This window comes from Struthio camelus, chromosome 1 (assembly GCF_040807025.1).
Source record: "Struthio camelus isolate bStrCam1 chromosome 1, bStrCam1.hap1, whole genome shotgun sequence".
NCBI classification, from domain to species: Eukaryota; Metazoa; Chordata; class Aves; order Struthioniformes; family Struthionidae; genus Struthio; species Struthio camelus.
In genome coordinates this window covers 43,674,995-44,710,568 of record NC_090942.1, presented here as the reverse complement: position 1 = coordinate 44,710,568, position 1,035,574 = coordinate 43,674,995, and the positions used below count along the sequence as shown (strand labels likewise).

At 40.1% G+C, this 1,035,574-nt stretch overlaps 4 protein-coding genes and 2 long non-coding RNA genes across 26 annotated transcripts; 4 read left to right on the top strand and 2 right to left on the bottom strand.

Annotated features, from left to right (window-relative positions):
- Positions 1-153,254: 153,254 nt before the first annotated feature.
- Positions 153,255-705,713, bottom strand: NAV3 (neuron navigator 3). Of its 18 annotated transcripts, XM_068936179.1 has the most exons (40): positions 432,441-433,082; positions 351,917-352,034; positions 351,208-351,260; positions 327,490-327,552; positions 321,441-321,513; positions 316,569-316,746; positions 302,481-302,549; positions 299,633-299,772; positions 291,759-292,797; positions 281,971-282,086; positions 267,727-267,835; positions 266,913-267,296; positions 263,083-263,202; positions 224,779-224,917; positions 220,155-220,431; positions 217,230-217,935; positions 215,244-215,732; positions 208,741-208,782; positions 206,184-206,344; positions 204,195-204,383; positions 201,722-201,774; positions 196,931-196,954; positions 194,600-194,677; positions 184,541-184,624; positions 182,933-183,044; positions 181,482-181,603; positions 179,503-179,675; positions 175,391-175,544; positions 171,357-171,531; positions 167,765-167,862; positions 167,034-167,129; positions 166,569-166,737; positions 165,641-165,876; positions 163,585-163,739; positions 162,565-162,636; positions 161,930-162,126; positions 161,144-161,262; positions 158,208-158,411; positions 155,808-155,955; positions 153,255-155,442 (listed from the first exon to the last, which is right to left on the bottom strand). In XM_068936179.1, the coding sequence occupies exons 1-39, from the start codon at positions 432,681-432,683 to the stop codon at positions 155,836-155,838; spliced, it is 7,149 nt and encodes a 2,382-aa protein (XP_068792280.1). In that variant the 5' UTR covers positions 432,684-433,082; the 3' UTR covers positions 153,255-155,442; positions 155,808-155,835. The 18 variants fall into 18 exon arrangements, with proteins under 18 accessions (XP_068792280.1, XP_009667850.2, XP_068792272.1 ...); XM_009669555.2 differs by lacking the exons at positions 327,490-327,552; positions 432,441-433,082 and adding exons at positions 577,674-578,078; positions 705,623-705,713 and having other exon boundaries at positions 153,255-155,955; XM_068936171.1 differs by having other exon boundaries at positions 153,255-155,955.
- A 16,131-nt stretch (positions 705,714-721,844) lies between these two features.
- On the top strand, positions 721,845-752,438 carry LOC104140662 (uncharacterized). 3 transcript variants are annotated; one of them, XR_011139827.1, is made up of 4 exons: positions 721,999-722,156; positions 723,711-723,875; positions 727,535-727,620; positions 751,882-752,438. It is a non-coding gene; the product is annotated as an uncharacterized lncRNA (long non-coding RNA). The 3 variants fall into 3 exon arrangements; XR_011139825.1 differs by lacking the exons at positions 721,999-722,156; positions 723,711-723,875 and adding an exon at positions 721,845-721,991; XR_011139826.1 differs by lacking the exon at positions 723,711-723,875.
- A 75,795-nt stretch (positions 752,439-828,233) lies between these two features.
- On the top strand, positions 828,234-849,616 carry E2F7 (E2F transcription factor 7). The gene is made up of 12 exons (XM_068936160.1): positions 828,234-828,329; positions 831,788-832,063; positions 834,117-834,285; positions 836,743-837,027; positions 837,643-837,801; positions 838,826-838,963; positions 839,792-839,986; positions 840,631-840,715; positions 841,510-842,050; positions 842,933-843,203; positions 844,704-845,122; positions 846,465-849,616. Exons 1-12 carry the CDS (start codon positions 828,234-828,236, stop codon positions 846,639-846,641), a joined length of 2,811 nt encoding a protein of 936 aa, XP_068792261.1. The 3' UTR covers positions 846,642-849,616.
- Positions 849,617-905,831: 56,215 nt separating this feature from the next.
- CSRP2 (cysteine and glycine rich protein 2) lies at positions 905,832-914,616 on the top strand. 2 transcript variants are annotated; one of them, XM_068936134.1, is made up of 6 exons: positions 905,832-905,891; positions 909,562-909,698; positions 911,686-911,854; positions 912,810-912,942; positions 913,584-913,677; positions 914,303-914,616. In XM_068936134.1, exons 2-6 carry the CDS (start codon positions 909,587-909,589, stop codon positions 914,377-914,379), a joined length of 585 nt encoding a protein of 194 aa, XP_068792235.1. In that variant the 5' UTR covers positions 905,832-905,891; positions 909,562-909,586; the 3' UTR covers positions 914,380-914,616. The 2 variants fall into 2 exon arrangements, with proteins under 2 accessions (XP_068792235.1, XP_068792245.1); XM_068936144.1 differs by having other exon boundaries at positions 905,852-905,867.
- Positions 914,617-919,123: 4,507 nt separating this feature from the next.
- On the bottom strand, positions 919,124-1,001,643 carry ZDHHC17 (zinc finger DHHC-type palmitoyltransferase 17). Its single transcript, XM_068936116.1, has 17 exons — positions 1,001,560-1,001,643; positions 980,359-980,462; positions 970,730-970,852; positions 965,117-965,194; positions 963,533-963,677; positions 957,067-957,131; positions 956,134-956,296; positions 951,207-951,332; positions 949,493-949,635; positions 943,405-943,505; positions 935,264-935,388; positions 932,596-932,658; positions 931,136-931,229; positions 927,153-927,236; positions 926,579-926,736; positions 924,244-924,338; positions 919,124-922,294 (listed from the first exon to the last, which is right to left on the bottom strand). Exons 1-17 carry the CDS (start codon positions 1,001,620-1,001,622, stop codon positions 922,156-922,158), a joined length of 1,869 nt encoding a protein of 622 aa, XP_068792217.1. The 5' UTR covers positions 1,001,623-1,001,643; the 3' UTR covers positions 919,124-922,155.
- Positions 1,001,471-1,011,755, top strand: LOC138066377 (uncharacterized). The gene is made up of 3 exons (XR_011139801.1): positions 1,001,471-1,001,655; positions 1,008,553-1,008,666; positions 1,011,282-1,011,755. It is a non-coding gene; the product is annotated as an uncharacterized lncRNA (long non-coding RNA).
- The last annotated feature ends 23,819 nt before the right edge of the window (positions 1,011,756-1,035,574 follow it).

Sequence of the window (1,035,574 nt, the reverse complement as noted above, 5' to 3'; positions counted from 1 at the left end):
AGCACTTCTGCCTTTTCAGTGTCCTTCTGTCACCAGGGCCCCTTCCCCATTTAGCAGTGGGCCCACGTTTTCCCTAGCCTTCCTTTTGCTGCTTATGCACTTGTTGAAGCCTTTCTTGTTGTCCTTCACGTCCCTTGCCTGTTTCAACTCCAAATGGGCTTTAGCTGTCCAGACTCCCTCCCTGCATGCTCCTTCAGTGTCTCTATATTCTTCCTGGGACATCTGTTCCTGCTTCCACCTCTTGTACACATCCTTTTTATACTCGAGTTTAGTTAAGAGCTCCTTGTTTATCCATGCAGGCCTTATGCCATCTTTGCCTGATTCCCTGCTCCTTTTGGGATGGACCATTCTTGAGCCTGGAGGAGGTGATCCCTGAATATCAGTCAGCTCTCTTGGACCTCTCGTTCTTCCAGGGCAGTATCCCATGGGATTCTTCCAAGCAGGTCCCGGCTTGTGACCCTGCTTTTTGCCCTGCTTCCTCCTCACAGAATCCTGAACTCCGTTATCTTATAGCTGCTCCAGCCAAGGCTGCCCTGGACTTTCACATCTCCAACCAGTTCTTCCTTGTTCATAACTATGGGGTTCAGCAGAGCATCTGTCTTCATTGGCTTCTCAATCACCTGTGTTAGAAAGCTGTCATTAATGCATTCCAGAAACCTCCTGGATTGCTTGTGCCCTGCTGCATTGTCCCTTCAGCAGATTTCAGGGTGGTTAAAGGTCCGTGAGGACCAGGCTCTGCAAACATAAGCCTTCTTCCAATTGTCTGAAAAAGGCCTCCTCTATTTCTCCCTGATCAGGCGGTCTATTACAAACACACACTGCAACATGACCCATGCTGCTCTGCACACTAATCCATAAGCTCTTAGCTAACCCCTCACCCATCCCCAGACAGAGCTTCATGCTTTCCTGCCGCTCTCTCACACACAGGGCAACTCCCCCTCCTCACCATCATGGCCTATCCTTCCTAAAGAGCCTGTATCCACTCACCGCAGCTCTCCAGTTGTGTGAGCTATCCTACCACATCTCCATGATCCCAATAAGATCATAGGCCTATAATAGCACACAGGCTTATAACTCCTCCTGTTTGTTCCCCATGCTGCATGTATTAGACTACAGGCACTTCAGAGAGGCACCTCAGCGTACTGATTTCCTAGAAGGAGCATGAGAGCTTTCCCCATAAAGTGGCCTGTAGGAATTTCCTTATTTATATTCACACACTTGGGGCAATTCCACTTCAGCCCTGTTTTGTTGATTAAGAGGTCCCTTCGGTTTACATCACCACAGACCTTTCATTAAAATGTGGATGGTCTTATTCTTTCATTAAAATATCTCTTGATTAAATAGAAATATATTTCTTTTTGGAGGAGGAGGAGCAGCAAACTGCAGAAATATTCTGTAATAACTTTTGGGGTTTGCTAGGACAAGGTCCTGGGCAACCTGCTGCAACTGAACCTGCTTGAGCAGGGGGTTTGGGCTAGATGATCTCCAAAGGTCCCTTCCAACCTCAACCAGCCTGTGTGATTCTGTGGGACAAAGAATGGAGAAATATTTTCATTTTGATAGCAGTATTTCTTCCTAGGACAACTGATTTCTTCATTTCATCAGCCAAATATGAAAAATACAAGTCAGTCAGTCAAGATTACTTACGGATAATTCTCAAAATTTCAATAGCTCAAGCTGGAAGAGCGCATAATAACCTGATTAATTACACACTTCATGTACATATTTATGAAACTACTGACATTTCCTTCCTTCGGTAAGGTCCGGCTTGTTTTATTACTATTTATATCTCAGCACCAGGAAGAGCTGATGAGAGCTGAGCACATTAAGTAACTCCCTGAGCTCTACTGAGGTGATACCTGAGGTTGTCCTTCTAGGCCTGGTGGATTTAAAATGAGGCTGGTCCTTATTTAACTATGCCTTCCTCAAAATGGTCTTACCAAGCTGTAGTATGAAGAACATGCTAAGATGCTAACAACTGGAAAAGCCTAAAAGATATACCATAGCACATAAATGGAGTGATATGCTATAGCAGACAGAAACATTATGATGCATTTATGTTCTCAATAGACATAAAAAGATAGAGGCAAAATATAAGACTATAAAAGGATAATGTACTAGTTATCACTGACAAATGAAAGTGTCAGCTTGGAAAAAATGCTGGGAAAATTAAAAAAATATTTAAATGGGGAAAGAAAATAGTAATTAAGAGCATGAAGATTTTACATTATCTTTATTAAATGAGTTTATATTGAAAAAATACTGAGAAATATATAAATGAGCGAAGTAAGAGACAGACACCGAAGACAAAAATGCTCTGAGAGCAGGCCCAAGTAATAGCTTTTGGTCCAGGGCCCACCAAAAGGAAAAATCAGTATCGTCCAAGGTTAAAAGTAACGTAAAATTCCTAAGAGGCCATAACTGTCCAAACAGGAAGGAATGATAGAGTAGTTCAATTATACTGAAGCATAAATTAAATATATTTGTCAGTGAGTTCTAATGGCAAGATACAGTGGCTGTTTTGCAGGTGAAGTCTCCAGAAGAAGAAACTTCTCTTAATATTGACCAGAGCTTTGAATAATATCCTTTTTGCTAAAGATTATTTTAAAAGGTAATGTCATTTTGCATTTTTCCTTAAATAGGCAATATAATAATGAGACATATTAGTTCCTCTAGAAATAACATTTACAATTAGCAACCAAAAATACTACTGACAAAGTGGTTCTTTAAAAATTTTACATAAACTGTTTCCATCCTTTAGTCCTTTGCATACAAATATATATATATTTTATGTAGCTGAATATGATTTTGTAAACCATTAAAGATTTACACATCCAGCACGCACTCCTGAAACCTACATTTTAGTCACATTAAAAATGGTCATGTTAGTTTGTTAAAAATGGTCATGCTGATGTATCTAACATTACTGAAGTTGTACTGTTGTTTTGTGATATCAGCTAGTTTAGGCTGGTTTCTTAACAAGCCAAAAGAAAACTTCCTTCTGTTATCATCCCATTACTTTTTAAAAGAAATCACACAGGCTTAAACATTCTGCTTATCTAACTCCTGACTGAAAACCAAACTCCTGCACTGCCAGATAACCACTTATCTTCGAGCGATATAGTATTCTAGAAATTTAGCAGGTTGCAGTTATTAATAATTACATCTGCTGAAGTCTCAGCCCACAGAACGTACCGTATTTTATTAAAAGGCTATCTTTCAGAAAGACTTTTTCTAGTCTGGGGACTGCTGTGCCATTACTCAGCTATGAGAACATGCAGATACTACATACATGCATAACCATATCCAAGACCTCCTACCTAACTTCATTGCTTCTGTAGCTGCTGGTTACTCAAGAAAAGACAGGAAGAGATACCAAGCTAGGAAAGTATTGCTCTTGAATTACTAAATACCATAGAAGTTTGCTAGAGTTACTGCTTCAAAACCCAGTTATTGTAAGCTCTGTAGTCCAAAGTATGGCTATTTCCTAGTCATTATTATTTTTAAAATATCTAATTCTCAATTTCAAAGCATCAGATGGGATGCATTCGCTTTGGCCGTTAATGATGACTACATCTAAAGCAAAGAGAAAAAGATTCTAAATCATAAGACCTGAAACGATATTTAGGAACAGTAAAAAGTTCAGGATTCACCCGTTTGAAAGGTCAAACGGGAATAAATAAGATAAGACAAGGCTGTGAACTTTTATTAAAGCAGAAAGACCTTGCCTTTGTATGCTGGCTACTGTCTGAACACTATACAAACATTAATAACACATTATAACTCCTGCAAGTCTTATAGTCTCCATTTTACAGATTCAAGAAAGTGAGGAACAGGAAAAATTATGGTCAGTCTAAACTCTCAGAAGTGCCACTTAGCTGAACCTAAGAGAGCTTTTGCTTAATTTATGGTATTGTAGAATACCCCAAAGTCTCAACATATTTAACAGAATAACCCATACTAATGGGGCCAGATCCACAGTTCCTGAAGATGCACACTTAAAAATTAACTGTCTTGTTCATAGTCATACACAGGCAGAAGAGTTTGTTCAGGGCAAAAATCAAGCTTACCCTGGCATATTCTGAACGGTCAGCCCCTTTGAAGCCAACCCAGTTAAGACTAACCTAGATTACCCAATTGAGACTAATCAGGCAGTAAATCTACAAGCCATATTTTGGCTTGCTCTTTGTGAAACGTTAGTACTTTAATTCTGCTCTTTAACCAATACACAAACGTCCCTTACAAGCACCTTTTAAATCTAGATAACTGTTGTATTTTCTGTTGCTAGAGAAAACCTGTGAGTCTGTACTATGCAGCAGAGCACAGTGCAGGTACACCTCAGCTAATACTGACCAGAGCATATATATCTACCAGTAAAGAACATAAGAAACACCCAATGCACCAGGCTAATGGTCAGTCTACCCCACTGCTCTATCTGGAATTGTGAAAAGTTATTTAGGAAGAGCATGCAACCCTGCATATCATCTGTGGTTCTTTCCTCTGGTTTTCTCCCAGCATTCACAGTCCATGGCTGAGTGACGCTAGAAAGTGTGTCTGTGAATATCTCCCTTTAGTATCTGCTTATGGATTGTTGTCCATGAACTTCTCAAATCCCTTTATGAACCTGTTGTTGCTATCTGTCCCTGCAACCTGTTGAGGAATTAATTACAGAAGTTTGCTATCCACTATGTAAAGAAGTAATTCCCTTTACTAATTTTCTACTAATTTCATTGAATGCCTTCTAGTTCCTGTACTGCAGGATTCATTGAATAACAGTCCACACTCTCCTTACTCAGCAGCAACGGTTTGATCATAACTCTCCTCAGTCTTCTGCTCTCCAAACTGAGAAGTCTCAGCTTTTTTTGTCTCTCATCATAAGCACCTGCTCCATCCCTTTAATCATCTTAGTAGCCCTTCTCTATATCTTTTGTAACTTCCCTCACAGGTCAACAAACATGTGTTGCAAAGCTAAACTGATTAGCTCAGCCTATGTTGGGCTGGGTGTCCCTGCAGCAGTTCTTTCATGCATCGTTGTAGTACTTCTACAGAAGTGTAATATTACATCTACTTCCTACAATGGACAAGCTGCCCCACATTCCCATTCAGTGAGATCAAAATAGGTGCAGTAGCTGTCCTTGTATGCAAAAAAAGTTTTTTGTTTTTTGTTTAATTAAAGGAAATAGAATTGAAAGAATAGGAATAGAACAGGAAGCTATTTTATTATGCTTTATGCTTCGTTTTAGTTCTTGTGTCAAACCTCACAAACGTACTGCTTGACCATGCACTGACCCAGCTAACATAAAACCCAAATTCTCAGGCTGTCTTTCATATATAAATGTAACAAAGTCCTTTTAATTTTTCAATGTTCTTGACTTAAGCTTCTGAAAATATAAGCAATTCTCATATATTACAAGTAAGCAGAGACATAGTAGTTTTATTGCACAAAATTATAAAGGGTTCAGAAGAAGGAAAAAAAGTGAGCTATTTGGTCGAAATAGGTGGCACAACTCCATTTCTGGGTCAACTGAATTAGTGATCTGATTCTGTTACAGTTTGTACAGTTAGCGAAGCAGCACAGAATATTATCTGGGAATTCAAAAGTCACAAATTTTCTTTCGCTAGTCAGCACAGACTCTGTGTGACTATGAGCATGCTACCCAGGTCATAGATTTTTCTAGTAAAATTCCATAGGAGTAAAACCCTAAATACCTTTTTAAAACTTTATTTTCCCTCATTCTACAATCTCTTCCTATAGTGGGAGCATAATATTACTGCTATAAAATTACTGGAAGACCTAGGGTGGCTTCTCTTCACTGCATTTCAGAGGTCAAAAATTTAGGCATCTAAGTGATCCAAACACTTTTCAATCAAAAGAGTAAGGCACCAGCAAGCGAGATGTCTGACTTATTTTGGAATATATTTACACTTGCACATAATATAGGTTCCCAGTTTGTCCCTGGACCCTGATCATCCACACAGCTAGTGCAGGGGTCCTCTGGACTTCCAGGTTTTCCTTGGAGTAAGTTTCCAGAAGACCCCAAGAGACAAACCTAAGTGTGGCTCTGACAGAGGATTACCAGCCTTACTTCCAAAAAGCAATGGGGATGACTTCCTGCCGGATGCCCCTTCTTCACTCCAGAGGTCCACAAATCACCCCAAGCCTTGCCCTGTTAAGTACTGTTCTTCCCATAACCTCATGGCAGGCCTCAGAGCATACAGCATGTACTCCCATCATCAGTCTAAAAGTACGCTGCTCTGGTGGGTCATTTCATTTCAGATAGTTTGAAGTGAAAGCTAAATATGAAGTGAAGCAAAATATGTAGCTATAGATATGCGTGCCTTGGGATTGCATTCAGGTTACCAGAAGAGACGTGGGCCACGTTCTCTGTGGCATGGGACCAACAAGTTTGTGCTAAAGGAGGCTGCTCAGAGACAGCTGGACACGAATCACTCTTACCATTGCCAGTCACTCAATTTAAGGCAGATGATTCCCTCTGTACCTCCATATCCTCCCTTGGCATACTCACACACTTCATATGGGAGATTTAGGAGTACTTTAAGAGGTAGGTAGGCCAAATTGCCACTGGTATATCTTTTGTTAAGGCATTAGCTTTTAAGTCATGCCTATACTTACCTAATTACTCTTCCCAATAGCTACTGTTCACTAGTGTTGTAATTTTGATCTCTTCATACTGTCATCGCTTCTTCGTGAAGCTTTAAAATATCATAAGGCTAAATGAGATTTTAGTTTACCTAAAAATAGACTCAAGCAGTTCTAAGAGAAATGTAGTGTAAGTAAGAAGCACAAAGAGGTCTCTCCGGAAAAAAAAATGTTGCTTGTTTGCCAAAGCCATTGCAAAGTTCTCCATCTCTCCACTAGTTTAATGAATTCAAGTGCTAGACTGAAAATGGTTCTTGCTGTCCCTCACAAAGACTACTTAAACACAGAAATGACTCTAAATTACCAGGCAGTAGTTTCTTTCAGGAGGTTTGCAAGTTTTTGCCCCTACTTACTTCTCTCCTTTCTCCTATTTTTACAGTCATTCAGTGGCTTTGAGATACTCTGTTTGCTGAAGGCTATTTGTCCTCCGTAATGAACTTTCTGTGGTCTACCTGCCAGACAAAAAAATATTCAAAAGTAGAATGGGGAAATTAAGAGAGAGATATGCCTAATCTGACACACCTGGCGGCTACAGAGATTATACCTTTTCAAGTACATCAGCCTTACTCAGGAGTCCTACTACAGAATAAGTACAATGTAGATTTTTCTTAATTATGAGACATAGTTGATTATTCCTCAGCTCACAAGCAGTATTTTAGCCTGTTCCAAATGAAATAGGATCTTAGTGAAATAGTGAACTTTTAACAACTGCTTGACACATGGAGAAAAAAAGCCTAACTGTCCAGCGTTGACACAGGTTGGTGACTGAAAGAGAGGTAGTGAAAGCCTATGGAACAGGAAGTTCTGAGACCCAATTGTCTATATACATACATGCACCACACAAATGAGCCAAATCCTACTGACATTTGCTGTATGTCTTCAGTACTTGGTATGACAGTGCAAAATGCTACTACTTCCTTAAACCCTTCTCATGGCAAATACAAAAAGTTCTCTAAGAGTTATATACCATAATACTGAAATCCTTGAGAAGAGAAAGGGCAATTTCTCAGTTTTCTAACTACTAGAAAACTTCAAGAGGGATGATGCTATTTTCCATGAAGGGAGAAGGAACAAATCATCCTTTCTACCACTCCACAGGGGAAAGGGCAAAGTACCACCTCAGCAAACCATTCACTCTGCATTGAACCACAATTTGTTTTTCCAAATATTCTGCAAAACTTGAAACCCGTGAGTTGGAAAGAGTGGAGACCAACAGATGTGTGCCCTTCTTAATATTGCTTCCCTCTTCACCCTTTAAGAATTTTCTGCTAAATGTTATGTGGAGATGCCGTTCTCAGTCAGTACTTTTTTAAGCAGAAAGGTTCCAAGGGAAACAAATGCAATAAGCTCTGAATTAGAAATCTTAATGTCAGGAGGCTGCACAGAGCTTTCATCTTGATCCACAGAAGTCTACAAAGTATCTGTGAATTAATGCTGAGGGGCATGAGCTGAGGAGAGGAAAAGAGCACCAAATTTACGTGGAGCTATAAGACATAAACCCAGACTATGTTTATGCTTTTCAGAGACATTAGTCTGTAAGAGGGATGCTATAGCCAAGAGTGCCTTAGTTTTCAGTAGCCTACAAAAAAAAAAAAAAAAAAAAGGCAGAGTTGAGTTTTGATTTAGGCTTTTTGGTTGTTTACTTTAGGTCACCACAAGGAGTAATTTCTCAGGGAGATAAATAAGGTGTAAAATCATATGAAGGGTCATGCTGGGGTGGTCTGGTGTGTATTCTTTTCAGGGACAGATCTATACTTATTTCCTTCCCCTTCTGCTTCATAAATATATGATGATTTAATAAAGCTGTAACATGAAAATATTAATAAGGATTATGTATAGGACAGAAAGGAATGACAAGAAGTAAAGCTCTTGTGTGTAGAAAGTGCTGAGTCTTAGGAATATTTAGGTCTATATTTCTTTTCCGCTGTCACAGGTAACTACTTGAAACTAGTCTCCCCCGAGGGTGCGTGTTCAGTAGGACTGGCCTTTTTCTTTACTTAGAAAGTATGATTAGATAAATAGCTGGTGAAGAAAGCATATCAATTTACAATTAACGAAATTAAAACAAGGCTGCTCCAGACACAAAAGTTGTGTTTAGCCTTGAATTTTTGTTAAATTGATTCAGATAGCCTGACCTACGCATTGCTATTAGCACAGCTGAATTCATGGAGCACGCATTCAAAGCAGGCTTTGATACAGTAACTAAATTAAAATTGATTTGTAATGGGAATGATCTTGCATTCCTTCCTTAGTTAAAGATCTCACTTCAAGCTAAGTGGCCTGGATTTGACAGGCCAAGGAAATCAAATCATTCATATGTGGTAGCAGACAAGTTCATAATGAAGGAGAACTGTATGGACACAAGATTATCGATAACAATTAAAAAATGTATTACACACCACATACTGTTCCTTCCTTTGCAGTTGTGCTATTGCTAGGCAACTGCAAATGAATGAATAATATATTTCAAATGTATATCTATACTCCTAAATTAGCCTTCATTTGGAGGATCATGAAAGGGATTTGTAAAAAACAATCTTTATGTTTCTGATCAGAGTCCTGTATGACTTTGCTACCGATAATGACAAGCAAAGAGCTTATTTCTAACATGAGCAACTTTTGTTGACAAACATTACAGTGTACATGAGCATTTTAAAAAATGTACGCTTCTATTTAGTAACAGAGCATTTTCTCAAATTTTCATACTCTAATATTTTTATTTGCCATATCCTGACATTGTACAAGCTGAGAACCACATAGGCAATGACATCATCATTGACAGGACATCAGGATTTTCAGTCAGCGCTCTAATTTAAAAAAAAATCCATAAAATTGACCTCAATAGAGACTGTAGGTAGCATATAACAGGTGCTAGCTTTTTACTTGAGCAAGTAACCTAATGACTTCTCTGTCATTTAGAATACACTGTTATTCAACTCCCACTGCATTTTGTACATGCTTCAGCAAACATTTAAACTTATATTTCTAACTATGTTGCAACAGTAAGGGAAGAGAAACCCTGCTACAAGAACATTGGAGGTAGCTGATAATTCCCACTTTCTCTATATCCTGCTGCTCCTTAAAAAAAAAAAATCCAGTCCCTTGATAATTAACTCCCTTTGTCAAAGCTTCAGTTACAGTTTGATGAAAAAATATTCCTAAATGTCAAGAACCATGCAGTCTGATAAATATGGATGACATTTAAAAAGCAGAGGAGGTAGTCTCTACAAAAGCAGAAGAGGCAAAAAGAAACATAATATGAATTTACAGAAAGAAACAGTTTTCCACCATGTATTCTCCTCATATACTGACTGTTTTGTACTCTTAGTTCTGTTTTTCAGGATGACTGTGACCCTTTGTCTCACATCAAACGCCTCATCTGCATGCTGTAGCGTTTCTTCCGTGGAAAACAACACATTTGAATGGCGCAGGCCTTTCCACTTGAAATCATTCAGTATAATTGATTGAGAAGACAGAGTCAGAGAACCCCCCCAAGTATTTTAATTCTTCAAAGTTGTTTAAATTTAGCAAAAAATGACACCTTGGGAAAATGAAATGGCACATACTCATAATTTGCTAACTGTGTGATATAGATCAATCACAGCCCTCAGTGATGAGTCTTTAAACACGTCTGTGTCACAAACAGATTCAATGGCTTTCTGAATGTTAACAAACAGAAGGGGAAGATCTCTCATTTCTAACAACTTTTAAAACTCTCTTTTCGGAAAAACTAAAAGACGAGTGTTTTTTAGCAGGTTGAAGCAGAAGTCTAGGTTCTTCATATTAGCCATACTGAGTCTGCCAATACCTTCTACTGCAAGTGTCTGTCAGAACAACAGTCATTAAGAATGCTATAGCAGAATGAAATGTTATCATTTAATAAACAGCTAATTGAAAAGTAACATGCAATTAAAAAGAAGTGAATGGACTTTTCAATGACAGGATTAGAAACATGCGCCAGTGTGACTACAGTGACAATACATGTGAAATAGGATGCCATGAACTCGCTATCTCCACCTCCAGGAGCTTTATTGTCCTGCCAGAGCTAAGAGCTGAGAATGTAAATGTGGTCATACAATAAGCAACCATCTTACGCTACCAGCAGTGACAGGTCCCAGGTCCCACCCCCACCATGCTAACTATACCTGCTCAGATTTCCTTTTTAAGACACGGCAGCAGAAATAGGCAGATCCTGTCCATACTGTTAACTTAATAGTAGTATAACTGGTCTACAGTGTATTGTGTTGCTAGTGCTTGCTGTTGTAGTAGTTATTCACTGGGGTACCCTGCTGTCTGCAAGCTGCTTGACCGCTGCTAAACCAAGGCTGCTTTTGTCAAATGTTAGTAGCTACGAACAAAAAGTAGCCTAACACATTACAAATATATCAAGGGAAATTTTATGCCTGGACCTGGATTTTATAATATCCAAAAACTATACTTGACCTACTTAAAAGTGCAAAACATATGCCTCTTATATTTAATTTAAGAATATAAGAATGTAAAATAAATACCTCTCCAATTACAGTATTAACAGATCTTGACCCTTATTATAAAGTGCTTTTGAGATAGCTTTCAGCTGAAAACAGTAACATATAGCAAATTTATCTCCGATATCAAAACACACCTCTCTTTTCACAGAGGATGCTACTACCATGGGTTTCCCTAATAATAAGAAAGCTGTTGGATGGCTCATAAAAATGTTGTCCTTTAACCATTTATATGGCTTCTGTCAGCTTGATGCATTAACTTAAGTACCTCTCCAATACTGATTAATTGGGCTTCACATTACTTCTTTGCAGTGGTGAAGTATTACGGTATATATTCTACAGATGACAACCTAGTACTGAGTGACAACAAGTGACCTGCAAATCATTGTACAAAAACTGTGTGGGAGATCTGTTAAGTGAACTCATGTATCCCATCCCTTAAGCGATGGATAGCTCAATATACCAAGGTGCAGCTTTCAGGGATTCCCCTTTCCTGAGCTTTTTGAGGCAGACAGATGATTTTTGGATTATTGCAAGATGGGATTGGTCCCCAGACTTCTGCACTTATGCATGCCAAAGGGAAAGAAGTGCTGCTGTCATGGCACGATAGTACTTCCCTGGGGAACATGAGGGGTATAGTCCAGTCTCGAACAGAAATATGATGGAATTGACAAACATCTTTTTAAAGAGGAATTAATGTATCAGTGCTGGAAAAGCGCACAAAACCCTACAAAATAAAATATACATATAGATATATATTTGTCTAAATAAATGATAAATGAGGGAGAGGATCAGGAAGAGAAGAAATATTTGCAGTATTGGTTTTGCAAAAAGAAACAAATCTTAACAAATCTTCTAGTCTGCTCACAAGGCATTTATCCAATCTTGTCACTCCATTTCTGAGAAAATGTAGCTGTTCTGCCAGTGAGCAGTTAGCCTACAGAAATGTGACATTTTGTTACAGTATGTGCCAGTTCATCACTGCACTATGAGAAGGTCCTGAAATTAGAACACAAGCCACCAGTTTCAGTACCAGCCCTAATTACTGTTTCACCCCAATCCTAGTAAAGTCAGTGTGAGCTTAGCCACAGTTTTGGGGGTTACCAGAATTAGATTCTTTGGGATCGAGAGCCTCTGTACTGCGCTTAAATAACACAACTGCATATTCAGGTCACTATTTTCAGGCTCATGCACAGTATGGCTATATTACATGCCCTATAGCACAAGAAATACATTTAGGCTATCTATTAAAAGAATCAGTTACACGTATGCACTCACATACAGCTGCAGCAATTGTCCAGAAGCCATATGATCTGCTATATATTGTATTTGAAGCCATAACCTTGCTTATAAAAATCTGATCTGCCCTTGTATAGTCTGCTGTGTTAGCCTGCTTTTGTTTTTTGTTGTTGATTTCTCAAGGGAGCTTTCCTTCTTGCACTGAACTGTTTGATATGCACAGTACAGCAGTACCTTTAACTGGAACGGTACTTATACGAAGGGAAACATGCTCTTGTCATTTCCCCTCCTTCTTGGGAGCGCTTTGCAAAAATTACTTTTCATGCAAATATTCATTATGTCTTCTTAAAGGTGATGGAATTCAAGTAGCAAAAGACTAGTCAGAAGGTGATTTAAAACATAATCCCTTTGTTTAAGTATTCACATCCGTTAAAGAAAAAATATTAAAGTGATACATGTTTAAAAATTAATGAAATACAACTTCTTCGGATGCACTGGGTACTTTTTCATAAAACCATGTATCTAAGAATGAGAACCATCTGCTATTTTTAAAGCATTGTCATCTTTTTCTAAGGCAAATGTAAGAATATCTTAGTCTTCAAGAATAGCACTTCTGCATGAACTTTGAATCCCAACCCCCAACCATCAGCTTCTTCCTAGATTAGCTGAGTGCATTGGGTCTATTTAACCATTAGCTTTTATTGAAGGATAGATGAATATCAGTCCCTGAAGAATAGTGGATTAGCTACTGCCTTGTAGCAAAGCATTTTCCCTTTTCACTCTACAAGAGGTCTGCTATAAGCACAGCTTTTCATAATACAACCAGCAAGTAAAGTGACAGGTCTGGAGAAGAAAATGGAAATCTTTTGGAAAAAAAAGAGTCTAATGTGCAAGGCTCTTGCTTTCATTTTAGTAACCTTAGAATAAGGTGAACTCTTGAGAATAGTCTTTTACGATAAAAGGATTTGACTGATACTTAGGTGGTCCAAAAATATTCTAGTGAGTATTAAACAACATATGTTTAATAGCATATAGAAAAGGGATAACATCCGTAAGGAAAAACAAAGACTGCAAAATATTTGAAATGAAGGATGTGAAATACGAAATACAGCCACACAGACCCCCAGACAAGCAACAAGAAAAACTTGATAAAGAATATTTAAAGTAAATGAAGTTATTTCTTTTGCTGTATCTGTGTTTATCCCACTTATTTTCCTTTGCTCACAGGGAATGAATTTCCCCTCTTTCTTTACCTCCATATGCAAAACTGAAATTATATCAGTTTAAGAAATAAGATGAGTCAGAATTACTGGCTTTTTTCCTTTATTTGAAAATATTTGTGTTTACTTTAAAGGAAAAATTGGATTTCTTTCCTTTCAATTTTTAAAGGATATTCTTGCTAAGCCAGCATGAATAAATTTTCATGTTTTCTTCAACAGAGAACCAACAGAAAAAGAGAGAATGGAGCTACAGATCCCTTAGAGATAGAGGACAGATGCTGTAGAGGTAGAAAAAACAGGCACCTAGGTACTACAAATTCTTCCTCCCCAAGCATCAGGGCCCTTGAAATTTAATCGCTTTGTATTTTAGTGACAGTGGACAGCCAGTGAGACAAAATCCAGGAAAAGTAGCTTGGGTCTGAAGCAGATAGATAAACATGAAACAGCCTCACGAAAATATAGGAGCACATTCTCTGGAGCACATTCTCAGTTGTCAAGACAATTGATCACATCCCAGTGGATGAAAAAAGGGGATTTAGAAGAAAGATGAAGGAAGGGAAGAAGACAACTGCTGTACTGGGTTTCTTTCTCCAGCAACTCGTCTTCACAAGTGACAAAATACAAATGTTGATAACAAAAGTTATAAATGAACTGACTTTTTAAAAAGGTTGATCGTTTTAATGATTTTAAAAATCACTGCACAGTTCTGAAAGACAGGGGACAGCGATGGTTCAGGTGACCTGTTGTATGCTCTGGGAACAGTTCAGGGATTGGAGGGGACCTCAAATACTGTGAGAGCATCCTGTGGGCCTGTAGGAACTGAATTTCCCTCTCTCTTTTTTTTTTATCCCTTTGCACGTCCATGCCGCTCTGGCCAGCGCCTTTGCTGGTCATTCCATCCTTTCCTTCCTGATGAAAATATTAGAAGTAGAAACCCCTCAAAGAAAGGAATGAGACAAATTTACGGGTCCATGCTGGGAAGGACATATTCTCTCTGTCAAGGTGAAGAGAGAGCTCCTGTGGCAAATCAGGGGCTTGTTCATCGTCTATAGCCAACCCAAGTCAAAGACCTCGACTTAATCCACTTGGCCTTTAAGGGCTGGGAATCTAAGGGCCCAATTGCCTTTTGGAAATACCTCACCTGCTGTGTCTAGATTGAGCCTCAGGAAGCCAGAGGTAATCTGGTGTCTAGGTCAGTGCCAAGTAACAGGCCATCTTTTATTGGACTGGGCTATAAGGCAGACCCTGCCCTATTCAAATAGTCAGGATCTGCCAAGAGATTAGAAATGAAGCCTTAGGCTCACAAATATTCTATTTGCCCCATCTTCTCTGCAAGTATCACTTCTGTGCTGTAGATTTAAAAACAAAACGAAACCCCCAAACACACTTCTCATTTACTGCACCAAAATGAAGGCAATAATAAGAAAAAGGTTACATCTGTTCTGTTTTGCTGTTTAGGATAGAACAGCTAATTTAGTGTTTGCAGTTTCTTGGTTAACCGAGAATAACCATTGAAAATATAGGGATAAACAGAGTTTTACTGCCCAGGATATGGGAGTGCGTGGTAATGAGGCATCTTTGATCAAAAATAAATCAGCAGTTATTTATGCGGTAGTTATTTAGTCATTATTGGTCTGTGTTACCTGGTGACTGATTAAAGCCCAGACAGTGAACGAGGCATACCTTCTTTGGACACCAACACGGTGATTTCAGTGATTACTGAATGCCAGCCTGACATGGGTCAAAGAGTTGTGACAGAGCCTTAAATTTCGTAAAAGCTCTGAAGTCTACTTACTTCATCTTCAAGGATGAAAAAGAGTTACCAAATGGTGAGGTCTGAACACATCTAAAATAGAAAGCTTCATTTCAAACTAAGGCTAAGAATATACAGCAGTAGTGGTTAATAATAAACAACAATTATTTACATTTTTTAAACTCTAAAAGTTTTGTTCCCTTATACGTATTTTAGCTTGGAAAAAAATGCAAAGATACATAAATATTTGCTTCGAATAGCAAATGAAATGCAGTACACTGATTCAGAAAACGCTAGCCTATGAAAAGTAAGACAACACATTATTCCATTCCTTCCTCATTTGGTGGCAGCCACAGGACCCAGAAGCTAAGTAGTGACAGAAACAGTCCTAGTGACATCTGGCTTCTTGGCAGCCTCCTCTGGCAGCTCTGGAGTGGCCTCTAGGCTCTACACATGGTTAGTTTGTTGATGGGCTATCTGCAGCCCCAGACTGCTTGATAAAAATCATTATGAAAAATCAGAGGCATGTGGAGTGTTTGGAGTTGTATCATATGCTTTTGTCCAATATAACTAACAATTCTAAAATTGACTACATGTTATAAAAGCATGTTTGTGCACAGTATGTCTCAAATTTGTGCTGAAAATTGGGGAATTTTTTTTGTAAGCACATTTTGGCTGTTTGTACTGCTTTCCTCACCCATGAACTGCTCCAAGCCAGTAATTTTGTCTGAGAGCTCTTCTGCATGCAGTGCAGTCCATGCAGTATAAGAGTAAGTGACTAGATTGCAGTCAATCAAGTGGCTGTAAAAGAACTAGGTTCTGTATTTATCTTCTAACTTCAAAAAGCTTAATCAAAGGGTTAATCAAACAGATAGGCATTACGGCTACTAGCATAAGTGATACTTACCTTTATCTCTCTGTTGTACTCTTTAGTTGACATATTCAGTGACTTTCCTATCTATGTAGATAAAACCACATAGTTATTTGTTGGTGTGGGAGCCACAGGCCCATTTTATCATTCTTAGCCTGAAATCTTATCCTTCTTTGCAAGGTTTGTTGATTTGTACTCATCCCAGAAACTTGAGGATTAGGAGAGCAGCCTCCTTGCAGCAGTTCGTGGCTGCTTCCGTGTCCAAGGTTCCCTTCCAGCAACTGCAAACAACTTCAGCTTCCTTAGCATTTTCTAGGTCAATGGTTCAGAATCCTTTTTGATTCTTACAACTATAGGACTGCAAATTAAGCTTTGTTAGCTTTCAAGGCACAGGGTAAGGATATTTCCCAATTAGCAGTGCCTTCAATGCCTTTCTCGCTAAAGAGCTTTCTCTCTCTCTCTTTCTTTTTTTTTTTTCTCTTTTTCATTTTCTCCTTTCTACCTACCCTAAAAATACTCATTTGATTATTCTTGCACCATCAGGTGACGTGCTATCTCACTGATAAACTTAATGTTCGGCATAATATTTAGAACTCCCTGAAGCCAATGATTTGGAATAGGAACTCTAGTATGGTCTATGCTGTGGGCAGATGCTCTTTTAATATATATTCTTAGAGATAATATTTCTTTTAAATGCACATTATCTTTCCTAGAAACTGATATAGTTTCCATTTTGTGACTACGCAAACTACAAAGCCTATACGCTTTTGAAATATTCAAGGAATTTTGTAATCTTCCATCCAACATAATTAGCTTAATCCTCTAGCCCAACGTATAACAAGTGAACAAATTAAAAAACAAACAGAGCAAATCAGCTAAACATAATACCATATCTGCTAAGGTAAGGGTATTTACGTGCTTATGAATTACTTCTAAGCAACAACAACCTGAATCAATAAATATGATTCTCCTCACGATAGTGCTATTTACCCCTACAAATCCTTTAATTGACCTTTTTTTCTTCCCACCTGTGCTGAGTGAAAACGAAAAAGGACCATCTGTAGTGTTAGCTGAAGATTGGGGTTGATTAATAGGAAAGAATATCATTATAGAGATCAATCGAGTGGTACATCAGCCCTCCAAGAGATAGTATTGCTGTAATAATTTGAGTTATATTGGAAAAGGACTTACAAAACTGTCTGAAGAATAGACTGGCTTTGTCGTGGGGATGGCCTAGAGCATTGCAGCTCACTGTCATATGGAAGCTGACGGATGAAGCTTAGTACCTGATGCTTATGCTAATTGTACCGACCACTGATGAGGCCCCAGTCTGCAGTGGCACCGAGCAAAAAACAGTTCGGGACACCCCAGCTAGTGAGTTCATTCCCATTCTGCCCTGTGAAAGTGCTGCTTGCCACTTTCTACACAGCGCATACATCCAAAACCAGCAACTAACACAGAGCTGTATCTGGGATTGTGCTCCGAAAGTCAAGCTGGTACAAGATAAGTCCATAAATATTTATTAGCTTTGATTAAACACACATATCAACCAACTTTTTTTCAAGCAATAGTTCAAAACTGAGACTTTAAAAATAGCTTAATTATGCTATATCCATTTCCTACTCATCCCCCAAAACTAAGCAAGCCAGTGTCATTAATTAGTCTGCCCACTGAGATTGCTAACAAGGTCACTAATTGATAACAGAGCCTTTTCAATGCAACCTATGAAGGCTGGAACATCATTTCAAACAAGATCAGAAAGACTTTGTCCCTCACTGCTTTCAGGTCACAGTGTCAGTCACATTTCTTTGCTGCTGTATTTATTTTCCTTCTCATCACAAAAGTGAATCATCAGAGGAAATGTTTCAGAAAAGTAAGAGACTCAAATCACCTAGAACTGGAAAACAGCTTCATGAGCTTTCTTTTTGAAACATAGATACTTTTTCCCTTTGCACAGTTAATACTGATATTTTCTGGTCTTTATAATTTAAGCAGGATTTTAATTTTCAAAACATACATTAAATTTTCATTCAGTAAAAATACTTACTGGACACTAAAAAAGTAATGTAGAAATTAAATTTTAAATGCTAGTATATAAGAATATACTTTACCCATAGAAAACATTGCAGCCATCTCAAAAGTTGAGAAAATTGACAAGGTGCTCAAATTAGGGGCAGATGGAAGAGCAGGAGAAAGAAAAGACTAACTGTGAAACAACTTTCACTATGTCTACTTATGTGCAACTATTAATAACACAAAGCTAAGTATTTTACAAGTGTCGTGAATGTAACCTATAGTTTCCAGTGGGGCTAAATTAGGCACCTATTTTAGCCATGGCTGTGGCTTAAGGATGTAGTACTGAAGGAAAATAGGTAGCCATCTAGTTAATTGCTAGCGAGCGTGTTCAGGGGTGAGTTGTGGCGTGATACCTAGCATGGTGGGACTGCCGTGCTGAGGCCTTGGTGGCAGGCAGCTGCCTCACTTCCCAGAATGAGGTATTACTAAGCATGAAAAGCAGCACAGAGATAAAAGCCCAAGTTAGGCCCTTTCAGAAATTTTCAAGCTAAAGGAATTACCTGCAAGGTAAGAAAGTATTGAAAAGTAGGCGATATGAAATGATATGTGGACTTGAAGTATGAAACCTACATAGCTAGTATTTTGGATTAGATTTGACCTTAACGTTTTCTGTTTTGCTGGTTGCTACATACCTGCTCTTAAATTTCATAATTAAAGTATATTCAATATGCAAATACCTCATCTCACATCCTAGGAGAAGCAACAGCACAAAGGCTACTGTAACTTATCTTCAGCTAACAATAGTAATATAACTCTCATCAAAAATTGGTGAGGTATTTGTAGGCAGCATCAATCAATCATTTGCAATTGGTCTTATTCTTAGCTAATTGTCATATAGCTCTTAATCTAAAAAACAGACATAGCATAAAAACATGAATGCTGCTCAGTGTCAACTAATAAACATTTGGGGGACTGGTGAAAAGATTCTTTGGAGCATTTCTGCAAACGTTTATGCACATAAGAACATGCAGGAACAACTCATTTGAAATCAATGGGACAACACGTGAGCATTATCTGCATTGAAACCTAGGTCGGTAGTTAGCATCCTGGAGCACTTTGGCCAAGGCTCAAGAGTGAGGTCTAACAGCAGACTAGCTCAGTGCTATGTTTCTGGTAGATCTTCTGACAGTCTTTTGAAGGTATCTTTTGGCAGGATAGGTAGATATGTTAAAGTTCCAAAGCACCCATTTTTCATTATTTCTGTTTAATTCTTTTCTTCGTTGATTGCAGTCTCACTGACTCATGCTAAAGAGGTGGAGTGGCTTGGCAATCAAAGTATAGAACCTGAAAAAGGTTAGTACGTTAGTCTGGTACATTACAATAATTTCCAAGATTGCATTAAACCTCCAAATCCTGATGCCCAGTTCAGTGAAAAAAATTATAATGCTAGATGTAAAAAGCACAACAGGATTCCACTCTCTTGATAAGAGGTCACAGAAGATTGGCAAATGATCCCATAATTAGAGGGTAAAGCATAATAAATAGTTTTTTTTTTTTAATGTAAGAGAACATTAAATTGTGAGAGTCATGCATTTAAAACTCAAGAAATGAAGTTAGAACATTGCCCTGAGAAAACAGGGCCTGCTGTGAGCAGGCGGGCTGGATCTCCAGAGGTCTCTTCCAACCTCAGCTGTTCCGTGGTTCCTTCAGATATGCCCCCTCATGCACAGGCATTGTATTTTCAGACATAATTGCACAGTCTCATGCTATTATTTTCCACAAGAACCCTACCCCATTCAGAGACACCTCACTGAAGGCCACAAGATTTTTTCCAGTGGACTTCGGTGTGCTTTAGATAAAATCCATAATTCATATTGTGGATGGTATCTAGAGAATGAAGCGAAAAGACTCGCTTTTGCTTTGAAATAATAATTACAACAGCAGCACAGAGCAAGATAGCAAGGGGTACATCTGCTGTTAATCTAAACTATATTTAATTTATCAATGGATAGAACATTAAAAGAATCTAAACTAATTGACAGTTAGTTAACATGTTAGATACAATATTTTTGTTCACTGTTCAGTGAGTGAAGCCCTGCATAGATGTCTATATGGTACACATGCCATTCTGAGCCTGTGTTTGCTCTGAATTACTTCAGTACCAATTTAAAATAACTCCATTACCTACCACTGAACTATTCCAAATTTATTCTGATCTGACTGTAAGAGAACGAGACCCATGGTCCAGGAGAAATTGGCTGGGCTCATCTCTGTCATAATGGTTGATTAGGTAATGAACATGGTATTTAATCCTGCATGGGGGCTTATTTGCAGTTTACAGTGCTTCTAAGCTGTCAAAATAGCATTCAATACTGAAAAACTTTATGCTAATTGACTGTGAAAAAAATGAATGATAAGGTTTCTCTTCTTTGATGTCTACTTAATTTTCACTTTGCCTTTTGATTATTTTGCATGATAGATTTTTGAATGATATTTCATTCTCTCCTCCCTCATCTAATGCAACATCTGTTAAATCTTTTGGGATCCAGCTGTCCACCCAGTGAGTGGTGCTCCATGGAATTACATTCTTCTGTCAGATTGTGTTTATATAAAACAACTAGATTTAATAATAGCTAGCAAAAAGAAAGGCAAGCAAGGAACTGTTGCTGCTTGACTCCAGGAAAGTAGGGAGCCATTACTCAGTCTTGAAAAAAAATTCCTCATTGTGGAAAGTGTAGAATGTATTCTGCATTTGAGCCCAGTTAATTTGCTTTAATCTTTTGACTATAATGCCATTTGGAAGAAAGTCTGAGAGAAGTCATTGTAGACGGTGACAGAAGAAAGCATCTCTTTTCCTCTTGTCCATCTCCTGTTTCCTATCATTTCTTACACTTGCTAATTCAGTTTATCTCAGCTGAGGGATTGAGCTGTTGGCAGAAAGACTGCAGTTCTGCCTCGTAACTGTACAGTCCTAGAGCAACAGATCCTCCACCTCTATTGTGGTCTCTGGCTGCTATGCAGAATAGATCCATAGTAATGGAAGAAGATATGACTGAGTACCATTTCCACAAAAAGCCAGTATTTTAAAAGTTCATCAACCAAAGTAGCTGACTACTACAAAGCTTTCAGAAATATACATAGATACACCAAAAGCATATTAAGTGCTTGAAATCTTTTAAGTCTCAATACTGTGAGGAAGTGGTGCATCTTTTGGTAGACAGTCAAAGCTTCTTTTCTTGGAAAAGAGTACAAGTTTGTATCCTCACAGTATCATGAAGCCAGAAGTAATAAAATATTTAAAGCTAATGGTCTTTTTGTCTACAGGGAGGAAAATTTGCTTTTGTCTTGTATAAACAGCACATATATGCCAGTGCATTATATAACTGAAAATTTCTGACCAAAAATAGAAATACTCACTAGTTTATCTTACTTTTGGGCACAGAGGGAAAGATACTGCAATAGAATTCCCTCAGTAACAATAAGCTAAAAGTATACCACATTTTATTTTGATGACACGTTGTATTATTTCAGTTGCCTTATCACCTTATCTTCCTAGTGGAACAATTGCCTTTGGAAGGCTGAGTCACATAATGAAAAGCAAGAAACATAGGCGCCCAGCCAGAAGATAATTCAGAGCCAAAGGAAATAAACAAGGAATTGCATCTTTTATAAATTATATACAGTAAAGTAATGCTAGTATTAAATGGTGTAAAGTGAACTTAACCTTGAATCTGCATAAGATTTTCAAAAATGAAGAGGTAACAGAACATGAAAAATAATTTATATTTTCCTTTGAGTAATAAGGTTCATAGATCCATTGGAAAAAACACTTCAGCCTGCTTTCAGAACCGAGGACAGAACCAGAGCTTTCAGCCTACTAACTGCAGGGTGCTGCTAGCTCATCTCTTGAATTTGTCTGTAGATGAAACAGCTTCTATTGCCAAGATAATGTGTCTACTTTCTTAAATTACAAATTGTGTTAAGTCTACAGCAGTCTAGATGAGTAAAAGGTGATGTACTGGTATTATTGTGATATCGAGGATACTTTTTCTGTACCCTATTTTGCATCATCATGTCATAATGATATTTTTTACACTCTTTCTTTTATTTTTTATTTTTTGCTAAGAAGAAAGAGGAGTGGAAATGGCTAGGTACTGATCTCCAGCATCCTCCAACCTTTCCAATAGCTTACAGATAGATTTAAAAAAGATCAGAAGATGGTCAGAGAAGACTTGGAGAAAAGAAATTCCTTGATACATAGGGGTAAATCATCTTCATGTTGCACGTGCTTTCAATGGGATTGCAGCACAGTCATCTGGTGAGAGTTCTTGAGTATAGCTACACAAGACAAATTATAACACATACATCTTTATTTTAGATCTTTTCATTAGTGTGGCTGCCCCCAACCACCGTGACAGATCTCCCTGATAAAGCACAAGCCAGATAAGAGGTTCAAGTCTGAGCTAACAAGCAAATCCTGATTGGTGCTTTGTCATGGCAGATAGCTGAGAAGCAGCAGTCTTGGAGTAGAAAAGAAAGGAGAGAGGTGGACAGAATTCGATTTATGCAATCAGTAGTGTAAAAAACCTTATTCCTTAACATGATTAACTGTGCATCTAAAGATAAGTCTTCAAAGTTTAATAGAAGGTGAAATTTCTTGAATTTTTATAAGAACTTAAATCCACCTCCAGAAACCTCATTGGCATCCACCTCATAAACCTAAATTTGATACTTAAGTTCCCTGTACAATGAATTGAGTGAATTAGGTACCAAGAGATGTTTATCAACAGTCCAGTTACTGAGGAAGGGTGCAGCTAAAGCCAGCTGATAGAAACTGCGAGAGACAGGGTTTCTGAAGAATTCAATTTTCAATAGTGAGAGATCAATTTCTCTCTCACTACCAGGAAAATTTGGATGCAGAGATGACTCACAGATTATTGGCTTCCCTCTAGGGAAGGCTTGGTCTTCCAATGATCCAAGCGGCTGGAAATCCCCCTTCTTCTTTGACGTTTTGTGATAACTAAGGTCAGAATAACTATTTTTCCTAAAACGGGCTCCTCTCTCTCATCCCTGAACGCAAAACATCTCAGCAAGCGTATCTTGGAGACCAGGATCACAGCCTTCCACTGCACAGGACTGCATGTCCCTTCCTTTCCACTCCTCCACTTTTACCTGTGGGAAATATGATAGTCCTAGCAAGCTGGATATCTTCTTCGTGTGAAGGATTTTCATATGCTAGATCTGATTCTCTTGATTCTTCTCTGATAATGCCAGATCTTGAGATAGACTGATAGCAATCACAAGTTATGTGTATTTAATTGTCTTGTCACGCTCTCTAGGCATACCTGGACCTGGTTAAACTAGCGGCTGCCCAGAACCTGAATTTTTTTTCCTTTCCTCCTCAGCAGCTCCAATAACCCCATATGGTCTTTTCAAAAACGTGTGAGAAGGTAAGAAGTTCTTATCTTTAGTTCCATTATCCCACAGGTCAAAAATTGTCCAGCAAATGTTTTATCTGTAGCTTTTTGCGTAATACAAAATGTGATGAGAGAGCAACAGAATATAGCAAAAACTGTTTGCTAATACAGTCAGATATAGTATATGTTTTTTCTTCATTCTCCCTGTTCTACAGGGAACCTGGTGACCAAGTAAAACTGGAGGCCAACTAAATGTTTGTTGGTATGCTTTTCATTCTGCCGTCCCATGTCATTCTTACTGGTTTCTTTATATAAGGAATGTAAATACAAACTGAATCTTTCCAATATGCTCAACTCAAAGACATTAAATAGAGCAGAGAAGGAAAAAAAATAAAAAGGAAGAAAGCTATGTTTCAATGAAGATGTTTAGCCATGCTGGCTTGTTCAACTGCTGAATCATTTTCACTATTACCTGCAGCAGGCATCAACTACCAGTTACATAATATGGTAGGCACATCTGAACCACTCTGTCCCTTCCTCCTGACAGTTAGTTGACAGTAACTAACAGGAATTTAGCTCTAAGGTACTACAGCTTAAATATAAAATACATATCTGATTAAGCATTTGGAAGTAACTTAAGGGAGAATATTCGATTTGTCTGTTCTAGTTGCAGGCACAATATAATCCTGGTATTCTATCAAGACAAAACTCACAAATTCAGTCATTTAAAATGAGGTAGTAGAAAGCACAACTCTTAAAATTATGCAGGATTGTTCTTGAAGTTTTACGAATGTGATAGATGAAGAACAGCTCTCCGAGGAACAAATGGTTGTAGGCCTGTGACAGGTAGGTAGTGACATAAATATTCAGAAAGAGTTTGCTGTAGGATTCAGTGCAATCCATATGTCAGCAAAGATAACCATAGCTTGAATCTAAAATCTGAGGACTGACAATGATTACAGACCTCTAGAGGTCATCTAGTTCAACCCTCTCTGCTGCTCCCAAAGCAGAGAAAATTTAGATCAGGCTGCTCAGGGCTGTGCCCTGCCAAGTTTTGAGTACTTCCAGGATGGAAATTACGTAACTTATCTGGACAACCTGTGTTGGTTGCCCTCACTGTGAAATCTTTTTCATAATATCTAGTTATACTTTCCCATGTTGCAAGTAGTCTTTGTTGTCTCTTTGTTTCAGCAGCAGAGATACCATCTGAAATGAAAGTCACTTTTCTCATGTGAGTTTCTCCAAACACTGGTAGAGGGGGAACTACTGTAGACATCTGGAATACTCACAGCTACCAAGGAAAAGAAAAGTTTCCAGGAAAATGGGAAACAGGACTGTCATTAGATCCAGCTCTGTGAATTCAGAAAGGATATTTTTATTGCCAATGAAGAAACAGACTGCAACAATTATTTAATGTCTGGACAGAAAGACTAAAATATTCAAAATTCTCAAGCTTTTAATGACAACAAATTTACATGTACCACAAATGACAGTTCAATAATAGACTGCACTGGGTATATGGCTTTAGTTTTCACCACAGTCAGCTGATTACTCAGCTTCATCTGCTGCTGTCCGTCAGCTAAGAGGAAGATCACTGAAGACAGTTAACAATCCTTTTGGTTTGTCCAGGCAAATGAAGGGTCAGGCTTTTTTCACAGCAGTGAAACTGATTATATTGTTTTTGTGGTTCCAGTAGAGAAAGCTGACAGCAAATATACTTCTATGTCTTATTAAAATGTGTCTTTGGTCCAGGTGACTCAACTGGCATAGCAGTTTGCAAGTACATAAGGGCAAATGGACAATCTATTCTTACAAATGTTGCAAAAAAAAAGTTATTTATTCATGGCTGGGCAAAAATAATTACAGCCTTTTTAGATTAGCAATTTATTCATATTCATTCAAAGGCTTTAATAATGCAAATGTTTTGATACCATGACTGTGTTTGTTCATGCTTTAACAAAAGAGAAAGAAATTAGTTATCCTATTCCAAACTCAGTGCTTATAGTTGTAGAATTAAAAATTGCAGTACATGACTTTCAGTCACCTATATCTGGCAGAAATCAAGATTTGAACTGACTTTTCTAATGACTTTGTAAAGCCTTAACTTTCCATTAGGTTTCTCTGTTGTAATCCAGAGATGGCTAAGGACTGACTGAGCAACTGATTCCAAGAACCAAAGCTCTGTGTAAAACAGAGAATCTATGTGAAGAAATCTGCTTTGTTATTAATTTCTTTTGAGAAGCAAATTGCTTTGGCAGAGTGCTGTGCAAACTGAGAAGGACGACGCTTACAATTCTGACCGCTGTAGGATCCAAAGTTGAAAGAATGACAATCTGCACACCATCTGTATGACAACACGCTGCTTGATGAGGATGAAAGAAGAGTTCCTTAAAAATAAGGAAAACTACCCTCAATTATTTTTGAGAGGGATACAAGCTTAAACTCTTACTGATACATGCTGAAAAGCCGCCTTCTCTTGCAAAATTGGAAGCCGAGTTGGAAATGAATAGAACACAAGCCAAGAGGTCCTATACTGCCTTCTGGGGTTTTCAGCAAGTTGCCAACTGTTTTGAGGATCATAGTGGACATAGGTGGATGTAAGTAACATTCACCGTAAGAGAAGCCATGAACGCTAGGCTGGGCAGTCAGATGTGATAGCCCACAAAGGGAGCTGGAATGACCATCCAAAGCATTTCAATCTTTTAAGCATGTTTGGAAATCCCTGGCCCAAAAAACTCCCTCCTGGTGCTCTAGCAGGCTCTGTAGTCCAGCTGCGGACCTCCTAAACATAACCTCACAATGTTTTCTGGAATATTTCCTATTTATCTACATGCTACAGACTAGTCTGTGTCTTTACCCAGGATATTTGTCTTGGTCTGTGGGAGTCCCCCAGGTTTAAAAGGAAAGCCAAAGTCGAAGAAGGTGTCCAAGCACTACTCAGAGGTGCAGTCACTGGTGCAAGGTGTAAGTGAGTTCTTGTCTAGACTTCATCTTGTACATTGCCTTGCTGGCCAACTTTGCCTACAAAAGTGGAGGAGGAACTGGAATTTCTCCAAAACTAGATTCTTTTTCTTTCTTGTCTCCTTTCTATTCTTGTGTGGGAGCAACTCAGCTAGGACTAGGCTTTCAAGAAAAATTCTTTTGGCTTGGATAGTTGCTTGAATTCCTCAATACACCTTTCAGAAAATGGTACAGAGCAAAAGACACTGATTTTCCTTTGTTTAGTCTACAGTGCAAATATGCAATGAAACAAACAGAAAAACAAGAATACAGCAGTGAAAATTTATCTCTGAGAAATCCAAGACCATCCCTGGAATACATCTGGGAATTACACAGATTATTGAACTGAGTTGTTAGTCTAAAAGTTTGAAGTTGAAAATTCGAAATTCTCAAAAAAACTCCTGCGGATCAGGGAACTGCAGAGCCTAGTTCTCCCTGCCTGCTGGGAAGAAAAAAGCTGGCAGCACGATTACAGTGTACGGAATTCCCTACCTGCAAGTGATGAATATGTCTCATACTGCTTTCCGCCGACTAGTAGGCTGAAGTACCACAATAATAAACCCGTGGGCCTTAACACAAGAAAAAAATTAGATGGATTCTGCAGCTGAGAGACTTGCATATAAGAACAACCAAGCATATGCTAGCCAAGCACGTATAAGTATAGTCCTGTAATGATTTGAGAAATCTGTTTCAACTCTTATGAATTCTATTTAACACTGCAAACTCTCATGTGAGTCAGACTCCAAACAGTAAACTGACTGAAGGTTTTGTCTATCTCAGTATCTTCATCTGTATAGAAGCAGAAGCAGACACAGGGCTAACAGGGGAAGGCTGCCTGTCCCTGGTGCCAGGCCTATTCACATGGAGGAGCCACTGGCTGCTCCACAGAAGGAAGCGTGGTCACGGGTATGAGTAACTAATCAGTGAGTCACCCAGCAAAGCAGAACAGGGGATCATTTGTCAAGAGGAGTTGGAATTTATTTTTTCAAAGGTCTCTGGCTGGTTGTTTTAGACAGGGGAAGCAGCAGAAAAGGAGTAAGATGTGGAAGAAAAGACTGAGGTAAATCCTGGAGGATTTTGAACAGTCCTTCAAAAACACAACAAACAAACAACGTCCCTAACTGAAGGAAAAATGAAGCAGGGAAAGGCATATAGGCATTTTGTAGTTCTGTTTCATGTACCGTGAGTTCTTTTAGATTCACTGTTTAGATTTGATAGGATTCATAGGAAGAAATAGGATGAGGTCTCTTGTTTCGCATGTCCCTCTAGATAAGTGATCACTAGAAAACTTACATTAAGATCATCAGATAAGTGACTATTTAATATTCACAGTGCCATCAGTAGTAATTGCCAGCTGCTGCAGAGGCTCTAGTGCATGCGCCCCTCCTTGCAGCTTATGAGACTATTTGCCCCATTTGTCTTCTATGCCTTTTCTCAATGTCCAGCTGCTGCACTGGCAGCACTGTGCTTCCACTCACAGTTTCTCTACCAGCAAAAGATTTATATTGGCTTCTCATGGCATCCAAAAGGCAGTAGTGGAAAACACTACAGAAATTAATAGTCTAATTCAGAAACAGCTGCCCCTGTAACAAGGATGGTGAAGCTCAGCCCCATCTCTGTGTCACATGAGAAGGACCAGGCACATCATGTGCCGCATGCAGGCCCATCACTGTGGTCCTGGCCAAGCTAGCGTCCACCACAAATCCAGTGGCAGCAGCTGCAGAGACTGCACAGTTGGGCAGCTCAACCCGGCTCCTGGGGAACGTATCCTGTCCCTCTCTGCCTTCACCCCCAAACCGTGTACATCGCTATTTCGGGGTGGAGGGTGGTGTTAGGGCCATTGAGGTGGAACAGCAGGTAGGAACTAAATGCCTCTTTGCTCCCACTCTGGCATATCTATGCTAATATATTAAAGCGTCAGAACTGGCTGTCTTGTGGGAAAATGAGAACCTGGAGGTTTTGGACTTCTCCCATAACTCATCCAGCTGGAACATGCTCATTATTATTGTCTCTACCTCACTCCTTCTGTTACTGTGGAATCGATCTATTTTCATTTATTATGTCCTCTTTAGAAATATGAAACAGGGGAAAAAAAGTAAGCATATCAGTAACTAACTCCTTCTTAGCTGCCAACACTGTGAAAAAGGATTTAGCTGAGCAAACCTCAACTTCTTTCGGGATTCACAGCACAGATGCAGAGTTAATGTAAGCTGTTCCAAAACTCGACACTGTTTAGATAAATGTGCACCAGGTATAATATACATGTGCTGCATTTATAATATGAGCTACTTTCCTTACCTATTAAGTATAAACCACATATTTAGTGCAGTATTAACAAGCTGAATTCAGATAACCCACTTTTAGTTTGTTTGTTAATGGATATATCCTTAAAATATCCCCTTCTGTTAAGATATTTCTTAGAGCCTCACAGAAATCCTAAAGCATATCTGAACTGCTAATGAGAGAGAGTAATTTTCTTCCAGAGCATCAGTTCAAATCCAGTCCAGACCAGTAGTAACCCAAAGCTGTTATTGTGCAGTTATCTGATAGCTTTATTCCCCATAGACAAGTGTGCCCATTAAAATTATGCAACAGCTGGCATAAATCGGCTTCTTGCTGGCATTCTCAGCAGAGAGGCAAAGGAAACTGTGTGACTGGAATCTAAATGATTCCTCCCATGAGGTGGTCTGGCCAGCATGGGCAGAGGTGCTTTAATTGGAAAGGGAAATCTGAACTTTGTACTTAACGAGTGAATAAATGGAAAACTTTGGTCTGCAGCACTGTCAGATTGGTAGCTTTCACAAACACTCAAATCAAATACCACATCTGAATGGAAGAAATTAAATGTAAAAATGCAGAAGGCAGTGCCAAGCCCAGTGAAGTCAGAAAACAGATTACACTATTTTGGTTTGAAGTCTCAAAAATATCAATATTCCAACCTATTAAGATGGTTTATCATGTTTTGAAAAAGGTACAAAAGACCTCAATTTTTTATCCTATGAACTGCCACCAAAATTGATGAAAAAAAAATTTTTAAAATGGCTTCTCATATAAAAATCAGATATTTATGTAAGGAAGGGTTAGCGGGACACCACCACTGATATCAACAGAAAGTTATGTCTGCTAAACATGAGCTCTTTGTGAATTACAAGTAAAGTATTCCTGTATTTACTGTGCTCACTTACTGACGAAGCATGTCAGAGAGATAATCTATAGGGTTTTCAGAGTAATCACTGGACAAGCCATCGAAAACAAATATTAAATATTTCATAAGTTTATCCTGAACTATTTTTAAGTGTGACTGATAGTCAAGACACATTGATACCACCATAATTTAAGCATTAAGGTGGTAAGCCTACTGAACTTGCAAGAAAATGAGTCTATCACTTTCCAGGCTAGCCGTCCACTTCAGAATCTATGACTCCAGCAAGGTCAGTCACTAGTGCCAGCTTTCACTGTGATCCAGCTCACCTTTCGGCTCAGGAAGGCAAGTTACTAGTCACAGACAGCTGGTGTAGACTAATGCACGTAGTCTATACTCCTGACTGTCAATATGTGAAGTACCAGCTGTAAGGAAGCATAAATTGTACAGTTGATTTGGTTTCGCATATCAAATATGTGCACCATATTATTCACAGATTCTGTTAATTAATCCTGATGAAATCATAATGAAAAGAACATTAACACTAATAGGTTTGGATGAGTTGAAATTTCAGACCTTCCTGACGTTCTCATTTGTGGCATATACCACACTAAAAAACAATCAACCAGCTTCTCCCCCTATTAGCTTTCCCAAAGGTAAAACAGAAGGTCAGCTTAAAAGTCCAATTTTTCTACAATGAATGACAATGCTTTAGATGGCATAGAACAGAATACAAGCGTTAGTGCTATTGCTTGTGTAAAGCTATTCTGCTAGAGACAGTATATAGCCACCCTTTGGCATGTGATTCCTTTCCCAAACAGCTTTCCAATTTAGCTTTCCACAGGCTATGGTTTGACTGAGTAGCTAGAAGTAATCCTGTATGTATGTTATGATGTTTCATCCATTTTGTTTTTTTATTAATAGCATTCCTTACAAGATATGTTCTGTGGCTAGACTACACCTAGAGAGCTTTAGTTGCACTCTTGGACAAGTGCAGGTTCACCCCTGAGAGAGCCTATGGTTGTTCAGAGTTATATCTTCTCCCTAAGGATCGGGTGAAGGCAACTTTTAATGGCAAGCGGTTGGACCTTCATGGAAATCCTGCTGGCAGCAACAGTGGCAGCTGATGATGGTGGGCTGAATTAATGCCTCTCTAGAGCAGGTCATGGACTGCCGCTGGAGGCCACTGAGAGCTCACCAAGAGCCCCTTCTCACAGAGCAGCTGATGCCAGAAGCCAGGATGAAACAAACAGAAATCATAATCTGGGGCAGAATCTAGCCCACGAGATACACATTTCAGCCGAGATGAAAACTGTTGCATAATTTCTCACTTAGACTGTAATACCATTTGCTTATCAATCCTTTCCATCAGAGTGGTTGATACTTCTAAAGTTACCATTTTATCTTTTCTCTCTCAAACAAAAACACATATTTCTATTTAAAATGCAACTGGCAAAAATCAAAAAGTACCTCAAGCTTTTCATATCTGCAGTCCTGATGCTATAACACCTCCAGCTGACTAGGTAAACTGATGATCACATCAGAACAAATTTTCAGCAGAAAATATAAAAGATGCAGTTTCATTATGCAGAGGTAACACACTACTTATTCCAGGAAAGTCTGCAGTCTGATGGAAAAGAGGAAAGCAATGAAGAAACCCTGGAATAAAATACCTGTCTTTGACTACCATAGAAGACAATTCCCTGTGGTCATTTTAAATGACTTTAAAAAGGTCTCCACATAGCACTTTGCCAAAGTATGCATAAACAGAGGACTGGTATCGTAGTTTGTCTTTCATTTTCCTATATATTTGTACTCATGGCTCGTGAAGGCCTAAAAATGAATACGTAAAAAACCCCAGTTATATCCGTCACTGACACTAAAGGCTGCTGCATTTTAAATCACTTCAGCAAACTGCTTTCACAGTGACTCACCTGACAGGGGTGTTCACCCGGAGGATGAGAAAATGATTCAGTATTCATTAGTCTACCTTAATGCAATCTCTCCTCAGCAGGAGGATAGCCAATCGTATGCCTTACTTGTGGTTGTTTTTATAATTTATCCACTGAGGACTGACCTGCAATCAAGGACTTTACTTTAAAACTCTTAATAGACACTTAACAGCCGTTCTGAGATAACGGTGAGCTAAAAACACCCATGCTAATTTCAAACTTTGCCTTTCTTTCATTCTGAGAGCTTTATATCAAGTATTTCAACAAAAAAAATTCGACCATGCTGCTCAGAAGTGCAACATTTTTCTTCAATCAGAGAGCTTCTGCTTTCTAAAGCTGTCTTGTATGGTTTTTTTTTTTTTGAAAAAATAAATTGTTGAGAGAATGATGCTACTCTTAGTTCACCACTATACAGACATGCGCCCTAAACCTGTGCAGAACTTGGGATAGTGCTGTGACGTGAAATTAGAGCAATTAAAACCAGTAAGCCTTCTGTGTCAAAAAGAGGCTCTGTCATTCATGCAGGTAGCAGAATGGGCTTCACTCCCCTACAGAACAGAAAGAACGGTGGGTGAAACTCCAACACATTCTCCTCAAATAAACCTGAAGCTGAAACATCTTAAGGCTCCCCACATCAATAGACAGTTCAAAATGGTTTCAGCCAGGGTGGCTAATTCAATAAAAAGACCTGAAGAGGCGCAATAGAGTGACAGACCTGTCAGTCTACCTATATAAAGAATTTTTGTTTTTTCTACTCTGTATGCTGATATTTCCTTGTCAAACTTTTCATTAGGTTTGGGGAGGAGAGAAGGCAATGTGTTTTATTTCATTTTGTTTTGTTTTAAGGACACTCACAACCATGATCTTTTCTTCCAGCTGTAGCTTCTGAAAGAAAATTCACAACAAGCACGCTAAAGCTCAGTAGATTGTCCTCAGTATCTTTGCAGAGCCTTTAACTCAGTTAATATAAGATACTGAGTTTCAGTTTAGAGACAGCTGGACCCCAGGGACACTGCACCCCAGAGTGAGGGGCCAATGAAAAGAAGTATCATTTTTGGAATCTTTGTTTGGCCTAATGTAAATTTACATTCAGAGGGAGGAAAAAAAATCACATTTTTCCTTGCCTAAGGGTGAAATTATCAGTTTCCCAAAGATAAATAGATTTAGAAGATTCAAGTGTTTTCAAATATTTAATCGATTTATAGATAGAGGTTTTCCATATAATCCTATGATTGAAGAATGAATGAGGCTGGCTGTCAGCATTTCTGTTAGGTAAGAACTCAGACTGAATTTATTTTTCTTCCATGTCAAATTAGTGTCATTTATTTGGGGAAAAATATCCCTATGTGAACTCAGTTTTTTTGAGGTACTCCTGACTCCAAGAGAAAAAGGAGAGGGATTTGTCTATACTTCATATAAACATAAACATGTTTTAATTTTTTTCAACTCTCTCTTCCCTCCCATCAGCTCCGAAAACTACCAGATGGAGTTAGCATTAGAGATCAGATAATTCTCAAAAATTTTTGGATGTCTATGAAACTATGTAAGTTGTGACATATTCTTCAATAGCCCTTTTTTAAATTCAGCAAAGATTTCCCCTAACTCAAGAAGGACATGTTTTTTCTTTTGTCGCTGAGTTTTTTTTTTAGTGCATAAGAGGATTCCATGAAACAAAAATCACAACACCGAAGGCTGACGGAATTCAGCTTAGATAGGTTTTATAATTCATCGTTTGAATCAGTTTTTCTACTTGTTGCTAGATGCTATATATTTTAAGTCATCTAATCTGTTTCATATCAACCAATAAAACACATATTTTAAGTGGCTTTTTTAGTTCATGTGTGTGGAAAGTTGTTTTCTGTGTCATACCTGATTGTGAACTGGGACTTGACAATGTCCAGCACCCATAACAAATGGCCTAATTAAACTTCTTGTGACCTTGATTCTGCAAAGTGCGTGTAAAATCCTGTTTAGTAAGGGTTAACTTCTCTGCACAAGCAATAGATGATTTGTATACACCTTCAAGTTACTATTTTTAAGATTGCCAGACAAATACCAGTAACAATGATTTGTGTGTCTGGTACATATTGGTATTTTTGACCTGTTTGCTTTTCAGATAAACAGATGGGAAATGGAAGAATGCTATGAAGTTATACGGAAGCATGTGAAGCTATGAAGATACATACGAAGCAGAGTAAAACAATGTATTTAGCTAACTTCCAATTTCAACTCTTGCAAGCATTCTAGCAAGAAAATTGGTAACATTTACTACTTAGGACTATAAAGAGAAGAGCCAGTCAATAAACTAAGACGAACTATGTTGGACTAGGACTGCAGGGTTTTATTTTACATTAACAAATATCTAATGGTTAGTAACTAAAGCCCTAATAGCATTTGAGTCAATACCTCGAAGATGAGAAATACCAAAGTTGTTTTATGCATGGCTATATGGGTTGCCTTTGTTTGGAATTAGGTGTTAACGTTCCCTTTGATTTCTAAGGCTGGCCAAGAACTGAAACTATTAGTGTTTCTTGTGTTTGTTGCACCTTAGGATGACAGAAGGTTCTGCATGTTTGATTTCATACAATAGCAAACACTTAATTATGCAGTACCTTTTTACCACTAATTTCATATGAAAGTTGCTCACACAACACTACAAAAGTATTTTTAAGCTGTTAGTATTGCAAGGTCAATCTGGAGTGAGAAAAGAGAAATAAGTTTCTGCTGCTTGTCTTTCACCAGTATGGGGATTTTTTGGTTTGTTTGTTTACCTGGGATTTTTGTTCGTATACCTATCAAAAGAAAACCAGACTATGCTCATTCTACCCAGACATGAGTACTGGGATAGAAGAGAGAATTTCATGAAGAGTTTTAAAGTGCCCTCAAACTGACCTTTATTTTTGCATATGGCAATTACATAAACACATAGGCTTTTTCCAAAGTTACCATTTTTTGCCCATAGTCAGAAGTTTTTCTATTATTTGCATTTTTATGAATGCTATCTACTTTCTGGACTTCATCTAATGTCCAGTCAATTAGCAGAAAGACATTCATCCATATCAATAGGCTTAGAATTGAACCCTCCCCCTCAAACAAGTGGAGATGTTTGCAGTTCTTATGTGGAGAAATTACTACTATGGCATTTTAAAGAGTCTGATAGTTTTTGCCGCCTTTACAGGAAAGAAGAGCTCATTCCAAATTGTATGAAGAAGCAAAGAACTGCCTTATGGGACAATACTCCTCTCTTCTTTCAAACAGACACATTCAAAACTAAATTTCACTTTCATATTTTACCATATATTTCAGCTCATTACCTCACTTTCTACTCATTCTGTCAGCTATAAAATAGTGAAAGTGGCACACTGACTTAAAAGATCATGCAATTTTGCAATGCATTGTATATAATCAGTTCTCATGAGTATTAGTTTAGCAAGATTCAACTATTTTTGCTTTGAACACTTCCATTGTTATTGCTTAGGAGGATGAGACTTAATTCTATCACCGCAAGAAAACATAAAGTGCCTTTGTCAGCTAAAAAAAAACCTGTAAAGGTCAGAAGACTTGTCTGTATTCAAGTCAATGTGAAAAGAAGGCAATGCTAAAAATAAAGTTAGAGATGTAGAAATATTGTTACCGTAGCCAATACTTTTCCTCACAGGAGAAAGAAAAAGTGAAAAATTGCTTGTTCTGAACTCTTCTGTTAAAATAGCAGAATGGTAAACTAAAAAGAAAAACAGAAACATAATTAAAAAAGACTATGAAAAGCCAAAACAACAGATTGTAAAATATCCTCTGAGTTCATGGGGCTGATCTCTCTTCACAGGTACTAGTAGTATCCATTGCCATCTTGCCGTTCATGTGAAATCCTTTCCCATCAAGACCGTGTGAATAAAATCAACCCTACCTGACAGCTTTCTAAAGGGTTTTCCTATCGAAAAGGGGAAGGGAGGGGGAAACCACCACTGCACCAGGATAGCAACTTTAGTTTGTGAAGGATATTCTGTTCTCCCTATGAACAAACTTGTCTCTTGGGGTAGAAAGCTCTGGAATATGCATGAGGTTATAGATCGAAAAGGAACAGTTTAGAGTATATTCACCACTATTACATTTCCCACAGTTCTACATACAAACATAAATAGTTATTAGCAGCTGTCTTGCTTGCAACTTATTCATGACTGTTCATAAGAAAATGTCTAATATCCAGAATTTGACAGATACTTCATAAGCTTTTCCATTTCCTCTTTGCTGGAGTTTCATTTCCTTTACTCATTTAATTGCTTATATTTCCAAACTTTCAAAGTAAATCCTCTTAAAAATGGATTTGTAAAAGTAGAAGACAATCACTTGAGCAAATTTCAAAATACTCTGCAGAATATAAATGTACATTTCTTCAAAACTTAAAGAAAAAAAGTCTGTTCTGTCTAGTATAAAATGCCCGAATGTTAAGAGTTTGCCTGCAGCTAGAGCTCCGATTATTGCAAGTGCCCAACAGCAGCTATTTGGTCTTTACAGGACAGGGGAAATTCAGGGTTAAGTCACCTTGTGCAACTTGACAGATACTACCCCAAAATTCCACGAGATAACCCAAATGAAGGAGTTCCTTTCTTTTCCATTAATAGAGGTTTATGAACACTATGGAGGCTGAACAGATTGGATCCACTTGTCTGTGAAGAAGATGAAGATTTCAATGCAACCTCTTTACAGAGCAAAGCTGCAGTACAAGTAAGGTATAAAAATATTTTAACATAGTGGATGAGAGTGTTTTGAATACACATAAATGTTTTCTACAGATTTGGATTATTAATTCTCTATGATAGTGACAGAATAACCTACTTAATGCTAGGAAAGGATATGACTGCTATACCATACGGTGGTAGGTAGCACATAATGACGATATAAACATATTTGTTTCCTTCACCTTCATTTTCTATGGTTACTTTTGGCAAAATGGTTGAAATGTAACTAAATTGATAATTCAATATTTAGAAATAGATTTAGGTTACACTTTGTACTTTAGTTCGCCATAGTAACCATGGTTAGGGTATATATATACATTTAATTTTTTTCTTGAGCTTTAAATGAAACTAATTGGGTTAATGATTAAGAAGAATTGATAGTTTATTGACATATTTGTATCTTCTTTGTCGTAAAAATAAATCATTGCTTCTGTGATTAAGTGAAGGAGAGATAGGATATGTTCAAGGACATTTTATCAAATCTAATTTTATATGTAACGCCTACATATCAAAAAGTCTGATTGACGTTTGAGGGGGCTTTCTATTTCTAAGAACTTAGATCTTATTTAAACCAGACTTTGGCCAGTAGATATCCAGAACACTGGCAGTTATATGAACACTTAAAATGAGTTTGAAGTCAGGCCCTGACCCCCTGAACTTTGTGATTCTTACTCACTCTTTAGTGCACAATACATTTTTTTTTCAATTTTGCTAAAGCACAACTACATTGAGGCTTTCGACTTTCTCACAACTCAAGTGCAGAACAAAAGTCCTAACATCATATTCATTATTTCTTTTTAATTAAAAACATTTCCAAAATATGTACAGATTAGTGAGCAAAAAAATAATTACAGAGTAAGATGCCTCCAGTGCTCTCTTTTCTTTTGGTTTGTACTTCCCTCTACACTTGTCTTTCCACCTCTGACTCTCTTTCTTCATGATTTGCATACTGTCCTTTTGCTATTAGCACTGGCTGTGAAGAAAGTAGACTACCATGTTGCCTTCAGAAAGATCAGATGTCTTGCTGATTCTTAGCTTTTTCTTCCTATAGAGATGTTTGAACTTAATGTTACTGATCTTGCACATAAAGTAAAACACTTCAGAGGTGGCAGCTGGCATTGGAGCCACATCCACCACACCAGAGAGCACAGGGGATAAGTCATCTGCAGATTTAACTAGGCTAGCTACCATCTATTTTCAGTGCGTTTCGAGCGCCAGTAGTCATCATCGAACCTTCCTATCGCAGTTAATGGTGGTGTCTTCACCATTTCTGCATTTCCCTGGGGCTTATGCTGGCTCACAGAGACCTGCCCCACAAAGCCTGCAGGCCCCAGCGGATGCAAATGGCCACGCAGTACGTGTCCCTGTGTTAATTACAGGAAATCTCATCACACATACTGTTGATACAGAAGCTGCCTCTTACACAGACTATTAGCACCCACGCAACCAAGACACAACCACACAACCACAGTCAGGGTGTGCTCTTTCCATCAAGCCAAGCTACCCAAGCACATCCAATATCTTTTGTCGTGGAGAAGCAAGATGAGCAGACCTCCAGCCTGATTCTCAGAAAGTAGTTCTGGCTTTTCCACGTGCCGGGGAATGCATCTACCCCATGGCATGTAGCTCTACTGAAAATACAGAGCTGCACTAACATGACCTGGAGAGTAGGTGACAGCACACCCAGATGTCCTTGCATAATGCATAAGAGTGTGCCAGCTGTAGGTCCTGGCTGTGACCTCCAACAGAAGGGATTTTGTGAGAGGACATAAACAGTACCAGTTTTCTTGTACTGTGCAAAAATAGTAAGCAGCAGTGGTGTCAGCTATCTAATTCTTCAACATTATTTATGAACTGTCTTCTCTCCCCTTCTCACTTTTCCCTGAGAGCAAGTGGTTGTGCCAATGCAAAGTTTGAATATATGGTCTCTCTAATATTAAAGCTAAGAAAGAGAGTTTCTTACCTCACTGTCACCGTCCTACTACACGTACAATGATGTTGCTGCTTCTAGAAAGGGTAAAAGCAATTCTGTGCTTAAACAGTCTCTGAAAAAAATTAATACCTATAGTTTGGCTGATTTGACACTAAGGAAGAAGATTTACCCAGCAGTTTTTTTGTTGTTGTTTCTTTTTTTCCCTTCCTCCAAATTCAGCTTTAGCATGATTCGAGCTCTTTCATTTACTTTTACTAGGGATCTGAAGATTGTTACATCCAGAGCAGGAAAGGCCTAGATGTAACACGCATTAGACAGAAAAGTAATGATTATGGAGAACATTTAAGAATATGTTGCATCTTCTGCACTGAGAGTCATGTTTCTCCAAAAGCACATCTCTCCCTTTGTTCTTAAAACGACTGATCATTTTCCTGAGGTTTTAAATTTTGGTTCTTTTACTTCCAGCATTCCACCTCATTTTGCTCAAAGAAAGAAGGGCTGCATTATTATTTAGAAGGGTTTTCATAGCTATTTTCATATAACAGCAAAATTTTTATTCTTTTTCTTTGCTTCAGAAAAAAATAGGCATCCAGCCCTCCTGTGTTCTGTCACGTCTATGTTTACAAACAGTCCCTTTCATAATCTATGAAAATATTTCTGTGCTTTACTTCTCTATATACTATAAGGTATTTTTAAATAGGAGCCAGTAGGTATAACTTGTTGTGTCAGCTGAACATGAAGTTGTTGATGGTCTCAATTTTGGATTAGCTAAGAAAGCAATGATGGACTCCTAGTCCCAAGGAAGACCTTAGCAGCTTTAAAACTGCCTTTGAGGCATCAAACTGTATTCCAAAACTGGGATTCATAACTAGGGAAAATCAATCTGATATTCTGGAACATGGCATTGTATTGCTATCACTATCATCTACTTGTTTCATCCGAGAGCCTAGGAGCCATCCTAGATTAGTCAGTCAGTATTAAAAAAAAACAAAAAAAAAGAAGGAAAAAAAAAGAAAAATATTCCCTGCCTCTGCCTCAAAGACATAAAGATAGATGCAGACAGGATACACTCAGGAAACAAGAAACTATTGCTCATATTACTCAGGAGGAGTCATGATGGTATCAGCACCACACCACCAAATGGATATCGTGCCAATATAGGAATATGGAGAAGGACATTAAGTTAGAAAGGGCTATGCAAAGCATCTCCAAAATGGTAGGGGAAATATGTGGACAAAACCCACAGCATAGAAAGTGTTATATGTGTAGAACTGGTGTCAAATGACGAGGAAAAGCAAAGCCTCAGAAAGAGGTCAGAGTGAAGATGCTCTCTAAAGCTTGTGAAGCCCAGTAAAGATCCAGGACAAATGTAGAATGGAGTTCCGTTCTTCTTACTTCATGCGAATGTTACCACTTTGAATTATATTGGGATACTAAATTACAGAATAACGGCTGCAATACAGAAAAAACAATTTAGTGTTTAAGAATTTTATTTTTAAATTTGATTTTATTTTTTTTTTAGATTTAAGTAGGTAAGGAGGAGTGTGGAGGAAATCAGTACGAGATCCAAGAGGAATCCAAGGTCATTAGCTGTGGGATTATAAACCAGTCCTTTAAAGGGCCATTTGACAGCAAATTGCCCCTCCATAATAGGTTTTAATCAATAACTAAAGGCTAGCAAAGCCAGTCATCTCCAGGAGAAAAGCAAAATCCACCTTCTGTGACTACCTATGCTATTTTAATTCACAACTATGCTAGACATTTATCATTACATTCACCGACTGTAAAAGCAACCATGCTGTCTATACACATAAGTTCTAAAGGGTGAAGGGAATTCTTGCAGATACTGCAAAAAGTGATACCTACTCTGCTTTTTGCAAATATTTTCACTGAAATCATAACCACCTTTGATATCTCTGTGACCTTATATTTTCCAAGTAAAACCAGTAGCTGTTAGGTTATATGTACTAATATAGAGTAGTAACTTTTACAAGTTTTTTTTGTACTTTGCCATATTTGTCTCCAAGAAGTTTTTCAAAAGTTAACACATTCAGTTGCAAATGTTGGTCCTCTGTTCAGTCAGAATGATTAAGTCAGGGTCACTGCATCATGTCTTATTGCTTCAGGATAGGAAAATTTACACAATGTTATGTTTGTAATGAAGTGCAGTTATAATTCACGTCAGTCCCAGCCAGGATAGTTATGATTACATTCGAAATACTTCAATCAACTTGGTGGTTTTACTGGAGCTCAGTACTTAGGCTGACGTTACTTTCTAAAGGAGAGGAAAAAATGCTGACTGCATCCCTTAAAGACTGGGGCTGACGAAACCACATATTCTCATTAGAAGAATGGATCCTTCTTAGATGAAAAACTGGGAAACATCCTCCGCTAGAACCTTCCCACACCCAGCAGGGAGCTGTTGACTCATTTGGTCTTGTCCAAGGTGCTGACAGAAAGAGAGGGTAAAGTTTTAGGCAGCACTGCACTCTTTAGTGAAGCTTTGGTTTTACTTATAGCACTGGCTTTGCAGGAAGATCGCAATAAAAGAGGGCAAATTGGAATTCAGTTTTTATAAAAAGTGCCCCCATTAAACTGAACTATTTGAACTGGTGTTTGAAATAGAACAACTGAGCCCAGTTTGTATGCTGTGTGATATCTGGGTTGTGTCCTTACATTTGTGCATAATCTAACCTAGCCTCTTGCTATGCTAACCTTGCACACCCCATTCAGAGTTTAAAAAGTAACTCAATAACTGATTGAATATAGCAATTTCTATCCCATAAAAATAATATTCTAATAGTAAAAAGAAACAAAAAGCATCTAATGCCTTTTTTTTTAAGTTACAGAGATAACAACACTAATGAAATTATACAATTTTGACAAAACTACATAGTTTTCTCTTGACTGGGCTTTTAAGGTAAGAGATAAATTCAAATACACTCTCTATTTCAGAGCATACAGAGTTACCTTTTTATTTTATATGTTAAGGCAAGAATATGAATCTTAAAACAATCAAAACTTTCCAGGTAAGCTTGAAAAGAAAAGGTTTTGACCTTACAAAAAATGAGCATTTCATCTTTTTCTTCTGCAAAACAAACAGACACATTGACAGACATCAAGGGAACTGCTGAATTTTAAAGATGCTATAGTCTCTGAGAGAAAAACAGCATTTGAGACTGCAATTTTAGACACTATTCCTTCACATCTCTTGGTCTGCACCTATCACCTATAAAAGTGACAGAGATGCCTATTTGCCTTAGGTAGGTCATGCCTAATATACAAATTACCAATGCACTAGTTTTGCCTTCTTCTACACAGTAACCAAATCGAAAATGAGTTGTATTAGTCATTTATGTAAGTCTCAGAACGTACGAGTATGGACAGATTCAGATTTGCCTTCAGCTGAAGAATTGAAAAAAAAATTATTCCCCTACCCTCAAAACCATGGAGAGAGACCTAGTAATAGTAGTGAAGCAATCAAGAAATGCTTTTGAAATGTGGTTTGGCAGCACAAAGTCCATAGCTTTTTAAACAGCATTCAATCTACAGAGGGTATTTCATCTGTGTAGGACAATAAACACAACTACACCTGCAGTAGTTCTGGACATTACACGTCTCATTACAGAGAGACAATGACAGGAAGAAACTGGAAGGAATCCAGGGTATCATAACAGAAGTGATAACTCTCTGGCAAGAACGCCTTATGGAAATATTAGATGGGCTGAACACATACCAGTTAAGCCAAGGAGTAACTAAATGGAGGTAGAATTCTACAGCCATTTGAATACTACAGACAAAGGAGATATGAATACATGGCTTTTGTTTGGCTGGCTTTAACCTTGGCATAATGAGATTTCATTGAGTTCATAGCAACAAAGGGAAGATTTAGGATGATACCAGGAAAAAGTCCTCAGCTATATCACTTGTAGTACTGGTCTATACTAATCTGGATGTACCACATCTGTGTGTGGATACAGCTGCGGACTGCCCCTTCTAAACCAAACAACCAACCCTCTACCTGCAAAAAAACTCAATCACAGTACACCTTCTCCACTGCACAATGGGGGCAATAATTCATCCTCATCTGCCAACCCACTCACACAAGTGAATTTTTAACACCTAAGCTTCTATTCTAGCTATTGTCTTGACACATTACTGTAAGTATTTTAAGCATGCTCAAGATATAGAAGTGAACCTGGCTTCCTGGATGGAGATGCATGGATGCTGACCTTGGAAAGGATCTTTCTGACCCTAATTGATTGAATAAAGTTTCCATCTCAGGAGTGACTGACTATGAAATAACAAGAGTTCTTATTTAGTGGAGGCCCCTCAAACTCTCATATATAACAGACTGGACGGTGTAGATTGGAATGGTGGACTATGGAGGAAAAAAACACGTCCTTGGCACCTACAGAGGAGATAAAAAGCAAATGTCACTGCAACTCTGCTGCAGCTTTATTCCTTTGTGATCAAAAATCCAATTTTCCTTGCCAAATTAGGGCAAAAACAAATAAGTTACTGGGGCAAGTGAAAAATAGGATCACAGATATGTGAACAAGTAGCAGCTCTAGTCCAGCTATTAATCCCAGTGAGAAATTTCCACTTAGTGCAGAAATACCAAGAAAATAATAAAAGGGAAATAGTGTAGCTATATATTATTTCATATACATGATTTATCTAGAACTCTCTCCAGATCCAAAAAGATTTTTCTCTGGATTCTTATCCAGATTTCTAGACAGTTAGAGTTTTTAAAATTTTATCACATACAAAGTGTTCACTCAAACATCTTCAGTTCAAGAGCAACAAAAGAACCACCTTCTAAAAGAATGTTTATCATGTTTCCTAGTAATAGCTATTGCTTAAAAAGAATTTTTTTGAGGATGGAATAATTCCTTCCGTGTTATCACTCTAGGAAGAACTCATGGTAATTTCATATTTCTACCCAGAGAGTGTATAAGAAGATGAGCTAAATTCTGCTGATCTTTATCAGTCAGAGGACAATCATAGGGCCAGTTGCATCAGGATGATAACCACAATCTGGTTAGTAACGGTAAAGATTTCTTTTTCTGTTAAGTGCTGTGTGTTTGGAGGGATCTACCAAAGATAATCAGTTACAGAGATCCTAGGTTATTTTTGTTTACTTAGCTTTCCATATGAAATAACATTATTCCACTTATCAATTCTAACAATCCTCAAATGCAAACAACAGTTGACAGTGACAACAGAATTTATTCTAAGTATATAGGAATGTGACTAACTCAGTTCTCCTTGCAGAGAAACTTGCCATCATTTTCAATGCTTGCTATAATACAAGAGTTAGTTTAGCTTAAATTAAATGTATAAATTAAAACCCAGATATTTAAGGAACATAAGAAGTCCTCTCTCCTTGTTTAGGAATATAAAGCGATAAACTTTAAGATTATAACATGCTAAAGTGTATGATAATACTGTTTTATCCAAAGTCTCCGAAGAGAATTGTTACTGGGTTACATATAAGGAATTATAGAAAAGGGAGTATTCATTTCGGAGATCTGTATAACCAAAAGGGGGAAAATAGTAAATTTCACCCCTCTATGAGAGAAAGGATTAAACAGAACTTAAAGTATTTGCCAAGTAGTATCCCCACAAGGTTTAAAGGGTGATGATAATGATGATAACGGTAAGAACTGCACAAAAAGCAGGGCAGATAGGAGAGGCCCAGAAGGAGGGCTGCTCAGCAGGGCAACACAGAGGCCAACCCTGCCTGCACAGACTGATCATCCGTGACTGGATCTTGTCTTTCTAGAAAGGAGACCCTAAACCAATGAAAACTGCTGCCAACAACAGCCTGTGCAAACCTCATTTGGCTGCCAGACTCCAACAACATCAGGCTGTGAAGTTGTTTTTCCCCCTTTGTTGCCAGACTTATGAAGGCACTGTTACTTTGATGCCTTTTTTTGAATCCTGTATTTTTTTTTAATGACACATTGGCAACTATAAGTATTTTTTATTCTCTACAATAAGACTGAAAGGGGCACCAGAGCCAACTGCATACAGAGCTCTACACCTGCATTTTCATTTTGCAGAGAGAATAAAAATACAAGCAAAAATAATAATCAGTGAATACGTATTTTCCTTTTAGTGGTTAGGTTGGCAGTGGTTTTATTTTCTGCAACAAGCTTTCATGACAAGGCAAGAGAGACAGCTGTGCTCAGAATTGTGCACCTGTAGCATAAATCCTGCCCCCCTCATCAGCTGACTAGGGGGTAAAAAGATTTAAATAAGAAAAAAAACTTGGCAAACGTTTTTAATTCTGTAGACAAATAATAGAAACATTAAACATGCTGAGCACTGTCTCACAGCTTATTAAAAAGAGTTATCAGCTTGAAAGCAATTTAGAGGCAGACACCTTATACAGTACATTCATTGACAACAAGCAATCATACTGTCTCAGAATGAGAAATCATAGAAGTGAAAAAAACTGGTGGAGAAGCGAAGCCAGCTAGAGTCTGGGTGGGGAAGGAAGAGAGTCCAAGCTGATTTATAACCTTTTAAGCAAAACTTCAACATCTGTGTCCAAATGCAAGATGCTCTAACACAAATACCATAGGTTGCTAGCCTACTTTCTTGTAGCGTATATAGATATGTAACTGGCTGTATGAGCCCTGTTAGAGAGGAACCCTAAGGTTTACGCTGCCTAAGGAGGCACAACTCTGCCTCCATGGACCTAACTTTATACCAGCGTCTAGGACTGTGAGGGGACTGATGCAAGAGGAACATTTTGTTTTCTCCCAAAATCCTATTTTCATGTTGCAAGAGGTGCATATAGAAAAAAATAGCTTAACCTATATAGGACCCCAGTAAAAATATTTGCAGTCTTGGCTTTCTTTGAGAATAGATAGTTTATCAGAAAAAAAAAGAACCTACTTTAATGATAAGAGTCACTGTCCTACAGAGCTTCCTGTATGTCTCCCAAGAACTCTGAAAATACGTTAAGATTCCAGACTATGTCACTTTGTTTCTTCTTAAAACCGTATAAAATCTGAGCTTCCTGCATATAAATATAAGGCAAGATGCCTCCATTTCTTCCATGTAATACTCATGCATGTTCCCTGCCCAGTCAGATGTGAGCCAGATGTGAGCAGTGCAAAAGCCAGGTATCTATGTTAGCGGGACGTTGTTACCAAGCTCGCACCCCCCCACCAAGTAGCAGGGCACTTGGCCTTTCTTTTGTGTAATTGCTTCACACGAAAGGTTGGCAACGTCTCACTATTTCAGATAAAAAGCATGCACTACCCTTACTACCGTTTCTTGCCTCAACTCTGCAGCATCTCAGACACGTGAAGTTCCTGCATGAGTGACTACTAATGATCTCCAACAAACAAACCAGTCAAACTTATGAAAAAATCACATGCGTTTCTCATACTGACTTGGCAGGTCAGGATACAAGAGTTCTAGTTTTGGATGCCACGGAGCTTCATGGTACTCAGGTAACACAAATTGCTGCTCACAGGCACAGCGGTACCTTCCAGTCTTATGTGCAATGGGGGGTGAATACATACTTTTATGTACATCATTAGAATTTTAAACTGTTACTTCTCGTCAGTATAGTTTTTCTGAAAACGCTGAAAGCGCTGGAAAAGCTTTACAGTGGAATCACACCTCCACAACTCACTTTCAGCTGTGCCCGCTGCATAACTGAACACCATCTGCCACGAAGGCAGCACAGCGGAGCGTTGCAATAGCAGCCCAGGCTCATTTTTGAAACATTGGCAATGGCTACGTGGCAGAACGACTGGGAGCTGCACGAGGGAGGCAACAGCTTCCTATTGCAGCGCTCTGGGAAGTGACAGGCAGCTCCATGCCACAAAACAGATCTGAGCTCTCAGGAGTCTAAAACAACAGGCAGCACTGTCAGGGAGAAGTTACTGCAGGCGGTTTTTTTGTACTTGCTACATGAGACCTCTAATCTGCTATGGCTAGCAGAGGCAGAGCCTATGCCTTGCAGTGCCTTTTATCGCACCCTCTCTTATGTGCTCCCATAAACAAATATGCCAATATTTGGGTAAAAAGTGTTTTGGCACAGAAAGCATATTCATGAGCAACTGTAGCGCGCTCAACTGCTTTTATTGTTAATGGAATATGGGAGAAACCAAGCATGCATCAAAAAGATAAACAGTAAGGATTTGTGAGAGCTTTAAGCTCTATCTGCACTGCAATCAAAGGAAAGAAACTGCAAATTTACAGCAAACTTCTGCTCATTTGATATGCTTCAGAAAGTTGAATTCAAATCTCACGTGCTGGGGGATACATGTACCAGGCTTCATTATGTAAGGAATTTGAAATTAGCAGCAGTTACTTAGTGCCCAGCATAGCACTTGACAGCTGTTTGATCCAAAAGCTGATTGTAAAATTTAGAGGGGGGAGTGCTGGCTATAAAAGAGGGAAGCCTGGGAACATCCTGTGGGGTCACAGTGCAAGCAGAAGGCTTTCTTCAGAGCCCTGTGAAATCAAAGAGAAACTTTCCATTAATTCGGCGGTGATTTGTGTAAGACCTTCACTAAGACTCCTATGAACAGAGGAGGGATTGACAAGGAGAGAGAAGGGGACTTGAGCATGACAGGACCGGGCAAAGGTCGACTTTCAAGAAAGCAACAAACCAGCTGGTGTGGCTCTGGAGTTTTATAGGGATTGGAAGAACAGCTGGAGCCCTCTCGAGATTCACCATAGGGTGATAACTTTATATATAGGCTTGATCTTACAAAATTTCTTCTATCAAAAGGAAAAAAACCATAGTGGCCAGTCAGAGTGTTGTCTAGGGTTTATCTATAGTCAGTGGAGAGCGAGGAACAGCCTCAAAGCAATTCATTCCACCTATTCCTTTCTCCTGACAATAAAGCAAGAAGAGATGACTCTTTTGGACTGCACCAAAGCAACTCTTAAAGGGCTAAATTTACATAATGAGAATGTAGCACAGTTGCTGTTAAGCAGTGTCATATGAAGATCCCAAAAGGTACTGTAGTCTCTAGTTCTTGGAGCCTGTTAAGCATTGTTTTTTTTAAAACCGAGTTGTGATTTTGCAATTATATCTGTTTTAGAGAAGAGTTTACTTAAAAGAACAGCATTACATTAACCGCCATCTTTATTAAATAAAAAAAAATATTTTCTGCAAAACTGCCTACTTGGTTCTAACACTGACGCTGTAATCTTCACTGTTTATTCCAGCTGCGCAGAATAATGGGACTTGAGCAGGTGGAGGCTTCCTAACACTAACAGTTGTGATTAGAATTGCTGAACACTAATGCAGGAACTCTTCATGCCTCCTTTCGCACTGCTCTGAGAAGTAGCACCAAAAAAAAAAAAAAGAAATCTCAGAAGTATCAAGGAAGGTTTAGGCTGGGCATTTAGGGTGGGGGGTGGTGGAAACTAACTGTAAGAACAGGTAAGCAGTGAAAAAGATTACTTAGGGAGGTTATGGAGTTGTCTACATTGGAGACTTTTAAGGATTACATATGTTATATGTGCCTGATCCTAACCTTGGACAGATGGATAGAAAAGATGATCTTTAAGATCTTTGACCTTACAGTACTGACATGGCTAAAGATGCATGGCCTTGATTAATTTTCCAAATATCAATTAAATAAATATTAGGCAAGTTAGTATACAGATAAAGCATTTTGTTGTATTATATGTAGTATTTGTATAATATCTAGAATCAAGCCACAATCAGTCCTAGGTAGACTAAGATCTACCTGGCTATGCAATTTCGGAATTTTCTATCATATTAACCTTACTTCACTTACAACTTCTCCACCAGTTGACCCTCTCATATATCTCGACAGGTGCTTAAGAATCAGGACTTCTTTTTAATGTGACAAGCACACACATACATGTAGGTTTGGTAGTCTTCTAAGTAAAACCAATAAAACAACCAAAAAAAATCATTCATCCTGTCCAAAAATTCTGTCAGTAAAAGTGTTATGCACATCAATAAATATTTGATGATTATTTCTTTCAGATGATCCTTCAAGCTCGTTTTGGAGCTTCTGATCTTGAGTATACTGGACATTTTGCAACATCTTATCATTAAAAAGAATCCTAACAGTGCAATAAGCAGAAAATGACGGGATGACATTAAAAGTACTTTATTAGTTGGCATGGATGGGAAAGAAAAGGAAAACCACTCAGAAAATTTTTCTTAAATGTGTAAAAAAAGTTGTGAAGATGTGAAAAGCTACATTAAGTATTAACAATTAAATAAAGTTGAAGTGGCTAGTAAAGCTAAAATCAGAGCAGTTAAGCTTTCTCACTAACTTCAAACCAAACGTGTATAGAAATGAGGAAGGGAAAAGGTAAGGAATTAAAAATCCCCATAAAGCAGAAGCTATTTCCATACCATATAGTGATAATAGGCTCTGTAACAAGGACTCTTTTTAATCCTACTTCAAGTCACATTATTATGCACTTTCTTGCTTCATCTGCTTGTTCCAAACATTAGTACTACTTTAAAAAAAATATTTTCATGATGTTGTGAAACATGATCAGAAAAAATAACTGCAAACGAAGTTCCTGAATAGAAATGGCTTCTAGCAGTTAATGTACTTTTTCCATTTTTCTGCATGAACTGCAGCATAGACTATACTTCTAAAACTTAAGGTTGTCGATGCTATATGGCATCTTCTTTATGCCTCTTGCTAACCATTGTTTAAGAAGAATCCAGGTCCCCCAGGGAAGAAAGTGCATCTAATGAGTGGATCTCCCACAGCTACGTGAGCTCTTGTTAAAGATCTAATTCAAGTTCATCCTCACTTGTTGCACTGTTCATGCAGTTTTTCCTCACTCTTCTTATTATAAGAAGAGTGACGGTTACAGTAACTTGCACAAAATTAGTGTTCAATTTCTAGCTCTATTTAAACTTCCTGAAACAAAAAATAAAGCTTTGATGTTTGGGAATGGTTGCTATGAGGAATTTGCAGTTAGCTCTTTACACATAGGTAGCATCCAGGTGTGTGCCTGTGTGTGTATGTACACACACACAAATTCTTCCTAACTGAATGATACAATCATAAGCAAAATGAACAAAGTTATGCATGCAAAGGGTAGTTACTTGAATGATAAGGCAAAATTAAAGATAAAATCTTCCAAGGGAGGTAAAGTGTTGCATAAAAAGTAACTTCAGAATTCCAAGGGTAAAATTTGACACAAAAAAAGAAAATGATGAAATCTGTTTCCATTTCACCACTGCAAAATACTGGATCTATTTTAGAAAAGTCATGTTTTTTTCCACTACCATAATAAATCTTCATGCATGTAGTTCAGAGTGACCATCAGAAAATTGAGAGTAAATTTAATTGCTGTATCGAAAAACAGAGAGCTAATTGGACTGTTATTGGAAAAGTGAACAACTGCCAGTTTCTGAACTCAGTGCGTGCAGGTCCCAGCTACTCTCTGTGCCTGCAGTGTCCATTCCGTTTATTTCAGAGACCTGAGGACAAAACTCAAATTTGACTCTTGCAAAGTATTTCAGACAGCTGAATGTGCCTTGCAGATATTACAAGGGAACTGGAAAAACTACACTCATCACAAAAACAGTGCTGTGTCTGGCGATTCCCCTTCTAACAGAGATTAGGCGATGCACAAACAATTGCCTTTTTTGAAACATGTAATGTATTTTTCCGCTTTATTCTGAAGTTCAATCACTGAGTCAAGAACGAAACTATACTAATGCTAATATCTTTACAAATTGAAAAATTAGAATTAAAGACAGGTAGATTCCCTTGGAAGCATAATGAAAAATATAAGCTACTATACAAATATTCAAAACAATTCAAAATTCTTTCAGAATATGATTTTACTGTATAGATTGTGTATTATAATTTAATCATTAAATAAGGCAATCTACAGTTTTTTGGAAAACATCACTATAAAATTTTGTAAGTTTATATCTCTTGCTAAAATACAAATTTGATGGAAATTGCACTTCCTAAAGAAATTTGGCAGTGATATTTCTAGCCACTGATTTTGGATAAAAATATCTGTTGATTCTATAAATCCTAAGTAAAGCATTTGATGTATCTGCATAGATAAAGAAGACAGTGATACAAGCAGGTTGAGCATGCATGTGCTCAGGCAGGATTTATAACTCCAAGGGAGGTGATGACCTCGTCCTGAACTACGCGGAGGCATAAGTGAGATAAGAGACGGCACCTTATACTCCAGATAGTACTTTTTTTTTAGTCATAGCGCAGCAGCAAGGCTGAAGTCTGCCAAAACCCCAGGAATTAAATTGGTCCATTTTCTTCTTTGACATCTTTAAGATGAAAGGCCTGGAACATAACATGTTTACTTCAGACCTCTCCCTCAAAAGGAGACCTTTGGATACAGCCAAATGAGTGTGTTACTGCAGAATACACTAAGGAGTTAACTTGCAATATGGTAACAATGTTCATGACTTACTCCATGCTAATTTATCATTAATCCTTCATTAACAATTAAAATCTTAGGCCAGCCAGGAGAATCAGGGTGTAAACTGGCAATTACTGGCACGTAGGTCTCATGATGTGTGTTTAAATTGGCTTATGCCACAGAGAGTTGTTTCTCTGTGGGTGTGCCAGGCATTTTATAGCATGCCGTCCAAGCACTGAAGAGTCACAAACATGATATTTGGGACAGTGACCTGCTTGCTATTTATATTTCAAGTTGAGTCAGGCTAAATGGATTTTTGAAAGCTTCTTAAGGAAGATTTAAAGGAAGAAGCATAATCCAAGAATGGAATAAACAGTGGAAGAGGTTTTTTTTTCCTGAATATTTACATGCCTCAATTTACCTACTTGCTACTGCATTGTATGCCAGAACTAAATTTAAAGACAACAAATAGGAAAAAATACTAAAGATCAATACATCTGGGTGTTATCTCAAAGCATCTTCAGCTGAGTGGCAAGAAAACTATCTTTACTTGGGAAATGCTCACTTGCCTGATTCCAGGTAGGCTAGCACAATTATTTTTCCCCAGATCTACACCTGAGGACTGAAAGAAAGATGCTAACTAGCAACAGAAAACGTAGGTGAATTTCTAACAAAAAGCTAGCAACTGAACACTATAGGAATAGTCTTACTGTCCCAAATCAGAAGCGAGGGGATCTGAATTGCACTAAACGTACCTGAAACATGCAAAGGAAGCTGAATTGTTATAAGAATGAATGCACGGAGAACCTGCAGAAGGCCCAGGACATAGCAGGCTATCTTCCCTTAAAAAGGGAACACTAACCCTAGGAATTTAAGTCTTAAATATCGCAGCTCTCTAACAAAACATCTGAGGCTTGTTGAAAATATGCACAAGTTGACCACTTGAAGCATAAGTTACACACATACATATGTGCTTTCAGGAACTGAAGCTTCATTTTCAAACTACTTAAGTAAGCATCAAAACAGGATCTCTGGAGAAGTGTTTTAGAAGGCAAAGAAGAAAAGTAACTTCATTTACAACTCTGAACGCTCAGAGAATTACAACTCAAGAATTCTGCATCCTGTATCATTGAGAATTGTCCTATAGCTTACACCAAAGTCATTAAATACACCCCCAGTAAAATCCAACTCTGTGATCTTAGTAGATCTTAAACATACTTCCCTTTTTACCTTTGCTATATCTTTAAATAAATATATTTAAGTATCATTGCACAGCAACTTTTGTGAGAGGTATAATAGAAAGTTACATGGAAGTAGTACATTGATATGAAAGTGCCTGAGTGCTCAGGCAGGAATTCCCCCAAAATACACACATATTACAAGGTCACTGTACCTTATCAATAAGATATAAGATCACAATAGCAATTGCTCTTCCTTTCTTGTCTTTGAGACTGCCTATAGCGTTCAATTGTCAAGCTGGAAATGATATTTATTCCTTACACATTCCAGCAGAGTATCTATCACCGATTTCTCTGTGTGAATTCCCTTTCTTAAAGGGTTTCAAGTTGCCTCAGAACACTTAGCTTATTTATATGACGCTTAAATCTCATCCACCCACAAGTCACTCTTTTTCCCAAACCTTTAGGCAAGCATGATTCTGAAGGTTTTTTCGACTGCACTTTTTACAGAAGTGGGCAATATGCATTTAACATTATCGTCACTTAGTCTCAGGTTTGCTGAAGCACAGCCTGTGCTTACTGAAGCGTTCACAACCTTTAAAGTTCATCTACCAGCTTCTGGAGGCTGCTAAAGAGCCACTGTACTTAGAAATGACTTCGGTAAACATCTCACATTATCCTTCATTTCTCTCCCTATCACTCCTGATGCTGAATTTAATGAAAATAACTCTGCATATAAATATTTGAGACAGAATTGGAACCAGTATTATGACTCCAGATAGAAAATATATAGGTAGCAACTTACTTCCTTTCATTATAAAGCGAGGAAAGAATTGTTGGGCATGCATATTGTTCAACCAGACGCAATTATGAATAGAATATCACTTCAAAATAAAGCCAGCAGTCAGCCATTTTCCTGATATACCATTATACCAATATACCATTTCATTTCATGGCTCAGGATTAAATTTGAGTGAGTCTGTGAACCAAACAAAAAAAAGAAAAAGAAAAAAGGATTGATCAGTGTCTTGGGCTGACTGTCTTTGGTGTCTCAGAAGGTACAAGATACACTAAAGTATCTGGAGGACCTTTTTAAGACATTTCTCCAGTGTGAATTCTCTGGGGTTTAGTGAGCTAATACTAATCTGGAGCCACTGAAAAAATGCCACAGCTGTACAACACTTGACAAAGTTAATTATCTCCAAGACCTTTACTCTTCTGCCAAACATGGCTGAAATTGGCCAATAGAATGAAAGTGGCTGAGATTTCTGTTTAGTATGAGAGTAGGCATGAAAGTCAGAGCACAGGATAACATACAGAGTTTTTCATAGAAAATGTGACAGTGTCCCCCACCCGCCTCCCTCACCAATTCCTTAAACGCTGTCCTGGCCAAACACATACTACAATTAATGTCAATGATTTTAGGGCTGTTAATGTGCATGAAAATTACAGCTACTTTCTTCTCATATTATTTGATTTCCCTTAGCACACTTTATAATCAGGCTGTACCTGACAGAATGTGCTGAAATCTCTGACAGTAGCTCCTCGTAATTTTGGCTAAAATGAAAATAAGCATGCATCTCCCAGGTGAAGCAGTACACCAGATTCCCATGCATCCTGCTAAACACAGTACCGCTTTTCAGTTAGTCTAAATACTGTACTGCTTCAACTGAAATGCAACGTTCACAAGTACGCTTGGCAAGCAAGTGCAGCAGACTTTTCTATTTATTTCACTACAGAGAATGTACTTCATCCTCGCCTGCCATGTTAAAATATAATCTAACAATATGTTTCCAGCTTTCAAACTAAATTTTATTAATTTTCATAAACAGCTGAGCATATATTAGATGCTAACTTTGTGCATAGTGAACAGTATTTTCAACTTCTCGGTAATTTTTGTATTTGTATCTTTCCTCTATTACAGCATATAATGTCATGGGGAACTGCTCTGCCGAAGCATCTCTAATTGTGAAGCACTAATCCCCTATTCATCTCCTGTGATCCCTACTGGTAGTACACAACATACAAAATATGCTTCCCCTCCCCCCTGCCACTGAATTAAACTTACACGTCTGCCAACAAGTATAGACCATATTTTTAGATAAGTCAATAATGAAATGACATGGCCATGGATTAGAGTCCCAGTACTCTAAAATGGAGGCAGAAGGACTCCTAGGAAGGTCCCAGCCCAAACCTCAAGTAGAAACACACACACTTGTGCGCACACCTCCTCCTTTGGGAGCTGCAGACGGAAAAAGGATGGAGGGACAGGCAAATGAGAGCCAAAAAGCAGGACGATGCTGGAGGCCAGATGGCCCAGGGGGAACAACTGGGTTGAAATCTCTGTCCTGGAGTGACTTTTAGTTGCTTCATTGAGTGCTACTGCTAGTGCTGGCTTGAGCAGGCCTTATAAAAAATAAAAATAAAAAGTATCTGCAGAAACGCATAGTCATTAGTGTCGAGGTGGGGTCTGGTTAGGACCCCCCCCACACCACAGCTGGACTTTATCTGGCCATCAGCAAAACTCCAAAACTGTATTGTACATGGCAGCAATAGCTGATGGCAGTAGGTATAAGAAGAGATTAAGCTTCCTCTGCACCAAGTGAAGCAAATGTCTCTGTATTGTCATCCCTGTTTCAAGAGCGGAGATGAGAGATTATTCATAGATGTTTTTCTCATTTTTTGGAGGTGACAGGCACGTTCTGAGGGCCTAAAAATAGTGGACTTTGTTGCTGGCCTCCTGAGTGGCAGGTAAACCCGAGTTACCCAGTAAATATCATCTCCAGTTACTGAGGAGGGAAAGGTATGACTTGGCGGTAGGATGCTGCTGTGGAGGCAAAAAGACTGAGAAGAAAAGACCGAGCTAAAGCCTTTGGCAAAAAATGACATATTTGCGGAAAGTCTTGGAAGGAAGTATTTTGAGAGTCGGATCAGACAGGAGCAATCTTGTATGAGCTGCCAAATAAGAGGTCAGAGGAAGCAGTTAGATACAGATCAGAGCAAGGAGGTTCCCCTGCCTCCTTGTCTCCGTATCGCTCCATTAGGAGTTACAGAATCCAGCCAGCACCATGGGTTTTAGCTTATAATTTGACTCAGCAGAAAAGTGGTACTGAAGAATCTGGCAATAATCTATAATTCTCTGCTGCAAGATGTCTTCTGTAGAAACATCATCAACAAAAAAACCCCAAGCATTTCTCTGAGATATTTCTGTTATTCTCCACCTAAAACTCTAAATTAGTGTTTTTTAAAATTCAATAGCAATGTCCTTGGCAGAGATGCAGAGTGAGAATGACAGTTTTCCAAAGCTGATCTTATGCTGTATGCCTATTAAATTGAAGTGCTGTGCTCTGTGATGGATCCCCTTAGTATTATACCCTTTCAGTTAAGAAAGAAAAATTTAAGCTCATAGTTCAATCTTAATATTTCATTCAAATGTAGGCCATTTTTATGTGTTTATTAGCAGTCTTTAACTAGCTCATTCAAAGCTCATTTCTGTAACAAACGAAGAATGAAAATACTTTTAATTATATCATGCATCAGAAATTCATTGACTAAGTAATTATAAGTTTGTCATGAAACAGTCCGTGTGGGACCTTTTCAGGGATTTCCTAGGAGTAGGCAGCCTCAGAAAGTTAATGAAAAATAAAATTTGTATCCTAAGCTCCCCAAACTAAGACAAATACAAACAAAACAGTCAGAATATTCTGAAACACTCACAGAATAGTAGAGGAATCTCTACCTCATTTTAGGAAAGCAAACAAACAAGAAAGCTATAAACTGATTAAAGCAGGTCAGATTCCCACTTCACTATTTTTTCCCAGTCATCTCAAAAAAGCATTTAGGATTAGTTGTATAAACAGATCTCTTTAAGAGATCATAAGTATTGTTAAGAGCTCCAACGCCTGCCTAACTCTTTTTTTCCTGGTGCCTTTTATGAGACATTTTGCAAAGAAACTTTGAACACATATATTTTCAAGGACTGGAAAAATACACATGTGATGTAAAGATCCATAAACATACAGACAGCATTGTCTACCAAAAAACACACAGATTTCCACTTGATACAACCAAAACTTGATTCACTCAAGTTTGCAGTACATTTTTCTCTCTATTGAGATTAACCAGGGATGTGCAAACTAGCACATTAATGGCTACAAATTCTGGGTGAAATATATTGAAATAGTCATTTTTTGTCCCTTTCACGACGATTTAATTGTGGAAGTAGTAATAAACTATCTAACTTTAAACAAGTCCAGATTAAAGAATTATCACATTTTATTCTTACTTGCTCCTTTCCTAATCTGTACCTCTGGTCTAACATACAGATCTTCAGAAGTAAGTCAGTCAGCTGATCTGGACGGTTTCCTTTTCACACTGTGCATGTAACGAGTGCTGCTCACCTCATAGACCACAGGGTTTTGCAGTCACTTACAGTGGAGCAAATAATTCCCAAAAAAGAAGATGCAAGAGTGTGCTCTTACATCCTTACACAGTAGATTTCGCAGGGACAGTTTGGTTCTGGGTTCAAATATTTTTAAAACCTTCCACATGTTTCAGGAACTATGAACCCGTGCATGCATGCAATCCTGCCTCTACCACCCTTCATCAAGGCCCTGCCCATGCCTTCCTAGTCTGCTACAATAGGAAGTAAAATGGGTTAAGACAATACATGATGGGCAACAGCTATGATGAACTAGGTGTATATAGACCCAGGGGATCAACACATTCCTACTTGGAAAAGGCACAGTCCTCCAATGGAGATGGGTGCAAGTCTTTAAATCACTCCAGCAGAAACACTCCTCTGATCCTGGCCTACCTAAATATTGTGTGTATACATACATACATACATACATATGTTGGGGGGGGAGGAAGAAAAAGGAAAAGAAGAAAAAGAACAGTGGGCACATGCATGAAAGTTCCTACTCTCATTTTTGTTGATAGGAAGAGAAAGTGTTAATTAAAAATATTATTTTCTTTGCAAATCGTGAATAGAACAAGGGCTTAGAAAAGAAATGAAAACTGGTTCCCTAGGAAAGCAAAATACAGTTGCAGAACCGCTCTCCCCACCCACACAATGATAAGACCAGGACAACACTGCTAATCTATTCCCAAAGCAAAGTAGATTCTAAGTGAGAGGGGGAGGGAATAAACATACAAACAAAAATCTTAATAGGAAACTTTAAAGATATTTATGATTTAAACTATAGCTTTTGATGAAGACACAGGCAGTACACAAGATTTTAATAGCACTGCATTGTCTGAAATCCTTGCAACATTCTGTACTGAATTTAAGTCTCAGAAAATACATTAAGGATGACTGTGTACTAGCCAGAAAAAGCAAACTGTTCCTTCCCGGCTCTTGATGAATCATACGAGTGATGGAGTAGAACAGATAGTGCACTAATGGTCAATACTTTATGGAAGGCTGCCTTGAGATGACAACTGTACTCCACAATGTGTATCTTACTGTTCAGAAGATTTTGGGGAAATGTGAGGGGGCTTAAAAAACCGAACTCAAAACATTACAGCTGTTTGGCAATCGGGTTAGAAATACAGGGTTGTGCTCACGGTAATCCTCGGTCAGATTCACAAATAAACAAATCAAAACTGAGAAAATAAAAGTAAGAAATAATTACATATAGGAGAAGAAAATGCAATTTAAAATCTAGGGAGCTGAGCATCCAAATAAAATCACATAATAAAATCACATGGTGTTTTGCAAGTGGACTTCATGAACAATAATGAAGTCAGAGGAGTTATGCAAAGTATAGCTGATGTATAAAATAATATAATACAGCTGATATAATACATAACTGCTACACATCAAGGAAATATATAAAATTATTTATACTATACATCACTAATAATATTACTTTATGATAGAGTGGACACATATATAATATATAGCTGCCAATATATTGCTGAGAATTGGCTCTGTACAGTCTGGCTACTTTTATTTATCTGAGTAATTTTTTTTTTTAAACACAGTCTGAAATTTTACATTGTCACTTTCAAGACTATATTAGGGGGTTATCTGGTCAGCAGCTAGGGTTAGCTGCTGCCTAGCATGATGAAAATAATTCAAATTGCATTCATTGCTTCTGCAATTATTTTAAGTGACTTCTAATCAGGATTTAACGACCATGCCTATACTCTCATTTTTAATTACAAACTGAGCCTTGAGGGACTTTAGTTTGACTCAAGAGGCCCTGATATATGCTGCTCACACCTCATTCATGCTAGCCCACCAATTATTCCATTGCAATGTGGAAAGAGAAATCAACTGTTCTCTTTAAAGCATAAATCAATGTCTGTAATACATCCCTCAAATGTATATATAGATATTTGAAAATCTCCATTACATAACCTGATGTTTCTAGAAGAAACTTAAAAAAAAAATTTCCAACTAGATCTGGAAATCAACATCTCTGATAGAGGTAAGTTTTCTCTCATGAGAAATGTTCCACTGATGAAGAAACTTCTCTTTAAAACAATTTTCAAGAAGGGCTGGTTGGCAGAATTAGTTGCATGCTAATGCTCTCCAGGAGCTATATGTTACCAGCACTGAATTTGGAAGACATGAGACTACAGAAGTTAAATAATCAATCCAAAAAAAATCTCGGATCGTGGGTAGGTATTAACGGAAGACAACCGCTTTTCAAATAAGACACAGTTCCCTGTAATCTGGGTGAAGGCAACCTCTTGGGTGCAGGCAACCTCTTGGGTGTCTAGAGCAGGAGAGGTTTGGCATACAGAGGCACAGCCAGCAGGAAGGAGCAGCGAGGGCAGCCTTGCCCAAGGTGTCACTGCACAGCTGCCACCCCTGGTGCCTTCTCCAAGTGCCGACAGAGGTGCTCGTCTCATCCAGGCCTGGTGCCGCAGGAGGACGTTTGCCCATCCATCGGAAAGTTGGAGTACTCACAACATTCACAGCTTACCACAGCTTCTTCCTAAGTTACACTTTATATGGAAATTAGCTAATAAAATGTCAAAAGGAATCCTGTTTTTACGTTCACCATTCCACACGCGCTCCAAATATGCTTTTAAAGTTATGCCTTTTCTCAGGCAATGATTAATCCAGTAAGAAATTCCTGAGTTTGGGGAAAAATACGATAAAAAACTGTTGAGCTGACTCAAAATCATTACAAAAACCGTAACGATCTTGATTTCCCTCTCACTCCATTAGGAAAACAAACTGAATTAGAAAGTCCAGAGCTGTTTCAGGGCTTGTCTCCTGCTTGTGAGTGATTAATATGTAAAGTCAGCTGAAAAACATTTGCATTTTCTCCTGGCAGGTGAAAACAGAGATACCAGGACCGAATTCATCTCCAGCGACAATTCATTAAGCTCAATAGAATTACACTAGGACAGCTTTTAACATTGTTGCGAAAACAAAACAAAACAAAACAGAAACCTCAGTTCTTCGGTGAATAACTATTGAACAAGTATTTCTGTCTTCATTTACCCAGATTGCTTTAAAGAAAATAATTTGCAAAGCTATGAGACAACTTCTGTTTAACAATCAAGGCTTTTATCTTTACTCATCTGTGTCTTCTAACCTAAAAAATTAATCAGCTATGTCCTCATAATGCTAAAGTAGCATATTTTTAACTAACTATGCAGAATCTTCTAGCAGAGTGCTTCTGAATATGAGAGTAAAATGCTATCCAGTTTAACAGGACAACCAACAGGTGCATCACGTAATATCACATTTCCTCCTCTGCAGAACAAGGGACTGGGATTCAGGGCATGGCATTTATTTCTTTAGCACTGTGAAGACACCCCTCTCATATCCTAATCAGATAAAACTGCTCGAACTGTTATGAAGCTTAACTGGCAATAACCTTATTTTGCACTCTTTGACAGCCCAATGGCCTCTGTGAATACACACAGAATGTTAAAAGTACGACTCAGGTAGGGAATGGCATACTTACTGCCATCATAACATTAAAAATTCTTGATACATTAGCATGTATGTGTGCTCTGTAGGTTTCCCATTGGTTCAGCTTAGCACTCATTTGAGACGTAGGGAAGACAGAAGTTCTAATAATAGAGTGGGTGAAAATCCCAGGCTCATATCTCAGATGAAGGCGCGCGCCATTGTCAGCAGCCAAAATGCCATTATTCCCGACAGTCCTCAGGGCAGGAGCTCTTTTCAACTCTAACTGAAAGAAGTCCTCACTAGCTCTCCGCTCTCGGGGTGGGGATAACATGGGATTTTCTCTTCTTTCTTGAAAGCAAAGCAAAGAAAGACGTGCTCGGAATTGAGCTCTGTAGCAGAGAAACTTATAACACTTACAAGAGTCTCACTTTATATCTGCCACCCTTCCCCATTTAGACACTTTTAATGCACCAAGAATTCTGCAGTTTATATGAATCTACAGTGGGGAACTAGTAAGGAAAAACTACAGTATTTTGCAATCATACCTTCACTAATTCACCATAACTTTCTGAGGAATTTCCCACATAGGCAGACAAAGCTTTGGGGGGAAGGAATTCACAAAAGACAGTTTTGATTCTCAGCCATTCTTACCTACTATAAAGAACAAAATGTTAACTGTAAAGTCCTCCTATTCTTACAGATGGGAAAATGCTCAAGGGATTATTAGAGCCTTTATTTTAAATGTATAGGAATCTATTTAAAATACCCATTTAAAACGGCCTTGTCCATTTAAAGAATATTTTGCCTGTTTTTAATACTCTAGAGGAGATGAAAAGTCAGAATTCCCCTAAGGAAGATACAGTTATACAAATATTCATGCAAATATAATACCATGTGCGAAGCACAGCAAAGACGGTATAAAGAACTCAATACACATCACACTTTTACACAATGGCTTTGAATGACAGGATTATGTACACACACACCTTGCCAGTACAGTTGCTTGATAAAACTTTCCAAGCTTGCAATCTATACTCAATCTCAAAACCGAAGCATTACTATTTCCCATGTTTGCAGTGTTGCCACGCTGGACACGAGAAGAGTCCTAAGGACAAAATAGCGGGTGGAAATTTAACAGATGATTTGGCCTCAACTGCACAGATCTCTTTGACATACTCATTTTTATTGCCATTCCACTAGATTTAAATTTTTATTTGCTAAGTCAAGGATACTTTTTCCTCATTTTTCCTCAGCAAAATATTGCTGATCAGAACTATATTCTTAATTACATGCAGTAGCCCCATTCAGCTCCTAGGAAAGAGGAAAGGCTCTAAGCAGGCATATTTTCCTCCTTAACTTACAAAAATATTGAAAATTTTGAACATTCATGTCATTAGCAAGCACTATAAAGAGACCTCTTAAAAATAAAAAAGAGAAATAAAATCTGAACCTGCTCCCAGTCATATTGGTTGCAGAATATATGATTTTATTAGCATCTGCATCTGGCTCAGAGAGTGAATTTTGGTCCTTTCCAGTTCAGTCTCGGATCAGAAGCAGCACTTTTTTCCCTTTTTGTTTGTTTGTTTTTTTTCTGGCTGCTCTCAGTCAGATGAACAATTCCCTTCAGCAGTGTGATGAACCTCTCTGAGGTCATACCATCCACTAACTTCCTGGAGCTGAGATACAGTAAGATGAATTTAAGCTGCATGATGTTATTCTGTTCTGTTTCTTCTATCTTTCAGGGACAGACCCCAGCTCAGAAGGGCACTTTAATTCAATTTGGATTCTATACTGGGAACTTGTATATAGCCCTTCCAGCAGTGTTCCTTTATGAAGGAAGCCTGTACCTCAAAGATAACTGGTCACCATGCAGAAATAAAGTTATTAAGACCACTGCATATTTTTTTCTAATTTTGTGTGTGTCTGACCTAGGTGCCAATGTCACAATGGGGAGGAAGGAGAGAAAGAAACAAATGATTCCATTACTTTATCCAGTACACTCCCATTGTTATCACACATTTCAGTCTTTGGAAAGAGGAAAAAATACCCCAAAAGCTTTTATTATCAGTTAATTTTTACACAAGCTCTGTAAACTCGGTATTTTGAACAAAATACTTTCTTCCCCTCACAACACTAGACCACAGAGCACAATTCTGAGCGCGTCCTCCTTTGACGCACAAAATATTAAGACCCATTTATATCACTTACTAATTTTCTCTGTCACTACTTGACCACCATACTCCTTGCTGTCGCAGTCAGGACTGCTTCTAACAGTGCCAATTTCCCTCTCCCCACCCCAACATATTTGCACTATTAGTTGAACCTACACATCTCTTAAGCCATGGCTAATTGCAGTCTGAAGAATCCTGCAATCCATAAGTTCCTTTTGTTCATTTATAAATTTGCACTTCTGGAGAAGTCCAGAAGATGAGCTGCTCCAGAGGAAGTCTACCAACCATACGGGTGGTTCCATTACATGCAGTTATAAGGAACTGCAACATCTGAGTAATCCATTTAGGAAGAATGCAGTCTCAAAGTGTATTAACTGCCCCATGGTGTTTTGAAGTTGTACATTTTTAAGTACAAGCCTTAATCATGCAATTAAACATAATAAGGTCATGGGGCTGGTTTATATTTTGAATGAGTAACATAGGCAACGCAAAGGCAAAAATGGCATGAGATAACTGAAGGCTAGAGCTGAAAACTAGGTGAGAAATACAGAACAGATAAATTACAGAAAAATAATACAGCTCCAGCTTTCCTGTAAAGTCCTAGAACATGTTGTTTCCCCATAGTACAAAATCCTACTGAATGATCATCAGCTGCGACATGGTGAAACTCATCTCTAAAGGCTCTTTATTCTCTGCATTGTTTCATTTCCCTTCCTCCCTGCCCTAGGAGCGTACAGGTCCACGTCAATATTCATCTGTATTTATTGATACAAGCTCTGCTAAGTGTTTCCATTTAATTAATTGGTTCAGTTTGTTTCAACACTGATTGACTCAAGGCTTAGCTTCCATTAATCTTCCCTGCTGACCATGACAAAGCTTTTGTAATTTTGTCCCACTCACACAAGTGGCAGACCATTTTTCAACTGCATTTCATGTTACTTTTTGCGGAAGAAGCTTCTCTCTCCTATGGCCAAGGGTAGTGCATGTTAAAATGCTAAGCAGCATTTTAAGAACCAAGTGACAGCTTCTGGTTTTGTCAGCCAAGGTATCCTCCAGCATAGCTTGATATAAAGCAAAGCTTGACCTTTGCAGCAGGTTGCAAAATGGAATACAACTTTGGAACAACTGCAGAGGCATGTTTCTCCCTTGCACAAAATCCTTGATTAATGAAGAGAGGAGAGAGACCTGTTTCCTATATTTTAGCACTTTTCATTGAAGTTCTAACCAAATACATAGACTTTATAGACATTTTTAATGTAGATTAAAACCAAAAAGAAGCGAGTCGTTCAAGGTCACACCAAATTTCAAAAGGAGTTCTAAGAGAGCTGAATCTCCATGATTTTACAAAACCATTGCAAAACTCCTTTTTGAAGCCTGTAGAACTGAGTGGTATGACCCATTTCAGACATATTTTCTGCTGGTCCATTTGGGGGAACTGTTTCCTCTCTCTGCCCTTCTAGCGTCAGGAAGCCAAGGAGAAAAACCAGAGAGGATGTACGTGTTTTATGTGCCGAGGTAATGGATAGACAGCAGCGTGCCTTGGGATGAATGAACAGGGAAATCCCATAAATCAGCTTTTGGGGAAGATTCTAGAGCCGTCTAGAACAGCAAGAGATACTCTTGCACATTAGTTTTGTCTTCTTAAAACCATACTCACGAGAGAGGAGTTTTAAACTGTCGTAACTGGACAAGACACAGTAGTAGAGACATGGCTGAAAGACAATTAGAGCCCTCATCCATCACTAGCTGTAAATATCTAGTCTTAATGCATCTAGGATAGCTCTTCTCTAATAGGGAATAGAACAAGAATTATGCTATGCTAATTAAATTAAATATAAGCTATGGAATTTCACTTTCTTCTTGGAAGCCCCCACTCCCCTTACTTCTTCTACAGCTCTAAAGAAAGCCCTGGAGTAAGAGTACTTTTGGGAAACTGTCTTAGTCAGCTCATAGAGAGGCTGAAGCAATAGTCTGTTCAGGCTGATATTTAACTGCATTCCTATTTTATTATTCAAAATAAACCTTTCCCTGACATAATTTAGAAAGGAAAAATAAATCCTATTCTGTGGTACGGGAGGAGTTTATCACTTACCCAGAATGTTTAACTGAGGGGACAATGAAAGTCAATCCAGTAGGTGAAGCAGGATGCAGTTAAAATTTACATAATTTGATTTTGTTCAATTTTTACCTTTGAAAAAAGTGGTGGGTAGGGCAGCTTTCAGGCAGAGTTGAAGGATGAAATTTGAATGCTTCAATAAAGCTACAAGCACCCGAAAACAGCACTAGAATGATAAGTGTTTTGCAAACTTAATGAGTAGCCATTACACACATCGCTGCAATTTGGGAATACATTATTTCTAGAACAGGTAATCGAAGAAATCATGTCAAATTTCACAATGCTAGTAGCAATTATATTTGCCAAGGTTATTATCCCTTGGTACTTTACCCTGTTCAGACAGCAACACTTTCTTCCTTCAGGCAACTTCAGACACATCAGGAGGACTGAGACTTGCTCATATGCCAGCAGTGCTGCCAGTTGGACTGAAACCTGAATGTTTGACTGCTGCGTTTATGGAGGGAAAAAAGTCCAGACAGCTGCTAGAGGGGAACTACAACTTAAGGGCAGTGTTTTGCCTGAAGAGGGAGAGAGAGGGAGCAGGAGCAAGTTCAGAGCAAGAGGAGAGAGAAGGACAGGGAAGGGATGGGATGGGATGCAATAGGATGGGACGGGATGGAATAGGAAGGGAAGGGAGAGAAAGGAAAAAATCCAATCACACACCAGGTGCTCTCAGTTTCTTTCTTTAGCTGCAGTGAAACTGAATAGGCAGGAAAAAAATCTTTCTGGCTAAACAACTTTCAGGCAATATTTCAGGAGTAAGGCAATGTATGTAAGTTAAAAAAAGATTTTGCCGTACCATGATGTTTAGTGCTCTGGGAAGAAAATGCATTTGATTTGAGAAGATGAACATTTTCCTTTTCCCTTTCTCCACATCAGCTAGAGTTTAAAAGTTAATCCTTAAGCTTTTTACTAAGTGTTACCTTGTCTACACTGATCAAATGTTTCTCCAGCCCCCATTGATACAACCAATTTATTAAAGATTGGATGCTTTTCTTCTCTTTACCAGTCAGATAGTATCTCCATAATCCCTAGTGCCGTCTGTGTTGTGCACAGTCCTGCTGATGGTAGCAGACCCGGCTGACTCCATGCGTCACATGCCTTTGATCATACAACACAGGAACTTCGAATGTGATGCCAGGTGAAAGGGAGGGAGAAACAGCTAAAATAAATAGAAAATAATTTATCCTGCCGATATCCAGTCTTTCCCTGAGGCAGAGCAGCAGGATAATACAGAGACAAGCTAACTCCCTTTCCCAGAACCAAATAAGCACAAACAGAAAAAGCCCTATTAAGTCATGCAGTCCTCTGGTTTATCACTGTAGGGTTGTTCCCTACAGTATATTGTAGGCTATAGTTTCAAATGACATAACCACTGAAGCAACCATCATTTCCCTTAGGAGTTTATTCTACAATCTAATAGATCTCGTTCTGAGGAAATAAAAGGATAATAATTGCAAAAGCCTGACATCTGTCAAATTTTTGAAAGACACACATAAAAATTACTTACAAAACTACATTAAAAGGTTGCAAAGTCTAACACTCGAAAGTTTAGAAATGCTGAAATTAATGCAAGAGTATTCAACTTTATGTACAGCTAATTTATTACATATTTTCCACTTAAACTATTAGAGACTATTAGTTTTTCCTGCCTGACCTGGTCTCATTCAGAATGGGCAGTGCTCACTTAATGAGCTGATAGGGACAGTTTTGCCTTCTCATTTTTCAGGGTTTGGTTTCAGACACTATACACAAACTCTTCTGAAGATTCATTTCCTTAAAGGCTTTTCTGTGTTGCTCTTCACAACTCTATCTGGATGTTTCACAAACGCTATGCTCAGGGCACCCTTGGGAGCTGACAGGAGCCGATGAACAAGGTGTGGAGCCCTCACAACGTTTAGGGGCTCAGTCTGAACCCGCTGGGGCCTAAAGGTTCATAATACTGCATCCAGCCAAAGTGTGGTTGCTACTGCATCAACTACAATGAAATCCAGGTAGTACTCCTGCAGATCAGACCACGTGTCCCAGGTTGTCCAGAAACAGCCCAGGAGATGTGGTCTGATCTGCAGAATGCTGGTTTAGCACTGGATAGACTAACATCACAGACTCCGAAACTAGACCCCAGTCCATTTACAGGATTACATAGCCTCCAGTTCCCTATACAGTATCTAAGAGCAAGATTCACAGACACTCTGATTCACAAACTCTTTAGTGAAACCTATTCCGCATTACATGAAATAATACATATTCAGTGGACTACAGGAAGAGACCAAGCCTCGGAGTTGACATATAGCCATTCATGGACATGCACTTATGGATAATAGGTGCAAAGCAGAAGGATGAGGAAGCTGAGTTCTGATCTTACTTCAAGCAAGTGTTTTAACTATTTCAGTTAAATGGGAGTAACTTCAGCAGAAGCCAGTGGATGATTTCAGCCAAAGAATGCTGCTCACTGGAGTCGTCAGAGTCCTTTGGCCAGTTGAATAATTTTAAGCCAAGTATCCCACATCCTAAATGAATATTCTAGCTACTGGGACGCTGGAAAAATACTAGTGGCATTGCCTTTGGCAGTGGCACCTTGCATTGCACTAGACTTAATCTAATAGGTAGGCTCTGAAACAGATGCCTAATCAAAAAAGACAGCCAAAAGAATAGCAATTTGTGAATCTTGACAAGATTAGCTGTAAGATAGCTAGGTAGTTATTCAGCACTGCCAAGACTTATGAGAAGTAGCATAGGAAAATTACTGGCACAAATGCAGGCATCTGCGGACAGAGGGTGCCTGTGAGGGAGAGGTAAATTCTAACGTGACTCTCACTTTTGACATTAGCCTGTGCCACCACACCTAGACTTTCTGCACAGCGCTCTATTAATGGACTATTTTGAGCAGTAAGTTTTTGTATGTGCATTTATTTTATTGCTCTCTGTTTCCTTGGAATGAAATTCTCTGATAATCTCTATTATATATGTAAGAGGTCCCATTCCAGTCAGAACTGGATGAAACCAAATATCTCCCTCCTGCCAGCTTCTGGCTTCTAATGTAGATATGAATATTTTTAGCCTGAGAGCTGGGGCCATCCATCACAGATGAAAAAAAAAAAACAACAGTGTGCGTAAGTCATGTATCAGTGTGGAACACCACCATAGCATATTTTTGTACTATAGTAGGTTGTGAGATATCTGCATTTAATTTAATCCTAACGCATATCTGGTATCAGAGGTCACAGCATGAACTAGGCCCCTCCCAGGGCACTGGTTAGCTGCAGTCACCTAACAGACACCATACCACCATGTCTTTGTTGCTATCTAGTCTAAATAGAATAAAATAACCTGGGTAGCATATGCTACAAACACATGCACACTGTGCCAGAGAGTGCACTCTCTCTGGAAGTGGTAGGGCAGCAAAAGACCCTGGGATCACAGGTCCTGCTCCAGGCTCTGCAGAAGAGTGTGCTCTCGTGGAAAGAGACTTTGATGCTTTGATTACCCTGAAACTCCAAGGCTGATTAGGTCTGCTCGTCCTCCTCAGACTGCCTCCGCCCTAAGCCTTGCTGCTCCTAACAGACACATCTCCTCGCTTAGCGAGTCCCAGAATTGCTCTAATTCCTCATCCCTCTCCCAGACTTATGTCCTTCAGCTTCACTCCCTGGTCTCTCTGTCTGAGCAGTTCCTGCTCTCCTGCTGGTACTAGAGCTTCTTTTCAGATCTATTTCTCCTTTTGCCCACTTCACCAGTTCATAGACCTCTCTCCAAGCCACTTGGCAGATTGTGAGCATTAACAACAGTTAATTTGCCAGCCTTGCCCCGAGACATTTCAGTCTCTCCAACAAGGGCTTGTTGCAAAACTCTCCCGATCTTGCTCCCCACTTCGACTCACAGTCCTAGTTTCTCACTCCATTGCTAGCCACCTTTCCAGGCTCTCTATCCAAGCACTGCCTTGTCCCCTGTGCCTTCGAACTAGGTAACTTAGTCCTGCAAATTGCCAAATCGAGGGGCAGGCAAGAACTATAGAAACACAAACCGGCGTCTAGTCCGGATGACTAGATCGTGCATAATTGCAGCAGACCAGAGCTGCAACGGTCGGAAGAAATTCTGCTCAGCTCCACATTCAGGGAAAATGACATTTTCAGGGCATTTATATGCTGGAATTTCAAAGCATGTGTGAACTGTCTACATTCACTTATCCAGCTTGTGCAGATTTTCCGGTATACAAAAGTTACTCCCACTAAATGCCAAATCAGCCTCTAAGCAAGGAGTTTGCAAGGAAAAAGACAGTTCTGATAATTTATACTCTTTCCCATGAACTTCCTCTACATCAATCTGTCCCTTGAAAGAAAGCAAGGTTATTGGTTTATAAAATAACTCCACAGAGCCTTAAACATTCTTCTCAGCATTCTGCCAAACTCATCTGCAACAGAATAAATGAATTAAAAAAGAAAAACAAGAACGTGTAATGTCTTCCACAGAGATCCAATAGCTGAAGACTGACACTTTAAGATCAAATCACAGAACTGGATACAAGTATAAGCCTCCCCTAACTTCCTGCAAGAACTTCCTGCATTAACCGGTAGCACAGAGGTATGATGAACTCAATCTATATTACATATGCACAACAAGAAACCAATCCAAAGCTTAAACATTGGAAAAGTAAAAGTCAAGTCATTATTTTCTTTGACTTGCATTGTCCCATTTAGGTAAATTTAACACACAAATGACTGCAGATCAGAATGTTCTACTTGAATAGAATGAAATACATGCTGAAGTTAGTGTATATAATATCTTACATCCACATACATGTTTATCTAATATTTTATACCTTTTTAGGGGTAAAAATTACTATTTAAAAATAGTAATTTATGTTCTTTCCCTTGTAAATGTTTTTTTCACAAGTTTTAATTAAATATAGCAAGAAAAATAGCAATTGCATTAAATAACATGCTGTGAAGTAAAACCGCCCAGTAGTCAAAGAGAAATAATAATGTGAGACCTAAAATGCTAATGACATACTATGAATGTAATGATCAGCTGATTAGCCTTTTAATTTCTCATTTGAAATCAAATTTACATACCTAACTTATCAATTCAAATGTGACAGTAACATTAAAATTAAATATATGGTTTGGTATTTCAGTAAATGACAGACATTGGTTAAATAGAAATAATACTAGCCTTTGGGACAAACATCTAGAGCATATTGCCTAATTCATTTCATTTTCAAATGAACAACGCCTGGCTCTGAATGCCCTGCTTTTTACAAATATGCCTGGAAGGACTTGTTGTTAACTCTGGAGACCGAAAGATGGTGGCTATAAAAATGAGCCCCATTTATTATGTCAAAAAAGCAAGCTGTCAAGCAGAAGAGTACAGTTGAAACAGCACAGCAGCTCACCAGAGAGGATGGATGCCCAGCATACAACCTAAACAGAAGAGTTGCTCACCAGGAAGGTTACATCACTAGTCCCCAGTCTTTCTAGCAACTAATAACTTGTAGGATTACACTCTCAAGAAAAAAAATCAAAATTTTAAAGCCATTTTTTAAATGAGAAATAAACCCTCTCCCCTGAAAATTAATGACTTATGTAATATTTAGCTCATTTTTTTCAGAAAAAAAAACCATCCGCTTTGGCTCACATATCCACAAAACTTGAGTTAATGTCTGCTTTGCTGCTGATCCTGTGGAGTGACTTCAGGGACATCAAGAGTAAAACGTTGATAGAAGATATATCTCCTGATGCAATTTTCCTCTGTGCTGCTAATTAATGCGTTGTTGATTAGGACCATGTGTCTGAGATAACTATACATTATAACAACTTTTGCATTCTAAATTCCTATTTATAAATCTAGGAACATAGACACACAGACACATTGCAATCCATTGTGGAAGGATTATCACTCTGCTTTTTAAATTGGGTTGAGAAATGGTAAGGAAAAGTAAAAATATATTTTTTATCCAGAGGAAAAGAACTGAATCTCCCTACAGCAGGTTACCTTCTCCTTTTTTCTCTTTGACAAAGACACCGGCCCTGAACGTAAATTCGCACAGGAGAGAGAAAAGGAAAAAGAAAAAAAAACTGGCAGATCAGGACTATTTCTGCTATTACACATTTGAAAAGATGGCAACACAGCCTAAGGAGATGTAGAAACAGTCAAAGTGCAACTGTGTGCTGAAACTTGTATGTAGCAATTATGCAGCTGTACAGATTGTCATGTAGGGCTGTAGTTTATCACATGATAATCATTGCTAACAGCATGTGTATATACGCATTGTGTCCAGGTACATGCAAGGGTGGGGAAAACATTATTTGCCCTGTGACATTTAAGACTTTTAATCACTTCTGTTGCTGCTAACCGTGGTTATTTGTCCCATCTGCACAGCAATATGCTGTGCATCAACTTGTGAAGGATATAGGAGATCAACCACCTACCTAAATGAGAACATAAATGGACTGGAAGTTAGGTGTCAATGTAGCCTAAAATACTGCACTACTTTTACCTTTACTCCTTATTGAATTTCTGCAGCTCATACCTGGTTTCCCAGAATTTACAGTTGTTCGTTATAGCACCATTTCTGTGTTGTCAGTCTACCAAGCAGCGCGCAGTTCCAGAGGCAAGCGTTGTTGTAAGCTTATATCCTCTCACTTCTCAGTTCTTAACTAAAACCCAGCTTTTCTCACTATGAAGCACTTCTATCTGTCAAGCATTGCCATGCCATAGGAATTAATCTGGTAGATGTGGGCGTTAGAGTGCTTCGATTTTTCTAGCACATATTTATCTCAAAATAATGCATATATGTCCCCTTTGCAGTAGAAGAGCAAACCATGCTTTGCACAGGCATGGAGGATTTATAAGAAGCCATTGAAAAATAGAAAGTGTGGCTGCCCAAGGTGCACAGAGTATCCCTCATTCTGGGATCTGCACAACTCTTCTGTGAACAGCACCCCCCCCGCCCCAACTCTTTCGGCTGCACTTAGGAGAGCTTCGTTAAGAAAAGTGCTACTGGAAAACAGTAAGATCAGTATATTTCAAACTACACATTCTTCCTGAAAAACATTACACAGGACACAGGTTCATCTCCTTGACTCTTCCTCCGAGCTCGGTAGTGCGGAAACAATTCAGGTGCTGATTATAAGCTGCAACCCAATCTACCTGAGAGGCATGTCATTAGCAGATCTGAAGACTATGGTGGCAGAGTGAATGCTGGTGACATATTTCTTCACAAAACAGAGCTGAAATTTGCAGCTATGCTATCATTTCATTGAATGCTAAGGAAAAAGCATCCATTTTGTTCTTTGGGAATACCCTTCTTATGAGAGTTACAGGATGCTAACCCCTTTACTAAATTAAAACCCGGCAAGTGCATTAGAAGCTTGACAGCCAGATAACGAGCCTCTATTTCCAGTTTTTGCTATTTTGGCTTAATAGGCAAGTAAGATGTCATCACAGCATAAAAGAGCCATGGTAATTCCTTGCCGTGCCTCCATTCCAATGCCAGGTCACCCGAAACGGCTGAAGAGTCGCCCCATTCATCTTCTCCCCAGCAGCCCTAATGGTACTTCTGGAGCAGACAACCGGCATGAGCGACAGCAGCCCTGAAGCTGCTTTAATGCGTTTCACAGACACAAGCTGGTGTTTGTTACCTGAGGTTCAGGGAGATGCACCAGTGTCTTAATGCCTCCTTCCTTCTACTTCAAATGTGCTTTAAGCACTGTTCCACTATTGCAGAAACTCAAGGCTAAACTGCAAGCTATTAGTTACTGCCGAGAGAAGAAGCTGGCTGCAAGCAGAGCAGAGGAAGAGCTTAGCCTTGTGATTTTTTGTTACAGCTCTGTATTCAAATGATTTTTGCACCATCAGGCTTTTTTTCTCAATCTGTTAACTGAACAGTCACTGCATCCATCTGCAAATACAGCTTTTGTAATAAATAGAAAGCTCACAGTGAGTTAAAAGAAAAAAACTGATATAATTCTATTCAAGGGAACTTGCATTTCTTGCAATGAAAAAAAGACACTTTTATAATTATTAATAATAACAGGTAGCATAGCCATTCTCACTTAATGCTATCAGATGATTTGCAGAGAGAAAAACACAACTGTTACTGAATCCTCATAACAAACAGAGATAGAAACCAGAACCCAGAACGTGACTGATTTCTTTAAGGCACTGTAATGAATCACTGTCATTGCTTCTGTTAGTTTTCTAGATCCATAGCACTCAGACGTGGAACTAAACACCCGGCCACACTGTAATAATTACCTTTTACTCTACGGCAAGCTCAGAAATATTGCAGCAAAGTCAGGTCCAAGGCCAGAACAGTTCTTTAGCGTATTAACTGGGAAACAGAGCACCGACACAGCTGCATCCCTTTATAATGCCTAGGATCTTCAGATTTCCTAGAATATCTATATTTGTATCAGCTAAATTCCTCATCAAAGCTGTAGAATTATCCAACCTCTTATCTTTTTATTCATTCTACATATTCACTCGATAGCAAGGCCAGTAATAATTACTTGCTTGGCCATTGATTTTTCCCCACACATCCCTATGACTGAAAGATTCATGTCTTCCTATTTCCCATATTAACCCTATTGCCTTTTACTTTGATGAGATTCAGGCTGCTGCTCATTTTTTAATTTGTCCTGAGCTTTTGGCAGCTTTTGTCTATCTTTTGTTGACACCTGCCACTGCCGATACCTCACTGACCATGAGTTTAGGACAGAGGGGGAAGCTGGCTCAGACTTAGTGAAAGTGGTCAGGGCTGCATTTCTTAAGTGAGCTGATGTTGCTGATAGAAATGACTTGCAAAGTGAGTTCTGTGCTTTTTTGCAACGTAACTACATATGCTGCAGGCTCACAGGAGGAAGAAGCAGCTCAGGAGATAACGCTGATGGATTACTGGAATGAGAAACTTGTTCCAAAGACAGCTTTGCTGCTGATCCTGTTTGTCACACTTGAATAAAAAGGGAGTGAGAAAACATTATCCTTCATCACAGCTGCTACTAGCGGACAAACCAGAGAATAGGTTTGGGGGTTATTATAACCTGGTCCCTAATAAAATATAACTGTATTTCTCTTATCACTATCAGCATGCTCCTCAGTTTCTGTTTCTTCATTTTATCTAACAGCATCCTATTTCTGTACTTTCTTGTCATTCAGTTCCAATCGTTCTTTCTAATTTACAGCCATTTTGTTCACCCTTTACACTACGCGTCAAAAGAAAGACTGCAGGAAGAGCGAGGAGCCAAAATGTCAGAGAACCACCTCTCTCCCCCACACCTCCAGCCTGCTGGCTCTACCCAGTTTTGTGACAGTGCCTGCAATAACTGCCTTCTTATGCTTTCACATGACTCGTGATCGCTTTTGCATAACCACAATAAGGAACACCCACACAGAGACACCAGTGAGTTCAAGAATGGCAGCAGCCTGCAATTTCTTTATTTCTTATGAAATGCCACATTTTTGGAAAAAAGCATTACCTGACACAGGCATAATTGTTCAGTTTTTATGTTTTCAAGGACTATTTAAATTCATTTTGGAGAGAAATTCTCTTGCATAGCTTCTTGAGCAGATAGGAGACGTTCTGAGAATCTGCAAAATAATTTGATTTTAAGGAATTACTGAGTCGTAACAGATTTTAGGGCACCAAATTCATTATAACCTGCTGATGGCAGAGTTATATAAAGTAAAGAAGACTGTTACAACAGCAGCTAGACAACCAGGAGCTCCCCTATGCCAAACATTTTACCGCCTTCCCTAGCACACATCACCCTACCTACCTCAGATGAAGTCCAAATAAATTCATAAAAATATCATTACTGCAGAACTCCGAGTAGCATAGATATAAATTACCCAGACAACAGCCTGACTCCCAGCCAGGCTGCAAAAAAAGGAGCTGCTGGTTTGAAATCTTTTGTCTTTTTTGGTTTTCTAACTGTAGGACATGTATGAAACTCCATTGCATAGAGGCCATGAACTCTTAACGACCAAACTATCTTCTTTTAGAATTGGAGGCACTTTTTTTTAAGCTTTACTAAGTCTGACATGCCAAAGCTAAAGGTTTAAGATCAGTTTTGTAAACTATATAGCATATTGTTATGCTCCTTGGAAATGAGCTTAGAAGTAAAACAGAACTTGGTTTTCAGACAGTAACTCAGGGACAAAAGGGAAAAGTTAATGTTAATTCCTCCTGCATCCACTGCTTCACTTTTTTTAAAGAGCTAGTTGATGTACAATGAACCTGACAAGCTTTTAAGAAAATGGAATTTTTTATTATCTTTTTTGCTAATTTGCTTTAACTTTCAAGTAACCTCATGTAGAGATGTGAAACTGCACGACAGAGCACCTAAAATACAACACAGACAGCATGCATCACTCCACCTGACTATTAATTTTAAAATGAAGTCAAGGTTTTTTCTGTTTTCAAAAAAATTATAATGAAACACATTTGTTCCCTGAACTGGCTGATATACCAAATGCTGCAAGTTCCAGTTTAATTTACTTGATAATAAACTTCAGCAAGGACACGATATGTAATACTCAACAAAGAGGAAATTAGCATGTCACTTACTGAAGAAGATAGTGTTCACTAGATGTGTGGGTATCTTCTGTATTCTTCTCATTCCTTGGCTTTTTCACCTCTATTCTCAGCCCTTTATACTGAGAGAGAAACACGAATGCTTATCCGCAAACACACCTTCGTAGTTCTCATTTCCCATACAAATCAGCAACTTGTTACAAGTGACAGAGCTGGCAATATTTTTTCACTATCCATGCCCTCAATTAACACCATTCCAGTGGCACCCCTACTAGCATAGGATTTTTCCAGTATTTCTCTTAACAGGATCCAGAGTCACAAACCTAGTAAGTATAAATCCACACAGTACTTTTTCACTAATTTCATTTGGCCTTTCAGTGACATTCTCCAAAAATCTCTATTAGCATTTTGCATTTTGTATCCCTTGTGGTGAGATGGTCGAGGTGGAAGAAGGAAGCTCTTAAGGTTGCTGTTTAGAAACAATTAATTCTGCAGAGGATTTCAGAGGTTGTTCTCTGAATATTAGCAGGCTTGAAACATAGCCCTTTTACAACCTAGCTACCTATTGATTGTTTTGTGCCCTTTGTGGATATTCCCTGCACTATTACGGAAGTCAAAGGATCAACGCTGCGAAGCAGTTCAGTGGCTGCATTACGTCAAGCCTCTGGTGGGCCCCAAAATTTTCACAGTGTACCAGCTGCAAAGCTACTGATCACACTGCTCAGATGCTTCCAAATACAACTACTACTAAATAAAATTAGCTTTAAATATTTTCCTAAAAAAAATCTTCTAAAATGCTTTTAGTTTCAGAATTTTATGACTGTATGACTTTTCAAGTAGAGAGTTGATTACTGTGGCTGAAATTTGAATTATCTTCATTGAACCAATGCGTTGAGCAATAGTGACCAAAAACATCTTTGGCATGTGATTTCATATATGAAACGGTTTTCCTGACTTGATGATGACCATTCTAACTAGACATAGCTTTTTTTTGTGAATACATGTTTTACAGTAGAGGTCATGTGCTGCTTTACACAAGTGAGAAAATTGTATTCTTTCTTATTTCCAAGTAGCTCTGAAACCTTTTCATACTAAACTGCAATTAATTTGTTGAACTGAACTTCATTAAGAGCTCAAATTGCAAACGTTCAGCTGACTACTAAGAGTATATGAATCATATTTTGCTGCTCTATGCAATAAAATAAATTTCCAGTTAAACTCAATATGACTAGTCACACCGCCTAAGGGAGTGATTCCTTAACTGAGGGGACTGAATTAGATTCCTTTACCTTTATAATCTGTGTTCTCCCAAGAAGGTAAAACACTGAGAATGAAGTTGAGCTAAAATACTGCGTACATTGCATGTTCTAGATTACCTACTGGAGAAATTATTATCTATGTGGTGACCTGTCCTGTTAATTTAGGTATGTAAATCTGAGGCCTAAAGCTAACACAACTGCACACAAAGGACACAATCAGCTGGGATAAATAGCTGATGCAGATATGGGTATGGCCTGGCATGAGATTTACACTATCATCTCCTCCGAATTTTCAAGGGTCAGCAAGAGCTCACTGGATGCTGCCAGGACCGTGATTCTTTCCAAGGCTCAGACCCTTCTGTTAGGACTAACCAGCTCCAGTATACCTTACCCTTCACAGTAAAAACAGCAATTTCCCTGGGGCTCCCGCCTGCTTCCCCAAAGTGTTTGCAGAACTGCACTAGGTGCCATCTCTAAGAAAGGCAAGAAGGAGGAACCAGGGAGTAACAAGGTAGCCAGGCTCACCCCAGTCCCTAGAAAGATCACGTGTCTTTTTGGGATGCATTTCCAAACACAGGAAGGACAAAAAGTTAAAAGTAGTAGTCAATATGGATTTACCAGGGGCAAGTGATGTTTAAGCTCGTTGATTGTCTCCTACAACAAAATGTCTGGCTCTGTGAACAGGGAGAGGCCTGCAGATGTGCTCTACCTTGACTTTAGGAAAACTTTTGAAGTCATCTCCCACAACATTCCCATTTAGCAGCTGACGAAGCATGGCCTGGAAGAATGGACAGTTAGGTGGACTGAAAATTGCCTGGACCTCTGGGCTCAAGAGGTGGTGATGGATAACTCAATATCTGGCTGATGACTGGTTACAAGCAGAATAACCGGGACAGCTGAACTGCTGCTCGTATTTTTCAAAGTCTTCATCAATGACCTGAGTGATGACACAGAAAGTACCACCTGCAAATTTATCAAGGATACTAAATCAAGGGGAGTGGCTTACATGATGAACAGCAGACCTTGAATCCAGAGGGACCATAATAAACTTGAGAATGGGGCCAACAGAAATCTCACAAAGTTCAACATGGAGAAATGCAAAGTTCTGCTCCCAGAGAGTGTAAGTTCACATAAAAGTAAAGGCTGAAAATCAACTGTTTGAGTAGCAGCTCTGCTGAAAAGAAGGGCAATGATGGACTCCAGGGTGAATATGCTCTCTATAAATAAAGCCTGCATATCAGGCTGTGTTAACAGAAGCTGGCCAACAGATCAGGGGAAGCTGTTATTCCCCTGCGCTTGGAGCTGGTGAGGCTGCATGTGGAAGAGTGAGTCTAGTTTCGGACCACCTACTGCAAAGGGTCATGTGAGGTCTATTAGGATGTAGGCCTGGAGCCACATGGAAAGGTTGAGAGAGCTGGTATCCCTTATCTGCTGAAGAGGAGGCTAAAGTTTGGTTTAAGCGCAGCCAGCAACTACTTGAAGGCTAGTTAAAAAATAGAAGATAATGGAATCAAACTCTTTGCGGTAGAGGTAGATAAAAACCTATGGCAACAGCTGTAAATTGTGCTTAGGGAGGTTAAGGCTGGTCATTAGGAAAAACTTTTCACTAAGAGGGAAAGTTTTGCAGTGCAGTCTGGGAGGAGTTGCTCAGGGAAGCTGTTGAATCACTATTCTTGGAGGTTTTCAGGATTCAGTTATACAAAGCCATAGCTGATCTGATCTGTTGCTGGCAACAGTCCTGCTTTTTAGGAGACACATTGGACTAAATGAGCTCCAGAGGTTTATTCAAAAACCTTCTGTGACAAACACTCTTATGTTTGTAATCCATCACTTTTTACACCAAATAGCAATTTCTGAATCTATACCATGAACTCTGACTGCTCCAAAGGGTTTTAAGATCCACAGTTTGGAAAATACTTTCTTCATGGTTGTCTGGGAATCCTCAGTTTTGTCCCCTTTGTATGCAAAGTACATATACTACTAAGACCTGGCCCCGGGGGTGAAAACAGTATGAACTGTAGTTGTCCATGCCACCGTGTATGCAAATTAAGATAAAACAGCTTCATTACTGGAACATCCTAGCTTTCAACATCTTGGCCTTTCAACTTTAGTAATTATAGTTTAAAATTCTACTTTCCTATAACAAACCCGGAATACATCATCAGGAGTGTTTGAACTACCTACCTCCAGAATAGACACCTCTCAGAAAATTTCTCATAAAGAACTAATAAAGGAGAACATTATTACTTCAGGAGATGGTGTTGAAGAATGAAGTCCAACAAATAGTCATTCTGGGCTTCTCCCATCACCTCCTCCCTTGATACTCACACGTGGAGAGGAAGTGAGGGATGTGAAAACCTCCCCAGGATGACTTTCACCTTCCTCTGCCCATAGGACTAAGGCTATTCCCAATTGCAGTTCCACAGCGCTCAGTTCAGTTCAGCATCTTTAGAGTATTTGTACACACTCATTAATTTTAACATACTCCTGACTCTTCCCAACCCACACACATTACTGGAGGCAATTAGTTATTTCAAATAATTCTCATCTCAGCCAAACCTGAATGCAATTTTGTGAGACAAGAATAAAATGTATCCCTACCTAAGGATTTCCTGTTTCCAAGTTTCAGATACTACAGGGAGAAAACAAAATAAAACAAAAAAGGGAAAAAGGAAGAAAATATCTGAAAGCTAAACATGGAATTTACAATCCTTTCCTAATTCAGGTTGTAAACTGGTAAAGGGAACCAACAGATTTGAGAGCACAGTGTCTTATACTCAGAATGTTTTATTTTTAAGATAGGAATTTACATTTTTTTTGAATTAGAAGCAGATGCTCCCCTTTTGTCCTAATGCCAGCAAAATTGCAGGATTTGGCACAAAAATAACTGAAATATAGTTGAAGAGAAAATATACTTCAATTGTTGTACCACCTTAAAAGCTGTATTTTGGGGCCACCAGCAAGCTCTACTTATGGATTTATTTCATTCTCTTTGCTTGGTAAGACCTCACTCACCCATCTTGCTTTATCATTCTCACTCTTTAAACTTACATCTAAGAAAACTAGGAAATTAACTGCCTGCATTCCTGTGGGTGCTCACCTAGGGCCTCCACAACTTGTCTCATACCATTTCTGTTTGTATTGCAGAGGCTATTGTAAAAGAACATATTAAAGTTTCAAAGTAAAGCATGGAAAAGTAAGAGGAAAATAGCGCCGATCATTTAACTAAAGATTTGGTCACGCTGTGGGTGCACAGTAAAGGTCAGAGGGAGGGGTGTTGGGCTCGAATGGCCACAGACATTAACCCGTTCTGCCTCTCTCTTTCCCTCCCTCATCTCCCCTGCCGTGTCCTGACTCCCTATCCCTGTATCCCCCTCTCCATCTTTCGACTTAGTCTTTCTGTCTCCATTTCTCCCCCCAAAACCACCTTTGTTAGCTTATTTGCCTGTGCATGTAGCAGAGAAAATTTGTCTGAACTGTTGACATTTCTTGAAGCTATAAGTAACTGGCTGTTACCAAGGGGGAGTTTCAGATTATTGCTCAAACAAAGCTGCTTTCCAAGTGTAACTGATTTGGGCTTTGGGTGAGCTATGGATGTACAGCTGTGGATGAAGGTAGTCACACTCCTCATCACTGCAGGCTCTGGGTCAGCCAAGATACAAGCACAGGAGCAGGCATATGTCCATCCATTTCTCCTCCTCTTCTACCATATGCCCTTCACATACTTCCTGTAATCCTGTCTTACTCCATTGCCCACCTATTCCTGCCCCTCTTTACCTGATGAACAGAGGAGCCCATTGCCCCAAGGCTCAGGTCAGCAGGTGAACACCTACCATATGCTACATGCTGATGAGACACATGCTGTTTCTGTGATTCCCATTTTGAAGACTGTCAAAGGAAACTTGTCACTGGCATTTGCAAGATGCTATCGCTGATGAAACACTAAGGTGGTATCTAGCAGCATGTCCTCAACTTGCAAAAAGAAAGGGTAATCTTATTAGGGTTTCTCAGCTTTTTCAGGGAGGCTTTAGGCCACCCTTCCAATCCCACAGAGCTGGAGAAAGGTACCAGCATCTTTTCATACCCCCCATGGTTGGAATTCCCTACCTGAGTCTTCAAAGATACTGAAGTATGATAAGCAAAAGCACTTCTGGGATAGCAGTCTCATGGGGGTTAATATCGCAATGTAACTCATCCCAGTTATTTATACATATTGCAATCCATCTTGTTAGAGAACTAACATGAACGTTAACATTCACACCCCTCAAAGCATTCCACTTAAATGGATACTTCATTTCCACAAGTAAAAGGCAAGTCGAGACTTGATTGTTAAGTCTCGGTCTCTCCAGTGAATTCTACAGCAGAAGTTATGAATCTTCACCCTCTTTTCTCCTGAACAAAGCTGTTGCTATATTATTTATAGAGTGAGCCTCTGAATAGAACTATGGCTAATAGCTAATATGTTCTCCACACCTTGCACAATTGTGTCAGACTCCTCAGGGATAAAATTTCCACTTTTTGATGCTTTTTCGAAGAGCTGGGTTTTCTTTTGCCATAGAAACTACAAGCCTAGAACTATAGTTACTGTAAGTGAATTTTCTTTAGCCTGCCCTATTTTTCTGACAATTACACCAATTTCCTCCCCATCTCATCTTCTAAAATGTGGTAATTGTGGTCAGAATGGTTGAAATCTTGATTTGGCCCTCTCTGTGGAAAATATCTAACGTGACATAATGAAGGTATTGTCTTCTCCAAGCATGCATATTATTTCCTTATTTGCAGCACTCTGGCCTGTGTAAAGCCCAGATAGTTCTATTAAGTAAAGTTCTAGCTCTCCTCTGCTATTTCCATTAATGGCTGGATTCTCTGTTGTTCCCTACCTTATAGCTAAAAGAGCTTATGAAAATCTGTCAGGTTTCTTGACATGCAGCTAGAGTTTTTAATTCTTCATTATAGTTTAAAAATCCCTACTGGGTAAGGAATTTTCTGATCATTCAAAGTCAAATAAGTCAAGGAGTCTATTATATTAATGGCATCTTTCACTGCTCAAAAATTCAAAAGGAGCAAGGTATGACAGCATTTAAAAATAAGGGGCGGGGGTGATAAGCCCAGCAGCCAAGCTAATGCACAACACAAAGCCCTGCACAGAATCCAGTTTCAAACCCGAGCACTGTAAGTACCTACAACTACTGTGAAGCTACTGTGGCAGCTGAAAATTCAGCATCCTAAATGGAGAAGACTTTTTCTTAGAATGTGGTAAGACTTTTTCCTCAGCTGACAGTATTTGCGCAATACACAAAAGGACACCTACTGGTGGTACCTACTTTAGTCCTGCATCCTTTTTGTAGAGAAGTCCCACTATCACTAATTTTATTACAGAAGAGGTAGAGGTAGAGGCCAAGGTCAAGGTTGAGGTTGAGGTCAAGGTCGAGGTAGTGGTATCCTCTGGACACCCAAGAATGATCTGGAAGACTTCCTAAGGAAAAAAAGGTTGGAGGATGTTCTTAGCAGACTGCCCCTCCTTCTAAACATACACTCTCATGAACAGTAATTTTGTCTTTCAGTAAGGTAAGTTACGTCAGTCAGAGAGTAAACAATAATTACAACAATGATAATAAAGTAGTGAATACCATCTGAATGATTCATAGCAACTGCAATAATTTGAATTTTATCTAAATTTTGTAAGCACACAGTAGTAGCCAAAAAACCCTTACCCTCAGCTCAAAACCATACACAGAAAAATCCCTAAACTATCTGTGATTTTCCACTGGAGTAGACACTGTGAGGAATCTGTCTATGCAATCTTAATTAATTTTATTTGATTTTATGAACTCTATTTATTACTGTGACCTTTGGTTTGCTTTAAAACTTTCTTTTTATGGTAGAAGAAGGCAGTATCTTTGAATCTGAAACAGGAACATCAAAGACTGTCATCAAAGAGGCAGGCTCTTCAGGAGGAACAGAAAGAGACGTGTTACCAGGCACATCAGAAAACTGAACCAAGCAAGTGAAGGCCTGGAAAGACACATTGTCCCTAAGGATGCTGCAAAGCGCCCCAGCAATGGTGATGGTACAAGAGGGAGGCGTCTGCTGTCAGATATTGCTGTGTTTTGTTTGCATTTGTAAATCTCCTCAGCTGTCTGGGAGTAAAGCTGCTGAAAGGTTCAGAAGGGCTTTCGTAAAGCAGAACAGTTTCTTCTTTTCACTTGACATGCAAAGAGTTAGACCAGAGACCCAGCATCAGAAGGGTCCTGAGCAGCACCTGCGAGGAGTTTAGGGTTACTCAGCTGTACTAGCAAGTCTGGCACTAGTATCGGGAGCCAGCTATGGGCTACAGCCTTCCAGAAAAGGGGTCACAGGAAGTCAACATCTTTTTTTCCCCTCAAAGGTGTGCTTCGTATGCCAAAACTAGACACAGTGTCCATGCTTCTGACCTGATCATACAGAATTCACAATGTCCTAGTCATTACTTGGTAGAGCAAGATTATCCTCCACGCCCACACCATCATTTCAGAGTGCAGCTTACTGTCAGTAAGAAAAACATGCTTTCAGACAAAACTTTAAGCTTTTCGGAGGCCAGCACATGACTATGACTTTCAATTTTTGCTGGCCTGGGCTCAATTATAACTTACAGTGTAGTTCAGAAAGGCTCCAAAACCTTACATCCATGCCAATTGCTCTCTCTCCTTTGCTGTTTCTGTTTCAGCACCTGCTTTTCTCCGAATAGCTACCAATTTCCTTCTCTCCTTCTAGATAGCTGCCCAGATTTAATATGAGTTATTCATTGCAACACCAAAAAACCATAAATAAAATCTAACAGAAATAGCCAGTGTTTATTCTGTTATTTCCTAAAATCTGAGTGCATAACTTAGCTATCTTATCAAGGTTTTAGCAGAGCTTTAGTGGACATACTCATGCAAGTTTGAGGGGGAAATAAAAAAAAAAATCCACGGGATTAATTCCTACAGAACCTTATCAAGATTTGCCATTTAAGGAGGGTGGGGAAGCAGAGTTCCCCAGGAGGGTCCACAGCTAATTGCTTATTCCTAGATGATAGAGGAATGCTTAGATCCATGGTTCTCGGGTCCAGAAATTCGCTCTCTCTTCCTTTATCTGTCCTTTTATATTTATGTTAATCTCCCCAGTTCTTGAATCTTGCACATCTCTATTTCTCCTTTCTCTGCCATCATTCCTAAATATATCTTCCATTCTCTATTGCCACTGAGCAGAAGCTCTTTTTTCTCCTTACTCCCTCTCACTTCAAATAACTTCCCACTCTGTTTTTTAAATTCCCATCCAAATCTTCTGCTTCTTACTAATTGTTACCAGTTCCAGCTCTCACCACTGTCCTCTGCTGTGGCTCCTTCTCTGCGCATCTTCTACCCCATCCCCAGTTCCTCACCCTTCTGTATTTCGTTCCAACCTTTTCCTGTTGATAAGAGAAAAGATGCTTTCCAGAATAGCTTAGACCTTTTCAGGGGCCAGCAGATGAGACATGTTCCTTGCACAAGGAGACAGGGTGTAGAGGCCAGGCCATTGACAAGAACAGTTCAGTAATATATGAGAATTTTGCTACCAAATTCAGAAGTCACTGTTCAACATAAATACATGGAGATACACCCAAATGCGGGTTTTTTTTTTTTTTGACAAAAATAGCAAAAGAGCCTATCCTTCAAATCAATATAATACCCTGTTAAGTTACAATTTTCTACTTCAACGCTTGGGAACAACAGAATTTATCAGTCAAACAGCTGTTACAGGTTTACTTTTTTAACGTGGGAAAAGTCTTCTTTTGTTTTGTAATATCAGTTCTGAAAACAGCTAAAACTTTCACAAACAAAAAAGGATCCATCTGAGCAGGAAAAATATCTTTCTGAGCAGTTCAAGTAGTCAAATCTTACAGTTAGTTAATAATAGGATCTCGCAGTACAGAGTGTAGGACCTTCTTAGTCATACAGAGGTACTTCTTCTCCGGATAATGATGGCCTGGTATGGTAGGGAGTTGAATGCAGTCCTTGTAAATTTAATATAACTTTTTAAATGCATTTTCTGAAAGCACAAGTCCTCAGTGGTTGTAGGCTGTACATCTCACCACTTTGTGTTCTCATCATGTCAGATCCTTCAAGTTAAGTGACATTACACTGAGTCTGCACTAAACAGCGCTGGTGATTCACCAGACTGCAGTCTTCCTTTTAAGCCTGCACTGAGCCAATACTCCAATAGAGGTTTATTAAAGAGCACCCTGATGATGATCAAGTTTAATCCTTTGATGGGACCTACCATTGTGATGTGACCTCTTTTTGATCATTGAACACTCATAGCAATTTTTATAAAAGCCACGGTATGCCCTGGACAAATTCCAGCTCAGGAAAAACATGCTGGAAACTCAAATCCCTAGACAGTTTCAGCGATAGAAATCAAGTTACTGTTTAAATTGTTTATTATTGATAAAAACTTTAAACAGCAGTTGTCCTCAGCACCAGAGGTGACTATATTTTGTCCTTTACCGAGTGCTCATTACAAATCTGTTCCCTGCATCTTAGGGGTGTTACGAAGAATAATTATTTCGGTCACTGTAAAGGCACTGCAGATTTTTATGTAAGAGGTGCCACGTAAGCGTTAATTATTATTACATTGCTTTCAACTTAAAGCATTCTTTCTTTTTGGTAGAACTTCCAGCTAGATCCACACTAGCTTGAAAATACAGTTCACAGGCACCTAGAAAGGAATTTTTTTCCATGGGCTAGGAAAACACCATGCTAAAATCTTTTCATTTGTGAACCCAGCATATAAATTCATAATAACTTGACTAGCTAGAATGCAGCATTGAAAGAAGCCTGTTACACTTCCTATTTTGAATGCAATAAGCAATAACTATAAATCATATTTAGAAAATGGAGTTGTAAAATGCCTTTCTGAAAAAAATAAAAGAAGAGCAGAGCTTGCCAGACTCTTTAAAGGCGACCAGGCTTCCAGAATGAGAATGAGTCATCTATAATCACACATCACATTTTCTAAGCAGTTCTTTGTCAGGTGTATATGTTTAATTTCCTGCTGGGTTTTTAATTCTGCCAGATAACATAGGGGGAAAAAGGAAAGATGTTTGAGTCATAAGAGTTTTTTGTTGTCCTCCCCTCCCTCCCTCCTGTCTAAAACTGGCGTTTGGACAGCTCGAATTCTGCTCTGTTACAGTGCCAAATAGAAAAAGGCAGCTAACATTTGCAGCAATAGATTCAGATTCCTTACAATATTTTTACTTTTCCTCTTTGGGAATTTGAATTGGCTGCCTTTTATTGTCCTCCTAAAAAGCAAGAGAACAAGCCTCCTGCAGCAGGGCTCCAGTGCAAGACCTACAGCTACTGGGGCCAATGGCCATTTTTGAACTCCAAACCGCAGAGCAGGAGACAGCTGCACACAAGTACGTGGCTGCAGCAAGCTGGACACTTGTCTTTAGAGAGGTGTAGTGGAGGTGTAAAGTTAGGGAAGCTCTGATAAAAGCCTCTCTGCAGCAGTCAAGTAGAGGCAAAAGTAAGGAAAGCAGAGCTCTCTCCTTTCCTTATGCTGCAGTAAAACATGTTTGCTAATAAGCGTTATGCATTTCTTGGACCTTTTGCATCTGTAACATATAGTAATAATAACCCCTCCAAAGGAAGAAACTAATTTAGGCGTGTGGGCTGCTAATAAAACTTCCTTTGATCCTGCAAAGGTGTAGAATTTGCTTAAGCCTCAGAAATGAGTTTGTGAGGTAAGAGCTAATCTTTCCACCAGTCAGGCCTCCACCATGACTAGAGTTTTCCAGATTCCCAGTCTGAATGTCAGAGAGTCAGACTGTGGCTTTTGGGGCAGCTCTGAAGAAAGGGTATATTACCCATAACAACCTCTTCAATAACTTCAATTTTGACCCAAAATAAAGGTATTCCTGAATTGCTTTATCTTCTTTGCTCTTAATTTAAGTTTTATAGCTGCAAAAGGGACGTCTGGAAGCTTGATCACTCTCACAATGCACAAATGTGAAAATGCACAGCAGCCTGCATGTATTTAAAACACTCTCCTAAATACTCCTAAGGCATCCTGCTCCCATAAACGTGCCTATACAGGAGCATCTCAGAACATTAAGGTGTATAATGCCCTAGTAAGTGCTAAGTAGGCTGCTATTTTTCCAAGCAGAAAGAGCTATTCTTTTCCCTCCCCCACATCTCCCTCCAAGAAACGTGGTTTTCATAAGAGCAAAATGGAGACTCTATTTCAGGTCTCCATAAAAGCACACACGGAGAATGAAAAAAAAAAAAATCAATATGAGCCCCTTTGGCAGCCGAAATTAGATGCTTCATAATGCTGTGCCAATCTCACTGAGCATCATGTACTTTACCTTCTGTGCCTTTTCACTTCTTTCTGTCTCTTTACCTGCAGGAATAAAATATAGTGCTGTTTTTTTGTGAGTTTTTGGGGTATTTTTTGTCAACTTTTCATATGCCTTAGGATTTTTTTTTTATTAATAGTGAAAAAAGGCCACCTCTCAAATTAGTGGTAGGTATCCCTTTTAATTAACTGCTCTTATGTCAGGTGTTTCTAGTTCAATTAGATTGTTTGGGAGCATATTTTGATTGTATTCTAACAATACTTAATCAGTGATTTTAATCAAAGCTCGCTGGTAAGGAAGATAGTTGGAACAGGCAGAAACAGTATGTAAGACGGGGGCTCTGAGACTGGTTGGAGGAACACAATTCTGAGATTTCCTGAAGTTATAATGTGTACTGGTCAAAGCCCTCTAAGTGGACCATTTCATATGGAGCGGCTGTGTAAAAATACTTGTGGATAGTCAATTGGAAAGAGCAACATCAGGTACAAGTTTTGAATATACTATTTAAAATATCCTATGTAACAATTCTAGGGGAGAGGGGTGAGAGCCTCATGTATACTGCAACTTTTTCTAGTAACCAGTGAAAGACAATACTGTTGACTGTTCCTGGGAGAGAAGCATATTTCAGTTGTTATCTGTTTGTGCCCTTTACTGACCTTTGCAATCCTGATGAAATCAAGAGGCCAAATGCTCCGTCCTGTTCAATATGCTATCTAGCTAAGGCAGCATAAAGCAGCAGGAGAAACACCCTGAGGAGCACCCGAGGCTGCTTCTGTCAGAGAAGTAGAGGATGGTGCAAAGTTTGAAGAGAAGGGCAAAGAAACGAGCTCGGCTGTGACGAAGAAGCTTCTACAGGACAGTCCAGGGTGGAGTGCTTAAAGCTGTTATAACCCACAATGACTGAGAGAGAAGTCTGCTTTGAGTGGAGGAAAATTTAGCCATCTTGTGTACAGCACAGAAGCCCCTGATAGTGATCACTATCACTCACTTTCTGGTTTTTCTTGTGCTGCAGAGACAAAACAACTATTGACAGAGACTGAGAATAGAAGGACATATTGCTTCTTATTCCTAGGGGCTACCAAAATAAAACCTACACAGAAGTCAATTCTAGTATTTTAATATTTTTATTTTTTTAATATCAGTGCATTGTGTTGTTTAATAATATTTAAGTTTATTAACAGATGTTACCAACAGTAATACAATCTAAAATAAAATCTATGTATTTTGGTTAAATATTTGGTGCTGGTATTCTGAAATGTGATCAAGGCAACAGGTGTACTTCTGTATAGCTTGTGCCCCTGCCAAGGGTTACAAAATGTTGAATTCTGGATCTGCGACCTCTGTGTATTGCAGAAGGTCATTCTAATGCTAGGACATCTGCACTGAGCCATATGGTGAACTTGAAATGGTGTGATCACCTCTCAAAATATGTTACAGAGATATTATTCTGGTGCCACATGCCCTTTGGTATCTTCAGGCAGAGTCTTATTTATCACAGAGTAAAAAGCATAATCATTCTAAGAAAAACGACCTGGAGCATTTACACACACACACACACACACACACACAAAATTAAATACTTAAATGGAAATATTCCCTGCTGAATCTGAAGATGATCTCATGGACTTTGCTCTCTTACATGCCCTCACCTTTGGCTTGGGATACACACTGCACTGGCTGCAATCCATCATAGGATTAGTGAAGATAGGAACTCTCACAAGCAATGAATTAATGAGCGTAATTATAGGGAATGGCAGGTTATTCCTGCTCCTGTTAGTATGGCATCACAGCGTAAGCCTACAGCATGGTGCAGCTCCCAAACAGTGTGATGAAAAGACCCCCAAAGGTGGGCACCTAAAAGAGGAAAGTTCTTTCAAATGATTGGTTTCCAGTGCACTGAACACCATATCAACATGGAAGGAATGGGCATAATGTTTAAATTTGTCCATGTGTATGTTGCTATCTTCACCCAGCAGGAATCGTTCAGCCCAGTGATGCAGTATAAGAAGTTATCCGACGCAGATGGAGTCGGCATTAAAATGAAAGGAGTGCTAGAGCAGGAATTCAGATCCCAAGTAAGTAGCCCTTGTATAAGAACACTTTCCAAAATAACCAGGAAAGCCAGCTCGCCTGTTCCCCAGAAACTGCCTTACTATTGTTAAGCATATTAAGAGGATTAGAATCAGGATATGCTGAGTACACGTGGAACACCTGTGATAAATGCTCCTAAAAATAACTCAACGCAGAGCCCTTACTGGGGCACAAATTACTTGATAAAAGCTGGAAAAGCCAAGGTTGTTTTTGTTTGTCTTTATCAAAGCCATGAACATTCTTTCTTCCAGGAAACAGAGCTTTGGTGTTGGGTTTTAATGGGATTCTTATCATTCAGATGCAGAATGTAACATTTTAGTGATTGTCCTGTTTTCTCTAACCATGTTATTACACTGTTATATTTGAAATGCTTGATGAATGGATAAATGGAAGAAAATGGAAATACATCACAGGAAGGAAGAAAGCCCATTTCCAAGAGGATTCTTTGATTTCGGGAAAAGTTTCTGTTCCCTACGTAAAAAATAGCTTTCAACTGATCTGTAAAGTTTGTTCAGGATAAGGAATTGATGAGATTTGTCTCAGTTAAATAATTTAAACTCAGCTCTAAATGAGTCAGCAAGGCCACCATGCTTTTTTACAAAAGGCAGAGATAATGAAGGCGTTTACCAACAAGGACGCATAGTTATGGTGGGTAGCTTTTCATTTCCCAAAGAGCTCACCTCCTGGAAGACAGCCAGTAATTAAGAGAAAATCAGTCCTGATGCACAAAAACATGGCTTTCACTACTACAATGAAAGATTATGAATTGAATAGTTTTAGAGGAATACTTTAGAAATATGAATAATCAATCAGTAAATCTTCTAATCTATTAATGAGATTCCCAGTGAGCTCTCCAAAGCTTTACCTCTTAACGAACAGAGTTAGTTCTGTGAGCTTGCTAGTCTGAGCATAATAAATGTATCTGTAGCCTTACGTTCTGCTCGTGACGTCTGCTATTATGTTGGAGGTACATGGAAGCCAGCCTGAGCATTACTGATACAGTCAATGCCAAATTCAATAACTGCTCTTAACAGTTCTGCCTGATCTGACAAAAAAAAAAATTTCCCATGGCTATTTTTCAGTGGAAAAATCCATCTAGAATATTCTGTAGTCAGTGTGAGCCAGGCAGTGGTAGAAGGGAATCAGGAAGGCTGTTACTTTTACCAGCTCCTACCTTCTTGGAGTGCTTTTTCTTAGTAAACACTAATAATCTCCTGGCAGTGCATGCAGACTCTTGGACAATAAGAACATACTGCAGGGAATCTGTACTTAGATGGCTGAGCTGAATCCTAAGACAAGGCTTAGAGCACACGGGCTGAATGACCGAACTGTATTTTCAGCATTTGTGCAGCTAGTCTCTGACGAAATACTGCATTTGAGAGATCCACTCATTTATTTCTGCTCTTACCAACTGACTTGCCCTGCATATTAATATTAACAATTGTGTTTGTACAAATGGGTCCATTAATTCACATTTCATTTCCTTTTCAATTGGTAATATATGTAAAGAACAAAAACCAAGGCAGTGTAATTTTACCCGTGGTCATTATACATGGGCACACAATACCATATTTATTTCCTTCTAAAAGCATTGCTTTTAAATGAGCAAAGGATATTAACATAGTGTTAGCTTTCCTCCTTTCTCAAAGCATTTTAAGGATGTGGGAGTGGTAGGGAAGGAGAAGACATTTGAATTCAAACTAGAATTTGACATTATCTGGGGCCTTGATTCAGAGTCAAATGCCTCCGGTGAGATTATTTCCTTTTATTTTCTTAGGGTTTTGTACAGGCCCATAATGAACATCAGCAAAAGGGTCCCAGCAGACACAGAAAATGTTCTAGAAACTGTGCTTTCACTTTATCACAACAAATTGAGTTGATATTTAATTGAGTCATGATGTTTGGGGTAAGAAAGAAATATATGACAAACCCCAAAGCATTACTGAAAAATATTTTAAATTGCACTGACAAGAGAAAAAAAAAAAAACAAACTCCAATTCTCAGCTTAAATCAAATCTCATGTGTTATGGAAAATTAGCAAAACATTTATTTGTAGGTTAAATTAGGATTGTTTTTCAGATTAGCAGCACAGGAGTGGGTCGACTGATAGTTGCAATCATACTTGAGTGTTAGATTGTACAGCAGGGAAGACAATCAAGTAAGTTAAAACTACCTTTGGGAGATTCAGGGCATAACACTCAAGGAAACAGAACAGGGTTGTACCAGCTTTTGAGTTTTTAATAGATGAGACCCTGGATAATGAGGGTCACAATTAGATCCTTCGGCACAGGCAAAATACTAAGTGGATCACTTGATCTTGTTTCCGTAAGGAATAAGGGCAGTTATTGAGGAGTTCCTAGTGGCATTACTGGAGTTCCAAACCCAGGGTCGTACATATTCCCCCAGAGGCAATGCTGAGCAAAGGCACTTCAGTCCAGCATCAATACTGCCAGCTCGCATGATCAATACCTGCAAACCAGACTCAGCACTTACATCTCATTGCAGCTGCTCCCATGAATCTGAACTATGAATTGTTTTTCAATTGGATTTTTTGAAGAAAAGTCTACCTATATTTTAAAAACCTTCCCAAGGTGAGCAAAAACTGTGGGTTTCTAAAGAGAAGTTTTGCCCACTCTCTTTGGGAAGCATTTTTATTATTTTCTACCAAGTCTGTCTTAAGATCTTCTTACCAGAATGGGGCAAAGGATCACACAGTGCACGTCAAAGAAATTTCCCAGTGGAGTCTGCAGGCAATTCAGCTGGCCTCAGTGAGTGGAATTTTCCAGTGTCGCCAAGACATCGCACCGGCACCTATTCTCCAGAAAGAAGCGTTCCAAAGACAATAGGCATGAGTTGGTTGATTACTTTCCAGTGCAATCTACATGTTTTACTTTTCCGTGTTGTTTAGTGGAGGTTTATTAAGTCATTTCTGAGGAACAGACACTAGTTGTTCTTCCAGCCGAGAATTTGATAGTCACTGCCAAAATGTCAACATCTTTCAAGTTGTCGTGGGTTTCTGTCCTTTCAGACTAGAACACTGAGAAATGACAGGCAAATATTAACCCTTAATGAAGTACCCACTGCCTGGGAGCTGGTTCAGCTTATTTTTTTTCATCTAGAACTTAAAAAATGTAGACAAACACTTGCCATTATTGCATGAAGCCCTGGGGACATAGTATCAGTTTGCAGGCGCTTCTAGAGCTCTGCACTAGACAGGCTACGTTCTGGTATGTGATTTCATGGCAGAACTTTTCTGAGTATGACAGTAGTAAGTGCCATTAAGTGGTTCTTTCCTCCAAAATGATTATCTCCCTCACCATCACACGCAAACATACAATGAAAATTTAGTTCAGAAAGGTCTATAGGACATCTAATCCATAAACTTCTATATAAAATACCTCTCAGTACCCTCTGAGTACCTCTCAGGCTTAAAGGCTTATTGTCAAACAGTAAAAGCAGTAACTACAAAGTGTCACTAAAGCAGAGCAGGAGAGATCAAGAGTCTCTGCAATAGCAGGAAATTTGCTAAGTTAAATTGTTGGATGATCTTTGGAAACGGCCTATGCAACGGCACAAGAAAAATAGAAATAAAATAGAGCCTGAATATCTGCCCTGAGGTAATAGTCTTTCTTTCCCACAAACAAGTCAGTCTGTTAAAAGCCGAGCAAGCTACACTAATCAAGCCCCTGAGAAATTTTAGAAGCAGTAGGAGGACCTCTGAAACACTGCCTGGAACCTGCGTCTGGTCTCCAATCTTTGAAAATAAGAGGATAATTCCTCCTCTTCTCTGTTTCCCATCTTCTGTTTCCCTCCAACCAAATTACACATCCAGGGAAAAATTCCCCATGTAGCTTTTTCCCTTCTCATTCTCCTTGCCTCACCTTCCTGTTCAAATGTCCCTACTACCCAGAATGTTATAATAATTCCTTCCAGAGACACCCTCTGCATTTTGATGTAACTTCTAGAATCAAAAGAACCACTCTGAGTAAAACTCTCCTTAGCATAAAGTTGGCAGACTTTCTCCCTTGCTGATAAAATGCATTTGGGTATGTTGCCAGCAGTTACTTTGATAATAGTCACACTCTTTTACTGACAGTTAATGTAAGCTTCCCTGTTGGACTAGTAATTAGGCCTTCAAAATGTCAGGATCTGTCCAGGTTGAATATTCTGGATAGTAATTGTTAATAAATAAATTTTAAAAGACAGTTAATGTGAATTGACAGTATCCGGCTGAAACGCAGTTTGGATACAAGTACATTCGTGCTCACTGGTGGCGATCGCAGGAAGCCAGCCTGCATCGTCCTTACAGTTGTTGGGGAACGTCTCCCTCAAGCTCACCCGCCGAAACCAATACTGTTGCTCACTGACCGAATCAGATATTATTCACATGAGGAAAGAAAACGAAATCTGTCACTAGGCAAGACAGAGCAAGGTCTTTCTGCAACTCAGAGTGCAATTGCAGGGGCTCATGTTTATAAGCAGTCTTGATGAACATTGCAATTCAAATGGCTGGAATAAGCTTTATTCTCCAGCTGCATAATACTCAATGGCTGCAAGGCAAAACCCAGGGCGGGAGGCCTCCCAGTTATTTCTAATTAGGAAGAAGAGCTAAAACAAAGTCCTGCTTACTCAAACCAGGAAAAGCGGATAAGGAACGCCTGCTCTTTGCCTGTTGTCCTAATATTATGCAAGTTTACAATGTACGACACTGGATCAAAATAAATGTTGAACCTTGTAGCTTTACCTTCTGTAAGAGGATCTGAAGAGTAAATCAACTGACAGTTGTTGCGGTGCGCAGCCTTACTGCCTCATGTGTCTCTGAGTCACCTCTGTTTTTAAAAATACTGATTTGTCGGCAGGCAGACACTTAACCAAGTTCTGCAGGCTAAGCTGTAAAATACATCTGCCCTTTTTGACCGAAGCAATTAGATAAAGGATTTTGGTTCAAAAGGAAAACTAAGATTAGACAGCATTTCTCCTATGCAACCTGTGTCTTTATGACTGAGGTTCCCCAGCCGAAGAAAGAACAGAATTCAGGCATTAGGCTCTCTGCAGAAAATTCAGAGCCTCTTTTTATGTAGTCCCCTCTCCTAAAATACTTGATCTTTAGTTTTCTTCCAACTATATATATTTTTAACCTCTCTAATGTTACTCCTGCCTTTTCACATGGAGGCAGAAAAGTAAACATATTTCCCTACCAAAAGAGAGAGTAATCTTTAACCATATCCCTTTATCCACATATGCCTTGCAAGTATCCTAGAGATGACTGTTGACATACACCACATCTCTCTCGAGTAGAAGATACTACAGGTTTAAAAGCCAAAGATCTTCTAAAATTGTCTGTTAAAAACAAGGGATGTGTAATATTAATGTCAAGAGATTTAATCCAACCAAGTCTTGCCACAAAAGATGATATATATGTCCTTAACACGCTTGAAATAGCACGCATATTTTAGTTCTGAGTAGTGTTGGATATAATTATTCAGTGCACATAAAGGATATCATAAAAAGCAATTACAAACTTGCTTTAGATTATATTCGAAGATATAAATTTAACCTTCTGTTTAGAGGGGAAAGGGCTGTTCTAGGTTTTTAAATTTAAGATAAAATATCTCTGCTTTCAGTAAGCTTTACATATTTTCATTTTTAAATGTAAAATATGTTTTAGCTGTGGCAATATCATCAATTTGGCAGCAAACTTATTTTAAAAGATGGAAGAAGCTTTATCTGAAGCAATAGAAATATTGTTTTTATTTTGTATTCGTTTTCTTTAGAACTGAGCAATCTGGCTATTTAAAAAATAAACCAAGATTATGTTTCAGTCTGCCATATTCTGCAGGCAAAAAATATCAGAACCAGAAAACACTTTAATCACTGCAAATGGGAAACGGGAATTGATAAGCCTGATTTCCCATATAATCATTTCAGGTGAGTTGGTGACAGCTGAAATCAAATTCTGAGGATGAGCAGATGTGTCTTTAAATGGCTGAGTTCCTTCTACCTCTTCCCTGGGGATGTAGATTTAAGTTAAAAAAGGAAAAAAAAAAAAAGATAATTCAAGGGTCTGATAATACCACTCTTAAATCCAAATGTCTTTTTCATCTTTGCAAGTATATTTAGAAGGAAAGGGCTTTTGATTGAGAAAACAGTGTAAAATCCAAGCCTCCTTTTGAAGGACAGCTTCTTCCTCTCTGTTTCAAGTGCTTTCTCTGTTGCCTTTTATTAACAATATGTTTATTTGTTGGATTATGTGTGTGTTGGAGTGATAAGGAGGTCCTGGACTTGTCAGTCGGCTAGAGGGCTGAGTGCTCCTCGTGGAAAAGTTTTTAAAAAAAGATTATTGCTTGTGGGTTTGATTTTAATGTTTTCATTTTCTTTTGTTTTGGTTTGGTATTTTTTCCACAAGCTTCTCTACAGCTAGAAGAGCAGGGAAGAGAAAGTCCAGCTTTGGCAGAGCCGAAAATACATAGCTGATGTATAATAGCTCTTCATTTTCGGTAGGGTGGACTCAGGGAATTTCTGAGGTCTGCTGGCTGGGGCATAATTCCCAAAGAGGTGATCACAAAGGTGAGGGATAGGAAACCACTACTTTGGATATAACAGGAACGCAGAGAGGGGGATGGGAATTGGAGAAACATGAAAGGGGAGGAGAAACCTCTCCCCCACTGGAAAAGGGGATTTTTTTTTTTTTTTTGCAGGTAGAAATGCAAGAATGACTCTGTACAGGATGAGGGATAGGTTTGAAGGATGGGATCTGTGATCGAAGCACTGTTAGCAACGCAGTCGCTGCTCTGAACTAAATCTGCATTTCTCTCATCCTATTAACCCAGAAGGCTGGTTTATATTTACCGCTCGCTCCAGTTAAAGACCAGCACTGAGTAGCACCACCCGCACAGCCTGGGGATGAAGCCAGGATCTCCAATGCTCGTTGCTGCTGTGCTTCCCCTCCTCCTGCCACAGGGATGCAACCTGCTCTCACTGGCTTCCCAGGGCAGCTCGCTTGCTCCCCTACGATGGGGCCGCCACCTCCGCTGGCCTTGGGGCACGACAAGGCGAGCCCACCTCTGCTCCCATGTGACTGCTCAACGCCAGCCCTGTGGCCGTTTCAGCAGGAAAGGCAGAAGAAAAGCCTTGAGAGATTCCGCTCCTCGCTGTACTGTAAACTGTGAAATGGGTTCCCAGGGAAAGGGAGTGAGGGAATTACTGTTAGAGTATTGTTTTGTTATCTGTGATTTAGGAACTTTAAGAACTAGCAGAAATTTCTGGAGAGAGCTGGATGCACACAAATATCTCCACTGAAGGGAAGGAGCAAGATGCAACCACCACCACAAAGTCAAACTTTCTCTGCTTCGTCTGTGCCAGCCTCAAACAGCTGTAATGAGAGTAGAGAACCCCGAAAAAGCTCACACGCTCCCAGCCTGGATGGACCTTTCTCATCAAGTCCAAAGCAGATATCACTGTAGACCTTTTAATTTGGTTTTTGCTCCCTGAGGGGCTTCACTTTCCATGGCCACTGGTCCTACTCTCCCAAGTCCTCCTCAAGGGCTGAATGCTCATTGCTCCCTCCAGCATGTGCTGCTGGAACTGAACAATGATTCTCGTTCACCAGGCCTCTTTTATTCCAGTACATCCATTATTTTACACCTTTTAGAAGAAATATATTCAAGTATTTTACTAATGCTTCTGGCTTTGGTAGAAACCAGAAATGTCCAGTTATCACTTCTCAGAGGTTTCCAAGAGAGCTGCCAGTCACAGTGTATGGGATTCATTAATTGCCCCTCTGCATAATATTAAAAGTTGCCCACTGAAGGTGCAGCGTTATTCTCCATTGGGGGTAGCACTGAGGAGGATAACGGAGCTCAGCTCTTACTCAGGGCACCCCGCAAATGCATAAAGTAAGGCACAGAAAGATAAAGCAAGTAACTTTCCCCGTAAGCCAGTGCAAGATTTAAGAGCCTAATGAAATACCTACCAAGCCAGTGCTCAGAGTCCACTCCACTGAGGACGGCCAGAGCTGTGTCAGTAAAGTGGAGGCAGGATTAGACCCAATGCCAGAGGCTCTTGGACCAAAATTAGCACAGGCAGTCTTCATCTGCAGATCCTTTAAGAGCCAAACTGGCCGTCTCACTTCATCTTCTCTAGTCCACCTAGAGGATTTCAGACACTGCACGTTCAAAATAAAGTTTAGCAGAAATTCCAGTTCACATTCACGCACCTCTTTCATTATGAAGAGGCTGTGACTGGGTGGGTGCCTCTAACTGGAGATGACTGCTGCATCAGTCTTGGGCAGAGCTAGCTGGTTCTGGTTACCCTAGTCTTGTTACACGAGAATTTGTAGCATATTTCCTCAGAAACAAAGAAACATGGCACATAAGCCAGTCAGAGACCCATACACATATCTCTTCCAGAGCTACTGAGTGTTATTATCTTGGAAGGCAGCACTGCCATCTGGGGGATGGAAAAGCAATATTTCAGTCCTAGCTGAGCTAGGGTTAGGGTTGGGGGGGGGGCAGGGCATGGAAAAATAGATAGAAGCTTGCAGTAGCTCACAGTGTTGATATGCTTTTCTTACAGTGTGCGTAAATCAACAATACCCTCTTGGATTATTGCTTTCAAAGAGGGTAGCATTATTTTTCACTTTAATACAAAGGTTCTACCCTTCCAAGAGCATAAGTGGGGTCTTGCCTTTTTAATGTTTATATCATTTAGCAACTGGCTACGCGGTGCAAACACTCTGTAATGAATTCGCTGTAATTCCTTGAATTACCATATTATTCCCTTTTTGCTCACTTACACCAGCAAACAAGGGCAGAGGTGATTTGCTGAACCCAGCTAATAAACAGTTCCAGAGTCCAGTCTGCAGTCTTTGAAATTCATAACAAATAATAATGCAGACATTACCATACCCATATCTTTTGACATCCTACTGAGCCTGCTGTCATATTCTTTACACGGAGCATTTATGCTGAAACATGTGTCTTATTCCTGGGAAAACTGCTATCCTTTCTTCCCTCTCATCTAGGTCTGGCAGGATTTCCTTCTGTCTCACTAATGAAGAAAGTGACGGCGTGTACTTACATAGCTAATTATTTCTCTGATTTAGCCTAAAGTCCTTGTAGAATACAGAGCTGGCAGTTTTTTAAAAAAGCAACAGCAACATGATTTTATTAAAAATATGATATTCCTGTTGGTAGTCAGCTGCTTCTGATGTCCTGAACCACCTATATGGTTTTCTGCATCGGCGTGTCGATGCCAACGCAGGGTGCACGGGTACTATGAACATCAGCTAACCGGAGCCCATGCTCTGGCCACCGTGGGTGACTCCAGCTTTCGCTCTGCCCTTTGTTACGTGCTTCCACTCTTTATCTTGTGTCAGCACGATTACTTGTGTGGCACAGCCAGCTGATAAGGGAATGGACTTCGCTGTAATCTTTGGCTCCCCCCTGCAAATGAAGGTTAGTCTTCAGCTCCCTGCTAACTGGCACAAGGAAAAGGCTGAGGTCTGGCAGCTGCAAATGCTGCTTGGAGAGGCAGTGCAAGACGCATAGCTGTTTGCACTGAGTATAAAACCACATCCTCCCATATGCAGTTTACAAACCTAATAATTGTATTGTGTTTGAGGTGGCATATTTAAGACCTCCAGAAGATTACTGCACAAGAATTCTGATAGTCTATGAATTTTCTAAAAGAACAAACCCATTATTTTATGTCCATAAAGCATACACAAGGGACCCTTGTTGTAATAAGTCCAAAATAACATAAAGCAACTGAACAGGACTCTTACGACTGAATGCACAGAGCTTTTTATGTGAATTTTTATATGAATGTCACCTGAATAGATTACCCCAGACAATATCATTTGAACTGACTTGTTATTTACTTTTTATTTACCATTTAACTGCAAATGACTGTCCTCTGCATGGAGCCACTATTTTTATATCATTAATTATTTTATGGAGACTTTCTACCCTACCTCTGCTGATGGATTCTCCTGCAAAATAGGATATTTTTTAATCCTGTCTTACATACCCCCAAACATTTTTCCACAATTTCTATGAAACAATGCTTCACAACAAATTCTGAAGATCCCCTTACACAGATATTCATGGTATACAAGAATTTCTCCCCAAAGAGTGGCGCCGATCTCTCAAATTACATCCCCAGCAGAAATAGTTCAGCCACTCAATTACTATCAACCGCATCATCATTTTTTTGTTATCCCAGTGTATGTTTGAGGCAAACTTTACTTATACAGCAGGATAGAAATCCCATAGAGCAACATCTATTTGGCATTCTGGAGCTATTTGGCAGTTTACTCCAGGACACAGTGGAGAGGATGGCTCTTGAGTCATCTGCAGTCCAGGTGGGACACCCCAGCCCGGCCCTGGGCCCTCCAAGCCCTCAGCAGCGGGGAGAAGTGCACGGGGAGAGACAGCTGCACCCTTGGCAGCAACCCAGCCTGCAAGACCTACAGGACCGAATGCCTTCCCTCTTTCCTCATTTCTCCCATATATATGGAAACTGTAGCTGTAGGAAGGTTTTGGAACCCAGCTTGCTAAGGTTGGCCATGCTCGGCCCATATAATCCTAAAGCAAATTATTGCATATTTGTCGTACCGTAGAGGCCTGCTTCTGGAACAGCTGGAGGAAATTAGGCTTTAGTTTCCTTATACAAGAGTAGAAGTTACTATATTGCTGATGGCTACCAGAATTTTATGTACTTCTGTGGGTATTAAATTTAGCTATAATGTAAGATGTTAAAAATGTTACCTTCATTATTGAGCAACAGCAACAAAAAAAAACCATTCTGGCTTTCTAGTCAACTGCTTTAGGAATAAAAATCAAATGCAATGCATAAGGTTCAAAATATATTTGCTTATTCTTAACTGAGCCAACAAAACTCTCCTTCAGATATAATAAAGCATGCTTTTACCACTGTCTTTACACAGAAACTAGTGTCCCTAGCATTAAGACTACGTAACACCCTAGCATCTCAGGTAAGCTTAATGGGTTTTTTTGTTTTGAAAGTCTCAAAGCACTTATGAACTCCAAAAGATGCAGATGATATATTCAAAGCTGCCCAGGGGGTTTGGGCACCCAAATCTCATTAATTATAATGCAAAAATGGGCTTTCAACTCCCAGAGGCAAGTTTGAAAACCTCAGCCAGATGGTATTGTTATTAAAGCACAGAACTGGGAGCTAAGAGCTGACGTGAAGAGCTTCACAAAGAAAACAGTGCAGCACACAAGAACAAGTAGTATTAGCTTTATAAAAAAAAAAAAAACACAGGTACTTGGCTACCCATTTCAGACTCCTTTCTGTTCTACATTTAGCAAAAAACTAAGGACGTGGGCACATACATCCTCGAGTTGTTTAGCTTTCTTGTGTCCTGTTACAGCTCTCCAAGCCAATTCTTCCCTGTCTGCCAAGGCTACTTTGAACTTTATGGTTTTAAAGTCAGTTCCAGCGGCCAGTGAAGACCTGTCTATGCCTAAAGGAGATCTCAGCTGGTGTTAAGTTTAAGTAAGAAAATTTCTTCCCTCAGGGCCCAGCTGTGTGAGAAACTAGGAAAAACTGATGTGACCCAATCTTTTCTCCGGCAGAGACAATACAAGAGCATAAGTTAGAGAGCACTGAGTGGCTGGTTATTCATCTCCATGACCTCCATCTGTAGTTTGGCCATAGAGGAAACCTAGCTTCCTTTCACAGGTTTTAGAGCCATTCCTCATTCCTTCAAGGCCATAGAAAATTGTCATTTTCAGAGGTTAATAAGCACAGGCAAATATTATGTACTTAACTAATGGGCTTTGGTGAAACTTCCCTCAGTGCGAGAGCTCCTCCAAAGGTAGGTGCTGCCGTAGTGGTAGAAGTGACTGATATGTGTCTGCATGTTATAATGCTGCCTTAAAACAGGTCTAACTATCATTTTCTACTGAGAGGAATCTGAGCAGAGAGAGATTATATAACCTGTTCCCTCTCATGCTTCTGAATTTCTGTTTCAACCCAGTGAGCACAACTTATATTATAAAAGATCCACACTGGAATCAGTCAGGAGGGACTGCATGCCAAAACGTATGAAGGCTTTTTGCAGCTGAGGAGGGGAAATAAAAAAAATACCTTAATCCATTTAAAAGCAGAGGATTCAACTACCTATTCGGTCTTGTCTTCTCTGCTATATGAGAATCAGGGAATCAAAAGGAGTGGAAATATTGTGTGTACACACAGAGAAAAAGCTGGGGAAAGAGGAAATTAGAGCTTGCTTTCAGTGCTAAGTTCTCCCTTAAATTACACAGGCCTCTCCACAAAATTTGGTGGAGCGACCAGCCAGAGACAGATGGAGCCATGTTCTAATCAGCACTGGAAGAACTGCTTGTTGTAAACACAGATATTAAATTTGCTTGTGACAGTATTCGTTTTTATTTGACAACATTCTGGCCCCTTTAACCAGAATTAAAGCCTGCAGACAGTCCACGACCGCACAGCTCTTGAGACACTGGGATTTTGCAGAGTGGAAGGGCATTTCCTGCTGCAGAACCGAAGCAAATTCTGGTATCTTCAGTAGCTGCGATATTCACAGATCATACAATGGTTGCTCCCTTATAACCACTGTAAAAGAATTACCTGAGTTATAGCTCAGGGATTTATTAGATGTCTACTCCCTTATCATTTTATAGCAGAGAATTTGTTCCCTTCTTTCTTATGTTCTGTATTACAGGATATTGGTGGACTCTCAAAAGTCAAAACAGGAGCAAACTATTTGAAAGAAAAGTTAGGCTTTGCAATTCAGAAAGATTATGTTTAGGCTTGGGGTCAAAGCATTCATAGTCCACTAGTGCAGTCCATCCTCCACCCCCTCTAGTCCTTTGCTTTTGCATCGGACTCCCAGTCTCGGCAGGCAGCATCCACTCAGCAGTGGTTCCCTGGGAATGTGAAGTGATAACGTCTTGCTGGGAGTTGCATTTGCTCTGAAAATGAGGGACCAGTGAAGGTGGAAAATCACTGGTGGCATGCAGTGTTTCACCTGTGTTACATGCAACATTGAATCCGCTGTTGGGAAATGATAATCAGGGTATGTGCAAGCTGATTCTGCTGAGTTAAATGGAGCGGCCAGCTCATAGTGTGCCCTTCCTGGGGAAACTGAATGGCTGTTGGATATACTCAAAACTCTCAGTGGGAGTGGTGAAACCAAGTCACAGCTATAAACTGCTGCAGTTATAACTCTCGCAGGAGACAGGTTAAAAGTACTGCCAGATTTACACAACTGCAGTAGACAGGAGTTGTTAAAGGGCTTTTAGAAACAGAAGCAGAAAGTACCATGCAGCAGTAGAGAAGCCTCCAGAGAAATAGTCTTATGAAGGAAAAGTGGGAGAGGAAGGAACCTGGATTTTTGACTTTGTCCCAAGAGTGGCAAGGAAGGGAAATGAATGTAGATTGAAAACTGGTAGAGTACATATGGGACTATTAGCATCTGATGAGCTATTAACAACTACTACGGTCAGAATATGTGACTGGACTAGCTTTTGGCCTGACCTTATACAGCTGCTCTTTTGTCATTTAGTGTTGTGCTGGTTAGTGACAGCAAAGAGGAGGCATCTATACATCTATTTACTTTTGCCATGGTGATTCTTTAAAGAACTCAGAGACACTAGTGCTCTGAGTAATATCAGACAATCTAAATACGAAAAGTAGGAGTAGTTCCCGAGGAATAAGGCAACTCAGTCATAAGATTTTTCTTAGAAGTGAATTTTTGATGGTTACCCCCAGGTCTGCCCCAGGAAGTATGTTAGGAAGGCCCTGAAAGAAGCCACGCCTGCAGATTATTCAGACCGAGCAAGATTCAAGAGTGGATAAGGCCAGCGTCGTGGTATCCTTGCCCAGTAGTCTGATCAATTAGGGGATCTGCAACTGATATCAGTGTGAGACCATGTGGAAGGAAATGTTACAGCTTTGCTGGGGCTTTTTTTGCAAATTGAAAATTAGCTTGTCCCCATATTTATAAATTACATGTCGTTTTATCTTAAGATACCATACGAAATAAATAGAATGTTAGAAAAAGGTTCATAATGGACACACTGATGTTACCTGAACTGTAACTGGGGATAGAATCACAGAATCACAGAATGGTTGAGGTTGGAAGGGACCTCTGGAGATCATCTAGTCCAACCCCCCTGCTCAAGCAGGGTCCACTAGAGCATGTTTCCCAGGATCGCATCCAGGTGGGTTTTGAATATCTCCAGAAAAGGAGACTCCACTACCTCTCTGGGCAACCTCTTCCAGTGCTCAGGCACCCTCACAGTGAAGAAGTTTTTCCCCAGGTTCAGATGGAACTTCCCGTGGTTCAGTTTGTGCCCGTTGCCTCTTGTCCTGTCACTACTGGGCACCACAGAGAAGAGTCTGGCCCCATCCTCTTAACACCCTCCCTTCAGAAACTTGTAGACACTGATCAGATCACCTCTCAGTCTTCTCTTCTCTGGACTGAACAGGCCCAGCTCCCTCAGCCTTCCTTCATAGGAGAGATGCTCCAGTCCACTCATCATCTTTGTAGCCCTCCACTGGACTCTCTCCAGGAGTGCCATGTCTCTCTTGTACTGGGGAGCCCACAACTGGACACAGTACTCCAGGTGAGGCCTCACCAGGGCTGAGGAGAGGGGCAGGATCACCTCCCTCCACCTGCTAGCAACACTCTTGCTAATGCACCCCAGGATCCCATTGGCCTTCTTGGCCACAAGGGCACACTGCTGGCTCATGGTTAACTTGTCGTCCCCCAGGACTCCCAGGTCCTTCTCTGCAGAGCTGCTTTCCAGCAGGTCAACCCCCAGCCTGTCCTGGTGCATGGGGTTATTTCTCCCTAGGTGTAGGACCTTGCACTTGCCTTTGTTGAACTTCAGGAGGTTCCTCTCTGCCCATCTCTCCAGCCTGTCCAGGTCCCTCTGAATGGCAGCACAGCCTTCTGGTGTGTCAGCCACTCCTCCCAGTTTAGTATCATCAGCAAACTTGCTGAGAGTGCACTCTGTCCCTTCCTCCAGGTCATCGATGAAGACATTGAACAAGACTGGACCCAGTATTGACCCCTGGGGGACACCACTAGCTACAGGCCTCCAGCTAGACTCTGTGCCACTGACCACAACCCTCTGAGCTCTGCTGTCCAGCCTGTTCTCAATCCACCTCACCGTCCTCTCATCCAATCCATACTTCCTGAGTTTACCTACAAGGATGTGATGGGAGACAGTGTCAGAAGCCTTGCTGAAGTCCAGGTAGACAACATCCACTGCTCTGCCCTCATCTACCCAGCCAGTCATCCCGTCATAGAAGGCTCTCAGGTTGGTCAGGCATGATTTCCCTTTGGTGAATCCATGCGGACTACTCCTGATCACCTTCTTGTCCTCCACATGCTTAGTGAGGACCTCCAGGAGGAGCTGCTCCATCACCTTTCCAGGGATGGAGGTGAGGCTGAGAGGCCTGTAGTTTCCTGGCTCCTCCTTCTTGCCCTGTCTGAAGACTGGGGTGACATTGGCTTTCTTCCAGTCCTCAGGCACCTCTCCTGTTCTCCATGACCTCCCAAAGATGATGGAGAGTGGCCTAGCAATAACATCCGCCAGCTCCCTCAGCACTCTTGGGTGCATCCCATCAGGGCCCAAGGATTTGTGGATATCAGGTCTGGACAAATAATCTCCAATCCGATCCTCCTCGACCAAGGGAGAGTCTTCCTTTCTCCAGCCTTCCTCTCTTGTCCCCAGGGTCTGGAATTCCTGAGGACTGGCCTTAGCAGTGAAGACTGAAGCAAAGGCAGCATTCAATAACTCTGCCGTCTCTGTATCCTTCGTCACCAGGGCACCCGCCCCATTCAGCAGCGGGCCCACGTTTTCCCTAGTCTTCCTTTTGCTACTGATGTATTTGAAGAAGCCCTTCTTGTTGTCCTTGACATCCCTTGCCAGATTTAATTCCAACTGGGCCTTAGCCTTCCTGGTCGCATCCCTGCACACTCTGACAACGTCCCTGTATTCCTCCCCAGTGGCCTGTCCCCTTTTCCACATTCTGCAGACTTCCTTCTTCTGTTGAAGTTTTGCCAGGAGTTCCTTGCTCATCCATGCAGGTCTCCTGCCCACTTTGCTGGACTTCTTCCTCAGAGGGATGCACTGATCTTGAGCCTGGAGGAAGTGATGCTTGGATATTAACCAGCTCTCCTGGACCCCCCTTCCTTCTAGGGCCCTACCCCATGGGATTCCTCCAAGGAGGTCCCTGAAGAGGCCAAAGTTAGCTCTCCTGAAGTCCAGGGTTGCGATCCCACTTATTGCCCTGCTCCCTCCTCGCAGGATCCTGAACTCCACCATCTCATGGTCACTGAAGCCAAGGCTGCCCCCAACCTTCACATCTCCAACCAGACCTTCTTTGTTTGTTAGTACAAGGTCTAGCAGCACACCTCTCCTTGCTGGCTTCTGCACCACCTATGTCAAGAAGTTATCATCAGTGCTCTGCAGGAACCTCTTTGATTGTTTGTGCCTAGCGGTGCTCTCTTCCCAGCAGATGTCAGGGTGGTTGAAGTCCCCCATGAGAACCAGGGCCTGTGATCATGAGGCTACTTCCAGCTGTCTGTAGAAGGCCTCATCAACTTCCTCTTCCTGATCAGGAGGCCTATAGTAAACCCCCACCATTGTGTCGCCCATTTTAGCCTGCCCTTTAATCCTTACCCATAGGCTCTCCACTTGCTCTTCACCCACCCCGAGGCAGAGCTCCATACATTCTAGCTGCTCCCTCACATAAAGAGCAACTCCACCACCTCGCCTTCCTGGCCTGTCTTTCCTAAAAAGCACGTAGCCATCTATGACGTAGCATTCCAGTCATGTGAGCTATCCCACCATGTCTCTGTAACTGCAGTGAGATCATGGCCCTGCGGCCGCACACAGATCTCTAATTCTTCCTGCTTGTTCCCCATGCTGCATGCATTAGTGTATAGGCATTTCAGAGAGCCAATCGAGCATGTAAGCTTCCCAGGAGAGGTGCAAGAGGATCTCCATGCTATCTCCCCTGGCTGCACGCACCTGCTGGAGGCATCCTGACTTGAGCGGTGTTTTACTGACTACCGTGTCACTATACCATTCCCCTTCACCCATCTTTCCTAGTTTAAAGCCCTCCTTACCAGGCTGACCAACCTATTGGCAAAGACGCGCGTGCCCCGCTTGGTAAGGTGGATCCCATCTCTTTCCATCAGCTGTCGATCTTCAAAAAGGGTTCCAAGGTCATAGAAACCAAAACCCTGCTGCTAGCACCAGCTATATCAAGAAAAAAAAAAACATTTACAGGGAAAAAAAATCCTTCACCTTTGCCTTATCTTGAAAGGTAGCAAAAGAAACTTTCTTCCCCGCCTCTCCTAAGCAGCCTTGCCTGAGGCTTTTCTTCTAGTTACCCTGCAAGGGAAGACAGCCTCAAGGAGCTGTCACATGTCCCAGCCTGCCCTTTCTAATACATATCCCTGTTTTGTTAAGGAGGGAACTTTAATTGAAAATGTGTCCACTTGAAAAAGAACAAGGGTCATGAACTTGCTGTATGATGGGAACCTTCAGGAAAGAACCAGTCTAGCTTTGTTAAAGTGTCTTTCTCCACAAGCTGGATGCCGTCTCTGCAGAATTTAGCTCTGCTCATATGCACATTGGCCCTCCTCCCCCTATTCCCAATGACTCCACTTTTGTGGCTGGTCCAGCAGTGTCAGCAGATATAAGTCCAAGCAGGGCATCTCTTAAAGATAGCTTTCTGGTGAAGGTTAGACAAGGTATGAAGCAGGGCACAGGCCCTGACTGCAGGGATGCCTGTCATCCCTAATGGACAGCCAGGGCAGTTCCACTCATCTGCTTCGAACAGCATGGTGTGTGCAGATGCTCAAGCTACACTTATTATTTGCAAAACTATCCTAGCTCATGCTGTTCTAGTAATTTTCAGTCGCATAGTGGCATTTTGCCAAAAAAAAAAAAATCCAACACAAAAGGCTGCAAATCATAACCTAAGGATTAAGTCTTCCTTAGACTGTGAAGTTTACAAAAGCAGTGGAAGAAAAGCGGAATAAAACTCATGGTCCGGTTATCAAACCTAGCGCTAATTGTAATGGTCACAGCAAAGCTGAAAGTGTTTTTCAGAAACCTGAAGCAGTATCAGAAAATGCATTTAGTCTTTCACTGGATAAGCTTCCTCCTTTTTGCTGATCAAGCGAGCTCACCCATTCCATTTAAAATAATGTAATCCCCACTCAAACAAAACATGGCATGTATAGTTTTATCCTCAGATTGAAAGGATGCTTTCTTTCCAACACAAAACCTTTTCAAGAACCTACGGAGGATGGCTCCATCTCATTACCCAGGTCCCACTCTCCAGCCCTACCATTACCGCAGATGGTCTCACCTGAGAAAGATCTGCCTGGAGGAAGCCTTCAAAAACAGATCTGTACTCTTCAAAAGTCCAACAAAAATAGCAAGAGGATTAGCAACACCTCATTTCTCCTATCCACTGCAATCAGCTAGGAACTTCGAAAGGACAGCTTTATACTTTTGAAGCCTAAGTTATGGGGGGTAGATTGATTCTTTTAACCCAAAGTCTTTCTCAGTTGGTAGGAGTTGAACTGATTTCCCTCAGGTTCCTGGGAGTTTCATATCAAGTTGTCCATTGTTCTACTTTGCTGCTCCCATCACCTCTCACTGATGGCAGAGATAGCCCCATTTACATTTTTCTTCCTGACAGAGAAGCCTCAATGAATTTAAGTCAATCTCTCTCCTTTAGATGTTAGCAGAAGGAAGATAGGAATATTGCTGTTGAATTACAGCTACTCTAAAGAAATTTACTGTCCCCCCCAAGCAATACTCCAGTAATGGAGGGCCAGATTGTTAAATGGGGTAAACCAATAGAGTTGCATTCTTAGCTAAGCTTCTAAGGAAAGAGTTTCACTCCCCACTTTAAATAGATGCCTGACCTTTATCATGTGACTGTTTCCATGTATCACTCTTGTAAACCATTCTCAAGGGATAGCACAGTATAAATTTTGATGATGAAAAGATTCACGTAAACAGAATGACTGGCAACATGACATCCACTTTGCTCAATCAAAAACGAACGTGATGTATCCAGTATAACCCAAAGTTATTGTGAAAAGCAAACACATTTGTAATTCATCTGTGAGAAAGCAACAGAAGCAAATTAACTGACCGCTACCATCTGAGAAACAGGATAGAAACATTTTAGTTGGAAGCAAAGTTCACGCAAGATTTACTTTCTATTCTGGTTATTCAGTTTTATTGTCTGAACTCAAAAGGTCCCAGCTGAACAATACGCTCAAGTGCATGCTTAAGCGTTGCTAAAGTGAGCAGAACCTGCTTAAAGCCTTTGGGCTGCCAATCCATAATCCAGTAAGGCAATCTTTCCATTAAAAGGCAGTGGTTACATCTACCCTGTCCTTTGAGAGCTGCCTAAGTGTGACTCTCAAGACCAGGTTCAGTCTGTCCTGACTGAATTTGCCCCTTTTCAGGTATCTGATGCTCCAGGTGCCTGAGCGTACCTTAGGCTTAGGCGGCTTAGGGTGCCACAAGCTAACTTCCGATGAAAAGAGCCAGCAACTCCAAAGAGCCCGTGTCCTCACGGCCACTGAGATAAGCGGAGCAGGCAGTGGGAGTAGTCACGGCTGCCCCTACCAGTGCCCAAAGAGGGCTGTGCAGGCAAAACTAAGCAGCCTTAGATCAGTCCCCTGTTGAAAAGGGCTGGAGTGCAATAATTTAAGCATAAGTTAGGAAAGTAGCTACCAAAGGAAATGAAGATTCTAGTTAACCTGGATTGTACTTTGTTAAAAATTCAAGGCAGGCATTTTCTCCTTGTAGTTTTGCAATCTAATTTGAAAGACATTTATTCCCTCTCTGCCCCCTCCCCCCACCCCACTCCACCCAACCATGACACTCATCGAGAAGAAGCCGTTCAGCCTCATTTTGTGAGATGAGCTGTCTGGCTCACGAGCAAGCAAACCCTCTCCTCCTCTCCAAACTCTTTTGAACTGATCTATATTGATCACCCCTTTCGTTACATTAGTTCAAAGTCACAAAACAGTCAAAAACGGTGGTGTGGAGCTGTAGCAAATTGCTGGTGACTCCTTGTCACAGGGGCGAAGTTTGAAATGCAGATTAATCACAGTCATTATTCTAACAGAAAATTTCCATCTGGGCTGGTACCTAGATCTCATTTTATGTCACTGTGGTTATCACTCCCTTCAGCTAGAAAAGGAGGAGCCCTGGGTTTTGATTCAGGCTTCTAATGAGAGAAGAACAGAAACCTGCTGAAAAGAGCAGAAGGTATCCATATGGGTGAGAGCAGAAGCCAGATAGACAGTGGTGTAAATTAAATTGCTACAGCTAATCCTTCAAGGAAACAAGGTCTGGGACAGCTTCTAGAATACTATTGCAAGGATTAGCTCTAACCGCTGATTTAGAGTATAAAAATGGGTATCATTAGAGATAACTGAAACATGGTGGAAGAGAAAGACACATGCCAAAGGATACACTCTCTTCAAGAAATAAAGAAATCAAGTGGACGATGCTAATATAACCTGCATTAACAATGTAATGAGACATGAAGTAGAAGAAAGAATAACAGACAAAGCAGAATCTCATTTCAGTCGTAACCACTTCCAGGAAGGACAGTACCAAGCCTCTTCCAAGGCAGTTTTTTCCCTGTGAGAAACGCTTGTGGACTTCTGCAGTGAGGTCTGGAAGACATCACATCTGAAGTAGAAGCAAGATACCAGAATTAATCACCCTACAACTCTGAGCTGCAAACAAGACAAAAAAGACAAATGGGATCCAGTCTCACGTTAACATGATGGTCTCCTGTTCCTCAGGGAGTGCTCCAGTGTCTCGAGAACCCAAGAACAAGAGTTTTGTCCTTGATATCGCTCTCTGATTGTTGATTCTCTGTTTAGGAAGTGAAGAATCAATACTAATAAAATTATGATGAAATGAATAGATAATAGCTGGCAGAGAAAAATCTCCCATTGCAATAAAGCTGTCACAGTGAGGTAAGAAAATTATATTCGATAATTACACTGCCACTGTAACCCAAAGCAGAAGATATCCTGGAATAAAAGCAGCAGGACAGAGATACATGACCTATTTTTATTTTTCTGTATACTTCACATAGATTTTCCTAGCGGTAGCACTAGCAGGGTCTCATCTGCAAGATAGATATTTTTATTTCCATATGTTCAAGATACCTGACTCGCAATGGAAATGCTGCAGATTGAGCAGATGCAGTATACTTTTCCTAGCCTGGCAAAGGCATTGAAAACTTGAGCTACTGGAAGAGACTTGGAAAACCTGGCTTGTTAAGCTAAACAAAATGAAGAATGAGGGTGGATAAGACTTCTATCTATTAACACACTGGGTGGGGGAAGAGAGAATAAATGCAGAGACATAGGAACTTTTTAAACTCAGAGGCAGTACTGACACAAGAAAAAATGAGTATAAAGCAGTCACGAATACATTTAGGCTGGAAGTCAAAAAAGGTTTCTAACCATCACAGGAGTGAAGCACTCACAGAAGAGGTCAGAAATTTAACTAGTGTTTAAGAAAGAGTTTAAGAGCTATTGTTTAATGAGTGCAATTGTACGTGTCAGGAGAAAAAATTCAATGTGAAAGATTCCTTCTAGTTCAGCTTTTGCCATAGAAACCCTTCGATTTTTTTTTTTTTTTGAGTCCTAGATAGAGAATGGATAAATACTTTTTCTTTAATTATTGCCGTAAGTTATTTTGTCAATTACAATAATAGGAACAAAACTTTAAAAGGGACACCAATTAAAATGCAAATGTCATAATAATAGTCACCTTTCTCTCTTATCTTTTTATTTGCCACAGCTCACAATTGATATATGTGACACCAAAGACAGAGATCTAATGAGCATCTATGAAAGACCCAGTGATCAGCTTTATTTACTTAGAATTTGCTGAACATTAACACAGTGTTTCGAGGGGAGACAAGTTATATTGTTTGATGAAGATGGGGGTAGAACGTACTTTCAAGGCACATAAGATCATTGCCTTATCATAGGGATCATTGTCCCTGGACACGTGATAAATAAGAAGCAAGGCGCTCTTTTTTTTTTTTTTTTAAACTTTTCCCTTTACAAATCACAACATAGGGTACCAGAGGGAATATTACAGTAACAAAAAAATTCTTATTTGCTCTTTCTACTCTGCTGGACTCAAGTCCTATATTACCAGGACGAAACCAGGCAGAGGTTTAGCAAAACACTTTTCACCAACTTCACTGACATAGCTTAATGTGAGTTTGCTTATGCACAAAAAGGTTATGTCGCTAGCCCAGTTCTAGGTACCCTGCTCATCCCTTGCCATGTTAGTGGATTTCAAATATGAAATACCCATTGTGGGAAACGTTTGTAGGAGAAAAATCCTCTTGATATGCTCAGGTTGTCTCATTCAACCTCCTCTTCAGATTAGAGAGGTGCTGGGATAATAAAGAGATTTTTGTTAAAGAGGTAGTACACACACCTGAGCATAACAAGGAAACTTCTGAGAGCCAGTGCAAACTGATATGTCCTCCACATTCCAAATAACTTCTAAAATAAATAATTTGTAAGCTCTTTTTTAAGTGTAGAGTTAAGCATCAAAAACTAACGGAGTATAGTTGATTTCAAACAGAAATTAGATGGTTAAATACCTCCAGGCTTCTTTAGAAGGCCAATTGTCCTACCTTGCTCTGTACCTTCAAGTAATTGTGCTATTTAGCACATTGCACAATTATATGGATAAAACTGCAGTACTGTTTTAAACCATATTAAATTACACTAAGAATCTATTCATGGTGCTTGACTCAAACAAGCTACATCAAATCCTAGGAGGCATATTAGAGAGTAGCGCCTAACAAATATCAGAGCAAGAAGAACAGTCACTTATCTGTAACGTCTATATTATTTTCATAGCACTTAGTTTAAGTGCTTCAACAACTTACATCATTTCAGTAGTAAAACAATCTCAATATTCACTAGACCATTTTTGCCAGCGTATCAGTGGAACTCTCAATTCAACTACCATCAATAAACAAAACCATGATTCACGTGAAAATGGGAAATCCTGGATTAGGAATATCAGGAAGTATTAATGAAGCCTTTAGCCCTCTCCTGGAAGAAGTACAACTGACATCCACGTCCTTCAGAGCCTAAAGGGCTCCGACAACAAAACAACATTAAAAACAGCCAAATTTTAAACCTGAAGCTACTTAACATGTGAAAGATATACAAAAAAATAGAAAGAGTCTACAACAGAAGCATTGAAGGACCCAGAGCAGAATGACAGATGGGACGACAAGGTTTTAAACAAAACACTGCCCAGCCTTCACGTTTTGGTCCTTTCTTAATGCAGCAGAAAGGGGCTGGAGCACTGCTAAGAATTTCTAAAAGATCTGTAGAGGAAAATGTCACAGGACTTCCTGTAATAGACAATGTTATTATGTGGCTGATGAATGACGGAATTTCCTCCTCTTCTTTGGTTAATGTCTTCTCAAGTAATAGCATTGAGTGTCCTCTCACTGCTTGAAGTCTTCATTTCTCTTGTTTACTCCAGCACTTTTGGTTGAGTTTTACCTTCCTGTGCTGCTCCAACTTCTTTAAAATGAAGTGAATGATCTACATCCACTCCCCAAGAGAAACATTTGGAATAAGCTACCCATTTGTTGTCTGACTCCCTCATCACATAGAGTTCATGCACTCTCCCACTTCAATTTATACACAACAGATTTGCAGATTTCCTGCTGGAATAGACAAAAATCAAGCAACTGCTTTGAAATAGGTTCTACAAGCTATGGGATAGTTTGCTGCAGTAAAGTAGTCAGAGAAGTCATTCAAATGACTAATGACTTGGTTTAGAGCCAAAATAGTTTTCCAGGATATCCACATTAGCACTTTTGTATGATGCTCATAGAAATCGCTTTCTTTCACTCCTTTTATGCTATTACAAGATCATTAATAGAGCTCCCTTTAGTACTGAAGAGGCAATATGATTCAAGTTAAACTCGAACCACAGCTGTGTTAGACATTTATTACTATCCTGAAGTAACACTTCCCAGAAATGTAACAGAAAATTGTATACAGCAAAGGGACAAAGAAACAGAAATGAACAGCTTTTTTTTTTTTTTGGTAAGCTATTTTGCACAAAAAAAAAAAAAAAAAGATTTCACCCAAATGAAACCGCAGCAGTTCCACTTGGGTCAATAAATTTACTGATGAGATAAGATATAAATGAAGAGCTGCATCAGAATTTCCCGAAACAAACAGATATGATGTTTTCATTTGGCCTTCCTTCTAAATGAAATCTATTCATAATATCATAGCGATGCTTTAAACATAAGCCTTGCCTTGAGGGAAGTATCACAACCTACAAATTGCTTCACAGCAGTTGAAGCGTTTAAAACATACAGGCTTCCTAATGGGAGGCTTCCTGGGAAATGAATCCCATCCAACACCCTTTCTGTGCTAACTCAAAAGTTTTTTTCTGCCTACCACAGCATTCGTTTATGCTTTCTCTACTTTTGTTCTTGTTTTTCAGTTCTCTAAAGTATCACTCTCAAAGCACCCAGACTTGACAATAAGTTTATCGTTGTACAAGAATACTAGCTTGGAAACCAGAAAGTGTTTTACAAAGCAAGAAGTATTTCTTAACAAGTTGTAGATCCACTCAAAAATAAAATAAACAAAAAACAACAACAGAAATCACCCCAGAATAGCCCCAGTATAAATCAGCCTCCCTGAAGGATGAATAAACAAGGCATTAGATACAGTTTGTAATAATATTTATTTAATGCCTTTTTGTTTAAGCTACGCACTGTTATGGGGGCATCCCTTCTATGACCCTTCTGCACCTTTTTCCTCAGGACAGGGACTGTCTTTAATATATATTTAGAAAGCATCCATCTATTCTGGGAAAACAGATTCTCAGTCTAAATGATAACAACAAACTACCATACACACAAAGCCACATTAGATGCAATGACTATTTTGGAAAAACATCGACCCTTTGAAACTCCGTGTCTCAAGCTGATGGGTAGCAAACTTTTTGTAAAATCCTGGGTTTATCACTATCACTTTACCTTAGTTTTCTCAGTTATAGAAAGTTCAGAAGTATAATTCTTATCAAAGGACACAAAGGTAATGAGTTAGTCATGGTCAACTACTTCTGTCTTCCATGCAACAGATACGTACATTTAGTACTAGATGCAGTCCAGAGAGGAAAGAGCATAATCCAAGCCTGTTCCCAACATGAATATCCTAATCATTACATTGCAGATTAGACTGACTTTTATGTGTTTAACCTCTGGACTTGTAACAGCTTTAAGTTTCATCAAAGAGCAGCACAATCTCAATATGGGTCTCAACATGGTAAGAACCCAGTCCGGCCCCCTCACCCCCAAATCTTCTGTGGTCTCTGTCCCTTGAAGAAGGCACACAGAGGTAAGTATAAATTCCCTAGATATGCACTGCTTGCTGCCTAGGACAATGAGCTCCAATGAGGATCAGGCTGGGCAGGGTATAGGTGTTTCCAATTCCTCGGAAAGAGAAATCCCTTCTAGATCCATGCCATATAACACTACTCACTCAGTAGGCACCTTTGACTACAACCTTTCAGGAATTATTCTGATGGGGCTGAAATATCTACTTTGAAAAAAGCATCTCTTTGGGGGATGGGGGTACACTATGGACATACGGAAGTGTGTGTTTGGTGGTACTAGGGTTCTCACCCAGTCCTCTCTGCAAGTCTAGCATGACGTGTGAGAGATGGAGAAATAAGCAAATGGGCACAGGAGGGGAAAAGGAGGAAGGAAGGAGAACAGGAGATGATTGGGAAGACCACCTTGAGGGATATTAAAATAAAATCCCTCCTACACAGAGGAGGGGGAAATTTTACTCTAGTGGAAACCATCACAGAGCAAAGAGAATCATCTCTGCAGACCATGTCCAGTCAGCTGAAGAAATCAGATCAGCAGAAAGCCTCATTAATAGAAACTCACAGGAGGGAGTACTCTAGAAAATATTCCACCCCTCACCCCCACGCAGCAGAGCTTACTAATATTTTCAGTGGAAACCAGTGCTCTCAACCAACAAAATACTGCAGATAGAGCTTTAGCTAGCTGGGAATCATTTTGATGTTGCCAACAGGATCCTTGTGGGGAAGCCAGGGAGCAGTGCTAACATTTGTCATGCTCTCCCACCTTGACACAGCGACAGGAGAGCCGTGTGCTTGTTGGCTATCATTCCCCACCCTGCCAGGGTGGAATTACAGACCTGCAGCCTTTTGTCATCCAGCAAAGGCTTCATATTGAGCCTTTCACTAAAAATAATGCAATGAAATGTTGACAAGCAAGAGGATCCAAACTCAGCCCCCTCCTCATGGTAATTTCAGGTTAACCTTTTTTGGTTACAGCAGTGTGATTTCTGTCACACAGTTTCCCATCTTTACCTGCCTTTCATTTGATCCTGTTTCTACCTTTTTATTATATGATTTTATGTATCTTGGAAAATTAAATGGTGGAACAAAATACAGTATTTGTATTGTTCTTCCCCTCGCTCCTGTTTCTTTACATGCTACATTTTCCCTTTAAAAGTGCTATATGACACAGAGCTCTGTAAGTATTTCCACATCCTGATTTATGTTACAAATAAGATGTTAATTATAATATTTATTTAAATTAAACCATTTGTATGCACATAGGGTACTTTCAAAACCATTTTGTACACAAAATTACTGCTACCATTTATTACTACATGAATATTAATTGTTTTAATTAAATTGTGATAATACGAATGCTACAAACCATAAGCAATAATATACAATACATCCATCATTAGCCTGGGTGGGGAGGAGGGCATCCAAATCATGCTAAAGCCAGTGGAAAGACAGTCACTGATTCAGTGCATTAAGCTCTATATGTACCCATCGGATATGTAAACACCTCATGCCTTCAACTGACCACATAAGTTTGTGCGCAACTTGACAAATATACACCCAGGAGTATATACTTTGTATTAATGGGTCTCATGATTTAAATGAAATAAATCAGACTTTGCAAAGGAACGGTGTTAGGCAGCATGCAAATCCAAACTGAGAGGAAAAAAAAAATGTCCCGATTTTAAACAGACCATAGTGCTCTGAAGACAAAATGCCTGAAGTGGGACAAGCAGACAGCTCCTGGCTGGGCTCAAAGCTCCCTGAAATTCCTGGGGAGCAGTATTTTAAGCTTTGACATTTTAAACAGATGAGCACTTCCCTCAGCCCGCCCTCTCCTCCTTTTCCCCAGTGCACACGTACCTTCTTTTTAAATACTCATTACTTGGATGCCGTGGTCACACAGCATCGATTTCAAAGCTTTGCTTCCCTGCACAGAATCGAGCAGCCACAGGAGCAGAGCTTTGAAGAAACAGAACAGAAGGGCAGCTGAGCGCGCAGAGCCTCGAAACACTGAGCAGCCAGAAAGGACAAGCAAAGGGGAAACTCAAGCTTGAAGTCAGCACCTGCGTTTCAAATACCCATTTTACAGTCCCCAGTTTTTCCTCACGGAGTGAGAAATAGGGCTAGGTTCTTAGTCCGCTCTGAAGATCCCCGGGCTCCCTGAACTTAGAGCTTGCCCAAGACTTGCCCCGAGAGGAAGGGCTAGGCATACCCCATGACAGGTAGCATGCTGAGGCAGATACAGGTATCTTCAGCTTTGCAGTGGTGCACATGTGCGTTTACTCCTAAATAGGATTCAGCAGTGAGTTATCCATGGATCACACTATTTTTTCTAGTTTGCCAACACTGTTCATGCCACTGATCTCATTATGGTCTCCAAAGTAATATCACCCCCGTCCTCTTCATTCCAGCATCAGTTTGGCATCCTGGAGGATGTTTATTCAGGACATATTAGTATTTTAAAATACTAATCAATATCAAGTTCCTCAGCAATCAAGATCACACGAGCATTGAAGTTTATTTTCATCCAGCCACATCAGCATAGTCATCCATTCCCCTGTATTACATAAAGAGGAACAAACCTAAAGTTTAACTTAAGCTCCATACAATGCCGTACTGGAATTTCAAGGGCACTGCACATTTCACACTATTAACACTATGATGCACTGCAGAGACTACATAAGGCTCTGCTCATTAGTATCTGTTGACTAACATGGGGCGGCGACATCTGTTTGCACGTGTCATGAGTTTTGTTCTTGGTAATATTGATTTTTTTTGTTTTATTTCTACATACAGTGAAACTAGAACAACTGATACAAAATGTAACAGGGAAGCTTCTAAGATTGCAATAAAGGTGTAGCCATAGGAGAAGTGTGTGTTTACGTAAACAAGGGCTGCAGCTCTTAACACAGGAGGAACGTTCAGCAACTCAGTGGAGCTGGAGCTGTGGCTCTCACGCAAGTTCTGCCAGGTGGCACCAGGGACCCTGTGAACGGCCCTGGTACTCCTGCCCCAGGTTCGAGAGTGCTGAGCTGAAATGGAAAGAGATGGGGAAATGGGAAAGAGCCACTAGATCAATCAAGAGAAGGCCGGCTCTAGAGACTAAAAGCTCAGCTCTCAGCCTGAAGGTTGAGAGGGGATATGATTGCTCTCTGTAAATACATTAGAGGGTGAAAGCAGGAAAAGAGAAAACCTGTTGAAGTTGAAGGACAACACTAGCATAAGAACAAATGGGTATGTGGTATGACTCATTTTAGGCTGGAAGGTGGAGGAATATTTACAGGAATGACCTTTCGCTCAGTATGAGTTATAAAGAGGCAAACAACTTATGTAGTTTTTAGATAAAGCTTTATTAACTTTATGACACAGTTTCTTGCCATGGCAAGTATCCAGGAGTTCCCTTCAGTCTTATGAAATGTGTTAACAAGACACAGCTACTCAGACAATGTTCCTCCTCCATGATTGCTATCTAAGGATAAATTTAGGATGAGGAGACGTTCTCTTCCCTGTGACTAGCAGAGCAATCTTGCATCTTAGATCAAGCAAGAACATTACATAATTTGTTCATGCCTCCTTTGCACAGAACAGAACATCTTTCTACTTCGAAATCTTGGCTCCACAGAAGACAGAGGGAATTTTGTCACTGAGCATAGCAAAAGCTAAATACATTTTTGTATATTACAATCCACATATTGTATAGCTAATGCAATGGCAATGCAGCGTTAACATCAAGGCAAACACTAGAAAAATCCACCTCCTGACATCACGGGGTTAACTATTATTAGAGAAAAAAATAAAAAGCCTCTTCACTCCTCTTTTTTTGAATTTGCTTACCAAGCTTTTTTGGGGGGTGGGGGGGGAACAGCATAGTTATATAGTTATTAGCAGTGCTTGAGGTGAAAGATATTTCACCAGAGAGCACGCAGTGTCTAGATATCAGTATTTCTGAGACAATATATAGTGATAACATTAAAAACAAAAAATAGTCTAGATATAAAAGAACATAATTTTTTAAAAGAGCTGAATTTGCTATTACAAAATAAATAGATGACCAAACCTCCAGATTTCTCATATAAGCATATTATAAAATAGCATGAAATTAGATTAATGAAAACATCATGGTGAAATGAAAGGCAAACAAATCCTTGAAAGAGAAAAAAGAACATCGCATACACGAATGAGGTTTAAAAACCATGAAAAGCAGGACAAGCTAAAAGAAGATATATACAGGTTGTGAAGTAACCAGCAGTTGTACACTGTGTATGCTGTGATTGCAGCTGCTGTAAAAACACCCTTTGCACTCTCAAGATAATCTTTTTAAATTATGGATTTGCAACCCTAGGATTTCCTGTTGCCATGACAGCATGAAACAGTTGTTGCCCATCATTAAGGATCATGTGTTTTAGAAATTTGATTATATCACTGTAGTATTTAGGTTACTTGGAAAACACCCTGCTGTTTTTCAATGTATTTCATTTTTGGGGGTGAGGGGAGCTTCTTAATTCTTTCAAAAGGCACTCTTATGAAGGGTGAAATATCTGAAATATAATAGGTTGGAAATAAACTTCTGCTCTCAACAAAATGGACCTTTCTATGAGTACAAATACTGTACAGGATATTTAATTAACATGTACCACAGCTCTATAAAATTCTGGAAATGCTACACCAGAGGTCAGACTCTGTTGATGTAGAATGATGGCTTTGTGACCAGTGGAAACATGACACATTTTCAGCATGTATACCCTTTTTCATTCCTGAATGCTATAGTACTGTTTGCTAAGTGTACCCCATTTGGTATACAACACTTAGTGGCTAAAGAGTTAAGGTGGCAAAATATATATATATATATACACACATGTATAAAATACACACACACACACACATACACATATACAAACTCTCTCTGTATTTTTTTAAGTTCCATGGAATAGCAGAGGGGAAGGAGGTGGGGAGATCTGGGTCCTATTGGGCTCCTTGCTGGCTGTAGAGAATGAATTTTCTAAAACCCAGCTATGGTAAATCAGAGGTAACTATACAGGCAATCAGATGGACAGAGAAAAATCTCATCTACTCACAATTTTAGGGCAACATTTCTTCACACTTCCGCTTGAGCTCTGTTTTTTTATATATATATGTGATAAAATCATAGGTGCTTTATTTTTGAAAAATACAACCAAATGCACCCTCAGATTTGCAGTGGATTACAATAGGCAGTGCTTATGCCCAGGCTGGCATACCACACACGCACCCATGCACATCTCCGGAGGGCAGACTGCAGCCCAAGGACTGCCAACAATAAAGCAGCATCGCCAGTTCGATCTGGCACAAGCAGATCTGGTCTGCTATTGTCTCCCATACCAAAAAAAAGTTCTTCTGTGCCTTTTTTCCCCTCTGTAGAGCATGTACAGTCAGGCCACTGTTTTGAGAGGCACCATAACAATACAGTCTGTACCCTATAAAACAAATTTTCATGATCAGTCCTTTGCCAAATAGGAAAATAATGTGAAATTCTTTTTTAGGGTACCATCAGAGGAATCATGAACTAGGGCAAATACATCGCAATCTGGTGTCACAGCATCAGCTAACAGGATTAAATGTTTGACTTTATCTCCTTTGGTCTTACTTCAAACTCCTACACGTGATTATTGTAAACAGCTTAGAGTTTTTCTACACAGGGCCTACCAGGTAGATTTATTTACACATAGACCTCAGTCTCTCTTCCAGATATGGGACAGGAAAATTCTTCTGTTTCAGGTAACCCAGATTTTCTCTGTACTGAAGAGAAGTGGTGGAGAAGGAAACATTAACAACATTTGGTTCTTATCTTTTCTATCATTAAACATGGCATATAACTGGAAAGGCTATAAATATTAAAAAGAGTTTGACAAATTTCAAGAAGTTACCTCTAAATTCCAGGGTGAGCTGCTGAGTTAAACCAAAGGAGTTAGCAGCGTATTCATATAGTATATGGCATCCAAGTGTCTTTCCTAAACTTTATTAAATAGATACACTATATGTAGAAGTAAAGTTGAGCCTCATAGTAAAATACAGCTGAAAGTATAGTACAGAATTAAAAAATATTCAGGAATTCAATCACTATATTAGTAAACTGTCATAATGTTCCCTGGCACTATTTTGGCCTGTACCAATCAGTGCTATCCCAAGCAATTCCCAAGCATAACTTGGATGCCCGGCACCCACGAGCCTTCCCGAGAGGCAGCAGGATCACAGCCACTTGGATTTAGAGGCCTGGACGCCGGCCGTGCCTCGCCAGTGCCTCAGGGCTCCAAAATATTCCTGGTCCCATTTAACTGATGGGTATAGATGGAGTTTACAGCATGTGGGAAGGATCACAGGGAATACATGGGTGATAAATAATAAGACTTCCATGAAGCTTGCCTGGAAATCAAAGCCTCTGGCATATGCCAGCTGCTAAGCTCTAGTGCTGGTCTATAGAATTTGAACGATTTAACTAGGACTGTACACCTAAGTATCTCCATATATGTGGAGGTACATACAGTTTATTATATGTGCACTATGTAGAGGCTTTCAATTCACCAGCATCAGCTATATGATTGCATCCCTCATTCATGTGAACCCACCCAGCAAGACTATAACAATCCAATGGCACAAAAAGAATGACAATAGTAAAAGTCAGGCCTTTTTATGATTTTAAGCAGTATTAACAACACTGAAGCCTTCTGCTGCCTCATTTTTACCTTAAAACATTTCAGAAGCTGTATTTACTCTAGTGCACAGGCAAAGCACCGCTTCTGCAGGCCTGCTTTGTTCGCATACTGCAGTTCGAGAGGCAGAGATTCATATGCGTAGGCAGTCAGGAGAAGCCAGATCTCAAAGCCATATGCAATGTAAACCCCACCTCTGCAGCTATTCTGACTTTCCTACCCCATCTCCTTGGGAATCAGTATGTATGTGCAAAGTTAAAACCTCACAAATATATTTAAGGCCTGGGAGGGCTTTTTCAGGGGTGGAGGTTGCCAAGGTTCATTATGCCTTATTAAGCCAGATTCTCATTTCAGCATATTCCTCCCCTTCTCTTAAGAGAGGACTGCTTTTGTGAATAATCTTGGAAAGCCTGGATGAAGCAGAATTGCAAGAAACACTGTAAGGAGGTAGCACTCTGCAGCTACATGAAGAACTAAAGGCTCAGTCACATATGATTTTGACAAACTATAAAAGCTGCTGACAGCAAAATCAACTAGCAGGGTTGTTGAGATTAGGGAAAACTGAGTCAAGGCTACTCAGGATACTTTTCTAGGCCTCCCAGTGGACTAGCAACAGCAACCCAGCTACTGCAGCAACCTCCCTTCGCCCCAGGTCATCAGCTGGAAAGGATCCCAGAAAACTCTTTGCTATAGTGTTTTTTTATCTGACAAGTCACTGCTTTCCTAATCTGGGCCTAAACTGAGCAGCTAGGTCTGGGTAGCATGGCTTTGACATGGATAAGTACAAATTGCCTGAAAAGAGTAGCCTCCTTCCTAACAGCCTCAAACTCTGAATGCTCCACACCCCTCCATCCAAACTTGCCAATTTATTATAGCTCCAGAAGCTGCATTCTCTTCCCCAGTCAAGTATTTTATTTCAAGATGCTAACCCAGTCGAAATCTTGTAGTCCAGTTTTGCATACTGTAGTAGCATGGGAATTGCTTTGCTATAACAAGTTCCTCTGTGTTATGCTTAAAGCAAATAAATTTCTTAGCTTTCCCAGAACTCTTAATAGAGCTTCCTGTAAACATGATGAGACTTGCTGACAAAAAAAAAAAGCAATTCAGAGGGCATGCTCAGAGCAAATGCATGCAGCAAAACATCGAACACATCCAAATGGAATTATAGCACAGAGGGCACCTCAGCATGTTTATTCTTCCGTGGACTGCTAGTAATTCTTTTTTTTTTTTCCATGCTTCAGTAGTCTAATAGTTTGTGCAAGTCTGTGAGGACAAACCACATTTCTACTGTGCAACATATATAATTCATGCTAAGGTAATAAAATATTACACATAGCCTTTTTTAAAATCCTTCATTTGATCATTTGTCAGAGCCTATATATAGATCCACCAGAAAAGGGGAGTTAACTTATGGCCGTATATGGTGGAATTTACACTTTACTTGTGGTATGAAATGCAGGCCAGTTATCCTCATCCCACCATAACTACATTTTTACATCCATGACTGAGGCAAGCCACGCAAGGAAGTTTTACCTACATTATTAGCGCTTGCCCTGGACTTAGGACATTAGCGTGCTTCAGAACAATAGATCTTCAAAGAAATGGTGATACACAGCCACACCTGAAATGAAATATGAGGGCACAGACCTAACTCTCCCAAGAGATGGAGCTAGCAGAAAAATATGTCTACTAGCCACTTTTGGGCTATGATGACCAAGAAGATCTATGAGAAGGAATGCAAGGGTGGGGGGAAACCTTAGGTACTACCCCAGAATATATGTATATATCTGTTCAATCACAATATTACAAGAAAGACACAAGAGAGAGTAGGATTTGGCCTGTAATTTGATATAATTATCCTCATAGCAGTAAAAGGCAGCTCAACAGCCTTCACAGTGCAAGACCAAACTAAAAAGCCCCATCTATGCAAATAGAGAATTCTCTACCTTTTCCAGTGAAATTCAAACTAATAAAATTATCCCTTCTAATTCTGCAATCGCTGTATAAAATGCAGGAATGAAGTTGCAAGGCAGCCATATGATTCTGCTTTTTTTCCTCTCTAAAGGGTCTATGAATGTATCCACTTAATTTGCTCCCCAAACCCATTCTATTTATCACAGTAGTTAAAAATCAGAAAACCACCTTACTATGCTTTCTTTCAATAGGTACTAACCAAGTCAGTTGTGTCTGCCTGCTAGCAGACAAGGATGCAAAACATACTATTTGTGGTGGATCCTGATTTTTTTCAGAAGAATTTTAAAGGCATGTTTTGCCATCCCATCCCAGAATGGCTGCCAGTGCTACACTTAAAGAAATAGGTCAGCAAAAGCTACATTGCCTGGGGTCCTTATTATCCTTCTGCTGCAGTGAAACAGAAGCTGTCTTCAAAAGAAGAAAAAGAAGACAGCAAATTCTGTTCAAAAAGGTCTATATTTAAAAGCTGACAGCACAGACCTTGGCAGCGTACAGACAAGACGCTCAGTCGCCGCTGACCGATCTCAGCCCAAGGCTCCCCAGTGCTCCCGGGCCTTTGAAATAAGGGTCGGTTCAGACCATTTTAGATCAACCCTGCATAGGCAGAGAGATTTGAAGAAGTTGTCGAGAAATTCAGACAACTGGTCTATTTTCTAGCAAATAGCACCTGCCCTGTGCATATAGATATTATTTTGCATGCCTGCACTCTGTGCTTTTCCATTCATCTGTATGTTTTTACGCACAATGGGGTTTTTTGGTATAGATAAGGCTGGTGGAATGGTAGGGGCCAAGAGGTCAGTGGCCAAGGAGAGAGAATGCTGGTTTCACAAATATATGACATTAAAACACAAGATAAAGGGCTCTTAGAAATGCCTCAGGCGGGTGGACGTGAGTACGGGGTAACTCTGCTAGGTTAGTGTCCTAAGCATGAGGAAGAAGAAGGAAGAGGAGCTGTTGCCAATAATAGAAGCAGAGAAGTGGCCACATGGCTTAGGCAAGAGCAACCCAAATGGTCTAGCAGTGCACAGCAACAACCTGGCAGAGTGTTAATCCAGGGACACAGGGCAGCCATGGAGAGAGGCTCACTCCAAGGGCTGATGAAGTCAGGGAAAGCATCTGAACTGCACACCTGGACATGCATTGACCATTCAGAGACCACACTGAATTACAAAGGTGTAAAGCTAAGGTCGAGAATGCAAACCTAGCCATGCAAATTGCTCAAGTCTCAAGGTCCAGAATAAATGTAATATACTTCTGTTTAGACTTTAGCATATTTTTGCCTGTTTTGGGCATTAAGGTGATGAGTTCTTGTCACTGATTGTTGCGTTGATCTAGGTGACAGTCTGCTTCTCTCATTTATTTCGCCAGCAGGGCCAGTGCCAGACTGCGAGTTTATGAACCCAGACATCTGTATGCTTGGCTGTGAAATTTATAGACTCTTACTCCTAACCGTACCACAGAAGAGCATGACAGATCGACCTATAAAGAAAAGAAAAAGTTGTAGCTGCCTTTGTAAAGATTAGGGCAAGAAGAGAAAGGAAACAAAAAGAAAGAACCGAAAAGGCAAAGAGACTTTCCCTTTGAGATAAGCTTCAGCTGTCTCTGCAGGAAAACCCCATGACACTGCCACATGGTTTGGCAGTGACAGACCTCAGCTAAATGTGGAAGAGGAGCCAGTTTATTTCTCACCTCTTATGTGATCTAGTCTCTCAGCTGGACTGCAAAACTCGTAATACAGAGCTTTAAACAAAATGTACCATGCACCCTTCAAGCACTCCTCTGCTCTTGTTAAGTCTCTAGTGCTCTACACCCATTTTCCCACATTTATCTTGGTCAGTCTATCTTTATTTTGGTGGAGTCTATCTGAAAGCAGAATAGCAAGGCTCTAAGCAATACTCCCCAGAATCCATCTTTAAACGGGGTATGGAAATAATGATTTCTTGGAAAGAAGGCATTTCTGTCTCTTGTGTCTATCACATTTAGTAGAACAATGCTTCTCATTGATTTATAGCAACAAGGCCACTTGCTTTTTCGAAGCATGACATTTACCATTATCTCTTGGTAAAGCACGACAATCTCAGGGCAATGGAAAGATGACCTGGATATCGATTAAAACAAACTTGATTCATTAAAAATACTGCTGACATTTCCACTGATCTGTGGTACTCTTTTCCTTCACATTAAACAATGTAGTCATTTAAAACTCTTAAGGTCACTGTTTCTATAAACGCTCTGTGTTTAAGGTGCATACCATTTACCCATTCCTTTGATTAAAACATAAAATAAAATAAAATCAAGGAAGCACATAGGAGTTGGGTGCCACAACTTTTTAATGCATTGCTTCCCCTGCTCCAGCGCTGAGCTTCCTTCTGATGAGGAGGGAAAAGGATTTACCAGCTAGACACACGCAGGTACTTCGCATGCAGTCTTACTCATTAAGTAAAATAACGGCGAGAGTTCACACTGTTAGGACTATTTGTTTATTCATCCCTGATGCCACTTTAAGGTTTCCATTGCAGGAACAGGGCCAGAAAAGAGCAGCCGGTGTCGGAGGACTTCACAATGAAACCTCAATGCAGACTTCCAGCAAGCCCAGCTCCTAACATCTCTTTGCACTCTCACCTGCCAGAAGTTCAGCTCTCTAGCAGAATAAGACAACTATACTGTGTTCCCCACTGAAGGTGAGATTTAACATATTTATGACCTAACAGTGCAGCTTCTACAATTTCAGTGTACAGCATGGAACTGTTTAGTTCACTATTTGTTTTATAATTACAGGAAGAGAACACGCTCGTAGAGAATTTCCAGTATCGAGTAGTATTATCGCCTAAGGAAATGTCAATACTGCCCAAATATGACAACCTTTGTTGTAAGCATTGCTCGCACTCTAAAATGCCAAGTCCGTATCAATTGTTTGACTTAACTTCTAGTAGAATAATTGTGGCCTCTTCCCGAAGCAAATATTTCCATTAGGGAGAGATCCTGCAGCATGCAAGAAGCCAGTCTCTCGATAGGAAAATTCACAAGCCTTTTTTCACAAAGAGCTGAAATGCAGACACACACTTGTAACTCTATCCGAAAGAAACATGTTCTCCAGAAATTTTGGCTCTGGGAAAATCTGTAATTAGGTATTGCACTGTCTATAGAAGAATTTTATTTTTTTATCAGTCCAAAAGAGAATTTTTCTCTACTTTTTTATTCATTTGTTTTGTTTTTACAGCTTTTCTCTCAGACCAACTTTGTTTTAATATTGGAATAATTGAGACAATAGTGGCTTAGTCTGAACATATATATTCCTGCAATTGCATTGGAGTCTGTCCCTGAAGTCTTCATCTAACTTCTTGGGAAAAAATGTATATTCTAAAGCCTTGCAGAAGAACCCATCTGTCTTTTGAAGGTCAGAGAAAAGTTGTTGAAATCCCCTCCTCTTTCATTTCACTGTATATTAACTAATGTAATCTCCTGAACACTGAGACAAAATGTTCTCGAAGAGACCCTAATGAGGTAAGTCTGGTCTTGATCATTCTCCAAACAAGAGGCCAAATTCTAATTCCCTCATAAGCTGTCCCTGAATAACAAAGCTTGAAAGACCAGCAGCATTATTTTTATGCTGTGATGGGCTGATTAAAGGCTAGAATTCAGAAAAAGAGAAAATCTTACCGAGAGGGAATTTGCTCTGGTTTTGCCAAATGATGTTTATCTTTTGATAAGAACAAATGATTTTCATTAGCTCATTGATCAAACCCTCATGTGCCTGACTGTATATTTTGGGAGCAGAACCAGTACAGCTTACCAGTCACTAGACCTTAATATGCAGCCTGGGATATTCCTGAGCATATGCATGGCCTAACTCGCAAAGAGGAATGGGCACTTTGTAAACTCTTGTGAGCAATTTCAGAATTTCCTCTCTGTAGTATCGAAACGGAGAGGGAGTTGCTTCACAGGAAGTTTCACAGACAGATCAGTCTACCTTTCCATATGGAAAGGAATAACATAACTTCAAACAGCCACCCACGAGTTTGTGTCTGAGAAGTATATTGATGCTGAAGGAACTAGCACAGAACTTTTCAGGGGCTGATCTATAATTATTAAAGGCTTCCATTAACCATTCCATTCCCCATTCTTCCAGTAATGAAGTCTGCTGAAGTCACTTATGAGCAATTAATTCTTCTCAGAATCCCACTGTTGCACCCAAATGATACAGCACACTAATGACCACAGTTACCATCAAAGCATGAATTTATAGCGTTTATGTCTACACAGCTTTGACAACAGAGACCCTGCACATTTGAATGATCTGAGAGGAAAAAAAAAAAATCCGTCTTGGCAGATTACTTCTCAAGTAGGGATCTGATCCTCCTAGGGGGTATTTTAGCCTGCCTGCAAGAATATACAAAATAGAAAACACTTTTCCACCTCTTTTGTAGTTGAAAGTGAGCATAGGATTGGAGTTACTTTGGAAATCTCAGCATACATGTAAATTCTGTGTTCAGAGGAACTGCAAGATTTTCCCTAGCATACTTCACCATGTTAGCAGCTAAACTTCTTCCTCTTCCTTTTTTCTTATGGATTAGCACCTACTCCTGGAAGGTACCTGGAAGGTACTACTACTCCTGCAACTCCCAAAAGTAAGGTAGAAATTTTTTCTTCCTTCCTTTGAGAGGAAAAATTTATCCAACATAAAGGAACTCAAGATCTGGCCATTGGATTTTACATTGTGCGGGGTTTTGCTAGTAGTTTTATATTTAGTTCTGGTCTAGGTTATGAAATCCCCAAACATATTCATTATATAGGAATTTGGAGATATTTCTAGAGGTATGTTCTGGAACATATCCAAGAAACCTCAGACAAAAGAAGAGTTACTGAAAGCAACTGAAGTGAATGGTCTATTGCTAGAGAGAAAAGACAAATTACACTTTTAAATGTTTTAACATATACTGTACAGTCACACTAAATTTGTAGAAATGAAAATATCTTGTCTTCACCTACCTTGAAAAAGTATAATTAATTTCAGTCAAGATGTATGTTTGGCCTTACATTCCTAAGAAATAGTTGAAAAGAAAATGAACCTTGCTCTACAGCAGCTCAGGAAAGGAATCGGTTTAGTTGCTAGAGCTTTTTCAAGCTGGAAACTCATGCAAACTGAGTTCTGCAGCATCTGATAAAGTAAATATTAGTTAATAGCATACAGAGCTTCTGCAAAGCCATATTTTTGAGCTAAAAAAAGCTAATTTATTGCCAATATGTCGTCCCTTGAAACACAGTCCAGTTTTGGATGGGCTGATATTAAAAACTGATCTTTCTGCAAACTGGAGTGAGGCAACATTATAAGGAAGAAAGCCAGTATGGAGTTTTGAAAATATTGCAGAATACCGCACAAGCTTGAGCAGCCCACACTGTTTGCAACGGCTGGCTGAGATGCATAATCGTCATCATAAAAAGTCAGTTCACTCCTGTTTCTTTGTCATCCTAAAGCAACTTGGACCTTAGTGCTCTTACATACTGGTATCATACTTTTTTTTTTTTTTTTTTTAATAACGCTGCTTCTCCAAGTACACAACTACAAGTAGGGTTTGTGATGCTCGTTCTTACACTTGCTTGGTATCTTATTCCTCTCTATTCTGGCTGGAATAGATAGCAATCTCTTAAGCCAAGGACCTCAATAATTTTACTATTAGAAATACACAGAGTAGAAGTCTGTGAGGTTAATGATGAGGAAAATGGGCAGCAGGAAGGATGACTATGAGAAATACATTTCCAATTGTAATATATAAGGGAAATAGCAGGTGGCCTAAGTGAAAATGAGAAGAGATTCTAGAGAAATGTTCCTGAATCTTAAGCTCAGGTTAATTATGTCCACTCTAACTCTGCCCTGGTAACCTTCTTAAAGAAATTAAGTAATGTGGTAAATGTGATTTCCTACTCATCTCTTAATTATCACAGTTTCTTAAAGGTATGTTATTTGTACTCAGTAAAAACATGGAGCACTGGGTAGCTCACAGCACAAGAAGCAACTATAGTCTAGTGAGACGCTAGTCGTACGAAGCGTCTTTGCTATTATCAGGGTTATAAACGGGCTGTTGGTCAACCCACTGGTGCATTCCAGAAGAGAAAAGTGAAAAACCCACTAGTCCCCAATAACGGAGGAGTACTTTTCCCTGTAGGTTGTTATCCAAGCAATTGTCCTTGGCTTCCCAGGTGCTGTGACAGAGGTTGATCTTTTCAGTCCTGTTTGCCCAGGCCAACCAATCCTACTCAGGGATAAAAGCCTTTAATTAATACAAAGCCAGTGATGAAGCACTCAAAAGCTAGGAGAAAAAGGCAAGTGGGTAATAAACACAATTCGCGTGCAGTGCTCTGAAATTTAAATTCTGTACAACCTAGCCTTACCGGAAGAATAAATAACAGAGGTGCTATCATTGCTACTGATCAGTTTAATACACTTAGGAATTGTGCACATAGAAATTAGAGTCTGGTTTTTACGCCTAACTAGACCTTTTCCTGTCCTCTCTGTTCTTTTGTTTCTCTCAGCTGCTGCTTCTTATCGCTACAGTTTTAGGTACCGTGCTTCAGGCACTCTCTTTTATGATGTACCTCCACAGGACAGTGGGGCCCTGACCTAGTTAAGGTTGTAAGAGCTAACACAGTACAAATAAGCAATAAGAGACTATTTTTCATTTGTAGCAAATAATGAAACTATGCTATGCATAAGACACTTCCCCCTAACTTAATATCTTCTGATGCAACTCTTATTAATAAGTAAAATTAATGCCACTGAACACAGTCAGAGACAAAAAAAAACAACTAATGGACTAGGGAATAAAAGAATGCAAAAGCTAAAAATGATAAAAAGCTTGCTCTTCCTACAGCAAATGATTTATGGCTCCATAACACCAGTCTTAAATACAGCAGGGTCCATTTACAGTGAGACTTCATGGATGTAATCCTCAGGTTGTGTAAGCCTGTGGAGCTAGTTGCTGAGCTGAGTGGTAGTCAATGAAATTACAGCAACTTACACAACAGAAGGACCTGGCTCTCTGATGACTCTATTATCTCTTAGGAGGAAGCATCAATTAAAATTTAATACAACTATCATCCATTTAATCTCTCCAAGGACTTACACAGAACACTTCTACAAATGTATTACAGGGAACATAATAAGACCTTTTCACTCTCACACACTTTGCTTCCACTGTTCTGTGGGGAGAATGCTGTGTCCTGGTTTGTCCAAAGTGCAGGATTCTGGTAGGGATGATGGATGGGTTAAGTCAAAGAATATCAATTATAATATCATTACTCACTCAGGATATTAAAAGGATCTGCTTTAAAAACAGGAGGGCTGACCTTGAGAAAGGTGCTCCGAGGGTCCACACTGCAAATGTGCAGAAACTGCAGTCTGTATGGAAGGGCCATTCCTGCAGGTACAGTGGTTCCTGAATCCACTTGCAGCTGAAACTTCAAATAGGTTTCACTACTTTAAACTCTTCCAAAGAAGCAGTTAAAATAAAAGTGAAACACCTGCCTCTGAGTAGTGCCTTAATAAATGAGCCACTGGCCTGAGAGAAGTGTCTGCACCAGTTCCTATCGCTTCCCTGGTGAATAACCTTGGCTTCTCCTTGGTTCAGAGAGACTCTGATTTGTCTTTGCTGGATTCCCAGGCAGCCAGTCCTAGCTACAGATGTGGGAAGCTGTTCTAGTTACTTTTGACAGGAAAGGAGAACACAAAAACAAGAGACAAGGACTGAAACAGGCCAGCCTCACACAGAAGAGCACTGCCAGCACTGCCCACAGCAGACCACAGTGCTGAAACTCCCAGGCCTTCCTCCATGCAGTTATGACTCCTTAAAGCTCCTCAGGGTGGGATGAACTGTGAGCGCATAGAGTCCTGCATTACAGACACCTGCAGGCTTCCTGCTTCTTGTCGCAGAGAGACTTTGAAAGAACAAGAAGGGCAGGAGAAACCTCAAAAAGGAGGAGCTAGAGAGGGGAAAAAAGGAATTGTTAGATGGGAAATGAAAAGATCGGCAGAGAACGCAGAGAAGAAAGCCAAGCCAGAGAGATGGGAATCTCGAATTAAGGAGTGACTAACATGCCAAAAAATAATGTAAAATAAATATTAGTTGTATTTACTCTGGCTGAGGTTTATCTGCAGGTAAAGTTTGTCAAGCTTCCCTGCCACAGAGCTTCTTCTGCCTCCTTGTTCTCAATGAGATTCATCATCCCAGCTTAGATGTTTAACTTCCCGTTACTTCCGAGTTATTCATCCCAAGATCCCTTTATAGTCAGAGAAGAAAAATGGATGCCTCCAAAGAGCAATTCACTTGACCTGCCTTAGATGACTTTCTTCAGAGGAGATGAATTGCTCTCTAGAGAAACCTGTTTCTATAAAAGGAGCCAAGGGTGACTAGATATCAAAACTTTTAATACCCATCACTGCAAGAAAGTTACTTTGGCTGTTTTTCCACATTAGGATGAAGCAAATGCCTTCTATTTTCAGAAAAATATACTCGGAGATGAAGTTCAGATCCCTTTGCCCTACTAAATCCTTAGCTCTTTAGTCTACAAACCACGTTAAGAAGCCATTGACTGTGACCTACTGTATGTCATTTCATAAAAAGGGTTCTCAGATGACCTTATATAACCAGATAAGGGACAATCACACTGGTATGCACTGTATGAGGACCCAGGATCTGACCTCAAGCCAAGAGCACAAAAAGCTAAATTGCATCATGACCAGCTAAATCCAGAGTCTGGTGCCAGTGGTTTGCTGGAGTGAAGGAAACTCTGCCCTAACCTGTTTTCAGGGATTGATCGGGTGCACCTGGCACCCTCAGCATCTTGTCAGGGTATTGACCTACTGTATCCATCTTTGTCATACTTGCAAAGGGTGAGAAGTCTTTCTCATCCTGTGATTTTTTTAAATTGTTCTGATGAGCAAACTAAGCACCATCTGTATTTAAAGAAGCCTGTTGGCAACTAGGCAGAGATTCACTTTAGTATTTGGGAGAGTTGATTAAAATACTCTTATAGTGGAAACTAGAATGGTCCTCTCCACTGTGTCATGGAGTTATTAGGAGGCTGTGCAAAGAGCTACATCTTGTTTTGTCCTCTAATTTCACATCATAACTTGGCAAATACCCCATATGGCATGTTTTCCTCCACACTACATGCCTCACATAAAACCATTTGTTGTGCCTGGGGAAATAAGGTAGACTGTGCACCTCCACCACAGTTAGTAGCATCGGACCAGTGAGAAGAAAAAACATTTTAGGTCTTTACTCATATAGCCCCCTAATCCAGAAGAAAACTACATTACTGCTTCTTCCTTTCCCTGCATTCTTAATAGAGAAATCTCATCTTTACAACTGTAACAAAGAAGAGTTAATATACCCTTCTCTTCCAGAAGAAAATAAATCTCTAGTATGTCCACTTGTGCTAGACGCAAGAAAACAGACACTACACCAGCCAAATTGATTTCAAAGTCCCAGTGCTATGCACAGCAGTAAAGAGAGCATGCTCAAAGTTTCCTGTAATTTTGTCCATATCCATCATAAAACGGGCAAACCCCCTGTCCTAATAAGCACCAGCTTAATCTTCAAAAGCTATGGAGCGGTATCATTTGGCTGGAACATGGCAATTATCTAACAAAGCGGCTGCCAATGCAGGAAAAAAAAAAGCCCTCTTGAAAACCTGCTATTTACTGTGGGAGTTGGGAGCTTCTATCTTAAAACAGATCTTTCTTTAAACATTTCCAGATATTTTTTTCCTCTGTGTGCATTAAAGACTTTCTGCGCTATCTTCTGCACATGTATTTATATCTACTGGAGATGGATGGTAGTCTTACTGTGCTGACAATGGCAATTACAGCGTTAGCTGCAGAGCGGAAGATCTCATTTAGCCCATAACGCACCCCAGAGCCTGGCACTGAAACTCCGCACCTCTAGGTCTGTGAAGGCTGCCGAGCTCCAATACCCACAGACTACACACGTCGTGGGGGACGCAGATATGAACAGTAGCTTTAGGCAGGTCTCCGAGACAAGCAGCAGCAGCAGGAGGAGCATCCTTGGCTTAGGTGAGCCCAGCCCTGCTTGGAAGTCCCGCACCGCTGCCTTCCCAGCATGGGGGTGGCACAGGCACCTGGACCTCTGCGGCTGCATGTGGATCAGACACCGCAGAGTAGGCTTAGATTCAGCAAATTCCCAATGCTTTCCTGTCTGTTCTGGTATCTGGAGCACCCTTTGGCCATTTTTTGTTTCTTTGTAGGCTCATCCGGAACTAAAGGGATATTTGCTTTTTAAAAATAATAAATAAATTTATCCGAACTGTGTGTTCCACAAGCTCTTTAGGCTGAGTTTAAAACTAGAATAGTTCTGCTTCATCCCAACTCATTTTGCATCCCTGGTAAGATGTTTATTTTACAGAAATAAAAGATCTCATGTCATTTTGGAAGCACTTCACTATTTCACCTTTTTTGATAAAATCCTTCTGGTTCACATCACATAAGAACCTTCCCTTCTAACTAAACATCAGAAGACTGCAACATTGGGCAAACTGAAAGCTAGAACTGACACTATGTCAGAAACATTACAGTCTGCCTGTGGAAAACTGACCTTTTGCAACAGTCTTTAACAGGGAGCAGCCTTGTGCACAGACTACAGTTCCCAACATTCAACACCACACTTTACAAGCTCTCCTCTGCCCAGCGGCACTATGGAGCATGGCAGAGTGGGACTTGTAGTCTACAAAAGCCATAAAGTAAGAGTAATGACAACTGAATCAGCCTCTTAAGATGAGTATTAGCTCTGCATGTCTCACAGGCTAACAACTTCTACCCCAGCCTTTATGGCAGGCTCTAGCTGTCAGCTAGAAACTCGTCTAAATTTTTTCCTGCTCACTTCAGCTGCTCAGCAGCATCTAATATTTATTTTTGTAATTGGAGCCAGGTCTAGTGGAAAAGACTTAAGTCTTTCCTGCAACACGTTGTTTGCCGATAAGCCTTTCCTTTAATGGAGCAAGATGCTCTCTGTGCAGAAAAGATTGTCAAAAGAGAAAGCTATTTGATTTGCAGCTCATACTTAAAAGTATCCCAAAATCCCAGTAACTTAGTTTTTATTGGAATACGAATCCACATTCCGTAATTCAAGCTAAAATTCATTTCCATGTTGCATATGACTCCTTTTCCTCAAATAAGAGCCGGAACCGTCAGCAGGTACAGGAATGCTTGAAGGGACTCTTTCATAAACCTTGATTTCAGCAAAACTAACTGGTGTTAGTCAAGGCACGAAAAAGAGCCAAGGTGCTTAGCAGTTCTGGCCTTATAAAGACAGGAGAAGAGGAAGCTCAGTACCAGCCCACTCCAGCAAACAGCAAATATCTTGGGGTTTTTTGCTATAGAAATGTGCAGCTGTCACTAGCAGCCACTCCCCACCTAAGACTAACCTCCCTTTTTGGATGTTTCAGGGCTTTTTTTCAGAATTAAGATCTTTCTGAAAAGATGCTGTATGCACTATATATACACTCTCTCTCTCTCTCTCTCTCTCTCTCTCTCTCTATATATATATATATACTATAATCTACTGATATTGCTGGAAATTGGCTTTTTATAACAAGGCAGATGCACCCTGAAACACGTGATTTCCAACAGCCATTTCCAGCTGGATATCTTTCCACATGTGAGCTTCTTCATCCTCCCCCCACCAGATCCACCTGCCTCTGTTCACACACAAGGGGAGGTGGCCACCAGCAGCAGTAACTGCTTCCTATCATGGGGGTGCTGTCAATTTACCTAGGTTTTTCCTTTCTGGACAGTTGATGAATAAACTGATTTAATAACTAGCGAAGCTAGAATTAGGGATCATAAAACATAATGAGCTGCTACCCTATCCAGAGTCAGACCTCCTTTCTGCTGCAGCTTTCTCTTTTAGAGCTGTCCCAAATATTATTTCCCAGCTATTTCCAAAGACAGTTAGACTTTGAGTCAGGAGTCCAGCTTATCAAAATGTGGTCATCATGATAGTGTCTAAAAACAAGTAAATTCCCTCCTTGCTCCAGAAGCATCCGTGAGTCTTTGCTGGCTCAATACTCCTCTCCAAACTGTGCACAGCTCCAAGTGGCATCACCTCATCATTGCAAGGAGCCTTCAAAGATGCCTCCTTATCTGTCTATTGACTCCATCTCCTGCTTTCCTCCCTGAAAGTGTTTCTTTCTGTTAGCTGAGCTTATGCGAGGACTGTGGCCTTAGAGAAGAGGTGATCCTTACCATCCTCTGCTGCCTTTTCTAAAGACGCCTTTCTGAGACGCTGGCCTCAGTCATCACAAGGAGGAGGCCCAGTCTCACAGAGAAGCAGCCCCTGATAACAAAGCAAAGCAGCCATCACTGAGGGAATGCAAGTCCTTCAGCTCCCTGTTGCAGCTTACCTATACCCAGCCCAGGAGTCAAGCCAGGAGCATGAACAGTAGCTGCCGTGGGAGGAGGGCAGCCCACCTCTCCCAGCTCCGCGGGAGAGCAAAGCTCTCACCATCTCCCATCTTCCTATTGCAGCTTTGCCTCCTCTTCTCCTGAGTCAGAAGAAGCCCGGCCTGTCATCCTCGAGGTAACAAAATTCAATTTTACTCACACAGAGGAGCCTAGAGCCAGCTTTGCCTGGTCACTAGCTGCAAACCTTGACCTGCGGCTAAAGCCAGATGCTTAGAGGGCCAGACCTACCTAATGATGAAATGTGCCACCAAAAGCAGTTCAGCTGGGAAGATCTTCCCAGGGTGATGGTGGCTCCCTGACATTTGCTGTTGCTTTGTGGACTCAGGCTTGAGTTCTGCAATTCACCCTACAGGCAAAGACTCACAGAAGCATCAGCCTACAGTTTTGCTTCACTAACTTCTTCAAGACTGACCTGGAAGTCCATAAATGCAGAGTTACTGGCACCACAGCTGAATGCTGACTTGGCAATAGATCCTTCTTGATAAAATGAGCCCCTTCCACAAAATGCTAGGAAAAAAATATATCTTTAAATAAATAAAAATCTTCAAAATTTCCTAATATCCTCTCATTTAATTGGGAAGAGCATGACAGTTATTTCATGGGACTCTCACAGTACCTATTCCTCTCTTGAGGCATTTTTTCCCTATTTGAAAAGCAGGAATGTTTTCAGTTTTTGTAACAGGGATTGAACAGATGGGTGGGCAGACGGTGGGTATAAAATAGTGCTGCAGGAAACAGCCAGGGAAGCAGCTTGCTCCCATCTATCCCTGCTTGTTTGTTAGGAGAGAGATGCTATTTGAGGTGTGGACTATAACAGGGCAGTGCCTCATAAGAAAAAGGCCTGATCTCATCATAGTACCTTTGCTGAATAGCACCCACTGACTTCAGTGAGAACAGGGTCACGCTCAACAAAAGAAGCAATTTTAATGCTGCCTGATATAAAAAGGGCATTTTATACAACTGTTCTGTGTTCCAAGCCACCTGTTTAGTGTCCATAAGAGATTAAATGGGGAAAAAATGGATTTTATGCAATGCCTTTATATGGCGAGCAGTAGATATAATTTCAGGATGCTGAAAGCTGCAGGACAGGAAAAGGTCAGGGCCTCTTAGAGAGGCATTGAATTAATACCAGGTCCAAGAGTTTACATCTTGGCTGTCCTTTTCAGGAACCAAAGAAGACTTGCTGTTTGCCAACAGGATTCTCATTTGATCTTGAGCCTCCAGCAAATACCATATCCTCAGCCCAACAGCTTTATTCCTCCTTTCTCCTCCTGCTTCTCCACTGGCAGACATGCCTGTGGTGGGACCAGCTTCTTCCCCAAGTGCTTGAATACTCTCACCTGCATCTTGAACGAAGATCTCTCATCTTCTTTACCATCTGCTTTGCCTTTCCCAGTTTCCTCGCTTCTATTCCTGCTGCTTTCTAGCTTCCGTTCTTCTGGTTCCTTTTTTTACATCTCTTGTTTTAACATTGCTTCCTTTATTACCTCCACATTGCTGAAGGGTTGCTTGCTTTTCTCTTCAAAAAAAAAGTCACCTGTCTTCCGATCATTATCCTCGTCACTGTGACTGATTTTCTAACTTCTTATTTCTGAATTAGAGCTATGAATTAAAGCTATTAATATACAAATATCATGAAGAAAAGGGCTAAGAAATTATCCTAAAATTATCCTTATGTTTTCAAGAGCACAAGTACTTTGCGTACAATTTTAATAGAAGAGATATGAATACTGGAAGCAAAGCGAGGTCTAGAGTACTAAAACAGGACTACAGGTTTAACAGCAACACCTCTGTACTTCAAAGGGGGACCCTTGCAGGGATCAGATTTTGTGAAGGTGAGTGATATAAACCGAAACCTGACAACCTTCCCTAATTAATATATAATGAAAGCCAAGATTTTCACAGGGTCTTCTGATTAATTCTGCAGTGAGCGTGTGTATTTTCTTCCAGCTCATTTTAGTCCAGATGCTCCTCTACGTTTTTAGCTTTCACTCCACAAGATTCTGTTTGTAATTTTACAGCCTGGCTCTTTATCTCTGCAAAGCGGCGTGTTATAAGGGTTATTAAAATTTTTATGAGTGGTGGATCCTCAGAGCTGGTAAGCCTGGACAGTCCTGTTCCACATCATTGCTATCATGCTTTTGCAATACAAAGGTGCAACTGGGAGTTTAAATCATGGCTGCTATTTATTTACATCTCCTTGTTTTCCTGTAGTTCTCTTATATTATTAACTGATAATTCAACTGATTTGAATCCTTAGCTATGTTACATTCTTTCATAAATATCTTTATGAATGTTTTTCCTCTCTTAAAAGATTTATTCTTATCCCATCAAATATCTGCTTATTAAACACCTCTTTTTGGTTTAATCTGATTATTAATTCTAAGTTGTAATAGAATAATAAACTTGTGTAAATTGGAAATCACATAAAAGCATTTACAACAACATGAAATTAGCTGATGACTTCTATCCAGCTATCTATGTCATAAAAACATCTTTCATAGCTGCCATTACTTGTTACTACCGTAGACAGGGAGATTAAAGAAATATCAACTATAATACATGCTAACTATTCACCTCCTTTGGAAAACCCTTCAAAATATTTTGGGGTATAATAACATGTCACGGTTATTGAATTTTGCACAGAGCTTAGAAATTTCCTTATATGTTAGTTCAGAGATATTATCTGACCCAATATATTTTTTCCTTCTGAAAGCAGCCACTGGCCAGTTTTAGTTATTGCCTCTGATGAAGATGAAGAGAGCTCCTGCTGTCCAAACAAGTCAGACATGAGACTTTTATCAAGGAGTCATAAGAGTGCAATTTTTAATCCAGTTGATTTTTGACTAAACTGTGACTGAAGGGCTTTTTAGTGTTATTATTACTGCTATTATTTGTTTGTTCTAAAGTTCCAGGTCAACTTCAACAGACTTTCTGAAAAATAATTTGGGTTCAAGAAAGAATAGTGCATTTGGCAGCGTTTGGTTAAAACAAAGATTTCAAATAATGGTTCTGATTCACCTCTGGTTCAAGAATGCAACGGTTCAAACAAGTCTGCAGATCAGAAGAGCATTTGATATCCTGGCTTCTCCCCTAAGAAGGCTAGAGAGAACATCCTGCAAAGGATGAGCAGACAACAGATGGTGTGCTATCTCCCGCGGCAGAAACACAAGGTGCGGCTTGCTAAGCGCAGCCGTGAGCAGGTCTGCAGTGAAGTGTGGCAGCATCAGCGCTAGTTTTTAGAACTAATAGAAGCAAAAACTTTTTAAGAAATCAAAAAAAAAAAAAAAGAAGAAGGGAAAGAGAATTAAGCAAGCTTGAGACCTGGGAGTAGAAAAGCAGGCAGCACAGAAGTTTCAGTGGGCTGATTGTCTCCTTCACCTGCAAATTGCACTTCTAGGGCTATGACCACTACAGATTGCAATACCAAGTGAGTTCATTTAAGGCTATATGAGTACCTCCACATTACAGCATAGCTGGCACTGTGTTCTGAGATTCAACAGGCTCATGAAATCAGCAAGAAAGTGCACTGGAGACAGTGGCCTAATAATGCTGTGCTATAACATCTTTGCAGTTTACAGACTTTCAGAGAAACTCAGAAGTGAACTGAAGGGAAAGCGCAGGCAAGTGATCTTCTTGGTATTCGTTTGTCTCCCACTAGCACTTGAAGGAGGAGACTGTTTTTTGTTGGGTTTTTTTGTGTGTGTATTTGTTTTTGCCTATGTAGAAGTTATAAGACTTGGGTGGTCTTTCCTGCTGGAGCATTCGGTTACTTCACGAGGTAACGGGTTATATGGTTTGGCCAGGAACTACGTCAATGTAATGCGAGGGGACAGGCCAGCTTTGAGGGGACAGGCCAGCTAAACATGCCATCAGAAGGCATTGAACAAAAAAGGGAAAAGATGAAAAGAGGAACCCTGTGCCAAAAGTAAGGTCTGAGAACAAAATTAGTCAAACATCAAAGCACATGAGGAGGGGAAAATATCCTTAATTGGCTATAGAGCAATATCAGGGAGCTACCTGATTAATAAACAAAAGGAATTAGAATTGCTCATTAAAGAGCGCACATTTCACCTAGCTTATATTGCCAAAACCTCATGGGAGCATTTGCATGCCTGGCGTGCGGGAACTGCTGCGTAGGTGCAGCCGCAGCTGAGTTCAGCATGCTGGAGGGCAGGAGTTTGAAAGGCTCAAAAATTCCCGGTCTGATATCCCGGAAATGCGCGCTCTTGGATTCTCAGGTACCAAGTATTCTAAGACTTCAGGTAGCAATTGGTGTTTGCTCCTAATCATGAAAAACAGACTAGAGAATAGAATACAGATTGTCTTAAACATCTACTACTAACATATGGTCATGGGGGACTGCATTAGGGTCTTTATTCTGGATGATACGACCAGTACTAACCTATTGATTTCTTAAGTGTCAGTTGCATTCATCCAACACAAAGGAATTCTATATTACACCTTATCTTGGCAGATAATTAGGATTTGCATTACAGAGACAGAAACTAGAAATAGCATATGATGTGTTGGCATCACAGAAATGGCATGGATGTGATCTATGTGATCACAGGGACATGATCACACAGATAGCATGAAGGTGACCATAACTTTGTTGTATATGCATTGTGCAAAAAGGATGAGAAATAAAAGTATTATTTGCAATGAACGATGTTCAAAAAACTGAAAACAAATTAGAGGAAATAAATCATTCAGAAAGAGTCATTTAAAGGAACTATGTGAACAGTGAAAACGAAAATCAACACCAGCAAATTGTAATCCCTCTACTTACATGAAAACTGCAATAACAGAAAAAAATGGCCAAGTGAAAAAATTTACAAATAATATATCTAAAACATTATTTATGTGTATATGCACACATTAGAAAAGTACCAGATGTATGTGTGTGTGTGTGTGTGTGTGTGTGTGTGTATATGAAATGTACAAATATGTATGTCTGTGTTTACACACACACACACACACACACACACACACACACACTAGGGATAATAAGAACTTTCTGATATTTGAACTGATATGAATTGGAAGGAAGAAATGATGAAACAGAGAAGGAAAACCAAAGGGAAGCAGCCTATGTCAGGGAAGGCTAAGTTAATTATAAGTCCCTAAAGCAGAGTCTGAACAGAGACAATTCTAAACACTGACAGAAATGATAGAATTGTCAATAATCACAGACATGGGGCAGATACAGATATTGCTCTGTTCTGCCTTAAGAAAAAAATGAAAAATAATATAATTATGTTATATGATGATTAAATACTTTCCCTTCCTGAGGAACTTAGGATTTTGCTGAACAGCAGGGATTCAATAGGACTACTTTACAAATCACAAAATCCTTATGTGAAAAAGCTGTGAGAGCTGTGTGAAGCCTGATCACACCAACTTTTAGTAAGCTCAAAATACCTGGGAAATTCTTCCGGTGTTAAAAGGAATAAAGGCAAACTGAATGACTGCAGACCTTCCTGTGTGTCCTCAGTCTCAGATAAACAGCGACATGGGTGATACTGGACTTGTTTAAATATAGAAGAACAAGCGTTGTATACACGAGGTAGCATTGACCAGGGTAAAATTATATAGCCTCAGAAAGTGGCGCTGGTGCCACTGTGCCTGGAATAGGTTATTCAGTTCCCATGCTCAGACTTCAGGAAGTGGGTCAGAGAAAACCATGAGACTGTCTATAAGGACTGCAAAAATAATTTCTTGAAAATGGTTTGGGAATTTAATCAATGAGAAAGATGAGGGAAGGCATAATCACAGCTTATGAATACGTGATTGAGGAATAGACTTTTGAGAAGTGAAATGTTTTCTCTACAGTGGGCAGAACGCCTAAATAGATCCGGTAACTGATAGTTGTTCTTTGCAGGCATGAGTTTGAGTCAAGCAAGAATAAGCGTCCCTCACAGTTCTGTCATTGTTACTGATTTGTAAAACTTTCATAGAATCGTAGAAATATTTAGGTTGGAAGGAACCTGCTGCAGTCACCTAGTCCAACCCCCTGCTCAAAACAGGTCTAGTTAGATTAGGTTACTCAGGGTTGCATCCAGTTAGACAAACTAAAGTCAGCACAGTCCATTCTACATGCACCGACCTCATGCTCACACTGAATGAACTAGGAGAATAAAATCTCAAACCCTCAGCATGGACATAAGACTATTATGCTGATCTTGATAGCTGGGAGGACAACAAGGAGGTGAAAAGCTAGTTTCTGTGGCTAACTATGGTGAACTGCTGCAGTGTTACATGGACAAAGTCATAGTGAACCTGAATTTGTGTGGCCCCAGCTAAACGAAGCTGGAGAGCATGGCTGAAACCACCTGCTGTGTCAAGGAATGTGCACTGAAGCTGCCAAAGTCTACTCGGTCCAGCACTACGCAAAAGGCACCAGAGGAAAACAGGTGGTGTCAGTACTAACTGTCTCCATTACAAATGCTGGACAGTTCCTCCTCCTTCTCTCCCCCCCCCCCCCTTTTTTTTTTTTTATTAAATCAACTATGCCACAAAAGCAAAAGCCATGCCAAATCAAGATGAGATTTGATCATCTTTAGCTATCTATCTTCTGGGGAGCTGTTGGAGGGGAACAAGTGGGGAGAAGACAAGCTCCATCTCCTTCATAGTGCCACTAGTCCTCCCCTGAGCACATGGTCAAGGAGCTGGGGGGCTGAGAGGGCAGGTGGGCTTTGCTCTCCTTAATGTGCCAGGCAGCGCCCCATGGCCCATATACAAGAGCTGTGCTTTGGTATGCTTCCAGTGCTTTCTAGCATAAGAGTGAAAAAAATACTGCTTGCCCTTATCTGAAGGGAGTAGGCCAGTAATCTTTGGTCAGAACCAATAAAAGGACATTGAGACCAGCACACTACCAAATGTTTAATGCTGATGTTCATCTGGTAGGGACTGTGGCTTTCATGTTTCAGCAGCTCATTTCATAATAATTGTACGTGGGCCTACTGCGACTGGGAACCCCTTTTTTCAAACCTCTTTTTTTGGGTTGTTTCTTTTTCTAACCCCTTGTATGCTCATGGGCAAGTTCCTTTGCTCAGCTGTGTCTGTATAATACATGCTTCCTCTCAAAACTGTCAGGTTGCTAACTCGTAATTTGACTCACTGGTTGTTGTCCTCTCCCCTTTGTGTTATGGAAACAGGAATTTAGAAACATTAAAGCATTAGATTTTATTTCTCTATAGCATTCATGGCTAATGATATGCCTATCTCCTCTTATTGATCTTTTCTTCCCCAAGGATTCCCTGGCTATCTTGTCTCCCCTCCATGCTGTTAATCAGCTGCTTTTTCTACTGCCTGTTTTGAGTTGGGATCATCATCATGCCAGCTGAATGCAAAGCACTTATTCATATAATATCGCAAGTGTTATTTTCAATTTTGTTCTTCAGATCTCCCAGCAATCCATATGCCTTTTGAATCACCAGTGTGAAGTAAGCAGAGGTTTTTCACAGATGGACAAGTGTGCACAATTAATTGAGAACCTAGCAAACGGTATGAATAATTGCAGGTATTTATTAAAAGCTGAATTACTTACATTTGCTAATGCATTTTTCATTTGCCATTACATGTCCTTGTTTTTTTAAAAAACCTTCCAAAGATTTTATCCCCTCCCTAGTCTGGAACAACGAAAGTAATGCTATCCTCTGCGCTTGTTGCCTTCTCAGTGTTCAACCTGTTTCCAGGTCATCCATAATCACAGCAAACAGTGATAATCCTAGATGCTGCCTCTCCTAGATGCAGAGCATTACTAGAGCACCTGAATCTATAAAGCTGTCAGTCTCTCATCTCTCACAGTCACTAAATTTGCCTGTAAACGCTTTATGTTCAACAGTTCTCTTAGAGGGTCACTGCTCCATCTCACACACCTTCAAATAATCGAGGAGCATCAACAGCTCTGACCTTGGGGAGCAATTAGCATGTGCCTTGCAATATAGCTGAAAATTGTAAGAAAAAAGGGAACTCCAGGACTGCAGATGCTGCATTACAGAAAAAGCAGACTCTTTGTTCAGAAGATGAGAAGATGATCTAGAGATTCTTCTTAGTGGACTATATTGAAGAGATGTTGAAGAGCAGTATACACAGCAGCTGCTGCTGCTGCTGCTCCCACTTTTCTCTTTACAATTGAGTTTCTTCTAAGAGAAACTGCTACCTGCAGTTGGCTGCAGCTGGCTGCAATGCTTCATTTTACTAAATTAAAGGCACTTTTTATAGAGTCAGTCTTGGCTTCTTTTCTGATCCTTCTCTCTTAAGGATAATTTAGGCCAGAAGGGACCTCTGGAAGTTATATGGTCCAATCTCTGGCTGGAAACAGGTCTAACTCAGTAGTTAGGGCAGGCTGCTCAGGGTGATTTGCCCTCAAGTTTTGAACATTTCCAGGGATGGAAATGCCACAGCATCTCTGGGCAACCTCTTCCACTGTTTGACCATGCTCATTTTGATCTGTACTAAGCATCCTCATCCTGTAATGAGGGTGTTGTGCGTGGGTGGGGGACACACGAAAACAGCATTTTGCTACTTGTCCAATTTTCATTTCTAAAGACAGGAAAGAGTATAAAATCTTTTGGCAGCTGAGAATAGCTCTGTAATAGCATGTGCTTCAGATTTCTCTAAAATAGTCTCTCAAAACCCCCACCCTGCTGCTAGTAACCTCTGCTTCTCAGCAGGAGCAAAGGAGCTAAATCAGGGCAGGCTCCAGTTGGGCCACCTGGAGGCGATAAAGCAGAGACCACTGACCTCTCCACATGGTTAGCCATTTGGAAACAGAAGAGTGTGATGAGAAAGGTGGTGCAGAAACGCTTCCCTAGTTTTTGTTGCACATGCTTCTGTGGACTCTCCTGTTCCGCCTGCCCTACAGGCAATTGCTATCACAGTCCAGGTTACAGCCTTTTTTAATGCTAGATCTTCAGTTAACACAAACATATCACTGCCAAGTCTAGCCCCTGACATGGCTGCTCTAGATAGGGAGGGGGAAAATATATCACTCTAGAAAAACATACATTTTGCCACCTCAGAAGTCACCAACCTTGACCTTCCAAGGAACCATCTCTTTTAGCAGTATAGGGGATGGAGGGACTGGCCATGGAGCTGAGAAAAACTTATCGTCTGTGTGCAGCAAAGCTTATTTCCCCTTGGCTGGGATTCCTCCAAGGGGAAATCACGAAGTGAGTGGGGAAAAAAACACATCATTGTCTTTTTCTATTCATGATTTTTTTTTTTTTTAAACAGACATTACATTAACAATCAGAGACCTTTCTTTCCTAACCAGGAAGAATTAGTTGATAGTCTGCATTCATGCGCAACACTATATAAACAACACATATTACTTGTCTTTTACCACAGGTAACTTTACCATTGCCTCCAGTATTTGGATGTGAGCAAAGCACAGATGAACAGTGGCAGGTTGAAGCAGAACCCAAATTCCAGCTGGCAAGGAGAGTGGAGGGTAAGAGCGCAGGCTTGGTTACTCTTGCTGTTGTCACCTGGACTAAGATCCTATGATTATCTGAGCATGAAGTCCACAGGCCTTAGAAAACTCCATTTGACACAACCCACCTTTTCAGCGGGTCAGGATATTGCAAACATAGTAAACCTTTCTCTGAGCTACGTACAGGCTTTCCATAGCATTTAGAAGAAAGCTAAATGTATTGATATCTTCAAAACGCTCTCCAAGCTGGATCCAAGCTATATAAAAGACTCTGTACATCTGAGAGAAAGACTGTCCTTTGGTGCAGAGGAGTTGGGTGAGGAAGGGCAAATCCTGCCCATGCAGGCTGTGGAGGGAGCCCCGCGCTGTGATGTGAGCTTCCCGGGGAGGCAGGCTATCACATAGCTTGTCACCTACTACTGCCTAAGAACGACCCGTGTCTGACCTTTCAGTCTCACAGCAACACATGCATTTAAAGAAAGACAAATGAAGATGCCTTAAGAAAACAAAACACTCTTCTGCCCCTGCTTCTCCCTGTGGGATAAGGATTAGAGCACAAATAAGAGATGATAGATGTTGGTCATTATACATAAATGCTCAGGTGCTCTGAACATAGGATCAGAACATGTATAAAATAAAACAGCAACAACAACAAAGACTTGTGTATTCCCTGCCTGCTCCTTCTTCTTTATTGCCTCTCTCCTCTTGGCTTCCTTACCTGCCCAGCATCTCCCAGGGAAAACTGGAGGTGTGTTCCCTGCCCAAGATGAAGCGCAGCTCGCCTGCTCCAGCCTTTTCACCTCCAGTCCCGTGCTTTGTCTGCAGAATGGATTTCTGCAGGCACGTTAGCAGCAGTGATGTGCAGCAGCCCTGCCCTGCTATGGCACCCTTTAAAAATGCCTTTGTTCAATTGACTCAAAAGGAAACACTTGTTTCAGGTTACCTAGAAAATGTTCAGGTAATGCCTAGCTAACTCCAACTTTAATGGATATTTCATAAGCTATAGACCTTTACCATCGCTCACATTCCCAGCATTGCTTGTGGAACATTTATAGGTCTGTATTTCTGAGTGTTACACTCCACATGGTTGCAGGGAGGATTTTTCCGAGGAAGGGGGAGTTGTTTCCCACCCAATATATTGCTTTGCCCCTCATGTCACCTAAAGTAAATGGAAGTGATTGCAGCCACCTCAGGAATGCTGCTGCTGCCATCTCCTGAGAAAAGCTGGGCTGAGCATGTTAAGTGGAGTTACAGAAGCTGCTGCTGCTAGAACTTTTGTTTTAGCCATTTCCTGATAGAATGGAGTCTTTTGACTTGTAGCTCGGCTAGACTAGTCAGCAAACCAGTTATATCTAAGATTACTGTTATCAGACTAGAAATACAGGATCCAGAAATGTATGTCTAGCAATTGCCTGGAAACCTCATTTTCAGACAAAACATTATATCACAGTATATGGGATGATTAATCTTTTTTTGTTTCTCAAAGGCAAAGAGGAAATCCCTGCTCTACCAAGGCATGTAGGCATCCAGTCCCACTAATTGGACCAGTTGAAATTTGGAAGTCAGAGACCTAAACGCTTTTGGGAATCTAAGCTGAAATAGCTAACCTTGTCACCTTGAACCTTAAGCACAAAGACTTTGAGCAAAACTGTCACAAACAACTATAGATTCAAAGACCATCTAGGGATAAGACAAAGACTACTTAAGAAGTCTTAAGTCACTATTGAGAATAGAATTCAGGCTCCTTAGTCACTCAGGTAACATCAACAGCCCCGGGAAATCCACTTTTCTAAAGCCTCCAAATACAATTACTTTCTCTCTCTGGGTGTATATTCACATACACAGAAAACAAAAAGTTGCATAGTTTCTAGAAGCTATTTTGCAGGTCTAAAAGGCTTTTCTAACATCTTCTTTTTTTGTTATTGAAAACAATAGCTTCTGTGATGACAGTTCATAAAATGTTCCGAAGCTGCACATTATATATACCCCCTTCCTGAGAAAAGAATGATAGCTAATAGGAATATCAATCAGTTCCACGGCTTTATTCGTTAGCAGCATCTTGAGACACAGGTTTATGCATGAAACCTTGCTATATTGCCACCTGCACCCCACCGCTGTTAACAAGATTTCTTTCCCATTCATTCCTTGTAATAATGCTCATCCTGACCTTTGTAAAAGTACTCTGAGATGATGCTTCAAAAGCACTAGGCAAGTACTAAATAATATTATCTGATTATTGTAACTGCAATGACAGCTATGGAAAACACAGTTTTCTGCGTTTGCCCGGAGCTAATGACTACTTATCAAATATCACTATAGCAACACGACTGTTTCTAATTTTCTTTCAAAATGCCAAAGAGACTTTGGTTCACTTTCAAGATGAGATGTTTGTGTGTGTTCTCTCAGAAACTGCATCAGAATTCCACCAATTTTTTTACTGTGAAAATTCACCTTTCTTGGGCTGTGAAGTATCACTGCAGTGACAGTGCAGATATCCCACTTTTCCTCCAGCAAACAATAAAACAAGAGAGTCCAAATCTTTTCAAAAGAATCAAACACAGTTGGAGAGTTGCGGAAGAGGTTCAAAGCCTCTACTCCCCCTTTCCTCCATCCCAGCTAGCTCCATATCTCCTGTCTAACATCCCACATGCTTCCTCTAGGCTACTAAATGTAAGCTACTTATTTTAAACAGCGTACTAAACCGCAGGAAAAGGCTATTTGAACTTTGTATCCCTCTGCCAGCAGAGAGGGTGGGATATGGAAATGGACAGGAGCAGTGAGGATCCACGACCTCAAAAGTCATTCAGCTTTTTCGTGGCAAACATATGGCCATGAGGGAAATACAGGGCCTTCTTCCCCGAGCCTCCTGCTGCTACAAGGGCGCTTGCCACCGCGCTCGCAGAACGGCTAGCGCTCAGCCAGCCACTGGAGAGGATGCTGCTGGTTGGGCTGCTATCGCGGCACGCTGCTCAGCTCCAGGAATGTATGTCCAGCACACAGAGCCAGAAATGGACACTGCACCGCCCTCATGCACCCTGAGCAGCAAGCTGCCTGCCCGTGAGCGAGGAGATGGACAGCAAAACGCACAAAGGAGAGGAGGAGAGCTGACTGGAGCGTAGACACAGACATGACTGAGAAGGGGAAAACATACAAGAAAGGCTGAAATGGAAGAGGGGATGCGATCAATGAGAGAGCGACGGAGAGGGAGAGAAGACACCTGTGACAGTGCCAGGAGCTGTTTTCTCATCTAAAATAGGCTCCAAGAGAAAAAAAAATGGGGGGGGGGGAGGTAAAAACCTAAGTGCTTTGAGTCACTTGAGCATGTGCCTTCCTTGCTTTGGGAATGCCAGTTCCCAGAATAAGCTGGAATATCTGCCTCAAAAATGAAATCAGTCACCACTTAGCAGCTTATTTTGCAGCTGCAGCCTAAATGAACTGTTAAGGAACCTGTATTAAAACCAAAGAAGCTGATTTCATGTAAAGATGACCTTTATAGGAAATTCTTCTCTGTATGTGTGTGTATATGTGTGTGTGTGTGTAATAGTTCAGAATAAAAGCAAAAAAAAAAAAAAAGTGGAAAGACATGCCCCGTATTTGCATTTTCATTTCAGAAAAAGCAGTGGTTTTGTTCATAACGTCTGGAGCTCATCACAGCAACCATCTACTCTGTTGCCTGCCCCTTTCTCAAGTCCTAAGGGACCATCTCCGACTCCAGGTGACACCCTGTATATCTCCATGGGGGTTGAAGGTAGCTGGGGTAGTTCCCTAGCCTTGAAGGAGCGGCTTGGGAAGCTGAGACACATCACCCACTCTGGTGGCAGCCGGAGCCTCAGGGCTGCCAGTCGTCTGCTGCGGGGCTGGGAGCCAAAGCCCTCTCCGGCAGGGGCTCCTCTGCTCTGCAGCACAACACCCCACACCAGGGAGGCCCAGGAGGACCGTGCTAGAGCTGTGGACCTCGCAAGTCCTGCTGCGGATGCAAGCCACCTGCTGAGCTGGCAGGAAACAAGACCAAAAATAAACCTCTGCTTGGGGTTCATTTAAACTTTGTTTACACTAATATTCTTTGGTGCATCGTTTTGGCTTCAAGCGACAGCTTATTTAGTTGGAAACTTCCTGACCCGCTGTAGTGTGGTATTTGGCAGGTCTTCTAACCAAACTAATGAGAGAGGCTTTTAATGAGCAGCAAAGGCTTTGGGTTTTTTTAGTTTTTTGGGGAGCGTGAATAGGCAAAGGAACCAGAGATCATTTTTTCTTTTTATCCTCCTCCCCCAAGTCCCCCCAGAGGAAGGACAAAACCAGGACTCGGTACTCAGGAGCAAGCACAGACACTTTTGTGGTTATGGGTGTAATTTCCACTCACCAAAGCACATCCCTGATCATTAGGTGGAGAGTTTCAGTATAACATGGCCTTTAAAGCATGCATGTAAAAGGTTCGTGTTTAGTTTCAGCCCTTATTTGACGTTTCAATTACTGCATAGTTCAGAAAATCCACAGAAAATCTGATACCTGGTAAAATAACATTATGATTAACTATAAAAGTTGCCTGGCTGACTCCAATATACAGCAAAGCATAGTAACAGCTGAACGATATTGATGTGCTTCCAACATGAAAGATTTCTTTCAGTGTGCCTTGCAACGTATGTTATAGCTTATCCACCTTCCTCCAGGTGAAGTAACCTTTCTGTTGTCCTGCAACTACAAAAAGGCACTTAGGCTTTATTGCTACCAGCTGCAGCGCTCCAGCAGAGGAGGCTTCTCTCCATTCTGATTAGCGGTGTAGTCTGAAGGCTTTATTCAATTTTAGAGAATGTTTGAATTAACAATATGGTATCCTGCTAAATGCTGTGCCTGAGCATGCAGCTATAACTCTTGAATTATAACTCTTGAGTGTAATACTCTGCACATTCTCTACACACAATCTTGGGCTGAATGTCGTGGCATTTAGTTGACCGTTTTATCCCCTAAAGAGAGTGGCTTACGAAAGAATGAATTGCAGGCACTGAACTCTGAATTAGGAAAGCACTTCAGCACTTGCTTAACTCTATGTTCAAGACAGAAATTAAGGAGAGGTTTTAAGAGTTTTTAAAACTTTAAGCTCATCTTACTTTACTTACTCCCAAGCATGCACCTCAGTAACTCCATAATAAGAGTGGAAGGGTTCTGGCTTTTAACAAGATTTTAGCTCTCAAGGTTATTTGTTTGACATTCCTGTGAATACCACTCCCCTCGCTCCCCTCCCGCCCCATTCCCCAGCAATTGCTCTGCCTCAAGTTGCTGACGGGCCCTGCCAGCCACAACACAGTTAGCCCTTTTGGATTAATTTCTGTTAACCTTCCATTTTAGGGCCTGAATTAGCAAAGCACCTATGTATGTGAATAAATGCAGCCCATCCATGCACACCACTTACAAGAACATCACTTACTGCACATAATGATGCTAAATGTTTTCCGCAAAGTCAGAGACTCTTAAGCAGGAGACTAAATCTACCTTGTGTGGATATGGTTTGTTAAATAGGCCGGTGGTCTGAAACAAGGTATTAGCCAACTCTCAAACAAGCAGTATTATTTTAAACTTAGAAAGATCATTTGTTAATGGCAGAAATTTTTACACAGCTATAAGATTTTAGAAACATTATAAAGTATTTGAGCCACACTGGTGCTATGAAAGCAGTAATAAAAAGACATTAAGTGATACTGAGACTAATCACAGCAATTACTAATAAGACAATAAAGTTTCCCCACATAGCTTTTAGATATTTTTTTCTTTTCCACTAGCTGAAAAATATATTTTCCCTGTAATGTAAGTCAAGATGTTAGATTTTGCCTCCAGCATGGTTTTCCCCAGCCACAATGAAAAGTCTGTACGACTAATCCAAGCACTGTGCCATTAGCTTGACCTGGACAGGCTGGGGCAGGCTAGACTAAAGAACGCAACAGTTGTATGAAGAGTGCAGTAATGATGGAGCTAAATTACTTATTCTGCCACCCAATTACTTCTGGTAGCTCAGGGACCGCTGTACAGAAATTGCAGCTCCTTATTGTACATCATAGCTTACAGGAGTGGAAGAACTAACTGGAATTAACAGTTGCGCTGAAGAGCAACTTCCGTCTGCATGTCCTTGCCATTGGACTCGTTGCAGAGAGCAGACCATAGGACTAGCTACACATATTTTAGATGCATTGAATTATCAGTGCTAGAATAGAGTTTGCTAAGTCTAAATGACTTAGAGTTCACAAAGTCCTTTGGGTCTGGTTATATAGCTAATAAGTATTTTGTCTGCTTCTTGGTTCTTTCAGAGCCATCCATTTATGGCATGATAAAATCATTAGTGCTGATTATGTGTCATCATGTAAATGCTTTATTTTGTCACACAGCAGTTACCACGTGCCTTTTCTTTCAGCTTTGGTATTTAATTGCCAGAACATATTTTAGTTACCTAAATTGTATCATACGATCTAATAAAAACTGCTTACAAAACAAGTAGATGCACTGACAAAGACAAACCTTATTTAATTTATGAAATTTGTTACTAAAAACAGGACTTGACTTCACTCAGTGTGCTCACTCATTGCTATTTATCAATGTTTGTTTAGGGTTGTAGTTGAACAAAGAACAGTAAATGCAATTTACTGTAGAAAGGCAAGGTCGCATGGCCTGGGTCTTAGTTAATTTATCTTTCATGACAGATTCTATTTTCTGCTATTGGTATTATTACCCAGCAATACATTTCTCCCATGCTAGCACATCTGTAGGTCTCGCATTGCCAAACTTACTGGTAGCATTTAATTTGTGTGACATTATTTAGTTATGAAGAAAAAGTATAGTGTGCTGAGAAACACAGTGGGTATTTAATGGTGCAATAAAAAAAGAGTTTCCATAAGCAAGAGCAACGTCTCAAGTACTTTGCTAAAAACGCTCCTCTCAGGCTGTGCTATCCTATTCGTGTGCTGGGAAACTGGGTATTCACTAGGCAGGGCTCCAGATAAAGGCTAATAGGTGCATATGCTCACACAGTAGACACAGAAAGAATTTGACAATTCAATATTTTAAATACTTTTTCCCTTAAGCAATGGCAGCTGGATAACATGCAAAGACTGCAACACTGAATTACAGGAAAGTAGCACTGAAGGGGATCTCTGAAGTCATCTAGTTCCTTCCCCTTTCTGTGTAAGACCAGCTCTGAATACGGCATTTTCAACAGAAGTTAAGCTAATCCGTCCTTAGAGACCTACAGTGATGGAGAAATCATGTAATTCTTCATGTATTTCCTATAATATTATACACATATGGTTCTGTAAGACATCCTGACATTCAGACCCACATTAACTGGGATACAAGTGTAATAACTGACTTAACAACGTAGTTGTAAAAGAGGAATCTTCACAGAGATTCCTAGCAGGATTCAGTGGGGATCTGTTCTTGACACAATGTTATTTACTACCTTTATCTATAAAGTGAAAGGCAAAGTGAAAGAACGGCTAGCAGAGTTTCTCAGAGACAGGGAAGTTGGCGGAGTGGTAAATTATACAGCTGCCAATTGTACAGAATGATCTGAACCACTTGGTAGGATGGGCTCACTTGAATAGTCTATTTTAATACAGATAGATAAATTTGCAATTATACATCTGAAGAACAAAAATCATCGTTTACACAGACAGGATTGGACAAAGTATTCTAAAATGATGCAACATCAAAAGAACTCAGGGTTTTGGTAGATAATTAACTGAACATGAGTTTCCAGTAAGATGATGCAATTAAGTGAGTGAATGTCACCTCTGAAGCCTAAGCAGAGAACATATGAAGTGGGAGTAGGGAGGTGATATTAATTCTGTTTATAGCATAAGTAAAACCATCACAGGAATACTGTGTGCAGCTTTAGTCCTCGCACTTCAGAAGGGATCCTGGTAAATGTAGAAGTGTTCAGAAAGTCCTACAGGAATGCTTTGAGGTCTGGGAGGCATGCCCTATCATGAAAAGCTAAGAATGAGCAACCTACTTAACCGTAGCCAAAGGAAAAGCAAAGACGAGTTTCACTTACATGTAAAAGATGTTTTTGATAGTGGTTGGCTTCTTAGCACAGGAAGAAAAGGCATACGAAAAGACAGTTTGGGTTATTTTTCTTGTGAATAAAAAAGCTATGTGTAAGATCTAATTACAAATGAAGTCTTTAAAAAACAAACCAAACCAGTGAATAATTAGCCACGGTGACAGTGATGTGGCAGATCTTCTGCTCCACACTGTTATGTCTAAATGTCTTTCAAGGGATACGACAATTTCAGGAGAAATTATAGACCTGCTGCTAAGATTTAAAGCTGAGGTGCTACAGCTTGCAGGATCATAATGATCTCTTCCAGACTCAAAATCTATGATTAGCTCAACCAACATAACTCTACTTGCTTTCTTTGAATTCTGTTAAATTGTACTGATCTATACCCGGTGAGGAGGTAGCTCTAAATCTTTCAAGTCTGAAAATAACCCATAATACTGCACTCATTTTGTACAGGTTTACCACCATTGAAATCAATATCCTTGCACTTTAAGATAATCTTGAGGAGGAGGAGACTGTTAGATTGCTTCTGAACTGCACAACCTGTTCCCACCACAGGAAAAGTCATTCAAGAATAACAGAGAATCCCTGGAACTATAACGTGTACCTAACTTTCTTTTTACATAGATTAGTTCTGCTGAATATAAAAAATTACATCCTTCAGTTTGTCATTTTGTTTATACATTTTTATGTTTGAAGTAATATCTAACCCTTAAGTGGCCCTGACTGCAAAAACACCAGACTGTGTTTTCAATAAATAATTCCACTTTAATGGCAAAGTAATAATTTAGACAGATACAGTGCGCACACCTGCAAAAAAATATACGCAAGCTGGTTTACAAGCTAGAGGAACAATAAACCAATAGAAAATACATCATCCAGTTAAGTCCGATGACACCAAATACTTATTATTAGGGCTTTACAAAGACTACAAAACTTTTCAGATGATTTATTTCACTGTTTCTGTCTATTTACATGATATGTTACATCAAAAATGTACAAAATATAAAATGTATACAGACAAACGTTTCACAAACAATTCTGAGTTGTAAACTAGGTGGACTCACTGAGATGTATTGCAGGAAGTTCTGTATATGCAATATGGTGTGTTTGTGTGTTAAATATGGCAGGAAAAGATTTGCAGGTTTGCTCAGACCACAGGTATAGGAAAGAGCAGCTTTCCTTTAGTTCTTTGAGTCAGTCAGGATGTATGTGCCGACATTTTACAACAGAAATGGATCCAGATTTGGGGGCGGGGGGGTATAATGTTGGTCTGACTGAATCCTACTTGCATAAAATCAGTTAGAGTTTTATTAGGGCAATAGCACCGTGTAGGAACCTCTAGATTCAGTGATGCAGCTCAGTGCCATTTGAAAACTGCATTGTTTTATCTTTGTTTTACAGCAAGTGACCACAGGGTGGCCACAAAGAGTTAATAGCACCAATTGCACATCCTGAAGGTAACATCCACGTTGGTGTACAGTACATGTCTACACAATGCCAAAGCCCTTAGATACCATCTTGTTTATATGCAATTATTTTAACCGGATGCCTCTTGTGGTAAAAGAGCATTTCCGATTATTCTGAGCAGTTTTAATGCAATCTGTTTGTAGCCTGCCATGACATATGCACTTAAAACATTTTCAGATTTCCCCCCCCCCCCCCCCCCCCAAAATGTATTGGTTTCATATAGAAACTGAAACATGCTCACTCTAGCATTGATAGCTCCTGCATAGTCATAACAACTGTAAATACAGGACAAACACACCAGGTAATAACAGCTTTTAAGGTTTGCATTCTGTGTTTGTTTGTAACATACAGGAAATCTCAGCAAGTGAAACATCTCTTAACACCAACAGAATAAAATACAAGTTTTTTTGTTTGCTTGTTTTTGATTTGATTTGTGCAAGGCTTTTTATTTTTTTTTAATATTTACAATACCCACCCAGAAGACTGTGCAAAACCAACCCACTTTTACAGTATAAACTCTTCCTCTTCCACAGTGGACATCACTGCTTCAGTGTTCTTTTATGCTGATTTTTTCATGTACAACAATAGCAATCAAAACAACATGCTAAAACTAGAAAAAGGAAAAAAAAAAACATACATTTGTGCTCATGCTGCATCAAGTGCATCCAGCTCTGCTGGATAAGAATTCAAAACATGTATCCTCCAAAAACTCCATTCCATGGGACCAAATGGATTTGAGCTGATTTTCTCAGCAGTTAGGTGGCAGTGGAAGTGGGTTTGGGTTCCTTGTATGTTTCTGAGGGTAGGCAGAGCAATCTATTCACAAGATAAAAATATTATATAGCAACTGTTCTTTCTCCTATCCATTTCTTTAAAAAATCATGATATACAGATATGAGGCTACTGTGTTAACTGACATTTTCTCATTAGTAAATGAAGAAAAAAACAGTGTAAATTACCAATGGTTTAGGAATTAAACCAACTGTAAAACTGTTCTAGAAATCTGTTTTAAGGCAGTGAGACAGCACCATAGGAAATGTTCCTTCTTTCACTGAAAAGGCTCAAACAAATGAAGCCCTAAAAAGCCTTTATTCAGTGTTGGTTAATAATTGGTATAAAACTGCTGTTAAGGAGTGGGCAGGTGGTTAAAAAAGACCTTTGTGGTAAAAACAACTTTATAAAATCTGTGACTCGTACACTAAAAACTTGATGGAGCGCATCACCGTGACCATGGCAGTTAGAATTAAATTGGCACTTATCCAGCATATCACAGTCATGTTTTCTGGTGATTGCACAATACTGTTTGTGCTTTCTGAGTTACTATCATCATCTTTGACTTGTTTTGGAATGGGCAGTAGCGTACCACGCAAACACCACTGCAGTCCTGTGACCAGCACCATGTGGCACAACAGAGGTTAGAAGAGAACTAGGAGACCGCATTGTTCATGCAGCGCGTCAGGGTAAACTAAAAGAAATAAAAACAAACAAGTTTTCACTGTAAACTCGTACAGAGAGACAGAGAGAGAGACAGAGAGAGACAGAGAGAGAGAAAGAAGAAAAGGGAAAAAAAAATTCCAGTTTGGCTAACACATGTGCAATCTGCTTAGATGCCCTTGATCTAGGGCCCTTTCCAGTTGACGAATGGAGTCTCACTTGGCTCCAAAGATACTGAAATGCCTTGAAATTAAACTAATTCAAGCTTTCCACTTCAATTTTTCTTCCTGACTTTGCAGAGTTGGTCTCCTGCCTACCTACAACACACCATTCTCATTCAGGGACCTCGGCGCGCTGCTTTAATACTGGCAGTGGTCTAGTGGAAACAGATTTTACCATGCTCCTCCACCACGATTTGTCTCTTTCAGAGAGTTGATTCAAGGGATGAATCCAAAATGTCGTCATGGTGGCTGGTGCTATCACTGTCACAGCTTTGTGCGCTCGAATAGCTGGCTGCCTCTTGAAGCCTCATTAGCATATTCATCTGAAAGAAGAAGGAAATGTTTTCATAATCTTGTCACATTTACTGCCACAGCGGCCATGCTAAAATTGAATAAAGCTCCTCTGCTGTATGAAGTGTGTTGGTATCTAGCTGAGGAGACCATGAAAAGGATTTTGGAAAAGGCGAGGTGTCAGTGGCCCCTCCTGGCACCCTTTACACTGTCTTCTGGTCTTTAAATAGAAGTGTCAGTTTAAAGGTCCAAAGAGCCAGGGGGATATAATGGAGCTGCCTGATAACTCTCTTTAATTCGGAGGTGGGAATGGCTGCAGCTGCAGCACGGGCAGGGGAAGGAAGCCATATCGCAGCTGGACATCTGGGCCTGTATTTGGAGACAGTCAAGCTTCCAAATAATTTTTGGAACAGAGTAGACAGAATACATTGGAAAAGCAACTAAAAACATAATCACACAAACATGCCCCCTCTGCAAGAGAGAGACAAGGAGGCAGTGAGCAAGGGGTGGACTGAGGCCAGCTGCTTCATAAAAGAGTACCATCTGCTGCTGAGGAGCTGACCTCAGCGAGGGGACCAGCAACAGACCCTCCTTCCCAGGAGAGGGAGAGCCCCCACCTAATTCATTTGGGCATTGCTGGAACCTGAAGCCCATCCGAAAAATCATAAAAATCCAGCAGTAAGCTCCAGAAAATTATTTGGATGCTTGACACCTAACTCTGTGTAACGATGAGGATTTTATTTATGAAACAACTACTCCTGCCAGCGTACTCAGGGCTGCAAAGGGTTTTTAACATCGTTTTAATGTATTTCAAGGAACAAATAAGCTGTCATTACAAAAAACAGGAATGAAAACCAGAAGAAGGAGAGGTACTTTGTGTGTGAGAGTTAAGTCCTTTTTCAAGTTTGCTCAGGAATCCTCCCATCTCTATGGTCTCAAGCCTGCAGTTTGTAAAGCTTTCTCCAGACTTGAAACAGTGTTTAACATTGTTTAATGCTGTTAGGTAGCTTCACCTGCAAGTTTAATAGCTATGCCTATTTGACGGTGCAGGATACGTGCAGTAGGTGTGTAAAATAGCCTACATATGAAATGTCCTGTCTCCACAGGCACAATCACTGGGTGTGATTCTGTCCCCCCAGCACCAGTGTCTGTCTTCCCATTAGCTCTCCTGGAGGCAGTGACAAGCCCTACATGCAGAAGTTTCAAGCTTCTCCTAATTAGTCAAATACAGGAAGCTGTAAACAGCAAACGACCGCAGTGTGTAGGGAGCAAGGGTGATGGACCACTGAATTCTTTAGCCTCCCAAGCAGTTTCATATATCGCTTAGTAGAAGGTGATGCACACATGCCAGAAACCCAGCCAATATGCTTGCTGGTAGCCTGAATCACAGGGTCAATCACCCCAGAGCCTTTGGACTGCGAGATGGGGGTCAGACGAGCCGACTCCCTACACTTTTTCAGGATGCAAGGTCTGGTTTTGCGGACTGAACACTTTGGTGGCTCTGAGGATTCATTTCCTTAGCACTGGTAAGATTTCAAAGCATTTTGCTCTGAGAAGTTCCCTTTCCAGAGGCTTCCTGTATTCCAAAGGTAGTTCTCTAAAATGGTATTTTGAATTATGATAAAGACAGTCTATAGAGAAAGCACTATACAAGAATAGCAGTTCAATATACGCAATTTAATATTCCATTACCAGAGGAGGCATTGGTACACCCAAACGTCTGGGATAATATTTAAATAAAACAATACACGGCATTTAGGGAAATCAACCTCTTATCTCTTAGTGTCACCACACTTGCATCCCATATACATTAAGACTGTTATACAGTCATCACTTATCTGAAAATGTTCTGAGGAATGGCAGGACGGCTGTCTAATTTGCATTTCCACTAAATTGTCTACAATAGACAAGTTAGATAATATGAGTTCCTCAGCTGTAGAACGTACATGACAAATTGCCCAACCTGGAGAGGTGTTTTTAGAATAAATCAATTAATAAATTGCTTAAGAGCAGTACCCAGACATTATCATGATGAAGACCACAAACATTTCTGGGCAGATGGGAAATGCATAAAATTTAAGGACACATTAAGTTGCACATATCTTCCCCGTCGGCAGATTTTTCTTTCATTCCTATCACTTTTTTTATAAATTATAGTGAGATTCATTTTAAAGGACCATGTTGGAACAGATATACAGTACATTGTTTACTGTACACTGTACAATTTAATGTGTGACAGTAAAGTACATACTGAAAAGCATTTTTCCCAAAGTTTAAATCTTACCAAAGGATCCCCTTCTGTTTCACTCTGTGGAACGTGCTTTGAGGTTGTTCCTTCTTTTGCTGATGCATAACCTTCGTACCCAACATCTTCTGGTCTTAACTGAAGTAATGATGGCCACTCATGCTGTAGAGATGCAGAGCTCCACGGATAGGTATCAGCTACCCATTTGGAGGGATCCTCCCAAGGCGCCCTCTTACCATACATCTGTATTATGGATATAATACAAGTAGTTATTCTATGGAGTTTTTGGCACCAGTTGTAACAGCAGACAAAAAGGCAAACACATCTAAACCATTTTAGTACATTACTTGTTTTGAAAGTGCTCAGCACTCAGATATGATCACATATTCAAACAACCTCAGCTCTGTTAGTGCTCCTTCAACACACAGAGGGGCTGCAAGTTGAAAAGTGCTTCATAGCTAGTGATACTCATAGGCAAGAGCAAGAATTACAAGCTTTTGATACAACATGAAATAAAACCTTTCAGTAATTTGCTTAAGGCCTATCAGCGAAAATTAACTCAGCTCTGTCTAAAATATTCAAGTTAATTTGATTTTGTCTGAAGAGAATTAGGAAGTGCCAGTACAGATTGTTCTCTTTTCCTAGCAGAATTGGATCCAAAAGCAGACGTCTGTCCACAGCTTAAGTTTGAGATCTTTCACAAGGTTAAGAGAAGGAATTCAAGAAAGCCAGGATTTCCCTACTGTGGAGCACAGCAGTACTTACAAATCTGGAAGGAGGGCAGAAAGAAGGACGAATGAGAACTCTCCAAGTTTAGGAGGTCTGGCAGCTTCTTCACTAAAATGCCCCACCCATGCCTCACTGCAGTTCACGAGCAACCCATTAACTGGGAGACCCTCGGCTGCTGCTTTACAAATTCCCTTTAGCTATGCTATCTGCAGTAAAAATGACACACTGGACTTGGGAACCATTCACCAGCGCTTTCTGTGATCTGTCCCAGCTCAACCAGCTACGGTCCAAGTAGCAGCGTAATATTGGCAGGGAGCACTCACGGAGCATTCAGATGCTCCATAACGAGGAGTACTCCTAACGAGGAATAAAATAGTTAAGGATTTTAGTGCTAAAGCCACAGAGATAAGTTGTGCTTATCATTGCAACACCTGCTCTGAGGCACTTGCTGAATCCAGAGCTCCAGGTTAGGCAGCCAAGTTCCCTATATCGTGCACAGGCTCCTTATGCACTTCACAGAGGCGAGGCTGCTTAGCAGGGATCTGCCTAAATGCGCCAAGAGGAAATGTTTTGCAGGGCGGTATAAAGCTAACTCCAGGCAGCATTTGCTTCATATTGAGATTAACAGAGATCAAATCTTTTCTGAAGTCTGGGGCAAGGATTGTACATTCTGGGTCTGACAAATGAGTTTTCTAAGTACCAGGCTAAAAAGTCACTTTCCACCCTCCTCTGGATCTAGGAAAATCTAATCATATCATGCAAAACATTTCTGTGTGCTATTAATAATGCTGTTCTATGGAAGTCATCCAAATCATCTAAAAATTGGAAAGGTTCATGAAACACTGTATTTTCTTCTGTATGCTGCCATCTTCTGCTCCAGAACTGAAGTTTTCCTATATATCTGAGAAAATTTGAGCATGAAGAATATCACTGCTTTTTTATAGCTGGTCTGAATAAGTTAATCTCAATGTGGCTGTTCTATCAGACATTTGGCAGTTTTTTGCACAAGGTCTAAACACTCTCCAATTCCCAGAGAGATAAGCAGTTTTAGGAAAGCGTGAAATATTCAACAGGCAAGATTCTAAACCTCCAGCTCATCAGTATGTCACCATATCAATACAAGGTGATAAAGAAATCGCAGCTGCTTACACAGTTCTTTGACTGGTCCAGAACTATCCCCTCTGCACTGTGCAGCAATTTCTTTCAGTGTCAGTAGAGTCATGTGTGGCAAAAAAACTGCCTTTCCACATAGTATCTTTTCATAGGATTGCAGTGCATAAAAAGAAAGCAAAGGGAGAAACCCAAATAGAAATCGGAAATAAAGTCTGGATTAATTTCAAGATTTAGGTTTGCTCCAGAGATGTGCAATGGGTCCTAAATCTTTACCTACGTGGGACAGGATACAGTGCTATATACAGTAAAACTATTTGCAGCCCTCCTTCTATTAAAGTATAAGAAATCTTACTAGTGTGGTAATGGAGAACGTTAAAAGAATGGAAGTGCTGCTAACACCTAGCTCTGGAGAGGACAGGACGGAGGAACAACGAAGCACTCTGAACTGACAGCAGCTATCCATGATGAGAACACAGCAGGGAAGAAATCTTAGCCCCACAGGAAAAGGAAAGTGGAGAGAGCAAAACCAAGGGAAATACAAGCAGTAGTGCAAGATGTAAGGGTGAAAAAGGGACAGACTTGCATTTTCAGCAGGGCCAAAGAGCAAGTTATCTCAGTCTGGTTAGATAAGGCCAGTAAGCAAATTCTTTCCGCATGGTGAAAATATCCTTGTTCACAAGCTTTTCTCCACATGCCTGTATGCCTACATAGATACCGAGGTGGGAGACGATTAGGCAGACCAAAGCTCTTTCGTTACTCAGTGTAGGGGGGCTGTTAGCTCTTCCATGCAACGATAGACTGAGGCTGCCTTCCCTCAGGGAGGCAATACGAGCTGTATTCAGCATTGCTGTGAACTCTGTTCAAACGGTGGAAAAAGAAGAACCTTCCAGCAGCCACAGAAGAGAAACTCTCTTCATAAAAATCTAAGATATGTTAGTATTGGATAAAATAAAGCCAAGTTATATAATTGGGTAAGAGCAAGTCAAAAGGAGCCCAAGGCTGATTTCTATAATCCTACCACAACTTTATTCTTGTAAATGCAAAGGCACAACACTTGGATGCTTTGCGTAAAAGTAGCTTGGAGAAAGTCTATGAAACTAATACAAACATTTGCTTTGAAGCAAGTGACTTACCTGAAGTCCCTCTCTCACAGCTTCCAGAAGATATGGCACCAGGGAATAGTTCCAGAGGTCTGTGAACCACACTCGGGAGCCATCAACATCCATAGGGCAAGGGAGGAAAAGGCGGGGACCTGAGAAGTCAAGTTATGTATTAAAAATGTTGACCTAGTTGAGCACACTAAAAATAATCTTTACAGAATTAAAGAAAAATTATTACTGGAGAAGACTGCAATGAAGAAAACGGTAACATGAGACTACAACTATTGAGCTATCAGTCTCCTGTTATTCAAAATGAACTAGTGTCACCTTTTGCAATCCTAAGGCCCGATGAACACTTGCAAGTTTTACTGCGATGTGTGATTTTTTGCTAACATAACTATTTCACTAGAAGACCTCAGGTATATGTACATCTCCCATTTGCTAATTTGTTGAACTGACAGACCGACTGTTTTTACTGCTGTAACTGTGCTGCGATGTGAAAGTAGGAAAAAGATTAAACTTTGAAAATTTGCTATTGAGGTCATTATTGGTAATGTTGAATTTTTAAAACGATGATCATTTACTTAAAAGTCTTTAGCAACCAAGTCAGAAATATCAGGGAATACATACTTTCTCATTAAACTTTGTATTTTCTTTTTAATCTTGCTGATAACACTAGGCAGGCAAGTTCCCCACAGTGATTCTGCATCTCCCATTGTAGATTGGGACAGAATAACTTTTCAAAAGCAAATTTAGCCTTCACTAATCTCTAACATGCTCAGCCTGCATCCTATTTCAAACCACTGTGCCAGGACTCACCAATGGTTACATCTGAAGAGCTGTGCGTTTCTAGGAAGCTGTTGAGATGATGCCATGTTTTTGGGATCCAGTCAATGATTTTGATGAGCTCATTATTGCGTATGTTCTTTTCTATTTCAGTCTCAATCAGCTTCCTCCTCAGATATCTGCCCAAGAAACCTTTGACAGGCTCTGTGTGGTTAGCACACAGCACCCACCTGGGAAGAAAGGATAAATGTCAGGTAGCAATGAATTGCAAATATACCATATCCTCTTGAACACACAGATGAAAACGATGTCATGAGCTCCCAAGGCTGGTGAACCAGCAAATATAGAATAGCTCTAATAAACACAAGGCTATGCTCTTTCCTTATTGCCCGCTGCTGCAATGCAATCATGATCACAGGTTTCAGCTAGAATTCAAGATAGTGCTGAAGATAAATGGAAGGCAACAACTGTAGCATTACGCTAGAGATATAGGAAAGGTGTCTTGTTTCTTTCACCAGAAGGAAAAACACCATGCTGAGAGCTATCAGTATAGCAGAGTCACAGGAGCTAAACCGCCTTGCTGTGATGGATGTTTGCAGAACTGGGCTGAGAAGGGAGTTTGAGAGTTCTGTGCAAACATGGAAAAAGTAAATATAGAGGGAATGTACCTGAAATTGTGATGCAGCTCCAGATTTGGTGAAGAAGAAACTCCCTGGTTCATAGTTCCAATAATATAGGGACTGAAAAGAGAAAAGTATTAGATTCAATTGGAAATTTCGCTGAGGGAGAACCCATTCACATGTTCAGAGAATATTTTTTATTCTTATCTGCACCAGGTTAACTTTGAAGAGAGACCATAGATGCATTTAAGATTTAAAATATTTCTCATCTAATCTCTTTGTTGTTTGTTTATTCTTAAATGTTCTCCCCTTCTGCACATTTACAATTTACTAGTACCCATGTGTAATAAAGAAATGAGGTAAACCTGTGCTCGTGTACCTCATTATTTTGTAGCAGGCTTAGAGTTTTAATTTCAGAAGCCAGTGAATCTCATGAGTAAGAGACCGTATACAGCGATTTTATGAAGGGTAGGCCCTAGGATGAAGCCTTTGCAGTAGAAATACCCTATATCCAGTGGAAGTTTCCAGAAACCATTATTTTTATTCTTGCTTGGCAATAAAGGACAGTCAGCCAGCTTCACACTTCTGCACTACTGTGGCCCATAGGAAAACTGTAGGAAACGCAAGAGCATCAGCTATACAGCCTCTTCTACATTGCACGCTTCATGGGTTCACATATATCCCAAATTCCACTATTATAAAGTGCGTTTATTCTTAGTCTCCCATAACCTCTCCTCACAGTACTAATGAGCTTGTGTGACCTGACCGGGCAAAAGGAATAAGACTCTAATCCGGTCAAGCATTTAAATACATTCTTAAATTCAGTGGTACATTTATATCTCACTGAGATGCATAGGAGTCATATAAATAAACTGAAGCAGATACATTACGTATTTGGCTGAAGAAGGGGAAAATTATTTAAGCACTTTAAGGACCTGCAAAAGGGCTTCCCTGATCTAGCTTAAGGCAGTCTAAGGTTCCACCCACCGGGACATTTTGTTTTGCAAACTAACAAAGAGCTTTTAGCTGTTAAGGTGTGTGAAGGCGGAGACAAGAGCTACTACCTACCATTTGTTGTATTTACAATTGAGGAAACCATTGAAGATGTCGCTTAGTGAACTGATGTGGTGGAGGTTATCAAGAATTATGACCACAGGGAGGTCAGCACCATTGTTGTCAGCACTGCATTGCTCAGCAAGATTAGCTAGGTACTGTCGCAGATCCTTTAGCAGAATTAACAAAAAAACAGAAAAGCTTAGACCAATTAGACCATGTATGCAATTACAGCAGAAAAGACTTCCAGAAAGATAAAGAAGCTGTTACAGAGTTTCCCAACTGCGGATAATTTAGCTGGATCAGCACAGGCAGGAATACCTGCTTCTTAGCTGGGGCAATACTGAAGTCATATGCGGAGAAAAACAAAAGCACTAAACATAAGGCAAGAGACTGAAGCATACATACTCCTCTTTGGTGGAAACACTCCTTAGGAACCTGCTGATAAAATATCTTATCTCCAATGGGAAATAGGCTACAATTAAATGTCCTGTTCCCAGGGGCCTGAGATACTCACAATAACTGTTGGGCCTCCAATTTTATGAATGCCACATTTATATATTAAAAACAACACATTGTTACCCAATCTAGGCATACTGAACTCCTTCCTCAGATATCTCCTTTCACCTCTCTCACTGAAAATCTGTTCAATCATCTTTTGAGGATATTGTATCACACTTCTTAATAAAATTCCTTGTGTACACACTTTTTTTTTTTCTGTCAGCTATCTGCCTGGCTGCTTTTTAGTGCTTTCTATCACCAAAACTTTTCATATTTTTATTGAAACTTCATTGCCCTTGAGGGTCTGGGCTAGTCAAGTTTTACAGCTGTATCCCGTGAGGTATCTAATTTTGTCATTGTTGGGAATGCTTGGTGTTACGGACAATGTTTCTATTGTCATTTTACTTTCCAGATCAGTGATAGCAAAATCTTTTATTTTTACTGGGAACATGTACCTTTTTTATTTCAAGAAAGCTTTTGCTTGGCTTTTTAATGATCAGGTGTCTCTATGGGTTTCTTCCAAAGAATAGCAGCACCGTCTGTATTATTCAAGTACACTTGGCATTTGACAACGATATGTTTTTTTCTTTTTTACTATAAACCTAGACATTCTACATAATCTTCATAGAAACAAAGAATAAGAAAAAAAACCCACACATACAACAAGCAATTTAGTAGCAACCCAAAGCTCGTTCTTCTGTGGGAAGATTTCCCTTACAAATGCATATATGGTATAACAATCAAATAGGAGCACTTCCCCTGCCAAAGTAAATGGCATCACAAATCATCCATATAAAGACCCTGAAAAGAGGTGTTTTTACTGGAATGGCTCTCCCACCCCTTTGGGATCCACATGTTCATCCTTCTTATATTATGTTAACATTTACTATGTTCCGTGAAAAGCCGAAAGCCCTGGGCAAAACCTTTCATTTTCTGACCACTTCCCTGGGTACCAAGTTAGGAGTATACCCAATTCAGGATAACAGGTGAATACTATTATCTGTGGGTAGCACGGTGGTCATGTTAGAAGCTTGATAATCTGAGCTATGTAAATCACTCTGAATATGATACGATGCACTAGGTTGTTTTAGCATGCTCAGCTTCCTGACTGATGCACTCCAGAAACCATGGCAGCAGGACTATTTATACAGTGTCAACCAAGAAACTGAACCCCCGATACTAGTTCAAAATCCTCATTCTCAAATCTCTGCTAACAATAGGCTCTATTTTTACTGTTGAAAAAGCCAGATGGACCAGCATTACTATATACTCAGCCTTTCTGACAAAGGAGTTAGACACTCTAAGAACGGAAGTTACATCGGTATTTCATTCTGCATCTATCCTTAAGGTGGATTCCCTCGAGTGAGCAAAAATTCAGGTTTCCTTCACAGTGTTTCAATGCTCTGTTTAGAACAGAGAGACCTGCTCTTCATTCCTCAGGGGACTGGAGATTGAATCCTTGTAGGAGAGGATGAAAAATGAGCAGCAAAACAGTATGCCAATTAGTAGGATCTATGCTACGTGCTCACTACAAATCAGGTGATAGGTTACCATTTCAATTGTAACTTACCTTGCTTGACTTGTGATCTACGTTAAAAGTTGCAATTGCATCCTCAGTTTTTTTCCTGCCAGATTTAGTTATTATATATTCAGCCAGCCTGTTAGCTAAATAGGTCTTTCCTGTGCCACTGGGTCCCGACAGAATAATTCTGCGATGCTCCATCAGTAAATTAAAGTACCGCTGGGTAATTGGTTTAGGAATTAATGTGTCAAACACAAAACTGTCCAAACTGTTTTCTTCCACTCCTGGAAACAAAAGAAAAGGAAAACGACTTGTCTCCTTCCTTGCTAAGGTAAGTTTAGGTTTGACCCAGCGCCTGAAGAGGTCTGTGCCATGCTGAAAGCAGGTAAGATGCCTCTGCCTAAATCAGACTCCTATGTAGGTTTTCATTACTGTTGGAAATACATTCTTCTACTGGGCCAAAAAATTAAACAGTGGCAGCGGCAGTGTGACTAGACGGGTGGGAGAAATGAAATCAAACTAAATGTGAAGAGAAGGCTCAGTGAGGCAAAGATGTGTGTTTCAGACACTACAGGCAATCACGATAGAAAAAGGTCAAAGTGACAGCCACAAGGATTACCAGTTGTCACATCAATATATGCATAGTTCTTTGGAAGGCCCCTCTCCCTTCCTATAGCAAATCCCTACAGCTTTTGAAATGTTTCAGTTTTCTCCTGTGGAACTGGGTTATGCATTAATTTTTTTGATCATAAGCTCTTTTTTTTTTTTTTTGGTCCCTATTCAGAATTTTGTACTTTGCTGTGATTTGACAGTCAGGCAGGCAGAGAAGGACAGGGATATCCTTGGGTTCACCTCAAAATGCCCTACTGTGCTACGAGTCAGGCTACAGAAAGGTCAGGTCTAAAAGAAAATGAAGGGATGGGGGAATGCAGTGAAAAACTATACAATATCTGCAAAAATATCCTTATGGTTTTACCTTTCAGGTTCACAGTGATGATGTTATTATCTCCAACTAGATATCCACAAGGCAGCAGTTCAGGCACTTCTAGGCTATGGGCTCTTATTACATCCCCTATACAATAGCTAGCAATGCAGTCAGAGCTTAAGCCTAGGCTAGTAGCTGGATCCACTCGGAAAATATATTCCTGAAATTATATGAAAACACAAGACAAAAAAATAGATATCGTCATTGAATGAAAGTAATATGGGCACATACTACGGTATAGATGAAGTCATATTCAAAGAAGATTCTTGGAATTACATGCAATAGAGAACTGGCTATAACCATTAAAAAAGAACAACATTAAGGATAGAATTTAATAGTGCTGTCAGCTATAAGTCAAAAAAAAAGACTTGGCAAGACAAAAGAAAATATATAACATTTTTCAAAAGTGAAAAAAGACACTCAATTAATGCTTGAGCTAATTTTTCCATGTCTTACCTTAAAGAGGCGTCTGATTACACCATCTAAAACATCCCATTTTGTTTTTCCACTAACTCCAATAGATCCTATCAGATATGCATGTGTTTTTTGATCCTACAAAGACAGAGATTTCACAAACTGGGCTAAAACTAATGTTACCAATAAAGACAAATGATATTATTTAGCATGTGATGCTACAACTTTACTAATAATCTCTGTGCCAGAAATAGGTAAAAATAATATTACTGTGGTACATCTACATACGGAAGGAAACACAGCATCTTACTCTGCTCTTATGTTGCATCTATATTTAGAGAAAGCTGAATACAAATAAAATTTGCATTGCATTTATAATACTTTTGCAATATAAAACAGGAAAACATGACAATGTGATTCCAAATGGATTACTTCAGCAGCACATTCATACATGTACCCTTAGGGTCCAAGGCATATATCTAATTTATAGCCACTTTTGAATGGAGATAGCAGGTCCCAGAACATCTCACTACTAATTAAACTGAGAATTGGTAGTGTCTGAGCCGTCACAAAGGCAGGAGGAGGCTATGTGACATTACTATATATTAAACTGACTATATTAAACATATACAGATGACAGAGAAAAGAAGTGCTATTTTTAGCATATTTCCATTTAGTTCACAGCTGAAAGTAGCGCAAGGAGATCCGCCACTATACTGCAGGATTTGCCAGAGCTGTAATTCTGTGACTAGACCTCTGGATAATGAACTTACCTTGGCTCGACTGTAGCCCTTGTTTATAGTGACTAAAATTTTCACGCTATGGCCTTCTTTGTGGAGTGCTCCATCTGTGACATCATCTAGCAAAATATCTACGATACAAGAAGAGGCGTGACTAACATGACAGATCAGTTATGTTCACCTCACCAGTTCAACACTTGTTCAAAGGGATTTTTTGTTAATAAGAAAGGCTGCCATCACAACAACTGGCAGCACCATCATTTGAACCTGTTCTTATTCCCACTTCACTTTTTCTGTTGGATATGAAAAAAAGTAACAATTTCTTAACTGTTTGAGGCAGTATTAATTAGAAGCTTTAGCCATGTAAAAATGAATAGAGGAACCAGAAAGAAATAAATTCTTGCATTACAATTTTGCTGTTGCTTTCCCTCTTGGAACACGGTCAAAATTACCATATGTCCACACGGTTGCTTAAAACCTAAATTAACTTTACACCTTTGGGCACTCATCATGCCCTTTAGAATGCTATCAGGAGAAACGCAACAAATCCTTGTGCTGATATATTTTCTGCTCCGTAAAACAGAACTTTAATTTCTCTTTCCAGCTAATCTCTTTACCTTCTGTACACAACATGGATACAGAGTCTTTTTTCCCCATAAAACAGGCTTAGAAGGAGAATCCACTAGAAAACCACTATGCATTCCTCCTGAAAATGGGACTCTGCATTCAGCCATTTCTCCAATAAAAGGTTTTAAGTTTCCTGGATGTAAAGAGTGACTCTGATCTGCTCTGTGCTTCTGCTTCTAGACCTACCTCCTCCCTCCCTCCTAAAACAAGAATGCAGAAGGATATATTTCTTACTAAAGGCTAAGCCTGAGGCATTACTGCAAAGGGTAAAATTGCTGTCTTCCTACAGAGGTTTCCTCAAAGATTATTCTGTTAGGCTTTTTAACTAAATATCAAGTTAGAAGAGACTTTGGATTTGCATTTTCTTCAAAGGCCAGCACAGTAAGTACCCACTACCCTAAATCCTGCTCTTTCTTATTGTGATGATTGAAGTAGTGCGTTGACTTCATGTCATAATCTGCACAAGGTTGGATTTCACCCAAATTAAACTGAGGTGCCAGTAAGATTCAGTCACAGAAGTACTTGCTTAAAGCAAAAACTAAAAAGTCTCATGAATATGGCTTGAATGAATGTATTTAAGAAATAAGTGAGTCCTCATGTACAAAGTTTGACAGCTTGCACCTGACCTAGAAAGCAGATTCTGCTAGTTTTTTTAAATAGATCTAATCAAAAAATCATTTTTGTTGCCAGCTTAAACAAACTTATGCCTATTTTGTTCCAGGCAGTTGGTTTTTCCTGTGCCATCAAAATGGGCTTTTTCACTTGACTTGTCTTGTATTTTGGCAAGACAAAATTTTGGTTTGTATGTGACAAACCTTAAGAGTTTTGATAATGCCCATCCAAGGTCAATTTAAAATATCTCTGGTCCGCCTCTGAAATTTTTCAATCCCTAAATGACCTTCACACAGCCTTTTAGATACCTTTTTCTTTAAGCGTTTAGGAATGAGGCACCATTCTGCATCTATTGAAAAAATGCATCTACTACTGAGAGCTCTCCCTTTCACTGATATCAGGACTGAGAAGATGCCCAATGGAGCGAGCATTTCACCAGAGTGTTAATTGCTTTAATTACCTTCTGCTAGGCCTCATCCTTAGCTGCACTACGGCAATCCCAGCTCACTTTTGTCTGAGCCCTGGCACATCGCTTTCATCGGATTAGTACATACACAGCCTTGTACTGGCGCCTGTTTGCTGCGCTTTAATCCAGGGACTGGTTGCAAAATGGGTGCCTGTGATCGCCGAACCCCTCCCAAGCTTGCTACTCACACCTCTTGGGAGGCGCAGAAGATGGCCCTACCCTTAGGAAGCAGCAATGAATAGCTTTAGTCTTTTCCAGTTAATACTGGTCTGCTAGAAATGGCCATAGAATTCTTAACACGATGGGCCAAGGCCCTCATTATCTTTCTCAGCTTAGTCCCCAGTATGATTAACTTCTCCAGATCTAAGGAACTTTGCCGTAATAGCGCTTCAGCTGCCACAGAAATCCCACAGGACTTGGCAGCAAGCTGTCAGCCTTCCAAGTTCTCTGGCACTGCAATAAAACGATACCCACAATGATCAAAAATGTTGGATTCATATTTAAATGGAGTACAAATCCTGCACTCCTCATTAGGCACCCTTATTTCTTTTATTTCTTGTAACCAGAAGTAATTACTTTGCATACTAGAAAACATTTAGAATCAATAACACAGAAAATTATATAAAGCTTATATTATGTTTATTCCTGTATCTAGACAGAGTTAGAGCCAAGAGACATGGTGCTAATAGCTGCTACGCATGAAAGAGTTTCCACAATTACCATTTTGAAAATAACTCTGTTCTATTTTTATTTTTTTAAAACGTGTTGATTGTGTGAGCAGGAACCAGAGTTAAAACTTTTTCTCCTCGTATTTGCAACACTTCAGTGTATACCAAGGCCTGACACAGGCTCACCGATTCTAAAAGTTAAACCTGGCAAAAATGTTGGCTGGAATGTAAAGAAAAAACATACCAATTTTGTATAAAATCTGATATTAACCAAAGAAACGTTCAAACACCCATGTAATCAATGACTGGCAAGATACTACGACTAACTGCCAACCTAAATAATAGTCAGGCAGTTTGGCACATTCCCAGCTGTAGTCTTGCCTAGACTCTTTCAATAATTATTAACCACATTTTTATTGCTTCCAGAGATTGCATTATCCTTTCTATGGGGTCCACATTAATGAGCACTGCTTTGCTTTCACTATGCTCATGGTTCTAATGTTAGAGATAGTACTTCTGTTCCTTGGCCACATTATCAAAACAAGTGTCAAAGGCTTATTATCATAAACTCTATGGCATGGAAAATAACCAAATGTTAATGTTCAGGATGTGGACCAAAGTTCTGCGTGCTTTCTCTCATTCACAGAAGACAACAGGAGTGCTTAATAAGCCAGGCGGTCTTTGGCTCCTGTGATAAATGGTGATCTGATCCAACATAGACTACCTAGCTATATCGTACAAAAGATAACTAGGAGATAATACTAACTGAGACCATCTTCCTTCCCAGCTTAAAATATGGAAAGATATTAAGGGACCTAACCTAACGATAAAAGGTCTGTGAATTAAAAAGGGAAGCGTAATGTACTGTGCTCATATTTGTCCCATATGGACAAGACAACCTACTGGTACAGGTCTCATGTATACTATAACATATATTGTTCTTATCAGATAACCTGCAAACTAGATACTCAAAGAATACTGTAAACTAGGGAGTCAACGAGTATCATTACTAGGCACTAAGGAAATAAAATGAACAAGCTGTTACTATTACTCAGACCCTTCTAAAAGTTACGTTTTCAGAAATGACTGCCAACACTGTTTCTCATTGTCATTAGTGTATCTGATGTTCACATGAGCAACATGAGGAATACTAAGTTTCAGACATGCCTTTTATATATAGCCTATTAAGAGGATGAAAAATAATAAATTATTACTAATTACTGAGGTATGCAAGTACACAAAATATATTTACCTGATGTAACAGATTCTGTGATGTTTAAATTGTTCAGAGAAAGTCCCAGTGACTGCCGTGATGAAGAAGATGATGTGCTGCTTGAAGACTCTGATGATGGTCTGGTAGGCTTTCCAGTATTACCAGTCTCTGCCTTTAAACGATCATTTTCAGCTTTCAGTATCTCAATTTCATTCTGCACTCAAAAGAAACCAAAACAAAAACAAAGGAGGTTATTGTTTCAGAAAACCATTGGGGGTGGCTATTCAGGTGCTTGCTGTTCAGGAGCAGCAGCCAACTGGTTTAGCAGCTCCACAGCAGTATGCGGCACTAGAGCAAAAGCATAAACCCAGTCAGTGAACAGTGGATTGCTTTCACTTCCGAAATGAAGGAAAAAACCCTACAACCTTGCGTTAGCTTTTGCCTCAAAACAGGTACTAACCAACAGTCTTCAAGGCTCTGTGTTTATTGTATGGTTGGCTATACTACAGGTATGGTGAGAATTATCCCAACTACCCCCAGTTTTAGAGTGCTATTTTTTATTGTCAAAAATCCTAGGTAACAGTCAGTTAAGAAAGTTATTCCTAACATTTTGGATATGCATTGACATATCCTCTAAAGTCACAGAAAATGACTACTGCCACTGAATGTACAATTTAAGCAATAACTTCACAGGGGAGCACTGAAATTAAAAATTTACAATTAGAAATTGACATTTTAACAGTTTCATAATCCTTCTTGATATCAGATAAGAGTTTCTGATCATCCAAACGTGGGATTGTTCACATAACGGCCAACAAAACCTCTCTGATGAAAACATACAGTGACAGATGAATCAGCACAGCTAGGAATTTTTTTAGCTAAATCCTCTGTGGGGCCAAGTGATCACTGAAGGTACAATAATAAAATGAAAACTTAGCCTGAGCACGGCCTGGTACCAGCTAAATCTAGCTTTCAGTCGCTTCATGAAGCATAGTACAAAGCAACTGCTTATTCTTGCGGATGGTTTTGCACATAAAATTTAATTCCACATTCACTAACACTCTGCTAGAAGTCCTATCGTTTTCTGAAGGCTGTTTGGCCACATCATACAAGTTAAAACATAAGGGATAACACCACAAAAAAAATGCAACTGCTACAAAATGATTAGGTCAAACAGGCAAAGGTGAGGAGAAAGTGAAAGGAAAGGGACAAACTAGCAAAATATTGACAGAACATAGTAATGAATGCCACCAGTTCAGTCTTAGTTTGAAATCAGGAAAAGAGCGATGGTGAAATGAGTCATGTGATATCAGTCTAGTCCACGACATAAGCTGATCAATTACACAATTTTCAGCAGTTTTCCATTCAGTTGAGCTTTAGATTTTTAAGGTGCTTTGAATATGCATGGTGCTCACATACCTTTCCCATCAATCCCACTTTTTCCTCTTCCCAATCCCCATCAGTTCTGCAAAATGCCACAGAGTTTGGAGGCTCCAAGGACTGACTGTTCCTTTGGGAAAACTTCAGAAGAGGCAGTGATCACCAGCACTGGCAGAGGTCTGCATATGAACTAGTCACCACCACTCAGCTTTGGTGAAGTTCAAACCTTGCTTGTAACTACAGGAAGCTCCTCCTCTGGGGAACTCACTTTGTTTAGTCCTTCAAATCCCAGTGTAAGACTATAGGAACCTATAAGCCTTCACATCCTGTTCCTCACTACTGCAAGTAACTACATGCTACCCTTATGTCCAGATAGGTGAGCAGTTCTCTGCGTACTGCTTGTCTGGAAGATCTGCTAACCAAAGGTAAACTAAACCCATTAATTAGGCATTACCTGCCCTTGGTAAACCTCTCTACATTTTATCCTATTTTTCACTGACCACTTATTCTTTAATTATTCTTATCTCCAAAATTTGCTAAGAAGCCCTTACAATTACTGTGATCAGAAAAATATAGATAGGTAACATCCAGATAATAGTATTTTCCTTTTTGCAGAAGTACTACATTAGCTGTTCTCCCTTCATACAGTAACATTTATAACTTGATAGATTAAAATTATTTGCCAGTGTTTTTGTAATTGTCCTGCAACTACTTCTTCCTTAATTCTGAGACGCACAGCATTCAGTTCTCTCAAGGGGAGAATTAATCTTTCAAATTTTGTTTTCTTGCCACTGTGGTAACTCCCATTTTTCACACTCTCATTTTCATTAGTCAGTCTTCCCTTCTCTGACCAACATCATCATCCTTTTAGAACCTGGACAATGTACTCATTTAGTTTTTGTGCCACAATAAAAGTGTACTGAATATGCTATCTTTAACTCAGAGTAGTGTCATTTTTTTCTTCTTTTAAAAGCCATATAATTTCTACTGTTCCTTTCAACATCTTTCACAAGGCCTCGCTCAGCCTTGCTGCTCACTGTTCTCCCCGTGTCCACACTTTTTGACTCAACGATCTGTCTTCTGGTTTGTATTCTGAGAAATCTCTCTGCTTATTCCTAATTCCTTTTTAGCGTCTTGATACAGCTAATCAGTTCTGGAGCAGTCCTCTTGCTGAAGATATGTTTCTATAATGGTTTTGGACCTTTGGTCTGAGGGTATTCCACGCTTTTACTCATCTCATTCACATTCAGGAGGTTTTTAGGCCACAAGGCTTTCTAACTTCAGTTTCCCCAAATTTATCTTTCTAAAATTGAAATCCTCACTTACAGATCAGTTCTTGATCATTCTTCCCTTTAACTGAAGTTCAGCCAAATATCTCATATCTGTGTTGAGACAGCTAGGGGGTTGAGCATTTGGGAGGCTGGCAGGTACTGTACACGTTGAAAGGTGTGGCTGAGACTGCTACAGGCACGAGGTAAATAAGAAAGCTAGAAATTGGAGCAAGCTGACCAGGTCCTGTAGTTATGAAATCAGCCACTGTGAGCATCTATACTTAAGTGTCTACATGCCCACCTGGTCTAAGTACTGAACACAGCGCAATTCAGTTGACAAGCCCCACGGGCTGGATTCAGATGTGTAAACGTGGCTTTCTACTGCCACTGTACGCAAAATCTTCCAGTAGTCAAATGTTAAAACTTCAAGTCCTGCGCAGATACCTCAGGCTGGTTCAGACAGCACTAGATGCTTATACTTAGGCAACTGACTTTCACCCTATGCACCTATATTAGGATGGTTCTCTAGATCCCATTACTGCATGTCTACAGCTCCAGTGACTACAACAGTAGTTAATCACCTAGCTCATACATAGACATTTAAAAACTGCTGTCCTAATCTCAAGCTGAATGCTATCCCATTGGCCTTGGTTCAGTTTCCCAAATACATGCTTCTAGTGCCCTCAGGGACATCCTAGATATCTCATCTGTCATTCCAGGACCTATGTCATACTCATCCGATCTGCGTGGATACTGTGGATTTGGACACCACATGTGACACTTGACACTTACGTGTCAGCAACAGAACTGACTCACATGAAGCTCTCTGCTGAACACTGTGCAGAACACTGTCCTTTTTTCTGCATCCTTTCATCCAGGTGAAAGGGAAAGTCATTTGATAAAAATGTGTTCAGGAAGGATGTGGAAAAGTGTCATAAGTAATAAAGTAGTGAAATTTTAGCAATGCTGGATACAATAATTTATTCTAATTTTACATACTTTGTTTCTGCAGGCTATGGCTGGGTTAGAAACTAGAAGTGAAGATACGAGTATGCACATATTTCCCCGCACATACCCTGCCCAAGTAATGAAAGCTCTGTAGAAATCCCTTTGTGACCTGCTTGTCAGTCACATTGCTTTCCCCGGCTAGAGGGTTTTCATTACAAATATCCTATGGACAAGGATTATGTCTTTTTCCATATCTCTTAAACACATTTTGGTTGCTAACATAAATGCTAAGAATATCATCTTATTATTGTAAGGTGAACATTCACCATACCAATCTTTTGGAAGCACTGTCAACCTGTCACTTTACTTTATACCAACATTTTTTGCATACCTGAAACGAAATACCGAGAAAGGAAATACACCAAGCACACTTTAGGGGTGCACTCCTGTCATCACTTATGTTACTGCACTGACCTGCATGCGGTTCATGGCTTCCCGAATCTGATCCAGATGGTGTGCAGAGCTGAGTGCTTCAAGACGAATGTCCGTTAATTTCAGCTCTTTCTCCCTCAGCTCACTCTTTAGCTGAAGAATAATTTCAGCCTCTGCCTCTGTGCATTCACAGATCCTAAAGAGGAACAGGAAACAGGCAGGAGATTAAAGGAAGGTTCTCTCCCCAAAGCAGTGACATTACTAAATATCAAAGTACAGAAAATGCTTGCTGCTGGAGAAACCTATGAACAAAGAGAGAATCTTATCAAAGAAACACGAAAAGGCTCAAACTGCAAATTAAAAATGGAAAAAAAACTTCTCCAGATGAAATGATCAGCTTGCTTTATAACTTTCCAGTTTACTATGACGGTTTCCCATGGTGAAAAAAAGTTATTAAAAAAAAACTTCTTAGATACTTTCTTTCAAGTGTGTATCATCCATTGTTTTTAATTTGCTTTTATTTCTACATCATTTCTTTGGTGCAAAGGTTACAAGTTTCCTAAGTATCCATAGCCAGAACTGAAGTATGCTGATTAAACTACACTGCAGACATTTATTGTCTGTTTGGCATGAACAGTTTTCTTTGTTTTGCACAGTACAGAAAGTCCCTGACATTATGATCCAAAAAGTTTTAATCTGTAAAGCTGTTGATGGGTAATGGTTGACATTTTTGCCTATAGCTTGTCCTTTGATAACGTACGGTGCCTGAAATAAGTTTTTTTTCCTTAAATAAGGGATTAAATGTAATCACCATGTGATTATTTTTCATAAGCATTAATTCTAAGGAAATAATCCATAATATTGTGAGAAAAGATGGAAACGTCACCAGCCTAGGGATCCAGCAACTGTCCAGTTTCCATGTCAGACTCTGTCTTGCCTCTAAATATAATCAGGCTCAGATCTGTTGCACAGCATAGAACCAGCAGGAAAAAAAAAATTGAATTTTGGATACAATGTTACACTAATCGATATTTTCAGCCAATTCACCAAATGCTATTTGTTCTTTATTACTGTCACTATAAATAGTTAATGCTTGCAGAACAATTTAAATATGAAAAACATTTTGTAATAATAAGTATTATGATTGTTACTACTAATGTACAAACAAGAAACAAAGTCAGCTTTTAATTGCCAGAATGCATGCAAATGCATTTTGGGAAAGAAAAATGCAGCACTTTTCAGGTCAGCAGTTGGAGATACAATTCCATGCCCCGCACTCAATTTTACCGGGATCTATGCTTGTAGATCACGTGACCGTTTTGTCTTTTCTTTGGTGCCCAGACTAGAGATGACCTGCATACACACGTATTGGACAGATGCAAGTGGAAGAAAGTAAAAGGCAATGGTTTAGAACATAAGACTCAGATCAAGGAAAATATAAAGAAACCATAAGCAAAGGGAAGATGATGAAGTTCACAGCAAATAAAAAATATGGCAAATTGGAGAAGGAAAATAATGAATATAATTTACAACATGCACAAATATTTTAAATGTGAGCAAAAAATGAACAAAGGCATATATACTAGGATTTTTTCCAAATATTAAGATACAATTCTTGGTTTGAAGTGCCCATGCCTACACTAACAAAATAAGAAATGACGTATTAGGAAGAGGTACAATATGAAATTGTATTTACTTGCATATTTTATCTTGCACAACAACTTGGACAGCTGGGAAACCATGTATGTATTTGTAGGCTATTTTCTTTTTGGCACTTTTGCGAAAGTTACTTTTTGAGGAGGGATGGAAAAAGAGACCCTGACAAGCCACCTTTAAAGATAACAGTGAAGCAGAAAACAAAGCTATGGTTCTGGAAGAAGCAGGCAGAAGCTGTCTAGACTGGTAACACAAGCAGAATGGAAACAGAATGTATGAATCAAATTCTCATTTGAATATTCCAGGGCTCTTCAGCACTCAGCTCCTACAATTGTAAAATAACATAAGAAGTTCAGACTGTATCAAAAGCAAGAAAAACAAAAAGGTAAGTCAGCATTTCCGAGCAGTCACAGAAAGAAGTTCAGAAACCTGATCATACTCTAGACAAAGGTTCCAAGTGAGTAGCTGGAAAAACAGAATTTACTTTTTGTTATAATCTCAGAATTTTTAAATCAGTAGGTTGCTTTGGGTAAAGGGAGCTGAGTCCTCATTTTGAACAGAGGCTGCTGACAGTTATGAGAACTCTTGAAGGTAAAGGAAGGTTAAACGATGCAATGGAAAACAGAATCTTCCAAAGAAAGTAATGTTATCAGTATAAGAAACAAAGAAACTAATCTAAATAAATATACTTTATGTGATCTCCCTGCAGAAAGGAAGGCGCCTATGTCATTCTGTGTAGAAAGATCTCAGTAATAAAAAATGAGACGAGAAAGATCAGTGTTTATAAATATTACGGAGGAAAAACTAGAAGGCTGTGAACTGGACAGAATTAGGAAGTTAAGATTCAGGGACCAAAACAGGCATGCAAAGAGATTGGGATGAAAGACTAGACATGTAGTTTGCCCTTGATAAATTCAAGATAATACATCTCGAGAGCACATCAAAGAGGAAAAGAAGAAGGGTTGGATGGAAGGAAAGAGTTTAAGGTTATGAAAGTAGATCTATGAATCAACAGTGGTAACAGATTAGCTGAAACTACTTGAGTAGATAAAGTTTTTGAAGAAGAGTGCTCTGTTTAGGATCAGCATGACTAAAAGCAGTAACAAGATGGTGATTTCTATTAAAGCCTTTACTACTGATCTTGAAGTTGATGATGAATCAGACTCAAGGCTCCTAAAAATGTAGAAATTCTCCCCGCAGCACACACATACACCAGAAATCATAAAAAGTGTGAGCTTTCTATAAAACACCCAATAAAACTAGAGACTTGGATGAATTACTTCTTACTAGTCTGTACAGAATGTGTGGAAAGAAAAACACTTACTACGGAGGGCTTTCTCTGGGGGGAATATTTGCCAGTAAACTCATGTAGCTGGCAATAAAAATCATTAGAGTCTATAAAAAATTAAACATAAAAGGCCCCTACCTAACATAGAAAAAATCTATTCTAAACCTCAGCAATCAGTCACTAGACTAGAATTTGCTGGACACTTAAGGAAAAGCAGTTGTGACCTGATTATTCTTAAATAAGACAAGGAAAGCAAGTCAGGCTCCAGTAGCTAATTTCCATGAACTGGAAAAACTTACGAGTTTACCAGAATGAAAAAAATACATAGAAGAATACGAATGGGAACGGGGAATTCTATAAGAAGGCTGTATTAGATATCAAAAAGCAATCACAGAATCACAGAATCACAGAACTGTTGAGGTTGGAAGGGACCTCTGGAGATCATCTAGTCCAAGCTCCCTGCTCAAGCAGGGTCCTCTAGAGCATATTGCCCAAGATCACATCCCGACGGGTTTTGAACATCTCCAGGGAAGGAGACTCCACTACCTCTCCGGTCAACCTGTTCCAATGCTCTGTCACCCTCACAGTGAAGAAGTTTTTTCTCAATGATTTCATAATGAAGAAATGGGACAGTTTTTGGCTAATGATTGATTCTTGGCCCTGACACAATGAAGTGTTAATTTGATAACATTAAAAAGTAAAATCCTGCAATAAATTCCAAACTTAAAAAAGAGGAGAAATGTATAAAAAATTATATAAATTAATAGAAAGCATAGAAAGTAATAACAGAAGGGATGAACATCTGAGAAAATTCATAGCTAGCAGGAAAATAAAAGGACATCTTACAGAATGTCATGAAGAAAAGAAACTATACTACTAGGCCTTTACTAAATGGAAATCATAAAGCAGTTAATAGCGCAGGAAAAGTAGAACATAAGTATTTTCAACACGCATTTGGAAAGAAGTTTGTACTACTAGATATTTGGAGTAAAGGCTGTGAAAAGAAGACAGAACGGTCCTAAGAAACAGCTGCTGGAAAAGTAGTGTCCGAATGGGAATGAAGGTCTTGAGAGAAATGGCACAGGGGTGGAGTAAAGGATTAAAAGCTCCTGTTGACAACGGTTTCTGAAATGGAACTGGCCACGCTTGAGGAGCTCTATTTCACAGTCCTGCCATTTGGTAAGAAAGGTGTGTCAGGACAGAGACTTACGCAGATGTCGACTGTGATGGTTTCATTGATGGTGTCCCACACTCAGCTGAGCTGTGGGGCAATTTGGGTGATGAAGGGAGAGAGGAGTCCGTCAGCTCTTCTATGTCGGAGTGTGAGGAAGGAGGCTTGGTGGACTTCTTCTTTCCAAAGGCCTGTTTGAAAGAGCTTCTTAGCTGGAAAACAAACATAGAGCAGTATTATTTTCCTCCTCTTAGCAATTTTTGTGCAGCTCATGTTTTGAAGAGTTAGTTTGCAGATGCCATCCTAGCCACTGCCTGAGGTCAGTATACAGAAGCAGGGTATTAACATATGCAACACAGTATCTCTAAAAACATGATACAGTGTTTTGTTCTGATTTTTATTAATCCAGCGCAGCGCAAACTTAATGCTACGGAAGAAGTGCAGGACCGAGCGGTATGGCGATGGGAGAGGGTGCTCATTTAAAACCATTAATCCTCTGTGGAATCCCATTCCCATGGCATTCCCTTCAAGGTGGCAGGCTTTAAATAACCACTTTGCATCTAGGTACAGGCAGACACTGCTGTCATTAAATGCTAAAAGACAAGTCCAATTTACTGGGTTTGCCAATTTTCTTTTCTGTTAAAAATTTGAACGGCCAAACTATTCAAATGCTATAGTTTGGATCAGAAGCAAGAGGATTTAAGCTGGGACACGAGGTTTGCTTTATTGTACTGCTGAGAAGAATGTTAGCTGAAAGGTATATACTTTTTGCTGCAGTTTCCCTTAGAGTAGTAAGTTCTTCGAAGGTACAAGCGTTGCCTTTTCCCTCTAGAAGCTCTTACCCAGTATTGAAAAGGGACAGAATAGCCAAAGAGCCATTTATTTCAGGAGCCAACAGTTTTGTTTGCAGTGAGTTTTAACTAACCCATTCTTCGATACCTTTGTCTAAATATAGAAGTTGTTCGTATTAGGAAAATGTGTTTGTTTTTTGTTTTTGTTTTCAGAAAGTTGTTCTGATTAAAATTGTATGGAACTTAACGACAAACCGATTCCCCTATAAAAAATGAGGCACTCAAACATTTTATTTCCATGGTATAATTGCAGAGTGGGGAGTGTGACCACTGATCAGAAAAAGATTATTTAAGTCCTTTCCAGCTCATGATATCTAACGAGAAAGAAATGGATTTTGGCTACACTCCCCCTTTCTATAGTCTAAATTTGAGATTAAAATGAATAGAGACAAACTGAGAAGACATACAGGATAATCTGTTTTTAGAAGGTATAAAAGCCTACTGCCAAAATAAATAGCAATCATGCCAAGATAGGGTTCTTTATAGATGCATGCCAAATTTTCCATGGTTTATATTCACCTCACTTCCTCTAGAGTTCACCTTGCAGAAACATGAAAGAGTGTGGAATTACAAATCAAGGGAATGAAGGCTGATCAGTATTTTAAAACAAATGTTTATGCAGGTAATATTTGTAAAACAACAAAAACATTTTCTAATTATTTATTGAAAGTATTTGATTAAACTCTTAGCACTATCTGGAATTTGTGTGTTCCAATTGAGAATCATCTTAATTTATTTAAACATCACATTATTTTTACATGAATATTCTTAGCTCTCTTACTCTTAACTCCCTTCTTTACATGAATACTCTCAACTCCCTTCATTGCTGGGTGACATATTTGAGTCAAGCCTTTGAATCAATCTCCCACTAAAGAAAAACAGAGCAGGGCTTTATTGTGGACCAGACATGTTTTTGGTCATAGCAGCTATTGTTAAGGTCATTTTTAAGGGCTTTTTTAAAATGATCTTGACTTATGCAAATAATTCCCCATTGGTATTCAACAAATTTTAGTTTGCTGGTAGTGTCACAGTATGGTTACAAGTGAATTGCTTCATATCCATCTGGCCTCACAAGAATATTGTAGATGAAATGGGCCATTATGCTACCGAGGCACTAGGAAACGACATAATAGCTGAAACATAGGTTTAAACCTGCTGAGCACTTACCCAGTTTTTCTTTTTCTTTTTCTTGGAGTCAGCATCATTACCGCTGCCAATGCTTGAATGGCTTGTAGCACTGTTGATGCTGGAAACGCTTTCTGAAGAATGTTGCCGCCTTATACGTAAATCTAAAGAAAAGAAAATAATGTGAAAGCCATCTGTCCATGTGATACAGCCTCTGCTTCAATATAACAATCATTCTTGTATTTATGCAGCGTCCTCCTCTTCAAAGGGAGCCTAAACACACATAAATGGCATTGATCCCTAGAGTGGCTTGGATTCAAGCTATTTCATCCTGTGAGGCACCACATGGGAGGTAACAGGGATGTATACAATTAGGCTCACACTTCTGTGCTTCTCTGAACTGGGGTCTTATTGACACGAAAGCAATGACTCCGCACAGCAGTCCATGTGGGTATAACCTCACAGCTAAGCAGTTTCTGTTACAGACGGATTACTTGAATTATTACCATTCCATGTACTACTTAAACAGTTCTTTCCTGAAGAATAGAGGCACTACTTGACTTGTAGCCGGCTTAATCAGAGTTCAGAGGCTACCTTCTAATATGCTATGATGGAAATAGGCAGGCATAAGTTCATTAAAAAGCAATGAAATAAAATAACCAAAAAGTGGAGAATATTAGAAATGGTTGGTGAGGCTTTTGAGTTTCGATTACTTAAAAGTCTCCAACAACTATATCATAATCACTGGAAAATATTCTTGCAGAATATAACCACTACTACCAAGGGAAATTACTTTTTAGATTATTTTTTACTTCCTAGAAGTTAGCTTTGCTATACTCAGCCATGCAACAAAATGACCTGAGGGTAAACATCTTATTTAAATAATGACCTCTTTAAAGAAAGATCAACGACACTCTCAAAAATGAGCACTGCTATCATTTTTTTCCTCAAGTAATTCCTTTGCTGTTGCTTATCAACAGGCACTTCTGAAGTATGTATTTATCATGTGATGTTTGCCTAACTGCAATGACAAATTAATTCAGCATCTGGAATTTAAAATGCCTGCTTTCCTCCACTGCTTTGGCACCTCCTGAATAAACAGAGCTCTTGTCAGTCCAGCTCTTACTGAGTACAACAATTTTCAGAGCTATGTCTCGCCCTGGATTTCTAGTTTATATCCATGTTTCACCACAGCACTTCACTACTGCCTTGGACGTGCTTCACTACACAACTGTGGCAACAGGGTTAACTCTTGACACCCAGCGACTGACTCTGGGCCACACAGTTCTGAGAAGATGAGGCTCCAGGAACTCTGTGGCAAAGAGGAAGGGCAAGCAAGGTTGCCAGCTGTGCAAATACCACAAGTATGCCTAACATTGACTCCAGAATGCACTTGCCCTTGCTACAGAGTCCCCAAAACAACAGGAAAGGAGTGATTTAGCTTTTCTCTAGGGAGAAGCTCTGTATGTATTTTAATAATGACAAAAACATACCTTTGTGGGTATGATCAGGACCATTCAAGGCTCCTTGAATAGCAGCCTGTGCAGCAGAGTTCTGGGCTTTCAGCATTTCAATGGTTTCCCGTAGCTCTATAAGCTCAGATTCCTGTGGGAAAAGCAAAGAAAGCTTCAAAATACATGGCACAACAACAATGTTTATCTAAGCTAAAAAAATGACAAGAGAAGAGTGGTCAAAGTTCACAGAATTGTTTGGGTGAAAGTAAAGCAACACTAATTTCTAGTAGAATGGATGTCTTCTCTGCAAAATTATAAACTCAACTAATTTTTGCATTTATTCTATATAAAATGATTGTGGTATTTTAAGGAGAAGAAAACATTCTACTGACAAGGACTAACCTAATAGGGGGCTTGAACTAAATATTCATTATAAAGCTAAGAATCCCCCTGGCCCCAGATTTTATTGCCAAAAGATAATGAAATAATTTAAATTATATCTGTTAGTATGTCTTGCTACTGCTTATTGGAGAAATCCTAACCTGAATTTCTGTATTTTTCAAAAAATTTAAAATGCTAAGCAATACGTCAATTACTAAAAAATGTTTAATAGTAGCTGTCCTGTAACTTAAAGGGAATACTCTGCTTCAGTGCAGCAAATTCTATATTGGAGTGCATAGCCAATTTTAATAAAAAAATAGCTTTTATTACAGCTGCATTAAACCATTTCTTCCAGCCCTTATTTATATAATGAGGATTAAGGGAATTCAATCTCAACAGCAGAGAAAAGAAGAGAAGGAAAAAGACATGTTCCAAATCTTCTGGGAGACAAGCTTGCTTATGAGATGATTTGTTTCAATGTCACTGCTTAATCTCTTCTGGAAGGAGAACATTCTGAGGGAAATTATACTTTGTAAAATAGTCAAATGTTTTGGTTTTAATAACATTCCATTGTGGTGTTTTGCCTAAGATGAAAAAAGAAAAGCAATACAATTATTTCCTATCCAGTTCACAACGAATCTCACCATATTTCATTCGACAGTGTTTGACCAGACCGTGGAATGTTATTTTGATAGACAGGTGCACTGACTTGCACCCTCTTACTTCTGAGCTTGGTACAAAGCCCCGTATTAAATTCACTAGCTATCAGGGTAGATTTTTTTCAAAACAGTCAAAACAGCATAGTGAAAAACAAAGCTGTTTTTTAGTGAATACGACAGTCAACCTGCATTAACACTCTGAATGGAGTCATTTTTCTCTTCTTGAAGTTCTTCCCTTCCCACAATTTTACTATTCTGACAATGTTGTCAGGCTCAAATGAAGTATTCCAGCAGGTTATGATGAGTCTTTGTTATAAGATCTTTCAATACGGATTAAACCTAGAGCCACATATGTTTTAATTAAAAACTGGAAATGAAAGATTTTTATCTTTAAACTATTCTGTGATGTTGTCTGGGTAAACCTGATGCTGCACACTTTTATTCTCCTGAAGCCTTATGAAGATTTGATCAGAATGGCTATTAAAGAAAGACCTGTCTGCCTTATTGTCACAGCTGTCTCTGTTCCCTTTCAGTGTTTTTTAAACAAAACTCTAATAAAATCTGATGACTGTTTTCCACATTAGAGCATCTGCTTTGGTAAACGTACCTTTTGTTCAGCTGTCATTGTTAGACTTTGCAATCGGCCGGTCATATTTCCTAAGCTTTTTTCGAAAGCTGCCACTAGATGAGCCTATGAAAGAAACAGAAGAAAACATTTGTTAGGACTATGGGCCTTAAATGTACTTTAAAACTTTCAAGAATAGGAGGAATGTTTCAAACATTTTGTCTAGACAAACCATATCGGGACTTTGTTAAACCCAGCACTCCCACTCCGGGCTTTCTCCCAGATCTATTTCAATATTTTTTTTCCTCCAAGCTCATCATCTCCAACTCTTTTGTATTAGCTTTCAACTCAGAACGAACTAACTTGGGTATGTGAAGCAGCCAAGTTAGCACAGCGTTCCTCAGGGTTCTTTAGCCCGCAAGAAGATTAGTTCAGGTATCTCTGCCTGGAAACGAATTATAGATTTAATGCCCTGCTTTGATTTTAGTGATTCATTGGCCAAAAACAGTCAGCTCCTAAATAGAAGTCCAGGAATAATTATTTTCAATTACTGAACACTTCAGAAGAGGAATTCAAGTACTTTATCTTAAAGGGAAAGTTTCAGGCTCCCAAATATAACACTGTAGAGGAATCCATGGAATCAAAGAAAAGAAGCACGATTATTTTTATAAAATGTCATTGCTCAGTCTATTTCTTTAATATTGTTTTTAATGTATGTACTAAGATATTGATTTTATTATATATTTTCATATATATACAATGTTTTTATATATGCTTCTATACATACATATAAAAGACAATGTTGAAAATTTTAACTCCTACTTTTCAGTGAGAAAAGCAATAAAACTGAAACTGATTCAGAAATGCCTTCTTATAAAAAGCTTCACTCTATTTTCTAAACTCTATGCAAGCAAAATATATAAAAAGGTTATGTCATGTCCAACTCTATTCATTCTAATTTACATTGAGATTTGCAGTAGGGCAAAGTAGGGCAAGGGTTCAGAAAGAAACCAACAAGCTAAGCTGGGTGGTACAGCCACCAGAAAATGAGCATTTAACTTTTATGAAAAGTTGCAAAAGTCCAAATCTCCTGTCACAAAACCAAATAGTAAAAGAAGAAGGAAACATTTATTTTCACTCTTCAATTTCAAGAGTGATAATAGGCAAAGTTTTCAAACACAGGTACTACAATACACTTGGAAATGTAATTCTCAGAGACCATATTTATATGCACAAATGGATTAACTAAGCTTTCTCACTGGGAAAATTTCTTATTATTTATTTCTTTTTAGGACACCAATACACATTGTGCCTCCCAAATTTTTCAGGTACAAATTTGCATGCTTGTGCAAGCACAGCTAAAACTGTTCAGATGTATCTGATTTTACCAGTCAGAAGAATAATCAGAAAAAAATATAGCCCAAGAAGTTTTCTGCTATGCAGTTAGGAGAAAGAAAAGTGCTTTTTGCCACCTTGCTCTGCATTTTATTCCTCAAAGGAAAAAAGAATATCGTATATATATAACAGCGACCCACTTTGGCGCCTCCACTTCAAAACTGTTATGTTGACAGGTGGCTTTTATGTTGTGTACGCCATTATCCATTGCTATAAAGATTTCAGTATCTTGTAACCCCTTCTTATGAGAGGTGAATGATATTATTAGCAAATAATTTATTTAATTATGTATGGATGTAGTGGTCAAACCATCTGCTTTATGCGTATGCTTGAGGATCTAGATTATTCTTCATGCCTTACTGATAATTCTTTCAGTTAAGGATATGCAACCTAAGGATTACCTTTTGATAAACATGAGCATAGATACCTACGCAATTTCTTCAGGATTAATTAGTAATTGTATATATTCCTGGCTTAATAGATATAGCTTTGGCTATATTCTTGAAGCTATCATTTTAAACGAAATGAACTCGGCATATGTCTTGAATACAAATCTAACACATATCAATAGATATAGAGTTATTCTTGTCAGTTTGGAAACTGCAGACTTTGGTTGTTCCCGCTGCTCTGTCACTCCGAGAAGAAAAAAGTAACTGCCTTTTAGCAACAACAGTTTTTAAACTGACTTTTTACTTAAATAATTAGCAGTATATTTATTATAAGCATCCAGACTCTCTATCGTGTTTTAATTCTGATGATGATGCCAACACAATCAGAGCGACAGTAGATGCGCTATCACAGGACTGTAGCCAAATGTCTCTTCATCACGTGTTTAACAGGAAGCCAATGGAGCTCTCTTTTCACTGCTTCATAAAAAAATATACGGCTAGCCTGATGGCCCATGCGTCTGCTTTGCCATGAGAATAAAAATGGGTACTGAGGACTTGAAGAGAGGAATCATTTGCTTAATTATGCAATGTTTTTATCATTTTTTTCACAATTATACCGTGGTAACTACAGTTCTTTGGTACATAACTGTGTATATGTACAAAGTATGTTCCCATTCCTTAGCTACTACTTCAGTATATATTATAAACAAAAAAAGTAAAAGAAAATTATATGAAAAATAGTCAAAAAGCATTGTTACAAACCACATCAGAGGTCACTGAAACTATCATGTAATTATGTGAAAGTCTACAGAGAAAGAGAGCTATGTCACAATTATGGATTCTTACTAAAATTAAGCCACTGATATTATCTCAGTCGTAAACGTAATGGGATGAAGACAGTGACGGATTTCTCCTAACTCATTTGAGATAAAGACTGTAAAGTTTTCATTTGCTCTTTTTATTAAAGAGTCATAATCCAAAGGCCACCAGCTGACTACTGTTCAAGGAATAACTTTCAATTGCATTGTTCACTACCTTAAATGTTTATTATAACAGAATACTGTTCTATGAAATACAGAGTATTAACTTCACCCTTAAAGTGATCAACTGTGCTACCTTTTCCCAAGGTAACAAACACTTATTTATTCATCAGTCAAGGGAACTATTAATTGTTGAATTCCCAGATAGATTTGTCCCAACAGAAATACTATGTATCGAAATAATAAAAGTTAGTCTGAAAAGGCTAAACTTGCTTAAAATTATATGTGTGCATGCATGTATGTGTAACACAGTCCCACATAAAATCAGACTTTGTATTTAAACAGGTGAATTCAAAGTAATTAGAAAATGTCAAACAATTGAAATAGATGAAAGAAGCAACAGTGACTTTAAAAAAAGGTCATTAGAATTTTAAAATTCTATCTGGACACTTCTTTTACATTTATGAATTTCCTAATTGACTTTGATTGAATTGGTAAAGATTTTTTCATATTGGTGACTGAGGATTTTTTACTTTATCCAAAAAGAGCCATCCTTTCATCCTAGAGATAATAATAAGGAATGTACTTTTTTTTCGTAAGTTACAGCCAATCCCTCACCCCTCAGAAAGCTCTGTGTTAGATAAGGCAGTTGGATTTATGGCATACGTCACTGGAATACCCTACAAAGCAGCCTGAATATTGAAGGTGCTTCAGATGACACCTATTCTAACACAAAAATACATTTTCATAATTGAATGCAGCATTTGCACTTGGAGATACACTGGAGACAGAGTTAAGTAGCAGGGCATTATAAAAGTGCACCTCCAGCAAAATAAATGCATTTTTAACATAATTTACATGTTAGATATATAGATGATATACAGCTGTTTATTTGCAGATCCATAACGTGTGGGTTACTTTTGCATTCTATTGAGACCTGAAATTCCCACCGTAAAAAGCCCAGGAGATAAACGCTCAGGGAGTGACTTCAGTGCTGAGTCAGATGACCAGATTTGATTTAAAACACTTCCTTCTTAATACAAAATCCCAACCAGCAAACCCCCAAAAAAGTCAACTGTTAGATTTACAGCGCATCTTGAACGTGATGTTTGCGCATCCAAAGACTGTTTGTGGACACGCTTCGCAAGCTGAACTGCTGCTTTACGAAATAAAGGTAAATAAATAAATTTTGTCCCACCTGAGGTGGCTGAAGGAAAGGAGGTGTGAGAGGCCACAAGGGAGCTGGCTGATTGCAAGCAGTAACTGCACATCTGTGGACCTTCTCCGTTCGCCGCCTGCTATTATCTTGGCGTTTGGCTGCAGGATAGTGGTTCAGAGCTGGCCAAACCAGAGTCTTAGACAAAGAGGCCCCTCCGCTTTCTAGTGGCATCCCGGGGCTCCTACGGTTTGCAAGGCTGCACCCTTCAGCTTTGTACGGTGCAAAGCACTGATCAAAGTAGCTCTGAACAAGCAGGGTTCAGGCTGCTGAAAGGAATTTGAGCCCTTGTCAATCACACAGGAAGTCTGCTGGTTGGACACTTGCTGAACTGAAAACGGCCCTTTCTTAATTAGGATGGAGATCTGCCCTTCAGCAACACCCAAACAGGAAGCAGGGGAAAAGCCAGAATCTCAGGAAAACCCTAAATGAGGCACCCAGACAGCAGCTGGACCCCTCATGGATTTAATCATACGCAGGCAAACCACTGTGGGGTTAATCACATGAAATAAACTGCTGAAATCAAGTGTAGTACTCGAGTCCAGTTAGCCAAACCTGCGCAATAAATGACAGCAAGTAAGAGAAGTCTCGAGAGGGGGTTCCAAAACCCCTGCCAAATGCTCCAACTTGCAACTGACAGGTTTTGAAGTAAAATAATATATCAAGCAAAGGCCCGACAAAATGGGTCATGTTTCAGCCCGACAGACTTGTAATGACGTACGTACGTAATTGTCACCAGCAATCTTTTATGGCTTAGCAGGTAAAGAAAAGATGCAAACAGAGTGGAAACGAGATGGATTATGCTCTCTTTTTTTCACTCCCATACAGCATTTTTACTCAGTTCTATCGAGGAAATGGTAACAACATATTTGAGCCTAACTGTGAAGGACTAAGACTTCTTGCCCTTAAAGGTAAGTTTCCTTCTCGAGACCACAGTGAGGAAAAAAGGGCTGCCTATTTTCTGACGCTGAAAGCATGGAAATTCAAGGGAGTTTAGGACTAAGGCTAAGAAGATAACTGTATTTATAGCAAAGGCATCAGAAGGGCCTGACAAATTTTCTAGTCAATGAAAGGTACCACAGAAGACATACTGAGTCTGCCAGAGATGGATATATCTACAGAAAATTAAGCAAAGCGATTAAACAGTTTTCTGCAGAAGAGTTACTGTTCGTTCCGATTCTAGCCTACTGCAGTGCAAAAATGAGGGTCCTGGTAGTATTATTCATTTAGAGACTAAAATGCGCTTTTTGATTTCTTCATTAAGGATGAATTCCAGCTTTTGAGATTAGGACTGCTTCTCCTTTACACGCCAGGGACTGGTAAAGTATGCCCCTCAGATCAGGAGCTCAATGATATGCACATAAAACAGGTATTTACTTTATAGATAAGACTGCTAAGACAGCACAAGTTAATGAAAATTAAAAGCCCACCTGAGTTTGTCATAAATTTGTCATATTAAATCAGATACTTGTTAATTACTCTCCTAATCTTTATGAAAAGTACGTAACTGCTTGCTTTTAAGTATCTGTTCTGTAATTAGGCTAAGTTTCATAGATCATATCACAAAAGGTTATATAAACACTCTGTTTTCAAGGTGAATTTTACTCTTGATGTTTAACTGACACTTCATAGAATTTATTCATATAAAGTGCTCAAAGGACTGATAGAATTAGTGCTAATACATTATCACTAAAGAGTCTCTTTGGACCCTTTGGACTTATGTGGACTTATGTTCTCTTTTATGCTTTGCATCTTCTGTACCAGAAATAGCAGAAAAAGAACTTAGAACCAGACTAACGGTGCTCAGTGATTTTCAATTTTCAGTTTTGTAAAGTATCTCATGACAGCATCCTGAAAATATTAACTTAAAAAGTAATATCTAGGTTTCACCATGAAGGTATTTACATCCCTTGTTCATGCCTAGAGAATTTGAAACCTCTAAGTTTCATGCTCCTGATAAGTTTAACGGAACTTCCACATGTTGGGAATTCAGAAAAAGAAGAGATTTTTCTGGAATCGTTTAAAAACCCAAGCACTAACAGGATCAGCTTTAGGGTTTCTTAGAGGTTTAGTTTTTAAGAACTGTCTCCATGGAGATGCATTAGAAGGTAGCTGACACAGTCAAAAGAATATGATTAAATGAACGTTTATGTAACACATGACAGGTATGCACATATATATGCATATGAGCACATAGAGGTTTACAAATATGGTACTTATGATTAATTAAACACAAGTGTATATACGCTTTTTTTTTTTTTTTTAACTGTCACGTTGATAACGTTACCCTTAGAAGTAGACAACTGTCATTCTTCAGTTCACCCCAGTATGCTGCATACTGGGGATCTGGTTCCAACAGTGAAAGGGCCCAGATCTCCAACCAATACAAGATGAGTTAAACACATCAAACCCAACTTATGTCTCACCCATACAGCAGAATTAGTTTGAGTGAAAATCAAACCGAAATGAAACTATCAATTTTTAGCTTTAGCTTTTAGCTTCTTTGAAATACGGACCAAATTCAGGGTCAGACTCAATTTAAGGGTAATTTGGACTAGACTTTGAAAACTTCGCCACAATAGCTAATTTTACTAGAAACCAGTCTCTGCAGAGTTCACCACACACAAAGGAATACTGGCCAGAGATACAGACAATGACTTCTAACTTAAACTGGGGAGAAATCAGACACAACTGGCCAAAATGCACCAAACAGCAGCCTCACTGGTTCAGTTGTGTAAGAGAATGACCTACCATTCTTTTTATCCTATTGCGCTTGCTACTAGATTAAAGGTTACAGCACTGTTGGGGTTCCTGGAAGAGCATGGAGAGTAAACAGACATGTTTCAAGTCTCCCTTTCAACACATCAGCGGGAACAAATATGCTGGTGTTTCCTCTTCAGAACAAGGGGAAGGAGAGAATTGCAAACTGTCTTTCTGCCTTCTCGGTAAAATGAGGCATGGTACCGAGAGTCCCTAGTTATCACCGAGAGCAGCTCCCAAACCAGCTCTACTATGGGCATCTGAGCACAGGCCAACTGCAGGCAAGCATCTTAGTTTTACTGATGGGGCACCACTGCTTCCAGGAATCAAGCTCACACCTCTGCACAATACTACTCTGTGTTGTGTTGGCATTAACAGGGCACTCAGAGTTAATGCAGGAATCTGCAACTGTGCTATGTTAAAGGCTCAGATCCCAGCCTGCTTCCACATGTTCTCCATGGCAAGACAGAGCTGCTGCACCGCCAGCCTTTCTAGAAAGAAAAGTTCCACAGAAGGAACAACAGACTTGTTAGACAATATGACTACCTGAGACATGCTGGCTTAGCTTTCCTGATGTTCATTTTAGTTTGTTGCTCTCAGGTTAGGAAAGTAAAGAATTGCCCAAGTAAAGAATCTGCCCATCAAAGATGAAGATGGCAATGTTTTTACTTCTAAAATATGCAAGGGAAGGAACCCCATACTTAGGATACAGACACTGGCTATAATTTCCCAAACAAATAACCCAACTCAGAATTTAGTTGTTGAATTTATGGAAATGGCAGGATTCCAATACTGCCTGCTTCAGTAGTTTATTTTCAGAAGTCAGAACAGACCGGAAGGTGAATCTATGCCAGTGTAGAAGGACAGACTCGCGTGGGTGTTCTGTATCCCTCTGAACGGAGCAGGAAGAGCTAAGAGTAGCTCTTCCACATTTTCACATGTGGCAGTCTTAAGAGAATAAGCAGCTTTCACACAGCTAGGGATTATTTTCCAAGCAGGAACACAGTACTACCTCATCAAATGACATTTCCTTAATGGATTAATAATTTATTTAATGAATTTCTTTAAAATAATGGCAGTATCTATAGATCTAAGTACTCAGTATGTCTATGTTTGAAGAAAGGCACTCTAAAAGTTGTCCAAGACATCAGCAAACTGCTTTCTCAAAACAAAATACAAAATGATACTCTCTTGCAACTACATATCAGCTTTGAATTGCATTAAAAAACCTCACTACAGATTGTTCAGTAACTATCTGGTAACTCCATCTGAAACCATAGTAACCAGACAGGATTTTAGCTCATATTCTCTATACTGCATTATTTTCTGACAACGTATTCAATAACTCTTATCACTACTGTATGACAACTGGAAGGAACAGCAGGGAGCTCTCTGTGAAATAGCTGAGTTTTCATTTGTTCTGTATCAGCACAGTTACTGCAGCATATGAATTTTATATACACTTGTATACTGTTCTTCCCATCTATCTGTATTTTGAAGGACTTATCTTTGTGAAACGGAACCATAATGAATCCTATCAAAAACTTCAATTCATGCCCTTTCTTTGACTGCGTTTCCCTATTTTTAGTTTTGGAGGGTTTGTTTTTTTTTTTTAATTGATCCTGACGAAAGAGTGGACGTGAACAGGACAGAGCTGTTGTGACATCCAAAGTATCTTATTATTCCTTGCTCTCTCACTGGTAGGACCGATGCGGTTGTGGTTTACCCTCTGCCACTATTCTTAAGCTTCTTGCTTTGCTTTGAAGTGTTCACCATGCAGTGGAGGACAACAGCTCCAAAGGTATGCTTATATAATGCATTGACAGCTCTGAAGAATAAACACACAATATTAAACTGAGGCTCACTGGAAAGCCAGTAATTTAAAGTTCAAACATAAACTGACATTCAAGCGAGGTTCTGATTTTCCTGCTGCCCTAACTGTTCAACAACCAAGTTGTCAGGTATGACACAAACTGCAGTTTATCTTGGTGTAACCATAGCCAAGTACAGTTTATCAAAGCTACAAGTCAGAGATTCATGTAGCACCATAACCCCCAAAATACTATTAGCACCTCCTTAATATTTTAATCTGGTTTAATTAGCAGGTTGTAATGCGCTTTACAAAGGAGGTAAGAATTATTATTCTCTTTTACTTTAGAGTAGCAACTAAGTTTCTAGACAATCAGTGACACTCTTTCAGTCTGTTCTGCCAAGATGGAGTTTGACAAATTCATGAAAACAATTATACCATATAGTTGCCTGCAACAGCAGGCAATTACCTCCTTTTTTCTAGTCCACCATTCCTACTGCACTGGAAATGGAGGCACAGACAAATGTACTGCTATCCAGAGGAAGTCTATGCATAAATTATGTATAGGTTTCCACATCCAGCTCTGTTTACACTGTCACACCTGCCAGTAGTTATAGCACCTCAGTGAAAGTCAAATCAATTCATTTCGCAGACATTGAAGGAAAGGCAAATTCATATTGAAAAATATTTTTTCAATTGCTTAGCTAAAATTGATACATTGTTTATTAGAATTTTCTAAATTCTATCATTTTTGCTCAGTATCCTGCAGAAAACCTATAAAAAACTGCTTCACCTTTATGAAGCTGACATGACTGCCTTTTTGGTGCTTGTATCAATACATCAGCAAAAATCTGCTCTTCAGTCTCAAAAAATGCAGTAGCAGGTGGGCAGTGGCAGTTTGACATCCACTGCAGTGACAGAATTTTCATGATGACTCAAGATCAGATCGTTTGGATGATGTGTGATGGAAAAGACTTTCACCGTTACTGTGAGTCACAGTCTGTTACGTATCTCTGATCTGTAGAGAGTACATCCTTACACAAGTTTTATATGCCTATATACAGTCATATGTATATATACATATCATAAGCGTACACACACGCATATACATATATATATATACATACACCTAATAGCTAAATAAAATAGTTTAGTGGCTTCAAGCTACTGAGCTTGAGTCTGCAACTCTTACTTGTGATAAATCTAATAAAAATTGTAAGACACTAAATATTACATTTAAAATTCCCCTTCGGAAACAGGTGTAAAATCACAAAAAATCATCTTAACCACTGCCCTCCTCAGAACTCTCAAGTCATTTCCACTGAAGACATTTTCACTGTGTTTGATTACAAAATTTCTGCTGCTTGAAGCTGAGGCAAAGTAGATCTTTAATGAAACGACTCGTTTCAAAAACATCAAAATAAATAAATAATGAAAGTCTCCCAAAGCAGGTGTTGGTACCTGGATTGAATAAGAGCTATTAGCAGATCCGGAAATACATTCTGTGCTTGTTTTAAGTATTATTTGTCATCACATGGTAAAAATACTTACATTTGCTGAAAGCTGGGATGTAAGGGTAGCAACTTTTTCCTGGGATGCAACCAGCTCTCTCCGTAGTTTCTGAATTTGCTAGATATAAAAACAAAGAGATTCCTGTCAGTATTTCAGCTATTTCCTTTTATTGTTTTTTTTTTTGTTTTCTTAAAGGATCCCTAATGTGTTTATAAAATCCCAATTTCACATGTTTTAATCTCAAAACTATTCAAAAATACAAATTACTATAAGATGGCACTTACACTGCACCAGCTGCTTTCCGGCACTTAAGTAGTGTATAAAGTAGCACCCCAGTTAAGGAAGCACATACAGGCAAATGTTTAATCATTTTGTACGTACAGTGCCCTGTTTGCGCATGCAAATGTCATATTCTTTTATCAAATTCTGCAAGCTCCAAACAGATCCTTAGCCTAATCAATGACAGGAGCCCTTGCTCGTGAAAGAATCTGGGTGACGTTCATTTTGCCTAGCTATAGACAAGCCATGCAGCTGACATATGTTAAATGTCTAGACTAGAATGAGACAAAGTGCCGAGAAGAACTCCCCCACTGCCTGGCATGAAGGAGATCTCAGTGACTAGCTCAGACGCAGATGTCTACTTTGTGGCTGTCTAAAGTTACACGAGGTACAGGAATGTTGCTACTTCCCACACACCAGGCAGTTCAACCATGCAGCCTCTTTAAACCATATATATCTTTCAAAAACTTGCTGGCCCACTTAAAAAAAAAATGTAGCTTAGATGTGCTTGTTGATACAAAAATAAACTTACTTCAGGAGTCTACTCCTGTATCCTTTAACGAAAAATCGGCTTCTTAAGAAAAGTTCAGCGAGAATAGATATCCAGCATGAAACTCATGAATCATTTTAAGCCCACTTAACCCTATTTTAAATCTGACATGGACCCCCATTCTTGCACTGAACTTTAGTACAGCATAGAGTTTCACTTTGAACCCCTTTCATGTTCAGACATAAAAGGAATTATTCCACACCAGAGAAGTAAAATGGCTAAAATCAGCCAAGGAAAAGGCGTACATAACATTTACACGCTAACATGAAAATCAACTGAGAAAACTGCACATGCTTTAAAAATGAGGGGTGCTTGTACATCTATGATACAGAGATACCTGCATCATTTACACTAGCTTAAAGCAAAGGACACAGATTACTGAGCTGTTCTCCATCCCAGACTGTCACTTTTCTTTTTCCAAGATTTCTCTTTGGTTTTCAATAACAATTATTTGACCTTCCTACTTAAAGTACACTTTCATCACACTTCTGCAGCTATACAAAGGCAGTTCTTGTGAAGTGCTGTTCAACATCTCCTGCAAGAGCATTCACAGAGCTCACCTAGATATCCAGAAAACATCATGGAGAAATACACAAAAAAGAAAGCTTGTTTCACCTGTACACATACGAAAATAAAAAGAGGAATTGCCACTTACATTACTGAGCTACTTTGCTCAGTACATTATTTAGTGCACATTATTTAGCTCCTTTGCTTTTAACTTTCAGAGAAAAGAACTTAGAAAAGTTTAGGTAAAAGTTATAATGAAATATACTGTGGTAAGGAAGGAAGGAAGAATATGTTTATTTGTCTGTTCATCTTCCTCAAAATACTAAAAAATCATTATCCTTTTTTGGTCAACTTATTGTTTGATCACAACAGTAAAAAGCAGGAACACAATAAACACGGGAGTCTACAGGCACGCAGCTCTCTTAAGTGGAAGCGCACCCTTTGGTGCTACATTTTATTGCTGCTGCTCCTCAGTGCCCTTTTAATACAACTAATACTTCATTTTGAGAAAGGCGGTAATTGTATCCAGCTGCTGACCCAGTCTTGTCACCCATTCTTATATACCGTGGGGAGAAAGAAACTGTTTTCTATGTCAGAATTGATTCATATCTGAAATCAATCTGCATTTCTCTGATATTCATCTAAGTAGTGGGTTTCAGAAATTTAATACAATGCAAAATACACGTTGATAGAAGTACAAAGTGAACATTTAAAGTATTCCTTCTCCTGAAAAGCAGCACAGTACCTGACTTGCACAGACCCTTGGACCCAATCAACAGAATGGTATTAAATCTGAAGTCAGACATATGACAACTCCTTCACTCAGAAGTCTGAATCTCACTGATTCTTCTCACCTTTTCAGAACCTCAGCCAGAGAGCATTCTTCAGCATGAAAGCAAAGAAAATACCTTCTAGGGCAGTCTACAACAGTCTTTTCCCTAGCAACGCAGAATTTCAGCCACGCCAGATAACCAATTAACTTTCAAATAATATCATACAAATATACCAATACAAAAACACAGAAAAGTTTTTACCTCTGAATGTGCCTTTTCTTCTGCCTGCAAGAAAAGAAAAAACAAAAAAGATTTAGACACAATGTGCAACATAATTACATTAAGAGAAAATAAAAGCCAGCTATATTTAAGTGAAATGAATAGCTTCACAGATTCATTACATTTAAGGAAGGTAGGCTGTAGAAACAATAAATGGAATTCTTTTCAACTTACTTGGAAAAGCTCCAACCAAAAACACAAAGTTTGCCAGCACACTGACCACATGAAATAGTGGATAAGAAAGAACAGTAACAGAACTGCAGAAACTGTAACTACATTCTAAGTCATGAAAGAAAATTTGCTATGCTGTTACTTCATGTACCTTAATCTGTATGAATAAACTTCTACACCATAGTGCTTATTATGGCTTCTGGAACTGTATTTGCTGTACTGTATGCATTTAGAGCAATCATTCCTAATAGATTGAATCCCTGCTAAGAGAAGCCGGTAGCATACTTGTGAAACATACACTGGGGAGGGGTTGGGGGGCTATGCACATATACAGAGTACTGACCAAAACATGAAGACGGTTTATCAAGGAATGTTAAAATTTTAGTTTGTTTGTTAATAATATTTAATAACTCCAGGTATTTTCCGTACTGTTAGATATTGTGTCATATAGTGATGTTAAGCTTCTCATTTACTCCGTAGACTTTTTCAACAAGCCGAGAAACTTAACTATTACAGAGCAAACTTTCGCAAGTCTGCTAAGATAACAGTTAAATTTGTTAAATTTGTAAGCAAGTAAGTAGTCTAACTCAGGAGGCATTTGTCAGATTGAAAAATCTTGTTTCAGTGGGACTCCAAAGGAAAGGAAAGACATGGCACGAAAGGAGGAGTCCCTTCAGATCAAATAGGAATCGGCTGGTATACTGGAAATCAATCTACCCAGTGATCTGAAATGGCCCATGAGGCACTTCAGAAAATGCCTCTTTCAATAAATGTTAATATGCTAATAGTTACTAAAAACACTGAGATGCTGCGATATTTCTCTGTGCAACACTTAAGAGCTGCTTTTAGCTGAAATTACGGTAACAACGTAACTGATGCATCACCACATGGGAACGATTTTGAATGATGATTATTTTACTGGTCACCACTGATGTGACACCCACAAATCCTAACTTTCTGATCAGTGTTCACAAATGGCATCTGCTTACAGCAGGAAACTGAAAAATCTACTCTCACGATTGCTACTTCAAATGTAGCGCAGCAACAGCCATGCAGGATCAAGAAAGACTGTGTCCTCCTATGAATTCTGCCGGGCCAAGAAAAGCCAAAAACGCAAAAATTCAGGGTTGGTGACCTGTTACTGAAACTGCCATGTGGGGGCCTGGCCCTGCATCCTTAGACTGTTGGCCCCCACTGATGAAGGAAGCGCAGCATGTGACTCCCTCCCTGCAGGGAAGCGCTGTCTCTCCCGACAGCTCAGAGGCAGCTTCCACAAGCCATCTTCTGTGGACAGGGGAGGGGGTAAACGAAAGAGAAAGAAGAGGATTCTGGGTGTATTATCCACTTAAAAAATACAATCTGCAAACCAAATACTACTCAACGGTTTTCCGTTAAGAGGTCCTGCTGACCCCACAATAATGGAGCACTCTTTTGTCTCACAGCATCAAAATATTTCCCCTAAAAGGAAACATGTATTTTTTTCTGTCTCTCTACTTCTCCATCATACCCAGGCATTCCATCCTTTCAATGTTTTTTTTTCTTTTTTTGAAGATTCAAAATATTAACATACAAATTATGTCTCCTTTGAGCGTGGCCTACCACAGCTAATGAAGTCTAGGGAGTCTAAATGTAACTAATGCTGAAGAGCCAGTGAGAGAAACGCAGCAATTAGCTAGGAGCGTGCAAATTGCAGTATGTCTCACCTACTGAGTAGGAGGAGATTAAAACTGGGGACAGCCTATTGTAACTCACTCCATCAGAGATCTTTTTCAACTCCTTGGAGAGCTAAATGTATTTATTTTCAGAATTGTGTCAACGCAATATTACATTGATACAGTTTTGACAGGAAACACATTTTAACCTACCCTACAGCCTACTAACATCCACTTACATGGCATACTTTTCTGTGAAACAAAATGTTTGGCTCTGTGCATGCATGTCTCTACAAGCTAGTTTTCTAATCTATGCAAATAAAATCTGAAAACCCAAACGCAAACCAAAAAGAAAGCCGATACATGCAGAAAACACTGGTGAATGCCGAAGTTCTGTCTCACTGGAGTTACTCATTGCAATAGCAGCAAATCCTAAAATATCTCTTCTGCATCTCATATGCTAATTCTCAAAGAAACAATCTTCAGAGAATAACTTCAAATCTTTTAGCTGTCCTCTGGTAATAATACGTAAAGATCATGACCTTTATTTAGCATGGTCTCTGAGTGTCTCCAGCAAGCACTGATTAGGCTGCAGAAAAACACTAACACTTAAGGCTTAAGGCAGTACTTGAGAAGTCTGGTAAGTATCTTTGGTTGAGATGCGTATGGAAAGGCAGCTGCTTTGGAGCTGTTGCTTAGTGATTTTGGCCTGCACAAGTAAGGCGAAACACCCAGCTCTTGTATTTCTCCTTGAATCTAAGAGCCGAAAGTGAGTTATGTGTACTGTAACCATAACCCTGTGAAGCTACCCCTCTCTGGAGGGAAGGGGGCACTGCATCCCATGGTTGAACAATGAAACATTGTTCTTTACTTTTAGCTGATTTGATACTGACCGCCAACCTTGCATGTTTCCACTCCACTTGTGCCTCATCTCCTGATTAATTGCTGAAAAGTTGCTTAAACTTTTTTCCACAGGATCAGAGGGACCAAGCAGGAGAAATTCTAATAAAGAATTATCCCTCAAGGTCAATCCTACTAATTTTATCCTGCTAATTCTTTTCTTGCCCTGTACAAATCTTCCTATAACTTCATCACCCTGTCTACATAATCCATAATTTAAGGTCTGTGGCTTAGCTGCCATATGAACTCCTAGTCGGAAGTTTCAGAAGCTATTCCACTGCCTTGCAGTATGACCTTGGGTAAATAGTCTAAAGTTTATTTCCAGGAAAAATACTGTTCTCTAATACTGTTCAGTATTAGAGGGTTCAGCTAATATTTCTGTATATATACATATATACAGGGGATAATCTGTAATCTTGAATGATAGCAGGTTATATAAATAAAAGTATTAGTAAATCCTTGCTGCAATAAACAACTTCAGGACAAAGATATTCCAGAAATATTGACTGATCGAGTTCTGAAAGCATCTGGTGACAGTCTATAATTTGATTTTTACCATCTATCTGTTTCATAACATTCTTCTAAAATTTGACATCAGAGCTTGAATTATAATTTTGGAAACTTCTCATGTGAACTGAACATACTGTCTCATAGAAGGTGAAACAGTAGCAAGGATTTTTCCGCAAGCAAAGCATAAGTGAGAAGCTTTGCTCTCAGTGTTAGTCATACCTCACACTGAAGCCAGTCCGCATTTACATTCTGCCCCCCAAAATGATTCAGGGCTGGTCTGTAAGAGGAGATTTCTGGACTGGAATTGCTCACAACTTGCTGCTAGCGGCCAGACAAACCCGATGCGTGAGTACCTGATGTTTTAGACATGCCATTGTGTAGATGTTTTTAATGACAAAACAGAGCTAGGAGAGGCACCACTGGGGCAGACGTTATAATCGCTCTGTCCATGGATGCAACCTACTTTCCAAGCTAACACGAGTTTAGTACTGAGCTAGGGCTCCCAGCTATACGAGTGGTACAACTGCACCAGGCTGCACGGGCTGGCCGTTCCTGGGCAACAGGCTGCCACGGCAGAGCGCACACTGGTGTTGACCCCGGGTAGAAGACTCCCTGCCATTCCCGGGATGTCAATGGACACTATGCAGGACCTGAAAATACGGAGAGAAGATAGACTGTTCATGACTGTATAGTGTGAAAACAGATAGGTGGGTTGCTCCTCCATGCAAACGGGCCCCTTGGTATCGCCTGTAACTGTAGCTAGCTAATAGGTTGCAAAGGAACTGTTGTGTTTTAGCAAGGGAATGTCCAAACATGTTTAACTCCTTCCATGTGGACCTTTTCTTGTTAGTAGAATAACCGAAGCCACAAAGCATGCAGCAGTTAGCAAAATGATAGCCAAACTATAAAATAGAGAGAAAAAAGGTAACTACTGCTTGGGATAGGAGAATACAATTAGTAATTAGCTAATTCTATGCTACACTAATTAAGATTAATTAATTTTAGACACTCTTCTCTTAGAAGAAGAGTATCTAAATTCATGTCACTTCTTAACGCCGTCATTTTCAACAAAGATCAATAGAGGGTTAAACTGAAAATTGTATCTCCCTTTCCCTAAAGAACCTTGTGTTTTTAAAGAAGAGCATCTCAAAAGGTGCCAAGACAAAAACACTTTATAAATGATGCAGTTACAGAACTAGTTCAAAACGAGCAAAAGCACTCAAAATTCTCAGCCACAATAGCATGAAGCCATGTACAGCATGAGGATCCCCTTGAAATTAGACTCCAGGACTATTACTTTCTTTTTAGCTTTCAAAATATACATGATGTGATTTTAGCAGTTCTAAATTAATCAGCTAAAAAGATGCAAATGATGTATTTTAAAACAGCATAACAGTTATTTCAAAGTTGAAAATAAATGTTCCTGTTTTACTGCAATGCAATTTTAATCCTTCTAAACCTCAAAACTTCTTAACAGTTTTATGTAAAATAAACAAGAACAGAGGCAAGCAGGACTTTTTTCTAAAATGTCAATACTCACCGTAGAGTAGAGAGAGGATGTGCTGGAGACAAGTGATAATGAGGACCCATGTACTTTAAAAGGAAGAGAAATAATATGAAACATTGATGAAAGAGCACAAAACCTCCTCCACATAGCTCAGTAACAGAACATTGCTTTTTAAAATGAGAACTGATCTTCCACAAAGAGCAGTTATTACGAGTTATCAGTAGAGAAAAGGAACTGTTGTTTTTTCTTGCACTTGGAAAAATTGCTATATAGAGAAAAAAATGCTTTCCTGTGTACCAGGTATGAGAGTAAGTCGGTGAGATTTGGTATTATTACCCAGCAAACCAAGCATCCCTGTTGTTATTTTGGCAACAAATCACCTAATAAACACACTCTTTAGAGAAACTAGAAATTGAGTTGTTTATATACCTGTCCAAAGCTGAGCAAACTGATTTTAATAAGAGATTATGCTTTGCAGAACAGTTTCCATTCCCTGGGGCAAGCTCCCAAGCTCTGCTCAGCTGGTTTCCCTCTGCAGCACAACTCAGAAGAGTGCTGTGCTGTAGTCTGTGTGAAGGTGTTACTGGGAGATAGTACTGACTATTTCCACTAATCACCACTAGAGTCAGCCTCAAGAGTACTGGGCACGGACTGCAGGACTTCGTCTCAGAAGGTAGTTCCTGGCCTCTGTGGAAATGGCCAGTGAAGACCAAATTGAGACAAAATTGCCCCTTCTGCATGTGAACTGCTCCTGAACTTAAAAGAAGATGGTTTATCTCACTGCTTCATTTAATTTTTGCTTCAAAAAAAAAAAAAATTGCTACCATTTATAATCTCCTAGTGCTTGCTAAATATATTATTTTGCTTTAATAACTATCTATCTGGTGAGTATCAGTATGTCAGGCTGACAAGACAAGAATACATGGACTAGACAAATAGACTTTAAATCTGATTTTGTAACTGAGTAACTATTAGCAAGATTTAGTTTATTGACAATTGAAATCCTGTTGCTTTCAGCATACCCCTTTTTTGCAGTCTCTGCTTGGAAACTGTCAGCTAAAGTCCTCATTCTGCTGTTGCACTCAGTGTCTCTACCCATTACCTGACTTCCCCTTCTTTTGTCCTTCTTTCCCTTCAAGTTTCCTCCGAGCTCCCATCTTAAAAAAAATACATTTGGCCTTCCAACAGCATCTTTTCATGCTAATCTCTGATTGCATGGCTTGCTCAGGTTGCTCATGGATCCACTCCAGCTGGATATGGAACATGACTAATGAAAAAGCTTTCATTAAAGCCTCTGATGACCCATTACTGAAATATCAGATTTAACACCTCTTTTTCTATGCATAAATTATTTGCCATGTTTTCTAGTCATTCTTCCAGATTTTCCTTTGATGGCTCTCCCATTCTTCAGTGAAGGGTCTGTAGTAATTTCTGTCCTTGAATTATGTCATATGCTTCTGCGCAATCAGCCATCGTCTCTGCGCTGTCAACTCACAACTCAATCTGCTCTGCACCCTGCTGCTACTATTATATACCCAGATGGCTGCCTGACATCTCATCTAAAATATAGAAAAAGGAACTGAAAACTAAAAGTATTACTTGTCAGCTATTTCACCCAGGAAGTTTTGTTCCCTCTTCTATCTCATAACCACGAGCTTTTAGGAGAAAAAGACTTCTTTTCTGGCTTGTTATAAAGACCATTTGTACTGTCATCACTTAGCAGTAAGCAAGATGGAAGATATGATGTTATAGTATCAATCTCTTTAAATTTTAGCTTTTTTAAATTAAAGGGTGTGAGAACTTTATACTCATGGGAATTCTGCAAACGATCAAATTTACCAAAAATGTTAAGCAGCAGAAATTGATATGGTGCATTTCATTAGGGGTGATCAGATGCTCTGTGGTTAAAATAAATGAAGAAAAACCCCGGCCCTGAATTCCAGTACATAGCATTAAAGAAACCAGAAAGACTGCAATAACCTGCATAAAGAAAGCAGCGTGGTCACACTCAAAGACAAAGTTCAGATGAAGAAATTCATGGTCTGTTTGCTGTAGGAGGCTGCAGGGAAGTGTTGAAATGAAATGACTCCAAAGAAAGGGGATGGTAAGTGGCAATGACATTTAAAAAAATAAGGAATATAGAAGTAGGACTAAGAAAGCAAAGAATAACAGTAGTCAAGGTATGCTCAGACACTCCAAATTTACAGGCAAAAAGAATAAAATCATTTTCCAAGAACAGTTTCCTTCAGCCTTTCCTCCAGCATTCCTGGGACACACTTATAAAGGATACACAGGAATGATACACTCTGTATTGCAAACTATTTTGTGAAGTACCTTCCACACTCTGGGGTAAGAAAGTCCTGCGAGTCCAGCTCAACAGAAACCAAAAATTCTTCACAAAATTTTTTAAACAACTTTTATGGTGCTGAAGAAATATTTTAAAATTTTACTACATTTTGGAGGTTCTCCGGTTTTTTGCTTATCCAAACAGCAACTCCGTACTTACCTTCTTCCATGCTGTCCCTGAATGAACCTGAGTGACTAATTGCTCGAGGTCTCTCTTCTAAGGATGTAGCGCTGCCACACAGTTGGGAGTCATCATACAGATCAAAAGAAGTGTCTTGTGCAGGGATGCTGTTTGAACGCATCATACTCGGTCCAGGAAGGTTAAACTGAGATAGGCTGGTTGGACTCACTGGAATGCAAAGCTTTATTAATGAAGTACATTTCCACTGAATGGATTTTGATTCTGCACAAAATAAATAGAAATGGAGTACTAGCATGGGTAGGTGGACTTTAAGCTGTTGAGAGAATGAAAGGCTTTTATTCCCGCATCCAAAGCCACGATAGAAGGGTGAAACAGATGATCTCCGAGGAGCTGGAGTTAGATGCAACTAATCCTGTAAAATATACGTAACACTAACGCTGGTATCTGAATGAAAACTTGTTCACTTTGACAGCCCAAGGCAGAAAATCAATGGGAGAGATGAACCCCATAGATTCAGAAGTTGAAAAGGAATAAGAAATTGTCATTTTTTAATAAACAGCTCCTCTAATAAATCAATACCTGCTTTTTTATTGTTTTATACACATATATTACCGACTGCAGTTAATACCAAAGCTTACCATTAATTTTCTACAGCACCTACCACTGTAGGAAGTCAAAATTCCTGTGCAGGCCAGTTAAATCTCATCATAAATAGGAGTAGCCCCATTGTTCAAATCCAGAACAGCTTTGAGGAATCTACTTTAAGCGTTTGGAAAGTTTGCCAGTGAAAAGGAAAGCCTGATCATGTACTCAGCACCTAGAAGAAAAAGCTAATCGCCTATCCAAACTCAGTCAGTGTTTCGAACCTCTGTTTTAGATTAAGCAAGATGCGCCTTAAGTCATAAATGACCAGAGCAGTTGTGTTGTGAGAGTCAGTTAACATCACAAAACTATGATAATGAAAAGAAGAAAAGGACAACAATAACAAATTAAGAAATAGATCCTATTGGTCTCTGTTGTGAGTAACAGCACTATAAGAAAAAGAAGATAATAACAAACAGAGAATGACAGAAAGAGAATCGGTGCTTGCAGAAAGCTGTTCTCGGTCTAAAACTACTGCAAGCAGTGGTTTGTAGCCAGTATCCAGTTTCATTTTTAGAAGCGGCTTTGTCCAACAATTTTTTCCCATTTTTAATAAAGCCCAAGATCTGTATGTCTGATCAAACTGCTTTCAAGTGATTGTAACCTACAGAGGGCACAGGCTGTGACAGAATGGCAGAAGTGTGAATTGCTGCTAATTCTACAGTAAGGCTCTAAAACAAAAAAACTCATTGTGAACTTAGGTGTGTGTCCAGCACCAGGCAAATAAATGATTTTCTATTAAGTATTTAAAAAAAAAAGTAAAATATCAACAAAACTGAATTTAGGTTGGATTAACTTGAAATAAGATCCAGAAGAGCCAAATCTAAATCATGACCTGTAATCAAATAAACCTAAAATGTGACTCACATCCTAAAATATGACATTCTTTTCAAGGATAGGATTTTGACTGGGCACAGCATAGTTACAACCAGGTCCATCCACTGACGCACATCGGAAAGGCCTATCTCAAAGCAGACCTGCATATAGGAAAAAAGCAACGTCTAGGGTCTGGGTTGATGTCCGCTAAAATCACTCAAAAGAATCCCACTGGCTCTTTTAATCCTAAGCTGGGCTAAGAGATGAGCGCTTTTAACTAGAAGCTAATTCCCAGCTCCGCCTCAGATTTTCTTCTCCTTGGGCAAGTCATAGAGAATCTGTGCTTCTTTTCAGTATTTAAAATAGGATGAACTCTTGCCTACTCCATGAAAAGGTGCTTTGAGTTTCACTTCATTAGTGAGGTACCATAACACGGTCATGGAAATGTTAAAATAAACTATCTAGTTTGGCAAGCTGAGAAATATTAATAGTTGAATTTTATGATTCTATTCTAAAATGGGAGAAACAGACAAGGGAAATGGCATTTACCCAGATTGGAAAAGTGATATTTCCCAGTTGCAGATGAAGACATAGCTGAAGGAGAAACAAGCGGGGACTGACTGCCAGTGTCTTGCAGGCCTCCAGTTGAATGGGAGCGTAGCCACTCCTTGCCTTCCTCCTGACTCGTCTGCCGTGATGATGGAGTATATCTGAAAAACCACAGCTGATATGCTCAAAACAGTGACAACATGGTGGTTTGGAAAGAAGCGGGTGCTGCTTAAATACCCTTCACCGGTTAGATAGAATAAAATCCTTGGAATGCATCAAGTCAAGTGATTGTTACCACAGATTTCACCAAGGTAAAGTTTACCACCTTATTGGAAAACAAAAAATACCAGACTTGACGCCCACCAGCCCACCATTACTTCAGCTTCATCACCCTCCCAAAACCAGTATTCCCTTCCTTTGGAGAAAGATGATGACAAGCCATACAAGACAGACAACTGAGCTGACAGGAAAGGATTTAAAAGCTATAGCAAGTGTACAGGTTGATGCAAAAGCTCAGATACTGTATGGCCAGGACGGATAATGGACAGACTAGAAGCCAGGAAAGGTGAGTAGCCGCTTACAAAATGACATCTGCCATGGATCACATGTGGGCAATTCATTAGATGAAAGGAGTGAAACATCAACAAGTCTGAAAAAGGAGTTTCTGCTGGTATGGACAGCTATTCACGGTCAAATGCACCGTCCATTGCTCTGAATGCTACTTGGCATTGCGTCCTGCCCCAAACTGGGCGAGGGGAGGGAAAGGGACAGGGAAAAATACTCAAAATTAGCAAAAGCAAGTTCTCTGGAAGGAAGAAGTTTGGAAATCAAATCATTTATCAACTGCTTGCTAAGGCAAACCAACAAAACAAGTGCAACAGGGAGAGCTGATAACTCGCTGTCTAGGCTTTTTTGACTGGGCTAGAAGAGAGGAAATTCTAGTAGTGGTTAGAGTCATCAAAATGTGCAGGCATTCCTTACAGTGTGGGTCTTAATCAAAAAGGTTGGTTTCAGCCATGTCTGCAAAAGCCCACTTCCTTCAGCACAATCTCATGTTAACATGTGAGCATGTACTTCACCACTCTCATCAGTGTTCCCCAAACAGCAGAGCAGAAAGGGTTTTTGGTATTCTGGCTTCAGGCTTAAAGAGGCACAAGGATTTCTCCTTCGAACGCAAATTAAATGAACATGTAAGTTCTCATGTTGAGCACGGGGTTTTGTACAATATTTTACAGAATTAAAGCATCTTGTCCTGGCTAAATATTTACTTCCCTTCTTCTAAAAGGATACATATGATCTATGCTTATAAATGTCATACAGAAGAGTCATCCAGTGGTTATTAGATCAGAAAGATGGTAAAACGTGCATTCAGAATGTCGGTCTGGAACCAGGACCTCTGCAGATTAAACTAAACGGATAGTCCCTCCAGGATAACTGATCAGGCCTACAAGCTGTTTTCCCACTCCATTCCTCCCTCAGCTCTCAGACACCATTACAATCTTACAGCCTGCAAACCTCAGTCACCCCACTGTAGCCTTGCCGGGTCCCCTTTATGCCTCTTCCATACCCTCTGTCTTTCTCAGTCTCTCTCTGAATACAAAGGAATTCTTTTGGGATAATGGGAAATTAGGTTGAATTTTTCTCTAAGGAAAGGATAGTGCAGAAGAGTGGAAGCTGCTACCTAGTGACAGCACTTTAGCAGTATCTTAAAATTTCATAAAGCATGGCTATTTATCAGTAACTCAAAAAATCTGAGCTACATAATTTCAGTGACTGGAGGGTTGCAGAGTGTGCATGTGAGTGCATAGATGCCTCAGTGTGCGTGGGTGGGTGTGGGTGTACAGGAAAGCGTCACTGCCCTGCTTGCCGAATCTACTCTCTGGATTAGGGAGATAGGCTGCCACGCCTGATGAGACAATATAAATAACCACAAGATTCTCTCTTTTATCCATGGAGTGCAGAAGAGGGTAGAAGACTTTTGCTTTCCATATTGAAGACAGCTCTAATGAGTGCGGAAGTTGTAGCAGCGGTGGAGTCTGAGTACTGCTGGGTAGGGCCCAAGAGAACTAGCTGCAGCAGGGCTCATTTTACACTTATAAACCTTGGATATCAAAATGTATATTTTCTGGCTTTACCCTTTAGCTACACCTTCAATTCAAATTCCATGAGTGTTCGCATTTAGATTTCAAGTTCAGATACTTCTCTAAAACCCTGTTTTTCTCCATATTTTCAACAATTAGCCCCATTGTACTGCCAAGGTACTTTGCCTGTCTTTTCTAGATCCCCAGGATTGAATGCCTCTTAAGATTCATCACATACGGAAACTATTCTTAACAGTATTCACTTTCCAAGATATATCTTGAAACGAAATTTATTCACTGGGCAGACTTGGAAAGAAAAAGTCCATTGTTGAAGTTTACAGTTTTTTGGACTGAAACTAAGTACCAAGAGCTCTGTTGTAAACAGGATCAGCAGAAGGAGAAAGTAGAGGAAAGACAGTGTAGAAAAGGTTACAGAAAAACAGAGAAGCAGCAGTCATGCTCAATAAAATATATACCTTAATCCCTTTTTGGGTAGTGTATTTCTGTCAAGCTGCATGCTGTTAAAACAAAAAAAACCCTAAGGACATACAGTAAACAGGACTGTCCAGAATTACAAATTTTAAAGGTCTAGATATGGTTGCATTACAGAAGGTCATTTAATGCTTTTTAATACATCTTTCATGAAAAATCCATGACTCACTGAAGGGGACTATAGGACATGGACTGCTGCACGTTCATTTTTCATACAGACATTCTCTAGGCCGGGTCAATAGTAATTTGGACACTGTCCAAGTCACAAGAAAGTCCTTCCCTACCATTTCTAACCTTCCTACAGCTTCACCCTGCAAGCTCTGTGAGAGTCACATGGTCACAGCATGAAACTTTATTTTTCACAGTTTCCTATGATCCTCCAGTAGACTTCCAAAAGACATGAAGGTTGCGGTACCTGCGAGGAGACAGCAAGACCTTGCCAGAAACCAAGTGACACCCCTTCTTGTGGAAATATGTGCTAACTACACGGAGCTCAGGCTTTCTGTTGCCATGGGGCTCATGTAGCGAGGGGATGGTGCGGGCAATGAAAATTGGCACCAGAGCAACATTATTTTATATTCACATACAAAGAGTGGCAGCATCGCTGATTACCAGAGATCTAAGGTTGGGGTTTTCCTAATTCAAAGCCCCTCACCACTAGAGAGCAGACTAGAGGGACACCCACCGGCCTTCCTTCACACCGACTGTCATTTGAGCACTTCCTCATAAAGCCTTACGAGACCAGACCCTGGCTACTCTGGGTTACATTTGAACACTGTATCATTCATTGATGCATTTGAATCAACAAACAGGCAGTGTAATTTTTTTCCCTTAAGAAGATAATTTAGTGCTGCCATTACGGGTTCAACTGTGAAATGGCTTTAGGAGGTTTCCATATTACATATCAAAATCACATTTCTGAGATCAAAATCACATTTCTGAGAGCGACAGCTACTTAGGCCTCTACTTCCTACCCAAGGAAACTCTCATGCTATCATTAACGCTGAGTTTCAGCTGGTGCTGCTGGCAGCCCCACTCTCATGTAACCTCGCTCAAAGTAGGCAAAGGTGTTGAAAATACTGTTGGACTTAGCAAGCTATTTCCATGGGGGCTCTCAGTCTAATGGAATAAAACCACTGTAATGGAATAAAACCAGCAGGAAGTTTTACAGGCAATTTTCCTAATCAGGGCCTTGTTCTGAAAGGGGAGAAAGCAAACAGAAGAAGGAATTAAGCAGGATTTCAGCACCGGCCCAGCTGTAGTGGTCTGTATGAGGATAGTCCTCTACCAGACAGAGGACTTAATTTCCAGCATTGTGCTCCCCACACAACCAACAGAAAAGAAGAACGGTTGGTAAAAAGAGAACATGGATTTGAATGCATGATTTATGTATTTATTAGTCCCTTACAGAAAAGAATGGGGCCTTGATGTTCCTTTATGTAGCTTTATGCACCACTAAATTTCAAAACAAATAAACATGATCATAATAGAAACAGTTTCTTCTGTAAGTAATTCAAAATCCCTAATGAATGATACTTTTTCTAATGTTACTTTAGCTTGCAGCTTTATGTATCTCAAAATAATCTGTATCACATTATCTAGAAATGAAGGAGCCATCTAGTGCTCCTCTAAACCAATCAGCAACCAGAAGGTTGTAATGAAGCCAGATAAATAAGCTAACCATCACCAAAGGAGCCTGCTGAAGAACTCCTGAATTCAGATGCCCAAATGAAATGGGGGTGAACGTTCCTCAACATGAGCATGGAATTATTGTAGCTGCCTAAAAGTGAGTTCAGCAAACATTCATGTTGCATTTTAAAAATACTAAATCTCGTGAAGATGCTCTTAGATTTCAGATAATTACATGAAACTTTTAATCATTAACCATGGGTCTATGTAACAATTAATTCAGGCCCCTAACCGGCCATATCCTTCTAGCACCTGAAAGCATTCCTGCATCAAGAAGCTGAGTTTGTTACTTGTACAGAAAATGGACCTTCACTAAATAGAATTGAACAGTAATGTGTAGTGACCCCAGTAGGACACTGTCATCCTATCCGCAGTGCTCATAAGATCTGTGGAAGTAATAGGAAAAAAAAATCCCAATTTAACATGTTCTTCAGTCCCTTCCTGAAAGAAGCAACGCACTGGTGGAAATCTGTCTCCTTGGCTCTAAATACATAGGAATCACATACCAGTATAAAGTGAGGCTGAAAATATCATGCTATTCCTGACAAGGTTTCCCTTTGCCATGCCAGCTGCCAAAAGCAGCCTTGTAGGAGGAAGACATATGCAGACATAGACTGAACTTGTCAAGCCCACTGTCTCTCCATGCCCATTTTTTGTTTTTCACTGTTGAAGCCATCTGCAAGTTCCCTGGAGGGAATCACAGGAAGTCTTACAGTTCTCTGCGTCCTCCCTACCCTTACTGTTGAGGTTAACTTTGGAAAGGGAGAGAATGGCCATAATGCGCTTTGGGCACTAACTGGTGCACAGTTGTTAGGGAATAAAACAAATTATTCCAAGTTAAGAAACATTTAAGGTGGTTTAGGACAGGCTGGACCAACATGATATGGGACTTGTAGATGAGTTTCTAGAAATGGCTGAGCACACCAGAAAATCTGATACATAATGCACTGTTTCACACCTTAAAACCAGAACCATCAACTCTCCTGATCATTTAAAACAACTGAAAGTCTTGAAGAGCTTAACTGGATTTCAGTGAACTTTCATGTTCCTCAAAATTAAACAGCATTCTTTTAAACTGCACCGGAGCAAACTGGTCATGTAATGAGAAACTATTTCTACTCTGCTAATCCTCCTAAAATGCAGCCATTTACTACTGATGAGACCACTGGTAATCCCTATATAAATGCATTTTTATGCATCTCTTGCTGTCACTCAGATCAAGCAAAAGGATACAAATCTAAAATGCCCAGCAGGATTTTAGGGTTCAGAAGAACTACTGACGATGTGCTTACATGGAACGTTTTATCAATTAAACCAGTGACATTTCACCAATTAACCCCAGTAGACAATTTTATTCTAGAGTATGAGTAACTTTCTGGTTTATTTTAAATCCCACTAAACCGAGGTAAGCTAAAATACAAGTGTCCTCTCACATAGGGAGCTACACTACTGGAGCAACAGAAGTAGACTTGACTAAATAAATACTGCTATTGCAAAAACGGCTTAAGTCCTGAGGGCGATGCAAATTTGCCGATAAAGGAAGTATTTTCCCAGTACTTACTGCAGCCATTTTCTGTTGATGAATCACACAAAATCTGGCTGGAATAAACTTTGATGTTATGTCAATATTGCAGTTGATGGGGAGACCCATGTTTCTACCACGCCATTCCTTGGTGGGTAGCCTGAAGACTGGCTGCGGGCAGCAGGTCTGAGCATCCCTGGGAGGATGCTGAACTGCTGGGCACTCAACCAGCTTACAACCCCTTACACACTGCCTCTGTTCTGCAAAGCAGCCACATGACTGATCATTTTCCATTTAGCATTTGCATAGATACATCCTGCCCTGTTATATTCCTTCAACTTAATACACTATTGATAGCTACTCTTTGGTAACTCTCTTCCAACCTGGGCAGGCACCTTACTTTACCTTCCTTCATTTGCTTACACAAATGTTATTTGAAACAGCACCTAAAACTTGACTAAGCTTAAGATTTACCACATCTAATTCCTCTTCTCTACTCAAAAAAATCTACTTTCCTGCAAATGAATTAAATTATTCTCATTTCAAATGACGTTATTAACAAACTCCATGTTATCTGTCACTAGTTTTGTTAAACATCCTCTGTATCTTCCCAGGACTGAGGCAAGGATGGCTTGCCCGCAATCCCCTTGTCCTCCCCCCGACCCACCTCCTCACTCCCATTTCTACGCACAGGCCCTACGAAACCGCTTCTTCAGCTCTTGGGAATCTACTCACGAGTCCTAATGACTGCAGGGCTATTTCAGAGAGTTTCTGAAGCAAGGAAGTGAAAATTTCATCTAGACCAGTAAAATCAGAGACCTAACTAAGTAAACTTTAAGCTGCCTATTCCCTTCTGGCACGCTTGCTGTTAGTACTGTTCAGCTATCAAATTGCAATTAATGTTCGAATGAAGCAAAATAAGTGCTTCTTAGTATCATTGGTTATTAGCTCTCTCTTCTAACATCGCTAGACTTTCTCCTAGTATCCTCATCTGCACAGAATTTATGCAGCTTGCTAGCTTTATCTCATTTTGTGCTTTGGTCTTTCTGATTTTGTCCCTACATTACATTAGTATATCTCACTATAGAGACAGATCGTTCAGTCTTGCGCAAGCCCTAGAGTAAGTGAAGAAAAACAGTGAGCCTCTTTGCAGACTGCAACTAGTATTGCCAGAGGCATCTAAAATATAATCTGAATCCCTCCACTATGGTTTACAAATGAAAAAAGGACAAAATCTTTTGCCAAACCTATCTGTCTCTTAACATAGCAAAACAATACTTTTATTGTGAAAAAATACTTCACTACTTGGAGGTTTTGCTGCATAAAACAGTTTAGAAATAACACAGCACTTGTAGCGGACCTTTTGGAAAAATCAAACTGCAAAAACCCTATTGGGGCTATAATTCAAGGAGTGACACCGTTTTCTCTAGATACATATATTTGTTTTGAGGCCAGATCGACATGATAAATGGCTCTCCCTAGACTCAGTCATAATATCCCCATATGGACAAATCTGAAAGTTAAAAATGTTGCCAAAGGCAAAGTATTTGGAACCACTGAAATTAAGTCACTGAACAAATACATGAAGTATTAGTAGTGGGGGCTGCTCAGGAGCTTATGCCAAGCTATTAACATTTTAAATGTGATGTTTAACATCCTCTGCATAAATATGATCCTTGGCATAAATTCAACACCCTTCCACATCATCTTATTAACCTCACCATTCCTACATATAATAGTAAAAATTATTGGAAGTTCCTATACATTAAATATCAATAATCAGCTTTTCAAGAAATATTGTTCTATTCAGTTGATGGCACACGATGCAAATTACTATATGGATACTAAAGAGACAGTGCAAATTAAAAATCAGTCACGTATCAGTATATTTTTAACTACTGTTGTTATCATACATTAGACTGGTACACACATACATTTTATAGTGGTGTAAGTATGTTATTTAGAGGTGTGAGTTTTAACTGATATAGCAATACCCATGAATGCAGCATAACAAACATAATGAAACGTGCGGAGAGTTCCCATCTAGATTTGACCAAGAATTGTTTAGGTCTTGTTTTTCTAAACGCTGATTCACTGAAAGTGAAATCACTCAATGGAAAGGATTGGTAGTGAATAATCTCTGGTTTTACGTGAAGGGGAAAAAGTTGTTAACACTGTAAATCTTTTACTGGTACACAAAAAAGATCTTTTCTGCTTTAAATATTGTGTTTTTTTCTAAATAATTAAGTTTAGTCCTAAAATGTTTAAAGTATTTCTGACTGACTCGGTATAATTTTCGGGGAACAGGATCAATGGCTAATGAAAATGTTCAATATTCACTTTTCGGTCCCTATGTGAGATAAGAATTCCTTCTCGCATCTTGAAGGTTTTCACAGGAAGTGAAAATTACTTACTGCCTAGCAAAGTTTATTATTTGTCCTTTATAAATATTTCACAAACTAATATTTCACACAGAAAAATTTCTTGGTACAGCAATGCCTTCTCTCAGGGTGGCTGTCCCACTTTAAAATATAACTTAAGTAGTAAAACATCTGCAGGTAAACTTTAACAGAACAAACAGAGGAAAAGCCTTTCTTGCTTTTGTCTGTCTGTTCTGGACACTTGCCAGGACTGCGCACATAGTGAGGTTCTCGTCTTGTACACTGCCTCCCTTGAAGTGAAGTTGCATTTCAGTAAGGATCTGTGTAATGGCTACTGTATAAGAAACAATTTGACAGGACTGGGTATTTCAGGGCAAGACTACAGGGTCAGCTGAAGGCAGGGGCCCACTAGCTCTGCCTGCGCTTTGGGTAGTGGGAAGAAAACTGGTGTGGTCCCACTTCTTGAGTGAATTCATTAACAAGAAGGTAATGATACAACTTAAGAGTCGCCAATTGCTGGGAAAGCAGGTAGAGCAAGCATGCAGGAGTCATTATGTGGCCATTTAGACGTGCCCTCAGCTAGACAATTTTCCCTTTCCTGCGGTTCCTCTTCAGAACAAAGGAAGAAAAAAAAACCTCTCAAAGATAGAAAAACGTGATTGTAAAACTTTAAAAGGCAGCTGATTCCATGTTCAATGCCCGAGTTTACTTTCAGCTCTATTTTCTTCCTTCCTTCATTTTTAAATAAAGGACGAAGCTGCTTATTAAACAGTGTCCCTTTAGGAAAATAAATAGGTGAATGTTTTTTCTTTTCTTTTTTTTTTTTTTTTTGGTTTGTTCCTGTCCTTTTGCCTCTCACTGGTTTCGTGGTCACTGTATCTATAGGCAAGCTCACCTTTCCGACAGAGTCGATCTGACGCTTCCAGTCCTCATGAGCAGGCTCTGAACCTCCTGAGTGCTTGTTGTCAGTCCAGAGAGAGAGCCATGATGGCTCAGAGGAAGGTCAATGGACTCGGAACTGGTGTGAAGGCTAGTCATGGACTGGTAACTTGGTGTGTCCTTACTGCCAGCTGAAGAGCTGCTCAGGTTTGCAGCCCACACAAGACCACCTGATGTGAAAGAGTGCACTGAGGCGGGACTGGAAGCCAAGGAGTGACTTAAGCTTACAACATCTGCATTTAAGTCCGAAGGTTTACTGAAGAGGGGGCTGCTGCTACCACTTTGCCCACCTGCACTGCCCATGCTGCCTGTACCCGAGGATGGAGATTCCAGGCTGCCTTGCCGTGCCAATGTGGTACTAGGGCTGGGCATTGCCGATGTGGGTTTCACACCTTCAGTACTGGGTGCAGAGGCAGCTTTACCACTTGCCTTGGCACCAAACAACCTAAATGTAAAACAAATAGCTTTAGAGAAACTGATAGCCACATTAAACATTCATGGCGTAACATCCTAAGAGCCAAACTACACATTTAATTACTGCTACTAAAATAATGCCTACCTAGTTCATCAATTGCATCTCAAAATTAAATTCACTTAACCATATCACAACAATCCAGGTTTGTTTCATTAGCAACAGCTCTCATTCAATCCTATTCAGATATGCTCTTTTCCACACACAGACCTTCCCAGAGAGAGTTAAAATAAGCACATTTTTGTCTTATTATTGCATAAACAGATTACACTTTCACCCAAATTCAAGAGTTAAGCATTCCTACCATTAAGCCATTAGCTTTTAAACCGCTCACTTCCAAAATGAGCTAAAATGATTGCAATAAACACTTTCAGAGGGCATCTTTCATAGTTTATCAAATGTCTGAGTATTTGTGTAAAATTTTCCTCTCATTGCTCTTTTGCACGGATGGTCATGTGGTCATCATTCATGTAGCAACTAGTCAGACAGAATAAACTGCAGCAGAGCTAAATGTGCTCAGTTTGTTTCCAAGGGCAGCCAAAACAGATGTGCATTTCATATACTTGCTTCCAGTAATTCTAAAGAAGAAAATTTCTACAGTAATAATAAAAAAAAGAACCTAAATCACTTAACCTCTTACTGGAAATATTTTAAGCTACACTTAAGTGTAGCTCATAAATTAATATGAAAATAAATGCAAAACTTATCGTGATGTGCGGTAAGCATGGACAATAATGAATTCATTTTACTTATTATCAAGCTCTACAAAAATCAACAGCGGCTCCCTTAACAGCCAGTAACTGGAGACGCTGTTTCGGTAACTCGACACAAGAGGGCACTATTGGCCTTTTCTCCAACAATGGAAGTGCTTCATCTAACCGTGCATGGTAATTCATACTTTCAGAAAAGTTAGAATAGCTAATTTCCAATTGAAATTTGTTTTTGCTAATGTTTCTGATGAAAGATGTGACGAAACTACTGTGGCAATGAAGCTCTGGTAGCTGAAGATTGCTGATAATGTAAAAGCAAATACTTCTTAACCTATGGAGCTGAAAGCTCATCAATTCTCGGAACAGGCAACAGCACTGCCTGCTCAAGGAACAGAACGTGCCCAAATGAGGAGTCCTTCTTAGATTTGGGGAATTATCAGACTATTGACAGAGAACTTTTCATTTGCCTGAATATTCAATAAGAGCTTATTCTAGCCTTCAAATTGTTGCTATGGGAGTGTACTTAAAATGGTCAATGCTCAAGGAACAGCCGTTTCAGGTCTGGAGGAGTCAGTCTTTACTCCTGAGAGATATAATTATGTTCTGTGAAGAAATATTGCCCTTTTTCGCATACTTGGTTCTCTGTTTGTGATAAAATATGCCCAGGCAAGGCTTTTTTCCCAGTGCATACAATTTCAATAGACTGAAAACCCCTGCTTTCTATATACTGCAACTTCAGGAGCTCATAGCAAGCGCTTACCTTCGAAATGTGGGTGAGGCAATATCTGGGTATTTGGATCCCGGCTGCCTAAGTCCTGGTGTGCCAGAGGCGCTCGCTGAAGTTGGGCTGGATTTGGGGGAACTTGACAACGAGACACTCTCGGAATCGGACACAGCCACTTTCTCCTTTTCCTTGTCTGTCTGATTGATGGTGACAGGACTGGATCTCCCAGAGCCGATCTTGCTCGGCTCTCGCAGTTTGGTGGCCGCAGCACCCGCAGACTTGCTGCTGACGTTGGAGTCGATGCTGCTGGTGCTGGACCGGTGGCCGCCTCTGCCAGGGATCCCGCTGCCGCTGGATTTTGACGGGCGAGGCAAACTTCGATACTGCAGAGTGGTCTTCGAATTCACATGCAGGACACCATCATCCTGATTCTGGGAACCGTCCAAGCTCGTTTTCCGCCCCGCATTGGACTTCCCACTGATGGCTGAAGATTTTGGCATTTTTCCTAGAGTTGCTGAACCACTCGTGATAGTCGCTCCACTTGTGGTGATTATGGTAGAAGATCCCATCCCGGACTTCTTGAATCCAAAGGAGCCAGTAGCAGTTGATCGTCCAATACCAGAGGGAGGCTTTTTTCCTTCATCACCGCTACTTTTTCCTGCATCTGATGGAGAGCGCTGAATAGATGCTCCTTTCAGGGGAGTTTTCACTTTTTCTGAAGCTTTTGCATCATCTGTTTTTCCTAAATGAAAGTATATTTTAAAAGGTTATTTGGACGTATAGCTGTGATGTCTCAGTGTCTAATTATACCACTATACAGTTCTGATTTCAAAATGAAAAACTACACAAACTGAAAAATTGCCCTAAGAAAGCAGACCAATTTACGAGTCTTTAGTCCCCTGTCAGCAGTCAGTAGCAGGTACAATGCATCACAAATAACCATTAAGTATTAAAAGCCTGAAATTCTCCTGAGAATTTCTTGTTCCCTATTTAGCAGGAGAGCACAGAGGCAGAAAATGCTTCAAGCTTAAATATAAAGAATTTTATAAGGCTTTTTTTTTGTTAATAGTACTTCTATATTTAAGGAATAATATCTGAAAATAAAACACAACATGTAATTAAGATTTTCAGAAGTATAGCATTAACCGTGCACTGACTAAATTTTCTTTAACATAATTAACTTTGTTCTGTTGTTAGCTACAAAAATTATCAAGAGAGATTATGATGTCACAGTATGAATGAATCTAACCCTCTTGGTCTATAGTGATATCAATCATATGAGTTAATAGTCTTTGTCGTGTCTTTGGTATCTTTTCAAGATTTTTGATTTTTTTGACAGACTGTCTTCAGTACTATAGAGACACATACCTAGATTATGTTTTTACACAATATTATCCTGACATTCTTAAAGGTCTACATAAGATAGCCTCATCTATCTTAAAATAAGATATCTTTTTCTTATTTTTACAAATAACTTTTCAGAGACAAAAAATGCCATTTCTGTCTGTGTTTTTCGATTTTAATTTCTCTTGTACCTAATGTATGCTCCTAATAAGGCACAAATATTTAGCATATCAAAGTATTTACTTCTCACTTCTAGTGATTACAGAAGGTTTGTAGGTGGGTGGACTAATTTGCATTACAGAACTAAACTGTCATAAAGAATAACAGCTACAAGACAGCAATAAATAAACTCATGTACTTACGCACGCAGCGCATGTGTTATCCTACACAAACACGTGCACACACCAGCATACAGATCACTCTCATATAGTGTGAATACACAGACTATTATGCTATTCTAGAAAAAAGTAAGGCCTCAGTTCTGTGTTGCCCGGTAGCTGCCTGCTCATCTTCAGCAAAACGGAAGATCCAGGAAACAGACTGGTTGTGCAGTAACCCTTGCACTATCTTCCTTCTAATTACCATTACAGGGGTGAAACTTCTGAGTCTGTATGACCACTGACTGCTGCAACGATCCTCAAGCTAGGGTCTTGCACACCAAAGTTGGACCAGTATTCAGCAGTCCAGATTGGAAAGACAGGGAAGTGGTTTACGAAGTATTCTAATGTATTCTAAGAAGTTCTGTGTTAGCTACCTTTCAAATTGAGGGCTTATACATGCTGGTGAAGTATTCCGCCAGGAGAGGACAAAAGTGCGAGGAAGTGTCCTTTAAAGGAGCAATCTTTTCCCTGGAAAAGCGATGGATTAGATTGTCTTAATAGGGATGTTTCCCACCAATTTTGGAATTTTGTTTTCAAAATTGGGCTGTAAAAGTGTCTCCTCCTTCTGAGAGGCCTTTCAGAAGAAGGTAAGAAATCATCTAGCACTGACTAAAGAGTGTCAAAAAGAAGGTATATTTTACAATTTTTATCTCTTAATAATAAACTGTAAAGTACCTATACTATCTAGAATGTGATAATTCAACTTTAGTTCAAAAATACTCATTTTGGGTCTTCTGATTTGAGTGTTACAGCTTTTTATCTAAGCTTCTAATCTTTGCCATTTCTATACATATGTTCAATAATCAAAGGCACAGGGTTTTTGAGAACAAAGGTAAGGAAAAGATGGGTCCAAAAATTGTTTTAAGAATTCCCTAATGCAGGTTGACTTACTGTAAGGCTGACTTACTCAAATCATAATAAATCAAAATACCATCCAAGTTTATGTTATGGATACGTTCCTGTATGATTAATAAATTATTAGTATGCAGTGTAGCAAATTAACAGCTATTGAAATGAACAAGTTAGGATATTATGATAATCTTGGCTTAGAATCATTTATGATAATAACTATCAATGTGCTTACAATTCTGCTACCATATTCCACATGTCTATCACACACTTATAATACCCATTAATTATATTTAACCCAGTAGAGATTCCTTACTCCTTATAAATGATGTCTAAACATAAAGCCTTTATTTTTAATGCTGTAATGCGAACTACAGAAATTTCCTACCCGGGGTCTTGAGAGCACTTGTTCCAGCTTTGTGCCTGGATTGAGTTGTTCCTACTTGTGCAGTCATGCCTCTCCTCCAGGATCCAGTCTGGGAAACAGAGAGAGATGCTTTCTGCCCCCCCTTCTCCGACTCTTCAGACAGCCCCGAGGGGAGGCCTTTCCACTTGCCACCGCTGTCTATGCTGCTGTCAAAATCCTCCTCTGGCTTCTTCAGCTCTTCAGTGCTGCCCCAAGTTTCACTGTCCGTAACTGAGCGCTTCTCAGAATCGGTCTTCAGCTATAAGACATTTGCATCATGAGAAATGGTCAGTCTCATCATCCTCAATATTTGCTGATTTCTTAAATCCCAAGAGAGGAGAATAAAGCATATTGATTTATTTGTACCAAGGGCCATGAAGACTTACTTTTCTTCTAAAACTTTAGTATCCTGGTGCCAAAATTTTAAAAACGTTCCCAACTGGGGAAGACATTTTTCTCTTTTTTTTTCCTTGCTTTTTTGTAGCAGATTTAAACTCTTTCCTTCATAGATAAAACATAATGAGGTGAAACATAATTTACTTTAATCATCAGCAGTAATACCCTTATTGTCTCTCAACTCCCTACAGATTTTACAAACGAATCACTGCCCCGGGAGGTTTAACTTAAAACCTTGAATGGTAGAATTCCTAAATATACTCCTAAAATCCCCACGGTCTCATTTCTCTCTTTATCCACCCAAACTTTCGATTTATTAAATTAGGAATATCACCCCAGGAACACTGAGTACATTGTACCACCAGTGAGAAAGGATAACATCCTAGGCCAAATTATCAGTGCTGCAGCTGGTGACTTTTCTACTGGTTTGTCTCCACCGGAACCAATGATTTGGAACAAGAAAGGAAACTGTGCCTCTAGCTAAATCAGCTAGCAGAGCAGCTGGAAGAGAGGCTTACTAAGCACTAGCACACTGGAGAGGTGAAGGAGAGAGGGTAACTAGATGGGCTCACACTTCCTCAGAAACTCAGACCACTGCGGAAGACACCCTGGGAAGAACTAACACCCTTGTAGCATCTGCTTTCCTCCGCAGCATGCTGATACAGGGTGCACGGGAGTGCTGCAAGGAGCAGGCCAATGAGACAGACCATACACCAGCTGTGGAAGTAGCTTAAACAGGAATGTCAGAGTTATCATATCTTCTGTGTTTTGACAAGACTTCTATCCCTTGTGCTGACAGGCTGTTTGTTGTAACCTTGCCTCCTCTCTTTTCCTGCAACCTCTTTACCTCAGCCTCCAGCCTCATTTGCCCATCATCTTCTCATCAGTCCTCTTCCACTCTTTCTTCCTTTGCCTTCTCATTTAGTTAACTTACCGCTGCCCTTCTTTAACAACAGAAAGTGGTGATGCTGTCAGATATCACTGTTCACTACATTTGCGATTGCCATAGCCCTGTCCCCATAGAGTCAACCTAAGCAGGCCTGCATACTGAGTCGCATTCAGGAGCGGACTCTATTATTCTGTGTTTCTACAGCTCCTACTCTGGAGAGACCCCTTTAAGGTTGTTTCCTAGGCACTGCTGTCATAAGAAGGATTAATGCCGATTAGATGTCCGGCAGAATAATCAGTTGCTGTTTACATATTTGTCATTTGAGGCGTACAAAATGCAAAAGCTCTCGACATTTCCATAATTTCGTATGTGCTTTGGAAAGGGTTGTACAGATTTTGTATAAGGATCAATGGGAAAAGAGCCCAAGCAAACATCTAAACAAATATTGCAAGATCCTGCAGAAGAGAATTTCCACTGATGTTATTGTTACAACATGTGTAATGTTCCCAGAACTTTTCTCATAAATGAATGCCTATAAACACGTAGCTATACATTTTGAAAACAAAAGGTAGCATTTCCAAGAAATGACAAGTACAGCACTTTCTAAAAGCCTCTCTTCACCTTTATGGGACCTGTGAAGGGATGTCGATCCTCTTTTAATGAGAAAACAACAACAAAATAGCCAATTTCTGCCTCAGGATACAGCCTGCCTGCGCTGCTCCAATCACTTAGAAAGACTGCAAAAGGGATCTCGGTGTTGCAAGAGTATGTTCCCCACCTGGAGAACAGCTGGCAAAATGCTTACATGTTGTGCTCATTGCACTTGCTAGCTGGGATTGCAGGCTAGCCTGGAATACACTGCCTTCTGATTAATTTACTTTGGTGTGAAAACTAATGAAGGTCTGTTCCTAGCTTCCACAACATAAAGCAACCCTGGCAAAAAAGCAACATCTGAACATGCTCTGCACCTCTCTTCATCGCAGAACAAACTGCAAATAGTATCTGGCTGATTATGCAGGATAAGAGACCACTGAAAAGGAAAACCCAGAAAGAGTTAAACAGTCAACTTGAGATTTCCCAGTTATGATAATGACGATGTAGTGGAACAAGTAAGCCAGGACCCGCCAGTCATCAACTGCCGACATGAAAGAGAAGAGGCTGAACCCCACTTAGAAACCCTAAGAGATGCTGATAGGGTGGGAAAAGCAACGGTAAAAGCTGAAGAATGCTGGCATCCGCTTGAGTACCTTTTCAGGAGTATGGCACAGGTCTGAAATTTGTCCTGGAGCTCCTGCTGCAGATTAAAATAATCTTCATTCCCAAGATGACTTTATTTCCCCATCTTCTGGGGCAAATGACAAACGTGTTTTTCTCACATTGACCTAGTTTGCAGTAATGTACATCTACAAAACAGATATCTGAACTCTACATACTGGCTGCCTGCAAGAGTCTGAAGGGAATTCAGGGTGTCAGTCTTGAGTCCTCAATATCTGACATCAAATCACTGGAGACACCAGTGCTCAGTATTCAAACTTGAAATTCATTGCTCATAAACTGTAGAAAGAAACATGGCAAAGAATACTTCTCAGCTGGGACTAACTTTCCTCTTTTTTTTTTTTTTTCCTTTTTCAGGAACCAAGGCCTGTTAATATTCTGTACAGTTTTTTTCATCACTTGCAAATATGAGGGGAGCTGGAAAGAAATACTGGGGTGCCTGATGCAAGGGCTTGTTATTTACAGTTTGTGGCTCTACCCTGCTGCGAACTCTATTTTGACATTGTGCTTGGTCAGCTTATGTGATGGTGTGCAGACCTTGGAGGAAGAGGGTCAGTGTTTTCAGTTTGGAAGAAAGAAAAATATTAAGTATGAATCAAAAATGACACGGACAAGAGATGGTGGGCACAGTTTCTTTTGGACCGATTGTAACAGGGAACCATACCAAATTGTTAACACTCAAGCGGTAGTAGAGTTAGTAATGCTTCATTTGTGGGATTATGGAAAACAGGGTTAGACATCTGTTGGTCTATCTCCCTGTCTAAAAGACAGGTTAACGGCCAGAGGTAGGGACTACAGGCAGCAAGCCAGTAAGGAGATATGATTCTGTCTGAGAACGAATAACTTCAATTGGAGTCCATAGCCTGGAATTCTGATTTGCTGCTAAACTAAGGAAACCCAGCAGAAAAGAGAGAGTTGTTCTTTTTTCCATTGTAGGTGCTCTCAAAGGGAGTAGGGGAGCAAATTACCCATGACTCCTAATTTATGACATTCCTATTGGCCTCTTTCACTTCTTCATAGAAATGCGAGAACAGATGCTCTGCCACCTATGGGCTCACCTCTTCAGGCTCCTTTCTCCCAAAGGAGAGAATAGGGAAAGGACATAATACACACTGTGCATAATTTATTCCCGGCTATGTTTCAACTCATGCCAGAGGAAAACTTGAAATTGCACCACACGTTGAAAGAGATACCCACTCCAAATGTGATCAAGTGAGTGGAAATGCACTCACCACAGAATCAGTCACATTGCGTTTTCGGTGTCGCAGTGAGGGCTGTTGGCTCTCCGCAGGCTGGGGAGCCAGGAGCCGTGGGGGCTGCCGGTGGTGGCAGGGCACAGCCTAGCAGCCAGAGCCTGTGTCACCGCCCCGCGAGGGAGCAGGGCAGCTGTTGGCAGCTCCGGCTTTGGGCATTGGGCACTGCTGCAGGGAGGCGGGCAGGCTGAGGCTGGGCTGGGTAGTCGGCCTGCGGGTCAGCATCTGGATCAGGCCAAGTGAGGGTTACCAGGGTCAGATATGGTCCTGTGACGGCTGGGCAGGCCACAGGGATGGGTATGGGCCAAGGTCAGACCAGGAGGTCAATCTGTGGGTCAAGGTTTAGGCCCGGATCACTGGGTCAATGGCAGGCACAGGAACGGGGGGGTGATGAAGCTCAGGTGGGGAACAAACACAAGAGCCTCAGTGGAAAACAGTTGCCACAGGACAGGAGGTCGGCCCTGGCTGCAGCCTCCCTGCAGCGCCTGGAGGCTGGGAGGCTGTCCCCACACTCACCAGTGGGACAGAGGCCGCCCGTGGCTATGCTATTGCTAAGCAGGCCCTCAGCCCTGGCAGCCAAACCTCCAGGAGGGGGGATGCTCTAAGGGACCTTACATGTTGTTAACTGAAACACAGTGCTTCTTGCATAGAAATGTAACAGAGGAGAGCTCGCAAAATACACTATCATCTCATTTGTTTTGGAGACATTACTACTAAGGGCTTTTTTTTTTGTTGTTGTTAGCCTGCAGACTTGTGGAGACATTGCAAGAGACGGCAATGAAAAGCTACTTACCTGAGCATGAGTGTTCTTTCTTGAAGAGGCCGTTATATTGGAATAAGAGCTGACAGATGATGTGGTGTTCAAATCATCCGTGCTGAGGTTATCAAGAGTGTCGCTGAGGCCACTACTAACTGAGCTGCTGTCATCCCAGCTGCAGAGAAAGGAGCACATTTACTTTACATACTGCATGTCAACAGGCAGAAAGTGTCTCGAAATCAACAGATGCTACTACTTCTTCTTCGAGAGGTTTATCAGAAAACTTTCCGTAATATTTGCTAATGTACAACAAACATTAGCTTTCAGACTTTTTAATTAACTATTCACTCATTGTCAAGTGGTTGCTTGTTCAATTAATGAAAGTCCCAGACGACTTTTAAAAATTTAACATCAGATCTAAGCAAGCAGTAGTATAAGCCATTAAAAGTACACATCATTAAAACAGGTTGTCTCATGCTTCATTGTTATCACATTCACTACATTGGCAGGGAAATCCATTAAACCTACCTAGTATTGTGAACCAAAGCATTTTTAATAGCTTGGAGAACACCTAATGCATTTCCAGGCTGCAGAAAAATAAAAGGAATCTCTTCTGCAGCCTAACCAACTGTCAGTCAGGAAGCCAGTATTTCCAACAGTTTTATTTGCTTGTCTTTAGCTTTCGTCTAGTGGGTGCAATGTCATCAAAACAGGATTCTTTGACACTACAGTCACCAGAGTTGATAACACAGAGAGCACGTTATACGTCCCTTAAGAAACAGGCCACCAAGTCTTCTGCTTTGGGAGATTTAGATTGAGGATGTAAAATTAGAGAAAGGCTACTTTTATAGAAATGTCATTCATCTGTTCTCAAAAAAGTCTTTTTTCTTCCATGGAAGGAAGGTTGAGGGGTGCTTCTCAGACCATTCTCTACACAAATGTTTCTCCATAGCATTACATTGTGACTCTTAGGTTATTGCCATTTGGGAGAAAGTCTAAGAAGCAACTTACATGCAACACTATAGCATTATACTCTCCATTTTGCTGGACCTCCATCTGTTAATCTTGGTCTGGATTATTCCCAGGACAGAGAGTTTGAAAAATATTCAATTTATCACTTGCAGTGGGATTCATCTCCTATAGCTTTACCTATATAAAAGTTAGGTTATCTCATTTAAGCTATCTGTCTAGGTGTTGTCTATAAACAATAGAACAAAGTAGGCTCCTCTAGGAGCCTGTCCTAAAATACGTTCCAGATTAGCATCACAAACTGCTCACTGGAGGTGTATCTTTTCCTCTCTGAGAGAGGAGAGGGTTGATTAAGCCTATTCTAGGCACATAACTTCTGGAGAATCAAAGCCAGGTGACACGGATTTGGACACAAGTCAAGTTCAAAATACAACAGGTACTAAGGAATATCCTTGTTTTGTTGCAGCTTATGTCATGAGCTGCCTTCTAGGTCAAATTCTACAATTTCAAAAATAAAAATTGAAAACTCGGTACAATAATCTAATTAAAGCTGAGTACTGCTACTACTAGCCATTCAGGGCAAATAAGGAAAATACTTGTGAATCCCTATTTTATATGTGGTGTTCTGAGGGGGTTAAACTCACTTGTCCACTTGCTTAAGGAAGGCTTTAGAAAGTCATGATGGCAGTGACTGTGAACTGCACGCTACAAAATGCATGCTGTAATGCACTGGAAAGTTCAGTGCTCTAGTCTTGTATCATAGCAACTAGAGCAGACAGCAGTTTGGTTTTGTTAAAGGTAGAAAATCACATTAGCAAGTGACCTCAGTGACCAGACAAACATATTGCAGGGGCAAGAGCTTATTATATTACTGTGCTATCCACTGTTTAGTACATGACTACAAATAAATACATCTTTTAAAAAATGACCAGGTAACATACGTATGAGTGATTCCAGAATACAACTTCACATTTGAGCAATTACAGTATCACACCCTATAGGTTGCCCACACTCATCCAAGACACATCTCCAAAGCACTTGTTATTTATACTCTTTGCATTTTTCACTGCCTAATGTGAAAAGGAATTTCATAGATGCTAAAAGACATTATTCAAATGTTATGTACTACGTAGGAAGGTACTTTGGACAACACTGTTAAGATTGATTAAAACATAAATATTTTTAAATGTTGTTAGGTTTTAGAAAAGACAAAATGCTCTCATTGAAAGATATTTCAAAAAAAGAAAAAAATCATAAGCCAGATCCAACATATATTGGGTACTTTCACAAGCAACGCTGAACATCTAATGCATGGGACTCATGTCCTTAATACTCGACTGTCAGTTTCCTGAGTCTACTCTAAGAACTTGTGGATGAAGCTCAATATCTAATTCTGCTTCTCCATGTCTTGTTCTTTACTTTATTCCCTTGTAATTCTGCTACCTCATTTTACTCTCAGGTATCTCAGTAAGGAGATTCAAATTTTCTGAATTTTGAAATAATTTTTATGATTCACAAAATATAAACACAGAATTCGTTTTCTACAGCACAAGTTTTCAGGCAAAAAATGACTACATGGGTTATGTTTCCATTCTATTCTGGCTTCTTCGTGATGTTACACAGTCATCACACCTCACTCACCAGTGGATTATTAGTAGGTTCTGGAAACACTCATGGCCATCTTGTAAGATATACAGAAGATTAATTTGACAGCTCCACTACTGACTTTCCAGAGTCATCACTGTATTTGTCTGGAATTTTTTTCTCTGATGACAGGTGCTCAAGAAGTTTTCTAAATTTGGGGGGTTTCATACCCCAAAATTTCTGCTTATATGCCAGCTGTCTGTAAAAACAGAGGCATTCAAAACTGCCTTGTGCATGACATTCTTCTAAGGATTACTGGAGAAGCTGATTCTCACTTGATACAATGTTTTGCATCAGCATTTTTGAAAAATACATAGCAAAAATGACATACTCCTACAAAATCGACCACATCAGCCATCCTTTCAGCAATGAAGATTGCTGTCTTCTGCTTACTTTAGTGCATTGTCCACAGTTGTTCTGATTTTTTCATGCAACTAAATCTCTTCTCTTCTGGTACTTACTATCATCACCTTTTCAGGTCTGTCCCCTTATGTCTAGACAATACTTGCTACCAGCTGTATTAATCTAATTTCTCGATAAGGAAGAGGCCTTATTTATAATTTGGGAAACTTCCTGATGATTCACATTCAGTTGTTCTTGTAATTATCAGATGTATGACAAAGGACCCTGGTAACATGAGATGTGCATTGCCTTGAGATTGAAAACAGATTCTTGTTAGTCGGCAGCAAATTTTCCCTGTAACTTTTGTTCTTGTGCCAATATTCATTGTCAAACTGATCCTAAGGGACTTTATACAGGCTTTGGATATACTAAGATTTATCTTTCGTTTTCATTTTATCTTTCACTTACTTTTTTCTTTTTCATGCATCCTACACAGATTATGACAGGTCAGGTTATCACTATCTATTTATCAATGCCTCACATCATTTCCTATTATAAAGCCACGTTTCCGCTACTAATAACTTTGGAAAAAACTGTTGATTTGTTTCTTGTTGGGTGTTAGCCTCAGGTTGATTTCTTTAAAGGAAAATTTCAGCAAATACAGTTCCGCTTGTTGAGAAAATGAGGCTAAGATACAAAATGCCTTGTTTTGACAAGTTGCGGCAGCCTTTTCTTTGAGAAACCCTAGGATCCCATGAGGAACTGGAGACGAATCTTGACATTTAGCAGGCTGTAATCTTCACATTAAGGATGTAAGGATGTGCGTTTTGCTGTTTCTGGAAAAAAATATCCTCAAATTTGGCTAATTTACACATCTCTTCAAAATCTGTTTACATATGCCTGGTAGAGACTTTCTAGGCTTTTTGCAGCTACCTGCTCAAAGTTTCTAACCTAACCAGGCACACATCAGCTCAGCTCAGGGTGAAGTGGGCTCCCAAGTTCTGGATTCAAGTCAGCAAACTGAGAGCAAGCAACAACCCAGCAGTCACTCAGCTCATTATGAATATATGTAACAACACAGTTTTTGGTAACATAGTCACATACCATTTTTTTTCTCTCGGAATGCTTCATTAATTTAATGCCCCTCAGTGGTATGCTCCAGGAATGAATCTGAATTTTGTATTAAAGCAAGCTACCTTCATTCGTTTGTTACAGAAGTTGAAAGACCTCTCTAACAAGAGGGACTATATGAAGCATGATTGAGGCCCCGGTGTACCAGACTCTTTGCATCCTACAAGATGTTAGGTGACTGCTTTAACCAACATTTTTAACAAACTGGATACCAATAAAGTGCTTCCCATTTCTTCAGAGCTTAGTAACTGAGTTACAAAGATGCTATGCATGCAGATGTGTGCATTGACCACACAGTATGCTGTATAGGGGCATATATGCTTAAAAACTAGTTCACTAGCATCTCCAACTGTGCGTCAAAAATTGGTAGCTCTTTTGTAGCCACTATGTCATAATCTTGAGTTTGCACTAATATTACCAATATTCTTTCCATTCAGAATATTTGTGTTTTATGCTTTCTTTGATATACACTAGCATGACTACCAGATCATTTGCGCTAGCTAAAACTCATCCCCTTCTTCCAACCTGCCTTGTTCAAATCCTAACAATCCTTGCCCATTCTGAATCCAGAAGTTACACTTTTACGGAAGAAGACAATCACTTCCAAATTGTTGCTAATTGCAGAAGGTGGCTATGAGTACCTTACAAATCCTCATGCTCCAGATACTGCTCCAAACACTTCACGCAAAATTTCAACCACTTGATCATATAAAATATTCCATAAAGTCCAGGAATCCACACCTTGCTTGCTGTCCACACAACTGCTTAGTCTCCAGTATCACTCTTTGTCTCATTTCATTTGCGTCTGACACTGGAAAGATCTCTCTGTAATAATTCCCCCATTGAACTTTCTACCTCCTAGTCATTCTAGAAATAGTAAGGTGTCTCAAGTTGAAATATCCAGTGCATAACATCAGTGTGTGGAGCTGAACAAAGATTATAAACATATTCCCACAAGTATTCCCTCCAATGGAAAGATAAATTGCACTCAGCTGTGCTCATGACACTTTTGTGTTTGCTTTCCACAAGTATTGAAAGTTTTCTTTGCTTGAAAAAAAATTCAATTTTAAGTTCACACACGCAAGTATTTGAACCAAATGTGGAATACTTTATAAGGGATAAGATATTATTTAACACAGCAGGCCAGCAAGCAACAGAGCTCTGGGGCAAAGAGGCAATGAAACAAGCCAGATAACATTCGACCGTACCCTGCATAATGAAGACCTGTAAAAATGTGCAACGATTTTTTCTGAATGTTTCGGGTAATGGCTGAAAATACAAACCGGTAGCTATGCACTGCATTGGGAGAGCAACGAATACTAAAGCTGCATGACAAGGGGAAGTGGTACTAACTGTTTGTGTTAGCTCCATGGATACCTAAAAATATTCTCCTTCCACAGTACTTGCTTCAGAAAATCAAAGCAGTCTCTAATTGGAGACAAGACATGGTAGAGTGCACTGCCACAGTGATTGTTCCTTCCAGCCTTCCTGTTTCTATTTTCGGCACTTTCCTACAAGTCCTTAGACCTGCCAGCTCAGTGAGGTCCACCATACTGATAAACTGGGTCCTTGCCTGGAATTTGCTTCAACATTAGAGTATTTTTGAGAGTCGCTCCAGCCAAAGTGGCCTAAGTATGCAAACGACAAAGCTTTTCACAAGCAGATCATCAGACATGCGAAGGCAGCAAGACTCCAATCAATAGGCTATGAAGTCTGCTGGAAAGCTGTGGTTGCTCCAATGCACGTAGCACGAAGCCCTTGGCACAGCTTCACAAGTTTCTGGCATTTTTTTTCTCCTGGTTATTACTGAATTCTGCAAGCAGAAGTAGGAACTTCAGCTTGCAAAAGACGAGCATACAGCTCTAGAAAACAAAAACCAGAACAGAAAAACCTTCCTCTAAAAGCATTTGTTTAATCAGAATAACTGTCCTATTTAGGAAGGTTTGTAACTCGGAATGAAAAATAGCACTGTATTAGTCACAGGCTTTGTACGACACATGAAGGGCTTTAGGCCTCAGCAATAGCCCTAAGATCCATGGATGTCATGCTCAGGAGTGAGATCCTTAGTCACATTCCTGGTAGCGCAAGTGGAACTCAGATATCCAACAGGGACTTGTGTAGGGGCCATAATATATGGATTTGGGATTCAGGGAATCTGAACAAACACATTTAGCATAGCAACCTTTCCTTGTTTTTTCTTGCAGCAACTCCAAACTTTTGAAACATGGCAGAAGGTCTTTAAACATTTCTAAATCTTTCATGACCATAGTAGGTACACACAGGGCAGCGCCCATGTGTATTTTTGCAGCTGGGGAGAACAATCTTAGAGGATAAATCAGATAACTGAGACCATGACAGAAAGGTAACACTCAGGGCTAAACGGAAACTCCTGAGTTTCACGTAAGATTATCTGTGTGTTTGGGGATCTACAAACCATAGCGAGAGCAGATCACAAAGATGAACAGTGAGCTGTTAACCCCTTCCTGTGACAGCAGGCTGACTTGCGTGACTACATCCTCAGATGATCCATGTCTCCGTGCCCCTCTCTTATAGCCACCGGATGGCTCTACACAGTCATTCATAGAAACAGTAGATGTACATGAGAAATGACACACAAGCAATTGCTTTGATTAGTATAGCCTGCTTTCCTGTTTGGCAAATGAATTGCTAGTACATTATTCTATCGCAGTGGATAGGAGTTATTATACTAGAGAGTTATTTAAACTAGCCAATAGTACCATAAAAAAGCAAAACCCCCAAATCTAGCTACCTGAAGTGCAGTGAGTTGCTACCTGCAGTGTAAGAAGATCTGAGTCACCGATGTAGTCGTGCTCAGGGTATTTAAATTAAACGTGACTTAGGGAATCAAAGTTTGGCATGTAATTCCCTATGTAGTCAGCAAAGGCAGATATATCTGGTGGGTAGGGGGGAAAGACTGGAGAGATACGAGCGATGAGGTAGAGTACTTAAACTAGGCGCCTCCAGTAGAAAGCTTGAACCTGACAGATCTTTCCCTATCCCATTTGCACAAGTAAGTCCTGGAAAAAGAAGGCAGAACCCCTTTCCCACCAGTCTGTGCCTAAGGTAGTGCCACAACGTCTGTAAACCAGGGAGTACAAGGCACACATCAGCTTCCACCAGGTACACTCCCTGGCGCTGGATGTTGCTTCTCTAGAGAGCACCAGTAAAGTGAATATTAACATGCAGTCCTGGCTGCTGTCGTGAACTATCCTTTCCGACGCTTGTATTGCATCCTTTCTGTATGCTGGCCATATTCCAGGAGAGCAAGGAAAGATTTAGTCTAAAATAAAGACTTTATAGCAACTCCCTTAATTGACTTTTGAGAACTGAAATGATCTCTTAGCTCATTAAGAAGAAAAGATAAGAAAATAATTGGACAGTTTTACTCAAAGCAACTCCTCACTAGCGTGCCAATATATCAGCTGGCAAACTTTCTCCTTCAAAGTTCAATTCATTATGAATTAATCCTTTTTAAATCTTTTACTGTGGCCTCAGCTGCTCATTATTCATAAAACAGCTACACTGACCCCTCGCAGGCAGATTCAAGATGGCACAGAGTTCATAAAATCAATACTTTGTTTCAATCCACAGACTGTAAGAGCAAAAGACCAGGCCCTGAATCAAACCAGAAACTTGCCGAAGCTGAAAATTTCATTATCGCTATTCTAACCTCACAGCAAAATAAAAACATAGTCAGTTGGACTTATACTTCACTGCCTGTTCCTCAGCAAGTACAATGCATTACCTGTCATTCCCAAACAAGGCAACCACTGAAGCGTTAATTCTGAATTACTTTGGGGTCATCGATAGAAAATCATGTCATGTATATTTCAAAATGGATTTATTCTGCACATTCTCAGGGAAATTGTTTACAATATATGCATATATGCAGCATCTTTGCTTTGTGAGGATTTTTTGTTCATGTTTGAAAAATTTTTTTCAGAAGATCCAATTAGAAAATTATATCCTATCACAGAAATTACTTCTAGCCCAAGAACACAATTAGAGCAAAATGCACCTTTTACAAGGTCAATGTATTTCCATATTTCTTCTTCCAAGCATTTAATAGATTCTTTAAGAAATAATTTGGTTTCACAGCCAGGAGGGAAAAAAATGAATTGATGGAAGATTTGCACTTTTTATGATAATTATATATACCTTCTAAAACCTAGATATCCACAGCTCACAACCTGAGCAAGTTTTTGCCAGAACCCTTTTTGGTTTCCACTTATTTCTGTATACAAAGCTTAATATGACAAGATAGGGACAGCAGAGAGTCACTAGCTAGCTTTAAATTCATAACTGAATATATCAACATTTAAAAGAAGAAACTTTGCGAAATGGAATTTTGGGGAAGTGTTACTCAGATAAACTAATAAATATCCAACCGAAAAAGGCATTTCATTCCTGGAACGTACGGTTCTTTTTTTGCATGAGGCAGATAAACAGCATCCATTTTTAATTACATTTCAAACATTCTATGGAAAATAATAATATATGGGCTGGAGCAAGATGTAAGGAAGTAATTCCATCAAGAACTGTTGACAATATCATAACAAACCAAGGGAGAAAAGCTTTTGATGGAATTATCTTCCTGCTGCTGTTTTTTATGTTTTTAATACACTGTTTGGATCCAAGAGCATGTTTAAATTTTTCAAATGCAGATTCAGAGAAGTTAATTAACATCAGTTGAACGGACATAAATAAAGAAATTATAGTGCCTATAATGCTCTTCAAAAAATACAAAAGCAATATGGAACTTTATTCCTTGTTACCTTATTACTGTAAGAAGTAAAAATGTCATTCTTTACTTTGTATATGGTCAATTTGCATCCCGTAAACAAAGACAGATAGAAAGAAATGAGATCCCACAAGCATAAAGAAGCATCTCACGGGATCCACATTTGTATTTAAAGGGACGAGTTTAAGAAAAGTTGTATTAAAACCACCACCCTGAGCATCCTGTGATAAGCACAATTTGTCGTTTGCCTTTGTAAATTGCCAGTTGCAGCTTGGGTTGGGAGCGAGGGACTGAGAAAAATCAAAGCTCTTTACTCAAACCTAGCTTTACAGTACGCAAACAAACCAAACTGCTCCCTCTGATAAGTGTTCACAGGAGAACTCTTCCCAGTGATTACTCGCCTGATGTCAAAGTTTTGGTTTACTGGTAACCTCCTCTGTTGTGCAAAGTCTCTCCTGTACAGGAACGACTGAAGAATTTTTGTTGCTGGCACTATTTATCCCAGAGTTTGTGTTGCTAGCACTATTTATCCCAGTTTTGCTTACATGCAAGGATTTATTTTTCTTGCTTACAACTGATTAAACTCTATCTGAAGAAAAAACATGCATACGTATGTTAATAGAATGATAAGAAGCAAATCTCTGTTCATTCCGGTCACAATATTCATCCTATAAATCTCTATGAAGTATCAGCATTTAAAACCAGCAGTTTTACACAGCTTTGTTATTGGCGTAAAGCAAGCTTTGAAACTGGTTTTGGCTTGTGACAGGCAGTTGTTACCCCGCACTATCCTTTGCTGAGCGTGGCAGGAGGTGGCAGACAGATACTAAAACAGACTTTTGTAAGCAGTTTGTAATATAAATCTAAAAAAAAAAAAAAAAAAAAAACCAGGTTATAATTGTAAGCAGTAAGTAACAAGTCAGTGCCAGCCACCTTCCCTCCTTATCTCCTCCGTCCAGGCACTGCCCGACAAATCTACTTCCCCGTTGGCCTAACGGGGTCGCTGAGCTCACGGCTCTGCACGGCCGTGCGAGAAGCCTGGAAACCGGGCACACGAACACACCCGGGGAGAGGCGAGAGCCTTCCCCCACCACGTGCGTGGACAGCCAGGAAAGCCGCAGTTTGGGAAGCACGGGATGAATTTTATCTCAGGACGCAACCGGAAGCGATGGGCTTCCAACCACGCGCCCTCGCGCGCGGTCACTTCTCGCTGCAGGTCTCCAGACAGCCATGCTTGGAAAGGGGGCTGGTTTGCTGAGTTAAGCACAAGCTGGGGCTGTGGGAAAGGCAGCCAGCTTGATGGCCAGAGGAGTTCTTAATCTTCCCCTTCTGAAACTCTCCGAGGCCTTGATCCGCGCAAATATTTTCAGATAGCAGGGTAAGCCTATTATCTGAAGCCTAATAGGCTTACTTACGGTAAGCATCCTGACAACAATCTGTCAAACAAATGACAAGTTTAACAGGACACAAAGCTCTTTCTTTTTCTGTTTTTGCTTGTCAAGACTGCCGCCCTCACTTGTTCCTCATTTCCTAGGCGCTGCTGAGTACAGACCCAGATTACTGCAGTAGTAGAAAGTATAAAGGGACCTTTTATTGCTTCTGCCTGACCTGATTTTGAGCATCACTTGGTAAAGCATGAAGGCTTAAATGATGATCCTCTCTGTGCATCTGGCCTTCAGGCCCTTCCTCATCACTGTCGAAACTGCTGGCTGCTTTTAATCAAACTTTGCAAAAATGTAAGGGCTAAAAGACATTATTATAGTTTGCAAGTAAGTCTCGTGAAAATTAGGAGCCATAAAAGACAAGAGACAAAGCAGAAGTGTCTCGGAGAGGAAACGTGCCCTATGAATTAATTATATTAGACATGCATGATCCTGTACACAAAACCAGACCGCTTAAGTTTCATTGCTCCAAGGGAATACACTGCCATCACACGAGTGAACGCACATCCAGCGCGTGATTAGGGATGCTGCATTTTTGGTCCAGACGATGGACAGCTGAAAGACGTATACACACATGTCAGAAAAGGGTCTTGCCAATGAGCATACAAAGAGCTCATTTACAAAACAATTAATGCAGGCTGCAGCCTAATCTTTACCCATTTTTTAGAAGTCTGCGCGAGAAAGGGTTGTGGGAAGTGAGTTGCAGACCAGATAAATTGTTCAGGCTTCTGCGCTGTGACAAGGTAAAATATCATTGATAGCTGTGGATATAGAGCGATCTGGAAATTTTCACTCAAAACATATTTGACAAAATATTGGGTTTTGACGGAAATTGAAGCATTTCACAGTATTTTTAAAAATCATATTTTGCTCAAAAATGGAGTAATTTAGGAATTCATTTCAAAATTCTGTCCATCTATATTTATATTATCACGTTTGAATCAGAAGTAGTTAATTTTATGCACCAAGAAACTAGACACCTCATATAACAGGAACTGCAAACATTCTTTTCATTTCTTAGTTTTCAAATGTTTTAATTTACTTTGATATTACAAACCGTTATGGAGTCTCTAACTAATAATGAAAGGGCACCTTTTTCTCAATCGAATCACCTTCAATGATACAATATGGCTAGTCAAACAAAAATTATGTGCAGATAATAAAATAATAATGGATAACTTAAAAGTGATGCCTGAAACAAAACTTTAAAAAGATAAAAGTTCTCATTTCTTAAATCAAATATATTTCAATTTTTCTTGTGATAAATTAAAAATACTTTTCGTTCACACTTGACTGTAAAACAAAAATCAAAATATCAATATTTCCATTAAAAAGAAACTGCAGTTTTTGATGGAATGGATATGGCTATGCAACCAATAACCATAACTAACTGTGATATTTTATGCATCCTAAACTTTTCTGCAGTCTTCTTTGTTACAATATCACGTAGTACCATGAAAGCATTGCTGTATTTTGTATTGCAAACAATTCCTTTTGAAAAATAAGAACACAAAGCTTTCAGAAAGTTGTAGTCCTTCTTCTGGATAACACTTGGCTGGGTTTTCTCTCCCCCAAAGTTCAGAGAAAAAGCACATTAAAAGTGCCCCTTGCAGCTGAAAAGGTGGCAACACTAATGTATCCCACTATGAGTTCTCTCTTTCAAATGGATGAAAGTACCCAAATTACTATTATTGCCAGACTGACTGAAAGAGAAAAATGGTGCTCAGGAATTCAAGACATTCTTGACACAGCTTGTCAGCACAGTGTGTAGTAGAGGTTTTAAAAAAGGGGGCCCATTTTAGTCTCTGACTTGCAAGCATCTTCAGCAGGAAAAAATAAACGACATCCCTGTAAGTATATAAATAACTGCCTCAGTGGATTTACTACCTTAACATGGCAAGATCTATCAAATGCTTGACAAATTTGCTTCTGGACATTTCCCAGGGATTCTGGGGTGACCGGGGGGAGTGCCAGGGTTGGACCCTAGGGGCAGAAAGAGGATTTGTAGACAGCCATGGACAAAACAAAAGAGGTGAATGACGGTAGTAAGAAATCTGGCCACAGATGTACACAGGTACTTGAGGAACCATAGCAACGCATCTAAATGGTAAGTGGAGGAGCCCTGTCCCATCTACTAGACCGTTCGTCCTAGGCACATGGCATCTTCTGGCCGGAGACAGGATTACCTGCAGAGCAGCGGTGACAGGGCTCCTCCAGAGGGTGTCCGCAGCTCACGAAGGTGCATAAGACAGACTTTGAAGCCATTTCAAAGCTCCCTCCTGACTGACGATTATACTGATATAGGGGTTGCAATCAACTCACGTTTTCAGGCTCATCCTTGCTACTGTATGCATTACTAAATAACTTGAAAAATAAGAAGTAAGTTTACTAATCTTTGTTACCATCCAATAAAACAACTGCAGGCAAGCTATAAGAGTGGGAAACTGAATTTAAAATTATCAGGAAAAACACAAACAATGCATGCACACAGAGTTTTTTCAATGCAGTTTTTCCACGTGAAAAGGGAAAAGAAATAGTGCCGTGAGTGGGCTTGAAGCCTGCAGCTCATCTGGAAAAGGAATAACAGAAAGGACTACAGTCCTGTTTACCTCCTGTAAGAAGAGCTGAACACTAATATACTCATCCTGAATGTTGCAGAAAGCATTAGGATGCAGGAAAGACATCAGAAGACCAGATAGCAAAAGACTGCGGACGTATGATGGATTGCAGGGGAAAGGGACAGCAACATTCGCATCCTGCATGAAAACAGGACGGATTTTACCTATAAAGGTCAGAGCTCTAGACATTAGCAGGGAGCAGAGAGTCTGGAAAATCAAATTGCTGCATTTTCTCTACCCTTGACATATTCAGCTGAGATAAAGGGCACTACACAGAGCGCTCCAGTGCCTGCAGCAATGACTAAGCCCCATGCAATGCTAGAAGAGAAAGAACATTGCCTTTAAGTCAACGTTCAAGTACCTCGCATATTTATGTTTCACCTGAAATTGCCCCGTTCCCTCCCACTTAAACCAAAATTCAGATAACCTTTGCTCTCTGACAGATCTGACAAAATTATCAGAGGCAGGAGAAATTAAAGGGCAGAGGGTATTGCAAGCGAGAGAACAGATTATGGCAGGTGGGGTAAACTTACCTAGGGTAAGTTTTTTAGAGTTTTTAACTCTAGGGTAAACTTACCTCTTAAAATCCCCAACACATACAACAGGTACTGCTACTAATCACAGCTCTTCTACAAATAACCAACCTGTATAAAATCAACAGCTTCATTCCTCCCAGAAAGTCTTTATTTCCCTTTCTAAGGGAAAGCCCCAACGTTTCAATTCCCAGGACAGGTGCAGTATTACTGGGATAAATAAACATCACAAAATGTCACAAAACCAATGTGCCCTTCCAGTGGTTTCCATGGAGTACGCAAAGGGATATCTAAACTTATACTGAGGAACAACTGAGGCTATCGTCCTAAGATATTGTACAAATATAACAACTAGAACCAACTGTGAGAGGAGTACCTTTTACATAAATTTTTGTCTGCTAAGAAATAAACCAAGACTACCAGTGTCATCGTGCAGCACCGCAGAAGAGACACCTGAGTAAAACACTGCTCCTTCTTCTCGATTATATGGCTTCAGTCACGACAAAGACAAACGAGCAGCAGTGTCACGCAGGCAATTCTTAAATCATCTTTCTGGTTTTGAGGTTTTGCAAAGGAGCAGAAAAACAGAGCAAACGCAGTCACAGGACCTCTGACCTTCCTCCACTTTTTGCTAACTCACTGGCTTAATAGAGAAGCCTGCTCTCTCATCCTTCATTCAAAGCCCTGCTTTTCAACAGGCGCCTCTCAAGGTTTCCGTTGCACCTAACAGAGCAGTTTGAACAACTCACCATGAGCAACATATAGTACTCAAGTAATCCCATCCTGATTTTCTGACTGTGAGATGCCCAAGTGCAGATCGTTTTTACAAACAAGCCAGTTAAATGAGTTAACGATCGACTTCTAATAACTGTATTAAAACTGCAGATTGGAGAGAATAGAGACACACACTTCCAAAGAGAAACGCTCAAAGGCCGCTCTGCATTCAACAGCAAAGCACGGTGTGTGGCCTTCCCGTGACTTGATAATGGCTCTCTTTCCCTGCTAACGGACCTAAACTCCTTTCATTTACTGGATTCAGCACATGCTAGCTTTCAGCTTCAAATACGTTCTTCAGAAACAAAGGCGACAACCAAAACGTCACTGGAACTAATGCTCGTGAAGAGTAAAATAAGGCGGCCCCAAACCAAAGTCTGAACCCAAAGCCAGTTGCAGCAAATTGTCTGCAAATAGATTTTTACATGGACTGACCAGATGCAGCTATTGGCAGCTGCTCCCACACACAGAAAAGAGAGTGTGAAATGTTACAGATAACTGTATAAAACATCACAGAATGCCTATTTCTTATGACAAAAAAAGCAGGCTCTAACGCCCCAGTAGCTGTTTATTTACTTACTCAAGCTTTTTCTTTGAAAAAATGGGGGTTGGTTTCTCCCTGCTCAGATTAAGATATGTCTACTGGGCAACCACAGATTGTCTGTAATAGAGCAAAGCCTAAGAGTCTCCTGGGACGTCCTGCTCCATCTAGAGCCTTTCACGGTAGCGCCGCTATGAAAAGCATTTGGAATAGTGGGACGTGACAGGCTGGCGGGTCAGGCCTCTGGTCATACTCAAAACTGTCAAATGCTGGATGGCTTATGCTCTGGGATTTTGGCGCGTACGACCCTGTAAAATAAACAAGCCATTAAAGGCGCTCTCTCCCCTGGATTGAACAGTGTGTGACTCCATCTCATTGCATCTTCCTTCTTTTCCAATGCCTAAATAGTCTGTTAGTAGATTCTGTTTGGGGAAAAAAGGAATAATTATGGCATCTTCTGATAATATTATCTGTTTGGCATGCTTTTATCTTAATATGCTTTGAAGTTTAGAGTTTTTTAATAAATAGCTTTTGGCTGGCGTTTTGTTTTTGTTTTTTTGTGATTCACAAACCTCTACCAGAGTTTGCCTGAAGCAAATCTTCACTATTATATTTACAGTTCTATTACTGAAACTCATGTCTTTTAAAATTCCTTATTTGGGAGGGCTTACAAAAGCAAAGGCCTCTTTGGGAAGAAATGAAAGAAACTGAGTTATAAAGTGACTTGACAAAAAAAATTTGAAATTAAAAAGCAATAACAACATATAAAAAAGAAATACATTTCAAAACGTGATGCACAATTAAATGCCACAGCCTAACTAGTGTTTGCTAAGCGAATTAGAAGAATTTTGTAAGGATAATGAGAATACCCACATTTCTATTAGAATAAGCATAAAAAATTTATGCTTTAAGACATAAATCATCCCTAAATATCCTTGTCCTAGGGAGAAATTTCCCTCATAAAAGAGATTTTCCTCCTTACTAAACCATAATTTAGTTTTTGCACTTACTTCTGAATGATTTGGTGCTGACCCCATCAGATTCAAAATTTCAAATTAGATGATATTATCTAGTATCATTTTGTCTTTATGATGTGTGGGATTTGGGTTGAGACCAAAATTCTCAAGCGTGGGTGCTTAAAAAGGTGACACCTAAACAGTTAAGGACATCATTAAATTTTCTCAGATACTGAACTCCCTTCACTCTGTTGAGAGACAGATCTGCCTAAAATTATAGCACAGAATATAGCTGAACAAGGAAAACAGGAAGGTCTCCTATTGCCTTTGCTTCAATCTAGCACTCCCACATATGAGACAGAATAATTTACCCCTTTACGTTAGTTGAATGCATTTTTTTTCTTCTTCTATTTTTAAAGTTTGAGGGAGGAGGAGTTGCTTTACTCCAAAGTACTAAGTCTCCATCTTTTACACACTGCTGCCTTTTATTTCTCTGAAATCAATGAACTTCACAAATACTGAAGAAAATTTAATGGGAAACTGCTAAAATGTCCTGTTTAATGCTGCTTGAAAAGATTCTTCCATCTAAAAGTTCATCATTTTTAAGTCAGGTTATGAATGCACGGTCTGTCAAACTTGACAGTTTTCCCCAAGAAAGGCTATGCTTGATGATTATTTCAGGTGAGTCAGACCTCATGAATATTCATGTTTCAAACCTAAATTCACTGCCTCCCTGCTCTTCAAACTAGTCATTTGATTTCCTCTGCCTTTTGTAATATGTACTAAATGCTCCTTGCAGAAAGGCTGAGTGATTGACAGCAGACAGAAACACTGAACTGCCTTTTTAAGACCAGGTCTCCTGTCCTGAAGCGAGCTGTAGAGGTTTATAGCAATACGTATATATGGATCCACCAAAAAGGGGTTTGGTGTAACTAGACTAGTTCCTAAATTGATTATATAATTAAATTGATTCAAAAGCTGTGTACTAGCCTTGAGGACTCCTGCTACCCTTTGCTGTTTCCTATATATGCATAGTATGTATGTTGCAAAGTCATTAAAATCAGCGGAAGTTCAGGCTTTTACAGGTATGGGACCAATCTTTACAGTACAGATTAGTGTTTGGCACTAGGAAGGAACATCTGTAACAGTCTGCAATCGCTTTCCTAGTAGTTAAGAAAGCTTCTGTTTTAAGTTACAATGCACTATAGTATAGCAGGAGTGTACATATCTAGTAAAAACCCCAAATTCTGAACCTGCTGAATTACTAAAGATAGAACAGAATATACTGGCATGAAGCCAGTATAAGAGTAAACATAAGCCAGACTGTGTAATCTAGTCCAATGTTAAACAAAGTTAGTCTTACTAAGAGAGGCCAGACTTTCAGCTCATCACATTCAGGTAGCACCCTTATGCGGCTGCGGACAAAGCTCAGCAGACCAGGTATCTATGTATGCAAACAGAATGCAGCGATCGCTTTTTATTTCTGATAATACAAGTGCCATTTGCAAACGGTTAGACGGTCATGCACTCCCAATTACATATAATATTCTTATCGTGTACGCAAGCTGCGATATACAACCAGTAAGTGTGTAACATTCAGCGCTGTGAAAGAGAAGTCTTTGAAACGGCATGACATTTCAGGGTGAACTGCTGAGCCATCATTTTTCTGGCAGGCAGTTTTTCATAGCCAGCACTGCCTCATGCAATGGAGGGAGATTGTCTTCTAAGGCCACTGTATGCTACACTGTGCTAGGAACCTTTACAGCACCTCCACCCCACGACAGATAATTCAGAGTCCTGAGTAATGAGGGCTTCAGTTACTCCCGTATGGCGTGGGAGGCAAAGTTACTAGGATTGAGCAGGGTTTCTCAGTGAGACTCAGGTAAGCTCAGAATACCGCATGCAACTTTAAAAACAGAATAAAAACCTAGAGGAGTTTTCAATAGCTCAAAAACCCGTGTGAGTAGATAAAGGTCTCTCAGTTTTCCCTTCTCGCCCAACAGCGCTGCGCTTGGTCAAGATTTTCTGTTTGGAAACATCAGAAACAAATAACGCAGGGAAGAGGGAGGAACGAGAGCAGTTGACGGTCCTGCGGACGTGACAGCTCCCTGGCAGTCGTGATTAGAAGCTGGAAGCAGTGTTGGGAGGCAAAGATAAGCAGGACGCAATAAACAGATCCTACTTACACCTGCCAGTGACCAGTTTAGCCAAGCCCAAGCCTCTCTCTGTAGGCTAGACTTGACTTCACCCCCCTCAGTGACAAACCTCCCTCGGGTGCTGTAGCAATGACCTTTTCCTACAGGGCTAAGCAGCACTAACCCACCCTGTCAGACATCCCAGTAACCATTTCTGTCTTTAACCTTCATACGAAAACCTCAGGTTTCGTAGTAAGCGGAATTAGTAGCTGCTGCCAGAATCAGATCATTAAGGCCAAATGAGTTCATCGACATTGTTGTCAGTACAATGAATAACCTAATCTCAACGGCGGTAAAAAAATATCGATTAACAGGAAAGATTTTAAATAAGTGGCTGCAGTTATTTTCGAGAAAGCGCCTGCAGAAAAAATGGAAGCTGAAATCAGCATTCTGAAAAATTATCTTATTTTGATTTAGGTTCAGTTATTTTACCTAACTTGGATCTCATTACTTTCTAAATCGGTTTGCTGTGAACAGTTCTAATGTAATTCAATATTCAGATGTTTGATGGATGAACACATTCTTAAACCTTATCTGTGAATGTTTTGTCATTATTCCATGAATATTTCCACGATATACTAACAGTGCAATGGCTATTAAAAACAATATCAGGAACAACAATCAGTGTGAAATACTGCCATTCTCCTGTTTCCTCTTGCTTTATTTGACAAAGGAATTTTGAAAATGGTGAACCTTATTTCAGTGTAATTTTTTTCTAGCAAAACTTTTTAATAGCATGATCGTCTGGGGTTGTGTCTAATACGTAGACCACCTACACGGCACATACAATTGTATAATATGTTAAAGTGAGTCAGCAAACCCCTCTCCTGGAAGAGGAGCTATTTTCTTAGTTTTCATATAGCAGACCCTACTGTGATGAGGAGCATAATTTGGGAGGGCTCTCTGCTATTTTTTGGAAGAAATTAACTATCAGGGGAGGGGCTATTAAAAGCTTTTTTAGGTAGCTTTTTCCAGAAGTCTTTTGCAAACGCAAGGCAGCAGCTAAAAAGCACTTTTGCTACTGAAAAGTAGCAATATGCTTGGCATATCCTATGTCATCACACCTTGGCTCTTTGCTAAATAGAAGGTGTTCTTCTCCACAACTGAAGAGTAGGTAAATAATATACACTTCAATATTTTAAATAAAGCATCACAATTACTAAGCAAAGACTTCCTGATTCACTGTGCATCACAGTCTCACAGCCTGGGTCTGCTTTTAACTTCTCTAGTGAACTGATACTACCTTCCTGCCTTCAAGAATTCACTGAACATCATTTTAGAGCTTTCCCCTGCCCTTTTTTTTTTTTTTTTTTTTTTAATGCTTGGACACTTTCTGTTCACATACGTCAGGTTATAAGGCCACCAGGGGACCTTTCTCCCCATCGTTATTACTAAGTGCTAATTGCATCACGAAAATTAAGTATGTCTTACAGAAATTCAGTGGGGTGCTTTATCAAAATGCACATAAATATTACTATCTGAAAAAAAACTTTGATAATTTAGTCTTAGAGGAAAATCTATCATTAGTCTTGTTCCATGGTGATCTTATTATTATTATTTTTATTGAACTCTGATTATATTCTCGTTTCCTTAGGCTCCCAGCTCTAATATTATTTTGCTTTGCTTTTTGTCTTGTGTGTCTGGCTGCTTTCCTGATAGCTCTCATATATATATTCCTTTAAAAATTCTGTCCTCCACCATTTACTGCTATTTTTTATTTTGGTATTTTTGTTACCGCATTTGGGAAAATCTATATAAAAACACAAGCCTGTGAGAAAGGCAATTTAACAAGCTGCTATGGCAGATCATAAAATTGTTACTAAGGGAAATAAAATACTCAAGGTGACCACAGACAACTAAATATCACTATTCAGCCCCAGTGCAGAATTAGACTAGATGGGGTGACACGGGTGCTTTCCAATACAAACCTCATTTTACAATCCCACTTTGTCAGTACCAAATACCTTCAATTAACTTTTTCATAAATTGTTTCTTTCCATCTTCTTTAAGCAGCATATTTCAAGAGGAATTCTGCTGAAAAATAACACTTACAACTCTGTAAGAAGAGCATGACTGAATCTTTAAAGAACAAGGCTAGGTGATGGCTTTGACTGGATTCAAACCGTGGCTGTGAGGTTGATTTCCTAGGTTGTTTGGAGTGATTATCACTAATAGTTACCAAAACATTTATTATGGTATCTTCTAGAAATAGTAACCAAACATTTTGGTCTGATATGCTGGCTGTGCACTGGAGCAACATGCAAAAAAGAGTCTTTGCCCCAGAAAATTTACAATTTCCATAGCATTCAGGATGCGACAGGATTAGAAAAGAGGGTGAGCACAGAAGGGTGTCGGTGGTGACCAGATGCGGGACTGAGCAAAGAAGCAGATGTAAAAGTCAGGCAGAAGTCGTTTGCCTAATCAGTAACATCAGAAGTAGGTGTAAAGGTCAGATTTATCACAGTTAATGCTACGAATACATTTTCCCAGTGCAGAGATAAAGCATGGGAAATACATGGTTGCTTCTTATGCAAAAACAAGCACTGGGCTTTTGAAAATTTAATATTGAGGGACTAAGAGGCTGGATGAGCAGTCCACAAACAAGCAGACTCAATAATCTGACGGTTTAGACAAAAATAACTCTTATTTTCATTTCTGCAAAATAAGAAAAACACTCATAGCACTGGCATGCTTCGAGTATAAATTAATGTTTGTAAGTGAAGATAAAAATATGAAAGGATAAATACTGGATACTTCTTAACAACTGTTATGACACAGACTGTAATTACAGTGATGTACTTATTTCTTTTGTCATTGTAACAAAAGGAAAATAAAGCATATGGGGATTTTTTCCATTTCTACATTAGATATAAACAGTAAAGTATAACATAGGATAAATCTACTATACAGTACCATGTTGCTGAGCAAAATTTGGTAAATCATTAGCAGCTCTGAACGACACTGTCAGAGTAAATTTTTAATTATCTAGTTCATCAGACTGTAAGAACCAAAACAGCTTCTTGAGCCTGATGCATCTCTGCAAAATGCTTCGATGAATAATTTTATCTATAATAACTATGAAAACATTTTCACTGCATTTCTGTCCCCTTGGCTCATAGCCTCATTACTTATCTGCTAGCTTCTTAAGATGCTTCCTATGCTTTATCCTGCAAGTGCTGTAAACTTAGCACATTGTGTCATTGCTACCCATTTGTTAAGGTTATATCCTCTTAGCTTTTAACTCCCATTAGTTTGATGGGTGATATTCAGAGTCAACAGATTTTGAGCACAGAGTCCACATAGATGGTGAGAGTGGTAAGGGGCAGCATGGCTTGTGCATCGTCACTGCTTCCTCCGCTTATAACATGCTCATACACTCCACAGATATGTACAAAGATCCGCTTTGTACATATCCACTTGTGTATATACACTCATACAACGGATAAACACATGCAGGCAGGATACACACAAGCGTATATGAGTAAGTTTCTCTAGCAGTTGACTGGGGAAGATACGTCCATCCCAACAGTCACCCTGTAATATATTGACATATATAATATCCCAACGGGTGATTTAACCATGACAGGCTGTCTGCAGAACAGAAAAGCAACATTTGAGTTTGCCCAAGCTTTGTATGGCTTAGGGGTGGGAAACGGTACAAGCCAAGATTTTGCCTGCTGCAAATAGAGTTTGTATATGTTCTTAAACACAAGCAACTCCATACCCAGTTCTTAGGTCCTCCTCAGAAAAAAATCAGTCCATGCAAATTCACTGCACTGAGCCAATCTAAAAACAGTAACTGATACAGTATTAACCCAGGAACTTCCGACTTCTGCTCTGCTCCTCTATTCAATTAGAGGTTAGTGGGTTTTATTTTCCCCTTTTTTTCTTTTATATGGTAAAACAATGAAATTCAGGTAGCACGAAATATACCGTATTTACTCAGTAATGATTCCATCAGCTCTGTACTGGACTTCTTACATGCACAGAAAGACATCTGTAAGTTTACTGCTTTGCATTAACTAAACAAAAGAAAGACAATTTTTTTCTAGAGGCAAAGGCAACCCACATCACTGTAATTTCCCTGCCTTGCCTTTTGATTAGTAGGCCTCCTAATTATTAAAGCCCCAAAGCACCTGCGCATAATACAAAGGGTCTGGCTGTAACCCAGAGTGTTCATCCTTTTCCAAAAATACTGCAGAAAGTATGTTATTTTCTCTGAGAAAGCAAAGCTGACACTGCATTTAAATTATACAGGGACAATATGTATCCAAAATGGCTGGTTGCTGGAAGCAAGATCTACAGTTTAGTTGGAAACTACTGAGGCTTGATATTTAAAATGAATTCATTCTCAGACTTTGAACTTGAACGTCAGGGTCTACGATACAGGCTAGCTGGGTTTACAGCAGTAAATGTGCCAAAATCTCAAAGTCAGGGAGATAAGGGGAGCTGCTTTAATAAATCATTGCCAGAACAGCAGCCAATCACCCTGGATCTCTCCCCAGCATCCTGACACTCTCTCATCCCCCATAAATGTCACCTTGACTTAAAGCCAGAACAGACCAAAATGCAGGACTACTGCTTGGCTTAAGCTGCACAAAAAAAGAACAAAACAAAACAAAACAAAATCAAAAATCCCCTATCAGACAGAAAGCTTCAGGAAAAGACATAACAGCAATATGGCACATCTAGTCTAGCCAATAAATTACTCCAGTTAGACTCCAAAGACTTCAGAGGCAGGTCACTAACATAAAGCAGGAGATGACCCGAAATAGCTAAAATATAGGAGGGGAAAAATCCTGTTGCAAAGAAATTCTTCCTCTCCTTCTACACTAATAGATGATGGCAGAACTTGAGTTGAACAGCAAACTAGCAAGTCAGAGATGAAATATAAATATAATTGCAGACAGCAAAAACATTCAAAGCCTGTTGCAATTAGTTAAGTCCCTGCCAGCTTAGGAAACTTGGTGCCCCTCTCACGTTCCAGCCTTCTTGGCTATCACACTTGCTACCACCCACTTTGCAAAGCTGAAGTAATTTCTCTGGATGTTCCATTTCAGCAGCATGTCAAAGGCTTCTTTCCAAACTGAATCCTGACAGCAGCGTTTTGCTATTTTTTCTCATTTTTGACTACTGTTGCGCTCTCCGAAATTCCAACCAGTAGGCAGCACAGAGTGCAGTAGTACACAAATATACCAGTATGAATGTAAGTTTGGCAAGATCAGTACAAGAGGTCGAAAGATAAGCTGGAAAAAGAGAGAGCTGTTGAAACTGGTATATTGGACAAAAATGAGAGACAACAAATGCAAATCTGAAAGGGAAGGGCAAACATCTCCAAATATAACTGGGCAGCAAAAATATGTTCTTATACTTATGAGAGAGACAGAATGGGAGGGATGGGTAGGTGAACTTGGATTTTAACACAATACACTTATGAGCTACAGTCCCACCATCAAAAATGCAGCGGTGAAAAAGACATTTTTAACAGAGGTGATCACTATGGGAAAATGGAAAGGAAGGTCTCCTAGTTAACTACTGAGAGACTAATACGATCAAATGTCTGTCAAGAAAGAGAATCAGAGCTTATTTTGAAGTACAGTCACCTTCAGAAACATGGGACTACAAGTATAAGAGCTTGGTGCTCTCCTCTTTGATAAAAAAAGATGGTGAATATAAGAATAAACATTCAAACGAAAGGAGCTAGCAAAAGTTAAAAAAACTACTAGAGTACAAGAAAGCTGGTCAAACCTAAAAGACACCCCAGGAGGTATAACGGAATTCAATACTGCTTCAAAAGAAAAATGCAAAGAGCAAGAAATGACCAATGTGATTTCAAAGTTCGGGGGTTAAAAAGCCCGTTCTTGTAAAAAGAAAAGGGGAGGAAAGCAATTAATAATACGGATTCAGCCAAGTCTTGCAGGCACGAGATAACGCCTGAGAAGAAGCATTGTGAAGTGATGCCATCCAAATGGGAATAGAAAAGGGAAGGCTTTTATAAAAATAGCAGAGGAAAAAAACTAGCACTAGGAAGAAAAATCCATCAATGAAGGGGGTCTGACTTTAAATTAGTAGTGATTCAGAAATAACTGAGGTAGTACATTCCTTTTAAGAATCTCTCTTTAACTAGAAAAATTAAAACTCTGGCAAAAGTTTGGCTATAAAAACTCCTTGCTTTACCAATGATTATTGCTTAAGATTTCTAAGATTGCTCTCAGAGTTATGGAGAAATGGAAGAAAGAGGAGCTTCATAGAGAAACACCAACATAACACTGAATTTCATTAAATTCATGAATGATTCTAGACGTTCTAATCCAACAAATTATATTGTCTCTGCCAAAAATAAATGATTAAACAATACAAAAATGAAAATATAAGGAGAAACCGAAACTCCTGTGTTTATTTAACTAATGGAAAATTAAAGGAACCTGAGCATTAAAATGAAATGGTGTATAAAGACTACAACTTGCTACACACCATGCATTCAATTATTTCATTTTTATAAAAAAAAAGACTGCCATACATTTTTTGTAAAGCCTCTGATATTAGTTTCAGGAGATTTCACTGAGATTAGAATATGAAACTGGTTGACTCTCAGGGCTCACACAAAGTCCTGATGGCACTGACGCACAGACTTTATTACAAAACGGCAGCCAAATAGCCATCAGAGAACTTTGAAAACGTAGCATAAGGGAAAACAAACAGTAGCTTTTCACCACTTCTGCATATTATTCTATTCTGCTGATAAATGTCTTTTTATTCCTGACATAATAGAGCATCAGTTTATCTAGCATTTAATCCAGTGTTCCTCCTTGATTTCATTTATCTGGCTAAAATTTTACACACTCAATACTGCAAGTTAAATTCCCTGGTCCATCCATCCAAGTTGCACCCAGAACATGTCGCTGCCTCCGGGACTCATCTTGATTTCCAGAACCTGAGGATGAATGGGAATTAGTGAAATGCTTCTTACAAGTGAGAGCATCCCAAAGGGTTCCTGAAGGCCATTTGGCTACACTCAGTAGCTGGCAATAGCTGGAGCATGAAGATAAGGGGGGCACATGACCTCTGCTCGGCTCCTGGGTCAATTTGCGCAGCCTGCAGCATTTTAGGGACACTCGTGGCTCTCTCTGTGCCAGGCCTTCATTCTCTGCAACAAAAGGCTCAGCATATTCCACTAAAAAGAGCCATTGCATCCATGCCAAAACCAGACATAGCAGAAATACATGCATTTTTTCAGTCAACAGTCTATAAAATGGTTTCAGAGTATTCCAGTTGAGCTGGATGAGGATGCAGCGTGGTCTAATTTTCCTGGCATACTAACTGGAGCCAAAGGGCAACCACATCGGCGTGCACACTGGACTTGTCACAGTACATACACTCTTCGCGACAGTGTTCTCCTCAGTGCTTTTGATATCTTTTATACAAATCTTCAGTAGCCATCGGCTGAAGAACATCAGGTGTTGAGGAGACATAATAATTCTTCTTTGGACTTGTAATTAGCAACACAGTTTGCCATTTCTTCAGGATGAAGTCATTTCTCTACTGTCTCTCTGGAAGCTTCCTGTTCAGGGTCAGCCAGGCCCACAGTTCACTTTCTGGCTACCCTTTTAACATGTGCTCCCTTTGAAGGGTTGCTTAGGAAAGTACTAAATCATTCTGAATACTCTCTGGCTAACTGTAAAGAAAATTTAGAGTGTGCTAACATGATCCTGTTCTGGAAGTTTTTAATGGCGAATGCAGTACTGTATGTAGAGGTCCACTGGAGACCCAAAATAAAGTACACAGAGATCATGGCGGGCAGGGTAAGAACTGTTCTTTTCTCTTTTTCAATGGGGCCAAGTTTTAAAATGCATATATAAACACTAGCCTGATGAAATATATTACAGACCCAAAATATTCTCATGAGATTGTTCCAGGAAAAATACACACAAATCTTCTAAAATCTTACTGGTTCCACATATTGGCACTTATTCTCCTATTCTCCTATCAAGAACAGAAGAAGACAGGGAAGAAGAATAAGATTCATATCCAGCTGCGTTTCCTTAAAGAGCGAAGGCTTTCTGTGACATGTACGTTAATCTACAAATTTTTCCTGACGGAATTCTCCAGGGACAAACGAAAAGAGAAAGCAATTTGGTAAATCTACAACCTAAGCATCCAGCTCTTGAATGTAACCACGTATCATTCAGGAATGATACTGACCACGTGTATTGCACAATCTTTACATTATGGCACACTTTTGCAAATTATATTTTGGAAATACATGCAAAGACGTGGAAGATTCAGTTGTTTTAAGATCATTCATATGTTTTTCTGCTTTCCTAAAAGATGAACAGGAAACACACATAAAAGTCTAACACTGTCCTCTCAACATTCAGTTTTATCAATAGTTTTGTTACTTCAGTCTCCATAGTGCAAATGATCATAAAATTACCAGGTTGTTTATAGTCCCCAGTTTTTAATCAAAAGATCCTGATCTGTTTTTCCTAGGTTTTTCAAGTTTTCTTTTTTCTACCATATTTATTTCCTGAGAGCTGGGCTCAGGTTTTCAAATAAAAATCCTACAAATCCAGGTGTGAAAAATTTAAGTTGGGTTGATTCTTCCTAGGGTTTATGTTGGACTTTTATCCCAGCTGCTCCTAGCAACACACCACTGAAATACCAGAAACTATTATTTTTTACAAAATGTAGAACTGCCACTCAAATAAGACATGCTGGTTTCTCAGCAACTAGTAGCATGAGCAGAAAAATCTTATGAGAAATGAACTTGGAATCTTGGTTGGTCCCCTCCCAAGTATATTCATTACTGTATATAAAAACGAAGACAATGTCCTTTGTCCTGTACTATGTTATATGAATGAATGAATCTTAACATGGTACTGACAATTAATCTTAATTTTTAAGGTACTAGACTAAAACACTGCAGCTACCAGAGATGACAAAAAGGTGATTTCAGATTTCAGGTGATTTTTTTTCCTTGAGCATGGGCCTGATGAGAGGTAACTTTGGTTATCAGTGTAGTATAGAGCGGATACTAAATTGTTTTATGCCATAACTAAGTAAATTATACACAAGCACTTTTAAATGCTTCTGTAAATATGTGCATGTGTATCATTGTACTTCTTCCTCAAAGGGAATCTCGTTGTATGGTAGAAGGAGGGGGTGAAAAGGGTTGGGGGTTGGATAAGCAAGGAAAAAGTCAGCTTTATAAGGAGCATGCAGTTTATAAAAGTGAGTATCATCAGCAAAAAATCTGAGATCCTTTTAATTTGAGAAGTGTATCAATAGGAGGCAGAAGCCAGTGATCAATTCTTAATATATTTAGGATCTACTATCCAGGTGTACATTTTTTTCAAAATCTGTCATCTGCAGAAAATAAAGAAAAATCTATTTTTTGATGTTTTTCCCCTTTAATTTTTGAAAAACTGAAGTGCTGGTATCAATTTGACGTTGTAGTTACCTATGAGAAGGCCACAACTGTGAACCTAGAAATGCACTGCTATCTTCTCCAAAGAGAAAGTTGAAGACTATATTCCTTAGACAGTTTAATATTTAGTGAAATGAACTCAGTACTTGGCTTTCACTACTGTTTTTACGGAGGACAGAGAACAGCTGATGTTTTTATAGTGGACCATGGTGGAGAAGACGCTTGCCGCGTTCCTGCAACTACAAGAGAACAAATAACACTTACAAAACACTACACTGCTCAATTCTTGCTTGTATAGGAACCATGTCTAGTGTGAGAAATGGAGCTTCTGTCAAGGAAATAGTTATGGCTCCCTGACTAAGTGCTAGTCAAACCCACTTCTGACTGAGGACCAATACTGCACGCAGCATTGCTGACCAGCTCCCTTCAGTATTCAACCCCTTTTTGCTGAGTTGTACAAAATAGCTGCAGCAGATCCAAGAATCTGACAAAACATCTTCAAAGCAGCAACTCAAAATTATTAAACTATCCATCATAAATTTCTTATGTTGTAGGCAGCTGTTACTGTCTGCACTGTAAATCTGCAGAAACTGAGTTCAAGTTCTTGGGGCTTACTTAACACTACTCAGCAATTCAGTGGCACCTTAGAACGACACTCTTATACACAAACTCAGTCTTCTTAAAATTCCTCACCATTGCCAATCCAATGAATCATTCCAAAAGAAACTATGATGGGTAATTTTATGGTAAAAACAGTTTAGGGAAAGCTAATGAAAATCAAGTTAGAAAGTTAGTTTTCACAATTTATCTGGAAGGCTTTAAATTAACATCGTCAATATACTTTATTTTTTAATACACAAAAATTTGTTACTCCTTCATGATTTGCCATGGAGTTTTTCCACTTTATATTCATCCATTTCTCAAGAGTATTACTGTATCATTAATTTAAATGATTAAAGAGAGAGAGAGAGAGAGAGACATACAAAATAGGAGATCATAAATTTCTTTCCTTCCCAAACAAAGGGAAAATACTTGTAAAATACAGCCAATTCAGTTATTTTTTACACATCAAAAGATATGGGTCATATGTGGCACACTGAGGCAATTCTTTTCATGGAGGGGAAGAATTTTAACCCAATGGAGGAAAAGAAAAAAAGAATAATTCCTTAACCTTGAAACATACGGAATTCTCTTTCAATAGTTTTGCTGCATGGAAATTAGTTTTCCTAAAATGGAGCCTTTCTAAAATCTTGGGAAGGCAATTCCTTCCACTAAGGGATTACCCTGTTGTAGCTGATGTAACATATTGTCTGTATACCCCAGACACAGACCGCTCATGAAATTTTGTCTACGTTGGTATTTGAATCTGGCAATGAGTATCCTTCTTACAAAAAGACCTAGACTTGTTTTCAGAAATCAAGATACGGACAGTCCACCTTTCTTCCTTATGGCTTGTTCCTAGAGTTCATGACCTTGTCACTAAAATTGTGTGCACATTTCTCATTTGAATCAATAAATTTTCAGGTTTCAGGCACTGGCTTTCAATATCAATCTGTTCATCAATGAACAATCTGGAGATATGTACTACATTGCTAAATGTTTTTCCTCTCTGCAGTCTCTATTCCAAGAACTGGTTCAAACCCTAGCCATTTTAAATACTTTATTTCACTTATAAGTCAGTATACTGACTATCTGATTAAAAGCTGTAGGATACTATACTGAAAATACTCTAGCTTATACCAGTAAGATTTATTTGTAAATAAAATATTTGAGGAATGACAAATACCTGTTCTGTCAATTATTGTACTTCCTGGGGCAATGCAATTATTTTCAAAGCGACACATACTTTTAAAATTCAGTAAAACAATTTTTTGTTTCATGGATTTATCCACTTAGGAGTTCATGGGGCTAGTAGCCATTTTCTATTCTCTTCCTCAGTATGCAACAGATCTGGAGTACAATGCATCCAAAATGAATGGAAGAGAAAGTTTAACTATATTGCAATTAAAGCTGGTACATACAGGTAACAGATTAAAGGCTTATTCATTTAAGTGAATTTTAATTATGCAAAGTTATTTTTTAATTTTATTCAAATAATATATTTTAGATCATTCAATCCGCTAAGCAGGTTTGAATTATAACTATACTCTATCCGTTTGTACAAAACTTCTTTTGTAAAATCTACTGAGGGTTCCACTCTTAAGTTTACACATCTGATTCTGCTTAAATTGTTATGACAATCTTTTGTTTACAAAGGAAATCTTTGAAGACTTAATATTTTAACAATTAGATACAGATGAGATTAGTGCTGTAACTTCAAAAGAAAACAAACTCCAAGCACATTGCTGCACCAAACGTTTCCCTGCGAGGAGATGAATTTGTCGGAAGGGACCCTCACGAGGCGCACGAAGCCTCCAGGACGGCCCTCTATGAACAGACTGAAGAGGGACGATTGCCTTGTCCTCTCAATCAGAACAGGACTCAGAGGTGACACAGTTAAGACTTACAAAGTAAAATGTTGACACAAGCAAACAGAGGGTATTTTTGTCAAAGAGAAAGGTTAACGCATGGCGCTCCACAGTTAAGTGTTGCACAGCGAGCAGTATTCTCCCCACTGGCTAGTGGCTCTTCTGCCGTGTCATATCTGTCCTGACTTTCCCTTCACGTTCGCTCACTTTGAACCCTGCCTACGGAGAGCTTACCGGGTTCAAAGTCCATTTCGTTTTCTGGAAATTAAAAGGCTCGCATGTGTTTTAATCTGCACAGCCTTAGAGACATCTTTCTTCTTTTCATTTTGTTTAGGCCTAAGTAGTCTATGACCAGCTTCTGGCTGGATATTGGCTCTCTGCTGTAACCATTAACGATGAAGCTACCTAACACCAGTCCAAATTGCCAATGCAAAATGTATCGACCATCCTTGTTCTCCTGCAGCCCCAGGAAAGACAGGGTTACTGCTTTGCTCTAAGAGCAGCCCACTGCCAGGGAAAAGGTCAAAACCTTTCCGTTTCCTGCAGCTTCGTGGTAAGCAGCCTTATAGCTGAAGTAGCAAACATGTACTTGCTCCCTTAAGATACTAAGCTTAATTTAACTCTGTCCTTCCTTTCATCTACCTGTTTTGTCCACCTGCCAGCCAAGGAGAGCTGCTGTACATAACAGCAGGAAATACCTGGCGGAAGGGATTATTGTTCCCTTTTTTCATTGCCTCCAAGGGGTGCAAAATGTGCGCCATACACGGTGTGGCGCTCTGTTTTTCTTGGTGCTTCTCAGCATTTTAGAGGCCTGCTGCAGCTGCCAAATCTAAACGTTCTTTAACGTGAACTTATGTCTAAAAAATCCAAGGCAAAGGGGTTTTATAGCATTTCAAATGAAGTATTCACCATGAAAGCGTTAATCGGAATGCTCTTCTAAATTCTTATGTTTTGTTTGCCAGGCATGCATGTCTAACGCATATCAAGAAGTATCTGAATCTGGTACTTACTTATTATATAAAAGCAGTTCTTCAATAAATGACTTAAATAATAAACAAGAATATTTTATTCTGCAAGGAAGTGGGTCTCTCTGAGGATTACATAAATCAAGGCAATTTAGAATAAAAGATAACTTAGTGATCACTTGCTGCTGCATCTCAGACACTGCATTTTCAAAATCATAATTTTTATGTACAGACTCAGGAAGCATGTGTCTAAAACAGGCCACATTTGTTACTGTTAGAACTGTAATCTCAATTGTGCCTATTTTGTTGTACATATCACTATGATTTTTTTAATAGCCATGCAAGAGCATAAAATTGCAGCATTGTTTCCTCCAGCCATCAACCAAATCAAGGCTTTTTAAAGAACCTGGAATGTTTCTTGGCCTCAGGACTCCTATATGTATCACACATAAAAGATTCAAATTCTTTCATTTCATATTTAGGCCTGGGGTACTTTAGGTAACAACCTAAATCTTGCCATCAACGTTATGTTCCAGCACAAGCGAGGCAGCCCATTAGTCTTTGCCGATAGCAGTGAAGTGCAGTAGCGGACCAAGAAGGTGTTGCTACTGAAACTGTAAACTGCCTTAGGTAGTTGTTATTAAATATACTGATACCTTCTTCCAAAGTAGAGTACAATCAAAATAAAAGACTTGGATCTTTCCTGAAGGGAAGTATTAGCAATCTGTTAAAATATGCTAAATTCTGCTTCACTTCAAATAATTTGTAAATGTCTAAACCAAACTTTGAGATAAACAGAAATAAAGAATGCAAATAGACGGTATCACACTAATGCACAGCTCCACACCACCCGCTTTGAAAAAGTGTGTTTGCGAGAATGTTAAATGCATCAGCCATAAACAGATACCCTTCAGTTTAATGACCGACAGCAAATTATATGCTCAGCTCATTTCGCATCACGAGTGTAATTCACTTCATTCCTCACAAAGACTGAAAACTTATTTCCATGAATTTCCTTTTCATAAAACTGAAATTAGTTGATATTGTCCCTTTTTCTGTCACTTGAGAAAAAATGAAAAAGAAAAAAACTTCATTTGTCATTCATTTCACATAATCACTTGCAGCTCATTCTTGTTTTAAAGTAAACATCTGCCATGCACTATTCTTGCCTTTTTGGAGTGTCATTTCCTTATGTAAGTTGGGTGCAAATAAATATTTCTGCAGACATGATGCTGTAGGATCATGACAGTTTAACATACTAACAACAGCATGCTAACAATGCAGTTTGTCTGTCACTGATATTAATAAAATATCTGAATGTTAAAACTTACACAGCTGTCAAATGTCTCCATGTTTTGGTTTGTGGTTCTGTGGGCAAATTCTATAGATAGTTAAATCAACTAAAGGAAGGGAAGAACCTCACAGGGTTAGATTACAGTCCAGTTGCTCTGCTTACCTTATATTGTCCAAATTCTTACTTTTTAAAACATGACCAAAAATACTTAATTCGAATACATTTTTTTTCTAAATTAATAACGCTGCACAATATCACGCTCCAGACATTTTTATTTTTCACTACAATCTTTAAAATAAGGCATTTATCCTCATAGGGTCCTGAATACTTAACAACATAACGTGCCAAAAAACCCAAGAGTGTTCCTTTGGACATAATTATTACACTTTGCATGCATGAGTACACACATATCTGTGCTTTAGGTACTCAAATTTAGCATCCCTAGTTTGGAGAAACACAATAAAAACTAAGGAATTGAAACAGAAAATGAAACTGAGCTATTACTTCTAACTAGTAACTTTTTTGATAGCCTAACAGATGCCAAAATGAGGGAAGATTTACACCAAAGATTATGGAAATGTAGGATCATTTGAGAATAATAAAAGCAAATGGTGGGAAATGTTAACAGTAACAGCTGTGAAAGGAAATTATGGAAGATTAAAAGTAGAGAAGGTAACAACAATAATAAAAGCAGAGTTTTAAATTTAAATTGCTCCACAGGAGAGATTCTTTAATTATGCTTTCTGGAGATACTTGAGTAATAACTGCAAAAACAGTGAGGTGTAGATATTTACAATTCTTTCAGTGTCTTAAGAACATACTAAATACTATAAAATCACAGCCACGAAAATTATAGCACATCACACGATTGGATAAACCAAGCTGACTCTAAGAGCTATAATGACTTTTTAAATTTGCGCTGCACACCAGCAACCCCAGGCATACACTTAGCAATGAAGGCAGGTGCAGCAAAAACACAGGAAGCCACACTACAAAGCGCAGTATAGCAAAACTCTGTTTGGCCCGAGAAAGTCTAGGAAGGTAAGAAATAAATGTATCTACTTAATGACTTATTATTTACATATTATCTCATATCTATGGGACAAATACTTATATTATTGCCATAGACTCTGTTACCTTAGTTTGATACGGCTGCTGTTGTGAGCGATGGAAGAAAGGGCAGAAGGGCTGAATGTGCGCACGCAAGGAATAGCACATACGTTTCTTTTAACTATCCTTAGTAAATCCTACTCTGCTACCAGAAGCAGCAAAGTGGACAAGTAATGGCAGTAACATGATCAAGCAGTGATCCAGTGATCACATCAACACCAAACTCATGGCAGAAAGTACAGTATTATTGTAGTGCTGAAATACATGACACAAAGCGAAAGTATCTGGTTAGCTAGGTAATAAATAAAGTATGCCTGCCCACTGAATAGCATCCCAAAAGGTTAAATTGCAAATGGCATTAGCAATTTCAATGTACTGCCAAAACTTTTAAGAATGAGAACAGCCACTGCATTCTATAAGGATTTTAAGTTATTGTTCGTGATCTCTTTCGGCCTTTTCTGATACTACCAAGACTGTGAAACAAAGCTCCCAGTTCAATGCCCTAAACTTCCAAAAATACCATATTCCAACTCAAGATTCATCTGCTCAAACAAACACTAGAAAAGGTTATAGTCATTCAGGCAGGAAGTTAGTTAATAAACTACAGGCAAAATCTGGAATTGTTTTATTATAATTATAATTAATAATGTACTATGGTGATTATGGTTTGGCTGAGAACAAACAGGCCAGCCTGAGCTAGTCTAAGATAACTGCCAAATCTTCTGCACATGTGACAGATGGTACAAGCATTTTGAAGACTCCCTGCACACACGAACTCTGAAACAATGCAAAAGGGGCTTGGATTCAGTGCAACGAGGCAGCTGAAGCAGCTCTTGGAAAAGGCACACTAAGCAGCACAAGCTACCATTACAGCTTTGGACTTCATCTGTAGAAAAGGTGAAAAAGCTGCAGTCAAGGGATGTGAGGGGAAAGTGGCTGTATGTTTACTGTTATGAAAATGAAGGAAACTGACTTTTGATACAGTGTGCTCAATCCACCTGGTATATGGGGTGGAAGGACAACGTGGTTAAACTCAGTGGCGTTATATCCCCTTCTAAAAGGGACTGATTAAACTACCTTACAAGTTTTTATTGACAACACAGGGTTGTTTGGAACTATTGCAACTTACTCTTCAATAAATCTTGTTCTTCCCAAGAACATAATTCATTCTGTTTGCTTACTTCTAATCTCTTTTGGCTCATCTTACTTTGAAAAAGGTTTTGAACTCCAAGAACGTTCCTCAAATACTCCTTCTAAGAGTCCCAGGGGCCAAATGCTAGACAGTAGAGGAGGAAGAGTGAACAATAAATGAAAAGTAATATCATACCACAGAGAACTCTCCCAACCACATCCCATGTTACACTCACTGCAAACCGTCCATCTTTCTACTCTAAATGATTATCTTATGGTATCTGAAGCAAGGTAACTTGCAAGGAAGATGCACTTAGAGACCCAAAAAAGTCAAAATTAGAAAAAAAGCAAAAGGAGAAAGATACAGCCATCACCATCTAGTGCCCTTCACTGTCCCTTCACCTTTTCACTGAATCGTTATAATTCTTTCAGTAGAACAAGCGATGATGCTGTGTTCCTTTCTAAAGCAATATGCTTTCCAGAGCAACATGCAAGCAACACCTAAGCCTGTGCTAATGTTGCATTCAAGTGTTTTACTTTTTATTACTAAACTGCCCCATGAACAAATTCATATTACCTGGATGAGCTCTCACAGGCTAGGTTACCAGAAGGAGATCCTTCAACAGTTTGTGCTTTGGCATCCACCAAAGTGGTGGTGCAAAGCAGCAGGTTTGAACCTGAAACTGACTGGAGTGGAATCACTCAACCTGTGGACCTGATCCTTTTTTTACACCAGTTTCATGCCTTTAAATTTAATGAATTAATGCTGATTTATCCATGAAATAAGAATCAGATTGAGAGTATATATTTTCCAGAAATGGCATTACCCTTGGATATATCATTAGCCCACCTACCTGAAGGATATTTTACTGTTAGGTCACAAACAAGAAAAGTTGTTAAATGTACACAGAAGCTGTTACTGAGCTTGTCAGAGAAAACCCAAGCTCAATTATCACCAGGAACATGAAGCCGCTGTCAGCAAAACTTGCTGGCTGTAGTGATGGACTGAAATTTCTCTCCCTAGGTTCCTGCTAATGTAAATTAGATATTTGCAGCATATCATTTATTTTCTCTCTGCACAGAGATGCCAGCAGAGTCCTTTACAACAGAAAGGCCAGGGCAAATCATGCCAATTATGAAAAATGCTTATATTAATGATGCTACAGACAGCAGGCACATGTCCTTCCTAGACTTCAGGGCTGATAGAAAGGAGAACGGTCCTCCTACATGGAAGTGCAGCACACAGGTGGCAAGGCATACCCTGAAGCCTTGACGCAAGCCCTATTACTTTTTCCTCAGAGTACAAAGTAATATCTAAAATGCCACATGGGATAAGACAAAATTGCAGCTACCTGGGCTGTTGTGAAGGACCAAAACCTACCCTGCCAAACAAAGAATCTCATCAATCTCTGTATTGCTTTTGCCACCTGATCTCATATCATAAATGTAATGTACCTTGTTGAAGAATAGGAAAAACAATTTTTTTTTTTTAGTGACCTGCTACAGCTTTTTATGACCCATTTTGGCAAACGTGAGTTTTGTTATCCTCAGAACTCATAAAAATAAGCAATTTTTTCACACTTCATAAACACCTTGCTGCCTCAAGGCATAGCATACACTTATAACATATACAAACAAAAAGCTGTGACAAAAGAGCATGCATGATTAAGGTTGTAAAATAAAGCATTGAAAAGTCAGAAAATGCTAGAATTGCCAAAACATCCATAGTTTAAATCCCTCATACCTGTACATTATGATAAATTTTTTTAATTACATGATAGCATACAGTATTTTCCATGACACCCCTTTTTGGGGGTCCAGAAGAACACAGGAGTCCTGCTTTCATTCTTGGTGTAAGGAGAAACAGTCATTACAGCGTAAATCCTACTTTACATCTGTAACCTTAAGCTCAAAAATTTGGGGCTTGATTAGACACTTCGCTAACACCAAGAGCAGTTTGAGAATATACGGTGAAGATGGAATATATGGAGATTTTAGCTGAGATCAAATAAAACTTCCCTGAATATGCATGAATCCCAATTTTTTAAAAGCCTTGTATCTTGTGTAAAGTTGGTCAACTTTTCTCTCAAGACTAGATCCTTGACTCAAAATAAATCTCCTGACAAATCTGAAGTCCCTACTCCAAAGCCTACCAGATGCTAGACTTGGGAGATGAAAGACTCAGAAACGGCACAGTAGTTTTTAGCAATACATACTCTAGCCAGTCTTACAAAGCTATATAAACAAACCAAAATAGATTTGGGTACTAGGACGTTCTGGACAATCTTATTAACAGAGAACTGAAGACAGCCTCCCTGTAGTAACATGCAAAACATTTAAGTACCTGCACATTATACAGAACAAATTAACACACACAGTACTAAATAACACTCGAATACAAAACAAAAGAACAGATTCTTCCAGTAGTATCTAGAGTTTGAAGAATATGAGTACAATTTAAAAATCCTAAATTTGGACCTCCTTTTCCCAGGGAAAACGTGGGTGGTTTGAAACCTGGGTGTGAATATTGCACCGTGGGAAGACTTACAATAACTTTGAATCCCAGGTGAACGAAAGACACAGAGAAGCACAAACACGTGGGTGTTAGCAACACTCTCCGACTCTAATTGTATGATTCCCATCCTCCAGTTTTTCCACCCTCTCTCCCACTTTAAGCTTACGGTTCTTGTTCTCACATACAGTGCTCCACAAAAGTCTCTCCTGCCCACATCTCATTTCTCATTTTCTCCTTCTGTCGCTGCCTGAGTTCTATCCAAATTATTTTCTTAAACGCCCACTGTACACTTTCTCTGGTCTTTGCATCACGTCAATGCTTGCGTTCCAAAGACCCAACCAGTGTTCATTTGAATTGCTATCTAAAATAGGCCTTTTCTGCAAGGTCCACAAATGGTAACGTATTAGCTAAAGAAACTCGTTTTTTTAAGTAACTGGATCTATAGATGAAAATTGTCTCCTTTATCCTGGTGCACTGCACGCACTGTTTGACTAATGCAGATTGTATCTGATTGTTTCATGGATGTACTGTCATCACACACCTATGAAAAGTAAAAATAATACCATGGATAGGTTGATATCCTAGAACTTCAACTAATTTGCTGGATTTGTAAAACCAAAGCCACTCTGTGAACCTTTCCTCTCTTCCTGATTAAACACATTTTATTCCTCAAGGAAAAACTGATTTGAAAAAGATGGGACTGAAATCAAACCCCTAAATCTGAAGACTGCCAAACTTTGCAGCTGCTCTTTATCTATATGATGGTCTGACCAAAACCTCAGAGCTGACAGCACTAAGTTCTGCCAAAATTGGGTTATGCATTGATATTTCTCAGAGATGGACACAAGCCACCAAATCTGAATCTACTTTCAGCTCAACGAAAAGAAAGGGAAAGCCCTTGCCTAATCTGTAGACCTACTAGTGGGAGCGCATTTTTATGTCCTCGCCAGAGTGTATAGTTTAAGTGTAAGTAAGTGTATAAGGGCAGGATAGTGTTGCCTCCCTTTTCACACTGCGTAGAGAATGAGATATAACCCCACTTCTCGCTTCCCACTGCTCACAGGCATTGCTTTCTTCTAACACCTCCAGAGGTCAAAATGGGAGGAAAAGAACCGAACGTCATGGTCCCAGCCAACCCCAAATGTTCTGACCAGCGGCATCAGGCACGCACAAGCTCTGCTACATTTGGACCTCGTGTATCCTCTATACCCTACATTCACCTGTTGACAAGGCAACCTGTAAAAATCCTGCCCTATTTCAGAGATTCTAGATTGTAGATAAAGTCTGCGCTCCTCAATATTTTTTTCTTATATTTTCAAGAATAAATCCTTCCTCTAAGTTCCCTTCGCTTGTGAGGAATTAGCTTTTTCCCCCACTCGACGCGGTATTTGGCATGCTTTGCCCTGTGGCCAGAAACCTAGCAGTCTCAGAAACTTGCTTTCTTTTGCTACTTATGAGCAAGTATGAAGGATGAAAAATACCTGAAAAACCTCAGATAGCTTTATACTAAGCAAAGCAGTTACCTGTCTGCATCCACAGTCACGTCATGAACCCCTCTCTGAATGACGTCTCGAGAGGCAGCTAGGTCTGGTATTCGGTTCAGACTTCTTGTATATAGGTTGAGTCCTCCATCTGTCATGTACCTGAAAATAAATGTGTGGTCAATCAGTGGGAAATGCGGCCATCTGGCAACTATGTTTCATTCTAAAGTTAATGGACTGTAGAATTCAAATGTTTAAAGTAAGGGCTGCCCTATTAGATGGTAGACTTGATCAAATGTTCTCGGTTTGTGTGCCCAGGTACGTGCTTATTTTCTAGGATATTTTGCCTTTTTTTGACAGCTTACAGGGAAACCTGTTTTGTCAAAACCTATTAAGAAAGAGGCTGTCAAGTATCTTCATAAATTCACTTTAAGTACTGCAGTCTTGTCAAAGAACAGCACCAGATGCAAGAAACTTAACTCCAGGAAAAAAAGAAAAAAGTGCCATTCATCTAAATGGAAGAATAGGTAACAGAAACTGAGAACCCAAATCTGCAGTCCCTACTTGCATGCAGTCACTCAGATATGAAGACAGACATCCACTGACTGAAGCCCTTACAATAGCAATTTAAGAATCTGTTTGTTTATATCCATGTTCCCCTCCTTGATTCCTACCACTTCACATTCTAATGAATGACTAGTGAACAGAACAGAAAGTGTAGCACTGCTTACTCACTAGACAGCCATTAAAAGTTCCTGAATTTCAAGAAGCAGCAATAATTTCTAAAACGCCTACCTACAATTTACCCTTTATCTAAGGGTAAGGGATTTAACCCTTGGTGCTTATAACTAAGCCATACCACAAACCTGTCTCGCTCTGAAGACCTGTCCATTATTTCTCAAATACCTTATGTTAAACCATCTTCCTCCTTAGGCTCTTCCTTTCTAAATCTCCCTCTTGCTGTTTTTATAACTTCAATATAGTCACCTGCTACGCGATTTGCAGACGTTTCTTTGTAAAGGCCCACGCACTCCTATGGCACTACATTAGTTATAATGTTAACACAGGCATACGCATCCAGAAAGGAAATCCAGGCATACCCCAGTGAAACTATTCCAGGTAAATTTACAGGCTTACTGAAAAGGGTGCTGACCCAATGCTGGGAGAATGGTTAAAACAACCTACTGGAGTTCACTCCTCGTTCAAATAATCTTTAACACCCGCTCTCTTAGAGCCATAAAACAGTGCCACTCAAAATGCATCTTTCAGTCGAAGCGCATGTTTGGCTACACAAACATTTTGCTTTAATAACTCCGCGCAGCCTCTGAAGCGCAAGCCAAGGCACACACACAGCACTGGTGCTCCAGATGCTCCAGATGTGTGCTGGCCCCCTCCCTGCAGTTCCTTCAGGGAGCTGATTTAATTGAAATCAAGTGTGGCAGGGAGCAGGGGGCTAAGCCCAGGAGCACTGGCCTCCCCGCCGCGGTGCGAGGTGAGTCCAAGGGCCCTGCGCGGTGGTGAGCGCCAAGCTGCGGCAGCGCGCCTGCAGTGTGAGACGGCGCCGGGTCCTGGGTGCCACGCTGGATGGAGGCAGCCTCAACAGTGCTAAACAAACACAGCAGGTTTGCCTGTTTGTTTTTAACTAAACTCTAAGGCGTTACACCTACCGGTAAGATTTGGCCTGCCGTGCGGAAAGGGATTTCTGAAACCCTGGTTCCTGGAGTCTGCAGAAGATGGCATCACGTTTGTTTTCAAAGGCAAAAAGAGTTCTCCATCTTACACACTAGATGTTCCCTTTTATTAAAGCCAAAGCTTAGACTCTTTGAGAGATTATGTAGCTAGGGGTAAATTATATAGTAGATTCCAAGGCTCTGGAATTGCATATTAAATTGAGCTGCGGTTTGAATGCAATCCAGTCTATAGGGATTTTTCCTGTATAAGTAAGGCCTGAGCAGAGAGACTTAACAAGTGCAACAGCCCTTTCTCACACTAATTTCTAATTACTGCTGCATTCCTATCCCCAAGTGTTTAAAGTAATTAAACTGAAAATAGGAGAGGAATAAAGGAGATAAGGCTTAACATGCCTCAATGAATCCTGAATTTTCAGAGCATATTAACTTATTTTTAACATTTAGCATACCTAAAAAAGTGAATTGAGCACACCACAACTTACTGTCTATTGAGTCATCCTTATTACAGATGCAAAGAAAAGTCACACAATAAGACGACTATATTCATTCTCTAATGTGATAAGCTAATTAATACAACTCATCAGGCTCTGCAAAGGGTTCCCCTCTCTCTCTCTCTTTTTTTTTTTTTTAAATAAGCCTATATATCCATCAAAGACATAATTTATATTTCCTTTATGGAAAAAGGTCTTAAGACATTCAAGTATCATATTTTCAAGACTGTTTTTCTGTATTCGGATACTGCAGTTGAGCGACTTTGAGCTCTTAATACTTATTCTCTTTATGTCACTGTCTGCTCTAGCACACATGAATATGGCATCCTATTTCACAGCCACTAATGCTATGCCGTGGACAAGCTTGCCAGCAGTGCTCCATTCACAGATCACTGAGATACTGTAGCAGGAACTATAGAAATATGCTTTCTTTCTTGTTATACTCTGTCCAGATATCCACCACTGGATGTTACTTAAGGTGAGATACTACGGTAGACAGAGCTCTGATCACAGACCTACATTTTCTCTTAGGAGCGCATCATATCTTATTTCATTAGCCGCTGTTCTCTAATTATAGCTGTATGCCAGCCTTACAGATTAGACGGACAGCAAGAGTCTCAAATTTGCACAGCACCAGTAGTATAATGTGATGTGGCTACGGTACTTCTATTCAAACCAATGTTACCTCAGCCACCAAGCAGCCACGAGATGCCAACAAGTCCACTAAAGTAACATTTTAGGCAGCATTGATGGCTAAGTCAAGGATAGATAAATCAGTAACACGGTCTTTTTTCTTAAATGATGGTTTAAGAGTTCTGACATACAAAGAAATGAAGTGTTTTATGTTCCTATGATTGATATAAAAATTCTTAAACAGTAATTTGAAGCGAAGGTGGAGGTGCTTTTTAGTTGTCTCAAGAGAAAGGGCCCATAGTGGAGATATCCACAAATCAGTCAGAAGTGTAATCATTAACACATATGGAGACTTTATAAAACAACAAAAAGTTCCTCCTATGGAGAAAGTCAACTTCCACATGAAAAAAGTACAGCTGCCCCCTCTCAATATCAGAGGGGAGTCAGTTCCCCAAAGTCAATCAACTGAACAGACAAACAAAAATAGGCAGGAAAAATATAAATAATTGTCATTCTCTCTTCTGAGTAAGCTAGGAGAGTGACTGATCTATTCCTATCTCAAAAGAAATTCCTACAGCTCAGATGATATACATAGTTGCAAAATTGTGGTAAGGGCCTATCACACAGACTAGGCTAGACAACATCTGAAGCGGAAACAGAGAAAGTCAGGCCTGTCAGCAACTGCTTTTCATTAGCTGCATCCAATACCATATCTATCACCTCAAATAAAAAATAAAGATACTGAAAGAGGACCCATCCTAGGACAAGCAGTGCAAAATGATGGTCCACCAGATAACTAAGAAATTCCAGTAAGAAGTAATAAGAAGTACCTCTGCTCTTATAGCAGTTAATAGCAAAATCATGTTGATGTTAACGGAGAAGAACTGAATTCAAAGGCAGGTAAGAACAACACTGTCAGCTTAGGGGCTTGTTTTTGTTTTTTGATATTATGTAGCATCCATAATGAAACTTGTTCTTGTGTGCCAGAATTCGTTATGGAAAACCCTATTAAACTTGCTAATCACTCTTAGTTTAAGTGGGTAAAAATGCTGCTTACCCACTATTGATGTCATCAGTTCTGAGACTTTTCCCGAGAATGTCCCCATCACTCATGTAGCCACCAACATCAACTTCAGCAGACATATCCAAGTCATTACTCCCTTTCTCACTCATGTCGATCTGTGAGATATTTCCAAGGCGAGAAACAGCTGCTCGGCGAAGAGGCGTGGTGTACATGAATCGAGAAGGGTCTGTGTGTATGAAGCGACTCGTGCCACTGCGAGGATAACCAGCGCCCAAGGACGGGGCATCTCCTGCCTGCAGCCGAGGACTGGCCTGCCCCAGCCTCCAAGTCACTGCAGTTGACCGGCTTGTCAAGCTTGGTATACTTCTCCCGTTCACCTCAGTTGTCACAGTGCTATCGAAAGTTGTCTCCAACGTACTGCCAAACAAAATGGAGAAGTCAGTGAACTGTGCTTTCTTTGTTCCTGAGAAACAAGGGGAAGTGAAGGCTGAAAGAACAGATCGAGTTTAGAAACAACGTTCGATGTGTGCGCGTGCGTGCGTGTGTGCGCGTGCACATGTGCGTGCTCGTGTATACAGTAACCTCTTCTTATCAAATAACCTGAAATCAATGTTATAGTCATTTAAGTAAAAATATAAAATAATAACCATCTTTGTGAACGATTTTATAAGACACACTTTGACAGAAGAGCGTATTCAAGTTACATTTAAGTTGTTGAGGCAATTCAACGAACAGTATGGATAATGTCACACTTAATTTTCCCTTGCAAGTCTCTTAACTCATACAGCAGGTAATAAATACCCCTCCGCAGTCCAAAGTTCTAGCAGTCTACACAAAAGTCAGGTACCTGTGGCTTATCTGGGTCCCTCTAAGGCTGGACATAGTTTCTTCTAAATTCTGTCGCAGGTCTGCTATATTCTTTACAGTTCGCATTCTTCTTGTTTCAGGGTCTTCCCCTGGAAGAAAACAACAACATGAGCATATATTTTAGTGTACATAAGTATAGAAGGTTGAATAAAGTGCATACGTGCATACATAGCTGAGAATACATACATATGTTATATTTCTAGACTGTATATAGGTCTGTTCCTTTAACCTTTTAAAAAATAAAACCTCATCCTTTCAGTAATAAAACACACATATGCTTGTAAATAAAATGTGGTATGTAAAAACTCCACTGAAAAGAGTCCTAGTGAAGTATCCCTGGTACAGCCCAAATCTGTTAACGAAACTCAGATTTACAGTGTTTGGATTTTTATCCTCTGTAATCAAGGCAGGATGCAGTCCCAGACCACTTGCTATATACTATACAGCCTCTTTTTCCTCCTTGACATTTTACATGACTTGGTAGGAACTAAAGCCACAGTAAATCTGTGTCTGGAAGGAATTGGGATGACTGTTATAACAGCTCTTCAGTATGCACTTAACATCCAGGCTATTTCAGAGTACTCTTTAAGTCAGGCACTTAATAAAGCATCTCTCCTGAAATGAAATAGTTTCCTGAAGTGGGGGATTATTTTTCACATGTTTTACACGGGATAAAAATCAGAACACTCTAAGCACATGCATCATTTATAGAATTAGGGATTCTGACAGCCTTCATGGACGCATTGGGACAAGCTAGTCTGGTTTCCTGAAAAACACAGCCCACAGAACTTCACCCGGAACATCCTGAATCACAATTACTTCATACAATAAAAACAAAAACAAAAAGAAGAAAACATAAAATGTACATATTCTGTGCACAAAAGGAAAACGCAATAAAACTCAAAGCAATCTACAAAACAAAGATTTTGAAGTCACAAATAAAGATACAGAAATGCATGTTTTCTAGCATATTCCTATACTGAGGAATTTTAGTTCAGTAATGTTGTTTGCATATCAGTGACATTGAATTAACATCAGTTTTTGGTTTGATTTCTTTTGTGGAATTAAGGAATATTGAAACAAAATCTGTGACAAAATCACTGGTTTGTTCAAGGCTAGTATTCTGCTTCTGGCTCTGTCCCATATCTGTTGCTTGAAAGAAGGTTGGCAAGAAGCATTATTATTCTAGTTATGTGTACAATACTGGACATGAAGTGTAAATAATTTCCTTTTGATTCCATCCATGTTAAATTTCATGTCATACCTCATTTTGTTAACTTAATTTTACTCTTCATTCTGGAACTATTATACTCTATAATGAAATTGTACAACCACTAAAAATATCTCTAATATTTAATTCTAAATTTCAGCATTCTCATCCAATACAGAGCACAAGCTTCTAATTTCATTTTGGAATTCCTGTGACATCAAGAAACTGCTTCACTTTTGAATTCATGTAACAGGAGACAGTCTTGCAAATTTAAATTCAGCATCATTCAAAAATGAAATCCAAGTAGAGACAAAATGCCATGCAGCACTAAGGCATTTCACATTTGTAAAATGTAAAATGCACTTGCACATACACATCTTCAGGTTGCTGTATCTCTCATTCTCTTGCTACCTTTCCCCTTCCCAGGACTGTATGCGAGTTTATACAGGATAAAAATTCAACAAGTGTGTTGTCTCTGAAGAAAAGCATGGTGCATCATCCAAAGGGGAGAGACAGGTGAAAAACAGGTAAGAGGTGTCTGGGAAGGAGGCAAAAAAGGAAATGTATACCTACAGAGTAGAAAAACTGAGAAAAAAGGAAGGAGGAGATCTTAATGTAGAGCTTTCAAGGAAAGCTGCACAGGATAGTAAGCTGAGAAATATTCAGCACTGCAAGGGAAGCAATAGGAAGTTAATATTTAGCAAGGAATTCTGGAAAGGTAAAAGGTCCTACAGGAAAAATTTCTGAAAAGGCATAGGAATCTACACACAACATCTGCTTGAAGGCATGCATAAAATATAGTGAGGGTGGCTTGCCCCGGGCCGTGAGCATGCGCTTGGGCATAGATGGACGCAGTAGCTAAAGCAGCAATTGTATCCTATTGTAAGTACAATGTTAATTTCTCCTTAAACTGGTTTAACTTCTATGGTGACAGATTTATTTCAAATATAAGGGAGAACCTGCAGAAGCAAACTATATTTGAACAACGGTTCACTTAAATAATCTTCCTAATTTTGAGTTTTGACTAAGGATGGAGTCTTTGAGCTCATTTACAAGCTGAATTGCTACTGTACCCAAGTTCTCCAGTGGTTTCATGGGCCAGCGGTTCATACACTGCTGGGCTGGCACTCTGGAACTGACAGCAGCACAGGGAAAGAGTGGAAAGAAGTGGTGAGGATATGGACCCAGCATCTTGGCAAACTGCACCCAGAGACTGGTCCATTCACAAAATTTTGCTCCATAAAAAAAGCTATCTGGGAGCCTTTTCACATGTAACACCTTGAAGGAGGCAAATGTTCGCACTGATACAGAAGTTATCACAACTCTCCCGTGTTTCAAGGCAGGTATGTGTTCAAGTGCCCTGCTGATCCATGTACGCACGGATCCCATCTATCATTTACAGAGGTTTCTATGCCATCCTGGAAACTCCTGTGAGGCAGGAGGGCTCATGCCAAGGCTATGCTGGAGACCATTAAGTCCTGTTAAAGAGTGAAGCTGCCGTTTAAAGCGCAGACAGCTCACAGGCAGACTAGCAAAGCCTGCCTCCAAGCAACTGCCTACAGGGCGCTCAGCCGCTCACTGCCACTGCTCTTTGCATCCCCACTCCACTCAGGGCGCTCAGGCTCATTTCCAGAAGGACGTTACCTTCCTGCCACAACACCTGCAGCAGGGAGACCCAAGACCTGTTTCCTACCCTGCCCCAAACAGCAGCTGAAAGAACAGCTTGTCGCTGCTGGTACGAAAGAATTTTCTGCTCCATACAGAAAGGCAAACTCCAGGGTATAAATGGGCAGAAATAAGGCAGTACAATACAATCCCTATACAGTGATTTGAGGAACTGAAGATAATTCATATTTGCAGTGACTTTGTCCTTTCCTTCCTTATTTATCCTTGTCAGCTGTCCTTTGCTTTAGGTTAACACTGCAAGTTGTTGCAGCAAAAATGACAGCAACTGTCTTTTTAATATATATTGTACAATATCTATCACAACAAAGCCGTAAGGTATATAATTGCAATACAAAAACAAAAGTACATATACATGGCAAACTGCCAAAATACATCTTCACGGAGAAAAGGATTTCACCTTCAAACAAATTACCCTGTTCAAAGTGGCATTATTCTGTCCTTGAAAGGTGATAAGTTTGAGGTCTAATCTCCTTTGATCTCTCAGTGACACAAAGGGTAATTTCAAAACCTCTCTATCATTTTTTTTTGTAAAAGAGAGAAATCAGGAGTTTTATGGTCTTAAAGTATTGCACAGTACTACTTACAAAACCTTCATTACTATAACTATGAAGTGTTTTTAAAATGGTTGTTCTTTTTCCTTTCCCTCCTTATCTTAGGGGTCTATTGACAGGCTTATGCTATACCATGGATGAAGAAGTCACAAAGCAGAAAAAAAAAAACAAACATGAGACTTGACAAATTTTATGCACTTAGTGCAAAACCCTCACACCTAATTCGCACCTGACATTTACCCACATTCTCCAGGACAGCACCATGGCCTCCACCCATCTCCACCAAGCCTCCTTGTACACAGAGGACCAAAGAGATGGTGAATATACTCTTTATTCTGAAAACTAGCTCCACCTTGTCCATTAGAAGAGTCAGTCTGCTGGATACAGTAGGATGGCGACCCACCATACAGGTTCAGAAGGATGCCACTCCTCCAGGCTCCCTGTTGCTTACTACCATGGCCCACTGCGATCATACAGTCCACCCATATTTGCACAGCTTAACATATTAGAAATGCTCTCCGGCTTGTTATCTCAAGCAGTTCTATTTTTTACATCAAAGAAAAGGAATTCTGTTTTACATATTGACAGACTGGGATATGCAAGACTAAAATCAAGGTTCCTTAAAACTTTCTTACAAAATTCTGTTCATCTTACATGAAAGTCCAATGCAAATATTTTACTGGCCCCGTGAAATATAATCTGCTCAAATCACTTGTAGCTTCATGATTTATATAAAATATTTATATTTCAAAAAATTGTTCCCAATTTTTGCCTATAAGCAGTGAACAGGTTCTCTCCATGAATACCTAGAGAACACATTCTTTTCTTCCCCGGTATGGGATACGCACACAGGAAATCAAAATAAACATTTTACTGAAATCATCTAAATTAAACTTTTATATTCACAATTCTGAAGCTTATCCATAACTGCACACACAATAATAAAGTGCATGATCATTTCAGTTCTTGTGTGCGTGTAATTACAGCCCAAAATAGATAACAGGAAAATAATAATTCCATTAATAGCCTGATTTTCATAAAAGGATTTACAAATAATAAGCAGCTCCCCTAAAAATTGTTCGTTCTTAGATATTAGCTCCATTCACAAAGGCAAGTACCAATATTACTCTGTCGGTGGGGAAACTGAGGCTCACAAGAGAACAGGAATTTGCTCAGTGACACATGGCTGAATAGGAGCAAGGGCAGGTGAAGCACTCAGATTCCTTTGGTACCAAGCCTCTAATTTCTAGGAAAAACAATGTTTGCCTCTTCCAGAATACTGGTATAGTCTGATAATAGAATGTATTTATAAGAAGTAGTTACTTGTTTCTTCATTATTTTGTGACAGTAACTTTTTACTCTACATATACAGCAAAAACTATATCCTGAATCTTAAACATAGTCAGGGCCTAACATATTGACCAGCGAAATACCTCTAGACACATGCCACATAACCTTGGAAAAGTAAGCAGACACTTCAACCGTCTGACCAGTTGAAGCGCAAAGCTGCAGAAATGAACGCTTTGAGCATTCTTTCAAAGGAGGGAAGAGATGAAAAGTAAAATCAGTAACACAGAAGTCTTTTGAAGCACCTACAGCTGTGGATTTCAAATGCTCCCTAGCATGCACCGATATAACTCAGCTGTGAAATCCTGGCACTCATAATTCCACGTTTATGGATGAAATTATCAGCAAGGGAGTGTGGGGGGGGAGGGGAGCAATAACGGATGGGTAGTTTGTAAGTAGGCCAAGACATTTTCTATCTATCTAAACCAAACCTTGGATGTAAGATTCCAATTTTAGATTCACGAGAACAAATGTCATTAAAATTAAATTATTTATGAGTAAACTAATAGCACTTAAATGTTTCACCTTATTTTTTAAACAGCTAAGAAAACCGTGCTCAATTATTCACATGCTGCTGCTGCCCGTGCACCTATCAAAAGTGATTTAGACATTTGTCTTCACCTCCCAGTCTTTAGAGTAAGCAAACAAGGAGGGAATGGCTAAATCCTATTTTTGCATACTACTTCAAATAAACCCAGTTCTGTCTCATGACATGACTGTCAAGAACAGAAATCTGCTCCATGCAGATATGTCCTATCACTTGGGTCTCCTCCTGCTCTTTCGCATGTCAAGCCAAAGTTAACTTACCTAAAATATCAGTATAAAGGACCTGTTCTAGGTCACCCAGCATCGTTATTATGACATCTTCATCCAGATGTGCAGTCCCTTCACGCAAGCAGCCTTCCTCCTCCTCCTCTGCCCAGTTCCTGCTGGGGAAATGGGATGTGCAGGATGCATTTTCATCGTCTGATTTTCCCCCATCCTCATTATCAATCTCAAAGCCTTCATCTGCATGCTGGCCTGCCGATCTCCTGGATGTCTTGCTCCCAGGAGGTGGGTGCACGTGAAATGTCAGGGGTGTGGTGAGGCTGGCGTGGCAGAGGGAGTGCACGGACTGTGAGAGGGACTTGGAAAGTGAGCTTCTACTCCCGGCTTCTGCCTCCCGCTGATGGTAACTCTGACTGGACTTGGAGGCGTTTCCAAACCAGTTCTCCCTGTACGAGTATCGCCTCTTTTCCCCTTCACTGATGAGCGTGAGATTGGTTAGAGACTTCTGCTTCTGGAGACGAACACACCCTCTTTTAACCTCCTTGCCTTTAAACACGGACAGTTCAGCAGACCGCTGCATCTTCTTGGCCGTGGCTTCACCTCAGTTAGATTTCATATTTTTGAGATGGACAGCAGTTCAATTCTTTAGAAAGGTTTAAGAGGTGATCCTTCCAGCACTGCACGCTGCACATCCCAGGTAGCAGATATTTGCACTTGTAATGAAAAGCACAGCTCAAACATGCAGTGTACAAACTGGAAATGACTAGACAGGCACAGTCATTTTCTTTAAAATTACGCTGCTGTCTCTGCTAAGCCACTTCTCTCCCGTCACATTAATCTGCGGTACTTACAGTCATTTTCACTTGGATTTCTCTCAAGCAGAAGAGAGTTGATCAAACACTCTGCTCCAGCACAGAAGTAATCCCAAAAGCCAACTGTGTTTTCCTCTCTTCATCCAATCACCAGTCTCATCAGAGCGATGGGCCTGCATCTCTGTCTACAGCTGCTGCGTTCTGAAATCCAAAGTATGCACAAGTGCTGTCTTGGGCTTTTTTCCTCCCTCTCACCAGATCATGACTGATCCCAGTGCTCGGCTCTTCACTTTAGATGGGCTGACACAGAACTGCAAGTACAGCCTCCACGTCAGAGCTCAATAAAGAGCCAAAATTAACCACTGAAGCAAAGCTCTGCACAAGCCTCCTTACATTTTAGTATTCAACCTGCATTCCCAGATATATGACTCTTCTCTGCTACTGCAGTGAATGCTGCTGGCTGCCATGGCAGCAAACATCCTGGTGAATTAAACCGGAGACACAGAAGCCTCTGCCCAGTTTACAGTGCCACAGGTTTCAAGACACAGCTCCACCTGAACGGGATGCTACAGTAACAGACCTAGCTCACAGTCAAATGCTATTTTTCTCCCTGAAAGGTAAGGATGACAAACTATTTCTTCCCTATCACTGCTACTCCCTGTGCTGGCAGCTAAAAGCAGATTTGCAAATGGTCCTTGAGTCTTGCAATTTCTGCTATAAATAACAAAAATATAATTTAAGATGATAAAGAAGCTAAAAAATGAAACACAACAGTACCTACCCAGCAAGGTGACTTATAAAAGGAAGCATTTCGTTTCTTTCTCTTTAAAACACACCTTGCATGCCTCTCTCTGAGATTCAGAGGCTACTACGGAATTAAAGAGCTGTGATAAACGCATTGTTTCACAACCTTCTGAAGAAATCCTATTAAGTAAAATACTAATTTTCTTACAAAGCAACTGAGTATCATGTCTGAACTAAGTTCACCAGTTCTAAATGTTGTTTTTAAATAAAATGTCAACAGGGAAAGACTTACGCCTAAATATGTTTCTTTTCCCACTAGTAAAAAGGTATTAGTACTAGGAATGAAGACAGCTGAACAAAGAACGAGCAGAATTTCATTCTGTTCCTTAGATACAAACTTTTTATCTAGGCACAATTAATTTCAGTAAAAAGTATGCAGAAATCTACAAATATGAAAACTGCTCTATAACAGTATACTACTTTTTTCACCACCAAAACACCATTATCATAAATCCCTACTTGGGAAAGCTTGACAGGGAATCAACCTTTAAAAATGCCACCCTAAGAATTACAGACTATTTGCAGATTTCCTGCATGAATAAATAGCTGCTAACAGAAGCCTCAGGGTACTTCTTGCTTTTCACTGGCTCAGTGTAGAGTTTTTATAAATACATAGGAAAAAACCCCACTGGTAGAAACTTACTGGAAATTTTAAAGGAAGGATGCATTTTTTCCTAAGTAACCTTCATAAACACTAACACTTCACTAAGCCAGAAGGAAAAAAAAAATCAGTTGTTTCAAGTAATGATGGTTTTCCATATTAAATAGTCAATACATTCCTGGAAAGACAGGGTCCACAGCAAGGCAGACGAGATATCACACCCCCTCCTCACCTAGCCCACAAAGTCAAAGCAACAGAAGACAAGACGAACGCTCTAGCAGCCTGAGTAAACAGTAGTCCCAAATACTACATGTCTGTCTCTTAATCAGCATCGAAACAAAAAGTGACACCAAGATGGTTACAGCGCTGTATTTTCTCCCAGGGTCTTGTCAGTCACAGCGGCATATGGGCCCTGCAAAGGTTTTTGTTAATATGCTTGTGCCTTGCCTGTGGCAGAGCCCGGCGCGCTGGTGAGGCCGCTCCACCAGCCCAGGCTCAGGAAGCAGGACTCCAGCCCTCTCCATATGTTCCTGTGCTGGTGGTACACGCTGCCTGCGCGCGCCCCAGCCACGCGTCAGGAAGCCATGTGGCTGCAACAGCCTGTTCAGGATGTCAGAGGAAGCTGTTGAGGTTATTAGAAGGGCTTCACTGGGCTGTATATCAAGTAGGGAATTTGCAAAATGAAGGGCAATCTCTTTTTTTTTTTTTTTTCCACTTGCTGTTCTAAAAAATTCACCTTATATTCAAATGGGTACACTGTTCTCAGCAAGTAGGTTTCAGATGAACAGGACGGACAATGGTTCAGTGCTGTGTAGCACTGCTGGACAGTGGGACCAAAGAGTCAGTGCTGTTACGCTGTCCCTAGCCTAAACAGCAAGGCTGAATGTCTGCCTAGTACTCCAAACAAATGAATGGTATCTTCTTCACCCACCAAACAGCTACAGTCTGTGGCTTATCTCCATGGTCAGCTGCAGGCAGGCACGGACCCGCTCTGTGTCTGCCCCAAGCTCCCCGTGTGCGTGCCTGGCCACACGTAGCCGTCACTGCTGGGGCTGCGTCTAACCCCAGCGAGTCCATACTCTCTCGAGCTTGCATTGCTCTCCCACGGCGGCAATGCTCCGTGCAGCTGCTCGGGCCTGAGCCTCAGTGGGTCAGGGACTACCAGACCTGGCCAGACATGTTTAGTCTTCTTTCTAATTGGGAGCAGAAAAACATAGGGTGGGGGAATCAAACATTTTCACCCAATGAGCCAGATCAAAGCATATGCACCATGGTGGCAATGGGGCCACTCTAGGCTGCACGGGTCTCTGCTAGGGGGTCCAGGTAGGTCCTGAGCAACCCAGTGGAGTCTCAGCAACTCTGCCGACCTGCTTCCTTCCCGAGATATTTGCTGCAGCCACCGTATCAGCCCAGCTCCAGCAGGACACTGGTCATGGACCGCGGTCCTGGGATGGGAACAATATGAACTGTGGGGGGACACATGAGGGTTAAGAGCCACAAGCCAGCTGCCCCAACATCCACCTGCTCTATTTTCTTTTGCACATACGTTACAAACCTGATGAATCAAATACTAGGATATGCAGGCACTACAGCTACCCATGCAACCTTCTTTTGACCCTCACGTGTAAAGGTTATGCTAGAGCCTTCAATTAAAAGATTATATGAACTTTTTTTCCCATTAATCCCACTGCCTCACTTGGTACCCAGGTTATTATCCTTAAATACAATAGATGCATACATATCTGGGACCAAGTGCTCATCACAAATTTATTCTTCTGCTTTACCACACCTCTCTGTAGGGCGTCATTTGACAAAACATACATTTGCAATGTGGAAAATTCTCAGGCTTATGTATTGAAAAATACTTTTGTAAAGCTCATCCTTCCATTGTAAATTTATGAAAAATAGCAGCAAACAAACAAACTTGTCTAAATTAAACAGACTGTAGAGGAGATCACAGGACAGCAAATATCATGACACAGCATTATTCCTCAGCTACCTTGCAATTCAATGTATTCCCCACCCAGCAGATAGGAATCCGTTTAAGTAAAGAACAGCACAGGGAATTTCCCCAAGCCATCATAGTCAATGCAACTTATTTTTACTGCATCTTTCATAAAAGGAATTATAAAAATGATTTTAAGAACTAATAATCTAGGGACAAATTTTTCTCTCAGATAAAATTTTCTTTGAAGTCTCAGTGCATAGTTTGGAGCCTTATAAATGAATTATGTAATAGATCTGCAAATGCATAGGATTATGAGTCTTCAGCTAAGCTTACCTAAAAAAAAGTTGCAAGCTATTTCCACACCCATTAATTAGCTAGTTCTTTCAGAAAGAAAAGAAGCAGAGTTAGCATAAAAGCTTGAAAATTGAACGTTACTATGCTAATCCTGCCATTGATATCGGCATGTAACTCTTAAAATTTCTCTTTCATTTGTGCCTCATTCCTCAGATTTTTTGTAATTAGTCAATATTTGTAAATTCATGCATAATTGTTTAATCAAACACTTTGCATTAAGCTCTTTGAACATGTAAGCACTTGTTAGAGCCAAACATTATCACTGATTTCATAAAATAATATTTTGTAGCTACAGACATGTACGGTTTTCAAAGGCTTGTAAATTAATTAATTTACTGCTATCCTTCTCAAATAAACTTGCAGTAGACTGGTAAATATCACAGCTACTACAAACAGAAAAATTAGGTAAGAAAGTCTAATCAACTTGTTCCTAGTCACACTATTAATCAAAGGCCACACTGGCTTTTTAGATATCACTTTATTAGCCTCTTCTTGCTCTCATTTTTAAATCCTATTTGTAAAATTTTACTCCATTTTTGCAGAGAAACATATATTATGAGCAGTCTCAATGAGGTAATTGGTACAAAAAGTACACGCAAGAAAGCATTTTCATATATGATTACAGAGTAGGTCTTAGGACTCCCAAATTTGTCTGGGATTTCCTGGTCAGAAGTATACACATCTGTATGCCACATGTGTAATGAGTCTAATGCATGCTGAATGCACCACAACTACCCCACAGATGACCCCTGCCAATAAATCTGACTCATCCCAAGCACACCAGATTGAGCGTGTGTGCAGATATCACTGGTGCAGCCCATGCAGGGGGGATCCAAGGCGCTCGGGAAGCGCGAAACCGTCTGCACATGTGCTGCATCACCGATCTGCACAGGCACAGTGGAAACACCTGCAATGGCTCTGGCAGAGCGGTGGCATATTCAGAAAAATTGTAGGAAAATACATCTGAGGCACTTCGAATCACATCTGGAAAAATCCCCAGCAGAGAAGAAGGAATTGTGAAGAAATCCAGATTTACAGTAGCTCTACCAAGAGGCAGAACTGGCTTTAGGCATAAGCCGCGTGGGAGATTACCTAGGGGAGTAGATTGGCTGGAGCAGCTAAACGCTGCCAAGCAAAGCAGAACGAGGCCATGCAGGTTTCCAGGGCAGGCGCTCTGGGTCCATGCCTATACCAGGCTCGCCACCTCCCTCACCGGCCATCACAGCCTCCTCTCACAGCTGTACCACTCACAGCCTAGCGATCGCTTGCCCAGTAGCGGGCAGGTCAAAAGCCAGCTGCACTCTGACTTTGCTTCTGAGCTCTGAGATGGAAGAGAGGAGAGGTTATAAAAGCAACAGGCTCCTTTAGAAACTAGGGGGAAGGGTAGAGACAGGAGAGATGGAAATTACCCCCACAGCTTCTCACTTTCCATCTCTACTTCCACATCACTGGTGCTGAGACACCAGCAGCAAGGGGAAGTGAACTGCCTTGCTTGGACACAGAAAACAGAGGCATGGCTGTCCATCACCAGAGCAATAAAATTACCTTGGTTTTGGTATCCTGGAACACTCAGGGAGAATGATGCCTAGAAAACTTTTCCTAAAACTTTAAAAAATTAGTTTATTTTGTCCTCATCTCGGTTTTGCTTATATTGTGGAAAGTTTTGGGCCAGACATGCCTAGTTTAAGGTTTAAGATTGATTAGTTTAAGACTGATTGGTTGATTTGGCCCTGCAGTGGAGTAGGAGCTCTGATCTGATCTGCTTGGCTAATTATGGGGACAGTAAACTTCAGCCAAGAGACAGTAACAAACAACTGTACGGAAATAATCTGAAAGTTGTAAAACAGTTTATGCAATGATTATCTGAACATGGACTAGAGATTTCTTAGTCCTGAAAATTTTAGTCTTAGTTGCCTTGTTAGAAATCTAGCCAATATTTGACACTGTAAAAATTATAATAAAGACTAATGAGGTAGAAACCTAATAGAGGTGGGACAGCACACTACGAACTCCTCCTATAAGCTGTTCACTGTTTTCAACAGGTGATCAGTACCCCGGCAGGATCTTTACTGATCCTTTTTGATTCGCAATATATTGTGCTAGTGTGTTTGGGTCACATAAGAAGCCTGAGATACTGTAAAGATGATGCCCATCCATAGCAGAAATGGAAAATTTCAGGAAAAGATAACAGCAATGTGAAAGAAACTCCTAATTCATCTCTTATCTTAATACCTTGAGCATAAATGACCGTATCAAGGAAACAACCCTTGCACACTTCCTTGTTACTGCTGGTATAATCCCTTTATCATACCAGAATAAAGATCCTCCTGAATCACAGAATTTAATTGTCCCTTCTCACGGCTAATACATCATGGAACACTCTCCGGAATAGCCATCATATCATTTCTTCCCATAATGCTCACCAATGATAAAATCACCAATGCCTAAATGATAGCTCACCAATTCAGACAATAATCTATCTATTCAGCAAATGCAATGTTTGATCCCTTCATTCTTTATGCTGCTAACAGCCAATTATGAGTGACACACATCTGTTTTCCTCTGTATACAATGAGACATTCACCACATTTTCCCAGCGATTCTGCTTTGCTGCCTATTATGTCAGTCAACTGCTAATGCCAGAGTCTGAATAATCAGATTAGAAATATCTCTGATGCCTAGTGCCCTTTATGCCATGTTCTTCTTTTTGATGTTGTTCCACTCCTGTTCAGAACAGTAAAAGGCCAGGATACATTATATCCTGTTTGATCATTTCAGCAGGTACTGAACTGATTTCTTTTTTCATCATCTCTGTGGATAATTCCAGGGAGTATCTTTTGAACTGCTTAAGTGTTTCAGTTTATACTCTTCATATATACTATGCCAATGAGCCTGATTTCTGGATTAATTCAAAACGATTTTTTACTTTAAGAAGTATCATAAAATAATTTTAACAGGCATCACCAGAGAATCCTTCACTAGGTTTTAGGTGAGGTATTTATAATAAAGCTGCCTGTGCAAATAAGGGTTGTTAGACAATTTTTGAAGAGACTAACACAAAGCGGAACAAAACCTCAATTTCAGTATGAATCAGCTGAAATGCCAAGGCAATCTCACAAAGCTTGGGCATCTGATCTTCCTTCTGGTGGAGATATAATTTTAGACTGATGTGTCAAATGAGTGCTTTACAGTGAGTTATATCCTGTGTAAGAAGAACTAGATAACTTGTTATAAATTGTTTGAATGTTAAAAACTTGTAGTAAAATGGCAAAACTACAGTTGAATCCAGCAGAACAGGATTTCACCTTTTATTCTTGTAAAAGTGGTATTAAGAATAAACATGCTGACTTTAAAAAAAAAAAAAAGGAAAGAAAAAAGAAAAAGAGCAGCTCTGGCAGAGTTCCTTTGAAAGTACTCCCACACAACCCTGCAGTGCAATCTAATCCTGATGAGAAAGTCAGCTGTGACACATTTTGCTTTGCATCCATGGATGAAGTTATGGCCAGATCCTGGGCTGATGTAAATCAGCATGGCTCTGCTGAGTTCAAAGAAACGATTCCAATATCATTTAAAAAATCCTCTCACGTTTGTAACCTAATAGGAATTTTACCCCAGGTTTACAAAGAATTCCCGAATAGAACCTTTAGCAACTTAGCTCTAGCAGTAGCTATGGTATGACAGTAAGGACTTGTTCATTTTCCCATTTTGTGAATCTAGATTCATTTACAAAAGCAAAATATATTTTATGCCACTTATGTCTCGATATTGATGTTATGATTTAATTTGATGATCTTAAATGCCACGCAACGTCAAACAGTACAAAATAGACTTTCCATCGTTCTTCTTGGAGCATTCAGTGTGACTCTAATAACAACGATGTGAAATCCTATCTTCTGAAAGCCCAGTTGCTGCAAAATGATGAAAAGCATATTTGAACTGAAGAAGCCAGTTTAGATAAAGGAACTGTGCATTGGACACTCTAACTGCGCATGACCCAAATTTTCTGCATATTTAATACCACTCACAAATAGAGGTCAGAAGTATGATTTCAACCCGTTGCAAAGCTCCTGGTAAGAGAGAGATGCAAATAAAGTAGTACACAGTTGCAAAACGGAGGCTTTTCTTGTTCTTACTGTTACTTACCAGATATCTCCTCTAGGCACTGTTTGGCAGTCTTACTGAACGACAAATCCATTTTAGTAGGACTGGTGCAGGAGTCAGCAGGTGGTAAAGAGGTACTGTCATTTTCTGAGAGAGTTCTGAAATCAGGCAAGAAGACTGATTATTATCATACATGTATTAAGGTAAATAAATGTTAACTGAGGCTCAAAGTAGAATCTTATTCCTATTCTCATCTCAGAAAAAGCCATATGGTGAAAATACCATGAAGGGCACATTCTTACTGTGTTAGTTTGACTCCAGTTACATACATTTGCAAGGAATTCACTCTCTTCAGGAACAACTCAGAAGTTAAGTTGGGAAATTTGGAGCCATGTTTCTTTACTTTTTCCCTGCAAGAGGTGTCAACAAGATAGAGGCAGAATCTATTTCAATTGGTTAAGTTACATTCCTGCACATATATACGGGAAATGAAAACTAGTAATTGATTGCTGAAATATTAAGCAAGAAAGGCCATGTGGGAAGAACGTTATGCAAGGCTGCAATGAAAATCTTACCCAGATACTTACATCTATGTGCAGCTTCTTTTGATAATACCTCTATATAAGGCATATATATAACTGTGAGGAAATGTGATAATAAAAGCGTTCCCATTCACTTGCTAACAAATAGTCCATATTTTATGTGATGGTATATTTGTATGGATATCATTGATAAATTACAATGTGCACACATTTTTGACTACAGTTATTTGCTATTTTATAATGGTAAGTAGCAAAAAATACTTTAAAATAATGTTTACAATACAAACACGGAACACAATTAATGGCTCTTCCTAAGGAATAGTTGTAGCATCTTACTTATATGGGAACTGTTGAACCATGATGACATTAAATAACAACTTGTACCGCATTTGTTTACAATAAAAGAATATATAGATTAGTGTAAAAAATTAGCAACACTAGCCACCTTTCAAAACAAAATAGAAAAAAGTCTTCACTTAGAGCTTAAGTTCTTCTAGGCTTTACTGATATGAGTAACACATTCGGACATTCTTTTGAATTCTTACAAAAACTAGTAAAATATTTTATGTCCGATTTTAAAACATTACAGTCTTAGCTCAACCAATTCACCATAACGTTTCCAGTGACCAACTAAACGCAAGCCTTTAACTTTGTGCCGAGTGCATATTTTATAAGAACAACAGATAAAAACAGTGTCTTCACTCTGAAATGAATTTTGCAGAAACTTCTTTCATGAAATAACTTTCCTATTGTTATGTTTACTGAAGAGTTACTTATAGAATAGATTTGCTCAGTAAGCCGTGGAAGCAACTGAGGGAACAGATATAAGTGTATACAAAGGAGCAAGTACTGTTGCGGAATCTGTTGATTAGAACTGTTTAACTCTGACTGTACTTAAACAGAATTAGAACACAAGTGATATCTGGTCAGGTGCATTGTCTTTTGTATCTTTTTGTATCAGGAGAGGTCCTGGTCTGCTATTACTCTCTGCCACACGCTATTGGACTGAAAATATAAGCACAGCTTGTGCTGCAAGCATAACTGTGTCCTACTACCTTGAATGTAATTTTAAATTTGGCATTTCAGGACAGCTTCCTAAGTAACAAGGGCTTGCTCAAGTCCTCCTTGACGAATGCATGCATGGATATTCCAAATCTGCTTTCCTATATTGCTTCAAATCATCAAAACGTATGAGGGATATACCTACTTCCACTGAAAGTAACTTCAAGGGGCCATGAACGCTCATGAGTATTCCTCCCTGGGCTTTGCGCTGAAGCTTAGTGCTCCATCAGCCCAGGACAAACTCTGTCAGCCCAAAACCACATCCCAGAAGCAGGCACTAATTATTGGCCAATAAGTAAACGAAGTGGTCTCCACTCTTCTAATTGAACCCAAGCCACCAAGCCGCCAGGGCTGAAGCCAGAGCTAGACTGGAAAAGCTAAGAGGAGACCTGGAAAGGGGTAGGCTGATTTCAGTCCTGTAGTAAGAGCACTCAGCTAGGTGGGTACAACTCAAGTATTCCTGGCTCGCTCCATGAAACGTATATGGAGTTTACATTAGATCACCCTGGGTAGAAATGGAAAGGGATTCTTTTCGCCTGCTCTCCTTCTGAGCCTACTGTATTCCTGACTGTGAAATTGTTCAGCCAGAAGGGTGGATGCAAACTCTTCCTTGAATGATTAAAAGCCTTGTAAGTAAGCTGTCTTCCAAAAAAGGATCAATTCCTGTTTATCTGGACATCTACCACCAAAAAAGGATTAAGTGGTCTGGGTCGCAGCTGGCTGCCAACACCCAACATCTGTACTGATTCATTATATAGCAAATGGGAAAGGTAAACACAGTACTCGGATGATCTGAATTGCCCTCTGCCATTGGCTATTGTCTATACAATCGATAAAGAGTGGCAAATACCTAATTCTCCACTGATTGTGAGGAAATGTAGATGCTTACTTTAAAAGGACTAGATTTCCCCACAAGAATAAGAGTACAAGAGTACAAAGGAGTGCTTTTACAACAGTTAAGTAAAATTACAAATGACGGGTCAATCTGTTTTACTTAAGAGTAACGATGAGCACAAGCTTTCACTTGTTCACATCTCTGCTTGCCCAAGATCAAATAGAACCTTTTAGAGATACGGCAAATACCAGTTAGAACCCTCTTCCTTTCTTCACTCTTTTCATTTGTTTCATTTTCAAAAACCTGGTGCAGCTATAGCCAGGAATGGAAGTTGATAAAATACTGTGAGAAGAGGTACTTGTAAAGGTTTCCATTCAAATTTGTAAATCTGACGTGTGGGGTTAATTGCAGCACAAAATCCAGCTTCTGGGACCTAAGATGGCATTAGAATCTAAGCCTTAAAGGATAAATATAGAATAATAATAATCATATAATGCTAACAATTTTAAAATGTTTGATTTAAATACTGGAAAGAAAACCTTGGAAACACAAACCAAATGTAAATGCGATATGGTTTTCTTAAATTTACAGGCAGCCTGAAATAACAGATCTAAGAACGTGAAATGTCTCTTTCATCTTACTTCAAACTTAAAAGTGTAAAGACAATGTGAAATAAATTTGATTTGCTATCAAAACAAATAACAAAGAAACTGCTGTACTGACTTCATTCAGTGTTTTTATGTTTAATTCGGGGAAAACATCAATGATTCTAATTATTGGAGGCGACAACAGAAATTCCACAGAAGATTACGGATGTTGCAGCAGCGTGAGCTCTGCTTACAGTGGAGTATGTGAGAAAATGGCTATTTACTCCGGAAGAGATGGGCCAAAAGGCACTTGCTCTAGAGGGGGGAGGAACAATAACAGCTGAGTGAGGCCTGACAGAGCAGATAGGGCCCTGCTGGAGGTACCCCCACAAGGACGCTGACAACGGGCCCCTCTCCTACCAGGTCTCCAGGGGGCTGCCGGCAGCCAGCACTTCCACAGGAGCTCTGCCCTTTAGTGCCTGGAGGTCAAGGTCCTGCTCTTTTTTTCTGGAGTCCATCTTAGCTTGGATGGGCTGGGAATGGTCTAGGGGTGAAAGGCCTCCAAGCAAAACTAGAGGTTCCCCAGCTCTAGGGGAGCAAGGGGGAGCTGGTATAGATTGAGGGCCTAAAACACAGGGCTGCCTTGCGCTAAGCCTCTCACAGGATGAGATCCACGGGATCAAGCATGTAGATGTCTTGCTGCTTAGCTAAACCATTTAGAAAAAGGGGAAAGTGATATGGTGAGATTTGCCTTCCCCTATTCTGCTGCTTTTGCTTTTTCCTGTGGGCCATATTAATCCTATGAACGCGTCAAGCGATCTCTCCAGGACTTCAGCACAGATTAAGCTCCAGGCAAGGACGCAGAAAATTAAAGGATTTTCTCATTAACCTTACATATTGGCCCTAATGAATGACCCTCTGTCCATTCATAACCCGCTGCCTGTAAAGATAATTAAAATCTTTGCATCCCTCTCTTGACATGAAGGAAAGTGAAGAGAACTTCAGCATAGTCAGAGCTCCCCTGTTGACATTTCTAACAGCGCTGCGCATCTGCAGCGCAGGTTAATTTAAGCAACTGCCATGAAAACAGGACAATCTGCTTTCGATTTTAATCATGGTAATCAGAGAATATATTTATTCCCAACCCACGGAGTTATATACTACCTATTTGTAAGAGCATAAAACATGCTTAATAGCACAAATCCTGCTCTCAGTCACACCTGCGCAAGCTCATTCAATTTGATTAAAATAAGCCTGCACAAGAATAATTAAGAATAGAATTTGGAAGACTACTTAAAAATGTCTTTAACACAGTCAGTAATTTCCTGTCTCTAACGAAATAGCCAACCTTTGATAAACACAGATAACATCAAAGATTTGTTGGTTATTACTCGACATTCCAAAAGATATCAGATGAATATGCTGCTTTTTTCCCCCAACAGCTCTCCGAGGTGCAGCTGTCTTGAATGCGTATCACTGTCATTGTAGGAGACTGGCAGGACCACATCTGGAATGTGAGCAGTTTGATCACCCATGTTCAAGACGTGACTTAAATTGGGAACAGCTGCAGAGAAGGGCTACTAGGATGATCACGGGGAGGAAGAGACTCTTAGGACTAAAAGGAAACAAAAGAGATGATTTGGCTTAGCCCCGCAAAAGAGAAGAAAGGGGATATGATTATTCCCTCGCATCTTTAAAGAGAGCAGTTGCAAAGAGAGGAAACAGCTTTTTAGGTTACAGAACCATATTAGCAAAATAATAAATGGATGCAATCTCAGTGCGCGGGTTGTAAACGGTTTCTAACAATGAAGTGAGTGAGATTCTGGAGGAACCTTCCCACTGGCATACTGAGGAATAACTAGTTTAAAATGAAGCTAGGTTGTTTATGAATGGATTATATGGTTGCCTGCAACAGCAGAAGACTGAACAAGACTGAGAATATCCTTTTTAGTCTTGTATCCTATATTTGATTGATTATTTAATCAAAGGGACAAGGCCACACTTGACTGTGTGACAATTTGAAAGAATAACTTCAGATAATAAACAGCAAACAATTGAATTATCAGGCTAAGGTTTTAACTCAGCATGAATCAAGTATGCATTTCTAATGATCTCTTCTCTTACTGTCCCTCTTCCTACCTCTCAAGCCCAAAACTCTAGATTGGAAACTCTGCTTTCACAATTGCTTGTAAATCAAGGATAAGAACATGTGAGGATTTTTCTAAATGCTGTTTTTGCTGCAAGCAGAACTGGTGGGTGGCAATGTTTATTGCTAGCTACCATTGCAAAATTTTGGTGGTGACTGTTGTTTTAACTTCACAATAGCAATGTAAATAGTGGAAACCAAGGAAGCACTGCAGCAGAACTGAATCATCACATTTTTAGAGTTGCAATATGTTTAGCAGAACAATCTATTATTAACAAACACAACTAACTGACAGAATATATTTTACTGAAAACTTAACATTAACTCCACAATCAATCAGAATTAGCTTCTAATTAACAACACTGGACACAACTATGGCTTCCGCAATCACTGCAGATGCTGCGTTTTTAAGATCCTTGAAAAGTAGTTTAATTTTTTTCCCTAAGCCAGCATATAAACATCCTGAACAGGCAGCTGGAATTGAATCTCACTGTGCCTCCAGAGGTAGAACCATACAATATCCTCCTTCCCATCTGTCACAGCTGTGCAGTTCCCATACACCCATGAACCTACGGCCCAGTAAGAAATGTGTTTCAATCACCAAATGGGAAAAGCAACAGGAAAAAGTCTTTAATACCTGGCAATATGCTTATTATACTGGCATTTCCTTTCTCTGCCTCTGTTGAGCAAATACTTGAGTCATCATAAAATTCTCAAACAATTTAGATTGGAAAGAAGTTCTAGAGGCCATCGAGTCCAGTCTCTTGCTCAAAGCAGATCCAGTTAGATCAGCTTGCTCTAGGACTTGTCCAGTCCAGTCTTGCACACCTCCAAGGACATATTCCACAACCTCTCTGGGCAACCTGCTCCAGTGTTTGACCACCCTCATGGTGAAAACATTTTTCCTTACATTTAATCAGTATTTCCCATGCTGTAACCTACGTCCTTTACCTCTCATCCTATCACCATGCATTGCTAAGAAGAAACTGGCTCCAATCTCTCCCTACCACCTATTAGGTAGCTGAAGTCACCGGTTTCTTATTCTGTTGGGACAAAAGCATTGCCAACCTGGCTTTTCTAGTCTGGCATTGACACTGAAAGAGCATTCCCTCTAAAAGGTCTAAATTCAGACAGTGCTGAAACCTCTTCCAGATGTCTCCCTCATTACTCTACAAATTTAGCTGAAGGAATGAAATTTAACTGATGTACAGTGCAGATCTACAGCTCAAGGTGATGAGTGGTCACCTCATTCTGGGCAGCAGCTTCTGTGCTTTTCAGCATTTTAGGCAATAGCACTTCTTGAGCACTGCACGCCGTGGGATTTAAACACTGCAGGTTCTCCAGTCTAACAATGGAAAAGAGACCCACTCTCCTCCCACAGCAGTTACTTGGGGAGTGCATAAAATAAAACTGAACTGCAATATAAGCTTCCAGTTATTTTAAAATTGACTATAACTCAATGTTCTCCTTCTGAAATAGTCCTTTAGTATACGAGCAAATCCACAACAAATGTTAATTGCCCCCACTGTTCTTCTGCTAAGATTCTAGGAGAAAGATTCAGACATGTTTTTTCATTAATGCCTCTTCTTTCCCTGTCTCCCCTGTAACCTAGTAAGCACTAAGTCTCTGTGTTACTCTTTTCCATCTGAAATTTAAGCAGCGCTAGGAAGGCAACTAAATTCTATGGCCAATTTGCCCAAGGGACCTGGCAAATGGTGCAATTTGCATCTTTCTCTAATTCTGCCTGTGTAAAAGAATGTATAATTTAAAGTAGTGGCTAGTCTACTTTAAATAATTAGACCTTCTCTTAGACCTTCCTTGTAGATAGTTTTCCTGCTCTCTCTCTCTCTCATCAAGTTCTCTGGCAACTAAATTACACTTACTTTAGTCTCCCTTAAATCAGTTAGACCCTGCAGTTAAGTTCAGAGGTGACACGTACGGGACTGTAGATTATTGTAAATGTAAATTTCAATTACTATGTAATTGAAAATAAATAAATATACATTTGAAAATAAGTAATCACTCACTGAGGAGGATGGAAGAATTCAAATTATACCGATTAAGATAGGTAACTTCAAATGCAACTCTGACTGTGGCCACTAATCTTTGAAGAGAAGTGGTAATCCCATATGAATTTCCATGCCGTGGTGTTTAAGAGGCATAAATATAATGTGATATCAGATAGGGATCATGCGCCAAGAGTGCAAAGCTGCACAGTCCAATATATCATTTCAGCCCCTTGCAGTGAAATATTCTTTTCTACCTAGCACCCATTATTAAAAATCTACAACTCCTTGCAAACATGAGTGCTGAGAACTGCTACAGCATTAAACTCTGTGTTCAAGCAACATACGTGCCTCAGAGAAACTCTTTGGAATGATTGCTTCTACTCACAAAACTACTTTATTATCCTCTTGGCTAATAATCACCCATTGCAAAATATATATCTGCAGGTAATAGTGACAAACCAGAAAAAATATCAGCTTACTTTTCCTCATGTTAACAGCTTAAAACGATCACAGTGGTGTATAGCATTTGGCAGAACTATGCAGGATTCTGGATAAAATGTATTGTGTTTTTACTGAATTATACTGAAACTTTTCTGAGGAATGCAACGCAAATTTGCTGGACCTAGGCAATCCTTCTAGCTGTACAAAGACAGACTGAACGGCCACTTTAATTTATTAACTCATCAATCTATAAAGCTGTTTTAGCAGCTAACAAGCATACCTGAAAATTCTCTGTATAAGTTGTGGTGACTTCTGAGAAAATAGTTATGTTTCAGAGTGAGAAAATGTAAATATAGTACCTCAGCTTCATGAAAGCTTTTACTTGCCGCATACCCACAAAAATAAATCTGCTGACTCTGGAAATATGGATATTTTATCCTTGGTTAGGCTATATTTATATTCTTTTATGAAAGCATTGTCTACTATTATAAAGCCCTGGAGAGCTGTAAGGCATGTGTGGGTCAGATTCTGCTCTCAGTTACACAAATACACATTGAAGTAACCTCATCAAAGTCAGTCTATTACTCTGGGTTTAGAGTGTTCTGAGATCAGACTTTGGCTCTGAGACTTTTATTTTCATGCAAGATTTAACTTCAAATGCAGTCGCCCTTCGCTGTTTGTTTGAAGCAAAAGCATGATTATTAATACCAAATTTTAGAGGAAGATGCATGCTTCTATCTCCTTTTGAAATTCCAAATACATTCTGCTTCATGATGAAGCTTAGAAGAACGATAAGATATCTCCACCATGCAATGAAATGGCATCAATGAGTGGCAAAATTGCCATTAAATAGCACAGGCATCTGAGAGCAAAGCATAGCCTCTCTTTCTCTCCATGTGTATGCACACTAACACATACATAGGCCATCCTATGTACCACAGTGCAAATCATCTGTATCACTTAAATTATTCCAGATCATGAACTAATTTTTAAGAAATACATATATTAAGTACATTCAGTGATACGTTTATTTGAAATCCAAAAAGCTATCCACTGCATATTGGAACAAATATATACTATATTGTGCCATTTTCCTCTCCCATACAATTTTCAGAACTGCTTTTGTTCAGAATTAACTTAAACAGTTTATCACTCATCCACATTGGTTTAGAAGTTATGTTTAGTTGTGTGTAATGACAGATACACTTCCTCTGAGCCTACTTCAGCGCCTCTTTAATCTCCAGCCAAGATTATCTACAGTACTACTTACTCACTTACAAAAACTGCCAGCATATTTCACTTAATAATATATTTGTCATTTTATCGGATGTTAAATTTGCCCACAACTGTAGCTAAAGCCCTCCAATAGCTGACATTTGAAATCATTAGTCAAATCAGTCTGCCAGTCTTTCTACACTTACTGTATCTTCTCCACTGTGTAACAATGAAATCTCTCAGTTTCTCCTCGGCTGCTCTATCATACAGCAAAACAAATTCAGACAAAGGTTGATGCATTTAACCTTTCATTCTTCTCTCTCAGAGCCTTGGCCATCAGAAGAGTTTGCATCACCTGTAAAAATTAACTGCCTCTGTGGAGCTAATATATACCTAGTTCATGTATAAGGAAGAAAAAAAAAAAAGGGAACTTGGAGCCACAACCTTTTCCCTCTGCCCAAAATGCTGAAATACTTGTGAATATTTGCAAAAGTTTGTACAAGATTTTTCCTATAATAGCCTGCTAGTACTGTCACATGCTCTGAAAACTCCTGCAAAGTTTGTCTTAGGATTCTTTAAGAAAATAGTGTATTTTAAGCAAATATTATTGAATATTGGCAAATAAATGTTGAGGGTTTTATATTGCAAACAAGAGTATTCTCACTGGAAACCTGACTCAGCTGTGACCTTTCAACAACAGCACAGGGAATGTATCATGTGATTCATATTTCCAATCAAAATATCCTGAATTTTAAATGGCAGATATTTACAATGGATTGCTTTTGGGTAAGGTACAGATTCAGTGCTCTTAGAAGAAATTATTCACAAAGTAATGTTGATTAAAACACAGTACTAAAAAACTGTGTGCGATGCTGCAATAGAATCTATAAACTGGCAGATAAGAACATCACAGTGTGATCCACCACTACTCCATCAGTTGTAGCTCTGTCTTTTCTAAATGATAACAAAACCAATTTGCTTTAGCGACCTTACCTATAAATGAAGGGAGCTACTGTGGCAGTGTTTGGGTGACTGTATTGCTGTTGCTGAGGAAGTTGGACAATGCCATTTCCCGTTACTTGTCCGCTGTTTGCAGCCACTGAGACCGAAAGAGCTGCTGAGGAGCCAGGGGTAAGAGCCGGGCTAGACTCTTTTCCTTCAGAGGAAGTAAGACCATAGGAAGGTGAAGCCTTCTCAGTAAGTTGAGATTTTGTTGCTGGTTGGGACTGGTTTCCTTTTGTAGTCCTCAGTTTTTCAGCCTCCTTACTTCCTGTGCATGCAGACGAAGCACTCTGCTTCGCTGTTGGTACCTTAGATCCAGGTTTTGGGATCCCACTAGAAGACGGTATTAAACTTTCTTTCTTGGCTGCTGTCGCCTTGCTCCCTTTTGGGATTAAGCTTGCAATTTTTGAGCTCTTCTTTGTAGATGTTTCAGTGACCTGGTCCTTCTCTTCCTTGACTGTTTTCTCAGTGCAAACTTTAGTTTTGTCCCTGTTCTTTTCCTCTTTGTCCTTTGGCTGTAGCAAAGACTTTTTATTGCTGAGATTTTTGCTTCCAGCTTTCGGAGGGGTTAATTTCGGTGATACTTTAGGACTGCTACTTGTGGAGCCACCACTGTTCACCCCACTGCTTAAAACATCCATCTCACCACACTCTGAAAAGGTATCATCCTCTCTCCCACTGTCACTGGGTCCTGAGCTTAGTGTCAAAGGAGGTCTTAAAGCAGTCCTAGCGTTAACCAACTTGAATTTTTCCAGCATAGATTTTTGTCCAGACGAAGGGGGTTTCACGCCTTCAGAAGGGGGTGGCTTGAGCCTGTCTGAAGATGGAGTAGGGGAGGTTGCAGGACTAGGCTGCTTCACAGACAGCATGGTAGAGGTTGCGCTGTGTTTGACATTCATGGATTTGCTGCGCCAAGGCTTGCTGGCACTTGGAGAGGGTATGGCAGAGACCTGCTGCTGCCCACTGCTGGTGGGATGCTGCACATTTCCATTCATGCCTGCAGATGGGTGAGGGCCTTTTGGTGAATCTGCTTAAAAAAAGAGAAAGAATCATACTATGGCAACAGTACCGTTCATCTCCTTTCTCCTGCTTGAAGGTGACACCATGTTCATCTTGCACTAAAAACACCATTATAGCTGAACTTTCACAAATCAGTGGAAATGTGATTTATAACAAACAAAATTCACATGTGCATGGTTACAATAAACATACAGGATGCCAATCAAAAATGCTTTTTTCTTTCCCATCATTGTGGTATTTTTGCATTCTCTCTCAGAATTCAGGAAAGCCTCGAGACGTTTTTGTTGTAACCATTTCATTACTCAAATTAAACCTTCCAATTTAAAGATTTTGTCTCTATTGCGTGATGAAAAAGTCTTCCCATCAGTTGTTAATAATAAACCACGGAGATATGGATACTGGAAGAAAAAAATGCAATATTGGAAGAAAAAAGAAATCTCAGACAAAGCTCTTTTTGATATTTAGCAAAAGCAAAATATGTGCTACACAGTTGTTTTTTGGGGGCAAAGGGAGGACTGAGTAATGCTAAAATTAAATGGATACACCTGTACTAAAGGCAAAATACCACCAATGTTCATAAAAGCAAAAAATGGCTAGTGTATGTAAGCACCTGTTTGGGCTCCAAAATACCTAATTTCATTTTGCCTTCTGCTCACTATGTTTTCTTGTTATTAACTAAGGCTAACAAACATTAGTAGATGACTTCAGGAACTTATCACAGTGCACAGTTCCTCGGCAACGATACGGCAATGGTAGGTATTTTGGACCTGAATATCAGGTAGGTACAGAAGGCTCATTGACATTGCTCTAGTACCTTTAGTACTTTTGCAGCATGTAGGAATTACTGTGAATCTTGAGCCTGTATGAGAGTAAGACTCTTTCTACAATAATGAATACAGTTGACACTATGCTGATTGACAAGTCATGTTTTCCAAATAAGTTCTCTAGTTTTATCAAGCAAAATGGATTAATGCATGAAAGGGTTAAGCTCTTCTGTTGGGAAGCTCACATTTCCAAGACGTATCTGAATATCTAAATGCTATTAATCTGGAGCACCAGAGAAATGAAGTGGCAACGGCAATTAAATATGTGGTACATAACTGTTTCTGCAGATGACATTTTCTCTCAGTATATCTGTTTTGTCTTGCCATTCAGAGTCTCAGGACTGCCAACAAATTAGGCTTAAGCCTTCTAAACTACATCAATTCCAGTGCTACAGGAAAGCCTATGAAACATGCAATGGAAATACAGTAATGCCAAAAAAGAGTGCTTGATCTGTTATGTGCATGCATGAGGCCAAAGTCATACCTTGAGACCCCCTGTCTAAATAATACAGTGGATAAGGACACTAAAGGACATTTCTTCCTTCAGCATAGAGTTTGCAGTTACTTATAATTTTTATTTTTGCAGTCCCAGTCTTAAGATCATAACAAGAATTGCTCTACCAACCTGAAAGCCTGAGGGCCACTAGTGTGCATAGGAAAGGAAGGATTTTGAGCATTCTGGAAGGGGAACTAGTTTTTCTTTAACAAAACAGAACAGAAGGACAGCATAATCTACTCTTCTAAATGAGAAGTCCTAGCTGAAAAATAAAAGACCCAAGCAAGAGTAACACAATGGAGAAAGCAAGAGTAACACAATGGAGAAATGTAGCAGTGTTTACTTGCTTAACATTATTAACACCTGTACTCTAGCAGACTGATCATTTCTATCTGCGACGGATGCTGTATAATTCCATCCACCCTAAATTTTTTGTGAGGTCCTCAGCCTGATCTGCAAACCCATAGAGGTAAATCAGCTCAGTTCACCTTCACAGGAGGTTTCAAGAAGCTCTGCTGGGTCCAGTTATTACTATGCAAGGAAGCGTTAATGAATAAGGCTGGCCTCTGAGCGTTCTTTGGGCAGGTGAGGTTATGGCTTATTCCCAGCGCTGCAGGTAGCACCGGGTGCACCACACAAATAGAGCTGCTTTGAGACTGCTAAATAGCAGAGTGGATGAGGACAGCCCCTTGGCCAGGCTGCTGCCAAGCTGTTGCCTCCTTGCAACCAAGGCAGGAGCTGTGGCTGGGCCCCTATCATTTTCTGGTGAGCCTCAGATCTTGGCACAGAGCCTGGGGCCAGCAACAGCTGTTGTAAATTACCCTGCAGCCTTTAGACTTCTTTAATTTATCCCTGGGATCAGCCCTGTGGCTGATAGCCCAGGACTGGGTGTGTGCGAGGACCTTCTTGTACACGTCTTGTCTTGCACCAAGCATGCCTCAGTGACACAAGAGGACTGGGGTCTAGCTATCACAATAGTTTTGCAGAAGAAAACTCACCGCAAGAATATGCAAAATCTAATGCTAAATATACGAAACAATCTGTGAACAGCAGGATGCCACTACACTCTGTCGTATTAACTCTGGTACATCAGTATGTATTCAGGCTATTAATTTTACTTCAAAGAAAAGAGTTCTGCTGAAAAAGAAGAATGTAAGCCTGGCCATATTTCCTGCTATATAATATTAAGCTCACGGAGAAAAAAAAAAGTACAAAGAAGAGGTTTTACTGTTTCATCAACAGCTTGTTCTACTACATATATAGCAAAAACCACAGGTGCCTGGAACTACCAGCGCTTACTTGATGCTTGTGTCACAAACCCCAAACAGCATCAGAACAGTTACAACTAGATTGAGAACGTTAACTTGTCTTTAATTTTCAATTCAAAGGGGATCCTTAATGTACCTGCAAGGAAGACGGGCTGGATGTTCCCAAGTAACACGCAGAGTCTCTGTCTGTATGTTTAAAGAAGAGGAACAAAAAGATTTACTTCCTCCTCCCAGCCCAAATGTGTTACTTGAAACAGTATGTCTTTCATTGCTTTCTGCACCTGTTCATTACACAAAATCTGTCCCCACCTTGTGGTAATTTTGAAGCATAGTGAATCTTCTGATGAGGATTTCATATTTCTGTAAGTTAAATGTTATGAGGAGATGGGCTTGTCTTTAGGGCCTATTCTGGAAATGCACAATCAGCTTTCGGTGAAAACAATTTGGGATTATACCTGAGGGCTCTCTGCCTCAGGGCTCAGACCAATCTACTCTGGGAAGGTCGAACAGCAACACCATCAGGTGTTCAACACAGAGACAAATTTATACCAGAAGCTAACAAGAACATGGTAACAGAAGGGACATTTTCAAGTCTCTTTTTCACAGGCAGTTGCACAAACAAAGGCCGTGCAAGAGGTTAAACTTGGGCTGGATCTTTTATCAGCTTCCTCTGTCTTCTTATCTGTGACCTGCTGTGCACACTGTGTTGTTGGAGAAGGCAGGTGCTCTAGGATAACAGCGCCCAAGTTGGAGCATAATTAGGTATTGACATTCTTCTAGATATTCTGTAGCAGGCAAGGTATTTCTAGGAGAAACATATTAATACCGCTATACCAGGTACCCTGATTAGAATAGGTAATTTTCAGTCACTCACGTTAAAAAGGTTAATATAAAATGGAAGAGAGTTATAAGGAAGGGCTAAGAGGATGTTTAGAAGAATGTGAAGTCTATCTAATGAGACTGAAAGAGCTCAGCTTGTTCGATCGGGTAAAATCCCGTTCATGAGACTGTAGCTGCCCCTTTTTAGCACAGCAGGGGAACAACTCCAGGAACAACCGGCAAAATACTGGTACCAGAACAACTGTGAACAAAGGAGCAATAGATATGTATACTGGCTGCAGATTAATAATAACTTGCAACCATCAGAAAAGGGGGTTCTAGAACAGGGTTTCTTAGGGTTAACATGGGCAAAATAGCGGAGTTTGGATGGCACATGAACAGCATTTTCTATTATAAGACTATATCAAATAGCAGGCAATTAAACTCCATGACACAGAGGTCCTTATCCGTGTTCAGATACAGTGTTTCTAAGCTCTAAAATGTAAATATTTGTTTTTCATCTCAGTTTGAATTAGAATATTATTTCTTTGCTAGTTTCAACATGCCATAGGTATCCATCTCACTACCAATGTGAGTAACTACTTTATTCAAATAGTTTCAGAATAAAAGTACTATTATTTTCCTCTTCATTTTATTAAGTCAGAAGCAGATGAATGCTACGTGACCTGGGAAACAGATGTGTTCTTTGAAATCCATCCATAAGCTGTAACGTCCAGCAAAAAAAAAAGGATCAGCTCACTAAAGATGCACAGATGAGTTTCAACTCATGACGTGCTTATTGTTTTGGTGTATTCTTTATTTCTGTTTTAATCACAGCTACATTAAGTCACCTGTATCACAGCTACGGAGGGGGTCCATAAGTGAAATCCTGGCTGTCCTGCATCAATAGCAATGCTCCTTTGGCTTCAGGAGAGCTAGGATTTCTTACTGAGCGAACTATTCCCTAAGAAACTCTCCTAAGAGTTAACATTAGCGGAATACTAAATAAAAGACCCAGATCAGATCTTATTTTTGATCACTTTCAGGTCTCTTCTAAGTCTGTGACTGCATATCCATTCCTTACTGTTACTGAGTTGGAAACTATGTTATACAGCAACTGAATTTCAAATATTACATATAACTGGATAAAACACCCTTATGCTATATATCTTTTCTGAGGTCTCTTTACAGCACAAAGAGGAAGTTGTACAGCAGAGAAAAATATATCAAAAGTGGTCTGACCTTGAAGAGGTCTGAAGGTCCCAAGTTCTAATAGCTATTTACATACTGCAGAATGATTCTTCTTCTGCTTCAGCTTATGCAGCACTAAATGCAGAATTATAAACTACGCATTATATGATGCAAGTCTCAGAAATCAGTGTGCTTGGACTGCATATCCATTCAACACGAGCTGTTAACATTAAGTTAACTTGCTGCAAGTATTTATGGCAGAAGGAAAATTTTAAATACAACTTTCATGTGTGTTGCACTGTGACCTGTGAACAAGTCAGTTGTTCAAGGTATACTGCTACACTTCTAAAGAGGTAGGTGTTTATTATTATTGCTACTATTATTGTGAGGTTTGGGGGTTGTTTCAAAACAGTTTCTTCAAAAAAATTCAGGTCAGAGAACGTCCTCAGTTTAAAAAAAAATTATTTGAAAATGTCATTGTAATATTCAAAATTAGTCAGTGTAATAATTACATCTGAAAAATAGCATAGTGCAATTGTTTTTCTCTTTAGGCAAAGAAATAATATGGTAGATTCAAACATATTTTTTCATGTGTTCTTTTAGCATATTATAAAAAAAGTCACTTCACTATCCTTACATTCACAGTAGTCAGCTTCTCATTAACTTCTGCTTTATATACATACTGTTCTCACGTAAAAATCAAAGTTTTTCCATCCAGTCTGCTGTTTTGAAAGAATGAAAAAAAGCAGACAGAAATATCTAAAATACAGTACTAAATATATTTATGCAACATTACATCTTCTATATCCTGTAAAATGAATTGCATGATTATACACAAACAAAGCCACCCTGTCCTCTTGCAAGTGATGACTTCACTAAAAATCTCATCAAGGTTCTCATTCTCTGCTGTGAAGAAATGGGAAAGTAAAGAAATTCATCATGCAAAAAGCCATGTAAATGTGCAATGCAACACAAACCTTAGCAGATCAAAGACACCTTCCAAGTAACGAGCCAAGGATATTAATATCTGCAAGCACGTCTCACCTTGAATCATTTCACTCTTTCGCATATTTCAGTAGCAAACTTATGATGACATTACAATGCAATTCTAAAACCTAAACTACTGTACATACCTTCACTCGAGCAGCCACATCTCCTACTTCTTAACTTCACTATCGTATTTGTGAACTCTATAGTGTCTGCTCAGTTTATACTCTGATCTCTTTTTAGTTTTAGTCTGTATATCTTGCCATAAACAAGTCCTTGATAAAATAAATTCCACTACAGAACTATCTAAAACATTCAGCCCTGATAGTAAAAATAAAGAAATAACTATTGAAAGGATAGTTTTATAGCTTCAGATACAGCTAGGGGCAAAGTGTGTTCATCAGAATTTTGTAAAAAAAATCTGGATAGCTGCCTGTTGCTTGGATGAAGAACATTCACTGCATATTTGTTCCTCCCACAGACCCCAAGGATGCAAACGGGTACTATGTATATTGTATCATTTTCAACTGTATTCTAACCCAGAGATATGAATAAAATGCTGTTCATTACACAAAGGGAGAAAGAAAGGGGAAAGGGGGCTGGATTAGTTACACAACTCAGAAAGTTGAATTTTTACATTATTCTTTTTCTGAGATAAAGCCTGAAGAGGGACATTTTCCAAGAAAATGGTGTCAGATATGAGAGAAATAGAAGGACCCAGGGAGCTCAGTTTGTTTGCAAAATAGCAGTTCATATTTAAAGGAGAAAATAAAATACGAATACTGAATTCAAATCCCTGCAAAATTTCATTAAATCTGGCTTAATTTCCAATGCCCTATTCAGACTTGCATCTACCAGGTAAGGTCCTGAAGGAACAGACAAATGTAATATTCTGATGGAAAATTCTAAAAACCTTCTTCCTCTTTAGAGGTTCAGATACAAAGTCCCCTGAAGATTAATGCAGTCATCTTACGGATATGAATGGACTTGAATATGGCTCAGGATTTTAGGCATGCAATATGGATTCATTTTTACTTCAGAGACATCATCCAATGACATCTCCATCACTGTAACATCTTGAAAGTTTTGAGTTCTGAAATTTTAGCCCAATTCAACAAGTCTAGTTTAGAGCCATATCTCCTTAGTCCTTCATCATCAAGTCTAATTACTCTATTCACTCCCATGTTAGTCACGGCTGGGTTTTTTCCCCTGCTGCATGTTACCTATGAACAGTAAAGTTAGTGACATTTAATCACTTACCTTTTTCATTTCCATTTGCATATTGTGGAGGCTTGTTTTTGTCAATGCTGTTAAAGCTCTGACTTCTCCGATTTAAGTTAGAAGCCCCCTGGACTTTGGTACTGCTGCCTGCAGCTGGCACCCTTGAGGGTCCGGGAAGCCTAGAATGGCGTAATCAGAAATCAGTTTGTTTGCAACAGAAAACAGTTTGTTTGTATGCAACATACAGAAAAAGCAGTATGCAAACATCCGGCCATAATTTAAAGCCAACAACTGAATAACAATGATTTCACGTAAGCAACAATGAACAAGAGGATTCAAATTAGTTAGATTCAACAAACGAAAATAAAAGTTTATCCTTATGCACACAAATGGGGAAAAGATGCTTTCTAGATTCACAAGACATGTGAAAAGATACTTTGCATTTGCCATTAACATTGCTAAAACAGATTCACCCTAACAAGCCATTAAAGTGCAAAACCAACTTTTATATAAGTGTATCAGTTTTGAGGAGGAAATGTTACAGAAATTGTCTGGGAACCACAGAAATGAAGAGTTCGGAAAGATTCCATATCTCTTACTCTAGTAAATACTTTACAGCTAACTGTGTTTAACATAAAAGCTGGATTTTTATTTATCTCTTTGGTCATTTTTCAGGGCTATTGGCTAGCACACTTTCACCTCCAGAGGTTCGTGAGCTTATTATTTTAGATGAAAACGTTGAAAACAAGTATTTTAGCTAGATGCTACTCATGCTTGTGTACCTTTTTGATATTAGAATATAATATGGACTATGCAGTTCATTTGCTAGTATTTGCTGCCACCATCTGAACCTTACTGTGTGGTTATGTTAAGGAAAAAAATGTAGAATCTATTGTTCCTGGTGTGTGTAAGCTGCGCCTTTTTCTCTCTGAATCAGTTTTCTGATGCAAGATTCTTTAACACATGCCTACTTCAAACTTTCTGCAGCATCTTTGTGGGTACCCCCACTCCTTTCCATTTTTGCTATCTGATAAGACAAAATGAAATGCTCAAATCAGCAAGAGACTTCTATCATAGGAGAGTATCTACCTTCTGTTCCTCACCGGTTATTGGAATGGGTTGATGAATCTTACTAGTGGCAATATAAATTATGTCAGAGTTATCAAATTCCGTTAGCGTCACTATATTCCGACAGAGTAGTAACAGAAGGGAGAAAAAAAATCACATTATGAAGAATTACAAAATGTTAAATTTCTTCCAAACATTTTAACACAGTTATATCAGAAATGTTCAAAACATTTTGCTTTCATTAGTGAACATATGTAAACAGCTCCGTGTTCTCTTACTTTACCAATTTAAGCCTCAGAGAGCTAATCCATTAGTTATTTTTATGGCTCATTCTGGCCGCCAGCCTGCCCCTGTAGTCTCTGTGCAGAGACCAGAGCAGACTGTCTCTCCTCTGCAGCTGTATGCTTTCTAACCTTTACCATGACCCACAAATTCTAGTGATCTTCTGTTCCCTGAAGAATGCACTAAAACAAACTTAAAAATCCATTTGCTCCTTCTCATTACCCTAATTTGACAGGCAGTAAGAGCCCTGAAATCATTTGTCAAAGGTAATGAAAAAAGCAACGAGAAGACATGTGCAACACTGGAAACTCATCTGTTCTGTTAAAATATAAAATACTTATGCATATATTCTGCATGCCAGAATTCAAGAACTTGCCACAGTTAAGCACATTACACATGAGGTCATTTGCTCTACGCACTTTCCAGTTTACCTCATTTACTGTCTTTTTTAATTGAACTCAGGTTTTAAATTGCTCTTGCAGAATCCTGTTAAGCAGCTAAGGAAATGCAAAGAGGAAAATAACAAATAAGGGACAAGTCACATACCTCTGAACAGGCCTCGGAAACACTGCCACAGATTTAAAGTATTAGACAGTAAGACTGTTAACCCCAGACATGTTGAATGTGGACAAGACAGGAGCATCAGCAATAAGGAAAACTGAAGACCTGTAAGTGCAGGTGCAAAGCAACCATACCGAGGTATAGCTCATCCCCAGCTATCACCAGCAACTCAAATCGTGTTAGTGCGCTGTACTGCAAAATGCAATCTTTATTGTGGATTACACGATTTACAGTTCATTGTTCTGACCAATGAACTGTACAGCAAAACAGTGTGATTAATAAACACATTAATTACCCCCCACAAAAAAGCTAGAAACAAGAGTAAGCTTTAGACCTCAGTCTCTTTCTTCTGCAAACCGGTTTGTAGATTTTAGTGCTCGTGGAAGTGATAAACTAAAAGTACTGATGAAATCTGAAACAGGGCAGCTCCTACACACAGCTCTGTCAAATACTCTGCCAAACCAAAGCATCTCATTAGCGGGGACTTGTGTGCCGGCTGATCTTGAAGGAGCAGAAGCTTTGCTAATGGTTCTTTTTTGTGCTCTATTTTGTTTCTGTGTCAACTTGGCTCTGTGAACTCAACCTATCAGGTGGGTTTTGAGATGGTCAAAGCATCTCATGGGAATTGGGACGGACTCCCAAACTCCTTTTCACTCATGACAAAAGTAGGGACTTGAGCCAGAAATCACAGAGCACTAAAATCACCGACTAATTCTTCACATCTGATGCTTTACATGCAGGAAACAAAGATGCAGGATACATAACAACTAGAAATATTACTAAAATACTGTACAAATCAACTCCTCCCAGTCCGTACAAGGCTTTCCCGTGACAAAGCTCATTGCTGCAAAGCTTGCACGCATAACATTAATACACATTGTTTAATGTCTGCTTATGTCCAAAGGATAAAATACCAGTGGGCATTGACTCACTTGAATATCACTAACAAGCAATAAATTAGAGATATTTAACTGACCTAGAAGCCTTTTTTTGACTGGTTGCAATTCCACTGTGATTAGACTGAGTTGCATATCTGGCTGTGAGACTGTATGAGAAGAAACAGAGAAATTGAATTAAAGAATTTCTTTGAACACGCATAGAAAGAACACACTTACCAGCAAACTATGAGTTAATGAATGCAAATTGAATATGGATAGAAAACACAAATTAACAGGCAAAAATATGAATTAATGCAACATGCAGATTTTTATGAGAGATGCAGTGCACAGATTATGAAATAATGGCTATTGTTATAACTTGTCCCATTTGCTAGAAATTATCTTAGGAATAGCCAGTTTTGGCAAACGTCCACAGTGACTATATTCTAGCTTCAGTAGCACACGGCGCACCTCAAAACTTTGTGCTTGTGTTTTTGCACCCACAAAAAGTACTAAAAGCAAGTATATAGCTATTAGCATCTCCAACAAATCGACTGAGTTTACAGTCTGGTATTAGGCTCCAATTTGACTCAGAAGAATTCCTGCTAAAGAAAGGCCACCCTCCTGACAGTATATCTATATAGAAGAAGAATTCCATCATAATTTCCCTTACTGTTACTCTTGGCAGAGCAGTACACGCTTATGATGCATTACCTGGGCAGATGAGCAGAGGCTTCATTACGAAAGCCCTGATAGTGCTTAGACTCACATAGGAAAATGCACCTTAGTCTATTAAGACATCTGACACTATTTCTGCAACACCAGATATGCTCTGCTACAGGGCTAAATGCCACATATCCCTTTTGATACCCAAGAGTGTGTCCCACTGCTAAAACAGCAAATCTATGTCTCTCTTCTCCCAGTCATTTGCAGAGGGGACGTGCCAAAGGTATGGCCAAGGAAATGCCTCCTGCCAAATCACTTCAGTTACTATAAATAGGTACGTCCTTTGGGATCCACTCAGCCTGAGGGCATAGGGAGAATTCAGTCTGATTACATCTCTTACAGTTCTGCCACTTTCAATCATGTTTTTGAATAGTGGCAGAAGCCACAGGTCCCAAATTTACAGGCTGACAATACTTATAAGAAACACCTGGAGGTAGTGATTCCACCAGAAAGGTGTCGAGTGACTTCTGGTAGCCCACTGAAGCAGACAGCCCGAGTACGCAGCAGACGCGAGAGGCCCTCGAGGGAGAACGGTCTTACGCTACAGGCACAGCAGTTCTGGAGAGGGCCAGCGAGGGCAGGCAGAAGGCACAAACCAAGGGGCAAAGCGAGACTTGAGTGGGATATGGGATTGCTGTTATTCTACCAGTTCAAACCCCAATGAAGGGTTCAACATTGCCTCTGTGTCTGCTGATTACAAATGGCACAAGTGTGCACAATTAATTAAAAAATATGGAACTACTTCAGTCCTAACAGGGCAAAAAGGAATCAGCCAACATATAAAAGCAGCATTTCAATTCTCTGACATACAGCTTCACAGTAATGGTGACAAACTGCTATTTTAAATGACCACAGCTTCTCTGGGAATTCTAATAAATTATAATAGTACTGTAATGATTACAGTTTATGTATATTTTTTATCTATATAGCCATTAGAATATTGCATTACCATTTCTCTTACGGCTATATTTCTTAATAATGGCTGGACATATGAAGCAAATGTGACATAGGATGTTTTACAGAAGTTGCTAAATTTGTGACTGGCTTAATAGCTGATCTTTTGATAAGATCCTCCATTCATGCTTTTTTCCAGCATGTTTGAAATGAAGGAATCTAGAAATGTTTAGCTGGTTCTTTATTTGACTAAGCTAAGAAGTTTGCGGAAAAAATGGCATGTTAAACAAAGCCTATGTGCATATATGTCATTAAAAGGTAAAATGATACACAGTGCAATCAACACAGACAGTGAGAAGAAAAACAGAGTGAATAAGATGCATCTTAACTGCTGGCTGAAAGTCCTGGAGGCTCTGCAATTGCAATACTGTATGGTAGCTTTTTCTACCCAAAACAAGATGACTCTAAAGTAGCTGGAAAGATCAAATCAATCTCAGTGATGTTGCCAAGTTGTTGATAAATCAGCCCACAGACAGACGGCACTGGTTTTTTTTTTTTTTTCTATTTAGTAAGAACAAATACAAGAAGCAACAACCTAAAAATACCTTCTAGAAAAACCTCTTTCACTCCACACCTGCTATTGGGGGCTCCCTCCACTGGCAAATTCACGGACCACTGTCAAACTTTCCAGGCTCCCCTGAAAGGCATCGCCGGATGTGTCAACACCAGTACAGCGTCAGCTCCGCTGTGTCTGAGAAGATTTGTTTTCCAAAGTAATGTGACAAGTGAAAGGGCCAAAAAGAAAGTTAGCAGCTCGTAAACCAGGTGCCTCAATGACTTTGGGTCTTCCTTCGCTGTGAGCGCTAGACGTGCTGGACCCATGACAGGCTGGCGCAGATGGCTGTTTCCCAGCTGCCGGCCCCACACTTAACACGCGTCAACTGCAACACATCGAAACCCTGGCTGCTCTTGGCACTACTATAAACATACAAATAAATATTTACCTTCTGCCCTCCATCCTACCAGACACTTTTCTGTGGGCAGCGTTTGGCAGCCCGGGAAAATAAACTTGTTTTGCTTAAAACCATCATTTTTTATGCTTCCAGATTCACACAAAGGTATAATAAACATGTGTCTGTGCTACAGCAGCACAGATGCAGGTTAACAAACCAGATAGCAGAAGTTTAACATTACAGCGTTTAGGACAAGGAAGGGTTTATTTACCAGGATCCTGAAAGCCTCAGGTTCTCCGTTTTCTGGCTCCCAAGACCCTTTCCATTGCCATAATACTCCCACTGGTGGTCTTCCCGGGACACTGTCACGGTGTCCCTTCAACTCCTGAGAAAAGCCACAGCCCTGGCCTGCAAAGCCCAGCCTCACAGCGCATCGGCAGGACAGGCACAGAAGGAGGAGAAGGAGGAGGAGGAGGGAGACGAACCCCCCTTGCAGAGGCCGCAGGAAACCCTGCAGAGCTCGGGCTCTGCCTCGCGCCCCGGCAGGCAAACACAGCCCTGGACCTGGGCTACGAACGGGCCGGAGTGCCGCGGCTGGCACGGCCCCCCTGGCTTTCAAGTCTGGGCTCTGGGATCAGGCTTGGCTCTCCCCTCCCACCTACCTCACGCAGGAACATAAGGGAGTGAGGCACGAACTGCAGCTTCTCCTGATTAAGCTGGTCCTGTTCAAAAGAGGCAAGTTGGTGTACACGCACCTGATCCAAAACCCTTAGAAACCACCTGGACTCTTCAGCCTGCCTTCCACCATGGTAATGAGGCCCTCATGCCTTCTCTCACAACCCAGGGAAACACTAGTCACCCCGGTGGATATGAAAAGATAACAGCGCGTCATTTCTGTTGCTGGTGAAACGTCATGGCAAAATGGAAGAAGCCCGCTGAGCCTGCCCAGCGCCGCAGCTCAGCACAGAGGCAGCTGGGGTGGTGCGAAACAGGAAGCACTAGGAGGCAGATGTAAGAGACAGCGAGGACGCTGAGGCGATAAAGGGAAGCACTGCAGCCAGATACCAGAGCTATACCGGTCTCAGGAGCCAGGTCTCTCTGCGCCGTGCCACGTGGACGTACAGCACAGCCAGTGATTTTGGGGAGCTGAGCACCACATTTCACTGAGACAGGGGATTGACTAAGGGCACGCAGCTGCAGGCTGGACAAAAGGGCGTAAAAAATGATCCTGAAAGATGTAGGGGAACCTAGGTAGTCAACATACGCGACATGTTCTTAAATGACTTCCCACTGACAGTGAAGCGAAACGTTCAACTGAAATGGGCCTATAAGAACAAAAAAGACGAAGAAGGAAGCCAAGGGACTACTAGACACGGGACTAAACTGCCAGGAAGTCTATCTGCTTATTGTCTTTTTTTATAACAACTTAGTAGCATGGTACAGAGGAAGCTCCTTGAAAGCGTATATGGCACATAAAGCTGAAGGATGAAGCTCACGAACCTGGATACACAGCAAGCATCCAGCTGAAAATAACCTCTTTTTTCAAAAAGTAGCCCATGCAGTGTCACCCTGAACATCCTCTACTTTTTATTAACAGTTTTCAAAAGATCAAAAGCATCACGTTATATCACACTGTCACAGTCGTGTTGTCATTCCCTGATGATGTTAAGAATTGCATGGGGTATCTAAAATGACACCTATGTGATTTGTTACAATTATGCAAAAGGCCACAGGCTTTCTAATATGGAATCAAAGTCTTTCTACCTTGCTAGCACACCTGAATTTTAATATGCGGCTGCTCCGATAAAGTGCATTTATATCACTAGGGTGACTGCACTTTTAAACTGTTCAAGATTTTTCTGTTACAACAATTTCCTGATTAAAAGTGGTTTTAACAAAACTGAATTAAATGGAAAAATTTTCCCAGAAGGTCTTGATTGCTCTGCAGACATAATTTTCAAAAAACAACCTCCTTGGCTGCATATTTCTCACTAGCCTGCTTGGCAGAAAGCACAAGAGAGATTTGCCACAGCGATACGGTACGAAAGTGTCAAGGCTCCTCACCATACCAAAGTCTCTGGGCAGCAAAAAGATCCCTGAGTACTCACATGGAGAGCCCAGGAAGACTGAGGAGGAAACCAAAAAACCTGAATTTTTGCAAGAACAATATATTTCAGACATTTCTTTTGCCTTTTTTAACCCTCTCCTTGTGAATTAATATATCTGCATCTATCTGTCTACCTAAATATATATATATGTGCACGCACACAAACACATACACATTTATTTTTTTTTTTCCTCACAGGAAGAAACGTCTACAGTTCGGCCAGCCCTACCTCATACCATGTCATCTGTTCTATATTAGGTGGACGTTTCTCCTTTCCGCTCTTTAAACTTCTGGCATTTTATACAGGAAAGCTATATCCAACCCGTTCAGACTTAGAGTTAGAAGAAAAATTGTATTTTCAATATAATTGTTCACCATTCATAAAACATATCTGAGATACTCCAGCCTTGCATCAACATTTAGGCTCGTCTTGCAGAGCACAGCAACTTGTAATAAAAACTAATCATCCACCATCCATCATCCAGTGACTGTACCTTTCCCACCCTGATCCCAGTATTTGCACTACAGATATTTTATGGAATTTAATGAAAGAATATGTGAAATCACAAAGTTAAAGAAACAAAAAAGGATGACAACAAAGTAATAAATGCACCCAAACTATAACTTAGCTACTGTACTTACACTGAACTGCAAGTCATTTTAAGTAACTCAGACATCCTTTTAAAAATCATTAATTTTACTGAATAAAGCAGCCAAGTGTATAACAGTATGCTGCCAGAACTAGGACTATGCCCTTAGGGACCAATCTTATTCTTCTATGACCTTATCTCCATACCATTTACGACCTCCTACCAGAACACGATTATATCAGGTCATCTCCACAGTAATACATGCCACTATTTTGTTTCCCAGTTTGTTAAAAGAACGCTGTAGCAAAGCTTTTCTTCTAGAGTGAATGAGAAAGCAGATGTTACAAAACCTGAGGCTGTTCTCTTTCAAGTCTACACTTACTGTCTTGTGGACCTTTTCACAGATTTCCAGAAAATCCACATTCATCAACACATCCTAAAATATGGTTGGGATTGCTATGGACCTGAATCAGTGAAGCATTTAACACATAGTTAAGGTTAGCATTATTTAGCAAATTAAAGTACATTTATGAGTACTTTATTGAGCGTTCCTATTGATTCTAAAATAGTAAAGATCCACGTACTATAAAAGAATTAGAAAAACTTCTGCCAACTTTTAGGTATATACGCACAAGCATTTTTTTTAAAGCAGACCAAACCCAAACCTACATATAAGTGTAAGTTCCTAAGCTGCCAATTTATAAGTGTGGTGAATCATACACTTAAATATATCAAAAATCCATGTTTTCATTTCTATTTTCCATGAGCACTAATTTATATAAACAGCATAGGCTGTGCCTCTTTAGGCGTTTATGGATTTTTCTCTTTTTTTGGTCAATAAAGAGAGAGCGTTATCTTCCCCACAGCAGTTGCAAAGCAGAAGAATATTATTTCATTAACTGATATTTGCAAAACAACAATGTACAGAATACCATATTTGTTGCACAAAGTCTGTGAAAACATTAAGAGATAAAACTGGCAAAAAGGACAAACAGTAGCAGAGAAAGTACCAGCATAAACATAAAACTAAGACTTTAATACATGCATGAATGCAAGAAAAAGACTGAGTCATACATTTCTGGTTTTGTTCAAAGGTCATCTATCAAGGAATACTTGTGAACAAAAAGAGACCATTTTGCTTCAGAACAGGTAAGAACCTGAATTATAGGACACAAGAAAAAATGAAGAACATAATAATTCACTATAACTTCCATTGGACGTTGCATTCATTTAATTTGTATTTGTCATGTGCATGAATGTATATGTGTACTCAAACGTTTGCAAGAAATCAGAATTAAATAGATGCTAAGCTTGGGAAAGGAAAAAGACACACAGACATAATTTCAGCAGAACACGTTTGGAGAGAATGAGAAGAATTAATGAAGCTGTATAGAGAAAAAGAGAAGACAAACTAGTAATGCCTAAAGGGAATATAACTATATTCTCAGTCAAATAAACAAAAAGTTGGATTCAAATGCTGCAAACATGAATGGAAAACTTCTCATTAAATTCTACATCATCTGGATTAGCACAAGTTATGGCCAAAGTGCATCAAAACTGAAATATAAAAGTCATGAGTGGCAAGGGAGACAAACGCCAGACAGAACAAAAACATCCAAAGTGCACAGAATGAAAATCACCACTAAATTGAATTAAAACACTCTTCTGAAAGCTGTAAGAACAGACAACGAGAAAGGACGACAGTTACATTTTGAAATGCAAATGGAAAAAAAGGCAGCCAAAGAAATATTATCATTCTGAGCAGATGGCAGAGGTAATTTACTAACAGAAGAAATCAGTGTAACTGTGTGTCATAGGCTCCTAAAGAAAATACTCAGACAAACATCAGATATTTTGAAGGAAAAAAAACCTGAAGAATAGAAATACCACACAAGGACAGGTAGCAACCAACAAATGACAAAATTTTCAGGATCCATCCCACAGAATTATGAAAAGAAGTGAGCAATTCTTGGAAGGTTGACAGTTGAACGTCTAAACAAGACTTGAAAAATTTTAAAAGCTATAAGAGGCTATGAAGTACTTTATAATCCACATTTTTCTATTTCCTGTCTGTTATGTGTCGTATTTTCCTATAGCTTTAGAAAAGTCCATTTCCAAAAGAAATTCCCCTTGGAAAGACCTTTTCTTTCATTTTGTTAAACTTAGACAACATTGATACTTATCTTCTCCTCCTGGAGAACATCCAAATAACATGGCTGTGCTACAGGTAAGAGGTATGTGAAAAATACGTTGTTGCTCTAGCATTGCTCTGACTTTTCCATATGAAGGCCATTAGAAAGGTTATCATCATAAGGTAACCCTTTTGTGTACAGTGATTTACAAAAGTTTCTCAAACACAACATATTATGAAACTTTCAAAAGTGCTGGTTCATTTTCGCATGCTGTTTCAAAATATAATGCAGTTAAGGCGAATTTTAGAATAACTTTTAAAGAATTGTTAATTAAACTGGGACAGAAATATTAATATGTAGGAGGCACTGAAGCTGTATTCTTTATATATTGTTCTGTCAACATATCATAGCTGTGGCCTAGAAGAAAAAAACTGCAATAACCTCTAGTATATAATGGCAGTTATGTAAGACGTGCAAATGCATCGCTTGTTACTTGTGAGGTAAACAAGTGGAACGTGGAGGAAGACTCACGCTTTTGGATGACCTATATAGTGTTTAGCACAGGAACAAATCTCTGATTTATGAATCTCATCATTATTAATATTAATGTATTTGCTTAGGTACACAGTTAACGGATTTAATAGGTACTCAGAGTACCAATGCTATACTGCTAACTGCTACACTTCAGTTATTTGGACTTCAGGTCAATAAAGATGAAAGAACTTCATACCCTAGTCTCTAAATGTGTCTGAAGTTCATTTCACTGGAACCCACAAGGACTGCAGTGTCTCTGTCTTTGAGGAGCAGAACGGACTGGGGCCAAAGCTGTTTCTCAGCATAGAAAGATAGCCCAGTCAGAGGCAAACCAAATCCTTAAGATCCGTGTGAAGGTCAGCCACTGCAGATCCTGGAGCAATCACATTATGCAAAGTAGTTCATGCTGCATTATCTCCCAGACTCTCATACATACAGCAAGTTAGGCCAATACAGTCGGTTGGTTTAGATCCTTACTAGAAAACAGCAACAGAAAGAAGAAATAAACCCTTTCCTATTTTTTCACCTTGGCCATCTTTAAATAATGATTTTATAGTGGGAAAAGCAGGAACTACATACCTGCATTAAAACCATGTAATTAGCAGAGGACAGAGCTAAGGACAGAGAAGCATTTTGGTTCATTGCTTTCCTTTCCATTAACCGAGAGACACATATGAAGATTTGCACATTTCATTTTTTAGCCAATTGCACTTGGTGCAGAGTGTTAAGTTATATTTTAACCCTCAAGGAGACTGAAACAAAGGCCTGTTTTTCTAAACTGATAGTGGTGTAACCAAGATTGGAATATGGGTTTCCAGTATTCTGCCACGAATCTCGTTAAATCCATAATCATAACCACTACATTTGCATTACTGTAATAATTCACACAGCACAAGCTGTGTGTCCAATCTGCTTCATTTTTTTCCCAAGTACTTCTGAGAAGGAAGCAACATGAAACCCAGTTCACTGCACCAGTTATATATGCAACTGCCTGTAAAAATCAGCTACCTAACTTTGTTTATGCGCCTCGGAAAACCAGGGTGCTCTTTTAATATAACAAATTTAACAAAACCCATCTGGACCTCAAGCTGTGCTCATCATTCCTGTACGTGATAAAATAGTTTGTCCGTCTCGTGGAATTTTGCTGACAGCTTACTGAAACCAGTTACTGCCTAATCCATAAATGAGACAGAACTCCTTTCATCCACATGTGTTTTCTCTTAGTATCTGGGTGGTTGAAAGATCATCACTGTAGAAAGTTTAGATGTATTGCTGTGATAATGGAATCCACTAGCAAAGTGAAGCATAAAAATATAATGTAGCCATTGTTGTCATGTATCTATACTGACAGATATAAATAAGGCCACCAGCACTGTATTTTTTTAACTAAATCTCAAAGCAGCAACAAAAGTATAACTGAAGAGTGATGTGCCTACCTCAGATTTTGAAGGATTCAATTCCCACAGTTAGTCATACAAGCATGTAGGAAATTTTAGGATAAAAAGAAATCAGAAATCACATCTAAAACCTCTCTCTCCCTCAAGTTATCACTCATTATTTGTCACAGGTTTTTTCCACTAATGGTCTAAATCATTTTAAGGGGGTTTGTATTTAGGGTACTAAATTGTAACCTTCCATAAATAAGGCATACTCTTTACAATGTAAATTCACTTAGCATTTGTTAATGCCCTTATTCTTTTTCCATTTGCTTTGAAATTTAGCTGTTGTCCCTAGACTTGCACAGGCCAATGCTACTCTTCCACGTGAAGAATCTTGTTCCCCTTCTATAAGCACAAGTTTCACAATTCACAATTGGGGGCTTGGTTATGCACAGATTACATGGGATTAGGAATATCAAGGCGCTATCAACCTGACTAGCTTTAGATACCTTGTTATGTGTCTGCTTGAAAAAGCATGTTATCCTCCTATGCAAACTTAGCACTGCACTGGATTAAATGCACATTGGATTAAATGAATGATTTTCTGTATATCAGGATGGGCTATGGAGAAAATTATTCAAATCTAACACTGTAAGGTTAAGCAAAAAGATACCTTCTTCACTGGAAAAGTCTAACCTAAACTAATTACAATTATAAAAACATACTTTCCAAGTTTCAAAGTACAAAATGAAATGTGACTGCTTACTAAACGTTTTCCAAAAGGAAGAAGTCTATAGAAAGCATCCACCTTTTCCAGTATCTTATGTTTTGGTTTCGCTTACGCATGTGCACCGATACAAACACATTCAAAACGTACATAGTGCCTCAGAAGAGCAGATTTACTTCTCAGTGGTCTAGCACAGGGGAAGTACATGATTCTTGCATCAAATAAAGAGAAGCTGCATCCAAAGTGCATTGCACTGCCCTCTACATACATGTAAGAAAAGATACCTTTTCACAATACATTTGAAAATTTACTCAAATCAAGATTGAAGAGTTTGTAATTATTGAATAAAGATGAATGTGCCATTCAGGTACCTGCTTCTATAACTGTTTTCCTCCTTCTGCCATTCTAATGGGATCATTCTAATTGTTCCTTCTCGAACACCCTAAAAACTTCTCCTAGGTATTAAAGGACTGCAGACCCAATTAATGGAAAGTAATCTCTGTTATGTGGATTTGCCAAATAATTTTTTCAACTTATACACCATGAGTAATTTGCTGACTTAAGTTTTCTACATGCCAAAACTTTTCACAGTATAAAACGTTTGAAAACAAAGTACTAAGATTTTTTTAAAGCACATTCAAAACTGCAACAAGTTACTCAAGAAAGAGGCATATAAGCATGATAAACTTATAGTAATAAAGATCAATATTCCCTATGAAAGGATAGAATTACTATTTTCATCACCACTACTGTAGACAAATTATTAAATTAACCTATTACTGATAGTAGATAGATCATATTTATTGAGTTCATAATTACTTGTGGTAACATAGGAAAAAGTGAAGAAAGTGTCATGACACTGTTATACACCTTCGCTTTTATCAAGACATTACACTTCATGCAGTGAAAGACGAAGGTTTAGGTACCTATATTAAACTAAATTTTGTCAAATATATCCAAAAGCCTCAAGTGTCCAGTGGAGCAGCCATATGTGTTCATCAGGACCTTCTAGACCATAAACTCTGAGGGATGAGTATAATCCTCTATTTCACATAGACTTAAAACTTCCAGCACCCTGAGTCTGATTCTGCCTAAATCAATAAAGGTGGACTTCACATCATACATCATATATCTTGTAAAATATAAATGTTTATTAAATTGGTCAGTCACATTGGCTCCTTCAGTAATCAATCCTGACGGACAAGTTGCCATGAAAGCAATCATATCATAGAAGTCATTCTTGGAAGGCTACCTGCCCACATTGTAGATGGCAAGAGGTAGGCAAGATGAATCCCAATGTCTTTTTTTTTTTTTTTTTTATTAGTTTATGCTTTGGTTTCTTTCTTTCTTTCTAATCAAAGTTTTATTTACTCATTATCAGCTTAAAACTAAAAACGCTCTTCAGGAACTCATTTTGAATAATTTTCTGAAATATTTGCTTTTTAAGGGAAAAAAATAGAACTGAATTACTCCTACAAAAAAAAGTGTTGCCAAGACTACTACAGACAGTTTGTATCAATGAATAATTGCACATGCACATGTATTTATTTTTCAAGTGTAGTAATTTTTTATTAGAAAGGCACATGTTATTGTATGCCAATTTCCTAATATTACTTCAAAACAACGACAAATGAAAGAGCTAATTAATATAAATAAAGAAACCAACATTTCTGTGTGATACCAGCATTTCTAAGTCCTGGAGTTCATTGTACTGCTGGCAGCTCAGAATGCTAGAAGGATTTGTAGCAGAAGATACGAGTCTTTCATATATAAAGCTTCCAGGACTAGGGACCTTGAGTTTACTTAAAAAACCTTTACTGAAAAATATATGGAAAGAGAAATTCAGATTCTTCACAGACAGTACAGAAGTTTATGGTGGCAGATTCAACTTCTGTTTATATGAAAGCAAACAGCTGAATTCTTGCTTTAATTTTACCAATAGGAAGTAAGAAGGATACTATCAACCTCAGTATAAAAATCTTTTACAGCTGAAAAATTTTGTAGCTGAAACATAGCCATGAATATCAATTTAATCAAGGAATGAAATAATCTTAAGACTCCTGACTTTAAAGTAGACGGTTGAAAGCATGCTAATGAAAGACGAAATTTTGTTAAACTAGCCTTAGCTTTCGCATTTCTGTGTTCTTATGAAGGCACGAAAGCTGGGGTTCTGCACACAGAATGATCACCTCTCCTCATAATGAAGTATATTTAAAGTTAGCAAAAGAAAGGAGAAAAGAAAGGGTTTGAAGAACCATGAGATTTCGAGGAATTGCAGTGAAAGAAAAGCTTCATAACAAATTCATCCTCTCCTTGCCTACCATCCCTTAGCAGACAAAGGACTAGTATGTAGTTGCTGTCTTCCAAATCATAAACAACTGCTTTGCTCCAAGCTTTTTTGGCCAGACTTCCTTTCAGTAGTGGTAATGTATAAGGAAATATGGTACCTATCCTTATAAAAAAATGCACTTTTACTAAATTATAAACAAAAAAAACCCTACAACCAACAGTATTCACATGCAGCTGGCTAGTCCCTTATTCCACTGATTAAAGCAGTAAACACTGTCTATTTGTAGACCTACATTCAAAACACCCTCATTATGATGGAGATAATACTGAAAAAGAATCTATTTTCTCAAGAGCAAGATGCTATTTCCTATCATACAGTATTAAGTATCCTTCAGAATGCAAAATTCAGCTTCAGAAAATGTTGAGCTCTCAAATTCTTCCAGGATCAGCCCATAAATCCCCAGATTAAATATTCATAGTAAACTTTACAGGAAGAGCATGCAAAGACATTAATATTCAGTAGCAGAGGAAAAAAATGCATTCACGTTGTGATGCCCAAAGCAAATGGAAGTATATCTTAATTATCTTATCAAACGAGGTAATTGCTAACAGCAACATTTTCCTGTAAATTTATTTTTACACCATTCCTAGTTTCAAGGCAAAGATTTCTATTGGGTTGAAGTCTGAATGAGTTTTCGCAACTGAAGAAGGAAAAAATTTATTGCAAACATGACAGTGTATTTTTGATGTGAATGGACTCAAAATGTAAAATATTATCATTGTATTCTGACACTTGTATTCCATCCTATATCATTAACCTATCACATCTTAGAGGCTCTATTATTCATTAAGTATGCAAATATCTTTTAAGCAAGCAAATAGTATATCAAACAAACATTAAACCAAACAGAGCAGTACATAAAGCTTTTCATTAAGAAATTCACTATCCAGAGTCTTACACATGAATAGCCTTTTTTTCCCCCCAATAAAGTATATGTTGCTAACACTTTTTTTCACTGAAAGAGATATTTGTGTTTAAAACTGATTCTTTTGTCATGGCCAATAAGCAACCACCTTAAGCAAAATATTTGTCCAGCTTCACTCTGAAAGCAGTCTAATTCAGCAGTTAAGAATTCTGCTGAGTTTTGTACTTTCTTAAACCTAAACCCTAAACTGATCACTTAAAAGAAATAACTAGATTGGGGCCATTGCTTCTCCCTTTAAAAAAAAAACCCATTCAAACGGAGCTAGGCACTCAAAAACAGAATGTGTTGTGATGAAAAGACTTTATAATGCATAAAGCTAGTGATTGTGCCTTTCTCCAACCATTTTGTTAATTATTTTAAATTATTCATTTGTATATGGAATTGGGTATTTTAGGAAAACATAAAAATAATCGGTACACTAATCTGAGGTGTGTAATTGGTTCTGATTACACAAAAGACTGTTTTGTCCTTCAGGTGAGCTTACTGCAGAGTTGCATTTCTAGTCAGATACTCCTGTATAAAAGCTCACGTTTTCTATTATCTGCCTTGCAAGCAAGGTCATTTTCTAGAACATTTGGAGAATCCAAATATAAAGTCCAAGAACACCTTAAAACTAATTAAAACTTGAACTAAATTTAATTGAGAATGTTTCCTGCTCACTTGAGTTTTACTCCCAAGAAATGCAAGTTTAAAAAAAGGCAGATACTTAAGATAGGTACCATTTTACTAAATATATTATAAAATAATATTTTTAAATGCCAGTCTTTTATGTCTTTTGTAGGTGACGGAATTCTTCCACTTAAAGTTGTCTTTCTTGGACAGCCAAGTAAAAGGCTTTTGCACCAGAGAAAAGCAACTTTTTAACCTACCTCGACTGCATATCTTGGTGCGTTTTGGACTGGCTGATTTCCGTTGGAGGTGAAGGGACTTGCTGTTGTAGCTCCACCAAAGACTGGTAATATTGTTGCTGATGATGTTGCTGCTGTTTGTAGCGAGACAAACTGAAAAACAGGCCTAAAATGGCTTTCAAATTTCCGTTCCTTATTTCTGTAAAATAAAAAAAAAAAAGAAAAAAAGAAGTGACATCGCTGTGGTTTAGGCTTTCAGTTTTGCATTAGTTTTAGACTCAAACATATATGTACATACATATAACTATACAAATATATGCACTTGTATCACTGTATCTGTCTCCAGCATCAGGCATATCTTAGATACTGCTGATACTTTATTACCTACTATAATCTTTGGTTATTTATCTGCCTTTTTTGCAATAAACACCTACCTCCATAACTTCATCATGATCAGTCACACGTGCATGGACATAAAGATGAGCGAACCAAACCCTAAATAATATACATAATCTGATATGAATACTCCTGCCTCAATTCTTGGGAAGCTGAGAGGCAAGAACAAGTGGTAAAGTTTGAATTCTTTTCAGCTTTAGGCACAGATCCCTTTTACCTAGCTGCTTCGTATCCTTCTTGTTGTTTGGGCACCTTCTATGCACACTAGCGGTAAACAGTGATTGCCAGGAAAATCTGGAAGAGGAGATGATAATGGTCTTGGGATGAGCGCATATTCATTCAAAAAAAGTAGTAAATGGAAAATAGCAAGAACAAATGGTGACCTGAGGTTTGTGATTATATCTTGGAGCTTTCCAGTTACATGATTATCTATTTCATGCTATTAGTATGGATTAACGAAAGCTTCAAAGGTATTGCTTTCATGCAAGGCTAAAACAGCTACCAGTATGAAACCGCATTGATCCACAGGAGCTTCCTCATGTCTCTCATTCCTTTCCCTCTTAGTCCTTTTTTTTTCCCCTCAGCCTGAGATTAAGGTTTTAAAAGTCTAGTGTTATTCTCTCCACCTAAAGGATTGGTGTCAAAAAGATGCCTTGGGGGGCTTCAATGAAATTATCTATAGCACTTGGGTCTGTTCAGAACTTTATTATCAATTTTCTTTGGCATTGAACTTCTTGTGAAAGGGTCTCATTAGGCCTAAAACTTTGTAACAATGTATACACTAGCATGCAACCGTGCAATCTTTCTTGAGCTGTAGGTGCTACTCACCTCTTCTTATGCAATATTCAAAACAGGATTTATTAATTAGCACTGTCATATTCATGTGCTTGAACAATACGCATTTTCTTTCCAAAGGAGTAAGAAATTACTAGTAGAAACATGATCAGACCAGCAAACATAGGAGCCTTTATGCTCTCATTCTGTTGTACAAAAGCAAACACAACCCAGGACGCTGGAATGTACTGCAAAATGGAAATTTGCTCTGACAACCCATCCTTCTTCCTGTTCTCTTTGAAGGTCCTGCAGGATCTTTGATTCCACATGAAACCACCACAGATATGCAGAAAAACTTTCTCAAAATTAGAAAGCTTTTTAAGAAAGGATTACATTTGCAGTCACATTAGTTTGCAGGAAGATCATCATCAAGGAACGCAGAAAATTCCTATTTAAAATTATCTTAGAAAAATCCCCACACATAAATACCCTTCTTTAAGCTGCTCCAGTTTTAAGCTTACATATCAGCTGTACCTGATACCAGCTTATTCTTATCATTTTTACCATTTAATAGTCAATAAAAAATAACGCCTTGTTTTATAAAATCACATTAATTAGTTTTTAACTTAAAACCTCTCTTTTTTTTGTCTTCAACTATATTTTGATCTATTTTTAAAGGAGAATGTGATAACTTTTGAAATTACTTCTGAACGTTTCCTTTTCTGCTTTTAAACCATTTAAGGTTGGAAGATTTCTCTTATACAGGAAAAGCTTCTAATATGTACTACCCTGTTTTGGGAGAGGGCGGCAGGAGTGTTTTTCTGTTCAGCACCTGGTTTATTATTTATCTTTTGGGGATCTCCTGTAGAGATTCTGCAGTCAAGATTTGAAAATGATTTTTGCTCTGGAGCTCCTTGCTCAAGTGTCACAATGAGCTGGGAAACTTCTTGTAAGATCTTTAATCTTTGTTACGATTACGTTTTACTGTTCCAGAGACTGAAGCATGCATTCATAAAGGACCTCACAGACTTTGGTAGATGTATCTTTTTACTATTACAAGAAACAGACTCTTACCAATTTCTGAACTTAATTGATTTTAAACATAAATGTACTGACAAAACACTATGAACGTAACTTGACAATTTAATGATTAAAAACATTTCTCTTTTTCTCAATTCCTTCTTCTCAGGACAAATTGTAATGTTCAGGACCGTGCATACCAAAAAAAGAAAAAAAGGTATATTTAAGGGAGTCAGCATTCTGTGTCAATTTGCACTAAGATTACTCACAAAGATTTTAAAGCATTTTCAGCAGATTTATGATGAACTGCAAAATAGAAAAACTAGTTTTAATCTTTTTTCAGAACTCAAAGTCTGCCACCACTGTGTTTTTGGTAACTTTTTGAGGCTGAAGAATTAGTATGACTGACAAGAAACTACAAAAGCCCTAACAAACGAAGATTATTTCCATACTGTAACATTATAAACTGAAGTGACAGCTTTTAAGATAATACACTCATGACTTAAAAAAAAAAAACAGCAGAAATAGAGAAAAAATAATACATTAGCTGTGTCATATATAAACTATCTTTTGGAAGGTCTTCATTTTACTTCAAACAGATTTGCAGAGCATAAAATCAAGGAGGATGGTGAAGCCTTGGCTTTGTCTTTCCAGAATTCCTATATTTAGGTAGCATTGTTTCTTTCATTAAAAAGACAAACTTAGCAATACCAGTGAATGACTTATTTTCTTAAGAGACTTCCCTTAGCATCACTCTATTAGAACGCACTTCATGAATTACTGGATTTTTAGCAATATAAAAAATGTCCTGTGTGCCATAGCCAAAAGGTTGAAGTGATGAGGATACCAGAAATACAGTTAATACTCTTCAACTGTAAATGTGTAGGCTCCACAAAAAATATAGAGGTCCATATTTGACTCAGAATTCAATACAAATTTTGCCGCTTTTATCAGTGGGGCGAGGATTTCAGTTGCAACTTCCATCTACTCCTTTCATCTTAAATTCCCACTCACTTCAATTTGAGTCTTGGAAATGAAAGTTTGAGATCTTCTCAAGAAAAGCTAGAAACACTATATGAGTGCTCCAAAGTGAAGAATACTTTGTCAGGCAAAAACAATTTATTTTGTTAATAGTTTTCAAAAGTTACAGGAACACTAATTCAAAATACTATGAAATAAATCATTTAGAATTATGTTTTCTGGATTTGTAAAACTTTTACAAACTAGTTTTTGCCTTTTATGCTATGTAGCATTATGGCATTTAGTAGTATCTGCATTTAATGCTACACAGCTGAAGTTTATAACCTGTTGAAAATTATTTTCTAAAGTGAAAATAAGTTATGAATAAAGTAATGTATTTCAAAAGGCACCCAGCTTTTAATTTAATAAAGTATAGAAATAAAGAGTGTTATACGTTGTGTCATGGTATCGAACAATGAAGAAATAGTCTAATGAAATAAATTCAGGCTATTCACACATTTGGTTGTTGTTTCATATCCAAGTAATAATAGGTTTCACCCCCTCAAAAAATCAAATTCTAAATAGCTTGGAGATGAATGCCAACATGTAATTTTTGACTATTCTCACATATCAACATATCCACAGTATACACAGGCATTACTTTGAATTAATTAAGGAGTTTTTCCACAAGTAGACAAGCAATGCAACAAAGATGTCACATATCATGGCCATGTTACGCTTCTGCTAAGGGTTTCTGCTAAAGTTAGAGACGGTGAAAGATAACAGCTGTGTTAATTTTAAAACCAAACAGTTGTTAGTGTTCCACCTTTTTTCTCTATGTACTTTCTAACATTCAGCCAAAGTTACCATTTCTGAAAACAGAGTGTTTTACCTTCTAGCTTTTAGTTGTACTACAAGCAAAGTAAAAATTTAGGGTTGCATTTTGTAAATACTTATTAGCGTCAGCTGCCACGGAGGTCAAATGGCTTTTGAAAGTGCACAGCACCTTGCAGAAGTGCTCAATCCATTACAGGATAAATGCTTGAATACATTTTATTAATTTACATGATATAGTATCCACCTATTTCAATTAATTTTACATTAATTTGGCAAACATTACATACTAATAAACACAAAAGATATTTTAATTGGTTTTATTTGATATATTTACTAAATCAGTCATAACTGCACCAGGCAGTAACTTGAGGGGAACAACATAGTAAAAAGGGCTATAATATAAGCAGCACATTCATTCATTCTTTCATTTAAAACATGACATGAAAAATACACAATACATTTTGGCCTCAGCCTGATAACATTACTACTACTAATAAATTAGCTTAAGCAAACAGTCTTCCCTGAGATAACTTATCTGAGCAAGATTTTCGCATCTATGTTCGTAGGTTCAAATCCTATAAATGAACAAGTTTATTAGTACATTTGGGAAACCCTGTACCTACCTAATACTGTGGAGGTAACGAAAAAAGATTAATACAATTGAATACATTATTATTCTAAAACACCGTCTCAGGTTTCATACACATACTGAATTTCTCAGTTCAATCTTAAGAGAAAATTAAAAGGAAGACTAAACCTCTCTCTCACTCCCTATCAGTAATCTCTGTTTTAATGCTGTTCAAAACAGCTGCAGTCCGGTACTTAGTTGCAAATAATTTAAATTAAGAAAATGACTTTTAAGAAAAGAATACTACTATTTTTTTCTGATAATCTGTTTCTTCTTACCTTCTGCAGAAAGACCTTGGACATTTACGCCTCTGGCTGCCAGAAAGCTAAGGCAGACATCAACATTCTCAATCTGCAATACGAACAGAAATAACAAGCAGTATAAGACTATTTTACAAAATGTACCAAAGTGGAAATGCAGAGGAAAAAAAAAAAAAAAACAGGAATGAATACTTTACATTCATCACATACTACAGCTCTTTACCAAAGTTTAACAAGAATGATTACTGCTAATTGGGGAATTGATATAAAGCTTTCATTGTCCACTTTGGTGCTTAAAAACAATTCATAAAGGCCCGATCCAGAATGGCATGCTGGCAAATCAGCAACCCACCTACTTAACATAAAACTGGATTTTGTACACTACAAATAAGCAGCAATGAAAGCATCCACAGAGGATTAGCCACTGAGCGTATGTCTGGAGATGTGGGAGACTGCCTTAACAGAAGACTGCAAGCAAAAACTTCCAACATACGTGCCGGCCACAGTATTTCCCTGGGATGAGGTAGAATTCTGTGAAAATGATGTCACAACTGTGTTTTCTTCCCTATTTTTTTTTCCATCAAATATTACGCTAAATAATTTTTATTTATTTTACGTTTATGTTTCCCTGAAAAGCGCTTGCTTAGTAAAGGTCACACGGTGCTGACTTCTAGCAATGGTTTAGAAGAATTTTACTGTTACCACAGGCAGCTCTGGATATGAGAAAAAGAAAACGTAGCCTAGCTCAAGACCAATAACAGGATAAAACTTCTTCCTCTAAAATGAGTAATCACAGAATTAATTTAACTCCTTTCATGTTTTTATTTTTAACAGATCAGGGAGCCAGCATGTGCCAATATGTCTTTGTGAGTCACCATCCGTGGCTGGTTCCCTCTCCCTCTCTAGGATTTATGAAGCAAATAATTATACATGTGAAGTCTCTTCAGTGACAACTTTGTATGTCCAAACACACTCCTATCAAAACAGAATAACAATGTATAGGGAGGTGTCCTATGTCAGGTGCCTTCACCAAACTTTGTATGAAACTTGATTTTTTTAGGTCGTAGGATTTTCTAAGGCAATTAGGAGCACACAAATAAAACAGAATGTTTAACATTATGTATAAAATACCTACTTTCATTGAAGAGTGTTAAAAAATACCAACAAGGCATACTCAATGCCGAAAACATAAACCTGCAGTAGATCAAGTGCACGCGGTTAATTTTCTTTGAATGCTTACACATTCTATAATACCTTGTTTCAGTAGTTTTCAATCCCTAAAATGTACCGGGGTAAATTCATTCCCTGATTAAAAGCTGCTTCATCCTTGGCAATATCTTTTCTAGCCTAGTACATCACTTTCCAAGTGAGGAAAATTATTTAAAAAAGGGAGATGAGGAGGAGGGCCTTTCATTTCATATTGTCGCCTTTCTATAGTCGCAGTTCTGCCCTTACTCTCAGAAAATAATGTTGGCTAAAAGGAAGAGAAACAGTCTCTTTGCCTTACAAGCTTACACAGACTCTCTTGACCTGCAGGTAGTATTTATAAATTTATGAGCATCTGCAAAATTCTTAGATATCTGCTCTTTAAGCAAAATAAACACTCCAATGCCTTAGTAAACATACCTGAGAAAAAGTTCTCTCATACACTAATTGAACTGTTTTCAAGGGCATGCCAGCATTTGTGGGGCATAATAAATAATCTCTCTCCTAAATCAATTAAAAAAAAGAAAACAAACAAATGCAACTCTACAGCTAGTAAAGTTGCTCCTAATTTGGGTTTTACCTTAAAGCTTTCATAGCCCACTTTGGCAGTTGTCACGGAGTCGCCATCCTAAAATCCATGGGATGACTCCAGTGCTGGCCAAGCACATTCATTCCAGACACCAGGACATTCACTCTTGTCGTTTTTTCATGTTAATGTAATTTTGCATTGTGAAAAGAACAACGCAAAGCAAAATTAAACTAGGTCATTCAGTAAGGTGTAGTGACGTGACACAGCCGACTAGCTGGCTGCAGCTGCCATGGGAAGACGCGGTTGTTCCTCACACCCCGGCAGCCGGTGGAGCCCTGCCCCTCCTCTGCTGGCCTTCACCGTCTCGTCAAGCCACCGGGGCTGCCAAAGACGGCAAGCGTGTTTGAGTCACTTCAGCTTCCCAGGTGCTCAGAGGAGGACAGGAGTCAGCCAGAGAGAGGCGGTGGGAAAGCCTGAGCGAGGCTGAGTTTGGGGGAGGAAAGGGAGACGGGGAGGAGGGACTGGGAGACAGTGCTGCTCCGTACGGCCACGGCCGGCCTCAGCAGCCTCCGACCCCAACCGCCAGCCGCGCTCCTGCCTCAGGCTTGGGAAATAACACACCTGGCGAGAGTATCGCGGTCCACGTGCATAAAAACCCTCAAACCACGTCACCAATGTAAGAAACCAACCTGAATGGAAACGGTTCTGTCCCGAGGAATTCAGCAGAAATGAAGATTTTTTTTGGATATAAGCTGTATACCTGAGTGTCTCTTTCAACTTTCACATCAACCTTAATGCAGAGTGTTTATCTGAAAGATGGGAAATTTCACTCTACTACTAAATATTGGAAGCCAAAAAAAAGAAAATCAGACTGAAGTCAGTAAATGCCCACCGCCAAAACTGAATCAAGATTTCCTAGCAGGCCTCCTAGTGTTAACACGACATTTTCCATAAAGGGCATGCGTCCTCTGCAACCTTTTAGGAGATCGTAACTATAAATATCTAAAATAATTTACTGGTGAACATTTAAACCCTATTATTTCTTGTTTGTTTGTTTTTTAACATGCCTTGAAGACATTTAAACGTCTGCCTCTTTAGATCTGCAACACTGAATATTTAATAAATAATGAACTAAATACATAAACCTTAATACACACTTATGGTGAAAAAAGCCTACAGAAACGGCACCTGGTTACTTTCTGCGTCCATTTTTGCAGTATGTGTCTCTGAAGTCACATCTCTTAAAACTGCAGGTGAAGCCGGTCGTTACCAATGACGCTGAAGACTCCATGTAACAGCAGAAGTACAAAGCAAATTCTGTTTTGCTTCTTAACTCATCCAAAGAACAGACGCTCTAATTCCCAAGTCACTCCAGTTGCTCGTGGCGCATGAAGCAACAGCAGACGCTAACTCTCACACAAGAGGCTGCGGCTGCAGTATTAGCCTTTTCATAAAGCCTCGTTTGACTTGTGAATTGAGCAAACTGGTACGGCAACTCATGGCCGCATAATACATAGAAAATCACAGAATATAACTCTTACAGTAAGTTTTCTGATAAAGACTATAATTATTATACAACTCTCCAGAGCTGTTAGAAGATTCAATGAGACTTGCACTAATACATTTTGAGGGCTATTTTCCTTTTCAGTCTAGAAAAAGTAAACTTTAAAGTTGTGAAACTCTCAAGTGCGTGTATAAACATTGCTTTAATTATCTACTTCTTGCCTTGGCAAACCACAGTTATTCTTTGAACTCAAACCCTACCAGCCCCAAACACTTTTTATTCAAACTCGCACACAGATGAGAGTAATTTTGCAACTGCAAAAGTTCTAAGAGATTTCAAGCAGCTTCCACCCCTCAGCACTATTTCAATCAAGAGTGGTATGAATCTGTGAACTCCATGTTTATTTAAGTAGTTAGTGATGGGGTTATTATAGCCTGGGATAAACTCTTCCTAGTGCCAACACTGCATGTGTAAAACTCTACCTGCTCATATACCAATGAATGAAGATTTTGCACTGCACAGAAACTCAAGACAAATTTCGTAACTCCCTTTACTTACAACCGTAAAAGGAATTTTCCTTTCAAAAAGCACCAGTTCCGAACAGAGGTGATGTTCCTCACTAGCATGAATAGTATCATCAAAATTACACAGTGCTGTAGCAGAAAACATAGTTTCTTTCCAGCACGGAATTCAAGATACACAGAGCTGATTCCAAATCTTACATATCAAGACACAGAAAGTGATTCAAAGTTGCCAATTTGCTTACAAATGTTTCAGGGATCCGACTGCTGCTTAACAGTTCTCCATCACTGTCAATCACAAACAAATTTTGCTCCAAATCACATATTTTATACTAAAGGTTCAAAAGAGTGGAATAACATTACAGTGTTTTGAATGATGGATTAGCCACATTAAAAACGCTAAAACCTAACAATGGCATAAATAACTAATGATATAATAAACATTCACTGCCATGTAGAAATTTGTTCACTTACTTATTTGTATTAACCATGCTGCTACTGAATCATATACTACATGAGATTGCTTTTCAGAGGTAACAAAAAGTACCTCTGAATAGAGACAGTCAAGAATAATTTGTGCAGTTCTGAAACGTGGCTCCGACGTCACGGGTGCAGATAAACTCAGCTAAGAGGATGATAATATAAGAATGCAGATTTCTGGGCATCATCTGGTAGATAACATCTAAATGGCACTTATTTAATTAAGCCTACGGAGTTATACCTACAAAATGTTAAGCTGTTCTGTAAATCAAATCCTTTTAATATCATTAGAAACACAGCATTACATAAAATGCATCTGAAATATTTGCACTATAAATACTATTGGCCCCAAGATATTGCTACATCCATATTTTAGGGGCTTATTGTTCAAATAATGATGCACACATAAGCAGGAATATCACAACTCTGTTACTATTAATACATTACATGACACATAAAAAAGACACATATTGCAACTCTGCTGTAACATATTACATACTATAGTTGTGGGTAGTCTGCTTTTCACTGGAAGCTGTTTGAAATTTTACTGTCAAATAAATCACTAAACCAGACTGTGAGACTTGCATGTAGATAAACAGTAGGACTTAATACCCAGCAGTTAGCAGACTTACAGGAACAGCTCATTTGTGGGATTGTACTCAGCAGTGACTCACCATATAGAATATGTCTACTTATTGCAATTATTTTTGCCATTACTAAGACTAACTTTTGTCTCTTTAGTCTGGCAGACTACACTGTCTTTACTTCCAAACATAAATTCAATTGCAACAGTCTCAGAAGACAAGTAATGATGACTAATGCAGCATTATGTTTTTCTGTATTTATACGAAGCTCTGAAAAATATCTGTTTAACTAATATTCTCTCTTGTGAAGTTTATGGTTCTACAGTTTACAAGAACATATAGATACATATGTGAGTTGGCTGTGATTTAATTGCCTAACTTGAGCTGGATTCTTCATGCTGAAGAAGGAAACACCTTTTTAAATACGACATCTTATTATTATAGAGTCTTTCAACCTACTTGCTCCTAAACTATTCTTGATTATTTTGGTGGCAGAAGTAAAACAGTAACTTGTGTTCAAGTTCAGTGTCAAGGCACTTCATTCACTTCTATCTTCCATAGCTCTGCGTGTGTTTTGACGTTCTGATTCACAACACAAAGCCCCACATACAACCTGGCAAAGGATTTGCTCTGTAGAAGTGTTACATAATTGTGCTGACGGCTCATTAGCAGCACTCACAGAAATACACAATCACGGAAACCCAGAAAGCCACCTATATAGTCACCTTCCAGAGCAGAGAAATTCCATAAAACTGCTCAAAATATTTGCTGCTTTTTTTCCATACCAGTATCAAATAGTAGTCCTTTGAGATTAGTATTATGGCATGAGATATGCTCTGTCACAGCAACTGTATTTCAAATACACTTTACTAGTAGAATTTCTTTTTAAACCTCCCCAGGGTATTAATCTGAGTTCAGAAAGTCATGTCTGACTCTTTCCTTGCTATGGATCATCATCAGTAATAAACATTCTGGAGGTCAATGTATTTAATGAATGCAAAATTAGGAAATAATTTATTCTTACTCAAGTTCTGTAGCACTCTGAAACCAAAATCAAAGAAAAATGCAATTCAGTCCTTATAGATAGCATACGAGATTCTAAATATCCACACTACATACACCATATAGAAATCAGATAGTACTTATTACAAGCAGTTTAACCTACAGCCTGTGAAAAAATGGAAGAGCAGAGAGTATTTGCCTGTCTGACTTTCCCACGACCAGAGCAGAGAAGGAGACATACCAGCTTTTGAGTGCTGGCTGCTTTCTTGGTAGCAGGTGAAATGCCAGTGCTCTTAACTGCAGGCTGCAAAAAGAAGAGAGATTCAAGCAACCAAGAGCCCTTTACGTGTGGATGAAAGCATCTTTGCAGTACGTTTTGGAGCCTGGATGAAGATGAAACTATCCATGTAGGCTCAGTTATATAACATGTTATGGAAGAAACTAGAAAATATTTCAAGGTGGAGATGGCCTAAACTTTGATCCTCCCTCACAGAATAAAGAGCAGTATAAGACTTGGTCATACACATTGTCATATATACATTCATTCCCACAAACAGACTATCTAAAATAACTATTTTTTTGGCCAAATTTATAAATTTGCACAGCCTGCTACAGCTAAAGCTGTTCTCACAGACTGCAAAGGACTATGCTACTTCACTTTCTGTTCTCAATTGACTCATACATTGCACACATCTGTGACTTCTTGACAACTCACTTGTGGTGTGGGAAACACCCAGATTTTTTGTTTGCCTTTTAACTTTGTTCCTTCTGGTTTTTTTTTTCCCCCAGCTGGTTTCACTAGTTCATATTCGTGTTCTGCCTCTCCTTTAAGCACAGGGCTAGAAAACTACAATATAGAGATAAAAAGAGAAAATACTGGCAATTCTATACTGACATATGTTTTTATCTCCAGTTTTATCACTAAGCTTGTTTAACAAAGCCAGACTTGATAAACCAGGCAGGTGGAAATTCAGCTTATGTACTGCCTATGACATAGGCAAAGGTCAATACTTCCTTCACCAAAAAATAAAAATTAAACAACTCAAGGACTGTCTCAAATTCAAATGCTTTCAGAAAATACTGCCTGCTATTCTACATACCATCGTGCTTTCATTGTAATTATTTGTGTGTATTATGATTTTGTCCCACTGAGTACTGGGCCCAAATGCCCCTCTTTATGATAGCTGGTTTATACCACAGTGCTTCTACTAAGCCAATAGCATCATTCTAGATTAAAACTGGTATACCACAATGGATTACCCAATTCAATGTCTATATCCGTTGGCCCATACTTTCTTCAAATGTCACATTTCCAGCACTGTTTGGGATCTAGGTGATTCTTAATTGATCACTAAAATAATATGCAGTATTGAGAACCCCTTGATGTTCTTAGCATGAACACAGATGTTCAGCACAGTTGAAGTTCTGCTCATGTCTTTATAAAAACTTGCAAAGAGTAATAGAACTAAAATAACAATGCCTCTAATGCCTTTACATCACATATTTTGTGGCACAAAATGTACTTAATCCATAAAAAGCAAGAAAGAATGACTTATGTATTATAACATAAAATAAGATTTATTGTAATTATTTATAAAAGTACTTATCTGTAACCTAGATAATTATAAGAAACACTAGAAACACTTTTGTAGGCCATTTGAGTCAGCATTATTCATGATTTACCTGTTTTCTCATGAAATATTATATACAAAATACAGGAAATATGCCAATTTTTGCAGGATTTTCACTATCACTGTATTGCTATATGTCATCCCCAATAGGTGTTACCTAGGTATTCCAAAAGGGAGGATTCCTGCTGCAGGAAACATTTTTTCCCAAATTTGCCTCTACTACAGATAGAAAACAAGAGCAAGGTTGAAGAGTTTCAAAGGGAAAAATGTGAAATGAACTCCTATGAGCTTTATTTGAGAAGTATTTAGCTGAGCTGTAACAAGCAGTCTGGTTTCTTTTGATATTGCACAGATTAAACCACTTAAACACACATGAAAGATCTGAAAGCAAGCCATCTGCTTTCTTTTCTCTTGCATATTTAAAGTGGGTTATGCTTATTAACATATATGTGTGCTAATACCTTCAGACTAAAAGCTGTTGATTCTTGAGCAAGAGTGTTTGAAAGTCTCACATTTCCAATAAGATTCCCTGTAAAGAAATTGTATATAGTTTTACTATGTAATAAAAACATTATTATTTTTACTACTACTACTATAGCTACTACAACTACTCCTAGTACTATTTAATAAGGGGTGCTATGAAGAGCAGAAGAAGAAACCTAAATATTTCCAGATCCTCAAAGGCAAAGCGATAGGACAAAATGTGTCCCAGAGTAATGCAAAACTTAAACCGATCCTCTGTAGTCCCAACTTTGTTATCTCTATGCAAGATGCCTGCATGGCAGGCAAAACATTGCACTGTTCCCTTTACCTAAGACTACTGGGAGTAAATGAAATTTGCCATCAATTCTCAGTTTCTCTTGTAGAAAAGGGGGAAACTTGAAGAAATGGGAAATCGGGAGATAAACAAGCTCTCCAGTAAAATTTGGAAAAACACAAAGAAGAGCTGAGTTAAAATCACCCTATGGCTTGTTCTAATCATTATTTCCCAAGAACTGCTTATTGCAATGCATTTTTGTAAGTGTACTGGAAGACAATATGATGTTTCAGTGGGTGGTGAAAATTTGAAAACCCACCCTGATAAAACAGGTGCTATTAGTCCTGCTGGGAGATATTAAGTGAGTTCTGCTGACTTGCTGTTACACGTGGCCTGTTACCTCACCCAGATACAAGGGACATTCCATTATTCTATGGAAATTATAATACATTTCAGGGTGTTCAAGTAGAATCTACTGACACACACGCACGTTCAACTTGACTGTTTTCGAATAAACTCCTCATTATGTACAACAGAATAGTTTCAGAAGTATTTAATGAAAACAAGTATCAGTGAACTATATAACTTCAGTCCAAAAAAACTGTTCCAAATTCTGCAACAAGAGACCATATATGCAAATTAAAAGTTGATTTACTGGAGGCATTTGGGGAGAATTTTACCTTAGAGAATAATAACTACTGGTATGTAGAAGGCCTCCCAGGCAAAAATTTTTAGGAAATGATGCTGGAGTTATTTAATTATTGGTTATTTTTTGAGGAAAGGACGATGGTGTTATTCAAAACTAAAATGCCTTCCACTTCCTTTTCCAACAGATACTAAGGAACGTGCACAACAAATTCTTCCAACATGCACTCCAAACATGAAATATGAACAGTAAACCCAGAAATGTTAAAGCAAATCAACTTCTCAAATGCTTGGAGAATTCAACAGACATATGTACTGACCTGCTGATACAAGAATGTATGAGGTCACTGTTAAGGTCAGAGTATGAGCTGGGGTGTGTATTGTTTTTAAGAAAGTGCTACAGAGGGAAATGGATCCCTTTTGGCACATACTATTGTCAGTCCTGTCAGGAACATGGCAGTGATGATTGGTGTTGCAGATTTTTCATCTAGCCCCAAATCTGGTCCTTGGCAAGTCTGGGGTGGATGGGAGGTAATCTCTGCAACTTCAAACACAATTTGTTTAGTGTTTTTCGTGTTTGCCTACAAGATTAATGAAAAACTCAGTTATTCTAAATAAAAGAATTAATTCCAATCATAATTTTTAGATAAACAAACAGATCATTATAAACATCTGCTGGCCATTTTCACATAAAACAAAAACAAAAAATATCACAGAAGAATACAGACTTTTACTTTGCTCATCTCTGCAGCGCTGTGTTGCTGCTTCTCTTGTCTTCCTCACTTAACCATTCCCCCTTCCTGTGTCTGTCTTCTCCTGCATTTGCTGTACCATTTTCTTTAGGGATGTCTCTACAGCAGACAGTATCATTGTAAAGCACAAAATACAATGACAATAATTTCTGAAGTGCTTTTGTGCCTTAATATAAATCATAAGAAGAAAGTATTGGATTTTCAATTGGAATACAGTACTGGATTTTATCCTGAATAGGCTCATGGATTTAGATACAGAAAATCATGAAAGTACTTCAGCGTCCTGTGTAAGACAGCTAAATTATGATTGCACAGCAGCATGGTTCAAAAGCAAAGGTGAGGGGAAAAATTCTCTTTCAACCTGCCAAAGTAGCTCTCAGCTTCAGTACTCATCTCCGCAGGCATGTGGTCACTGACCCTGTGAAAGAACCCTACACACGCACTACAAACACAAAATTGAAGCTAAATACTAAATGTCCCCATGAGGACATTTTTCAAGGTAATGATAAAAGGCACTCTGTTTAAACACAGTGTTTTTTAAAACAATGCATCACTTTAGTGAGCCTGTCTACAACACTTTTTTAGTTATGCACCACTTCTGAGTCAGCAAGGTACCAATGGCTAAATATTTACAGAACTTGGCAACTTCAGAAAATTGGAGGGCAACATGAAAATACACACTTTTTGAAACAGAGTAGTTTCTCTCCATTAGGTCAAAAGAGCCTACAACAGAGTGTTCATTTACTAGATTTAATTAAACCTTTGAGAGTATTCCAGTTCTCTCTTTCACCATTATTTACTTCATTTAGCAACTTCATTTAGCTCATCAGAAAAAGTAGCTGCTAGAAGTAAAGGCAATTACAGCCGGAGACAGGATGAATCCTTTAAAAGATAAGTAAATAAATAAACTACGGGGCATTTCACTGCATCTCTTGAACTTTGGAAATAAACGCCATCCAGATGTCCTTTACGCTTGCTGAATCCTGTAATGCTACAGCATGTAAAGGGGAGACACTGACAATTTCCTGTCCTCCTGGCCTTTTGATTTTATAAATGCTCTGACGGTTAAATCTATCATTATATTAGGCATAATTTGCATGTTACCCTGAAAAATATCTATAAAATACTGAGCTCATCAGAAGAAAAATGATAAGAATATTTGCTACCAACAACCTCTAAAAGTACAGCTCAGAGATTTCTGTAGAGCTGAAGTTGCGTGGCTGGTCCTCCAGCTAGAAGTTAAAGTCTTTGGGAAACTATACGCAGGAGAGACTGTAACGTAAGTCACTAACTGACACCAGTTGAGGAGGTTCCTGCAAAGCATTGATGATAACTTCTTGACATAGGTGGTGGAGAAGCCAGCAAGGAGAGGTGCGCTGCTAGACCTTGTACTAACAAACAAAGAAGGTCTGGTTGGAGATGTGAAGGTTGGGGGCAGCCTTGGCTGCAGTGACCATGAGATGGCGGAGTTCAGGATCCTGTGAGGAAGAAGCAGGGCAATAAGTGGGATCACAACCCTGGACTTCAGGAGAGCTAACTTTGGCCTCTTCAGGGACCTCCTTGGAGGAATCCCATGGGGTAGGGCCCTAGAAGGAAAGGGGGTCCAGGAGAGCTGGTTAAATATCTAAGCATCACTTCCTCCAGGCTCAAGATCAGTGCATCCCTCTGAGGAAGAAGTCCAGCAAAGCAGGCAGGAGACCTGCATGGACGAGCAAGGAACCCCTGGCAAAACTCCAGCAGAAGAAGGAAGTCTACAGAATGTGGAAAAGGGGACAGGCCACTGGGGAGGAATACAGGGACGTTGTCAGAGTGTGCAGGGATGCGACCAGGAAGGCTAAGGCCCATTTGGAATTAAATCTGGCAAGGCATGTCAAGGACAACAAGAAGGGCTTCTTCCAATACATCAATAGCAAAAGGAAGACTAGGGAAAATGTGGGCCCACTGCTGAATGGGGCGGGTGCCCTGGCAACCAAGGATATAGAGAAGGCAGAGTTATTGAATGCTGCCTTTGCTTCAGTCTTTACTGCTAAGGCCAGCCCTCAGGAATTCCAGACCTTGGAGACAAGAGAGGAAGTCTGGAGAAAGGAAGACTCTCCCTTGGTCGAGGAGGATCGGGTTAGAGATCATTTGTCCAAACTTGACATCCACAAATCCACGGGCCCTGACGGGATACACCCACGAGTGCTGAAGGAGGTGGCAGATGTTATTGCTAGGCCACTCTGCATCATCTTTGAAAGGTCCTGGAGATCAGAGAGGTGCCTGAGGACTGGAAGAAAGCCAATGTCACCCCAGTCTTCAGACAGGGCAAGAAGGAGGAGCCAGGAAACTACAGGCCTCTCAGCCTCACCTCCATCCCTGGAAAGGTGATGGAACAGCTCCTCCTGGAGGTCCTCACTAAGCATGTGGAGGACAAGAAGGTGATCAGGAGTAGTCCGCATGGATTCACCAAAGGGAAATCATGCCTGACCAACCTGAGAGCCTTCTATGATGGAATGACTGGCTGGGGAGATGAAGGCAGAGCAGTGGATGTTGTCTACCTGGACTTCAGCAAGGCTCTTGACACTCTCTCCCATCACATCCTCATAGGGAAACTCAGGAAGTGTAGGTTAGATGAGTGGATGGTAAGGTGGATTGAGAACTGGCTGGACGGCAGAGCTCAGAGGGTTGTGGTGAATGGCGCAGAGTCTAGCTGGAGGCCTGTAGCTAGTGGTGTCCCCCAGGGGTCAGTCCTGGGTCCAGTCTTGTTCAATATATTCCTCAATGACCTGGAGGAAGGGACAGAGTGCACCCTCAGCAAGTTTGCTGATGATACTAAACTGGGAGGAGTGGCTGACACACCAGAAGACTGTGCTGCCATTCAGAGGGAGCTGGACAGGCTGGAGAGTTGGGCGGAGAGGAACCTCCTGAAGTTCAGCAAAGGCAAGTGCAAGGTCCTGCACCTAGGCAGGAATAACCCCAGGCACCAGGACAGGCTGGGGGTTGACCTGCTGGAAAGCAGCTCTGCAGAGAAGGGCCTGGGAGTGCTGGTGGACAAGTTAACCATGAGCCAGCAGTGTGCCCTTGTGGCCAAGAAGGCCAATGGGATCCTGGGGGGCATTAGGCAGAGTGTTGCCAGCAGGTCGAGGGAGGTGATCCTGCCCCTCTCCTCAGCCCTGGGGAGGCCTCACCTGGAGTACTGTGTCCACTTCTGGGCTCCCCAGTACAAGAGAGACATGGCACTCCTGGAGAGAGTCCAGTGGAGGGCTACCAAGATGATTAGAGGGCTGGAGCACCTCTCCTAGGAAGAAAGACTGCAAGAGCTGGGCCTGTTCAGCCTGGAGAAGAGAAGACTGAGAGGGGATCTCATCAACGTGTACAAGTATCTGAAGGGGGAGTATCAAGAGGATGAGGCCAATCTCTTCTCTGTGGTGCCCAGCAACAGGACAAGAGGCAATGGGCACAAACTGAACCACAGGAAGTTCCACCTGAACCTGGGGAAAAACTTCTTCACTGTGAGGGTGACAGAGCATTGGAACAGGTTGCCCAGAGCGGTAGTGGAGCCTCCTTCCCTGGAGATATTCAAAAGCCGTCGGGATGTGATCCTGGGCAATATGCTCTAGGTGACCCTGCTTGAGCAGGGAGGTTGGACTAGATGATCTCCAGAGGTCCCTTCCAACCTAAACGATTCTGTGATTCTGTGAACTGTGAAAGCGCCCCTGCACATATGTTTACTCTGGACTGTTGCTGCTGATCGGTCTATAAACCAAGTGAGAGCTTCTACCAAAATCTAGGCTAAAGTCAGTATCGGGAGGAATTGCTGAGAAAATCTGTGAGTGACAGGCAAAACAGCCCACAAGACTGGGATATTGGGTAGCTCACTATGCATGCAGTTAGAATACACAAAACTGTAGCTGTTTAGCTTCGTGAACTATTATTTATTTCACATACAGATAGACCTCAACTCTCAAGTGTGGAAAGCCTGGGACAAAGAAAATTTTTGTGGTACTTTTTTCCCCAGAGGCAAATGTCATCAGTAAACTCCCACTGTGATTCCAAATAAACACTGAAAAATCAGGAGGTATGAATAATTCAAATAAGGTTCCAATTAGCCAACAACACACGCCTAAACGAAGCATATTCTAATTACTGTAGAATTAAAGAAGGCCAAAAACTAGAACCTAAAATGCAAACACATTTTATTTCATGAAGACCGTTCAGATTCAACTTCTGGGACTTTACAGATTTTGTTCTGGTCAGGATGACACCAGAAAAGAATTGCTACAAACAGCATAGGTAAACAAATGATCTAACTGAATATCAACTTTTCAGAAAGCAGACATGATTTGTTATCAGTTTGTGAGATTGAACACAATCAAGTCCTAACAAAAAACTTATTTCGAACTGACTCTGAAACTGAATCCTGTCTGCATTAATTCACATCCAGACACTGGGCCAACTTAAAATGAGCTCAACTTAAAATAAGTACAGCTCTGATCTATGTCATATGATTATCTGTTGATTATATGGTCAGCAGAGCAGGAGTGTTTAAAATAATTCCTGCACATGACAAAGCTGCCAAATAGGTTATTCTATTTAGACTATTTATTTCTACTGAAACAAAGATGGTTGTAGTGTTTTCTAACTGAGATCTTAAGTATTAAGTTTCAGGTCAACCTGGATTTATATGGACAAGTTAGCTACACAAAAAAATAGTAAGACAACTGTGTTAATATTTTAATTAGCCTGATTAAAAGCCTTTGCATGAAAAGGGATTGATTAATACTGTTGAAATAAGCAGCTTTTGTGATAACTTTTTTATCCTACTGCTAGCTTAAGCCAATCTACCTTTGCAAACCTTAAACAGCATTGCCCATAATAGGGTCATTGGTTGTAAAGAATTTATATTTAGAGTTATCATCAGTATTTAAATTCAGTTCAGTGTCACAAAATCTTCACTAACACAGTTTCAGTTCTCATGCTATTCCAGATTGGTCATATCCCCAGGCTTGTGACAACCAGGGATTAGGTGCAGCAGTCTGGCAAAGCAGTAACTGCCATCGGTGAAAAAACATGCGTCATCTGTGCAAGGTCTCGTGGCTGTCTATGTGATTTTAGGAGACCATCAGAAAATTTTTTGAGAAATCCAGCATGCTTCATCTTCAGATTTCATGGAGTGAATGCTGACTGCAACAGTGGTCCGTAAATGCATACTACAGGATTAAGCGAAAAAGCACCCTCTAATCCCCCTAATACAACAACTGTAGATACTGGGGAAAGAGAAGGGGAATGGACCACAGAAATCGGCCAGCCCCATATGTTCTCCCTACACAGTGTCTCACATTGCCACTCACAGAGGGGGAATACTGACCTGCTGGACCACTGCTCTGATGCAGCACTGCACGTTCCTTCATATGTGCAAGCCACAGGGCATGGGGGGAGGTTGTAGGTGGAAATGATTTGCAATAGGATTCAAAGAGGAGTTTACTCTGTGGGCATAATTACTGCCAGTCAAAAGAGGAAGGCTGGATGGGTTAGTGTGCATGAAAGTCAAGGAGCTTCAAAAAGGTGAGACCATAAAAGATACTCTAAAATCAAGCAGATTTGGCATTCTTTCAATGAAACAGGCTAGCACTTAGCTACAGCAGATGTAGGCAGCTCCTGTTCAAGTAGGGAGGGATCAAGGGTAGACTGAGAAAATACATCTGTTCTGATGATAGGAGTTTTGGTATGCACCTACTTTCTGCTTTATTTCCCCTCATTTTCTAACATTTTAATTGTGTTATATTCTAGAGGTAATGTAATATTGCTGGAAAAGTGTTCTGGCATCACATTTTTGATATTTTAATTTCCAGCAGGAGAGCAGGGGGAGGTTGTCAGGTCTTCTTGTACAAGTTTGACAATTACAAATGCAGAAGGACAGGATTTTTTGTTTGCAATTAACATCCTATAATGTTAGGATGTTCTATACTGCTTTATTTATCCTTCTGTCTACTAGCCTCTTTTTTATAGTGGAAAAGATGTTGGGGTCAATCTTTCAAATATTAGGTGCGTGCTGCTGCTACGAGATGATTCAGCAAAAAGCCCTGCTAACTAGGCATAATGTCTCACAGAAGACCTCCAAAAGACTGAAAATTTACTCGATAGTGTTTGCAGTGATTTTAAGCACATGTGAGAAGACTAGTGAGTCTGCTTCCTCTCCTCCTGCAGCAGAATTCACAATATGAACCCTCTTCCACCCCAACGTTTCGAGTTACCATCCCTTTCCTTTTCCATCAGTTACAATGGAAGCCACAGCAAGGTGCTTTCAGGATCCCTCTGCTGCTTTGTGCACGCACCACACTCAGCAATTTATGGATGGTTACGCACTTCCTGTATCTCCATTATACATCTTCCCAGTGGTTGGATTTCCCAGGCCTACCCGATAAAAGACTATGATGTTCATACTTGATGTGTACCCTCATTTATTGTTTTCCATTTTTGATGGCTAAACCTCAAGATTATTTTCAGCACCCCATTTCTCAGCTCAATCTGGACTCACCCTGGGAGCAGAAGCAGTAGCTCTGACAGCTCTAGAGAAGACAGGCCATCTTGGACTTCCACAAATGTCCAGAAAACGCAAAGATGGTTTCAGATCTCCCAGAGTGACAAAGCTCCCATAAATCCTCATTCACAAATGAGAGACAAAGAGTGGCTTAAATGCCATTCAATAAACTTCAAGTGAATAAAATTAGTGGGGCTTCATCAGAATACACAAGGTACTCCACACGGATGTGTGCCCATGCATGTGTGCCTAAACACAGAAACAAACACCCACACTATTTCTTGAGGGTCTTGCCTGTCACTGAAGTTGCAGAATGTACCATCTTCAAGACAGGCAGTAGACTGCTGTCTTTGGAAGAAGGATGAATGAGAGACCTTGGGACAACTATTCCCTATGCTTTAGCAGGTTTCAAAGTCTCTTTGCAAGCTTGGCTTTCAGAATGCTTAGAAAAGCCAACCCTTACACTGAAACAATTTAAATTTTATGAAAAAGTGTGATGTTTTCTCATTCATCTCAGGATGCTGTTACCTTCCAAATAAGAAACAGAAAAGTAGAAGTGAACAGCAGTTTGAAACAACAGCTCACAGAGAGACAAACTACTTCTTAATAGCCCTATCTCCAGAAAGAGTTCTGGGAGACTGTTACCTTTCAGATAGGTTCCTTTATTTAACTCCCTAGTCCCACACTTCATGTTTTATTCTTACCTATTCTCCGCTTCTCGCACATAAGAGGAACGGTTTCCAAAGAAACCAGCTGCTACTGGGCGAGGAGGGAAGAAGGAGCTCACTTTTAAGAGTGTGCTGCTCAGGTTCTATAGATGACAGGTCTTAAACACACATGAGCCAGAGTATCCCATGTGATTTCAGGTCTATTGGGAAGACAGAGAGAAGAGGCATATACAACAAGATTTCAGAGAGACCAGATGGGGGGAGCCTGCAGAGCCCTACAGTCAACCAGGAGAGGAGAAGAGAACGCTAACTGGTCCTCTCACCCTCCATGCTGTCCACTCACCTTGCCATAATCTACATGCCATCACTTCTAAGGCTCTAGTTCTCCCCTCCCCTCCCAACCATTCCCAACCCCCTCCTTCTCTTCTCTTGTCTTTGTCAGTCCACAACCCTCCTTGCCTTCACCAGTCCATATCCCTACTCTAAATCTCTTCTCCCTGACAAGCTTTTATCTTGCTGTTAAACAAAACACTTTATTTTCCTCTCTGCATTTTCTGCTTTCCTTGTCTGTTTTTTTTTTTCCTTTGGATTCTTTTGAAATGGAAATAGTAGAAGGGAAATAATAAAACCACAATTATGCTCCAGTCTCTACAGTTATACCACTTCAGTAGAATCTATCAAAATTAAGAAATGCTCTTTTCTGAAAAGTCTACCTCTCTGACGAAATTCAAGGCTTCACAGGCATGGAATAGCCTTTCCTAACTAGCATAAAGCACATAAAATTATATGATAATCTAAGTAGAAGCATTGTAATGGGGAGTGGTTAAAAATCTTTAAATAGAAGTAAGTTCTCATCTGTAACCATAACAGAACTGGCACTTAGCCATAACTCCAAAATAATCAGACATTTGATAAAAAATCTAGAAAGCTGACAAAATCTCAAAATCACCACAAATGCATGGTTGGATATACTGTAAAAGAAAACCACTTCAGAGACATTGTTTATTTACTTTTAAAGCTTGGATATGCATTTTTGCAGTTCTGCTAAATATCATGCATTTTCTTCTCTATTTTTAAATTGAGCAAGCATTCTAGACATTCCTAGTATTTATAATGTACTCTCCCTATAGAAGATGGTAAAAATACACTATCATGAAGTATATCTATTTACTGTAATCCTGCTGCTGCTATCCTGGGAAAAATGTGTTCATGACTATAACAGGTGCTTTCTGAAATGTTTACCATAGCCAATTTGTGCATATGTATTTTAAAAATATGTATGTGCTAAAACTTTTCAGCACATTCGTATTGACTGAGATTTCAAGGCCACATACTTAAATAGATAACTTTCATCTCTTTGTCTAAGCATCTGTAACACAAATATATAATTGATCAATTCCACAACCTCAGGAAATGTTCACATGATAGAACTTCTTGATTTGAGGGAAAAAAAGCCTGGAATATTAAAGAGGGGAGAAGCCTAACTATTAGTGGGGAAATTGGGAGATTGTCAACTGCATCTCTTCAAAAGAAAATACTTCAAAGTGTACTTCACCCACTAGTCTTCAAGCATAAAGTACTCTAGTATTTCATCTTTGCATATCCTCCTAGTACAGCTTAACACAATGATTTCCTTATTCAGTGATGTTCCTAATAAATACAGTTGAGGGATGAGGAGAAGAGGAGGGTGAAAATGGGCACTCCACAGTAGCATGGAGCATCTGATACATCCCAAGTACAAATTAAAGGCAGAGGGGTTTCAAGGAGCTGCTAGAACAAAAGTGGAAGGGGAAATTGTTGAGTTTATGGAATTAAAAGATCCTTTTATGTTCAGCAGTCTTGGCCTACAGAAGCAGCAAAGTACATGACCCTAACCCCAACCCCAACCCTAACCAAGTATTGTCCCTTACTCCTCAGTAGTTTTCATGGAGACTGATATGATCACAATAAAAGTATTTTTCAGGACATGATTATTGCATTAACATCTAGATGAGTTATACTCATGTGACTCTACGCATTAATAAGACAAGGAATTCACAAACCTAAACAAAAGGGCTAATAACTCCATATGATTTATTTTTAATGAATAGTGTACTTCTTCCAGCACAGTAAAATAACACCCAGGACGTGTCCCTGCTGGCATTTACTTTTATGACAGCACATAGTCAAATGCGAGCAGCTCGGGAATATGCAGCTCACTCACTGCCTGGTGAGAGTGAGTAACTCTGAGCTGTTCTGCAAAAAGAGACTGTCATAAATTCTGCGGTTCTTTTAATATTCTCTGATCTTGTCTGAATGTAAAGAGAGCTGCTTGTTTCAGTGCAGAATAAAGAAATCTAGTAAAAAGCCAAACCAGAATCGAATCATATCAAAAAAAGTGATGATCTGGTTGCTTTCTCCTCCCCTTCCTTTCCATGCCAGTAACATCCTTAGGCAGGATGGATGAAGTTTCCTATCCTTTATCCTCTACTAGATCTAACACTTCCAGCAGTTCTTCCATCCTTTCCTCAGCCTCCTCTGGCTCCTTCCCCTCACATGTTTAGTCTCCCCATTAAAAAAAATGCAACTGATACTCTGCTTGTCTGTCCAGCTCTCACCCCGTCTACATTTCTTTTCCATTTCTAGACTTCTTTTAAAAAGAGCTGTTTAGAAGAGCAGTCTGATTTCCTCTTTCTGCCAGCTCCATCCTAAACCAATTTGCCTCTCATCTTACTCAAACTGGCTAGGTTAATGTCATTAATAATCTCTTTTCAACAGAACTTGGAACCAGAACTCCACCATTTTCCTCCTTGAATGTCAACCATCCTTAATATAATTGACCATATCCTTATGGAAATTCTGTCTGCTTTTCTTTCTTGATTCCCTCCATTGTTCCTACAATTATTCTTACAATGTATCCTTAGGTGGATGGTCATTATTTCATTTTAATTTTTGTTTTAGGATACCATATAGCTCTATTTTTGGTCCCCTCGTTTTTATTTTTGCTCTAGTCTTCATCTCAGGGTAATTGCATCTGCAAACATAAACTAAAGTTCAATTTCAATGCTGATGAAAGAGAGTTTACTTACCTACAACTGTTCTTCAGTTTGTATTATCTGTTCGCATATTTACACTGTGGCTATACCTACACTGAGTGCTGCTAGCCAGAGAATTTTTTAATGCTGTGGCATTCAGAAATGCACAGAAAAGATATAGCCTTTCTGTAAGGCATATTCAAGTTTATAAAAAGGGTTTTTTCATGTCTAAAATAAAGCGGGAGAGAGTCAAACTTCCAGTCCTGAAGGTCAACTTCTCTAATTTTGTCCAGCATCATTTATGATTCACGAGTGTGAAATGGCTTACTTCAGTCTCCAAAATGTTCAAAGCCCTGAGCAAATTAAAACCTGCCAGGTAAAACCTGATTCTCAGTGTACTGGGAATCCCTTCCCCAGACATGGAAGGCCACTTCCCTACACATGGAAGAGGATCTCATACTGCCCTATTAGCTGATACAGAAGTTGTTCCTGATACTGTCCCCATTATCTCTATACGGTGACAAGACGGCTGAAAGGCCTGATTCTCATTCCTCATTACTCTGAGCTTCACACCTCTCTTCAAAGGGAAGGTCCACAGTCTGAACCTTTCTAAGAAAGAAGAGGGCTTATCCAAGAAAATATCTTTGGAAGGAGAGCTAAGGCATGCTTCTGGGTGATAGGCAGTATGGCTAGACCGCTATGACAGTCTTGTAGACTCCCCTAGGAATCCAGTGAAGTTATGAGTTAATGCAAATCATCTAGTGAGGAATCTCAGAAAGCGCTGCCAGTCAAGAACTGGGTAGGTCTACTTAAAGTTGCCATCAGAAAATAGGAAATCTGAAATGTAATGTGCTGAGGAGTATTGTTTCTTGCACAGATAAGCTTCTTCATAACAGATTTGTGTCAGTCTTGCTTGCTTCAGTCCAGAACTGCCTCTATAACAAGGTGAGAGAGACGAGACCGGGAGAATAAGAGGTATTTGCCACCAATGTGGCTCCAATGTTTTATTCACCCACACTTCTGAAAATGGAATCACAGGAGGCTGTACACTTCATTAAACCACAAGAACCAGATTCAGAAATGCAGAATTAACTGGTAAGTCAGCCCTTGAGGATGAGGGATGGCAAAGAATGTATAAGCTATGCATTACCAAGACAAATTCCTTCCAGGGACCGGGGAGCATTGACACTTCAGTCATTCACTTATGAAGTCCAAGGAAGAGCTGCGATTTTTGGGAGCTGGGTAACATGCAGGGGCAGGCTCAGCTGTACAGAAGGCAAAATGTCGTCATGAAACTCCTCTCTTGAAAACAACATGGCTTGAGGCCTTGAATGGACAATACGGGCAGTTACCAAGAGCGACTGGGAGCCCCTTCATTTATTTTCTTGTCCAGATTCTGCCTTAATCAATGGGAACAGAAATCCATAGGTGGATCTGTAATTAAGGCATCTTTAATTAAGTCTGCTCTGAGAGGTAAGAGGTCTCTAAGATGAAAAGGGGCTTTTGCTGCATCGGATGAAGATTAAATTTCCATTGTAACACAAAGATAGACAACTGCTGACCACAAGTGTGGCCCAGTCCTTTGTAGCTCATGTGGCAGATGAAGGTGGGGAGGGTAGACACATTATGGAAAGCAAATAGAGGAAACAAGGAAAGCTCCAGGTCATTCTCCACTAACCAAAGAAAGCAGATAAAGTGCTGTGAAGACAGACTTGGAGCCAATCCAAGAGTCCTTGTAGGTGCAGCTGGAACCAAAGGAAAATGGTCAAGTCCACCAAATACATCTAGAGGAAGGCACAAGCTGCATGGCTTCAGATGTTTGACCTGGAGGAGCACATGTTGTAAACACTGCAGCCAGCACTGGTGTGACGGTCTGAAGGCTCCAATGAGTTTTACCAGTCAAAAGAAGTCTCAAGGCTCACATGCTGTGAAGGAGATCAAAACGGTTATGCTTCCTAGTTTCAGAGGGTCTAGCCAGGGAACCATCACACAGGCGGCCACTCTTCTCATCTACAGTCAATTTCTTTGTCTTTGCTAAAGATGTAGGGAGAATGAGCAGTACCGGTGTGATCCTTTGAGGCAGTTTGCCACTACACGCTTCCAGGTTCTGAAGAACTTATGCCCTTAGATAACATAGCCCTGGAGCTATGGCTGTTACCTTCACTGTAGCTGGAAGGAAAGCTACACATCCTCATGTCCAGGGTTTTCAAAATCCTTCGGAGCTGTTTTTACCTCAAAATGTGGAGATAATAACGGGATGGCCCTCAGAGGTGAATAACTCTTTCAGTCATTCATCTCTTGAATCTCATTAGGAGAGACACTATGAAACTATACAGTCATACAGCCACTCTGTAAGAGAAGGATCCTAAAATGAAATTTCAGGAGCCTTGCAGGGCAGAGGGGAATTTTAAGATAACATAAGAAATTCCCATGCTAACTATACACAAAAAGACAAAAGATAAAAAAATACGGATTTCCATCTGTTTTATGAGGAAGTTGTCAGAATGGAGAAGAAATTATGTGTATCAGCCTTTTTATGATTGTAAATATGCCATGTGCAAGGGTGAGGGCCTTTAGATGCTTTTTTTGATGTTGTACATTGAAAACTTCTCTGGCAAATAGAAGAAATAGAATATTCACAATATGGGCATGCTGGAAAGCCAATGATCGAGAATTCAAGTGTACTGTCATAAGAAAAAAAATCTCATCTGTTTCTTTGCTCCAGATATGAATAGTCTACCCAAAGTAAAATCTTCTTTCTGACTAGTTGCCAGGGAAAGCAAAACTCTTAATCTCACTCCAGCCATTTCCATGCACTCCTTCACCTAACATCTGGGCATATTCTTCAAGTTGATTCTTACCAAAACAGCTATGATTACGTCTTATAGATCCTTTCTATAGATGTGAGCTTTCCTATCTATAAATACGACAAAAATTCTCACAGGAGCTCAGATTTTAATTATTAACATTTTTTCTCTGGCTCTGCTGAGACCACTCTCCTAGACACCATGCTATGAGCTTGTCGTCCATTTTCCCCTTTCTAAAGGCTACTCCATTATCAAATCCCAGTTCCTTCTTGCTTACCACAGAGGATAAGGAAATGAGCTTCTAACTCTGTCCCGCCCATATTGTGAGAAGCCATTTCTTCTGGTTAGATTTTTAAACAGTTTTGTAAGGCTGTTGTCTCAGGCCTTGTCCCATCTCTCATGCAAACTATATCTTCCCAACAAAAGAGAGATTGGCTTATCATCAAAGAAAATGTGCATATCTGTTACTCTGAAAAGGGTAATAGGAGTTCAACGCACTTCTTAATTTAGAATTTCAAGATCTTTCTGCAGCTTCACTGCCAGTTTGAGATTTCATTACCCCAAATAACTATTTGCAAACTTCTTTGCCATTTTACTATTCATCCCTCTTGCCAGATCGTTTGTGAACAGAATGAATGAGTCAGTTACCAGCACAGATCCTTGGGAGATGTGAATTACAACCTCTCTTCTGGCAAACACTGACCAGTGTTTCCTTATTTTTCTTTTTTAATGAGTTGCTAATGGCGTTTATGGGAATATCCAAAAAACAGTTTAGGACTGATCAATTGTACTTCCATCCCACACAGCAACTACTTCAACCAACTTAAAAAATGACCGTAAACCTGATAAGCCCAATGGTCTTTTCCTTCTTAGAGTGAAATACTTTTCTTCTTTTAGAAAGAATTACATGAACGTACATACTCTCCAAGTAAGGCAGTTCAGATTATTCACTTGAACAACTTCTGAAAACAAAGGATGCAAGCATGCCCCATGGAAATAGAGCAACTAGAATATCTTGTGTTCCATTTCTATCTGCACAGCCAAGCTGCACAGTTGACCAAACTTTCTTCTTTCCCTTTTATTTTCACTAAACTCTTAACAGCAGCCAGTCCTAAAATCTGTGAGATTCCACTGATTGATAGCCATGAGGTGAAAGTCAATGGAGGCAGAATTTAAACACAAGGAGGTTCCACAGGTGTACTTGTGGGAAGAAACTGGCTTGCAGAGGGAAGGAAGTAGTAGGACTGGCTTTCAAAACTCAGATTGAATTTGCAGTGATAGCTGTTATAAGGGACCATATTTCTACACATAGCCTAATTTCTGTGTGTCAACTGTTGCAAAGTATAATAATCCTGTGGAAGGACTGACTTAGAGCTGCTCCAAAGCATGGAAAATATATCTGGAATCTTTATAACCAATTTCACTAGGATATTTACAGATCTGACCTGTTGTATTCTTAGTCAAAACTCCTCAACACTTTAAAAAATAAATCTTAATATTTCTTAGTTTAAGCCCATCAAAACTAAGATTGCAACACCTGCACTGGCAAAGCCAGAATAATTCTTATACAGTTCAACGCTGCGCAGACAGAAAGAGCTCACATGCAGGCCCACTTGAAAATGAAAATAGGAATGACATTTTCAGGCTTCCTCGCCTCACATGGCTTCATATAACAAAAACCCACACATTTTCATAAAAAACAGCATGGGCTTTACTAGAACTTGCCATAATTGCTTTATATTAAATTATCCTGTTCTTTACAAACATTTTTTACAGACAGTATGCTAATACAAATATTGTTTTCCTTGCATATTGACATCCCCGGATACTGAGGGATGCTGCACAATAGTGTATATAAGGCATATAAGCAGAAAGCAACCCATAGAGGGCTTTTTTGTGGGACTGTAGGAAAATGCTAAGAAGTATGCGTACCCAACACATTCTGAAGCAATGTCTACCAGTACAGACATGGTCTCCTTACCTTATTTCAGCTTCAGCCGTCACACAGTACTACACTTCTTGATCTAGATTGTTCTCAGTATCACAAAAACGTTCCCTGCTTAAGTAGAGACCGCTTCACTCACTTTACCTTCTTTTTGCTAAGCTACACAGTTTTTCTTCAGTCTTGTCAAATAAAGCAAAATTCCTGGCATACTTATAGCTCTTTTCTGAAGCATTTCCAATTTATTGACATCTTTTTTAATGGCTTTATTAACAAAATGAAGTACAACGTTCTAGAAATGGTCTCATTAGTGCTGGATATAGTCATATTGATGTCCTATTTTTATCAGATATATTCCTACTTACCCTCTCAAAGATGGTGTCAGCTCTGGTAACTACAGCTTTTTACCAAGAGTTCATAGTCATTTGACAATGCGCCATAACTCTAACACCTTTTTCAAATCATTCATTTCCAGGATGTGCTGAGCAAGACCGATATTTCTCTTGAATTCAGCTCCCTCTGTTGGACTGCAGCATGCCTGTACTCTAGACTATAAAAATTACCTTTAAAGCTTAGCTACATAAACTGGTAGTAAACTGTGCCAAAGATTGACAGGATGAAAAACAGTCTTCATTACATACATTAGGAATCTTCTGATAAGAAAGGTCCCTCCAGCTCTTTATTAAATACAAGAACCTTACTAACAAGTACAAATAAGGATGCTTTTGTATATAGATGTGCATTGGTATAGACAATTCTCATGAGAAGTAGCAAGAGCCAATTCTACGGAAGAAACAACAGCTAATAAGGCAACATCAATTTCTTAATAAAAAATTAATATAAAAACAATATACTCTTTTTTTTTTTACTTCATTTAATTATTGATGCAGCTGAAGGCACCATAGGCTGAATGAGGAGAGGATAGAAATGTTAGTTTTGTAAAATTCTCAAGTCACAGTTCTGCAAACGTCACCGTAAAAAGATTTTCAGCCCAAGCCTTTGAAGATTCTCTTGCATTTTCTCTGATATCCCTAGGATGCATTAAATTTGATCCTTTGTTCTCTTACTAAATGTTTGATACGATCTATTGAGAGATAAAACATAGGAGGTCTTCTAGTACTTTTTCAATATGTTCAGGCAGAAAAAAAAAATTGAAAATTCTTTTTCTTTGCACCACTACAGAAAAGCTATCTACCCAAGCTACTGACCTGCTTTTTCTAATGATGACAGGACTTATAACAGAATGGCTTATATACAGGCAGAAGAGCATTAGCTTTTAGTTGTATCAAAAGGTAAATCCTTGAAAAAGTATTATCTTTTAAAAGAAAAATGACCTTGAGTTTCCTTAATTGGTAGAATTATGGAATAACTGATATAAGGAAAAGATAGAAATGAATGTGGTATTTTTCCCATGGAAGATCTTGAAAGAGATGATGAAAAGAAAGCTTAAGTGTCATATTCCTACTTGTGAGGAAAAAAAGGGTGATACAAGGAAAAGACTCTGTAAGACACTGTAGATAGACAATGTATATTGTAATACACAGAGCTTTACAACCTTATTATCTTTATTAAAACCATTCATAAGAAATGTCAAAATCTTTCTACCACAGCAGATTCACCCTAGAGATAAGCAAATCTCTCCAATTCTCCTGAAAGTTTCTTTTAGCTAAAGTTTCTGAAATGCAAATATGAAATAATTTATTCCCCAGTAAATCTCAGGTTCTCAAATTCTATGTAGGACATCAAATGTACAAGCGTAATGACAGCCAGGAAGATCGTGGTAAGGCTAACAATGCAGAAACTGGATGCTGCTGGGGTTTACAGGTTTTAATTTTTATGAACTAAGACCTGTGGAGCCAGTTCAACTTGTCTACAAGTTTCTTCTGTATCACTGCCAACATGAGCATGAAGCGTAAGAAGCGTAAGACATTGCAACAGACCTAGCTGAAAGAAAACTGAAAGAGAAGCATTTAAAACATGTTTAAAATAAACACTACAAGATGTTTAGGAATTACAGTACTGTGTGAATTGAGATGCCTTAAAAATCATTTGAATATGATGAAGCCAATGACAAGAGGAAAACCAAATGGTGAGTGGAACAGCACTTGGAAATATGGGTAGTGATTAATTATGAATTGATATTGATATAATCTATAGAGGATATCAAGTATTCCCAGCAGCAGACAATATATGCCAGTATTCTCTAACTTCTTTTAAGCTATCAGGAAGCCTTAGACATCACCTCCTAGGAAGAGTATCAAATGGCAGAGGCATACAGAACTTTTCTCCTTAATTGCAAGTTATGAGAGTAAGGATAACCAAAACATATGTGAAAGGAAAAGAGGTGAGAATTCTTGAGGTTTGTAAAATAAAAATGTTAAAATGAAGGCATTCAATTAATCATGACATATAATTTCTACCCTGAATCTTGGATTATAAACTCAAAATGATGTTAAGAGGCTGGCACACAGAGAGTTAGTTACTCAGGATTTGGTTTTTTGTTACACAGAAATTAATTTAGGTGAAAGGAAGAGAGGAAAGAAAAGGCTTTGAATTTAATAAACTGCATCTTTTGTCTAACTTTTGAAGTGTTTCTAAGCAGAAGGCTTATCTAAGACAAGAATGGGAAACGCTTCAATTTCTCCTTGGTTTTAAAAGATTTCAAGTAAGCAACTTTACTTCATCTGCCATTGCTAGAGCTGTTAAGGGAAGATCTCTGCTGACGTCTGAACTGCAAAATAGTAAATACTTTCTGAATCCAAAAGAGCAGATTGGCAGGACGAACTGTGTTTTGGGTCAGGAATTAATAGGGTGCATTGTATTTTAAAGAACTTTCTCATTAATTCAGCAGTTAACTTGGTTGCATTAAAAAGACTGCTATGTCTTTAGCTATGAGTCAAAACAGAAATCTAGATGTACTAATACGTATACTATAGAAACACCACGATCATTGCTGATTGGAGGGCTGATGTTCTGACAAATTCTGGTGAGGCATATTGTCACATATTGGCCCATATGAACAACCATAATAACCACCATTGTCATGACAAAAATGTGTCAAGTAGCTTAATTCTGTCATTATATTTTCTAGAAAAGTAAACTAGCTTCGACCACTGTTACTTTTTTCGGCATTCTATAAATACCCAAGAATCCACCGCTACAGGCAGACAGAGAGAACTGACCTACCAAGTGCACTAAAAAACCTAAGCATTGCTAAGAGAAACTATTTGAAAATGTGGCAAGATGGTGCCTTCAGCTAGGCCACATCAGTGCACAATCCAAAGGAGACAAATGGAAACCAGACTTATACCTGGGGTCTCTGAGATGCTTTGAAAGGAAAGCTGGCAAGCTTGAACTACTGTGAATTCAGTACGTTTTAAATTTCCTAGCTCAGTCAAAAAAATCAGCAGTATAACATTGGTATGTCAAAAGGAAGGGAAATACTCTGATCAGACTATAGAGATAAAACAATACAGTAAAGAGACTGATTCAAAGAGAGATTAAAAAGTATATTCTATTTCTATTACAGTAAAGTAGCTAAGCGTGACTCAGCACTGTCCATACACTGACAGTTGCCTGTGTACGGGAATGCTCAAAGGACCATGTCCGAGAACCGGAGCATCTCAGATGACATCTCTGGTCTGGCTGAGCTAAGAGAAGTGTTGCAGGAGGAAGAGGGGTAGGAGGACACAAAGATGTTCGCATGGGTACTGCTGCAGCACTGTAGTGCATTGACCAGGCTGCCCCATAACTGCAGTGGAGATAAGAGAGCAAATCCAGAATCCCTATGCCACATCAAGATTTACCCATCGACAGGGAACGTACACAAATTTTGTTGTTTCAGACAAGCACAGAATCACCAGAGTGAATAATCCTTTCTGCAGCTGAGTTCTGTCTCATGGAAATTAAATTAGAAAGACATCAAAGAGCGGCTGGTCCCTAAGCAATCCTAGACTGTCACTAAGCAGTTACATAACCTTGGGAAACCCCATCACTTTTCTGTGCTTTTTTCTCTTCTTGTTTAGCTTGTCTCTATCCGGAATGGCAAGTTTGTAAGTCAACAATTATCTCTTGATCTCTGTGTGTGAAATATTAGTTCCACATTGGTGTTCCCAAAGTTCTCAGCTGGGGCCACTAGGTGTTGCTGTAATATGAGTAATTAAAATAATAACTATTATTAAGGAAATCACATACATTCTTACTATGTACTAAGTCCAAAAGCCAGAAAAGAAGCTTATTCTAAACTTCCATTTTTTTCTTAAAAGAACAGAAAAACCTAATTATTCATTTACTTGGAACTCAGTATCTTTCCTTTCACTTTTCACAGCTTTGCGGAAAAACGCTGCAAATACCTTCCCTCTTTAAAAAATGCACTGGATAAATGCAAATTTTTTCCATTCCCATTTTTAAACCCAGCTTCATCAATTTGCTATTATGCAATCTCAGTGACAAAACTGTGCACCTTATTCATATACTACTTGGATGCGTACAGACAAGCAAAGTCTGCAGCATGGGTGAGCACGAGTGTAACAGAAAATGATTCAGTAAAAGTAAGGTGATGTTACTGAGGCTCACTTGCCAGTTTCACAGCCTTCTAATGAGGTTTTACCTTATTACTGTAGTTTACTAATCATAAAGACAGTAAAAGATTAATAAGCCTGCATATGAATCACAGTCACATAATGCTAGTTCCCTGAGAGTATTAAAATATCCAAGCAGCTGGCAGCTGTAGCTCACAGAACTATATGCCTAAAGTGCTACTTCTGAAGATTCTGGAGTCACTGCATCTAACTGGACTTTACAGTAGATAGTCGTCCAAAAGGCTAGTTACATTCAAAAACAATTTGGCAAGTCCTGTTCATCAAGCTAGTTCTCCAGACACAAAGACTCCACTTAAAATCTTTTTCCTGGATTTACTGCCCTTAAGAATGAAGTTAAATGACATTATCTGGATAATCAGGAGAAGAACAGCTCTGCTAAAGAAGTTCTAGGTTAATTACAGCTCATGAAGTTTTTCTGCTGGTTACCTCAAGACCCTAAGTAAGCACAAACAAGCACTAAGCATATGTGGGGAAAAAAAAAGTAGCAAGAAACTATTTGAGAGCTATGACTTTATGGTAAACCTGGGATGGAGTATTCACAGGTTAAATAAATCATTATTACAAAGCATTTCAGGAAAGCGCAGAGGTGCCAACACAGATCAAAAATATATTTCATTCTTACCATTTGAGACTGGCTCCGGGGGCAGCCATTGATATCTTCAACCTTTTCATTTGCTAAAGAAAAACAGTGAGGTGAGAAAGCAGGAGTAGACGACAAAGTAAAACTGTCCCCCCCCCCCCCCCCCCCGCAAAGGAAGAAAAAGAACAGAAAAAAAGAAGCAATCAAGTGCACAGGGTTTTGTTGACACAGAGCTCCTTTCTAAGTAAAGCTCAGGCGTACAGTAACAACACTCTTGTTAGCAGCAGTTGCTTCCACATGCCAAATCATGCAAAGGGGGAAGTGCGAAGGAGGTCGCTGCTAATTCTTCAGCCCCTGCAAAATAACTGCTGACATGAAATCTTCCACAATTGTCTTTGCAGGGTCAGGATAGAGTTTCAAGGCATCCCAGAAAGTATGAGCCACTCCAACTAACAAAATGCACACATGGGAGACATATGGTTTAATGGAGCATTCATTTCTGACAATTCAAAGTGTGTAAGATACAGTTCTGGCCATTTAAAGTATGGTTAAACAGCCACTTCCAAACATGCTCACATAAACATATTTTTTAATTAAGACAAGGATGAACCACACAAATATCAGAGACATATGGACCCAGTCACATTGTATTATTCAGGGTTCATCTTATTGTTAAATACATTCAACTTGAATTATATATTCCCCCATGCAAGGAGTCAGCTCGCACTGCTTCTCTAAGCACTGGTCTTACCGATGATCTGGATGATTTCTGCTAGCAAAACTCCATCTGCAATGTCCTGTTGCAAATCCTTGATCAACCGCTTGTGGCCAGATTTTGCTAGGTAGTGGTTAGCCCAGTCAGTGTAAATCTGCAGAGCAGAGGGGAGGGCAACAGGGAGAGAGGGAAGAGAGAAAGAAGACAATAAAAATTCTTAAAACAAATGTTGGCTTACACACGAGAACTATTCTGGATCACATTCCAATTTAAGAAGTCAGCACCAAAGGAAACAATTTTAACGTTATTTTTTTTTAAACAGCCATGCCCCTCCCCCTGCCATTTGCTGTTTTATTTTAACTTCAAATGATTCAGTCTGTTTCATGAGGGTTCAAACTTGCTGTGACCAAGCAAAATTCCCCTTATGACTGTAAAGGAAACTCCTGTCATAAATCAGCCACATCCACCACAGTTCCACCTCCCACCGTGTTTCTACCTATACGCACACCCCACCACACGCTTTACCCTGCTGAGGCTGTGGAAGAGCGAGCGCGAGCAGAAAACCGTGCGCGTGCGTTTTGGTCCGAGTTCGTGGGTTTGTCACTCATGAGACCGCATGTGACAGTGCTTCTGCTACACTTTCTGCAAATAAGCCCAATTTCCTGCTGCGCAGAGACAGCTCGTTTGTTCTGTCGCCTATGGTTAAGCTTGCTGCTATGTGCCCAGAGCAGGCTGAGAGCAACAAATGGACAGTAGTCTTAACGGCTGGATTTAGAGCATAGATGCTGGAAATACGTTGTACCCTTTCGCCACGAGAAGAGGAGGGGGAAGGGTGAGACTGAGCAGCACAAAATACTGAGCAACGGACAGCACAAAAACGGCACTTTCCAGCAAAAGGTTAAAAAGTGCCAGCTGAAGTACATCCACCCAAAGAAGGGGGGTGGGCAGGGAGAGAGAGCGAGGCTGAAAGCCGAAGGAAAGTGTGCAGGCATATATATATACACAAAGAGAGCATTCAGTAATACATGCAGGGTACACAAAAGGGACCAGATTCACTTAAAGTGAGAGGAAGAGGAAACGACACCTTCATGGAGGTATCGAAGCAATACTGCCTCCCAAGGGACCTTCCCTCAGCTCGCCCAGCAGGCAGAGGCAGCTTAAACTACGAGTGCGATTTGCACGTGGGTGTTGCACAGCATTTGTGTATGAGTGTCCCCTCGCGGCAAGCGCTGACTGCCCGCCGCTGAGCGCCCGTGGCCTCTCTAATCCCACCCCAGAAGAAGGGCCTGGGAGGGACTCTTCTGCTGCCATTGCATGCTACTGGTGAGAAACATCGTCTATGTATGATAGCATCGCTGTATAAGTAAATATATTTTCTCAGGTCCTTTCTCTGCTGAGATTTGAAATGTTGAAACTGCACCTCTTCCATAAAAACAATATGAGCTCACTTTACAAACATCCTTTTATTTAACCTCCCAGACCCTTGGGAGGAAAGGGTCAGAATCCCATTTGGAGAACAGAAAAACAGAGGCCAAAGTGGTTAACTACTCGCTTAGTTCACCAAGGAAAGCTGTGGCACAGCCAGCAGGAGAAACCAGTTACACTCCCAGTCCAGAGTCTGACCCAGAAGACAACATCCGCTTTCCGCCCAGCCGAAGGATCCCTACTCAGCCCATGTTCAGGTGCTGAGGGCTCTTTCGCTTCCATGGAAGCTAACTGAATATCTTTGGCAAAAGTTTTCTCTCCCTTTGGTAAAAGAGAGAGGCAACTGTAACTTGTTTGATTTACCCTATTTCTTCTCAAATTCCTGCAGCTAAATCAACACCTAGTTTGCTGGTTTTCTGGATAGCATTAGGACTGAAATTTAACTCCGTATCGTTGAATTGTGGAAGTGGATTCAGCTCTCCCATATCCAAAGGATGGTACTCTTCGATGGGGCCCTAAATTTCCCTGCTGCACCCAAAGTTTGCTTCAGTTACCTCTGTTTTCATTGACTGAAATTCCTTTTTCAGTATTACAGGTGAAGGACATGAAAGGCTTCATCACAATGTTTCTTAAAGTCAACTGTAGCTAGGAAGGCATTTCTTCAACAAATATAAATATAGACATATAATGAATGCTAATGCAAGGTCTCTAAAGATTGTATTAATACATATTTAGGACAATATGAATTCATGATGTTAAAAGATGCATACCACACCCATAGCGTCGTGTATTCCCTACTACTAGTATTTCAACTTCAGTCATTCCTCTAAAATAATATCTCAGAAATATTCTCTGAGGTGCTGCCATAGACTGAACTATTTTCTGCACTCCTATGAAACTGACCCACTGTAGCATACAGAATTTAATACCCTCTAACATTATTTTGGGTTGGTTTCATATTACAAATAAAAATACTTTACCGAGCATTTCCTTTTTCATGTGTCACACCCCCACAAAATCTGGTGTACCAATCCTAATTTTGACTACAATTCAAACCATCCTCTCGCTGAGCAGGCACTGAAATTTCATTCTAGCAGCTGTTTTGCAAGTATCTAATACTCAAAGAACGGGCTTCATCCAACAACCTCCTTCATAATTTTCTTTTTTCAGAAATTTCAAACTGACAAGTATAAAGAATTTAAACACCAGTGCTGAAAATTAATTGTCAAAGATGTGGATGCTGTATAAACAAAGGTCAGCAATTCATTTTATCCTTGTGGCCCAGAAGCTTTACTGATGACCTATATTTTGATAGTCATGCAATGCTGGACAAAATTAGCTGAACAAGACAATGGTCCCAGGGGAATTTTTTCCCGTCAGAAGTATTCTAAAAATCGAAAGGTGAAGAGTTGTTCATACAGACAATACAGCAAGCCGATATCCAGTTGGCAGTGGAATGTACAATTTAATTTCCTCTCTTTCCGTGGGGATCACCACTTGCTTCCTTCTTCCCCTTCCCCATTCGAATGCCCTCCTCAGGCATCTCATTCTCCTAGGGATCCAACTGCTCACAAGTCAGTTAGTTGCAAAACATGAGAAGCATGTAGACGCAGACATGACATTACAAGAACGCGCACATGCCACTATGTTCTTTTCACATGAAATTCTATAATGCAAGTATCACGTGAAACAGAGAACCTTCACGGTTTATAAATATCAATGTAATTATGAATTCTTCTGAAATTTTATCTTAAATTCCTCAGGACAGGCACACAGAGATAAACCTCACACTGTACGTCTTCACTGAGAGCACTCACTTTGCAAAGCATGGGAAAGTCATGCAGAAGCAGAAGATAAAAAATAGTAACTTCACAGAGCAGCCTGCTCGGGGCTCCCACTTTATTGGGTGCTGAGCACCTTTGAGGAGGAGCTGCGCACGCTCCCCTTCTTTTCTGAACTAACAATAAATCATTTTGTCTTGCACTAAATATTCAGCTATGTTTCCCAAAAATACCCTTATCTCGGATTTTTTTACTGAGCGCTGCTTCAGAGAAGAACACACACATGAAAGTCAGTTGTTGCGACACTTCCTCCCTGAGTTGTTGCTCATCCCTGTAACCCGGCCTTATAGGCTACCCGCTGGAATGGGCTGCTGACTCACTCATTTCCTCTCCACGCTTCCTCTCCTACCACCGCTCCTTACAGACACATCTTCCTGGGGAGCATTCAGCTTCAACATTAGGCTCTAATGGCTAACAAGATACACGAGAGCCTCTGTTATCTGTGACACAGAGGACTAGTCTCAACAACATGATAACGGCCTAGGAATGATTCTGTATTTGTGTGGTCTGAGCTGTGTCCCAGCGCCTGCGATGATTTAACCGCTTGCAACGTGAAGCAGAATTTGATGGGGCAACGTGAGCTTGGGCGAACACCAGTTTCCCCTAGCATTCCTTAGCCACTTGTCATGCTGACCTTCCAGGGAGTAGAGGAAATTAATCTCTGATACCCACACATAGTTACGAACTTCATCTCGATACCTCACACGTCACTATAAGGGACACAGAGGAGCTACTTGGCAGGATCAGTAATGAAACGACGCGCTTCACAAAACATGAGTTTAACAAAGTGAAAAAAGGGAGGCTCTCACAGGTTACTGCCTTTCTTAGAAGCTGCTTTAATCATAAATCATTTAACTCTGCATCAGGCAGCACTACAACGCGTCCTCGTTGAAACTAATACAGAAACGTTACCACCCGCAATCAGTGTCAAGTGGGAAATGCCAAATGGATTTCACAAGTACAGTCAGCCAACACGCAATAATAATGCATGACACTTTGTTAGCATCCTCCATGAAATTAGCTCAACATGCTTTCCAGACACAAATGAAATCACTCTTATTATGTAAGTATCATTAGATTTTCTGTAAGATGTGGTGAAATTGAGGTATAAAGGGCTTCTTGGTTGATTTTTTTGTTCTGTTTTTTTTTTATGTGGCTCACTCAAGGGAAAACAGAGCTGGGAATACAACCCAGATATTCTGAGTTGTATTCATTTCTTCTATACACTAATTTATCAGGCAGTTTTATAAATAGGCATGGTGGGAAAATGCATATTCCAAGAATCAGGATCCATCTGCATATTTCTGTTTATTTTTTGATACGGAATATAGAGTTTCAGATCTGAAAATGGTCTCTTAGCTGTTGCTGTTGAGAAGACAGCTTTCCATACTTAGTGTACTCCACTGTCACTCAGCTATGTGCCAATGTTGCTGCTGAGGGAAAACAACAGTTGCAGCCAGCCGAGTTATGCCAAGGCCTCATGACAAATTTCCATGCCATTTAGGAGGCTGGATAACAGAAATTAGTCCACTATTTGAAAAAGTTTCATTCCTTGACATCTGAGAATCAGCAGATAGTATCCGCTTCTTCTCAGTTGTCCTTTAAAATGCTCTCTAGAAGACAACTGTATCCTCATTAACAATTAGCATGAAAGAATTGAAACGCCATCTCTCAGCGCTCATCTCTCCTTGTGCTCTCTTCTGCACATGATGATACCACTCTGATATCTTTGGGGCAGAGGTTTTTAAGAACTCTGTCTTCAGATAGGCATCACTTGACAGCTGCAAGCTTCCCAGAGTCCCCCCGTCTTATCTTGTTGCAAACAAGAGTTGGAGAAAATAAAGGAAAAGTCGTCTATAAAAAAAAAGTTGTTGCTGGATGCTGCAATATACCTGGGTTGCATTTGAATCACAGCAATATACAATAGTACCTTTTAGCACAGCAAGAATCTTTCTTTCGTTCTGGGTTTGTATTATCTCAATCTTTTAGTATTATTAGTCTCAGTAAATGTGGCAATCCTTTTTTTTTTCTTTTAAAATAATTTCTGAATAAAGGAAAACAAAACTATTAAAAAGCCCCAACACAAGAATTTTAACAATCAGCCAAAGTGAAAACACGGCACTGTTAACTTAATACAAAGGTTACATTATTAAGAGTGTAACATATTTATTCTGTATAAAATATTGTCCTTAGAGACAATCTACAGCTTGATGGCACTTAGAGCTTCCCACCTATAGACACTCATCCAAATCATGCTTCTGCAAGAGGAGAGTGATGGCTTTTTTCTGTTGTTCTCCAGCAGGCTATGCGTTGTGCTGTAAATTCTGTTTATCTATTTTCAGGGCTGCTTTCCAGTGTGCGGCCTAAACTGGATGTTGAACACCCCCAACAGGGCCTACATAATAGTCCCAGAGTCCCCGATGAGGGGGATGTGCCAGGGGAAAGGGCATGACCACAACTCCACGTCGACGTTGCTGCTCTTGGCTAACGAACTGTGGGTAGCAAAACCCGTGTTGGAGAGTCCCTAAAGCTTCTTGAACTTAGAAAGAGAAGCTGGGCAACGCGTTGACTCGCATCCCAGCAGGGCGAGGAAATCACACTGCCAAGAGATGCCTTTATGCTTCCCACCGTTTCTTCACTGAGGAAAACTTGACGGGGATGCAGGACCTGGCCTAAATATTTTCTTATCAAAGATTATTTCCCTGGGGAGCAAAAGAATAATTTACTAATCTCAGTCTTCCTCTTAACAAAGACAAGTGCTAGCTTAGTAAACAAGGATACACCTTTAGACTTCCGTAGAGGGCAGAATAGCCAACTTACGTCAGGATTTAACTTACCACAGAAAATATACCTTCCAACTCTTGTTTGCTACAAGATGAAGGGGAGGAGAAAAAGCTCTTTGTAACATAAAGCAAATTACATGAGAAGGAAAAATATTTATACAGCTAAAAATATTATTTAGTTATTATTTAATATAATTATTTAATTTACAGGCAAGATGGAAGCCAATGCATTTCATTTAACCAAATGAAATGAGTATTAAATGACATTTCACAAATCCTTTTTCTGAATCCCACTAAGCAAATGAGAACTATTATGAGTCAAGGAACAGAAACCATCTAAAGTAATATATACAAATTAAATGAAATATCAGAATCCCTACAGTACAATTCTATTTTGTAAACAGCAGCATGTATCCATCAACACTACTCAGTAATTTTCAGATAAAAATGCAATTAAATTAAATAAAAGTTCACTAATCCCAGCTAAGAAATTGAATAGAAACAATATGCTGCCCAACAATCACTGGCAACTTTTAGAAAATGTATCCAAGTTTTCAGGGGCTGTTTTCTATTTCCAGGTTTCTCTTGCAGCTTGTGATCTGATCGTCCAAATAACATTTGTAGTGACTCTACTGTTTTCTCTTTTCTCACATTTCTTACCAAATCCTAATTCAGAATTAATTTAATCCATGTGCTTGAGGCCAACATTTACCGATGGCATCAAGGGCAAGACTTTCGATACATCTGTGCCAGGTGAAAAGTAACAAGACTCTGTGTGTGTGTGTGTGTGTGTGTGTGTTTGTGTGTGTGTTTGTGTGTGTGTAAGGCTTTGCTAAGTGATGTGCATATTGCACAATTAAAAAAAAAGGCCCAACTTTCTATAGAATGAAAAAACCTATTCGAAAAGAATCATACTGACTTGCTTTAGAGTTTAATCATATTGCTATGTCTAGCGGCTTATCGCAGATACTCTTAAATCCTGTGCAACAGCAAGATAGTACCACTGGAAGGAGCTAGATATTCACACTGTAGCTGCTGAGTAACCAACCAGACCGCTGGTTCTCCATAGATGTGTATTACTGCAGAGCAGTATCTGGTAAGGCAGCAAGGACACCACAGTTGTTACTATTGGCACTGAGCTTCCTGAATTAACAGGAGACAGTACTAAGTGCCACACAGTGAGATCCTCCAAAACAGCTAGCCTTGAGACTTTTTGTTACAAATACGCCATGTACTTACCTGCACATCTTATTCTGCAGTTATTTCATAGCTATATATTTCAACTTCAAATTACATTTCAAAAATCTTTTAGTGGCAGTCCTATGATATAGGGGGGCCATTACTCAATACAGCTTTTATTTTGAACCTTGATTCAAGCCAATATCTCAGTGAATGTTATTAAAGTGCTGAAGACCGAGATTCCCTGCTGGGCCTAAGTCTAGGTCCTAAACCTAGATACACCAGCAGGTGAGTGTGTGATAGCATTTTAGTGCAGATGAGAGCGCACTTCCGAAACAAGTCTCCCAGGCCTTCCCGTGCTCCGGCACGCCTGGCAGCGAGCTCTCTGAGCGCAACAGCAAGCTTCCCTTCGGATGAAACTGAACTGTGAGATGTGCTTCAAGAGTACACCGAACACGCTCCACCCGCGGGCAGTCAGGCGCAGAACGAAGCTAGGACTTGCCCAGGTGGCCTCCCAGCCCCAGGTGCGCACCTTCTAGCTGCTGGTGCAGTGCCAGGGTTGCTCTGACACAAACAAATGTGGTGAAACATTGGCAGCTTCCTATTTCTCCTGCATGCGCACACACTATCCATTACATTATCCAAAGCTTGAGAACCATGGCTGCTTATGAGGGTTCCTCGCCAAAGACATCTTCCTTGGAAGAAACAGGTTATCTGGGAAGGAGCGCCCATGCCTGTCCAAAGGACGAAGTGGACAGAAGAAAGCCATAGTCCTGCTTTTCTGGGTAACTGGGATTGCAGTGATCGCCCTCTGTACTACAGCCCCCTGTCCATTGCCCTGAATGAGATACCATTTATTCTAAACTTGCATAAATCCCCTGCCTCATGCACATCTTGTCACTACTAGGATAAGTTTCATGACTAATACTACATTCACTTTAATAAACAAACCCACAGTAGGCAAAGTTACGACTCCTGGAAAAGGAAAAATGAACTGAATTTGCACAGGTTTCCTTTGTGGCTCACCAAAGATCACTGCAATATATAAGAACAGGAAAAAAAAATCTGTGGACTCAGACCTGACTAGAAATCATGAAGTAATTTTTAAAATAAAAACACCATTGTTTTGTTGATCTCCTTTCTGCCCTGAAGCAACAGGCCACTCTTAGTATCAAGTGGACCATGGCTGGATGGAGAGGGCACCTGCCTTTAGGGGCAGTCACGGTGCTCCTCAGCACAGGGCTCGGGGGATTCTACAGGAAAACTACTCCGGAGTTTCCATCAAGGCTCGTTTTAAGGATTTATAACCTGGATGGAGACATTCTTTCCACACTGCGATTTGGCATTGAAGAACTTGGCCCAGGGATCAAAATAACCCCCTTTTCCAGCACTTCTTTTTAAGTATCAAAAGGCAAATTTCTGATACATAAAGATGCGAAGATACTTTTTTTTTTTAAAGGAAAACAGTAGCAAATAAGGCTGCAACTAGCTTTAAATATAAAGACTCTAACTAGCAAGTACTTTTGGAGGCTTAGAAAGTGATTCAAATTTTCTGATTTCCTCCCATGTAGAAGAAGAATGACTTTGCGCATCAGAACAAACACAAAACCTGTTTGCCTTCTGCCCTACCTATCATTAAACAAATAACAAGACACTTAACTCCCGCTTAATTGTTCTTTGGGCTTCAGCCATTGAAAGTTGCTTGTCATCAACTCCATAATTTTAAAATCAGTAAATGTGTTGCACACATCCAGCACACCAATCAGATGTGAAAGGTAACATCACATTAACAGTAAGCAAATATGTTAATAACTTCAAACATAAGTGGCCTGGGCCTTCTCTTACTGTCATTGATTTCAGTTAAAACAGGCCTCGGTAGTGAATGTGTTACGTCATGTGGTAATGATCATGTGTGCTCAAGCATTTTGCCTTTTGCTAGCTAGCTGAAGCTTAGGGAAATGAAGTGATGAAAACGTAGAGATGACAGTCTATACACATATTTCTTTAATTCAAGCAATGGTTAGTGTTTCAGGACTTGAAAGACTAAGGATGCAGCTCAAAACCATAGAGATATCATTTTAGGACTTATTTCCCTTTGATTACCTTTGAAAGCACTGCCCCAAATAAAGTCCTGCCCGTTCTGATGATAATCATATTCAAATTAAGAATCATCCTGCATGACAGATATTAGATATGAAGTGAATTCTATCAGCCCAGTAGTCTTAAATAATAAAGGGAAGATAATTTATTGTCATTTTCGACAACAGAAGGCAATCTCATTCCAAATGAAATTCAACATTATATTCTTGCTCATGTCTTACCAAAAGCCCCATCTAATAGACAGCTCTTGCAACTCAATCAGATCAACAAGGATCATGTGATGGAAAGAAGGTTCTAGCTTCCTATTAAATGTCTTCCGACCACCTTTCCTTTCCTTTCTAAAAGGGGAGATCTGCCTGAACACTTTTATTGATAGCTCTGGCTGCCCATCACGTGGAATGAGGCAGTGCCTCAGGAACAGAGGTCCTAGGAGCTGGTGATGGTCCTTCATGTGTAATGTTCTGTCTGCAGCCTCCCATGCAGTTCTCCCAACACCTAGCCCACTCTTTGCTTTCTGCTGCACACTTCTACAGGACGGCAAACAACAATCGTAAAAACACCTACAAAGTAATGCCAAAGGTAAGTGCTTCAGGAATCAAAACTTTCCCACCTTCTATTTACCCACAAAGACAATGAAAAATCCCACTTAGCTCAATAGTAAAATAGCAGCCTCAGGCTCCAGAAAAAGGAAAATAAATCTAGCAACAGATGAATATGCCACTTCAAACCAAAGAATTTTTAATACAAAACTAGCACATTTTTATGCTTAATGCTATCATACTCTTATGTGAACCTTCATTCACATTTGGAGAATAAGGAGATTTAGATAATGCATAATAATTAAGATGGGTAATGATCTCACATTCATCTGTAGCATCTTCCGTTACATTGCAAAGCCATTTATGAAGGTTCAGGGTTTACATATGTAAAGATCCACTGTGATATGAAATGAACACTTCAGTCCGTTAACGAGGCTTTGAGGCAGGGCACGTTTATAGCTTTCCTCATGAGAAAGCACTGGACTCTATTGCTTCAAACTAGTATCCAAACTATTATATTTGTATCTTTCCTTCTACAAAGAAAATGCAGATTTTATGCTTCTTAACTATACATCACAGTAATCTGATGTGAATTTTAGGGCACAGAGTAGAATGACCAGAGGATATGAGACTGAAAGCCGGAAAATACTTCTAGTTCTGGACGTATGTGCAAACTGAACAGCAGTATTTTTAAGGGCTTGTCATCACTGACTTCAGACACAGACAAATGTTTCATAACTGAATGCAAATTAAATGATCTGTTAGACTCCATCTCTCATCTGGAATAGCACGGCCTACACCTGAAAAAGAGGAAGGTCTTGAAAGAGCTATATGGAAGTGGTAGTTCAGTGACTGCCTTACATTTTTCTTTTTCTTTCCAGCTATAGCCCCACCTGATATGTAAGTACAACTGGTACAATTAGCTCTAGGAATATGGTGGGGGCTGGGGAAGGGTGTTTGTTTGCTTGCTTGTTTGTTTGTTTTTTAATTCAGGGCCAAAACTCTTTCTTTTCTACCACAAAACAGTTGGTGCTTTTCCCTGTGAGCTCTGCTCTCCTGGTCCTCAGGACTGGCTGTACCCAGGGCATCTACCACCCTCCACCTCCACGGACTGCTCTCCATGCCTGCAACTCTTTGCTCACTGTCCTGTTTCCTTTAAAATACATGCCAGGGAAGGTGATATCCCTCTCTTTTGGATAATAGACTAGAAATGACAGGGACTGTCTACCTTACTTCTAGGGCTACTGCCTTTCAATTTAATAAAAACCCTATCTTTTGCCACCCACACAATCTCCCCCTGGGGCTAAAAGCTCCAGGAAGGGATTAGGAAGGGAATGCTCTTGTTGAGTGGTGTGGCCCACTATGCAGAAAATATTTCAAGATTTGGGAAGCTGTGAGCAGGAAGCAGAGGATGAAGAAGAAAGGGACTGACTGAAAACACAAACAAATAACTCCATTGGCTAGAGATCTCTTATAGCGATATCCCTTATAGAGATTTTTCTCTTCAGAGAGAAAAGATTGTGTTCCAGCCTTTCCATCCAAGATCCTTTCTGTATTTTGCCCTATTATTGTAAATAGGAAACAGAAACAATCCCTGGTGAAAGGAGCATCCTGTCTCCTCTCAGGTGAGTGCCCAAAGCAGTAGCCTGCCATCTTGCGTCCTCTCCCTGTCCCAAGTAATGCTGAGCTCTTTTCTTGGCAGTGGTACAGGGCGGCACCACTAGGTCCACAGGCAGCTATGTCTGTGAGAGGACTGGCGCTCCAGCAGAGTCTAGACAGCTGCTTTAACGGCACTGCGGCATGCAGACTACTACTTTGTAGACGTTCATGGACAGCTCTGTACGCTGCCTTCCTTTTTAGGATAAGCAGAGCTGCTTTTGCTGACCTGTCCCATTAACTTTCTAATGACTCAATGAAATAAGAAGAAAAATTAAATAAATCTTGACTTTTGTTTAAACAGGAAACAATTATTGCCAATGCATAATAAATGTTTCATGCTGGCACGCTGACTTTTTTGCTGACTCTAACTCTTTGTTGGAGAAGGCAGGTGCTCACTACCACCTGCCCTTTAGGCAAATCTTGCTCGCAAGGTGCTTGACTCTGTCAAGCCAACGCAGCTTCCGAGCAGTCTCCAAAGTGCAATTGCGGGTGTGTAGAGACCCTTAATGTAAAAACCTGGGATGGTAATGGATGGAACAAGGGCTGCCAAAATAGGCAGCTGCTGAGTGGGAGTTCTGAGGATGAAAATGATGGATGTAGGCACCTAAAACTCAAGTGAGGTAGGCCGTAGCAACAGAAAATCTTTGGGGGAGGTAGGAAGGTCTCATATTTCAGGAATTACTGTGCAAAGGATACCCTCTGTTACGAGCCCAACCATTTACGACGTTATTTAGGGCATAAAATAAGTATGGAAAAGAATGTTCCTTAAAAGCAAGTTTTTCCTTAAATTATTCTCACAGTTATCCTTGATGGCCTCTGATAACAGATGATTACCCTTTCTAGCATGACTTGTTGAATGGCTCTCATTTCTGATAGAAACTTAAGGAGAAATGCTTTGGAGGAATTTTGTGAAAATGGATAGAGCCCTAATGCATTTTTATTCATTTGTGCAGAATTTATACATTTGGGAACAACAAAGTTGGAGAGAAAAGTGAAGCCTGAAATCCTATCAAACTGATGTGCCTCTCAGGTTGTGCAGTCCCACAGAAAGACTTCTCAAACACAGTACCAGATGGCTTTGTTCTCAGCTTCCTGGGGCAGGTTCATGTTACTTCACTATCAGTAATCAAATCCCATACTTACACTCGTGCTTCAGTATCTGTTACTGTCATAGTCTTGTTATAGGTTATAATGGTATCAGCATTATCTGCCTCAATTATTCCTGAGCCACAGAAGTAAAACTCTTAAATCTCAAGCACTCTGCGAGACTCTGCTGAAGTACTTAAGTTTCATCTGTCTCTCTGACTCTTTGAATGAAAAAAGATATTCCATGCACTAAAAGAAAAATGAAAGTGGGCAAATTGCTTCTTCAGTCTGTGGTTTTATAATAAAACAATCCCAATTCAGCTAGATAGATTTAAGCCAGTCTCTCCTAAAATATGCATCTGTGCATTCTGTAGGTGAATGCACTGTATTTCTTCAGTTGAGTTAAATCCACAGAAGTATTCTCTTAAAAACAGCTATTTATACAACAGTGGAGGGAAATCAAATAGGTAACATGTGATTTCGGTACACATCAAACAGTAGAGTAAAACAAATTTGCATACAGGATTTGGATCCCAAAGGAACACTGCACAACATGTCTGAAAATACTGCAGTAGAATACATACTCTAACATATGGAAAATAAAGGGTCTTGTATTGTAAGCCATTAAAAAAATTACATCCTAAAAATGGTATTTAAAATGTTCACAGTGATCAGTCAAACTTAGTGATACAACACAGTCCTGTAAACAATTATCTTAAGAACAGGATATTTCAATTAATTGTGGTAGCATGCTCCAAATTCCAATCACACAACAGCCACAGTAACACAGAGGGTACAGGACAATGCTACATCATCAGCTTGGTGGGGAAGTTCAACCAAACAACTGTGCACAGAGTAAGGAACCTGTCTGCATTTGTCTCATGTGAAACAAAGAACTTTTAATTACTGTAGCATACACATATAATTGCATGTTGTCTACTCTTAGAAAAAGCATATGCTTACTAGTTTATCAGGGACTTGAGTTTACAAGAGAGGTTCACAGATGTCCTTGAGAGCAGCTGCTAGGTAAAACATTCCTCAAAAAACCCCAAACCAACCAAACAAAAAAACCCCACAATTTGGACGACTTTTTTAGCCTGCATTATGAAGAACTAGTGACCCAAGAAGTAAGTCAAGACTTAAGTTCCCTAAATCTGCAGGCAGAAAAAACAGTTGACATCTGATCATGTTAGTGATGCATTAGTGATGCATTCTCCAATCACTCGATTGACACCATGTAAGCAGAGTTAATGAAGAGTTGAACTACTGCATGACTAGCAAGCCCAGACTACAACAATCGGAGACGGGGTGTGATGTGTGTGCTGGTAGGCTGGTGCACAATGTGTAGAGTGTACAATGTGCAGCAAGCTGAGGCGGTGTCTGTGCTGTGCGTTAGTCGGGGACATGCAGGCTAGACCTTTCCTAACTATAATTCTCTGCTGCAGCGGACAAGCAGGGTGCCATCCCTGATAAGAAATGAAAGAACGAAATACCTGGAAAAACGGTGAAAAGCCAGGGAGCACTCCTCAGAATCAGGGAAAGATTTTTTTTTTTCCTGGTTAATTGCTTCTTCGTGAAGCTGGGAGCTGGATTTGGTGGGCCAAGCCATGCCGTGGATGCCCCCGACGCCACCTCTCCGGCTCCTGTGCTGCGCCCTTCGCGGGAGCACGCCGCACAACCCCTCAGGCCAGCTACGCCAGCCCGTTTCTTAAATGGACTGGACCAACTGAACTTGGCACAAGCGAGCCCTTTTTTTGTGGAAAGCTGTCAGAATCTGAGCTTGCAGGGAAATCCAAACACTTCCAGACAAACGTTACGTACGAATTCACTCAAAGTCAGGAGGCAGAACAAAGGCTTAAAGTAACAAACAGTTTTCTTTTTTCTATTGCCTAAGTTTTAGTTGTTCCTTGACAGCATTTACAAAGTTACTTCAGCCTGTTGCTTCTATTCCTGGTGGGAAGGTGCCGGCTTTCTGGCCTCCCTTGGTTTTCTCTGTCCCTGCTAGTGGCACCATGAAGCGCCTGCGGAGCCGTCCAAGGGCCTGGCCGCTCCGGCGGTCCCGCATGCTTTGGCTCCTGGGGGCACTTCCAGGGAAACGGCCTGGAAGTGCTCAGTGCCTGTGGACACCAAACCTGGCTCTGTACGCAGCAGCAGCCCCTTCTCAGAAATAGTGCATTTACCCGGCATGTGTCCTTCTGCCTGCCCCCCCCCCCCAACCCGGCCCTCCTACCTCCTTTCTAACGCTGCCTGCTTCAAGCTTTAGGAAGCCCTTTGATCTTGTTCTCTTCATTTGGATTTGGGAAGGGTAAACTGCTCTTGGCCTGAGGAGAACTGAGACAGAGAGTATTTCCTAATAATTATTTTCCCTGCTTCTGCATGAAAGTGTACTTTTACCATCATTTTCGCCTTTACCACTTGGTTCCTTTAATGCACTCGTTCAGGTAATCTGAGGGACAAACATTATTAAAAAAGATCTATACCCATAAAACCCGGCAGCGGATATAACACCTTATTCAAGGCAAAAGCTGTAAACTGCACACATATCAAAAAAGCACCTAAGAGGAACAAGAATTTTTTAAGAGCACGAGGGGAAGTTCAGCAGCTACCGCACTGCAGCAAGGCCTGAATGTGTATCTGAGCCTGCCTTAAACCTGGGATAAGAGTTGCTCTCCAACAGTTTCTACCTGCTGGCCTCAAAATAGCCTCCTGTGGAACTGCTGTCTTCTGTGCAGTAGTAATGTAAGCCTACGTACAGTAAGCTTTTTTTTCAGCTGCTTTTCACAGATGTCATAAAAACAGTCCACTGATTCACTTAGGTCTGCTGTATAATATATATTATCTGGTACCGAATACTGAGTATTAAGAAAGAAAATAATTAGGAAGGAAAATATTCTCTGATCGAAGATCCTTCAACGGCAGACTTCACCGCTGTTTTTTCCCTTAGGAGAGAGTGTTGATGTCTCTTAAGACATATCTCGTAAGATATCTCCGAGTCAAGAGATAAGGGATATCTCTGAGAGGCAGCGAAGCTAAGCACACACTTCTGCTTGGAGCAAAGACAAATGCAAGGTTTCTCAGAAATTCAAGTACATTTGGCAGAATGACTTTGTTGAAATTGTTTTGGTTGAGATGGACAAAGTAAAAAAAAGGGTTGGCTGGAAGAAGCAGAGACAAAACTTGGGAACAGAAAAGCAATGGCAGAAAAAAAATCACAGAATAACCTGAATAGCATCAAAGTGTGGAATAAGGAATGAGCATTTCATATTAAGAGTTTGGCTGAAAAACTTGGAGACGTGGGCAAGAAAATTGCCCCAGGTTATTTATTTTTCCTTTAAAAGGAAGGGTCTTCTATGTTCCTGTAATGCGGAAAATGGCATTAAAACTTCCCTCAATAATCTTCCCTTCTGCTAGGAGTAACTTAGAGAATCTGATTTTTTTACTAGTTCTTCAAGTCAAAGGGTTAGAGATGTACTTCAGTAAGTCCACTTACTAGCAGAATGCTTACTGTAATCATTTCAAGCAGAGGCAAGATCCTCTTCACTCCCATCTTGCAGCTCATACTGGCGTAAAAAAATAAGTGACATTCCTCTCCTCAACAAAGGTGTCAAGACACTTTCACCTGTTTTCAGTTTATTAAAATTTCCAGGTTTTGGCCTCCTCTCACCTGTACCGCAACAAATCAGAAAAAGCTCCACTGAAGACAACGGATTTTTGCATTTAGGGTAAGGACTTGGGCCTTGAGCTAAAAACCATGCACAGGGCAGCAGCGAAGGGAAGCGCGCGGGATGCCGTGCTGGGGCCGCGGGCTGACTCGCCTGGGAACGAGGGAGGTGCAGCACATGAAGGGACTACCCACGGCGGGGCGGGAATCTCTCCTGCCACCTCCACATAACGCGAGTCATTTATCCGGGAGTTTAATGACAGAGAGGACGGAGATGAGCAATAGCAACGGGCGTTTACACAGGAAGAGCCCTCGGAAAAAGCACGGATGCATCCAGTGATGGCATATATTCCTAGCTTAGTGTGCTTGTGCTCTTGGCTATTCCCGTAACATATGTGCATATACATATGTGTGTGTATGTGTGTGTGTGTACACTATATATGTACACACTTACACAGCCACTCTACTATACATACGCACACATATAGTATACATATTTTATCATCTATCTATATATCTCATATAACTATGCTGGAATATATGTTTTACATTTTGTCCAATGCAGAAATAAATCAAGCTGATTACTTAAAGTCAATATAATTTAGAGACAAGACAATTTCATCTAAAAAGTAGGCATCTAGTCTGAGGTGTGCATCTAGACCCTGTCTACCTCCAAAGCAGAGAGAGAAACAGGAAACCACGAAGCAATTTATCCCATTGTAACGTAGGTGCCTAATACAAGTAAGATGAACCACTTTCTCTGAAGGAGCCTCTCGATAAACACAAAAGTAACAAAGCACAACTAGTTTATATTAAATTCCCCGTTTTTAGATGATTAAAATTAGTGAGACCGTGTCTGGTGCCCAAATATCTTTACACTCAGACTCTGACTCTGTAGTTAACTCTGGAGACATCTGGCTAGATATTTATGAAGTGTAGTAGGAGGCACTGTAGAAAGGAAAAATGCAATAATTATTAGGAACTGCACAGCAAATCCCAGTCCTCAGCGTTTTCCTCCTAGTGAAATCGGTGGGAATTTTTCTATTAATTTCAACTGGGGCAAGAGTGAACGGAGCGGGCCTGCTCGGCATTGACTTATTGCTGCAGAGAGACAGCAGGAAATTTGCAAAGCAAGTGCCTGGAGAGACACAAGTATTCCAGGGGGAACAGACTCATTTCCCTAAACATTCACATCTCAGTGCCTTGTTTGTGTTTTTCTAACTAACTGCACAGCCAGAAAGTCTCCCAGGCCTAGTACATGTATTAAATAAGCATACATACATTTGGTAGGAACCGCTGGCTGGGTTTAAAATAAGGGAAAGGTGGTAGAGAAAAGGATTTCCGAATCTGGCAAGGCCTCTGTGAGGGGGCTTATCACACTAGAGGAGGGGAGATGCAGATTAATGAAGTGTCTAAGTGTACATATCTAACCAGTTGCCTAATAATTCAATGCTTAAATACTCCCCTTCCTCCTCGATGGCACTAACTCCTTGTTGTTCCAGCATTCCCACTCTCCGGCCTCTAGTAGGCAGCCACTCAGCACATCCCCTTGCCAGGTACCTAACCGCCTTACGTACCGCTTATCAGACCGGCACGATAACAAAGCTGTGTAGCACATGCACTCATCTATACTAAACATCAGGGAGTTACTGACTCGTGTATTTGCCAGTTCCTTTTTATTTACTTAAATAGAATAGAATTGGAAATACATCAATATAATGCAGCGTAAGCCAATACTTAAAAAAATTTAAATTATTAGGATAAAAATGTTACCCTCCTGTAGACAGACATTAAAAAATTTATTTATAAGAGACAACATGAAGCATTTTTAGTGATCTCCATCCTATTTTGAGATGTTAAATATCTCTTCCCATATACCATGGGAGCTGAAAGATCCTATTCAAGTTTCTAATTTTCACTGGGAAAGAGTTTCCCATTTCTCTTTTGGGCAACCTAGCTGCTTTCAGTTCTGGACAAATACAACGCGGTTACTCCTATTCTACATGTAATTTGTTATGGGTGTGCATTAAACTTAAGACTGTGTTTTTGAGAAACACTAATATTAGATCTTACAGCCAAAACACCACCATAGTGCAGCAAAAGTCTAGTGGCGCACACCAGTATTACCCACAGTATTAACCTAACCTTATACAGCATAGAAAAGCAGTGATTTGCTTCCATCAAGATCAATATATTCCATCCATAGAAATAACACACTAAATATGAGAAATAAAGTAAGAGCAGTAATTTAGCATAGAGCTATGTGTTCTTTCAAGACAAAAATATAAACATGTCAAGCAGCATTAGTACAGTTATATGACATACACGGAGCACATACAGATGAACACAACAATAAATTGCTTTCATGCTCCCTTGATGCTGAGCCAGCTCTGTATCAGGCCAATGTTTTGGCATTAACTAATGTAGCCTTCAAACTCCTCCAACTAGCGCCAGCTGCCTAAAGCAGCCACTGTAGCTCTGCTGAGTAAGTGGGCTGCCAACCCCCAGGTTCACCTGCTCTGCAGGGCCTCAGCCCGACCTCAGCGCCCGCAGTCGTGGCTGCTCCATGGTCTCCGTGAGAGATCACTGAACGATACCCTCTTACCTGGTGCCAGTGCTGCTCTGGACAAAATAACTTCAACATTGTGCAATGTCTGACCTGAAATGTGTATTATTTTTCATTTGATTATAAAAACAATGAATTCTTCAGAGGCCAGTGCTGAGGGGACATAGTCAGGGAAAGGGGTATAATTTAATAATAGTGTTTTCAACTGCATTTAAGTAGTGCATACATAATAACTAAAGTTGCTTGTGAGCTTTATCTTAATTTAAATCCTATTTGGTGAAAAAAAGGGAAGGAAATTATCCATGCAATTATTAGTGATCATTTCAACTATCAATGCCAACTTTTTGAACAAATCAATAATTTACTAGAGGAAATGGTTTCAAACTGGTTTCCTAGGACATTTGTTTCTAGGCACACATTTTATTTGCAGAAGGGAAAGCGCCTAGAAACTTGCAAAATTACTACCTTTGCAGACAAACAGGACCTGCAAGCTTCTTACTGTATGTTTTTTGCGTCACTGTGTGCAAAGAAACAACACACAATTTGTGGTTGCTTCTTGAAAGAATCACTCAAAAGCCTAAATGAGAGCGAAGACTGGAAGGAGTATGATAAAAGCCACTATTAACTGGCATCTTAGAGTATTATGAGCGTGGTTTGTTTTCTTGGCTTGGATTTTTGGCAGGAAGAATCTGGAAAGGTTTATTTGGTAAAATCTGGACTCCATTTTTACTTACAATTGCAGAGTGTTTCATATGGGGTAAGAACTATATTAGTCTGCTCGTAGCCAAGCAGATATGTGCTGTGTCTATATCCCCTTACGCTGACAATTGACGTGTTTCAGCTTGTGGGAAAGAATGGTATTATTATGCTAAGACATACTAAAGAGGTAACTTACTGACATATGCAGCGTTTTGCTGATGTGCAGCTGTAACCCTTTTCCTACCCCCAATTTCCTTTTCAAAACAGTGGAGCCCTCTGAAGAGCAACCATTCACTCCCTGCCGGACCCTTGTTCTCCCGGCTGTCCCCCACCCTCCTTGCATCCAGAGCACTTGTGGTTGAGTCGCTTTACACTTCAAAGCCACAGATGGGCCTATATGTAGGCTAGGGAGCATGACTAACTCTACAGGGCTGCTTTCAAGAGAAGCATTATGTAAACGAAGTGTGTGGCATCCGTAACTGGCTCAGAGCCAGAGGGCATTCTGCACAGGTGCCTTCAGCCAGCAGCGGGGATTTGCCCCTGTAACAGAACGGGTGCATAGGATAACCTATGACATCACTTTATTAAAAACATCTGCTTCATTTACCGTGCACAACAACCCTTCTTGCATCAGACAAAAATTAAGGACAAATTGAGATAATCGACTTTGTTCCCAAGACTAAAAGGATTAATACGGGTACCTAAATGGCACGTGAATAAATCTGTCTACAAACCTCCCTGGACATACTGTCAGCCAGAATCTCATTAAAGACGGCGTAAAATTTTAGCAGAGCACCTGCTTCTCTGATTGGAAAATGGCAATCTGAACGCAGAGCATCCAGAGGAAGGAAAAATTGCCCCAAACCAGTCCAGAAGTATGTTGCTAGCTCCTGCCTTTTGAATGAGAAACAGGAAATCAATCTCACACCATGAGAGGATCACTGTAAAATAAACAGACTTATCTCTGATTCTGAAGTATCATATAGAATATGTATAATAAGAACCACATGTTTCACATTTGCATAGTGATAGCAGGAATTCAGCAGCCTTGCCTTGCTATATTTTTAGCAGCAGATACAAGTAAAAACACTAGCTTGATCAGCACAAGTTAAACTTTTAAAATTTTTCTGTTTCAAAATCTTTACTGGCTTACAGTAAATGCATAATTTCTTTCAACTTACTCAGCTAATGGGAAATGATATTTTGCCATTAGGTAGAGGAAGACCCCAATCTACTTTTGCCTTTTCTATATTACTTTTTACTGTGATGCTATTCCATTTGGTAATTGAGAAGCAGCAAGGCCCTGCAGCTGTGCATGACACTTTGTTCTACCAGCCAGCGAGCTTCTCTAAATTAATTTTAATCTTTTCCTATGCCAGAAATTGTCATCAATGGTAGACTGAAACTTAGTATTAGTACACTGGCATGCATAATACACTGACAATTACATAGAGTATTGAAATTCAGTTCTGTGTTCCTACGTATTGAGCGCTCACTACAACTATAGTTCATTCTTACCCAAGTAACAGTGTTTCAGTGTGCTTTTACACTGCTCACGCCAGTGGCATAGTATCAGGAAATGATGAACGTTCCCCGTTCCTAGAGGGAAATGCAGCGGACAGGGAGATGCAAACCAAACCGAACAAAAGCTCAACGACAGCAGCAAAACAAACAGGCGAGATAGATACACTTGTGGCTAGAGTGGAGGTGAGGCACAAACACTGTGAAATGCCTCCTTGGAGGTGTTCTGGAAAACAACAGGGAGAAAACCCCAACGGCTGGCTAGCCTGTGTAGCAACCAAATCCCACCTCACTCGGCACTTTGGCTCAGCTCTCCCGCCTTAACCACGTTACCAAAGGGGAGAGGGCACGAGGTCTGACAGGCCTAAATGGCCTGGCCTTAAAAATATGAAAAAATGATTCTCTCGCTGTTATTGCGTACGCTGAAATAACTGCTCCACAAATAACAACAGGTAAGCACATTGCTTTTATTCTCTCAAAATATTCTCAACAAAGGCGGAGCTGAAAATTCCCCTCCAGAAATACCAAGAATATGTTATAGTTTTAAGAGTGACTTGTCTTAAACCCATAAAATTATGATATCATTAAAATTCCCACCAAATTATAAGAAGAAATACTTTAGAAAATGCATAAAGCAAAACTAACAAAATCAGAAATATCTTCATACATGCATATAAGGAAAACAGCAACCAGACAGAGGTGAACCAGGGAAAAGTAAAGCCACGGATCTTAATCCTTATCCTATTGCCTCTTGTCCCACCCACACCACCAGCTTCATAACTCAATAAGAAAACAAACCAGAACAAGGGGAGGAAACTGGGCCACTGTGCCAGGAATGTGTTTTTGATGAAAGAATTAGTCCTGATTTAGTCCAACAGCAATGTTCAAACACCTCTCAAAGCAGTCCAGATGTTGGATGGGGCAAGCTAACAACGCATCGTATATGCTTTTATTCCCTTCTTCCTCTCATCGCACTGGCCGTTTTCCCCCGAAGCCTTTGTACTGCATCAATCACCTCCTGACTGGAAGGGGTCCTCCCACCGCCTAATGATACGGCTCCTTAAGCAGCCGCTGCTGCTGCAAAGCCCATGAGCCCTCTCGCAAGCAACGTTTTGTCCCGACAGCCCAGCAGCTTGAATTGAAGAGCAGGACCCACAGTCTCTGCCTGTAACCCTGTGAGACTCTCCGAACATACTGAGCTCTCCCACGCTTTTCCAAGAACAGACAGCACCATTTTACTACTGAGGCATATCACCCTTTCTAACTGTACGTAAGCGGTAAAGGGAAGCGTAGGCTCTAGCCCGAGCAGCTTGCAAGCTCCTCTCAGACAACGTGCACTGCACGCGTTGGAGCATGCAGACTGGCTTCGAACGAGGAGCGGGGCTGCAGGAGCCTCACTGTCAAAGAGTGTGGAAAGCTCACAGCATTCGGGCGATACTGGCATCCAGTTTCCAATGCAAAATCTCAGGAACCTATATTAGACTCACTGTAAAAACAAACAAATTGGCAGGAAACCCAATTTGTGGTAATTGCATCATTTCTCCTTTGCCAGCTTACACGATTTTACACGATCTCCAAATTCCTTCTTCACCGTGCCACAGGGCTGATCAAGATTTTTAAGAAGCTGATGGAAATAAAAGCTTACTGTCCTAAAATTCCTGCAAGAAGAGCAAGGGACAGTTCAGAGCTGCTTAGCTTAGCAGGGAGAAGGCAAATGGGTCAGGAAACGTAATGCTTGTCTGACATCAGGAATTTATACAGAAAACGACGCTTGCCTCCTAGCAGCCTACCTGGTCTCTGCCACTGTACAAGCTTTTGGCACCTGTAAGGTTCCCAAGTGCCTCTGAGGACCACTGCAAAATCCCAAATCATAAGAAACAACTAGAGGATTTTGAGTTTCACACATGCTGCTAGAACGCACTTCAGAAACAGCATCCATTTCAATTGTTTACGTGAAGCTATAGTACCCTCCCACCCTCCCAGAGATTCCAAAAGAAGCAGCTAAGCAAAGTACCATGTGTGCTATCAATTAAATTACTGAAGCATTGAGGAGCCCTAGTGCATACCAGGATCCTCCACTCAGCTACATAAATTGGGAGTAGAAGATATTTCTTGCTTTAGGCAGTACAAGATGTAGCTACAAGACGCTCCAGATGGATAGAAACACACATATTTAGAAACACACCAGCCACGTCTGCACTCAGGTAAGCTCTATTTCCCTGGAAACGTTCTTGCTGGATACACGTTCCTGTCCCAAAGGAGATTAACCTTCCTTTTCAGCTATGGGGTTTTCATCTTTCGTTTTTAATTATTAATCCACGTAGCGAAGTGCAGCGGGATGTGGAAGCAGCAGGTCAGGTCTCTAGCTCAGAGCAGAGCACGGTTCAGGCACACACGCTGCGCTTAGGTCAGTACGGCAGACAACAGTCATCGCACATCAGCAGCACACTGAACATCAGGTTTACTTTACGTATCACACTCAACATGTTTCAACACTCAAGACGTACAGGCTTAATCAATACCCTATAGCTTATTTGGCTAGCTTAAACAGCAGTTTTCAAGGCTACTACACTAAACACAAGAAAACTCCAAATGGTTTACATCGAATTTCCTGCCCAAGTCCAAAAAGTCCTCCTCTTGTTCCATTTTGCGATTGGAAGGAAGCTAGTTCATACCTATTTTGTGTTGGGACCTAAATGCATAATATATTTCTAGCTAACTATCTTCTACTTGCATTTTTTTCATCACAGGAATAATTACAATGTAACTTTTAACACATCAATCTTGGCAGCTGATCTGTCAAAGCTCATTCACTTTTTGTCTCACTTCTTTTGGATTATTTTCCAAGTATATTTTAAATGCTATCTTGCCCTCTTGAGAAAGACTGTCCAGAATTTTTCCAACCACACCCATCATCATGAGTGGCTTGGCAGTGAACATAGTTTAACTGTTATTTTAAAATATTGGCAATTGAAGCCAGAAAGGGAATTGATTAACATCAATATGTCATCTAATTAAAAATATATCTTATTTTTACAATCTGTCACCAAAAACCAACATGCTGGAATTCTGCTGAGTACTCTGAGCCAGTACCACAAAGGCAAGGGTGAAAAGCCATGAGGAAAACAACTGTTTTCTGTCTGAAACAGTAAGGCTCCTGAGTAAGGAATTTCTGAAGGTGTAGCATGCTGGCGAAATTCTCCTCTTCTAGAGGAGCAGCTCACCGTCCTCGATCTGGAACGCCAGCTGGTGAACCATCTGAAGAATCACCACTGAAGACGTTTATCAGCAACATGGAAAAAAACACATAAACTCTTTCTTTCTCAACTGAATCATTAGGATGCTTTTTTTTTTTTTTTGTGAAGGGGAAGGCTCAGATTGCCTGGAGAAGGGCTGCCTGAAATGAACTATGTTTCAGAAAGCACTAAATTCTTCCATCCGTTTGCCTTTTAAAGCACGTTCCTGCCCTCCTTCCAAGGCAGCTGTTCATCCTTGTAGCTCTTCCATACTTGTGAATTAAGCAGAGCCACACTGTGACTGTTTTTTGACTTTCTGCCAACAGCCGCAAAACTGCGAGGCAGCAAGAAGCTGGATCCTCTTTTCCTCTAGCAGGTAAAGAATCTGCCCCGCGTGCAGGGACGGGGGCAGACCTCTGAGCAAGCAGGCGGCTGGAGTGCGTGTAAACAGCAGCGGAGTAAGAAAAATGCAAAAGCAGGAGAAAAATGAACCCACTCACTCTTCAACAAGTGTTAGGCACCAGACAGTAGAAAAGGGCATTCAGGGAACAAAGTAAGCACAGGGCAAAAAGCTGAGATTTAAATAGCCATAAGGGAGCTTTTATTTTTCTGCAACTCCTCCCCTTTGCTTACAAGATATAATCCCAGAGGTGTTTTATGCAGAGAGAGCTCTTTGAGCTACCCTATTTTTACACTCTTCTGAATTGCTAGTCTCTACATACAGATCCAAATGAATCCCAAAAGGGGCCTCAAGATCCTCTTGCAAATGCAGTTTACAAAAGAAAATGTTTGCAATGCTCACACAGTGAATGAGGTTTACTGAAAGGCAAATTATTCATGACTCAGTCACAAAATTAAAAGCAACAGCCAAAATACATTGCTGTGTAAAATCAATATATATCTCATTCTGCAGGAGGGGGGGAAAAAAAGCCCTGTATAATACAGCAAGGTAGTAAAGAAAGTTGGAATGTGCTCTGCTATCAATATCTGGCATTAGATGCTAGTCTCTATAGCCGGATGTGCTGACCATTCACTGAAGTCAAGGCAATTACTATACAAAGGGGAAAACAGTTTTATGATGTTTTGAGCTCTGCGGATGTGTGACCAAACTTAATGAAGCACTAGAACATTTACTGTGTTAATATAGAAACAGCTTGGTGAACCAGATTCATATTTAATTAGGAAACAGTGTCAAGGCTCTGTGCCTGAAGCTACTGACAAATTCTCTCTACAGTGAATTTTGTTTAAATTGTTCTATGATTCCCAGACCCTTCACTCACAGATTTTAAAAGCAACACAACTAAAAAAAACCTTGTAATTCCTAGCAAAAAAGAAGACGAAATGCTTATGTAACATATGGCTTCACATTTTTCATGGAACAACATAGGAAAAATCTGAGTCAACTCTAATCACCTTACAATGCTTAGTCATTGTTTTTAGATGCAGAGCATCAAACCATTTATGAAATCCATGGGCACCCAGAACTTCATGCAGGTGTTCACGGAAATATATTGGTCCTTTTTGTTTGATTGCACAAGGTTCTCAACGTTTTAGCTGAGAAACTTCATTGACTGTAAAAGGGAGGTTGTTGCGATAAACAAGTGAGAAGGTCGAACCCCTTGAGGAGTAGAACACCATTCGACAAGGACAGTTCCCCGAATAATTGTGCCAGTTCGGCAAACTGCAAGGTTTTCAAGTCCTGGGATGCCAAGAGGACTTGGAGCTCAGATGACAGTGGCCATGCATCAAGAGGAGCCACAGACGATGTCACCCCAAACTTTCTTGCCTCAGTCACCATTCTTTTTTTCTAAACGCAGTCTATAGCTCATCCAGTTCAATAAGAAGTAAAGGATTTGTAGCAGTATCTTTACTTATTCAAGCAGAATAATGGACTCACAGGATGTCTGTTTTACCAAATGAAGATTCCCAAAGCTTAGCTTTGACCGCTTCCTTTTCCACACCTGGCACGGCCCTATTGTGAAGGGCTACGGTCAACATAATAACCTAATTCTCACCCGTGGTACTTCCCCATCTTCTCATCTGAGTTGCCATATCCTGCTTGTTCCTCTCCTCATTTATCCTATTCTTCCGTCCCAGCTTTCTCCTTGCCTCAGGTCCCCTCACGTGTCCCTCCTCGGCACTGCTCTGGGCAAGAGCCCCAGACCCCAGCCTGGTTCCAGCTGTGCTGTGCCTGCAGGCCACCCAGGCCTGAGCAGGAGAAAGCCTGCTGCTCGGGGTAAGGACATTTTCATTTTCTCAAGGCCTGTGTCTGTACCACAGTGATTTCTGACTGCTGGGAAAAGCAAGTCCAAGGTCTGGAGCACGTTCAGTGCAAGTAGAATTATGGGAGATTTATTTTCTAAACTCTAATGAGTCTATGCTAAGCTTGTGTGAACTGAGACTTTCCAATGCTCACATCCTGTTCAAATTTCAGAAGATTTTTCACAGGGAAGGAGAGAAAAGCACTTTCCTGACCTTAAGAATTCCCCTGCCAAATTTTAAGATCCTGCTCCAAAACAGAGCTCTTGCAGCTTCTTAGTGAACTGGTCAGAAGACTCTCTTCCGTTTTGTTCAGCGGTGTTCCTCACGCCATTTCAACTTCATTCTTAAATTAAACATTATTTCACTGATAGTCCTCTAAAACTTCCGCTTAAAGCCAACACCTACATAAAAAGTATGAGCCCAAATGATTAAAGTTTGACAAAAACCTATACATAATCGAAAACAAGGCCTTATGATGGAAAGAGATGCTTTGCTGCCCTTATGTCTTTCAACACATCTGGGAGACTCATACTGGAGTCCCAATGACTTTCACTGAGCCCCAGATGCTTAGTGCCTAAGTCAGTTCAAAAAATTGCTTACAAGCTTTATAAGCAATTATAAATTATAAAATGCGAAGCATATTATTTGAATAATTATTCTCATAATTATCTCTCTTCAGAGTTCTTTAAGCACATATGGGAGAAGTGCAGATCTCCTCGCTGGAAAGAAAGACGCTCATTAGAGGGTTCATATCTCCTTTCTGCAGTCTAATTAAGAGGGTTCATATCTCCTTTTCGCAGTCTAGTCTGAGCTGTAAAGTCAACGGAGAGACACTGCTACTCGCAGAGACCCTGCAACCTACCATAAAACAGGTGTCTATAGCCCTCTAAAGGGAACCTAAATGACCAATGTCCAACCTTTAGAAGAGCAGAAGCTACTAAAATGAGTTAGCGCAGTAGACTCTCATTGATCACCTCCCTAAATCTAACCATTTATTAGCTACAGTGTATGTATCATCTACCCGCAGTCGTAAAAGCTCTGCCTGAAAAATAAATATAATCCCAAGTAAAACCCACAGCAAGCTAACCGTCCAGCATCCTAATTACCTGGCTGCAATGGGCAGCACCAGGAGGCGGCTGAGCCAGCCCCCAGCTGCGGCAGAAGGTCCCTGCAGCCGCCTGGGGGGCTCACGGCTGGACGCAGGGTCCACGGTCCAGGCACCCAGCACAGCGCCCACTGACAGCACCCTCCCATTGCAGACCCGTGTGCGCTGTGGTACCCAGAAAGGGAGCGATACCGTCCCAGTGTGTAATCCGTAGTCCAGTGAGAGCATTTTATTCATTATGTTTTCAGCATGTAGTATCTAGGGGTTTTTTTTCTCATACAAACTACAAGTTACGATTTTCTCTTGGTCCCAGCAGACCACAACTCATATTCTAAAAATAGGGCTTCTTTAAGTTTCTCAAGCAGCTATAAAATAGCCTGTAAATGAAATGGCTGCATAAATAAAGTAGTTTTCTCGGAAAGGCTACTTTTAGAAAAGTATTCATTGTTTCTTATTAAATGTATTATTTAATACTCACAAAGAAACCAGTCCCAAAAAGCGGTCTCCTTTCCTGTACGAGGAGAATAGAAGGCACCACAAGTTCTGTTTCTCCAGTGAATGCAGTTTACCTGTGGCGTCAAAACTACCTGGGGTCGAACCCTGCTATGTTACGGACGAGTGAACTGCGGTAACGGGCTGCGTGGGTGCTTCGAACGAACACGCTGGCCAGAGGGGAAAAAAGGCGCTCTTAAGGGAAACAGATGAAGACTGAAAATGGAAGCGGAGCTGGGCGAGCGTGCACTCTGAACTCTTTTAAAAGCCCAAGAGCAGAAATGTAACCGTTGAGAAAAACCCAGGAAATATATCAGAGGAATTTGCTTATTACTGGAAAAGTCACTTAAGCCATTCGTCAGCCGACAGGAAGCCTGCTCGGATCCTAACGCGCTAAGTTCGTTATTCTGCATCGTTAACGGACTCGCAAGGAATTGGGAGGCGCTAACAATAATGAGTAGGCAATTTCTTCTGCGGAGGAAAAAAAAAAAAAAAGCGGTCGTTTCACTGGCGGCATTTGTTTCACAGCACTCACAGTAACCTTGGAGCGGAAACAATGCTGAAGCAAAAGCAGGCGTGAGACTGCCGACACAGGAAGGTTCGGGCTTTGTTTTTATCCTAACAGAGGCAGCAGCACTTGGGCTCGGAGTATGTGGATCTGTTTTCCTGTTACGCTTTTCCTTCGTAATAACTGCTTTTCATTTTTTTTTAAATGCAGCAATAAAAAACGGACATTCCATAAAAGCTGTTGTCCTTTATACGAAAGTAAGGGGGGGGGGGGGACCACCAGACCATATGGAAGTCAATTAAATGCTTTATTTGGTCAGCAAAAAAAGCACGGCGTATGTCCTGAATTCAATTTGTCTCCGTTGTCCTTCTGTGGGTAACTGTTTTAGGGAGATGACATGTCATGTCAGTGCTCATCCATGACTGTGTTCTGCAGCTCCAGGGTTTGGTACCTGTGATGCAACTGGGAGCAGACGGTGTCCCAGGACCGTTTTAGCAATGCAGCCCCTCTTACAGCCCTCAGTAGCTAAACCTCTGGCAGTAACTGCAACCTTTAGAGGTTACTCTTCAAATACAGCAACGTTAATGGTAGTCTACAGGCCAGCAGTATTGCCCTCTGCACCTCAGCACAGTGTAAACACTTTATAATCCCCTCTCTGCCCCCCCTCGCCCCCCTCTTCCCTTCCTCCCAGTGAAGACAGCATACATGGAGTTTGCTGGGGAAAAATGTAAAGAAAGGATTAAGAATATCCAGGAGACGCGCATTCGCGTGCTTAAGGCAGCATGAGCTGGCATGAGACCAGCTTCAGGGAATGATCTTGCAAATGTCATTCACGTTGTGCATGGCAGACGCAAAAAAAAAGGCCACTCAAACTCACTTTTGTCCTTGGACACTACAAAAGAGCAAGGAAATATGCAAACAGAAGCAAATGGCCTTATGTTTATGGCCTTTATATGAATAAAAATCCTTTTTCGCACTCATTATCACCAAGCTGCTGGAAAATATTATGACTAATTTTCATAGCCACTATCTGATAAAGTAAACTGAGACATCATGCATCAAATGCTAATTTTTAAGGAAAAGACTAAAAATAATCTTTTTCCTCCCTAACATCCACAAATACAACACGTATAAAAGGACAGTTCTGACCCTGCTGAAGAAAATCCATCCAAGCACTGTGACCTTCAGCCTGATCCAATATTGGAAACTACATGTTATTTTGCTATGAAAATTGCATAAAAAACAATGCATGAATTCTTTCCTATATTGCTTATTCACTGTATGGTGGACAAGCAGTGTTCTATTAAGTTTTCAGTATTTTCAGTTTAAAGGTGATTTAAGAGAGAAATGAGTTTGTCTCAGAAATTACGCTTTGTTACTGCTTTAGCACTTAACCTTTCTTAACCTTTCTACTTTCTGCTGCTCACTAACGTTTCTAGAATTGCACATAAGATAAGCTATTAGTCCTTTAGGGCCGAAACAATACAATTTTGCGTGCAGTCACCTAACATACTGTTAATTGCTTCAAGAATAATATTAAAAAATAATTAATACCCACTGACACTGAGATGTTCATTAGAAAGTTCTCTCACAAATTACAATGTATACCTCAAAAAGTATAATACATATGGTAATTATATCTTACTGTCTGTAATAAATATCTAGGAGAAAAGGAAGAATGGCAAATGCTTATCTCAAGAAAACCACGAAAGGGAAAGAAGAGATGATAGCCTAAAAGTTTTGACATGCAGTTTTAACTTACCTGCAGGGCTTACATCAGTATTTTGATGACAACAGTGGTAGATAATACGTAAGATCAAGCAACAGACATAATAACATAGAACTGTATTTGATGGAAAGTCAGGGGAAGTGATAATATAAGGGATACTGTTTTGAATTACAAAGACTCACAGTCAGCTTTACACACAGCATCTGAAGAGCTCAAAAGCACATTGCTTTTTTGTCCTGCACAACAAGCAAATGAACTCTGTGCTTGATTATTCTCTTTGAACAAATACTCTGGCAGGTTTTTAAAATGGAGCAATAACTACTTCTTACAAATTTCCAAAGTTCGAATTCCACACCCATGAAATTAGCATTAGTTCCAAATGAGCTCAGAGATAAGACTTACGCATTATTCCAGTTTTCATATACAATGTTGAAAGAAATATGAAAGTAAGAAGTCATCAGCATTTTGTTGCATACAGCCTACCAAGCCAAACAAATTAATTACAAACTTTCAAAGCGGATTCAAAAACAGAGGCCATAATACAGAAAAATTTCTCTTGAGACAGTAAATTAACTATTGTTATTCCTGAGTTATATAAGCTGATAACTTCTTTTCTAACACTATCTTTGGATACAATCATGTTTGCACACGTACTAGTTTTGTTTAAAAAAAAAAGATCAGCTGCAAAAATAGACAACAAAGCTGGGAACTTCAAGCAAGGAACATATACATTACTTCAAAAAATGTAGGACTCTGAAAAATGAAATGTTTTAAACTTCTTTGGGAGGTGGGGCAAGTGAGGGGCGGGTTCAAATAAGCAAAGATCCACGCTGAACCACTTGCCAGCCTGAAGACCTATCTTAAAGCATCACAAAGAGCAGGATTCTTACAAGTGCATACATTGCAACACCTACATGCACTATCACATAAACTCAAGTACCAGTAATATTGCAGCCAGTTATATTAACCATGAGCCATAGCACTGTTTCAAAAATGATCCACTGCCTTGGAAGATCAGCTGAAGCTGGAGGAGATACTGCCAGAGAGGGGAGCGCATTTAGAAGAATTTGTGGCCATGGTGAAACTGGTCAATTCAGGCCTGATTTAGGGGGAGCCTTCCGGGCTCCTCGCTGACCTTAAGCTTTCAGCAGTATCTATAGTTCCATCCACAAGTTTCCTTTGCAGCATCTCCAAGTGGCCAGCTAAATGTAGTCCAGCAGAAAATGCCCTTCTCACAGACACTTACACCTCAGTCGCTCCTCAGTGGGATCACAGAAATTCCAGTTTCCTTGGCATGACTGTTTCAGCAGTCATCAAACTCTACCTAATAAGGAATACTACGGCATACTCGGTAGTATATGCTACCTGTATGAGCTCATACTGTGTAGCTCCTAGACACTGGCTTTTTATAGAAACTTTGACGAAAGCCACTACAAGACCTCATTTTCAGGATATGTCTGTTCTCCGTTTGGTGAAAAGAATTTCGGGGAGAAGACTTTGAAAAACAGATATGGCACAACCAAAATCTCTTAACCAGGGGGAAAAAAATCTGTACAGGAAGCAAAGTCTTCTCAGGAGCCAAGCCACTTGTGTGCCACTATAATATGCATACTGTATTTTGGGAGTCGCAGTTCTACAGAGCATGTTTCAACAGACTCCCATGCTGCCGTGAGATTAATATGTAAAGAGAAGGTTAAAATATCTCATTAAAGCACATAGTATATTCTCATAACGCTCTCTGATTCCCTGATACGTGCAATTTACTCCCAATATACTATTCTTTTTGATTAAGTATAAAGTTGAATGTTTAGTTTATGAAAATACTGACATTTTTCAGTTTATCTTTGCTTTCTTCAGAAACATAATTAGATTCAAGAATACCACAATAAATTAATATTAAACTGGTATATTTATGCACATAAAAACAGAAAATGAAAATATGAATTATTAAAGGGCGGGTAACTAAATAATATATATCATACATCCACATGTGCAAACTGTTACTAGGACAAACACCATGTTTCTCTAGATTCTATAGCAAATTACCAACTTTACAAATAGGAAATTAAACTGTGGCTTTCTGCCTGCAGGGATGAAAGAAGAAACATCAAGACTGAAATTGCATGATACGGCGCAACACGAGCTAGTAACTTACTTATCAAAAATGAGAGAGAGGTCTTGCTCCACCCATCTCCAGTCACCTGCTCCTACAACCATCTTTATCACCACTAGCCTTCCCCAAACTTGGACAGCCATTGGCCACCTCGCTGGGCCAGCTCAGTTCAGTATAGCAGAAACCAGCCTGACAAACAGAGGGAAATAACTGTTGAAGAGCCCATGTGGTCTGGAGCAGAAATGGAGGGAGCTGGTGAGGAGGGAGCATCGCACTGGAGGTATCTTGCTGCAGTGATCCAACGTATTAACAAAAAAATCTGTCTCCACTCCTCCCTTAAGCCAAACAACAATTTGCCACATGGAAAGAAGACCACCACAACAACTTAGAAGTCTCCTAAAGGTATTCAGTAGAGTTTTGTTCAATGTTTTGTTCAAAAGTCACTCTTTCAAAGCATGCTGAAGCCAACGAGAATCTTTTCAGTGGTTTCCAAGGGGTTTGGATCAGAAATAACTGGAGTGACTGACTTTTGCTGCTCCAGGGGATTCACTTGATATTCAGAAAAAAATACTAAAAGCTACTTAATAATCATACACCAGGTAAGCAGCGATGTACCCTAAGACACAATACTCTGCCGGTTTCCATCTCAAAGCTCAGAAGCCTAAAATAATGCAAAAGCCAGGTGTATGGCACATACCCAGGCTTACACAATGTCAGATCTAACTTCAGTAAAACAGCCCAGCATGTATTTTATAGCAAAGTTATAAAATTTGATATGAGAAGTGGTAATGACAATCTTTAACATCTAAAATGTATTTTGCAGATTTTTGAAATTAATATTTTTTTCCATTAGATGGTTTTACAGATAGATCTACCATAAAAACAGCATTCTTGTACCACTAGGTCCACTGCTATCAGTTTTGGGGAAATCATGCCACTGGCATTTGAACTGCTGAACTATTATTATTTTTGCATTGTTATGCAAACAGCATATTCAGACGGTATGTTTATTATAGCACTGATTTCACCCGTGGCTTATAATTCCGTGAGCCTTCAAGATAACAAATCTACCAACCCTTACTTCATCTTCATACACACATGCTCAGAAAATGGAGCTTTAAGCTTCTGTGAGGCTTCCTGACAGTTTATAGTTGAAATAACCCACCCCGTACTGGATTGCCTACACCCATTTTAAACTTTAGTTAAGACTTTAAACACAAAAAGCACTGCCTTTATGCCTATTAATTCTTAAAATCATTTTATTTTCATGATTTACGTCAATGAATTGTATGAAGATTCCCATGGTTACAGTCTCTACTCTGTTTGGAAACTCAAATGGACACAGAAAATACTGCTAGGAAAGCAAGGTTTAAAGATAAGATTGCCCATTAGTGGCTGTCGCAATTCCTCCTCCAGAGGACAAATGTTTGGCAATAAAGGAATTTCAACAGTATTAAAAGGCCCCCCACAGTAAGAACAGCCCAGGTCCTAGCAAAGGTATTCAGTACCTGAGAACTTTCTCTCTTCCCACTTCCAGAATGTTAATAAGGTTATAAGTTTCACTATTTTTAAAAAATATTTTGTAATGAAATAAAAAAAGGACTGCCAGTGATCAGCCAGCACTCTAAAAATCAAAATCTTTACACAAAGACCTTATAGGTGGTGCAACAATGGAAGTGCTGTGTTCATATTTCAATATTAGCACTATAAATCTATTTCATTTCTGTATTTATTTCCCTTTTTAGTTACTATGTGTGTGTTAGGCCAAAGCCTGTTCACATAAGTTATTGAAAGTCTCCTCGAACTGTCCAAATAAGAAAAAATAAAGTATATATTAGTAAACACTCTTCCATAGACAAAAAGAGGGACTTGAGGACCTAACGTCTCCTACAGATATAACTTCATGATGAATCTCATGACTGAAGGAATATTTCAGAGTAGAAGGAAACATGGTTTTGTAGGTTTATAGATAAAATCAAATAACATCAGAGTTATTAACTTTATAGTTTTGGCCATAATTTACATAAAATGACCAATACCTTTCATACTGATTTGAGAGTGCCAGTTTTAAGGGTCCGAATTGAGATTGTTCAAGGAAATTTCAAAAAGTCACTTTAACATACTCCTAAACACTTTTATAAATCTTCCACGTTTACTTCATATATATGTACATACACTGTCTCATAGAGTTTAGAACTAAATACCTTGCTCTGATAGCCAATACAGGTGTACTCAGGCGGTCAGGAAAAGCTTGTGGAACATTGCAGCTCTGATGCAGACAGCCAGAAATTACTTTTTAATAAGACAATCAACATCCAAAGTGGGAAAAGTCCACAACTCTTAATGTAACATAGAAGACTAGCCCCTCTTTTATTATATATCTTCTTTCCACCGGCAGACTGCATCTCACTGCAAATATATTAAATCAAGGCAAGTGAAGAGCTGCTCAGCACCTGAAAACATTACAAATTTTCTTATGTTCCAGTGAGCACGCTGGAATCTGATATACTGGCAACAATGATTAGCTACTCTCAGTATGGTATCCTATACGTCTACTGCTTTTGGAGTGGGGCAAAACACGGAAGTCCCTGAATGGAACTGTACACAAACGATTCGGCCAAGTGCTTTATTTTCTTCACATTCAAGTCTTTTACAATGCTGTAAGCTTTTCCCTAAAACAGTAGGTTTTCCAGGCATATAACTTCAGCTTTTCCTGTCTCTAGGTAGAAAGAGATGCCTATTTGGATTCTGCAATTTACTCCTCTCTGTTTAGATATGGGGTTTGAAAAAGTAATACACATGTAAAGATGGCTAAAGTATCCATGACGTTCTTATTGCCATCCGTTATGAATACACATTCATAAACAACTGAGCTGGCATGATCTGGAAACACTGCTATAGAGATGAAAGTCCATTAACTAGCTACTACATGAGATCAAGGCAAGCACCTGGCACAGTGGAGTTTATAAAATAATGACCGTTCTTGCTTATTCTACTTGTAACTGACTCTAACAGTCCTCAAAGGCTTCTGACATCTCCAAAAAGTGGAATTTCTCTGTTTACCCAAGCACACATATGCTCTTGAGGGTAGCAAGTTTCTACGGTAGTGGCCGCTGACAAAGTCATCTCTTGGGTCAGAGGACAGTTTAGTCTCCCAGCTTATCTCAGTCATTGGCCTCCTTGCTGTGATCTCCAGCAGGGTATTAATTAGTTCCAGTTGTAGGGAAGACTTCTGAAATAGCAACATCTGTTCACATGCAGGACCACACACTTACCCTACGTAGGCCAGCACATAGCTAGCTACTACTGATCTGGACTAAAACTGAATTGGAGCCTCCTGTAAGTAAAAGGTTCTCTGCAGTTTGCATTAGTTTGGCCTTCCACTAATTTTTTTGTTTTCTATTAATTCAATTTCCTTTTTTAATATTAATTTTCTAGGTTTCACTACTTCTTTGTGACTTTTTCCCCCCTGAGATGGCTTTTTAGGGGGATTTTTCTTAAAAAAAATTTTTTTTGGTGGATGCTATTAAACCTGATTAGGATACTAATACAAACTGCAGAACGTGGTTTTCCTTAAGAGCGTTTTGACTAGGAACTAAGTGACTGCAGAAATTCAACTATATGCCCTTTTGCACTGATTAAACACTCTGATCTGTATACAGAAATGAACGGATGTACGTATAGCAGATGTACAAATGAATGCTGTCTTCAGAAATATGATTATAAGGATCCAGTGGCAGAGACATTCCTAAAAGGGTGTTTTTGAAGCTGCTGCAGGGGCACAGACATCCGGAGCTGGAAGCAAGTGACTTCCATCCACTAAATTCTCTTGCAAATCCTATTTCACTGAAGGACTTAACGGGCCACAGTTAAATGATAGTATTTAGGAAGAGATGACTTTCATTCCAAAAGCACAAGAATAAGTCACACTGGTACAGAGGCTATAACCTGAAAGTGTGTGTTAAATTATGTGATGAGTTAGAATCTAAGCTTTTTTGCTTTGTTTGAGGCTGTCAGAATTACAAAGATTATCGTTTTCAAGAGCTTATTATTCTTTTTAAACCATGTAAAAACAATCAGCTTTTTTAAAACCATGAGATTAAAGAAATATTCCTATGCCATGTTCTTCCTCATGTTTCAGGACAATTCCCCCAAATAAATATGCCCCAAATGGAATTCCTACGTTATGTGAAAATCCTCACTTTGTCTTGCAAAATATTGAGAGCTCTCTCTGTTTTAGCTGGCTTCTGCAATATTTAGCAGGCTCTGAGTTCACTATTAGCTTGATTACAAAAGCATGAATTCATTAATATGCATTAGCTGATATAACCTCGAACTCCATGCATTAAATTATCTTTTTTTTTCCCTCAAGTGATCATAGCAATTAAATTTAACCCTGATAAATTGGAGAGAGAAGAAAAAGAGAACGTGATTTTAAAGACTCATTAGGAACTAAAATACCCTATTAGATAGCCTAGGCTGTTCAGATCACAGGATTTCGCCTCATTAGGGCAGTGAGGCGGCCTCGGGCTGAGATTGCTGTGGAGTTTCCAGGAACCACCATAACAGTTACAGAGGAGAAATCTCCTGTATCTTCCTTTCCATATCATATCCCACTGCAGAAATCTGATGTACCTCTCTTTCCACACCATTTCCCACTGCAAGTATTTCGTGTCCCTCAATGACCTAGATTTTTTGGAGTAAGTTGAAGAATCAATGTCTCCTAGTCTCCTAAGCAATTATCTCACAATAGGCAACATCTACTGGTATGTATAGGGAAGTTTAATTATTTGCCATCTATGGAAAACATCTTGGAAATCCGATTTTATCTACAGACAAAATCTGGACAGGGAATATCAAAAAAAAAAAAAAAAGAATGACTAAGCTAGTTGCTGAATTTTCCTCTGTGAGTTTTGTTGAACAGTACTTATCATCCTCTGTACAGATATGAACACATCAGTCAATACAGTCTCCCAGAAACTCATCAAGGAGCATATTCAGAGTTCTCAGGCTGAGATATAAACAATCCCAACAAAGCATGGGAACAGAGCATTTCCAATAAAGGACATATTATAGTGCCTAACTTCTAAGCCTTTAGCTACAAAATAGAATCCAGAACTCCTTCTTAGACATCTAGGCTACAGATATAGTGCCGGGGAAAAAAATAGGCACCTCTGAAAAACAATCTAATAATCCATGTCAGACGTACAACTGTCTAGGGCTAAGCTGCAGAAATACTGAATATGAATGCAGAGCATGTCTGGCACTCTGAAGACTGGGACTCAGGTAAATGGCTCAGGGAAGCCTCTGTTTTCTTGAGAGGATTTGTGAACTCAGCTTACACAAAGGGCTTACACTTTTCTGGCACGGCTGGGATGGCCAAGGAAAGACGGTGCCTACCTCTGTACTTAATACGTTGAAAGAATTTGCTTCTCCCTTCTCCCAGGATTTCTTTGGCCTTGTACACTTAACAGATAGTAAGTAAATAGGCCTTAGATCAGATGTCACAGTTCTTTTAAACTCAAAGTGACTCAGTGGGATGTACTAACCTATCTGGTCTTGTTCTTTTCCAAATCTTGCACTATTGTTAGTGAAGTAGTCCAAATTCAGTGGAAGAAGAGTATCCCCATTCTATGTTTGCCCATAGTCTGGTGGCTTCAGCTTTCCTGCATAAAGTAAGAAAGGTGGGTTTGACTCCCTAAATAGAAGAGGAGTCAGAGCTTCAGACTCTTCCTCTCAGGACCTGCCTAAGGTGTGCTCTAACCATCAGACTCTTGTAAAAAGGAGGTATGGCAATATTCATATCCTTTTATTTAAAACAATATTTCCACCACCCCCAGAAGTGGCCACAAATGCATTTTAAAGAGACTCTGTGATAGGCACGTGGTGAGAATACCTTCTAATCTGGCCCACAAGGCAGCACACATATTCTTTTGCCCTGTTTTTAAAGACTGACCAGGCTCAGGCGGAAGACTAGTACAGTTTGGGCACGTTCTGGAGCCAAATGCTGCGTTCCTAGTGGACTCTAAAGTTACACTGAGAGACATCTGGTAAATTTAAGGTACAGAAGGGTTAGGTGTCAGGAGATGTTGCGCTGAAATGCTTCGATCATCCACATTCTTTATTTGATCTAGCCTGGCATGCCTTCCATTTTCTACGGAAAAATGCCTTGCCTGACAAAATCAACCCATCACGATGTTTTACTAAGACCAAACTGAAGGCTGTTTCTTTGTGCTCACCAAGAATACGACTTTACTGCTCATTTATGTGCGCACTTTTAATTCTCTCTCCCAGCTGATTTTTCAAGTCAAATGAACCTGGGAATATATTTATCATGAGTCTTGCTTCTGTGTTCTATTTCAGCAAGGAATTAATGTTTTACTTGACTAATGGAGAGATTAAGAGGATATTCCAATGCTGAACTCTGCTAGTCCACATTTTTTCACTTATGACGTCCAAAAAACAGTTTCTCAGGAACTTTTTCATTCATCTTGTTCAGAGCAGAATTCATCTGCAATCCACAAAGCCCTAAGAAAGAACCAGAAATAATCAACCGAGTTTCTTTCTTTTCTTTTCCTCCAATTCCACTTAGTCTTTTAATTAAAACTTTTACTCAACTGCAATAAAGAATAAAACCTTACCCTATTAGTCATTCCAATTTCTTTTGGAGAATGCTGTGAATATTCCTTATCACTTACAGGGATGCATCTGTAGAACAGACTTCAGAAGGTTCATCTTTATCTAAGTCATTGTCTTTAAAGGCGAAGAAGACTCTTCCCTTTTTGGTTGAATACAGGAACTTTGTTCAGTTTTCCCTACTGACACAGAAGTAACTGAAAAATATACCCCAATGTAGATTCCTTAAGGTAAAGCTAATGTTTATTTTAATCAGGTTCTGTAACCAAGACAAGAAAAAAATCAGAGATGCCTAGAGACAGATTGTTAGATCGAAAACCCAATAAGAAAAATAGAGAGAAATGAATTATCCTTGCACTTGAAATTTGTTTTTTGTCAAAAAATTAGCAGTTCGAAACTTGGTACGAATACAAGAGTGGCCTTATGAGGTAAGAGCAAATTATCTTCTAGTCCATTAACCATTCTCCAACAGAAGCCAAAACAGGATGCCCAAGGAAGCATATAAAAAAGGGCAAGGATACATAATACCTCTTCCATTTATCTGCAGTCGCCAAACCTTCTCAGCTCACAAACTTGAGCCAGACGTAGTTTCTAAGCATTTATCAATTAATATATCTTTCATGAACTTGTTGATGAACATATTTGATCTCATGTAAACTTTCATCCACAACAGCCGGTGGCAAGCAGTTCAACAGCTCAAATACCTGTTGCACGAGGAATTAACTACTTGTCTTTGTTCTGAATCTGGCTCCTACAGTTTCATTTGCTGCCTTCTAAGTCTTATACTGGAAGAGAAAGGCCATGGTTGTTCCCTCTCCCCAAGCCACTGACAATCCCTCCAAGCCATTCTTGATTTCACAGATTACTACAATATTCTTTCACAGTCATGTCATTTGCAGACTGAGGTTTACTTAGTCATTCCTTCTATGGCACTTATTCCATACCTTTGATCATCCTTGCTGTGCTTCTCAGAAACTTTTCCATTTCTGCTATGTATCCTTTTTAGATGGAAAGATCAGAAGTGCACAAAGTATTCAAGGTGTGTATTTAAGATAGCATGAATTAGCACAATGGCATGGGTGGTGAAATGATGTTATATATTTTCTTCTCTATTGCTTTCCCAGTATTTCCTAATATTTAGTTGGCTTTTCTGACTATACTGAGCTCTGAGCAGACATTTGCATGGTTTTATCTATCATAACCTGAAGGTCTTACTTCTGAGCTTAGATCCTATAATTGGATCCTATGATAGCTTAGATCCTATAATTTTATACGTGAATTTAGGATGTTTCTTCACATGTGCCTTTTTTTACGTTTATCCATGAAGAATTTCACGTGCTGTTTCACTGGTTCGTCACTCAGTCTTAGAATGTTCTGCAATTTCCTCAGTCAGCCCATGTCTGAATAACTTTGTAGCACACACAGCTTTGTCAGGTCACGTCTCATCCCTTCTTCAGGTCATTTATGTGTGTGTTTCCAGCACCAGTCCCTGCAGAACTTCACTGACAACTTCCACTCACTGTGGGAACTGACCATATACTCCTAACCTTTGTTTCCTACGTTTTAACCAATTGCACATCATAAAATGTAAGAGTTCTTATCTTCTACGCTATGGCTGGTTAGATTCTTCACAAGCTTTAGGTTAGGAAGTATGTTGAAAACCTTTTGGAAATCGAGGTAGACTGTATCAGCTAGACCTACCTTATCCTTTCTGACCCCTTCAAAGAACTCCAGAAGGTTTGGGAGTCCAGACTACCTTTAGGAAGCTATGTTGAGTCTGCCCAAATGCATTACATTTCTGTTAATTTTCCCAGTACTGATGCCAGGCCTGTAGTTCTCCAGCACTCCCTGCAAACTTTTAAAAAAACTGCTACCATACTTGGCACCCTGCAGTCCCCTGGTTCCCAAGTACGGTAAAGCAAAACATTGCTTACCCTTTGTAGGCGATTCTTCAGAACATAAAGGTGAATCTGGACTTAGGAAGCTGTTACTGTTCTTTTTATTTCATTCATAATAACATTTTCTACAGTCAAACGAGGTTCATACAGAGTTCTTTACAGAGAAGGGCTCTAGCAAAGCACTTTCTACAGTGAACTCAAGATGCAAAGAATCACTTTTAGCTTCTGTTCTTCTTCTGTGCTGAATACTTCTTTTGTATCTTCATCATCTGTTGGCTATAGAGACCAATGCAACTATTCTCATCAGCTATAACTCATCAGCTATAACTCTAATTTTACTTAGAAATTATTTTGATTTTACTTAAATGTGTCTATATGTCTGTGTGTGTGCAAATAATGTATTTGCTTGCCCTCTCAAGAAGAAAAAGCAAACCTCCTTGGTAAATGTAAGAGAACCTCACTATTACTTTCTGATTATGACAGAGCAGTCATAACTGCTATTTGAACTGAGGATTAATTTTTCTCAGCAGTTAGCATTTATGCATGTTGGTTCATTTGTATCATTGTCTAGCAGGATTCTACATATAATTAAGCAACATTCAGTTTGAGAAAGACCTAAAAATTTCACCTAGGATGAACTTTACCTCTGTGAGGCAGCCCAGGCAAAGCGTTACAAACAGTCCTTTTATTATGTCTTCCTAGGGCTTACCTTTAGTGTCATACGCAGAACCTCAGCAGGAGGATGAAGTTCACTCTCAAACTGCAAAAAGCCAACAAATTCCTTCCATTTTAATAATTCAAGTTACCACAATAAACTGAATTATTATTTGGAAAAAAAAAAAAAACATTACAGTGCTTTTATCAACATAAGGATACTGCCAAATATTTTGGCTTGGGCTCCACATATCTATTTCCTCGGAGAAAGGGATTTTGAAAAGTTTATTACAAATAGAAACATACTCCAGAACTTTTGCTCTTAATCTTATTGGATCAATTATTTTTAAATATCTTATTTGCAACACTGTGCTATTCTACTGAATGGAAAAAATATTCCTGACCCTAGGCAAGGCCAAACCAATGCAGTTTCACTCTACAAACCAACGAGCATATAAAGCTAAGTCCTCAGCTACAGTGGGCATTTTAACCAGCTATGGTACATTCATGCAACAATGCAGACCTTGGTCTTGGTGAAAAGCTTGTGAAATAGCACATACAGTTCAGATTCAAAAAATGGGGAAATTACAGTGATGAAACACTGCTGTTTCTGTTGGGTTTGTGTTTTATGCAGTCATGCCAACAGAGCTAACGGCACAGAAAAGGCAAGGCAAGGCAGCCTTGGCACAGAAAAGGCAAGGCAAGGCAGCAGGCATGATGAGCAGCAGACTTATTCCATTGAACACCTTACAAATTAATTTTTAAGAGTAATTTATATTCTTAAAAATATAGATTTTTTTTTTTTAGTTTTCACATGCATTTTACATCAGTGTTGTCTGTTTCAAGCAAAATAATAAAGATAGACATGATCCAAGCAGGAGATTCCATTCTGCATCCGAAGATCAAGCACATTTTAAAAATATGTGGTTATTAGCGACTAGAAAGCTCTGTGAAATGAAAACTGCAGTTAAGGATGGTGTGGTTATTATTTGGTATCTGTATTCCAATATATTTGAAATGAATATTCAAAGCCTTTCCGTTCCAAGCCTCTGATCTTCTTTTCAAGTATAGCAAGTACTCTTCAAATCCTGAAAGAACAGTATGAATCATGTAGGATTATCCACTGGACCATCCATTTTTTCTGCATTTTGAATCACCAGCTGAAACCTGCTCCCTTCTCCTTTCCATAAGTCACCATCAACTTTGACTTAAAATACGAAGGGAGAAGCATGACTCAAGCGTCAGGAAATAAATAAAGGTTAATCTGATGATTGCAACTGCAGTATTACTGCAAGAGAATAACTAAACGAAAAAAAAATGCTAGTTATTACCAGCTCCATAGGCCTGAATTTTAAAACAAAAATATTCAGGATTTCAGTGAATGCAGTGGAATCAAAATTTGATCTTGAGATTCATTGGACACCGAGATGAACATAGAAGCAGAGCAGCCTTTGGAGAAGCTGGCTCTCCAGCACATTTTCTTCTCAGTCAGAAGTCTGCTCAATATATAGGTTATATTCCCCTGGATATATTACCATACTTTCATTGGAGGACTACAGAATAAGAACTTTCATTATAATTCAGTTCTTTGTTTTATAAGGTGCATAATCTGTCTGCGGCTGTAAAACACAAGAGTGATGCATGATATGTTGTATATTTGTGAATCTTGATCACATCTTTTAAATATTAACTTAACCTTATGGTGTTTTCAGAATAAGATATTTTTTAATACTGCTCAACAGATCTGAAATCTTAAATATGCATATGCTGACAATTTCCACATATATTTATAGTAAAAAGGAATGCAGGATTTATTGACGAGCAGGACTAACTTTTGCGCTACAGTGGGAAAGCCAAAAGATTATGTATCTTCACCTTAGCCTCATGGAACAGTTCAACTTTGCATTTCTATGGGAAGCTCATTTAAACAGATGCATCTGTGTTTTTAAAGCAAGACAGTATTGCTTTTCATAAGAATTGTCGAGTGTAATTCCTTATAATCTAACTGATCTTTTTGCTATCTGAAAGTTAAAAACAGCCACACAGTGTATTTAGTTACCAAACATTACTATAAAATATCCAGTCACATTCTAGAAAGATGAACTACTATAATTTCCCCTTAGGGCCACAAAAACAGATTGCAAGATTTTAGTCATCAACAGCCCTTCTGTTCACATGACCCTTTCTATGAACTATTTCAAGTTAACACAGCTCATGACGCCTTCCTATCTTCCTGTCTCCAATACTTTGAACTCTCATGGAGATTTCTGGTATAAGACCAACTTATCAAGCAGGGAAAAGAACAGCTGCGATTTATTTCATTTTAGTTCTCTCTTGTGTTCTGCATTTGCAGGTGGTGGAAGGAAGCAGAATAGTTTGGCCAACAACTCTTAGACCAGTTCACCTCGGCTTGGTAATTGTCAACATTGATATTTGATCATTTAAGGAGTCATGAGCACAACAAGGCACAAATACAGCAGTCGCTTCTCAATCAAAAATCACACAGACGACATTCAGGAGGCTCCCACATTAATGCAATATGAATTACAAAGTTATGATACTTTAAAATAATGACTATTCTTTAGGCAAAAATTCACACTTTCAAGGTTTTTTAATGTTTGAAACTTTAACTAAGATTTAATTGGAAAACTTATGAGGCAAATATAATGTAATTCACAAAAAAATCCATGAATGACTCAGAGGCTAATGAACACATATCTTGGAAAAATTAAATCCACAATATAAGCCTCACGTAAATTAGCAGATGATCTTGCACTGTGCCTGTTACTGAACAGCAATAATCTTCAGCCGCATTTTCTGCCACTTGCTTTGATTTATTTATCCTTTGTCACCACATTTGCAAACACTTTCTAAAATTCAACCACATGTGTTATTACAATAATGATGATGATGGTTATATGGAGTTTGCATTTCTCAAGTCTCTTCTTTTCCTTCTGTCCATGAGCCAAATTCTGTCCTTTGGATGTGCATGCGCTACCCCCTTTTGACTCACTGAAAGTCATGTATAATCAAGAGCAGATTTTGTATCTTTCTCTTGAAATGCTTTAAATTAAAGCTTTAAACAGTCAAAGATGATTTTCTCTTTATCTCTGTGGATTATCTCTATTTCTTATTTCTTTCTTATTAAAAAGGAGAAATGCTTCCCAGCAAGAAGGGGTTTTGTTTTGCTTCATTTGTCCAAAAATCTAAGATTTTTTGTAACCTTCACAGTAACCAGTTGAAGAATGATAGTTATTCCCTTCATAATGTGGTTTGCATTAAAACCCCTCTAATAAGTGATTGTAACTGAATTTTATTCCTCCTCTCACAGACATTCCATTCAGATATTTCCTAACTAAAATAGAACTCACAGGCAGGTGATATAGACATTGTCTGCACAAAATCCTGCACTCGCTTAGCTAAAATATGTACGTTTCAAGCCAATTTAGTTAAAAGTATGCAGTCTGTGCTCGCACACGTATTTTGGTTCACAGACATATTAGAGGGAACTTTGCAAGATCGGTCAGTTGGATTACAGATTCTTATAGTGTGTTGCCTAGACTGAAAGTAGATCGAGACAGAGCATATTTCTAATATTAAATCCATTTTGCCCTATTGGAGAACAAAAGAGAAAATTGAGGGACCGGTTGCAGAAATTTCTATTCTCACAAAGAAAGCTGTCCATTTCCATTCTTTCTTACAAAGTTCAGAGTATTATAAAAACTATCACGTCATCTAATCCTACAGAAGTAATGTTTGCTATAAATCTTCTCAAGTTGTTCATTGGTGGTCTTTCTATTTCACTGTTAGTAATAAATCAAGCCTACCCCCTCACTTTCACTGTGCAAAGCCAACTTTCACAAGGAGCAATATTTAAGGCCCTTATCCCGTTATTTCATATATCTGGCTTTCAGGCACCTATTCCTCCATAGAGAAGTTTGTTACAGTGGGGACGTTTGTAACATATTGAGTCTGAAGGAACATGCTTTATCCTCTATAAAAGTATATATGACAAGTACATAGGAATTTGGGTATCATATCATTTACAATTAAATGCAAATAAACTGATTTCTCCTCTGCATATGGGAGACAGCATATGCAAAGGGGACGTTTTTCTTTACCTTTTAATTACTCACCAAACCTCTGCAGACAAGCTATGCGTTGAGTAGTCACCCATAGCAAGAAGCAGCTACATGCTGCACAGTCTGGGCTGTATCAGTTGCAGCAGCCACCTCGCTGCCCTTACTCAGTCTGGTAGCTGCAGCCTGCATAGGAACTTCTCCCTTCCCTTCCTTAACCATCTCTCATCCAGCGATCTAATATAATCCAATTCACCTTACTCTTGTTCCCACAGGTCAAGCCTACCAAAAAAGGTATTCCCGTTCACTCACTGAATAGAAACAAAGATTTTTTTCCAAATACTGTCAGAAAGTTGTTTCCGTTATCCTCGGTTCCTGGCTCCATTGCACTTCAACAGAAAGCACCTGATAGATGTTCCCAGCCCAAGCAATATGGCTAGGGCACTCGGCAGGCAAATGGGGGTCTGTGCATTTAGACTGAAAAAAGCCCAAACTCAGCTCTCGTGTTTCTTGGTGCAAGTGCAACAACATTTAAGCACAACATTCCGCTATTAAGCAAAAAGCAGACGTGTCCTCCTTCTGTCATACTTCGAAAGAAAGAGAAAATAGTGCTACGTGCTGAAGTCACTGCTGTCAGTCTGTTGTTAGATGCGTTTGGAGTTTGGCCAAAGAATTAAGCCCCTTTGCAGACTTAAGCAAATCCCTGAAAGCCCCAAGAAGAAAACAGGGCCCTCGCTATTCAGCTCAAGCAGGAGGGAACAGATTCTAGGCATCCACAATGGCAGAATTTTTCACTTAAGTCAATCTTTGAGGAAAAACGTTAAGTGTGCCTGCCACTGTCAAAAGAAGTGAGGTGAGATTGTTTTGAATCACTTTCCTAAATCCTAGATGGGAGATGCAATTTGTGATCTCACTACACTGCCTTTCAGGTTTAACTGATTTGTTGTTTCATTCTACTACTGGACTTTTTTCAAAGTAGTTCTCTCAAGACGAAATCCTCTATTAAAAAGACTATCACCTCAAACAGATGGCAAACACACAGAGACCTTTCCTTTACCTTATGTCTGTTTCCACTTGCTTTATGTCAAGATGGATCACCTCACATTTACTTAATATACGGAAAATCATTGTCCCACCAGCTAGTAACCGGGCCACTGTTAATGAGCGCTCCAACAGGAGATTCCTCGATACACATCCAGCTTCTGCACTGGGGGTTGAGAACTTGGGGCTTGAGCTTAAATCTGGAATTTTGCTCAATTTTTCACATTAGCCTTGCTTTAACAACCATGTCCCTAGCTCTGAAAAACCTATATGCCCTTTTCCACTGCTCATATAGAATATTTCATTCCTGAATATTAAATACCACTCCAAAAAGTTCAATTTTTTCCTAATTTGGCCTCGTCTTTCCACAGTCAGATCAAAATGCATTGCAATCTCCCTCCATTCCATTCCAAAATATAATTTAAAATATGTTCCTCTGAGTCATTAAAACAGCTTTTCTTCAGTGGTCCCACTTCATCTCTTGCCAATCTACATACTCCTTAACCAGCAGATGTCTTTCTTTTCCAACACCTCTCTGTGTCTTGCCTCTGAATGGGATTAATTCCCCTTCCACACTGCCTCGGCCACCTCCTGGAAAATACCTTCTGCAGTTGATTGACTCTGTAACCTTTCCAGTTCCTCTTCGAGACTTTGCTTCTCTCCCTTTCCATGATTCCTAATCATGCTACTAATAAAGTTACCTAGATCCTGTACCCTAATCCTCACACAAGGCCTTTCCATTATTTTTACCATCACCTAACAAATGTATGCATGCAAAAATTATGCTGATAAGCAATTTAATGATATTTCCTCTTCAAAGTCCACACTCCCTACATTTGTACAAACATCACAGACACGTATTATTTGATGGTTCTAAACTCTTTTATACTCCTAAGGGTTAAATTTTTAAGTGATAACCATTCGTTTGTGCAAGGTATTTGTCAGGCAGTTTCTATCCCAGATGAAGAGTGGAATAGACTGTTTCAGTTAGCTGGATAAAAAGTAGCACAAGGCCACGGACAAGTCCAGAAGCCTCCGAACAAACTCCGTCAGAAAACATCAGAGTAAGCCAAAGTCCACATTACTCTCTCTCTTTCTCTCTCTTGCATTTTGGAAATGAATGCCAAGACTCCATACTTCTCCCACCAAGACCAGCACACTAGGGAAATATGAAAGCTTTTACCGAGTCAGAAGTACTCTTTCCCCTCAAACGTACACGTCCATAAAAATCTACCCATCTTTCCTCCTCGCTCAGGAACACCACAAAGACGGTGAAGGGGGCAGTGAAAAGTGTAGGAGGAGAAGCGAAAGGGCCCATGAAAATGGTGGAGAAGACATGGCAAAGAGCTTAGCCAGCGAATGCCTCAGAAGTGACAGCAGATCCCGAGAGGGAGTGAAAGAGAGGTAGTGAGTGAGTGAAGAAAGAAGTAAAGTGAAAAAGATGAGAGAGAGTTTGTTGAGCAAAACAAGAGATTTTGTTTACAGTCAGTCAGTCAGTAATTAGTCATACGGAAAATAAAAAGGGAAAACTGGGGAGGAGCAGAAGAAAATAAGCCAATCTCTGGTCAGATGATACTCAAAACCAATATTAATAAAAATAACGATACTGTCTTTGGAGATATCTCAACTTGATTTAGTAATAAAACTTCAAAAGGATTATTCAGTTCATAAATCTGCTTAATAGCTCTCATAAAATGAGTAATAATAAAAGGGAACTACTCTGCATTTTCAGAACATTTTTACATTCGTATTTGTAAGACATAGTCCGATAGCAACTATAAAGGCCATAAAAAGGCCTAGAAACACATTCCAATAAACACACTACCTGCATTATTTTGAAAGGAAAAGGGCAAAAATGCTATTCTTCAAATAAAACACAGACTGAGGATCCAAGTCTTTCACAGTTACTAATGATCCCAAAGTGTTTTTATGAGCATGCAGGTGCGCGCACAAGAATAGAGGACGGTAGTTCTGCTATGGAGGTAGTTCTAACTGGTGTCATTCTTGTCCACATCATTTCTTCTTTCAGCTGTAAGCGTATGCATCACATCCTATTTCCAGCCTGAGGCATACATTTTGGCATTTATGGGTGGCAACTGCTTTGTCTTTTCATAGGGTTGACTGTTGAGGGTCTGCAAGGGGGAGGAAGATACCTGTCAAACAGTCTGTTTCCCAAAAGACCTTCTGGTCAGTCATTAATACATATGAAAGAAAGGCCTGTGTGTGTATATTGACATACACCAGTACACCTGCCGTCCTAGAAAAAGCCACACAAAGGTTTCATCACTGAGTTCTGTAGAGAGGTAAATCGGCGCAGACAGAACTAACTCGTGACCCTTGAGCACTGTTCTTTCAGCTGGCAGCTGTTCTGCGAAAGTTTTCAATACTCAGTATCCTGCATCGTCAACAGCATTCTTTTCCTATTTAATTCTTACATATGACTTCCCTCTCCAATAGCTTTGCTTTGTAAAAATACAATGCTTTATTTTCAAATCAAGGCTATTCAGAACTGATTAGCAGACAGTCTTCAAATGATTCCAAATAAATTTAGGAAATAATGCTAGTAATTTAAAGTCTGCCCACAGTACTTTCAAAAAGCAGAGTTTCCTATCCATCAGGGACCTAAATACAGTCATAAGAAGCCTCCCATATTTATCTTTGGTGTTTTTATTTTTAATTTGCGGTTATTGAGTCTCAGCCTAAGGAATGTTTTAAATTGATATAAACTGACAACTGTTTCAAAAGTCCCATCCACTTCCTACACCCACTGCTTACTCCTCTCTTCATCTCCTCTTACAGGAGTCTGTGGACTGGATCAGAGAACAGATACAGATTAAGTCATATATTTTATTTAGCTTCCTGTATAAGTCTATGAATTCTTATCTGTTTAACTGCGTGGCTGCACAAACACTTGCCCTAGCACAATGAGAATGAGCAGCAGGAGTCAGGGCAGGAGTAACAGCTGGGCTTAAGTGTTCATAAAAGCAGGTCTAGAGGCTAATTATTATCCACCAAATGCAGGTGGAACAGCGCTAGTGCACTACTCACTACATCTGACTTCAATAAAAACTTAAAGAAATGGGTGGATGCTACGTAGTCTTTAAGAGATGTTTGGGCTTTAAGTTGATCATGAAACCATTTTGCCGGTGTGCACATTTGAAATTAAAGGTTATTGAAGACAACAACGCCATTTGAATTCTAGCAATAAAAACACATTGGTCTTTCCTGCTAAATTTCACTCCACACTATATATATCCAGTAGGATCTGGCTGTTAAAAGCTGTAATAAGCCACGAAGGTTCAGTGCTTGCCAGAGAATTTCCTAGAGTTATATTTATAAAAGCGTTTTACTTAATCCCCAGTAGCTTTCAAAAAGAGACACTGACACTTTCTTCTTTTTAAAGGTTTTGGTTAGGTTGTCAGGAGTAGCTCTTGGGCCAAAGTTTTAATCTTTGCTACCTGATTTTCATGTGTGCTGAAGAGAACCTGACACTGATTTCAACAGGACTTGTAGAGTATAAAACACCTGTGGGGGAAAAAAGGTTTTGGGAAGCTGCTGGGCAAAACTTTCCAGGCGCTAGCACAGTCTTCTTGAACTCAACCGGGCCTTTCAGTTTTAAAAATCAGATCATGCCCCAGTGGTTTGCTGCATTAGACCCTCTATCTGGAACTGTCAAAATGTTCTCAAATGAACAGATGAGGCCAGTCTATGAGCATCCTTTGGACATATCTAACATCCGCATGAGATAAGCAGCACCACAGCAACTAGAAAAGGCCAGTTGACCAACATGGTCAAACCCATACATTCCTCAGCTGTTACACTATAACAAGTACTATGATGATAGATAATAACGGAAAATTTAGCATAACCAGTTGGTGCGTATTACACCATCTGTTTCACCTGCCCATTCAGGAAGACAAAGACCATAATCATTCAAGAAGAGGAGCACTGCATTTCGGTATCCGTTATGTTAAAAACAAAACTGAAATAAGGCAACTTAGACTGCAGGATTACTAACTGTGCTTTCCTGTGTCCCCTTCAATATCTGAGTTTTGTCCTATCTATGCCGCACTTCAAGTGGATTAAGATTGGGCTAAATGACACCAAAAAATCAACACAATCTGTGTAGTGGGGTTCTGCAAGGGTCAGTGTTATATGCTAACCTGTTTAACTTTCAAAGTAATATCTGCAAGCTATATGTATATATATGTGTGTGTGTGTGTGTATGTATGTATGCATGTATGTATATATAAAAATACAAATATATATATTTTTTATAAATATATATATAAAATAACCACTGATACAATGTGAAAGAAGAGCAAGGATTGGTGAACGGTCAGCAACGCAAAGAAAAGGTTGAAGAAAATTCAAAAACAGTCACATAGCTGATCTCTAGTCTGGAGAAAATACTTGACAGTTAAGAGATGTAGGGAGAGCAATCTGTTTTCAATGAAGCAGCAAACCAAATAGTGACTCAGTTGTAAATATGCCTCCTGAAGCAGAAAGTCTCATGCTCTGTCAGGCTTTCTAATCTGTGACAAAAAGGACAAAACAGGGTCAGACACAGGAACTGAAGACACTGGACAAGCAACCAAGGGAACTGGTTGATTTTCCTAAATTTTTCAAATTTCAAAAGACTGTGTGATTACTTTGGACTATATGATGTAATCACAGAAGAGCTAGTGGGCTCAGGACAGTGGTGACTGGAAAAGGCCTACCATATGCAAAATATACAGATAACCTAATGGGCACATTCAATGCTGTACTCTCCTACTTTTTACAGTGCTGAAACATATTTGTAAACACTTAACAAAAGTCTCTCGTTAGCAGTAATTATCAGACCTTTTCATCTACCAGATGTGCCAACATATCGACTTCTCCCAGTTCCTCTGTTTTGCTAGTACAAATAATTCTCCCTTCTCTTCCCCTCCGCAATTCTACACCTTTCAGATTCAGGGATGCTACTTCATTTCTACTAAGACTGATTATCGTTAAAAGTTGTGCTTTGGCCATTAGTCATTAATATTAATTTTATATATATACCCAATTACACATATGTACACATACACATATACAATTAGTGTTAATATATAAAAACAATATATGTATATTTTTACTGATTGTTTTAATGGAGTGTACAGTCTATACCAGTCACCTCACAGTAACTCCAGTAAGTAGATATTTAAATTCTTTTCTGTATATTCTGCAAATCTACACACTGTTTTTATGATTGTAACTTACTAAGGGTAGATATCAAAATTCTGTATTTCATACATTTCACACCTCCTTGTCTTGGGATATAGAAAGCCTACAGAGAGTAAATGCCTTCTTTTTCAGTCTGAGCGTGACAGCTTAACCAAAAAATTAAAAATGAATGACGCTGAAACGCTATTTTATTGATGATCTAAGAGTAAATACTTTACACAAAGCAGAAAAACAAAGATAGCTATACCCCCTAGACTCAACCCAGAGCATACCAGCTTGCTTTTCCAGAAAGCACGGTCATGCTATTTATAATACGTAGTAATGTCTCATGCTGCCTTTCAGGACATCTGCCTTAGAAAGTCTAGAAAATTAGGGTTAGTGACCCAAAGAACTAGCCTCCACTCCCAGATCAACACCAGCTTCCCCAGAGGCTCTTAGCAGGGGACAGATGAAAACCAGAAAAGCAGCCAACACCTTTACTGAGGCCTCTCTTATTTCCTGTTGAGTGGGGAGCAAGTACAGGAGGTGCCAAAGCAGCTCCTTCCAGCTCACAAACACCATGAAGGAGAGCTCTCAGCAGTCTCTGGGGTTGCACTGATAGATGAAACTTTACCAAATCTTTCAACAGATGTGAGTGGGTGGTAGAGAAGAGAGAATCATTTCATAAGCACACAGGAAGCCTGAGCAGGCTGGTGCCTGCAAAGGCCATCGCTCGGCCCCTCTGCAGCAGCTTCAGAGGTGCGGGAGACCATCTTTCCCCTTGGCCTGGAGTAGTGAGAATTACTGAGTAGTGAATTACTGAGCAGTGAATTACTGCTCCATCCCAAGGCTACTGTAGGGATGAAAGACTACTGGTCCCTCTCCTTTGCTGTGACTGCAATCTCTGTGAAGTCTTCAGTTTTCCTTCTGTTCAAATGGAAAACATGTAAAATTACTTGGAATAAAGTTTTATTCTTGGGCTCAGGAAAGGGTGAAGACTTAGCTCCCAAGTCCTTTAGCAGGACTAGGAGTTATGAAGCCGATCGAATTCGCAGCACCTCACTGGTGCAGACCAGGGCCGCAGACGGCTGATCGGCTTTTCCAGGGTGCCACTCAAGGGATGCAGCCCTGCACTTCCCACGCATCTGGATGTACACCTCAACGTAATAGGTGCAAAGACATGTCCCCACACTCCCTCCCTAAGCCTGTAAGTGGAGAGTTGTGGATGTGTACGGACCTCTGCAGTCCGGCGCAGTAAGGTGAATCATATCCTCAGAGTAGATGCATCGATAGGAAAGGAAATGAATGCATCTTTTTGATAAACTGAACTCACTGTGAGAGGTAAAACCAGAGGAACAAACTTTCAAAGAGATGACACGACTTGTTTCAGTAGTATCTCGAGGGAAAAAAATAGGTGCCCTGAAGACTACATGCGTAGTTAATGGGAGTTGGGAGTTGATCCAAAGATGGTGCCTTTGCTACTGATAAAGAATGCCTGAAGGACAAAAATGTCAGTGTTAGGCCCTGCAGAAATGTGCTAAATTACAGGTTTCACTGTCACTTACAGTCCGAGAGCAGGAGTGAGAGTTATAAAGAAAGAGTATGAAGATGGCATCCAAATATTTATTAGGAAACAATAGCTCACGCAAAGCAGGGAAGAAAGTTTGCTAAGAAAATTGAACTGCAAGGAAATTATATCTCCTGGGTGCATCTATACAAAATATCCTTATGTTCAAGTCTATTACGTTAAAACATTACATGCTTTGAAATGCAACTATTATTGCGCTTTTAAAAAAAAACTTGATAAGGATTTGAAACAGAGCTACACACCACAAACAGTACTTGTCAAATCAGATTTCGAACACTTTCCTTTTATCGGCTTGATAATTTTTCCCGGCTGCCTGAAAACAAAAGACCATGGCTATCCAAATGGCAGCCGTGAGTATAATCTTTCCCTGTGCAGGAATTTCAGGCAAAGAAGCAACAGTTGGATGCCTGAGCGAGGCAAGGATACCTGCCAACCGCCAGAACACTGCTGCTGTGCACATGTGCAGCTTAAAAGGACAACTCCTAATATATGCTATAAATAAATTCTCTAAGTGCTAGATAGTTTCATAAGAATGAATAACAACCGTGAGGCCACTGGCACTTTCAAATCCTTACCTCCTGGCAAAGAGTTAAAGGACCAAAAATCTGTCCTTGGACAGGCATGGCTCCCAGATGCACACGCAGATAAAATAACCCAAGGCGATGCCAGGTGTGAATTTTGCCCCAGTTCACCCCTACTTTAATCAAGGCCCTCCTGAAGCCATTGCAAAAATACCTTTGATATCAGTGACAGTTACACGCAGTCCCAGAGCTTCTGGCGCGGTCCCCAAAGTCATGTGGGTAACCGAGGCTTGGGAGCACAAATGAGTGACTGTGACACAAGCCGGCGGCTAAGGCTCCCTGTACTTATGTTAGGATGAAAGATGATGCGCACATGGAGCCACCACAGGATAGCAAAGAAGTGTAAATCCAGATCCTTGGATTAGCGGCGTTGTGGTAATTTATTCATGTAGATAAACGTGTGGGGTCTCTCGGGGCTAGTGAATATAGGCTTGTGAATGCAGGCCTTATTTTTTAGCGATGCTTTAAAGGATTTACTATATATTTGACTGAGCAGGATCTTTTTTCATTTGTATATGATTTTCCCAGTAAGTCATGAAACTGGGGCAAGCTACAGGAAAGCTATTTTCAAACCACATTTTCAGCCTTAAAGCTAAATGTCTTTATTTTAGGTGGCTTTGCAATACTGCATTTGTATCTTGTTTTCAGTGTAATTGTTTTCAGTTCAATAATTTCACTTCCTTCTGTAGATAATCCAACTTTCTTTGTGCCAAATGGGCCTTTAAAAGTGTCCTCAAATGCTGCCTGTAGCCAGCCAGAAGCATCTTGTATTTTTTACGTCAAGAGGATTTGTGTTCTTTCCCAATAAGAAAATCCATAGGTTCTAGATTCAATGGAAACAGGCCAAAGGTAAAGAATATCTAACGCAGTAAGATCCAGTACATTAGAAGATGTAACAAATAAGATACGCTGACTAGCACGCTACCCAGTATACAAGGGCTAATGGATGTGTTAGTGAGGGAAGAGGCACGAGCAGTCCTCGTAACACTCCGTTATTAGGAGGAAAGGCAGCCTTCCTTCATGGCCCTTTCCACCTGATGGAAATAGCTGTTAACAGGAACTACTTTTTCCTCTTGATGAAACAGTAAGATTAAAATAAAATTAACCTGCAAATCAACAATCTGTCATTTTTGCGGGGGGGGGGGGGGGGGGGGACAAGCCTTCTTACATTTCTGGGACAAGCTTTTCCATTTTTCTGTCTCCTGTACGTTGACTCCTCCTATATCTTCTGCCCCAGAATCCTTATGATTATTTAAGACTGGCGTTAAAAAGTATTAATTACCAACCTGTCATGTTTGGCTCTACCCTCTAGAAGCTTGTTTAACATGCAGTGTTTTTAAAAGGGACAATTCCCTTGGCATTATCTCATAGTCTTACAAGATCATAGTAATCACTTTGTTTTAGGAAATGGAAAAAACATTCAGGATAAAAATAAATATCTACTAAACAAGCTGCTAATCCAGAAATTGCATACCTGATTAAGCATGCATGCATAAGGTAAAAAGAATGCCTGCAGTTAGCAATCAGATCTGAAAAAAATTATTTACCTAACCTAGGAAGGGAAAAAAAAAAAAAAAGCCTATCCATGTCTTTAGCTCAGTCTATTACTTTACTATGTGCTAGTATAAAAGCAAAGGAAATAGGATATAACCTCTGTGTTCTTGAATTTACTTCCTTCCATTGTAGCATGTTCTTACTTTAAGTGGGATTACCCTGATCTTAAAATGAATTTAAAAATTGACTCTTGCTCTCTTTTTTCCTTCTCCCAAACATAAAAACAAGCCAATCTAAACACGCTCAAATTACTCAGCAGACTCAGTAGAGTCTGGTCATATTGTAGTTTCCAACCTCTTTTAGCAATGGCAGAAAACTTATTTTGTCAATACAGATTCAAAAGCAATTCGTCATTGGTGCATCGGATTCACATGACAATGATTGAAGGAAGCAAAAAGTATCCTGGATGGGCCTTTATCTTTACCACAAAAACTGTAAATAATTGCAGTAGAACATAAAAGTCTCCTTTGGCCAAAAGCACCGTTGAGAAATGAGCTAACAGCTGCACATTTTTACTTGCTGAACATGAAATGAACCCAACATTGAGTCTAATATGAGGGAACCAATGGACTGTTGCCTCACTCAGTACTCCTCCAAAGACTTTTGAACTGGAACAGAATTCATTTTAATGAGCATCCAACATCTGGAGAAGCCCCTTAAGAGTTACAGAAAGCCAAGTTTATAAAAACCTGCAAGAATACCAAATATCTTCTGAGAAAACACCAGAAAGAAGAGAGGAAAAAAGGAAAGATCTTCAATTCATATAAATATATTTTGGAATTAAGAGTTAATTACTTTACGATTTGTCGCAAGAGACTTTTACTTTAAAACAATATACTTTTAAACAGTGGGTCCACCCATAATTCACAATAAATTTTTGGACCACATCCAAGTAATAATTTTTCTAATGGCTTAGCGGAATGGAGTTTTTACCCTATTTTGTAAGAGCCCAACTATATCTTTTGACAGAACAGTAAACAGCCGTGAGGAAAAACACTTTAAATCTCTAGAGGGCTTTTCTTATTGTGTCCTTTCTGTTTCCCGCTCAGTTTTCAAAAATTGGCTGCGGTGCTTCTCTGTCTGGAAAGTAAAAAGAACAGGATGCTTCTGCAACTGTATTTTACGAGTCCTATTGCTTATGCAGCAGGTGGCTAATGTATGAAGAGTTCAAGTTAGACAGTCTCTGCACACTTGCAGACATTCACAGTCCTTTCTAACTCATAGGTAGATAGATAGACAGACTGACAGACATCTGTGTCATATATATTATAATTATACATAGGTACACATATATGAGACTTTTGGCGTCAGTTCACCAACCACTTAAATCAGGCCCTAAAAGCTAGGTAGGCTGGATCTGCTATTCTACCTTCACAGTAACTCCAGGTCTTAAGAGTATGCAGTGAAATGTTGTCTGAAGGATGCTGTTTTGAGAAAGGATGACTGACAGAAATTCACAGACTCTTCACGTGCATCATCCAGAACTTGCCTTCACCACTATGGCTCAAAGAAGAAACGGCTGTCTGCCCAAATGATCTTTTGATTTCTGGATGGCGGAAGAGCTACATAATGATGAAATACTGAAAAGCTCTCCACCACATTTTCTTTTCCTCTTTGGAATGAAAAATAAATAAATAGATAGTGACAGATAGACAGACAAATATATAAATAGGAGAAAGGTTGCAGGGAGGAGAAATAAAATTTTCTGAAGAGTTTTCCTTTTCTGCTTGCTATGATTTTAATAAACTGTGACCCTATTAAAACCACCACTCCATACACTTTTGTAATCAGTTCCTTTTTTGTAATTGTGCCAGTGTTGTATCCACTGTATATGAATTCATGCCAGAGAAATATGGCTATGCTTCAAGAAGCACTATTTTTCAAAGCTTTACCCTGAACTCTCTGGCTCAAGTACGCAGATTTGAGGGACAAATGTCTCCGAAAAGAACGGTCTACAGCACTTTCCAACCCCGCTCTCCTACATGACTCTTCTGCAGTTGTACAAAGGCCAACAAACATCAAATGAGACATGTCGACTGAAGCCAAATAATTCAGACTAAACTGATCAAGTTTACCCACTCAGTGCAAGATGTTTTTAGTTCATAAGATCTTTTTTCTTTTGTAGGCTAATTAAAACAGCTTGACTAAGACTTACTGAAATATGATGTTCCTTGCCATTCAAAAATTGTATGAGCCAATGCCAGCACTCCTCCCTGTTTGCTTTTAAAGCCATATGCACACGTTTCAAACCTGCTTAAGGTATCCACCACAGCTGCTTCTAATATTTTGACCGTTAAATTCTCTTCTTCCTCCCTAACTGAATTTCTGTGAAGTATGCCAAACAGTTAATTTTGTTTTGTTTTTTTGGCCTCTTGCATAATGCCGCCCTATTCAAACACAGGAACAGTGTGACTGAACAACTACTTCTTGTATTTCTAAATTCAAAATGTAATGGTTGTCCCAAAAAAGCTTTTCTTTGCCTACCTAGCTAAGCAATGTTGTTTGTATGTTTGCATGATATAAAACCTTTACTACATGTAGGCAAAATGACGAATGCTCAAAAAATGTATATCAAGGTTTGAAAACCAAAAATAAAATGCCTATTTGATATTTTAGAATCATTCTGGTAAACAGAGAAGATAGATAAATCAAATAGTTTTGTCTAATCTGTTTTTCTGTCTTACTTGCCCTGTCTGGGTTTCAGACTGCTTAAGGAATTTGCTATTGATTTGGACAAATATAACAGAAAGAATGAGGCTTCCAGGTTAGTCTAATAAACTTTGCAGATAAGACTTTTCTCTCGTTATGGCCCTGGAAAATATTCTACTTTCCATGAGACAGATACTTTCCTGACTTTTACGAAGTCTAGCTACATTTAGTGTGGGAGTTTATACCTCAACAAAGTCTTAAGATCTTCAAGATTCACACCAAAAATAAAAATAAAATCACTCTATGACAAGCATATAAAGAAGAAAATGCACAAAGGCTTTGATAGGTATTTTCAAGAAACCTGATAAATAGTAAGCTTATAACAAATCATCTGAGAGGAAGACAGAAAAAACTGAACTGTAAAAGCTGTGGAGATTATGTATATGAATAATATATATGCATACGGTTATACAGATACATACACTTCTCCATATATAGTATGGGTACTGTGTACAGGCTGTCTACTGATGAGGGAGAAAGAAAACAGAGCATTTTTTTTCTCCTTAACACACAGACTACTCTGACACTAGATTTGAAACCGACGTCCTAACACGTTACGATTATGGTATTGTATTCCTTCATGCACATGCCTAATAGCTTTTGAACAAGCTGGCTTTCAGATTTTGAACCAAATCGGAAAGAAAGCTAGAGGTCTCAAAGATTTTAAATTCTAACTTTTTCTTCTTTCATATGAAAACAGGTGGCCAGGTAAAGAGACTCTCCATGAAGATTGCAGTGTGAGCTCACCTCTGGTTAGATGTCAGAGAACCAGAACAGGTGATCACCAGAAGACACAAACAACTAAGAAACCAGGCTCCACCACTGCGCATGGACAACATTTTATAAAAATGAATCACTATTAGAGGGACTATGACCGTTTGAAATAAAACAGATGAGTAATGGGGAAAAGGTTCCCAAATTCTAGCTACCTTTAAACCTCAGAAAGACTTCATGAGTTTTGTAAAACCTCAAGCTCCTCCTGGCTAAACTATCCTCAGATAAGATACCTTGTGGCCAAAACTGCATTTTAAAAATGTGCGTTAAAGCCATGTTCTCTTATTACTGTTTTTAAAATGGAACACAACTGCTGCTGCTACTGCTACTGCAGTATCCCGAAGAGAGTCGACAAGCGCATAGATACCGGTCAGGTATGGTACCAAGAGCAAAGATTCGAAGGCTATTACCTTCACATATATTCAGGACCCCACAGATACAGATTAGATGGCAGAGAAACTTTCACTAGCCTTGGGAAAAGAAACCTGCTCTGACAGCATCCTTATTCCTCAAAAAGATCTGGAGGCAGAGCCTCCCACCCAGGGCAACAACGTTTCCCACCGCCGCCCTGCTCGTCAGGGCAGCCCAAGGAACAGGGACTGGAAGAGCTGCGTAAGGAAAATGTTCAGCCCCTGAAGGCAGGGAGGGAGGATGACTCATCTTGCGCTATTCCCAGGTCGTCCTCGCCAACCCGACCAACAGCTCTGTGATGTGCTCCAGAAACTGCCTCCTCTAGCTTTTCGAGAGTGACAGAGAGAGGTCCACAACGTGGCTCTTTTGTGCACGAACAGTCAGAAAGGACATCCTGCTACAAAAAATAGGGTGGCTACTTCCATGCTGTTTTGTAGCCCACCAGATAACACACTGCACCTTTACTTTATTTTAAGAAATAAGCAAGTTTACATCATTTTGTAAAAACACCAGCCAATGGGAAAGTAAAAGAACAGCAATTATTCTTTGGTAAATTTTGATAAATTCTTCATGGTACATTTCTGAGAAAGCCTTTTACATGAGCTTTTAAGAAACGCAGAGGATGAGCCGAGGCAGCAAAAGAGATTGGATTTGCCTGATTGTTTAGTTAAATCCTGACTCTAACGTCAGATATACGAGTGTAAAGCACGCCACTAAATGAGTGAAATGACTGTGGTACACAAGTGGTGTAAGAGGCAAGCTCTAATTGCCTTTTCGGATGTATACACTTCCTTTCTCGGAATGAACAGCACAAAGTCTGTAAGGAGCACTATAGAACATGTACGTGTACATTCTTAAAAATGTCTAAAATCCAGGATGTGCACACAACATCATGACAAACAACCTACAGGAAAAGGTGATTAAACTATCCAATGCGGCTGTGAGAAAACGCAGCCAATTCCATCGCTCAGTCACGGCTAGGCAGATTGCTGTATTTTCAGCCTGTTACTGCAGTCAGAGGCAATTTAAGTCTCCGGAGTGGCTAAAAAGGTGCTGGGCTATGTCTACGCTCACTGTCAGGGTACACATGCCTGACCCTATGTGTTGTGAGACGGGATCCAAAGCCCGTTCCTCTGTAGCTGGGGTCCTGTACTGTCTCCTCAGCCTCCCATCCTCCCTCCCTGCACGCTCCTCCTTAGCAGCTCATTTGTTAGTTTGAGCCTTAAGGTTGTCGGCTAAATCTTTAGGAAGGACGTGCTAGTTGCAAGCGAAGTGTTTCACAGTGATTCACAGCGATTCATAGACATTGCACGTAACATCTGGATAGGTGAATACCGTTTCGTGAAGACACCAAGAGAATTTGTGCTCATTTTCTACCTTCTCCACTTCTTCGCTCTTGAGGAGTTGGGAAGTAAAGCTCGCTTTAAACGACCAAGTAAAATTGTTGGCTGCCTTGTCAATAAAGTGAATGCGGTGACTGGGGCATTTGTGTGGCAGCCATTTTCAGAGAAACAGTTGCAGATAACTTTGTAGCATCAGCCTCAATGTGGACTTTGTTTAGAGAAGACTCCCCTAATCATCAAAGCAGTGCATAAAAAACAATCACGGCAATTAGTGCATGCCAGATAGAGGAGACAGCTGTGAGGAAGTTTTTGTCCATTCCTCTGAACATCCTTCCTTTAATTCACTGAATTGAGTTCAAGTTCCCAGCCTTTAACTTCAAGCTCTTTGAGACAGACACGGCCCTCATAGCTCTCTCAGCTGTGAACAGTGCCCCACTGTGCGCCCAGCAGCGGCAGCGGCGGCGGTGGCAGCAGGGCCACCGCGCCGCCTGCCCGTGCGCCCCTCTCGTAACACGCACGCTTTCTGCCCTCCCCTCCGCCGGGCCGCCAGCGTCTCTGAGAGTCTTTTTGACTCACTGCCCCTTCCGAAGAGCAATTTCTGCCGCAGTATCTAACAAGAAATAAGTTAACATACTACAGCAAGGCCAAGAGAAGTTCAATATTTAAATATTTATATAATAATATAAACACAGATAAAAAAAATCTATTCATCCATGAGCTGCTTCCCTCTCTCCTCACTTATTTTCGGCTGTTCTTACAACACATGTTCTTTAGACTGGACTCTAGATCGCTATCCCTTCTGTACGGCATTTAATATCACTGGGCCCTGCTCCTCATTTGTGTGCTTGGACTTAACAGCTGGTAAATTATAAGAACAGTAGAAAATGTACACTTTATTTTTTAATTTAACAGTTGTCTACACGAGGTCACATTTCTATCTGAGACATTGTCAAATTTATTATCATAAAGCTAAAAAGTATTCTTTGAAGAGGTCCTTTAGCCTTAAAAAGTTAGTTTGGAAGAACGGTAATGTAAAGCCCCTCAAAAGGTACGAAAAGGGAATATTTAATCCAAGAAAATAAGACCTTTAAAAATAAGCCGTGATGTATAATAGGTGTACCACAGCTGCCACAACAGACCGCAACCGAGAAACATCACTGGCTTGACATGAGTAACCAGCTCTGGTGCAACTGTACAAAGCGCTGAGTTCAGCTTGCTACAATTCAAATTAAGTTTGAAGCCTAAAATCGGTTCCAAAGAACACTAAAATATTAACAAGTTGGTGATTTTCTTTTTTCTGAGTAGAACTGTTTTATTCTTGCCCCTGATGCAATGAGAGAGAAAAGAGAAAATGTACATAGTACTACACAGTTTCTTTAGGATAATCAATAGTGCTTTGTGTGCTATGAAGAAATGACAAGAGACATAGCATCTCAGGTGCAAAAGGTGGTCATCTCTCACTGACCTACAGGCCAGGTAAGCTATTTAAACTATTGCTATTACCAAATCTGATATATGATTCTCTTAGAACTACTGCAAATTCTTTGGGCACATAAACCACTCCTAAATTCAATGATTTTCATAAGATTATTTCAGATTCAACTCTTCAGTTACAGTTTGATTGCACTGAATGGGAGTGTAAATAATTATTCAGAAAACAGAGAGAGAGAGAGAGAGAGATGAATGAGGTGGGCTGAATGAGCTGCTAGAAACAAGTATAATGTTTAAGAGCAAAGGCCTAGATTCATTGCACCTAACTGTAGGTACCAGCTTGGGAACTGAACTACCACAGGTTCTCCCAATACACAGCTGAGACAAAGGCACCTCCTGAGAGTGATTCAAGTTCAGGGGCATCGCTGGAGGTGCAAAAGCTGTTTTGCCAGGTTCATCAGAAAAATGCCCCTTGGTGAGAGGAATCAAGGTGACCTCAGTATGTTCAGACTTAAATAGTGGCTATCTCGGAGGAAATGAGTAAACTAGGAGGATGGGAAGAAAAAGCAGACAAAACCTCTAAAAGAAATTAGCATTAATATAAAAAAAGATTGGGATTTTGATTTTTAGACCCATCTAGTGCACCTGGCAGTCCCAATTCTTAGAGGTTCCAACTTGAAAGTGTTGAAGGGGAATTCATTTCTGCGAAAGCAGGCTCAACTTTGTAAGGATATCAAACACCCAGATGCAGAAAATCGGTTATCCTTTTGACAGGCCAACTGCTCATAAACCTGGAACAATGATACACCAAAGTGATTAAATTTTGGATGGCAGGACTCTAGGGCCTTTTGCAGGATATTCTCCTAATTCGCCTGACACCATCTCTTTCTTAGGTGGTCTAAGGCTACATTACTGGGGCTGCCAGTTTGACCTATGAACAGCAGCAACCAAATTGTTATCTCTAACACACAGCTGTCGTGCATAGACAGAACAGTCTGCAAATACTCACGGGCTAAAACAGCAAAGTCCAAAGTAAAAATCAGCACACTGGTTAGAGAGGTGACAGTTCCAGTGCTTTCCAACCATCTTTAGCTCAAGACAGTTTGCCATGCAAAGTAGCCCATAGCTCAAGAGAGGATTTACCTGAGAGATTAGAGAGGCTACAGCCTACGAGCACTACCTTTTGCAGGAGACACATCCAATTCGGTTAAGGTTGCATGTAGCCCTAGCACTTGCTACTAGCCTTCCTGCTCATTTCAGGTTGTTAAGCAACATCCACACTTCCTTAATGCTGTCCTTCTGTATGAGATCCGGCTATAGCTGGGAAAGGGATGTCATTCAGCTCCTAACCTGATGAAAAACGACATACGTGGAAGAGAGAGTAATCCTCAAGAAAAGGTTTTTCTGTCATGATGCTTGCAATACTCTGCAAAAGTATGAGAACATTTTATTAAACATCTCATTTTTCTAATGGCTGAATTATTTGTTTTCAGATCTCGCTTAAGTATGTGAGTAGCTTCTGGATCAATGCCACCGTTCTCTTCAGAAAAGTTGTGACAGCAAATGGAGAAGGAGGGAAGTCTAATACTGGCAGCTGAAAGCAAGTGAGATGCTGCTGAGATAAGGCAGTAGAGAACTTTCAATTTACATGCAAATACATTGATTTCCCACCTACTTGTTAATACTTTCTCCTTGTTTGTACTTATAAGGCTTATGTACACCTAGAGTAAGATTGCCAGATATTCAGTAAACTAATGCATTAGAATAGTTCTGGGTAATGATCCATATTCTCTACTATCTCTGTAGCACAGAGCAGAAATACAGCTGTCAGAATATATCAAAGCAAAACCTTTCTCCTTCACAGAGATATCTGTTTCCTATGTAACTGGCTGATTTTAACATTATCTTTGAGTGCCCATCACTTCTCCTCACCACTTTTCGTAAGTTTATACCCCCAACGTATTTTAAGAATCAGAAAACGATGTCCCGCTGCTAAAAGCATGCCCACATCCATCACCCTTATGAGGGCTGTGTGAGCCCTAACTTTCAAGGTAGGCTCAAAAGATTTAAACAACGTACTTTGGAACACAGATGTACAGTCTTTAATAATAAAAAGTATATAGAAAGGGAATATCTACCCAAATACAAGTTCAGCTCTACAGTTAAGTTTCATCTCAACTAATTTTACACATCTTAAAGTTAGGTGTTTAACTTAAACTAGATCTCCCCTTAATTAAGGAACAGATATACACACCTCCAGAGGGTGAGTCATTCTGCCTCAACATAAACGTCTCAGAGGTGAAAGGAAGTGCCCTCAGGGGGGATCTATCGCTACCATTTGGCTATAATAGAAGCCCAACTAGCTCAGACTAGACACCAACCTTTTGCTTGGCCTGTAATGAGGTAAGATGAATTCCACCGCGATCACGGGCTCCGCACAGTCTCAGAGAATATCTGGACACCAGCTTGTGGCCTGTGTGTTGTCTGTTCTCAGAGAACAGCAGCTTCCAGCAGAATCCTCCACCGTATCCTATAACTAGTATAACAGCTGTAACTAATATTGCTTCAGTTTTCAAAACATGCAAGCGTTAAAAGATAGAATTCACAACTTTTTCTCAAACAGTTTTTGCTCTGTCCTCACAGGTCTAGGTTGATACTGGATTTTGCCACCCTATGATGCAGAAAAAATAGCACAGGCTCTTAAACTTTCCTGAGAGTTTTCAGCGGCTTTAAGCTATTTGCAGACAGGAAAAAGCAGTGCCAAACAGTTCATCCCCTGTGCTCCACATTCTGCACGTGCCGACTATTTATCACATGTACTCAGTGCTAACTTAACAACAATACTGAGGGGTCAGGACCTAATATTACGAAAATCTGAAAAGCAAGATTTTATTAAAGAAATACAACTTTTCAGAATAATGGCCTAAATGGGCTGGAATCTTTTGGTATTATAACGGGACAGAGAAGGCAAACGCGGACGGGTCACAAGGACTGTGAGCAGAATTTTACAGAGTACGTTTCTACTGCTGAAAGTCATTTATGGGTGCGACAGAACGAGCCTCAATTTTAATCTTTGGAGCCATGAATGTGAACAATTCTCTCTGCAGAATTTATGAGCTGCTTTACTTATCAGTATTTCCTCAGCGTTTTCACGCAGTCAGATTGATTACGCTTTCCTCATACTGCTTGTGTATACTCAAGTTCAGCTATACAGTGCAGAAATGGACATGAACTGCATACTGTACCATACAAGGAAATTAAAGGCAGTGACACGCCAATCATGGTTATTAAATTTTTGTTAGAAAACACAGCATGATATCAGTCATAATAAAAATGTGTATTTCCAAATACTAAAGCACCAAGCATAACCGACATATTTGGGTTGTTTTTTTTTAATTAGCTACATTCCATAGGTCTTCTAAACAGACATCATAAAAGAACAAACAGAGATCTGGGAAAAGTCTTATTTTTTTCCTGTAACATGCCTAGCTTGCATAAAACATTTCATTCTGCATGCTGTCAGTGCACAAAGAAGTCCATTTTTTCCTTTGCATTCACAATTTTCATGAATAAAAGTCTCAGATTACCTGATTATCAGAAAGTTATCAGTCATCTGGCATAAAATGGGTCACGATAACAAAACCACCTAGCCTACCCCAAAATGAACCCTTTGTGCTGGGCCTGCAATGCACCGCATTTTATTTCTAGACTCTCTCCCACGTAGTGCTAGGGACCCTGGCGCAGATTCTAGCTCTGCACGCAAGCCCCAAGGTGCTCAGAGGATAAAGCTGCTGAGCAAGATTTGGGGTACGCTAGTACAAATAAGCAGTACACAATCTGTGTAACTCAAGCGCATAGGGAATGATACATCGATACATCTGCCGACAGGTAAACTGATTTCTCCCGTTTAGCAGCACCAGCAGTGGCAGCTTCTGTCCAAGTTTCCCTGTAAAAACTCTTTATAGAAAGTCTAGTAGGGATGTTAATCAAATTTCTCAAAAAATAACTTCACTCTATAGCAATGCCTAATGCTATTAAGCAACTACAGGACGAACCTCTTGGGTTTTGAAGAAATCTGTCTGTAGAGATTTTAATCATGTATCTTATTGGATTTTAGATTTTGACTAAGCCTGGAATACTCCAAGAAGAAATGTGCATCTGCCAAGTGTTTAAAAGTTTACAAGTGCAAAAAAATGGAAAACCAAGATATTTCATATTTTTCACAACAGAATATGCTTGTTCACATTTTATTATTATTCTTTTCCTACTCGCCTACTCAATCATGACATTAGATACACTTTAATAGAGCACAATAGTTAGCATGGGTTACAGACATAGCACCCTCCAAGATAGGATGCAGTTTGTTACTTTGAAAACCACCATGCTAGACTGTGGAAGAAGCAACTGGTGGTGGTCTGGATGGCTTGTCAATCTATTTTGTGATGATGTAAGATGTGACAAATTACATGACCACAACAAAATAGGATGATATCCTGACTCCAGTAAGGAAATGGCAAAATTCTCATTGACTTCAGCAAGAACACCACCAGTTCTGATTTTGGAAGGCTTATTTTGACATGTTTCTAAAATGAAGTATTCAAAATGACCTAGCTGCCAATGAATATAAAGGACATCAGAGAGATGATAAAAGCACAGAGTTGCAGAAGGCTACAAATATGGGGTAGCGAATACTAGTCTGTTTGGAAACTGACCCCTCAGTAACTTAATAACTCAGTAACACCTTATTTACCTTCTTGGTATCAGTTCCCCAGGTAGTGATGAGGAAGTTCACTACCTGAAGAAACCAGAGGAGGCAGTGCAGCCTAGGAAATGGACAGGAGCGAATGCCCCGCAGAGCTGCTTTCAGGTCCTTGCTCTGCCACTGGGAATTCAGACTGTGGAGCTGCTGCTAAAGATGCTGTAGGCTGCACGGATTGAAAAGCACAGTCTAAACAGCATGGCAACCATTGCTACTACTGCTCTTGCCTCTTTCAGTATTGAAAGGCTGCGAGAGCTGGGCCTGTTCAGCCTGGAGAAGAGAAGACTGAGAGGCGATCTCATCAACGTGTATAAGTATCTGAAGGGGGAGTGTCAAGAGGATGAGGCCAATCTCTTCTCCATGGTGCCCAGCGACAGGACCAGAGGCAATGGGCAGAAACTGAACCACAGGAAGTGCCACCTAAACCTGAGAAAAAACTTCTTTACTGTGAGGGTGACAGAGCACTGGAAGAGGTTGCCCAGAGAGGTGGTGGAGTCTCCTTCGCTGGAGATATTCAAAACCCGCCTGGACGTGATCCTGGGAAACGTGCTCTAGAGGACCCTGCTTGAGCAGGGAGGTTGGGCTAGATGATCTCCAGAGGTCCCTTCCAACCTAAACGATTCTGTGATTCTGTGAAAAAATTAGTGCATTCTGCAAGTAAGGAAAAGGGAAAAGTAGTGGTATACATATCATCTCTATAATTCTTCCTTTTCTAAATCTCTTCACATATATCAAAAAACACACACATATATGACATGTATATATAAATATCGGGAGAGAGAGAGAGAGAGAGATGTAACGTATGCATCCTTTAACACGTGTATCTATAAAGAAGGCTCAAGTGTGTAATTCATTTAAATATGCCTTTAAATGGCTTTCCAAAATACTTGCAAATATGTTATTGTATATACTTTAGACCTGTCTAAATCAATATACAAATGCAAAAAGGTACCTGTACATCAGTATACATACCCATGTCTATCTATAATATATACCACAATTAAGTATGCATAATAGTTTCAGTTTACATAAAACACAGTAATGATGTCAAAGGATTAAAGCTTCATTTATTATCTCTGTACTATAAATGGTACCTCACAGTGGCTTCAGAGGAGCTGTAATATTGTGCTCAGTCAATGATTTGCAATATCAACATTTTCAGTCATCTCCACTCCAATCTGTATCCTGCTACTCTGAAAATGTGGCATGCCAATGCTTGGCACACTGTACACATATGAAAGTATAGTAAAAGCAACCGCAGAATGAACTTCTGAAGATGATCATGGTAAAAATACAAACTTTCCAAAATGTGGAAATCTTTAAATAACTGTTAAGGGGAAAAGCCACCAAATTGCATGCAAGTGAAGATATTGGGTTAATCTCTCAAACGAAAACGAACTGAGAAGTAATGTTGCCTCACACAGTCCTTAAATCACCATGCATCAAATATTAGTTGAAATATCATCATTCTTAAAGCCTAATTAACACAATCAGAAGTAGCTGTACAAGACAGAGCAGTTACTTAGATTTTCTTAATTTATAACAGTGTCTATTTGTATATTTCTGTTAAAATGTTTAACTATTGAAAAAATAGTTGTACAGTCACACAGCCGATGACAGAATTATAGAAGGCAAACCAAGGCACAGTCATAATCTCAGTAATTAGCTATTTCTTATACTTTGTCTCATAATGGAACTACCTGATATCATATTCCAAACTTTTCTAAATGATCTAAAATCTTTTATTGCTCTGGAAATGGTAGCAATATTGACACATTTTTTAAAGAGCCTGTTTTCAGTTCTTGCGAATAGGACATTTGTTTAACTTTGCATCCACACAGAGTTTTTCAGGAAATGGACTGCACTGCAAAGATAGGTTTGCTAATACAGCAGGCACAAATACTGACCTCCCAAAAGTCCAGGCCTTGGATATTCAACTGATCTATAGTTTTACCAAGATACATAATATTTCCATCCAGTCAATTAGGGCAAAATAATTGTTTGACATATTAAAGATATGAATCTGAGGTTACCGTTTGCAAAGGCCTTTGAGATCCTTTAAGACGTGTATACATCTGAGTGAAAACTACTGTTGAAAATCCTGACTTCATTGTAATCCAAGCTGAAATTTTTAGTGGGAAGTGAAGGAAACATTTGTCCCTCTAGACTGAAATGTGACCATTATTGCTCTTCCTTTGCTGGCATTTGAATCAGTATTTCACAATGAGATCTTACAATCTCCTTAAAATTAAATGAGATCATCTCTGATGTCCAGGAGAGAAAGAATCAAATTTTCCACAGATAAAAATACGTCCCTAATCCCCTTGCTTTTAGGGAGTCTAAGTTCTCCAGTATCTCTGCTGCTGATCTGAATCTCCTGCACTATATTCTTTTCTGCTGCCAAATTCTCTTTAAGTAATTTTTCTGAATGACAGTGTTTAGTTCGACACACTGGTACCAAGATGCTCACCTCTTGTGGGCTCCCTTCTCTGAAATGTCATTTGAGTTGCCTTTTCAGCTGTCCTCATGATTCCATACCTTTTCTGCACCTTGCCCACAAAACACTTCCACTGCGCCACTGAGTGAGCATAACCCAGAAAAATCCTGCCTTGATACTACGGGGCCCTGGGAAGAAATCTTTGTTTCAGTTTTCGGACACTTTTCGTTTATTCCCCACTCCCTTCCCCTAACAGTTTCTCTTATAAACCAAAACTCCTCAAGACTGCTGGACGTAGCTGTCGTAGCCTGGGGGGGCTTCTTTGGTCATTGCTGACACAACCACGAACCTCCTCTGGACACCGAGCTGAAGAAAGCTACTTCATGCTCAAGTGCTGTCAATATCTGAAAGTTTCCAATCTGCAAATTAGATTTTATTCAAAAAATGTATCTGGAAATGGTATGGCCCATGGATAGGGCATTTGACTGTCAATCATTACCCCTAGTTTCTCTACTGAGCAACCTGCTTCTTAGGTTTCAGCTATTAATACAGAACCGTACCAGTCCTCCGTGGGATACTGCAGTGAGATATTCTAGCCCAGGGAATTAGCAAAGACACTGTTACTCTCTTCCTGCCTTTGGCAGGATCACACATTTATAGGAAAAAAGTATTACATATATGCAATGCCTTCTACTCATATGTTCTTATTACAAGCTAGGAAAAAGATTATACGCCTTATTTTACTGAGAAACAGGAAGCTGTCAACATCACTAACTGATTAGGTAAAATAGATCTGATGATACAATTTTTCTCATCACAAAATGTAGTTTTTCAAAGGTCATTCAAGGTAATTTCGATAACATTTTATAGAGTAGCTAATTAGATCATTTCTTCAGTATTAAAACAATAAAATGAAATAGTACTTAGCCACCAAACCACTTTACTCTGAAAATAATGGCATTAGTACTATTTTCCACATGAACTGAGTTCAGGGAGGCACTTGATAGAAACCAGAAATGAAACCAGTTGCTGGGGCTTGCTGGGGCTTCCCAAGCTAGTCACTAGGCCATACTACCTCTCAGAAGGTAGTTTTCCTAAAGGAAAACTGAACCTGCAGCTTGCAAGCATTCAGATTTATGCTGCTCCTTCATGAGAACTGGATTCCTCTGATGTTTCCTCTGCACACGCTGTCTCTCACTGGTGAGCTGGCCAGCAGTGAGTAAAAGGAGGCTGACTGATCAGCTGAGGATATTTCTAAGCTACTTTTGAACTTCAATTTGCTATTACACATTCTCATTTAATGCTAGTTATTTCCACTACAGAGACAGAGTCCTGTTTACTGCAGAGAAGTGTTGCCAGGAAGTCCCATTGTTGGTGAGTAAAAGTCTTGCACCTTGACTGATGTCTTACTCACCCTAAATCATGTATGAGCCATGCAGCCTTTCCTGATTAATGAAAGTGGTCAAATGTTTTACACTTATGAGGGAGTCATTTTTCTATGCATGACCAGTCTGATTACTAAGCCCTGATGGTTCTACAGATGTCCTGTAAATCAAATCCTGATGCACAACAGGAAGTTTTCACTGCCAAATCTTTTGGAGTTTAACATAGTCTCAACAAGATACCAAGCCAGGTGTCATTTTCAAAGGGAGATATTTGAAATGGAAGACACGAGAGACACATCCATTTTTGTTCTGGCTTTTCAAATTTGCTGCAACTCTCTAATTGGAGAGTTTCACCTGAAAAAAATATTTTGAACTGTTGTTGAAAAAGAGAGATACAGAATGATGAGATCTGTTCCACCGTATTAGGATCGGAGGAGCAGAGCAGTACCAGAGGCTTTACGGGAAAATAAACCTAACTAAAAAGATAAGTCAGACCAAATGTCATGCTGAAAGTAGGTTAGCACAATACTAATATTGTACTTGGTTAGCTCTTCTCATGTTTTATGCAGAGTTAGTACAAACGTTTAGTGGCTGGCACCTTCTCAGTTTATATACCCAGCAATACTACGACCTGCCCTAACCACTTTAAAATCATGCTTCCCTTTGATTTGCTTATTTTCCAAGTTCTCCAACTTGGTTTAAACAGAACATGCACAAGAGCCATCCGAAATCTGCATACTTTACACAAGGGAATTATCCCTTCGCATTTACCAGACAAAACACTCCACATTCCTTTTCTGAATTTTAAGTAAGTTATGCTATCTTTCAGCCAATTTTCTCTTGCCAGTAAAAACAAAAGGAAAGGTTTGTGACCTTAAAAACATCATGGGCAAGTGAAGATTCGCACAAAATATTCCACTAGTAAGTTTGAGAATAGATAGATGCTCCCTCCTCGTCCAGCTTTAATCCCCAACCACCCGAGCTGTCAAAAGGCTATTGTTACCGCATGGGCTTCCTCCAAGACCACATCCTGGGAATCAGGTCAAAGCGAAACACAGAGCTGCTTTAAATGAACTACTCTTCGTATGCTCTGTTTGCAAGCGCAAGGAAAACTACGCAACTCAAAATATTAAGGTACTAGAAAAAGAAGACAGTGGACCTAGACCAGAATTAACACGTAATTTACAAAATTAGCAATTCTCATTTGTGATTGATGTTCTTCTTATTTACTTAATACAAGAATTTCTGCCAGAGAGAAACTAGACAGTTTATTCAAAGGAAGAAATTAGATCCAAAACATAACATCCCTGCATAGAAGAGGTCTGCTTTTATTCTGTAGCTATCTATTCTTTCCCCATTATATTTAATAAGTGAAAAACCCATCAACAGCAATGCACACATGAGTGTTTCGATGAGTGTTATGCAACTCTATATAAAGATCACAACATACCCTTCATCTCTGACAAACTATATTAGAGTTGTCTGAACGTGTGTTGATCGAATACATCAAAATCAACGACTGTCTGGAGGCTCCTGGAGTGAAAACTCCGATCCGAAACTCGCCCAGAGCTGGACCCCAATTGATGCTTGCCACTGACATCTCAGTGAAGAAAGAGTCAAAACTCTGCAAGTACAGTAAGCAGGAAAAATCACTCGATATCTGGCTGTTTCATCCTAAACTGATTCCTTAGAAAAGACAAAGGATGGGCTTGTGGTAAAGATGTGGACACTGGGACTCAAGATACATATGACTTCAAATTCCTAGTCCTGCCACAAAGACCCAGTCTGAGCGTGGGAAAATCATCCACTTCCCCTTTAATCTCCTCTCTCCCTCTGTACTGTGGGGATAATATTTTTTCCTTTTCTCCCACACTCTGTCTAATACAGCCATATGCCTGTAAGGCTGAGACTAACTCTTACTTTGCATATGTACAGTACCTGTCGTGATAAGGCACCAGTCTAGTCAAAGTTTCCAGCTTCAAAGCTCTGGCTGAAACTCAGAAAAATTCCCCCGGAAGGACATTCTAATAAACTTTTATGAGCGGGAAAAAGAAATGTGTTTCAACTAAACGCTACTTACATAATCTTTGTGATAGCCCTGGCTCTGCTGGGTGCTTTGGGATGCTGCTGTTTCCTAGGGACAGTCTGAACAGCCCCTACAAAACGAGGCAGGCTCAGAAATTCCCAGGGGTGCTCTCAGTGGGGATTTTAAAGGCTCTCAGAGCCCTTGATGAAGTGGGTTCACAGGGCTTCTGGGTTCCTCGCTGGAGAGTAAGGAACCCAGGCCCTGAGAGTCACTTCTACAGCCAGACCTCACAGCATCAGGAGGAGTGACGGCACTCCAAGCCTCATCTAGCCTATATGCCAGGGAAACCAGTATTTCCCAGCATGAAACTAGCTAGCTTGTTTCCAATGATACCTGTCCCGTGCTTCTGGAAAAATTAACTGAAACTGCAGTACTTCAGTGAAGTGCCGCTGGATATAGTCATATTGCATAATGGCATTTTTTCTAAGGCAGCTAAGCTATCTCCAGACAGAGGTACATCTCCATGGCACTGCTGGCCACTAGCAGCTCAGGTGCTCAGCGTAACATAGGTTCATTACCACAGACCAGCACTCAGCTCAATCAATGACTGAGAAAAGAGAAGTTGGAGGCCCTCAGGATGGCCACCTAGTCCCCTGCACAAGGAAGAATCAGTGCTAACAATGTTAAGAAGGGTGGGGGACTGTGCACTTGTTTTTAAAATCCGGCAGTGATGGAGATGGTACACCTTCCGCAGGCAAAGACATTCCTCTGTTTAACTAATATTACTGCTGGAAAGTTTTACTAAAGCCTAACTAAAGCCTCCCAGGGTATAATATAAGCCCATTATTTTTATCTAGAGATGGAGACCACTTATCTCCATTTATGGTCACGGAGAACAGATTACCCTGAGAGGCTGCATTTATTAGCTCTGGTGTTGCACCAAGCAGATGCTGCTGGGTTGCTTCAGGTTCTGGAGCTCAGTTGGTTTTTGCACATTCTGGGATCTCGGCATCCACACTCAGATGCGCTCCCCTTTTCAAGGAAGGAGCATTTTTAGTGAAAAAATAACTGATCAGAAAATCCCCATGCAGCTTCCCTAGAGACAGATGCAATACAAAGAATAACAGCAATCACTGTCTGCCTATGCCTCACGCTAACTTTTAACACGCAGACTAATATGAAATGCACTGAGTTCTAAGTTCTGATTTTGTGAGAGAATTAAAACAAAAGCAGTAAAAAGCTAGGCAGAGGTCTTAAGCTCAGGTTGGTAAATTCCCTCCTATTGATTATCACAATTACATATTACACGCAAAAAGCATCTTTCAACCCCCACCCAGTACCATTTCCTCATATGTATAAAAGTTTTGAGAATTACCTAGCTGCGTTACTGTACATTTATCTCAACTGTATGAAAACGCAGTTGATACAGATGATTATGAAATAAATATTTAACAGTAAAGTAGTCTCCAAGCTCATATAGCATAAAGCTCTTAAACCAGTTATAATACAGCACAGACAGATGGTGCTGGATACAGAAAGCGTATTAAGGGTGCTGTTATCTGTTTGATAAAGAAATGATTCAGAGCACACGGCAAGAAGCTGAAATTGCTGACAATCTGGACTCCTGCCAGCTGTCCTGGCTTCACTGGGGCTGCGTGAAATTTAAACACACATAGTCCCAGGTGTCCCCAGTGCTGGTTGAAATTTCTGGCAGCTACTTCGGTGCTTTTGAAACAATGTTGGCTTCCCATCATTAGCAGCCTCTATGGGGAAAAGATAGGAGGTCTCTGGCTGCTTCTGCTCCCCTTTCTGCTGCCTTGGCCATAGAGCTGTAAACTGCAGACTCAGCACAATGAGCAGCCTCCTTCCTTGCCAACCCACAAGGCAGACATCTCCAACGTATTAGCACTGGGAAAAGGAAGGGTAGCACAAAATGGGGAAATAAACTCATTTATGTTCCGTAGAATCAGTTATGTCAAGAAACTTGGTAAAGTTTGGTCCTGAGAGACCGGGCAAAATTATCCAAGAAATTGAAAGGTCAAAAAGATGTGGGATTGCAACAGATCCTCTGCTTGGGAGACACTTGGGGAATGGTGGGAAAGGGACATGCCAGAACCTAAGTGGTGTGGAAGGGTTAGCTGAGGAGAGGTGGAGATTCACGGCACACATCTGGCTTCCCAGTGTGCACAGAACTCCCTTTGGCACGCGCAGCAGCTCCACCCCTGTACGGAAAGCAAAACTGTTTGTGTTGAGATCTGCCTGGACAAGGAGGCCTAGCTGTGCTCCGGGTGCCTGGTGCCTGGTGACAGGCAAGAGTTACCACGTCACTGACAAACTGCTGACTATTGATGAGAAAAAAATGGGAGGTTTCCACACTGGTTGCAATATCAGACTGCAACAATGCTGGCTAAACGTCACTACAAGCCCTCAGACCAAGCCTGGGATGCAGTACTATGATACACGTGAAATGGGCCTCAGAAGTCACTTTAATAGTTGTAGTATGTGTTCTAGCCTAATCACATCAAAGTATTTAACTTTTTTTTTTTGTGGCACTGACACGAAATTTCATTTTAGATCACTCTGATGTTCTGGTACAACTGTTTGACACGCCACTCTTGTGCCCTGGCTAGAGCACATCTATTCTTCTGTGGTCTTCTTCTTCTTTATACAGACCATGTCCCCAGGCCTACTGCTCCCACTTCCATGTTCTACAGGTGAAGAAACCACTAGGGTCTTTTTCCTCAGCTGGACTCATCACATCCTTTGGCATTTCTTCCAGAAGACCTGCAGCAGACCCCGGTTTTTGGGGTTCCCCTGAGATATTTCTTTCTGAAAATTAGATTGTTTAATGATGAACCTGGTGGGGCTGGACCCTTCCTAGAGAAATCACAAATTACAGCCCATAGCTCCTCTGAAGGCCAGTACTTGTGTCCTGCAAGACTCTTAATGTAAACCCTAAAAATTGCAGCGTTTAGAAAAGTATTAGGTTTATATACAATACTGGATCGGCTTGTAGAGCCTGACTAACACTTTCCAGCAAGGAATAATGATATTAAAAAAATGCTGCAGTCATGACAGAAAGACTTGATTAGTGGATACAGAAGAAAATTAGTCATATGCAGAAGCCTGTAAAGATGTCTGCCAACAGGAAGGAAGAAGCAGATAAAGCAGACAGCAGGAGACAGATAGCATGGACAAAGAGAAACTGAAAACAAGCAAAGAAAAAAGAGAAAGATACTATGACAGTACAGGAATGAACTAACTCAGGAAAGAAGGCTAAAATCTTATCACTCAAGTCATATACCCAAAACACTAAAATGAATATATCAGACTCAGCTCAGAGAACATTCAGTTCGCAAGCATAAATGACAGTGAAGTGCTGCTGAAAGACGAGTTGGATCATGGGAGGAAAACCATGGGAGCGTACAGTGGAGGATGAAAAGGAGCGGCCCCAGGCAGTCCTGGCCAGCAGAGCGGCGTGCCGCGCAGGCGTGCTGATGCCAGCCTTCGCTCAGCCTGGCACCAGGGAGGACTCACAGCGGCGTGCTCAACGACGGCAGCATCAAACGTGTGGGGGCAGCTGAAATCAGTTACCTGGAGAGAAATGCTATTGGCGTTTGCCACAGGCCGTTACAGTGCACAGACTTACCCACTTTGGTGACCAGAAGAAGTTGTTTTTGCAAATAAATTGTTCCTCAGTTTTCAGCCATTGCTTAACTTACTTTTCTACCATATCACTCGATAGGTTTGGTTTTGTTTTGTTTTCTTACGGTTTAATAGCACAGTCTATGAGAACAGTATTACAGGGCAGCCTAGCCTAATTTGATAATTTTGGTCTTGTTAATTTAGCAAGCAATATGAAAGTCGTGGTACAGGAATATAAATTATATTATACCCACAGTTAGATAACTACTACAAAAGATACTGGTATTTTCAGGCACAGGTTTGGATAAAAACAACCTCTGGTCCCCCTGAACGGCAAAACTCCATTTGCTCCAGGGAGGGCAAGCATTTCACCTCCTGCATGCAGCAGCTGCATTCCTTTCCTGTGTACATATATAGGAATAAACTTTTGTCTATATGATATTCAGGGAAGAAGAATGTGCTCTGAAGGCTTGCGTTCAAATATTTTGCATGACTATTCACATCATAAGTGTTCATGCAGTCAGTTTAAATATTAGTGGGCCAAGCAAGAAAGCAGATGGATCTGTATGTGAATTAGGCACCAAAGCACAAATTGTGAGAATACTTAACCAACAGATCAGAATTTGTGAATGGAATAAACCACATGCAGAATAATTTAATCCATTAACAACTTAATGAATAAACTATATTTTTATTATTTGCTTTCCTAGGTTTTACTATGTTGTATCCAATTAAGAAAAAAAAAGTTGAATATAATCACCTCTCAGACTTCTTCTGCCACAGTTTTTATTGAAAGAAAAATGCTGTTTTTCTTAAGCTTCAGACTGCATCACATCCACAAGAAAATCCCACAACTACACATGCAAGCACAGAAAATCATGTGAGAGGGGGAAAGCATCTAGGGAAAACAGCACTGATTTTTGCAGCTGTATACTTAGCCAGCCCTGGCAATGCAGTTGTGTGAGAAAGCCAACACTAGTGTCAAAAGTCCTGAACAATCAGGTGTGGTGAAACCGAAGGCCATAAAGGAAACAGCTGGGTGGCAATGACCTACATTGACATGTCTAATCCAAATTTATCTTGGAATCCTTCACACTTATAGATAGCAACAGGATGTATCACAGAGGCTGTGTGTGTCAATCTAAGTGCCTTCCAGACAGGATGGGAAAGCTGGTCATACACAGCGAAGCATGTGTAAAATACCAAAGAAAGCAAAAGTTAACGCCTGCAATCCAGCAGCCAAGGGCAAATGTTAACCAGATGAATAATTTATGTATTCCATTGTCTTTTGCAGATATATAATCATCATTTTTCCCTCAAAAATTAGAGCTGCCTTATATGCAGTTATATAGCGTAGGCATACAAGCGCTATACCATAGAGGCAGATTTCACTCTCATTTGCAAACTCTGACTAGGTATTCATTAGGTTTTGATTCAAAGATCTTTCATCTGATCACTGCTATAATGATAACATTCCTAATATACAGGACCGTATACCACAGAACCGTGTAAGATTATCATGTATTTCATTAATACATTTGCTAACCAAAAAAAACCAACAGAAGTTCTATTGAAAACAGCATTCACAACAGCATTCACACTTTGGGACAGTGTGATCTGTAATGCTGAATTTGCATCTGGTAACCAAACATGAAGGGACATTAACCCTAACAACTCACTGAAAAATTGCGCTTAGAACTACACCTTATATAATCTAGACATATTACCTAGGCCACCAGATGCTGGCAAACAGAGAGGCACTGAAGAAAATAGCATTCAAGAATTTTAGGCTGGTATTTCGAAGTTTATTGGCAACAAAAAACTAAAAAGAGATTTCTTAATCATAACTATCCACTTCATAGCACAAACTACACTGGCAAAATGATTTCATGGAACTTGCTTAAAAGATGACTGCTTGGAAGAAAACTGGGCAAAGGACTGCCATTAAGCTTTCCTGGGAATCTCAGATTCGTAATTGGCACTACAGAAAAGTGTCAGAAATTGGTAAGTTTTTTAATGCTAAGGACTTCTGTAAATCCACTAAAATTTATGTATGTAGGTTGCCAGGGGAGGTTTTCAGAGCATCATGTGCACAAACTGGCCTTAATCTTGAAGAATCATCTTTCAGAATTGCTCAGCTGCGGCCATTAAGAACAGAGAGCAAGCTAATGCCTGGTAATTTTTTCTTTAAAAGCAGTCCCTAAGATTAAAAGTACTGTCAGACCCATGAAGCATGCAATTGCCCAACTGGATCGCATTTTGTTCATCTAACCTGCTACTTTATTCACTATGACTTCAGGAGTGCTCAGGACCAGATGCATTGGAAGGATATGCGGCCTAGGAGAAGAACTGATTCCCATGAGGTTTCATACTAATCACTAATAGTTCCTGAGTGATTCAACTGCTGAAACAAGATGCTTTATAGCTTTATATTTTCTATCATAAAAACAAGTAAGCAGGAATCTATTACAGTTGCATGTATCCGATGTACTTTTTTGCATTGTGGTGAAAAGTTTTATTACTATATTCATATTGCACTCCTGACACAGAAAAGGGCTATTCATCACTTTTGGCAATCAAGAGATGAACAGTCTGCTCCTTCTCTGTATTTCTGCATAGCATCTTTGAGAGCACCAATGCATCATCTTGTGGAAGACAGGGAGAGGTGATACAGAAAACTCCACGAGAAAAATTAAGCGACATGACCAACATCCCATGGGAAATATGTGGCAGGGTTTAAAAAGGAAACCAAATGTTCAGAAACCCAACCCTAGCCTTCAACCACAAAACCAACTTTCTTCACTAATACTGAATTAACTCAGTGACTAAAAACAAAAGAAAACCCAGTACATATATTATGGGTGTCTTGTCACTGTAACAACTCTGATGACGCTCACGTGTCCTTAAACTAAATATGAAGCAACTACAAGTATATGTTTAATTACAGCATGGTAATCAGTTCCACAAACCCAAAGTACTAGAAGAGCAAGGGAAAGTAACCTCACATAACACTGCTTGCTGAAGTTGTTAAACTGCACATGCAGCCCTAATGTACTGAAAGAGCTACAGAACTACATTTGACTGACAAGACTACTCACGCTCAAAGCATGAAAAGTGTTTTCAACTACAGCAAAAAGATTAATAGAAACTCAAGCTGAAGTGTTTTAATTATTAGAGAAGACTCAAAGAAGACCTCATAACAAAAAGGAAAAAAAAAGCAGTCTAAAAAAATTACAGCATCCTACTTCAGAGAAACCTTTTATTTTAGTATCAAAATGAATCAGGGCTAGAAGGCGAGTAGGAAGAAGTTATTCTGCAGAAGAGAAAAGCATAGGTACTTTTCATTGAGAAGCTGTTTTTCTGGTTCAGCAGTTCTGCAGCAAGAGTAGCCAGATGATTTGAAAAGTGAAAAGAAAAATCAATTAGTTGTTTTTATTTTAAAAGAACCTCCCTGTGGGAATAGGTGTGGGCGTGAGAGCTCCTTTTAAACTTCATAATATAACATGAAGCAGCCGAGATCCTTTTTCTTTTCTTTTCTTTTCTTTGCTTTGCTTTGCTTTGCTTTGCTTTGCTTTTTTCTTTTCTTTTCTAAGTGCTGTCATGTCATTGCTCTGCTTATTGGGTGCCGGAACGCTTTTTTTCTATATGCGGTTCTGCTGATCCCTATCAAAATGCAGCTGTGAAGATCACTCTGTCAGTAGCTTAACATAAACATTTAAAAACAGAATATTTGTTCAAACAGCAACACTGAACAAAACAAACTTACAAGGCTGCTATGTCAGTTCACTGGTGACAGAAAACGTTATTATTTACCCAATTACACCCAAGCTCCACATTCAGCAGGTTTCCAGCAGATTTTGTCCAAGCAAATCAACATTTTTGAGACTTGAGATCTGCATGTAAAGTTTTACAACTAACCTTGCTGTCTTCGATCTCCTGGGTCCTTCCTGGAAGTGCTTTCCTCTCTCCAAAGTCACAGGTTGACTTTAACGTAAGCTGACAAGAAAGCATCGAGCTCTCTGCCCCCGTGAGCTCCAAGGACTTTGCCGAGTACTGCTGTGCCGCCGGCGTGCCAAGGCTTGGTATCGGCAGGGCAGTATGAACAGGCTTTGACCCTACGGCTGGCTGTCTTAGCTTTGAGGCAACCCCAAGTACAGGCATGGCTTCTATAAAAGTATCTTCTGGCTGCCAAAGAAAATGCTTCTGACCTCAGTCTGGTAGGCTCCAGCTTCAGTAATTCCAGAACAAATACTTTAAACAAAAGTAGCAGTCATCTTTAAAAACGTCTTAAAACAATACTGTTACGAGTTTCACAAAGCAGCAGAACTTTCCCTTCATCTCTGCCCTTCTGCCTCCCAGACGCTCACGCACGCACTGCGCCGTGTCAGGGGCTCGGTAAGACTAAACACTCCTCTGGGGCGTGAACTCTGCTTGAAGGTAACTGCCACAAAGCTGCCTGTCTGGGATTAACGAACTCATAAATTCACTTTCTCTTCTTCCTCCAGCATTCCAGGTCTGCGCGCTAAGTGAATGAAGGAGAGGGAGAGAACGAGGGAGAGAGGAGATGAAATCTCCTCGTACTCCAACTGTCAAAACAGCCCCGAGACCACAACACTGGAAGCGGAGACCTCTTCCTGACTACATAAATAACCAGCCCACATCTTAAAAAAAAACAAACCTCTTTTTTCTGATTTAAAAAAAAAAAAAAAAGGGACCTGAGCAGTGGCCAAAGCAAACAGCTGTTGGAAGAGTTTTTATCCCGGAAATAATCTCAGCAATGAAGCTGTTTGTCTGATTCCTGGCTATTTTTCACTGCTGACAACCATGAGCTACGGTGTTTCATTGCCTGTTCTTCCCGTGAAATCAGGTTAAAATCGTGCAAAGCGTGGCTAGGAACAGACGCTGAATCATAGTGTGGGTAACGTCTGTCTGCGCTATGAAAAATCCATACAAAAACACAGAGCAGGATATAGGAAAATCACAAGCATTGTTAGAAGATTTAGTCAATACGGCTTTTCAGGGTGTTTTTTTTTTTTTTTTCTGTCTTGGTGGTGGTGCTAACGTCATCTATTCAACTTTAACACTTCCCTTTCTAAAAACATTTAAAGCTCCATAAAGTCCATGCCCAACGCATCGTTTCTGCTTGTTGTTCACAGATGCTTTCTTGCTGGCAACCTCAAATCCTTGGACACGGAAATACAAGACAGAGATAGGCAGGCAGAGCAAGCTCTGAAATGAATCACAAAGCACAGTACAAATTGCTGAGGAAAACAAACGCTTAGTTAAAAGGACAACTGCAAATCCTTCAAGCACCTATACCAGGGGAATCAGTTTTAAAGTGTGATATAAGGAAAAAAATGCCATGCCATTCAGCTCCTATGGAAAATATAACCTAGTATTATGGACAAAACTGTTCTGTATGTTTCTCTTTTTATCTATTCCAAAACAAAGCATAAACAAATAGGATGACCTGAAACCTACTCCGCCGCTAACATCCTAAGCTGTATTTTCTATTCTCCACCTGAATAATAGGCACTATTAACACTTAAGATATAAGCCCAAGGGAAAATATGTGCCTTCTGGACTGGTGAGAGTTAGAAAAAATATTTACAAAGAAAACAGAGCAAACCAGGAGCCGAATACAAGGAAGATCTTAAACCGACTTTTTGAGAAGAGCATTTTGCAGAATAAAACTATAATGTACAGTATTATCCTCCGTCTTTCATATATACAAGATCATGATGACGTAGCAGTTAAAAAATCATCTCTTTGTGCTGGCATATAAACTATGCTATGTTTGTTTATAGTTTGTAGGAGTTAATCTGACCTGGTTCAGGAATCACCTGAGTTTTGAAGTGTGTACGGAGCATCAGCAAGGCCACTTCAGCATCCTCTGCTCATCTTCTCGTGGGTTTTACCATCATCAGCAGTGGCAGCAGTGGGCTCTGTGCAAGACTGCAGAGAGGTAACTGCTGAGCATTTTACACAAGTTTAGCCAACAGGATGCACCACTCTGCCCCAACGACTGGGATATTCTCGCGCAGTGTAATCGTTCAGGTCTTGCGCCAAGCCTAAGACTCCGTGTGCAGTCTGTAGTTGTTCTCCAGCAGCATATAGCACTGTGATTGTGTAAGGAATTTAGGTTTCTTAGACACAACTATTAATAGTTATCACTTCAGAAAATGCACATATGCAAAGGCTGACCCGGACCACAGGAAGAGAGGAATTTATCTCTTGCAAGGTTTTAGGAGATGAAAAATCCTCCTGAGGATTGCTGACCAATGATCAAGAGAAAGAACAAACTGGAGTCATGAGATAGATACTTTCTTAAATAGAGCTTTGCCAAAAAAATGTAATTGAATCTTATTACTTCTCAGGGTTATAATTTTACAAAGTAATGTATTATGGTAATCTTGCTGTTCTTCTTTTGAATATGAATGATGAGGTCATGATACCCACAGTCTCTTTTGCAACCCATTTTCCCAACACAGAAACCCTAAAAGTAATAAGTAAGCAAGCTTACTAGGAGAGAGTCATCTGTAAGGCATAACCAATAGGGTTTGGAAACAATGATGCGAAGCTGGTGTTACTCTTTCAAAATAATTATTACTCCTTCAAAGTAATCATTAATTAGATTATGACTGTTAAGCTACTACCAGGAAGATGATGACACGGGCCTCAGAACTCCATTTTGCTAGGCCTTTTACAACAATAAAACCCTGAAGTGCTTATGGTCCACTGAAGATACAAAGAAGAAGATACAAAATTATTTGGAGGAGTCGGGAAAGGTAATGGAAGAAAACTATAACAATGCTCATGCTGAATATGGGACTTACGAAGAATATTGGGGGAGAGAATATTTAACAGTTAGCCTCAGTAATGTTTTCCTTGCAAACAGGATAGCAACGGATAAAGTATCTGTGGACGAAGTGTATGAAGTGACAACAGAAGCAGGCACTGTTAGTGAAGCCCAGTAGGCAGGGGACACCACCTTCAGCAGAAGAGAGCTACACAGGACAGAGAAAGAAGTGTGAGGATGCTGAGAAGGAGGGAAGAGAACATACCCGTGGGGAAAGGATGGAGCTGGAAGCTGCAAAGAAGGGTGCAGTGTTAGACACTGCATTGGCAATGCAAGTTTGGCAGCACTGTCCTCAGCAGATATGAGTTGGGGAGCACGCTGACCACCCAGCAGGTCTCCCAGGGTGAACTCCTGGATAATTCCATCCTGAAGATGGTATTTTGCAGGAAAAAATAGAGAGTTATGAGGAAGCTACAAGACAACTGAGCTGTAAAAACAAAGGAAGGGTAACACTTCAAGTGGGATGTTAGATAAGAAAGTGAAAGAGGAAGGAGACACCAAAAGTGTCACCAAAAAGTTAGGAAAACAGGAATGAGAAGGAATGAGGATAGTTTAGATATGTACGACTAGCACATGTGAACAGAAAGAGGGCATATCTATGAGAAACCACAGATAGAGAAATTGCAAGATGTGGCTATAACCTGGGGTCACATGAAATCAAATATGACGCCAGATTATAGGACTGGCTGGCATGAAGGTCAACAGTATTGCAGGCAGGACAGAGAAAGTGTGAGCAGAATGATATGACAGAGGGAAACAAGGGATACATCTTCACTTGGTTATGTGAAACTCACAGAGACATATCTAGAAAGGGATGGCAAAAAAGGAAGTCTGACTAAACATACTGCATGAAGAGAGGATCAGCTTTAGACCCTGTAGCTCAAGCCAGGCAATCCAGCTGCAGGATGTAGGAGGATGAACACTGACCATGGCTGAAGCTCTCTGGCAGAGTGGAAGCGATGAAGAAGATGTTTTGCAGGAAAAATTAGAGAGTTATGAGGAAGACACAAGATAACTGAGCTGTAAATACAAAGGGAGGGTAACACTTCAAGTGGGATGTTAGATAAGAAGGTAAAAGAGGAAGGAGAGACCAAAAATGGGAACACAGGGCAAAGGTCAAGACACAGTTCTTAGAAGCCTTGTCAACAGGAGTTGCAGTCTCAATTCAATATTGAAGGACAGACCATTTCTTTATCTAATAATGATTAAAAATGATGACAATCTGGCTATAAAGTACAAATCGGAAAGCACTGAGTAATCAGAGCTCCTTTTAGAGAAATTATGAGGTAGATAAATGATCAGTACCTCAAAATAGCTCAGTACATACTTATTTAGTATAATAATCCCACATCAGCAAAAGGAGTTATATTTATTTCATTTAACAACAGTAAGCACATCTGAAATCCAAGTAACCTCGAAAAAGAAGGTATCTGTGAGTTGCACTGACTATTAAGGTGAATTTTGGTTCTAAAGATTTAACAGAAACAATCATCCAAAGCATATATTTTCCTTCCTTTCATCACATCTCATATCAGCACAAGTACTCTGAAGGCTGCTCCTCTTCTGAACCCCCAGCCCTCAGACAAACTGCTTGCATGAACTGAACAGACAGCTGGCAATGTCTCCCAGACCACAGGAAATATCAAGAGAGGGGACACCTGCCCCAAAAGTGGTGCCAAGAGATTTGTTTGCTCCTTCTGCTCTATGATCTTCCACAAGGAAGCTGTTGCATGTGTCCAGGGTCAAACAGGAAATGTCAGGGGTCCAGAAAGTGCGGAGGCCTCTTCAGAGCTGTTTCCCTACTTCATCCCACTAGTGGAACAGCTGTGTCTGCAGCTCGACAGGAGCCAGGCCAACTTCTGAACTGTGCCGATACAACCCCACTCTTTTCTGCATACTTGGTTCAGGTTTTCAGCAGAAAGTTTTCCTCCAACTGTAAACAGCTGGGGACAGAGAGCTCTTGGAAGCAAGTATAATACTTTTGAAAAAGCAGCCAACACTCCTGAAGGTATCTGAGACGGCTTTATTAGGACGTATTCAATAAATCCAGGTAAGCCAGGTTTAAATTTTTGATACAGTAAGGCTGGCCTAAAGTAACAAGCATGCCATGTGTGGGTTTGGTGCAATAAAAGATGTTCAGTCTGTCAGATAATGATGAGACAAAGTGTTCAGCTCTGACTCATGGTCACAGCATAATCCTATCAGCAATTATTATTTTTGTTATTATAGAAGTTGGATAAATCTATTAGTCTCGAGGTAACATATGTAATGAAATAAGTATTTGATCCTATCTGCAAGTATGTAATGCTACTGAGTCAGCTGCTATTGTTTTCCTTAACAGTTTGGAATTTCAAAAGAGAGATAATCCAAAGCCTAGCTGCAGTCACAGAAAAAGGTGCATCCGGCTTCCTAGAGGAAATCCTTCTGCTTTGCTGTATGTTTGGGGAAGTTTTTTAAAGAGGACAACCTTTAAAAAAGGATATTGTTTTATCCTCTGAGCAATCTGGCCCTTCAAAGCTCAGCCAGGAGCCAGGCTCTGAGGGTGTTAACTGACTGCAGTGACCAGGTCTTTTATAATTATTATTCATGCTTTAGGTTTGGGGCATCTTTCTTCAGATGTTTTCAAACCTGTTATGCATAACTTCTTAGTACCATGCCTCCCTGTGAAGTTTATAAGATATATTAAAATATTGTCAAGCAGAACCATGAGGCTAAATGACCTTCCAAGTCTACATGTGGACTCAGTACCCTCTTTCCTGTGTAGGGCTTTTTTGGCTTATACATCTGTGTAGGTTAAAAATGCTAATTATTTCTCTGCTGCTATGCACTGTATGTAATCATGAAGTGTTTAGCTCAAAGGAATCAAGTTTAAATACTATAGGATTGGGAAATGTAAACAAAACTTGTAAGAATTAGAAAGGACTAATAGCAACTGAATACACTATGTAAGTATTTACATACTGACCTACTGACTAGACCATATGGACAGCTGGTAAAGCTTACTGGAAGCATCAGCTTCCCTCTTCAGGAGGTGGAGGAGGAAAAGAAAAAAAAAAATGGATAATCCATTTGTTCCTTTCTAAGTAAATGAAGCAAATAACAAATGCTGAAGATTTTCAAAAGCTGCTGTTCCTGCAGCTAACAAGGAGAAACCCCCAGTCATCTCAGTCTGAATAAGCTGGCCTGAAAGATTAAATTTATCCTAAGACGCAAAGCATTACTTTTGCCTTCCTTTCTTCCTTGTTTCCTCAATGCTCCATTTATAAACTTTCTCCCAGTCCACAGTGTGCCATAGCCAGCACACTGTCTTCTCTAATGTCCTTCTGACCACTCACAGGTATCCTCTCCTTCTTGTAGTTTCACTCTCTTCCCCATCTGGCTCTGTAACTCTGAGGGGGTCTATTGGCTTTGTACCATCTTCGATGGGCCTTGGCAAGCTACTGACTTCAGCTCTTGCATGCCCTGTATCTGCATATCTTAGAATACACTGCAGGTACGTAACTGCATTGCTACATTGCCAAGTAGCATTTCCCTCACTTCTGGGGGCATTTAAGAAGAGCATTTCAGCTCCCCAGAGGGTTACCAGAGAAATGCCTAAAGTAGATACCAGAAAACCAGACATTTCTAGGTCTCATGATTAAGTTCTTAAATTCTAACTGTTTCAGCAGTGGAAAGGGTAGGGATAGAAATCCAGGCCTGCTTTTATTAGTGTTATGAATGGAAGTAGCTTTGCTTTCTTTGAGACGTTGACTGAGGCTGAAATTATCTTTCTTTCCCCAGCAAATCTGGTTTTGGCGCCCATAAATTCTCTCCCATCACTACTGCTGTCAGCACAGATCTTCCTAGAACAAAATTCTCCCAAAGCACATACATCCTAAAATCCCAGGAGAATATTTTATAACATTAAAGAAATGTTCATAAGTCCTAATTAGATGAGAAGGCAGTTAGTAAAGTTTGTGGGTTAATCAAAGCTGTTCTGATTCTTAATACTAAGTGTGAACTATTCAGCACTTTCATCCAAAATTTCTTCACAAAATAAACTTACTGTGAAATTGTCTACTGAACTGTAAAAAAGTAACCCATTAACATCAAGAAACTGAGACTAAACAGGAATCTGCTGATTATCTGCCATCAGGTAGCTGGCAGAGTGGCAAAACCTATGTCTTCATCTGCTGGAACTGGCAACTTTTCTCTTCAGAGCGTTGTGGATCTTACAGAGGGTTTCAAAATCATAGCTATGCTGGCATTCACTTCAGGACTCAAGTGAAAAACTGCTCCATAAGGTTCCCATTGGTCTATTAAAAAAAAACATAAAAATAAAAAAGCTTAGAAACATCTGTTACAGTCATGAACAGACTCTTGGCCAAGTGCGGCAACAACAGTGAGAGACTTTGAAGTCAATCAGCTCTGCTATCACCAGCAGATACCCCTGCAGTCAATGGAAATTACTGCACAGAGAGTTTGGGAGATATGAAGAAAACGTGCTCTGCCAAAAAAATACATAGGCAGCAGTGAAGAAAAGAACAACTTTTTTAATATTCATGAAAATGGTTAGGAGTGAAAGGTTAGGAATAGGTGTTTAAGAAAAACAGAACACTACATTAATATTTAAATAATATTTCCTAAAAACAAAGAAGGATAGATATTCATGGCCTAGCTTTTTTTGACCTTAAGGAAGTGTGAGCTGCACTGCCGCTGCAGGAGCACTTCTGACTCACACTCTACTGCATGCTACCTTCTTGCTTTGAGACTGCAGTCATTTAACGCTGCCTTGCATCACCCACGATTTGTAATACCTTCTGTGCTAGCTAGACCATCTCTACCCCTCCACCTCCCCATCCCGGGATCTAAGGTGCAACTATTGCACATAATCGCCCATTATTCCTCCCTGCTTATCAGTATAAGTGAATGCTCCACCCTATGGTTTTGATCACCTACTGCTAGTTCTGTTCTCTTTGCAGATAATCATCATATCTAATTTTGTTATCAAGCAAGTCTTCCTACAATACCCACATTATTTTCATGTTACTGAACCACATAAAAATTTTGTTTCTTTCCTACATTTCTTGTGATTTGCACCAATTCAACTACCAACTGCCATTTTATGGCCAAGATTTCCTACCAGCAAGATTTCCTGCTGGCAAACTTCGTATCTCAACATAAAGTGCTAGTAAGGACAAACATTGTAGCTCTTCATTCAATATGAAGTATTGAAAGATCATCATTACACTATCTTCTCTGCCACACTTCCCCTTCAAATCTGGCATTTTTCTTGAAATGCCGTTAGTTTTTAGAATAGAAGAACTAGTGTCTTCACTCTGATACTGCCTGTGAGTTTGCGGGGGGAAGCACTACCTTCCACAAGCCCTGTTTTCATACATTTTCTTTGTGCATATTCTACTGGCAACAGTCAGAGGCAGGATACTGAGAGTGATGGATCTCTGCTCTAACTCAGTACTCTCATTTTAGGATCTCACACTCTTAGGTGAAGACCAAATATCATGAAGTTATATTACGATATATAAATTGAAATATATAATATAAATGTATTATATCTTGAATTCACACGAGGATGTTTGGTTTGGTTTGGCAAGCAGATATGCTCTGCCCACGTTTTTGGGCGGTTGGCCTGCTTTCGTTGAGGAGTTTATGTTAATACTATGCAGAGCCCACCTTTTTAGCAGGGCTTCTTCACCAGGGCTTATCACCACACTTCCGGGGGCTTCCTGCCCCTTGGCTTGTGCCTGGCCAGTTTGGAGGTCTGGCAGCAAGCGAGCTCACCTCTACCTGCAAAATGCTAAGCAGACTGGCCTTGTGTGCCAACAAATGACAAAGCTTGACCGTGATCTGTTTGGCTGTAAGTGGACGCCCTTCTCTTTAAATAAAAGCAGGTCCTATGCATACACTAAAAATCTCAACCGTCTGCCTCTATCTCTGTTGGCCATATGTGAATGTTTCCTACAGTTAGCCTTGAAAGCTAACTTACTCCGTTCAGCTGTGATCAGAGCACGCTCTGGGCTAACCGCAGCAGTGGGTTTTGTATGCCTCTAGCTCAAAGCGTCCTGATTTTGATCAATAGGTGTCAAGGATGAACTGATGTTTCTCATTACCAAACACCTCTCATCTATGCTATAATATGTACCTTGTGCCATCTTAATAGAAATGTAATTATATATTACAATAGCAGCTTTTCAGGTCAACAACGTATATTTTCTCACCACCACTCTGTGTACAGATACATAATTTTGTCTTGTGTGTATTTTTATGTACATATGAGTACATGTTTAACTTGTCTAACAGTCATTAACGTCCTCTGAGCAATTCACCTGGCTTGTTTTATCTTTCACAAAAAAGAAACACTCAATAGCACACAGCTGTCAAAAATAACTTCAAATCCTGCAGATGTTAGATGCTTCCTTCCTGCTTCTCAGCATACTAGGGAGAAAGAAATACTACCTTACAGATGTGGCATGTACAGAAAAGAGGCTATGATTATTTATTATATTGGACTTACCTTCAAGTGCGAGAAAAGTGTTAGATGGGAGACAAATGATAAAACTCCTCTCCCAGCTTTCATCCATCAGTGAGGCTTTTAGAACTGACATATGTAACAAGCATATGGCAGCCATAAAAGCAGCATCAACATGCCCAAATTAAAAAATAAAGTAGAAAGCCAAAATAATTTTGTTCCACCTACAATAAGCCTAGGATGAGCCATGCACAAAGTAGAGTTTTATCAAAACCAGAAGGGAAACCAAACTGGTTATTTAGCTGAAGTATCCTGGCTAAACAGACACTAACTGCTAGCTAAAATCAGTGAATACTAAGTTAACAGCCACTAGTGAAGATGTCAGCAGCGGCACACCTTCAGTGCTGAAGAAAGCAGAGACTATCATCTACAAAAAATATCTTCATCAGAAACTCATCAGAAACTCATGTAGCATCACAGTCAACAATTTAATAGCTTTGTCGACAGACCCAGGAAGATTTTTGGCTGGTACAAAATGGCATAATTCCAGCTACTTCAGTCAACTAAGCATGAGCCACACTAGTAGTCTCACTCTCTACATTTAGTAAAGGTAAAATTAGATTCCATGCAATATTCCTTTATCGCTTTCCTTTGCTCTCTTTGAAACTCTTCTATTTTTCATTCCTTTCCAATCCCTGCACCCAGGGAGCACATCTTCTCCAGAATAAGAACAAAATATGTAAGCAATATTTATTTTCCTTTCACAAAATATCATAGCACAGCATTACAATTTCTGCAGTACAAACCACCTAAGCAACACTGGGGTCTGTAAGTAGCACTCTGACAACCTGCCAAAAGGCTCTGGTCTCTTCTGCAACCTACTTTGATTTAGGAAAGATCTCTCTCTTTCCCAGTATCCCACAACATGGGATTTTGATTCCATCTCTCTTTTTCCTTGCCGTGTTCTCCTGCAGCTCCCTGAGCCCTCTCACTGCCCTTCTCAAGTTTCTACACTTTACTCCCTCAAACTATAAGCTAGCAACTTTTGCTCTTTTCAGCCTGCTTCCTTTTCGTCTTCTATGGCGCTTCTTGACCTTTCCATATCTGGGCACTCTCCTTCTGCTTTACATGATAAAGCTGAAGCTGTCCATTGCCTAATGCCATGGGATGCTTCTGCAAGGAATTAGACTGTATGCTGGCCTCAAAACATTAGCTAGAGGCAAAAAAAAAAAAAAAAACCACCACAACTAGCAGTCTGGTATCTGACCTGGACAAGGTTTCTTTCTATGATGATTACAGTTTGAGTTCCAGGCTAGTTATATTCAGGCCAAATTGATTTTCCCACTCTTGCAGAACTGAACTCTGTTCCTCGTTATATTGGTGTAAATCTGCAGCAAAAACTTTGAACTTCCAACGAGTAATTCTAGATTTATGCCAGAGTAATTGAGAGCAGAATGTAGCCTCTTGGTTGCTCATAAATATTACACTGTTTAAGATTACTATTCTCCAACACACTTGTGAATATTCCAGTTCTTTACCCTAACTTTCTTTTCTCCTTTCCTTTAGGCTATTCTACAAGTTGACATCATAAATATTTGGAATTTTTGATACAAATCGTATTTGGATTCCAAATCGAGGGAAAATGTAACTACTGAGAATGTAAATATCAAGAGAAGCTTTTTTCCAGACAAAATCTTTAGGAACAATATAGAAAAAGCATTTTTCAGCACTGGCACGGGCAACAGGCTCGACAATATGACTGCCCAGCTCTTATTTTTTCAGGATTACAAAACTTTTTATTATTATTATTTTGTTAATTTCTAGACTGCTGAGAGTGTGATTAGCAGGCAGCTCAAAAAATTCTCAAAGTCTGTATCTTTGAAACTGTTACACAGTTATTTTGCAACCATTCAACTCATTACAAATAAAAAACAGGTTGATAAAATGTGCTTTCTACTTTTTGGGTCAACTTTATCCCTGGTATAAGTATAATTAATTCCAGCGAGTTTTCCTCCAGCAGGAGAGAATTCATTGCTTACATTATATGCAAACAATTTGTTAGATTTAACAAAATATGAATCCTTCTTATATTACATCTTATGTTTAAAAATGTATATCAATGGTTTTTCATTTGAAACCACTTTGCTGATGGCTGACATGAAGCCACCCTTTGCTTGCTATCTGCAGAAGGCAGCAGGGTCACAGAGACAGACATGAGCATTGCAGTGACTTCAACGCACTCCATCCACGTTGTATCAGAGTACCTGGAGCTCAGAAACATCGACAGCCTCCTCTTGGTACTAGAGGATTGCTTTTCTTTGATATGGGATTTCAAGAATTCCACACTTTCCCCTCTTTGATGAAGGACAATTGGTTTCAATTAAAAAAAAAAAATCAACAGGAGAGCTACCCAACAGGAAACAGGGTTAAAGTGAGTCAAACTTTAGCATCATACCTTTTGGATGACATCCTCAGCTGAGTGTGAATACCCCTAGTCATTTCAGAATTGAACTCAGGCCACCAAAGATCTTGCTAATTATGTTTGGATTCACATACTAGTAGTGAAAGCTAAATCTCACAGACTTTTTAACTGTTCCTTAACAAGACTTCTAGCTAGGCTGCTGAAAGGCCAGAATTTTATAGGTCTCTTGAGTACCTGATTCTCAATGATTTCAATGAAGGGGGCGGGGGGGGGGGAACGCATCCTTAATCGCAGTGCTGTTGGGGAACCCAAGAACCAAGCTCAATTTCCACAAAAATCTTTCCACAGGCAGAAATCTTTCCATACACTTCAGTGGCCACATGTGCTCTATGTTTCTCTCTCAGATATTCTGGGGCTGGAATTATATTATTCATTTATGTAAATCAGTTCAAAGAAAATATAGAAATTAGTGGGGTTGGTAGAAACTTCAGGACCGTTCTGAGATTTGCTTAAATTGGCAGGCCAAACTATTCGGCATCTCTTCTATGAACTCTTTGAAACAAATCTGGCTTATGCAGGAGCCCTTCTGAACTGATTTAAAAAATTATCAAGGCTGGTTTTAAAATTTTATTTATTCAAATTCTCTTATTCTACTGACAGCCAAGTTGAAGTCAAAACTCATCTGTGGATGGAATAAAAGCATTTGAATGGCAGTGGGTTATGTAAAGGCTGAAACCTGTTGCACAGAACTAAATCTCCAAGTGTGATATTGAAAGCACTAGTCTAAGAAAGTAGGAAAAGACTTAGAATTCAAAGGCATCAGATGTTTTTCAAATTATTTTGAATGGATATAAACATACTGTTTTTCTCCTTTCCTCAGTGTCACTGAGAGAAGCTGGTGCTTTTTCACCATGTCACTCACAATAAGAGCAAAACTTCTATTCCCAAATGTCTTCCACCTTCCCACTCCCATGCCCCAGAGTTTCGACCCTAAAGGCAGGAGTCCCAGTGTCCTTCTGAAGTCTATTAGAAACCTTGTTATAGCTATTTATTTTGCACACGTGATACTCTGCTATAATTGCAATGGAAAGCAGTAGAAAACCTGAATACTCTTTTCTTTGTGTGTTTCTGTACTATGTATGAAAAATAGCCACAGACAAGGACTCAAAGCACTGTACAGAGGAAAAAAAAGACTCTGGCCTCCAAAAGACAACTGGGCATGGGGGATGAGAGGGGTTAGCCTGGGTTTTCTTATTGATTCTTTGCCATTACCCCCAACACACATCTGCTAGAAGAGATGTGAGCTATAAAATGGGAGAGAGCCAGTAAGCCATCATAGCTAAATGAGTGTGAATGATTATGACCTTCCAGCCAGTAGAAAGAACAAAATCAGACACTTTTAAGTGTTGGATGACAGTTATAAAGATTTTGACATGGTAAGATTGCAGATGGAGCGGAGTAGACACTTCAGATGCTGTAGGAAAAGCAAGATGGTAGACTGTCTATCTAGTCATCCAGGCATCTGCTTATATGTCAAAAATATTATGAGATCCTGGTAATTGTCTAAAATATTTAGGGAAAAGATTAAGTAGTAGGTATTATTTTCATTATCATTTTATTCATATACCTATGTACTGAACCAGCAAACACTTCTACAGTATTCTTATGCATACAATATGGGGTATTTATGAGTCATGACTTGGATTCTACACTACTTTCACCATTACCCATTCTACCCATTCTACTGTCCTTTAGCTGATCAATGTAGGAAAAAATCCAGATTATTATGCATAGCCCATGAGTACACTTCAGTTAGAAATCCTATGACTTAAGCTGCCTTCTAATCCATCTAAAGCCCTTAATTATATACATTTAAAAACACACCCTATAACTAGTATGTGCCCAGATTGAAATTAATACTTAGTTTTCTTTCCCCTTTTAAAGAATTCCTTACTTGCCATCATTTTTTTTATTTTTAAAGACTCTATACTAAGCCCAAAGTTTTATTAATAAGCAGTTCTTAAAGAGGTAAGCTAAAAGTCATCACATATTTTTTTCTGCTTGTATTGCAAAATAACTATTTTTAAACATAATCAGTGTGGATCTAAAGTTTGCTAGATGCATGCATACATTACTCCACTAAACGAGTATTTTTAGTTTTCTTTCTCACATTTAGTCAAAGAAGATGAGGTATGGATTAAAACTCACATGACTTCAATTATACTGAAAGAAGCTAAGGGCAAACAAGCAGCCTTCAGCCGTACACTAGTGTTCTTCCTAAGGGTTTGATACAGCAACTCTACCACACATTCAGTTCTCATTGCCATCAGTAAGAGTTCAATTGACAGATGCAGATTTGGGCCTACATTCACACAGCAAAGATATATACATATCCTTTTCAAGCTGCTAAGCATACCTTGAAACTTGAAGCTGGTGGGAGTTGTGCAGACACAGGACAGTAGCTGGCTCTGAGGTTTTTGCTAATTTGCTCACCACTCTTTGAGGCACAAAAGCAAGAAAGGAAACAGTATGAAATATTAAATTGCCCTGTACCACCAGGAAGATTCTGAAACAATTCAAAACTACTAGTATATAATGTATATCTGCTAATTACTTCTCCAAGAAGGCTAGAAAAATTGTGATAGAAGGAATAAACATTCTACTTGCACGTAAAGTAACAGAGCACCAGTGTGGTTGTTATCCATTGGGCAATATAAAGCCTACCGAGCAATTGAAAAAAAAAATATTAAAAAAATGGGCTGTTATATTTCAAGCAAACCCAATTTCATTGAGAAATTAATTTAAAAATTTCTCAAACTTTGAAGCCATACAATTATCACTTTAAAATTTGGATGGGCTTGGCAAGGAGGGCTCGTAAAAATACGGGGAGAAAGATGGTAACAAAGGAAATGTTTCAGTAAAAACTAGAAAAAATGTATTTAAAAAGTCTGTGTTTCAGTCTGAAAATTATTACAAATGAATTATTCCTAATTTATTTCTTAAAATATCTTTTTATTCTTTCTTCTTTTAAAGCCACTATGTTGTTCCCTTTCAAAATTTTGCTTTCAAACTGACCTGTTTAAATTAGTTCTTAATCAACCAGTGATCAATTTCAGTGATTCACTTCAGCCAAAAAAGTACTGAAAAGCTGATGTCTTCAATACATTTTTTTCTGAATAAATATTTAACTCTTGATTTTTGAAAGCGCTTCACTTACAACTTTCCAGATGTTTTGTGTTAGAATGTAAAAAAGCCTTTAAAACATACTAGATCAAACAAAATATTATTGTCTCTCTAAAACAATTTACAAATTTTAAAATAGATTTGCACAACTGTAGGGCAAAAGCAGAAGAGCTGCTGTTGGCAAGCAGCTGTTGTGCGACAAGCCTGTTTTGCAAACTAATCGGAATTGTCTCACTTGAAACTTGTGCTCCCCCATCTGTCTGATGTATCCGTTACAGAGAGGAGCATGTCTCTTATCAAATTATGAACTACATTTTGTGTTATGTTTGAACACATGTCTAAACTTGCCCAAAGCAAACTATTGGATTACTTCCCAGACAGCTGCCCTTCCTGCTAGAGGTGCTTGACGTCTTACTGGAAGGATATCACTGAAAAGCCATCGAGGCTGCAATTCCAAGCCTATTTCTTCAGTCGTTTCACCAATGTGTTAGTCCATGCAATAGATATTTAATTTTAGAAAAGGACTGGAGGTAGGGGAAATGAATGAATGTTGCAAGGGAGAATTTCACAAGATAGGTAGAAGCCCCAGTTAGAACCTAGTCTGTACACAGAGCAAAGAATCACTCTAAGTATTAAGAGGATTAAGACAGCAGAAGGCACCCACAAGCCTCTCATCTAGCTTTAGAGATCTAAGCCCAAGCAAGCCATCCTCAGCTGTAATTGTGCTCAACAGACAGAAAACAGAGGCTGATTCTAGGAGGAGACTCATCAGCCTCCAGAGATGCCTGTTTCTTTCCCTTGACTATATGGTCAGTCTGCACGGCTTTGTCCATCTGAGTCTTGAAGACTTCCGAGAACGGAGGTTTGACAACCTCCCTGGGCTTGACATTGTCCTTCCAATGAAAGAAGTCTTAGAAGAAGGTCTCAGGCAGACCTGCAGTTCTCTTTCTTACATTTATTTTGGTGAGCAATTATGTTTCTGATTATCTCCAAACTCCTTGTAAATGTAGGTTAAATAAGCCAAATATTTTCGGGTTGAAAAAGACTGGGGAGAAGTTAATGGGGAAGTTAATGAAGAGGTTGATTTTAGCTAGCACTTGTGCTCAAAATGAAGAAGGCTGAATCCCTCCTCTGCAGGTCCAGTTGGGCCCCTGATACAGGAGAGGCATTGAAAAACTTAAGCACGTTCAGCAGACAGCCACCAAGATGGTCAGGGACCGAGCACTTGCCCTGTGTGGACAGGCTGAGGGACATGAGCTCGTTCAGCCTGGAGAAAAGACCACTATGAAAAGGCCTGACGGCAGCCTGCCATCACCGACAGGGAGATCATCAAGAAGACATAGCCAAGCCCTTTACAGCGGTGCATGGCAGGAGGACAAGCAACAAGAGGCATAAGTGGAAATGAGAGGTTCGGACAGGATATAAGGAGAAACCTTCTCAGCGTGAGGACAATCAAGCACTGGAACAGGGGCCTAGAGAGGCCATGCAGTCTCCATCCTTGGAAATTTTCAAGACCAGACAGCATAAAGCCCTGAGGAACCTGGTGTGACCTCACAGTTATCCTTGCTTTGCACTAGTTGACTTGTTCAGGCCCCTTCCAACCTGATTTTTCCTATGACCCTACGATCCTAGGGATCTATGATCCTAGCTGTCCTAGTCACCAGGCTACGTTGCATTCTGCAGTGAACCACTCAGAGGTACAACGATGCTGGAGTCCGCTCAGAGCCAGCTGAGATGGGAGCAAAGGAAACACAACAATCGGTTCCACTTGCAGAACAGGGGATCTCTTGCATGCGGGGGATCCCTTGCATATGCTTAGATTATGAGCTCTTCAGGTCCAGAGCTCATGTTGTATATCACTGAACTGATGGCTCCCAAGCTTTCTGGGTAATTCTTCAAAACCCTCACAGACTTCTATGCACCCTCATTAGGAAACTTACAATTAAAAACACAATAAAGGTATTAAAGCCCAACACTGACCACAACACTGGCTTTGCCAGAACACTGGACCTCTGCAGTAATCTGAGAACCATCAGTATACATACATCAAGTAGCATAATGAGACCTCTTTCACTTAAGTGCAATGTTAAGCCCAAATAGCAATTTAAAAAAAAAAACAGTATTATTTCATTTTTCACCTTAGATATAGGACCACTCAAGTGCTAAGTACCTTTAGAAATAACAGTAGTGAGATAACAGAATCATGCTATTGCAAAACTCCTGTGAAGGAAAAATTAGTCTCTTAGTGTGTAAAATCAGTCTCAAGTCTCAGCAACTTCTGTACACCCACAAATTTGAACATAGTTTTAGGCTGGTAACCAATCGGTCGCAATGCAGCTGAAAGTCATAACTTTGCAACAAATTCTCACCTCTCATGGCTGCCCAGCAACTCCAGGTGCAACACAGAACACCCACGCATGAGATGAAGATCAGGCATTTGTCTCCAGCTCCCATCTTCATTTATTCAGAAAAGGGTTCCTCTAAGTGCTTCCAGTCCCAAGCTTACTGCCTTTGACCATTTACTGCTACACACATAGTAACAGTGTATGCACATCCATAAGTCCTTTTCAAAATTTCAAGAAGTACGTAAGATAGCGAAAAGAGTATCTGTACTTCGGGAAACTTTGTGTTTAAACAATCTCATGGACCTTTAGGAATCTTTTAAGGTATTTCAGCTGTGGCATATTACAGCAGAAAATGACATCAACATCACATATTTTATGTGACTGATGTACACTTGGTTAGAGGAAAATAGCATTAAAGCACTTCAAAAGGTATTTATATATAAAAACAGAAACTTTATCCTGGAAATGGCTTGTATGTATTTAGCAGGAAAAATACAAGAACTTTAATAATCAACCAAATGACTGTTTTTTCACTTGTGGTTGTGTTTTAGCCATTTTATTCTTTCTGCCCACATCTCACTCCTTAAATACTGTTGCCTACAGAATGACACTACAAAGTCTCTTTCCACACATTTGTCCTTCAGAGTTTTGCTGCTTATGGCCCTTACAGTATATTTTGGCTCAATGGTGCAAACTTGTTCTTAATTTCCTCTCTTTGATTTATTTTCTGCCTTCAGAATACAAGTGCTCCAACAGTATTAGCCCAGAAGTAGCAGAGAGCTATCTGGAAAATTTGTTATGCTATGGCTGCAATTCATATGACCTCAGCGGGCTTGACGTGACGGGTGGCAAAACCTGCTGATAGGACACACATTTTTGTCTAGCTAAAGGATCAACATTTTCGCTATCTAGAAGGACGTTTTTACTTCTTGTCACTCCATGTATTTAAGGACCACAGGATTGTGTGTAATAGTATATCCTTAACTAACTGAAATGTTTAACTGGGTATATACTACGGGCTTTAGGGAAATTTCCCACTTAACCCAAGTGTTGGTTCACTTGAGTTCCACTGACACTAATAATATAAGGGATATGAATGCAGGTTAGATGTTAGTCTGCTTACCATCACAATAATCCTAGAAATGTAGCCTATAAGGCACCCTCCAGGTGCTCTCTGACCGACCCCCAAGCATGGAAGAGGACTAAGTACCTGGGCCACACACATCAGATGATTGACTGAGCATTTCTCCAGTATCTCCCATGAAGGGTATTATACAGCTTTACTAAGCAGCCTACCACCAGTGCTTTTCCTTCAAAACATTTAGAAAGCTTTTCCTAGCACCCTGTGTTTTTTAATACCAGCGTGCATGCCAGGCCAGGAGAGGTTTAGATGACAAGGTCCTCAGAGTGTACAGGGGTGGGTGGCCTTTGGCAGCAGGATGCATTAGGGTCTTGTAAACTTGGGAAGTTACCATAAAATCTTTGTTGTGGGCAAAACCTCACCAGCTTGAGTGAAATTCTGTCACTGATTCTATTTTTGAAAAATTTAAAGCCTTGGCTACTGATTTTATCACATCTCACATTGCATTTTTTCCACAGGATTTCAGGTCAAAATGAGAACGGTTACTTTTTATCATTTTCTTTTTTATACACTGATACATACTATAGTCTTCCCATCAACAAATGACTTAACCAACATACACTGAAGAGCACAGAAAGAAAAAAAAAATCTTTTTTTAATATATAAAGCAAAAGAGAGTCCAAATATACAGACATATGCCCTTTGTAATATGCATACATTTTAAAACTGAAGTCCATGATTCTTCAAACATTTATTTGTTAATTTAAGTGCAAACTTTAGCAAAATCAGTTAGTTAGTGGGAACTGTGCAACTAAATCTTTTTGAGTGCTCTGCAAATTTCCCTTGAATTTCTCTCCTAAAGGATCATATCAAAGAATACAGGATAATTTGTTGAGAGTACTATTTTGAGATTCAATTACATCAGTTTTATATAGTGAGGTAGGGTCTCTTCAATAAAAAAGTAGATTTCCACGACTGTTAAATCACAGTGCATGTAATTGCCGGATACTTTAAAGTATTTCAGAGCTCAGAGCCTTAGTTCATACTTTAAAAACTAATTAAAGAAACAGAAATTACTTTATCTGCAGCTCTGGCAGCTCAACGCTGTCAAGCATCTATGTGCCACAGTAACTCAAACGGCTCCACCACTGGTTTCATACAAGACAGGGGCAGCCCTCGTCATACCCTGCAGCTCTTGGCAGGCCTGAGCACAGCTGGAACTGTTAGTTTATAACAACGGGATTTTTTAGTAAGAGGAGACAAAGCCCCTTCCTTTTCCCTACACTGAAGGAGCAGACATTTCAGAAAGCAGAACTGTGGACAGAGGCTACATGTAAACAAGGGAGTCTTGGGAGCACCTCTGAGCTACCTACCCGACCCATCAGCATCGCACAGCTCCACACTGTCTTGGCTAATCAGGCTCCTGGCAGCTTTCTTCCTCTTTCTTTGCCTTTCCCCCTTTCCCTCAGATCAAGGCCCATCTCTCAACACCCATGGAAACAGGATCCTGGGAAAGAGCTCATCACATGGTCACAGGTAGGTTAAGAAGCTTCCTGAAAAGCAGTTCGTGGCACCACACTCTTTGTCCTCTTTGTCCTGCTCTGGCAACATACAGGGTGTGATTCTAGTTATGAATAACCAGCAAGCAATGCCCTACTGGTGCTATCTTCCCATCAAGCAGAGGTGCAACGCGGCTGGCAGCCCTGACCAGCAGTCTGCTGAGTATTCACCCACACGGGATTCTTCAGGCTGTGCTGATGCGCACCAAAGCCAGCCCATGCAGCAGAAATTAGGCCTAGTTCTTGGCTGTATCTTGCTTCCCATAAATACCAAATCAAGTGAATCCGGGTTATAGGCTACTCTGTTTGTTTAAGCTATATTTGAGCAAGAAATTGGAAGTACGTATGCATGAGTATGTGGATTGCTTTTATTTCCATTTCCATTCCTAATTCTGTCTAATGTTCACACAGTTTTGGTTTTCCTATTGCTTACCACTTGGGCAATTCAGTCGGTTTTATCCACGCACTTGCACCCAGGCAATCTGGAGTAACGCACACATTTGAACACTGATTAGAATTGAACCAGTGTAAAACTAGTGTGAGTTAGAAAAGACACTGGAGAGCAAAGTGTATTTCTAGGACTCACAGTGGAATGTTCACTCACAGAAAGACTAAATATGAATACATGCACAGAAACACTAATCTACTATGCGTCAGTTCATAGGTAGGTGTGAATTCCCTGAAGGCTGTTTCGAATTTAAAAACAAAGTCAGGCCCAGTTTCAACACTGATAAAACAAAACGGTTGACGGTACTGTGTCACCACATTATTTCACAACACAGAAGAATCAACAACTCAGAGAAATGTGCTTTATTTTTAAAGAGTGAACGAGATAACTATGGATGAGCACCAGTATTTCAGCAGTATTCCCACGAAACACATATTTTGCATCTGACACACACCACTGATTTTCAATAGCATTGTACTGCTTCTTGGTTTTGTTTCAGGGCATGCCAGATTTTGAGGAAAACTCTTCGATGCATATGCATGAATTTTGTTGCATGTGAGACAGCAGGAAAAGCTGGATAACCATGGTGCAAGAATCTGTTCAAGTCATGATCTGTAAATGGAAAGGAAATATTTTGAAAGAAGCAACATTAGAAAACAAGGCTATAAAGAAGGGCCAGAGGTGCAGTTTATAGTCACTCCAAGAACGAATTGTTTTTTTAAATTTTACATTTTATTATTTTTCCATATACAGTAACTTGGACCCAAATGCATTACAAACAGAAGTGCATGCAGCTGGTGTCATGAAATGATTATCGGGGCATCTTATTCCATTTCAATCCAAAACGATAAAATGTCATTTTAAAAGAAGAAAGTTAAATCTAAAGACTTGTATGAAGCAATAAAAGATAACTGCAGGTTAAGGGTGGTCAGTCCCTTTATAGCAAATACAGTAGACAGACATGGAGAAAAAGACCTAGACCCAGCTCTCTGTCAGGAAGGAAGAAAAGCCACTACTAACACCTCTGTTATTATAACAGGATATCCCATTTAATCATAACCCTCCCCACAAAGTGCTTTTCAGGAGAGTCCTGTGAATCAAAATTCACCTATATTAAACAAAGGTAAAGTTTTAATAAACTACATGTGTTTTTAATGTTTTGGCAAATTTATCTGAAGTTATTACAAATGGGGATAAGTCCACCGAAACTTTAGGAAGCATCCAGGCCCATAGGCCACACAAGATACAAAGCTCTCTCACATTTTTGCACTTCACTCTGCTTTTATTTCAGTAACTTCCACGTCCATTCAAACGCTATGGGCAAGATTTTGATGCTCTATATAGTTTTGTTCCCACTCTGAAATTCGGAACTGGTGTCTCTTGGCTATGTTCTGCAAACACTTTGCCTTCTATGTGACACTGCTCATTATCTTGCTCCAAGGACAGCTTTTCCTACCATGTCCTCCCCTGACATTTCAGAGAGAAAATTCAGCTGAAACTTTTCACAGATTTCAGACTAATTATCCATTCCCTTGTGAAACAGTGAAAGACAGCATTTATAGTGCCTCAGGAACTCTTAAATTAGGCAAGCTGAACTTGAGAATTTAAAATCTTAATGAAAAATTAGACATTCACTAAAATGATCCGTGCATATTATTGCAATACATATTTAAGATTTTCAGGCATTTTAAAATCTGGTTTTAATAGATTCTCAATTTAATGTTTTTACAACAGTAAAGGTGACAAGCCAATGAAAATATTTGGCAAGTCAGTTTTTGCTATAGTGGAACATAAGGAACCCAAGTTAAGACAGATACAATAATCCAACCAAGTCCATGTCTGTCATCCTTGAAAGCAAAACTTACTTGTAATTCACTATGGAAAAAGCTACAAAACTGTGGTTTTGCTATAAAATGGGACTGCACATTTTAACGCAGTTTGGGCAACAGAGTCCAAAAAGAAAAAAGAAAAGAAAGGGAAAGAACGTAGAGCAAAGGAACTTTGTTTGATTTGGATTTAGTTTATTTCATAAGCAAAAGAATGTAACACGCTTACTCAGGCTCATGAGAGCAAGAATGGAAGAATTCAGGCATGAAAAAGGAGGGAAAAAGAAGTTTTGTCCCTTCTTTAAACTGTAAATTACCTCACAGCCATTGTAGCTACCTATAACTGTTTTCAGCATGCTACCTGGGCAAAGCAATAGCATGATTCCTGAAAGCTTTATTCATGCATGCGCACAGAAGCTCTACGCAGGACACACACTTTTGGACTACCCTAGCATGTTTTCTCCAGAGGAATTTTTTGACTCCATAAACATGGCAGCAGCAGGGTTCAAAACTACTGCATTTCATCTCAAGAGTTTCCAGTAGAACGCAAAACGACCCTCCTCGATTATCTCATTCAGGATGTTTGTATTTTTGTAAAAGCATACATATGTCCAAATCTCTCTTGTGCTTTTTTTTTCCCTGGGTCAAACATTGCTAAAGACTATTTGGCATATTTTCAGAACCATTATTAACACAAACAGTAATGTAGGGTCACCTGCTTCTGCATTATTGAGATTTTTCTCTTCTATATTTATGTTATTTACACAGGAAGGGAAGTAGAAACTATAAGAAAACCTTTTCTTCTAAGGAAGACACAGTACAAACACTAGAACTTACTATGCACTTCAAAATAGACAGAAAAAGAAAAAATAGAAAATTTATTTCAAGACAAAAGAATCACTATATGGTTTATAAAATATAAAAAAGGACATGTACGTTATCTCTGGCAAGATTTAGAGAAACAAATAGCAATGGACTGTCTGAAATAGTACTGTCTGAAATGCACAATTTAAAACTTAAGGAATTAGCCCAAAACAAATGCCATGGATTTGATGCTTGCATATGTTCCAGCTAGGTTAAAAGAGCCAGGATTTTGCCTAGTATCATGCAGTGTCTTCTGCCCTCTGGCAAAAACCTTAGTCCATTGGCAGTACGTAGAACTGAGACTGCCATTCGGCTGAAGAAGAATGAAGACAAGAAATCTCTTATTCCTTTGAGGGAGATATTTAGGATGGATATTTGGGAAATGTTCATTTAAGAATAAAAGTAGTCAAGCATTACCTAACAAAAAGTGCAGGAAAGAGAGAGAAAATTCAGGCTATGCAAACACAAGGAGACAGCCAGCTATATGACTTCCACTAAGAAGGTCAAACAGGGAAAGCAGCTTTTATGACACAGAAGCTGTGGAGAGTCCCTAGGAAATAGAGATCAAAGCAAAATAAATCTCAAAAATAGGCCAATGTTTCTCAGTGTTAAGCTCTAGATCACCAAAGTACCGTTCTCAGCATATAATGAACACAGTATATCCCCTTTCTTAATGTCATGATTTCTATCACTCCTGAAATAATAGATACTTTGGATATGTTGCCTTATTTTCCTTTTCTAATGCAAAACAGAGAACTCTCCACCTATTATAGGGATGCTGTAATCAGATTAATTCACATGTAGAAGAAAAATCTTTCTCCTTGGCCAGAGTTGTCCACTATATAAGTCAAATAAGTGGGGATCCTGCAAATGCTAGCAAAGCTCTTCTGTAGCCAGTAGTACCGCAGAACGAGTAAGAAGGAGCAGCATGGCTGAAAGTTGAAGCCCCATAGAGTAAGGCTAGAAACTAGGAGCGCAGTTTTAACTAGCAGAATAACTAACCACTCAAACAGTGTAACAACCAAAGGTTGTGGTGTTTTCTCCATCACTGGAAATTTTTGAATTAGCACTAAATCTTTCCCTAAAAGACAGACTATCATTCAGCTGCTGTTGCTGGAGACAACTTGACTCAGATACCCAAATGCTGGCTTGCAGAAAATTTGACTCAGATTTTGACCCAGACTGGATATTCACAAAGTATTCACATCATCCACTGAGTCAGGAAACTTCAGTTTTAAAAAGGAAGCAATCTATACAGAGCAAATCTAAATGTAATGGAGAGAGACTGAGAGCTAAGTATACATTCAGCATATTTCTCAGGTGGAAATAACTCCTACAGTGCCGACCTTTCCAAACTCAAAGACAGTCTCTGTTTTCTAACAGAAAGAAGCAGTTGATATAATACAGGCAGACCTGGTGGGAGGGCAAAAGAAACCTTGATATTAAAATATTTCCCAAAATAACACAATAAAGAGAGGGGCTCCTCCCCTTCATAATACATATTTTCTGTTCTTAACCCTCTGAACAGAGTAGGGAATATCCTGAGCTGGACGTTCAGCCGGACGCCTGCATGATAAGGAGGTAGATATGATAGGAGCAATACCCAGCTCCTGCTCTGAACACAAAGGAGGCCTGCATTGATTCAGGGAAGGGCTGGTTTTGTTGTAAAGCTACTTCTGAGTACTTCTAGCATGGCTAGCGCTGCCAAAGGGCTGGCTGCCATCGCAGGATTTGGTAGTAGTTGTATCGACCGATGGTGAGAACGATCTGCTCGCGCACAACGGATGCCTGCGGAAGCTGTTTTTTCTAAATGTGAAAGATGGCCCCTATAAACATGGCATTCATACATCTCTCTATACATACTCCTCCCCATTTATCTAAAACAATGTGTGCAATGTGTGCGTTAAAACATTTTAAATTGCTATCCTGTACACATTGAGCTTTGGTGGCAGCTTTGTAGAAAGTGGAAAGGAAATAATTTGTTTTTTAAGTGAACATAGCAAGATTGAAGAGCGGTAACTCCTCATGACGTCTGTTAAAATTGGGCAGTTTTTGCCTGACATAACAACTCTATATTGAACTGCTGGAAAACACTGAGCAGCTCCCGCTGCTCAGATTTTCCTAGCTTGTGCGCATCCACATCTTATTCAATGATGTGGATCAGGCAGTTAGTGAAAGTTTTTCTCATAAGCTCTTCCTTGACTACGATGGTGTGCCTGAAAGCTTTCCTTTTCTGTCAGCTGCATCAGCAGGTATAATAAAAGACACCACATCTCCCTACAAACCACAAGCCCTCCTTTTGTCAGTGGAAGCTGAGATGGCTGCAGCCGCAAGCACCATTTTCACAGAAAGAAAACCAACAGAAAAAAGAACCAACTGTTGGGCGTTCAACATCTTGATGAGATCTCATGGAGAACAAACAAGCAAACGAACAAGCCCTAAAAAGCCCCACGACTGCAGATGTCAGTTACAGTGGCAGCAAAGGCAGAAAGAAAGCTGCACCAAATGAAAACGGCTTAAAAAGGAAGCCAGGCTGACACCGGCCGCCTGCTCCGATTTGTTTGCTCTCGGTTCCTGTCTGATATCTGGTGGTTTCAGTCAGCCCCAGGTGAGCTCAGGGCGCTGGGTGAGGAGCTCTTGAAGGAATGAGGGATCCATACTCCAGGCTATCATCTTCTCCCCCTCTGAGCTCCTGCAGGGCCAAGAAGCACTCTTAGCACATACCAGGCCTCAAAAGCCTGTGAATCCAGCTCCGCCAGGAAATGCTGCCCATTAACAGCACTGTTTCAGATGCTTTACTTGGACCGAAGCCCCACGCCTATTAAAATGTGTGAAAAAAATGATGTGTACTCAGTGCGACTCTGTGGCCAACTCCTGCTCCCGAGGTGTGTGTAGGGAGGGACCCTCTTCTCCGCTGGGACCGGTCAGCCGCGCTGCCCTAAGCGCACGGCCTGAGGTCAATTTATAGGAGCCGAGCACCTCCCCACTACTGCCAGAGGCTGCCCTGCGCAATCCAAGGACGAGCAGGTGGGGCCACAGAGTGCTGTTACGGCCTGGCCCCTGTCTCAGTGGGTTTGCCTTCCGGCATCCATCAGTATGGCACAGCAGGGTCACCAGATGAGTTCATGTTGCCCCCTGTGACAGCTTCAGCGTCCTACTAATCTTATCAAATTTGGCTGGTTTGAGAGTATCTTTTCTGAAAGGAGAAAGAGCTGTGCTTTTCCACTGTCTCATGAGAGACCATTTACAGTTTTTTATGTTTTTTAAGACATGGGAGATGAGAGCGGTGCAAGGAGGAAGAGGAGAGAACTACGTCTCTGAGACTGCCCATAAATGTACGCAACTATGTGCTTCTCTTTGACCTAATGTGAAAACCTAGTATTTCAGCAACAAAGTCTTTTGTTCTACTCAAGGGGGTGACACATGTATTTCTCCCCGTCACTGTCATTGTACCTTATCTGAGAAAAGCTTATTCCAAACGCTAACCGAGATGTAAGATCACCAAAGGAAAATGGTGTCGTGTGTGGATGCAAGGAGGAACTAACACATTGCCGAAGGGTCGCTGATGAGTACCTACCTTGACTCTTAAGCCATCCTGCTGGACACCACACTGGCACAGCTGCTTTATGACACAGCGGCCATTAGAGATAAGGACTTATCATCGCTTTTATTTCACATTCCTATTTTCAGAGGTTTATAACTCAGCTATAAACTTCGGCAGACAGATTCACGTGACCGAGCGCAATGGCACCTTCTGAAACGTTCTTCTAGTTGTGTTATCAAATTGGCCATTACATAAGCCCTGAAAACACATGGACAACAGAGAAAGAGCTAATGTTTCCGAACATCACGGTTTACATGGCCCTCCATTTGGCATCACAGGCATTGACTCACCTGCACTGTTGCAATAGTAAGCCCTGCACAGTTCCTTTCAAAAGCATAAAGAATTTCAGAAAGCATCCATGATTTATTACCTACATACGACAGTCAAAAGGCCTAAGATCATGATTTTTTCAGAGCCATTTCAATGCCCATGAAAGAGCCAGAGTACAAGTGTGTATTTCATACCTGTCTACTGACATTTTATATATTGTTTGTAAAATACAGGAAGAAAGAAAAAAAGATTTATATTGCTTTTTGCAATGAGGCATGGTCAAAGTAGCCCCAAAGCTAAGAGTTATCTTCTGTCCCCCTGACAAACAGCTGTATGTGTTGATTTTAATATATGGTATCCTCATAGGATGAAAACTACTGACTTTTTGAAAAAATACTCATGGCAGAGTTTATCATTGCTTAGATAAATGTTTACATCAGGATTTCTAACTTCCATAAAGTCAAGATGCTTTTCAATTCTTGAAAAGAAAACGGATACTGCAGTCTCCTGTATTAAAGCAAAATTAGGCACCTGATTTTCAGAGTTAACAGTAAGACTGCTTGCATATGTACACAATAAGACCGTTTTAAAATTGTTCTAATAGGTAACCTTTTTTGGCAGTCTGCACAAATTGCATATGTTGAAACAATGTCTGAACCTGGCCTTAGCTATCTACAAAAGAGTTAATCTGAGTTAATATTGACTAAATTATTAATAAATATCTGACGACAAAACAAAAACAAAAAATACGTTTCAGATATTTGTGGTATTTACATCTACAGATATTTTGGAAGTGTCCAACCCAAGATATTTTTGGACGAAAGAAAATTTTACTTAGCATCTATCTTTATAATAGCTTGTCTACCAATAAATTACATTTGAAAAAAAGACAAAATTGCAAATGCACACATACGTGCACATACGACATATACAGAGAAGTAATCAGCAAGAGTAATCATCTACTAAACACAAGAAACATCCCAAAAGATAAATACGTGAAAACAGATACTTTATGTTTCTGACTGTACCACTGAAGGCAATTACACTTCTCTTGATAACAACAGTGTGAACAAATTATTTCAAACCACACAAATAAATCCAAACTTTCCTCCTAGGTCCTTTTAAGTGCAATTGCTTGCTTACACTAGAGCTAAAAAAACTGTTGATGAAAAGGCAAATTACCTTCAAACAACACAGATTTTCTCATAGACTCTAAATTAGTAAGAAAGCATTAAAAAAAATCAGTATTAAAAATATTTAGACATGCTAACACCATTTATAGAGGCTGTTGTATTAAAAACAAATCAGATTACTCCCATTAGCTTTTAAAAATCTGATTCTTAAAATGTTTAAATGACTGAATTCATTTCATTAACAGTATATATGAATGTATACTGAATGCACGGTACACAAACACGCTTCATGGTGAAACAGTGGCAAAATCTGCAGCCACATGTTGCAATGAACAGGATATCACACTTACAAAACGCTCTCATAAAATAAATAATGTCAGTAATTATCAGATGCTGCACCACAAACTACATCGCTGATGCAGAATAAAAAATCCAGTTATATACCAATCATTACAAAATATTTCTTTTTTCATGTGGTTTACTTGGTAAATGTTAAGCACTTGTTCTGAACTATGGCATATACAAAAGTCACAGTGGATTTCTTAACATTTGAGCAATCCATAAAAGCAATATGTTGATTTAAATTCAAGCAGCATATTAACTTTTCTATAATAACTGACCTACCTATTTGACTTAAAAGGCGGTGCATTGCTGTTTGAAAACACTATTTGAAAAACACGCTGTTAGGAACTGGGCAGAGTGACTGCAGAAAACAAACAAAATAAGTAAAAGACTCTTATTCATAGTGGATGAAATCCACCCCTGTGCAGAGTGCTGGCACAAGACTTGTGTACTTCTTATGTCTCACTTAAGCCCCATTTTAGGAATAAGAGCGTATAAATTCATGCTGTCAAAAATATTTCTCAGACTCTATAAACTATGTCGTTCCCCTCTCCGAGTATGTGAATTTCTGTTTTTCCCGCAGTACCCTGACCCTGATGGAAAATCAGTAAATAATTATTTCTCTCCAATATGACCTACCATAGTTATGCCCCTCATAACTATGGCATAATTACCATAGTTATGCCCCTCATTCTCCATGAGTATGAGCACAAGTTTCAGTCATCCTTGGGATAATTTATCACTACTGTATTGTTCTTTAATTTTCTTCTAATTTGAGAATATTAATAGAATACTGAACAACTTCCACATTTTTCATTTTAGGCTTCTATTCTTCTAGGAAGACAAATTAGATCAATTGTAGCACAGGAGATGAGAATTATCAGCTGAGGTTCAAAAACGTAAATAAAATGAAAGTTTTCATTTTACAATTCACACAGGAGTTTACTTATGTGTTACAAAAATATTTCTTCATCCACTATTTTACTATTGAGATGCAGAATTTAGGGTTATGCCAAAAATCATTTCAGTTGGAAACATTCTATCCAAATGTTCTGCAAAATTTAAACTTTCCATGGAACACTTCGACTTGGATGATCTACAAAAGTATGCCAGAATGAAGCAGAAAGAAAATGCTGTTGTTGTTGTTGTTGTTGTTGTTCATGATGATGATGTTGTTGTTGTTGTTGTTCTGGTTCAGGTCTACCACACTGAGATGAGTCTTCAATGTCTTGCTTTAAATCGTTCTGAGGTCCCACGAGACTGCAGTTTCCAGGCCCGTTTGCCTGCCTTTTCGCACATGGGGAAGGCTTGTTAGGGCACTGCATTTCCTGTGATGCCCTGCACAAAGTCAGGTGCACCGGCACTGTACTCAGCACCGCCACGTGCCAAGTGCGTGCTCCTAGAAGACAAGATAGTGTCTTATCCTTGTTGCAGAAAACTCAGCTTCGCCTACACTGCTGATTGTACTGTGGCTATTGTATTCTTTCTGGGAGACCGGCTTGAAGACAAGGAAAGTGTTTTTCTCCCTGACAAAGTCCCTTACAAGCAAGAGCTGTACAGTGCTGAGCCAAAAGAAAGCCTTCGGATCAACAAAAAAATAGGGACATGCTTTGGTGTCTTTGTAGTGATATATGATGTTTCCATTACAAAAAATCAGAATGTACTTTGACATTTCCAAATCAAAATTTTGAAAAAATCTGCACCACACACACACACGCGCGCGCACACACACACACACAAGCCCGAGAATTCAAATTTTTGTCTCACATCAGCATTACAATATACTTCCAAATACCACTCCTTATTATAGGACAGCCCTTCCTAATTTCAGATAGCTCCAGTAAAGTGACACTCACTATTAGCAGACCAATATTGTAAGCAAAGCACAGAATGCAACGCCCTGTGTAGATACCAAGGAAAAGCTGTAGCCTGTGAGACTGTAGTCCTAGCTGTTGTAAGGGACAAAAACAACTTCCATGAACACCTGCAGTTTGGCTTGATATCTCATACCCTGCTAGAACCAGACTTGACAAAGCTTGATCCTCTGCCATGCCGGGCAACACCTGTAAACCCACCCGTTTCTCCAGCCTGTTCTTGCTGATGCTTGTTACTGACTTCTCAGTGTCTGTAGGTGGAGTTACTTCACTCAAAAAATGCACAGTCCAACCTCTAACAGCGTTGTTTTCATACTGCGCTCGTCTAACTAGTTTCTTTGAGGCAGAAATCTGTCTGGCACTTACTGAACGCTGCCAGTTGCACCTGGAAAGCCACATAATTAAAAAAGAAAAGGGAAGATTTTGTCAAAATTTTCCTCACTAGGAGTATAAAGGCCACTAAGAAGAGGATTCCCATCAAAAAGTAAAGACGTTTGGGCCTTTCCTCAGGCTGACAGTTGCTAGACATACGGAAGCGCAAATTGTCTCCTAATCCCTGCAAGTGTTTCCATTTAATGATGTCCCCACTGAAATCTCTGCGATACTGAACCATTAATAGAGAAAAAAAAATGTTTATTTTATGATCTGGGAGAAGATGAAAGATGGCAGTTTGGAATGCTTCAGCAAAGATTTGGGATTCATACGGATAAATTGTTCCCGTTAGGATCTTTACCCTTCACCCAGAACATTGCCTCAGTCTAGGCAACCTCGAAACATTAAAGAAACATTCAAGAAATTATCTTCATTGTTTGAACTACATTGCTGTTGATGCCCAGCTGTACACAACTGTATTTCATTTGGCAAGATTTACAGTGAAATAAAACCTTTTCAGAGAGCACTGCCTTTAAATTGTCTCTCTGTTACACAGACCAAATAAATTCTTTCATTCCAAAAAAAGCCAAGAATTAGACAGATGACCTACTAAAGGACTATTAAGAGCATACAGAGAGGCAGCACTATGTGTAACACGAAGGGGACACAGCTCTAAGGACTTGCCTAACCTAACCACTACTAATAATGGCATGTGACATCTGTCCTCAGCATCTCAGAGAAAGTATAGGAAGAAAACGTGTCTTCTGGACTGAAATGTCAAATTGGCAATGAAATATCGCTTCTCCAATTTACACAAAAGGAGAGAGCTACAAAACAGGTTATCAAAACCAATGAAGGGGAAAAGGCAATGAAACATGGATCTCAAAACAGCAAAATACAGACTAAGTGACAAGATAATTATGAAAAGAAACAAACTGTAGAAGCCATCCTAATGAAACACTTAGTTTCCCACTTCCGCAGCAAGGGTTGTTTCCTTGGCACAGTTCTACATCGCATCTGTACAAGCGACCAGCACATCCTCTGGATTGAAATCAAGCATCAGTGGTATCAATGACGACACTCTCATTGACTTCAAGAAGGTCAGGATTTCAGTTTTGGTCAGTGAGGTACTGGTTTTGTCCATATTGTCCTGGAAGCACTAACAGTATAAAGAACGCTACAGTTCATGTTTCTACTGCAAGGAAATTAAGTGATCTAAGCATAGGTCTGAGATAGGGTCAAATTCCAGCTGGAATTCCGACTACTCCACCATGATTTTAAGCAAGTTACATCTCTTCTCTGCTGCAGTTCAGTATTTTACAAACTAAACTACGCTGTTTCACATTGAGTCTTATCTTCTAGAGGCTGAATACCAGACAGTTAACAGAGCTGGACTGTACCCCTACAACCTGTGCCTGGGGCTCAGAGAGGTGCATCCCTGGGCCTGGCAGCACAGCATGGTACGGACCGAAAGGCTGGCCTCCATGCAACGCCACGAGGGGCCTCTTCTCTTGGACAGCAGCCACTGCTCCCAGGCATTGCTGACCAGTGATTCCCCGCTCTACAGAAGACAATGTCCTTTCCTCTTGCACTGTTGATAGCCTTTCATGGGCAGATGTCTCCCCATTAGCTCCTGCCACTGACTGAGCACCTGAAAAGTTCTTGACAAAACAGAAACATGCCTTTACAGAATAAAAAACAAATTACCTCAGTCTTCAAATTGTAGGAGACTGATGTGAAGACACAGAGCAAAGAACAGGCCAAAGCTTTAAAGACTGCCAGATGTTTATTAGCTACTGCTACCACTAGCATGCAGATAAAAATCACGCAGACGTCATCCCAGTGCCACCATATGCCAACTCCGACTGACAGCAGCTCCATATGGTCACAGCCTTTCTGTTTATTATCATGTTTAGCCAGCCAGACTACAAAAAGCCATTCTCTATTATGACATTGATTAAATTATTAGATATCTTGATACCACTGAAATGCCCAGAAGGATCAATTTGAGGTTTCTCTTATGAGAGGAGATTCTTACAACCAAACTGAAAACAGTGAATTGATGATACTAACAGCTGGGAGGAAAGATGAGTACTCTAGTCAAATGAGGAGAGTCAAGACTGAGTGCTATCATATAACATTGCTTAATCTCGATGTCACAAAAGACCATTTTAGCCATCAACAGTAATCCTTAAAACCCAGTAAGAACGCAGCTTTGTTTCTGGTTGTTTGAACTGACTCAGGCAATTTAACTTTAACCCAGCTTCTCAAATGACTTTATCCATCTAACTTTAATCTCATAATAGCAGTCAAAAGAGACAGAAAATTAAGATAAAAATACAACATTTGAACATAAAATATAGTTCTGCTTTCAAAACCTTCCTGGCGAGATTTCAACCAAACTTTGCCCATGTCCAGCTTTGATTCAGAATAAGCAGCAGGGCAGCCCTGTCAGCAGTTTAGAAACCGTGCTAATTATGGAAAAAGGAACTCTCAACTCTTTTCTAAAAAGAGCTGCTTCTGAATTAGCATGGTTATCTCCCCCGCCACATCCCTCTTTCTTCTCCCAAATGTAAAAAGTCTTCATAAAATAAATTGCAGTATGAACCCAACTGGGAGGAAGGCTTTCTTCAAAACCCAAAACAAACAGAACGCAATGGTTTTGGATGCCTCTATTGGGTTTCAACAAATCAGAAGCAATTTTGTTTTTACTTAAAGAAATAAAAGCTGCTCATTCCAAAACAGGCATTTAGGGCAAAATTCACTCTAGCACAGAAGGTCCGTTCAGTATAAGATGTTCAGCATAAGAGCTTTACTTAGGTCCTGTTTAAGCCCCCAAAATAAGAAGTAAGAGGTGCAGAGACACTTGGACTAGTTCCCTTGTTCTTAGACCAGAAAAACTACTGGAAGAGATGGGGGGTGGAGCAGGTCCATAATTCTCATGCTCTTGCATTGTAGGCTCACCTGACACCACTAAGTAATTGGGATCTAACCAAGTCTCCATCCTTTCCCCATATTTTTAATTGAGATTCTTTTCCTACTTATTGAAGGCGAACTCATTTTCTAGCCAAACATAATCTGTAACACTGCTTTTCAATTGTGGTCACATCGCAGACCAATTTTTAAGAAACAGATTTCCTGGAGCCACCTTTCCTACCGAACGCCCAATACCAACACACATTTTCCTGTGGAAACTAGCATGCTTGATTACATAAAAAAATAATATTAGCATGGTGTGAAGGGAGCTAGATGAAAATAAACTTGTGCTACTGTGGGGTGCCACTTCTTGGCTATGACGTTTCTTTCTTTCTTGTACCCATAATATTTATTTTGTCTTCCCTTGTTATGGGATTTTACTTCATCACTAACATCATCATTTACAGACCCACCACCACTTCTAATTGCTCTGCTCTGTGTTTGTCCTCTCCTGATTTTTCAAAAAAAAGTCTGACTGCAGCTAACTTCACTATAATGGTCCCAATTCTGAAGAATCTGTACTGGGAACAAAGAAATATTCATATTTTAAAATGTAATTTCCCCAAACGGTTTTGGACCTTAAAGCACTATGAATGGTACCATAAGAGACTTGAACATTGCTCCTTTGCTAGCAGGGCAAGGCCTGTAGGGACCACCTGGAAGAACTTACTGGGCCATCTGGTAGCATATTGGAGGCCACCTCAATAAACCATAGACTACAGAAGGAAAATCTCTCATCTGCAACAACTGTACACTGTCAAAGGAAATGTTTTAGTGTAAAGTTCTCAACAACAGATATTCTGATTAATATACTAAAATCATACTGAACTTTCTGTTAAAAAAGAAGGCTTTTAAGCATATTAAGTTTGCTGCGAAAACTCCACAGTAGCAGAGTACATCAGGAGTAAAAATCTGGCCCCACCAAAAGCCAGCTCCTCACTGATTTTACCCAATGAGTATCAGCTGTCATTCCACAGAGTGGGGAAATAAGCAGGGAAGCTTTAAGCAAATCAAGAAAAGCGCTCTGAAGTAATTCAGTAATTTGAAGTTTCCTATCTGTCCTATCACCACTAGACTAAACTAAATCTCTTTCCCAACAGACTATCCAGGACAAAAATTATTGTCCACTGATAACAACAGTAATCCAGAAAAATATGTAATTAGCCAACTGAATAATTATGGTTTTTATTTTGTATACTTAAAATGTTAAGCAAGAAAGAAATGACAATTATGTTCCCCCCCCCTTCAACTACTGCCCTTAAAACCAAAATAAATACACTTAAAAACCTATCTAAAACAAAGCAAGGTTTTGCAAAGAGCCAACAGAAACAAAAAACTTCATATCTAAATGCAGTTTACATAGAGATACTGGACTGCCACATCATTTACTTTTCCATGTCCTTACCCTACAAGCCTTTACACGCTCATTCATATACACAGTCCCAGTGATTCTCTACAGTATTCTTTGACAGTGCTTTTATTAGCTCTTTTCCAAGAACAGGAATTACTTCTACCCCATAGTTCAAGCATGTATACTCTAGCACCTTAAAAGACCACTTGCAAATCCATTAAACCCAACAGGACTCTTCGCATGCATTAATTTAAGCGTTTGCATAAACTTATGTGGAATCAGGACCCTCTAATGGAATTCTACTGTTTTTTGCAGGACAGCATTTCATCTTTCATCAATTTTTTCCTTAGAAAGAAATTCTAGAGCAATATCGTGTCCTTATTTCTTACTAGAACTTTTGATTTTAGCTCCTTTCTTGCGGTTTTGGGGGACTTTTGGGTTCCTGAAACAGAAGGTACTTTGTTCAGAACACCTAGCATTTTTCCTTAACGGCTTAGTAATGGTTTTCTCTGTGGATTGTGCTTCTAGCTTTTCAGGAGGAATCTTTGATTCCATAGAAATAGAGTGTTTTAGCTTGTAAACGCACCCTTGAGGATGCAGCTACAGATACTGTAGCATAGCAATGGTGCCCACTTCCTTTCCTTTTAGCCAGAATGTTGATTCAGCCCACACTTCGGCTATCCCAGAAGTGAGAAATAATTACACTTCTATTTACTGTGGTGCACAACTGGAGTCACTCTACTACATGCCTAATACTTTACTATTTACATCATATTCACCACTGTAGTGCATAAGCAAATAAAAGAAAGAAAGAAAGAAAGCATGTGAAAGTACTAAAGTCTCCCTTTCAAAAGGGATTGTGGCATAGTGAAGAGAACTAAATTAGCTTCGGGTGATACCAGGCAGCATGTATCTTTTTATAGGTTAACATAACGGGCAAAGCAAAGGAACTCATGTAGAACTTGGTGTTGCCACATCTAGTGCACTTCCAACAACCTTGTGTACGTAGCTCAGTTACCTGCATGGCTCATTTATCTCTGAGACAGGCTGCAATCCAACTTGAAACAAAACAACAATTAGATAAAGGTTTCAAATGGGTTTTGGCATCAAATTCCCATCAAAACTACCGGAAATTGCAAGCAGTTTACAATGTGGCTCAGAGGAATCCATTGAAAACCAATGGGATGAAGCACGTCGCTTCCTTGGGGCAAGATAATGAGGAGATGGCAGGGGAACATTGATGCAGGCTCACAAGTGTACAGCACTCACATCCCAAACGCCGCATCTGCAAAGGTACTTAAGCACCTAATTCCTGTTGACATCAATGGGAGTGAATCAATTTGGTAATCTGAGCATCTGGGTTCAATCCTAGTTTTGCAGTCACCCGTGGCTAGTTTTTAAAGGCTTAACTTGCCTAATATGCTGATATGCACCTAAGGGTATTTTCAAACATGCCTGTGTACTCTCTCTCAAAGAAAAACTCAGTAAATTCCTATTGCCATGCTTAGACATCTTGGAAAATCTAGACTTGATTTGCAAATTGGGGCTTTAGATAAATCAATTAAATCCGAAGTCTCAAAAATTTTAAGATGTGTAACTGCCACTGAAAGGAGGGAAGCTGAAGGCCCAGATAATTGCGAAGATCTGGCCTGTAGGGACTCCTGGAAGTTTCACACATATTATCAATTTTTACCAAATAACTAAGTACCATCTCTGATTTCACATTTGCAATTTAGCAAATTTCTGAATTTAGGGTCCTCAATGACCTTCACTCAAGTTGTTGGAAGTACTTGCACTAACATTCCCACTAATGAGAGATGGATTTGGTCTTTGGGGAGTAAAAGAAATAAGGTAGAAGAGTTACATTACTAAATAATTATTTGAAGGAATGATTGCAGCAGGCAAAATTCACGCATTCATAACCACCAATGTTTTTACAGAAAAAGTTTAAGACACATCATTTAATATTCACAGTTCTGGCAGCCATTCCCTTCTCGATAAATTGATTGTTCTTGGCAATCAAGCATTCTACATGTGCCAAAGACATTTTAAAAAAAATTAAATTAAAGCCAACATACAGCAGCATTATGTCAAGACCTATTTTTAAAAGAGAGATAATGAGATATCATTGTACTGTACTTTGTAGTGGAGCTTTTAATAATTTTTTCTATCACATTCAGCACAGGAACTGTTTTTAAGCACCAATTAATTTATCATTGCCTCTTTCTACAACATTATTCCCACTTTAGAGATATGGAACTTGAGGCACAGAAAAAAACTGATCAAACATGACACCTTACAATAGCAGCTTATTTCATGACTTAACCACAAGTTCATCACTGTTTTCCGTACTTCATTCATGGTGAGACATTCAAATCACCTCAACAGTTTGGACTTTTAATTGGATTTGTACCCCCTAGCCACCTAGGAAAATTTTTAATTCCCATGCATAATTTACAAAATTATGCTACTCCTGCTTCTTAAATAATAATAAATGTTCTAATGATAGAGTTGTATCTGATGTCCTCCTTCCTAGGGCTCAGGCTTGCTGAATGAAGCATACAATGACTTTTTTTAATAAGGAGATGCACTGTGAACTCTTGGAGCTTTTAGATGAAAGGAAGAGTTAAGAAAATCAGCATCCCTCTATAGTTCTTGCAGTACCTCTAAGAAAGTTTAATACCAGCACTGTGCAACATGGAGAGAATAATAGGAGAGAACAATACATTACTCCTGAGCATAGTTATATTGAACTATTTCACACGGTAATTTTAAGGAGTCTGCTACTTAATGTAATGTGCATCCTGCTTAAGAAGCAAAAAATATTAGAAGAATAAAATTGCCAATAGCACCACTGCCCTAGAGCAACAAAAACAAGTTTTGAACTGCCTTGATATGCACACACTTTCCCTCCTTGGAGCTTCAATACCATTTAATCAACGGATGCTTTAAGCATGCTGCAAGTGCAGGCTTCATCACCAAGGTACCACCCTGGATCTACACTGGGAGCCAATGCTGTTTCTATCAAAGGAAATGAACCAATGGCAATAACACTGGGACATTTTCGCCAACTCTCCCCAGCACATGTAGGCTGCTGTGTAGATGTCAATAACCAACAAAGTCAAATGCTTTGGAGTTTGCTGTAATTGGGTGCTGCTGGGCTAATCCTCTTGAAAAGCAGCAAGTATCACCGAACAGACTGATGTTAAATGCTTCAAGGTGATTGTTCCCACTCTGTAGCGGGAAAAACAGGATGAGATTGAAGGACTGGAGCTGTCTGAGGAGCAGACTGGAAAAAAAGAAATATCTCCTTAAAGACAGTTCTCCTCCTGCCCACTCAGTCACCCAGTTAGGTGTGTTCCCAGTGCTTTGCTTTTGGCAGGAAAGTCCTCTCCTCTAAAATGCCCATTCAAACTAGAAAACAAGTAAAAATCCTTCTGTCTGCTTTTGAGCATTTTCTAGCTATTTATTTCAACGCGAAACAGTCACCTTAGCGAAGGAGTATTTTATATCAAGGCTCTTTCTTTTGTGCGTACTAATGGAAATAATATCCATGAATGAGTCAAAAGGATCCTAAATTACTTTTCCAAGTCCAAGTGATGGTCCCAACGCTCTCAAAAGAAACAGTGTTAAGTCTTTCTATGTGCGTACATATAGCACCGTCTGAAGTGTACATGAGGATCATCTTAGTCCTTGACTAAAATATAGCTATTTATGTGTAAAATACATCCTCCTGGGTTTTGGTAAGACAACAAAAAAAACAGGATGAAAAAGATGCAGTGTTCTCTGGAATGGCCCAGAATTTTTTTTTTTTTCATAATTACAATGCCAAAAATGGCAGAACTCCAGTAATTTGCTGACTAGCAAAAAAACCCCACCTGAACATATAATTAATGACTGTCAACAGACAGACTATGTAAAATAAAAAACAAAGATGTTTTATTTGGCTACACAGTCACAATGAGTTGAAACAACAGTTTTCCTAAAACACTTGTTGAACGTACTCTTCAGTATCTGGACTTAACTTCACGAAAAAATAATTCTTAAATGCTAAATGCCTTATATCTTAGTCTTACACGTGAGAATCCTTATGGCTTTAGCCGAGTTCAGGAGTCCAGAAGGGTCAGCTGCTCGGTTCACTATAACAGTGATTGTGCAAACCAACTTTCGACACCTGGTTTATTTAGGAGGTTCTTACAGTCCAGGTTTAGGACTCCAGAGAAATACGTGTGTCCAGGGCAAAGAAAACCTCTAATTACTTCTGTGCCCTCAGCTGTATCAGAATGCATCTCCTGCAGGTTTAAAATTCATGAGAAGAAGAATGATCAGAAGAACAATCTGAAGGCTGAAGTCATTTCTTAGCTGGGAATTTCCTGGCAAATTGTGCTACTCTATGCACATGAAAATAACAAAAACGTGTGTACACGTGTATACAAGGAAGCAGAGGGCTCTGAGCACTGCTTATGTGCAACAGGGTGTTATAGTAACTCCTTGAGTTTAAATCAAGTAACACTTGCTACAAGCTGGCCTATACAGGTAGATATAATCCCATGCGTAAAGCATACATCCAGGCGATAGGCAATTCCCATTATTTCCTACCCTGAGTCTGAACCTTCCTGGTTCTGTGACTGATATTTCACCTTATGACACATGCTATGGCTCTCAGTAGGTCCAGCAGGAGGAGTATGTCAACTGAAAGATCCGAAGGATGGTCCAACTTTGTGCCTTTGCATCTTTCGTACCATTATTAAGAAAAAGTTTAAGGGCCATATTTAATAGAAGTCTGCAGTTAATACGGCAAGCTCCTTACAGCCCAGTGTTCCACAACAGAATATTATTCAGTAGCTTATATAAGTTGGTGCCCAGGATGAACTTTCAGTGGCTTGAGACCCTGTTTTCCAAATAGCCTGTGCCGGTCTTGTTCAAGCTTTACCGTCTTTTCACTGTCTCTCTCTTTAATTTCACGCTTGCAAACCCCCCAAAGGATGTCAGCTGATAAGTGCTAAAAGCCTGCTCTAATAGAGGACTATCATACCATGTATGGCTCGAATGGGAAGTCACTCATGTAGGAGAGGTAGAGATGTATTCAGGAGCACACGAGTTTTCATTTAGTTATTAGTGAAACTAATACAGTGACATAGGGGTACTATGCTTTATAAGAAAAAGGTTTTAGGATTGTTTAACAAAAGTAGTGCGTTTCTGCTAGGGCCTTTTCAGAAATCAACAGCTCCATCATTCACCACAGCACTTTCTTGAGTTTCAGGATTGATTCTTCCCTGACTTCATGCAGGTTTATTCCACTACAGTGCTGTGATTTTCCGTAAAAGACTAAGAATAATACCACCTTCCAGGTCAGGTTCCTCTTCCCTAAAGGATATGCTGCTTTGTCTATTTCTTATTTTAAAGATCCATATAAACCCTCTGCTCACATTCCCTAGGTGTTGATTTAAAAATTGAATTTGCACTAATCACATTTTTCTAAATCTTGCTGTTGGATTTGCACAGACACACACACAAAACTGGCCTAAAGTGGCTGCTTCACCTACACAGAGTATCTAGCAGCTGATTTGCATCAGTGACTTTTACAGAGTTGGGTACCTTATCAATTTGTGCTCTTGAAAATCTTCCCTCTAGTGGTAAAAACCTTCCAGCTACCTCAGAGGTCGATCACTCCATGCTTGAATGTTTATAGCCTCATACAAACTTTAGGACTTAAAAAGATTATCTGAAGCTTAAAAAATTGTCACTCGGGACACATGTATTATAAAAACCTCTAGTAAATACACTTGCCATGATGTGTCACCGACACTTCAACATTAGATGTTCTTCTTCCCCTACATCAAAAACACCCAAACCTCTCCTGTGTTTGGTGATATATCATCGGCAAGAGGCTGGAGAAAATACTTTTCTTTCCTCGCTAATAATAAAAAAGAATTAGTTCATTAAGTTGCATTTGGCTGAGTTTTAATGTTGCTGACAAAACACGTAGAATATGTAGATAGGATAATGCACTGCTCAGTTTGTGTTACTTGATGGAAGACGTGGTGGATAACTTGTTTATGGGTGAGCTCCAGTGCGAAATTCTTTTCCTGCTATTCAGTGTGGCCAGATCTATAATATTTTTCACTTAAAGAAAATTTTATGAGCCAAGAGACATGTCAACTGTGGAAAGGATACTTGCAGCATCGAGAGATGGAGACGTCCATAACAGAGAGATAAATCACTCTGACAAAGTACACATTTTTGACTGTACATAAAATTTTAACAAGGGACCTCTGGGAGATCCCCTTATCCCTTCAACATATCATTGGTTTTCATGGTTTAATGGCAAAATGTGATCCAATGCTCCAGAGAGACTTGGATTTTAATATATTTCAATAGTTTTTATTTGATCAAGAGGGAAGGGAAGGGAATGGGAAAGGGGAGGAACGTATCAAATAATAATTTAATCACCAGCACATAATTATTCTCTTGTTAAATAGGAAGGCTGCGCAAATTATATACGTTTCTTCCGAGATGTTTCTACAGTTTTGTTTTCTCCAGTTTTGCATATATAAAACATTTAGCTTTCACAGTACTAAAAAATTAAACTGCATCATTCAAAAACAAAAAGCAGCTTTTACAAAAATGAGACTGGCTCAATTTTTTGCAACAAGATGCATCAGCACAGATTCCATATCTTGGCCCATTGATTAGAAAGTTTTGCACAATTGTGTCAGAAATGATCTTCCACTGTAAGGATGAAGTGTCTAAGAATGTTTTCAAGGGCACCTGAAGATGGAATTGCCCCTAGAGTTGTATTCACTAATTTGTAGGTCCAGTAAAAAGACTCTGTATACTTCGTGCTGAGAGCGACAAACCACTGGCTTAACTTGAAGAACACTGAACCTAGGGACTGTAACATCAAACTGAAAGAATGGAAAATGGAAAGGAACAATCTGAAACAACAGTCTGAGATGACAGTCCAGCATTTGATGCTTTAGATCTTCTAGAAATTCTGACTGACAGAACTTGAGCATTTTTGAAAATCTAGCTCAGGCTAAAATTACCAAGAGCGTTAAGAGTTTTGGCTGATAAAGACATTTTGATCTTGTGGCATCCCCGGAACCATTTCTCGGTCCTTTTTCTAACAAAAAAATTTAAATGCGCTCAGCACAAAGTAATGTGACACAGTTCTCACGACAAAGGCTGGGGAAAGGGGAATAAAGGAGTCGCCATAATGAATGTGACATAGTGTGAGGGCTGAGCATGACAGGACCCTAAAGAAGGCTAAGGCAAAGGAGGACACAAAATAAACACAATCCAGTTATTTTTGGAGCCGAGCCCAGTGATGCAGGCAAGGAGAAAGGAATGTGTCTCAGTGAAAAAAGAATCTATGGCCGAGGCCATCACAGCTGCGCTCCTGTTTCTCAACTAAGCCCTGAGAACAGCATAGAAAACAAAAGTTCATTTTAAATGGCTAAAGATCATCTTGGATGGGATTAAGAGAACAAAAAATCAAGCAACTCACTCAAGAGCAACAAAGCAGAGGTCTAATACCTAGTGGGTTCACTTGACTTCAGCACCATGTGACTTGAGCTTAAAGACTTATCTTCTTTATTTTTTTAATTGATCCTTGTTAAGCAAAATTCAATTTTCTTATTCTTGTAAGTGATGGTGGAAATGCCTAATGATATAACATGGCTATTACAAATCTACTATTTAGGTCATATATGGAAACCTTATGCAAACAGATATGTCAAAAAAGGAAACGCTGTAATAAGCAGCTGTGGCTTCTGTGTGATTTTTGCAATGACCGTGGTGATCCTGAACAAACTGAGTCGCAAAGCAACTGTGGGACTTTTTTTGAAAAAAATATCTAAATTACTGTTTTATATATGTCACTCCGTGTGTATCTTAACATTAGACTAGTAACATTTTGTACTAGTACTTTTTTATCGCCTGATATCATTACAAAAATTAGCCGCTTCAGTATCTTGTGATGCAGGCAATAAAGCATCAGTTTTATAGATTAAAAACCCCAAAGCAAAAAAAATTACTGACACCAAATGTGAGACTTTTAGAGCCAGAGTTATAATTAACAGAGTGCTAGCTTCTGGCTCTCTCTCCTCAGGCCTTTAGGGCATGTTTTCCTCCCAGTTGCGGTGCACAGAAATGAGGATTTTGAACTGTGTGTCTGTATTCTTTATCCTACTGATTCAAGCACTGGAAAACCGTACTCAGCATGTCATAAGCACTGTTTAGCTGTATTCTTGCTTAAATGTGAGTGCTCATTCCTTTATTCATTGTGCAGGCTGTAGCTGACTGGAAATTTTAATAAAAATAGGAAAACACCGGCACACTACAAAATGAAGCTTTGCTTCTCCAGCAGATTCAATCCTGCTGTTACATTCAGGTCCAGATATTAAATCCACTAGAGCAAGGACTAGGATCTCTTGTGCATTTTGCTTCAAAAATTTCAGAAAAGCACTAGTTCAAAGTGTCGGCAGGAATTAAGTTGGAATGACTTTCAGCATCAAACATCACAACATTAAGGATATAGAGGCACCTGGAGACCCACTTTTACATGTCAGGCCCAAGTAAAAGAGTACTTGATCTACTTCTTAGGCGGGGGTTAGGTTAGCTGTTCGAATTGAAATACCTTTTTTATTTACAAAATACAGAACCATCTGCCATAAATCCCAAGCTGACGTTCTTCATTACCAACTAAACTGACTTGCTCTAACATATAGGAAGACACCCCCTACGCTTTGCTTTTTCCCCCATCTGAAGGCTGAAATAGCAACTCCTTCCCCTTTGGATCCAGGCACAGAAAGGCAGGGGAAGAGGCCCCGAGGCCGGCTCTGTGATGAAGCAGCAGTGACAGCCGAACTCAGGCCTTCTCCTTTCAACCCACAGCCTACTTCTCTCATCGCACATAGCTATAGATGCCACGAAACAGCTTAAACTTAGCAACTTTCCTCTGTGTGACAACGACAACACAGGTAAAGTAACTGTCCTAGCCCTGCCTTGTGCTGCCTGTAACTTCCTGCTACTTCTCCCAGGACAAAAACGATCAAATAAAGGCAAGAAAGAGAAGGGTACGTGACTGAGGATTTGCTTCTGATGATACCCTGCAGCACGCTGACCGGTCAGCAAACTTAAACCGACTCTAGCAGCAGTGAAGGGCAGTGAAAGGCCAAAGGATGCTGCTTTCTCAGCATGTTGCCAAAGGAGCCTTAGCCGACGCTGCCCGAGATCGCAGGGACACCCACTGCAAATGCAAGGCAGAGAACAGCCTAAAAGACCCTGTAGGGATCCCTGGAGGAGGCCCACGGTAGCCCAGTGAACTCACAGTTTCATCCACACAATTTTGTATGTTTTTTCTTTGCAGGCGGCTTTGGTTATCATTGGCTAAGATTGCATATGGTAAAATCTTATACAGCAATTTCCTTTTTCATCATGGTGAATAAATAAATAAATAAATAAAGGATATTTACAATACTAAGTGAAACACAGGCAGATTTTGTGCTTCCAGTCCTATTAGCTCCCCGTGATCAGGTCTTTCAGAGCTATTATGCCTCACACTGGTTTGGCATCTCAAGGTCGTTCACAGAAGAAAGGAAGAAAAGAAAGAAGGAAGGAAGGAAGAAAAGGAAGGAAGGAAAAGAAAAAGTGAAGAAAGGAAAAGAAACCTCGTTAACTGCTGTTATCTTGATCCAGTAAGTATTTGTTATCAGGACTGACCCTGCTAAATACTGAGACACCAGGTAAACAGTCTAGCCTAATCCCTTCTCTCTCCCTTCCTTAATACAGGAGAAGTAGAAAAGCTCACTCCATACAACAGAACCTATGCTGAATCTCAAACAAAGAAGTTACCTCCTAGCTTTTATGTCAGAAAGGATTTTATTTCATGTTTTACACCAGAGGGAGACACTATGCCAAATTTAAATTAAGAACAAAAGTCCAAGTAATGGTGCATCACTTGTGGTTTTGGCAATGGTAAAAAAAGATAGCCTCAAAGAAAACACATACCTTTTATGGAAACCAAATATAGACCACAATTGGCATAGAGAAAACTGCATGAACAAACAAAACTGCTGGATAAACAAATCAAAATTACACAGGAAGCTGACACCCGTTCTTTAGCGTGGAAAACCAAAGATAAAAATGAGTCATATATTTTATATTTTTGGACAAGACAAACTTCCATCTGTCTGGCAGTACATGATTTATTTTCTCAAAGAAGTCTAATATTTCCAATATTGCTCCTAAATAACCAACCAAATAATCAGGCATAAGGATCATTTGAAATAGTTGATGTCATGGAATAACTGACTGCTTTGTGAAAAGCCAGAAAATGGCCAGCACTGAGCTGCAATATGCTGTTTAGACTGAATGATTAGAGTAGGTATAAGGAGTAAGAGTGAGAGAGAAAGAAAGAAACAGAAAAAGAAAGAATTCCTAATACGCTACCGTGCAGCTATAATACATTAGATACTGAGTTTCTGCTGAGAAAGGTAGTAACAATTCTACACGAAATTACTTTTTCAGAGGCATTTTAAAATATATGTCTACTTTCATTTCTCTTACTTTTCTTCTGGAAGATTTTCTTCCTGGTTTGTATTAAATGTAAGGCGCCATTTGTAAACACTCTCACTCATTTATCTGGAAGTAGTGGAATCGCATCAAATTCAGTGGTAAGGAAGAGAAAGCCAGTACCATAAACAGGGTCAGGAAAGGGGATCAGTCAAACACCAACATATCTTACCACACATCTCAGACTGTCTTTACACCTCTGAAAGCCCTCACAGATCTCATAGTAATTATTTTTCTATACATATTTCCAATATCTTGTTATCTCACTGCTGTCTCCCTCATGCCTTTGCCAGAGGTTCTGGCACCTGGAGGAGAACTGGAAGAAACAACTGTGCTCCTGCATCTCACCTACGACAGCTCCCAACCAAGTGCAGCAGCTGAACCATGAGGGCAAGGGGATCATGAACTGCAGTGGCTGAGGGGCAGAAACAGATCGGGTTTTCACAGCTTTTCCTATGAGCACAGTAACGCCATTTAGGGACATGAGGATATTACGTTCATTTGAGTTGCAAGAGGGTAAACAATATTACTTCGATAATTTGCTCATGAGTTGGATCCCTACGTCTCCAGTAAAGCCACTTCCTCCTTGGGAGAAGACTCCTGTTCTTTCCTTGAGTGAAAACCAAACCAGGTTACCTGGGAATTTTGTCTTTGTAGGAGACTGAACAATACTTTGTACTTGAAGTGTACCCTGGATGTGTTCTGATGGGAGAATAAATCTCAGCTGATGCTTTTATTTCAAAGAATGTAAGATGATGTCTGATCCTTATTTACTGTTCCTATGCTCTCCTCTACCCCAGTCAACTCAAAGACTACCAGAAAAGCCTAGTAATTTGGAAGATTCCTCTCACTGGAATTTATCTGTAAACAGCACATATACCCAAAGCCATTTCACTATCATGTTCCCTGAGACACAAACAAATCAGGTCCTCCCATTCATCACCACAGACAAACAATGCTCACAACACTTATTTCACCGTTGTGCAAAGAAAAAGGAAAAAGCAATAAGTAACATACAAGGCTCTCAAATGAAATAGAAATACTTTGTGAAAAAAGGTGTTTTTAACAGAAGTACTGTCACTTTTTGGTAAGAGAACTACAGTTCATATTAGATGAGACCATACATCTGAGCTGAATATGTGAGTAATAGTATATTTTGGTATGAAGTAGGCTGAGTAAGATCTTTGTACTCTAGAAAGAAGAAATAAATGCAATGATTCATAACATCTTTGTACATTCAATGAGCATTCATACATCAAAGTTCTCTCTCACTGCTGTAGCAACAAGGCAGGACAGAAAAAAAAAGAGTAACAACTCCTAAATAATTTGGTATATTTTGGGAGGAAAAAAGGGCCAAAAGATTAAACAAACCCTTGACACCAACACTTGTCTTTCCAGAACTTGAGGTGGAGAAAATGGGGGAGAGTGGGGGAGAGGAGAGGGGAAGAGAGAAAGAGAGGAAGTGTGTCATTCCCTTTTCGCTCCCTGCACGCGGCAGTGCCATGCCGGGTACCACAGTAGCACCTTCGGTCCATCCAGAGGACCCCCATCACTCTCTCCCACTGAGCAAGAGGCTCCCATGCAACCAGGTCTTGCCCAAGCTCCCACACAGCAGCAAAAATACCGCATATGGAGCAGTGCAACCTCAGTGTCCCTGTCCAGTTTGTGACCTCACCAGCAGGTCTGAGGCTCCTTGGATCTACTGACCAGCTACCACCAGCGGCCATGCTAGGAATGGGCCTGGATGCTGCAAGATATCTAGCGACATGCCACCCGCCGAGGCTTTGATCGCCTGAGCTCCACTCTGCTGCATCTTTCTGCTTTGTCACTTCTCTACTTGTGTCACCTGGCCCAGCAGAAACATCTTCAAGTGGCCAATCCAGTCTCAATTCTCACATTGGAGAAGAAGAAACATGAGGTAAGAAAATCTCCCAGTGAAATCAATATACAGTCATGTCCTGGCAGGCCATGTTAGCAAAAAAGATAAGCTGACACCATACAGAATACTAAACACATTTTGAAGATGACACTCCATGATGTCCATTTTTATCATAAGCCAGAAATTGTTTGCTGAGATATAAAATAACAACAGTCATCTGTATTAACTCGCTCTTAATTTAAGATTTGCTCTTAATGGTATGAGTTTTGTTGGGTTTTTTTAAGGTTATATATATCATGCTAAGCATTAAGATGGCATTGTATTTATGAACACTAGTGTATAGTCTTTTGCCAAGTTTCTTTTCAGTAAACATGCAAAGAAAGGAAGTACTATGTTTTCAATAGTCAAGGTAGTCAAAGGGAAGTTTCTCTAAGACAGTCAGTTCAGGCTCAGCCTGAACTGGGACAGATACAGACCCTCACACTAACTTACACATTCAGTATTGGCCTTTTTTTGATCATGTGCATTGACTTTATTTGGCTTTATACGGGCAGGTTAGAACTATCAAAAAAAGAGGTTGGAGGTCTATTCAAGCCTTGACGGGCCATCAAATGGCTGTGGTTATAGTAACGCATTTTGCAAATATTGGTACCCAAAAGTATCTGCTTATTGCAGAGTCAAATATCAGTGCAAGGCTGGATCAAAGCTCCAAAATATAGTGGAGACCTCTCAGTTACTCTGTAACAGCGATAGCTCTAGAGCTTAGGCCTACTGTGCAAATGGCTCAAGGCTTTACACCAGCTATATCAGAAACTGAGCTTCTAACATGTAATGAAGCATCCAAGCCCAGTGCCTCCATGCCAGTTAACTTTGTAGATGATGCCTAATGTTTTACCAGTGGACACGTAGAAAGTTGCCAAATCTCTAACACCTTTCCACAAAAAAAAATTCAATTTCTTTCGAGCCAATTACCAAGGGACAACTAGAAACTCTCTCCCTCCACTGTCAGACAGCTCTATTCCAGGGGCATATTCATAGCACATCTAAGACAAAAGGCAGCTAGGAACACAGGATAGCTTCCTATTAGGTGACTCACCTAGAAAGCACACGAGATGCATTCAAATACTTGTGGGAACTCCTACTTCCTCTTCATGGAGCTCCTACAGTTTGAACAATTAATTTTATATTCATTTCTGTGCTACAGCCACTCCGTCATTCACCTGTGAATACGGAATTATGGATATAAAGCAGGGAAGCACTAGCGAAGGAGGAGGCCAAACAGTTTGATCGATGGTTTAATGCTTCTGGTTAGGTGAAGAAGTGCAACCTTAACCTCCTCTGTCTTCCTCCTTAGGACTGCCAAGTATTCTGGGGTATTTGTTTTTATATTCCGAGCTAAAAGAATCAATCCTTAGTGTCTAATGGCTGAAGAGCGTATCAGATAGAAGGAATGTGTCATTTTGCCCTCTTTTCTTCTGAATTTCATACCCAGATAGCTTAAATACTCTTCTGAAGATTCTCCACTTACATACCTTACCTTACATACCTCCTGCATTGCAGGAGTGGGGCTGAGGGTTTCCCTCCCACCAAGGGCAATAACCTGGGAGGCCAGGTACTCAGTGCTGCCATGTACAGTTTTAACTTTGTGCCAGAGCAGTAGGGCTTGTGGGGGCTGACTCCCATGAATGCATCACTCCACTGCATTTCTCTCTGAATTGGAAGCTAAGAACTTATTTTACATAATATTTTACAACGTCAACAAGTGTAGAGATTATACAGCTAAATCTTAAAAGTTTATGAGCTTTTGAGTTTTGTTTTTTTAATGCTATACATCACTTCCTCACTCTCCACGCTGGTCTATGGACTCAGCTTTGATTTACTGCATTAGAGTCTGGGCCAGTTTATCACCACACAGAGATATTCCAGGTTTCAGCCAATTGAGCGAAAGTAAAAATCCTGCAGATAAACAGCAATGACTGGAATGAAGAACTCTTATCTTGGAGCTACAGATCTCTTTCAGTCTTGCAGTTCAAAGCACATGTTACAAGACATCTACCTTTAGCAATGACTGTAATATTCAAACAGTGATGTCCTGTGAGAGTAAAGCAGACAGGAGACACGCAGTATCAGTCACTGAATCCCCTCTTACAAGACATTGTACTGAAATATTCTTCTGAGGCACTGTACAAAAAGAAAAATGGTGCCTGCACAGACACAAGCTCCAGCTGTGGCAGCAGGCTGTTACCAAAATGTCTGTTACCATTTAAGGTCTCAAAGGCCTGAATATCTTCTTACAGAAGACTCATTCAGAATACATATCTGCGCTCACATTCATAAAGATCCATAGTAAAGAGTTGGGAGAAAAGTTATTCTTTCTTCTAGCTCCTATACAGCCTGCGAAACCAAGCAGGACCTTTTTGCATTCTCCAGCAATATTTATCTACCTTTGTATATACATTTTTGTGGTTTGAGTTCTACAGATAGAAGGCACTTTTGTCTTCAGACTATATATCTCATGGATGATAGAATTCAAAAGTTCACTCTCAAGCCCCCCTGATGATTAAAACAGAGGCAGGAGAAGAGGGAAGGAACAATAGTAGAATGGGCAGCCTGCCATGCCCAAGTGATCTCGTGTAATATAGTATGCATATATATCCTTCATCGCATTTGACTCGTAAACTCATTGCCAATTTTCTCTCTGCTTTTCATCAGCTCCTCCCACTGGGATCTAGACAGTGCAGTAAGAGTTAACAGATGCTGCTGATTTTAGAGTGTTTATAGCCTTGCAATGACAGGAATGTTATTTTAAAACAATGAACCAACAATGTATTTCTATAAAGGAGGATAAAGTAAAAACCACATTCTTGTCCTGTCAGCCTTGAAGGAGACTCTTTAGAACACAAGGACATGCAGACACACTGCTCACACTGCTGGGAGAGGGAGCATGGTTGCTTCTCTCGTTCTCCTTTGAATTGTCTTTGCTCTATGACAGCCTTGACGGTTACCAGATGGAGTCAGGTTTGTCTTATGCACATGCATATGCAGAGGCAGGTTTCAGCCAAGCCAATATTTTTCCTTTCAAAATATCGGCATTAACACCTTACTTTTAAGTAAATATAAGCATGAACTAAAAAGAGAAATTTGAATCTTCTCCGCAGCCGGGCCGTACTGTTAAAGCTTTCCTACGTGCAAGTGGATATGTAGTGATCTGCAATATTTAAAAAATGCATTTAAAAGTCTGTAATAGACATCAAAAAGCTGTTGCAGCAAAGATGAAAGAAGTGATAGTTTTAGCAGGTGAATGACTAGCCTTGTAATCATAACTTCAAACTATGACCATAATTAACCACTAATTCTGCTCAGGCAAAATCTAAATTCAGTGTGGCAAAGATGGGGAAAAATGAGAACACCTGAAGACTTACAGTTCTTGCACTTTTCTTGCTGGAATACCTTTCCTGAATGTCTATGCAGAATTTATGGGTACTTAAATATACTTAACAATCATTTTGCAGAAAAAATAAATTTTGCTTGACAGCTTATGTGAGCTTCACTTGCATATAAATAAAATGTATGTTGTCTGGTACTATGATACTTCTTCCATAATATTTTAAGTGACACTGTTGAGATATTGCACTTAATTTAGTTTACTTCCCATAGCTACAGTATGAGTCAAGAAATGCACTGAAATTTCTATTGTTATCAGTACTTAAACATATGTGCACATTTTGGTGTTTTTCTGAATCAAGGTACTAGATAGATGCTTAAGCAATGACATTAGATTGCTCATTTCTTTAAAGCTACAGAATTAAATATCTGACTAAATTGAAGCCTATATGAGAAATATCAGGATAAATTTGACTGCTTACGATTAACTGTCTGATTTTAAAGGTGTTAAGAATATCTATATTTTCAGTTTATAACTGGACATCATCAACCTTTCAAAAACCAAATCTATATATTTTTCATAAGGAAAGGAAATTCAGTACAGCTTTTCTGGAAAAATTCATTCTATGCTTCTATTAATGTCAATAGTTTTTAAAAATAAAATTGTTTTAGTCTTCAATTATGCTGATTTTCATATGGTAGGAATTCAATCAAATTCTGTTTATTCCTCTCCATTTTTATCAGTATTGAAAAAATAAAAAGGAAATAACAGATCTTCCAAGGGATCAGGGTGTCTGAGTGGTCTTTGTCAGCTCCTAGAACTCCCTCACTTTAGAGAAGGATGGTTTCCCAACAATTTTCATAGAATTACTAGTCTCGGTGAAGGAGGAAGAGAGGTGATACAAGTGGCTACATAGAGAATCACAGCTAAAGCTGCTTTAAAGTTCCCTTCTTCAATCATTTGAGACTCTGACTCTCATTGTTACTACTGTAACTTAGTAGAAAAAAAAAGTTTCTTTAATATAAAGTTAGTATTAAGGAAATATCTTTTATGACACTAGGTATTTCTGTTTAAAATGTACTCCTCTGTAAACAAGAAACCAAGAAAAAAAACAGACAGGTATTTATTTGTGTTGTTAAAACATAAACAAAAACAGAAAAAAGTCTGTATGCGGAATGGTAGGTCTACCATGTCGATCATTCTCTAGGGAGATTGATTTGTTATTGCTGGGCTTTGTTTGAGAAAGCTGTAGGGCACCTAAAATATATTTTAATAGAACGTTTAAAAGGGCAATGTTTGCCTCTTGCAAAGTAATGACATTTCAAAGACGCATTGGAAAAGTAAGTAGCCATAAAAATCACAGTAAACACACAAACGGCATCTTGCAGAAGTATTGCAAGAGAGTCCTCTAGAACCAAGAGAACTGTCCAAATTGTTCCAGCCTCTTCTGATTTCCAATATGTCCCCTCAAAATTGCCGGGTAAAGTTTTTTCTTCCCTGTGCCTGCTCCTCTGGTGTGGAACCTCTTTGGGTTCCAGAGCCCAGCCTACTCCTTTATCTCACCCCCCACCCAGCTTTGTACCAAAAGCAAAATTTAGCAGTGGGAGGAAAGAGTTAATTGCAGAGAATTCAGGAAGGATGGGTGGTCTGGTCTGGAAGCATACTTTATCCCACCTGGTCCACAAGACACTGAAATTACAGGAAAATCATGCTTCACCCTCCTACAATGAAAAGCACTCAGACACTGTGGTGAACAGTTCCTGTGCACCCTGGACACATGCACGTTTTTCAGAGAACGGCATGTACCAAACAAGAAGAATAGTCCATAGAACTCCTTACCCAATGGGCCTGAACGCTGAGGATCTTCAAAGGTTTATTAATCTGCCAAACATCAACAGATTTTCACATGGACAAAAAGATCATATGTGTGGCATAGGGGTCAAAGGGCTATCAAATTTTAAATTACTTAAAATGAAATTTCACTAGAATTGTTTTAACAGTAGAACACGACATGCTTTTTCCTAGCTTCACCAAAAAAGATGAGCTATTTTGATTGAAATTTGCAAAAATAGCCTTAGACAGAAGATTGGCAGGCAAAATTTCATTCCAATTAAGTAGAATTTGGCTGAAGTCTACTGCAACTTTCCCTGAGTACCTGGATGGCTGGTGGCCCGATAACAGCCAGTGCTGCCAGCCCTCACTGCTCTAATAAAGAAAATTCTGCCTTCAGTATCTGTCATTTTTTCCTCCTTTTCTTCCTTCTAGTTACTAAAAGTTCAAAGGAGAAGATATGCTGTCATCAGCAGGAAACATGTTGAATGAACTATTACATTCTAAGTAGGAATGTAAAGATGTTACGCTAGTTTCACACATTCATTTATCAATGTCTGTCTAGTAGCAATAGCTGAAAGGGAAGAACACCAACCTCACCAGTTTAAAAGCAGAAAACTTGCTATTTAGACAGACCATCATTCACATTAACAAAACTCGGAAATTCAGGCATTGACTTTTGGTTTATTTAAAATATATATACATCCTTTACATTAACAGTAACAAAAATGACAAACGAGATACTCTATAAAATGCAATCAGAGATGAAGGACATCTGAGTCTTTCCTAATTTCAAAAGGACTTCAGATTTGCCCACTTTGGAGTACTGAAGGATTAATAATTCAGTATCTATGAAGGGCATTTAAAAATGGTTTAATTCTCCCAGATATTTATGTGAAGAACCACCTTGGGATGAATACATGGGATGAACAGACAGACAATTAGAAAATAGGAACTGAAAGGTGCTGTATTTTAGCAATGGGTAAAAAATCAAGCTATTCAAAAATTAAATTGAACTGACTAAACATGCCGAGACAGTCATGAGGAGATAGTGCATGAAAGCTAAGAAATGGAGCTAAGATGGAGCTAAGAAATGCATGATTTTTATTCTGCTGGTTATCAGATCTTTGTAGAACGTTCATACTGAAGAATCAATGTTGGTGAACGAAGAGAAGGGAAAGTGGGAACGACCTACAGCTACAGAGGCACTGAATTATAGACTGCCAGAGGTTGGCAGGCACCTCTGGATACTGTCTAGTCCAACCCACTGCTTAAGCAGGGTCAGCTAGAGCAGGTTGCTCTAGCATCTGGCCGCATCCAGCCAGTTTTGAGTATCTCCAAGGACAGAGATGCCACAGCCTCTATGGACAACCTGCTCCAGTGTTCAACCATCCTTACAGCGAAAAAGATTTTTTTATGGTTGAGGGGAATTAAAAGATATGCAACTGATTGAAGTTGTAGCAGTTACTGATTACGTTATAGACAATGTGCATTTCGTCATAACTAGGATAAAAGATGACTCTTAAAGACAGCAAAATTGCAGACAGTTATTGGACATTTCAAAAATCACAACAGTCATAGCCTAAGATGCTGACCTTCTGGACTTAGGTCTTACCTGCAAGAATACAGTTTCTGAGTTTTTTTTTTTTTTGCATTAAATAGACCAGGATCTGTCTTTTAGAAGCAGAAATCCAGTAGCTCAGCATTAGCAATAGTTTCTTCTCCACTATGAGCAGATTTGCTGTAGCAGTCCAGTGAACTTTTCAGGTTTCCTTCTAGTCTTCACTGAAATTAAATTTGTATACTTCATAATAGCAGTAACATCTACAAGCCTGTGACTTTTGAGAAAGAGCATTTTGTGATTTTGCTGTGCTTAAAATAAGCTTTAACTGAATATTATATATAAATAAAACAAGAAGTTGGCCTTTTATTAACATCCCAGGAATATATTGTAGCTGAAATTCATCCTTCCTTATCCAAAAACAAAGTAATAATTGGTCTACAGTTAACTAGAAGACCACAAGTTCAGTTCAATCGCTTGCTGGCTGTGGACTGAAACAGTGGATGCTGCCACTTAGCAGACAATTTGGATCAACATATTCCTGTTAACAACTTGGCACATTTGTAATTTTCCCCAGTTTGCTGGCTAAATGAGAGCCAGCCTGGACTCACAGGTTGCCATACTCCATATGGAGGCAGACGTTCCTTTCAGAATAAACCACTCTTGTGTCCTTCAGAAATTTCTGTGTGCAGGGAAAGCTGATGAAAACATTCTCTGTACAAAAGCTTTCATGACTAAAAAGGTTTAATCTAAGTTAAAATTCTGCTAAGGAGAATGTGACTGCTGCTGAAAAGTTTTGATTTTATTATGAAAAACACGGCGATATTTCAGCTTTTTGGGAGCAATTCTCCCCGCATCAGATGATTATATTGTATCTTGCATGAGGGGCACTGATCAGCTGGGGCTTCATGTATCACTGTAATACGAAATAGCTAAAACAGCAAAAATTGAGCGTTAAGGCAAAAAATCAGAAGGATTTTAGCAAGACCCCTATACTATGACTTTGACTCCTAAAGCAGGATTAATTAACAGGTACTGGAAATATTCATTATAGAAACAGGACAAAAACTTTGGGGCAGCCCATTAACCAGAGTGTGTTAATTAGAATTCATGGAGAAACTTGGCTGAAACCTGCTATATCTGATGAACATTTCTGATTTCAAAGCAATGGGATGATATTCTGCCAGTAATGACAATGTATGTGGCTGAATACAAGAACAGTTCTGATAGTTCTTTTATTTAAACCATACCCCTATAAAAATAAGTGTGGAAACAGCTTGGATGTTCTTCAAAGAACTCAATGGACTGCATAATAATATAAATTAAGGACATTTCTACCAAATTGAAGGAGAGTATTTTCATTTTATTCCATTTCTGCAATTTTTGATGTAATGTGAGCACTGTTGCAGATATAAAGTAAATATCATTAAGCCTAATCAAAACCTAATGTAATGTATCATTAATATAAAAAATATATAGGATATTTATCTATGTAATATAAGCAGCAGAAAGTTTGTTACAGACTATGTCATATAAAATTGCTGCATGTCCTCATGCAAATTCCATTAGAGCTTTCTATTTCTCGATAACTCAGTCATGTAGCAATCATACTTACATGAGTAATTAACTAAAACACAGTAGCATTCACATAGGTGAGGTAAAGAATTAGCTGTGGAATTATTTTGTTATGCAGAGTCCATCTGTTTTGTATCCAAAAGCAATGAAAAATACATCTGCAGTAAAATACATTTTTATTTCTGAATAATTTACCCTCTGCTTCTTCTCTAACTGTAGCAAGAGTTGTTGGGACTATTTATGCGAGTAGTGGCATCACTGAAACTGTTAAAAGCTACTGAACATACATCTAGTGTGAGTGAAAGGTGGCCTAACATCCTGAGGCAGAAATCAGATTCAGACACACATTTTCAGCAATTTTCAAAAAATAAAGTTAGCACTTGATTTCAAAATGTTGAATGTACACTGTCCACCTGACAGGGCTCCCTGGTCAGATTTATCAAATAAATCTTCCTACGGAAACGCATTTGCTCAAAAGCAAACTAGAAAGTAGAATTCTAAGGTCCAGCATTAGCACAGTTCTTCCATGGAGGGAAGCTCTAAAGTCTAGGTGAAGGTGATGTGTGGAGTGCCACTCAACCCCAATTGGGATAGTGGTCCTAGCAACCGGTAAATGCATTACAGTAACATAAAGGTATCCTTTCATTTAAATCATTGCCTAAGACAGGCTTCCATATAATCTGTTAGAAAGTCCAAAAGCTATCTGAGGGATCTAAAAATATGCAATGCATCTCTGTGGGTTTTGTGACCATTCACAGAAGATCAGTCCTCACTTTTCTAAAGCTACCGTTGGTAAATCGTGTGCAAAAATCATGCGAATCTCTCATCATATTTCTCAATCTAACATTTCTGAGCAAGACTAGTATGCAGAGGTCGTACTACAAAGTCTTATTTACCTCATCTGACTACAGGTCGTTCTCCATCATGTTTTGAAATCCTTGGATAAATAAACAACTTGTCATGCTTGTCAAATATGTGAACAAGACATGCTTTGTAATGCGATATTTATGTGTTTTCAGCCAGGTTGTCCCTTCTTTGCAAATCTGTTTATCTGTAGTTAACCTATAATTTGTCTCACAGTCATTTCCAGCATTGCTGAGATTCAGCAATACAGCAGACATGCATCTCATGCCTTATTTGTCTCTGAATTTACTGTCTAAAGGAAGACCGTTCCCTTTTTAAACCTATTTTCTTACTTTGGCAAGCTTTAAATCATTCAGTGTTTGAGACTTGATCTGTCATCATAAGGCTGGTCACTTTAAACTTGCTTTTTTCGCCTCAATATTTTGATGTGACCATTTAAATTGGGGATACAACCTTCCCTTCCTTTCATAATTATGTAAGTACTAATAGTACCAGTTTTTACGGAACAGAGAATGACTTTAGTTACTAGCAGCTTTTTTTCCTCCTCTTTTTCTTTCCTCACAGTTTGGCTTAGTTTTCTAAGTAGTGGCTTTCAAAAGCAAGTCCATGAAACTCCGCGAGCTCTGCATTGCTTCTCAAGGGCCTTGAAGGAGTAACAAAGAAAAAGATAAATATATTATGCAGATGCTTGTACCACCACCGGAAAAATTTCAAGAGCTTCAACATGAAAAAAAGTTTAAAACTAGCATTCTAAAGCTATACTGTAAGACACTATAAATACATGTTGCAGCTATATCTTGTAATTAGACATTAACTTCATTCTCCCCTCCAAAGCTTTGCGCTATTTCTCACTGATATTCTGCTTTATAGGGATTTAAACAGGCCCTGTAAAACAGAAGTTGCTCGGCATAACTGTGCATTGTGAGGATGTAAACAAGCGGAGGCCTCCAGGAACAATGACTGAACTTCAACATAATTCACTTCTTCATTCTCAGCAGAACTGGCACATGGCTGTCAACAAATATACTCGAAATGAATATAACCACGTCAGCAAATACGGGCTATTCAGACCATATGTTCTGAGCTAGTTAATGTGGTACCCTGAGGTACAACACCAAATGCTAATGGAAAAATGAATGTCACTTCAAAACTCATCAGTAATTTGTACATTAAAAAAAAATCTTTTCCTGGCAATGGCAGATTTGATTTCACTTGTAAGAAGTTTCCCATCTTTGCTGCACTGTTTTAATCTTGTTTCTTTTCCTTCTACTGAGGAAAAAAGTCACGCCTCATTATAATCCCTGTTCAGCTCTTGAGCCAGGCAAGGTTGTGATGCTCCCATCACAACAGGTCGTACGTGCTAACCGGTAACACTTGCCTTTTGCACCCATCAGTTTTAACTAAGATGCACAGTAAAGTAGTTTTCTTTCAAGATAGATCATGTAATGACATATTCATACATACCTCGGCATGAGGAAGGTCTTTTTTTTTTTCCGGTTTATCACATTTTCCTTCATGCTTGCTAACTTCAACATAAATTTTTGCTGTGCCTTGTCTTGTAACTGAGTCTGCCATATGTGATTATTTCCTTAAAGGGATATACCACAGAGCAGCTCCACCTCTGCTCCGCTATGGTTTTCCCTTTTTCCTGCCTCACTCTTGATGACTATGGTAAAAATAACACAGGTTAGTAATTGTTCCTTTGTGATGCCCAGGTGCTTCTGTTGCCTCTGATTACAACTAAAATGACAGTTGCTTTGAATTTACACCTTCTCTTACCACTAGCATTCATACACAGTAAACAGAGAGAGCTGCAAGTGCCCGACAAGCCATGAGGCATGAAGTCAAAGCGTGACCCATAGAACAGTGGCAAAAGCTGGTGCCCATCAGTCAATGGCTCACAAAAAAATCGTACGATCCTTGTCCTGAAAGAGAAGAGTACAGCTGATTCTAACCCATATTTACAGCCAAAAGATTATGTTATTTGAGACATCTTAGCCAATTCCACACTTGGGAAAGCCTTCAGGGCACATTTGCTTTCATTTTCTGCCAGATTTTTTTGGATCCACAAGGTGAGACATTAGCAGCACAGAGGCGAAAACGTGTGACGCAAACATAAACGTCAACGATCGCGCGGCTCGCAACCACCTGCAGCACTGGGCATTCAGAACACCTATATTTTTATGAAACCAGCATTTTAAAAAACCAACATGGGGTGAAGTGCAAACAACATACAAAATAAGTCTACCGTAATTCTCATATTTTAACTTTTACAGTCATGCATCACAGACATTAATCCCACAGAGCTCTAATACTCTTTAAGAGAGTCATGACACTGTAAGTATGGCTTAGTGTATGAAAATATAGCACTTTTAAGGTATAATGGCTTTTTAAAAGTTGTGCCAAATGGCATATAATATGTATCCATAGTGTTTTTTATAAATACAATTTCATTTTGCGTCAAATCCAGATACTCTTAGGAATACAGACCTCATTCTACTAGATACTGGACAGCCCAGATGCATTCTGCAGGGTATTTATGCATATTAATTAACTGAAATACTAATGATTGCACCACCTTCAAAGTATGCATATACTCAAAACATTGAGTTTGTCTGGTTTACCCAGACAAGCACATGAGCTGCACTTCAGTCACTCCAGAAAAGTCCTTCCAAAACAGGTATGGTCAAGCCTGTGGCTAAAGCGCTCATTCCTGAATTGAAAGCTCTAGCCTCGAGATGTACTCAGTTTGCATAGCAATAAGATTATATCTCCTGCAATATAGAGGACTATCCTAAGCTATTAGGCCACCACCAAATGTGCTATATGACAACACTCTGTTCTTCCAGGGCAGCTGCACTTCTGTGCAGTTAAAAATTGTGTGATCAGCAGAAAAGCAGATCAAATACAACCTGACTCTAGCCTAGCGATTAGGACACTCAGCTGGGAGAACACAGACCCAGAGATATGGACCCAGCTCCCAGGAAAGTGCATGCATTTTACATGAGACTTTCATCGAATAATAACATTAAAAAAGGTCCAGAAAGTGAAGGCTAGCGTTCTGAGTCTTTTCTGCACCTCTCCTCTGAGTGCCCTATCTGCACAGCTTCACTTAGGCTCCTTCCTGTCTACGGTTTTTCCTGCAGGGATTTTGATGAGTACTAAGACAGAACTGTACTGCTACCACTGGCTATCCACAGCTTTCTGATCAAGTCATTAAGAAGCAATGACGCTCACAGACACTAATAACGTACTTGGTAGAGATACTTAGGTGGAAAGACCGCTGACTGCTTCTCGGTTCTTCAGAAACGGTTTCCTCAGGAACACCAGTGAAATTTGGATATGAGAGTTTTCCCTCTAAACCAGAACCACCTCAGGAAGCTGAGTTTGCTGCCATACAAGTTTCTTTTTGATGGCTGGTGCTTAGTTAAAAATGCTGAGCATTCCAGTAATTCTACTTTGCTTTGTAATAAGTACAGTGAAAAAAAATGTATTCCCAAAATAAAGGGATTTCCAGAAATGGTATTTATGCTCATTTCAGATTTCATTGTGGAGAACAAAGCAGTTCAGCATTATAAGAGTACTTTGCTTTGGTTATTTCATAAGCCATTTGGTTTGGAAATCAGCTAACCAGTACAATAGTACACTCTTCGAGCCAAGAGAGAAAATCCCAATAAGAATTAAGCCAAGACTTTTAAATAAGCTAGAAATCGTTGCCAGATGTATCCACATTAATACAAAACAAAATCCACTAAGCTGAGGTTCATCCACTCATTCTACATTAAGCCAGCAAAGGAAATAAAGCAGAGCGGTAGGACAGGCAGTGTATTGACAGGAACAAAGCACAGTTGCATGCAGTAGCACTGGAATGCAGTAGCAATGGCCATGAAAAATAAGTAAAGAAGATTTAAGGGCAAAACAACCAAACTGATGACTTTTTATTGGATCCATTTCCTGTAAGATCTCAAGAAGCATCTATTTCATTTTCAATTTGGCCTAATTCATCAAATATGTAGCAGCAGCAACAGGGTAGCCAAAACATGAAGACTGCTTGTAGCTTAACTGATGACCTTACATTGTGATTCCCCCACTTCTTGCCACATTTTGTTGAGTCATTTGTATTTGGTTATTTTAGTGCTTACATTGTTATGAACACTCAACAGGTGAAATTTTTTGATACCACCTGTAATATCAAAAAATGCACTGACAAGAGTAAGGAAGAGAATGATATGAAAAAAATTAGCATCAGAAACAAAACAAATCAAGGTGGTGTTCCTGTTCACTTCCTAGGACTCCTCTGCATTTTATCTTAGGATTTTTTTCCAGTGGAGTTTTACATAACTCAGTGATGGGGATTTCTCAGCTTTCTGGTACTCACTTCTCTCTTGCTTTGCTCAGTTTCATCCTATTATTTTCAGTTTTGTCCTAGGGCAGTATCACCGAATCACACAATCACAGAAAGGTTGAGGTTGGAAGGGACCTCTGGAGATCATCTAGTCCAACCCCCCTGCTCAAGCAGGGTCCTCTAGAGCATGTTGCACAGGATCACGCCCAGGCGGGTTTTGAAACACTACCTCTCTGGGCAACCTGTTCCAGTGCTCAGGCACCCTCACAGTGAAGAAGTTTTTCCTCAGGTTCAGATGGAACTTCCCGTGGTTCAGTTTGTGCCCATTGCCTCTTGTCCTGTCGCTGGGCACCTCGGAGAAGAGGCTGGCCCCATCCTCTCGACACCCTCCCTTCAGATACTTGTAGACATTGATCAGATCACCTCTCAGTCTTCTCTTCTCCAGGTTAAACAGGCTCAGCTCTCTCAGCCTTCCTTCATAGGAGAGATGCTCCAGTCCCCTCATCATCTTTGTAGCCCTCCGCTGGAGTCTCTCCAGCAGTGCCATGTCTCTCTTGCACTGGGGAGCCCAGAATTGGACACAGTACTCCAGATGTGGCCTCCCCAGGGCTGAGTAGAGGGGCAGGATCACCTCCCTCGACCTGCTGGCAACACTCTGCCTAATGCCCCCCAGGATGCCATTGGCCTTCTTGGCCACAGGGGCACATTGCTGGCTCATGCTTAACCTGTTGTCCACCAGCACTCCCAGGTCCTTCTCTGCGGAGCTGCTTTCCAGCAGGTCAGCCCCCAGCCTGTCCTGGTGCCTGGGGTTATTCCTGCCTAGGTGCAGGACCCTGCACTTGCCTTTGTTGAACTTCAGGAGATTCCTCATTGTCCATCTCTCCAGCCTGTCCAGGTCCCTCTGAATGGCAGCACAGCCCTCCTCCCAGTGTCTCCGCCACTCCTCCCAGTTTAGTATCATCAGCAAACTTGCTGAGAGTGCACTCTGTCCCTTCATCCAAGTCATTGATGAATAAGTTAAACAATACTGGACCCAGTATTGACCCCTGGGGGAAATAATTCCATTCTCTTCTTGGTGTTTACATCCTTATTCAGTGTCAGAGCTTTATGATAATCCAGTTCTTGAGCTATAATAACTGAAGTTATAAACATTCAAATAACAGAAATGGAACATACAGAAATAAACAGAATTAGGGAACATATATAGGATTCCCGAAACAGGAAAGAATTTGGAGTTCTTCGGAAAAGCTGACAATATTTTTACATTCCAAGTAGAAACTCATTTACACAAACAGCAGCAAAAGAGATTCCACATGTTGGTATAACTAGAGTCCTACTGAACAAGTCGAACACAAACAAAAGAAACATTTTGTGGAAGCATTATCTAACAAAGATGCAAGAAGAGAATCAACATTTGTTTCCCTTTTTATTAGGAGGACAGCATACAGGACTTAGGTCTTTATGTCCAGTCTTCTGCTATCATCGTCAATCATGTCACATCATCCCCTCCTTAGATTTCTACTACTCTGTTTTGAAACAAGTCAGTTTTTTCCCTCAAACACTTGAATTCGAAAGGTGTTCAATAACTTCATTTCTCTTATGGTTCTAACTTCCATCCCTAATGTTTTTCAGAACCCTTTTATGTGGATTTTTTCTTGTGGCAGCCCTGTCCTTTGGCTTTTCTTCTTCCTTGTTGTTCATTCCTACCCATCCTACCCAAAGCATTTATAAAGAGAAATGATATGCTCTCTCAAATTCTGATTCACTTGACTAGGCAAGCTCTCATGTAGTAGATAAGATAAACTGATCGTTTCCCTGATCATCCTAGCAGTCCTCTATTTGTATTCCAGTATGTTTACATTAATTTTTCTGTGCCAGGGAGGCCAGAACTGAGAACAATATTCAAGACAACACCTTACCAGTACTGCAGATTGTGGCACAAAAACTTCTCCATGTCCACTGAACATACTTTGTTCACATTCGGTTTTTCATTGCACTTAGAGCTCATATCCATCTTGTGATAAAGATCTTTTCTGTCATTTCCAAAGGAAGCTCTCCATATATTATCATAAATATAGGATGATTAAGCAAGCTGAGTTTCCCCAATTTATTTTACTCTATGGACTTCAAAGATGTTCTTTCTGGTTTTTATGATGTTTTGATCCTCCTTTGATGATGTGTCTTAACTTTGTGGTCTGAAAACGCCATTGGCAAAAACCTTGCTGTGCCACAGTCACAGAGTGTTAAATAAGATCCACCCCCAAACCAGTCCTAGAGCAAGCCTGTAAGCAACTTGCTTCTAACCCAAGTTTGGGATTTCCTCATTTATGTTCCGTAAACAACTTGCAAATCATGTACCAACCCCTCTCTTCTCTGTCTTAATGAAGAGTTCCCCAGTTCAATATTATAAACTTTTTGTGATCTACTGCATCTCCTTCAGCAAGAAAACAATTCTCTTGCCAAGACAAGGAGAAGGTACAACCCTGCCCTGGGTAAACACATCACTTTCTATCTCATCATGCATCTATCTCCACGTTCTTTCTTTCAAAGTATATTATAAAACAGTTTACAAAATTCTGTAGTTCCCTGAATTAATTTATTATTTAAATATGCATAGAACACCTTGCTTCTCCCTGTTCATTCATCCCTAGTTTGATAAGAGTCATTAAAACTCCCGGCCTGTAGTTTCAAATGCCATACATCTGTTTCTCCCTCCAGCATCCTGGGACAGAAAAAATCCAGTCTCCATTTAATGAGAAGACAGTTCTCCTTGCCTCTTGCATATGGTCATTTCCATTTTATGCACTCATTCTAGTTATTTAGTTACCTAGCCTTTGGCCCCATGCTCAACATCAGTATCTTTACTGAAAACTGCCTAAAAATGTTCATTTAATTGTGAAGTCACGCCTACTTTACCTTTAATCTTCATGCTGTAGTCATGGTATAATGATTTCCCATTCTTTCTCTTTTCATGTGACTAAAAAACTTATTGCATTTTCTTGTAATTTCTTGAATAATCCTTAACACAACCTCACTTTAGGAAGCTCACTTTTTCATAGTATCTTCTGACTTTCATAATGGCTTTTCTTTACTGCCTACTCAATTCTAAGTTCTCTAAAAAACCCTTTTGAACTATCAAGTTATCAAGCTAGACACAAAGCTTTTTTCTTCTTCTTGTTTGGGTAAAAGTTCTAAATGCTTTTGCACTTTTGACTTTAAAAAATTCCAAGTCTTCAGACTGTTAAGTCTAGCTGACCTTGCTAACAAGCTTCTTATTTCCTCAAAATTTGCTAATTTAAAAATGAAAGCTGTTATTATAAATCTACATTTCATTTAAATGGAATCAACGTATGATGACATTATCTAAGGATATTTTCTGCTAACAGCTCTCCCATAGTATCTTCACAACTTACCAAATCAAATGTAAAATATCTCCTCTTGCTGGTTCAGTGGCTCTGTGGTGAAAAAACGCTGCTCTTGTATCTGAGAAAACTGAGCTCTACTTTTGTTAGTAGCACTTGCTCTCAAATTTGCAGCTGGAGACTGGTGTCCAATAACGACCCAATTTGCAGAAGTATTTTTTTGTCTAACAACATTAAAGAGTCCACAATCTGTATTAAAATTTGTATCTCAGCATTATCCCAACTGAACCTTTTTCCTGAAAGCAATAAGCCAAATAAAATTGTTTTAGCCACACTCTTTGCAGTCTGTAACTTAATTAATATATACTGAACCCTTCATTACCTGTGTCAGTCAAATTAGTTACTCAGTCATAATTCTGTTTACCCAACAATATCAAGTTTCAAAGTTCAGTAATCCACACCCCATCTTCTTCACATTTAGGGACAAACCTTTGAACTGTGATTCGTGGAGCACATCCAGCTCCAGGCCATGTTACATAGGGTCCTTTCATTATCTGTATCATTTACCTGGAAAGAGTCATAAATGTTTGCTCTCTTTACCTTTGGTGCTTGTTCTCAAACCTGCTGTCACTTACTGCACCCACTTTCTTTAGCTGACAGTCACCTTTCTACTTAATAAAAATAGGTAAGGAGATTATGTAAGTTCTTTCCTCCACGTTGTTTTAAGCTCTTTTTACTCATGCCAAGGCCAGTATTTCAGTCAATCCACTGCAAACAGACCTATTTCTGTGAATGAAATGTAAGCTCATGTCTGCATCACAGTCATTACAGAATACATGTTCAAATACATGTTCAAATGACATCACCTTGACATTTTTATCTGAGCTACATCAGATATAACCTATTCCTCTGATGTTGCACCTAGTGCAGATAAAGCAAAACTGAATAGCAGGTTTTTAGCAACTAATGCTGGTTCTGTCCCAGCAGCATGGTTCTATGCCTTATCATTAATTTCTTTCCCAATGCCTATTTCCATGAATAAAATCACAACAGCCCTCTCCAGCAAACTATTTAACAAAAAAGACTTATTTTGTAAAGACTTGCTACACTACAGCTAATTGCAAATTCCCTATCATATAATATTGTCTCTGAATCAAACCTCATTTGATCATTGTGTTGGTCGTTTGCCATATGGAGAAAGAATTAAAGTGGAGACAAGTAAGAACTTTTATAGGGTAAGAGGGAGAACATGCCCTTTAAAAAGAAACACCAAATAAAGAACATGAAAGAGAACCTAATTACACCTAAATTTTTTTATGTGGTACATCAAAAGGGTTAATGGCAAGTGAGCTGACTGTATATGAAAATGCATTTACTGGCTACTCCTCTGAGCAACAGGTTTGAGGTGTATGTTTTGTTTTTCTTAAGTTTTGTTTTTATTACTATTCCAGAAGATTTCAAAATACAACTCTGAGTGAGTGTTTCATCCCTCTAAGGTAGGGGGTTTGGGAAGTGACATGTTGCTGGCTTCTCCCCCTAACTTCTCTGTTTTAAACTGCTTGCATGTCATGGTCGTGCATCTCTCGGCAAACAATGTTTTGAGATGAATTCTGTTTTGCATTTGAGTGAAGAATGCAACAGTACCTCCTGGAAAACGCACACCCAAACCAACTCTAGCGTTTGAGAGGCTGCCACATAAATAAATTGCATGTTTAGAATGAGGCGATGCAGTACAGACTTTTCCATTCAACTGAGTAAGGATGTTTTACCTTCTAGCTAGCTTAGTAAGAACTTGAGAAGGGAAAACCTTCCCTAGGGAACACATCCCAGGAGCTGTACTGTAAACACTTACAGGAATATTTGTCCTACCTTTCCTTTGTAACCCAAACTGAGTACTGTTTTGCCTTTTGATATTTACTTTAATTCTGTGTTCATGGAACAACGCTTAATTTTCTTTCCGAAATTCAGTTTAGAATCTCTTCAAGAACAGGAACTCGGACTGCACCGCCTGGAAAGAACTGTGGAGTATTGAGGGAGGCTTTTTCATATAGTCTGCTTGTTCTGCTCTAATTACACTTTATCCCCACATAAATCATTTCAAAGCTGCTATTCTTTAAAATATATTCCATCTCAGGCTTTCTGTACTCAGAACGCACATCTACGATCTTTAAGAGGTTAAACTCACAGAGACACAAGTAGCTTGGCTTTAAGGCACTTGCTCTTTCATTAGCTGCCTATTTTGCATTTAAAAAATTTTTAAACTGAGTTCACTTAGGCAAATCTCAAGGGCAGGTTTTTTCCTTCTTCTGCAGTTAATAGGGCATAAAAATCCTTCAGCTCATCAGCTAGCACACTATCCACCAGGGAATTGAGAAAAACCATTTTGCCTTTCTGCACTGGAAGCAGAAATTCCCCAGGGAAGACACACTTTGGAGAAGATTTGAAAGAAGTAATTGCTGGCTGCCAGGTGGACTTTGACAGCCCACAGAGAGCATCTCTTGAAGGGAAACAGCGGCTGAAGAAAGAATATCTGAAGGGACAGCTTTGAGGATTGACATCATTTTCATGCATTTCTGCTTGAAATTTCTGCTATGTCATTTCAAAACACAAGCCTCGGTATCAGTTTGGAAACCTCCAGACTTCCTTTCTCAGTACCCATCAGCCCTGAAGATCATCTTCCAGTTATCTTTAAGCTTGCATATAATGCATATATGTAATCTAAAATCCTATTTAGAACTCAAATCTTATTAAAGAGAACAGCTCATAATAGAAAATAGACAAAAGACAAAATTAAGCCTGTAAATAACAACAAATTAAAATAAGCAAAAAATTCCAAGGAGCAAGAGATCTCATTTACATCAAATAAATCGAGGGAGTCTGCTGGAGTAGTAAAGCTGGAACGCTGATCTTCTAAACAGCAAGCTGTAATTAAGCAGCAGCTTAATTTCAAAACCAGGTCCTACTGTTCTTGCACGTACGAAATCACTCGTGTTTGCCATTTCAGGCCACCAAGGTAGCATATGGTCACTTTGCAAGTATGAGGGAGACCAGCCCTGTGAGAGGAGCAAGATTCCTCCAGTGACAACAGAGGACTGGGAAATAATGGGACATATACAAGCTGGAGTCAGTTTACTTCTGTTTGGGAAAAGGTTATTGCAAATTGATTCAGGTAGAAGAGATACTGAACAGGGACAGGGACTCAAGGGCATTGAGCTTGTAAGGCCTCAACAAAGGGACTCTAACTCATTTCTAGACTCAATAAATCTAAAATAAACCCACTTTTTTTTACTACCAGTTATCTGTAAAATCTCAGAAATGTTTCCAGAATATTTAACTACTTGCAATTACCTAAATTCTAACTCTCGCTCCGCATGTCTCATTCTTTTGTATATATTCACGGCTTTCCTAACCAAACAGCTTCATGTTTCTCAATTTTTTTTTTTTTTGATAACTTACTGCTTTTACTTCCTATGTTGCTTTTCACACTCTGGTCAAAATGCAGAACTATTTTCCAGCGTCAATTAATTTGTTAGAGCTATGAAAGAGCGCCACCCATGCACAGAAACGTTGCTTAACGAGAGCTCAGAAGGAAAGCAGTCGCGCATCTCCGACGTGACTTGTTAAGAAACGTGGGCTACTTCCTCTAATAGCGTTAACCTGCGCATGGGTGTCACCTGCACTCATTTTCTGTAGCGTATAGTTAGATGAAGGAACCTCTCTCCCAGCATTTTAAAGATCATTTAACTAACTGACAATTCTGACAATATCCAGAAGATGGCGTGTGCCCCATGCAAGACAATGAAATTCTATAAACGTAGAAAGGCCTTCAAAAAAATGTTGGCAATAATTAAGAAAAGTTAACAAGCCTTCATATACAATTCTTAATTATGTACAGTATTGAAGAATGAATCTTAATCTGATCATTATGCAAAGCTGAAACATAGCTGAAAAGTCGTTTAAAAAAACTGAATCCATTTTTCTTGTACTTCCATAAAAATGATAGAACTGCCTTCATCATTAACAAGTCAAAATTTATCACGTGCCTTCTTTATATTGTAGAATGATTTAATTAAGAATAGCTTTGACATTATAATATTTTTACAAAACATGATACCCATTTTCCGAACTTGGCAACATTTGTATAAACAGAATGAAAAACATATTGTAAATAAAACACAGCTAAAAACCATTAAAATTATTAACTCACTTACTTTAAAGGATAAATAAGTGTAAAGATTTTCTTTAATATTTCATGCAGCTGTCTCTGCATAAAAACAGACACACTACGCCAAAATGTGACGTCTACCACAAATTTTTCCATTTTGAAATGGAAGCGTAACCATTCTGTAAGGGCTGGAGATGTAGCCTCTGCTACAGTGGGCGGAAATAACTGATGAGATTAACATGGGAAGGTCCCAGGCTGTAACTGAATTGGCCAACCATGACTCATGACATTAATTGAGTTTTTAATGGCCTTCTGTGATCAAGCTTCATAATTTTCAAATCCCACTTGACTCCCTCTACCACCTGTCCACAGTCACTACTGAAAAGATTTGATAAAGCACTTCTTTCTATACTTTACAATCTTCAAAAAGGACTTTTGAATCCTGAACTTCTGGTGTGCACCTAAATATCAGACTCCATAATAATCAATTGATTTGCCAGTGTTCTTATCCTGTAATAAAGTAAGCAAATTTTGTCTTGAGGAAAAACTAGTTGAAACTATTTAACTAGTCGGTACTAAGAAAACAGTTTTCCTCTCTTTCACCACTAATGTTATTTATGGCTTCTGTTTATTCTAGCCCAAATAATCCAGTTCAGTATATTTTACTGAGCCTGTCATCCTTCAGCATAGCAAAATTGCTCTTTAAACTATGAATGTGCATCAGATCTGATTATGAATTAGGTTTCCAACACTACCTTCATCAAACGTCTTCAAAGATTTACTTTTATCTAACAGTATACAAAACTCATAACACTTAACAGGGCTTGAAATTGGAAAACTATGTGCTGCTTTGTAGCAGCTCACCTCTAGACCTGCTTATGAAACAGAAATGCTGTTGTGGGTACAGGTGATAAAAAAGTAAAACAAGTTAGACTTGCTTAAGCCCAAGGGTTTTTGAAGAGGAGGCCTGAAAATAATTGTCTGAATCCTTCTTCCTTCTCTCTGCTTCTAAGCATTCTTTCAGATCAACATAAAAATAATTTTTAAAGAAACCATTTTTCTACTTTCAAGAACAGACCCTTTTGATGTTCCTTCGCTGCTATAGGCTAGTAAAAGTCAAGTTTCCATAAAGCCTTGGTGAAAAATATATGATCTCTCTGCTCAGCAAACAGGACTCAATAAGAAATCTGATTCATTTTCAAGAAGCAAAACTCCTTATTTTAAACATGACTGAAAACAATTAGCCCAGCAACAAAAGTGGTGTACCATCATCCAGGGAACTGACATTTCACAAACACCAAGTACTGTGGTAAGCAAAAAAACCTTTTTGTGTAAATAAGAGTAGTCAAGTAACATACTCAAAATTGTTTAAGAAATTACAAAATTAAGAAGCTCTTTGCTGACCTGTTCAGAGAGATCACAAGACAGCAACATCTCAGTATTCCTCAGCCACATTCTGCCTACTCTGTGCTGACTACAGATGACAATATCATAATTTTGTCTGCAGCCTGAGTCAGTTCTTTCATTTATGTTCCCTCTTCTCTGAAAACCCAAGATATATGGACAATTAGTACCAACCGGCGTCGTGGTATATGTTGTGGGGATAGCTGGCCACTGAGAACTGAAGTGATACTGCCAATTCATTTCACACAGGCCAAACAGTCGGTAAGATATAATTAATTTTCAACTGATATCAGCACAGTCTGTCTTCCAACCAGAAAGGAAGAGGTGACAATCACAAGATGAAATTACAGGTTTCCAAGCCTTGCACCTCCTCTCTATTTCTGAACTCTGTGAGCTGGGAAAGGAACGAAACGTTAACGTCTTTCAAGTAAAAATCTACAGTGCCAGTTATTCCTTTCCAAATGCAGCACACACCTCATTACAGACCAGATACATAAATCTCACACCCAATATGTGAGAATATCCTTTCCCAAGGTCAGCCTCTGTCACGTCTTCTTCCAGACAGCAGCTCAGGCTGAGAGCTGCAGACACCGCCCTCTAAAAGAAACAAATTCATTCGAATATTGCGTGCTGCTGCTCTTGCTACAATCATCCTCAAGCTGGGTGACTGAAAATTGAAGTACAGGCCTAGATGATAAAAATTTTAGATAAAAACGCTACTGGCACCTGCTTGCTGCCAGCACAGAGCCACTAAATGACTCCAACACTAGCCACGGGCTGTGACTCACGGTACTCGATGGACAGAGGGATCCTCGTTCTTTTTGAGTAAAAAACTTCAGCACAGGCTGAAATGCTTTGGTGACAGGCGGTCCCCGTAGGGTTTAGACATCCCGCTTGCACCCGCCAGAGCCCGCCAGACACCCTGAGCGCCGCTGCTACGTTTGGCCCACACGAAGGTGGATCGCTCCCTCTTGCTTCCTAGGAGCGTAGGAGCCACCCTGGCTACAATAAAGTACTCAGTAACAGGCCAGCGTAACTAGAAAGGAGGACTACTAGAAAGAAGCAATTTGATTCCTGTTACTGTGACGTTTCGATCGTCAGAATGTGAAGGCTGTTACATTTTTATCTTTTTCTCACAGCATATTATATGAGAATCCACACTGAAAATTTACGAGCAGTATAAGGTATTGGTTACTCCCGATACTATAAAAAATGAATCCTAACAATGTGCAAATTATGAGCACCCATCTAATGGAGTGTGTGAGAGAAAAATTAGCAGGTGCATTCAATGCTACATTGTTTGTACCAGCTCCAATTAAATGAATCAGAATTCATATGCTGATAATGGAACACATGTAAATTTTTATTGTGAACCAGATGCAAATAGGAAAGAAAATCTACACTTAGTGCTTTGAAAACATGAAACGCTGAATTATTGCAAAACATTTGTAAAATACCAACAAGAACTATAGAAATCTCACAGATGAATTACCTGCAAAAAACTCATTTGCAAAATCAGCTCGTCTGTTCTTGGAAAACAGAAACAGAAGAACCCTGCATCTGTTCTGAGAAGTGATGTGGTTCTCAAATTCCCCAAATTCTCCTCTATCTTTCATGCTTTTGATGTCTACTTCAGCCTATTTCAAACACTGAAAAGGTTTGTATATGTGTAATCTCTCACTTGGCACTACTTCTGATTAGTTTTATATACAGCAATCAAAACTAATTGAAACTGTTCCTTAAACAACCTTAAGTTATTTTTGTAGGCTCTGGTGGCCCACACGTTTTAAGTGGCATAGAAAAATAGGGAAAGACACGTTTTTCTTTTCGTTACAGGTCTTCATTCTACAAATAGTCACGACACAAAGACAGGGCAGGAGACGCATTGCTGGCAGAAAAGTTTGACTAAAAAAAGCCCTTCTTGGACACAGCCAAATTATCCAGTTTGAAGCCAGATTTGGCTGGACAAAAAATCCTGGGATAGGTTCTGGGGTTGTTTTTTTTAACCTTTTTAAAAGCAATTGTTTCAACCTTTTGTTTTGAAAGGGTATTTTTATTTCAGGAATGATCTGATTTTTTAAAAAAGCTTTAGGAGGTATTATTGCGTTAAGATCAGTTTTGTTTAACGAAAACACATTACACTCTTTTCTTTAGAGCCTGGTCATGCAGGTATTTTATACTTGTGTACCTTGATGTATCTTCCTCCAGAGATAACAAATTTGGCTCTAGTATGCCTACTGCACTTCATGATTGTGGTAAAACACGGCCTTAACTCCAGCACAGTTCTCCCTTCCAATCCAATCCTTACTGAAGTCTTTGATTTATTACTATGTCAATAATATGTGTCCATTATGTTAATAAAAAAGTGATGACTACTTATGGTCAAAGATAAATCTTGCTGCTGTTTACATTACCCTTTATTATGCCTATATAAATCAATGGTCTGCAATATAACCCTTCCAAAGAAAAAGTTAAATAGAATCCTGTTTCTAGAGCAATATGATAAATGTTACTTGAAAAGCTCACTATTTTTGTTAATACTAGAAATATGATAGAAACTAACAAACTGGGAAATTCCTGAATAAAGATGAAATATTGCCCCTGTTCTCAAGCTAAACATAATGGTTGTATTGTAGAAAAGGATAGACTGGCTTCAATGTCAGCTGACATTCATTTTACTCAAACCACTATTTACATCTTAAAATCAGGGTACGCTTGGAATTCACTTTCAGCTCCCTTTCATGAGGAAAGTTCATGTCTGATATGCAAAAGTGATTTCTAACTGCTTCCAAACATTTTCCAAGAACTTTCTGCTTCAGGGTATGCATAATATGAGATGCCAAAGGCTAAACTAATAAAAAGTATCGTAATTGTAAAGTCAAACACTAACAATTTTAGGAAATGTCAGAATTACAGCTTTTTGTCCCATTTTATTTCATCTCGTTTATGTATACTCCTAGTGATAGACTGGACAGAACGGACAGCATTCTGTTTCTCTATGATGTGGTAATGCGGTGATCAATTTAATGTTGAAGTAACAGCCAAGGCAATACAGGGATTAAACTAAACTAAGTCCACTGATGCTGGATGCCCAACTGGAGATACCCATGCCTTACTTTGAAATCTTAAAGTGACTAAACCACATCTCTCATCTAAATTTGCCCATATAACTGCTCAGCACTTCTGCAGGTCAGTCCTCTCAGTATCAAATTGGGCAGTTAGAACATGGCAAAGATAAAAATCAAAGCTACATACAGTGAGGGAATTTCCAGTCCTATTATGCAATTTACCAATGAAAGATGCAGAGATATTTTCTTTCCCATGATTCTTTGCCTAATCCTGGCTGTGGTCTGCCCTCAACTACATCACTGCACTACAGTTAAAGATTATGCACTAGGTGCTTCCTGTTCTCTGTCTTCCGTAGACATCCCAATAATATTAGGACGGTAGTAGGTGAGCCAGGGAGGTTTGTGTTACTGCGTGGCTGCAGCAAAAGTCCAGATCCAGTGTATCTAAACAGGAAAGGAAAGGTGATAAATCAGTCCTACGAAAGCGAGTCCTAATGTTCTCTGCACAGTCAATGGAAAGGAGGAGATGCTTCTGTAGACTGCCCAGCAGAGCTGCAGTTCTTGAAGTAGGTGTGTTAGGTGTCTCCAGTGCCTGCACAGGAATCTAGCGGGACACGCTAAGAACCCATGTCTTCTACGCAATATCCAATTCATCTAACCCTCTTTAGAGAGCAGACGCTTAATGAAGCTGGACAGCTGGACAGGTTGGGTTGCTCAGTGTTGCTTCATTTTTGCAATAACAGTGGCAGCGCCCTCCCGTCTCTCTTTTGAATGGTCTTGAGAGTACAGCAGGAGTCCTGGAGCCCAGCTCTTCTCTGGCTCCACAGTGCTGGACCACCAAACTCTTGGTAATTCAGAAAGTGGCTGTACCCAGTCACTGAGCTGAGCCAGAAATGGCTATGCCAGAAAAGGGCAGGACAGGGAAGCTCAGTCTTAACCTAGAAGGGAGAAATGAGATTCAAGCCCTGCTCCCTCAAATATATGTGCTTTTTTTTCTTAATATTAAACTGTTATGAAGAAACAGCCCTGGAAGCAGGACCAAGAATCTCCACACTGCCCATCTGCCCTCATGTCAGCAGCCCTCTTACCTGCTCAGTCTAGCTGCCTTACAAGACAGAAAGCAGACAATACCTCTAGCAGGTGCCTGCTGCCGGAAACAAGCATGCAGCCTATTGCGTGTATATGTTACATGCCATGCTCCAAGCAATTAACACTTCTCATCATTGCTTTTGGAAGGAGTTAAGGTACGGTCAGGCATTAGAGCAAGGTCTTCCAAATCAGAAGTCGTACCCAGTGGTTAGTACCAGATGTAGTTCCCTTAACAAACCCAGAACCACAGATTTAATCACAGGGGCAAAACCAGAAGTTTTACACAGGTGAAACTTGAGTGGCAGTCACGTGGAACAGGACTGCTGCAAAACTGCATGATTTCTACCCACAGAGCAACTTTCCATAGAGAAAAGAATGGAATTACACTTTGCATGTGCATGTTCTCCCTGCTATTTCTTCAAAAGCTTAGGAAAACCGTTGGCCAGATTTTCTTTCCTCTTTATATTTATACATCATTTATAAACCCGTTTATGCACTTGATGTCTGCACAGCATTCTCGGATGCTATCAAATTAAAAGAACTACAAAAGTGCAAAATAGTATTGTTCTAGATGATGGATATTTAATAGGACTGCATATACTTATTAATATACATTGTTGTGACGTAGGACTGTAGGCAAAGATTCAATGTGTTCTGTACTGGAAAGCATGCTAAATGATTTTGATGTACTTTGCTACTTAAGGTGCTATTTGAACACTTAGGCAGAGACAGAGATAAAATTGTCTGCAACCAGTTGAAATCAGCATTAAATTTTAGAAGAATACACCCTGTCTCCACATCTTTTGCTATGCCATTCTTACTAGTAAGTTCTGGCGTAAAGTTACAGCTATCTGACTCTCAGTGAAATACTGTGCCTCGGATGGTCCTGACCACTCCTGACCACATGTGAGTCGGGAATGTCCAGGAACTCCCCTGCAGAGGTATATCCACAGCTCATTCCTCAGCTGAGGGGTAAGGGATTGCTGCCCCTCCATCTCATACTTTAAAGAGAAATGTGACTTTTTTATTTATGTAATTTATATTGCAACTCTGAGTAATTACTCTCCCAGTATTAAATGTGCAAAATGCAAACAGTTACATCAACACTCCTAAGTTTTAACTTAAAACTATCCAATCCTTTGTTCTTGTAGCTTTATGGCCTATGTATTCATTTTACTGTAATATCAAGTTCAAGCAGACTGCAAAGATCTTTATTAAAGAGTCCCGGTCTGTTATAATAATAATCACGCTTGAAATAGATAGTTTACTGAAAATTTCAGAATACTGTATGATATTAGATCCTACAGCAGATTCTTTCTCAGTGGCAAATACCTTTCTTAAATAAACTCAGCTTTAAAAGGCTTCCTCTATGAGGATTTTTATAAATTCAGAATAAAAAGGAAGACTGCAAGCACAAAATAGAAATAACTGCAACTGCCTAGTTTAATGAAGCTTTTGAAAGCAAAGATATTTATTCTTTTCCTTTTCAAATGGAGCTGAATTTAAATAAAAACTACCATCTTTCAAAGAACAATGACACTCTCCATTTATAATTTAAACATTCATACGAACCATAGTTAGGAAAAAGCACTCTACTTTTTTCCTGAATTAAAAGCTACCTAAAAGTTCTTAGGACATAAAATTTACAAACAACCACCTCCCTTAACAATTATTACCTCCATGAGGTATTTTAATTCCTCCAATTGCTATTAACAATATTTGTCTTCCCAGTAATTCAGAAGTACCATGCGTGATAATTAAGCACAATATAAAGAAAGCTTTATGCGGCAGCCAGAGGTACACTTACATCATTTCTATCGTTGCTCCACAGGGTACATAGTACTCTGGGGGAGCTGGCAACCACCCTAGACTGTGCTATGGTGGTTGTGCTGGCACACTACTCATATCAGCTACAGAGGAGGAACAACCAAGTACCCTCTCTTCCTCATATATAATAACTCTAAGATGCAGCATACAATCCTTCCAATGACAGTTACACAGATAGATTTTGGAATCAACAGTACTCAAGAAATACAATTTCATGAAAAATGTGCTTAGTACTTACCACTAATGTTTACTAATGTGGTCTCTTTCAATGATTCATAAGAAATTACTAAGGTAGCTATTAAGATCTACTGAATCATTCATGGAACATGCTATGCACAATTCGCTGGCAATGTAAGCTGATTTGAACAGATTAAATTTTAAATTCCAAAGTGCATGCGAGTTGTAAAAGAAATTACTCAATGTCAGTAAAGCTTAACTTTCTATAGAAAACACCAGTAAACACCAGAGGCTCATCCTTTATTTATTTTTACTATTTGGGGGAGGGAGGCAAGAGAGTGAGAGAAAATTGAGATACCAGTAAGCTGAAAAATATGTTTTCATAATTAAATGCTGCTTACAGAATGAACTCCAACTCTGTGTGGAAAAGTAGATTTCATTTCATTTAAGTATGAAGACATTTTCAGTTGGAAAATGAGTTTCTCAAACTTGTGCAATGGGAAATGTATATGTTACATTACACAGACCATTATTCAGTATACATCATATTTAATTTACTATCATCGACTGCATAGATAAAATTTTTTATATCTTAGTATGCAATGAAGGATTGCATGTTATAGGCACATTTAATAGGGAAAGAATCATTATTTAAAGGAGTTGTCCTTCAAAGACAAAAAAGAAGAATTCAACGTGGTTTCTGAGTTGTTCATATCTGACTAGTTGAGACTTCATAAATGAGACTAAGAAGAAAGGCAAGTACCTTTTACCAAATTTCTTAGCCTTAGCAGACTTTTCCTTTTTTTAAATCTGGTGTTACTCGTGAGACGTTGAATTCAGTTATGACCTTACAACTTTGTACTTCAAAGACATAAAATGTTGAATCCATCTAGGCAATACCTCAAATATGCAGAATTCCTGCCCTACAATAACAGAATTTTATTTCATAATTCCAGATAATACTCTAAGCAGTAAATGCAAAGGGTTATACATTGACAAGTTAATTACTCCACAGTCTAAGAATTCATTTGCAAGAGCATATTAAATTGTGACTATCATCAAAGCCTTCCTGTGGGGCATTTTATCTAATTAGTAATATGTCTGACACTTGACTCGGAATTTTATAGCCATCAGGTCAAGCTACAGCATTCTCATCTTTAAATTAGGCAATAATTCCCCCCGATTCAATCAATACTAGTGGTTAACGACTGGTATACACTAAATGATTTGTATCTAGCACTGCCACCCATTCTGCCCTGGAAAGGCATATCACTTTGTATTTTACAGTAAGAAGAAAAAACATCACAGTCTCAAAAGAACAACAGAAATGAAATATAATGAACAGTAATAGCCCAGAGAAGAGGAACACTAACCAAGATTGACTTATATATGCGAAATGAGAAATACCGTTTTTGTTTCCTCACGACTTGTTCTTAACCTTTGTGCGTCTCAAAAGATACATCCACACACAGTCAACTAAAAGGAAAGTGGTGAACACTGTGGGTTAAAAAACATATTTAGCCTTCAAATTTTCAATACATATTTTCATTTCTGAGGCCCTGCAGACTACTTAAGTAGTTATTCAATAAGAGCATACAGTGAGAGTCTAGGCGTACAAGAAGAGAATTGCAAAATTCTATGACAAGCGTGGGACAGCTATTCCCTAGCTAAATTAGAGGCTGGAGGAAAAGCTTGTTGATTTATGTTCAGTCTGGGTAAGGCTCAGACTACAGTGGTTGTATGAAGCAAATAGTTTAGGAGATTACATTGGTTTTATCTACATTTTGGTGCTGCGGTTCCCTCTAAGTCCTTCCTTCCTTTTGCATGTCTATGTGGTATTAATAGCCAGGAACGCCTTTCCTACTCCCAGCGCTGTTTGTCTGGAGGCTTGTCATCTATTCCTTTTGATTATGAGTCTTCCAAAGTAACCCACAACTCTCTTATTTTAAGATTGGATTTCTGTCCTCTGTCTGGACTCTCCTGCAATCCACATTTGACTCTAACTTGGAAAGTGAAGATGTGGATCACTTTATCCAAAGATGTTTTTACCACATCACCTAGATTATTATTATTTTTACTACATAGCAGTATTTTAGTTTTATCCACATTTGCCATAGTAACTGGGAAGGCACAATATTTGTATAACTTAATTTCTTCATATGTCCATATATCCACTTTGTTTCAGGATATGATTATCTACTATCATGAGAAATCATTAAAAGACCATAGAACTTAGCTATTTATTTGGCCTTAGACAATAAAATCAAACGTGTATTCATGCAACTGTATCAGCTAAATTTTCTATTCTGTTATTTATTTACAGCTTCCAGTACTTTATGTGGTTCTGCACTCATCCAAGTACAGCCCATTCCCCCCTGTAATCTCCCTCCGTTCCCACTAAACTATTAGGAGAATTAGATTCACCAGTTTTGCCAGGTTTAACAAGAAAAAATTATTGCCAAAGGACTATAATTATTTCTGGTTTACAAACTTCTTTTTCATCTCCCCTTTCACATCTCTGGAATACATGGCCACCTACCTTGCGTCTTCTAAAATGTGCTTCTGCACAGGACATTTGGAAGGTCATACAGGACTTTAGAAGTACCTACACCTCCAGCATCCGCAAGCTTTGAAGAGTAGCCTATTATTTTTTTCTCCTCCCTTGTTTCATTCCTATCGGTTGACATTGTTTGTAATTAATAGGTCAAAAACATTTTGTGTGACACAAAAAACAGATTATTTGTTTGGAAATGGAAAGTGAACAGCCTGACTGAGCACTCACTTGTAGAAAGCAAAATGCAGACAAACAGCAAAGTAGAATACCTCTTTGCCCAGATGTTCACATTTGAATTTTATATCAGTTTAGTGATGTAAATGAGTTTAATTCAATAAAATACCGCAACCACTAAAAATGTAAACTGTCACTCAAAGAGAAGAGAAATAAAGCCAGGAAGACATATACAGCTGACACTCCAAAAATGAATTTAAACATTCACAGATTAGTAAACATGCTCTTTTGCAAAAAGAAAGACTCTACAGCAGCTCTGCCTCAGTGAAATCTTTTACTTTACAATAATGGGCTTTGAGAGGGAAAGCATTTTATCCTAATTACCCATGTTTGGGAGGAACAGTTTCTCCCCAGCCACATCCATAATCTAAAGCCACAATTAAAGAGAATTATCCACTATTTAATTTCTACATTACGTCTGAAGAAATACAACAGAAAAAAACCTTATTATCCTGATTTTTCAAGTATTTTTCAAGTCATCTGTTTTCTGGTCGACAGTGTTGGGTTCTGGTCTGAGACTGAGCCTACTCACTAATATTACCATGGAATCACACATATCACCTCCTCTTTTCCCTATTCAGACATGGCCAATAGTGAGAGACTGCCCAAGCTTTTGCAGGGGAAGCAGCTGATTTTAGCCCTCAAGAAGCCTAAAGGGGAAGTCAGTAGGAAGGTTATATTCCCTAAAGCAATCATCTACCCACTGGCCAGGTAGAATTCACACTTCCCATCTTTTTAGCTCAAACGGCAGAAAAGATAAATGTGGTGACTGGTGACAATCAAGCCATGCCTGGGGAGGAGAAGGACCCATCATGATGGTAAGCTGTAACAGATGTTGGAAAAGGCTATAAGAATAAGAAAGGGAAAAGAAAAGAATACCACATTCAAGTTATCTAATCTAAATTAATGAACTGAGGAGGGAGTTAAAAGTGATTCAGTTTGCAGAAGTCCTGTCACATTTTAAACATCCAAATACAGTGCTTGCAATTACGGTCTGAGTTTCTGGAATTGTTTTCTTCTTTAAATTTAAGAGGTTGCAATGGACAAAGAGTGAAAATAAAAGGCAGGAAAGTATAAATGCAGGGTTACCAGTATATACCCGAGATGGAAAAAGAGAGCAATCGTGAAAGTAAAATACAGAGGGTATATGATGGAAAAAGATCGAATTCTTTGGAGAGACCAAGCATTTAAAATTCACCCTAAGTCAAACAAATCTAACATATCTAACCATTAGTGCTACGTCTGTTAAGAGTGTCCTACTGCTGAAAATCTTTAATGACTGAGGCATACAGTGGTACCATGGCCTACTGAGTCCTTTGGCTCAATCAATTCTCAATCAGCTGAAGTAAGATACAGGCTAAAAAGACTAGAAGCACCAATACAAAGTATTAGAACGTCTTAATCACAGGTGCCACTACCTATTCCAGCCTGAACAAATGAAACCCATTTTTATTGGGATCCCTATGCTTAGGGACTATAGCTCTGGTAGAGCTATACATAGCTAAATAATTTTATCTTAAACTCCACATAGTGACTTTTTTCAGAGGATACAACATACACTACACAAAGCTTCCACCTAGCATTCCTGCTATTTAGTACTTTAAGTCTCTGAAGAATAGCCCTTTCAATAGCCTGCACTCCTAACTAAATCTTTCAATTCTGTAGTTATGATTTCCCGGATTAGATTTTGGAATCATAAATTCCCTTGCTGTTGTTCTGACCTTAACTTCCCGGTGCTTTTTCTTTCTTTTTTTTTTTTTTAAATAACGCCAACTAATGTAACAATATTGACAGCTTACATCCAGCAAAGCAAAGACTTGAGTACTTCTCAGATCACTGGTTTTTCATTTTTAATTTGAAGGCCATCAAAACAATATTCATGTTTTGTGGCTGGGGAACACATTCTCGCTAGGTCAAATGATCTCTCTTATCATACACAGCACACACTACAGATAGATCAAGTCCTTCCTGTCTATTTAAGATGCAGCTCACACTGACAGCTAAGCACTGATCTGGAGATCTAAGGACTTAGAAAGCAGGCTTATTTGTTAGTTTTCCCGTCTCTCCCAAAGCACAACATATTAAGGTTTTAATCAGGTGTTCAGTCAGTGCTAGCGGATTGGGTCGTCTAGGGGAAAGTGTTTCTTTGTCTGTGCAAAATTGTGCTTCCAAAGGGAAGCAAGTTTTTATGTGTCGTTTATGATTTGTTTTTGATTCACCTTTCCTGAACAATGCTACTTCAATCACTGGAAGCTGATTTGGTATAACTATATTTTGCCAGAATAGTTTCCAGAGCTTGAAACAATCTCTCTTCCCAAAGCAGTGTGCAATTTGAACAAATAAATAATGAATCTCCATAGCTATGGATGACCTGCGTGATGTTACAAGGGAAAGCCAGAAAATCCAAAATTCAGAGTACCTCCCAACAGTTCTCTCAGCATTGGAAAAAGTGTCGGAAATATCATGACTCAACCTTTTTAATTTATCATCTTTGACATTACTGTGCAGGGCAGATTAGAAAACTGTAGTAAATCATGTTAAATAGGAAGATTTTTAAAGGTTACTTCTTTTGTTGTTTGATCTATGCAAACATTTCGCTCACTCATCACTGTTAGCATTCCAAAATACTCTTTGCTATTTCATTCACTTCTTTCACCTTACTACAGTTTTCAGCTCCCTCTTTCATGGTTTAACTACTTAACTAGTAAAAACTGGATTGTTCCATGCTCCCTTTATAGCTCTTCATTGGCTTTTGTTTTTCAGTCATGCCTATTTTCATGGGCATCTACGCAGCGCCCAAGAGGGAATTTGGTATGTGTACACAGGAGTTTGGCTACTCCTAGTGCACTCCTGGAGAATGCCTGTAAAAGAGCTGGGGAGCGTATTACTCTGTTCTTTCTTCATTGCATTTTTTCATTTTTGAAATTTTTTTTAATTTATCATCACGTTTATTATTTATATTTTCCACTTTTCTTGCCCAGTTTTGATTAAGTAGGATAGAGAAAAAAAACCCCTAGACTGAGCTCACAATGTGACTGGGAAAAAAAGGAGTTCAGTTTGTAAAAGCAAAACCTATAGGACCTTCCATCCATGCTCTGTAGGCTCTTTCTATCAGAAGCAGATATGTTTCTGTTATTTACTGAGCTTGTGATTACACTGTTATTTTGAAGATCCTGTCTACTTGGGCTAATCCACCAGAAAACAGCACAAACACTCAGTGTTTCTAGCTCAGAGTGCTCAGATACCTAATCAGAATCAAGCCCTATTATGTTAGGGCCATTAAACAACTGCACAAATAGATCTTTTTTTTTTTTTGTCTGACTGAGAGTTGCAAGGTTTGAGGGCTTCCACCTTCCAACTGATTATTTAAAACTGTACTAAATTGAGTGCCTAGTCATTTGCTGTTTCTGAAGCATGCAGCAGGCAATCACAGTGCACACTGGCTAATCTGCGATGAACTTCACTTGCAGAATTTGTGAAAGGAGAAAAGTGTAAAGCAGCAATCAGTATCAGAATGCAACTATTAATTAAATAACATTAAGCTGATCATATAAGGAAACGTAGACCATGGACACACAGCCTGCTAAAAATCATACTGTCCCCTAGCACGCAATTTCTGTAGACTAGCAAAACAATAGTGTAGTACATGCTACAGATTTTTTTTTTTAGGAACAGAAATCAACCATCTCTTCTTCCTAAGTGATTTTCAGCTGTCTCCTGTGAGAATAACTCTGCACTGGCATATTGTTATTTCATTATTTAGACAAATTCTATATAATTAGTTTTTAATATGTCTTCATGAAATCTAAATCTTTAATCATCGTTGATGGATTTCTCTGAATCCCTTCCAAGTTTCCGGTGCCAGCTTGTCCACGTTTCAGACCTACTGCACACAGCCCTGCAAAGTGAAAGGACACTATGCTCCTGAAATCTGTGTATATAGTAGTACAGTGTGAAAGGTGTTAGACTGCATATCTTTTTTGAAGAACTGGACTTCAAAACACGGACTGTAACTTACCGTTGAATCCTGATGCATAGGCTCTCTATATAGAGTAGGAGGTTTTTCCAGGCCACAATCAAATTAGTATTTATAAAGGACATTTACAATCTAGAAAGGCAAACATTACTGACTAATAAGAAGAATACATTCAAGTGCTCCACCTACACCAAAGATAATAAAAAGAAGAAAATAAATTAACAGCGATGGCTGATGATACACAATATTGTATCATCTACAGACTTCTATCAACTGAATATTAATTCTCTTTTACAGATGTAATTTATATATGATTAGTACAGATCACAGAACAGAACCTTAGAGGAATCTGCTGGTGACCCATGTCTATTATAAAAAACAAACATATGCTTCCTTCCCAGCTGATAACCCGCTAGCAGATTTGTCCTATGTCCCTTCTACCTCATCTTTTTTTGAAGTCTTTAATCAAGTATCTTCTCTGAAATCTATGTAACTATGGTATCCTATAACTATGGTACCCCCCCCCCATAAGTGGGGACCAGACTAAAGAAGTATCTATCTCAGGTGGATCCTGAGGAAAAATATGGCAGTATTTGGCACGTCTTGAGATGGAGTAGCATTTGACTGCAAGCCAATACAGACTGGCTGCTGCTAATTTGAATTTTGTGTTAGTAAATGTTGGCTCTATTCTACAAAGGTCAGGTACAGAAATGGACAGGCACTAGGTAAGCACCTGGGAAGCTGTGGGGCTGGGGAGAAGAGCCAGGTACAGTGCTGGGACCTGACATTTTCTGAAGGAAGAAGAGAAACACGTTGATTCGAACAGCAGGATTGGTGGGTCTCTTACAGCTTTCCTTCCACAGCTCACCTCTTCTCTCTCCACTTGTTCTTCGCAATATCAAGAGGAACAAGGGATGTGGGCAACATGCGAAAGACTACTTCTGAATCCTAGTCGCTTTGTGGAGGGAAAGGGGTGGGGTGAGAAAAGACAATTCCAGGTGGCCTCCCTTGTCCTGATGGAGCAGCCAGGATGTGGAGTGATAAGGGCTACTTTCGAAGAGAGGGAACAGCTTGCTTGCTTTCTTCCACTAACCACATTACTGGCAGTGAAGCATTGCGGTTTTGATTTGAGTGCTTCTGAGCAGAAAAAAGATCCCTTTGAAGCTGGCATAGATGCAGGCATCCATGGCTATCTACCTCACCAGGATAATCTGTCTTTCCTTCCTGTAATCCCAATTGAGCAAACCACTCTTCCTGATAATGGCAAGCAAGTGTTGAAGTTAAGTACATGGCTAAGTCCTGCTGAATTTAATATTAAGTACACAATTAAATGCCTTGCTGAAACTAGATGTAAGCATTCCTTCAAGCCTTCGGCTGACCTAAGGCCACAGCAAGGGGTGCGGTAGCTCTTGGAGTATAATAGCAGCTACAGAACAGATTTCCTTGCTGCAGACAGCGTTGGGGAGCACTCTTTTCCCTCTGTCTGCAAAGCAAAGCCATGCTCAAGGCCAGTTCACTTCAGCTTTTCACAGCAGAGAGGATTAGGTCTTGTATTTATAATTTAGATAACCAGCTTTTTAAGCAGTAGGCGCAAGGTAAATGCACAGTTAAACGCAAAAGCTGGATTATGGTGAGACATTTGGGAAAGTAGGAGGCTGGGAATTCTTCTCTTCGGTAAACAAAATCAATGACCATGATCATCGATCAACCTCCTCTAAAACAGTAAAAATAAATGAGAACTGTGAAACAATCTCCCATAAATGCGGCAAGCGAAGCCAATTAAAATAATAGCTGCAACTTGCTATGCCACACATGAACATAACTTGTCTCAGGCTGAAGAATGCATCTGTTTTGTAGTAGCTGCATAATCACATAAATGTGACTGAGCATCTCCATCATCGTAAAAAAATGTTATGGCTCTTCTTACATACGAAAGTAACAAAAACACTTACTTGCTCTTTACGAGAATGAATAACCCATATGGCTTATTTAAGTGACATAGGGACAAACTGTTTTGTCTCGGTCACTCAAGTGAAACGATGACCAGCATAAGAAAAATGGGTAGCACATTAATGGTTTATTAACTCCATCATGAGTGCAGCTAAGCATAATCAACCCATCCAGTGGGTTTCATAGCATTTATGCATGTTTTGTACTATTTACATTGTATTATTTATTTCTGTAGAGCATGAATACAGAATATTACTCTGAATTAACTGAATACAGAACCTATCCTTACTGCAATACCTTTTTAAATAAGATGAGACTACTTCCTGGGATCATTTATATACAGTGCATGAAAATCATACATTTTTAATGAAAGGAGTTAATTTATATTCTTTTTTTCAGAGTAGTTGAAGAGAATGCTTTATCATGCAGAGAAGAAAGGTGGGTTTTTTTCTGTCCTTGGAGGCAATTAATTGCCTTTTATTAGGTATCTGACCTTTAAAGTTTTCTCTTTTTTTCCCAACTACATCAGGTCCCCCCCATGATTACTTATCCCTACGGCTGGCTCATCTTTTGTCCTTGACCATTCACAGCTACAAACCACAACTGGAACAGAGCGAGCAGTAGGTGTTAAGATAGTAAGCGTGTAAAATTTAGAGGAACTACATTAGTGAAGGTAAGTCAACGCTTCAACGTCTTCAAAACAAAGTCACAGCGCTGCACGCCTTTCCACCCTAGTCACTCGGTCACACATGGGGTTTTTTCAGTAAGGCGAAAGGGAGTGGCTTATCCTTATTTTTTCTTGTCCTTTCAATAATTAGAGATATAATAATGTACCCTTCCCTACAGCAGTATCTTCAAGAGATGTGATTCAGAGTCTATTGAAAATATACATACTCCTTGGAATATCCCTGTGCTAACTTGTTTTCTTTTTATTTATAGTCTATGGGATGAGTAGAGAAATGTATCACCCAAAGTAAAACAAATTAGTAGAAAACAATATAAGAAAGGGTGTATGTTGGACAATTCCTCTCAAAGAGGTATCTTGTTTTCTATGATGGAACTTTAGGAAGCATCAGCTTCTGCTCTCACTTGTAAATCTCTACACATACACGTAGGATTTGCTGTGAGTTAATCAATTATTTCAAAGTGGAGGCAAGCAAGCTATCTGTCTGTTATGCGAAGAAACATCGTTCTTAATCAGTAAAATTTGAGACTGTAGAAGGTCCAAAAAAAGAAAAGAATCACTTCAACTACAGAGATATTGAAAATACAAAAGCTATTAGGATTGCTCTTTAGGCTCTAAAGAGCAATTTCACTATGAAGTTACCATAAAGTAACCAGAAGAAACCCCTGAAGAAAGAGCAAGGAAACCTCATTGCAACGAGTCATAGATTAATTGTCTGTGTGAAAGGCTAAATCTCAGCGCTTGAGAAGATTTTGGTCTCTCTTCCCCAAGGTAACAAGCAGCTCTCCAGCGTCAGAAAACAATTTTCTTGGCAGAACTTCATACTTGTGCTTTTACAGTGTCAGAGCCCAAGGTGGCAGTGTTACCTTCAGGGATTGCTCTCTGTAACACAGAGAGGAGACAGAAGTGCCACCAGAGAGTACCCACCAAACTCCCACCAACTGCTGCAGATAAGTGGCCTTTTCTGTGAGTTGACCTGTCCCTCCCATAAGCTAGAGAAATGTCTTCTCAGAAAGGACTTCAGCCTCGCTAGTGTTTTTTCAAAAGAAATGCTCTGTAGAAAACATTTTAAACAAATTATTAAGCTACCTATTAAGCTACCCCCTTTTGGTGTCAGCATGAACCTCACACAGACTGTCTGTATTGTCTATTCAGCAAAAAGTCCTATAGTGTTAAGCAAGACTTTGAACTAAGAACGAAAAAAGAAAGGTAGTCAGTTTTCTTAAAAATAAGCTTGCTCCTGCATTTTAGCACAGTCATCACTTATTTTGTTAAAAGTGTGGTCATCTTGCTAAGCTTTGCAATGAATAAAGCAGTATAAAAAATGCTTTGCAATCCACTGTGATCCACAATGACAGAGAAGCAGTAAGATTATTTAAGAAGAGAACAGTACTTTCAAGCAAATCAGCCTGGACCAAGTATTTTTCCAGCAAAAATTTACTGAAAAAGTCAAAATCCTTAGACACTCTCTTATTGAGCCAACAGTGTCATTTAAAGTGATCTTATTAACAGGCAGCAGATTTTATAATGGCAGCAGATTTTTTAATGGCATTCACTCTGATTCTAAATACAGGAAGGAAAAATACAGTCTGTAAACCATCCCAGCATATATCATCTGCTCCACCACATAAGCCAAAACATACTGAGCAAAACTGGAGAGAATACTCAGCATCGTAAGAAAGCTTGAAAACAGAACTGGGGAACCGCTCTGTTTGACTGCCTTGAAATCATCCTGGGAAATGGTCTGTTCCGGAAAGATAAAGTGAATCATGTTACTTCTACCCAGTGTTTGTTCAGGCCGAGTAGAAAAAGCAGAAAATATCAATATGCAGAGCGCAGCACTAATGATGGTGTCATTTAATCAAATTTTAGCCATCCGAAAGTTTAGCATCTACACTTGAGCTTTTGCTACCACCAGTGGAAAGGGAGAGGTGGAGTGAAGCGCCCTTGGGGGCTTCCCATCTCTCTGTGTTCACCATGCAGTCATCCTGGACAACTGCTGCACACTGGAAGCCTAACTTTTACACAGCTAAGCTTCGGTGCGCTAGGTGTCCACCTACATACCAAAATAATGGAATAAACCTGAAGGAACTCGGGGTTCCTGAAGGAATAATAAACCTGGAGGAACAAAAAGGCCACTGTTGTACCTCATGCATCAATAAAACTTCATTTTATAAAAGAGCCAGGTTTAATAAGGGAGATAGGAACTGTTACCAGTAACATTTTTTCATCACTGACCACTAACAGCGTTCTCAAATTAACAGTAAGATTTTAAACTATAATCTGTGTTTTGACTGATTGGGAACACAGAGGGTTTTCCTCAAGAGTGCTTAAAAAACAAATCAACAGATCAGAGGGCAGCATTGGCAGGTAAAAACCAATTCTGAAATGTTTAATTTTTACCTGTACTTTGTAGTGCTTAACTGCTTTAAACTACCAATAAATTCTCACCACCGGAGTAAAACAGAGCAAATTTAACACACCTGTAGTCTTACACGCTACACGGGAGGAATCACTGGCTCTCCATTAGCTCAGAGAAATGGACTATTGCTACTATAAAAACAATCTTCAGAAGAAGAAACTGCTATTTTTGCTGCTTGTAGAGAAATTACATGTGATTCTTGTAACTACATAAAATTTATAATAAATGTGCCTTTGGTTTATGCATTACTTATGACACTAATATTTTATTTTCTTTTTTCCCCTGAAATCCTCAAATTTCTGCATGTCTGTAATCCACTAAGAGGGACTTATTATTTAATTGATTTAGGTCTGCAAGTACCAGTTCCCATCACTTGAATTGAAAAAAACTTTTAAAGAACACATTACATCATAGAATAGAAACAAAAAAAATCTATTGTCTCAGTTGCAAAGAAATTTCTTTATAATATTTATACTGACAAGAGCTTCAGATAGCTAGTAGTAAGAGATGGATGTGTATTTTCTTGCATTTTGCAAGCATATCTTCTTGCTGTGTCACCGATGCTGTACAGTTTTAAAAATGGTTATGTTAGTACTAAAGGGAAGTTGACAAACATACAAACACAATAATTCTACCTAGATGTTTTTCTAGTAGCTTTTAGAGGCGCTTTTAGAGAATGAGGCGCTTTTAGAGACTGTTACCTGTTATTTCTGAAGTCAAAATTATAAATAAATGCCATAATTTCTAATAGCAATAACAGATATTCCACGAGTCTAAGGCCATACTTCTAACGGAGGTACCCACAGCCTTCCTGGAGGAGGGCGAGGGCGTTCACTTGTAACACACATCTACACACCAGACCATCAGGAACCTTTGCCTTGCAGAAAAAGGTGCAACTGCGTTGCCAGCACGTACTGACCAGAGAGCGACAGTGACTTTGCCATCAACTGTACGTGAGCCAAAGGCTGGCATGCTATATTTTTTTGAAAATGTTTTTACCAGTGACAGACATAGAGAAGAGCTAATATTTCAAAGCCCTAGACACCCACAAAATTGATGGAGAAAACGATAATTGCTAGGAGCTATCAGCAAAAACGCATTACAGCTTGAAGAGGCACAAACACTGTCTGCATTCAGCAGGCCACGCTCTAATGAGATTGCCTCTTGCCGTTGCAGCTGATACGGCAGCAGAGTAACTCTCTAATTAGGTTTACTGACTAGGGGCTTACACTGTCCTCAGTGCTAGAGAAGTTGGGAACGCAACAATCTTCTGCAATGAAAGGAAATTAGATATCTTCCTTACTCCCCACAAAAACAAACAATTTATGAGGCAAGAACACCTCAGTCACTTCATCTGTTCATTCGTGGAGAAATGCTAGTTCCTTCAGTTCGGACTTTCTTTAAAAGACTTTTAATTATTGAAGGTAAATCTTAGGTGTATAGAACATGTATCTGTGACACAGGTAATATACTGGTAATATTTTATTATATTTTCCCCTGGCCGCATATCCTAATTGCCTAGCTGGGGCTCAAAATATGTTATGCATAAGCCAAGCTGCCTCCTATAGCAACCTATATACAGAGAAAGTATTTCTAGAGAGACCATGTTTTCAACTCTTATTGCAGCCTCTTCGCTCCAAGAACATCATAAAGTTAAAGGGACAGTTTCTATACATTTTTATCTATAAATCACACTAATGGTGTACAAGACCATATCATACCATCCCTACATCCTGTGACCAGACTGATGCATGTGGATACTTGAACTTAAGGGCAAAATTCTCTGGTACCAAGATGCCTCTGCACAGGCAGCAGCACCTGCCAAAGAGGACCAGACTGTGGACTGATCCTTCTGCCTGTGATACAAAGCACACAGCGCTATATTTTAGGTCAGTAATCCACACAGCTGTCTGGCAATAATGCCCCATACTGGCCTCAGAAATTCTTTATTCTTACATAATGTTGCGCACCGGAGTTTGTGCTTGAAACTGAACTCAGTATAAACTATGGGGATAGCATCACATAGTATTAATGTTCCATGAAACTGGTTAGAAAGTCTGCATTTGAGTATTTTGTACTTTTCCCGAAATTAAGCTATTTGGCTTGAAGATTACCTTTCTTGTTTCTGCATTAAGTGATAAGAGTTCTCTGGGTTTGTGGGGGAAAAGTAGGGTGGAGGAGGGTGCAACCAGAATCATTTGTTTTTTTCTAAAAGCAGTTTCCCCCAATTTAAATAATTTGGGGGGTCTCATTTAGGAAAATCTCCATAGTATTCACGACTTTGAGCATGAATGCTCAAAAAAACTGGCACATATTTCCTGTTTTCTGTGTGAAAATTTGTCCAAATTTATTATTTAAAGTCCACGTCATAAATCACTTTTTGCACATTAGTAACAACTTTGAAGTTGCTGGTAATGCTCTCAAAGATCCCGTTCTCCCTGAGTAGCCTCAAGAGCCCTGAGAGCTCCAAATATCGTCCAAAATATTCTCCTGAGCTCTCAGCCTCGCCTGGAACGTACCAGACCTACCAAACAGCTAAGTATGACCTACCTCCTTATAATACCAGCACAGAGGAAATGTCACATTGCCCACTAAAAAAGAGCATGCTTTTTACTAGGATTCTGGAGGTTACAATTGGCTCTCCACTGAAATCAGTGCTTAGGTACAGGCTGGAGGGGAGAACAAGAGGGAAAAAAAGGGCTTTACTTCCTTATCTTAATAAGCTGCTCCATACAAATTAATGGTCACTGCAGCGTATAGAGGGTAGGTGAGAGCTCCAGAAAGCAAGTACCAAGATATCATAGAAATTGCTGTCTGTATGGTCAAGTACGAATTGCAGAGCATGCTCTGAGAGAAGCTGATTTTCACTTTCCCTGGCTTCATTTGATGGCTAACTTGGAAGCTGGGTAAGAGAGTCTCATGATTACAGGAGCTGAACGTTGCCTGGAGAATTGACTTTTATTCCTCTTTCTGCTAGAGTTCCTGTATGTTGCTAGTCATGTAAGGCAGACCAAACTCTTTGCAGGTGTTCACTATTGCATGTCCCTCATTTTCTGGATATACACATGAAACCCTAAGGTCTGGTCTGTGCAAGTGCTGAGCTGTCACAGCTGCAGAGTAAGTCAATGAGGTCTCTGCTCTGAATGTAAGAAGTCCTGTATAACTCTCAATATCAGGAAAAATCAGGAGCAAAGCATCTCCATTTGGGCTTCCAAAATTAGTGAACACTTTGACCTTAGAGCGCCCCAGATACTAATCTATAAAACATTAAAAACAACCAACCCCCATGCACACATTTCCTTATTGGCATATTATGAAGGTAGGCTGCAAGGGCAAATATTCAGATGCTGTATTGATAAATGCCAGAGAATATATCATAAAAAGAATAACAATTTCATTCTGTGCTTTGAGTGCTACAGGATTCTGGGGAATACAGAACGTCATCAGCTTCTTCAGAGAGCACAGCCTAATGCATGAAAAGCCTAGAGAATGATTTGAGAAGGACCAGCAGCTTTTACTGTTATCCTTGCTAACTTCTGATTATTTTATAACACTATTTTGATAATGCTCTTTTAATATGACAGCATACGTGCATGTGAGACGGCCTGTGACTTTTCTTTTAAAGTTGCTTGTCAGCTAGAATGTTACTAAATAACATCTACTCCCAGAATTGTGTTCGTCTCTCCCCTGCAAGGTACCAAAGGGCAGAGGTCTCAAACCATACTGAAGACTTAACTCATACGTACAGTACCGGAGTAAGCTACAGCGTTTAAAACATTTAAAAACATGGTGCCTGGAGGAGGAGAAAATACTGCTGTTCATCTTTTTAAAATAATTAGGTGCCTGTGAATTGCTCCAAGATACCAGCTTTGTATATAGATGGTAGAAAGGGCTTCTGAGGCACGTTATTCCCTCCCTACGCTGGAGGTGTCTGAGATGCCTCTCTAGATTTAACTCTTATTTATTAGCAAAAGACCATAACAAATGTAATTTATAGTGTGATTAAAACGTATTAAGAACTGTGCCAACCAGTTTTAAGAATAATCTTACTTTGCTGGAATGGAAAATTAGTGAAGACAGTTACATAGTTTTTGCAAAATCTGTGATGCAGTAAGACCACAAAAAATTGCATTTCACTCATATTTCAATGAAGCAATAATAATATCCTCAAAAATGTATCATGAATGTAATGGTATAGTATCTAATGGAAAATAAAGTATCCACAATCTAACATACATGTTCTTAATGAAAATTTGCCATGAAATGTGTTTTTCAATTAACGGTCACTAGCTGAATAAGCCCCTATGGAGATCTTAGTCGATGTTACACTATATTAGACAAATAAACTTGGCAAAGGCTGCGAAAGCAGTGAGACAAAGGTTGTCCTTGGTTTATCAAAGGAAAACCATTATCTGTGAAAAACTTTTATTTACTAATTGTAATTTAATATTACAGTGCAATCTTTTCAATGAAAATAAAATAATTATTTGTAAGACGTGGCTACTCTGCAGTACACTGTTTTAAACAACTACAGGCTCCTCTCAAGTTTCAATCTAAAGCTGAAAATAAGGGACTGACTTAGTTGCCAAATAAATCTCTTGTAAGAGCATCATGTTAGCATCAAAGGCTTAGAGAAGAAGTATCAGAAGAGATGAACATACCTGAACAGCTATGGACTTGCTCTGTACAGCCCTATACTGAACCCCGAATGTGGAGGAGACACAGCCTTTCTACTTATCTCGCCTGGGCAAAACTTTGTGCCCAGTTCCCTTGGAGAGTAACTCTAAAGCTGAGCTGTATTTCTGGTCTCTATAAGCACTGAGATCCATCTGAGCACTTCATATAGCCTCCTGAGCAGCCCTACAACTTCTGACTAATTGTAGTGTTGGTTGGGTCCATAAATGAGTTAGTTTTTAAATCAGGTGCTGCCTTTAACTGGGGGGCTCTAAACCATGCTTCCCCCAAAACCAAGTGGAAAAGGCAGGTAGGGAAGAACCAAGAGCACTGATGGAGGACATGTCCAGAGGGTTTCCAAGGTTCGATGCAAGTATCTTTGCACTTTTCTCCTTTGCAGCCTTGTGTTCACCAAGCCCTAGGCCTCAGAGGAGGTACTGGTTGTTGTGTTATCATTACTATCTCATATAAAACCTTCGGGATTAGACCTTACATATCATTTAGAGTACCTAGGCGATTAGGCGAAAGGTGCTTTTTGTACCTTTCACATTCTCCAAACGTCCAGCCCCTTGCTAGCTTATCCTGCCTCTTATCCTGCTTCCATCCACCTGTATTCTCCCGCATACCAGCAAGAAGATCATTTGCAGCAGATCATTTTGAAATGCTTAGAATTAATGCTAGGATCTTGCAATCATTTTTCTTGATAATGCAAAGTATCTTCCTCAAGAGTAGCAGAAAAATAACGTGCTACCAAAAAATTACAGAGAAATATTCCATTTAAAACTGCTGAAAATTGCAATGCTCTTGATGGGCATGAAGGTTATTTGGATCAGTTTTCATAAAAACAATTATTACTCTGAAAGGTGTTGTTACTCTATTTCTTGAAGATGACCCATGTCTTGAAGATGACACACTGACTGATGACAACAGTCCTGAAAAGAGGTCATACTTCTTATTGTGCTTGTTTGTAGAAGAACTTTGCTTAGCTCCTATTGAAGAAGTTATTTCTATGCTACAAAGAAGAAGAGTGGTGAAAATACTCCTCATTAAAATTCTGTAAATGTAAGGGATAAAATACATTTCAGCAAGAATTATATGTAATTGGAATATGAGTGGTATGTGTCATTCCACCATTAAGAGGAAATGGGATGAAATATGTCTACATTTACTTTTTTAAGGTATTTTTTCCTAGGTCCACAATTAAACATTAATTTTAATTCAAAGCATCAAATAGATTCACTTACAAATTCTCATCTCTTGTCAAAGAGCAAGCATAGGCAACAGGTGAAACGTTCTTACGTAAAGGAGCTGTTGAACAGGATGTGAATCAAATGTAAAACCAACTCAATATATGGATAATTGTCAGCTCCCTTATTTGGTAATATTCAAGATACTTTCAAAGAACAAGCACTTGTAAACACACATGTGTTTTTGCCCTGTGGAAAAAAAAGAAAAACATTAGGGCTTTTTGTTTTGTTTTTTAACTGGCATGCCTATACCATAAACCTGGTAACAATTAGTGACAAATTATTACAATCTTGATAAGCAGAAGACTTAGGTATGTAATAAGTAATGTCTTAGACAGAAGTATTTAACATATCCTTAACTTTTAACATGTTTTTAGGGGGTATTAGATAACTGGAATTTAAACATGCATAAGTTTTACTAATACTGGGCCCCAAACATCAAGCTTCAAATTTTAAATCTAGTTATTTAAGTTGTGTAGAAAATCTCCTGTCAAGTTTCCCATATGATGTAAATCATTTTGTAAATGTTTGCTAGTTAAATGCAGTATCTTTCATGAGCTTATATATTGCTTATACAAATAAAGTAGCTTTTAGTAGAAAATACACTTCTTACGACCTAACAACTCATTCGCCGCTCTTCACTAGTGTCAGCACTCTCAGGTATTTAAACTTGCTTTTTACTGACATCAATTCCAATAATTAAAAATAAATAAAAGTCCCATAAAGTATATGTCCTTAGCACACATTCTTGTTAATCAGCTTTCCAAAATTTCAGCAACTGAAACGCAGCAAATAATATTCTGGCATTTCTTATAACGTACCATAGTTCCTTCCCCTCTCACCTTTTCAACTATGATATCCTTTCAACAAGCCCTTGTTTTGCTATATCAGAAAATGTCTGCAGTTAAGATGTTAGCTATGAGGTCAACACACTTCAGAAGGCCACCCAGTTAGCAGTAAAGGGCTGCTCAGTTGTATAAATAGTGGGCTTCCCTTTACTGCCCTTGTTAATCTTTGAAATATTTTGAATGCTCATCTGTGTTCTGGGACTAAACTTTTTTTCACTCTCCAAAGAAGCCAATAAATTTTGGTAAAAAGAGATGAGCACCAATCCCATGTACCAGCAAGTGTGTACAGATACCAGTAAACATGTAATTGTATAGGCCTAAACATTCCATACATGTTTGTGCTCTAACAATATCACAGCTTGTGTGAAAGATGTTTCCAAAGATATAAATATCTCTTCCTAATTATCATCTGGAAATCCGAAGAGCCACCTAAGACTAGGTGACTTTTTAATCCTTTAAGCAGCGACACACTTTCACTGCATACTGTGTGACAGGAAGAGGTGGTTTCAAAGCATTTGCTGCAAGTCCTTGTTCATGAGTTAAAGAAATTGAGACCTTTCCCAGATAACTGAAAAAAAGCTTCCCAAGACACCACTATTGAAATGACTTGAACTAGCAGTAATTGCATCTCTTCTCAAGCAAGCCTCCCCACCTGCTACAAGACTGGGAAGCAAATCCTTCAGAAATCCTTTCTATTGATTCCACCCATTGTATTGTCCCCAAAGCTGAGCAGGAGGCGTAAGCTGACGTGACAGATGGAAATTGTGTATTTGTGAACGTAGTTGAGTTGTGATTTGTGAAAATTGTTCATTTGTAATTTTTCAGTTACATATTTCTTGAAGAAGCAGGTGGAAGCCCTCTGTAAGCAGGGAAACTATTCCTTCCCTGGGGCAGACAGTTGCAGAGGGACGGGGTACAGCAGGGACGAGGACAAGAACCACGGCTTTAGCAGGCAGCTGCGAGAATAAGAGACGCTGCAAACAGCCAGGCAGGCTTCAGAGATGAGGGAAAAAACTTCCTGCACCCACAGTAGACTGGCTAGAGTTTGTTGAATGTCAAAAAGGCACCGAGTTAACCAAAACTAAGCTTGGAAGCAGGAACCCTACAATGACAGAAAGACCAACTGGAGAAAGGTATATAAATGTTTTAATTTCAGTTCTCTCTAACAAAGTCACTTTGAGATCTATTTAAAAAGCTACATTTCTAATTTATACTCTATTAAAGCTTGTCTTTCTTCTGTCTGTTAGGCACCTCACTGTAGTAGGTCTAGGAACATCTACATCAAAGCGCTGGATGATTCAGGACCCTCTCAGAGAGGGCAAAGTGAAACATAGATCCTGCTTTCATTCAGTGGCTGAACCAGTTAATAGATTAAAATGGATCTGTCAAACTGAATTCAGCTGGGGTTACTCTGGAAGGGGTCTGTTTCTGTGTTTACTTTTCTGCAAAGTGGAAACCCCCCAAAGTTATAAGGTAGTTATGTTTCTTGAGGTTCATTAATTCTCTGAATTAATTCTGTTAGCAGAACTGTACTTCCAAAACAAATTTTACAAGCTTTGTTAAAAGTGAACTAGTATTAACTGTTTTGGCATTTCTGAAATGAAATACTACTTACCGAGAAATCAAAATCAATAAGTTAAAAAGAAGTCTTACGAACTTTAAGTTTTTGACCAAAATCCAACCCAAATCCATAAATAGTTTCAGCATCTGCAGAAGTTTTCTCTCAATTTATTGCTCACTGAAAATAAATCTCACGCAGTTCCATCTCTAAGCACTAATGGTATGAGTTAATCACACGATCCAGAATGCAATATTTCACACTTGGAAAGTACTTTGCAAACACAAAGCAGCTTCTGCCTGTTTCTGGTGACTCTACTGGTACTTCGCATCCAGACTAACATCCAGACATCCTCTGTTTTTGGTGGGATTTGGGAGACTCCAACTGGTATCATACATGGAAGTGGAACGTCTCCCATTCAATAGCACTGTTAAGCAGTTAAGCAGTGGCTAGAGAAACTTATTAGGCAGTTAATCTTCTTGCTGGTAACATACTCGTCCACCCTTTACCCGTGAAGACAATCATTTTCTTATGTCCAATGATGTCTTTTTGACCAGCTTGATGACTGTTGCACTACTCTCCATCAACCAGCAAAATGAAGCCGCTTGGTGGCTAAGTATTCTCAATAGATTGGCACTATTGTTCTCAAAGTACTTGTTGCTTTCTTCCCTTTTTCCTGTCAAAAGATGCCTCAAAAACAGATGTTCCTTGTTTATCTGTTTACGGTTTCCCACTTGCATGAAAAAAGGAGACCCTTAACACCATTAACTTTTCAGACAGAACAGTAATTATCAGATCAACTGGAGATCTGAGCTCCCATTGCTTACACAAAACGCACACACTCAAATTTCACTGGAAGAGGAGTTAACATTAGAAAGATGGATTTCCATCTCTTCCACATTCCTTTCTGCACGGATCTGGACATCAGTCAATGCTTTTCCCCAGTCCACTTTACCCCTGTTTATTTTATGTAAGAAGATTAAGTTTCATAGTTGCAATTACCTCACTGACATTTGTTAAGGAAGATTTCTGTTTGGCCATCTGTTCTGATAAAAATCCACTACTGCAGGGATCTTACTAATTTCAAAACATTACTTTTAATGATTATACTGGCCATTCTGTCTTTTATCTCCATGTATCTGTTCAGTTTTGACTGTTTTAAAGGTTCATTTTTTCTCCGTAATGGGGACACTGCACATTTATAAAACGACATAGAAGCAGCAGCTCCCAAAAGGCCTTCAGTCTTTCATCCCAGATTCAGGCACTGCTGTGTTCAAACTAATGTTTGTGGTTAAGGACATATGAGCAAAATCTGCCTTTGTGGTGCTAAGACTAGTAGTGTTGGGGGACCGTCCTCCCTAGACAGCGTTATCAGTAGTCCGTGGTCTTTGGAAGAGCTAGGTAGGTACTCACAGGAGCAGCACAACAGCAATGGAACATTCTCAGGAAAAATGGCAAGAGCAAGTGGTATGTGACCAAATGTATTACTGACGTGATAGCGTACGTAGTGTGCCTTCACGTCCATACAGCACAACCCTGAAAGGCAAACGTCTGCACTACAATAAAGCTGAAATCTTCCTCTGGAACTGAATGATTCAGTATAATTTAACAATATACAGGAAAGCAAAATGGGAAACTGAACTCTGTAGTCTGATTCGACTTCTGCCTATGCTATTCAAAAAAGATTGACCGTATATTCCTGTATATGAATTTCACTCTAAAAAGCAGCCAACATAAAAGGAAATGTATTTCTTGTGTTCCAGGTAAGTGCAAACAATTTTCCTTATTTCTTTATACTTGCCAATGAATAACCTAAGATGCTTCTCCAAGAAAGACTTACAGCACATCTTTAACTCTAAACAGCTCTGCTAAAAATAGTATGTGATCACGGACTGTACCAAAATGCAGATGCACAAATATAAAATAAAATTGCATGAACTATCTCAATTCTAACTCTGAATGCTTGGCTTTGTATTGATGATACCATTTTATTGATGCAATTTTTCTGCATTCACTACTATTAATTTTATAGCAGCCCTCAAAAAGCCAGCTAATGAATGGTACAGCCTCAGTATGTTAGGCACTGAGCAGAAGGACTGTAAGTAGAAACACGTTTTCTATTCTAGATAGACTACTCCTATAACTGCTGATACTTTTATTAAAACTCGTTACAAGTGTGACAATTGCAAGTAGGTATGGGAATCTAAACAGCTATGACACACAGTAAGAGAATTAAGAAGGTTGGGTTTTTTTTCCTGTTTTGCCGGAAAAAAAGCATGCACAGAAACAGACTGAAACATTTATCCAAAAATCACAGAGGAAGTCTGTAGGACAGCCAAGATTTAAACCCAGAGCTCTTTCCACTTCCTTAGGGGAGTAAGCCCATTGCAGCACTGGATCCAGAACATATTCGACGTTAACAATCTAACTTGAAATGCATGCACGTTTGAAATGTCTCAGATGTCAATCAAACCACTACGAAAAAGTCAGTATCTTCCCCATTCCTCATAAAATCGTCAGATTATTTTATTTTTGTTACAATGCCACGCGAACCATTTCAAAAATTAAAACAATTACTTCAACCATCATTTGAAAACTCACTAAACATGATTTCAGTTCCTGCTTAATTGGACACCTACATCACAGCGTATCACTTTAATAGTCCAAAGCAAATAAGACAGCCCCGACAGGCTGCAACTCAGCTGTCTGTGTTGTACATGATGAATCACTCTCTATTTCAAGCCGTTTTCTACACGTTGGTACTTGCATTCATAAATTCACATTAGGCAGTTAATGGGACAGAATCGGTGTTGCTATGGCAACGGCGTGATGTGCCCTATCCCTTACGTGAGAAAATGAGCACTAGTAATTATCACCAAGCAAATGGTATTTCTGCCTTTTCTACATGGTATCTTTTCAATGTTTAGTTTAACTAATGAGTGGATTTGTGGCTTTCTACACAGGTGGACTAAAAAGCAACTAAAATGACTGTGGCATGATCCCTTACTAAAAGAGAGTTAGAATACCTTACTGAGCAAAGCCCCCAGGACTCACCACATTTGCAAACAATGTTTTTGCACTAAATTATAACGATATTAGGGAACTACAATCCTGAGTCCAACACTAGGAAGTATCACATGCAATTCGTAGTGTGGAAAAAAAAAAGTCTCAATTTTGCTTTCAATTTGAAATTAAGATTCTCTGCTCATGCATGAAGCCCAAATACATCATCTGCCTTTCTCATTAGGGTTGCAACAGATAATATTGTATATTGCAGCACAATACACTGTCAGAGTTATTGCCAAAATCTTAGTCATTTTTATGCAATTGCTTTCTGTTGTTTGAAGGTCAGTCTGCGCTAATAACATTTCTTGCATTTAAAGGGACAGCAACAAACAGACTACAGCTGGACTGGTATCATTTGAAAATTAAATACTGAGCATGTCATAATCTCATAAACTCTTTATTTTTCATCTTAGCGTTTATTCCACACGTAATTTAGAATATAAAAGATTTAAGTGAACGCTTTAAGAAGAAAGATTTAAACATTTAAACTCTCCCCTTTCTGGCCTTTGGTTTCTCTCTTTTAACCTCAGGATTCTGGAGCCTTGCTCTTTTATAAGCTTACAACGTGTCAGCAGACAATTTGAAACTATCCCTATTTTCAAGGATGCTGAGCACAGAGGCTTCTGGTTTTAGCTAAAATACACTGAAAGAACAGACTGCTGCCCCCTGGAATTGACAAGTCACCAACAACGGGATGCCTTTTGGCTTAAGTAAGCAGGGTAGTGTATCCTGCTCTCTGCCCGAAGAGAAGATTAAGGCTGCTGGAATTGGTTTTGTCTAAAGGAGACTCCCATTCTTAAGACATCATCATTCCAGAAACTATATGTGAAGCCTGGAAGAATGTGAAAAAAGAAGAATAAAAAGGAGACGATTTGCTTTGCTTTTAAAGCATATTTATAATAAAAATGTTTCCTGTCAACACTTCACAAATCAGAAGAAGATGGGGGAGAAAGATGTTAATCCTGTTCTATCTCTTGGGAAGGACTCCAGAAAGATAAAACCAGCATACAAGATACAACCAACAATAAAATCCTGCACACGTGCACCTCTCCAAGGAATAAGCTGAGCCAATGTCATGCCAGCAATAAGGCTGGCATTGCACCTAATGCTGCTGCATCTGAACAAACAGACAGCTACCATGCTACTCGACCATTCAACAGGCTCCTCAGTGTCTGTACAGCTATATTTCTAGTAAAAGACTAATTTTTAAAATATTTTCTCCAAATCCTTTTCAGTCCATAACCTTCCAATATTTACTTAAATACATATAAAAATATATATATTTAGTTATGTGCAATATTCCAAGGACTATCTCAGCAAGAACGTGTTAGTATTAAGGATCGCGTATCAGGAAACACTGTAATCTGCTGTCCCATACAGAACAGAGCTCAGCGAGCTCTCTGATATCCAAAAATTCCTGAAACCACTTTTATGCAATGCAGGAAATTTCCTTTTCAGCACAACCATGAAAACACTCTCAGTGAGTACACCAACAGTCAGCACTATGTTTTAGTGATTTTTTTTTAATAAAAGGGGAAAAGTAATTACAACAATCCTTTGAACTTTGCACAGCTCATCACATGTAACATAGCCCAAAGAACAAAAAAGCCCAGCACAGTGAAAAAAAAAAATCTCATTGTCTGCAACCTCACAATACCTAGGAAGGTTGGAATTAGCAAGAAAAAAAAGAAAAGAAAAGAAATAAAAACAGATGAAACTCTCTCAGTGGTGTTAGGGACCCAGGGAGAGGTTTGGCCAGCAGCTGGCAACGTACCTCTCCAGAGCTGAAGCCAGGAAGTTATATGTAAGCCTGGAGAAGGTGAACCATAAACACACTTATCTCTAGCACTTTTCATCCAACAAGAAAAACTATTTGGACAGGAGACATTATACTACTAGTTTCTGAGCACCTGGAAAGAAACTGTGAGTGTAACCTCGTCCTTCTCAAGAGAGGAGATACAGAAGAAGATCATATGGGCAGAATTAGCAAGATGCAATCAAAGTGACCGAATTGAAGTTCTGAAGTAACCCCGCTACCCTGTAGTTTTCTGGGAAGCTAGCTATCCTGAATGTCTTGTGAGTGGAGGGAGTCTGAAAGCCTTTGTGGGGAAGGAAACATAACTCCTAGGTACATTCAATAATACACACCCTGACAAAATGAAAGAGAGCACTGAAACTGCAAAATTCAGTTACAGACCAGAACTGTAATACATAATTTGTATTTATACATTTTTATACATTTTTTCCCTTTGCTTTCCATTACATTTTTCAGTTCTTTCCCAGTAGTTGCCAAAGTCTGTCAACAGCGCACACCCTTTGCTGACCCTGCCCGATCCCACCTTCCTAGGAACCTGATCTGAACAGAGCTCCCCGGTTGTACTACACTCAAAACAACCCGCTATGGATGCTGCACTGCCATACAAAAAGGTGCATGTATATTTTGATGATATCAATGGACAAATATATACTTTGTGCATACCTAGGAGCTAGCTGACCTGGGAAAGTGGTGCAAAAGTGCTCTGAGGCAAATGATGGCTTTTTGGAGAGATTGCCTGGAACCAGAGTGGCAGCACACAAGTCTCCCACAAGCCCAGCTCTTGTAGATGCTTGAGCTTGCTGGGAAAACTGAGAAACCAAGCAAGGCCAGCCAGAGAGCTGTACAAGTGCACCCGGGAAAACTGGCTTATAAAGAATTTCTACGTGGCCTTACTTAGCAGAAGTCCTACATACATAACGTTTCCCAAGGGCCATCTGCAGTATTTGCCTGCGTGAGTACATTCTGCACTAACATTTCCATACCCAGCACAGGTATACGTGCCACATTTAAAAGAGGACAACTATATTTTGCTGAAGATACCCATTGCTCTGATAAGGCAAATTTCATTTGATTGAAGATTTACTCATTTTCTCTCTGTCGTCAGATCTTCAGAGAAGCACGATTTGGTGAGAATCAGTGAGAATATATGTCAACATAGACAATGTCCTATTACAACTAGAATTTAATACAGGAGAAGAACTAAAATCTCTCATTCATTTTATATATACTTACAGGTAAAGCCTGATTTTTAGTGTAAAGCCTGATTTTTTGCATAAAGCCAACAGTGGCTTTATGCAATGGCATAAAGCCGTTTGTGGCTATCTTCCTTCTTTTTATTCATTGCTGGTTTTGATTACAGATTGCTAAAGTCATTACGAATTTAAAGCAGTCTGCTATGTCCAAAAAGAAAAGAAAATCACAATTTAAAGGGAAAAAAATGGTGGCAACTGCCTTTGCCCTCATTACTTTTCTCTTAGCCACATCTTTGTGACAATAAAAGCATTTATCTCCTCTAGATCTTACAGATAATTAATATTATACATGATGCTCAAACTCAATTGAAAGCATATACCATCTGAAACCTCTACAAAAGAGCTGCCCAGAGCTAGAGTCTATCTTTAACATTTCTTCACCTCCTAAATCTCCAAAATCAGAACGGGAATTAGACAGGACACAGAAATTAAAACTACAAATTATGTCTGCCATTGATAGTTTTGATTTTCCATTATACTTAACATAAGTCTTCAATGACTATGCCACCTGCATTAAAAATAATACAATTTCACATTAAATTTTCAGCAATGAACAAACATCAGTTGAATCTGCTATTTACTTGAATGGTTTCTGACTGATTATAAATTTGCCTTTGCCTTTTAGGCAAAATGTCGCATTAGGAACGAGACAGAGCAAGAAAGCCTTGGGAGCTTAAAAATGACAATACCTCATACTGAGCCTAGGCATCAAATTCTTCTACTGCTATTATCATTGGTAACTCTGTGATGTAAGATGCAGGAGATATACTTGTGGTAAAATGAAATTTCATCATGTAATGAAACTGCTATATTGTTTTAAAATGACAATTTTTCCTTAGTCCTTATTCATTTTACTAAATATCACTAAACTTTCACAACGAGAAAAAGGAACGGGGAGAGTGTAAGCTGTAGTAGTGGACAGAGCTCACTACAAGGGAGACGGTGAGGCAGGATTGCTGCGTTGCCTTTCTAGCTCTGCTGCTGACAAGGCATGTGAACTTGGACGCATCGTAATCTCTCTCTGATTCAGTCTGTAAAATGTATGAAATACGCATATGCACTCACCTTCGATGGCTGATTGAGGTACCTGATTTAATTACTGCAAAGCGCTTCATTATTAGATCAAACTTAAATGTCTTCATAGCTAGTACTTTTCCAGAACAGATTTCAGTAACGTTCACATACAATTGTTGTCCTTCATTCTTTTTCCCGTCTGTGAAGTGCGATCAGGAGATGAGATAACCCAGTGTTTTCTTTGTGGGCTGACTCAGAACAGAGGCGAAGCCCCTAACAAAGGTGCGTATGCCACTGTTAGTAACACAGCCGAACTAACAGATAGACGTGAGTCCACACTGGGGGTGAATGAAGTAAAATCTGCAGTTAGGTGGGGTGAGATGAGGAGAAATGAAGCCACAAAATAGCATGTAAATAACCACTGGAAAAAATTGCATGACTGATAAGCAACATTAAAAGGAATAAGAGAGCAAGGAGTTTTTACAAAATGAGTAAGACTCAATAGATGTAAACATCATATGCAAACAACATACAGCATAGTGAAACAACAGCCACACTTAGAAACTCGATGAAGAACAGTCGTAGTTTAGGGCACTACTGCACTCGTTACAGAGAGTCATAAAATAATACGCTTCTAGCTAGCATGAGGAATGGATGCTGGTAAGCGTGGGGTATGGGAGGAAGGGAAATTGATTAGTTTTACTGGCGATACCTTGAGGGGCTGAAAACAACAGAAACTTGATCAGGCAGTCAGAGAGATTAACCAATTTCCCAGCTTTCCCCAGTATCCAGGTTACTGACACTCCTGTCAAGTATAGTTCTGTACACATACGTATGCGTCTCCAAAGAAGATTTTCCATCTAACCAGGACTCGTTGGCTGTATTAAGTAGTGCTAAGCTGCAGCCGCTCTTTTTTTCCCCACCCAAAATTTTTATCTGCAGGCTCGCAGGAAATCTTTTTCTGCAGATTTTAAAGCAAAATAATGTAATTTGCAGTTCCAAAGCTGGCTTGGGAGTTAAGGAGATTCAAGGACTACATTTTAGATAAGTAATCTCTATTACATGACCTTGTGATCAGTGGCATTTTCTAGCCTAGACTGCAACTCCCATGATGTCAACAGAGACACAGTTTTGGCTCTAAATACTTTTCATTGCAGAGTCCCTCTTCAGGCAAATTATCATAGTTGGTTGCTGTTCTGTATATTTAATGATTAAACTAGAGCCACTCAGAAAAGCAGATGATATTAGCTGAATTCTAATGGAGTGCAACATTTGGTAAACAAGCAAGAAATAAATTAAAATAAAGATTTTTATTTCTTCCTCAATGTAATCATCTCCCCATGCAGAAATGTCGTGTATACTGCATTTCTTTTGTAAAACTGAGGATACCTTTTTCTCAATACTTATGTGAAAAATGGTGAAACGATTATATTTTAATCATCTCTTTCACCAAGGCAGCATTCAAATTTACTGCTCTGAAAAAAATGGTCTTAAATTAGCTACCACCTCGTATAGTCTTCATGTTTTTTCTCACCCCAGCATATGACCAGTGATTGATAGAGCTTACAGTTTTCTTCTCTAATTGTACATATATATGTTTTTCTTGCATAAATGATATTACTTCATCACAGAACAAGTCCAAATATTTGCCAGAGTTTCACCGAAAGCACAGTTACTCACACTTTATTTATAAATTCCCTCTTCACAGCGACCTCCCAAAATCTATTTGCTAAAGCAAACTCCCTATCGGGGAGTGATTTCTATTGTACTTTCTAGAAATTGTGATACAGCTGCTATCTATCAAACCCAGACAGTTCGTATAAAATAAATTATCTAAACACTTACTTTAAGAGAAAAATCACTGATAGTAATCTCCCTGCTAAACACAGAGAAGTGTATTTATTTGCACAAGGAAAGGTTTTTATAATGCATTTTCTGCTGAACATAAATTGTGAGCAAACAATTTAAGAACTGACTTTCTTCATAAATTTTTAAGGATGCTTTTTTTTAAAAAAGCTCAATTTAAGGACAACAGTTGGCTACAAAATGATAGCATAGCTGTGAATGAAATTTATTAATCAACTGTCCGCTTCAGAGTATTCTGGACCACAGTTACTGTGCGCTTGTCTCAGCTAAACGTTGGCAAAAGATTTTTTAGAATAGAAAGTGCACCGTGAAAAAAAAAGAAAGAAAGGACATATGATGTTCAGGATGTCATTTAAAGGAGGAGGGGAGAGGAAGAGACTCCCTAAAATGGATTTCGGCCTGTGGAATCTTGAAATTCAGTTGATACAGCCATTGACCCCAGTAAAAACTCAGTCTGGGCTTTCAGCTTTCTCCTAGCAAGCTTTACACCAAGTCAGGTGCTGTCTGTCCTCCCGTAACTAGCAGAAACCTGACGGATTCTGCACTGTCTCCCCGCACTCTTTTGAAACGAAATCAATGCACGTCCGTGCGCAATCTAAAAGGGCAAGGTTAGATGATCTCAGAGGATACAGATTCAGCACTGATGACTATAGACACACAGTTTTATTTTCTTTAATTTCTTCATATCCACCTCAAAGATTTTAAATTCATTATCTTTTTCAATGTTGTAAAGAAACAATTTTCTTTGCATCTTATCTCACCAGTGCTTGGATCAAGACTGATTTCAAGCTACCTGACTAAAAACAAGGTATTGAGACTGAAGAGCATTCAATTCTCACTTTCTCAACAGTTCCTAAAACCAAGACACACTGACCAGCCTTCAGATCCCTCAAAATTTATTCCAGGAACTCATAATTGTATACCTGCACAGACGCTGTAATCGTGAATTTGAAAGCCTAAAGTAGAGAGGACAGCAGATGAAGAATCATCATCCAGTGGCAACTGGGCTTTGATCTATGTGGCGGTGTAGAGGGAAACATATTTGTATCAGCAAGTTTTTGTCACACTCAAATGGCATTAAAAGTTGGCAGAAACATATCCTGCTTCGTCCAGAAGTGTCTCTGCTTTTGCAGGCACTGGCTAGAACTTGTGGGAGGAACGGCGCCTCTATTTTTTTCTTATACAAGCTTTGTTGAATTTCTCCCTCTGTTTTTTCTGAAGACTAAAATATTAAACAATACAGAGCAACATATATGGTTTTTAAGTTCATGGCTGGTAGTATCAGAGGAGCAAAGTCCATACCAATGCAAGCACTTTTGAAAATCCCACATTCAGAGGATGTGATGTATTAAATCTGCTGGGTGCAAATGGAATTGCTAAGTGAGCAACACCAAATGCACTGTTCTGCTTTACTTAAACGTCATGGATGGTTTCATGCCAAAACACATGTACTATCTCACCATGACATTGGATGCGCACCTTATTTACATAATATAAATGAAAAATGATGAGTTCAAGGAAGGCTGTTTACCAGAGCTACAGACAAACAAACGAGTGAGCACAGAGCAAGCATATGCCTACAGTATACTTTCATTCCAGTAAGTGCATATCCTGAGAATTAAGTCTCTTTAACTGCTAAGAAAAAGTAAAATATTATCAGCGGAGAGACTGAAAAAGTAAAACATGTGAAAAGCAATTTCTACACCTGTGTTAGAGTCACTGAGCCTCCTGAAAAGGAGGAGGAAAGTTGTTATCCTCTCTCCCTGACAACATCATTATCACCTGCAAGACAGGAAGCAATAGGAATTTAACTTACTCAGCCCTCCCCAAAACTTTAGACACCCCACTAAATACCATATTTTACAGAGCACAAACAATATGATGAGCTGTCAAGAATAAAAGAGAAGTGATAGTTTCTCTAACGTAGAAGTGAGTATCTGCTCCAGTACTCTGCATCCTAGAAGACTCCTAACAGCTTCGAGGTTGTCCTACTACGTCTACACTTCACTTTCATTATCAAGCCTAAGAAGGATGAAAATAAAAACAGGGATCAGGAGGTCAGTTTCAAACCCATTTAAGCTCTTCAAGTTTTTCAGTGGTACAGTATACTTAGCAGAAGAGGAACGGAGTAACACGCAGAAGAGACCAGCTGCATTTTCAGCCTTTCTTGTTTGTATTCAGTGGGGGAGGGGGCTATTGGCTTGAGGGATGCGGACCTGCTCTGGAGTAATCCATAAATCCTTTGTGTGTTATGCATTTGATTCTTGTCAAGGAGATTGCTGCATGAAAACAGGGGGTCATTGCAAAATGAGACTAACTGCATTTGAGCAGCAAAGAAAACGGTAGCGTTGGATAGCATAGTAGCGGGCTCTTCAGAAACAGAAGCCATTTGCCTTAAGATCCTGCCTTGGAAACACAGTGAGCCAACTGATCTTGTCACAGCCTCAAAATACAGAACAGAAGTGGCTGGCAAAATGAGACAAAAGGCTCCTGCAAAAATAAAATTCAGTCTTGAGGGAAGGGTGGTTTTTAGGAGGGACAGTACACTCACCAGTGATGCAAGCACTCAGGTCAAACTGGCAATTCTAGGGCTTTTGTTATTTAAAAAAAAGAAATGTCTCCTATGACTGTTTTTCCCCCAAATGTTAGGATTAAACAGAACCTGGCTGTAAGAAAATTGTGAAGGTATACAGAGCACAGGACATAGCTCCCAAAAGGACTGCATGGTTTAGGACAAAATTTTCAGCTACGTTTTAAGGAAGGATGTTTAGGACGAATATTTGGAGTTGGGGGCCACCATGGGGGAAGAAAGAGACAGGACAGAACACAAGTCTGGAGTCTGGAGCCCTGACTCCAAACCCGCAGCACAAAGCAGCACCCTGTTCCCAAAACAACTGCTGCAACTGGGGCGGGAGAAAGGAAGCGTGCCACAGATTTCCAGGCTTCAACTGTCACATAGAGGGTCTGTCCTGAAGCTTTGGCTCAGTGCCAGACCCACTGGCTTGCTCCTGGAGTTGACTGGGGAAGACAGATAAGAATGAAAAATAATACAAACAGTATGGATCTTCCCAGGCAAGGCTCAGACGCAATCCTACATTGCACCCTTCAGATAGCAGAGCTGCTTAGTCCAGTTCAGGCAGCTCTGCCCAGAGATGGGCACTGCAGCCTGCCCTTGCTCCTTCAGCAGTTTTCCACTGTGCCTCTCCCTCTGACACCCACATGGGAGACGGCCCACACTTTGAGCAGGCCATTTGCTAGTGCAGTGTGGTTTGAGCCAGCGGGTGAGGAGCTCTGGCCTTCTGCTCTGTCCAAATGGAGAATCGGGCCAGCTCCTAGGCCTTGTACTCCAGGGAGGGCTGAGAAGGACCAGAGAACCAAAGAGACAGATCAAAATACAGCAAGCCGCAGGAACAATCACTGCCCACCTTTGTTATTTTTCTGCCATTTCACCTAATTATATTTTTCCATATCTACATCTGACATTTATTTAGCCTTTCCTCTATTACCCATCATCAATTTTTTTTTAAGAAGGGAAGATGAATTCTACCCAGACATTTGAGGGTGGAAGCAATTATGGAAGGGTGGAAGCATTTGAGCGTGGAAGCAACACAGCTCCAATCTCACCAGATTCCAGCAGCTAAACAACATTGAGTCTAGGCAGTACTGGGGTGCAAAACATCTTGGGCGAAATCCAGAGAGCCCTGGAACTCATCTTTGTAATTTTGCAGGTCATACTCTTGGCTGCAAGCCCCTAGCGCCATAGACCAGCACCCCAAGAATACTGTACCCAGGAACAGGTACTGTTTTTTCAGTGAGCCATGAAAAATGAAGGCCTTAAAAAAAAGACCTTGGTTACTTGTGGTCATTAAAGAACTGCAGTACTTCTGAAAAGGAAGAATATTAAAGTATATCATCCTAGCTACTTTCCTGCTTATCCACAATTACATTAAAGATAAAGGATGCAACTGCCAGGCTTGGTGCATAAAAAGGACTCTGGCTAACTTGCTGTTATCTACTGGAGGCTGCTAACTCAGAGAGGTTTAATTGGCTCTGGACACAGGCCAATGTATCTGCAGCTCCATATTGGACCTTCATGTCCCTGTTGCTTCTGCCAAGAAGGTTGAATATGTAGCAGAGATGCTGATAGTGACTGAGGAGTGGTACTCAAAACAAGCATATACCCTTGAGGCAATTTCAGATGTGAGAGCTCTCAGCTACCAGCGCTACCCCTCCTCTCCTCGAGACAGCCATCCGCCTACCTGGCGTGGCACAGTATAGCCCGTGGGTTCATACTTCAGCTGCCAGGTCCACAGCCCACTGGTTAGTAGCGGAGACTTGTGGAAGAGCAACATGCTGCACTGTGAATGGCAGCAGCTGAGCCCGCGCCGTCGTCACTATGTGTTCTGCTTGTGCTGCCTAGTTACTAGCACAGTCATGACAAGCACAGCCAAAATTGCTCCTGAGACTGAAGGCTAGTCTTCCTATTAGCATACAATGTGGATTCGTCCTGGTGCCTCCAGTAATCACCACATTTTTGACAGCCTAGATGAGATTCAGAGCCCCTCAACACTATAAAGAGATGTCAGTTGATGACCTGGGTAGGTGAGAAGAAACAAGTTCTATGAGCATCTTTCATAAAATAGCAGAACACGTTTCACTGACATCCTTTACTATAAGGGATGCCACCTTATTTCTGAGGTGAATCATCCAGGAAAATCTGAAATTCCAAAAACCGCATTAGAGTTGTATTTGGTAAAATGCAGACTATGTAAACATAAGTGAACAGCTTTAAAACTCTCTGGTGTCCTACTTGAAGTCCATGCTTTCTTGCACTGCAGAAATGAGAATTCCCTCAGAGCAATACTATAAACTGTAATCTGAGAGTATGAGCTCTAGCTGAGAAAGAAAAGGGAAGCACTCATGTGAAAACACTTCATAGTTACTAAGTTACTAGAACATATGTGAACCTCATGTAGGAGCAATGAAAGCTTTCCGTGCAACTTTAAAACGTACTCTCACTAAAAACAGGTACACCAATAGTTACAAAATGTCACCCTGCAATGCAGGCACTATACTTTCTCCATATGGCCACAGTACATGACTAGTTGTCTCAGAAGTCTATTAAAATTGATGCATTTTCAAAACAAAAACAAAAAAACCATATCCCTACATCTTTAAACATATGTTCCTAGCCTTTATCCTCAGATTACTTAATGCTAATTACTATTACTCTCAATACATTTGTTCACAAGAGTTTATGGAAGGTTATCATGAAAAATGCAGTACATTTGAAACACATCTGGTAAAAAAATTTCATCAAAAAGCAGTTGACAATTTTGGAATTTTCACACAGTTCCAATATAACTCTAAAATATTTCAAGAAAAGAATATCTAACAAAGACCTTATAATTTTCTTGTTGAAAAGCTAATTTAAGCATATCTACTTAATTCATTTAAAATGTAGATACATCATGAACTGCTGGAAGTTACTCCAATACAAAATTCAAAGAAAATCACAATTAAAAACCTTCAGACTAAAGGTAATAGCTTTGCAACAGCTAAAACGAAATCCTTTTAAGTTATTTGCATTAAAAAAAATCAATAGAAGCCTTGGGAAATAGAGCGCAAAAAGAAGTACAGAAGATAAAATGATGCTTTCATGTTCTGATTAAGAGTTTGTGCATAATGATGCATTTGTGAGGCAAATACCACAGCAATCCAGATAAATACAGAAAATATTCATCATTTAAAAAACTAAAATTTGCAAAAGCACTAAAAATAAGCCTTTGGGGTTTTTTGGGTTTTTTTTTTTTTGGTGGGGGGAAAAACAGAGATTTGTAAGATTTATGTAAAGACAGAGTGGCAATAGTTATATGTGAATACCTGAAAATTCTTTCTTCAACTTACAAACTCCAGGCAAATTACAGAGGATCCATTGGTCTCCTTGAGCCTTAGGGATAGAAATTAGCCTGTCAGTGGCAAATAGGAACGACTTGATATATGAAATTTCTTTCAATTTCTTTCACTTGAAAGACTTTTCACTATTAGGAAAACTCTATGGTAGTCCTAGTTCATGGCAATGCATTTTGGAGAATTCTCTACTGCAGCAGAGTACAGAGCTAATTTACTTAACTAAGCAAACTCATTAGTTGGGTATTAATTTCTCTCTCTTTTCTGTTTAAATATTTTATTATAGAGATTGGTCCTGTTGGTGGGCTTTATTTTTCAAAGGCGTAAATTCAGATACACTGGGCTACAGTCTACAAAACTGTTAAAATGAGGCTTGAACTGCTGTACATTTCCCAATTGGAAGATGAAATTAGCATCCAAATAATATACCTAAAAGGTCAGCAAAGAGGAAAAGAAAGGACATCTGCCAAAAACGGTGCATATGGGTCGCTATCAGGTGACCTATACAAGATTTTGATGAATTTGTGTGTGAGTAGTTCAGAACCAACTAGTAAGATCTCATTCATGAGATAAGACCTTTCTAATTTCATATTGCCAGTACTTCTAGATACAAAGCTCATGGTTAACATAAAGAAAAAGATGCAATGGATTTATTTTGGGAATGCCCTTCAAACATGGCAGGATCTACTTCTCTGAATCAATGGCGTAACACTGGATCTAATCTGAGAAAAATACCCAGTTGGACAACCTGATCTTATTGGAGTTGGCTGCTGTCAGAGAACAGTTGCAATAGATGAATAGTGTCACAACACCTGCCTCAAGAATAGGGCAGGAAAAACAGTAATTATGCTTCAACAGTTGTACTCTGAGCCTGGAAAGCCAGAATTGGGGAGGTGCTACAGAAATGCTTAGAATATACCACCGTACTTCTTCCTTGATCATTTTAACACTGTACAAAAAAACCACAAACAGTTTGGCTTGTACACTTACTTGCCTGAGAGCCTTCCAAGAGGAAGCCAGATTATGCTTCGTTTCCAATGTAATAAATCACAAACATCATTGCTTGAAGTCAATAAAATAAATCTTACTAGTTAATTTCTTTTTGGAGTTTGTGAAGTGATAGCCGCTTTATTTTGAATCTGTCTGGTGTGGATTGTGTACTGTTCTTTGGCAACAGCTACTCTCCCCAGTAATATAAAAAGGCCTGAAAATGTGATTTGCCTTCTTTCTTTCCCATCTTTTGTATGCTGCTGGACACCAGCGGAAAATGTACATTGGCATTAGGTAGACTCTGAGAGCAGCATTGTAAGAGATCATCCATCAATGTGTATTCTCAGTGCGGATAGCTGGTGAATGCCACAAGGTACTTCACTCTCACTGCCAGATGGAAAGAAACTATAAAAATGACTTACAATGAAGTGAGGACACTTCCAGGTGCAGATTCCACTGCAATCCAACTTGAAGGTACTTGTGCTCATCAGATCACTATGAACCAAACACGGTGAGAGGGAATTTAGTTCTACCCAGGCAAGAACCTCTTGGGGTTTTTTTGTGGTTGTTTTTAATTTGAGAAGTGTGGTCATACTGCTTCCACATTACTAATGCATAAGCCTCTCTTAACTGTCATCACCAGGACAAGGCTGCAACTCTAAGAAAAGAATGCTCCCATTGCAGAAATCATTGCATTCATTTCAGTAGGTGAATGCACAAGGTGTATTCAGCAGGCTGTGCTCTCTGTTACTGGTACTCTGCCCCGGAATGAAAATTCACTATCAATCACCATTATTTACCCCCATCTCCATTATCCCCAGTTAGCTTCTGACAGAACAATTGCTTGTCCTCATTCACTAGTAAATGGATCTCCTTGAAAGAACCACCGGTTTGCCTTTACCAGTCCACAAGTACAGGTGATGGGACCCTGATCTTGCCAACAGATGCAATACTGTAAGCTGCACAACAGGCAGCAAGAAGAACAGGGTCGGCTGCCTGGGAACACTGGTTCAGTGACGTGTGACTACATATGAGATCAGCATTCCCAATATGCTTCACAAAGAGCCTGATCTTGGTTTCTCTGACATCTGTTGTCTACTCTTATGGTCAACTGCAGTTAACATTCTTTCGTGATGAGACGAGACTGAACGTGCATCCTTAGCGCAGGCCTGTGATTGACCTCCCTAGCACTCTGTGGCTGCTTTCTTCAGATCCAAGATTCTGCAGTAACTGCATCACTCTTCCCATTTCTTTCTCCCCTGCTCCATACAGAGCTCCAATCAGAAAAAAAAAAAAGTTATCCAGAACATAATATGCAAATTTCCTTCTCCTCCTTAGGGTTGACATTAATCTACTGACATGGTCCTGGAAAAGGCCCTGGGGCAGCACTTGTCAGATCAGATGGCAACGATCAAAGTTACTAAAAAAAAAAGATGAAACTAACAAGAAAAAAATGTCTGTGTGGTGTGAGGGACATGCCTGTGGAATAATAATAACTGGGGTTGGTGGTAGGAGATAGCGAGCCTCTGCTAGGAGTTTTCTAAGTGATGCCAACAGAACTCTTCTATTTTTGTTTCTCATTATTCAATGCTGGCAAGAGGACAGAGAATCATCTCGGAGGGGGAATGAGTTCACCATTCTGTTCTGGGATGTATAGGTCTATTCGTGCCCATCCATCCCCATAGTTGGTGGGTTTTTTTTTTTTTTAATATTGGGAACAGGACACAGCTATTCCAACTGATGCTTCAGCTGTTCTTTCTGGATAATCACAGAATAATTCAGGATAGAAAGGACCTCAGGAGAGGGCTAGTCCAACCTCCTTCTCAAAGCAGGGTCCACTCTGTGATCAGATCAGATTGCTCAGAGGCTGTAGCCAGGTGGGTGTTAAAAGCCTCCAAAGATGGAGGCTGTGGGCAATCTCTTTCAGTGCTTGACTGTCCTCATAGTGACAAAGCTTTTTCTTATATTGCTAGAACATCTCTTTTTTCAATTTATGCCTGTTGCCTCTCATTCTCCCACTGTGCACCACTGCAAAGAGCCTGGCTCCATCCTCTTGATGACCTGGCAGGTATGGACAGACTGCTGTCAGGTCCCCCTGAAGCCATCCCTTCCCTAGGCTCAACAAGCCTGGCTCCCTTGGCCTCTCCTCACAGAGCAAGTGCTCTTGCCCATGATCATCTTGGAGGTCCTCACTCAACTTGCTGCAGTTTATTGATGCCTGTACAGAGGGGCATTAAGCTGGATGCAGTACTTTAGGTGGCGTCTAAAGAGTGCTAAGTAAAGTGGATAATCACTTGCCTCAGTCTACTGGCTGTGCTCCTGTTCATACAGCTGCTGCTGCTGGACATCTCTGCTGCCAGGGCATGTTTATGTTCAGCTTGCTGCCTGCCACAACCCCCAGAGCTCCTTTTTCACAGAGCTGCTCCTCAGACAGGCAGTGCCCAGCCTGTATCCTTGCTGGGGGCTGCTCCTTCCCAGGGACAGGACTTTGCATTTGTCCTTGCTGAATTTCATAAAGCTCGTTAGCCCATTCTACCAGCCTGTTTAGGTCCCCCTGGAAAGCAGTCATGCCCTCCAGGGTATTGACTGGTGCCCTCATTTTGGGGTAAACTTTATGAGCAAGCAATTTGTTGTCTCCTCCAAGTCATTCATAACGTTACTGAATACAACCAGTATAGACACCTGCGGTATTTTGCTTCTTACTGGCCTCCAGGTAAGGTACGACCCATTAAGTACTACTCTCTGAGCCCAATGATCCAGTCAGTTTTTCACCTACTAGACCAAAAATATTCTACCTTGGATACATGAACATTGTGGGAGACATTGTTGAAAGCCTTGCCAAAATCAAGGTAAACAGCATCAAGTGCTCTCCCCTCATCCACAAATCCTGCCATTCTATCATAGACAGCAATGCAGTGGATGAGGCATGGTTTACTCTCAATAAATCGATGCTGACCATTCCCAGTCACTATCACCAGAACAGTGTTCCCAAGAGGACTCTCTCCATGACTTTCCCTAGGACCAAAAAAAGTCCAGCAGTCACATTTCTACTAACAAAAAAAAAAAAAAACAAAGCACATTCCTACAGATAGCAATTTTCACCCCAACTAAGAGAGACTGGTAAAAATCACACGTCTTACTCTGAAATAGTCATGAAATGTACTACCGAGACAACCGAAGACAGCTGTTCACTCTGCAACCTGGATTTCTTCCAGCTGTCACTTAGAAAGTGACATTTTTCTCTTGTGCTATTTCAGCTGGCGTTGTGGTCCAGATTCCTTCCTGGAATTCCTCCTGGCAAGTTCCAGAGCTGTGAATAACCCTGGCTTTCCATAAAATTGTTCCCTGAATTATTCAGAGAACTAAAAATTGATTTCCCTGAGCATCTGATCTGAGTGAGCAAGGACCCAATGGGGGTTGGGGGCAGGGGGAGATTTGTGTTCCATTCTCATTCATTAGAGTAATTTTAGGTAGAAAGAAATCAAGTTTGTAGTACTAGTGTTATGAAGTGCAAATGGAGTTGGATGAATCAAAACATATTTGCATTAACTTTTGCATTGGTGCGATGTTGGCTGAGTTTCCAAATGGTCTGAACTTAGCAAAGTGTAAGTTGGCTAGAGTAGACAGCTTCGGCTGCATTTCTGGCAATCTAAATTTACTGCTGAAAGGGAGAAAAATGTTTTGGGACCACTTCTCTTTACAAAGACAATTTTTTCTACTTATGTGGAGTACACAACTGTTCACACACATAGCCATACAAAGTAACTTCTGCTTCTCTCCACTGAGGCTATGTCAGAAAGGCTCCCAACATAAACTTTACAAAAGCTTCATTTGGAAATAACTACTTACCATATGCATAGATTTGTTTTATACACACAAAAAGGTTATTTTTAAATCAAAGTTTAAAAGTTGCCTTAAAATATCTATGGATCAATACCATTGCCAGCTCACTCCCTTCTGGCCTTGTAAGCCAGCTTTTTAGAAAAGAGATTTGAATGCGGGAAAGATGGTGGATCCCAAAATGTAGAATGATAGTTGATAAATTCAAATTTATAAACTGTCCAATAAAAATAAATGGATAAATTGCCAATAAAAACTTTCTTTTTCTTGAAAAATATCATCTTTCCAACATAAAATGAGGCAATTACTTAAGTATCCATTCCCAAATTCAAAGATGTTAAGCTGCCTAACTTTTAATTCTGGATTCTTGAAACTTGCAGCTTTGTAGTTTTTGGCCCCAAAATCATATGGAGTAAGCAATGTGCAGTACAGTAAATTTCTACGGATTTCAAGTGTCTATTAAAAAAGATTTTATCAAATGCCAATGTTGTGGTTTGCTAGTAGTCAGTTAGAGAAGTTAATTGCTTTTTATACTATCATTTATTTAGAACAAAAATAAAACATACTGCAAAAAGTGCAAATACCAAAAGTGAGGTGCCCTCTACATCTGAAATAGCACCGACACATCAGAGACTGCAGTGAAGTCACACTGAAATCAGCAAGGCTCCCAGGCAGTATTAAGAACAAAAATGAAGAACTAAGTTTGGGGGGGACTTTTATATTTCAGTTATTCTGATCTATGAAGACCTTTGCCATTACTATAGTTTTCATGCCATGATTATCTCTGCGTTTTGCAGAAACTCAAACTATTTAACGCAGCTATTTGTGTCTGAAAACTCATAATATTTTTCTCACACATGCACACGAAAGAGCCATGCAGAAACCAGCCTGCATCTTTAATTTATCTGCACAGTATGTTTTGAATAAATGTCTTGATTATACAGGAAACTATGTACAGTCTACTTCAGAGATGCCAGAGGGGATGAAGGACAGCATAGTTCAGAACTGGAACAGCACTGGACCAAGAAGGGACCTTACAAGGAGATGAATCAAATGTGTGCGAGGTTCACTGCACTAACAATGACAGGGATGCCAACACTGGCATTTCTGAGAGTACAGGACTCTGCATTTCAGTCACCCATAGTCATGCTAGGTCGCAAAGACACTGGGGAAGAGCAGGATCGTCACCTCTGTCTCTGTCTTTCCCCTTGCAGATGATATTCTGTGATACGGAGAGCCCGTTCAGGGGCCACCCACTGGAAAGGCACCTGTCCCCACCTCAGGCTTAAGCTCTCCCGACTCCTGCCCAGGATGGTGAGGTTCTAGAGAGGAAGGTATGTATTCTGGACACGCTGGGTTTGGTTGTGCTCAGTACTGTCTGAGATCACAGGAGAAGGGAAGAGAGAAACAAGAGAAAACCCACCTTCTCTTAATTTTTGCCTCCAAACTGAAATTTCAAATTTTCTTCTTTTCCGAGCATAAAACAGCAGTACTTGAAGTACAGGCCCTGATTTTGCACCTTACTTAAAGACACAGCAAAAGCAATTAAGGTTTGAATCTCCCTCGCCTCCTTCCTCCAGACCTTTTCAGAAACACGTTATCTGTCTGAGACACAGCAGTCAGAGTGAGATGAATTTAGACAGCTCCTTCACATTTCCCCAGAGTTAGCCTGAAGTCACAGACACGTATATGCACGCATGGACATGTTCTCTACCAAGCACAGATATGACTGTTTCTAGCAAACGATGTTTAGTAAGCAAAGCTGCTACCACAACTTGACAAAGCACTGACAGAAAACCAGGATGACTGTATCAAAGTTCAGAAAAGTCATGAATACCGTTAAATATTGAAGTTAATTATATACATACAAGAACAACTATCTTAGCAAGAAATACTTAAGTAGAGCAATCCCAGTTTTAATCAGGCTCAGCAGCCAGAAATCCATGACATCGTCGCCTTCATAACCAACAACTTCTACAACTTTTCAGTGATCCTTCCTGAGAACAGCACGTGCATTGAGGTACACAGAATTCCACCTCTCTGCCTAGGAAGACAGCAGAAGCAGGCTTCAGAACAGGAGAAGAGCTCCTTTTCTGTAAATTCTGAAACTTCCCATAAAGCTTAAGACTCTTTTTAAAATAGAATGGAAATTAACCAAAAAATAATGTATTTAAAACTTTATTATATCCCCTACAGCTAATCATTGAACTATTTTATCAGAGGTTTATTCTGTATATGCTAAGGAATATCTACAGAACAGCTTGAATTTTGTATCACGAAGCCAGTACATCTTGGCTGAATGAACAGCAAACTACAACGCAATTTATTGCGACTGTGACTGAAGCATCTGAAAAGCACAAATCAAATTAGATCATATCAAGAATGTAACAGAAAACATCCTAGTCTAACCCTTCATGCTCCTTTACCTTTCAATCTTACATTACTTGCAGCACCTAAACAGTAAAGGGGCAATGAGTGAATTTAAATAGATAGGAGTAAATTAATAAAACTAACTCACATGCTCTGCCTGTTAATGCAAATTAAAAATGATCAGATTTCCTCACCAGCGTTCATAACTATCTGTTTGTACTGTCAAGATAGCCTTAATAGGAAAAACAGAATTCCTTTATTGTCTTGTAATAGATATGACAACTATAGTAGTTAAAATAGAAATACAGATCAAAGAGAGCAGTCGAAACAAACATTTCAGTTATGCATTAGAGCTAAAGAACTGGAGGAAGAATGTGGGCCTGGACTCCAGTCTGCTGAACATAAGAAATACAGTACAGGTGAAGTACCTCTTTGAAGAAGAGAGATACAAATAATTTATGTGCTGACTGCAAGTAGTAATCAGTTTTGGTTAAGCCAGAACAAGTGTGAAATAGAGTCAATTTTCAATTAGTCATGGAGAGCAATCCAGGTTGTGGACTAACCACAATACATGCAAAAAAGACCCTAAACTTCTTCCTCACTTCATACCTTTATTTCATGTTTAAATGTAAAGTGTGTGCAGAATGCTCATTGCAGCTATTTTACATATGCTTTAACTTACTTGTGGTTCTGCTTTATCCTCCTTATCCCACCTCATCTATTCCCCAGAATAGCAGATTAGATTGTAAATAAATACATGCCAAACGTACTTCTCATTTTATTTTCTTCTCAGTGGTTTTAGCTGTTTTATAATGCATCTCAGCAGAGCCGATCCCTTACTAGGAGATTCAAAAGGCTGTAAATGTATTATCAGCTACATTATCCACAGAGCACAGACCTACATGAGACATGATTAAGCAAGAAAGATGACTTATTCTTTATTAAGAGCGTTCTGAATGGTTTTTAGATGTGGACTCAGGCTAGAACATCATAATCTAATCTGGCTGTGACAAAGAGATAAACACCAAAAAAGCTGATCTGGAAGAAAAGGCCACACTTAAGGATAAGATACACAGTAAGGACATACTTAAAGCATCTATCTTTCAAAAATTATGTGGAGAACTCATCAAGACTTCTAGGTTGCTCAGCTTACTGCAGATGGTTGATCAAAATCTTTCAAGGGGTCAAACCTAACTCTTCTCTCATTTCCAGACACCCTGTAGAGCCTGTCAAAATCACTTTTAAACTGTTTAGATTTAAGCTGAGACAGTCTCCATCTCTACCTTAATTTCATTTAGATAATAGAAAAGTTATATTCTGTGAAGTCTGCTTTTGGCACAAAGAGCTTTGGACTTGAACAGACTCTCAACCACACTCCAAATCCTTCCAAAGAGTGTTTTACAGAAGGAGTTATAGGATAGAAGTACTTGTCCCAGTGCCATCATTAGGAAAAGAGGTGAAGTTTTAAAACCCGAATTGGACCTCATAGGAGTGCTGATAGGACAGAAGAGCCATCAAGTTTTCACTCCTTCAAAGAGAAGAAGATAGAAAAATTGAATCAGCATTCTGCTTTTCAAAATCCACAATCACAATAATAGAAACCTGGATTAAAAAACAATGATTTCAGAGGCAGTTGACAGATCTAGTGGAGGAGACGTATTAGACCTATTAGACCTACTGAAGTATTCCTAAACTGCAGCAATAATGAACTACACGTTGGCAGCACGCCCACCTCGCTTCTGAAGAATAGCACATGCATGCATCTGCATACACAGGCGAGCTTTTATTGTTAACATCCGCAATACTAAAACCTAAGATTCATTCTGAATGTCTGTATTCTTAGATTTCCAATACAGGATCTAAGCATTTTTCCCTGTTTGTCTCAGAAAGCTATCTGAATCCTTTAATAACCTACTTGGAATTCGCAGGACCCACTTGATAAACCTAGCTGTCTGTAAGAGCAAAAGGGTGTTCTAGATCTCGACGCCAGAATGAATCAGTAAAAAAAATAAATCCCTAAACATTAAAAAAGCAAGCAAGCCTTCTGCATTTCTGTGGAAAAACTCTATCAATAGTTTTCTGCAGGCAGCAGGGGTGTATGCCTGAACTCCCATTCATCGCCGGTGTTTTGATACCATTAGTGAGTTCAATTTTTAAGTCACCACGGAAAAAATCTGTGCTCTGCCCAGTTCGGAATACAATTATGAAAACAGACAATCTCATCTAAATCACTATTTGAAATTGTTGAAAGTTTGTACCCACATTTGTTTAGGACCACAGAACCATGCGAATCCTTGATCCACCACGCTGACTAGGACTCTCACACTTCTGTCTGGCAAACGCTGAGTATAAACGTGGGAACAGGCATAGTACAGCTCATACAGAGCAACTCTGATGGATGCTGATGTGTTGGATGCATTGCAATAGAGAATCAAGTCTAGCCATGTGCAATGGCTATTTGTCCAAGGTTTCCAGATGTTTGGCAGCCCAACAAAGATACGTCCAGGATCAATATTTCCACATGGAAAAAAAGACATGTCTGGAAGACCCAGACATATAACAACTCTATTGTTGAACAATTTATAACTGCTCAGCATTTTATACTAAAGAATGGAATTGAAAATTCCCCCAAAATATTCATATCTCATTAAAGAGCAAGAAAAAATATTATTTTTTTAATCAAGAATTACAAGTTATGTGTTTTAGGAACCAGCAATAGCAAGGCAATACAAATGAAATCATGACCTCTGCCATATAAAAAGCAGAATACTGGCAGATCCAAAATGATATGGCTTATAAAATAAAATACATGCATCTGTCTCTGTAAAATGTGTATATCCACAGATTTGTGCTTTTCCAATGCCCACAGATTTGCTTTACGAGTGGTAACACAGGGATTACACACAATTAGCTGCTGCAGTCATTGTGAGAAAGGAGGCAGCAGCCCTTCGGCACAGGCTGTGAGCAGAATAGAAAAGTGTTTCCTTCCCCTCTGAAGTAGACAGACCTCAAACTAAAGCTACCTTCAGTTCAAAGACTTTAAAAAGCACATGCCATGGCTCAGATTTCAGAGGAACCTGAAATTACCAGCTTCAGTAAAGACTGGAGGCTTCAGGTCTTCAGACAGACAATACTTTCAAAAAAATAATTAGGAATTAAATGCATAAATCTATGTAATTGCAACATTAGATTGTGAATTTAATTAAGGAATCAAGAAAAATCTGGCTGGCTAACCAGCTCACCATGCACTTACAATGTTTATAGTCACATTTAACAGTCTACTTAGTGTCTGCATAAAAGACACACGAATACAGGTGAAATAAGTTTACTATGAAATCTTTCTGTTTTCATTGTCTGAATACTCTGTTTGGCCCTTTAGCAATGCCAGATGGCATTTAGGAGCCTGGTTTTACCTGCAGGATATAATCACACAGGCACAGTGCCCTGCTAAACCAGAGCTGTATCTTGCCAAATTGAAGCCCAAACAAAAAACGTAGTTTCAGCAACCCGGCTGCAAAAATACAAGGAGGCCGTTCCACTGACCGCAACACAGCTGTGTGCGTGGTTGCAGACAGCACTGGGCTGCAGGCATCAATATGCAACACTGTCTTTAAAGGCCGAAGCCCCTGAAATTTGAATGTGAAAAGTTCATGGTTTTGCTCTGCTGCACAGCGCTAACAAAAAGCTGTAATACACTGTTAAAATAGCAAAGATAATAAAGACTCCAACCCAACATTATCTGCTCAGGCCAAACTGATGAACTTCAGCCATATTCTCCTCAGAGTAAGCACTGAAATACAGTGGTCGAGATGGAGGAAGAAAGAGAAAAGAAAAGGAGAACTCCAAACTAAATATGAGAAATAAATATAAGAAAAGATCAACTGGAAGAACCATGTAATCAAGACAACATTTTGATACTTAAGGAAGTTCAACAGCCCTGATGATGTGGAAATCCCACTCCTTTAAGCTGCTGGCACTGAAAGTAATGTTATATATTAAATCATACGCTCTTCCAGGTGAAGGACACATTTTACACTACATTTTACTATGCTTGAATGTGTATTTGGCACTTGACAATGAAAAATCAGTTATTTTTAGTATTTAAATAGAAACCTAAGATTATATTATATTGCCCAAATCAAATTCTGACTCAGAAAAATTATCTCTGATCAAACATCCTTTCCAGGACAAAAGTCTGGCAGGCTCTAGCCTGGAATGAATTTATATAAAAGGTTCATTCACTTCTGAAAGTGACTGCAAGAAAAATGTTAAACAACCTTAAATGTAGCAACTTCAATTAGAGAAATAATTATTTCAACCTAAGTCAGTGCATAAGAGAATATAATATCAGCTGCAGGATATAGACACAAAATCAATGCCAATTGAACAGTTAAAGTAAGAACAAAATTGTTATAACCTCCCCAGAAACATCCTTTTTGTCCACTGTCAGAGGTAATAAAATCTGTGGGATTCGCTTCCTCTGGTCTGTTATCGCTAGACATACAAGGGCACAGCTATCAATATTTCAGAGATCAGACCTCTGCTGGGTGGAAGAAACAGTCCAGCTCTATCAGATAGGATTTACCACAAAACTTCTGGTCCACAGTAAGATAAACTACAGACATTTTAATATATGGGATAACTCACCTTCATTACATTACATTACATCTGAGGCAGGCAGAGCAGTGTCACTGCGATTCCATGTAGTAAGGCCCTACTCCACATTTCTTTAGGCAGTAGGAGACAGACTGACAAATTTGTAACAGACAAGGATGTTCCTGCTATTTACAGCACCTCACGGATGTTAAACAGTAATGAACCTGGATATCTCTAATCCTATTTGCATGTCTATTAAAATACAGTAAATTGTCTGAATGGCATAATTCTGGAGTCTTATCTGATCATATTCGTGAATTTTATGAGCACATTGTGAATGGGCCTAATGTGATACGCCTGCATAAATTTCCCACTGTATCAGCTACTTCCTTGAAAGTCATTAAAAAACCAAGATCAGAATAGCAATAATGCATCAGCAAATTGATTCATTCTCCTTCAGTGCCTTCCAAATGTCTCTCTTCCTGTCAATTCTTGTCCTTTATGTGCATTTATTTATTTCTGAGATCTGATAGAATTGTTTCCAAAGAGTACATTTAAATTAAATAACTTGACCTGTATTAAGCCAACCCTCTGCCACCAGTTGAAGCATGATCACGTTTAAAAATAGTTCATCTGACTTCCATATGTTATTGCAGCACTAAATAAAGGAATACCACATAGATTTTTATATATACATATAAATCTAAGTGTGTATATACATGTATGTGTGTGTGTGTGTGTGTATATATGCGTATGCATAAATGATAATGGAAGAAAATAACAAGTGGTTAACACAAACCCACTAATGCTTGGTTAGTATCCTTACTATAACTTCTAAGAACTATTTGACCAGTGCTATAGTATGTACTACAGTTAAGAAGCATTTTTAAAGCTACGAATGAATTTTCCAAAAAGATTAAATTATTATTTTATGGCTGCTATTTTAATCTATATTTTCATGTCATTCTCATTTATAAGCTAAAGTTTAAAAGATCAAATCACAAAGGCTATCAGCAAAGACCAAAAATAGAAAAAGACTATCTTTCTTTTTCCTCAGTGACTCCAGCCATACACAAACAGATTAGGAGTATGGCAAAGAAAGATCAACTTATCAGCTAAGATCATTGTTATAAATAGACACTCCAGATTAACGCTCACAGAAATACAGATGAGTTTCATATATGGTATAAAACATTTCAAATTGAAAACCAATAGTTAAGTTCATTTAAAAAGGAAGATTTGGACTACAGTTATCAAATCAACAGTGTTGATGCGTTTGCTCATGGCAGCAGTGCAAGTGGTCGGTGATATACACAGAGGGAAAAATATCCTCACACTCCTCTTGTGGTGAAATAATAAACTCTTGTTGATACCTAAATTGACAATACTTTTGTGAGGACAGCAGCCCCTCGAAAGGCCTCTCGTTCCTTTCTTTAAGGTGAGGATCATACAAGAAGCCATATGAAAAGAAACCATCCCTTCAACTACTCTCTCCATATCAAGGATCTGCAGCACAAGTATAATGCTAAAGAACAGCAGTGCATTACAAGCATGAAGTTTTTTACAGAGCCTGTTGCTGAGAAAGGCTGGGAATACTCAGCACTACCTAATTCCATTGCTGCACTCAGTGCAGTGTTTCTTTCTTAAAATTCTTGAAAGCAAAATATAAACTATCTTGGACCTCTCTGAAATTTCAAGGCTTTTTCAGTTCCCATGACAAATGTACTCAGGGGAAAAGTTTTACCAACTCCAACTTGAAGCTGAAAATCAAGCAGGTTTCTTTTTAGCTTGTATAACACCAACTGCAGAAAATAACTTCTGCATATCAAATTTTGCTTTCAGCAGCATATGTGTAACTTAAAGGTCTTTACATGTGGACTTCTGCTGTTCTTGGATAACAGCCTCTTATCTTCCAGTGGAATCGTACAGATGTAGGCAAAGTAAAGGCAAACTTCTATCCTGAAAGCAGAACTAACAATTCTATGGAGTAAGCTGATTTAGGAACTACTGTATAACAATGCTTGAGCCAAAACAGTAAATATGGTTTAATTTGTATTTTTACAACCATAAAAAATCAAACAAAATGTATAGTAGCAAAGATGCAGACGCTTACAAACAAGGACAATTATAACGGGCTTTTGTTTTCTGTAAACACTGCAGATTCTCTTACAAGCACTTGGTCATCCAACTTGTACTGCGAGCTGAGCTGCAGGAGTTTCTCTCGTTCTGATCAGTGCTGACCTATTCTGAATACAGGTCCATGATTTGTTTTCAATATTATGACTTTATATGCTAGCCTTCAGAACACTAAAAATAAAATATGGCATTAACGATGTAAGAAATATTTGTTGACAGAATTTGCTATGCAAGCCCAAGCTGCTAGTGGACTATAACACTACCACAATGCTTTCTTAAAGGAAAGGAAAAATAAAATGCTGTTTGCAAAATAATTAAGGCTTTTGAGATTACATGCTCCGTAAACCAATCAAAGGAAGAATTAGAAATCTTCCTTAGAAGCAGCTATAAGATAATAATTTACCTGATACTGTTATGATTCTTTACTGATATCAATGACTTTGTTATTGTATAGACCATCGTGCTCACTGAGAACGTGTAACAACACTGCTACTTTTTCCTATTAATTATAAAATTTCTGCTTCACTTAGAAGCTTCTATATGTGTTTGTAATTCAGGGGTCTTCTCCCTTTAAACATAAGAGCTGCCTATTCATGCCGAGAGAAGTTCATCAAACCTGCGGATATTCTAGCAGTTGTGACTTCAATTGCGACAAAATGTCATGAGGATAAAGTACCGCCATCAAACCGTATCCTGTATTCCACTGGATAGAAATGAAAAGGTCCTTCTCAGTAGATTCAAATATGTTGTCTCTTCACAATATTTGAAAGTTCCTTCCTTCCTTCTTTCCTTCCTTCCTTCCTTCCTTCTTTCCTTCCTTCCTTCACTGTTAGCTCAAGCATCTCATGGTTTCTAGCTTCAAAGTCAGTAATGCCTAATTCATCAGATAAATTCCCATGAAGCAGGCCAACCCAGTCAACTTCCCTTTCTGCAAGTACACGCCATGTGTCTTCATGCATGTTGCTTCAGTACAAGCTAACTATAATTTAGCATACAGCTAAATCATACTTCTCGTCTTCACATGAGATAGTAAAAGAACATCAAAAAAGGTACAGAAAGTTCCAGCATGGAGCCGATAGCTAATCCCACAAAACTTTTGTCACTAAACTACTCACAAAAATGTACACCTAAGAAACAATATAGTTAGCCTGCAACGCAGCAACTCTGCTACATCCATTCTACCATGATTGGGAGAAGGCATTAATTGAAAAATACAAAGATACTAAGTGGAATCGTAGGTACGAAATGTATTTTCACAATCTTGTTCATTTAGATTTTGACCAAGCACACGGATTTCAGAGCAAAAATCATTTCTCCAAATAATTTTGTATGGTGATCAGCACAACGTGGTCTGGCTTTAGACAAGGCCTGCTAGATACTCCTGTAACACAAACAGTGCTGCAGCAATCCAAAAACTATGAAAGCTAGTGCAGTCTTACTGCGTTCTGCCGTTTTCTCCTTCAAAAGCCTGTTCCTGTGCAATCAACATCCTCAGCTACCCTCACTTACGTCAGGGAAAAAGGAAGAGAAACATGATTTTTACGGCATCTTAGCATTAATTAACAGTACTACAGTTAACAACCATGAAAAGTGTCATGCCTAATTTAAATAAAAATTAAATTAACAGACACTTTCATTAAGCTCCCTGTTTTACTTACAAAACATAGTAGAGGAAATGCTAAAAAAACGTTCAGGCAAGCCCTTGGAGTAACAGTATAAGTGAAAATGAATCTAGTAAGGGCAAGTCATGAACATGGCATCTCATCTTACCCGGAGAAAGCTGGCATTTCTACACATTACTTTGATTGTGTCTTTAAATGAGAGTACATCTACACGCACGCTAAAAAACACCACTGAGTTATGTCCTTCTGTAGCATTCTAAATACTAACTTGGTCAAATTGCTCTACGCTAAAAATATGCTCCAATAGATCCAGGTCATGGCTAGCTTTGCAGCCATCGAGTATCACATTTTATTCACGACCCTTACAAACATATATATTGATGTATAGTGGAGGTACATGTCTTTACAAGTAAAAAGAAGATGTCTGGTATCAGAAAGCTCTTCAAGTAGACTGGCTGCTCATAAACAGACTGCTTACTTTTGTTTAGATGGTAAATTTCTCAATTCAGCCTATGATTTGTAGGTATACAAGGAGTGATGGGACTTCCCAGCCCTGACTAGAGCTCCAAAGAGCTTCCTGACTATAAATTACTAGGAAATAACCATAGTAAGAATAATGCTAGCAATTACTTATTCTTCCCTGGTGAAGCTGCAGTCAAGGCCAAGCTCAAGAGAGGTATCTGCATGTGGCATGCAAACATCCAGCAGGTGCCTACCTGTAAAAGGACAGCACTAGAATAGATGGATCTCCACCCTGAGCTGTCACAATGTATGAGCCAGATCCATCCATATTCTCTTAGTAGCATTAAAAATATGTAATTTCTAAATTTTATCAAAAGTAAGATGACTAACTTAAAACTGAAGCATTAACTTGGAAGCTTAACATCCCAAGAACCGCATAAACATGGCTTAAAAAGGAAGTATCTGTACCAAAGGGCTTGCAACCTCAATTTTATGGTAAAATAACATGGGCAAGAAGAAAAGGAAAGAAAAAAAAAGAAAAGAAAAAAGAAAAAAATACAGAGAAAAAAAATAGACTGCAGTAACAGAAAAAGACCAGTACTTCTGTGGTGAGCAATAGTCAGCCAGATATTTGTCAGGTTTAGGTCATGGGCTGGACTTTATCACAATTTCAGTTTCAAGGAGTTTGGCTGTGGTTGGAGTGTACAGGCGTTTAAGTTTTTCAGCATTTTGTCAGTGTCCGCAGTTAGCACAAGGTACCACACCGCACAGACTCCGAGGCGCTCCTTCTATCCCTATAACTTTTCATTCACTCATCTATTCTCTTAGCAGAAAATATGTATCTCTCCCTACCGCCTGTGAAGGACAAACCTATTTTTTGTCAAATTATCAATCAGTGAAAATATTGAACAATGGGGACAACTGCATACCAAATAAATCATTTGAGATAGTATCTGCATTATGAGTGCTATAAGCATTTTATTTTTCCAAAGCTCATGTATAGGCATCTTTTATTCAAAAAAATTGGTAAACAGCAAGGAAATACAAGTATCCATTGCCTATTTAGACAACAAATGTCTTAATCATGATCCACTCTTAAAACATTTACACAAACCAGATAATCAAACTCTTCTTTTTTTCGTGTCAAGATTATAAAAAGATGGGAAAAGCTCATGTGAAAATTCCGGGACATAGATAAAGACATTAAATGCATATTAAATGATAGTTTTTGCACATTTTCATTCAAGGAAGACAATCTCTGCTTTTTCCCTGATAATCTACTGCTTCATCCTCTTTTCAGTGGCTGTTACAGATACACTGTCTGAAGAGCCTAATTTAATCCTCACAAAAAATCAGCCTTATGAAACTGCAGAATAGCATTCTCATCTTTTGCATTTATTTCCATATGAATGGAAGTCTAGACACTTACAACGCACAAAAAATACTGAACTCCTTGAAAGTACAGAAAAGGTAACCTAGCATTTGCATTTGAAATTGCCCAAAGTATTACTCTGCCAGTATATTTTCATGCAGAGAGGAATCTATAGCACCAAAGCTCTGACGTTTACTGCAGCTGGGTTTTCAAAACTCCCATATATGCCTGTGCATGTAAAAAAATAAGTCAGCAGCTGATAGTACATTATTGAAGTGAATTGTTTCAACAAGTTCATTTCGATATGACTGAGAAGATAAGATGAATTTTTACCCCGCCAAAGGCTGATACTTTCATTGAAAGCTAATAAAAAAGCTATACAACAAGCACAACGTATTAATTCAAGTAGCAGAGAGAGTGGGGAACAAGTAAAAATATTGTACAAATAAAGAGTGATCCGATAGCTAGAACATTAGGAGTGATAATAGCTGTCTCTAAGGTCAAAAGTCTCACATTTGTAAGACATAAAAAATTATCACCTATGCTACATTGGCGCAATTCTCTGAATACTTCTGGGATAAGCGGTTTTCCAACAACAGTTTTTCCACACACAATGTCAGGACTCACAAGGAAAAAAAAAAAGAAGGGGAAAAAAAAAGGTGGCAGAATTAATAAATTCTCATCTGCGTCCCTTATCTCTGGGAATGCAAACTTCTCTCCCTCATTCTCCACATGAGTCGTGACTATGAAGAGTATGGATGGGGTTTCTGAGAGGGGGAATGCCTGGGAAAGCTCGTCCTCCTCTTTCTTGCTGTCCTCTGTATCCTCATTCTTCCAACATATGTAAGTTTTCCCTAAGACATAGGGCCAGATAGATAACTTGCAGGGTAACCACAGACCGGGGTGCCCTAGAGTATACAGAGCAGAGCTATCCTGCAAGGAGGGCTTCCTTCTCCAGCTCACAGCATTATGAATGATGTTTCAAATATCCAGACCCACACCCACCACTTCAGTTTAACTAATACGTCTTCATCATATCAAGGCAGATTGGGTGTACTGTATGTGAAAGGAGTGCAGGCTACCTTTAAAACATAAGTAGGGAAACTCTGGAAACAACAGCTCAGGGATCTGGACAGATATGTCCATTTTTTAGAAGGATGTAATTTTTAAGTAAAACCCAAATATCACTCTATGTCTTAAGTACCAGTTCAGATCGAGTGTTTTCTAGTCCTTCAGTTAAATAAATCTAAAATAATCTAGAATCAATGAAAAAAAAAATGTAAAGGACATTTTTAACGTTTCCTCTGAAAACGTCAGTAACTTTGATCAAAATGGTATTAGAGGCAATTCAACCAATCACCCTCTGAAGAATCAGTATTACATTTAGAGACCTCATTCAAACAAAACCCTATTCAGAAGATTTTCATTCTTACTTTAAAAGCAATTTGCATTGTTGCCTTACAGACAAAGCCATGAAGGAACTCCCTTAACAGATTCTGAATGGGTTTTTTTGGCTTCGCTATTAGAACTTTTTCATTTAAGTTAACTACTGCTCTCTGGTAAGTGACACAAAACATTGTGGAGTCAGATGCTCCTACAGTTGCCTTGGGAAATTAATACGATTGTTTGGCAAACTGAGGTTAGATTATTCTCAATAAGGTGGACAGCTGTCTTTAATTTTAACTTCTCGAAAGTGATCCTAGGGCCTCAGTTTTGTCACAATGGGTATGTGTGGACCAAAATACATATGTTGGCAGCTGATGGGGATTGCAGTTCTCATTCACTGAAAGTAAGCATGTAATTTTCTTCAAGTGAGACCATTATTTAAGTTTTTTTAAAAACTTTAGTAAATATTTTTTGTAAAAGGATGTTAAATCAAAAATGGAGACACCCTCAAAAACTGAAAGGCTCTTCAGAAAGCCTGCCAAAATCACTGGAAAGATTCCCGCTGTTATCTAAGAGGTCTGGATAAGGTCCACAGTGTCAATCAATTACATCTTTAGAGTATAACCTCAGAAAATTTAAACACAGCTTTAACCATGATTGCCACCAGTACTGCGTCTTAAAAAAAAAAATCCATGCACAGATACTGACTTCATCTTGGGAACTAGTTCATAACATAATTTGCTAGAGGAAACACTATGTTACAAACATTCGTTGCACATGCCTGGAACACTTGCCAACACGCATTTTTAGTTATAACACCAAGATAGTCACAGAGTATTTTAGAGCCCTGTAACCTTACAAATATAACAAATGCTTACATTCACCCCTATCCCTTCAATCACTGTATACTAAAGACTAAAAACTTCAAACATTACTAAAAACAGAACAAAAAAATCAAGGCTAAAAAGGCTTTCACCACGTCAAACCCTCACCTCTCCATTTCTTTTGAAAGTAGTGCACTTCTAGAAATATTATGTCCATAGCAATCCTAAACACTTGCTGCATTAGAGGAAAGCACAGGCAGTGTTCACCATATTCTAAAAAGCATTGTCTTCACCAGGATCCCAGGATAGAGAGCAGCAAGTACTTTTTGCAAAAACTAAATAATAGTAATGGATTCTGATTTTCCTTTACTGGGGTGTCAGTTGTTATTTACTAAGAAAAGTCCTGCTAGGAAAGAGAAGAACAAAACGACGAGATAAAATAATGACATAGATACATGCTCTGATTCCCATACACGAGAGTCTCTGGTTTCCCTGGGCAGCTGCCAGAGCAATCAACCTCAGTCACAGAATCCTCCTTTACAGGGGGAAAAAAACCCAAATAAACAACCCCCACCTTAAGGAAATTCAAAAAAATCCCCACACATATGTTCCACGGTTTCTCTTATCCCTTCCGAGATTCTTTTGTTACCCAAGCAAGCAGTACAGTCAAGAGTTGCAAATTTAACAGTCTAAAATCTGTTACAGAATTTACCTTGGTAAAAAATTCATTCCTGGAGAGCACGACTTCCAGTCTGTTGTGCCAGCTGTTCCGCTAACAAATGACGACTGAGCCTTTCTTTCTAACTGTGCCGTGAACTGACACAGCAAGATAACACAACAAGATTTTTGACAGATAAATTTGCATTGGCCACAATTACCAGGTGCACGCTGTGGACCTGGACACAAGTCAGGAATGACTTGACTTGCTTTAATCATTTTATCAACGTAGACAGACAGATTAGTAAGGGGGAAGAAAAAGGCTAACGACTGTTAAAGGTATTTTGCAACTCTTTCTGTGCTTTGTAGTTTGTTTATAGCAATACTAACAACAAGTGAACAAAAACACTGCAGGGAGGAGGAGGGGCTGAACAAAAGACATCCCACTATTCCTGCTTACGATGGGCTAAAACGGAGTCAGAGAGCTCCACCATCACTCTTTGGCACTTTTGAATTACAGATCCACATAAGAATTTTGCTCTTGGGGTCATCTCTGTGATGTTCATCATGTTTTTAGCTGATTACTCCTGAACAGGGGATAGCATAGACTATCCAAGACTTTTTCTGCAGGAGGTATCATTTAAACCTTGATGTAACGTTAACTCCTAACCGACGACTTTGACTCGTGAGCGTTGTTTTAATGTCATGCTGATTTGACTTTTTATGTTGATTTATGTTTTTATTCCTTTTATTTTTTTTTTCTGGCTAAGACAAATCTGCAAATCAGCTTGCATTACAGGTACAATTTTTAAAAAGGGAGCTGCTTTGGACAGAAAGGAGACAGAAAGCTCCTTTTACATCACGACTGATGCTACTCCAGAGCACACTGTTAGCAGCTCTATCTCCTTTCAGGAAAGAACGAAACTGCAGTTCTCTGGACTGGCATAAGAAAACATTTGGAAAATCCTCTGATTTCCTTCTGTTATCTCTTTCTTACATCTCCTGTACTGATCCATTTAAATCTGCCCCTCTTGCAATGATTTCTTCAAAGTGCAATTTGGAAATACATACAATGAGTAAGTGGCATTGTAAAAAGCAGTCTTAGGACAGCCGAGAGTGAGCAGAAAGGGACACGCAGTTTAGTTACCACCAAAATGGAAGGAATTAAGAAAGTATTCCCCTGCCGAAGGCATAACCAAACAGACTCTTGCCGTTCTGGAGGATGTTTACATGAGCAAGTTTTATGGTGGAGAAGAATCATGGAATTAGGAGGAAAAAAAAGCTGCAATGCAATAAAAGCCAAGGCATTATGATTTTTTTGGTGGACATGACAGAAAGGAAAAGTCTGTGCAGACCTTCTTAATTTCCCACAGGTACTCAGGCTTCTCCCTTCTCTCCCATAACGGACAACTTAGTTCCGTAGTGATGGATGTCTTTTTAGGCAGGAGATCACATTCTGCCAAGGAAACGGAGCATACTGCACTGTTAGGGGCTAAATACAAGAGTGCAATCAAGAGGGAAGACAAGTAAACTGTAAGGCCCTGGAGCCAGACGCAGTCTTTTCATTCTGTTCGTAGAGGAGCAGCACAACAGTACCTTGATTCATGACCAAGACTTCTTTCCTCTGACACCAATGCAAATAAATAACAGTGAGTACAGTGTATTTGGTTTCAAAAACTAGTCAAATATATTGGGCCTTCAATCTGAGGATCTTAATACTCTGAGAAAAATCAGAGAATGAAGATTCATAAATCTTTTAATTTTACAGATGGGTAAAACCGAGTTTAAGCAATTTCCCTAAGGGTATAAAGAAAATTGATAAAGCTACAATAGAAACAGACCTTTAGCCTTTCTGCCTCAAGCTTTACCTACAGGAGATCATCTTTGCTACGAGTGACATAACAGCAACTATAATGTAGCAACAGACACATTCGTATTATTAATAAATTATTGCGTAACACTTACAAATATAGATGGTGTCTTACAAAGCAGTTACTGTTCCCCTCTGACTACAGAGTAGATTCAGGCAAAACTAAATAACTGCCATCTAGAATTTTGGCCTTAATTTTGATGTATTATCTCAACGGAGTTAGAAATGACAGGAATATAAGACAAATTCTGTTTAAAAAGTCAGATATAAAAAAGGGATCCCCCTCAAGAAGTCAGTATTTACCTCAGTTGCCACACATGAAGTAAGCAGGAAATATCTTAAAGGTATCAAAAGCATATTTTGTGGTACCCATAGGTAAAAGCTGAGCTTTAATGATGCCCACCCCTGGGGACCACATATATTACTGTTTTGTGGTACTTATTAGACTTCTAGAGATTATTATGTGGAATCACTGTGCATTTGTGTATTCTAGCCTCCTTTGGATCTCTTTTATGATGCCAACAATAAATACAAAGTCATCTGACCTCTGCAAACAAGCCAAAAACAACACCTGCTGGAAACCACCCTTCTGAACAACAAATTACGGACATAGTGTTTACATTGGCCAACTGAAAAAAAAAAAAAGGTTATTCACAACTTTCCCCTAGTTCTTTATTTATTGGCACGATGACTCCACCATACTTATGCATCACTGTGTCTTCTGCCATTCATTTACCATGCAACTTCTTTACTGGCTTCAGTTTAGGCACTCAGTTAAAGCAGGGCACTCGCAGCAACCGATAGTATTTGAAGGCTACCTCTTCAATTGAGAATGAAGAGCAACTGCCACATCTCTGACGGAGACGGAGAACGCTGGCAGCCTCTACAGCTGGAAACAAGTGAAAATATAGAACTTTCACAAACAAAACTTAAGAAATGTAGATTTAAAAAAAATATATCACTCCTAATTAGAAGCAATCTCTCACATCACATAATTACTACTACTATTGTCTTAAAAGACTCAAAGGCCCCAGCAACAGAGGAGTGACTCCTGTTCTAAGTACTGTACAAACACACCGGGAGACAAGACTCTGACCTAAGGATGCTATTCTCTAGAAGATGGAGACAGAAGTAAAATATGGAGGACCTAAACAAAACATTTTAATGTATGATTACACCAGAGATTGTCCTATGCCTTCATTATTATATTTTAAATCTTTATATGCAGGCACCCACTGCAAAATACTCACATACACAAATACACACGTGTACATGCGTATAGTCACACATGCATAATTAAGTGTGTGTGTGTGTGTGTGTGTGTGTGTGTGTGTGTGTGTGTGTGTGTGTGTGTGTATGTACGTGCACACGTACTGAAAACAGAATAGTAAGGCAAGTTAAACTCGAGCAAGGGGGGAAGGAAAATAAAAGCAAACAGATACAGGGCAACAAACACATAGCAAGGACACAGAGGAGCGTGACAGGGATGGAGACTACACCTGACAGGAAGGAGAAAACAACAACAATAAAAGGAAAGCAAGAGCAAAAACTAACAGTCAAAAGCAAAACAGAACAAAAAAACTAGCACCCAAACTGTAAAGGCAGCCTGCTTACTTCCATTTCAAATACAGCTTTACTTTTTCTTTAGGAGCGGTAAATGTTAAACTGGAATAGCAGGTGCTCTGCTACATACCTTGCAGTCAAGCCCTGGAAGCTAGGGGCCGTCCCTTTCCATGGCAAAGCCTACGTTCGGGCGCTCAGGTAAGAGCGCTGTTAACGGAAACAGCTGTGCCAGACACTGACAGTTTTAGAAGTCCTCAAGAAATTTAATGCTGAAAATGTACATGTTTTTCCACGCTGCAGTGCCTGCTGAGATGCAATTTTATTATATTAAATGCATTACTACAAAGAAACAAATAAATTATGTCAGCCTAAGGATCAGTTTACTAATACTGGAGTATCCGGAAGTTTTAAAAGAAAACACTGCTGTCAAGTAGAGGAAAGATATTGGTAGTAAAATCAGTAGTTCTATCAACTTTTTCTTCTCTTCTAGCAAAGAAGCCTTGCTCATTTACATGCAGCAAACATACAGTGTAACTGTGTTAGTTTTTTTCTATATATACATATGCACACTTATTTTCAAATCAAAATGGGTATGTATGTGTTTGCCCGTCACCACCTATGAAAAAGAAAGGATATTTGCACGAAAGAGAAAACGCTAACAACTTCCAAAGTTCTTTTCTACCTTTGCACTCATTTGCACTCCAGCACTGCAGAAAACCTAATACCAGCACCTAAATATTAAAAAATAATCAGATGAGAATAAGAATAAATTACCTCCCAGCAGTATCCTTTTATTGGAATGCAGCATGAACACACTCTTATAGTTAAGCTTAATGTATAATGAAGAAGTACAGTCTTGTGTTAACACTACAACATCAAGACTCAAGAAACTTGCATTTAAGGGCTGCCTGCTTTATAGAACTAATGCTGTGACCTCTGCAATGTACCTAGACCCTAATCCTGCATATTTTCACACATGCACTTCATTTTATAAGACTCATTTGTAGAAGCTAGGCTTTAAACACTTTTGTGCATCAGTTCTGCATTTGCACCAAGCTTTTGTCAATCCTTCCTCATTTGCTCTATTCAGAGTGCACATTTACATACTGTATCCAGGAAAACAAGATCTGGTTCAATCTGGGACTATTAATTGTTTTTGGCAATCAGTCAATGATTCCACCAGACAACGTTTCTACTCAGAAGCTAAAAACCACAGTACCAGACTGGCTTGTCCTCTCATAAGTTGCTTAAGGCTAGACCTGTCTAGAATGAGTTTTAAAAGCTATTCACTGCTATTTGAAAGCATGCACGCAGCACAATCTCACAAGAGATTTCTTGTTTTAGCATAGAAAAAATTTAGTCTTTAAGAAGTCTTTCATATCCCCGCCACAAAGGCACATTGCAGTACAAACCCTCACTGATCTTCTTCTTCCCTGAATTCTGATACAATAGTAGAAGATATCCTGCTTCTTGCAATTTGGAGAACTAGATTTCTCAGGGAATTAGAGAAGCAAAGAGGCAGAACTCCCATCCGTGACGCATGAAGATTCAGCAGCACTTGTAATGGTTCAGCTGTACTTCAAGAATGCCCATATACCCCGGAAGATTCATGATCCTTGACCTGAGCTCAGGATCCAGTTAAAATCTCAATGTAACAACACAGAATGATTTAGATAAAATGGCCAGACACAAACCTGGTAACAACAAACGTTTTCTAACTATCTTGTAAGCACAGCAACACCTACCACTTAATGTAAAAGTAGACAGAAGAATTATCGAAACAAAAAAAAAAGAAGCGTTCTGTCAGTGTTAAAAGAGCTCTAAAGATTTTTTGTCTTTCAGACTCCTAGCTTTTGTCCGGAACTAGGGGTAAGCAGGAGGCTTAGTTTATTTTTATTTATTTTTCTCAATGTTTTTTGAGGTATCCTGACTACACTATTTAGTCTTTATTAGCCTGTTTAAAGTAGAAAAGAATTCCAGAAAACAAGCATCTCAAGGGAGGTTCAGAATTCACAGCAAGAGAGCCATGAAAATATGAGTTTACTCTGAATGTGCATTTCGATACAGACTCATCTGCAAGATTTAAGGAAACACTTAAGAGAAAAGTCAGTAGATAGGACAGTTGAGCCCTAACCCACTCATTGTGGGACCACCTCTTTTTTAAAGATGAGACTTCAGACTGAACAACTTCAAAGTAATGTTTTGAAAGTATGACCTTCATGAAGCTGGATAATAAAAGTCCCAAAATATCATCCCAATGCACGACAAGATACCACTTAGAAGCCTCAGTTCAGATCCTCCACTGTACAGTGTTCTGGGCAACTATCTTGCACTCGCGCTCCTTCTTAGCAGCCAAAAGACAGGATATGGTCGCATCCTATTTCAACAGGCCAATCCTTTCCTAACCTGTATTGCATCCCTGAAGTACAACAGATTTTCCAAGGTGATAATTTCAAGATCAAAGCAGATGAACAAGTCTTACTCACTTAGACTTAGAAAATAATAACCTTTATGAGCACAAAAGTATTGAATAATAACTACTGTGATTTCCTTATTTTGCAATACCACTGCAGAGGAAGAACAAGAAAGCAAGCCATAGGACTTAATTTACTGGTTTAGCTATTTACTACCTCTGAAATTGTTCTTTGCCCTGGGGCTAACAAGAGTATTTCTTTAAAAAAGCTAGGAGCAACAGCAATAAACAAACAGGATTTATGGTGGGAAACCGCGCGCAATTTTTTTTTATACTTCACAAATGAAAACCTTGCAGGTGATTTGTATCTGTCAAGGTGTCCTACAGCAAGCAATATAATCATGTGATACTACTTCCACTGATTTCACTGTCTTCCACTTCTTAGTCATTGTATCTTACTCCAAACTAGGTAAGAGTTTTTAAGATAAGATGCCTAAATCTACCTTTGTTTATGTATTAATAACAACGAAAGAAGAAGCTGTAAAAACAGGAAATTGTGCCTTTAGTGCCAAACAAAGAGCTAGGATGGTAAGTAATTGTATCACTCTCCTATTTAGTCTGCATCTTTTTGAAGAAAAAAAAATCAAGTAACCAAATCAAGTAACCCGTCCAAATGAAAAGCCTTCTTTTCTCTCACTCTACCCTATAGTGCAGATCAAAAATTATGTAGTATGTGTATGTAGAAGAAAGCATTCATCTCAGCTATCTGATTACACAAAATTTTGCCAACACAAACAACTGCAAAGTAGCTGAATTCCTTCAAGCAAGCACAATGACAGTCTGGTGCAACTTCTACTTGGTCTTCCAAAACGAGTTTTAGTCGGTATCAGGCATGCATTAACAGCAAGTCTAAAGATAATATTGAGCTGAAACAAAAGCACTCATCTAAAAAACTAAGACATAATACGTTTTTAAGGAAATAAATGAAATTAGCACTTAATTTCTTCATTGTTTTGGTGCAGCAACATTGTTTTGGTGCAAATATGAATGTGTAATTGGGATTTTGTTGCAGATAGGGGATTAGAGGAGGCAAGAAAAAGTAAAAACTATTAAAAAGAGATATTATCATATTTATATCATGATCCTTTAATAGCTGGAAAAGGAAACCATAAACATGCAGTAGAGGGCTTGAATTTACCTAGTGAATTATTAAACATGTATTTTGTGTTTGATAAAATAACATTTAATATCATTTATTGAGCCTACAAAGATTGTTTCTGAAATTGGAACAACTGCACTAGTAGAGTCCATGTATTGATTTCAGAAAGCAAGAGGAGTCAGGTGGTGGGCCCCAGGGAGCTTTGGCGGTGAGAAAAATAATTCAAGTTCTTCTAGCATACATTTTGAGACAGAAAACCCATGCAGTATGAGGGAGGCAGTGCATGGGAAAGAGAGAGGCAACATGTGACAGGCTGCTGAGGCAAAGAATTTGGAAAGCAACTGTATTTTCATTCCCACTGCCTATCTCTCCTGATCAGCTGAGTGGCTCTTCCTATCTCTGGTCCTAGTTCAGAGGGATTAAAAAACCACAACAGAAACAGCAAAGTGAAACAAAACACACACATACCCCTCCCCCCCCAACCCTAAGATCTCTCCCCATCCCCTCACCCTACTATTTTTGGTTAAAACACTAAATTTGCCCTGAATAAAACCCTGGCAGCTGTGGTGAGATAAGAGATAAGAGGGAACATTGAGCTTAACAATTCCTTGCTAGTTCTTCAGACCACCAGTTGTTTCAAAAGCATCGCCCACAGAGAGACAGATAGGCAGATGGACACAAACACACAGAACAAATACATATGTTTATATGAAGATGAGGAGGAGAGAAAAAGAAAGCTGAGTTAGAGCTGCCTAGGAAAGAAAAGTAGAAAAAGGATGGAATAAATCAACTTTTCAAGGACAGAACAGCAACATCGTCTAGATCCTATGTCCTCAAATAAAAATGATCTATTAAATAGGAATAGCATAGGAATAGCAAACCTAGCATACCCAAAATTTAATGTGATTATTTTTAAAAACAGTTGTTGCATGGCTACAACGTGAGTCATAAAAATGAGAACTGAAAAATGAAAATAAGGAGGACAGACATGGCAGCACAAGCATGTGCCTGAGAACACCACTGCCTCATGATGACAGCATTTGATTCTCCAGAAACATTGTTTCGTGCTCTGACTATTGGCTAGGATGAAGCAGCCAGGGAATGGAGGAACAGTGTGATGTACACGCTGATTACTCTCATTTCATCTGTCCCTTCTAAGCCTTCTCTCTTGATTTGATTTTTAAAGGATCACATATCAAGACTGCCTAATGCTTCTGACAGCAGACTACTGTTTTACCATATAAAGCAAAGACGCACAGATTATTGGACATTGTGTTTATCTACAAATGGCTAGTGTGGAGATCAGCGGAGCTGTGTACATCCTCCCTCCAAAACATTCCACCAGCAGAGAAGGGACGTGGTCAACTTCAGGCTGGCTTAGTGTTTCTGCTTATTAATTAGATTCACTTACTACCTAGTAATAGAGTCTTGGTACTTGTGAAAAATCCCTCTGAGTGTAGTGGCTCATCTGCCTACAAAAAGCTGAAGGACATAATATTTTTTACCTGGAAAGTAAGTGAGATCTCTGTTCTTTCTCATATTTAACTTTAAAGAATAACCAGAATATATTCAGAAAAAAAAAAAATCTTTCCTTCATCTTCATTTGGTTTGGGTCAAGCTCTAACCTGAGACACTAAGGCCTCAAATTCATCTGTTCTAAAAACACATCAAGAGCAAGGATCAAATATACAAAACACAGAGGCTTCGCTTTCTCATCGCTTTCTCATCGCTTTCTCGCTTGTTTAGGTTTTGGTTGAGGGGCACTGAAAGGGAACGTGATGAAAGATTACCCCTCGACAACAGCCAGAGTTCCAGATGTGCAAAACTCCAAGCCATGCATCACTGTTGTAATCAAAGATGCAAAGATTCTTATTTTGTTAATTACCAGTACTGCAGGAATATCACTATTACTGTTTTCTGCTGAAGGGATGGATTTTAAATCTAGACATGCATGACTTTCTGTGAGTCAAGTAAAGGACTCAAGGGTGCTGTATTCCTCTAAAACACAGTAGACAATACAGAACAATAGAAAGCAGTAAATTACTTAGCTGACAAAGCAGATGTGCCAAATCTTTAAGGGAGGAAGTACTATTGTTACTGGGAAACATTTTATAAATTACTGTAGTTATGAAACAATTTCATAGGTTTACACAAGGTCAAGTATATAAATGAAACTTGAGGGTATTATAAGCTGTATTGTTTGTTTGCGTGTTGCCTCATATGCATCCATATGTACATGTTGAAGTCTCCGGACTTTGACAAGGCCACAGCTGCAGCCATCATTCAAATGCTTGGCTTTGCCTGCCTGCGGCTAGCAGGTGTTCTTTGAAGATACCAAGTAACCTGCATAGTCTATGAAAGAAATGCCCACAACAGGACTCTCCTGAGGGGGAAAAAAAATAAAACTAAACGTCTGGATTAACTGGGAAAATCTGAATATGTACTTTACAGATCTGACAACTATAAACTATTTACATGACAGTAGATTATAAATTTTTCAGTGCATTTTGAAAACAAAAGCATCCCACCGAATGATGAAATACAGGTAAAGTAGTTTTTTCTGGGTTTTAATGTGGCTATTTACAGCACATTCCCTATTGAAATGTGTTATTCCAGATGGTAGTTCATAGTTCTCTATACGATTTACCATGTGCTAAATTCACGGACTTGCCATATTTTAAGCAGCAAGAAGTGGATTTCATACCTCAAGGGCTTTGGACATGAATGCTATTTAATATTGTTTTATCAAATCATTAAATAAGAGATCCCAGTACTTTGTGAGAACAGTAAATAGATGCCAAAAGACAGCACTTAACCTGAATTCTCTGCATGTATCAAGCTGCATATTTGGCATTTCCAGCCTGGAGCGTGGGAGGCAGGAGGGACATATTGTAGACAGCGATGCCATGGAAACATGGTCCTCAAGCAGACAAAGGTGACGGACATCCCCGAACTGCCCATTCCAGCCTATCATCAATTTCCTGCGGCTTCTCTCCCATCAGAAAGAATCCACAGAGGGAAGCCCCATGGCCCCTGTTCCACAGGAGGTCAAAATAATTGACTACAATGATCTTCTTAAGATCTTTTTCCTCTCTGAATTGACTTCTGTTAGCCTGCTTCCCTTTCTTCCCTGACACCTCAGCCACAAAACTGGTCTACTGCTTCCATGAGGGGAGAAACCCTTGAGGGGAGCTGCCAGAAACCCTTGTTTCATCCCTGAGCCTTGCTTCGTGTGTCAGACGGTAAAACTTCAGCGTATCAGCCCAGTCAGAGGCACCTGCCATTACCACAAAAGTAAGCAGAGTATTGACAAAAATCCATGAAACCGTCATTGCATTGGAGCTATAGAATAACTATGGAGCTTGACAGTTTTGCAGCTGTAAAATGAGCATGCATCTATCTAAAATGCAGGTAATAGCAACTGATGGGTTTTGAGATAAGCAGCATATCTGAGTGTCCTGTAACATGACAGTTCATATACTATCAAAATGAAGACTGTATAAATATAGTTGTCTAGGCCCCAAAATGTATACCAAATCACATGAAAGTAACCATATTGCATGTGCTACGCTGTGAAACGGTTAAAAAAGCTAAACATCAAGGCACAGATTGCCTTTTAAGATGACCTGAACAGATTTATATACTTACTTTAAAAGGAGAAAGTTTTATTAGGTACCTTTTTTCTTTTTCTTTTTTTTAATTCCCCATCAGGAAAACAGGCCACTGCAATACATACTGCAGTAACGCAACAGTTAAGTCTTCCCAGAACACAATGGTTTTCATTTATTTATGAGAATGAGCTATGCAAGAGCCTCAGCTTGACTTCTGCCAGGTGTGATCCAGGTAGAGCAGCACTAGGATATCCACCGACTGAATTGAATGCAGGAAGTCAGCAAATTTTTCCCAAAATGGTCCATTTTTATTTCACTCATTTTTCAACACATTTCCGAATTTGCTTTATACCGGTTGTGACAAAAAAACAGCCAGACTACTACTTCTTGTATTTCCCATTGCTTTTAAAGCCTCATTATATTAAAATGTAATACTAACCTCCTATTAACAAAACAGATATTAGCATATCATTGATATTAGATTACTACTTAGGATTCCTGTACGTAATGAAATCTAACCAGACTTCTGTTTCATCATCACAATTAATTTTTCAGTATCAATCATGTCTCAGAGCCAGGGATTTTTAGCAGCTACAGAGTTTTCACTGGTCATTGCATGATTCTTCTACGGCTGGATAAAATATCCACAAGCTCACTCAAAGAAAACATTTGACCTTGAAGTACAACAGATCCTTTTTGGAACAACCTCTCTCCTCCTAGGCAATCTGAAGAGTCCGTCTCTGTAAGCGAATCTGCTGGTATTAGACATAAAGGAAAAAAATTCCTTTTGAATAAAGGAGGGAGGAAGAAAAGAGGTAGACTCAAACATGCTCTACACCAAATCAGATATAAGCGTTCAGAAAGTAACACACTGGATGTTGAGATCAATGCTAATATTTCTCAGCTTTGCTTTTGTGCCACAGAAGAGTGGGAATTAGGAGTCAGAGAAAGTCTCAAGCTCTAAACCAGTTATCTCCTATCACATACACCTCTGTGTCTGTTCCATTACAAAAACTGCTCAAAGGCTGAATATATTTTCCCAATAATTTCATCACATGTGTTATGCTGGTGTATTTCCAGCAATTCTCTACACTTTAAAGAGCTATCTGCTGTGACTGAATGACTTAGATGAACGCATAGGCACTGCAGAAGCACTAAAGCCAAGTATTTGATTTTCCGGGACTTGTAACAGTTTTACTTATGCTGCCACTACATTCCACCAATTTGTATTTTTCCAAACAAGGTCAAAATTATTTAAAATTTATTAGCCAGCGACTTTCATACCAAAATTCCAAAATAACATAAGCACTTATTATAAGCCTGTATAATAATAAAGTATATAACCTGCAGTCTTTTACATGATTTGGATGTTAACAGCTTCATTGGACCTACGCTATAATTCAAAGGGGCTAGTAAATCTCATTTTAAGGCCTAGTATTAGCTTAAGAATACCACAGCCACAGAATGAGATACCAGATTGAACTCTCTCTGCTGGCTGACACTGGGTGCAGGCCTTACACTAGAGCCTGAGGAAGAATACGCCCCAGAAGTCTGTCATCCCTCAGCTGGCATAAAAGATATTAATCAGACATAAAACCCTACGTCACATGCTCCGCCCGTTTCAACAGAAGTGCAGCTGATGCCCACACCTGACCCAGATCTAACACGTGCAGGCACATGAGATGGCCATGTACGGGGCCGGTACCAAAGCTCAGGGAACTACAGCCTCCTCAGACATAGGCACGTATTGAGGGTGCTTAAGGCAGACTATTTTGGAAAAGTTGCATCAGTGCAGAGAGATTACTGATAGAAGAGTAGCAAATAAATCTGAGACAACGGAAAGTCATTACTCATTACAGTAATCTCACAATTGCCTAAAAGTTTCTTTCTCTAACTATTGAAGCCCATCAGTTTTTTCACTTGAGTGGGAAGAAGGAAGATGGTTTCACTTTTTACCTCATATTATTACTTCAGTGATCCGGAAAGAGGAGAGATTTTGTTTCTTTGCAGGGTAAAGCAAAAATACTTACTTATACTTTTTTACTGTATAGATTTTCCCATCTACAGTCTGCTAAAACTATGATGGGGTTTGAGTGAGTCCCTTTTTGCCTAACGGCTGTGTATTCTGAAAAATTCATAAAGCCTGTTAGACATCGCCGGTAGAGATTTTATTTATGTATTGCTTGTGGTAAGAGAAGTTTGGGAAATACAAGTAACAAAGCAGGTTAATGAGTATGATGAGAGGGTTTGGTAGGGATTTTAAAATTTTGTTGAAATTGAGTTTGATGGATTCCTCCTAGTCTACCAACAAAGCATTACAGAATTTTAATCATTTAATAAACTAGAGATTTTTTTTAAAAATCTGTTTTCAGGAGAAATCTATGAATGCAATATCGAAAGACTAATAAACTATAGCAAAGTAGAAGAAGGATCTGAAAAATTATGAAGCATGAAATTCAAGTTTACAGAATAAGTAATAAAAAAAATTTCCAGAACATAGTCAACATAGTCTAAGTAAAACAGATGGATTGTGAAGGTAAGGGACAGTCTTAGTCCTTTTCTCTTTATACGCATTTGGGACTGCCTATCACAGTAGAATTTCCGAAAGGATTTTCCATATTGTGGGCATGTGAATTTACTTGTTTAAACTACTTTAAGGTACTGACAGATCAAACTTGAAAAATAATAAAAATAACAATAGATTATCCGGTAACCAAATTATGCACAACAATTGCTAGGATATAATAGAAAGACGGTATCCACACGTTTCCTGCAAAGGACCAAGATCTCGAACAACGTTAGAGACCACGGTCAGATACTCATTCCAGATCAGCAGGTTTCTGGCCTCAACTCAACCTTGATAGGGAGTAACAGTTTTGCCAACCAATTTGCTAGACACGTTCATTGAGCATTTGACACAAAATTACCAGGCAATCAGGCAGTTCTAGAAACAAAGTTACTAGACAATGTCCCATAACAGCAGTTCATTGTACTGCTGTATTGTGTGAGCAGGAAGGCAGACTACTTTATCATCTAAAGCACATTTGTTCCCAGTTCACTAAAAATCACCAAGGAGTTTACAATTCAAGGATAATTAAGTATAATAAAAAGTAATCTTACCTTCTTCTGATCTTCTAGCTTGTGACTTACTGGATTCCTTCCATGTTTGTTCATTTCTGAAGATAAATCCATCACATTCACTCCTTGCCCTTCAAAACGAAATTGGTTCAGCTGCACAGCAAACTAATCCAAAAAACAGCGGCTAAAAATACACAGACGTGGTGCTTTTCCCATCACACACCATCTCTGAACACCAAAGACTTGGACAAATAACTAAAAAACCCATCGACTGAGCTGAGAAAAACTTTGCAGTTCACTCTTGAGACTTTCCAAATCACCATAGCGTTTTAAAAAAGCTTACACTTAAGAAGAGAAATATTCGTCTGCTACTTTTAACTCCAACTGCTATCTGTATCTTTCTTCACAGGTTTCCATCTTACATAAGGTTACATCCTGTCTGTGAACCTGTCAAGAAAAAAAAAAATGCATCAAGATTGATTTGCAGTTTGTTGTCATTCTTTAAAAATGATTATTTGTCTCCCCCAGGTGAGTTTTTGTTTGTTCGTTTGGGCTCACGGTGTTTTCTGATTGAATACTATGGCAGGTGACCCCATACACAATCCCATTTGTATCCCTCCGCATCACAGGGAGCACGCTCAAGAGCGTTACCTAGAGAACTCTAGCTACTGCTGCCAAGGAATAGTTCAAGCAAAGAGAAAAGACCAGAACTTTGCTATCAAGCAAAGATATTTAACTCAAGGAAGCACAGAAGAAAATTTGACACTATCATCTTAGTGCCTTAGGAAGGTGGCAGCCAAGCCAGTATGACACTGACAGCGTCACAGAGAAAACCTGCAGTCAAAATACTATGTTCTCTCCAACAGGACAACTGAAAAGTGAGAGAGGGAGGAAGGAAGGAAGGAAGGAAGGAAGGAAAGAAAGAAGCAAGAGTCCTCTCTCCCACCCCCACCTTTTGTTGAAAGCTGCAACTTAAAAAAAAGTCACCACAAACATGATTTGCTTGCCAGAAAGTTAAAGTCATATTAATAATGGTAAGAGAAAGAGCCAAAGTATCTTTTTCTGTCTCACTTGACAATAACATCATAGAATATTGACACTTTAATTGCAATATAAAGCCAATCGTGTTTGAACTGAATTAACTGAGTGTAAAAAGCTCACATAAAAATTAATTTGAATGCAATTTAAATTTAAATGTACAATGTTCACAATTTAAATTTATTTTAAATGTTCAGCATTCACAAAATGACTTCACTATTGCACACGGAATAAGGAATGTGTGTTAAAAGGGTATTGAATGGTATATCCTAGGACTTGCAATCTGCCTTCAAGATGATGACACTGAAAAGGTTATTTTCATAGAAAAAAGATCCAGGTAAGTCATTGTCAATGTTCCTATTGACTTAAATCATCTTTTAATCAGACCTAAGAGGCCAGGGTTTGGTGAACACTCCACTGTAACTGATTTATACATAGGCCACAAATGGTAATCCTGACTGCTGAAGTTTCCTTCCAAAAAGGAAAATGTTATCTAGGTGCCTGCCAATTTTTACCTACGTGCCTAAATACGAGTGTCACAGAAATGAAGACTGTGAATGGCAGCTGAAGTCTGCCACTGGTTTCTAGGAGGATCTGAACTTACCTCCTGCACTTGCAGTTACGTTTTTAATTGGAGATATCACTGGCTCATGCCATGCCAAATAAATCATACTGCTGAGTTTCAGGGTTCTTTGTTAGGGGAGTCTTGGATTTCTTTAGCTATCTGCATTCTTAGTTTTGCATTTTCACCCAAGACGCAAAGGCTGCAAGCGTAGAGGGTTCTCATGCACTTCTTCTTTTTTGATACTAGTAAAAAAAACAGGAGGCCTAGTCCCACTACTAAGATGGTAAGCTTTCTTTTTGTGATCCAGTTATTAATAAACAGGAGAAAGGCATAAGCTGCCACTATTTGTCCGGTGATTCCACATGGGTGGGATAAACCCAGTTGTGAGAGGAAAGGAAGGGCACAAGGCTAACACAAAGAAACACTGACAGCATGTTAGTGTACTAGATATAATTTCTCCATCAGACCAAAGAGTGTTCGAAAAAGGAATAAAATTGCAGTTATTCTCACAACCACAATTTTCTTAACCATATATATTTATCTTCATATATATATGTATATATATATTTATATGTACACGTGATATTAGGAAAAGACTAATCGTGCAATGAGGATAAATCTGTTCAAAAAATAAATAGAAGTAACTAGAAGAGGTATCTGTATAGCAAAACTATAGGAATATAAATAGTTATTTACAAAGCTACTACATGGGAGAACACATGCCAAGCCAGAAATTAGTTTTCCAAACATAGATTTAGCCTGATGTGTGTTACCTAGGCATATAATCAAATTTATTTGTTATTCTAACTTCTGAATATCACCTTTGACTGGTTTGCAATAGCAAAGATGAGAAATAAATTACAAAAATACTTTGGCAAAGTAGGTTCAACTGTTTGGCAAAGCAGATTCAAATATTTGCCAAAGTAGTTTCAAATGCTTGGAGAGTACCCTTTCTATTCATTATTTAGAGCACCATGCGCAAGCCACTGAAATAAACAGGACTGTAAGGCATGTTAGCAACCCAGAAAAGAGAAGGTACTCAAAAATGCTTCACTATTAAAAACTTCTAATAATTTAGAATTTTTATTGGATTAAGAGGCAGATCAATTTCAGTAGTATTTTATAATCTTCACAATTATTCAGGCTGCTTCTGAAGTGTGTGGTAACATGTATCTAACATGGCCCAACACCCTTGATCCCTATATGGCTCCATTAGCCAAAGTACCTTCAGCGTCTCCTCACCTCCACTTCCACGGAGACTGAAGTGCAGTGAGGCCTGAGCTAATGCACGTAACGTTCTCATACACATAACGGTCTCAACCTTATGCGGAGCCTCCTAGGCACAATATGCGATTCCTCCAATTGTGACAGCTTCAAGGATACACAAAATCCACAAGTCTCTAATTCCAGGACACAGGAATATGAAACATGAGACCCTGCTGCAGCAACCAACATCTGGATTTAAATTTGCAATAATTTTAGAGCTGAGATAAGTCAAAAACAAGCTGCTAAAAACAAGCGGTTTCACTGGTTCATTTCATGGTCAGACATGTAAATTACATTATTCCCCATGCCTGGCAATTATCCTGTACAAGGCAATTAGGCTATTCTGTGGAACTGTAGAGTGCTTTCAAGCCAAAGTTGGACAGAATACAAATAATTTTGTTTGGACTAGCCTCATTACTTTTAACATGCAAAGCACAGGGTGGCAATTCTTACTCCATTCAGTACATTGTTCAATGGTCTTCAGCCTTTTCAACATAAACAGCTGTAAATAAATGCTCTTGGCTGACAATTCTTTTTTTTTCTTTTTTTTTTTTAAGTTGTAGGACCCAAATTCTTATTCACTGTTTTTTTATAGGGATATTTAATATACAGGCAATCGCAGAAGAAAAAATATCCTAAGTGTTCTAGAAAATCTAATGATCACACAATAGCATAAATTTTACTAGGTTGACTAATAAAATTATAAAAGACAAGGAAAATTAGAGCCTTTTTATAATTTTATTCCTTTAACAGGCATGCAGCAGTCTTCAACGATCATCTCTGATCATTTGCAGATACACTTAATAAGAAAGGCTAGCAGATTAAGCACTTTTAGCGCTACAAACGCATGCCTCAAGTGAGTACATGAGCTATCCAAATTAGGAGAATCCTTCCCTAGACTTTTCTATCAAACAACAAAAGGAAGATAGTATTTTCCAGAAGTATTTCTGCTTGTAGCTTGCTTTAGAGACGCACTCCTCTACAGACACACTATGGAAGACGTTCAGGGTAATTAAGCTTCTAGTCTAGGTACCTCTCTTGCATGCCTAAATTCAGATGGATTTAATTCAGACTAAACGTACCTGAAAGAGCTTTTGAAGTTACTTCACGATGAACTATAGGTTATTAGTTGGGAACAACTCTAGATTACATTCTGAGTATTAACCAGAGCTCTCTCTTCTATATTACCATCACTGTCAACACAAGCGGTTCTTCAAAAGTTTATGCTGCTGGGATTCTCAGGAAGCAAGCTCTCTAAAGGCCCCTTCCATTGGGTTTTTCCCCCCCCCTTAGATGGCACATTCACCAAATAGTTGGTTGATCTTAACACAAATATCTTTTGAGAGTCTGGATGCTGCAAGTCAATCCAGCTAGAGGGGGAAAAAATGCAAGCATTACTGTGCCTTCTTCTGTTTCCTTGGTACTACATGGAAAGAGTTGCCTTACAACTTTGGGAAAATCTAGAGATGATAAGGTTTTTTTCTGGGCTTCATCCCATTGTCAATGGCCTTCTGAATATTAAAAGTCCTGGACTTACTAAGCCGCATTCTGAAGGCTACCTAGTAGGTTGCATACCAAGACACTGCTTTGTTGTATTTACCATCAGCGAGGATGGGGAAAAGAAGTTCATTAGAACTGCCTCCCACCCATCCTCGATTACTATCTCTTTGCAGAATTTTATTTATTTTCTGTATGGACGTTCCCAAGTTTTGCCATACCACTAAAGCTGCTTTGCAGTGAGCCTGAGGCAGGTATAGGGACGAAACTCTAGCTGCAATTTGTGCTGTTCCATTTTTATTGTTTGTGTGCAGGATAATACTTAGAACGCAGCTCAGAGGAGGCTAATGCATTGGTAAAGGATTTACAGTTAAGAGCATTTGAGAGTTATGTGTTTATTAAAGCTTTTCTGGAAATATTGATACAGAAATGATTTTCTGCATATGCTGGCAGAAAAGGCCATGCAAATTTTACAGCGAAAACAAGCTCATACTGATTTTTGCTATAAATACCTCATTATCAAAATGGAGCTTATACTTTATGTATATTTATAAATGGTATAGTGCTCAAAGAATCTGCTGTGTGTGTTTTGACAAAGTTTTTTCTGATCAGAAACCAAACTGACAACATGGTGATCAGCACAGCAGTACAGAGAAGCACATGACTTGAGTTAGGGGTGGAGGGGTCTTTAGGCTACGTGATACACGCAGTTCTATACACATTTTAAAAGTGTAACTGAAGGATAGGCGGACGTGCAATCTGCAGATTGAGGGGGAATACCAAAAAAAAAAAAAAAAAGAGGCATGTTCACTGACCACAGTTGGGAGCTATTGTTTTCAGCAACTATGAGGATGTAAAATTTGAGGGGCTGGGGGATGGTAAAAAGCAGACATTGAATAAGTTACCTGTTCACACCTTTCAAACATGCTAGTGTTCTATGCCAGGAGCAAAAGCAAGTGTCAGCTGTAAATCTCAGTGTACAGCTAGAGTAAATGCAAGTAAATGCAACTTTCCGCTTAGTTTCTGCCCATCACTGTTGCCAGGAATGGCAGCCTGGCTGACAGAAGGGATGGGAATGTAGGTCAAGCTGTTGAAGCTCCATGACGCCCTTCGGATGAGCAGTGGGGCATATTCTTCATGCAAGGAACCCTCTGCCCCACCATCCTCAGGAATGATCCTTCAGGCTATTGCCATAAAATGAGATTCGTCGCTAACGTTTTGCAAAAAATGTTATTCAGCTCTTCGCTGCAGACATGCAGCTGAGAGATGCCACAGATGTAACTGCCACCCTTGATATGTTTCTATGAAATCTCTAAGGGATGTGGCACTCCAACGTGATCCCAAAAATATATCCACAACAACAGCTTCACAATGGTCTCAAATACTTATCTCTAATCGTGAAAGCTTCTTAACTTCCCTTGCAATTTTTCCCCACAGGGAGAAAGCCTTTAGGACCTCTATATAGGTCCAACTGCAAGCATTATGCTAAAGCATGCAAAGAGTTATCGGGAAAGAGGAAGATGTTGACTCTTGGAGGATTTGAGAGCAACATCAAAGAACCCTGCCTTTAGCCATCATTCAGAATGAGGAGCCAATATCTGTGCTTTGCAAACATGGATGATAGAAGTGCCATAGAAAGGCTTGTCTGCAACAGATGAAAGTAATCTGGGAAGGCAGCTGGTAAGCCAACAAAATATCTCAAAGCAGTGAGGCTTCCCTACAGAATTATTTCTTCAGATATAAAATTACTTCTGGTCCAAATAGCAATAAAACAGGTCCAAATATACTCCTGATGAACAATGACACAAAAAGCTGCATCAGGGTATACAGCTCTTTGCAGTCAATGCAGTGGTATTTACTCAGATGAAAAGCAATCACATAAAGACAAGACCAGAGATGATACTTAACTTCCTTTGTTAAGTGTGCATCTGGGTGAAACACTCTGTATGTCTCTAAGTGGTGTCATCCTATCCTCTGCGTTTCTTCATAGGGCAAAATGTCGTTATTGCTCCTCTTCTCTTGAATGCAGAATGCTACGGTGGAATCACTACATTATCGGTCAGGATGAAATTACAACTGTTTGCATTGTTCCTGGCTCTAGCCAATGCCAACTAAAATATTTATTTTCAGGAGGAACAGATTTGTACACATTAAAGAAAAAAATAAACAAAAAGATTACAATGGAAATTTAATTCTTAAGTTCTTTCAACGCTGTTGCAAAGCAGGATGATGACTGCCATTGTTTCATCAGGCTGAATGCACACACTTAACACTGGTTCACACCGTGACTTAGCCAGCAAGGTTAAAAAATGCATAACGTCCCCTAGCAATATCTGGGGACATTCCAGATTCCCATACACTCAGAAACCATTGCTATAACTGATGAAACAAGTCCTATTTCTTATTTTTATATACAATAAAATAGTTACAGATCTATTCCATAATGGAGCTGGCTTGGATTTTGGTAACAGTCTTCTAACAGTAGTCAGATGAACTGTTTGGCTCTTGCAAAGCCCTCTTAGCTTTCTTAGCAACCTCCATCAAACAGACTGAATGCTATACACAGAAATTAGAGCTGTTAGGTGTTCGTTTATTTCAGTCTTGGAAACAGTACCAGGCAGGAATGCCTTATCTCTTTCATCATCCAATCCTTCAACCACTGGGCATCAGAAAGCGTAAGAAAGTAAATAAAATATGTATTTTTGAGAGGTAGTCCGTTCCAGCTTTTTATTACCACCTTTCCCTACAGATTTGGTGAGGGAAGTCAGTTCTGTTGCATGCACAGTACTCTGTGCCAAGATACACGATTGAGCACAAGATCTAACTGAAATTTGGTTAACTCATCAGACATCGTGCTGCTACAGCTACAATTCTTTGGATTGTGAAGTGTCTACTTATCAATGTGTGTCTTACAGGGGTGTCACACTGGCCAAAGTCCAGCTTGAGTAGTTATTTCAATTCCTTATGTACATGTTCTCCAATTTCAGTGAGATACTCCTCCATTTCTGTCCAAAGTTGTTTTGGGTGCTCCTCTATACTGTTGAAACACCTCCTCTCAAAAATGGTTTGGTGTAATTTTAATACACATGAAATTTGGGAATTGGAAGGAAGAAAATGAATATTCATTATTTGCGTACGTGTTCAATAGCATATTTATATTATTGTATCACTGCAAATAGAGTAAGAGTCCATAGATCTACTTTTAAAATGAAGACACATACTCTGTAGAACCTACCAACAATCTCACCAGGACATGAGAAAAGACAGCACTGAGCTGGAAATAAAGGGGAAGATAAAGGAAAATATTCTTGGCATGCTATAGAAAGAGTGGACAAGAAATACAGCTTATCAAAAAACACAATAAATAGTGCGCCTATACGGATGCTAAATGGTATTCTAACATATGGAGACTGTCTCAGAGAACAGGACAGTTAAATTTATTAGGCTCGTGAGAACCAGAAAGGCTAATTGAAAATAGCAGAGCTTACATACCTTTGAAATTTTGTTTCCTAGGGAGCTATTAAACCTTCCTTTCTGTTGCTCTTAAGTTTTGATTTGCAGGCTGAAAAAAGATGGAGCTGATCTGTGCACGAGCAGTGGCCATTCTTGTGGGACTTCCAGCCACCTATACCTCTTACTCTAACTAGATCCCAGATAAATTACTGTATACTTCTTTTCGCCCTCGTTACAGAACTTCTAGGCAAAAAAAGGGGGAATGCTTTCGGAAATATCTAGTCATATGGTTACTCTGTGGAGACTAATATATCTGGTATGTCTTGACACTCCACATATGTTAAATGTTTGCTACTATTCCATGAATGGCAATGCTGTCTAAGGGGAAGTATATTCTTTCTGGCTTCTAGGCTACGAGTAAGAGAAACAGAGGCATAGACTAAAGTTTCACATATATTGCTATTTTGAGCAATTTGTATAGTCATATACAGAAACAGTATACTGAAGCATCACCAATTACACGAAACAGTTAAACCCACTTATATCCCTTACCTCACTGGAAATGAGGAGATGATACATCCCCCACTTTGATAAATCTATTTCCTTAAGTCTTAAAAATACCGTTAAACCACACAGCCACTCTTGGTGTTCTGTGACTTACTGAATTACTCAATTTGATCAAACTGCTAGCTGCTTTCCAGAATATTTTTAACTGTGTGCCTGTTACGAATGATAGAGCAAAAATCATACCTATCTTCCGAGAACATGTCTCTGACAATTTCATGGGTGCTTCAAAAGTTGGCAATTAATTTTTTTCAATATTTGTTTAGTAGTAGCCTGCTCAGGTGACCCCTATGCTTATCCCAAGAAGTTATATACGGCTGCTGATTAAGCATTGCAGGCAATGCCCCGCTAGGCCTGACACCTCAATACTCTACACATGTCCAGACTCTTGCAATTAATTTGATCCCCTTAAAGATGTGATCGAATCAACAAACAGCTCCTAGAGAGAGCAAAGCAGAGGAAAAGCTGAGCAAATTAGATAAAGTGTTTATAAAAAAAAAAAAAGAATACAAAAGGATTATAAATAAATTTTACAGAAAAAGGTTCAAGTAATAAAAACTATAGAAAAATGTTCAAAGACAAAAAGCAGCAGTACCTGATACAACATAACCATGAAATAGGAAGATGACCTTTAATAGTGTAAGTTTATTTGCCTTCACAACCACGAGATCATAAACCAGTTTACACTAGAGCTAGGAAAGACCTACGGTAAGTTAGCTTATAGCCCAATATATCTGAATGCTCTAAGAAGTCTTTTAAAATTCAACTTATTTTTTTTCTCAGGATACCTAGGTTTTACATTCTTCATGCATTGTATATCACTCTCTGCCACTGCTGGCAATTGCTTGCTCCATATATTTTTACCCACTGATTGAATCCTTAAAGCTTTAGGCTACCTCCACATTCAAAGGTTTCTTCCATTAACCTAAGGAGCTAAATGAACTCTTATTTAGGCTTGAGTTTGCTTTATCCAGTTCTTGATCAACTCAGGCAAAACTTTAAGTAGACCTTGAGTATATCAGGTATACAATTGCATTTCAATTAATCAAAACACTCGTGTCAATTGTACCTGAGCACCCCAAAGGTTAAAGTTTATTAAAAGGTTACCTTAAAACAACTTTGATTAGAAACAATGTGGTATTAGACCACAGAGGAATATGCAGACATGCCCAAGCTTTACTGAAAATGCAGAATTACAAAGGATGAAAGGTAACACACAGGAAATGCGCCTAAAATTTTTATATAGCTGCCTTGCATGCGATTACCACCAACTACATATTAGCTCTCTGTTGCTATGGAAAGCTCATGGCTTTGCATCTGCTTAGAATAAACCACATCTCCACTCCTGAGTGTCCTAAAATATATCTCAAGACAGTGAGGCAGTCTGAGTAAAATCACACGCCACTTGTAAATACATTTGCATCTCTAGGAAAAACAAAGCGCCCAGTGGCTGCAAGGTTGCCTCGGGTGTGATATATCCAACCAAACACAGATAAGTCTGAGATGGTCATTCATTTATCTCTCTCTAGTCTGAGGAGATAAATAGGCGACATGATTCGTCCCAACCAAAATAGCTCAGATGAATCGTAACTTCAAAATCCCCACCTCTTTTCATTGACTACAGAAAGACAAAATGGAAACTAAGGCAAAGACCTCTGTATCATTGGTGTCTGAAGTCAGGTGAGAGCAACCTCTTCCTTGAGATCGCACTTAAGTACTAAGACAGAATCCATGAAGTTAAGTGTTCAAACAAAGCTCGATGTTATCAAGATCTACAAAAAGGCAGAATAATAAACCTAAAACCACTAACGCACCTGTTCAAGTCCTACTGAAAAAATTCCTTACAAGAAGTCTAACAGCCACTAGCATCTCTTTAAAGTGGAGAGTGGTGTCTCTCTCCTACTGCAGAAAGATCTGATCTCTACTGGTTTCTTACAGATAGAGATTTTAGTTCCTCCAGGAACCTAACTACTCCAGGGGCTAGGAATCTGCTCCTTTCACTATGAAGTTGCCTATAACTATCCCTTTACTGAGTTCTACCCCACTTCTTCCTTGAAAGTTTAATTTTGATTTGGTAAACAGTCTCTCAAGAAGTTATCTGATTCCTTTTCAGTATAAAGCACACATCAAAAAAACACACATCTCTTCAGGACTCCAAACCCTATCCTGTTTTTACTTTTTTTTAACTGAAGACAAACTGTACAGCTACTCTAATCAGTGATAAAACACGCAAAGGCAACCAAAAGGAGTTTTGCTGTTTTTTTAAATCATGCAAATATTTTGGGTAGTTGCTTTGCCTCTTAACATTCAAAGAGTTTTTTGACATAGCTATTTCTTGCTCTCATTTGAGCGGCTGACTTCATGACCTTCTTAGCTTATCTCATTCCTGTACCATACACTGTGAAGGTATTGAGGGCTTTAAACTAGGAAAGATGGAGGAAGGAGAGAGTTATAGAGACCGGGTAGTTAGCAAAATGTCACTCAAGTCACGATGCCTCCTGCAGGTGCACACAGTCAAGGAAGTGTGCATGGGGCATGACTACAGAGGATCCTCCTGCACCTCTCCTGGGAAACCTGCATCCTTGATTACCTCTCTGAAATGCCTGTACACCAATGCACGCAGCATGGGGAACAAGCAGGAAGAATTAGAGATCTGTGTGCGGTCGCAGGGCCATGATCTCATTGCAGTTACAGAGACATGGTGGGATAGCTCACATGACTGGAATGCTACGTCATAGATGGCTACGTGCTTTTTGGGAAAGGCAGGCCAGGAAGGCGAGGTGGTGGAGTTGCCCTTTATGTGAGGGAGCAACTAGAATGTATGGAGCTCTGCCTCAGGGTAGATGAAGAGCAAGTGGAGAGCCTATGGGTAAGGAGTGAAGGGCAGGGTAACATGGGTGACACTGTTGTGGGGGTTTACTACAGGCCACCTGATCAGGAGGAAGTTGTCAATGAGGCCTTCTGCAGACAGCTGGAAGTAGCCTCACGATCACAGGCCCTGGTTCTCATGGGGCACTTCAACCTCCCTGACATCTGCTGGGAAGAGAGCACAGCTAGGCACAAACAGTCAAAGAGGTTCCTGCAGAGCACTGATGATAACTTCTTGACATAGGTGGTGCAGAAGCCAGCAAGGAGAGGTGTGCTGCTAGACCTTGTACTAACAAACAAAGAAGGTCTGGTTGGAGATGTGAAGGTCGGGGGCAGCCTTGGCTGCAGTGACCGTGAGATGGTGGAGTTCAGGATCCTGCGAGGAGGGAGCAGGGCAATAAGTGGGATAACAACCCTGGACTTCAGGAGAGCTAACTTTGGCCTCTTCAGGGATCTCCTTGGAGGAATCCCATGGGGTAGGGCCCTAGAAGGAAGAGGGGTCCAGGAAAGCTGGTTAATATTCAAGCATCACTTCCTCCAGGCTCAAGATCAGTGCATCCCTCTGAGGAAGAAGTCCAGCAAAGTGGGCAGGAGACCTGCATGGATGAGCAAGGAACCCCTGGCAAAAATCCAGCAGAAGAAGGAAGTCTACAGAATGTGGAAAAGGGGACAGGCCACTGGGGAGGAATACAGGGACGTTGTCAGAGTGTGCAGGAATGCGACCAGGAAGGCTAAGGCCCAGTTGGAATTAAATCTGGCAAGGGATGTCAAGGACAACAAGAAGGGCTTCTTCCAATACATCAATAGCAAAAGGAAGACTAGGGAAAATGTGGGCCCGCTGCTGAATGGGGCGGGTGCCCTGGTGACGAAGGATACAGAGAAGGCAGAATGCTGCCTTTGCTTCAGTCTTCACTGCTAAGGCCAGTCCTCAGGAATTCCAGACCCTGGGGACAAGAGAGGAAGTCTGGAGAAAGGAAGACTCTCCCTTGGTCGAGGAGGATCGGATTGGAGATCATGGGCCCTGATGGGATGCACCCACGAGTGCTGAGGGAGCTGGCGGATGTTATCGCTAGGCCACTCTCCATCATCTTTGAAAGGTCCTGGAGATCATCAGGAGAGGTGCCTGAGGACTGGAAGAAAGCCAATGTCACGCCAGTCTTCAAAAAGGGCAAGAAGGGAGAGCCAGGAAACTGCAGGCCTGTCAGCCTCACCTCCATCCCTGGAAAGGTGATGGAGCAGCTCCTCCTGAAGGTCCTCACTAAGCATCTGGAGGACAAGAAGGTGATCAGGAGTAGTCAGCATGGATTCACCAAAGGGAAATCATGCTTGACCAACCTGAGAGCCTTCTCTGATGGAATGACTGGCTGGGTAGATGAGGGCAGAGCAGTGGATGTTGTCTACCTGGACTTCAGCAAGGCTTTTGACACTGTATCCCATCACATCCTCATAGGGAAACTCAGGAAGTGAGGGTTGGATGAGTGGACAGTGAGGTGGATTGAGAACTGGCTAGATGGCCGAGCTCAGAGGGTTGTGGTCAGTGGCGCAGAGTCTAGCTGGAGGCCTGTAGCTAGTGGTGTCCCCCAGGGGTCAGTCCTGGGTCCAGTCTTGTTCAATGTATTCATCGATGACCTGGAGGAAGGGACAGAGTGCACCCTCAGCAAGTTGGCTGCCGATACTAAACTGGGGGGAGAGGCTGACACACTGGGAGGAGGGCTGTGCTGCCATTCAGAGGGACCTGGACAGGCTGGAGAGATGGACAATGAGGAATCTCCTGAAGTTCAACAAAGGCAAGTGCAGGGTCCTGCACCTAGGAAGGAATAACCCCAGGCACCAGGACAGGCTGGGGGCTGACCTGCTGGAAAGCAGCTCCGCAGAGATGGGAGTGCTGGTGGACAACAGGTTAAGCATGAGCCAGCAATGTGCCCCTGTGGCCAAGAAGGCCAATGGCATCCTGGGCGGCATTAGCGAGAGTGCTGCCAGCAGGTGGAGGGAGGTGATCCTGCCCCTCTACTCAGCCCTGGGGAGGCCTCACCTGGAGTACTGTGTCCACTTCTGGGCTCCCCAGTGCAAGAGAGACATGGCACTACTGCAGAGAGTCCAGCGGAGGGCTACCAAGATGATGAGGGGACTGGAGCATCTCTCCTCTGAAGAAAGGCTGAGGGAGCTGGGCCTGTTCAGCCTGGAGAAGAGAAGACTGAGAGGTGATCTGATCAATGTCTACAAGTATCTGAAGGGAGGGTGTCGAGAGGATGGGGCCAGACTCTTCTCCGAGGTCCCCAGCGACAGGACAAGAGGCAAAGGGCACAAACTGAACCACAGACAGTGGTTCTGAACTTCTTCACTGTGAGGGTGACAGAGCACTGGAAGAGGTTGCCCAGACAGGTTGCGGAGTCTCCTTCCTTGGAGATATTCAAAACCCGCCTGGGCGTGATCCTGTGCAACATGCTCTAGAGGACCCTGCTTGAGCAGGGGGGTTGGACTGGATGATCTCCAGAGGTCCCTTCCAACCTTGGCTGTTCTGTGATTCTGTTAAGATCATCTCTTTTTTGCATCACAAAAATTACCTACCCTGAAAGGCAGTAATAACAATGGTGAGAATCCTATGACTTCTAGTTTGTACAGAAGCCACTCCTGACATATCAGTAATATGGGTCACTTTCCTAGCTACAAGTCCTTGCCTGTATCCTCCATTTATATTTAGAGGTTCTAGGATTCCTTATCACATAATGAGATTATAGGTATTTAAATAAATCAAATACATTGTTTGCAACATGGTTTATACCATTTGTAATACCTTGTACAGTTTACTGCGTAAATGACATCATTACTATTATCTGTAGCATTTTATTGTATTCATAATTTCTAAGCTTTTTCAATGTCCTACTAATGTATAAAGTATAGCAGATTTTCCTCAGTTGCTGAAAGTGGAGCTGTAACAGTGAATTGGCACTTACTGCTAATCTCCTTTTGTCCAAGTTAATTATGGGATCTACTATTTAGAAAGGATTATTATTTTCCTACTTTTTCTTCCAAAAAAGAAATGGCCAAACTTGGAAAATGCATTTTTTTCCAGCAGTTTTTAAAAGCCAGAACTACTATAAAAAAAAAAATCATTTCTTGTCTCACTAGTGCAACCATTTCCATTTACATTAAAGACTCTTTTAGGATGAAATACTCTCTGTGCAAAGGACTAACACAAGACCTACATATCACTGATGACCACTTTAGCTTTCCCATAGAGCCTACACAATTCAAGTCTGATGAAATCCAAAGTAATGCTCAGGTCTGTAAGAGATACAATTTACATAACCTATAATGTGGCTATTTCAGCCTACCAATTGGTTTTACTAATTTTAAGTACTCCAGGAATAATGTTATTTTAATCCTCCCTTAAAAGTATTTTAAACAGTCTTTCCTGGCAGTGCCATTACAGAAGTTTCAAATTGCCAAATTACTACAGTTTAGCCATAAGCCTGTAAAAACATTTATAAATATAAGCACTAAAATGTACAGAGCAACAAATATTTTCTCTTAACAGCCTTTCCTCAAGGACTACAATAATTCACAGAGAACAATGCTGGTAATTTTCCCTTCACTATTAGTAATGCTTGCAATGGTTACATGTATAACAGCGATCTAAAACTCATTCATTTTGAAAGCTTTCCAGTGGGTATGTTCCTGATTTTTAAACAAAAACATGTTCTAGCCCTTTGAAAAGTGTCAAAAAATTAACTAAGTATATTTGAAACGGGCAGTAATTAAAGAAAAAAAGAAAGGGTAATTAACAATACAAACAATCCTTATTTTCTCTGTTGAGACAGCTGTCATGTAATTTGCCCTCCCAGTTATTAAAATATGACTCATGTCACAAACATGCTACTGAATTAGACCACAAATGTACACTGCTTGCACTGATATATTTACATCTAAATATTGTCAGTCTCAGAGATGTGATTGGTAATCTCCACACATAACATGTAGCATTCAAAAGATAAACAAATGCATAGGTCAGAGATGTGCATTGACAAAATAATCACAATTACTTTAGGTGATCAAACACACATGTACACAATCGGTACATGGTGAAAGGACCGTGAACAGTGTTTAGCTGGATAATATTTGTATCTCATCTGTATAAGAATTTGGATTTACTATTATCATTACCCAAGAAAAGACACTATTGATCACAAAGCATGTGTGAAACAATGCAGAAAAAGAAAAGATTTAGCAGCTGGGCTGAGTATGTATTTTAAGGAAATCTGGTTTCTTAAATGATAAACTCAAATTTAATTAATTTGTTCACCAAATGCTCAGACTGGCAGAAACATACATTGAAACAGTTTTGTAAAACATATTATGTAAAATGTATTATGTACTATATTACAGATACATTATCTACCCGGAAAACTTTCTGCAATTAGCTGCATTATATAACTGGCTGCAGATACTAAAAAGTTTTGCCCTATAAAGACATCCCAGCTTTGTTAATCTTCTACAGCCAATAGCATTTCAGAGCAAAGCGGTAATATAGAACATACTGCTGCATCTAAAAATACAGCCACTATACACGCAGTATTATGGTTATGCACAAAAATACTCCCTATTTTTGTATACTCTCACAAATCAGATGGCTTCCATTACCTAGCATGCACACAGATCTCAGAAAGATATAATACCTCAATGTTTAAATTTACTTCTGTTGCTTTTCTATGACAGGCTTTTGAACTAAAATCAACTTTTTATTTTTTTAGCTGAAGCAGCCTAAACAGCCTCAACCAAAATAAAAGATTATATGTTACAGTTGTTACCACGTAATACTTACAATCACCTTGAAGTATTGGCACAATACTGAAGTGCTTTTAAAAACAGAACACTGAAACCAAAATCCAGCAAATTTATACAAAGGCAGTCTGATATAAAATCTCTCTCATTTTATAAAGGCTCATACATACCAGATAATGAAGCAAGAATGCATAATTTGTTTCACCTTGTCATTGTAAGATTCAGCATGAAAATAATGCATTATTACTACTTACAGATTTCTACATTCTTGCTGTTTGTAGATTAAAAATAAAAAAAAAAATCACAGAAGTGTAGGTTAGATTAGAAGAAAAGGCTCAGAAAACAATGTCTTTACCCAAGCAGTGGAGCACATTGCACTGATAGAAATTTAATGGTTCTTCAGGAAGCATAATGAACAATCTTATCTCAGGAGACCTCTGTTCTCTACACACATCAACAGTGGTGACAGCTCATCCTTTCCAGAAACCAATACCAGGAAGAAAGTGAGCTGCCTAAGAGCGTTAAACCTATGCTATGTTAGAGGCTTGCTGTCATCAGAGACAAGTATTGCCATGCAGCCTACCCAGCTAAGCTAGTTCAGATACTGCAATTCACACAGAGAGACCCTTCTCATATTTCTTAGCAATATGAATCAAGAACATATCTGTTTAATTTGAGTGTGTTTGCCTTTACTAGCCTGGCAGCTCAATGCCTAATTCCCCATACCACTGTATTACAGAGCCAAGTCTGGTCTTTTCTTGGCAGGTGGTAGGGAGTTGCAAAGGCAGCAAATGCAGCCCCCTGGAGCGGAAGGGAATACGCGGCATTATTCGGCCAGATTAGGAGTGGCATTGATTGGCTGTAGGAATATTTTGTGCAGACATCCTCCAATAGAAGTTGGATCCCTAATATTGAACCCTTGGGTACAGAAATAAAAGAAGTAAGGGAAAGCTGTGAAATATCTGGGGTTACAGAAGCATTTGAATAGCTTTCTTCAAAACAAGAGCAGAAAGTAAAATAGCCTAACTCAGCAACTATGCATTTGCACACATAACATTCCTAGATAATAGAAAGCAGAACGCAGTATTTTGCACAAGAATCATCAAGAAAATTCATGACCTGGCCAGTGAAATGTAACCAAAGCAAGCAAAAGGCTACATACCCCTTTGAGCTGGAGAGGGACAAGTAAGTAAGTTTTGTACATAATAAGACACATCCCTCTAGATTGTAAACAGATATTCACAAAAAACAGCCCAAATGACCTCAGCTATATATTTCTGTGAATCACTTCTCAGCACTGGGAATAAGTTCAAACTGTAGCCTAATATTTACCATGTGGAGGAACTAATTCCTATTTCTATAGGATCAGCATTAATTTGCTCAAGATTTACCTATACTGCATAAGATGCTGTAACACTCCAATGCAGTGCTAGATACCCAAGCTAAACATCAGTACCTTAGTTGGATCATTTCTTTCGGCTCCTACTCGATCTGAACTAATATACCAAGCAAATATCATAGATGGCAACAACAGGCTCTGTCTTGCTGAGACACAAAACTAACAGTTATCCACAAGTGAAAAAAAAAAAAAAATCAGGTTAAACTGGCAGGGTCTCTGTACTCTGAGTGCACTTTTTTACCTGTAATACGCTTATTCCTTTTTAATAGTGAAGAAAGTGTGTCATGACTCCTCTCCCCTAACCCTTTCAATTAAAGAAAAGAGCTGAAACAAATAAAAATAGCCCATTCTCATGACTATCTCAAAGCAGTAAGAATAAGGAAATTGTATCTACGTAGTTTGCCACAGCTGTTAGTAGCATAACAAAGTCAAGATGTAGAAGCTTGTATTAAAATTTATGATCTGAAACTGTTTTCATTAAGTAACTACAATGACATTTCTTTACATAATATTTTCAAAAACAAAGCAATCAAAACAATGCCAGTGTATTCCAAGTAAACCTCTTTCTGTTCCAGCTGTTATAAAAGGGCTAAGAATTATCTTAGCAGCTATTTGCACCTGTGAGAACACAATTTTCTATCTCCACATGAAATGGTGAACATCAGATTCACGTTTCATCACCTTCACCTTCTGGGATCTTTCTTTCCTTTACATAATAATTTTGTTGCTGTTGAACTAGGCAAGCAATTCAAAAAGTATCACCATCCTTCTTAATCAGTACAAACTAAGTAATGAAGTGAAAAAAGATTGTCTCCGTCCTGTTCACAGTAGGCAACCACCCATGTTAAAAAAGCTACCATCACAAAAGCTAGGATGAACCAGCAGTTTTAGCAGAGCCAAGAGGTAAGCAAGAAATGGCAGGCAGTCCATCTAGGACAGGGCAGAAGCACTGGCGGGCTAACTTGCAGTGCTACTGCCCACAACGCATATGTGCTGTGGATAACAGACCATCCAGTGCTGTCAATCTGGCACCTCAGAGGGGCGACAAATTATCTTGCACAAATACTTAAAAATAGTTCACTGTTTTCATGATGAATAACTTTTCCCATGTATCCCATTTATATAGTGCTTTTCACCTGGCAATCTCCAAGCGCTTAATATTAATTAGGGCCTCAGAAGGCTCCTATGAAGCATTTCAAGGAGAGAGAAAATCATTTCAACCACACTTTTATCATCCGTGGCACAATGTGATAGCTTCTTAAAAGAGCTAAATAACATACTGAAGGAGAACCTGAACTTGGTTAGGGTAAGTTGTCTTAGGCTCAGATTTTCAAAGCCCCAGCTGGGGCTTTTCAAGGCCTCAGCTGGGCTTCTACGGGCTTCTTTGAAAATTCTAGCTTTACTAATGAATCCAAGGCTCTTTTTTCAAAGAGAGAACAAAAATCTCAGCACTAATAAATCCTATTAAGTGCACCCCTTTGCCCTATTTTTTGTGCATACCCCATTGGTTTTTTGTTTTGTTTTTAAATGTGTATTAAAAAAATACTTAGGATTTTTAATTTGTTCCTCCATGAATATTTGGCACTCTCTTACTTCCTAGAAGGACAGCCTACTACTGAACCTCAGACTTAGTAGCATTTTTTGTTTTACTTCATGTAAAATTCAAATTTACCTGAAATTAAGATCACACACAAAGAAGGGATGGATTAACAATAGTAAATAAAAGTATTCCAAGATTATTTTTTAAAAGTCTGAAAAATTAGCAGTAATGAAAGGAATAGCTGATGTACATAACTCAGTTAAATTGACACAACAATTAAAATGTCAGCTTCAATTAGAAAGACAAGGGATTTTTAGATCCATGTCAGTTCTTAAAAATGATGCACCCTAATTCTTCTACGTGATGTTCTCACTCCCAGCATCCCACCACTGTAAAGGAGTTCCAGCAGAAATGAAATTCAGGCTTTTATTATCTTACCTTAAACATCTGACATTTGAACTATTCCAAAAGGCAAAAATTAATAGTGCTACAATACAAAAACCCCTCATTTAGATTTTAAGAGAGAAAGACCTCATGCATGCAAAAATGATTGGTATTGCAACAGATAAGAAACGCAGATCCTTCCATAGGGTTGGGGGGAGGAAGTCTTCCTCAGATTTCAAAGCTGGCATAATAAGGAGCCAATAAAACATTATAATCTGCTAATGCCTATTACCACTGATTCACAGGACTTCCTCTCCCTTCAATTAACCCACATCACATAGATCACAATGATTTACTAGATGGTGCATGAGGATAGGGGATTACACCACAACTGACATAAGATAATAACACATGCAGAGGCAACAGAGCAATAGTACTTCCAACAACCCCTGTAATTGGAGCCGAGATACTGTAATGGCAGGTCTATTAGCATTAGATCAGTGGAAAATATCTAGGTTTGAAGCTAACACTGGACATTTTATGGCCTGACTCAGGGCTCTGAAAATTCAGTGGAATTTTTCCTCTCGATCTCAGTAGGCTTTGGATCAACAGTGTCATTATTTTGATATCTTAATATTGCTACATTCAGTCACACCAAGCAACGTTAAATTCATTCACATAACCTACCTAGCCTACTAATCTAATATTATGTTGTCTTCCTCCTCTCACCCCAAACACAAAATCTAGCAAAAACAAACATAACCCAGAGAAATTTAATTCACAGGTTTGAAAAAAGAATCAGCAGATCCATCACTGACAATGCTGTAGCCCATTTATTACGCCTTTTTCCACATTGTTTGATAGCATCTAATCAGTCTTTTGACAATGTAAGATGCAAACTGAACAGGCAGGCCTGTAAGGTTTATATTTCATGTAAGAATTCTGCCTGCTAAACCTCTTCCACTGGGACAAAAATCCCTGTGATACACTCTTGCACTCCAGCCAGGCTGTAAAATGTCAGACAGGTTTTATAATGTGATACTTGCCAAAAGAAAGGGAGATTAGGAGACTTACTGAAAGTTACTACTAAAGCCTCAGAAAATTGTTTTCTGAATGGCTAATAAATTGACTACTAATGGACAACTCTCTTTGATAGGTCTTCAACTGTTGGGTCAACCACCAAAAAGAGATTGGTTCAGTTGGTTTAGCTTTACCCTTGTCTTTGTTTAGCAGATGTTTTCTGAACACCACAAAGTTGCCTTAGTTTGCCTTTCTATCCTCTCAGTAACATCACTGTATCTAACAGTCTGTTTTCATAGAGTTACACTGCAAGGACAGAATTTTGCTCAAAATATCCCAATCATGTTGGCCAGTCTGCAACACTGAAAACAGCTGTTACAAAACAACAGTCATTTCAAAATAGATGCTCAGAAGTTTTGACTTTCCTAAATTAGAGGCCAAATCTTCCAGTCTAATCCAGCATAAGCAGAGGAAAAGGGGTGAAAGTCACATTTACACTCAGTGCAATTGGCCACAACAGATCCTCAAGGCAAATTAAAGCAGTCCATAGGCTGTTTTAACTACAGGCAGCTCCATGCACATCTAAGAAGCCTGTTTATCAGTCAAGGAACAGAAAAGCATAGGCACAGTCTAGCCGGAATTCCTGCTCTGTGAAAACCTCTCTCCAAATTTTAACCTAGTTGGAGATGAGACAGAAGCTACAAGGCTAGAAAAATCCTCAGGGACCTCCCATCTCTTGCAAGCAGAGTGGGACTGGGCTTGCATATGCTGTGATACTAAAGACTTGGAGAATTATGTACATACTACAAGGTGGGAGTCTCTTGGTATTATTTTTCTTTTGATGATAAATTGTAATGACTACATTAACGATGACTAAACTGAAAATTGGCAGCTGAGAATATACAAGTCATTTTCAATTACTGTGATAGGAAGAAAGAAAACCAAAACCACTCAACCTCTGACTACAAAAATAAGGTAGCGTAACTGTAAATATACTCACATTGGACTATTTTTGGAGTCCTCTGTAGTGAAAAGAGATAGGACAAAAGTTGTTCGAGATCAGAACATTTCAGTATCTGATGTTGAATGAAGTACATCAAAGCAGGTTGAATGGCTAAACATAACTTCACTACATCAGAAACTTCCCAAGAGAAAAAAATCAAACAAGCTATACCAATAGAAATAAAAGATAAAGAACAACAGAGCCATCTAGTAATATGGCATTTAAAAAAAAAAAAAAAGGAAAAATTAGTTACAGTAAAACATGTCAAACCAAAAGCTCCAGCATTTCACCCCTGGGCAGCCCTTAGAAGTAACGTAGCTGTCCTTGGTTTGCCCTAAACCCAGCCACCATATGCTGAAGTCTTAAAAACTCTGTTGTGCAGTGTTAGCAGATGAACACCAATTCTAAGTTAGAACAAAAGCAAGAACTGCCCGAATGTTGTTTAAAATACTTCATTAGTACATCTACAACCTGCAGACTTTAATTGTTGTTTTAAGTATAAATTCTATAGGTAATCCTCAGGAAGAGTACATTAATTAATAACAACCTATCTCTCTGAATTACTAAATATTCTGCTGTAAAGAGAGCAAAGGAAGCAAAGAATAGATCATTTAGAAAAACTGGCATAAGAGTTCATGTCTAAACAAGGCCAAGAGAAACACAAATCATTGAAGGAGAATTAGAAAATTTGACTTCTAATAGTGAAATAGTGAGTGCACCAAAACTCAGGAAGTTAAGAGAGAATTAGAGATAACTGAAAATTAGGATTTTTGGACTAGTGTCTGCTATTAAGCGTTTAGGATCTCATGCTATAGATAATTTGTATGTATTGATATATTTAACATGCTTCATTTCAACCCCAATTAGAAACGTTACTTCTTCAGAAAAGGTGATAAAATATGCTATTATGATTCAATATTCATGTTTCCCACACACACAGAGCAATCTAATCAATTTGACTTAGTGAGCTGCAGGCTACCCATGGGCTAGAAGTTCTTCCATTCCTTCCTCTTCAACTTGGTACTTTTGCATCATCTCACCATTGGAGTTCATCCTTATAGAACAAATTACTTTTCCAGCTCTTTTTTTTGACTCAGTCACTCTCTGGTGCCCTCCTGCATTCTCTCCTGCCCTTTCATTCTTGTGTATACTATTTCTTTTGCATCACTCAGGCAGGCTTCCCAAATATCTGTAAGTACATATTTTTAGTGGTCTAAACATATGTAGAGAGACATAGGTCTATTTGCCTGTATCAATATACACATCTGAGGATAGGACCCCATTCTGGAAACTTTCAAAAGAAAAAATACCGAGATGTTCATCCATCCATTTTTAGTTGGTGTTACTGCTTCAGTTGCTTTACCCCTGGCCCTTTCCAGCTCATACCTGGTACTGTGTTAGCACAAAACCGATCATAACACACAGATTTCTTTCCACACCATCACACTGATAACTACTACGTCACATGCATTTGATTTGCATTCCCAAGGAAAGAGTGCTACTACCATCACAGTACATCTAGGGTTAATCAGTGATGTCCTGCCTAGCACTCAATCTCCTTAAGCTTCAGGAAACAAAAGCCCTGAATGTTTGGTGGAGCTTCTGGTGCTCCTAATTCACATACTGAAAACGGGGGACTAGAGTCAGTCTCAGCACTGAAACTGTAACCAGAAAGAAGCGTCAAAAATCAAGTACAAGTAGATAAAAATGAGTGCTTATACTAACATCCCATATTTTTCCTTTCTCAGTCTATTTCTTTCTGTGCTACAGTCAACAACCTCAACAACCTTCTTTTAGAAAAATATATAAAGTAAGTTCTCTTTCAATTGGCAATAGCTGAATAGCTGAATAGCTGAGGTTCAGCTGAACCTCTTACACACCAGCACCCAGACCCATTCTATACCCCTAAGATTCTTTATGAGGTGAGTTGTTCAAATTGTCCTGTCTTTCCAAATCCTCCCAATAGCTTCTGTCTTTCAGCTGCCTGTGCTGCCCATCTGTGCTAGTGCATATTTACACTTTTCTTCTTTGCACTCCTCTAATTTCATGAATGACTCTTCTCAAAGTGTCTAATATTAGATACTACAACAAATTGTGTTGACCCAGTGTGTTGAAAATAAACATGTTGGAGTTCCCAACACACAGATGAATCTGACAAAACCATCCTGGCCAACGAATTCGATTAAGAACGTTAAGGTCACAGAAGGAAGGAAAGAGACATTTTAGCTGTAAGTGACCAAAGTATTTGTACAGCCAAAAAATTAGCTGGCACTATGTACAACACCGAGCCTGAAGGATTGGCATTGTTTAGTCCCTGACAGTATACTCATCATTCATAATTCATATTGCCCTTCCAGTAGTGTGCAAAGCTGAATCGAGCCATTTTAATATGTTTATTCATGCAAGAGTAAAAAATAAAATAAAAAACCCCAGTCCTGCAACATCACCGCAGGCAGCAAAGGTGGCAGCACAGCAGTTTACCTTAGCAACCTGTAAGTCTGAGACGATCTCCACTCTTTTTTTTAATCCCAGTAAGGATATCCAAGGTCTGCTCTCTGCTGCCCAGAATCAGACCCATGACCACACGGTCACGTCACAGGTCCTCCTTTCAGGATGTGCTCCACTGCTTGGCTGCTAGCTGCAGTCGATATGCAGTGAATCTGTCTTTTTTTTGACAGTGTAGCCAGCCCCTGGCTGGGCTGATGACAGCCTGTCCATTTGGGATCCTGGTTCTAGGATCTGAAAAATTCAGCTACCACAAAGTAGCCCGGCCCTAACAAAAGACTTCAGCATTTTGTTTGCAGGTTGCATGTTCAGCACTACCTTCCCCTGAGTCCCAAATAGGGCTATTAACAGCATTTCTCTTCCATCCTTTTTGCAGCATCATTCTCCTGGGAAATTAATTAAAAGCTTACCCTCTTCCACACTGAGACTTGCTGAACTGCAATCTGGATAGTTCTGTTGCTCCTCCTTCCCCATGTCCACATTAAAGAAAAATATTTTCAAGAAAAGTCAGATGTGACGCAGCACCCATGAAGTTAATATTTTTGATAATATCATCGTAGTGCAGTTTATAACACTGCAACTAGTGCAGAGTAAAATATACACTACTCCTATCAGAAGCTTCTCAGATAAAAATAACAAAATGAGTAAGATGACAGCTCCGAGTTGCCTCAGATGTTCAGAAAATTACTGCTATCAGTGAAGTCATGTGTTGCCGGGGTAGAGATGTGTCTTTTCATAATGTATATTCACTTAATAGGCAGAGAGTAATTTTTCAGAAGCCGCCTGTGACAGCTTACTTGGGAATCAAGGAACATGTACTACATGAGCAAGGTAATAATAGTGGCACCATCCTACAGACTAACAAAGAGGTTATTCATTTACTGTCCATTACACAGTGGCTGGATGACTCTTGATAGCTCCAAAGGAGAAGAATGTCTGTTTACATTTTTTAAAGTAAGACATTAATAGTTCAATGCACAATTAATTTGAATTTTTAGACTGCCTGAACATAATACTGAGTTGTTCTTTCAATTTCAGATAAGCATAAAGCTGCCTCTATGTACTGAGAGTGGCTTTCCTACTGGGGGTAAAAGAGCACATTTTCAAACGATCTCTGCTAGAGAAGAATCCAAGAACAAAAAGGTAATAAAATTCACAATAGAAATTTTGATTTGTTTAAAGGAATGTCTTTACAGATCTTCAGATTTGTTAGTAACATATTCCTTGTAGCTATTACTGTATTTTGCCATCAACTATAGGCCCTTCAAAACATGCTCAACATTGTATTTTTATGTAATTAAATATATAAACAGAAGGCTTATTTATTTTGCTTTTACAAATAACCATAGACAGAAAGTACTCTGTCAGAAATGATTGTTCTGTGATTAAAAAAAAAAAAAAATTACTACATGTTTGTATGTGTATTTGTAGGAAAGAGAAATTACAGTTGACAACCAAGAATTGGAGAACTCTTATAGTTCATATGGGATATGTGGCATGAAAAGCAACAGCTCCAGCAATCAGCTGAAAATATGGGTATAAACAAACTTCTGCATAAACTGCATTACCATCTGCATTTCATATATCCATAATGCCCCACTGCATGCCAGTTATTTTAGAACAATTAAACCCCACAGCATGAAACCAACCTGAAGGGTCAGCCCCCAAGCAAGAAAAAAATAGCTCAGCTCAGGGAAAAGCATCTTCTTTCTTTTTTTACTAATCAATGCTGTTTAAATACAAAAACATTAACTTTTTTTCTGAGATATTACAGAAAAAAGGCATGCTTTCGTTTAGAAGTTTTGGAAACATTAGGAAGAGCTATTTCAAGTACCAAATAGTTTTTACAAATAAGACAGACCCATAATCAAATACATACACTCTAAAACAAGAATCTATATAGAGTTCACTCAGCTTTAAGATATAAATTAGCATTTGTAAATACACAGATATAAATAAATATGTAACAGTTAAGTGGAAAGTGGTACCACTTAAACCGTTAAGTGGTATATTTCTCTCTAGTGCTCAACATATAGACAAGGTAGCTTAACCTCAAAAGTGAAATGTCTTTACATTAACTGACAATTAAATACAATACTATATGACAGAAAAGTTAATGAATTTTGTATGAGGTTCCAGAGAACAGTTTCTGATTTTTTTTGATAGATTATTTATGGAAATCTACCTTGTGCATTAAAAACAAAACAAAAACCCACCGGTGTCTAATTATGAAGACAAGCTTCTATAACTAAATTAGTTCCAAAGTAATCACAACTGAACGCATAAAATTCAAGAAATAGCGCAACGTCAGTTTTGCAAACACAGCAAAACATGTACAACAACTGAAACACAAAGTAACATCTAGGTATTTTAATTCAGACTTTACCAGATACCAAAATGACAGATGTACTAAACAACTGGCCAAACAAAAGCATTAATTCAAACCTTTGAATAAACTGCTGGCAAAGGCAATGACACCCTCTCTAGAAAAAAGCCATACGCTACCTGGAAGGTTAGAGACTTACAAAAATCTGCTTTACATATATAGAAATCAGTCATGCACAAGAAAAGTCATGATCAATAAATACTAATAGTCGAAAGACTGAGAGCTATAGGTGGCCCATACTAGGTTACTAATCTATTATATCAGGCCCACAACTTTGTTAAACTGAAACACAGACCTCTTACAGTCTTAAATAACACATATTCAAATACTTAATGACAGTGTGAGGATGAAAATTAAAAAGAAATTGCAGTCTCCCAAGTAACAGCTGGAGCAAAATGAAACACTGCAATTGAAAACTTGGCCTCACGCATATACACATGACATTTGTCTTTGATTTTAATAAAGCCAGAATGGAAACGCAAACCTAAGCGATAAAGAAAACATCCACTCAAAAAGAGCAATAATAAGCAACAGATATATAAAAAGAGCATATATCTCAACGCAGATCATTCCCCTACAAAATACTTTTTCTTCATTTCCTACTTTAATATTGATAGATTTCTCTTAGAATGCATTTTGCACTGAAATACTTTGAAGAAGCTCAGTTTTAATCTGACATTAGTGCGCAATACTGGAAGACTGCTAACATGAGCACAGGTTGTGGTCAGCAAGCAGGAAACCAACTGCAGTCCTTTACTGTGAAAGAAACGGGCGTGAGCCCAGGCCTTGGTCCCATCAGCAGGAGCCTCAGGCTCTCGCTAAGCCAAGGTACTGCAGACCAAAAGCTTACTTTGGGAAAGGAAAACAGAAAAATCCTCACAAAAAGAACCGTGGCAAACCTACTTACTGATCTCTGCCTTAGGAGTCATAATATAAGTGTCTTGGACAAATAAACCCAAGTTTTCTCTTACGTTGTAAGAAGATTCGGGACATAGAGAGGAAGAGTACCAGAAGCGGTGGCAGAAAGAGTTAACACCTCTTCGTCACAGAGTATCCATCCAAGGGAAAGGGTGAGAGTCTGACAGAGTTTTCAATACCACCAGGCACTCAGAAATACACAGATGAACAGGGGAAACATGCTGGTGAAGAGCACGGCAATCAAGTGGCACCGCTGGGATCACATCACTCAACAGCTACCGTTTCTCCTGGCGAGACGGCACGAACTAAATGACAAAGCCAAACGAGTAAGGAAGACGGACAGAAGAGATTTTCCCCTGCCTGCAAACCAGTTTTCTGTAGAAGCACTGGACAGACCACACCGCTGAGCCACCTCTACTCCCCAGACTCGCAACGACAGAAAAGCAACCAACTGATGATGAACAGAAGAACGTAGCTCTAACAGCCTAATTTCTGAGAGCTCAGAGAGGCGTAACCCTGCTAAGAGCCTCTGCACAGCCCAGAGCAGCAGCGCCCGGTGCTTCAGCCACTCACCTTGTTCTCAGCCTGCAAGCAGCACTGCCAATCCTGTACAGCCCCCCCAGCCCGTCACCTAACGGATTTACCATGCAGGCAGCAGGTCTGCTGGCACTCTCCTCCTTAACGGCCAGGCCAGCCTGCAGGTGCAGAACAAAACGCCGCACCGGACCCACTGAGCACTGCGCTGCCGCAGGCCAAAGACTCTCAGGTCGGGGAATTTCACTTAATTTATTGCCAGTTGACAATCTTCTAATTACCGATTGAGGTAGCGAAAAACAAAGGCGACAGACAATAAACACACACTCAAGCAAACACCTTTGTTCCCTCTTCGCCAGGCTCAGCTGCGGCCCCGCACCTCTCCTCGCCCCTTCCAGCTCCCTGCTCCCCTTGCTCTCACCCCAGGTTGCGCCCGGGCCCTTCGGGAAGGCGAGGGGCAGCCCAGGAGGTTGGCTCAGTGCCTAGGAGGCGGTTCCCGTCCGTTACAGAGCCGGCTGGAACCGGTCGGGACCGGCCCAGGGCGGTTCATGGCCTCCTGCCACACCGGGCCCCCTGCAGCCCCTCTCCTACAGCCAGGGTCTTTTCTGGCCCGAAGTCTGCGTGAGGCCAACTAGGAGACAAGGTAAAGAAATACAACTCCTCTCGGAGCAGATCGCATATCCTGTTTGGTTTCTGTAACTTTATCTCGCTATAAGGGGTAGATCTGGTATTAGTCATTTTTCTGAGGCTTTGCGTTAGGCTTCTGAGCTTGTTCGGGATCCCTTATCTGAGGATGAATTTCTCACCGTGTTTGAGGCAAAAAAAAAAAAAAAAACCACCGAGTTGGTCACACCCATGTTTTCCCTTAGAATTTTGTTTTATAGTTGCATTAAAAAAAAAAAAAAGCTGCCCAGCAGTCGTGTAGAAAAGAGAAAGCTGATGTTTTAGCCCACCCGAAGGGCGCCACGAGGAACCCGCCCCGCACACCTTCGCTGCCCTGGCAGCACGCTTCACGAGGACGTTTCCAAGAAGTGTTTCACAATGGTGACTTACTTACATGCGTAAGAATTAAAAAAAAAAAAAAGAAAGAAAGAAAGAAAGAAAAAAAAAAAGAAATCCTGCTATTAAAGCAAGGTGAATTTTCGAAAATGGTAACGCTGGGTTAACACTGGATCTTTGTACTAAAAGACCTTGGATCTAAGCAAGTTGTATTTTACTCACCAAAGATCAGGTAGTTGTTTTTTTGTATGCTTTGGTTTCAAGTTTTAGAAATTTGTTTCTTTGTTGACTCAAGGCTTTCTGGGCCACCTTGATTATACGTTAGCAAGTAACCCATCTTTCTGATAGTGTTTATTTGGAATCAAATACTGATTTTCTTATGAAAGAAATGCTTTTATTATGAAAATAATAAATGCTTTTATTATGAAAACAAAAGTATACCAAGCCCCACTTGACAAATGACACTGTGAAGATTAAGAAGACTTTCATATCTATATGACAAAAGATGTAAATACATAGACTATATTTTTCTTGTAGTTATAACTGATAAAATATTATATTTTACAGCAAAATATGTATTTGCTCTCAAAGTTTATATACTACATACAACTACACTGCATGCAAAAGACGTTGACATGAAACATGTCAAGAGGATCTATCAATTCAAGAAAGTCTGTATAATTAAAAAAAAAATCAGAATGATTTGCATGACATCCTGGAAAACCAAGAAAATATTTTCATTTGGTATTTTTATCAGGACAATGATTTTCTGTCATAATGGACTTTTAGTACCTGATTTCAGAAGTATTTAACCACATTAAGAAAATATCAATAATTTTGTAGAAAAGAAAAGCCCTTACCAAAAGAAATGAATTAAGTTTTTGGCCGGCTAAATTTAGCAACAGTTATCAATAGAAAAAAACCCTAACATTGTGATCTATGAGGTCAGAACTTAATTGTTTTTATGTTGCACCTGAACATTTCACAGACTGAAAGAAAAAATTACAAAGCACACTTCTGAATGAATATGACAGCAAAATAAATACACTAAAGTGTGTGGCAGCCATGAAAAAAATAATTAAATGGTTTTTGACTCTGAGCATGAATGGTCCACATTTACAGGTTTATAGGTGCACTAACAGGCTTCCTGGTTTAGTGGGACACGTTTTGCTAAGATAAAACTGCTATGGATGAATTCCTTCTTCCTCATTCCACCCTTTAGAAGCTGCTTGCAACAGACCAGACAAACAGTGATATGTAAAGTTCACTTTCTGCAAAACCTCTAGCAGAGCAATAAATGAATCTGTGGACACAACACTACTGAAGAAAGTGCTCCCTAGCAACTATTACAGGTAAAAATGCATGCCACTATTGCAGTCAATATGGAATTCAAAAGCTATTCTGTCTTTCATTCAGCTACAAGGCGTTTCTTCAGAACAAGTGAGAAGAACCAGAACAGGTATCTTTGTGTGCCCTGCCACAAGCAGGGAGTTCAGCAAAGCCTGTTCTTCTTGCATTTTATCAGCAGCTTTCTTTTTCTGAGAGAACAGTAACCCAGTATTAAAGCCTACCAAAAAGAGGAATAGCCACTGAAATTTTAAAAGCTCATTTAAAAAGAAAATGCTCACGCTAAAAGACAGACATAATATATGTAGGGTAACTTCTGAATTCAGATTGGTATATCAGCTTACTCTGGCTTCAGAGAGAAAAAACAAAACAAAACAAAGCACCAAACCATCCAACAGCTATCTACCCCCACAGGCATAGGTGTATGGAATTTCTTTGATTTACTTCTCTAGTAATAGGCTGTATGGGATTACAAAGTTGCCAGTACTGATTCAATCAGACTAGTAACTCCCAGGATAAACATATAGCAGATGGCTGGAACTGTAACATACATACGTGCATTCATTCGCCCCTTCATTATTCATCGTGAAGTCCCTCTTGACTAAACTGTAATTTTCAGGAAATTGCAATGATAATTGTAGGTAAATGAGCAAAAATTAAGCCTAATGCAAATTAGCTTCATCCATAAAATATGATTCATGTTGGAGCCCACTAATTTTTTTAATATAAAATGCAACTGATCTGCTACAGCATGCAAAAATGAGCAGATACGCATACATATTAACATAAAAATGCAAAAATTACACAAACATAAAAGCTCACAGTGGTGGCACTGCACACAATAGGCATCATCGTTTGCATCTTACTCTTCTCCAATTCACCTCTTCCATTGATAGAAGTTGATAGAACTATAATTAGGTGGCATTTGCTTACTGGAGGTTTGTTATTGTGTCACTTGAATGGATTGATCTTCAGTGAGGCTAACAAAAAGGAATGTGACCCTTAGAGTGAAAAAGGCTCTAAGCAACCAATCTGCAGGGGATTTTGCAGCCAACAAAACACTGTTTCACAGGTTTGAAGCACAGTGACACTGCAAACGTAAACTTGTTTAAATCTAAACATATGCTGAAGTAAATTTGAAGTCCTGTTATATGTAAGAAAAAAGAAAAGTTTCAATCCAGTTTGAAAGTTTCCTACTATGGAACAGGGAGGACAAGCAGCATTTATACATGGAGATTACCAAGTCACTCAACTTTAATTGCATGTGATTTGCAATGCCGGAAATTTAAAAGCAGCGCTATTATTCAAAAGGCAATAAAATAATTTAACAATTGCAAATATAGCCTAGTAGTTGGAACACAAAAAAGGTATAAAACCAATAGCGGTATTTTCTAACATTATCCTTGAAATGTAGACATATATAAAGGGTTCTATCTCTTGTAAATCACTTTTTTGAGCCAGAGTATTATAGTGACTGATTTTGAAAATAAAGCTATGTATATGCTAGGCAAATCATAGTCTAATAACATCATCAGCAATAGAACGAAGCCAATAAATCACTGAGTCCAACACCCTGGCTATGTAAGACAATTCCCTTTGGCACATTTTGAAGAGCCCTATTTTTTCAAGGAGAAGATTATCCAAGATCCTGACATGCATCAAATACTGTGATAGACACGCACAAGTTACTCAGCATCGTTACAAAGCCTCAATTTGTGGCAGAACCCAATGCTTATCTACCTTCCATCATTTTAGCAGGCATAGAAACTGGTCATGATTACTATTGTGGATAACTTTGCTTTTGCCTAATGTCTTTCATCCACCCTCCCCAACAAAACGTTAAACTTTTTGTGCTATTATAGCACCTGTTGTTGAAAATATAACTCCTTCTTTAAGCAGTTGCTTGAATTAACATAGCAAGACTGAGGAAAATACAGCTCTCCTTTAAAATGATACTCTAAACTGAAACATGACCATGAAGCAGAATAGTCAGAAAACAAACTGCACTTAACGTACTACAGAGCTGTGTTCCAAATGAAATAATCAGTTGAAAAGAAAATAGGAGAAAAGCTCTCTGCAACATCACTGATTCTCTTTGAATGTGTTTTATACGTTAGCCATAGACAGAAAATCATATGGAGCACTAAATTAACCTTACTTTTTCAAGAAGGCACAGAATTAGCAGCTGCTTTAACTAGTGTTATGCTTTTTCTAGCTGTAATTACCCATAAGGAAGAGAAGCAAACAAAAGTCTAGCATCTTTGTTTGAATAAACAGTCAGATGCCAATAGGCGCTTTATTACTACAAGACCAGCAAAATAGTCTGAAACTAGAACCCTCTTTCAAATTATTACCATCTGCATAGCTCAGCATTTTTAATAAAGGAAGAGATACGAGAAAGTCATCATCTTAAGTACAGAAGAGTTATCTAGATATGACTGAGGTCTAGTGACATTTTAAAATAAGCACTTCCAGTTGTGAATTCATCCCATCCAATACTCAGGAAGCATTTTTAGGAGTGCTTGAGAGGGAATACCAAGATATACAGCTATATAACATGCTTTTCGTGGCCTCCATCCCTGGAGCACCCAGCCAGTAACAGGTCATGAAACTCTAGCCAACAGCATGATTTCCTGTGCTAAATGCTACACAACAAATAGCAAACAAAGTTCACTTCCTGAGAATCTCTGCAATATTCAGTAAGAGCCATGGTGGAATCCACTCAGTGCAAGAGGATCGGATCTCTGCTCCTATTCATCACCAAATCCTACTTAAGTCGTTCAGTTACAGAGTAGTACCAGATTTGCAGAGATCCGCAAGTATCTAATCACACTAAACACTGTCTGAATTTCTGTGCAGATCCTGCCTAGTGCTCAAGTCGCCAGGGCATTTCAGTCTTCTGGTCAACATTTTCAAGGCCTCCCAAGTCCTGATACTTTCCCCCTCTCTCAGGATACAAAAAAACTAACACATTTCTTGAAGGCAGCCTCAGTTCTATGGCAAGTGCTCAGAACATAATTAAGTCCCCGCACTTCTCAGACTGTGAAGCAAGTTATATTTGTCCTACACCTATGTCCAAAGGTGGATGGGGGAATAAAGAAAGCATGTGTGTGTCCTGACCACAACATTCAGCTTGGATATAGTGGGCAAAGGTACAATTCCCTGTTCTGCCTGACTTGAAACATATGCACTGGAACCGTTACAGAATTTATGACTCTGCATAGAAATGAGGGGTTCTGCTTGTTGCATCTCCCACAGAGCAGGAAACCATCTAAAAATAGAACAACTGAGTATGTGGTACAGATTAATTTTGACCAGTACAGATTTAACCCCACCCAAGGCATTTTATGCAAACTTTAAGAAAGGAGGAAAAGGCTATCACATTAACCAACACAGATGCAGAGACCCAAGAAGAAAGGTCAGGCAGGCCAGGGGAGAAAGTTACAACTACCAGTAGAGCTTAAATTCCAAAAAATGGCTTATACAAAAAGCATTGCCAAGAGCGATGAATAATAAGTTTGCATTCTCTGAAGTGGGGTTGTTCCTCTTTTTTGGCTTACATTGTCCAAATGTAAGGTTGGAATACCTGAGTAGTCCTGTGTCTCAAATAACAGCCATTCATCTACACTGCAACTTAGAAGTGCTTGACACAAGTTGGTACACACCTCTTGAAACACTAATGCAGGTTATTTACAAGATATCCTTTCACTGGTCACTACCTGCAAGACCGACACTAGTGCTAAACTGTTATGTTACTCTTTCCCAAAAACAATTTGCTGCTATCATCAGACCTACTTCAGCAAATACATAAAATATTGTTATCACTAACAGAAAGAATAAAGAAAATAGGAGAATACATAAGCTAACCACTTCTCATAAGCTTCCTTTTTATAGAAGGCAGGAACTGAAGCTATACGCTTTCTAAGATCTCAGTGCCAAAAATCCCTGGATCTTAGAAGTGATACTACCTGATCATTCCCAGCTGACATCTCTTTATCAAGCAGTGATCTCCAAGAGCTGAAAGCAAAATGGAAGATGCACTGATTTTCACAGCTGCTGCGGGTGCTGCTTTGTGTCAAAATCTACTCCCAGCACTGCTTACATGGAAGCTGCTTCCTCCTAAACTTTTTCCATCAATGCCCTATTTCATAAAATCTTTTGACCTGATAGCTTCTTTTTAAAAATATGGCCATGGTCCCCAAAATAAACTCAACATAAACAGATAAAAGAAAGTTACTCTGAAATAGTGCATTTACCCAAATCCAAGACAACCCCAAATTTAAAACACAATTTCATAAGCCCTCACAGTTTGTTTAGGAAATACTTCCTAAAGCTAGAGGCTAACAACATAGCTCTTATAGTCTGCAGTATGGGAAGCATCTCAAAATAAGGGGAAAAAATGTTCAATTTTCAAAGATCTTCTTCTACAGTCACATAAGTTTAACTAAGTATGTCTTTTTCCAACTACAGTGCATTACTAACAATAGCTACTTTTCCTCTTTCCATACCTCTGAACAGCAGCTAACTTTCCCTATAGTGTCACTGTCCACATGCCAGAAGAAATAAATACCGAATTTTACTGGATTCCCTCTGTTTCAGATTCACTGATCCATTCTTAATTAAGTGAGAAGAAATGTTTGCTATCAGGCAAGACCATGTATACAAGCACTCACTGTGAAAAACAGTACCTTAGGTAACAGCAACAACTTATTTACATATCAAAGTCTAAAATGACTCTCAATTTTTAAATACTCAAAGAAACTTTAAAAAAAATTTGGATAAATAAGGTCCATAAACTAGTTGATTAATAGTCCATAACCTGGATTCATGATCCATGTATAAATAGGTTGTAACTAATCTGTTTTACTTAAAATTGCAGCAGTGAGTTACAGGATGAGACAAAAAGTATGAGCTCTATAAAAGAAAAAAGATGCCAGCAAAAATATTTGCTGTATAATGCTGCCATTATACAGCAAAATTGTTCTTGCTGATGGCAAACTATCACATTTTTCCTGGGCAAATTATAAAGGCAACTGGTAGGACTGCTAGTGCTTTCTTGAAAGGTCTCCACGTAATACCTCTGTAATTTGCTGAAGGGAAGAACTGTAAGTTATGCTACAGATGTATATAATAAGACTCTGTCATTAACAAAGACATTCCAAATTTGTAGGTTGTAAAATTTGTATCAACACCTTGCAGAACACAGGCTTAAAGTGTTCCAGGAGCAGCAGGAGCGGTGCTGCCCTGGCAGGGATGAGCCAGGAGCCGCAGGCGCCCCCCGTGCAGGCCAGACGCGACCCAGCAGTGGACGCAGGCATATAGCCCCCAAGCACCGCCACAGCAGTGACAGTGATGGCCTACTGACCCCAGCGATATCAGAGACGGCAAGGGAGGGAGGCAAGTCCGAGTCCGGCCACGGAGCCCTGTAAGGCTCAGCGGGGCCTGGGCTGGGCGCAGGGCAGCTGGCAACATGGCCACAGCCAGGCGGAGTCCCTGCCCTGAGCCCACCCCAAGCTCTTGGGCCCACAGTGCAGCCTACTTTGCCATATGCCCCAATTCCTACCATATCAGCTTGCCAAGTCCTAATCCTTGGCTACCATTTTAGAAGATAAAGCATTCAAGAAAGAAATGGATACTGAAGTTGCATAACAGGAGCATCTGACATCAAGGAGAGGCTTGAACATTATTTGCTGCTATTGAGCACAGGGAGAACAAACAATGAAGTAACACACTTCACAAGCAAAAACATGCTTCTTTCCCTCTGCACCACCCACCAACCACCTGAAGGACTTCTGTGGCAAAATAAAAGGGTCATTATTGAAGGATGCCTGACAAAAAGAGAAAGAGAATTAGAGGTGAAGTTTTTCACTGAAAGCCTTTCTCCAAGCCATGCTAGTGATGGCAGGGTAGATCTTTTCAGTTCTCTATTTTCTTCAACAGCCTATAGAGAACCTCCTGGCCATGATGTCCATTCTCATTTTATCTTTCATTTCTGTGTGCAGTTTATTAACCTCCTGCTTGTTTATTTGTTTTTATCTGACAAAATGATAAAACCCAGATCTAAGTTTCTAGCTTTGACTGCAATTTTTATCCCATTGTGCACCATTCTGTAAGCACTCTCCTGCTGGAATTAGATTTTCATTTTCTCTGTGGTTGTGAGGAAGCAGACACTGCATTTTCCTTGCAGTCTAAAGGAGAAACAACAGGAATTAATTTAGCTCCCTCTATCTAGTTCTAATTTCTATTCTATTAATGAGGTCACAGCAAATTTGCACCTTACTGTGACAGTTTAGTGATTGTAACAGTAATGAAATGTCTGCTTTTGAAACATTCCACTGTAACGCTGTAAATTAATACTTGAACTGACCAAACCTACATTTTCTTTCTACTTCCTGAAATCAGTTTTTAAAGGAACCTATCCTCATGGTATTCAACATCTGAATCATTTAAACTGGAAACATAAAAATAATGGAATGTGCACTAAGTGAAAAATATCATTCATTCCTAATATAAACATCTCCCCAAATGGAACTGTTTCAGCTCATTTACACCCATATGCTAACTAATGACATTCAAATTAGAAAAACCTTACCTTTATTTTTGTTTAAATGAAACATTCCCTTCTTTTAACTTCATTTGTTTATTTTACTAGTGGTTGGGCGTTCAACCCAATGGAGGCTACAATACTAACCTAGGCATAACCCAGCACAGGTTGAGCTTTATAATTGCTTTACTATAAAGAAATAAATAACAATATAAGCTGTAATAGTAATGGTTATGCAGGCAAATTGGGAACAAGAGGCAAATACGGCAAACCAGGAGGCAAGAAGAATTTTTCATTTTGACCATATTTGAACCTGTCACCATTCTATGTTCAAAAGCAAAAACACAGACAACGGTTTCAGTCACATGGGTTTAGCTCACAACATGTGGACCAAATGTTTGCTATATAAACATTCGTAATTCCATGTAAATCAAGTAAATCACACACTAACAGGACGATCTCCTGGTTTCCCATTTGTGTTTGTTTTACATGGGTTTTTTTGGTATATTAAGAAGCCTGTCATTTAATTATAGGAAAGAAACTTCAAGTAATTTGAAAAATGAATTATACATAAAAAAATACTATTCCCCAGTCCTCAAAGGATGAAAACAAGCAAACATTGGTAATATGAATTTACTATATAGGACACACACCTACCAAGAGAAAAATATATTTGCAGAAATCAAGATCTGCTGGTGACAGTGTTATTAAGAGAAAAAGGTACAACAACAGGTGCTTTTGTACATACAGGTCACCCGCAGACTTTTGTATATCTCACAGCATTACAAATAGACACATTTGATGGGCATCAGCATGCTTTGCGGCCTGCCACAACTCACTTGCTCTTACTTCCTCAAAGGCATTAAAGAGCCATGGTTGATGATCCCTTCCTCAGCTTCTCTGCCATCCAAAATCCAGGCCCTCAATGGACTTTTCTCTAATAGGAAGGAAGGTGACTCAGTAAAGGCTACTGCTAACCCATATGGAAGAACGAGGATAATTTTTCTTCTTCAGGAAGTTGTGTAGTCAGTTATGGAGACTCTCAAGCAATAAGGTAAATAAAGGAGGGAGTATAAGAGCTCTCCGTTAAATACTCACTGACATTCTGCTTCCCCAAAAGGTAACTTACTCTAGAACTGGAAGCTAGACAGCTGTAACAGTGTTAAGTAAAAGTGTGAATTTAGGCCCAAAGGAAAGCCACAAGTTCTTTAAAATTCAGATAGTTACAAAAAATCCTTCAGAACCAACTTGCCTTGAACAGGGTGACCTTTATGTTGTGCTAATGACATATAACTACTTGTAGATGCTTCCAGAACAGAAAATAGTTAGTAATTTTATTTAAATAATCTTTTGAATGCACAGATAATCTTTTACTGGCCCTTGTCTCTGTTGTCATGGGTTATAATAAATCATGAAAATAATCCAGAAGATTTAGTACTGTTTAAAGGCAGCGCTGTATTCTCAACTAAAGCATGTAGCAATCATTCTAATGTATTATCACGCAGCTTGGGAAAAAAGTGCAAGTGTTATCTGACTAAACGGAATCAGCACACCACGCTGCTGAGGCATGAGCAATACTTCACTACTGCAAGAAGCTGCATAGGGGGTTCTCAGATCAACTCTTCAGTATTTTCCACTCCTTCAAGAGCAGCAATAGTGACAAGAACTCAGACTTATATAGAGGAGGGCTTTGTGGAACCTGGGGTCCTAGGTTCAAACGGTGCATTTATAAAACCAGAAAGGCAGCACCACATCCCACAATGGTGTGTGTTCGCTAATCACTGAAGGCATACAAGAAATAAGGGAGTAAGGGAAGAAAATTTCAATCTTTGAATATGTGGACTACATGCACATTTAATATACCTTAATTAAATTTACAGAGAGTTCCAGTTTATTTAAAGGTAACACGCAGTTCAATATGCCAGTCAGTGAAGGTATAACTGGTGGCTGCTGAATCTAAATTTTTTTCATTTAGTTTTACACTTTTATATAATAGATTACTACTCATTTAATTAAAATGTTCAGTATGCTTCTATAGTAAGTAATCCTTTTTGTAGTATTTCAACAGTAGGCATCTGGGCTGTGATAGATCTAAGTGCATTATCTCTCTTTCTTACAATACTAAATACAGGGAAAATTTAAAAATACGGTAAGTCTGTATTGATGTTTGAACCGGAAATCTCAATAGCACAGGCAACAAAAGTTACCTTGGTGAACTGTGTGCCTCTACAGTCATCTGGGTCAACCGTTCAGCCCATTACTACTTCACTGCAGCTCACTGCTCCTTGCACTTCACAAAAGTGTAGAAGTGTGCTGTATTGTCATTCTCCGTTAAGATCTCTCACACAGATTTTGAATATTTTGCAGTCAAGCATGCAGTGGGAAGATTTTGCATTTGAAAGATGCTGCTGACCACTGAAAATATTTTTTCATTAGTGAAAGGAAAGTTTCTCCTTAATTGATCTTCTGTAGTTTACATAAGTCTTGAGAAATGGAATCCTGTGTACCTGAGACATCTGCATTGCTTTGAAATTTGAAGTTCGTATGCAATTCAGTGACACATTAAGCCACAAATGAAGTTGAACATTATTCACTATCTATAACTGCATCCAGATCACGCTTGTTGTCCCATTCATATTTTTTGTCAATTTCCTTCAATTCTGAAAACAGACATTTTATCAGGGGTCGAGGTACTCATCTCTACCACACATCAGACTCATCACAATTCTTCCTGACAGAGGGAAATAAAATAGGCAATGTTGTTTGTCACTGTCACAATCAAAGGACTATTTAATGTCTCGGAAATTTGTCTGAAGATTTGAAGTGTTGTGCAACTATCTGGTGGTGAAAGTAAGAATGATGGCGCTGCTGTAAACATAAAAACAAGCCTGAATATAACGTTCCACAGCTCAAGTCCAAGGGAACTTCTAAAGAGACTGTGTAAGACATTTTGTGCAGTGAAGAGACGATTTACCTTGTACTATCTCTTGCTGAGCTGAGTGCCACACTTCTGGTGAAAAACAAGGCCCTGTATGGAGCTGAGACGGACAAAGGCAGCATGACCCTGTAAGGTCTGATCTCCAGCCCAGAGGAGCAGAGGAGCTTCATAAGAGGACAAGATATTATTAACAAGTATTCAAAAATAACTTAATTTATTTGTGAATAAATCCTCCATCATTACAATCCTCTAATTACACTTATACAGAGTGCTGGAAAAGAAAGAGATTAGTCCAAAGTGCATGTAAGTACTGAAATTTTACAGTTCTGCCTACCAGAACAGCATTCGCACTTACTCAGATCAGTTCGCTGGCACAACCTTTGTGTTTTGCATCTTATTATGGAAAGGATAAGAATTGCTTACTCACTCATTTCAATTAACCCATCATGTATCTTTCACTTTTCTGACAATGGCATGGAGAAGACTCCTGTGATATAATATAATATACTTATTGCCAAATAAGCACACCCAAGCAAGACTGCTTAAGACCTATTAATTCCTACTCAGGAAGCAGAAATAACTCCAAAGTGAGTAAATAACCTTTAGCAAAAAACTGAACTTAAAAAAAAATTTTAAAAATTCAGATTTACCATAGAAAGTAAGGAAAAGCTGATTGCAAATGTGACTCCTCATGAATTCTGAAAGGTTACTTCAAATTTTTTCCTCAATCTACCCATCAAACTTAATGTCAACATGGAACCTGATTTTCCACACCAGGCAGCTTTTACTGCCCTGGCTGATTATTTGATGCATGACTATATGATATGGGGAGGCAGGGAAAGGTGACTTACAGGTATTTGTTAAATCACAATGGTTTTACAGAAATCCTTGATAAAGCAATGAGCTCAAAAGAAATAGGTCACAACTACAGAAAACAAATACATACCAATCATCCTTTTTTTTTTCAGCATCTTTAACACTTGGTTGCTTTTCATCAGATGGCAGTGTGCAAAGTCTAAATTACAGGAGAGGGTTACAAGAAAAACACTATGAACATTGCAGTTCAGTCAATCTGAAACTAATGGTGTATCCTAGGCCCTTGCTTCACATTGGACTGAGGGGTATTAGCAAAGATTCATATAATCTGAGTGTGGGACAGACCAGATCAGATCCCCAAGTCTGGCCGGCAGTATTGGGGCCCATTTAAGACAGACCATCACAGTTCATCTGGGATTGAAAGCAGTAACTTGCAGCAGACTAGTATAGACCTTTGAGAAACATATCCAACCACGATGCATGGCCACAGATGCTCATTTCAGTTCCACAGTTTAAGACTTTGTTGACAAGGGCACAATTTAAATGAAATGCAGAAGTCATAAGAATTCAACCCTCAGGCAATGAAAAGAAATCTAGAAACTGATCAGGAGACAAATGCATTTTTCATAAAGCAAAATGAGAAGATGGTTTTTCCTGTTCAAAACCTTGGGCTATCTTGCAGTGTCCATAACCTTATCCTCAGAATAAACAAAGATTCATTCAACTAGCAGCATCACCAGCGTGGGACACTCGAGTTTAAAAAAATGCTACAGAACATTTCTAAAGGAACTCAGTTGTTTCTTTCTCTAGGAAGACCTCAGCTCTGCAACATAAGCAGACATTTTCATTCCAGATCACTGTATCTGACTTACTCTTTTTTATAGCTTAGGTAATATAGAAAGCAGTAATCATTGTGAACAATGCCTACCCACACTTAAATTATTAATTGCAATCATTTCTTAATTTTCGCATATTGCTTCAAATAAAGTGTGAATACATTTTGCATTAATCTATAAATGTTTGAAAAATAGTTCATAAATAATTCATTCAGTAATAATTCCTCCAATCAATCACGGAATGATTTAAATATATTTTACTATTGTTGGACTAACTCTGTTCATTACTGCTCCACTGAATTCCATGCACATAGAAATATGCCAAAATTGTTCCAAAGTCTTTCTTCTATTATTAGCAACTAGAATTATTCTTGCACCAGAATTTCCTACTCAAAGAACAGAAATTCACATTGGCTGCATACAAATTCCCTACCGCTATCCAAATACATATAAAAATAAATAGCTACACATCTCGGGGGGGAAAATGGGAGGTCTCTTGTCAGATTTAAGGATGCAGACTCTGTGGGGGAGATGTGCATTCCAAATCCATTATCATCCAAACAAACCCCGAGCTTTTGTATGCACATCTTCCAATTGTGGTTTTGAAAGTTTACCCCTTGGAGCATACCTGGCAGCAGCTGAAAATGGTAACTGCTCCAAATCCATTTCACATAATCACAACCATGACCTCCCTGCCTCTGTCCTCCAGGAAGGATTCTGAGGCATTCACCATGTGAGGGAAACTGAAACCAAATTGATTATTCATTTGTGCTATCATCATCCCCTCCTGGATTAAATGAGGGACTCCTATTACATGGCAGACTTCTGCGTCACTAAATCCTGTTTTTTACTTTGCTTTTTCAGATTCATTTTTATCCTTCTTTTCCCCCTCTTGTGCAAGCCTTATTGTCTTCCTTTTCAACTGCAATTATCACTTTTCAATACTAATCCTTTCCCAAGCAGCCTAAATTTTCACCGCTTTGTACTAAACCAGATTCTTCACCACTTGATCCAGTAACTGGCTTATTTTACCCTCTAATCCCTTATTTGCCACCTCTGCACACAACCTGGATCCTTCCCTACCTAAACAAGCCATTTTCCACACTCTCATTACCTCTTTCTTTGTACCTCTCACCTCATCGTCTCTACTGTATAGGATTACCAGTTCCTTTTCTGCCCAATAAACCGTGCTCTTTTCTTGTTTTAATCTTATTTGCTGAAGAATACATTTCAAGTCTTTTTTTCTATTTAATTCATGCTTAATGCTCAGACTTCAGATGAGTATTTTGAGCTGTATGTACTACATGGTTGCTTTGTGTGGTGTCACAATCAATGATAATCACAAAGCGTACAAAAATGCACAAAACAGAAATATTAAAGATTTGTTGCATTGGTGCTATTCACACATATACTAGATGTTGTAAGCTATACTATCTCCCTATTGCACCCTGATGAACCTCTGAAATAGAACATATCATAGGAAAATGCATTCTTTGCTGCATTGCGTAAGCATAAAAAGAAGAAGGGATTTTTGATGCCTCATGTTCAGTTAAACCGCCAGCTGTTTGTAAGGGTAGCATCATTTTTATATCGCAAAAGACCACATTCAGATCAGTCAGCCAGCATCACCAAAGACAGACAGTCTGAATCATACCACAGTCAAGTTTATTAAAAGAACACAAAGTTGTCTTTGGAATTTGGACTTAGTAACTGATTTTTTCCCCGCCATAATATAGCTTCTGTTAAATCAGACAATGAAGCATTTCTGTATTTAACTGTACCAGAGATTTCATACATAGATTTCCTTTAGAGACAGAGAGAAGAGCCTTGTCCACTTTCCTGGCACTAAAGGGCATTAATTAGATGGCAAAGGACTCTCCACCTTTAGGCACAGGGACATGGGCCAAGACAGGGAGGAGATGCCAAGGCATTCACGTTTCAGATACCGAGTCTGCGCAAACAGTTCACTGCGTGTCCTCCTCGTCCACATGAACTAGGCGTTCCCTGGCTGCGGGGCCTCGGGGCACAGGCTGGCCTGGGGACTGTGGCAAGCTGAGAGCAGTCCAACATGACCCTTGCCAAGCCCATGCCAGCACCCAGAGCACGGCTCACGAGCTGGAGAGCTGGCGTGAGAACTTGCTTGCTAACTCCAGCTCCTTCACAGAGTGTCCCTTTGTAAGTGACAGAGCTAACATGTCTTCAAGTTTCTTTAAGAATATCATCAGTGTTCTCCAGTATGTTTATACCCCAAATATTTCCAGTAGTTTACACAAGATGATATAAATAGGCATGGCTACAGGAGTCCAGTTTGTTTTTCGGTTTATGACATCTGGCTCGGCCAAAGAAGTTTGAAGACATATCTATTCAGTGTTTTAAAGATGAGTCTTTAAAAGTGAATAATGCAACACGTTGTACCTTAGATTATATTATTTGAGAGCATTTGTAGTGATACAAATGTGATACTGAAAGCAGAACAGATTGCCAGGGTTTAAATTGGCCTTAGTGTTAGTTTTATGCTTTTACAGTTTTGTGCAAAAACCTATGAATAACCAAGACTGTCAGGGTAAGAGAGGTTAATGGGATTGATTCGCCAGACTCCATGCATTTCCATAATCTTGAAATGACAGATTTTCCTTAGAAATTTAAGGATTAAAATCAGATGTCTAGAGGGCAAGCACCAAGGAATAGGATCATGAGGACCCTTATCAGAATATCTTTAGTATGCAGTATTGTTAGAAATAATGTAATTAAGGATAGTAATATGGATTTCTCAAATACATTATGCTAATTATATCATAATTTGAAAATTATAATTAAATATTCAATTATAAGAAACACAAAGGACATTCGACAATTACATGACATGTATTTGTCATGGTGAATGTGTTTTAAATTAACATAGCAGCTCATTAGAATAGCTGATTTTGTGGAACCACATATGACAGTTTTACTACGTACTTCCACTAACATTAGTGGAATTAAGATACTGTACTATGTGGAGAGACACTTCCAGCCTGCTTACTTAAGCTGATATGCTTTATTAAACTGATGTAGCTCTGTCCAAATGTAAGAAAATGGGGAAATTTCTTTTCTTTTGTGCCACTTTTCACCCAGCTTTTTTGTGCTGAGCTCTTTTACAGTGCAGCTCCACAAATACTCCTACCACGCAAATGAGCAAATAGCTAACTTCCACGCAGACGTGAAGAGGAGGGGCCCAAGGCAAGCAGGGTCTTCTTAAACTGGCTTCATTATCAAAGCCAGTGTCTCAAGTGCTATGTAACCTGCATATGTCAAGGTTCAGGAAAAATATTCTCTGAGATATGTTTATCCAAGTATTGCTTGCCTGTTAAGAACTACTTGGGACCTAAACACATTAAGTGGTCTCAGAATAACAGACATTATGCACAGAGTCCAATTTAGACTGGCCAAATCCCTTATTTTCCCACTTCTAAATAAAAAGAGTGAAGGCAATCCTCAGGTGTCCAAAAGTTCTCTATCCTATTCATTTTTCCCCTACACACATATTGCAAAAAAGCATGTTAGCACATGTTTTTGTAAATATACTAAGCAGAATGGAAGGAAAAATTAAACTTATCTTAACTGTAACGGACTGAATCTAGGTCAAGACCAAAAATACATTGAGGTACTATCACTTACTAAACTTCTCCTTTATGTGGTAGGAGGAACTTGTTATAAAAAGTAGAAGGGTTGAATGTAAGTATTTAATTTTTGACAAGTTTCTCAACAGTTCAACTAAACTTTTTGAAGGTCATCCAAGTATTGTTTTCTAAAAAAGCTTTAAAACCTCAGTCCAAACAAAATTTGCAAGGCAAGTCAACTCTGAAAATAAAGAGAAACTGACACTGGTAATGAAATCTTTGTTTATTTTGGGTACGGTCATCTGCAAATACTGCATATTTCACTTACTCAAGCATCCTTTTTTGCTTCCTGTAAACTCTTGAGTATTTCTATTCAATGTTTTTAGGTACATGTTATATTCCATTCAAACGTAGGTGCTACTGCTAGTAACAAGATAAAATATAACATGAAAATCAGTTGGCTTATACATCCTGGTTTAATGAAACATCCTCTAAGCACAATCAGTGTAGATGCTTCTGACAGGTAAGGCATTGTTCACTTTAAATATTGTCCTGCATCATCGCAATATGATCTTAAGTAAAGATCAAGACTCCCTCATACTCGTTATTATCATTGTCAAGAAAAGCACCACAATTAGTAATATTATAGTCAAATTAATGTTGTATTGTCTATCAAGAAAAGAACATAACCATATTGGAGAAGGAAAAAAAAGCCACATATTTGTATCCATCATGAGAACAACATAAGCTCTTCAGGGCTCCTACATAGAGCACCTGCAGTTACATCTCACTGTTTTTCAGCATCATTAGCCCTTTCCTGTACTTCTTTAAAAACAGAATCTTGCGTCTGAAGAGACTACAAATATCATAGACTAAGTTTCAGTGCAGTTCAAGCTGCTGCTTCTCTCACAATACTTTCTTTAGTTAGCTCCCAAATATACTATTTCACCTCATCTTAAATGACCGTAAAGCAAACTGCCACTAAGTTCTCCCTGCAGGAAACAAACCTGAATATCGTGCAAAGACTTGATAAGCATTTTTGCACTGCGTAGTTAATGCAGGAGATTCTGGCTTCTGCCTTTCAGCAGCTGGTGTATCAGGCCATCAGCAGGTGCGTCCCACAGCTAAGGATAAGTTCTCCCCATGCTTGTTTGGGTGCACGGGATATACACGATAGCTTTGTTAAAGAAAAAAAAAAGAATCCAGACATGGGTTTTTTCCTCCAACATATAACTAGGGCAGAACTTAGCTATTTTGAGGTGCTTGGGAAATCAAGTGTCCTGGAGATCGAGTGATCTTACCTGTCCTAATAGTGGATAATAAGCGGGTGCTTTTGTGGTTAAGCTGGGGTGAAATCCAACTGCTAATCAACAGTCCTGGGGTAACTAGCCAAGCCTTAAAGACTCTCCAAACCTGTTGTGAAACTGCTTAGCGAAAGCTTTGACAAAAGCCCATAAAAAAGCCAGGCTAACAACACAAAGAAGAGAAAACCATCTGGTGGAGCTGCCCCAGAAACTTAAGGGGGGAGGAGGGGGGAAGGCACCCCTTTCTAAATAAAAAGGGAATGTGACAAGATATATTATGTATTTCTCCCATCCTGTCTTTTCTTTACAGTTTTTACTAACCTTCCGCTTACCACATGGGAGTGATAAAACTCAGAGAGGTAGTTAGAAGGCCTATTTCCCAAATTTTCCACTGTGCTTTATCCAGACGCTTGAAAATGAAGTCAGGGTAACAGAAGTTACCTTTACAAGAAATGCGTTTCAACAGTTTTGCTGCTGTCGGGCCCTATCTGATCATTTTGCTCTCTCACTTAATATTTGTTATTTCTTCCTCATGCATCATTTTCCACGTGACAGGAACTTTTAACATTCAGCACAAGACAGTTAGTTAATCACCATGGATAATTCACCAGGACCTTTACCTTTTCATAGCTGCTCCTTTTTCACCTCCTGTTTCTAAGTCAAATACGAGGCTGTGTTAGTAGCAACTCAGTGAGCCAACACCTGATAGTACTGTGTGTTCTCGATCGTAACTTCTCATTAAAGGAAAAAAATGTCCAAGACTTTAGAACAAAAATGTAAATAAGGGCAGAAAAGGGCAGTTACCTTCACCCTGTGGATATATTCCTCCCTTTCTCCCCAATTCTTCCCAATTACAATATCTGTAAATAGTTCAGTACCTTGCAGATGAACAAGATCATGCATGTTGCCTGTGAAACTGCCTAATTTTACTCCTCGCAGCAGAAGTCACTGCTGTGGTTCCACTTCGTGCTGAGCACCAGCTATGACGTTGCCCAGGGAACGATGAGGCTCAGCGCTTTGGGCCTCGGGCCAGCGAAGGTTGGGAATCTGATGAACCAGAAGGTCTTTTTGGTTAAGCAGAAGGTCTTGCAGAAACGCGCCCGTTCTCTCCTTCAAGAATACAAGTGCTAACAAGGATGGCAGGCAGCTCTTCTGCTAAAGCCGAGAGCCTTCCACAGAGACCTGCCCGGCTAATGACACCACGGAGACTGCACATGTTGTGCGCTCCTTCACACTCACTGCTCTTCCTAGAAACACACCATTCACAGCAGCAGAATATAAGGTCAAAAAGGACAGTTACACTCGCTTGGCTTACGTACTTCCTCCTGTTTCTTTCGGATAATGATCTCTGTGAATAGCTCGACAGCTTGTAGACAAGCTAGCTCTAACGTATCCAGTCAGTGTCTAACCTAGTACGTACACGCACTCGGATTGCTCCACCTCCGCCCTCGACTTAACAGAGATGGTAAATCTGTGCATTTTAAAGCAACGCAGACATCTGAAATAGATATCCAGCTAACAGTCTGTAATTTTTTAATGCCTGAATTGCTTACCTAGGAAGATAATATTTTTGTATCCACTGTATGAAGTACCATATTCTATACAAAGCATTCTTTCATTTGCTCCTAATTTTATTACATGCAAACAAGAATGCATTTTCAAACAACGATCTTAGTTCCACTTCTGATATCCCATGAAACACATAAGTATATACTCTTCCAATGAAGTTAAAGCTGACGGATACCAATTTAGTCTTAAACCACTGGAATAATGTACCAAGAGACAAATACAGTTTATGCTAACATTATTTTCCCCTGTAGAATAACTTGAATAAGGCCACTTCATTTGAACGGAGCACACAGCTACCCCTCAGATAAGCCAGGTATCTGTTGCACCATCATACTTATAAGAAAAAGGAAAAGGAAAAGAAGTAAAAAAAAAAAAAAACCTCCCCCAAAACAGACTTTCAGTAGGCAGAAGAGGGGAGGAGGGTGACAAAAGTTAGGGCGCTCTGAAGTATAGTGGAACACAGACATGTTTCATCAGTCTAGGTTAAATTTGACAATGAAAATGCAATAGCTTTGCTCCCTGGGTTTTGCATGCATTTTCTAATTCCCAGGGAAGTTAGTTGCACTCCTTCCACTGACTTCTTGGAGAGCTGGATCGAAGTTTTTCTACTGTAATCATAGCCACTCCTTTTGTCACACGGGCATTTATACATACATATGCCGTGAGGGAGGGCAAAGGAATATTTAGCTAGGAGATGTGCAATTTCTGAAGACTCAGGCTAACATGTTTCAGCCATTATGGGTACATACATTCATACATTCAGCTGCTGTATCTTCTGTTAAAAATAAAATCCTCCCACTTTACAACCAAAAAGATGCTAAACAGCCATGAAGCACTTTAATCAACTATCTATGATTCTGCATTACGGTTGGCAAGCAAAGAAAATAAGCTAGTGCAATATCCAGTAACACAGAAGGCAAAGTATTACACTGCTCTGATTATCGTATTACTACAGCTATTCCTGTGCAGCAACTGGGAATTAGAGCTTCATCTTCCCTCCTTATCTCTATTACTCTCTCACACCCGCATCCCGTTCTGAAGTACGTGGTCACTTCCTGGGTTATAAAATATCCACTTACATCACTTTCACTTCTATTTTACTAAGTTCACATTATCTATACACATATCTGTGTAACCTAAGAGAACAGCTTGGAGACAGGTCACAGTCACGGCCTTTTATCACGTCCCTCTTTCATACTCCAAGAAGGCCTATGGGACAAAGAGCCATCTTAGTCCATGTGCGTACAAAAGTCCTGATGGGGCTGTCATTACTAGCATAAATTAGAGCTGCCCTCAGCCACCCTGTGGTGTTATGAAAGCTAAACAAAGCCCTATTTGCCCCTCATTTAGAGTTATGCCTTCCCAAACCATTTGCATCTAGTGTATCTCAGACGCACCTGAACACTTGACCCACGTACTTGCATTTCCATTCAGTGTATTAATGAAATCCAACAAGAAAAATCATTAGTATTTTAGTCCTTATACAAGCTGAACAACTGCTTATAGAGATTTGCTGATTTTTTTCATGACTGTTACCATATCATATTTTTTAAATAAGAGAACTACATACAGATGGCATGTTCTTCATCATAGCTGAATTTGATCTCCGTTGGGATATTTTAATAACAAGGTAAAAACAGCGTACCCATAATAGCAGGCTGAGAATAGTTTAAAAATAAGCCTTTTCTTCAAAAGTAATAATAGCAGCACATTCTCTTCTCTGCTGCTTCTTTAGGTAACGACTTTATTTGGATGCCAACTGTCAGATTCATGGAAACATTCTGAAGACTGAGAATGTTGAAATACTTTCTATAACAGTGATCACAACAGCCATGAAAATGACAGCAAATGACTTTTCAAGTGAAGCACAAGACAGGAAAAGGCATTTCATAAATGTTAGTTGCAGGTGTTACCTGCATAACTCTCTCTCCCTGGGTAAAGATTTCTATCAATTTGAATTCAGCATCCATTATTTCCAAGAAATAAAATACAGTTGACGTGGGGTTTCATATGTAATTTCCTCCTTTTCTTAAGGTATCAGCAGAATATGGAAGTGGACTCTTGACACTGACCTACAGCTATGATCCTCTTCACTTATTTATTATGGAATTTCAAAGACGATCCAGATCAAAAGGAGTATCATGTATCCGCAATATTAACTATGAGTTTACAGTGTATTTCACAGCAATGAGAAAGTTAATGCTTGTTAGAATTGCTCAAAAATATTACTAAGAGAAAGCAAAAGTAAATTGATAAAACCAGAATATCGTTATCATTAAAAAGTAGTTTTGTATTTTAACATAAATTCAGCATGGTTTTACAAAGTGTAAGAGAGAGACTGCTTCCACTCTTCAGACTTACCTTGTCAAAAAACACATTGGAAATAGATTATTTTATTTTTATTATTTCTGGAGACTTGGGATAGGATTTATTTAGAGAATACAATACACAAATTTTCTGTTGCTCTTAGGCTTCTCAGCTATCTTGCATAGGACATTTTATACAAAATTGAGTTACTGGATTCAACATCTCCCTGATTTGCAGCCTTAGCATACCCATTCCTCATAGATATTTTTCTTCTCTCCTTTGCCCAGACCCAAAGGTCACTGAAAGGGTTCTCATTAGAGCTTCCCACTGTCAAAAGAGGCCTTATATTTTTACTGCAAATTGATGCACGTTCATTCCGTTATCCTAATTCCCACGAATCTTATTATGATCTCTTAAAGGCATGGGGTTGCAGCGGCCTTTGCCCGATGTACGCTAAAGCATAGCTATCCTAAGGACACTTAATGCATATTGCATTTTACATATTAAATACAGCTGCTACCAACTTGTTTGATATTTTCCAGTTATATAAAGTTTCAGGGCTATTTGTTTTCTGATTCATACATTTCACTTTCACTGAGAGTCTCACTCATAGTCAAATAGTACAGAAGAAAGAAAAGCTGCCTAAACTCAACTAGTGTCATGAAGGATGAGCAATACTTACAACACAATGTAATGTCCTGATGATGCAAAATAATAGCCAGTCTCTGCCTTACATCCACAGCATGTCATCACCTCAGTGAGGAAATAAATGCATCAAAGAAAAGAACCATCTCCATGAAACCTTGAAAAATATCTGTTTTCACATACTGAAACTTTAGGAGGGTAAGCAGAAGGAAAAAGTATGATCTTTTGGGAGAAAGCAATCAACCTCCTTTTTAACAGTCCCTTTGCACAATGTAAAGTCATGATGAACTGCACAATACAATTTGTGAGGAAAGACAGCTAAGACTTTGCTCTTTGTTCTCCAGACACAATCACAATGCAATTATGCAGACTCCCTGAAAATCTTTGAAAGAATTATGCTTCAGCGATACGAAGGCGTTGAGACACTTTTAGTAACAACAGAACCTATAAACACTCATGAAAATCTTTTCCGAGAGAGACCAATAAGCTCTTATGCTTAAGTTAGGAAACTACAGCCCTTCCCTTCAGACAAACATGTCAAATGACTACTACCAGCAAGAAAACCTCAAGAGTTGACAAAGTCCCATTAACATTTCTGAAAAATAAGAAAAAGTAGCAGTGTTGCAATTCATTCAATATTCCCTTATGGGTTCTCATTCGCTGTTTGGCCTCCAGTCCCAGCCTCACTTGCATTAAGTTTAGAACACCTGATTAAAGTCCTGTCATCACCAATCCTTCTGGGACCCAGCCACCGTTTGGGGACTTGGGTCCCCAGGGCAGGACAGTTCCTCAAGCCCAGAAGCCCACATGAACCAGCCAGAATCTACGGGCAGCTTTTCAGAGACAAGGAGGTTTTTGAGCAAACTGTTCTCTAGAACTCAAGTCCTGTGGGTTACAATCTACCTCTTCAAAATGTGTAAGAGTTGAAATTAAACAGTCAAGGCTTCTGTAACCACTGTCATTTGGCAAGGATAAGATACATTCGGAAACAGACAAAATAAGTAAACATACATCCGATTTCAGTTATTTCAACACACTCAAGCATTCTGCAAGCATGTATGCATCACTTTTGTCATTAGCATTCTTCTACCCGCCGTGACCACAGAGAGACTCTTCTATCGATAATTGTGGGAATTAGTGCTTTTGGCTTACCATTGTCCTCAGCACCGCCACTGTACTGTGCAGGTACACATATTCAAGAATAAATGAGTTCTGACAGTAACGACACCCAACCCAGACATGGTTAGTGACGTGCAAAATCTAGGCCACCGATTACCTATTCTAAGTCACAGTAGGTGTCTCTAGAAAGAAATAGAGCCACTGAGGCTAAATAAAAATGAATTTAAATTAAATTGGTAAGGTAGACCAAATAATATTTTTTAAAAATAAGGCAGAAATCTCCCATATTTTCTCAAATCGTTATAGATCTGTTTTCCCACTTACTAGGTGGCGTTATGCAGCTCTTTAGGCTAACCGCTCAAATGAGCTAGGTAGGAAGTGGGGCTTTCTGCAAGAGTCTCATAAGACTCCTTCCCCATCTGGGGTGAGTGTAAATGGATTCACATTTGAATAATTCACTTTGGAAAATTAAAATAATGCTTCTCAAAGGTGGAGAGCTCCATCCCAACTTCTTGGTTAGCCATGGCATATCCCAACTCATTTTATCTTGTAACTCTATAGTGAAATTTCATTTACAATTTTTATTCCCATTTTTTAATTTATAAAACATGTTAAAACAAACTCTTTTGCTCTGTAGAGGAGCTTTTTTAAATGACAATCCTTAATAATTTTTTCTTCCTTTCAAATGTCACCAGAAAGGAACTAGATTCTACAAAAAGTCAAAAAAGGCAAAGCTTTCCATTTTCCATCAGATTCATCTAGTTCAAATAAGCACATTCCTTTACAGAACATCCACCACAATGAATAATTATTCCCTTCTCATTTGACAAAACTAAAACGTCGGCTGGCTAATATATGGGATTCTTTTAGTGTAGGGACATAAATCTCCCACGTTTCTCTTACATTCAAGTGACAAATCTCTCTGCTTTTTCATTTCACTGTTTCTGGGAGCTCTGAATTCTATTTATAAGCAGGAATAAAACTGTTCTCCATTTCCCACCCAAAAGTTTCCCCTTGACAGATTTCCATTACAGCTTTTCTTCTGAAAAACGGGGTGCCTTTTATCTTTTCATATCCTTTCTCGTCTTCCCATTTATCAGTCTTTGCATAACATCCTGTATTTTCACTCAACCGTATTCCATTAGCCATTAAAAACATCTCCATAAAAGAGTCCACAGCACTGAGACAGCGTTCAAGGAAAAACTAATTGAGACAATAGAAAGTTACACATTGCCTCTGTTGGTTTTGATGTGCCTACATTTCTCAATAAACAAAATACAGTAGGAAATAAACAGGAAAACAGAACAGAGGCAGGAAGGAGCAGGGGAAAAGTTGTTTTAGGCCAAATCATAGGATTATAAAAAAATTTATTTTGGAAGGAACCTCCGGAGGCCATCTAGTCCAGCCCCCTGAATAAAGCAAGGCTAATGCCAAAGTTGGACCAGGTTGCTCAAGTCCTGTCAACTGGTGTTTCAAAAACCAGCCAGGATACCCAGCCTCCCCGGGCTGCCTGCACCAGGGCTCAGATATGCTCGTGCATGGCAGCACTCTTCAGTCCTCGAGGAGGCAAACAACAGGATGAAAAGACAGCATCTATAAAGTCTCCTGCCATCACTGCACTCCGCATATTACATTCGAGTGTTTTAATGATAATGGAAATTACAAGCAGCAAGTAAAATTTCTACAGGATTGTTTAATATTCAAGCAAAGCAGAAACATAGGAGGACTGCTAAGTACCAAAAGAAGTCATTTCCCATGACCTTCCAATTAAAATACTAATTAAAATACTAAAACGTTAGTAATATTCTGTGCTATTAATATAACGTAGCCATTACGCAGAGGCCCTCAAAAAATAAAAGCATCAACAAACCCTCCCCATCCTTTCCAGTCGGAAAACATTTTTATTCCTAAATCAAGGATGAGTAAAATGGGGCAGAGTGCTTACTGACCACTACGGATACAATCTTACCCAGGAGACACTAAAGGAATCGTAGGAGCTTCCATACATCTGTAACATTGACTACTCTAGTCCCTCCCATCCTGTAAAAAAGGATGAAGAGAAAAATAAAAATCACAGACACTCAGCATTGACCTAGCTGTGCTCATAGCCAGGCCTATGGATTCTGCAGTGGCTTTACTGGAGCAGCAAAACTCACAGGGAACATTTCCAAATGGTCCCTTAGAATTTCTGACTACCAGCATCAGTACCACTAAAATGGCCTGGAGATTTCCCTCCACTGTGACCTGCAAGTATCTGGAGTGACGAAATGGACTGTCATCTCATGGGATAATAGTTAGGTCCTCAATAATTTCCCCCGTGCTTCTTCACACAAAGAAAATTTATTCCTGTGACCTTTGTGTCCCAAAATTAAACAGAATAATTGGAGGAATTATTCTATAATTGAAACCCACAGCATGATTACTGGCAGCTCAACTCCAGAGATTTTTACCTTTAATCTACACCTCACAAAATCTGTAATGAACATTACAATTAAATATGCTAGGCAATAATAATAATAATAATAATAATAATAATAATAATAATAATATGCTGCTTAAGAAGTCCAGAAATGTCATGCAGTGCTGTCAGTGCCATAAACAGAATGCACAAGAGAATAATTTAATGAATTCATGACTAGCGTTCACATTTTTGAACTTCATTTCAAGGAACACTTTATGAAAAAAATATGACTACGACTGAGTTACCAATTCTTATTTGAACATCAGTAGGCAAAAAGGACAACTGAAACATGCAGAGCATATTTAATGTGACTGCAACTACTGCAACAGAAATTAATCAGACACACTTCTGAGTCAAAAAATGATGCTTGTGGAACATTTTTCGTGTGTTCTTTCTCTTGTGCACTGCAGACAAGGGAACAGGAGATTGCAGGTAAACACATCAGCCTTCTAGGGCTTCCCCCCCACCACCACCTCAAGCGTAGTTAACTTTTGTATTTTTTCCTACCTCAGCTTATCTCCCTCTACATGTACAGCTTTCTAAGAGGAACAGAGCAATAAAATACAATTTGAATAAACTTTTCACTAATTACTCACAAATTATGTACAAATAGGTACTGCTGTCACTGTGATTTGTAAACGTTTCAGGATGGACCTGAACTAGATGGAGTATGTCGGTTCTCCACCCTTGGGTCTCAAAAATAAAGGAATCTTTGTTTGATGGGTCTTTGACTGAGCAGGACCTCTGAGGCAACCTGGTCTGCATCTTTCCTTACAGTCAACCCCCCAAAGAAAACCACAAGGGCTTTGAATCTCTCATGCTGGGTTTCCCTGGAATATAAGCTGGAGACTTTTAAAACCGCGACAGCTCATCTCTGCTGGGTAAGGCAGAATAGACTTGCAAACCTGCCTCCCCCTTGCTCAGCCTGCCCTTTCCAAAAGGCTCCGTCCATTCACGCTCTCACCCTCTCGGAGGCTACTTGGGTCCCCGCAGACTCTCCAGAGACCCAACGGGACTGTGTAGAAAGTCACCCCAGCAGCTCCTGTGCAAAGTTTTCCCCTTGCCTTTTCCAGGAATGACTATTCTTCTGCCTGTTCGCTCTTTCCTCCCACTGGGTACCAACGTGCTTCAGGGAAGAAACCGTCTCCCCCTTCCACAGACGCCCCCCAGCCCAGCACACAGCCGGCCGGACAAGACAAATAGGCAGCTGCCGCCTTCCCTGCAGCCCCACCACAGCTTTCCCATAAAACAGGCGGGAGAGTAAACAAAGGAATTAAACAGCTATACAGCCCATGACACTTTAATAGAGACTTATTCCTTTACCAGTGAATAATTTAACGAAGACTAGGGGACTTTAGAGTAAAGATACTGTCACAGCATTAATCGGTAATTTTTAAAAGGCCCGTGCTGAGCACTATTAATCTGCAACCCGCCCCCCCACAGATACAGCCTTGAAAACAGCTCACAAAGCCCAAGCTAAGTAGGCAGCCACGCCAAGTCATCTGCATTTATTCTTTTGTCAAATTTGGCAGGATGCTTACATCTACAAAAGATTACCAGGCTTACAATACATGCTATGTTAGATATCTACTGGATATTTCCAAAGCGCACGTGCATACACACACACACACACACACACACACAGAGAAAGATTCGAAAATGGTAGCATTCAAGTGATGAAAAAATGCCACAGAGACAAACAACCCTCTGAAGGCAGACGGACAAATATAGGCTATTCTTATAGCTTCTAAGCCTAAATGTGGGCTGGCAATCTGCAAGGGTGTGTACCAGGCTTGAGTGGACGGCTGTGAGCTGCAGCCCTCTCCTGCCAGAGTCACCATTTCTCTGCTAGCTAAAAAAACAGCACGTGGGTATTGAAACGTGGGAACATCCATATCCTGAAATGCAAAATAGGCAATGACATCCCACACTAACTTGGTCCTATATGTGGGCCTTTTTTCCTACCCTTTTTCATGCCCTAGCTAAAAAAATAAACATGAACCACCACATTTCAAAACACATCAAATATGCCTACTCCCACCTTACTCTTTAGCTAGATTCTCTCCTATATATTTTTTTTTCCTTCAAAGAGACTTACCTTTTTTTTTAATCTCTACTTAGCATGGCACATCTTGTCCAGCTGCTTGGTAAGCTCACAGGGCAGCTCTTCACAGATTCCAGCTACCCTTGTAAAAAGGAAGGGAGGTGGACTATAGGCTTTAGTTCTTCACAAAAAGCCACAAGAATCTCAATAGTCTGATCCTGCCCAATATCTCCAAACTCCCTGCCTAAAATTTAAATTTTACAGGAAATAAGGACATGGAGAGTAGCCAGCTAATGTGTACTGTTACAGTTAAAATCTGGATTCAATTTCCAGATCTGATACAAGTTTCCTATCTTCAAGTCTGTACACTTGAGATATTCCCCTGCACCCTGCAGAGATGCCAGATCAGCTTTCTGAAGGGATAAGCTACTGTAGAGAGAGGGGAAATATAAGCATCTCCATATTAAAAAAAAATCCAAATCAAGGGTTCCCATAAATAAATAATGTTTCTCTGCTCTATTCATACAATTCTGAAGCTGTAGGAGAGGTCTGCAAGAAAAAGACTAGAATAGAACAAAATAAAGAAAAAAGAGACAAAAGGAGAAAAAAGACAAAAAAGAGAAAAGAAAAGAAAAAAAAAGAAAGAAAAGAAAAAAGAAAAAAGAAAAGAAAAAAGAAAAGAAAAAAGAAAAGAGAAAAGAAAAGAGAAAAGAAAAGAGAAAAGAAAAGAGAAAAGAAAAGAGAAAAGAAAAGAGAAAAGAAAAGAGAGAAAAGAAAAGAGAGAAAAGAAAAGAGAGAAAAGAAAAGAGAGAAAAGAAAAGAGAGAAAAGAAAAGAGAGAAAAGAAAAGAGAGAAAAGAAAAGAGAGAAAAGAAAAAAGAGAAAAGAAAAAAGAGAAAAGAAAAAAGAGAAAAGAAAAAAGAGAAAAGAAAAAAGAGAAAAGAAAAAAGAGAAAAGAAAAAAGAGAAAAGAAAAAAGAGAAAAGAAAAAAGAGAAAAGAAAAAAGAAAAAAAAGAAAAAAGAGAAAAAAAGAAAAAAGAGAAAAGAAAAAAGAGAAAAGAAAAAAGAGAAAAGAAAAAAGAAAAGAAAACTCATATATCTGAAGTAACCAGAAGACACTTAAGGGCCTGATTTTCAGACCACAAACTTCCATCCTCATACATAAAATTGAAAATGGCCCACTCTGTACAGGAACAACTCTTAAAGAAGTCTAATGTGCAGCCGTATGTTCTACATTTGAAGATGCAGAATCAATTTGTTTAAAGATCATCTCTGAGACCAAATTTTAACTGCAGCACATATGCAAGTTAAAAAGTTCAAAGTCCCTTTAAAGTGCACCTGCTAATCAAAACTAAAAGAGACCCAGACAAAAACATGAACCCAGATCTCTACAAAGCACAATATATTTCTTCTTGTTAATAATAACAACAACAACAACAACAATAATAGTTCCTTAGATACGAATGACAGCCAGGCTCTTTCTGTTTGATTGCTCTGTTTTCTCCTTTGAGAAAATGAATAATATTACCTTTTGTTTTTCTTTCTTTCTCCTTCTTTCTCTGTTCTTGAGAGAAGATCCGTACCGTTGTCTGCAACTACAACTGATATGGCTAACAATACCTCATGGTAGAGTGCTGCACTTAAACAGTGCTAAATATTCACTGCTTTTCTGATCTTTTGAAATCTAAATTCATTTTTAAGAAAATTGCTTCCATCATCTGTAGAGGATAAAAGTAATCCTACCCCAAAATAATTTTTAAATCTTAAAATAGGAAACCAAATTCAAAGAGAAATGGAATAAGAAAATGTGAAATCACCAAGTCAAGGTTTAAATTATAACAGGAAGAAATACCTCTCTAAACAGTCCAGTGCATGCACTTAGATTTTTTTCTTCAGTCTAAGTAACTTTGCTATGTTTCACGTTTTTCTTCCTCAACATGAGAGCTATGAATCTTACCAATGATTTTGGCACTATTTTCACTCTCAGTTCATTTAAAGTCAGATTTGCACCTGGTTTCTGATTGCTAGCACCCATTTACAAGTTTAAATCAATGAAACCTATTAGCGTGTTCACTGTGATGCACTTAATTTTTTATGGTAATGTATTATTAATGTAATCATCTCAACGAGCTTTATACTGCATCAAAAGGAAAACTTGGAAGGAATCATGCTACAGAAATTTAATAAGCTGAGAAGTTGTTTTACTCTATAATACTTTAATACTGAAATGTAAATCGTTTGGTGACTATTCACCATAACCTATATAATTGACTGGATGTAGGAGAAAAATGTGAGTACAGTTAACAGAAAATTAGCAGAGAAAGCAACAGTCTCATCCTGATGCAAACTGTGTAAATAGATTATTCTGGGTGAATAGATCATCGGATTATATTGTTATAGGATTTCTATGCTGAAACAAAAGTATTCCTCCTCCAAAGCCAAGCAGGTACAGGGCATATATTAGATATTGTTCTATGTTACCTGTATTTGACAAAGGGTAATTACTTTTACAGAAGAAGATAAGGTAGGTTGCTGATGAAATACCCTTAATGGATTCATTACCTAAGCAAAAGCAAGGAAATAATTTAATTCAAAAGCGGATTTTCTAAAAGGCAGGGAACCGAGTACTGAGTGACATTCAAACCACAGTGATGGCATCCTGCAAATCTATTAGCGTCTGAAAGCTTGCTGAATGCTTTCTGGCCTAAGATTTTCTGACTTGAGAAGTAAGTTCACTGCAGTAATTTGTTTGTCAGACTTTAAGACAATCTCCTATTTCTTTGGGGCCTGTTAAAATACGGTTCTGTCAAAATCAACCTACAGAAACTGGATTTCATTACATTTCCTTCTTGCTCGCTTACGGTTGCACCTTCCAACCATTATGGACCCTCAGCTCTTCCCATCTTCCTGAAGGGATGGCTGTCCAACTACATTCCTTACATAGCCTACGTTCAACTAACAATCATCACCTTAAAGTAATCTCATTTTAAATAAAGGTCAAAATTCGCTATTTGGTAGGGTAAGCAAGGCTGCAGAAAATGAAACTAAAGCATGTGATAAAGTAACGTTTTAAACTCCAAAACATTCTGGATTTTCACCATTAAAATTAATTAGTTTTTGAATTTTGTATGCTGTTGCTGGTTAAACTTCTTGTTAATTGGCTTCAGTTCAAGATGCCAGGCCTCTTTGGAAATGGCAGTTTATGAAATACAGCTGTTCATCATATCATCAGGGCAAGAAGAAAGGCACACCATCCGATCCCTGGGCACGGAAAGCAAGTGCTAGGTCATGCTTCACGGCATCAATTTAGCACAGCAGAGGATGTGCCAGGTCTTCTCACATGCCGCATCACATCCCTAGACAGGTATACTACGGGAGATTTTACCCTTACTCCAAGGCAGTACCTGAGCACACAATACCAGCAGTTTTAATCCATGCTTAGAGGTCAGTGCGTGCTCAAGTCAGCTCAAGCCTGTATGTAACAGCTTCTGCAACAGGACCAAAACGTGATTGCTAAGGATCCCAAGCAGCAGCCTCGATGGCTCACACCCCACAGACAAGCTCACATCCTACAGACCAGCTCATCCTTCTTTCACTCCCAAGCAAGGCTGAAGAGCTGCAGTTTGACATGTCGGGGCTAATACAAAGAATACTTTGTGAGGACCCTTACACTTCTTCAAAGGCACTGGGAAACAAGCATGATCAACCTCAGACAACATAACACTTACAGAGAAATCGATGTTCAAAATTATCTTAGCTGAGCATAAAAAAATTGTAGCTACACCCAAAACTGTGGAAAGCCAGGCTCACAGAAGCTCTGATTACAGATAAAATTTGCTCTGTGAAGAAGAGAAAGCACACTGTGATCAATACAAGTACACACTGCTGTCTGGTACCTCTAAGTGGAGGCCGAGGCAGGGAAGCCAGTGTCCCGCGCAACCTCTAACTCGCGTTAGCCAGCAACGCCGTGCAACATGTCGGCCTCTATTTCTTGAAAACCAGACGAACCAATTACATACATTTTCATATTTCCTGAAAGCCAGACCAACCAATGCGTTACCCATTGTTGGCAACTCTCCATGTTTTCCACATCAGCCCCAGGCTTTGAGGTGGGGCTTAGCCAGTCTCATAGACAACACGAAAAACTCCACATACGGAGGAGAAAGCTCTAACATCATCTTGTCACCTAAAAACACTGGTTTGCCAATATGTTTTATCACCAGATTTGCCACCTACAATCCCTGAGAAAGAGTTCATCAAAATTCAAAAGAAAAACAAAACAGTCTGCATTATTTCAGAGGAAAAATCCAATAGCAGGTATTTATAGAATAAAGATGAGTACAAATAAAGCTATTCAACATAAACTACCAATTTCAAGCAATCTTGACCTTAGAGACTTCTGAAACCCAAGTTTCATCTGAATCACTGTATTAGCATCTGCTGTAAACTCCTGTCAATTTGTCAATACCCCCTTGAGCCTTTTTATATCTTTGAGCTACTCAACATCCTAGGGCAATTAACTACACAGGTATGGGGTGAATGAAAGTTCACAATAAAATCACAGATTTTGGTTCGACCGCATTGATTTCTGAGTCTCATGTGTTTTTTCAAATCCTTGTGACTAATAATGCTGAATGAGCAGGCATACATGTAGACTACGCAAACATGCTGACTAAAACACATTCATATAAAAAAGGCAAAAAAAACAAGACATTACTTCCCCGTGCACATTCACTGAAAGCACAAGTGCAATAAATCATTAAGAGGACATGTGCACGTCCTCACAAACGTGAAGTCACAAACATGAGAAAAAGAAAAGGAATCTATGCATGTGGAATATCCAAAAGTCTGGCTCTTTCACAAGAGCTTGCTTGGCTAGAAACAACTGAAAGCTAATCATGGATCCAATACTGTCTCAGGAGCAAACAACAGGATTTTATTCATTCTCTTTTGTAGTATCTATCTAATCTCATTCCTTCTTCTGACCCTTTTTCCTTTGTTCTGATTTATTCAGGAACACATCGACAGAGGTAGTGCTGGAGGCCAGAAAGGTTAGACACTATTTCAAAGTAGGAGGGTGAAAAGAGGAGCCTGATATTATCCCCTTCAACCCTCCAATCCTCAGTATACATCTGATTTACTGTTTCAATCAGAATGCGCACAGGAATATTAGTAGCCATGTGTGCCGCTCGATGCGATTTTGCATGCACGCACGAAGCATCTGCTGCAAGGAGGATGAAGAGGATGGTGCCTGAGGGTTCATAATCAGAATAGAGAATTGAATTTTTTTCCTCTTGTAAATGCATGTGGAAGCATATTTGAAAGTTGTAACTGTGCAGAGAAGAAAGGAAGAAGAAAAGTGTTTATGGGGAGGGGAAAGGGAATATCGGATCTAGGCAGAAGAGGTGAACATCTTGACGAGGAGACACAATGCAGGAAGAGGGAGGAAAAACAAAAACATTACCAGGTATGAGAAGACAAGGAAAAGGGGGTTAAGAAGGGGCGGAAGGGAAGAGAATGATTAAAATCACTAGAGACTGCAAAAGAGAACATAATGCAGGAAATTAAAAAAATATATAGTAGCAATGAGGAAGAAATGAAGGAAAAGGGGAATGAATGTGAGAATAACAGACACAGAAAGACCGAAGAAAGGATGAGGTGAGAATACCAGAAAAAGTATAAGGTGAAAGGAATGGAAACACAAATAAAAAAACTATTGCATTTTGTGCAAAACAAATACAAAGCATCCATTTTCTGGTTCAGGACGAATCTATTAACTGGCCATACGGGCAACTACTGAAAATTTCAAATAGGGAAAACTCCTCCCTCCCTGCATCACTGTTCCTCTGACTGCTTTCTGCTCCCATCAGCTGCTCACCAGTCAGTGAACCAGTCAAAAGGTATTTCCCAAGCAACTTGTTACTGCCTGCATATTCCGAGTACAACACACATTTTCTACTTCTGTTATTTCTTTAGATTTATAAGAGACACCAGCCATTCAGGAGGGGCCTCTATTATAATCTACAATCCTTTGCACCAGTCAATTTTACAATCTTATCACTATCATTCTAATACACAGAAAATTGCTCAATGCTCACTAAACAATTCTTCTAATGGTCTACAGACCAAATACAACATTGGAGGAATAATAAACATTTCCACGCCCTTCCAGGTGGTTTTAGAGAGGCTTTCACAAAAAATACCTTAGTATCTGCCTACTCGTGTTTACCATAACAAAGAATATTCTCACCTTTGCTAATTCTATCAGAAATAGGCTACATATTGTCCCTCTTAACCAAATCCCAAACCACTTATAGATTTTAAACTGTAAAAACCCCAAGGATCTTCTTCAAATGTGCAGGTTGCCAGCACAGCTCCCCAAGCATCAGTGCAGCCACTTTCAGCAGACTTAGCCTGAGACCACTGAGAAATTGCTGCTCTTCCCTAACACATTGGAGCAGCACGAGGCCGAGGTGGCAGACACGCAGAGGAGCAGAGTAAGGTCAACCCGCTAAATAGACAACAGCATTTAACTTACCACGGCCAGATCAAAGACACACACACAGGCCTTGTTACAGTGGCTACCCAAAAGACTGCCCATGCAAGTACTGAAGTAGTGAAGGAAAATAAGGATGCTGACAGCAGTTCTGGTGCAGGCTTCTTTAACCTACATCAAGGTTGCCTAAATTTGACACCCATTCAGAAGACTGACCTACCCCTCATTGGAAATTGCTAACATTACATTGCACGTCCACATTTGCACAGCTCCATATTGCATCTCCACGTTTGCACAGCTCCATCAGTTTTACGACTGCTGTACGCATGGAGCCCTGATTTGTGGATATCTGAAGTTTTTCCTCACTGCACTGACATTTAGAAATTTGAATTCATATTTTATCATTGCTTTAAGCCATCTAAATACCTCTCTTTTTTTCTACACGTGTTGACGAAGTGCTAGGTTTATAGGGCTCTTCTCGTTTTAAATCTCTTGCGTGTTCACTTATACCTGCTTCTGATGTTCAGCTGTTTGGTCCTTTGTGTGTTTTACCTCATTAACACCAAATGTAGTGAATAATTAGCCACGGTAGGAGCCTTGACTCTCACATATGCATTCTTAATTTGACATTTAAATTAACATCAGATTATGGTGGCTTCACTCAAAAGTGACACACAAAAGCAGTGGCAACCTACACAAGAATACACCCGCTGAAAATCTGTCTGCTAGATACTCTACACAAAAGTGCTAAGTTATTTATGGAATTAATTCTATTGCACTGTTCAAAGAGAAACAGATTGAGGCTGTGCCCAAAAATAAATCAAGAGGAGGGGAAACCTGTCACAAGGCAGCAAACAACTGTTATTCAAATATTTTTTTAAATGTGCACAGCAATGGGTGATCCACTTTGCATGACGAGCAGTTCTGAAGAAGATATCCCAAGCTGACTCTGAAAGCATTAAGGCGATTATGTCACTCGAATGAAGAATCCTTTAGCAAATTCACTTGTGTACTGGCAAAGAACCACTTCCTACCTTACCAACACGGATGAAACGCTTATTACCTTTTTCAGACTATTGCAATCTAGTTACCATGGTCAAATCAAGCCAACAGTGTTTCTCAGATACCTATTTCCAGTAATAACTCAAAGGAGTCATGGAAATTTTAGATCTTATTTCACATTGATAACTTCAGTATTGCTTTTTCTGATTTCTGTTGAGAAGCCACAGATCCAGATAAAAAGGTAAGTTTGAAGGTGGCAGCACAGCTTATGTTGAATTACTATTTCTTTATAGAATTTTATTTGCACAGGAGAAGTGGGCAAATCAGAATATGCACATTCTGGATTAGTAGCATGAAAGAGTGATTTCAACAGTTCATGAAACCTATTGATCCGTTAATCTATAATCTTGATGCTCGATGCACTGGACACTGCATGAAAACTGTCCAACTTTTTAGTCTACGGAAAAATGAGCCTGGGAAGGTGCGAAGAGCACTGGCTCAGCCTGCAAGTTCAAGTTGCCTGTTTTCTTCCTGTGACTGTTTCAAAACTTTGAATTGACAGGACAGTAAATCCAACTGTAATGCTTAGACTCAAACTTCAGGCACTGCGTGACACAAATCACCCAATCTAAGCTCAAACGATTCTGATAGTTTAACTTGTACAGCTGCTTTACGCTAGATAAGGTTTCACTTCTTCTGTGATACTTTATCAGGTACTGTATTTGGCATAAAAACATGAGACCAGAATAAACCTCAATCATTTTTTCTGACTAATGCAGCAGGAATGTGACTGCACAAACACTGCTGCTGCTCGGAGTTTGTGATATAAGCGGGCAAGCACAATACCTAGTCTTGCAAACTCCCGCTTTTCTTCCTATCACCACAGCATCCCTTTCTCCCTGCTGTTTCTTAGATCCTCTTTGCAGGGCTCAGTGTACAGCCAGTAATTTACAGACTGCTGGGTTGATTGGTAACTGGGGAAGGTTTGAAAACGCAAGGAGCCTGAAAAAGCAAAGCCTGTCTGTCTGGCCCCTGCATGTCAACAGTTCTGGGAGGGCTACACATCAGACTTGTTAGTTTTCAAAAACTTTGAAATACTATCTGGAGAATGAGAAAATCATACGCTGCAAGCTGAGACACAGAATAGGCTGCACAGAGTCAGAGAAACCCCAAGAGTAATACTGAGCCCCGTATAAGGGAGACGTGAGGTACACAAAGGCAGTAGGAAGACCAGGGATCCCTCAGACGCTCAGAAAGTCAAAGAAAGGAAAGAAGTGATTTAAGGCCTAGCAAAGAGCCTGTGAACCCCAAACACTAGATAAATGCAGACAAGTACAGTAGGATTTCAGAGCTTGCGGAGAGGTTTTTAAAAGGCTAGAAGCACATGCAGTAGAATGAGAGGGAGTCTCGTGACCTCTTGGTGAGGCTGTTTTCAGCGCTTGGTTCAGAGCAAAAACCAGCTCACCTGATTTCTGGTTTCTCTGCGAACAAGGGGCACCTTCCCAGAACAGCGGCAAACCCCCTTGAAATGCCGAAGTCAGAACGAAATGCAAAACAGTCTCTACAATATAAAATAAGTAAAAAACTGCAGAGACTTCTCATCCTGGCAATTTTATCGTGGCGGTTAATAAAACACGCCCTCACTAAAAGGGAGCCATAGCCTGCCCTAATCAAATGGTTCTTAAAGCAGAACATAAGGTCCACACAGAGAACATGCATTCCCATTGTACCTAACCATTAAGAATTTCCCTCTTGGCCTCAATCCCTGTATAGTCGTATAAAAACAATAGTGAACTGCTCCACTCTTAGTCTTGTGTTTACTCAGCTCGAGCACTCCAGCAGAAATTCTGCTTTGGGGACTGAAGAGCCCAGGAGCACAACACGCCCCAGGGTCCTTCCCCAGCTCAAGTGCAAAGACCTTTTCCACCTGTGCAGCCCTGTTATCAAGACATGTCGCAGCTCCTAATGGATTTTTGAAATACTGATTTTGAAATGGTAATTAATATTATTGATGCTATGTAGAAGCTAAGGTTGAAAACAGGAGGGGGAGCTCTCACTGCACCAAGGAGGAGGAAAAACTGTTTGAAAGTGGTCCTTTTGTGTCTCAGGAGGACTCAGGCAACATCTGCTCTGCTTCCTAATGCCATACCTCAGCAAGCATGGTTGTGGTGGGAAGGGGGCATCCCTCATCCAGCTATCTTCTTACCTTTAAGGCATTTCCCATGTGCTGCAGCCACAGTTTTTAAGCTAATCTTTTAACATTATTGCGTCTCCTAGGAACAAGGGAATGATGACGTTCTGCTACATGAAAATCTGCTCCTCTCCCCCTGACCTGTGCTGAAGAAGGGTGAGAAGGGCAACTCACTTTCTCCTCTGAGTGCTGGGATAGAGGACCTGTGTGCATTTCGCTCTCTGTTAGGGTTGCATGTTCTCATTTTCCATTATTTGTCTTTAGTGACTCTTGTTTTCATCATCCCACTTTTAAGAGAAAGTGAATTAAATGGAAAAAAAAAAAAGTCATCTCTGGCACCCTACAAAGATCTTATATTAAAAAAAAAAAAGTAACTAACTCAGCCACCCTGCATGTATATATTAATACATCAGGGCTTAGTGGTACTAAGTATACAGGGCTACTAGAGTACAAGCAGGTAAGAATCATAGTTGCTTTGGTAACCACCACTTTGAATTTCCTGACTTTTTTTCCCTTGCATTTAAATTCTCAGATATAATTCTACATTAACTCAGGTGTCTGCATCTATATTCACAGTATTTAAATAAAATATATATTCCCCAATGTTACGGCCTGACATTTCAAACATTCTCATTTTAAGCATATTCCCAGATACATTTCAAACTACTTTCATTCAGGGCTGGTGCTAAGCTGAGGCAAGAAATGAATGCAAAGACAGCTAGTGCTCTGATGATTCGACTGCAAAATAAAAAACAGTTTCAACTTCAGAACTGCTTTAGCACTCTCTTGCCATTTCCTTCATACACCAAAACCAAGCAGTGCGCAGAGAGCACCCAGGGTGCTGGAGCCTGCGACCGCTCAATGCCAGTGTGAAGGCCCGTGTTTATCACACGCACACCCAGCTCTGCTGCTGGTCTTACAAATCCTGATTAGGCTTGCCAAAAATACACGCACGGCTAATGAAAGCGGTAGCTACTACCTATAAAGGGATGCAGGTGCTTTCCTGTTTCATAGAAGATTCATATGTTCAGTTTTAATTTTCATCTACTCGACTGGCTTATGGGGAAAAAAAAAATCTATGTCGCACGAAAATAATCAAGGATCCTTTTAATCAAGATTTCCTTTATCTGTGGAACATCAGTATCTCAGTGCCGAAAAAATATTTAAATGTCCAGATACCAATAAAAAAAGCTACCACAAAGAATGAAGATAGCAAGTCCAAGGGAAAGGCTTGTAACGGAGTCAGCATGGAAATACTATTTATAGCTGATCTGGACTAAGGAGAATGACAGCAAATTAACTGTTTACAGAATTTCTGCCTCAGACAGATTTCATAGGAATGGAGAAAAACAGGCAGTGATTCTAGAATACAGTATGTCTTTTGTATTACACAGGGAACCTGATCTTCTCTTAAAGAAAATCTTAACGGCCAGGAATTAATCTTGTTAGGAAAAAAAAAAAAAAAGCAAGTCACACTTTTCTCAATTACACAAGACCCTTTATTCCCCTAGTCGAAAATCATTCAGATGGAGTTTGCATATAGCCTAGATACTGCCAAAGTTGCATTTAACTCTATGAGGTCTTTTACAGGACTGAAATGGTGAGGAGTGAAATTAAGCTTATCCAGAAAACTGCGAGGACTGTGTATTCCTGACACGATGATGAGAAGAGGGAGAAAGCAGGGGGCAAGCCTGAACCAGCAGGTTGCCGAGAGGAGCGCTTCGGTACGCTGGTCGGCTGTGCAGCTGGAAACGCAGGAAGACGCAAGACCCCTCCAGGTTCACCTCCCAGCTGAACCAGCATTGTACAAATGAGCCACGAAGTAATGAAGCTCCACATCTTCTACTGTCATTCTAAAGGTTACACTAACCTTTAGAAAACGGGTGCAGCTAGCTAGTTTGCATTTGCAAAAGACACAACTTGAGTTTGTGAGCAAAATAAAGGAAAACTGGTACCTTGCATTCTTTGCAATACACAGACATTAATTCCACCCTCGCCCCCGCCCGCCCTGCCAACGTCTGCATCGTGTATCACAGAGAGTTGGTCTGAATGGAACATTCAACATTATCTGCAGGTTCAAATCCTCCCAGAATGACAGAAACCAAAATGAATTACTTTAAAGCTTAACTACATTTGAAGGGCTGAGTGAGATGAGCTGGTTTCCGCTCCCTTCTCAGCAGAGCCTTGTGACAGCTAGCATTCATTTGCAGCCTTGGGAAGGGACTAAATGAATACACCTCGCCCATGCCGGCACCCTGTTCCAGGGCAGAGCTACTAGGAGCCTCAAGAGAGGAGGCTCTCGGCCTGTCACAGCTTATACAGGATCTATCTCCCGGATAAAAAGACGACACCTGAAAGTGACCCCGAATCACTCAGAGTGTTCAAGTCTGCTTATAAAACTGCAAGGCTGATGCTAGATCTGGAACAGTGCAACTACTGAGCAGACCTGGAACCCAGACCCTACTGTTTCACAAGGCATATGTTTTTAATCCTTCCCTGTTTTACAAATCTTTTCTTTAACCAAATATGTTTGGTTTTTTTTAGAAACCTCCTGACAAGTGGAACTAAAAGTTAATGGTTCAAGTCTTGCTTTTACTGCCTTGCTAATACAATAGCACATATCAAAACAGATTAAGAAGACTAATGCAAAATTATGCAAAATTCAGTAATACAGAATTACAGTGAGAAAACCAAGTACTTTATCAAACTGTCTATAAAGGACTTGGAAGTATCTGGGGCATTTGCTAGATAATAAAGAGTGAACGTTTTTCTGTACAACAATCTATCATCCTATAATTTTCAGAATCACAGAAATCATATATCTACAGAAAAAAAGGTTTCCATAGAAATTTTTATCCATTGAAAAATGCCACTAGGATGGTCAAGACTGTTCACAAATTCAAATTATGCTTGGGTAATCATTTTGGATGAACAGAGAATTCAACATTTAAAAGGATGCTGAAATGATCCATTTGAAACATTTCCCTTTTTCAGGCTGGTTTCAAAACAGGACAAAGCATCCATCGACAAAACTGGAAAAGGAGGGACAGGCCCACCTTATTCAGAGCCTGCAATATAGGATACCCAGGTTCAGATCCAGTGTTTGAACAGCTCTGCCTGAAGCATTCGGGCAACTCTGCACCTCCTCTCTTCCAGACTAAAAGTCAAAATGCCCACAGATTAGGGGCAAACTATAGAAATTGTGTGGCGCCAAAAGGTAAATGCCCAACAAGTAGAGGCCAAGTGGCATGATTTCTGACTTTCTCAGAGATTTCAACAGGGACAGCAGCCCTGCCGCTGGGAGAGCTCTGGCAGCTGGAAAGGTCCGAGGAAGCAGCACCCAGGTCCCCCCAGTCCACCTGGCCAGAGCATCTCTGCCTGCGTCCTGCAGCTCCGTTTTGCAGACACTGCTGTTCCCATCACCTCTGGCTCCAGCAAAACTCCACCCATTTCCCCCTAGCACAACCCCTTTCTTTGGTTATCAGCTACCAGAGGCTTCTGTTGAACTTTATGCTGGCATAATCTCTGCGTAAATCTCCATCCATCTGACTGGTTTTACATTTTGCGTGCCGGTACGTTTTGCGTGACACCCTGCACTACAGCATTTGATTTACCCAGTCAGGTTATGCTTTACAGACCAAATGAGGTGTCCGTAAGACAGTAACACATTGACATTCTTGGGGATTTGTATCAGAACTACCCCTCAGAGGTTTGGATATATCAACCTTGATACATAGCAACAATTCCTATATCTGCATTACAAAGGATAGCTAGAGGTAGCTCAAGAGCAGGAATGAATCTGGTCCAGCACATCTTCCTTGCATGGCCCAAACAAAGCCCAGTTCCTCCTGACTTCCTCTGCTGATGTGCTATTTAGCAGCACAGCTGCTGCTTAAATTAGCAAGTTAAGTAAATCAGTCAGCGCTAACCTGATTATTCAATTGCAGTACAGAGTTCCAGAATGCAAAGTCACATATGGGTAGCTATCTTCATTACTTTGAACTTGTCATCTTAATAAACAACCAACCTATTTTCTGGATGTAAAAATATAAACAATGCTTCTCTATCACCAAACTGTTTCTTCATATTAGTAAAAATGTTTTAGATAAAAGCTGTCATTTTTCTGGAAACTGAGTATGTCACCACTTAATTCTAGAGGACAAAAGTATCACTTTCATTCAGTTTCGGTACAACAGAGCTACTGATCCAAGTTCATCAATTCCTTGTCAAGTTACAGAAGCTTCAGAAATCCACCTCTAAATCTCCAGTGATTTCTTCCTCCCCACCTCTGAAGCCCTGCTCACTGTGGCAAAGTGCTGAATTCAATTAAGCGGGTACTTTTCCTGGCTCCCGCACTGAAGCTCCCCACAGGATGGGCTGAGCAGACACAGGAGAATCTCACGTGCCGCTGCCCATGCGCCACCTCAGCCACTGACCAGCTGCAGCTATTACCAGTCACCAGCAAAAAAAAGGAGATGTGCAATTATTAGCACAACCTCCAGAAGTTTCACACTGGCAGCTCCTGTAGAACCTCAGAAGGCAAATGAAGATTTAAAATATCTCTTTGGTTATTTAAAGAGAAAACAAAAGAGTATTTTGTGCTACAAATCACATCCCTACAATTCCATAAAATATATTCTAGTTATTTGGAAGTGAATGGGAATAACAGAGAACAGGCTTTGTCCCTAATTACTCCCCGGCACTTACCCCTGCCATCGAAATAATTATTCTAGCAATCAGCCACTGGGCAAAGTGAAGTTAATCTCTGTACATCAAAGCAAGTAACTTCTTGCTTAGGTTTATTACTTACATCTAGACATTAGTTTTGTATTGGAATCAGGCTTAGTCATACAAAAACTACATTAAATGACCACTCTAGCTAAGGAATTACACAGTTGTATAAATTACATTATTAGACGCATATAACACTTGTGACGAGTCAAACTGATCCTGTTAACTGCACACAAATTATTTTACGAAATCCTACTTTCTGCAGCCCAGTAAACGGAAGTAATGCCAAGGGACAACTTCCTTTCTCCATGTTACGAGGCTCCATACCCAGCACGAGATTGTCACAAGAAGGAATCAATACGAACTTTTTATGAATTTGAACACAGATGACCTTTAAGAGATACAGAATAGAAATATCAAATTTAAGATTTGCCCTTTTTCTGTAATCCAAATACCAGTAAGAAACAGATGAAATATTTCACAGTACTCCATTTCAAAGGAGCCACTGCACGTTTCAAGCCAGGGAAAAGAGGCAATTGCTCGCCAACAGACGAAAAATAAAATTTGGGACTCCCTCCACATCCCTTTCCACCCTCAGTGCTCAGAAACTTTCACACTGAAAGGAAATCTAACTTCTATTTGGTGCACGGGCCACAGCGGAAAGGCGTTTATTTACTCTCCGGCACTGGCTAGCACGGGTCTCGGAGCACCGCCAGCACCCCTGAGAGCCAGGAGCGTTGTGCTTACGCCCCGCGCTTCCCCACGCCCCGCGGACGCCTCCTGGCCACCTGGTACCACAGAGCTGCGTGCCCTGGGACCGCCCGGGGCCTCGGGTGCTGCTGGACGGAGGCACCCCACGGTCCGCAGTGGCCTCCCACGAGAGCATGCAGCCTCCCGATTCCTCCCACTTCTACACCGGCCCCACGGCTCCAGGGGCACCTTCCTCCCGGAAACGCGAAAGGCTCTGAGGTAGCTAGAACCCTCGTAGAGTAGATTTTGGGTCCGAATTATATATAATGCAAAACTCTCTGGCTCTTTAATACATCTCTGTGCTAAGGCAGCAAACACACAGTCACAGGCAATCGTGTTAACCTCTACCCCATGCCTTCTCCGTGTGGACTGAAGAGGCCAACGACTAGTTACGGCAGTGTAGTGCAATTGTAACTCACTCAGTCCAGTGACCTGCGTGTATAAATTCCCCCATCATATACATGGCCAGAACCATGTCCGAATGGTCCTTTGGGCATAGTGAAAAGGCAGAATGGCTTATTTCTCCAAGATTTCGAATAAAAATAAATTGTAAATTGAGTTGGCCTTCATTTTAATGAACAAACAGGATGGTAAGCATATTAGCAAAATAGGTCAGCACCAGCAGGAAATTAAAAAAAAACAGAAAAAAAAAGCTTGGAAAGCCTAAATTAAAAATAAATGAAAAACACAAGTATATATTTTAATTTATAGTACTTTCTTACTTGTGGTGAAAATAGTAGTAGACATTAGGAACTTCTTATCTGATTTTAACACTAATTAACATTGTTAAGATATGCCAGCCCTTCTCCCCCACCCTCCCACCCCCCAAAAACCCCAACAAAGCAAACAACAACTACAAAGGCCAATTTATTGGTGACTTTAATAACTAGTTAAGAACGTACTCATAAGCATGGTCCAACGTCCACTAAAGGCCCAAGAATTGGTCCCACCTCAGTAAGTCTCTCCTCATTCTTGGAGATGCTTGTTGTAGTACCATCTCATTTATATCCAGATTGGATCTCCTTAATTTATAAGCAATCTATTGCCGGAAAGCAGACCTAGCAGTCAGAATACCCAACCTGGTGGGTTCTGAAGGACAAGCCAGCTTACTTTCTGTCAATTATAAACTCTGCATCAAGGAAAAAAATATCTGCAGTTATACCAATGCAGTGTTGGTGTCTTCTGCATTTTACATCAGTTATACTGTGCCATTTGACTGACCAAGCTTGGACAGAATTTGGCCTTACGACTGGGAATTAATTATCAATTTCAGTGATTAAGTATAAAGCAAAATAGAATCCATCCTTTGCTACATCAAGTTTACTAACCAAAAGGGATGAACACCAGTGAAAGATGACTTTTTGTCATTACAATTAGCAAATGAGACTCAGACTAAAAGTACACAGATCAGACCTTCTGGGTATAAAGGCGCAATTTTATAATCGCGTTTCAGTTCAGAACCTCACTCTGAATGAAGCTAATGTTTCACAAAGCACATTTATCTTCTCAGTTCAATGTACCTTTCCAATTTTTTCTAAGACTCTCCTGACATATTAAATAAAAGAGATGAATAGATTTGCAAAAACTATGAGAATTTAAAAAGTAATGACATATAAAATACATTTTAGTTGGCCCACTAGAGAGTATATACTACTAAACTTCACTTCGATAATATACATAATGTTTAATAGCAATTTAACAATAAAATAGCGTACATACGTTTTATTACTATATATTGCCAACTATCTTTTGGCTTTTTTATTTTTAAACTAAGTATATTGTCCTCAGGATCTGAATGTCTTGCATGACTGCACCACCTTATATTTAAGTGCTTTATTAGACATAAAAATATTCTCCAAACGATCACATTAATCTTCTGAACACGTCTTCCTCCAGCCAATAAGCTGTTTACTTGAACCCCACTTGGCTCAAATGATCTTCACCAAACCCTGCTACAAAACACTGTGCCAAGTGCGTACTTTCATGAATAACACCACCACTGATAAAAATACAACCTTGCAGGGAAACATTCAGCCAGAGGATGAAGAGAGCCAACTTCTATACGCCATAAAATTAACTGAATATTTATCCAGCTCACAAGGGCTTTGAAGAGTCATCCATCTAGCAATACAAAGTTATTTGAGCCTCTAAAATGAAGGGCTAGGCAGATATGGAGAAGCAAAATACTGTTATTTTTATAGAAGCATTCGCGGGTGTGTGCATATATACACACAGGTGATGCTGCTCACATCCCTTGCAATTAACAGTACAATCTGTTATAAGACTCTGTTTTCTGTCAATTATGTCTTTGACAATATGAAACATTTAAACTGAAATAGTCTACCCAGGGCACCTACTTTATGATGCATCCATTTTACAAGGAACATTTTAGTAAGACAGATTCAGCCATTTCTCAGCTCTAATAATTCCACTGCTTAACCCATGTTAAAAGCAAACAAAAGAGCTTGCAGGAGTTTGGCTGAGGAGTTTTAGCATTTTTATCTGTCAGGGTCAAGAGGAGAAACTCCACGCGCCTGGCCAGCTCCCTCCAGCACCCTCTCCCCAGAGGAGCCCAGGCAACCTTCCCCGGCCATCGCCTGCATCCCCGGGCACGTGCCCGAGGAAAGGCAGTGGGCATCTGAGGGGCAGGGGACCCCCGAGAGAGGTCTGAGGAAGAGCCAGGAAGGGGAACAACCAGAAACGGGCTCAGGGAAGTGTTCTTCCTCTGCTTTCTTGGCTGGATGTTCCTCAGACCAGACAAGCAGTGGGCTCATGGCAGGAAGCCTGCGTATGTGGGTGCGCAGTCTGCACCCCACAAACAGGATGACGATACCATGAAGACACCCAGCCAACTGTGGCAGCAAGCTGAGAACCACTGCTTTAAAAGCAGAGACTTCAAAATGGCCAGGAGGCTGCTCTGCTGCCCGGATTGCACCTTTGGCATCTCTGTGCAAACCTGCATTGAGTAACGAAGAGCTCAGCTCCCAAAAATCCCAGTTCTCGCGTGCTCATCAGAGACCTGCCAAGAGCTTGGCAGCTGAACTCCCGCAGGACTGCACCCGCGCGTTCCGGCTCCGTGCTGGCCTCAACAGACCTCTTCCACTGCTCCAAACGGCAACACGAGAGCCCACTGCAGTCTGCTGACCTCCAGGCAGCCTGTCCATGGCAGCAGCAGGGAAAGGCCACTGACTGCCCAAGCTGTCAGTAACAGCTATATTAAACGTTTCTCCACAGCTTGAGATTTGCACGTGCAAAGCCTTAGCTTGCATAAATTGAAGCAAGTCCTTTGACTTTAATAAGGTTGTGACAATTTACATCACTTGAGAATCTACCCTATAATGTGCGTCTATATTTATTTATTTAATAGAGTTGTGTTTTGTTTTTTTAAGAAATTATAAAAGCCATTAACAGACTAGATGAAAAGGTCTAACTTTTTCTGGGCATCCTTCTGATTTCACACAGTCCTGCCCCTCCCTCCTACTTAGCGACTAGGATGCTTAAAGAAGTAGAGTACCTGAAAAGTTGCTGGATGTCTCAAAAGAACAACCAAGCTTTCATAAAGGAAAGGCATCACAAACTGAAATACTAAACTTTAAGCAAAAAAGGAAGTGCACTCAGGCAGATCCACGTTATGGCATACAGGAACATATTTAAGTTGCATATTTAGTTATATATTTAAGATAATTTACCAAGTGAAAAAACAATACCCGACTAATATTTTCAATGAGTCCTATCATGCTTTCATTCCACACCTTTCCAAGCATTCACCATACAAAGTCTCCAAAGCATCCAACCACATGTGCACATATTCCCTATGCAAGAAAACTTTTTCTAATGATATAAAAGCTGTGAACCTCCAAGGTGACTTATTTTTCTAATTTTCTAATTTCTACCTACTCATCTAAATCTGAACTCTTGCTTTCTTCCTCAAACCGATTTAGTAAAGCAGCAAAGCAGTCATCAAGAACATGGAGCTTGAAAAAAGAAGAAATAATGACTTACATAATAATATCTTAGTTTTTTTGTTAGCATGCAAAAGCCTGATAGGCCAACCCTGCCCCAAGAGGGCAGATGAAGCGGAGTATCCACCAGTTTGGACCTCTACCTCTTCACAAAAAAAAAAAAAAAAAAAAACAAGCAAAACTTTTGCACGTTGATAGATTGGGAGTGGCATGAGGGCTGCACTCTGGTAGAAGAGAAAGGGAAGAGGAGCAAAGAGAAATGAACAGATAAAAGCAGGAGAAAGCCCTCAGATCTACTGGGGAAAGAAAATACAAGTGAACACAAGTGCAACAGGGGAGCTCACATCTTCTGGTGCGCGACTCTAAGCACGATGCTTGAAGTTTCTGTAAAGTTCCAGGTGTCTGGAAAGGACAAATCTAGCACCTATAATTCCTTGGGGGGGGCAGGGGGGAGGGGAGTGGGCAGGAGCAAGAGAAGACCAGGAGTTGGAAACCAGCTGGTTAAAATCCAATTCCTGGAAAGATACCGAAAGCGCTATTTTTCAATAATTTAGAAGAAAACAGTGAAATAAGCGACAGCCAAAACAAGTCATTAAAACCAACCTAGTTGTCTCCTATGACGAGGCAACAACACTCTGTGAACTGTGAAGAAGGCAAAACATTGCTTATCTTGTCTTTAATAAAGATTTTTTACATTAATCCTTACCTAACCAAGCTAAGAATACGCAGATTAGATGACAATATCATTAGGTCAGTGCAAAACTGCACCCAAAAAAAACTCAAAATACTGAAAGAATTTTGAAGAACTATTCCTAGTCCACTGCAAAAACGGAGGGCAGACCAAGAGGTGTTTTATAAGAATGTATCCCATATATAACACTGTTCAGTTGTTTCATTAATAATGAAATAGAGGCCATACTTATTAAATGCATAACCCATATAAAGCTAAGAGGTGCTGCCAGTACTTTGAAACATAAAATCAGATTCTTTTTTTCTTAATTTTGACAAAACAAAATGGTAAAAAAGAGGCAAGTCAGTAAGAAGAAACGTTACGTTTCACACAGAACCAGAATATTCAACTTTATAAATCCAGATGAGGAACAATTTGTTAAGAGTCAGTTTGGCAAGGAAGAATTTGGGTGACTCTTTTTAAGATTTGGCGTGTATTCACTTATGTCACACTGGTGAGAAAAAGGCAGTCATCGGGGCACAGCCAGCAAGACGTACGAAATAATGCTGTTCTTCAGCACCCATCCTTTTATGTCACTGCGTTTCAATGAAGGCGTGGACCCTGTGAAGAAAGCACAGCTAATGGCCATGAGGATGTCCAGGTGTCTAGGAAATAGGACTCATGAAGAAACACTGAATTAAAGGAGATTCTTAAAAAGATAGGACTGAACAGACATAGTCTACAAATACATGCAATCTTCAGGGACTTCTCCTAGGAGTAAGGATGGAGCAGGGATAAGTAGCTTAGGTGAACGGCAGAAGTGCTGCCACTGCCTGACCTGTTCCTAAAGACCTTGAAACACCAGGGAGGAGTGACTTCAGCTGCTCTTGTCTGGGGACATGATGGTCATATGGCCAGGTCCCCCGCTATCTCTATTTTTCTATCCCTCACTATATTGAATTCACTGACAGCTGACGTATCACACCTTAAAGAAATGTAGATTCAATATTTGGTGTCCGATACCAAAGCCGATGAAATATGACATGCAGCATAGCGTCATACGTAAGTATATGTACAAATTGAGGGGACGACCTCTTAAGAAAAACAATCTAGTTTTTCCTCAATCTAAATTTACCATGGCTGTCAAGTTATTTTAATACTATTCTTTGGAAGCAGTAAAAGCTAATTTAATGTTCTATAATCTTTGTTTACCTATCTTTTAATATCAGGCAATATTTCAAATTAACATATCAAAATCAATCCATAAATAGGAATGGTTATTTGCTTTATATATGAGAATTAGATCTGTTATCAATAGGTAAAGAAAAATATCTGAATGTTTTTCTAATTAAGCGTACTACAAAAAGACAAATTTTACAAGACATTTCTCTACCTTACTTCAAAATTAGAGTCAAATTTTATCCCCAGACTACAGAGAAATCAGTCCATGACAATGCTGTGAATAATTAAAGAAACGGTTAGCTTTAATAATAAATGATACATATATATAGATCTCTAGACTGGAATTGTTCATTTTATGTCTATGAAGATTAACGATAGCTGAACTTTGACCATTTTAGAATAATGGAATTCTAACTCCAATTCCTATTAAAGCTACCTGACTTAAACCTTTGAAAAATAGATTTAAGAGGCTTGTCATTCCTTTAAGTTATGAAACACCAAGTATTTCAGAAGGAGGATGCAATATTTCTAGTAAAACTGGTCCATATCTGAGCTCTTCTTTGGAAATTGTGGAAGGCAGTAAGCACACAAAGAACATTATCATTCAGTTACATACATATAAGGGGGGGAAAAAGGCGCTGTACTTTACCGAGCAAGTGCAATTCACCATTTTACATCGAGCTACCACTGAAATCAATGGTATTTTTTTTTAATTTCTTTTTCTCTAAATTTAATAACTACCTGTAAATAACCTGAATTCCTGGTAAGTTCCTCCTTAATACAAACAAAAGCATTGAATGAGGTCAGACCTTCACTCTGAAGAACTTATTGTCAATCATTCTCGTTTAAGAAGACAAAGAAATTAATAGCATTTGCCAAACCTGTTACACTGCTGTAAAGCTATAGATTCAACACCTCCATTACTATTACCCTAGTCTCATACCAGCCAAAACACGTGAGGCATGTATTAATACCCCAAGAAAACATGATCAATTGAGACCAATTGTTTAATAATCTTGTGCAGAAGTTTTTTATGAACCAGAATATTCCCATCTCACTACCCTTTCAGGGATATTGCTTGTGGCTGAGTGATTAAACCCTGAGACATAGCCAAGGCAATGGACACTCATAAAATCTACTCTTGGCATAGCACCATAAACATTATTCTATACTATGACACAGGGAAAACATGAATCAAACTATAATAGCATTTAATTTAGCATTTTCCTACTACAAGAGAATTAAAAGTTAAGAGTTGCTACTTCCTCAGACTACACATAACTGAAATAGGTAAGTAATTGTGAAGAAGTAACCGTTCAGTGACTATCCCCTTGGCCTGAACCAACCGGACACCATGAATTAGTTTCCTAGACCTGAGCAACACCACAAACTTGAAGCATCATAGATGTCTTTGCCAGTGAAGAGAGAGATATGGCTCTAGCTTCGAAAGATATTTCAACACTGATCAAAGGCCATAATATATTTTAAAATAACATCCTTAGCAGAATAGGCTAATCTGAGAATAATCAAATGGCACTGCAGAGAGCGTTTAGCCTTTCTGCACTGACAAGAATCAAAAAAAATCAAACCCTTAGCGGCAGGGGGAGAAAAGGGGGGAAGTATTATGATACCTCCTAACACTCACAGCTGAAACACTTGTAGAGGGCTTGATATTTTCTGGCCCTAAAATGGTGAGAAGAAGAATACTTTAAAAAGAAAGAGCACCCACAGTATCAATTCATAAATCACAGTAATATTTGCTCAGCCTTTCCCAAAGTTTGAATAAATAAGATAAATATTCATGCTTAAGCACTGCCACTGTTCTTACTTGCATTTCAGTTTTATCTCCTTCATGGAAATAGTAGCACAGCAGCCACTGAGTATTTCATCTCATTTCAGCTATGGGCACTAAAATAAAATTTCTCTTTCATAAGCAGTTCAAGAATCCTGATAGCAGTACATCTATCACTATCTCAGGAGGAAACTACTATTTAATATTTCCATTACAGTAACACACAAAGGTTCCAATCTGATCAAGACTTTGTGCTGTTAATGAGGGACCAGACTTACCGTATTTAAAGTACCAGTTGAGACAAGATTCAGTACGCAGGTTCTTATGAGGCAAGCAAAATGGATGAAAGAACATGGGTGGCATGAGATGCACAGTATTATTTACTAAAAACCCACAATCAGACACAGAAAAGCAAAGCAAATCCACAATTATATGAAGAATTATCTTGTTGGAGTACAACAAGGAGTAAGATTTTGAATTGTAATCAACGTTATTTCTAGATTAGTAATAGCAATAGTAGTATTCCCAGAGAGTCTAGACAAATCCAATGGGAATCAAGGGTTTATAACTGGAAGCAGTACAAACTGGAGTAGTAACAAGACATACTAGGGATAGGCAACATAAAAAGAGGAAAATTTAATATTGAAAAGCGTCTCTCTCCTTTACTTCCGAGCTGTCCATTCTGGCATGCTGTATGCATTTCTTTCATATGGGATTCATACGGGTGAGAGAACAAGTTGACAGCAGCTCCCAGGATTAACAGCCGGGATGTTCACAGGCATGGTCAGAGGGATGAGGAACGCATGGGCACACCAGAAAGTCTTTAAAAGTCATCTTAGCAATTTCACACTTTTGCTCCGTTTTATATGTAAACTGACACACTGAAAAATTAAAGGTGACTAATGGTCACAATGGGAATCAGGGCCAGAGGTTTCAATGGGACGAAAGTGACGTGGCTGCTTCAAAGTCATTATATTCTCAGCAGCAGGTAAGATCCCCTCAAACCTGGGAAATCCATGGCCCCAGCATTTTATAAGTAAAGATGGTGAAAAAAAAAAACAGTTTTTCACTGCAGTGGTTTTTAATAATGGTGGCAAGAGCAAAACGTAAAATAAATCTCTTGCTGACTTTTTTTGGATGAGTTCAAGAAAGATGTCAGTAGAACGGAGCACCATCAAGGATTTGCAGTTTCGTTAAGGATTACAATTTCTTATACAAGTTGTCTTAGTCAGGGATCTGCTACCATTCTCATTTTCCCTTGGTAAATAAATATATTCATTTCTTTCATTACACAGAGAAAGACGAAATAAGAGAAGCACATGTACATACACATACATGATTTTGCATGACATACTAACGTTGGACTTGCGCATGGAAAGATGAACTCATCTGTGAAATGCCCAAATGTAATGAAAACAGAGGCTACAAAACGGCTGCGCAAGGTTGAAAGCAATTATTATCTACCTGAGCACGCAACGAAGCTCTGCCGTGTCCTCAAGCCTGCAGGCCCAAATCAGCCAAGTATTTAACACTGGGCTTTTACCCTGAAACATTCTGACAGCGAACCAGATGTGCTGCAATCCACAAGTCTTAAAAGCTCCTCTCTTTTGTGATTATTAATACTGTTAATGTAGTTTTACTACTATTTAGGCACATACTTGGGTATAGCAGTTTTGGGCCAAAAAGGTGGATTTCTAAGCTGCCAAAATGCAACAGATGTAAGATGATGTCCTCAACCAAGGGCTCTCCCAAGATGTTTTTGATATGCATGGACTGTTTTCAAAGCAGAATTTGTAGGTGTTGTGTGATTATTGCTTTCACTCCTTACAAAGCAAGCCCTCTTCCTCTACCAAGAGGCACATATTTTATTAGTTTAGCCCCCAAAAATGGAACCAAATTGTATCCCACAGATTAGCAATTCCCTCAGCTGTGCTGGCTGACTCATTCCCACGGCAGAGCTTTAGGGCTATGTCAGGAAGCAGCGCAGCCCAGTCAGGAGAGATTTGCAGAGTGAAACAGCTGCTGTTGAAGACATGACATCCACAGTACAGATAGAGCGTGTGGGAGAGAGGCTATTTCTGACTAGTTCTTGTCTGGTCCCATGGATTGAACACATGCTAGTGGTTGGAGCACATCATCTGGCTTAGTTTCATCCTGGAGGAAATCTAGTTCACGTGGCCCAAAACTGCTCTATGAACCATAGTGGGAATACTGACTTTGAAAGTGTATCCACAATCCAAATTCAAACATGAAAGTGGACATATCCTGAACCAAAGGCTACTGAACCAGGTCCCATCGTCAAAAGGCCTATCTCTTGATTTACAAGAATCTTTCTTCCTGATGAAGGACTAGGTAATTTAATTAGGGAACAGAAGAACATATCTGCTGCATATTCCAAATCCAGGCAAGGGTCATGAAAACAAATGCCCTGGTTCACATGAGCTTACAATCTATTCTAAAGATGCCTGACTTCATAGCTTACTAAATCCTTCCCAAAGTCTAAGGAAAAGGGTACACTTGTTTTGGGGGATAGGGTGACAGCATGCAGATCAGAACTTCACAGGAAGTGATACCATTTCCAGAGCCTGTGGTACACCTCACCTCCGTCTTGAGTCACACTGTATTTAAGTTCATTCTTATTTGCATGTGTCGATCTCTGTGTGATATGATCTATATGCCACCTGCTCTATGACTACACATGCACAAGGAGCCATGGGGACAGATTCTCAGGCATGAGTCGTCTTTTCACACCAACTGAGATAGCAAAAAGACTCTTATCCTGCCAAACTTCACCAGCCAAAATCCTCTCCTAGAGACTTCCTGCTAGCACGTATCTGCCAATGCCAAGCCTTGGTCTAACTCCTTCTCTGCCCTGCACTGGGAGCAACGTGCTTCGAGTGAACAAAGAACATTTCGGTTCTCCACTCAGTGACAAAAATCCATTACTGAAAGATCCTACTCCAATGACCTAGAGCTATTTGAAGAGTTAAAGTTGTAACAAATTCCCACTGTGAAAAACCTGGCTCTTGTCAGAGAATATCTGTACTGGCAGCAGTATCCCCCATTCAAAAGCGGTAATATCAATTGATGATGTGCCATCTGGCTCTGAGGTTCCAACTCTTCCAACCTGCCACATTTTCTACCATCTAGAGGGTTTTGAGGGGGGGGGGGGGGGAAATGGTGATTGGCCACAGCTGTTCCAATTAAAATAAAGCAAATAAAGAAACCAAAGCCTTTGAGGGCAAAATTAAATGCTTTGTCCTCTCCTTGGTCCTTGTACAGTGAGCTACTTCCTGCAGTATGCAAAGTATAAAAGGCTTTAGCTTTCTTGTTATACCTAAAACTCCACTAAACATCTTGAGAAACTGTGAAAAATACACAATTAAATACTGTTACTTGAACACCATCAACAAGATGCTATTTTTGAAAGCATGTGTGATATGATGTAATTCTATGCAATGTTGAATTTTAATACTATTTTTAAGTTATGCACAGACTGAAATTTCTTGGAATCTAAGAAAATAAAAACAGTATTTTCAGTGAACCACCTCAGAGAAGTTTCTGCATGACTCAGCTATGACATCTGGGCTGCAATGGTTATTTAAGTGGCTTCAGCCTTATCCTGCCATAACAACCAACTAGGGTAGAGGGTTACTGAAAAAGCCTTACATGCCCAAGTCAGCTGTGTTGCACGCTACTCAAAATTCGCCACGTGGATAGCTCTAATTTAACCAAGAACAGTGGAAAGTGATGATTAATAGTCTCTTAGAAGCAGGAGTACAGAAGGGGTCTGTTTGATGGAGTCAAAAAGCCTCAGCTGAAAGAGCACTCAGAGAAGTAATTAAGATCTTATTTTTGCATACAGTGGGCAATACGCATTAGAGACGGACCTTCATTCAAAACACTTCTAGAGGACTAGACTGCATGACAGTTTGTATCATATCTTTGTAGATCATGCCTATCTTTCATCATCAGTGATTATAAAGATGACATAGGAAATGTGTTTCTATCTCATCATGCATGTGCATAAATCCATAGCTTACAGGCAACACTACCCACAAAAATCTCATCTCAGACACTGTCCCCACTCCCAAATTAAAATACTATAATGAGCATCAGACATATCAGTTTCACACAAAGATTTGACTACAAAGTTGTCCTCCACCTATTACTGCCTCAGTATTGTAACTCATCAGGTAGAATCTGTATCCCATGTCATCAGTATCACGGGCCCAACATAGAAATATGTGACAAAGAAAGGGTCAGCTGGTGCAAAGTCACCCTATCTGTAATGACTGTATCACTGCTTGGCAATAACAGCCTTTTCAGCACCCTGCTTTTGTAATCCCTTTACAGAGGTATGGCATAAGCGCATTATACTAACTCTAGAATCCAAGTACCGGAGATGACTTGCACGGAAGCAGTGGAGTCTCTTGATTAAAATTGCTGAGCACAAAGATAAAGATAACTTGGTTCGCAAACAAGGTCTGTCTGACAGTTTACCTTCCTTTTTTTGTGCACCTTCTCTGGCAATTTTCAGTTTTTCTTTTGCTAGCTCTTTGCTGGTATTTTCAGCATCAAACCACCACTTACTGAGTGAGGCACCAAGGGAAATACGTAGGCCAAACAGGGTAAGGGAGAGGTTTTCTATTCATGAACTGACCAGGCATAAACCAGGCTCTAAAAATAATCTTGAAAACTGATTTATCTGAAACAAAGCTTGAAGAGGTTAAAGGATTGCAGGTGAAACCTCTGTAAAAACAATGAAGTTACGGGCCATCACTAGTGGTTGTCATAGCTCCAGAGTCAGACAGGCAACACACATGAAACATTTTTCATGTGATGAGACACAGTTATTGAATTAATTTTATGCAGCAGCATACCAGAGAGTCATTATTTAGTTCCTCAAATATTTTTAGTGCAGGTAGACTGTGCTTCTAATTGCAGTCTTTGCCAAGAAATACGTATAAAAGATACATGAAAGCATCTTGCTCCTTTTACACTTAGGGCTCAACATTGATCAGCATACCTGCTCTGATAGAGCTGCTCTGACTGGCAATCAAGGGAGGACCGGACATTGTGGACAACAGAGGACAAGCTTTAATTATCACCTATATGAACAGGAACAATTTAAAACAATATATTGGCAAAGTCTAGAACAACCTTTCTTTTGGGGGTAGGAAGAGAAGTCAGCAAAAATTTGAAGGAGTAGGCATTTCTCCATAGTAGAACAGTGCTTGTATATGCATTGAATCTTGTAGAAGAAAAAGGAAAGAAAAAAAAAAAGGTCGTACAGCATGAGAGACCAAGAGAAAGGATGCAGACGGGCAATAGACGACATAAGCTTGTGAAGTCAGCAGAAATGCCCATTACACTGGGACTAGCCAAGGAAGTCAGAGACAGGAAAGAAGAAGAGAGCAAGCTCCAGAGCCCAGAGTCACAAAAATGAAGTTCTAGAAAAAAGATCTTAAAAGATCCTGGCCCAATTTCCAAAGATCCCTTCAGAGAGGTGAGGATGGAAAAAACAGCCAGTGCTTTCTAAAAGGAGAAGTGCTGAACCCTTTGCAAGGGATACATCTGCATGCTTTCACTACTGTCTGCTCCTAAAAAGATGCCCAATCAGCATCACACGTTTTCCTATATCCTCTTCCTGAGCTGCTTGGGAGTTTGGAGACATGAATAGTGGTCACAGAGCTTCACCGGCGAGGCCTTAAGTTCTCACCTCTCCAAAGAGGTTAAAAAGGGGGAAAACTGATGAAGCAAGTTACCACAGCTTCCTGAGTTAACGCATGGCAGATGAACAGTTACCTGTGCACATGCTGCCTTGTATTTAGTGTGGGCTAAGGACATGCCTTCACTTAGCCTAGGATGAAACATGGTTATACTAAGTGCAATTACCCACTACTTACTGTGGGCTAAACATACACTTTGCATTTCACAGACTTCTGCATGATCAGCTGAGCCACAATAACCTCAGCCACAACCTGAGCTCTAACTCTTGCTTAGAAAGCCACAACCAGAGACAGCATCTGATGTGTGCTTAATAGCACACGGGACAGAAATACATAGTCCAGTTCAGTGGGATCTAAATGCAGAAGCCTAATGAACAACAAGCAGAAGAGCTTCTCCCCACGTTGTGAGATCTGTTACCTTCCTACTTGCTACGTTTCAACATTACGTGTGGTAATGTTTTGTGGGAAAAATATTTAAAGGCTTTCTTTAACAGAACATTGAATCAGTTCTGTCAGTCGTTAATTTTTTTCCATGCTTGGCCCTATATGCTTGCATAAAAATACCACTTCCCTACTAGAAGATCTTGAAAGCACTTTATATCAAAAAAGCATCTAAACGTATACAAAGCATTCACTGCATGAAGTCTAAAAATAAAATAAAGCTACATTAGACATAGTTACATGAAACAGTAAAAAAAAAAAAAGCAGCACAAAACCACAAACCCAAATACATACTATTCCCTTTCAACTTATGCACCTAAGAAGGTTCTTTGGTAAAGCAAAGATCAGCTTAGTAGCACACAGCTGTACAGCCTATTCAAAAATCTTCATTTAGACACCTAAACTCTCCTAGTCAGGCCCCAACAGGATCCATAAATGCTCACATTAGGCAGAAACTTCCAAACAGTACAAAAAACTCAACAGGGAGAATCTCAGGCATCCGTTGCTCTTCTCCTTAAAATAAACACAAACTGCCCCTGATACTGTGACTACAGCTCTGCTCCAACCTTCTCCTATGGTCAATAGCATGTAAGAAATTCTGACTGAGATTGTATCTCTTGTAACTACGAACACCCCACTTTAAGTAAGTTTCATAAAGGAGGGCCTAGGATCCCTATTTCTTTCTGGCAGATAAGCATCATAGCGTTATGCTGTCAACCAATTCTATCATTCTCAGAAGGAACATTTGTAGCTATGAACACCACCTCTTGTCGAAGCTTTCTGCATGTAAACTTTGGTTCCCTCTATCTTAGGTGGTAGTAGAGCAAACTATCTGAAATGTAAAATTTTTTATTTAGGTAGAGTGTAGGCACTCATTTTCGTGGTAGATCTAGCGCAAAAGAATACTGCATATTTAGAGTTGAGCATATTTTTAAATATCTTACTCAACTTGCCCACTATGAAAGTAATTAATTCTATCAGTTCTCCTAGTTATTTTGTGGTCCTCACAAAAGTAAGGTTTTATGGATTTCAAAAGGAAATCTTAGTGTTCCAGCTGAGTCCAGTCCTTTACTCTCCAAATGTAAGTCATTAACAAAAGCCTTTCAACTATTGCTCACCCATATTACTATTATAGACAGGAAAAAGAAAATTAATTCCCCTTTGATAGGGCTTTAGTGTCTGTATTCTTGTTCCAGTATTTAAAATCATACTCATACCTCTCTTCACAGACTTGAGCTGGCTTATTTGATAGCAAACATACATCTAAAAACTCTAACTTAGAAGTTTGGCAGATTTTGTTGTTACAGTTTTAAATTATGATCTTTTGGTCATAAACACCGTGACTGTCAAGTTAGCAATAGCCTTTCTATAAAGTGGGGCCAAAATATCCAAGTTCTTTTGTTCATAGTAGTGTGCTAGACAGGAAATAATGAAGTGTCTTATGTGTTTATGCTGCTCGTGGTCTTTTTCTGTTTGCTTGATTTTTATTATGTTACTGTTTTAGGCAAATTAGGAATGTATTGATTCACAACAGTCCAGGCAATTTGTGATGACCAGTCCAGGAAACAGTAAAATGCTATGGTTTGTCTGCTCAGAAGTTATGAAGCAACTGACAAGCCATTTCTGGATGGATTTCTACAGCTACAAGCACTGTTTAGACCAAGACCAAATAAAAAAAGTCATTAATGAGTAGTTTTCAGTATCACTTATTCTGCAGAAACACCTTAAAAATGTAAACTTCTGTTGTGATAATTCAAAATCAAACCAGAAACTGTAAGAAGCCTGCCCATGGTGTTATACACGTGGGGAGAGTCTACGTATGTCTGTGTACAAATTATCTCCAGTAAGCCACTTTCTGCTCAAATAAATACTGACCCAAGGATTCTCAAGCTAAATATTCACATTCTCATATAGGTTTTCTTGCCATTGCCTAATGCAGTAAACTATAAAGAAGGCCAGTACTAAACTGAACAAACTTATTAAAGATTTGTTATTAAAGAAACTACTCTTGTAATAAAACTAAAAAGGTTTTATAAACCAAATTCACAACCAAGACCTCCAAAATCTCAACCTGTTATCACAGGTGAAACGATTGCTCTGAGTGGGATCCCTCTGAGATTAAAACACTTACATTTAGTGGCCCATGAAAGGTGTTTAAGCTCCTGTCATATCACTAGTCAAGGCAATGGACTGTAAATGTCTACTTTAGGGTAAGCTGAATCACTGCCTGGGAGCCTCTAACCTGTCCTGACTCAAAGCTCAATGCAGTTGCCTTAACAAAGGTGTCTGGTCTCACTAAATGTGCCCGAGGGATGGCAGATAGGAGGTAGGACCTATGGAAGAAATTCATGCCCCTCTGGACTGGCAGCAGGAGGCCACACAGGATACCCAAAAGTATCTCAAATGGCACTAGATGCCTATTTAGGAAATTGAATTTATGCTCTGGATCTCCACTGACTATAATGGGAATTAGGCACCTAGTTCACATGCCAAAGCTACAGATAAATGCTTAAATTGAGGTACCAATCTCAAATGGCAATCAGCATGAATTTGAGGCCCCATCTTCTGCGCTTAGCACATAATAAGGAACAGGGAAGGGGGAGAGGACGGGTTGCTGTCTGGTGGTTAAAACCAAACAATATTCTCTCTTTTGAAGCCTATACCCCTTCTCCCACCTTTCCTTCTGGCCAGCATCCAGAGATGTGCACCAGCTGCTAAGTGGGAGAATAATGACAAGTTGCATTCAAATTCTGTGGAAATGCAAGCTACTTCACATGTAAACAATAGAAAAATAGAGCCCTAACTACCATGTATTTAAATAACAAAGGGTTAGCTAGTACATGTGTAAAACGCTATTTTTCAACTTGAAGACTTGGAGGGCTTTAGGAAGGGAGTGAAAAATACTGTTGCAGCATATTTACCATGCATTGTTCATACATATGCCTAGGAGCTTTACACTTCATAATCCAGTTGAAAAACGCTGATAAATCTTAATTAAAAATAGCCTAGGGTATAATGATTCCAGAGCTCCATGTAGTTCAAGGTTTACTTTTCAAGAGATTATTTTAGCATCCCTGGAACAAAGTTTGTGTAGCTCCACTGTAGAAAAACACCATTTTGCCCTTTAAAACATTTAACTGCAAGCCTGAATTCAAGTAAGAAAACAGATCTACAACCTACCACTGACACTGTAATGTCGTGTTTAGTTCTTATCTTATTATCATGCTAAATTTTATTATTATCTTCATTTGCAGTTTCATTTAGATTTAGAATTGTGGCTATATCTTGTCTTTCAATACTAATGAGGTAGAGGATGTTGAATTATATTCCAACAAGCTTTCTTCTACTGTCTTGCACATAATTTTTCCTCTGCTTCCTCTCAATTATTTTCCATAGCTCTGGTGAAAGTGAACTAGCAATTTGCTCAATTTCTATAGTTTGTGGAATACAGAGACTGCCACCCAGGAACGGCCTCTGAATCCTTTCTGTAGCTCTTAACCAAGCAATCCAGTCAACAACAAAATATGTATTTGAAGAGTAAGCTAGCTAAGGACTGTACCTGGGGAATTCCTTGTCCAAGAGCCCTCCAAACAAGCAGCACTGCAGGACTGCGCTGTCCCGTGCTCATGAGTCTCTTAGCACATATGCTACAGGAAATTTAAGTCAATCACAGGGATGCCACTGTCTCCCTCGGTTTCTCCTGTGGGTATCCTTAATGAAAAAAAGGTGAATTTGGCAAAGCAAAGCTATATTTATATAACAGCATCCATTTTTTTCCCCCCTTACTCATTAAGATGGCAAATGCTGTGAGGAAGTGAAGGCAAATACAAATGTCACTTTGAGAAAAGCAAGAGAATAGGTTTGCATTTTTAAAATATCCCCTATTCAAACATGCCTCTTGAAGCTTTGAGATAGAAGTTAAACACTATTTGTAAGAGCACTCTGGCAAAAATAGCAATGCAAGTCAAAAGCACGGACAAAACAATAACAAACTGACTTGTGGCAAAATCAAGGGACCAATCAAGAAATTCAGTAACATAATAAAGAGTACTATTAGTTTTAAAAGTGCAAAGCAAAGACACCTTAGTTTTTAAAAAATGATAAAAACAGAAGTTCTTTGGAACTGAAATTTGCAATACAAGAGGAATACAGCCCCTCCTTCTGGGCTGTTCACAAAGATCCTGGTGACTTTCTCTGGGAGACTGTAACACCTCTATGACCCACAGTAAAGCTTTGAAATCCAACAGGCAAACTGTCTTCATCCCATTAAACTCCATTCAGGCAAATTTATGAAACAAACATCTCTGGAAATCACTGTTTCTGTATTCAGGAATATATTAACAGCGCCAAAATGAGAAGTGAAGGAAGTGAAGGGGGGAGACCCCTTACACTAGCATCTCTTCTCAACTGCTGGGGCACGGGGGAAAGCACTAGGCGGGTTTCCTCAACTCAGGCTAAAAAAGAGCCTGGGGCTTAAGAACAAAACCACTGCCTTCAATTTCATTATTTTATTGTCAATACATAGTATAGATTAAATGGCAGAGGTCCATGCTACAATACTGACATTTCGGCTTTGAAAAACCTGATGAGGAGCATTAACTCAAAATTATCACATGCTGCTACAGCTTTAAAAACAAAACCAAAATACACAATAAACAAAGTTATGTTACAAAGACAAGAAATTGATTTTAATTAACATCTCTCATGCACAAACATTATGGTATTTTGTGAAACCATACTATTTTTTCTGATCGTGTCCACAAGCAGAACGAGTGGAGGAGACTCTATATGGGCAGTTCTCAGTATGACTTTCCACTGCGTATGAGAACATCAGCTTCCTGACTTAATACTCTTAAAGATGTATTTGTCTTTAACTTTTCAGAGCCTTAAAAACATGCATTAAAAAAAGGAAAGAAAAAAACAAGAAGAAGGAAAAAGAAAAAAATCCCACCACACGAAACTAAGAGCAGCCATTTCTGACAGGGCCAAAGATCCATCTCCCTCAGCATCCGTTCTCCAACAGTATTCACAGTTTAGGGAGCTAAACAGTCACAGAACACGTGCAAAATGATTGTTTCCTTGGGATCCCAACAGCTTCCAACAATTTGTAGCTCAGGGGCTTTTCTGAGCCAGAGATTGTATTGAGACCCTCTATTCCTATCAAATTGCTTTGGTCCCTTTCAAAATCTTCATAACTTTGGTCTCTAAAACATCTTCTGGCTGCAAATTCTACAATATATTATACAGACAAAGCTTCCCTTTGATTTGTCTGACATTTTTACTGCTCTGTAATTTCCATATGTCTCCCTGCTTCTTGCAATTAGTGAAATATTTGCTCCCTGTTTACCTTCTCCAGGACAGAACATGAGCAGAGATAGCAGCTAGATCCACTTCACCACATTCTGCCCATTTAGGAGGCCAACACCACTACAAAACAGTCCTCTGTGTGACCCAGCTACCAGAGGGAAGTAATGCACGCTTTCTCAGTAGGGTTTGTAATTATTGCTGATGGCAGGACAGCGGTCAAACCCAGGGTGCCCATCCATGCTACCTCCCGACACCTGCTCCTCATCCCAAATTCAGCCAGTCATACTTCTCCAGTCTCTCTTCGCCACACTTTATGCTCGGATGCTCCATTTCCCGCTCTCCAAACGCAGGCAAGTCCTCCAAAACCCCACACCAGTAACTTCCTGTTCTCTCCTGCTGCCCAGGCACAAATTACAAGCAGTAGAGGTGAATGAGGATCAAAAGAGAGAGCATGCTCTTGATTTCTGCCTCCTGGCCACATGCAAAGCAGTTACAGAGAGGTCTCATTCAGCCAACATTGCTCTGGAATGGAAACTGCTGAACAATGATGGAATTTTAAATTATTTTTTGAACCTAAACAAGCCTCTATTGGATTGAAAAGGAGTGCTGGAAAATGCCATTTTGATGAAACTGAAGGTTTGAGAGTTCATTTTCAACATTTCAATTAAAGAATAAAAACAAAACAGCAACAGCAACAATTGATGCTTTCAATTCTGCCATTTCTCATTTTAAAAAGTCATTTTTCCTTTTAAGGCATTTTATTTAGAATGATATTTTGTATTACATGGAACAATTAAAGAGTCAAAAGCTGAATACAATGTTTTGATTTCCTTAAAATAGTGCTTCAATGGAGATGAAATAATGTTTTCTGAAAAATCAGTTTTACGGACAAATTAACGTTTGTTTTCATTCTCATTCAGAAGAGGGAAAATTCAGTTCTGGCATTTCACTGAAAACAACATGCCAAGTTTCAGCGAGCTGTAACATCAAGTAATTGTGAAATTAGATTCCAGAGGTTCATACCTTAACCAGATTTGGGCTACTGCAAAAAGTATTCCTCACCCCGCCAAAAAACCCTACTCATAAAATGGCAGACGGAAATGATTTGACAAACGTTTCAAAGCACTTGTGTCAATGAACAGATGTGCTCAAGCTTCTCAGTGCCATTACTACAGGAGTCTAACATGGGCAAAACAGCTCACTTTTCCATGGACTTGTTCTGACAAAGGGCAGAATTGTTTCTGCTAAAATTTTCATATTTTCCTTTCTTCCCATCCCCTCCCTTTCCCTCCCTTCAAAGATCATCTGAGACAAATATGAGCCACAGAAAATTCCTAATTTCCTAAATTTCCTAAATTCAGGAGAGTTTCAAGCAACCTGAGGCATGATATAAGTCACGGATAAGTCAGAATAGAAAGTGCTGCAAAATAAACAGCTCTATGGTGATGCCTAAGATTATTTATATTTGTACCACATATCAGCAGCTAACTCATATAAACATGAGCTAAACCTTCTCAGGAAAGATGCATGCACGCCTTGCTGGATCCCAAACACTGTATTCAAACATTCTGCCTGGGATTTTGATTTTGCACGGTCACACTCCTTTTTATCACAGCATAACTGACAATTTAGACATTGCATCTGTATCCACTAAAGATCAGTTTTTTTAAAATTCAGTTCAGTATCACTGCCATGTGTCTTCAGTGTTGAAATTACTGGAGTGATTTTTGTTGTTTTGAGAAGATTAATCTTCTGCTGGATAGCACCTTGAAATTGTCTGTGAAGTACCCTACCCGTCTCATCAGCTGCTAGTATATTCACAGATTATCTGATGAGCTGTGGTGGCTGAATGACCAGAAATCACACATACTATGATTTATCATCGCAAAGCAATGGTATTAAAAAAAAGAAAAAAGTGAAAAGAAAAAAGACCCCACAACTCTGAGGCACTTCTCCATTTAGTGACTCTAGATACTCGAGATCATAAATTAAATTGCAAAATCAAAGTCATAATAACAAGACCTGCTTGGAATCCACTCTCTACCAAGTTAGGCCTATCTTGGGTGTAGAGCAAACCATGACAGAATGTAAGAGCCTTAAATTCACATAACACAACCTTCTCATACAAACTTTGCTCTTTTCTTAAACCTTGAAATGAGTCCCCCAGCCCTGACAGACATGGGGTCTCCAAAAGAAACGTGCAGTAATTGAACACAAATAGGGACCGTTTATACAACCCAAGGAAGGATGAAGGGACCAGGACGCCTGTGACTTTCACTCTCAAACACAACAGCCTGAAGAAGCACAGCCAATATTTTGGGGAGTGTGCCTTGGGAGTGTGCCTTCACCTGAGTTGCCTCCCCTGAGCAAGAGGGGCCGTGCTGTGGCAGTAACAGGGCTGTGCAGTGTCCTGACTACTGCATCGTGCTGGCATTAGCAGATGACCGGCTGAGCTAGTTGTATCGGTAGCCTCTACTCCCTGATGGGACAACCAACACATCGTAAAAGCAAGCCGAAGTCTGCGTACAGACAGCTTTCACGTAGCAGCAACACTTATGCGCTCACTTAAGACAGGAGTACAGGTGACCCCCCGGCAAGTCCCTTTACCTGAAGGCTTAGGGATTTGCAGAAGCAGATCTGGATTCCCCCTCTGCGTCCTCAGATCTGTGACGCTTCAAAGTCACTTTTACCTCAGTTTTTCCTGCAGTCTCATGAGCAATACAGGAGAAGAAAGACAGCCCACTACCTACTCTTAAATGTACTACAGTAAACTAGAACTACACACTGGGAGAAAAAAAAAAAAGACCTGTATTTCCACAAGAAGTATCTGCTAAAAGAAGGAAACAAGACCGTCTGAGAGTAAAATTTCTACCTCGAGTTTTCACATTTCCATTCTACCACCTACACCAATCTAACAAACATTTACTGTTCTAATTTTCAGAAAAAAAATGAGTAATATTGACAAAACTGATCTGAAGTATATTATGTGTTCAGAATTAAGAACTTTGTGTAACAGAAGAAAATTACAGAATCACAGAATCGTTTAGGTTGGAAGGGACCTCTGGAGATCATCTAGTCCAACCTCCCTGCTCAAGCAGGGTCACCTAGAGCATATTGCCCAGGATCACATCCAGACGGCTTTTGAATATCTCCAGCGAAGGAGACTCCACTGCCTCTCCGGGCAACCTGTTCCAATGCTCTGTCACCCTCACAGTGAAGAAGTTTTTTCTCAGGTTCAGATGGAACTGCCTGTGGTTCAGTTTCTGCCCGTTGCCTCTTGTCCTGTTGCTGGGCATCAAAGTTTCTAACAACACTGATAGAAGCATAAAAATAAGTATGGTTTTCACACTCCAGGCTCTACAAATATTAAATAATATATTAAATAATAATGAAATACATTATTTTGAGTATGGCAAAATGCACTAGAGAAAAAAATATCAACTCTATCCAGCTTGCCACTCCGCCAGAACAGAAGGAGCTGCCCTCGCTAACAAGGGTAACCTTATAGCGCACAAAGGCTACCCGTTGTTCTTTTAGAGCTACTTTGTCTGTTGGGAATAAAATTTAACAAAAACGAATAAAAATAATCACACAGGCAATATTTCAGAGTGAAATCCAAGCTGATGACCTTATGAAATTTCTGGTCATGTCTACATCATGCTTGGATATAAGTATATAGGTTTAGAGAGAAAACTAGATTAAAAGCACCACCTATGTTATAAAATGGAGCTTTCTACGAGTAAGTCAACACACTCTCATGTGCTCGCAGCCAGCTGCTCACTGCCCTTACTTAGCACTTCCGTGCCCACCATCCCACCTGGCCCGCGGTCCCAGAAAGTTTAATGAAAAGCAGAGCATGACCCTCCTGTTCCAGGCATTACAGGAGAGCATTTGGCTAAACCACATTAACAGCCTTTATAAACTTATTCTTGCATCTGGATCTACAAGATCGTGTTACCGACCAGCTCCCCCCATACAGGCACAGTTTACTCACTACAGACCAAAGCAGTCTCCAGTATTCAAGGACCAATGCAAAAGAGATGCTAGGAAGTCGAGTTAAAAAATGAATCTGGGAGTCAGCAAGACAGCGTGAGTGAGTGATGCTGGCTGTCATTTGTATTTCTAGTATTATCCTGTATCTGTAATTATAAAAATATAAGCAGCTTAAAAACACCTCTGAACTTCTACTTTAAAAAGTAAGCTTCCAAATCTCAGTTGGGGGAGGGGGGGAGAATAACACACACAAATACGTAAATAATAATATCCATCCATCCATCCATAAGTGTAATGGATCCTAAAGGCTCAGAAACCAAAAAGCCAACAGAAAAATAACTCCAAGTTGGTTTCTGCAACGTTTACTGTTTTCGCCTTTTCTTTTGCCACCAATCACAAGTTCCACAAATATGGTCATGCTGGCCTTACATAGGTTGCTTTCTCCTGTACAGAAAAAAAAAAGAAAACCAAACAAAAAGCTTCTTACACTTTATCTTTCCACATACGAACAAAATGAGACATTCAATTCACTGCATTCTTTGAAAGACAGGAGACTGGGCAACAGACAATTTATATACCAAAAGTACTCAGATCATTACCCCAAATATGCAGCCTTTTGTCCTAAGAGAACACTTTAAAGTAACCTAAAGATTTCCAATATGGTCATATTTGACCTGTAGTTTAAAAAACACATCTACTGAGCAACCAATTTCTGCTAGTTCATCTCAGAGTTATTTAAAGCATTTTAATCCTACTTCCTTCTTCTCACACACATATCTGTTATACCAACACACATTATTCTTAATCAAATATTGTTTTGGGGCTTACTACCTTAAAAGGGAAATATAAAAGACCAAGGCTGTCAATTCAATTCAAAACTTCAAGGTGCCAAATTTCGGGGTACTGCTGCTGTACCTTGAAGGTGGGTCCATGCGGTGTCTGCAGCCATCTCTGATTCAAAACACAAAATGTTGTCTAAACGGAGCAGCATTTTTGTCTCCAGATCAAATTAAGCTTTTTCATCCTTACCCTTATGCAGGAGTTTGGAGACAGAATTTTCCAGGTTACAAAATGTCAAAATTATTTCTTTTTCCTCAACAGACATTAGCATTATGATGAGGATTCTCTTACTCCTGAAGTTTTAGTTCATCCTGTCGGCTAGAATAACCTGATTGTGCAAAGTTACTGGAAATGAGTATGATCTTTTGTACAACTATTGCATAGCCATTGTTTATTAACCTTTTGTAATGAGCTTTACTGACCTGTAGCTATTTGTTCTAGCTTACGTTTTAATGCTTTTTCAAATATTATGTCAAAATGAGACGCAATGTAACAGAAAAATGCAGAAAACGTTTTCAAAGAGATTTCATAATGGAGTGCATTTCCAACTGTTTCTCAATGTGTTTTTGATTTATGAGCCTCTTCTTGCAAATCAAAACATCAGCATCACTCTACAGCTGGATATCTACTAGTCTGCATTTTATAGAAATAAAATGCAGGTCACAACACTAACAAAGAACACCTGAATCCCAAAAAGGAAGCATATAAACTGACTCTGCCAACACTAGGCACGCACTAAAATAAAAAGTAAAAGGTGCCAAAATAGCCCACCAAAGAGCAAAGAGATGTTTTCAGCTCTTCTTCACAAAGAACTGAAGCCACGCCTGGGATTTGGATGGATGGTGGGAGCTGCCATGAAGAAAACTATCCAAAAGCCTCGTCTCTCATTCTGCCTGCCACAAACATGCCCTAGCTACCTCCGCACCAGCCTGACTGCTTGCTATGCGTCCCTATATATTTGTGGATGCGCATGTACAAGCCCTGCAGCCGGCGCCCAGCACCCACCCAAGCTCCTCTGGAGCTCCAAGCTGGAGCAGAGAATGCCCAACTCCTTGCAGAGTTTGATCAGAACACGTCAGCACACATAACAGCCTTCAATTAAAGCAGCAAGAGCCAATTTCAATCATCAAGCACAGAACATGACAGTGCATCCGTTATTAGATCAGTTATAACGAAGGAGAAAAATCTTTTCATCTTGGACCAGTGAGGATTGTCCACCTCCAGTGGATCCCAGGCTCTTGCAATCTTTGCTGTCCATTTTCAAGGAGGAGACCAGGGGAAGTGAGTTTGTGCTCGCTTGCACTCACAGTCTCCTACTGAACACTTGCAGGATGCTCCCTACTTCATACACAGGCTCTTCTAAAGAGATGCACCCCTTCCAAACAGAGGGATTGGGCTGCCAGGCACCTCCTTTCTTGGTGCTGGCTGCCCAATGCAGGCATCCCAGGTCTCGCCCCGATTGCAGGCACCGACCACCAGTAACACTGGGACCTTGGGCTCCTCAGGCTGCCAGCTTGCCTGTGAGGTGTCCCCAGCCATCCTAATTAGCAGCACATTCCTACACATGGCATGTAAAACAGGGCAGTTATTAGCTGAACAAATGCCATGTTGGGGGTGAGGTGAGAAACAGTGAGAAGAAATTAACAGTGGTAGCTTGGATTAATGAGCCAGCACAAACGCTGCAGGCTTAATGGGAAGGACTGACAGGGTTCAATTAGAGAGACGTCTGCAACCTCATTACTACCACGAGCTGTCACTTAGGGCACTGGTACAGACAACCTATGCAACAAGAGGCAAAGGCAAAGGAAAATAATGGATAAATGGAAGCAGAGAACTTTCTTAAAACACTTTTCATACTAGAGTTCATCATTCTGGCAAGTTTTGTGCCTCAGGGAGAAAGAGAAATGCAGACATCAATGCTCAGAAAGGATGGATACGAGAAAAAGCCCAGACACCCACAGAAGCATAGCCAGAAATGTTTTCTTCCCTTCCCTCTGCCAACCAGGAACCACCCATTTGTTATGGAACAGTTAAGTCTTTTTAACCATATATTGACCTGCAGATGTCAGTATTAAATAAATCTTCAACAGTTAATACAGATTACCAGCTTCCTCATACAAACGTTAGTGAACCGCAAAGGAGCCCTCCTAGGAGCTCAATGTCAGATAAGCTTATTTTATCTGCTTCTGCAAAATGACAGGATGTATCTACTAGAGCTGCCTGATCAACTGCACAGAAGTTTTCCAATTTAAAACTTTAAGACTAGTTGCCACATCCTACTTCTCCAGACCAAAAGCCCATTTAGTCCACTATCCTGATTCCTATAGTGACCCTTATTCTCATCCTGTTTCTTTTTGCAGGTATGAATGATCTGGAGGGTTTTAATAGTTATTTTTCCTCCAGATTCATTTCTTTCTTCAGTTCTATGTCCTTTCCCCTACTATGTTCCCTCAGTTAGGGACAGCTTTTAGTTTTTTGGGGGGTGGACCTCTGTAGCAGACACCTAGAGAGGGAATATAAGAACCAGCAAGTACAGGTTCCCCTTTAGCGGTTCCTGGCAATAGTTTAGTGACCTTTTGAGCTTGAGGCTGCATCCAGACCAGTTTGTTTAATAGTAACCAACAGATTAAATAAGATATTTAATCAGTTTCTTTGGCACTAATTAACCACTTCTAGAGTGCTTCATTCCTTCTAGAGTATATACAAAAGAAAGATGACCAGAATGAGCAGCTAAGATCCAGGGCTGAGACTCAGCAAACCTGATTTCTGATCCTTGTTCTTCTCCATGTGACTGCGAGCAAGTCAACTAGAAGGGGGAAGTTTTCAATTAAAGTTGGAAACTTGGCTCACTTTTGTAACGGGAAGATTTCCCATTTCATTTCGCTGAGATTAAATTCACTTTTAATAAGGAGAACAAAGCCTCCTTTTCCCTCCTTACTTAAATTGTATGATTCTAAAAGCAGGAATCATGCGTTTACTGTGCATCCAGCTAACTTATAGGAGGCCCATGTTGATGGCTACAAATTATAACACTAACCTTGATACTTAAAGCCTTGAAACAGCCAAAATAAGCAGCCTGCAGCTTTTCAGAAAGTTTTATAGCTCCAAGATGGAAACTTTTTAAGAAGTCCAAGAAGTCACATGAACAAATGCCAATAAAAATCCTATGGAGCCTCACTCCCCTAGACGACTGCAAATTCCCTGCTTCAACAGCTACCATAAGCAGGGAATGAAGACTGACTTTGGCTGTATATATAATTCAGCACACATGCAGGCTGTCAGCGCAAGGCTATCACTTTTTCTCTCCACATCCCTCACCTTAACAGCAAAGTACCTCCTCCTGTCTGCTCTTGGTATAGCAATGAGCATGCTACATCGTAAGTCTGCTTAGTGAGCAATTCCAGTGGTTTATTTTCCACAGAACTGGCCATGTGATCACTAGGAAAGCCCTTGGGATGGAAAGGGAGTAGGACTATCCTTTGCTGGCAGCCTGCAGTTTCACTGGGTTAAGTGTAGCATGAAACTACAGCCTTCATCTTCAGCTCCCACAGACCATCATCACAGCTGCCAAAAGATGCCATCCTGCCCTCTTTTCATGGCCCCTTCTCCTTGGCCATTAATTGCGATCCCCACAATGCCCTTCACTACATGTCTGTCACTACATGTGATGAATCAGATCAGAGGAGTACGCTCCTCCTCCAGCTGGATCAGTTCCTTGATCTAGTTCACTAAGTTGCCACAAACACTGGTGCTACCAAAGGCAGGGACAGAAACAAAGCAGGGATGTGATATAAGCCTTTTTTTCCTGGGCTTGCAGGGGGAAGCTGTTGTCAAGTGTGTTCAGACTACATCTTAATTTCATGCTATTTGAGGGTTAAATAAAAAAAAAAAGAAGCAAGAATTTAATATAAGCTTATAATGTCTAGACTTTCAAAAAGTACCGAAGTATTAATGACTGTTATGGGAAATAGGTACTTTAATATCTCCATAGGTCTGGGTCTGCTGTTTCAACAGGTAATCAGCACTAGGAACCACCCGTTTATTTTATAATTAAACACGATATGGAAGTTATAAAACTCCATCTGATTAGCTCACACGGGAACTCATTCATAGCATGCTTTAGGGAGATTGAAATGCCTACCTGAGTTCACACACTGCTACTGGATCATGTTTTGAACATTTGTGTGGTGGCTTCTAATCATAATCCTTTCCCAGGTAAATTAGCTTTTTCTGCTGTTCACACAATTCTGTCTTTCAATTTTTCTTACACTCTTTGGTTGCAAGAGCCAGGTGTTGCCCCTTCCAGAAAAAAAGTTGGTTAAGATGAAAACCTCTCTGCGTAACACAAAAAAGAAAAGCCTCTGTCAAATTCCTTGCAAATAGTGCATGCACCTTTGCATGCACTATTCAGTCCTATTTCAGATGCGGGAATAGTTAGGTGCATTTTAGATTTCCCAGTCTGCAAGGTTCAGCAAGTCAGAAGTTGCCACATTTGAGATGTGTGTGTTCAAGATACTTCATCTAACATGTGATGCACGATGACCAGGTTCAATAAACCTGATAGCTCTGAATCAGTATCATCTCTGAGATTGCAGTTTTTATTTCAGGACACCAAAATATCCCCTGAGAAAGCTTGCTGGAGGGGTGACTTGAACCGGGTGCCAGATTGCAGCCGCAAAGTTAATATGCTATATACTAGGCACAAGCAAAAAAAAAAAAAATGGCAACCACCTGCTCACTGTCAGACCAGGCATTATCCAGCAGTTGTACAAACTACAACACAGAGGATTAAGGGGAATCTAATTACATCCACATCATGGTTTCACCGAAAGCATAAAATGCTTCAGGTTATTGCTAAACTAAGAGTCATATGCATTTCATTTTATTAATGAGAAAAGATATTCTTTTTAATTTTATCTTTATTTGAAATTAATCTTCATTAAAATCTTTATGGAAAAAATTGTTTTCTATGATGAACATGAAAGAAGTTCATTTGGCAGGTAAGGTAATATCTTGCTTATCTAAAATCACAGTGTACTTACCCATAAGAATTTCCAAAGTGTCATAAATCCACAATATTTATGAATACAATGTTTTAGAATTTGACTGACAGATGCAGACAGTAAATGTATTCACTTAAAACTTCAGTGATAACAGAGGTCTGGAACATTTGAATTATTACTGCTAAAATTGAAACTAATTTACATTGAAACATCCTCCCATGTCTCTTTCCCTTTTCAATGGCATAAGTTTGATTTAAATCATTTCCATGATTGCTTTATTACATCATTCTTAGTATGCAAAAATTAGAAATCTTGTATATCCAAAACTGGGGTGGAATGAATACACAGAAAGATCTTTCATTCCAAACACTGATATCCCTTCCTTTAAATATAAAAATAAAGCCTAAGTTATGAACCTGGCATATCATATAGCCCTAATAGTTTTTGTTTTTATTCCAGAGGTCTTCTTAAAATGGGAAGGAAAACATTTTATTTTCATATTGAGGAATTCCTTGCAGAATACTACAAGGAAAAAAAAAACTGGATCAAGGGAGGATGGCGAAGAGGGAACAAGAATATATGTCATCTATGTCTTTTCAACTCCTGCCATCTAAATCAGGACCACAACCCTATAAAATCTAACCTGTGCATTCTTATATCTATGATTCATTGTTTCAAAACAGAAATACTCTGCCATTACCAAGAGCCCCAGCATTTCGCTACGTGGAAATTAACTATCCAAATGCCGTTCCTTAAAATCTCCCACCTGTCGCACCTCTGCGCTCTCCAATCGCTGCAAAACATCCTGTCCCAGGCACAAGTCTGCTTGTTTGTAGCGAACGATTTCCCATTGTGTCCAGCTGCCTTTCCCAACAGCAGCCCTGGGCATTGTACTCACCTTCTGGCAAGCTTCGCTGAGTTTCTTCTGTATCAGAGTGGGAGAGAAATAACTCCTTTTGCAAAGAGGATCGCTGAACAGTCTCCAAAGGGGAGGGAAATGTTCCCACCCAGACGTATCTGCAGTGAGCAGACAGTTTGCACAAATCAGGTAGAGGGTACAAGGGGACAACAAACCTATCTAAGGTTTGGCTGCACAACTTCCAGGTTGCCCCATGTGAAAGTTGGGGAATGAAGAGCAAAGAATTGTTTTTAATTAGTCCCAGTGAGTCATTTAACTGTTGCTTGTTTAGCAGTCAGCAAGACAGATAATTGAGTTCCTGCATTACAATCTGGTATAAAATCAGGAAAGTAAACTTACTTAAACACACACAGACCCAGATATATTGCTAGTAAAATGTTTACTGCTGTTATGCAATACATTCAAAAAAGAAAAAAAAAAAAGATGATCGCAGCAAATAAACATTTTCCTAATTAAGTGAAAGCTCTTTAAAAGTTTATTCATTAAAATTGGATTACTGTCAGACGTTAACTAAAAGCGACTTTGTGGGGTTCCACGCTTATCTTTTTCAGTAATTTACATATAAAATGTAGCCATTTGCAAATCAAAGTATGCTTTTTTGAGCTGCAAATTCAACATGGAGTCTCAACAGAAATTAAGCTATTTTAATTACTGTCTCTTGTCTAAGACCTCCTTGAGGAAAGCCGCCACAGGACAAGAAGGAGGGGAGCCCAGGCCCACTGCCTGCACCTTCCCAAGGCCCCTGCATGCCCTGTGCCCACTCACACCACCCACAGCTCCCTCCCCAGCAATACTGATATGAGCGGCTCAGTACTCAAATACACCTACACAGAATTATTTATTGCACTTAGAGCTGTTCAGATAAGGAGGCAGGAGTAGTGAAGAGTTCTGGAAAGGAGTCTGACCTGTAACAGCACAGGCTCTCCCACTGAGCGCAACGGGCAGCCCTGCCACGCCCTGGCACTTCTCCATGTCCTGCCTGGACTCCATCATAGAGCTCACAAGCCCACATAGATGGAGCAGACTAGGAGGCCGCAGCAACCGGCCGTTGCTTGAGATGGGCAAGCAACACAACGGCGCACCAGTCACACCTCCCTGACCCCTCTGGCCACCTCCTCCCTCCCTACTGCCACCAGCTCGTTGAGAGTGAGCATTGCTTGAGGACGGATGGAATAAAACTCCATGCAAGAAACCTTGGAGTTTTCTGCCATTTTAGTGGATTAAATGGGCTGATAGGAGGGTCAAAGAGTTCCAGAGGCAGTGCAAGAGAAGGAGCAGGTCACAGAGCCAAGAAAAGGGGATAGATAGGAGAAGAGAAGGAGCAAAACCCTCTCTCTGTGCTCCAGCAAACCATCAGAGAGGTTCGACTGCTCCTGAAAGAGTACTCTGAGACCATCGCAAAGAAGTGGAAGTTCAGTATAGCAGAAGAGAAAGACATTAACTAACTACCTAGAAAAATCAGAAAAATCACATTGTGTCAGCTAGGCTCTTCAACTGGGACAAGAGCTAACTTTGTGTGGAAAGAGGTGCTGAAGTGCCAATACATGTACAAAGGCTTCAGTGTAACATATGAGGAAGGACACGCACAGCCCAAACTGTGAAGCCTGCTGTTTCACCACTGTATTAGCCCCATGGGGCAAATGGCAGGAATATCTTTCTCCCTTCCATGGACACGAGCAAATACAGTTTAGCACTTGTGGGGGGTAGAGGGGGCTGACATTCAAGGCATGGCGACACCATTCTTTTAGAGATATTTTCCTATCTCTAATCGCACTCTAATCTATCCCATTTTCATCAAATATGATTGGGGGGAAAAACACAACACCATTTGTCTCCATCGCCCTTGTGAAATGGGGTTTTGCTGGAATTCACATGAGCCGCATCTGCACTACCTGCTACCTGCATCAATTTTAATTCATTTTTTAAAAGCTGTTTCTTGCACAAAGTGCAAGTAACGAATGGCTGCACACTATCTTGTAAGGGCAGGTGGTTGTGTCAACTCAGTCCATTGGTATGATTAACAATCAATCAATCAAAGTTCACCAATTTCATCTCAGTATTTCGCCTGAAGATACTGTGAATGAGGTACTATATCTACCTCGAACTTGCTGTAATTTTAAACTGCTTCACTTTATCACAGCTCTTCATCTGAATGACTGGTGCCAGGAACTTGCCACTGTAGAATTAATAACATACTGACACTTTCAGCCCCTCGGTCTATCTTTGAAGTTTGAAAAGAATAACCAGCAACAGGGTATTTTACTTGGAAGTGATGACAATTCGACTAAGACCATAATTCTCCAAATGCAAACAAAACAAAGACTACACATTTTGGCAGGAATAAACAGATTCAATTTGCTTGGACAAGTCTTGAGAGCTAGATCATCATTTCTGGCTTCTCCATGAGGGCTCTAGCATACAGAGGAACAGAACTACAGCGTCTCTTCCTTTCACAGTTAAAATCTGTGAGGAGAGACTGCTCTCTGCCAAGGCAGGTGAAGGGCAGGTGGGGACCCCGGTCCAACCCCACCTTGGAAAACGTTTGATGTGACACAGGCTATAATGTGATGGTGCTGCCTCATACCAGGGGCTTCCTTTCTCTCTCTGTGTGCCTCCATGAGCCGAGCCCTGCACCCCACAACAGGGTTAGCGCCTCTGCTAGGATGGACAGTCACAGCGCAGAACCATGGGGAGCCCCAAGCAGGATTTAGAGGCAGCAGCTGAAACCTGTCAGGGTGCCTGCCACTGCTCAGTTCCTAGAAATTACAGACTGCGTGCGCAATGCCTTCCTCCCCACTGCCTCAGTAAGACTGCTTCCCTTTGCCAAACGTCTGTTCTTACATTTCGCATTGCAGAAATGAATGTGAGCCCCAAAGGGCGAAACGGTTACTCCTACAACTGACAGAAATGATGGGGAAGGTACGTTGGCAGGCTTCAGCCTGCAGAGCCATTGGGCGTAGCCCTAGCCACACATGGCTGAGCTCAGCTGCTCCCAGGGACAGCTAACAAGTCATCACTGCTAACATACCCTGTTGCCCAGGCTAAGTTTAGGCATACGCTAACCTTGAGATGCCCATAGATCAGGAGCACATCTGGGTAGAAGTACTTCCTTTCACTATTAAAGGAAATCTTCAATCTACTACCACTGTCTATGCTATCTTCTTTCATCTTTTTCCCTAAATACGTCTATCCCTACCCCAAAATCACATATCTCCATATTAATAATGTCATCAAGTGTTTCACATGGGATTGTAACTTTCCCCTACACATCCAATAGCTTTGCACTGATAAGAAAAAATCATTAACACTGGAGAATGTGAACAGTCAGAGGGGCAGTACTCTTGTGACAATGCCCTAAAGAGAGACGGAAACCACTGCTAACACAGCTTGAGCATTCCTGTGAAAGCAGTCTCCAAGAAGCTGATTATTCTTGGACAGCAATATACTTTTTCCCCGGTAATTTATTCATTGCAAAGTCTAATCCTGATGCCGATAAGTCAATATCCAATCAGCAGAAAAACATAATCATGTTTGAGGACAAGAGTAAGAAAGCATGCCCAAGCCATTTCCTGCTTTGTCACACATGATTCCAACACTGTTTTGTTTTGTTTTTCCCTGGAAGCTGAATGTTTGCTCCTAGCCTTTCACCAGAGAGTGTATTACGCATAGGCTTTTCTCTACCAGCTTTATTAGTCAAGGACGAATTTTATAGCTTAAAAATATGGATAAGCTGCATTAAAAATGAAAGAAATGGTGGGACGAGCTCTGCTTTGCAGCAGTGATGATAAAGGGATGTAGAGTTTTATTACCGTTGTCTTTTCCATGCCTGAAGCCTCTACTAATCTAAACACAATTAGAACTATATTGAATGATATGCTTTACATACACAAAAACAGGCATATTGTCTAGGAAGTTCCTCTTAAGTAATCTTAGCTTTCATCATTTCTACACTTTCTTTCTTGTACGGTATGTTTCCACCCTAGAGCAAAATTTTCCCAGAACTAAAAAGAAGGTCCTAGATCAAACCGGACTTGTGTTCCCAGTTTCGTTTTCAGTGTCCACATCAGGACCTCCCTCTTGCAGCAGTCTCCTTAAGAAGTAATTTCATTAGCTATGCTGGTGAAGTGCAGGTTTGTTGCCTGGAAGTCCTTAGAAAGTCCTTAAAAAGGTAAACCTTCCTTCTTAGAGCAGTCTTCAAAACCCTCCTCTGCAAGCAGATTCAGAAAGACTTTTGACTCTAAGAAGACCTATGATTTATGAGCCACCAAAGAACTCCTACATGCGGTCAGATGCAGGACCTAGTAGCTAATTTGGGGTCACGTTGTCCAGATTTCTTCTTACCAAAAGCTTTAAGTAGTAGCAAGGACAAAAAAGGAGCTATTTCTTTTTCTGAGACACAAGATGGAAGAGCTGAAACAACAAATTGGAGTGTATGAAAACAGAATAATATGAAATAGGAAGAAAAGGTGAGATGGCCAGAACAGACTAAGACATGGGCAAAAAGTAGCAGCTAGAAAAAGCTAATGTTTTAGAATGACAAAAGTATATAGAACTTCAGAAGGAAAAGAACAAAACAAAGCAAAACCCCCAAAAGGCAGGACTGAGCTGCTATTGCAAAAGGTAGACTGAAAAGCAACTGCAAAAGCATTACCTAAGATTGTACAAAAGGTGGGATCTGTCTCGCACCAACAAACAACGAAAAACAAACACAGTGAGAGCAATATGGTTTATACTGTCGAAGGCAGTATAAGGGGCAGAGGTTTGAAATTCGTGTCCCTCGGAAGGGGAGCCAGAATCCCACGCTGCTTCCCTTCTCTGACCAGGCCTAGGTGTGAGAATGGTGCCAGCTCCCCGTTCCCTCCCCAACGCGCTCAGGAATGCTTTCAGGAGAGAAACGGCCTCGGTTACCGCAGCCATGTCTTGATTAGAAGGTAAGTGACTATTTTTCAACATAGCTGTTAGACATGGTTGCCCCATTGGCATAAAGATCACAAAGAAAATGTCGTATCTTCTGTCTAGCACAGTCCCTACTATAAATCATGCTCGAGTGGTCTTCCTACCATTGTTCAAGCGTTCTGGTGATTTGTCTCAGCATCTACTATTCTTTACAAAGAGCTGCCTCAGTATAGTGAAAAAATAACATGAGGCAACTAACTTAATGTTTTGAGCCAGGACGTTTAAGGATTCATTTACATACTCCAATTGAATCAACTTTCAGATTACAGACCAATCTTCAGCCCTTTGATCTGGTGTGCATCAGTTAATTACCTAACTCAAGCAGCTGCTATTTCCCAGAGGAAAAGAAGGATTTTATAACAATCAGAGAGGAAGGAAGAAACAAATAGAACAAGCTGATCAGTAGACAGAAGGAAATAGTTCCGGGCAGTGAAACAGCTACTGTTAAGTATAGAGAGCATACAATAGCAGGGAATAGTGCACATCAGCAAGGTCTTTGGAGGTCAAGCAGGGGATGTTTCACTTACATCGTACAAAGCAAGCAAGACACCATGTTGAATAAAAGCATGGGATCAGCATCAGATGCATCTACAGTTTATCATCCTAATTTAACTGAGATATGACAAGAGGAGAGCAAAAATCAAGACAAAGATAAACCCAGGGGATTCCAGGCTGTCCTGAAGGGCTTGAAAAGAAAAGTAAGAGGAAAGACATGTATACAGAAATCTTTAGCAAATACCATCTTCATACAACACTGCCCTAGGAGATCACCTCAGGTATCTTACATATCCTAAGGCATTTTAAAGCAATCCATTGTCTTCACCACTTGATCAGCATCATCCAATATTGTCCAGAATTAGTTCCAACGGAACAGTATGCTTTGCATAATTTATATTTTTAAATTGAAATATCAGACTTTATTACTGAGATTTTAAGTACATGCTTAAATACATGACTTTTCAAAGTTCTGAACATGAAGGAGCACTCACTCAATAAAAGTTCATATATGTTTAAGGCAAATAGCATGATCTCAGTGAAACGTGGTCTTTTTTAAAAAAAGGAATGGGGAATGGAGATCATGTTTGATTACTTGTTTTTTTAGAAACAAAATTGTTTCTAATTTAAGGACCGAGTTCTGCTCTCCATTACACACACATCAATTTAGAATCATTAATGATGTTAGTGAAGATCTTTTTAGCTGATCTAGTCCTTAGGGTTTTACAAAGAATAAAACTGCCGATCTCCAGTAGCTATGGTTTAGCCATAAGCTTTTTCCTTATTTTTAGCCAATTGTACTAAAACCCCACACCCTTTAGGAAAGTAATTCCTTGAATTGTTTGACACACTGAATAGCTATGAACATTAAGAAACAGTGCATATGAGAGCTTTGAAAAATATTACTATAGAATTGCAGCCAATTAAAGCTAAGAGAAGGGGAGGAACATTGCTATGTTGTTACTGAGCAGAAACACAAGAATAAAAAGATCATAAAAAAGTTTTTTGAAAGATAAACCTGCCATTTTAAGAACGAGAGATTTAATTTATTCAGCTGGATTACGCAAGCACAGCCAACCAGCTACAAAACTATAATTCCACTTCTAAGGTCTATGGCAGGAATTAATCATTTGTTTTTATCACAGTAAATCGCAGAATACATGTAGTAAACAGCATGGACGCATATGCAAGAGCTTCTAATCAGAATGACTATAATTAAGTTATCATTGCTAACTAAAATTACAAAAGAATGGGCAAGAAGTTTGATTTTTATTAAAAAAAAAATAAAACAACAAACACACACGGCACATTTCAGGTGAAATCTGTTAGACTTTTTTAATCTGTGTTTTCCCAAATTATATAAATGAGAAAGTGAGTAAATGTTAGATTAGGGGTAAAAAAGAAATACTGGAGAAAAAAAGCCCCAAATCTTAAGACTGAGAAACAGAGAAGTACTAAAGAAAAAGGGACAAGAGGCACCAGTTAGAACCACATGCATAAGCAACTAAGTGGTCCTTGTCAAGCCCATTGGGCTTGACTGTTTTCAAAACAAACCAAAATCAAAGCACCTCCCTTAGAGAGCTTAAATGTGGCAAGAGGTGGAAGAGAGAGAAAGAGGAGAAAGAAAGAAAGAGTTTGGAGGGTAGAATAACAAGAAAGCAAAGGGTACAGCAGTGGTCAGGCTGACAGGCTCCCAACTCTGCACACCAGCAAATTGTTGTTTTTGATAGCATAATGGAGGAGCAAGTTTTAAGGAGGGATCTGAGGGAGATCAGAAAAACTAGCTTTACAGATGTTTATAGGACACTGTTGCCAAGTGAGGGCAGGAGGAAACCTAAGAGCGCTTACTTGAAAGTTATGCAAAGCAGTCTTACAGCCAGCATGATAAAGGTAGTAATCAGCCTCCATACACCACAGGAAACATTATTTGGGGAGCCTAAGAAAGGCTTTGGAAGCAAGCAAAAGCAACTGAAAATCAACTCTAAAAAATGAATGCCAATACAAATAAGAAAAGTAGATTGCAAAAGAGCTCAGGAGAACTGAGAAAAGCATTAAGTAAGGGAAGAGAAAATAAGATTGCTTAGAAACAAGTTCATTTCAAGAGGAGGTAAATATCATTAACAATAACAAAAAAAGGTATTTTTCCCTCTCATGAGAGAACAAAGGATCCCTCTCCACCAAAAACCTAACGAGAGGGTGCCAGAATGGGACTAAAGAATGATGTAATTCTTCCCAAGACTTTGGGGCATCACCTGTCCCGCTGCGAAGGGCCTGGAGTGTACAGATTAGGCCTTGAATTTGGTCTCAGGACTCCCCAGGGATCAGAAGAAAAGGAGCTCATCAGGCTCTCTGCGCTGGGGAGCCATCTTCAGTGATTTATCTCAGTGTTTTATTAAGTGCCTGTCTGTGAAGTTCTCCTGTAATTGCTGCTCTGGAAAGGACTGCACAAGAGCTAACGCAGTTCGGTACTAAAAGAGCACTTCCCTCTTCTCTCACGTAACACAGAACGCTGCCCGCTTACGTGCATTCTCCTTCACTTGCTTATGTAGAGGAGTGTGCTCATAACCAAAATAAAATCCAAAATCCCATCCCTAACTCTAGAACTTCCAAGGTGTAATTTAATAGGCCAGATCAATACCTACTACCTGAAAGAAATCAGGAAAGATTCACCAGCCTTTTAGCAGACTGACCAAAGAAACACAATTGTCCTTAGAAACAGAGGAGATGTCCAGAGGAGATGCTTCTGTCCCAAAATCAAGCTGTTCTGAGACTGATATTTAGAAAAATGCACAGACAATCTAGGACATTACAGACTGGTAAACTCTCTGTCAGAGCCATGGGAAATACAGGTAGCAATGAATAGAGAAGAAAAGAGTTGCACAGTATTTGTTTTTTGCTTGTAATCACACATAACATGTAGAGAGAAAATCCCCTTCATTAAGATTTATGCAAGTTTAAAGCTCATTGACAGTTACAGCTCAGTGTTTCTGGAGCCTGAAAACCAGTACAATGTGAATTGCGTAACAAACGACAAAATCCATTCACCAAGCCTCCGAATCCAGGCACTGTTCCTGAAATTCAGTGTGATTTTATACCTAACCTGGTGTAAATGTGGGCTGCAGGAGAAAGGAGCGCTCTCACCTCCCACCAGATTCCTCCCTAGCACCAGAAGTAGCAACCATGCAATCGCAAAGCAGCTGGTGCAATGACCTGGCCTGACAGAAGATCAATCTGCCAAAACAAGGTTTTCTATCAGATCAGTTGGCTGAAATGACTCACTCTGCGCTCACAGATTGCTCAGCCTGGTACAACATAAGCCATGGAAACAGATGAGAAGTGTGGGACTGCCCCTCCTGAACACAGCCTGTACTTAAACCACGTTATGTGGAAAGCCAAGCCACACGCTGAGAGACTCATTTGGGGTGGGGGGGATAAGGCAGTCTTTGCAACTATTTAATAGCTGAGTCTCTTTATCACAGAAAGTGCCTTTTTTTTATTGCAACCAGGACTGAAAGGCCAAATAGCTATTAGAAAGCAAAGGCTTCAAATAAATACAGAGCTCCTGAAATCTGAACGTAAAGGCAAAGCAAGTATGTATCTCAACACAGAAAATCTGGCAGACTATGTCTAAGAATTTAATTTTAGGAGAACGCTTTGGCACAATACTGCACATTAATTAACAGGGTTAGTAAATTTAGCCTAATGTAACCCAGGAATCCGCCTATTTTCAAATGCAAGAAATTGTCACCAGCTGCCTGTCGCTGAATGGAGAGGAGACACCTGCAGAGTCCACTGGACTCAGTCGATCCACTCAGAAAAGCACAAGTTAAAGCCTTCCAAATGCATTGTTCTGTTGACCGGCTACAAATAACAAACCTCAAGGAAAAATCAAGGAAAAGCACTAAACAGTTAAAAGTGCTTGACAACTTCTGCTCATTAGAACTGCAGAATAAGAGGCACACAAAAATAAGAGAAAAAATCTAGAAAAGGACAAATGTATTTTAGAACAAACAGGGCCCAAAAGCACATACAAATCCCAAACTGACAAAAAGAACACGATCACAAACAAACCAAGAACATCTGTGCAGGCAAGAGAGAAACCTTTGTAGTTCGCATTACTTGTGAAATTATCACCTTAATTTTCATTTGCTGAACATCTGAGACATGTATATTTTTAAGGGACTTTTATTAGCAGACACCAAAGGTGATTTGAATCAGTCACAAGGTTAATTACCTCTGATAAAAGGAACGAGGTGTATGAGCGAAGATAAATTTCAGTTATCAAGCAGCAGAGATATTTATATTGAGTGAGCAGAGTTCACCTTGGATGAATGTAGTTGGGTATAAAACTAGACAAATCTCTGTTCCAGACTTTCTTCTTGTACTATATCTAGTGTAAGATATACTGGCCAGCCAATATGCTGTTACACTACTTAGGATTTTCCTTATCAGCAGAGTCCATCTTTGATTCAAGCACAAATCAAACACTTTATGTTATTCAGTCCACTAAAATACTTTAGTATAGAAAAAGAATATAGATGACTATAACCGGTCATTAAAATATCACAGAAAAATCAATTCAGAAACAAATTTAAAATTTTCCGTACTATGTACCTCTGACCACCATCAGCACATTTACTCAGTGGAAATCTATGCAAATGAGCGATCAAGCTCCCCAAAAGAAAAAGGTTTAGAAATCTTTCTTACAAATGAATCAAAATGCCTAATTTAATGTGTTTAGTTTCTCTGTCTCTTCTTCTTGGGTGTAAAGGGCCTGTTTCTACCACTTGCCAGCTATGCTTCCCCAAATGGAGAGTGGCTGCCAGCAAATGCAACCTTACAGCTGACAGCATGCCGCAAGTTTTTTTTTTTTTTATTTATTCACTTGGGAGAGTTATCACACAAGCATTTGCCTCTGGCAAACTATTCCAACACACGCTGTGATAATTTCTCATGTTGATACAGGCAGACAAAAATCATGTCTAGTTTGCATAGCCACCATCTCATTGGGGGGGGGGGGGGAGCACGTTTCTGCCCCTGAACATGGTTATTTGAAAACATGGGTTCTTTTATTCCTCTTGCTTTGATTGTCAGCCACCACCACATATTTCATAACTGCAACCCCTGACTCCATCTTCTCTAAGTCTCATTATGGTATATTAAAAAGTTCTCTAGGTCTCATACAATAGATTCTCTGCAGAGACAGTCATGGAAGAATGACCTGCGCCTACTTGATTTATGCTGCTGTCCACCTTTTCTTAAAACAATATATTTCACTCAGGAGCTTATGTGTGCCTGACATGGAAAGTCAATGACTTGATTTGCTAATGAAATAACTTATAAAGAGGACTTCAAAATAGCATACACAACATGTATACCCCCTCCTACAGTACAGGGAGATTAATTTTGCTTTCTTGGAAGAGGTTGTTGCTACTAGCGTTTTATTGAACTCTCCTACAGACGACAGCATGATCGTGTTGGAGCTCTTCCCTTCCCAGATAGCCTTTACATTTCTCCCCACTGTGTAGCCAACCCTCTTGCTTCAGCCATGAGGTATCCACCCCAGAGTCCTTTTAATCGTGCTCCCAAAGCAAGATTCCTCCAGCCTTGGATGTTCTTCCCAGGTAACCAACCCCAGCATGCATGTTCATGTCACCTACCCACTCTGTGAAATTTCATATAAGCTTCATATACGTTACCAGCCAAAAGCATCCTTCACCACATATAGCACTGAATCCCAACCACAGTTTAGCTTGTGTTTGCATTTCCAAAAAGCATCTGTCCCATTTCTCTTTCCCGCAATCTCTTTCCTTCCCAAAAAGCTGAGGCTGGCTATTAGTACCCCATGCCATTTAAGACTGAGATGTCTAGCTACCTCCATTTTCTACCCACTTCCTATGCTCTGCACTTTGGAAGCAGAGCTGCCATTGATTTCCTTCACAAAGGATGATTTCCCTCATCCTCATCATCAGGAGACAGTGTTCTTTTGAACTGAAAAAAAAAATCTTTACACAAAATAAAATTTATTTCAGCATTTCAGTGCATTTGGATTTTATTAGAGCATTTTTTTAAGCCATACTTTATTTTAAAACTGAAACAATGAGATATTATTGACTGCTCAGTGGCACATGTGTATTAATAGCACTGGAAAATGCATTACAGAGCTCCGAAACTGCAAAAACAGGGATAACAGTTATGTTCTCTGCCCTTTATCCGTAACGTGTTTACCCGTTTCAGCATATACACTGATGGATAGTCTTCATGGAGTACCAGGATAGCAGAAACTCCTGCGGAGTCACTGGCTTCCTATTATTGCAATATTGCTGGAATCTGATGGAGTAAAGCCAGTGATACTGTGAAAACAAAAGATCTTCCTGGCAGCAACATGTAGAGACGTAGGGAAAGAATAAAATTCAGAAGCTGCCCAAATGACAGCATATAAAATGTGTCAGAAGTATCAAGAAGACAAAGGTAATTCAAGCAAAAAGAGGAAAGAAAGGTCTCTTGCATTTTATAACTTCGTTCTTCAGACTTCCTACTTAGCGTACTAAGACTTCTGGACTACCTAACCTCTTTAGCAGTTGCACTTTTGTAATGAATTAAATACAAAAATGAATGACTGAATCAATACAGCTATTAATGATGATACTACAGGCTAGCAAATAAGCTATGTCTACTAAAAAGGACAGCACTGAAGGAGCTGAGCAAACTTCATACTTAAAATTATCAAAGCACGAAGTTTCAGAGTTCATAAATTTAAATGAAGTTTTCATATTTCAGGTTGTCAAGATCACTAAGGAAGACACTTTTTCATTCAGTTTTTTAAGATCTTCTTTGCAGCAATAAAAGTTATGGATAATTTTTTTTTTCTTTAAATGGAAGCTCAGATTCCAGCCCTGAGTTTTGTGGCAAGGGAGGAATTTTGAAGACGCAGAATCCTAGAAAACAGAAGACTTCTACTAAATTATCTACTGTGTTTGTAATAAAAAGTCAGCATTTTTTTCAAAGTCTTAGCACCTTTTCGGGAAAGATTATTTGAAACATAGTTCTTACTATAAAACGATATCAGGTTTTACTTAGGCAAGTTTTTAATTCATGATAGGCATAAACTGCCCAAAGCAAATTATAAGCAGCTTCCCAGTAAGAATTGAATCCATCTGTTTGTCCAGAAAGATACATACATCTACTCAAATCTCAGTCCAGAGAGAGCTTTAGGACTGTTAAAACATGAATGCTTATTAGGTTTCCACTTAACAGCGTAGCTCAGAACCAATGTTTCAAACAAAGCTCTAGCTATGACCTGCCAGAGAAAGTGAACTTTGCCACCTTCAAGCAATTGTGGTCTGGAAAACACCACTAACTAACATATATCACCATCAAATGTTTAAACAAAAACACATTCTTCCTTCTCAGATTTTCCCTCTTGCTGTCCCTTGTAACGCACAACATTTCTCCTCTTCTGCCCTTTCCCCATAAAGCCCACGGCCCTGCACTACTATGTACTACCGATCCTCAGAACATGAGACTAAGGCATCATACAGGATGGTGCAGTTTCCCTAAAGAAGTTAAGAAAGACATATTTTTGAAGATCAGCCTTCTCTAAGGAACACATTTCTTTGTAATTTCACTAGTCGCAGTATCACTGCGGTGGCAGCATAAAGCCATAAGCGAACACTTTCCTTTCCCTACTGCTTCACTTAGGGAATGTAGGGATACACATGCTAGAGTCTTCATTTCTGTGCTGGTCACTATAAAGTGGAAATATATTTTCAAAGGAGGCATCACTGCAACAGATGAGTGATTTACATACATTCATGCTTTAGCAAACAGTAAACGGGGCAGAGGTAGGTCTAGGCAAGGTCTTCTTCAGGGCAAAACAGCATGTTTTGGGAAGGAAACAAATTTCAGGCGCATCAGTTTGCACTATTTGGTAGGAAAACCATGCGTGAATTTTTTCCTCCTAAAGAATTCCAACCACATTATTTATATTTGCACCTTGAAAAAACATACAGTAGGGAATAAAATCCACCAAAGGAAAGGACCACAGGAAGCAATTCTGTAGCACAGCGCCCTCTACTCCCAAGTCCTACGCAATCCCCTCACTCCAAATCAGCAATTTGGGATTGGGGAGGTATAAGAGTCTCTTTCTTAAAGGCTGACAGGTCAAGGCTGGCCCTGTAACTGTGTTTTCCATGAAGTTGCCTTTTACCTGCCAGGAATAACACTGCAAGAAAAGAACTTGATACAGCAGCGAGCAGAGAATGCAGGCAAGTATGCTAAAACACTGCCTGTCTGATGGTGACCCCACTTCTATCTCTTCTTTTACTATTTGGAATAAAATCCAGGCTTAACTGTGAGGAAGGATGAAGGGCAGCATATTTCTGGGTTTTGGGCCTCACATTTTCCAATGCTAATAGGGTTAAATAGTACATGTCATCCTCAAGTGCTGTTCACACTAACCAAACTGATTGTTACCAACCAGAATTATGCCACATGGAGCGCTTATGCCTCACAGAGCAGAAAACAATTAATTTTTCAGATAACCAAATAAAAACATTTTTCAGCAGGTAAAATGCTTCACAATTGTGGAAGGATAAAATTTTTGGCCAAACACGTTGTTGCAAATACTTAGGGCTAGAAAAACAGCTGAAATATTGTTGATGATATGAAATATACAATATTTTGAGTTTAGGGAAAGAAAGAAGAGGTCACCTGAAGATCCTTCAAACTGCACAACTCTAAAGCTTTCTTGTGAGGGAAGATGGGATAAGTGATACTACTAGGCATCAAAATGTCTGCGCTGATGAAGTTGTTTCAAAATGAGTAACACCTTTTCTGGCCAAGAAGCTCCATTTTAAAAGGCACTGGATCAACAGCATACTAGTTGTTGCACTGCAGTTTTTCCCCCATGTTTTTTTCCCAGAAAAGGGAAAATTATGCAGTAATTCCTTAGCATGGCTGACGGTGGACAGGGTCCCTCCTGTATCCGCTACATCGAGCAACAACCAGTCAGTTTCAATCAAACAGAAAGTGGAAGTCTAAAACACAGGTAGTAAGCTCATACAGTGTTTCTGAAGATAGGTATCAGAGTAGAGGAACTAAATTTGATCAGTTTTCCCACTGAGAGAAAGGCTAAAGGCCGAATCTGGCTTCTAATAGACAAAGAAGAAACTACTCAGAAGGGACATATTAGGACTAAATTAGCTTTACCTACTGTTAAGGCAATCAGATCTCACACCTAATGATGCCAAAGGATCCAACCACACTCCAAGTGATGCGCACGCGTGCACGCACAGGCACACACACACATCCTCTAGTAAGCCAGGCTTCAGAAGTTTCACTGCTCACACACCTACGAAAACTAGTATGGGTTTCTTTCCTTCCTCAAATGAGAGTACCATTTTAAGCTCACTCACATACATAGCATACATATTTGGACGGGCTTCAGAAAGCTGAGGGACAAGCTAGAAAAAAAGAAAGAAAAAATCAGGAATTCAGGAATCACTGGATTATTTGGCCCACCTGACATAGCTTCCAGTCTGCCCCTGGGAGAAAGTAAGCGGCTGTGTAAAAGCAGAACGCAACACTTTAAATAATCTGTTTGAGGCGTAACAGCATTTGCCATAGTCATTCAAAAACACAAATCATTTCCATGGAGAATACTACAGGACAACAAGGACAAATCACGTTGCATGCCAAAACCGTCACAGTCACCTCAGCAAAGAACTGGTGAACATTGCAACCATAGAGACATAGACACTGGGATGACCTACATGTATCCCCTGCCACAAATCGTTAAGTAAATATGGGATTTTCATACCAATTCTCAACTCTAACCTGCCATATTAAGACAATTTCTTCCATACAAAGTTGCAACAGCTTAAAACAGCATTCTAAATCTGTAATTATACCACTTTATGCATTTGTTGACAGAAATACAGTTCTATAATTTTAAATGATTTCCTGAGGTCGTTATGGCACATTGCTTTATAAAATGGAGTCTCAGTATTAGTCCCTCATGATGCAAGAGGGCATTAACACTACTATATCAAAGGTGCGGTGTCAACAAGTAAATCACCAGGAAGAGTTGATGAGCTGAAAATTGAACCTACCTTTCAGTTCGGCTCACAGCCCGACAGGCTTGATGGTTACCATAGTAATCATGTGGCAGTTTCGGATTTATTGCCTTGTATTGCACGGTTATAAAGGTTCTTCAGCTACCTTCTGCACTGTTTCCAGAGTCAAGAGGAATGCTATGATAAATGTCCACTATCCAAAAGATATATTCAGTGGGACGTAAAACAGGAAATCAGTGCTTTAAATGCAAATTACATGCTTTTTGCCCTTTTTAGAATATTAAAGAGTGATTTCAAAGGAATGAAAACAAAGAACTCTGACCTCTGACACCATGATTCTTTGCTGTACAGATCACAATTTTCTGCGGGATTGGCTAGTGCATATTTAAGTAGTGTGAAACTGAAAATGAGGTAATAAATTCCACTGAAGATAGTCTGAGTAATGCATTGATTATGAAAATAAGCATACAACTGAGCAATTACTGGAGCAGGCAGTCACAGGGTCTTGTTCAGTATATTTAGATCATTTCGTAATCATTAGAAATTAAATTATTTCATTACATCTAATTTGCATTCTGTTATATTTTCAATAACCCAAAAGAATATTGTTATGTGGAATACATCTGATCAACCATTACTGTTCAAATAGTCACATGCTACGCCATAAAGAGTGCGCATTAGTGTTACCAGATTGCGTTAGATTTTCGTTTACCTCGCTGATGGACTTTAAAGGAAAATATTAACAATTTGCCTTTCGTTGCTACGCTAAATATTCCTCGCTGCTCTGTTCAGCCATGTCTTGAAAAGAGCAGCTTCTACTCTTGTTAGTAAACATCACAATTCATGAAATGTTCCATTTTATTTTACTGGATTGTTTGTGTCCATAATTCTCTTTGATTGCCCAGCAATAAAAGACTGAGAGAATACAAGCTATCTTTCTTAGCAAGTGCAGAAGAACCATGCACTAATTTGTGTATTAGCAATTCCCATGTGGATACTACATTATTGATTCTGCCATCTAAATTCCACTGTTTGACAGGAAGGATATTGTGTGCAGGATTAATAAAATGATCTCCTCAAGCAGTATTTTTAAAGCATCGGTTGTGTACTTTTACTTCTCATAAATGTACATTATAACGTGTAAAACAAAATAATTCTGTGGTGCGACATACTATAGGCCAACAATTTTGTAATATGCTTGTTGATTAAAATATCAGGATAAAATTGCTTTTACAATTCAGAGGAAGATGTATACCTTATAGATCACGTAAAAGTACACAACACTGTCGTCTGATGAATGAATGCCTTCTCTATTAACGTTGCAAGGTACAATATCCCAAAGACAAACAACAGAAGGTTCACTGCCTGCTGTTCTTAAAAACACCCATGAAGTCCAAATCTTGTGAACTTTGTACTGCAGAAACATAGCCTCACTTCAAGTATTTGCTTTTATGGACAAATTGAAAAGGCATCATCAGAAGAACCATCTCTTGCTATGTAAGAAACATAGGGGGGGAATTTTGGCTTGCTTGTTGTATCACAGGAACCACTAAGCCTATCTTATGCAGGATTCACCGTAAGAGACTGTTACACATGAGCAGACAGGCCTTTCATTTTAATTAAATCTACGCTGCGCGTTCAAGCTGCTGGGCCTTTATGGACACCTGCCCTGAAACCACCACACTGGAAGAATCTTTTAGCTCTAAATCAAGTATATCTTGAAACAACTATACACTGAAAAGGTAGTTTTTATTTTCAAAAAAGCAGAAGAGCACAGCAGGTGTAATAAAATCTCTAAAACAAATATGCACCCCCTGCCTCACTCCCCCAAGCTTAATCCTGGCTGGGGCTACAGCAGCCATTGAAATGAGAAGCTCATCAGATCAGGCCACGGTACCTGTGTATTTTTTCAAGCAGCATACCTTTTAATCACTTTATATGGAGACAACAAGAGTGACTGAATCAGGTATTAGCTTCAACAGCTGAGGCTCTGCCTCTTGCGATGGCTCCGGACTGCGGTGTGGCTTTGGACAGCATACCAGACCTGCCAGCCTGCATCCAAACCGCACGACCACTGTGCTCTGCAGTATGTGCAGCAAACCTGGTCCCCTGCTCAACCACAGCCAGGGGCTTGTTGAAGCTCACTGCATAGCTGCCTTCATCTCCACACAGATCTTGGGTTTTCTTCTAACGGCAAAGAGGGTGCAGGGAGAGGAAAGAGGCTGTACCTTGGTCTTCCCTATCTGTGGGATGCGCATGCTGACCAGGGATCTGGTCCTCACAGTCTGCACATAGACCCAGAGGCATTACATTTACCAAGCTGTAGTATATCCCAGCTGCTCTTGGTTAACGGTATCTCTGCCCACTAACTCCTGTGGGGCAGGAGGGGGCTCCTTGCCATCTCTCTGCCTGTCACCACGCAAACCCATGCAGGATCCCACAGTCTAACCTATGACTCTAATGACTTTCTCCCTGCAGACTTCAGTGAAGTGTATTTATATTTATAAAGCTACAGAGCCCACAGAATATGTCTTTTACTGTATGTTACTATCTTTAGAAAATGTATGCTGTGTAGAACGATCTAAAAGAGTCCCCTCAACACCAAAGCACAGTTAATGTTCCAAAGAAAGGGCAGGTTCAATCCTATATCCTTTTCTTTTTAGGAACAATCCTCATCACATTAATTTCTCAGTAGCTGACCGAGAAGCACAGAATCAGGCCTTATTAGAACTGAAGGCTGGCTTTCATTCAACACAAAGGAGTAGACACAGATCAAACATTCAACAGGTGGAAGTCAGTGAATTCATTTTGCTACTTAGGCACTACTACATGCTGTGATATGCTGTTCTAACCACCCTCACCAGGAAATATTTCAATGCAATACATTTTAAGTCACAACAATATTTATTTCTATTGTCTATACGTATGATTAATAAGCATAAATACAACTACTATATGTTTATCTTTTCTCTCCATACTTCTTCTGGCAAAAAGCACCTTTACTCCTCTCTTTGAGGCAGGAAGGGATTAGGGATCAGTTCTGGTTCTTGACTATATACAACAGCCACTGATGGGACCCGTTCTCTCAGAGCGACGAGGGCAATGTGACGTTTCCAGGCAGCAATACTTGCTGACATCACAAGTCATTTTAATGTCATATTGTATCTCATTTATTAGCAACCATTTAAATAATGAGCCTGTCAAAGAAAACAGAACTCAGTAGACCCTAGCTTTCATCCATAACTTTACAGGCTTGGGAAAACCCTGTGCTAGGCTTGATTCAGAGCTTGCTACAGATCAGCAGTCTTAGTGAAGCATTATTAATCATGTTGCAGATAATAAAAAATAGTATTTTTTGCACTGCGCATGCAATTACATCAAATCATGAGACGCAATGTGAATTGAAATAAACTGACAGCAGAACACAGCCTTTGCTCTGAATCAGGATGCCATACAGAAACCATTAGCTTTTTCCGCTGCAGGAAAAAAATACTGGGATAAGCAAAAAACTAGCTTGTGGGTATCTTGCTGCTGACTTGTCACAATATTTTGGTTAGCTTGGTACATCTCTGCACTGACATCAGATGAGGACAGTGAGAGAGAAACTGTCAGCAATAAGAGAGCTGGGCAGCAAAATGATACCAGTGTCCAGTTAGAGAAACCCATCACAATCTTTTCTGGTGCTATTGCTCCCTCGCAGGAGAAGAGGTTGTTACTGTGGAAGGTGGCCAGTAAAGGAGAGTTAAAAGGCACAGGGGTCTCCTCCCAAGCAGCCATCAAGAAGGATCATCATATTATGTCCTCTCAAAGACTGTTCCTAGGGAAAGCTTTGTAGTACGGAAAACAGCCATGGAATCCATCTCTTCTCCATAGTAAGACCCAAGGAGTTCTCCACAAAGAGCAGACCTAGAAATGTTATGCTGCCCAGCAACTGCAAAAACAGCAATACACACATAAACACCCAGTCAATAAAAGTTGGCAGGCTAACACTGGCAGGCTGAAGCATCACTTGCTGCTCTAACTGGCTCTTGATGCAATATTTTGTTACGATTTTAAAAAACAGCAAACATTATTTTTGATAATTCCACCTGATCAGGAGGAAGTTGTCGATGAGGCCTTCTACCGACAGCTGGAAGTAGCCTCACGATCACAGGCCCTGGTTCTCATGGGAGACTTCAACCACCCTGACATCTGTTGGGAAGACAGCACAGCTAGGCACAAACAGTCAAAGAGGTTCCTGCAAAGCATTGATGATAATTTCTTGACCCAGGTGGTGGAGACGCCAACGAGGAGAGGTGCAATGCTAGACCTTGTACTAACGAACAGAGAAGGTCTAGTTGGAGATGTGAAGGTTGGAGTGACCATGAGACGGTAGAGTTCAGGATCCTACGAGGAGGGAGCAGGGCAATGAGTAGGATTGCAACCCTGGACTTCAGGAGCGCTGACTTTGGCCTCTTGAGGGACCTACTTAGGGGAATCTCATGGGGTAGGGCCCTAGAAGGAAGAGGGGTCCAGGAAAGCTGGTTAATATTCAAGCGTCACCTCCTCCAGGCTCAAGATCAGTGCATCCCTCTGAGTGGGAAGTCCAGCAAAGCGGGCAGGAGACCTGCCTGGATGAGCAAGGAACTCCTGACAAAACTCCAACAGAAGAAGGAAGTACACAGAATGCGGCAAAGGGGACAGGCCACTTGGGAGGAATACAGGGACGTTGTCAGAGCGTGCAGGGATGCGTCAAGGAAGGCTAAGGCCCAGTTGGAATTAAATCTGGCAAGAGATGCCAAGGACAACAAGAAGGGCTTCTTCCAATACGTCAATAGCAAAAGGAAGACTAGGGAAAACGTGGGCCCGCTGCTGAAAGGGGCGGGTGCCCTGGTAACAAAGGATATAGAGAAGAAGGCAGAGTTATTGAATGCTGCCTTTGCTTCAGTCTTCACTGCTAAGGCCAGTCCTCAGGAATTCCAGAGGAAGGCTGGAGAAAGGAAGACTCTCCCTTGGTGGAGGAAGATCGGATTGGAGATCATTTGTCCAAACTTGACATCCACAAATCCATGGGCCCTGACGGGATACACCCACGAGTGCTGAGGGAGCTGGCGGATGTTATTGCTAGGCCACTCTCCATCATCTTTGAAAGGTCCTGGAGATCAGGAGAGGTGCCTGAGGACTGGAAGAAAGCCAGTGTCACACCAGTCTTCAGACAGGGCAAGAAGGAGGAGCCAGGGAACTACAGGCCTGTCAGCCTCACCTCCATCCCTGGCAAGGTGATGGAGCAGCTCCTCCTGGAGGTTCTCACTAAGCATGTGGAGGACAAGAAGGTGCTCAGGAGTAGTCAGCATGGATTCACCAAAGGGAAATCATGCTTGACCAATCTGATAGCCTTCTCTGATGGGATGACTGGCTGGGTAGATGAGGGCAGAGCAGTGGATGTTGTCTTCCTGGACTTCAGCAAGGCTTTTGACACTGTCTACCATCACATCCTCCTAGGTAAGCTCAGGAAGTGTGGGCTAGATGAGTGGACAGTGAGTTGGATCGAGAACTGGCTGGATGGCCGAGCTCAGAGGGTTGTGGTGAGTGGCGCAGAGTCAAGTTGGAGGCCTGTGGCTAGTGGTGCCCCCCAGGGGTCAGTCCTGGGTCCAGTCTTGTTCAATATATTCCTCAATGACCTGGAGGAAGGCACAGAGTGCACCCTCAGCAAGTTGGCTGCCGATACTAAACTGGGGGGAGAGGCTAACACACCAGAAGACCGTGCTGCCATTCAGAGGGACCTGGACAGGCTGGAGAGGTGGGCGGAGAGGAACCTCATGAAGTTCAACAAAGGCAAGTGCAGGGTCCTGCACCTAGGGAGAAATAATCCCATGCACCAGGACAGGCTGGGGGCTGACCTGCTGGAAAGCAGCTCTGCCGAGAAGGACCTGGGAGTGCTGGTGGACAACAGGTTAAGCATGAGCCAGCAATGTGCCCCTGTGGCCAAGAAGGCCAATGGTATCCTGGGGTGCATTAGGCAGAGTGTTGCCAGCAGGTGGAGGGAGGTGATCCTGCCCCTCTCCTCAGCCCTGGGGAGGCCTCACCTGGAGTACTGTGTCCAGTTCTGGGCTCCCCAGTACAAGAGAGTCATGGCACTCCTGGAGAGACTCCAGCGGAGGGCTACCAAGATGATGAAGGGGACTGGAGCACCTCTCCTATGAAGAAAGACTGCAAGAGCTGGGCCTGTTCAGCTTGGAGAAGAGAAGACTGAGAGGTGATCTCATCAACGTGTACAAGTATCTGAAGGGGGAGTGTCAAGAGGATGAGGCCAGCCTGTTCTCCGTGGAGCCCAGCAACAGGACAAGAGGCAACGGGCACAAACTGAACCACAGACAGTTCCATCTGAACCTGAGAAAAAACTTCTTCACTGTGAGGGTGACAGAGCATTGGAACAGGTTGCCCAGAGCGGTAGCGGAGTCTCCTTCCCTGGAGATATTCAAAACCCGTCGGGATGTGATCCTGGGCAATATGCTCTAGGTGACCCTGCTTGAGCAGGGAGGTTGGACTAGATGATCTCCAGAGGTCCCTTCCAACCTAAACGATTCTGTGATTCTGTGATTATTTTCTGAATTAAAATCAAGTGTACAGATAACTTTAGGAATCAGCAGCAATAGAAAAGAAAGCAATAGAAAAGAAATTTGCAAAGATACAGACAAAAATTGTCCAGCTCTCATTCTGAATTCAGTGGAAAGATACATCTTAATGATTTTAAGACTGTAATCGAAAATTATACCAGTTTATCCTGGGCTTTTTTCCAATGTACCTTAAACTAGTCCTGTTACTGTAGACACTATACAGATATTCTTGTTTCTTTCAAAATGTGAACCAACATAGGCCTGGTCCTTCCCTGCCAGGAAAGGGAAGCCCTTCCTTCCTAGCAAGTGAACTACATGGACCTCACATAAAAATGGGGCCTTTGATCATACTGAGAAGACCAGTGTCAAGGACAAGCTGCTTTCCAGTTTGCTTATCATTTCAATGACATCAGAAGTCTGAAAATGTGACAAAACATGTCAGTAGTTCATAAGCAATTGAGGCAAGACACAAGGCAACACAAGGCAAGGTAACTTTTTCTTCCTAGGTTAGCAGTGATGCAGGTATACTCAGCTTTATCTGAACGCTTCTTACAACACACTGTAGATAGAGGTGAATGTTTGGATTGGGGAACTGAGGCAACAGGACTTGAGAAGAAATCGGCATTAGGAGCAGAGGGAATAAAATCACTTAGCATTAGCCGATGTATTGGATTATTCATAATTCAGCAAGTAAAATACCAGCCAAGTTACAGACCAGTTTGTATCTTTGTTTCGTTTCTGCTTCTGATTTAGATGGAGATGATCGCTGTGATGGAGCAGTACCATTTGCAAATTGCGAAGAGCACAGAAGGCAAGGCGCCTTCCTTTCTACCACTCTGCAGCCGGTGTGGGATCTTGGATTATACTTCAAAAGCTTTAACCTGTGCTGCTACAAGTTGAGTAAGTATGAGGAGGATAAGGGGTGAGGGAATGAATGGGATACGACTAACTGAAAACCTGCCCATTGCTGTCTGATTCTGAAAAGATTTCCTAGTAACAGGAGCATGGAGCTCATTCACATTCAAGCCCTGAAAGAGTTTATTTTTCACAGCCTCTTAGTTGTAGTGGGAGAACAGCCTGGAGGAGTGTTAACATATTCTTTGTTCCCAGGGCCTGAACTTAACTAACTTTTCTTAAGCAAAAGGCTGACGATTCATATTTTTTCTTACAAGCCACCTTTTTACTTTTTATCTAGCATGTCTTTCCTTACCAATAGTGGTATGCAAAAACTTTGCGAACTGCCCTGAAAAAACAAATAATCATGCAAACAATAAAGAAAATATGCATTGCACTTTCAAGTACATTGCCTTTATCTGGTACTTAGCATGAAACTAAGTTTCGGTACTTATATTTCATTCAGTATTCAAAACACTCAAGCACCTCGCAAAAATGTATTTTCAGTTTTAGAAAGAAATTCCAGTGTAACTGGTTATTACTTTTATTGGAAAACAACAGAGTCCGCATTTTGGAACTTGGATAAATCAGCAGCTGATTTTTGGATTGCTTATGGCACCAGAACTACTTCAGAAGTCTTTAGAAAGCAGCTAGCTTATTGTCTGCTTATTCTAGCGGACTCTAATTTGGTCAAATAGGAGAAAGAAGATTTCCTAGCATTACAAACACATACTTTTTTGGTTATAGCCTGAAATTACTATGTTGCGCCATTCCTCCTGCTAATAATAGAGGCAGCATTTGACAAGTACAACGTGATGTAGAGCATCCCCTTGCTTTTTTACCAAGAATGTAAATGCTAAAATTATTATCTCAGAAAGTCAGAAAATACTGAATACCTGAAACGTGTTAGAGGAATAAAACGTAGTCAGTTCCTCAAAGCGGGTCATTCATAAAAGTCCCCCAAAATATGTGTAGGGCATTGTTATTTGTTAGGATAATTTGAACCAGGGTTAGCTTAATGGCACACAGAAAACCACGCTGAACTAAAAAACGAACTGGACTACAGATTCAGCTGAACACTAAACTAATATGCTGCCCATCTGCACTCAAGGGACTGTGGTTAAATGCTTGATGCTGATGGCTGAGTTACGAATCACAAGTGGGTGATACATGCATGGAGAAAGAGAAAAAACTTTTTGAGTCCGGTTTATGTAGACAGGGGGACAGTACTTTGTCTTTTTGGAGCTGCTGGTTTGTGGGTTTGAAAGAGTAGGTGGCCATTATAATGATTTAGCATTATGAAGCAGACTTACTCCACTGGATTATGACTTTCATTAGGATTTACATAGAATGGCAAATACAGGCCTATTGCTATTCCAGCTTTTCATTGCATATTAACTCGTTCTCGAACAAGAATTATCCTGACTCCTTCAAAAACGTCAATCAGAAAACATTTTACCCTGATAGATGAGGAAAGTATAATTATTGTGCATGTCTCACTATTTTAAAAAGAAATCTTTGTTTATCCTTTCTTCACAATAACGCTTAGATCATTTTTGGACAAAGTTTTAAAACATGACTGGGGTCACCTTAAAAAGGCTTGGGTCTTTCTGAGAATAAGGTTGAAAATCAGGTCTCTTATTAATTACCTCAAGTGACTACCAAATAACAAGGTAGTCCCCCTCCAACACCACTGTAAAATAAAAACAATCGACTGTGACTTAGTGGCCAAGTATTGTGCCCATATGAAACATTAAGCACAAAACAGTCTTCTTGAATACTAGGGGATGGGTAATGCAATGGAAACGGCAAGTCTTCTTTTGTACTTTGCTGTGTCAAGGCCTAAATTCTTCACTTTCAGCTGTACAAGAAAGTACAGACTAAGCACAGAGAAGAAAGGCAAATTTTTAACATGTTATTCTTGACCATGACTCTCTAATATACAATTGTTTTTGAAGTTTATAGTAATCAATGATTTACACTAATAGTCTACATGACATTATTCATAGAGCAGACCAACTTCCAGTCACTTCATACTCTGGGAGCACCATGCTAATAAAATAACAGCAATATTTTCTATTGCTAAGGATGAAAAAAAGGCCAAATGAACCTCACTGTGACCTTCGACTCTCAGATACGTTACATTTTTTTTTGCAAGTGTTTTCTGCAATATATATGCATATACATTATATACACTCATTTTCAAGACTTCAAAATAAGAATGCTAAATGGTGCTATCACCTTACCTTGTACCCCTGAGTTTTAGGAAAAGCTTGCAAAAAAACACCACAAAACACAAGAGCAGTGAGCTACTGTTCTTTCTCTTTCCAAAACAATAGATGTTACAAGAATAAAATAAAAGCCAATTTTAGCTTGTTAGAACAACGGCTGTACATCATACACCAGCTGTAGAGTAGGGAGACTACAAAGGATGCACCCAGTTGTTATGGTAACTAAATTGCAACTTTGTTGCACAGAACAGTAGCTGTTCACCTCTGGAACTGAAATTTGAGTTGGCTGGTGATCTGCGCTCTGACCTGCATGATCACAAAACTGCTGGATGAGATCTGGCTATCTCGACTATAAAGTGAAGCCAAGGGCCTGTGCGGCACAAGCACTGATTTGCCTCCCTCCCCTAGATTTTCACACCCTCTTCAAGCTCCCCAGAGCTTGCAGAATACACTGCAGCTGCCTGCTAATTAATGGATATGTTAGAAAGGACATGAGCCTGACATCTCCAAGTCATCCTCTCAAAAGATATCCATGACACCTACAGGCATTCTAGCTGAACTGTGTAGCGAGACTGAAACCCTGATGTTAAACAGAAATAAAGACCTGGAACGTTTCTTCTTTTACGCAGAAGATGCAGCAGGCAGGTTCATTCTACTAAAAAGGGGCACCATTCAGTCTATCGTGTCTTATGCTTTTTTGGCTGATATAAGGAACAGTTAATCCAGTTTATCCCCCACCAGCATAAGAGCGTTTCCCTTTCCTTCTGCCTCCCAGCTCAACCTTCCTTCCCTTTCCCACATCACCTTGTCCACCTATTCATTTGTCTGTCGATATCTTGACGTCTCTGCTAGAGGTAGAACTGTGAATTCCCTGAGACGGAGCAGTGCATGGCGGTTGCATCTGTTCTTGCAGAGGGATGCAACTTCTTTGTCCAAGGTTCTTCATCACCGGGCAGTATATTACCACGGTTGATAGCTTTCAGCACTCAGTTCAGCATGCCTTACGAAAAAAGTATTTTCCTCATACTTCTGGACCACTTTGCCCTCTGCTCTTAGTACTGCTGCTACCACAGAGAGAGTTGTAACAGAAAGCAAAATTGGCATTGCCTGACATCAGCCAAGAGCGTTCATATACCTTTCCTGGCAGGCTTTTAGGAAGATTGCTTTCGGAAACAGTTAGATTGGCCATAATCTCTGTGACTGCTTGGAATGGGAGAATCAACTTCCCATTACATACCTAAAAGTGAGGAGCCGTACACAGGGCAAGAGCATGCCCTAGTGAGGAGCGAGGCAGAGAAGAGAGGATAAAACTTAAGCTGAAGTAGCAGCAGCTGGGAGCGTTGCCTGTGCATGCCATAGGGTACTCCTGCGCTTGCAGTCACGGCTGTTAGACATACCTGAACGAACTTTAAACTGCTCAGCACCAGAGTTCCTATTTAAACAGCACAGCAGCACCATGCTGACAATAAAGTACAAAACTCACCAGAGAAGCGCTGCAGATACCCTGCAAGAGTTGGGCCACTTCAGGTACTCAAGCTAGGATGCACAAGCACAACAGTCCTGCATTTTTAGGAACATCTACTTGACTCCTTGGCTGCCTGTAAAAACACACACAGTTATAGGTGGGCAAGACATTTGCTGCAGGCTAGACCCGTTCCCGTCAGAAGGACCAACGTGCAGGGCCCAGAGCAGCCCACGGCCAGCGTGACCCCGCTGTGGCGTTACTGTTTTAAAAAGATATTTAAAAGATGGTGGCAAATGCAGGATCGGGGTAGAGTCACAGTAAATATACCAACAATATGAGAGGTGCTCAGCAGAGAACAGCCGATAAGTGAGGGTCAGAAAGGATGGAGCAGGATGGGGATAAAGGACATCAGTAAACTTCCGCTTTGAGACATATTATCAACATGACATATTGGTCTTGCCTTTATTTGTGTGAATACAAAAGAAATTCCTGGAAGTAAATGGGTAAGAGATGGGTTCATTATAAACCTGATGAACACTGTATGTGCTTTTCCTCTAATTTTTAAAAACCCCAAAATCACTGCTGTTGCTATAACCATAAAGACCTTTCAGAAGCCCTGAACTCCTACATTACAGTAGAAGCACACACTGCACAAATGTACAGCAGTAAAAATATCTTCTTCTCACGGCAATAGTTCTCCTATAGCTACAATCAAATGTACTGAATTTTAGAGGGGAAAAAAAAAAAGCCCTGCTTTGCATTGTAAGCCTGCTTCCTCATCTGAAAACAGGTAATATTTCAAAAGCTCAAAGTGACTTTGGGGCATACGTCCCACTGACTTGGCATTGGGAGTGAGGCGGTTTAGGAAATTCCGTCCTTCATCTTTTTCTGACTTTCTCGAGGCTAAAGCAATAAACATGCAGAAAGCAAAGGTTTGTTTACAGGCTTGCAAATCTAACCCAATCTTTTTCAGATTACACATAAGTATATAGTAGGAGCACGGTACGAAATTTTATGAAACCCAGTTCAGGCTGCGACATGGCAAGTTAAAATGTATACATATTAAAGTTGAGCTGCGCTGACCTACTTAGAGCAGCCTCAGTTGCTGCCCATAGGATACGGCGACCTCTGGAGTGCAGCTGGTTTTCCCCTTTAATCTTCCTCTGCTAACAGAAATACTGCTCTGCTCTTAGTAGAACTTAAGCGATGACCGCTTCAAGTAGCCAGTAATTTACATGCATATTTGTGAGAGCGCACAAACCTGGTATTTAAACCTGAGGCAACATGCAAGTCTCATCTTAAAAATAAACAAACAAAACCAATAAAAAAGACACTTTCTTTCCTTTTTATGGAAAGATAGGAAAGTTCTACTTTTAAGCTTGTTTAGATTTGTATTATTTTAGCTAATAGCAGGAAGTTTAGTTTTTTAAAACCAGCCTTCTTTCCAGAAAAAAGACACATGCTTACTACATTCCCCTCCTTTTTTTGATTCACATGTTCTCTTCTGTCCTACTACTCCATCCCTTTCCTCTTACCACTTCTTTCCTGCCATGAGAAATAAATTAATTTGGATATCTCTTCTGAGGGAAGATTTATGGGGAAAATTCTGGTTTTCACAGCACGCCGTAAGCAGGACCAGGCTCACCTTTACATTGCTGGTTGCTCAGTCCATGCTCAGAGCGTTCTCTGCTTCTGCCTTCCAGTTTCACGTGGCACAGCATCTTTGCTCAGCTTGTGCCTCTTGGCTGAAATCAGAAAGGTGGTCTCTGAGACAGGCCCTAGTCCATGATGAGCACGAGGATCAGGACCTCGACACGTATTCAGAATTGAAGGGGCAACTACTGGAGTGAGTAGAGCATTAATGTGATACACTCTTGATAGTCTTTCTTCCTCAAAAGACATGGCGCTACATATCATCTGTATGGAAGTTTTACCAGTGACTTTCACCTTCTCTATGTCTTGTACTACCAACATGCTGACCTAAATCTAAAGTTATATGAAACTGGAATGGATTAGATTTTGTTTCACAACTGCATTACTTTTAATTGCCTTGAAGGATTCATTTGTCTTCACTCCAGCAACCTTTGGCAGCCATCAGCAGTTCAAACACCAGTACTCTCACATCTAGCAGCACTTTTCACATTCACATAACATTTACTGAAAACTTCATAACAAACAAAAATACACTCACTCAGCTAGTTCTTCTGATGTATCTATTTAAATTCCACCACTAATAAAATGAAAAGATCAAGTATATTTCAGAACAGCAAGAAAATGCTTCATCATTACCAGTAACGGGCATTAAATTTTTGTCTGTTTTACAAACAGCATACTCAAAGTTCAGCAGATAACATGCAAAGACTGAAATTCTATAGCAGACATAGGAACTTACATAAATAACAGATAAGAATAGCTGAAGTTTACATAAATAAAACTGTGTGTTGTGCAAATAGAGTAAAATCTATGAGACTAAACAACATTTAATTATGCTGGTTTTCCATCCCAGGGCTCTTTGTAGGTGAATATAGACAAGTCATTTCACTCCTATAACGCAAAGGAGAACACCTATAGAAAACATGCTACGCATTGTTATCCTATACTGTTTTGGAAATTTGGGCTAAGGATTGCAGGCTAACAGCATTTGTTTCCCTTACGTTTAGAATTTCACAGCTACAAAAGGGTCCGGTACAATTCATTTGGAACTGGATACCCAGACCTTAAGCAGCTTGAAAACGTATCTGATCCATAACATCCCACATTGAGGACAGCGTTTGAGTTTTTAAGGGTCTTATGTAAAATACCAACACTGGTTCAACTGCACTGAACAAAATGAATCTGCTTTGGAAAAATAAGGGAGGTGTCATAACAAAGGTGACAACTCACTAGTCTGTGAGCTAAAATGCGAAATGCAGTAACACCGTCAGCACAGTAGGACTCAATCCCATTCATTCATCCTAGAGCTAGCCTGTCTCAATTCATGACTGTAGCTTCATAAGCCAAATCTTGCTCTTGCAAGCACACACACGGCTCCCACTGGAATCAACAAGGACTCTACACTAGCAGTAGAGGCAGAATTTTGTTCGATACTCATGTTAGCACTTACTCAAAAATATAAATAGGGAAAGGAATCTGAATAAGCAAACACGCAATCTTCAGGAATATTTAAAAAAACAACCACCCCAAAAAGCAAGGAGAATCAGTACTTCACGTAGGCAGATACCTTCTATTGTGCAAGGTCACCCTAATTCACAGAATTCAGTTAATCCTCTAGATGAATGCAGCATGTGTTGTACTCCAAATAAAACTGTACAGGCTCCAAATAAGAGACCATCAACTACTGCTATGAATGTAATCAAACAGCTGTCAGTCTGAATAATACCTTTCAATTTTACCCTTTCCAATAAACAAACAAAATAAAGAGAAATGTTTCACTGAAGGTGTGTATTGTTTAAAAGGCCAAAAGGTGCCTTTCCTCCTAAATTTTAAAACTATTAACATGACATGAGACAAACAACATGTGCAAGTCAAAGGTTAATATCCCAGAGTCTTTAATGTGCGATTACCACCCACTTCTTTTCCATTAACACCAACACCTCCTCCTTGTCTTTTAACCCCCCCCAACAATTCTTGCCTTGTGTCCCACTGATTCACGTAACTGAAAAGTAGTAATTATTTAGCACTTACTCTTCAGAAAACTGCTCCACAGAAAACAGGATTTGCCTTCTGTTCCAAAGTCTAAAGGGGATGACCACTAGGGAGAAGCAATTGTTTCATTTCTCCTCTAAAGAGTTTGCCTTTTTCCTTTTTTAAAGGACAATAGACTAGTTTCACTAGTGCTTTGCAGACATCGACATCAGGCACACATTAAAAACGGTGTAAGCAAGAGCACTATGGAACAGATTCTGATTTTAGAGATAATGGCATTAGTCCAAGATAGATTTAAATGATTTAAATAATGTGACTGTAGACATTCACCAGTGCTTCTGAGCACAGAGCATGGCTCTAATTACCTCTAAACAATTAATCTTTACAATTGCACTGTTTAGCCTGTTTCTCTGAATAGGTGTATTCTTAATAATTGGGAAATTAATTAAAATTACTTTGTGAAGGGGTGTCAGAAGTCCTCAATACAAAAATTGGGCTGGGGGTGGAAACAGCACAAAACACCCCCTAGAAACGTATGTTCTATAATAGTCACTTGAAAAAAACAAAGCAAAACTATTAAACTGAATAAAGCACTTGTCATTCCTGTATATTCTCTCCATACCCAGCAACTGTGGAGCAGTATTTGAAAAGTTTCAGAAACATTGCCATGCCAATGAGAAAAAGAAAATAAATGAAAAGGCTAACCAGCTAACTTAGAATTATTTCCACATTCTTTCCTGTAAGGCAGAATGAACCTATTGGCATAGTATATCTTTTTTTTTTTCCATTTCTCAGGCTGAATTTTTTTAATCCTGCCTAAACTGTATTCATCAATGCAATGCAAGTCTCTATCAATGCAATGCAAGAGATAGAAGAGATAGAGACTGTCTGTCTCTTACAGAAGGCAAATACTCTCCAAGTTATCTTTTCATCAGAGAAAACAAGGGCTGTGTTAACTCAGAAAATATTGCCCAAACTATGTTGAAGGAGCAAGTTAGAGAGCAGAGAGAGAGAGAGAAAAAAAAAAAAGCAAGAATGATCTAACCACCACGTAGCTCAGTTGGTGTCACTCTCAGACCTCTGGAACACCGAGTCCAGCTGGACAGATTGAGCCTGCAAGTTTATCATTAGGTTTAATTCCACTTTTCTGAAAATACACTTCACCGAATAGTAAACTCGTGAATTTATACCTGCTCTTCAAGTATAGCACCTTACACCAAACTTTCTTCTTTGATTTTAGCAGGTAGGTATCAACGGATCTGACTTCTGATACTGTTTCTGTACAAGCATCTTGGTGAATATTCTCAGATGATAACTTGTAATCATGATCACAGATGAGTCTGCGATATGCAATTCCAGAATGTATTTCCTTAGTACATCTGGACTTATTTAACTGACATACTACTACTGAAATTCCTTGCAGTAGGGAGTTATTCTGCATTATTCTGGGTGGGAAGGCCAGCAAGGGCACTGGCACAATATGCTGCCCCATGTGGGGCAGGAGATGGGACAGCTGGGCCAGTTTTAGTCCAGTAAGACGTACATTATATGATTATAGTGGCCAAATCTAGAAGTCTTCGGAGGTGTCAGCGGAGGTTGGTTTTATAACACATGGGAAGAAAACAGCTTGTTCAGATACTCTCCAAAGAGATTTCTGCTCCCCTCAACTCCAGTGCCTCAGTATCTGCTATTTGTTCTCCCGCCCACTTTAGGCAAGGGGTTATGGGGCACACACCAGATTTCCACATCAGAGACAGGGAAAATCTATTTCAGGCCTCCAAAGAGGAAAGTGGTGGTACGGGTCACTGAACGCTTACTGGCTGCATTATCTCACAGGAGCCCTAAATGAGAAGGATGGCAGGACTGGGTAGGAGGAGGACCAGGCCTCAAGCAGTACAACACTAAGTGTCTACTGTCTGCTCCTCAGGACAGTGTCAGCAGAGCTAGGAAAGCGTCACACACATGTGCAGCTAGGCAGGGGCATTCATATACTTGAAAAAAAATCATACCCCAAGCCATTCAGCAGTTTGTGAAAGTGAGTTATAAAAGCATGGAAACAAATAATCGCAGGCCCTGCTTTACCCTACCATTACTCATTGCTTCCAAAAATTCATTTTTTGTGTTTTGTCTCTTTTTCTTAAGAAGTGCTACAGAAATACATCAAAGTACACACATGCTCAGAAAATTAATTTGAGCATCTCTCACTACTAAATTCAGTAGTGCACATTTGTTTTAAATAACCGCTTTAGTACTAGGCTAACTTTGACCTATACTGTATTTTGTGACATATATTGAAAATCTTGTGTGTAAGTGCAACAATGAAACAGCAATGAGTAACCTGTAGGCCTAATACCAAGCTTCATTTGGCATTAGTTCAAGTGTAGCTTCACACTGGGACTACACAGAACTGCTAGGTAGTTCAAATCCTGCCGGGAAAGAAATTGAGCTAGCAGACGATGCTGAGGCCATCATTATCCTGTCAGCCTAGGACCAATCCTGTCTGTTGCACCTGCGGAAGCCGTTGTCATCTCCCTCCGGAGAACTACCAGCATTCACCCCACCTTGCCCCATTTGCTCTGCGAGGAAGGACGCGCAAGTCCTGTGGCTCTCGCTGTGTGAAGGTCTCACTGTGCAAGCTGGAGCATCAGAAAATTGGTCTGCTTCTGGGATAACATAGTGCTCGCAGTGCAAGTACTTGAGAATCCTTGCCACCTAATGGCTGAAATAAATCAGGACTTCACTTACACACATTGACTGATCATCATAAAATGAAGATGGCTGGGACTCAGTGCCTCAAAATCTCTGCGTGAAACAGTACGGTGATGTTACGAGAAACAGGCACAGTTTGAAAAGGAAGTAGCATGTGATGGGAATGGAAGTAATCTGCAGGTGAATCTCAGCTCTATGCAGGTTATGAACTCAATTCCCTTGCTACTTCTGAACCTGAAATTTATTATTAAATTTATTAATTATTTAATAAAAAGAAATACAACGTGAAAGGGAAGGGAACGAAGCATCCCATTTTTAACATCACTGAATTATGTGCCATAAAGGTACCGTGCTGAAGAAAAGTTTTCATTAGCATGAGGAGAGGCTGGGTAAGTTAGGGAGGAGCAGTTCTGTATGCAGACTGCCAACAATAGCTTGCAGCTATATTAGAAGCAATGTTTTAGAAACTGCTTATCAGTTTTTACACTTGGAAATTCCATGGGCCCATACCTGGTCTAAATCTGTTCTTTAATCATGGCACTGATGGTAGCACATGCTTGTAGAGAGCCTTAATAACTAGTGCAGCTGATTTTACCTTGGAATTCTGAAGTTTCACATTTAAGGTCTATGCATAATCCTGACAACAAACAGAAAAACAAAATATTTCAAGATTTAGGATATGGGGCCAAATATTTCCCTTTCTCGTCCCTGTATTTAATCTGTTGGCTTTAACATTATGAAATATGACATAGTTCAAGGAACATATATGGGACTAAGCATGTTGATACTTCTACGGATACGTGAATAAAGCGTATTCTTTTATAAAGCACACGATACCAGAAGCGCTCCAGTCATTCAAGAATAAAGAGGCCAAGGACTACGTACGAGAGGCTGTAACAGTGCTGTCACTACACTATTTTTTTAATCAGCAAATCAGTGAAATACCTGGCTCAAGGAGAAGAAGAATCAAATTAAATGACAGCAATGAAAAAATACCCAGCAGGAGTAAGGCAAAGTCATTCTGACTCTGAGTATCAGCCTGTACTGAGACTCTAGCCAGCTCTTTCCATCCTCCACCCTTCCTTGGGGAAGACCTTTTGAGCAGTGGGTACCTTCAGCGTGTAACAGAAAAAATACCCTAATAAACTTAAGCTTCCATCTGCCTCATAAAGCTGACTTACATTGTAGGCAAGGAGAGTCTGAAGTCTGTTCTTTTGCTTATTTTAGCCTACTGTGACTCTGACAGAGTCTTCTGAAAAAACGCCTCAATAAATTAATTCTCTCTTGAGTTTACCAATAGTCAATTCAAGAACGACCAAAATCAAAATTGGGAACTACTAAGCAATTTAACAAGCACAGCTGAATCCAAGGATTCAAGATCATTATTTTTTTTTAATGTCCAAAGGCTTCTTCAGATTTCTTTCTTTAAAAACATGACATCCCATGGTGATAAACTCAGTAGACCAACCAGAAAAGAAGTAGGCCTGACAGAATCACTAGGATTTAATCCTTCTAGTTGTGAAAACAGCCAGTAAAACCTGAATCAGCATAGTGCTGTCTTCTTCAGTCTGGCAACAGATAGATAGTAACAGTAGCATCAAGAGATTAATTTGGCTGTTTCCCTTATCTCCATGGGTATTGACTCTGAAAAAGAACGGCAAAATACAAATTCAAAGCTGTTAACTATTTTGCTACTCAACATTTAAGCCATCAAGTAGCCAATGTCTTATCTAGTATGGTCCCCTACCTTCCTAAGACAGGAAACAAAAGAAAAAAAAGAGAAAAAAAAGTAAACTGAAGAAATGCCCAAAGTGTCCACAGTCTCAAAGTATTTTCCAGGATTACCCAGGTTCTCAGCCATAAATCTCCAAATTAGTTACTTGGCACCCACAAAGTCACTTAAGGAACTTCTTTTTCTACACACAGTAAGGTAAACTATTTGCAATACGCTGCACAAGAAGAAGATATGCAACAGTATGTTTCCACAAAGATCTCTTCAGAAAAAGGTATCTGTAGATCCTCCAAAAATGAAAATATAAATCAAATGAGGATATAAATCAAATCTGTACTATCAAAGTACACAAAATAAATAGCAAGCAAATGGGTAACTAGTAAGAATACTTAACTGATTCACCTATGGAGGAGATCACAGAAAGTTATCCTACAGCCAACATACTGTAAACACAGGAAATCTATGTTTGGTTCATCATGTGATACACCTTTCAGAAACAAATTACAGAACTTTAGTCAAAACTGACTCAGTGTTAAAATCAGCATTTAAAAACTGACTTCTGCTGAAAACGAGCAGTTACAGAGAAACATTAAAGTGACCACAAGGGCACAAGCATCATTTCAACTGCACAGGGAAAAACGTGGACTTAAATGTCATCAGTTTGCAGACGTCTAAACTAACAGTGCATCCCTTTTAGCTGCAATTTCCCATTCAAGACTTCTGTAACACTTCATCATTTACCAGCAAAATCTAATCCAAGAGTGACAACGAGGCAGACTGTCATTTTGCCTCAGTCTGCTCATTAATAAAATGTGATAGAAAATTACATGAATTGAAAAGCATATGCATTTATTGCATTCTGCCTATAGTAGGTTAAGTGACGTAAGTCCTTTCATTGAACTCCTTTTAGCTACTTACTAAAAAGTAACTAAAAAGCTCATCCAAATGGATTTTCAAAAAGGGGAATTGGAAGAAAAGTACTCACAGTCGTAGCAATGTGTGTGGCAGACTATGGCTCTTCCTTAACTCTTTACTACAGTAAGACCGAGGTTAGGCTGGAGATAAGCCATGTAACACAAGGAAAGGTGGTTAAGAGCCAGGTACTGTCCATAACGGCAGGAATGCCGTGAGGAAGGTAAGACTACTCACGTAGAAGCAATGTCCATAAACATACATACACCAGGGAAATGCTTTATCAGTCCTTAGCTCTCGACAATGAAACCAAAAGCTTGGCCTCTGTATGTTAAAATGAAACTTTTATACAGAAGAAAATTGTTTTCCTGTTCTATCTCACCTTCTTCTGAACAGAAAATCCCTAAGTAAACCATTTGGTCTTCAAATGTTCCAGTAATCCTATCAGGGTGCCCTTCCCTCAGTGCTGCTGAAATATAAATAAATTTTCAAAAATTCAGAGGCACTTTTTAATGTTCCCAAGTCAGGAGAGCTTATTAAATCAGTCTAGCTTCAACTGTGCTCACATCTGCTGACAAGGTATTAGTTTCTGCCTTCTTTGCTGCCTGTCCTTCCTCTTTTCTAAAGAACTGCTCTCATTTTAGGAAAGATGGCATTCGGCTGGACAAAAACAAGAAAGAGGGGAGAAAAAAAACACTTTGAAGTACACTACGTCCTGTGTAACACATTTGCAGTACCTTCTCAGATAAGAAGAAAAACAGGAACACCTCACACCAAACAGAGGCAGCAAATAGGAATTTTAGAAATTTCAAAGGATGATTGTTTCCATCACTGCAGCTATGACATCTTGCTATCAGTCCCTGCTGCCCTCTCGTCAACATGCATGCATGGAAGCAGCTGTACATACTTTCAAAGAGCACCAAAAAAGCAATGATGGAAGTGAAAGAGGACTAAGGTTAAAACTAAAATTTATTGACTATTTTAATTAGGTTGTGGAGAGGAGGGAGGAAGAGAAGATGGGAAAAGGCTAAAAAGACATTCCTTTTTTAGAAGCTGTTCATGATCCGGGTACTGTATACTGCAAATTATGAAAATCTCAGCAGTCCGGTTTTAAATGGATAACTGACCACTTCGTACTGTTTATTTCTACCCAACTGTTCAACTTGAAACCTGCTTATCAATTCAGAGCTTTTTTGCCTCATTGCTGAAATTATCTCCAATGCACTGCCAAAATAATGACAGTGTTGTGACAGCCCGTGAAGGTTTGCCTTCATTACCTGTGCATCACAGTGACACAGAACCACGGGACTGCTTTAATATTCAAGAGAAAGGACAACTATGGTTATATAAACAAAGTATTTTCTATCAACACAAGAAAAATAAATTCCTCCCAGGCCCTCCAAAGTAATGGCCTAGTTTACTTACTACTGCTGAAGAGTGAATTTACTACGGCTTTATTCTTCTCAAAAGTGGTCCCTCCCTTTCTCTCCCTAACAAGTACTTTGGAAATTCACTATGCACTAATAGTGATCCTGCATATTCAGTTTTCATTAAATTTTACTCAATCTTACTGAGGCAACTCCTACCTGCAGAATTTACCCCTTCATAAATTCTTCACAATGGTATTCTTCAGCTTCCTCAGAGCTATCTTAAAAAAAATCATGCCCCAAACATATAAGCATTACATGGGTTTGTATCTGTGATGTGTGGGCAATGCTTTAGAATCAAATGATTTTACTGGAGTCTTACATTGCCTAATACTTTGTAGTGTAACTCAATGCCTTATGCATATTGAGATACTTTCAAATAACTGAAGCAAGTTTCCAGAGTCTATTCCAAGATAAGATACATAACTTCTTATTTTAACTATTCTGGCTGCTTGGACGACGAATCAGCTTTGTATGTTGCAAGTGAAGAACTTCAGTACGGATGTTTGGATTTTTTTTCTTACGGAAGAGTGATACTGTATTAATTTGCAGTGTCCTTAAATAGACCATAGTAACCCTTATCTTGCTAGGTTGTTCTGAAAATTCATCAGATGCTCCTTCACCAATTTTTCAATGCTGGCTTGACGAGGTTATTGTAAGTATCACCAATTTTAAGTGTTTCCCCTGCTTTACTAATTTTTAAGGCTTAGTAACTATGAATTAGAACATATGTTCAAAGATCAAAGACTAAAATTTTACAGTCCAGCTGGAAATTTACCATAAAATCTGTTCATCTGTAGTAAAAAGGATTTATCAAAACCAACTATTAGACAATTTCCTTTTCAATATCCTTTTCCAAATGGCCATGTTATTCAGGATCAGTTTTCTGACTGACTTGATAATGCTATATAAAACTGATATAGACATGGACAGTACATTTAAAAGGCAGGTGGAACTGAGCCTACTGGCTAAAATAAACTTCATGTTACATTTACGCTTGAGAGAAAGCTACATTTCATTGCATGAACTAATTGATATTACTGTGAAATACAGCCAAATATGAACAAAATAGAACCTTTAATACAGTAACTTTTCCTAAAAAAAGTAATTGCACCGTAATTTCAGATTTGTAACTGTGAACTTGAGTAATGCATAATTTACAGATTGTCCCATCATGCTTGCTGAAGATTTTTCTTCCCAAATCTAAAATAGAGATGCTCCTCATGTTCAGCAAACCATTTTGTTTTAAACAGCATCCATCATCTTGCCAGTGAAAATGTCAATAGCACAGAGAGAAGCAGCACATTTATCTAATTTTTCCATGTAGAAGAAAGTATATATGTAATAAATCTAATATGAAAAAATCTCATGTTGTTTTTATGACATGTAAACATATTTGATATATTTTCCCTCAAAATCAAATTATTTAGAACAATATTGGTTATACCACTCAAGAGTCTCAAGTTTTCTATTTTGTCACTGAGCGTTCATTAAAATCTGGTGAGACAACAACCACTTATATTTCTGTAAGCTCTCAGCCAAGCATTCTTTTTTATGATCTTTAAGAGCTCTTCAGGTTTTTTTTTTATTTCATGCAAATGTTTGTCTGGTTCACAATAAATCTTTACTTTCTTTACCAACGATATTACTAACCCAAACATTTCACAAGCTCTCAGTTAGCACTCAGTTATTTTCATATAAACGGTATTATCAGTGGGCTAATCTCCAGACTCCAACATGGGACGACGTCTGTTTTAAATTCCATGTTAGTACCCAGTGCTAGAAGGGAAAGTCATCAACATATCTATAGACATAATGGCATGATCTAATTTTTCTTACTCACGTTCCCCTGTTGTGCTTCGGTTTGTCACTTGTTATTTGTTGAATTAGGCAGTCTAAAAGGACACTTCAGTCTGATTTGAAATAGGAATACTGACTTAAGCATCTTGGTCTGGAATATATTTGCCCTAAGGAGCCATGATCTCGACTGAGCTCTCTAAGACTCCACTTAAATACAAATGCTGTGAACCAATCTCTGCAGTAAGTGACATTTTACTGGCCCAGTCCTGAAAGACTGGAACATTTCAACTTGCCCATAAGTTAACAGAGTTTAAAAAGCTCATCAGGTCAGAGAATCAGCTTGCTCCATTTCACAAGAACCCCTGGAAGAATCCACCTGTGCTCGCATTTTCCTTTCTTGGAGGCATATAGTTAGGTAGAAGGATCCTTAGTGCTTGCATCACCGAACACGGAAGTCCTCACAAGACACTCGATCTACATGGAGACGACCATATGAATCGGTTCTCAGAGGAGCCAGCGAGGACCAAGAAGATCCATTAGAAGGACTAGACTTTTTAGTGCTTTTGCCCTACAGCAGTGTTTCTGTAACACCTCACCAGTGTCAAGCCCAGGTGGACAGGAAGAGGAGGGCACCAGGACCCAGTGAGCCTCAGGGAACACTCAGAGCAGGAACCCCAAATCCAAGTTCTGACCTGCTGATGCCCCAACAAGGAGAGAGGCCAGCTCACAATCCACAGGGTTAACAGAAGTAAGATATCACTTTTGTCACTCAATTAAATAGATCTGATTCTAAATATAGATGGGGAAGGGGGGAAAACAACTGAGTGAAGAGGTACCATTTGTATGCAGTCATTTTCAAGAGTAGGAAAGCACGTTAAAAGGAAAACTTACAGCAATTACCATTACATAGTTCTACAAGAAGTTTTTGCAAGTAAATTTTATCATTGTATTTCCTGTAACAATTGTCAGGCAAGTGTTGAGCACTTGCGAAAGGCTTTGGGTGTACACTGACAAAATCTTAAGTATTTTAATAGCAAGTACAGTCCTTGCAAAGTATATTATACTGATTTTCATAACCTGGAAACGGGACATAATCACAGCACTATTTCTGCCCCCTGACTTGCTTCTCTGACTTCATACGCAAAGGTTTATCTTAAAATACAGAGATGGGACCCAGTTTTCGGAAACTGGGATGGGACCGAGTTCTGCATACACAGCTTTCTGCGTATCCACTTATCTTTGCAGTAACAGCTGATCTACATATAGACAAACAAGTTCTGTACATGCAAATTCTAACAGCTCTCTTGTAGAATGTTTTATGAAAGTGTGCAGGTAACATCACAGGCAGCTCGTACCAAAAAATGCACAGGCATAAGTGCACACCAGATTCCTCATTAAAAAAAAAAAACAACCAGACAGCACACCAGATTCCTTATTAAAAAAAAACAACCAGACAGCTCCCAATCATATATACTGCTGACCCATCTCAATGCAGAGTTTGACTGTAAAATTTAGCATGAAGTAGATAACACTTCTCTTCAGCCAAAAAAATGCCTGCATCACTAGGTCTCTGCACTACCAATCGAACATAATGAATTTTTGATCCATTGTAGTATAAACCATTTTAATGCTAGCCATCTAAAGCAAACGTTCTCAGACTCAGAAACAGAGATGTAAATATTACTCCACAGGATGCTGATCTTGGTGGCAATACCTGGCATTGATTCCTCTCTACTCTTCCTAAGTCCACACCAGTCAAATCTGAGTGAAACAACTGCTCTAGGAAAGATTCTATCTATTTCTTAGAATTATTACTGCTAGCTGCTGAAACAAGGTAAAATTCAAATTACTTATTTTTACATTTATTTCAAACTAAAAATTATTTTCAGATATTCTCTTACAGTATTTTAATTGGATCAGTATCTTTCAGCCATTTTGAAAGCTGTTATGCCACACAAACTAATACATATATACATGAATACAATCTTTAACGAAGGATAAAGGTTACGCTGCAGCTCGTTTTTATACACATGTAACATTAAAGTGTTTATCAGAGGAGACCATGAGGGCTGCATTTCCCTTCATTCCACTCCAAGTGTTTTGTATGGGATGCATGCTCCTTGCATGGTAACAGCTACATACCTCCTTTACTTTAATCCATACTGTGTCTGATGCTGACCCCTCCTCAAAATGAACCAGAATGCTCACTGGTGAAAATGCCCTACAGCTGTTCTGAATTTGCCCCCCTCAAGTCATAGTGCCATAGGTTTTTTTGATTTTAACTGTGGGAGTCTATGCTATATAGAATGTGAACTCAGGAAAGTGAGTATATTAAAAGGTTCCTCAGTTCTCAGATCTGATTTTTGTTCATATTTAAAGCCCTCAGTAGGGAAAACAGATTTTTTTTTTCTTGCAGCACTTCAGAGTCAACACATTTACAAAGATATAATCTGAATTCCATTCTGATTTACAGAATGGTTAGCTAATTGGCAAGCACATACAATTTGAGAACTAGATTTCATAGATTAAACTCATTACTTCAAGCTTTTAATGTCAAGCTTCAAGCTCCAAGTCCCTGCATAACCCCTTCCGCTGCCGCTGGTCTGCCCTGCTCTCTCTTCCTGCTGTATCCCCCCATTCCATGCTGCATTTGCCTCCCTCGCCAGAGGATATCGCCTCACCTGCCCCTGGTGCTTCCTCCGGCCAGGGCTCGCCCTCTCACAGCCCCAGCTCCTCATGTCGCAGCCACAGGCTTGTCCGCGGGGTTACGGCGGTCCTTGCTGAGACAGAAGTACCCCTGCACAAATTACTTGCCTCCCAAGCTGTTACATTTTCCAGCTTGAGGCTAGTTATTAGTGGGCGACAAAGCTGTTTGTTGATCTGCATTACCCTCCAGCTGACTGCCTTTTTAGCATGCACGATCTTCAGGCCACAGACTACGCCTTTCTTTTGTGTCTGGAAAGCGTGTAGCAGTTGCTGGGCACTAGGAACAGACCAACGTTTGTATTGTTAGCTACCAGAACTGTTCTCACCTAAGACCCTCGCAATCCTAGACCACCCTGACTAAACTGAAAGATTAAAAGAGGCAAGGGGAGGTTTTAGGATGGGCAACCTTCTCCAAAGCAAGGATATTTTCCTGTCTAAACTGATGCTTATTATTTATATTGGAAAGCTCATCAAAAGCTTGAAGTTGCCTTTGCCTCGAAAGGAATACATCATCTTCAAATATGCAAAGTAGATTTAATGTTGATAACATAAGAGTTACTGACCTTGTATTTCAGCTGCTCTTACTGTGCACTTTGGCTTTTTCTGTAATAAGATCATCTCTTACTGCCAGATGATTATTGATCACTTATGACAGAAAGAAAAAGCCTTGACCAGACTCATCTATTCACTGTGCTCGGCACTAACCAATACCAAAATGACGACACCACCCCCCCCCCCCAAAAAAAAAAACAGAGCTGCAGTCTAGAAGAGCGTTTACAGCTGAATCCAACAGGGAAGAAGGTAAGCAACAGGAAGTTTCAGCCGAGACCTGCTTGGCGAGCAACTACCATGTGGCGACAGCAGGGAAACACGACGCGACCAAGGAAATCCCACAGAAAGGGGAAGAAGCCCCCATCGCCTAACCCAGACGAGCCGGGCCCAGCCGCAAAGGCGGGGAGGGGGAAAGCAGGGGCAAACAGCACCCGGAGTCGACGGCAGGGACGGCTTGGCGCAAGCCGGGGGGGGCAGCAGAAGCACCCCAGCGAGAAGCGCCGCGAGCCCCCTGCCTCGTGCCGCCTGTGGCACCGCCCTAACGGCCGCGCTAACGGCCGCGCTAACGGCCGCCGAACCTTCTAGACTGCCCTGCCGCCGGTTCCCGCCACCTGCCCCCGGCGGGCCGGGCGCCATCAGCCGGGGGCCGCCTCGGGGCCCGCCGACGCCGAGAGCAGCCCCGGGGCCGCCAGCCCCGGGGGGCGGCAGAGCTCCGCGGGCCGGCTACGGCCACGGCCAGGGCCGGGCGCCCCCCGGCTGGCGGGGAGGGGAGGGCACGGCCGGGCGCGCCGCGCCATGGCAGGAGCCGGCAGGCAGCAACGAAGTGCTGAATGCGCGCCGGGCACCGGCCGCGCTGGAGGCGCCCGGCTGGATGGCGGCGTCCTCACTCGCTGCGGATTTTGAGGTAAAGTGTGTGCGTTTGCATCCTCAGCGAAGGGAGGAGGAAGGAAACACGGTCAAGGCAACAAACAAGGCGGGCGGGGGGGAGAGAGAGAGAGAAAGAAGAAGAAAAGGAGGGAGAAACAAAGGGAAGAATAAAACCCTCTCGGGGAACAAGCAAACAAAGAAGGTAAGAAGAGCTCGGCGCGCTCCCCCAGCTGGCACCCCCCGCCGGGCTCCGCGGGGGGCTGCGCACCGCCACCGCGGCACCCGCCCGGCCCCACCCGCCCGGCGGCCGGCCCGGCCCCGGCCCCGCTCCGCGGAGCTCCGCGGGCGGCACTCCGCGCCTGGCCGCTATTGCCAAGGGAACTTGTGCGGCACCTCGCGGAGGTAAACACGGCTGCGGGGGTCCGGGCGCCTTACCTGTCAGATGTCAGTCCTCGGGGGCGGGGGGGGGGGGAAGCAAGCGAAAAAAAAAAAAAGAAGAAGAAGATAAAAAAACCACCCAGTTTCCGAAATTGCACCGCTCGATCAGGTTACTATGGAAATCATCTTGAGGAGGGAAAAAAAAAAGCCAGAAGCCACCTTCATCCTCTCCGCCACCGCGAGGCACCGGCAGCCGGCGAGCCGCAGCGGGGTGCCGCTGCCTCCCTTGCGCGCAGCGTCCGCGCTGCCCCCGCCGCCGGCGGCCGCCGGCTGCTCTCCGCCGCCGCCGCGCACCGGCAGCCCCGGCCCCAGCCCCGCGCCGCGCCGCCAGCGGTGCTGCCCCCCGCCGCACAGCTGGAATTTAAAGGGGCCGTGCGCGGCGGGCGCCGCTGCCCCAAGCCGCATGCAGCCTCCCCGTCGCTCGCCGGGGAGGGCCGGCTGGGTGTGCCTTTTTAACCCAAAAGTTTCCCGCAGGGGCCAGGCGCGAATGCGCCGAAATACGAGCATCCGCAGAGGCGCACGAGGAATGGGAACAAAGTACTTGCTGTGCCTAGCCCTAGGCATCATGAATTATTATTATATGTGTAACAGCAGGCTCCAAAGGCCTCAACAGGGCTCAGTTGCAGTGAGCGCTGTACACAGGCATAGATAAGAAGAGGCAGCCCCTGCCTCAAAGAGCTTGTAAGGTAAGCAGGGAGGACAGACGAAAGAAAGGATACAAAATGGGGGGGGGGGGGAAGGAATTGTTAAAAACTTCCTAACCCCCCAAGACCAGCACCTACAATTTTTAACTACATTTTAAAAAACACCAGAAAACAACAGTTTTGAAGCATAGCATCCTACCTGTTTTCCTTCTCTGAAGTGTTTGTCAACCACACAAATGCTAACAAGTGAGCTTGGCCTGAAGGACTCCCCAGCATCCTTGAGTGCAGCCTTTTGACCAAATGGAAAGTCAGGCTACAGGGAGAACTATGCTAACAGATGCAGCTTGCAGACACAAGTGGACTTTGGCATGGCAGAGCGCGGTAGCTGGCGTTACCACTTCCGTCTGCCCTGTTCACATTCTCCACCTTTCCCCCCGCATATACTGATCTGCTTCAGCCCACTCATGTGTGACCACCCGCCACTCTTCTCTCCTACTGCAGTGTCAGATCCGCTGATGGTTCTGCCTCAGCCATCAAAGGGTCAGTTTTCACCTCCACTAAATATACTCCACAAGTTTTTGCTGATGGGGGAAGTGGCTTCTAAGTTATTCCAGCTTTGAAAAATGCCTGGCTGTGGGGCACACAAAAGTCCCATCGCTGCTCTGTCATTGCAGCCAACACCTTATGCGCTCCAACTCCCAGGAAGGGGAAACTGAGAAAAACATCTTGAAATGGTTGCCTTACATACATCTAGAAAGAAAAGGAGGGCAAGACTGGGAGGGAGAGAAGAAAGAGAAAGACCTGTGAGTAACATCCAAATCCCAAGCCTGAAAGATTCTGTGAGTATAAGCCAGAATACCTCCCATTGAGTAAAAACGTGAACAACTTCTCTCCTTTTGTCTTGTAAGAGCTAGAGGAGAAAGAACGCATTGCTAGTGATACATTTAGGGAAGGTGATTTGCAGTTGGTAGCCCCCATGACACCTGCGTGTCTTTGAAAAACCTTTCCTTTACAGCCTGTCATGGACAGCGAGGCCTCAAAGATGTTTATTTTGCACAGGATACTCAACAGCGCTGGTCAGCCTAGTTGCAATTGAAGCTGTACTTTCTAGCAGATCAATTTAGATTGTTAGTGGGGTTTGAGGTGAGGGAATTAGCTAATGGAGCTATGTTTCAATGCAGGACACAACAAACAAAAGAAACAAAAGGCCCTCCTACTGAGTTGTGCGATATTTGCCTATTCCAAATAATGCCTGGCATTTCAGCTAGCCATTTCCATTTAAGAAAACAAGAGGCGTAAAAAATATGTCAGCTAGCAGTCTAGAGCTTAATATTAAGAAATAACAAAGGCTATTTAAAAGGGCTAAACAAAAGGCAGGAGTTGGTCATATTGTCCAACTGCCCAGTTTTCCAGATATCACTGTAACTTGCAGTATACCAGTTATCCTACCAAAATAAAACAAAATGGGTTTTGCCCATAGTTTACAAAGCACAGTAAAACACAATGGTGTATTGGAGGCTGCCTTTTCTTAAAGGTACAGGACAAGAGGGAAGCTGACTATCTTCAAATTTTAATAGCAAAGCAACAGATCTGTAAAAGAAGATTCCAGGTGTCTGTCACATCTTTTAGAAAAGATAATCCACACACTTTGGATAACTCAAAGGTTATTTGTTTAAGTGTGTCAAAGGCACAGAACAGTGAGTTATCCAGGTAGTGTCCATGCTATGAGACTTCTTCCTGAAAGGTTAATTGGGTTAGAGGTGTAATTTTTATCCGGTAGAGATGTGCTGGCAGTGGACTCTAATGTAGATGCAGTTTATATTGACAGAGTTACAGTTTTGTTAGTGTAACATTTTTCGCCATTATGCGGAGTAATTTCATTATGCCGGTACAAAGATTAGACTTGGTGGTCTAGCCGCATCTGTTGAGCACGCTTTGTTAGTGCAGTGCACTGATCTCCTATATCAAAACAGATGGCAGCACACGCAATTCTCCTTTTAGTCCAAGACTAATCTGTAACTGTTTTTTCAAAAAAGTTTTGCAAATACACTTCTCTTGTGGACAGCATATTTTACTGTTTCTTAGGCTCAACACTTTGTCTTATGCCTCAAGTAGTTCTAGGAGCCTTTCTCTAGGAGATGGCACAAGAGTAACCATTTGAAGCCCTCTGCAAGGCAACATTCCAGATCAGAGAAAGTGTCTGGATATTAAGTATCTCTTTTACTTACTAGCAAGAGTTGTCTGCAATGGCTTCACAGTTTTGCAGAGAAAATACCTAATTAATTACCTATTTTTCCATTTATTGCAAATGACCGGCATGTGACTAATGAAGCATAGTAGAAAAACTAAAGAGGCAACGCTAAGACACCTTTAGAATATACTGCACAGTTATACCTCTGATATGCTGTACTTCGTCGTTCCTTCCTTAACGAAGTGTAAGAAAAGTTTTATTGTAAGTATTCTCAAGGTGTCTGTGAAATAATCTGTAAAATTTTGAAAAGAAAAATATTAGTCACATTGTACTTTTTCCCTTTATGAGATATAAACAAGGATGTTTAATGGAAAGGACGAGGTTAAATGTATATTTATTTCAGTGATATTTAGGATAACTGCAGTGATGCATCAATTTGAAGTTTCTCTATCTTGGCTTGTGTATTTTAATGAGATCAATTATCTTAGCTAACATTACGCTCATGTAAGTGGAATGACAAAACAATGAAAAGCATACAAAGGCAAACTAATATATTATCCCTGTGGACTAGGTACTTTCAATCCTTTCAGAATGACATCACCATATGACATGTGACCTTGCCCTAAAGACTAAAGGAGTTTCCAACCAGCCATAAAGAATTATACAACATTGCCATTTAAATACATTAGCACCTTTGGTATGCTAAATCCCCATCTCAGACAAAACCCCTTTTATAAGACTCTTGAGTCAAGTAACAGCAAAAGAGTGTGCTTCTTCATCCAAAAAGTATGCTATATTAAAAGTTTACTGTTACTGAAATGTTAAAAGCTTGACAATTCCTGTCACTAATATTTCTCTCAATATGTTAACGCAGCCTCCTGCATATTCTGTGTACTCAATGGAATAAAATAAAAGGCAAACACCTTTCTTGCTTACCATGGAGACTTACCATGGGCTACCCTGATGCCACACACATCATATGTGCACATGTCCAGATAGAAAATTATATCTTAACCCTTAATATCTGAAAAAGAATTTGAATTAAGATTATTAATGCTAAGGAATTTCACATGTAGATAGTGAACATTTGGGTGCTTTGTGGTTTAACTCTACAAAGAGACAGAATGGGACAAGCACCTGCCACTTACAAAACTCTATCCTATGTCTGCAAATACCAGAAGTCCCCAGGCACCAAATTCCCGAAGATACCTGCTGTGGCTGTTCTTAAACCCTAAACACATGTACCCGTTTCCTGCCCATCCACTTTTCTCAGCCACGGTCACAGCACTATCTCTCCTCTTGCCATCAGCCAAGAGGCTCCCTCTCCTTTTCCAGTTTCTCACCCCAGCAGAGAGCACTAGCCATGGAGTGCAACATGCTGGAGCAGCAGCACAATACCCTGGTCCTTCGCTTGTCAGGGCCAGGGTCAACATCGATGGGAGCTGCCAGATAGTTTCCAAGGTGCAGCAGGCAATGCACTCCAAAATCACTAATCCAAGCTCCAAACTGCAGTCCCTGGGGGCTTCCCATGGGATTATGTCATCGCCGTGAGTGATGTTCCACATACATTGGAAAACCCATGGGCAGCACAATATGCTCAGAAGTAACTGAACACACTGAACTGTTCACACTGAACACACTTCCGGGAAAAAGCCAAATTGTTTAAAAAAAATTAGATCTCCTTATCAAGACGAGCAAGCTTCTGTCTTCCTCAGGAGCATGAAAACTAGGGGGTCGCTTAATAAACCATTTTAGATCATCTGTTTGCTGTTTGGATTGTCTTACCCCTCTTTTGTTTAAGTGCAGCCATTTGGTAAGCACTGTCCACTTTCCAGGCTTTGACAACCGCCTCCTTTCAGCATCACTGCCTCTTTTAAAAGGATAGAAAATTTGCTGAGACACTGCTGTTAAAAATGTCAATGATTAGTGGCTGTATTTCCCAAAGGGAAACACTATCCATTCTTCAGCCTGTTTTTGAAATCACCTTTCACTAGTATGACCACACTATTATTTGTTCACAAGGACACATACAAACCTGAGGCATAACCACCCGCTCTTTGGAGAAACTGGCTGCCAGTGTTGGGTCATGTGACAGGGGACATCTCCTCACAAGGGAAGATATGACCTGGTGAATGAGCTGCACTCTTTTGCTGTGACCCTGGCTATGGACAAACTCACACGAGTGTTGGTTAGGTGGTGTGGAAGGGAAGTAGAGAGGGAAATTGTGTTTCCCATTGAAAAAAAAACTAGTCAAAATAGTCTCTCCAGATTTTTATTATCATGCTGATAACAGCTTCTGTGTTCCAGGGATCTCCTGGTCAAATTGGCATGTCTTATCAACTTACCTTCTCCATGAGAGCTGCAAGAACCATGTTCTTTCTTTAAAGCTCAAGGTAAGAGCCCCAAAAGGTGGTAGTCCTCACTGGAAGCAGATCATGTATGTTGATCCTCTTTTTACATGTAATTACACTCATACGTGTTAAAAGATCAGTACAAAGTCAAGCACTCTAAAATTAGGAAATTGCAGTTGCCTGCCCATCTTAATTTGGCCTCGCATACCCAGGCACGCTCTTAAATGAATTCATTAGACTTGGTGTACTTGCTGGATGATGCGCACTTAATGAGCATCTCTTCAATAATGTTTTTTCCTAATTGCTCACGATACAATCTTATACTGGGTGTGTCCTACTCTGCAGGCAAAATTACTCATTTCTATGGCCCTCATTGCTGTAGGCAGCAAGATTTCATAAATACGGATTTATTTCTCTTCAGGACAGGCAATGTGGAGATAACTCGTAGCAAGGGAATTACCAAGAACACAAGAGAGAGGGGCTTCCTCCTTTATTTCCAGCATTGGCACCACCTTGTAGTGGAGCCACAGTTACAGCAAAAGGCAACCTCGTGCTTGGAGCCCTGTGGAAGGGGATCATTTCCTGGTCCCCTGTAGCGCTGGAACAGCCCGGCTGCCAGCCCTTAGAGGTGTGAGGTGCTCAGGAGTGCCCCGTGAATACTGAGCTTTTAGAAAGTAGAACTGCTAAAATATAGACATCACTACAGCATCTGTGCAAATGTGATTTTTTTCAGAACAAAATTGGGAGGGTTTCCTCAGTGAAGACAGAGCCTTCAGTGCCCTGACTCGTTAACCTGTGACCATCAAATGCAGTCTGTTGAGCAGCTATGACTTGGAATTTTTCAAGGGTTTATAAGACGGCCAACACTGGACAGCTTTCTCTGAAATTGTAAAAGGCATATCTCTGCTGCAAAGATTACTTTGCTACTAGTTTTCAAATACCTGCTCCAAAGCTAGAGGTATTCAAAGAAAAGAGCACAACAAATTTTAATATGTAAAGTAGCACTGTTGTCTGTAGTCTCATTTTCACGTATTAGCTTAATTTTTCAGCAATTTTGTTTTTATTACATTCTGGCTGTAAAACAGCAACCCAAATGGTCAGAAATGGGCAATATTAGAAGTGCCTAAAAACGGGCTTTTTATAAGAAAAAGTGAGTGAAACGTGCAATTCCACTTGTATCAGCAATTGCAACCTGAGTCTGAAGAAGGGGAAAGCTCTCCATTCCCATGAGCCAAATTCACAGCTTCTTTAATAGCATGCTCAAATCTTTTTATAGTTTTAGTATTTCCAGAAAATTCACTTTTTTGATTTCTGCTGTTTCCATCAGCTCCGGACCCTGTATATTTTATACCAGCTGTATTCAACCAAAGGGATACCCAACTGGGGATACAAATTGGCTGCTGAATAGCCCTCTCCTGCTTCATGCTGTTACTCAGACGGCACAGAAAATACTCTCTAGTTTACCTTGTCTCCAATTACAAAAAAAAGCTTCTAAACATAAAACAGAGGGAAAACGAAATTAAGTAACCTTGCAAAACAGTTATATCACAAATATAGCAATCAGAAGACATTATAAAAGTTACAGTTCTCATAACACAGGGCAAAAATACCCTGAAGAGTGATTTGGCAATGCTTAAATAAAAGCTTGTATACATTAGAAAAGAGCAACTATAGCTTTCTTACAACAGAGTTTTCGTAGGCAAACATTTTTTTTCTTATAACTGGATCTGCCTGGAAGGCATAAATATGTTTCTGTGAAATTCACCAGTCTTTCATGGATATCAGAGAATATCTTGGGGAGACATGGACATGGTTTTATTTCCTTTTGCTGCATATAGGAGATTGTGGTTTTAAGTGCTTAGTATGAGCGAATACAGAGAGAAGTGTACAGGCGAGTATTTTAGGTAGGATGCATGAAATAATCTTTCTGCCCCATGTGTTACTGCTGCTTCCTTGGCTGTACCACTGGGTCCAGATTTGGGTGCTGATTTCAAAAACAGTGCAGATCACATAAAGTCACTAAGAGATGCAACAATGACCAGAGATTTAGGAGTATAGAGAGAGAGTCCATTATTTTAAAATCTGATAGGCATAATTTTGAGAAGCCCAGTCTTTTATCAAAATGGCTCCTATCTAACTTTCTGGGGCATGTGTATAGCAAAGTAAAGAGGAAGAATTAGTCAAAATAAAGCCAATAAGTGGCAGAATTCCTCACCCCAGAGAAACTAACGAAAGGTGGAAGCACAGTCTGAAGATCAGAAAGGGGAGAAGGAAGATAGGATGGAAAAAGTTCTGACATAGTCTCCTGACATTGTCACATCACCTCTTAAAAGATAACAGGTTAACAGAGGTTAATCTGACCAGTAATGTTTCATCATCATCATATCAGTTGTGAGAATGAAGGAAGGAAAGAAGGAAGGAAGGAAGGAAGGAAGGAAGGATCTCCAGCCCAAACTGTTACCAGGTTAAGTCCTTATGCTCAAGCTGAACAGCTAAACAGCTTAATACAGCCTCCAAAGAGCATCACATGAGAATCTGTCCCTCAGAATGTAATTGAAATAGATGCATCTGTTTGTGCAATTGCCACCAGAGTGGAAGTCTCTACTTTTGTATTTGTGCCACTGTAATTATTTTCATAGGAGTGAACCATCTGAATTTTAATATCTCCTATACTCAGTGCAACACTGCATATTACAATACCCTGACCTTTTCAGTGTTCTATCAATTGATTATCTCATCATTCCAGTCCTTCCTTGTTTACAGCCTTGGAAACCTTAGAAGGAGAGGTAACATGGGCATCTCTGAGTCCTATCTTCTATGTTTATCAGCACTTTCTGAATCATACTGCCGGTCTACTACATACTGTGTGCCTGAAACTACATACTGTTTGCCTGAGGTGCCGTGGCATATAAAGTCATGCCTGAAAAGGCAGGGATAAGAGCTACAGGCTGGCTCATAAGGTCCACCACAGGTGGTCCTGTTGTAGGTCACACTGATTGACCAGTATTGTTATCAAATTGTGATCTCTCCAGTGAGTTATTCTGACAGCCAGGTACACCTCCAGTTAAACAAATAATGTGTATAACCTTTCAACCAACCAAATGTATTTGGTTAGTTATTGTGCTTTCTAAGTAAATTAGAAAGGTGGGGGGAAGGCTTCTCGTCTTTTAAGAACGAATAAAGTAGAAAATGCAATACCAGATCTAAACATGCAAGGGAGAGAATCTTCTCAAAGCTGAGGATGCAGTGGTAATGCAAAGCAGGAAAATGATTTTTCATTTCCAACCATAGCCTCAATCTGATGGACCAATAACAAGAAGATACAAATAGTAATAAACTGCGTATTCTGGAAGACGATGTTAGCATCAGTCCAAAAGAAGAGTAATTGTTGCTCCCTTATTGCTTGTCCAAGACCAATCAAAGAAAAGGGATCCAGAGCAACAACAGCTTATGACAAAATCTGGTCATACCAAGGAATGGTGTTGGCATTATGACCAAGAATCTTTTTAGCTTTTTGCAAGATGCCTAGGAACCTTTCCTCAGACACCTTTGAAAGGCTACACTGTGGTCCCTCTCTGTCTAGAGTATAGTACAGACATAATGTTTGATCTTTTCTTGCCTGCTGAGGAGGGAAAATGCCCTTTTGATGCTGCTAATGATACACATTGCCCTCCCTAAAAGCATGTAGAACATGAACAGTAAATGCTCTGAGATGGCTCAAGTTTTTTCTCTGAAGCTACATTTTGAAGGTTGTTATGGGGGAGCTCTTCCACCTCCAGATCCCTGCCCATGTGTACTTTAAGGAACGCTCCTCTGCCAAAGAAGCAGAAGGTGCCAGAACTCAACTGCAGTAGCTTGGAGGCATACCTCCAAACCTCTAATCTGCCCCTTCAAACAGTGGCCACAGCAGCAGAAGGACCTGATTTGTGCCAACCTGTTCAACAGGAGGACCATGCAATTACCTGCAGTACTTACAGATGGTGGAGCAGGCAGGCATGACTGCTTCATTACAGGCCATTACCTGAAAACTGCTGCCATGTTATGATGCCATGTCTGTTCCCAGACCTTTCTACTTTCAACTGTACTTTCAGTGTTTTGATTCCACTTTCAGGAACCATGTGAAGTCTCAAATCCAATTTGGGACTGGGGAGGTTGCTATGAGACAACCTGTGTGAGAGTGCCTGAAGCATACAGTGGTTTTCAGTTCCACATCTCCTCTGCATCCCATGGAGATCAGTGCTGCCTTTCCAGTCTCCTGCTGAAAGCAATATCAAGATGAAGAATAATCTTATTAGGGTGAATCCAGACAAAGCAGAGCAATCATTTCTGGGAAAAGGAAAGCACCTTTAAGAATTTTCCTCCTTGTTCGAAGGCATACATTTTTAGATTGTTAAATGGTCTCATTTTTGAGTTTTTGGACTTCTTGTTGGTTTTGGATGCCCATATGCCTATTATAGCAAAATTCATGCATTTCTGTCTTCAGTTATCTAGAACACCTTGGACAAGCCAATCAGACCTACGCCTGACAGCTGTCAGATGGACATTACTTCCTACAGGTTTGACTACTGGAACTTGAGTTTCATGAACTCTGACCAGCACAATATGCACCCGTCTTTTGCTCAGCAATAAAGATCATCACAGGCAGATCAATAGCATAGTGATCTGCACGTTGTCCTCCTTCTTTATTCAATACAGAGCCTAAATCATGGCCTTTGTTCTGGTAGTCAAAGGCTTCCCTAATACCGGCTTATGTTACTTAAGGCATGACCTGTGAATATGTTACCAATCACAATTTCTGCCTTAACAGAGTCTGTACATCATCCCGTTACCTTACCACCATAATGGAAAAAGCATCAATGTCAGGAGGCAAAGTAGTAGTATTACCAACATCTTCCACAGAAGAAAAAAACCTGGTTCATATGCAATGATATAATTTGACTGACAACCAAGAAGTCTGCAGTAGAATCAAGCTGTGACTGACTGTGAAAAAGGCATTGAGAACAGGGGAAGATGTATTCCAGAAGAGCAAAATTCAGTATGGGAAGCAAGAAAGGAGAGAAACCTTCAGCAAGAAAGTAACTTACCATGATTGTGGGGAAAAATTGCTTATAAATGTATACTCCCAAATTAATGTTTTTGCCACTGGTGAAAAATTCATACCTGCAGATCAAGCTATGAGTTTGTTTGGAGTGTACTTGAGGAATGAAATAAGAGTTAAATGAATGCTTATATAATCCCTACATTACTGTGATGTATGATTTGTTTATGTAATTTGGGTTACATCAGTTAGACTTCAGCTAACACTGGGGAGCTGGAGTGGACACACATTGTAAGTAAGAGACACTGCCTTAGAAATTTTGCTATCCAAATGGGTTGTACAGACATAGGATGGAGATGAAGAGAGGTGCAATATGAAGGGACTTTCCCGTGCTCATGTGACAGATCCATGCCAGAGCCAGAAAATGGACAATAAATTCACAATATTTGCATCTTATACTTGGCAGACAGGTTATGCAATTTATGCTTCTTGAAAAGGGACATAACGAAATAGTCCCCTTGCTGTCCAAACAGTCTAACACATAAAACCCGAGTTTGTGTGATTACAAAAAAAAAAAAAAAAGGCTTTGTATATTTGAAAAATTGTCAAGAGGTTCTTTCATAAGTAAAAAAATTGTTTTGGTTATTTGTTTCAGGTGTGAGCCATTCTATAGCTTTTCCTGAAACCTATCCTAAGTCTCATACGGCATAAACACCTAACTCGCTGATTTTAGGCTAAGCCAAAAAGACATAGAGGACCAAAGAAAGATATTTTTCTTTTATTTGCCATGTCAAGGTTTTTCATTGATTTCTGAGAGCGATTTGGCTAGAAATAGTTTGAGAGGATGGTGGTAATGATTTTGTGCATCTTTTATTGCTCAGGATACATTGCCAATACAGGACACATTTCAAGATCTTTCAAGTAGTTTGTGTTGAACACACAATAAGAAGGGTTTTACTCATAAAACTTAGTTAAAGAGAGGCATAGTTTTCTTTCAGGAAGATAAGAATGAGTCATCCGTGCACGCATTTGATTTCCAGATCCGAGAGTTTGCAGTCTAGACTTACGGTTTTCATTTTTCTAAACACTTAATCAGTCTCTCTGTAGGCTGTTATATCCTGATGTCAGTAGGAGGTTCATGAGGATATGAAAAACAGAACAGGAGGTACCAGATTTTCCTTCAAGGTGAGAAGATTCAGTATTTCTCCAGAGTGACTACCTTCAAAAAAAAGCCTACTGTCTTAAAGCTGAGGGACCCTTCCAGTCTCTCCAAACCTGGTGCGCAGAGAAATGACTACCTTTCTGTATTAAAGTCTCTACGAGTTCATTTGTGCCTCCTCAGGGTAAACAGATTTGCAAAACCCTACCCTACTCTCAAGTAACAGCTCTGCAGTTTTACTCTCAGCTCTGCAAGAGCACCAAACAACTTGGGGAATGATTTGCCTAAGAGAATGTAAGTCTGGATAGATGAAATGAGGTTCTTAGGAAATGAGAAAGCATGTATGGAATAGCAGCACATGCATTGCCTTGAAAGAATAATTACTCCTCCTTGACTCCATATGTGCAAGATGGAAATCTGTAGCAGAGCTGAGTCTATGTTTCCTCTTGCTCTGGAAATAGGCTCTGAAGGCAGAGGGTTAAAAGTGCCATCATAAAACATATATTTGAGATACATGGAGCAAAAAGCAGTCATTCCTCCAACTGAGAATGTCCTAAGTTATCCTTTTATTTTCTAGTCACTCTCTGGCTCATCCGTGAGACAATTGTATTGGGAGTAGGTATCAATCAAGGTGTGTGGTCAGCTCAGCTGTCCTATCTGGGAAGCAGGAAGAGGAGAACCTTTTGCTTCTTTGGATAGATCTAGGAGAAAGAACTTCTTCCTCTTTCTTCCCAAAATAGTTTAGGAAATGAAGCAATTCCCAGAAGATAAAAGAGAGTTAAGTGTGGCTTGAACAGCTGCTTCAGTGGCAATCAAGCAGTGCAGCACTTCCCCAAAGAGTTGTGTGTGTCTCTTGTAATCTGTGTTAGCTGCTGCTGGAGGTGGCAGTCCTTGGGAGTAGACTGTGAGGTCCCTCCTGTGCCAGCCTCACATTGCAACCCTCTGTGTCCGCTCGCATCTCCTCTTCGCACCTATGCCTGAGCCCCCCCCTGCTTTTCTGGGCACAGCCACAAAAGAGTTAACTTGACAATGTCAGTGATGGATCAGCAAATAGGCTTAGAAATGAGACTGCTCTGTAACCCAAAAGCTGGAAGCATCTATTTTGAAAGTAAATGAAAAAGTCTCTAACTGGTAGGGAAGGGCCACAGGTTCCTGTGTTTTTCCAGCAAGAACTGGTTATAACAGATTAAAAAACAGATCCTTCACCTCAGGTCCTGACAGATGCAGCTATTTAAAAGAAGAAGAGCTTTCTGCTTCTGTGTAAAAACTGTATATGGGCTCTGCAACAGTTAAAGCATTGTGACACTGCCTATATGTGCCCTAGCCCTCAAGATGAATATGGTGTGGCGTGGTTCAGTAAAGTAGCAATGTTTCCTAGAAAGCAGGCCACTTTACATCCCTACCTGTTCCAAAGCTGTCTATGCATGTGGCCATTGAAGCAGGTCACTTACGTGTATGGGGCTGCAGGCGCAGAACGTTGCTTGTCTGCTCAAGTCTCCCACCTTTCTTCCTGTGGCATTAAAATAAGTACCGACAATATATATAACCTGTCTTCATCAAATCAGTTGATATTTAGGCTCCAAGCAACATATTGATTTATTCATAGCAAAGAACAAAGAGGGAGAAAAAAAGAGAGAATTTCAAGTAGTGGAAAAGAAAAATATATCCAGGAAAAGGAAGGCTGCTCATGAAGCAGTCAAGAACAGCTGTCTCTCCAGCATTTGAAGAGCTGCTCCAGGGAAGGACAGCAGACAACAGAGCTCGGCGATCTCAAGCACAACACCATTGCAGCTGCTGGGAAAAAATCCTATTTTTCTCTGCTTTGCTCAGAATTTCTCACCTGCTCCTGTCCAGGCAGAAATAGTCTGTAATAACTATTTAAAAAACAAACCTCTTGGTCCCCACATGTTCATGAGTTATTATCCCAAAGTAAAAGGGTGCATTTGATCCCCACTTTGTTAGCCGCCATTACCTTCAGCATATTGAGTGTAATGGACCAAGGTGTACTCAGCCGGAATTTCCTGGCAACTTCCAGAAATGGCATGAGGTTTGAATGTCAGCATGGCCTGTCAATCTTCCCTTTGTATCCCGGAAAACAAGGCCAGTATGCAGGTATTTAATCTTCTGAGTCACTCTGGTAAAGCACACTCTTATTTGCTCTCTCTTTTTGTCTTTCAAGAACTTCCAAACCAGAACCAGGGCCGCATTTCTGAAACCTAGAAGTAACTACTTCTGTCTGCATACATATACAAGCAGCATACTGTGCATACTCTCAGGGACACTGGAATTGTATTCTGCCAATCAGTGATGCAGAATATGTTTTTTCTAGGCTTCACATGTTGATCAGAATATTAAAAAATAACCACAGAGCTTACAATTTCAAAGCAATACAGGACTTAACACCATTTTTTCCATGCATATAGTATTGTCAATACTCACTATTTTATTTGCTATTTTTCTTGGACAATAAGGTTTGTAGCTCAGTGTTTTATATCTTTTGTTAGTGCTTATTATGTAATTAACAGTTATATCACAAGATATGTGATGCAATCTCTTTTATTAGTACAACTGATACACTTTGGAAAAACGGACAAGCTTTTGGGCTTAGACTCTACAGGTCTGGCAATATTTATTCTGATTACTGCATTAAAGACAGAACGGTATGAGCTTAAGGAAAAACACCTCAGGTATTTTTGTCACCAACTTTAAAAAGATACTTAGGATCATTACCATTCAACTCAAGCTCCTTAAAAGGTTGGTTTACAAATTTTAATAGTTACTGGCAAGGAAGATTAGTGCTCATGATCTTTCAGCAAGGCTGTATCCTGGCCACAGCTCTTAGAATCAATTTTCAGGCTCCTCATAATGTTTTCCTAAAGTATCCAAAGAAAAAAATTGCACCACATACAGAAATGGTGTGAGGTACAATCTGACATAGAAATGACCAGAGATACAGCTCTTTCCTGAAAATAAAATAAAATGCTAGAAATATAGAAAAGTTTTTGCTTCTGGCAGGATCAACTAACACTACAATTGTAGCAGGTTTGTTGGTATTTTCCTTACAACTGCTGTTATATCCACACTTCAGGAAAAAAAAATCCTTTACATTGTGACCTATATAGAGAGGTTTTGGCTTTAAGCACTTGCAGAACAATCAATCAGTTTAATTTTTAGTCATCTAAGTTGTTATCATTCTATGGCTACATTATGCTCTTATACTCACTTTATTAATTTGACTACATACATTTGCCAAACAATAGCAGAAGATTTTCGTATTGAAAGCATTAGAAACAATCGCTTCCATTGACAGCAATTCTACCCAATTACGGGATTTTTTAATGGGAGCTGTACTAAAGGGGTGGTAGAAGTGCATTTTACTTTTTTTTTTTTCCCCTCACAAACTCCCTCTGTTGAATACATTTTCCATGAAACATCACAATCGTCCCTATTGGTGAGGAATGCAATGTACTGTGGGAATCCTCAATCATATAATTAGGAGATATAATCCAGAGAGAGTGATCAGCCTATACAACAATTACATTACGATATCTGAAACCTCAACTGACTTAGTTCTAAACTGAAATGTTACAATTTAGAATGGAATATTTTATATTCAATTGTTCCAGTTTCCAACACACACCAAAATAATCCAAATTCCTGCAGACAGTGACTGCTATTAGTTAAAACAGTATCGTGCCACAAACTGGCTTTCCTGTCGAACACTAACATGGACAAAAATTTAACAAATCTTGCAAATATTTAGTAAATTTAATGTTCACAGGATGCTGCAAAGTGACAAAACAATTAGTGGGAGACACCTGCTTCTCTTTGTGTCTCACTTGCTCATCTCACAATTTGGGCCAGGAAAAAATGGAGGCCGCATGGAAGCCACCTGCATGGCACTGAGGCTGAAGGACTTGCATCGCAGTGCATTCCCCTTCTCTGCTTAGGAGTGAGAACGGCAGGAGCTGAAAAAAACCCTCTTCTATCTTTTCTAGGAAGGAAGGAAGGAGGCTGCAATGTTTCTAGGAGTGGGTGGCTGCTGAAAGTGTGTCTTGTGAAGTTGTTCTTTGACAAATGTATAGCATCCCTAGAGGAAAAATAGGAGTTTGCCAAGTTAAGACTTTTTCTGATCTCACATAACTAAAGCTACTTTGAGCTAAATTTGACGAATGATGTGTATATTATACTATTGCAACCACTTCAGTCTTTTTAGCTCAAAAAACAAATAACCCAGAGACTAAAATTACAGAATCACAGAATGGCCAGGGTTGGAAGGGACCTCTGGAGATCGAGTCCAACCCCCCTGCTCAAGCAGGGTCTTCTAGAGCATGTTGCACAGGATCACGTCCAGGCGGGTTTTGAATATCTCCAGGGAAGGAGACTCCACTACTTCTCTGGGCAACCTCTTCCAGTGCTCAGGCACCCTCACAGTCAAGAAGTTTTTCCTCAGGTTCAGATGGAACTTCCTGTGGTTCAGTTTGTGCCCATTGCCTCTTGTCCTGTCGCTGGGCACCTCGGAGAAGAGTCTGGCCCCATCCTCTCGACACCCTCCCTTCAGATACTTGTAGACATTGATCAGATCCCCTCTCAGTCTTCTCTTCTCCAGGCTGAACAGGCCCAGCTCCCTCAGCCTTTCTTCAGAGGAGAGATGCTCCAGTCCCCTCATCATCTTGGTAGCCCTCCGCTGGACTCTCTGCAGTAGTGCCATGTCTCTCTTGCACTGGGGAGCCCAGAATTGGACACAGTACTCCAGATGTGGCCCCCCCAGGGCTGAGTAGAGGGGCAGGATCACCTCCCTCGACCTGCTGGCAGCACTCTGCCTAATGCCCCCCAGGATGCCATTGGCCTTCTTGGCCACAGGGGCACATTGCTGGCTCATGCTTAACCTGTTGTCCACCAGCACTCCCAGGTCCTTCTCTGCAGAGCTGCTTTCCAGCAAACTTGTTGTCCACCAGCACTCCCAGGTCCTTCTCGGCAGAGCTGCTTTCCAGCAGGTCAGCCCCCAGCCTGTCCTGGTGCCTGGGGTTATTTCTCCCTAGGTGCAGGACCCTGCACTTGCCTTTGTTGAACTTCAGGAGGTTCCTCATTGTCCATCTCTCCAGCCTGTCCAGGTCCCTCTGAATGGCAGCACAGCCACTCCTCCCAGTTTAGTATCATCAGCAGACTTGCTGAGGGTGCACTCTGTCCCTTCCTCCAGGTCATTGAGGAATATATTGAACAAGACTGGACCCAGGACTGGCCCCTGGGGGACACCACTAGCTACAGGCCTCCAACTAGAAACTGCACTGCTGATTACAACCCTTTGAGCTCTGCCATCCAGCCAGTTCTCAATCCACCTCACCGTCCACTCATCCAACCCACACTTCCTGAGCTTACCTAGGAGGATGTGATGGGAGACAGTGTCGAAAGCCTTGCTGAAGTCCAGGTAGACAACAAAGATAGCAATTATAAATTCAGTAATCTGCATTTTAAAATCTTTAAACACCTATTAGTTTGCTATACTGTATCAGAGACTGTAATAGTCTCTGATGGAAGCTCTCACAAAGTGTTTTCACTTTACAGCTTCTTCTAACTTCCGTATAACTTCTAGCTTTGATTTACTTCCTGGAAGACTGTTTTAAAATTGCTAACTTGATTTTTAGATTAACTCTAATCCTTAAATTTAATGAAGGTCACAAATATTTTAATTATTAAACTACTTTATTGGAACATGATTAAAATAGTTTTTGAGGCACAAAGTTCTTTAAGGAAATTGCCTGGAACAATATTCTATTTTATTTACACCAGGGTTGTGAGTTTTAAAGGGTTACAGAAAAATATGCTGAAAAGGGTTGGTAACAATTGTTTAATGAATGAAAAAACATGTGAAAAAATCCAGAGATGTTTTCTACCGGTTTCATATGAGCAGTGACTTAAAGCAGGCTAAGTCATGTCACTTATACCATAAGTACAAACTGAATCAAATGAAAAAGTCCAGCATTGATAGCAGAAGGCAACTTGCCCTTAGGAATGAGAGGCATGGACATGCTGGTGTTCTCTGTGAAGTGCGTACTGGTCCCTGTTTGTCATTTCCACTTCTCTGAGATAGTCTTACTAGAAGATGGTACCAGGTAAACATATGAGCAGGCTTAGCAAATCAATTTTTGCTGGTAAAATAGTGTCTGACACTGGGCCATAGTTAAGATGGAATAGATGTAATCAGTTTTCAGTGAAGCATCTGTTTAGACACGTAACAGCCAGCTCATGTTATCCACAGTCCTACAGACTGGTGGAAAATGGTGTCAAGATATTAACATACCTATTAAAAAAGGGTGAGAAGTCAAACTGTCATGCCTACCTGGCCCTGCTACATTATGGAGCGGAGCCAGCGAAGCCTGCACAGGCGTCTGCTGACATTGGGTTCGTCAGAAAACCCAGGCCGAGGGACCCAGCACTGTCGGAAGCAGGCATCAGGTCACCAGGGGGTTGCAGGTGTATAAACCAGCAAAGCAAAATTAAATACTCAGGGCTATCGAAGGTCTGAGGAGCAGTCAGTGCCACATAAAAATCACGCTCGCTTGGGTTCAATATAGCAGAAACATCAGTGGTATCACAAATGGTAGACTCTCTAATCCCAGATAGAGAGATATCATGCAGAAATAAGTGGCGGTTTGCGGACACTGTGCTGGTACAGGTTCGAAGCAGGCAGTGGCTAGGCAGCCTGGGACAGCTGCCCCAGGACACCACCCCCTTGCACCAGGGGCTCACAGCTGCACAGCAGCACCAGTGCTGCTCTCTCAGGGGAGAAGCGCTGAGCCGCATAGCTACTAGGGCACCACAGAGACAATCTGAACAGTAATGGCATGTTTTATATATGCATTTGACAGCCTGATTGTTCCCTTTGCTTTTTTTGCTGCTTTTAAACTGAAGAATATGCAGGCAGTTGCATTACAACCGTGCATTACTGCATTACAACCGTGTTCGTGCACAAAACAGCAGTAAAGTGGGGTACAATGGATTTGTTTCCACCTGTTTCATCTCCATCCTTGAGTCAGGGCACCAGCTGATGACCAACTTGTTCCCATTGCCTGGACTAGTCCTCCTTTACCCAGACCAATTTATATGTCTCTCTGGCAAATACATGAAATAGGAGCAGTTGCTTACACCTTCCAACTGGGACATTAAGAGAGAGTTAGCACTAAAATAACGGTGCTAACTCATGAGGACTGCTACCACATCTAGGGTTAAAATATTATCTGTTTCGTTCCAGTTTTCTTTTTGAAAGCCAAGTCATTGCCTTACTTGTTTGTTTTCCCCCCTCTCTCCCCTCGTTCCGCTCTCTTTTTATTGCCAGGATGATTTTCCAGGAAGAGACTTTTAAAAATTACAACAAACAAGCCCCAGACTGGAAGGAGGCAAGGGAAGAAGTTACTGTCCTATGGATAATGAGAAGCTGTACTTTCAATGGATTTAATTTGTGTTCATTAAGCAAGGAAGACAATTATTGTTTTTTTTAATATTTCAGGAAATCATACAGTAAATGCCCCAAGAAATGTACTTTGTTGAGGCCAGGACACACTCCAGCACAGCTTCCCACATGAAGAGCTGTTTGCCAGGTCTGGCTGATGTACAGTTTTTGTACGATATAATTATTTCATTTTGGGGCATGACTTTTTACCAAATTATTTGCATTATTACAACACTTAACATGGATGTTTTTACATCAGAATAATTGTTGTTTTGTCCTCTAATTATGAGCATATTTACTATAACAAAGAACTAGTAGGAATAAGAGATCCTTTAGGTCATCTCCTCTATTCCTCTGCCTGCAATGGATTATTTCTTACATAGTGTTCATTAAAGATTTTTCCAGTCTATGAGAAACACTGAAGAGTCATGTTATTTGACCGGGGGGAAATCGTATAGAACCAGTGAATAGGATTAAAGGAACATCAGATGGAAACTTTTTTCATATGAAGTATGACATTTATACCTTGGCAATGAGCTATAGTCACAGTAACTACAGATTATTTGCACAATCAAATCTTATTCCATTTCACAACACTCCCCAGCCTGTTTCCATGGCAGTCAGAGAGACTTTGCCATACTCTGTTGGAAGAAAAATCCTGGAACAATTGGACTACTGGTATCTTACTAATTTCAGTGTTTAAGCAGGATATGTGGTGCTTCAGTATTGGCTAGTCTCCTCTAGGATGTATCTACACATACATTTTGTGTCTTTGAGGCAGATCTTTTTCCCTAAGAAAGTGAAAAAAATCATAAAGGCCAAATGCCTTTATGCCTTGCATGTAGCAAGGATGCTACATACAGTAAATCAGGGAATTTCTCTGTTTTAAAGACAAATCTTAATTGGAAGGTTTCTGTCTTTATTTACACAAATGCCTTTTCCTTGTATTTTCAAAAATTAAAAAGTAATTGTGATGATAGTGCTGTAGGAAGGAGTAAGAATAGGTAAATATAAATTACTTTGGGGATTAATGGGCCTGATGAAAGTGACCGTGGATGCATACAAAACAGCATTTTAAGCAAATGTTTGGCCTCTCTGGTACAGAAGGAGCCCTAAAAGTCACTGCCTCCAAATTTCAGACTGTTTTTTCGTTCCTTCATCTCACGTGTGTGTGGGTACTCCATGCAATGGACTGCCTGTGCAGTTACGATGGGGCAAGTCCAGAGCCCAGCTAAGGTGAATCCAGTTCAATAGTAGTTAAGGAAATGAGTGAACCGCTTTATTCCTGATTTTTGTTTTAACTGAAAAAAGTGGAGAAAGTGACCAACGCTGCAGGAAAGCTCAGGGGCTTTCTGGGTGGATGGCAGGAGCAGGAGCAGGAGCAATGGAGCTGCCAGCAGTGGCCCTGGGGCCAATCCTCGGCCCAGAGGCCCAGGCAAGCGCTGAAGCTGGGGAGGCGACTGCTTCTCCAGATAGAGTAGTGCTGGAGTGCATGGCCTGTTGGTAGCTGAACCATGGCACTTAGGTGGCATTTAGGAGCAGAATGTTAAAAATACAAAGAAAGTGAACCTTTATTCTCTCTGGCTCTAAACTCTTTATACTGCCAAAGCAGAATTCTCTTTTTTCCCTCAAAAGTCCAGGACAGGCATATTCGAGTAAGTTCCCTGTCTAATTTTCAAATGGCAGTGGAAATCCTGTCCTCATGTTAGCATCTATGTCTTTGTTTCCCCTATGTCTTCAGCTCTAGTTACTGTAAGTGAAGGTTTTAGCCTGCCGTGGGCATCCGAGAGAAAAATATCACCCTACTGTCTAAGACAGACAGGCTAGGGCCCTATGCATTGTTTTATCTTTTGTCTCTTCTGCGTAGATCAATAAGGGTTAATATGTGGCTGTGGCTCACCCCGCGTATTAGGCAGCTCAGGTAGTCATTACACCATTTTAATGGAATCTCTGGCACCAGCCTGTTGGGTATATAGAGTTACACCATTCAAAATGTTTTCCTAGACATCCAATGAATAATGAAAAGAGTTTAAGAGGTACTTCGACCGATATGCCCTCACATCCTTTGGGGTATGGGGTTATCTTTCTGAAGGTCTAAATCTATGCTAGTTCTAAGTGATTTCCTAAAAAAATGTACATCTGTTAATGACAGAGAAAGACAGATGGATGCAGAGCTTGGGAAAGCAGTTGCTTCGGCATTTGTTTTATTCCTATGCATACACTTTGCCTTGTCTGTATTGTGCCTATTTGATCCACTTTCATTCAGTCTAGGTTTTTGCTGCCATAGGCCCCCTTTGAAGGTAGACTCCAAGGAAAGGGCTGGGATGGACTACAGCAGCGGTACCCTTGTCCTAGACAACGATGTTCCTAATAGGGAACATGTACTACAGGGCAGTAGTGCCTGCCAAATGGCCACAGTCAAAGCTGTGAAGGGTGCAATGACTGTGAATACCCTTTTAGTAAATTCCATGCCTGGAATTTGTTTAAAGCCTCATTATAAATGCTAAATGTTAGCTTTCTTCACAAAGCCTTTGCAGAAGGCTGGCAGTAGACGCTCCTGGTATGTGGCTGGGCAGCTTAGATTTCAGGCTGACAATGTTTTCTTTCAGTTCATGGTCCCTGTTGGGAGAGTATCTTGTCATGTCAGCAGTGACTATCTAATGTAGTCTTCATACTGTGCCAGTAACCCATTAGGGAAGTCTCCCGATTACAATCCTACTGCTGTCTTGCTGGCTTTGCATCTTACCTATACAGGCACAGGCAATGCCAAGACTTCCTTTGGTTTCCCCTGTGCGATGCCCAGAATTAGTAGTTAGTATTTCTAAGCAGAGGCTTAGGTAGAAATGGCGGTGGCCAGGGACTCAGGAGAACTGTGTTGTCTGAGTAGTTTGTTTAGACAATAAATTTCTAACACAGAGACTATCTCTATGGTTTATTGTCATAATGAGGAGCTACGTGCAAGGGAACATCTCAGCACTTCCATAATCCCAATAATAAAGACTTAAAATGAAAACGTAAACGATTATGCCTTTTGGCTGATCTATGCAAGGCTTAAAAACAATGTAAATGCCCAGTGACAGTAAAGAAATTTCAACTTGTCTGGTAAATTAAGATATGAGTTACCTACACAAATTCTTTTGAATTAATGGAAGAAAGGAGGTTAGTAAGAAACCAAAATGCATTATGACTAACAGTTGGGCATTTTCTAGGGGGTGTAGGGCATGGGGAGAGAATCTCAGAGAGTGAATTGTAGGTCCAAGGTTATTTTTCAGTCTTCTAAAAATTTTTAAATTTTAAAATAAAATAGTATTTTGTTCAACATGCTTTACTCAAAGCTACTGAGCATAAGTTTCCATTCCATGGTAACAGTTGCTTAACGGGTCATACTGTTTAATTGTTGACTCCTTCTTCCTATCAGGTGGTAACAAGAGCAGCCGTACATAGCAAAACAAATCTGCATGTGCTATTGTTCAGCAGATGCTTTTGGAATCCATTGCAAATGTTTAATCTGCATTGGAAAATGTGCCCCTTTCCTTGCATTCTATTTCAGGGTCTATTTCACACTTCCACAGCAAAAATCTAGTTTCACACTGCTAATGCAGTTTCCCAGTATGTGCCATAAGTATAGGTATATTGTGTTCAATAGAAGTCAATTTTCATTTGCTATACCCTAGAACAGGAATATGAGCTTACTCCAGCCACACAGGTTCTTCATCCTACTACACAAAAGAGAAACCAAGCAAAAGAGCAAACTTCCACCATGGGAAAATCAGGCATCATAATTTATGCCAATAACAGTTAGAAGAGAAACGCATCTAATGACACTGAAAATGGCTATTTTTAAATTTCTCGTGAGTAAATTCAATGAGAATTTGACATGTATATATAAAATATATATATATATATGCATGCTTTTATCTGTAGTAATTTAACTAATTTAAGTAAAGATAGTGCTAATGCAAGCAAATCATTCACAGTAAAAACAAAGAAACCACAAAGTATTTAGATCTTTTACTGTAATCAAAAACTTCAGAATATTATACAAATATGAACCGTTGTAATCTCATGGTATCATTTATGGTACACTTTTCTATTTCTATTTTACATATTGGAGAACAAACTGAGAGAATTTGAGTGAGATGATCAAATATTGTACTGAAATCCAAGGTTCCTGACTGCACTTGGCCCATAAAACATTCCTCTACTTTAAAATTTGTTTGGTTTTCTTTCTTTTCTTCAAGCAACCAATCATGAACACATCATGTTCCCCGCTAACACACACACAAGTAAATGAGGACAATAAAGAGCTTCATTTCTGCTGCTCTTACTTTATTATTTCAGGTACTGAAGCCACTGCTGTTCTTAGGGCATCTGGATGTAACTTGCAGTTCAGGAATCCTGCTATTGTTTGGGAAGCATACAAAGATAGTTCCCTCTCCTTTGCTTTTGTACCTCCCCCGCTCTCTTTTGTTCTTATATTCCTGTCTAAAGATCCCCTAATGACGTTTATAGGAGACAGAAGGCAGGCCCAGATGAGCCTTTGCACTGACATAATATGAATGTTCTGTGTTATGTTATGTTACGACATTACAGCAGGGCAGACTACTCCTACACTCTTCAGGCTCATTTCAGCCAGTCCTGCAAGCTGGGTATCTGATGCAAAGCCCGATGGATTCAGAGGGATCTTTTTTCCAATCTTTAGAGCAGGCTCTTAAATGCAAGTCTGGTTAATACTACAGTAAAGAACATCTGATTATTACGTGGGGCTGGTCAGGAACAGTAATCAAATTACCTAAAGGAAAGCATTTAGGATACATTATTTAAACTGCATTAGATATCTATGTGGTCATTCCCAGGCAGAATGAATATTTCCTCAATTTGCTTCAATTTAATTCAACTTAATTTACACCTTTCTTTAGTTTGGATGAATATTGCTCTATAACATATCCTAAGGAAACAGGCGCTGCAGGAAATGGAGGGAGCTACTGACATCATTTCTGTCAAGAGAGCCTAATATTAGAAAACAGCGCAATAGTAGGGAGTTTTCTGTTGAATAAGATATAAAACTGAGGTTTGCCTCTGGTTGCAATTATGTGGTAAATATAATTGTGACCTGAACATGGAAGTACATATGTCAGCAGTAGGCAAGAATGGCTTCTCTAATGTTCATATTTGTAATCTTTCCCTTACTACATGGAAATGATGCTTGCCAGTACAGTCCTTCCCTCCGTGATGTCTGTGCTGCTGCATCCTCATAGGCTTTTGGATCCAATTCCCACTGGCTAAATTCCACCTAAACTGCAATGTAGATGCATTTGAGTCATCTAACTCTTGGGCAATAACTTTACTCCCGACAACTACTTAATCTCACAGGGCCTAAAATCAAACAGTGCCTCTGTTTTTGAGAAATTTTCAAAGCCGAAACTTCTGAGCTTGCTAGTGAGAAAAGGAAGATTTGGAGAGAGGCAAAGGGATTATGACACTCTGCCGACCTCTTTTCCCTCTCTCCAAATATTGTTCCAATCACTGAGCTATTGTGTGGAAGACGGAGTCTTCCTTCCCCTCCGCTCCCTCTTTCAGGCCCCCTACCACTTGCAAATCAGTCACAGCATCTTAAAAATATCCTGCATCCCATCAATTCAGTGATGATTTCTAAGGAACAAGAAATCACAGTTCTTTCTTACTGCTACTATACTCTTGGTCTGAAGTCACCAAAAGGGTAAGGGGTGACTAGTCTGTAGTTTAGATGTTTCAAGGAAATCTTGTTCATTATAATCTGAAATTAGCAGAAGTATCAAGACAGTAGTTATGATGATTACTCAGTGCTGATACTTATGAAAAATGTGATCCCTGTAAATGTTGAATTGTGTCATTATCACTGTATATGCTGGGCTTTTATAAATATTGACATTCAGTAATTAGACAGCTGGCTGTAAACTTGAGGAGACAATCATTAAAACGGCCATTAACATTGCTCAGAGGAGAAAAAAGGCTGCTGCTTTTTCACGCAGGACGCTGGAGCTCAGAAAAAGGAAATTTTCATTTGAATAGGACAAATATTTTACATTTTGTGGAATCTTTATTTTCATATTCCTTCAGCCCACAGCATATTTTGGGTCCTCATTTGCAGATTCATCCACAAAAGTGTGGATATATTTCTGCACGTCCATTCCAGAGTGTGCTCTAGCAAGATGAGCACTTGCAAAAATATTTGCAAGGTCTTTGTATGGATTTTAAAAGCTGTGCTTTTAAATATCAGGTAGCATCTGAATGCCTGTATGAAATGATTGATCTAGGACATGTTTTCACAGGATAAATATCACAATTTTTAACTGACAACTTTGCCTTCTGTCTCAGAAAAATTACCTACACTTGACTGGGAATGGACATTGGGCAATTATCTAGCTTGGAATTTCTGTTTGAAAGATTGAAGCATACTGGTGTTAGGAAATTGTTCTATTGCTTGTGATATAAAAACGCTGTTTCACTGATTAAAGAATTTCAGTCAGTCTGATAACTCTCAAGTTCTATGCACCGTTCACTCAAATTTCTTTCTTTTTAATTAAAAAAATATACAATGCGAGGTCAGATTCCACCTTTTCAGTGGAAAAATGACTGTTGTTATTTGAAGCACATAGTCACGCCCGTTCAGGGCAAGAAAAGGAATATTTTCAGAGCTCAGAAATAATAGGTTGAACTATAGTGCTTTTCGGTATGTCGTCCAGGGCCATTGTTGGTCCATAAATCATTAAGAGCTGAAACAACTGCAAAAGTCCTGCCCTTCAAAACATCATAATTCACATATTCCAACATGTACTAGCAAGCAAACAAGCAAAATGGGTGAAAGTGAAAAAAAAAATGAATATTGAAAGTCAGCCCAGTTTTGTGTTGGTTATAACAATATGGGTTGTCATGCTTCAGAAGACAGCTCACAGATTTTTTTCTCTCCAAGAAGTCCAGATGCTACTGGGATTTTTTTAAATAAAAAGTTAAAGTTGTCATTAATTAGCACTGATTGAGAGGTACCTCTGCAGTGACTATAAAGAAACAAGCAGCTTTGCAATTCTTTGATTTTAGTCCTGCAACGGTCAGGTAGAAAACCCTCAGAGGCGCTGCCACCCAAGGAGCAGGCTTTCCTATCTTGTTATTAATTGCACTTCTCCACCCTTCTCTTTGATAAGAGCCAATGCCAGTAAGCATTACAACTGGGTTATTGTTTTACACTCTGCATGAAAGATGTGTTTAATAAGAAGAAAAAAGATTAATCTGTCTAAAATCAGTTTAAAGGAGTGATTGCACATTGAAATGATTTGTAACAGTAACAGACAGTAAGTCTGAAAATTTATGTGATGCATATATGCAGCTGCAGAGGTGCTGGAATTCAGGGAACTGCTGACATGTATCACTTGAGTTTGCAATAATTTAGATAGATATACTAACTTCACTTACACATTTTGTTTATAGTGTACTATATCATAGCTAAATGCATATACAATCTTGTGCATGTGTTTGTGTACACTTTTAGGGAGAAGGAAAACTGTGATGGACTTCCCTTATTCAAGATAGCCCTACATATATTGGAAGAAAATATTATCTGCTAGTGTTTGCATCAGTGAGTGTGTGTATTCATGAAGCATTAGAATCACAAAGAAAGCCAACTTGTTCATGGCACAGCGTTAACTCATCTCTTTATCCTGCTTTTTCACAATAACTTCTCAAGGAACGATTGCAGTTAAGAAGACTGGAAACTGAGAATCATGTCATCTCCATGAACAAATGATCAGTTTTCTCCTGAACAAAAAGGCTTTGGAGTTACATGGGTGTAGCCATGTGACGGAGACGTGGCACAGTGGGACTTGAACAAGGAGTCTGGCTCATACACCTACCACAGCTCCCTGTCCACAAAGCTTCTCCTGGGGCTAGGTGAACTCTTGATCTTGCAGAAATTACTCCCATAGGGATTTCACCTCTGAGTCTCAAGTCTCCATCTGTAAAACAGGGCTAATATAATCTCTCTGAGCCCCTTTCTTGCCTCTTTCTTTCAAAGCTCTTCAGGGCAGGGCTTTCACCTTGACATATTTGGAAGGTGGCCCTTTGCCTTAGTTGCTTTTCCTCACTGGGGTCCGTTCGACTGTGTGCACAGCGGTGTGCTAAACTCGGCCTGGGAAATAATTGCTTTCTTAACAAAGCCCCCCAAAGCAGGCCTTTAGAGGGGAGATTTCAAAAAGCCTGGTAATTTCACTGCTTTGCCTTGGAATCTGCAGGATTTTTTCAAGCCAGCCCCTGTCTGAGGTCTTTACCCTACCTTCCCTGCGTGGAAACAAGGGCTGGATACACCACAGGTTGCAAAGAATTCCCTCAGGAGTTCTGGTGGGACAAGGGTGTAGCGCTGAATTAATCCTTCAGAGTGCTCTGAGGGGTTCGCTATGCCTCTACTGTAGGAAAAAAGAATGACAGGAAAAACTGGGGCCCACAGACAATGAGATAGGCTTTTGTTCCAGCTGTAGCAATTACCTGAACTATCAGAAAAATAACAGATCTTAAATTTTAAACAGAAAAGATTAAATTCATTCCTGGAGTCACTTCAGCAATTTCGGTGGGTTGTAGAATGATTTTGGCCCTCCATCTGACTTATGCACAAAACTAAATAGTTCCTCTAATGCTGAGTCAGATGACTGAAATCATTTCTCAGATTAAGAAGACTGGTGTTAAAGTTGGGTGGAAAATGTACCTTACTGCCATTGAAACTGTCTGCTGTATTCCTAACTCATGCTAAGTAAAACAATGTCTTTCAACTAGATGGCCTTTGTTGATAGCTATTTCATAATTCCAGTTTCAAATGCATTTGAGGGTTTCTCTGTGAGTTTCTATTTTCTGTATCGCTTCTTAGCACATCAGTTTTCAAAGAGTTGCAGCAAGACCAATGAATTTGGCTTCCTTTAAAAATCCTGTAGCATTCTGAGCTAAATTCTGTGGTAAAATATATCCTTGACCAGTTGCTGCCTTCACTATCTGGGTATGTATCATCTCTGGTGTGTAGAAGTTAGCTCAAATTTTCACCCTACATATTTATGGCTAGTAGTGTTTGACATGGCTAAAAAAAATCCTAACAACAGCTAAAGCATGCAGCAGTGATATCTTTATAGTGTGACATGTAGTTCAGTGGGATTCTCAGCATTTCTTGCAAATTGGTAATTCTAGTTATAATTCTAGTTATTTCCAGTGGAAATTGCATGGCCTTCGATTCCCACAGGTGGGGAATGGAGCGGGAGGCTTGACATTGTGTGCTCCGGCTTGGCACAGGGGGACAGCGGCCGATGCCACCTCTGACGCTCCCAGTCATGCTCCCGTCCCCCAGGGCAATGTTCCTGTGGTGACTGCTGAAAACACATCGCAGCTGCAAAGGGAAGAATGGAGACAGAGGCTGAGGACATTTATCTGAGCAGGAGACTGCTGAGCTGTATTTCCAGTGAGGTCACTTGTTTTCAACTTCTTTAAGCTTCATTTTACCCATCTGTTACATAATACTCATTTGCCCAGAGTAGCGTCACAAGACTTTACTGATGTATCTAATGGTCTTTGACGCATGACAGCTCTACATGAAAAATAAAATAATCAGAGCTTGTTTCTATCTATCTGTATCACTTTAACTTGGACATCAGCAGCTATTCAGTGTTTCTGAATGTTTTCAGGGGAAAAATGGTTTTATTTACTCAATGGCCCTGTGCCCTCAGCTCAGGACTGGTTTCCTGGCCTTGTTTTATTTTTGCCAATAGGATCTAAAGATCTGCAGTTGTTTATTTTTCTCACGATACTGCTTATGACCTCCTTTTCCCTCTTAAAACAATACACAAATCCCCTATTCCTCTCCCGTAACTACCTTCCCCTGGAGTACAGTGATCTGTATTGTTTGCAAATTATATTTGCAAAAACAAACAGAGGAAAAAACATTATTTAAAAGTTTCCTTGCCAGGGGTAAAGCAAAGTACTATAAACAGTTCTGATCCTAAAGCTGATCCTACAGCAAGTTTGCTCTGATGGACAGTCATTAGTTATTCAGTTTGAGAGCGGACCAAGGCCATGTGGTTAAAAGCTGGGCAGAGCAGAACGAGGGAAGCGCAGAGAGCGGTGAGCACGCAGTTACGGACTTTTCCACCCAAGCCTCCGTTACAAGAACTGCTCCTCTTACTTATGCGCCACGCTGCAGACACTCAGAGGCCACAGCTAAATGACTGCAAAAGCCAAAACCCTCTTTTCATCTGTCAGATTGACTCTGACCAATCTGAGAGAAACGGATGCAGAATGCAAAGCTGCTAGTTAATAGGCATTGCCACTAATGTATTTTAATTAAATAGAGGAGAGGAGATGGGAAGGGACTGAATCAGTGACAGGGGAGGGGAAACTGAAAAACAGAGAGCCTGGCTTTCTTTGCTCTCCTATCTGTTTCATCATCAATCAGGGCACCATTGCTGCTTGCTGGATTAGTGTATATTACAAAGAAAAATGTATTTTTTTTTGTTTCTAGGTTGAATGTAAACCTGTGACTAAGTCTCTCTGAATGTTATTGAACATAACCATTTCAGCCTTGTATCCCTTGCACGTACTAGGCTTAAACTGCTCATGTTTGATACATTTTTTTTTTTTTTTTACTTTCAGTTATCTCGGATTCACCGTCGGTCCTGTGCCCCTGTGGTTCTCCAGCTACAGAATTATATTAGCAAACATCACCACATATTTTAGTCCTAGATATTGTTATGGAGATGCTGCACGGTATTTGCGGTTTCCTGATGTTCCTACTGGCCTGATTATGCACAGATTCTCCAAGAACGCATACGTGCTGCAGATATGTTACAAATGACCTTGGAGGTCTCTCTATTAAAGAAAACTCCCTAGAGAATTGTTGGTAGACTGCAGCTCCCACCTAATGGTTGGTGGGGAGGGCTGATTTTGGGGGAGGGGGGAATGTGTGTGGGTGGCTTCTGTTTGCAACAGATACGTAACAAACGTAGAGGCAGAGTATGAAAATGTACCTCACATGGAAAATTAGGTAGAATAGAAATCTACAGTGAAAATTTCTTTTCTCCATTTACAGCGAGTCTAAGAAATCTGTACCGCTATGGATCCCAGACACTGTATATCTGTTTTGCTGCTGCTTATACTCAGTTGAATTTTCTGTGTGGGGATCTCTCAAAAATAAAGTCTTGTGGAATTTCTCAGCTGCTTTTAAAAACACTACTGTTACCTCCCTGCTGGTGAAGACAGTCTTATGAAAGCAAAACAGAAGCATGCCACTTCTTTGTGATTTATCATAGTTAATGTTAGGAAGATGTATGCTAATTCCTGCTCCTTTCCTTATTTGTGGAACTTGTTCTCCTCTTCTGTTTAGCTCTGTTTTCAGTAATCATTTCCCATCTCTCTGGAAATCACAATGTCTAGGTTAGAGTGCACACAGTGTAATTTACTTCAGTGTAATTTATAAACTGCTGGAAGATTTTATAGCGATAGAGTAAATCATAAATAAAATCTAGATAGCAGAAGCATTTTGTATTTAGATAGAGGACTCTGGGTGTGAAGTACTGCTCTTGTTCCTTTCCATGCTATAAGAATGCACTTGTATTTAGTCCAGTATGGATAATGCAAAATTTTTAACTGCTAGCGCTTCCAGAGATGTCCTTTATCAGGATAGCAAAGACAGTAGTGTGTTAACATACATTACTTCCCTCACCCCCTTGAGTTTTGCAATTGGGCCAGCCAGGAAACCTCATAACAGCCGGCGAAGTTACAGATGGATGCAGGAATTCAACTCTACAGGACTCGTGACAGGAGGAACCCACCACACTAGCGATGTGTGATTCATCCTTTCTAAAGTTAGCTGCCTAAAAATGGCAAATCTCATCTCAGGTTATTTACTATGTAATCAATGGAAAAAGAAAGGCAACCCACAGGATGACTCACTCCCTCCAAGGGTAAGCCCATGAATTAGAAAGGACCCTAAGTGACTGAAGCTTAGGCATCATATTCAAGCTGGACAAGCACAGTCAATCAAAATCATTCCAACCCCAAATGACTACGGTCCTTCTGGGGTTTATAAAAAGCTGCAGTTCAGACTTCAGTTCAGAAGTGGTAACAACTACACCATTAAATTCCATGTCAGAGTCCCTGCATCAGCTTTCCTATTGGACTTCATGCAGTATGTTTAGTTTTTCTAGGAAGTGGGAAAGAGAACGAGACCACTGTTGTTCTAGTTCTTTGCTGTGGTGGTCTCTCTAAGATTTAAAAGCTGCCAGGTTATTTTACAAGGGGTGAATGAGAACTGCAAAAAGTAAAGTGCAAAAATGTAATGCAAGAATACTCTATACACATCACAGTAAGGTTCTGGGACTGAATTTGGACCCAAAGATGCACTGAACTCCATGTGCTTCTACACGGCCACAGCTAAGGGCTTAAGAAAATGAATTTTAGAACTGGGGACTAAGACAGTCAGGGAAGGAATTAAATCTCTTCCTAGGAGAAAAATCTAGCAGAAAAAAGAAAGAAAGAAAAAAGAGACCTTCAGCTACCCAGTAGGAGGGAAGAGAGAAGGTGGAGCCAGGGAAATTCTTGTTTCCAGGATACATTCTCCTAGAGAGGTTGTGAAATCTTTATCCCTGAAGATATTCAAAACTCATGTGGACCTGTTATAAGCTGACCCTGCTCTGAGCAAGTGAGTTTGACTAAATGATAATCATAACAAACAACAAAAAAATCCTCTTCTCAGCATATAATTGGAGTTGTTCTCCTAGTTAGTGTTCCAGCTCAGTATCCATGAATGAATGACTTATATGTGAAAGGCAACATAGACAGACAGACCAACAGATAGCCAGATCAATCAAGTACTGTGATGTTCTGAAACCGTTGGTCCTGGTCTCCCTGCAAGGTATCATGGTATTTAAATTTTTATAGCATAACCTCCAGAGGCCCCTTCCAACTTATATCATTCTGTGATTCAGTGATTTTACAACTTCAAGGCAAATTAACCCTCCAGAAGTTATTTCTCTGGCCTAGTTTATAGCAGGATGAAACTAGAGCAAGGATGCCTGCAGCCCTGTCTAAAACAGGGAAAACCAAGTATTGGTTACTTTACCAGGGGAATAAATCTTTAACTTTATAGCCTTTAAAGCTTCATAATCAAAAGGTCATTTCTGCAATTCTCCTTTGCTGTTGAGTTTTAAGTCTAAGCTTTGGATTTTCAGGACTGGCTAGAGCGCAGTGAAAGGCAATATACCGACACCGTCTAATGCCTCATCATTCTCACTCACCTTATATTATGCATAGCCCTCACACAAGTCTTATGCTGTGCTCTGTGACACAGTGGTCCTGATCTGCCGACCAACGAAAGACCGGGAGGAGACACGAGAGAGGTGCTCATATAGCTGAACCTCCTCCCATTTAGGACACGAAGAATCTGTACCTGGAGAATATTCTCCAGATATAGGTCTCAGTATAAGCCATCTCCCCGATAATGAAAGCCTGTATTCTTTTCTTTATTGGCCCTGGTAAATTTAAATGCAAAGGTCTGACAAAGAGTATTTTGGGATATGGCATCTGGCATGTTGATCAGAAGAAGACTGTGGGGTATGTATCTCAGCTTAAAGAACAAAAAAGATCACGATCATCATCAGCTCAGGTAGCACCTCTTTCAAGACCAATAACATTACTGGATTTAAGTTTGGTTTCCATGTAGAAGTGAAACAGAAATTATTATTTTCTTTACATTCCTTAAGGAATTTCCAGTGACTTGATTAAGAAGCAGGAATATATAAGTTAATGCAATATTACCCCCTTCCTGAAAAGAGAGAAGCAGCCTGGGCTAGAGTAATAAAATTAAGAAAGGATGACTGTAGATACGTCCTCTACACTCATTCTTTAGGGTGCTCTCTCAGCCACTATTTTAATCACAGTAGATGTGCAAAAGGGGTTTGAAATGATTAAAACGGTGGCACTGTTCTTGGGATGAGTGAAATCTCCAGGAGCATGGATTGAAGGATTTTACAGTCAAGAGCTGACAAGCAGGGAGAGATTAAGTTATCACCAAATCCACAAAAAGAAATAGAGCACCTAGCTGTAAGGCTAATGAATGAAATCTTGCAGCTGGGTTAATTCCTACTGGATATTCTAACAGCAATATCTTGCCAAGAACAAGGAATAGTAGGAAAATGTCGGCATGTTTCTGTAAAAAAACTAGTGACAGTGATTACAGAACGTTATCAATTTGACTGCAGCTGTAACTATGAGCTCTGACTTAGAGCAGCAAGGATCTACTGTATATCATGTGGTGATTCGCTTGGTGCAGATGCTGTGGTCTTCCAGAACAGATGAAATATGAGGTGTCATTATTCCTAGGACATAATTTTCAGAGCTAAGGATGGAGTCAGGCTTCATGTCAAAGAAAATAAAACTTTGCTGGAAAATCACCTTTACAGAGTATGATAAGAATGATCTGTAAGTAGAAGGAAAAACTCTGAAGCGTAACAGGAAGAAGCATTTTCAAATTAAAGCACACTGTTTCTAATGAGCGTTTTGTTCCTGTGGCTGGAAGTTAAAATGAATTTAGTGTCTGTGACAAATCTGGACTTAAATCAAGGCCCAAAATACAGAGCTTTTGTCCCTGGCACACTCTGTCTGTCTACCAGACAAAGGGCACAGACAGCTCATAGGCCAAATAATGCCACTTTAGATGCTCTAGCGCCATGCTTTTTTTTCTTGTTATAATTGAGTAACATTAAGGTATGTTTTACTGTCTGGCCTGCCAAAGGCATTTGAAGTGCCTTTTTGGCTCCTTACTGGAAAAAAAACCCTTTACCATGTTTCCAAACACCTCGTATGAGAATTACTCTCACTTTAAAATGGCTTAAAAACCAAAGAGCTGGTAGTTAAATACAAGAAGGGATTGGATTCAGGCTGGACTTTAGCATTTTGCTGCTGTTTCATGGAAGTGGAAATACTCCTTTAAACAAAGAAGAAAAAAAGTACCACCAACTCTCCATTTTATTAAGATGTTATGCTGTAGAGGCCAAAGTGGTGATAATGCCAGGATAACTGATATCCATGATCTGGAAGCCAGGTGATTATTCTGTGTTTAACTACCAGAATGAAGTCAGAAGCCCTAGTTGATATTTTCTCTGGAAATCCCCTGGAGGCATCAATATGGTGTAGCAGAACTCCCTGCCTTACTGTTTTGCTGACCCTGCACCTGTGTAAGGAAACGTTCATGAGCAAAGGGACTGTGGACAATATGCTTCTGTGCCCCAGCTAGCTGGCCCCCTCCGGAGGCCTTTCTAGTCTTCAAGCCGTATGCAGCTAGAATTCAATTAGCCTCTTCCAAATTGTTTTCTTAACAAAACTAGATACGTGGAGAAAATCGTCTGACATATATCCCTGCTTGACCTTTCTGAAGGCAAAAAGTGGCCTGCAAAAGGCGGAGCTATTTCTCTCCCGGATCCTTTAAAATAGTCAGTTTGCTCGCTCCTGTGGCATGACTCTGTAAGACACATTTTGACAGGGAAATTTGCTGGGCTCAAAGCTGCGTGCCACCTGGCCTTCCAGTGCGCAGCCACAGGGAAGCTGGCAGCACACCTGAGGTAGCACCACAGGACGACGCATCACATCTGGGGTCTAAACGCTTCCACCGTTTTCCCGTTACGAAGGAATACAGCCTTCCGTGATAATACTTACCCATCATACGGGACAAAAATAAAGCCTAGTAACTTAGGTAGACTGAAAAGGTGTTGTCAATTGCAAAAGTCCGTCTTGGGTGCTTCTCGGTGCACTGTACATAAGCTTCCCCAGTGCCATAAGCTATAATTCTGGATCGTTCCAAGCCCAGGAATATGTACATAAGCCATTCATAGCCGTGCCATTTTTAATAAACCAGTTGTTAGCTAAACATGGGCTGATAACAAAGACATCTACACTGAGAAGGATGCCTCCTTTGAACCGGAATTTGCACAGTACAAAATCCCATTTCTTCAATCGTCGGATTAATGTCTATATTATCTGTGTGTGAAGACAGTTCTACTTTGTCCTCACTGTAACAAGGGCCTGTGCACCCAGGACGTGCGTGTTTGTGTGCGTTTGTAGTAAGATTGCATTCAAGGCAAGCACAGCTTGACTTGGGGAGGGAAATGCTGCATAATATTTGTATTACCATTAAAAAGCCCCCATGCTGGGTATTAGGCATTATTTCTCTCCTAGCTGGCATGTTGTAATAGGTTCTGAATGCTGTAATGCCCCTTTGAAATATAGCTGGAAGTAAAGCCATGCAGAGAAATAGAGAGAGAAATCCATCTTACACGCTAACCTATTCTTGAGCTCAGACTGCTTCTTACACTTCTCTTGAATTTAGGCATGGTGTTTGTATAAATTTGGAAATACGTCTATGTCTTATCTGGTTTGTAACTTAGCAATCTTTAATCTAGGTTTCTTGCTGCTCCTTATAAAGCAACTGATAAATCTAGTCAAGCTCTTACACTAAACTTGGTAGGGAGAGTATAAGGGGCTCGTCAAATACATAAGTAACACCCAAAGCTCCGTTTATTTTGCTGACATTTACGTTTACGTATAAAGACAAGCACAAAAACGCCCACTGCTCAAAGTCACATTTAATCAGACTGAGTGGATTTATATTAGCAGACATCAACTGCTGGAGGGAAGGCAGTGATTTACAGACTGAAGAAGTTTCATATGCCATGATTTGTCTTGAGACCTGGTGATCTTTGTTTTAATCGCTTAACTTAGTTAATTTGCCATCTCTATATTTGGGAAGGGAGTTAACCAGATGTAAAAATGAAAAGGAAGTGATAAAAATGAACAAGATTATCCTGATAAGGTACGTTTTTTACAATGATTTATCCCCACTGAACACCACAGAGCACTGCTAGGTTCAGCCTTATCCATAAGGCAAACGCATTACAGAAAATAAGGTCTGAAGGCTTTGAGTGACAGAACTCTGAATGACACAGTTGTCAGAAGTGGTTGGTATATTCATTACAGAACTGCACCTTCCCGAAAGGTTTTTTGGCATGCTGCTAAAAGATTCCTAGTCATATACAGGAGGCTGTAGAACAAGCTTTTCTCTGTTTGCTTTCTGCCTGCATTAAGGTAACTACGTCCTCCTGGAATTGAATGCTGTTGCTGCGCATCCCATTGATTGCAGTGAGACGTGTCCAAAGGGCAGAGTTGCAGACTCTGAGTTGCAGGCTGCCTTACAAGTTTTTTTCAGGCACTTCTGTACGCTACAGCATTTGACTTATTTCTTTTGTTCTGAGCGGTATGGGTTTTTCTAAATCCATTTTGGTATTCTTTTTCATCTAAAAAGCAAGCCCTGAGACAAGGTGAGCTCCAATGGAGCAGTGTCACTCCTAGCTTAAAGAATAACAGCAGCAATAACAAAGCAAGACGATCACTAGTTTACAGGCTTCAAATTTAAGGGTAAGTTTTATGGAAAGTGAGAGGAGAGTTTTATCAATGCCATGAAACAGAGCCTTTGATATAAAGATAATGAGAGTCCTAGATAAAGTACAGCTGCTCCATGCCCCCAAATACATGACTATTAGCCAGTACAAAGTCTAAAAAATATACCCAGAACTGATTTACAGTGATGGAAAAGTTTGCATTTAATATCAGTCTGTTTGGGCCTACAGGCATATCATCTCAAGTTGTCATCTCTCATCCTTCAGAGTCGGATTGACTCAGCCTTGAGATAGAAAATACTGTGTTTATGCCTCCTCCAGGTGTTACAAAAAGCAGCAAACGGACTTGGTTTTTGCTACAAGGTGAGTACTGAGTCCACATGCCAGAAGAATAAAACAGGCTTCTGGGTCCTGGTCTTCTGGAAGAAGTGTAAAACCAGTTTCTGGACTACTGCTACTACTGCTGAGAAAACATCTCAGTATTGGCTGAATCCCTATTGACTGAACTAATGAGGATGCTGAAATGTTTCCTAATTAATCCTTTAATGCCCATTCATCTTATTTATTAAATAAAACGTTGGTTCTCGAGGCTGCAGAATGCCTTGAGGATTGGGGACCAAGCACACCCCCTACCTACATGCTTCCCTTTTCTTTTGCTCCCCATTTTGGATGGCTGTGCTGCATTCCTATAACTCCTACCTAACCAGTGCAGCTCTGAAGCCTGCAGAATAGTATCATGGGGGAAGCTTGCATACTCTTTCTGGGAAATCAGGATAATTGGGTGCCTCTCTGAAGTGCCTGTACACTAACACACACAGCATGGGCAGCAAAGAGGAGGAACTAGAGGTCTGCACACAGTTGCAGGGCTAGTATCTCATCAGGACCACAGAGACATGGTGGGATAGCTCATGCAACTGGAGTGCTGTGATGGATGGATATAGGCTCTTTAGGTAGGACAGGCTGGGACAGGCTGAGGAGGGGGAGTTGCAGGAATGCATGGAGCTCTGCCTGGGGATGGGTGAGGAATTAGCTAAAAGCTTATGGGTTGACAGTCATTGGCAAACCAATGTGGGAGACGTGGTGGGTGTCTGTGACAGACCACATGCCCAGGGAGCGCTGATGATAACTTCCTGAAATGAGTGATTGAGGAGTTGCTGAGAAGAGATGCTCTGCTGGACCTCATACTGAAAAACACAGAAGAACTGGTTGGGGATGGGAAGGTTGGGGGCAGCCTTGGCTGTGATCACTATGAGATGGTGGAGTTCAGGAACCTACGAGGAGGGAGCAGGGAAAAAAGCAGGATCACAACCCTGGAGTTCACAAGAGAAGACTTTGGCCTGTTCAGGGACCTGCTTAGAAGAATGCCACAGGATAGGGTCCTAGAGGGAAGCGGGGGTCCAAGAGAGCTCACCGATATTCAAGAATCACCTTCTCCAAGCTCAAGAACAGTCTATCCTGATGCGAAGAAAATCAAGCAGACATGGCAGGAGGTCTGCATGGATGGACAAGGAGCTTCTGTATAAACTCAAACATAAAAAGGAAGCATACAGTGGGTGGAAGAAAGGACAGGTAACATAGGAGGAATATAGAGACGTTGTCTGAGCATGCAAGGATGGGCTTAGGAAAGCCAAAGCCCATCTGGAGTTGAGTCTGGCAAGGAATGTGAAGGGGAAAAAGGACGGCTTCTACAAGTACATAAGCAACAAAAGGAAGGCTAGGGAAAATGTGGTCCCACTGCTGAATGGAGCTGGGGACCTGATGACAAAGGACATGAAAAGGCTGAGGTACTCAATGCCTTTTTCACCTCAGTCACTACTGGTGACAGTTGTCCTCAGAAATGCGAGGCCCCTGAGACCAGAGGAGAAGTTTGGAGCAAGGAGGATGTACCCTTGCTGGAGAAGGATCTGGTTAGTGAACATTTAAACAAACTGGACTCCCACAAGTCCTGAGACCCCATGACATGCACCCATGAGTCCTGGAGAGCTGACTGATGTCACTGTAAGACCACTCCTGGTCATCTTTGAAAGGTCATGGTGATTGGGAGAGGTTCGTGAGGACCTGAGGTTCCTGAAAGAAAAGAAGTGTCACCCCTACCTTCAAGAAGGACAATAAGGAGGATCCAGGCAACTACAGGCAGGTCAGCTGCACTTCAATCCCTGGAAAGGAGATGGAGCAAATCCTCCTGGAAGCCATTTCCATACATATTAAGGATAGGAAGGTGATTGGGAGCAATCAGCATGAACTTATGAAGGGCAGATCATGCCTGACCAACCTGATAGACTTCTATAATGTCATGACTGGCTCAGTGGATGGATGGGAGAGCGGTGAATGTTGTTTGCCTTGACTTTAGCAAGGCTTTTGACACTGTCTCCCATAAGAGACAAACTGATGAAGTATGGACTGTGCAAGTAGACAGTGAGGTGGACTGAAAACCGGGGGAACTGCTGGGCTCTGAGGGTTGTGATCAAGGGCACAAAGTCCAGCTGGAGGTCAGACACTGATGGTGTCCCCCAGGGATCGATACTGGGTCCATTACTGTTTATCACCTTCATTAATGACCTGGACGATGGGACAGAGTGCACCCTCAACAAGTTTGCTGATGATATAAACTAGGAGGAGCGGTTGATGCACCAGCGGATTGTGCTGCCATTCAGAGTGACCTTGACAGGCTGGAGTAATGGGCTGACAGGAACCTCATGAAATTCAACAAAGGAAAGTGCCCTATCCTGCACCTAGAGAGGAGTGACCACGCGTCCCCGTTCAGGCTAGGAGCTGACCAGCTGGAAAGCAGCTCTGCAGAGAAGGACGTGGGGTTCTGGTGGACAACAGGTTGGATATGACCCAGCAACGTGACCTTGTGGCAAAGGGCAACAGCATCCTGGCCTGCATTAAACAGAGTGTTGCCAGCAGGGCAAGGAAGGTGATCCTCCCCCTCTACTCAGCCACAGTGAGGCCACATCTGGAATGCTGTGTCCAGTGCCAGGCTCCCCAGTACAAGAGATGGACGTATTGGAGGGAGTTCAGCAAAGAGCCACAAAGATGATTATGGGATTGGATCTTCTGTCATATAAGGAGAGGCTGAGACAGCTGAGGCTGTATAGCCTCAAGAAAAGAAAGCTCAGGGGGATCTAATCAAGGTGTATAAATAACTAATGGAAGGGAATAAAGAAGTTGGAGTCAGATGCTTCACAGTGGTGCCCAGTAACGGGACAAGAAGCAATGGGCACAAATGAAACACAGAAAACTCCATCCAAACATAAGAAAACACTGTTCTAATGGTCAAACACAGGTTGTCCAGGGAGGTGGTGGTGTCTGCATCCTTGGAGTTATTCGAAATCCGACTGGACACAGCCCTGAGCAACCTGCTGTAGCTGACCCTGCTCTGAGCAGGGGGGTTGGGCTGAGCTAGATGATCTTCAAAGGAGCCTGCCAACCTCAACTAGTCTGTGATTCTGTGATTCCATGAATCTGTGATATGTTTGCTGGAAATACTTGGGAGATATGGGGAGAAAGAGCAAGAAAGAGAAGAATTTAGAAACTCTTATAGTCAGCTTTTCCCTTCTTTACAGGTCAGTTCACACTGAAGGGACTAGGAATGCAGTATTGTTCTCTAGAGTTTGGACTCAGTTTCCAGAAATAAAGTCCAGACCTTTCTGATTATGGGGACTTCCCTTCAAGAGCAAGAGCCCTCTGCACAGGAAGGATAAATAAAGCTATGTTTTGTCTGCCGCCGTCAGTCTGGTTGTCACAGACCACAATACATAACTTTCTGTGAACATATTGCAGAAGCTCTCACAGCGAGAGTCAGGTGGAAAGATCTCCATGGGCAAAATTCCCAGCTATCACAAAGACAAATTTCCCAGCTTGTGCCAGGATAGGTTGTAACTGGCAGCGAGGAAGAGAACTGCAACCTGCTGCTGCTCTTAGGCAAGAGCACAAGTCGTGGGGTGCCAGGGGCTGCGGAGAGCGATGGAGGAGCCCAGTACTCCTTCTGCTCCCTGAGTGCTGTGCTGGCTCCTGTGGCTTGCAGCTCTTACCCTAGCTCCTCCTGCACCAAGATTTGGGGCTTCCCTGCTGCCAGGCACATCCCTGGAAATGGCAAAGGACAATGTATGGGAAGGAAATTTTATAAGTGTGACTAAAGGACATGAGTTATATTTAGTCTGGATTCTTACAGAGTTCTTAATGGAGTTTATTTCAGAACTGTAGACATGGTGCATACCACTCTTAGAGGACGGTACAAAAGAGGTGCCTTTCTACATTACACCGCAAGGGGGAAAGGGGAGAGGGTGACTGTTCTGCATTGCTACCAAAAATTCATTCAAAGTCTCATTTAAAGCAAATTATCCATGTCAATAGCAGACTACAAGAGCTTGCTTATCCATAATTAATCATACCCTACTTCGGCTTTCTTCTGGGAGCCCATGTGAACCCAAAGCCAGGAAGGGTTTGCTAATCAGGTTTTCATCATAATAGTTTCCGTGAGAAGAAACCTTTCCTTTCCTTTCTGTGAAAGGTGACAGTTTACTAGCAATCTCTCTGAACCTTCAGACTATCCACTATACCTGCCCATGGACCTCATTGCCCTATAGTGAAAGGAAGCACGTTCCTCCTGCTCAACTTTATTTTCATGGCTGGAAGCAAATTCCTCAACATGGTTCCAGCAAGCAGGAACAGCAGTTTTCCCAGTACAAAATGTAAAGCTTGGCAGGAGACAAAACATCTGCATTTTTATCTTGAGCAACAAGATCTACCAAATTAACTTCCTTTTCACAAGGGAAAAAGTGGTGTGCAGTGCAGTCCACTGACATAATTGTCTCTGACAACACTGCCAGTTCATGTAGGAGTGACACTGAGGAGGCATGTTGGAATTAGAAAATATGAGCAAGCAACACCCGAGAAACACATGAGAATAGGGCTCAGTGCTATCTACCAGTTGCATGTTCCAGTTATCAGATGTCTGTGTGAGTTCTGAATTTAAACATCTCTACTGGTTTGCTCAGAAGTATCATGTCTTTCTTTTGTCAGGGTTTAAATATGTGTACTCTTTGCTCCCTCCTGTGGGTTTTTACACAGCGGTGCCCTTTCAAAATTTGCCTACTGTAAGTTAGATAAATAGATGGTACTTCCTGACATCTGCAGTAGCCCTGTGCTTCCCTGCACTTACTAAATGCACCATGAAGGTTTTGGGCCTTTTGCTCTGTAATAATGATTAAAAATAATAATGGCTACTTTTTCCCTTAGAAATAAAAGTGCTTTATAAAGGAAATTAGTATCATCATTTCCATTTTATGGTTGTACATAAGGTACTGATCTCATCATATTACTTTAGGCTTAGGCTTCATATCTAGTTAACAAAGAGGGAGGTGAGATCCTCCAGAACACAGTTCAGAGCCTAAACTAGCTCTGACTACTAATGACTAAAAGGAGGTATTGTGAATACTCTGCTCCCTTTGAAGGAATAAGTGGAAGAGCTAGAGTCAAGCAATAGAAGAAAGGCAGAGTTGAGACAAACCAAAGTCCCAGCTAGTTCTCCATCCACCAAAGCTGGCTGATTCTTTGCCCTGTTCACTAGCACTAAGCAGTGTGGAAGGACGAAGAAAGGACCAAGGACCATGTAACTACAGATATCGGTCTGTCTTTTCCTAAAGCAAGAGGCAAGTTTTTAACATTAGCACTACAAAATTCACTGCTTTCCTGCTTTCTTCCTAAATCATTTATTTCCGTTTGTTCCTTCTTTATTAGATACACCTTTTATATGTATCTTTTATATATACAAAACATATTTATATCTATATGCTTAAACTGACATATATATGTATATATCTTAAATAAATACCTTATTTTACTGAATAACATCTAAATGCCAGTTAAGAGAAACTGGTTGCAAGTTTTCTGCCCTAACATCTAAGGGCCCTTTCTAATCACACTGCAGAAGATGGAATTGACTAAACATGCCTTCGCAAAACACAAAATAGATGTTTATCTTTTTGAAACACTAAATGCAACTCCAGTGATTTTAAACTCTTAAAGATCTAGAACATTTTAATTGCACATGCTTAAAACCAATTTAATTTTTCATTTCTGGGGTTTTAGAAACCTCCTTTTTACAATTTCTTAATGAAGTGGTACTGAAGAAATCCAGAAATACTTTCAAGAAGTCTCCTCCCCATTTTCAGCTAGTAGTGAAAATGCCAAGTACAAAAAGTGATTTCATAAACTCCAAACAACATTTTTTCTCATCAGGCCATTCTAGAAGCCTGAAAAACAGCAAGACAGTTATTTTTGCTTGTCCCTGTTTTCATAATGGTCACTATGAAGCATCCCTTGTTACTCAAGCGTGATATCAGTGGTAACAAATACCCATATTCTTCTGCTTCAGCAACACAGCTGCTGCATGTTACCCCCCAAACCAAAGCAGAGGTGCTGTTCCCCATCAGCACTGCTGTCTTTGATGCACTTGGGCAGTTCAGATTCTACATAGAGAAGCCAGTTCACCAAAATGTTTGAATTATTATCCATCCTTATTATTTATCTGAAAACAGTTGAAATTAACCTCACTAGCTTTGTTTTAAAAGTCCAACTACTGCAGCAGCTTACCTGGAAATGATATTTGCCAGTAGCATAATTAGGGCTAGAATTTGTAAGTTATTTGCTAGGCAGCTGCATTGTTTTTTAATCGGACAACCAGAGGCTGGGTGCTGGGAGAGACATCTCTTCTTTTGCTCTGTGAGTGCTCGTCTGCTGCTGAGCTTGTTCAAGCTCCTGAAAGCATCCAGTGCTCACAGTGAATGCTCAGAGTCTTTGCATATGTGGGCACTGTTGCTCCCATGCCAGCAGCAAGATGCCCACCTCAAAGCCTGCGGCTTCCCAGTGCCTGTGCACGGTGCCGTGGCCCCAGGCCCCATCCAGCCACAAGGGTGTTTGAAATCAACAGGCGTTCTGGGCAAACAGACATTAGAAAACTTGAGCTCGAGTCAACTCTGGTTTGTCAGTGCTGTAGGTATCTGGCTGTACGTCTCGGGGCACAGCCATTAACATGACTCACTCCAGGCTGATTACGCTGCAGCCTGAGCCAAGCACTACTTGAATCCGAGCAGCACTGCTGTCTGCATTCATTTATTGGCTCTGGTACAGATCCCTGCATATCCCCATCTGCTCTTGGAGCAATCAAGCTCTCACTCCTTTTTTCTCTTGCATTAAAGAAGCAACTGGGCTGCTTCACCTTAGGCTTGGTGCGACACCTCAGTGCTCTCCCTTCCTGAGACCCTCTGGGGAATACATCCCGCACGACAAAATTCCACTCCAGTGTAGGGACTCTCTGTTTTCCCTGTTCTCTTTTGCTTTCTGCATTCGGCAGTGGCTCAGAGTTAGCAAAGTGAGGATGGGGTGAGGGGGTAGGCTGAGTAAGGGTCCTATATGCCTCAGAGATAGTGATTTAAATTGAGGAACTAGGGAAAGAGCAGGGAAAAAGACACAGAAGTGATTTAGACGTATATTCTGCGGGAAGCTGAATCTTTCTTACACTGCCTAAGGTAATGAGTAACTCTTGTAGAATCACTTTTGCTGTGTCTGCACATTCTGTGTTTCAATTTTCTTTTCTCTCTAGACAAATAAACTGTAAACCAAAGAGCCCACAAATTTGCCACTCTTGGAAGAAGTGAATGTAAGCAACTTGCGTATCTTGAAGCCTCTGGGCTCAGGGCACTTAAGGCTCACTAAGGTCTTAGTTCAATGAAGGAGCAGCAGAGAGACAGAGCCTGAGTTTAGGAAGCACGCCAGAGACCAAAGGAAAAAAGGGTTGCCACCGGAGAGAAGCGTGGAAGCGTATGGCTCCAGTGCGTGGCGACAGAGCAGCCCCAGGAAGGGAAAACAGCAAAAGCTAAATAAAAGCAGTGACAGTCTCCACTGGGATAAACATTCTTGCTGGGTCTGTTCTTTGGCTAGTTGTCTGACTCTTGATTTGCTCCTGTATATGTTGCTTGTTTGTCTTTGTTGTACTGGTAGGATTGGCATTTGCATAGACTTGAGGATCTGAGCTCTCGTGGGGAGAGACGTCTTTGTCAGCTGCTCATTAGCATTTGTGCTGATATAGTCAGTCCAGCTTGTGGAGTATTTCTGAGCTCCAACTGGGGCAAATAAAGAGCTTTGTACATTTAGGAGATTTTTCACTGTCTGAATAGCTCGCTTTGTCATCTTGTTAGTGTGTGGTTACCTTGGCAGAGAGAGATGCATTGTACTAATAGTTCTTAGCAAATTCCTGATATTCTGCATGCTTGGGAAGCGCCAGTGTTCCAAATCTGTGGCATTCATTCTGGTCCTTGCAAATAACGTCTGAGGCAGACGGAGGGAGGGAGAGTGAGAACGAGACATAGGAGGAAAACATGATGGTGTAACACAAAAGTTTTATATCTACATGTTAGCAATGATCACATGCATCAACAGTCACCTCAAGTGAGGGGCGATAAAACCTCTGTACTGCTAACCAGGATTCTTGCATGTTCTCCTGCAAGCCTAAGAGCAGGTGAGGTAGGTGAGTAGGTGCCAAGTGCTGGCAGGGCTAGCCTCTTTATTCCCCCCATAAAGACACTACATCTCTCCACCTAGCTCCTCCAGCAACCTGTTGAGACAAGATGCTCAGAGTAGCTTTCTGGAAATGCCTACCCATGGGATTTAGGGGCTATGCCCCATTTCAGCAAACTAAACAGGGCTATGGATAGCACATTGGCCTGTGATCACCCATTCTGTATAACTGAACAGATGAAGTAGCACATTACCTGGCAGGGATTTGACCCACGCCAAGTGGCACTTTCCCAGACTATGTCCAGGCATGGTCTGGGTGATGCACAGGCCGTGAACTGTTTCCAGAAGGCAGAACTAACGAGGTCACTTTGCCCAGGAGGAAGGCGCAAAGAGAGTTTTGTTATAGGAACACAACTTGCCACTTCTCCTCAGGGCCAGAGAACAGTTTCTGATCTTATTTATTTATTTATTTATTTATTTGCTTATTTATTTATCTTATTTATTTATTTTATTGCTTATTTTCCAACATTAGCTAAGGAAACCTGATGTCAGATTGTAGGTATTTTTTGTTACTATAAGTCGAACGGCAGAGGATTTTGACCAAGAAAGACCTTAGAATAAAGACACAAAGCAATTGTTAAAATGGTCCAAAATATTTTTTTCAGGAGTTAGAAGGGCCCCTTCTTTAAAACCCAAGGTTAGAAGCCAAAAGAGGTTCTGCTGAGAAGCTGGACACTCCCAACGTGAGGCCACTGGAAGACAAATTTCTGAGTCACAGCATTTTTAGGAAGAGACAACTGTGTTTAGCTAGCCCTAAGTCAAGGACAGGAATGGAGGATTATATGCTTAGGAGAACTAGAATGGCCACAAGAGGAAGAATATTTCTTTCACAGGAAGAACACAAAAGCAATCGAAAGGAAATACTTGCAGATGCTCAAGAAGTGTCTCAGGAAGTAGATTAGTATGCTGACTGAGATGTCAAGTACCTGATAAACTGCACAGGGACATGCAGTTTTATGCATGGATTTTATTTCCACATATGGTTTGGATGTCATATGGGGAAATTTAAACAAAATTTAACATTGCTAACAAATCCCTATGAGTCTGGATTTAGTTTGCTCTGTTTTGTTGCAAATGCAACTGACTGATCTTTACATAAAAGTACGTATTAGTCTCTCAATGTCAGTGATACTCATTGACAATGTAAATGCCTTCATTAAGTTACAGTACTTTAAAGCAATTTTCTTGGAATTACTCCAGTGTGTATGCATACCTTTAGCATCTCCTTAGCGGCCTCTGGTGCATCTGGGGAAGAAGCAGAGCTGAAAGATTACACATTGGTTTAAGGCCTTGTAACTGGGCAAGCTTCTGCCACCACAAGCTTGTATGTGATAGCTTGAGATCACTGCTTGTCAGTAAACTCAGAATAGTTAGGTCGACAGGACATTTCCTGTATAGCATTCCAGGTTAAAAAGGTCTGTGATTTATCCTAAGCTGATTCTGATGGTAACTGAGAATCAGCTTAAGGTGAAAACTTCAGTTAGGGATATATCTTGCTTATGAGCCACATTGCAACGTGCCTGATATGAAGGGTTTGTCATTTCCTTGTGTTTCATCCTGTTGCCATAAGCAATTGTGGGAGAAGCTGCCCACTGGTACAGCCTGTCTGTTCTTATATAGCATTTACCCTCTACTGGCACCCAATGGTGGGGATGGCGGGGCTCTGTCCCCGCTGGACACTGGTAAATTCCCCACCCACGTTATAAGAACTGCTGGTGCAGGAACATATGCCTAGGAGAGCAGCAAGAAAGCTTGACTAACACCAAGAGGACATGTGTAACAAAGAGAGCTAATCTGAAGCTGTGCCAAAGCATACATTTGCCTTTTTCATGCAGCTATGGTGCCCTCCAATACACATACAAAACCGGTTATATTTCTTCTTATTTCCACACGGGATTCCCTCATCCCAAGGTGAAACTGTTTCCTGTTGCCCGTAGTCAAGCTGTCTCTGTGGGAAGCATTGGCCCAGAGCCAACATCCTACCTCCTGCACCTTTGGCAGTGTCTACACTTGGCAGGATCTGGGGCCCTGCAAAGAAATCAGAAAAATTAGGCTGCACTACGATCTGTACCACTAAGATTAGACTGTTTCAAGGCCCAAGTCAGACAGTCACTTCTGTGACCACAGCTCAGGCACACCATGAGCATGCATAGTGGAAATTGGATGTTTTCAGAAGCACCCAGCACTCATTTTTGTCCTGCATCTTTTATATCTAATATGAATGGAAAGACCAATGCTGTTCCATCATAGCCATTTTCCAGCTACTGCCTTAAGGGTATTTTTAGATGGATTTGGAATGAATTTTGGCAAATATGGCAAAATAGCTGATGGCTCCCCAATCTCTATTGGTCTCTACTGAATTCTACTGCTGCACAAGAAGGGCACTTAACTGTTGTTTTTATTTTATTGAGATAGGAGACTGACCCATCTTTGCTCTACTGTTTTTTGAAGCTCTAAGAACTACCACAGCCATGTATCATGTGGTAGACATCAGAAAAATAGGGGGAAAGCTGGAAGAAATTTCAGCCAGAGATAAAATGGACCAGGAGAGCACATAAAGAATGACCTCTCAACTTAAATTAGTTCAGTTCTTTCTCCTTTTTTCCCCAACTCAAGAGCAGAAGACAACTACTTCCTGCCATTGCGCTCCTTATGGTTTTTACAGTAAATCGGTTCACTCTGTAACTTCAGCATCTTGTGATCTTCCATATCTACATAGGATCTTTTCTAGATTTTGGAAACTAATAATAATGCACATTTGCTTATAACATCCAAGGGATGTATTAACAGATCAGTTAGAATCTGGCAGGTAAATTTTAATGTATTAAATTGCACACTATTTAATACAGTCAGTATTTTTGTTTGAGACCTTCTCTGCCAGCTGATATTTATTCTGCATGTATCAATTCAAATGTCATCTGGCTTTTCAGCTGCAAACGTTTTCCTACAGTATATTACAAACTATCAGTCACATGTAGTGTTTGCATATTACCAAATTATCCTCCTCTTTACCTATTCGGCTTATACATCCTTTCTAGACAGTTAATTCAGTAATTCATCAGTAACATTACTGATTTGTCTATCAAAATGTACTACAGTACTTGGGAGTAAATTCGTATTAAGTATGAACAGAGATGAATCAATCGGTCAGCTAATAAACTGTTGGCTGCAAGTGCTCATGATTCAGTTTAAATGCTACACACTATTATACAGTCAACATCACCTTCAGGATAATGATAAGCAATGGCTTGGGGCTATGAACACACCTATGGCAGCACTGAATTAAGTTTGAGCTGGTTGCTGGGCTTTGCCCTTCGTCTTGGGTGAGTTTTCATGCCAGGCTGGGTTGCATGCTGACGTGGCTGTAGTGCCTGTAGCCCATATCTGGCCAGCCACCTCAGCGAAGTAGTGCAGGGCCATTCTAGCTGTAGTTCAGTTAGGCTACGGCAGCGGGCTGCTGTGGTCGGAAAGGCTGCCATGTCCCAGTGGTGCTACCTCCGAGGGGAAACAGCTTGAAACATATGGCCACTGGCTGCTTTTGGGATGGGGCAGCGGGCAGCCCTTCAGTGGGGCAGCCATCAAAGCCTCTCACTCTCTTCCATGGGGACGGAGCCACCTCCTCCAGGATTTCTCCCAGACTCCCCATCCTACCTCCCTGCCCGCCAGCTCAGTAGCTGTGCTCCACATTCAGTTTTGTCCATCCTGCTGAGAAGCCTTGAGGAAATTCAATGTTGAGATGAGCCACAGAGACAGAGCTGATTGCACAGCTGATGAACCCGAAAGATAGCATTTTAGAAAGGCACAGTTCTGTGCTCTGCTGAATATTTCCTCTGTTTCAGGTCAAGAGAAAGCAAATTCTGCAGGAGGAGAACAGTAACTCGTAATCATCCATATGTGTGCAAGGAGTCTTCAGCTCCTTGGAGGCTAAATGCTTCCCTTCATTAAATGATGAAATGGAGGTAGAAATACTATTCAAAACAAAATGACGCTGATAGCAGTGGACAGAAATCAGGAGGTAAGAAATATAACTAATTAATGAAAGAGCGAGGCATCAACGGCTAGCTGAGCTAAAGCTAACCAGGAGGAATTATTTACATATGCCAGGAGCAAATGAAATTAAATCCCATTAACAACATGGACCTACTGTTAGACAGGGCTGGCAGGATCATCGATCACAAAGTGCAAAAGGCTAAAGTACTCAACCAACACTTCCCTCTGGTGCTGAGAGGAACTAAGGCGACGTCAGCCAAAGTCAGTCACCAGGGAACGCTCCTCTGCTCCCTGCACAGTGGAGAGGACGCTTATTCCCACACATATTGTTCAGATATTTTTGAATCCATAGGACTGGATGATTTGCATCTGTAAGTATGAGAAGTTGCAGATCTTTGAATTATTAACATTGGAACTTTTAATAAAGCTTAGAATGATCAAGATATCCAACTTGCAAGGTTACAAACAGGCTTAGATTGACATCGATCCCTGATAAAATCCAGGAAAGGCTGTCAGGGAAAACAATCAGCAACGAGTCAAAAGAACAAGTGATTCAATCAATATTGGCCTTTTTTTTTTAATCTACCTCAAAAGTTTTGCGACATCACAAATTTGATTCAGTTACCCTACTTCTTAGGCATTAGACGAAGTCCTTCATAATGTTCTTATAAAAATTAGCTGCACACAAAAATCAATGCAGACTTATTTTAAAAGGATTAAGAATTGTTCAAGTGGTAGATCTCAGAAAGGCATCTGCAATCACTAAGGTTTTTTTGAGCAGAAGCCTCCAGGGAGCTGCTCTCATCCCATTCAATATTTTTATCAATGATCTTGAAGGAAATATTAAATCATTGCTGAGAAAATTTGTAGCAAATAAAAAGAAAACAAAGAAGAGAGACAAGATGATGGGCATAGACCTGGACCACTTCGTAAGGTGGGCTCATTCAAATGCATGTTTCAGCACAACCAAATGTAAGGTCATATTTCTGAAGAAAATAAATCCTGTTTATAAGGGGGTCATATCTGAGGAAGCAGTGGCTTTCAGAAGGACTTAGGAACTGTAGTAGATAAGCAATACAATGCAATAACCGAAAGAGCAAATCACATCCTTCAGCGTATAAGCAGACTAATGCCAACGAGAAGTAGGCAAACAGCGTTACTCTTATATACCTGATGCTGATTACTTCAAAATATATAATTGACTATGTGTGCTGATGGAGCTGCCACTTTCATTTCTCAGGCAGCTGGCCCAGATTTCCAGCTCCTGGTTTCTCCCACATAGCGCCAATGCTGCATGGCCGTGTGCAGCCAGGCCGGCTCAGTGCCCTGGCCAGCTCTGCACTGCCCAGGAGCGCCTATGGACAGAGACTGGCCACTTCCATTCACGTCCTGCCGATACTGCAGTGGGACAGGCACTGGTTATCCCTGCCAGTGGGTTCAGATGGACCCAGATGTCCCAGGTGAGGAGCTGAAGGATGCTATCCTATCCGGAAATTAAAACTGTTCAGGAAAGAGCTGGGAAAGAATAAGCAATGTTTTGGGAAACATGTCTTCTGGTAAGAAAATCTAGAAGTTTCATCTATTTTGATTGTCGAAGAAAAGGTTAAAAGGTAATTTTGGCACAGCGTAAAAGAACTTAAATGTAGAAGATATTTTGCAGTGGACAGCACATCAATCCAGCAGAGAAAGATATGTAGTCCAACGGCTGGAAACTACAGCCAGATGAATTCAGCCTAGAAATTGTTGCTTTTCAACAGGAAGGGTGAATAATAACTCAGCCATAACTTACAGCTCTTAAACCATGAGTGAATGTCTCGCAAAATGATATGCTATGGCTCAAAGAAAGATTTGGGCTGGAAATGGAATTCACTGGGTAAGGTTATTTGTGAGAAAGACGATCACATAAGGCCCTTCTATGCTTACTTTATTATTTTGGTATTTTTCCCAGGCCGTGGAAGACATCTTGAAGACTCCTACTCTGCTTCTCGGTTTTTGTTCTCCCTTCCTAAGACTGTGGCATGACATGCAAAAAGTACAAATACAAATTATATATACTTTGTGGTCAGGCAGGTTTTCAATCCTAGATTTGCAGGCTGACTACTTAGAGAGTTGACACGGATTTTTTTTTTTAAACAAATGGAAATAGCTACTTGTACTAGTGTTTTCTATACTAGCCATGAAGCAAAAGTAAGTTTAAAGATTTCTGTATACATTAGCTACGTTACTATTTTTTAACACTGCAATACCTTGGTTTAAGGACCACTACATCATGCAGTGGTTTCAACTTACTTACACTTGATTTGTGCTGCAATGACATTGCAATTAGGCTTTGATTATACTTCCCTGAACACACCAATTTCCAAAGCTGCAGATTGCCTACATGACTGAGTTACTGAACACTTGGTTTCAGAATTAATACATATTTTTAGATTCCAGATACACTAACTTGGTTGAATCTATACTGTAATAACTCAGTCATGCACTAGCCAGCTTATATTGATTAGTAATTGCAGGCAACAAGGAAGTACAGTAATTTTACTGTAATTTCTGTGCAATAATTATGTAATTAGTCTCTGATCTACAAATTGAAACAAATACAACTTTGCTATTAATGTTTTAACTACATTTGCCTGTCTGTAATAGATTTTAGCTGTAAAAAAGTACTCAAAGTAACAGACAATCTTGATTTTAACTCTGTAACACATCTTTGAAAAAATGATTCTTTTCACTTCATGACTGACATCCATAAATCCATGGGCCCCGATGGGATGCACCCACGAGTGCTGAGGGAGCTGGCGGATGTTATCGCTAGGCCATTCTGCATCATCTTTGAAAGGTCCTGGAGATCAGGAGAGGTGCCTGAGGACTGGAAGAAAGCCAATGTCACGCCAGTCTTCCACAAGGGCAAGAAGGAGGAGCCAGGAAACTACAGGCCTCTCAGCAAAGGTGATGGAACAGCTCCTCCTGAAGGTCATCACTAAGCATGTGGAGGACAAGAAGGTGATCAGGAGTAGTCAGCATGGATTCACCAAAGGGAAATCATGCTTGACCAATCTGATAGCCTTCTATGACGGAATGACTGGCTGGGTAGATGAGGGCAGAGCAGTGGATGTTGTCTTTCTGGACTTCAGCAAGGCTTTTGACACTGTCTCCCATCACATCCTCCTAGGTAAGCTCAGGACGTGTGGGCTAGACGAGTGGACGGTGAGGTGGATTGAGAACTGGCTGGATGGCAGAGCTCAGAGGGTTGTGGTGAATGGCGCAGAGTCAAGTTGGAGGCCTGTGGCTAGTGGTGTCCCCCAGGGGTCAGTCCTGGGTCCAGTCTTGTTCAATATATTCCTCAATGACCTGGAGGAAGGGACAGAGTGCACCCTCAGCAAGTTTGCTGATGATACTAAACTGGGGGGAGAGGCTAACACACCAGAAGACTGTGCCGTCATTCAGAGGGACCTGGACAGGCTGGAGAGGTGGGCGGAGAGGAACCTCATGAAGTTCAACAAAGGCAAGTGCAAGGTCCTACACCTAGGCAGGAATAATCCCATGCACCAGGACAGGCTGGGGGTTGACCTGTTGGAAAGTAGCTCAGCCGAGAAGGACCTGGGAGTGCTGGTGGACAACAAGTTAAACATGAGCCAGCAGTGTGCCCTTGTGGCCAAGAAGGCCAATGGTATCCTGGGGTGCATTAGGCAGAGTGCTGCCAGCAGGTCGAGGGAGGTGATCCTGCCCCTCTACTCAGCCCTGGTGAGGCCTCACCTGGAGTACTGTGTCCACTTCTGGGCTCCCCAGTACAAGAGAGACATGGCACTCCTGGAGAGACTCCAGCGGAGGGCTACCAAGATGATTAGAGGGCTGGAGCATCTCTCCTCTGAAGAAAGACTGCAAGAGCTGGGCCTGTTCAGCCTGGAGAAGAGAAGACTGAGAGGTGATCTCATCAATGTGTATAAGTATCTGAAGGGGGAGTGTCAAGAGGATGAGGCCAGTCTCTTCTCCGTGGTGCCCAGCAACAGGACAAGAGGCAATGGGCACAAACTGAACCACAGGAAGTTCCATCTGAACCTGAGAAAAAACTTCTTCACTGTGAGGGTGACAGAGCATTGGAACAGGTTGCCCAGAGAGGTAGTGGAGTCTCCTTCGCTGGAGATATTCAAAACCCGTCTGGATGTGATCCTGGGCAATATGCTCTAGGTGACCCTGTTTGAACAGGGAGGTTGGACTAGATGATCTCCAGAGGTCCCTTCCAACCTAAATGATTCTGTGATTCTGTGATTCTGTGATTCAGGGAGGTCCAGGAGAAATGTCACCTAATCAGGACAGGCTGCCATGAAGATGTGTGACATTGGCCTCAGTGTGGTCAGGATTCACCCTAGGTAGGAAAGAGCCTAAATCTTGAGTCAGATAAAACGCTCCTTGATTCCAAGGCCTGGAACAAAATGACAGTGGTAAATGTAATCTATTCCATCATAAGTCTCCAATACTTTCTACTTTAATGTTGAGTTGACCTCGCTCCAATGTTGGCTGGGGCAACCACAAGGCTAAGGGCTGCTCTGATATTGCTTTGATCCAGAAGCTTTTATACCAAAGATGAATACGCAGAACCAAAACAAAGCTGACAGAGTGCATTTGTTGCAATATATGCCAGGGAGAACTACTTGTGCTTCTGTAATTGGTTCCCTGCATCTACGTTATGAGAACGTCCATGTGCAAAACTTAGAATCCATTATGACTGACCATCTCCCTAGTGTTTAAGTTCTTCTATAGTGAAAGAAGTGAAAACTCTCTTAGAAAATGAATTTTTGAGTCAGTGCCTTCTCCTTCCCATCTCACATTACTACCATAATTTATTCTTTTTCAGTTTCCCTTTACTTAAAACCTTATCTTGCCTCTCACGAATGTGATCTGTACATAAATCACTAAGTTTCAGGTAGAAACAGCATGGAGAATAATTTACAAATATTTTAATTTACAATAGTTTAATAAACTACAAACTCTCTTGCTGACATTACTCACCTCCTTTGAGACTTACAAGTTTTCTTTTCTGGCTAAATTCGCATAAAAACAGCTCAGATACAAAGTCCACTTGCAGATTAGATTTTCTAAATACTTTTTTTATAATGCTTTATTTTTCTGTTTACTTCAGTCTGGCTTGTTTTCAGGAGTTATTTCAGCGTGAAATGCAGGACCCTCTATTTCTTTTGGATGCAATCTTTAAACAAGGATTTGGGAACCTTTAAAACACTCAGTAATTCAGGACGTGACATGATATGTAAGCTCTTCCTTACAGCTTCTCGGGCCAGTCTGGGAGCCCATGCAAGAAGCAATGTGAAAGAAGTGACTTCCACTGAGCAGTGGTAGCCAGGTGGAGCTTCAAATGGCAGTCAGATACCAAGTAGAGAGGCTGAACCCCCAAAATCTTGAGGGAATAGTAGGCACTACTTTTGTGATTGCAGGAAGTACTAAATTTGCTCAATAGCTTCTACTTAGAAATGTCCCCTAACTTACCCTTTTGTAAGGCCACGTGTATGATAGAAAAATTCTGTGAGTGGAATTCAGTTCCAGTTATGATGCCTAAATTCAGGTATGTAATTCAGGGAACTATTGCAATTCCCATGATAGCCCATGGAAGTCTAGTCAGTTCTGCAGTGGAGACGAGAGGGTTATCTCAGTTGACCAGCCAGGATGTATCTACCTTAGGGTGAGCAAAATCACTCTACATCAATTAGATCTCCAGTGACTATAATTAGGAGGCGGGACTCCCAGTTAGACACCTACATCTACCCTTCCTTACTCAGGAGCTGAACCCAACCTCAAAGCACGTGTCGTCCCATTTTGTCCTGCCACCTACAGGACCTCTACAGAAAGCCCTGTGGAGACAAACACTATAGAAGAACACGCTAGTAAATTCCTAAATTCCTAAATGTAGTTCAAAACTGAAGCTGAAAGTGATAACTAAAAACTATTCTATAATACCAGCTAGCTTTTTGCCAGATTATTTGACAGTAAAGTAGTATGTATAATAAAGAACTCCGTGATTTATTTGTAATGTTTATTCAAAATGTCAAAACAAATTACTTTTATCCAATATAAACTACGCTCTAGAATTCCATCTATTTTCGTTACAGTTTTAATACTGATTCTAATTTGCATCTTTATGCTATAACATGAAAATAGAGTTCCTTTCCTTGAACACCCACATTTTTCATTAACTTCAGTAGAAACTTCTGATGTAAAAGGAATGCTAGATCAGAACATGGTAGCTACTATAAGGGCAAGATGAATAATGGCAAGTGAGAGGGGACAGTGTCTTCCCATCCTTAACAAGGAATACCCTTTTTTAACCTGACGATGTTATGCCTAAAGCTTGCCACACATTCTGAGCTTCATTTTAGATTTCCTAACTCCAGCTTTCTGCAGTTCTGGTGAGTATTCCTGTACTAATTTCAAGAAATAGTTCACAATCCCACACGGGTAAAACAAGAGACTAAAGGAGATCCCCTTGTTCCCTACAAACTTTCAGACTGACAGGATGGCAGAAGTTAGTGGAAGAAGATGGGAAGGCGAGTAATTACAACAATTACTTTTAAGCCAAACAAATCTTTGGGTATTTCTGTTTTGATTTACACGCCAACTCAAAGAGGATTTGCGTCATGTACATATGTGCATATTTGACACTGATAGTGATATATTAAAGATCAAGGCCAAAGTACATCATCCACTAGGAAAGAGACACTTCCAAATATAAGCTTTAAAAAATTCACGGGGTACACACACAGCGAATTTTCTGCTTCTGCAAATGTTATTCAAAATGTTTCCTTTTTCTTCATCTTTCATATTTACCACTCTCAGCTGCATGTACAAATTGTGTTGTTTTTCCTCAGAACTGTTAGAAAGATTGCAATGACATTGAACGTGACCTGGATTCAATGATACTGAAAAGATGAAAGTAACAAAACAGAACTGAAAAAACAACAGAAAAAGAGATCATAACCCAAGTAGTGCTGTAAACCAAAGGTATTTATGTCAGTTCCAGCACAGCATCATAGTAGTTACTTCTGGCTCCTTTTGTTAAGAAATAGTTAAGTTTCTTAACTAGAAATCTGCATTTTATTCCTGATTGCATTATGTATTCTCACTGAGAAAGTGCAGAGGACACGAATATTTAAGCATGTGAATCAAGTAATACTGCAAGGTTGCCAATTTCTTTCAGTCTATTTTTTCATCAGTTCATTGGAGCTCTACACATTGCTTCCTTGCCACTAAAAGGAGTTATTTGCCACATACATCTCATGAACCAGTGGTAGAAAACTGCAACATATTTTGTTGATTGTTTGCATTTACAAAGTAAGAATACGCTCTTGCACCAGTGATTTCAGTGGAAGCACTGCTATTGAGGTAAGCAGAAGTAGCAGCTACTACGACAGAGAACGTTTCCTCTTTTTCTTCACTAGATGAAGTCGCAAATCAGTTTAAAACATTGCCAGTCTGGAAATGGCATGCTAATTTGCCAAGCTGCTGAAATTGTTTTTAACACATATTTTTGTACTCCTCCTATATATTTTACCATGAAGAATCTCTAAGTGTAGGCTTAAAGACTACCCAAAGAGCTAAGAAATACCATGTGTAGAACAATATGGGTCCATGATTGGGGCCTACATACTGCAGTAGCAAACTGTACAGGAAAGCTACTCTTGTGTCAGTCAAGCAGTTAAACATGTAGATAAGCCTACACAATCACACTGATGAATCCAAAGCAGAGCATGGAAGAAGATCACTTAGGTAATGAACTTCTAGATGACAGAGAAAGCCTGAAAAATGCTAAGGAAAATAAAAAATTCTTCAGTGTGAAAACACTTGTTACACCAAGCCTGCACAGAAACACCAGGATCAGGCCCAGAAACTGTCGGGCTCTCTCTTTCAGTTTTATTGGCTTTAAGATAAAATACCTTGAAAAATGACCTAGTGCCCGCAGCTCACAGTTCCTAGTCCAGCAGCAGCAAACCAGCGTTCTCACACAAGGTGAACCCACAAGAGATTTGCATTCTCAAGTTTGCAGATTATTCTAAACAGACAAGAGGAACATTTTGGACATCAGCTTCAAGTGTCCTTTAACATTTACCCTAAATTGTCATTACATGCACCTATTTTTTATGTTCAGATATATACCCTGGCATGAAAATTTGAAGCAACACTAAAATCTTCAGTACATATAACTTATTATGTGTGTTTCTCAAAAACTGTACATTTTCACCACAGAAAATTTATATCTTTACATACAAGTGTACACTAGACATACTTCTTTGCAGTCATAAAACCTTTTAGAGAGGCCACGATCAAATAACACTGCAGATTTACACTCCCATTTTAAAACAAACAAACAAAAATCTGTATTTTCCGTTGAAGGGAAAAAAAAAAATCACATTACTGTTTTAGCTTTCCTTTTGGAGTACTGTATAGGGCAACATTAACGAGAAATTGAGTAGTTTGGGAAGAAAAAAGGTTGAAAATGTATCTCAGAAAAGCATAGTGAAATAACCTACTGTGGGAGGAGGGTGCTACACCCATCCTCAAATCCTCTCAGCAGACTATCACAAATCTAACCTGCAGGCGTACGCGTGCTGCCGTGAACAACTTCGGTAAGGCAGGGCACGAAGGCATAACCCCATAGGGACAAAGGCTGTATCTGTGTTTTGACTGTTCAGAGAAACAGTGAATGAGGCTGGTTTAACCCTGTGTGTATGAGCATGCATGGACACTCGCACATCTCCTCATGTCTGCGCAGGCTCTCGTCCCCGAGCAGTTGGCTTGGTGACTAGGGAGGGTTTGCGCCAAAGCTGTTCCAGGAACCACGAGTTTTGCAATGCTGCGTCGTCATGGGTTATTCATGCTAGCAGCCTCAGGATAGCCAGAAAGGAGGGGTCTGGGGATGGCTTGTGTTGGGATATAATTTCCACTAGCTTTTTCACTTGTCTTATGTTCAAACCAACAAAGATAATGAATATTTCTTCATAAGGCTTAAATGACTAATGATATTAAGTGTAGAGTAGTAGTTAGTATTAGAAAGCTAATACGAAACACACCTTTAGAAGTCAAATGGTCCTACTCCTACCTTATCTGTTCTGAGCACTTAATTCAAACAAGCACCCAAATAAGGCACAGGTGATGGATAATTTATGTTTGAGGAAAACATATTTAAAAACCTACATGGTAACAGACAGCTTCAGGAATGAAGAAACAGTTTAAAAAAAAAAAAAAAGAAAGAAAAAGATCAAAATATTGTGCCCTGAATGAGTTGGGGCACATGAATCATTTAGGAGTGAAGAAATCTAGAGCTATACAAGGTCAATGTGCACAATAGGAAACAAATTTAGGTTGATTCTGTTTATTTAGTGCAGGGCATCTTGCTCGTTCCACATCTGGCTAACCTGTAATGCTTGCATTTCCACAGGACACACAATAACGCAGGACTCCAGCAGAAGTCAAATGTCCAAACACACACCACGGAAGTCCTGTGGAAGAATAAAAAGTTTCCTTCTGGAAACTTTGAAAAGTGGAGTTCAAATGGGTTTCCTGGGGAGCAGGGAAAGGATAACGATATTTTATTTCTAGCACGGAACTGAGTTGCTGTGCTTGAGGCATCGTGTGAGGCTTCTGGAAATATTGTAGGGTGGGATTTATTCACACAATTTTAGCCATTTAAAAAATAAGGATTTAATCCTCTGTTTCTCTAGTTAGTGATCAAAATTGTTAGCTTTGGGAGAAAATCCTCTGACAGCCCTGTTACAGAACGGGATAAAGCGCCTCATGGGATTTCTCTCTTCCTCTCTTCTCTTGCTCTGTAGACTGCAGAGGAAGCCTAAGTGAATAGCTTACACAAGACACTTTACTTTTAGATGAAAAAGTTATTTGAGATGAATCCCACTTTTAGCTTGTTGTTTCATTGCTGAAAAATACCACCATGTGTGTTACTTGGAGTTTCTGTGCTTGAAATAATTTCCCCAAATGTAATTATATACTTAAGAATTATTTATGTGCATAAAGCAGCTAATGATTTTCCTGTTTTCCAGAAGAAACTGGCTTGTTGGACAAAGAAAATGGAACATCCTTGGAACACCTTAATCCAAAACCACAAGAGTTAGGCAGAGGCTGCTTCTTAAGATACAAGTAAGAGAAAAACACTCCTAATTGTACCTTTTGTAAAAATTGTACAAAAAGGAGGTCCCACATTTGTTCATGACAAAGCAAGCATGTATGCACAGTACAGGATTGTAATTACATTGAACATATGCATATATAATCAAAGAAAAAATTGTGAATTGGCACTGCTTTAATGACGTGCCAAAAGTCAAGCGATCCATTTTATACTCTGACTCTCAGTAAATCTTCTGATTCTTGAACAATCTCTGTATTAACAGGACAATAGCATTTCATTTATCCACTTCCTGACAAAAATTTTCCTCTGTCAATTTGGAGTGAATGTAACATTCCCAGAAGTTCAACAGTAGCCAAATCCTGCAGCGCTTATACAGCTAAAATCTGACTGCAAATTGCAAGTGGTTAGCGACTGCGAGATAATGGTCTCCAGCCTTTGTTAAACTCTCCATCTCAGCGTTTAACGGTACAATCCTAGAGACTGCAGGGAATAGTCTTACTTTAGTATGACTCATTTGATTTTTTGTGTGCATTTCCCACTTAATACTCAATGTGATAGAGCATATAACCCCGTGACCTTAAATGAAATTCCAAGGATGTAAATGAGAACAGAGCTTAGTCTGAAATATTTGTTGCATAAAAAGCCCTTGTAAATTACCTTGCAAACAGCCCTAGAGTGATACAAACTGAATAGCTTTTAGTGTCTACTTTACAGTGTTATTTTAGTTAGTTTAGCAGCTGATGTGGGATTTTACTCATTAGAGATCTGCAGTGGCCCCCTTCCTCATACAACCGTTGGAGCATCCCTACGCTTCCAGGCCAGATTGTCACGATACCTTGAAGACAGGTAGCACGTTGTGAAAAGACATCACTTCATTTAAGCAGCAAAGCATCCTGCAACCTTAACTTTTCTGCTTGCGTGGCTCTCTGACACACAACACTCATCCAGACACCATGCTCCCAACTGGCAGGCTGCAGGAGGCAGACCCTTACAGGAGCCCAGAGGCAGACCTCTCCCTTTGGAGCAAGCGTGGAAAGCTGCCAGGCTGCTGAGCCACAGCTTAACCCATGAATTTCCTCAGCCAGCACAAGCCCAGTGCAAGAAGCAGCATTTTGGAACCAGTGCCCTTCCCAGCATCTCTGTAGCCCTGCAAGCCCAGGCACACTCATAGGGTGCAGTGAGGGATACAATCTCCTTAGGGACCCAGAAATACAACTGGCCCCACCTGCTCTCAAGGAAAATTAAGTGCAGGTGCTGGGAATCAGCCCAGGGACCTTAGTCAGAGCTGGCAGGTTTAAATAAGCTTCCAGTCTAGCAAGCCAAGAAGGCTGGTTTGATCCCAGCCCTGTGGGGAAGGGTGTGTGCCTGCTTCCCCACCACTAAGAAATGTCAAGAGGTTCCTTGTGGGAGGAGGCTGTTTCCTTAGAGAGCTGGAAGGCCAGTCCTACTTAACTGGGAGGAGAGCAACTGTTGCTTTTGCTATGAGTGGAATGGAAATTTCCCTTTTCTTTGCTGGATCAGGAATAAAGAGTGATCTGTATCAGAGCAGTTGTGCTGAAGGTATGTTATCGTGGTTGGCTGGAGGCATAACCTACCAGTGCATAACTTACCAAACTGAGAACCTTCCCATTTGCTTTGGACCTGGCCCTCTGAATAGATGCCCTAGCACTTGGACCTTCTGCACGCGGGGGCTGAGAACTGCCTGGCCATACAGATATGTGACTGTCTATAAAGGAGCCACATGGAAAAAGCACTAGCTGTTTGTGGTCTCAAGCTAAGTGAAACTAGAAGTGCTAGTTTAGTCCTCCTGCTATTCTTTGGAGCTCAGAGTTATGAGAAACCCCTCTTTTCAGGGTAACTTAACGCGGTTACCTCTTGACAGGTTCTTGGAAATAAGTAAATTATCCATTCTTATTTTAAATACCTTCATAGCAAGTTATCCAAAGATTCACAGAAACTGAGTAAGTTTGCAAGCCTGGAGGGTCCTTAATCACCAGCTTGACTTGTGTAGTTGTACAAAGGAATTAAGGAGTGATGCCATGCTAGACCTAACTATTTGGTGCTTTGGTTCTGAGGTGATTTTGCCCGCCAGTTCTAAGCTCTGTTCTACTCTTGTCTTTTTTGTTCTCCCTAGGTTTTATCCAATGACTAATGGAAAGTGCACCAAAAGTATTCCTAGGAGTACTCCAGAGCATGGAATTCCCATAGCCTTGATGCACGGAGTCAGGCTCTTTCTTTAATTCTTTCTCTCTGGACCATTAATTCTGCATTCTTCCTTTCACAATTGCACAGTTTCAACGGGCAGGGCTAAAGACACTCATTTCCAGTTTTCCTATAGACCTCCGTCTTCCCCTTTCCCCAGCCTTTTTCCTCATTCTTCTTGCCTCTGCCGTAACAAGTAACACAGTCTCTTTACAAATTGTGAACAAATTGTGAGGTTTAAACCTGAAGTGGGTATCAAAACCGCATCTCCCAGGCCTTGACTACAGATTACATGAAAGATGAGCAAGAGCTGACACTACCACTTTGGCATGAAAAAGACGTATCTGCTCTGTTCTATGATATCAGTTCTCAGTGCCATCAGTCAGCAATGGCATGTTATAAACTACTGCGTTTGTTGAGACTGAAGGGAATTTTACATAGCTATAATGCAAAGAGAGCTGGACTCCATCCAGGCCAGAATGGCGTCCAGCTTTCCATAGTACATCAAACTTCCAAGTTTGAAGCAGTAGACACTTCAAAAAGGTACATGAACTTCCACAAAAAGGAGTTATAGAACATTTTTTCCAGATCCCTTGTCATTTAAGGTTGGATGTATGAACTTTCAGACTTCCTTTCACATACATCAACTTTTAAGGAGTTTACTATTGTAACTCTATTCATTCCACTTATTTATATCAATATCTGCTCCCTGCATCCTGAATGTTCTCGTCCTCCATGACTTCCTGTGGCAATGAATTACACAGCTAATTATGCAAAGACATTTCCTTTGTGCTCAGACACTTTCATCCAATTAAAATGTCTATAATAAATGCTTTCATCTCACATAGTATTTGTACATGCTGCCTGATACTAAAAAAAGCTTTCTCATTGAGGGTGGAAAGCACTGAAAATCCAATAAACAAATACAGTTTGAAAATCCATATTGTCTGAAAGTGATAGATTTGTTATCACAATACTATCTTGTCAACCACCATACCTTCTGCCAGCTTTAATTTGTCTCATGCTATTGATTGTCAGTTCTGGGATGTTCCTGTAGTACTTCACTATAGTTACAGAAAAAGAGAGGATCACTTCTACCTATGGTCGCAACCCACACAGCCTTGCTGAAATTAATGAGATGACCTGCCATCTGAAGTCATTAATGTAATGTTACAGTTATACAGTCTGGGCCAACTGTGGCTTCCAGGCAGATGTACATGCCAATAATTCCATTAACTTCAGTAACATTGGACAGATAATAATCCATCTCAGTGGAAATACTCTCCTTTCCCCACAGGCAAAGCAGGAGTTGGCATTATGCATGCACTTGTTCTTACTTAGACAGCCAGGAGGACTTTGGCCCTTGAAGGTACTACAGGCAGAGTAGGCAGAGCTAAAGTTGCCCGCCTAGCTTTGCTATCAGTTTTCTCACTGCTTTACTAGACTAATCAGCTGTACTCTTTTTTTTTTTTCCTCCATTCTAGTTATCTGCTTCTGGCTAATTGCACATGGGGCTATCCATTTCCCTCTCTCTTACGAGGAATGCCACACAAACCTGCTCAAAGCCTGCTAGCTTTGCTTTAGCCTTCCTCTGGGAAGATGATCTATATGGAGAGGCAAAGGAAGCTATCAGTTATGTAGCCTGGAGCCTGTCCAGTGACTGGTGTTCCACCAATGACTTCCACCTCTTTGCATTTCAGAGATTTTCTGAAGAGGGCTTCACATGCTCACCTTGCAAAGCAGTATCAGGCTCTTTGTTGCACAGCCCAGATTGCTCTGGTTATACTAAGTAATTTTTCATAGAGCTGGAGTATATTCAGGTGTATATACTGGCAGATACAAGACTTGCACAAGCTTCAGTCATGCCTCTAAAATGGGATAATACCTTTTGTCACAGGGGAGCTCTAAAGATAACTTTGCTGATATTTGTGAAGCAGTCTAATTTCCCAGCGACTTGCATGTCAGAAAACCACACAAGGAAATGATTGTATCCATTTCATGCAGCATGGTGCTTAGTCAGAGCAACACAGAGCCCCTACATGGAAGAACTGGAAGAAGAGAATTACTGAACAGCTGCCCATTCACAGAGCATCCTATGCTCCAAAGGAAGCAGGAGTTAAATGGGGAAGCACCGTATGTGATCATGTAATTAGCAAATGTATCATAATGCTTAGGCATAAGGGAGTTAAATTAAGCTATGGCCATATAACCTAACTTACCAACGCCAATCTTAGCTTGCATGTAAGATCTCTACAAAGACTGTATCCCTTCCACTATTATTGGTTGATGCTCTCTGCAATAAACAATCTTGTAGATATATTTTCTTGCTTGCACGTTTACTGCTAAATTCAGCATTTATTAGTGGTGTGAGAGAGAGACCGTTGTTATTGATGACAGTCTGTAGAAGGAATAGCTGCAGTTTCTGAGCTATCTCTTTGTAGAAACGACTAGGAAAATTTTAACACTTAAAAATGGCTGTGCATGGGTAATAATTCATACTATTCTATGTGGTATCTGAATAATTGAAAGATAGGATGGTTTTAAACTCTATTTACAGGATGAATGAAGGCTGCTTCTCCATATTTACCTGCCATGAAGCTCAGTGTAGATGCCTGTAAGTACTTGTTTGCTAATGGCATTATGAAGCTGAGTTAATGGTCTGTACAATATACCCTAATGTTTGATAAAGGTGTTCCAATACTCCAGGCTCAATATTTTAGGAGAATATTGAGTGGGAAAGATATAGATCAAATGGGAAAGACTGATGTTCCCATTTTTCATTTTTATTATGGACAAACCTGATAGTAGTAACACTGTTTCATAGTCTACCTGGAAACAACTGATTTACATTTTTGCTTTGCAGCATGTGCCTTCCCTGGGTGAATGCCCTAAGTGGTATTGTCCAGCTCACTGCTCCTTGAAGACCAGGCTTCCTCTCTCTGAGCCATGACAGCTCTACAGTCCACCAGGATAAAGCCTATTGATGTGGCTTTGCAAGTTAGCGTGATGATTTGTACATGCTTTGCAGGAGGAGGGAGGGGATCCACCATGCAGTGAAGGATGCTGTAATGCTACTACCTAGTCAGAACTAATTTGCATTTATATTTCTTGTATAAGTCAAAAAACGTACATTGCGTTACTAAATAAATGCAATACTAATATCTGTATCTTGGCAGAGCGCTCACACTTATCAGCTATGGGGTGACAGTTCTAGGAAGAAGGGAGGCCTGGGATCCTGACCTGGATCATAGATTCCTCCCAGCCAGGTGCTGGGCTCATCATTTCTCCCTCTCTTCTTCCTTCCCTCCTTCCCTACCAGCCTTCTTTTGTTAACTATATATGTGTAATGCTGGCTTAGAGCAGCAACGTTTTACATTATCTTCTTTCTCAGAGATGAGGCTACAAGGAGCAGAGGTAGGTCTGGTTTTACCATCTGTAGGTTGAGAATGTGATTTGTTGCCTCACACAGGTGCTATGAGGTCTCATTCATTGCCATTTTGTGCTTTGCATGCAGAAGTACTAAACAAGGGCATGTTTTATACAGATATTTGCCAGAGGCTTACAAAGCTTCCCATATGGCTTCTCCACACAGCACTCATGAGCTCAGATTTTCTCTGCATAAGACTGAGAAAATGAAATAGTGTCTCTGTCAGACTGGAAGCCTTCAGGTACCACCACCAATTCCTCAAAAATATTTTAAAGGTTAGCCTTTAATTTCTTTTTTTAAAGCATATGGAAGTTTTCTGGCCTTTTAAATTTTTGCTCTAATTATAATCCTAAATGCTCCCCTCCCAATCCATTTAGCTTCCTTCTCTTCGCTTTCTACTAGGAAAATGAGGAACAGCTTTAAAAGGTTGAAGAGGAACAGTTGCACTTTAAAATCTGACACTTTTGAAGTAATGTTTGCTTTTAGAATTGGGATTGTTACTGTATGGTAAAAGTAACGCTTTCTTTCACTTGACCTCCCTACCTTAAAAACAGCAATGCAGACATTTACCATAAATGTAAAGAAGAAATGTCTTTGTCCTTTTCCTAGCTTCAGTAATTCCCTCTATGAACAAAGAGAAAAAATGTGCAGTGGGGGTGGACAGTGCCAAAGAAGGAAGAGAACTTATTGACTGATCCTGTCCCACCCCCTCCATTGCTCTACCTAACAACTAAACTCACTTGCTAATTTTTAAGAACCAAACTAAATTTAGACTAAGTCATATTTATTTATGACTAAGAGGGATAATTTTCAGTCAAGCCCAATGACATATTACACAGTGATACATAAGGTCCTTTCTTACTGAGAAAAATACAAGCACTCCTCATCACACTTTCATAGCTCATTAATTAATTTTAGGACATCTCTGGAAGGCAAAATATATGCACAGTACTTCAGAAGGATGTAACATATGAGGATGTAACATAATCAGTGACAGTAAGTTGATTGACTGACTAAATCCAACTCACGTCTTTGTCTGACCTGAAAGTCAGGTGGGACTGCTTCAACTGCTGCACTCAGCAGAAAGCCACTATAAATATACTAAAAAAGAAAGCAAGGATCATTTAAAGAGCTGTGGTTAGAACTGGTTTTTGCTTGCCTCTTACACTAAATATATATTTATTTGGGACAAAATATTTTGCTCCAAATTCAAGTATTTAGTTTTGGTTTAGAACTTTTCTAAGGGTGAAGTGAAGTTTAATTCAAAATAGAATTTTACTCCGGAAAAAAACCCACAACAGAGTCATAATATTTTCATTAAAACATTACCTTATGGTTTTGGCTAAATTCACAAAAAATGTCAGTCATCTCCCCACTGCTGGTCAGTCTGTACCTTCATGACTGCTAGCTCTCAGTGCCCCAAAGTTTAAGAATACTCTTCCCCTGCGTACCAATCTTGTGACCTGGAGGAGCATTTATCTCTCAAATAAAACTGGAAGATCGAGACAGTGGGTCACTTCACAGGGTGAATGCAACTTTAGCATGGGAGGAAGACAAGAAGTTGTGTTAGAAAAAGGGGACTGAGCCCAGTCTTTCCCCTCTGTCCTCTCATGCAAGCCATACCACAGGAATGGCTCTGCCGCACAGGACAGGGAGCGTATGGCAGAGGTGTGGGCAGATAGCAGGCACAGACAGCTCTCCCTGCTGAGTCTGGTGTGGGGGCAGTAGCGGAGCACCTCAAAACTGAGGGCTGAACCCTGTGTCTCGATGACTGCAGAGGCAGGCATCCACCGTACAGCGTGGCTGTGCCTTTCCCAGCTCCTACAGCTGGTGGGTAGGACTGAGGAGCAGAGAAAAGTCAAAATGCTGCATGGAAAATATAGGGGTTACCAGAAGCTTGGCCCAGAAGAGGATGAGAGTTCATAATACCACTAGCCCTCCCCCTGCCCCTTTGTGCCCCATCACTCTGGAAAGTCCATCTAGGATTAAATTAATTACCCAAGGTCACAGGAGAGCTCTGCAGCTGACCTAGGGTTGCACCTATGTCATGTAATGCCCAGTAAGGCTTCCTTCCCCTCCTTGTACTGCTCCAGTTTGAGAAAAGAGCTCCATATGGTTAAACAAACATATAAAATGGTTGCGATTTATGGGTTCAGAATTTTATCCAGGCTGTTTTGGTGATTTAGAGTTGGGTCAGAACCAAAACCTTTGAACACACAGAGATTTGGGTGGTATTTGAAATCTGGATCTACTTCTGAAGCCTCCATCTGACTCATCTCTAGTTATAGATATGGTGTTTTACAGTTTTATTTCTATTCCAGGGGGACATTTTTATGCATGCCTTGTAGCAGACAGAGGAGGTGGAGATCTCTGTATGATTTATATTCAAGGTAATGCATACATAACTACATCTCCTTTTTCTCTAGCACATAGTGAGATACAAATTTAACTTTATTCATTTGTTGCACTAGGAAACAATGTAGCTGCCTTGGCAACATACCAGACACAGACAGGAGTTAGGTAGAAGAGAGCTTCAGAGCTAGTCTCCTAATTGACTTTTTAAAGTCATAAGCCATTTGTATCTGTAGCAGTAATGATGGTAAATAGATTGGTTTAGGGACAGTAGAGAAAAAAACATCCAGAATGAATTTTTATCTAATAGAATGCTGGAAATGCTTTACATGTTTTCTAAAGTTGTCCAAGAAGAAGCTTTGGTAGGGCTGCTCTGCTAGTAAGACTGTTGAAAGCAAATTCCCAAACATTCAATATTTTAAAAGGTTAAGACTTCTTTTTTTTTTCTAAGCCTGGTAATTTAATCTCCATGTAGCAGAAGATTGTATTACCCTGGAAGAAAAGTCATTTATTTAGCTGGGAATAGATGACCTTGTTGAATATGATTCACTTATCTGTGGTTTTAGGTGAACAGCTTTTTTTAAATTGATCAGGAGCACAAGCTGTTCAGCTGGCTCTGGCAAAAAAAGTCATCTTTTGAAAAAGGCAATGGCTGCTTCTTTTTGTGGAATATGTGAAGTCTAACAGGTGTAACACAGAACAAAACGAATGCGAAAGCAAGAACACATTTGCATATGCTATTTTGAGAGTTCTGGGTGGGACTGAATAAGTTTCCACATGGAAAGGCAATGGGATATCCAGTGGGATATTTCTGTTGTCTAACCAACATATGTATGTATCTTTTTGAGGGGCTGCAGCGATATCAAACCACCCTTCAAATTCCTGGTGCAAAGCAGCAGGACTTTTCAGGAGACTGAAGTCCATTTCATTCCCACAGCAGTGACAGCCTAGACAATGGCAAAGCTCCCTCTTTGTTGCTCCCTCATCTCCATGAGCCAAGGCAGACCCCTCTGACCAGGATGATTGCTCCTCCAGTCACTACTTCTCCTATCTAGCTGCTGAAGCATCCACTAGTAAGGTTAGATTTGGGGCCCTTTGGGGTTACTTCCACATATTCCTCAGCTGTGCCATGAGAGTTTCTCTCGGCATCGGGTCCACTAGATACTAACTCACAGAGACCTAATTAAGCAGTGGATGCAAATTTACAAAAGGACCTATGTCACATATTTAGACATTATTTAGGGAGAAAGGCGTGGGCGAACCAGCCTTCAGTAACCCAGTTTCCCCAGTGAATGCCACAACTGCAGTGGAGGCCCTCAGGTTCATCGGACATGAGGAGAGCCAGACACACATGAGAACGGTTCTGGGAAGTCACATGCTGAATGGGGAGCTGTCTTATCCATCCAGGAGGAAATAATTAGAAGAGAAAGGAGCAACTGCAAAGTTAACTGTTGACTAACCTCTCACATTGCTCTGATGGCAATTCTCAGCTGTATGTCTCATCCTGGAGCTAAAGCTTTCAGCCAGGTCAATCACAGAGCAGTCATAGCTACCTAAAAGGAGACACCTCATACCATTTGAGATGCCTAGGGTATCCAAGACGGGGCTGGCAAATATAGCACAATGCTGACTGGAAAAGTGCACCCATCTGGAGGCCAAGGCAGGTTATCCCAGAGCATCTCAAATGGCACTAGACATGGTTTTTTAGGCAACTGATCCTGGCCCATATGCACACCAGCAAAACCACCAACAGTCCCTCTACCCGCTCTCAGAAAAACCCTGGAGACCTGGTAAAGACATGGCCTCACGAGCCTGGCACTCCTTTCAGGACTGCAACCAGCGACTGAGGGTGTTCCTACAGAGCTGGACCCTTTTACATTGCAATTAAAAGTGGTTGAACTCTCAAAGGCCAAGGAGGACCTAGAACAAGTTCTCATATATCCTGGAAGAGTGCTATAACCCCTACAATAACATACAAAGCAGATTGGGGGCAACCATCCCTATCTGTAGATTTGAGGGTGGGTGGCAGCTGCTGCTACATTCTATGCTAACTGAAGTGCTGTTGGCCTACGTTTACTATTGTTTCCATCCTTCCGGAGACTGGGGCACATTTTTTGTGCTAGCATTATAATAAAAGTATGCTATTGCAGTCAGATTAAAGCTAATTCTGAAGAGGCCAACAATGAACTAAAGGAAGCCCACAACAAACTGAAGGGGGTGGGTGTGTGTGTTTGTTTGTGCGTGCCTGCTTGTGCAAAACAGGTAAAACAAAACTGTTAGCTGAACTGGTAGGAACCTCTTGTTGAAATGAGCATTACTGGACATACGAGCCTAGATTACGCTGTCCACTCACAGAAGCAAATTCTGTTAGTTGTACGTAATGAAAGAAAACTCAGCAATGTAAATCTGTAATTAGAGAGCAAAACCTATCCTTTCTATATCCACTAATGCTCTGCAACACAGAAACCTCTACCACACAAACTGCTGGATTTACAAGGGTCAGCATGTTCTTCCAGTTCCCAAGTGTCCCATTAATAATACAGCTAAGCAAACAGGAGAGCTAGTTACTGCTGAAAGGCATGATCCTACTTTCCTCTTCTTCCTTACACTTTTCATTTGGCAGTAGTTTTCTACTCACTGAACTGTCTCCCCGTGAAGTGTGGGGAGAGTGCCAGCAAAGCGGTGTGAGCCCATGCTAAGTGCAGGAAGGGCCATGGGGATGATGCTTTCAGAGACAATTAGCTATTAAATCAAGTAATCATCTGTAGCATCAAATTGCACCCCCAGAAGTAGACTCAGCCCTTTCCCAGCACAACCTTCCCTTAACCAAAAGTTCTGTTGAAGTATCTCACATCTCCTTTTCTGTCCCACGTGCAGCAGGGAGGGTACTGACTACTACTGTCGTAGGCCTTGCAGAATGAATAGCAGATTTCAAGTGTGATGCAGCAGAAGTGTTTCTTTTTGAAGGAGGATTCAGGAGATGTTACTTATCATAGACATTTCTTACTCTGTTTGCTCAACTTTTTAGCTTCCTCAACTTATTTGTGAAGGAATTCCAGAACAATCAGCAGAGGATGTAAAGCTGACAGCTTATTACCTAAGAACTATAGAGATATACACATCCCGATATATATCAGAATAGAGGAAGGAAGTGATTAAGTCTTCTAGACTGTGAATGCTAGTGCCTCTATAGCTTACAGAAGCCAGCACATATAAATGACTTTCAAAGGCTGGTGAGTAATTCAGTGCTGACTTTTTCAGCTGTGTGGAAAACTACAAACACAGCAGCTCTGCCATATCTGTGAAATGTAAAATGGAAAGGTAGTGATAGCTGATATTTGCAGCTGGGTTTGTTCTGTTATTTACGTCCTGTTTCAAACGGGGAAAAAAATAGAATAGCATGTTAATGCTTAAATAGACAGTATCCTAATATCAAGACTTGGTCTATAAGAATAAAGAGCAATTTTGCCTCAATTACTGTGCTCCTGAAAGCATGCTACCAGAAAGCAGAGCTGTGAAGACAGCATGTTCAAATTCAGTGCCTTTCAGGAAAAAATAGGATGAACTCCAATGCCTGTTTAGAAAATAATAACAAAAAAGTGATATCAAAGCAAAAATACGTCTGTTCAGAATATCATTTTTAAGACAATATTTGAAAAGTGATATCTTTCTAGCCTTACTGTCTCCCTGGAGCTCTTAAACTAAGTCAGATTTCTAGGCCTTTATACTTTCATCTTTTGTTTCCATTCACTTTTTTTCCTCCTTAGGTTTCTTCTTAGTGCATAGATTCAAATCGTGCACAAATACTCAGAGTGGGACTAAGTCTGAGAATACTCTAGGCCCACAGCAGCACTGAAATATTAACAAGCAATTGGATTCTTTCCCATCAAACTCATAATATTGCTGACGTCAATAAAATAAAAATGGCTTATTTTGTCAACGCAGAGACTTAGAGAGGGCCACATACTTTAATAGCTGCCAAGGAACAGAGTCCTCCATGCAAGGGGGCTCCCACAGACTTTAGCTGGATTTCTTCACCCACTGCTTCTTGACTTATAACCCTACATGCCTACACCCAGAACATCACCTCAAGGTCTTTCTTGAAAGGTTAAGATCAGCAATTTGGAAGACAGTTCACCTTGACTTTAACTGAATTTTATGGTTATACCATTTCACATGAAAACTTGGCTCTAGGTTTGTTTTTTTCTACTCAGAAGATTGCAGAAGTCTGGGAAGCAAAGCATTACATTACACTGTAGACTGAAATTTGTTGTTTTGATTGTAAATGAGCATGATGAATTCATGCCTGCGACTGTGGAGCCAGCTCACAGACACACTATGTCTTCTTGATAAAGGGCTTGCTAACACTATTTCAAGGCAGAAGCCTGGTCATTAACCATAAGCTTGATATCTTACATAGTCTTTTAGTCTCACACCAAGATAAAAACACTAGAGAGGGTAAAATCTATCCACTGGATGGAACTTTAAAACTTCCATTATAGTGATGTTCTCTTCCATCACTCTGGTCATTACAGGTAATTTTCAGCATAACCACTCTGAAGAACAATGCAACTGTTCATTAGGAAACAGAAGAACTAAATAAGGTTATACCTTCAGACTACAGGCATAGTGCCTTCACCACATCCCCAATAGCTCCCACATACAAAATAGGTTTTTGCCAGCTCTCGCTTGGACTCGTTGTAAAATTCCAGCTACTGCATCCCCTCTTCAGTGAGTGCTATTAGCTCTGTGCTATTTTGGACATAAAGAAAAAGGGAGAGACTTGGAAGAACTTTTTGTAAGTGAGTAGGGGATGTTAACACAAGAGATTTGACCAAACCCTTGATCTGGGTTTATATTCTCCCAAGCTGAATTTGAACTTCATTTTTATCACAACCTGCTCACAATTCATCACAGACTGATAAAGTTAGCAAACAGCCTCTGTGTAAAACTCAGTTGAAAAGTTCTTGATGAAAGGGAGTGTGTAAGTCTTAGTGGGCACATGAAACACACAAGGCATGATTTCTTTTATCTACTTAAACACAATGTATCTACCTGTCTTTTTCTCCTCTCAGAAAGTATATCCCTTTGCTAGACGGTTGCAAAATTCTCTGACTCAAGAAGGAATGTAAGAAGTGGGATTTGTGAACACTCAAGACCACCAAGAAAATAGCTGAATGTAGCACAGAATCTGTTTGAGTCCAAATATTTAGTCTTCTTAAGATACTATTGTGTTAGAGGCCAATGCTTATTTACTGCTTCCATTATGCTACAATAACATACACCACACCTGAGAACTGACGCATTTTGCTTTTAAAAGGGACAGGATCCTAAGAGGCAACAGTATCTGCAGGCAGATTTAAACCTAAAACCATTACCAGCATAGAGGATCTTCATCACCTGCTGTTGCTGCTTTGGAGATTGCTCCTGCAGGAACTGCCTGCTGCCATCTATTGATGCACTAGAGGAAGGCACTGGAAAAGCAAACCTTACGAGCCCCACAGAGGGTGCCTCAGCAAACGTTTTGCATGCTAGATTAGAATTAATTTAGACCTGAGGTGTAGTACTCTTAGCACAATCCTTATTAGTTGATTTAACAGTAGCAGAATTAATTATTATAGCTTAAGCCAAGAGCTCACTGTAGCTGACCATTAGCTACCTACCCCAGCACACAAGGTTGGGTGATAAGCACAATTAAAAGCAGAGAGTTCACCCTCAAAGGCTGGGCCCAACTCAAGAGCTTTAAACACCGTGAATATCCTTTCCCTTCCAGTGTAATAGGAAGCACTAAAGTCTTGACCTTTAAGGTACCCACCCCATGGAGAGGTAATAGTATCCATTCATTAGAATTCATTGGATGAATTGGTCCTCCATCCAGCACCAGCAATACTGAGGTTGCTTGGCCTGGGAAAGGAAGGAGCCTCCTAGCCAACCCTGGCAGCACCCTGCCACATAGCAGCAGCTTTGTCTGACAGCCCAGGAGCTGCAGTCACTGGATGCAGCAGGTTTGCTGTTTATTGGAAGAAACCAAGCTGATAGGGAGGCAGCAGGAGTGAAGCAACCCTTCCTAAAAGGCAGCTGCCTTTGCCACTACTGTTCAGAAACAGTTTTCTTCCAGGTGAAGCATTCACGGCCTGTTGAACTTGAGACTGGATGCCTCAGTCCTGGGCAGCTGAGCACCCTTGAGGCCAGAAGCGTTGGCCAGTTGTGCTCAGAGCCAGCCCCCTTCTGTACGCTGAGGGTGTCTCCAGGAATGCACAAAAGGTTGGGCTCACCATGGCGTGCTGCAAAATTCACAGGGACTAGAAAATGAGAAGCAAATGAAGCTTTAGGGATCTAGCTTTAAGTACGGGTGGCACCTGAAAGGCCAGTAACCTCTAGGGTGCATGTAAATGGTGGGGACTGATTGGGGGTAAATGACTGCACCTTTGCAAGCAAAGAAAGGACCAAGGAGATTTATAGAAGCTTCTTCAATGCTAGGCAGCAAAGGGATGAGAAGGTTTCAGTCTGGGAATAGAAGTTGGAGGAATTATTGCAGAGCATCGTAATGAAAGAAGCAAGTTTTAAAAGGGAATCTTTACTCATGATCTGATCCTAGCTAACCCTGGTAAGAAGAATGACAGGAAAGTCAATGAGTTAGTCCCTGTAGATAAAAATAGCTTAGAGAGCAAGAAGATAGGCAACCAAAAGCTGTGATCCTATTAGAATGGATGTTTTACTTACTATTGGCATCCTGCTGATTCACTGCTGCTACGATTTTCTTAAAACAAAAAAGCTCTCCTACATCCCTTCTCCCTTATTCAGTCTTACATTGCTTAATGGGCAGATTCAGATCCTGAAAGTGGGGAAGCACTGACTGCTGAGCTCCTCAACAGAGATATCAACACTTGAGTGGGAATGGAGGGAGGATGTGGACATGCACTTTTTTTTTTTTTTGGTAATATTTTACAAAAATCTCACAATTCTTTTTGAACTGGTGGCTAGTGCTGCTTCTGTCAATTGTGTGTGTCCAAGTATTATTTTCATGGATATTCTTGTAGAGCTTACACACAGGATGGCAGAGGCATTAACGAATGACTCCCCTTTAAATGCAGTTTTGGTGCTATTTTATGAAATAATCATGAGGAAAGGCTTTGTTCTCTGAGATGAACATGTCATATAAGGATAGATGAAGTAGGTGATACAGTGAAAGTGGAACATTCATGATTCCTGGTTTTTAAGCCTAGGGATACTGATAATGCACCTATGAAAAAGGAGCAACTGAAACTCTATCAAATAACATTAAAAACCCTCTTTGATAGGGAGGCCTAGCCTACACATCTACACTTCATGATCCAGCTCTTTCCATTAGCTTGCCTTTGGTATGTGAACATGGAGAAAACAGCTTGATGATCTGTCTGGAAAGACAGTGTCTGCAAATTCAGACTCAGGAAAAAGATTTGTTTCACAGATTAATTTTTGAAAAGATGAATTCTGAATAATGGAAAAAAACAAAACTTTTTCTCCTTGTTTCTTAGGACTAACCATTCAGAGGTCTCATCCCACAACTTAGCTCTGCTAGCTGTTATCTGGTGCACCAACTGACCATTTATTTAGTGTTTCATTTTGGATTCTTATGTCTGTGTTGATGCATACTTAGTATGTCCCCCCACCCCATGCAGAGAGGTATTGCACTGACAGCTCCTTTGATCAGCATTACACATTTGATTTGATGTGAAAAGGTGTAAAGGAAAAACTGATGTACAGTCAATCTATCTACAACATGTACTACTTACCAACACTTTTGACAGCATGATAATGAGGAATACTGCTTTTATTTCTCCTGTTTTGTTGATTTAGGTGATTTTAGTTTTTTGTTTGAACACTACATAGAAAAGTCCCACCATGAATAATTTGGTAACCATTCCATTTCAAGGCAAAAAGAATGGTCACGTGGCTTCTAAGCTGTGTGGATGCATTTAAAAACACTACAAGTATTTAGAAAAGTTGTAAGTTAAACCTCTATTTGGTATTCCTTTTTGATATGCTTTTGTGAAAATTCATAAATTATGGTTTCATAAAGGGATATTTTTCAACAAATTTTTTAGAAATGTAGTGAGAAAGCTGAATGGCTCATATACCTCTGAGACTTGCAAACTGATTGCTAGAACCCACAGCAGAAACCACTGTAGGTCCTTCACCTTATATTCTGTCTTAACCCTCAGACTTGCTTTCTCTTCTAGGCAATGGCTTTCTCTCACAACAGCACAACTGAGGCTGTAACACCCCTCTTTTGCAGACCTGCAACAGGGACAGAGGTGTGGAATAGTAAATAGGGTGCAATAAGGCTATCTCCAGTAATCTGACCGTGCTCTCTACTGCCCTATCTATTCCCTTAAGACCGCACATTGTGTGTGCAGGTGAATTAGTAAGGGCACTTACAAGTAAAACAGCCTTCAGAAAAGGACTAGATTTCTGAAATGCTGTCTAGTTTCCTGCAAGGACATTGTACATGCACCTATATCAGGAAGTATTAGTTTGGTGTACAGTGCCAAAGGGGACAAAAAACTCGTGTCAGCAGATTTTATAAATACACCTTGTATATGAAATTTGAGTGTAAACAGAATAACAGAGTGACTCAATTACCAAAGATGCAGCCCAGAGACCTCACACTAACATGGTTAAGAAAATTAAGCATAGATATGTCATCAGTCCATTTTTCTTATACCTAAGATAATGAAAAGTCACAGAAAAATTAAATAAGCTATGTGTAGAGTGTTGCTTGGGACAAGCAAACCTGGCAAGATGCTCTTACACATCCTTAAGATTCTCTAATCCTAATGGCCTCACACCGTCCAAATCCGCTAATGACTCCTTCCACCTTGGGGTTATCAAAGATCCTGGGAGTGGTTTGTGCACTCCCCCACTCCTCAGTTACTCATCCAGTTAGAATATTAAAACAGTACCATTATGAGATAGTAAACAGTAAAAGCCATTTAAAAGCAATAGTTAAGATGAAATTGATCCTGAATTTTTCCACAGTCATAAGTGTACCAATCTTTAAGCACTAAAATTAACTGTGTCTAACAAACATTTCAGCAAGTGCTCTGGCCACCTGAGTCCTGTGTGTACAATTCTCACTGGGGGAACTCAGATAGCACCTTGAGCCCCTCTCAGTTTACACCCAGATAGTGATGAGGGATTTTGATAACCATCAGCCATTTTTAGATTCCACCAGGAAAGAATATCTGCATCTTCTTTACACACATTTTGGAGACAATACAAGGTGTTAAGACTCAACTCCCTGCCAGCTCAAGCTTTCTATCTACAAGATACAGCATCAGATACAGTTTTGATTTCATTTCTCAAAAACGAACCAAATGCTTGCACTGGAGGGACGATCCATGGGCAAAAGGTGAGTCCTTGCCCATTGAAACCCCTGGACGGTTACTGTCATTCTTGCTGGCAGCATCCTGTGGAATAGAGAATTTCAACTGACTTCCGCATAGGTCAAACATACTACGGATGTGAACTACCTTTGGTAACTATTTATTGAAGATGACTCAGATCGGTAACCCAGAGGCTCCCCAGCTCATTAGCAGTTCCCTGAACCATTCTGTCCCCTCTCTGCACGAATGATTTGTCAATGCAGAAGGCAACTCTGAATGAAATGCAATAGCCACAGCTACAATGAGGGAACTACGCCATCCTCTGGACTGGTTGCAGTATGAGGAATAATTCAGCAAAGATATATACTGCAACTTTTATGAAGAATACAGGACAGATAAACACAGCAACTTTTACGGTTTCAATAGAACTGTAAGAATGATAAAAGACACTGTGGAAGAACAAAAAGAATGGTCATTGCAATCTGAGACATACCTCATATTTTTTTACCACTCAACCAAATCGACTACAGGCACAGCATACTTGTGTGTGGGTCTTTTTTTAAAAAAAAAACACAGACAACCCTCCTAACCACACACAACAAGCCAGAGTCAGGAACAGTGCGCTGCTGTTGCTTTAAAATGGAAATCAGAGCATTGTCACACAGTTAGTGCTCCTAGTCATAAATGTAATTGAGACAAGCCTTACTACCTGGACTTCCAGCAGCACTGAATTATATAACACTACCCTTGTTCCAGTACTGAAGTAAGAAACTTTAAGGCTCGTTACAAAATCTTAAGTACACTTTGAATATATTCTGTACAGTACACAGGAAAGAGTTTATGAACAGTGCTGAAAAATGAGTTAAACTCATGAGTAATGAGAAAAAGTAGAACAGCAGTATAGCGTTTACCTCTGTCTACCTGGAGTAGAGACAATGTGTAAACTTAGTCTATGGATCTAAACCACAGGTAGCTTAAATAGCTTTGGGCATGAAAGCTAATAGAAAAATAATTTCTCTTCCCCCGAGAAGAAGTACTTTTCATCAGCGTTGGCATATAAATTTGGCAGTCTGGGTAGAGGAATGATTATAGCATGTCCTTCACCTACCTCATCATCAATCTATCTGTCCCCTTATCCCTTCCTTCACAGTGAACTGCCAGAAAAGGCAGAAAAAGAGGGAACAACAGACTAAACCAGTACAGACATTTGTTAATTTTCTCTACTATATGCACTTTCTCCGCTATATCAAATAGAGATGTTAGATTCCTCCAAGGAAACATATTTCTTGCTATATTCACACCTCATTTTACAAAAAACCTTCATTCTTTTTCTGCAAAATCTTATTTTTTTTGCTCCAGCCTTGGTGCATAATTTCAGCCTACTTTGAGGATCAGTTTGTCCCACCCTGTAATCCCAGATGACGGGGTCAAACTGGAGTTCTCCTACCTGAAACAAAGGTAGACAGCTGGACTTTGAAAAGTCTTGGGTTCTCTCTTGTCTCCTCACATCTCGGAACTTAAAATTGAAGGAGATGAATCAAAGAAGAAGCTGTCCTTTCCTCTGAAAACTCTGCATTTTGTTTTCTGTTGCATTTAAGTTCAAAATTGTAACCAAAGCAGTTCCTATAACAGAAATGTAAATGACTTTTTTCATTCCTGTAAGCAAGTGATCTACTATATAGAAGAATAAGCTTCAAAAAGTATTTAAAAAGTGTGTTATAAAAATTGGGAGTAAACACTGTCTGCTGTCTGGCTACTTAGTAAAATGCAACTAGAGCTGGTGTCATTACTAACAAAACACCATTGTCAAAGCAAGGGCCTGAAGCTTAAAACTCTGCCTTGCATGAACCCCTGCAACTTCCAGTCAAGTCATATTGTCTTCACCTCTCTGTCCTTGTCTCTATCATTTATGAGGCTAGAAAGCCACACCTCCTCTCTTACACCAAAAGTAGCTGTCTGTTCATCCAGAGACCTTTAAGAACCTTGCCCTTTCACAAAGCTTGTCAAGCACTGTCAGCCACTAGCCGGTAAATTGCTCTGCCTACAGTTATCTCTGCTGTTAATCAGACAGCATTATTCATGATGTTGACCTAGGTAGAATAATTTCTGTTAGAAATGAAGCAGTGGCAAGCATCCTGCACCATTCCTCCCTAAGTCTACTTCAAATTCTTTTACAGATACACACTTATTTTCAGTTCATAGATATGTAAACATAGGCCCAGCTATCTATCTGTTTAGATGGCTCTGTCAAGTGCTGCTCATCCTCCTGTCTATTTTCAAGAGCAAACAAACAAAAACTCATTTCTCCTCTCCCTCAAAAAAGAGAGAATGAAAAATGATGGAATGTGTAAACTTCTATATCCTAACAAAGGATTAAAGGTGTTGCACAGTTTTATTTTCAGAAAATAAATGTGACACACTGGAAATTTTCTATTCTGAAATAATTACTAAGCTGGCAATTTTTTAAATAGTTCAGACAGGATAAAGAATAGCTTTAAAAACGTGGCAAATAGAGCTCATCGTACAATGAAAGAGACTTTGAAGTGAACCATCTTTAGATTTAGTCATTCTAACTAGGATTAATAAAATGTCATTGGCTGCAGAAACTAACTGAATAACAAATGGTAATTAGCAAGCAATCATTCAGTATTATTCCTCAATAACAAGTCAGTTTTATAAGGCCCCTATGTAGCCTTTCCGTCTATGCAGACTTTCCGTCTACTGTTGAAAAGCTTCAATGTCCAAAAAAGTCTTTAAGATTACAGTTTTGATCCAGTTTAATAGAAAGACTTTCAGTGACTTCAGAAGGAACTGCATTGGATCACCTTTGTGCAGGAAGTGCTTGGGCCTGTGTTGGGCTAGTGTATTAATTGTTACAACAATTGACTAGGAAAGTAATCAGTGCTGAGGGCGACTAACACTTTACCCAGATGAGTTGTGTCTGGATAAGTATCAAACAGTGCAACAGAAACACCTGGTGACAGACAAGGTTTGGTGGAGGAAAAATGGCAGTGGTAATTTTGGAAAAAACTCTCACTTCTTGAGATAAATTCAGTGTTGAATATTCTGTTTTCAGTCTTGGACAAGTCTGTTTTACAAAGTTCTTTAAATATCTCCCTTTTCTAAGAGATGATATCCATCAGCATCATCTGAAAATAGCCTAGATAGAAATTCTAAGATAAAATGCCTTCTTTGCATTTCCCCTCTGCTATTCACGGACCATCACCGGTAAGAAAATATCACTTGCAACCTATTGCTTCTTTTTGATGGAGGAGGGAGCTGCTGACAAAGTCAGGGTAAGAAATATTGTCAGAATGAGATTGTTTGGCCTTTTAAATATAGATTTACAGCTCACTATCTGTCTAAGTGTAAGTATAACTAAAGATAGAATAGGTGCAAATGTAGCAACATACACTGCTGGAAAAAGAGTTTGCTAAGAGGAAAGGTAAAATGTTCGCGGAATAAATCTTTACTTAAAGAGTCATAGAGTTGATTAGGGCTTTCATTTACTCATAGTGCCAAGGTAACACTGCTCTGCAGAGCAGACTGGGATCCCCAGTGGTGTCTCAGAAGGGCATTCAGGCATCAAGACAGTGCCATCCTTTACCTTCCCATGGAGGCTGTCCGCAGGACAGAAACTCATCTAATACAGGCCCGACAGCCAGCAGATTGTAGCAGCTTTACCGAAAAATAATGCTTTTGATGGAAAGCTGAGTTTTGCATTGAGTGGCATCTGGCTCAAGTCAAGATTAGCACTGAAAAAAAAGCCAGGCAAACACATAAGGCCCTTTTGGTTTGCATTTGATAAAGTTTTCCTGACAACCTGGATCCGTAACTCTGAGACTTCTCTTCCTGCTCCCTCGGCAAAAACTGTTCGGTTGGCTCTAAACTAGACCCTTCGCCTCTGACCCCTTTCCCCCCCGGCTCCTTTTTTCTGTGGGCAAATTGGGTATTTTCTAGTCTCTCCTACTCCTAACCTGAAGTGCAAGAGTTCCTGGCGCCACTCACCACTGAATACCACAGGTCAGGCAAGCGCTATAGCTTCTGGCATAACTAAACTCTTACAGAACCTACCACTAAAAGATTTCCGATACGTTTCCACCATCATATTCTTCTGAAGATAATGAAAGCATGCTGCATTCGATTCATTTCCCAGAACAGAGCATGTCCCAACTCACTAGCGGCTGCCTCTCTGTTAAGGTGCAGGTCTTCCAGAGGTTCTGTGTCATAGCTGGTGGACCTATGCATGTGTCTTGGGTACCTTCCAGCCTCCCAGAGGTCTCTAGACACCTCTGTTCAGACAGCTGAATTGGGCCCCCTGGCTCTATGCCTCATCCTCTCCCCTGCTACTTCTCACTGTCAGAAAAGTATCCCCTATATGATTTCTCCTGAGCAGGAGTGGATTCACCCTCTGGAGATTTACTCTGAGTATCTCTTACCATACAGCTGTGCAGCATGCTGCGTGAACAGTGGGGCAGCCTGGAAAAGTTCAATGCCAGTATGAGTAAAAATCTGGGTTTACTTGATGTAGCTCAGAAAGCCAACTTGAGCAGCTCAGTAAATATTTTTTCTTAACCGAGCCAGTTTGGGTTTTAATAAGTAAGAGATGCTCTCATATTACCCTGCACAAGTTACTTGAAGGAAGCAGGTCTATCCCAAAGAGCCTAAATCCTGTAACAGATGGGCTTGCATTTATGGATCTGGCTCCTGTCTCCAAGTTGGCATGACATTCACTAGCACACACCCATTAAACTGGATGGGTCTCTAATCCTTAAATGTACTCATGACCTTTCAGGCTCACTCCATGTCGATATAAAAATACATGAATCTGCCAGACTGAAACCCTCCCTCCTACTCAAGATTTAGCCTTCCTGAAAGAACATGGGAATGGAAAGGATGGGATGACATGCAGGCTCTGAAGGATGTTATTGGACCCAGCTGGTGGGGGGGGGGGAGTGCCAGGTGCAATATTATTGCTCCAAAAATGATAAATTAAAACCTTTATTTTTTTCATGTTGTTTAGTAAGGGTACAGACAGACTATCACAGGCAATCAAGTTACTGCAAACAACTGTTACAGTGGTCTGAAAAGCTGACTCATTATCTGAAGAATTTTAACTAACCATCTGCATGTTTCTGACTCATTGCAATTGAGGAATAAAACCTGTAAGTTTAGCTTAGCTTAACATGTTCTGCTTTACCATTGTCTCAAGTCAGGAGTGTACACACAGCCCAGGTTAAGGCAACTCAGCTTTCTATCTGCAGATTGATCATCCGTTCAGCCCTTAATACCTTCAGACATTCAGCATACCCTACCAGGAAAAGTTTATAAAATATTTTGGTCCCTAAGCATTTTGTTTTCATTTTGTGCTCTGAAAATCCCTCTTTAAATCAAAGATATCCCCTAAGCCTCAGACTCCTAGCTGGAGCTCCAAGGAAAGCTGTTCAATTTGCAGAAAGAGGTCTGAGCTTCTACACTGTTTTCCATTGAATATTTTGCTGGCAAGATTTTGACTGCTGTTTGTAAATCCCCACAAGCTTAATTAGTTTGAGTCAAACCTAGATTTTTTTGGTTCAGCGAGCGTTCTTGAATAAGAAGCAGACTCTTACTGAACTGTGGAATTATATAGCACAGCTCCCTCTAGAAATAAATTAAAATTCCGTAATTAGACTAGGGTTACATGAGATGTTTTTGGAATGGCCAGATTGGGGCTTTGCATTAAAGTCTTCTTAGTAGAAAACACCTCAGCTACATAAAAGCTTACTTCAAATTTAGATTTTCATATTTCACATTACTAAATACTCAAAGGTCAGTTTCTATTTTTGTTTCCAGAACAGTTATTTTAACTCTATTCTTCCTAAAAATACGTTCAACATTATAATCAAAGCCAAGGGACTGCAATATATTTTGTTGCCAGGTAAAAGAACATTTTCCTCCCAAATCAAACATTCACTCAGGCACAAAGAAAAGAAATTATTGGCTTCTCAGACAAAATGTGTATCCTTAGGCTATTGTGCCTTTTTGTTCCATTATGTCTGCAGCAAAGCTCAAATTGACCAGAGATAAAAATACACTTTTTATTTTGTTTATGATCAAGCCAAAGTATTTGTCTGCATAGCTGAATAAAAATAAATATTTGCTTAATGCAGTTGAAGATGTATTTGGTAGTTCTGGATTGCTTGATTATGATTGATTTTCCCGTTTTATCCTTATCTTGCTCAGTAAAATAGTAATGTGGACACATATCAGCATAATTCATGTCTGGCCATTCTCAAGGCTCTAAAGAGTTCTATAGCGTTTACCAGATCAGCCGACTGACGTTTTTACGTATGGCATAAGGATTCCTTTGCTCCAGTAAATCTCTTGATTCTAGCAGCTATTTGATAGACTTGTGTCACTTTGGCAGGTTTCTAATTCTATTATGAAGACGAAAACTAAAAAATGATCCCCAAACTGTACATGCAGGAAAAAACATAAAATGGCAAAATCAGACTAAGAAGCACATCATATAGCTCTAAGTAACAAATAATCTTTTGGATTTTTTTAATGTATAGCTGTCATTTGGGTTTTTTTTTTCCTTGTATCAAGGAACAAGTATAGCTTTCAGAAGAACTCAAGAAAAATAATAATATGGGGCACAGGAAATGTATGTTTTGTGGGCAGAAGAGGCTACTAAAATACTCTTTACCATTTCAGCCAGAGAGCCATTTCTGCGGCTTGCGTTATACAAGGAATCTGGTAAACAATCTGTGCACCCTGAAAACACAAAGCATCTAACTACTGGGTCAGTATTCAGTCTCCACTTGAACCATTGGCCTCCCTCAGCGATATCGCAGATAGAGAGCTAAATGGAAGTATCCAAGCACATGGGAGCCCCAACTCACCAGACTTAGTGTAGAAAGAGCCCATTTTATCTGTGGGTGAAAAGCAGGCCTATGTCTCAGCCTCTGCCCAAGGCCTTTTTATGTCTCACGCTAGTATAGCCTATATAAAGCATATTCCTCAAGTGACACGATGAACAAGCACAAACGCTTCAAGGTAACTCATTCTAACCAGTACTTCCCTTAATGAAAACATGCTCAACTTGTGGGTCACAGCCACAGGCAGAATTTGCAAAGAAGTTCCTCTTTTCCTACATGGCTACAAGGGAGAGGGCAATTTTGAAACTTCTATCCTGAAAGCTAAGGTCAGGATGAGGAATAGGTTGAGAACCACAACTCTGACATTAAGAATGGCCACCAGAAATATCACAAAGTGTGTTTTCTCTTTGCATTTTGGCATCAGCATTTTTACGTTTTAAGTTTTTCTGTTTTTCCCTGAAAGATGCAAGCTATCTTTAAAGATGAAGATAGAAGACTTCCTTGAGCACAAGCTGTCAGAAAGTTACTTAGGAGAAAGACTAAATATTATAGGACTTGTAGTAAAATCTGAAGGAAATGGCAAGACTGCATCACTTTCAGGTGGGTCCCTCTTGCTCGAGGCAGCCTGATGAACTTGAGTTGTTTGTGCTTTTTTTCCCTGACACTTCTTCTTTTGCCAACACCTTCCTCCTAAGGACAATGTTTTTCCGGTCTCAGTACACGTGCGAATGGCTTCAGCCATGTACAGTCTATCCTGAGTTGTAGACAACTGCTCCAGTATGTCAGGTGGGATCTTGAACCAGCCACAGCTCCTCCTCAGTGGCTTAGCCTCCACAGGCTGTTTGGGGAACCCAGCTGAAACAGACCTTGAGAATCCTTGTCCATACTGCAGTCTTCTGATAGAGTCCCTGCTTAATTCTACATAGAAGACATTAGTATTCTGTTCTTTATTTTTCAGAGCTGTCACCTTCTGGTGCAGTGCCTTGCAAGGGCTACTTCTCAGCATAAAATAGCAGGAGGCTACACAGTACCCTTGAAATTTCCTCTCAGTGGCAGAAGGGAATTTGCTAGGTGAAGGCAGAGAGAGCAGACTGCCAGGGCTAGCAGACTGCCGCCTACACAGATCTTTAAGATCCTCAAGGAGAAAAGCTTCCTTTCCATGGAAGTCCAATATCTCAGGACTTGCCTAATCTCCTTTGTCAGCTGTTAACTATCAGCCCAGCCAGAGCTGTAGCAAGATATCTTGGCATTTGACCTCATCCCCAACTGACTTGGCCTCTTTCCAGCTACTGCTAGAGACCCTCCGCCTCTACGTTTGAATAACAGCAGCAACAGCCAGGAACTCTCAGGCAAGGATTGTCCCTCTTCCACAGGCACCTCCCCACAGTGCCTCTCCTGTGGCTCTGGGCCCAGCTTTCTTCAGATGAAATGGTTCCCGCTACACAGCACAGACTTCCTCATGTTGGAGCAGGAATCTGATGTCCAGAAAGGAGCATATAGTGCTATGGCCTACTGTGAAGAAAGGTGGAAGAATAAAAAGATAGTCAGGAGGACAGCTACATTTGCATTATCCCTCCAGAAAAGGAGACCTACACCTAGGCAAAATTTGTTATTTGGACTTTAGAATTTGTCCAATTAAATGATTATTACAACACCCCCTTTTTCACTATGTTGCCTTTGCCTCATGTTCACAACTTCCTCTTACTGTGACCAATTGGTGGCTGAGAGGCAGCGTGCGCTCCTAAGCAAATCCAGGGACTTAGAGATGATATGTGTTTCCTGGCAAGCAAATACAAATATAGGTGTTTGCTCTCTGGCTGGATAATCAGGCCCCTCCTCATTCCCAGAAATCCATCTTCCTCTACCATATCACCTTACATGTAATGAATATCTTAATAATGCCGTAATATTGCGATGAACTGTATGCACAAGAGCATACCTAACCCACTATCTTCTGTTGTAACACAGCCCTCTGTGATTTTTCAGAGTGACAAGTTAACTGTAAATCTGTTTGTTTTAGGATGCCTTTTGCAACATCTCTCTAAATGAAGTAGCGAAACAAAAAAAAAGAACATTCAGTTTACAGAGATGAAAAAATTTTCAAGGCTCCAGGTTATACTTCCTGGAATAGGTATACCCAAAAGGAGATGAGGTGCTCTTAAAAAGCTCAGTGGAGAATTTAAGTTTAGCTGCCTGTGCTTTCCTAAAGCAGTAATCCCACATACTTTACTCTCCTTTTAGCCAGAAGTTAAAGCAAAGATTCATACAGGGTTTACACGGGGCAAAGATCAGAAACCCATGAAATTATGCTGTTGGGAGCTGAACTGAAACAAAAATCCATTTAATGAGCTTGGAGAGTGGCCTGTACTTGCTCAAGCAAACCTGCTCTTTTATCTCCTTGAAGTGCTCTTAACTGCCTTGGCAGACTGATCCTTACCCCTCATCCAAGCTAGGCTGGATATTTTGAAATGAGCACATTTATCCCCCAGTTATACCACTGTGCATCACTTAGCTGTGAAGCTGGAGGGTGGGACGTCCTGGGTAAGGTAAGCTGTGGGCTGCCATGGCAGCCGTAAACACACTCCTGTTTCACTAGTTGTGTCACTTTTCGGGGAATCTTCCTTGGGGTGGACCTAACTGCCCAGCTCTAACTGCCACTCTTTCCTATGAAAGAAAGCACAAGGCTTTGTGAACAGGCCTGCTTTATGTTTTAAGTGCATAACAGGACTCACTGTCCTTTCTCCATTAATCTTGTTCTTTTCTTCACTTCCTTCTTTTTCATGGGAACCCCTTGTCCTCTTCTCCTTTCTTGTTTAACCTATCTGCGCTGCGGCTCCAATGCAGCTTTTGCATTGTTAATTGATTAATCCTTCTTTGTTTCCCCTTCCTTCCTTCCTTGCCTCCTCTTTGACAGAAGGTGACATGCTGCTCATGCTGGGAGCAACTACCAGATAACTGAGAAAACAAGCTTGGGCTTGTAAACTGCTGGAGGAAATGACAGATGCCCCTTCCAAAGTGACTGCCACACAAGTGCCAAAAAACAGAGGGATGAAAATCAAGCCATTTTCAGGCAAGAATGTATCATCTTACCAGATGAATGGCTCACAGGAGCCTGTATGCAGTAGAAAATGTGAAGGCTGCTCCTCTAGTCCGGCAGCTCTTCTGCAGCAGCCTTCCCCACTACATTTCCCCTTGATAGATTGAAGTCCTTGCTTCACAATATCCACATCTGACCTGTATAATGTTGCATAAATAGGGCACTGCATAAATAAGTAATAATATCTTGCTATTTTCTACACTAGATTTCTGAAATGCCTTACCAAGATCAGCATCCTCCCCCCTGTTCCATAGAGGAAAAACTCTGACACACAGAAAAGTGTGGAGATCAGGTCAGTGTCATACCACAAAGTGATGACAGAGCCCATACCTTGTGTGTCCCCAGCCAGCGCACCATCTGCTCCCCAATAACTAATATGCTGATTTGCTTTTAAAATCCTTTTCTTCAGAGGCACCCTTCAAATGCTGCATAATCTAACTTGATACCAATCAATAGTTTAAACATTCCTCCTTTTAAAAAGTCACACGACAGCTGCATTATACTCTCTTTCTGAAAGGGGACAAAATAAACAATTTTGCTTTCAATTGTTATTTTTTGTAGTTATAATAATTAGGCACTTTATAAATAAGAAAGGCCAAAATAAAGACCTGAAATAAATTTACTGGATATAAATTTCCGTGTATCTTCCATCCATAAGTATTGTTTTGGCTCACCTGACTAGAATGATTACTGTATTTGTTTGTTTTTAAATGGCCACCTTGGGAGTCTGAAAAACTTAAGACTGATTATAATTTATGCAGAAGTTTTTATAGCCAGTAGCACTGACAACACTTAGGAGATGCTTTTGACTTCAAAGCTAACATATATTTTTGGTCCAGTAAGCAGCACATTATCTAGTATGCCTGCAGTTTATGTTAATATTGGATGATCTTAAGTGTTGCATTTAATTTATGCCTGAAAGTTGTGTCGCAACTAACAGAAAAGCTAAACCAATTCTGAGAGCCTTTCCCCTTTTAATAACGTTTGCTATGGCAGATATTTTATGCCTTACAACTATAAAGAAGGGTATGAATGAGAGTAAATGAATCTTTCATACACTTTAACACCAGAAAGTAACATTCTGCTTATCTAGTTTGACCTCCTTTGTTTGAAAACAAAATAAAAATAGCAACAAAAACCCCAGGCCATAAAATTTCATCAAGATGCTGCTGAATCAAACCCATAACTTTGACATATGAGTGCCAAAATAAAAAAGTCTGCATTTTACAATCTCTAGGATGTGGAGAAACACTTTTTAAAATAGGAATTGCCTTTAAAAGGCCTGTATACCAACTCTCCAACAGTTCTCCCTACATACAAAGCCTTGTTGTTGGCTCATCCTGCAGGGAAGAAACTGTTGTTTACAGCACAACTTTACCACTTTCGCTATTTCAGGACTCCTCTCTATCACGGCAATATCTGAAGATCCTTTAGGTCAGCTCTCTACTTGCCTGAGCAGCGTAAGCAGCTGTGCGAAGAGGCCAAAACTCCTTCAGGTTTATAAAATCTTTGCAGACACCAATATCAGCTGCATGCGTCAGACTAATAAAGATGCAGCATGGATAGAAACTGCCTGCCAAGAAAGAAATTCGGGCCCATGTATGGAGGCTGTATCTCTAAAGTGGATTGACAATCTACTTCTTGCAGCCCCAGCTGCTCCTCAGTCCCTCAGCCCCAGGCCCATAGGAGCCCGCAGCTCCCTCAGCTGCTCTGTAAAACAAGTCTTGCTGAAACAAAATCCTAATGCTTTTTCTTTAGGAGGCAGTTTGAGCACTACCATTTTTTCTCACTAAAATTTGTTAGCTCCAAAGCCCTTTAGAAGACCATTCCTCTCCCTTTACCTCCTTTCTGGATGCATTGACTCTCCTCCAGTGTTATGTAGATACAACTGTTTAGTGTGTAATGCTCTAAATTGGATCAGTAAAAAGATCCAGACTAAAATAACATTCCACAAAAAGATTTTTTTTGATATATCTCACGGTCTGTCCTACATGGCAGCCACAGAAAATGTATCAGCACAATAAAAGGGTGGTGAACTGCAGAATAGGGATAGGAAGGAGCGGGGTGGGGGATGTGGAAAGAGTAGGGGCCCTTCAAGCCAGCTTTGCAGGCCACAATTTAATGCCCAAGGGATGCCATCCCTGTCCTTGGGCTCCACATGGCCTGCTATAAGAGGCAATCCTGGCTTCAGGAGCCCCTACGTCTCTCTTCTTCCCACTTTTAGATATTTGGTCCCTCTCCACAGTGGCCCCTCCTTTGGCCAAGTGCTGGTGGAGCTGCACTGAGAGCTGCGCCAGGGAACTGGTCTGGGTTAAAAATAATCCTTTTGTACCCAGGGGCAGGAACTCCTACACCTGCATGGCTGCTAAAGAAAGTATAATACAACTATAACTTGGATTTGAAAGTGTGTGTGTGTATGCACGCGTGCATGTTTTGTTATGCCAAACAGTTTGAGGGATTTAAAGAGCAGTCAGGCAAACAACTCAACTGGCAGTCACATCCAGAAAGGGAAAGGACAGAGAGACTGGCATGAACAGTGAGGGCAATTACTGTACCTTAAGCACAGTAACACTGAACACATAATAAATCCCCTACCTTCCTTTCAACTTCCATTTTCTTTTCCTGCTACTTCCTCATCATACTGGCAAGAAATAGCAAGTATATTGAAAGACTCAAGTCAAGGCTGGACAAATTTATTCATATCCTGTTACTTAATTATTCTACCGACATGTAGTTGATCAAAATCAGATGTCTGAATCTGGGCCCAAAGCTAGTTATATTAAACAAAGTTTTGAACACAGAAGTCCAGTTGCTCATAAAAGACAGTTTCCTGCAAAATGCAATTACACAGTACACTCCTTTCTGAGAACAAATGTCTCTTTAAACACCCTACAGAAGCATGTATTGTAAGAGAGAGAATGTTTTTATTTAAAAAAGCTATGTCAAAATTATTCTTCTCAAAAATAACACATAGGGTGAATATATATGATTGACAGGAAAAGTTCTTAGACATTTGCCCAGTGCATTACACTAACTTACTTGCGTCTTTCAGAGTTTCACAGAAACAAAAGTCGAGAGTGTCTACTCTGAAACAACAGAGTATCTCATCCACATACCAAAAGGTAATTATTTTCATTATTAAAAATCTGAAAAAGTGTGTCATGGAAGCGCTACAAGTAGAGAACAGAACACTGGAAGCCCCAAGAGGAATTCCTGAAATGGGAATTGTCCAGAAAAACTCAGCAGCAGAACAAGACCCCGTGCTGCAGCAAGGGAAAAAAAATCCCACTATCATTCCTAAACTCAAATCTGGTGGCAATACAAACTAGAGTACAAAAGCAATATATACCAGCCAGATATATGTGAAGACTTAAGTCCTCAGAGTTTTGTCCATAGCATGCTGAATTTATTTTCCTTCTACATGAAATATATAGCTAAGCTGATGGGTTTTATGTAAGAATGTAGTAGCTATTTCATAAGCTGGTTCAGAAGTCTCGAAGGACTAAGTACTACAGCTGAAGCGTGTCCTTCTGTCCTTCCCTCCGACTTAATAGGACCTTTCACACTTCAGTTTGCATTATCTTGGTCAGTGAACAGATAGAATATTAATATATTTTTATTGAAATTACTTGCCAAACAGAAAGCTGCCTACAGGATTTTTTTCTACAACTGTTATTTTCACCTCTGAACTATTAACACACGTCTTCATTTCAGATGCCAGTATCATACCTATAAAACCAGAGAGTAAGAACAAACGAATAGTGACAGGTATATACTTAAACCTTTTATTCTGTCAGATTCGTTTCAGCAACAGTTGATTTCCAGAATCAATATTGACTGACAGCCAGTCATTCTAAATATCAGCATCTTCATGAATCAAATCTTACTCCATATCACACTACGCAGACAGCATAAGAAAAGCAAAACCCTGAGAGCTTCAATTAGGTATATTTATGATTGATGTGGCTAAGTTCACTTTACATGCACATACACCTGCTAAATAATTTGTCCTTAGCATGCTTTTCAACTTCCAAAGGAACGTAGAAGCTTTAACCAATCAATCCACATGTTTGCAAGACTGATATTACAAGCCTCATTACAAGCAAAGAGGTGTTGTCCCGTCCCCAGATAGAGGAGTTATCAACAAGTCTCAAGCAAAGCAAAGACATTTCATGTCTGCAAACATTTTGTGCTAATCTCCAGCGAAGATAACAATATTCTGACCTTGAATCCGTGTCACCAGTTACCAGCCAGTGTCAGCAGACCTGTTTGTTTTGTGATTTGCACAAAAAGCAGTGTCTTTCCCTGAGCTGAATGCTTGGGAATACCTGCTATTCTCGAACTAAGTGCAATCAAGGTGCCCAGTGGTGTTGCCAGGGGGATGCAACTTCTTATCCCAAATCACTCAGTATTACTCTCTGGTCCTCTAGGTACCTAAATTTACTAGCCAACCTTCTGCATGACTTCTCCAAAGCTACACAGAGTGCCCAAAAGCTACATAGGCCAGACCATTCAGCACCTATACCACCATACCTACTTGAGCTAGCTCCCAGTTTCACAGTGAAATTTGGACATTGCCAGGCTGTGCATGGAATTCCTAAACCTGAGGTCCTGGGGCAGAAAGGGCACACTTTGGCACCCCAGAGTCACAGCACTGAGTATGCTGAGCCTGGGACAAGCCCAAACCAGGCAACAGCAAATAGTGGACAGAGGGATGCTCTGAAACCCTGCCTCTCCTCTGGACCTGCAACCAGTGCTTAAGCACCTTCCCATGGCCCTAGCCTGGTTACAATTGCAAGACTGAAAACAACTCCTGGATTTTGGATACCAAGCTATTCCTGTGGCTGTTAATGACCTTCTCCTCAAAGCTGAGGAGGCCAGCTCTCAGGGGCAAGTTTGTCTAAACTTTATTCCAACATGCCCCAATCTCCCATGCAGGAGTGTGAATCTCCAACTCTAGACTCCTGAGTCCACTCAAGGGAGGTTCCCAACCTTTAGACATTCAGGTCCTTATTGTGTCTGGTCATTATTATTTTTTGTTGGTGCAGCAACAAAAAGGGCCAGCAATCTTAATCTTACATAAAAACAACTGTAAACAAGGCCAGAATGTACCTGCTAACATTTCTTCGTTACCGCTTTCCTATATTCTTATTGAACATAGGCAGAGAGCAGGTGGTTCCATAACAACCCCCCTGAGCATCCTTAAGTTTCTCATTTGTACCAAACATTTTAAAGAGAAAAAAAGACTAACTGAAAAAGAGTAAAAGCATCATGGGCTTTTCTGGAAATTGTTCTGATTCCTTAGAGAGTGAGAAGGGTTAAATAAAAAAGCTGGATTATGAACAATTTTCACCAAGAAATACAAGTAGGCACTGAGTTTGTATTTAGCCATCCTTGATATAGTCTTGATATAGCCAAAACAAGTAGTGGTAGCTTCCATTTAAGTTTTGGTGCCCGTTCCCTAGGTTAGATACTGTATTCTTTCTTGACCGTGGAGGCAGTACCACTAAAATCCGTTTTGTTACTCCATCTAAAAAGACAGCCAATGCACTGAGCCTAATTACTTGCATTCCCAGCTACCCAGAGCATGTTAGGAGGACACTGGATATGCTGAATAAGCAATTCATTCAAAGCCTGCACTGAAAATGACTGGCTTTTGTATGTGATTGACTACCTGGTCTTTGCATCTTCCCAGCCATTCAAGAGGGAAACAGCGCTGTTACCTATTTTAAGCACTATGGCATTTCAGACAATCGCAAACTATGTTAGCAAGCTGCAATGCAGGCACATTCAGAGGTTTCATACAATTATTAGAGGCCACAGAGCTTTCATAATTTTTTTCACTTTTCACCTGCTCAACCAGAGTAGCTGAAAGAGATTAATTTCATGCTATAACTGAATTCTCAAAGGAACCAGAAGCCTCTGATTGTACATGCTGCAGCTCAGACATAGCAGTTCATTTATACACTGCAGAGGGCTTCAGGGAGTGAGAACGGCACTGCCACATAAATATGCAATTTACCCCTGCAAATCCAATGGTAGTATTAACACACTTGGAGCTAAATCTTACAGTGCGATTCCATAGCAGACCTTTCATACATTCATTTTTACTATTTTAACAGATAGCTTAATGTAAAGAAAACTTTTGTACTCAGTCAGGCAGCATATTTCAAAATTAAGTATTTTTCACACCGTATAATTGAACTGCGGAACTCATTGCTCCAGAGCACTGAATTGGCCAAAAGCGTAAGAGAGTCTTGCTATCTCAAGAAGTCCTCTAAAGTATTGGACATGGGAAGACTGATCAGAAAAAGGATTATTTGCTGTATATCCCAATTTTATACACATTCTTTGAGTGTTTGCTACTGCATGTTGTGGGACACAAGATGCTAGGCAGGGCAGACTTTTGGCTTCGTCTAACATGACCTTTCTTATGTTCTCCTGTACTCATCACAAAATTACAGAATAGCTGGAGTTGGATGGGACTTAAGATCACCTGGTCCCACCCCCCAGCAGGTTGCCCAGGACCACGCCCAGATAGCTTCTGCATATATCCCAGGACTGACAAGCCACAAGCTCTCTGGGCAACCTGCCCCAGTGTTCAACTACCCTCACAGTGAAGTGTTTTCTTATGTTCAGATCGAATTTGCTGCATTTCGGCTTGTCCCCATTGCCTCTCCTTCTGTCACAGGAAACCACTGAGAAGAATCTGGCTCCATCTTCTTTACACTCTCCCATTAGATATTCATACACATTGACAAGATCGCCCCAAACCTTCTCTTCTCCAAGCTGAACAATCCCAGCTTCCTCAGCCTCTTCTTATATGTCAGATGCTCCAGTGCCTTAATCATCCTTGTGGCCCTTTGCTGGACTTGCTCCAGTATGGCCGTGTCTTCCTTGTAGTGGGGAGCCCAGGATTAGACATAGCACTGCAGATGTGGCCTCACTAGGGCTGAGCAGAAGGGAAGGATCACCTCCCTCGACCTGCTGGCAACACTCTGCCTAATGCAGCCCAGGATACTGTTGCCCTTCTTTGCTACAAGGTCACATTGATGAATCACATGCAACTTGTTGTCTACCAGGACCCTAGGGCCTTCTCTGCAAAGCTGCTTACCAGCTGGTCAGCCCCCTTCCTGTATTGGTGCATGGGGTTATACCTCCCTAGGTGCAGGACTTTGCATTTCCCTTTGTTGAACCTCATGAGGTTCCTGTTGGCCCATTGCTCCAGCCTGTCAAGGTCCCTCTGAATGGCAGCACGAGCATCTGGTGTATCAGCCACTCCCAGTTTTACATCATCTGTAAACTTGCTGAGAGTGCACTCTGTCCCATTATCCAGATCATTAATGAAGATGATAAACAGGACTGGACTCAGCATCAATCCCTCAGGGATACCACCAGTCACTGACCCCCAGCTGGATTTCATGGAGCTGATCACAAGCCTTTGAATCTCACTGTCCATTTACATAGTCTGTACTTCATCAGTTTGTCTATGAGGATGATATGGGATACAGTGTCAAAAGCCTTGCTAAAGTCAAGGCAAACAACACCCTCTGCTCTCCCCTCATCCACCAAGCTAGCCATCTCATCATAGAAGGCTCTCAGGTTGGTTAAGCATGATTTCCCCTTTGTAAATCCATGCTGACTACTCCTGATCACCTTCTTGTCCTTCACATGTTTGGAAATAGTGTCCAGGGTTAGCTGCTCCATGAGCTTCCCTCAGCACTTTCCACCATTTTCTTATTTGACCATTCTCTCCCTCTCCCATCTTTCCTAGTTTAAAGATATCCTCACCAAGTTGGCCAGTCTGTTCGTAAAAATACTTTTGTGCCACTTTGTCAAGCTGATCCCATCTCTAACTAGCAGTTGCTGATCCTTAAAGAGAGTTTCATGGTCTTAGAAACCGAAACCCTGCTGTCAGCCCCAGCTACACAAACACTTGTTGATCTGCAAGATCCATTCAGTCTCCTCAGACCCTCTTCCCTCACCAGCAGGATCGAGGAAAACATCACCTGGGCCACCACGCCCTTGACCATCACCCCCAGAACCATGTAGTCATGTACTTGACGCTTTCCAGACCTCCTCTGGCATTATCACTGGTACCCACACGGAAGAGCAGTGGGGGTAATAGTATGAGGGCCAGGCAAGCCTTGGTAGCCTCTCCATGACACACCAAATGGGCGCCCCTAGCAAACAGCAAACCTCCCTAGATGGCAGGTTAGGTTGGCAGACGGGGTTCTACGTCCTCCACAGTACGGAGTCTCGCACTACTTACACTCGCCACACTTCCTTCAGGCTCCCGTGTGGCTGAGGCTCAGCTGGCACAGATGCTCCATTTGAGAGTGCTCCCAGCTCCTTGTCAGCTACAAGGGGAGCGAGCCTATTCCAAAGTTTGCCAGTCTTCACGCGGAACAGCAGCCCTCCTCCTGGTGCCAGAAGTTACCAGCTTCCAGCCTTTGCCATCGGGGGAGTTTCTACTTTCTGATCCACTTAGCACTGACTCTTCCTGCCCTTTCACTACAATTGGAGGTTCAGGCTCCCAAAGCAGGGAGCTTAAATAGCTGTCAGACTATGCCCTGTGGCATGTCACCACCACAGCTGAGGACGTGTGTGGCGGTCTGAGCAGTGTTGTCAGGCCTTTCTTTGTGCCCTTTTGCGTAAAGTGCTGCGCAAAGTGCTGCATCCATTGGCTGCCTCTATTAGCTGTGCTCATCAGCAAAAAACAAAATGACTGGGCCACAGCTATGAATTCATGGGTGTTGTACAGCTTTGCTTAAGACATTCTCCCTGCACCTGGTATCCTTCCTGCAAATGACTATGTCTGTACATGGGAGTCTTTAATAAAAGGGATCTCAAGTGTATTTACATAAGTTAATTGCAGCTGATAGGCCTGACCAGATCCAACCTAAGTGACTTCCATTTCTATCCTTCCTCCTATTTCTCACCATCTCCCCCACAGTTTTAAAATACTTGAGAAACAGATGGTGAAAAAGACCAACCCGAGGCATAGCTAATTTTTTCTGTATAGAAGTAAAAGTTATGAATTTTTTCAGTGAGAATTTTGGACTTCTAAAAATCTATATACTCTTGAGAATTCTTGATTTACTAAATCAACTGCAAATAAATACATCTAAGAATTTGTGCTATTTTTGTCACTGCAGACTCAGTAAAGAGGAACTTGATTATCATCTTTGTAGTCAACCATGCCATATGCGCTGCAGCAAATCCTCTAGCAGGAAGAAGCAATGCTTCAAGAACCAGGGCGCTTTTACATCCTCTCCTGCAATGAATCCATAGGTCATATTTGTTGAGACTCTTGTTTGCATCAGTATCACTGAGATTTACGGTACATGACTTCCTTCTTCAGTGTAAGAGCATGCAAATTAGGTAGCAAAATACTTTAAGTAATTTTCTTTGCACAAACTATGGAAAGCCCTTTTAACACCTTCTGATAAATCTTTGCATTTTATCGTACCAATGCAACAGTTCACAAAAGTCTGCTTCACAACATCCAAGGAACTGTTCTGAATGATTCTGATTTTGTATTTAAACTTACTTTTCACCAAACTGTCATGTTATCTCTGTACATCTGAAGCAAATACTTATCTACCACAGGTTAGATGCATCTAAAAGCAAAGTTTGTTGAGCGTATGCACATTCCAGACATCTAGACATACGTCAGAGCTATAACAAGGTAATGTCATCTCTGCTTCCAAGAGAACTATTGCTTGTATTTTTCTAAGAGAATAAAAATAAGTGCATTTATGACAATCTTGCTAATAAAGCACTGCCCAAAGCATACACCAAAGGCTCTAACAGAAAGCCTTATTCCTCATTTGTTTCACACAAACTATGGCAGGCTTAAGCACTCAGTTAAGTTAAAAAATAATTTTAAAAATGAATTCACTTAGAAATTTGACTAGTTGATGAGAAAGGATATCTTCTCATGATTTTCCCTATAGTACACTCAGGCAAGAAATGTGAAAGGATAGACAAAAAAAAAAAAGCAACAAGAGCAACTAGAGGAAAGGCAATCTTTCTGGGCTTGTAAATTAGATTCAAATCCATCACTATCACTGTGATTGACGAGCTATTGTAGTAAGTCAGGACTTAAAATGCACCAAACTCTTATCAGGTCCAGGCTTGCAGGGTATGTCTTGAACAACAGACAAATGGTACTCTGCTTTTATTTGAAAGAGACTCACAGTTCTGTTCTATATTGTTATTTTAAACCCACGGTTAGGCTGCCGTTCTAGTGTCATTTTTATGGCATTGGTTGACTTCTGCCAAATTATTCACATTTGTACGTTAGAGAAAAAGTAAAATACTTCTGTTGGCTTACAAACATAAGAGAAATGGAAATGTTTCTAGAGCAATCTTTAAGACATACTTTGTAATATACTATATCTCACAAAACTTTAGAGGATAACAATTTTAGAGTCTTCCCTGTTCTCTGGCCATGACAGGACCACTATACATAGGCATTTCAGTTTATTCCACTTCCAAGAGCTCTCTTTTCATATCAAGGAGGAAATTTCATTTATTTACAGCCTCTGTGTGCCAATCGTAAATATCAGTTGCCTCCTTTTTTTTCCTTTCAGTGCATTTTATAGTATTATAATACTAAATCCTTATAAATACCAAGGGATTCAGGGTCTGCTCCTGTAAGGCACTAAATGTCCTTTTGCAGGGCAAATAAGCCCCTACTCTCTATCAAATGAAAGGCTGAAGTGTTGCTTCATTTCAGTATCATTGTTTTTAAAACTGCAGCTATATGGGACTTCAAATGTAGAGCCAGCTTTGCTCAGTTATTTATTGGCAAATTATCAGGATTATAGACTAACCTTGCTGCAGGTAGAGACACTTCACATGGCTCTGCGCAGAACAGCTTAGGGCTGGTTTATTACTCTAGTGACAGCACTGCACGAGTACACCTGTACTGCTCCATGTTACAGTCCAGAGGCAATGCTTCTGGGCGGGAGCAATTCAGCTAGTCAGCGCTACTAAACCCTCTTCCAGGTTGCAGTTAGTCCCCTTAAAAACCATTGAGGTGTTTTTGCTCAGAGCTCCAAGAACTAAGAGTATTGAAAAGCAGTAGGATACCACTGCATACAGTGAGACAGATCTCTGGCAGCTCCATGTAGACTGGGTAGTGGCCTTCGGACAAAAAGCGCAAGGAAGAAAGAAAAGGGACATAACCAACAGAAGCTCTGAGTAGCACTCTATACACTATGGAAGGAAGGAAGCTGAAAATATGACCACAGTGTCAAGCACTTCTGCACTTTAAAAGGGTTTATTAGGCTGGGTGCAGGGTCATATCGCACCAGCCGGGGTTCACTGTCCAAGCAACACACTTCCAAAACCTAAACCGCCAGACAATGCAACGCAGGGTCACCAGAGCGTCTGCGCAACATATGTTTCCTGGTTCCAGATTTCACCCCAAAGTTCAGTTGCTCTGAAGACTGCTGCGCCAGGCTCTACTGCACAGCACAGAGAGTTTCAGAAACCTAGACTTATGGCCCTGGCTTTATCCTCAGTATCTCCCGTTTTCTGGGTGTAAACGGCTTCTCTCTCAGCACATGGGCTTTAGGATTCAGTAGAACAGCCTCTGGCTAGCCCTGGGCTTCAGATTCTGCTCTGAGGGTCGGGGGCCTAAAAGCTGCCGTTTAGGCACCAAGGTGCCTAAATCTGTTATCAGCTATAGCTTCTACTGCATAGAATAAATGTGTTGTGCTGTACTGTCCGTACAAATATGATTGGGTCACTTTAGAACTAGTTATTGACAGTAACTAGAGCTGACAGTGGTGGAGTAGGTATGCCAGTTTCAGCCCAAGCTCCAGCCTAGTATGCTCCTAAGCGGCCAGAGGGATCAGGTGAAGAGCCTAAGTCGTCTTATTCCCCAGCAAAGCTCACCTCTGGGTTTCTAGGCAAAAAACTTTCTGCTCTTAGATACAGAAGTCTGCCTATGCTGCTCTTTAACTGCCTAAAACTCCAAGTTTTGATCTGATCAATTCCTCATTAGTATCTAAGAGCTTCCTGACTCCTGTTTACAGTACAGATTTTCCCATTTTTGCTTATAAGAACTGATTTTCTTTCTGTTTTGGGAGCCCTGCCTTTAGGAGTCAACACCAGACAGGCCAGTTTCACGTAAGCATAGAGCTTATGTAACACAAGAGACCAGTGGGAACTGCCCTCCTTTCTATATTAGGTTGCTGGGCAGTGAGCTCGGTGACAGTTTCACTGATGCATGGTAACTTGCCGAAGCAGTAAGCTTTGAAGACTTATTGCAAATAGATAGCTGTGCCTGTTGTCTTCCCTTTGGGTGCAAACTTTGCAGTCAAATAAAAAATAAAAACTGGCAAAATTTGCAGATGAGCAGGGTTTTCATATATGAGATATGGATTGCCTGCTGAGAAGAGCCCTTTGCAAACGAAGAACATCTGTATACACCCAACTTAAGTTATTCATTTAGGAAGAGGGAATGCAGGTCCCTCTGCATAGCTATGGGGTGACAGAGCAGCGACTTCAAAGGATGACCATAGGAGACAACCGGTTAATAACAAGCTCCCACTGCACATGCCGGTAGAAGGAAGACTAGCGCAATCCCTGTATCAGAAGCAAGGAGCAGAGTAGTTTGGACATTTCTGTAATGAATTTTTCCACCCTGATGGAAGTACTGATTTTATCAAAATCAAGATTTTCCTGGAAGGATGGTTAATTAAAGAAAGCAAAATATATAATTTGACTAATATACAACATTTTTTCTGATAATTTGGTTTGGGAGAAATAAAGAACCTCAAAAAAAACACAGTCATAAATCTCCATATAAAGTTTCAAATTTCCTCCTGCTGAAGGAGAATCCTCTTGCACGCAGTTTTCTAAGGGAGTACAGATTAGGAGTGGGCAACGATTTTACAACTGCATAAAGCATTAGTGAGACTGGTACAGTAACACAATATACAGCTTGGATATCTGTATTTTAAAAACACATAAAGAAAAATTGGAGAAGCTCTTGAAATAACAGAAGTCATTAGAGAGCAACAGAAAAAAAAAAGGCTTTTTGTGAGAAATGAAGGCTCTGAGTCTGTTAAAATGAGTACGAGATGACTTGCTTATTGTTCCAGCACTTTCACAAGAAAATGAAATACTCAAAGGCCTTGCAGTTGAGGGTAGAAAAGCATAAGAGCAACCAATGGCTTGAAACTGAAGCCAGACAAAATCCAATTAGAATTTAAAGAACAAATTTTAATAGGGAGAATGGGATAATATTTTTTAAAAACCAATGGAAATGATGGATTCACAGTCTTTTGTTCAGATCAATACCTCAGGCTTCTCTGGAACACAGGCTTTAGCCAGACAGAAGTTTTTAGGATCAATACAAGGATAATGAATGAAATTTAATAGCCTGCAATATACAGCAGGTCAGACCAGATGATCTAATGCTCCCTCTGGCTTTATAATCTAGGGACAATCATGTAAGATTGAAGGACACAGGGAAGAGTAATGAAACGAGGCAGGAGTGTGTATGGTAGTCTTTGCCAGGATCACTACGCTACAAAACTAAGAAGCATGTGACTTGCTTTTTCTTCTTGCTTACCCATACCTTGATTTTATTCCTACATTAGAGGATATTTTGTGGATACATTGCATCACTGACTGTAACAGTTCTCATAGAACTCTCTTGACAGCACATTGCTAGGTCATACTGGGACTTCTGTTACAACACTTACAGTCGCAATTTTCAGGTAAGGTTCTGCCTTTCAAACTCGGACTTCCCATGTTTGCTCTCAAGAGAAATTTTAAAATGAGTGAGGACCATTGACCTGTTTTTGATGAGAAATAAGGACAAAAAAGACTCACCTGTAAGAAAATATTTGGCACTCTTTTTCACTGCTAACTCAAAAAACTGGACTTTCAGGTGGCAGGTCCGTGGAGGAAACCACTTGCTGAACCACTTTGCACAATGAAATGGTAGCAAACGATGAGTAGAGAGCATTTTTGAATATTTACAGTACAGAGTGCATCCTTTTTTGAGCTAAACTACTGACAGATCTATGAAACAACAAATCTTCCCTGTGAATTTTTGGTAGAAATGGCTGCACGTTGGTATTTTTTCATATTCCACAAAAACAAACCTATAGCTCTAGAATTTAGCTTGAATCAATGAGACTGCAGCTGTGTGGGGAATGTGTGGTCTCATGTCTGAATAGCATCCCATACTGTGAGGTCCTGATTCTCCTTAGGATGAGACTGAACAAGCTAAACAGAGGTACTTAAAACACTTTTCACTGAACGAAACCTGGAAAGAGAGAGAAGTGTTACACTCTCTTGTCTCTATGATACAGAAACAACAGCCAAAAGACATCCATAATTCTTTTCCTTTTAGATTGAGGGCTATCGGGGTAAAGAATTTACACTGTGACCAGGAAGACAGGGCTTCAACCAATTGTGGCTTTCTGGCTTCACCATGTAACACTAACTATAATCTTACAAAGAACTGATCATTGATAACAATTTTATTTCAATATCTAAGAATCCCTGGAGGTATAAATGCTACCTTTGTGAAAGATTCAGCGTTCCGTAAAAGCAGCAACTGGAAGGGATTTTCAAGTGCAAGGGAATTCAAGAGACAGATGATTTAGTGAGCTACCTACTTCCTTCTGTGATCGCTGACAGGTTACTTGAGCTCAGATCCATCAAAGGACTGAGGCGCTGCCAAGCCAGTTGCTCTGCGCCCAGAAGGGGTTTCTCAAACCAGCTGCAGTGACTAAGTGCACCGCAGGCAGAGAACTGGCTATCTCCTTTGAGCAGCATTCACAACCCCAAGCAAGCCCACACCTATGTTACGCAATGGGAAAGGCTGAGGAGAGGGAACTGAAGCTCTTCTACCAACTTGTAGCCTCAGGTAAAAAAAAAAAAAAACAACAGCTCTTCCTCATTTGAATCCAGGCAAATTGCGTACTCTTTTCTCTAAAGCAGAGCCAAGGGACAAAGCAATTGTACCGGTAAAACAGTTTAAGCAATTAGAGCACTCAGAAAATGGGAGAGTTTACCAATGCCTTCCTCCACTGGAAGGAATTCAAACTTGTATAACCTACCTGTTGTTTACCTGAGCTACCCAGCTGTGGTCTACGTTTGTTGCTCCTCTCTGTTCCTCCAGTCAAAGCTGCAGCTCCGATTGTAACGAACGCAAGCTTCAAAAGCACGTGGCCCTGCAGCACAATGAGAGAAGGGCCGTGCTGGGTCGAGGTCCTGCTCCCAGCCCTGCTTCTGTACTTTAGCCGTGGCAACTAAGAACGTTCAGCTGTTCACAGGGTCACTTCTAATGCAACCTCTTTGGCTGTTTTTGAATGTCACATGGTCACGTCACGGTTACTGTCCACGTCTGTGCAGAACACGCCTAGCCTAAGGCAGCCTGAAGTCACCGAAGGGTGGGAATGTCCCTAGGGAGGAGACGGTGCCGAAGGCAGCATCCCAGAAAATGATCGGCAGCAGACCCCAGGCACACTGCTAACTTCACTGGTGACTCACTCCGGTGTCTACAGATTCCCTGACGGCTCAGCAACTTGGTGACTCAGTCTGATTTTCAATGGAAATAAAAACAGACAATTTGATCTGTGTGGGGATCTGTCTCTTCCTCATCCATCGCTTTTAAACCAACTGGCTGAACTTTCAAATGTCAGCCAAAATTGTTAGAGAAATATCATTTTTCCAGAATAACCGAGCTCATAAGAAGAGACAGCTGCGGAGAGGAGAAGAAAGCAAAGGAACTGTCAGGTCTTTGACTAGTAATACTTTTTGTGTTACAAGAAGTCATGCAGTTTTAAAGCTACTGATGTCTTCAAAATTATTTCCCATTCTGTGATGGAAAGTACTGTTTGAACACTAATACAATGATATAATTTTTTTTATCCATCTCCTGTGCTAAAGATATTGGCTATCTATCACATGGAATTGGCACCTGCACCTCCTCCTTTGATGAAATATTGTATTTTTGAGGTTGGAAACAAGTTAAAAAACATCAATGGCAATGTTTATTTCTTAACAGTATTCATGTTAAATACGGAAAAAATATATATTAGTCCATATATCATTCACATCAAATTGTAAATAATCTTACAGGTTTTTGTGGGTCCTGTAATGAAGTTATGTAATGCAAAAAATTAAAGAATAAGCATTCCTACTTACATTTAGTTTAGTTTTTACCTCATTCCTTCCAGATGTAGTAGGTTATCTGTGTACATCACGTATAGAGGTACATAAAAAATTGTCTTAGAGCGTATTATGATGCATGTGTATACAGGTGCAATAATTAATCTTATAATCAGTAAGCTTCTTTCAGCTGCTACAGGCAGAAAGGGAAATGTAATGTCATTTCTGTTCTGGTTAACTCACAGTATGCTAACTAGTTACAGTTTGCATTTCGTTATCAGAGATTTGGGTGTTCATTTCACTAAACTAACGAGCTTATTAAATTCATTTCAATACTGTATATTGATCTTAAGGAAAAATAAGCATTGATTAACAAACATAGTGTATATTTGGTATATATGTGCCTTAAACGGTGTAACAGCTTAAAATCAATTTGCTAATTCTAAACATTCTCAAGTCCATATTGTAGAATAATTACTTTACCCAAATTATTGCCAGCATCTCCCATCAAAGCAGCTTCTCCAGTGTAAATACACACAATTTTCTCAGATTAAACCAGCAGCCATTGCTCCTTCACCCCACTGCTGCTCCCACAGCTGCCAATCTGATGTTATGCTACTCACCTTCTCCCACCTTGATCTACATAGACAACACCAGCACCCTCACATTCCTTACTCTACCCAGTGCCAACGCGGATTCTAGCATCCCTGTTAAAACATAGTAGTGCTGCATGTCTATTTCTGGCTCTTTCTGTCTGCACTTTGTCCACATGCTGGGCTCCACGACTCTTTCTTGATCTGCTCCAAGGACTGAATTTCACCCAGTAAATAGGCTTCATTTCTAGCCTGTCAGAGATCTAACTCACATGGGTCCTCTTTAATAGACTGCAGTTTTTCCAGAGCAGAGCTATTACATAATTTCAGCCTTGATGTAGTAAGCAGTCTGGCTGCCCAGATTAGTGGACATGCAAACGTCAGCAAAACTAAATGAAGGTGTTAAACCTGATTCAAATTAGTCCTCTCTGAACGACTTGTAAAAAGCTTTAGTAGTAATTTATATTCAGAGGCATCTTTAACCTAAAAGAAGAAAAGCCACAGGTCCCAGGTCCATTCCGACAGTGAAACTGAGATATTACAAGTCAGTAACATCTTAAATGAGACGTGCTATATGACCTGCACAGTCTATCTGTAGTTGATGGCGACAAGTCTGGACTAACGCCTCTCTGATCTCGTGCCAACCTATAGATAGGTTTATTTAATCACTTACAAATGCTCAGATTTTTAAGACCAGAAGTAATTATATCGAAAGTACTACAACCATCACACCTGACCTTCTGCATGCTTGTGCCATAGAATCTCGCCAAGTGACTCAAACATTAAGGTCCTAACTGCTATTAAGCTCTTAAACAGTCAGAAAAACTAGAGCTAAAAATGCACTTAGACCTACCAAACTTTCACAGCATATACTACTTTATCACAGATTTTATTAACTGGCAATGGATGTACGATTGCTTGTGACAAATCTAAGACAAAGCTCTGGAAATACATTTTTCAAAGTCACTGTTTTCTGAGTAGATGGACTGAATGGGCCAGATGGCCTTTTCTCATCACATGGGATGCAGCACACAAACAGGTTCTCAGATAGTAAACTTTTTTCTCTCTTTACCTCAGCCTAGAGTCCTTGCCTGGGCATGCTGGAACGTGATGCAAGATTCGTTTGGATTTTTCATGACTCTGCATCTCTTATGATTCTCACAAGTCTCCTTTCAGAGTTCCTGTGAGTCAGAGCAACAGTAGCTTAATGGGAATGTCCCTTCCTACAAATATAACGGCTACGGATGCAAATATATACTGGGAAAATACACTTTGCAATTATGCGATTAATTTTCCTCTAGAAAATAGGAAGACCAAGGCCTGAAAGTGTAAAGGACTTTTTTTTTTTTAAATTAAGGGGTTCTTTAGTAGTTTATATTTCACTTTGTTCAACACACTATGGTGCACTGGAACTTGTTGAAAGGAAGAAATTAGAAAAGGCTAAGAATGAATAAATTAAAGTTCATGCCCAAGACTTAATATTCACCTGTTATCTACCTCCCTATTGAAAAAAATATTTTTTTCTTCTCCTCAAAATCGATTATTGAGTAACTTTAGAAAATATCAGAACTGCATACAGGAGTTTTTCTTCTGTGATGACTCATTACCAAGTCATGAGTGATTTGAGAAGGAAATCCTCCTACAATAAAACAAGACAGAAATAATGCAGCAGCGTGTCTGTCATTAGCATGACAAAAATAATTATCTTAAGTACAAACTCAATTTAAAAAGCAAAATTGCACTGCACGGAGGAATTTTTTCAGACACGATTTCAAGCTTAGAGCAACCCCCTTTCGAGTTTGAAGTATTTCTGCATAGCAGAAATCCATTATTTTGTCACTTGCTACCATTTCTTCCTCACATCAAATCTCTGTAACTAAACAGGACAAACTGCAAAACAAGGGCACGGCGAGAGGGGCCGCGGCCCCGCAGCCCCCCACGCAGCATCACCGACAAGAGCAGCAGCGGCGGCCCCACGCTGCACCCCGAGGCCTGCCCGCACCCGCGCTTCGGGGCGGTGAGCGAGCAAACCCAGGCAGCCCGGGCTGCCGCTTTTCCACAGACAGAGTCACCAACCCACCAGAATCTTATTTTTCCGTTAACCGGTGACCTCGCGTCACGCTCCCTCAGCCCTTCCTCCCGCACGAGACGCGAAGACCCGACCGCAGGGATCCCCCCCCGCCCCCGCCCCGACCTCTCCCCTCAGGAATTGTCCCCCCCCCCCCGCCCCATCTGCTCCCCGCTCGCCCGCGGGCGACCGTTTCCCGCCCGCCAACGGCCGGCGCGAGCCCGCGCGGCGGGCTGAGCTGAGGCGGCGCGGGGCGGGGGGGGGGGGGGGGGGCGGGAAGGGCGGGCCGGCGGCGTCCGCGCGCAGAAAAGGAGCGAAGCGGCCCCGCGCGGGCGGGAGTGTCGTCCCGCGCCGCTTCGCCTCGCCGCGCTCTGATTGGCCGGCCGGGCGGCCAGGGCTCCCCGGCGGGCCGCGCCTGATTGGCCGGCGCGTACAGCGATGTCTCAGGGCGCCAGAACGGGGGCTTTAGCGCCTGGTGGGAGCGGCGGGCGGGCGGCAGCGCCCCGGCGCCGGGCCCGGCCGCGCAGGTGAGGGGCGCCGCGGCCGCCCCCCCCCACCACCACCACCTCCGCCCGCCGCAGCCCCTCGGGGGCGAGGAGGGCCGGCTCCGGGGCGGGGGAGGTGGGTGGGTGGGTGTAATTTCTTTTAATTTTTTATTTATTTATTTTAAACGAGGTGGGTTAAAAGCGCTTTCTCGCTTGCGCCGTTGGCGCGCGTTGCAGATGGAGGTGAGCTGCTTGTCGCTGCGGGACCTGGCGGGCGGGCGGCCGGCGCGGCGGGGCCGCGCGGACGGGGCAGCCGCGGCCGCGGCGCAGAAGGTGAGCGGGGCGCGGGGGGATCGCGGGGCGGTGCGGGGCGGTGCGGGGCGCTCGCCGCCTGCCTCCCTCCCTCCCTCTCCGCGGCGCGGCGGCTCTCCGGGCTTGGCCGTTTAACGGCCCCCCGCGCGCCCGGCGAGAGAGCCGCGAGGGCAGCCCGAAACCAGGGGACCGTCCCCGGCGGTAGAAAGGGAGCCCGGCCGCGGCGCTGGGCTGCAGCCACGTTGTCCCTCGTCCTCTGTGCGAGGGGAGGCCGGAGGCCCCGAGCCGCCGAGGGCAAGTCGAGGGGCTTTGGAGGTGGGTTAACCCCCACCCAGGGTCATGTCCTCATTTTCCCCCCCTCCCCCCCCCGTCACGTCCCCCTCACGCAGGACAGCTTTGCTAGGGATGCTGCTGCGCAGCTGCTTCACCTTGGCCAGCCCCTGCTATATGGGTTTGTAGGCTCAGAGCAAGGGATGAGGCTTCTTACCTGGCTCCGGCTTGAGCTTAGAAGAGCCTGGTGCTACCGTTAAGGCTAAAAGACAGCCGGGTAAAACAAACCTGAGTCACGTTACAGTTGTCAGTAAGAGGAGTGATTACATTCTGGGGTTATTCCCAAGGAAATCGTTTTTAGTTTTCAGGTAGTACATAAAATTGGCTAGCTTATTGCAAGCACCCCAGTAGCTACAGTTTGGTAAGGTGGAGGTTTGTGTACAGACTTTCACATTCAAAAAGCTAACTAACGCCAGGCCTTAAATCACCTTAAAATAGTATAGTCCCGTTATTTAGCAGCACTTTGAGCATATCAGCCGGGGCTAACGGAGATGCCTGCTAGGCTTGCCTTCTGGCTTGGAAGAGTGTGGCCTCGTTAATATGGTGGTGTTCCCAAGCTGATAAACTAAATTGCTGCTCAATGAGGAGTAGCTAACTTGCCATCCTCTTCCAGCCCCGAGAGAGAATATTTAGGCTCAGGCATACATTGCTCCTGAACTAGACCTGGTTCATGACCTGCCTCATGCTTGGTCCAAGTCCACCCAAGATCAGACAGCTTTCTTGGCTGTTGACAGGCCAGATTCAAAGATTTGTTTCAATTCCCGTTTACATGCTAAGCTTATTGGGCCAGCCTCTGCTTTCCTCTTGTAAGCCATCTCCCTTTAGATCAAGGTGAATCACAGACTTTTTCCCAATTGCCCTTGCAGTGTCATGAATACAGTGAGGAGCTCATGGAGCAGTGTAGGCCACTGAAAGAACAGGGGGAGGGGAAGGAAAAGGTAGAAGGGTTTAAGTTAATAGGCAGTTAATGACATTAAAGAAGAAATCAAGATTTTGAAGTTGATAGTAGATCTCTGCTCGTCATAATAGTGGCACTATTTTATTGTGATGTTTTCATGTTTCTGCAAATTTGAAGTAATAGAAGTGCTGGTTGTTCCAGCACCTTCATTACAGTTCTGCTAGTATCAGCTATAATAAACAAGAACTTTACAGGAAGGTAGCATTTAATCTGTAATGGAGAAACTCTGATTCACTGCCAAATGTGAAATTGCAAGAATGTATTGAGTGCCAGTGCTATGTGAACATATATTCCAAAAAGTACTGTGGCCTCTAGATTGACTCCTATTTGTCATAGTGTAGTAAGTCATAACTGGCTAGCTGTTAATTGTAACATGTACCCTTTTACATGCTTTTGGGTAAGCTGTAGGAGAACATATGCAGAAGTGTTCTTTATCAGTGCTCAAAGCAAAGTATTCTTGATGTGCTAACCTCATTCCCAGATTGATTGTTACGCAACTACTCCTAGTAGAAGCTTCCTTCACTTAGTAATAAACCTGTTTCTCCTTTCCAGCTACAATGTACCTGATAAGGTGATATAGATACTTGAATAGGTGACTCTAAATATCAGCTAGTTACAGCTGAATTGCTGTAAATAAACACCAAGGTTTTACTTAACTTAGAGTTCTTACAGCAAACCTGTAGTAACTTAACATTTTCTTTCAGGCAACTATTCCATTTCTTATGCTTGACTTTTTTCAGTGTAAAAAAAAAAAACATGCATAACAGTATCCAGTCTCAAAGTTATCATGTTAGATTTAAAACTCAGCCCATTTTGAAGGAAATTAAGTAGTAATGTTAGTCTGAAAAAGATGAGTTGATCAGTTTGAGACTAACACCAGAAAAAACACAGCTAGACTGAAGAGCCAGCAACTTCAAGCCTGGTCTGTAGTTTAAGAGTTTGCTCCTAAACAACCTTGTTGCAAAGGCTTCACTCAATTCCAGCAAGTTATAAGCTCTGGTAGCATTCTGTTGATATTCTGTCTGCTTCACTTTCTATCTCTCACTTTATCATACACAATAATTCCAAGGAACTAAACCTATAAACCAATGAAAAATATTATCTGGAGTTTGAAAAAGACAACGCCCTGTTTGTAGGCTAAGGAGGATTTTAGCTGATAACTGGGCTGCCTAAAGGCGAAACACTTTTTCCCTGGGGAAAGAAGAAATACAGCTTTCTGCATGGGCATTTCTGCAAGTGCTGCTCTGTCCCAGGTCCAGAATACCTCTGTTTCAGTTCTCAATATCTTGCAAAGAAAACTAGTCTGGCATTCTGTCTTCTGCTTCTTTTAGTCTTCAGCCTGTTAATGCAAACAGAAAGGCAATCCCTGGTGTGAAGTAGTAACTCAGGTTTAAAAGAAGGATCTCTGCAAATTAAAGGATACCATTGGTACTTTCTTGAACCACTCCATTTAGATTAGCTGTTGACCTGTAATGAGAATTTTTGCAGTAAGAGAAAAGGGATAGAGGGTAGCCTTGCTGTAGGACCCAAAGAGTAAGAAAAGTTTTAATTGCAGCTAGGGAATGGAGACAGTTGAGCTTTATTTAAAGAATGATAAAAATCAGCTGATGAATCACTAGACTTCTCCTTCCTAGTAGCTCTTAGCTGTAGTCAAGGTATACTCTCAGGGAGACTTTTTTCCACTGTTCTGAGCAGCAGATAACACAGCTGCAAAGTTTGTTTCGCTTGCAGATGATAAGTTCATTTTAGTTTGGCATTTTGCGAAAGTCTGAGCTGGATCTTCAGCACAGCTTTTCATTGGGGAGTGCATGAAAGCAGAACAGCATGTTTTCTTGCTAAGTGCAATGTGACCAATGCATTATTTTGGTTTTAATCCCATTTAGTGATTTATGCTTATGGGCACTACTGGCATATAGTAACAGGCAGAATTTAGAAGTCTGATTGATAGGCTGCAAGTTTAACTGCTTGACCTCAGCTTCTGTAGTTCAGGGCAGTATCTCATACACACTGCCTCCAGTGCGCTACCATATAGAATATTTTACTGCTTCTGACAAAGGCAGAAGAGTTGTGCTAAATATAGCCATGAGTACTGTGGCATGAGTCACTAAGATTACCTTCAGAAGAGCAAAGAAATTGATTGTTGTACTGTTTTCTTTCCTGTTGTGTCTAAACGACCTTTTCTTCTTCATAGGAAAACCTATTTGATCGATCCCGGATGGCCCCGAAGACTCCCATTAAAAATGAACCAGTTGATCTATCAAAGCAAAAAGGCTGCACCCCAGAAAGAAATCCAATTACACCTGTTAAGCTCATTGACAGACCTCAGCCTGACCCCTGGACCCCCACTGCTAACCTGAAGATGCTTGTTAGTGCTGCTAGCCCTGACATGAGGGACAGGGAAAAGAAGAAAGAGCTCTTCAGACCTATAGAAAACAATGAGCAGAATGACATGTCTGATTGTTTACAGGTGAGACTCAGAACACAGTTAGCTTGTATTCAGTCAGGACTCAGACCCTCTATGCGATTTTGCTGATCAGGCTGAACGGCTGTTTTTAATCAGCTTCTTTAATTTTAATAGTGCTTCAGTTTTCTTCCCACTGGGCCCTTTGCTCCCTTGTGGAGAATTGCGTATTCCTAATGACAGTTGCCCATCCAGCACTAGCAGAGCCTTTCAAAGACTTAAGGTAGCTGTCTTAAAAGTAATAATTAGAGAGATGGAAAGCCTGAAGATTAGTGATCAGGAAGGATGGAGAAGGAAGTAGAGCGTAAATGTGGTAGTTTTCCCTACCCTAAGTACTTCTGAAGCTGTTTTCCAGCCACATTAAAAAAGACTGCCAGATCACTTGTAAACAGGCAGGCAGTCTGGTTAGCCACAGCATAACCATTTTCAGAGCAATTAGATGAGTGTGGGCATATTTTTTTATTGTACTTTTGCAGTCTTTGTGCACAACAGTCAGGCAAAGCAGTTAAACCATCACCCTCCTCCCAGCTCCAAAACTAGCAATCAGGCAGCATGGTGAAGCGTTATAAAGATTTTTACCTTCCGAGAGTCAAGCAGTGGAGGGCTGGTCCCTGTTCGTTCTTTAAGAAGTCTTCCCTGCTCCCTAGGCATGGGGAAGATTAATTCCTCAACTGTAATGAAGCCTTATTACAGTTTTCTTCCCTCAATTTTCTTTTTCCTTTTGCTCTAACCACTGCTTTCCCTTTATTGAATTATTTCCCATAGACTGTTGTTCCCCAGTGATGACAGTGAGAGGAAGCTGGTTCTGGGGTCTTCCTGCTGAGGAATGTCATTTGATAGGTACAGGTCCTGTCTCCAAGTATAGATTTTACAGCATTTACAGTGATTATAGTCTGGAGAATTCTTCTCTTAAGATCATCATAAAAGAGCAAACAGTTATCTGAAGATAATTCCAGCTAGTAAAAATACTTACTATTAAAGGTTAGTTATATTACATTCCAAGCCAACTATAACAAAAGTGCATACTAAGATCATGTAGTATTCTTAGGGTAGCTACTATAAAGAGCTCATGTATTTTCTAGGGAATATAACTGTAAGATAATATTCTCCACACAGAAAGTTAACTTACAAAATACAAGAAAATGGTCTTGTAAGTATGTATAAGCCTTAAAGAATATTGATATTTCCTTACCATATATGCATCAGAGTTCAGTCAGAGCAATAGCCTGCTGCGAGGTTACTCAGTCATAGTCAGGAAGGAGCAGGTAAGATCTTACAAGCATGGGAACTTTAGTTTCAGCAACTACCACTCAACTTTTTTCTTATTTTTTTTTTCTTTTCATACAGAAGCAAAGCCCTCAAATTACCAGTGCAAATACTTTCTCAGCCGTTCTCCTTTTCTGAGTCTTGTGTGCTAAACATACCTCTTTACATGTTTCTGGCCTCAGTTTTTAGCAGAGGCTGAAAGGCCTTATTCAGGCCATCCTGCAGAGTTCCTTTAAGTTGACAGCTTGACTTAGGTTAAGGTTCAGAGACTTGGTGGTGCCTTTTATAGTCTCGTAATTAGCATCACACCCATCTTCTTAAAGCTATAGAGCCGCTCCAGGGGACAGTGAAATTTACCAAAAGAGGTTTTGCAGGAGATCTTTGATGGTTTGTACGTCTTCTGACTTATAAAATCCAGAGATGTGTGAGGGAGTATCCCTCCTCGCTGTCTCAAAAAGAAATACTCCTTCTAAGTAGGATCTTACCATCTGCTAGTTCTGGGTGTTTGATCTTACCTGTTTTGTTTCCTGATGCATACCCATTACTTTATGAGCTGGTAGATAAAGACTTTTCCTGTAGAGATCTCTTGTGTTGGACACTAGATTAAACTGAGCTTGCCAGCAAAAGGATGTCACCTAGGTGCTCTGTGCTTCTAGGAAGCCCAATTTTTTTTTTTTTCCTCCTTATTAGAAAGTCTGAGCTTGAATATTGCTAACATCTGAAATATGCCTCGCTTGGCTACACCTTGCTTCTAAAGCTCTGCACTAAAGGGATAACATTTATTTTTTAACAGTATGATATGGTAGACGACAGCACGGTTGATGAATTTGAAAAGCAGAGGCCCAGCAGAAAACAGAAAAGCTTAGGACTCTTGTGCCAAAAGTTTCTAGCTCGATATCCAAGTTACCCATTGTCAACAGAAAAAACTACTATTTCTTTGGATGAAGTGGCTTCAATTCTTGGTATGTATATCTGCACAAATGGGGTAACTCTGGTCACCTGGGGTACCTCTTACAGAAGGGCCTTTAAAAGACATCTTCCTTACATAGTACATTCAAGGTCTGCCTTTCCTTGGGTCTGGATGCTCTTCTAATCATATTAAACAAGAGTTGTAAGTGCGTAATATTCATAAGTGTCTTTACTGCTTGGTAATGCTGCCATTTTGAAATCTGCTTTCTGAGTCAGTTCTCCAGCTGTTTACAAACACTGGTGCTTTCTAGAATTTTCAATTTACTGAACTCTAAAGGAGTTAAGAGTTAAGTCCTCTTAAGTCCTCTGAAGGAAGACTTAACAAACAATAAATTATGTTAGAACTGAAGGTTTGAGAACAATTACAAAACGATATATGTAGGAGATCGGCTGGGTTTTTTTATTTCTCTTCAGTAATGTGCCTGACATACCTTCCAAGATCTCATGGGTCAAGGTTGCCTTGGCTTTAAATATTGTCCTGTGATGGAAGGTTAGCAGGAGACATGCAAGAGTGGATTGAGAAAATACGTTGTATTAAGGTGTGGAGGAGGTATTAAGTAGCCTATTTTCTGGGTCTGCTATTAGGTTTGGTATTAGCTAAAAGGTTAATTAAATATTTGAGAGAGGTAGTAAAACTTGGGACTGAGGGGACTCAGCCAGGCCACATCAATAAGATAAGAGGTCATTAGAGAGGTTTTCCCTTAGATGGTGAGGGTTTAACAAAACCGGACTTCAGCTGAATAAATGCAGGTGTGTATCTACATTTAGCATTCAGGCCTTTAACAGAAAGGTAGCAAAAATGAAGTGTGTCTATTTTGGGAATAAAGGGAACAGAAAAGGGAAGTCCCCTGTGACTCTGGTAAGAAAGTTCTTGAAATACTCGTGTAGGATCCTTGGCAAGTTAGAGAATGGGGGAGAGTTCAGATAAAGCAAACAGTAAAGAAATTACTGTTTAAGGGAATTGTTCTTTTAGATGTTGCATTTACTCCTTGTGTGTTTGCATGAGACCCTAGTGCTCCCAACTGGTGGAGCTGAACACAAGTAGTACTCTATTCTGTGTTGGGAGTGGCATTGCCTTGCTTTCCATAAGACTAGAATTTTGTTTTAAAACTCTACTCTCGTGGATTTTTACCTGTAAAAAAAAAAAAAAAAGATGTTTGCTCTTCTCCCTTTGGTTTCCACTTCCTCGCTGGCCTGCATCCACTTCCTTCAAGGACCACAAAATTGCTATTGCTGTTCTCTGTGTAACATGGTTGTAATGCAGCTTTTGCTACGTATGTGAGGCTGTGTTCACTGAAGTCCTGGCTATGGAAAGGCCACAGAAGGGACTATGCTGCTGGTGTCTGAGGGATACCAGGATATGTGTAGCACTCTGTATTTCTGGAGTATATGTTTCACTCCAAGATCTCTGTACACTTGGAAATACTCTTGAATTGTTTATTCTAATATCCATTTGAGACTGGTAAGTATTATCCATATTTTCCAGATGGTAAACAGATGCATCAAGGCCTCGCCTTCCCTAGGGAAGTCTTTCAAAACCTTCCCCCTTGGCTAACATTTGTTCTGCTCAGCTGCTGTTAGCAGTTATGGGATTTCTGGTGCAGACTGCTGCCACCAGCATGTTGTGCGCTGTGTCATGTATACAGCCATGCTACAAACAGCACTGAACAACAATACTGGGGACAGTGATCAGAGCCAACAGCCTATTTGCATTCAGGCCCCAACCTTGCTCACACCAGTCAGACTGAAACCTAACTGAGCCTATCTCATAGGCTTCGTGTTGATACCTTTCTGCAGACCCAGCCAGACACTGAGGACTTGTTTCTGCTTAATTGGGAACAGGTGCTGTCCTCGCTGTCCACTGCTTTACACCTTGTGAAGCCTTTGACACTCCTTGGAACTTGCTACTACTTGGTAATACTGCCATTGAAAATGCAAGGGGAGATCTGTGCTCCTACTGATTTCTGTAGGAGCAGGCTTCTATGTCTGCCCTATATCAGTGCCAGACCTGGACCCGTTCCTGCCCTCTGAATGCCACACATGTATGTTGACAGGCATGGGCCTGACCTCTGAAGCTTTCTGTAAAGAAGGGCCGGAGCGCTCTGGAAACCTTCGGGAAAGAGCTTGCAGCAGTGTAGCCTAGCTAGGTCTGGGTAGACTACATTCAGTTCTTCTAAAGATAGTGTAGGTGTTTTAAGCCTGAACCATTGTTGGGCTGGCAGCTAATAATATAGACAAAGAGCACCAGACCATGGGGATAGCCATGCACAAGCTGGTTCTTGCCATGCAAATTCAGATGGATCTAATCTGATGTGCTCAGGAGAACACTGAAAGATGCCTTGTGACACTGGTATATAGAGAACAGCCTGCTCTCTGTTCAGCTCCTGCTGAAAAGCATGTTAAAACTAGCTGAGCTGCTATATCTCTTTTATTCTTCCCCCTTAAAACAGGAGTTGAGCGGAGACGAATCTACGATATAGTGAATGTCCTGGAGTCATTGCACTTGGTTAGCCGTGTGGCCAAGAACCAGTACTGCTGGCATGGCCGGCACAACTTAAGTCAAACTCTGAAAAGGCTTCAGGAAGCAGGAGAGCAGCAGTATGGAGAGCTCATGGCCTTCTTTCAGCACAAGGAGCAAGACCTGGACTATACATTTGGAGAAAGGAAAAAGGAAACTATTCCAGAGTCTCAAGACAGACTGCTGCTTGACTTTTCAGAACCAGATTGCACCTCTGGTAAGATGACTAATAGGTGTTATGTGATACACAGACACAAGGCTCCTTCTCCAATTTACTCTGTGACTTTCTTCCCCATGCTTTGTTTTTAAGTTCAAGAATAAAACTGCTGAGGAGACAGAACTCTTCCTTCTAGCCCTAGTATAGGTTTCAGAACAGACTTTCCCTCTGTCCTCTGGACTGGCAGGAACTTCTGCCTAGCACTCTGATTCTTCATTTTTACCCACCTATTGCTGACAGTAAGCGCTTTGCCCTGACAGAAGGCTCGATCTTCCATTTCTCCACTGTTTACATGTGGCCCATATATTACATAGTGTTTAGGTATAAAGTCCATTGGAGTCACAAAATTTTAGTGGCACAAAACTGTATAACATAACAGAGAATCAGCTTTGGAGTCTGACTTCCTAAATGTCATTTCTGTAAGCTTTAATTCTTATTGCCTTTTGAAGAGAGACTTCCATCTGCTCTATTCAGTTATTTGTTGCCTCTCAAAAGATTTCTGCTTCCCAGCAAGGAAATACGTTGCCCCTTTTATGTGTGAGAAACCTACTTGCTACTTTTTTGGCCATGCTGGATGACATATGCTAAGAGGCTTGGGTATTATTTGTAACACAGCATCTGCAAACAGCAGAAAGGACAAGTCGTTGCGGATTATGAGCCAAAAGTTTGTCATGCTGTTCCTTGTCTCCAAGACCAAGATAGTCACTCTCGACATCGCAGCAAAGATACTGATAGAAGAAAGCCAGGACACGGTGGACCACAGCAAATTTAAAAGTAAGAAACGTCTGTTGAGAGAGGAATCAATCAGTCAGTGAGTAAAGAAAACAGGCATGTTTGGACTGACACCAGTAGATAACAGTGAGAAGGGGTCAGGAATCTTTTGCTGAAGCATGAGTTATTTTAATTGGAAATGCTGGGTGGTGAAAACTGACCTGGGGGTGAGAAAGGGTCTGTTTGACAAATATCTTCCAAGTTTTAATATCAGAATTAAGAAAAATCAGGGGAATCTGTTCTGGTTTTTTGTTTTTTTTTTTACACTTTTTAACACCTTGTTTCCTGTAGCTTTCTGAATTGCGTTTCAAAACTTAACTATGTTGCTTAACTTAATTTAATTTTTTTTTCTCTGCAGAAATTTGTAACTTCTCCTTTTCACCCCCAAAATCTTTCACATCTGGATGGCCCAATTTTTTCAGTTATTGGGGGTTGGAAAAACCACTTGGAAAAAACTAAGCATTACTAAATTATTCTGATATTTTTAAATGAAGTAGTACTTCAGTCATAAAATTCTGCCCCAAATACTGGGATGAGGAGTTCAGCTGAACGATCTGTTGGTATCCTGTCCAGTTCAAACATGTAATTCGCTGGAGTCAGAGATGTTTTTAAGAGTGCTTCTTCTATAATATAGATGTGGGTTCTCTTGTGATCAGCTATGCAAACTCATGAGCCTCTTGCCTCCAGGTGCTTGTCTTTGCCTGTCAGGGAGGTTGCTGCCTTTTCTGGGTAAGCTGATCATGTAATCCCTCCCTAATGCATTTTCATCAAAATGAGGAAGGTTAGCTTAAACCTGAGCAGCTAAGCTGGCAGATGATGAAGAAGCAGTGACAAGCAGCTGGGAGTAGGAGCTAGCATGGGAGAATCCATAGGAAGTAGTCCATGAGAAGAGTCCGTGTCCCAACTTGATTTTATTTCCTTCAATCTGTGAAGTCTACAGCTGTATTCCTGAATTAAATTACCTTATAAATATGTTGCATGCATTGTAAATGTGACTGTTTTGGCTATTTCTGTCCTTTCTTGTTAGCAAAGGTACGAAGACTTTATGATATTGCCAACGTTCTCACCAGCCTAGGCTTGATAAAGAAAGTTCATGTCACAGAGGAACGAGGGCGCAAGCCAGCCTTCAAGTGGATTGGCCCTGTGGAATTCAGAGGAAAGACAGGTAACTTGCATAGCTGAGCTCTTTTCCTTTCGTTTTGACACTCCCTTTCAACTTGTGAAGAGTGGTTTTGCATGTGTAAAGAATGACTCAGCATTCACCATTCACCGTGTGCAGTACCCATGCCCCGTGATCATTAACTGCTTGCCAGCTCAAAATTTGCCCTTATTAGACTATACGCTCAAAGACTGGAGCTATTGAGGGATACTATGCCTTGTTGGTACTTCTACATTGGCTTATATAACGCTATAAAATAATGCAATATCATGCCTGTGTCCCCAAATTTGGATCTGTATTTTAGCTCTTCTGGGCTGCAAAAGCTCGGTAATTCTCTCCTGATTAGACAGTGAATAGTTTTCTCTGTAAGGGTAAGTATCAAGGTAAAACAAGGCTGCTTCTTGCACATGTCCCCTAATGCAGAAGGTTTGTTGTAAAGAAAAAGGAGGTTGGTCAGGGCATCTTTGTAAGCTGCTGATTCTTGCCTGGAAGCCAGTGCAAAGGAGAGCCCTTTTGCTACATATTTTCTAATTGGGGCAGGCTAGTCCTAGGACCAAGTAAAAGTAAAGGATATTGTTAATGTCATCTTTGTCCCCCTTTCCTTCTGGGTGCTCATGCTACAGTGCAGATGCTGTCTGAGACTGCCATAGAATGGAAAGGAGGGAAGCCTTTATCTTGTCTTCCCCTGCTTACGCACTTAGGCCTACTTCAGTTTTGGGGTTGGGATGCCTTAGAGCTTACCTCTTCTCTTATATCCAAGTTCAGTAAGACAGAAGAAGCCTAAAAGATGAGCTGTGTTCCCTGAATGACTTGTACAAAATTATATACCTTCAGATGAGCCAAGAGGGCATAGCCCAACATGTGGTCATCTACCAGAGATGCAGAGAGAAGCCTGTGCCCCGTGTCAGACCTGTGCTAATGGAAAGCAAAGATTCACACGTCATGCTTCGTTGAATGGTGTACAGCCTTGTGAAGGTACCAAAAGGAAGGTCATTTCCGAGCCTAACAGCTCACATCAAGAGAAGCAAGGTAACTACTAAGGGAACACATTCTTCTGTATTCCACTGGATCTGCCCAGATATGGGGCTACCAAGTTAAGGTTGTTAATGGGTAAATCAGCCTAATTAAATACATGAATTAGCCTTTGGGAGGTACCTGCATTTCCTGGATGATGAGGTTTCTGATTTGGACCCCCCAATCAAGTAGTTAAAGTTAGATGAGATACATCTGCGTCCTACTGCTTTGAATCCACAGTTTGTTTTCTAATAAATGTTTCTGTTCTCTGCTAACTGCAGCTACAGTACAGTTTCTTCTGTTAAAATTTGGCATAGATGCAGAAGGATTCTTTAGACAGAAAAGTTTGCTTTATTTTATGGTCCCTAATACAGTGGAAGTTATTGTAACAATCCAATGGATAGGTCTTAACAATGATAAAGCAGTTACCTCAGGAAACAAAAAAGGGTCCTTTCACAGTTCCCTGTTACAGGAAATGATGGTGTTGAGCACCTCTCTGGAAGAACTGAGCGCTTGCAGGCTCTGGCTGTAGGTGATTAGTGGATGTTAGAAAAGTGTGCCATGATAGAAAAATCGTAGCCGTTATTTCGTATGACCAGTATCAAAATATGCTTGGTAAAGTTGCCGGTCATTGATTGAACGCTCCTTTGTTCTTTCAGCATGTATTGTGAATTCCGATGAATATTGTTCCAAAATGGTAGATCTGACGACTGTCTGTAGGCAGAAAATAGAAGAAGCTAACAGGTAAGTTGGTCTGTAAAGCTCCTGTCATGTCAGCTTGTCGTGTTTAGTTTGAAGCTAGGCTCCATTGATGAGAAGCGAGATGAAAAAACCCCAGGGTCCCATTATTACTATTTTAATTCTGATAGGTCTCAGCATGGCATTTCTTTCTGTAGATTATTTTAACAAGCAAAAGTTTTAATATAGAACAAATTTATAAGAACAAGTTTATAAACTGATATAACCTCCAGACTCCTTTGTACCCCTTACTGTTCTGTCAGGTTGTAGACCAACTTTACTGCTCTGATAATTAAAAGCTTGCTTCTATTTCACAACTTAAATGTACTCATGGGCAGTTTATACCTACCTGTACTTGTACAACTGCTGTCCTTTAGCTTCAGTAGTTGTTCTTCATCTCAAGTGTGTTTATATAGGGCGTTCCTGTCTCCTTTAACCTATTGTTAGACTGAACAAGTCATTCCGTGCAAGATTACCTCAGTCATATTAGGGGGTCTTCTCTACACTTAACCAATTTGAATTCATCTGTGGGTGGCAGTCATAGCTACCTAGTGCCCCATTCTGCTCCAGTCAAGTGCAACTGAAAGCACTAAATCATAGTTCTGCCAAAAAATTGGCGAGTCTGTTTCTGTGTAATTTGACATAAAAAATGACTCTCCTTGTGAAGTGTTTAAAATCAGTGGATTTTATCTGGGTATTTTCCATGTTTATGTCCATGAATGTACCTGTTTGGTTTTAAAGATGATACACGGTTTTTATTTTGGACTAAAATTTCCTCCTTTCCTTACTTTTTTTTTTAGGAATAAAGCTTGTGCTACAGAAACGATCTTAAATTCAGGAAGGAACCCAAGCATAACCTCGCCTTTCTCCCTTCTTCCTGTTCCAGGGGACTCTGATTTTTGCCTTAAACCTTTGCCTCACGCGTTGTTGCCTGTGGCTCAATCAGATGAGCCGTGCCTCTTGCTGCCAAATGGAGTCAGCAGCCAAGCTCTACATCCTCCTGCTCCAGCAGCCTCCAAAACAGAAAATGGAAAACCTACCCTGCTCCCCAACCAACCTTTCCTGTGCTTCCCCTCTTCTTCCCTTTTTATGTTGTGTGGCAGTCTTCAGGAAAATGTCTTGAGGGAGAACCACCCCATTGCAGGAGACATGGGAAACAGGAGTGCTGGGGAGCAAGACTCACCTCTAAAAGCACAGGGTGCTGTACCTCCAGTTAACTCCCAGAAACGCGGCTCCCACAAGTGCACGTCACCCTCTGCCCCTATGGACAATGAAGAGCCTGTTGCTAAAAAGCAGACCATGGAACAGAGCAATGTCCCTCTTTCACTTGTAGTACCCGAGGTAAAGTGAATTGCATTAGCACTTTGACTTCCTATTAGTCAGGAGAAACTTCTACCCAAGACAGTGTTTTCTGAAGTGAAAATTCATTGCACCACTCTTATTACAGATACAAATGCTATCTCCCACATGTTAAGAAAATTACAAGTGTGCTGTGCCAAGAAGTATGGGTATTAATTGGAAGATGTTTTTACACTTCGGGGGGGGAAAATGGACTGTGATTGCTTTGCATAGTGAAGTGATGCTCAGCTGTTCTTTGGAATCAATGCCTTGATCGTTATCTTCAACGGAACAGCCTGCCAGAGGAAGAAATCAATGTGAATATTCCTCTTCATCTTCCCCTATTAGCTGGGTCTTCTCTAGACAGCAGCAGCATTGCTTAGCCCACTGAGCCATAGAGAAGGTAGTTTGTACCTTCCCGCTACTCTCCAGCCCGAGTCCTCCTCTCTCAATCCCAGTATTGCCCACAGGAGACTGATGAGAGACAACATAATGTTAGAGATAAGTGAATCTAGTCCACAGTTCTTTTAACTGCTGAAATAGGGGTCAGGCTCAAGCTCATATCAATTTAAACCATTTGAAACAGGAGTTTTGCCTTCTTATCAATAAAAAGAAGTTAATCCCCTAGCTCGAGTACTTCTAAAGAATCTAACGTCTCCAAGTATTGAAAGTGAACTACAGCCCAGGGCACAGGGCTCAAGCATCACTAAAATTGCTCTTCAGACCCTCAAAACAAGATTTTTAACTCACTGACTTGCTATTCACAGCTCTTGTGCTGCCCCTTTGCACAGGTGCATGCTTCACTCTAGCTGAGGAATGTATATGACAGACATCATCCTGTTATTTCAGTTTGGACTTCTCATTTCCTCTTTTGTTTTTGCTTAGAAGCCCTTTGAGTCACCTGAGGCAGAAGCTACCCTGGGAAGCAGCTGTACATCTGCTGTACATCTAGAAGCTTTTCATCTTGACCTCACAGCTCCTGCTGCTCCAGAGGCTGCAGACAAGGAGACTACTAAGTCTTTAGATTCTCAGGAGCAAGAAAAACCATCTCAGAACAAAGACCCCGATGAACCTTCTCCAGGAAAAGAGCACATCTCTAAAGAAAACACCAATCAACCCTTCCTACCACAATATCTCTATGTTCAACCTACTGCTGGTAAGGACAGCTGTCAGATCTAGAAGCACTCAGACTTCTGCATCTGTTCACTGAGCTGTTCAAACAGGGACACCTACAGACAGGCCTATAAGCCTATATTACAAAAAAGTGTCAGCAGGTCTCTATAGTAGTTTAATAGTCCTGAGTTCCCTTGACTCCAGCTGAACTGTTGTCTCTGAAAATAAGGCATCTAGGTTTCATGTGTTTGAATTAATGTTCAGCCCTTTTCAGTATCAGTGTGTTTCTGAATCTCTGCTGCTTTGTGAGAGAGAAACACAAAAAACAAAAGAACTTCAGCTCTTTGACTGCAGAAAGACTGAAATCAGCCCCGCAAAGTGTGAATTGTCACCCACATTTCATATAAGGGCTTGGGGACTTCAAAGCCAAAGTTTTTAGCGTTTGTGCATCAGAATATTCCACGCTGTTGCAGCCTGGTATTTTATAACTCCATGCCCTACCAGAACCTGCCTGCAGGTTTTTAAGTGAACAGTTGCTTGGGAAAGTCTCTATGCCTAGTTCTGCTGCATGGTGTTACTCGGCAAAAAGGACACCTATCTGGCATCTGAAACTGGGGAGCTAGTCTAGGCTTGTTAGACAGCCAGAATAGTGTAACAGCATTCCCCTCAGGAGTGAGTTTAGTGTTATCTAGGAGCTCTGTACTTTTCCTGGCGTGTGCATCGTCTGGATAACGCCATAGAAACTGAAGTGCAGGTGCGTGGCCAGGCCTGCTGGTGGGTACAGGGGGGATGGGGAGGAAACAACTGAAAATCCTACAGGAGGATTTCACGTCCACTATTTTTTTAGGACTATGTTTGTGTGGAGTGGAAGGTTATTTTGTAGGAAGAGAGTACGTGCTGCGGATTGCCACGGCCACTGCATTTTGTTCCCTTGTGGCACAGAGTCAACTAAAGCTAAGCGGGGTCTATGGGATTTCAGTTACGTGAAGCAGCTTGCAGGGTGGAGACTCTCAGTTTGAAAAAAAAAAATTGATCTTGGTGTTTTGGAAGGCCAGACAAACTGGGAACCAGTGCAATTCGAGTTTTTAAAATAGTTATTTCTGCTCAGGAAAATGAGTGTCTATGGGGTACGTCTTTACAAGGTTTTTTGTTTCGTTTTTCTTATTAGAAAGCTGTGTATATATTTAATTTAGCTGAGGGTATGATTCCTGTTAATAAGAAAAGAGTTTGTTTAGCCAAAACATTGTTTTTTAACTAAAGTTTAGAAGCATAACGCATCAAGGGGTGGCTGGTACTCAAGAGAAACAAAGTCAATGGATGCAGACATAGTGAACAGGCAGCAGGGGAGAAGATGGAGGTAGGTAAAGAAAGGGAGCCTGACTGAACAGATCTAAAGCAAACAAGTTTTTGTTACTTAGCGCAGTTTTGTTTCTTCTTGGGCAGCCTTTCTGTTATCTCCCTCTCCTGTTCTAGATGAAGTTGTAATAGCTTAATTCCAATTTGTCAACTGTATTAATGCCTTACTTTTTTCTCTTTGGTTTAGGATTAAGCAGTTTTAATTTTCTGTTCTCGGCAAACCAAGCCCCTGGTGCTGTTGGTCTGGCTGCGAGCCATTTACCCTCTCTGAGCGTCCCCTGTGTTGTGGTGCCATCAGCAGCCTTGGCTTCCTTCCCGCTTGTCTGTTCTCCCACAATTCCCAGCCCTCTTTCTCCAGTTCCCGATGGTTCCTTCTGCGCTGCTGCCTCCATGAATTTAAGTATGTCTGGCGTGGCATCAACAACGCCTGTTTTCATAGGCACCACAGCAGTGGTTTCTCCAAAGGTTTCACCTTCAGCAGATCCCCAGCAACCAGCTCACCCCACTGCGCACTTCAGTCCTGTGCTAGCAAGGTCTTGCAGTACTGTTAAGCTGGACTCCCCTATGTATATGGGGCATCCTGTGACCCTTCTGAAACTGCAGCAGGTGAGTAATAAAAGGTGACTGAATGAGAAGGAAATAACAGTACTGAGTCACTGGGACTGAAGGAAGCTTGTGGTGCAGGCTCCTGTCTGTGTGTCAGAGTGATAAGCTGGCAGGCTGGAAGCTGGTGTCTTCTACTTAATTTCCATGTCCTTTTGTAGTGGTGGGAGCACTTGCAGTAGCATTAAATACATAGCCCAGTGATAGATAAACATACCTAGCATTGAACAGTAAAGCGGTGGGTTTTAAAGTCTTACAGAAATAGAAGAAAAAATGAGTTACAGGGTTTTTTCCAGAAATCTGAGTCAATATTTTTCCCTAGTGATTTGATATTGCCATTAGAGATGTATTATACAATTGCTACAGAAACATGTTTAGGACGACAGGAGGATTGTTTGTCATAATTCAGGCGTCAACTGACTGAAAAAGCGTTTCAGACAGTAGTGTGCTGGGTGACCTAATCCCTGCTTTGCTCTCTGTTCACTAAATAAGGGAACCTTTTAATGGCAGCCTGAGATTGGAACTGGGGGAAACCACAGATTTCGGTGTATTGTTGATCTTTTTTTACAGAGATAGTTTCAAAAATCTACACAGATAGGAACTTTCTGAGTAAAATAAATAGCAAAAGAAATTCAAAAGTGGAGACGAATCCATTTACCTGAAGTACAATGAATGACATGAAACCATCCTGTCAGTTAATATGTTAGCTGGGACTTTGCAACTATTAGCAGTGCCAAAATGGCCCTGCTTTTAGCTTGAATTCTTAAGTTTCCAATATCTTTTCCTGTTGTCTAATGCAATGACAAATATATTGGACTTGTAGAAGCTTTATGAATGCTATTTGATGTTTATCCTGGTCAAGCTTTAGAAAAAGTCTATAATAGAGTCAGTGGCAGCTGGCAGCCAATCTGGTTACAGATATTAGCATTAGAGGTTACAGTAGAGTGGCACTTAAAATAGAAGTGGGCTGGGTTTAGGAGATGCTTTAGACCTGTTTTGATGCTAACAGATAACCAAAGTGAGTAAAACATCAAGGAGGGCAAAGAGCCCTTTAAGCCAAAGGACAAGATTGGCATAAGAATGAGTATGAACTACTCATGAATACATTAAAGCTGAAGTAGGCTTTCAGCTTCACAGCTGAGGTACTGGAAGACAGCTTCAGATCAAAAAGCAGGGGCAAAGCCTGTAGTTTTTCATGTGAAGCTTCTGAACAAACTGTGTGACGTCGTTCCCTGTAGTAGCAGGGTAGAGGATGTAATGTCTACAAGTTCTGTTCCATTTGCATGTTTGCATGTAGGCTTTGACAAAATGCTACTGAATCACTTTGTTTTTGTTTCACAAATAGCCTTTGTCAACTCCCCTCACTCCTAAGAGCATTCGTCCTGCGCATCATGAGGCATTTTTCAAAACTCCTGGAAGCCTTGGAGAACCTGTTGCATGGAAAAGAAATGAAGGCAACCAAACCAGAAATGGCAGCTCTGTGCAGAGGAGACTAGAAATCTCTAGTACCTGCACAGACTAACTCCATTCATTGCAAAGGCTGGCCAGACTGTCCTAGAATTCTGTATCTATTACAGAAGAGCAAGCAAGCTTTTACCTGACAAGAGGAGCACGTTAAAATGGCATCCCTTTTGGCATGTTTCCCTGCTATCTATTCACCTACTAGTTCTGTTAACCTTTTTTTTCACAAGTCATCCTTACTACTGAAATACCTTTTATTTGTTCGTTCAGTACCGATTTGAATTTGGAGGCTGTGCTTGGCACAGCCTTGTGGGCATCAAACTGTATTTGTGGTTTTAATTTGGAAAACTCTCTTCATTGCTGTGAGGAGATGCAAACAGATTTCCTTGGAGTCCCCATGGGTTCTTTATTCATGTTTGTAAGTGAGCTGTCAAGCACTTATCTGGGTGAGCATTTTTTTAACTCTACTTACCCTGAGTAAATCTGTGGTGAAAATAACCTCCTGCAATTGCAAGAGCAACTACTTCCTTGTTTCCAATCTGTCAAATCCTGCCTCAGCAGTGCAGCCTCTTGGTATTTATTTTCCACGTTGGAGTGGGATTTAGTGCAAAGAAGGTTTTTTGCAGCTTCAGAATAACACACTTTCTCAGGCTACGATTACTTGAATGTCAGTTGGTTGTTGTATTATTTGCCCAGCACTTGTGGTTATGAAAACCTAATAATAATTTAATAACACAGTATGACTGAATGTATACGTGTGAAAAATGTTAAGACCAAAATAACTGTGAATTTTAACACTTTTATAGTTGTATTAATGAACTGTAATAATCCTTGGTATTTTTCTATTTTTTCTGAGGAAAGAATTACAAGTTAGATTTAAAAAAAAAAAAAAGAAAAAGTTCCCAAACCTGATTCCTAAATAAGTTTGACAAAGTGATTGGAGAGTGGTAAGCCACTGAGAGGTCTGTGCTAAGATTCCATCTCCCATTAAATGTATGATCTAGACTTTATGGCCAAAGAACACTGAGTCATTAACTCCATGATTAGGTTTGGTTTCTAGGGGTCTACTTAAGTGCCTAACTGTTCATCTATGGGAATCTCACCCACTTGTGAATAGTATATTTGAGTGTACTTGGAAAAGAAGGGAGGTCTTGTCTTTTGATGCATACCTATCTAAACTGTCAAAATAGGCTGAAAAAGAATGTGAGTCCTAAATGTTAGAATTGTGGAGAAAAAGGTCTGTATTCCTAGTGAGAAGATAAGGAGGAAGAAAGGGATTTGTAGCACCTGGTTTTGAGAATCCTTAAATAATGGATGGAGCTCATAATACTTTAGGATATAATTTTAAGGGTTAATGCTGACCTTGGATATGTTTTCACAGGTGTAGCAGACTTCAGTTACGTTTGTGCAGTTTCCTTTGTTTAAAAAAAAAAAAAAAAGGTTTTGCTGTTGACAACATGTTGCTTTGGATTTTTAGCAAACGTAGGGCCAGTTCTGCTCGAGTTGGCAAGAACTTTGTATTGACTGGTACTCGTTTTCGAAAGGTAGATACAGTCTGTGCTACTGCATTGGTCTTGAGAGGCTAGGACTTTCTTTGGGGGCTGGGGATCTGATGAGGGTTTTATATTTTTATAATGAAATGTATTATGAAAATGGAATTTAAGAATGAATTTTAGTGGAACAGCCTTATAAAGAGGGCTGGTTAGCCCTCACTGAAAGAAAATGTCTACAGTAGAATTATCATAGGAAAATTCAGGGGTGATTAAGAAGTCTCCAGACTGCTAAATTTAAGGTTTTTTTAACTTAAAAAAAAAAAAACAAAAAACAAAAAGAAAAATACACTACAGTTGTGAAAGTTTACGATTATTGCTTCTGAATCATTTCTTCTTATACACCCACTTAATTTCACTTCAAAAAGCAATGTGTAGTTAGCACAGTGTTGCTGATGCACTTCTACTAGCATACATTGGTTTCTGTTCTGGCTAGAAACAGGCTGCTGAGGTTCCAGATTGCATGTACATTCTCCAAACCTTTTCTTTTCTCTCCCCCTCTAGTATGGGCAACCTTTTAGTGAAATGGCAGTTGGGAGAAGAGAGGAGGATTTGAGCTAATATTGACTCTTTGCTCTAGTTAAAGCGTCTTTGCGAAAACTGTTCCATAATTAACCTAACTATACTTGAAAATGCAGGGACTGAAAATAGATCTTCAGTTCCTAATTTCCACTTCCAGTTTTGAGTTTCTGTAAATACAGTGGGCCTGCTCTCACAGCAAGGTAAATCAGGATTGACTGCCTCATAATTAATGCCAGCAGATGGGTTATGGTCGTGAAAGCAGATTTATGCCTGTGAGAAGGGGGTCTACACGCTGTTCTGCTTCTGTCGATGCAAAATTTTCACTGTAGTAGATGGGGCTGGGGGAAAGGAGTAGGACAACTGCAGCATTCAGGTGATGTAACGAGCAGCACTAAGTGCAGTACCTGAGCCGCTAAATGAGGCTTGTGAGGGGAAAGAGCTGGTTGTCAAGAGGGAATGCATTTCTCTTTTTCCCTTCTTTGCCTTCACTAAAAGCTAAGAATTAAAATAAACTAGTAACAATTCATCAGCAAAATAGCTTTGGAAAAGCAGAATTTGGATTTGCACTGAGGAAAAGTGCATATCTACGATGTTCTGCAGGGTTTATGAAACCCTTTTGTTCCAAAACAGGTGTTGAGGGGGATGAGTGTATAACTTATACTTGAATCTACCTGTCACGTTTACATTTCTGATTATCATCTGTAAATTGGTGCTATTTCTGTATTTAAAAAGCTGTATTTTTAATGTAAAGCTGCTTCCAGTTTGTATCTTTGCACTGCTAGTTTAATATAGATATTAATTTTATTGCTGCTTATAACTGTTCTTCAGTTATTAGACATCCTGCTTTTTCTGCTCTCTAGCAATCTTTAGTTGTTTGCATATAAGTTTACTCCAATCACACTGTTAGGTTGAATTTTTTTAATACTATCTTTTAGCAAAATATTAACTTTTACAGAATAAAAATGGAACTAAAAACGAGACTGAGAATGTTGGTTTTTTCAGTATGGATAGGAGAATGTCCTTTGAAAGAAATACCCATCCACCATGCATTCAGACTAGCAGCCTCTGCTAAATCTGAACATTGAATAAATACCAGAGGACTACAGATCGCCCCAACTGCTTCCACATTTGGCTATTTTACTTAGCATAAGCAACACTCCCATTCCAACTGTTGAAGGCAACAAAAACTGGCTCTTAAAATGCCAGGTCTGGGAAGGGAGATACCTGACCCTGGCTGAAAACTGCTGTGTGATTCCAGGCTTTGCTTCCTAACGCGCAGCAGATGTTGTGGCCGAGGCTTCTGTAATTCAGAAGCTTTAGCCGATTGTCCAAAAGTAGAGCTGGGGTCTGCTCTGGGAGCATGCATTGGGGTTAGTGCTGCCTGTGTGCCTCCCTGGCACAGCCCAAACTCAGCTCTATATAATAATATTAAAGTTGAGAATAACAGCAGTAAATCACACTTCCCAGTAGGTAGAGAGGTTCTACAGACCTTTTCTCTGTGATTTTTTTTTTTTTTTGGTCCAAAGAAAAGTAGATGTGTATTTCTCACTGTCTGTATAGAATTTTCACCAGTGACACTTGCAGACCAGCCCTAGGTCAAAGGACTAGAAGTTCAGTTACAGTTTTATTTCTTACTATGCAATTGATTTCTTTTTTTCGTGCAGATAGTTTTACCAACTGTTCATACTAGTAATGGTCCAGTAGACATCTGAGGGGGCCTCCAACCTGAAATTTAAATGCTCTATCAACAAGCTGTCTGTCAAAGAAAAATTTCAGCCCATGTTTAGGAGAGTCTTGGGAGAAGGAGGGACTGGGCTGTCTGCACAGGAGCTTCCTTACCAGCAGGTGCTGGTTGCTCAATGCAGGTAGAGGTCCTTCCTGTTGCTGCTGCTGCTGCTCCCCATCTTGGGTGGCTAAAGGAAGCCCCCTTGGGCAGCAAGGGCCAGGTTAGCCTGCCCCACCACCATCAGGACCTGCCCCCCCTGCTAATGGGGACCAGCCCTGCCATCATGTGGCCTGCCCTACTGCCTTTGGTGCCTGCCCCACCAGCATAGGGACCTGCTGCACTGCCCTGGGGGCCAGCCCAGGGCACCCCCATGGCCCCAGAGCTCTCCCTGCGCCCCAGCTCTCCACAGGATGGCAGCAATGACTGCTGGACGCTGCCCCTCGGACACCAAGGAGCAAGCGAGGCTGCTGGCGGCAGAGCCTGTCCCCAGGGAGACCACCCCAAACAGCTCATGCGAACAGCCACCGTGGCAGCCAGGCCCCCACAGCCCCACCACCCACCGCACGCCCCGGGCCTCCCGGTTGCTGGGCTGCCGCAAGGTCCCTGCTGGCTGCCGTGCGACTGCAGTCATCTGGTGTGCATGTTTATGAGCCATTAACTGCTCTTAAAAAAAGGAAGAAAAAAAAAGAAAAAAGGGAAAGCCAATCCGTAGCCCACAGCGCCTCGTCTGCACGCAGGGCTGCGTGCGCTGGGGCGGCTGGGGACGGGTTCGCTGCACTGAAGTTGTGACTGGCAAGCTGCAGGGGAGCGCCTGGCACCCCGCGCCGGGCTCACGTGGCAGCCCTCGCCCCGGCCTCCCCTCCAGCAGCCCCCGCGCCTGGCCGCTGAGCGCCTCACCTGCCACCACGCAGCAGTTTCCTCCGTAACGAGTCAAATGGGCCCCAGCTCTTCTGAACTGCATGATTTTTAATATTCCCAAACATTGGATGAGCATCCTTTAATTGGCTGCGTTTAAATTACCCATGCTAGATAACGGTTTGCTCCCATTAAAATCAGTGAGAGCTTCACCTGTTGATTTCAGCAGGAGTAATGTTGCCCCCTGTCCCCCATCGTTAAAGAGATGTGAATTAATGTCTTGCGCTATGAACAAATGGCTGTAAAATGCCGGCGAGCTGTGACTGGCTGAGTTCCTCAAAAGTCATTCTTAAAATGAAACCTCCGCACTTCATTCCATATTGTGAGTTTTGGGGGGAGGGGGAGGTTGACCTGTGACTTCACCAATATTAACTTTCCTTTTCAACCGAAGGAGGAAAGATGGTAAGTTTAATAAGATTAAATATGGTATGAGGAGCGCTAATAAACCCTGAACCTGTTCCAGCTCCCCGAGAAGGAATATGGCTATAGTTTTCACAGGAAAGATCAGGGCTGTAGCTTCGAGTAACGCTCATCTTCACTGGTGCACTTTTAACTCTCCTTTTTGAAGTAAAAGTAATTAGAGGGGGGACATTAAACTTCCTCTAATTTAGTTCTCTCTATAAAAAGGGTAAATTAAAAGCAGTGGCATTAAGGATGAAAGTCTTATTGATCCGCAGGCTGGGCTGCGCAGCCCAAAAACAGCTGGGAGACAAAAATAATACTATGATGCTGGAAGGTGTTAAACACTGCCGGCAAACACGGCTTTGAGCTGCGGGCGGCCGTAAACCTCCGTACAGCTCGGGAGCGTCACTGTCCCCTCAGTCAGGTAAAGCAGAAGAGGCAACTGCACTCCCTTATGCAGTAAGACAACCAGAGCAATAAAAGCTGCCGCCAAGGCACTCTGCCACATGGGAAAAATTTAACAAAGACAGAAAACAAAAAAATGGGACTGCAGAGGTTGCACCGGACACCGAGGTCCTGAGCAAGGCTGGCTGCTTCATAATCTGTGTAATAATTCAAAATTTAGTAGCTCAGTATTTCTAATAAAGGAGTGAAAAGAAAGGCTTCGAACACAGATGAGGCAAATCTAAGCCACTCTGGCTGGGGCCCTCTGAGAAGATCCTCATGGGCAGTAGGCACTAGTGTCCAGAGTCTTTCCAAATGCAGTTACTGAGCTACACGTACAATGAGAATTAGGCTATTCTTCGAGCGCTTTACCCAAGGCCTCCTGAAGTGATGAAATGAATCCTAACGACTTCAGTCAGCGCTGGCTTTGGCTCCACAAGCCTCAGGCCTTTCCCCGCTCCCCTAGGAGGGCATGGCAACTTGTTGATGAGTGGGCAAAAGACTGCATTGCTAGTCTGCAAAATGCCATGACTTCCAAGTCTGATATCACGGGGCCTGCCAGGGAAGGAAAAAGCCAGCGTGATGTGCCTCACTGGGAACTTCAGATTCCTCCATTTTCCAAACAAATGAAGTTCTCGTTCTCACGCTGCAGGAGAAAGTGAGATGCCAGATTCTATGCTTTTACCTGACGCCTGTGCGGGTATTTCTCACCCCGGACGTGACAGCAGCTTAATCGAATAGACGACATTCCAAATTTGGTGGGAAGGGAGCACGGAACTTATTTATTTAGACAGTTGCCTTCTTATCTTAAAAATAACAGCTGTCAGAGGTTGTCCCGCAGTTTGCAGACTTGCTCCTAGCAGTGGTATGTTATTAAAGACACAGTGGGGAAATCAAACAGATCTGCATCATATGTAATATACTATTCATCATGTAACACCAGCTGAAATAGGTAAGTTTGGAGCCGGTTTAATATTTTGGGAGGAGAAGAGAAACGATTTAAGGCCAATGCAATAAGATGTAGATAAAAAGATTTTACTCTGCAACAATAAATTATCCAGAAGGAAACATCTCCCCTATTTTGCTAGTCAGTTCTTCACCTTTTATTGGGACAGTACTAAGAAAAACGCCTTGTCTCTTCACAGTCTCTGAATCTCACTTATAGCCAACTAATATGTGATCCAACAAGCCTATACCCCTTTAAAATTGTCATTAGCTGGTAACAATTAGTTGGTGCTAAAAGCATCCTCCTGTGCCTGAAATGCAAAGCAAATTTCATGCACATAACATAGAAAAGGAAACTAAAACTCTGGTCAGAGTGTGAATTTAAGAGGCAGTTAATGAGGCTAGTTTTCCTCTCCTTCCTTGAAGCTGACGTCACCGAGGCCCATGACATTGCTCCCACCTTGCACAGCTCTGAGGAGGCAGCTGGAGCTGGAGCTCTGCTCAGAGCACCGGGATTTTCTCCAAATCTGAGAAGGTTTGTCTGGTGTGGCGAGAGAACAAACCACTGGCCTCCGACATACGTTAATGTTCCCATCATTTCTGTCGTTACTGGAGCCCACTGAAACTGGAACGCTTGGAAAACGTTGATGAAAAAAGTCTCTGTAGACACTCTAGGTCTAAATGTCAAACACTTGAGTCTGAGTTCCCATCTTTATATTGACACGATGCCAGTGACTGCAGTGGACTCACTCTTGATTTATTTTGGCATGAAGGGGAGGAGGATCTGTCTCCTGGTTCTGGGCTTAACTCCGCTCAGAATTCATGGCACGACATCGAGTAAATCAGTCTTGGACTTCTCTAAAACCAGAGCAATAATAATCAACCAAGAACATCACTTCGTCTCACCGAAGCTAAGGATTTGGCTTATGGAGGTGACGTGCTGGAGGAAAGGGAGATGCAGAGACATACGGCTGGGGAGAGGGAGGGGGCAGCCCCACTGAGCTAGCATTAAGAAACAGAGTGACAAGTACCTTTGCTGATTTGAGAATAATTTAGGGCTTTGCTGCTCAGCCTTGCTTGGAATTTCACATTATCTGAGGCCGACCCTGAGGACATGTCAGTAACTGCTAGCCGGGGAGAGAATCAAAATCTGCCCTTGTGTTATTGCAGCACAAGTCGGATAGTCTTGGAGTGACCTTATCTTGCTGTCTGACCACTATGTGCCATTGATTTTTAATGTAAGATTCCTCTTCATATGTGTGAGGCTGAAATCACACAGATCAGAGCCCATTACATCTGTAAGACATTTACAAAAATACTTCCAAATGTATTAGATAAAAGATTATTTTAAGAGGCTGAGGAAGAACAAGCTTTTCCAGTCTTCCCAGCATATACAATTAAAGAGGAAAGAACATTTCAGATGCAGTCAGGGAACATATTTTGCTATAATCAGATAACTACACAGTGCCCTGGCAGAGTAACTAGGCTGGGCTCCAGGAGTCTCTATGTAGAATAAAACGATTCACCCAGGCGCCAGCCTCCCTCCTCCCCCCTATTAGAAAGTCTCTCCAGAAATGTCTTCAAGCTAGTGCAAGCTGCAGTGTCTTGCATGACCCTAGTGAGCTGCTGTCTCTGGCAGAAAGCAGAGGACAGGAAGAAAGTGCAGACCTAGCAGCCTTTTCCTTAGCAAAGTCCCTGCCGCTTGTTATTTTCGGTAAACATGCCTGTAGCCTCCCTTTGACTTTTTCAAGATAGGGATAGGTGAATTAAGGAGCGTAAAATGATTCTGTTAACCTTTTGAGCCTGTCAAGGCCCAGGAGATATTGGTCTGGATTATGAGTTTGGATAGAAAAATGTGAATTTTGTAATTCAGTGCAAAGCCAGGTCATACTTATTTCCTCTGCTACATTTTCAGGGAGGGATTCTGCTCAACTAAAATTAAAAGAAAAAAAAGATGAAATGACAAGAGACAGGAATCAGTCCCAGAGGTATCCCTGCATGCCTATCTATGTGAGCTCTGGGGCTCTGGACTCAGTCACCAGTAGACAGCTGATTAGCAAGCAGAGACCTCTCCAAAGCCTATGGCAAGAAAGGACAGCGTTTTTAGCACAACAGAGAGGAAGTTAAAAATGACTGAATGGATTAAAGCAAGTAGAAAGATAGGGCCAGCCCCCAGACGCTATGCACTGACACATCTGCCTCGACTGCAGGAGGGCTGTGAGGTTTTATGCAAGGTACGGCCCTGAATTCTTTTAGGTTTTGAGGCACCACGGAGAATGCTTACACAGCTTTGTATGCCACACAGGTCATGTGGGAAAAAAGGTCCTTGGATCCACATTTCCAGGAGCAGTCTATCATCTCATAAGGTGTAGGCAGCCAACTCATGTGTCTCCCACCTGGCTTTCCAAAGTCTGTCCTCTGCCTTTGGCTCTGCAAACCATGACTGCCTGTGCCCAGCACTGTTGCTTTTGCTCAGCACCATCTCTTACCTCTGAAAGCCTCTTCTGTCCAGGGGCAGGGGAAATAGAATATCAGCCTTTCCTAGAGGAGGTCCACTTCCTAATTTCTTCTGCCTTTGCTCCTGCTATCTGCAGTTCAGGGTGCTGCTCCTTCCACATGCCTAATGGCATGCTTTCATCCCTCCTTGCTCAGAGCTGCTAGGAGGTCTCTCCAGCTCAAATTATGTCCACCTCTCCCAGGCTGGGCAAGAGGCAGCACAGACTGCACCTGCTCAGCAGCCTGAGCTCACAGTCTCCCAGCTGGCCCGTGGGTGCAAACACACCGACTTGGCACCTCATACAGAAAAGATGGGTTGGAGTCAGGATGGAGAGGGAAACAAGACTAGGTGCAGGTGTAGCTGCTGCACCGCTGCAATGTTGCACAGGTGGACCAGCGGTGTAGCCACAGCTGAAAAGCAGCTCCCAAGGGCATGGAGGGACAGCCCTCACCGCTACGTTTCTTCGCCACGGCTCCTATGAGCTGACCTTGGGCTTAGCCAGCTAGACTCCGTAACTTACCCAGCTAAACTCCTACAACGGGACGTGCTCAGGGCCCTGACAACTTGATTTGCTGAAGAAAAAGAGATGAAGGCAATAGTTTTAACATGCTATTCAAGTTTAGGTGATTAATTAACAGGCTAAAAATCTATTTAATATTAGAAGACCTCTGCAGAGCTACATGCACATAGCTACAAGACTCGATCACATTTTCCAAAGGAAATTGGCTTCTATTATGCCAAAGTAGATTCCAAGATATAGAGGAAGGTTAAAATGACTCTGTTTAATCCAACAGCATGATAATAAGACAAAGTGATTAATTATACCTCCTTAATGAGAAAGAGATTGTGTACAGGCTTGAATCAGTTTTAACATATCACCTTGTAAACTGAGTGCATGTTAACCTACAGGCATTTCTGTACTCTAATTACCAGTGTTCCTGAGCTAAACGGAAGAGTAAACCCTGTAATTAGGAGAGAGAGACCATTCTCGTCTTGGGCCTCTCCCTGGCCAAAGGGAGCCTGGCTGAGAAGATTAGTCATAACCAAATGGGAGTAGAAAGAACTTTCCCCTTTCAGTAGTACTTCAAACAGAGGATATTACATTCAGTAATTAGCAGTGTAATGAGCTGTATTAAACATCTTTCCAGCCAGAGGATCTGTGGTCACTTTCTATATCATAGGCACACAGCATCAACTGAAAACAAGCCTTCCTAGGATGGCAGCAGCTGCTAACGCTCATTGAATGGCAACCCACAGGAGACCTTGAGGTGCAAGGAGAACTTTGCCTAGTCACGTCTGGCTAAGGTGGCCTTACAGCAAATGGCTTCTGAGTATACATAGCTTTTGCTAGTATTGATGGGATTTTTTTCCTCGAGTAGCTTATCAGAAAGAGGTATTATCAGAAGTCTGCACATGACCTCCAGCACCTCAGTACTGATGAGTTTAATGGCCCCACTAGAAGTGTGAATACCTCCATAACCACAGCCGAAGATTCCCAAGCTCTATTCTGATAGGAATTAATTATTTTTATGTCCTTCCTGTCCTTTCAAGCTGTTTTCTGCCTGCTCCAACAATACATCCTGTTTACAGCACCTTGCAAATGTATATGGGAGGAAAAAAAAAGACTTAGAAAAACACTTTGGAGGACAAGACACTAAACTAAAACTGATGCTGTGGTGGAGGAGGATAATAAAAGAATTTCAGGAGCCTTTGCAGTAATAACAGCCAGCCAGCAGTTCCACCACAGATGAACCAGAAGAGAAGCTAGGTCATTTTGTTTCAAATCTAGGAAAACGTGAAACAACTGTAAGATGATCACAGCTTTGGAAACAATTCTGAAAAGAATGAACAATATCAGCAAATCCAAGCAGTCTATTGCCGACTATCACACCACAGTGCTGTTTTGTGACAGTCCCCTTAAACTATTCGCCTTGTCTTCTGTAGGACTGCTATTGCTGGCACTTCATACACTACAGTACAACAGCTAGAGACAATGCTGCTCTTCCTGTTTATATCAGCAGTGGATGAAACCCTTTGTGCCAAACATCTTGCATAACCCCATATATGAACATCTGGACCCCTCCCATATTTTCCTGATATGTTTCATGGCATATTATGATGCCTTCCATCCTTCTCCAAATTGCGTACCAGCTGACCATCCCAAATAAGTTCCTTCAAATGGGAAAGATGTTGCAACTCAAGGCAAAGCCATAAATGTGCTGCCTGGAAGGTGATACAACCGATCAGGGATAGCCCTTGAGGCACAATAGCCCCCCACGCCCCTCTTGTTTCCAGAAGGAATTTGCTTAAGAACTGCCCTCTCTGTACTGGCTTGTTTGGGGGAGTGGAGAAGTTTGTCTCCCGTGTCTTGTTCACAGCCTTTGGGATGGGGACTAAAATGGGTATATAACTATACTACTTCTATAGGGAGAAGTCCTTATTTTCTTGCTAAGGCAAATCCCATGTTAGCATTTAGAAATCAGCAACACTAATGGCAGGTTGGAAATTACCCTCATTGTAGCAGTTACTTGAAAGGAGCAATAATCCTAAAATTAGAGATGAAAATAGCTTGTTCAGTCCTGTCCCTCTGCTAACAGAGGACTGTTCCACACAATATTTTCTCCAGAAGATTATTTATATGCCAGATAGATAGATACTTTTCCAGATAGATACTTTTTAAGGAATCAAATGAACCTGTGCCAGTCTGCTCTCAGAAACCTCGTTTTAATTAAGTCCTTGCTGCCGTATGATCCAGCTTGCATAAATAAAGAAGGGTGATCATCATTGTTCTTTTCTTTTCTTTTCTTTTCTTTTCTTTTCTTTTCTTTTCTTTTCTTTTCTTTTCTTTTCTTTTCTTTTCTTGGGTCATTGATATTACTGGCATTTCAAAATAAAGCTTTTGCTAGTTTAGATGAAGATGATGTCTGTCAGCAGAAATCCGTAAATCAATGTACACTTGTGATTTCTGTTTGAGAGTCAAATCTTTCTGTGCTTGCTCTCTAGATATTATAAAGTTATACCAGAAGTAAAACATCAGTGTGTCTACATATAAAAGAACAGAGGCCATATTCAAACTTTCCATTTAATGGGTTCACCATTCAGCATTGCCACAATCATCTCCTATTTTTAAGAGCCTGTAATTCAACAGTAACATTTTGTTTTGTTGTTCAGGGACAGATTTTTAGAATGAATGTCCTATTCCGTAGTGACACAATTTCAGGAGATTTTTAGGGATGAACGAGTAACTCATAAAGGACATCCATCATGCCACAGCACAGACAGAAAAATCCCACTTGGGACCTGGATTAAAACTCACTTGAAAGACATCAGAATTTCTCTTATGACATACTATAAGGAGTTAATCTGTTGCACAGAGAGCAAATTTGTAAAAGTAGGTTGCTTTGTTCTTTGCCTTCTGAGGCTTTCAATTTTGTGAGGCTGTTGCTTACACCACACTGAGGGTGTTTAAGCATCTGTTTGTGCTGAAATCACTCAATGCCAATTTTAGACTACGAGGGCAGTGGACCTCAAGGTAAGGAAGAATCTTACCCAGACTATTTGTTGATTATGTCAGTCATATCCAACTAAATGCACTGATTTTCTCTTAAGGATTGGCAAGCAGGGCATGCTAATCCTTGATGAAACTGTGCTGAAGTTAACAGAGTTGCATCAGGAATTAAGTCAGCTCGCTACAGTTAAGAAATGAAGTAAACAGGAGTTAACTTTGTACTTCTAGAGGAAAAGTAAGGTCAAGGAAGAGACAAGGACTTTTATAAGCAAATTCAGGACAATGAGTGTATTTGGGTATGCTGGAAAAACGAATGCCTAAGAAAAATAACTTGGCAGCGTGCTAGTTAGTCTAAGGTGTCTCAGTGCATGACATTTTTGATTGTTTGCAGTAAAGTTTTGTCATGTCATATTTTTTCTCACTGCATTTATCTCAGTGAGGTTCTGTCCTATCAAAATATTGAACCTGGAGCCAGGTATGATTATGGGTATCTATATGTTCATAACCTCTGAATTTAAACCACTAAAATGCACATCTGGACGGGAAGCCACACACACTGGAAATGTTTCAGCTGATATGAAACTGAGCAGTGTATCTGCTTAGCAACAACAAATTGCTGTGAACGCATCACCTGCACGCTCAAAATGTTGTTTACTGTGTCCAGAAAAATCATATTAATATCCTTACCAACTATGTCATATTTGAAGACCACGCTCTGAAAAGAGGGCTAAATGAATTCTCTAGCTAAAGCAGGCAGATTAAGCCCATTACCATATAAAACAGTTTATAAAACTGGCATTTCATTAAGTAGGGCTTTATATTTTTTACAGGAAGAGAAGTATGGGAAGGTAGATGGGAAGGCTATGATATGGTCTCCATTAGCTCTTGACAGCAGAGTTAGTAGTGTTCCTCAGTCTGTTCAACATCACTGTGTCACAGGTCTTAGTACACCTCCAGTTAGTAAAGCTTCCAAACAACTTCTTCAGCAGGAACATAAAAAAGGTCTATTTCAGTCTTAAGAAACCTACATGTTCCAGAAAGTCCTAGACACAGGTCCATCTCAGTAATAGGGAACTCAGAGGACAGACAAGTTGGAGCATCCTTTAGATGAGAAGTACTGACCTGCTTGAGGTCTGCAGCTTTGCCTGCATGAATAGCTTACTGATTTCTAGGTAAATACCAATGTTGAGTCTGAGTAAGAAGCTTTCTTAGTTCTGTTCTAATGATCCACAAGTCCCCAGCAGTGACAAAACTACAGCCACTCAGTTTTGCATCACAAAATGCCTGGCCAGGTGATCTCACATTGCTACCGATTCCTAAGTCCGTAATGCTACATTCTAGACCCAAATATGCTTATGATTTCCAGTAAGGAATACTTGAAGCAAAATGTCTTTTTTACATGCATTTTTGATTTGCAGCTGTAGGAGGGCTGTAGAAGGACCCTGCGACAGTCAGTGCATTGGCCTGGGGTTCTGGCGAGCACCAGCACTATCCCATGCATCTGCTGACCGCTGAACTGCTCCAAAAACACAGCATAGCTCAGCTGCAGGAATGAAACAGGCTCCAGCGTCTAGCCAACTTGCCAGTGCCTGCCTTCCTTTTCCCCCACTATAGCCAGGTACATGTATTTCTTCGGGATATGAGCTAAGACGCAATGTATCACCTGCACGCTGGGCATCTACTCCAGTAGAAGGGCCATTTCAAACAACTGTTGAAGTGCATAACTCTGCTGCCTCTTTACAAAAAGCTAATGGTTACTAACCTGACATAGCCTTCAGTCTCAGAGAATGTCAAAGGTCCTGGCTGTGCCAAGATCTTGTACAACGTCAAATGATGTTTCTGCCTCTTGGGATTGTCCTTGTCATGTAGAACCCGACTCTTTTCCTCAACATTACAGAGGACTGAAGACCAAGAGCACTTCCAACTTTCCTTATTGTGCAAGAAACAAAATCCATGCATGATAAAAACACAGAGCCTTTTTCCAGTTTCCGAACTAACAGTTTAAATAACATAAATGTCACTGCTTTGGCATCTCTTTCAGCTTTCCTCATGTTTACCGTCGCCCTACCCAGATAGGAGCTTTTCCAAGTAGCCACAAATTCTCTGAGAGTGGAAATATCTCAACAGCAGGGGGACACAGACAATCACTTGTATTTCTGCTCATGCCTTCCACCTCAGAGAGATGTCATTCCTCACGCTTTCTGCAAAATTTAAAGTTCTCTCTACGTATTTTTAAGGGCCTTTCAGCTGTTGGGAAATTTGAGATAGAGTTCTTCTTATTAATATTTATTGACATTTTCTCCATGAAAACATCAACATTCACACAACAGAATAAGTAGTCTCAGTGGCGGTAACAGCATGCTTAAAAATTGCACTTCCTGTAGCATTGTTCTACGAATATGCCTAACTGACATTTGTTGAACCTGTAAATCAGTGCTGGAAGCAAAACTGTCTGTCTGGTTAGTTGCACATGCAAAACCATTGGTGCAAATGGGGGAGTGAAAAATCTTACAGAAAGGAAATGAGACAAATCCATCCTTTCCTCCTCTGTGAAACACAGATATTCTATTACATGGAATGAATGAAACACATTGAACAGTGAATAAATAATAGCAATGTGTTCTAAAAGATATGAATACAGATACAATAGAAAAGCTGGTGTTTAGGGAACTTTGCTAGCTACTGCTTTTGGCCATTTATCAGTAGCCCATGAATCAGTCACCTTATATTGGATTTCAGTAAATCTGTATTAGCTAACTCTTTGTTGGCTGGGCAAACTGTCCTTTTCTGAGCGATACCATATACTCTTCACAAAAGAAAAGTCACAGCTCCGTGCTCTCTTCTAATTAACTGCATTTACTGTTTGCATACAACTAGCATCCTGGGACCCTAATCTGCAAGAGGGTCCCATTACCTGATATACATATCTGAAAACACAATTCCTGGCCTGAAAATTTAATTTAAGCCAAAGTATACCAGAGGATCGTTGATACCATGCTACAGTTAACCAGACTATGCTGATGTGTGATGTTGACATGTCAAATCACTAAGCCAACCGTAAGTAAATTATCACAGAAAGCGCCTACGGTGCCTTGAGTGATTCAATGTAGGAAGAAAGAGCAAGCCAGAAAATTATAAAGAGCATGCTCTACCATCTTTGAATCTGACTGGCACTTAGGTTTACAGACCCTTTCCCTAATTCAGTCTTGATTTGGTGAGCACAGAAGCGGAATATTCCCTAGAATTCTTAGAGGTTCCTAGTCTATAAATGAAACATGCACTTCTGAGGTGGACTTTACAAAGACTATACAAAGTTGTATCACAGTTGTACTACCTCTGTAGTATTGTTTGGATGGCTTAACTGCACATCTCTGCAGCATGAAACATTCTCATTTTTACAAACCTAACTCTGAATTAAATATAAAACAATTGCTTGGGTTACAGTGACCAAATGTGTTGAAAGCTATTTTATTTTAAAAAATTTGCTTAAATTATTCTCTCATTTTTCTCTCTTAGTTAAGTCCATCTATTTTATCTAAGAATAAATGAATGTTTCCCTTATTAGTTAGTTGCAGAGGATAACCATGGAATTCCCCTAAGATGGAACCGGATGTATCTGTGGAGCAGACATAGCCCAACAGTAAGAGTGTATGGAGGAACTGTCAGTGAGGAGTGAATTAGGGGGACGTATAAAGCGTATGAACGAAAATACTTTTGCAGTATCCACCAGGTACTGCAGAGTTTAAGTCCTAGTCATCAAAACCACTTATTTTTTGCCCTTTGGTCAAGGTACCTTGATAGGCCACTAAGTCCCATGAAAGACAAAAGAGGCTGTGTCACATCAGTGTATATGTCACACTAGAGGGAGCCGCCTCTACAGATCTGGTCACTGGTGCATATCATTGGAGTGGAGACACCACTCCCTTCTCATTTACTGGACTTGTTGTGAAATAAATAGTTGAAGAAGGCTTGTGCAATAAAATCATATTTTAAGACAAGAATGGCCCCACTGCTAAATTGAAGAGAAGCTGAGAGGAGGAGCTGAGTTCCTCCTCAGGGGTCTCCGGGCACCCAGGTGCTTCTCCCTAGCACCCCAGTACATCCTGATGAGCCTTAACATCCCCACTTTCCAGCTCCTGTCCTCTGGCCCGACACCCTGTCTATGTGAAGCTGGAAATGTGTATGGTGATGTGCATTCCACCCTAACCAGTGGCCTCGATCAATGATGCCCTGATAAATGGCACTCTGACAAGAATCGTGGCTCTTGCAGGGCTAAAAGCGCTGCCCAGTCCACTCACTTTGGGGCTGATGGTGGTTTTCCAGCCAGCAGCTCCGGTAAGGAAGATAAGACATGTTCCCTGCTCCCTCTCTGCCCTTTCTTGACTGCCTCTGCCTGAAGCGGGAAGGAAGGTTTGTCAACATTCTCCTCAGAGCATCTCTTAAATTACCTAACACATATTTGCATTTGCATTACATCTAATGCATTTGGAGACACAAAGAACATTATTCAGTGCTGAATTTTGAGCCCCAGAAAAAAGCAACTGCCCAGAACCTCAGCTGAGTGTATCTCTCATTGCTTCCAATATACTCCTTACAGACAAATGACCTTCACCATATTGTGATGCCCGAGAGAAAAACGTGGAAATAAAACTTATCATTTTAACTTTAAAAAAGTCAGTCTAATCTGATCTGGCAGGAAAGTTGACTTAATTTCAATCATAGTGTATGTCACTACAGGGTAGACTTACAGTTATGTGGGTGAATTGCCTGAGTATTTCTGTATCTTAACCTGCCTCAGTTTCTTTTAAAGCTTAACCTTCATTCTGAGTGATCTGGTTAAGCCTTAGTTTGGGCATAATTACGACATTCTCATAAAGTTTGTTAGTCTCACAAGCACATTTCAATAACCTCAACTCAGGTTTAGCAGTTTTTTCCTCCCTCTGAGAATACATGTGAACTCAGTTGTTCCAGAACGTGAAGCATTTCTCTTTCTGCGAACTTGTAGCCTGTATTACATTAGCAATTGAACTTTCCCTCAGCAGCAAAACCATAATAAATGTTCAGTTTCCACTGAACCAAAGGAAAATCAGAGTAGAGTCTGCTTAGCTTCCTTTGGCTGTGAACTAATGAACACAAACCATAAATGACTGTCTGCAAGATCTAGTTATCTACCTCTACAAAAGGACAATACACTGCAAGAGAAAATGAGATTGCAAGAAAGAGGAAGCTGGAGGATTAATAATTACAGGAAAGGAAACTAATTTAGGACCCTAACATGATCATTATGTAACTTAGCTTTGTTTGAGGTCATTCAAATAATAAAGTAATATAAACCGAGAATGATTTAATGACTTGTTAGAAAAGCTTTAGAAGCTAAAGTTTGTTAGCATGAGCCTAGACCAAACCTAGACCAAGTAGATTATTATTATTATTGAATGTGTTCTGTACACAAAAGTAAGGCTGTCCTCTCCCCAGGAATCCAGTCCTTAGGAGGAAAAAGGCTAGTGGACTCAAATTACTCCTCAGAGATCCACAGGTAGCAGGAGGAAATCTGTAGAAGTATTGGAACCAATCACATGGAAGTGAAATGTAAGAGAAGGGCAGCCCTCTAAGGACCAGGTTCAAAAAAGTACTCTGATATTATGGTATTGTCATCTCATCCAAAGTAGGGGTGTGCAAAAGTTTTCACTGTCTCCCTACAGCTCAAAAGACTAGGAAAAAGTGGCATGAGTGACTGCTGGACCCATCAGCAGTCAAACTGCAGTAAAGCAACTCTTTTACAGCTCCCCATGAGGACGACGGCTGGGGTGGCAATGGTCTGTGCTCTACCTGCCTGGAGCTAGGGCTCTTGCTGAAAAGGTTTGCCTTTAGAGGTTGTATCTGAATTCCTTTCAGTCTTGTTATCTTTGTCCCCACATCTCCTTCAGCATAATAGCACTGAGGGGACAGTGAGGCTTTGTTCACTTCTCCATGTGATGTGAGAGAGTCTCAGCTTGTTCTGCACTTGAGGGAGACCTTTCCTATTAAAGGAAGTAAATACAAGCAGGAGGGAATAACAACCTACCAACTGCTCTTCCAAAATCAAGCCACCATTTAACAATCAACTAGCAAATTGCAGAAGCATTAGTCCACAATGGCCATCTCAGACCTTAGCCAAAATCTATTTTATCTTTCACATATCTCAGGAATTTACTTTGCTTCTTTGTCCCAGCGGGTGGATGAGTGTGAGACTGTCTATCTTCTGCTAGATGGCAGCAAAGCCAAAAAGCCTGTCTCTTCACAGTTGGTCTTGTACTCCCCTGCTCTTGAATATCACTTATTAAAAAGAAATGAACAGCTGCTCATGGCTTTCCCTGTCTGTCCCTGGATAATCCTTCCTGGTGAAGGTAAGTAGCCTCATCTGGTTCTTCATGGCCCATTTCATGCTGTGCCAGGTACCGGGATGGTTTTCCCTTTATCTCCTCTTTTCCTTGCTCACAGTGGAAATGAATCCATTCAACCCCAATATAAAAGAACAGAAGAACACGGGAAATGGAGGAATGGACAATAAGTGTAACACTGATTTAACACTGCTACAGGGGCTGTCTGTCAAGATACAGATCAGAGCAGTGTTGCACTACTCCAAGAGTTAACCCAGCTCCTGCTTACTTCTAGTAATAGGATATGCAATACTTTCAGTGCACTAGAGTGCACTCCTCCTCCTTTTGCCAAAGAGACCAAAAAAGCATGCTACCAACCAACTTTGGACACAGTGATTTCAGTTTCATTGGTGGAAATCTAAGTTCAGCAGTATGTTCAGCTCTAGTCAAGCTGTTATGAGCATTGACACTTTTCAATAGCTCTCATCAAGACTCCTATTGCTTCACTGTGGTAAAGTGATCTCTTGTAGCATATTAAACTTCCGCATAAAAGGCAGAGGTACATTAGTCGCATATATTAGTCTGGAAGCTCAGAAAAGACATTCACAACAATACTTGCCAATGTCTTCCAGAGATTCAGCATACAATAAGCATACGAATTTCAATCTTATTTAATTGTAATGGTGCTCAGCATTCCAAATACAATTCTGCTGTTTTTCTGGGAAATGAAGGGCTTTAGATTATATGAATCAATCCTCATAGAAAAAAATTCACCCTGTAGCTGCTTGGAGGGACAAATCATACCAGTGCATGCAAAAACTTTTCATCTCTAATATACAATTTCATAGAAATGAATCTAATTTATTCCTTAATTGCTATAAAAGATTAGGCACTCACAGACAGTTGCCAGGCAGTGACCATGTAGATTTGTAAAGAAAACAAGTAGCAGACAACAGAGAGAGGCATAAAGATTGATGTGAATGATGCATTTATTTGTGGGATGGTTACTGCAGCCCCCAACGACAGAGCAGAATGCAAAGGGTAAAATGCCCATCTAATCTCATAAAGTTCAGAGTCACTAAAGTAAAATTAGTATTTATGTCTTCAAAACACTGTAAATATTAGCTAACAAGTCCTCGCTATGTCTCTGTGAGGAAGACATTTTATAGATGGGAACACTCACAGAGAGATGAAATAATTTCCCTAAAGTCACAGGCAGAATCAGCATTAACAGAGATTAGGACACAGCACTCATTAGACGCATTTGCACTGGGAACAGTCTCTTAAATATTTAACTGAAAAAATATATTGCACACCCTTCTGATCCAAAGCAGAATAATTCTGCAGCTGTGATAAATGCTCTATCCACAAAAAAAATGAGCAGGGTCATCTCCTCTACCTCTTGTCAAATATGCCACTCTCCCTGCTTGGCTTGACTCCCACAGTGTCTCATATGAAGAGGAAATATAGATCTGCACCCTTACCTACACACTCTTCCACAACCTGACTCATTTTTAATGAGTATTTTGCATATACAATGAGGGAATTGCTTGGAAAAAAGTGCTCTCACGGACCTGGCTAGTTTTTCAGGAGCCATAGCTAACTGTCTTAGTGTGATTCTAACTGAAGGAGTTGGTAAGAACATTAAAATTATATGCCCTCTCTTCAAATTCACAGCTGGAAGCAGCTCCAGGGTGATATTTACAGGATGATAAATTTGCTGGGCCAAGTTCACAGGAAAGTCTGACAGCAAGGACAAATGTAACTATGCCAGCTGAAAATATTACTGCTCCTAGCTTGCTGCCGACCACTTGTCACCACTCTCCCCTGCTGCTCAGGAGGGCATCCCCTCCCTCCTGTTCATTTAAACAGCTCCATTTGGAGTTGGTTAACTCAGCTCACTTGGACTGAAACAAGGAAGGGAGTTTCATGAGCAGCCCTACCAGCAGATCTGAGCAAACAGGAGCTTTGGGCAGCCCAGCAGAAAAAATGAGCAGATAATACCTTCTTCCACCATTGCATCTGTTGGCAGAATGCATGCTTTCTTGCACACTGGGACAACACAACAAAGTCACTTACACCTTCAGGCATCAGATACAGGGGATGCTTCAGTCCCACCCCTACTTCCATTCCCTCCCAGAGTCAGTCCCACTGTGTATATAATCCTCTAATTCCTCTACTAAAGGGCCAGATGACAAGCAGAAAACAAGAAATGTTACACAGCGTGGTATGTCAGAACGCCTCAGTTATGATAGTCATTCCCAGCTTCAAATTATTCCATCCTAAATGGAGGTCCGACCCCCCGGCACATTTTTACCACAACTTTAATTACCTGACGATCACAGCTTGGGAAGCAGATGAAGGCAGCCTAGGATAATAGAAAGCAGTTTAACCTTCACCTCTTCTCTGATCTGCAGACTTACAGCACTGCTCAGCCTTAAATTTCCATAGTTCAGAATCACAGAATCACAGAATCACAGAATCGTTTAGGTTGGAAGGGACCTCTGGAGATCATCTAGTCCAACCTCCCTGCTCAAGCAGGGTCACCTAGAGCATATTGCCCAGGATCACATCCCGACGGCTTTTGAATATCTCCAGGGAAGGAGACTCCACTACCGCTCTGGGCAACCTGTTCCAATGCTCTGTCACCCTCACAGTGAAGAAGTTTTTTCTCAGGTTCAGATGGAACTTCCTGTGGTTCAGTTTCTGCCCGTTGCCTCTTGTCCTGTTGCTGGGCACCACGGAGAAGAGACTGGCCAAGAATCTCTGTTAGACCAGAACAGAATCTCTGTTAGAATATTGTCTTTGATGCCTATTACTGATATATGTACCTCATTGTATCTTGCAGTGTTAATTTGTTCGCCCCTCAAGGAGAAGGAGGAGAATTTCCATCCTATTCTGCGTCATCATTTCATTTTTTGAAAATTTTCCTTTTGTCTCTACACTGGAAACTGGTTTTGTCTCACTGTTTGATTTTCTTATCTTGCTTTTGCTTCATGCTAGACTGTAACCTGCTCTCCTCCAACCGTAGTTAAGATAGATAGAGCCTCAAAGGGAGAAATGAGTCTGGACTTTGGCAAAATAGTACAGAAGTATCTCTGAAACAAAAGAGAGATCTATATGCCTACCTGGAACATCTGTAAGCCATTAAGATAGTTATACTAATTCTTCCTCCTTTCCCTTCGCAAAAGGTATTCCCACCTGTTCTCTTTTTGGTGTTCATCACACTGGAACAGAAATAAAACGGGAGATTTCTGCCAAAAACTATTTTTTCTTTCAGCCAAGAAGACTAATTTGATGCCTTTTCATAGTAACGCAACATTAGCTCACTTCTTGCCAGAGTAGACATCCCTTCTTTCCATTAACTTCTGCATGCTCTGCCTCAGGTGTATGATTAACAAAGAGCCAAAGCTGGATGAATTTATTTATCCAAATAATCCTATTAAGAGTGCTGGGGAGTCCAAATGCCAGTAAGGTAAGTAGCCTACCCGCCAAAATGTTTGGACCAAGGAAGAGAAAATGAGTCCAGGCTGTTTTTTCTATATTCTTCAGACAGAATGAATAACTATGCAGGAAAATACATTTCTGGTGTATTTTAAAATCATCATAGCAGAGCTAGAGGCCAATCTCAGACAGCAGAAAAAAATCATTTCTGGATATGAATGCTATACCAGATGCCTAATTTTTAACAGCAGGGCACTGAGTTTCTGTTTGACAGAAACATTACTAAGCGTTCCGAGTACCACACTTGACAAAAACGCAGCTCCATTTTTCAATGCAATTTTCAAACACCTCAGTTATTCTAGATACCAGCACTATGGCAGATTGTGTCTCCTAAATATATTCAATTACGTTTAATAATGTTTCATCTCAGACATTACATGCTGGGAATGAAAAGAATGCCTACACATAAGAGAGCTGCCATGCTTGGAGGACAGAGAGTGAGCTGGAGCTGAGGAGCATTTACAGTTCTGGAATTACTTCAGAATGGGGTCAGTTACTGCTGAGTTTCACTGATTTGTTGGGGTTTTTTGCCCAGTTTCTGATCAAATCCATAAAACAGAATACTCTTTCCTACATATATATATACACATATATATATATATATATGCTTCTACTAAGAAAAAAGAAAAGCACAAGGAAAATACCAGGACAAGAAAAAACAATTGCCAAACCATGTCTGAGCAACAGAAGCATTACATATCCTATTATGGCATAGAGCAATCAGGATTAGAAACACCACAGAAGAGCCTCTTGCCATCCTTCTACAGACAAATCTTCTGAGCTCTTCCAGGGAAATCGTTCCAAAGCAATGACTGCTAGATTAGGCCTATAATGCTGATTTCCAAGGAGATATTTATTAAGACCTAGTCTTGGCAGGTAGGGTTCAAAGCTCCTATCACTTTGAACAGGTTCTCTAGTTCTGTAAGTGTTTTGGATCAACATCATCATCTAATGGACATGGAGGACAAGAGAACCTATTTCATTCTGAAATTTGGTTTACTGCAGCTTAAGTCACCATAAATTTCCAAAGAACTTTTTAGAAACAGCTTGAGCAGCCAGCATCCAAATGTTAACTTTGTGTTACATCTTCCTGGCTTCTTTCACTTTTTGAAGTTGATAGCCTCTGAGCTATTCACCTGTTCCACCTTTCCCATAGCTGTAAACCACCTTCAGAAATCCTGTCCATAAAATGTGACCCACTAATATTGTTGGTAGGGAGCAGGGCAGCAGGGCAGTTACTTCCTGCTGTCCCACAAGATGCTCTGTCTGTGTCAAAACCCTCTAAGTGAATGGAGTTGCTGGGAACGCACAGAGGTCCTGGGTTCTCTGTTCATGCCGTACGGCACGGTGGTGCTGCATGGTGCGTGGGCATCACATGGTGTGTAGGGGCCATGCTGACACCTGCCACATCCTGCCAGGTCCCCTAGAAGGGGCTGGCACCGGGGCCCAGGGCTATGCATTCCAGTCTGCCCAGACACCGGCCTGGTCTCCAGACGGGCTGCTGCCCTGCCCATCGTTCAGATTCAGTGCAGGCATAGCTATGGCCCCTCCAATTAATTTTCTTTGGCATCTCATGCAAAACAAGCAAAAATTAAAACAAACGGAAAACATCAGCCCTGAAATATTCCTAAGTAGCAGGATGTTAGCACACAACTCATTTTTCACAAAAATGCTTGAGTGGCTTGCTATAAATTTCCTCAAACCAGCGCAGAGGGAGGACTCCTCGCCACCCTTGCTCATGTCCACAGATGTTTCCTTCCCACATGTAGGCACGTGGGTGTCCTTGGGAATGTGAAACCATGCTCTGTTCTTCTTCAGGGAAACAAGATAGCTATCTATTTATGAAAAATAAAAAAATACACTTCAAAGTAAAGTGGAAACGTTCCACTCCACAGCCCTCATTGTTGCTATTATTGTGCGAAGCAAGGCCTCCTGCACTACCCCAGGCTGGATCATCCCTGCACTGGCTCCTGGAGGCAGTGAGCTACACTGGGCTGCTTATGTCGAATTGCTGGAAGGCCATACGCTACAGCGGGTAGCACTAGCCAGAGAGTTACAGCCATCCCAGTCACTCCACACCCTGGCTGGCTACCCCAATGGCCTGAGAGCACATGCCCTGTAGTTAATCTTTTGAGTACTGTGACAGTTAAATGTCCTTGTACAACTTATTTTTGTCTGTCTACATGAGTTTCAATTTTCTATTTTAATTTTTTTTTAATTGCACATCCTCCAGATGATTTCCAGTGAGCTGGGGCCCATTCCCTCTGTGTCCATGGTTATACAGCAATCTAAGTGATCACTGATTAATCTGGTCTCTGGAATCCCCAGGGATTTTGGATAACTCCGAGACACATGTGGAAAGTTTCAGGAGTGTTACACTACGCAAAATGAGGTAAATACAATCTCCTGAAAGGTAAAAAAATTAGTTAATTCCATGAAGTGCTTGGGGTTTTCCATTTTTTAAAAATTTGCCTATTTGTTTACACAAATGGATGAAACTTTCAATAGATAGACAATGAAAGGAAGAAGGATTTCCTACCCTTAAAGATACTTTTCTAAAGACATATAGTGTACACTTTGATACAAGAAAAGAAGGAAACTAACACTCAGCATGTGCTCTCAACTTCAAACAAGTGGGTAGCTGTGTGAAACAAAAGCTAAATGTGTATTTTGACATCTGAACAGGAAAGCCAGCATCTTTTGAGTACCAGCATCTTTATTTCATAGGAACAACTCTTGAGGCCTGGGATATGTTTTCTAGGTTCACAGCAGGAAAGAGAGGATTTCCAGGATGCAGACAGCCTACTTAAACACCTCAGGAGGCCCAGCATGGTCCAGCCCTGGCCTAGGAAAAAGGTGGGTGGTCACTTTCTGATGGTGCCTGCAGCAAGCTAAAAAACAACGGCCATCTGGAAGCAGCTCTCTCCATTGACTAGGCTTCTCCCTTTGGCACCTCATTTAAGCGCCTGAAAATAAGAGGCAGGAATCTAGGCTACGGTTTTGAAAAATATCTGACAGAAGAGTTGAAGTTTGTCTTTCTAGCGCCTCTTTCTGTTTCCATACACACACTGGCAGTGTGTTTGTTAAAGTATGGCAGAACTATCATGTCCTGAAAAGCCACAGAAAATGGAAAGGGAGACAGCACTGCATGCCTTGTAATGGCAGAAGGCAGAGGAAAAAGCTGTGCTGTCTTTCAGAAGAAGCGGTTGGAGATGTTTTACCTGGTGCAGATAAACAGCATGATTGAATCAGACCTTCTCAAACACAGTAACTGAGCTCCAGGAGGAAGGTAGTATTAAACAGGGGGAAATAAGGGGCTGTGGAAGGGCTAGATGCTAGCTGCAACACAGTTCACGTGCAGCAGCACCTGCATGCAAAATGATGCACTGAAGGACATCGCCCTGATCCCTTTGTACCCCCTATGGAAGAAATCAGTTGGCAGGAGCTAGAAGCTCAGGAAACAGCCCATGAGCTCATGCTTGCCTGCCTCCCCAGAGAGATAGGATCTTCCGGGGTGGACTTGAGGCAAGCATATACCAAAGACTGAGGTGGGGAAAGAAGAAAACCAACAAAGTGTTATCAGGTCTTTATGGATAGGTCTTCTTCTTCCATGTAGATTTATGTTTTAGATTTTCAGGCAGGCAGCAGCTGAGTCATAGCTGTTGTGCAGAGCTGTACAAAGAAGCTCTTGGAAATCTTGGAAGTCTGTCTGCTCCAAATGCCCAGACCAATGTGATGAAGCATGCTGCTCTCACAGCAGGTCTGACGCCTCCAGGAACCAGACAGAAGGAAAATGTAGGGAAGACCACTGCAGCATTTTGACAGTAATAAGCTGTTGCACTGGCTGACTTGTGAAAACAAAGCCTTGTGGAACTGTTTTTCAAGCTCAGCCCTCACCCTTAGCTTACCTCTTAGCCATCCACAGTAGGTTAATGACTTCTTCACTTTCATCTGCAGTAGCCCTTAGACTGTCTGGGTGGTGTGTGTCAGCAATGTGCAGAGCCCAGGGCTGACTCACTGCACTGAAACATTCAGCCAACAAAATTAACCGCAACCTGTAAGTTTTTCATACGCAAAAAACCCTGCTCCTGGCTTTTGAGTTGATAAATAAAGAGAAAGGCTTGGAGGGCCTACAGTAGTTACCCAAGGCTTCCTTACATTCCAGAGGGAGATACAGATGCCCTAAAAGGGTAATTCAGGTCACAGGGGTACTAAATTGCCTTCTGGAGTTCCTTGTCTACAGAAATAAGAGAGCTTAAGACAATGAGATTCTTAGTTTAGGTGCCTCATTAAGTACCTAAAATGAGATGGGATGAATCTGGGCAAAAATTTTCATGCCACTGCAACAATAGAATCCTGTGAGGGATGTTGCTGGGTTTCTACTTGGAGAAAGGCTAGCTCATCATTTTCCCACGAGCCTTTGATCTCATCCCAGTGGCTCTGCCGAAGTCATTAATGCCCAAAACCACAAAGCATTCCCTTTTTTTCCAGCTTAGAAAGAGAGTAGGTGAGTAGATGAGTGTACCAAAAGGGTTTGAGGAAATCAAAGAAAAAGGGAGAACATCATTTCAAACCCCTGCCCTCAGTGAGGGCTGTGCTTATTTTTCCCCTTCCATGTTTCAGAATAGAATATCAGACTTTTTTAGAGCTGTTGCTCTAAATGCGGAGTGTTTAACCAGACATACTGTACTCCTGCTTGAGGACAGCTGCAGCACACAAAGTGCATTTTAAGAAACCATTAATTTTACTAACTGCAATTATACAGGCCTGTAATGAAAACAAGAAAGGACTATTACCCAGTTTCTCCCACCTACCAAGATTCATAACAACAGGTGTCATATTACTAATCTATAAAGCAAATAGTTATAAGCCCGCCAGAAATATCCAAGGCAGGAATGTAACTAACCAGAATCCCAGCTTTCATGCACTGCATTCATCACCTTTAGCCCACCTTATGAATTCATGATAGGTGTTCTTGTCCGGGGAGGGACTCCATGAAAATGTTAAGTATTGTCTCTAGTTCACATTGATATATATATACATAGATCAGCAGAGCTTTTCATCCATATTTTATGGGAAAAAACATTAAGTTATTCAGAGACTAAGCTATAGAATCACGGAAATGTAGGTTGGAGGAGACCTTCAAAGGTCATCTACTCCAACCTTCTGCTCAAAGGAGGACAGCTGCCATCCCAAGGACGGAGAGCTGACAGTGTTTCTGGGCAACCTGCTCCAGTGCTACACTACTCTTCCCGTGACAAAGTTCTTCTTAACGTTCAGCTGAACCTCTCAAAGCTGTTTGTGGAGTTTTCCCCTTGTTACACCATCAGCCACTGCTGAGAAGAATTTGGCTCTGTCATCTTTGTAAAGCCCTTCAGGTAGTGAAAAGCTGCTCTCCTTAGATCACCCAACAGCCTCCTCTTCTGCAGACTCAGCAAGTCCAGCTTCCTTAGCCTCTACTTGCAGGTCATGTGCCCTGGGCTCCCAACCATCATAACAGCCCTCTGCTGTTTTTCCATATATTTCTTGAGAAGGGGGTCCTAGATGGACACAGTTACCTAGGTATAGCCTCACAAGCACTAAGTAAAGGGGAGCATTAATTTCCCTCAACCTGCTAGCAATGATCCTCCTAAGGTAGCCAAGTACATAGTTTGCCTTATTTGCAGTGACAGTGCCCTGGCAGCACTTATCCATCATAAACCCTCAGGGCCTTTGTAGCAGGGTTACTACCAGTCAGTCACTTCCCAGCCTGTACTGAACCATGATGCTATTCTTCCGCAAGTGCAAAGGCTGTTGTTAAGCCTTTCAAGTGGTTTAGGTTGGCCTAGTCCTCAAGGTTAGCAAAGGCCCTCTAGATTGAAGCTCTGACACTCATGTTATCAGTCACTTACTCCAATTAAATATCTTCCACAAATTTGCTAATGGTTCATTCTGTGTAATCAACCAGTTTGTTGATGGAGACGTTAAACGACCCCTGCACTAACTGGTCACTAAACCAGATGTAAGCCACAGATCACCACCTGTAGAATTCTCGGTATCCGTAACATCCCTCACTCTCACTAATCTTAGCCCCACTTAGGCTTTGATCTTCCTGATATTGTCTGTACATACTCAAGCAACGGTTTCATACACCTCCTTTTCTGCCTGCCCCGGTATTTGTCCCTGGTACCTTCTCCTTTTGTGTTTTAGTTCATCAAGAAACTCCCTACTTCACCAAGCTGGCCTTTTGCTGCAACTCCTAATCTTTTTGCACAACGTGATGGTTTGTTCTTGATCTCTCATTAATTTTTCTTTAAAATTCAGCTTTCTTCCCCTTCATGGCATTTCCCAAGGGATTCCGCTTAGCAAATCCCTCAATGAGCTGAAGTCCACTGTCCTAAACTCCAGAGTCCTAACTTTTGTCACTCACTTTCCCGTCTGTCCTCTGGATCCTGAACTCAACCAGCTTGTGGTCACTGCAGCTGCAGCATGGAGCTGCGGCTCCATGGTCACATTTTTCCCCAATTTCTTCCCTGCCTGTCAACATGTCAAGAGATCGTTGCTCCCGGTAAACACCTTCACAATTCACATTAGAAAAGCGTCATTAACACATTCTAGGAAATGCCAGAATTGCCTGCACAGTGCCAAGCTGCCTTTCCAACAGATGTCTGGATCACTGAAATCCCTCCTGCGAGCTCACCCAGATGCTCTTCAGAGATTCAGGAAGTAGAAAAGGGTTCTGATTTTTCTTCCTGGATGCTAAGGCATGGAAGCATTTTTTTAAATCTATCACTTTCTAATAACATAATCTGTCTGTTACCTAAACAATCCCATTCTACCTCCATAGGTAGAATGAATTCAGCTCTGTATCTGGCTGCTTCCTTCTTTCTTCTTGTGTTGTTGAATTTCTTGCTTCATCTGCAAAGCTCCTTTTCATGCAGTGAAGAAGAGTGACAAAGATGTGCCATAGCACACTCAGGGGCTAAGACGACGAAGTATTTATTTATTTTTAGATCCAAGTTGAAGTATAGAGCCCTGTGAAGCTACAACACTGAGAGCTTATAGCACAGCAGCTTTTTGGGCCTTGCACTTTTTGCAGTCATTTCTACCTGTGCAAAGTGCACAGAAAAAATAAGTGAAAAAGCCAACAAACTGAAGAAGGCATTGCATTTGTTTATTCATTTTTGTATTCCTCTGATTTCAAGCATCGAGGCAGTACAGAATCAGGCCTCTTATACAATATTAAATCATATCCTTAAAAGGATACAAACAGGAATGTGTGTATTTCCTTATAATACATATAAGAAAAAATTCTGTGCTGTAAAAAGGAGCAAGAACGTATCCTCTGTTGGGAGTAAAGCCTTATGTGCAAAGATTTGATGTGATGTCACCAATTAGATACATCAGGGAGATTCTTATGTCAGGGAGCTGGGTTTTATCAGTATCCTGGTACATCAGGAAAACATCAGTGTCCTGGTAACGTCCATGATAAGCAAACAGTCTAAGTGGTTAAATCTTTCATTCCCCATAAAGATACAAAATGCTTTTTTTTTTTCAAATAAAGGTCTCAAATAAAGGTCTGGCAGCACTTGTGCTGTGCCCTATCATCCTACCCCTTCTCAAAAGTATATGCTTTAGCCATAAAAATGGCTGGAAAATGGCCCTTAAAAATAAGGGCTGCGCCTCTGCTTCTTTCTAACCAAATGATTACTTTTTCAGTAAGAATAAACTCTTTTTGTCTTGCTTGTATCCTGCATTTCAGGTCAGGAAAATCAGAATCCTGTTGCCCTTAGAGGCAGGATCTCCCACAGCCTTAACAGCTTTTAGGATCCTCTTACAGTCTGTTCAATCAGACCAGGTGACTTCAACAGAGCTCCTTCCTTATCTTTCACACAGAGAGAATTTTTGTAATTCCTTTCAAATGGACTTCTGAGGTTTCTTCAGCGCTCCGGGTATTCAGTTATCCATTAACACGAGCTAGTTTGCACTGTCCTTGCTGTCTGGAGTTTAAGTATCCAATAGTTATACTTAGCAGTGGTTCTCCAGCCTCTCTCCCTAACCAGGATGTTTATTTTCCACAGGACTCTTACGAGTTGAACTGCCTCCCTGGAATCTGCATTTGTCTAGTGAATGTAAATTCCCGCCCACTGGCACCTGGTAGCCTCTAACAAGGTAAGCCATTGTAACAGAGTATCTAGTTTCCAGGCAAAGCTGAAATCTCATCTCTTTGGGACTCCTTTGGCTTTCGCACTACACTGACCTGAAGAACATATCAATGTGGATGTATTTTGTAGGGCCTTAAGGGTGCTCAGTTTGAAGAAATTGTCAGTACCAGTTAGCTTAAGCCAGCTGGTCAAGATCTTTGCCAAGTGGCTTTTTAGTGAGATTTACTGCTTTTAGAAGGATTTTTTAAAGCACTTATTGATAATGGAGATTACCCCTAATTTGAGCCAGACAGTGGTACAGGCACATCGGTGCAATCGCCGGTGCGTACATTGTCCACCCAGCTCCTTGTGCCTTTCTCTATTTGAAACTGCAATGTGCTCCACCAGTGAAAATGCTGATTTTGGGGGCTGCACTGGGAATTCAGCCACAGTGGCCATCCCCAACTGGCAAATGTGTTATGTTCGGTCCAGAGAGGCTAACAACAGCATGCAAGACCTCTGCTCTTCCACTTGCACAGGAACAGCAGATGCTTCTAGTTCAATTTCCGAAGTAGATGCCAAGAGCTGGAAAGGCAGTCTCTGTTGCTGTTGTAGTTTGCGTATGCTATGCTGGCAAGAGCACTTTTTGTTAGCATGACTGTATCTACACCACGGCTTTTGCTGGCACAGATATTTTGTGCTAAAACACATGCCTCTGCCCCAGCCAACATTCCTGTTCCAGCCAGCATTTCTAGTGTAAGCCTTGCTGGAGCTCTCAGCAGGTTGCGATCGTACACAACCAGCAGTGTCCATCTGCTGCTTGGTGGGGAGGTCTCTTCCTGGAGCATGATGTTCTCGTGATGGCTCATCTGTAATACTTAACCCAGATATGGAAACGTTTCTGAAATTGTTTCATCTTTCAGTCTAAAGAAGCTATGTCAGAGTAATGGTAGATTTACACTCATTGTATTATCTTACCTCTCCCATGATTCCTATCTCAACTGGGAAATATTCCTGGACCTCAGAGAGAATAGAAAGTTTGGAGGAAAGCTGTTTTTAAAGCAAAATCACTCCAAAATGCTCATCTTCAGCCAAACAATAGAGGTTTGGCACCATCAGTCACAGTCAGCTTCTAGCTGCTTCTGAGCATGCTTGCCAGAGTGACACTGAGAGACAAATACTGTCACATACAGCTAAGGAAAATGACAAGCAGGGAAAAGCTTTGCTTCTCACCTCCCACGGATTCCCCTAGAATAAATTCTTCCAGAAAATAATTAAGGTTCTTTGTGTCTTCAGTGTTATATTTGGCTATAATTCTTTATGCTTACAGATTTTATAAGTGCCACTGGGAAGAAAAGTATTATAAATTGTTATGTTGCAGGAAACCTTTCTTCCCAGAGCAAAAAAAAATACACTCATTTGAGCTTCATCAGGCTATCTCATAGGGCTTGCCTTTACAGAAAACCTGCCTGAGATAAAGCAAACATTGTAGCAAGGCAATATACCTGGTGCAGTGATGGCTATGGATGGTCAGTGTGAGCAGGACCACTATCATCCTGGTTATTTGAAGTTTTTGGCAACAAACTGACAAAGCCGAGCACAGTTTACACCTGCATACACAATCAAATGTGGAGGCACCATGTCTACAACTTGCTCCTTAATTTTTTTTTTCCGGTGAAGACACATCCCTAGTGAACAGTGAACTGTGATGATCCTGCTGAGATCACCAGCAGAGCCCTTCTCTAGAGAAATACAGCCCTTTACAGGGTGTCCCCCCTCACAAGATGAAGACAGAGGTCAGTCAGACCGCAGCAACCCCCATAGAGTCAGACAGAGGTAGGAACGGTTGGGGAGTATATGTGTTAGAAAGAAAGTCTCTAGCTGCATACGTGCTGGCCAGACCGGGCCTCAATCTAGGTCTTCTCGGAGTGCAGAGGATAATTTTGGTGGCAAGGATCCCTGCCTGCTTAACACCCAGTGCAGGGGAGCAGTGAGAGCTGCTCTGGGGATTCAGCCCGCGCTGTGGTTTGTGATATTGCCTAAGGGCCACCACTGAGCTTACAGGCACCAGCAGACGAACTGTTGTACAAGCGTGGAGGAAGACTCTGTGTTGAACAGGAAACACAGGTGCTAAATGGACCTAACAATGGCTAGAGAAAACGGAGGGGAATCGGTTCATTTAGCATTCAGGATATCAGACAATAACCTGCCTCGGAGAATCCTGTGTTGCATCCCCAGGTGCCTTCCAGTTTCTTCTCTGTTGGACCCTTAGTCCCTGCCCAGTGAGAGTGTGTATAAAAAAACAAAAACCACCTAATTCTGGCTGGGATTTAGCTTTCCCCACGGAGACGAGAAGCGTGGACAGCTGTGCTCGGAGCAAAGCAGCCAGCCAGTAGCATCTTTTGAACAAACGCAGACCTCAAGCCACAAAGAGAACGGCTGCGGTAATGTCCAGTTTTAAGCTGGCTGGCTCCCAGAGAGGAATTTATGGTCCTTAACTAAGCAAATGTTGAATGGTACGAGGCAGAAACCCGAGCTAGCCAGAAGGAAATGCATAAAGGAAGTGCGCACTATAATATTACCCCCCCCTCCCCACACACACACACATAGTCCTCTCAGATTTGGATGTCTGCCCTCCGGCCCACGGTAGCAGCCGCTCTCCGAGCTGACTGACCACCCCAAGCCCCTCCTGACGTGCGCTGTCTGGGGAGGGAGTCGCTCAGCCCGCCCGCAGACCCGCCGCTCGCTGGGGAGCAGGGGCGATGCCTTCCTTTTCCAAAAGGCGGCCAAGCGACCGGCTAGCTCCTCTCTGCAGCTGACCTCCCCTTTGGGGCATTCCTCTGCCAGCAAGTTTTCACCATACTCAGTTATTTCTAAAGCACCCCTGGCTGGATCGTCTCAAAAGGTTTCGTGACATTTTCTCGTCGTACTGGCCGCAAGCGGCTAGCGGGAGGCGCGGCGGCTGCAAGGCGCCCTGTGCGCGGGAGGCCGGCAGCTGCCCTGGGCCGGTTCCAGCCGGTTCCAGCCGGTCCGACCCGACCCGGCGCCAGCACCTGCCGCCTTGCCAAACCGCCACCGCCCCGCCGCGGCGGAGGAAAGCGAGGAGGAAGCGAGGAGAAAGCGAGGAGCAAAGCGAGGAGCAGCAGAGGGAAACCGTCAAGCCCCGACTTCCCTCCTGCACCGGCCGCTGCCTCACCGGGGGACTGGGACGGGGCGAGAGGGACCAGGGGCCAAACCCGGGCAGCGGGGAGAGGAGAGGGCTTCGGCTTTGGCTGAGCCTGGGGAAGGGGGAGGAAAGGCTTGTCTCTAATTTCTTTAACTGTCTGTCATCTTTTTTTTTTCCTTTTTTTCCCCTCAATTCCCGAATCAGTGATAAGAAGTTTATGTTAATTTGCAATAAATTAAGTAAAATTCCCCAAGCGGAGACCGTTTTGCCAGTGACAGTCATTGAGAACTGCTTCTTTGGAAAAGCATCGATTTACAACCAGTCCGTCTGAGAGCCCCAAGTGCTTCGATGCGAGGCGCAAGGTCTGCAAACAGCACTGCTCTTTTACCAGAGACATTCTTGAATAACAGCCACAAGCCCCTCATAATTCCTCCGTTCCTGCAAAAATGCCTTTACCTCTTTTGCCTGGTTCTGCGCGCTGCAGATCTTTCCATTTCTAAGGCCAGAAGTATTCTTCAAAATTAGATTTCATTTTCCTCTGACACCATATCTTGTCTCAGATTTGGACACTTTGATGCACATACGCTGGGGTAAACTAAACAAGGTTTCATTTAAGAGGCTCTGGAAATGCAACTGCTTTTCTACATGTGAGTACACACCCACACCCACACCCACACCCACTGACTGCGCTAGTGGGGTCTTTTCTTCTGCTTCTTCTAAAGGAATTGGCCCATCAGCCACCCACCTGCTGGGCAAATCGAAAAAACAAATCACCTCAGATGAACGTATCCGGCTGCATCTTAAAGCATTTTCATACCTCCACGTTCACTGCCTCCCATATCGGTACTTGCTGCAGAGCGGTGCAGGAGTAGCCTGCCTCACCTGCTGGTAATATATTTTAGTGTGTACGAAAAAACATATTAGCACAGCGCTGCCTCATTTCATGTCGAATATGGGGAAATAGTTGTGCAAACCAGTTGTGCACATGGAAACTATCACTCCAAAATCTTGGCTAACTTCACTGGAACACCAAAAGGCCCGTCACCTCTCCAAGGACTATTTTCCTATAGAGTTTCAGTCTTTTCTTACTCCCACCTGTTTTGACACCAGAACTGTTCAAAACAATCTATGACTAGTTTTTTTCCCTTCAGATGAAGGGAGAATATTTTCCCTGTCAATGAGAATAGCTGAGCTCTGTTGCTTACACATTTAAATGAAATTGATCTGGGGCAGAAAGCTGGTCTGGAAAACTTCAAGATTAGAGGCTGAAAGTTTCAGCGGATAATTAGTATCTGAAAATAGAGCTGTTAAACAGGAGTAGGTTGACTGTAATATTCCAGATATATATCCCAATGAAGAACTAGGGGGAAAAGAACTCTTTATTCCCCATAGAATAACGATATGTATCCCAATGAAGAACTTGAGGGAAAACTACTCTCTGACGAATACTACCACGTTATTATGGATCAGAGCCTGAGGAAGGGCTATGACTACAATAGCTCCAGCAGTCTATTTGGTGGATTTTAAGTACTTTCATTTGTATCATTGAAGCATGTCTCACTCTTCAGCATCCTTAATCAGTGTGTCTGAAGTAGAAAGTACTATTTTCCCCTTTTACAGATCGGGAACTTTGGGATGGGGATACTGAAGCACAAGCCCACAGAGGTGTTTCATACCTAATTCAAAGGAGAGTCTGGTACTTACATGCTTCTAAAGGTCTGGGACTAACCAACCTTCACAGGGTCACGTATCCATTCTGCGAGCGCAGATTACCTTGGGTCTCCAGAGTCCTGCACTCGTGCTTTAATAACTAGACATGTTTTCTCCTATTATGACAACTTCCCCTGAATTCAGTGTGCATTTTTGCTGAGTAAGAGAGTGGGACCATCAGCAAATAAATAATACCCAGTCTGCAGCCCTGCGGCAAGTTCCCCATGAGCTCACTAGGGTCAGCAGGGATCCATGCCAGCAGTGCGGTGTCCCAAAGAAGCCTCCCAGCACAAATTCAGCTCCAGACTGGGAAGTCTGCACTTACATCATGGTCAGATAAGCCCATGGGATCCCTCTGTGGCATGTTCCTGCCTCTGACTCCTTGGGCCATGACTGAAACGCCTCATCCACTGCAATGCAAAGTCTCCTTGGCTGACCAATAAGCTAGGAGCTAGTGCATGGCCACATACCCTGCCTTCGCCAGCCGTGCTGGCCACATGCCGTTGTTCTTGCCTGACCGCATCCTTACACTGCCTCTGAAATTTGGCATTAGCTCCTCAGACCTCCTTTGTCTCTGTCACCTTCAAGAACAGCGTAAAGAGCGGTACCTCATGGGGGATAGTTCTTCTTCCCTCAGACACTTAAAATATTTCAGTTTGACCTAATGGCAACAGATTTTCATAGAAATAGTTTGGATTTTGGAATTGAGCCCTTCACAAATCTTTTTGAAACTCCAAGGATTTATTTCCTTGTTGTGAGAATCACACCTTCAACCTTCAATGCACAAAAATGTCTCTTTTGTTAGAGGATTTAACTGCTGCTTAGATTCATTAGCAAAAGTAATTTTGCCCTAATTAGCCTTCTAATTTCTGTGTTATCCCTTGTAGGAATATGCCCTCAGAAATTAGTAAAATGGTTTATAATACATGCTAATCACCGTAATCTGATTTGTCTTTAATTATATATGTAATGGGGAAACTAATTGGAAAGTGAAGAGCATTCTGCAAAGGGCCAAAATATGTAAATCAGCAAAAGAACAGCATATTATCATTTAGCAACCAAGCAAAATGCTTTCCAGTATACAGAAGAATATTAGTTTCCTATAGCAGGAATAGCAGGTTGCTTAACTTCTTTTCGAGCTCCTCGTTGTAGCAAAATTTGTTCATAAATGTAACGACAAATCAGGTCTTGTGCTTACAACATCCTCCTGGGCTGAAATGGAATATTTATTACTAGGACAAAATAATGGAGAAATTATTTGCAGAATAGGAGACAAACTATAAACTAAAATTGCAAAGTATAGTAGTAGATTTCAAATGAAATCTTCCTAGTTTTGACATTTCCTCACTGCAAGAATCATATCACTAAATCTTGAAGTTTCCTCTGTGTTTGAAAAACAGCTTGGGCTGGTAGATCTTTTAGCAACTTTGCAGTGTATTTTTTCCGTTTTCAAGGATTTAATTGATAATGACAGAAAACAGCAATTTCCTGGGCATTTATTATTTCTGTTCTTAAAAGTGCAGTTTGCATGAACTACGGTCAAATCTACCCATGCTTTCAAGTGTTGCAGTGTAATGTGACTTTGCAGAGCAGAAAGAGAGAGAGAAAGTGAGAAATTACAGATATTCTATAATGATATCAGAAGATGGTTTTTAAAAATGCCTTATTACACAAAAGGACATAGATTAGTAAAAAATGAAGATATAGCTATCCCTTGTTTTTAGCATAAATATTTGAACAGATAAGGGTTTTCTGAGTTGCTTACTTTTTGATTATGGGAGAATTCCGAATTATCTTCATGGGAACTAGGTTTTCGTTTGATAGGGGTTTTTGTTGTGGGCTTTTCTTTGGTTATTTATTAGACCGGAGTTGACAAAAGTAAATTTATGTTTGCATTTTAACCAGTCGTGGTTCACAGTCCTATACCTTATTGAAAACTTGGCCTGGGTGGCAGAGTGCAGCCGCACACTGCAATGTGAACAGGGGCGGCTGATGCACATGTTCCGCTCTTCTTAGTTGCCCCAGACAGATTTGCCAGAGCTTGTCTAACAAACAGGCCCGAGTATGTCTTCTTCACTTTGTGCCTGACCTGAGAAGCACGTCTGTAGTGGATTTTCTATTGAAAAATAGTTAACATTTGCACCAATTTGCAGACGTTCAGTCTTTAGCTTGGTTGCTCCCAAGGGTGAGTTACATCTCTCTGATCAAGAATCTGGGGAGCATCCACACTAAATTTTCAGATATTGTAAGAAACTTAAGTTAAATAGCATTCATTTAATTGAACGTATGAATGCATAATAAAATTTGTCACACCTGCCTGCGCAGAAGCTTTCAGGAACCAGAGCGACACCCTGGCTCTTCAGCTCTAGCAGGCAAACAGGCTTCTGTAACTTAGTGCAGAGGGAAAACTGCTATCCCCAGGAAAAGCATGCTGGCTACACCCTGCTGTTATACCTGGTTGTGGTCATAGCAGAGTTAGGCCCAACACATTCTGACCCAGTGTCAGTGCTTTCCTTGGGTACAAGCTATTTCCTTCAGTACGAAAGTTTTCAAGCAAATTTAATCACATAACAAGCAGCAGACTCTTTCTGAGCGAAAAGACTTCAGTCTAACAACATTCAACTTTTCAATTTAGAGTGTGTTTTAATTGCTAAAAAGAGACTCAAACATTGAAAGTTTTTCTCTTGCAATTTCAGAGTCTAACAGATGGCTGGACGCAGGAATGACCACACCGGAGTTATGTGGCAGACAGGGCATGCTACAGCGGAGCACAAAAAGAAACCTTGGCCGTATAATTAGCAAATACAATGTATAATGGAAAGAATTTCATTTGTACATTTCAACAAAAAAGATAATGGCTAATTTTTTGTTTTTGAAATACGAAGTCTTGTACTGAAGGCCCTTCTAGATAGTCAGAGTGAGTTGCATTTATATTATTTCTTTCTGTGGGTTTCTATCTGCAGTGTATTTAGCCTAACAAACATGATGATCTGACATTTGCCTCATTTAGGCAACTTAAGACATACCAACAATTATATTTTTTAATGACTTGTGTGTATGTGAGGGAAGATCCCAGCCTTTCAGCAAATGGCAGCCAAGATACCAGCACGGTCAGGACTGGGATGCTGTAACATCTGCTAATCTTCTTAAGAGAACTAACTGCACAGCAGGACATGCCTTAAAGCTTGTTCTTAATTTTTTAATATTTTTTATTAAATAGGGAATTTGGGAATCACAGCACATTCATACGTTTTTTGCTTCCTCTGTCAATAGGACGAAAGCAGGCCAGTCAGAGAGAATAAATTAAAGATGAGCCAGCTGAAATATTAATTTAAAATAATATTCTATATAGACATAGCTCTGTCACGATGACAAAAATATTCAAAAGGTTTTCTAATTGTCTGTGAATTTGCAATATTTACTGAATAATTGGAACAAATAATTTTCCCATGAGGTAGTACAAAATGTTTTGTTTCAGCTATCTGCTTGTTTGGCTGGTAGTGTAAGTCATCTGGTACTGGTTACTGCTGTTGGAACTTTAAAGAGCAACAAGAGCAGAACCAACCTGTACATGGTGTAAGTAAGTGCTTGCAATAATAAAATGGTGTTGTTGCGCTTGTGAAGCCTTTGAAATAGTCTCCTAAGTAGCTGGTGACTTTTGAAACTTTTACACCTAGCAAGCAACAGTGAGCAGCACTAGCCAAGCATGAAAAAAGGTCTTTTTTTTTCAGCAGAGTATGTTATTGAACATACTCCAAAACAAATAGAGTCTAATTCAAAAATCTGTGTAGGTGAGTGGATGTCACCACAAACCACAGTGGGTTTTGAATCAGGCCTCTAGCTATATTGTCCTACCGCAGCAAAGAACTTCGCCAGGCACCGAAAGGTGTCTTGCCCGATGACAAGCTGCCCAGTCAGAGGTCCAGCAGTACTTCTCCCTTCTCCAACAGACTTGTTTAGGAAGCTGTGCACACACGCGCATTGCTGCAGACCTTCCTGCAAATGATCACTATGCAGCTCCTGGTGAAATCCAAATGCTATCACCACTGGTGACCTTGCCTGTTTCAAGAACATACATCTTCACATGCAAAAGCTTTTTTCCGGATGCAGTCTGTTTGCAACTGAAGCCACAAACTAGAAGATGGCTTTATACTTTTGAAAGTATAAAATCAAATGGGAAAGCTAGTCACCTATCCCTTCTGGGCTTCATTTGAGCTTAATCTTGTGTTTTTCCACGGAAGTATCACTGAGTGACCCCAAATGTGGCCACACACCATAAATTATGAAAACACGCATACAAAAGATGCAGAATGATATGAACAATCTGGATGACATTTAGTATAACAGTTAATGGCCATATTGTTCTTGGGTTTTATTGAAAATTACCAGGCAGGGGCTGGAAAATATGTGCTGTTGGGAATCTGTTCAGAGTTTTTATCAATGCTTCTTTACTATTAGTGGCAAATTATTGTTCATTCCATTGGAACTCTTTGAAATAGGATCACCCTGATTTCAGCCCGATACTATTCATGGGTCTGTGATGCGTAATTCTACGGGAAACGTATTTTAGTAATAAATGTAATAGCAAGTATTTGTGTGGCAAGCAGCAGCAATAAAAAAGTTAGCACTGTTCAGCATTTTCATCACCCAGGGACTTTACAAACATTAATCTTTACAGCTCCCAGTGAGGTGAGCGTGCAAAGCAGTTTATCTCAGTGACTGCATGGGCACCGCAGCTTACCTGCAACTGCTGAGATTGGTGAGTCATGCCGTGACCAGCTTTGGCTTTGCTGTGATGAGGAGGAGACTCCAGGCAGGTCAGCCCCATGGCAGCTCTGCCCAGCAGCCGTCCTGGGCTCTCTGCGCCCACCAGGCAGTGGGAGGTGCACAGAGACACCCTGCCAGCCTCTCTTCCCCGGGGAAGATTTCCAGCAGCTTGTCATCCCTTGGCTCTGTCGCTGTGCTTCTTCCTGGGGGACACTACAACGTCACCGCAGCACGACAGAAAACTGGAATTAAACACTCTTCTATGGGAGAGCTGCAAAAAGCCTTAATACAGCAATATCTCTATCAGTTGCAAGTGTGGTGCTGATGTGGCCCGAGGGGTACATTACTAGAAATGTAGATTATTATTATTAGATGAGGCCTCGAGAAAAAGAGGGCATTAAAAGTATTACAAGTAGCTGGCTTTTTCAGTGCCACGAGGTATGAGACAAAGAGGACTGACCATGAGAGACATAGTTGGAGTGATGTCGCTACCTTCACAGTTGTTCCCAATAACATGATTGTTAGTAGCATGGACAATGGGGAAGCTTTGTTAATTTAAACCACAAAACATTTTCAACAATTTATGCAGCACAAAAGCCTCTGACTTTTCCAACAGCTATACTGAAAGCATGTAATGTTTTTGAAGGCAAAGATATTACTAACAGTTCTTTTGAATTGATAGGATGCATACTGGTTTTTTCCCCCAAATAACAAAAAACGCTACTAATTTGATTAATGCTCAACCTTCAGAGATTGAGAATGCAGCATGGAAATCTTGATTAGCAATCACTGCTGCCCAAAGTTAATGATTGTTAATGATTTATTAACAATTGCTGCTAACTCAAATGAGTTCCTGCAGCAATGGGATGAAATTATATAGGAAATTACTGTGCCATGGTACACTAGACAAATGATTCCCCTAGTGTGTATTTATAGAAGTAAATTGCACAAAGAAAGCAGCAGAACAATTACCAAAACTAATCACTCTTGGAACTTGGGATCTTGTTTACCTTTTATTTGGGGCTGTGAAATGGACAGATAATATCCCTGAAAAGCAGTATTATAGTCAGTGGCAAGACTTAGCATCCGGTAACAGGTATTCACCCAGTATGCTAGCTTTATGACTACAACATACACTTTTCAGGCTCCCTGAGAACCTTCTAATTTTAAAGGAAAATATAGAAAATTGTGGAGATACCATATTTTTCAGTGATCAGTGTGGGGGATTGGAATAACAACTTTGTTTCTCTTTTAGGGCCTTAACCGGCAGAGAAATACAGGCAGGCAACTGTGCCTGCAGGTGTGTGACCGCCAGCTTCAAAGAGGCAATACAGATCTATCTGCATTCATCCCACTGTAGGATCAGTTCTTGGTCATTTGTTTCACTTAGATGTTCTTGCAAAAAACAGGCTGGAAACGGCTTTATATTATGTTTAAAGAAAATATGGGGGATAAGGAGGAAAAAATGATGCGATCATCAGATAATTATAGGAAACAGCAATAAAATTTTACTAGTCTAATGAAAAGGAGAGATAGAATACAAACTTACAACAAACATTTTTGTCACATGGCTATATCTTGTTTAATAAGAGAAGTTATTCTTAAGTGAATGAATGATTCACATGGAAAAATATGTTCTAAATGTTCATCATCTGTAGGAGAGTATTGTTTCAACATGCATATTGTGGTTTGAGAGAGAACAGTTCAGCTTTGTAATAAAGATGTGGGCTTTAGTGGCAAGAAAAGGCTACGTTACTTTAAAAATCAGTCAAGGCTCCCGAAATAAAACTTTATTTAATGGAAAAATATAGCATCATTATTCCCAAACTGTTATTACAGCTTGGCCTTGTCATGTGAAGAAATCCACAGTCGGTTATCCAGGCTACTGAATCATTTGATAGTCTCCTTGAAAGACATCATCCCCTTCACATTATAACATTACAGTAGCACAGCCACAGTTAGATGGCCAGGGAAGCTATCTTCTCTTTCCCGATAAATGAGGCTCATAACACTTCAGTGGGGAAAAATGTCCACATCCTAAAACTTTTAGCTGTACTTCTGGGCTATAAGCCCCTTAGCTACAGCTTGCTTTCCCTTCCTTCCTGTAGCATCAATTTATTCAACACAGAAATTTCCTTCCAAGTGAGCTTCTGATTCAAGTTTCCAAAGCCAAAAACTTGTTTCACAGGTGGTAAGGGAAGCCCACATTCGTTGTCTCATCAAAAACCAGTCCTGTCGAGGACTGTATCTAAAGGGGATGGTTGGACCGATGTTTATTCACAATAGGATGTTGGTATACAGCCCTTGGGGAAGGTAGGTGAGCTCCCAGGCGTATATCAGTTTGCTAATGCAAGATTACCCTGACACTTTGTACTGAAGTGACCTGCTGAAAGAGGAAGCAGAGACACAAGCAGGATCCAGCTTGTCCAAAATTCAGAATGGAGCTCAATTTGGTACATGAGTACCAAATGTACTGAATTCAAGTAAATGTAGCAAGTCTTTTTTTAATATTCTCAGAGGAAATTTGTGCAAGAATGACATTTACCATTTTGGGTGCTTGTTTGTTTAAAATATTGCAAATGAAATGATTTGCTGTGCCAGAAATATAGTTACTGCCTGTACACCATAATCGGACTTATCTGAATTTGCACTCCTAGCTGTGCTACTGTCTAGAAACAAAGAAATGTTCACTATTTACAATTTAACCTAATTACAACTGCTTAGAGAAATGGATAGGTGCACCTGAAACAAATTAGGTGAGCCAAAACAAGGAAAAAAGGGAAGGATTCTGTTATGTTGAAAAACAGCCATTACCACATCCATCATTCCTGTTTTCCAGGTCTGCCAGAGCAAAGGACAAGAGAAAATAACTTGTTTAATTCATTAGGAAACAAAGCAAAGATGAGGAAGCATCATTTCTGCTCTTTGATCCTAACTTCCTGAGAAGCAATGTTTATATTCAGTGCAAAGATGAAAGTTTCCATACCCCCTCATCCAATCTGAAAAATGTAGTACATTTCAGTCCCCCGCAAAAATAAGGTTCTAGGAAATCTTCAGGTAGGAGAATGCATCTATTTATAGGCGCTGTAGGACAGCAGCTGTATTCTTTCAACGTTACTTTCCTGTTAGAACATCTAAAGAACGCACACTTGCAGTTTGACATGGCTTTTACTCAAGCCGTAGCTTTGTTCAATCATCATTGGCCGCACCACAAAAATATGCGTGTAGCCAAAAAGGCAAGCCATTTAATTTGTCTCTCTCTCTTTTTTTTTAAGGTCATATTCAGGAATATCATATGAAGCTAAAGAACTCCAGCAAAGCACTAGCAGTCACATTAAAGGAGAAAAAGGAACCTTTAAGTAATATTTATATTAGTAACTTGTACCAGTTTCAGCAATCCTGATATGGACTAAAGTAAAATCTCAGCAGCTAGCTCTAATAAATACTGCATATAATTTGGAAAGATCAATATTTTGACACCTTTCTTTTGGCTAAACCTCAAATTAAGGCCCAAATCCCAGGCCTTACTGAATGTTCCCATGAATTACTGAAAGCTCCCTGGGGAATGCTGGTTGCCCTCTGCTCTCGTTAATTCAAAGCTCCCTTTATGACAGGAGTTTGTATAGATCTATTTAAGATAAAGGAAACACAGGTTCCACTTTCCTCTCGGGTACCTCTCTAGGCCTGAGGAAATGTAAATCAGACAGAAAACTCTTTCTACACTGGCAGGAAAAATCCCAGTTCCATGAAAGTGGAAGTTCCTTACAACTCCCCAGTTGGCTGGAATGGCTGCACCGAATTTGTCATGTAACTGGAATGCACAAACTGAGCGCTGTCCGTAACGATAAAGTTCAAGGAAATGGCCTTAATTGGACTCCATTCTTTGAAAATGCCAAAGAATTAAGTAGAACTGATGAACCTACAATGAACATGGAAATAAGCCACTCCAGCCGCTGAGCCAATAAACAAGCAAATAAATGAGTCGGCCAAACCACTGAAACAAAAAGGAGCTGAACCTTTTACCTTGCCTTGTATCTGCAATGCTCTTCTGAGTCAAATCCAGCACCAGCCATAGGGCAAGGATACTGCCTTCCTGCCCAACTCCTCATCCCTTTTCGCCCTTCAAATCCTTTTTGAAAACATATTCTTTTGTAAAACATTAAAGCTCCCTTCCCTGACCCGTAAAGGTATCAAATACTGATGTTCTCATTCTGTATATACCGCACCTTGACACAGACAAAGTGATGCTAACAGCCCCTTCGAGTAAATATAGAGCAAGGACTTCAGGATTTGGCCAGGAATATCCACATCAGCTCACACAGCACGGTGTTAGGAGGAGGCCCAGACACTAGTGCCCTCGCCCCAAGCCACAGCTGGATTAAAAATGACCTTGCTGAAGCATAATTTCATCCACAGCAGAAATTCGGAGCTCTCTCTCATCCCCCTAAAACTCATGTAAACTTTTGTTACCAGAGCACGTGCAGCACAGGGAACTGGTGACAATCACTTGCTGCTCCGCGGTGGGCTGCAGTGGCATCCTTCTTGCTACTGGAGTGACATTTTCAAGTGGATGCTGTCAAACTGTCATAAATCTTTTCAGCATCAGGTCTCTGTGTTCTCTACAACCACATGCTCTACAAACAACCACATGCTCTACAAACACATGCTAATGCAAGTACGAATTGTCCTCAGTGAGGCTCCTCTGGGACTTAAGGTAAATTTGTGGGATTGTGTTTGCTGTGTTGTGCCTTTTGCAGCATAACTCAGCACTCAAGATGAATGAGAAAATATGTGCTGGAAAACCGGGTTCCTGGCGATATTTTCATCGATTGTTGCTTTAAAAAATGCTTTGAAAAAATATGAGAGCGTTTCAGTTCAAAAGGCTGAGGATTGCAAGATATTTATGAGCCTCAAATGTGTAAATGCTCTATGTCTACTACCTCGGCTAGACCGTCTAGAAACTGTGTGCCAAGGGGAAGATACAGAAAGAGAGCACAGTGTAATTTCTGTGCTATAGATCCAAACTGGTGTCATATCTTCTGTGGAGAAGCAAAGCTTGAAACCCTCGCTCAGCTCCAGGACCTGAACTACCATGTAGCAGTACCAGCTTGTTTATCCCACTGACTCCAATGCCTGAGCAGAGAGAGCAAAATCAGGCTGAGCAAAATCAAGGTGACGGGACTTGAGGCATGTGCTTAAGCGTGCGTTTTACCAGAGACCTTACTTCAGCCACGACTGAGCAAAGAATATTCTTGGGAATGTCAAAAATAAAAATACTGTAAGTACTGAGCCGCAGCCCAGCAAATTGCCTCAGACTAAATCAGCTGAGCCCGCTAACCTTCGGAGCTGCGCACAGGTACAGGAGTCTACCCCAGCTGCCCCACACGATTTCTTTCAAAACCTAGCTGGAGGAGGTGGATGAGTAACCGGTCAAAGCCCTCGGCCAGGGCTCCTTGGGTTCAAATTCCTGCTTCGCTGGCCCTAGGAAGCGGGTGGCCCAGGCTGGGGACACTCCTGGTCCTGGGCAGCAAGCTCAAGGCAGGGCCCAGGGCAGCTGTGCATATGTGCTGCCCCAGAGCTGAACACCTCTGAAGACGGCAAAGTGCTGCCTGAATAACCTCTAGAGTACTCTTGCAGAAGACAGTCAGTGCATAAAGAAGGAAAGGGTCCTGGGCATGAGGAAGGGTGCACTGGATAAAATCCCCGATAGAGCAGAGCCGTCCCACAGCAGCGCCAGATCTGTCCCGTTTCACTCCCGTGGCTGGGCAGTCCCTGCCAACAGCAGGCAGCTCCTGGCCTGGCGAGGAAGGCAAGCCTCCAGGGACGCGGGCTGGTGTCCTCCCTGCCTGAAAAGCGCCCAAATTCCAGTCTCCCACACTCTCGCCAATTGCTGTAATTGCAAGGTTATCACACACAATAGCACCGCAAGTTGCCTTCGGGGAAGCATTAGTGATGGCATTTCTATGCAAAACAGTCCTGCCTGTGCGCTCAGCAGGGAAACGCGTGCAGGGCAGCAACATTTCGCGTAGGATCCCTCTTGGCGTTAGGCATCATCCAGGCCCCCAGCTGGCCCACACCAGAGCTGGAGAAAGGGCAGCTCCAGCAAGGGGGAACATTAAAATTAGGAATCGAGGAAGCTTTGCAGGCAGGTACAAACCTGCTATCGAGCTTCTCCTCTAACCAGCCAAGTTCCTTACTGGATTTGGCTCCAGGTTTTATACCTACAGACTACACAATGGGTAAAGCCTATGCACCAAAAAAAAGAAAAAAAGATCGAACCACTCCAAGTGCTACGATGTTGTATGAAAATCGTATTTGGTATCTAGTGAACATCAGCAACAGTGACAGCTGCTGGTCTTGGAAGAAATCATGAATGCTGACACTGCAACATGCAAGTACAATATTGCACATTATCTGCAAGTGTCCCCCTTCCACCCACCCCAAATTAAGCCTTCTGGGAAGGCATCCAAGAAAGAGTACACCTAATACCCAGGCCCCCGGTCTCCTGTGGCAAAACCCTATAGAATGTAGCAGATTTAAGAGCAACAGAAAACCTAAAGTAAAACAAAGAAAACCATTTTTAAGAGCTACACTGAGTGCCAGAAAGTTAAATGAAGACTTTATCTACTCCCAAAATAACAAATTGGTCCAGTGCCATGAGTAGTCTAGCAGTTCTGGAAAGTGTATCAGTTAATGCCAATAATAATAGACACCTTCAATGTCTTCTTCACAGAAATTTGCCATATATGACTGATTCAGACAAAGAGTAGTAAATCAAATGTCTGTACCTCATCTATATGTGAAATTATGAATAACACACTGAAAGTCTTATATTAGAGTAATATGTTGCGTAATTTTCTTTCATATTCATTTACTTTTCCAACATTTCTTCCCTGCAGTGTAATTGAACCATGGAGACAAGAATCAAACTATAAAATACTATGTGAATTCAATTGTGAAGGTGCTGCTAAGGCAAACTAAAATAACACAGAAACTTCATATGAGTTATTTGAAAAGGTCAGGGCAATAGATGTGTGCTCTCAAGAGAAAAAGAGGTATTCAGAATTGTGGAAATAATGAAAGGACGTGCTGCCAGATGGATTGAGTGAGTGCCCATTGCAAGCAAGAGTAAAAGGACATGAACTAAAGCAGACAATAGCTGAGGCACTAGAATAATTTCATTATATACAAAATACATTGAAGCATTGCTGAAAGAATGAAAAGCACCAGCAGATCCAAAGGGCATGGTATACAAAATGCAGATGGGCATGTAGAGGAGAAAAAATAACCTGAGTAGCAGGTTCGAGTTTAGCACTCGTATGAGCAGGCTCTTCCTGACTGCCTGTGCTCTGCCCCAACACAGTTGGTTGCTCACATGCCACCACGTAATAAAACTGTGCTGCTCTCCCACTCCACGTGAAAATAATACGTTCCTCTATACAGACATATGTCTGTATAGATATCTACAGACATATATACATATGCCTGTGCATGTGTGTGCACGGTCTACTGACTTGTGATCTGCTCCCAAACAAGGAGCAGTAAAAACAAGCCCAGCTTAGGCTTTAGGGTGGAGATAGTAAAAGGAGTGCCAGGCAAAGGGGAAAATAAAAGATTAGGCAGCATGACATGTCCTGCATTTTTCCATAAGGCAAGAGTGAGAGGACCTAAAAGGCAATGAGAGCAAAATGAGTAACGGGAAGCGTTTTTATAAGCAAGCAAGTAACCCCTAGAAACCACTTCCAGACGTGTTACTGAGATAATTAGCACAGAAAACATCAGGAAAGGACTACGTTTATACAGATTTGAACACCATGTGAAGTTACAGTAGCTAAAATAAAGAACTCCAAGCACCACTGACTTGCCTTCTGCAGGAAGGATTTTGTTTTGTTGTACAGTTGTGAGCAACAAGAGTGGGGGTGAAACCGTAACCATCTCTACCCACTGGACTAAACAACCCACCGCTTCCCTGATAAGAAAAGCTCTGTTCAAACAACAGGGCACCCAGGGTGTGCCTAGCCCCCACAAACCACTACATGCTCTCGTGGGGTCTCCAAGCTCAGAGGAGGGTTGTGGCAACAGCCCCGCCGAGGCGACACAGAGGCCGCTTGAGCGAATACAATCCTGCTACTGAGCTGGGAGCACAACGTGGGCGACTGCGCTGGAAAACGTCTGGCCAAGTGCCCTGAGCGACGAAGGAAACTGGTGGAAGTCTCTGAGACCTCCAAGCCTCAAGGGTGTCTAGGTGCCCGATGGTTAATGGGACGTAGATGTCTAATCTGCGCTACCGGAAACTAATGACATGTCTAGCTCATCTGTCTGTCAGCTCTTAACATGAGACCTGTACTCCTGAATCGTGCAAGCGCTTTGCAAATATCTTCCTGAAGTACTAAATGGGTCAGAGCGACCTGAACGTCCTGAGAGGGGAGACGATCTGTGCACGAGACGTCTTTTGCTGTGTGCTGGGAATTTGTCAAATCCTCTCTGAATACAAAACAGCCACAGGCCGATGGTAACCACCAGCATTCATTATCCTGAATGTGTAATTATCAGTAAATATGTCGGCCAGTGGTTAAATCCTCATTTCTCAGACGATTTTCCTGTTGTTTTTAGTACCAGCTTCCAAACGCACTGCAATGAACTCTTCCCACGGCCTTCTCTAAATTTTGGAGTAGTTCATAGACAGTACGATCAAACAGTAAATATTGTGCTAAGCTGCAAAGTTGCTTTATTTCACCTTAGGTCTTTTGCAATAAAATAACTATATTTTGCATTATGTTTTGCATAACATAATTTTAATGACTGCTATTTAGAAGAGCTACTTACTTTTGATTTCTGTCAACCTTTTTGCTAGGAACATAATACTGGATTGAAAACAGTATCTTGAAACAGTATCTTGAAAACATCTGTTGCATGACAACAGTTACATACAAATAAATCAAAACAAGTTTGAGCTGTGAATTTCAGGCCCATGTAATTATTTGTAAGATGTTAACAGCTAGTTTTGGAAGAATGCGTGCAATGCCAAGGGGCCTTTAAAAGGCCTAATGCCTACCAAATAACTGCAAGCTGGAAACAAAGCTCCTTTATTTCTGATGTACAGCTAAACACAGAGGTTAGATTTCAGAAAGCTAAGTTAATATGAAGGATTTTTAAGGCTGCAGCACCTCACGTGCTGAAATGAATCCGAGCGTGGTGCGTTTTTGTTCCATTGCTGTTTCTGTGAGGTTTGGCCTGAGCCGCGCCGAGACTTTTTCTGTTTGAAATACTGATGTTGCGGCCAGTTGAAGAAGCAAGGCTGAAAGGCTTGCAGAGGCAGAAGGCTGTGTGCTAAAGGAGCAGTACCGTCATAATTATTATTATTACTGAAATCAGTGGGCTGCTTTTAGATGTTTTCAGTGGGTTCCTGATCTGGCCTTTCAGCCTTGCCTAGATGAGGGGCTTGCCCACTCGCGCCAGGGCTTTGCAACGCAGCAACACTGCTGGAGTCCTACTAGCAAAACCACCAGCGGATACTGCTCTTCGAGGATAACTGCAGCCAGCCCCTGAGAAAAAGAAACCGCAGCGATAAAAGGCCCTTTTCCTGCTATTCCTCCCGCTCCCGGCCAACGCAGCCATGTCACCAGGATCATTATATGTGCACAAAGGGTGGTGTTAAACTGCACTGGAGAATGGGCTAATTGATGTTTTTTCCATTGAAAGTGGAACATTTAAGGTGATTTATACTGAACTGAAGGCGTGCCGCTTGCCGTGAGCTCAAACGTGTAGAATAAATAATAGAGAATAAACAGTAATATGTGTAACTAGAGATCAAAAATGACCCAGACTTCACTATGGAAATATATAATATATATAATAATATATATAATGTATATGTAAATGACTATACATACTTCTGACTTTAAATTCAGTCTCTCAAAAAAAATCATATATAAATTATTTTGAGTTCGGAGAAATAACCTTTTCAGGAGTGAGGAAAAAATACAATTAACTAACAAAGTTTCAATTCATGAATGGTTTGTTAAAGCTTTTGAACACCAGAAATAGAGCCTTTTTGGACTGCTACAGGAAAAATATCTTCAGACAAAATAGCATGCACAGTGCCAGTACTTGCAGGGAATATTCAGAATAAACATATTCACCAAGTAGCCAGTTTGGAGTTAATAAGCTTCTGATTTTTGAAAAGAATTTTTTCAACCTAATACGAAAACCTGCCTCATGCTGATGACTGACCATGTCCCTTGTTCTGTTTTCATGTCTCAAATAGTATTAAATGTTGGCTTTTTGTCCTCATCCAGAAGACCTTATCCACTGGGACCTTGCATATTATCTTCCTAGTTATCTGTCTCCCAGTTTCCATTGTTCCCACACATCTTTTTTTCCCATTTACACATTTACCTTTTTTGCTCTCTTTGTTTCCTTTTCTCACTCCTGGCTTCACACTTGCTGTTCTGCCTGTCGTGCTCTCCCCATGCACCCAATGCAGAGCACCTGCAAAAGCAGCTTGCAAAGCAACTTCCAAAAACTGTAAATCCCTGTTTAATTCCTGCCTTTCAGACAATAAATCTCAGTCACCTCCTCTTCGATTTCTGTTCGTATGTCTCCTTTGTTTTAAGTTTTGGATTAAGTGGGGTGTCTTTCTGTGCTGCACAAATGCTGTCTCTTTTTACTGTGCAATGCGTCTTTTAATTTACTCTGTGGAAGAACCTCGGGTCCCAGGCAAGGTCAGAAAAGACCCTTTGGTAGACAATGATATCAATTCACTCAGTTTTAAAGTTTGTGGAGATAATTATCTCATCTACGCTAGAAAAGAAATCAAAATAGCATTTACCACTGCCCAACATCTAGAAAGATAAACTGACTTTCAACATAAAGTGGAATCAATAAGACACACAGCAGCCTTGTTTCATTGCCTTGCGCAGTGAAGTGTAAAAAACAAACTGACAGCACAACTAAGAGAAAAGAATAATTGATTTTAAACATATTCCAAAGATGATGTTTGTAATCCAGTTAAGGAAAACATTGTAGGTCAGTTGGGCTTTTTCCTAACCGTGGGATTTCACTTTCATTAAAGCTGGATCTTCCTCTCCAAGGGATAAAATATCTGTAAGAATCCTTTTAGTTCTTTCATTTCTTTGCTACACCAATATTTCTCAGCAAAAGAGATTTGTATTATACAGGCTCTGCTCTATCTTAGAAAAACTGTTTGTGCACTGTTACAGAACGTGCACTATGCAACCGTGGCCGTTAGAACTTGAATGCAGTGTTGGAGATAATTAATAAGCCAAGTGTTGAAAGCTGACCAGCAGCACCATACAGAAGAGCTTCTGACACCCTGTAGCTTCCTAGTGCTTCTGTGTTTGTGCCAAGAAAAAAGGGTTATTGCCAAGACTACGTGATGTGCAATAGCCAGTCAACGTGATCTTTTTAAGCACAGCTTGTTTTCACTCACTCTTTGGGGAAGAAAGTCATAAATTATTACCCAAAGAAACCACAGAAAAGAGGAGTGCATTACAACGATTTGTTACCTTTGCTGTAGCTACATGATCAGCCAAAGCCAGTGCCACCACCATAAATGATTTTTGCACAGCCAGTTTTGACCAGGGTCTGTTCTGCGCCCTGGCTGAGCGAGAGGGACGGAGCATGGATGGGGACAGGAGCAGGGAGGCGCAGCAGGTCTGCGGGGCAGGGAGGGCCGAGGAGGAAAGGGAGGGCCAGGGGACGTGGGTCGAAGCTCGTGGTGGAAGGGCAGCATCCCTGGTAAGCGGTTTCTGCTGGGCCACCCACACCGGGTGCTCACTTTGACGTGCTTTCCTTGCTGAAACCTCTGCCTATAATCGGTGTTTCCGTAGTACAGTTATCTTCTATTTTTACTGGTTCCAATAATTATTTGGTGATAGTAGTAATTAAAATACTCCAATGGCTACTGATAACTGCGTTAATTAATAATCAGCATTAGCCGATTTAATTCATAAGGTATTCTTTCCTCTTCGCGCAGCACTGAGGTGAACAGTTCAGTTGCGCTTGTACCTAAAGCATATGGGGAAATCTAGATGTGAGGTGTCACTGTTTTATCCCAAAGCTGCTGCCATGAATCCTGCACGTGGGTACGCCCGCGGGTACGTTCCCCTCCAGAATGAGTGGGCGCTACTAGTCTTAGCAGTGGGGACGAACGCTGCCTTAGCCATAGCTGGTGTCCTCTGAGGAGAGTCACCACGTGAAGGCAGTGCTGCCTCTGGCAGGAAAGATGGGCTGTTCAGAGGAGGTCAGAAATACAACTGCTACACGCAAGATCGTGGCTCAGCAGACGGGGATTTAGCCACACATCTCCCGTCTGCAAGCTGAGTGCAGACAGGGCCCCCCGGCTCCTTTGGGCAGAGTCTGTTACAGAGATTTAAAGGTTTCCTCTGTCCTAAAACTGAGGAAACGAAGGTGGGCAGTAGCTTATGGCGGGCTCTTCCTGCTGCTGCCACACTCAACATCAGTTAGCAGCATCACCTGCACCCAACCCCAGTGCCGCCTCTCCTATTTTGCCAGGTTATTTATGAAGCATAGCATAATGAAGCATATGATTAGTTCCCGGGTCTTTCTTCTACTAGTGGATTGCACAAAGGCTGAGGTATACCTCTCCTTTGCTGCTCTGCTGCTGGAGAAAAGAGATTTGTGTAGCACGCTTGTATGCTCCATAGTGACTTATGTTTACCACTCAGACATTACAGTCAGTCGCAAAGTAGGAGTCTGATGCTCATTTTTGTCCAAATGAGAACAGGAACAATATGCAATCCCGCAGAGCCCCTCTGCAGACAGTCAGTGTAATTAAAACACTCCTGGTTGCGAGGAGACATGCTAGAAGTTACAGACCAACCACATTTAATAGCTTATTCCCCTGGAGGCTAGGCAAGTTTCCTGCCAAAATTTCTGTCCCTCCCTCTCCCTGGCTCTGAGTTTCCTAGCCTGGGAAAGGTGAGGCATCACTGCATCTTAGCACGTTGTGCTGCCAGAAGGAGGGACATCAAAGACCTATTTTGTAGCAACCCAGCATCCAGAGACAGCCTGCTTTCCAGTTGGCATTGGCGTGTTGCTGAATTCACACGCTGACCACCCTCTAGCTGCTTTTGTGGAGTCCAAAATGCTGCTCCTTTGATATAAAGACGCAGCAAACTCCACCAAGAGGACATGGAAAGGAGCCACCCCCTTCTTTCTCACCAGAGCTAGCAGTGAGCTCTGGCCCCAGACTGCTACTGGATTTGGCAAAGGTTGGGTGCAGGTGATGTAACCCAGCCCAAGGCAGTGCTCCTTGGCAGGCAAACAGGGAACCGGATGAGCATCATCCTCCCCGGCACTTTTCTCCTTTATGCTTCCTTTCCTTATCAAGACAAGAAGCTACATGCAGCAGTGCCAGGGTGTTGGAGAAATGTTTAGGGTCCAAACTAATACTGGGAATCGAGTGGATGGGAAAAAAAATCACATGGGTTCTTTTCTCGTCCTAACCACTGCTTTTTCACGCTATGGATTTAGTGCTGCTACCATCTGCTTGCTGGGTGATGTCTTCCCAGCAAATCGCTTCGCAGTCCAATGGAACTGGGAAGCTTTCCGAAAACAGCAGTCAGACCGTTTCACCTTGCTCTCCCCCCTGTGCCTGCTATCTAAAATTAAGCCCTCCTCCAAACTCGTACCTGTGTTATTGGAACAAGCTGTGTGGGTCCTCAAATTTTGTCCTGCACTAATGAAATTCTGTCAGTCAGCGACAAAGCTTGTACATCTTTGAGATTACTAAGCTCTCGCCTGCAGGTTTTTCCATGGTACAATACAAGGGATAATCTGGCTTTGTGAGTGTACTGTGAATAAGTCAAGCTTTATTAAAGAAATCAATACTTTCAACCTAAATTATGTCTCCTGCCAGGAAGGTGACATCATTACTAGTACAGGTATTAGTATTCTGCTGAGTTGGCACCTGAAACAGAGTTCATGTTTTGCTAGGCTTTTCAGAAATCTCCATTCAAAACCTCACAACTTCAATATAATAACTTCAATATTTTGCTGGGCTTTTACAGCAGTGTCACCTGATAGCATCAGCACCAGCAGTCTACACTGTGTGTTACTTTGCTAAACTTATTTAGGATTACATACCAAGCATGTGTTTCTTCCATCTTTGTGGGGTTTAGATGAACCTAGAAAAATCTCACTTGAGGCTTCACCATTGTGTGCAAGACCCTGAGAATGAACATAAACTCTTGGCCACTCTGAGCAGCGTTTTGTAAAGACTTTCCTAGAGAAAGCGTTTTACCCCACTCGCAGTTTCCTAACGAGGAGCTCAGCAGTTCACAAGGATTTATTGTCTCCTACATCCTGGACAACTTTAATTGAAAAGTTTTTGAAAGTCCACGTCTGAGGACTGGAAATTAGGACAAATTATTTGCAGGCATGTTTCAAGGTTTAAAAAAAAAAAAAGGGAGGCTTTCTGTTGTAGGCTGGTACACATGTGTGTGGACCCTTGCAGGAGTAAAGATCCCTATTATCTCCCTGGGCAACTATGAGGACCCCATCCATGTCCACTACACCGAATGCTTTGCTGAGCCGGACGGGGAGGCTCAGAGCCTATGCTGAAGCACACAGGAGTACACAGAGATTTCTCACGGGCCCTAAGGCCCCTCTGCTCAGCCTCCTCACACTCCTACTAGCACCCCCATTTTCTACAGTGAGCAGCTCCACAGTTGCCTCAATTTCTGCTCTGCCCTGTGACTCAGAGCTCATAAACTCAAGTCCCTGAAGTGGGACTGCTGAAGACAGCTATTCCTCTGTCCCTGCCCGGCCCTACCCCGTAACTCTGCAGCATCCAGGCAGGAGGGCGCTTGTATGTCTCCCTCTCCCAAATATCTCATTGTTTGGTCCATTTGCCTTGGCCACATGAAAACTGCGTTCAGATACTTGGGCTGCAGCAGGGATTTGTGCTGCAGCCTCCCACGTTGCAAAAGATATGGCAGATGGCTCAGCTGCTCCTCATAGTGCTGTTGTACTGGGATAAATCTAACTTTATAGCAAGGGGAGGAGGGGAAAAGACAGTGTCCGGGACAGTGACCACAACGTTTGCGGGCAATGCGGCAGACCGGTGCTCAGTGCACTCCACGCCACCATGCTCCACTGGGTGACGGAGCAGTCGAGGGTGGGAAATGTGCTCCTCCGCTCTCTCCCACCAGGCAGGACCTTTGCAGCTCCTACCTCTGGAGGAGAGGTGGTGCGGCATTGAGGAGGACCCATTTTATTTAGATAAGGAAGTTAGCTAAATAGGTATGTCCTTCTAGCTAGGTGCAAGTAAGGGTGATACTGAGTACGAATTAATTTTTTCACTAGCTGATGTTGCATAGAGCTAACTTCAAAATCCATTGGGGCGGGGGGGAGTTAGCCAGTGAAAAACTAACCAACGTACAAAGGAAAACATTGAAAGCTATCTGACTGGCAAGGCTAGCAAATGCTAGCTCTAATGCTAGTTTTGAAATAATCTTTCATAACAGGAAAATTACCTAAACTGTGCTCTGTCAAGAGCGTAATTAAGGAAGCTCTATCAGTAGTTTTGTACAAAAACTATGTCTGAATAGGACTAAAAGAAATCTGCAAAGTAAAATCTGGACTACAAAATAAACTTGCATAAGATAATAGCAAGGATTATCAGGAGAGCAAGCAGATTAACTGTCCACTGTAATCAGACACGTGGCACCATACTTAGAAGATCAAACCAGGATAAGATAATCTCAGGTGAGTGGAAAGTATTTCATGGATGTAAAAGGCCTGAGGACACTGACAGGCAGCAAGTCTTTTGAGAAGCAAAAGGCAAGCTGATTATTTACTCAGTCTCCAAAAACATGGAAAAAGCACTTTTACATAAGATTATAGCAAAGCCCAAACTGGAGTACTTTGGTTTGAGGTGAAAGCAATGAATGAACATGCTTTGGGTCAATTTTGCAAGCGCAGGGAGAACTGTTTGTGTGCGCTGCCTGTGGCTTTTCGCATGGCCAAGAAAAGGGTAGCGCACTTCCCTGCTTGCAGTCTAGAGCCAGACGTGGCAGGTCAACAGAGCAAGGGCAGCAGGGTTGGAGGTTTTGGGCAAGTGAGTCAGAGGAGTTTACTGCAGAAGTCCAGAGTTAGGCAGGAAGAGGACAGCGAGGCAGGGGATGGGGCAACGGGCCTGCTCAGGGAACTCAGCAATGAAAAGCGAATGGGAGAGATGATCCAAAGTAACAGGGTGTACGCGTGCAGGACAGCAAGGAGGAATGCTGTAGGGTCAGATGCAGACTTTACCTTTAAAAAATCCTGTATCATGCCCTCAGGAAAGAGAGAAAAAGAGAAAAAGAGATCTGCCGATGAGATAGAATATAGGTAAATGCATATTTATAAGATGTACTGATAGGGAATAGTAATTAGCAATAGAAATAAAGTATGTGGTGAAAGTTTTTATTCCTGAGTGTTGTAGTAACATAGTCCTTAAATGTTCTTCCTATAGTAATGGACTTACCGATGTATTTATGAATGTCCCTCACAGTTATTCTACTTCTCACAGACTGACTAAATATTAGAAATGAGAAAAGTAATTCCTGGATGAGAGACTGCCCGCTAACCGGCCTCACCACTGAGCAGGCCCAGAAGAGTGTTGTATTTCACATTCGCAGGACGCCTTGGTCATGGTAAGCACATCCTTGCTTTGAGAAGCAGCAGTTCAAATCCTAATAGAGCCCGAATGCTACTTTCTTTTTGTTGAGGTCCTTCTTGTTTACTTTCAATAGTCTTTAGGAAATGCTATCAAAAGGGAAAATCTAGTAGCATCTGGAGGCTACCTGAGGAGGCACGGTAAATAACTTAGCATCATTACACCTCGTTCCAGCAGGGCTGGGAGTGGGACTGGTTGGACAAGAGAGAACAGGCATAATTGGAGTCAGCCTAGTCTGACTCACACATCTCCCTTATTTTTCTGAATCGGAGAGCTCCTATCCCTAAATGTAATCTCCAAGTCATGAAGCAAAAGTCACTAATACTTTTGCTACTGTTTCTATTCCCTTCCCTCAGAACGTAGAGTAAAATTTCTGTCATTACTTTTGAGGTCAGGCTCTTGGCCTTACTCCACAGGAACTGATACTGAGTTTGCCTATGGAACAGAGCACTAAGACGTGCATAAACTGGGCACAATTTGGTCATTCACAATTCATTGCAAATGAAGAAGAAAAAAACCATAAACGGGAAGGAAAAAAGTCTCAGTGAGTCATGATTGCCAGAATACAGGCTGCAACACACTGGAAGCCCATTTTAATGGGAGAGGACAACTAACCTTTCTCATGCACATACCTTTTGTGGAGGTAAATTTTAATCTCGTGATACAAGCAGTTTGGCCCCGGAACGTATCCAGGATGTTGGACAAAGTGGCTCGAACAACGCCCAGCCACCTGTGCTAATACAGTCCCGGCAGGATCTATTGCATGCCTGTCTCACTGACTGCCATTTCTTTTTACAATACTCGCATTGAACGTTTTGTATGAAACTGCCTACCCTGAACTTGCTGGGCTTTGTTTCTGGTGCGCACGACGAAGTTGTTCCTGCGCTGAAACAGAGCGCCTTGGCATTTGGACGGGTAATGACTAGCTGATCTGGTGTTTGATTAATAGAGGAGGAGATAAACCTGCGTTTCCCTCTAAACACAGCGAACCCTGTGCATAAACCTGAACCAAACCCAGCAGCGCCCGATGGCCCTGCAGACGCTGAGGAAGGGGCCACTTTTAAGAGGGGCTTCAAGTGCTGAGGTGTTTTCCGCAGTGTGAACTAGCTGATGTGGACACGTCGAATTACTGTGAAAACTGTTAAAACCCTTCCTGACCGGTCCACACTGAAGCAGTGGTGCCGATCCCTCTTGTGCGGGGACCGGCAGACTCCCACGCGCCCGGGAGCCTGCTCCGGGTGACGCGCACGCTGTATCTGTCAGCGCAGCGAAACAAACTGCTTAGCCCAGCAAATCTTCCCCCTTTTTTCCTGTGGCAATCGACCGTGAGGCCTGCGTGGACCTCATGTGGGCGGTAGAGACGCTTAGAAGTGAAAAAGTCCTGAAAACGTTGGTCATATCTGAAACTGCGATTGGGCTATTTCTGCTTTGCCCACCCGCTTTGCGAGGTGGCCGGCGCAGTCAGACGCTGCCCTTCCTCACCCCTCGCTTGGACGCCGTGTGCTGGAGCCCCCCAGCCCCCGCGGCGGTTTGGGCATGCGGGTCCCCTGGCCCCGCAGCGGGAATGGGGGCCAACCCCAGAGCAGGGTGTGGGTCCACCCCCACACTGGGGGTGCAGCCCCGGCCCCACAGCGGGATGCAGGTCTGGCCCCACAGTGAGGGCTGCAGAGCAGCCCCATAGCAGTGACGGGGCTCCAGCACTGCAGTGGGGTGCAGGCCAGGCCCCACAGCAGGATGTGGGGCAGGCCTCACAGTGGGAATGGGGGGCTGGTCCCATGGTGGGGATGGGGTCTGGCCCCACAGCAGGATGGTGGGCATGGTGGTCTGGCCCCATAGCGGCGATGGGGTGCTGACCCCATGGTGAGGTGCAGCCCTGGCCCCACAGCAGGGTGCAGGTCAGGCCCCACCAGACAGTGGGGACCCAGCTGCATGGCGAGGTGCAGGGCAGGCCCCACAGCGGGGAGGGGGGCCTGGCCCCACAGCGGGGTGTGGGTCAGGCCCCATAGGAGAGTGGGGACCCAGCCCCATGGTGGGATGGGAGTTCAGCCCCATGGCAAGGTGCAGGGCAGGCCCCACAGCGGGGATGGAGACTCAAGTCGCATAAGCAGGGCTGGGGGCCTGGCCCCACGGCGGGGATGGTGGTCCTGCCCCACGGCAGGATGGTGGGCACGGTGGCCCGGCCCCACGGTGGCGACGGGGGTGCCGACCCCACGGCGAGGTGCAGCCTTGGCCCCACAGCAGGTCCGGCCCCCACCAGACAGTGGGGACCCAGCCCCATGGCGGGATGGGGGTCCAGCCTCACGGCGAGGTGCAGGACAGGCCCCACAGCGGGTGGGGGGGGTGGGGGCCGGCCCCACGGCGGCGCTGGGCCGGACCCGCGCTGGCTCCGCCTCGGCCATTTAAGCAGCGCCGGGGCCGGGCCGGGCCCAGAGGAGCCGGGAGGCGCGGTGAGAGCCGGGGCGGGCGCGCAGGTGGGTCGGGCGGGTGCCGCGGACGGGCTTTGCGGTGCCATTTCCCCTTCCCTCTCCCCCTTCCCCCCCCCCCAAAAAAAAAACAAAAAACGGGGCCGAGCGGGTGCCGTCGGGGCCGCCGCGGGGTGCAGCTCGCCCGCGCGTCTCAGCCGGACGAGCGCTTTCGTGGTGCGCCCGGCAGGTTGGGTTTTGATGTTTGACACCGCAGGCTTTTTTTTTTTTTTTTTTTAAAAAAAAAACCCCAAAAACTCGGAATCTGACTTTTATGCCGGGCGAGCTGGCAGCATCCGCCGGGCCGGGGGCGCGGAGGGGCGAGGGTGGGCAGCAGGGGAGCCCCGCCGGGCTGGCGCACCGGCGCGCGTTGGGCTTTCGTGGACTGGTGGCTGAAAAAGCGCTGGCGTTATCTGGTAAGGATAGGCTGCGGTTCCTCTGGGTCCTCCTCGTGGGAAAACCTCTGCAAAGGGATGGGTGGGAGAGGTGTTTGCCGTTGCCGTGGCTGGTGTTTCGGAGAGCGCTAGCCCGGTAGAGTGCCCCCCTCTCGGGCCGAGTCTCTTACGGGAGGAAAGTAGCTGCCTACAAGCCCGCAATCAAAACTTGAAGCTGTTGGTGCTGGTGGTGATGTTTAATTTCTGCTCTTCGGCTCCCTGCGGGCCTGCCGAAACCAGCCAAAAAGCCTTCAGGGAGCAAGGAGAGCTTAATGCCGCGCTGAAAGTCAGCGAAGCTCTCAGATGAGACCTGGACAGGCAGGAGCTCTTGGGTGGCGCTGAGGAAACGGCCCGTGGGCAGGGGTGCGTGTGGGTCTGCTGTCCTTCGCGCAGCGCTTCTTCCTGTCATCAGACTGTGCCTCCGGGGGTGCCTTCCAGGCACTCCTGCCTCGGGGTGACCCTCGCTGTTGGATAATGGAAGAAATATTGCCGTTCCTCCCACACAAGCTGTCGTGGGAACGCTATGGGGAAGACGAATAGAAGTCTCTTTTGTGGAAGAGACCAAGGTCACCTTGAAGTACTGGCTTCAACTCCTTTATTTAATGACCTTTTGGAGTCCTTATCAGAGGACTTGAGTCGACCCATGGTTGCCAGATAGTCTAATACTTAATGCTACCCGTGGGCAGGAGGGGTGGAGCTGTGCCCCGTGCAGCCCCATATTGCATGGGGAGTCTGTGGCAAAGCTGCAAACCTAATCCAAGTCTTCACTTCTAGCATGCATGGAGCTAAACAATCATTTGCTCATAAAGTAATTAAAAGTCATTTAAAGAACTAAATGCATGCAAGAACATGAGGATGAGGATTGTGAGTGCAAAAGAGGGCAGAAGAATACAGCTTATGCTTCGGAAAGTGCAAAGTTGGAAAGCAATCTCTCTCCCGCCCCGTTAATGCATTCCTTTTCCCAAGCTTTGTGCAGCCTATACTCCTCTTAACTAAGGATGCCGTTTGCCATGATTGATGTCAGCTGCTGTGCGGTAGCACAGCCAAACGCTTGAATAAAAGAAATGGAATCTTAATTTTTAGACTACAGTTGTGCCAAGAATGACAAAGACAAAGTGGTAAATGTCATAAAACTAATTTTATGAGCTTGGTCAGAGCATTAGTTCTAAACCATGGAGCAGTAATGGTGCTAATCCTGTAGAAATATTGAACAAAGGAATAGCTCAGTAATTAGTGTCAGTGCTGTAAAACGGCACTACTCAGCCACTCTGCTGAAGCTTCCTAAGCCTTTGCTTAGGAATTTACCTAAGATGCCCCCATTCACGTTAATAAACTAATCTTATTTTCCCACATGCCATGAATGGCTGTTTGCTCCTCTCAGACAAAGGTCTTCTAGCAGTTACTTGGCAGTACGTCTGACTTGGGAACTGTGCTACCCTCATTGCATGCCTAAAGCTCTGCTGAGCTACAGGTCAGGTTGTTTGGGCAGGCTGCTTACTTTAACGGTGCCAATATGATGGGCCACTTAATTTGGGCTTAGCAAAAACTGCTGCTCTGAGATGTGCCTTGCGAGTCACATCTCGTAGGTGCAGCAGCAGCCGTGGCACCCACAGGATGCCTTGCTCTGCGCTGCGGTCACCCTCTTGGCTCTGTATGTCCAACGCGTTGGTGAGAGCTCTTGGAGGAAGAGGAAGGTGAAATGAACGCTTCCCTCTGCTGACTGGGAGGCTGCGTGGTGCAGGCGTGTTTCCAACTCTTCTCTCCTGGCTGGAGAGACTTCCTTAAAAGACTCATAGTCCTTGGCTTCAGGCTAAAAGAGACAAAAGGCGAAGCTGAATCAAGGCAGCAGGGTGCAGGCTTTTCCTGTGGGTGCTGTCCCGTGTCCCTTGTCCCTGTCTGCAGACATAGGAGAACCTCTAAAAATAACCAAAGGTGAGTTGCGCAGGTGGAAGTGGGATATCTCTGTGAAATCTCTCCCTCCCTGCCCAACACCTGACTCATACCACAGTGCTGCTGTGACACTAGTGTTTGGGAGCCAGCAGCATTTGGGGAATGGCGCAGGTGATGATAGGAGCATTACAGTAGGTGAGTGCTAGGCGTCCAGCTGGCCAGCTCATGGTCCTTGCTCAAAATGCTACCTGAAACAAGGGCCAGTGAGGAGCAGGGGGGGATGAGGCCTGAACAGCTCAACTCAGTCTTTAGCTGTAGTTTTATTGGCCCAAGTGCTTATGAGCAGTCCTCCACCAGTGACGAACCGAAGGGGAGCAAACTCGCATTAACCAACCCTTGTGAGTTGAGGACAGGGAGGAGGAAGGTCAGGTTCAGGCATGACCATTGCAGCTTCTGGCTTAATGTAGGAGACTGTTCCTACAGCTGTAGTTAGGTGGGATCGGCGCTGGTGCCTGTCCTTCCTTACTAACCTGCTGTGTGGCTGTTGCAAATGATGTATGAGATACAGTTTTGCTTTCTTCCAAAGCAGCAGTCCCTCGAGTAGCTGGGTTCAGTTCATGTAAGCTGTCTGGCGAAGGCATAGTTCATGTGATGGCAATAGGGTGCCGGGGAACTAATCCCCGCTAACTTCTCTGCCGTGTAGGCATATCCTCGAAGGAGTTCAAAATATCCCTGCAGCCTTAATAAATGGCTCTGCGGTGAGGTGTGCTTTGGCTTGTGCTGTGCTCTGAATGATAGACTCAGCAGTAAAACAAAATGCCATTGTTGGCACAATTGGTGCGCTTCCATCAGCCGAGAGGCCCAGAGTTAATGAAGCATAGAAACTGAAATTATATCCATCTGCGGGGGGGGGGGGGGGGGGGGATGTTTGCTCAAGGTACAGTAAAGCCCTTGTGCACGGAATTGTAACTTGTGCATATCCAATTTATGTAACTTTCAGAATCTTGAATGGGGACTGGAAGATGTGTCTGGTGAAGACCGTATCTTTGTTTCTCTTGCTGTTAGGGAGCAGCGACCCCTCTTCCTGTTGGAAGTCCGTCTGCTTTTGCAAATGGCCAGAGAGGGTCTGCTGAAGCCTGTAAGCCTCGCCTGGGATCTAACGGGCCGAGAAGTTGCTCTGGTCAGACAAACTTCTCATGTAATGGAAGGTCGAATTTTTTATAAAGTTGAAAAAATCATGACCTTGTAGTCTGACAGCTGAACTCAGCAGACCTTGCTTAAAAGAGCCTGTAATACTAATTCTCTAAACTAAAACGCTGAGTGGAGCTGCAGTTAACAAACTCCTACCCTTCCAGCCTGACTCAGTCTGCAAGAGGCAGCATGCCGAACTGGGGAGGCGGTAACAAATGCGGTGCCTGCGGCCGGACTGTCTACCACGCCGAGGAGGTGCAGTGCGATGGGAGAAGCTTCCACAGGTGCTGCTTCCTCTGCAGTAAGTACTCTTGGGATTTCGCTGTGTGGCATTGAAACCTCGTCTGCTGTAGTGCGGGAGTTGCAGTGGCAAAGTGCTCTTCCACAGAAAATTTCCAGGGCTCCAAAGCTTGGTGGGGACCTGTGACACGTAGGGACAGCAATGGCCAGTGACAGCTCTGTCCATCACCTGTCAGGCTTGGCTCATGTTTCACTTCATGCTTTCTAAGCCTGTTGGTGCTGTGTACACCTGAAAAAATATTGTCCTAAGCAGAATGTGGCTTTTCTTTTTTCCTCATTGTTTCTCTCCTTCCCTTTCTCCTCCCTTTGCCCCCTCCTGGTCCTGTCATCCATATAGGTGAGGCAGGTACTTTAGGATGGAAACCAAGCTTGAGTATTGCTCACGCAGAGGAGAAAATCCAGTGACAGCACCCAGTTTGCACTGATGCACCAAGTTCAAATGAACTTTTACCTGGAGTCTCGGTGCAGACGGAGGCTGATAGAGTTATAAAACCCTTTCTCTGAAGAATGTTTAATCTACTGCCATGCAGCCTGGGACACTAGCATGCTTGCAGCACAGTTGAACTGTCAATATTTTAGCAAAGCCAAAAGCCTAGACTTTCTTGGCACAGGGGCCTGTGGTTTATCTCAGATGAAAAGAGTCCAAAGCATTGTTTTCCAGTCCAACCAACAAGTCCATTGAGGCATTGAAAATAGCTTTTTCTGCTGAAAAGACTTTTGATTAGATGAAAGAAACAAAGGGTCACTTCATAAACTCTAGGCTAGTACTTTGCAAACAAACAGCCTGACAAAATACAAAGATCTTACCTTATTACAAACATGAAGTATTGTTTTCTTACTTACTGGCATTTAATATCTACAGACAGGAATAGGATTCAGCATTCTTTATATGAACCACAGTTGCAACTAGAAACCAGCTTGCTAGTAACTTGCAGTATAACATCAGCCAACTGTGAGGGCATGGGAGTCTAGGTGCACCTATGTTCCTTTTCCTTAGCTCTACAGCAATTTTTTTTTTTTTTAAGTGCCTCAACTGCCTTATATTCAGCATTTTATGGGAGTTTCTATTAAAAGAAACCTGGAACTTATAGTCAAACAATGGCTCCAGTATATTTGATTCAATATTTGCTTTTGCTTAGTGCGTAGTTCTGTGGGGGGTTAAAGTCTGTAGACTTAGCAAACATGCATTAGTTGGATTACTTACTGGATATTTGTCTTACAAGAAGAAGTTTGGAGCTAATGAATGCAATAAGCAGAGGTCTCTATTTTGAAGACTAAGTGGTTTTTTAATACTGAAAATCTACAAGTGGTACAATTGGATATTCAATGCAGGTCCTTTGTTATGAGCATAATGCTGTTGCAGGTTGAAAAAGCACCTCAACTTTGAAAGAAGCTTCAAAACAGGAAATAGTTCTGCTTGCTACTCTAGCCTTGAGCAGGATGCTTATGCTGCACTGAAGGACAATTTATGAATGAGAAGCAAGGGAGGCCCATGTGGTATAACTGCGAACCAGTACCAACTTTGCCCCAAACCAGCACTGGGGAAAAAAAACTTTGGGCTTTTCGTTGTCCCTGCTCCACCCCAGACAGAAGTGCAGGGTAGGCACTCTTCTGTGCTGGTGAACTTTTGCTCCGAACTATGGCAACAGTCAAGGGAAGCTGCCGACTGCATTATCTGGGTTTTCTGAGCAGTCTCATTCATCAAGCCACAGCAAGTTTCCAGGCTTTAAATTTCTTGATCACGAAAGGGTGGGAGGGAATAGAGCCCCTTTATAGGGATAAGCATAATTCACTAATTCAAAATACAACCTGCCCCCTCTACTCTTTAGCAGTTCTAGAGCCTCATAGGAAGGAATTATGGAGAAGGAAACCTGTAGCATAGTTTCTTGCTTGATATTTTAGCTTACAACATGTGCTGATGGAGACGGTCCTTCAAGGCAATTTAACTTTTTTCTTTTTTTTTTTTTTCCTCCTCTTTCTCCCTCCAGTGGTCTGCCGGAAGAACTTGGACAGCACAACTGTAGCGATTCATGATGCTGAAGTTTATTGCAAATCTTGCTATGGAAAAAAGTATGGCCCAAAAGGTTATGGATACGGCCAAGGGGCAGGCACACTGAACATGGACAGGGGAGAGAGACTAGGTATCAAGCCTGAGAGGTGAGTTAATGAGTTGTTATGTGCGTGGCCCTTGTCCTCCACTACAACTTTCATAGGAGTTTTTCAGGCTGAATTTTGTCCAATTCATGTTGTCGGGAATGTAAATGCTCCCAAATACCCCAGTGTAACAAGGTGCAGGGCATTTAACTTAAAAATGCACAAAACTTCTGCTTGTAAGTACATGAGTAGGCACTGTATGAGTAGGAGTTAACCGCAGCTGAGGATGCCAGAACCAAGTCACACCAGAACTGGATTGTTAAATGCTGATGGTTCTGCAGAAGTCCACAGAATGCAGAAGTGAGTGTCCTTCTTAAGGCACTCTCCTAAATAAGACGTGAATGGTAACTGTTCAACAGGCTCTGGCAAGGGTGGATTCAAACTGTTGAGAATCTGAGGCTACAGGAAGAATAACTGTGTAAATGTGTAACTGGTAAATGAAGAACCAGCCTAAAAAAAAAAAAAAAAACAACACCTGAGGTATGCCTTGCAACTTGCTTCATGCAAGTTCCTAGATTATTACTTGACTTTGACGTGCTCTCCAGCTAGAACATGTCCAGAAACGACAAATAGTTCAATCCATTAGGTTCAGTGATCGGTTCAGGCTCTAGGTATGAGCAGCTAAGAGGAGTTCAACCGAATTATCTTTAACTTACTGTCTGATAAATCCAGTATCTTCTACAGAAGTGAATTCCAAGACCTGTATGAAGGTGAAAAGGAGAAGGCCCCTCAGAAAAGTAGCTTTTTTTCAGTAGTCATTATCCTTTGAAGCGTGGCCTTTCCTTCCTTTGTTCCTACCAAGTGTAATCAGATAGCCTTACTGGTAACTAATCTCTCCAACTTTAAAAAAAGAACCCTTTTTCCTGTACTGTGTTGGACGCTGCACCATTAGTTTTGTTAAGGAGAGCAAGAGATCGCTTATTCAGAGTAAGAATCCTAAATGTCTTGTTTCTTTCAGCACACCCTCTCCCCACCGACCCACAACAAATCCAAATACTTCAAAATTTGCTCAGAAATTTGGAGGTGCAGAGAAATGCTCTAGATGTGGTGATTCTGTTTACGCAGCTGAGAAAGTAATAGGTGCTGGAAAGGTAAGGAAGTGTGCCTTTTTTAACTGCTAAGTGGACTTTAAAGTGAACAACATGTGTTACTTGGCTTTGCTAGGGGGATGCTATCCAGAAGGCAGCAGGGAATCAACTGTGGTGTAGTTACCTTAAAATGGCATTTCTCAATACTGGAAATGATCAAATCAATGTAGTTTTTAACTTCTTCAGAGAAAGAACATCTGAAATGGAAACTCTGGGTGAAGAGCGCTCACCTTGGATTTCAGAGTTGAAGCTTCAATATCTTCTTTTGCCAGAGACTTCAATCAGATTGCAGGAGCGCTCTCCCCAGCAGGGGGAAACAATCCTGTAGTGAACAGCTTATGACATGGGCTGAAGGTTTCAGCAGAAAGGGGAGTTATCTGAAAATACCGTGTAAAGCTGGCTGACTCAATACTGATAGCTGAGATCTGCTCTGAATTCATTAGATCAAATCCAAACCTCTTAAAATACTTCCTGAACAGTAGGTTACCTGGAGTTCAGGGCTGTGTGCCATCTCTACAAATACAGAACTGATGCACTTAAACTAGTTTTCATTGCATCACTCATCTATACTGAGGCAGGTTTTTTTTTTTCCCCCAAAAAACTTGGGGATTCTGTGTATTTAAACTCTCTTGTCTTTTCCTCAGCCATGGCACAAAAACTGCTTCCGATGTGCCAAGTGTGGAAAGAGTCTAGAATCTACAACCTTAACTGAAAAAGAAGGAGAAATCTATTGTAAAGGTGAGGAAAGAAATGATCAGTTGTTTTTGGTTCAAGGTAATTTGTATGTTAAAAGGACAGATGCTGAATTTGTTCCTGGTATAAGGAAGCTTTTTCAGCTCCTGTCAAGATAGAAGTACTCTATACATCATAGCAACAAAGCTGAGAAATGCAATAGCACTGAAGCTATTGATGTAGTTTACATCTGCAGCAAATAAAACTTTACATACTGAATTACAAAACAGCAGCCTGTGCCCTTTGAGTGGGTCAGAGAGCAAATTGCAGAGCAGGAGCCTAACTAGCAATGATCCTGCCTTGCCTTACATGAGGTCATGGATATAAACTTGATTCACACATAATTTGATGACAACATATGTCTTTGGGGATATCTAGCCACCAGATAGATCTACAAATTGTTTACACTGAACATCACTCAGAGTAGGTTAGAAACTATACTGAAAGAGCAGACACTCTACATTAAGTTCAGGCATGGCAGTTGCCTTGCCTTAAATGCTTGTTTTTGAGCATTGCTTTGGATTCTGATAATCTGGTGCCTAAAGTGAAGTAGCTGAGTGGCTTAATCTAGAAAATGCTGCTCTTAAACAAGTCAGTAGCCTCAAGTACTACAAGTTCATCTCTCTTGCAGGTTGTTATGCGAAGAACTTTGGCCCCAAAGGATTCGGATACGGTCAAGGAGCAGGTGCCCTTGTTCATGCTCAGTGAGGGAGCACAACTTAGAATCTGTTATGGCTCTTCTGAGACTCTTCTGCAAGAAAACAGTTTCCTAAATGTTACTAACTACTGTGAAATGGATGCTAGTTTAATATAGTATTTGGGCCAAGTTTTTAGCAGGCATTAAAAAAAAAAAAAACACTGTTCTCCCTTTGCTTTATTTACCACATTTTAACACTTAATATTGTATATCAATTCAATAAAGTTCTGCTTGTTGATGTATCCTAAGAGGTGTTACATGCTTTGTCAGCTGTAATAAGGAGATGTGATGTGGACTGGATTCAAAGATCTATTCAAACATAGGGTTACTGCGTTGTTACGGGTGGTGGAGGAGATACGGTGATGTGGAATTGGTATAGGTCTTCAGCACAAGCACTGTGCTGATCAAGCCCAGCATGACTAAAAGTAAACTTGTATAGCACTGCTCACACTGCTCAGAAGTGAATGAATAACCTCGGCAAAGAACAGGTAACTCTTAATCCATCTGTTCAGGCAGGGACACAGTGGTGAAAGAGATTTTTAGAAGCTGTGTGCTTAAACGACCACCTATCTCTACCCTAGATCTTTCCAGGGAAGAGAAAGTAAGCCACTCTGACCATAATTTTTTTTGTTGCATTGCATCTACCTAGGTGTTGAGGTTTTGCTATACGCAGGACTAAGTGTACAGGAATACTGTACCAAGACAACTGCAGACTAATACCATCCTTGCTCAGCAACTGAACTGACCAGGCTACAGACTAACATGTCAAACGCAGTTTTGAGAGGTTTTTGACCTTTTTTTTTTGAGTAGTGTTATAACAGTCAGTTCTCTGAAGACGTTAGAGGATTGCAGATGTTTCAGTTGAAGGACTTCACCCACCTCCATACTGACAAAAATACATATAACTAATTAACATGTGAGAGCAGAATAAAATTATGCTCTGAACAGTCCAGTAGATAATGTGACTGTAATTCAAGTAGAATGGGCAAGGAATGACAGCAATTATGTCTGTCAGTGTGGTGCAGGTTTACTCCCACGTGAAAATGCCAGTTATGTAAAAGCCATAATAGTCAAGTGTCTTCTCAGCTGCTAACACAACTATTCATTAGTAGCAACTCTCTAAATGCTAAAGGCCTAGACCTAAGGGAAGACTACTTTTCTCTTGCATGGAAAGCTTTTCACCAGAACCCTTAGCTACTTTTAGGGGCTGGAACGGAGTCCTACATGAGAACGCTAGGTGTGAACTGGTAACCTCCAACAACATTTCACTTCTAGTGAAACAAATGCAAATCACTGCTGCAACTGGAGCCCTATGACTAGACCAACACAAAAGCTTTATGTGAGAAACATGATCCAAAAATATCCAATTTAAGGAAAAGAAGTGGCTTATTTTTCTGTCCTTATAAAGCCACATATACCTTCCTTTGGTGGAGAAGGTGTGCCTGAGCTCCAGCATGTAACAGGCTACTAGTGCAGGAGTATCTCTCAGGCCTTTCAGTAGAAGCTAGATATACTACTGTCCTGCAAGGAGGTTGGGGCTCAGTCCCTGAGAAAGGCAGTGTAGGTGAAGTGAAGGGAGGTCAGGCCAGTGGTTAGGACCTGGGTAATTTTTTTTTGGGGGGGGGGAGGGCAGAAGTTGAAGTTTCAGTTTCTGCACCAATTTTACACAATAGTTAGTTAAACAAAAACAAAAAAAAGGGGGGGGGGTAGATTTGAAACACTGTCTGGTTTCAGAAGCAGCCTGATACCTTTGGGGGGAGGGGGGGAAATCATTCACAGCATGAATTCATGGCGACATGTTCAAGACTGGGAATGCTACAATAAAAGTAATAATCAACTATGTGAAAAATGGTTGCAGACTGAGTTTTAAGGAACCTCTTTATTACTGCAGTTTGAGGTAGTGCAGCACTGCAAGCCAAAAGCCTGATCAGAAAAAAAAAAATGTATGAGGCAACATAATATACAAAGAGCATTTTGTATGGATTATTAAAGAAAGACCAATGTGGATCTCAGGAAGGACAGACAGACTGAGCAAAATGTGAGCCAAGAGGTTGTACAGTTCATATGGGGGGGGGGGAAGCCTACCACTTTTAAAACAGAAACTGAAAACTAGCACATGGTTGGGGTGGGAGAGGGCAAGAGGAAGCAAGAGCACAGCAGTTTAGCGCAACAGAAGGTATTTTCATTTCGCTCTCCTTCTTACAGTCATGTAATATTGCTACAGCTTTCACAATCTTTATTTCTAACCATGTGTGGGGAGGTGAGCAGCTGAACAGCAGCATTAACCACTTCAGCTGAGTTCACTCTTCAGGTGCCCTGTGCTAGTCAAATAATCTGGAATAGGAGGGGGGGGGTCTCCCTCTTCCCCAAGGGGAGCCACCCCAGACCTTGTCCTTGACATTTTACACCTGAGCTTTCCTCCAAGCAAGGCAAGGCAGTATCAATTGGAGCATCTCAGGAAATGCAGCGTACAGAGTGCAGTGCCCAAAATCAGTGCTAATAATTAGAAAATATGATATGTGTAGTCCAGCTTATTGGTACTTAGGGAAAAAAAAAGCCAGAAAAGGGAAACTATGTATTAACATATTCTACATCAGCACTAGATGGACGGTCTGCGTGTCTGGCAGAGCCTAGCAATGAACAGTCCAACCAGAAACACTTGGAAAATGCCTGTTCGCACAGCTGCCTCATGTAGGGAAGAAAAAAAAGCTTAATTCTGAGTCCAGACTTGGGCTCACTGCTGGGCTGCCCATAAGCCTGAGGGCAGCGGGCTGATTCGCGCAGCAGCCGGGGCTCCTCGCCAGGCACCAGCTCCCCACCTCAGAGCACACCCCAACTCAGGCCGCCCCAGCTCAGGGGCAGTAGCGGGGCCCCAGCAGCCAGGCAGGCAAAGACAGCGGCAGTATTGCCACTCTGCCGCCTTGTTACCTGATGGAAGTGCTTCCTGTTTTGAGGAAGGCTTTGTAAAATGCTGAGCGGCCCAGTTCGCTAGACAGAAAACAAAATTATGCTCTTGACACACACATATACACACACACGCACACACAGAGTCTTTAACAGCCTAAGCAGATGAAACCACTTCCCATTATTTGCTGTAGCTACTGTAAACGACTTAAAAACCAGCCACATCAGCAGAGATGGTGGGTGCAATTTCTGCTGACAAGACTTGGCATACAGTACACGGTTCGTTTTGCTATAAACAAAAGCTTTCAATTCTTAGAAAGAAAAATGATCAGAAATGATGAGAAGTGATTCAAGTTACTAAAAATCATAGGCCTTCCTGGCATTTCCTAGAGGGAGTTCACAGCAATAACTCACAGTTCTACACTACTCTAACTCAACTAGTTATTTAGTTTAACCACAAAAAAGAAAAAAAACTTGTAACCATAAAGACATGAAACTTGTCAAGAGAAATGTGTAACTTGCATTGCAGTGCTTTCACTTGGTTACTGTCAGCTTTTCAGCAGCAACTGGTGCATAAACGCTCAGCCCAGGCTGGAGTAATGCCTCGAGTTAGTCTTCATTTGAAGCTCGAATTGAAGAGTATACTGGTTCTAAAAGAACAACTTCGGTTTCACCATCTAAAAGTATTTCAGTAGTATGTAGGCATGCAGACAATGTGAATATGGGGCTAAGTTTAAAAGTTTTGCAAAAAAATTCAACCTCAAATTAGTAGGTGCAATTTTTACTGGTCCCCATTCAGTGCCATAAAATGGCTAAAATCCAAACACAAGTGTTTGCCTGTAAATACTGTCTTCAGAGCAAAAAAAAATTTCATGTAAAGGCAGTTCATGGAAGGCACAAGGAAGAGACTCCAATCATGCCGTAATGAGGATGCAGAGGGCAGGCTTCTTCCCAAATGAAACAAACCAAGCAAGCAGCTTTGAAGTCATGAGAAACACACCTGTACCTCCCAACAGCAGCCACTGCAGCGAGGGAACATCTCAAATCTCCAATGGCCATCTTCAGAGTGAGTCTTTTTAAAGGAGAAAGTAGCTTTCTTGGCCTTCACAAGGCAAGCTGAAGGATGGCCAACAGAGGTAAGCTTGGGTCCAGCCACCCCACCAGAACCACTGCCCGAGGAAGGGAAGAGCAGCAGCAGCAGCAATTCTCAATTTATTAAACCCATACCCCGCACAAAACAGACCCCCCCCCCCCCAGGTGTGCTTTGAAGTTTTGGCTTTATATATTATTAGATATTGCTGCCTATATGTATTCTGGTAAGTTCTGACTTGGCTGGTTACCTTGCTTCTACTAAAATCTACCTTTTAGCACAGACAGTTAAAGTCAAGGCACTCTTACTTCTAGGAAGGTATATGACTTTGTCATCCCATCTACTAGACCCCTATGGATATCTTGTTTATAACACTCAGAGTATCTCAAATGTCATTAACCATCTACATTGGGCCACCTGAAATGCACCTTAACAGCCGTTCTCCCTTAAGAAACGGTTATGTTGCCAACATACTTTGATTAAAGGAAAGGTTTATCTAACAAGTGAACAGCAATTTATAATCCACGGCACAAAGGTGTAATTTATTGAACTCCAACGAAGAAAATTTTTACAGGAACTCATGTCAGCGCAGAACGGGGTACCTGCTATCTCTAAGGCACTTGGTTGGCATCCTTTCTGGAAATAGAAATCACTCAAATCAGATGCAAGATAGCAGCTATTTTCTCATGGTGTGGCTTCTGAAGTTGGTCTAAAACACGACAGTGTGAAATCACACCCCAAGTCAAGACAAACACTGCATCTAAGAGTCAATATTTATTTGATTAATAACTTACAAAATTTAACAGATTTAATTTATGTAAGGAGAGCTAATTTATTAAACATTTACAGATATTTTTGTTCACAATGTAATACATCAAGATCTCGACGGTATTAAAATAATACTTGGCACAGTTATAAATAAAGAATATACAAAAAATCCATAGCTTAAAATGTAGTGATGCTGTTTTATGCATATTAACTAAAAAAACTGGTGGACATCAAAGAATATAGAAACCTGCAAAGAAACAGCACATGTTTAGGGCCAAGACAAAATTCCCATTAATTCTACCAATATCAGATTAACTTGAGCTGATGTGTTCTTAGTCTGGATCAGCTTAATCTTCAGAAGCAATGCAGTTTTGGTACAATAAGTGAATTGTATGTTTGATAACTGGACAGAAAAATGCTGCATAGTTGGCTTCCGCCCCCCAAACCTTGTTTTGATGATTTCACATCAAAAGATTCAATATTACTCAAGACAAGTTACATTTTGCACTGGAAACTGTTTAAACACCCCAAATCCATATATGCAAGTTAAGATTAACAACCATTGTTTTTACTATTGCTCAAATTCTGCAGGTCTTAGCTCTCTGGTGACAGTTTTGCTATTAGCAACTAAACAGTGCAGAATTTGTCTCTTATTACCAAAGATCACCTCCTCTTTGCAAACATTTGTTATGCGGACTGCATGACACAATTCATGGTAGTGAATGCAATTGTGCAATTTAACCCAGAACTCGTATTACACACTGAACTGCTGCTCTTCTGGTGCTATGATACATTTAATAAAGTGGACTGACGTTCTTTATGTCAACCGACCCCCAACAGAAATGTGAAGAGAAGAAAAAAGGAAGAAAATGTAGAACATTACTGCTAATTAAAATAAACAACGTTGTAAAGTCTTCATGCTTTCTCAGATTATAAAAAATACGAATGACTGGTGACAACTCTTTTCACTGAAGTAAAATGTGTCATCATTGGGATTACAAATTTTGTCTGACAAAAATAGCAAAAGCTTCTTGCCACCCCTACACCCAAATCTCTCCCATTAAAACTGTGTCCAAGATGTTGATTTTTCCAGTATTAAACATTCAAGTACTCTAACGTTGCACTTCCGTAAATCCTGATATCTGGTACCTGCAAACTAAGCACGTGTCTTGAGATCAAGGAACAACTACAGAAAAAAATGTTTTACTTGCAAATACTGAACATCAACTATTTACAGTTTCACTGCTCCTCTTACTAAGGCAAGGGGCGGGAATACCACTAGATTGTTTTATTACCTGTAATCTGCATATTACAGAAAACGCTAATTTTGCCAAGCATCAAACATGCAGTGAATTTGCAGGGTATAATGTCTATTAACAGCAATATTGAACATCACTAAAAGCTCATTAGATATCTTCCTACACTTTTTGGTTGAATAAAATGAAATGAGCAGCTTTAAATATACTAAACACACACTCACAAAGAGAAAACTATTTGATAAATTATTTATATACAGATACACATTCTTTACACTGGTCTCAGTCATCTGCTTTCAGGTCCCCTCCCCAAACTCCCCTCACAGGTTTCTCGAACCACTAGGTTGCTACAGCACTTAGAAGAGAACTAACCTGATTCTCAGTCTCTCTGTAAACAATAGTTAAGGAAGCAGTGAATAGTTCACTATGAGTATATGAAAACACCATAACAAAAATCAGTGCATCACATTCATAAAAAGCCCATTTGGAATGCAATTTCAGATCATTCCTTACCTTCCAAACATATTTGTAGCATGAGAACTTAACAAAAATAAAAATAAGGGTGATTTCCACTTGCTGATACACCATCTTCCTCAGATTGTTGCATCAGATTTTCTTTTTGTACATGCTATTATCGGGATCGTACTTTTTAAATTTAAGATTGTTTTCCACTAATTTACATGCAACAAAGTATTTCAGACCGCTTTAGGTTCTTCTTCTGTAGTCACATTGATTTTAAAACCCTTATATCTTGTCTTTTTATAATTGAGACTTTTGTAGTCACATCCTTGGCTCTCCTTATGCCACTTCTCTTTGAACATGTTTCTGATTACACTACACAGTATTGCATGGGGGTGAAACCTAATATTGAAACATTACTATTTTAAAAGTTGTTTATACAACCACTTCAAAGATAAACTCCTTCCACTTTTTTTTTGCTGAATACTATATACTGTAATCTAGTTTTAAAGGTGTATCATGCATTTAAGCAGGGCTTTAACTTTGACAGAAGAGCTTTCCTTATTTGCACAACTGTTTATTTTCAGACTATATAATCTCAGAACAGGGTTATTACAAGTATTTAATTGTACCAGGAACTGGTAGCAATAACAATCACTGAAAAACGTAGGCAACATACTTTTTGTTAACGTTATCTGACGTGCTCTACTGCAATAACTTAAACACATTACAAGGGATTCCCACCACATGATTTTTATCACAGTATTGGAATGCACATTTTTCAATGTACATAACACTATAGAAAACCTGTATTAAAAAGTCACATTACAGGAACTACAACGTAGCAATCTTAGTAAGCTTTGCATCATGAAATTTAGAGGTTTTTTTAATCTGGATTCTTGTTCCAGTGGAATTATCTGTACTGGGCAATGAATATTCCTGCTCAGCACAACATAACTACTTAGGTCAATACTTCAATAGTCTCATGCTCCATTGTGAAAGATCTTAAATAAAAAAACCCAACAACAAATACTGTGAATATGCTGTTGTGAATAATTCTCATGTTAAGAACTGTTAAAATCCCTTTTTGATCTTCCTCCTCTTCCTTATCAGGTTTGGCAGTTTATTCTGTCCATTTTTACTTTTGTTAATAAAATTCTGATGAAGAGAAGGTACCTTAAGATTCATCATCAGCCCTACACATAGCATGCTACTCTTCAAGGGATGTGGATTCGAGAGAGAGAGAGAGAGAGAGAGAAAATTTTTCAGGCACCACTCAGATATGATATGCTCACAGGATGAACGTGGTGCTACACTAGCTGGTAGCCTGATCCTGAAGTTTGGTCATATTCTATTGTGTACTGCCTTGTCCAGTCCACGATAACAGGACGAAAAAGACCACAGCATCTGAATTCAAAGAAGTCTATAATATTCCTTATACATCCATGGCTGAAAACAAAACAAAAACAGATGTTAGTAAGCAATATTATAGCTCATCTAACAAAGTATATTTTTCATCTACCTACAAGTCTAGTTTCTCTCCCTTTCAGTTCCTGCCTTTTCAAAACCAATGCATATAAAGAGTTATCTTAATGCTTGCTGATGAGCAGTTTCTGAAATAAGAACAAGTCACCAGACTGATCAATGTTTGGGTCCCAAACACAGCCAAGACACTAACTTTCTTCCACTATCTGCCAACACTGCATGAAAAAAAAAAAAAAAAGGAACATGTGATGGACAATATCATGATAATCAGCTCCCTTCCCAAGAGAAAAGTGATATCATATGGATGCAAGACACTAGAAAGCATGAAGTAAACGTGTTCCTAGAGTAACTTCCATTTTTATCAACACTGATCTTCAGATTGATTTATGCCTGTCATACATGCTGGTTCACCAGCTGCAGGTCTAAGACCAACTAAGTCCCCAGACAGCACAAAATTAAGACAGCATTATCCCATGGAATTAAATGAATAAAAAGTTGAAGCATTCCCACTGCTGAATCAGTTTATTGTCAAATATTTAAGATACCTATATCAAAAATTCCAGGAAAACATCTTACTTTGTACTTAATTACACATAATTTGAATAGATCTGCGTTTTCTGGAGGGGAAGCTTGTGTCATGACATATGTCAGACTACGTCGAAGCAAATATGAGAACATGAGTTTTTGATGTCAGTGCTCCATCTGATAGGCAATGCCAAGTTGCTTATTTTAGACTTCTTGTGTTATTTGCAGGAGTAGTTTTTAGAATATTAGTTATTTCAGTGAAAATGGTTTGTGAATGTGACACCAACTTGGAGAAGAAAATAGAACTTTTTTCATATCCTGTCCACAGCTCTGTGTTCTTCAGGAACAATAATTACATGATTTTGTTACAACTCTTAGTTCTAGGAAGAGTGCAACCATATCAAGATGCTTATCTATTTCTCACCAAGTTTTGCATAAAGGGATATAAAAAACAAGAAAAATCTCTCAGAAACTTTCTTCTTTTAGCACAAAAATCAAGCTACAAGAAAGACTCCCATCTCCTGTTTCCTTGGGTACCACCTGAAAGAGGCAGCTCCCACACGAGACCTAGCATACACAGCAGTATGAGATGTGCTTGTGCCCTTTCTCTGTTCCTTAACTTACCCTCGGCACATCAATATTGCAGTCTCACGGCTTCACCTACTTCCTGTTCTGACTTTGCAGACTGCTCCATGCCACCATACTGGCACCCTTCAAGTACTGACATCCCAGTGCTGTAACATCTCCTAGCTCCCTTCACTCACTCAGCTCACACCCTCACCACTACAGAAACCAGAACCCCAACCTACCCTGTACTTAGGGATACCCAAAAGCCCACGTCTCACCCACCCAACATCAGCTTCCGTCCCTGGGACTTCCTGCTCCCTTCCTCTTACCCAGTTTTGGCCGCACTCTTCCTCCTGAGCAAGAAGTGCTGCCTCTTCCCCACAGTAAAAAGAAAGGGGAGCCAAGGCGCTGCAGCAAGTCTAACAGCACACTAATACCAATCGGTAGAAAGTGCCTAGTGTGGAGGTGAAGATCCAGGGCAATGCCTGCACTATGCAGTAAGCAGCTACGCCTGGTTTGGATACCTCAGATTTACAAAGAGGGTATTTTCAATTTATTCCCCTCAAAACTCTACAGCAAAATATGACCACTTACTGGAAAGCATTAATTTCTGGATTTATGCATCCCTGTCCAGAGTCACTACAAAATGTTTTTGCCTTCCTATGACTGGGTAGAATGTGTAAAAATGGCTGACATTCAGCATTCCAAATAAGGAAAATACTTTAAAATATTTAGTTAAGTTCCATTTCAAGCAACTGTGCAATTCAGTCATGTACGTGATTACCCAGATGAGAAATACATGTTTGCATTTTAAAACTTACTTGAATGGGCTTTCAATAGATGTGGTTGTAACTTTAAAGTGCTTGTATCGTCTTGCATTCATCCTTTCATTTGTAGTGATACCTAAACAAGATATCTGAAGATAGGAGAAAAGCAAGCAATTTAGCACGTGTAAAACATGCGAGCAAGCCTCACTGAGATAGACTGATAAATGACCAAATTTCCTCTTATATTTTTTTCTTTTGAAGGACATTTTTTTTTTTTGAGGGGGGGGATTGTAGGGTCCCAACACAAAACACCATGAGCCATAACAGAAGCAACACAACTCCATCCATGAAGCTCGGTCAGCTGTACTATCTGAAACTTCCAAGTACAAACAGCTGTATCAGATTGCACAAAAGGTTTAATTTTGAAAGTGATTAGAAATAAATCATGATCATTGAATAAATCCCAATCTGATAGTTCATGACAGATGCCTTTAGCTATTTCTACATAGCCAGCTGAAATCTGCTGTAAACAGTTATTTTACACAGCATTCAAATCACTTCATTTTTCTTTTGGAATTCTGGTTCTAGTAGTAACTTCTTTCCCATTTATGACTTTGTTGCAACAACATAACTTTAACTTTTCTATTTATAAGATAAAAAACAATCAGAAAAAAGGTTTAGACACAAGGTATTTGGCCCAAAGACTGTGATTTACTGTAGTAGCTTTCCAACTGCTTTGGCCTAAAGAGGTATCTCACGTAAAACTGGTGTTTACTGTAATGAAACAGTATAGAAAACAAAAATATGAGAACTCCGCCAGCAGATAAAGTTTTGTAATTCCTAGTGAAACACAAATATTCAACTCTACTGCATGTTATGGGAGCAAGAATATTGAGATGGTTAAATTTGAGTTTGCTTGCCTCATCTGGAAGTTCTTGAGCGTTGTCTCAAGTGTTTTCTCTGCCCCCATGAAACCTAATGGAGTTTCGTGCCAGTGTATACAGATGAGCTCTTAATGCTAACTTTGGGGAAAGAAGCAGTCAAGGTTTTAAATTATTTTTCTGAGGTGGTAGCTAGAGCTTTAACAATAACCTTGGCCAGTTTAGTAAGGAGGACAAGTCAAAACTTAATTTTTACGCGGAAGGAAAGAAAAAGGCAGCAACAGCAGGGGCTGTAGAACTGTAAAGTAAAAGAGGTTATCAAGAAAACATTCTTAAATTTCATCACTATGGCAATGTCCAAAGAAACAGATGAAAATGATTTTTAAGTTTCCCATGCACAATACTTTTAAGAAATGTAGGAACGATTATGTATTCAGTTTTTGCATTTCCTTTTGATTCATGTTTCTAGGTTTAGTAAAAAAGAGTCAAATGCTAGAATTGTTTTGCACTAGACTAACGACACAAAATACTATGAGAGAAGTACTTTTTCAAAGGGGCATATAATTCAAAGACTCATCACAAATAATATTCACAGGAACCACAGAATGATTCCAATATTCAATAGCCAATAAGGAATAACCACAGAATATTCACAGGAATCACACAAAGCTTAATGGATCCTTATATAAACATGTTGGAAAGCTCTCTAGAAAATTGTGTGTTTATTCTGCTTCAGAAGTCTGGTGGTTTAGACCAATTTGAAAGCCATATGAAATGCATGCAGTTAGTTACCTTAGCTCATTTGTCTTGGGCGGGAAAGACCTCTAGAAGACTGAATGATCCTGGCTCATACAGATAAGATTTTGAAATTGGTGCATCTTGTAAATCATGAGCATTATAGAAAAAAGGAGGACAAAATTCAAATTGTCTGCATAGTTTTACCTATGCCTCAGAGGATTTTTTTAATTTCCATTATCTCTGGAAAGATTACATTAATTGTTAAGTCTCACTGTTCATTAAAGGCTTTCAGTATGACTTGCCTTATATAATGAAGAACTTGGTTTTGCTCAGATTAGAGTACAGTCATGTGATCCTAACAAATCATATTCAAGTAGTTTAAGAAAATAGTGCATCCCCTTTGCAGTTACTACCCTCTTTCTGCTTTATTCCTACTGCATTATTCCTACTTCAACCCATACATTTTAATCTTAGGCCTCTATTACTCTTTATTGCCTTTCTCTGGACTATTTTGCCTTTCTTGTCATTCTGAGAACAGAAAGTGGGGGGTAGATATTTTAACCCTTCGCTTAAAAGGAAAACAAAAAACAACTGAGAAGTGAATGATGTCTTCTATCCAAAGACCTCCTCCATACGTGGCTCAGAGGCTGAACACTCAGTCTTGCATAATGAACATTTAAATTAAAATGATGGAAGCATTTGATATATAGGAATAACATTCTTCTGCCACTCCCAACATTCAGCATTACAGATGAAGTGCTCTTCCATACCTGATACATCTGACACATGAGTAACACAGCCACCCACATGAAGTGAAAAACACTGTTCAAAAACATCCAAAACATCCAAGGAGAACAGGTAGCAATCTGTGTAATATAGGTCCAAAATCCATCTTTTGCATAACTTGTCTCACAGTGGAAACCCCAGTCTAGAGGAAAAAACAAAGTGTCAGAAAACACACAGAACGTTTAAGATCACACATTTACTATACACCAACACGATGCCAACATTTGAGCATATTCCACTACTTGAAATAAGGCAACGACAATGTGTTAGAACAACTCTATTTGCTCCTTCTTCCTTTCCCTACCCCTGGGCTTTTTTCTCAACTCATCTGATACATGGCATTCACACATACAGCTGTGATGAAGACAAAATCTAGGACCAGAAAAACATCCTTTTCTGACTTAAAATACCTGATACAGGCAAGGATTTTACAGTCTAATTTCAGAATAAAAAAAGTATCATAACTCTGACAAGGTAAAAATCTGAAGGAAAAACAAACCACCCAACCAACCCAGGAGAAGTAGTATTTACAAGTAATTAAAGAAAACATTTACTCACAAGAGATGCATCCATAAATCATCCAGCAGATCATAAAAAGCAGGAAGAACAGGTACCCCATAAAATAGCGATGGTTCCCTGCTCCTAAAGTTGCACAAGAACAACGGGGATCAAATTACAACACTTTCAGGAAAGAGACAACACCACATCAGAAAGTTTAATTCCCTGCTTAGAGGTACTACTTACTACTCTCCAACCTATTAGGCCTCTATAACCTCTAATAAAGTGAAATTTAGCCTTGTGACTTTTAAGGTTTGCATACGAGAAAGCTGTTTGAACTCCTGTCATATTACAGCTGAAATTCACAGGAATGCATTTCATTGGTAGCCTCTGTCATGAACTAATGCAATTATTGAGAGACACTGTTTAGAGCGGTGTCAGTAACAGCTGTTGCAGAGCCAAGAGCAGCCAAGAATTACTCCGATGTTTTTTAAAAACCCCACCAAAAATTGACAGACTGCAGAGTTCATTTACTTAAAAGAAATGGAAGTATGAAAAAATACACATCCTTCTGTGACAACATAAGTTAAAACATAATTTACACTTAAGCCTTCTCAATTGATGCAGCTAAATACAAACAAAATCTCTAGCCGAACCTGGAAGCAAACACATTTAACTGAAGTGGCCTAAATACCTGGCTAAAATAACGAATGGAAAGAAAATCCAAACATCCTGCTTATAGCTGAATTTAAATATAATTTAGAAAAATAAGAGCTGTTATTAAAAGTGAATCTATTTTTAAACACCAGAACAGCCACAAATATGCTTCTTATGTGAGTACATCATAATTCTGAAGTGCTCAATTTTCCCCTTTCTAAAATATGTCCACTATTGTAACATCCCAGCAGCTCTAGGCTGTAAACTAAACCCAGAGAGGATAACGGGCCCCAAAAGATTGGACTGTTAGCATGTACCAGCATGGCATTTATTTGTTTATTACGTCAAATGTTTTGCCTACTAAAACAAGGGCATCCTCTGGAGGCTGAAAATAATCAAGTGCTTTTAGCAAGCGAGTTGAAAGAATGTATAAATAAGAGATGAGGAAAAATAAACATACAACACACACTAGACTAAGCATAAGACATTTCCCTGAAAAATCAAACAAGTTCCTTCACACGTAAAATACGCTGTAACATTGCCTTCAGTCAGCTAAGAGCGTATAAGAAATAGTGCTAGGGAGGCCTCAAAGGTATTGCTTCCATTTGCATCCTAAATCTCAGAACTGCTATGATTTATGAAAGACATTCTTCTTAAAAAGAAAGTTAAATACTGATCTAGAGGTCCAACTCATAAGCACTTGAGGAAATCCTCCTTTCAGTAGCACCTCCAGTGAAACCAAACCAAACATTCTACTTTATATGAAATGCCACCGTATTTGATAAAAAATTGGTGTATGAACTGTATATAGCACAGACTGTTTGAACTGTGAGACAGGTACGGCCTTGGTCACAGTTAAATAAAGACTTTAGAAAGTAGAAGCAACAAAACTGCCCTTCTTTTGGATCTTAAATAAGACTGGGCAAAACATAGCATTATTCCCTACCGGGTCATCCCTGAGCTGGCAGGAACAGTGGCAGTGATCCTCTACAGTTAAAAACAATGTTGTAAGAAATAGTTGCTGATTTCCTTTATATGGTTGTGTTTATGTTACTCATACATAAATAACACAATTAATTGATTTTTAAATTAATGGAATCATATTGCATAATTTGGATGGTTTGTTCATTTCTTCATTCTTCCTACTTACAGCCTCTTGGAGAAGAATTGGTAAGGGGGGGGGGGGAAATCATTATTCTAAACTGTAAAATAATTACTTATACACAAGTGGCCTAACTTCTGAGCCACTGCTATTGAAACAACAACTCGATATGACTTCAGCATAATCAGCGTGATATATAACATGACAAAATTCAGTGATAATCTCCTTTCACGCTATTATTTGAAAACTAAACTTATGTTGCAAGTTTGCAGTTTGAGATGTAAGTGTTAAAAATGAAAAATCAACAGATTTTTAAATCACCAACTATAAAATATATTATATAATTTTGATACTGTATTAAAAGATAGGTTTAATCACTATTAGTGATTTGCTTGTTGCAAGGTTAACTAAAATTTTGCAGTTATGATGAATATAGTTTGCCCCAAACACCCAACAATTCTTGATTTCTAAAACAGTTTGCACTTCTTGTCACTTTTTTCAGTAGTGAAAGTGTTGATCTGTGATCTTTGTGCTACAACTTTCATCCAAAAAGAACTATTTTAGAGTTCCTGTACACACTGTTACAATATCTCCTAATCCTATCTTTAGTAAAATTCTTCTTATCCTTCTAACATATCCAAAGGAAGATTACATAAAACATTTCCAAATTCTGCCTTTCTAGAAAGTCATAACTGATGTTTCCCTTTTTTGGCAAGCATACCACAAATGCTGTTTTAAGAATGGATTTTGTTTTGTAATGTTATGCTCAGAGGCACCATGTACAAATTAGAGACAGAAAAGCCATATAAGGTCATCTAGACCATCAGGACTGTTCCCATAACTGGATTTCTAATGCCTTTTTTTTTCCCAGCATACTTCCAAGTGTTCTGACGTCTACTTTTACCACCAATTATCCCAATCTGTACAAGTCTATTTGCAGGAGGACTTGCTTTTTTGGCACCACATTTTTTTTTTTTTTTTTATATACTTCCTCCAACTAACATAATCCCATTACTCACATATTCTCTCATTAAAAACAAGCTAGGCTCTTTCTCCCCCATTTGGTTTTCATGCTTTTCAAACCACTGCCTAAAGTACTGGACATTCCTGAGCACTTTTATAAAACAAATATCAAACAGTCATTAAACATGTTCCAAAAGCTCCCCCATCCCTTTTTTTCCTCTTTTCTTTTCTTTTTCTTTTTTTTTCTTTTTCTTTCTTTTTTTTTTTTTTTTTTTTTAAAGATCTCTTTGGTCTTTATGGTAAAACATTTAAAATGTAACTCAAGAGGTAGCGACATCATTAGAAAAAATGAGATAGGAGGAAGTGAGATGAATTCATCTCAATAGGACTTCAGTGACGCCATATTAAAATAGCCAGGGCTGGAATTTAAATTGTACTCCTAATCATAAGGACAGTCTTTCTAAACTGCTGTGACCATACATTATTACATACGTTTGGAAAGACTATAGTGTTTAGTTGCAGTTGCATCATGTTGATGAACCCAAGTCCTACTTACTTCCCAAGATTAAAGCTACCTCCTCTTTCGTCCAGAAAAAGGGTGAAGCAAGCTGTATTCACTTCCTAGCTGTGAAAAGCCTTCAGTGTCCCCTGCGTAACAAGGGTTTTCAAATAAGCTTCTCAAAAAGGCAGGGAATAGTAGCATTTCTAGACTTCGTTCCTGTTATACATCTGTTCCTCCCATCATCATGGGAGAGAATAAATGACTAGAGGGAGGTCAAAAAGAACAGCTCCTCAATGGGAAGTCATTCTGAATCCAACAGCTGTAATTATTACATTTTTGACTGCATATACTTTCCCATTAATTTTCTCTTTACCTATGATTTTCCAATTTAAGTTTTATATCATATAATGAATAAATAGTTGTGGAATATGTACATGCCCTTACTGCACAAAGTGAAAATGCAGCTAAGCTACAAGTCTTTTAGTTGCTAGAGTTTATATTAATAAAAATATACAGATAGAAGACTGAACTAGAAACAAAGACGTTTTGAGGATGTGTACACAACAGACAATACAAAGGAGAATAATGCAGAGAATTATACACAGAAGAAAAGAAAAACTGAGTATTCAAAAGGCTTCTCCTTCTCTTAAAAGCCCTCAGCAGATTTTTCCCCCTCACTTCAGATTTTTGCAGAAGTCAAATCACTGTCATCATCAGACAAGAACAGACAAAATCCTGTACAACATGTAGGGATCGATTTCACAAGCTTTTCCCTTCTTTCACTATTATGATCAAATTATATTTTGGCAAATTACTCACCTACACAGTTACCCACCCATGGGCAGTGGTGATCGAACTTTGCTATACATCGATTGCATACACCACAATGTTTGGACCTCACCGGCTTCCGTATCTGTAACGGACATTAATGTTGTTTAGAAATGTAAGAGAAATCTGACAGTTTTATTATAGAAAAAAACCCGTGACTTAAATGTACATTGACTTTTCTGTTGTTAATCCCTTACAGAACTTCAAGCCTAATGCTAAGGCTGCATTAAAATTAGCACCAAACTTTATCTACATACTACGTAACACAAACATATATGTAGAACACAAACTTATTTCAGTGATGATTTTCACTTATTAAAGGTTTTTTCTTTTTTTATACAAAATTCTCTTAGTCCCTCCAGTTACTGAGCTTGACGTGCCAGTTTTCACTTCAGCTTTTTACGATGACAGAATAGCATGAGTTTGAGCTCTACGAGTCTGTCATTATTCATAACTGACTGCTAATTTAAAACTGTTCCAGCTTCTTCTCCAAAGAGAGGAATAGAATTAAAAAAGACTAAATTTCAGTGGCATTCAGAATGCTAAATTATTCCAATGTTTTTGAAAAGGTTATATTCTGAAAGAAATAAAATGGCAGTGAAAAGAAAACTATATTAAGTATTTTGAGATCTATCTATATAACATCCCCACGTAACTTTAAGGTATCACATATGTACGTAATTTTCCAGATTCAATTTTAAGAATGTGTTTTCCATAAGAAATACCATCTGTAAGTGCATGAAATGATTCTAAATTTTTTAAATTAGCATCAATTGCCTTCTACATACTAGAGAGCATTATAGCATAACACTGACAATCTTGATAATTTTCTACTAACTAGTTATCTTTCTAAAAAAGGAACACTTGCATTACATTTACTATGGCTACTTTTTCTTTTTTCTTTTTTTTTTTTTTTTCATTTAACAGTTATTTTCTCCACATATTTTGTGGTGGAACTAAAAAAACAACTAGTCCAACGGATATAAAGCTTGCCAAATAGAGAGGAAAAAGTACAAAGTTAAGATTTTTCAGGTTGCTGTCAAATTTTGAGAAGTACAATTGATTTGTGAAAAGTATTTTACTCAAAATATCACATTGCTTTACAATGGAGGTACAAAGAGAGTAGAATGTCACTCAGTTTTTATAACTTACTCTTTGCATAACCAACCATTTGTTCTCTTGCTGGACATAGTGGATATTTGGATTGTGACACTGGTACACCACTTGCACAATGATCAGTTTTTTCCCTCTTATCATTGCAGGGTTGTTTTTTGAGTAATGGATACATTATTTATTGAAAACACTGTTTTAATGAAAGATTGCAAATACAGTCCATCTTTGAAATTGCATGATTAGAGTAAAAAAATGTATTCGGGATATGAATATTTAGTTTAGGCCCAGCATTAAAATAAAATAAAATCAGGGCTGCAAATGATAAAAAAATACACTACCAAACAGGTACTGCAGAATATACTGAGGTCCAGACTTCCTGTCTCTGCAAGTTCTACTATCGTCTGCAGAAAAAACAGAAATGAAATCAGAATTTAGCATATAGACAAACGATGACAACCAATATAATATTTGCACCTCAGACTCAGGATTGTGAGCTCTATCTCAGGCACTTTCTACACACAGGAACAACTTACACTCAGCTGAAACTGATTTTCAACCTACTTAATTAAAACAATATAGACACTTATTTCGGAATGAATTCTAGCTTCTACTCATCCCTATTCTAACCAGAGTTAATCAGACAAAAAGCAAGCTTATGTTAATTCTGATACATCCACATAACGGTCAGCACCAGTTTGACTAGCCTAGTGTTAAATCTATCAAAATTAGTGAAGCTGATTTTCTAAACAGGACCACACAAGACCTTTCAGGAAGCTAGCAGAATCAGTCACTCTAAAAACCAGACTTTATTTCCAGAAGTATCCCATCACAACCTTCAAATCTGTATTCACCTCTTCACTTAGATGTTGAGCTTCTACAAAGGAAAGGTATAAGCAAGCCAAATCTCCTGTTTCTTACAGCTTAAGTAATACAAAATACTCATGGTATAGCATATCACTTTTTTTTTTTTTAATGAGATGACGACCAAATAAAGTAACTTGACTGAATTTGCAAAATTTTCCTCTCCAGATATTCCTCTTAATAACTGGTCAGAAAAGTGCATGGAAATATTCTAGAATCTGGAATTCTTTCCTCAAAATAGTCAGTAAAAGCTACAATCAATACCAATCGGGATCTTAATGCTTTCTTTGCTGATCTCAGGGCAATAAGAGGTTGCAATCCCAGCCAATTGTCAATCTTCAATTTGCAACAGTCTTTGCAGTTCTTTAATTTCTGCTGGTCTGGCTTTTGATATTCTAATACATTTTGGAGAATTTCACAAACAGTTCCTCTGATTTCAGGGGAAGTATCTATACACTAATGAAGAGGTGCAAAAAGGAATTTACATGTTGGGATGCTCAGCACTGGAGTTGAGTAATTATCCACCAGTGAGATCCCAAAGTTCAGGGGAACAGAACTGAGCAGGAGCAGAGACACTTCTAAATATAACCTTCCTTAAAATGTATAATGCATAGAGACTCATGAGTACTCAAGTTAGAGAGAGTTTTCTGTGCTTTGTATACCTTAGTTTTATTCTCTGTGCTTTTTAATTACTTTTTCAATTATCATCGGAGTAACTTAGGTTATTTCGTAATAACTAGACCAAAAAGGGACAAGACATATCAGAAGAATAAACATTTGAAAATGTTGCCTACTGCACATTTCCAAACATACTTCACTTGGTCATCTGGAATTAAAAGCATTTTTTGGGTTACTTAATTGCTCAACAGCTAAAGGCTAACTTAACCCAACCTAACCACATTTGGAGACAGATTATGGAACCACGGGAGAAAGTACGACACTAGGCCCCACAGTGGTTTACGCCCCAATAATAGATTGTTTGGTAATTCAGTTCGTTGCAGTGTAAAAAAATCTCAAACATTCATAAAGTGATACGCCTCTAACTGAAGACGTCTCATTCTACAAGTCACGTCCAGTTCAGCAAGGGGTTTTATGCCCACGTTCAACTACTTAACGCAAGCCGATGAAACGAATTGCATATTTCTGCAATTCGCTGAATCAGAACCAGAGTGCAGACGCTGACTGTTCTAAGCGGTACGTAATTACTTAGTCCAGTTGACGGAATAGTACTTAGACTAGAATCCATTTTGGCAAATTTGCACTATTAGAAAAGGAATTTGCATGGTAAATCTGCACAGCTACTAACAAAACCCAGTAACAATGAATCAGAAAACAAAAGTCATCTAAACAATCACAGCCATTTTTTATCCCTACAGACGGTCACAATCCCCAGAGGTCTGATGCCAATCCACACAGGTGTTTTCACAAGTCAGCGTGAACTAGAAGCACAAATCTCACTGACTTTCTGGTGGGATGTGAACTTTTTGCCCAAAAAAGCAGCAAAATGTTTCTGCTGCTTTTAATTTTGGCATTTTCAATACTCAGTTTGACTGTTAAGAAAAATGCATTTCAATTAAAAAAAACTAGAATTGCTAACAGTGTTATGAAGTCTCAGAAAAATATCATTAGAGCTGATATGTCTGATCTTATACGTAAAGCAAGACAAAAGAAGAACTGACTGCCAGGGGTTTGGCTTATTTTATCCTTAAAGTATTTGGAAGTAAGACAAACACATTTAGATGCTAAGGTAAAACAAAACTTGAGATGATAGAAAATCTGGAAAGTTTTCAGAGAATCAAATTAACTAACACTTATTCCATAGCAGGTTGTTTTTGTTCCACTAAGTCAAAATTCAGTAACTTCACATTTTCATTTTCACTTAAGTGCTTTTTAAACTTTTTATATTCTCAATTTAAGTTGCAATTTTATTTTGTTACTCAGTGCAACTTTGGATTAGTAAGACATATCTTTCAAGCTTAAAAAAATCTGGAAGGACAGAGGAAGGAAAAACCTTTCAAGATTTTAGATGTTCTGTTATACAATTTATTGAAGTTTCCTGTACTAAACAGCAAATTGCTCAGACCAACTGGCAGAAGACAAATCATCCTTGAAGCATAACAGCTTTAGAGTAACTCACGGGTTTACCTTTTTCTTTTGTTCTTCTGTGGCTTTGATGATTCCCGGATCAGATTTCCAGGATTTCCCAAAATTGTAGAAAAGTGCGACACTATTAGCAAGGAATGGAAGATGTATAAAGAAAAAATTGAGATGTGCTTGAAGTCAAGGAATCTAAAGTTTAAAATCAAGGTCGCTTTTTGAAAACATCACTGTAGGATGAATTAATAACACTGGCAATTTTGATATAAATTCAAAGTGAATTTAATTGTTAACAAATACTCTCGAGACCCTGTAGTGTTCTGAATTAATCAAATAAGTTCTGTTGCAAGAACTTATTTTGTATTCAGTATTTCCTATTAGTCAAACTTGAAAATTTATTTATTTTTAAAATGCTGTCCTCCACGAGACACTTTTAAAGCACTTATATTCTAAAACGTGAGTAATGATAGTTCAGTTTTTAATTTATTTGAGGGAAGAAACAACTATAAATTCCATGAAACTTATCACAAGGTATTTCCTGTTTTCACAATAAACATCTCAAAGTTCTATTTATAAAAAAAACTCATTTGACTGCTTATGTCTTCATTGGTTTGAGATTCCAATTAGATGACAAAAAAGGCTGCTTTTAGCCATATAAGGAATTGTGCTACAAAGAACAAAGTTACATAGCAACCACGTCTCAAACATCACTTATCTCCCAGAAAGGTACTGTCTGAAAACTTGTCCTTTTATAAAGCAATACTCATATGTCACATCCATAAAAGCTATTTTTAACATACGAACACATCTACTAATAGTTACAAAAACACAGAACTCTACTCCCTGGAAACGTTTATAAATTCAATTACTATGTAAAGATGGAAAATAACCATTAGCTTTAAAATAAGTTTCCTGTGCTGAATGATATTGAATGACATTCCACCTAATATGCGTAGTCTCATAAAACTTGACATTCGTGCACAGAATCAAAATATTTCCTAGCAATGACGTTGGAAAACCAAATACTTCAGACATCTCTTCCCTAAAAGCTGGAAAACTGGAGCATTTACTCTGTTTACTATATCTAACCTGACCAACACTAAAAATAACTGCCGGTTGTCAGTCATAACTGCAAAGCGATGTCATATTTGACAAAGCTGCATTGGCAGAAGCCTGTACACTATTAACTGCCTAAAATGGACACTTTTATGGCACAAATTGCCGCACGTCTGAGCTACTTAGATGAATATTTCTCTCTACTTTGGTAATCATTAAGGCTTTTCCTGTGATTAAAGTTTAGCGTGTGCTTGCACTATAAAACCCTGCATATAAGATTTAAAAACAGGCATTATGTAGCAATATGTACCGAACTGGTATCTAAAACTTTAAAAAAAACCACCAACAAAACATATTTGTGCTTGCTCTGAAAAAAGAAATCAGGCTTTGAAATTAAAATATATGTGAAATACAGAAGAAGAAAGTTTCTTGGAAAGAAAGTTGGAAAGTTGATAAGAAAGGTATTAAGTAGCATTTAAAACAATTGTTCATCAGCCATTGTCAAACAAATCTACACGGTACAGAGACAAGTGAATGTAAAATGAGAAAATTATGAATTCAACACAATTAAGAGTAAGCCTCTAAAATTCTTCTATACTGCTCTTGTGATACGAAAGAAACTTGAAGTTTTAATACATATAAGTAAGGCCTGTTTTGACTTCTGAAATGCTAACAACAGTCTAACTGGTAACACAAAGTGTACCCTGAATAAATTTTGCTTCCCTTTTCTGCTGGGTGAAGGAACTGGCTGTAAACTTCCAATAAAAAAAAAAAAAAATTGGCAAGTTAAGTTCAAATTTTAATCATGTTCCTTATAGAGCAGACTGCTAGCATGAACTCACTAAAGGCTAATTAATCTTTCCTGTAACAAGCTGTTTCCAGCAAGTTTATAATAGGGGAAGAAAAACAGGTAAACTACAACCTAAACACACACAGTTCTATTTGATGCATTACAGATGGAAAGCTCTGAGTTTAATGTTTATACAACCTAATTTCTTCCTATTCTTCTTCTAAAACTAACTGCTGCCAAAAATAAGCGAGTTCAACTTATTTGTTTAGCTTTAGGAGCTTACGTTTTCTTTATAATGCTAATATTACCACTGGTGTTTTTGCCACAACAGTGAAAACTGTTTTTTCATTTTAAAAAATCCCTTAATCACACATCTGTTACAAACAATAAAAGGTACAATTGAAAAAATTCTATGAACCATTCCTAATTACTATACGTCATGTCTAGACTGTTAAAGAAGATAGAGGAAAATACAATTTATTTTTTATTCAATAAAAAGGCTTTATGATCTTAAGGTTTTGGCCTTGTTTTTTTTTTTTACTGCCTCAAATTTGGACAACACAGCAGTGCAACCGTGAAGCCATACCTGGACCCAAGCCACAGAAGTACAAATTCAGCATGCAGAGCTGTCTTGCATGTTGCCTTCCCCCACTAAACAAGTACTTAAAACCCAGGGAGAACGGAGGAGGTTGCCACATAGTCCGAGTCCTGCCTTTCGTCTCCCCAGCGTCGTGGCGGATGAGTGCCATGCGGACACCGAGCCTGAGAAAGCACTCGGGTGCTGAGGATGGGAGATGCTGAGGACGCGAGAGGCTGGGAGACCACACGGGAAAGGAGACTTAGCTATAGGTGAGCAGCAACAAGGTGGTAAGAGACTAAAAGTGTGCAGTATTTTTCATCAATACTTTCAAAAACAAATTTCTCATAAGATTTAAGGAAAAAAATTGGGAGAAGAGCTGCGAACTACGCAGACCCTGAATGAGGGAGAGATGTTAGAACTGTCTTCTCCAGGACGTTTCTAGCAGCTGATGTGGAAAAGGAAAAACCCCTCCAACTGCGAGATTCCTCTTTCCTAGCTTAAATCACTCAGGCTGCCTTTATACATAATGGAAAGATAAAGCACTTCCCACCTATCTTTAACATCAAGATATGCAGAACAAAAAAAAACAAGCAATGTCCTGCAAGTGGCTATTTCTCTCCATCAGCTATAGAGAGCTTAAACAACTTGCTTAGATACGAATGCCCATACAAGAAGTATCTAAAATGATGTAACTTGCATTCTTCTCTCAAGTCTACTTCAAAAGAGGCCCACAGCAGCACATATAACAGACACCTCTCCAGACTCTCCATACCCAAGAAACCCTTGCAGTATTGCAAGAGCTACAGAGCAGGGAACTCCTTCTCCAGAGACAAAGCCTCATTTTGTCCCAATGTCCTTATTACAACCATGCAAAGAAACATACGTTACCATATCAGGAGCTGCAAAAAGCATGATACCGGCAGACATTTACTTTCTGTACTGCCACCAACTGGGCATCTTTTATGAGGTCTCCCCAGTTTTCACTGTGTGAGACAGTAAGTGTTTTGTGGACGTTTCTGCCTTACTCTTAGTCCTAATCAGTATAATTACTCCAAGAAAACACTTTGAGACAACAAGACTGCCTTGTTAAAATGAAAAATAAAAACACCCTCCCCCCTAACTCAATGAGCAATGTAAATAGCTGATGAGCTTATTTTTCATCCCGAACTGCACTGCCCAGTTAAAAAGGCCCCAATACTTGCAGATTCCAGGTATCTCAACTGCACATCATACACGAGGGCCTGAAACCAAGGCAAACTGCACATTATAGAATCAAGATGCATCCTCCTATTAACTACTAATCTAACAGTAAAGTCCCTTTCTCCTGAAGAGAAAGATCTGCAGCTAATAAAAGCTGTCAGAGATCAACACAAGCTAATGAATCTGCCAATCTACATCAGCTGCACATTTGGATCCAAGAGAACTGGTTGACAACAGCAGCAGATAGGTCCACAAGCTGCCTCATTTGACAGATATTAGACAACACCCTTTTTTTTTTTTAAACTAAATAAAGCTCTGCAAAGGCTCTCTATCTCTAGTACAAGGCAAATGCCCTTGGCTTGCACAAAACAGTTCATTTACTGCCATTGCCCCCACACACTGAAATTTTTTATTTTTTAGTTTAAAAAAAATATTTAGAGAAGACAACAGAAACTGAGTAGTTGGTTCTGACCTTTGGGTTTCTTCGCTCTTTCATTCCTCACAGAAACAGCTGCTCTTTATTTATTTTTTATTTTCTCTTCATGCTAACTTTAAAATTTTGATAATACGTATGTTTTTGCTTGACCTACATAACTTCGCCAATTGGCTTGGTACAGTTTTTAAAACACGACACCACTCTAATAGCTTTGTGAAAGCATGAAAATCATGATGAATTCTCTTACACTCAGTGCTAAGAAAGATCCCACCTTGCAAAAGTATGCGCACACTGTTTTCCTTTGCTTAAAAACAATCACCACACTTAAGTGTATCTGAAATCAGATAAAGAAAACTAATGAAGTATCAGTCAGTGGTAAATAATTTGGCTTGTTTTATCTCATTACCTCAGCACTGAAAGTTATATCTTATGCTAAAAAAGCTTAACAATTAATGAAAACTGCATGCTCCTAGTTGCACCAAATGGAAGGGGTAGAACCAAAAACACCTATACTGTGAATATTTTGTGTTACCGCAAACCCAGACATCTTACAAAAACAGTGCAGTAAAAGAACCTTCTGACATACGAGGCACTATTTGTTCAGCTGTAACTGAAAAGAGACTGCATGAACAGCCGAGATACGGACTCGGTGCACGCGCCCTGAACTTTTACAGGACACCAGGGAACTTTCTACCTGTAAATGCTATACGGAAAAAATGAAACATGAAACAGTCTCACCTGTTTAAAAATGTACTTTCAAATGCTTCTTTTTTAAAAAAAATTAAATTAAATGATAATGATTAAGTTTGTAAGACTATTTCTTTCCTTGGTGAAATTGCTCGTACTCTGCAAAGAACTGAAGATGAGAACACATGGAGAGAGTGAAACAACACCTTTTCTTTGCTACGGATCAAACAGACTTCTGAAAAGCACTGCGTTAAGAGACAATTTAGGTTATTCTAAAATTTAAAAAAAGAAAAAATACAAAAAGAAAAAAAAATGAATTTATAGTACTATGCTTCCATTCCATAAATACATCAGCCGTAACTTTCTCATTATCAGCAAGAATCATATTTCTATTTTAACAAATACACTGGTCTTAGCAGCTGCTGAGAAAAATCTAGTAGAATGAAAGCATTTGCCAAAGTACATTAGATTGATATAAACTGTTTGAACTTACTTTCAATATTGCTCATTGAAAAGACACATCATTAAATCTTATAATTTGCAGGCGGCCTTATTTTTCATGCGATCACCCTGATATTCAGCAAAATGCACTGCCAGTCTTTGGTTATGTTGCTATTTATGATGCACTGCTTCTGCTGTCCTTTTTTGCCTCATTAGGATTGAGCCCAGAAAACTAAATACCTTAAAAGGATCTATAGAGAAACAAATTCTTACTAAACACTTGAATATTCAAGTAACACAACAAAAAAAGACTTGGATATTACTAATATTACATTTAAAGTTATAGTAAAGCAATTCTTGATAGTTGTTTAACATTAGAAACCTTTTATTTATGAGCAAAACATTGTCAGGCTCCGTGAAAACTGCCAGGACAAGTTGCGTCAGATATCACTTCAACATTACAAGTATAAGTAGTACTCTGGTCTGCTGCAAGTAATCATATAAAGCTGTAAAAATACAAGAACTCTTACTCCAACCACAATAGTGTGCCTCATGCTATAAAAATAGAGCAGGCATGCAATCCCCCCCCCCTTTTTTTTCCTCTCCTTTCCAATAAAGCTACAGGGCAATTTTCCAGAAGAAGAAAAATGAATTTGGAATCTTATTACAACAATTTCCAATTTAAAATGAATTAAGAGAAGATGGCTTCAAGGACTAAGTCTCTGGAACAGCTTGTCTCACAGATTTGTGTCAGCTCTAATGAGAGCAATTAGTAGTAACTGAAATGTTCAGACTATTACTTTTGTGTACAAAAAGATTGTTGCAAAGGTTTTGAGGCACCTACTTGAAGTTACAGAAATAGCATAGTATTTACTGACTACTCTGAAGTCAGACTTGCATATTACGCTAATTTCCTATGCTTACTACTTCCAGTGAACAACTAATATTATTATGTGACAAAAATGAACTTCAAGTTATACTAATCACAATTAACAACTAATGGAATTAAAAAAACACCTCAGCAAGTTCATACAAAGGTTGATAAGAATCTCAAATTGCCAGCGTACTTTCTCACAGTGTGCTTTAAGGCGCAGCTTTCTACATTAAGATAGCGGCCATTATCCTATCACCTTGGCTGTGGCAGCTGTTTTAGTATGGTGTATGATTTTGATTTAAAGTTGCACGTACAGTGGATAGATTCTTAGATTTGTTTCAAGACCATGCAACGTTAGCATGGGAAGCACTTCATACTAACGTAACAACACAGGAACGCGTTTGCATCCCCCCAAATATGGAAATGCATGCTTGCCAATACTACTAAAGAAAACTTGCAAGGTAGAGAGGGCAGAGATTCAAAACTGAGAAGGTGTAGTAGTTATAATTGCCTGAGGAGCCTGTATGTTAGTATTTGCTGAGAGTCAGGCTTGTTTTCATATCAAAAAGAACAAAAAAGCAACTGCAGTCTAGTTACATGACATATTTAGACAGTATCTACTCCTTTCCACAAGGACTGGAAAAGCATACCTCCATTTTTAAGTACAGCTATTTAATTTAACTTTGTTATTCATACTGTACTTGTTTTCTTCATTCAGCACTTACTGATAAATTTAATTAAAAACAAATCCAGAAAGACAGGTCAGAACATGACACTGGTAGAATGACAAGCATTTCTAAATAACTATTTCAACAACAATAGTTCAACAATTTTGTGTTAATGTGGATAGAAAAATTTTCTTACCTGATGGATTTTTTTTTTTTTTAAAAAGAACATGAAATGACAGTCCCCTCCCATCGCATGGGATTTAATACTGTATCAAGATATATATATATATATTTTTTTAAAAAGAACATGAAATGACAGTCCCCTCCCATCGCATGGGATTTAATACTGTATCAAGATATATATATATATATTTTTTTAAAAAGAACATGAAATGACAGTCCCCTCCCATCGCATGGGATTTAATACTGTATCAAGATAGCTCTTACTCACAGTGACACCTTTGCAAACACTGTCAGCGCGGAAGCCAAAGGCAGTATGAAAACAGGGTCTACTTTGCGTTCTCAGCCCAAGAACGAGAGGCTCGTTTAGCTAAGATTTGAGAACATATTGACAACATGATAAAAGGGTTGCATTGCTCTCACCCTATTTCATGCTACAGTTCCTTTAAGGCTGAAAACAATTTCTAGAAAAGCCAAGTCAACATCTATCATAAATATTAATTTCACTTCAAGTATTCACAACTAGAAGAACTCTACTAAAAATTTAATGAAACACATTAAATCTCTATTCCATTCCTAAGCTATTGTAGTTACAATACCCAAGAAAGTAGCTTAAAAATCCGAATCTCTCTCTCTCTTTAATGTAGGCAACTGACATTTTCCAATGAACTCTGAATCAACTCCTACCCTGTGAGTGTGAAATATCCACGTCTAGGCAGACATTCACAGAAGAGATGGGTGTATGCGGAACCTCTATACCTCAGTGTTGTTAACCCATAACTGTATTTTCAGTCTTTGAAGAGGTAACTGTTAAAAATGTATCTACAGTTTGCATGAAATGCAATCTACCAAATCTTTGAAAGAACTCATTAGAAGGCTATTTCCACCAGAATTAACATACATTGGAAAATTATCGATTGCTTTTTAGAAGAGCACAGTGTCTGACATTCAAAAAAAGGTGACAGTTTCATTTGTCAACTCTCAGCCACAGCATGTTTTGTACAGTTGTTTAAATTTAAGAAATTTAATAAAGTACAGCAGATTTTGTAGACCACTGTAAATGAGTTTTGAGGAAGTCTTTTCTTTACTGAAGCAAAACAATACGGGTGCACATTTTTAAAGCAACAAAAATAATTATCAACACAGAAGACTTGTTTTTTAAAGCATATAGCTATCTTAAAAGTTTAGTTTAGTTTACTTTCATATATAGGATAACTCTGGGCATTACCTCATATTATTAACATAAGAAAATATTGCTAAACACAGAAAAAGGATATCATTCCAAAACCAGAAGAACCATGTCACATACATCCAGAATTTCGTTGCCAAGTATATTCCAAGAGGCAATGCACTGTGCATGGAATGATCAAAGAACGACCTGAAAAGGAGCAGCAATGTCACATGATCCATTTCGAAAACATAAAATATGAACTACCACTTGCAAAAAGCACTTCCTGCTAAAAAGTGGACTACATGGGATATCTCAGAATACTCCCTGAAAACATTTTTTTCACTTTTACCTTCAAAGTTTGCGAGGAATACCTGCTTTCAACCTGTCCAGCTGAATGGTCACAGCTGAAATTCACTTAATTAAAACTTATACATTCACATTTGAAGTAGATAATGTAAGTGTATTTCTGATAAATGTGAGCTGTATCTCATGTGTAACAGATCAGCCGCAACAGAAGTATATATATTTTAGCTGAAAGAGGATGTTAATAGTTAAATTAAGAAAAATCTATAAAAATATAAGTATCAGACTGGTCACTGTCTCAATACATCCTCATCATATTTCCTAATCTTATAAAAATCTTTACTCTCTCTCTCTCTACATATATATACCCACACACACACTTGAAATACTATATACTTAATAGTATACTAGTATACTACATACTTAAAATAAAAAATTCTCAGTCCTCCCAGCAGGAAAAAAAAATTTGATTTGATTGTTTTGGAATTGCTCAAAGTAACACTGAAATTTTTTTTTTCTTTTCATCCTCCCCCCTTTTTAAATTAAAGATAACTATTTCAGTTTCAGTATACTTCACAAGTCAACACCACCACAGCAGTCTGGTACTGGACAAGAAACGAAGATTGCTTAAATACCTATTCTAAAACCACATTACAAAAGCAGAAATCAATGAGATTCCTAGCCTTCAGCACAGATATTGGTTGCAAATTACATTTACACAAGAGATTTCAAGGCCAAAAATACTTAAGAAACCCATACACCAAAAATTACATTTTAAAATTACTTCCATAAGAAAAAAAAAAAACGAATTGAGATGTTGGTGTTATCAGACTACATATTTGAAATATTTCCTGCGTCTTTTGCTTGTTACGATTGCCAAGAGAAAGTCAGAGGAAAAACAGTTGAATTCAGTTCCTGTACCAGCAAATTTGTCAGGTTCTAAGAAAAAAAGTTACTTCTTCAAGCAAAATAATAATAATAATAAAAAAAAAACAGGCCATCTGAATTCTTTTCAGCTTCTTATAGTCCTGCATTCTAAAGTATAGTCTGGAAAAAAAAAAAGAATTTCACAGACACAAATTAGGCAAACGACTAGGACTCTGCATTCACAGTAAAGCTGCTAAACATATTAAAAGTCACATTCTAAAATGCTGAACTGCTTGAAATAAAACTTCTTCCACCTCTCCTTCTCAAACATCCTTTCATCAATGCATTTCCTTTTTGTCCTGACAGTGTCCTCAGGGTTGCTCTGGACAAACTTGTGCACTGAATTGTTCCCATTTTACTCCGTTATAGTAACTGTTTCTTGTCCACTGAAGGCGTCTTTCAACTTTGAGAAAATTCTATAAGGAGGATGGGCTAGGAGAGTAAATTAATTATTAAGAGTAGATAGATCTCAACACATATTAGTTACTCAGCAGTAACTGTTCTTCTTTCAGTGGCTTCTATATATTCTTCCTTTGTGAAAGTAGCAGGCAAAAAAAGCAGCTAAGTGGGTTAGCGAAAATTCAGCAGGGTAAGGGAATACTACTAGAACAATAGCAGAAGTCACTGCAATTTCATTCAGTTCTGGCCTTTACAGAAAGCACTTAGAAAAATATTTATATTAAACATTAAGCAAAAAAGAAGAGAAAGTGAAAGAATGTTAAACACAAATATGCATCAGATATGTTTCCTTAAGTTTTACACTTTTGACCTAAATCTTCAAAAACTTGAAGAAATGATGTCCTTGCCTGCAGGAGTTTGTGCTAGTTGAGGACTTGCATTGCTGAGAAAAGGAGCTCTGGGAGAAGGACAGTGAACTGCACAGCATCAGAGATGATCAAAAGGAGACTGAGTGCATCTGCAGAGACCAGATCCCGAACCCCTAACAGCATCAATGGAGGAGCAGGCAGTCTGTCCTTATCAGGTTGGGAAATGAAGAGTCCCATGCAGACGAAGGGCTGGGTGCTGTGTCCAGAAAAGCATCTGAGCCAACTGAGCCTGAGCCCAGCCCCACAGCAGCACCAGCAGGAAGCGGTGAGTGACAGTAGTGGGAAACTCCCTTCTGCGGGGGGATGAAGGACCATCTGCCAACCTGACCTGCTGCCTAGCGAGCTTTGCTGCTCGCCAGGGGCTTGGAACCAGAACCTGGCAGAGAGGCGGCGGCCACAGCTTGTCCAGCCCTCAGACTATCACCCTCTGCTGCTGCTTTTCCATGTGGGCACTAGCGATACTCCAGGTCTCCCCTGGGAGCGTCTCAAGCGTGACTACCTGGCTCTGGGCAAGGGCCAAGGCCAAGGCTGCCCAGGTGGTTTTCTCCTTGATCCTGCCAACGAGGGGGAAGGTCTTGAGCAGGAGTAGATGGATCCTACAGGTCACCAGCTGGTTGCACAACTGGTGTCAAGAGCAAGGATTTAGTTTTTTATGACCACAGGATCCTCTCTGAGGATGGAAGACTCCTGGGAAGAGATGGGATCTCACCTGACCAAGCAGGGCAAAAGCATCTTTGCCAACAAGCTGACCAGCCTGCTAAGGCAAGTGCCAAACTAGGAATGGCAGGGGAGCGAGATGACAACCCACAATCAAGTGAGGAAGCTGTGGATAGGGTTGGCAAGCAAAGGGTGCAGGGTGGACAAGAGTGACCTTGTGACCAGCAATACAGGGCTGAGGCGGGCCCCCCTCAGGCGTATGCACACAAATAGCAAAGTGCCTAGAGGACACCACTAAGGGGGAATCTCTCGCACTTTTTCCCTGGGAAATCGGCATGACTTGGTGCCTCTCTCAAGTGCCTGTACAGTAATGCACACAGCCTAGGGAACAAACAGGAGGAACCAGAGGTCCGCACGCGGTTGCAGGGCTAGGATCTCATCAGGATCACGGAGACGTGGTGGGACAGCTCACACAACTGGAGCGCTGCCATGGATGAATAAAAGCTGTTTGGGAAGGACAGTCTGGGACGCCGAGGAAGGGCGGTTGCCCTGTATGTGAGAGCGCAACTCCGTGCGCAGAGCTCTGCCTGGGGATGCATGATGAGCCAGCTAACAGCTGATGGGTTAGGATTCAAGGGAAGGTGAACAATGTGGTGGTGGGTGTCTGCTACAGACCACCTGAACAGGGAGAAATAGGTGAGGCCTTCTTCAGACAACTGGAAGAAGCCTCACATTTGCAGGCCCTGGGCCTCATGGGGGACTTACCCACCCCAGTGTCTGCTGGAGGGGCAACACAGCTCCTAACACAGGTGATGGAGGAGCTGAGGAGGCAAGGGGCTCTGCTGGACCTCATATTTAAAAAACACAAAAGAATTGGTTGAGGGAAGGGGAAGGTTCAGGGACAGCCTTGGCTGCAGTCGCCACGAGATGGTGGAGTTCAGGATCCTACAAGGAAGAAGCCAGGAAAAAGGAGGATCCTTCAACAGTCTAAAAAGCAGGATCCCAACCCTGGAGTTCAGGAGAGCAGACTTTGGCCTGCTTGGAAGAACCCTATGGGATGAGAACTGGTTGGTTTTCAAGGATCACCTCCTCCAAGCTCAAGCATGGTCCATCCCAATGTGCAGGACGTCAAGCAAAGCTGGCAGCAGGCCTGCACGTATAGGCAAGGAGCTCCTGACAAAACTCAAACGTAAAAAGAAAGTGTACAAGAGGTAGTAGCAGGGACAGGTGACCCAGGATGAATATAGACACTGTCTGAGCCTGCAGAGATGGGCTTAGGAAAGCCAAAGCCCATCTGGAGTCGAATCTGGCAAGGGATATGAAGGGACGCAAGCAGGGCTTCCATCGTCAGGAAAAGACAAACAGCCTCCTAGGCTGCATTAGGCAGAGTGCTGCCAGCAGGCTAAGGGAAGTGGCCATTCCCCTCTACTCAGCACTGGTGAAACCACAACTGAAGTGCTACGTTCAGTCCTGGGCTCCCTAATACAAGACAGATGTGGATTTACAAGTGCAGCCAAGACCATGAAGATGTTTAAGGAACTGGAGCATCTGACATATGGGGAGAGGCTGAGAGAGCTGGAACTGTTCAACGTGCGTAAGAGCAGGATCAAGGTGGATCTTAATGTGTACAAATACCTGATGGGGGCAAATGAAGATAATGAAGCCAGACTCTTCTCAGCAGTACCCAGTGAAAAGACAAGAGGTAATGGGCACAAACTGAAATACAGGACATACCATTTAAACGTAAGAAAAATGTTTTATAACGTGAGGGTGGTCAAGCACTGGAACATGTTGCCCAGAAGCTGTGCCATCTCCATCCTTGAGAGATTCAAAACATAACCAGACATAGCCCTAAGCAACCTGCTGCAGTTGATCCTGCTTTGAGCAGGCTGCTGGACTAGGCAATCTCCAGGGTCCCTTCCAACTTCAACAATCCTGAGAAATAAAAATAGCCATCTGTAGAAAGCGCTGATCTGAGAGTGGAAATAGGCGTAAGAGTATAATTAATTTTCTTTATAGACCATGGCTTGGACAGTAACAACTAATTAGCTTCACTAAGCTGATGAGTTTATAGATAGGAGACTATCTAATTCATAAGAGTATATTAGAAGAGACTGTCTAAGAGTAACTCAGACATTTCGAATGCTTTGAGGAAAAAAGATGCCAGTTCCATAGTATGTATTGTGGGAGTTACTCCCCAGGCAGCTAAAGAAAATCTTTGCTAGGGTACACATAAGACAGCCAAGTATGTTACCATGGAAAGTTACTTGCTTTTAGCACACTTAGCAATGAAAGGCAATTGCATCATCCAAGAAAATACTGTTTTAGGAAACCAGAGTTTATAAAACGAGCAGAGATTTGTCCCACGTATGTGCAAACTTAAGTGAGACAGACAGACATATTAAGATCATGAGCTTGATGCTTGCTTGTTCCTTTGTCACAAGACTGTACTTTTCCAAGGAATTCAAAAGATTCCTAGAGATGTTTCTAACAGGGATCTTTGTTAATTCAGAGAAGATCAGGCTTACACAGACATTCTTCCTCTGGCTTGAAGATTATTTAGAAAACAATGGTAATACCCAACGCATTCTGAAAATAAAGACATCAAGAGTTCCTTAGGCTGCTGTCATCTTAGCTCTGTTCTGTCTGCCTGTGTGCAGAGTTCCCCCTCAAACAAGGTATATTTTCCTTTTCTCTGTAAGGAGAAAGGAAGGAGGAGTAAATGGTTCTAACGGACATTACATCCAAAGCCAGAAAAGCACAAAGGTTCTTCTACATAGGTAATATAAGACACTGAGAAGCTAAGTAGAGATGAAGTAGCCCACAGATTCTGGGAATCTGTCAGAAGATGTCTGTCTGTGCGCGTGTGTATTTACAGGTATTTAAAAGTAATCTTAACGAATTTTAGTTTGTGTGTGCACATGTTTATGATTAGGTAAAGAATTAAAAATATATTAGAAAGAAGCCTTCTCGTTTAGTCCCCCCTTTTGGCAACAACAGAAGCTGCAAATCCTATGTCTGACTTTCTCTCTGTAAATCTTCGATACTTTGGGGTATTTTAATTCTAAAAAAATCTGGGATTTAATAGCACATTCACACATCTTTTCTATCCCTCTCAAATAACTTTCCCCTTGACTGTTCCCTTTAAAATTCACACAGATGACTCTTTGTAGACAGACATTCAGCACCCTCCTCTGGAGACTGACTGAATTTCTATTGTGCTGTTCTATTCTGCTGTTAGCTTCTGTTAACTCAGTGGTATTCATTCAGAGTAGTTCAATGGCTATTCTGTAACACCACAGAACATTAAAAGAGCTAAGCTGCAAAAGATCTTTCCTTAAGTAGTGATAAACAAAGAATTCCAACAAAACATAAATGCTGCATATCCAAAAACACACATTAAAAAAATATTAAGTAACTAAGATGCCAACTAAACACTACTTCAGTGCACACTGAAGAGTGTTGTGGTAAAACACTTACTTGGAAAGAAACTGCACCATAGCCCAAACGCCACCATACATCAGCCCTTTAATGAGCCAAGAATCAATGTCTAGGTCTGCTATAAACCCAATCAGCCAAATAACCAGGAAAGGAGTTCCCAGCATCACCTTCTGACGGAATTCCTGTATAGAAAAATATCAATAAGTAATTTTACTTTTAGGAATAGGCTGAATAATATATAGGACAGGTGATAAAATTAATTTTTTGCAAGCTTGACACAAAGTGAGGATTAAGGATTTTTGTTTCGTTTTTTGTCATTTCCCACATTTACATCTCTCCCCTCCACCCCCTCCAAATCATCCTAAAACTGTATAACAAATTAGGTGTCTTGTCTCCCCTCCCCCTCTGAACCGTCTTTTAAGGAGACTTTGCTACTGATCCAGAATAAAGGTAACAGTAGTTCTCTTCTAAAAATTTGTCAAAAGTGTATGAACTACTGCATATTGTGTACAGTAGATTTTGGACAGCGAACATTAAAAATTGAAGTTGCATAAGTAATAGATAAAGTCGTATTGAAAATTCTATGAAGAACGAACCTTTTTAGCCTCTTAAAATGTGGGTACAATTGCTGATTAGTGCACTCAACTCCAGGATATTTGAGGTACAGTCACAACACACTGACGCATAACGCAGTGCGCAAATCACAATAACGCAACAACTCACAAGTATTAACTTTTTAAAATGACCATAGAGTTAAAGCAGAGGCTGTAGCCAATGCTTTAATTACCAAGATACAACGTATCTCTAAAGACATAACAAATCAGTGATGCCACACTGGAAAAATATCCAGCACTACATGCCCACTTGTAAGTGAACATTAATTATATACAAGAACTCCAGCTATAGGTAGGCAGATAGTTCTTCACGACAGCAATATGTTACCCTTTACACTCTCATTTCTTGTTTCCTCAGTCACTTTTAGTACAATCACACCAACTCTCCAGGTACAGGTTTTAATTTAGTAACATGAGGTTCAACATTTCAGTTCTGCTCATGTGCACCCCCATCCCCCAAAAAGAGCCTCAAAAATCAAAAAATCCCAAGCCTCCAGTTACTGAACATAAGGATCACAAGAAATGAAATTAAATTTTATTTAAAATTGGTCATTCTGCACAAATATGGGTTTTTGCTAATTAGGAATTTATTTTGAAAGCTGACAGGGTTATTAAGTAAATCTCAGTTATCAAGATCAAATACTAGCTATGCTATTAAATAACAACTTGGGAAGAAATAAGAGGCCTTCAACTTTGAGGTACATATATTACATTATTATACCAATAAGACTGACTACATTTGTCATTCAACAGAAAACACTGAGTAATTAGGAAGATCACAGAGTTCAGGACATCTAAAACACTTATTTCCTCAGATACGTGAGAATCAGCTTTGTGACAGTCTTGACTATTCCCAGCAGTACCACTGCTTAGTAATTCCTAATGTTTAGTCAGTGCAAAAATTAAGGAAAACTGTGTGGAGGCCTGTTTTTTTTTCCCTGCTGCCTTGAATAAGGTTGCAATTAGTTGTCACCACAAAAAGATGACATTTCCTAAACCTGAAGCGTGGAGAAGCTTCAGTATTGAACTGCTTACAAAAAAAACCAAAAAAACAAGAAAATCTACATCCACCCAACACAAAAAACCCACAGACATAAAGCAGTAGTAACAGATATTTTATATGTTATAGGTCTTCTCACCTTATCAGCTTTCAGCTTTCTGAGAAAGGATGGACTGTCATATCCCTTTGCTTGTCTTGCTTCCTGTAAGTGGTTGATCATCCAAACATTTTTCCTCTGTTTTGCTAGATCAAGTGGTGATTCTCCCTGCCAAGAATACAAAAACGGGAAATATCTAATTTATACACAAAATGCATTCAGATCACTTTTGAAAGAGCAGATTAGCAGGTACAAATAATACATTTAAAGACAGATTAAACTACGTTCTGGCACTGTTTTCTCTCTGCAGCTTACTTGACACCAAACAGATCATTAATTCCTTTCAGTCTTTTTTGCTCCTATAACTGCATACGAGTGGACAAGTAGAATATTAAATTTGTGATCCTGACACTAAATGCCTTGATGCAGCAATAACTGTTGCCTTTGCCATAACACATCTGTGTTTCAGTGTTCTACACACAGTCTACTAGTCTGTAAATGAAAGACTGTGCTTCCCCTCAGCTATTGACAGGCAGCAGAAATCAAACAAAGAAGAATTTGTGACCCACTGGATCATGGAAATTCTCCCAGCATAAAGCCTTAACTCCTCAGTTAATCCTCTGCCTACTTGGCAGAGTGAAGTTACTAATATCATGGCATATTTCCTATAAGTTTTTTTTTTTTTTTTAAATAAGTTAAATGCTCTTGTTTGTCTCAGTCACTGTAGTCCTAGGAAGAAAAAAAGGGAAAGAATAAACTGATTCCTCATGTCCATCTTGCTCCCAAACTCTGAGCTTTCATGCTTGGCTTGTGCTTCACATTCATTGGGTGCAAAGCCAGCAATGGTCCACGCTTTTCGTTTCCCTACAGTCAGGGACAACTGACAGAGAAGGCAAGAGAAAGGTATAGAGGGGCCAGAGGTGCCTATCAAACTGATTTGATTTTACTGCTCTTTAAATATCTACAAAAGAGAGCTAAATGAAAGTTATTGACGGGGTCTGAAATTATAGAGGAGGCAAGAGACAACCAACTGCAGGTACCTCCAGCTTCAGTTTTGCATTTGACTCTTCCTCTCTTCTACTGGAGTTAACTCCCCTCCTAAACAAAGCATTCATGGAGGCTTGAAAAATGGCTGAATCCTCCATCGCTCGGCCCCCTCCTAAAAAAAAAGTGAGACAGGTACCAGAAACTGAAATTACCCAGAAAGGGCGATACTTACTATAGACAGAAGAGATTTCAAAGACACAAAGGACAGTTAGTTACCTATATCCCATAGCAAGACAATGGGAATGGAGTACTTAACTCTCATTTTGCCTTTGAAATCTTGCTCTGAATCTATAAAAGGAGGGTAAATAGTACAGACTACAGATTATGAAGTAAGTGTTTCGCTGCCTAACAGGACCTGGCATTTCTTCTGTCTGAAAAGTTAAGCTAGCAAAATCAATTAGTAAAGAATAACCTTTTGACTTAACTTGGCTTCAAAGCCTGAACTACAGTGCCTGTGTCATCACAAAGCTAACAGCATCTTGAATTGCTAATACTGGGAAAACCCCAGAGATGCTTTTTTTTTTTTTTTTTTTTTTTAAAATGTCATCTTATATATCCAGACCATAAGATTACCTGTGGACAAGCAATCCCCTCTGGGAGTTGACCTCCCAAGTAAATCCTGAAGTTGTCTTGGGGTCCAGCTGAGCATCCCTTCCACTAGAGGGCCATGAGACACCTAGGAACTGCCTAGATAAAGAGATTGAGGGAGCTTTAAAGACATCTTCCACTATGCTTCTGATCACCCGGCCATTTTAACATTTTCCTCGCAGTCACAGGGATGCATGGCCAATCTGCTTAAAAAGCAAAACTAAAGGAAAACACCCCCAACAAACCAGGGATCTTAAACCTTAGCCTAGTAATATAATTATCACTTTGCCAACAAGCAAAAAGGCTTTAATAGAATTCATTTAGAGATTTTTAAGTGATTAGACAGAAAGAATAATCTGAAGTGTCATTACCACATGGCACTTTATGTAGTATATCTGAAGACTTCTTTGTGAAAGTCTATATTTAATCAAGAAACTATACCTAAAGTCCATTCAAAGATAATAGTTTTGATATGTTTTAAATAAGTATCTTCCTTAAAGCATAAAAGTTCCTACCACTGTTGGGGGGTTTAGGGGGAAGGGCTTCTATATATATTTAAATAAAACTTATTCATCCCACCCCCACTCCGCTGATTAACTGACTTCTGAAATCTTCTCCTTATCTGCCAATCTGTTTCCTGCTGTAGCAAGATACCTTGTCCTAACAAAAAAACAAAACAAACAAACCCAAAAAAATCAAAAAAAACTCACTCCAAAATCCTATTTTGACTACCAAAAAGGAACTTGCATCTCCAACTCCAGTTCTCAAAAAGGGGGGGGAAAAAGTCTTACTACCTAAAGAGCAATATTAGTTTCTTATAGAGCATAACAAAGAAGATAAGTCACTAGAGCAGGACAAACCCTCTTTGATTAACTTGAAACGACTGCATCTGTGAGGACTATGTTTACTAACCCATTACACTACCTAGCATCATTATACTTCCAAGATAGATACTTTCTCCCTTTTTTTTTTTTTAAAACATCAAGTTTTAATCTAGAGTAAGTCTCATGAGCGCTATTGACTTATATTTTTCTCTTATACAGCCCCCACTACATTTCTCAGACTGCCATGCAAAATGAAAATAGTGCCTTACTTAGGCAACTGGTTCCAATTTACATCAGCTTCCTCACCAAAACCTAGGAGGCTAGTAGCATGCAATTTACTAACATATAACACCTCACACTTAATATTTCAGTCACTACATAATCTGAAAAAGATGAGGGGATTCTAGCCAATATATTTCTTTAACCTTAAATGTTTTATCCACATTTTTGGTCAATTCCATGGACTATCGGAGAAAAGCACTTCACTACACAGATCTTGAAAGGACTGAATCAGAAAGAAACCTTTGGTGAATCCTTTTTCTAATTCCAGGAAAACATGAGCCAGACACCGTAACAACCAATTTTGGCTCAAGAAAGAAAACATTTTTGCTAAACAGTCAAAGGAGAAGCACAAGACAGTGAGTTTCTATACACCTATGGAAATCTCTTAAAATCTTACGTTTACTATGAACTTTTACTAAACATATGATACACTGCTCAAATCAACATCTGTTATAAAACCATTGACTGGATGGCAAAGCTGTCACTGCTGGAATAATTTTGATCCTAGAAATCCTAGATATCTTAGAAATCAATAGAAAGGCAAACAAGAAACCTAGACTCCGCTGCAGAAGGAAAGCAGTGAATAATGAAACGAGGCTCATGTCTTCCAGCATGACTGAAGAAATATCATGATCCAGCAGGTTCAAAAGCCTATTCCCCTACTGACTGCTGCTGTCTGTCAATAATGAAGGAAACTATGAACTGCTTCAGGCTAGTAGATATCCTTTCATTTGGCTAGATGTATTAATTTTTAATTACAGATTCTATGAAAGTCAGGAAACTGAGGTATGGATCACTTTAAAACTCTAGTTAACGCCATCAGTCTCTCCAGGGAAGCAAGTTATGACACACTGATTGTTTCACAAAATATCCTAATTTTTACCATTAGGTGGAACAGAAAAGAGCTTCATAACAGTTTGCAAGAAGTGAGACTAGAAGTGTATTTCACCCACGCAGCTGACTTTATAGATCACTTCATATATATTCACACCAATGAATTTGAGAGACTAGTTGATTTGTCTTAAACACATGTGAAAAGCCATGTGGTTTTTCTGTTCAGTTTTCAGCTCGGGATCATCAGTACTTCTGGTGATCTAGAACTGATGTAGGACCTAGAAAGACAGTAGCAAAATTTGACTGCACTCTTTAAAAATTCTGACCCATGCCGTTCAAGAAAATGGATGTACATATTTTGTTAGGATATTTCTATCACTTGTGGATCACAACACAATCTTTTCTGTGGTTGACAGCCTAGTACAATAGACCCTGGTTATCTTACTCAGTAGGAAAAAATGGTGAAAGGTCAAATTAACTAAATATTAAGTATTTGATAAATAAATATATAGAGCTGTACTTTCCAATCTGTCCATCCCATTTGTACCATTTACTAAGTGCAAAATACAAATATGCAAATAGAAATTGAGTAATAGAGAATTATTTTTCCTAAAAGTGAGCTCTTCCCTGACCCCACAGACAGAAGAACTAACTTATGTGATAAAAATGCATCTCATGGCATATACAGGATGGTTTGGGAGCAACGGACAACAACCACTGCAGAGCAAAGCTTTAACACGCCCACTTCCCGTTGCTGGCCAAGCTCTTACGGACTCTATGTTTATAGCATAAATTGGAACAGCTCCTTGGCTATTGTATGGGTGGGATGGGCTCTGTTAGCACTGAGTCTAGCCTGGTTAAGAGGTTCAGGTAAAGTAGTCAGACAACTGAAGATCTGCCCCCCAAAAGGAACCAATTTTCTGATTTTATTCTCACTGACACTTTTAGGCCTCAAGCTTCCTTGCTGCCACTGGGTGAAGGAGACATACTAGAGCATCTGCCTTCTCCCTTGGAAAAGGCACAGCTGTCTCACATCTCACTCCATCAAAACAAGAAGTCACCCCAAATGATAACTAGATGACATCCAATCAATTTTCCAATTTTGTATCCAAATGCACGGTCTTCATGCATGCAGTCTAAATGCACACATGCAAACCATCTGTTTGCACGTACCTATTGGTAAGTGTATTCACATGTGTACTTCTGAAGGTGCAGATTTAGAGACTGTACATCATTGTCAGTAAAAACTGATTTCTAGATGGAACATAAGTGGCATGGCTTTTGCATGCATCCTCATGGCCCCACTATACCCTCAACAATCATCTAGTCTTCAGATTTATTACAGATTATTTCTGCATTAAATCACTTACAATAAAAACAGACTGAGTGTTTACCTTGATATTCTGAGCATCTACATTAGCTCCAGCTTCTAACAGAAGACTAATGACTGTAGTATTTCCTGCTAGCACAGCCCAGTGTAATGCTGTGTTTTTATGATATTTGTCTCCAAGATTAACGGAAACATTAAATGTAAGTAGTAATCGGGTTGGATCCACACTAGAAAAGAAAAGTCTTGTTTAGATCTACAGAAGATTAACTGAAATACATTCCAATTGGGTTAGTGAGTTCAGTTGCTATAATGGACATTGATTAGGTACACTATATAACAGTAACATGACATTATTTGCTGATTAATGTTAATATCTCAAATTTCCAAAAACAATCCACAAAGATCTTACTCAATTTAAAAAGGGGCCTAGAAAGACATCTATTGCTCAAATCTATTAAAACTTGTTCTCGGCTGTCTTGAACTGCATTTTGTATAATTTTTATTTTCACATCTCAGAAATGTAACAGTACTAACAAATTTGCAAAAGAATGCACATGATTATATGTCTGACAGATTACAATAAAAGTACTAAATATAACTCCATCCCACATGCCGAAAGCTGAAAACAAAAGAGGTAATGACAATGTTGGTAATAGTAGCTATTTGCAAAAGCTAACTTAGGCTCCTCTCAACAATCAGTGGAGATAGGCCCCTCTGAGCCGCAAACTGATTCAGATACTTCTCCAGACAACAAGTCTGAATTATCTTTTTTTTTTGCTAACCTCCACAAGTAAATTTACTTTGTGGACTGAAAGTTCATACTGGCAAATACATCTGCATAACCTCCTCTCTTGAATAGGTCAGAAATGAAGTAGAGCGGAAATTGAGAGAAGTACATTGGCTAGTTAAAACAAAACACTCTCCAAATCAGAAAGTCACTATCCCATGCCATTCGGTTAATGATAAAAGAAGATCAGAAATGCAGCAAGTATATTACCTGTGTGTTCTGTAAGCTGCCCACATTAGAGGTGTCATTCCATTTTGATCCATCATATCTACATCCTTAAAAAGAAAAAAAAAAGTGCTGGTGAGATATGCACGCTCAAGTTTCAGTAGCTATAAGGTTTGTAATAAGAAGCAGTATTTTATAACACTAGCCAACTGAATTGAAGACGACCTGGCAAGCTTTTACTATATAGTGCCTGTTTTCATTTTTAAATATCACTTTATTAACACCACCAGTGCCAAAATATGACCATTTCCATCTATTTTGGAAACTAAGGAGCAGCCACCGCAGGTTACAAGACTGGTCATTTCAACCTTAAATTTACCTTCAACATAAAAAAAAAAGCATAGATAAGTGGTGTAATATTGCACTCAAAAGCAGGAAAGACGTTTAAATAAAACACTCCAACGTTTAATAAACTACTTTATAAATTAACATAAATATGCCGTAGCATCCTACATGGTCACATGCTAGCTGTGCCTGTGGTTTTTTACTTGCAAAGCAGTTTTACTTCACACAGTTCCAAAGGTATTGGCATATCTGGATATCAACTTAATGGAAACCACAGAAGAGTTTTTAAGTGCAAGCAAAAGCCATTAATAAAAACAATTAACCTACTCAGAAATAAAACTAACTTATAATCAAGCGGTGACTAAACAGATAGCTAAACAAACAAAATGTATTCCATTCTTATGCTTAACTGAACATTGCCACTGAATGACAAAACATTATCATTCAGGGCAACTGATTAAGACAATCCTCTGAGATCATCAGAAAGGAAAGCATCTATTACGCACAGTATTTTGGCTGTTATAGATCCTTGCCTTAGTAACACGGAAGCTCGGAATTCCTAAACACATCGGACCAGATGAGATTCTCAAGCACATTTGGGCAACTTTCATGGACTGCAAACACAAAATTACTCTAAAACAAAGACCTGCACAATTTCCCTTAGAAATAGTAGGACTGTAACAGCATCTCCTACACTACTCCTCTCAGTTCTTACCAGAAAAATTAGGTTGGAAGTCTTTCAGTAAAGTCATTTGCTATTGAAAGCCTTGATGGAAACCAAGAAAGCAGATGATGTTGCTTTCCATTTCCCCCCAGAAACTTCTGCTCCTCTCTGTTGTCTGCCAGAGGCCAAGCACCCTGGGATCCTCACTGACTGTGCTGCTAGCCTGACCCTAGTAGAAATTTTCCAAAAAAAAAAATGCAATTTAGCCTTCCAAATAATTGCTTTAAGTCGTCCTCTGGCTTGCAGAAGCTTTTACATTTCTGAGTTTTTATTCTGTTGCCAAATTAAAAACACATACACACACACACGCACCACACAAACGGAAATAAAAACTGATTGACTGAGTGGAAAGAGAACCATTACTTGATTGCACTGTTTTTTCAGAAGTGTCTTACATGCACTGAGACCAGAATCCACGTCTGTTTGTCCCAGGCACATGCCTACACTAGGATCTTTTGAGTCTACTAGGGCTGCCCAGCAGTTGAGACTCCCTTTCACCTCCTGTTGCCAGGAAGAAAATTAGAAGCATGGCCTAACCTCAAGTTCGTTTGTCCCTCAGAAGCGTAACTGATTCACAGTTCACACTGTGTGAACACCACATTTTGAAGAATGCAAGAATTACTATAATATGAATAATCACTCTTCCAGCAGGTACCCGACTGCCTGCGAATAGGTAAAGAGACTCCTTTAGTGAATCCATGTTAACAGATCAAGGCTACGCTTTGCACTAGGTGACACAGAGTAAAAACAGATTATTCCCTGCACATCTTAACAGATTATGTAAGCAGCCTACAACTATTACTCAAAATAAGCTCCAGCGTGGGCTAAGGTACATCCTTCTTCAAGGGAACTACAACAAGTTCCAAAGAAACTGAGGTTCATTTGCACACAATTTTATAGACAGAACCTGCAGATAGCAGACAAACGGTCTAACAAAGCTTCCCTCCAAAGTTTTGGTATTCTGCCAGATCATAACCTCATCATCCAAAGCAACATGAGCATAACTTCCAGAAAGGAAGTGCTGCTGCTCTTTACCTAAAAGCTTGGGGCGGGGGGGGGGGGAGCCTCCTCCACCAGCATATACATATCTGGAAACTGTTCATGCGTTCTGGCTTGTACCAACAGGTGTTTTGGTACTAACTTCTTGTCTGACTCTCAATGACAGGTCAATCTTGATACTTCTCATGAACAGGTCTCTATGCCGTTAGGACAAAAGTCTGAGCACTGCAAAAGGCAAAGATCTCAAAAACCAGTAAAGTGATGCAACTGCATAAACTGCTACCCTGTACACATATTTCAACCACGCAAACACCCGGTACCAAAATTGGTACATTTATTAGTTGGTTCTGAAATAGGACAACTTTAGTTCTAAAACAGAACAACTTTGCACATCCAAAGACAAACCAGATTTTCATCCTAGGACGCGAATACAGGATTCCACACAAAAGCTTTTGGAAAGACAAAACCCGGGGGAGAAGCTCTTCCTTCCTTCATGGAAGGGAGCTGTGGTGACTATCCCACTGGCTAAACCTAGTTTCTGAAAACAAAAATCACTTTCTGAAAACAATATAACTGGCAAGTTAGAATTCTGAAGAGCAACTAGAGATCACAGTAGCATTTATTCTTATCAGGACATTTAACAAATAACGGTCAAACATTACCACGTTACAATACGGCCTTCTCAAAAGCACAGAAAGCATTCAGAGATTACACTTAGAAATGCATTGATTTGCATAAAAGGAAACCTTAAATTGATCATCTTTGGAACCACTATTAGTTATTTTATAGAATGCAGGCCTTTATACAGAGATATGTCATGCTCTTGTACAGAAAACTCTGTTCTCTACAAGGAAAGATCTCTTTTACATGGACTGTTATCCAGCAAAAGGGGAACTCGGATTCTCAAAGAGAGCACGTATTTAGAGGCAAAGAGTAAAGAAAATGTATCAGGAAGAGTTAAGACTGAAAATATTTCCTAAGCTGAGAAAGGCCTGAGCTAGTGATTCACTGAAAGCAAAAATTTTCGAGGTTTCTGAGATCAGTCTCAGACTCATGAGTGGTAAAAGCTGAGCGCAGGTTGACAGACAAGTTTATCAAGCAAGGTAACACGCAAAAAAACCCAGAAGTAACCTTGCTCCTTTGAGCAAGAAAAGCTCTGAAGAACTTAGTCCTTTATCAGAAACAGAGACTGTTCTGAGAGTTATGAAGAAGAAACGTGACTTGCCTTATACTTGCGTAGCTAATGTGCTATACAGTAGGTCTAGGGAGTAAACAACACTTCGTTCAGTGCCTTACCCTGGCCTGAACCCTGCTGGAAGAACAAACCTCAACACCGACAGAGAACTAACAACACTTAAGAGCAAGGCTGCTTTCATCACACTGACATCTTCCAAATCCATATGCCAGCTATTCCTAAGCCATAGCTCAAAATCAAGCCCTAAGTAGCTCCGGACAGTAGTTAAAGCATAAGACTGCAACTCTGAAAATGGAAAAAAAAACCCCCACACCCTGTACTCGATAAAGTAAGGGATAGTTAAGCTATGATCTTAAGGAATCAGAGAGACTCCAAGATAAGTCTCAGAACATGACTTTACCCCAATAGTAACTTTGCAGTAGTTTATGATCTAAGCAACTGAGGTAAGATAAGCCACTGAACTGAGAACACACATGCTGCCAGTTATTCAATTATCTGATATACCATATTCATATCCTAACTTATCTTGGGGTGATGTGTTTGTGTACCCTATATCCTGATTTGCCTTTGAAATTTTAAGTAATTTAAGTACAATGTCAAGTAGTGACAATTTTAAGAAGTTTTCAAGTGCCTTCATGCTATTTAAAGTTTTTCTTCCTCCCTTTTTTAATATCTTCTTTTATCTAAACCTGGACAGCGTTACAGACTCTGATATTTGCCATGTTGATTGTGTCTATACTGCATGCTTGCCCCAGGCTGATTTTGGCCCAGGCCACTTACTGACACAATATGACTAAATTACGATACGGCCAGGCAATTAGCCTCGCAAGATTCAGTGGGAGACGAGACAAAATAAAAAGCAACAGCTATCAGCAACTGTTGCCTCTTGGCAGAGTAGTGCTTGCTGGCATGAAGGTGGGTTTACTTTCCAACTGAGACCAGAGGGAACTTGATCAAAAGCTCTTCCCATACAATATACTCCAGGCACCAGAGGACTGGACTGTAGCCTCAGATAGGAAGTTTTACTGCGGGGTGCTGCAACCCGGGCAGAGAGCAGAGCAGCAATACTGAAGCTGGGTTCTAGCCCTGCCTAGAAAAGGGACAAGAAACAATTAGGAGCAACTTCAGTTAGGAGCGAAACTAAATCCATCTCCCAATTGTAACTCAGTTCTCTACATAGCTGACTGGAAGCATGAAACTTGGCTCTCCTCTGACCACAGAGGTCTCCAAAGGACGTCAGGACCAGGACTAACAAGGCATAGCAGCCTAAATGGATTTATTTTGACATTTATTTATTTGACATTTACCATGCAGGTACTACATTATAACACAAAATTATGTTCACAAGAAGGGCAAAAATAGTTTTTGGATTTAGGAGAACCTGGCCTTGGTACAGGTAAAAGCAAAGCTTACAAGTAGTAACAGAAAAAGCCTACATAAGCAAAGGCAGTTAAGTTTCCAAACCCAAATCATGGTATAAACTAGGAGGTAAATATCAGTGTAAACAAAGTCAGCTACTCATGATCTCACATACAGTTATTAAAGGAGAATACAGAGTAGAATTATGCAGTTCCCATAAGTTCCATTGAAATTATGCAGTTTCTGTAGTTGGATGTAGTATAGCTATAGCATAGAACTGAGTTCAATAATTTTTATTATAGTGTTATTACTATATTTTAACATTCAAATTGAGACATAATTTTAAAGTTTCACTTTCTGAAGTGCTTCTGAAAAATAACTAGCAAAATCAATTCAAACTTATGGCACAAGAAGGATACTGAAGTCATTAAAACTCAAATGTTATCAAGTATAAGAATCATCTTTTAAAAAGCTTATGATAAGGAGAGCTGTTCCCAAGATACTAGATTTTGGATTTTAAAAACAAGCTTTGTGTGTCTACATACGCACATATGTATGCACACACAGCTTCTCTTGGACTGAAGCATTATATGCTCAGATAGATAAATAGGACATTCTGTTTATATACATCAGGACATGCAAACACTTACAGGGAGATTTCATAATCAAGACAGAGCATTTTAAAGGTCGTTTATTCTTAAATTTAATGCTATACTTAAAAAAAGTTTCTACATGTATAACATTTGCAAAATTCTTCTGGTAACATAAGTTATGTGCAATTTTATGGGGGTTTTTATGAACAAAGCGTAACTCTTGTTCCTGATGAAACAGGATTTTTCTTGACCCACTATGCTCTTACAAAATAGTTAGTTATTGCATATGAGCAGCATCTTCTTGTGTCTAACTTGCTCTCTACCATATATTAAGTACTGTTTGACAAACAACTCTGAGATATAAACCGATTACTGCATACAGTAATAGTTTATTTTTTGAAGTGAATGTTGGCACAGATTTTCTGCAGTGAATTTAGTATTTGTTATATAACATATAATACTTTCCAGCTAACACTGACCAAAGCCACTGATTTCATAGTGAAATTCTACAAGACTCACAGGATATCCTACTTTCTGTTTGAAAGAAAAAAACAGAACACAGAATTGGGAACAGCATTAACTAAATTGTAAAAAGGGGGGAGGGTTTTGATTTTTCTATGTGGTCTGCAAAGCTAAGTCTCAAGTTTGTGCTTCAGGCACGTATCTGCGGGTATCTACAGCTTACTTAAAATGAAGGGTGAGTAGCAAGAAGGTGAACAGCTTTGAGCATACAAAATGAAGGATGGGAGACAATGAGAACAGTAACAAGTACACATGTTACATAATTAATAGATACAGCAATAATACAAGAGGCAAGTGAGAGGTTTTTTTTTTTAAATCTACACACATGCAATTACAGCAATAAAAAGTTGCTGACTGAGGTGTAAAAAAAGTGATGACCTATGACAATGCTTCGTCATTAGCTTCTTTATCCATGTCTAGCCTGATGCTTCTAAGATGACTACTAAAATATTTGCAATCATTGTCACCATGAGCATTTTAAAATTAACTTCATTAGAAATAAAGAGTGGTAAAAAAATATCATCTAGAATTTCCACATACTACACTAAACATATATATGAATTAAAGTCAAAGCACTCAGACCACTGTTCAAACAGATTAAGGTAAAACAGATGGTACATGTGTCAAAAACTGTAACCTGTAGTAAAACACATAGAAATAATTCAATGTTTAGTCAGCCAAATTTTTTGCATTACTTGAATCATAGGCGTAACTTTCAATTGTTTTCCTGTTCTGAGTAGAATTTATTTAAATGGGTTATTACTTAAAATTTACCTGTCCCTTTGCTATCAGGTAAGCAACAATCGAAGTGTGTCCAAACTGGGCAGCCAAATGAATACAGCTACATCCTTCTCCATCAATTAGCGACGGATCTGCCCCATATTTCATCAGCTGCACAACCATGGATAAGTGACCCTGTCTAAAAGCAACAAAACACAAAAAACAAACAACTGAATAACTAGACACAGAAAAGCTATTAAGATTTTAATATTTGGACAAATACATTTAACATATTTATACTTCTGGAGGTTCTGAATTTTGACCCATTCTTCGCAAAGAGTGATTGTCATGATCTGCTTCTGCAACTGAGTAAGCCAACTCATTCACATGAGCAATTCTATGCAACCAATGCATGCATCACATACAATTGGCTTTGGTGTGTTGTAAAGCAAAAGGTCAGTCAATAACACCACCACCAGCACCCAAAACCAAGTCATTAGCTCATATATCCAATCTATGGTGACTTCTTCCAATCCACATATGAAACCAGCTATATTAAGAGATGTCAAACTATTCTATATGCTCCTGATTTTTGTGGTGCATATGGTTTATCCTTTTAAGATCAGAACAGTACTGGCATAAAAAAAATGGGGAAAAAAAGAACAAACAAAGAAAAAACCAAGGGCCTACGTTCTCCACACAACATTAAAAGTTCAAATATATTTTGGCATAACGAAAATAGGAATGTTCTTCCTGTTAATAAGGTGCACAATTGCCAGCATACAGTTTCCGGTGTCAGCAAAAGACCTTAAGTCTATCAGAATCACCTCTGGACAATGCTTCACAGAACTACAGATTACAGCTACGAACACCAAGGAATTTCATCAAGCATTCCTACTATTAATACACAGAAAGTCAAGTGTGATTTTTAATACCAGGAGATATACGTGCTAAAACCTTTAAAGGTTGAGCATAACGAGGAAGTTCTCATCTTAAGTAAATAAATTATTTTGATACATTAAATGCTCTAAAAGCTAATGTGACAATCCTCCTTTTGCAGTCCAGTTAAGAATAATAATATGGACAGTGTTCCTTTCCTGCCTATTTCTACGCAATAGTCTGAAGAAGCAGCCACTAATAAAAAGTCATCTTCTATTTTTCCAGGCCCTTATCCTTCTTGGACCATCTCCTACATCATAAATCTGATTTTTCTCTTTCAAGTTCATCTTTAAGAGTCCATATACAATAGACCACTGCGAGGAAAATATCACACAAAACTCATCCCAAACCACACCTGCACAAGTGTTGCTCAACTCCAGAAAAGAGACAAAAATAAGATCTCCAAAGTTAAGAGTAAGTCAAGGTGACTATTAATTCTAATTATTCTTTACTTTTTCCCATCATAGCGATCATCTTCCTTTACATCAGAAGGAGATAAGACAAAAGTTGAACCACATGCTGAAAGCTCCTGTAGCTCAAACATAACTACATTCACAGCGGGTCCAGTTAACAATGACCAAATTCATTATTGCGTGAAGTATTTCCATAAAATAAAGGAATTTCATAAAACAATCAGCAGCAGATTCCAGTTAAAGAAAAACAACACAGGAAAGGAAATCCTAGAAGACTTTTCCCTACCTTGTTGCCCAGTGAAGTGGGGTAGAATTTAAGTCTCCTCCCAGCTGATCAACAATAGCACCTTTTGATATATAGTATCTAGAAAAACAAGAAAAGTAAATGTTACTCTTGATTGTCTTGGTTAAAAAGAAAGGACGTGCAGTAAACACTTGTTTGAGTTTACACAAAACGACAACTACAAATCCAAACCTTTCCTTGCCTTCACAAACTTTAAGGTCACGTATACATACGTAGGATTTTTTGCCTTTTTTGATGTGAGGGATGCTTCTTATTATTTTACACATGCCATCATTTCCTAGTTCAGTTCCAACGTAAAAAAGAAACGCTACAGTTAAGACAAATTGTGCTACTACATTAGTATCTAATAAAAATTGATTTTTTGTTTCATTTTTAAGATTTAAGGGATTTTGCTAGGTTAAAGAGAATTCAGAATGCAACAGTAAAAGAAAATGCTGCTAGAACACTGGCATAGTTAGAGAGTTTTTGCTAAGACAAAATAAAATTTTATATAATTCAACTTGCAGTATGTATCAGCACTGGAATGTGTCAGCTGAAGTCACTGTTCCATGTATTAATGCTTGTTATGCTTTTAGCTGAGTGTAAAGATTTTAGATGCTTCACAGTTACAGATAAATAACGGACAAAAACACTAGTTACGTTAAAAATACTTTTAAGTGATGGGCTAGAAGCTATTTTTCCTCAAGAACATTTTAAGCAGAGAAGCCACCTATAGGAACAAAATAAATTGTCCATATTTAACCACAGCAATTCATATTCATGTCAATTTGCATTGTTTTTGTAAGCTGTTTTCTCCATACTACTTTTATCTAGGTCACTAAATTGGCAATGATATTACTCTTCCACTGAGAAAGAAAACGTGTATCACACCTAACAAAAAAATCATGTTTTTAAAAACCAGACCTTCCAAAAACAAAACAAAAAGCCCAAAAACTTAGAATACTGGTTCTTTATTCAGTGCTGTGCAAGCCAGTGGAAAAAAGCTGCTACTAATAGATCTTTGAAAAGTACAATCTAGCTATAGGTTCATAAATGCTTGTACATGTCAAGTACTTGTCCCTGTGGACTTTTGCCGTCATACCACCTTTAAGGTACGTATGAACCCTACTCTCCTGCCCACACAAACTGCCCTTTAAATTCCCAGCACAGAGCTTATGGTCCCTCAATCTCCTCTCAGTATTTCAAGACTGAGGGCAAGAAGGGCAACAAACAAAACAATCTGAAAAACACATTACTGCTAAATAACTACTTCTTCTTGAGCTCAGTTTTCACCGAGTGGAACTTCAAAACAGCCCACAAGTTACCTATAGGAACAGCAACTGAAAAAATGCATTACAACATCCATGCTAAAAAACCCTACAGGATAATCCTTTCATATGGTTGCTTTAGAAGTGCCAGAAATGAAGATGCTCTTCAGCAGAAGTGCCAATGTTATACAGCTTTGGTATAATTAGGTCTTATTGCTAATCCTGCTGTCCTGCTGCTTTGGCAGGACAGTCCGCTCAACTGGCCTCAGATATCAACAGCCAAATTGCAATATCTTTGCTGAAGTTATTAAACTTTCGGATTTTTCAAAAAGAGCCAAAGACTGAAAGGCTTGGTCCTGTGTAGACGAAAAGATAAGATTTATTCTTTGCAGGTAAGGAGACAAGACTATTTCATTTATTGTGAAGTGAAGTCTCAGCAACCAAAGAACAAATGTGGAAGACACTGAGAAGATGATTTAGTCAATCTTGGGAAAGAATTCTCAAGGGAACCTTGTCTAGAGAAAACAAAGCATAGAGAAATTCACAGTCAAAGTTTTGATCCACCTCATCGATGTGATAACCACTTATAGGAAGGTGACCACTAAGCATATTTACCTTCGTTCATACACTGGTCCCTGCAGAAAGAGTCTATATTCAGATTCTACGGAGTAGCAACATTGCTTAGGGGTTAGTTTATTCTATTTAAAATGAAGAACTTGCGGTTTGACAACTGGGGAAAGACAAGGGGACCATCCCCTGCCAGATAATGTATTCAGATAAAAGTCTAGAACACCCTCAAGGGAACATGAAATAAGCTGAGATTTATCACGATTTCAGCTTCAGTACACATAGACTGGTTTTGAAGAAAAAAATCTCGCTATTTGAGAACTTAATCTTGTCTAGATAGCTCTTTCCCATAGAATCACATCCGTGCTGGATGAGAATGGCCCTGATAAAGGGTCAGCTGGCTGATTCTACTCTCAGCTAGTCATCTAGGCATCCATGCTTAAAGATGCCACGCCTGCAAACACAATTTAAACAATCTACTTGCATTTGAAACAAGCAGACCTGGTAAAACATTGCCTTAGGAAGAAAATATTTTCAGTGATCTCCACATTAGAATAATCTTTGCTAAGCATCAGAAAACCGCCCCTGCTTGGATTCAGTAGTTTGGGGATTAAAGTACATGCATTCAGTATTGCTAAGAAGAGCAAAAGGACAACAGACCCTTGTCTGTGGAAACCGTCAATAAACGGAATAGCGAAATGCAGTCACTGGGTAACCACAGAGCAAATTAGGCCAACGTGTGCCTCTCTAAAAAACCCCGTCAAAAGCAAAATAATGAATCAGTTCCATGGAGAAAATATGATATGTTACAGAGGTCTGACGTTTATCTTTGTTCCTACAGAAATGAGAAAGGGTTCTGCCAATGTGCTTTACTGGTATCCAAACTGAATCACAAAGTCTCACAACAGACAAGATTAGTAAAAAGAAACAGGAGAAGTCTACTTCTAGGTCTGAACCCTCCACAGATGAGCTACAAACCCACTTCACTGCGATGACCTTGTACAATCAGCACCCAGAACTCTGATCTGGAACCAAGAGGGCAGACCACTTGCACCTAGACTGTCTCTGCTATCGAGCCCAGCAGCCAGCACACTTAATGGAACTGCCCACTACGCCCACAGCAGACACATACTGGAAACTTGGGGAAAGATGTTGCAATAAGATCAAACAAGAAAAAGAAGAATCATTTCCTTCTGAGTAAATGGAATAATCCAGTGTCTCAGAAAAAAAGACTCAATATGACAAAAGCTAAAATAACTTGAGACCCCTGAAGACAGAGATGCTTAGAGAGAGTAATAATCCTATCAGGAAGAAAGAATTTTAGATGCAATTAAACATATTAGTAGTCTGGGGAGAGGAGGAAAAAGGGCACACTCTGGTAAACAGTAAGAAAATACACTGCAGTACGCCACACTAGCAGAGATGCATTAAAAAGGGACACGACCACTGCCACATTGTTGAAGAAAAAGGGCAAGTTAGACACATTAGGTTTATGAACGTTCAATTGCCAGGGGTAGGTACTGAAAGAGCTTGAAAAAGACATGGCTAGCACCATTACAGTTAGGTTGAACACAAACGTCTCAAAACAAAAGTTTTCAGTACTCAAATGCAGGTGGAGACATCTCCCTATTTATATAATCAGGAACAAATTGGAAAATCAGACATAGATTTGAGAGCAGACTTTCATCTATCCAAATTCAAAGGTGATTTTGGACCACCTCTATTTGCAATACAATAGTTGTAACAAACAGTTCTATTAGTTACAAGCTTTGAGGTAACACAACTGTACAATAGGACACAAAACATTCACATGCTAAATTATTTCTTTCAAAAGTTTAGCTACAACAGAAGATTAATAGGGAATTTAAAACTTCTTGGATTTTACTCTGTGAATGCCAAAAGGTCCCAAAACAAGGGTTAATCAAAAAAGCTGTAGATTAAATATAAGGCTAGTGAAGTAGAGCATTAAGCTGCAACCAGGTATCATGCAGGCAGGTTCACTGCTAAGTTAATAAATACAGTGGCTTCCATCTTTATCCACAATATAGATCTATTTTTATCAAGTGCCCCATGTCATAATGACTTTTTATGAATGAGATGATAGTTGTCTCAATGCCATTCAGTTTTCAAACTTTATAAAGACATGTCAAGTGACATGGAACATCTGTAATGCAAATACGTCTTCAAACAGCTGACATAAGATGATGAATTACGTGCAATGAATCAATTACACATCCAACTTGGACAGAAAAGTGAGCTTAAGATATAACTGCTTTCAGATGCTGCACTTCTACTGCAGAAAAATAGTGATCTGAAAAATTATAGGTATTTCAATTATTTCAAACCACATTGTAAGATGCTAACCATGAAAGACCCAAGACAACCCCCACGGAAAATATAATGAAAAAGGAAAAAAATAACAGGGTCTAAAATATTCTCTTACTAAAAAAGTTAACAAGCTAAATCCGGGTCTTGCATTTTGCTGTCACTTTTTGCAAATGGATCTCTTCTTAATGTACCAGAAGGACGGAGACTGTTACTTATCTTTTAAAGAAAGGAGGCTATCCAAATGCAAAATTATGGGTTTCTTTATAACCTGCTATCCACAATAAAGATATAAAATCTGTTGTACCATCCACTGAGGACAATAAAATCTTCTAGAAAGAGTTATTTAGAAATCTTCAGCAATTTAATGTTCTTTTACTTTAAGGGAACCACATTGGGACAAAAGAAGTCCTCTTAAAAGAAATCTGAACTTGAGATCTTCAGGAAACTTCATGGTACTCAAGATCTGGTCTGATGAAGGCTCTGGTGATAAGGCATACGTAGGGAGAATGAGCTTAAATGAAGCTGTGCTGTATTTTTCATGTGCAAATATATACACCCATTGATTAATGAGAACTATTTTGAAAACTAGACTGATCCAAAGTTTGCAGTTTATGCCAAATACTCCAGAGTCCTGCTGACTCAACAACAGTTTATGTATTTAGGTTTAATGGCATGTATTTAGTTCATCATTTTGTTAGTGTTATGAAAAAAGGATCATGTTCAATTCATATTTCTGATTTGTGAAATAGCAAATACTAAGATTTATCCCTTCAGGATTTAAGCTTTCAGGGTTCCGAAAGCTAATAATACACTTCAAAACCATAACCTCACACATAATGGTCTGGATTTTACAAATTGGGGGGGGGAGGGGGGAGGAGGGAATGTCACCCACCCACCCACCACACAAAGCCCGCCCAAGCTCCACAGCTCTCACTATTAAATACTTTTTTTTTTATTATTACTTAAAAGGAGAGGTGCTACAGCATTACCTATTGCAGCAAATCTGTTTTTAAAATGCAAAGAAGTTAAGTCAGGGCTTCTTGAAATGATACAGACAAAAGGATGAATTAAGTAGGAGCTTCCTTTATTATATTAATCATACCTATTAAAAAAATTCACTACCACCATGCATCAGGTTTCCCTTCCTCAAAGGGAAGTTTGATATTGCAATGAGACTTCCACAGTATAGATAAATAAATTGCACATAACTGTTTCACAGGCTTATCTTCTTTGAAAAATGCTTGAACCTGACTACTGGACATTTAACAGGTTTTAATTCTGTTCACTGCAGCATCACATCATTATTAAGTGCAGATTAAGTCTTCTATTTCCCCCTCGCTGAATTTCAAGGCCCAAAATTGAGTATGAGATAATTAAGACTAACACCATAAAGAAACACCAACATTTTTAAGGACACAATTAATTGATGTTTAAGTTCAAATGTAATACATACTTCACCAAATCTATCCTGTTGTTGATTGCAGCCCAGTGGAGAAGTGTTACATTTTCTTTGTCTGGTTGCCGTACATCATAACCTGCTTCTACCAACTCTCTACATCGTTCATATATTCCATACCTTGAAGAAGAAAATAAGATTTTTTTTCAAAAATGTTACCTTGGATTCAAAAAAAAAAGAGGCCAACATCATAATTATGAGCAAGATACAAAGTTTCAACAGACAAGAAAGAAGGTAAAAGGTTCACACCTTCTGGTGTGAAGGAGGTGAAGGAGGTTTCCAACAAGAGTTATAATAACCAATTCAACATTTTACAGAAAATTTGTCTCCACAGCAAACCATACAGCAGAACAAGGTGAAATATAGATCAGTCATATGTCTGGTGGAAACAAAACTTCTCTTTTCCCAGGGACTCAGCTATATTTGTTTTTTCCACCTCTGTTCCTCCCTTTCTCTTGAAGGCCAGAAAGGCTTAGCCAACTGACTTAACAGTAACTCCCCAAGATATTCACAAGATCGTCACATCAGTTACACACAGTAACTGGTCTCAGACACTTCCCATTTTTCTTCTCTGACAACAAACCAACAGCAGTTTGCTTGATTTAAGTACTATTTTCTTTTTTATAATACCACTTCAAAATTATGTTTTCTTCAATAAGAAGTCTTAACTTTTTCATTCAAAAGGACTATTAAATGTGAACTATCTCTACTTAAAAAAAAAAGTCTGCCTATAATTTCAAAAGTTGAAACAATTCAGGAAGGATAAATGTCACTTATGCATCTAATGTAGGACTAACTCCAGCATTCAGTAACACTGGTCTTGATCCTCGTATCTTTATCGCCTATTTTTAGCGGCAATAAAAGCAACCTGGAAAGGCACGTCAAGATTAAATTTGAATGTCTGTACCATCTACAGGGATAATAAAGCCTCAAGTAGGAGACTGATGTGTATGTCAAACTTGGAATAACATCAGTGCTTACCCTCCCTGCAATGTCTGCCTTCTGCTAAAGCAGCACCGTAACCTCTCAAAGTTAAGAGTTTAGGTATGTTTTCCTTAGGCTGTTCCAACATTTTGTTCTCTGCAAAAAAAGACATTCTTAGATGTCTGGGCCCCACTGACCCGACCCGCAGGCCAACCCTCCTGTCTCACTCAGGCCCTGTCACCACTGCCCAGCCTCACCATCAGTGTTGGGTTTGACCCCAGCTGTCCTCACTAAGCCTGACCCAGACCCACAGGCTGACTACCTAGCCTGGCCTCAGCCCTGCCTTGTCCCCATGGACCGCCCTGGCAAATCACTGGACCTGATCCTAACCCTCACCTGCAGACTGACTTCACAACTTGAACTTCGGCTTGCTTTACCACCATGAACATGCCTGATGATCTGAACTCATTGCTGAACCTGGTCACAATCTCTGGGCCTGCCTGGCTCCCTTGTGGGGTGGTGGGATGGGCCCTGGCCAGGGAGGCCGTGCCCTGCCACCATCGGGAGCTCCTGCAGCTCCCCAGCCGCAAGGGAAGAGCCAGCCCTTGCTGCACCCAGCCACAGACAGGTCAGGCGAGGACGAGGATGGAGGAGCGAGAGGGAAAGAGAAGGGAAGGCAGGACTTCTCAACGCAAGACAAAATTCTGAACTTACCATGTCTCATCACACTAACATATTACAACATCTAGAGTTAGAATGACAGGTGGTTCAGACAATAGCAAAAAAGGCCTTTTCTTGACAAGCTTTTCTACTCTAGAGTCTGCTGTTATGAGAATCTTTGTTAGCACAGACGATCCCTCTACCCTTCGTTTAAACAAGTAACTGAAGTAATTATGTAAGAAATAATTGTCCTGCAGCCCTGCTATTAAGTTTAATGGTCATCAGCTAAAAAATTGTACTGCCTAAGGCTGAGCTTAGCTGGATCTCATCTTGCTTAAATAAGCAGGATTACACAACAGGCAAGAATATTCAAGTACTCAGTAAATTATTGGAAAGATGCAAACAACACAAGAACACAATAATGCTAACTTCTATCAAGTGTAAAAAGTGATCATGTAAGTCTTTCACTAACAGATTAGTATAACAAAAATTAGCTCTTACTGGTCAGCTATGGTAAACAGTACAAACGATTCAGATTAATAACTATGTAACACAAAATGAACATCCTTGAAAGTAATCTCTCACGCTTAGTTAAGTCTTTGTTACAATATACTGCTGATACCCGAATGGCACTGCCACAAAGCCGTCAGGGTTTCGTTTGTTTGTTTTTAAAGCATATCTAGCCACACAGCAAGTGTGGCGCTGCTTTATGATGCACTTTGCTGAAAAGACAGGAAAAGGAAGGATAGCAGCAAGTGAATAAACTCCACAGTCAGTTGCAAGGTAGAGCGTTGTGGCTGACAGCCCTGCAGGAGCTCCAATAGTATGCTCTAATTATGCTTCATATCGATATTTACAAATATCACTCTCTAGAATTCACTCTTATGCTGGATTTATCAGGTTAATATATTGTCCCGAGCACCTGGGTAAAGTCTATTGCATGGTTTCAGATACAACAAGCTGCAGCCCTACCAGATTCCCTCCCTAGGCTTAACCACAGATCTCTTCTCTCCGCAAAGACAAACTGCAAGTAACAAATATTTCCTACCGCTTAGCCACAAAACAAACCATGCAGATCTGCAATACATCAGGAAAGCCTTTCCAAGAGCAAAACAGGTTCCAGTTCAGCCACTTACACTGAGAATGAGCTATACAGCGGATTGTAAGTCACCATCAGCTTCTCTGTTCCTAGCAACTTATTTTTGTTACCTAGAACTTAGTTACAACCGATTACAAAAGATACAACACAGCAGGCAAAATTTAATAAAGCTTCAATTTATTAAGCTGTCATAAGAGGGCTTAAGGATTGAGATATATGAGAACTGTCTGGCAAAAAGTTTAGGATTTAGCAAGTTGCTCCTCTTTCTGGAAACAGTATGCTGTAGACAATGAACAAAAAACAAAAAACACACACCTCATCCCCCTTCCTTCCCACCCCACCCCTCTGAATTTGAGGTAGTCATAGGTTTTTGCCCCAAGAGTATCAGCATTTTTCTCTCAAATATTTGTACTAAACTAATAAACCCAGCATCTGGTTAATTCTAGAAGATGGTATTTGTAAGCATCAATATGGAGCGTAATTAAAGAACACTACTGATCCTGCCTTGTTCTTAAAGAAACTGGACTGGTTCTTTCAGGGCACAAGCACCATTGTGTAGGCTTGTTCTATAACCACAGAGTCTAAGACATTTCAGTAGCTAAGTTATAGCCTTGTATTTGTCAGCCTAAGTTAAAACATTCTGGATTCAGTACTTTCTAAACAAGATTACATACTTAAAATGCAAAAGGATTCCGGCATACTTTTTTTTCCCCCCTTTTGTCCAAAAGCATATAGGGTTTCAGAAATAGACACATCCAGCATTGCTGTATGATTAACAAAATTTCGTCACAAAACTAGGAAGGAACCTCTCTTCAGTGAGTATATCACCATGCCAACAATCAGGAGGTAAGCCAGGAGCTTGTTTCCTCACCTTGCTATTGTAACTCCCTTCAAAGCTGTTTTAACTGGAAATGCAATTAGTAGAAAGAGGTTGCTCTTCAAGTCTCAGTCCAGCAAACAACAGTGGTTAAGTACTGACACAGTCTTTCATATATCCTTACTGCTTAACATGTAAAATATAAGACAGTTTTGTTTCCAAGAGCAAAGCAGTAACTCAGCAGAGCTGCCTAATGAATCTGAAACAATGACAAAAGGAGACACAAGCAGCTCACCAGCTGCATTTATTCCACAGCAACCACCACTGTCTAGCCAGTTTGAGTATGTCACTGCTCCTGTTAAGAAAAATCCACCACTCTTCCATGTGAACTTTGGACACACGTGACTTTTAGCAAAAAAGTGCATCATCATCCACTGGCCCAAACCACTACTGACAAAGAACGCGCACCCGGGTGACGGTCTGTCCATTCACTTGGATCAGACTGTGACAGACTCCTTGCATAGCTGCAAGAAGCTGGAAGTAACTGTCACTCTGGCCAGCCTTCAATAATTTGAGCTATTCAATATGCATCTGTTTTCCTTCTTACCAGTTACCCTCTGAATGATGAAAAATGGAGCAGGGGGGGGAAAAAAAAACATGCTTTCAAACACATTCAAGACATGTTTTTTTTCTGAGCAAGATCCAGCGTATTTCATTTTGTGTTGCACCATTTCACAGAGCACATGAACTTCATGTTGAAGGCTCTCAGTGAATAAGAGCAGCTAGAGAACTTTACAATAATAAAATCTCAATGCCTTAGTACTTGAGCACAAGGAATAAGTCTTAAAGAATGCATGAAAGCACTCATTAATGTTTAATACTAATGTTCATAATGATTATTTAAGATACTTTCAACATAGCGGGAATTTGCTCAAATTCACTACAAGAAGGAGGTGCCCACTAGCATCATTGCTCAAGAGAACTGAAAAGTCATGAAGATATAGAAGAAACTGAAGGCCTTCCATGCAGCTAGAAATGAAGTACTTGCAAAGTATTAGTAAATATCTAGTGTTCCTCCACTGCAACAGCAAAGGCAAACATGGCTCGTTTTAGACTATTGCTTTTAAAATAATTTTCAGATACATATAAGCAAATGGCCCAGTTCTGCTCTCAAAAATGTACAGGAAATTCTGTATGAACTGAATAGAATTTTGTTACAACTGAATACAGGATGCCAAGAGATTACACATACATTTTAACAACATCTGCAAGTTGAAGAGCTGGTATTGGTACACTAGTACTTCTAACTCTATGTCTTTGAGCACATTATAAAGGATACTTTTCACTGGATTAACTATAGCAATACAAACTGAATAAACCATACACCATCATTTTTACTCTAGCACAAATTTCTCCAAAATAAAGAGAGAGTATGGTATCAGTTAAAATATACCCAGTTCCACCTCTGTGTAAGAACTGCACGAACCTATCAGGAACGTGGAGTGTGTGCAGAGCAGGGAATAGAGAAATACAACTAAATTCTTTGCAACAAGAATATCAACGGAACTGCTCATTTCTGAAGTTTTAATTTGATTGTAGAAGTAAGCAGTTATTAGATTTGCAGCTCAGTGCATGAGCATGTTAATTTATTAAGTGTCTAATCCACACAGTATGAAGATAAAGGACATGAACAGTTGAACAAGGTATGAAAACAAAGAATGAACAAATATTACTGGAAATGCACAGAGATCACAAACTTATCCTCTTCCCCTACTGAAAAACATAAAAAGTAAATACAGTATTTACTAACGTCATTTTATTTCTCTGTAATCAAGTGACAACAAACTGAGCATTTCCAAGTATAATTCTACAGTCAAACAGCATGCGTGTAATACAGATGAATTAAATCTTTTCATCCCATTTTTCTTTCACTTCAAAAGTTTAAGAAGTTAGGTTGCCCATTTTAATGTATATTGCAACAATTACATAGCTAGTTTCACACAAGAAACCTAACAATGAAGCACATGCAGTATGAACAACAATCAAGAAACAAAATTTTAAATAACTGACTAGCTATTTGTACTGTATGACTCAATGCTTTCATTATCAAAAATTTGATAGCCAACAATTTTATACTACACTAAAATGCACTTTCTACCTGTCAAAAAGCCTACAACTTAACCATTCTTACATAAAAGGCCAAACCACAGAATGGTTGAGGTTGGAAGGGACCTCTGGAGAGCATCTAGTCCAACCTCCCTGCTCAAGCAGGGTCCTCTAGAGTATATTGCCCAGGATCGTGTCCAGGCAGGTTTGGAATACCTCCAGGGAAGGAGGCTCCACCACCTCTCTGGGCAACCTGTTCCAGTGCTCACTCACCCTCACAGGAAAGAAGTTCTTCCTCATGTTCAGATGGAACTGCCTGTGTTTCAGTTTTCAGAAGCCTTGCTGAAGTCCAGGGAGACAACATCCACTGCTCTGCCCTCATCTACCCAGCCAGTCATCCCATCAGAGAAGGCTATCAGGTTGGTCCAGCATGATTTCCCTTTGGTGAATCCATGTGGACTACTCCTGATCACCTCTTGTCCTCCAGATGCTTAGTAAGGACCTCCAGGAGGAGCTGCTCCATCACCTTGCCAGGGATGGAGGTGAGGCTGAGAGGCCTGCAGTTTCCTGGCTCCTCCTTCTTGCCCTTTTTGAAGACTGGCGTGACATTGGCTTTCTTCCAGTCCTCAGGCACCTCTCCTGATCTCCAGGACCTTTCAAAGATGATGCAGAGTGGCCTAGCGATAACATCCGCCAGCTCCCTCAGCACTCGTGGGTGCATCCCGTCAGGGCCCATGATCTCCAATCCGATCCTCCTCAACCAAGGGAGAGTCTTCCTTTCTCCAGACTTCCTCTCTTGTCCCCAGGGTCTGGAATTCCTGAGGACTGGCCTTAGCAGTGAAGACTGAAGCAAAGGCAGCATTCAATAACTCTGCCTTCTCTGTATCCTTTGTTACCAGGGCACCCGCCCCATTCAGCAGCGGGCCCACATTTTCCCTAGTCTTCCTTTTGCTACTGATGTATTGGAAGAAGCCCTTCTTGTTGTCCTTGACATCCCTTGCCAGATTTAACTCCAAACGGGCCTTGGCCTTCCTGGTCGCATCCCTGCAGACTCTGACAACGTCCCTGTACTCCTCCCCAGTGGCCTGTCCCCTTTTCCACATTCTGTACACTTCCTTCTTCTGCTGGATTTTTGCCAGGAGTTCCTTGCTCGTCCATGCAGGTCTCCTGCCTGCTTTGCTGGACTTCTTCCTCAGAGGGATGCACTGATCTTGAGCCTGGAGGAAGTGATGCTTGGATATTAACCAGCTTTCCTGGACCCCCCTTCCTTCTAGGGCCCTACCCCATGAGATTCCCCTAAGTAGGTCCCTGAAGAGGCCAAAGTTAGCTCTCTGAAGTCCAGGGCTGTGATCCTACTTTTTGCTGCCCTGCTTCCTCCTTGCAAATCATCAAATCATTTAAAAACTTGAATGAATATATGAATAACATGAGAGCAATAAAACAAACTTTGCACAATGACAGTAGATAGAACAAATTTTAGCAGCTACGCAACCCTGAATATGCTTACCAGTTCTTGATCACTTTTTTTTTTTTCCTAAATCTCAGATGGGAGACAATCAACATTAGCTCTTAGTTCTTCCTCTGTTTCCACAGAAAGAAGGAAAATAATTTGAAATAATCAAAATTATGGCAAAGTTTTAAATTCCACTAAAGGTGATTATTAACCTGCAGATCACCAGCCCTGAGTGAGAAGGGAATAGATTTCAGATGACACAGACAGATCAGTTTGTTGGTCCAGGGGCAGGGCAAGCTATAAGATCAAACCAATTATAATTGAAAAATAAAAAAAGTTGTGTTATCAGATCACTCTTAAATCCAATGGGATTTTGTTTTGCTAATGGCAAGCACTCAACTTGCCATTTGATGGTATCTCATTTTAAGAAAACCTGTAATGTTCTTTTAGGGAGCCTTTGAAGAATGCTTAGATGCAAAAAAACCTAATCGTGCTGCCAACGCCATGCTGAATAGCGAGTGTCTGGACTTGGAGGTAGGGGGGAGGGGGGATGGAAATAGGGGAAGGTAAAGAGCAAGACAGACACCAAAACTAAGAAACTGAAAACAATTCTTATTCTATCTTGCTACATTTGAATTTGCTGAATTGTTTGGGATGGGGAATTCTGGGAGACAGATGAATGGCTCTTTTTTGCAAACCTTTTTTCTTTAGCACTGACCTGAAAAGCAAACTAAGTCAGCATATATTTTAATCTAAGTGAACACTGATTTTTGAGGGTAAATGGTAGAGAATGAGATCTCCTATTTTTCATCCGTATTAAAAAATGAATGGTGTGGTTACTGACTTCTATAGAAACAAAACTTCATTTTTATAAGAACTGAATATCAGAGAAGCACTTTTTTACCACTGCTTTTTATCAAATGAAACTTTTACCTCTCAGAGGAATGTGAGTTTTTTTTGTTTGAATTACCATGTTAGCAGTATTCTTTATTTTGTTGCAAGCCTTATGATATGGGGGGGGGGGGGGGGAGGAATTTCCCATCTTAAATTTTAGAGATTTTTCCCTTATCAAAGGCAGCTTGTGAAGATCACCCTGCGTTGTATATCATTGCTATCAAATCCTTCTAAACACTTAAAATAAAGGTGAGATTGCCCTCTAGTCGAAGAGATTCCAAAGGATATTACTAACCTGAGCTCATAGTATTCCATGTTAGCTGCTACCTTTCTGCGTGATATGAAACCATAGCCCTCTCTTACAGAGAAGAAGAGAAATCACCAGTCCACCATCCTTAGAAGATTTTGAGGGAGAGCATAAGTCATTCCCAGCCCTGTTGATCCTTATTAGAGGACACCAGAAAAGGATTACAACAACTCAACTCAAAGCACAGATTAGCATAACTTTGAGGAATAACAGAAACAAGTGTGTTTTAGGGTTGAGTTTAGAACATGCAATGATCGCACAAAACAGAAGCGGGTAACTAGAAGTTACTTGTGCCATCATGATATTTGTATGTCTTTAAAAAGCAGAAAATATTGGCATGCCATCGAATTAGGGGAATTCCAGACATGCTAATAAGTTATTGTTTGCAGTATTACTGCTAAAGTCTTTACAGCAATGACTGTGGAATCAGTCAATACCTGCTTCAGGAAGTTTAATTCTTAATAATTTGGAATTAAAAAAAAAAATGGAAGTGATAGAAAGTACATACTTCCTACATCTAAACAGGGGCTGTGTCAAATACATAGCTGCAAAGGTGCTTTCAGTTGGAGGTGGTGGCTTTTAGGGAAAAAAAAAAAAGAAAGAAAACATTCTTTTGAATAAGATAAATACCTAGGCAAGGTAAGAAACATAAGCATTCAAATTACCTGTAAAAGGAAAGAAGCACCTTACAAAATAGCCTATCATCTCAGCTCGCCCAAGAAAAGTGACTGTGGTGGTTTGGAAACGGTAAATTGAAAAGTGATGTGATGTAAAATCACATCACTGCTTAGTAAAATCTTGTAAGTTAGTATATACTACATAACTGCATAGGAAATAAGCCTATAACATTAATCTGCATGAAAAATGCAATTATTCATTAGTATGATCTCAATTAATTCCTAAAGTCCTTTCTCAGCAAAGAAGTCAGTTTCACAGCAGCTTTGAAACAGCAGAATTAGAAGTGATGGAGGAAATTACATACAGACACATTTTAAGCAATAAACGATGCCAACAATTCAAGAAAACCCACGTTTGCTTATCTGTTTTGCCTATTTACCTCTTAATCATCACCTACAGAATATATACACCAGTCCAAATATGAGGAAAAAATAAAACTAGCGTCTCTTCCAACCATCTGCCCAGCAATCACCTATATTTACAATTTATAACAATTACTCCTGCATATTTTCATACAGTGCTCATAAGTTTCTTAACAGTGCTGTTGTAAAGTTCAGTTTTGATCCTGCATTACTAGTTCTGTAAGTGTAAAGTTACCCTTCAAGTTTATGTAAATGAAAGAAATTCATTTTGCTGTTTAATTACTACAGACACAGAATAACCTAACACTCAACAAAAATAAACTTACTGTGTGGCTTTGACAATGTCCCAAGTGCTATAATCATCAATGTGGCTTTTCCGCCCAAGAGATTCACTATATCCATGGTTGTAATGGCTCTGAGGCTTGAGTTCCTAAACAAAAACAAACAAACAAAAAAATTTACTAGTGGAACATCAGATTCAGCATTACAGAAGTTTCTCAGAAAAAAAATAAAACCCTCAATAAAGGTAAAAATAGAGAGAGTATAAGGACAGTACCCAGTTCAATATACTATACAGCTACCTAAACCTGAGGGTGGTCAGTTGCATGTTTTTACATTCTATATAGTAGAGAATACAGTAGCCTGTTTTGCATTTCAAACATTTTCCCAGAAGGTATCATTTGTAGTAGCAGAGTTCTGCCAAATCCTATGCCATGCTATTTTTGAATGCGAACAAAAGGAAATAGTACTATTTTATAAATGCAATACAAAATAACACAGCTAAGAAAAGCCACTGGCTGTACACTGACAAAAATCTCACCTTACTCCATTACTACAAATGCTATACCTCATCAAGTTGCACAGTTGAATACTGTCTGTAAAACCAGAAGTACTTGGGAAGTACCAATGCCAATTACTAGAACCTACTTTTTATATCTTATTGGCTCTTCAGCTCCTGTACCAGCTTCAGAGATGAACCACACATTTTTAACCAGCGAATCTCTTGACACAAAATTTAAGAAATAGATTCTGACACTTGGCCAGAGCTCCTCAGAGGTAAATGGCATCACCATGACTGGTTTGCAGATATTGTCCCTACATACTTAATTATTTTGATGAAGGGTGAAAGATACGGTTTCCCCTGCTGATTTTCCCATTTTGCTTTACAAACTACATGCACGAGGGAATTCAAAATCAGCTCAGCAAGCTGAAACGAATGATGAGGGGTTTTTTTTTTTTTTTTTTACCGTTTCTATAGAATTATTCATAGGTTACAAATATTATAGTTGATTATCTTTGTATATCAATCAAAAACTATGTATCAATCAAAAATGTGATAACTAGGACACTAGAGTAAAAAAACGATAAGAAGCAAGCTCTCTGCAGTTAAAGAACTGAAGCATGCATTTCAACTGATTTTAGTGAAATATGTAACTTCTTTTTAGACAGCAGTCCCTTTGCTCAATTTTTCCCCCAAGTACGTTTAAACAGACAGAAATTCTGTTTCGTTAATCTATACCTGGAAACATTTTTAAACACCTTTTGAAGTGTTTCAACTTCTACTTACTTATTAAGGTCAGTGACTGACTTTTTTGCCATTTTACTACCTAGGAATTTTTTACTTGGGAATAAAAATAATCTGAGCCAAGGTGACCATGTTACAATACACCAAACTTTAACAGAAGGACTATCAGTCACAAGCTCCCACAATTTTCCTAAAAGGCAAACCTCCCCCCACTCCTACCTCAAAGTGACTAAGAGCTGTATTATGTTATCGCTAGGGAGAAGAACGTATTGCCAAGACGAACAGACCTCCCATTTCTCACACCCTCTCATCTGTGCAATTATTTCTGGAAAAGGAGCTGTCAGTCACAAGGAGAAATATTAGTAACTTGTTACTTCGTCCAATTCTGGTTAGTCAGCCAAAGTAATTCGTGACTTCCAGTGATAACATTAACCAGCCATGTATCAACCTAGCTCACGTGCAAACAAGTAAAACCCAGGCATCTTTACTTCTTAATCTAGAGTTTATTCATTATAGATACATAAACACAATGGCTTCCCAATGACTGCATACAGTTAATCAAATCAGTCATCATACATTTTTCTTATTACATTCACTTTACAGGTATTTCTAGCCTAAAATAATTATGTGTATTTTTTCTTTTTGAGACACAAAAGCCAAGAATTAATTTTGTCTGAAAAGGACGTTTTAAATAGATAATACCAAATACCAACATACTGAAGTGTCAATTAATAGAAGTCTAAAACACGTTAGGCAACTGCAATCTCAGAGTAGACCATCAAGAAAGTAGTCTGGTAGCAAATCCCAAAACTCTCTGCATTGATTTCAAAACCAAGCAACTTAGATCGGTCATGTTTGTATTTGTTCCATATAAGGTACCTATGCACATTTTAGAGCAAAAATCAGGTCAGAAGCAGTGGAATTTTTCTTCATGAAATATTACATTTTATACTGCTAAAATGTATTATATTAATATAGTTTATAGAGATTTCACACATTAAAAATCCTTTTAAGGAAATTCAAATTTTTAGACCTTTAAAACAGCAAAACTAAGAAATAACACAGTGAAAATCTTCAGAAACAAATGTAAAAGGACAAATTAGGTCAAAAGTAGGAATTGAATGTTAACATCCATTAGGGCTATCAAATACTTTATATATAAAAATCGTTCTTCCTTCAAACAAACTAGGATTTCAGCCTTGAATAGAAAGAAAGAAAAAAGTGTACAAAAAAGTCAGTCATTAAACTTGGACAAACTGTGTTAACACTGTCTTTTTTCCCCTGCTTATAACATACACTTAGGTAAGTGAGCCAATCTTAATTTTGTATTTTAATAAATAAAATACTTTTTTGTATCATCTGTTACTTGGTTCTCTATCATCTCAAACTATAAGCTTGCACTTTAAAAAACAAACAATAAAGCTAAAGTTCAAAGCATTATCCCTGTCTGGGACCTAATTGTTATATCCAGTTCTTCATTTCAAACTGCAGGAGCTTATGCATTTGGATCACAGGGGAAGGTGCAGCTCCTGAAGACGACCCAAACAAGGCGTCTCCACACTACTTGCATCCTTCATCTATAAGGATGACGAACCTAACAGATCAGAAACAGTTCATAGCAGCAAAACAGTAATCTGTTTTTGAAAGAGAAGGAAAAACTTCTTCCCTTTCTTCTCAGTCGCTCCCTCTTTCAAAAGACCTAATCAGTACTCATCATACCCTTGGCAGACAGAACTATCACATATAAGATGATCAGAAAACAGATTGTTGAATATTGAAATTTAGCTACTCAAAGATACACCTAATTCCAAGAAGCCTATCTCTGTTTTCAACCCATTTACTGTATTGCACTTAAACAATAAAAACATTTTTATATATAGATGTGTGTGCATGTGTGTGTAGATATATAAGTAGATACCTAAAAGGAGATTTTTTTATATATAAAAGAACAGCCTTACTCAGTAGGAATATGTACATATGAAGAGATTGGAGAAAAACCTTGCCACTGAATGTTCACTTCTGCTCAGAGCTTCTTTATTCTACAAAATTAAAGATCTGACAAAACCATAAGAGAGAGAGACAGCGTATCTCATAATACTTAAGAGCCATCCTCTGACATTTGTGATGCTTCAACAAATGAGAAGGAAAACATAATTCAACATCTTTATTTCCTCCATGCCATTTTTAGGACAAGTGATCTATACATACACTTTGTTTTCAAAACGAATTTTTATGCATACTTTTCAGAAAAATGAATATTTCAATTTTACTTAGTACTCAAGTGATCAATAAAAGGGGCATATCTTTTCACGACTACAATGCTTTTTGTGATGTTGAGTATTTTGGCTGTTTTGCAAGCCAGAAAAGTTAACTAGATTAATCAATTAAACTTTACCAGCCCAGCGGTAGTATGCCATCTATACAGGACAGCCAGCCTAAAAGTGTACCAGTGCATCTGCTGTATCCAAATCACATTATAATACATACATTTACTCTCTGGAAATACAACTTCATTTGTATTTGAAGAAGGCAATAGCTTAATGAAGCCTTTTTTCCAGCTACAGGATAAGTGAGCGTGTTATTTGGAGTAAAGATACTGAAAAGAATACCAAACAGAGGACATAAATTCAGATAAAGAATAAACTTTAAAAATGTAACAGCATGCTAAATTCAGTATGCTGTCACATGTGACATTCTTTTTCCCTCATATTCCAAAAGAAACAAGGATTTATACTCACTGCTCACCTCATTATACGACTGCACAAGGATTTTGTGTATTAAATCGTAGGGCTCAGACCCTGAAAAGCCAAGCAGAGTCACAGGATAAACCAAGTAGCCAGAGGCCAGAACAAAGGAGACTTGCTGCCCTGGAATGCCCCGATGAGGGGATATTTAGTTCAATATTTCTCAGCCTTCATCAGCTGTTGGAAGGGGAAAAATTCTGTCTTCTTGTTATCTAAAACTTGCAAGAGCAAACTGAAAAACTTGAGTTATTCTCAGGCAGATATTAATTTACCAGGAAACACCACTCTTTGGCTGCATTTTCTAGACCATTTAAAGCAGACATAAGCCAAGCTTATGCTCCCTTGAGGCCACACTAGCAAATCAAGAGAGCCGCCGTTCTACGAACGGTGTACATTTATGCCAGTCTAAAGTAAACATGAAACCACAGCCTTATTTTACTAATGCTTTCTCAAAAAGGTTTATAGGAATACAGCAAAATATTAAATATTGCATCTTATTTCTTTTGAATTTACATAGTTAATAATTATCAGCTCTACCTACATCTTACCTAGTACTTTTACCAAGCACTTCAGGGTATCTATGTAGCACTCTTCACTTCTTTTTTTAAAAGCAGCTTTTAATCTCATTTGGTACATTTTTTTTTTTTAACAACTACTTTATATGCTGAAACTTTCAACTGTGGTTATATTAACAAAACATAGCCAATGTGACTAAAAAATTATATTCGAGGTGATGACAAATATGACTGCTTGACACAATGAGTAAATGAGAAACAATCCTTCCACACACTCCATGCCTATATTATATTTAACAATTGACTCAAAGGATAAAGACTCAAGAAAATTATAAACAAAGAATGAACTCTGTTTCCTTATTAGTAAAAAGAGTAGCCAAATTTATTTTGCATTTTACACGTAAAGATAGTTAAAACAATCTCTAAAATCCTGGAAGATGCATGAACATCACAGTCTCCAATACCATATGATGCAGCGTTATAACCACTGGGTTACTGTGGGGGAAAAAAAAAAAGTCTCCTCAGATTTGTCTGAAAAGGTCAAATTTCTGCTCATTTTGGAAATAAGTCATTTAAGACACTTTCCAGAAAAGCATATAATGGCTTTGAATTCTCATCTGATGTGGTCGATTCTTTGCAGCCTGGACACAGATTCCTAAGCTCAAAGTCAAAATTTAATATTCAGGACTACCTATGTAACTTGACGGTTGCATGTTGGCTCATAGCAGCACGTTGGCTGCTAGGAATGCCATGCTATGGGTTACAACTCTTACTTGGCATTGTAAGTGCTTAATTTAGGACTGCGATCTGCAAAGTGACTTTTGGGTTACCAGGTCAATGCCTGATATATATTTGGTCCCACCAATACAGCTCACTTCACTCTATATGCAGCACAACCCCAAAAGTTTAAGACTCCTTAGGAAATTCAAATTATGTCCTTGTCTAAGGGACTGTATCTTAAAATCATAATTTGCAATATTACAATATAGACTTTTTTTAAAATAACTGTTTTCTGAAGCATCTGTTCAACAAATGAAAAAAAGAGTAACTGATTCTTCTTTTGTAACTATTTAGCCAGATGTCAAGTTCTGCTGGTTATTTCTGTAGTTATTTACAAAGTAACAATCAGAAAAACTGTATAGGTAATTATTTAATTTTACTACACTACTTTATTGCAAATATAACCTGAAAGTAAACAAGATCCACAAATGTAATTAGCATAAGCGAACGCTTGTCTCCAGGACTGCAATGGTATAAACAAACTATAATAGAGTTTGTAGGAGAACTCAGCAGTAAAATAGACATTTGAAAAATGGCAGAAGTAGAGCATAAATACACAGCATTTCAATTCTGTCTCATAAATAAGACCTGTATAGACATCAAAAATTCTCATAAGCCTATACCTCCCTGTATATATTCATTGTTACAAGCTATGTAAAAAATTACACCTAAAATACAAGAAAGCTTTCTGTCCTGCTCTACAAAACAGCAAGAATTTGATACCATTCCACATCTTAGTTTTACAATGTGCACGGTAACTACATCTTTCAGATGCACTCTAGACATTAAGGTGACACAATTCCATCCAAAGGATATACTAAAAGGACTTACCACAGACATTTACACTATTTTCCAAATAAATAAGCCTAACGAAAAGACGCACTTATCCACGCAAGTCCACCGCTTTGTAATTCTGTGATAACAGATGGGATGTTTCATTCATAGTACATTTTTAGGTCTGACGCCACTAGACAATCATCCTGTCCATAGAGGGATTTTCAGACTAGGCCTCTCAAGTCATAATAATATGAATACAACACAGGGAAAAGCACAGGGCAAAAAAAAAAAAAATTGTGAGGACTCATGATATTTATACTATTTAATTTGTAAGACATTTAAGTAACCATTTTTACCTATTAAATGTTAACCCAGTGAATCTGATACTATCTACACAGTTACAAATCCCCCTCGCATCAGAATCTGACGGTTTTCCTATATAGCAGTGATAATTCCACAGATCTGCTTTCTAGCATAACTGTACAAAAAAGCATGCAAAAAGAGAGCTCACCGACCTCAGTAACACTTGAGAGAAACAAAACTTTTTTTAGACTGTAAAAACAAATATAATGATATTTTCACAAGAAGCTGTTCAAAGACAAAGCAATTGAGAAAGACAACAGCAATCATAGCAAGGCTCAGAACTATGCTTAAGAGATGCTACTCCTTAAAACAAAACCATCAGAGAATTTTAAGACTAGAAAAAAAACTCAAATATAAAACCAGCCAAAGTAGATGGCAGAAAAGCTTAGTATAGTAATGTAAGATACCACTATGTAAAAAACAATAGATATTAAGCATCATCTTTCTCCATGCATTATTACCAAAGATTAAGGCTTCAATGCAACCTTGATTGCAGGCACAGCTCTAAGCCTACCTTACGCTCCCCGGAGAGAGAAGCCTACATCCAGGAATAGCAAGTCCAGTTCACCCCTGCTATAACCAGATACAGTGGTGCTAGGCCAGGTGTGAGTTTGCCCGCTATGTTAGTCATTCTGCACCAGCAGCTAAGATAAAATAACACTCACCCATCATTATTAAAGAAACAAGAATAAACATAAAGTGACAAACAGCGATCGCTCATGATGCCCATGCCTGTCAGAAAACGTCGTATTATCAGTTTCACTATCACCATTTGCCTTTATTTTGTATTTATGTGAGAACTTAAAATTTTTTTCCAGATTAAAAAAAATATAGTTAAACCTCCTCTAAAACCACCTGCCTTGACACAAGTTTTTATGAAAATAGTTAAAGTTCCTGAAACTACTATGAAGCTTTTTAAAAATCAGTTGATGCATAGGTGGTAAAGTAATGACATAACTGTTTTTTGTTTGTTTGTTTGTTTTAAATATTTACATCTTAACTGACAATCACTCTTCTCCCCCTCCTGCCCCAGTGAAAGTCAGGAAAACTACAGAGAAGGCAGCAGGGACACGGCCTGATTTTACTGACTTAAAATAAATAGGTTGTAAATACTAAATCTCTTACTGACTTCATGCTATTTTATGGACCCACTTCCAAGGGTGACTTGAGCTTACTTAACAGTTTACCATTGCTAAAAAAGAAAGGTCATTTCTCCAGTCACCTTCTCCCGCTGCTCTTGGCTACAGGTTCCCAACGCTCACCTCAAGCCAGTTCTGTGATTACAGGGAGCCAACTCTACTCACTAGAGAGGGCTGGAAGAAAAATAAATAAATAAATGAGAACTCCAAACCCAAGGAACAGAAAGATTGATTCTTTTATCAGGACAGCAAGTTGAATCTTTCTCCTATGAGGAGACAAGCTCCAGAGCCACTGGCAGAGGGAAAGCAAGGAAAGGGAAGGGAGCAAGAACATTGTGGCAGCTGCCAAGAGTTAATTTGAGTCAGTCCTCATGGAACCGCACACTCCAAGGGCAGCAGGCTGACAGGGTGGAGAAAATGATGCTTTTTCTAGAAACTGGTAGAGCTGGTTGGCTTGGACGGCAGCAAGAGGAAAAGAAATCCCATCCACATATCAAGCTTTGTTCCCCAAGCTGCCTACAAACGAAAATCCTTTCCGAGCACCTAGGAAAGAAAGCAAGGTGCTAGGTTGGCTTCTCACCTCAAACTCTCCTTTGACAGCGCCCTAGTCACTCACATGCATCTGTTCCTAGTTGCTCATTACGCATGAGCGACAAATAGTACCAGTTCTTTGCACAGATGCATAAGTAATGCAGCATCGGAAAAAACTAGGGAGAATAAGGCTGAGAAAAGGATGTTTTGGAAAGAAGAGATAACTAGATACTAAAGAAAAGGGAACCCCCTTTGGAAAACAGGACTAATCAGATAAATGGATACATGGAAATAAAATAATACGAAAAATAAAGTGCAGTAGAGATAAAAAAAAAAGTATAACTTTCAAGAAAGATCACTAACAATACTGCTGTTCCCAATCAGTTCTCCTCATAACTAAACGCACAAGTAAAATTATGCTTATTTTTCCCCTCTGCATTCAAGTCTTTAAATCTTTTCCAGTAAACAAAAGCCAAAATGAAATCATTTCAAACAAAAATTCTGAGAACAGTATTCACAGGGGAAAAAACGGGAGAAATTATGCATGAAAAAATAAGATGACCAAGAGTGAACTAGTCTATGACAGAAATTTCATAATTCTCAATTATGTATAGCAAGAGGATATGAACAGGTCAATATGCCTGCCCAGACATAAGGAAGGGAAGAAAATACTGCAGCTTACAGCTGCTACACATGGCTCTGGTGGACAGTAACAGATGGCTAGAATTGCTTTCCTTTAACATTACACAATATTGCTGCAAGGAGGCAATACCATGATCAGAGAGCCAAATTCTGAATGTTGATCAATTTAATTAACAGACACTTAAAAGGAAAATACTAATAAGGTCTAAAATAAAAATTCAGAAATATAAACGCATTATCGTCCATAAAATATTCCATACTAGTTCCTGTGTTTTTAATGAAAGTAGGTTCATAGTTTTCAAGCAGTTGTTTTATGTTTCTTAACTTCTTAATATTATGATTGCAACCAGATATTGAAATAAGAATTGTGATAAAATTGGGCATGACTGGAACAAGCTGCACCTTCCTTTATACCCATCTTTAAGCATGCCATGCTGTTTCATGGAACTAAATAATAAAACAATCTTCCTTAGCAATCTTAATACTGACCTCCGGTAGCCCCTTTTACATCTAGCAAATTTATATATAAGAATTTTCTCTCCTCACACCCGTACATTCGTTTGCTCTGTTGTTTGTTAGAATATAATGCTTGGTTTTCCTCCCTCTTTTAAAAAGAAAAGTGCAAGAATCTACAAAGAGGCATTTATCTATATTTATTTGCATATTACATATAAGCCATATACACACCATACACAAGCCATTCATGGACTAGCATTAATAGAAAGACTCTCATGGAATGAGTGCAAAACAAATCAATCAACTACATTGCTAAAAAATTTATGGCAGGTATTTATTTTAACTTTTTAAAACGAATAGATAACTACATTGTCTCCTCAAAAACCTGAAAGAACTTCCTTTCTTGTCCCTACCCCCTTGTTACTATTACCACCCACCTCTGCAATAGAGGAAGTCATAGGAACAGACACTAAAGTCATCATGTCATTTTAAAAAATACTACATTTATTTCTTTATAGGCATGGGAAGAATAGCTTTTTCTCGTACAGAAAGAACACAAAAACTTAGGGTACTGCCAATAATACCTAATTTGACCAACAGCTCACTGTCAGCAAGTGGGAGCAGCAGTCCTGATCTGTCCCATACTCGCACAAAGAAATCCTAACCAGACAAAAGAAAAATTCTACAGGGCAGCACAGATTTTATCAGCTCCAGGAGTCAGAGCCTTCAGCAACCATGAGTTGCTACATTGGCTTAACAGGACCACACATATACACCTTCTGTTTAGCTAACATATCCTAGAAAACTTCAATCTAAACCAGATTACATTCCCCATGCGCAAAGGTGGTACGACACCACCTTCACTTAAATTTTAACTGGTTATTTTATATATCAACGAAAAAAAGAAAAAGAAAAAAGAAAAACACACAGTTAAGCATTTTGCTTGCAAATACACACTATCAGGTTATTTTACGTGACAAAATTTATTTGGGGATTCTCCCTACCCGCTACTACAGCATTAAATTACAAAATAGGAATGTGACATGACAAAAACCCTTTCCCTCAACTGTTAGCTATCACTGTTTTCCGTTTGTTTTTCACACTTGACAGTATTTTGCAAATCGTCTGTTCCACTTCCCCCCCCCCCCTCCTTTTTAGTCCTATTTGTGTGGATTCTTGATATACTAACAGAAAGGAAGATACATTTATGAAAACCTTCCAAGAAGTTAACTGTAGAATTTAAATAGTATAGGAGAAATTCAGTACCTGAAAAAACATTCTGATTCTTTTTGAAAGCAAGTTAAAGTGGACAACGCATTCTTTAAAAAGAAGCAAAATAGAGAAAAGCATCTGAAACACCCTATTGCAAACACAATATAGTAATTCTTTCACTAATACAAAGTTTCAGCCACAAAAGTCAGCCACTATGCAAAATGAATAAACTTGAATATTCTCTAATGCAAATACTTTTTTTTTTTTTTAAATGTAAAAATGGGAGAGAGAGATGCCCAGCCAGAGCCTCTAATCCCACTACTGCACATGAAGGTCAGAAAGATCATGTGGTTTAAGGCATAGCTGGTAGAGAGTAAGTTTTGTTTGTTCAAAGCAAGTGTCCACAATCAATTGACTGCTTTCTAGTCACTCACTTAGATGGCTCTAAATTGAAGGATAATGTTACATTTTAGTAAATAGCAGCTTCATAAGCAGGCTTTCCAATTTGCCTTGTATTTGCACATGCAGTGTTAGCAGCAAGTATTAAAAAAATATGTATTCACTAGCATTTGTAAAGCTTAAGAAAAATAAAGCTTAGAATATTACGGTTTAGCATTCATTTCTCACTCTAGTTCCTGTATATAAAGGTGAAAGATTAAGTATTTAGAAACAGTAAATACAAAGTTATGATATATAGATACGATATGTCAATAATTATTTCTATTTTGGAAATGTAGGCAAATTAAGAAAAATGCAAGTTCAAACACTTTATCATGCTATTTATTGATTTAGTTATTTAAACAGCACACAAATCCCCTATGTTTTGTGGTATTTTCTAATTGCGCCCTTATTTACTCCCTCAGTTCCTTTTCAGATGAGCATATTTCATGTAAAAGTACCTTCTGTTAAAGTTATTAAAATAAAATTAGTCTGTCATTTACCAGTAGAAGCTTCTACAGTAAAGTTCTCAGAGTATGAAAATTGTACTAGTCAACAATAAAATCCAGTGGTGAAAATACACTGGACAGAAAGCTGTTAAATAGAGTAAAGTTTTCAATTTGTCTCCTGGGAGTATGAATAAAAAGTAAAACCAGCAAGATAAACCTGCTGAGTACTAGAAAATATTAAGCAGACCACACACACTATTCCAAATGATCATTTTTCTTAGCAACAGTAGTAACAAAACTTTTCAGTAAAGATGATAAGAAGTGCTGATATCAAAGGAGGTTTGTCGAGTTTGGCCATGCACTGCATAAGCATGCTGAAATCCTCCTCTCAAACATAATTCTTTGAAACTGTTCTCTAGATCTTTATCTAACCCTCCCCCTCTACTCAGCCCTGGGGAGGCCTCACCTGGAGTATTGTGTCCAATTCTGGGCTCCCCAGGACAAGAGAGACATGGCACTGCTGGAGAGACTCCAGCGGAGGGCTACAAAGATGACGAGGGGACTGGAGCACCTCTCCTCTGAAGAAAGGCTGCGAGAGCTGGGCCTGTTCAGCCTGGAGAAGAGAAGACTGAGAGGGGATCTGATCAATGTGTACAAGTATCTGAAGGGAGGGTGTCGAGAGGATGGGGCCAGACTCTTCTCAGTGACTGAGCACTGGAATAGGTTGCCCAGAGAGGCTGTAGAATCTCCTTCCCTGGAGATATGCAAAAGTCGTCTGGATACAATCCTGAGCAACGTGCTCTAGGTGGCCCTGCTTGAACAGGGGAGTTGGATTAGATGATCTCTAGAGGTCCCTTCCAATCTGAACCACTCTGATTGTATTTATGCACTAACAGAGCTTCTTTTAAGTAATCTAAAGCTTCTCACAAGTGCATGCCAATAAGACAACTTTTAGAAAACAAGAATCTACCCTGGATTATACACCTATTTTCATACTAGTTGTACTTACATATTAGTCACGTAATTGTCTTTGAAATAATGTTTCCAGAGTGGCAATTATTTGCCATTATTAAATGGGTAATTTTTCCAGTTAAAATTCTTATTGCTGTTTCTTGAAAACATGAAGGTTACTTCCCCCCGACCCTGCACAGGTAAATATCTGCAAGTTTTGTTTTAGTTAGTAACTTATGTTAACACACACATACATCTTTTTCAGCTTTCTTTTCAAGAAGTTTTGCCCTGTGTTTTCATCCATAATCTCAGTGAGTATTTTGAAGAAAAAAGAAAAGACTAGATTTTTCAAGTGATATAAAGCAGAGCTTGCAGAGTTCTCATGCAATGTCAAAAAATTCCTGAGAGACCTAGCACTAGCAGTCAGTCATCATGAGTTTAACTTAAAAACAACTACTCATTTTGCTACTTTCAAAGTGCTAAATTTCATAAATGCAACTAAATATGCATACAGTTGAATCTTGATGCTCAACTTTTTGTTGAAATAAACTTTTTAAAATTCCCAGACAAGGAAATTCTGAAAATTTTTCTTCAGGGATGAATGTTCTTAGTTCAACTTCATAATATGGAAACACCACATACTTCTAAAAAACAAACACAGCACGCTGAAGGTTCTGCCTCAGTCAACAAGTATTTGCCAAGACACACATACAATTATGCTGTTCAGTGAATTTGTAGCTAACTTGTCTCAGAGAGACAGTGAAAAAAGAACATCAGGATTACAATACAGTCAATGTAGCATAGAACAAGCATCAGAGTCTAATCATGGACCCTTCGGTCCTTAATATATACAAAAAAAAGTATAAATCGCAATAACTCCTCATGGAAAATTTTCCTTTCACCATCCCCAACAACCTCCAAGGCAGCAAATGAAGCTTCAGATCAGTATTCAGCTAAACAAATTCATTCCCACTTATAAAGACAGGCTGGTTCACCTACTCCAATCAGTAAGTGCATGCAAGTCACGTCTAGTCCTCCTGCTGGTTAATTTTCTGGAGTATACGAGACAACTTAGTAAATCTGTGGTCTGCCATTTAAGAGAAGCAGTCCCACTCTATTCTAGTTTATGTCCTGCATTGGTCACACAACCTTCTCCCCTATCTTGCGTCAGCACCGTAACTCATCTGATCCTACAATGAGTAAGTTTAGGGAACTGAACAGATAGAAAGTTATTCAGATTACTCTGTAGAGGATTAGTTTTCTCCTGGTTTACTTCCTTGAACTGGCTTATCCTGGGATTGAATGAGTATCAGTGCAGCCAGAAGTATTCAAAGACAGGTCTCACAATCCGCTTAAGTCAAGCTAAAACTGCCCTGCCATCAGAAGGAGTGGTCACGCTCTCAGTCCCAGCTGCACATTCCCCACTGCCTCTCATCGTTCTCATAAGAGTGCAGCAATGGCTTCAGTCAGATCAGCTCACTGACTAACACAGCAAGAAGGAAGAATCCCAGTTTATCCTCTGGGCACACAACTGCAAGAGCCAACCCAAGGAAGGGTAAAGAACTGTAGCTTTAGATCAGCTGAAGCTCAATCGTGAAAACACATCCTTTAAAAGCTGGCAATACAAGTGCTTTCAGATCAGACTCTGACATCCTCCCTTCCTTTCTACTGCAGTCCCTCCTAGTTGGGTCACCTACATCCCACTGCCCTCCAGTTTTGGTACCTCTCCTCTTGCATAGAGGATTGAGGACGCATGCTTAAAGACCTCACGGCATGCATCCTAGGAAGCGGAGGAAGGAACTGCTAGATTTCAGAATTACACAAGATGAATTGCAGTCTAATGTTAAGTTGCATACTGGGCATGACACATTTGTGGGTTCAATACAGCCACAGACTCCCTCTTACCTTAGAATAAGCTTTTGACTTTCCACTCTACAGTCTCATTTGCAAAAGACTTACACGTTTCTCTCTCAACTAAAAGGATATTATGAGAGTCAAATCCTTTCCTTCTGTCTTTGAAAAGCAGCAGAGGACACTAGGAATGCTGAAATATCAATTACTGAGGTTGCTCCCAACTAAATATGTCAATATCAATGACAATTATACAGTTTTCAAACATTTACAGTAAACTTCTAAATATTTTTCTCTTTATACCTTTAAACTAACTTCTGCAAAGTTAAAACGTAACACCATTTCATATTTTTTGTGTCACAATCTTCCTGAGCAAGCATATAAGCAAGGTGAAACAAATAACATTGGAAGACTGAAATATCGTGAAATTTGAGAGAAAGTCTGTGCTCAACAAGTCAAATTGAGTAAACGCAATATGTAGGTTAAACCATTTATCGCTGCTGTTTTAAGAAGGCATGCCTTAAAAGTTAAAAAACAATTACTACACAAATCAGAAGAAAATCTGTAGAAGGAGAAAAACCGTAAATAATTGAAAACTATTTTAAAATGCTTTATTAGGTGCCCAAGTAGCCACAGTGTTACTACTGAGAAAGAGTCCAGAGTGGGGAAAAACAGTCTGGTTTAAGAAAATTGAAAACAATTAAAAAACAAACAAGCTTGTAAAAATTGCAAGAGAAAGGCAATGAATGAATTTTCCCTCCTTCTCCGATTTGTCACAAAGGCAAGCAAAAGGACACAAGACACATCCCTAGAAGGGCAAACAGTATACTAAGAACAAAAGAAATCCTGATAGCTTTTGTCTATTATGACATGAAAACGATAGAACTGTCAATAAAATACAAGATCTGAAAGCATTCAATAAGTACAGAACAAAAGCAGTTGAGAAGAAGTCAGATAATTTAAATTGCATCCTATTGTCATGATTAAATACCTTTTAGCCTAATAACTCCTATTAAATAACTTGCAGTTTTTAAACGTTTAAGTCTTTTAAGTATTGTCTTTAACTATGCTAGCTGAATTATCTCCTTTTGCTTGTCTTTTCAGCAGTTTACATTTCCTAAATTCTCAGTAGACTGTCAGTATGAAAATACTATTGAGAGGGCACTCAGAATCCTACAAAGCTTGTATTCGATGCCACGCTATTTCATGGTTGTCTACAACCCAGGAGGAAACATAATTATAGATTAGTTCTATAGTCACAAAAAAAAAAAGTCATAAGTAGTAATCTACTTCTCACATAGTGTAGCTTGTACCACTTCCAAAGCCTAGGACAAGCCAGCATGACGACTTTAAACACAAAAAGCAAAATCATATCTACAGTGAAGACCTATAGAGGAAACTACCCAGAAAGCATTGAAGAGAGTCGGAGATGGATGATCATCTCAACACAAGCTTCCAGAACCATGTAGTTCCCAAGATGACCAGTACAATTCTTGGTATATGCATATGGGGAATACTGAGTAACAACATGGAATTTATTTTACTACTGCAGCTGGAACTGGTATGACTACTACTGGAATAATGTTCTGTTCTTGAGTTCACAATTATGACAGACATTGTACTCAAAGTCATGAAAACACAAAGAATGAGAAAAACGTGTCTTAACGAGAGAAACGAGGTTCAATCCATTTAGTCTACTAAAATATGACTCAAGACCATAACACCAACATAGGGATCTGACATTAGTCAATATACTATGCGTATATATATTTATATACACACACATCTATACACATATATACATACACACACACACAAACACATACAGAGCTGTAAGATAGATATTTCTCAAGATACAATGACCGGAAATTGAAATTAAAGTCAAACTAGAAATAGGTTTAAGTCTTGAACAGAATAATTAGCTTTAGGGGCAGCTTGCTCAGCTATGTAGTATTATCCATTACTGTATGATTTAGCTTATTTTCTTTTTTATTGGATGTACCTCTAAAAGAAATGCCCTGCTATAAGAAGAATTAGTTCATGAAAAAAATTCCATGCCTGTGTTACATACAGAAGGTAAGATTAGATCTGCAGTCCCCTCTGACCTCATAACCTATGAGGCTAACCACTGTATTTGAAACAGTACTCAGTTCTCAATATTAACTCTAATTCACAAGCATGAGAATTTCTCCGAGACATCCATTCTCCTTGTTAAGTAACAGGACAGAAAATGATCAGTCTTAGAACGAGATCACAAATGTAAGCTTAGCTGCTGGAGTGACCCTGAATAAGCTACAAAATAAATTCCATACCTTTACTGGAAAAAAGGGAACAATCTGCATCTCTGCTGAGCCTCAATGATGTCAACAGAACTTCATGGGGAATAAAGCCAGACTAAGATCAGGCTACTCTTTCTTTCACTGACATTTTAAGCATAATGAATTAGACCCAAAGCTATCTACAAGTTTATCTATTTTCTTCACACCACCACCAAAGGTATACAAGGAGATATGCTTCTAACTTCCTAGGTAGTTACATACCGAACTACAGGGAGAGAAAAATCATAGCTAAAACAAAGGCTTCCAACTGGGATAATTCCTATCACAGCCCATAAACTCTTGATATTTTCTTCCAACTTCACTGGAAGACTTTTCTGACTGCAGAGAAAGCCAAATCAACTTCCATACTAAGACTTTTCTAATGCCAGAAGTCATTTGCAATAATCATTATCTTCCACCTCTCAAACATAGCCAACACAACTTAACAACACTGGAGAATACATTTCATAACAGTAATAAAACAAAGCTTTCTCCTCAGAAATAGTTCTTCAGGAACAAACAAGACTTAAGAACAAATGCAGCCTTGGACAGTTGAAATACCTTCAGCAGTTCAGGCAGCGTTACACACCAGGGATATTTTCAAACAAAAAGAAGGAATACTAGAAATATAATTCATTTCTTAAAGATTCCCCCGTAACTCTTGAATTTCAAAATAAAATACCCAAAACTATCACCACTTACTACAAAATAGTCAGAGACTTCCATCAGAAACATCTGCCGAGGAGATCTACGGAGTTTAAAGTCAGAAGGACTACTACTATCCAAGGACAGCAAGCACAAACACTGAGTGGCATTCCCATACCAGGGCTACACTGTATAAATGGAAGCAGAGCTGTGCCACTAGGTAAGCTGAACGCAGAGAGAAGGAAAGAAACTGGCAGAGACTGCTCAGATCAGCATTCCCGCACCATCCCAGGGTGCCCTGCACACACATCCTGTCTCTTCCAATAGAGCTGTCAGACTGCAGGGCAGCTGATGCCATCCTCACCCTAGGATCTACACCCAGAGGACCTCTTCTCTTTGGGCCTCCACTTATATCATAAACATGCTGAAGATTTCATGTATGCAGAAGTAGTGGTATGCCACTCACAAACCAGATTCAGCCATCCCAGTGCGGTCTGAGCTGTTCTATGTTCATGGAATTTAATCATCACCCAGTTACCCCTGTTTAGGATTCGAAAGCTTGGGTTTAGCCTCCAAAAAGACATCCAAGCTTGAGCTGAAAACATCAAGAGATGGATAATCCACTGTTTCCCTTGTTATTTTGTTACAGTGATTACTCACCCTCACTGTTTACAGCTTGTGCCTTTCAATTTGATCCCATCTGGCTTCACTTTCCAGCAACTGGATCTTGTTAAGTATGTACTGATTAAAGCACCCTTTCTCAGTAAGGAAGTATTTACATGCTCTAAAAAAGTCACTTCTCACTACTTTTAATAATGTGATCAGATTGAGCTCTTTAAAGCTTTTTGCCATAAGACATTATTAAAATCATTTTTAACTCTTTTCCACACTCTCCAGTCTTTAACATGACTTTTACAGACTCAGAACTCAAATGCAGGACTTCATTGTCAGTAATGCCACATACTCAGGCCAAAACAAACAAACAAAAAAACCTCCTATACTCCTATAAGTTAACCCATTAAAAAACAGAAAACAAATAATATATTACACTTTCTAAATCAAAGCATCATATTGGGAATTTCTGCTGAACTGCTCATTCATATCGATATCCTGCCAGTCAATAAGTTTCAGGACACAATCCCATGCCATGTCTCTTATCTTCAATGCATTCCTTTCAATACGGGTGCACTAAGGTGAACTTTTGTTCTACTAGCAGAACAAAACATGAGACCTCGGCAATTTTATACAGTTGTTCTATGTTTAGTATCAGTAACAGTTGTACTGTTTAGTATCTATCCATCTTCTTCATTTGCAAGTTTTGTTAGTGACAATTTTGTAATTACTTTCAAATCATTCATGAAAAAGTCCAACCGTCTTGGATCTAGTAGGTCTACTCCAGTAAACTTTCAGCAATACTTCCCTCTAGCAACTGTTTGAGATGCATCAGTTAGCCAGCAGTTCTTAATCCATGTACCATACGCTATAAAATCCTATAAAGCTCATGTAATGAGAAATGGACGTTGTTTATTGAGCTTCACTGTTTATGTACTTTGCTGTTACGCCATCAGCCTTATAGCAATGCTTAACACTTACACAAAGAGCACTTCCTGCTTGAGCCCTGTGAATAAACTGTAAACAATGTATACTCTTTAGGCACATCCTCTTTTTCAAAACTTGTATAGGACTAAGCATTCTGTCATTGCTGAAGTAGAAACAGAAAAATGCAGTGGGATCTACATGGTCATACTAAGCTGAACTTGCAAAACTAGGAAAGAATAAATAACCTTTGATTTAAAATTCTACTATATAAATTAGGCTTGTTTTTATAGTGGGAGGAAGGTCCAAGAACTCAATCAGCAAGATACCACTTGAACACCACCGAAAGCAGTTCCATCATCAATATCCTAAAGTGTCCACTTTTCCATCATTGCTTTTTACTTCCCTCCTTACCAAAAATCATTTGAATCATTTCAGCTAAGCACTTCACAAGAAAACAAAAATCTTTCATTACTTCACTACTTAAGTAATTTCTCACTATTTCTAAAATCGTCTTTCCTACAACATTAACACTGATAGTGTTCAATAGCTTACGGTATTTTGCAAGGAGGTAAAACGCATGGCAAAACGCAAAGCCAAAGAGCTCATATGAAAACAAAAACCTCCCTCCTCAAAAAGCCACCCTCCCCAACAAACTTTGAAAGTAACACAAATAAGTCAAAACAAAAAGACAATAAGAAAGTAAAAATAAAAAAAAAACGTAAAAGCCTTATGACATGGAGATAATGGTAAAAGGAAATGTGAGAAAGGAAAGGATTATGGTAGTCCATAACTATGGAAAAAGTATCAATTTATATGTATGCAAGTGTAAGAAACTGATCATATGCTGCAAACCTCAGTGCTCACACAAGGATATGATGCTACTTTCTTAAAAAGTGGAGATCAGTAAGAATTAAGGGCCCCAATCTCCACAAATCACTGAACTCAGACACACTACATTGTTCAGAGGGCAGGCCCAGTGATGATAGAGCTGTGAACAGAATTTTGCTATGGCACAGGATCCTCAAGCTTTAAAACAAACTAAGAAAACCTCACATAACTTCCAGAAATCCCTCTTTTAACAGCTAGTCACACCACAAACATCAAGAACATCCTTCTCCTTCAAGACTTATCTGCATAAAAGGATTCGAAGGACTGAGGTAACACCCATCGAAATCCACACAACTGCAGAGTGAACAGGGGATAGTGAGATACACAACATTTCCAGTCACATCAAATTTTTAAGGTATACTATTGGACTACTGATATTTGTTGCATATTAAGAGATGGAGGTTGGTATATAAAACATTCACTTCCTTTTTATAAATACTCAGCTTCATATACACCATGGGAAAAGTATCAAATTCTACCAGACCACCTACCTAACTAGTGAAAATCAAATTAACAGGAGATTATGGTTTTGTTTGCTATACAGTAATTACTCAAAAGTTAAGATTGAAGATGAATACTTGTTCAGTTTGAACAACAATGGTTTTCTAACAGTCTGCATGTTTTTTTTGTTCTAGACTGCCCATCTGAAATTCCCACAAGTTAAGAACATTTCCTTTCAAAGAATAATAAATAATGTCAGACAGTTTGGACCTATACTGAAAGCTTTTGCCAAAAACAGAGCTGAAAACATCTGACAGTACAAATGAGGGCACTTTTCCAGTTACTCTGAAGAAGCATGTAACATCGTTCTCTGCACATCACTTAAAGAACTGTTGTTTGGGATGCATGCTTTGCTGCTTAACCTTCAAAACAGATGGTTCTATTTTAAAGTCTCAACTGAGTACAGTTGGGAGAGGTAAAGAAGAGTGGGTAGGATACACAATCACATATAGCCTATACAGCCTCTTCAGTCAACAAGGAAACTAAAAGTGTCTTTAAGATGTTGTTTAAGGAAAAGGAGTGCCATCTGTTTAGAAAAAAAAACTGGAGCCTGGCATATGCATTAATCTTTTTTCATAGGCTCAAAAAAAAAAAAAATCAATTCTTACAATCCTTAATGTATCAGCTGGGTGAGAAGTCCATACACAAAAGGTTTTCTGACCTTCCAAACAATCATATTATTCCCAAAGCACATCCACAGGCTGTTGTCACACAGGGAAAGAAAAACGCAGACCAGAAGAGTAAAAACGGGACATAAACGACCTCTACTCGTTATCTGCAAATATTGCCCCCACCGCCTAGCCAATACACTGGAAAAGATAGACCGCTTGTTTCCAAAACACAAGCCCACGCAGCCCAGGGCGGCACGGGACCAGGCCCAAGGCACCCGTCAGAGGCAGGACCCCGCAGCAGGCCGCCCGCGTCCCCCCCGCCCCTCGGGACAGCGGGGGCGGGCGCCGAGCGCCGCCGGCCACCGAGCGATGCTGCACGGCGACAGCGGCGGCGGGGGGGGGGGGGGTGTGGTGGGGCCCGGTCCCTGCCCTCCTCCGCGGGGCAGCGGCGGCTCCGGGCGCAGCAGCGGCGGCCCCCCGCCGCCCTGCCCGCCCCGGCGCACGCCCAGGCCGGGAGCGGGGGGCGGCGGCGGCACCTCCCGCCCTCCGCCCGCCCCCGCCCCGGCCCTGGCCGCCTCCTCCGGGCTCGCTGAGGCGCCGCCGCCGCCCGGGCCCGCCTGCCGCCCGGCCGCCCGCCACAGCCGGGCCTCACCTCCGGGTGCAGGATGGGGACGCAGCCCGCTTCTTTCTCGTACTCATCCAGAGGAGCCGCCATCTTGGTGCTAACCCTCCGCCCGCTGCATGCCGGGTAATGTGCGCGCGCGCGCACCCCTCTCCCCCGGCCCCCGCGCGCGCCCGGCCCCCTCCCGCCCCGCGGCGCACAGGGCGCGCGGCCGTTGGCGCGGCCGTTGCCGCGGCTTCGCCCTTGGCCCGGCGGCAGCGCTGCCGCGGGTAGCGGCGCCGCCCGGAGGGGGCCCGCGGACCCGGCGGCCTCGGCGGCAGCGGCCTCGGCCTCGGCGGCAGCTGTCAAGATGAACTTGACTTTGCCGAGGGGCTGAGCGGCGGCCTTGCTCGGTTCTTTCGGCTGCGCCTGAGGCTGCTGGCGCCGACTCTCGAGTCCCGAGGCTTTTCAGCGCCTGAAGACAGCGAAGGGCCGGGGCGGAGGCGCTGAGCGTGCCTGGCTGGTAACCCAGCCCGTAAATGCCCGCCGGCGGAGGGGAGCCGTCCGAGCCGTGTCTCCTCGGGCAGCTACTAGATTTGCCCGCGTGCCAGCGCTTGTCACCTTAGGGTGAAAACTTGCTCATTCTAGAGCCAGTTTATCATGTTTTTAAATAAACAGTCTCCTGTTATTTTGGCGATGTCAATAGGAGCGCTTGGTGTCCTTGAAAGTCAGTCGCTGTAATGCTTTTCGGAGCTAAACGCACTCGCATCCCGCTCCCCTCGCTAGGCCAGTGCTTCTCAGCGTCCCCCGGACGTGACAGCAGTTGCACTGTATGCTGTCGACTTGCGCGTTGGCTTCGTGACGCGCACGCCTCCCCACTGGGTGGGAAATGGGACAGCCCAATGCCGTCCTTCAAAGCCCTTCTTCACACGTTCCTCGACCAACCTTCCGAGAGGTTCAAAGCTGGCCTGCCAGGTTTCCGCTGGAGAGCTTTCTGCTCTTCTGCCCGTTCGCCCCCCCCCCCGCCTTCTCACCGCCCGCCCATGCCCCCGTCCCCTGGGCAGCCCCATGCCCGGGGCCGCTGGCACCTGGGGACCCGGAGGCCCCAAGGCTCCCGACGCAGATGGCCTTCCAGCGCGCTCGCAGAGCTGCTGCTCTGCCGGAGGCAGCAGCAAACCTGAGGGAAAGCATATTCCTTCTTAGCCGCTCTGAGGTCTGGAGAAGCACGTTAGCTTTTGAGATACCAGCATCAGCGCTTCCGAAATGAATGTTTAGTGCAACTTATGTTTCAGGAGAAATTTCAGCTTAATTAGTTTTATTTTAACTTGGCATGAAAGCAAGCTGAGAACTCCTCTGGGTATTTAATATTGATTTGGCTCTAAACTTTAAATAATGTCTGTCCAGTCTTCTTTGGAAGATATCTTCATGCCCACTAGGTAGCACAGCGAGCACAGAAGCAAGTTTTTTCAGGTTTTCACTGTCAGCCACAAGAAAAATATTTGAAAAACCTTAACAGTTCTCAGAAAGTATACGGGGGATTCTTTCCAATCCATTATACCTAACTGACTTGATGATTTCTTACATGCTGTCACATACACTCTCCAGATGGCCAAGCTATCTGCTGCAGATTTCTGGGGTCAGATTAGATCTTGTGGGAAAATAGGTTTTATTTTGCTTTGCTTGTATTTTCTGTTCGAACAAGCTGTGTAATATGCATCCGTGCAAGATTAGAAATCCTAAAGCTCTTTATTTCAAACTCATGTACGTACCCACCTTTTTAAATTACCTTTTTATAAAAAGTGTTTTTCGAATTACAGAATATTATTGCTGGTTTGATTGTTGCCTTATGTTCTCATATCTATGCTGCTCTCATTTGCCTTTGTGAGAAAGGGACCTTTATATAATACGTTTTATTGTATCATAATACATTAAGCTCATAAGCCTGAAAACTCATGATGATATGCTCTTCATTATTCATTCCTGATCTCATATAAAATTTAATAGAAAAGCACTAATAAAATTTGACTACAGCATTATTAAAATGTTAAACCATAAATATTTTTGCTGTAAAAATATATTCAAGTTTAAAATTGTCAAGAAGGATGACATAGGATTTAGAAACTGTGCGTGGAACAGGTCAAACAGCACAGACTTGAAACTGTAAGATACTGAATTGCTAGAAGAGAAGAACAAGACAGAGTATGCAGGAGAGGATCTATTTTTAACTGTATATATGATTAAATGTAGCAAGACTTAGATACAATTTGCAATCTGAAGAAGGGAGGGTTTTCAACCCCCTGCATAGCTCAGAAATAGAAATCCTACAACTCACCACAGTTCTTCACTCATATTTATAATAAAAGTAAGGGTCATAAAATAACCCAAAATCCTTATAGTACTTTTACTATGCAAATTATCTTTTCTTGCAAGTCTAGAGAAGCTTTGCTTCATCACATGGCACTTTCAGTTTCTGCTCTTAACTGGATCATAAATGCATACCCTCACATCAGTCTAGATATTTGTACTCTGTTCTTCACACATCTTCTGTGCATTTTGAAATTAATTCTGTCCTCAGAGACACTTGTAAAGGGAATTTTTTCCATTAAACTTGAGGCCTCATCTATGTTTATGGTTCCATGAGCTGTCCCCTATATCCTTCTTCAGAACTGAGTTTCCTTCTTACCACCAACGGCAGAACTAGAATAGGGGAACATGCTAAGGTCTCTCTGCATGAGAGTTCTTAATTTAAAAATTTATAATAATTCAGAAGTTAAAAAGTGATCTCCTTACTTAAAACAAGCATTCCCCATCTTTTCCTTATCTGTAATACAATTTCTTGGAAATATGAGCCTTTACTGTCTTATGTTGTCATTACATACAGGCTATGTACCTATGCAGGGTAAGTGAACAGCAGATACTAAGCTAATATTCTGCTTTGGCAACAAAGTTTACACCTATTTTGTACAAATCTGAAAGACTGTAAAAAGGATAAAAGGTTAGATATTTCTATCATCTGACCTTGAATAAGTATTCTACCCTTCTATGTTTTAGTTTGCTCATCTGTAAACCAAGTATTATGACACCTAGTTCAGAAGGGTACTCTGAGAATTTATCATCGTTGCAGAGCAATTTAAGGCTCACAGATTAAAGTTGCCTTGTAAATGCCAGAAGTTATAATCGATCAATGCCTGAAAATGCTGTTCTGTGTGTCAGCACTGAATGATCAATAGCTGATGTGTGAAATGTTTTCCATATTGATCAAAGAGGTTTTATGCAGTACTACTTACTAGGCATGCAATAAGGACAAATCTATAATATTGCCAATCATGGCATGCACTGCAAACATGATTTTAGATTCTGATCTCATAAAAGGAAAACACAGTTCACCGATACCATGAACTCACAGCATTTCTTCCCTTTGTTTGGCTTTACATTAATCACTATGAGAAAGGACACAAGGTCTAGACACCTTTTAACTCTCAAGTAAGCGAAAACACAGCTTAACTGGGAAATAAGTAGCAAAGCCTTATGCTTCCCCTTTCTGCAGCATGAAGTTCACCTTTTCTAAATGAACTATTAGAAAAAAGTAACTTTGGCAGAGATAACAAGACATCATATATTTATAGAATACACATCCAGCCACAAAAATTCAGTACTGAAGCTGATTGTGCAGCTATTTTATTTCTTATCTTTCACTAAACTATGAAATGTGACAGTGAAGTAAAAAACATCTATGCTCTGCTCCCACTATATTTAACATATATAATATCTTAGCAGTATTTTTGTATTAGTGTATTACCTTTTCAACAATTAAAAGTGCAATTAAACAATATTTACTTTTGCAACGAAATACTGTAATTAAAGCTAAGTCTTTACACTCTTGGCAGGCAGAAATTTAAAATGATAATATTGAAATGCCTTAACATAAAAGTAGGTGCTGAGGGGGGAAAAAATATAGACTACACATATCTAAGGGAAAGGTGTTTGTTCTTCATTTTTCATACCTAATTTTCATTAATCCTATTCTAATTAAAAAATCATGGGCCAGATTTTCCAGCATACTGAGGTTTCTCTGAATTTTCCCTTTGCACAGTCATCTATAAAACTAGCTTCTCTGACAGTGGCTAAAATATCTGGGGAAGCCATATCGCGTTCCCGCTCTGTGGATGTGTTTGCAGAGAGGTTATGATCAGAATGAGTAATGTAACTGAACACAGGAAAAATGAAATACTGCTGGCATGGAATCCTCAGAACTCCCGTGGTCCTTGTTTTCACATCTTTGCTGTTAACCCTCTACGCTGCATTTTCTAACCATGTTACTGTTTGAGCTTAGTGTTTCTATATGGGGAATTACATCTCTCCATCTAAATGTATACACCAACATGAATATATAAAATGTGTAGTTCTGCTTAGGTTTATCCAAGCCTATGCTTACTTTTTGCATTCGCTTCTAGATGGAGAGCACCCGGTTCACACCCAGTTTTGACCCGTTTGGGTCACTGAAAGCCTGTGAGTACATCCACTCCGAGGTGGCCCATCTTTTAGTGCGGTCCTTGTTCTGGGTATTTGAAGCATTTATATAATGTGTTTCTGCAGGCCAGACTACTGCAGCATTACCACATGGCTGAGCGTTTAGGTATGCACTAAGTGCAGTAACGAGCAGTTCTTCACAGGCTGCATAGCTCTTTCTTCTCAGTGAGGATGAACGTCTTGTAATGGTCCTAACATCTGCCTGGTTGAAGCTGACTCCCTCAGCCATGACAACATGTCTTTTATACTGCACTTCCATAAATGTTTCCAATTTGTTTTTCTTTTTGGAAAGAAAATTTCAGAAAGAGAATTTCATTTTCAGTAAAATGAAATTCAAGTTTTCAGTGTACTGAACTGAAAACCATGGTGGTTCAGAAGCAGATTCATGAGGGAATCAGATATCCTTACTTCAAAGTGACAGCATCTGTCAGTAAGGATGGCTGGGGACAGTAGCAGCTCAACTGCGTGACTCGAATATCCTGCTGCATGTTAGAGCTCTTACTTTAAGAGAGCAGTGAGCAATGTAGTCTGCCTTACTATCCAGCACTGTCAGGCTCCTGTTCCCTGTGCAGCCAGCAAAGAGGAATAGCCACAGTGGCTACTGTGGGCACCTGTGGTAGGTAGCTTGTTTCTGTGGATCACATGAAAGAGCCTGACAGTGCTCTTACACCAGTTTTACAGTGACGTGTCTTTGAATTTCAGTAATGCTTGTCCTGATTTACATTGTTGTGAAGAGAGGGGAGTCAGATATGGTGTCTTTCTTTATGCTGTCCTTCACTATTCCTCCAACACTATATATCATGTCAGGCAGTTTTAGGTACCATAGAGTATCAGTGACATCCCTAGAACAGAAGAGGTGATGGCAAAAGGTGGAAAAGTCCTGGCTGAACTATTACTTGTCGGCTGAGTGCTCCGTTAGCCGTTGTAACCTGGAGTGTACACAGCACAGATGGTGGTGTGCTATGGGGAAAGCCTCCTTCCCCACTACCCCTGAGTAAATCTGTTGGAGCACAGGTTTCTTCTGATGGGAGAGCAAGCTGTAATTTTGTCCACTAGCTCCGCAGATATTAAGGGATTTGACTCTGGTTGACTCTGTCCAAGGAAGTCTGCCATTTTCATACACAGCATCTTGCTCCCTTGGGAACACTCCAGGAGGATGTTAGTCTTAAAAGACGCTCAGACATGATGATTGGGAGGAAGCATCAGAAAAATAATATATTCTTGCTATTTCACCCTCCTTTTCCTGGGGCCAAGTACAGAACCATGCACATCCTCAGCTTTCCCAGACCCTCTTTTTTCCAAGAAAACTCTCCACTTGGCCATTAGAAGCAAGAAATCCTACTGCAGCGATGAAGGATGTTGCCCATGTCATTTAAAGAGAGCCCCTTTTACACGTAGCTTCACACAGTGTAACTGGATCCCAAATCTCTACATTGAATTAAATGCTGGGAGCATTTCCTGTAAAGTTATCACAAACATAATGCTGATGAATTAAGTGCATATAGCAAAGGGTGACAAATGGCAAGATGCTGAACATGTATCAAAAGAAAAAAAAAAGAAAAGTGTACTTGTGGAATCCTAATTGGTTTAGTTAATTACTACTAAGGATGGGAGTTCAAAACAGTAAGGATTTCAGCCTGTCAGTGCAATATCCCTTTCTGGATAGCTTATTTCTGCCACTTTCCAGTTCTTTTAGCACAGGTTTTAAACAGAATCATTATTTAATATTTGAATATCCTGAGAGAGGTGAGCATTATATGTAGGTTGCTATTAAACATAGCACCCTTGCTCATAGGTCTTGGTGTTTTTATCATTTTATTGTGTATTCCTTTTCTGCCAGAATAATCTTCTTATCAACAAATATGTATAGCCCTTGAAGGACATCAAACAATTCTACATGCTTACAATTTCTGTACTGATCTATAATGAGCTGTAAAATGAGAATGAGTTGTTTTATCTAACTGGACTTTTTTGCCCAGTATTTTCATTCATGCCCATTTTTTTCATTTAAGATGACGTGCATCCATTTTCCAGTCATCTTATTTAGAACATCTCCTGATCTTGATATCATATCATACTCCAGGATGGCTTTGTTGCAATGCCAAAGCACAATTTCATCTTTCTTTGTGCATTAGAGCCAAAGTTGTTATTACTTAGTGTCCCCAATGTTTAGACTGACTAATGCTTAAATCTGTCAAATAGGTCTAGTAAAATCTTTTTTAATTTATGTGACTCTTTTAGTCTCCTTTGAATTTTCCCCTATAGCTCTTTCATTAACATATCCAGGAATATGACAAATATATTGGTTTGTTCTGCTAACATGTCTGCCTGTGTTCATTCTTTGGAGCAAACCTAGAACCATTACACACCAGCTTGTGATGTATATACATACAACAGCTGATGTTGGATTATGCTTAATATCTGGAAGTGAAGTTGAACAGACTTGGAACTGAATTGACACTTTATAAGCTTTGTTCTGTTACTTTTGCTTTCCCTGTCGATTTGTACTCTCAGGCGTCTTTTTGTCTACCTTGGGCTGATTATTCCGACTGCTTTTGAAGAAGGTGCAGAATATGGCCAAAAAAATGTATTTTTGAAACACCGGTGGCTGCTGAGGGATATCATAAGGTAGGAGCTCACTTCCAAACTGAAAAATAATAACCAACCAATAAAATAAAAAAGCCATTTCACTGATAAGTTTAAAAGGTACTAATGAGAATGAAGCAATAACTACTCAGCTATTGTGTCCTTTCACGGAAATATAAGCTCCTCAGGAACTGCGGTTGAAACAGGTGGAATAATAGAATAGGGAAAAAAGCCCAGTTTGGCGTTTAAGTCACCATAGTTGTTGAAAGACAGTAAATGATTTATTTCTGGTAATTTATATCAAATGTAGTAAATATTTTCCCTACTTTCAGTTCAAAATCAAACTCAGAGGAGCGTGATAAATTAACACTGCTCCCCTTTATAAACTAAAATTTGTTAGCTGAATTCAAATAATTTTCAGTGATTCAGATGCTGCCCAAACACACAATAATAAGATACTCTGTAATAAATAGCATGATCATAGAACACTTCATGTTATAATCCTGTTCAGGAACTGCAATTGTTGTCACCATTGCAGGGGCAGCATAATGCCAAAGATGGACCAGTCAATTCATTGGGCATGACAGCTTGTTTGCATTCATGAAAGAGGAGAAAAAAAATACCACAAAGAACAAAATATAAAACAAGGAAACTTTTATCAAAAGTTGAAAGAAAGAAAAAGGATACAGAAAATGAATGATGCATTAAAACCTGAAAGCTTCTGATATTTCTATTGTTTATTTGTTTTTCAAGGCAGATGTTTTACTTCTCCATGTTTCAATTTTGGAGAAAATAATTAATTGGCTGTTTGAAGTATTTAAAGCACACTATGCATCTCTATTAGTTTCTTTATATTATTAGAACTAAGGACAGAGAAAATAAGCCAAAACCATTCATGAAAGTTTTCAAAACTCTGAAGCAAAACGTAGCATGAATTCCCACCTTATTTAGGTATTTTCTTAATTTCTGGTAAATTAATAATCATTACACACAGACAAGTAGTTTATGGATAGGTGCTGACATAAACTAGTCTATGCTTCAACATGAAAGAGTGGTAGCACCAATATTTTTCTGCCCTTGGCTAAGCACGGATACGTAGGAAGTAGCAATCTCTTATTGACTCATTGATACAGTTGGGGAAAAAATGGTCAAGCTTTTAGGGTTGAATTTCCTTTATCAGATTCATATACCATGTGATGACTGCCAGAAGACTGAAGCTACTCAACGAAAAAATAACCCCCACAAATAGACTTTAAAATAAAAAAAAAAACATAAGTAAGTATACAGCAAACATTTAGGAGCTTTGGATGAAAATGGCCAATTTGAACCGGAAACTTAAACACATATATGCACCATTAATATTCAGTACAAAATGTTTACTGCATGATGAAATTACATTTTTTTTAAATAAACTGGAGGGAGGGAAGTCATATGTTTAGGTGCTTGGGAATCTCTAAAGACATCAACATGTGTAGGAGGTATATAGCCAGCAAAATCAGGTGTAGAAACTGTAGGAAATGAAACAGTAGCACCATTTTTAGAATAAACAGTAGCACCATTTTTAGAATAAACACATGAGAACTGAACTGTCACATTAAAGCTGACAGCACTGATATGCAGCTCTAATCTGCTGTTCAAAGATCTGGGTTAGGAGAGGATGAAAATCTACAGATGCACTACTCCAAGGCTGCCTTTCTGAGCTTGCAGATGAAAATCAAGAATCAAGCATGAGCAGAAACATTACAAAACATGAGGAATACAGAAGATGCCAGAAATAACCAGATGATGTAACCCTCTTTAACAATTCTTTTCTGCCCGAAAAGGCTCAAGATCCTATACGACGTTTTAAAATAAATGACTCTGTCTCCCTTTATATGCTCACGTAACACAGTCAAAAGAGCATGGATGATTCCTACAGCTTATTGAGACAGACTTTACTTGCATCACTGTGAAGTTTAATACTCTTTCAGGGCCCATTCTCAACAGTGCCACTACTTGAGAAATTTCACAGTGCTTTAACTGCAGGTTTTGATGTTAATGGGCCTTGGCAATACTCAGGAACCTGCAGGATCAGGGCCTTGGTCACCTTGGACTGCATTTACTGCTGAATCTTTTAGCACAGTCTTTAAAAAAATTGAAAAGGATATCTCACACTTTAATACAGTGGAACTAGAAGGTTTCGCATGAGGAATGGTATTTAATAGATGAGTATATAACTGGGTTTTAAAAGTGTTACAAATGGTCATGTATTTTATGGTAACAAAAACTTCAGCAGTTTATTACACTGTAACCTGCTCCTGCTAATTTACAAGCTATTTATCTTAGGTTTCACCATTTTTTGGAAGCACATATATATGCTGCCATAAAAACAAATGTCCGTAAGGAATGCTGCACCATAAAATTGAATTTTAATAGAGAAAGGAAGGCTGACAGCAAAAATAAACAATTTCATGTACACCACCGCAGACTAGCATATTGCGACTGACAGCATGCCGGTGGTTGTGTAGATGGGAGCTCCCCTGTATAACACTATCACAGTCCAATACCAGTCTCAGAAAGAGACAATGTTTAATTGCATGAAGACAAAATGCGACATAATACAGACCAAATTATGCATATGCTTAGCTGCTTACGAATGTCTTCATTTTTCTTGACAGCCCGTGTCTGGAGCTCTCAGCTGTTAACCTCGTCATTCTGTTTCACACCATGCTGCACAGCTTTCACATCTCGAGGCGGAGGAGCAGAGCTGCCACTCAGGAGCTGGGCTGGTTGCTGCTGCCAGGGGCCATGGGGGCCGGTGTCGCATGGCTGCCAGGGGGCAGCCCCAGCCCCTGGGGTGTTGGGTGCTGCCACGAGGCCGGGCTGGGCTGAGGCCAGGCCAGGTGGGTGCCCACGGGTCAGGGCCAGGGTCGGAGCAGGGGTCGGGGGGGGGCCCTGTGGTCAGGCAGGGGCAGGGCCGTGGCAGGTCTGGAGCTGGCACCGCTGCGGTGTCCTGGGGCAGGGACTGATGGCTCCAGGCTGGGCTGAGATGGGGCCAGGACTGGGCTGGGGAGGCCCTGGGGAGGCTGGTTTAAGGGCTTCTGGTGCCCTCAGAGCCCTGACCATTATCCATTAAAAGCTCTCTTCTCCCTTCGTGGTTCCTTTTCTCTCAAAACTGCATGGCAAACACTGTCTTAGTCATTCCTACCCAGGTTAGCCTACAGAAGCACGCCAAAATGTAAATACATACAGTTCAAGTTATAATCTGTATGTTATGAATGAAACAATTATCACAAAGCTGGATTCTGCCTCTCTAACAATATTATATAAAATGAAAGCCAACATCCACAAAACCTCCTGAAAAGCTTCTCTATTTTTTTCCTCTTGCAAGAAGGAGAGCACTCAGCTCTGCATAATGAAACACAGTGCAGGGAGCCCTGCCTGACACAGGTTGACCTGTGCTACTAAATCCATTTGGTGCAGCAGAGAGCTGCAATTTTATTAGACTGGCAGGAGTAGTAACTGAGTGGGAGTGCCGCATGGCACTTCTACAGATCCAAGCTGGATAATACCCGAAGGCTCACAGCTCTGGGATTAGCGGGGCAGTTCCTGTGAACTGTGTGCTCCAGCCTCCTCACAGCCCTGGGACAGGAACATGGAGAGCCAGCTGTGCACGAGTTGTAGACAAGCCCTGAGAGATGTATATTAGAACCAAGCTTCAAAGATTTTAACAAGACTGCTTTTACAAGATTAGTTTAGATACCGACAACAAATCCAAATAGGTCTTCAATGTAATAGAGAAAATAGACAGGCTTTAGGCATTTAAACCCAAAGTTGCCACTGAGAAACATCACTAATAGCAAGTTACATTCTACAAGCACTTTGCTATCTGATCTAGAAACTCACTTAGCACTCACAGTGCCCTTTGCAGATGTTCAGTTCTGCAACCCCGAGCTTTCGTCTGGACAGATCCAGACAGAAGGCAGAGGAGAAACACAAGTACAGTTAGTGAACAGAGCCTGCTGCAACTGCTTTGCTCTTTACAAAAAGCAAAACTTGAGGACGCACAGCCTGCCTAACATGTAATAATCTAAAGGAAAGGTTTGGCCTAGTAAGTCTGTTTCACTCATTAGACTTGAGTTGTTCAAGCTGACAGTTCTGAGTTTCTTATTTCTGAGGACACGGGTTTCCCTGAGCACAGGCAGCTGCCAGGATTGGGAAGAAGGCAGCGCCAATAACCCTTGCAAGAACTTAGGTGAACCTCCTCCCTCCAAAAAAGTGTATTTGAAATATGACATATTTTACTAGCCACCACCAATGGTTGTCTCCTTGTCAAACTGGTTAAGACTAAGAATGACAGGCTTTCTGTTTAATTGGGGAGATAGGTGGTTAATGGAGGAGCTGGCCCAATTCCTCCCACCGACAAAAGCCATTTTCTCTGAACGGTGGGAAGGCTACTACGTCCTGCCTGTGAAAGGCGTTGCACCATGCAGAAATCAATTCAGTGTGCACTGGGTTAGGAAAGGAGAGCACATGAGTGAACTCAACAGAGGCTATAATCTGCGATGATCCCCTGGAGGGGATATCATTCCACCCTCTCACTCCTCTTCCTGACCTTTGGCCACTGTTATTTATCCTCAGTGTTGCTAGGCATGGAGAACTGAATCCAGACCTCTCCTCTTTCATGCAAGTGACATAACCACTAGGCTTCAGAGTCACCCTCTCTTTCATGAATCTTGGCTCCCTCTCTGCAGACTGGCACACGCTGTCCTCTCTACCTTCACACAGCCTAGAAGTCACAGCACTCTTCAGGAGCTTGCAAAATATACAACTGTACCCCTTTAAGTTGATACTGTGGCTTGGTAGTGGCATAAGGAGCAGCTGCTCTGTCTTGTGCTGGCTCCAGGCCATTTGCTGGCTTGTTTGAGCAAACTGGCCTGGCAGAAAACCATATCCTTCTTTGTCAAGCTATTCTTCTGAAATGGAGCAGCAGAGTTTCTGGTAAACCAGATTAGCACAGGTGGTGGCAGTAACACACAGCCAGGAGCGGAGGCACGGGCAGGACCAGAGCAGCTGGCAGTCAGCCTGGCTTAGGCTGCTGTGGTGCTACAGCTTGAGAAAGCTACTGAACCTGAATCTCCTGCTTCCTGGCATGTGTGCTTTCTAGACTACTCTTTCAGTGGAGGCGGTAATGCTGCCATCTTTCTGTGCTTCAGAAGAGAACACTGAGCCCTGCTGAGTTATTTGTGAGGCCAGTGGTCGCTGCCTCCTCTCAGGAAAGGAATTTAGTCCTTAGACCTCTAACAGCTGATGCCTTCTGCTCACAACCCTGTATCAGCTGCCTGAGCAAAGGAGCATCCCTAGTGCTGTGCATCTTAGCTTTACTGGTTAGCCATAGCCAGGCTCACTGATCAGCGCGCTGAAACAGTTCTGCTGAAATGCCCACCTTTTTTCTTGTTCTCTATATGGAGACCAGATCCCAGACTCTGTGGGCTGTATGCTAAAAAGCAATTTCTGTGAGCACAAGCCTTGCTCTAGCTGAGAATACACCCTTCAAAGGCATCTGAATTACTGGGGAATCCGAGTCTCATTTTTTAAAATTGTCTTGGTTCTAAAGTAATGTAGGTTCTTCTGAGCACCGAAGTGTAAGGTGGATGAAGTTTTCCAGTACGTGAAGGGGCCAAATTAATAGACATGAGCAAAAAGAATAGCCAAAATATGAACAAGCACAACTATCTGCATTCCTACAGCCCGCATTCTGCAGTAAAAAGGCTGGATAAAGGATGAGCCTGGACTCTCTGATGCAACATAACAGAGAGGAAAAAAGAAATAGGTGTTCCATTTATCTGTCATGAATCAACAAGGAGGAGGTCAGCAGGAACATGAAATTAATTTTTATGAGAATGTTGGACATCCTAAACTGTTCTCTCTCTTGCCTGGATTATCACTAGAGCTCTTCTTTCTGAATTTATGGTTTTGACTTCTAGGAGGAACAATTAAGAAGAAACAACGAGCCTCTGTTGTCCTGACATAAAATCTGCAATAAAATCTAGCCTCTGGAAGAAAAGCTTAGAATCCATCAGGGAGAAAATACATCCTCTTGATAACTGTTTAGCAACGGCAGAACACTGAGGACACTGTAAGGATATGAGGCATGAGATTACAGATCTAATAAAAACGTCTGTTAAATAGAAAGTAATTGAGATGTTTTAGAATACATTCAGTGTTTTAGAATACATTCAGCAACCATGAACTGACGCAATAGGACAAAAAAATCTATCAGTCTACTGGAAAGAACAGAACCAACAATCTTGCAGTACTCCCTTCAAGGACAACGGATGTTATTACTTTTTTGTAGTATACCTTGGAGGAGTTTCTCGTTTTTAAAGCACAATAATGCTGGAGTAGGTTCTGTCAAATACGAATAATTGAATTTGAAGTGAAATACAGAGACTTTCAAAATATAATTGAAGACTTTAGAAAGCATTCAGAAAAAATCTGTGGGTCAGGTTCACTGTTCCCAGTCTCACCTATATCACTAAACTTGGCCTACGTCCACTGAAATCAGTAGAGTTGTGTTGGTGCAGAACATCACTAAAATAGTTGTGAATCTGGCCCAGTGTTTGCAGAGGTGATCTCTTAAGACAAAGTAACAGAAGATATCTTTTCAAGCACTGATGTATACGGTATAATTCCCTGAATGTCAATGGAGTTACTTAAGACTTACACCACTCAGTGCATTGAGATCAGAACTTGCTCTCCCCTATGTCACTTATGTCCAGTAACCTAATATCACTGTATTGATGTTTACTGCATTAGATGATAATGAACCCCAACACTGTCTATAAGGGCATAATAGAGATTACTGAAGCTTAGTGACTTCCTAAATTGCTTGTTCTTTGAAGAGCTCATCTGTGGAATGAAGCCAGGTCCTGGCTTCTGCCAGTTCTGCCTTAGGTTGGCAGCAGTCTCAATAAATAGATTGAGAAGTAAAAAAAGGGAACAGACTAAGACAAGGTGTGAGATGAAAGGGTAGACTACTGTGGGCACACGAGAAACCAGAAAACAGCCTTGCGTGGAAGGGGAATAGTATGAGTCAGTAAAGATTTAGAGAACAGAGAGAGAATGAGAGACAAAGAAACAATTAAAACAGGCAGTACAAGACAGAGAGAGGAGGATATTAAAGATGGAAAAAAAAGGCGGGTGGGGAAGGAGTAGAGGCGTTTCTTACTGGTTCTCTCTTGAAACAGATTTTTCTTTGTCATCAAGTGCTTGTACCTCATAAAGTCACTATTTTTTTGAGTTTTATTCTTATCTTCTCCCACAGAATGTATGCAACCTAGGGATGGGGCAAGGAAACAAGGAAGCAATGGGGTCTCATACATCTGGGGTGGAATACTAGCCATAATCTTTTTTTTCTCTGTGATCAAGCAGTATTTGACTTTTAGCTTAGCTGACTTTGAAATGTTAAGAATGGCATCTAAGCTTTGGTGTGTTTCTAGTGTTCACAAATCCCAGGCCCCTAAAAATGGAAATGAGTTGCTTTTTTTCCCAAGGGCTTTGTACAGAAAGGATGCTTCCAAAAGAAATGCAGAATTAGAAAATCCAGCAGCAGAACCTCCTTTTCACCCAAGCAGCTGCTATTAAATCTGAAAACTGTGTGCACAATGTGTGATTAGTGCCATTCTCCAGATAAGTGCATGTATAAGAGCCTTACACTCCCCATGCAAGCCTCTGAAAAGAAATCATTACACAGACAATTCCTCTTATATATCTCTGTCTGCATTTCTTACTCTTCCACCCTAGGAGAACAAAAAATATTTATTTAAAGTGCTATTTACTTCTGCTGGCTAGTCCTTACTTCACCAGGGCTGAATGGTGCCAAGTAGGCATCCTGTCCTGTCCAGAGAAAGGTCTGCATATTGGCCTGGTTTGAAAACCCATTGACTATTGATGACTCAGGATCACCATGAACAGAAATCAATGCTACATGCCACTACAAGGCTGATCATCCATCCCAGCCTTCCAAATATGTACAGCAGTTTGTTTTCTAGGCCTAGCGGTTGATGAGATTTTGAAGATAAAGATCACACTACTCTCACTAACATCCTCTCTGCTCACATTGATTCAGTTCGGTTATGACCCAATTATGACCCAATTATAATGGCTGTTGTGTTCAAAATGATTTCTGATTGAAACAGTGCTATGCTTCATATGAAAATACATAATTGTAACTTCCAAGCTGTATAAAGCATTCCTTTCCAGCTCCAGCAGTTTGTGGAAACATTGACTTCAAAACTAATGCAGGAATGGAAAGACATGGGTTAGAATTAGGGTACTACTCAGAATAGTATAACTTCAAGGGATGGTCTCATTAACCATATTCAATTATTTTGGAAATACTCTGTTTATACTATTAGGTATTACAGAATCACAGAATCACAGAATCGTTTAGGTTGGAAGGGACCTCTGGAGATCATCTAGTCCAACCTCCCTGTTCAAGCAGGGTCACCTAGAGCATATTGCCCAGGATCACATCCAGACGGGTTTTGAATATCTCCAGCGAAGGAGACTCCACCACCTCTCTGGGCAACCTGTTCCAATGCTCTGTCACCCTCACAGTGAAGAAGTTTTTTCTCAGGTTCAGATGGAACTTCCTGTGTGGAACTTCAGTTTCTGCCCATTGCCTCTTGTCCTGTTGCTGGGCACCACGGAGAAGAGACTGGCCTCATCCTCTTGACACTCTCCCTTCAGATACTTGTACACGTTGATGAGATCCCCTCTCAATCTTCTCTTCTCCAGGCTGAACAGGCCCAGCTCCCTCAGCCTTTCTTCAGAGGAGAGATGCTCCAGCCCTCTAATCATCTTGGTAGCCCTCCGCTGGAGTCTCTCCAGGAGTGCCATGTCTCTCTTGTACTGGGGAGCCCAGAACTGGACACAGTACTCCAGGTGAGGCCTCCCCAGGGCTGAGTAGAGGGGCAGGATCACCTCCCTCCACCTGCTGGCAACACTCTGCCTAATGCACCCCAGGATACCATTGGCCTTCTTGGCCACAAGGGCACACTGCTGGCTCATGTTTAACTTGTTGTCCACCAGCACTCCCAGGTCCTTCTCGGCAGAGCTACTTTCCAACAGGTCAACCCCCAGCCTGTACTGGTGCATGGGATTATTCCTGCCTAGGTGTAGGACCTTGCACTTGCCTTTGTTGAACTTCAGGAGGTTCCTCTCCGCCCACCTCTCCAGCCTGTCCAGGTCCCTCTGAATGGCAGCACAGTCTTCTGGTGTGTTAGCCTCTCCCCCCAGTTTAGTATCATCAGCAAACTTGCTGAGGGTGCACTCTGTCCCTTCCTCCAGGTCATTGAGGAATATATTGAACAAGACTGGACCCAGGACTGACCCCTGGGGGACACCACTAGCCACAGGCCTCCAACTTGACTCTGCGCCATTCACCACAACCCTCTGAGCTCTGCCATCTAGCCAGTTCTCAATCCACCTCACCGTCCACTCGTCTAGCCCACACTTCCTGAGCTTACCTAGGAGGATGTGATGGGAGACAGTGTCAAAAGCCTTGCTGAAGTCCAGAAAGACAACATCCACTGCTCTGCCCTCATCTACCCAGCCAGTCATTCCGTCATAGAAGGCTATCAGATTGGTCAAGCATGAGTTCCCTTTGGTGAATCCATGCTGACTACTCCTGATCACCTTCTTGTCCTCCACATGCTTAGTGATGACCTTCAGGAGGAGCTGTTCCATCACCTTGCCAGGGATGGAGGTGAGGCTGACAGGCCTGTAGTTCCCTGGCTCCTCCTTCTTGCCCTGTCTGAAGACTGGCGTGACATTGGCTTTCTTCCAGTCCTCAGGCACCTCTCCTGATTGCCATGACCTTTCAAAGATGATGGAGAGTGGCCTAGCGATAACATCTGCCAGCTCTCTCAGCACTCGTGGGTGCATCCCATCGGGGCCCATGGATTTATGGATGTCAAGTTTAGACAAAAGATCTCTAACCTGATCCTCCTCCACCAAGGGAGAGTCTTCCTTTCTCCAGCCTTCCTCTCTTGTCTCCAAGGTCTGGAATTCCTCAGGACTGGCCTTAGCAGTGAAGACGGAAGCAAAGAAGGCATTCAATAACTCTGCCTTCTCTGTATCCTTTGTCACCAGGGCACCTGCCCCATTCAGCAGTGGGCCCACATTTTCCCTAGTCTTTCTTTTGCTACTGATGTATTGGAAGAAGCCCTTCTTGTTGTCCTTGACATCCCTTGCCAGATTTAATTCCAACTGGGCCTTAGCCTTCCTGGTCGCATCCCTGCACACTCTGACAACGTCCCTGTATTCCTCCCCAGTGGCCTGTGCCCTTTGCCACATTCTGTGTACTTCCTTCTTCTGTTGGAGTTTTGCCAGGAGTTCCTTGCTCGTCCATGCAGGTCTCCTGCCCGCTTTGCTCGACTTCTTCCTCAGAGGGATGCACCCGTCTTGAGCCTGGAGGAAGTGACGCTTGAATATTAACCAGCTTTCTTGGACCCCTCTTCCTTCTAGGGCCCTACCCCATGAGATTCCCCTAAGTAGGTCCCTCAAGAGGCCAAAGTCAGCTCTCCTCAAGTCCAGGGTTGCAATCCTACTCATTGCCCTGCTCCCTCCTCGTAGGATCCTGAACTCCACCGTCTCATGGTCACTCCAACCTTCACATCTCCAACTAGACCTTCTTTGTTCGTTAGTACAAGGTCTAGCATTGCACCTCTCCTCGTTGGCGTCTCCACCACCTGGGTCAAGAAATTATCATCAATGCTTTGCAGGAACCTCTTTGACTGTTTGTGCCTAGCTGTGCTGTCTTCCCAACAGATGTCAGGGTGGTTGAAGTCTCCCATGAGAACCAGGGCCTGTGATCGTGAGGCTACTTCCAGCTGTCTGTAGAAGGCCTCATTGACAACTTCCTCCTGGTCAGGTGGCCTGTAGTAGACCCCCACAACAGTGTCACCCATGTTACCCTGCCCTTTAATCCTTACCCATAGGCTCTCAACTTGCTCTTCATCCACCCCGAGGCAGAGCTCCATACATTCTAGGTGCTCCCTCACATAAAGAGCAACTCCACCACCTCGCCTTCCTGGCCTGTCTTTCCCAAAAAGCACATAGCCATCCATGACAGCATCCCAGTCATGTGAACTATCCCACCATGTCTCTGTCACTGCAATGAGATCATGGCCCTGCGACCGCACACAGATCTCTAACTCTTCCTGCTTATTCCCCATGCTGCGTGCGTTGGTACACAGGCATTTCAGAGAGCCAGGTTTATTCTCTTAAACAAACAGCAAAACATATATCTCAGATAAAGGATAAAAAAAAAGAAGGGAAAATTGAAGAGCAGCAGAGGAAAAGGTGAGGAAAATGAGATAGAAAGGGTGACATATGATCTGAATGAGCTCACACAGTTTGAGGCAGAATGTAAAACTGAGAAGGAACCTCTGGGTCATTGAATTCAGCTCACTGGAACTGCAGTATGACAGCATGGACATTAGGCTCAGATGGATGCTCAGAGTATCCACTCCCCCACTTATAGTAAGTACTGTAAAGCAGTCTCTCATGCCATGTAACAATTGCAAGACCATTAGTATAAAAGGGAAAAAGCCTGAAAAATTACACCATGGCATAGAAAGAGAACAGAAGAGATTCACAGCACTGCCATTAGCTGAAACATCCCTGGAGAATTTTGAGCAGATGGACCATGCATCATACCCCACAAGAGAGCAAAGAGCTGCTCAGTCTCTGCTAATCTGACACGAAGGAAAAAATTAATCCTTAAATTAACCCCAAGTCTGGCAATTAGTTTAGCCTTGGGAATGTGAGTGAGATACGGCAGCCAGAAACAAAAGAAGTTTGTCGAGTGTTGCCCTTGATCTAATCCTAATTGTGGCCAGAGAAAACTGATCCACAGACCTTTCCCTCTGCCCACCCTGGCAGTACAATTGCCAAGTATGTCCCATAATCCTGGATATCATGAATAAGGAGCTCAAATTCTGTGACATGTATGAGCTACTGCTCTCCCCAATTTGTTCCCTTCCTTTGTGCTCAAGGCCAGACCCAAGAGCTGTAGCAGGAGAGTGGGAGATTTGTGTCTTGGTCCCAAAATCTTGGTCTGGTCACATGACCGGTGCAGGGATTACTGCACCATAAATACACCTGATAGAGGAAGCATATCTCTTCCCCCATCACCTAACCTGTCAGTTTGGCGCAGGGCAACTTCCTACCCAGAGCCCTCTGCAAGCTGTATTTTGACATTAAAGTTTGGCAACCCTACCCAGAAGTTTTCTTAAGTCAGGTATCAAAACCTGCCTTGCGAACTAAACGCAGCCACCTTAGGCAGTGCTGTATATAAACCTAACAAAACGAGACCTGCTCAGCCCCAGTCTATCTACTCCTTTTGTGTACAGCCACAGCCTTTGGCCTTTGGTTTGTAAAACTGAATCACGACCTTAACCTCCATCTTCACCTTAGGCCATCATGTCAGAGTCCAGTACTTTCTGACCAGGTTCTTTTAGATATTCCACAAGTGGAGGGTATAATGTTTAATAGCAAATTTACTTATCTGAAGATATTTAATGTTACATAGGTTTCTAATTTAGAGAGTGATACAGCAATATACTGAAATCACAATAGAAGTTTCAGTTACACTTAGCAAAATAGAGTAATTACAATATAGTTAAATCACAATACAAATATTATCAGTCTCTATAGTATTCTCACGATCGTGATGCTGGGCATCCCCAGTTGCCAGGGACCAGCTCAAGCCCATTGCTGTCTTCAAAATTATTTTGTTAGCTGTTCAGTTTTCATACTCTACATTAGGCCGAGATACATATACACTTCCCCCAGTGCTGTTCTGGCTAACTCAGAGAGACATTCACACTCTTTTGATGGACTCAGAAAACATTTACATCACTAGTTGATCCGCTCAGCTGTGATATAGTCAGTTGATCCATTCAACTAACATAGCTATTTATCCAAAACAAGGCGACCATCTGGTCCCCTTTGTGTTGAGACAAATTCAGCCTTCTTTGCAACAGCTGTGGTCAGTCACTCCCTACATTCTTCCCTGAGCTTCATGGGCACATTGCCCTTGCTCATCTCCTTTGACTCTTCTTCCATTTTGGGGGTTTATTGGTCAGTCACATCATCACACCCTATCAGTCTGTGACTTACATTTATCCAAGAAGCCCATTTCATTGTTCACCCAAAACCTAGTCCAAAGACCATCTAGCTCAAAGGCTACTCCTCTCTCTTACTGGCACCAACATCTCTCCATCAGCCCTGGCTCCAACTCCAACCAAATTCTAGCCGAATAACCTTCAACTGTAGCTATGGAGGCCAGAGTCCCTTTCCAGCTCCCCAAATTTCAAAGTACAAAAGTTTAAGACTTAAGCAGAACAGCCTGATGCTCAGCTATTTTCTGCTTCCCTAGGTGGTAGTATTCAAACAAGGCCAAGGAAGATAAGGTCATTGGTTATAACTATAGACAAAGAGAAATAAGATCAGCACATGAACAATTCACTTCTCATCTGCATCTGTAGTAAAATTCCAACCTGCTTCAACAAAGTCAAGTTTTCACCTGTAATGAACAGCTCAAGCAAGTCTATCTGAGACTTACGCTGGGGTCACAAATCAGTGTGAAGTATCACTCCAGTAATTGAATCACAGGCTAGGATACTGCTGTAGAAGAGTTTAGTTTTATTAGAATAACTTGAGAGAGAAACTTCATTTTTATCTCAAGAATATCCAAGAACATCAATATATACTGTAATTTCATGTTGCTTTCTCTATTTGTTCAATTTTGAACAATTTCTCTATCCGTTCTCCGAGTAGCTTGCTTCTCCTTAAATAAATGCACTTGGTCTCTCAAGATTATTTGCTTCAGCATTCTTCACCAAACAAAATTACTGAGTGGTATTAACATAGCAATAGAAGAATCAGTGCTGTGCTATTCTGGTGAGAAACACAAGTTCTGATTCTAATAAATTCCATACCCCTAGTTGGAGGTAGCCCAGTTTTACTAGTTCTGAAATTTGAAGAGATGTCTCTGTTTGCCTAGGGGAAGGGGAGCAAGAGATAATTGATGGGATGGACAGAGAAGCTGATGCTCCACTTCCTGAAAGTCTTCTGTGACTCTCTGTCCTCAGACAATGACCCCTTCTACTCTGTGCAGAAAGGATTTCATATTGAAAAGCCTGCTACATGCACAGCCCTGTCACTGAATGAAAAAGATCTTAGGAATACTACAAGAAAAGAGTGGGGCTGAATATGAAAGGAGTAAGTTATAGCATGAAAGTGAAACTCTCCATTTTAATACACTCTGGAGGACTAGAATAAGTGCTTTCTAATTAGCTTGCATTTCACTTGGCATATTTATGACTGTCGCTGCATGAGTAGACCAATATACAAGACTTTTTATTAAAGGGACTCCTGAGAGAAGCATCCAAACCTGCCAGCAACCATGTTTCAGAGGTTTAACCTCTCTAACCTTTATGATTTAAAGTTCTTTCTACAGTCGTGATGAATACATTATTCTACCGAATGAACTGTTAAGTTTGTCTTAGGCAAATACGTGCTCTATTCAACACACAATAAGTGACAAAAAGGTTCTGTTCTTATTCTTCATTCGTGATTGCGGTTTATCTGATTCGGTAATAAAAACTGCAAAATTATATAACAGTCACAGAAATGCTAAGCCTAGCTTTTTAGTTATAGACATTAAATGCAGCAAGCAACTAAGAAAGCAGTAACAACATTTCTGTTTTTAGTTATGCACTTTTTTTTCATTATTTGCTTTCAGCCAGACATTCCCTAAGGGAGTCCCTGAGATATTTCTTCAGACATCTCCCTTGTGTCTATAAAGCACAACGGAGCATGATGTACCAGTGCCAACTTGGAATCAGCTATACCTAGTACAATGTTCTCACTAGGCTAATTAGCTCTGCTGAGAAGCCAGTTACATTAGTTCCAAGGCAAATAGCACAAATGATGCAGCTATATTGTTTCCAAAACCTAACCTAGCTTGTGCATTGTTTCCTTGGCTCCTACCCATTTTCTGCTTGCGCATCAAGTTTGAGCAATCACATAAGAAAAGATGTTTTGAATATTGTTTCTATGCTAATTATTCACAATCCTATCTCTCTGCTCCAGACCTTTCTTCCTCCAAACTGAAATTTTACCTTTTTTTCTTTTTCTCTTTCTCTTTCTTTTTCACATCTCCCCAGAGATTTTCAGCAGTAAAAATCTGAGCAAAATAGAATGTACTTGTCTTTTCTCGCAGCGTCCTCATTATGAGCAACATCCAAACTGATGTTATCCTGGTCACTCAGGTCTGTGATTCTGGATGCGTCTTTTAACTGAATCTCCATTTTTTTCCACAGAACCAAATGGTACTTAAATGCTAATGTTTCTTCCAACTCAGCCTTTTCAAGAATCAGCCCCTTTCCTCCCCATCCATGCTGCCACAATTGCCTAACATTGACTACCTAAAACATTGGCTATTGTAATCTTGGTTTATTGAGTGTTATGCCTACACTGTTTCCTCCATCAGATGAATTAAGAATGCTGCTGCTATAATCGCTCTGCTTCAGTTATTAACCTTATCTGGTTCCTCATATCCCTTCCTTTAGACTTCTCATCTTAAGTTTCAGAGCTCCCCCTGCTTTAGCCCAGTCCAGCAGGGTAGGACAATTCCTCACTCTGCCTTTGATGCTTCCTTCACTCTCCCTTCATTAAAAAGCACTTTTGGGTGTTTTTCCACACTACCCCAAGCCGGGGGCATAAGCTTCCCCAGACAAGCTCAGAGAGGCCTTTGCCTTAATGTTCCGCAAGTCCCTCCTCAAAATCTCTTCCTTCTACTACACCTACTGTGAAGTATAGCTTGCCTGTAATTAAGCAGAGATCCGTATCTCCTAATCCTGGATTGCTTTTTACTAACATTCTGGCAATTTTTACCACCTACTACATATGATATCCTCTTTACTTCATCCCACTCTTGCCTTATGTGTCTCAATCACCCATTACAGCTTCCTTTCTAGACCGTAGTATCTCCTACATGTGGGAGTAGTGAAGAGTATGTGAAGGAATTATGTGACTGTGCAGTGAAAGCATAATGGAATCGAATCTGGCTGCAATCTTGAGCTATCATCACAATCTAAACCATAAACAAGAATTGTACATACTTTAAAAAACTTTCTATGATAGTCCTTTGATTCTTCTAGATTTTATTCCAATATATAGAATAAGAGGGTCTGTTCTCAGGGCAAGACTTCTCTAGATATCTTTATATGCCTTAGAAGATTAAAGATGCATCATCCTTTATCACTGTTAGGGCTATTGTTGGCAAACTCTCCAATACATCCATGTTAAGATAATCATTGGTGCACATTCATAAGTTTTAAGAAGCATAGAGGGACTTACGTCTTGTTGTTCCATCTCCTAAGAAGGATTTTTCAGGCTCAAGCCAAAATAAATTAGCCTTTTTCAATGCAAAGCTTCTCAAGACCATTTTTAAGAGTATAGAAGTAAAATTAATTTTATTAACTTCTGTAAGGGTCTTCATAATCAAATGACAGCATGCGTTGTGCAGGCAGATGGTTATCCATTTTGGCTTTAATTAAGACCGAATGTGTAACAATAACAGGGAAGATACAGAAGTATGAATGTCTGTATAGGCCAGCAGTCAAAGAATGAGCTAACGGTCATCGGATAACTTGTAGGCTGGTGCTGGTAGGTGCTGAGCCTACTGCCCCTGTGTCTTCATTGCTAGGGGGTAACCTGGGCCATTTAATTTAAAAGTAGTTGGTGGGGGGGGGCTTATATGTGTCTTTGCACTGTGGATAATGTCTGCAGGAGAAGAGTCCTCATGAGGTTATGGGTCTACAAAGTTGTCGTGATCTGTCTGTTCAGTGAGTTTGTTAACTGCCCTGTGTCTTTCCTGGAGTATCATACAATACACATTCTGATGCTTAGAAGTCAATCCACCACCATTAATCAGACAGGTCACAGTCAGGAGACTCAAATCCTACTTATGAAGTGGTCTCAGTGTGTGATGATCTGAGTTAGCCTTGCCACAGGGGCTTGAATGAAAAGTAAATAAGGACTTGGGTGAAATTACTTGGAAAATAGTCAGTTTAAGAAAGATAGACCTATCAAATTCATTAATCTTAAGGTAGCCATATTCAATGCTTGACGGGGAAGTATTTTTAGTATTCATATGCAATTATGAGGAATCACAATTGTGATATCTTGTCTGACAAGAAAGTTTAAAAATACCATTAATTTTGTTTCCATTACATGTGTTCAAGCAAAGGGGAAATGGAAATGGTTATACAGTATTACTGCACACCAAAGATAAAGTTTTGCTTGGTGATAACCCTGTAAAGAAGAAAATATATTAGATATATGATAGGTGGTAATTAAAAAAAAAAACCTCAAGCAGTGGAAGAGCATCAAAATGAACATACCGCTCAATTCATATGTAAGTAACATACCCATACTCATATACGGTAAATATTTTTCATTTAAACAAGAAGTTTCAGTATTTCATTGTAAGAGTTGGGAAGAATCCAAATTGCTTATTGACAAGCTGTAGGAACTGTGTACAAACAAGAGATGAAAGATTTTAGGTTGTCATTCATGATACATTCTGAAAACATACCATGAATCATTCACAACAAGTAAGCTCTCTGCTGACTAAAGCAAAAAAGGAAAACTAGCCTGAATTTTCATGAAAGAACAAAAAATATGCATAGAACTTTTATCCTTGGCATTGGTTTAGTGCCAAAGGTCTCAAAGATTAAGGATTGCTTCCTTGCAACAGGCTATAATTAGGGGAGCATGAAGATTTTTTTTTCTGAAAGGATGGGAAATGGGTCTCAGGACAGATCATTTGTTTTGTAAAGTGTAACAAGCAATTGAAAAGGTTCAGTAAACTTTGGATCTCAATATTTAAATTAAATGTGACTATTTGCATGCAGTTTGGGAAATAATCTAATGACTAAAATTAAATCACAGCAACAGTTCTGGCAAAACAGAATAAGCAAAAGAGATCTGTGAGATGCTGAAGCAGAGATATAAGAATCGAAGTAAGCCTGGGAAAGCCCCAGTGCTGTAGGCCTGCTTGGGGCTGGTGGGCACGACGAGGCTATAGCACATCATTGAGCTGCTGGGGAGCGAGTTCTCCACATGTGGGTGTATTGTGGTTCGGCAATTCTGCTGCAGCCTTCCTCTGTTATTCTTTCCATGATGGGTATAAAAACGTGAACAAAGAAAGGAAGGTGCCCTTCATGTCAATGGGGCTACATTCATTGTTTTATGCTATCTAAATCTTATCATGAGTGTGTATCTGCATGCAACAGCTAGTAATTTCCTCTAAAATTTTTTGTCAAAGACCAGGCTGCTGATACCAGAAATGCTTTAGACTGTTATTGAGGCACCTATGGTAATAACTTTACACAAAAAATTTACTTTTTTTTTTTTAAAGGCGATACAGCATAGGGATTTGGTCATGCTGTTGCATAAATAAGCCTTCAATGATTGTGTACCGATGTGTACTTAAATGTTTGGATACCCATACGCACATATGCAAGCATAGCTTCTCTATATTTTGATAATGCTTTAGTATTTAGGAACGCAGTAGGGATGACACAGTCACACCTGGGCCTAATAAAGGTAGCATCTAAATCAATTCCAGCCTTCCAGTCCTCCACTTTGCTACTTTTGATCTTCTAGATTGCACATTAGAGGTGAAGCGCTTTAAATGTACTTACTGGAGACTGGGGGAAAAAAAGGGTTATGTTCCATTAAAGCCATTATCTCCAGTCTTACAGCAAAATTTTTTGTAAAATACATTATAATTCAGAAGCAATCATCTACCCAGGTTATGGTAATTATGTTGATTGTCATTAACCACGCAATACAAAATCCTATTTATTGAAATGCAATTCTGTAAACAACAAAGGCATAGCTCATGAATACTGCACATTTAATTGGGATTTTAGTTTGCGATATTCCCCAGGTAGCAGTGAAAGAGGGCCAACGTTATCCTAGATATAACCCCACTGAAGTAACGCACCATGAATATCTAACTCTCTTCCATATATTTAAAGCAATTGAAAATTGTTTACTGAAATTGATATAAAGAGTAGGCAAGTCAAAAAAAAGACAGGCTTTCAATGCTATGTCATCGACTCTCATAACCATGTTGGACTCCAAATAATTTTCGCTATATTCTGTGGAGCATTTCCAGCTTGATAGCCGCTGTTAAAATGCAAAGAATTTCTTCATAAACTCATTTGCTGTTTTGCTCATTGTATTAGACAGACTAGGATACAAAAACTCACATGCCCTGATAAAGGAGAAAATTGGAATAGCTAGCCACCCCACACAGGATTTGTAATGGAGAGATTAAATTAAGCAATATATACTGATGGCTGTTTCTCAGACACCTATATAAGCTCCTCAGCAGTTCCAAACAGAATACATAGGTTCTTGAGAATTACAATTACAGGAATCCAATATACTTCCAAACAATAAGGCAATAAAAACACTTTTATTAAATATCTATAAATAATCTAAATCTATATATCTGTTCAAGATGATCCCGCAGAGAGGGACTTTCTGCCAAGATCATAAAGCCATAGAATAACTCAAGATGGAAGGGACCTCTGGAGGTCATCATGCCCAGTCACATGCTCAAAGAAAGTACAGTTCCAGCAGGTTGCTCAGGGTCTTGTCCAATAAAGTTTTGAACATTTCCAAGGATAGAGAGTCCACAGCCTCTCTGGGAAACCTGTTCCAATGCCTGGGTCCCTGAAAAGTCAGCCTCAGAGTCAAACTTTTCAAAGCCTCTGGTTGAATATAGCCTACGTAACTGCAGTGGCATAAAGCACTCGAATGTCGTCTTATACACTTCATCTAAAGTGAGTGCCTCAGCTGCTTGTGCAGGCCTTTGAGGATCTAGGTAGTTGTGTATATTTTAGGTTAATAGCAGAGACTACTCCTGAGGAAAATGCAGATACAATGCAAAACAACCTTGTTCACTCCTTGAAGACTTTGCTAACAAAATTAAGAATGTAAAATTCAAGCCAGACATTTTTAATGGAGACTAAAAAAGGGAAACTATGGGCAGATTTAAAAAAAAATCTCAAAATAGTTCATGTAGAAAGCCATCACTTTGCCACCGTCTTTTTGCCACAGAAAGAGCATCTATGTTGTAAGAATGGGTCTGGATTTAATATTTATACAGTGCTTTTCATTTTCAAGACTTTCAGCTTGAGTTTTGCTAGATATAGACAAGGAAAACCTTAATAAAATGAATGAAATACCTAACCAATCATTTCTGCTAAGCATATGATAACGTATATGTGCAGTCATTCCAAGTAAGACATCATGAAAGTCTCGGTAGTTGTCATATGGCTCTGTAATGCACTTGAAAAGAGCGGAAGTAAGGTGCCTACAGATTTTTCTTAGAACCTACGGATTACAGGATGTTAGCATGTTAGCTAAATGGAACAAAATTCACTCAAATGCTAGAGTATCTCTACAGTTTCAGAGGCACCAAGTAGCTGATCACAAAGGGCCACTTTCATCAAGGAAAGGTAAGAAAGAGGCAAATAGTTGCAGCCTCAGTACACGGAGTCAAACAAGAGATGAAAAATGAAGTCTCCTCATTCAAAAGCAGTTTGTAAAGCAACAACTCACAGTGGAAGCTTGCTAGCATCAAAAATAAATAGGTTCTACCTGGAAATATCGAGAACCTTAAGTTATTTCATACCTCCAGCAAAAGCTGTTGAGGAACAGATATGGGAGAGTTAACAGCTATGGGTATGTCTGCTTCACACGTATGACCCGTTAAGGCACTCAGTTATTTCCTCAGTGGAATATGGTTAGTGGGACTGCACTTGTCGCTGCCCACGAGGGGGAAAGGTACTGTTCTGAGTGGCTAGAAAAGGATAGTAGGTAAGCAGGAAGTCATGCTCCTCCATTGAACTAACTCTTCTTACAACATATTCTAGAAAGCATAACTGTTTAAATTTAGTGAACAAATTTAGACATAAGTGAGGTTCTAATAATTGTGTGACTCCACCATGCATTGCATGCAACGCTTGCATACAAGCTGGCACATTACACTGATCCGTTCCAGGGTAAAGTCTGATATCCCTGTGACTACAAGAGATGTCAAAGAGAAAAAGTGAAATGATAATTCAGAGATATCAAAAACATCCAAATATTAAATTCACTAAGAAATGTTGAATTATAACATTTTTTTAAAAGCACCCAGAAATGAAAGCTACATAACTTAGTTTAGGACCTAAACGGACAAACAAAATAAAATCTGCTCTCATGCACTGTATATGGGCAAGTCCACAAATGGTTTCTGTAGCACCAGCCACAACCAAAGTCTCTCTGGAAAGCACAGAACATAGGAATCAGTCAGAGGGACTTCACAGCTGATCTTTCAGTCCAGGTGATACGATCCTTAAGACCAAGACTTGAGATTCCAAAACCTGGATCCAAAGAAGTTTGAGGAAAAAAAGATTTTCACTCTCCTTTACATCCATGTTTCACATGAGGGTCAGAGAGCAGGATTTGGCTATCATTTTTAAGACAGCCTTCTGAGAATGAATAGCCAAGAGGTGGTACAGAAACTGCGAAACACAGACATTTGGTATCTTGTTGGGATTTGTTTTATTCATGATATTTTACATAAAATTAACTGTCAAGGTTAGAATGACTAAAAAAGTAAAATAAAGAAAGGGGATGGAGAGGAGAGAACACAGGGAAGAATAAATGGAGCAGAGAGCAAAAGACAGAGCATAAAAGAAGAATAAAGCAGCCTTTATGAATATCTGTGCCATGAGCTGTTGCTCTGCTGCAGTTTGCATTACATTTTGCTGCTATGCCAAACTTTTTTTCAGGTATGAAGCCACAATATAGCCACCACAAGACAGGCAGATGAGGACCACCACCTCTCCCAGCAGTGGCAGGCTATCTGCTGACCAGCTGGAGGTCCTGGGGCCATCGTGCCCATCCCACGCAGAATGTCTCACCAGACCCTTCACATAGGCTGCATGAAGTACACAGGGCCACGGTGAGCCCTGCAGTGCTGGGATGCTGGTGCCCAAAGTGCCCAGGAGGGTCCCTCAGCATGTGAGCAGCTGCCCGGACAAACAGCCTTCAGTCCCATAGGAGATCAGGACTGCTTGTGTGGGGAGAGGGTTTGTGATGTTGCCTACAGTGCAGGCTAGGACCATCTTAGGGAGGCATATGTACCCTGGCAGGACCAACATGCCCCTATCAGGAGACCCCCAGGATGTGGAAGGTCTAGGTGTCATGACTCTAGTAGCCCAGGTTCTTTCTTTCTTTCTGTTACCTTGCAGTGTTTTATTATTCCATCCCGCTGCCCTTTTAGACTTCGCCAAATGGCTGTTTTTCTACTGTGCTAAATTAGCACCACTAACAGCTTTGTGTCAATCACCTCGTAAGAGCTGCTTTCCTAGGTGCTGAGTCAGGAAAGACAGCAGGAGGGAACAGAGTGAAGAAGCTAATGAGACAGGGGAGCAGAAGAAGGACAAAATACCCAGTTGTTTAAAAATATCCAATTAACATTTTAAGAAAGGAAAATGGTGCCTGTGAGTTGGAGAGAGCTATTTTACTTCTACTGGCTTTCTGACATGCTTCAATGTTTAGTGCTTTTGGTTGCAGTGACACCTTTGACTGCACGCCTGTTTTAAGGAACCTGACTGGGCTTACAGATCAGTTTTCCTGAAGTGCACAGCACTGTCAGTCTCCTGCTGACATCTCTCTCTTGAGCTTTTCTTCCCTATTCCCCCTCCACCATTCTCTTTTCCTTTCTGTTATCTCACCAGTAGTCATGCACTGAGCTCAGCAGATAGCTGGAGATGGCTTTCCCAGCCTGCTGGCATTTTCAGCCACAGCAAGCTTTTCTTGGCTTTTATCCACCTGAGAAAGTTCTCCAGTTGATACTATATCACTTCTGAAAGGAACAATGACATTCTGCAAATTATTGGCAAAAATAAACTTGACAGCCTTTCCCACCTGCTCTGCAGTACACACATTGTGAGTTTTAAAAGAGTTTGGCAAGCCACTTTGTTATTGGCCACTTATTTTATTTCTGAGGGACAGCAGTGAAAATCCCCCATTCCTTGTTCTCCTTAATCTTCACATTCTTTTTTGGGTCTGAGCTTGTTTAAGAACCAGCTGCTTACTCCAGCTTTATCTGGTTCTCTAGGACCCTAGATACTGTTTTCGTGCAGATTTCCAGAAAGAGATAAACACTGATTAAGAAGAATTAATCCAAGGCCACAGTTTTAAACCTCGTTAAGTGCTTTTCTGAGTGTGCAAGCTGTAATACTCAGGAAAAGGAACTATCACCCTCTGCATTAGAACTTCCTGTCTCCTAGTGATTGCTTTTCAGGTGTGTGCAGGGCTTCCTACCTTATTTGGCATCCGAATCTTGCCCCTTCATAGAAAAGAAGGGAAGAGGGTGAGAGGGCCACAACAACCACAAAACAAGACCAGCTAACCAGAGTCTATCCTGGCACAAATCCACCATGAGAAAGAAATCGATTTCTCATCCTGTTGCCCTGATTTTCCAGGCCTCAGGTCGACTCCTCCCCCCAGTACGTATGTACCCCACACAGCCCCTTTCCTGTTTGAGGGGCATCTTCCTTGGGGTCTCCCACCAAAGCTGCTCCCTTAGGTAGCTTCTCTTTCCTGCCTCAGGAGGCTCACGTAGTGTACGCTAAGGAGCAGGTCAAACTAGCCTCACATTATGAGTACAATGAGTCCTTTTTATCCTGCTGTTCCTGGTGGATAACGTTCCTGCAATATCCTCTGCTCTTGGGCACATCTGGTCCTTTTCTGAAAGTGATGTTTTCCAGAAAAATTAGAGCAACAGTTCTACCAGTTCTTGCACAGTTCTAGTGGCCAAAGGGCTGGAGGATGCAACTGAAATGTGACACTGACACATCCTGCAGTGAAAACAAGTGCCTACAAGCACTATATTTAAAGCTGGCTTTTAGTTTACTGTGTAATCAGATTATGTTTAACAGCAACAGTGATGTTTGTGGTAGACCGTAGGTTTTTGAGTAGCTACTGCTATAGCAGAGTAATTTGCATATGATACTGTGTGAATGAATACACAGTCTAAATTCACCAGCTAAGACAGTGCATCAGGACAAAAAGGACTGACTATTACAAAAACAGTCTCCCAGGCTGTCTTTAGAAATACTCCATTAAGAGGCTTGGGAATCACTTCATGCAATGCAACTCTTTTGCCAGGTTAGCAACCTTAAGTTTCATTAATGACTTTTCCTTCTCCAGTCTCTGTCTTCTCTTTCCTTGTTTAATATTAATTCCATGGCTCTACTTCTACTGACCTTTATCATAGCCTTACTCCTTTAGGAAGAATGGGTGGTCATGAAGTTTTTAACAAATAGGATGAACTGGCATATGGATGATTATTAATAAAAAGCTACCTCTGTGAGCTGTTCCCTGTGAGATTTCTACAGTGCTAGGTATGTTTTATCTGCCATATGCTCTACTTGTAAAATAGGCCAAGATGTATCATGAATAAGCCCAAATAATCCATCTACTAAAGAGTTAATCAATGATGAAAAGCTTTGAAAGTGCAAAGTCAAAATTGCCTAAATAGCATACTGTACCATTCCAGAAATTCAAGAAAGTCAAAGCTCAAAATCTTAGAAAATCAAGAAATCAAGAATTAAATGTGAAGCCCTAAATCCGATAATTCATCCAGACCCTTACTTCAACATAAGAGAAGAATATGGAATATTAGAAAAATACAAAGTCCCAATTCTTTATATAATTACATCCATAAATTGTACTAACTCTCTTCCAACAACAGCATCATACTGTCATAAAACCAACTTAAAGTTGGTTGGTTTGATAAATATCCTCGATTAACTGCACATTTTCAAGTAAACTTGCAATTCAGCTTTGTGTGGAAGATATTATTGAATACTGGCTACGTGACAAGGGGCATGAGAATAAGATCACAAGACCTGCTTAAGTGCAGCTGGACACGTAGGCAGGGCACGGAACAGTACAATCTAGGATAGAAAAATGTGCAGCAGGAGATAGAAACAGGCTCTTGGCTTAGAAACCAGAAAACAATATAGATAACAATGTCTTGGGAAAAGTGCATAGCCTTCTACTGTATCCACCTATAAGGAGCTTGGCTTTTGCAATATGTATGAGCTAATTAACTCTGTTATATAAGTAATAAGATAATTCTGAATAAACTGAGACTTGTTGATCATCATCGGATGTGCTTGTCTCCCGTTGTTCTCCGACAAATGGTGACCCCGATAGTGCCACGACGGAGCAACGAGTGGTCAGGTCCTTGCAGCGAGGACGGCTGAAAACACAGCGAAAAAAACTGTGTCGAGCCCCGGGTGTTCGCATCGGCGTGCCTGGCTGAAACGTGCTGCCGAGACCTTGGAGGGCTGCAACAGCGCTGACGATATTCAGGTATGCAGAGGCAAGCAGCATATGATTTATTTACATGTCTCTTACAAAAGAGACAAATTAGGGAGATAGATTTACAAAAGGATCTTCCTGGGTTGTTAGCTTATGGGCACTCCCAGGGCTGTTTTCAGAACCCGCATACTGTTCACGAATTATCTGAGTGGCGTAAATTGGGTGATAGGTTATGGGAGGCTGCAATTGATGGGGACAAGTTAGCCAAGAAATTTGGAAAACCATGGAGGGCTGTACATAATGAGTTATTACGATATCAGGCAGCACAGAGGGCGGCTAAACAGGCATCTGCTGCTCGTGAAAAGAATAAGACGTACGGGATTGACTGGCCGCAAGGTGCCCCCTTACCCCCAAGTGTGTCTACCGTATACTTGCCTCCATCGCCTCCTCCTTTTACTGATGGATTTAAACCTCCTCCTTCTGTACCCTCAGCCCCCGAGAACGAGTCTGCTCCCAAGGACACATCAAGCAGCCCTACTAATCTGTTTCTGTCAGAGCCAACTCCAGGGGCGGAAGCGGACCTGGCTAAGGCTATGGCAAAGGAACGTAGAGAAGCTTGGGCTGTGCTAGCTCGGGAAGGGCTGGAGCGGGGGGATGGAGAGGTATTGCAAGTGGCTGAACAGCTAGCCTGTCCTGTCCCATTCCAAGCAATTCCGGGAGGCGGTGTGCAAGCGACAATTTTAGCCTTGGATTGGAAATTATTGTCCCAATTGAGTGCCACGGTCAGTCAATTTGGAGTTCATAGCGAGCCAACGAAACAAATGTTAGATTATATCTGGAGTACACAAATTTTATTACCTGCTGACTGCCGAGGGATAATTCGATTGATATTTACCCAGCATCAGCAATTGTTATTTAATGCCCATTGGCAGGGTTTAGTGCATGAATCAGTTGCAATTCAGAGACAGCCTGGGGATCCGTTGCATGGAGTGACCGTAGAGGAGCTTATGGGACTTGGACCGTTTTTACGCACTGAAGCACAAGCAATGACAGGTCCAGACAAGTTGAGAGAGGCAATGCAACTAGTAAGGAGAGCTATTGATCGAGTGAAAGAACCAGGGGGCGTTCCAGTCTATATGGGTATAAGACAAGGCAGGGACGAAACGTTTGGGGCATTCATAGACAAGGCTGCTGCAGCTATAGAGAGAGCTGGGGTTCCTGAATATATGCGAGGAGCCTTATTAAAACAGTGTGCCTTACAAAATTGTAATACTACTACTCGTAATATTTTGAGCACTCTTGGTGCCAATTGGACAATAGAGGAAGCATTAGAAAGGATGGCTCAGGTGCCCACTGGACCTCAAGCTTTAGTAGTAGAGGCTATAAAACAATTGGGAGTTGGGTTACAAGAACAAGCTAAGGCATCTCAGACTCAAGTGTTAGCAGCTCTTGCACTCCTCCAAGCGTCGGTCGTCACTTGACAGAA

Coding starts and splice junctions, on each gene's coding strand:
- NAV3 (XM_068936171.1), bottom strand. CDS start 432,683: ATGCCTGTACTTGGGGTTGCCTCAAAGCTAAGACAGCCAGCCGTAGGG. Junction 321,514..327,489: donor CAGCCAGCACTCAAAAGCTG/GTATGTCTCCTT, acceptor TTCGTATTGCAG/ATTGAGAATGTTGATGTCTG. Junction 155,956..158,207: donor AAACAGAAGGGGATCCTTTG/GTAAGATTTAAA, acceptor TTCTTCTTTCAG/ATGAATATGCTAATGAGGCT.
- E2F7 (XM_068936160.1), top strand. CDS start 828,234: ATGGAGGTGAGCTGCTTGTCGCTGCGGGACCTGGCGGGCGGGCGGCCG. Junction 842,051..842,932: donor TTTCACTTGTAGTACCCGAG/GTAAAGTGAATT, acceptor GTTTTTGCTTAG/AAGCCCTTTGAGTCACCTGA. Junction 845,123..846,464: donor CCCTTCTGAAACTGCAGCAG/GTGAGTAATAAA, acceptor TTTCACAAATAG/CCTTTGTCAACTCCCCTCAC.
- CSRP2 (XM_068936134.1), top strand. CDS start 909,587: ATGCCGAACTGGGGAGGCGGTAACAAATGCGGTGCCTGCGGCCGGACT. Junction 909,699..911,685: donor CAGGTGCTGCTTCCTCTGCA/GTAAGTACTCTT, acceptor TTCTCCCTCCAG/TGGTCTGCCGGAAGAACTTG. Junction 912,943..913,583: donor AAGTAATAGGTGCTGGAAAG/GTAAGGAAGTGT, acceptor TCTTTTCCTCAG/CCATGGCACAAAAACTGCTT.
- ZDHHC17 (XM_068936116.1), bottom strand. CDS start 1,001,622: ATGGCGGCTCCTCTGGATGAGTACGAGAAAGAAGCGGGCTGCGTCCCC. Junction 965,195..970,729: donor AACAGGATAGATTTGGTGAA/GTATGTATTACA, acceptor TTGTTTTTCTAG/ATACTATATATCAAAAGGTG. Junction 949,636..951,206: donor GAAAGCTGAAAGCTGATAAG/GTGAGAAGACCT, acceptor TTTTCTATACAG/GAATTCCGTCAGAAGGTGAT.